Source organism: Eublepharis macularius, chromosome 2, assembly GCF_028583425.1.
Source record: "Eublepharis macularius isolate TG4126 chromosome 2, MPM_Emac_v1.0, whole genome shotgun sequence".
Lineage (NCBI taxonomy): Eukaryota > Metazoa > Chordata > Lepidosauria > Squamata > Eublepharidae > Eublepharis > Eublepharis macularius.
In genome coordinates this window covers 119,520,050-120,673,482 of record NC_072791.1, presented here as the reverse complement: position 1 = coordinate 120,673,482, position 1,153,433 = coordinate 119,520,050, and the positions used below count along the sequence as shown (strand labels likewise).

Here is a 1,153,433-nt window from a genome sequence, read left to right as displayed (position 1 = left end):
AGAGAGTTGCTGTTGGCATTTTGATAGAGAGAGTGCATTGGAGCTTGAATTTTCTTTGTGTGTGGTGGGATAGGGATCTACCTCTTCAAGTTCCAAGGCTGTTGCCAGGCTCTGGGGCCAAGCTATTATTTATTATTGGTACCTTTCCTGCTGCCTGCTCAGGTAAGGTTTCTGGGAGTGGTGCAGTAGGGATCTTGACTTGGATGATGGCTGGAGGAAAGCCTGCTGACCCCCATGAACAGCCAACCATGAACATGTTCATGAACAGGGCCATGTTCGTGGTTGTTCATGAGTCCCTGTTCATGGATGGCAATGAACAACGAACATCATGTTCGGGTTTTTTTTTCTGTTCATGCCCATCTCTAGTTGCCAGGTCCCCTTACCCTCCTGGTGTGTGTGTGGGGCAACTCACCTTTAAGAGACCTTCGTGCATGCACAAAGTGCATGCAAGCTCCTGATGATGACACAATGATGTAACTTCCGGGAGAGACATCATCACACAGGCTTCAGGAGCACTCCCATATTACACACCAGGTAGATTATCAAAGAATTGGCCTGTTTGGAATGCAAAATGGCCCAGCGTGAAGCGCAGGGGCACATATGGGGCCTGTGCAATGACATCACTCCTTGGATTTATGTTGTTGTGCCATGCTAGGAGTGCACCCTGGGAGGCCTCTTCCCCTGCATTTCCTTCTGTCAGCTAGGTGAGTGGTGGCACGAGGTGGAAGGTGGGAATGCAGGATCCCCCACCCTCACCAGGGGACCGGCAACCCTATCACTGTCTGACTGCTGTGGTCAAATGACTGAAAGTGAACAAATTGAAACTCAACTCAGATAAGATGGAAATGATACTTGTTGGGAAGGCAGAGGTCTTGAAGATTGTTCTGCTTCCCACTTTCAATGGGGTTCAGTTGACCCTTGCTGACCTAGTTAAGAGCCTAGTGGTTATACTGGATCTAGCATTGCTTTTGGAAAAATAAGTTAAAGCAGTTGCAAAAACACTTTCTACCAACTGAGTCTAGCATGGAAGATGACTGCTTACTTTTATACAGCTGATCTGGCCACCTGGATCCATGCCATAGTAACATCGAAACTAGAGTCTCTACATAGGACTCGCCTAAAAGTGAACATGGAGACTCTATTTGGTGCAGAATGATGCAGCTCAGTTATTATCAGGAAGTAGGCAAACCATGCATATTATTCCCATTCTCCCATCACTCCATTGGCTGCCCATCAGTTACTGAGCTCAGTTCAAAGTGTTGGCTATCACTGTTATGTAGTAAGCTAGCTTCAGTTATAGTTGGGCTCCTCAGGTCTGCAATCTTATTGGTTAGTAGCATTAGCAGCAACCAATCGGTCCTGCTGAATAAGGACCAGTCGCTGCCTTGTAAATATGTTGCATTGTATTCAGTGTATGCAAATGAAGGATCCTAGTTGCATGTGTTCTTATTGGGTGTTGCTGAAAAGGGGCATGTTATTTATGTGTATATATTGGCTCCATCGAGGGCATGTATGTGTGTGTTATCTTGCCTGCAATAAAGATGTTCTCATGAGTGGAAGTCACTGACTAGCTGAGATCACCATGAGCCGAATTCACAGAACTTAATAATCACATAAAAAAGCTCTTCATGGTATTGGTCCCTCAAATCTACAGGACCACCTTTTCCCCTGTGCTCTTCCACAGCAGCTTCACTCATCTGAACAGGGCCTTCTGCAGGTGCCATCCTGCAAATGAGTAAAATTAATGATTGCCTGTACACACATATTCTCTAATGTGGCCCCATTCTGTGGAACGGGCTGCCTGATTAAATTAGGAGGGCCCCACTCTCCTGATTTTTTGTAAATTATGCAAAACTGAATTATTCAGGAGAGACACAGCTGATAAGGCTCTACTGTAAGGAAATGGTTAGAAAGGGATAGGGACTATAGACTATAGTACTATGTGCTGACTGTAGCTTTAAGCATGTTCCTACTATATAACGTCTGCATCATTTAATGTGTCATGTTTAAATATGCTTGTGCTTGGGTTTTAGCTCTGTTTCCAGGTTTCTACCTGTTTTCAGAATTCTGATAGACAAACCCTATTGCATTATTCATTGGATATCCTAGTTCAGGGCTGGCCAAATTTGCTTAATGTAAGAGCCACATAGAATGAACGTCAGATGTTTGAGAGCCGCAAGACATGATGCATTGAAGTGACTTCAGATGAGGTGGTGGGTTTGGGGGAGTGTCCTGAAAGTGACATTACAGAAAGGGGTGGGGTTTTGATGCAGTATGCTGGAAGTGACATCATTGGAAGGGGCGGGGCATGAGAAGAGCCATCACCTGACATTTGACTTGGAAGTGACATCACAAAAGTGATGTCACATCCTTGCTTGGCTTCGTCCCCAAAGTCCTCAGATATTTTCTGAGTCAGACCTGGAAATCCCAACATTTTTATTCAAAATATGAAAGACATGGAAAGAAAGAAAGAAAGAAAGAAAGAAAGAAAGAAAGAAAGAAAGAAAGAAAGAAAGAAAGAAAGAAAGAAAGAAAGAAAGAAAGAAAGAAAGGGAGGGAAAGACATGGAAAGAAAGGAGGAAAGAGAGGAAAGGGAGGGAGGGAAATAAACTAGACTAAAATAAAATGTATGGCCACGGTGATATTCAGAGACCTCCGGGTTACCACACAATATGTCTAGAAGAGCCACATGTAGCTCCCAAGCTGCAGTTTGGCCACCTCTGTCCTAGTTGTTCATCACATTTGCCTTACCCTGTGTAATCCACTCAGAAAGGTAGACTATAAATAATGTTAACATTAACTGCAACAACAACTCACAATTCAGAACAAGAATTAATATAGCAACTAGCATAAAATGTCGTTTTTACTGATTATATGGCATTTTATACTTCCCTTTCCAATGTGGACTTTAGTGTCCATATTGACTCCTCAGTCTTTCTGCCTACTGTGTGAGAGTGTGTACAATTGCCATATGACTTGGGAATGATATCAAATGTGCAGCCCCCTTTCTTCCCAAGAATGAAACCCTATGAAATCTTGCTCAGCATTTCCAAAAGTATAAGAACTTTATAGTGTTACAGTGGCTTTGCAAATTGTAGGTGCTCCTTTCTTCCCTCCTTGCCCAGGGAATATAAAGACAAGTCACAAACTAATCAAGTTTGAAGTTTTCAGATCAATAGGCTGGATGTTAAATAGGGTACAGTTGTCATATTGGGAGGCATAAGGCTGGCAGGTTTTTACACTGGAGTGTGAAGTGGCTTTGTGTTGCTTTGGTAATCGTCTTTTTTGCATCCCAGCTAAAAGGATTTGGGTTTCATGTTAAGCTTTTAAAGAACTAACGCAGTTGGATGCATTTTGTAAGGACTCCCCTCCTGCCTCTCCCTGCCAGTGCTGAAAAAACTATGGATTAGTATTCTGACTCAGGATGAGAAAACTTGTTGTGCCTAATTTTGCGCCCGGCTTGAAAACTGCTGAGGCACTTTCAGCCTGACTTGATTGCTATTGGACTCTTGCTCAGACAGTGTAGCAAACAACAAAGTGACAGAGGTTTTTGTTTTTGTTTTTTACAAAAAGCGTAACTCCTGTTTGTTTCTTCTGAGAGTGAAAAAACCCACAGAATGCACAAAAAAGGGGAAAAGAGTATAAAGAAGCAATGGGTGCACAGCTTTCTCTCATAATCCATTCATTTTAATGTGATTGGTCTATGAGAAGCATTTGATGACTTGCATCTGTCCTAAAGATAAAGTATTTATGTATGTATAAACACAATGAGTTAGGGTCAAAACAGCTGAAACTCCCACTTTAATTATTTAGCATTCATGAAAGGTAGAAATGCACACATTTCCTCCATCCCTTTTTTGTTTATTCTGTTCTTTCAGCAGCATTTGTGTGCCCTCATTTTGTTCTTCCCACTGGACTTCCAGCTAGTGTCCCATTAAGTTTGACAACAGTGATTGTTCTTACAGAAGTCCCATTGCGGCATTTTTTATGGATAATAAGAGAGAGTCCTTGTTACAAGGGGATTGCAAATAAGTGAGACGAGGCATAGCAAGAGGGCACAGGGGGCTATAGAAAGCGCAGGATTAAACTGGAAACTCAGTTTGCTCTACTTATATAACAATCTATGTTGTGTCTTGCTGCATTTTTAAAATGTATGGCAGCTTCACAGCAGTTTTGCAGCACCATGACTTAACAAATTACACACAGCTTCCAGGCTGTAACCAACTGCTGTTTGAACAGTGGCCACAAGAGGACTAAGCTCAAAGGAGTAGTTGGAATGAAGTAAGCACTTTGTGATTCCAAGTGTTGCCCCAAGGGTTCTAACTAGTTTTATAAATAAACATTTCCTGGTTAAGCATTGAAGAAATTATCTGGTATTATGGTATATGGGACAAATAAACTTTAATCATAAAAATTCATTTGAAAAGTCTCCATCGGAGGTCCAATGTAAGGAAACAGTAATTGGGAGAAGCCCTGACCTGAATGGCCCAGGCTAGCCCAATCTCGTCAGATTTCAGAAGCTATGCAGGGTCGGCCCTGGTTGGTATGTGAATGGTTGTTTACCAGGGAAGTCTAGGGTTGCTGCACAGAAGCAGGCAATGACAAAATACCTCTGAATGTCTCTTGCTTTGAAAACTCTGAGGGGGCTCCGTAGGTTGGCTGTGACTTGATGGCTAAAAAAAATTGAGAAAAGGAGAAAACTCATATCTTTCAGCATTTCTCAGATAAAGGTATTTGTATAACACCTGGCCGCATGTGAAGGATCACTGGCTGAAGGTCTTCCTGGCTAGTGTTGCCAGCTCCAGGTTGAGAAATTCCTGGAAATTTGGGGAGGACCTCAACTTCATGTTTGTGAGTCTACTTCCATTGAACCCCTTTATTTAACAGATGGTGAAGGGGTTCTCATATAGTGGCTTTGTTTTTTAAGAAAGTGTGGTAACTCAGGATTCCCAGAAATGCTTGAAGATTTTGCCTGCATTTTGATCTAGGGGTACTATGTTAGGGGTACTAACCCTTACTTATCCTGTGTAAGGTGGATACCAGCTTAGTGATAGTGGAAACTCCCAGCTGGCATTTTTCTTTCTTAACTGTGATGCCTGAAAATCAAACTTCTGCAGAACTTTTTGGAATTGATCCACGAGTTGCTCCTTAGAGGAGGCCGTAATTAATAAATCATCAAAGTAAGGTACAACCCTAGGAATACCTGCCAATAGAGTTTTCATGAAGTGCTGAAAAATTCTTGTTGGCACATGTTACACCCTGCCCTGCAACTGAATATAGCCTAACTGAGATGCTTCTAGGGTTGCCAGATGGGGTCCAAAATAACACTAGATCCTGAGGAGTGGGTGGTAGCACTCACCTTTCATAGAATCATAGAATCATAGAGTTGGAAGGGGCCATACAGACCATCTAGTCCAACCCCCTGCCCAGTGCAGGATCAGCCTAAAGCATCTCTGACAAGTATTCATCCAGCCTCTTCTTGAAAACTGCCAGTGAAGGGGAGCTCACCACCTCCCTAGGCAGCTGATTCCACTTTTGAACTACTCTGACCATGAAAAAGTTTTTCCTAATATCCAGCCGGTACCTTTGTGCATGTAGTTTTAGCCCATTGCTTCGCATCCTACCCTCTGCTGCCAACTGGAACAGCTCTTTGCCCTCCTCCAAATGACAGCCTTTCAAATATTTAAAGAGAGCAATCATGTCCCCCCTCAACCTCCTCTTCTCCAAACTAAACATTCCCAAGGTCCTCAGCCTTTCCTCGTAGGGTTCAGTCTCCAGACCCCTGATCATTCTTGTCGCTCTCCTCTGCACCCTCTCGATATTGTCCACATCCTTTTTGAAGTGAGGCCTCCAGAACTGCAAACAATACTCCAGGTGTGGCCTGACCAAGGCAGTATAGAGAGGGGCTATGACCTCCTGTGATTTCGATGCTATGGCCCCTTTGATACAACCCAGGATTGAATTAGCCTTTTTTGCCACCGCATCACACTGACTGCTCATATTCAGTTTACAGTCCACTCTTACCCCAAGATCCCTTTCACATATACTACTGCCCAGAAGTGTATCCCCCATCCAGTATTTGTGCTTCCCATTTTTGTGGCCCAGATGTAATACTGTGCACTTGTCTTTGTTGAATTGCATCCTATTCACAGCTGCCCACTTCTCCAGAGTATTCAGGTCTTGTTGAATTTTAACAACACAGATTTCGTCCAACAAAATTCCTCAGGAGTACAATAATAGTCCACCTTATAAAGTGCTGAGCATTCCTATAACCCGGAGGGTGACGGCGGTAACTCACAGATGGTGGTATGTAGGAGGGATAGTTTAACTAGGCTAGAAGCCTGCAAGGGTGCAAGGCCTAAACAAGAAGAAATTAATATAAAAACCTTCATGTTAAAGGAAACTGGGTGTTTTGTTGCTTGCTTTGCTACTCAATATATATCCTGTTCTTATCGCCATATAGCAAGGAAAGTGAAACTGTGACCCTCCTACACTTCTGCTTGCTTTGGGGCCTACTGGGATAGCCTCTTAAAGAGGCAGTACACAACATAGTCCACCTTTCATAGCAGCCATTTTTTTCCAGGGTTGCCAGGTCTCCTTACCCTCCTGGTGGGAGGGAAGACTTGGCATTCACATTTCCTTGAATCCTTGTTTGTGCACTCCCAGGCCCGCGCAATGATGTCACAAGTGACGTTACCGCGCAGGCCTGGGAGCTCGCTGCATTGAGCAGGAGCAGTCTCGGGATCGTGCGATGATGTTACTCTGAGGAGTGATATCGTCACACCACCCCAGGAGCATGCCCAGGAGGCATGTTTCCCCACCTTTCTCCTCTGCTGGCCAGGTGAGTGGAGGTGGGGGGTGGAGGGTGGGAGTAGGGGATCAAAGAGAAGTGTGGTTCTCGAAAGCTTATGCTACAATAAAGTTAGTTAGTCTTAAAGGTGCTACTGGACTCTTTATTATCAAGGCTAGAGATCAGTTCCCCTGAAGATAGGGTTTCCAAGTTTCTAAGAGGTCCTGTGGGAGGGGGGCTCTGTTATTTACTGGAAGATGCATCATTGCGCGTGCTCCTGCCCCCATTGTAATGACATCACTTCTGGAACTAGTGTCATTGCTTCAGCTGCGGGAGTGTTCCTATGTTTTGCACAGGGCTGCTGCAGGCTGTTGGGCGCCAAAATGATCCCCTATAAAGCAAGGGAGCACTCCTGCAGCTAGCACGATGATGTCACTACAGGAAGTGACTTTGTTATGCCCCACAAGGAGTACGTTGACTTTCTTGCTTGCCTGGATTGCCTGCTGGTGGTGTGCGATTGCTTGGTGATTTGCCACCTCCTGCTGATCACCAGTGATCAGTGGGCAACAAGGCAACTGGGAACCCTACCTGAAGGGAACGGCAGCTTCAGAGGATGGATTCAATGGCATCACATCCTTGCTAGCTCCCTCCCCCCAGTTTTGTCCTCTCTAGGCACTACCTTCCACTCTCCAGGAATTTCCCATGGTGGAGTTGGCAATGCTAAAATGCATGTCAACAATCAGAATCTTACAAGTGTTAAATCAAAAGTATGGTATCTTGACCTCGGATTAACTAATACAGTAACTAATACAGTGTGACAATGCCATTTCCAAGACAAGATCAGGGCCAGATGGAAATGCCCCTGGAAAGAGATTGTACAAGAGAGATTGTAGTAATGTCATTACAACCAGACATCATGCACAGAAGAATATCCAAGTCTGTATATTTGCACAATGCTTTGTAAATTATGGCCTGTCTGTTCCTTATCTGCCCTGAGAATGACTGAAAAGGGCTACTCATATAAGAAAGTGATATGAGAGTTTATTTGTCCCACATATAGTGCAGAATAATTTTCTCCAAATCATGGCTTCAAAGAGCCAGGTTGAGGGAATCAGATAATGTTCAGAAGGAAAATGCAGTGTCTTATTAAGAAAGATTATTTTCAGCAAAAGCTCTTAGTTTCTGGATAGCCTGTGAGAAGTAGAAGCACTTACAAGATAAAACTCAGAAAAGCTTTGGAAAAGAGATAATTTGTGAAGCTTTTAAGTTTTTGGTTGTCTTGGTAACTGGCCTCCTTTATAGTCTTTATCTATTTTATCCTCTACCTCTGTGTGAAAATGATGCACTATTTTTCTTTGTTTAATTGATGAGGAAGCCAAAACACAAAGAGACTGAGGTTATGCAGGAAGGCAGGCTCAAAACAGGAAACTGAACACAATCAGTAGCTTAATCAGACAGGCATCAGATTCTGTCTCAGGATGTTGAGAACAGAGTAGTAAATCTATTTTTTTTTGTAAAATAGTTTTTTATTGGATGGGTCAATACAATCAGATTAAAACACATGTACAGTTCATTTTATTTCCCACAGATATATTTCCCCACCCCCTCCCCTCCCCCTTTTCCATATTGACTTCCAACCGCACTCCAACCCCCCATTATTATTATCACATTATTTCTATACTATAGTTGTTCTTATCGCGTTATTGGTAAAGATCTTAACTAAGTCTTATCTTACTTAATATCTCTAAAACCCTTTGAAAGACCTGGGCTGATTCCAGATGGCCCTCCCCATTCCGAAACATCGCGCGTCATCGTGCGGAAAACGCAAAATATCGCGTTTTCTCGCGTGAGTTTTGTGCGGCGTCGCGCAAAACTCGCACGAGAAAATGCGATATTTCGCGTTTTCTGCACGACAACGCGCGATGACGCGCGATGTTTCAGGATGGGGAGGGCCGTCTGGAATCGGCCCATAATTGTCCCTTAACATCCCATCTCTTTTCCATATTTTTTTTAGTTTTTTCCAATCTTCCAAAAACGTATTTGGATCTTGATCTTCCAAATTTCTTGTTAACTTGTCCATTTCAGCCATGTACAACAATTTCCTTGTCCATTCTTCAATTTCAGGTATTTCTTCCAGTATTGAGCATATAACATTCTTGCTGCTGCTATATAATATAATGTCTTATCATTTCTATTAACATCTTCTAAATGCAAAGATAGTAACAACATTTCTGGATTTTTAACAACATTATACTGAAGTATCAAAGACATTTCAACACAAATTTTAGACCAAAAGTCTCTAGCTTTACGGCAAGTCCACCACATATGAAATAGAGAGCCTTCATGCTCCTTACATTTCCAACACTTATTAGATAGCTGTATATAGCTGGCTAACTTTTTTGGTGTTAAATACCATCTATATAGGATTTTATAGCCATTCTCTCTTATACTGGTACATGTTGATATTTGAACAGAGTAGTAAATCTAGAAATGACTTCTACCTTCTGCTTCTCTGAATCTTCACAGAAATTAAAGTGGGACTATGAACATACTTATTAAACATATTTTAATTTAGTTGTATCATGTTTTAAATCAACAGTTTTATCAGCAATTGTGAGAACAGCCTAAATTCTATTATGTGTTGCTTTATAAATTCAGTTCCTGCTCCTAGTGGATTGGGATCTGCCTTTGTCCCCATTTATCCTGGGTGAGTATGCTGAAAGACTACACTCCTCTCAGGCAGGGATGAGGAGCAGGCAGTCTTGGTATGCCTGCTCCTCTCTTCCCCATTTGCTATTTTGAACTGCCCACCTGCTCAATCCCGTAATTTGACAAGATGGACTAGCTGGATGCCTTAGGGCCAAGCAGGATTTGTTTGGATTCTGATTACCTGGAGAATGGGTTCTTTTTCGCTTGTTTCACTTTGCCATTTTTTCAGGGTGTAGGGAAGCTAAAGTGGGAAGCCTCCCAGCATTTTCACTTATTGCCCACTGGTGGCTTAGGCAATGGTGAGATAAAATAAGGGAGGGAAAATGAATGTGCACCAGCATCATATTGGTATGTACGCATCAATTCCAGTAAAAACCAGAAATGACATAGTGGATGCTCTAGCATTCCACAAAAACTCTGAGGTAAAACCATAAAAACTGGTTTTTACTGGAAGTGATGTAAGCATGCTGTGTGATGCTGGTGCACCAGACCCCACCCCCATTTTTCCCCAGGGGTTTGCCACTGTGGCCTGGTAACCCTAGTTATCGGTAAAATTAGGCCTAGTTTAGCCTAGTTGGTTCTTTACTGGAGTTTCTGGAACAGTGTGGGCTTTTTGTTAAATTACGAATATTTTGTGACCAATCTGAGGCATCTTAAAATGGGACGTGGCTCCCCAATCTGGCCTTTCATATCTTATTGGGGAACTGGAGAGCCCCCCCACTCACACACTTGGGGATTGGGCTTCACCAGTTTGAACTCTAATGTTTTCCAGCATGGGGTGGGGGTGGTGTAATTACAGTTCTTCTTAGTATACCTCGATGTGCAGGCAAGAAAAAGCTTTGGGTGGATAAGAGTACTTTGTGCTTGGAGATAGGGGTGGGATTACCCTGCACTGCTGACCCTTCGGAGCTTTCAAGGAGAAGCTGAGGGGGGGGAGCATTGCTGATATGGCAAGTCACTGCCCCCTTCACTGCTCTAGAAATTCCCAATCTCTATGGGTAAAACTCTCTATGACAAAAGACTGAGGAAATTCCTAGAGCATTGCAGACAGGCCGACCAGAAGTGACACTGCCACGTCCATGACATCCTGGCTGAGAGTAGGTGAGCACAGGGGAGAGCGGGATGTTGTGAAACAAGATTGCCCAAAATGCTGGCATGGCTCTGGTGGCCCAGTCGAGGGTTGTTTTGTAATAAGGCTCAGATCTGCTTTTAATAAGTAATTCCCACTTGAGCCGATTTTTCTTGTGAGTGGTATCTTTATTTTGGGGACGGGGGGCACATGAAGGTTGAATCTTGAATGTCTAATGTTTTAAGTTTAAAATTACACTGGAGATGCATTTACTGTCAAATAGCTCATGTCCCCATTTTCCGCTCTGTGGAATGTCTGGATATGCAAACTGATGGTCTGGCAGTGATATACCACAGAATCTAGGAGAAACAGAAGTCCTAGAGCCACATCACCACTGACCTACCTCCTCTTATAAAATTTCACCATCCCCAGGCACAGCACCCAAATTTCTAAGAATTTTCTAAGCTGGAGCCAGCTATCCTAAATATAGTCCATGTGACTGAAGTTGTGTTTATATTAGCATTTCCCCGTATGTTTCCCCAAAAGAAAACATACAATGGAATCCTAAGCAGAGTTATACCCCTCTTAGTCTATTGAAATTAGCAGGTGTAGAAGGGGATTAACTCTGTTTAGGATTGCTCTGATATATACTAAAGATAACAAACAATCTAGAACTCAAGGTCTGAACCCATTATCACTTACCTATATCTTGTTTCTTCTCTGGATAGACAGTGAAATTTGAAATAAAATATTGATTTATTCAAATTAGTGAAGTTGTGGAGTTTTGGAATTGGTGGTGGTAATGGGCTTACTGTTAAGGAATACATTCTTCTTCTTCATTTTGCAAAGATTCTAAAGAATTTTTTGAAAACCCTTTTCCAAGAAACGCACAGACCAAAAGGGGGAAATAGTTGGTGCTTTGCAGTTGAGTTGACTGGGTGAGGAGTAGTAGTTAACATGTCAGACCAGGATCTGGGAGACCTAGGTTTGAATTCCTGCTCTGCCGTGGAAGCTTGCTGGGTGACCTTAGGCCAGTCACACACTTTCAGCCGAAACTACCTCATAGGCCTGTTGTGAGGACAAATTGGAGGAGAGGAGAACAATGTAAGAGGGTTTGGGTAATAGGTATCCATTGTGGAGAAAAGTGGGATACAAATGAAGTAAGTAAATATATAAACCATTGTGCCTTCTGCAAGAGTTTAAAAGAGTTTAACACTGAATTGCTGGCAGCACTGTTCTTTTTTGCTCCAATACATTTTCCACTAATTCATTTGTTCCTCATAGTTAATATGCTTACCTGTCCCATAATTTGCAAGTTGTTTACATGACAAGCAATCTCAAGAAAATAAAGAAGTCTCTGTGTGTATTAAACACTATTCATTCCAACTAATTTGAAGGGGGGGTTGAATTGAATTTGCTAGAGACTTTCCACATTAAATGTGATTAACAAATGTAATGATTTTGCAATGTACTTTGCAGTAATGAGCTTTGTGGTAAATGGCATAAGTGTATTTCATCTGTCCTTTTTATGTGTTGGACTTTAGAACTCAAAATATACTGTTTTTCTAAAACAAGAAATTAATATTATTTTCTAGACAGTCTTTTAGAAATTGATGGTGAAATATCAAATATTATTAAATCCATTTAAAAGAGAAATATAATTCTCCTTGACCATTTACATAACCATGACCCAACTGGTAGAATGCTGTTAAGGAAAACAAGATGCAACTGGCCCAGTGCATGCCTGCTTGCTGCCACCATATGATAAGAACCCGAAACAAAACACACAAGCTTTTTTGGTAGGAGGTGCTGTTATAACTTGGTTTCCTGGATTTGGTTCACCATTCTGGAAGTGGCATTGATAAAACAAAACAGTGATTTCTGGGTGTATTTCTGGCTCATTTAATAACCACCCCCAGCTGTTTCTTACTGTGATGGAGAATCGCCAGCGGTGCTGTCATCCTGTGTCTTCTGTTCCTGTTGCTTCCCAGCATCATTTATATAAGAGTTTTCCATGGTCATAGAGAGGAGTTAGCCGTGTTAGTCTGTAGTAGTGAAATCAAAAAGAGTCCAGTAGCACCTTTAAGACTAACCAATTTTATTGTAGCATAAGCTTTCGAGAATCACAGTTCTCTTCGTCAGATGCATCTGATGAAGAGAACTGTGATTCTCAGAAAGCTTATGCTACAATAAAATTGGTTAGTCTTAAAGGTGCTACTGGACTCTTTTTGATAAGAGTTTTCAGCACCTTCACTGCAGCAAGCATGACAGCCATGTTTTGGTTCATTACTTCTTGGAACACCTGATAATTCTACCTGGTCTCCTCTAGTAGCTTGTTGTAGTGACATCTTTCCTCTTCCAGTGTCTCTGTGTCAGCGGTTGGCCATCTCTTCCTCTTTCTCAAACTGTTACATCACGTGCTCTGTGATAATCATGGAGCAAGGCCACATGGTGCGTTTGTCTCTTGGCACTGGACAGGCAGGTAGCTGGAGACAGTTTGGCATCAGCCCTTTCCTCACCGATTCCTGGAATAGCAGCAGAGAAGCACAAAACAATAAACCAATCATTTATGGTCTGCATCATTAAATCTGGGTAGCAAGGCATAGGGGAATGCAGTCCCAATGCAGTTGCCAGAGGGGAGGGGGAAGGTAAGAACACACAAAAAAGAAGTCTCTCAGAAAAGATGGGGAGGAGGGGGCAGGAGACAAATGGACATGAAGTAAAAAGATATCTCTATTTGAAAACATACTTTTGGTTGTAACAGAATTATGGCCATTGTGGCATATGAGGCACCCCAAGTGGGGTGGGAGGAGAAATAAATGATAAAGGAAGAAGACATCCTAGTCCTAAAAATTAGGGCAGGAGGTGGTCTTAAAAGTTAGGGCATGATCCTCAAGGGGTGCTCAAGGGAAGAACTGAAACACAGGAATGGCACCTTGTGGCATGCAAAGAGGAATGGACAGGAGTGGCACCTATCCTGTAGGTCAAAAAGATAGCAAGTTTATGAAGTTGGTTAGGACGAGAGTGAGTTCAGCATGTGAACTGAATGGCTAATTGTGAAATGTAGCCCAGGAGTCCCCAGTCCTAATATACCATTGTAGAGTAGTGGTTAGAGTGAGAGACTAGGATCTGGGAGAACGCAGTTCAAATCCCCTCTGGTAGATGACCATGGCAGAGTAACACTTTCACATCTTAAATTGCCTTTCAGGGTTGTGGTGAGTATAAAATGGGGGATAGGGGAGGGTGGAGGAGAGGGCACAAATGAACAAACCATACACTCATTTCATAAATAAATAACCCAGCCTTCAGCTTTCCCTTTCTCTTTATAGTCTGCCCCCCTTCCCTCCAAACTGTTTTATTGCATCATAACATCCCCATGTTGCTCCACAATGGAGGGAGCCAAAGGAAGAATTAAAAAAAAAACACCCTGGAGACAAATGTGTGTGTTGGTGGGGGGGGGGGGGACAAAGCATGCTCCTTAAGTGGCAGGAAGACGAGTAGGGAAAACCAACACAGAAATCACACCTTGAGCATTGCAAGGGGTGGCAGTGGTGGAAGGAATGTGTTTTTGCCCATCCTGTGAGGCTGTGAGACTTCCTCCCAAACAATTGCTATACCTTGGCCTGAAACAACAAAAGAAAAAAAGGTACATGGTCAAGAAAACTCACAGGCTTCAACCCCAAATAAGTAGACAAGAAGGCGTTAACGAAGGAGCAGCAGGTGCTGCTGTGCAACAGTGTGTCTCTTCAAGAATCACCATTTTCTAAAAGCAAAACCAAAAGTTGTACATTTGGGAAGAATACCAAGACATGAGCTCATAATCACAGCTCTGCTTTCATTTAAAGAAGTAGCTCTGCTGTGTCTGAGATCATCACCTTGTTCAGACATTTCCCATCCTTGGTTATGCTCTTGGCAGCAGCACTGGGGAATTTGTATGGAGTGACTGCATTGAAAGCACACAGAACGAATCCATTAGTCTTCAAGCAGAGGTGGTCATTATTAACCTATGGTAATGTTAATACTGTCGGAAGAGGAGGATTCAGCGCTGTCCCTTTTCTCAAGTTTCATAGGGGGACAAACCAAAGAATTAGAAAGACAGAGAGGTCAGGGCATCCTGTTTATTGTTTACTGCTCTGACTATCCTTTGATATGTAGATTGCTGTTCTCAGGACTTCTTCTTCCTGACTTCTCTCCTTTCACTCTTCTATTCTTGACTTTGTTCCAGGCACCATCTTTCTCTTTTCTCCCTTCATCTTGCAACCATGGATGCAGGACTTGTCCTAGCATCCATGTGCATCCTTAGACTAGATAGGTAGATTGAATCAGTCTCTCCTCCTTTCCTATCAGAATATGGAGTTCCTGCAATAAAGAATTCTCCTTTTCTAAATATAAAGTAAGTGTATGCTTTTGTTATTTTCATTCATGCACACACATCAGCCAGCAGAATGAGCTCACAACCACCTATAATCACGCTTCCTATGCTAAACATGGAATCCTTTCGTTAGGCTTCTGGAGCCTGCAGAATGATTTATTTATCAAATACTGAGGCTAGAGAACTACCATCTAATTGAAGGGAATAATAATAAATCAAAATATTTTTTTAAAACTAGCACTCAGCACTTGTTGCCCATCTTTTCCAGGTGAAATTGACAGACACAATATGCATGGTCACAAGAGTTATGAGGCGCTGCTCACTGAGATCCATAGGGTATGGAACAATGGATATCCCTTGGGTTTATGGTTGCTAGATTCTTTTAATTCCTTGTCTGGCCTACAACCCACAAGCACCATTTTAAATTGAAGGCTTCTTGCAAGCTTTCTGGGCTTCACTGCTGCACCACCCCAAAGAATGCTGTGCAGTTGTCAATAGTAGGGTCAAGTTGTGGGGCAATTCCCAGAGCAGCTGTTGTGCACCACCACCTGCTCATATTCCTGCCTCATGGTTTTCATTCTGGTTCAGCATTCCATGGCTGCCTACCGAGGTTCCCAGCTAACCATTTGTTCTGCAGTCCTCTCAAAAATATCTATGTTGCAATGTCAGTTGGCCAGTGCCTTCTGCACCTTTTCCTCGTCCCATAAATCAAGGAGATCCAAGGTTTCTTTCTCATACCAAGTGACCTCTTGCTCCCTGACTGACTTGTTCCAGGCAAACATTACAAGATGCACTCTGGAAAACACTGCAAAATAGGAATAGTGCTGCTCTGCCTCTCGGAATGAAAATAGGAAATGGCAGCACTCTGCAGAACAGAGGGTGGAGGGGGGTGGGTGGGGAAAGGAAAATTCTGCACAATTGAAAAAGCTGACTCCAAGCCACTTCTAGAAAGACAGGGGGGAAAGCAACAGCAGAAAATTCGAAGAGAAGCCTTGAAAACACTGCATTGAAATCTGAAGTGGGAGGTAAGCATATGGAATTCAGCAGAAGTGGTATTGGGCCAGAACCTGCAAAAATCACTTGTGCAGAAAAGGCCTTAGACTACCAACATGTTGGATCCCTCCTTCTTCCTCCTGATTTCTATGCAGACTAGGAAATGTATATTTTGTTCCCTATCTTAATCTATCTCCCCGTATTTTCTAACCCACTCAGTAAGCTGGCATTTTTCTCCTCTCTACTAATAAGGTATTCATACCAGAAAGATGAGCATACTCAATTCTCCTCTATCCAGTTCCCCATTTGTCTCACATTTACATCTTTAGCTTAGAAGCAACGTCTGCTCCAAACTGGATATTGCTGTTGTATTGTTAGTTTGGATAGGAAATGGCTATTTGTCTTTGTTTTTGACTTAGTATTTGCCTAGGATAAAGAACTGTGGTATTTGTTTTGATTTAGTATTTGCTAGCATTGCTTAGGATAGGTTTTCTCCCCTCCCTAATACTGTACCTAATCCCCCAATAAACCCCATAATTCTTTTTAGACATTTAAATTTGGTCTCTGTCATACTTTTTCTGCTGGGGCACACTACTCATAGTCACCTCTTTAGATAAAATATCCTTGTTTTTTATCCTCTTCACATACATCCAAGCGAATCCCCCTTATCTATCTGACGACATGTTCACATATTTGCAAGGGTGCCCATGTGTTTGCTGCCCACATTCCTGTCCTTGACACCAGTAGGTCAAATTTTTGGCTCTCCCTCTCCTTGTCACATGACTTCTGTGGTCCCATGCTCAGTGGGTCCCAGGTCTGGAAAGGTTGTGAACTACTAGTATAATTTAAACTATTAATTGTTCAAGTTAAAAAATTATAATCTACTTGAATGCTATCTCTAGCTGTATCCCCAGAAATATAACATATCAGATAATAGGAATAATTTAGGAAGAATAACAAGGGCTGTACATTTGTGAGCTGTTTTGACAGAGTGTACACTAAAAATCCGCTTGAAGAACAATTGAACAACTTGAGGGCCATTTATCCACCTATGGAAGGTTTGTATTAAGGTAAATTGAAATAAAGGCTAGGTATGTGCAGTATCTGAGTCACTATCATTTTAATGGCTTTTGACTGACATCTCTGAAATGAGTTTGCAGCCCCAGCCTAGCTTTTAAAGAACAAACTGCAACATGCAATCTTTTCGTGAAAATCTCAGATGAGAAATGAGAGTCTGTGCAATTCTGAAGAATAGAAAGGTGCTTTTGCTCCAAAAAGGGATCAGAAGCATTTTGTACTGGCATTAATTCATTTAAGCACAAACACATCAATGAAACAAGAATGCTGGGATCTGAGGCAGGCTTGGCAAAGCTTTTTAAATCCACATAATCTATTTTAATCTGTTTGTATAATTCAGTTTTTAAAAAGTGTTTACCAGAAAGCTTTTGACTGAAAATATCCATGTCTAAAAACTCGCTGGCTATTTAAAACAGAATAGAAATTCATTTTTGTATTAATAGTGTGTTTTCATTTCCTTTTCTTGAGTACATGGCATGGCATAGTGGGAAATAGATGCTTGTTCCTAGGATCCATGACCTCAAATGGCTGGCATAGTCCTTGAGAAAGGAAACCTTCTAATTGAAACAATGAATGATAAATTGCTGCTTGAATTGGCAATGACATCTTGGGCCAACTGTTCTCTTCACTATACTCATGTATGTACCATGATAGCAAATTGTGAACTATGAAACCTCTTTGTGCTGGACCTGAACGTGGACTGAAAATGAAATGCAGTTTGAGAATAAGTCAGCAAAGGTTATTATTACCATGTCCAAATTTATCCCCCCACCCCCACCCCTCTTGGATGGACCGTTTAGCTGTTTTTGGAAATCTTTATGGTGATAGTATAAAATGTCTCCTATTACTGAAGGTAGCAAAATAAATACATGTATGGTTCAGTGTATGGCCACCAATAGCTCACAGGTCAGTTTACCATATTGACCTGTAGAGATCCAGCTTCATTAATTCAACCCTTTCCTGGAAAAAGCTTTGCTGGCTGGGAATTGAGAAACTCTCCAGCTCAGACCACCTCTAACAGCAGTGAAGTAGGAGGGAATTTTTTTGGTCATCTGCACTCACCCCTCCTACATCTCTATTAATTTGTTCTTGTTGGATTCCCTATCAGATAGGATGAGTTAATGGCAAACTAAGTGGAGGAGCTGAGCCTGCATCCCAACTGGAACATAATCATATGCTGCCCTTGGTGATCAGCTGAGAAGCTACACTTTGGAGTGAACCAGTCCTTTTCTTCTGTGGTTGCCACGGAGGGCTGTGGTCTTGGCCGGAGCTAGAAAGCTTTCCCTCTCTGGCATGCCCTCCCATTCTAGGACTTTGGCCTCTAGTGAAGTCCTTTTCTTAAATGGAATGTTGGAAGGTTGTTAGCAGTATCTAGGTGGGAGCTAAGGGAAGTTTTGAGCTGAATACAATCCTACATCCTTATTCAGCATGTCTATCAGGCCCATCACGGAGATAGTGGGAGGTATGGAGGTACCTGGAGTTTGGGTTTGGGAAGACAGGGGAGAATACACAGTTGTACTCATTATCTGTCCAATCTCCATCTCATCTGGAGTGATGCAGAGGACCTCTTACTCCCTGTCCTTCAGCTTTGGTAACGTGTAATGCCATCTCTGCAAAAAATCTACCTTTCCCATAGCTTAGTCCTATAGCCTGTAATGTCATTCTATCTCAAGTAACATCCGCAGGTTAAAAGTTCCTTCATAGAGGCAAGATAGGCTGGGGTAGCTCTTGTGCCTTTCTCTGTTAGCAGCTTCCCTGTGCAGACAGAGGGCAATTTTAATAGCATGTGCCTTATATTGGGATTCAGGGAGAGGTTAGGGCTGATTTATTGGGTCTAACTGACCAGGAGGTACCTTGGGGGAGCTAATAGAGATAGAGTTACTAGTTCTGGGTTGGAAGATTCCTGGAGATTCTGGGGGTAGCGCTTGGGGATAGTGGGGTTTCGGGAGGGGAGGGACCTCAGTGGTATATAAAGCTGTAGACTCCACCTTCTAAAATAGCCATTTTCTCCAAGAGGACTGATCTCTATGGCCTTGAGATCAGTAGTAATTTCAGGAGATCTCCAGCCACCACCTGGAGGATGCCAGTCCTAAATGGAGGAGATCTTTGACCTGTTGCTAAAACTCTGAGGACTTTAACATCAATGCTGAGGCCAGCTTACTGGTTCAAGCCCAGGATTTAATGGTTATCATAGCAATCAATGGACTGTCCCAAGTGGTTTTGGACATGCAAATGAAGAAGAACATAGGTTGGATCTTCTTTTCTATACCAAGAAGGTAGCTGGTAATTTGAAAGGGATGGGGTGGTTAGAGCTTCAGCCTTTGTAATGGTAATTATGTGCAGAAGGCATGGTTGAGTTTGCCACCTCCTCCCTGAAGACAAAATGGACCAGTTAGGATGCTCCACTCTTGGAGTCTAATGGCTCCAATTGGTTATCAGAATGCTCTCATGACCACTTGGAATGACAGAAGCAATACAAAGGATTGCTGCCTGTTGTCTTTTCCCATTTTCAATAAAGCCCCAGCACCATGGTCTATTAGAGACTTAAGAAAAATAAACCACTAGGTTAAGTTGATCAGGCCACACTGATCCATGCCTTTGCAGTCAGACTACTGCAGTATGCTTTATGTGGGCTGCCCTTAAAATAGCCCAGAAACATCACTGGCCCATCTGTGAACATTACACTTGTTTTAAGGCAATTACCTTGGCTGCCTATTTGTTTTTGAGCAGTGTTTAAAGCACTTCATGACTAAGGTTCCACACATCCAAAGGATTTCTTCTATGATGTTACCCATTGCTTGAAAATCAGGAACAGAGTACTGACTCAGGCTCCTGCTCTTAGGATCACATAGTATCCATTTATTAGCAAGAAGAAACAAGAAAGGGAGCAACAAGTTTCACATCAGCGTGTTGGCAGTCAGACCGCTTCTACATTGAAAGGGCAGTTTATGAATGTGAAATATCTTAAACCCCTTCCTCAATGTGTCATAAGCACAAGACACTGCCTGGCAAGTCAGAACAGATGCCAATGCTGGTTGGGGTTGGAAACTTACCAGAAGGTGTGTCAGATTGACTAGTTGCTCCTTCATGCCTAGGAGACGCACTTAAGTGAAACAAAGAGGTCTTTCAAGAGTTCCTGAGTTAATCTCATCCACACCCTTCCATTCTTCCCTCACACAGCTTCCTAATTAGGGCTATTCAGGAGGAACTGATAGTGCCTCTCATCTGGCAATCACAGGTTGTCAAACACTTTTCACACCTATAGTCCATCTTAGGAAACCTCTCCCAGCTCCATTATCTACCTCTGGAGACAGGCATCAAGTCATTGTCTTTGGGAGCAAGACGTCAGTTTTTCCCAGGATATGTTTTGCTCTATAAATGGGATGTAGTGTCATGTGCTCAGTGTGTGTGTCCTTGGATCCACTCACACACTCTCAGACTCTTGTCTGAGCCTGCTGCTTCCTGCTGCAAAGTGCTGGTCACTCAACCTGCTGTCTCTACAGACGTCCTCTCTTTCCTAGACTGGTAAATACAACCATATCTCAACTATTCTCTTCCACTTTCCTCCCTGTTTTCTAGTTAGCTCTGTGTATATGCAGTGTGTGTGTGTTCTTTTACCTTTCTATTAATAAAGAAACCTTTCCTGTAGAACATTTGCTTGCTTATTTGAGAGTTTTCGAAAGGAACAATCCTGGTATACATTGGTGGAGATCCCAGTTACCCCCTTTTGCTGCTTCTCCTTGTATGCTAGTTCTCTCAACTCATAAGAAGCCCCGCTATTTAGTGTAACAAGTGAACCTCATGCAGTTTACAATTCTAGTATAGTGTAAGAAGCGAAACTCATGCAGTTTACAATTCTAAGTAACAAACAGAGCTAAGGAGCAGGGACTCCACCTCATGAGACTAAACTGACCCACGCGAATATTTATTGTGTACAATAAATATTATTATTATCTATTTAATTTATAGCCTGCCTTCCCCACCAGTGGGCTCAGAGTGGGTTACAACAAATACACCACACTCCCCCCTTATGAATGGATGCATCAGTTATGCTTGTCAAGTCAGCTTCCCCACACTATCCAACCAGGATTCTGTGTTCTGAACATTCATGGAGATGACTGCTTTTGGTTTGCAAACTTTCCACACAATCCAGTTAATATACAGGAAAAATCATTTTACAAGAAACCACAAGCTACTACAAGGTTGCTCATTCAGGCAGAATTAATATGTTGACTGTGACTTGGTTCACACATGCAGAATAGTGAGGTGAAAGAGAGCTACATAGGGGTGTGCAGAAGGAAAGATATGAACTGGTAATACATTTAGAATTTGCTATTTCATTTTATTAAAGCAGTTTCAGGAATGGTGAACCAAATCTGGGAAACCAAGTTATAACAGGACTCTCCCACTGAAAGGTTGTATGTTTTGTTTCTGTTCTTACCATATGGTGACTGTAGCAGGCAGGTGGGCCTGTAGGCACTGGGCCAGCATGGCATCATCTTATTTTCCTTAATGACATTCACCAATTGGATCCCAATAGAGGGAGTTCTTAACTCCATTGGCAAGGGAGAACGTGAGCAATGAGCATGAGTGAGGAAAAGTGCTTCTGGGTGACTTCAACTTCCCCAATGTGTGCTGGGAGACAAGCTCAGTGACAAGACTCAAACAACTTCCTGATCTGCCTGGCCAATAACTTCCTTTTTCAAATGGTGGAGGAAGCTACAAGGGGCTCAGCCATACTAGACTTAATATTAACCAACAGGGAAGAATTGGTAGATGGGGTGAAGGTGGTGGGGACCTTAGGGGGAAGTGACCATGTCCTCCTTGAATTCCAGTTGCTGTGGGGGGCCAAGGAAGTTCGTAGCCAGACTCGTAGGTTAGATTTTCATAGGGCCAACTTCAATGAAGTCAGAGGCTTGATGAGAGTCATTCCGTGAGGGAGTGTGCTGGAAGAGAAAGGAGCGAGTGAAGGGTGGGCTCTTTTCAAACATGAGCTTTTGCAAGCTCAAGCCCTCATTATTCCAGCAAGACGGAAACATGGTAAGGGCTCCAAGAAACCGATGTGGATGAACAGAGAGCTCCAGAATAAGCTAAGGGAGAAAAAGGAAATGTTCAGGAAATTGAGAGAAGAATAGACCTCTAAAGAGGAATATATGAGGGTTACTAGGTACTGCAGATCAGCCATCAGAGAAGCCAAAGCTCAGCATGAGCTGGGTCTGGCTAGGGGGGCTCACTACAATAAGAAAAACTTCTACAGATATGTGAGAAGCAAACACAAGGTAAAAGAGGCAATTGGACTGCTGTTGGGAGTAGATGGAGAAACTCTGATGCAGGACAGAGAAAAAGCAGACAGGCTTAATGACTTTTTCCCCTCTGTTTTCTCCCTGAAGAACTCAGGCACATCTAGAGATAGTAGAAAATGTGGCAGGACACCTGAGTGGCTAATTGACATTGACAGAGAGGTTGTGGAGAGGCATCTGGCTGCACTGGATGAATACAAATCCCCTGGGCCGGATGGGGTGCACCCAAGAGTGCTGAAAGAACTTTCTAGAGAACTTGCAGAACCCCTGCCCATCATCTTCAAGGCCTCCTGGAAGACTGGGGATGTGCCACAAGATTGGAGAAGAGTGAATGTTATCCCAATCTTTAAGAAAGGGAAGAAGGATGACACGGGAAACTACAGGCTGGTCAGTCTGACTTCTGTTGCTGGGAAGATATTAGAACAGATTTTAAAGGGATTGATCTGTAAGCATCTGAAGGACCGCTCAGTGATCCAGGGAAGTCAGCATGGTTTTGTCCCTAACAGATCTTGCCAGACCAACCTGGTTTCCTTCTTTGATCGAGTGACCAGCTTACTGGATCGGGGGAACTCTGTTGACTGATTTACCTGGATTTCAACAAAGCTTTTGATAAGGTTCCCCATGACATTCTAATGGGTAAACTGGAAGACTGAGGACTGGACTATAGGACAGTTCGGTGGATAGGGAACTGGTTAGAGGACTGCACCCAAAGAGTGTTCATCAATAGCATTTCATCAGATTGGAGGGAGGTGTCCAGTGGGGTGCCGCAGGGCTCGGTTATGGGCCTTTTCAATATTTTTATCAGTGATCTGGATGAAGGGGTAAATGGGCTACTCATTAAATTTGCTGATAATACCAAATTGGGAGGAGTGGCAAACACCCAAGAAGATAGAGTTAAAATTCAAGAAGACCTGAATACTCTGGAGAAGAGGGTGGTTGCGAACAGAATGCAATTCAACATAGATAAGTGCACAGTATTACATCTAGGCCACAAAAATGTGAAGCACAAATACAGGATGGGGGATACACTTCTGAGTAGTAGTGTATGTGAAAGAGATCTTGGAGTAAGAGTGGACTGTAAACTAAATATGAGCAGTCAGTGTGATGTGGTGGTAAAAAAGGCAAACGCCGTCTTGGGTTGTATCAAAAGGGCCATTGCATCAAAATTGCAGGAGCTCATAGTCTTTCTCTATACTGCCTTGGTCAGGCCGCACCTGGAGTATTGTGTGCAGTTCTGGAGGCCTCACTTCAAAAAGGATGTGGACAAAATCGAGAGGGTGCAGAAGAGAGTGATGAGAATGATCAGGGGTCTGGACTCTGGAGACTGAGCCCTATGAGGAAAGGCTGAGGGCCTTGGGAATGTTTAGTTTGGAGAAAAGGAGATTGAGGGGGGACATGATTGCTCTCTTTAAATATTTGAAAGGAGGGCATTTGGAGGAGGGCAAGGAGCTCTTCCAGTGGGCAGCAGAGGATAGATCTCAAAGCAACAGGCTTAAATTACATGCAGAAAGGTACTGGCTGGATATTAGGAAAAACTTTTTCATGGTCAGAGTAGTTCAAAAGGGGAGTCAGCTGCCTAGGGAGGTGGTGAGCTCCCCTTCACTAGCAGTTTTCAAGAAGAGGCTGAATGAATATTTGTCAGAGATGCTTTAGGCTCATTCTGCATTCGGCAGGGGGTTGGACTAGAAAGTCTGCATGACCTCTTCCAACTCTGTGATTCTGTTTTGTAGTGGTTCTGCCTCCGAGCCTCATTTCCCACTTTGCGGTGGGCTTGTTTCATGGACCTTTGCCTTTTGGATTCCCAACATCATAGTTGTTTCAGTTTGGTGTGGTGGTTAAGAGTGGCGGGACTCTAATCTGGAGAACCAGGTTTGATTCCCCACTCCTCCATTTGTAACTTGGGTCAGTCACTGCTCTCTTTCAGCCCCCCCACCTCACAAGGTGATTGTTGTGAGGATAATAATAACCTGCTTTGTAAACTGCTCTGAGTGGGTGTTAAGTTGTCCTGAAGGGACATATATATCAAATGTTGTTGTTGTCCAGGGTCCACAGCCTAGCCCCCAGACTTTCCTGGAGAAGAGGGTGGGAGAGCCGTGGGAGATGACTACCCAGCTGCCTCAACAGACAGTCAAGTCCAGAACCGGTCAAACACAGAGGTGAGGGAAGGGAAAAGGTAGCCTGAGAGAGAGCCCAGCCAGGGGCATGCTGCCCAGCCCCACCCCAAAGGACTAGAGGCACCCACACACGGCGAGCCCAGCCAGGGGCGCATTGCCTCACCCCACCCCAAAGGGTTAGAGGCACCCACGCACAGCCAGAATGTCAACAAGGGAGTAAAGGCACTAGAAGCCCTGGCCTTGCCTCTAGGAGAAAACAGCTGCACTCCTCAGGAGCAAAGACAGAGGAGGCAGCACTGCATCACCTGGGGGGGTGGGCCCGGGCAGCCTGGTCCTACAAGACAGAGTGATAGGGAAGGGGAGGGGGAAGGAAGGCACATCAGAGGGGAGCCCCAGCTGGGACACATTCAGCTTCAGCCACACCCGGAAGGAATGGTAGGGGGAGTAAGGAGAGACTAACAAGAGGGAAAGTACACCTAAGGGAAGCCCCAGCTGGGATACATTCAGCTTCAGCCCCACCCTGCAAGGGAGGCAGGGAGAACAAGGAGAGGCTAACAAAGGGGAAGACACACCTGAAGTCATGCACAGCTGGGCAACATTAGAGGAGGGAAAAAGCCTGGAAGGAAGGGCGGGGAAAGAGGGAGAAAGCCCCATAAAAGCTGGCTCAGGAGAGAGTGTGTGATGGGTTGTGTAGGAGTGATGGAGTGGAGGAGGAGCGGAGAGAAGCGAGAGAAGCGAGAGTGTGCAAGGAGGCAAGTTGGCAAGTTGGCAAGTTGACGATGGAGGAGAGTACGAGTGGTGACAGAGTCTGGTTGAGCAGGCCAGCGAGTGGACTGAGAGGGAGCAAGGGTGAGGTATACCGCTCCTCCTTCCACAGAGCAAGGTCCTTTTTGGAATGGGAGTTGCGTTGCCGCTGTGCTAGCCCTGACACCATTCATTATTTAGATGACTTTATGGTGTCTGGGCCAGCTGGCACTGGGCAATGTGCCAGGCTATTGGCCAGGTTCATGGTAATGGCTGAAGAACTGGGTGTTCCTATAGCCCATGAAAAAACTGAGGGACCAGCTGTTGTCCTCACGTTTTTGGGCATAGAGTTGGACTCTGTGCAACAGACTTTTAGGTTGCCCTTGGGAAAAGTGGCAGATCTGAGGGCTTGGGTGGGTGATTGTCTGAGTAAAGACAAGGTTTCCCTCCTCGAGCTGCAGCGATTGGTGGGCCATTTAAATTTTGCCTGTAAGGCGGTGGCTCCGGGGAGAGCTTTTCTCAGGTGGCTGTGTGATGCTACGGGGACCTTGTGGTTGCCCCATCATCGCTTGCAAATTAGCAAAGGTATGCGGGAGGACTTGCTGGTTTGGCAGGAATTCTTGGATTCCTTTAATTGGGTGACTTTTTGGAGGGAGGATCTTTTGTTAGAAGCTGAACTCCAAGTCACCTCTGATGCCTCTGGGTCCATGGGCTTTGGAGTGTTTTATCAGGGCCACTGGTGTGCTGACCAATGGCCAGCAGATTAGGTAGCACAAAGATTGTCCAAAGACCTTATGTTTTTGGAGTTCTTTCCCTTGTTGGTGGCTGTTTGGCTTTGGGGTCCTCAGCTAGCTAACCAGGCAGTCCACTTTTGGTGTGATAACTTGGCTGTGGTGCATGTGGTGAATGCTCTGACATCTAAATCCCCTAGGGTGATGAGGCTGGTCAGGGCATTTACGTTGAAATGTTTGCAATTAAACATTTTGTTCAGGGCCAGACACGTTCCGGGTGTTAATAATGGTGTGGCAGACGCTTTGTCTTGCCAACAGTTGGAACAATTCTGGCAGCTTGCCTCGCGTGCCGACAGGCAACCAGCAAGGATGCCTCAAGAGCTGTGACAGCTTTGAAGGCAGAAGCGTGCAGAGCGATCCAACTGTCCATTGCCCCAAGCACCTGCAGATCATACGACCGTACTGTAGGGCAGCTCTCTGAGTTCAGGGCAACAGCCGGACTTCAGCAGTTATGGCCCATCCCACTGGAACACTTGATGCATTTTTGTGTCATGCAGCGGGGACAGGGTTTTTTTGGTAAAGTCCATAAGGGGGCAGCTTGAGGCCTTAGCCTTTGCCAGTAAGGCATGTGGCTTTCCTGAATTCACAAGGGCTTTTAGGCTACGCAAAATGTTGAAGGGATGGTCTAGGGAAGTGAGGACGCTCGGGGACTCCAGGCAGCCCATCTCCCCATTAGTTTTGAAGGGGTTGAGGGCTGTATGGGGGGAGGTATGCTCCTCTACGTATGAAGGGAAGCTCTTTTATGCTGCTTCCTTGGTTGCCTTCTTTGGGGCCCTGCGGGTCAGTGAGTTGGTCCCTCTGTCTCATAGAGATAACTCTGGCTGGGCCTTGTCAGCCCAAGATATTAAATTTGTCGGGGATACAGTCTCCCTTTGTATTCGGCGGTCCAAGATGGATCAGCGGCATAAAGGGTGTACGTTGCTTCTGGGCTCCTGTGGGGATCGGGAACTTTGCCCGGTTAAGGCCCTCAAAGAATATGTGGAACTTCGTGGGGAAGGCAAGGGTGTCTTATTCCGCCATGAAGATCAGACCCCCTTGACCAAGTACCAGTTCTGGGTGGTGACAGAGAGGACTCTAAAGAGGATTGGGATGTCTGGGGTCAAATTTGGCACCCATTCCTTTAGGACTGGGGCTGCCTCTACAGCAGTAGCTATGGGGTACACTCACTAGGCAATCCAGCGTGTGGGCAGGTGGCGGTCACAAGCCTTTTGGACCTATATCCACCCCCTGCCTCAGTTTTAAAGGTTATTGTTACTTTCTCTTTTCTCAGGTGCCATGTCGGGCCACAGGAGGAAGAGGATCCTGATTTATGGCCACAGCATGGTGTTCTGGGCTGCCTATCAAGCCAGGAGAACACCGATTGGATCACAGTTGGGTTTGAGAGCTGTGACCACAGTTGGGTTTGAGAGCATGGCCTTAGATGGCCGGGCCTACTGCCTCTCTTGTTTCGGGGAAGGACGGGTCCTCCCCCACACATTTTGGTCATTCACCTGGGAGGTAATGACCTGGGGCTGATGCAGGGTAAGGCCGTGTCAATGCAGGTAGCTGAAGACCTTGGGATTATAAGCAGCCGATGGCCGGGCATGCTTATATTTTGGTTACAGACACTATAGCAGCGGGTCTGGCGGGAGGCCTTAGTTCCTAGGGCAATCGAGGGGGCCCAGTGCAAGGGTAATCACGCCATTAAAAAATCCTTGGGGAATGGCTTGGGTATTTACGTACCACACCCCAGAATTAGGGCCGAATTTGCCCACCTCTACCGAGGCGACGGTGTACACCTGTCGACAGAGGGCAATGACATCTTTTAGGATGAGCTGCGGCAAGGGCTTCATTTGGCTTTAAGCCGTATGTGGGGCATGAGGGTCTAAGCAGAGGCTTGATCCTTGCGGTGGCAGGAGAGTTTTGGGTATAGGGTGCGGGCCGGTGAGCACCCAGTGGCGCTTCCCCATGGGTGAGGAACAGGGTCTGCCTTCAGTGTGGTATGCTTGTGGTGGCTACCCTTGCACAGGCAGACGCCTGCTGGGGATCCCCAAGTACAAGGCCTTCCTTCATGCTAGATGGCTGGGGTGTTAGGTGCTTGATGGGGGGATCCCTTGCCTGGCTGGCTGGGTTGCAGCCATTCAAGGGATGGCCTACACCTGGGGCTTTGGGGCTCGCCCAGGCAGGTCAAGGCGGAGGTCTGGAGTTGATCCCATGGCTTGACCTGTACCACTTAGTTGGCCCTTGCCTTGTTTATGTTAATGGTCATTTTAATAAATAGCCCTTTAATACCAAGCCTGTGTCTGTCTCTTCATTCTGACTGGGGTTGCAATTTGGCTTTCCCAGCCGCAGCAAAGCTGCTTAGGCTGGGAGCCGGCTTTGCAGCCCTGCCCGGAGGAAGCTGACAGGCTCCCTTCCTGGGCATCCAGGGCTTTGGCTGGGGGAGGAGCCAAGAGCTGTTTGCAGGCGGCTCCGCTTCCCCAGCGTCAGTTTCCTCATGTGCTTGGCCCACCCACTTCACCCTGTTTTAGTGCAGGATTAGCTGGCTGCTGTGTCAGAGCCAGGTAGGATTTTTTTCCCTCTTTGCCCTGATTGGCTTTGGGAGAAGGGGTTTTTTGCCTACCTCGCACTAATAGCAGTGTTCTGGGGTATTGTTTGGGTGGTGCTGTTTGATCTGTCATTGACAGGAGAGTTTTGGGTATAAGGTGTGGGCCAGTGAGCACCCAGTGGCGCTTCCCCATGGGTGGGGAACAGGGTCTGCCATCAGTGTGGTATGCTTGTGGCAGCTACCATTGCACAGGCAGACGCCTGCTGGGGATCCCCAACTACAAGGCCTTCCTTCATGCTAGACGGCTAGGGTGTTAGGTGCTTGATGAGGGGATCCCTTGCCTGGCTGGCTGGGTTGCAGCCATTCAAGGGATGGCCTACACCCGGGGCTTTGGGGCTCACCGAGGCAGGTCAAGGTGGAGGTCCGGAGTTGATCCCGTGGCTTGACCTGTACCGCTTAGTTGGGCCTTGCCTTGTTTATGTTAATGGTCATTTTAATAAACGGCCTTTTAATTCCAAGCCTGTGTCTGTCTCTTCATTCTGACTGGGTTTGCAATATTGCAATTCTCATGCATGAACGTGCCAATCCCCTTCTACTGCATGCACAGCAAAAAGAAAAGAAAAAACAGGTGGAGGTGGTGGCACTGTGATACCTGCTCAAAAATCCTGATTTTTTTAAAGGGATGTGTTTAAATCTGGAAAGAGGGAAGACGTGCAGAACTCTTATGCTCTACACAATTCTGATGGTAGCAGATGGACTGCTAACAAAAACAGGAATAAGTTGCATGTGTAGAAAACCTCCCAGTTTAGAATATTGATAGTATGAATCGGTTAAGATGTCATCAAATATTGATTGGGCTAGTAATTGATTATATGGATAAGCCTCCATGGGTAGATTCTGGAGAGTATGGGATATAAATAATTTAAATAAATAGATGAACACACAGTAAAACTGTATGTGAATGGGTGATTCATAGAAATACAGGTGTTTCCCCATGCAATGATTAAAATTTTTCATGAAATGCATAAGTATATGAATTTGTAAATCCATAAAAATTACTGATTGTGAATGACAAGATTTGAAATGATCTTCCCACATTTTCCAATATGAAACGCAGTGTATCTTTCTATATTATAAATCTGGAAAAGGAGCTACTATCCTTCCAGGTAAAAGTAAGTAGATGGAAGGACCGAAAGGCCTCTTTATTAGGAGTCTATCTGGCAGATTCTCTTCATCAGTCCTTCCCTCTAGAACAATGCCACCTACTGTACTACAAGCAAAAACAATGTCATGAACAAACTACCATTAAGCTACCATAATTTTATGAAGGATACAAGAAACTCTTTGGTTGGCATGCGTATTTATGGTATGATAAAATTAAAGAGGACTCTATGTTCCTGCACCATTACATTAGACGAAGCCTCTTCACGGTCTGGCAAAAATATAAAAAATATTTGGATGAGGGTATCCTGACTAGGGGTGTGCAATTCGGGTTTCTGAAACCCGAAACAAACTTGTTTCGGGTTGTTTCAGGTTATCCGAAACGTTTTGGGAAACCCAAAACGTTTCGGGTTAATCGAAAGAAAATAACCCGAAATATTTCGGGTTGTTTCGGGTTTTTCAATGGGAAAATGGCTCCGTCTTCCCGGACGCCTGGGGGAGGCATTTTCCCACTGAATCATCCCAAAATTGGTGGAGACCTTCCTCTAACCCCTCTCTAACAGCCCCCCAAGTTTCAGACCGATTGGACTTTGGGGGGCCATGTTATGGCCCCCCAAACCAGGTCCCCCTACCCTCGCATAAGAAAGGGAAGGGTGAGCATATTGTTAGCTTGCTGCTGCTCATCTTCTTCTTCATTATTTCCTATGGGGAAAAAATGAAGAGGCAGGCTTCCTTTGCCGGGGGTGGCATTTTGCATGCAAAATGCCCCCCAACCCTCAGGGGCCCTTCTCCCACCTTTCCTCCCACCCCCCACCAAGGCACAGCCTGCTCCCACTTGGGAGGGCCATTTCATGGCCTCCCCAAGTAGGTGCTCTTTTCTCTACTACTTACAGCTGGGGGAGGCTTGTCTTGCCAGGGGTGGCATTTTGCATGCCCCCAACCCTCAGGGGCCCTTCTCCCACCTTATCTCCCACCCCCCACCAAGGCTCAGCCTGCTCCCACTTGGGGGGGCCATTTCATGGCCTCCCCAAGTAGGTGCTCTCAGCCCCCAAAGTCCACCTCCTACAAAAGCACAATTCCTGTCAAAAACACTTTATTTCTTGAACAGCTTTAGGTTACACAGCAGGGGAGCACACCAAATGGCATTCCAGCATTCCACCTCAGAAAAATAACACAACTCACTTAACATCAGAGAATCACAAAAACACAATTCCTGTCAAAAACACTTTATTTCTTGAACAGCTTTAGGTTACACAGCAGGGGGGCACACCAAAGGGCATGGCAGCAGTATCTTACACAAAAATAACACAACTCACTTCACATCAGAGAATCACCCGAACACAATTGCTGTCAAAAACGGTGAAGTGGGTTGTATTATTGTGTGTAGTACACTGCTATCATGTCCTGTTGTGCCCTCCTACTGTGCAACCTAACGCTGTTCAAGAAATAAAGTGTTTTTGACAGGAATTGTGCTTTTGTGATTCTCTGATGTGAAGTGAGTTGTGTTATTTTTGTGTAAGATACTGCTGCCATGCCCTTTGGTGTGCCCCCCTGCTGTGTAACCTAAAGCTGTTCAAGAAATAAAGTGTTTTTGACAGGAATTGTGCTTTGTGATTCTCTGATGTTAAGTGAGTTGTGTTATTTTTCTGTGTGGGGGACTGTTGGTGTAATGTGTCATAATGCTTTGCCTACTTGTACTTTGAAAGGGAGAAAATAATTTTTAAAAAACTTTATTTTGTGTTGTTCGTGTTTTATTCTTTGTTGTGCAGTTGGTTCCTATCATAGGGAACAATGGGGCATCTCTGTAGGTGGTGGGGGAATTTGAGGGAGAGTGTCTGTGGTTCAGGTGCTCTTTCACAGGGACCAGCTGGCACTCAGAAGTGTGCCCACCATTGTGGCACCCCTGGGCTGTGCAGAATTGCCCAGGGAAAGAGAGTTTAGAAGTTCCCAGCATAGGGAACAAAGGGAGAGGGCTGGCCTTTGCCAGCCTGTTCCTGGGGTTATGGGTGTGGGGCTGCTGGGGGTGGATTTGGGTCTGTGAGGGGCTAATGTGGGGATTTGGGTCTGTGTGTGGCAGCTGGGGGGGGAATTGGGTTTGTGTGGGGCTGTAGGAGGTGGACTTTGGGGGCTGAGAGTACCTACTTGGGGAGGCCATGAAATGGCCCCCCAAGTGGGAGCAGGCTGAGCCTTGGTGGGGGGTGGGAGGTAAGGTGGGAGAAGGGCCCCTGAGGGTTGGGGGCATGCAAAATGCCACCCCTGGCAAGACAAGCCTCCCCCAGCTGTAAGTAGTAGAGAAAAGAGCACCTACTTGGGGAGGCCATGAAATGGCCCTCCCAAGTGGGAGCAGGCTGTGCCTTGGTGGGGGGTGGGAGGAAAGGTGGGAGAAGGGCCCCTGAGGGTTGGGGGGCATTTTGCATGCAAAATGCCACCCCTGGCAAGACAAGCCTCCCCCAGCTGTAAGTAGTAGAGAAAAGAGCACCTACTTGGGGAGGCCATGAAATGCCCCCCCCAAAGTGGGAGCAGGCTGTGCCTTGGTGGGGCGTTGGAGGAAGGGTGGGAGAAGGGCCCCAGAGGGTTGGGGGGCATTTTGCATGCAAAATGCCACCCCTGGCAAAGGAAGCCTGCCTCTTCATTTTTTCCCCATAGGAAATAATGAAGAAGAAGATGAGCAGCAGCAAGCTAACAATATGCTCACCCTTCCCTTTCTTATGCGAGGGTAGGGGGACCTGGTTTGGGGGGCCATAACATGGCCCCCCAAAGTCCAATCGGTCTGAAACTTGGGGGGTTGTTAGAGAGGGGTTAGAGGAAGGTCCCCACCAAATTCAGTGGGAAAATGCCTCCCCCAGGCGTCTGGGAAGACGGAGGCATTTTCCCATTGAAAAAGCCGAAAGAAAGCCGAAACAAGCAGAAACAAAGCCGAAAGCCGAAAGCCAAAACGGCTAGCCGTTTCGGCTTTTGCCTGTATCCAAAACAGATTCTTGTTTCGGGTAAATCCGAAACAAGAATAACGAAACAGTGTGCCTTTGCACACCCCTAATCCCGACGTGGGTGGTGCCACTGGAAGTTATTGACCCAAGAACAATTTACAACAGAGAGGAATGTTTGTCATATAAGGAGGTGTTGAAAATGGAGCAAAATATGATTAAACTTAAAACAGGAGACGAATTATCCTCTCACTATGGATGGTTCCAATACAGACAGATTAAAGGCTTATATGACAAGGATCATTTAAAATCGAGATTTAAATGGAAAAACTCTGAATTGGAAGAAAGTATACTACAAGAAGGCAAGAAAAAGATTTCTAAAGTCTATAAGATTTTGTTAAAATGGTATACAGAAGACGAAACTGTTAAAGTCCAAATGGTGAAGTGGGCCATAAATTGTAATAAAGACATAACAATGGAGGCATGGGAATATTTGTGGAAAAATACATTGAAGATATCGACTTGTACCAATATTAAAGAAAATGTTTATAAGATGATATATAGATGGTACCTAACGCCGAAGAAAATAGCATATGGGAACAACAAAATGTCAGACAAGTGTTGGAAATGTAAAAACCATGAAGGTTCATTATATCATATGTGGTGGACCTGTGAGGTAGCAAAGCAGTTCTGGGGAGATATTACAGAAGTTATGACTGAAATTTTACAAATCCCAATAAATAAGAACCCAGAACTGTTGTTGCTAAATCTGAAATTAGAAGAGATTCCCAAAGAGCTTTATTATTCTATATGACAACAGCGGCAAGAATTTTATATGCTCAGAAGTGGAAGACGCAAGAAGTACCATCTATTGAAAATTGGATACAAAAATTGCTGTACGTGGCAGAAATGGACAAAATGATGAGAAAGTTGAGAGAACAGAATCCAGAAGAATTTCTTAATGACTGGGGTAAACTAAAACAGTATTTGGAAAAGAAGTGAGACGTAAAGGGACAATTATGGTTGTTAGATAATTATTAATTTTGCAGAAAGGAGGAGATACTGATCTTTACAAGAGAAGAGAGGAGATAAGTTAGAAACATAATGTAACTGATAGTTTGATGTTAGGTTTTGTTTAATCTAATATATATTATCTATTTTAGTAGTGTGTTAAGACAGTTAAGAATAGAAAAGGGGATATAAGTAGTAGATTCAGACAGCGGGTTGGAAAACTGTTGGAAGTCTTAGATTAAGGGGGGGAGGGGAAAGGGGGGGAGAACATGGAAGTGAGGGTTTTAATTGAAAATCTGTAATATTAATTTTTACTCACCCAATAAAAAATTCTTAAAAAAAAAACTACCATAATTTTATGAGACTATGAACAGCAACCATATAGCGCTGGTTAAATGGTTGGGATGCAAATCAGCACTCTGTTGGTTTGAATCCCACTACTGCCATAAGCTCAGCAGGTGGCCTTGGATAAGCCACTTCTTTCAGCCCCAGCTTCCCAGCTTTATTTTTTTTTTTTTGTAAAATTTTTATTGGGTTAGAACATTAATATTTTTACATTACATTGCATTCAATTATCCCCTAATTTTTCGTTTCTAACCCCCTCCCTTTCCCCCCCTTTTGTTGACTTCCAACAGCTTTCCCACCCTCTGTCCCTTTTCCCTTACTTCTATTAATTCTTACTTCTATCTAAAACAAATATATATTCTCCATTATATTAAGCAGTACATCTTTAACTCTTTTACTTACTATACATCCAAACTATACTTCTTTAGATAAACAATTTATCCCATTTTCCAGTTTTGAATATTTCTGTATGTCATAAACCATAAAAATTTCCCACATTTAGATCAAACAATTTGATTTGTTCTCTATATATTAATCATTTCTTCTTTTTATAGTATTTCTATATAACTCATCACATAGTCAGTCATTTTAACTCTTCTATACATTCAGTTTGGTGCATATAAGTCTTATCAAGTAAAATAAAAAAAATATTGTTAATTACTCAATCCTCATGTTTAAACCGTTAATTATTCTCTATCAATATTCTATCAATTAACCTTTACATATCTATATATATCTCAATCAATTAATTAATCTAACTGCTTATAAATTCACATTTCTCTTCCTCCCCCGGTAAAGTCACCCCTCTCTTTTATACTTTTATTATACTTCAGTAGTTCTCAAACTGCCACAGTTTTCCTCCCACCTCCCATTTCTTCTCCAGATATTGTTTCAGCTTCTCCCAGTCTGTGTTAAACTGCCCTGAGTCCAGATCTCTCAGTTTTCTTGTCATCTTGTCCATTTCAGCCATATACAGCAATTTGTAGATCCAATCTTCAATAGTTGGCACTTCCTGTACTTTCCATTTCTGCGCATACAAAAGTCTAGCTGCTGCAGTCATATAAAAAATCAACGTCCTATGATGGGCTGGAATTCCCTCCATTCCCAAGTTTAGCAGCAGGAGTTCTGGGTTCTTATTTATTTGAAACTGTAAAATTTCACTCATTTCTCTTATTATTTCTCCCCAGAACTGCCTAGCTACCTCACACGACCACCACATGTGGTAGAGGGAGCCCTCATGTTTCTTACATTTCCAGCATTTATTAGAAGTATTCAAGTTCCCTAGCGCAATCTTCTTTGGTGTCATGTACCAACGATAGATCATTTTGAAAATGTTCTCTTTAATATTGATACATGTCGTTGTCTTCATTGTAGTTTTCCACAAGTATTCCCATGCCTCCATTGTTATTTCTTTATTGAAATTTATAGCCCATTTCACCATCTGTGTTTTAACTATCTCATCCTCAGTATACCATTTCAACAGTACTTGGTATACCTTGGATATTCTTTTCTTGTCTTCTTTAAGAAGGGTCTGCTCTAGTTCCGAGTTCTCTGTTCGTATGCCCCCTTTTGCAAAGTCCGAATTGTATAAATCTCTAATCTGTCTGTACTGGAACCAATCGTAGTTAGGTGATAGTTCCTCTTGCGTCTTTATTCTAAGTTTAGATACTTCAATTTTAGTTATTTCTTTGTATGTTAAACATTGTTGTTCATTATCAACAGCTCTCGGATCTATCACCTCGTATGGAACCACCCACAAGGGGGTTCCTTCTTGTAAGTAAATTCTGTACTTCTTCCAGATTGTATATAAACTTCTCCTTACAAAATGATGTAGGAACATCGAGTTGACCTTTACTTTGTCGTGCCATAGGTATGCATGCCATCCAAAAATTTTTTTATATCCCTCTAGGGCTAATAATTTCTTATTCTTTAACGTCATCCACTCTTTTAACCAAACTAGGCAGATTGCATCATGATAAAGTCTCAGGTTGGGCAGTTGCATTCCGCCTCTTTCCTTTGCATCTTGTAGAACTTTTACTTTCACTCGAGGCTTCTTGCCTGCCCAAACAAAATCTGATATTTTCCTCTGCCATTTTTCAAATTGTTTAGAGTCTCTGATGATTGGTATTGTCTGTAGCAAAAACATTACTCTTGGTAACACATTCATCTTAACTGCTGCAATCCTACCCAACCATGACAGATTCAGTCTATTCCATTTGATCAAGTCTCTCTCTATCTGAGTCCATAATTTTTCATAATTATTCTTGAACAAATCTATATTTTTTGCAGTCAGCTCAACTCCCAAATATTTCACCTTACTAGTTACTTCACAGTCCGTTGTCTCCGTTAACAATTGTTGTTTCTGCTTAGTCATGTTTTTGCATAGTATCTTTGACTTCTTTTTATTAATGAAGAAACCTGCCAAATCACCAAACTCCTTGATCTTATCTATCACTTTTGGCATGTTCTCCAATGGATCTTCTACAATTAACATTATGTCATCGGCAAATGCTCTAACCTTGTATGAATAGTCCTTTATTTTTATTCCTCGTATTTCCTCGTCTTGTCGTATTTGTATCATCAGAATCTCCAATACTAAAATGAACAACAATGGAGATAACGGGCAACCTTGTCTTGTTCCTTTACTAATCGTCAATTTCTTGGTCAGTTCATCATTCACTACAATTGCTGCAGTCTGGTCTCTATAAATTTCTTTAATTGCTCTGATGAATCTTTCTCCCAATTGTAGCTTTTCCATAGTGGCAAACAAAAAATCCCAGTTTAAATTGTCAAACGCTTTTTCAGCGTCTACAAAGAAGAAACCAACCTCTTTGTCACAACGCTTGTCATAATATTCAATAGCATTGATCACTGTCCTTAAATTGTCTCTTATTTGTCTGTCTGGCAAAAAGCCTGCTTGTTCCTCCTCTATGACTTCCGAGAGCCACCCCTTCAGTCTCTCCGCCAATATCTTCGTAAAAATTTTATAATCATTGTTAAGTAATGATATAGGTCTGTAATTTTTCACGTTAGTCAGATCTTGGCCCTCTTTTGGGATCAATGATATATTCGCTTCGCTCCAAGTCTCTGGAATTCTTTGATCCCTAAAAACTCCATTCATCACCTCTTTTAGGAATGGTGCCAGTTCGTTGGCCATTGTCTTATAAAATTTAGCCGTAAGTCCATCTGGCCCTGGCGCCTTTCCTAGATTTGCGGATTGTATTGCCTTACTTATTTCCTCATCAGTTACTTCACTATTCAACTTATTTCTCCAAGCTTCCGAGATCTCTGGAAGTTTGGTTTTCTCCAAATATGATGCTATTGATTCTTTAGTTACTTCTTTTTTATTATACAGCTTAGCATAAAATTTATAAAAGGCTCTACTAATGGTAGTCTGCTCCAGGTACGTTTTATTTTCTTCACAGATTTTATTTATTATTTTCTTTTCCCTTTTCTTCTTCAATTGCCATGCCAAATATTTCCCAGGTTTATTAGCACCCTCAAAAGCTTTTTGATTCAGTCTTTTAAGGTTCCACTCCAATTCTTTATTACTCATTGCTGTTAACTGTTCTTGAAGAATTTTAATTTCCTGATGTATTTTCTTTTTCCCTGGTCTCTTTTTTAACTGTATTTCTTTGGCCTTTATTTTCTCCTCAATCTCTTGTCTTTTCTCCTCTTTCTTTTTCCTTGCTCTGCCATTTAAGTCCATTAGTATGCCCCTTACAACCGCCTTGTATGCGTCCCAAACTTTACTGGTTGGTACTTCTTTATTCACGTTATATTGTATAAAAAACTTTGTCTCTCTTCTCAATATTTCCATATTTTCACTTTCCTGTAGCAAGTCCTCATTTATTCTCCAGGCTTTCCTTTTTCTCCTTTTTCCAAATTTCCACATAATTGGATTGTGATCTGAGCCTACCATCGGCATTATTTCTACCTCCTTAGTCCATAACGCTAAGTCCTTTGAGGCCCAGATCATATCAATTCTTGATAATGTAAGATGCCTTGCAGAATAAAAAGTAAACTGTTTGGTTTTAGGATATTCTCTCCTCCATACATCTTCGAGAGTCTCTTGTTGAATCAACTCAAAAAAAAGCTTTGGCAATAGTCCTCTTTTCTTTTGTGCTGTTGTAGTCTTTTTATCTAGTTCCAAATCTGTCACTCCATTAAAATCTCCAGCAAGAATTATCTGGTCATATACAAGATCGTCTAAATGCTTCCTTAAATCCTCAAAGAAGCTTTCCTTTGCACCGTTAGGTGCATAAAGTCCGACTACCAACACTCTCTTTAAATTCCAATTACATTCCACCGCTACAAATCTAGCTTCCACATCTCTCATAACAAATTTTGGCTGCAGCTCCTCTTTTATGTACAACACCACTCCTCTTTTTTTCTTATTAGAGGCCGCTACAAATTCTTTGCCCAATTTTCCAGATTTTAAATATTTTACATCCTGTTTTCTAATATGGGTCTCCTGCAAACAAACAATATCACATTTTTGTTTTAGTAGCCAATGAAAAATATTTTTCCTCTTATTCGGTGAGTTTAGTCCATTTACATTCCAAGATAATACATTACACTCCATATTCATGGTTTTGTTGGTAAGTCTTTTTCATTGTCCTTGATAAATCTCTCCATCTCCCGCTCAGATCTAATGCGTTTTTTTGCCCCTCCAAACTCAAAGGACACTCCTTCCGGTAACTCCCATCTGTATCTGATATTCATGTCCTTCAAAGTTTGAATTAGCACTCTATATTTTTTCCTGTCCAGTAACACTGATCTGGGCAGTTCCTTCATTATGATAATCGTCTTGCCATCAATCTCCAATGGATCTTGAAATTGTTTTGTCACAATCCTCTCTTTCATGTTTCTAGTTGTAAACTGCACAATCACATCCCTTGGTAATTTCCTCTGGGTTGCAATTCTCGAGTTCACACGGTACGCCACATCTAGGATAGCCACAATTTCCTCCTCCTCCTTCCCCAGGTAATCAGCCAACACCTCAGTCATCTGTTCTTGCGCTGACTTCCCTTCCACTTCTGGCAGACCACGAAAACGAAGCTGCTTCTCCATGTGTTTAGTTTCTGCAACTGACATCCTCCCCTTCACCAGTCTCATCTCTGTTTGTTGCGTTTCTATTAAATTCTCCATCGCGTCTTCTACTGTTTTAACTCTCTGCTGCGTTCCTTGTAATTCACTACTAATCGTTTCCACGCCTTTTTTCACTTCTGACAGCTCCGACTTTACTGTCTGTGTAACTTCTTTGACCTCTTTAATAAGCTCCAATTTCGTGTCCTTAAGTTCTTTCATCATGTCTATAAGCTTTTTGTCCAAATTTTCTATTGCCGATTGCCACTCTTTTTTCGACATCGTGGGGCTTGCTTTAGCTCGCTCCCACGAATCTGCTCTCTTCCTTAGCTCCGTGGCGTATGTTTAAACGTTTTCCTTTTTTTTCAAATGTCCCAATCTTTGCCAAAATTAATTTTTTGTATCCAAAATGTCGGGCGTCTTTTCTCTATGGTTTCTCTATGTTATTGTAATCCAAGATGGCCTACTTCCTCTTCCGCTGAAGCCGCGACCCTTCCCTTTTCAAAAATGGCGATTCCCTACTTCCTGTCCGTCGGCAAGGGCCGCTTCCCTCCAGCCACTCTATTGTTGTTACGCACTTCCTGTCTCCCGTCTTCCCACAGCAGGTCTCGCGATGGTGTCTTTTTCCCACAGCTCCAAAACCACAGGTATTCAAAACAATAGTCCGCTTTTTGCAATAACTTCTTTAAATTTAGTCTCTTTTAAAATACAACTCCTGCCGAGTCTTCACCTCCTTTTCATTAGTCTGTTGCAGTTTAAAAATCTACTTTCTTTCCTCTCTGTTTTTATCAATCTGTCCCGTTTCAAGAGATAGCGATCTTTACCTTCTCTTCAACTTTCTCGGGTTGTAATCGCTGTTTCGATCTTAAATTCTCCTCTCGACTTCCCTCCCCGATCGAAGCTTGGGTATGTAGGTCTTATGCCAGCCGAATTGGCCCCAGAACTGCCGCAGAGATTATAGCCGACCCGTCGCAAGGTGGGACCTCAAGGATTGGGGGGGAGACTCCTTGAGTAGAGCCCCCCCTCATCCGAGATCTAGCTCACCCTAGGGTCTTGAGCGTTCTTTGCCTGCTCCCCGCCTGAGAGCAGTCGGCCGCGGGTTATTTTCACCCCTCCGGCCGGTTAAAACGGCAGTCCGGTCAGCTCCGCAAATGGAGCTGCGTTAGACCTCCATAAATCCCAAACCGGAAGTCCCAGCTTCCCAGCTTTATTGTGGGGATAATAACACTGACTTTGTTCACCGCTCTGAGAGGGGCACTTATCTGTGTAGAAGAGCAATGTATAAGCAAAGTTGTTGTTGCTGTTGCTGTTATTAAGAACACATGGAAGAAATCATTGGAACACTATGGAGGCTTTACCACTGCTTGGCCCACACAATAAGAAAATAGTTTTAATTTTTCATTTTCATCTCTTTTCCAACTTTCCAGTACTGAATTTTGTTTGATGTATGCTGACTTCTGTAACAGCAAACATCAGTTTTGGTTACACAGAAACTGCCTAAGCATTCAGTATAATAACAGGCTAATGCATTATACAGCAGAATGATTGTGCATTAAAAGAATCAGCTGTCATACCATACTGACCCTCCTAGAGATGCTAATGTTAAGTGATAGCTACTGATGCTGGGAAAATAGCAAGTATGACTATGGAGTTTCTCTTAAGGCATATGCATTTGCAGTATCAATTTATAGTGGAATTTCACAGTCACATCATTTCTAGAATGGAAGATGCCCTGAAGCACAGAGACCAATCATTCTTAGTTTTGTTGTAAAGCCAGAGACTTATAAATAGCATTGACAAAGTAATGAAATTTCCCCCCACAACAATAAAAGATGGTGCTGTATTCTGAAGTTTAATAAATGTTTTGATTAAAATCAGACCAGTTGTCTCAATTCTGGTTGCTTTAGGATATTGTCATAGCATTTTTCATGCCTACAACCTTGCTATTTCAGTTTAAAATGGGTTACAGTTTTTAAAAAATGAGAATACTGATGATTTTGTATTTGTCACTGATTAATATTTATGTCTGTATGTTAGGAGGATTTATTCCCAATAAAAGCAGTTATGCAGTCTGAAAAAATATGGTACAATAAATATGCCTGCAAGCATGCAATCTGAATTCTGTAATATTTTTCATTATGTGGAAATGGGAGTAGTCCCACCAATTGCAAAGAAATTATACCTGTAAGCTCTGGTGAGGATCTGAACTCGTTCCTTACAGTCTGCTGCAAGTGCCTTGTTGAGATTAGAAGCGTGTATGTGGGGCGGGGGGGGGGGGACAGTAGAAGAAAATTAAACTTAGCCTCTTTGTGGCTTGATTATATTGGGTCAATTAATTTAGTTTGGAGTTAAAGAGAATGGCCGTTTCCGTAACAATAGCTGAACAGCACAGAGGGGAAACCCCCCACGGAAACCAAACGAATCACCAATCAGATAATAAACTTGTGAAAGATTTTTAAAGTGCCAGTGCAATATACAATGCAAACTTTCAACATGAAATGTACAAAATTCATTCAAGTTACATTCATATACAGTAGCATAAGCATCATATTCAGCATTCAGATAAACTCTACAGTTGTAGTTATAGCAGCATAGACAGAAAGTGTCCAGAAGTATCCACAGACTTCAGAGGTAAAACACCTCCTAATGACGAAATTCTTAGTGTCCTTTATTCCATATTCTTCCAACAGGGATACATAAGAAGCTAAGACCTTTTTCCTCCACGCTCAATCTGGGGCCGGCTACGAATCACAGATTTCGTGCCCACTTCATCAGGAGCGTGATTTCTATCGTGAAAAAGAATATATCAACCACTCTCCTCAATATATCAACCACACCCAATTCTCACTATTCCCAATTCATTTCCATACTCACATATCCCATCCATTATTCTTATTCACAGTAAAGATTGCTAATTAGTCAACCTGGAGTCTGGCTGCTGCCTTTTCTTTAACGCGTGCATAGTCCCCTCATTAGACCTTTTTATCTCTACTCCTTAATTGGAGACTCACAACATAAAGGTACAGACTTACAACATACAAATCAACTATGATGTACAACTTACAGGTAACAGTTCAGTAACAGCTCATTATTCAAGCCCTTTGGTTTCACACAGTCAAATTTGAATATCCAGTAAGCCTCCCGTTGGAGAAGCCACGATTGTATTCCCTCTCGTTCGCCCTTGGCAGCCATAAAATGAGAAGTCAGGATTGGGACAAGTTCGATAATCTCACCTACAGGAAGATGGAACAAGTTTTTACCAACCACACATCCAGACAGAAGCAGAAGTTTAACAAACTACAGGAAAAAAGACAGACAAGCCCAATGCTCGACAATGCACGCATTGTCATCAATCTGACAGACCGTCAACTCTCAACAGAAGAAACCTCCATCTTGGCAAAAGGAGGAAACTTTGCAGTCACCCCCACCAGAATTCCTGTGGAAGACATCATTGCAAATGTAGAAGCTGCCATTCGTCATCTACCTGAAGAGGAAGCTGAGGAAATAAGAGGAGAGACAGCCAGGATTCTACGAAAGGCAAAGCTTCCCACCAGCAATATAACACGCAAGGAGAGAAATGCCATCAAGACCCTCAATGCAGATCCAGACATCATCATTCTACCAGCTGATAAAGGCAATGCTACAGTGATCATGAAAACAGAGGAATACAAAAAGAAGATTAAGGAACTCCTGGACCCCTCCACCTACAAAAAACTAAAACGAGATCCCACTTGCAAAATCACCAGGCTAACAAATGCACTGATCAAGAATTCCTCACTACATCCCGACACGCACAGAAAACTAGGCAAGACTGAAGCACAGCCACCTAGACTATATGGACTCCCCAAAATACATAAAGATTCAGTCCCGCTCCGACCCATTGTGAGTGCCATTGGTTCACCGACATATGAATTAGCTAGACATCTGGCAGATCTCCTGCAGGACCACATCGGGAAAACCTCGTCTTACATCAAAGATTCAGCAGATTTCATCAACAAAATCAGTTCTCTGAAACTCAATCCACAAGACATACTTGTCAGTTTTGATGTTGTATCCCTGTTTACCAAGGTTCCAGTAAAAGACACTATTGCACTTATTAATCAGATTTTCCCAGAGGATGTAACAGCCTTATTCCACCATTGTCTGACAACCAGTTACTTCCAATGGGACAACGAATTCTATGAACAGATGGATGGGGTGGCCATGGGGAGCCCACTCAGCCCAGTTATAGCAAACTTCTACATGGAACATTTTGAAAAAACAGCTCTAGAATCAGCACCCCACAAACCTAGTGTATGGTTCCGGTTTGTGGATGATACATTTATCATTTGGAGCCATGGGGAGGAAGAATTGATGGGGTTTTTGAATCATCTCAACAACATCCACCTGAACATACAATTCACAATGGAGAAAGAAATCGAGGGAAAACTCCCATTCCTGGATACCCTGGTCATCCGCAAAGCAAACTTTCAGTTAGGTCACAAGGTCTACAGGAAACCAACTCACACTGATCGGTACTTACACAAAAACTCCAATCATCACCCCCGACAGAAAAGAGGCATAATGAAAACATTAGTGGATCGTGGAAGACGGATATGTGAGCCGCACTTTCTCAATGAGGAAATTAATCATCTAAACCACGCACTTCAGGCAAATGGCTACTCCAGAAATGAAATCCGAAGAGCAATCAAACCCAGGATCAATCAAACAACCAAGGAAAAACAGTCTCCTACAGGAAAAGTGTTTTTGCCATATATCAAAGGAATTACTGATCAGATGGGAAAGCTTATGAAAAAGCATAACCTTCAAGCAGTATTCAGACCCACCCGAAAAATACAACAGATGCTACGATCAGCAAAAGACAGTAGAGACCCCCTCACCTCTGCAGGAGTATACCGTATACCCTGCAGCTGTGGACAAGTTTACATCGGGACCACAAAGCGTAGCATCCAGACAAGAATAAAAGAACATGAAAGACATTGCAGACTTGGACAACCTGAAAAATCAGCAGTGGCTGAACATAGCCTAACTCAAACAGGGCACAGTTTCTTATTCCAGGACACCAAAATACTGGACAACACTTCCAACTACTTTGTCAGACTGCACAGGGAAGCCATTGAAATTCACAAGCATAAGCAAAACTTCAACAGGAAAGAAGAAACCTTAAGAATGAACAGAGCATGGTTTCAAGTTCTGAAAAACACCAGGCTAACAAAACATTCTATCCCCGACAATAGCCCTGCAGAGAAGATTAGCACATCAAGTACCAATCCATATGCAAAAGAACCTCCTCAGGATACAGTGAAGCCTCCCGCCATTAGCATTCCACACCCTGGGAAACTCTTAAAGGATGACTCAGCTCAACCCCACCCCTCCTGAGTAGATACAAATGACCTACATCTTTTCCACACTGTGACACTGAGAGATCTCTGTCTTTTGGTGCTACACCTCTGAAGATGCCAGTCACAGCTGCTGGCGAAACGTCAGGAACTACAATGCCAAGACCACGGCAATACAGCCCGGAAAACCCACAACAACCAACCCTAGCATGTGGTTTTTTAAAATGTTACTGAGAAACCATAAATATATAACAATGGCATGTATCCAACCATCCGTGGTCTTTGCAGCATGGGACTTTCCTACTGCCCCTGCTGCAGTTACCGATTAAGGCCCAAACTAGATGTTATGTGCAGTGCAGCACATGTAGCCTTAGAGTGGGGCAAATACCACCACCACTCCTGGTGACTGTCAGGTCCAGTGTATATCTAAACTGTACTGACTCCATTTTCTAATGCTTCTAGTGTTTACGTGCTTTCTTCCCAGGTGCACCAGTTCCCAGGCAGCATTCCCACCGAAGGCGACTGTTTTGTCTAACACCGTTCCACCAAGCATTGGCCTTGAAGGAGAGCAGCTTCCCAGGACTGAGAGATGTTGTTTTGAGAACTGTGGGGGGAGGCAAATCCAGATGGGTATTGTTACTTTGTACCTCATGCTTTGCCCTTCATTGGTAACAATGACTGTGTACCATCCTGAGTCTCCTATTCAGGACAGTGGACTATAATGGACCTTTTCTGCAGTAAAGTTTCCTTGTTCAATCAATGGACTCCTGTTTGCTTTTGAAAGGGAACCTGTAGGAAGAGCCTTATCTAGCCACAAGCTGACATTTTGTTACCAATCATGCCTGAGTCGGGCCCAGCGGAATCCAAGGTAGTCCCGGACAGGGATCCTTTGTTTGATCCGTATGCGTCCCCCGACAGTCAAACAGTGCAACAGTTGGAAGCTAGGCTGATTGATATGGAGGAAAGTTTGGCTCATGCCATTCACCTAATCTCAGCGATGGGGGCAGGGGAGAGAATCTCACCCGAAGAAATGGCGGTACAAATCGCCACCCTCCAAAGTGTCATGTCCTATCCAGTGGAGGACGCCCCGCAGCAGCCGCTGCCTTCGGGAGAGGAGGAATACTATCCTGGAGAACCGGGAGAGTCACCCGCGGAACTCCCTAGAAAAGACGAAACCCCGCCGCGCGGGGATACTCCAGCTGAGGTACCTGGAGAGACTCCGACGGAAACCCCTAAATCGGACGGGGATCCATCTCCCAAGGAGACTCCAGCGGAGGAGCCTAGAGAGGAGGAAGAAGGGCCAACCCGTCCAACCGAAACGACGGTGATACCCCCTCCCGCTTCTCCAACGACAGTTCGGCCGGATCAGACGGAAGAGCCTCCGGCCCCTTCTGAGGAGGAATTACCGCAACGACCGCTAGAAGTGGTTCCCATTCAACAAACCCCGAGCGCCCCGACGCCACAAGACCAGCCTTTGCGTCCCAGAGACACGACGCCGAGAGGGGCAAGCCCGCGCGGCCCACCACCCATCAGGCCTTCGCCGCTGCGGCCCCTTCCGCTTCGACCGCAACTAACTCCTTCGCAGCAACCGATACGTTTGCCACTTGAGCAGCCCGTAATACCACCTCCGAACCAACCGGTGGGGCCTACACCACTACGACCCCACCAACCCGTCCCTCAGCGGCCGGTCATTACTCAGCCGCACCGGCCACCTCCACCTCAACCGCTACTACCAGCACCTCCTGTATTGCCACCACCAGCCCGACCGAGATTGCAGCCGCCTGTCCGACCACGACTGCAGCCACCGGCCCAGCCGAGAGCACCACCGCCAGCCCAGCCGAGAGCACCACCGCCAGCCCAGCCGAGGCCGCCACCCCCGGCTCAACCGGTGATGCCGCCGCCAGCGCAACCAGCACCGCTACCACAACCGGGTCCCCCCATACCTCAAGTGCCATTGATGCTTCCGACGGACTTCTACCCAGCACCGGCTCCGAGGCAAGACCTCCCGATGGGTTGGGTGAAACTGGAAGCTACTTTTGATGGGGATCCCTCCAAACTGGGATTTTTCCTAGTGCAAGTCGTGCAATTCTTCAACCGGTGGGGACACCTCTTCGGCAGCGAGGCCAGTCAAATTGAACATCTCGGCTCCCGCTTACAAGGCAAAGCAGCGGACTGGTATGTAGGACTATACAATATCGGGGCCCCGGAACTTAATACTCTCCAGGGGTTGGTGGATGCTATTCGAGCGCAATATGAAGACCCCTTAGAGGAAACCAGGGCCCGAACAGAATTGCAAGCCATTAAACAGGGCAGCATGTCGGCGAGAGACTATATCACGAAATTCCGACAATTGGCCGCCAAATGCCCTAGGTGTGAGGAGTCCACCAAAATCATTCTGTTCAAGCAAGGACTAAACCCGAGACTTTTGGACAGAGCCCTCATGCAGGACAATCCCCCTACGTTGTTAGGTTGGATCCAACTTGCATGCGAAGTTGAGAATCGCATTTTGGAAGTCCGTTTGGTTGAACAACAACAACAAACGGGACAAAGAAGACCCTTGACTTTACAGAAGGGAGGACGGGGAGCTGGGTACGCCACCCGTGGAGCGAGAGATGCTAGATGGCAACAAGGGCTGTGTTTGCAATGCGGACAAGCCGGTCACTTTGCGGCACAATGCCCTTACCGGCCTGTGCAAAGACCTCCGCTTCAACTACGGCGCCCAACCCTTGCTCCATTTCCTACTCTACGCCCGATTCCCGCGCCACGCGCGAACAGAGGCCGCGGCGCTTCCCAAAGGCCCGCCTCAGAGAGAGGACTGGAAGCGGAAGAAGTTATGGAATACGACCCCGCTTCCCCAAACGCAGAAATCAATCCAGAAAGCCCCCAGTTGGGAAACGAGATGGATCTGTCGTAAAAGGGCCCAAACGACAGATCCGCCCCAAGCCCGTTCCTGCACGGAACCGGCCGCCTGGGTCCATCTTATTCATGCCAGTAACTCTAATCAACCCAGAGAGAAAAATGCACATCCGAGTGCAAGCCCTTATCGACTCGGGCTGTTCGAGAGACATCATCGCCCCAGCTCTAGTCAATGGACTAGTCTTACCAACTCGGGAATTACAAAATCCAGTAATCTTTGAACAAATGGATGGCACCAATATGAACCCTGTTACCACTGAGACCATCCCAGTGATCACAGGCATGGGACAACATTGGGAAAAGAGGTCTTTTGTCATCAGCTCCACTGCCAAATACCCGTTAATTCTAGGCAGCAAGTGGCTATGTGATCACAATCCCTACATAGACTGGGCACAAGGATGTATCACCTTCAGTCATGCCAACTGCAAAAATCACCGTTGGAACCAAAACTGGGGCAATGATCCAACTCATACTGAAAAGGCCCTTCTTACTCAAGAAGAAATCAACCAAATACCCGAACCGTATTGGCCTTTTCTAAACGCTTTTTCCGAGGAGGAAGCTGATACTCTACCCCCGCACCGACGAACGGACTGTGCGGTGGAAATTTTACCCGGAGCCTCACTGCCCAAAGGACGACTCTATCCCATGAGTCTCCATGAACGAGAAGAGCTCCGGAAATTCATCGACACCAACCTCCAACGAGGGTTCATCCGCCCAGCCAACAGCCCCCACGCCGCTCCGGTTCTCTTCGTGAAAAAGAAGGATGGGGGACTACGACTGTGCACGGACTTTCGAGGACTTAATGCAGTGTCCACCAACAACGCCTATCCTATACCACTCATCCGAGACCTTCTCAACGTCGTGGCCCAAGGTAAGATCTTTACAAAATTAGACTTAAAAGATGCTTACTTCCACGTCCGTATCAAGGCAGGGGATGAGTGGAAAACCGCATTTAATACGCCCCTCGGACAATATGAATACCTAGTTATGCCTTTTGGATTGACGGGAGCCCCGTCTGTATTTATGTCCATGATAAACGAAGTTCTGCACGAATTTCTGTACAAAGGGGTGGTGGTGTACCTTGATGATGTCTTAATTTATTCAGACACAGAGGAAGAACATATTCAAATGGTACAAAAGGTCCTGGCCACCTTGATGAATAATAAACTGCCCATCAAGTTGTCCAAATGTGAATTCCATAAAACCGAACTCACTTACCTTGGGTATTGCATCTCCCAAGAGGGTTTAAAAATGGATCCAACCAAAATACAAGCGATTCAAGAATGGCAAACACCCACCACCCGTAAAGAACTACAATCCTTCCTGGGTTTTGCCAACTTCTATAGAGACTTTATAGCAAATTTCGCCCAAATCACGCTCCCCTTAACAGAATTGTTGAAAACAAAAGATAAAGGGGACCAAGCTAAAAAACCCTCCTCCAAACTACAATGGACCTCCGATTGCCAAACTGCTTTCGAATGCCTGAAACAGCAATTTGTAACGGAACCCATCCTCTCCCACCCCAACGAACAGTCCCCTTTCGTAGTGCAAGTCGACGCCAGCGATACGGCAATAGGGGGAGTTTTACTGCAGAAGGGGGAGGATGGAAAGTTGCGGCCTTGTGCGTTCTTGTCTAGAAAATTTTCGGAGGCGGAAAGGAATTGGAATGTGTGGGAGAAGGAGGCTTTTGCAGTAAAAGCAGCCCTTACTAATTGGAGACATTGGCTGGAGGGGGCGCGATACCCCTTCGAGGTTTGGACAGATCATAAAAATCTGGAGGCCCTCCGAAGCCCACGCAGACTGAATGCCAAGCAATTGCGATGGGCGGAATTCTTTTCCAAATTCAACTTCACTCTAAATTATCTCCCGGGCAAGACTAACTTCTTGGCGGACGCCCTATCGCGCATGCCCCAACACAGGAGCAAACGGGAGGAGACTGTCGACACGGTCTTCTCGCCTACGCAACTTGGGGGCGTGGTGACTACTCGCAGTCGAGCCAAACAGCCCCTCCCGGCCAACCAGGAGTGGAAATCGAAACTTAAAACTGAGGTGGAAAAGGAGGGGGATAAGGCTCCGCGAAACAAACTGGTCCAATCCCCACAGGGGGATTGGCTAGCTGGGAGCAAGTTTTATGTCCCAGACAGCCTCCGGCTGGAGGTTTTGCAGCGCTGTCATGATGCTCCCACTGCTGGTCATTATGGGTATCTGAAAACATTGCATCTAATCCAAAGGCAGTTCTGGTGGCCGGGCATGCGCAAAGACATTTCCCAATATGTTAGTTCCTGCCCCGTTTGCCTCAGCGCCAAAACCAGAAAAGGAAAACCTCCGGGTCTCCTGCAACCATTGGAAACACCCAACAGACCTTGGGAAATAATATCTATGAACTTTATCACTGATCTACCTATTTCAAAAGGACATAATTGCATTTTAGTCGTGGTAGATCTGTTCTCCAAACAAGCTCATTTTATTCCCTGTACTGCTATACCCACCGCTCGAAAACTAGCAGATTTATTTTTAAAACACATCGTAAAATTACATTCTTTTCCGTCCAAGGTGATTTCGGATCGCGGCGGACAGTTCGTTGCCAACTTCTGGCGGGAGCTTTTGAGAATGTTGAATATTGAGCAAGGCATCAGCTCAAGCCACCACCCACAAACCGACGGACAATCCGAAAAAACAAACCAGATACTAGAACAGTTTCTTCGTTGCTACATTAATTTCCAACAAGATAATTGGGTAGACCTTCTCCCTCTGGCCGAATTCTCATATAACAACAGTGTACACGCTTCAACTGGAGAGGCCCCTTTCAAAATTGTCTATGGAGCTCACTTCAATCCCTTCCCGTTGGACGCTCCCCCTCTCCATTCCTCTAATTTGCCAGATGTATCTTCGTGGTGGGGGGAGGCGGCGCAACAATGGACTCTTATTAAGAAACATCTTGAAAAAGCCAAACTGGATTACAAAAAATACGCAGATCGCCATCGTGTGGCCGAATGGGATTTACAACCTGGAGATCATGTGTATATTTCCACAAAGAACCTGAAACTAGCTCAGACAAGCCGCAAACTCGCTCTGAAATTCCTGGGACCTTTCCCTGTGCGCAAAATAATAAATAAAGTGACTGTTGCTGTAACTTTGCCCAAGAACTTACACCACGTACACGATACGTTCCATGTCAGTCTTTTAAAAAAGGCTCCTACCGATGACAAGTGGCACATCAAAGCTCCACCCATTCCAACTTTGATTGACGACCAAATACACTATGAGGTGCAACAAATTTTGGACTCTAAACTCAAACGAAATCAGCTTTTTTACCTCATTAGATGGAAGGACTTTGATTCTGGGTACGATGAGTGGGTGAACTCTGTACATGTTCATGCTCCTAGATTAACCAAAGCTTTTCATACTCGCTACCCATGTAAACCAGGGGGGGATCTGTTTTAAGGGGGGCAGAATGTCAGGTCCAGTGTATATCTAAACTGTACTGACTCCATTTTCTAATGCTTCTAGTGTTTACGTGCTTTCTTCCCAGGTGCACCAGTTCCCAGGCAGCATTCCCACCGAAGGCGACTGTTTTGTCTAACACCGTTCCACCAAGCATTGGCCTTGAAGGAGAGCAGCTTCCCAGGACTGAGAGATGTTGTTTTGAGAACTGTGGGGGGAGGCAAATCCAGATGGGTATTGTTACTTTGTACCTCATGCTTTGCCCTTCATTGGTAACAATGACTGTGTACCATCCTGAGTCTCCTATTCAGGACAGTGGACTATAATGGACCTTTTCTGCAGTAAAGTTTCCTTGTTCAATCAATGGACTCCTGTTTGCTTTTGAAAGGGAACCTGTAGGAAGAGCCTTATCTAGCCACAAGCTGACAGTGACCATGTTAGTTCAGAACTGCATAGTAGGGAAGGATGAAGCCTCTGTTCCTCCAGAACCATACTTGTGAGCTGAATTGGCCTCTGCAACACCTGGAAAGATTTGTTTCCCAGGATCATATCTGATTGTAGAAAGAACAGAGTTGGAGCGGGAGAACCCCAACTTGACTTGCAGCAGGTGAAATGTCTGTTTTGGATCTGAGCCCCCATCATAATACCCTCAAGAACAGCATGGGTGGTAAAGTGGGAGGGGAGAGTCAGTAGAAATTGTTGCTTTCTCTTCCACAAATGGAAATGTGGTTTCACCAGAGGGACTAGGTTTAATCATATCACATTTCAGATTTATGGTAAAAAAAAACGGAGTAAGTGATCTCTGATGCTATCATAAATTGTGGACAATTTCATGAACTTGTGACTTTTAAGTAACTGCTGAATATATTTTATTGATTAATAGGTATGTTATTTTTCAGAATGAGGGGTGCCCATGTACCTTAAGGATTTCAACTTTATTCTCACTGTTTTTATGTTAGATTAAAAAAAAAGATTTTTATGTTACCCTAGCAACAAAGACCGTTGTGGTAAAAAATATAACAGGGTCTAGAAAGCTGGGACTGGGGAGGGCTGTCAGATGGGGGGGCATGGGAGGGCTAACAGGCAGGGGGTATGGGAAGGCTGACAGGCAGGGGGGATGGGGAGGGCTAGCAGGTAGGGAGGGCTGTGGAGGGTTGACAGGTGGGCTCACCCTTCCCGCCCCATCCCTGGCTCCAGAGGGGCTGTGGAGTGCGGTGGGCACTTCGCCCTTCTCTCGCTCACGTGGGGCTGTAGATTCCAGTGGGTGGCTCGCCCTTCCCTCCCCATTCCCAGCTCAAGAAGGGCTTTGGGGGGGTGGCAGGTGGCTTGCCCTTCTCTCCACATCCCTAGCTCAAGCGGGGCTTTGGAGGGCAGCAGGCGGCTTACCCTTCCCGTCTTGTTCCCAGCTCAAGTGGGGCTTTGTAGGGTGGCAGGCAGCTCGCCCTTCCCACCCTGTCCCCAGTCAGGGCTGTGGAGGGCAGAGCAGTCAGGCTCACCCTTCCCCTTCCTTCCCCGGCTCAAGAGGGCTGCAGAGGCCAGCAGGTGGTTCACAGTGGAGGGACAGGCAGGGTCACCTGGCTGACTTGCTGCAGGCGGTGCCCTCTGGAGAGACAGGCCAGCTGACATTGTAGCAAGACAGGCTGCCCCTTGCTGCAGCAGGCTGCCGGGCTGGGCCATGGATCAGCTGGGCAGGGAGAAAACCTTCTCCCTGCCCAGCTGAGCAGCAGGTGGGTGGGTGCTCTGCCACCAACCCCCTCACCTGTGGGCCAGCTGATCTGCAGGCAAGGAGGCAGTGGCAGAGTAGCTGCCCCTCAGCTGGGCAGGGAGAAAGTCTTCTCCCTGCCCAGCTGAGTGGCGGGTGGGCTTCTCCACCACTCCTCCGCTGAGCCGCCCCATGCCCCAGTGCTGCAATGGGACCGCCCAAGCCAGCTGGCACTGCAACATGCTAGGCAGTCCCATGTTGCAGCATGCTACCGGGCCGGGTTGAGCTTCAACTGGCTGGGCCGGGCCACCTGGCACCACAACAGGCAGGGCAGCTCCACAGTGCAGTGCACCACTAGGTGGCACAGCTATGTGCCAGGCTGGGTCACAATGGGCCACCAGCCTGAGCAGCCCCGTACCACAGCAGGCCGCCAGGCCAGGCAGCCCTGTACCACAGTGGGCCACTGGGCTGCGCAGGCCCACCACAGCAGGCTCCTTGGTGGCGGACTTCTCAGCAGTGGGTGGCAGGGTCCTCTGCAGTGGGAAGGTTTGGCATTGTGGCACTGGGTTTTCCTGTCACTGGCCCAGGTCTTCCTGGGCCTCCAAAAGCTTCCACCGCTGCACTGAACCTTTCCAGGCCTGTGGAGGCAGCAGGGAAGCAAACTGTTTTGCCTCCGCTTGCTTCTTATCCCTGCACATGCATGGCATTGAGTGAGTCGTCAGCAACACTGTTTGGCTTTTATGTCTTAGGATTGTCTTCAAGAACCTAAAAACAGGCAGGCTATAATAGCTGATCTTCCCAATCATTATCCAAACACCAAGCATGGTCTCAAAGCTAATTTCTGTTCTGCAAATTAAAACTTGATTTATAAGACATTATCTTGCAGAAATCTCATGCTTATGTGAATAAGTAAATGTCACTTTACATTTTCTTTTTATAGTTCTGAACGTAAGCAAGCAGGAAAATGGGCATGGCCTCCCTCCAACAAAACATTCATTCATGGGTTCTTTGTTCAGTGATGAGCAAACCACTCTATCTCAGAGCAAAACTCCATATGATGCTGGCATGATCAAAACTCTAGATGTGTAATTCCACCCTATAACATAGCTATGGCAGGTAAGAGGGAAAGTGATATTGACTGGGGCTACAGCATGGGGAAATGGAGATATTAACTCTTCCCTGACTCATACCATTTTCCCAATCACAAAATTTCCGTGGGCTGCTTTAGGTCTCTGTAAATGGTAAAGACAAGCAAAATTTTATTACCAAGGCTTAAGTCAGCAGTGGAGTGGGTGGCATTTCCAATCAAGTAAATGGTTTTCTGTTTCATTTTCCCGGCCATGTCGGATGCTGCTCTCCGCAGGTCCGGGAGGAAATGTCCGAGCAGCCTGACCGGGCAGTTGACCCGCGAGGGTTAACCCCCAGGACTCCCAGTGAGGGAGACGGGGTCCAGAGCGCGGCGGGAAGAACCCCCTGAAAGCAATGCAGGGGGTAAAATGCCCGTTTGCTCTAACGGAGGCCGGCAGACTGGCGCAGCGCTTCGCGTGTTGCCGGGCCATGGAGAACGGCAATAAGCAGATTTAAGGTGAAAACCTGTAAGTAAGCGAATCCCTTCTGATTTCTAAGCGTATGCGAAGGATTGGTGGGAGTTGAAGCTAAGAAGGCGCGGATTTCTTCCCCTTCACGGAGTTTCGGAACTTAGTTGGCACCGCCCCCTAAGATGGCGACGAAAAAGCAGAGCCCAGCAATGAGTAAATTGGTGATGGCGACGTTACAGGGGAAGGGGGAAACTTTGGAAGAGATGGTGAGACGAGCAGTCTTTGATGCTGTGCAGCCCTTTGTAGCGAAACTGAATGAAATGGGGCAAAAGGTTGATTCAGTGGAAAGCGAAGTGAAAACCATTAAAAAAACAGCGACCGGAGCAGAGCAGTCTGCACATGAGAACGCAGTACTCATGAAAGCAACAAGTAAGGAAGTGAAGCTTTTGGAGAATCAAATAATAGGATTGCAAGTGGACCGTGCCCAAACGGTACTGCGTCTTCAGAATGTAAAAGAGGAGCAAAGTGAAAATTTAAAAGATCTGGTGTCTGGACTTTTGGCGCCATTCGCAAAGGCAACTAAAGAAGAGTTAAAAAGCGATATTTTGGAAGTCCGGCGGACATCTTCAAAGTATGTAATGAAGCGTCAGCTGCCTCGCGAGATTATTATTGACTTTTCATCTAAGAAGACACGGGACACCATCTTATATAATTCGTACAATGTGGACTTGGACTATTTGGGCAACAAGGTTAAAATATTGAAGGATGTTCCATTTTTGGCTCGTAAAAGAAGATTTAAGTATAAAGGACTTGCGGCTTTCTTGAAGAAATGTGATGTAAAATATAAATGGTTGTTTCCAGAAGGTGTCTGGTTTAGATATAAGGATCAAACTTACAAGATTACATCGGAAGCGCAGCTGACAGACTTTTTGTTCAACCATCAGGAGTTTCAGCAAGAAGAAAGTTCAAAGTCTGAAGGGGAAGGGGGGGAGGAGAGAGCGGGCGCAGCTGCTCCAGCTGCGCAGAGAGAACTGAGACCGAGACGCGGGGGGGGGGGGGGGGAAGAAAACCTGATCCTGAATATAGTTTGTATTGTATAAGATCTACCAATCTGATAGCATATTAGAAAGTTAATTTTTAAGAAAAATTGCAGCATGAAGGGAATACAAGACATGTAGTGTAGCGTTTGTTGTTTGTATGTTGCTCTTCCCTTTTCCCCAGCCCCCCTTCCCTTTTTTGTTTCTTTCCCCCTTGTATTTTTGTAGTCTTTTGTAGTTTTTTATGTTAGATATTAAAAATATAAATAAAAAAAATAATTAAAAAAAAAGTAAATGGCAAAGAGGAAAGAATTAACAATTCCCTTTCTCAGCACTGTGGTTCCCCCCAGCCCCTGTGGAGCCACAGAACACGTGGAATTCTGATTGTGGAATCCCATTATCACAGGTCAAAGCCAAAAGACATATGTGACACTACAGGCTCCAGCTCTCCCTCTCCTGAGAGACAGCCAATAAGTAGCAGGCAGAATGCTAGGCCAATGAGAGTTAGTGTCCATTGGAGGGAAAAGAAGACTTTGGGGAGAGGGGTGGGGTGGGGGAGAAGGATTTGAGACACTGCTAGAGGCAGCAGAAAGATAGCTAGCTGTTAATTTATTCTGTTTCATTGAAACAGGCTGTTTCCACACGTCCTAAAAATAGTGCCCCACTCACTGAATGCTAGCGGCTTGTCTGTGCAATTTCTGATGTCACTGTTTCCAAAATGGATGCAGGCAGTTTTGATTCTGCCACAAAAATAGAATCAAAACTGCTTGCATCCATTTTGGAAACAGTGACATTAGAAATTGTGTGGAAAAGCCGCCAGTGTTCAGTGAGTAAGGCACTATTTTTAGGATGTGTGGAAATGGCCACATTCTATCTTTAACTCCAATTTGTTTATTAGTTTAAAATTCATTCACCCCTATGTACCATTTTGTAAATAAAGTTTAATTTTGTTTTGTTTAACCCTGGCTGGCTTGAAATCAGCTGATGGGAAATAAGACATACATAGACCTCAAATGCTCTAGTCATCATGACCAATGGGCCAAGTTTAAACGGTGACAGCGTATATATAGGGGAAGAAACCTCTCCCTCTTCCCCAATAGTACTGGGCTGTAGCAGGGTGAGGAAGTAAAGTGTAAGTAAACTCGCTGTGCCTTTCTCACAGGCTCCACATTATAATATTATAATAATAATTGCAGGAACAGAAATGCAAAACATAAGATGTAAGAAGGATTATCTCACAGGCTTTGAGCAGTCCAGATCAATGAGTTTTAATTGGACATCAAGGGGCTACCCCAAAATTCACTAACAGCAACAATGACTCCTGCAATTGACACACACCATGAATCCCTTGGATTTGCCTAGCCTAATGACAAGTCTAGAAGACTAAAAAAGAAAAGGAGAGGCTATCCTCCTCAAATATGAAAACAATAGAGCAGAAACCACAGAAGGAAATATGTGAAAAGTTACACAAAGGAATTTTTTTTTAATCAAGTGAAATTATATCTTTAAAGGGCAATACACCAAAATCAATTACTCTATGGGTAGCCTGTTTAACATATTTTTAAAGAAATAGCTGCCAACAATAAACCAGTACAATTTATGTATATTAAACATTCAATAAATAATTTCCAATGCCCAAGGATCAAAACAAAAGTCTCCTGTGCAACTTGTCAGCCAGTCATTCAACAGGAACAGTGTAGATCCAAATTGGAGGGAAAGTTAATGTCCTTCAAGTGAGTATCCAATTGTCATAGAAACTTGTATAAAGAGAGTTCTTAATTAAAATGTCCTTAAGGTGTGCTGTTTTCTTTGCACACCTTTAAACATAAATGGGTCGCCCAAAGATGTCCCCCATTTGCCTGACGTTCAGGGCCAGCAGGTGACCTGATATTTCGTCCAGAGGGACCTCCTTGGGGACGGCTTCAACATCAAATATATGACATTAACTAGTTCATTCACACCATAATAAATCATGAGAACAGTCAAACAGCAGCATTTTGCCTTTGTGTGGTCAACAGAACAGTACCTATTGCAAAACAGGCTGCTGTGTGTCCTGCTTTCAAAGCCCAAACCTTTGACCTCAGGGACTCTGAAGTGAATAAGGTACTTCTAGGTCTCACTTTGGGTATGCTTTACCTCATCCTATCTCTGCCTGTCATGATGAACACCTCAGATGCTTATGTCCTAACTGCCTTTATCCACCTCAGAGTCAAAATAGTAATGAAATCTCAATGGAATGCTGCATGCAGGTGCTAAAGATATGGAATAATTAATGCAAAAAAATAGTGGTAGTGGGAGTCATTCAAGAAAGGTTATATATGGTTGCTATGCCTGCAATTGAAAGATGTAAGGAAATTGCTACATGTAAACAATAAGGCTGGCTCTAGAGACAGCCTCTAATAGGAACAGTGTGACATAGTCAATCTGAATTGTATTAATTTCTGTCAACCCTTTTGCTTTTCCTCTGCCTCTTTATTTCCTAAATTGACAATGCAATTATAGTCTTCAATATGTTAATTTTGTTGTGCTTCTGTGCAGAAACTGAAGTGAGATTCATGAGCTATATTCTAAAGCTATATGCTAAAGTGGTACATTCATCACTTCTGAAATGCAACAATTTTGGTTCCTATGGTATAACACTAGGCTCCTAAATGCACTGGGTATAATCCAAAGCTCTTTGGGGATCATAGTTCTGTATGACCAGATGCTTCCCTTTTTACTTGAGTGTTGGAAACACATGGGGGATTGTGCTCAAGACTCCCATGTACATAACAGAACTCTTGAATCTCATCATATATGTTGAAGAGAGTTGCACAAAATGAATAGGTTTTTCTTGCATATAATGACTTTCAACCAATGAACCACGTAATGTGTCTAGTACACATGCAATTACTTTTCAAAACATTCTGCATGAAAAGCGGTTCCCCATGTTACCTTGAAGAGGGTGAGATTTAGAAACAACATCCAGTGTTAGGATTTAACTTGACACAGCTATGATTAAACCCAATATTAGGGGGATTAAAATGCAAATTTTAGACTCGAAAGGCAACAGCTGATGTTATCCTGCTCATTCATTAAGTCTTTGGTTCAGAAAAAGCTTTAACAAGATGCAAGAATCAATAGCAAGAGGATGGCAAGATAACTAATGTCGAAGAATGTGAGAAAAAAATTTAAAATCAAAAGATGAGCTACACTGTACACCATGTTATAAAGCTGAACAAAAGTGTTTATCCCTCATTGATTAATATAATTCTCCAAGAAGGGAATGGAACACAGAGGGCCAAAGGTATTGTGACTGGACTCAGAGTGCCAAGATAATTATTACTCAGTTAGAAGCATAAAATGGTTTTCCATTTAAGTGGCTCAGAGAACAATAGGAATCTTAAATGGGTTTTGGAGAGACATAGCAAGCAATAAATGTCAATTAGTGCTAATGGCAGAAATCGCAATAAAAAGAAGAAAAAAAACTAAGTCACTCTTTTCTCATCTTGCGCACAAAGTAAAAACCAGTGATGTATGTATAAGAAGCTGGTTGAATGCTAGCCTAATACAATTTATATAACTACATTATAATCTGTTGTATATTATTGTAGATCCAGAAGCAACTTTATCACCTTGATGTCACTAAATGTCATTGTTAAAATTCCCCCAGCCACTAAATATGTAATGCGGTCCACTATTTGAATCTGTTTATAGCTTTCTCAAGAAAAAAAAAACCCTAGCTACTTTGAATATTCATCCACGGCCCAGGTTATAAGATGCACCATTCTTTGACTCATTTACAGAAAGTTTGCTTTGTTTCTTACTTTATTATTTGTTTACTTCTTTCATCAGTAGCTTTCTTTCACCCAGAGACTCAAGGCAAATTACACTGGCATGCACAATCTTAATCTGGACTGTGGATGAAATGCTTGCACAACTTTTTCAACTACAAGCAAGTGGGCACTGAAATCAATAGAACTGTTGTAACCATTGCCTGAAAATGGTCCTAATAATAATAGTTGGTGTCTACCATCAAAGTTCCTAAAATAAAGGATGCTCTTAAACTGTGCTGTGTATGTTTTGTGATCAGGAGTGTTCTGATAGATGTAATGCCCAGTAATTGCTTGGGCAGTGATGTAAAGACATCTGGCAACTCCTAGCTAGAGAGCAGTATCTTAGACTATAATCCTGAGTGACCCAGAAAAATCAATAGGAATTTTGCCTTTGATTTCTGTGCGCTGTAGAACCATACTTCCAGATGGTTTTCAGATGGCCTCCAGCTCATAAGCAAAGACCATACAGAACACACTTTTAAAAAAGATCACAAACACAAGTGCTGATTTGGTAAAACCTGACCTGAACATGAGAAACAACAGTGTAGTGTTGTACAATGATCTAAACTGGAGGAAATGGAACTACGTAAGTAGTGCTGCCACCAAATATTTAGAAGGCCTGTGATACTTTTAAGATATACTTCATCTTCTCTGTAATTCATTATTATGTTATCTTTTTGTTTCTGGCATTTGACATTTAAAGGTACAGTTTACCAAACACTAATGCTCTAGATTTGGATGTAGAACCAGTCCACCAGTCCTGAGGTTCCCCCCTCCTCCTACCAATTGCTCTCTGTTACTTATATAAAGCATTTTCTGGAGAAATGGCTAACAAATACCTCAAGTAAACAGGTAGATGTTCTGGGCCATACACATTTTTGTATGAAAATTTTTTTAGCTTGCTTTTCTCCCAAGCAAAAATGGAACTGAAAATAGGGTACAATACAGCATCACACAACCAGGCAACAAATCACCACCAAGCATGTGTGTGAGAGAGATATGGCAAGGGGTGGGGAGAGATACAGAAGGGAGAACAATTATACCTGCATCACTTAAAAATAGGTGAGGTCTGAGTATGCCTGAATCACTGCTGCCTGTAGGTGAAGACGGGAAAGTGTTGAAAAATGTGTAGCAGCAGTACTGCTTGCAGGCATTTTTCTGAGATGAACACTCACAGTGCTACTGTAGGAGGATGAGCAGGCAGAGGCTAAAGCTGGAGACAAGTATGCGAAAAAACCTGAGAGAACAGAGAAAGCTCTGGGTCTGGAATTTTAAAAAATCTGATAATTTGTCACCATTGGTTTATGCAGCCCAGACCTTGGGGCTGGGCTTGACAAGATGCCTGTGGGAAAAGGGGAAGGGAGGATAAAACCAAGTAGAAAAATGGAAAAAGAAAGACAAGGTCTGCAGAAAATGAGCAAAAAATAAATGGGAAAGTATTTCAAATCCTGTCATCATCACTGATTTCTATAGCCTGGCCTTCCTTGGTAGCAGTTCCCAATGGTTCACTTAGAGTAAACAAAACAACAAACTATTTTTTTAATGTAGAAGAAAGGGCAACCCATTGCAAAGGGGTTTATTTGAGTAACGGAACTAAGGAATACTATGGGAGAAACTCCAAGTGTACGGGGATCAGCTGCATTTACAAATTCGTGGTTTTGGCAGATGTTTTTGAGCTTTATCATTCCAACCTGGAGGACTAGGATCCAATTTTTAAAAATGTCCAAAAGGAAACTCTCATTACCACAGCGTTACAAAGCTGAGATATATGAATGCTGACTGATTATAACTAGGGGTGTGCAATTTTTTCCCAGAAGGAGCATTGCTGACTTAGATCTAATTTATTTTGTTTCTTTTGTTATCATGAATTCAGCTCCATGCTTTGCAGTGAGGGCTTCTGGGCTCTTAGGAGCAGCTGTTTTTCCACTTACCAGCACCAAAATCACACAGAACACAGTTCTCCCTTTAAACATTGACCCACTGAGTTTTTCCACAGTTACACACACACACAGCAACGGACAATGAAGAAGATTGTTGATGGATGCACACTAAGGTGAGAAACTAGCTAGCAAAGGGCTAGAGGGGTGGTGACATTAAAAACAGTCCTGTTTTATATTCACTTTTTTTTCTATAGCGTCAATAAATTACTACCTTTGTATCCTGCTGTTCTGTTGGTGTCATGTTTCTTTGTGCGCTGCAGTTTTGTTTCTACAATGAGATGATGTTGTTTCATTAATCTCCACCAATCTCCTTTGCCCAAGTGCAAACAGTCAGACAGCATGATTGTCTGAATTCTGCCCTGCCCCCAGCCACCTTAAAAGACCTGTGTTTTTTCCATAAGTTTTCCTTTTGCAGTGGGCAGGTAGGAATGTTTTTGAAAGGGAAGATTAGGGGAGAAGCAATCCTAAACAGGTCTGCTCAGATGTAAGTCCCATGTTATTCAATAGTGCTTACCCCCAGGGAAGAATCTTTAGAATTGCAGCCTATGACAGAAGTCTTCCGGGGCTTTTATTGAGTTTGATTGATTGAACAGATGACTTGCTTCCCCCACTCCAGTGGCAGTTTTCCTCAAAGCGATCAACTATTCAAGTGCCCTGATAGGGGTGGAGGAGACAGACCAGTGCCTAGATAGCACCACAAAACAAACCAAGATGCAACCCCAAACAGGTCTACACAGATGTAAGTCTGAGTTTCCCCCTTCCAATCATTTTCAAGCTGATAGGCAAGGAGGGAGTCTCCCCTTGTGAGGACCCAATTGACAGGGAGACAATGCCATTTCCTAGTTCATGATCAGAAATGTGCTCATTGCACACGTTACCCCTTCCTGCCAACAGTTAATTGATAATTTAAGGGCTTTCTCCTCTTGGGATCTGATTGGTGAATGCTGTTAAGGTAAACAAGATGCTGCTACTGTGAGGGAAAAACCAATATGAAATGAAACATAATTTTTTTGCAGGAGCATGTCATTATAATGTGGTTTCCCAGATTTGGTTCACCATTCTGGAAGCTGCTTTAACAAAACAAAACAGTGATTTCCTGATGTATTCCTGGCTTGTTTGTTTCATTTTGCAAACCTGTAGGAGCTACTCTAATTCAATTCTGCCCCATGCACTGAAAATTATTTTAAAAACTCATCTCCATAGACTACCAACATGATTTACTTTCTGCACTCCTCTGAGTGACCTACCTCAGCTCACACTCTCTTTTAAAATGCTGCAAGGCTGCAGAACCAATATGGTTGTTTCTATGGAAGGAAACAGAAACAAAAAGTTACAAAGTATCCCAAGGGTCTGTAAATTATCTGCAGTACCCTGAAGAGAAAAAGTACCATTGAAAATGTCCTGTCTTATATAGCCATTTCTATTGTGGCCTATATACTGAATCAAATGGTAGAGGTAAGAGAAGCAATTTTCCTAGGACCAGAATGTCGGCTGATTCCACACACATTGGATAATGCACTTTCAATGCACTTTATCAATCGTTCGAGGTGGATTTTTTGTTCCGCACACAAAAAAATCCATTCCAAATGATCTATAAAGAGGATTGGAAGTGCATTATCCAACATGTGAGGAATCACTCGTCGAGTGCCATCTCAAGCGTAACAAAATGAAAGTTTATTGAGAATGTCACCACTGAGACAAGGAGGGATAGACACCTCAATGGGAAGCTCATAGGATTTAACTGCCTGGTAACTTAGTGGGAAAGAACAGTGACAGGAAACAGAAAAGGGAAGCATGCGGTAGTAACTAAAGTGTCAGATTAGGATCTGTGAAACCCAGATTTGATTCCTTGCCATGACATGGAAGCTTACTGGATGACCTTGGGCCAATCACACTCTCTTAGCCTAACCTACCTTACAGGATTGTTGTGAGGAAAAATGGAGGCAGGGACAATAATGTAAGTTGCTTTGAGTCCTCATTGGGGAGAAAGGCAGGGTATAAATGAAGTAGGTTCCCAGTTTATGAAATTCTAAATTATGCATGTTCTGTTGGATGGACTGAGGTAAATTCCGGTCTGTATATAGTACTTTTTTTATACAATGCTTATTTGACAGCTGAAGAGAAATAGACAATGGGTTGGATCTAGGAATGCTGCAAGTGTTGCTGTGAATATGTCAGGTTGGGAAGTAAAATTCATTATAGTCTAAACTCATCAGAGGTCATTTGGTTAGACAAGGCTAAGGCAAGACAACTCAGCATTGTGGCAAAGAGCACCTAGATGTGATGGAAACACTGAGAATAATATTCACCAAAGCCAGCAATGCTTAAGTGGGCCAATTTTTCTCTCGATTCTGCATTGTGCCAGAAATTTTATATTTCTAAGCTTGTCCGTATTAGGTAAGCTAAGCATTATTCTTCATGACTGTAATTCAAATGTGTCAAGCATTTTCCTGCTAACTTATCTCCTACTAACACCTCCCTACCAGATGAAGCCTACATGACTATCTCAGCAAACAGCTCTTAGTCAAGAGATTGCATGAACTTTTTGAATTAGGCAGAGAAAGTAGGTTAATCGCAGCTGTTGGCAAACAGTTTGTCAATGGGAACTGCCATCACTTGAGGCGTTTACTTTTAAATCTTACTTTAAAATTTTAAATTTCACATTTTAAAGCAAACTAAGCAAGAAGACAAATAACTAGAAGAAAAGCTCATCTAAACTATAACCACCATTCCGAAAATTTCAGTTTGCTACCTGGGAAAATCCTGTATGGATTCTTTAGTAATTCTATCAGTCATAAGCAGGACTACTCAGAATTCTATTCTGGTCTATTCAGTGGGGCTTACTTCCAGGAAAGTATTCTTAGGATTGCACTGTGTATCTCTGACACGTTTACATTTTCTTTCCTCAAGTTTTTACAAATCTCTCTTGTCAACTGAGCTAACCTGTCTGTAAAATGTTCATCAGTCATGCTTGCAGCTCACCACCTAGGCTATCACTGGTAAGCTAAGAATAAACCATTCCCCTGCAAGTATCATACCTCCTTCAGCCAATAGGATTCCCCCCCTAAAGTTTATTCCTCAACTGTTTTTTTCTTTTATCTTAAAAAAGTATTTGAACAAAAAAAATGCTTTGTGACACATAGGCCAAGGAGTAGAGACTCGACATGGGCATGAAAAGGAAAAAACCCCAAACATGGTGTTCGTTGTTCATTGCCATCTACGAACAATGAACAACGAACACTGACGAACATGATCCTGTCATGAACATGTAAGTTGTTCGTGGGGGCCAGCTGACTCTCCTCCAGCCATCAAGATCCCTACTGCACCACTCCCAGAAACCCTACCTGAGCAGGCAGCAGGAAATGTACCAATAATAAATAATAGCTTGGTCCCAGAGCCTGGCAGCAGCCCTGGAACCTGAAGGGGTAGATCCCTAGTGCACCACTCCCAGAAACCGTACCTGAGCAGGCAGCAGGAAAGGTACCAATAGCTTGGTCCCAGAGCCTGGCAGCAGCCCTGGAACTGGAAGGGGTAGATCCCTATCCCACCACACACAAAGAAAATGCAAGCACCAATGCACTCACCCTGTCTCTCTAACAGCAGCTGTCTCTCCTTGAAAGCCAGAGGTGGGAGCCCTCCTCCCCCCTGGGCTTTTTCTCTTGTAACAAATTTGGAGCTCCAGTCCACACTTGGAAGGAAGACCTGCCTATCAAGCTAAATTGGGCTTAGATTAGGGTTTCCAGGGCAACAGCAGGAGTTCAGACAGAGTTCATACAATCCCTGCCTGAGTTGCCATGGGAATTGATTGCAGGTGCCAGACTGTCTGGTTTGATGAACAGCAACGAACAATGCTTGCAACGACCACCTGTTCGTTTAGAATAGGGCCTCATGAACAACTTGTTTGCAAACAGCAGATTGGGCTGTTCGTGGTTATTTTTTAGTTTGCATTGCTGTTCGTGCCCATCTCTAGTAGAGACTAATGCCACTAAAATGGAGGCTAAAAGATCATGGCAATAATCAGCTATAATGAACATTTAATTTCCTGTTCATAATCTACCACTCATTTACATCATTTATGTACAGCTTGACTGTTCCACTTAGCTTTCCAGAATCATGTTTGAAAAGACTTGTGGCAGTTCCTATGGGTTCCTAACAAGCCTTGAGATTTGGGCTGATTCATGTGTTTGTGTTTAAGCTTATTGAGAGTGATCTAAATAACATTACACAATCTATATTTCATTAGGCAATAACTGCTATCATTGCCTGTCCAGAAAGTCCAAGATATGTTAGCTGAGCAGACTGAGATGTCTGAGGCAACACCTCCATCTCACCCCGCTGAGTAGCAGCTGTTGTGTCTAAGAAAACATCTTCTGATCAAAGGGAAGTTACTGAAAGCTTTTGTAGAATGCTCTGTAAAATTCTAACCATCCATTGCCATACACGAAGCTTTTTATAAATAGAGGGGAAGTTAGACAAGGTTAACATAAAACACTAATGGAGCCAGCCTGCCTCCTCAAACACTGGAAGCAAAAATCAATTCCCCTCTCATCTTGTCCACTCCATAGACTCTGAAAGGTACATCATCCAGCTCTTTACTTTATAAGCAATGCACATTTTATGGGCTAGGGATAAGGATAATTGGCCACAATATTACAGATTTGAGAAAATATAAATACATTACACATCATGAAACTTCATGAGCTCTGTGCCACAGTAGAAGAGTGTATTTCTTCTGAACTCTTTGCAGTGGTTTTATTTCTGACTTTATAAATATAAACCTTTTTGACTACATGTTAATACAGCAGCTGGAAGTAATCCCAGCTGGTCTGGTCCCTAGGCCACCTCACTATGCAAGACTGGTATCTCTTTCCTGGAAACAGAAAATGCACAGAGGAAAGGACAATTTCCACATATATAGAAGACACAATATCAAAGCAGCTGAATAACTGAGAAAGACAATAGGAAACCTCTTAAAAATGTACCATGTATTTCATATTTCTATTTGGGAAGGTGGTCATCTATAGGCTCTAATAATAACTTTGTCAGGGCTCATTTTCCTAGAAGCAGTCAGACAGTCTCCTCTTCCACCTCAAGTTCTTGGTTCATGATTTTCATCACCTTATATAGCCTGAACTATCACCTTTGGCCAAAGTTCCAGGAAAGTGGAAGGGTGCTAACTCTAGCATCTCACCAGAGACTATGTATAACTGCTATACCAGGTGCCCCAGAGTTTGGTGCTCTGTGGTTTCTGGTTAGCTAGAAGCTAATTGTGTCTGAGATTATATTATATCATAATGTAATTAGATTAAATTAGATTAAGGAATATGATATGATATGATATGATATGATATGATATGATATGATATGATATGATATGATATGATATGATATGATATGATACACAAACTGTCAGTGATGGGACATATGCACTTCTTATTTCATACAGGCGTGCCATTTTAAAAACATTAGAAAAGCTCTACTGACTTAAACTAGCAGGATTATTTAAACCTAGTTTGCATCATGTTCCGCCCCCCCCCCCCCGCCATGTTTGTAGGACACAAAGGCCAAGGCTGTCTACTTTTGTGTGTGTGTCACCCCCCCCCCCCACAGTATTCAGAAGTTTTACTTAACCATTAAGTAACTCTTTTCAGAGCTCTGCCCCGAGCTCTGCAGGCTGACTGGGTCTGAGCTACTCTGAAGCAACATCACCTGCTTGGCTGGCTAGACTTGGGAGCATAGACTGGAGCTTGGCACTGCAGAGTGGGAACTTATACTTAGTGGACCAGCAGCCTTCTCAAACCTCAGCCTAAATAGGCTGAGAGCTAATCTGGCTCAACTGTATTTGCTGTCAGGAAGCCAGGCTCCTGAGACTGGGCTGTGCTTTGGTCAGGATTCTGCAAAGAGCTACTGCTGTCAGGGCCCTGTGCTGGAACTAGACTGGGAATGTGTTCTGCCAACCTGGCACTTCACCTCCATTGTACTGTCTTGGCCCAGGCCTTCTGTTGATGCCATTCTTGTGACATGGGAATAGCTCCTGAGGAGCTCTGGGCCCAGGTGTGTGTTCTGCCCGGTGATGGCCTAATGACTATTGCAGGGGGCAGTGGCAAGGTCTCTGGCAGGATGGCCTCTGGCACAGCTGGAGCATGAGCAGCAGGGGTCTCAGCAGTGTCAGGCCCTTCTTGGTCCCTCTAGTCCTCTAGTCTTGACTCATCAGGCTCTTCCTCTGAGTACTCTGAGAGTCAATGGTCTGATCAAGTTCCATGAAGTTTTCTAACTTAGAGTAAACCCCCCCCCCCACTTACACACATATGTGCCAAATAGCTGCTTGTCAGACATTTAAGAATTCAAGACTAATTTTCCAGTATGTGCGGGCAGTGCCATCAGAGCCAGTAGTGAGGGAGAAGGCAAGGTCATGGCTTGTATCAGCAATCACCTCCTGGACCTGTGCAGTCACTAGCCAGATCTGAGGCTACTCTGTGAAGCATTGGCATCACCACTGGAGTTCGGCTTGCTGCTAGTGTGTGACCGAGTTAATCTATACTTGAGCAGTACTGTTACAGGACCTAATAACATCAGTGACAGTAAACTGGGCTCACACACTTGCACATCATCCAAGTCAATATATCATCATTAGTGGTGTGCAGTTCAGATTTCGGATTTGAGTAAAGTATCCGAATCGGACTCAATTTGCAATGATTTGGAAACCCCGAACAAAGCTTCCCAAAGTGATTCGTATCACTTCGGGAAGCTTCAGGTAAAGGGGTTTAAATGTCCCTTTTCATGCTTCTGTGAAACCCGTGGGTCTGCTGTCTGGCAAGGAGATCCCCACCAAGCAGCTGATCAAGCAGGTGGGGGTTTAAATGCCCCTTTCCGTGCTACTGCGAAGCAGCATGGAAAGGGGCATTTAACCCCATCGATCAGCTGTTTGGCAGGGAGATCCCTGCCAAGCAGCTCATTCAGGCCTTCCCCGCCACCCAGCTGGCTGCTGCAGCAGCGGAGGAGGTGGTGCGGGTCCTGCAGGAGCCAGCTCTGGGTTTCCCCAGTGCCCAGCTGGCTGCTGCGGTGGCAGAGGAGGTGGTGCAGGCCTCACAGGAGCTGGCTTCAGACTTCCCTGCCACCCAGCTGATCACCCTCCCCTCTTCCTGCCGGCCAGGTAAGTGGGATGGGTGGGTGGGAGTGGAGATGGAGGGTTTGCTCCTCCTCACTTCAGTATGCTCTGAATCTTTATAGAGCATGCCGAAGTAAGCTAAATACCAGAATCCTGAAGCAGGAAACCTGAATTTTTTGGGGGTGCATACCTCTAATCATCATACACAATTGCCTTCTATATGAGATACTTTCAAATGTTGATGAGTTTACAAACTCTTAAGTCCAGTGATTTACAGGAAATGAGCTTTTGTCTTTCCAGTGTTGAAGTATATAAGTCTTTTAGCAACTGTAATAGCATGGAGGGTCAATTTCCATTGACCATTGGTGAGGTTTCAAGATATAGGCAAGTAGTTTACCAAGACATTATTTTTAGATATTTTGAAATCTTTTAGAGATAACTATGTATAGATTTGCCATTAGTGTTTTTGTAGCCAGCATTGTTTTCTTTTTTCTTTTCTACTGTTTGTTTTTTATTTTTCTGTTTCACACTAATAAAACATTTTTTTTTAAAAAAGTTAACATACCATCATATACCAATACTGCCTTCCTTTTGTCTGCATTGGACAAATGTGACAGTCTGTGTATTAATTATGTCAGTTTGTGTGACAGATCAATGAACACAAATAAGAAGAAACCAGGAGGGCATTTTAATCTCCCTGGACATACTACTACAGACATGAAGGTTCTACAAAAAAGCTTCAAAGGGAATATACATTACCAAAGTGCTGAACTGGAATTCTTCAAGAAATTGAACACTATTTGTCACCTTGACATGATTTTTCAACAATCAGTTTGATAGTTCATCAATCTGTTTGTGTTCCACAGGTTATTTCACTGTATTCCTTCTTAACCATGTAGTACAGCTAACATGGCTTTTCATGCATGTGGGTTCTCACACAGCCCGATTGAGGTCAACTATTTCCCCATTCTTTCTGCATAATTTCTCCACTCAGCAGACAATTAGATCACTCACAAATCATATAAATCAATGATCAATAAATGCTTTGTTGTGATAAGATCCTACCTTTTGGTGTTTGACTAAGTAGTAGAGATAGGCACAAAATGGGAAAAAATAAAATGAGCATTTCAAGTTTTGTCACAATCCACAAATCATGAACTTCCATGAAACTGTCCCATTTCACGAAATGATTTGTTAGTCTCATGATTCATCAGAACCCAGGGTACTTCAGTGGCCCCCTTCATACATGGAGATGCTAAACTCGCAAGGAGACTTCAGCAGGCTCTCCTCCACCCACCCTCACCCAACAAGCCAGCAAAAACAAATGCTCTAAATAAGAATATAAGCAAAGAAATTAAAAAAAAAAGTAGGCCTCAGTCAAGCTAGGCCCCAGAGCCAGGCAATGCCCTGAGACTGGGGCTGGGTGGGGTGGAGGAAAGAAGGCACCCTCACCCAACGACCTTCCCAGCAAGGCCAAGAGCTGAAAATAAGAAAGAGGCTTTTCAGTCTCTTTTAAACCAAATCCAGCCAAAAGCTCCCAATTCCACTCTCTCACTGCAAATCCCAGCAACAGGTCCTCCCTCTCCCTCTGTCTACTGGAACTGAAAAGAACGAGGCAGGATGCTGTGCCTTATATAAGAAATGCTCACATAGAGCAGAACAGGAGGTCTCTGGCTGGCAGACAGGCCTGCCTAACAGGGTTTGGAGGGATGAGATTGGTGTTCCCGTGGCTACAGAAGGCCCATCTCCTCAGTTCAGTTGCCTAGGGGATTAACCCCCCTGCTCCTTGCTGTATAGGGCAGAATGGAAGCTCGCCAGTTTGTCCATACAAAAATTGCCCTCAAATGAAAACCCCAGTAGTTCAAAGTCTTCTGGGTGAACAGGGAGCAGGTGGAAAGCAGACTTAATATCACACTTGGCCATTTCAGCTCCCACCCCACACCGGCACACAACCTTAACCGTCTGGTCAAAGGAAGTGTAATGCACTGTACAGAGCTCATCAGGAATGCCATCATTCACCGAGCCCCCTTTGGGAAAAGATAGTTGGTGTATAAGGCGAAACTCGCCCAGTGCCTTTTTTGGCACACACACCCAAAGGTGACACCCTCAATGAAGGAACCAGGGGGCAGCAAATGGCCCCCAAACCCTGCCCTCTGCACATTCCTTCAAAATTTTGTTCCAGACCACCTCTTCCATGCCAGCCATGGATTTAAGGTTGGCTGCCATGAAAGGCATCCGAGGGCCCTGAAAGGGGATCCAAAAACTAAACTTAAAACCCGAGAGTAAATAATCAGCATCCTGGCGCCATGGGTAAGCTAGAAGCAAATGCTCAAGTACCCTCAGATTTACTGGACTGGGCCCCTTTACCAGTCCCCTGCTGGCCATCTCCGCCTCCAGAGTGCTTACTGCTCTGCTTTGCTTTGGGGCAAGCTGGGTACGGGTGGGCTCCAGCGCAGGAAGGGCACTTGTGCTTATATTTGCACACCTTCCTGTTGCACACCCCTTTGGATGTAAAGTCCCAGCAAAGTCCCAGCCAGAATTGAACCTGCTGCCCCGCTGAGGTGCGGGAACCTGACACTTGTGATGACCGGAATATCAGGTGACCACTGTCCAATCTATCTCCAAATTAGATTTGGCAGGGGCCATTACCTGCAGCCATAGCTGCTGGTGAATTTGGTCCCAAGGGAGACTTGGGTTCAAGGCCACATGCATGCGATCCTCTTTGTCATACCGCAGCCAAGCTGCCCCCTCAAAATCAGTGTATCCCCTGTAGATGATGTTCATGTACTGGAAAAGGGGGAGAACCTTCCAGGGCTGCGTCCTAGCCAATACACCTGCATAAATAAGAAACCCAGGCAACCAATGTGACCGAGCCCAGCCAATCTGCTTACACCTAATCTTTTGCTTGTCCCTCTCATCTAGATCATCTTTATCCTTCTTCTCCAGCTCCCTGAAGAGAAGAGTGAAGACATCCACATACTCGCCTTTTATAATCTTGTCCCGGGAGGCCTGTGTTAAGTGATCCCCCAGGGGCAACGCCATGTCCCCAAAAGGCAATGCCCTATATGGGGCCATGCCATACATGGGAGATCCGTAAGGGACTGGGCCCCACTGAGGGCCTTAACCATAAGGCCACCCCACTGCAGAAAAAGGGTAAGTCTGGCTGTGCACACTGGTAGAACCCCCTGGAGCTGGTGAAACCTGAGCCTGCTGTTGGTTCAGTGACCCACTGGTGTAACCAGGCCAAACTGGTAGACCAGATGAAGGCCAAATAAGCATGGGAGATTAATGGGAAGATGTAGAAGCAGTAACCCCAGTAGCAGCTGGTTGACCCCAAGGGCCCCATGGCCAGTTGCTAGCCAGCAATGGCACAGCCAACTTACCCTCAGATACTGCCGACTCCACTGCTATGGCGACTTGCCCGCTATCTGCTGGCCACTCCTGCTCAACATCCACAACACTCTCAGTCGATGCCAGGGGGACCTGGCCGCTGCTGCCATCACCCACTGCCTCTCTCTATGACCCCTTGAGAGCAGAAAGACGAGACAGAACATGCTTGTAAAATTCAGTTCTCAAAACTTTTTTAGGAGCTCGCATGCCCAAACGGGTGCACTAGCTGGTGCTGCGCCACTCCTGGTCCTCTTGAGCGCTGCAATACGGTACAAAAGCTCCTACCTGCTTGGGCCACTATCATCCTCATCCGAGGAGGAAAGGGCCGGTGGAGGCTTTCTAGGTGCGGGCCTTTTAACAGGCTACTTCCCCTTGGATGGGCCACCCCCTTTTTTGGGAGGCATGACAACTTAGCAAACTCTGACATAACAGATACTAATGCAGTTACTTGCAGCAGACTGGTTTAAGACTGTATCAGGTCCCACACCAGCCAATTTAATTAACATGCAAGACTGGCTTGCAGCTTACCCACTTAAACAGAATATCAACACCAGCCCCACTAGGTAGCACCGTGCCCAGCCCAGCAGAAGCTAAACAAATTGCTAAAGTAACAGCAGCCCCAGCAACCACCAGACAGCAGAGGCTTCCCAAAATTGCTGAAGCTGCAATCAGCCACAGCAACCACTAGGCAGCGTCAAGCACAGCCCTGCAAAAGCACAGAAGCCCTGCACAAAATGGCTGAAGGTATGTACAGCCTCAAGATGGCCGCTAAGCCATACAACAAGCAAGGCAGGCCGTCTTCTAACCACCACCACCCTTGAGGGCCAACCACCAAATAGTCACCAAGGCACACCAAAAGGTGGGCTTATACGTAGTGCCACCAAAATAGCCATTAGGCACACCAAAAGGTGGGCTTATACTTAGCAGCGGGGGGGGGGGCTCTACCCCACGGCCCAGGCTGCCCAAGGCTGAAGTGAAAGTCTCCTAAACCTCCCCTAAACCAGGGCTATTTAAGGGCAAGACTGTTCCCCCTAACCGCCTATACAAGCTCCAAAAAGAACTTCCCAAAACAAGGGGAAGAAACCCGGCCAGGAGCCATCAGAATTGTTGGCCTCTGCTCTGCTCTGCAGGTGCCCCCGCAGCAGGCAAACCACCTTCCCACAGCCGTGGGCATAGGAAATCGGCCACCAAGAACACTGCCACCAAAAAACCACTGCCGTCAAAAAGCCACCTGAGAGCTCCGCAGTTGAAAACGCTTCTTCTGCAGAGCCCAGAACTGGCGCGGCCTGCACTTCACCACTCTGAGGAAGGGGAGACAAAGTGCACCTGCCTCGTCTGAGCATGCGGACCAACTGCAGCTGGGTAAAGCAGAGCCGCCTGTAAAAGACTCCTGGCTCAGCCCCCCGACCAAAGCCCCGTATGCCTAGGAAGGGAGCCTGTCTCTCCCTTCGGGTGGGGCTGCAAAGGCTGGCTCCTGGCTTATGCAGCTATGCTGCAGCCGGGCGAGCCAAATTCTCTCTCACTGTACAGTAGAAGGCACAGAGGAAGACTTTGTATGCAATTGGAGTTCCATTTACTAATATACCTCTTGTACCATTGCTGCTGTTATACAAGAGCATGTTCCACAGGGGACAGAAAGAAACAGGCAAGCTTGTCTCCTGCTGAGACTAGCTTTTCCCTGTTTCGGTTGATTGTAAAGAAACGTGGGACCATCTGTCTTGGCTCTCTCATTCTGAACTTTGATTGTTTGGAAACAATAACACACTTCCTGCTGTTCTTATGTTGTTACTTTTAATCATTTTATTGTATTGTTTTACTTTGTATTCTGCCTTGAGCAGATCTCTGGAAAGGCAGCAAATACATTTTCTAAATAAATAAATATGACTAGAAATTTGTGTTGTAGTGTGCAAGTTATCGGACTTGGAACAGAAAGACCTATGTTAAAATTCCAACTCAAACACAGAGTTCATATAAAGTTGCACTTTATGGCCTTGCACAAATCTCTTAGACCAATTTTCCTCTCAGAGTAGTTGCCTGGCAACACTGTCCCCCTTTCCACCACCCCCACCAACACTCCAAAAGACGGTTCCCAGGCCCTGCACTGCCTCCTCAGTCAGCAGCACCTCAGCTGCAGTTGCCTCCATGAAGCCCCCATTGCAGTGGCAGCTGCGATGTCCGTGTTCTGTCCTAGGCAACAACCCCTGGCCATGCAGCTGATTCATCTGCCTCCTGCAGCAGCACAGGCAGCCCAACCTCAGCCACGCCCACAGCAGTCATTCTTTGGCAGCCAGGGTGTAGCAAGCCTGAGCTGCCGGGGAAGCTTCTGCAGCAGCAGGGGCAAGCCGGGCATAGAGCTGAGCAAATGTTATACCCTTGGTAAAGAAAGAACCTCACAGTGGTCTTTGAGTCTAAAATAGGATAAACCTATACCCTGAATTTCTTAGAGGAAGTATGGGATAGTATATTAAGTATAAAATTAAGATATTTGGGGGGTGAATTTGTAGTAAGAAAAAATGACATCCTCTTCTGATTTTCTTCCAATCAGACATGCACAAAAGGTGGTGATGAGGGTGGCAACATCCTCTTTGATAATTTGTAAGTGTGAAGGTGAATTTGGGAGGCCTATCCCTCTTCTACGTAACAAGAAATGAACTACTGAAGTGGAAAATTAAAAAAACCATTTTCTCTGAAAGTCAAATTAAATGCTTGAAAATGAGATTTGGTGCTTTAGTGTATTGTTGGTAAGATAGAGTCTCTAAACTCAAGGTTAATCATAGTTAACACAAACTGTTAATATCTCAAGTTTTCCTTGCTCCAAAAAGAGGCACAACAGTTGAATACCTATAATGAGTACATATTTAACTACTTCAGTAGATTTGAAGAATCCATATTTTTATGCACAAGTATTGGTTTAATTTCATTCAAATAAAATCATAGCAATGGAACACATATAAGAACAATCAAAACAAATGTATTATCTTTAGGCTTGCAAGACCCTTCCCAGGTAGGGAATCCCTGTCAGCACGTGTTGCCCCAGGCCCCACTCACCTAGCCGGTGTGGGGGAGACACAGGGGGAGTACACGCATGTACTCCTGCACTCCCCTGTGACTTTGGGAAATGATGTCATGTGCTTGAGGTTTTCCCTCTTTTCCTAGGAACTTCAAGCTGGAAGTGTGTGTGTGTGCCTTTCATTTTGCAAAAGGGAACACGGATGAGGGAAATTAGACACCTTTCCTTACTGCACTCCATTTATTTTAGTGTTATTCTTCTGGTGTGGGTGACTTCCTCAATCAGAGCCTGGATGGGAGAAAATATGCCTTAAATACTAAATAGCAGAGTGCAGAAAGATAAGGTGTGGTGGAGAGGGAGCAGAGGGAGCTCTTCTCATTCGCATGCTCCAGTTTTGTTTAAAAATAGACGCCATGCTTTTCATGTGAATGGGTAGACATGCATATCTGATCTCCCTCCCATGATGACTATAGCGCTTTTAAATACAATAGAAACTTCCTGGAGATCTCAGATCTTGAACTGGCAGTTTTCTGAGAGCTGATCTGATCACTTGTCATCACTGTTCTATCTTATCTCTCTAGTGTGTATGGGATTGCTTTTCCTACCAAAGGAAAAGCTGTTGCTTCTGTCTTTCACCCAGTCTGCAAGGTAACTTCAAGTTACCTATTGCCCTGTGTGTAAAGCCTTAGTCTCTGCCTCTATGAAGCCTTGCTTTTGGCAAGCATCTGCAGGCAAAACCTTTGGCTCCTCGCCCCTCCCCTGGTTGCAGTTAGGCTTCCAGGTTTGGGAAGGGGAATGGAACCTGAGACTGAATGTATCACCTCCTTCTGCTCTACCTTAATGTAGGTAAGCAAAACACAGCCCTAAAGAATGATATAGCTCATGCAAGTGAGCCCCATATTCTGTTGACCTGGAGAGACCTCCCAAAGTCAATGATTGGTGGGAAGTAGAAACCATTGGCAGAGCAAACACAATCAAGGTCCCCATGTTTGCTGGAGAAATGGGCTGACTTTTCAAGCTGGATGACTATATCATGCACATATCTTCTGAGCCACTGTCTTCCTTCATAGTATTTCCTGTCTCCTACTGTCAGGAAAAACGAAAGCAGACAGACATTACAAACCAGCTAGAAAGTTTCCATCCATTCTACAATGTCAGAACTGATTCTATTCAGATTAAGAGCATTTACAGTATCTATTGACTGGGCATTGTGCACATGGGATCTTGATTAACACATTTCCAACTGTGCATCCCACCTTAGGACTGCTCCATATGTATATGTATATCACTTGGTTTCTCTATAGTAGAATAATCTATACTTGCTGACTCATACCTGAATGTGTGAAATGTTTACTACATTTGAAATTAATGAAAGGAAACGTCTTTCTATGGTGTTTATGGCCCATTCACACAACCAGATTATTGTTCATTATGTAATAACCTTACCTGTCAACACTTTGCCTCTAGAATGTTATTTTTAGCCAGGGAGACACATGTTTTGAAAAGTATACAAAATGGCACAGACTTTTGGTGGGTGTAGAAGAAAAGATTGTGTATGTTAACTCACTAGCTGTTAAATGCTCATGATAATCAATTAATTGCACTCAGTTAACATGTTTTAAACATACTATTAAGGAAGAGCAGGATATAGGTATTTTAAATAAACAGTTGACATTCTGTACAGCTGGAGAGGATAACCTCTGGGTAAGGCCTGGAGATCTCCCAGAATTACAATTAATCTCCAGGACACAGAGATCAGTTCCCCTGAAGAAAATGGCTGCTTAGGAGGGTGGATTCTATGGCACTATACCCCACTAAGGTCCACTCCCCAAACCTTGCCCTCCTCAGGCCCCATTTCACCATATCCAGAAATTTCCTAATCCAGAGTTGGCAACCCCATGTACAGCACACTATGGTGATTCCTGCAAGTGTGCTGTCAGAGCTGATGGAGGGAAAGCACATATTTCTCTGTGTTCAAAGCGCTGTGGTTTATTCACTGGAAAATGTGTGGTGTGTACTAGTACAACATATCCTAGAGAAAAGGGTTGGGCACCTGTACAGCAAAGACTGCATAGCTGTAAGTTTTGTACAAGTTACCTAAAAGGTAACTTGTACAAAAGCAAACTTTCAGTTAGGTCACAAGGTCTACAGGAAACCAACTCACACTGATCGGTACTTACACAAAAACTCCAATCACCACCCCCGACAGAAAAGAGGCATAATGAAAACATTAGTGGATCGTGCAAGACGGATATGTGAGCCGCACTTTCTCAATGAGGAAATTAATCATCTAAACCACGCACGTCAGGCAAATGGCTACTCCAGAAATGAAATCCGAAGAGCAATCAAACCCAGGATCAATCAAACAACCAAGGAAAAACAGTCTCCTACAGGAAAAGTGTTTTTGCCATATATCAAAGGAATTACTGATCAGATGGGAAAGCTTATGAAAAAGCATAACCTTCAAGCAGTATTCAGATCCACCGGAAAAATACAACAGATGCTACGATCAGCAAAAGACAGTAGAGACCCCCTCACCTCTGCAGGAGTATACCGTATACCCTGCAGCTGTGGACAAGTTTACATCGGGACCACAAAGCGTAGCATCCAGACAAGAATAAAAGAACATGAAAGACACTGCAGACTTGGACAACTTGAAAAATCAGCAGTGGCTGAACATAGCCTAACTCAAACAGGGCACAGTATCTTATTCCAGGACACCAAAATACTGGACAACACTTCCAACTACTTTGTCAGACTGCACAGGGAAGCCATTGAAATTCACAAGCATAAGCAAAACTTCAACAGGAAAGAAGAAACCTTAAGAATGAACAGAGCATGGTTTCCAGTTCTGAAAAACACCAGGCTAACAAAACACTGTATACTCAACAATAGCCCTGCAGAGAAGATTAGCACATCAATCCCCAATCCATATGCAAAAGAACCTCCTCAGGATACAGTGAAGCCTCCCGCCATTAGCATTCCACACCCTGGGAAACTCTTACAGGATGACTCAGCTCAACCCCACCCCTCCTGAGTAGATACAAATGACCTGCCAACATCTTTTCCACACTGTGACACTGAGAGATCTCTGTCTTTTGGTGCTACACCTCTGAAGATGCCAGCCACAGCTGCTGGTGAAACGTCAGGAACTACAATGCCAAGACCACGGCAATACAGCCCGGAAAACCCACAACAACCATTACCTAAAAGGCCCTAGAAGTCTTATCCGCAGTGTGATTTTCAAAGATTTCATATGACTACTAGTAGGTGGCTATCATTGCTATAAAGGACCATCTCCCTTTTCTAATATGTTGTATTTTGTGTGAGAAGAATCACACTCTTCTGTCAGAGGAAAACTTAACTCTGCCAAGCAGAGTTATCATCTTTTATACTTTTTTGAGATTCCTATTTCCCTGTTGAGTCTGTAGAAACATAAAATGTTTTCCTTGTTTCTATTCTTCAGTTATGCTGTGTTTTGCCAATCAAAGGAAATCTTGTTTCTTGTGAACCATCTTTTATAAAAGAATCATTCACAGAAATCTGAAGGTACAAATGGGAAAAAATATGTATGTAGCAATACATTTATCTCTTGGGTAGATTTAACTTCCCCAGATAGACACTACATCTGTAGCACAAGAATTCTATACCAACCTCCATAACAAAGATTTATTTTCTGTGACTTCTTTGTTTACAGTCATTCCTAACCCGATTAACTGAGATTCATGTTGCCTGTAACCCAGTGACAATAGCAATCAATAGTGGCAGAGGTTCTGAGGGGCATTATGTTCAGCATTCTGCTTTGGGGAGTGGTGGTGGGGGGGTCTATCTCAAAAGCTTTTCAGACAATCACTTATTGTGCCAGCACCTAATAGCAGGTCAGCTTAGGCGAGACTTGAATAACAATATTTAGACTGCACAACATGAGGTGAAGAACAAGAGTAATGATAACTTCTTTTCCCACCAGAAAAAAACAACAAACTGAGATAACCTGTATTGTGGTGTAACATTGCAATTTGAGGCCTCTGTGAAACATTACAGAATATTGGGATGTCACCATAAAATTGATAATTCATTAGAATTTATTTTCCCCTTCCCTATATAAATAAGAAGCTCTTTTCTATTCTTTCATACGGCAGCCTCATACAGTAGGGGTTTTTTTTAGTACACAGAGGTTCTAGAAATGTTAAAGTAAGGAAATTTGCATTTTTTACAATTATTTTGGTTTTTCATCCATATAATAACCATCAGAGACTATGGGAGCTATCCAAAGCAGGTATTGAAGTGGAGCTTCTCTCAGGAAAATGTTCTTAGGATTGTACTAAATGCTGCCTCCTACTTACTTAATACATTGACTATGTTAATCCTTTAGTATAGTCTTGAGTAGACATGGGCACAAACCGCATTATGAACCAAAAAACCCACGAACCGCCCAATCGTCCGTTCGTGATCCAGTGGTTCGTGAGCATTCATTAGAGGTGTAGTTCGGTGTGTTCTTCCACGGTTCGTGAAGCCAGTCAGGCACCATCAATCAATTCCCTTGGAAACAGAGCCAGGGGAATGCCTGAACTCTGTCTGCACTCCTTCTGTCACCCTGGAAGCTCGAATGGAAGCCCAGCTTACCTTGATCGGCAGGTCTTCCTTCCACCCATGGAGCTGCAAAGTGGTTACAACCTGGGAGAAGACACCTGGGAGAGGGAGGGGGGAGGGGTGTTCTGTAGCTATGGGCACTCCAATCTCATCCCTGCAAACCCTGATAGGCAGCTCTGATGGCTAACCACAGACCTCCAGCGTTGCTCAATGGGACCTCAGCTTATAAAAAGCACTGGGCTCCCAGGCTGGGTTTCACTTTCAGCGAGCAGTGGAGTGTGACAGAACTGTTGCTTGCTACTTGCTAGCCATTGCAGAGAGAGACAGAGAGAGTTTAATTGAGCTTGGATTTTGTACACTGGGCCAACGTCAACCGGTGGCTCTAATTGTATCGAGTGGGAGTTTCCTGGGGGCCTTGGATTGCAGAGGGTATAACTCCAAGATCCCTATTGCAATCTTGACCAAACTTGAGTAATGGCTGGAGGAGAGCTTGTTAAACACTCCCCGGGGAATATGGGCTCTCCAAGTCCAACGGGGGCCATTCCGATGCTCACGAACAATGAACCTCGAACCAGTTTGACAACGGGAAAAGTTCATTGCGGTTCGCTGGTTCGGGTTTGTCATTGGCACAGAACCACGAACCACGGGTTCATTAATTTTTTTTGGTTCATGCCCATGTCTAGTCTTGAGGTTTCAGGGAAATAGGAAAATTTGCAAGGGATGGGGAGTCAGAGTATTGCTCTTTTATCTGTTTATCAATCAAACACTAGAATTCAAGGGGCTGAGCTGCATTTTGGGGGTTGAAGTGGATGTACTGACTCTCACCCTAGGAGGACTAGCTACAAGCTGTCAGTGATACCAGCAGTGAGCACCTAAGCACTGGCTATAAAAAAGGAGACAGTGAGGATTAGGAAGAATATTTTTGTTTCCTCATTTCATCTCTAGCTTGTCTATTGCAAATATGGAAAACAAAAAATCACCAAAAACACACTGAATAAATGTATTCATGGTTCCTCTGCAAAGAAAAAAACTCAGAGCCTGACACTTGGTCAGCAGAAGTAGAAAATGAGGTGACTGTAGATGCTACAGGCTATTCAAAACCATAATGTCTTTCAAAAACAAGATAGGTATATGAATGACCTGGGGGGAGGGGAGTTACAGTAACAAGCAGCCAGGCCTGAGTGAGTCATGCAAGTTGTCTGGTGGTTGCTTCTGGGCCTGGCCCTAATAAGTCCTCCCCTATGGCCAAAACAGCCCTAGAAAGGGCCCTGCCCCTCCCCCTGGCTTTTGCTGACAGAAACTGAGCCTGGAATACTGAATGAACTTCCTAACTACAGCTACTGAGGGTATCTTAGAGCTATAGGTGTTCTTTTTAGCATTTGGGTTTTTAAAAAACTCCCCAATGTATTTTCTTTAGATTTCAGACTTTCCTGAAAACATGGAGCATTTTTCAGGTGTGTAGGAAGTTCTGTGTTGTCTGTTCACGGCTCCCATCTCTGAATTTAAGTATCCTCAGATCAGAGCTACTTGGCTATTAGTCTATAAGATATTTTACGGGTGGCAGCCCATTAATCTTTTTTTTCCTTGTCAGTATTCATCAGTCACCTTCTTTTGTAACCTTTTAACCTTCTTATGGAACACATTAGTGATTAGTTTAGTCAATAAAGTCTTCTGTCTGTTGATGTGACCTTTTCTTTCTTCTGACCTAATCTTAGCAGTCAGTTTACAGACAGTAAACAAGCAGTTAACTGATTCACACTGCTAAGCAGAATGTTTTCATTTTTTCTTTTTCTTTATTCATTTTAGCAGGCAACCAAAGTATAACCTATCAGTCAGAGCTGACCTTCAAATCTAATGATAATTTATTGAAGCTGAGGAACATCCAATCTTCAGAAGCATGTGTCTTGAACTTTCTGCTGTCATGTGTATTCCCTACAGGGAGGCCGGAAACTGGTCACGCCTCATTTGTATATATTGGCTGAAAACGTTCTGTTCCCATATATTTGCACTTATGCATGTTTACATATTATTATTTCAGGGCCATTGCAGCTGACAACATTTCAAACTTTTTCTGTTCAGTGAGTGGGATAAAATGAAAAACTAATAAAGAACTGTTGAATGGAATTGGAGAAAGAGTGATACAATGCAAAGGTGATCAGTTATAGGAATTCTAGAAACTATGAATGAGAGGAAATTAAAAGAAAGGACACCAATGTTACCTGAATTGTTCTCCTTGCAAATAAGATAATAGTGGGGGAACTGGCAGCAAGGAAGACAGCTAACTGAGAGGCGGTAACTACGGGATCTTTTCCACCAATTTTTATGGAGTCCCTTCCCAGATAGCAGAGGAGGCTGGTGCTTTAAATTCAAAAAGCAAACTTTTATTGAAGAGGAAAAAAAAACACACACACACAGAGGAGTAATTAATAAAATGGTTACATGCACACAGAGTCCTAGGAAGCTAGTCAGAAGTTGGAATAGAGTGAGGTAGGGGAAAGTCCATCTACCTATCCTGAAGAGTAGTCCAGTCCACAGGAGAAGAGAGCAGCTTCAAACACCAGCGTTCTTGGCTAGGAGAGCAAGAGGCTTAGGATAACCTCCAGGGAGCAGCACTTCGGATCCAGTAAGTGTGCACAGAAAGAGAGTCTTAGGGAAGAGACGCTAAGGGAGCAGTGTCCTGGAAGCAGGGTTCCTGGAAGTGTGCATGATTTGAATGGGGCCAGGGCACTACTCTTATAGGGTAAAACGTGCCCTGAGGTGTGATAGCCCACCTAGCCATTGAAACAAAGACTCCAACTGTCAGTTCCTGGGAGTAACAAAAGGTTTGATTACCTTGATTGCTAGCTACCGGGGCATGGAAAGAGAAGGCAAAATCTCTCCTGGAACTGCACAAAAGGAGCAGTTTGTTAATGGAGTCCACTGGAGCTAAGTTGATGAATTTAGTTGGGGAATGTACCTTCCCTAGAATGAATTATAAATACTTATGAATGCTGGTTGATTTTCTCTTCAATCATGGTCAGGAGATCTAATCATGAAAGGAGAGAAAGGAATGTGTTAAGTGGGGTGACTCTGCGAGACCTTTGTTGCTCTGGATTCCTTTTGGGGCTGGGGAGTCTGTAAAACTAATCACCACTGGTCACTCTGCATTTACATGTGGCATTCCATTCATGCGTGGGTCTCCCATGCGGGACTCAGCAACTGCTAGCTGGAATTCCCTTGGCTGCAATCCAAACTGCCATTTAAATCCAGGGGCCTTGTGATTTTATATCACAGGTAGCCATGTTAAGTGGCTATTAAAGATGGTGGAGGCCGGGCCAACTGCTTACAATTCCCCCGCCCCGAGGTTGCCCTGCTTGCTGGGTGATCTCGGGGCACACTCGGCTACAGCTAGGCTCAAGGGCTAGGGTCTACATCAAGGGAAGAGGGAGTTGGGAGGAGGGTTAAGAGTAGAGCTATCAACTGTCATCATAAGCAAAATGGGCAATTCGGAAGGCCACATCACACAAAAATCTTTTAGTAGCCAAATAAAAAATGAGTTCCAATTCAAAACAAGAGGGGGGGGGGTGAGAATGTGGTCTTCCTCTGTGGACTGGAGCCAGGGAGCAACAGAAACAAGGGTCTAAACTAAAGGCATAAATATTCTAACTCTAAGCAGCTGGAAACAATTCTAACTTAAGGGGTAACTGGAATGAAATCAACTCAATGGAACTAACTAAAACAACTTCAAAATAAAGCAATTAATAGCAAAGCAATCAACAAAGGCACACGCAGTAAAAGAGAAAAGGCACAGACAATCTGCAACTATGTACACGCTGGGAGGGTAGAGATTTACGTTAAGAGGATGGCCTTAATAAAGCTAAACATCCAACAAATTTATCTTTTTTTTATCCCACCCTTCCTCCATGACAGATCTCACTTCCCCATTTTACCCTCATAAAGGCCCTATGAAATAGGTTAAGCTAAGAAAAAATGATTTTCTTCTGTGGTTACCTATTATAGTCAGCAGGAGGAGAGGAATGATGTAGAGCAATCCATGTACAAAAGCCTAATTCCTGGCAAATGTGGAATAGTAGAGCCAACACCATTAGCTGGGACAATAAAAAGGCCAACTTTATTTAAGTTTACATCAGTCAAGAGATCTGCAGCAGTAATGTGCTAACCCTTCTGTACCTAGTTGCAGTATGGGCCATTGATGGGATAAAGAAGAATCAGGCCTCTTCTCTCTGACCATCCCAGACTTTAAAGGCAAGGCCATCCTGGCTCAAGCCCTGAGCCATCAATTGTGTACAGCTCAGTCTCCTCCTTGCCAAGCCTCTTATTGCTTGAGGGAGGTGTGTCTTGTCCTTTTCTCCTAGCTGTGAGGCCTATGGGTCAAGGATAATAGCATCTCTCAAGAGGGCCCTGTCCTAGTTCCATAAAGGCTGAGAGGGTCAGGCCTCCAGGTCTGAGGATTGCCCCTTCCCCCTGAGAACAGATGCCTCAGGGTTCCAATAAAGCTTTACTGCGTACCAATATCACTCACTCTACCTCCACTGCTACTGCCACAAAGAGGTGCAAGACCTTAAACCCAGCAAACATGACACTTTTGCTGTGCAAAGTAGGCAAAAATAACCCCTCAGCTTAGGCCAATTGTGCCAAAGGGGGGGGGTGCTTCTTAGCACCCTTCCCTGAACAAAGAGGGGGTGGAGGCATACGGTAGACCTTTAAGCATGCTTCCTCTGCCTCACCCCAATGCTGCATGCCAGGTTGACTGGTTCTTCCTTTCCTGCCCCTTTCCTCATCACCTCTGGGAAGGAGTGGGTCTGGAACAGCCTTCTGTGAATGGATCTCCTTGTTGTCTCAAAGAAGGTTGAACTGGTCCCACAGTTTAATTCAAATCAGGCTCAAGATGTAGAATTCAGAGCATGCACTAGTTAGAATGAAACAGAAACTTTAAAATTACAATCACAAAAGGTCAGAGTTCCTGTAATTTAACTTTTATTGCTTTTTCAAAATAAGTAAATGATTTAATAGAATTAGTTTTGGAAATAGAAGTATCTGAGTTACACCATTCACATTTTTAAAAACTCATTTGAGCTTTATGAGGAATATAGTTTTTCATATGTGATCTAATTACAGTAGTTCATTGTTTAATATGCTCCAGTGACTAATTTTGACTAACTTGTCTATACTTCTTAAAAAGCACAGCATATAATAGAAAACTGGAGATTACTGAAGTTCTTAACACTGGAACTTATATTTCCAGAAAATTGGGAGGGGATGGGTTTGAGAAACATGAATTGATCTTTCATTGGTTTTCTGATAATATACAAAACAGAATGCAAAACAGACATCAGCAGAGTGGTCTGAAAGGAAATTATGTTCTCTATTTATTACCCCAAAGAGAAATGACTTCATTTTCTTTGCATCCATTGGTTCTTTCAAAAGGTACATTTAGTCTCTTTCTCTTTTGCACAGCAATTTAAATCTTGAATTATTCATGCTATGATTTTTTTAATTACTGTTAATTTTGCAGGATTTTATTCCACATGTGTATTCACTTGACAGAAATAACAGGGACATTGTATTGGTAATTATATTGTCACTAATCATGTTTATGATATTAAATGGTTTAAAACATCCTAGAGTTTCTCTCTCATGTAGTTGCTGAGTTCTAAGTGATAAGCAGGGATCAGATTCAGGCCATGTCTGTCTGCCTGATCTTGTCTCTGACTTCCTTCTGAGCTTCTAGAGGGCTGCCAACAGGGCACACCATCATTTCCCTTGTTAATAAACTTTAATTTCAGTTACAAAACTACTGCTAATTACCAAAATTAATGTCAGAAAACAATCATTTCCATGGAAGACATCAAGACATATTTTAGAGTATAGATGCAGAGGAGTTAGCCGTGTTAGTCTGTAGTAGCAAATCAAAAAGAGTCCAGTAGCACCTTTAAGACTAACCAACTTTATTGTAGCATAAGCTTTCGAGAATCACAGTTCTCTTCGTCAGATGCATGGAGGGCACGAAGAAACTGGTCAGATATATAGGTGGAGAGGGGAGGGAGGAGTAGATGCAAACAGTAGCTTCTGATATGGAGATCAGTTTGCTTCTGTTAAGGAAGTCAGTTACTTCATAGTCTCTATTCAATCCCAGCCTGACTGAGTCAAATTTACATATGAATTCCAATTCAGCAGCTTCCCGTTGGATTTTGTTTTTGAAAGGTTTCTGTTGAACTACAGTGACCTTTAAGTCGTTGATGGAATGTCCTGATAGATTGAAGTGTTCTCCCACTGGTTTCTGGATGTTGCCATTTTTAATTTTTAAAGCTCCATTGATCCAGCATTTTGTGGAACAGCAACATAATGAGACTGAGTTTAGAGTTTTGGTCTTGTTTGTAGCATGTAAAGGTCCTGCCCAGCGATTACAGAAAGAGCTGCTTCGCAAGGAAGCTCAGTGGATACATTATCTAGATTGCATGAAACCATGGGGTTTGAATAGTGAACTCGTTCTAAACTGTTTTCTGGGTTAAGAAGGGAGAGCCCCTGTAGTGGCTGCTGGATAGAACCTTTAATTGCTTTAACTGATTTAAATTGCTATCTGATGAGTAACTATAAAAGCAGATGTTATTGTGACGGGTGCACGCTAGGCTCCTGTGCCAGCATCACTCTCCAGATCGCATGAATGAACTACATTTAGTATGGGTAAGCTGCTTGTTTGTAATATTTATTAAGAATGCAAGTCTGTATTAGTGTTATATCAATATATTATTGGTGTACATTATAGATGACCACTTTTAAGCCCCTGAGGAAGTCCGTGTGATGAAATCTGCATGCGTGATAGCCAGCCCCAGTTTGGGCTCATTGTTTAGATCTTCACTGGTCTGCCGAGTCAACTGCAACAGCTTATATATAGCCAACTTATATATGACCCACTTGGAAAAATCAGCCTTCTTGAACTCCTCTGTGAATACTCTGTATGATAAAATTCAGTATTATGGTCATTATATTGACAATATCCTGATGGTCATTGATGGGCGGGACTATGCCACACAACTTTTGGATTGGATGAACACCATAGATACCAATATCAGATTGTCTGGTACTGCACATGAGCAATGTGTGAATTTTTTGGACATAGTTGTATTCAAACAGACTGCTTACACATTGGGAGTTAGGCTGTTTTGGAAAATCACTGATAGGAGTGCTTATTTACATTACGATTCTTTTCATGCCAGATCCCTCAAAGAAAATATACTTTATGGTCAATTTTTGAGAGCAAAGAGGAATTCCTCTCGGGAGTATCATTTCCATAGGGAAGTTGATAGAATGGGAGATGCATTCACTTCCAGGGAGTATCCCAAATTATTAATTGATTGTGCTAAGAGCAGATCCATCAATATGGAGAGAGACAGACTTTTGGTAAAACATCCCCAAAAAACAGAACCCAACATCAAATGGTACATAGAATATACACCATTAGTGTCAGGGATAGTTAAGATCATCAAACGTAATTGGCATATAGTTCAGAGAATTCCAGGTTGCAAATTACCCCCTGTGGTGGGGTATAGACGTACCAGCAGCCTGAGAGATAAACTTATACACTCCAACTTTAAAGACTATAGGAATAAGGATCGGTTTCCTTCAGGACATCACACTTGTGGGCACTGCAACGTGTGTGCTCTTTCTGTGAATACCAATTCCATCCTTAATCCGAAAATAGGAAGGAAATTATTTACCAATTCTTTTTCCACTTGTTTAACCTCCAACGTGGTATATGTTATAGAATGCTTTTGTGGTCTACAATATGTAGGGAGTGCAACATGTCCCATCAGGGTACGGATTCAAGAGCATCTTTCAGAAATTAAAAATAAGTCTCTTGAAGCTCCACTGACTTCACATTTCAGTCAGTTTCATCATCATGAACGAGAACATGTTACAGTATCCCTGCCGAGTGCAGCCATTCATAAATTTCTGTTGCGTATGGAAGCAGAATGGATTATTAGATTGGGCAGTTTGGCTCCTGCAGGATTAAACCATGAAATAGATTTTACAGCTTTTTTATAATGAATTATAATACCACTTAGCTAGCAGTACCAAATTGCTAACTCATAAGTGATATTTCTTTAATTAGGTTTATACCATCCCCATGTCAGAAATACCTTAGAAGAACAAAGCCTACGTAATTGATGACTGTCAAAACATGCAGACTTTTGGGATTTTTCTCTATAAAAGATGGAGCCACAGAATGCTCTTCACTGCTGCCTGGCAGTGGGTAGTCCAAGAACGCTCTTGTTGGGTTGGGGAAGGGTAGACAGACAGACAGACAGACAGACAGACAGACAGACAGACAGATGTATTGTCTTGTTACTGTATTATTGCATGCCTTTTTGAATAACTTTATCTCTGACTGAGTAGTGAAACAGTCAAGGGCAGACAAACCTGGATACAGAGCTCTGTCCTGCTACATTGTATCTCTTGTTTTCTTTAAATAAATTACCAGTCTTGGTTAAAATCTTGTCTGTACAAAGGTGCCTTTCTGTATTAGAGACTCAGAACAGCATCAGGGAAAGCTAGGCTAGGTTCATCTATACAGCCTTGGTGAGGGGCTGCCCCAGAACAAAGAACTGAAGTGGCGAGGGGGATCTATGGAAAGGGGGTTCCCAAAATATTCATGCCACAATGGATTTGACTCCTGAACTGGTAATATCCTACCTGGAATTAATCAATCAAAGTAAACATTTCCCCTTAAAGTCTGGATCAGAAGTTATAATGAAAATTTTCTCAGTGCACACCCCTAATTGCCTTATGGCACTTACCATGGAACTGATGCTGATGAAAGAGGAAGAACAATGGCTAGAGTGCCACTTGCAAAAACTTGAAACACAGCTGATAGAACCCAGCACCTGCCACTTATGTTCTTGACCCTCGCCCCTCCTGGCTGATAACAGCCACCAGAGGGGGACTCACCGAGGGGATAAGGGCAAGTGGTAAATGCTTCCTTGAGAGTGCGAGTTTTGCTGCCCATACTCAAGGAGGCAGTGATTTGACCTGTTTTGAAAAGACCTCCCTGAGCCCTAATATGCTGGAGAACTTTTGGTTAGTGTCCAATCTTTCATTCTTTGACAAGGGTGCTAAAGTGGGTGGTTGCTTTTCAGCTCCAGGGATCCTTAGAATAGACAGGTGACATTTATTTTTAAAATGAGAAAGTGAGGAAAGTAATTGCATTTACTAATTTAATTTTATATTTACTTTTATTTATTTTAATTTTCATTTGCAGAATCACTAGTAGTGAGCAAGAGAGGCCAAATAATTATGCATTATCATGTCCCATAAAGTTCAGTGAGCTCTATTAATTCATGAGTGTGTGCCACATGTTTACAGAGCTATGAATGTAGAATCGGTAAATACTGTGGACCCACTCCATGTAAACCGTAAATACTGTTGGCTAGCCGTCGTCTCCATTTCTATAAAATATGATTTATGGAACAATGGTCATCCTGTTTTGTATTTCATTAATTATTATATTTTAATAATAGATTCCACTGATAAATAAATAAGAGAAAAAGCAGTAAATCATTTTGTAGCCAGAAAATAGCAATGAGAAATGGAAATTACTACTAACCATTGTCACCATCAATGGCCTGCAAAGAAAGAATAATTTCTTATAATCCAGAAATCTTATAATCCATTTCTGGCGTGATAACCAGGCAGTGGTGTGCGTACTTCGCTCTCTCTCATCTAGATCTCCTTGGGCTATGAGATTGGTCAGGGCATTCATGCTTCAGTGTTTGAGGCTAAATATTTTGTTTTTGGCAAGGCACATTCCAGGTGTAAATAATGGTGTGGCAGATGCTCTATCTCACTTGCAGATGGAATGGTTTTGGCAGCTTGCCCCAGAGGCCGACTTACAGCCAGCTCAGATGCCCCAGGAGCTGTGGAACCTTGAATGGTAGAGGCGCTAAGGGCCACCCAATTGGCTATTGCCTCTAGTACCTGGTGGTCTTACAGCTGGGCAGTGTGTCAATTTTCAGGCTTTAGGCATGATGCCAGACTGCCGCATGTATGGCCCATACCGGTGAAGCACCTTATGCGATTTTGTGTCAAGCAGAAAGGTAAGGGGTTGGCGGTCAAGTCCATAAGAAGCCAGCTGGCGGCTCTCGCTTTTGAGATCAAGGCCAGGGGAATGGAAGACACCACTGGGGACTTTAGGTTGAGAAAGATGCTTGAGGGTTGATCACGCAAGTGGGGAACTAGGGCTGATGTTAGGCAACCCATTTCTCCTTCTGTGCTCTGGGGCCTTGGCCTTGTGTGGAAGAAGATGTGCTGCTCAGATTTTGAGGTGGCATTATTTCATGCAGCTGCCCTCATGGCATTTTTTGGGGCATTACGCGTGAGTGAATTGGTGGCCCAATCCCTTAGAGATGGGTCGGGTCATGCCCTTATGGCGCAAGACCTCAAATTCATTGGCAATGCAGTTACCCTTAGGATTCAGTAGTCTAAAACTGACCAGTTGGGTAAGGGAACTGTAGTTCCATTGAATGCCTGTTCCGTGCCGGGATTGTGTCCTGTGAGTGCACTTAAGTGAGATGTGACAAGTGAGATGCTATGTGGAGTTGCGAATTAATAGGAAACAGAGAGTGAGCATAAACGGGCACTTCTCACAGTGGAGGGTGGTGAGCAGTGGGGTGCCACAGGGGTCGGTATTGGGTCCAATGCTTTTTAACTTGTTTATTAATGATTTGGAATTGGGATTAAGCAGTGAAGTGGCTAAATTTGCAGATGACACGAAATTGTTCAGGGTGGTGAAAGCCAGAGAGGATTGTGAGGCACTCCAAAGGGATCTGTCGAGGCTAGAAGAGTGGGCATCCATGTGGCAAATGAGGTTCAATGTAGCCAAGTGCAAAGTAATGCACATTGGAACCAAAAATCCAAAATATAAATACAAGTTGATGGGGTCTGAACTGGCGGAGACTGACCAAGAGAGAGATCTTGGAGTCATGATAGATAACTCACTAAAAACGTCAGCACAGTGTGCGACTGCCATAAAAAAAGCTAATGCTATGCTAGGGGTTATTAGGAAAGGGATTGAAAACAAATCAGCCGGTATCATAATGCCTCTGTATAAATCGATGGTGAGGCCTCATTTGGAGTACTGTGTACAGTTCTGGTCGCCACACCTTAAAAAAGATATCATAGCACTGGAAAAAGTACAGAGAAGGGCAACTAAAATGATTAAAGGGTTGGAACACTTTCCCTATGAGGAAAGATTGAGGCGCTTGGGGCTCTTTAGCCTGGAGAAAAGACGACTGAGGGGAGACATGATAGAGGTTTACAAGATAATGCACGGGTTAGAGAAGGTCGAGAAAGATGTGTTTTTCTCCCTTTCTCACAATACAAGAACTCGTGGGCACTCTATGAAATTATTGAGCAGTCGGGTTAGAACAGATAGAAGAAAATACTACTTTACACAAAGGGTGATAAACACATGGAATTCGTTGCCACAGGAGGTGGTGGCAGCTACAAGCATTGCCAGCTTCAAGAGGGGACTGGACAAATATATGGAGCAGAGGTCCATCAGTGGCTATTAGCCACAGGAGATAGATGGTATTCTCTTTGTGGGGAGGTGGTGCTCTGTTGTCTTGGTGCTGGAAGGAAGGAAGTGGGAGGGCTTCTGGTGTCCTGGCCTCACTGACAGTCCTTTAGATGGCACTGGATTTCTAGCCACTGTGTGTGACAGAATGTTGGACTGGATGGGCCACTGGCCTGATCCAACATGGCTTTGCTTATGTTCTTATGTTCTTATGAGGGGAAGGTGAGGGTTTACTTTTCCATCATATGGACGGTACTCCTCTTACCAAGTATCAGTTTTGGGCGGTTACAGGCAAGGCTCTTGCTAGATTAGGTTTGGCTGGCGTTAAATTTGGCACCCATTCCTTTAGGATTGAGGCTGCTTCTACAGGGGTGGCCATGGGCTTTTCCGGGCCTACCATTCAGAAGGTAGGGTGTTGCTGGTCCTCTGCGTACGAGGGTTACATGTGACCCCTGACATCTTTGTAATTAGTTGGTTCTTTTCTTTCTTCAGGTGCTGTGTCTCGCCGCGAGAGGCTTCAGATCCTCATCTGTGGACACAGTATGAGCTTTTGGGCAGTCCACCAAGCCAAGAGGACTCCAATCGGGTCTCAGCTCGGCCTTAGTGATTGGGCCATGGTCAAGTGGCAGGGCCATAGAGGCCTTCGGGTTGCTGCCTCTCCTCTTTGAAGGGAGAACCAGTCCACCCCCTCACATCTTGGTCATTCATCTAAGTGGTAATGACCTTGGCTTGGTTAAGGACAAGGCCCTGTCTTTGCAGGCCCGGGAGGACTTCCTGTTGATAGGCAAGTTCTGGCCTGAGATGCTGATCATTTGGTCTGCTATACTTCCACGCCGGGTGCGGCGGGAAGCGTTACATTCTGCAAGGATGGAGCAGGCTAGGCGCAAGGCCAACAGAGCCCTTGAGAAAGCCCTAGCGCAGGGGCTCAGGATTTACTTGCCACATCCCATGATTCAGGCCAAGCGTGCCGATTTATACAAGGGTGATTGGGTCCACCTCTCAGGGGTGGGCAACAACATATTCTTGAATGATCTGTGGCAAGGGTTCAGATTGGTCATAAGTCACCTGTGGGGTGCAAGGGTCTAAGCAGAGGCTTGACCCTAGGCATTGGCAGGTTAGGATGGCAAATGAGCGGGCCGGTGATCCCCTTGGCACATCCTCATTGGTGAGGAATTAGGGTCTATCCGGAACAGCTGGTGGGCTGTATGATAGCCAGTTGCGAGGGCAGACTGTCGCCTGGCTCCCCTATACAAGTAAGGCCCCCATGCTGTATGGCAAGGTGTTGTAAGCTTGGGGGGGAACCATTTGCCTGGCCGCCAGGTACAGCCATTTGTTGGATGGCTCACCTCTGAGGCAGTGGGGGCTCACCCAGACAGGTCAAGGCAGAGATCCGCAGTGACCCTAGTGCTTGACCTGTACTGCTAGTTAGTTAGATCCCTTGCCGAAGTGACTAGTTACGTTGTAATCAATAAAGTGGCCCAATTTTATCCCAAGCTTTGTGTCTGCCTTTCATTTCGACGGGGGGGGGGGGGGGGAAGAATAATTGCTTATAATCCAAAATGATGGTCACAATTAGAAATGGGCACAAACTGTAAAAAAACGAACTGTGCGGTTCGTGGTTTGTCGCATCTCACGAACCACGAACCACGATCTTTCACAAACCTGCCCCGGTTCGCGAACCAGTTCATTTGGTTCATGAAAATGTCACATCCAGGTCAGCAAATCGTCGTTTCTGGGTCAGCAGAAGGCCACTTCTGGGTCAGCAGAAGGTCTGCAGAAAGTCCATCTCCTGTTGCCTAGGAAACTGATTGATCAGTGCCGGGCTGTCTGCAGTGACAAATCAAAAAACAAACCAAACAAACCAGCCTAAAGTTCATGGCGGTTTGTCATAAATGGGCTCTGACGAACTGCTGGTTCATGAACCATGAACCGGCCCAGTTTGTCATGAACTTTGGTTCATATTTCAGTTCGTGCCTATCTCTAGTCATAATAGAAATAATAACGGATTGGAACCCTTGGAAAAATCTGTATCTATGTGGGGGTTATTTTTGCTGATTTCCACTTTCCAATGTCCCCCTCATGCTGCTCCTGGAACTTTTGCATCATCCAGGAGCAGTATTTTAGGCTGCAGAATGAGAGGGGAGGCAGGAAAATACCACTTCCATTCATGGAATTTAGATGGGATCAAAACCTGTGTGCTCCATTTAGCAGTACTTGTAGTGACAATTGCGGAAGAGGATTGTATCTCGAGGAGATAGTGGTGCCATAAGTCCATCTATCTTGCCTAAAGAGCCATCTTTGGCCTATGTGTGCCTTCTAGTATGTGCCTTGCACTGCATGTGAATCTGCCTTGCCAGCTTGTGCTAATTTTAGTTGATGCAAGCTTTTGACCTTGTGCTGGTATTTTCCCTGCCCCAGGCATGGTGTAGAGAGGGGTGTAAATTAGGCACATGGCCCAGGAGTGTAGGGATTACTTGATTAAGGGAGGCCTGGGCAATCAGTCCTTGAACAGGTGCCAAGTGCTGTGTCTTATCGGATGGCCTCAGACAATCAAGACACCTTGACACTGACAGCATTCTGTGGCCTTGGCGCTCTCCCTTTCCTTGCCCTTAATAATCTCTTGGTTAGGGAGGTTGATGAGGTCAGGTGGGCATATGAATGCTTTATATAAAAAAATCCGAGGGAGAGACAGCCCTAGCAAAGCCTCAGCATGGACTCTGCTGCAGCGAGTGCCGTGCAAAGCCCGGGCTGAAGGAGTTCGCTCTTTGCTGTTTGGGGCTCCCAGCAACTTGACAGAGTGCAGTGCATTAGGTGATATCCTCTCTTTCCTTGTTATTCTTTCTGGTGCATGGGTGGTTTGTTACTTTGTGTATTACTTTTTGAGCACTGATTTTTCTTTCTTATATTGCGTCTGTGTCTTGTGGAATAAACCTTTTCTTCCTTCAACATCTCTGTGTTTGATGTATTGTCGAAGGCTTTCACGGCCGGAGAACGATGGTTGTTGTGGGTTTTCCGGGCTGTCTTGCCGTGGTCTTGGCATTGTAGTTCCTGACGTTTCGCCAGCAGCTGTGGCTGGCATCTTCAGAGGTGTAGCACCAAAAGACAGAGATCTCTCAGTGTCACAGTGACACTGAGAGATCTCTGTCTTTTGGTGCTACACCTCTGAAGATGCCAGCCACAGCTGCTGGCGAAACGTCAGGAACTACAATGCCAAGACCACGGCAAGACAGCCCGGAAAACCCACAACAACCATCTCTGTGTTTATTGCATCCAAATCCTAAAAAAGAACCGCCTGCCCCTTGGCAGAACAGTATTGCTCCATTTCACTTTTCGGTGGGCTGATGAAGTGATTCTCATGACAAAGTGCCCTGAAGATGCACAAACATGAATGTCAGAAGGCAAGTTTTCTTTTTAAAATTTCGAATGAAGAACAACAATAGAAAGTGAGTTACTTTCTAATAATTTTACTGAGATAAGAACTCATGAATTCACTAGAACCTCCCTTGTGAGTTCTCCAAAGAACTGGCAAGTGTGCAATCCACAGGATTTTGAGAGTTTTGAAGTTGCACTTTAAAACACTGCCAGAAAACAGCAGAGGAACCAAGTCCAGGAAAGAGCATTTTTAAAAAAATGGTAAGAAAAAGAAAGAGAAACGTATGTTATAATTTACGGTATCAATACAAAAAGAGCAGTGGGAGGAGCTGTAGTTAAAATTATCAGGTATGTTCTGAAAGGTTACTGGTTCCCAAATCTGTTTGGGCTTCTTTTCTTCTCCATGAAACGCTGGTCATTTTGCTGCCTCTGCTGACCTCTATCCTCAAGACTGGTAACTATCGCCTTCCCCGAAACTGCTTTCTCCTCCTTTTCCCTCCCTGATTTTCTCTTAATTAGCATCGTATGTGTGCTATGTGTAGTGTTTGGTATGTTTGCCCTTTTATTTCTCTTTAATTAAAAAAAACCTTTCCAGTTAATCATCTGAATGTTTTATTCTGAGAGTTTTCTTAAGGGAACAATCCCCATAAACATAGGTGGACAATCTCAGTTACCTCCTCTCGCCTTTTTTCCCTTTAAGCTAATTCTCCCAACTAATTAGGAGACTGCCTATTTGGAAGTATCTGAAGAAGTAAACTGTGGCTCATGAAAGCTCATACCCTACCACAAATTTTGTTAATCTTATAGGAGCTAATGGACTCTTGCTCTTTTCTACTGCCTATTTGAGTAATAGATTAATGGTGGATCATGCAGGCATTACCCTGCACATCTGACAGCCAAATTACATAAGCTGCCTGGCACATGTTCTATATGTGTTGGATTCCCACAAGTTTCCCTGGGAAGTGTAGTTGGGCCCCCACTCCCAGAGGAAAACCCAAGCAGGCTTTAAACGTTCGTGTTTAAGTAAAATCGCTTACCATCAAGGAGTCAAGCATATGGCCACTTGTAAATATGGAGGTGTGGGGAGAACTGCTTTCCAGTATGGAAGAAAGCCCTCCGCTCTGCTCCCACCCCCAAGCTCCCGGAGGAAAACCCAAGTGGGCTTTAAACAACCTTTGATGCTCCATTGCCTGTTATATGAGGTTTGTCATGGCCCAGTCTGAGAGTGAGGTCTCCTCTGGAGAAGAGGAGCCTCGTGTAGCCAGCCAGGACTCCTCAGGAGAAGAGGAGCCCTGTGTAGCCAGCCCTAGCCCTGATTCAGCAGAAGCCAGCAATCAGGAGCAACAGCTGCTGGCTGATCAGAGCTTGCAGCCAGCAGCTGAGACACCAGCACCCTCTAGCTCCAACACCACAGGGGAAGCTCAGCCAGGGACTTGTACAGGTGCAGTGCAGCCAAGAGCCTCCACTCCCCCAGGTTCACCCACGCCCAAGGAATGCCGCAGGCAGCGCCAGAGACTGGAACTGCAGGAGAGACGGCGCAGTGCTCGCCTCTTGAGCCAACGCCAGCTGCTGGAGAGTGACGATGAGTAGCATCAGGATGGAGCCCCAGCAGCTGGCTGAAAACCATGCCTGGCTATAAAAGCCAGTCTGGAGGAACTGCCGGGTGTGGAAGCAATGTGTCTACTGCCTGCAACCACTCTGTGGTCCTTGCCCATGCCTGCTTTTGGACCTGACACTACCAGTAAATGACCTTGGATTGTACCTGACCCTGCTCTTGGACTTTGGACTCACTCCTGGCGTTATCTCGTGCTCTGACTAGTGGTTTGACCTGGCTTTTGCTCTTGGAACTCCCCTCAGACTCTGGCATTAAGGTTTGGACTTGAACCACCCTGCTTGGGCTGGCCCAGCCCGTGACAAGGTTTCCACTTGAGCATTTGTAATATTATTATGTCTTGTTTAGCACTAAATTAAAGGATATGAGGGAAGCCAGTACTGAGTTACATGATAATATCTTATCCTTCTTTTTTTATCCCACACAAGCTAAAAAAGAGACAGACAAACACAGAAAAGGGCATTTTTATCCATATTGAATGTTAATGTTTACTAGCTGTTTTAAATCCCAGTCTCTACTGGATTAATTCCCAGATTAATTTTTGGCATAACTACTTGAAGATAAATATTTTGAAAGTTTTCTATGCCAATCACAAGGTGAGAAACAGGAATAATAATAATTAAATAACAACAATAACAATAACATGTTATTAGTTAAAATTTCTTTGCTATGTATTTCTTAGCTAATTTTACAATATTTGTTACTACCTGGATGACTGCAGGTTAAATAAACCTTTTGCAGGTAATGAGGCAACATTCTTCACATTCTAAAATGCAGACATTTTCAAATTTCTGGAGGGTCAACAGAAAAACCTTCTTAAATAATTGCATCAGACATGGACTGCTTCTCTACAGTGTTCTTAGCATTAATCCAGGCTTAGATTTGCTCTTTGTATCACAAAAATACTGAATAGAGTCAATATTAGGGCTTGCCAATGACAGAAAGACAAGAAAGCAACCCCATTTCTTTATTAATATAACACACTTCAAGATGAGTGTTACACTCTCTGTAATGAGGTCTTCTATTTGTATATAACTCTACAGTGCTGTCCTTCACCACATTCACTGGCAACAGTGACATCAAGATTGTTTTTGAAACTGACAGAACAAGTGCTTTAACTCTCTTTTCTTACACAATTAAGGCATCTTGAACAACAGAAGTACAGAAGTAGAACCAAGTACATTAAGGCCTCACTCAGGTCATCCTCAAAACAATCTTGGATTCAGATTGTAATTTATAAACATCAGGAGAAAGGAGGGAGGGAAGAAAGGGGAAATAATAATGAATGAATGGTCTTCACTGTTTTGTCATTGCTTCATTCTTATTGTCTGAATTACTGAAACTAACTGCTTTTTTGGGGTTCATTTTTAATTCATTTGGGAATGCGTTTTTGTATCTGTTCAATGTTTGTGGATGTTACCTAAGACTCACCTGTCCTTTGGAACTTACTGCATCTTGGAACAGGCTTAGTGTGGATCACAGTGAATTGAACATGTTCAGAGATTCTGAGTTTGCTCCCCTGTGCCTGCATTTCTTCAGTAAAGCTTGCTTTCTGTTTAACAGTGAAGGTTGCCTGAAGATGCAATTGCAAAGCCACTAATAAAACATCTCAGTTGTGACTTTTTTGGGAATTGTTCAAGATGATCTTATTGTCTTGCAAAGTCAGTAAAAGATTATAAACTTGTAAAGAGTAGAATATTTGATAGTGTGAATTTTGATTGAGTGTCTGTTCTAAATGTCTCATGCTCATAATATACTTAATGCAGCTCATGTGAGATTGCAAACAGGAAGAATAAGCAATGGCCAGCAATTAAAAAAATTAAAGAACATAGAAAAGGTCACAGTAGCAAAGTTTTACCACATCTTTCATAAAATAAATGAGGCACTAAAATTCTGACACCTCAATTTTGAGACCAAAGATTGAAACAGAAGTGAAAAAGCTCTGCCAGTATCAACTCTAGTATTAGTGAAAACTATGGATTTGATCAACATTCACTAATATCGCCATTCTAATTAAGAGTTTTTGTCCCTCTGAAAAGCACCAGTAATCATCCCCCATTGCCCAGGCCCCTATATGTATGATTTGTCATATTATATGTATGTGGTAGTAGGATGGTGTGTTTGGTTTTATAATTAAACTAAGAATGAGAGCCAAGACAAACAGGAAGGGAGCCACAAACAAGAACATGTGAATAGAATAAAAAAATAGTTTTTTCAGTCATGATTAATGCCATAAAGTTCTGGTTTCCTCTTTAGATGTTTCCATACAAGTTATTTGCTTCAAGTTCAATGATGTTGGGAAATGGGTCCTCCATCACCCACTTCCCCACAGCATCATGGTGCATACATGCACATCCCAGGGCTTTCTAGGTATAACAATTTGCTGCTTGTTTTTTGTTATTGTTGTTAAAGCTTTTAAAACCTTTGCCTTGGGACAGTTAATCCAACTTTTCCCTATTTTACCTTAAATTTATGCATCAGGAGGGCTCTGGTTACAACTAACACTCTTTTATGTCCACTCAAACAGAATTTAAGGTGTTCTCTACTTTACCCAACCTTTTACCTTGAGAACACCTGCTCTTTTGTGCTTGGGTGACCTATATATTGCTGTCTTCCTGACTTCCTCAAAAGGTTTTCACTGACACCAAAGGCTTTTGCCTTCAACCTCTTCAATTTAACTGGTAAATATAGGAAGGCTTGTTATAGATGGTAGTTTGACAGAATGGTCAGGTGTGATGACTAAATTAATAACTAAAGCAGATATGATATTTGGAGTGGAAATGGATAAAAATACTATAAAAGATGATAAGGCAGAAGAAATTTCTAAAGGGGCAGACCTAGCTGAAAGAAAACTAGAATGGAATGAGGAAAAGTTTAGCCTGCAAAATGGAGGAACACATCAGTACATCTCTGTAAAAAGGCAAGGCATAAACAAGAAAGGGGAGGGGCAACGAAGCAAACCTATGAAGAAGCCGAGTGTACCATTTCTGAATGAGGAGAAAAGAATGCGACGTATCTTAAAGAAGAAGAATAAACAGAGAGCTAACACTATTCTTATTATTATCATTTGGACCCATGGGAAGGAAGCTCTTGAGAGATTTCATCAAGACTTCAATAACTTTCACCCTACTATCAACCTAAGCCTGGACCACTCTACACAACAGGTACACTTCCTGGACACCACTGTACAACTACATAATGGACGAATAAATACCACTTTATACCGGAAACCAACAGACCGATACTCATATCTACATGCCTCCAGCTACCACCCTAAACATACCACTCGGTCTATTGTCTACAGCCAAGCCTTACGTTACAACCGTATCTGCTCCAATGCTCTCGACCGAGACTCACACTTAAGAGATTTACAACAAGCATTTTTGGGACTACAGTACCCACCAAATGAAGTGAAGAAACAAATCAACAGGGCCAGACTAGTACCCAGAAACAGCCTACTCCAGGACAAACCTAAAGGAACTAACAACAGAACACCACTGGTTGTCACCTATAGCTCCCAGCTCAAACCCATCCAACGTATCATCAGTGAGCTACAACCCATCCTGGAAAATGATACCTCTCTCTCAGAAGCCCTGGGTGGAAGACCTTTCCTTGCCTACAGACAGCCCCCCAACCTTAAACGACTTCTCACTCACAACCATGAATCGGCCAGCAGAGCCACCAGCACAGGTACCAGGCCCTGCAACAGACCCAGATGCCAGCTCTGCCCCTATATCTACCCAGGGAATACAATTACAGGACCCAATGGCATCAACTACACTGTCTCTGGCTCTTACAGCTGCTCATCCTCCAATCTGATATATGCCCTCATGTGCCAACAATGTCCTTCTGCTCTGTACATTGGACAAACCAGCCAACCTCTACGCAAAAGAATAAATGGACACAAATCTGACATTAGAAATGGAAACGTCCAGAAACCAGTGGGAGAACACTTCAATCTACCAGGACATTCCATCAAAGACTGTAGTTCACTGTAGTCACTGTAGTTCAACAGTAGTAGTTCACTGTAGTCACTGTAGTTCAACAGAAACCTTTCAAAAACAAAATCCAACAGGAGGCTGCTGAACTGGAATTCATATGCAAATTTGACTCTGTCAAGCTGGGACTGAATAGGGACTATGAATGGTTATCACATTACCACAGGTAACAGATTTCCTTTACAGAGGTGGGGTCTGGGGGAGCTCAGTGGTACCTGGTGTGGGCTTTCGGGAACCACAGATCTCTTTGTCAGATGCATCTGGCAGGGAGAGCTGTGGTTATCGAAGGCCCATACTGCATTGGAATTGGATGGTCTAGCTGTTTGGCTTCTACAAACTAACAGGGCAAACTCCTTTGAAGCCAACTGATACACACACCAAAAGGAGATGTTTACATATACTAGCAAAGGAATGTTTTGATTGCTCCCTCCCCCTCCCCCCCTAATTGCCTCTTCCCTCTGCTCTTCTGTGTTTGACCAGTCTCTGTATCAGGCATCTGACGAAGAGAACTTGATTCTCGAAAGCTTATGCTAAAATAAAATTGGTTAGTCTTAAAGGTGCTACTGGACTCTTTTTGATTTTGCTACTACAGACTAACACGGCTAACTCCTCTGAATGAATGATAGTTCTCTGAACTATAGATGGCGCCCCCCTGCACAGAAAAGGAGGAATATTCTCTACCGAGAAAGAATTGGAATGTGAAGTAAGGTATTCCTCTGGTGTAGTTTGGCTCTGAGATCCAGGAACAGCAGAAACCTTGAGCCAAACTCGGGACCCTCTGCGTGCAATGCAAGTGGTCTGCCACTGAGCCACGCACGGTCCATAGCAGGGATTCTGTGGTGGATCTCATTGTCTCCAATCTGAGGTGCTTCCGTTTGATAAACTTGTTGATATAATTTAAGTCTAGTATCACCCTCCAATCTCTGTTCTTTTTTAGCGCTGTGAAGAATATGGAGTATACTTCCCCCCCCCCCTTGTCTCAGGGGAGTGGAGGCATGAGAAAAGCTGGGTTGCACTTACCTGTGACAAGAGTGTTGTCTACCTGGATTGAAGGATTCAGAGCCTCTGTGAAGTCACAGCAACAGTGACTATGAAACATACAGCTATCTGTAGAAATAAACTGAAATCACAACTTACAGCAAATAAATGTTAGTTCTTAAGAAGCCAGTGGGCTTTTATCTTTTCCTACAAATATGCAACCTGCTATTAGAGATGTTCAATGACCTCAGTTTATAACACTTCGGCCCATGCTCTTATGTCCCAGGATAGGGTTAAGTACATTTCATGCTCCCTTCAAGGGGATGGTAGAAAGGTCATAATAATCTGTTAAGAAACAGTTTAAGAAAAAAAATGCAACAGGGGAGTTCTGGTTTCATTTATAGCATTCGCTGTCTATAGTGACTGGAATAGAGACGAAGTGCTATTTAATCTGCAGGTCATCAACAACAATAGTGATGACCACAGGAATGAAGAATAAATTTGCTAAGGGTTACAGCAGTGGCCCTGCCAGTAGCCAATTCAATGAGAGTTAAGGCACCCTTTCTGAGCAGAAAGATGGTTGTGGAATATATCTAGATCCCAGCTTTCATCCCCAGTGCAGACTTTCCAGTCCACACAAAACCCTACAAGGCAGGCTGGGCCTAGAGAATGCAACAGGCCTGAGACAACAGGCAAGACTCCCAGGTAGCATAGCAATGGAATCTGGATCTCCCAGATCCTAGCCTGACTACTACACTGAACTGGCTCCTGTTAGAAAGGATGTTGTAAGGGAATGATCCCAGAGACAGACTGAACATAATTGCATCAAGAGCTCTCTCCCAACACGGGCAATTGTAATGCTGTGGAGTCTGTTTCATGTTTTATGTTGATCCCAGGATACTAAAAACTGGAGCAGTTGCACTCCAGTCCAGGGTTTACTCATGTCTACAAGAGCTGGCTGAAGGACTCCTAGGAGAGGCCTGTGCTACGCCTTGCGCTCTTCTCTTTATTTCTGCTGAATAAAATTAGCCAGTGTTGATTATCAAGGAATTGAGAAGCCTGAGGAGAGCTGGACCCATTCCATGGGGGGGAAAGGGAAGTGTGGGCATATACAGAGCCAACAGGGAGATAAAACTTACTGACTGCATAAGTTTCAGATTCCCCTTGAGATATCACTTCATTTTTTTTTTCTAATATAGGTTTCCTCTCTCTCTGCCTTTTTTTTTTTTATAAAAATTTTTATTGGATTAGACACATATAAAATTTATTACAATCACATTCCCTTAAATTTTCCAATTCTAATCCCCTCCCTTTCCCCCCCTTTTGTTGACTTCCAACAGTTTTCCAACCCCTTGTCTATTCTTCCTCTACTCATTTCAAACTTATTGTACTTATTATAATATACTTTCAAACTGTTCTAAGCTTTTCTATAGTGACATAGTGCTATCTCTAATTTCCTTCCCAAATGGGTAAAAGTATGACAATCTTAACTTATCTTTTTCAATAATAGTAATAATAATCATTTTGGTATTCTGTACTCTATCTTACTCTTTCTAAGTACTTCAAAATGGGACAAACAATTTGTCCCTCTTTATGCATCCTCTCTCTCTGCCTTAATAGGCCAACTAGGATTCCCTTTATATGAAAATTGCCCCTTCTAAAACCTCTATCTGAGGGGGACGGGCTGAAAGAAGAAACAGAGGGAGACCTGTCTCTTGCCGCAGTGCAAAGACAACAAATTTGGCATTCTGTTCTCATAATTAAGTAATCAAGTTTAGGAGATCCAGGGATAGAATCACAGAGCCTGACCATCGTCGGTTTGCCAGATCATTTGGCTGGCTCTCACTGGATCCTGCACCCATTGATTGGCTTTTTGGATGTGGGAAACCACTCTGTAGCCATCTCCCTGTCTGTTGGCAAGGTTTCCAGCTTTGGTGAAGCCAGAAATGGCTGCTGTGTAAAACTGTCACCTTCCTCTGCCCTGCATTGAAGGCTAGCGATTTCTCCTTTACAAAACTGAGGATAATCAAGGGGAATCCCTGTTGTCCTCCACTGCTCTGTGTTGGACCCAGCTATTTCCTCCCTCACCACCAGTCTCAAAGCAGCTATGAAGTCAGTGGGCATAGCCAAGGAAGCCAGACCAGGCACGTTACTCACAATCTGTTGACTGGCAGAGCTTGGTGGTGAAGATGACTGTTGCACCTCTGAGTGAGCCATTTTGGACTTGAATGTTCTGTGCTACTTGGATTGATTGACAAATGCATCTGGAGGCACTTTGTGATCTTCTCCCCTCTGTGTAGAAACTGGAGCTGCGCCTGCTAAGCTCTGGGTAGCTGCCTCACTATCTGAGGCCGTCCGTGCACTGGCTAGGCCATAAGTGGCTGAGGTGCTGCCTCTGAGGGGAAAGGCATCGGCTAGGCCATGGGTGGCTGCTGCACTATCTGAGGCTGTCTGTGCGCTGGCTAGGCCATGAGTGGATGATGCGCTGTCTCTGAGTGCCCCAGTGCTGTGATGCCTCTTTCTGACGTGCTTCAGGAGCTTCATGGCATCTGGCTTTGAAGCAGGATGGGTGTGGGTAGGCCTGGCCACCTCATGGTCTGGTCCACTTTCCATCCACAGATCAACAGGCACAGCATTAAGGTGGGCCCCCAGCTCACCATCTGACAAGAAGTCATCTGTCATTGTGTCCTCCATGCAGGCCTGAAGTGATCCGGATGCTGGAGTTCTAAAATGGCCACTGCCATGGCCAAAGAGAGAAGGAAAGGAAAAGGAGGCGAATGCAGAAAGCCCCCCCCCGCAGGTTAACCTAACTACATAGAGGAGAGGAGGAGGAGGAAAAATTAGGAGCCAGCCATGGCCAAGAAAAAGGCAAGAAGAAAAAGAGGCTTCCCTGAAGAAGGTCAGGAAGGAAGGAGGGTAGGGTAATGTCCACAACTGAAAAGAGAGGGGAAAATTTTTTAGGAGAATTGTCTGCGGTTAGCTGCACTGCTGAGGGGGAGGAAGGCAGGTATTTAAGATAAGGGACTGCTTGAGAAGAGAGTTGTTAGTGTTGAAAGGTAGAAAGAAGGAAAAGTATACATTAGTCTGAGGCAGAAGCCTAAGACACTGTTCTCCCTGTCGAGGCAGGAACAAAACTGAAGGGAAGAGTGACACCTACTGGAAGACAGGAAGTCCAAATTAGTCCAGCCTCCCTGAATAGATGGTGGGAATCACCCATCTCAAGATGTCCTCTGCCCCAGAGGGAGAACTACAGTTCACTCCATCCCCAAAGGTATAGCTACTGTCTAATCAGAGCAGACTTTATTCACCTATCCAACCTCCTCCTTCTTTCCTCAGAGGCCTGGACTTAAACTCACAGTAAAAAAATGAGAAACCTCACATTAATAAGCAGAATTAAAATCCAAATTTAATTCATTACAAGCAAAACATTACAGCAGGGTGTTCTCAGATCTTTCTCAAGAAAAAAAAGAACAAAGACTGGGTGGCTGGCTGCCATGTGGGTGGAAACATTTGGGTTTTTCTGGTCCCACCCAGACAGCAACCATTTCTCTAGGGTTGCTAGGTCTCCCAATACTTACTGGGTTTTGTGCTGGGCCGATTCTTTAAGAATCAGCTTGTTTGGGACTGAAGTAAGCCCTGTGCAAAGCACAGGAGCACTCCCATGGCCAGCACAATGACATCTCTTCTGGAAGTGATGTCATCGCAACTGGCTGGGAGCACATATGCTGCATGTTTCTCGGGTTGCATGCCAGTGGTGGGTGATTGCTGGGCAGCTTGCCACCTCCCACCAGTTGCCAGCTATTGGTGGGCAGAGGGGAAACCTCTGGGAGTTTGCCATCCCTCATCACGTATTTGGGAACCCTACATTTCCCTCATGGTAGCCATTTCTTCTTACTGCCGAGATTTTTCCCTTTTTCTTTTAGTTGGTAATTTGATAGTTCTGGGGCCAGGACTTTTTCAGTTCTGGCCCCAACCTGGTGGAACTCTTTGTCAGAAGACACCTGGGACCCCAAGATCTTATGTCCTTTCAGCAGGCCTGTAAGATAGAGTTGTTCCACCAGGCATATGGTTGAGGCCAGTTTTTGACCTTCTGATTGCTTAGGCCATCAGGAATATTATCCCGGACAAAACCACAGTACACCTCGCCACTGAACTTTGCCACTTTGTACTCACTCACAATTACTTCAGATTTGGTGACAGCTTATATCTACAGGTTAATGGCACAGCCATGGGCACACGCATGGCACCACAATATGCTAACATATTCATGGCGGACTTGGAGCAACGCTTCCTCAACTTCCATCCACTGAAACCACTCCTGTACTTAAGATTCTTGGATGACATCTTCATCATTTGGAGCCATGGGAAGGAAGCCCTTGAGAGATTCCATCAGGACTTCAACAACTTTCACCCTACTGTCAACCTGAGCCTGGACCACTCTACACAACAAGTACACTTCCTGGACACCACTGTACAACTACATAATGGACAGATAAATACCTCCTTATACCGGAAACCCACTGACCGATACTCATATCTACAAGCCTCCAGCTACCACCCTAAACATACCACTTGGTCGATTGTCTACAGCCAAGCCTTATGTTACAATCGTATCTGCTCCAATGCTCTTGATCGGGACTCCCACTTAAGAGATTTACAACAAGCATTTTGGGGGCTACAGTACCCACCAAATGAAGTGAGGAAACAACAAGGGCCAGACTAGTATCCAGAAACAGCCTGCTCCAGGACAAACCTAAAGGAACTAACAACAGAACACCACTGGTTGTTACCAATAGTTCCCAGCTCAAACCCATCCAACATATCATCAGTGATCTACAACCCATCCTGGAAAATGATGCCTCTCTCTCACAAGCCCTGGGTGGAAGACCTCTCCTTGCCTACAGACAGCCCCCCTACTTTAAACAACTTCTCACTTAGAACCATGCATTGGCTAGCAGAGTCACCAACACGGGTACCAGACCCTGCAACAGACCCAGATGCCAGCTCTATCCTCATATCTATCCAGGAAATACATTTACAGGACCCAATGATGTTATCTATGCTATCTCTGACTCTTACAGCTGCTCATCCTCCTATGTGATATATGCCCTCATGTGCCAACAATGTACATCTGCTCTGTACATTGTGTCAGGCCTGCTATCCACAGTACTGCCATATTATTTGATGTGATGTCTTTAACTGCTGTATTTCCCAGTGTTGTTTGTCTGCAGGTTCACAGAGACAGCTGTGTTCCCAGGACGGCCTTTTCTAATGCAGCTAGCCACAGACCTTGGAGGAGTTACTTTCGCATTCCCAAACCTCTGCTTTAGTTAGACATATGGGGGGGGGGAATAGAAAGGAGGGTTTGATATATTGCAACAAGTAACTAACACGTCAACAAAGCTTTGTGTTCAGCCAGAAGCTTTCTTGCCTTTGGATTATCTATGGACACCTGTACTATGAATATAATCTTTCAATAAAGAACCTTTGACTCAAGAGGCCTTGGATTTCTTGCAGCAAGGGGTGGGAGATGAAATCAGAGTAACTTGAACTCCATAGACTGACACATTGGACAAACTAGCCAACCTCTGTGCAAAAGAATAAATGGACACAAATCTAACATTAAAAATGGCAACATCCAGAAACCAGTGGGAGAACACTTCAGTCTATCAGGACATTCCATCAAGGACTTAAAGGTCACTGTAGTTCAACAGAAACCTCTCAAAAACAAAATCCAGTGGGAAGCTGCTGAATTGGAATTCATATGTAAATTTGACTCAGGCTTGGATTGAATAGAGACTATGAATGGTTATCTCATTATCAGAAGTAACTGATTTCATTATCAGAAGCAAACTGATCCCATTATCAGAAGCCACTGATTGCATCTACTCTCCCTCCCCTCTCCACCTATATATCTGACCAGTTTATTCTTACCCTCCATGCATCTGATGAAGAGAACTGTGATTCTCAAAAGCTTATGCTACAGTAAGGTTGGTTAGTCTTAAATGTGCTACTGGACTCTTTTCTATTTTATATATTTTAAATGCTCATTCAGCATTTTATTGTACCCCACTCTGAGCCTGTTTGTGGGGAGGGAGGGCTAACAAACATGCAAGCAAGCAAGCAAGCAAACGAGAGCTCTCCACAGCAATGGTGTCCCCACACAGAGGTATGCGGAGGCAAGGTCCTTTGAGAGAAGAATGCTCCCCTCCCCCTCCCCTCAATATACAGGATAGATAGAGGAAAGCAGGAACCTGCTCGGTGTCTTCAGGTTGCAGGGTCAGGGGGAGGGAGTAGGTGAGGGGGGATCCTGTGAAGTGGGATATGGGGGGCAACCCCTTTCCCAGAGTTTTCACTAAAGCACTCCTCCTTCCTGCAGCCTCTGCACCTCATCCACTTCCTGCTTGAGCTGTATATTTGGGTGGCACATTGGCCTAGGAGGAGGTGCTGTGCCAGGTAATTCTGAGAGTACACCAGCACCCTCCTGATCCCTGGCAGCATATGCCTGGACCAGTTCCACTGGGACAGGGCAACCATCCAGGCCCTCTGCAAGGAGCTTGGGCCAGTGCTCCAAGGTCAAGCTCCTGTCCCCAGGGCTATCTCTGTCTTGCAAAAAGTACTGCTCTCCCTTTGATTCCTGGCCACAGCTTTCTTCCAAGGTGTGGTGGCCAAGGTCCTGGAGGTGTCCCAATTCTCAGTGAACCCTCTGTGGCCTCCACAGCTTCCTGGATGCCATGCCGGGCCACCTCTAGGAGCATATGCATGTCCCCACAGAGGAGGCCAAGCTAGCCTCCATCTGGTCTGGCTTCACCTGCTTTGCAGGATTCCCAAATTTTGTGGGTGCTGTGGAATGCATGCACTTAGCTCTCTGCACCGCTCAGGAGGAGCCCCAGGTCTACAAGAACTGCCACCACTTCTGCAGCTTAAATGTCTAGGCCTCCTGCAACCACCAGGGCATCTTCATGGATCTAGTGGCCAAGTTTTCAGGAAGCGTTCACAACACACAGATCTTTGTTGTATCCAGCCTGAGCTACTTCCTGGCTGCTTGGCAGGAGGGCAAGGGCTGGCTGTTGTGTCAGTAGACTTTGGGGGTTGCAGGGAGAAGGATTTCCTGGGGAAGGGGCATTGACACCTGTCATTCTCTCCATAGGTGACCAAGGCTATCCCCTCTTCCCATACCTGCTGACCCCATATCCCTTATATGTGCCACCTACAACCAAGCTCACTGGTGGATACGAATGGTTATCAAGAGGACATTTGGCCAAATAAAATCTGACCGGACAAAATGATACACTATTTAAGGACAACTATGATGTCATCTGGAAGAGAATACAAAAGGATTTTGAAATATGGTCTAAACTAAAACTGTCTTGGTTGGGAAGAATTTCTGCAATAAAAATGAATATATTGCCAAAAATTATTTTTTTATTTCAGATGTTACCAATTCACTTACAAAAACCAGTGCCATGGTCAGACCACTTGGTTTTGAGGGCTCGACTGGGGATGCCACCCACCCTTGCAAGGGTGGTGAGCTGATTTATGCTTGCCCGCAGAGACTTATGGATCCAATTGGTTTCCAGAATGCTCTGCAGGATCCTATGCTCCACGATGGTTCGTTAGATGAGCTGGTGGAGGACTGGCATTGCCGGCTCTCTGAAGCCATCGATGAAATCGCTCCCCATCGCCCTCTTTGCCCCCATGTAAGACGGGCTCCCTGGTATACAGAGGAGCTTCGAGAAAAGAAATGGGAGCTAAGACAGCTTGAGCGTGTGTGGTGGTGATCTCGCGACGAAGAGGCAAGATCATCTTATAGGATGTTTATGAAAGCCTATGAGATGGTGGTGAAGGCTGTGAAGAAGGAGTTTTATACAGCCTCCATCGCATCAGCTAGCTCACGCCCAGCAAAATTGTTCAATGTGGTTTGGTCACTAGTCTCCCTCCCAGGGGGAGGGCGCCAAATTCAGAATTTGGACATCAGCTGTGAGGCTTTTGGGAGCTTTTTTGCTGAAAATTTTTGTCTCTCCACCATGACTTGCCAGCCACAGTTGATACAGTGAAGGAACTAGAGACCCCTTGGCTGTCTTTAGGGTCAACATTTGATCAGTTCAGTCCACTCTCTGGGGAAGAGATTGACAGGACTCTACAATCAGTTAGGCCCACCATGTGCCCCCTGGACCCATGCCCATTGTGGCTGGTAAAGGCCAGTGCCGATGGTGTGCGGTCCTCGTTGGAGGCCATTGTTAACACATGCTTGGGCACTGGGGTTTTTCCCGGGCCACTAAAGGAAGCTGTGGTGAGACCTCTCCTGAAGAGACCATCACTGGACCCCACTGACCTGGTCAATTATCACCCAGTCTCGAACCTCCCGTTTCTGGGAAAGGTGATTGAGTAGGTGACGGTGGGACAGATACAGGGTTTTCTGAATGATGTCTCGGCCCTAGATCCCTTTCAGTCCAGGTTCCGGCCAGGACATGGGATAGAGATGCTGCTGGTCACCCTCATGGACGACCTTCGCAGACATCTGGACTGAGGTGGTTCAGTGCTGCTGCTATTATTGGATTTGTCAGCAGCGTTTGACACAGTCGATTACGATCTTCTGACTCACCGCCTCGCCGATGTGGGATACGAGGGGCTGCCTTACAGTGGCTTGTCTCTTTTCTCCACAGTCGGGAACAGAGGGTGGTTCTTGGGGAGAAATTGTCACCCCGTCACCCATTGGTGTGAGGGGTCCTGCAGGGGGCAATACACTCCCCTTTACTGTTTAACATCGACATGCATCCCCTTGCCCAGTTGGTGCGAAGTTTCGGGCTTGGGTGTCATCAATATGCAGATGACACCCAGCTGTATCTGATGATGGACGGTCAGCCCGGCTCAGCCCCAGATGTCCTGGAACATGTGTTTGCAGCCGTGACTGATTGGTTGAAACAGAGTTGACTGAAACTGAACTCAATAAAGATGGAGGTCCTGTACTTGAGCCACGGAGGACTGGATTCAGGACTCCAGCTCCCAGCCCTCGATGGGACACAGCTTGTGCCAGTTCCAAGGGTTAAGAGCTTGGGGGTGATCCTAGATGCCTCCCTGAAAATGGAGGCATAGGTCACAGCGGTTGTCAGGTCTTCTTTTTTCCACCTGCGGCAAATCAGGCAACTTGTCCCTTACCTGTCTACCTGTACTTAACTACAGTGATCCAGGCAACGGTCATCTCTAGGTTAGATTACTGTAACTCGCTCTAGGTGGGCATACCCTTGAGCCTGACCCAAAGATTACAGCTGGTGCAAAATGCAGTGGCGCGCATCATTATGAAAGCACCAAGTAGGGCACATATTACACCAATATTGTGCGAGCTGCGTTGGTTGCCAGTGGAGTATCGGATCAGGTTTGAGGTCTTGGTATTGACCTATAAGGCCCTGTGCAGACTGGGGCCAGCATACCTGAGGGACCATCTCTCCCCGTATATTCCCCAGAGGACCCTCCAATCGGGAGGAAAGAAATTGTTATCAGTCTCTGGCTCCAAGGAGGCCTGCCTGGCCTTGACTAGAGCCAGAGCTTTCTCAGTCCTGGCTCCTACCTGGTGGAACGCTCTGTCTATCGAGACCAGGGCCTGGCAGGATCTACTATCTTTCCGCTGGGCCTGTAAGACAGAGTTGTTCCGCCAGGCTTATGGCTGAGGCTGGGCCTCCGCTGGCTGGAGGATACAACATCTACCCTCCTCCCTATGAGAGCTGCCCACCACTGTTCTTAAACTGCTGCTATGTTCAATTGTACTGTTGCATTATTTGTTATTAACTGTATTGCCACCATCAGGAAAAAGAGTGCTGCTATTTTTTATATTTTTGTATGATGCTTTTAAATGTTTTATATGGAATGTTTTAAATGTTCTTAATGCTGTTATCCGTTCTGAGCCTGCTCACGAGGAGGTGGAATACAAATACGATAAAATAAAATAAATAAAATAAATAAGAGAAGACTTTGAAAGATTAGCAAAAGCAAATCAATGCATTTATTTGGAATGGTCAAATGCCAAGTATCAGAGTCAAAGTCTTACAAGAGGAGGGGAAAATGACGAGGTCTAGCAGTACCCAATATTAAGCTATATGACTAAGCAACTGGCTTAGTTTGGATTGCAGACTGGATTAAAAATCCCAATGATAAATTAATGAAATTAGAAATTGCAGATATGATTGAAGGGTTACATAACCGCTTGTGGGTAAATAAAAGAACCCAAATTCAATACAATAATCATGTAATTAGAGAATGCCTTTTTAAAATCTGGGATTCTTTTAGAATGAGGATTAGTCCACTGACCTCCTCAGTAATGTCACCAATAGATACATTTTGTGATAAATATGGGAAACTAATTATTTTATAATTTATCAAGACATGATGAATCCACAAGGAGAAATCAAATTGTGGCAAACAGTTAATGAAGAAGGAAAGAAGACAACAATGGCTGGTATATTTCCAATTAACGTCTAGACTTAAAGAAGCTGCTCATGCTTACAGAGGTCAAATAAGAGACTTAACTGATTTTGAAAAGATAGTTATTCAATGGAAAGACCATTTATTAGTACACATTTACAAATGTTTACTTCAATATGTTGCCTTGATCTGGATAGCCCAGGTGAGCCTGATCTTGTCAGATCTCAGAAACTCAGTACAAACAGTGTAACCACAAGAGTGGGTGGCTCAAACTAAATCACCTTCAGATTATTAATAGCGTGAACAAACACACAAGTAAACCATAAACAAGTAAATTTAAATGCCTCTATTGTACTTCACATCAGTAAAGGTAATAAAGTCCATGAACTCAAGCCTCGTAGTTGAAAGTTAATTAAAGCACAGAGACGGCTCCACCAGAGCCCTGACGCCCGACTCGCAGCACCGGTTTGTTCCTGCTGTTTTGTCTTCCCGACATCTTCAGGGGCGAGCTCTCCTTTGAATTCTGTAAACATAAATTAAAATAGGAAACCACATGCCAACTGTACAGACAGACCAACAAAGAGGCACATGAACTTGCCCAGTTACAGGCACATAAAAGTATAATGTCAGTGAAGCAATTTAAAGTCACAGCTCCAAGGCTTTTCAACACAATCACTCGGCTATTAACAGCAACTGAACAAAGAAAGGGGTATGTTTATATACAATGACACATCCCACAGGCGCAGAGATTTAAAGGTACAGACATAACATACAGGAGATTGCACTTCAAAGGTAACAAGAAAGATCTAAGATATTATTCAGTCCAACGGGTCTCAATGTATTGTTTAAAGATCCACTGGGCCTCCTTATGCAGTAAAGTAGTGTTTAACTGGGAGTGAGGTACACCAAGTGCATGAAACAACACAGTAAACTGAAAATCATCCTCTGAGTGTCCCTTCGTTACAAAGTGTTCTACCATAGGGGCTTCCATAACAGAGGCCAGTATTTAAAAATCACCTTACGTTTACGGTGTGAAATGTTAGTAAAGTCTAATGACCAATGGAGCCGATCCGAAGACTGCTCCTCCTTCAGTCTAAACAACTCCTTCCGCAGGATCTGGTCTGTTCGCTGCCTGGCTGATGATAACACCTGCGAAGGGTATCCCCTATTATACAAAGCTTGAAGCATATTTCTAGATTCTTTGATATAATCTACCACCTCTGATGAATTCCTTTTCAACCGGAGCAATTGACCAAATGGAATGCTTACTTTCAATGTTCAAGGATGAAAAGAATCAAAGGCCAAATAAGAATTTCGGTCTGTGGATTTCTTAAAGGGTTTGACCCCTAAAGTATTGTCAGGCTTTTTATAGACTGTCAAGCCCAAAAAGTCTATAGCGTCCCTATCACTGGTGCAAGTGAAGTGAATGTTGCTATTCATTGAATTAAACCAATGCACCAGATCATTTAAATCCTCCACCCCTGACAGGACCAAAAATAAATCATCAATAAAACGAAAATAAATCTGAATATTTGCAAAAAATGGATTAACACCCTCATTGAAAACCAAGCTTTCTTCCAAATGAGACATAAACAGGTTTGCCACACTAGGGGCTGTTAGGTCGGATCTCGTGGTATTGTACACACTAGTGTACACTAGGGGCTGTGGCACACCCCATGGCAACCCCTTTAACCTGAAAATAAAACTGATCCAAAAAACAAAAATAATTCTTCTCCGCCACCAGGTCAAAAAGTTGTATTATAAATTCAGTGGGTGGTTCTTGGGAGGGACGAGCTCTTAAAGTGGTCTCTACCACCAAACGTGCCACATCATGGGGAATAGAAGTGTACAATGCAGCCACATCCATAGAGCACAGCAGTGAATCCTCTCCTACATGTAAACCCTCAACGCGTGTAATAAAGTCTCCAGAATCCTGAATGAATGATCTGCATTTTCTAACGGCTGGCTGCAAAAAAGAGTCTACATATCTTGCCAAAGGCTCTAGGACAGAGTTAATCCTAGAAATAATTGGGCGGCCGGGTGGGGGAAAGATCTTTTTATGTATCTTAGGCAAAATGTAAAATAAAGGAATACGCGGTGTTAAATTTATCAATGACCGGTGTACACGATCATTAATGTGGCCGTAAATAAGTCCCTCATCCACTACTATATGGATCAGCTGTTGTATATGTTAGGTCGGATCTCGTGGTATTGGTAAATAGCTAGAACGATCATCGAGATGTTTTCTTACTTCAGCTATATAAACCTCTGTATCTAAAATTACCAACCCTCCCCCTTTATCAGCTGGTTTAATAATGATAGAGGGACAGACTTTACTAACATTTCACACCGTATACGTAAGGTGATTTTTAAATACTGGCCTCTGCTCCGTGAGATTCCTGGCTGTTCTGAATTACCTTTGATAGCCTTGTGAAGGATGCGGAATATCAAGGACTTAATTGTTCGCTCAGACCTCTGTAACCGGGAGCAGACGGGCACCTCCCCGGTTGGTCATCAGAGATGCGGCCACTGCCACCTTTGCCCTTTGGCATGGATTGGGAATGTGGTTAATATAATGCCGGGAGGTCACACCTTAAATTTGAGACACTTTACCACGTGTCAGTCTTCCGGTGTTGTTTATCTGATTAAATGCAAGTGCCCCAAATTGTATGTGGGGAGCACTACAAGAACCTTGAAAACAAGATTATTGGAGCATATGTCACGCATTCGAAATAAAGTTATGAAAGCCCCTATGGTAGAACACTTAGTAACGAAGGGACACTCAGAGGATGATTTTCAGTTTACTGTGTTGTTTCATGCACTTGGTGTACCTCACTCCCAGTTAAACACTACTTTACTGCGAAAGGAGGCCCAGTGGATCTTTAAACTTAATACATTGAGACCCGTTGGACTGAATAATGACTTAGATCTTTCTTGTTACCTTTGAAGTGCAATCTCCTGTATGTTATGTCTGTACCTTTAAATACCCCTTTCTTTGTTCAGTTGCTGTTAATAGCCGAGTGATTGTGTTGAATAGCCTTGGAGCTGCGACTTTAAATTGCTTCACTGACATTATTCATTTATGTGCCTGTAACTGGGTAAGTTCATGTGCCTCATTGTTGGTCTGTCTGTACAGTTGGCATGTGGTTTCCTATTTTAATTTATGTTTACAGAATTCAAAGGAGAGCTCGCCCCTGAAGACATCGGGAAGACAAAACAGCAGGAACAAACTGGTGTTGCAAGTCTGGCGTCAGGGCTCTGGTGGAGCCGTCTCTGTGCTTTAATTAACTTTCAACCATGAGGCTTGGGTTCATGGACTTTGTTACCTTTACTGATGTGAAGAAGTACAATAGAGGCATTTAAATTTACTTGTTTATGGTTTACTTGTGTGTTTGTTCACGCTATTAATAATCTGAAAGTGATTGTTCATAGTTTGAGCCACCCACTGATGTGGTTATACTGTTTGTACTACTTTACTGTTTAGTGGGTCCTCTGTTTGTTAATACTAGATCTCAGAAACTCAGCAGGGTCAGCCTTGGTTAGTAATTGGACGGGAGACCTCCAATGAAGATCAAGGTTGCAGAGGCAGGCAATGACAAACCACCTTTGTTGGATTCGGTTTCGTTTTCCCGGCCATGTCGGACGTTCCTCTCCGCAGGTCCGGGGGGAACTGTCTGAGCAGGCTGACTGGGCGGTTGACCCGCGAGGGTTAACCTCCAGGACTCCCAGGGAGGGAGCCTGGATCCGGGGCGCCGCGGGAAGAACCCTCTGGAAGTAATGCAGGGGGTAAATTGCCCGCTTGCTCCAACGGAGGCCGGCAGACTTGCGCAGCACCGCGTGTGCTGCCGGGCCATGGAGAACGGCAATAAGCAGATTTAAGGTGAAGACCTGTAAGTAAGCGAATCCCTTCTGATTTTTAAGCGTATGCGAAGGATCGGTGGGAATTGAAGCTAAAAAGGCACAGACTTCTTCCCCTGCACCGAGTTTCGGAACTTAGTTGGCGCCCCCCCCCTAAGATGGCGACGAGAAAGCAGAGCCCAGCAATGAGTAAATCGGTGATAGCGACGTTACAGGGGAAGGGGGAAACGTTGGAAGAGCTGGTGAGACGAGCAGTTTTCGATGCTGTGCAGCCCTTTGTAGCAAAATTGAATGAAATGGGGCAAAAGGTTGATTCAGTGGAGAGCGAGGTGAAAGCCATTAAAGAAACAGCGACTGGAGCAGAGCAGTCTGCGCACGAGAACGCAGTACTCATGAAAGCAACAAGTAAGGAAGTGAAGCTTTTGGAGAATCAAATAATAGGATTACAAGTGGACCGTGCCCAAACGGTATTGCGTCTTCAAAATGTAAAAGAAGAGCAAAGTGAAAATTTAAAAGATTTGGTGTCTGGACTTTTGGCGCCATTCGCAAAGGCAACTAAAGAAGAGATAAAAAATGATATTTTGGAAGTCCGGCGGACATCTTCAAAGTATGCAATGAAGCGGCAGCTGCCTCGCGAGATTATTATTGACTTTTCATCTAAGAAGATTCGGGACACCATCTTAGACAATTCGTATAATGTGGACTTGGACTATTTGGGCAATAAGGTTAAAATATTGAAGGATGTTCCATTTTTGGCTCGTAAAAGAAGACTCAAATATAAAGGACTTGCGGCTTTCTTGAGGAAATGTGATATAAAATATAAGTGGCTGTTTCCAGAAGGCGTCTGGTTCAGATATAAAGATCAAACGTACAAGATTACATCGGACGCGCAGCTGACAGACTTTTTGTTCAACCATCAGGAGTTTCAGCAGGAAGAAAGTTCGAAGTCTGAAGGGGAAAGTGGGGGGGAGGAAAGAGCGGGCGCAGCTGCTCCAGCTGCGCAGAGAGAATTAAGACCGAGACGCAAGGGGGGGGGGGAAGAAGTTCTGATCCTGAATATAATCTGTATTGTATAAAACCTACCAATCTGACAGCATATTAGAAAGTTAATTTTTAAGAAAAATTGCAGTATGAAGGGAATACAAGATATGTAGTGTAGTGTTTGTTGTTTGTATGTTGATTTTCCCTTTCCCCAGTTCTCCCTTCCCCTTTTTCCCTCCTCTCCCCTCCCCTTTATACTTTTGTAGTCTTCTGTAGTTTTTTATGTTAGATATTAAAAAATAAAAAACTTTATTTAAAAAAAAACACCACCTTTGTTAGCCTCTTGCCTTGGAAACCCCACCAGGGGTCACCATAAGTTGGCTATGACTTGAAGGCACTCTCCACCACCACTTCAAAATGACACAGAAACTGAATAAATTAAAATGCGTATGCTGAAATGGATCCAAAATCTCAGAAAAGAGATAACATTTCCATAGTGGGAAAACTTATGGACAAAAGATATAAAATTCACTGTATGCCAAGCATTAAGAGAAAATTGGTACAAGATGTTTTACCAATGGTATGTTGTCCTGAAAGTTACTGAAAATATGGATAAGAAGTATATAGTGCTGGAAGTGCAAAGAAGCAGAAGGCACCTTTTACCACAAGTAGTAGACATGTAAAAAGATTTTTTAAAAGTTTGGAAAGACATACATTGTGAGATTCAGAAGATTCTAAAAATTAACTTTGCTATGAAACCTGAAACCATGCTGTTGGGAATTTTTCCATATAGTTTTGAATGAACAATGCACAAATTGTTTAGATATATGCTGACAGCAACCAGAGTAGCAATGGCAACCAAATGGAAAGCGGAGGAATGCCCAATCGGTGAAAATAGGAAAGATAAAATGGCAGAATATTCTGTAATGGCAAAATTAATGAATTACATAAACAAAAGACTGATGAAAGGATTTGAAAGAAAATGGGAAACATATTACACCTATCCTACTATATAAAAGGCTAAGCATGTTCCAGATAACCCATTTCCTACCCTGGTGTGCCACCAGAGGGCACTGTTGTGGAGTGAAGACCAGGTGGGGCAGCCTGTTCCTCCAGAGAGCGTGCCATGGTGGGAAGCCCAGGTTGGGATCAGGCATGGAGCAGGAGCCAATGCCTGCCCTCCACCTTCACACAGCCGAGATCAGGAGTGGAGCAGGTGGCAATGCCCGCCCGATGCCTTCACATAGCTGGGATCAGGAGCAGAGCAGGTGGCAATGCCTGTCCCTGCCTTCACCCAGCTGGGATCAGGAGCAGAGCAGGTGGTAATGCCAGCCCCCCCTTCACCCACCTGGGATCAGGAGCAGAACAGGTGGGAATGCCCGTCCACCACCCTCACCCAGCTGAGATTGTGTGTTGAGCAGGGGATGATGCTTTGCCCTCAGCTTCACCCAGCTGGGATCAGGATTGGAGCAGGCAGCAGTGCCCATCCCCCGCCGTCACCCTGCTGGCATCAGGCATGGAGCAGGAGGTAATGCCTGCCCCCCCCTTCACCAGCCAGGATTAGGAGCGGAGTATGAGGTAATGCCCACTTCCCTTCGGCCGGCCGGGATCAGCCATGGAGTATGAGGCAATGCCCACCCCCTTCACCTGGCTGGGATGAATCATGGAGGAGGTGGCAATGCCCACTTGCCCGCCCTTCCCTTTTCTAGAGCCGTTGTATTTTTTCTCACAACAGGCTTTGTTACTAGTTATAGATAAAGATGGGAGATAAGTGATACAGACTGCTTCTGTTGGTTTAGATCTGTGTGATGTCATTGGAATGCTGTTTTTCTTTAGATTTTGATATATTTTTAGTTTAGAGTTATGTATATAAAACAATTAATAAAATTAACACAATTAGTATTACTGATATTTTATGACCTAAATATTTCATAGATAATTCGTCTTTCAGAAGTAGATTTAAATATTTTCAAAATGTATTGCTCGTTTCTTTGGATTGTAGCAATTATAGTTTATAGATGTGTTCTAAAATTATTCAAGAATTAATACATTGCTATTTTTACTTCAAATGTTCCATATTTGATAATGTTAAAATAACCTTTTGATTTCAAGTCAATTTGTTTATATAGTTTATCAAATGGCTGTTGAATTAATGGCAAGTTTCATTAGGATCGAGAGAGAAAATGTTCCTGAGTATTAGGAATATGTTGTATACCTGAAATTCACATCTTAAATGTTATATGTTTATCATATTTTGGATGGTCCTTGTAATGTACTTTTCAAATCCTTTTTCTGAATTTTTGTCTCCCTTCTCTTTTACCCCTTTTACGTCACTATTTTGTTCAAAAATAAACATTTAATTTTAAAAATGAGGATATTTGGCCGACTGAAGATGCATTTCTATTGTCTGTACCATATGGGTGGCTGTCAGGATGTCTCCTGTCATACTCCTGTCATACTCTGTCATGATTCTGTGCAACTCCAATGTTAAAAGCTTTTCACGAATGGGACAGCCTACAGTTATCTCTTCCAGCCTGCTGTTATCTCTTTCGCCTGGGAAGTTTCTAGCCTTGGAGTTTCTGGGTTCTGCTGTTCATCTTTAATACTTAGCTAATTGTTCTCTGAAGAGGGGTGGGGCTGGGGCTGGGCTTAGAATCCTATATACATTTTGTGCTTGTAGAGAAAGGCCATTCCTGACCATGAATGTAATAGTGTATGAACTGGTAGCTTATCAATCAAATGCTTTAACTGATGCTGTTCCTGGACTCATGTAGTGAAGTGTTTGAGAATTGGCAGCACCTTACAGTGGCTGGCAGGCCATGCAGCCCATGGAGCTTGTGAAGTTTGTTGCTGTTTGTGCCATGCCCCACAACATGGCCATGTGGCAGCAACTCCCATTACCCCTGATGTTGGAACCAGGGGGAGCCCCCTGAGTGGAGGATCTGGCTGGGGAGCTGCTAGAGCCAGAGAGCCAGAGTGTCAGGAGAACATCTGAACATGAGTGGGTGCAGAAGCACATAAGGCACCAACTTCACTGATCTGCGTGGCTCATCAGATGCCAGCACTGCCATGGCTGGACCCTGGCTGCCACCCCCAACACAGACAAACCACAGCCTGGTCTGCCATGCCCCAGACGAGTGTCCATGCCCCGGGGGTGGTGGTAGCTCTATTATTGCAGGTGCTGCTGGCAACCAGATGATAAATGCCCCTTTAGCCAGGAGGTGCTCCTCAATTGCATCAGGATGTTTTAGAACTGTTGCAGATGCTTAGAGCTCTGATCCTTTGAAGGAAACAGTTGAGGGACTGCATGGTTGCCATCACAAGGGAGTTATGCGAGTGAGTGCCTAGTAACCACTACACACAGCTGTGGTCTCACCTCTTCCTGAGGGGGGAGTGTGGTCGGGAAGTCTGCACATAGCCCTGACATGGGCTGCTAGCATCCTGCTCATCTGAGACAGCTCTTTCGAGCATGGCACTCAAGGTAGTCACCTCTTTGACAGGCATGGATCATGGTGCTGTGAGACCAGACCCCCCCCCCCCACACACACCCCACACACCATCAGACTCAACTGCAGAGGCTGGCATTTGAGGAGAAGCACAGGCCCATGTGCAAGGGGAGTGGGGATGTGGGTGTGAATGAACAAGCTGGGGCAGCTGACTTTCCAGCACCTTCTTATATCTCATCACGTCCTCACCCCTACCTCTAGCTAAGACTCTGGAGATGGGCTACTTGTAAGGGAATTGGAATGGAAGAAGTTAGTCAGACATTCTGGATTTATATCTCCTCCCATGTGTGAGAGCAAGGGGCTCACCAAATCTTGCAAAGTGTCCCCTCTGTGCACTTTCCTGGCCACCATGTGTACCTTCTCCCACCTCGTGCTCTGTCTGCACAGAAGAGAACTCTTGGGTAAAGCTTCATGCCACTTCCCTACTTACCTCAGTTAATGGGTGCCCAGGCTGGAGGTTATGTGGGGGGCTGTGACTGGGCACCTTTGAGGGGGCTTGACCACTGGGGGGGGGGACTGGATTGGTTGTGGCTTTAGTCGGCATCCTACAGCCTGAGACATTTGGACGAGGCTGAGCATGGGGAAAAACAACTTTTCTTGTACAATGGGAGTCTATGGGCGACTCTACCTTTTTTATGGTGTAACTTTCTGCTGCTGTTGGGTGGGGGGTGGAATTCCCAAGCATGAAATGGCTTCAGAAGCCTCCTAACTTGCACCCTGCCCCCACCACATCCCCTGTCTGCCAGCACAAGAATTTACACCACAGATCTGCCTGTGCCTGGCCACGGTGTCCTCTCTCTGGTGGGGTACCTGGGTGGAACAGTGTCGGGACGCTGTGTTGTCATAACTGGAGATTTACATAGGTGTAACTGTGAGATATGCCATCATACCTCCTAGTTGGCTCCCAAGGCACTTTTGACACCCTGCCATAGGACTGCTCTACCTGTCTTGTGTTGTCCATAAACCTTAGAAACTCCCCCACCCCAAGCTTCAATTTTAGCATATGAAAATTAATGCTGTTTTGATACTGCAATGGGATTCATTTTTAACCTCTGCTGTTGCTCTTTACTGCAATTCTGTTTTGGTCAACCTTCTCACAGTTCAAATTCTTGTGAGGTTGTTATACAACAAAAGGCACAGTGAACAGCTTCATCTCTACAATAAAGGAACTGATGGAGATATTAATCCAAGATGTTGTATTTTGGTTTATTCATAGTTATAGCAAGAATTCTGGGTTGTTTGATTTTTGTTATTATTTTATTATTTATTGTTGCTGTCAACTGATTGGAGATTAAGAGATTTTTCAATTTTTGTAGCTTCTTTAAACTAAATTTCTGAGGTTCAATCACCATAGTTTTCATCTCCAGATTTAATGTTCAACATTCAGGTTAGTGGTACAACTGTCTCCCCATTAAGATTAATCAGCCTCAGGACTAGAGACAGGCATGAACAGCAATATGAACAAAAAAAAGCCACAAACAGACAAATCTGCTGTTCGCGAACAAGTTGTTCGTGAGGCCCCATTCTAAATGAACAGGTGGTCATTGCAAGCCTCGTTTGTTGCTTCTTGTTGCTGTTCATCAAGCCAGACAGTCTGGCACCTCCAATCAATTCCCATGGCAATTTAGGCAGGGATTGTCTGAACTCTGTCTGAACTCCTGCTGTTGCCCTGGAAACCCCAATCTAACCCAATTTAGCTTGATAGGCATGTCTTCCTTTCAAGTGTGGAGCTCCAAATTTGTTACAAGGGAGCAAAGAGCAGGGGGAGGGGGGCTCCCCGCTCTGGCTTAGTTTGCAGACAGTGAAGAGGGAGAGAGTTGCTGTTGGCATTTTGATAGAGTGCATTGGAGCTTGAATTTTCTTTGTGTGTGGTGGGATAGGGATCCACCCCTTCAAGTTCCAGGGCTGCTACCAGGCTCTGGGCCAAGCTATTATTTATCATTGGTACCTTTCCTGCTGCCTGCTCAGGTAAGGTTTCTGGGAGTGGTGTGGTAGGGATCTTGACTTGGATGGTGGCTGGAGGAGAGCCTGCTGGCCCCCACGAACAACCAATCACAAACATGTTTGTGAACAGGGCCATGTTCGTGGTTGTTCATGAGTCCCTGTTCGTGGATGGCAATGAACAATGAACATCATGTTCGGGTTTTTTTCCTGTTCGTGCCCATCTCTACTCAGGACCCAAGTCTTGCTTACAATATCCAAAGAGCTATATAATCAACCAGAAATTTATCACATGCCTTTATCTTTTGCTATTGTTATGAAACAAAGATGCTGAAAGGGAAGCATAAAGGAGCTGTTTTCTTTATTACATTGAAACAACTCATTAAGACCATAACAAGAAAAGAGAAGAACCAAAGAAACTAAAGATAATAGCAAAAGTCAGGTCATTGCATGCGGTACATTTTTCATTTTAAAAAACCATGGCATTTCTTTAAGGGGAAATGGCAAAGATAAGTGGAATGTAGACATAATATTGCTTTTCAGCTTCTCATAGTTTTTACTTCATGCCATTCTTGCCTTTCTAATTGACACCTGAATCTTGACAAAATGGGGCTGGCACAGCTAAAAGCAATTTGCCTTTTAACTCTATCTGGCTGTTGCAAACAGGTTGCCTTTTGTGCGTGTGTTACTCAAGCATTAACAGTCCATTGAAAGAGGAACCTGTTAACCTTGAGCAGAAACTTTCATACATAACTTGGCTAAGCATTCTATCATGTACCTCACTGAAAGCAATAACACTGAATCATTTGTATTTGCTAACATAAAAAGGCCAGAAAGTCTAGTTAATGGGTACTCTTGCAAACTCTGGTTGTAATCCTATAATGGATAATATACTACAGATATTTTTCTCAAACTGATCTTTGGAAGAAATCTTCCTTTAATGTTCTGTTGGTGAGGTTTGCAATGTCTACGGAAATAAGTGGCTCATAGTAGAAAATGGAAAGGCATTCCTTTTAATTTATTCTAGAAAGTGCAACTGAGGATTTCAGCTGTCTTCCTACTACAACATGAGCAATCTAGTTCTAACTGAACCAAGCTGCAACCAGACAATGTGGGTTCATATGGCCCTTGCCCAATTAATCAGCAGCTTCATCTCTCTCACCCAGAGATAAAATTTATACTGTAGAGGTTGAAATACTCTGCCCCAGCTCTGTGCACACACCTAGGATTCCTAGGTTTTTCTTGGACCTAGCATACCAGCTGTAGTAATGGAAACTTGGTTTTTCTGTCCTTGCATCTGAAGCACTGCAAAACAGCAGGAAATTGGATCTCTGCTTCATAAGGATGAGGACCGTGATTCCCACATATAATTGTGCCTCAGAATTGTTAAAGCAGAGGTCCAAGCATGGAAATGGAAACTACACTCTCCTTGAATCACGTTATTGTGGTAGTATAGAAGTATCTGAAAGAACTCATTAGAGTAGAGCCAAATGTTTGATCATGAATCTTTTCAAAGGGAACTTTGAGAGTGGGTGAAATATTCCCCGAACCTCCCCAACATCTCCCTCTTTCATATTTCTTTACTTGCATACACAACCCTAGTTAGTTACTGAACTGGCACTATTAATCCTCAGTTAATAGTTGTATCTTGTATATCTTTATATTTGTGGATATTGCAGCATGCCTGCTGTCTGTGCATTTGTACACATTGGTCTAATGTACATATGTCATAGAAAAATATATTGGATACATATGTATGATGAATGCATTAGTTCAGTGTTGATGGGAGCTTGTAGATATGGGAGTAGGATTTAACAAAGACGGCCAGTATCAGGCAAGGATGCTTGCTGCCTATCTAATCTCTAGCATCCTGAGAGTTGATGATATAGAGCTGCCTATTCCTCCCCACCTCCTCACTAATACTATGCAATATCAGAACAGTGAGGCACAAAACTGCACATTTCACTAGGACGTTACAGGAAGAGGGAATCAGACTGGCTTGCATAACAGGGACGTGGTTGGAAGATAATGATGTGGTAAGTCTGTTCCAACTAACTCTGCCTAGTTATGCAGCCCCCCCACCCCCCACCGCCAACAATGCACTGGTGATCAGGAAGGAGGGGTTGCTATTATCCTCGAACTTCTGCAAATTTCCAGTACAAACTATACCTGGCATTGACTATATGCTCCTTAAACTGGGAACAAAGGATAGATTAGGTCTTCTGCTTGTTTACTGGCTGCCTAGTTCCCCAGTAAGCACCCTTTCTGAGTTGGCAGAGACATTGTTGGACATGCTGATGAAGACACTTAAACTGATTGTTCTGGGTGACTTCAAAATTCATGCTGAATGCTCCTGGTCAGGGCTGGCCCAGGATTTTATAACTGTCATGTCAAATTGCTTATGTTTTGTCTCAGCTCTATATTCAGGTTCATGCCTATTTTCAGATTTCTGCAGTCTATACCCTATTGAATTTGGATTGAATAAATCCACCTTGAGTCTCAGTGAGAAAGCCAGACAGTAAACATAAACAAACACACAAATAAACAAATAATACATGAGGAATTTGTAATGTGAGAATTGGCCTTTTGATAGCAGGAGTTGTAGTAATCAGTTTCTACAGATAAGAAAGAAATTACACATGGCAGGAACTTTTGAAAATGTGGGATAAGAGCCTTTCCTTGGAAGCACTGTCAGCGACAGGGGATGGGATTGTTACAAACCAAAGAGTAGTATTTGGGTTTGGGGAGAAGCTGCTTTCCATTCATGAGGAACTAATGCTGCAGAGTATGGCTTAATAGAGTATGGCTTAATGTGCAGTTATGTGCAAGCCTTAATGTGTTTGGGGGTCCACAGGCATGTTGTCTGTTTTTGACCCCCTATAAAATGATTGATGAATAGAGCAGCACATATCAAAGAGTTCAAAGTCATTAATGTAACATGTCCCACCCTCCACACTCTAGAACTATTCCTTTGGGAAAATAAAAGGCCAGAAGAAGTTGGAATGCCTAAATTGATTACTGGGCCTAATTAGAATTTGATTTTAATCTTACTTAATCCTGGTTTTAATCTACTTCTCAAGAAAATCCATTGACCAAGCCATCTTTCTAGTGAGACACTTTAATGGTTTTATTGTATTTTCCTAGTTTCTCCTTCTAGGCTATCATGATGTGACTTGTGTAAATGAGTGCTTGATAAGTCTTTCCTGCTCATTAATTTGTTTTCATTTGTTTCATTAGTCATTTTTAAGTGGTATTATCTGCCTTAGTATCTGTGTTTGAGATAAATGTTTTGTTCGGTTCTCATATGTTTACAGTTCAATCCTAAATTCATTCAGCCAGCACTGTACTCTTTCATTCTTGACACCCTTATTATCCCCTCAGCTCCACCTCCTCTTTGGGGGTTCCCAGTTGGTGGGATGCATCTGTTCAGGGACATAGTGACCCACTGAGCTGATGCTTACCCATCTCTTGTAAGGAGTTGCATTGGAAATGTGTATGTACTTTCAGATGGGGCTACTTTGTGAGTCTCTGGTTCTGCAAGGGTACAAAAAGTGTTTGGCTAGCAGTAGAAAAGAGTAGAATGGGGAAATTGGTATAGTTGTGCTTTCTGTGCCCCTCCCTTTTCAGGGAAGGAGTTTAAACTAATGGCATTACGCTGCTGAAGTGGTGATATACTGCCAATATAGCTGACCCTTAAGAGCCTAGTACTTATACTGGATCCAGCACTGCTGACAGAAAAGCAAGTTAAGGCAGTTGGAAAAAATGTCTTCTACAAACTCAGTCTAGCCTGCAAGATGGCCCCCTACCTCAACATGGCCAATCTGGCACCTGAATCCACAGGATGGTAAAATGGTATCTTGGTTACTATAATGTACTCTATATAGGTCTCCCCTCAAAGCCAACTCGGAGATGCCAGCTGGGATAAAACACTGCAGCTTGGTTATTACCAGGAGCTAGGTAGAGCTAGGTGGAGCATGCGTATTACTACTCCCATTCTGTAATCGCTGTACTGGCTATCCATCAATTACTGAGCTCAATTCAACGTTTTGACTAGCCCATACAAAGCCCTTTGTGGCCTGGGTCCCTCATATCTATGGGACCAGCTCTCTCCATATGTTCTACCATATGAGTAGCTTTGCTCATCTGAACAGGGCCTTCTGCTGGTACCACCCTGCACATAGGCAAAATCAACAGTTGCCTGTAAATGCATATTCTCTGTGGTGGCCCCTACCTTACGGAACAGCCTTCTTGAAGAGGTTTGGAAAGTTCCTCTCTCTTGGCTTTCCACAAACTGTGTAAAATTGAATTATTCAGGAGGGCCTTCTTACAGGTAAAAGGCTGTGCTGTAAAGAAATGGTTCAGAGAGATGCATTGGTAAAGAGGGTTAGGTACTGTGTCCTGTGTGTTGCTGCAGGTATTCTCCTACTGGATGGTTCCACATTGCTTAATATGTAAAATCAATTTGCTTATGCTTTGTTTCGGAATTTTTTTCCAGCTCTGTATTCAATTTCTGCTTCTTTTCACATTTCTGCTATTCCTACCCTATTGTATTAAGGAATGTTCAGTCCTTTGATCATATATTCAGTAGAAAAATATGTGTGTAAAGGGGCTCAAATTTACTTTGAGTTCCACATTTAAAGAAAATTCTTATAAAATGATGTATTGGTTATATGTCTCCTGACAAATTAGCAAAAATGTGTTAAGGAATGTCAATTAAATGTTGGAAATGTGAGCAACAAGAAGGAACATTTTATCATCTTTGGTGGACTTGTTGTAAAGCTAAAAATTTTGGTCTCAGATTCATATGATAATACAAAAATGTTGACGATTACTATACAGTTTAAACCAGAAGCCTTTTTGTTGAAATTAATGGACAAACGGTTGGACAATAAGCATGGTATTTTATTTTTATATATGACTATGGCAGCTAGGGTTTTATATGCACAAAAATGGAAAAGTACAGAATTGCTTTCAATCGAGCCCTGGATTATGAAACTGATGGAGTTAACAGAGATGGCTAAACTTACAGCTTTGATCAGAGATAAAGTATTGTCTTTTTTATGGCTAACTGGAATCCTCTTACTGACTTTCTGCGAGAAACAAGAAAAAATATTTGATGATTTGTAGTTTTGATTTTTAAGAAGACCAACTTGGAAAATAATAAATAGAAGGGGGGCAATATTGGAAAAGGACATTTTGAAGAGATTGAAATTTCAAGTATGATGTTTGTTAAAATATGATAGGTGTTGTAGAGAAAAATGGAAAATGAAACATGTATTATTGTTTTCTGTTATTTCTAATTTCTTTCTTTTCTTTTTTATATGTTCGTTTCTTTATTTTTTTATTTCTTTGCCCCTTTTATTGGGCCTTTAATTCTATTATTAAAATAAAAATGTCTTGGAAAAAATCTTTGATCATATTGACTTATGTTGTGTAATACACCTTGAGTCTCAGTGAGAAAGGTGGACTATAAACGAACGAACGAACGAACCAAAAAACAAACAAACCAACAAACATGAAATTTAGTTAAGATTTTCACACCAAGTGGCAACAAGGGTTCCCGATTATTAAATATGAGCTCTTCAAGTGAAAATATCAAATACAGTATAATTAAGAGTCTAATACTATTTTGTGTTATGATTTTGGCTTTTTCTTATCCAATAGAATGTTTGAATTCTTAGTGTCCAAGCTTACTTGAAGCTAAGCTTGAGAGTTCAAAGATGAGAAAAGGTGCAATGCCAGTAGTTGAGAGGCTGGTTGGGAGAATAAGATCCGAATACAAACCAGAGTCCAGTGAGAGGAACAGACTGAGTGAACCTCCTTCTAGCTTTACAAACTGTGTATTATGATTTCCTGTGATAAAAATTGTCAAGGTATCGATATTTTCTGAGGATTCTCTCAACATTTTCAATAAGGGATCAATGCCACTTTCCTACAATTTCTCCCTGAAAAGCAATATGATTTTTGTCAAGTTAAACTTCTCTTTCATTAGTTATGACATGTTAGCAGAATAGAATACAAAGGCTGGAATTCCATAACCACTTGGGGAGGAATGGAACTGCTAAATGCAGGCACAACTAATTAAAAATTTTAAAAAACCCAAACCACAAGGAAAACCATTAGCTATGAATAGCTAATATTTTTAAGTGCAAAATCATGTGAGCAGTCAACCCCAGCCTCCAGCATTTTAAGAACAGCTTATGATATAAAAGTCATAAGCCTCTTGAATCAGATGTGGCTTGATTCTCATCAGGGAAATTCTAGCCAGCTGAGCAAAGTGTTGCCAGATCCCGCCCGGGAGAATGAGTCACTGGATGGAATGGAAATTCAAAAACTGAGGACTGGATGTGATTGGCTCACTGCCTTCTTGTGCTGCAGACATGCAGTTTTGACAAGAAAGGTGCTTGTTGCATCATCATCCCACATTCCTATCCTCCCCGCCTCTCCGTGATTGAATCCTATCCTAAAGATTGAAGGCCATCAGTCAGCTCTGATAATTTTACAACTCCTTGGGAACATTTAATCAAGTCTCTAAATTCATTTGTTAAGCTCCAGGAACACTCATTAGCAAACCATTTCTTTGTGAAACACCAGGAGACACCAATCAATCCTTTTGTCACATCCCGGAAACACCTATCGGAGGTAATCAAACCTTTGTCATTCCCAGGAGCTGAACTTTAAGGTTTTTGTTCCAATGACTGAGGGGACTCCCCAGCCTCAGGACATGTTAAGAACCAGGGCTTTGTCCCATTCAAATTGTGCATGCTTTCCGGGATCTGAGCACTGTACCCTTAGGGTCTCCTTCCCTAAGACTCTCCTGGTCGAGAACACTAGCCATTTGAAGCCCTCTTCCTTCGTGGACTGCTCTACTCCCCAGATAGGTAATTATTGTCCGAAATCCCTCAAATCTATTCTACTTTCACCACTGCTTTTCCTAGGAATCTTGTGCACTTGTGAGATATTACTTGTGTGTATGTGAGTTTAATTCAAAACTACCAGTCTCGTCAGTTTCCTTGGAGAGGGGACCCCATAAATGTTGGTGGAGTATCTGGTTTTGTTACCCCTCTTGTATAGCCTACTCCTAGCCTACTCTCTTACTCGCAAGGAATCCCATTCTGGTAACAATCACATATGCATGACTCTAACAGAATATTTAGGTCTTATGGTTTTTAAGCAATTGTTCTTGATGCTTACTAAACTCAGATTTTTATATTAAAGAGAAAAGAGGCATCTGTTGAATTTTCAGCTTGAGAAATATCTCAAAGAGAAATGATTCTGTTTCTGCCTCCTGATTTTAGCAGAAAGCACTTCAGGAAATGTTTATAGCTAACCAAGGAAATCTTAAACTCAGTAAAGCAGGAGGCCATGAAGCTATCAAAGAGGGAATTTTATAACATTGATATTTCTGTAAAACAGGTTAGGCTTAAGTTAACAGAGGAATAACTATCAGGGGCACAAAAGTCAAATCAAGGTCATCTGGTTTTAGTCTGTTGGGGGAACATTGGATACTAACTTGTTTGTTGGCACTGTGGCTTCATCAGTGATGCAGGCATGTTAGTTTAGGCTTGCGCTGCCTGTGTCTTTACTTATACTCTGGGTAGAACTGCAAGTTACTTTGGCAAAGATGTGTTCCCAAGCCAACATTTGCTCAGATAACACTTAGGGAAGGGATTATTGATAAGAGAGAATAGGCAAGATATTTAAGCCTTCCCACAGCCGCCAGTTCTTCCCTGGAACTTCTACCTCAAACCATTCCCATCTGTAGTCCAGGGGAACATTGACATGAAAGGACTTTTGAAGACATTTATAGTGTAAAATTGGGTAGTAGGGCCCTCTTCCAAGTTTCTTTCCCTATACCCAGTATTGTTATTACATAGCGTATCCTCTTTATTTAAAGTCAAGCCAGGAAGGAGCTGGAGGTTATATTCAGATCTAATTATCCATTGCAGCTTTCTCCACATTTTCTTTCTCCTTGTTGGAGAGTACTGGGGTTTAATGTGATGTGTTAGAAGGAAAAAAATTACAGCTACCCTAGGAATGTTATGTTGTATAAACAAAACAGAATCAAAAGAATTACTAGAATCTCCTGCTCCCTGAATTTGCAGCAACCCAGTTTGTGGGTCCGTATGGTGGGGGGTGAGGCAGATGGTGGCCTCCATCTACCTAGCAACCCAGAAGCTCCCAGTAAGGCTTCTGAGAGAGGGGAACTAAAAGTACAAAATTCCTGAGGCCCTGTCAGCTCTTGAGGGCTCCTGAAGCTGGATTATTCATGTATTCAGAAAATGTTTTTTAGGTTTTAAATTTTTTTGGTGCAATTCTGCCTGCAGCCACTAGGGGATGCAGCGACTTCTGAGCTCGGCAAGCAGCCAGACACTCGTCTTCCTGGCAATGTCTTTGCTACCTTGTCTTTTCCTTTTCCCTTTTTTTTTTTGCAATGATTTTTTTAAAAAAGAAAGCTCTCTATAGCTGCTATGAGGCTAAGGCAAACATGAGCCCATCAACTAACTGGATATGCCTTAATTCCTCTCCCCACACTTCTAATTCTCCTTGTGTTTGTCTTTCCTGTTATCCCAACCCTGGCTGGGGAGGTAAAATATGTTTAATTGCAGAATACTTTGTTCATATTATGTTTAGAAAGGGTGTGTGTATGCACGTGTATTTCCCAAAGAATCTATCAAAGTAATGAAAGTGTGATCCCCCCACCACACACTCTGCATGCTTTATGATCCCATTGTAAATGTGGAATGCCTTTGTTCCAGTTTTGGCGTATGGGGTGTAGACACAAATGAGGAATGCTGTGTTTGATTCCGGGTTGTGAAGGTTGTTAAGAAGTGCTACTGTGCTACTGTGGATTATTTCCTGGCCCCTGATGAAGTCTTCTGCACAAAATCTGCGTGTTTGATAGCTGGACCCAGTTTGGGCTTGGAACAGTTCAGTCATCTTACACCAGAGCACCTAAAAGAAGGCAAAGTAAGAATTAAAGAAGGATTATATTACCCGTTGGATATGGTATTCTATCAGTTGCTGCAAGGACTTACCTCTTGGACTTTTCTCCCAGCTTTTCTTCCTCCCCTAATAAGGAGGGGGTGGATTTGTTCATTTATACTTTTGAGGCATTTTGTATATATGTATGATTGTACTATTATATGTAGTAGCATTTTGCACTAGGATATCTAGTGTATGTGTTTGAAATAGATATATTTGCCCATCCTGGTGGAGGTTTCCTCCTTGTTGATTTGCCAGTTTATAACAAAGCAAACAATATTTAAGCTTAAACATTGTGACTATAATTTTTGTTTGTAGTTTTAAAATACATCTTGTTTAGACTGAGTTAAAATATGTGTGAAGACTGAGATCAGAATTGCTCCCACCCCCAAGTAATTAGAAGTGAATTTAATTGCATATGAAGTGCTCTTCAAGCAATGGCTTATTGTTGTTGTATTGGTGAGATATCTGATACCTGGCCTTTTGTAAATGCAGTGTTGCAACTGTATTAAACATTAAGCTTCAAATGGAGCCCACCTCATCAGATGTAAGAAGTGTATCCTATATTGATAGATTCATATGTGTGTAAGTCGCAGCACTACAGCCCAAGCTCTGCTCATGACCTAAGTTCGATCCTGGTGGAAGCTGGGTTCAGGTAACTGGCTCAAGGTTGACTCAGGGCCAAGCTACAAGTGACAAATGACACTTGAACAGCAAGTGGATTGAGTGGAGAGCAAGTGAACAGGGAGAAATACACTTGCCGTTCAAGTGTCATTCGTCACTTGTAGCTTTGCCCTCAGCCTTCCATCCTTCTGAGGTCAGTAAAACGAGTACCTAGTTTCCTGGGGGTTAAGTGTAGATGACTGGGGAAAGCAATGGCAAACCACCCCGTAAAAAATATGCCAAGAAAATGTCATGATGCTGCGTCCTCCCATTGGTCAGTAATGACTCAGTGCTTGCACAAGGGACTACCTTTACCTAAATATAAAATTACAAAATAAGACACATGGCTATATAGAGAAATAGGGCTGTGCCAACTGGGTAGTTGATATAGGGAATCCTCAGGGACTGATACAAAAAGAACAGGAGAGGTTTGAGAAACATTACTGAAAAGAAGAGGAGGGCTCTTTTGACAGGAACAGCTTGGCTGGAAAGAGGAGGAAAGCGGCCCTTGCTTTTTTTTTTTTGTAATGGAGGCAGCAGCAGCAGGAGGGACAGGAAGGGAGCTGGATTTTAGCATCTGGGGACTAGAATCTCTTTCTAAAGTTAGGGCAAGTGGAGGAAGATAACAGCATGTGGACATTTGGCTCACCCACCTCCTCTCCCTGCAGGATAAAACCATCTTTTCACATCTTCCCAATTTTCTTTCCCTCTTCAAGCATCTTCAAGTTGCTATTAGTTTAGGTTAGTAAAAATATTTTTAAAGTATTTTTTTCAGTTTAGTACTTTTTGAGAGAGAGCTGTCTCACATTATTCAATGGAGCTTATTCCCAGGTAGCTTGTATCTCACCTATTTTTAATTGCTAGTGTGCCCGAGTATTCTGGCTAGACCCTTGGTCAGAGAGTCTTCCTGATTCTGTTTCATCCTGTTTGTGCTTTTGAGGGGTGGGGTGGGAGGGATTGCACCCTATCCTGTTGCAGTTATTGTTTTGTTCTCAGTAAGAGAAAGCCAAGCGATTTGTTTTGTTATGATATTCAAATGAAGAGGGTTGCTACATGGAGGAAGGCAGTGGTAAACCACTAATGCTAATCTCTTGTCTTATACACCCCATGTTTGGAGTCATTATGAGTCGACTGCTACTAGGGTTGCTAGACGTCTGGTCTCCCCCTGGACAGTCCATTTTTCCTCACCCTTCCCTTAAAACTAGGTCTTCAATCCAGACAGAAAAATCCAGAACCCTCTCAGGCTGTTGAGAAGACTGCAGACACCTCCTTTGTGTTCTGCCTACTCCCAGAGGCTTCCTTGTGTACTAATATTGCCAACTTCAAGGTGGAGCCTGAAGATCTCTCAGAATTACAACTGATCTCTAGGCTGCAGAGATAGTTCCCCTGAAGGGTGACCTCTATGATATTATACTCCACTGAGCTTCCTCCCTTCCCCAAATTCTGTCGATCTTCAGGCTTTACCCTCAAATCTCTAGGAATTTCCTACCCCAGAGTTGCCACCCCTATTGTGTCCATCCATTCCACTAGAGGCTGTTGAAATTAGCAATACTAATTAATATTAATAATCCATTTTGTAAGTCTCTTTGAGAATGTTTAAAGCTGAAAAGTGCATTAATTAGTAATAAAGTAATATATAAAGAAGCTTGTTAAGCCTCTGACCACAATACCGCTGGTATAGTAGGATTAACTACATGTTTATTTTAACAGAACAGAATGATCACTGTGTGGCTTATTCAGCTTTGGAAGCAAGCTCTGGAGTTCCTATCTTTTTGAGCTAGATAACAGATAATAATTTTTAGTTTTCCTTCCTTTCCTATATGGTTCCCCCCCACCCACTCACCATAGCAAATTATTTAGGTAAATAAAACTGAAAGAGATCTCACCTATCTTCAAGAGTTATTACTAGAGAGGCAGAATCATGCTGAAGAGCAGACATGATTAATCAGGCAATGTCATTGATAAAACTAGACGAATATTCACACTGTGTTTTAGAGGCTTGCACAGTAAACATTTTGTTACTCATCAGCGAATAAATGAATGTAAAAAGCTCTATTTGTTCTTCCTTGTATCAAGTTGAGATCAGTGGTTTCTCATGTCTCATGTAGCTTCATTTAATATTGCACTGGCCCCTGAAAACAAAAGGAAATGAAATCTACTTGAAGATTATTTTCCTGGGAATCAGCTTTTTTGATGATAACTGCAAAATGTCTTAAACAACTCTACCTTGACTTTGTAGTTTGCTGGATGTAAAAAAGTTTGAAAGTGTTGTTTTTCCCTGTCTTCCTTTGATGTATGAAAAAAGACAGAGCAGAAGCTTTTTGAAGCACATTTTAATTATTGCAATTTTTCATATATCTCTGGTTTCAGGCTGAGTTTTTTTAGTGACTTCAGTTAGAAGATTAGGCTACATGGTCTCTCTCTCTCATTAATTTTAGGTAAGATGGTGCACTGAAATACTATGAGATAGATTCATCACCTAAATAGGTATTTCCATATCTTTTGCTACCACATAGAATACTATCTTTAATTGGAGAGCAAATTGTGAAAATGGCAACATTCATACATAAGTCTATAAAAGTTCACTGTGTTTCGTAGTTATTCTTACATCAAGCTCTAAACTGATCCACAGATATTTGCTGCTGAAATTAAACTTATTTATAAGGAAGGACCATTTTAAAAGAGTAAATTACTAGCATTTGTTTTTAGAAGTATCTTTCAGCTCTTTCAGACCATCTTTTTTTTAAAAAAAAGAATGTTAACATTGGTAATGTGTTACTCCATCATCAATCTGCTTATAGTAGCAGGACCAGATAACAGGCGTTATGGTGCTAAGGAACCATTTTACGAAATAGGAATCCATTGTCTCAGTGAACATAACAGAAGCTGCTCCTTAGTTGTCTGAAAATCAATGAGGTAATGAACCAAGTGTCTGTGGTCTGTAACAGACATATAGAGCCATTACATGCTGAGTTGATTTCACATGAAATACCTACTGTGTTCTATAACATCCTAACTGGAGCTTTCCCAAATACAAGACAGGGGATGAAGACTTTGCAAAATTGTTTGATTAGCTGTTGTTACTTGGAGGTAGTCTATTTTGTTAGTTATCTGTTTCCCCCCTACAACTATGCTACAGGTGTTATGCTAGCTAATTTTTGTGTTCATATATCTGATGCTATGAAGATACTTCAGGAGTAAGGAATAGGGATGTGCGATTCAGGTTTCCAATTTGGAAAAAATACCCAAATCGGACCCAGTTCGCAAAGATTCAGGATTTCCGAAACAGCCCAAGCATGATAGGTCTGTTTCGGAAGCTTCGGGAAGCTTCGGGTCAAGGAGTTTAAATAGCCGTTTCCTTGCCACTGCGCAACACAGCGGCAGGGAAAGAGGCATTTAACCGCCTGAATCAGCTGCTCGTTGGGGGCTTCCCTGACAAGCAGCTGAGTGCTGGCTGCAGGGCTTAAAATGCCTCTTTCTGTGCTGCTGCCCAGTGCGAGAGGGGTGAGGGAATCTCCCTGCGCCTTTTGCACCAGGTGCAGCAGCCCGGCGGTGCCGTCCCAATGCAAGATGGATGGGGAGATTCTCCCCGCTCCTCTTGCAGCCAGGGAAGAGAATGGTGGGGAAGTAGGCTTAAGCCTGCACCTCCCCGCCAGGTGGTCCGTTCACTCACCGCTGTCGGGGCCAGGGATTTCCATGGTCCAGTCAGCGGCAGGTAAAAGGGGCGGTGAGGAAGCAGGCATAAGCCTGTACCTCCCCACCAGGCAGTCCATTCACCCATCGCTGTCGGGGCGTGGTCCAGTCAGCGGCAGGTGAAAGGGACGAGGAAGCAGGCATAAGCCTGCACCTCCCTGCCGGGTGCTCCATTCACCCACCGCTGACAGGTCCAGGGATTTCCCTGGTCCCATCAGCGGTGGGTGAAAGGGGCGGTGAGGAGGCAGGCATAAGCCTGCACCTCCCTGCTGGGTGCTCCGTTCACCAGCCACTAACGGGGCCAGGGATTTCCCTGGTCCCATCAGTGGCAGGTGAAAGGGATGGCAAGGAAACAGACTTATGTCTGCACCTCCCCACTGGGCGCTCCGTTCACCTGCTGCTGATGGGACCAGGGATTTCCCTGGTACCATCAGCGGCAGGTGAAAAGGGCAGCAAGTAAGCAGGCATAAGCCTGCAAGCCCCCGCTTGGTGCTCTGTCTCTTTGACACCAGGAGAAACAGCCCAGCGCACTCATTCTCCCAGTGTGAGAGGGTGGGGAAATCTCCGCTCCTTTTCGCGCTGGGAAAATTGGTGCTGCCAGGCTTTTTCTCCCTGATGTCAAAGAGACAGGGAGATGTTCCCCATCTGTTTGACACTGGGGAGAAACAGCCCAGCATGCTCGCTCTCCCAGTGGGAGGGGGGAAATCTTTCCCTTTTGCACCGGGAAAGTCAGCGCTGCCAGACTTTTTCTCCCCGATGTCAAAGAGACAGGGAGATTTCCCCCATCTCTTTGACACTGGGAGAAACAGCCTAGTGTGCTCGCTCTCCGAGTGGGAGGGGAAAAATCTCCAGACCCTTTTGCACCAGGAAAGTCGGCACCACCAGGCTTTTTCTCCCCATGCCAAAGAGACATGGAGATTTTCCACGTCTCTTTGACACCAGAAGAAACAGCCCAGCGCGCTCGCTCTCCCAGTTGGAGGGGGAATCTCCGCTCCCTTTTGTACCGGGAAGGTCGGCCCCACCAGGCTTTTTCTCCCCAATGTCAAAAAGACAGGGAGATTTTCCGCATCTCTTTGACACCAGGGAGAAACAGCCCAGCGTGCTTGGTCTCCCAGTTGGGAGGGGGAGATCTCCACTCCCTTTTGCACCGGGAAAGTCAGCACCGCCAGGCTTTTTCTCCCCAATGTCAAAGAGACAGGGACATATTCCCCATCTCTTTGACACCAGGGAGAAACAGCCCAGCACGCTCGCTCTCGTGGTGGGAGGGGGAAAATCTCCGCTCCTTTTTCCATCGGGAAAGTCAGTGCTGCCAGGCATTTTCTCCCTGATGTCAAAGAGATTTTCCCTGTCTCTTTGACACCGGGGAGAAACAGCCCAGCACGCTCACTCTCCTGGTGGGAGAGGGGGGGAAATCTCCCCTCCCTCTCAGCACTGGGAGAGTCACCACCAGGCTTCTTCTGCCAGGTGTCAGAGAGAGCAGCCCCACTGAGCCCACCGTTTAAACTATCAGCTGGCTGCCGGCAGGGGGGAATGTCCCCTGCTGCCTGCCAGCTGATTGTTTAAAGGGATCTTTAATGGGCCAGGTAAGTGGGTTGGAGGGGAGGGGGGGTAAGTGCGGGATTTGGGAGTGGGTGGGTGGGGGTGCTGGGAGACAACTTTGGAATGCTCCAAATCTTTACAGAGCATTCTGAAGTTATTCAAATACCTTAATCCGAAGCGGCTTGCTGCTTTGGGTTTTGGGTATTTCTGAATGTGTTTCCTGCTTCAAGTAAACCCGAAGCATGAAATCCGAATATTTTCGGAGTGCACACCTCTAGTAAGGAATAGAGATGGGCACGAACAGCAATACGAACTAAAAAAACCCACGAACAGCCCAATCTGGTGTTCGCGAACAAGCTCTTTGTGAGGCCCCATTCTAAACAAATAGGTGGTCATTGTAAGCCTCGTTCATTGCTGTTCATTGCTGTTCATCAAGCCAGACAATCTGGCACCTGCAATCAATTCCCATGGCAACTCAGGCAGCGATGGTCTGAACTCTCTGAACTCCTGCTGTTGCCCTGGAAACCCCAATCTAAGCCCAATTTAGCTTGATAGGCAGGTCTTCCTTTCAAGTGTGGACTTGTTACAAGGGAGCAAAGAGCAGGAGGAAAGGGGGCTCCCAGCTCTGGCTTTCAGAGAGAGAGAGAGAGAGAGAGAGCTGCTGTTAGAGAGACAGGGTGAGTGCATTGGAGCTTGAATTTTCTTTGTGTGTGGTGGAATAGGGAACTACCCCTTCAGGTTCAAGGGCTGCTGCCAGGCTCTGGGGCCAAGCTATTATTTATTATTGGTACCTTTCCTGCTGCCTGCTTAGGTAGGGTTTCTGGGAGTGGTGCAGTAGGGATCTACCCTTTCAAGTTCCAGGGCTGCTGCCAGGTTCTGGGACCAAGCTATTATTTATTATTGGTACATTTCCTGCTTCCTCCTCAGGTAGGGTTTCTGGGAGTAGTGTAGTAGGGATCTTGATGGCTGGAGGAGAGCCTGCTGGCCCCCATGAACAACGAACAATGAACATGTTCATGAACAGGTCATGTTCGTCAATGTTCGTTGTTCATTGTTCATGGATGTCAACGAACAACGAACTCCATGTTCATTTTTTTTTCTGTTTGTGCCCATGTCTAGTAAGGAATACTTCTAGGACAATTTCTCCCATCATTTGGTGGTGCAGAAGAGAGGATGAATAGAAGACCCCATTCACTGATTTGTTTACTAATATCTTTGTGAATGATTTCTAGTACATCAGTAACTTAGTTTAATAGTACACAACTTTGTTCAGATGTAGTTAATTCTCTTTCTCCTTCTTACTCATAATATGGTAATAACCAGAGGGTTTTTTTCCTCAATGAAACAAATGTTTGATAGCAATAACTAAATGGAACCAACATTTTCAGAGATTTTCTAAATACCAATGCTGGGGGGCAGGCAACAACAAGAGAAGACTTTGGCCTCCAAGCCCTACTTGTGGGCCTTTCTAGGGGCATCTGGTTGGCCCCTCTGTGTGGAACAAGATGCTGGACTACATGATCTTTTCTGATGAAAAAAACAGAAACAAGTACCTTCACACTGCAATCTTAAGCAGAGTTGCTCCAGGCGAGGCCCATTGATTTCAATGGGCTTAGCCTCAAATAACTCTTCTGTCATTTTGCCAGTGGCTCGACTCTAATATTTAAAAGTATGAAGGGGTCTTCCATCAGTAAGAGTTCAGATTGGTGCAGTTTATTTGGATCAAAGTTCAGTGAACATGCCTGGTGAAAGTTGTCAATGTAGTTCTTCCATAGCAGTGCAGATAACAATATACAATCATGTGGGGACTGTAGTGTGTGGACCTTCTGAGTATACTAGTACGTGTTTAAGTAATTATGCAATAAAAAAATAATATAACCTGACCTGAAATGGATTGAATTTGAGATGTTCTTTACTGAAACTCCAATGGAACAGAGTGGTCTTCTGTCAGAAAAAGCAAAAGGGTCTAGGCAGGACATAAAGGAGTCGTGGGCAGAGAGGGAGCCAGCTGCTAAAAAGAATCTGTGGCTGCAAATGGATGGAATGGAGTCCACAAAAAAATGAAAAGGAGAACAAAGGCCTAAAGAGGAAAAACGCAGCTCAAAAGAAGATGAACGCAATCTGCTTTTGGTTTACTTATATACTAGGGTTATCTATGCAAACTGCAAATAAGGCTGTTTAATATGGACACACTTGCAAACTTTTACATTGGTTCATGCTCTTTAATTTTGGCTATGACTGGAGAGTGCTGTATTTGGCTATGCAGTGGGAAACCAGAGGATGAAGTCCTGATTAATCTCATGTCCAGGTAGAGACAGGAATCTTTATTACTGGGATGCAAGACTTTCTTGAAGAAGATCCTTAATGACCCTTACTATAGTTATGCTAACACCTCCGTGTTTGGTATGAATGTCAGGGAAGATAATGGAAATGAGACACTTCCCTCCTCTGATAAATGGATTGATGGATTATTCTACAATGCAATGCAAGGATATATAGAACAGCGATGTCCCTGAATAAGAGCAGAATTTACTGATTTATTCAGGGTCTGGCTTAGGAACCATTACATCTATATGATTTAAAATGACTGTTATTTATCTACTGATGGAAGCCTTAATCCTTATGCCTTTAAGCAGGGAAGTGGAGAGGAGAAAAGACGGGGTGGGGAGAGCAGCAGCATCTCTGTCTACAAGCCTGGAAGCCTTTTTCTCCAATGTGTACAAGGGAGAAAGGAAACCCCCAAACTTTGTCCCTAGAGTGCTGAATTTCACAGTGGGTACTATGTGTCAGGATGTCAATTCTCTAGCCAGAGTAACACCATGTTAACTTGTGTTATAATCAGTAGTTGTCTAGTTTTCCTCCCTCTAGGCCCAGGTGTTGTCCAGGCTGCTCATATCCATGGGAGCGAAGAGCCTTATCTATCCAGTCTAGCCAACGACCTTGATGTCCTCGTCTTCTCATGCCTTCACAGACAGGACTAGGGGGGAGGCTGGGAATGGGGTTTTTTTTTATAAAATACTTTATTGTTTTATTCCGAATATAACAACCCGTCACCGACATCACCCGTGTAGGGACCTCCAGGCGGTAGATACATAAATATTATTCCATACAATATTATTTCATGTTCACAATTACTCCCTGTACAACTCATTCCACTTAGCCTTATAATTAAATTAACCTCTCAATTTCCTATTAACCGACTAATCATCTCAAATTGTTTAAACGTTTCTAAGTACCCCACCATCCTTCTAAACCAATTCTCCTCTTGTTCTCTAACCTTTAACCCATTCATTCTACGTATTTTCTTTGTAAGGTACTCTAAAACTATTATATTATTCATATTTCCCCTCCAGTGATTAATTGTCAATTCCTCAGCTTCTTTCCAATTCCTTGCTATAACCTGTCTTGCTGCTACTAACATCAAATTTATCCACTTAGATTCCTCTCTTAACCTTAGCCCTATTCCATCCAAATTAATAAGTGCCATTGCTTTAGATATGCTTACCCTTCTCACTATCCTCGACATTTCCATACCAATTTGATCCCAAAACTTTTTTACTAAAGGACAGTCCCACCGCATGTGATTGAATGTTCCCAATTCTCCACATTTCCTCCAACAATTTTTACTCCCCGATTTTGAAATATAATATAACTTAACCAGTGTATAGTACCATTTCTGTATCATCTTCAGACCTTGCTCCTGCATTAACCTAGATGTAGTAACTAAGGGAGGTAACCTAAACATCATTTCCCACTCTTCATCCCTAATTTTACCTTGAATATCTATTTCCCAATATTCCTTCAAGAATTCTGTCAGTGACTCCCCTGTGCCTAATAAAACCTTATACAATTTTGAAACTATTTTTGTTTTATCTTCTCCATACTCTTTCACCAATTTTTCAAAGGGAGTAATTAAACTTTTACCAATATCATTAATTTCTTCCTCCTTCAACAAGGAGGAAATTTGGTTTTTTTGCAGCCAATTAATCCTACTCAAAATATTCTCCTCTTCCATCATCCCTTCTGTTCCCCACACCTTTTTCAACTCTGTAATCGTCATCTTCTTTAATTTATCTCCTACCTCCTTTGACATTGATCCCCTCAACGGGGCAAATTTACCATAATACCACATTTTGGTAAGAGGTGATATCCCTGGGGTGAGCTCTTTTTCCCACTTCTCCCATACCCAACAGGGTCCCTGAAAGGTTGATAATTTGTCACCTATCTTCTTCCTCCTTTTCCTCCTATCAAACAAGCTTTCCTTTCCCCCTACTACCTCAAAATTTTCCCATTCTATCCAACCAATGTCTTCTCCTAACTCACCCTCCAACCAAGTCATTAGATGCCTTAATTGATATGCATTGTAATACAAACTAATATTGGGAATCCCCCATCCCCCATCTTTTATTCCATAATATCTATACCTACCCGCCGTCCTTGGTTTCTTAGATGCAAAAACAAATCTATCTATAGCTCCTTGCCACTTCTTCAATATATATCCTGGTATATGCCAAGGTAGTACATAGAAAAGGTAAGTCAACCTAGGAACTAAAAACATTTTAACCATAGCATTCCTTATACTAATTGAATCTTTCCTCCTCCCCCAAACTCTCATTTTATCTTGAATTCCACTCCAAATTCTTTTAAAATTATATTCAAATATTTTTTTATCATTCCTAGGAATATTAACCCCTAAATACTTCACCATTTTGTTTGCTATAGGAATCCCCAAGGTTTTGGAAGCTGCTAATTGTATTTTCGGTTCAACATTAAAACACATCATTGAAGATTTTGAAAAGTTCACTCTCAACCCTGATACCTCTTCAAATTCCTGTAATACCTTTTTTAACGGGACCGTTGCGGACTCCAAATCCTTAATTGTCACCATCATGTCATCTGCATACAATGTTAACAGATTCCCATCTACTTTCCCTTTCCCTGGGACTTCAAAACCTACTATTCCTTTATTCTTTTTTAATTTAAGCACCAACGGCTCCAGTGCTAAAATAAATAACATAGGAGATAGAGGGCATCCCTCAATACTTGAACATACCCCACTGCTGATCCACTAACTCCTACCTTCGCCTTGGACTTGGTATATATTGCCTTAATCATGTTTTGAAATTTCACCCCAAATTTATACTTTTGAAATATATTTTCCATATACGTCCAATCCACCGAATCAAACGCTTTATAAATATCCAACGCCATAAGCGTAAGAGGCAATCCCTTATTTTTAGCTCAATAGATCATACCTTCCTAACCGCTTCTACCAAATACTTCTGAGGCATAAACCCAAATTGATCTTTCCCTATCAATTGTGTTATACATTTTTTAAGCCTCATTGCCATAACTTTTGCAAATATTCGATAATCCATATTGGTGATAGAGATTGGCCTATATGAATCCCTTAGAGTCTGATCCTTTCCCGATTTAGGGATTAACACCAACCTCGACTCTAACCATGTAGGTGGGGTAGCGGATCTGTCCAGAATTCCCTGAAACACTTCAGTCACATGTGGCACCAATATGTCCTTAAAATGCTTATAAAACACCGCATTGAACCCATCTAATCCAGGTGCCGATTGCACGTTCATAGAGTCTATAGCCATCTTAACTTCTTCTTCCATTATATTGTTATCTAATTCCCATCTACTTTCCTCACTTAATTCTGGGAATTCCACTCCCTCGCAAAATTGTTCTATATCACAATTTTTAATTCCTTTATTTGCATACAGTTTATTATAAAAATCTAAAAAGTTCTCCAATATCTTTTTAGGTTCAGTTTCCAACTCCCCTTTATCATCCCTAATTGCTCTTATGTTTTTTCTTACCTGGAGATTCTTAACTTTATTTGCTAATATTTTCCCTCCTTTCCCTTCAAACTCATAATACTTCTGTTTACTATACCATAATTTTAAGGTGGTCCTGTTAACATCTAATACATTCAGCTCTTCTCTTTTCCTATTTACTTGTTCCCTATCCTTCTTCTTCTTAGATTTCCTAAATTTCTCCTCCAATACCCTAACTTCTTCTTCTACTTCTTTAATCTTCCTATCTTTACCTTTCTTCAATCTCACCAAATTCTGCATACATACTCCTCTTACAGTAGCTTTCATTGCTTCCCATCTTATTGTCAATGACGTATCTGATTTTTTATTCTCCACAAAATAGCATTCTATTGCTTTTTTAATGTTACTCTTGCTTACTTCATCTGCAACAAACCATGGGTTAAACTTCCAAAAATAAGGCCTATTAAAATGACCTACTTGCAAAAACACTGAGACAGGGGCATGGTCTGTAATCTTAATCATTCCAATATCCATATCTTTTACCCAATTCCTTACTTCCTGAGAAATTAAAATACCATCCAGTCCTGAATAAGTTCCATGTACACCAGAGTAGAATGTATATGAATCATCATTAATATACCTTTCCATCCAAAGTTCCAATAAACCAAATTTCCCACACATTCTTTTAAATTTCACTACCTGTCCTTTTTTAACACTACTTTTCCCTTGCAAATTAATATTAAAGTCACCCCCTACTATCTTAATATGAGGCGAGAAATTATCAAGCTTCTGCAAGTACTTATAAAATACATTCAGCTGGTGCACATTATGGAGGTAAATAGAAGCTAAGACCACCGGCTCTCCCTCAAGGTGACCTTGAACAAAAATAAACCTTCCATTCTTGTCTCTCAATACTTTATCCTCAACAAAATCAACCTTGGAATTTATTACTATTCCCACCCCTCTACTTTTCGAGGAGCCTGGAGCAATACATTTCTTTCCATTCCCAAAACCAGGAAAGTTCACCTCTTTCTCCCCGGAGGCTGGGAATAGGTGTTTGAAGTGTTGTAACTTTCGTTTTACATGCCATTCTCAACAAAGCTTTCGTTCAGCCAAGGGCCTCTACAGCCTTTGGATTATGGACACCTGTATCCTGAGCATAGTCTTTCAATAAACCTTTTGGAATCAAGAGACCTTGTGCTTCTTGCAGAAGGGGGGGAGACGAACTCAGATAACTGGGATTCCATAGTCTGACACTATGGGTCCATTTTCCAGGGGTCAGCATACCCAAAACATGTAGGCCAGTGAGTGAAGGTGACACCATGTGTGTGCTATCTATCTGTACCAATGAGTGGGTAGGGATTGCCACTGCTACCAACCTGGTTTTGCTTTACAGAAGAGGTAGCAGATTACCACCACCACCACCCTTGATACTCTTGAAGTGACCTGGTGTCAACCAGATGTACAGGTTTAAAAAACTTTTATTAACAGGGAGCATTTAAAACAGAAAAAATCAAAAAGTGCAAAAGAAACAAATACTTTAATAAGGTAAGGTTAACAAGTAAAGAGAAAGAAATTCAAATACCCTAATACATCTAAATTTAACTGCCCTTGTCTAAAACAAGCTGGCATGGGGACACAACTTCTCAAAGGCAGCAGCCGCTAAGGATGCCAGGTTCTGATGTCCTGCCTCCAGCTCCTGCTGTTTGCTGCCACTGCAGTAGCCAGAGAAAGACTTTTTAAAAAATCAATCAACATGACAACATTGTATTGCTTTCAGAAAAAGCCCCAAAGTGATGTCACTCAGCTCTAGGAATCATTGGAACTCTATGGTTTTACCATAAAGTTTCCAGTGATTCCTAGAGCAGTGACATCACTTTTGGGGTTTCCCTGGAAGTGAAGTAACACTGTCACACCAGCAGTGCTCCATTCCTCCCTGACTCCCCCCAGTTGCCAGCCACTGGCTGTCAATCCTAGCAGCCGCCCTGATTACCAGAACCATAAAAGATGATGCAAAGCCCTAGAGAGGGAGGGATTTATCTGTTACTCTCAGGTATTCACCCTGATTCAGGATTGGTTGCCATTTCTCTCCAAAACTGCAAGGGCCAATCCTTAGGCCTGCCAGCTGCCAGATCAGTGATTGGTGATTGGCCATCAGCAGTAGGAGACAAACTGCCTGGAGATCACCCACCATTGGCAGGTAACCCAGGGAAATGGCTGGACATGTGATGACATATCAGAAGCAAAAGCATCACAAAAGGACTCATTCTTTAAGAATCGGCTCAGAACACTATGTAACTGAAAGTAAAGTCATCATGCAGGGTGCAGGAACAAACAGTAAGTACCCATGCCCCACATGCCCCTCACCCTCACCTCCTGTTGCCAGGGGAACTTGTCAAACTTACCAGTTCTGCATCCTGTCTCCCTATAAGCTTCTATCCTTCCACCAATCCTAAAGCTTCCATCCTTCCATGTTTTTGTTAAGCTAATACCCCCCACCCTGAGAACTCATAAGACCACAGAAACAGAACAAAGTATGGAAAATGGCAATCAATAAGAAAGAGTGGGGATTTGAGAACATCTGCAAGAAGAGAGGAAGAACTGGCAAAAGCTTCAGAGGCGTAACCGTGTTAGTCTGTAGTTGCAAACTAGTAGACAGTCCAGTAGCACCTTTAAGACTAACCAACTTTATTGTAGCACAAGCTTTTGAGAACCACAGCTCTGACGAAGAGAGCTGTGGCTTTCAAAAGCTTATGCTACAATAAAGTTGGTTAGTAGCACCTTTAAGACTAACTAACTTTATTGTAGCATAAGCTTTCGAGAACCACAGCTCTGACGAAGAGAGCTGTGGCTCTCGAACGCTTATGCTACAATAAAGTTGGTTAGTCTTAAAGGTACTACTGGACTCTACTATTTGGCAAAAGCATAGTCATTATTGGGTGACCAGCCACTATTATGTCTGTATTAAGTATGTCAAATCCAGATTCCAAATCAAATTGGAAGCAGTTCCCTTTCAGGCTCAAAGAAATAAATGGAATTGAACTTAAGCTTCTCTGTGCCCAGTAATGCCTTCTGAGATAAACAATGGTTTAGGTTTCTTGAGGTCAGCTCCTAAGAAACGACATGGGATTTCAATCACACTGTTACCAGAACTGCTCTTTATTATAATGGGGAATTAGCTGTAGCAGTCTGTAACTTAATATTAAGCGCGGATCATAACCTATGTATACGGAGGTCCCGATCCCAGACACTCTAGTGTGAAAGAGGCAGACAACAAATAAGTTCCAAACACGTGTATTTAGTGTGGCGTAAGCCTAACTTGCACAATCATACAAGGAACACACAAGATCTAGGAAAATACAGAGTAGGAAATACAGAGACGTTCGCATTAGCTGGTTCCCAACGATGATAGGGGGAATACTCACTTATCCTGGAGCGAAGCAGAGACACAGCAGCGAGGGTAGTGGTCCAATGCCAGCACTGGAACCACAGACGGACAGCAAGGAAGTCTGGATAGGATGGCACGCGCACCATGCGGTCTGAGAGGCCGGCTTAAATACCCCAAAACGTACCCTGGGGCTGGTGCTGTACTTGGTGGTTCTCACAGATTAAAACAAAGGGTCTAATGGGCTACTGAATGGCTTGGATGGGCCACTTTAGTAATCAGATTGTGATAAGTGACACCTCAGGAAGAGGGGACAAATGAGGGAGGGGGAAATCCAAGTGGGCTGAAAGGATGTTCCAGTGGACAGGGCTTGTCCTGATGTCATCAGCTCTGGAATGCGGAGGTTTCTTTGAGATGCATTCTCTAAGTGCTTGGGATGGTCGGCACTTAGTTCTTCTCCGGGGCGGCTCCTAAGATATGCAGAGCGGGGCGAGGGGCTCTCGCTGCGGACGTGGTGTGCCCGCTTCGCCGAAATGGCTTCCCAAAGCAGTCTTCCTCTCAGGGTCTTCTGGCTGCCTGAGAACATGGACGCCGGCTGGGCATGGCTGGGGCTGGTTTGCAGGCTGCCCGGTAGCGAGGGCAAGCTCGGGGACCGGCTCGCGGGAGGCTCCAGGCGGGAACTGACCAGGGAGCGCCTAGCCAGGCTCGCTGGAGGTTTCCCTGACAGGCGCCCGGCTGCTAGCAGCGGCTTGGGCCCATATGAGGCAGGCTTCCATGGAGGCAGGGGGAACAACACTCTAAAACACAGTCCAAAGCAGGGAACAGGCGCGGTCCGTGGCAGATGGCAATGTAGGCACGGGGCACACAGTCCAAACGCACACTGGGAAGTCCAGATACAGGTCAGGGCAGGTTTGCCCAGAAAGAGAGTCCTTTGTGCAGTTATCCAAACATGGAGTCAGTAAACTACACAGTCTATTGCAGCAGCAGGGTAATTGACACGCAGGCAGGAAACTGACACGTGTATCAGAGCACACACGTGCAAAGCAATCTTTGTGCAGCAGTGAAACAGTAACGCAGGAAACTTTAACACAGTCCATGGCAGGCTTTAAAGCAGGGGAGGGGGCCTGCTTGGCAACAATTCCCCCCCTCGGAGACCCCGTGACGTCAGGCGCGCGGGTCTCCGAACTTGACTTCAAAGGCAAGGTGGTCGGCAATGTCCGGTGGTCGAGCTTCGAGCGAAGAAGGAGTGGGAAGGGAAGGAGGGGGAGGCGTCACTCAAAAATTTAGTTTGGAGAACCACCTAACCGAATAAGTGCAATTTAGATCAGCCAATGGGCTGCAGGTCTCTGGGTTCACACCAGGGGGTGTGCTAAGTGCAATCGCTCATAGGTGAGGGAATAATTCATATAAGAAAATGCAAGTCAGGCATAGATCAATTCATAGAGGGTAGAGCAATTCATAAATGGTTAAAATCATAAATACATATATATATGATAAAAGCAATAAACCAGGAAGTTGAAACCAATTCATAGATAAGAGCAGCAATAAAAGCAAGTGCGGAGAAACAATTCATGAGGGTAAGCGGCGGAAGGGCTCATGGGGGCAGAAAAATAAATTTCGCAATTAAAAGACCAACTCATACAGTCAGATTAAAACCAAATTCATAGAGTTTAAAATCAGGAATAAAATAACCTTTAAAAGAGACCATTCAGGAGGGGCCTCGGTTAAAACCAAATTCATAAGATGATAAATAGGCTAAAATCACTTCGGCGGAGGGAGTCAGGTTAAAAAGGCAATTCCTAAGGTTAAAATCAAATTCATAGGGATAAAGTTAATAGGGGGTGATAAAAGGGTCCCAGTTCATGGGAGGATCATGGGCGCACTTGCAGTAGATAGAGGGAGGGGCTAGTTCGGGGCTAAATTCATGGGAGTGAAACTCATAAAAAGCAATGGCAGGAAATTCATAAAACAATAGAGCAACAAAGATCACAGATGGCTCAGTCCGCAGTACAGCTGCTAGACTGGGTTGCATATTTACAGAAACAAGCAAACTTAGTCCATGTGTTCCAAAACACACTTCCACCTCCCCTTGCTGTCTGCGTCAATCCGCAGAGCAGGGTCGGCGAGCGGCGAAAAGAACTTCAGACACACAGTTCTAGTCCTCATGGAGGTGGCGCTGCTGGCAGTCGCTCGTAGGCGGGCCGTGGGCTGGGAGGCAGAGAAATATGCCCCCCCCCTAGTCCACAAGAGGGCCTCGGAGCGGTGTTCGGCAGCAAAGCGTCCATGGGGCCGGTGCAGAGTTCTTACACATAAATGCACAAGCATAGTTCGTAATCACACAAGCAACAAAACAAGGGCTAAAGGAGGGCGCCAAGAACAACCCTTAAGGCAGAAGAAGGTCGGGGTTATAGTGATCCAGGCGGTAAGACAGCTGGAGTTGCTGGAGTTGTCGGCGGCTCCAACAGCCCAGGTAAAGCAGTGAGGCACACAACAAAACTTGAAAGGCCAAAATGACGACGATCGGGTGCAAAGCCAAATTGTAAATTCCAGTGGCAGTGGGGCTCCAGCCAAAGAGGGTTTCCCACCACGAGTGCTCACCGGTGGTCTTGATTCGTTGGACCAGGTCCAGGATCTCCTTTCCGTTGTGGGACACAACCAAAGCAGTAGTGTCCCCGTCCCTCTGGATGCTCTGGAGGGTGTGGTGGAGCTGCGGGTGGGCCAGGAGCTCGTGGATTAGCTCCAGACCGATGCCAAGGGAGACTGGCTTCACATAACGATAGATGGAGGGTGCCACCAGGATCTCTTCTTGGGTCCAGACCGGTACCGTGTAGGTGAAGTCGCAGGCTGCCACCGAAGACAGGTTGCAGAAGCAGCGATTGACTCCCGGGATCACGGGCTTAAGCTGGAACGAGTTCAGGATCACAAAGTCGCAGGCCGTTCGCACGCAGGCACATCCTTTCCCGAGGTAGACCACAGCGGAGCTGTTCTCCTGGACGACCTCGAAAGGGCACTCATTGAGGGCGTCGACTTGCGGAGCTACACAGGGGTGGTGTGGTGTAAAGGCTTGGTCTTGGCAGATGAAGCCGGTCTGGTCTCGATGCTGGCACCCTTGGAGGCTGACGAGCTGCCATCCGGTCGGGGTGAAGCGGGCCCAATGGTCGGGGTGGCAGGCGTAGAGGACTTCGGTGTTGCTGACTTGGAGTCCCAGAGGCACGACTGGATACACATGGAATGACTCGTGCGCACTGGCCGTTAACAAAAATAATTTAAGCTCCTGGGTGGTCGGTGAGAATGAGGAATTTACGAGAGACCACCAGGATTCAAGCTCCAGTTCAAGGGGTGACAATTTGGGCGTAATCAATCTTTTAATTTCCAGGGGCAAGTGCCCATCCATGGCTTGCCGAATTAGCCCCATGGCCACAGCCTGATTTAATTGTTGGGCTTGCATACATGCCATGGCTATTGACACGTTGCGTTCAAAAGACTGCGTTCCTTTGAGCAGCAGAGAAAAGTCTCTTTCAATTTGACTCTCCCAGTTAACTAAAATGGAGCTGATCTCGTGTTGCCCATTTGAAATGGAATTTAGGGACTGCACCACCGGTTTACCTAAGTCGGAGATGCTAGTCGTGACATGGGCAAACTTATTAGCGAGAGTCTCAATGTTGACCGAATCCATGATTGCTAAGCCTCCGGCTGCAGGAGCAGTCCAGTCGGCAATGCTTCGTCTGGCACGCGAGAGAGAGGGGGAGGGATCGATCCACAGTTGTAGCCATGCATTCCAACCCTTGCTACCGGCCTCCAGATAGGGAGCGCACTGCGGCAGCCTCTGGGTTACATTTAGCTCAGCTAAGTCTATGCGGATCTCTTTTAAAGACATTTGCGGGCGGACTAGAACTCTCTCTCGAATGTCAGTTTTCAAAACATGGGAGCCCACTATATGCGTGCCGCCTTGGCTCAATTGTTCATTGCTAGCAATCAAAGGGTCAATTTGGATGGTGTGGGTCTCCTGGGTCCGGATCAGCAGGGAATAATTGCCTGGTTCATGAGTCAAGTTTACAAAGAGCAGCCCAAGCCGGTGAAATTTCTCTACTAGGGGCTTAGTTTGGCATTCGGGCGTCTGTTGAACCAGTATCCAATCGGGTGGGCCGTGTTTGGCTAGGTCTTCCTCCTTTACAATCCAGGTCAGGTTCTCCCAGCGTTCTATAGCAAAGGAGAGAACTGCGCCTGAAGGGGGCGTGATAGTGACTGATGCAGACTCAGTGGTAGTAGTGCCTAGTAAGATGGTCATTCTAAAGGGGTCTCCTGCCTTCCATACTGCGGCCGACACTAAAATAACTTCACAGTATGGTCCGAGAGCCTCAGTGACAAATGGCGAGGTTTTGAAATTGGCAGGGGTGGTATATTTGTCTACCACCGGGACTGCGGTGGGGGCTGGCCTTATACGGGGAAGAAACATACAAGGAATCGGAGCGAGAGGTGAAACTGTATCAGTAGGCGAGTAACATACTAATTCTTGGGACAGAGTTTTTACTCCCACACATAAAATAACAAGCTCTGGGGGTCGGATCCACTGCTCTTCACAACTGCGGAAGTTAGTGCGATCCGTGGGGGTGGTCATGTTAATCTGCTGCACAACCTTGCAGACCATCATTTCATTCCCTGCTAGTGTATTAATGCATCTCCAGTGGGGGTAGGGCATTAATTTGGACGGGCGTCCCTCTATTAGGGTGGCTGCCAGCACGAGCAAACACAGAGTAGCCAGGTGCCTCATCTCCTGGCCTTCTTTTTCCTTTTGTGGTGAAAATATCCTGGGGAGACCTGCGGATATAAGTACAGGTTCCCTGAGTTTGTTGCAGCAAAATAAATGAAGTGAAGTAGGGAAAAAGAAAAGGGAGAGCGTTTTTCTGCCAGCACTGTCTATTAAGCGGGGTTCGAACGAGAAGTCCCAGGGGCACTAAGCGAGCCTTCCAGCTTGTTGCTCTGGGGAACTCCTGTGCGGAGGCTTCTTTCTAAAGCGTGTATATTTCAGGGGGGACGTCTTTGCGTCGGGCAAGGGTCGGCTGTACGTCAGGCAGGATTATGCAAACTCGCCCCAGGGGTCCCTGGGTGCCTAGACTATGTGGCCTTCAGGTGCCCCTTGCTTGGTGGCGGGCTGTTTTTATTTTGCGGGCTGAGAGCTATCGGTCCGGCTCGGCCTGGCCTTGCCGCTTTAAAAGGGAAAAAAAACTAGAGAGCGGTATCCAGTAGCTATAAGGGTTGCTGCAGACGGGGGCCCTCGCTGTAATTTTCAAAAATAGGCCTTCGTCATATGTTTGCAGGACAAGCAATTTTTGGAGGGACTCCCTCGGGAGGCCCCATTTTCTGGTTTAAAAAAAGGTACACCGGGCAAAAAGAAAAATATACTGAGCAAAAGAAAAATGCACTGAGCAAAAAGAAAAACACACGGAGCAAGAAGCATACGGGTGTGGGGTGCTTTCGGGTTGCCCTCACTTGGAAGGCCTGGCATGGCTTCATTAAAACTTCAATATGTCTCCCCCCCTTCTTTTCCCTTATACGGTACGGGCAAGGGAAAAGATTACGTGGGGCGGGCGGCTGCTGGCGGAAAGGGCCGAAGTGGAGCCGAGGGCGCTCGGCGGCGTTTATCGAAAAGCGGCAAAGACGGCGGAAATCTTCCGGCGCCGTTGGGTCTGGGTTGTTTGGGGGTCATCTTGGCGCGGGGGATTCTGGCTATGTAAATGAGGCACGTTGCCCCTTGTGCGTAGCGAACGCACCTCAATAACATATTCCAGAGGTAACATATTTACAAAATACTGGCAGGTCTTTTACCTTTGCACTAAAGCGTACTAGATGGTGGCGCCGTATAGCAACTCACCATGACGAATATGAACATTAGTAAAAGAGGGATGTTGGGCTATCTGGGGGTCCTTTTCCAGGGGAGGCACGGCCCTCAAAGCCAAAGCCGACCATCATGCGAAAGCGTGGGTCTGGCAGGTGAGACCCCGAATCTACGTAGATGCGGGATCTTCACCAGCACGGCGGGTGAAATGTTTTCAAACAAAGAAATCACCTTTTTTGGTGGTTTCAACGTTGGAAGACTACATTCACTTTTGGGCTAAAGCCTCTCCAAACACTTTCACACACAGCAAATCTCTTTTGCCTGTGCAATTTTTTCCGAACATGCGGCTCTAAAATCCAATTAAGAATCACTTTCGGTGGTGGTCCTATTTGGCTTTGGTTGCCGTGTCTTCCCCAAGGGTCCCAACTGTGGGGCCCGCCTAATGAAGTTAAAGAATAGAACTGGAAAAACTTTTGACATTCACACCTATATCTACATATTCTACTGTTTCTTTTATACTAAGGCTACAAAGGTCTGGTCTAAGGGGACACAGGGTATCTCTGGCCCAGGGTGAAGGGATATCTGGCGAATCACTGGGCAGAGGGGGGCTGGGCTGGTGGCGGCTCCCCCAGGGTCATATACAGGAGGGGCGGTTTGGAGCGGCTTCCCTTTCCATTCCTTTAATTGAGAGGCGTGAAAGTATTTTAGCCAAGTGCCTCCTGTCTTCCTCTGGATAGCTACCTGATAGACTAGACGGCTGGGGAGACTCTTTTCGTGATGGGGACTGGGCCTTGCCATTTGGCTGCTAGTGAATGCGCCTTTTGCGAAAACTTCCTGTACAGAACGAGCTGTCCTTCCTCCCACTGCCTTGGGTTCCTGACCCATCCTAATTTGCGGTCCATATCTTTCTGAGCTGTGCCCAACTTCTGGGCCACTTGCATGTGGACGGCGTGTATGGATGAGAGCAGGTCCTGGACCCAAGCGTCATTAATCACTACGGGCTGCATATCAGAAGGGAGCTGCGTATCTGGCCAGAAGGCTTCCGGAAGCTGCATTCTTCGCCCTGTCATTACCATATGGGGTGTGAGCCCGTGAACTGCGGTGGTGCCTCTGATGGCCATTAGGATTATGGGGAGTTTTTCATCCCAGTCTCTCCCGGAGGAGCGAACCATTTTGCGGAGAGCCTCCTTGAGGGTCCGGTTGGTTCTTTCTATGGCGCCTGAAGCTTGAGGGTGGCCGGCTATGTGGAAGCGTTGCTGGATGCCTAGCGCCTTGCAAAGTTCCTGTGTGACTTCTCCGATGAAGTGTGAGCCTAAATCGGAGTCCATGACTCTCACAATGCCCCATCTTGAAAAAACATTGTTAAACAGTAGTTTGGCTGTGGTGGCTGCATTGTTGCGCTTACAAGGAAACGCTTCGACCCATTTGCTAAAGGGGTCTATGACAGTGAGACAGTAGCGATTGCCGCGAGGAGTGGGGGGAAGGGGGCCGATAAAGTCAATCTGTATACGAGCCCAGGGTCCGTCAATTCTCTGATGCTGGAGGGGAGCTCTAGGTCCGGTGGGGTCTGCATTGACCATAGCGCAGGACAGACAGTTGTCTACCCATTGCGCTACTTTGGTGCGCATGCCAGGCCACCATCCAACCTCTTTTACCCTCTCCAGAGTCAGGTCCTTGCCTCGGTGTCCCTGCTCGTGGACAAACTGAATTAAGTCGGCCCTAACTTCCAATGGCACTACCCAGTGGCGTTCACCGGCTGTATCTACTGCCCAAACTATGCCTTCCTCTTCTCGGATCATTAGTCTTCCTGTCTGATCTCTACCTGCGGTTAGGAGGTCAGCTACTTCTGGGTCAGATAGCTGCAGTTGTGCTAGGTCTAGTGTTCCTGCGGTTCCCTGAGCCTGGCTGCGGGCTTGTGCGCGGGTGGTGACAGGGTGGAGAGGACAATCGGTGGCTGGTTCCGGTAGGGGAGCATTTTCAGTGGCGGCTGCCTTGGCTGCGAGGTCTGCCTGGTCATTCCAATAAGCGGTCTCTGAGTTTATCTTTTGGTGTCCTTTGACATGGGTAACCTGCGTTGGGCCTGAGCGGGACTGAAGGAGCGCTGCTACTTGCAGCCATAGCTGTAGGTGGGCTACGGGTTTCCCATCACTAGCTCTCCACCCCTGATTCTGCCATACTGGGAGCCAGACCGTGGCGGCTTTGGCCGTCCAATCCGAGTCTGTGTAAATGGCAAGTGGGCTTTCTGGGGGCTCAAACTCAAGTACTGCCAGAAGCGCTTGCACCTCAGCCGCTTGGCTGGAATGGGGGCGGGCTGGACCCTTTAGAGTGCATGCGTCGCTCACTCGCACGGCGCCGTAGCCTGTCCGAGGGGAGCCTCCAACGTGAAAGGAGGAGCCGTCACAGAACCAGCATGTGAAGCCGTTCAGTCGGGCTTCCTCTAGCGGGACCCCCCAAGTGACTGGCCAAACAACCTGCGGTGGCGGGTCCAGGGGGCACTCGTGCTCGGTCCCGGTCACTAATAGGCCATAGGGAGCTGGTGGCTCAGTGGTTTCCTTTTTAAACTCTACTCCGCGGTTGACCAGGGCCAGGGTCCACTGTGCTATGCGGGCGTTTGAGACTTGTCCATCTTGTATCTTGCCAGACAGAATATATTTGAGGGGCGTGTGAGTGGTTTGAACTATTGTGCGGGAACCTCCTATGATAAATTCCCAATGGGTCAGACTCCAAACTAGAGCAAGGCACGTCTTTTCGCATGGGCTGAACTTGGTCTCTACTGCAGTTAGGTTGCGAGAGGCATAGGCTACTACTCTAGCGGTTCCCGCTTGCTGCTGGGTGAGCGTGGCTCCTATGCTCTTGTCTGACACGGCTAGCTGAATAAAGAATGGCTGGGTAACATCTGGATGGGCTAGGGCCGGGGCTGCGGCCAGGCTGCGCTTCAGCTCGGCTAAGGCTGTCTGTTGATCCGGTCCCCACTCCCAGGGAGTGTTCTTCTTGAGGAGAGCATAAAGGGGGCGAGCTTTGTCTGCAAAGGACTCGATGAAGTCTCGGGAGAAGTTAAAAGTTCCTAGAAGGGCTCTGAGGGAGGGGACATCGGTGGGTGCAGGCAGCTTGGAAATGACCTCCATTCGCTGGGCATCCGGGGTGCGACCCTCGGGTCCCAGGGTCAGACCCAGGTACTTGACGCTGGTCTGAACCAATTGGGCCTTTTCCCTGCTTGCCTTGAACCCAGTCTCGCGGAGGAGTTCCAGGACTTCCCTGGTGATTTGGCGGGCTAATTCTTCCGTAGGGGCGTGGACTAAAATGTCATCCACGTAGCTCAGTACGTGGGGCCTCGAGGAGGGTTGGAGGCGTTCCCACATCTGAACTACGTGGGCATGACAAATACTGGGGCTGGAGTGGAATCCCTGGGGTGTCCGCTTGAATGCGTATTGCTGGCCGCGGAAAGTGAACGCGAACTTGTACCAGCAAGACTCATGCAACCGGATGGAGTGGAAAGCGTTGGCCAGGTCTATGACCGAGTAGAACCGGGACCCAGCGGCAATGGCCGTCAGGATCTCGTTGTACTTGGCCACAACCGGGGCAACTGGAGGGGTGGTGGCATTCAGGGCACGGAAGTCGACCGTCATTCTCCAGGTCACTCCATCTGCTTTTAGAACTGGCCACAATGGGGCGTTGCAGATGGACTGCATCGGGAGTATGACGTCCCACTCAAGGAGTCCTTCTATAGTCTTGGCTATCCCTGCCTCAGCTTCTGCTGGGTACTTGTACTGTCTTTGGGGAGGGGGGTCCTTTCCTTCAATCAGGACACAGGCGCCCTTCACTATCCCGCACTCGGCTTTGTCTGTCACCCAAACTTCGGGAAAGTCCTGAACCCAGGGGTCTCCTGTGATGGGGGCGAGAGGAAGGGGGGCCTTAAGGGCTGCACATCAATGGACTGCATTAACAAAGTCTGGGCCTCCTGGGATGCGCCACAGGAGTCCATTTGCTAGGTCAATGGTCAGTCCCTCGGCTCGGAAGAATGGCATGCCCAAAAGTCCATCATCTTCTCCCCGGTTTGCGCATGCCGAAATCCGGGTGGCCAGGTTCCCAACGGAGAGGGGGATATCCTGCCAGACCGGAGATTCCTGCATGCCGCCTCCAAAACCGGCGAGTTGCATGGTTGTGGGGGTCTGGGTGCCCTTCGTAACTAAGGTGGGCCGGAGTATATTAAGTGAAGCTCCGGTATCTATGAGGAGGGTGGCAGGCTTCTTCTTTTCCCCGGGAGTCCCGATCCCTGCCTTTACTGTCGGTCTCCCCCATGTGTCCGGCTTTAGTTTGGCAACTATGCCCACGGAAGGAGACTGGGACTCGGGGCGGCCCTATTCTGATCCTGCACACTGGTCGGTGGAAGCGGCGCTTCCTCTAAAGGGGTTGTTGGGGCTCGGGCGTTCCCGGACCGCAGCTATCGGGGGACTCGAGAAGGGAGGGTCTGGCGGTAAAGGGGGCGCCGACGGGGGTACTGGGGGCTGCTGCTGGTCTTCCCACTCCATGATCGCCTTCATTAGAACGGACGTGGGCTTTCCATCGAGTAGGTCCATGTTCGCTCCCATGTTTTTGAGGCGCATCCAAAGTTCCCAACGGAGGGAGTCCCTGGACTGGGGCGTGCTGCCACGGTCCCGGTAGCCCTCGTGGTCACCCTGCGATGCTCCCCAAGCATTAGACTGATCTGGAGGCGGGTAGACCTGATGGTTGTACGGGTGCGATGCTCGCGAGTGAGAAGGGGCTAGGGGCGCATCCTGTGATCGGGGCTCGTGGGGTCCCTGCTGGGAGGAGGAACTGTAACTCGGGGTGGGTGCAAAGGAAACTCCCGGGCGGTAGTCCCTCGGCCCTCTTCCCCGGTTGAAACTGCTGCTCCTTCCCCTCAGGATTCCTCCCCTTGCCTCCGAGTACGGGCTGCGTCCCTGCGGTCGGTACTGAGAGTGGGGGCCATGATTGGCATAGGTGACTGCACTTATCGGCTCGCTCTCCTTCCTACGAGAGGCCGGGGACTTCACATGACGGATTGCTCCGGTCTCTCGCAACAGGCCAGCAATGCTCCTGATGCGGGATTCCAGCTCTCCCCATGTAATGCTCCCGGGCTCGACTCCTGCTAGGGCTAGGCGAGTGGTGCTGTTGAGTCCATCTATAACTGCCCTCCTAAACTCTAAGTCATCGAAGTCGGGCATGTCGCTCAAGTCTAAGTCTACCTCGTCTGCCAGTTCGGCTAGGAGCTGCTTTCTGGCTAAATATGCCTCTGGGTCCTCTCCGGGTTTTTGAGATTCTGCTATGTATAAGGCCTTCAAGCTCTTGGTAGGCCAGAGGAAGGCGCACAACTCCTTCATGGCACCATACTGACTGCGAGTGGCTAGTCTCCGGTTAGAAATATATGCGTTGAGAGAGGTGACTATTTCGGGGCTGGCACAATGGCGAGCCAGCTGAGCTACATCGGAGCCACTGGCAGAGGGCTGGGACATGGTCACGTGTGCGAACCACTGTATAGCTGAGTCTCGGTTCAGGGGTCCCATTCGGTCCGCTATGGCTTGGAGCTCATCGGGCCTCCAATTGCGGGTCTCTTTAACTATTCGGTCTGTCTTCCTGCCATCCTCGTCTGTGGAGACAATTTCTTTGGTAGCTATCGGATGGAGGGGCTGTGGAGCTTCCTCGGGCTGGGACGAAGGGGGTGACCAGCTGTCGGTACTACCTTCGGGGAGGGCCAAGAGGGCTGCGGGATGCACGGCGGAGATTACGGCCTGCTGCATTCCCAGGTGCTGTTTTAGGGCCTCTAGCTCCCTCTTACAAGCGGAGTGGTCTGCTGCGGCTATCTTTGCAACTTTCTGCTCTGCCATGAACTGGGCAGCATGGGTTAATTTGGCAATTTTCTCCTGTCCTTCAATTACTGCGTGCTCAGCCATATCGGCACGAGCGGTGGCTATTTCAGCCTTGTGCTGGGCGTCTTGGAGGGCAGTGGTTAGTCCCTGCTTCTCCAGCATGAAGTTAACGCGTTCTGAACGCCATTTTGCTGCCTTTTCCTCATACTCCTTCTCCTTCCTTAACTGTTCTATCTCCTGTTCCTGTTCTTCCTGAGCTGTCTGCAACTTATTGATTAGGGACACACTGTCCTGTAGGGCGGTGAAAAGTGCCCAAGCTCCGTATCTATCCTTCTTACTTGACCTAGGTTTCTCCTTTTCACAAAAATCTTGGAAGGCGCTTCTGACTATCTGGAGCGGGTCGGGTCCCTTGAAGGAACCGGCTTCCCAGGGGCAATCTCCCTTCTTAACTAGCCACTTCTCCAGGCGGGGCACGGTGGGGGCTGCCCGGTACATTTTTCTTTTTAGTTTAGAGCTGATCTCGGGGGAGGTTAAAGAGTGGATCAGCGACACCAGGGGTGGGGCGATTAAAGCTGCTCAGGGGTTTTAACAACTTCTTCCTCTCTATGTTCCTTTTGGGAGGTTTATCCTTCCCTCAGGTCCTCAAGGGTTTTTACCAGGGGGTTTTAAGGTCCTACCTTAGGTTTAAAGGGTATTTTTAAGGGTCCTACACTCTGTTCTTCTCCACCGGGGGAGAAAGAAAAATTCCTATTCCCGTTTCAAGCTTGCCTACAAGCCACGGGACCAGGAAAAGTTTACTGGCTCAGAAGGTGCTCTCAAGCTCTCTAAGCCCAAGAACAAAAACCCTCAGTGCTCCCAAGCCTCTGCTCAGAAGCCAAAGCTCAGGGGCCTCCCAAGCCTATTGCTCAGAAAACCAAAAAGTGTTCCCAAGCCTCTGCTCAGAAACTGCAACTAAGGGGTCTCCTAAGCCTATGCTCAGGCAACCAGAAATGCTCCCAAGCCTCTGCTCAGAAACTGAAGTGCTCCCAAGCCTCTGCTTAGAAGCCCAAAATGCTCTCAAGCTCTCTACCCAAGAACTAAACTCAAAGTGTCCCCAGGCCTCGTGCTCAGAGACAAACGGTTAAACTGTCTCCAAGCCAAGACCAAAAGACCAAAAGCGCTCAAGGACTGCCTCTGCAAGTCCCCAAGCAAAAGGGCCCAGGAGTAAAACTACTGTACTCCCAAGCGGAAAAGCGCTCAAGAGTTCAATTAACTCTCAAGCAAGGTGCGCCCAAGAGTCTTCCTTAAAACTCTCAAGCGAGGTGCGCCCAAGAGTCTATCTTAAAACTCTTAAGCACGGTGCGGCCGGCTGCCGCGGGGCTTCAGGAACCTGGCTTCAGATTCCCAAAGCTAAACTATATCGAACGGACTAACGATCCCTTCACGTTTCCTCCGGAGTGGGGATTGAAGCCTAAGTGCTGGCAGGAACGGGGTTTGGACGGACTTAGGAGAGACGGGGGAGGGCGGAAGAGAGTTTTATATGTGCTGCTTCAGGATATATATATATAGAGAGAGCCTACTTCTGGGATCCCACCCACACAGACGCGTTTAGGCGGCCCGGAAGGTGGCCAGGAACTTCACCAGTTCAGAGGTCCTCACCCACAGTACACCGGTTATAACGGCTGGAGGGCCTCGCAGTGCACCACAAAAGGAAAGTAGTCCAAAGCTGGCTGAAGGAGGAAATGGGGAAAAGCCAACCCACAAGATAGAAATGCTCACTAGAGCCACACACACTCACACTTTTAATTCCCTGAGCTAAATTGCGCTCTTTACACAGAGGTCTGGAAAATTTTCCTCTAAGTCAGTTCGCCGAAGACACGCATGTCGACTCACGTGTATTCACACGAACTGGGTTATGCCCGCATATTCTCCACCAGTAAACTGTTACCAGAACTGCTCTTTATTATAATGGGGAATTAGCTGTAGCAGTCTGTAACTTAATATTAAGCGCGGATCATAACCTATGTATACGGAGGTCCCGATCCCAGACACTCTAGTGTGAAAGAGGCAGACAACAAATAAGTTCCAAACACGTGTATTTAGTGTGGCGTAAGCCTAACTTGCACAATCATACAAGGAACACACAAGATCTAGGAAAATACAGAGTAGGAAATACAGAGACGTTCGCATTAGCTGGTTCCCAACGATGATAGGGGGAATACTCACTTATCCTGGAGCGAAGCAGAGACACAGCAGCGAGGGTAGTGGTCCAATGCCAGCACTGGAACCACAGACGGACAGCAAGGAAGTCTGGATAGGATGGCACGCGCACCATGCGGTCTGAGAGGCCGGCTTAAATACCCCAAAACGTACCCTGGGGCTGGTGCTGTACTTGGTGGTTCTCACAGATTAAAACAAAGGGCCTAATGGGCTACTGAATGGCTTGGATGGGCCACTTTAGTAATCAGATTGTGATAAGTGACACCTCAGGAAGAGGGGACAAAAGAGGGAGGGGGAAATCCAAGTGGGCTGAAAGGATGTTCCAGCGGACAGGGCTTGTCCTGATGTCATCAGCTCTGGAATGCGGAGGTTTCTTTGAGATGCATTCTCTAAGTGCTTGGGATGGTCGGCACTTAGTTCTTCTCTGGGGCGGCTCCTAAGATATGCAGAGCGGGGCGAGGGGCTCTCGCTGCGGACGTGGTGTGCCCGCTTCGCCGAAATGGCTTCCCAAAGCAGTCTTCCTCTCAGGGTCTTCTGGCTGCCTGAGAACATGGACGCCGGCTGGGCATGGCTGGGGCTGGTTTGCAGGCTGCCCGGTAGCGAGGGCAAGCTCGGGGACCGGCTCGCGGGAGGCTCCAGGCGGGAACTGACCAGGGAGCGCCTAGCCAGGCTCGCTGGAGGTTTCCCCGACAGGCGCCCGGCTGCTAGCAGCGGCTTGGGCCCATATGAGGCAGGCTTCCATGGAGGCAGGGGGAACAACACTCTAAAACACAGTCCAAAGCAGGGAACAGGCGCGGTCCGTGGCAGATGGCAATGTAGGCACGGGGCACACAGTCCAAACGCACACTGGGAAGTCCAGATACAGGTCAGGGCAGGTTTGCCCAGAAAGAGAGTCCTTTGTGCAGTTATCCAAACATGGAGTCAGTAAACTACACAGTCTATTGCAGCAGCAGGGTAATTGACACGCAGGCAGGAAACTGACACGTGTATCAGAGCACACACGTGCAAAGCAATCTTTGTGCAGCAGTGAAACAGTAACGCAGGAAACTTTAACACAGTCCATGGCAGGCTTTAAAGCAGGGGAGGGGGCCTGCTTGGCAACAACACTTTGAAAAACGCTCTGAAAATGTGTTAGAACAGTGAGAAGTAAAAAAGTCTGTTGGAGCTGTATTGTGTTTGTGTACGGTGGTGTTATTGTTCTTTTTATTATTTTGTATAAAGATTTACTTTCTGACATAGCAAAACTTGGACTTCCAAAGCCTGAAATTTCCCCCTCTATTAAAGGAGATTTTTACCATCAGTCTGTGAAAGAGAACAGATGGCTATCTCTATTATCGACCTTAATACTTGTATATGTATATTTTATTTTAAAATAAATGTATTTGACAATTGATATTTTGTGGTGAGGATTGCCAGAAAACGTCGACTCTCTGAATTTACTATGAGCAAAGCTCGTACTGTGAAAAATTGCATATGTAGGCTGCAGCGTTGCTTGAATCAATTCCTAAGTGCAAAAGTCCTACTAATTGACTTTATACCCAACCACAATTTTAAAGTGATTGCTCTAAACTTGTAGTTGCATTTGTGGGGATCCCACAGGTAAACCCATAGTAAAACACAGTGCACTGGACATGGGGATGAATTTAGATTTTACTTTGTATCTTCATGCATTTCCTAGCCTCAGCACAGATTCAGAATCCTTTCAGAACTTCTAGTCAAACTAGCAAAAATTGGAAAGATAAAATGTCAGGATATGCTGCAATGGCCAAATTAACATATTATATAAACAAAAGACTGATCAAGGAATTTGAAAGGAAATGGGAAACTTATTACACATATTATAGATAAAGATGTGAGGTAAAAGATGAGATTATTTCTATCGGTTTCGATCTGTATGAAGTTATTGCAATGCTGTTTTTCCTTAGATTTTAATATAGTTCTAGTCAGAGTTATATATATTAGATAATAGATTAATATAATTAACATAAATAGCACTACAATTTTTATGACATAGTATCTTAGCTATAGACGTAAGTTAAGCTTATTATTGTACTTGTTGGAAATACGTTAAAATGCATTGCTTGTCTCTTTTGACGTAGCAGTTATAATATATAGATATATTTTTTTTAAAAAATCACTCAAGAACTAATACATTGTTAACTTCAAATACTCAATATCTGATAGCTGATGTTATTTTTTTATTACAAACCAATTTGTTTATATAGTTCAATAAACATCTGTTGATCTAATGGTGAGGTTTATTAGGATGAAGAGAGAAAATATTGAATATTATGAAGAAGTCATATACCTGAAATTTGTATTTTAAATGTCATGTGTTTATCATACTTTGATAGTCTTTGTAATATGTATTTTAATGCAGAGTTTAAATTTTTCTTTCTAAATTTTTGCCCCCTTTCCTTTTTTCTATTTGTATCCCTTTGTCTAATAACATTAAAAACACTTCTAGTCAAACAGCTGAAAATATGCCATAAAGGATTCACATGTCTAAGCCACTGATAAAATCCACATGCTGGCGTTTGACTCATTAAATCAGCACTGCTCCCAAACTCTCATTGTTTTCCTGGCACCTGGATAGATGGTAGGCCTCCTTTCTATAGGCCTTGCAGTAAGCTATATTTTGCATGACTTTCTGGCTGCTGCTTGAGGTAACACCACTAATCAGTTATGTGCAGCACAGTAGGGCCAATTCCAGACGGCCCTCCGCATCCCGAAACGTCACGCGTTGTCGCGCGGAAAACACGATATTTCACGTTTTCTGCACGACGACGCACGACGTTTCGGGATGTGGAGGGCCGTCTGGAATCGGCCCAGATCTGCTAGCAGGAGCAATTGATTTGTTCATTAATTATAATTTACATGACTGTTTGCCAGAGACCATCCTTTTAAGGGCCTTTTTAATTGAGGCACTCATGCAAAAATGTTTTGTCTGCTAGTGTCACTTCACAAGTTCCTCAGTCAGCTTGCTATATTTGGCTGAGCTTGTAAAATTTGCATCTTTTCACAATTCATTTGAGAAGACAAAAGGAACATAATCTAAAGAGGAGAATAATATTATAGTTATTTATGTTTTTAAGATGCTTCATGTTCCAAATCAGCAAGTAGTTCCTCATAGATCTACAGTCTATTTGCTAAAGTATAGAAGGTAGACTCCTTTCAAAGGGTATTGTCACCTATGTGCTACGTCAGTCTGAGGTCTGGCAAATAACACACAGACACCATTCTTGGGTCGGAATGGCCACAACTTTATTGATTACAGCTGGATGGAGCATTGGCCAGGTGTATGGGCACAGATCCCCGTTGGCATCAGAGGTCCCGCCTGCCGTCCGATGCGTATCATGCCAACTACATGCTGGTACACCACAGCAAACATTCTTCTACCACCAGCCATTCTGGACAGCTGCTGCCTCCCGTGGGCCACCACGCAAGCTTGTGCAGGCAGGATCACGCAGCCCAGCTGCACCAGGAACAGCCCACACTTGGCCGAGCCTGCAGCGACCCCCCACTAGGCCACCAGGCACACCCCCAGGCCCCACCACATGGCCCAGCTGCGGAATGCCCCCAGGCCAGCCCGGCACCACAGGCCCAGCCCACCTGGCACCACATGCCCAGCCACCTGGCCAGCCCTCCCTGGACACGCCGGCTCCATGCAAGGCCCCAGTGGGCTCAGCCTTGCCGCTGCCCCCCCAACCCACAAATGGGCTGGCCATTTGGGACCCAAGTGGGAAGGGGGAGCCAGCCACGAGGGTCCCGGGGCAAAGAAGGGCAGGGGGTTGTCGGGAGCCCCCTGGCCCGGCTGGACCCATCCTACTCATTTTTTTATATCCTGTCTGTGGAGCATGGAGGCAGGGGAGAGGGAAGGGGGAGGGGTGGAACCTCAGGCACCCTGAAGATGAGCCTGCTCACCCCTCCCAGGAATCCCATGACAGGAGCCCCCCCTTACCTCAACCGAAGATCAGAGAAGCAGAGCGAATGTGTTGCTCCTGCCAGGGCTCTAGAAGGAATGGCACTGAACCAACATGCGGCTGAACCAGAAGAGATGGACACTCTTCCTCTTCTGGGCTGACCATGCCTCCACTGCATCCTGACTTCGGTGCCAGTACAGCCCACCGGTGAGTCATTGAGCGTATAGATTTTGTTTTTAGAACCCCCTCCATTTTGGCATGGGTACATCAGATCTATTCAGCATGTTATAACAATTCTTAAAGGCAACGTTGTCTGTCTTACACATTAGGACACACATAGTCCCATGGATATGCCCTCTAATCATGTAACTTTTGAAGTAGCCTTTTACGTTAGCCATTTTGTTAAAAACTGCTTTTGTTATGACAACATCTTGATCATTCATTAGAATGACTGGAATGGCAGAAGGACTTTATGCATAATTAAAAACATTGCCATAAGCTCATTTTAGCTCTTGCTATTTACTTCTGCAAGTAATTTTCAAAAGGCAATAAATAGTGCGGCAACTAGTGTATGTGTGTATTTGTGAGGGACAGCTGTGCAGCTGTTCACATCTGTTTACAAAAAGTTGTCTAAAACTGTTGCAGTATTGCCTGAGACCTATACAACAGGTGAGCACACAGCTTCCAAACACTGAAAATAAAATACCTAACACTCCCTTTCTTTATAAAAGAATCATAGAATGCCACAGTCATGGAGAGGCCCAGCCAAGTGTTGCTGCTTGTCCATGTAATATTCAAAAGGTGCCAGTGGAGCTCTCACAGCAACATTCTGTACGGTAATCACAATAGCAATTGAAACCTTAACTTATATTTTCCAAGGTACAAAATAATGTGTTTTGAGCGCCTAGGAGAACATGATATCCTTGCAATAAAATGCTCCTATACTTGACTGCACAGTTACTGACATTTATTGACCAAGAACCACAACTGAGCAGAATGACCAGTCGTATTTTTATGGAAATGATTTATGTATGACTTGTGCACTGTAATGCAAAGTAAAAATTGGAAACATGAACAACTGTTCTGTAATTTTTAAAAGATTCATACTTTAAAAAAAGGTAATTTTAAAAAGCATTAGACTGGCAACTGGGGGGAGGGGGGGCAAGGTCACAATGTAGTGATGTCACCAGAGATGCACTGTCACTTCCTGTGCAACCAGAATTGGCATCATGCATCTTCCACAACACTTTAGTAGTCAGCTCTCTAGCAATGACAGAAAGATGGTGTTGGAAGTTGGAGATCCCCTGATCCCAGTGAGAAAATGGCAACCCTAGTCACATTACTTGATAGAAAAAAACAACTAGCTATCATTGTTTTAAGTTAAACTGAGGAACACAAACACTATCATGATGAGTAGTTTAAAATCCTACAGTAGTTTGTGATGTTACTGGAAATGGCACACAGCAGTGTGAACTTACATGACATGGTGGGGCGGGAACAGGGGTGGGAGCACCAGTAAATGGCTGAATAAAACTACCAGCCTATTTTTATAGATCATTTGGCTGCTTGTACTTAATAAACCCTGAAGTACTTTATTTTCTTTCAAGAGCACTCATCTCAAAGTAGCTAAAAAACCAGAAATAACCACCAATTATCCATTCATTAAATCATGTTTACCACCTTTTACCAAGATAATTACACAATTATATCATAGTTGTTTATGGCTTGTAAACATAATGAAATGAGGTTCTATGTTTATGGCCTGCTATCTAAAAGACCAGTAGAAATGTCCGAGGTTAACATCCCACCAAACGTTTACATTGTCCTGCCTCATATCATTTCTCCTTGCTTTTTTCTCCCACCTTACATTCCTTGTAGGCTTCTATATGAATGTGCTCTATATGTCATACTAAGCATCTGATGTAAATATTTGTGACAATATAACTGGTTGCTCTCCAGTTATGGTCTACTCGAGCTAAAAAAGAAAGAAAAAACCCTCTAAAGATCCTTTTCAGGTTTTTCTTAGTTTATCCACTCTGAAGACCCACAGGGCACCAGCCAACAGAAGTACTATCTTCTCTCAGTCCCCACCTTTCCTTTGGCTTTAGTGTCTTTATAGAGTTCTCCTAGCCTTTGTGGTATACCATGTAGCCTACTCTCTGAAACTGCCATTTCCTCCAGGGAAACTTCTCTTTATTGAATTAATGTATCTATTTACCAATCTTTCTCCCTGTTGGGGACACAAAGCAGCATATATCATTTCTCTCTCCTCCATTTCATCCTCACAACAATCCTGTGAGATAGATTAATCTGACATTATGTGACTGACCCAAGGTGACCCAGATCCTAGTCTGACATTCTAACCACTGCACCACACTGGCTATTAAGTTTGGGGATCAGCAGTAATTCTCCGAGGATTCCAGACTAGGGGTGTGCATCTAGAAAGTTTCCATTGAAGTTTTGGGTCTGGGAGTTCCAGAAACATCCTGTTTCATTACTAGTATTTTTTCAGTTCTGCCGGTCCCAACCTGGAATTGATTTGTTTGGTTTTTTTCATTTTGGTCTGTTGCCTGCACACAAATGCATGCTGTTCTTTTTGGGGTGGGGAAAGGGAGGCTGTGTTTTTACACTTAACCCAAAACAGCATCAACCATTAGTCCCCCTCCTAATCTAAAACATTAATCCATTAAGTTTTTACTCAAGCAAAATAACACAACACTCAAAACAACAACAAGGGACCTGTAGAAGGCAAGAATCAGCTGGTGGAGCAAGGGGCATTCCCAAGAAGGAAAATGCTTCAACAAGCGCAGAGACCAAGCCTGCTTCACTTTTTTCTTTTTTCTATAATACAGATAACTTATTATCTTTGCATTCTGCTGTTGCCTGTTTCCTTGCTGCCTCTTTCTGCGGTTTCATGATTCCTAGTGCTCTGCTCCCCCAATGAGGGATGAATCCAAATCCCTCCTTTTGATGCTCAGCATTCCACTACAATATGGGACATTCTTGCTGCCAATCTTCTTCATCACCTAAGTGCAGGCAAGCAGGTAGACAGAATGACTGGCTGAATTCCAGATATAAGTTTTCTTTTTGCTGTGAGGGCAGGTAGGATTGTTTTTGAAAGGGAGAAGTTACATGTTTGCCAATTGACTCAGAAAAAGAGACAGCCCTGGAAGACTATGGAAGCAATCCTAAACAAGTCTACTCAGATTTAAGTCTCATCATGTTATTCAATAATGCTTACTCCCAGGGAAGTCTCTTTCAATTTGCAATGCAGCCTATTCCTTCCAAATGTTTCTAAAGCTGACAGAGAGTGAGACATCTCCCCTTGTGAGGTCTGGATCGGCAGGAAGGGAGACCCATTTCCCAGGTAGTTATGGGGTGGGAAGATGCACTCATGCCATGTGCATTGGTTTCATTTCCCTTCCAGCCAACAGAGTTAACTAATAATGTAAGGACTCTCTCTCCTTGGGATCTGATTGGTGCTGTTCAGGAAAACTACTGGAAGAGCCAAACCAAAACAAACACAAACTTTTTAGAGGAGATTTATTTTTCCTGGATTTGGTTCAGAGTTCCAGAAGCTGCTTTAATGAGCTGAACTGTTGAGTTCTGTATGTAACTTCTGCTCATTTTTTTTCTGATATGCACACATCCAGACCTCCCCTTGAGGTTGGCAACTATAGCCTTGACATTCTCAGTGCCGACTATTATTAAACTTTGAGGAATATAATAATGCCCAGTGACTAGAATGGTAGGTATGCCGGGCCTGTTCTTCCACTTGAGGGGATCCACACTTAATTATAGGAGGTGGTGTGGAGCTCCTCATTTGGAAAAAAAGGCCTGTCACCACTTACAGAAAGGGGGGGCGTGTTATTGGGCATGTGTTTCAACGGTGCTTAGGTTGTTCAGGGAATGCAGAGGCCTCTTGTTAATGACTGAACTCATACTTGAAGCTGGATCAGACCATCGGTCCATCAAGGTTAGTACTGTCTACTCAAAGTGCCAGTGGATCTCCAGAGTCTCAAATAAAGTGTTTTCTCATCACCAACTACTGATCCTTTAAAAAAAAGTGGAGATGGTAGGGACTAAACCTGGGACCTTCTGCATGCCATGCAGATGCTCTACGGCTAAAGCACAGCCCTTTCCCCCTTTATGAATAAAACAATAGAAACTTGAGCTGCTGCTATTCTGATTCCTCCCTTGGCTCTCTGAAATAAAGGTAGCACCCGCCTTTCCAAAACAAATCAGATAAAATATTTATTGAAGCTCCTTTTGGGACAAGAGGGCTATCTATTGTAACAGCATGATGTAAAAGTACCTCTGTCTGCCAATTGCTATAGACGTATTTATTTGGAAAAATTCTATGCCACTTCTCCAGGGAACCTGCCTGAGTTGACTTACAATATAAAACGTGATAAAAATATAAAACATCATAGAAGTTATTAAAACCAAGCATACAAAACCATAGCCATGCATAGAACAAAAATATATGGAACAGCTTTAAAAAAAGTCTTAAATATTTCTCAGGCTAAAAACAGACTTAAAAATTGATTTTTAAAAATAAACTCCTTAATCAAAAGACTGGGTAAATTGTTTGGCTTGGTGCCTAAAAGAAAGCGGTATAGGCATCAGGCAAGGGGAAGGGGCATTCCACAGGTAAAGCACCACCACTGACCCTGTTTCTGGATGCCACCCACCTCATCTCTGAAAGTAGGAGGCACACAGAGCTTATCTTATCTGTCCTTGTTCTCTCTCTAGAAGGAACATCTCCCTTCCTTTCCCACACATCTTTTTCATAGGCTTATAAGGAGGACTTAGCAGGTAGACAGGACAATATGGGAAGAGTTGCTCCTTCCAGGTGGTCCCAAGCAATTTAGCCCCCAAAGGTAGTAATCAGCACTTTGAATTGTGTCCAGGAACAGATGGACAGCCATTTTGAAAAGTCTAAAGTTTCTGAATTGTTTTCAAAGCAGAAATATGAAGAGAACATTACAGTAATTTAACCTGGATGTAATTAGAGCAAGGATCACTCATTCCAGACCATGCTTTTCAATTGTTCCACACAACTTGTGGTCCGAATGTCCCTCAGCCAATCATAATAAGAGACAGACGCGGAGTCCTGTGGATGAAGCAATCTATAACTGTTTATTAAATGATGGAGGAATGATGGTTACACAGAGAGTAAAAGGTTTCCTTGTGTCCAACGCTCATCAAAGCTACAATAGCAGTACAAATCAATTATTACCTTTTGGTTAATTATAATATTTGTTATTCTATTGGCTCAGAAAATACCGTGGTCCCCATTGGCTCAAGTGGGCAACCACCTCTCATGATACAAGTGTCCAGGGGTATTCTTATTGGAAGAAACAACTTAGGTCAACAGCACAATTACAATATTACCTGATTGTCAGAGCTTATTTTATCTGTCCTTGTTCTCTCTCTAGAAGGAACATCTCCCTTCCTTTCCCACACATCTCTTTCATAGGCTTTTCATTCATGCCTATTCCTCTGGTCCGTGTAACATTCAGCAAAGGCGCCCCGATGTCGCTTTTGGCAACCTTGTGGGTTTCAAGCAGAGAATATTTATTTGGGTTCCATGGGAGGAGAACGCTCTCCCTTCCCTAGGAATGTGCTTAAAGTTACATTCAGTACCCATTCCTCTGCTTTGTGGTTTCCTCCCAGCCTTGAGATGTTCTGCTAATATAATTAGCTTGCAACTAGCTTTCTTCTCTCAGTAACACATTCTTCTTTTCCCATCCTTTCTGTTGCTGCATTTTGCATAAACAGTTTTATAAAGAAGTTTCTGTATTAAGTCATAAACAGATGTCAAGTCATATTGTAAACAGGTATTTGGCAAGTGCAATCTACCTAGTAGCAAGCTTCACAGTGTCTAATCTCACTTCTCACAGTGATTCACATGTATAACATACATTCTGCTTCGATCTTTTTGTTTCAAGTCTCATTCTCTTGCAAGTTGTGTTAGAAATACTACATTAGCTTCTGAGAATAATAAAAGTGCATAGCAATAGTAAAAGGCACAGAGGTAAATAAAATCTCTTTCATTAAATCTACTTCCCACACAATGAATGACTGTAGTTATTGTATCAGCTGAAGCTGATAGGTGGTGCATGCCATGGAGGAGACCACAGCCTCCAGATGTAGGCCAAGATCCAACAGACCCCCATGCTATGAACCTACTCCATCATGGAGAGTATAATCCCTTCCAGGATAGGCTTAGTCCTTGAGCAAATTCTCCATTGACCAGCCACACTGAGACTTACCTAGACTGAGTTTGTTTGTTGGCCCTCATCCATCCCCATTACCTTATCCAGGCACCTACCTAGGACTTCTATAGACTCATCTGACTCCACTGTTAAGGAAAAATAGAACTTGTTGTCATCCATGTATTGGTGGCAGCTTACTCTAAATCTCCTCATGATCTCTTCCAGAGTGTCATGGGCTGGGTCAGCCCAAGCAGAGTTCTCAAAGTCCAGTCCAAAGTCAGAACATGAGTCCAAAGCCAGAGGTGAGTCCAAAATCCAAAAGTCAAGTCAGGGTGTTCTTAGGTCAGTTACCAGTAAGATCAGGTCTAGATGCAGGCAAAGACAGGGCATGGTCCAAAGCTACTGGAGCAAGGCAAGGTTCAAAGAAGCAACCACAGCAGTAGCAAGAATCCAACATGTTACTTCCATGCCTGGCAGTTCCTCTAGACTGGCTTTTATAGCCAGGTGTGGTTTGCAGCCAGCTGCTTGAGCTCTTTCCCGATGCTACTCATTGTTGATATCCACAAGCAGCTGGTGTCAGCCCAAGAGGCGAGCACTGTGCCATCTCTCCTGCAGCTCTACTCTCTGCCTTCGTTTGCAGTACTCTGTGGCTGTGTGCAAACCTGGGGGGGGGGCAGGGTGGAAGCCCCTGGCTGGGCTTCACCTGTGGTGTGGGAAGTCCATGGCTGAGCTTCTTCTGTGTTGTTGAGGCTGGAGGGTCCTGTGGCTCTGCCTCAGCTGCTGGCTGTGGACTCTGATTAGCCAGCAGCTGTTCTTCCTGGTCACCAGCTTCTGCTGAGTCACAGCTGGCTACACAGAGTTCCTCTTCTCCTGAGGAGTCAGGGGCTCCTCTCCTCATGAGGAGTCCTCATTTTCACTGACCCCAGACTGGCCCATGACACAGAGATTTCATGTAGATGTTAAGCTCAATGGAGGACCAGATTGTTCCCTGTGAGAACAAATGTTGTGAGGCTGAGCAGCATCTTCTGGAATACTCAGATATGAGTAGAATTCCCAACCTAGCCATCCTCTCCAGAAGGATACATTGGTTGATGGTACTGAAAAGTGCTGAAAGGTCCAGGAGAATCAACAGGATGCACTCCTGTCATTCTCCTAGCAAGAATATCAGTCTGGGTAACTAAGGCTGTTTCGGTCCCAAACCCAACTTCTAGCATGCAGGTTACTAAAATTAATTCACTCTAGGTGCAAAAGAAGCCCTCAGGTGCATCAAAGGCTGCTGAGACAAAGAAACAGTGGCTGTTTAGTCTTCAAAAATTTAAAATCCTGTGTAATTTCTTTATATTAGGTCAAAGAGTTCTACCATAATCTTTTTACAGTTATTATCTATATCTAACCCTAATTCTGAAAGGTGCAGTATTATCCCCTAAGGTTTTTATTTCAGCTTGAACACATTATTGCTAGTATGGCCATTTTTAGCTAGACTGGCAAAATAACTTTTAGCTGACTCTGTCTTCATTCTTACCACAATATCTCTAGGGTGAATTTTGTCCTTGTATATTGGGATAAACACATTCAGTTACCCTGTCTCAGCTAAATTAATTTGCCTCGTAAAGTGATTTCTGAACAGTTTTCTCCCCCCCAGAGGGCTACTTGTTTGGGAACATATTCATCTGCTAAAGGTCACTGCTCTAGGTACCCATGAAGTTAAATGGTGCTAAAATACTTCCCTCCTAACATTTGTATGGTTCATTTATGGATTTATTAATTAGAATGGCTCTTTCTTTCCCCTACTTAATATTATGGACTAACCCAGATATCTCAAATTACTTGATGAATGCCACTTCAAATGGAAATGCATGATAAGCACAACAGACAAATGGGTGAAGGAACAGAATACCTAGATGCTTTTCTAAGCGTTATGTCACTTCGCTACAGCCAAACAGACATGGTGAGATGATGAGCTATGTGACAATTGTTGTATGGTTGTTTCACTAATCTCACATAGCAGCCAAAGAAACAGCAACATAATTTAAATGAGTAGGCCATTCTATTCAGATATTGTAGGAATAAATTCTGACACTACCTTCATGCATAAAGCTTTGGGAATGAACAGGTAGGGAAGTAAATGCTTTAATTCTGCATCCAAAAAATGGAAGCTAATGTCCCAGCTATAATTTTTTTTTTTTTTTTATGATCTGGTAAGAGAGAAAACAGGAATCATATAATGAGTTTCAAAACCATGGCAGTTTTTCAGGAGGAGTATCAAGAATGTGGATTGACTGAATTCATGTAGCACAGAGTTCTAATTTTGTGGTGGTAGCAAAGAATTTCAGTAGGGGATGTGTGAGGGCTGTGGTTGAGTGGCTCTATGGTTGCTTGAGACACTCTTCTTGAAGAAGAGACCATGAGTTGCAAGCTAGTATGGATTCATTCTCTGTTATTTATAGATGTGGAGAACTGCCTTCCACCCTAGCATTCACCCCAATATTTCAACTACTGTGACTGCATTCTGTGTGTGAGGAAGAACCCAGCTGCAAACTAGTAGCTGACAGAAAGGAGGGGATCAGGGGTTGAACCATCAAGTCTAATCAAAGAGCACTTAGTATGTACATATGCCAATAGCTTTGGCCAAAGTAGGACAATGATATGCCATTTCATACCTTTCTAGTATGTAACACTTCAGGGGACAGAGAGGGAAACAGCCAGATGGTTAGAATGTATTTTCTGCCTCTTGTGGCAGGAAGATCAAAATTCTCTAAGGTGGATGGACTGTCCCAAAGGGAGATTATGAATTCTCGGGATACAGGGAAGAACCTCTCTTCCACCTAGGGTTAACAACAACAACCACCCCCACCCCCACCAATGGTGCCACCTTGCAGTGGTGGTGGGGCTTGTTTGTTCCAATGAGGCTGAGAGCTATCCTGGTGGTAGTGTTGCTAACAGTAGGGTCACCCAAACCAGACAAGTCTCAACTGAGGAGCCGGACTAAGCGCACCCAATAACCATCAATCATGATGAGACAAAATAAACAGAAATCCCTACCGGATCAGTCATCGCCCAGGTCAACAAGGACCGCAGCAAGTGCTATGGCTCCTGGACACCTGTTGACAAATGGGATACGGGGCTCAGCAGATTCTGTTGAGGAACCAGGACAGACTGCCGCAGTGCTACTGGAACAAAGTAAGCGCAAAACTTGGACAACCGCTGAAAATCGAGAAATAATGAAATGTTATTATAAGGCAAATCCATCTGCCCATGGTTTCCAGAAAAGAATGATGCAAATTTGGAAAGAAAATCACCCACAATGTGGTATAGATATAGAGATCTGGAAATAGAAACCACCCGACTATGGAAGAAGAATGCAACAGTAGTCCTCATTGTATTGTCAAAGGCTTTCACGGCCGGAGAACGATGGTTGCAATACAGCCCGGAAAACCCACAACAACCAGTAGTCCTCATTGTCATTGGGCCACTGGGAACTATTTCAAAAAAAATTGCAACTTATATGGGAAAACTGCAGCTTTCTGACATAACACCTACAGAACTGCAAAAGACAACGTTATTTGGAACAGTATACATATTGCACCGATACCTGGCTGATACGGTCTCTGGAAGAAACTTGTATCAGCTCAGCAAGGCCAATCAATGATAACATGTGATCTTTATTTATTATTGATTGTGTTGTGTGTAATTTTAATAACAACAACAACAACAATAATCGATTTATATACCGCCCTTCAGGACATCCACTCAGAGCAGTTTGGAAATTGTGTTATTATTATCCTCACAACAACTACCCTGGGGGGAAGTGTAGGTCTGAGAGAGCTGTGACCAACCCAAGGTCACCCAGCTGGCTTCAAGTGGAGGAGCAGGGAATCAAACCTGGCTCTCCAGATTAGTCCTGCTGCTCTTCACCACCACACCAAATTAATGCATCTTTACCCAATTTCTCCCTGAAGTCCAAAAATCTGTTTCTTTTCCTTTTTGAAGGAATTTGGAGTAAGTTTCTAATCAATTCTGTTTTGATCAAAGCTAAATTTGAAGAGAAGAGGGGCAGGAAGGATGGTACTACAAAATTTCAGAATTTCACTCTTTAGATGCTCAGAAGCAGTGTCCGAGGCCCAGCGCAGCGGCATCGGACTACGACCACCCCCACCCCCTCCCTGGAGGAGTCCCCGGCCCCACTTACCCAGCAACAGGAGCCGCCGGGAGGCTGAAGACCACGGGGGCGGAGGAGCGTGGCGCCCCAGAGGCCACGACGACGGTGGAGGAGCGTGGCGCCCCGGAGGCCGTGACGATGGCGGAGGAGCGCAGCACCTCCACAGACCCGCCTGCCGCCACCGCACCACCGCTGGGGGCATCGGAGGGCCAGAGGGCCGGACGACCGATGACAGAAGAGGCTGGGAAGCGCGGCCAGCCGCATGGCGGGGGCGGAGAGGCCCCGGCACGGTGGGAGGCCGCGCCAGGCCAGCCGAGTCCGCACCCGGCTGCCGGCCGCCGGCGCAGGCGCACCAGGCTGCTCCAGGAGCCAGTCCGAGGCAGCTGGGTGGGGGAAGGGGCAGGCCTGCCCGGGAGGGGAGGGCCACCCAGGAGGCAGCCAGGCCTGCCAGGTGGCATCGACAGTGGCTGGAGCAGCTGTCCGCCACAGGGGAGGCGGGCCATAGGCCAGGGGAACAGAGGGAAGGCGGGACAGCCCGGCAGTGGAGGTGGGGGGGAGTGGGGGGAGGTGGGTGCAGTGGGCGTGGCCGCAGGTGGCTCAGGTGGTGGGAATGACATTGGGTGGAGGCACTTGGGAGCAGGGGTGGAGCTGAGGGGGGAAAGGAATTTAAGGAGGCTCTGGAGGCGGGCCGAGGAGGAGGTTGCCAGTTGGAAAGTGGCTGACAAAGCTGAAGGAGTTCAGGCTGCCCTGAGAGCTGAGGTGCAGCTGGCCTGGGTGGAGCCAAGTGCTGACCGGTCCCCCCGGTTCAGATAAGGTGTCTGAGGCCACCTGGGAAGAAGCCTCCACCAGCCAGAGAGCCGTCGGCCCTGTCAAGGCGCCCAGAACGGACCCGTCAGGGCCTCCCCGCCCAGACCCGTCGCCGCTACCGCCAGGGGGCGCCCCGCGGTGCGACATTGTGGTGGAGAATGCGGGCACGGATCCTGCTGTGAGGCGTCCAAGGCCCCACCTACCGACGCCGCCGGGGTGGACGAGACCCCACAGCTATCTCCGCCCAGCGACCTTCCGTCCCCCTGCCCCGGAACCACACCCAGAGTCAGCGGCAGGAGCCGCGATGGATCAGGCGGCTGCTGGAGCAACCAGCGGCACGGGCCAGGCCCCAGCCCCGCAGCCAGTAGACTTGGGCCAGCTGGGGCAATGGATGGCGGAGCAACAGGTGCGCCTCCTACGGGACGTGACTACACAACAACAGGAGTCCCAGGCCTCCTTGCTCTGCAGGCTGGCCCAGGCGCTGGGGTCCACCCCAACCACCCTGACCCTGGGGCCTCTTCGGGGAACTCCCTTTCAGCTAACTAAGTTGGGGGAGACCGATAAAATCGATGCCTACCTGGAGATGTTTGAACGCACGGCGGAGGCCGCCCAGTGGCTGCGAGACCAGTGGGCGTTCATCCTAGGGCCTTATTTGACCAGCGAAGCTCAGGCGGCCCTGAGGGCCCTCCCAAAGGAGGAGAGCACCGACTACCAGCTGCTGAAGGCCGCCATTCTAGACCGGTACGAGGTGACGCCGGACTCTTACCGCCAGAAGTTCTGGTCCATCCTCTACAGGAAGATTGAGCGGCCAAGGTCCCTGGTTAACGCACTGCGCGATGCCGCCTACCGGTGGTTGCGGCCCACCACCGAGGGGGAAAAGAAGATCATGGATCAAGTGGTCCTGGAACAACTGCTCAACATCCTCCCCCCTAAGGCGCACCAATGGGTGGCGTGTAGCCACCCTGAGAGTTTGAAAGAGGCCATGGCCCTCCTTGAGAACTTCGTTGCAGCTGCGGACCCGCGGGAGGCACCCCGGGACCCCACACAGGGGACGCGGATGGGAGGACCTGATCCTCGCTCCGTCGAGGCCCCACGACCGGGCCGGGCATGCTCGGGAGTCAGGGATGGCCCCGGCCCCCGACAGGGAGCCGGTCGGCCGACGGCAACGACCTCCAGAAAGGAGAGGGCCTGGGGCCGGCCCCCGCTGGGGCCTAACCCCACCGCGATCCCGAAGAGCCCGCGGGACCCAGAAGACCGGGGCCCGTGCTTCAAGTGCGGCCAGCGCGGCCACTTCATCCGCGACTGTCCCCTCATGGAGTGTGACGCAGGCTGGGAGGAGGCGTACCCCATGACAGCGCGATCCCCACGGCCGCCCCCGCTGCTGGTTTTGGTCGAGGTGGCAGGCCGGCGCCTATCCGCTCTTTTGGACAGCGGCAGCTCGGTGTCAATGATCCGCATCCGGTTGCTGCCTCAGAACCTACCCGTCGTCCGCTTGACATCGGTGGCGTGTTTTCACGGCCACTCGGAGACCTACCCCGTGGTACGGGTGCCTTTGACGTGCCAGGGCCAGACCTGGGAGGTGGAGTTGGCCCGCGTCCCTGCCCTGCTGTACCCGGTCCTCCTGGGGCGCGACGCCCCCAGCTTTCACCAACACCTGCAAGCGGCTCAGGGTCCGGAAGAAGCCCTAACAACCGATGCCCCGGTGGACGGGGACGCCTCGGTGCCCCACCACGGTGCCGGCACGAACTTCCCGGACTGGTCCACGGATCCCGGCTTTGTCGCCCATCAAGCTGACGACCCCTTGCTCGGAGGCCTTCGGGATATGGTAGCGGTTAGTGAAGGGACCGTGAGGGACGCCAGGCGGGCGGGATGAGTGCCACAGATAATCCAGGAAGGGGGCGTGTGGTACTGTATCACAACAGCACGGGGTGGCGATGTCTGACAGCTCCTGGTTCCCCAGGACTACCGCCAAGAAGTCCTAGCTCATGCCCACGACCATAGCTGGGCCGGGCACCAGGGCCCCGCCAACACCTTGGCCAGAGTGCTAATCCAGTTCTTCTGGCCCTCGGTGTCCCAAGATGTAAAGACCCACTGCCGGACCTGCGAAGTCTGCCAGCGGACGTTGGGCCGCCCACCCCCTCGGGTGGGGGTGCCACAGATAATCCAGGAAGGGGGCGTGTGGTACCGTATCACAACAGCACGGGGTGGCGATGTCTGACAGCTCCTGGTTCCCCAGGACTACCGCCAAGAAGTCCTAGCTCATGCCCACGACCATAGCTGGGCCGGGCACCAGGGCCCCGCCAACACCTTGGCCAGAGTGCTAATCCAGTTCTTCTGGCCCTCGGTGTCCCAAGATGTAAAGACCCACTGCCGGACCTGCGAAGTCTGCCAGCGGACGTTGGGCCGCCCACCCCCTCGGGCTCCATTAGCACCACTACCCGTGATCTGAACCCCCTTCGAACAAGTGGCCATGGACTTCGTGGGCCCCCTGCTAAGAACCGCCCAGGGGTGCCGGTTCCTACTCGTCCTGGTGGATTATGCCACCCGGTACCCAGAAGCCGTGCTCTTGCGGACCATGCAGGCACCCGGCGTGACGCGCGCTCTGGTCCGATTCTTCGCGCAGGTGGGCATCCCGAAGGAGTTGATCACCGACTGCGGCACCCCATTTACGGCCACCGTCATGAGCCACCTATGCCGAACCATGGGGGTGCGACAGATCTTCACCTCGATATACCACCCCCAAACGGATGGCCTGGTGGAGTGGTTCAACCAGACGCTCAAACAGATGCTGCACTGCCTGGCCCACGACCGCCTCACCCAGTGGGACTTCTTCGTGGACCCGCTACTCTTCGCTGTCCGGGAGTCCCCGCAGGCCTCGACCGGCTTCACCCCTTTCGAGTTGGTGTACGGGTGCAACCCGCGAGGGATCCTGGAGGTGATTGAAGGCCACCAGGTGACCCAGCCGCCACCGCCGGGGAGGCCGGCCCCGGAATATGTGCAGGACCTCTGGGATTGACTGGAGATGGCAAGGGCGCTCGCGGGGCAGAACCTGGAGAGGGCACGAGTGGCCCAGAAAGCCTGCTATGACAGGGGGACCAGCTTGAGGACCTTCCAGGAGGGGGACCGCATCCTGGTCAGCCGCAGAGTGTTCGGACCCACCCGACAGGGAGACCCTTGGCAAGGCCCCTTCCAGATCAAGCGGGTACTGGGGACCCACTCCTACGAGATCCAGTGCGGCCTTTCTCACCGACAGACCAAACACCTGCACATTAACGACCTCAAAGGGTGGCATGAGCGGCCGCAAGGGGCCTGCCAGCTAGTGGACAACCCTTCGGACCCCCCCCCGCCGGGGAACTCCCCTGGACAGCCCAACGGCCGGAGCAGACCATACCGAAGTTCGACGAGGCGCTGGAACCCCCCCAACAGCAACAGCTCCAGGACCTGTTGGAGGGCTTACCAGGCTGTTTCTCCACCCAGCCGGGATGCACCCAGTTGGCCGAGCACACCATTCCCACGGGCCCCGGCCAGGTCGCCCGGGCCACCTGGAGACCCTTGCCCCGGAAACAATGGGAGGCGGTAGCCTGGGAGGTGGAAGAAATGCTGCGACTAGGCGTAATACAACCCTCTCACAGCGAGTGGCGCAGTCCCATCGTTTTAGTCCCCAAACCGGATGGCTCCGTGCGGTTCTGCGTCGACTACCGAGAAGTGAACAAGGTAGCCAAGTTTGACGCATACCCCATGCCCCGGGCCGACGTACTGATCGACCAACTGGGGGCCACGCGCTACCTCTCAGCATTGGACCTAACCAAGGGGTACTGGCAAGTCCCCATGGCCCCCGAGGACTGCGAGAAGACCGCCTTCACCACGCCCCAGGGCCTGTTTGAATTCAAGGTTATGCCCTTCGGGCTGCACGGGGCGGCCGCCACCTTTCAGCGGCTAGTCGATCGGGCCCTCGCCCAGTGTCAGGGGTTCGCCACAGCGTATATAGACGACATCCTCGTCTACAGCCCCGACTGGGCGTCCCACATACGCCACCTACGCCAAGTGCTACAGGCCCTCCGTGAAGCAGGGCTGAAAGCCAATCCCACCAAAAGCTGGCTTGGGTTCCAAGAGTTGAAATACCTTGGTTTCCTTGTGGGGCGAGGACAATTGAAGCCCCTCCCGGACAAAGTAGCCACCCTGGAGGCATGCCCCCTGCCAAAGACCAAGAAGCTGCTGAGGGGGTTCTTGGGACTGGTGGGCTACTACAGTAAATTCATTCCCCAGTACGCCAGCCGGGCCAGCCCCCTGACGGACTGCCTCTGGAAGGACCAGCCCAACCAGGTTCAATGGACGCCGCCACGGCTGCGGGCCTTCCTGGACTTCAAGACAGCCCTGGTGGGGTCGCCGGTGCTGCGCAACCCTGACTTCGACCGTCCCTTCATCCTCCAGACCGACGCCTCCGATAGTGAGCGGTCCTGTCCCAGGACTACGACGGACAGGAGTTTCCCGTCCTGTTCATTAGCCGGAAACTCCAACCGGCCGAACAGAAGTACGCCGTCGTGGAGAAGGAGGCCCTCGCCGTTAAGTGGGCTGTCGGAACACTACAACACTACCTCGCTAACAACCCCTTCACACTCGTGACGGACCACGCCCCCCTTGTCTGGATGTCCCGCCTGAAGGACCACAACACTCGTGTCCTGAGGTGGTATCTGTCTCTTCTCCCCTTCAGCTTTTCGATCCGGCACCGCCCAGGGCGGCTGAACGCCAACGCCGACTTCCTGTCCCGGATGTTCACAAGTGACATGCCACCCACCTCAACGCAAAGGGGGTGTGTGTCCGAGGCCCAGTGCAGCGGCCTCGGACTACGACCACCCCCACCCCCTCCCCGGAGGAGTCCCCGGCCCCACTTACCCAGCAACAGGAGCCGCCGGGAGGCTAAAGACCACGGGGGCGGAGGAGCGCGGCGCCCCGGAGGCCGTGACGACGGCGGAGAGTGGCGGCGCCTCCACAGACCCACCCGCCGCCACCGCGCCGCCACCGGGGGCATCGGAGGGCCGGACGACCGATGACAGAAGAAGAGGCTGGGAAGCGCGGCTGGCTGCACGGCAGGGGCGGAGAGGCCCCGGCGCGGCGGGAGCCAGGCCAGCCGAGTCCGCACCCGGACGCCGGACGCCGGCGCAGGCGCACCAGGCCGCTCCAGGAGCCAGTCCGAGGCAGCTGGGTGGGGGAAGGGGCAGGCCCGCCCGGGAGGGGAGGGCCACCCAGGAGGCAGCCAGGCCTGCCAGGCGGTGTCGACAGTGCCTGGAGCAGCTGTCCGCCACAGGGGAGGCGGGCCATAGGCCGGGGGAACAGAGGGAAGGCGGGACAGCCCGGCAGGCTACCCCCCAATGGAGTGGAGGGAGGTGGGTGCAGTGGGCATGGCCGCAGGTGGCTCAGGTGGTGGGAATGACGTTGGGTGGAGGCACTTGGAAGCGGGGGTGGAGCTGAGGGGGGAAAGGGATTTAAGGAGGCTCTGGAGGCGGGCCGAGGAGGAGGTTGCCAGTTGGAAAGTGGCTGACAAAGCTGAGGGAGGTCAGGCTGCCCTGAGAGCTGAGGTGCAGCTGGCCTGGGTGGAGCCAAGTGCTGACCGGTCCCCCCGGTTCAGATAAGGGCCGCCCCTGTGTCTGAGGCCGCCTGGGAAGGAGCCTCCACCGGCCAGAGACCCATCGGCCCCGTCAAGGCTCCCAGAACGGACCCGCCGCGGCCGCCCCACCCAGACCCGTCGCCGCTACCGCCAGGGGGCGCCCCGTGGCGCAACAAGCAGGCAACGTCTTCCAAAATCTTCCTATCCTCCTATTAGAGCACCACCCTGTGGTGTTTAACATAAAGCAACTGCAAGAGCTGAAGTTACAAAATGGTGCATTGATTTTTCTTCAAAGAGAAATGAAAGAAAAATCCCTCTTTAAAAAGTGAATCTCAGAAAAAGAAATTCCCCTCTCCATAACAAAATTACTTCCGTCTTGCTCTTCTCTTTAGATGGATCCAAGCCATGGCAGACTAAGCTTTTCCCTAGCGACTCCATCTTGCACATATGGCTAAGGTAATGCTACACTTTAACTACTACAACCTCAAGTAATACTAGCATGTCCTAGTTAAACATTTAATATAAGTACGAGTGAAGGGAAAGGTGACTGTGTTTTTGCCTTTTCTTTGTACTCTTGCTCAACTGAAATGCTTGTGTATCTTTTTTATTCATCTATCACATTTTCTTTTATTTTGAATGCTCTAAGCCTGATTTCTGTAACCACACTATTTGATCTTGCTATCTGAAGTGCAGTAATGGGGAGGGACAGCATGTAAGCTCCCCATCCCTAGAGTGCAGTAGCTTGAAATTGTGGAGTTGTGAAAGATTGTCCCCAAACTAGCTGGTGGAAATGAAGCATGGCAATCAGACGGAGCCTCTAAACAGCAGAGTGGGATAGAAAGCACAAAGACCAGTGAAGAAGTAAAATTGACAACTTTTGAACTTTGTTGTGCATACACAAGGGGAGGCAAAGGATTAACCTGAGTAGATTAGTTCGATTTGAGGAGGAGTTAAAGAAAACTGTAAGTATAGTCAAGGAAGAGCTAGTGGAAGAATGTAAGAGGAACGCAATGTCCTTTGAGAACACATTTGTACAAGAGATTCACATTAGCCTGGTCCAGCTGTGCACTCAACAGAGAGCTGATGCACCCACTGAGAGCCACCCAGAAAGGAGAGCCTCACAAGCAGAGCTCTGGAAACAGCAGGAGATAGCAAACTGGAGAGACAGAGAGTCCAGATACAGAAGCATGAAATGAGACTGACAGGCAGCTAGAAACCAGGGTGGTCCATGAAGAGAGAGAGATTTGCAGTGAAGGAGAAAGTCTACAAAGAGCAGAGGAAGCCACAGATCTGAATGCTGGAGAAAAAGAGGAAACTACTTGAGCTGGAGGAACATGTGTGCAATCTCAGCATCTCAAAAGGCAGAAAAAACTACAGGATAAGAGACACTAGCAGGAGCTTGGAAGCCCTATTCCAAAGTGGATCAGAGCTGAGAAATAAAAGTTACCCCTTAAGATTTTGTTGCTTACCTCCTGGGGAAGGATGCCTCAGTCTACCTGTTACTGCAGAAGCCACATGGTGGGTGGTCAAAGCATCTGGGAGTGCTGATCAGATAGTGCCCAATGGGGAGGAGCTGGAGTACAGGACTTCCCATTTCAGGAGAGAAGGGCCCCAGAGGAATGGAAGGGAATTGTCACACCCTAAAAGGGAGAGGGCTACCATGCAGGTGGAAAACTGGAAAGCCAAATTTAGCTAACCCATCCCATAGAGGGAAAATATTTCATTTAAGAGTACTTTAATTGTGGAAGTACTTACCATATTAAACATCACAGGAACTCGCCCAAAAGAATGGGGCAGGGGGGCTTGCAAGTCCAGTCTTTCACAACCGGAAATAAGCATTTCCCACAGCAGGATTTATTGTGGTTGTTTGCACATTGGTTTTCAGATCCAGTTGTCATAATCAGCCAATAGGTATATGGCCTGCAATTTGTCCTGGGGTACTAAAAATAATGTTGTATTGACTTGGACTGGAGTGACAGAGAACTGCCCAAAAGGAGGACATTAACGCATGAAAATACACCAGCAGTAGTAGAGGTCGTAAAGAGAGTCAAGGTTGCTCCTTAACTGAAGCTTTTTGATGGGGGAGGAAGTAGATGAACCAGAATTTAGAAGTACCTGAGAAAACATTTGTTTTTAATATAAATAAAAACAAAGTCATTGCAAGCTGTTCTGCAACTGTACTTTCCCCTTTCAGAACCTTATAATCTACATGAATGTGGCCTGAATTTGCACACATTGCCTTTTATTTTTGTAGTGTTTTTGGAAGTGTTTAATTGTGGTTTATATATTTAAATTATTGAATACATACTTAGACCTATTCTTTCCAGCTATTATCTCTTTCCTTTTGCTCTTGTTTTAACCAGTTTTTATTCTGATCTTTTGCATTTTTAACTTTGGACATTTTGAACTGTTTAGGAGTAATTTGGAGACATATTGTATAAGTATTTAAATAAATAAGCATTCAGCTTCTCACTCAATTATATTGCATATACCAGCTGGGTTCATCTGTTCTTGGCTACCTCTGGTTACTGGCATCTAGTACCTTCAAGTGGCATATATCATTCCACCAACAGACCATAGCTTCTTTTTCCTTTCTGCAGATCCTGCAGCTTTCTAATTTATTATCTTAGACACTTTCCAGTCTAGCTGGTCCTTATTCAATTACACCATAATTCTTTTCCACATTATGAAGTGGTTTATGTGCCTTTCATTTTGCATAAACAACACTAAATCAAAATCTCTTTGTGTTCTGTTTCATTAAAGGCTGATTACCTTTTAATATTTGTTACTCAACAATAAATAGTTTTGCTTAAAATACCCATTTGAATAGTTTATTGTATGTTGAATGTGCTTTATCCATTGCTTTACATTTTTATGGTGATTAAAAAAAATCAACTTTGTGGCCTTGGTGGGAACAAGTTCTTAAAACAAACAAAGGCCTGCTTGTCAGTAGACATGGGCAGGGACGAAATAAAAAATGAACCATGAGATTCGTGGTTTGTGGATTTTAATGGACCAAAACCCATGAACTGGCACAGAACTGGGGCCAGTTATGACCCAGCTCGTGGTTTGTGGTTCATGGTTCGTGGGGTTTAAATGCCCTTTTCTGGCCATTTAGCAGTGGCAGGGAAAGGGCATTTAACAGTTTAAAGGGCCCTTTCCTGCTTTGCAAGCAGCAGGTCCCTTTAAACTATCAGCTGGCAGGTGGCAGGGGGGGATCCCCCTACCGACTGCCAGGTGATAGTTTAAAGGGACCTGCCGTGGCAGGGCCCTTTAAACTGCTCTGAGCAAGTCTGTTAATGATAGGACATTTTGGAGATCTTTCATTCATAGGGTCGCCATAGGTTGGAGGCCATTTGATGGCACATAACAATAACAGGACTCCACTGCTAATGCTGTCCCTTTCCTCAGGTTTCAGAACAGGAGAAACCAGAGAGTAAGAAAGATAAGACAGGTCGGAGCATCTGTTTACTGTTTACTACTTAACTGCCCTGAACTGTCCTTTGATGTGCAGATTGTTAACCTCAGAACCTCCTCCTCAGGAATAGATCAGTAGATAGGAATCTGTCTCTCCACTTCCCTATCAAAGTATGGAATTCCTATAATAAAAACCTCTTACTTCTTTTCTCAAATGAAGGCAAGTATAAGTTTGTTATTTTCTCTTTCTCTTTTACATTCACACAAGCCAGCATGCTTCAACCACCCATCATCACATTTTCTTTGCAATCAATGCTTCTCTGTTAAGGAACCGTTTCTGTTCCTTTAATAGGGAAAAAGTGAGTCTACTTTATTTTACTTTTCCGTTACTTCATCATTACATTGTAGAAAGGGCAGACCCTATGTTTCCTTGTTGAAATAGCTTTGTTTGTTTGCTTGCTTGCTGTGGGGGGGGGGGGCTGGGTGTGGGAGAATAGTTAAGGTTTTTTCATGGTAGTGGGGGGGGAGCTGCTTCAGCCACTCCTAAGCTCTTCTTTCAATTTCCATTCCATTTTTAAATGGAGAGGTGGTATCTATTGCAGAAAAGGACAATTCCTAAAATAGGATATGAGTTTGAAATGAGAAGAAGGAGATTGCTACTACTTTGAACTCTGCACATTGCTCAGAAATCGAGCTCACAGCAACTGTTTTTGTATTCTGCCCTGGTTCAGATTTCAACCACACATTTACCATAAGAAAGGCATCTGTGATGCCTTAATTTAGTAAATTTCAGGACTAAGTCACCCTTATGAATAAGGCAGAATCAAGATTCCTGTAAATGAACGTCGAGGAAAACTTTAAAAATGTTCCCCTACAGGCTTTTCTGTTTTGCCTTTCTTAGTGTCAAATTTGTGACCATTCGTTTGTCCTATACACATAGTATGTATATTTGTAAAGTGACTATCCTAAAAGTGAATTTCAAAAACAGGACACAGCAGGAGATTGCTGAGATAGCACTATAACCACTGGCCAACTCCCACCTTTTCCTAGGTTTGGCCCACCCCAGGGACGTTGTTAGGGGGGTCCCCATTGGTGCCCAGGTCCCCCTAAATTTGTGTGGAGCCCCTCCCTAAATCCCCCATGGCCCCGCCTCCATAGATAGTGGCAATGGAAGCCCCTCCCTGTGATGTCATTGACTCCCCCTATGATGTCACTGGGCCCCCGGTTCTTTTAAGGACTGGATATACAATGCCTCTGGCCCAGCCCCAGCCCCCCCGAGAAAGTCTACGCCCCAGCCTTCCTGGCCAGTCTGGAATCTAACTGGACTATGCAAGCAAATTACCTTTTACAGGCTGACATACATACATGCATGTGCTTTTATAACATCCTTTTCATGAGAGTAGTGCAAGCACAAATGGGACTTGAGGGACCCCAGCTAAGCTTCTCCCATTTTATCTCCAAAATTGCCCAGTTGTCTCTCTAGTTCTGTCAGTGTATAGCTGGTACAGGGATTTACTAAACTAGCATATGCTACAGTTCTTCTAGTGCAGGGGAATTTGGGCATGAATCTGTTCCTGCTCTGCAAATATATTGGAAGAATAAAATTGCACTGTGAAGCTATTAAAATTATTTGAGTGAGTTCACTCATATTTTAATTGATCCAAATAAATGCTAAAAATGGTGCCCCTTAAAAATGGATAGCACCTGTGAGAAGTATTTTATACCAGCTTGTGAAAATGCAGCAGGATAGAAAAATATATAGAAATGCTAAGGTAACAAAATATATACATTTTTATTTTTACATATGAAAAGTCATAAGGATTCAGATCTAGATTCTTTGTACTTCTGTAGATTCTATTAAATCCCATGAACAGGTTTGTCATGTTACCATTTGATTGCTTCCAACATAAAGTAACTGTTTGTCTTCATTTTAAAATTTTTGACTTACTATAGACAGTTGTAAAAAAAAGAAGGCAAATATGTATCCACAAGACGGACTGATATTTCCTCATTTATATAGTATTACTTTAGCACCTAAAGACTACTGTGAAATTTTCATTTCTTTTAAAATTCATTGATATGGGCTCAATTTATAGCAGTTCTTAAACTGATCTGTTAAGTAGTGAACAGGATTGCACATTTTCTAGAATGTGAAATATAGCTAGATAAACAAGTTTGTGAGCAAACTCTTTTTTCCCAAAGTACACCTGTTTTGAAGGTTTAAATACTCCAAAGCATTACTACTGACATTTGATTCAAGTGGCTAAGAGAGTCTGCAGATAATTTATTGAAATATGGCTGTCTTGTCCAAGTGTGTTATTGGGTACCCTGAATCATCTGCACAAAGTTGACCTAATAATGCAATAAATACTGAAACTAATCCACAGGAATATGCAGCATAGTATTTTTTTTCCTGAATAAAGGCCCATCTTAGTTATGAAAATATCCTGTGATAATAGAACAGCCATCATAACTACATGGGGAAATGATGGTAGTTAAAACACATTTTAATTTGTCTATTTTTTTATTTATTATTTCTTAAATAATGTTTTTTCTTTAATTATTATTCTTATTATCACATCCTCCATAACCCATAAATGTCTAAGGGCCAAATCACAGAATGTGACTGAGTGAATCCATGTAGGATCTGACACGTGGCCATACCACTTGTGTCCCACCAAGCCTGACAGTTCCTCAGCCTTATGTTGTGGCTATCTAAGGGCTTAGCAATTCTCCTATTTTTGCAGTATCAGGCAGGCAGTAACTGTGAGAGATTTATTGAAACTTGGGCCATCTGTACATGGCTGTATGCTGTGTTCACTTTGGTCACAAATTGTTTTGTGCAGGTCTAATTTGGTGCATGAAGTGGTCCGAAAGCCCTGCTCTCCCAAAAAATTCAGAAGGGACACCGTGGCTGTCCTCACGGTGTTAGCATCCGCCCCAGAAATCAAAATATCATCTGCATATTGCAAAACAGTTACATCTCTACCTCCCTTCCATTCTCTTTTTTTTTTTGAAAAATTTTTATTGGGTTAGAATCCATTATTTCCACATTTACATTCAATTTTCCCCAATTTTTTCATCTCTAACCCCCTCCCTTTCCCCCCCCCTTTTTGTTGACTTCCAACAGCTTTCCAACCCTTTGTCCCCTTTCCCTTACTTTTATTAGCTTCCTCTATCTAAAACAAATATATATTCTCCATTATTCTAAGCAGTACATCCTTAACTATTTTTAACATTATATGCCCAAACTGTAAGTCTTTGTTTCCATCTTAGATAAACAATTTATCCCAATTTTTCAATTTCAGATATTTCTATATATCATAAACCATATAGATCATACATTCGTTTATATCAAATAATTTGACTTATTCTCTATATATATTACTCATTCTATCTTTTTATAATAGTTCTATATATCTCTCCTCACGTAGTCAATCAATTTGACCCATCTATATCTTCAGACATTCAGTTTGGTACAAAACTTATCAGAAAAAAAGAAAATATTGTTAGTTAATCGCTCCTTATATTTAGTCCTTATAATTAATTATTTTCTCTATGTTCTGTTTGTTAACCTATATATATCTATATATATGTCAATCTATTAATCTGACTGCTTATTAATTCACATTTATCTCTTCTCCCCCCGGTAAAGTCTCCCCCCTCTACTTCAATACTTCAGTAGTTCTCAAACTGCCACAGTTTTCCTCCCACCTCCCATTTCTTCTCCAGGTATCGTTTCAGCTTCTCCCAGTCTGTGTTGAACTGCCCTGAGTCCAGATCTCTCAGTTTTCTTGTCATCTTGTCCATTTCAGCCATATACAGCAATTTGTAAGTCCAATCTTCAATAGTTGGCACTTCTTGTACTTTCCATTTTTGCGCATACAAAAGTCTAGCTGCTGCTGTCATATAAAATATCAACGTCCTGTGTTGGGCTGGAATTCCCTCCATTCCCAAGTTCAGTAGCAGGAGTTCTGGGTTCTTATTAATTTGAAATTGTAAAATTTCGCTCATTTCTCTTATTATTTCCCCCCAGTACTGCCTAGCTACCTCACACGACCACCACATATGATAGAGGGAACCCTCATGCTTCTTACATTTCCAGCATTTATTAGAAGTATTCAAATTCCCTAGCGCAATCTTCTTTGGTGTCATGTACCAACGATAGATCATTTTGTAAATGTTCTCTTTGATATTAATACATGTCGTTGTCTTCATTGTAGTTTTCCACAAGTATTCCCATGCCTCCATTGTTATTTCTTTATTAAAGTTTATAGCCCATTTCACCATTTGTGTTTTAACTATCTCATCCTCGGTATACCACTTCAACAGTACTTGGTATACCTTGGATATTCTTTTCTTATCTTCTTTAAGAAGGGTCTGCTCTAGTTCCGAATTCTCTATTCGTATACCTCCCTTTACAGAGTCCGAATTATATAAGTCTCTGATCTGTCTATACTGGAACCAATCGTAGTTAGGTGATAGTTCCTCTTGTGTCTTTATTCTAAGTTTGGATGCTTCAGTTTTAGTTATTTCTTTATACGTTAAACATTGTTGTTCATTATCAACAGCTCTCGGGTCTATCACCTCATATGGAACCACCCACAAAGGGGTTCCTTCTTGTAGATAAATTCTGTACTTCTTCCAGATTATGTATAGACTTCTTCGAACAAAGTGATGCAGGAACATCGAGTTGACCTTTACTTTGTCATGCCATAAATATGCGTGCCATCCAAATATTTTTTTATATCCCTCTAGGGCTAATAGTTTCTTGTTCTTTAATGTCATCCATTCTTTCAACCAAACTAGGCAGATTGCATCATGATAAAGACTCAGATTGGGCAGTTGCATTCCGCCTCTTTCCTTTGCATCTTGTAAAACTTTCACTTTCACTCGAGGCTTCTTGCCTGCCCAAACAAAATCTGATATTTTCCTCTGCCATTTTTCAAATTGTTTGGAGTCTCTGATGATTGGTATTGTCTGTAGCAAAAACATTACTCTTGGTAACACATTCATCTTAACTGCTGCAATCCTGCCCAACCATGACAAATTCAATCTATTCCATTTAATCAAGTCTCTCTCTATCTGAGTCCATAGTTTTTCATAATTGTTTTTGAATAGATCTATGTTCTTTGCAGTTAATTCGACTCCCAAATATTTCACTTTACTTGTTACTTCACAATCCGTTGTTTCCATTAACAATTGTTGTTTCTGCTTAGTCATATTTTTGCATAATATCTTTGACTTCTTTTTGTTAATGAAGAAACCTGCCAAGTCTCCAAACTCCTTGATCTTATCTATCACTCTTGGCATGTTCTCCAATGGGTCCTCTACAATTAACATTATGTCATCCGCAAATGCTCTGACCTTGTATGAATAGTCCTTTATTTTTATTCCACGAATTTCATCATCTTGACGTATTTGTATCATCAGAATCTCCAATACTAAAATGAACAACAATGGAGATAACGGGCAACCTTGTCTTGTTCCTTTACTTATCGTCAATTTCTTGGTCAATTCATCATTCACCACGATTGCCTCAGTCTGGTCTCTATAAATTTCCTTAATTGCTCTGATGAATCTTTCTCCCAATTGTAGCTTTTCCATAGTGGCAAACATAAAGTCCCAGTTTAAATTGTCAAACGCTTTTTCAGCGTCTACAAAGAAGAAACCAACCTCTTTGTCACAACGCTTGTCATAATATTCAATAGCATTGATCACTGTCCTTAAGTTGTCTCTTATTTGTCTGTCTGGCAAAAAGCCTGCTTGTTCCTCCTCTATGACTTCCGAGAGCCACCCCTTCAATCTCTCCGCCAATATCTTCGCAAAAATTTTATAGTCATTGTTGAGTAGCGATATAGGTCTATAATTTTTCACATTAGTCAGGTCTTGGCCCTCTTTTGGGATCAATGATATATTCGCTTCACTCCAAGTTTCTGGAATCCTTTGATCCCTTAAAACCCCATTCATCACCTCTTTTAGGAATGGTGCCAGTTCATTAGCCATTGTCTTATAGAATTTAGCCGTAAGTCCATCTGGCCCTGGCACCTTTCCTAGATTTGCAGATTGTATTGCCTTACTTATTTCCTCGTCAGTTACTTCACTATTCAACTTATTTCTCCAAGCTTCCGAGATTTCTGGAAGTTTGGTTTTCTCCAAATATGACGCTATTGATTCTTTGTTTACTTCTTTTTTATTATACAGCTTAGCGTAAAATTTATAAAAGGCTCTACTAATGGTAGCCTGCTCCAAATACGTTTTGTTATCTTCGCAAATTTTATTTATTATCTTCTTTTCCCTTTTCTTCTTCAATTGCCATGCCAGGTACTTCCCAGGTTTATTAGCACCCTCAAACGCTTTTTGATTCAGTCTTTTGAGATTCCACTCCAATTCTTTATTGCTCATTGCTGTTAGCTGTTCTTGAAGTATTTTAATTTCCTGGTATACCTTCTTTTTCCCTGGTCTCTTTTTTAGCTGTATTTCTTTGGCTTTTATTTTCTCCTCAATCTCTTGTCTTTTCTCCTCTTTCTTCTTTCTTGCTCTACCATTTAAGTCCATTAGTATGCCCCTTACAACCGCCTTGTAAGCATCCCAAACTTTATTGGTTGGTACTTCTTTATTCACGTTGTATTGTATAAAAAACTTTGTCTCTCTTCTCAATATTTCCATATTCTCTCTTTCCTGTAACATGTCCTCATTTATTCTCCATGCTTTCCTTTTTCTCTTTTTTCCAAATTTCCACATAATTGGGTTGTGATCTGAGCCTACCATAGGCATTATTTCTACCTCCTTAGTCCATAATGCTAAGTCTTTTGAGGCCCAGATCATATCAATTCTTGATAATGTAGAATGCCTTGCAGAATAAAAAGTAAACTGTCTGCTTTTAGGATATTCTCTCCTCCATACATCTTCAAGAGTCTCTTGTTGAATCAACTCAAAAAAAAGCTTTGGTAATAGTCCTCTTTTCTTTTGTGCCGTTGTAGTCTTTTTGTCTAGTTCCAAGTCTGTCACTCCATTGAAGTCTCCAGCAAGAATTATCTGGTCATATGCAAGATCGTCTAAATGCTTCCTTAAATCCTCAAAGAAGCTTTCTTTTGCACCGTTAGGTGCATAAAGTCCGACTACCAACACTCTCTTTAAATTCCAAATACATTCCACTGCTACAAATCTAGCTTCCACATCTCTCATAACAAATTTTGGCTGTAGCTCCTCTTTTATGTACAACACCACTCCTCTTTTTTTCTTGTTGGAGGCCGCTACAAATTCTTTGCCCAGTTTTCCAGATTTTAAATATTTTATATCCTGCTTTCTGATATGGGTCTCTTGCAAACAAACAATGTCACATTTTGTTTTAGTAGCCAGTGAAAAGTATTTTTCCTCTTATTCGGTGAGTTTAGTCCATTTACATTCCAAGATAATACTTTACACTCCATACTCATGATCTTGTTGGTAAGTCTTTTTCATTGTCCTTAATAAATCGCTCCATCTCTCGCTCAGATCTGATGCGTTTTTTGGCCCCTCCAAACTCAAAGGACACTCCTTCCGGTAACTCCCATCTGTACCTGATTTTCATGTCCTTCAAAATCTGAATTAGCACTTTATATTTTTTCCGGTCCAGTAACACTGATCTGGGCAGTTCCTTCATTATAATAATCGTCTTGCCATCAATCTCCAATGGATCTTGAAACTGTTTTGTCACAATCCTCTCTTTCATATTTCGTGTTGTAAACTGCACAATCACATCTCTTGGTAGTTTCCTCTGGGTTGCTATTCTCGAATTCACACGGTATGCCACATCTAGGATAGCCACAACTTCCTCCTCCTCCTTCCCCAGGTACTCAGCCAACACCTCAGTCATCTGTTCTTGCGCTGACTTTCCTTCCACTTCTGGCAAGCCACGAAAACGTAGCTGCTTCTCCATATGTTTAGTTTCTGCAACTGACATTCTCCCCTTCACCAATCTCATCTCTGTTTGTTGCGTGTCTGCTAAATTCTCCATCGTGTCTTCTACTGTTTTAACTCTCTGCTGCGTTCCTTGTAATTCACTTCGTATTGTTTCCATACCTTTTTTCACTTCTGACAGCTCCGATTTTACTGTCTGTGTAACCTCTTTAACCTCTTTTATCAGCTCCAATTTCGTGTCCTTAAGTTCTTTAATCATATCTAAAAGTTTTTTGTCCAGGTTTTTATCCAGGTTTTCTATTGCCGATTGCCACTCTTTTTTTGACATCGTGGGGCTTGCTTTAGCTCGCTCCCACGAATCCGCTCTCTTCCTTAACTCCGTGGCGTAAAATTTAACGTTTTTCTATTTTAAATATCCCGGTCTTCTTATAGAAATTAAATTTTAAAGAGTCCAAAATGTCGGGCGTCTTTTCTCTATGGTTTCTCTATGATTTTGTAATCCAAGATGGCCTACTTCCTCTTCCGCTGAAGCCGCGACCCTTCCCCTTCCAAAAATGGCAATTCCCTACTTCCTGCCCTCCAGCAAGGGCCGCTTCTCTCCAGCCACTCTATTGTTATTACGCACTTCCTGTCTCCCGTCTTCCCACAGCAGATCTCGCGATGGTGTCTTTTTCTCACAGCTCCAAAGCCACAGGTATTCAAAACAATAGTCCCATTTCTTTAATAACTTCTTTAAACTTAGTCTCTTTTTAAATTCAATTCCTGCCGAGTCTTCCCCTCCTTTTCACTAGTCTGTTGCAGTTTAAAAATCTACTTTTTTTCCTCTCTGTTTTTATCAATCTGTCCCGTCTCAGAAGATAATGATCTTTACCTTCTCTTCACTTTTCTCGGGTTGTAATCGCTGTTTCGATTTTAAGTTCTCCTCTCAGCTTCTTCCCCCAATCGAAGCTTGGGTATGTAGGTCTTATGCCAGCCGAATTGGCCCCAAAACTGCCGCAGAGATTATAGCCGACCCGTCGCAAGGTGGGACCTCAAGGATCGGGAGTGGACCCGTTGTGTAGAGCCCCCCCTCGTCCGAGATCTAGCTCACCCTAGGGTCTTGAGCGTTCTTTGCCTGCTCCCCGCCTGAGAGCAGTCGGCCGCGGGCTATTTTCACCCCGCCGGCCGGTTAAAACGGCAGTCCGGTCAGCTCCGCAAGTGGAGCTGCGTTAGACCTCCATGGATCCCAAACAGGAAGTCCCTCCCTTCCATTCTCTAAGAATTTTCGCCAAGCAATTTCCAAAAATGGTGGGCAAATCCACAAAGCCCTGCGGCAAGACGGTCCATCTCAAATGGGACTTTATCCCTGTCACTGGATCTATCCATTCAAAACTGAACAGTTTCCTCGAACCCTGGTCCAGAGGCACACAAAAAAACGCATCCTTAAGGTCCACAGTAGTGAACCACTTGTGGGTCCCAGGGATGCCTGATAGGATATTGTAGGGGTTTGGCAAGAGTCCTTGTACGAAATCGGTTATTGCATTAATTGCCCTCAAGTCCTGGACCAAACGCCACCTAGTTTGAGCTGCATCTTTTGGCACAGCTAAAATTGGTGTGTTATATGGTTATGAACACTCCTCTAACTTCCCTTCTGCTATCAGCCTTTCAACAACTGGCTTCAATCCCAGTCGGCCCTTTGCAGATAATGGATATTGTTTTATTCTAACTGGCTGAGCTCCCGGCTTCAGCTTGATTTGCACTGGAGGGACCCCCTTTGCCAAGCCAGGGTTTCCCTCTTCTGCCCATACTAATGGGTGTACTCCTTCCAGAGAAGTCTCCTCCTCCTTTGTTGATTCATTCATGGCTGCCTGAATGGCAGCTAAATAATGTAGGGCTTCTGTTATCGGCAGGTGGAGTGTAACCCCATGCTCTGTAAATTCCAAATTAGCCTCTAGTTTGCAAAGCAAGTCTCTTCCCAGAAGCGCAACCGGGCAATCAGGGGTGAGCAAAAATGAATGGGTCAACTGCTGACCATCTATGGAGACTTCAAATTCCTGCAAGAATCTATGTGTTACAGGAATTCCAGTAATCGCTACTACAGATGTGGTGTGGTTTGAAGCTCCAATGCCCGATGGTGCTACTGGAAGAGAAGAAAAGGTTGCACCTGAATCAATCAAAGCCGAATATGTCCTGTTCCCCACCCTTAAGGTTGTCAGTGTCAGACAGTGGCTTACTAAAAGTTGCAATCCCTTGCAATTAGACATGAGTCCTTTGGTTTCAAAAGACTTTACTGAATATAAACAACCCTAATAGTTCACTAACCAAGATGCAATATCTTGGCTGGTACATGAGTATTGTTACGAATGACAGGCAAAGGTTAAGGTACAGAATAGCATAACCCTGCAGGCCCCATCCTCCCCCCATAGTTCTCAAAACAAACGGCTTGAAGCTGAGAAAGTGAAAGTTTCCCAAGGCTGGAAAGGTTGTAGACATAACATTCCTCTTCTTTAAGATAACTGCTACTGGACTGCTTGGCACCTGCAAAAGAAGCACTTAAAACACTGACAGGATTAAAATGGAGTCTCTTTGGTTAGATCACACAAGAAACATAGTCAGACCTGACATTTCTGCCCCCTCTAAAATGCTCTTCCCCCAGGTTTGAGAGGGTAGAGAGTGTGAAAAGATTTTAACAATCTAGGAGCATGAACATGAATAGCCTCCACCCACTCATCAAACCCAGTATTAAAGTCCTTCCACCTGATGAGGTAAAACAGCTTATTGCGTTTGACTTTAAAGTCTAAAATTTGCTGTACTTCATAATGGACTTGATCATCGATCAAGGTTGGTATGGGAGGAGCATGGGTGTGCCATTGATCTGCTGGGGGGACCTTTTTCAATAAGCTGATGTGAAAAGTAGGATGCACGTGACGGAGATTCTTTGGCAAATCAAGTGCTACAGTCACTTTGTTGATGACCTTACGAACTGGAAAAGGCCCCAAAAACTTTAGTGCCAATTTGCGGCTGGTTTGAACACTTTTCAATTTTTTTGTGGATAAATAGACAAGGTCTCCAGGATGCAATTCCCATTCAGCCACACAATGGCGATCAGCGTATTTTTTATAGTCCTGTTTAGCTTTGACAAGATGTTTTTGAACAAGAGTCCATTGTTGAGCTGCCTCCCCCCACCATTCCGAAACGTCTTTAGAAGCTGTTGCGGGGGGAAGAGCGTCAAAAGGAAATGGTTTAAAGTGATAGCCGTAAATTACTTTGAATGGTGTTTCTCCAGTAGAGGCATGCACACTGTTGTTGTAAGAAAATTCGGCTAAAGGCAATAAATCAACCCAATTGTCCTGTTGGAAACTGGTGTAGCAACGGAGTAATTGTTCTAATATTTGATTAGTTTTTTCTGATTGCCCGTCGGTTTGCGGATGATGGACGGAGCTTAAACCTTGTTCGATGCCCATAAGTTACATAAGCTCCCGCCAGAAGTTGGCAACGAATTGTCTGCCGCGGTCGGATATCACCTTTGATGGAAAAGAATGGAGTTTTACAATATGCTTCAGAAAAATATCTGCTAACCTTTTTGCCGAAGGCATAGTGGTGCAGGTAATGAAGTGGGCCTGTTTTGAAAATAGATCCACTACAACCAAGATGCAGGTGTGATTTTTGGAGGGGGGAAGATCTGTGATGAAATCCATAGAAATAATTTCCCACGGTCTACTTGGGGTTTCGAGGGGTTGTAAGAGTCCAGGAGGCTTGCCTTTTCGCGTTTTGGCGCTGAGGCAAATGGGACATGAAGCCACATATTGTGAAATGTCTTTGCACATGCCCGGCCACCAAAATTGCCTTTGGACCAGATGAAGCGTTTTTAAATATCCGTAATGGCCAGCTGTTGGGGCATCGTAACCGCGTTGTAGTACTTCTTTTCTTAAACTATTTGGTACATAAAATCAATCGCCCCAAAGCCATTGCCCTTGTTCAGATTGAATTAATTTCTCTTTGGGCACATTCTCCCCCTCCTTTTCCACTTCGCTTTTCAGTTTTTGTCTCCACCCCTGGTCTGACTGAGGAGATTGCTTTGCGCGGCTGCGTGTTGTGACCACTCCTCCTAATTGTGTAGGCGAAAATACTGTATCCACTGTCTCCTCCCTCCTGCTTTTGTGTTGGGGCATGCGCGATAGGGCGTCCACAAGAAGGTTTGTTTTGCCGGGCAAGAATTTGAGAGTGAAATTGAATTTTGAAAAGTATTCCGCCCATCTCAACTGCTTGGCATTTAGTCTCCTAGGACTATGTAATGCTTCTAAGTTTTTGTGATCTGTCCATACTTCAAACGGAAGGCGGGCCCCTTCCATCCAATGTCTCCAAGAGGAGAGTGCCGCTTTAACGGCAAAAGCTTCCTTCTCCCAAACATTCCAATTTCTCTCCGGTTCAGAGAATTTTCGAGAAAGATAAGCGCAAGTTTTGAGAATATTGTCCTCCCCTCGCTGTAGGAGAACACCCCCAATCACAGTATCGCTGGCGTCCACCTGTACTATGAATGGGCGATTTTCATCGGGGTGTTGCAGCACTGGTTCGGATATAAATTGCTGCTTTAGAAGATCAAAAGCCAATTGGCATTGTGGAGTCCACAATAATTTAGCGTTCGGTTTTTTGGCTTGTTCCTCTTTGTTTTTGGTTTTTAATAGTTCAGTGAGGGGAAGAGTTATTTGGGCAAAGTCTTGTATAAATTCTCTGTAGAAGTTGGCAAACCCCAGAAAGGATTGTAGTTCTTTACGGGTAGGGATTTGCGTTTCGGGTTTCTGAAACCCGAAAGAAACCCGAAACAAACTGTTTCGGGTTTCTTTCGGGTTATCCGAAACGTTTCAGGAAACCCGAAACGTTTCGGGTTATCCGAAAGAAAAAAACCCGAAACATTTCGGGTTGTTTCGGGTTTCTTTCGGGTTTCAAGAATCGCCATTTTGTTTTTGCTAGGTGCTTGCCTTTGCAAGCGTCTAGCAAAATCCTGCTGGAAGCTAAGGCTTCCTGCAGGCTCTAAGAAGAGGGGAGGGGGGAGAAGGAGTGAATCACTCACTCCTTCTATCACCCCCCACCCCTCTTGCAAAGGAGGGAAGGGAATCCTGTGCTTTGCCTTGCAAATGCAAGGTGCATTGCTAGCATTGCACTTTGCATTTGCAAAGCAGTGGAAGCAGAGATTCCCGCCAAAATTAACAGGTAGGGGAGGGGGAGCAGGAGGATGGTGACTGTTGGAGTGTGGGTGGGGAAAGGCAGGGGAGGGGGGACTTTAGGAGTCACCAATCCCACTGCTGCATTCTTATGCCAACCAATAAATTTAAATCTTTGGCTGAGGCTGCAGCAGGGGATTTAAATTTGGAGCAAGACTGGTCTGGAACACTTCTGTTGCTGCTGCTGACCGAGAGAGGAGAAGAGAGACTGCACCTGGAGGACATCTGCCTGGAGGATCAACTGTGCTGGACATCCTGAGAGGACACCTGGTAGGCCTTTTTTAAATTTTTGTAAGTTTTTTGATGCTGGGCAATGTGCTGCTGTGGCCTGCCTCTGCAAAAAGGTGTTTCAGTTAAGTCTTGGCATGGCCTGGGGGGACAGGTTGAGCAGACAATGTTTGGGGGTGGGGTGGGGGTTCAGCATTGGTTGTTGTGCTTGCCTTCTTTAATGTTTAATTTCTCATGCTTGAGTGTGGGGTGGGCTTGATCTACTGTTTCACAGGAATTTAAAAGGAGTGTGCCAGCTTTGGGCCTACACAGGCCAGAAACTCTGCTGGGTGTCTTTGGTGCCTTTCTTCTGGCTGGCACTCACAGTTATGCTCCACAAATTGGGTTGGTGTGGGGTTGCTTAGCTGTGTCTGGTCCCCTTCTTCCAAGGCTTCCCACCAGGCTCTCAAACAAGTGTGCCAGCCTCTGGCCTACACACAGGCCTGCTGCTCTGGCTTTGGTGCCTCTCTCTGCCAGCTGGCCTGGCACTCACAGTTATGCTTCACAAATTGGGTTGGTGTGGGGTTGCTTAGCTGTGTCTGGTCCCCTTCTTACAAGGCTTCCCACCAGGCTCTCAAACAAGTGTGCCAGCCTCTGGCCTACACACAGGCCTGCTGCTCTGGCTTTGGTGCCTCTCTCTGCTAGCTGGCCTGGCACTCACAGTTATGCTCCACAAATTGGGTTGGTGTGGGGTTGCTTAGCTGTGTCTGGTCCCCTTCTTCCAAGGCTTCCCACCAGGCTCTCAAACAAGTGTGCCAGCCTCTGGCCTACACACAGGCCTGCTGCTCTGGCTTTGGTGCCTCTCTCTGCTAGCTGGCCTGGCACTCACAGTTATGCTCCACAAATTGGGTTGGTGTGGGGTTGCTTAGCTGTGTCTGGTCCCCTTCTTACAAGGCTTCCCACCAGGCTCTCAAACAAGTGTGCCAGCCTCTGGCCTACACACAGGCCTGCTGCTCTGGCTTTGGTGCCTCTCTCTGCCAGCTGGCCTGGCACTCACAGTTATGCTTCACAAATTGGGTTGGTGTGGGGTTGCTTAGCTGTGTCTGGTCCCCTTCTTACAAGGCTTCCCACCAGGCTCTCAAACAAGTGTGCCAGCCTCTGGCCTACACACAGGCCTGCTGCTCTGGCTTTGGTGCCTCTCTCTGCTAGCTGGCCTGGCACTCACAGTTATGCTCCACAAATTGGGTTGGTGTGGGGTTGCTTAGCTGTGTCTGGTCCCCTTCATCCAAGGCTTCCCACCAGGCTCTCAAACAAGTGTGCCAGCCTCTGGCCTACACACAGGCCTGCTGCTCTGGCTTTGGTGCCTCTCTCTGCTAGCTGGCCTGGCACTCACAGTTATGCTCCACAAATTGGGTTGGTGTGGGGTTGCTTAGCTGTGTCTGGTCCCCTTCTTACAAGGCTTCCCACCAGGCTCTCAAACAAGTGTGCCAGCCTCTGGCCTACACACAGGCCTGCTGCTCTGGCTTTGGTGCCTCTCTCTGCCAGCTGGCCTGGCACTCACAGTTATGCTTCACAAATTGGGTTGGTGTGGGGTTGCTTAGCTGTGTCTGGTCCCCTTCTTACAAGGCTTCCCACCAGGCTCTCAAACAAGTGTGCCAGCCTCTGGCCTACACACAGGCCTGCTGCTCTGGCTTTGGTGCCTCTCTCTGCTAGCTGGCCTGGCACTCACAGTTATGCTCCACAAATTGGGTTGGTGTGGGGTTGCTTAGCTGTGTCTGGTCCCCTTCTTCCAAGGCTTCCCACCAGGCTCTCAAACAAGTGTGCCAGCCTCTGGCCTACACACAGGCCTGCTGCTCTGGCTTTGGTGCCTCTCTCTGCCAGCTGGCCTGGCACTCACAGTTATGCTTCACAAATTGGGTTGGTGTGGGGTTGCTTAGCTGTGTCTGGTCCCCTTCTTACAAGGCTTCCCACCAGGCTCTCAAACAAGTGTGCCAGCCTCTGGCCTACACACAGGCCTGCTGCTCTGGCTTTGGTGCCTCTCTCTGCTAGCTGGCCTGGCACTCACAGTTATGCTCCACAAATTGGATTGGTGTGTGGTTGCTTAGCTGTGTCTGGTCCCCTTCTTCCAAGGCTTCCCACCAGGCTCTCAAACAAGTGTGCCAGCCTCTGGCCCACACACAGGCCTGCTGCTCTGGCTTTGGTGCCTCTCTCTGCTAGCTGGCCTGGCACTCACAGTTATGCTCCACAAACAGGTTGCTGACCGTTCGTGGACCTCTTCTGGACTGGACTGCACTTGGAGGACATCTGCCTGGAGACCTCTGCGTATGGAGGATCAACTTTGCTGCTGGGCATCTGGAGAGGAGGACTGGTAGGGTTGTTAAAAATTGTTTTTTGAACTTATTGCTGCTGCTGTGGCAATCTGCTAGCATATGCTTTAGTTTGGTCTTTATGGCTTGGGCTAGGGGGGACATTTTATAGTTGGGCAAGAGGACATTGTTTGGTGGTTGGGGGGGGGCTCAGTATTGATTGCTGTGCTTGCTTTCTTTGATGTTTCCTTTGTTATGCTTGAGTGTGGGGTGGGCTTGATCTACTGTTTCCCAGGCCTAAAAAATGAGTGTGCCAGCTTCGGGCCTGCACACAGGCCCACTCTGCAGGGTGGATGTGTTGTGTTTTACCACTGGTTGGCCCTAGCCTTTGGGGGGGTGCCTTGACATGACTTGTAGATCGGGGCCTTGACTTTTGCGGGTTGCGTGTGCAGCGTGTGTTATTGACTCTGTTAACATTCCAACTTTCTTGACAGCATCGTGGAGGAGAGGAGGACCAGCTGCAAGTCCGCCTGAACATCGCTGGACTGCAGGACTGGTGGTGGTGTGTGAGTCCAGGTTTATATTTGGGTGGGCTTAGGGGTGGGTTCTTGCTAGCTTGGGAGGGGGGAGGCTCGTCTTCAGACCACCACATCCACACCCCACACCGACACATCACAGATACATTGTTCCCGCTAAATAGTGTCTTAGGTAGGTAGGCCAGTTGGTAGGTATTCAGTGGCTAATTGCCCTCAACGTAATCGTTAGGGAAACCAAGCCTAGTTTTTTTAAAAAAACTAAATAGGGACTAAGCAGGAAAAGCATTAGTGAGTGAGCGTTAGGTTTGAATTCTATATATACATATATAAATTTGGAATAGCTGTCAATAGGCTTCCCATTAGTGCCCCCATAACTAGGGTTCCACTGCCCATCTCTGGCACCCGTGGTGGTGCCAGGCCGGCCCGGGCATACTAGTGTGTGAGTGTCTAAGGCTGTCTGTCACCTACTGGGGAATTCAGCTGTTTGGCAGGTTCAGGTTCCCCGACATAAATAGGGTCGCTTAAAAGGGCACTTGATTGTTCATCTCCAAGTCACAGAGCCACTAGAAGCACAGATTTAGAGCAGGTAAGTTAGGTCTCGAAAAAAAAGTTGACCTTTGTTTTCCCAAGGTTTTCTGATTAGTTAGGGTAGATTTCGGGAGGGGAAAGCATGTCAGAGAGGAAAGAAGAGAGGGGCCCTGGGGGAAAGGCGAGGGAGAAATCTAGACAGGAGGAGGGGAGGGAGAGGGGGACTGCTGCGGCAGCCCCCCCATCTGAGCGGAGGAGGCCCTCCCCTGTGCTGCTGCCGTTCACCAGCCTGGCTTCTGGTGACAGGAAGAGGGTTCGCAAGACTCTCTTTCCTGAGGCAGCTGCTGGAGGGCCACCCCCAACCCGGGTGCGTGAGGCAGGGGCTGGCACTGGGCAGGGGCCTGCTGCTGAGGCTCCTCCTCCTCCAGTGGTTGCGAGCCAGCTGCTGGAGGAGGGGCAGCATGTGGTGTCTCCTGGGATGGACGTGGGGCATGTGACTTTTCCATCCCTCACGATCACCCCAGGAACCCAGAAGATGTTGGATGAACCGCCCGTGAGACCCCCCCTGGGGCGGTCCACCCCAGTTTCCTCTGAGGCCAGCAGCAGGCCTCTCGTGGCTGTGCAGGAGGGGAGGATGCAGGAGGAAGAGGCAGAGACTGTGGTGGAAGAGCCAACATCTCTGCCCCTTCAGCCTTGTCCATCCCCACCTGCCCGGCCGAGAGTGGGACACGGTGTGTCCGGCCAGAGCACCTCACAGGAGGTGCCTCAGGGTGGGCCCGAAAGCGCTTCTCCTGGGAAGCGTGGGCCGTCCTGTTACTCCGAAATCTGGAAGCACTTCCAGACAACGGAGGATCCCCGAGCAGCCCAGTGCCTGCATTGTCGGCAGCATGTCAGCTGTGGCAGAGATGTGCTGCATCTCTCCTCATCTGGGATGAGGTACCATATGAAGAGGCACCACCAGGCGGTGCTTCTTTGGGAGGAGAGTCCAAGTGGCGCCGCACGGCCACCAGCTAGCCAGAAGGAGGCAGGCTCCTCTGGTGCTCTCCCCCCAAGGGTGCCTGCAGGGAAGGGACACCAAGCCTCTCTCCCGGAGATGCTTGGTATGCAGGGCCCTAGTGTGCCCAGAGAGGGGATCCGGAGGGCGAGCCGGCGCATCACGCACCACATCGTCAACATGGTAGCGGTGGATGGGAGACGGTTTTCCATAGTAGAAGACTTCGGCTTCTCAGGGCTGCTCCATGATTGCTTTCCCTGGTACGCCGTCCCTGCTCGCACGACATTGAGCAGATCGGTGGTGCCCTCGTTTTACAGGGCTGCCAGGGATCATGTGAAGGCACAGCTGTCCCGGGTTGCCGGGAGAACTGTGCACTTCACATCAGACATCTGGACCTGCCCAAGTGTGCAGCAAGCGTACCTCTCGCTTACTGCTCACTGGTGGGAACCTGAGGCAGTTCTGGGTGGGGGCCGGGGGGAGGTGCCTAGCACAGCTAGCCAGGGAAGGATGGGAGACTGCCGGGCTGGCTACTGCAAGGCCTTGCTTCATGCCGAGGTGCTCGACGTGTCCCACACGGTGGAGAACATCGCTGCCACCTTAAGGAGACAGTTGGAAGAGTGGGTAGGCCAGGAACCCGCCACCGTGGGATGCATGGTGACGGACGGTGGCAAGAACATGAGGGCAGTGGCGCATCTAGTGAGCCGAGAGTGCATCTACTGTGCAGCTCACAAGCTTCACCTAGTGGTGAGAGATGCGCTGGGGTTGGGCTCCTCGAAGGAACCCTTTGACACTCGGACTCGTGAACTCCAGTTACTGATCCAGAAATGTCGGAGGCTCACGAGTCACTTCTCGCGCAGTGTGAAGGCCACGCACGAACTGCGCCAGACACAGGTCAGGACAGGTGTGCCAGAGCATGCTCTGATCACTGACTTTAGCACTCGCTGGAACTCCACCTGCGCCATGCTTGAGCGCTTGGTGGAGCAGCAGGCCACACTCCACGCGTGGCTCTCCGAGAACCGCGGTGCGAGTCAGGTGGGTGAGTTCAGCCGGGAGGATTGGCTCACCGTCACCCAGACAGTGGAGGTCCTGAAGCCCTTGAAGGACTTCACTGTGGCGGTCTCATCAGACACAGCGACCCTCGGTCTGGTCATTCCCCTGGTGCACACGCTCCAGAGAAATCTGGCCACCCTTGCAGACCGGGTCGCGCCCCGTGCTGACCTTGTTCCAGCGGTGCGCGCACTAGTGAGAAGGCTGCAGCAGGGCATAGCTGCCACGCCATCTCCTCTCACTAAGGACGAGTCATACATGTTGGCGACCATGTGTGACCCGCGCATAAAGGGCACTTTCGCCAAGCGGGACGGGAACTTCACCCAAGCCAGAGACGGGCTCTGCTCTTGGGTGAGGCGCAGGCACGCCGAGAGGGGACGCCTGTCGACAGGGGGGAAGCGAGAGGGGCCCTGCCGTGTGGGTCCCTCTGACGCCCCCTCTGCGCAGGCCCCCCCCCCCCCGCGGCCACCACCGGAGTACCAATGGAGATGGAGCTGCTCCGGTGGGCCCTCGTCCCCTTTGGGGTCGTGAGGACCGTGAGAGAGGATCCGGCGGAGGCAATGGTCAGGGACTACCTTACGGAGCCCTGCGAGTCGCTCTCCACCGATCCGCTCAGCTACTGGGCCAAGAAGGAGTCGGTCTGGCCGGACCTCTCCCTCGAGGCGCAGCGGCTGCTCTCATGCCCTCCAACGAGCGTGGAGAGCGAGTGCGTCTTTTCACATGCGGGCGACATTGTCGGCCCACATCGCACTCGCCTTCTCCCATGGAGAGTCGAGCAGTTGACCTTCCTGAAGGTCAACTCTCGCCTCTTCGATTTCTCAGGACTGGACTTCCAGAGTGACTGAGGTGAGCCCAACTTGTGGCCTGCATCCTCTGCGAGTCCAATCCTTTGGAATCGCGCTCTCCCCTGCATAAAACCCTGTATATGCAGTTAAAACCGGCCAGTAGAGGGAGGGTGGTTAGGAACCAGTGGCAAAGGGAATCTACCCAGCAATTTTAAAGCCCCCCCCCAAGGGAATTCAAAACCTCTCCCAGCACTGAGACAGACCCTGTGGGACCAAATTTATTCAGAAAAATAATGCCCCAGAAACATGGATTGCCACTGGAGTGAGAAATAGGTTAGATAGGGATTGCTTAGGTGGGGATTAGGGAATTGTAAAATATCAGATCCTGCTGTGAATGTTTAAAATGTTTTTCACCGTTGAAATCTTTGTAAAAAAAAAAAACCAAAAAAATGTTGTGATTATGTTTTTTCAAAGTTGATGAAATGTTCATGTTTAAAAAAAAATGTTGTGATTATGTTTTTTCAAAGTTGATGTAATGTTCATGTTTAAAAAAAAAACCAAAAAAAATGTTGTGATTATGTTTTTTCAAAGTTGATGAAATGTTCATGTTTAAAAAAAAATGTGATTATGTTTTTTCAAAGTTGATGAAATGTTCATGTTTAAAAAAAATGTTGTGATTATGTTTTTTCAAAGTTGATGTAATGTTCATGTTTAAAAAAAAACAAAAAAATGCTGTGATTATGTTTTTTCAAAGTTGATGGACTGTTCATGTTTTTAAAAAAAAATAAAAAAAAATAATTGTTGTAATGTTAATGTTTGGTTTGCTGGGGCGGGGGATGCGGGAAGAGTTGTGGATGGGCACCAGCCAATGATGATCTCTTGCAGATGTTTCCAGGTAAATGCTGAGGCTGGTGTGGGGGTGGGGGGGAAACCTCTGCAACACTGCTCCAGAATTACCAGTGTCCAGTGCCTTGGCAGTGCCCAGTCCAGCTTTTTGTGCCTGAACTGAAAGCATAGCCGCAGGAAATGACATAGGTTCTGCTGGACCCTGTTGCAGTGGTTTCCCCCCATCAAGTTGGGTTATGGAGGGAGAGTTGTATTAAGCTGGTAGTTATGATAATCTTGTCTAGTGTGGGCTTCTTTTTCCATGCTCTGTTGTGTCCTCCTACTATGTAACCTGAATATGTTCTAAAATTTAGAGTTTGTCCTTTTCAAAAAAAAATTTTTTTTTAAGATTCTCTGATGTGTAGTTAATTGTGTAGTGCTTTTGAGTGGGGGACAATTAGTGTGATATGTTGTGATTTGTTGACCTATTGTAATTTGAAAGTGATAAAATAAAGTTTTTTTAAGCTTGAATCATTGTGTGTGTGTTCCCTTCTTTGATGTGAGGTTGGTTCCCATCATTGGGAACAATGGGGCAGGCTGGCTAGCCTTCTCTATAGGTGGTGGTGGGGGGTCAGGGGGTGGTTGTCTGTGTGCCAGGTCAGGTGCTCTTTCCCAGGGACGAGTTGGCACTCAGGACAGGAGTGTTCCCATTGTGGCACCCCTGGGCTGTGCGGAACTGCCCTGGGAAAGAGAGTTTAGAAGTTCCCAGCATAGGGAACAAAGGGGGAGGGCTGGCCAGCCTGTTCCTGGGGTTATGGGTGTGGGGCAGCTGGGGGTGGATTTGGGTCTGTGAGGAATAATGGGGGGATTTGGGTCTGTGTGTGGCAGCTGGGGGGGTGGAATTGGGTTTGTGTGGGGCTGTAAGGAGTGGACTTTGGAGGATGAGAGCACCTACTTGGGGACTTTATTCCCTGGTAGCCCTTTGTTCCCAATTAGGCCCTGGCTAATGTCTTGGTGAGGGCTTCCATGCCTCTGTCAGTTGCTGGCCCTCCTTTGCCATCTTTATCAGAAATTGGCCTAGGGCTGCCAAACTCCAGATAGGGCCTGGAGTTCAGGTTACAGAGAGTAGTTCCCTGGAGAAAATGGCAGCTTCCAAAGGCAAACTCTTTAGAGGGCAAAAGTTGCCCATGGATTCTAGGGGAAATCCCTACTCAGATTTCCCTTTCCACAAGTCCCACCCCCAAATTGCCAGGAACTTCCAAGGCCAGAGTTTGCAACCCTACAGAGATCCCATTTCCACACTCATAGCCTTGGCACAGTAGGTGTAGCCCCCATGGAACATTTTCAGGTTCCTGATTCCAAGTTCAATGACGCCAATGTAAGACAATCCAGACCATCATCAAAAATGGGTTTTAAACAGCAGTGGCATTGGGCTGTATTTTACTCGTTCACTTGTCTAGTTGTACCCAAACCTTTTGCTTATGTTTTTAAAATCAAAGAATTTTAAGTGTGGCACTAAAGACATTTTAAATGGTTTTTAAAACATATTTTTATTTTGTAGTAATTAATGTGGCATTGCTCAAGGCCTTTTGGCCAAATGAGCATTTTCATTAAAGTAAAAGTTGGACAAAGCTGACAGGAAGAAATTGCATTCAAACTGTAGTGTGGGAAGAAAGTTTTAGTTTACATATAACATGGACTCCCAAAAAGACATGCAAGTGTCTTCTAGACCAAATCAAGCCTGAATTCTCTCTTGAAGATAAAATGATTGTGCTTTGGTCACATCATGAGAAGACAAGACTCACTATAGAAGACAATAATGCTAGGGAATAAGGCAGTAGGGAAAAGAAGAAGACCCAAAATGAGGTGAATTGACTTCAGTTTGCAATACATGAGCAAGGTTCTTAGGATATTTTGGAGCTCATTAATTCTTAAGTTCACCATAAGTCAGAACAGAAGTGATTTGACTGCATAAAACATACACACATACACATAAAATATATATCGTAGTGCATATATTCCCAAGGAGCCAGTGGTGGGGCGGCACTGATTCTGGGGTCCTGTCCTGAACATTTGTCCAGGTCCCCAAAATCACTAAGACTGCCTCTGAAAAAAACAACTCTATGCATTACATTGGCTGAGCCAAGAACATCCATCAAGCCTCCAAGGCACAGGATCAGAGTCTCCCAGATTCTAGTCCAACACTCTAGCCATTGCACTACACTGGATATCTTAAAATGGGTATACCCCGCCGCCACCTTAACCATTCTTCTCCAAAAGGCACACAACTTGGCTGTGGCTCAAAGATGAGTATGATGCATAGGCCAGTCACTGCAAACTGGTACTAAGGCTCAGGCTGGGGGGGGGGGGAAGGGGCATTGTTCCAATGCTACCCTGGCTTTGGAAGGGGACAGTAAAATAGATGAAATAAACTAGGTTCAGTGCCTCCCTCCTTCTCTGTCTCTCTCTCTATATAATGTGTGTGAAAACATTGTTAACATTACTACACCATCACTAAAGCCTAGAGGATACTTAGGGTCTGTTCACACATGCATGATCATTTCATGGCACTGCACTGGCATGATGATGTCTCTTCTAGGAAGTGATGTCATCATCACACAAGGCTGGGGAGCACACATACTTCACAGCAGGCTGATTTGGGCTACAAATGATCCTGCTTCGGCCTGTTTAGGGCCCAAATCAGCCCGCTGCAAAGCAAAGGAATACTCTCAGGGCAGCCAGATGACATCAGTGACATTACTGCATCAGCCCCAGGAGCGTACCCCGAAGGCTCATTCCCTGACTTTCCCCCTTCCAGCCAGGTAAGCAGTGGCAGGGGGCGAAAGGTGGGAGTGGGGGATCCCCCACCAGGGGAAACGGATCCCTAATTGTGTCTGAGGATCTAGAAATCAAATGGTTCATTAACTCCATAGTGCTTCAGTCTTTGAGGGACTGACATGCACATTATAGTTAACTCCAGATTTCTTGATTGTTAAGGAATGCATGAGGTGGGGGGTGGGAGTAGAGGTGGGAGAAGGGCCCCAGAGGGTTGGGAGGCATTTTGCATGCAAAATGCCGCCCCTGGCAAGACAAGCCTCTCCCAGCTGTAAGTAGTAGAGAAAAGAGCACCTACTTGGGGAGGCCATGCAAGCACCCCCCCCAAGTGGGAGCAGGCTGAGCCTTGGTGGGGGGTGGGAGGAAGAGTGGGAGAAGGGCCCCAGAGGGTTGGGGGACATTTTGCATGCAAAATGCCGCCCCTGGCAAGACAAGCCTCCCCCAGCTGTCAGTGGTAGAGAAAAGAGCACCTACTTGGGGAGGCCATGTAAGCCCCCCCCCCAAGTGGGAGCAGGCTGAGCCTTGGTGGGGGGTGGGAGGAAGGGTGGGAGAAGGGCCCCAGAGGGTTGGGGGGCATTTTGCATGCAAAATGCCACCCCTGGCAAGACAAGCCTCCCCCAGCTGTCAGTGGTAGAGAAAAGAGCACCTACTTGAGGAGGCCATGCAAGCACCCCCCCCCAAATGGGAGCAGGCTGTGCCTTGGTGGGGGGTGGGAGCAGAGGTGGGAGAAGGGCCCCAGAGGGTTGGGGGGCATTTTGTAGCATTGGTTTCCCCCCATCAAGTTGGGTTATGGAGGGAGAGTTGTATTAAGCTGGTAGTTATGATAATCTTGTCTAGTGTGGGCTTCTTTTTCCATGCCCAGTTGTGTCCTCCTACTATGTAACCTGAATATGTTCTAAAATTTAGTTTGTCCTTTTCAAAAAAATATTTTTTTTAAAGATTCTCTGATGTGTAGTTAATTGTGTAGTGCTTTTGAGTGGGGGACAATTAGTGTGATATGTTGTGATTTGTTGACCTATTGTAATTTGAAAGTGATAAAATAAAGTTTTTTTAAGCTTGAATCATTGTGTGTGTGTTCCCTTCTTTGATGTGAGGTTGGTTCCCATCATTGGGAACAATGGGGCAGGCTGGCCAGCCTTCTCTGTAGGTGGTGGTGGAGGGTCAGGGGGTGGTTGTCTGTGTGCCAGGTCAGGTGCTCTTTCCCAGGGACGAGTTGGCACTCAGGACAGGAGTGTTCCCATTGTGGCACCCCTGGGCTGTGCGGAATTGCCCTGGGAAAGAGAGTTAGGAACTTCCCAAAGGGGGAGGGCTGGCCAGCCTGTTCCTGGGGTTATGGTGGGTGTGGGGCTGCTGGGGGTGGATTTGGGTCTGCGAGGGGCTAATGTTGGGATTTGGGCCTGTGTGTGGCAGGTGGGGGGGAATTAGGTTTGTATGGTGCAGTAGGGGGTGGACTTTGGGGGCTGAGAGCACCTACTTGGGGAGGCCATGAAATGCCCCCCCCAAGTGGGAGCAGCCTGAGCCTTGGTGGGGGGTGGGAGGAAGGGTGGGAGAAGGGCCCCAGAGGGTTGGGGGCATTTTGCATGCAAAATGCCACCCCTGGCAAGACAAGCCTCCCCCAGCTGTCAGTGGTAGAGATAAGAGCACCTACTTGGGGAGGCCATGAAATGCCTCCCCCAAGTGGGAGCAGGCTGAGCCTTGGTGGGGGGTGGGAGGAAGGGTGGGAGAAGGGCCCCAGAGGGTTGGGGGGGCATTTTGCATGCAAAATGCCACCCCTGGCAAGACAAGCCTCCCCCAGCTGTCAGTGGTAGAGATAAGAGCACCTACTTGGGGAGGCCATGAAATGCCCCCCCAAGTGGGAGCAGGCTGAGCCTTGGTGGGGGGTGGGAGGAAGGGTGGGAGAAGGGCCCCAGAGGGTTGGGGGGCATTTTGCATGCAAAATGCCACCTCTGGCAAAGGAAGCCTGCCTCTTCATTTTTTCCCCATAGGAAATAATGAAGATGAGCAGCAGCAGGCTAACAATATGCTGCTTAATGAGAGGATAGGGGGACCTGGTTTGGGGGGCCATAACATGGCCCCCCAAAGTCCAATCGGTCTGAAAATAGGGGGTTAGTTAGAGAGGAGTTAGAGGAAGGTCTCCACCAATTTTGGGTTGATTCGGTGGAAAAATGCTTCCCCCAGGCATCCTAGAAGACGGAGGCATTTTCCCATTGAAAAAACCCGGAAGAAACCCGAAACAAACCCAAAACGCAAAACCCGAAACGGCTAGCCGTTTCGGGTTTTGTCTGTATACGAAAGAGTTTCTTGTTTCGGGTAAACCCAAAACAAGAAACACGAAACAGTGTGCCTTTGCACACCCCTATTTACGGGTTGTGGGAGTTTGCCACTCATGGACTGCTTTTACTTTGCCTGGATCCATTTTCAGTCCATTTTTGGAAATGCAGTATCCTAAATAACTGAGTTCAGTCTTGTGGAATTCACATTTTGATAATTTGATGGGCAATTTGTTGCACATTAGAGTAGTTAAGACTTTTTGTACTAAGTCTATGTGTTCTTCCTCTGTTTCTGAGTAAATGAGGACATCATCTAGGTAAACAACTACTCCTTTATATAAAAATTCGTGCAATACTTCATTGATCATGGACATGAAAACCGAAGGGGCCCCAGACAGGCCAAAAGGCATAACTAAATATTCATACTGCCCTAAGGGTGTATTGAACGTGTTTTTCCATTCATCCCCCTCCCTTATACGAACGTGGAAGTAAGCATCTTTTAAGTCCAGTTTTGTGAAGATCTTACCTTGCACCACGACATTGAGGAGATCTCTGATGAGGGGTATGGGATAAGCATTTGTAGATGAGACTGCATTAAGTCCTCTGAAGTCAGTGCACAGTCTTAATCCTCCATCTTTCTTTTTCACAAACAATATGGGAGCAGCATGAGGACTGTTTGCTGGCCGTATGAATCCCCTTTGAAGATTGGTGTCAATGAATTTGCGGAGCTCCTCTCTTTCATTTGGGCTCATGGGATACAGTCTCCCTTTGGGTAAGGTAGCTCCGGGGATGATTTCCACGGCACAATCTGTCCTCCTATGTGGAGGTAACGTGTTAGCTTCTTCTTATGTGAAGGCTTGTAAATAAGCTCTGTATTCCTTAGGTATTTGATTAATTTCTTCTTGGGTTAATAATGCTTGTTCTATAAGGGTAGGATTGCTACCCCAATTTTGGTTCCAACTATGGTTTTTGCAGCTTTTGTGTTTAAAACTAATGTTTCCAACTGTCCAGTCTATGTCTGGGTTGTGGTCCCACAACCATCTGCTCCCCAAAATCAGAGCGTATTTAGCTGTGGAGCTAATTACAAACGATCTTGTTTCCCAGTGTTGTCCCATGCCTGTGATCACAGGTATGGTTTCAGTGGTGACTGGGTTCATATTTGTACCATCCATTTGTTCAAAAATAACTGGAGTTTTGAGTTCTTTCATTGGGAGTACTAGTCCATTTATGAGAGCGGGTGCAATAATGTCTCGGGAGCAGCCAGAATCGATAAGGGCTTGTACACGGATATGAGTTTTTCTTTCAGGATTAACTAACATAACTGGCATGAATAATATGGACCCTCGAGGTCTCTCCACTATGGGAGCTCTCGGGTCCTTCTTCGCTAGTGAGGGCAGTTGGATCAAGATCCATAATTTCTTCCAGCTCTAACCCTCTCTCGGGAGGATTTCTCCGGATAGCTCCTCGCCCCCTTGCTGTTTGTGGAGGTGGCGTTGGGCGGTATGGTGCGGGAGGGGTGGTTGAAACTGTTCGCCGTGGTGGGAACGGAGTTCTTTGCACAGGCCTGAATGGACATTGTGCTGTGAAGTGACCACTTTGGCCACATTGTAGGCATAGTCCTTGTTGCCATCTAGCATCTCTTGCTCCTCTGGCTGCGTATCCCTTTCCCCTTCCCCCTCTTGTAATTATTGAGGTCCGCCGGTGCCCTGTCGCTTGCTGTTGCTCCACAAGCCGTACTTCTTGCATGCGGTTTTCTACTTTGCATGCTAATTGAATCCAACCCAAGAGTGTGGGGGGATTATCTTGCATAAGGGCTCGGTCCAGCAACCTGGGATTCATGCCTTGCTTAAACAAAATTATTTTGGTGGATTCCTCACACCTTGGACATTTGGCGGCTAGTTGTTGGAATTTAGTAACATAGTTTCTGGCCGACATACTGCCTTGTCTGATGGTTTGTAACTCGGTTCGGGCTCTCCTCTCCTCTAAAAGATCTTCATATTGGGCTCGGAGTGCCGCTACTAATCCTTGTAGGGACTCTAATTCTGGGGCCCCCAATTCATACAACGCTACATACCATTCTGCCGCTTTTCCTTGCAACCGGGATCCCAGATGTTCAATTTGACTAGCTTCGTCCTCACATAAACGCCCCCAACGATTGAAGAATTGCAGCGCTTGTACGAGAAAAAATCCCAACTTTGTAGGATCCCCATCGAACGTAGCTTCTAGCTTTACCCATCCCATCGGTAACTCTTGAGGTCTGGCTACAGGTGCCGGAAGTGGATAGTACGGTACAGGCGCTGGCTCCTGTCTCGGCTGAAGATCAGGTCGGCGTGGGATGGGTTGCATTGGGAGCGGTTGGGGTCTTGGCTGCGGGGGTCTCTGCGGTCTCAGAGGTGGAGGACCTTGTGGTCTCAGTGGTGGTCCTTGTGGTCTTGGGCCCAGAGGACCTCATGGAAGTGGAGGGGGGCCTTGCGGTCGCAAAGGTGGAGGACCCTGCAGTACTTGCCTCGGCGCTGGACCCCTCGGGCAAGGTTGTTCCTGTGGCTGGAGAGGCGGTGGGAAGCCCGGAGGAATCTCCTGTGGTTGTATAGGTTGTTCCCCTGGGAGGATTGGCGGCTCTTGCGGCTGAAGAGGAGGTTGATCTGGCTGGCCTCCTCAACCTTCTTCTCCCGGTGGACCTTCTGGAATGGGCCTTTCTGGCGTCTCATCCTGGAGATCCTGGGGTTGCTCCGGTGGCGGCAACACTGGTTCTTGTTGATCATCAGCCGGTAAGACTGGTTGTTCATCCTGAGGGGCTACCTGGTCCGCTGCTGGATGTAATCCAGGTAAGATTCTCTGGAGGGCTGCCACCCCTCGGCCGATCGAAACTCTAGCGTTCCCTCCAGCTTCTTGCGGAGGTCCCTCTCCCGGGCCACCCACCACCAATACTGACAGCAGGTGAACTGCATGTATTAAACTCTCCTCCATGCTGCTGACTCTTTCTTCTAGTCGTTGTACGTGTCTTGGTGTTGAGGTATCAACCTCCTCCTCAGGTAATTCTTGGGGCTGTTCAGCTGTTTGTGCAGTTTCTATATATTCTGGATAGGAAGCGGCTGCTCGGGGCCACGGTCGAATCTCTCCCATCCTGGTGGCCCCGGTACCTTCTCCTTCCTCCGATATGCCCGCCAGAATTCCTTTTGTTAGTCCCGTTATTGCCGAAATTCCAGCATCCACCGCTAAGGTTCGGCTTTGTAACTGCTGCCAACTTTGATCACTCGACTCGCATTGCCCCGTCCATGGGGTAACCTCCACGTAGTCCCAACTCATCAGATCGCAGCGGGAAGTTTCCCACACCTGGGTACTTTCAGAACCTCTTAAGTCCCATTCTATTTGGTTGGACTCTCTGTTCCAGTAGTACCACGGTTGACTACTGGATCTCTCTGCAGACGCGCCGACAACTCTTTTCCCATCCATTTGCGATCTGGAAAACACCGTACTCGCTCTTCTCTCCCTCGTCTCTCTCGGCCTCGAACTCCACTGCCTTGGTGTAGGTAGCGATATCAGGGGTTCCACCATCGCCCTTGGTCGAGCTCCCGCTCTGTCAGGCACGAGGGTATACACCGTGGTACGGCTTGACTCCGTTCCTCCCCGAACGGGTAGATATGTGGGTTCCAGTCCTTCCGAGTTAGGAGCATAAGGATCAAACAAAGGGTCCCTGTCGGACGCGGCCTTGGTATCCGTCTCCTCCGGCTTAGGCATTGGAACAGATGTGATTTGTAACAAAATGTCAGACAGTGGCTTACTAAAAGTTGCAATCCAGACTATCTCTTGCAATTAGACATGAGTCCTTTGGTTTCAAAAGACTTTACTGAATATAAACAACCCTAATAGTCCACTAACCAAGATGCAATATCTTGGCTGGTACATGAGTATTGTTACGAATGACAGGCAAAGGTTAAGGTACAGAATAGCATAACCCTGCAGGCCCCATCCTCCCCCCATAGTTCTCAAAACAAACGGCTTGAAGCTGAGAAAGTGAAAGTTTCCCAAGGCTGGAAAGGTTGTAGACATAACATTCCTCTTCTTTAAGATAACTGCTACTAGACTGCTTGGCACCTGCAAAAGAAGCACTTAAAACACTGACAGGATTAAAATGGAGTCTCTTTGGTTAGATCACACAAGAAACATAGTCAGACCTGACAGTCAGGGGATCTGTAAGTGGGGTATCTGTCAGTTCCTGCCCCTGACACCCCTATGTGGCATTTTGATCCATGAGTGGCATCTGTGTTTGCTGCTGGCCAGCCAGCATTGTGGGAGGTTGGAAGTTTTGGAATGCCGGGGCTTCTGGAGATAAAAGGTAAGGAGGGGGGAGGGGGGAAGGCCTGCTGGCGTGATCTATGCGGACAGGAGCATCTCCAGTGTCCGACCTCATTACAATTTAGACATCGATTGTAATTTATACCTTGTTGGTCTGGGTATCTCGGTCTACTCCAGCATGCTCCCCTCCCTCTTGGACCTTGTGGAATTCTCCCTCTCCCTCCAGGCATAACATTCTGAGACTGTAAAGCTTGTGCCAACAGGATTGATTTTTCTTTTGTCTTTTCTAAATCGCGATTGCAAAAGACACGAAATGCAATTTCAACAAGCTCTGATGGGCTTTTGCTTTGCCAGTCTGCCAATTTCTGCAGCTTTTTGCGGATATCCTCATACAAGTTAGCTACATAAACAGCAACAAGAGTAATTCGATTTCCCTCTGCTTCTGGATCCATCGCTCCCCATTTTCGAAATCCCTCCATTAATCTACCCAGATATTCTGAAGGATCTTCATCCTTTCTCTGCTTAATCTCCCATACCCTGTTCAGGTTCACTATTCTGGGAATTGCTTCCTTCATTCCCTTTGTTATCCATGCACAGTATGTGGCATGCAGTCTTCGCCCTACAGCTGTTTGGGTACCCCCAATCTGGGTCTTTCAGTGGAATGATATCATTTACATCATCTGGGTTTTGTTGTTTCGACTCCTCCTTTTCACACAAAGACCTCGCCTTATCTATTACTAGCTTTTTATCCTCTGGTGGCAATATTTGATTTAATATTTGCTGACAGTCCAGCCAAGTCGGCTGGTACATGTTACACAAGTCCTGAAACTCCTGTGCCAATTTATCTGGGTTCTCCCTATATTTTGGCAGTGTCCTTTTCCATGCCAGCAAATCTGCATTGGAAAATGGACAATAGACAAACGTAGTCTGTCCCATCTGAGTGGCTGCCTCTCTCAGTGGCATCATCCCTGATGCATCTCTATTTGAATGTTCTATCTCATCTTGCAATGTTACTTCATCCCGTGAGTGGCTCTGCCTTCCTGTATGCAACCTGCAGGGGGTAATTTGTCCCTCCATTTCCTGGCTATTCTGTTGTGCTCCTCCTGCAGGAGTGACCCCTGTGCCAAACACATGGAAACTGCATGCACCCCCAAATCTTTCATGGCCCTGTGCTGGGGTACTGGCACTCAATAGTCTCTTTCCTCCATCCATTGCATCTTTTGGGCAACTACAGGGTACAGAAATTCTACACTCTGTCCCTTCCATGTACTTATACATTTTGTCACGTAATGCTGCTATGGAGTCATACAATTTCCTATTTCTATCTTCAAGAACTCGGGTCCTATCTCTGCACTCATCCAATTCCCTGCTGGTTTCATCTAGCCCTTCCTGTGGCGACACAGAATTTCCATCTATCACTCCATTCCCCTGTGAATCATTATCACCACTCAGCAGCCCCTGTGCATTTGATACCATCTCAGTTCTGTCTCGCTGCTCTGCTTCTCCATAGGGGACAATTTGAATGCCTGTCCCACCTTGTGGCTGGCGCTGCCGGACTGTCACATTCTTAGCATTAGATGGAGGGAGGGGGGGTAACAGGAATGAACACCGGTAATGGGCTTTCATCCCCTCTTACTTGCAGTCTAGTTTTCTTTTGATCTTTATCTTTCAGCGGGAGTGTGGGCTGTACCAGATTCCCATCAATCACTGGAACCTGAATCAGTCCCACTCCCTGCCCACTGAGACTCAAGACACCTGGTCTGGGTCTAGGAGGTGCTGGTGCCACCAAAAAATCTTCCATAGGGTCTCTAACCACTGGCAAATCTGAATCTACATATGATGAGTGCCTAATCAGTCCCTCCCCCTCTTGGTCATTTGTAAACTTCACATAACAGTTTCTATCTGCCTTTCGCAAGGGCAGTTGCAGACATCTTGATCTCTCATTTTCTGTGTCCTCTACAGCACCCCAGTCTTTCGCTGCTGTGGCCCACATCTTAACAAATGCATATTCATCCCATTCACAATTCTGTTTACAGTAATCCAGTAGTTTTCTAATGTTGTCTCTTTTAAAAGAACCACCCACTGGCCACTTATAACTGGACGCTAATTTGTAGGTGGGCCATCTCCCCATACAATGTGTTATTAGTTTTTCAAACGGGTACTGATCTGCATCTTTCCCTTATCCCAGTTTTGGATCATTTGCTCTAGAGGGGAATGGGGGAGAACTGCCTTAGTTCGTTTACTCTTCCTGTTCCCTATCTTGCTCTCTCTCTCTCTCTCTCTCTCTCTCTCTCTCCAACCCCTCACACTGGGATGGATAATAGACAAAGAGAGAGACAAAACCCTTCTCTTCTTCTGTTTGTTTGCCAAAATCAACTAATGCCTCTTTTAGGCTGCAAAAATCATAAAGCCTCTACTCCTACTGTGAAAAGAAAAATCCAAACTACAGTCACCACAACCAGTTGGGGAAAAAAATCCCAATCTCAATGTGAGTTAATGTACAAAGTCACCTGTCCGCTTTGTAAAGAAAAATCTCCATCTAATGTTCACCAGCCATCATTGGGTTAATTACAGCTAGTCAAGTATGTGAGGGGAGCTGCTTAATCTCCAATCTCCAATAATGGGGAGGTGAGCGCAGCAGAGCCAGAAATGTTTCCTAGCCAAAACTCTAGATCAACCCTTTTCTATTTCCTGTGCTCTGCTGAATCACACACCCCAAAAGGGAAAATACCAGCAGAAAACCCCACCTCTTGCGCACAAAAGAAAGGTCTCCTTCTCCTAATTTAGGTTACTCAGAGACAATTGAAAACCCTGCTTGTGCCTTAAAAAAATCTTTAAAAAGAACAAAAAAATCCCAGGGGTCAGGCTCTGTTCCAACCCCTACAAAATAAATGCTTCTGCCTAACAATGTTTCCAGATCTCAATGAGTTCTCTTTTATGTACCAAGCGTCACCCTCTAAGTTATAAAAATGCCAAATCATTTGTAGCACCTTTCTGTTTAGTAATTTACACTGCACATACAGTTTGCCAAGTCCCCTTCCTCCTGTTACACCAAGGGGAGCCCTCAAGTGCACTCTCTTTTCCTTTAAATCATCATTTTCACAGATTTCCAAACAGCATTTTGTGTCCAATTGCTTTTTACTACTCCTTTAATAAAAACTATTCCTGTTGAACACCCTCCTGTTTATAAGAGAGTCCTCTAAGGGGACAATCCTAGTATACATTGGTAGCAGTTCTGCTAGTTACCCCCTCACTCTGTCTCCTTGTATGCTAATTCCCCCAAGTCTCAAAGAGACCCCCCTCCATTTGGATAACAGATTAAATGATAGAGGCATGCAGACATCACCCTGCACCTCCAAGTATCATGGATGCATGAACCTTAGAGTGCAGATATAAGGAAAACTTCCGCAGATAAACTTTTGCATTGTGTATGAGCAACTATCAGGGTCCCTTAATTTCACCTGGGTAGCACTTGCAGACAGAATTAGGAAGGCAGCAGACCTTTTCAGAGAGTCTGGAGCCCTTACAGCACCAGCAAGGATCTCCCACAGAGACTTAGATTTCAGACTCCCAGAGCTCATTCAGATTGTTACTTATGCCAATAATGGGCCCCATCCCCAGTACAGGAATGATAGAAGTAACTGCTCTGTGCAGCCTTGTGTAGGCTGAGGGCAGGGGAATCAAGAGTGGAATGCCTACAGTGGAAGGAGCCAAAATTGGAGAGACCAGTGCACCAGTCCCAGTTCTGGTTCTGCACATCCTTACCAACCCGCTCCTAAGCCTGCTCCAAAGTACAATTCATGGTTTCCCAGACAGAATTAGCCCTCAGCACCCAGGCAGGAGCCAAGTGCCCCTGAGCAGCCCTGCCCTCACTCGCCCCACCCACCCACTTGGGACGAGTACCATGTTACAGTCTGTCCTCATCTTCGAGACACTGGGACCGACATAATCCAGTTTGATACACAGCCCATGCTTGAAACTTCTCCAGTCTATGAGAGACAAGCCAAATAAAACTCCCCAGTCTGTAGCTGCCCTGAAGGGAGTGCTTGCACTTTCCAATCAGCCCCCAGATATAAGAGATTTGCACTAGGGGCCTCCAAGGTCCATACCCTTTCCCCAAATAGTTGTGGCCAACCTAGTGCCCAAAAACTGGGGTAGGTTGATAGTGAAGGCAGACGTTGGGACCTCCAGGAACAAATCTCCTGCCACTCTTGTCACTGGCACTGGAGCTTCCCTCAGCATTGCACATCCTACTTTAGCTATGTGAAAACCGTGAAAACTATGCCTTTTGCCAGGTACAGAGCTGTGACACAGGATTGAAGTCTGAGAAGGCATCCCTCTCTCAGCAGAAAACCTTAACACTCCCATCACCGCCTGTGAAGACCATAAAAGAGAACTAGGTGTGATTTGCACCCAGGTCCCAATAGAACCTTTCCCAAATGCCCCTAAGGAAATCTGGCAGAGTGGCAGAGTAAAATAGAGGAACTGACCAGCCTAAATAGGGAACAGACTTTAGAAATCAAACACCTTATTAAGGAAAATCAGAGGCTGCAACAAAAATTAGGAGTTTATCCAAAAGATAGAGGGCAACTCCAATGTGAGTTTATTAAGCTACAGACCAAATTAGAAAACTAAAAGTGCCAGTCTAAAAACGCTGGTGCAAACGTTATAGAACACCAGAGAACCCCTGAGGCTAGAATAAAGACTTCAGTTGTCCCCACAGCACAGGACACAGAACTAAACAGGGTTAAAGGCAGCAGACTGAGTGATCAAGCTTTGCTTCCTCAGTTCCTGCCTTAGTTAGTTAGTTAGTTAGTTAGTTAGTTAGTTAGTTAGTTAGTTAGTTAGTTAGTTAGTTAGTTAGTTAGTTAGTTAGTTAGTTAGTTAGTTAGTTAGTTAGTTAGTTAGTTAGTTGGATGTCTATCTTGCCCTCCCTGTGAGCGGGCTCAGGCTGGGTTACAGCAGTAAAACATATAATTTACTTTAGAATTCACAATCTGGGGCTGGAGAAGGACCAAGAACTTGGGAGGGGGGTTTAGCTCATTCAGAGTGACCATCTCGTCCTCCCCCAACCATTTCTCAGTCATGCATACCAGGTCCATATTTTTCACTACAATATAGTCATGCATTGTTCTGGTCTTATTCCTAATGGACCTGGCATTACACAACATCAGTGTCAGAGCAGAGGACCATTTCCTAGCCCCACACCTGGCATGCCTACCAGGGGACAAAGGTTAGAAGGGCACTGAGCTTTACCATATCTCTGTGACCATTTCCATGACTGCATCCCACCGCCATAGCTCCCTCGTCCCCAGAGGACTGAGGTCCCTAGCCTCATATCGGCCTCTCCATTCCTGCCTTGCCCCCTCCACCCCTCCCACCCCATCATACAAGTCATGACAGTACCAATAAGTAAGTGTACCCTGTGCAATTTCACAACCCCCAACTCCTAAATAACTCCCAATCCCTGCTTCCCCTAATTTCTCACTTAGGTCCAACAAAGGATCGTATAAGCAATCACAATGGACCAGTCCCCGGCAGCAGTTCTTTTCAGGCCAGAGCACTCAGGGGGCAGGGCTGAGCAGGTAGAGAAATTCAGCCCTTGGTGGAACAGCCTTCCCGGTAGGCAAAGCAGAGGCCCTCTATCTTCTGGAACTGGTAGTTATAGTTCAACCTTGCAACTCTCTCCAATTTTCCTCCATGTTTTTTAAGTTATCTCTGTGTGTGTGCTGTGTGTTTTGTGTGCAATTTATCTTTATTATTTTAAATAAAAACTCTTTTTTGATTGAACACCTGCTTCTTTATTGGAAGAGTTCTCTAGAGGAAGGAATCCTCATATACATGGGAGTAAAAGATCCTAAGTTACTCCTCCTCTCCATGCTTCTTCTTGTTGCTAGTTCCCCCAATTTACAAGAAGACCACTTCATAAGGTAACAAAGGAACCAAACAGTGTGTATAAGAATAATGAGTCAGACAGAAGGAACCATGGAGGAATTTTTTATATTTCAGATGTTAACCTAGGAAGTGACAAGTAAAACAGGAACATGTGCTTAACCTCACTAAAGGTGCTAGCCACGGAATGTATGATTAAGCAGATTTTTGTATGTGCAAAGATGGATGGAGGCATGTGTAAAGGTAGTCTGTGATAGAGGTATAGAGAGTTAGCACTTGAAAGCACATTGCCACCCATGTTCTCTTACTCCTGTGCAATTCGCCTTGATGCTGACCCACCTAACAGTAAGAGGGTTTTTTCCGCCCCCCCTTTTTTGCATTCTATGAATGGCTGCACGAAGGGGAGCCCTTCTGGGGACAGAAATAAGCTGAAAATCATATCTAGAGCAACATCTATTTTTTTTCAATTGGTCATAGCCTTTATAGCAAGATCAATGCAGTGCAGTGCAGAAAGATCAGTGAAGTGCTCTTTGTCATGCACCTGAGTCTCCTGTGGCATCACCACTAAGTTTACTGCAGCAAATACTAAACTCCTGATTGCGGAGGATATTGGGATGCACCTCTCAGATAATGGTCTGCCTTTGCTTTAGTGGCAAACCTAAAAATATTGCTACTACCATGCAGTCGTTTATTGTCAGATTGGCCTTGAAGTGGTAAGTTAAGTAGAACTATGAACTAAAGTCATGGTGCAGCAATTAAATAACTTCAGCATCTGCTTTACAGTCACTGAGAAGGGTTACCTCTTTTTCCCTGCTTCACTCACACTGACTATAAGATTACATGTGATTACTGAATTGCCTATAGTCTGTTTCCTCTAATGGCCAAAACACACGTTAAGAAATACCTAGGTTCAGCACGTGTTCTCTTACCTCAAGGTTTGCCGGGATCTGTAGGCGTCCTGGAAGCTTAAAGTAGGCGTCCTGGAAGCTTAAAGATCTGTAGGGGTCCTGGAAGCTTAAAGTCCTGGAAGCTTAAAGGATCTGTAAGCGTCCTGGAAGCTTAAAGGTGTCCTGGAAGCTTAAAGCTTAAAATACAGGCGCCTGTATTTCCCTTCCCCTTTTTGCTGCTCTGTAAATGCTAAACTTTAAGCTTCCAGGACTCCTACAGATCCCGGCAAACCTTGAGGTAAGAGAACACGTGCTGAACCTAGGTATTTCTTAACGTGTGTTTTGGCTCTAAGAGAAAAAGAAATTGAACACACTTTGGAAGCAAACACTATGGAATACACTATGGAAGCAAATGAACACACTTTGTGAAGGAAAATAGATTTTATTTACATACTCTAAATTATACAGAAGAAAACCACATCTACTGAAGAATCAGTGCAAGAGAATAATATGCTTATATCCCTTCAGCTGTCAGGAACCCTGAAGCACGTCAGTGGACAGGGCCTCCCTCAAGTCAACTGCACAGCACTGCTTTGATATATCAGCCTGGACTGAGGTTCAAATCTTTGGCATTTATATCCCTTGAATTTTATACACTTAATTACAGGAATTTGTAATACTGGCTTGGCAAGACTAAAACATTTCCCAGGGTAGTGGCAAGTAGGGATGTGCATTTCGGCTTTCTGAAAGCCGAAAGAAAGCCGAAACAAAAGTGTTTCGGCTTCTTTCAGGTTAGCTGAAACGTTTCGGGCTAAGCCGAAACGTTTCGGCTAGCCGAAAGAAAAAAAGCCGAAAAGTTTCGGCTTTAGGCTTTTTCAATGGGAAAATGCCTCTGGCGTCTTCCCGGACGTCTGGGGGAGGCATTTTCCCACCGAATCAGCCCACAATTGGTGGGGACCTTCCTCTAACCCCTCTCTACAAACCCCCCAAGTTTCAGACCGATTGGACTTTGGGGGGCCATGTTATGGCCCCCCAAAGCAGGTCCCCCTATCCTCCCATAAGAAAGCGAAGGAGCAGCATATTGTTAGCATGCTGCTGCTCATCTTCTTCATTATTTCCTATGGGGAAAAATGAAGAAGCAGGCTTCCTTTGCCAGGGGTGGCATTTTGCATGCAAAATGCCCCCTCACCCTCAGGGGCCCTTCTCCCACCCCTCCTCCCACCCCCCACCAAGGCTCAGCCTGCTCCCACTTGGGGGGGGGCATTTCATGGCCTCCCCAAGTAGGTGCTCTAATCTCATTCTCTACCACTGACAGCTGGGGGAGGCTTGTCTTGCCAGGGGTGGCATTTTGCATGCAAAATGCCCCCCAACCCTCTGGGGCCCTTCTCCCACCCCCCACCAAGGCTCAGACTGCTCCCACTTGGGGGGGCCATTTCATGGCCTCCCCAAGTAGGTGCTCTTTTCTCTACCACTGACAGCTGGGGGAGGCTTGTCTTGCCAGGGGTGGCATTTTGCATGCAAAATGCCCCCCAGCCCTCTGGGGCCCTTCTCCCACCCTTCCTCCCACCCCCCACCAAGGCTCAGACTGCTCCCACTTGGGGGGGCCATTTCATGGCCTCCCCAAGTAGGTCCTCTCAGCCCCCAAAGTCCACCCCCTACAGCCCCACACAAACCCAATTCCCCCCCAGCTGCCACACACAGACCCAAATCCCCACATTAGCCCCTCACAGACCCAAATCCACCCCCACCTGCCCCACACCCATAACCCCAGGAACAGGCTGGCAAAGGCCAGCCCTCTCCCTTTGTTCCCTATGCTGGGAACTTCTAAACTCTCTTTCCCTGGGCAATTCTGCACAGCCCAGGGGTGCCACAATGGTGGGCACACTTCTGAGTGCCAGCTGGTCCCTGTGAAAGAGCACCTGAACCACAGACACCCTCCCTCAAATTCCCCCACCACCTACAGAGATGGCTGGCCAGCCAGCCCCATTGTTCCCTATGATGGGAACCAACTGCACAACAAAGAATAAAACAAGAACAACACAAAATAAAGATTTAAAAAAAATTATTTTCTCCCTTCCAAAGTACAAGTAGGCAAATCATAATGACACATTACACCAGCAGTCCCCCACACAGAAAAATAACACAACTCACTTAACATCAGAGAATCACAAAGCACGATTCCTGTCAAAAACACTTTATTTCTTGAACAGCTTTAGGTTACACAGCAGGGGGGAACACCAAAGGGCATGGCAGCACTATCTTACACAAAAATAACACAACTCACTTCACATCAGAGAATCACAAAAGCACAATTCCTGTCAAAAATACTTTATTTCTTGAACAGCTTTAGGTTACACAGCAGGGGGGGGGGACACCAAAGGGCATGGAAGCAGTATCTTACACAAAAATAACACAACTCACTTCACATTAAAGAATCACCCCAAAAAATTGCTGGCAAAAGCACTTTATTTCTGTAACTGCTTTAGGTTACACAGTAGGAAGGCACAACAGAGCAGGAAAGCAGTGTACTACACAAAAATAACACAACTCACTTCACATCAGAGAATCACACAAACACAATTGCTGTCAAAAACGGTGAAGTGGGTTGTATTATTTTTTGTAGTACATTGCTATCATGCCCTGTTGTGCCCTCCTACTGTGTAACCTAAAGCTGTTCAAGAAATAAAGTGTTTTTGCCAGGAATCGTGCTTTGTGATTCTCTGATGTTAAGTGAGTTCTGTTATTTTTGTGTAAGATAGTGCTGCCATGCCCTTTGGTGTTCCCCCCTGCTGTGTAACCTAAAGCTGTTCAAGAAATAAAGTGTTTTTGACAGGAATCGTGCTTTGTGATTCTCTGATGTTAAGTGAGTTGTGTTATTTTTGTGTAAGATAGTGCTGCCATGCCCTTTGGTGTCCCCCCCTGCTGTGTAACCTAAAGCTGTTCAAGAAATAAAGTGTTTTTGACAGGAATCGTGCTTTGTGATTCTCTGATGTTAAGTGAGTTGTGTTATTTTTCTGTGTGGGGGACTGCTGGTGTAATGTGTCATAATGCTTTGCCTACTTGTACTTTGGAAGGGAGAAAATAATTTTTTAAAAACTTTATTTTGTGTTGTTCTTGTTTTATTCTTTGTTGTGCAGTTGGTTCCCATCATAGGGAACAATGGGGCTGGCTGGCCAGCCATCTCTGTAGGTGGTGGGGGAATTTGAGGGAGGGTGTCTGTGGTTCAGGTGCTCTTTCACAGGGACCAGCTGGCACTCAGAAGTGTGCCCACCATTGTGGCACCCCTGGGCTGTGCAGAATTGCCCAGGGAAAGAGAGTTTAGAAGTTCCCAGCATAGGGAACAAAGGGAGAGGGCTGGCCTTTGCCAGCCTGTTCCTGGGGTTATGGGTGTGGGGCAGGTGGGGGTGGATTTGGGTCTGTGAGGGGCTAATGTGGGGATTTGGGTCTGTGTGTGGCAGCTGGGGGGGAATTGGGTTTGTGTGGGGCTGTAGGGGGTGGACTTTAGGGGCTGAGAGGACCTAATTGGGGAGGCCATGAAATGGCCCCCCCAAGTGGGAGCAGTCTGAGCCTTGGTGGGGGGTGGGAGGAAGGGTGGGAGAAGGGCCCCAGAGGGCTGGGGGGCATTTTGCATGCAAAATGCCACCCCTGGCAAGACAAGCCTCCCCCAGCTGTCAATGGTAGAGAAAAGAGCACCTACTTGGGGAGGCCATGAAATGGCCCCCCCAAGTGGGAGCAGTCTGAGCCTTGGTGGGGGGTGGGAGAAGGGCCCCAGAGGGTTGGGGGGCATTTTGCATGCAAAATGCCACCCCTGGCAAGACAAGCCTCCCCCAGCTGTCAGTGGTAGAGAATGAGATTAGAGCACCTACTTGGGGAGGCCATGAAATGCCCCCCCCCCCAAGTGGGAGCAGGCTGAGCCTTGGTGGGGGGTGGGAGGAGGGGTGGGAGAAGGGCCCCTGAGGGTGAGGGGGCATTTTGCATGCAAAATGCCACCCCTGGCAAAGGAAGCCTGCTTCTTCATTTTTCCCCATAGGAAATAATGAAGATGAGCAGCAGCATGCTAACAATATGCTGCTCCTTCGCTTTCTTATGGGAGGATAGGGGGACCTGCTTTGGGGGGCCATAACATGGCCCCCCAAAGTCCAATCGGTCTGAAACTTGGGGGGTTTGTAGAGAGGGGTTAGAGGAAGGTCCCCACCAATTGTGGGCTGATTCGGTGGGAAAATGCCTCCCCCAGACGTCCGGGAAGACGCCAGAGGCATTTTCCCATTGAAAAAGCCGAAAGCCGAAAGTAAGCCGAAAGCCGAAAGCCGAAAGCCGAAACGGCTGGCCGTTTCGGCTTTCGGCTTATATGAAAGAGAATCCTCTTTCGGCTTTCTGCTTTCGGCTTTAGCCGAAAATTTTTGGCTTGCACACCCCTAGTGGCAAGTATCCAATAAAGATAAGGAGGCCATCCTCCCTTCTATTCTCCTACAGAGAAGAACACAGTTTAACAAGAATAGAGAGAAAAGAGGAGAAAGAGAGTGTTTTGTCTTGGCCAATGCAAGCCATGTGATGGAAGGTGAAAGGTGGGGTGGGGAGTGAAATGGAGAAAAACGCTGAAGACCACCTGAACTTCTTGAGATTACAATTGTCTTCTGTGAATGCCACTGCAATTACTCTTTAAGAATACCTATATTTTTTCAATAACCATAATAAAGTATAAAATGTCATTTAAAACTTTGAACAATCTAGATAAGAGCCCAAACCCAACTAGTGCCTTAGGGTCTCTAGTCCTGATTAGGGGTGTGCACTTCAGGAATCCTATTAGGGTAAAATACACGAATCAGACCCAGTCTGGAAAGCTTTGGGATTTCTGAAACAGGGCCAGCATGCTGGCCCCGATTCGGAAATCTCGAAGCAAAGCTTCCCGAAGCATTTGTAATACTTCGGGAAGCTTCAGGTTTAAATGCCCATTTCCCTGCCGCTGCAAGCAGCAGGGAAAGGATCATTTAAAGCCCTGAATCAGCTGCTCGTCGGGGGCTTCACCAATGAGTGGCTGAGTGCGGGCCAGGAAAATCTTTGACCCTGACACTGGCGGGCAAATGAGGTGGCAGGAAGTCTGCAGGCTTAAGCCTGCAACTTCCCAGCCGGGTGCTCTGTTTGCCCGCCGATGTCGGGGTCAAGGAGTTCTTCGGCCTCAACACTGGTGGGTGAACGAGGCAGCGGGGAGGCTGCAGACTTAAGTTTGCAACCTCTCCGCCGGGCACTCCATTCGTTTTGCCAATGTTGGGGTCCAGGAGCTCCTCGGCCCCGACACCAGCAAGCAAACGAGGTGGAAGGGAGGCTGCAGGTTTAAGCCTGCAGTCTCCCCACCGGAAGCTCCATTTGCTTGCTGATGTTGGGGTCAAGGAGCTCCTGGACCCCGACACCAGTGGGCAAACAAGGCAGCGGGGAGGCTGCAGGCTTAAGCCTGCAACCTCCCTGCCAGGCGCTCCATTCGCCCACTGATGTTGGGTTAGAGGAATTCCTCGACTCCAACACTGGTGGGCGAACAAGATGGTGGGGAGGCTACAGGCTTAAGTCTGCAACTTCCCAGCCGGGTGCTCCGTTGGCCCACCAATGTCGGGGTCAAGGAGCTCCATGGGGCCGAGTCAGCGGGGAGGCTGCTGGCTTAAGTCTGCAACCTTCCTGCCGGGTGCTCAGTTCACCCACTGATGTCAAGGTCGAAGAGCTCCTCGACCCTGACGCTGGCGGGCAAACGATGCGGCAGGGAGGCTGCAGGCTTAAGCCTGCAACTTCCCAGCTGGGTGCTCCGTTCGCCCGCCAATGTCAGGGTCGAGGAGCTCCTTGACCCTGACACCAGTGGGCAAATGAGGCGCCGAGGATGCAGGCATAAACCTGCACCTCCCCACTGTCAGGGGAAGGACCCCTTTGTCCTTAGATGTGAGTTCGCCCAGTGTAACACAGTTTATGGTGCAGAGACAGTGAACCAAGGCACACAGAAAGAAAAATATTTTTTATTCTAAGGAACTCGAACTTTGCAAGCATCTATAAAATAACAAATCCTCACTAAAAGGCTAATTAGGGCTAACATAACTGAAACACTTATATTAGCTGACTAATACTCCCACAGGTCGGCCTCACCAACGGACTCCACAGCATGATAACAGGTCTTGCGACGTTCAGATCAAAGTAGTGGTCCAGCAGCGTCGATAGCAGGGAAAGCTGCACCCCTCTCCGTGGCTGGAAACAGCCCCACCTTAAAGCAAATCCAGCCAATCAAGGCAAACCTCCACTTAACAATTGATGCCCTGAGAAACTTGTGAGAGGAGATAAGGCATGATGACACACCAGTTGTGCCAAATTCACGCAGGTGCAGGCAATTTGCCTGCTAGCCCCTCTTAAGCCTGTAGCACTACTTTTAACAGCTCTTAAAGTCAACTCACGCCAATATATTCTTTCAGGCTGAAGTTCCTTTCCTGACACCCACTGGGTGCTCCACAGCCGAGCAAAGGTAAGTGGTGGTGGGTGGGGGGGCTGGGTGTTTTGAGGTTTTTAAAGGTTACTGTTGCTTGCAAGTGGCAGGACAGGGCCCTTTAAATGATCAGCTGGCAGGCGGCAGGGGGGTAATCCCCCCCTGCCGCCTGCCAGCTGATAGGGAGGGGGAAAAGGGGGGTTGGAGTAGGAGTGGGTGGGGGTGCTGGAAAACCCAGCCCCCTGAATCACTTTGGAATGCTCAGAATCTTTACTGAGCATTCTGAAACGATTCAAATATCCAATCCGAAGTGGCTTGCCTCTTTGGGTTTTGGGTTTTTCCGAATGTTTTTCCTCCTTCGGGTAAACCTGAAGCAGGAAATCCAAATATTTCCATCGTGCACACCCCTAGTCCTGATATCTCTCCTGGAACTTCTGGGTAGGGAGCTACTTTCAAGAGATGTTGCAAGAAATTTGTCTTCTTTCCAAATAACTCTCTGATGTCTAAATCCAACACCGCTCTTTTCCATTGCAGTCCCTAGATTCCGGAAAGCTCTTCCAAGAGAGACCTGCATGTCTCCTATGTCTTCCTGACTGTTTTCTGCTAAGCATTGTTGACTGGCTGCAGTTTGCTATCTGTATTTCCCCCCCACACACACTTTATTTAGAAAATTTTTACCCTGTGTTTCTGCCTTGATCAGGTCAACTAAGGCAGCTAACAGATGAAAAACAGATAATAACAAGATCTAAAAAACCATTAAAACCAAGAAAAAAATATTAAAATGATTAAAATCAAGTGGAAGTAAACATACAGCACTAGGGGTGTGCAGGGCTAACTCTCCTTTAATGACCCCCCAAGTTTCAGAAAATTTGGACTTCAGAGGACCATGTTATGGCCCCCCAAAGACGGTACCCTCATCCTTCTCCACTCTCCATTATTCCCTATGGGGGAAAAACAAGTGATGTTTCTAGGTGGCTTGAGGTGGCATTTTGCAAGCTAGATGCACCCAATTTTCAGGAGACCTGCTCTAACCTCTCCTTCCACCCTCTCCCAAGTCTCAGGGAGATTGCCCTTTGGGGGGCCATGTTATGGCCTCCCAAAGAAAGTGCCCCATCCCCCACCACTCTCCTCTATTCCATATGAAGAAAAACAAAGGCCTTTTTTCTAGGTGGCTTGGGGTGGCATTTTGCAAGCAAAATACACCCAATTTTCGGGGGACCTACTCCTACCTCTCCTACTGTGCCTCCCCCAAGTTTCAGGGAGATTGAACTTTGGGGGGCCAAGTCATGGCCCCACCAAAGGTGGTTCTCCCGCCACACCATTTTATTTCTACTGTGGAGATGACTTCCACACAGCAGAAACACATGGATTGGGGCTGCCAATGGCCACAGCCACAGTTTGGCTAGCCCAACCAACCCATTAGAGAGACACTCCCCACCCCCAAATCCTAATCACCCCTGCAGAAACTAGCCATCCACTCTCCAGTGGTTCCTGTTATGGGAAAATCCAGACTCCCAGAGCAGGAACACATGGAATGTGGCATCCATTGCCAGAGGCATAATCCCCCTTTCAATCTACCCCCCAACAGCCCCACAGACCCAAAGACATGCTCCCCCAAGTTCCCCCCCCACCAACTGCAGAGCATGCTGGCCAGCCACTCCCCATTGTTCCCTATGATGGGAACCTTTAAACTGTCTTTCCCAGGGCAATTATGCACAGGACAGTGGTGCCACAGTGGAGGGCACACTCCTGAGTGCAATCTCGTCCCTGGGAAAGCACACCTGAACCATAGACACACACCCCCAAGTTCCCCACCACCCCCAGAGCAGGCTGGCCAGCCACTCCCCATTGTTCCCTATGATGGGAACTAACCTTCACACCAGAGAATAACACACAAACATACATTGAATCAAGTTAAAAAAATATTTTTTAGCTTTCAGTTACCGCTTTAAAGGCACACTAATGTGACACATCACACCAGTCTCCCACATAATAGGACCTCAGTTTACTTCAAACCAAAGAATCACAAAAACACAATTACTTGCAAAAACACTTTATTTCTTTCTTGGCTTTAAGTTACACAGCATGAAGGCACAACACAAGACATCACAACAGTCTCTCACATAATAGTACCTCAGCTTACTTCAAACCAGAGAATCACAAAAACACACACAAACAGTTTCTTGCAAAAACACTTTATTTCTTGGCACAGCATGAAGGCAAGCATCCATTCCTCCCAAACCAAAATGAAAGGGGACACACTCTTTCAACTTAGTCCAGTAGAACCATTGTCATTTCCTGCAGCTGGGCTTTCAGTTCAGCCAGTGGGAAAACACCACAGAGCAGAACAGTACCTAGCCACAAGCACAACACAATGGCATTTGCGGAGCATGGTTACAGAGTTTCCCCGCTCCCACCTCCCGCCAGCTTCAGGCTGAACTGGAAAACACCTGTGAGGCAGCAATGTAGCCTTTATCATCAGCTGGCCCCCACCCACATCATCCCTACCTGCCCCACTCCTCCCCCACCCCTTCAACATGAACATTTTAACAGCATGCAACAACATTAAACATAATTCCCCTCAGCAGCATAGCTAAGTTTGGCTGATCTGAGTTTCTTGCTGTGAGTCCCTAACCTAACCAGTCCCAATCTAAACTGTCTCTCCCTCCAGTGGCAATCAACATTTCTGGGGCATGTTATTAATTATCAAAATAAATTTGTGCCCACAGGGTCTGTGACAGTTTTGGTTAATTTTTTTCCCTGTTGGGGGGGGGGGGAGCCAAATTGCAAGGTGCATTCCCTTTGCCACTGAGTTCCACCCTCCTCCTGCTGGACTTTTTTCTACTTCTAAACGTTTAATGTAGGGAAGAGCATGATTCCCCAGGTCCTAAACTCGCAGAGGATGCAGGCCACAAGGAGGGCTCACCTCATTCACTCTGGAAGTCCACTCCAGAGAAATAAAAGAGCCGAGAGTTGACCTTCAGGAAGACCAACTGCTCAACTCTCCATGGGAGAAGGCAAGTACAATGTGGGCTGACAATGTCACCTGCATAGGAAAAGATGCATTTGCTCTCCATGCTCATCAGAGGGCATGAGAGGAGCTGCTGTGCCTTGAGGGAGAGGTCCGGCCAGATCACCTCCTTCTTGGCTCAGTAGCTCAGAGAATCAGTGGGCAGCAACTCACAGGGCTCCGCAAGGTAGTCCCAGACCACTGTCTCCGCCGAATCCTCTCTCATGTGACTCATGATCCCAGAGGGGCCAAGGGCCCACTGGAGCATCTCCATCTCCATGGACATTCTGGCGGTGGCTGTGGGGGGATCCTGCTCAGAAGGACCACGAAAGGGACCCACAGGGCTGGGTCCCCTGCCCGTCCCCTTTGATGACAGATGGCCCCTCTTGGCCTGCCTATGCCTCACCTGCACCCAGAGGGCATCTCTGGCTTGGGTGAGGTTCCTGTCCCACTCGGCAAAAGTGCCCTTAATGCGCAGGTCACACATGGTCACCAACATGTACAATTCCTTCTGCGTGAGAGGCATTAGTCTGGAAGCTGTGCCCTGCTGCAGCCTTCTCATGAGCATGCGCACTGCCGGAACAGTGTCTGCTTGTGGTGCGTCTGGGTCCACAAAGGAGGCCAGTGAACTCTGGAGCGTTTGCACCAGAGGAATGACCAGACCCAGGGTCGCTGTGTCAGATGAGACCGCCACAGTGAAGTCCTTGAAGGGCTTCAGGACCTCCACTGTCTGGGAGATGGTGAGCTAATCCTTCTGGCTGAAACCCACCTAACTCACAGCATTGCTTTTTAAGAGTCATGCCTCAAGTGTGGCCTGTTGCTCCACCAAGCACTCCAGCATGGCACAGGTGGAGTTCCAGCGAGTGACTATGTCAAAGATCAGGACATGCTCCAGCACGCCTGTCCTGTCCTGCTTCTGGTGCAGTTAGTGAGTGGATTTCACACTACATGAGAAGTGCCTCATGAGCCTCCAAGTTTTCTTCAGGAGATAGTGGAAGTCATGAGTTGTGGGGTACCGGGGTTCCTGGGAGGAGCCCACCCCAAGCGCAGATTTCACCACTAGGTGAAGTTTGTGAGCCGCACAGTAAATGTGCTTGTGGCTCACCTGCCGCTGCCCTCATGTTCTGGCCACCATCTGTCACCATGCATCCCATGGTGACGGTGCCCTTGCCTATCCAGCCATCCAACTCCCTCCTCAAGGTGGCTGCGATGTTCTCCACTGTGTGCGACACGTCGAGAACCTCAGTGTGGAGCAAGGCTTTGCAGTAGCCAGCCCAGTGGTCTCCCATCCATCCCTGCCTAATGCTGGGCACCCCACTCTGAAGGTTGCCACCAGTGTGCAGTAAGCAAGAGGTATACATGCTGCACACTAGAGCAGGTCCAGATATCGAACATGAAGTGCACAGTTCTCCAGGCAGAGTGGGACAACTGTGCCTTCATGTGGTCCCTGGCAGCCCTGTAAAACGAGGGCACCACAGTTCTGCTCATCGTTGTGCGAGCAGGGATTGCGTACCAGGGAACGAGATCCTGGAGCAGCTCCTGGAAGCTTAGCTCAACGACTAGGGAGAATGGCTGGCCATCATGGGCAATCATCTTGATGAGACGGTGCGTGCTCACCTTCTAGATCCCCCATCTGGGCACACTAGTGCCCTGTATACGAAGCATCTCCGTCAGAGAAGCTTGGCGTCCCTGCCTACAGGACCCCGTGGGGGGAGAGCATCAGAGGAGCCTGCCTCCTCCTGGCAGCCATGTGGTGCCACTTGAACTCTCCCCCTGAAGAAGCACCACCTGGTGTTATCTCTTCAGATGGTTCCGCATTCCAGACGTGGAGAGGTAGTTCACATCCCTCCCATGACTGATCCGTTGCCTACAATGTTGGCACTGGGCAAACTGTGGGTCCTCCCTTCTCTGGAAGTGATTCCAGATATCGGAGGTAATGGGGGCCCCATGCCACACAGGGGAGGTGCTTACAGGCCCCCCAGCAGACATCTCCTGTGCGGTGCTTGGGCCAGACACACCGTGTCCCAATCTCAGCTAGGCATTTGGAGATGGATGAAGATGAAGGGGCTGAGATGTGGGCTCTTCCACCACAGTCTCTTCCTCTTCCTCCAGCTCCCTCCCCTCCTGCACAGCCATGAGAGGGCTGCTGCTGGTCTCAGAGAAAACAGGGGAGGACCACCCAGCAGGGGGTTCCTCCTGCAGTTCCTCCAACATCCTATGGGTCCTTGGGGTGAGCATGAGGGATGGAAAAGTCACGTGCCCCACATCCATCCCAAGAGACACCATATGCTGCCCATCCTCCAGCAGCTGGGTCTCAACTACTGAAGGAGGGGGAGCCTCAGCAGCAGGCCCCCGCCCAGTGCCAGCCCCTGCCTCAGACACCTGGGTTGGGGGTGGCCCTCCAGCAGCTGTCTCAGGCAAGAGGGACTTGTGAACCCTCTTCCTGTCACCAGAAGCCAGGCTGGTGAATGGCAGCAGTGTGTGGGGGGAGGGCCTCCTCTGCTCAGATGGGGGGACAGCCGCAGCACTCCCGTTCCCCTCCACCCCTCTCGACTTACCTCTAGCCTTTCCCCCGGGGCCCCACTCAGCTTTCCAATCAGCCATTCTTTCCCCTCCTTGAACCTACACTAACTACCTGTGGTTAAGTTTTTAAGAAACCAAAATTTACAACGTAGTTTCAAAACCTACCTATTTCTAAATTTATGTTTCTTGTGGCTCTAGTACTACTGGAGATGGTCAATTAAATCTCTTTTTAAACAGCCCTATTTATTTTGGGAACCTAAACCTACCAAACAGCTGAATTCCTCTTCAGGAATCGAGCTGGCCCTAAACCCCAATATAAAGGAAAGCCTATTAGAACAAAAGTGTCTGGCCTGGCTCCAAGGGTGCCAGAGATGGGCAGAGAAACCCTACTTAAGGGGGTTCTACTAATGAGCAGCCTATTTATATGAGAATATATATATAATTTAAACAGAACATGACTCTAACTAACTCTTTTCCTACTGAATCCTATTTAATGGGGAGAATGTCCCTTGATTCCCTATCAATTTAGTTCAGAGGGCAAATATTACAATGAGAGAAGCCTACCACTAGCCTACCTAACTCAAGTCCACTATTTAAATCAAAACTAATTTCTCTGAGAGACTCAGAGTTAACTTACCAAACTATACTATGCCAAACTTCCAAACTTACTATAACTGCTAACTACCCAACAACAGAACAACAACAACAGCAAACAAACCTTAACTGTAAAACACCAACTGTAAATAACACCTAACAACTGTAAATCTGCAATGCAACTAACAACAGTAAACACCACCAAAATGCCCAAGCAAAACCCTTCTAACCTCCAACTCTCCTACACACACACACTTGCACGCACACACACACACAGAGCAAAGTAGCAAATCTAAAATTAAATTGAAATTAAAAACTCAGGTCCAACCACTTAAACACAGCAACTAAAATTAGAACCCCTGAGCAAGGCCCAACCTGACCCCTACCTAGACTTCCCCAACACACTCACACTTACAATACTAGTTCCCCAACACCAGCAAAAGGAAAAAAATTAAAACCCCAACAATAAACTTAAATTGCAAAAAACAGGAACAGGCTCCCCCCCCCCCGCCCCACACACACACACCAGCAACTGAAAAAAAAATTAAAATTACAACTATAAACTTTTAAACTGCAGAAACATTGAACAGTGCTCCCCACCACCACCACCCCGCCCCATCAATAGCAGTGAAAAAATGTAAAACTCCAACAGGAAACTTTCAAATACCAAAGGACTAGAACAATTCTCCCCCCCAAAACAGCAGGAAACAGTGAACTTTAAAACAACACACACACAACTCAAAACAGGAACAGTATCCCCCCACCCACAACAACAGCAGCAAAAAGGTTAAGCCCTCCAAAAATTTAAAACTGCAAATAAAGACCAGCCTCCCCTCACAAACAAATGCCTCAGCCAGAAGCTGCTCACATCAAGCCTGCCCTCTCTCACACACACAGAATCCCTCCCCCCCAAAAAACAAAGATTAATTTAAATGAACTGTTTAAAAGCAATCCCTCCCCTTCCCCCAACTCACCCAGACAATCAAAAGAAATCCCCACCCCCCAGAGAAAACCCTGTGTGTCACTGACTCACCAATCCTGCAGTCCAGCAATGGTCAGGCAAGCAGGCAGGCAGGGAATCCTCCAAATGCAAATGAAGTCCTCCTCTCCTCAGTGAAGCAGGCCAGGCAAAATGGAGACTGAGAGTCTACCAGCAACAGGGAGTCTCTCTCAGTCTCACTAGGCCGCGGGAACTGAATGGACGCTGGCCCAAAGGCCAGCCTCTAATTTAAATCTCCTGCTGCATCTCCTTCCAGAGAATCCATTGGCTGGAAGGAGAATGCAGCAGTGGGATTAGACACTCCTAACTCCCCCCTCCCTTTCCTGACCCTCCTCCCTCCTCCCCCTTGTACTCACTCATCCCTCCCAACCTGCAAATTAGGAGGGATTCTCTGCAGACTTTGCTGGCTGCTTGCATTGCATTGCATTGCATTGCAAACAGCTAGCAAAGCAAGTTCAAGCTTCCCGCCTTTTTTGCTAGATGAGAGGAGTAAGGAGGAGGTTGAAGTGACTCACTCACTGCTTCTCCCCCCTCCCCTCTCCTAAAAAGTGCAGGAAGCTTGGGCTTCCTGCAGATCTTTGCCGGTTGTTTGCAAACACAAACAGCCAGCAAAGGGCTGCTGCCAGCTGCTCCAAAGCTTTCCAAAGCAACCCGAATTGCTTCGGAAAGCTTTGCTTCGGTATTTCCGAATCGGGTCCAGCATGCTGGCCCCAATTCAGAAATACCTAATCTTTCAGTTCAGGTTTTTAACATGAATCGGATACCCGAAGTGCATACCCCTATACAGTACAATAAAACATACATACATAAAAACTATTAAAACATAGGACAAGAAGGAAGGATTACTGAGGGAATGCCTGACAAAACAAAAAAGTCTTCTAAAAGCAAATATTTGTTCATATCAGTGTTAGAATACACTAGTTCCTTTGTCCACATTGTAACTGTATTTGAGTCATAGCTACTCTATACAGTAAGTACAACTAGATGTACTATAATAGTAAGTCTTATGAGGATAAATGTTATTTAAAATAAAACAATAATAATAAAATATGAACAAATTAATACAAGTGAAACTGCTGTGGTTGCTATGTGACACCTCCTTTAGAAACTAGGGAAAGACTGGATATCTCAAAAGAAACAAATACAGCAGAATGAAGAGTTTTCAGTGGTGTGTTAGAGAGAGAACTGTGTTTTCATTTGTGAAATGGTGGGTAAATGATGCTTGCTGTTCAGCTAATCTGTTTGAAGTCAAGCTGCAACAGAATGTCAGTGTCTGCAAAATGTGATCTGAATGAACAGACTGGGTTGCCTACATTCATATGGTGATATAGCACAAAACTGACTTGGCATTCTAGCTTGAGAATAATAAAAATGAACTGAACACAGTGGGTTTTACTTGGCATATTAGTTTGAGAACAAGAAAAACCAATTCAACTCAGTGGGTCTTACTTCTGAGTAAACATGTATAAGATGAAGATCAGGCTGTGTGCTGCATACTCACTAAGCCATGAATCTTTCCCATTTTAAAAAGGACTTTAAAAAAAACCCAGCATAAATCTTCCTTCTCTCTATGGATTTTTCCAGCATGATACCCAGTTTGAATAAAATCACATTTAGATACAGAATAAACTTCAGATTTTTATGGATAGGTTAAAAGAAAAGGATTGTGCTAAGCAAGCAAAACCTCAACTTCTGTGTAATTTGAATTTGCTGCACTGAGTAGAGATAATGATTATTTTAACCAGTGAATTGTAAGCAGCATTTGTGTAAATTAATCTCAAAATAGATTTGTGTCTTTTGCGAGGATACAAAGATGCATCTCAAAATACCTTTGATATATGCTCTTTGTTGGAACACTGAAAATAATACATTGTAATACTTGATCAAACTTCTTCAGTTATGTTGTTAGCAGTCAGACCCCTCCCCACACTGCAAAGGCCAGTTTAGGGAATATCAGAAACCCCTTGCTAGAAGTCCTAGACACTGCCTGGCCCTAGACAGAGTGAATGCCAACTAGCCTGGAGACTGGAAAGTTACCAAGCCATGGCTCTTAGAGGAAATGACTGACTGATGGCCCTCCACGCCCTGGATAGCAGCAGAGATAATGAGACTTCCTGAGAAAACTCCCTTTCTAATCCCATCAACCCTTTCCTCCACCTGCCCTCTCCCACTTACCTAATCAGCACTATTCAGCACTAGAGATGGGCACGAACAGCAATACGAACAAAAAAAAGCCAGGAACAGCCCAATCTGCTGTTCGCGAGCAAGCTGTTTGTGAGGCCCCATTCCCGGCGAACATGTGTTCATTTCAAGCTGTCTTCGTGGCTTTCGTCAGCAGTTCGTAAAGCCAGACGGTTTGGCACTTTTCAATCAATTCCCCAGGCAACATAGGCATGGACTGTCTGAACTCTATCTGAACTCTTTCTGGCTTTCCTTCTGGCTTGTAACCCCTCAAAGTAGTTTCCAGCAGACAGTCCAGTTTTTTCCACTGTGAAAAGAAAATGATAGGAAAGGGAGGGACTCATGAATCATGGCTTTCCCAGGGTCCAATCTCTCTGAAACTTGGGGGGTCTTCAGAGGACAGTGAGGACTATGTCCTCTGCAAATTTGTTGGGTATTGGACATTGGGAAGGTCAGTTTGTAACCCCTCAAAGTAGCTTTCAGCAGACAGTCCAGTTTTTGCCACTGTGAAGAGAAAATGACATGAAACGGGGAGACCCATGGACTCTCCTTTCCCCTGCTCAAATCCCAAGGGGGGCATTCTAGCTCCCACGAACCTCCAACTACGAACATGTTTGTAAACATGTCATGTCCGTCAATGTTCGTGAATCCCTGTTCATGGATGGCAATGAACACCGTGTTCGTTTTTCCCGTTTGTGCCCATCTCTATTCAGCACTTCTGGTAGCCTTCCTTCTGTACACTTACTAGGTCCTCAAGCAATATTTTTACTTATAGTTCATCCTAGATAGTCATATCAGACCTTACTCAAGTTATTGTCGAACAAGTGAAGATTTTGTTTTTGGGAGCAAGATGACAGCCTTGCGCCGGATATATTTTGCTCTATAACTGGGCTGCCCAGCCATGTGTTGTGTTGTGTGTGTTCTGGACCCATAAATGCACCTCAGATACATCTGAGTTCTCTCTCATTCTCCCTGTGAAACACTGGTCATTTTGCTGCTGCTCCCACAGTCCCATCCTTCTTCAGGACTGGCAATTATCACCCTACCCCAAATTACTCTCCCATTTTCCTCTCTGTTTTCTTAGCTAGCCTTGTATGTGTGCTGTGTGTGTTTTGTGCTTTTTTGAGTGCCTTTTAGTTTCTCTTTTAATAGAAAACCTTTCCTGTTGAACATCTGCCTAATTTATTTGAACATTCTCTAAGGAAACATCCTGATATACATATGTGGAGATTCTTTATTACCTCCTCTTGCTTTGTCTTCTTTAATGTTAATTCCTCTAACCAGTTAAGGAGATCTCCTATTTGGATAACTATGTCTCCAGTCATGCAAGGTAATCTGAAAATGATGAAAGCAGAGTATCAGTTTGACCCCAAAGCTTACATATTTAAAATAAGAGAACAAAAAATTTGGCTTGTCAAATGGTAATAATTCTATTTGTAAGTCAGTCATTAGGGGTGCTCGAACATCTGCTAGTTTGACTTACTTTCACTTCACCAATGATGATAAGGCAGCAAATTAATTGACAGGCTGATTAGCTGTTCATAGCCTGTTCATCTGTATTAGAAGGAACAGGCTACTTGCATCCATCAAAACTCCTCTCCCAGCTAACGAGGGATCATCTGGGAGTTGATTTCTGATTTTGTGCTAAGGAAATTTTGTTCTGTACCCAGCAAATATATATATAAGGGCTTGGGGTGGGATCTGGTGGAATCAGATTCTTCTGATCTCCTGTACTGGAAACTTTTCTGCCTTTCAGATTTTCTAAGGTGCAGCAAATGGGTATGTATGTGTGTGTGATCTGAAGCCCAGCTTATTTCCCTTACCTTTTCCCATCCCAAGATATTGGCTTGAGCTATAGAGAAAAAGAGAGGAACCAGCTCTTTCTCCTTTAGTTTTTTGCAGCTTTACTATGTAGCTATTTTGCTACATGGTGGAGGTGCATTAATAGCCAGTTCTCTAGCTGACCTGTGAGTTGGCTTCTAACCAACAGGTAGCTGCAAAGTTGTTCAGCATCTCTCTGAGTTGGTTGGTGCAATACAAATGTATCCCTGATTGGTTCACAGTCTGATTCTGAGTGATGAACAAGGTACATTCAACATTGAACAGGCTCACAGTGAAATTTATGTTTTGGGTCCCAATTTCAGGTGTGCTTCATGATTGTGGAACTTTCTTCTTGGACCAATCATACAGTTCAAAAATCCCACCAAAATGTTCTGTAACCAATAACACTTTTATTTTAGGTTCTAAGGATTTTTGCACAACATTCTAGAACTGGTGAGGTATACCAAGAGCATACTGGGCACAAAGGCAGGAAAGGAGAAGTGTGAGATGAGGGAAATACTTCCATGGTTCTCTACCACATTAACATGAGACACCTATTACATCCAAAGCAGGAAACTTTGGTTCAACTAAGGCATAACTCAAAACTATACTTTATTTTAATCATCGTTAGTTTGTGAAATGAGGATTCACCTCAGAGACCATCATTCAAATACTGGTTTCTCTCATCAAATGGTAATTTCATGTCCTTCTCTTTAAAGCCTAGGAAAGCATTGCCAGAAAACAAGTCAGGACTAAGCCAGGATATCTGCATTCAAACATTGTACAAAACCGTAGTTAAGACTAATTGCAGTTAAAATACAAGCTTCAGACCATGGCTCCAGATCCTGGTTTGACATAGCCTAAGGCACCACAGTAACTGGAATACCCTGCATTGAGATGATCAGTGATCACACTAATCATGATGAGTTCAATTAAATCTGGGTTTTGCAGTCTTTGAACTGAGCCTTGGTTTTGTGCTTGACTTGCAAAAAAACAGTATGTGAAGAGAAAAGGACAGGAGGATTTGTGTAAATGACCCAGAGCCAGCCTACCCATTAAGCAGACCTAGGTGATTGCCTAGGATGCCAGAGGGAAGTGGGCACCAGGAATGCCAAAACGGGCTCCCTGGTGGCTTGCCTCCACAAAGGAGGGAGAGAGGAAGAGCAGGTGGCTGCCATATCACCAGTGCTTGCACACCTGGCTCTGTGCACACCCAGGACATGGCAGCTTACCCAGTCTGCTTTTCCCTACCCTGTACCTGTAAATAAGGGTGGGAGGGAGGGACATTAGGCAGCCACTGCCAGCTAGATGGGTGTGCAGCTTGGCTGCCATAGCTCCTTTGTGCACAACTCCACATGGCCTGCCTTTCCCATCCAGTCCCTGCAAATGAGAGAGGAAGAGTAGTACTAGCACACACAGAACCAGGTGAGCAAGGAGCTGCCACCTCCACACTCACCTGGCTGCTGGTCACCTTCTCTTTTTCCCTCCCTCCTTCATGGAGTAGAGTGGGAGGGCAGGGAAAGGCAAGCTAGGTGACGGGGAAGCACAAGGCTGGGGGGCTCCAGGGTGGCAGCCAGCCAAAGGCACCAAAAGCCCTGGATTGATCCCCAAACTCTTTTCAGTCTCATAGTACCAAATTTGTAGATTAGTGCGATGTCTGATCCAAGCCATGGCAATGTAACATCTGTGACATATTCAGTTTTTATCTTAAAAAGTCCACTAATGCCAGCCACCAGCAGCTATTAATTTCATTAGCAAGTTGTCCAGTTTCAGGGCAAGAGATGTGATGTGGGATTAAGACCTTTTCTGTTCTTTAGAAAGGCTAAATAGCTTCATATGAGTGCTCTGAAGATGGGTAAAGGTTTATTAGGGAAAGGGTGTTCAACCTGTACGCTTTCCTCAGTTAAAATGGGGAAGGTGATTTCATTAGCTGTGTATAATTAATTTGAAGGGCTAGTAAAAGAAAATGGCTACACTTTAACCTGTCATCCTCCCTCTCCCCAGAGCTAACTGCAATTTCATAATGGAGATTAAATTTTTTATGGGAGGAAGAGTTAAACATCCCCTTCTTCACTTGCCCAGTCTTCAAAGCAGCTAGATGGGACTGCTAATTAGCATTTTTAAAAGTGTGTGATCCTAATCACAGATTTCTTGTATAATGTTTAGTAATTAGTTTGGCCCTGAGACAAAAGTTAAGAATTATATCCAAACTCTAGTCAAGAAAATGAATGTTTTCAGTTCTCTGGTGAATTTACTGCCACAGTCAGGTGATAATCCATCATTGGTTCCTTCTCTTCACAGATACGTAATTTCATTTTCAATTCCCCCCCCCCTCCATATTTTCCCCTTGTTTGAATAACAGACTTGCATTTCAGTGGATACATAGACTATCCAAGGCTTATATCTAAAATTATTTGTACTGCTACTGCTTGCCTGGTATCTTTATTTTATGCTTAATAAATTAATAAAGTGTGTCAGCATGCAAGATAATTTGAAAATTATGGGGGAAATGGTCTGGTCTATCCCAAACTTATATATGAGTAAAATAAGAAAGCATACAACGTGTGGATTGCCAAATGATAATGACCTTATATATTTATACCTGTCTTGCAGTACCCTGGTAACTGCTCTCTTATTGTCCAAATTGTCACATGTCCAAATATCCAGTTATTTCTGCTTAACTCTCAGAAAGTGAGCTCAAGTCCCTCTCCAAACTGATCCATGCAGAGATTAAGAACAGAACCACATACACAAATGCAGACATCATTTTCAAGGTAAGTAAAATCTCTGTTGCAAACATAAGAAAGAAGCCATAGTTTCAGTGCAGTTTTTGTTTTTTCTTTAAGATTGGAGAGGTTTCATTTTTATTTCTTTTATTTTTCACTTTTAACAGTGACAAAACATTATTTGCTAGTTCTGTGGCAGATACCAGAGACAATCTCATCCTTCAGTTACAGTGTACTGCTTTTCATAGGCTTCCCATCTTTTCTTGCTATTGCTATAATACCTTACAGAGTAGATCATAAACCAGCCATCTTGCAAGTGCATTTTTCATGCTTTTAGGTTGACACTAGCAGGCTAGAGTGCAAAATAAGAACACATTGGGAAAATTCCTATTTCTATTTTTCCCTCCACTTGTAATTTGTGAACTTGATAACTGGAATTACAGCCAAACTTAACGGTTTCTCAGGAAACTGCTACACTGCTCTGACTGATACAGCCTCAAAATACTCCGTCTTCTATTTACTTCCCACAAATAGGAACGAAATGCTGACTGCAGTGTTTATGCTCTGTGTGGTCCCCAACATGTGGCTGGAATGAATAAAGCCCAAAGCTTGTAAATCTCTGGGTGTATTGTCACAGCTTCAGGGCATATGTGGGAGTAAACACTCCATGACTGGATAATATGCTCTGCAAAATGTCTCCCCTCTACTGACCACAGGCATCCCTTTGAGTTTTTTGTTACAGATATTTCTTCTCAAAAGCCACAATGACAAAACAGCACAGATACAGGCTATACACAAGGGGTCCGCAAACTTTTTGAGTCTGTGGGTCACTTTTGGAATTCTGACACAGGATGGTGGGTGCAACCATAAAATGGCTGCTACAGGAGACATTACCACACAGAGAGGAATCCCAAGTGCTGGAGAAAAAAAGGATAATTTTAAAAAATGCACTGGGAAGGAAAATGAGACATAATAAAACCAATACTGTGGTGGCTGCTGCCATTGAAACAATGTTATTTTAATCTGCCCAGCCAACTGGATCTCCCTTGGCCGATCAAAAGCTGTACTGGGCAAGAGTCCCACTTGGCCCCACCCACTTTCTAAAAATAATTTGTAGGCACCGGGGTACCACATTGGGGACCCCTATTATACATAGTCATCTGATTGAGAAAAATGAAATTAGGCAAGAGAAAAATGTGTATGGTTATAAACATGCACAAAATCTGGATGTGATTCCCTGCAGCCATGAGATGGGTTTATTATTTATTTATTTAGTTTATTTATAGTCCGCTTTTCTCACTGAGACTCAAGGTGTCTTACAAAATTTAGCAATGCAAAAGAAACAGTATAAGACATAATAAATATTGTAATAAGATCTAAATACAATGTTAGAAACAAGGTAATAAAAACAGTATAAAATGACATAAGACAAAAATTAGATTACGGAAATTAGAAAACAATGCAGTAAAAACAATAAGTGCATCCAGTAAACAGTGCTATAAACTACAGATTTAGTCCCTTTATAAAAGTATCCCGTTAAACAATTCCATGTTACTATAGTCCTGTCCCCATTATACAAAATGTCTGCCTGAACAATGCCATTTTATATATTCTGCAGAATGATAGAAGTGGTGGGACCTTTTCTGGCCCCCTCAAGCAGGCCAGTTCACAAAGTGGAAGCCAGAAGAGAGAATGTTTAGATACAGGCAGCTGCTGATCTTACTCATTTTCACCTCATGCAGAATTTGCTCTGATGAGCACAGCTGTCATAGTGGGGCATATTGTGAGAGGCGGTCCTTTAGATGTCCTAGGCCATGAAGAGCTTTGTAGGTAATAATCAATACCTTGAACTGAACCCAGAAACTAATTAATAATCAATGGAGCAACTGCTTACTTCATCTAGTTCACAATAATAATTAAGATGTAGCATTTACCAGCTGGAATTTCTGGGTTGTTTTAGAGGACAGACCTATGTAGAGTGAATTACAATAGTCTAACCTTGAGATTACTTTGGTATGGATCCATGTGGCCCGATCAGCCTGGTCAGGCAATGAAAGCCATCTTCCAAAGTAAATGGATGGTAGAATTTTTTTTTTGCTACTGTATTAACTTGCTTCTCTAGAAATAATGTTGGGTCCAGTAAGCAATGTTCAACAGAACCGCATCAAATGTGGGGAGCACAATGCCCTCCGAAACATTAGCCTTTCTAGCCAGCATCATTAGTATTTTGTAAGGATTCCTTTTCAGCTTTCTTACTGGCTCAGTACCTCTACAAACAGTTTCAACAAAGAAATAAAGAGTTGAGTGTCATCAGCATATTGAAACCACCCAACTCCAAAACCAAGAATGATTTCTCCTAAGAGCTTTACAGAGAGATTAAATAGCATGGGAGGTAAAACTGAGCCTTCTGGTATCCCACAGGAAAAGTCACACACTGATGAAAACTTGTATCCAGCACCAACCTTCTGGTAAATGTGGTTTGGATACTATTAACTGTTTGGTGGGTTTGTAACTGCTTGACACATTGCACTCAAATAGTGCTTGTAAATGGTTTCCATCCTTTTGGAAAGGAGTGGCAAGAGGAGTGCCTCAGCGATCTATCCTGGGCCCTATGTTGTTGCTCAACATCTTCATAAATGGCTTGGATGAAGGAATAGAGGGGATGCTCATTACTGATGATACTAAACTGGGAGGGATAGCAAAAACAATAGAAGACAGAATCAAAATTCAGGATGACAGGCTGGAAAACTTCAATAGAGACAAATGTAAAGTTCTGCATTTAGAGAGGAAAAATAAAAGGCATAATTAAAGGATGAGGAGACTTGTCTTGGCAGTAGTACATGGGGAAAGAATCTAGGGGTCTAGTAGATCATACACTGAATGTGAATAAGCAGTGTGATGTGGGAACTAAAAGAGGCAAATGCAATTTTGGGCTGCATCAACAGAAGTAGAGTGTCCTGATCATGTGGAGTGATGGTATCACTACTCTGTCCTGTTTAGACCTCACTTGGAGTACTGTGTTCAGTTTTGGGCAACATAGATTAAGAAGGATGTTATCAGACTGGAACATGTCCAAATGAGGGCAACAAAGATTATGAGGGGTCTGGAGACCAAGGTACATTTCACACTCATAGGTTAACGCACCATTTCTGAGGAGTCACCACGATTGCAACAGATTTGGCTCGGCACCCATGTGTTTCATATTGTCTGAGAAGTTTCTAATTGGTGTCCTGCATTTTGTTTCACACTCGCTTCGAAGCCCCGGTTTTGTTGCAGGCTTCATGGGCTTTGGAATTCATATCATCCTTTTTTTTAAAAAGTGCTCATGTGTTGTAATGTTGTGACATTACCACTTGAAACTCCACCCTCCCTATGCACATCAATACTGCATCTCTGTGTGGCCATTTTTGCACCCTAACTTTTCATGTATGAAAATAGCACCAAGAGATGTTGAGAGCTGATTGTCCCTGCCTGGCAAATTTTCCGACCACCATTGATCTCATGCGATCACGTGAACCCTGAATTGGTGGGGTATGGTGATCTTTTTGGAGAAAGACTCCCCATGTTTGTTCGAACACCACTTTTTTAAGGCCATCATTATCATTTATACTGAGCATTAAAAATCAAAATGGAAACTTTCCAAATGTTCAAATGAACAGAAGTGGTTCTTTGAGGAGCCAGAGAGCATATCTACTGGTGATGATCTTCCGTGGCACCTTTTCCCCAAACAGCAGTAATGTAAGGGCATTGCTTCCTATCCATTGATTAAAAAAAGATGTGCAATGCTGAAACGTTACTGTCCTTTAGAAATACAAAAAAAATTACAGAAAAAGTGGACGGGGTGCTGAGGAGGGTGGGTGTTATTAGATCCACACAGACTAATCAGCTCAAGGAAAAGGAGAGGGTGGTGTAGAGAAGCAAACAGCTCAAATGTGTTGAGGAAGCTTAAGAGGAAGCTGCCGCAGCAGGATGCAGGATGCAGGGCTGGAGGGGAGCACAAGGATGGGAGCCAGAAGAGAGGAGAGGCTGAGCGGAGGCTTTGCCAGAGGAAGAGTCCTCCACATTCCTTGCTCATTCCAAGCCTTTCACTCTGGGCCACAGATAATCCCCGGTTCACAAACTTGCTGGCACTTGGCAAGGGCAAGAGGCAGCTGAGTGAAGATTAAAGTCGGCTCAGCCCCAGACTATGCACTGAGTGCTTCACGTGCTGCACAGCCGACGCCCTCCCTCCACCAAGGCTGCCCTGCTAAGCCAAGCCTGAGTTCTTCAGAGGCATCGCTTAGATGGAGATGCTGGGCCACAGAGGGCAAGCGCGCACACTTCCCTCCAATGCCCCCAGCCCTGCCTGCCTCCCTCCCGCTCTGTGCTCTGCTTTCCCTGCTCAGGCCAGGCCAGGAGGGCTCCCGGCTCCCTGCTGCCAGCCAGCCAGCCAGGCCAAGGATGCTTCACCACACTGCCACCAAATTCTGAAACATTAAAAAATGGGAGGACAAAGCGGTCAGGGAGCTGAGGAGAGTGGGTGTGGTCAGATCCGCGCAGACCAGTCAGCTCCCAAGGAAAAGGAGAAGGGAGGGAGAAGGAAAAAAAGGACAAAAGTTTTCACATTGGCGTTATTCGGGCCAGCCTCGAGTCGGCATCGGGTTCAAAATAACATTGTGGTATGTCTGCAGGGGAAAAAATCGGGGATACTATGGACTAAGAGTGGCACTGCATCCCATGACTAGTTTGCAAGTGTGAAACCTCTGCAAACATGAGACACGAAACAGGTGCGGAAACGCTGTAAAGTATGAGTATGAAAAGTACCCAAGTCCTATGAGGAAAGGTTGAAAGAGCTGTGGGATCAGGAAGGAATTTTTCTCCAGGCCAGATTGACCAGAGATCCTGGAGTGTTTTTGCCTTCCTCTGAGGATACAGTAGGGATCACTGGAGGAGTGAGAAAGGGAAAGAAGCTGTGAATTTCCTGCATTGTGCAGGGGTTGGGCTAGGTGACCCCTGGTACCCCTTCCACCTCTATGTTTCTATGCATCTGATTCCTAGGGAAAGATTTAAACCAATCCAAAGCATATTCCTGGATACCTATTTCTATCTCAACAAGATGGCAGGGTCCTCCGTATCAAAGGCAGGTGATAAATCCAATAAGAACAACAAGGAGGCACAGCTTTTGTCCATTGGAGTCAATGGACTTAGAATGGAGTAACTTTCCATAGGATTGCACTGTTAGACAGAGATCATTATTGTATAACTTGGCCTGAAGGCAGATTGAAAGACATATAGAGCAGGTAAGTCATCTAGGAAGACCTAGAGCTGTTCTGGAACTTCTGTTTCAATCACCTCTCTCAAAAAGGGCAAATTAATGACTGGACAACAACTTCATACAAACTCCTTTAGTCTTCCCACATGACAGGAGAGTGTGTGCATACAGGAATTCTACACTTTTAACAGACCATTTTACTTTAAAGATTAGGTAATGGTTCTCACCAAAGATTTTTAACTGAAGTTATTAGGCTAATATTACAATTGGCCTCAGGGCCAAGCTACAAGTGACAAATAACACCTGAATGGCAAGTGGATCGAGTGGAGCGCAAGTGGAGGGCAAGTGAACAGGGAGAAATACACTTGCCGTTCAAGTGCCATTCGTTACTTGTAGCTTGGCCCTCAGTCAGCTTGCTTGAAATTTCCTGGCACATCTTATCAACAATGAATATTTTTTAACCCAAGCTTTGAGGGAATGAGGTATCCATAATGGGAATGTCATTTTCCAACATTGAGGAAAAACCCTAATAAAGTCCAACTTCCCACGAAGTAACATTGCTGCTTCTAATGTAAAAGTTACCGGACGTGAAATGCATTCCAAGGTTTCAGAAAGTAATTCATCAAACAGATTTAATTTTTTTTTAATAAAATTTTTATTGGTGAGTATACTTTTCAAATTCAATACATACATTCCCTCAATATCTAATTAATCCTATCCCCCACCCTTTTCCTCCCCCCTCTCTATCGACTTCCAACAGCTTTCCAACCCTTACCCCCTCTTATTACTTGATAATTCCCTTAGTCTAAGCACATTCTAATTTTTTTCCCAGGTATTCTATCATATATATCAAATATCCTATCAATATAGCATACTTCTATCAATTATACTATCAAGTATTCTATCAGTATAATATACATCTATCAATTATACTATCAATATAGTATAAATCTTATACTCCTCAATATAAACCAGTATGATATGATATGATATGATATGATATGATATGATATGATATGATATGATATGATATGATATGATATGATATGATATGATATATAATATAATATAATATAATATAATATAATATAATATAATATAATATAATATAATATAATATAATATATAACAAAAATCTTAGTTTAAACATATTCTATTTCTTTTAAACATATATTCTATCAAATATACTATTGTCATTATAATATGTATTAACACCCCTACTGTGCACCCTGCCACCAATGTGGCACCGCACACAGCACCATACTGCACATTCATTATATAATATACAATCTAATCTACCAACATAATAGTATATATAGTATGCCCCATCAGTATATTTGTTTAACTATTCCCTTATTCATATACTCTGATAAAAATATTACTTATCATAACCTCCCTATCTTATTCTTTAAAGAATCTGATTCTTTAAAGAATCAGTTCTTTGATGTCATCAAACAGATTTAAAATGCTTTTTTACGTTAAGTTAGAGACTTGGTCTCCATTCTAAATTGTTTGCAGTACAAAAGATCTACTTTAAGAATGTAAAAAACAGAATGATATGGCAATATACAAGAAATGTTGGAATGAAATTTATCTTGGCAACACTTCAGACTAAAACCTGCATGGACAGAGCAAGCCTTAGGGCTGCTGTGGTGGAAGCAGCAGGCTGCCGCCACATCTGAGACATTGGGAAGGGAGTGTGCTGACAGTCAAGTATAGGGCTGCCAGAGTCCCTGCATGCCCCCCTCCCACAATACCATAGGCAGCTCTCCTGGCTACACTTTCCTGAGAGTATACACCATTGCATACTGCTGGGTGGGTCTGACTCAGGCCACCTTATGCACACCCTACTAGGCTTTGGTGAGGGAGCCAGAGAGCCTTTCTTCATAGGACTTTGGAGAGTTTGTAAATTTAATCTTCGCGGCCCCAAAGGCTCTGTCAATTTCACCTCCTCTTTGGGAGGTGAAGATGAAATTAACAAACCCTCTAAGGAGTGATCTCTGCCGGCTCTGTCTTTTAAAACTACCCTCCTGTACTACGCTCCCTGGCTAACATTGTGTCTCCCTACACTTGAGCATCCTCATGTAAGAGGTTTCATGTAGAGACTCAGAGTCCTGTGCCGTGCACTCTAACTGCTGAACTGTGGGGTATCCTGGCTGGAGTTTATGTAGTGCTGGGGGGCTGTGATGGGGGGGGAGGGAGTTTGTCTGCCAGTAGCGGGGACTGTATCCTGTGCTGGGGGTTTATGGACAGGGATGCATCTGTGGGGGGGGGGGTAGGCATTTGGCCTTTTCCATTGTATGGGTGCCTATGGCCTACATCACAAATTTTGCAGGCATAACTTTTCACCAGTTCTGGGGAGGATTCCTGGGCTGGGCAGCCAAGGGAGCTGTCTAACTCCACCCATGCCCCTGGGTCCTCCCCTTTCCCTGCCAGCATAGCGGCTTGCACCAGCATAGCTCTGCTCTGTTGCCACATTGGTATCCAGTCAGGGCACAATACTGCTGGGGTTCTTAGCTGGCACATCTTAGATAAACACTGGCATAGTGTTTTGGCAGCTTTCTGTGCACATTCACCCATTCCCCAACCTTGCTTGTGCTGTAAGTCAAATACGTCTCTTAGTTCATGAGGGATGGAAAATGTCAGTTTCACTTGTTTCCAAATGATAAATGGTTTCTTAAGGTTTGTAGCAAATTGGCCAGGAAAACATTTTTGAGATACATATTTATAAAAGAGCTGGGGGAAATTTCTTTTCTACACAGGAAAAGTATCAAAAGCCTTTTTAGTTTTCTGCACATGAAAAGAGACATAAGCAGACAGAATTGCTAAAATGATGACAAAAAGCATGGAAGGAAAAGTAATCAGAAAAGGCTGAAAATTTTTCTGACATCAGAAATGTACCAAGAAGCAAATGATAATCTTTGCTTCTACATTCAAGAACACAGAATTCAAGGCAAGAGCTCATATTTTTCTTATTCTAAACATTTTACTGTTCTCTAAAGACTCTCTTTTTGATGTATTCATGGAGGCATCTAGAATATTACACCTTTTAGGCAGCACCTACATATTGAATCTGTTTTTCTGCTATACCAGTTCATCAGGAATAATGTAATCAGTCAGCCAATCCTGCTGAAAATCTCCATTACATGAATGCCTAAAGGCTTCAGAATCAGTGCCTGGAATAGCTTTGAAGCCAAGGAGTCAGTATACCTACTCTATTACACTAACTATTTTTGTTGTAACCCATTACATTTGATGCAGATTGTTTTCAAAATGAGAAGATGAAAGCTTTGAGGATGCTTCAAGACTTAGCTATAGAATTAGCATTAACAACAATTAACTATTGAGAAAATGAAAAAGGACTGAATGCCAAGCACTCATCCCTAGTAAACCATCTTACCTGAATGTTATGTAAGCATATTTGAAAATGCCGTTACAAACATATGAAGCTGACTATATAAGATGACATCATTGGCAAAAGTCTACTATTCTATTTTACAGTGGTGTCTAAGAGTCTCTCTACATAAGACATCTTACATGGAGATGTGCAAGTGAAAGATCTTACACTTGTTCTCCCATTGTGTCTCCCATCGCACTGCTAGGGAGACAAAGGACTCTTGAATATAAGACCACACCGAAAGTAAGTCACTTGAGGATCCCCATGTATGATGCCTTGTGTAGAGAGAGTCTAAGGCCAAAGGCCTAACACTGCAATCCTAGGTTCCACTGAACATAGCAGGGCATAGTTTTGTGTACATTTCCATAGAACTCTATTATCCGAGTTCCTTTTAACTTTAGATGCTGAATCGAGATGATTTAAAATTTTCTGTTTCAACCTGAAAATCCTGCTTTCAATTTTACTTCACTAACCAGGGCCGTTTCCAGTTGGCTTACCTTCACCCGGGACGTCGCGCCTCATTGCGGGGAAAATGCGAAATATCACATTTCCTTGCGTGAGTTTTGTGCGACATTGTGCGATGTCGCGCAAAACTCACGTGAGAAAGTGCGATATTTCGCATTTTCACCACAACGAGGCGCGACATCCCGGGTGGAGGTAAGCCATCTGGAAACAGCCCAGGAAGGGAGAGAGTAGAGCAACACCTTTATCAGCTGCACGGTCTTGCTGAGAATTTATTCCTGTGCTTTCCTGTTCCTGAAGTTTGGGCATGGTCAGTGGCTTAAGGAGCCAGCATGCATCCAGGTCCACCCCAAGTTGTAGTCTGCAGTTGTGTTGCTGTTTTGTTGTTTATTGGCTTTTGTATGTGGGCTTTTCTTCACACTCAACTTACTCCTGATTTTCTTAGCAGTCATGGAATTGGTTTGTGTGTGTGCATGCAAAGTTCCATAAAGTTACAGCAATTTATGGTGACCCCCCCCCCAATAGGGTTTTCAAGGCAAGAGAGGAACAGAGGTGGTTTGCCATTGCCTGCCTCTGTGTAGTGACTCTGGACTTCCTTCGTGGTCTCGAGTCCCTTTTTATTTAAGACACTTTGGGTTCTTTCTGGGAAGAAAAGGAGTGTATGAATACTTAAATAAATAAGTAAATAAATGTTCTGTGTCAAGCCTAAGAGTCTTTATTTTTTACAGAATTCTGTTTCTTTACACCAATTCTTGTACAATTTTTTTCAACGTTCATTGTGTGTCAGGAATCAATATATATAAATGAAGGACCTCCTCTCCTACCATGCCCTGCTGTGTGAGCTTCAATCATCTGAGCAAAACCTTCTGAGGGTGCCATCTTGCAAATGGGTAAGTTTGGCAACAGCCTGCATGTTGCATTCTCTGTTGTGGTATCCACCTTGTGGAATGGTCTGCCTGAGATCATGAAGGCCCTCACACTTCTACCAAAGGCCCTCCTGTACATTTCTACCAAAAGGAGAAATATACAGTAGGGCTTTTATAAATCACTGTTCAATTCCCAGTGGGAGGTGGAGAAAATTTTAAAAAATGGCCACTGGGAGGTGTGAAGTCACTTGTGGGGAGAACTTGGAAGTGATACCAGTGCTCTCTAGACTTCATCTATGGTTTAACAATAGAGTTTTGGGCAATTCCTAGAGATGAGTGATGTTACTTTCAGGTGTGATGTCACACCATTTACAACAGCTGTCCCTATCTCCATTCCCCCAGTCTTTTGCTGGTTGCCTGGCTACACTATTATAAACATATCAGACCTGTAGTGTAGTGCAACAGTTCAGGAGGAGCATGGTTTTGAAAGGGATTGAGATTGTAGTCTACTGCAATGTTTATTGTATTTTATTACCTTGCTTTTCTGCTTTTATAATCTACTTTTTGCATTATGATATGTCATACCTTAGACAGGGTGGGGGTTTGCATTGTTTTCTGACTCTGTAGTCTTAGTCTTATTGTGTTGCTATTAGAGGTCTTATGCTGTCTGATTGTTTTCTATCTTTTGTAAGCTGCCTTGAGTATCAGTGAGAAAGTTGAGCTGCACATGAAATAAAAAATTAGATATATAAGAGATGTACACTGTATATGTAATATATTGTATAAATAAACACACACACACAGAGAGAGAGAGAGAGAGAGAAGAAATCTTCAAAGTGAAAAGTGGGGAACCAAAGCTTAGACAAAAATATAAACAAATGTAAAAATAAACTAAATAAGGAACATTCATTCATCCCTTAACTGAAGAGTTTGAACTTACATCTACAAAACATGACACTTATCACTAAGCTATGCTGTTTGTAGGCTAACCTCCCTCCTTAAAAGCAAGAACCCAACTTTTTAATGATAGTATTCCTTCTACTCCTTCATATTGCCAGTCTATGTTGGCTGCAGATGTCATGTATTCGTCACAAGACATTTAATTCTGCCACAGAATTTACTGTGGTACACATTCTCAGTTATAACTATTATACACCTGTATCAAACTTCCCTTTTTCCTGCACCATTATTTTCACAGCTCCCTAAAAAGAAGATAATTGCTAGTTTTGTATGAGTTTTTAGAGAAAGGAAAATTGAAAATCCCCAGTTGCATTTTCAAGTTTTTGAGGTAATTTTTTCAAACCCCTTTCGGCTTCGTTTGCACATCACAGATCCTTTAGTCCTCCCCCATCCAAGGACTCCCGCTGTCTTGGTGATTGCTGGTCTCTCCACAGTCAGTTTCAAGCTGTGACACAATGTCTGAGCAAGACTGAATTATTACTTTTACCTTCTCCTTTATACTGTGATACACAAAATCATTCTCCATTGACGAAACTCCACATCTACTCTAAATAAAACTCATGAGTTGTGATTTAAAAAGTAGGTGTCAAGTAACTTTCTATACTGCATATGATTCTAGTCTCAGAGGATTGACACAATTCTTCATATTCTGTATTACTCCTACCAATTAATATGCATGTTGAACCAGGGCTTCTTTGAAGAAGCTTTGAAGAGGGGCATAGCATTTTCAAATCAATCTTTTTCGTTTCATTAGAAGGCTGAAAATATTTAGGGTTGGATTCTGTGACACCATTCTCCTAAGTGAGGAAGGCCACCTCTCACAGAGCAAGGATGCAATGGAGTAAGCTTTCTCTCCTTAAGCAAGGCCATTCTTGCTGGAACAAGCTTCATTGTTTAATTAAAGGGAATTGAAAGATCCAATCCTTAGAATTTCTTGTGCCACAAGAGAAGTTGCCTTGGGAACTAGGCTATATTGATTACTAATAGGGTTGCCTTATCAGTAGTGGCTCTGTTTGGCATTGTTTTTATCCTTTCTAGTCAGTAATATACATTATACTTAAGCATTGGTAAATTAGAAATTCTATGAACACAGGTTGGCAGAAGAACATCCTGTGTTCAACTGCCATGACCATCCACAAACTGAGCCACCAGTCCCCCTGCCATGACTGGCCTTGAGCAACTGCCAAAAGGTGATCTGCAGTATCCATGAGAGGGGCATAGGACAGCCTGCTGTGGTGATGGTGAGAGGCATTGTGGGGCAGGTGGCTGTGGCAGCTAGTGTGGTAGTCTAGCTCCTCAGAATAATTGTCAAGAACACATTCAATAGGCCTTCAACATCTACACAGGGTCCTTTTTGTCCATTGGACACAACTGCATAAGCCAGTTTTTACTCAGTCCTAAGCAGAATTTAGAAGGATATAGCTCTCCTTCGGACTGCAATGTAAAATGTTTATAATCCACCTCATATAACCAAAGTTCCAGAGATTACTTACAAGATTTATAATAAATCAAAATAGAATCAATGCACCATAACCATTAGGGTTGCCAGGTCCCTCTATCTTCCCAGCGGGAGGATTGGGACCTGGCACTTACTTTCCCCTTCTCCGTGGTGACCTCCTGCATGCGCACTTCATGTGCATGCGCCCCCAGAGCCGGTGTGATGATATCACTTCCAGAAGTGATGTCATCACTCTGGCTGCTCGGCACCGTCACTTCCGGAAGTGGCAGTAGCGGCCGTGAGGGTGAAAGGGGGTTAAATTGCCCGCTGTGCAGCCCAATCCTTCCTGAAACGGGCCCACTTCAGGGCACAATTTGGAGCATAGGGGAGCACCACGCCATCCAGTGAGCACACCCCGGGGAGTGCACCCCCTGCCAGCCAAGTAAGTGAGCATGGGGAGGAGAGTGTGGGAGCTGGAGATCCCCCGTCCCGGGCAGGGGAATGGCACCCCTAATAACAATAGTTAAAAATATCAGTAGTCTTTAAATGTTCAACAATGACAATAACCCAACAGCAAAATAGGAATCAATATGCTACTGCAAAACCAAACAAAAACAAGTAACAACCCAACAATCTAACAATACTTATCACCAAAGAGCTGGAAAAATAACATATATTTATTTGGAACCTAAACTTCAAAGAAGAGATGCTGGGCAAATGAATGCAAAGAAAGAATTCCTTCCTGTTTCTGATGGTGTGAGCACACTGAGCAGGGCTGCTGACAGGGATCTCAATAAATGATTTGGTTTTTAATCATTTGTTAACTTTGCTGATTTTAATGCCATTTTAATATTGTATCGTATCATTTATCATGTTTTACTTTGTGAGCCACATTCAACAGGTTCACTGAAGAGGCGGCACCAACATTTTAAAATTAATAAATAAATGGGCAGTTTTGTAAATATGGGCTGTTAACTCTTTAAAGATAAGACCCAGCCCTTTAATTTGTATTTTGGAAATGAATTGGCAACAAGTGATGCCAATTCAGCAACAATGAGATAGGTTCCTAAAGAGCTTTATCAGTCGGTAGGCTTGCAGTAGCATTCTCAGAAGACTGCGGTTTCCAAACTGTCATCAAAGACAGCCGAGCTCCTCTGACCAGCTCAGTGTCTTTGACTAGGCTCAGAAGAAGAGCTTGAGGAGGACCCAAGTCCAGGGGACCAAGAGGTCCAGTGGGACCTCGAAGGGCCTGATGCTGCAGAGGCATCCACTCTGGTTCAAGCAACACCAGAAGCCACCCTTTCAGAGCTTGCAAGGGAGACTGTGCCACTAGCCTCTGAGATAGCCACCAGGCCTCTGCCAGACAGGATGCAAACTCGGTGCCATAGCCCCTCAAGACCCCACTTCCATTCTGCAAGAGTGATGTCAATGGAAGGCCTGAGCTGCTGTAGCATAGTGATTACATGCTTGGGATACAAATCAGCACCCTGCTGGTTTGAATCCCACTACTGCCATGAGCTCAGCAGGTGGTGTTGAGTAAGCCACTCCTCAGCCCCACCTCCCCAGCTCTGTCATGGGGATACTAATACTAACATTGTTCACTGCTCTGAGTGGGGAACTAATCTGTCTAGAAGTGCGGTATATAAACTCAGTTATTAATCCTAGTCTGGATCCAGAACAGGGCTATGAGAGTAGTGCTGCTTCACAGGATTGTGGCCAAGGCATAGCTCAGTGTCAGGATGGAGCCTCAACACTTGCCAGCAAATGCAGCTGAGCCAGATTAACTCCCAGCCTAAGAAGGCTGCATTGCTGGATCAACTGGTTTACTAGCTGAGAGTCTTGTGCCCCAGTCCCTGCCTTCAGCTGCAGGCTACACTTCTAAGTCAAGCCTACAGTCTTACTCCAGAGGAGCCCATACCCAGCCAGCCTGCAGAATGCAGGACACAGCCCTATGTAAAGCTTATTATATTAATGTAGTCTAGATGTAAATAAATCTTAATAACTGTGGCTTGATCTTGTTTATTTATTTGCAAAATTTGTATACTACCTTTATGCTGAGTAGTGGCTAATAGTTTAAAAAAAATATCATAAAAACAATTAATAAAACCAATGATTAGTAAAAACTAAAACACGTATTTAAAATACATAAAAACAGTAATTAAAGCATAGGGCAAGAAGGGGGATCATTGAGGGAACATCAAACAAAACAAAAAAGGCTTCAACTGCTGGTGGAAGACAGTGATAGACAATGATTTGTACAGACAAATATTCCTGGGGAGAGAATTCTGTAGTTTTGGTGCCATAACCAAGCAGGCTTTCTCTGGGGTTGCTACCTACCTAATCTCAGAATGTGCGGGCATCCAAAGTAGGGCTGTTTTAATTCTATAACAAGGCCAGAAACCAGACTGGAAAGGATCTTGGTTTTTCATGAACAGCCACAAGTGGCAAACCAAACATAGATGATAACCTGCGCACGTATCTGCAGAAAGAGATCAGATAGCATATATTGTAACAGGGACGATCAGTACAAATGTTGTACAAATTTCTATTTAAATAAGTTGCAATATGGTATATCTTATGTAAATGTGCAGAAGACCTTTTATTCTTTTGAGGATCAGTGCAGAATCATAACGTTTACACTAATCAGCATGCTGTCTGATATTTTAACAGCCTGTGTAGCTTGCTATTCTGTCTGCATCAGTTTTGTTTTTCAAAGTGACACATCATTTAACATAAAAGTTCTGCCTGTATTAAAACTTCATGTGCACAAAGAAAAGATCAAATAATTTGCTGGCTCTCCATTTCATATTTGTGTCATCAGTTCAATTTTGCTGCTAAGTTACAGCATGTATCTTAATTTAGAGGCCTGCTCTGCAGCAGCAGCTAGTTTTCAGCAGTGCTGTCTGTGAAGGATTATATTATAATGAATAGATGAGACTTTTTCACTCTTTTATCTGGCATTTCTGCAGAGTGCCTTTACAGAAGAACCATCCTCAAAGCAAAATAAGATCCTTTCATCTTGTTTTCCACTTACACCCCACTCTTCCATTGAGTACTTACAATATGGTTTCAGGAAGTTTAACAAGCAAAACCTATTAATCGTCCCTAGTAGGACTGTGCTGTGGTTCTTCAGGCCTAGGTACACCTGTGATCCTTCTAGGCAATGCTGCCAAGAGCCATCACAGGTAGCACGTGAGTCACATGGACAGGGAGAGAAACTAAATAAAGAGACTGGGTAGCAATGACTAGTGGAAACTCTGATAATAAAGACTTATCAGTTCTGTAACTGTTATCTTCTGTTTCAAGATCAGTTTGACTTTGGTAAGAGAATACTTCATTTTCAGTCTCACTCCTGGTCTCATTGGACTCTTTGATCTCCTTCAGTCTAAACCAGACTCTTTGAGAAATGAATTAAAAGTATAAAATGAATGCCATTTATTCATTCACTGATATTTCCAATCATTTTTGTTACCTTATGGGTAACTATGAGATTGAATCTGTTCTATTGGGAGAGCTACTGACTGGCTGAAAAAAAAAAGCCAAAGGTAATTTGTTGGATTCATCGTAGCTGTTTGGCTGCATTGTCTTAATATGGATATTATTTTGGTTATTACGATATAAACTGAAATTGCTGGAAATTACTTTTGATTCATTTTGAGCAACAAAGATATGAACCTTTGAGTAACAACAGTAATGTGCATCTTTGCATGAATTAAGGAGAAGAAACCCTATTCCTAATAACACCCCCATTTATCTAAAATAAAGGGCCCTAACATTCTTACTTTTTTCATACAAAAGCATTCTGTAACACTCGTGATGACTGTTACCATTCATTATATTTTTTGTTAACAGTTCAGTTCTATGTCAGGATGCAGTAAATTTTGCAGTCAACCTGTTTTGCAGTCGAATAGACTGTGTTTGTCACACATGATCAGATCGTGAATTGAATACAGATTTATTCCACTTAGGCAGAACAATGTGAACAGCCAAAAAAGATTGTTTGGAAACTGACTCCCAGCTGATCAGGATACCAGCTCCAATTCAGCATCAGATCCCTGGCTGCCTGTGGGCGCTGAATGGCACAGTTTGCAAACACCCCAACCATCCATCAGTTAATTGGCTCCCTGATAGCATTCTTAATTGTAAGGTACAATGTTTGGTACCAAGGCACCCTGGTCCGATTTAAAGCTTTTGTGTTAGGTATGTTGTTCACATTGCATGCAGCAGAACTTGATAAACCAAGAGTAGTTATGTCAAGGTGGGTAGCCATGTTAGTCCATCTATAGCAGTAGAAAAGTCTTATAGTCTTATAGGTGCTACTGAACTCTTGCTCTTTTATACTCTTTTCAAGAATAGCTATGTGAAGAAATGGAGCTGTATCCACCATTTTGCACTCACTTCTTGTTGTGTTTGATGGTTAAAATGGTTGCTTTTGGAAAAAATGTTTTTGATTAGCACCAAAAGGAAGAAACTAAAAGAGAAGGTTCAGGAAAATTAAATGTAATATGTAAAACATTTTGAGCACTGAAAGTTAGCGGGTGCCCTCACACTGGTCATGATCTGGGAAGCCTCTAAGCGATACAAATAAGAAGAACTAGAAGCCAAGGAGAAAGAGCTGAAATAAAGAGAGACAACAGAGGAGACTGGAGAATTTGTCAGCAGCAAGAACAGCAAGGAACCTACTTAAGAAGGGAATCAGGGTGAGCCAGAATCTGCCAGGATGGAGAGCAATTTGTTTAGGTTCAGCTGGATGCACTTTCTGTTGCTCTTTTCTTACCTATTTTCTGGTGTATATAACTGCTTAACAACTTATTTTTTAAAAACGTTACTGGTGTTTCAACAAACCATAGCATCTTTGGAAAATGCTAGACCATCCACCATGTCACTTCGTTTTCACCGGAAGTGATGTATACATGCTAGTGTGATATTTGAGTGCCAGAACCCACCCCCTTTCCTTCAGGGGGTTGCCAGTTACAGCCAGAAATCCTACTTTTAAGGTCCTCTTCAGTGACGTGGCAGTTGACTGATAGTGGCTGAGGCTTGACATGGGTCTGCTGCTCCCCATAACCCTTCAGCATCTGTTGTGACACAGCAGCAGCCAGAGGACCAGAGGGAGGTGTCTTCGGGGGTGATCTTTGGGGATGATACTCAATAGAGACCTGGGTTGCCACTCATCTAATCTCAGTAGGCAGGGGCACCCAAAGCATGGCTTCCAAAGACGATCATAATGGTCAGGTAGCTTCATAAGGGAGTATGCAGTTCTTCAGGTATGTTGGCACCAAATCATATATGGCTTTAAAGGTTAGCATCAGCATCATGAATTGTGCCTGGAAACAGACTGGGAGCCTGTGCAGTTGGGCAAAGACTGAAGAATGATCCACAACAGTCAAGATCTCAGCTGCAGCATTCTGCACCAATTGAAGTTTTTAAACACTTGTCAAAGACTTTACAGTAATTTAATGTAGATGTGACCAGGGCATGGACCACAGTGGCTAGATCTTTTCTGTCCAGGAAAGGCTTCAGCAGCCAATGAAATGAAGCTGGCCAAAGATACTTCTGGTCACAGTTGCCACCTGCTTATCCAGCGATAGGAGTACCCCAAGACTGTGGACCTCTTTCTTCAGAGGGAGTGCAAACTCATCTAGAACAGCTGATACTTTTAGTCCTGGGTCAGACCTTTCACTCACCAGTAGCACTTTGATCTTATCAGAATTAAGCTTCAGCTTGTTAGCCCACATCCACTCCAAAGCTGCTTCCAGACACTGGTTTAGAGTTTCTGTGATTCTCAAAAGCTTATGCTACAATAAAGTTGGTTAGTCTTAAAGGTGCTACTGGACTTTTTTTGATGTTGGAAGTGTGACATAGAACTGAGTGTCATCTACATATTGGTAACATAGGGTTGCCAACCTCCAGATAAGCTAAGAACAAAAGAGGCTCCCCTGGTTAACAGAATAGAGACCAAGGTGGTCAAACCACAACCAGAAGAATGAGATACTAATGAATCAATAACTCCAAAGTTAGTTTTATTACCTGAGAAATCCAATAAGGTATTCTGTGGTGCTCCACTTGATGGGATGCAGGAGTGACTATGGTTGATGGTGACATTATCAAGGTGGATGGTGTTCCTGCCCCTGAGGAAGTCTGAGGACAAAACCTGTGTGTTTTGATAGCTGGTCCCTGGTAGGGCAAGGCAGGCATCTATCGTCATCATCTGCAATGGTCACAACTCCACCTGAAAAAGGAAAAAAACAGAAAGAGAAACAATTAATACAGCACATCTGTTTATATCACTTACCTTACCTTTTAACAGCTTCCCTGGAGCCTTTCCTCCCAGCACATCTGAAAAAGAATGAAAAGGACTATTATAGCATTTTACTACTCTAGATGTGTTCGTGCTGCATGCCTGTATAATTTTCTGTGGCTGTTACAACATAGTATTATTTTTGTATAGATTTTCTATGTATGATAGTGTTTGGGTGCCATCTATTTATGAATGTTATTTATTGTATTACTATTTATTGTTGTTAACATTATGGAAATTGTCTTTAGAAATTGTCTTTTGAATCACTAACTTCCAGGTAAGGCCTGGAGACCTCCAAGAAAAACAATTGATCTCAAGACAACAAAGATCAGTTCCCCTGGAGAAAATGGCTGCTTTGAAAGGTGGACAGTATGGTATTAGGCCCATCTCTTCTTCAAACACTGCCCTCCCCAGGATCTACCACCAAATCTCCAGGAATTTCCCATTCCAGAGTTGGCAACTGTAACAGCCTAGACCAAATCTCAGGATGGCCTCCAGCTGTGCCCCTTTTCTTTTCATCACCTGAAGCTCCCAGTAAATGTGAACACCTGAGAGAGAGTTCTAGGAATGATTGTGTCAATTACCCAGGTAATTTCCTTAGGCCCAGAGTAGGAGAGTAAACATAGGGCATGGTTAAGTTTGCCTTTTTGACCCCAAATGACTCTTTTTAATGCCATAATGTTTTCAAATCTGTTTCTTGAATGTTAGCAACTAATTTAGAATTCTCCCCATGAAATTAAATCTGAAGACTTTCTGTGCCTGTTTGCACAGCAAGCTCACCAGTAGCAGAGCTGCACTGTTCTCTTTTTATTTTCTGTTCACTCAGTATTATGAGGTTCTAAAAGTGTTGAGAAATGTTAACAGAGCAAAAAAAAGAATGTATTTGGAGGGTTAAAGAAGAAATAAATTATACTGTTGTTTTACAGTTAGAGTAGATTACCAATCACTATTGAAAGTAGTGACATTTCTTCTTCTGAAGTCACAACAGAGAGATTAGAGAATCCGCTGACAAATGTTCAGTTGGCACAAAGTTTTTAGAGCAACCTGTTGTACTGGACTGCTGCCCATTTTATCCATGATTAATGAAAACTGTTCTTCTGCATAGGAATTAGGAAGTTTACGGCTGTGATCCAGTATGCACAATGGCTTCTGGCTTTAATGTCTAGCAGCAGATAACTTGTGTTGTATCCTACAAACTGTTTCTTCAAACCTCTCCACGTTTTGAAAAGAAGGTTGTGTGTTTGTGTGTTGAGAGGTGCGCATGCGTGCATGCACACAAGGGGGAAGGCAGCTGCCAGCTAGAGAAACTAGCAGCCCTGCAGAGTGCACAGCGCTTATCACCTAGCTCTTTGGATTACAGACAATGTCCTGGGATATACTGGGATATGTAAATTTATTTTTCAGATTTTAAAACGGATAGACAACACTTCATGCTTTACATAGCATGGACAATTTCCAGGTTGCTGAGTTAATTGAAACTTATGTCTTACTGTGTATATATAATTTATAGTTAAGACAAAAATGTTAATGTTAAATATATGTCTACATAGTGTTAAGCACTGGCATGATTGATGGTTTGCATGGGTTCTTGGGTACTGTTATTTCTTTGTTTATTTATTGGGGTGTGTGTGTGTGTGTGATGGAGAGAGAGAGAGAGAGAGAGAGGGAGAGAGAGAGAGAGAGAGAACAACCTTGAGGCATTTTCTACTTTATTGGGGAAAACCTACATTTAATATAATGCCACTGTTCTCTATTTGGTAGCATGTTAGTTTGCAAATTTCAAAGGACTAACATCCATGCCACTCTGCCCAATCACCAGGTGAATTTCAATAACACAGAGAGGCCAGAGAGTTGTTCATGGATTGGCTTGTTAGGGTGTTGGAATTCACTGGATATTAGCACCCCCTGAGAGGTAAAAAATTGAGGAAGTTTACATCTGCCTCTGGCATACTGTTAAGTGAATTTTGTACTCTCTCTCGCCTTGATATTTAACCCATTATAATCCTGTCCTCTCATTTTATCAAGTGATGATCTCTCTAGATGTGCTGGGTTGCTAGGGTTCCCAGGTGCCCACCAGTTTGCCACCTTGTCTGCCAACCTGCCAGCGGTCAGCAGGAGGTGGCAAGCTCCTGGAGGTTGCCTGACACTGGCAGGCACCCCAGGAACACATGCCATGCATGTGCTCTCAAGGGGCACAATGACGTCTCTCTCACACACAGAGAAGCGACATCATTGTGCCAGCTGTGGGAGCATTCCTGTGCTTTGTTTGGGGCTGATTTGGGCCCCAAATGGGCCGAATTGGCCCCGCATGGAGCACAGGAGCAGTTCTGCAGCTGGCACGGTGATATCACTTCCAGTGGTGACGTGACATCATCGTGCAGGTGCTGGAGCATGCCTCACTAGCAGCATGAAGTAAGTGCCAGGTTCCCCCCCTCTCAGCGAGAAGTATAGGGACCTGGCAACCCTATGGGTGGCTGCAGGAAATGGCTATTAAAAAAAATAAAGGAGAACTCAAATAACCTCCGAATGCCACCACGGGGGGAGGAAGGGCTCCTGCCTACTCCCTCAGCTGTTTTTCAAAATAGTGAGTGTGTTTGTGTGTGGGGTGGGGGGTGTCTCTGTTTAAATTTTGATATACGATTGCCAGCTGAAAAGGTTTTGTATAAATTACTGACAGGTGGTAGGGATGCACACAGCCTTCCTTAGGAGCACTTCCTGATGTCCATATTACTAATACATGAAAGGCTTGTGAGTATGTATTAATTACTTGAATTTTATAGAGTTATAATTATTTATGTTTCCAACTGTTTGTATGACTTTTTGTAAAAAGCTTTTAGAACTTGAAATTGGCATCGGCTCTTCAACCATCTTTGATAAAGAATGGAAATGGGATCAAGAAAGTGAACCAGTCCGCCCGTCAGATGGTTTTCCATCTTTCTGTCTTGGAGCGTGCCTTCGAAGCTGTGACCAGATGGTTGAAGCAGAGTTGGTTGAAATTAAATCCCACAAAGACGGAGGTCCTGCATGTGGGTCTGGGGGCCATGGGCATGGGACTCTGGCTCCCCGCTGGTTTCGAGAGTTAGGAGCCTGGTGGTGATTCTGGATGCCTCCCTGACTATGGAGGCACAGGTCACAGTGGTTGCCCGGTCTTCATTTTTCTATCTAAGACAGACCCAGCAGCTTGTCCCCTACCTATCAACCCATGACTTAACTGCAGTGATCCAAGCAACAACTTGCTCTACGCAGGGCTTCCCCTGGGCCTGATCTGGAGGGTACAGCTTGTCCAAAATGCAGCTGTGTGAGTAATTGCAAGGGTCCCGATTAGGGAACATATAACACCGATACTACACCAGCTGCACTAGTTACCAGTTGAGTACTGGGTCCGGTTTAAGGTTTTGGTGTTGACCTATAAAACCCTATTCGGCCTGGGCCCAGCATATCTGCAGGACTGCCTCTCCCCATATGTACCCCAGAGGATGCTTTGTTCAACAAAAACAACTGTTCATGGTCCCTGGCCCAAGGGAGGCCCGCCTGGCCTCGACCAGAGCCAGGGACTTTTCGGTTCTGGCACTGACCTGGTGGAACTCTCTGTCTAAGGAAACCAGGGCCCAGTGGGATTTATTATCTTTCCGCTGGGCCTGTAAGACAGAGATGTTCTGCCAGGCATATGGTGGAGGCTAGGTTGGGCCCCCACTGGCCACACTAAAGATCTGTCCACCACCCTACATATGAGCCAGGGCTTGAATAGCAGTATTTTATCATCGCCATCTGAAGAGAAGCTGTATTGTAAAAAGTTATTTTAATGTTATTTGTATACTGTTTTATCTGTTTTTAACTGTTATTTATGTAAATTGAAATGTTGTACTCCGCCCTGAGCCCACCTGGTGGGGAGGGCGGACTAAAAATCGAATATAATAAATAAATAAGTAGAATTACACCCCTCGCACTGTACCTGGCATCTTTCCTATGAACTTTTTGTCTTGAATTGCTGCTGAATTTGCCTTATCTTGCCTTATTAGCACTTTAAATGATTGTTCATAGGAATCTACACTTATGTATGCTCTAGCACTTTTTGTACAGCCTTTGAGGTGGGAAGATTGTGTGTAATAGAGTATATTGAAGGCAATTAGTGTATGTAAGAAATAATTTATTATTTAGAATAAATTATTTATTTATTATTTATTATTTATTATAATAATATAATAATAATTATAAATAATAGACATTGAAATAGTAAAATGGATTTATTGATTTATTTTTTAGTTCGTTTGTCACGATATTTTGTTGGGTTGATGTCAGATTTATATACAATAAACAGGTTTTTATTCAGCTCTCACTTGGGCTCAGCCTGCATTTCTGGTCAGCCTCTCAGTCAAGCTTCAGCAGCCACCAGTTTGCTACAGGAGCCCTGAAGGGCCAAGACTGCAGAACACACAAAGCAGAAAGCTACCATGAATGTGACCGGCATAGTCTAAATGTAATTGCCTCCAAGTTTGATCTGCCACCCCCAAGGAAGGAGGTGAGCCACAGTAGGTGTTTTACAGCTTTCGTAGCACAATTCACACACCTGTACCATATGCTCAATTTCTTGGTCGATTCCTGGCCACCACAGGTAACTTCTAGTTAAACCTTTCATCCTCGTGATTCTGGGGTGAGCCTGGTGTAGATCTTGTAATATGGTCTCCCATCCCTGTTTTGGAATTATTACAAGGGCACCCCACAATAGACATTCATCATAGACACTCAATTCACACTGACATTGGAAGAATAATATAAGTTCTTTGTCTTTCAAAATATGTGGTATCCCCATTCCCTGACTTTGGCTAATATGAGATCTGTATCAGTCCATGACTTTATCAGTCTGGCTGTCGCTGGCAGAGAGGCAAGGCCTTACTCTATGAATAAAGGCACATTTGTAATTTTTTACAGTTGTTGGCTCTTCAGGTAAGGATAAGTGGCTCAAGCCATCTTCCAGTTATTTTTCAGCTCTAAACACAATGTTATACTCATAAGCTCGCAAAGTGACAGCTCATTTCTGGATCCTTGGCAAAGCCATCTGTGGTACTGCTTTCATTTCAGCCAAAGTTTGACTGAGATATAAAGTTTCAGGGATCTCCATTCCTACTCATGTCTGAAGAAGGGAGCTTGGACTCTCAAAAGCTTTCACCCTGAAAATCTCGTTGTTCTCTAAGGCATCACTGGATTCCAATCCTGCTTCTCATCTGTGATACTTTGATTACATCTTTATAATTTAGAAAACTGGGAAGGAAGTTGGGAACAATCCAGGAACTAAATCAAAAAGAGTCCAGTAGCACCTTTAAGACTAACCAATTTTATTGTAGCATAAGCTTTCAAGAATCAAGTTCTCTTCATCAGATGCATGGTACAGAAACTGGTCAAATATAGAAGAGGAGGGGGGAGGAGGGGAGGAGAGAGAAGATGCAGTTAGGGGGGGAGAGGGAGGATGAAACCCTCTCTCTCCCTCTCCCCTCCTAACTGGATCTTCTCTCTCCTCCCCTCCTCCCCCCTCCTCTTCTATATTTGACCAGTTTCTGTACCATGCATCTGACGAAGAAAACTTGATTCTTGAAAGCTTATGCTACAATAAAATTGGTTAGTCTTAAAGGTGCTACTGGACTCTTTTTGATTTTGCTACTACAAACTAACACGGCTAACTCCTCTGAATTCAGGAACTAACTCTGTTTACTTGTATAGCATGCAAGGATCTTCAATCTTTTTGAATCTGTGGGCTCATTTGGAATTCTGACTCAGTGTGGTGGACGCAGCCACAAAATGGCTGCCACAGCTTACCTTCAGTCACACAGTGATGATCCTTGTGCTGAGGAAGCAGCTCCTACCAAAGCAATGTTTTTAAAAATTTGCACAGCCAATCAAATCTCCAACGGTCAATTGGAAACCATGCTTGGCCAAAGCCTCACCTGACCCCACCCACTTTATAAAAACACTTGCCAGGCATCAGGAAAGGTGTTAACAGGCACAATGGTGCCGACATGCACCACGTTGGGGAACCCTACCCAAGTGCAATAGACATGCAAACAAATTTACTAGTAAGAGTGCCATCACATATTGAAGAGTCAGGTAGCATAAACTGCCAGTGTGCCTTTTTTCCAACTTAGGCTGGTTTGTCACTGTCACACTTTCCTTGGTAACATCTAGAATGATCTACTGTGATGTGCTTTATGGGGATTCCCTTGGAGAAGATTCAGGAGCTTACACTGGTGCAAAATGCAGCAGCCAGAGTTCCAAAGACTCTCGAATTTATAAACCCAACACTGTATCAATTGTTCTGGCTCTGATGTCCATTCTAGAACCACTGAGAGGGGTGGAAGGATTTTCAATTAGTTTTCATTATGTTTGAGTTGGGATGACATAGAAGGGGACATTTGCATCACAGCATATGGTGGCTCTCCACAACCATGTCCAGTTCAATATAGGGGTTTTAACTTTAAACACCTAAATGGCTTAGGCAAAGTATCTGAAGGATTGCTATCTCCAGTATTATAACCCTGCAAAAGTGTTGAGATTAACAGGTGGGGTCTTCCTTAAGGAACCTGCATTGTCTGAAGCAAGACTGGTGAGGAATCATGGGAAGGTTTCCCCAATATCCAAGCTGTGGAATTCTCTTTCCCCATGGTAAAGTTAGCACTATCTCCGCAAGCTTTGAATGAGTGACTGAGGAGAGTAGGCCTGCTCATTGCATCCTGAAATATTTTAAAGAAATGTTTGTGAAATGTTATAATTTTAATTAATTAACTTGTTAGGTGGAAGGCATATAGAAGTGGTCCTAATAAACTCACTTAAAACACTCACTTAAATTGGAATTGTTCCCATCCAGAACACCTCAAGAAAAGTATTTACAGTTTACCCTTCAGAATTAAATGTATCTGAGCAAACAATACAAACTACCATAAAGGAACCAATGCATTTAAAAAGCACATTCGCCACACTGGATATTTTCCTTATCCCATTGACCTATGTTATCCAGAAATCATACGCTTATGCTATCCAGAGAATCCAACCAAGTAAGATATTAGGAAGAACCACATTATCAAACAATAATTTTATATCCAATTCACAATACTTTGAAAAATTCATAAGCAAATCTCCAGTCATTCCTTTCCTTAAGCTTCCAAGCCTGTGCAAACTACTTGCATGTGTTGAATGTGTTGAACTAAAATCACCTACCATCTCTTCTGGATTGCAATCATTTTGAATCCAGTCACTATATCATCTTATTTGTCTTAGGAAACTGTCATTATCAAAAGCAGAATGATTTGTAAAATCTAGTGCATTAAATAAAACATCACTTGCAAGTCCAACAACATAATATATGTTATGTGATTTATTTAGGAAACATGTCTTACTTTCCAACTTTTCAAAAGCACTCAATAATTAGTCAAATGTAGTAACAACATTTAAAACTCATCTTAAATAATCCTGTAGTTGAAATACAGCTAGAATACAGCTGTGAGCTGGGTAGCTGGCAACTTTGAAGTTTCCTTTCATTCCTTCCCTCAGGGTAAATAGTTCCTAAGTAGTTCTCTAGTGGCATTTGGTGGTGGAAGCAATAACTGCAGGGAACAGGGGCCATTTCCACACTTCTTACCGGCCTCCGGAACGCTGCACAAAACACCTGGAAGATAGCATCTTCTCGCGCGAAATTACGCCAGGAAGACGCAATGTTGCACAAAACTCTCGGATGATAGCATCTTCCTGGTGCGATTTCACACGAGAAGACACTGTCTTCCAGGTGTTTTGCACAGCATTCCGGAGGCTGGTAAGAAGTGTGGAAACAGCCTTGTTTGTGGGCTGTTCACCAGGGTCTTCTCTTACAGATGCCACATAAAGAGAGGTCATTTTCTTCCAAACATCATTTTCCTTTGGTGTCACTTCACTTGTCCTATTGCATACCAATTACTTTTCCAAACTACTGCACATAAAAGACCTCTGGAACAGCATAGTGGCAAAGTAGGGTGTCTGTAGTGGAAGGGGGAAGTGGTGAAAATTGTTCAACTTCTGCTGGTGGAAAGCAACCTTTGGATTCAACCCAGTACTTTTTGGAAACAATTACAGATCTTGAACCCATTTCAAAATTCACAAGTCAGCCCATATAACAAAAACATGTGGGGAAAAAAACTCATTGACAGATATGAGATTTGATCCAAAGAGACTCCTGTCCACTAACCAAGAAATCATCAGCTAGAGCATTGTTCTTCACTTAACAGAAGAAAGGTGTTGAATTCAACCCACTGATTTTAGAAGTGTTGACATGATGAGCCAAGAAGCATGTGTGCATCTTGCTGTTTAGGTCTGTCTGTCATAACTGATGTAATAGATCTATTTGACAGGTCCTTGGATGATGCAAGAGCGAAGAAACAGCTTTGACACCTCACCTGATGTGCTGGGATTGGACACTAGGAGGTGCTATGGATGTATATAAGCCAGCTGTGTCTGGTGTAAGAGTGGAGCTTGTTCCATTAAGTGCTTGGCAAAGCACTTTGACAGTGAGAACAAAGTCCTGTATATATAAGTCACTGTAAAATAAACTGTACATACACTTTTACTACTATAAGTGTGTGGAAGCCTTATTCATAGCTCAACTACAGTTCAAACCACGCTGCGCCAACCACAATATATCAGGCTTTGAAACATTTCCAATATCAAAAACATCCAATCCCAGGACAGTAGGTGCAAGAGTGAATTTCTGTAATTTGGAGGATAATACTTAAATATTTTGTTTATTTTTTAAAAATAGCTTCTCTGGCATTCAGGCAACAGATGCCACCATGCATCAGCCTGTTTAGAACCTGTCATTGATTCCCAGTTCCTGGCTTAAAATACACCTGGGCTACTGACAAGGGCAAAAGCGGAGATGTCCACCCCCAGTCCATGTATTCATTATAGTTTTAAAAGGGCTCATCATTTCAAAACACAATAGGAAGTTTATCCAACACAAGAAACAACAAAATAATAAAAGAAAAACATTAACAATTCCCTCCTGAATATTTACCAGACAGATGAATCTGATAACACTCATAAAAGTTTTTGTACAGAAAGAAATAAAAAGAGATATAATGAGTCTAATAACATGGATATTACAAAATTGTTAGTGATTAATAAACACAAAAAGATATTTGGATACTTGGTAATGTGCACATCTGGTTTATCTACATAATCTGAAAGAAGGAATGAGAGTTCCAGTAAGGTCCCTGGCTTTCACTTTCCTAAATTCATTAACTGAAAGAAACACATGAACCTACCTTATACCAAGTGGCCCATTAAACAGCATTGTCCAGTCTGACTGGCAGCTGCTTTCCAAGGTCTCAGACCAAGAAAGATCTTTCTCAACATCTGCTGACTGAGATCCTTTTATGGACCTCCTGCTTATAAAACACATGCTTTACCAGTGAGCCATTCCCTCTCCCCTAATCTTTCATGGTGTACTTCTCCCATTAAAAAAACTATATCCCAAATTTTAATTAACCATTGAGCCTTGTAAAGGATGCAATTATATGTCCACTTACTAACCAAGACAGCCTCAGCTGAAGTTAACAGATAAATAATTTTCTTACATGCAGACATTTTCAAATTTATTTAAATAAGTTCTGTTGGGTCTTCCATATTTCTGGGCATAACGGCCCAATCATTCATTCCAAGCAATGCACAGCAACTAGTTGCCCTAGATGGGATTCACATTCCCAACTTTGTTGAAATATCCATGCACATGATCGAACATGTTAATGCAGATGTTAATCATCCTTTTTGAATGGGAGAAATTTTTAATAAAAATTCCGAGTCGTATAAGATCAGTCACTCCACAGAGCGTTCCTATTAAACTTCCCATTTCTTTTTATAGGAGTAAATAAAATTCTTTAAATAATCTTTAAAATAATGCAACCATTTTAGATTAAAAACAGAAGCACATTGCAACAGCTGCGTAACTGAGTAGGTGTTGTTCAACTTCTTTCGTCAAGCAAGGATAATGATATGGAAAATTCTATCTTCTGCTCCTTAGTGATCTTCCCATCTGCTTTTTGTAGTTGTTTAAATGTTTGTAACAAAAGCTAATCACATACCTCAGCTCTGAAAGTGTTTTATTGTTGTTGTTGTTAGTGCTAGAAAATGATTCTCTTCCCAAAAGAGACTGACTTCTAATACTGAAGTGAACATCAGTTTTAAATATATTGATCTGGAAAGAAATCCATTGAATTCACTGGGCTTTGCCTTCTTGTAACTATGGTTAGAGTACATCCTTTAAATTATAAAGTTAGTAGGTTGCTAAGCAGCATCTAAAGGGTTAGAGTTGCTATGGGGGTAGGGGTTGGCTTATTCACGGGGCATCTGAATAGCAGGCTGAAATTTTAGGGCCATAAGCTAGCCTCCATGCTTGATGGCTCCTCCAAGATTTCAGTATCTGCCTGCCATTGGTAACTAATGCACATGAAAATGTTTAGAATGCAGGCAAAAATCTGGCACTAGCTATATGTTTAGCATATAATTAATTTCCATGTTCTTTATTATTATTTCTTCATTAAACCAAGATAAACCACTTGACTATGAATATACACAATTAGGGGTGTGCACTGAAAGAATTTCCGTTCATTTTCAGACCCAGCAGTTCTGAACCAACTACACTCCATTACTATCTTTTTCTGGTTGCAGCATTCCTATCTCAGATCTAATCCATTTGGGGTTTTTTGTTACTGTGAGTTTCTGCCTTGTTCTTTGCAATGCAGGCTTCCAGGCTCTTTGGAACAGCTGTTTTTGCATTAAATGGCACCAAAATCCCACAGAACACAGTCCTCTCTCTAAACTATTGATCCACTAAGTTTTTCCTACGTTATACTACACACAACAACAACAACAACAACAACAACAACAACAACAACAACAACAACAACAACAACAAACCCTGAAGAAGGTGAGCGGAGACAGGTGAACATGGTGAGGAAGGGTGGAGGAGGTGGCATTAAAACAATCCTGCTTTATGTTCACTTTTTTCTTTTTCTTTAATGCCAATAAATTATTACCTTGGGTGCCATTTTGTGTGCTTACTCCTAGGGAAGTGTCTTTAGAATTGCAGCATACGATTGAAGTCTTCCAGGGCTTTGATCAAGTTTGACAGATTGAAAGGACCCTTCCCCCTCACCCTGACAGCATTTTTTCTCACAGCTATCCCAAATGCCCTGATTGGAGGCTGAGCAGACCAGTGCCTGAGTAGTGCTGAAAAACAAACCAAAATGGACCCTCAGCAGGTCTATTCAAATTTAAGTCCCATGTTATTCAATAGTGCTTACTCCCAGGGAAGTGTCTTTTGAATTGCAGCCTATGATTGAAGACCCCCTTCCAAATGTTTCCAAAGCTATTAGGCAGCAAGAGGTTTCCCCTTACAAGGACCTGATTGACAGGGGGGAGATGGACTCATGCGCATCGTGCTCATTCCCCCTTTCCACCACCAGAGTTAATTAATAACATAAGGGCTCCCTCCCCATAGGATCTGATAGATTAATGCTGTTCAGGAAAGCAAGATGCTGCCCTGTGAGGCAAGCTCTGTGCTTGCCTGCTTGCTGTTGCTGTGAGGTATGAACTGAAACAAAACATGCAAACTTTTTGGTGGGAGGGACTTGTTACAAGTTAGTTTCCTGGATGTGGTTCAGCATTTCAGAAGCTACTTTAACAATGCAAAACAGCAATTTCTGGGTGTATTTTTGGCTTGCTTTTTCTGTTAGGCACATCCCTACACACAATCATAGATACTATGCAGTATAGGGATCCCAGGTCCCCCCGTGGGGGGGGGGACCCTCTGCTCCCATCATCCACCTCCTGCCACCACTCACCTACTGATGGGGGGGGAGGCAGAGGAACTGGCCTCCCAGGTGGAATATGGCTCATTTGGGGCCCAAATTAGTCTGCTGCAAAGCTCATGCACTTCTGGACCTGCACGATGATGTCACTTCCTGGAAGTGACATCTTCACACAGGCTCAGGAGCATGTGTGTGCTTTGTGCATGTGAGAAGTGGAGAAAAGGTGAGTGCAGGATCCCTCCTCCCACTGGGAGGGTAAGTGGACCTGGCAACAACTGAGCAGTTGGGATAGAACGGATAAAAGGAAGTACTTCTTCACCCAAAGGGTGATTAACACATGGAATTCACTGCCTCAGGAGGTGGTGGCAGCTTCAAGCATAGACAGCTTCAAGAGGGGATTGGATAAACATATGGAGCAATCCATCAGTGGCTATTAGTCACAAGGTATAGATGGAACTCTCTGTCTAGGGCAGTGATGCTCTGTATTCTTGGTGTTTGGGGGGGCAATCAGTGGGAGGGCTTCTAGTGTCCCTTCCCCACTGGCAGACCTCCTGAGGACACCTGGTTTTTGACCACTGTGTGATACAGAGTGTTGGACTGGATGGGCCATTGGCCTGATCCAACATGGCTTCTCTTATGTTCTTATGTTCTTAACCCTAATGTAGTATAATTTCTACCAGTACGTGGAAAGAAATACCACATACTTGGAAAGGATACCATTGATACTGCTATTTAATGTGACATCACCAGGCTGCACCATTATCAGACCTACCCCATGAGTCTCAGAGTTAATGATGTTGTGGACTTGCTAACCCTACATGAATCCAGCTCTCCACACTAGTAGAACAGCCTAATTTACTTCAAACTGCCTCACCTCCATACAGTCCACATCTCTGTGTTACTATACTCTGTAAACAGGAATCACTTTCCTAAAGGTTTGTCTAATTCTACTTTCCCTTCACTTTTGCAAACTTTGCTTGTTTTAGAAGTTGGGTGAATAATTTTTCTCCTCTTATTTCTGAAATACTGAAAAGTATTTGAAGACTCTCAGTGTGTCACACTGTAGGCCAAACATAGGCAGTTCTCTCAGCTTTATTTCAGCTGTCTTCAAAACCCTATAAGCCTGAATTCTCCTTAGAAGAGAAAATGACAAGACTAAAGCTATCATACTTAGTTCACATCATGAGAAGACAAGGCTCTCTGGAAAAGCCAAAAATGCTAGGAAAAGTGGAAGGCAGCAAGAAAAGAGGAAGACCTAAAATGAGATGGCTTGACTCAATAAAAGAAGCCACGTTCAGGATCTAAGCAAGTCTGTTAAAGATAGAACATTTTGGAGGTTTTTCATTCATAGGGTCGCTATAGGTCGGAGACAACTTGACAGCACATAACACACACAAAACCCTATATCATTCTCATAGCTCACTGGTGAATTCTAACACGCCAACTTAAAATGTGTCATTCTTCTTAAACTGTTGTTTACCTAGACAGACACTTCATCATTTTAGGCCAGTTTAAAGCTTTTGAAATGCTAGCCTTTACTATTGGTTTACAAAAATTACTTTAAAAATTGATAGAAAAAAAGTGCTGGAAGAATTGATTCCATATCACACTCAGACTGGCTGGCACTTATTGGGAATAGTTTATATTTGCCAATGTTTTTTTTAAAAAAAATAGCTACTCTTAGCTCAGCTTAATAAAGAAAGGAATCAACAAAGAAATAACAAATCAACACAAGATATTTTGATTATATCAGGAATTAATTCACATATGCATGTTCATCACTTGATTTAGCATATGACATAACTGAAAATAGACACCCCACCCCTCCAAAAAGCAAAAAACATCTTTATTTATAGGTCAGGGAGAGAATTGGGATACTTGTTCAGAAGTGCTTTCTAGACTTTCTAGCAAGGAACTGCAAGTCACTATTTGGGTAGGATTCTCTCCCTGTTATGGTGAATTGTCACAACCATTCAGTGCATATGTAGCAACCATAGCCAAAATGTAAGTCATGCAGGTGCTTAAATCCTTGCTTCAATTGGAAGGTACCTGCGTGCCTCTCCTGTTGAAGATTGTGGTCCAGAATCAAGGCACTGCTGCTAAAGCCAACATTGTATCATGGAAATTGTTCCAGCAAAGACTGAAGATGAAATGAGGTTTTAGATACTCTTTCAAGGAGCAAAATAGTAAAAAGTCCAGTAGCATCTTTAAGACTAACCAACTTTATTGAGGCATAAGCTTTTGAGAACCACAGCTCTCTTCATTAGATGCACGGAGGGTATGAAGAAACTAGCTGGAGATATATAGGTGGTGAGGGGAGAGGGTGCAGGGAGTGAGGGCCATGTAGATGCAAATCAGTTGCCAAAGTCATGAAAGAGGTGGAGTGCACAATCCAGGCTGGGTGTGACCCCTTCCCTCCATTGCTGAATCTGAATGGAATGCCTGAAAGGCAGTTACTACTGATAATGAGATAACCAACCAGTCTCTATTCAGTCCAAGTCTGATTGAGTCAAATTTACATATGAATTCCAATTCAGCAGCTTCCCTTTGGATATTGCTTTTGAAATGTTTCTGTTGAACTATGGTGACCTTGAAGTCCTTGATGGAATGTCCTGGTAGACTGAAGTGTTCCCTTACTGAGAACAGCCGGGGAATGGCAGGGGAACGGCAGGACTTACTGGGAACGGCAGGACTTACTATCTTTTCGCCGGGCCTGCAAGACAGAGTTGTTCCGCCAGGTATATGGCTGAGGCTGGGCCTCCGCCGGCCTGGAAAAAAGGGGTGTATAAAACCCTCCCTGTGAAGGCTGTCCACCATCTTGTTTTAAATGCGTTGTTTTTAATGAATATGAATTTTTATTGTATTTTAATTGTATTTTTAATATGTTGGTATCCGCCCTGAGCCCGCTTGCAGGGAAGGCGGAATACAAATTTGAAATAAATAAAATAAAATAAAAAATACTGGTATCTGGATATTGCCATTTTTGATGTCAGATTTGTGTCCATTTATTCTTTTGCACAGAGGTTGGCTGGTTTGTCTTATGTACAGAGCAGAGAGGCATTGGTTGTTGTGGATTTTCCGGGCTGTATTGCCGTGGTCTTGGCATTGTAGTTCCTGACGTTTCGCCAGCAGCTGTGGCTGGCATCTTCAGAGGTGTAGCACCAAAAGACAGAGATCTCTCAGTGTCACAGTGTGAAGAAGAATTACCTGCCAACATCTTCTCCACACTGTGACACTGAGAGATCGCTGTCTTTTGGTGCTACACCTCTGAAGATACCAGTCACAGCTGCTGGCGAAATGTCAGGAACTACAATGCCAAGACCACAGCTATACAGCCCGGAAAGTCCACAACAACCAGCTTTCTCCGGCCATGAAAGCCTTCAACAATATATCAGAGGGGAATTGTTGGCACATGAAGGCATATATCAGATTGGAGGATGAGCAGCTGTAAGAGCCAGAGATTTTGTAGCTGACACCATTGGGTCCTGTAATTGTATTTTTGGGTAGATATGTGAGCAGAGTTTGCATACGGGTCTGTTGCCTGTATTGGTGACTCTGTTATCTGGTTGCTAGTGAGAAGTCATTTAAGTTTTGGGAAGCTCTCTGAGAGGTCTTCCACCCAGGGCTTGTGAGAGAGAGGCATCGTTTTCCAGGATGGGCAGTAGATCACTGATGATATGTTGGATAAGTTTGAGCTGGGAACTACAGGGGTAACAACCAGTGGTGTTCTGTTGTCAGACTAACACAGTTAACTCCTGGAGAGGAGATACAGGCCCCTCTTCTCCAGGAGCAGGCTGCCAGTAGTTCAAAGAGCCATGGCCAGTTATCGCAGTGAGTACTGTGCTATAGTTGAGGTGGTTCAGAGCTCTGAAAGGCTTATAGGGTCAGTGGATGAGAGACCTTTGGTTCAGTGGCAGACTCTGGGGTTCAGTGTCCAAAGTCTGAATTAGAAGGCAGGACTACATCCCAGGGTGAATAGGCTGGCTTAGCATCTTGGGCTGTTCTTGCACATCAGAGGCAGCTCCTGGAGGTGTCTCAACAGCCTCCTTTTGTGGTGATGTTAGTTGCTCAGCTGTCTCCTCACCTGCGTCTTTTATCCTCTCTGCCTGACAAGGAGTCCATTCTCTGGTCCATGCCACCATCCTACTGTGTTGGCTTTGGCTTTCCACACACTACTAACCCACCTGTGAAAAGGAAGCTGACGACTTACTGGCAAGCTGGGTTGGCACCGGGTGCAGGACGCAGTGGAGGCGGGATTACTTGGAGGAGGAGGAGTGTCCATCCTGCGCTGGTCCAGCCACGTGGTCAACGCCATTCCATCCGAGCATCCGCAGGAGCAGCGAGTCACCCTCCCACCCTCTGCTGATTAAGGACTATTTGGGGCACTGTCACAACTTTATGGGTTGGCGGTTTTGAGGCATTGGGCCAGATCCCAACAGGGTGAGTGGGCCTTCGGGACTGCTCACCCCAATGGATCTGGAAGCAAGGGTCGCCAGGCAGGGCTGGCAATGGAACAATGTGTGCGGAGGTGTGCCAGCGGGAGGCTGGTGGGTGATGCATCGGTTGGCAGCCAGGCCTCCGATGCCAATGGGGATCCATGCCCAGACGCCAGGCCAATGCTCCATCCAGCTGCAATCAATAAAGTTGTGGCCATTTCTAACCCAAACAAGTGTCTGGTGTGATTCATTAGCTGCAATGCCATCTGACATAGCACATAGGTGACAATTACCATGCAGGGTGACCATGCAGGCAGTTAAATCAAACAAGGAAAAACTACCTGGAAGTTTGCACATACTAGACTTTCCTCAAAGCTACCATGTAAAGGTAATGAGAATTAATATTTCTAGTTTTATTCAACTGACAGGAAATTAGTTTATATTTTGGTAGACAGGTTTTTTTCTGCCTTAAAACCTGAGCTTCATGGAGGAAGGGTGGGATAAAACATATGGACCAGGGCTTTTTTTCAGCTGGAACATGGAGGAACGGAGTTCCGGAACCTCTTGAAAATGGTCACATGGCTGGCCCCGCCCCCTGATCTCCAGACAGAGGGGAATTTAGATTACTCTCTGCGCCGCCGAGCAGTGTGGAGGGCAATCTAAACTCCCCTCTGTCTGGAGATCAGGGGCGCGGCCACCAGCCCTGTGACCATTTTATCTGAGGGCAACCCACTGAGTTCCACCACCTCTTTTCCCAGAAAAAAAGCCCTGATATGGACCAATAGATACACTAGTTTTCTGCTCTAACTGGCAATACCTTTTCAAAGTATAAAGGCTGAGGTCCTTCCCAGACCCTCTATCTGAAATCACTTACCCGCAGATGCCAAGCAAGGGATTGAACCTAGGACCTCATACATGTCCTCTACCTCTAGACTCTCATTATTTTTTATTACTACTTTGAATGCAATAGTATGTTACTTCAACAGATCTAAGAAAAACAGGGGAAGAGAGGAGAGATTGGAGGACAGTGAACCTGAAATGATGTGTGAAGGCGGGCTTAGGGGAGACTTGAGACAGAGACAGCTGGCCAATGAAGGACACAGAGCACTGAGGAGAGGAAAAGCACTGCAGAGAGAAAGCTGTTGGTGGCAGTAAGAGGAATTGCAGGTTGGTGGAACCTGAAGAAAGCCTCCGGAAACTGTAGACATAATGCAATTCTTTAACCAAACTTCTGTGTGGTCCCATCTGTACTGTGTAGAAGAGAAGATCAATTTCCTTTTCAAAGACAAGAAATTTCCTGTCCAGATAATCTTTTAAATACATCCTGATGTACATTTATCATCACCTTAGAAATGTCAACGTCTGAGATGGAGAAAGTTGATACAATATATTTCTTCCTTTAAACTACCATGTATGAGACATGCTTGTTGCCAGTAGTTTGTCTTTTATTGTCCATAAAACAAAGGCTTCAATTTGATTGCTGAGGTGTGTGTGTGTGTGTGTGTGTGTTAAAGGTAAAGGATTAAGGGAAATTTGGGATCCATTATATACATAAAGCTTACCTTGAGGTAGCCTAGTGTGGAGTCTCTTAAGGGAATTAGCCTAACCGATATTTTGTTTTCAGCCCTGACCTTAAGAAGAAAGAAAGCAGCCAGTCTGAACATTGCGGTTTTGACAGCCTTATATAAATGAGCCAGTCTCTGGGCTGGCAGCCATAATAAAGGTCAGGGCAGGTCAGGTCATTGATTGCTTTGCCTCTCTATTCCTTCCAGTTCATTTGAAGCAACTAAGAGTCCTGCTAGGGGTGTGCACTAAAAAGAAAAAAATCTTTTGGGGGGATATGAGTATCTGGAAAGCCATAAATATCAGTATTCATGTATATTCATGTCCTCCTATGCTGATTTGGTATTCTGAAATTGGAGGGATTCTGAAATTAACCAGACACATTATTCCTTGTGGGGCAATCTTTCCGGGGGGGCAGCTGGAGTAGCTGTTTTTGAAGCAAATGACACCATAATCATAGAAGAGTGAGGGCTTCCTGTCCACTAAAGATCTCCAAGTTTCAAGATGTGGTCTTGGGGGTCCAATTCTACTGGCCCCTGAACAAGGTGCCCCCAGCTACTCTCCATTGTTTCCTTGGGGGGGGGGGGAGAATCCAATGCTTTCTCCAAGGTAAAGAAGCCTCATCCAAATGCACAAGAGCAACCACTAACCAAAAGCTTCTCAACGCAAAAAGAACCAACAAAGCCCAACAGAACCAATGCCAAACTAGAGAATCTCAGCTAAACCAATCTTGCAGCAGGCAGCAGAAGTAAAGTACAAAATCAGATCAGCCAAGCACACGCTCCAAAAAGTTTCACTCTGAACTACCTGCAACCAGGCCAGTTTTTCTCTGGGCTATGAGAGAATTGCTGTGGTTGGACAGACATTTGAGCTCCCAGTAATGGGCAATGCTTTTCTCCTATGAGAGTTGCCTCCTTCTCACTCCCTTTTCCCCCCTGGAAACCTTCCAGAGTAAAAGAAACAAGCTGCTGTGACCTTTAAAATGATGGTACTGGTTGTTCCTGAACATTTTTGGGATCAGAAACCCGGTATATCTCAGATTCTTGGATATAGATCCAGATTCCTGAATATACCCAGAAAATACAGATATGGTATTTTTGGATGTATTTTTAAACCAGAAATACTGAAGAACACATCCCTAAGTCCTGCAAGCATAGAAACCCAATAGATACCCAGGTTTAGATCCAGCTCTAGTCATGCACAAGTGCATGACTAGATGCCTGTGGGGTTCAAATGTGCTTTGTGCTTTGTAAGAATGTAAGAAGGTTTAATTGTATATGGCCAAAGGCCGTCACAATACAAAGTTAAAAACAGTAAAAATAGAAATCTATCTTACAAGCATAAAATACAGTTATTAAAATAATAAACATAGAATACAATTACAATGGGACCTTAATAAATACCAGATAGTTATGAGAAAAGTTAGGTTTCTGAGGAAACAATCTTGGCCCTAATCTTTTTTGCAGCTAAGGCAAACAGGGATACTCTGCTAGTGACAAAAGAATCAGTATCAGATAACAAAAAAACTAATTTGTCAATATCAGAGATAAAGTTACACCCCACTAATAAGTCGGCAAGTAATTTAGCTCTAACCTTTGCATACATGGGACAAAATAAGGTGTAATGTAGAAGATCCTCAGGAACTGAGGCAACCGCATATGCAAAGACGGAGAGCCATTGGGGTTTGATGATATCTTCCTGTGCTTTGTAGTGAGGATGCTTATTTACATATTTCTTTATGATGCAACCTTGAAATGCATAGGCATCAGCTCAGCATTATGCAGATGCATATTTAGCACAACATATACTTAAGTATCAACAATTTATTTATTTAGAAAATGTATATACATATGTATATGTACAGAGAACCTTCTTGAAGTGGTTCACGAAAAAAGATACGATCATAAAACATCATACAAATCATTAACATTAACAAACTATTAAAAATCCAGCCACAATCAGAGCATAAAAACAGCACAAAACATTTAGCAGTCTAAAATGATCCTCATAAAACAGTTCTTAGACTAGAAGAAAATTGTAAAAACAATTTTAAAAGATCAAACCCCCTTATTTAAAAGCCCAGTAAAAATACATGTTTTATACTGGTGCCAAAAAGACAGTACAGTCCGCTCCAGGCAACCCTTACAGAGTATTCCAGAGGTGCAGAAACCTTGTCACCCTGTTGCCAATCAGCTCACTTCTACAGGTGGGGCTATAGAAAGCAGGTATTATGTGAGGAGTATTAAGTGACAAGCTGGGCAATGCCTTTCTCCCATGAGACTTCCCTTGTTCTCACTCCCTTTTTCTCCCCTGGAAACCTTTCAAAGTAAAAGAAACAAACTACTGTGACCTTTAAAATGATGGTACTGGTTGTTCCTGAACATTTTTGGGATCAGAAACCCAAGTGATCAGCTGATCCCAAAGTGACAAGCTGATACAATTACCATGTATCACAATGTGAGTTAATTCTAGATGCACATAAACTTACATTTCAGAATGTGCCACATCATGGATCCCACCTAGAATTTCTGTGAAGGGGGGTGGATTTTTACCAATTCCCACAGTAACCCAAAATAATCCGCCAAATTTTGTTCCTGAGGGATGGGGGATCCTGTGTATATTTTGGAAAGCATAAAAGGCAGAAGGGAGGAATTGGAGAATATTTTCCTTCTTCTTGAGCCCTTGGAAATTCTAGGTGGGATCCAAACCCATGGATCTGAATGCAAAGTCACATAATAGGCATCAGAGATGTGTTGCAATGCAGATTCAGGAAGAACAGATACATATGCTTTCCCTGCATAAACTGTGTGCATGGTCTGGATCTCCCTTTCTGTCTTAGGACTATAGCATTCCATATCAATATTCATTTAAAACGCATACATAGATTACTTGTACAGCACCTTGTTTTTTGATAAAAAGTAACAAAAATTGCTATATTTTCATTTATAATTTAAGATTTTTACAGATCCTAAAATATTAGCTTAATAGTAACAAATATAGGGATTATAGTCTAGTTTGTTAAGATCTTTTAAATCCCATTGATTTCAGTAAAAGAGTTTTAAGTTACTCCTTTCCAAGTTAATGGTGCAAAAAAGTGCTTTATTTTAGCTGGATTGTACCCATTGTGTGTTTTCCAAGGTCCCAGGTTCAAAGATGAAGGGAAAAGAAAAACCTTTAGCTGATCAATAAAACAATTCTGTTGCTTCACTTGACAGAAAATCTTAATAACTCCAGTGCATTTTTCAGGATATAAAAGTATTTTCAAATATTTATAACATTGGAAGCTTCATCATAACTATAGTGGCTGAGGTGTATTATCTTTTATTGGTCTTCTTAACAAGATATGAAAAGACCAGAATACTAAGTGCCTTCAATATTACAGGGTTCCTTTTGTTTGCTCCTCTGGGAGTATGCTGCTTGCACATTTTGACAGTTTCAATGTGAAAAAGCTAGGAGGGCATTTATCTAATATCCCTAAACAATGCCTCACTTTTCCTACCAGCTGTTTTTTGCTTTAGACTTAGATGTGCACTATATTTCAGTTTTTATCCCCTGCCGTACAAGAAGAAAAAATGGGAACATTTCACTCTTGCTGAATTGCTTGGATGTAAAAATGCAAATCAGATAAAGATACAGCCTCAAACACAAGCAAGGAAAAGGCAACATGCTTCTCCCAGTGCTCTGGACAATGTTGTTCCAGAGTAACTCTCTGAAAAAACAACAACATTAATTTCTTTAATAAATGGGTGTCATGGGAGGGGGTGTCAAGAAAGGGAGGCAAGACCCTTTGTCATTAAAGATGTGCATGAACAGAAAAACAAACAAACATGATGTTTGTTGTTCATTGCCATCCATGAATAGGGACTCACAAACAACCACGAACATGGCCCTGTTTACGAACATGTTTGTGGTTGGCTATTCATGGGGGCCAGCAAGCTCTCCTCCAGCCATCATCCAAGTTTGGTCAAGATCCCTTGGCGACTTAGGCAGGGATTGTCTGAACTCTATCTGAACTCCTGCCTAAGTTGCCAAGGGAATTGATTGCAGGTGCCAGACTGTCTGGCCTGACGAACAGCAATGAACAGCAATAAACGAGGCTTGCAATGACCACCCGTTCATTTAGAATGGGGCCTCATGAACAGCTTGTTCGCGAACAGCAGATTGGGCTGCTCATGGCTTTTTTTTGTTCATATTGCTGTTTGTGTCTTGTCTGTTGCTGTTTGTGTCTTGTGCTGTTTGTCTACTTGTCATCCAGGGTAACATGTGGCCACCAGTTCCCTGTAATTAACCTTAAATTTAGTCTGAAATCTCCAGCCTTACCTGGTATTAATCAAGAAGTCAGTCCTGCAAGGTAAGATACCTGCAGAATGAGTTCTAAAAAACGGTAGCTGAGGCCAAATGGGCCTAGAGCTAGATTCAGATGGAAACCTCAAAACCCAATAACACCACAGAAGTATAATTAATAAAGTTTATTAGTAATTGTATGAAAGATTATTCATATAGAAATTGTACAAGACAAGAAATAAAATAACAGTCTAAATAGTTAGCCTAAAATATTTAACAGGCTTTGGTTATCAAATGTAGATGTTACTTTGTCAAGTCCAAACAGAATTCCAAAGTTTCAGTCCTTGTAACTGAATATCCAAAAGGTCCAAGAACAGGATATCTTAGAGCTGACACCTAACCCAGGTATTAGGTCACCAGCAAGGTGATTTGGAAGAAAAATCAAACCAAAGATCTCTCACTTATGCCAAGTCGCTTGCCACATGATCTGATCCTGATTGTCCAAACAGGATGTTGTTAAGACAAGTGACCACATCCCTCTGCAGCTGAGACATGTTCACAATCATTGCAACTAGCCCCCAACAATGCCATAAGTGCTAATTGGATTAAATGCAGGGGCTGAGCCTCCCTCTCTGTGTCTGGCTTTGAAGTAAGGTTGCCAGGTCCAGGTAGGGAAATTCCTGGAGATTTTGGGGGTGGAGCCTGGAAAGAGTGGAATTTGGGGAGGGGATGGGCCTCAATGGGGTATAGTGCCATACAGCCTACCCTCCAAAGCAGGCATTTTCTCCAAGGGAACTGATTCCGGGAGATCTCCAGCTACCACCTGGAGGCTGGCAACCCTACCTTGAAGATCTCTGATCTAAAGGATCTCATCTACACCTGGATTCTGTGGATACCATATCCAAGCTTATCTACTCTGAGAACAGTTAGTTCAAAATTTCAATAAGTTTCCAGAGATTTTTCTTGCATCCTGACTAGAGATGGGCACGATCCACATTACGATTGAAAAACCCCACGATAATGGCGATCACGCGATCGTGAACCAGTGGATCGTGATTGTCCACAGCCAACGATCCAGCGGTCGGGAGAGGCCTGGATTGGGGCAATCGGGCTCGGATTGGGGATCCAGACACTCAGGCGCCAGCAATCTATTCCCCTGGCAACGGAGCCAGGGGAATGCCTGAGCTCTGTTTGCCCTCCTTCTGTCGCCCTGGAAACCCAAATGGAAGCCCAGCTTTCCTTGATCAGCAGGGCTTCCTTCCAACCATGGAGCAGCAAAGCAGTCACCAGTTGGGAGAAGACACCCAGGGGAGGGAGGGGGAAGGGGGTGTTCTGTAGCCATGAGCACTCCAATCTCATCCCTGCAAACCCTGATAGGCAGCTCTGACAGCCAAACACAGACCTCCTGTGTTGCTGAATGGGACCCGAGGGGAGGCGGCTCGTCAACGCCTCCCCATGCCCGCCAGGCCCGGCCGCCACTGCCACCATCCACCTTCCCACATAGCTGGGAATAGCAGTGCACCCCACTTTGGCCCCCACGATCCACGATCCATGATCCACAATCCACGGATCGGGAATGGGAGATGATCAGTGTGGATCATTAATTTTTTTTGGATCGTGCCCATCTCTAATCCTGACTAAGCCCAAAAGCCTGAACCAAAGTTTTAAGGCCAAGGAACAGGCTAAAAGAGTCCAGTTCCTTGACAGTAAGTGTCCAACAAAGGTTTCGACCTGTGGTGACTTCCGGTTTGGGATCCATGGAGGTCTAACGCAGCTCTAAGTGCAGAGCTGACCGGGCTGCCGTTTCAGCGGCCGGAGGGGCACAAATAGCCCCCGGCCACCTGCTCTCAGGCGGAGAACAGGCAAAGAACGCTCAAAGACCTCAGGGCGCGTTGATCTCAGGCGAGGGGGGGTTCTGCGCTAAGGATTCTCTCTCGACCCTTGAGGTCCCACCCTTTGACAGGTCGGCATAGATCTCTGCGGCAGACCCGGGGCCAGTGCGGCTGGCATAAGACCTTCGTGCCCAAGCTTCAACAGGGGGAAAACAAATGGAAAGAGAACTTAAGATTGAAGCAGTGATTACAACCCAGAAAGACGTTTGAAAAGGTAAAGATCACTATCTCCTGAATTGGGATGGACTGTTAAAAGTAACGAAGTTTTAAAAGGACTTTTTAAACTGCAACAGACTTACTATAAGGAGGGGGAAACCCGGCAAGAAATAGATTCCAAAAAGGACTAAGTAAAAAGAAGTAATTTCAGAAAAGAGACATTTGTTTATCATACCTGTGGTTGAGAATCGATAGCAGGCTGTGGGAAAACTTCTACCATCGCGAGAGCTGCAGCGGAGAGTCGGGAAACAGGAAGTACATAATAGTGATAGAGTCGCCAGAAGGAGACGGCCCCTACTGGAAGACAGGAAGAAGGGCATCGCCATTTTTGAACAGGGAAGGGCTTTGGCTTCAGCAAGGGCGGAAGTAGGACATCTTGGATTGCAAAAGGGTACAGAGAAACCATAGAGAAAAGACGCCCGACATTTTGGATTTTCGAAGCGATTTTTGTTCATTTAAAGGACCGGGACTTTTAAATTAGTTAAAAGGACTACCAATTTGGACGCCACGGAGCTAAGAAAATGTGCAGACTCGTGGGAGCGAGGTAAATCAAGCCCCACGATGTCGAAGAAAGAGTGGCAAGCAGCCATAGAGAACTTGGACAAAAAATTTTGTGAAATGCTAAAGGAGCTTAAAGAAACAAAATTGGAGTTGGTGAAAGAAGTCAAAGATGTCAAAGAGACAGTTAAAAATGAGCTGGCAGAAGTAAAAAAGGGAATGGAGACGATACAAACCGACTTGCAGGCAGCACAGCAAAAAGTTAACGATGTGGAGAAGGCGATGGACAATCTTACAGAGACGCAGCGAACGGATATGAGAGTAATGAGGGGAAGAATGGCAGTTGCGGAGAGTAAATACATGGAGAAGCAGCTGAGGTTTTGAGGTTTGTTGGAAGTAGAAGGAAAGACAGCACAAGAACAGGTGACTGAAGTGTTAGCTGAATACCTGGAAAAGGAGGAGGAGGAGGTTGTGGCTTTCCTGGATGTGGTGTACCGAATAAATTCCAGATTTGCGACCCAGAGAAAGGTACCAAGGGATGTGATAGTGCAATTTACGACAAGGAATGTAAGGGAAATGATAGTGACTAAGCAATTTCAAGATCCATTGATAGTTGATGGCAAGACAATTATCATCATGAAGGAGTTACCCAGATCGGTGCTCTTGGACCGGAAAAAATACAAAGTGTTAGTCCAGACTTTGAAAGACATGAAAGTAAGATATAGATGGGAATTACCGGAAGGGATATCTTTTGAATTTGGAGGGGTAAGAAAGCGCATCAGATCTGAATTGGAAATGGAAAGGTTTATGATGGACAATGAAAAAGACTTACCAACAACAAGGCCTTGAATATGGGGTGCAAAGTTTTATCGTGGAATGTAAATGGACTTAACTCACCTAATAAGCGAAAAAGTATTTTCCACTGGCTATTAAAACAGAAATGTGATATAGTTTGCTTACAAGAGACTCATATTAGAAATCAGGATGTAAAATACCTTAAAGTAAGTAAATTGGGCATTGAATTTGTAGCGGCCTCAAAAAAGAAAAAAAGGGGAGTGGTATTATATATAAAAGAAAAGCTGCAACCAAAGGTGATAATTAGAGACGGGGAAGCCAGATTTATAGCAGTGGAATGTATTTGGAACTTAAAGAAAGTGTTGGTGATTGGAATATATGCGCCTAATGGAGCTAAAGAGTGCTTTTTTGAGGATTTAAAGAAGCAACTAGATGAACTTTCATATGATCAGATAATACTTGCAGGAGACTTCAATGGAGTTACGAGTTTGGAACAGGACAAGAAATCAGCCACTACACAAAAGAAAAGAGGACTATTACCAAAGACTTTTTTTGGATTAATGCAACAGGAAGCGTTGGAAGATGTGTGGAGAACGCAGAATCCCACAATCAGACAGTATACCTTTTTCTCTGCAAGACATTCTACCTTATCGCGTATTGATATGATCTGGGCCTCAAAGGACTTAGTACTTTGGACTAAGGAAGTAGAAATAATGCCCATGGTAGGCTCAGATCATAACCCAATTATGTGGAAATTTGGAAAAAGAACTAAGAGAAAAGGATGGAGAATAAATGAGGATTTGTTGCAAGAGGGAGAAAATATGGAAATGTTGAGAAGGGAGACTAAATTCTTCATACAGTACAACATGAATCAAGAAGTACCAACCAACAAGGTATGGGACACGTACAAAGCAGTAATCAGAGGTGTATTAATGGACTTAAATGGAAGACTTCGAAGGAAAAAAGAGGAGAAGAGACAGGAGATTATGGAAAAAATAAAAGCCAAAGAAATCCAGCTGAAGAAAAGACCAGGGAAAAAGAAAATATATCAGGATATTAAAATCCTTCAGGAGCAGTTGACGGCCATGAATAATAAAGAACTGGAATGGAATCTTAAAAGACTGAATCAAAAGTCGTTTGAAGGGGCGAATAAACCTGGGAAATTTTTGGCATGGCAATTGAAGAAAAGAAAGGAGAAAAAGATAATAAAATATGTGATGACAATAAAGTACACTTGGAACAGGTCGCTATTAGCAGAGCCTTTTATAAATTTTACGCTAAATTGTATGATAAGAAAGAAGTGAATAAAGATGCGATAGCCGCATATCTGGAGAAAATGAAGCTTCCAGTAATGTCCAAGGAGTGGAGAGTTAAACTAAACAGCGAAGTAACAGAAGAAGAGATAAGGAAGGCAATACAGTCAACAAACTTGGGAAAAGCGCCAGGGCCTGATGGACTTACAGCTAAGTTTTACAAGGCAATGGCCAATGAACTGGTACCGTTTTTAAAAGAGGTGATCAATGGTGTTTTGAGGGACCAAAGGATCCCAGATACCTGGAGTGAAGCAAATATATCATTGATCCCCAAAGAAGGACAGGACTTGACCAATGTCAAAAACTACAGACCTATCTCTTTACTCAATAATGACTACAAGATTTTTGCAAAGATCTTGGCGGAGAGAATAAAGGGATGGCTAGCCGAAGTTATTGGAGAAGAACAAGCAGGCTTTTTACCAAATAGACAAATTAGAGACAACCTAAGGACAGTTATAAACGCTATAGAATACTATGACAGGCGATGTGATAAGGAGGTTGGTTTCTTCTTTGTAGACGCTGAAAAAGCATTTGACAATTTGAACTGGGACTTTATGTTTTCCACCATGGAACAGCTACAAATGGGGGAAAGGTTCATAAGAGCAGTGAGAGAAATTTATAGAGACCAGAGTGCAGCAATTGTGGTGAATGACGAGCTGACTAAAAAATTGATTATTGGAAAGGGTACAAGACAAGGTTGCCCGCTATCCCCATTGTTGTTTATTTTGGTTCTTGAAATTTTGATGATGCAGATTCGAGAAGATAATGCAATCCGTGGTATAAAGATAAAAGACTTTTCCTATAAGGTCAGAGCGTTTGCAGATGATATAATGTTAATTGTGGAAGATCCAATTGAAAACATGCCCAAGGTAATAGAAAAAATAAAAGAGTTTGGAGACTTGGCAGGTTTCTATGTAAACAAAAAGAAATCAAAGATTTTATGTAAGAATATGACCAAACAAAAACAACAGTTATTAACGGAAATAACAGATTGTGAGGTAACAAGTAAGGTGAAGTATTTGGGAATTGAATTGACTGCAAAAAATATAGATCTATTCAAGAATAATTATGAGAAATTATGGACTCAAATAGAGCATGATTTGATTAAATGGAATAGACTGAACTTGTCATGGCTGGGAAGAATTGCAGTAATCAAGATGAACGTGTTACCAAGAGTTATGTTTCTGTTACAGACGATACCAATCATTAGGGACTCCAAGCAATTTGATAAATGGCAGAGGAAAATATCAGAGTTTGTGTGGGCAGGCAGGAAGCCTCGAGTGAAAATGAAAGTGTTACAGGATGCAAAAGAAAGAGGGGGAATGCAACTGCCCAACTTGAGACTTTATTATGATGCAATCTGTCTGGTATGGTTGAAGGATTGGATCATGTTGAAAAATCGCAAACTGCTGGCCTTAGAGGGATACAAAAAATTATTTGGATGGCATGCATACCTATGGTATGATAAAGTAAAAGCAGATTCTATGTTTCTGCATCACTATATTCGGAGAAGCCTCTTTACAATTTGGAAGAAGTACAAAGAATACCTACAAGAAGGAATTCCCTCCTGGGTGGTTCCATATGAAGTAATAGATCCAAGAACGGTCGATAATGAACAACAGTGTTTAACGTATAAGGAGATAACTCAAATAGAATTCTCTAAAATAAGAATAAGAACGCAACAAGAGATGTCTCCAAACTACGACTGGTTTCAATATAGACAAGTTAGAGATCTTTATTACTCAGACTGTGCGAAGGGAGGGATAAGGATGGAAGACTCAGAATTAGAGAAAGTAATTTTACAAGAAGACCAAAAGGAAATTTCCAAGGTTTACAAAGTGTTGTTAAAATGGTATACTGAAGATGAGATAGTCAAAGTGCAAATGGTGAAGTGGGCTATAAACTTTAACAAAGAAATAACAATGGAGGCGTGGGAATACTTGTGGAAACATACATTGAAAATCACGACATGTACCAATATTAAAGAGAATATTTACAAAATGATTTACCGTTGGTATCTGACGCCAAAGAAGATTGCGCTAGGAAACTCGAATATGTCTAATAAATGCTGGAAATGTAAAAAACATGAGGGATCAATGTATCACATGTGGTGGACTTGCGAGGTAGCTAGGCAGTACTGGGGGGAAATAATAAGAGTAATGAGTGAGATTTTACAATTTCAAGTTAATAAGAACCCAGAACTCCTGCTACTGAACTTGGGAATGGAAGACATCCCAGCACAACATAGGACATTGATATTCTATATGACGGCAGCAGCCAGACTTTTGTATGCGCAGAAGTGGAAAGTACAAGAAGTGCCAACTACCGAGGACTGGATTTACAAATTGCTGTACATGGCGGAGATGGACAAAATGACAAGAAAACTGAGAGACCTTGATCCAGGGCAGTTTAACACGGACTGGGGAAAGCTGAAACAATATCTGGTGAAAAAATGGGAGGTGGGAGGAGAACTGTGGCAGTTTGAAAACTATTGAGGTACATGGGAGGAGAGAAGTGACTATACCGAGGGGGTGGAGAGTTAATGGAAAAATTCTAAGCAACTTTATATGACTTTTAAGTATTATATTAAGTAGCAATAGTGTTGATACTATGAGAATTATTGGGATAGAAATTAACTAATCTATATTTTTTGGAAAGATAACCGTACAACATAGAGTGAATATATACATACATACGTAAATTTAAAGATAGGTCTAATTGTTAGACTTATGGTATATGTATAGATAAAGAATAATATATAGAATAGAAGTCTAAGTAAATGACAATAAGTGTGTATAATAAGTATGTGTATAGTAGTATTGGAATTGATAAAGGGGGGCAAATTGTTTGTCCCATATCGAAGAGAATAGAAGGAGTAAGATAAAACATAGGTTATCAAAATGAATATTATTAGCAGTTTCAATGAAGAAGATAGATTAAGAGGATTTTATTTATATGACAATTTATATGACAATCTATATGTGAAAGGAAGTGGAAATAGTGCTTAGAAGAATCTGAAAGTATATTATAAATAAATAAATAAAATAAGTATGAAGGGAGTAGAGGGAAAGTGGATAGGGGGTTGGAAAACTGTTGGAAGTCAACAAAAAGGGGGGGGGAAAGGGAGGGGGTTAGAATTAGAAAAAATTAAAGAATGTGATTATAATTGTTATTATATGTTTCTAATCCAATAAAAATTCTTTAAAAAAAAAAAAAGGTTTCGACCTGTGGTGTCATAGCATAAGCATTATTTTACCTCAGAGTGATGTTGCAGGTTGCCTTTAACAGGAGGGTTATATTCCAAACTGCCATAGCTTAATTGTGCAGAGCAGGTGATGCATCGAAGTTTCATATTTTAATGACCATATTTTCTAATTATTGCTACTACAAAACCTAATTCTAACTTTTTCACAGTTTCTTGCAATTTTATTTAAACTATGACAAAAAAGTTATTGTACATGTAAATATAGGCATAACCCAGTGGTCCATAACCCTGTCCTAACTTCTCCCCAATTTCTCACAGTTCCATTGTTGCTTCAAAAATCTCCCTTTAAATTAAAACTGGAGTCAGTATAGAAAGAAACTGGTTAAGAAATGAATTCATCCATCACAACTGAATGGTGAAGTTTACATTTAAGCAAGCAATGAGAAGAACAGTGTGTTCTTTCATTTGTATGCCATGCAACAAAATATTCTGAAGCAAAATTATGAATAAACTTTGTACTTCAGCTGAGAATTGCTGAGAGATGTTACAATAAAAATATTCTTCAAAGTACTAGTTACTACTAGGCACCATGCTGACTTAGTTCTGGGATTTGTTGATGGCATGATGGGGCTATGTAGCACTTGATGTTATTCCAGTCCTTCCCAACTCTTTAGGACATGCTGTTGGACAAAAATTCAGTTGTGCTCTTCTGTGTGTAACACCCTAATGACTGACTTCAATTTACAGTGCACTTGTGAGTGTGCCTTGCCCCAGCACTGAAGGCTGTTATACTACCATAATAGAATTGTCCCTCAGTTACCTCCTAGAAATAAGGTTTTGTGTTCACTCTATTCCTTAGCAGTTTTGATTTTAGCATTTGTTTTACAATTTTTCTTAAGTTTGATATCAGAAATCTCTAGTAAATCTCCCGTGCTGAAGCCAGGACTTCATGCTTCTTGCCTTTCTAACGTGAGCTATGCAAGAAAGAAGATAATGGATCTTCTTAACTTGGCAAATTGATATGCTCTGATTAAAATTATGTGTATTGGTTCTGCTTTGCCATCTCTTAATGTTGCTGAATTCACAAAAGCAAACTCTTCAAGGATGTTTTCACATTTCCTTTCTCTCTTCCTCAAAGCAGTATGTTCATTTTCTGACCCTGTAGGGTGATAAATATTTTATGGCAGATTAGCTACCTCGTAGCATTCTAATATCTTGCTACAAAATCAGCTTCAAGCCAGCGAATTTTTCTTGCTAGGCACAGCATAGTTTTATCAGTACAAGAAATTTGTGCAGTCTAACTACCTGGCTAATTTATTGATTCCTAAATACAGGAAAACTTCCACTCTGGCCTGTTTCAATGTTCTTCCATCTGCACTTCTGGAATGAAAATATCATGGTGTGCTGTATCAAGAACAGATATGCCCTCATGCAAGTAGGGAAACAGAAACTCTTGGATATGTTTTGCTGCATTGCCCCTTTTATGACAAATCTCAGATATGCATTTATCACTCCTATCCTCAAAAAGCAAAACAAAACAGAACCCGAGTAGATGGGAGGAATGGTATATCTTCCTTCTTTTATTGGCTCTTGAGCCTGGAACAACAGCTAGAATTGCCAGATTCTGTGTATCACTAGAGTCTACCATAATTCAGTCCTGAAGTAATGGATTACGCTTGCTATTTTATATGTAATGATATCATGTAAATATTTTTGATATTGTCATGGATATAGCTAGAACTATATGAGAACAGTTGCTGGATATGACCAAGAAAGTCATGGCAAATGCCTTTGTACAGAGACAGGGCTAGTCCGGACCTATAACTAGACATGCCCCAAAGGGAGTCAAGACGCCTAGAATAAAACAACCTTGGAGAAGGGCATGAAACAGAGGAATAACACAGTTGTATGGCCTTGTGTAGATTAGAAAAGTCAAATTTAATATATATGATGTATTAAAACCCAGATGCAGAGAGCGTCTGGGAATGACTAGAATATCTAACTTTACAGAGGTTGAAAATATTACTCAAGGATGGATGTATTGGTAGAGGGCCAAAAGATATTTATATTATGAGGAACTTGCAACCACTAATTTTACATAGCCTTTGTTAAGATAAGAGGTAGCAAGAATGAACTATTTTTATACATTTTTAAAAGATATATAAAAATATCCACGGACCACAGTCCACGAACTTTTAATGGACCAGGCCCGGTTTGAGAACTGGTTCGAGAACCAGTTCGATTCAGAAAAGGCCTTGGTTTTCCCACAGATTTTCACTTCAGTTGACTTTCCCCACCAAAGATTCTCATGTAATGCTCCTCGATTATCACTTTTCCAAAGAGACAAACAACAACTTCCCCTCCCTTATTCTGACTGATCCTTACCTGCCCTTGGGGGAAGGAGAGAGACTTGTGCTCCTGTCCAGGACAGGTGGCTGCCCACAAAACCCACCTACATGGGGCTGCATCAACAAGAGACAACCTCCCCGGGGGCGGGGAGACCAACTCTCCATGATGGCCAATGAATGGATGGACTTGAGTGAAAGCCAACTCCGCAACAGGAGATCATGCAGCAATTCAAAGGCCCCTTGCCAGAATGGAAGGCACGCGAGGGAGGGAAAGGATGTCTTCCACACCTTGAGGGAAGGAAACTCATGCTACCCTGTTCAGAAGGGGCCTCTTTGGGAAGTGGACAACGAGTCCCACCTCAGTGACGTGGTGTGTCAGCTTGCTTGCTATCAAGCAAGCTGACCTGGGCCACTGTCCTACTTGTCACCGGACTTTGGGGATTGACCCTCAGAGGGGCCCTTGTGCTTGCAGGAGCAGGACGGTCGCCGACCAAACCCACTTCACCGAACGTGGCGGCGTTGGCAAAGGAAGCTGGGTTGGCACAAGTTGGCACAAGTTGGCAAAAGATAGCTGGGTGGCACAACCGCGTTCTGACCGTATGGTGACTTGCCTGCCTGGTGCGAAGGTAGCGGACATTACGCGTGTTATAGATAGGCTGGTAGATAGTGCTGGGGAAGAGTCAGCGGTCGTGGTCCATGTTGGAACCAACGATGTTGGGAAATGCAGTCGTGAGGTCTTGGAACAAAAATTTAGGCTGTTAGGCAGGAGACTCAAGGCCAGGACCTCCAAGGTAGCCTTCTCAGAAGTGCTACCTGTTCCACGCGCAGGGCCAGAGAGACAAACGCAGATCAGGAGTCTCAATGCGTGGATGAGACGATGGTGTAGGGAGGAAGGGTTCAAGTTTGTTAGGCACTGGGATTCTTTTTGGGACAAGCGGGAGCTGTACAAGAGAGACGGTCTCCACTTGTCCCGAGAAGGAACCCGGCTGCTGGCACTTAAAATCAAAAAGGTGGCAGAGCAGTTTTTAAACTAAATGCTAGGGGAAAGCCGACAAGAGATAAAGTGTCTCTGGTTCAGGATGGTTCATCTCAGAGAGATGAAGGGCTAGGTATAACACTTCTACAGGGAGATAGATTAGAGTTGTCAACTGAGATGGAGACAAACAGTGCAGATGACCTAACTACGTCTCGAGGCAAAGTGTGCCGGGGAAGTTACAGGTGTTTATATACAAATGCTAGAAGTGTCCGAGGTAAAATTGGGGAGCTGGAATGTTTAGTGTTGGGCGAATCCATAGACATTGTGGGCATATCAGAAACTTGGTGGGATGAGGAAAATCAGTGGGACACGGTGATTCCTGGATATAAATTATATCGGAAGGATAGGGAGGGAAGGGTTGGTGGTGGGGTGGCTCTATATGTCAGAGAAGGTATACATTCCAGTAAGATTGAGAAGGTAACTGAATTAGATTCGCTTCTGGAAATGCTATGGGTTGAAATTACGGGCCCAAATGGAAACTTAACTGTGGGAGTTTGTTATCGCCCTCCAGATCAGAAAATAGAGGAGGATTATAAAATGATGACAGGATTAAAGATGGCTGCTAAACAAAAAAACTGTGTTGTAATGGGTGATTTTAACTACCCACACATTGACTGGGCCAATGGGTGTTCGAATCGGGGGAGAGAAAGTGAGTTTCTAGACTGTCTCAATGACTGTGCTATGGAACAGATGGTTACAGAACCTACTAGGGGAGAGGTGATCCTGGATTTGGTCCTCAGTAATGCTGAAGACCTGGTGAGAGATGTAAATGTGATTGCACCACTTGGGAACAGTGACCATAATGTTATTGAGTACAACATATGTATAAATAGGAAATTGCCAAATAAGACCAACACAGCCATGTTTAACTTCAAAAGGGGTAACTTTTCTGAGATGAGGGGGTACGTGAAGAAGAAACTGAAAGGGAAAGTAAAAAAGGTCAAAACACTTGGGGAATCTTGGAGACTATTTAAAACTACAATCCTGGAAGCTCAAATTAAATATATACCGCTGGTTAGGAAAGGCACAAATAGGTTTAGGAAAAGGCCAGCATGGTTAACAAGCAATGTAATAGAAGCTGTAAAAGGTAAAAAGGATTCTTTTAGGCAGTGGAAAACTAGTCGGAGTGAGGTTGATAAAAAGGAGCATAAGCTGTGGCAAAAAAAGTGCAAGTCTGTGATCAGACAGGCAAAAAGGGAATATGAGGAGCATATTGCAAAGAACATAAAGAAAAACAATAAACAATTCTTTAAATATATTAGAAGTAGGAAACCAGCTAGGGAGGCCGTGGGGCCCTTGGATGACCAAGGCGTAAAAGGATTACTAAAGGGTGATAGGGAAATGGCCGAGAAGCTGAATGCGTTCTTTGCTTCTGTCTTCACTGTGGAAGATAAGAAGTGCATGCCCACTCCGGAAGCACTGACTTTGGGAGGGGTTTTGAAAGACCTGAGTCACATTGAGGTGACGAGAGAGGAGGTTATGCGACTGCTAGATAATTTAAAAACTGATAAATCACCGGGCCCAGATGGCATACATCCAAGAGTTCTGAAAGAACTCAAGTGTGAACTTGTAGATCTCCTCACAAAAATATGTAATCTGTCATTAAACTCTGCATCTGTTCCTGAGGACTGGAAGGTAGCTAATGTTGTCCCCATCTTTAAAAAAGGTTCCAGGGGAGATCCGGGAAATTACAGGCCAGTCAGCCTGACGTCAATACCGGGTAAGTTGGTGGAAACTATTATCAAAAATAAAATTAGTGGGCACATTGATGACCAAAAGCTGATGAGGAAAACTCAGCATGGGTTCTGTAAGGGAAGATCTTGTCTCACCAATCTGTTAGAGTTCTTTGAGGGAGTGAACAAACAAGTGGACAAGGGAGACCCGATAGATATTGTTTATCTTGACTTCCAGAAAGCTTTTGACAAAGTTCCTCATCAAAGGCTCCTAAGTAAGCTCAGTAGCTATGGGATAAAGGGCCAAGTCCTCTTGTGGATCGAAAACTGGCTAATTAATAGGAAACAGAGAGTGAGCATAAACGGGCACTTCTCACAGTGGAGGGTGGTGAGCAGTGGGGTGCCACAGGGGTCGGTATTGGGTCCAATGCTTTTTAACTTGTTTATTAATGATTTGGAATTGGGATTAAGCAGTGAAGTGGCTAAATTTGCAGATGACACGAAATTGTTCAGGGTGGTGAAAGCCAGAGAGGATTGTGAGGCACTCCAAAGGGATCTGTCGAGGCTAGAAGAGTGGGCATCCATGTGGCAAATGAGGTTCAATGTAGCCAAGTGCAAAGTAATGCACATTGGAACCAAAAATCCAAAATATAAATACAAGTTGATGGGGTCTGAACTGGCGGAGACTGACCAAGAGAGAGATCTTGGAGTCATGATAGATAACTCACTAAAAACGTCAGCACAGTGTGCGACTGCCATAAAAAAAGCTAATGCTATGCTAGGGGTTATTAGGAAAGGGATTGAAAACAAATCAGCCGGTATCATAATGCCTCTGTATAAATCGATGGTGAGGCCTCATTTGGAGTACTGTGTACAGTTCTGGTCGCCACACCTTAAAAAAGATATCATAGCACTGGAAAAAGTACAGAGAAGGGCAACTAAAATGATTAAAGGGTTGGAACACTTTCCCTATGAGGAAAGATTGAGGCGCTTGGGGCTCTTTAGCCTGGAGAAAAGACGACTGAGGGGAGACATGATAGAGGTTTACAAGATAATGCACGGGTTAGAGAAGGTCGAGAAAGATGTGTTTTTCTCCCTTTCTCACAATACAAGAACTCGTGGGCACTCTATGAAATTATTGAGCAGTCGGGTTAGAACAGATAGAAGAAAATACTACTTTACACAAAGGGTGATAAACACATGGAATTCGTTGCCACAGGAGGTGGTGGCAGCTACAAGCATTGCCAGCTTCAAGAGGGGACTGGACAAATATATGGAGCAGAGGTCCATCAGTGGCTATTAGCCACAGGAGATAGATGGTATTCTCTTTGTGGGGAGGTGGTGCTCTGTTGTCTTGGTGCTGGAAGGAAGGCAGTGGGAGGGCTTCTGGTGTCCTGGCCTCACTGACAGTCCTTTAGATGGCACTGGATTTCTAGCCACTGTGTGTGACAGAATGTTGGACTGGATGGGCCACTGGCCTGATCCAACATGGCTTTGCTTATGTTCTTATGTTCTTATGAAGGATATGCTGGTTGGGGTTTGAGTGGCTGGCGAGAGGGCAGCCACCACATGGGAGAGGTGGGTATCGACGGTGGCCACACCCTCCCTGCGGGGGCCCCCCTCACTGGCCCCGGTTGGGGGTGAGTGGGGAGAGGGCGGCCGCCACATCGGAGAGGTGTCTTTTGATGGTGGCCTGGCCTCACCCCTCCTTGCACATGCCCTGCATTCTGCTGAAACTGGCCTCCACACTGAGGGAGGCCCTGCCTCTGTGATGTGGGGACCACCACAGATATGAACATGACATGATCAGAGCACGGCACCACAAGCAAGTAAGGATTTGATACGAGTGAAATGGGAGAGGAACCCCATAGTTTCAACTTAATTGTCTGAAATGGGCCTGTAAGGAGCCCCATGCCACAAGCAAGTTCAGCACAGTGTTCTTTTACAAATTTGTCCCAGTTTAAGTTGAGTCAAAGGACAGGAGGACAGTACAGAATGTGTTAATGAAATTGTTACGTGAAAAATTAATAAAAATATTTTCTAAAAAAGAAATTGTTATGTGATTTCCTTTTAATTTGTGTTTGTATCCTGAATCATTGATGTGAAGGCAAAATTGAACTTGCACAAAATAATGAAATTGAAGAAGGCCACAACAAGAAAGGACAGAGAGAGGAGATGCTGGGCCAGACTGATGGTCCAGAAAACCAGACTCATAGCCTCTCCTTCAGGACAGAGGATCTACTGAGAGAGTGGGTATTGAAATGATGGATCTTGGATTTGCTGTTAGGTTGCAGCAGGACATAAGAGATTATGAAGGGAGAGGCTTAGAGGTGAGAAAGTCTGGAGCAGAGAGGGAAGGCAGCTGTGGTTGGGAAGAATGGATGAGTTCAGGAGGGCTTCCTAACATGGACTGGGGGTGCTCTGGAGCCTGACTTAAGGTGAAGCAACCTGCCATCAGTGCAGAGAGAGACTGGGGTTTCTCAGAGCCAAGATTCCAGGTTCCCAAGGTCCAGGGAAGGATACCCCAGCAGGGGGAGGTTGATCTTGATTAACGCCAATTGATCCACTAGGGCAGGATCCAGGTGTGAGTGGCGGAGACGGAGGATGTCTCCCAGGTGGGAGAACACCTGCTCACTCTGGACACTGGTGGGAGGGCAGGAGAGGAAATTCATGGCCACAGACGAGAGGTCTGGCCAGATGGCAGATTTATGTGCCCAGTACTACAGGGGATTGGATTCAGGGGACTCTGGCGTCTCAGCAAGGTACTCCCGCACCATCACCTCTGCTGAGTCCTCTGCAGGTGCCATCCTGTCCTTCCTCATGCCAGCAACCTCCCAGTTCAGCACTGAGGACCAGTAGTTGGAGTATGGTGGGCTCTCATGGGCTGAAGCGCCAGGCTCATCCTCTGCCACTTCCCCCCCCCCTCCTCCTCCTCCTCCGGCTCCTCAGCTACCAGCCCCTCTTCCGTGCCCTCTTCCCTCTGGCCGTGTCTTTTAGCCTTAAACCTGCGAACCTCTTTGCGAAGCTCCTTCTTCCATCGTTCTAGCTCACACTGGTGCATGGCAATGGCGCCCTTCACGCATGGATCGCACATGCAGGCCATTCTGTACGGCCACTCTGCAGAGAGGATGCAAGCGGGCGGCCACTCCTGCCTGCAACCTCTTCACCAAGTCCCTGACACTTGGAAGGGTTTCCCCCCGCTCCAGTTCTTTGGCCAGTGCCCAGTCCAGCCCACAAATCAGGGGGATGGCTTGCCCCAGGCTGGACTGGTAGGAAGAGAGGAGATCAGTGGTGTCCCGAAATGGCTTGAGGATACGCACCATTTGAGAGAGGACTAGCCAGTCCATAGAGCTGATGCTGAGCACATTTCCTGCATGCATGATGGGCGTTGAGGACATGATGTCTTGCAACACATGTCTTTGCTCCACCAGACGAGCTATCATCACGTAGGTGGAGTTCCAATGGGTTGCCATGTCCTGGAAGAGCTCGTGCTCTGGATCTCCCCCCTCCCCCTGCTTCTTGTGCAGCTGTCGGGAAGACTTAATGCTGCGAGAAAAGTGGGTGCTGAGACGACGAAAGCCATCCAAGAGGTTGCGCATCTCCAACGTTCCCTGGTCCCAGCTGGGCTTGACCGTGCTACCCAACCCAAGAGCATCCCCCACGACCAGGTGCAGCTTATGGGCCAGACAGACAATGCCCTCCAGGGATGCCTCATTCAGAGCCACCAGCATGTTTCTACCAGCGTCCGTGACCATGTAGCCACGGACAGCATTGCCTGGAGACAACCAGTCTCTCAGTGAACCCTTCAGCACAGCGGCAATGTTCTTCCCATTCTGATCCGCATCCATCCCCCGTGCCTGGAGCAGAACCACTCTGTAGCCCGCCGGCAGGGGTGGCGCCTCCTCTCGGGCCCCCAATTTGACCACGGTGTTCTGGAGGTCCTCCGGTTGCCACCAGTGGGCAGTGATGGCGAGGTAGCCGTGATGACGGCTGCTCCACAGATTGGCTGTGAAGTGCACAGTCCGCCCTCTTGCTCTTGCCAGCTGGTTCCTGACCATCTCTGCCACACAGTTGTAGATGGCAGGCAAGACTCGCCGGCCAACAGTCTGCCACAAGGGCGTAGTGAACCAGGGTACAAAATGATGCATTGCCCTGTGAAAGCCCACACCCTCCAACACAGACAAAGGGAGTCCATCCAGGGCTATCATCTCAGCCAGTACATGAGTTCCTGCCTCCTGAGCTTTCCCCTTGAATCTTTTGCTTGGCAGGGATGAGCCCGAGGGAACAAGTTCCTGAAGGGTAGTCTGCCTAGAAGTTCCACTCCCACCCACTGCTCTCTCAGGGGTGTGAGCCTTCTGACTAGGGGTGGACTCCTGTTCCACTTGCCCTTCTCCCTGCTCAGCAGCCCTCTTCACCCCACTGCTTGATGTTTTTTTCTTGAGCCAGCAGGCTTGGGTGATGTCTCTGCAGATGCCTGCGGAGGACACTGGACGACAGGTGTTTGGGGTCCACACCCCTACGCACCATGGCATTGCAGACCTGGCAACACACTGAACATGGGTTGTTTGGGATGGTCCGGAAGTGCCGCCAAAGTGTGGGGTTAAAACGGACACCAGGAATCTGTGGCTCAGGAGGAGGACAAAGCTTTAATGGTTGAAGTGTGCGGCTGGGCCTGGCGGGTGGAGTGCAGGCAGGGGAAGCCACAGGAGATTGGGATGGGAAGGAGCTGGATGTTTCTGCCAGACCCTCCAGTGACCCCTGAGATTGATCCACGGAGAGTGTTGGCAGCTGATCCTCAGTGGGCAACACTAAGAGCTCTTCTGCCTGCTCCTTGATCCCCAAAAGCAAATCTGTAGAACAAGGTGCTGCCTCTGAGGTCTCCTTGTCCCTGGTGCCACTTGTACTGGGCACCGATGGGCACCCAGGACAACCTTTGCAATTCTTCCCATCACGACCACTCTTGTTCCTCTTTCCAACCCTCATGGTGCTATGAGAAAAGATCACTACAAAAAAGTGAGAATTTTAAATGAAGCACAGAGCCCCAAAAGCTTGGAGCAGGGTAGGGCAGAGTCAAGTGGCACCCAGCTGAACCCAAGTTGAGGGAAGAATGCGCCACAAAAGACACTCTAGAGAGGCTTAGAAAGAAGTGAAGCAGAGAGAGCCCCCCAGAACTTGGTGCCAGTGTTCCTAGGGTGGGTGCTTCACAGAGGCCAGTAGCAGTCTTCCCCCTGCACCTCAAGAGCCAGGCTGGAAATGTCCCCCCAAGTCACCCACTATTTAGGGAGTGAAAGGCTTAGAAAGGAGTGAAGCAGACAGAGCCCCCCAAAACGTGCTGCCAATGGTCCTAGGGTGGGTGTTTCACAGAGGCCAGTAGCAGTCTTCCCCCTGCACCTCAAAAGCCAGGCTGGAAATATCCCCCCAAGTCACCCACTATTTAGGGAGTGAAAAAGGCTTTGAAAGAAGTGAAGCAGACAGAGCCCCCCAAAATGTGCTGCCAGTGATTCTAGGGTGGGTGTTTCACAGAGGCCAGTAGCAGTCTTCCCTCTGCACCTCAAAAGCCAGGCTGGAAATGTCCCCCCAAGTCACCCACTAAAAAGGCTTTGAAAGGAGTGAAGCAGAGAGCCCCCCCAAAGCGAGCTGCCAGTCACCAGAGAGTGGGTGTTTCACAGAGCCTAATAGCAGTCTTCCTCCCCTTGCATCTCATCAGCAGCCAAAAAAAAAGTGGGGGAACAAAGGCAAGAACTCAAGCAGACAACGCCCAAAGCTGCCTTGCACCCACTGTGGGTCTGTGAGTGGGGTGGCGTCACAGCACAATAGAATCCACCGGCAACCCAGAAGAAAGGAAGAGATTGGGGGGGGAGGGGGGATTAAGTCCGAGAAGAACCCAAGGACTCAAAACGCAGAAAGAAATCAGAGTAACCCAATAAAAGGATTTTTTAAAAAGTGCTCTAGAATAGAAACGAGGAGAAAAAAATTAAACAGGAATGGAGAAAAGAGAAAGCTCTCTTGCACCAGAAGCCCCAAAGCCCCAAGGCACAAGCCGCGCTCTCACAAAAAAAAAAACCTTCCCCACAGCAAGCAGTTGCTAAGCTAACTCGCGTCCCCGCGCCAGCAAAATGGAGTGGGTCTTCGTGCGCTTTCTCTTTTATGCAGAAAGGCTGTGATCTCTGACAATCTCTTGATCGGCTGACAGAGCTGCCAATCAAGGTTTCCTGGGCTAAGATTGGTGTGTTCCAAACGGGGAAGGTGGCTCCACACCACTGCCAAGGAAATTGTTTGAGCGGGAATCCTGGCATGACGGGCCAACGGACACACGGACAGAAATCCCCAATGTTTGGCGGTTTCGTGAGAAAAACACGTTCCCACGGGCCATGTGTTCGCGAAGGACGAACTGGGTAAGTTCGTGACGAAATTAGATCCGTTATGTGGACCGTGCCCATCTCTAGTCATAAGTCTTATAGATCAGCAGGAAATCTGTTGGCCTCCTGAGACTCTAGAACTCTGGTGCAGCACCACAATCCAGCCAATGGTGACCCTGAAGCTTTGTGAAGAGCAGGTCAACAGCTGTTTCTGGTAAACTATCCTGGGGACACTAGCTACTGTTATTTTCCACTAATGGAAATGTCCATCCATCAGATGAGGAGATGAGAATTTTTCCAGATTCTCTCTCTCACTGCAGAACAAAACTTAGCTCCCCCATTCTGTATGTGAGGTCCCCATGATGCTCATGATGGAATTTCAGGGGCCTCAGAGATTGCAGTGAGAGGAAAAAACAACAACAGGATAGTCCAAACAGGCTTGAAATGGCATCAGGAGGAGGAAGGGCTCTTGCCTCAACCCAAGCAGTCTTTGAGTATGAAAACTGCATTGGGGGGAGTTATTTTGACAATTTTGCTTCTCCAAAGCCGTACTCTGTGCATATGGAACAGCCAATTTGGCAAAATAACCCCAGTCTTCATAGTTTTTCAGCCTTCTGCCCTCCTTGCTGTGACATTCCAAGCCCATCTGGACTCTCCCTTTATAAAACAAGCAATTCTCCACAGCTGCTGTCTGGCTGCAGGGAACATGTGAAAATCCACGAAAAAAGATTAACAGTTCATAGTGGAGAAGGACAGCATACGGAGCTAGGAGATCTTGGCCCAAGGCTAGAGGGGGACGATGTCATTAATTATTATTAACAACATGTCCAATGTTAAACTAGGTGCTGTACACTTAAGAACAGCAAAGCAATTTGAAAGGACACGGCCATAAAAGGGAGGGATGAAGGGTGGGTAGGAGGTCTGCACAACGCTTAACCTGGCTAAAGTCTGAAACACATTATGCTGATTAGATATTTACAAGTAGGGGATCCTCAAGGACATGCAAGGGGCATCTCATTTTCCCTCCTCTGCCCATGTTCTCTTTCCCTCCCCTGCCCCCTACAGCCTTTCCCCTTTTTCCTGCTTCCTCCTGTCCTTCCCATTCCCTTTTGTATGCCCTGGCTTCACCTTTTTCCTTTCCTTCAGCAGCCTCTTCCCTATGGCCCAGTGGTGTGGTGCCTGCTGAGCCAGCCCCAGTTACATGGAGAATAGATGTTCCAGGTCCCTATACCCTCCCGGTGGGGGGTAGGGGAGCTGGGATTTACTGGGTGGAGATTTCTTGCATGCACACACTCCCAGAGAGGTGTGATGATGTCACTTCTGGAAAGATATGTCATCACACTGGCCACAGGTGTGCTCCTACACTTTGTGCTGGGCTAATTCTGGCCCATTTGGGGCCAAAATTGGCCCCAGTGAACCACAGGAACACACTTGCAGTGAGCACAATAACATCATTTCAGGAAGTGACATCATTGTGCCCCACCAGAAGCACACATCAATCTGGTTGTAGAATACCACTTGGCCATTGAAGGGGCCTTAGCCACCTTCGGAGTTGATGGAACCAGCTACTCTTTCCCAGCAGATTCTTTAACTGCAGGTGTGTCAGAGCTCGCAAACACTCTTTCCCAGAGTGCAGTCTTCAGTTGTTGGGCCCTATCATGCTTAGCCTTTGGGGTGAACTGCTAGCATATCTTACAAGCAGTAACGTTGTGCCCTTCACCCAGACATATAAGGCAGAGGTTGTGCTTGTCCATGTGGGTCATCTTTGTACCACACTGCGAGCATTTCTTAAAGAGAGCTTGATGGGTCATCCTGAGGGGATTTTACCTCAGATCATAGTCGAACAAACCAGGTCAAAACACAGATGTGATCAAGTAGCGCCAAATTGGAAGCCATGAAACGAAGTCCAGATACACAGTCCAAGATCAAAGATAGTAGAAAGACGATCAAAACCAAAAGTGAAAAGGGAGCTACGAAGCAAAGTTCTTCTTCTCGTAGTGGCTAGAAGGGAACTGAGGGAAGGGGACACTTCTCTCCATTAGTCACATGACCGTTTAGGCAGGGAACTAGGTCTCTAAGTTACTTGAGAGAAACAGCCCCTAACAGAGCATTAAAGAAGGATTGAAGATTTCTCCAGTTGGTAGGCCTGCACATGCACAGTTCCATGTGGGACTGCACAGAAGAACGATGATGAACCCAAGTTCAGCCCCCACTAAAGCTGCTGGAATGCCATGAAGCAAAGATAGAATCCTCTTTAAAAAGAGATTTTAATTTGGTTCTAGGGTCAAGGTCAGACATTAATTCAAACTCCATATCTCTGTACCATATAGAAGCTATGAGATGGCAGATTTCAGAGAAGGGAAAGAGGAAATAATGGGGTTGGGAAAATGAAATGTCCACCCCCTCACAGGTCCTTGCAGAACCTCCATCTGTCATTATCACATTGTCTTACATAAAATTTTTCATACTATAAATGTTGAGTGAAATCTTGTCATTCATTTCATTCATTGCAAAAAGAAAAAAAAATAATAGGATATTTTTTTAAAAAAATGTCCCCCCCCCCCCTGCAAATTTCCCAATTTTTCCATTGGAAAACTACATTTAGTGGCAAATGCTGGAAATGTAAAAAGCATGAAGGATCTTTGTACCATATGTGGTGGACTTGTGAGGTAGTCAGGCAGTACTGGGGGGAAATAATAAGAGTAATAAGTGAGATTTTACAGTTTCAAGTTAATAAGAACCCAGAACTCCTGCTACTGAACTTGGGAATGGAAGATATTCCAGCACAACATAGGACATTGCTTTTTTACATGACAGCAGCGGCTAGACTTTTGTATGCGCAAAAGTGGAAAGTACAAGAAGTGCCAACTATCGAGGACTGGATTCACAAATTGCTGTACATGGCGGAGATGGATAAACTGACAAGAAAACTAAGAGACCTTGATCCAGGACAGTTTAACACAGATTGGGAGAAGCTGAAACAATATTTGGTGAAAAAATGGGACGTGGGAGGAGAACTGTGGCAGTTTGAAAATTATTGAAGAAAAACAAAAGAAGAGAGAAGTGACTATACCGGGGGGAGGAGAGTTAAAGAAGAATTACTAAGCAATTATTCTATTTGATTATTCTATACAGTATTAAGTAATAGTTATTATGTGATATATAAGAATAGAAATTAATTAATTAATTATGTTGCTGGCAGATAGGGGTGTAATTGAGAATTAACAGAATTAAAATTCATGAATACAAGAAGGGGGGAATGAGAAGTAGCATATAGAATATAGGTTAAATTGATTGACTTATGCTGAAGGTATTTTTGGTTATAGCGATATTTAGAAATGTGCAGAACATGGGTTAAATTGATTGACTTATGTCGAATGTATATTGTGTTTATAGGTATATTTAGAAATGTGTAGAACACGAGTCAAATTGATTGACTTTATGTTATAAAGATAAGAGATATAAGAGGAAGTAAAGAGTAACATATAGAGTATAAGTTAAATTGGTTGACTTATAAATGTATTCATCACTTATGAGTACTCAAGTTATGTATAGGGAGGGATAAATTGTTTGTCCCATATTGATGACATTAGAATGAATAAGTTAGAGTACAGGATATTGAGAATATTACCAGTATTATTACTATTGAATAACATGCCAGGAATGTATTAGTTAGTTGATAAGTGAAGGGAAATTGACTTAGCACTGTGTTATAATAGACTAGCTTAGAAGAGTGTGAAAGTATATGTTTAATTGACAAAATAAGTTGAAATGAGTAGGGGAAGAATAGACAAAGGGTTGGAAAACTGTTGGAAGTCAACAAACGGGGGGGGGGGAAGGGAGGGGGTTAGAACTGGAATATTAAAGTAATTTGATTGTTATAAATGACAAAATATTTCTAATTCCAATAAAAAAATTTTAAAAAAAGGAAAACTACATTTAGAATGAGAAAAATCATGACCTAAGAAGCATTTCACTCATTCTAAGGGAGAAAATATTTCATACGAGTTTTTTTCACTGCACCAGCTATACAAAACCAGCTATGCCATCTCAGGCTATGCCATGTCAGGTTTAGCTACTTGTTCATCTTCTAACATTATATATGCCATCAAGTGTCAAGCAATGTTCCTCAACTCTCTGTATTGGACAAACAGTGCAGTCCCTTTGCAAATGAATGAATGGACATAAATCAGTGATGGGCAGAACTGGCTCCAACTCTGCCACTTTTGAAACACAGCCAATTCGAGAGGGTGGAATGCTCAGCCAGTAAGTGTCCATTGCAGGGAAAAAGAGACAACAGCAGGAGGTGACCGGACCGCCACAATCCTGTGCATATTACTCTCAGCAGCTCACCCCTGCTGAACGCAACTAGACTATATGTGAAAGGAAACTTCTGGCCATCATTTGAAACCTGGCACCATTACCTGGAAGTAGCTTGGCACCCCATACAGGTCTGAATGGATCACGAGAACCTGAAGTACTTACAGACAGCATGGAGACTCAATCAGCATCAGATCTGGTGGTCCTTGTTCTTTTCTCGTTTCCACTTCACCATCACTTATGTTCCCAGTTCACAGAACAAAAAAGTAGACACCCTGTCCCAGAAACTGGAATACTCCATGACACATGAACAACTTGATTCCATGTAGCAGGTTGTCAACAGCTCGTGAGACTGCTCAACTATACTTGAATCACATCTCCTGCCTCCATGGTGTGCCAGACAATGTCATATCAGACAGGAGTGTAATTTATGTCCCACTTCTGGCAGGCACTGCACAGTTTGCTGGGGACATAGGTCCACCTCTCCTCTGCTCATCATCTCCAGACAGATGGCCAGACTGAGTGGACAGAGAGAAAGTCTGGTTATCCACCTAGTCCCTCCAATGCCAGCAGCCATCCTGTAAACTGGATGCCTGATTCATCGGCCCCTTCCAGGTCACCGCTCATATTCTCATGCATCGATGATACAGGCCACATTCCACTATGGGGTATGGCCATAGTGGTCTCTTTTATGAAAAAAGGAAGAGGGAAGATCCCTTGAACTATAGGGCAATTAGCTAACTGAATATCATAAGTAAGCTATACGCAAGGCACCACTTGGATAGACTTCTATACTGGTTTGTGCAAGAGGATATTATAGGGCCAGAGCAGACTTCAAGTCAGGGAGATCCATGATAGACCATTGTTTGATTATCCAACATCTTATCGAGAAATATTCTTCCAGGGGAATAACGTCACTTTATGTAGCCTTTGTGAATTTTAAATCTGCATTTGATTCTGTATCTAGAATGTGACTCTGGGACAAATTAGCTAACTCCTCCATTGACAGAAGACTTTTATGCCTTATACAGGCTTTATATGACCAAACCTTCTTGAGGGTCAGATGTAGTAGGCAAGGATATCTTACTGAATCCATTCAAAGCTCTAGAGGTGTCAGGCAAGGCTGCCTGCTAGCACCAGCATTATTTATATTCTATATAAATAATCTAGTTGACTGGCTTAATTCACCTGCGCTCCATCCTCCCAAACATGCCAGTAGGTCAGTACCAGTCTTATTATATGCTGATGACACAGTGTTACTCTCTAGAACTTCTGTGGGACTGAGGAGGGCATTGAGGAAACGCTCCTCAGATTGTGAAAATGAGTCCCTCACAATCAACTATCAGAAAATCAAGATAATCACTTTTGGGTGCAGGCTGAAGACCTGGTCATGGTTGATTAATGGCCATCGTATTGAACAAATAAATAACTTTAAATATTTGGGGGTAGTTCTGCAGGTCTTGGGCTCTAGGTTCCAACATAGTAACTATGCTACAGACCAAGGAGAAAGAACCACAAACAGCATAGCAAAATTCCATTGAACTTAAGGGGGTTCCTTTGTTCCTGCTGTTCTCAACTTCTATAAGCCCAATTGCTGTATGGTTTGTTTATGGGACCGTCCAGCACGTGCTTTGTACCACAAGAAAGAGTGCAATCCAAGTTCTTAAGAGCCATTTTACAGGTATCTAGGTATGTGTCAAATATTAGGGTAAGACACAAGACAGGCTGCCTGAAATTTGAAGCCTGGGTCCGTATTCTATCTATACATATATGTGGTTAAAGGGACATCTCAACCCATAAGGTCTATTCCCACTGATATTTTGTGACAGCTATCAATCAAAGTGGCTGAAGACTGTTCAGAGATACCTGCTGAGAACTGGATTTTCTCCCCAAACGCTTCTTCCTTGTGGAATAGAGCAAGCAAAAAAAAAAAAGTTAAGCAGAGAATCGAAGATATTGAATGCCAATCTAACTGCTCTAGTTTACAAAATATAAAGGTCTGGGTAAACATCAAATACTCTGTGGAACCAGCAAACTATTTAACGTCTTTGGAAGTAAAAGGGTTTAGAAGGGCCTTCACTTTAGCCACGTGCTCCGTTCTTCCTTCTGCCATACTTGAAGGCAAGTATAAGAGTATCCCCCTTACTAAAAGGTTTTGTACTTGCCAGTCAAGGGAGATGATGGAACACATGTTTTTCTCATGCTTGCATTATAAGATGGCACGCAGCGAGTTAATCACCCCATTGCTGGGAAAAAACCTGGATCTCTCTGAAAAACTTAAACTGCAGTTTCTTTTAGTAAACAAAGATCCAAAGATCATTTATCAAGTAGCCAATTTCTGTATGGCGATACTCAGGTTAAGAAAATTTTATGATACTTAAGATGTTATATCAATTTTAAACTGTTTTTAATATCTTTTTATCCAAATTGTGAAATTTCTTAAATATGTATTTCTCCTGTATATATGGTCATAGGACCACAATAATAAAATCATCATCATCACTCATATTAACTCTGTGGCCTATCGGGTGGCCAAATCCCCTTTGAATAACCCTGTCTTCCACCGCTCCTTTCTTGTTCCTGCTCCACTGCCTGACCCACTCAAACCCCCATTGGTAGCTCCACCACCCATCATAGTTGTCAGGGCTTGCTGCAGCTGCCACTGGGCATGGCACTGGGCAGTCTGCTCCTGACGTCACAGGGGGGCCAGGGACTCTGCAGGACCCTGCTCTGTGGAAGGAGGGGCGGTATACCTCACCCAGACTCCCTCTCAGTCCACTCGCTGGCCTGCTCAACCTGGCCTGCTTACCCTCTGCATCCTCCTTCATCTCCTCCTTCCAGGACTCTCCTCCAAGCCACCACCCTTGCATCCTACTGCTCTCACTCCACATCATCACTCCTCACTCACACCCACCACCTCAGAGATCTTCCTAGCCACCTTATATAGGGCTTCCTTTCCTCGCCCCGCCCTCCTTCTAGGCTTGTTCCCTCTCCTGACTTGGCCCAGCTGTGCCTTCCCTCAGGTGTTTCCCTCCTACCACTAATCCCTTCTTGGCTTCCTTGCCTTGCTGGCAGGGTGGGGTTGAATGCGAGCCATCCCCAGCTGAGGTCTCCTTGGCCTTGCTCACGAGGAGCTGCCCCAGCCAGCTTCTGTGCTGCTGAGCCTGCCTGGCCTTGCTCGCGAGGAGCTGCCCTGGCCAGCTTCTGTGCTGCTGAGCCTGTCTGGCCTTGCTCGCGAGGAGCTGCCCTGGCCAGCTTCTGTGCTGCCTGTTCATTGATGCTGGGAGGGGCTACCCATCTCCTCCCCCAGAATGCCTGTGGCAGCTCCACCTGGGGGGGCTTGGCTCCTAGCACCTCCTGAGCCAAGCTGCTGTCCTCTAGCCAGGGTGTGGCTCTGGGCTGTGGTGGCTGCTTCTCCTCCTTGGAAGGTAAGGGCTCTGTCTGGGCTGTTGCTGTGTCCCTATTCCCCTTGCCTTGGCCCTTTTCCTCTAGCCTGCTTAGCCCCCTTTCTCCCCCATGGTGGGTGGGACTAGCTGGCTTCTCCCTGCTCCCTCCAGCCTTCTGAGGCTTTGGCCTTTTGCCCCTTCCCCCTGGAGTAGGCAGGGTCTGGCTCTGTTTGCCAGACAGAGCGGCTGAACTGCTGTCTCCCGGCTGCCCCCTGCCGCTGTCTGTCAGCAAGTCCGGGGGCTGGGCTGCTGACCCCGGACAATAGTTGATGGCCAGGAGGAATATGAGGTGGCACAGATCGTAGAATCCCATATGCATCGTGACCATCTGCAATATCTGGTGGACTGGTGAGGCTACGGGCCCAGTGATCAATCTTGGGAAGCTGTCACTGATGTCCACGCACTGGCACTGGCACAGTGCTTCTGTACAGCTTACCCCCAGAAACCGGGTCCCGTTCCCCCACCAGAGGGGTGGAGATGGGAGGGGGGATGGTGTTATAAGTAGAGATGGGCACGAACAGTAATACAAACTAAAAAAAACCCACGAGCAGCCCAATCTGCTGTTCACGAATAAGTTGTGCGTGAGGCCCCATTCTAAATGAACAGGTGGTCGTTGCAAGCCTCATTCATTGCTGTTCATTGCTGTTCGTCAAGCCAGACAATCTGGCACCTGCAATCAATTCCCTTGGCAACTTAGGCAAGGATTGTCTGAACTCTGTCTGAACTCCTGCTGTTGCCCTGGAAACCCCAATCTACGGCCAATTTAGCTTGATAGGCAGGTCTTCCTTCCAAGTGTGGACTGGAGCTCCAAATGTGTTACAAGAGGAAAAGACTAGGGGGGAGGGGGGCTCCCAGCTCTGGCTTTCAGGGAGAGACAGCTGCTGTTAGAGAGACAGGGTGAGTGCATTGGAGCTTGAATTTTCTTTGTGTGTGGTGGGATAGGAATCTACCCCTTCAGGTTCCAGGGCTGCTGCCAGGCTCTGGGGCCAAGATATTATTTATTATTGGTACCTTTCCTGCTGCCTGCTCAGGTAGGGTTTCTTAGAGTGGTGCGGTAGGGATCTACCCTTTCAAGTTCCAGGGCTGCTGCCAGGCTTTGGGGCCAAGCTATTATTTATTATTGGTACATTTCTTGCTGCCTGCTCAGGTAGAGTTTCTGGGAGTGCTGCAGTAGGGATCTTTATGGCTGGAGGAGAGCCTGCTGGCCCCCATGAACAATGAACATGTTCGTGAACAGGATCATGTTTGTCAATGTTCGTTGTTTGTTGTTCGTGGATGGCAATGAACAACGAACACCATGTTTGGGGTTTTTTCTGTTTTGTGCCCATGTCTAGTTATAAGTCAGCCTTGGTCTGTGCTCAGTGGCGATTCATCAGATGAAGAGCTGCCTGCAGTTCACCCTCAAACAGACTCAGCTGCAGCTGACTTCGAGTCAGTTGAAGAACAACAACAGATCAAATTACCAGCTAATCAGATAACACAGCTTTCAGCTGTAACAGAACCAGCATCAGGAAACTCTGAAGTGAGCAACAAGGCTGCAGAAGCCCATTCCACTATTGCCTCTTCTCCTACATCTTTGCAGCGCCGATGCTGTCAGAGATGGGTAGAGCTCCAAGAATGCCAGAGGAGTGCATGACTCATGAACTGTCAACTACCAAGCTAGATGAGTAGTTTCAGGATAACTGCCAAGTAATTGGCTGGCAGTTTAGCTCATTAGAACTTAGCCATAAAAACAGCTGGAAGAAGCAGTAGTTTGTGGACACAACAAGCACACTTTATGTCCTTGCTTTTAACCAAACTCTGGAACGCTTACTTTTGGACTAGACCTGACTTGTGGCTTCCCTGGAGCTCTGACCCTTAGACTGGACCTGACTTGTAGCTTCTCTGGAGCCCCTGACATTGGTACTGGACTCTGTTTACTCTTTGTTGCCTGTAACTGGCCTCTTAACTCTGACCCCTGGCCCCTAGGGGACTACGCCAGTACTTGAGGTGGAAGGGCTTGAGCAGAGGTTTGAAGGTGGATGTTGGATCCAAGAGTACTCACACAGCTATGGTGGAGGGGCAGTCCAGTTATACTGTTGATCCTACCCAGGGACAAGATTGCATCTTCTGTCCCCAAAACAAAGACTTAATGGTTGTTCTCAGGGTGGGACAAAGAATTGAGTAGTTGTCTCCGGGGCAAGATGAAGAGCTGGTGAACTGTCTCTGAAGTGGGACAATGAACTGGCAAACCATCTCAGGGTTGTGACAATGAACTAGGAATGTTTGATTAGGTTTTCCTGGGTGGAACTAAAATTATCAATAATGCTTGATGATTTGCAAAGTATGGATGGGTGAGGCTATCAGCTCCCTGAATCACCTAAGAATAGGAATGTGGTTAAAGGGAGATGTATAGGGTGTGTTGCAGTTACTAATTCAGAAACCCCAGGAAGGCTCTATTGAATCAAGATCCTTAGCTCATCTCCAGGGCATAGGAGGGGGTGAGCTGGCCTTGCCTGCCATTCCCCCATGCTTGCACATTCCATCTCCCAGCCAGGATCTGGCTTCCATGTTTCTGCCTGCTTGGGCAGTACTTTTACTGCTCGAAGCACAATCAGAAAAGGGGCTTGAGGCATAACTGTACTCATAAGCTTTCTAATATTGTGGGGGCAAGTCTGACCACTCACACTTCTATTGCAGACTAGCATAGCTAGCCACCTGAAACTGTCTGATGTTTGAATATATAAGATAATTAGTTAGCTAAGAATATGAGCTCTTTTGAAGTGGGGCAGTTAGTTATTGTTAGGAGATGGTTCTGAAGCCCTATAAATATGAGAAGCTGAACCTTCTTAGTAGGGGCTTTGTGCCTGTGGATCAAACATTCCTGTTGTTACCAGCAGGTTTTCATCCATCCTCCACAATCTAATCCAAAATCCATAAAGACAGTAGTAAGATCAAACACCATAATCAACCAGAAGCCTTCCAGAATAATATACTCTTATATTCTCATGAATGTCAATAGAGAAGAGAGAGATCATAGCCCATTAAAGAGATCAAACTACTAACTGAAAATGCCCTGAATGAAGATGGTTTTGTTTTTTAAAATATTGATAAGGTTGCAAGATGTCAAGAATTCATTGGAAAGGTAATGTAGGGTAAAAATCTTTTAAATAAAATAAACAAAACTTGGTAAACAACAACAAGAATACCAGTGGAGGTTATCAGGTATACTTGCAGCTACAAGGGGCCTACTGTTACTTGATCCCATACATAGAAAAGGGAGGGAAACCACCTCCTTCAGAAATGTGGGATAGCAGACAGGTTCCAGGTTCCTCCCAGGAAAGAATGATGCAATGCCTGTAACTCTGAACTAGCAGCAAGGTGTCCTGAGGAGTATCTTATCAGTCCGGTACATTATGAGCTACCCAGCTCAGAACATGTTGTGTGGCCATGGAAAGCAACAGCGTTTGAATTAGCCTCTCTTCTGTACTATTAATTAAGCAAAGCTTTGAGTATGGTGGGAGTTAATACAATCATTTATATAATATATATAATGTAATAATTTAAAGATTTAATATTCCACAAGGAATATTCTTTCCTGGATTTTATTTATTTGTTTCATTTATACCTTTCCTTTCTTAAATCATGGAATTCAAGAAAGCATACATCGACTTCCAAAATCCTTGTACTGACTAATACCCATACCTGCTTAGCTTCAGCAAAGTTGCTGTATCTGATGCCTCCCAATCAGTCTTTGGATTCCATAAATATTTAAAGAGTTTTGTTTGTGTCCCTCAGCTAAGTTCCTTCCAGAATCCAGGCCACAATCTTATATACTAAAAGCCAAGAAGCCCAGATCTGTGGATACTTAATTCTGAAACTGGAGCCATGAATAGACATATCTTCCTACACACTTGAAAAATGCAGAAAAATTTGAAATCTAAAAAATGATTAATTGAGGAGTTTTAAAAAGAACCAAAATGATAAAAGGAGCACTTGTAGTTTTAACCAGATGCCTTCTGTGGCTGTTGCTAGGCAGCCGTAAAAGTTTATCCAGTATTCCAGGTTTGTTTTTTGTCAGTAAAAAGCAAGGGGAGGGGAAATGCCCAGGTCGGTTTGGGCCTTTGAAGGAAGATTCATTGGGACCAGGCTAAGAAATAACCACTGGACAACTTGAGAACACATGACTGGTATAACTCATCCAGGCCTGAGTGCTTGCTACGGTTCAACAGCTGCCCCCACCCCTCAAAAGCCAGTGTAATATAGTGGTTAGAGTTTCACAGTAGGATGCGGGAGATCAAGGTTTGAATCGTAACTCTGCTGTGGAAGCTCATTGGGTGAATTTGATCCAGTCACACACACTCTTATCCTAACGGTAACCTAACTTTCACGGTTACTGTGAAGATTATAAGGAACCAAGGAGAATGATGTGAGCTGCTTTGTGGAGAAAGGCAGTATATAAATGAAATAAATTAAGAAATATAGGTGAAGATGGGAGGGTGCAGAAAAAAGGTAAGTTGCTTTGTGAGCCTGAAGGAGAGAAGGACATAAGGGAAAGTAAGTATATGGAAGCTGCCAGGAGGAGGGAAAGAGGAAACAGTGTGGGGAATGGGATACAAGGAAAAGTGAAGTACCACTTGCATGTCCTTGAAGGATCCCCACTGTGCAACTGGACCCAGCGCAGCCAGTACTACACAACTGGGCCATAGGGGCGATGCTGGTGGGAAAGGGGTAAATGTGAAGAAAGGGGCAGCCAACGGTGGATCGGAAGGAGAGAAGGAAGTAGGAAAAGAGGGAGAGACTATGGGGGCAGGGAAGGGAAAGAGGACATGGTGGGGGAAGGGGAAAATGAGATCCCTCTTGCAAGTCTATCCGGGTCCCCCATTTCTGATGTCTATTTATCAATGTCATTTATATACATTCATGAAGAAAATGCAGTGCTGTGCTATGCCTTCACAGCCTATTAGGAATGACAGGCTTGGGACTCAACTAGCTTCATTTCCAAGTGCTTATTTATTGAATTGGATATTCCATTTTTATTCTAATTTCCTGCTGTAAAGTTGGCATTGAATTTTGGCTGATTCAAAGGATGTGTCTTTTTTACTTTTTACATTGAGAAATTGAGCTGATATTGTCCTTCCCCAAAGACTTTTCTCTATATTGCTAAGGCAATGAACCATGATTGTTCTTGGTAATCTGTTTCTCTCCCCCGCCCCCCCCGCGATTTTCTCTTGCCTTATTTTGTAGTGCTTTCAAATGCTACTGCTTAAATAGTGCTTTGTCTATCCTGTTACTTTCAAGGAATATATTTTAAGTGGTTTATTTAGAAAAAAAATTAAGGAGAAAAATGTGTTGTTGCGAATTTAATGTTCATTTTATTACCAGAACCCCTTATAATCAGAATAGTTTAGCTATCATCTAGAAGCCACATGTTCTGTCTTTCCACTGAGATGCTCTTGAGTAAATTGCTTGAGGTTAGAAGGCTGCATTCCTGCTGATCTAACAGTTGTTAAGGTTCTAAGATTTTATTGGCTGTTAGGTTGAGCAACAGCAGGCTTCTGGCCAATATGACAGCTGACAGTTGATATAAAGAAGCTCTGGATGCATCTGTCACAGCGCAAACACTTGGAGCAGGTGGCATCAGGATTAAATACATGCAAAATCACAAAAAGAACTCTGTGGGGTTACACATCTAGCCCTGAGCAGTGGATTCTTATAAAAGTATAGCCACTCAAGCAAAATGCACCAATAGCTAAGCTGAGACTGTACTTCCACCCCAACAGATGTGGGAATTTACAGGTTGTGGGGTTTCTATTGCACATCCAGGAGTTTCCTTGCATTGCAATGGAAAAAACTAAATTGCCAACACACACACACATACAGACACACAGATACTTGGATTGGGTTCAGTCATTAAAATGGCTGAGGAAACTGTTCTGTATTTTGGGCAGACTTATGTAGGCAATAGAGCTCCTGCACTGAAAGAAAGAAAGAATTAGATTGGAATATCTTCCAATATCTGAGAAAATCTGGAGTATTAATGTGAACAGTTATCTGAAGTAAAATGTCAAATTGTAATGCTACACTCTAAGGTCTTCTCTTGAAATGATATACCATAAAAATTGATGGAACTTGTATCTTTGAGTTTCCTGAGCAGTAAAAAAGAACCATATGAACGTGATTAAAAATATACGTTGTTGGAAGGCTTTTAATTGGCTTAATTTTCCTTCTTAAAAGCATTTGTTGGTGACTTATAAGTTATGTCAGCTGTCAATTACAAATGGAAGATCTACATTACCCTCAATTATTTGTTTACACATTTCTAGGTATCTTTATAGCAAAAAGAGGAGGTGGGGGTGGGAATTGAATGCCTTTCATTATCTGTATGTTACTCAATATGTAGTGCAATCTTATGCATGTTGTGCATAAATCCCAGTTTGCTGCATAGGGCTTACTCTCAAATAACCCTGGATTAGATTGCAAGCTCCAGTCTTTGGGGAAATCTTTCTCAACTCTTTAATAACTTTAAAAGAAAAATAATTTTTGGTGCTCATGTAAATACATATTTTGATTGCTTGCATTTTTGCAAAAGGAGGTTGAAATTCTAGCATCATAATGTATAGCAGAAAAACATCTAACTGCATATATTTATGCTAAAGTTATGGGACTTTCATTTTGCCATTATAACTTCACTGTGGGTTCTTTGACACAGATATTTTTATCCACCATTGTTTCCATAGCAGTGTACTATTTTTTGAAGTGACCATATGAAAGTGTCCTCTAACTGGTCAGTTTGTAGGTCTTCCTCAACCTAGGTACACTTGTTTCTCAAACTTGCTTTAATATGATCTTTTTAGACTGAATATAGCCCAAGTTCATTAGCGCACTATCTAGAGAGGTTATTTTACTTCTATCAGCACTTCATAGAGATAGCACTGTAATGTTGTAACACCATACCAATTACCATTTTTAAAGTCCTCAAAAGGCTCTCCAGTGACATGGTAGGAAAAAAACCCAAGAAAAATGGCAGCTGACAGAGACAAGTGCATAGCAATCTCCTGTGTAGACATTCAATTGGTACTGTAAATGCCTTTGTATTCTTAGTAGTAATGGACAAAGAATGGAGAATCCTAACTGTGATGGAATCTTATAATTCCTACAGAACTATGGAACAAAATTCACGCTGAACAGAAATGTTGAAATGTGAAGCTCTATGATTCAGTGTTGAGTTACTTCAGTCTAAGTCCATTAAGAACGATGGGGTTGGGCTGGAGTAACCCTCCTTAGGGTTGAGCGGTTATTGCTGACCACTCTTGCCCATTTTCAGTCACGTAAGTAGAGATGGGCATGAACTGCATTATGAACCTCAAAAACCCACGAAAATGGCAATTGCGCGATCGTGACCTGGCAGATTGTGATCGGCCACAGCCAACAAACCAGCGGTAGGGAGAGGCCTGGTTCGGGGCGTTCGGGCTCGGTTCGGGAAGCCAGACACTCAGGTGCCAGCAATCTATTCCCCTGCAACATAGTCAGGGGAATGCCTGAGCTCTGTCTGCCCTCCTTCTGTCGCCCTGGAAACCCGAATGGAAGCCCAGCTTTCCTTGATCAGCAGGGCTTCCTTCCAACTACGGACCTGCAAAGCAGTTACAAGTTGGGAGAAGACACCCAGGGGAGGGAGGGGGAAGGGGGTGTTCTGTAGCCATGGGCACTCCAATCTCATCCCTGCAAACCCTGATAGGCAGCTCTGACGGCCAAACACAGACCTCCTGTGTTGCTGAATGGGACCCATGCTTATTAATAGCCATGGTCTCCCAGGCTGGGTTTCACTTTCTGCGAGCAGTGGAGTGGGACAGAGCTCTTGCTTGCCACTTGCTAGCCTTTGGGGAGAGAGACTGAGAGTACAATTGAGCTTGGCTTTGGGGGATAGGGATCTATCTCCTCTGGTTCCAGGGCTGCTGCCTGGCTCTGGGGCCAAGCTCAGTGGGCACCTCGGCTGAGGGCTCACATTGATTATTAATCAGTGCCTGATCTGTTCAAGTCTGTGCAAGTCGTGGGCTAGGGCTCTAGTCCCTCCCTCCCTCTGGTGCCAGGGCGGCTGCCAGGCCCTGGGGCCAAGCTCGATGGGTACCTCGGCTGAGGGCTCACATTATTATTGATCAGAGCCTGATCGGGTCAGGTCTCTGGGAGTGGTGGGCTAGGGCTCTAGTTCCTCCTTCCCTCTTCTGCCAGCGAGTGGCCGCTGGTGCCACCGGCGAGTGGCCGGACCCCCCGCTCCTTAAGGGGAGGTAGCTTGTTGCTGTTTCCACGTGGCTACCAGGCCCAACGGTTGCCGTCATCACCCTCCTTCCAGCCTGCACCGGGAATACCAACGCACTCCACTTTGGACTGGCAGTTGCAGGGGGATCGTCCCACTTCCCCCCCACATGACAGGTCCTCTCCCTCCCGTCCTTTCTGGCAAGGCAGGAAGTTGGGTACTGTGGGCTGCTGCCACAGAGTAGCTCAGTGGGAGTTTTGGAGGAGGCCTCACAGCTGTTGGTGGATCTTCCCACTTCCCCTCCAAATGACATCTCCTCTCCCTCCTGTCCTTTCTGGCAAGGCAGGAAGGTGAGTGCTGTCAGCTGCTGCTGCACTGTTCCTCAGTGGGATTCTCGAGTGAGGACCCTCACTTGCTGGGGGATCAGGCCCCCGTCCGAATGACATGTCCTCTCCCACCCACGCCGGGAATACCAGCGCGCTCCTCTTTGGCCTGGTGGGCGGGCACATGGGGGGTGCCACCGGCGAGAGGCCAGACCCCCCGCCCCGTAAAGGGGAGGTGGCTCATCGCTGCCTCCCCGTGCCCTCCAGGCTCGGTGGCCACCAGCCTCAACCACGTTCCTGCCCTCACTGGGAATACCAAGGCGCTCCACTTTGGCCTGGCAGCCGGGCACATGGGGGGTGCCGCCAGTGAGCAGCCAGACCCCCCGCCTCCTCCCCATGCCCTCCAGGCCCGGCGGCCACCAGCATCACCCACCATTCCTGTATCGCTGGGAACAGCGGAGCGCCCCGCTTTGGCCTCCATGAACCACGATCCGGTTCGGTTCGGCAATGGGAGATGTTTGTTGCATTTCGGGAATTCGGGATCGTCGTCTGCACTGAACCACAATCCGCTGGTTCATTAATTTTTTTGGGTTCGTGCCCATGTCTAAACATAAGCATGCAACTTCCTAAGCAATATATTATCAGATGAATACCAGTTAATCTCATAGATTCAGGTTGCTTCAATACAGAACAGAATACAAACTGTCTTAATTAAGGTAAAAAAGATTGCATTGCAGTAACATATGCCCTTCATCCTGTTAAGCTGTAATGCCATTCCTGGTGATGTTATAATTATGCTGTAGAGAGGTTTACTTGGCCATTTGTTTTAGAATGAGAGTGTAATGCCCACCCCCAAGTGGAAACATCACAATTGTGCAATAAAATGCTTATTTGAGATATTCACAATGCATAGATCTCAGGTGCTGATACTTTTAGCTAAGAGCTGTTTACATGATGAGGTATATCTTTGAGTTTCTCTTCTGAATCTCCTGCACTCCCCAGCTTTGCCTTTTCCTTCCCTGCCTTTGTTTAGTCCTCTTTCCTTGTACTACTGCTCCTGAAGATTTGGCTGATTTGCTATGATGTCACAGTGGAACAAGTATTCTTGCAAATGGGAAATATCCCTGGTTCTAGACTAGCAGCATATTTGTGATATGGGCACTTAGTTGCCAGTGCTGTTTTGGCTGACCACTGATGGCTTAGGGACAACCAGAAAATCTTGGAATCTCTTAGTAGAAACATGGCTTATAAGATTTGACCAGCACAAACATGCTGTTGATTGCCAAGATAATAATGAATCAGCCATTCATAATTTCATTAATGATGAGGCAACCAAATGTATGCCATTACAGTGGCCTTGCTGAATCTGAGATGGTGTTTGCAATTCTATCTGGGCATGTTAGCAAGCAGCAATTTATGGTCAGGGTTTGTGCTTGGGAAGAGAAGGGAACAAACAGAATGGAGTGAAAGTATAAAGGCAGCTGGCCTATGAGCAGTGCATAATTAATTCAACATAGAACCTGCGTTTCTTGTGTTGGAAGACTGTGGAAGTTAGGTATTTTATTTAAAGCAGTTTAAAGCAGTGTACAGATTTGTACTGTCAGAAATATGTTGGTAGAAAACATATTTTCATACATACATACAAGAGTCCAGGAGCACCTATAAGACTAACAAAATTTGTGGTAGGATATGACTTTTGTGAGCCATAGCTCACTTCTTCAGATACCAGATATCTGAAGGAGTGAGCTGTGGCTCACAAAAGCTTATAGGTGCTACTGGACTCTTGATCTTTTCTACTGCTATAGACAAACTAACACAGCTACCCATCTTGATCTAGAAATATGTTGATGCATTTTGACATTCCTAGTAACACTTTATCCTGCCGTTCCTCCAAGAGACTTGGGATGGCACATGTGGCTGCTTCATCCTCTGAAGGGAGAGAGTGATTAGCCCATGGGCACCATGTAGGTTTTGTAGCTGTCCAGGTATTTGAACCTGCATCCTATGCAGTTCCAGTGCTCTAACCAATCTGGCTTTTATGTGGATATGGTGTCAAGACAGCTCACTTTGGGGAACTTCAGTACACAAATCAAGAGCAACCCTTCAGGCTGTGCTTGGGGATTCATCCATTTTAATCATGCAAAAGTTCTAAGTAATAACTGACACAACTGTGTTGTTGTGTTCAGGGCTATGGAGAGAAAGGGCTAAGGATATATGATACAAGGATCAGCTTGAAGAAACTGAGTGAAGCATCATTTCCTCAAAAGCAGGGCAGTGGGTGTAAGCCCAGGGTGCTGAAGCTTATTTCCTTGCAAGGAAACTTCCGTTCCCAGTCTCCGTAGTGTCATGGGATGGGGGAGAAAGACATGGTAGGAGTTCAAAACAATTAAATCTATAGCCATTAAGGATCAGGATGAAGCTGATCTACTGATGAAGAGCAGTCCCTAGCACTCTAGACATAGACGTCACTCATCAAGTTTTGCCTGTTGGAGAAGGAGAAAGGGTTTGGATGTGAGGAAAAAAGGAACATTCTTGGTTTGTAAACAAGAAGAAGAATTCTCAAAAGAGGCTGAAGTTTGCTTGGTCCACTGGTTCTGGATTGGAGGAGGTTAAAGCAGCTATCAAAACTCTGTTCCAAAATGCAACATATATTTATGAATTCAAAATATTTTCTATTTTATTTAAAAATATGAATCTCACTGTTATTTGTAATGATTTATTACATTAAAATATAAAATAGGAGGAAGAAATATTATAGAACTGAAAAAAGATATCTATATGCTATGTTTTAGTATTAGGTTTTTGCATTAAACTGAAGTGGGTTTTTAATATTTTTATGGAACCCTATAAGGTATCATCAAATCACAGCTGACTTAGGACAACCCGGTAGAGTTTTCAAGGCAAGAGACAAACAGAGTTGCTTTGCTGTTTCCTGCTTCTGCATAGCCACAGTGGACTTCCTTGGTAGTCTCTAATCCAAGTACTAACCAGGGCAGACCTTGAATAGCTTCCAAGATCTGACAAGATTGGGCTAACCTGAATCATCCAAGTCAGGGTGAAACGGAGCAATGCTACTGTGCACCAGCTGTACACCCTCCCCCTGAACGACTGTGTATCATGTGCAGTCAGGAACATGGATGATGGAGCACTCACAAATGAGTGTGGTGAAGAAGGGTGCACTGGCAGGGGTTTGGCAATAGTGTGCCTCTCTAAAAACGCTGGGTCCTGCCAGCTGTCCCAGTTCAGGGTATGCTGATGCAAGTCCTATACAGCAAGGTTTTTCTTATGTTCTTAAGGGTGAGTGACTGCTCAAAGCTTTCACTGCATTTACTTAATGGAGGACAGAGAAAGCTTCTCTGTAGATGCTCAGAGGTACATTTTACTATATAACTTTATATATATTGAAGCTCCAGCATGAGTTCTGGAGTTTACCCATGCCCAGTCAAGTTTAAGGTGATACTTTGCCCTCTAAATCATCTGAGAGTTATTTAATAAAGAAGGTATTGGAAAAGGGGCAATTGCCAAATAACCATGATGTTAGCACTGAAATAAAAGTGGTAAAGGGTCGGGTAGGGAAGAAAGGAAAAAGCATTTTAATACTTAGAATATTAGAAGTGCAATTCCTGATCATAGATATCCTTTAACTTGATGCCCAACTGGTTTGTGAACAACCTGAGAGATATGGAACATAAATTATGGCAATAACAGCACTTAGTTTCAGGTCAGTAGCTGTGTCAGTCAGTAGTACAAAAGCAAGATTGGGGTCCAGTAGCACTTTAAAGACCAACTAGATTTCCAGGGTATGAGCTTTCATGAGTCAAAGCTCTCTCTTTGATTCTTGAAAGTTCCTATCCAGGAAATCTAGTTGGTATTTCAGGTGTTACTGGACCCCAGTCTTGCTCTAGTATGAATTAAGTCCAACTGCTTGCAATAGAGAAGTTTACTGTGACACATGCAGACCCATGTCTATACAGTTGTGAAGAAACCCACTCATCTATTTAATACATGGCACAAATATATTATTAAAATATATTGTTGCTTTATAAATCAATGTATGGAATAGCTCGGTATTGTTGGAAATGACCTAATGTTGCAGATGGAGTAATCTGTTTCCTTAAAACCCCTCTGAAAACACTGTTCTAGTTTCATAGGAAAGCTATGAGCATCTTCTATAACATTACACTTCTAATCAGGAGTATTTTCAGTGATACCACAGTTATTGCTCCAACTTGCCCTTGTTCAGTTGATTGTTTCCCACAGTATCTATTAATGCATCCAGTTATTGTGAGTCACTGTCATGCTAAGAAACATAATTACATGCTGTTCAGACACTCTTGATAAGAAAATGGAGGGGGGGGGGAATCAGCAAGAGCAAAAAAGTACCCGAAGTTAATTATAATTAAGACTAAAGTATAGACAGCAAAATGCTGTAATTATTTCCATACGTTACTTTTTTTTTAAAGTACCAAATGTTCTATTGCACTAGTTAATTTTAAACCAAAGGATGCATTATAATTAATTTACACATGACAATGGACAGATGAGTGATTAATATCTGAACAAAAACATGGCTACAAAAAGTAGTTTATCAAGAACTTATTTTTATGCTTGATAATTTTATATTCTAGCTACCCTTTATACCCTTTGTCTTCATTCCAATGACAATTATTAGTGAAATTCCATTAAGGGATATAAAGTAGGTTGGGCAAATAAAGCAGAAGTATGTCATCATAGTCCTTTACTTCTAATGTGATTTATTGCTGTGGTTGAGTTCAAGGAAGCACGTAAACTACCATAGAGGTATCACATCTTATCTTTTTTTTTTTTGTAAAAAATTTTTATTGGATGGGTCAATCCAATCGGATTAAAACACATGTACAGTTCATTTTATTTCCCACGGATATATTTCCCCACCCCCTCCCCCTTTTCCATATTGACTTCCAACAGCACTCCAACCCCCCATTATTATTATCACATTATTTCTATACTATAGTTGTTCTTATCTCGTTATTGGTAAAGATCTTAACTAAATCTTATCTTACTTAATATCTTTAAAACCCTTCGAAAGACCATAATTGTCCCTTAACATCCTATCTCTTTTCCATATATTTTTTTAGTTTTTTACAATCTTCCAAAAACATATTCGGATCTTGATCTTCCAAATTTCTTGTTAACTTGTCCATTTCAGCCATGTACAACAATTTCCTTGTCCATTCTTCAATTTCAGGTATTTCTTCTTTCTTCCAGTATTGAGCATATAACATTCTTGCTGCTATCATATAATATACTCAAAAACAAAAGGAGCCTCCCAGTCCACCAGGACCAGCACAAAAGACACAACTGGGAGGAAAATGTATATAAATTCAAATTGTAATGTGCATAAGTGCAAAGTGCTAAGTGCAATAAATACAATTACAATAGAAACATCATACAGCAATTAATAATACAATTCATACAAAATCAAAAAGAGTCCAGTAGCACCTTTAAGGCTAACCAATTTTATTTTAGCATAAGCTTTCGAGAATCAAGTTCTCTTCGTCAGATGCCTGATACAGAGACTGGTCAAATACAGAAGAGGAGGAGAGAGAAGAGGCAATTAGGGGGGGAGGGGGAGGGAGCAATCAAAACATTCCTTTGCTAGTATATGTAAACATCTCCTTTTGGTGTGTGTATCAGTTGGCTTCAAAGGAGTTTGCCCTGTTAGTTTGTAGAAGCCAAACAGCTAGACCATCCAATTCCAATGCAGTATGGGCCTTCGATAACCACAGCTCTCCCTGCCAGATGCATCTGACAAAGAGATCTGTGGTTCCCGAAAGCCCACAACAGGTACCACTGAGCTCCCCCAGACCCCACCTCTGTAAAGGAAATCTGTTACCTGTGGTAATGTGATAACCATTCATAGTCCCTATTCAGTCCCAGCTTGACAGAGTCAAATTTGCATATGAATTCCAGTTCAGCAGCCTCCCGTTGGATTTTGTTTTTGAAAGGTTTCTGTTGAACTACAGTGACCTTTAAGTCTTTGATGGAATGTCCTGGTAGGTTGAAGTGTTCTCCCACTGGTTTCTGGACGTTTCCATTTCTAATGTCAGATTTGTGTCCATTTATTCTTTTGCGTAGAGGTTGGCTGGTTTGTCCAATGTACAGAGCAGAAGGACATTGTTGGCACATGAGGGCATATATCAGATTGGAGGATGAGCAGCTGTAAGAGCCAGAGACAGTGTAGTTGATGCCATTGGGTCCTGTAATTGTATTCCCTGGGTAGATATAGGGGCAGAGCTGGCATCTGGGTCTGTTGCAGGGCCTGGTACCTGTGCTGGTGACTCTGCTGGCTGATTCATGGTTGTGAGTGAGAAGTCGTTTAAGGTTGGGGGGCTGTCTGTAGGCAAGGAAAGGTCTTCCACCCAGGGCTTCTGAGAGAGAGGTATCATTTTCCAGGATGGGTTGTAGCTCACTGATGATACGTTGGATGGGTTTGAGCTGGGAGCTATAGGTGACAACCAGTGGTGTTCTGTTGTTAGTTCCTTTAGGTTTGTCCTGGAGTAGGCTGTTTCTGGGTACTAGTCTGGCCCTGTTGATTTGTTTCTTCACTTCATTTGGTGGGTACTGTAGTCCCAAAAATGCTTGTTGTAAATCTCTTAAGTGTGAGTCTCGGTCGAGAGCATTGGAGCAGATACAATTCATACAAACTGTGGTAATCTGTATCAATACTCATATAAATACTACAAAGACTTTTGAGCTCGCATGAGCTATTACATTAAATTGAAGGATAGCGCGACAAGGTGAAAGTCTAGATTAATCACCAGTCCACTCCCATATAGGGAATTGTAAAGCCAATAAGCACAGTTGCCGACGGGATGCTGCGAAGCAACTTTTTCCAATACCCGTTTCATGCGTCTTCTTCTTGGGCAATTATCTGGTGAAACTAGAAAACACCTGCGCTTATTCTGCCATGCAATCAAAAGAGGATACAGACGTCTGATTGCATGGCAGAATAAGTGCAGGTGTTTTCTAGTTTCACCAGATAATTGCCCAAGAAGAAGACGCATGAAACGGGTATTGGAAAAAGTTGCTTCGCAGCATCCCGTCGGCAACTGTGCTTATTGGCTTTACAATTCCCTATATGGGAGTGGACTGGTGATTAATCTAGACTTTCACCTTGTCGCGCTATCCTTCAATTTAATGTAATAGCTCATGCGAGCTCAAAAGTCTTTGTAGTATTTATATGAGTATTGATACAGATTACCACAGTTTGTATGAATTGTATTATTAATTGCTGTATGATGTTTCTATTGTAATTGTATTTATTGCACTTAGCACTTTGCACTTATGCACATTACAATTTGAATTTATATACATTTTCCTCCCAGTTGTGTCTTTTGTGCTATCATATAATATAACAATGTCTTATCATTTCTATTAACATCTTCTAAATGCAAAGATAATAATAATGTTTCTGGATTTTTAACAACATTATACTGAAGTATCAAAGATATCTCAACACAAATTTTAGACCAAAAGTCTCTAGCCTTATGGCAAGTCCACCGCATATGAAAGAGAGCCTTCATGCTCCTTACATTTCCAACACTTATTAGATAGCTGTTTATTGGCTGTGGCTAATTTTTTTGGTGTTAAATACCATTTATATAGCATTTTATAGCCATTCTCTCTTATACTGGTACATGTTGATATTTTTAACGTATTTTTCCACAATTGTTCCCATGCTTCCATTGTTATTTCATTATTACAATTTATTGCTCACTTTACGATCTGTACCTTGACTGTTTCATCTTCTGTGAACCATTTCAATAACAATTTATACATTTTTGAAATTGCTTTAGTATTATCTCCCAACAAGAGTTCTTCAAATTCTGAGTTTTTAATTCTAAAACCTGTTTTCTTTTGGTCTGAGTCAAATAGATCTTTTATCTGTCTATGTTGTAACCAACCATACTTAAAAGGCAACTCCTTATTTGGTTTGAGCTTCAGCTCTTTATCTGCTACTTCTGTTACGTCCTTGAAGGTAAGCCATTCTTTTCCCTTATACTCTAAATTTGGGTTGATCACCTCAGCTGGTATAATCCACAGTGGTTTCTTCTGGTCAATATATTTTTTGTACTTTAGCCAAGTCAACAATAGATTCCTTCTCAAATAGTGGTGCTGGAACATTGCATCCATTTTATACTTATCGTACCACATACATGCATGCCATCCAAAAAGCTTATTGTAGCCTTCCAAGGTTAACAAATTATGATTGGTTAAAGACGCCCATTCTTTTAACCAGACTAGGCATATCGCTTCATGGTAAAGACGAAGATCAGGTAACTGCATTCCACCTCTTTCCTTCTCATCACAAAGTACTTTCATCTTTACTCTGGGTTTCTTTCCTGCCCACACAAACTCCGATATTTTCTTCTGCCATATTTCCAATTGCTTCTTGTCTTTAATTATTGGTATTGTTTGCGTTAGGAACATAATACTGGGCAGCACATTCATTTTAACTGTGGCGATCTGACCAAACCACGATAAGTTTAATTTATTCCATTTTATCATGTCTCTTTCAATTTGTGACCAGAGCTTTTCATAATTATTCTTAAATAAATCAATGTTTTTAGCTGTCAGCTCTATTCCCAAATATTTAGTCTTGTGTACCACTTCAGAGTTTGTAAGTTCCCACAATTCCTGTTGCTTCTTCTTGGTCATGTTCTTAGTTATTATTTTTGATTTCTTTTTATTTATAAAAAATCCTGCTAAGTCTCCAAATTTTTAATTTTATCCAGTAATCTTGGGAAGGTTGGGTCTTGGGTCTTGGGTCTTCTACTATAAACATCACATCATCTGCAAAAGCTCTTAACTTATAAGAAGATCCCTTTATTTTTATCCCTTTTATGTTGTCATCTTCTCTAATCTGCCTTAATAATATTTCTAAGACCATAACAAAAAGCAATGGTGATAGTGGACATCCTTGTACCTTTCCTTATTTCAAACTTTTCTGTCAGGTCGTCATTGACACAAATTGTCGCTCTTTGTTCTTTATATATTGTTCTCACTGCTTCTATAAATTCTTTACCTAAATCTGTCTTTTCCATTGATACGAATATAAAGTCCCAGTTCAAATTGTCAAAGGCCTTCTCTGCATCTGCAAAGAAAAAGCCAACTTCTTTATCTGGTCGTTTGTCAAAATATTCAATAGCATTTATAACCACTCTCAAGTTGTCTTTTAATTGTCTGTTTGGTAGGAATCCAGCCTGATCCTCTCCTATAAAATCCATTAGCCATATCTTTAGCCTGTCTGCTAATATTCTTGCCATTATTTTATAGTCATTGTTTATCAGTGAAATTGGTCTGTAGTTTTTCACATCTGACAAGTCTTGTGATTCTTTCGGGATCAAAGCAATGCTTGCTTCATTCCATGTGTTTGGAAGTCCTTTTCCTTGAAGTATATCATTCATTATATTTTTTAATATCGGTACAAGGTCCTCCTGCATTACTTTATAAAATTTAGCTGTGATCCCATCCGGTCCTGGTGCTTTTCCAATCTTTGTTACTTCTATTGCTTGTATAATTTCTTCCTCTGTTATTGGAGCATTTAGTCTCTGCTTCATATTTTCTGATATCTTTGGTAAATCTGTTTTTTGAATGTATTGATCTATTTTTTGCAAGTCTACTGCCTTCCTTTGGAATAGTTTCGCATAATATTTGTAAAAGGCACGTTTGATTGTTTGTTGATCTTTCAATTCTTTTCCTTCTTCTATTATTTTATTAATAATTTTCTTCTCGATGTATTGTCGAAGGCTTTCACGGCCAGAGAACGATGGTTGTTGTGGGTTTTCCAGGCTGTATTGCCGTGGTCTTGGCATTGTAGTTCCTGACGTTTCGCCAGCAGCTGTGGCTGGCATCTTCAGAGGTGTAGCACCAAAAGATAGAGATCTCTCAGTGTCACAGTGTGGAAAAGATGTGGCAGGTCTATATCTACTCAGGAGGGGTGGGACTGAGCTGAGTCATCCTGTAAGAGTTTCCCAGGGTGTGGAATGCTAATGGCGGGAGGCTTCACTGTATCCTGAGGAGGTTCTTTTGCATATGGATTGGTGCTTGATGTGCTAATCTTCTCTGCAGGGCTATTGTCGGGTGTGGAGTGTTTTGTTAGCCTGGTGTTTTTCAGAACTGGAAACCATGCTCTGTTCATTCTTAAGGTTTCTTCTTTCCTGTTGAAGTTTTGCTTATGCTTGTGAATTTCAATGGCTTCTCTGTGCAGTCTGACACAGTAGTTGGAAGTGTTGTCCAGTATTTTGGTGTCCTGGAATAAGATACTGTGCCCTGTTTGAGTTAGGCTATGTTCAGCCACTGCTGATTTTTCAGGTTGTCCAAGTCTGCAGTGTCTTTCATGTTCTTTTATTCTTGTCTGGATGCTACGCTTTGTGGTCCCGATGTAAACTTGTCCACAGCTGCAGGGTATACGGTATACTCCTGCAGAGGTGAGCGGGTCTCTACTGTCTTTTGCTGATCGTAGCATCTGTTGTATTTTTCGGGTGGGCAGTATTCAGTATTCATTTTTCGGATGGGTCTGAATACTGCCCACCCGAAAAATACAACAGATGCTACGATCAGCAAAAGACAGTAGAGACCCGCTCACCTCTGCAGGAGTATACCGTATACCCTGCAGCTGTGGACAAGTTTACATCGGGACCACAAAGCGTAGCATCCAGACAAGAATAAAAGAACATGAAAGACACTGCAGACTTGGACAACCTGAAAAATCAGCAGTGGCTGAACATAGCCTAACTCAAACAGGGCACAGTATCTTATTCCAGGACACCAAAATACTGGACAACACTTCCAACTACTGTGTCAGACTGCACAGAGAAGCCATTGAAATTCACAAGCATAAGCAAAACTTCAACAGGAAAGAAGAAACCTTAAGAATGAACAGAGCATGGTTTCCAGTTCTGAAAAACACCAGGCTAACAAAACACTCCACACCCGACAATAGCCCTGCAGAGAAGATTAGCACATCAAGCACCAATCCATATGCAAAAGAACCTCCTCGGGATACAGTGAAGCCTCCCGCCATTAGCATTCCACACCCTGGGAAACTCTTACAGGATGACTCAGCTCAGTCCCACCCCTCCTGAGTAGATATAGACCTGCCACATCTTTTCCACACTGTGACACTGAGAGATCTCTATCTTTTGGTGCTACACCTCTGAAGATGCCAGCCACAGCTGCTGGCGAAACGTCAGGAACTACAATGCCAAGACCACGGCAATACAGCCCGGAAAACCCACAATAACCATCAATTTTCTTCTCCTTTTTCTTCTTCAGTTGCCAGGCTAGGTACTTTCCTGGTTTGTTTGCTCCTTCAAATGACTTCTGCTTTAACACCTTTAATTTCCATTCTAATTCCTTGTTACTGATGGATCTTATTTGTTCCTGCAGTATTTTGATCTCTTGTCTTATTGATTTTCCTCTGGGTTTTTTCTTTAGTTCCTGTTCTTTTTTATACAATTTCTGCTGTATTTCATGCCATTTCTCTTGCTTTCTTTTCTTGCCCTTGTTATTTAATGAAATTAAATTTCCTCTTATTACTGCCTTATATGTATCCCATACCATCTGGATTGAAACTTCCAGTTTGGGATTAATGGTGATCTGAAGGAGCCTAGAGATCTGGGCTATCTGAGGCACTGTTTTTTTTGGAAAGCGAGGCGCTTGAACGCCTGCTGCTGACCCAACTTCAGGGAGAAGTTGGGCTTGAACGCTATGCAACCCCGAGAGAGTGTGATCTTGGTGAGGGGGGGTTCTGAATCAAGGATTCTCCCCTCCACCTTGAGGTCCCCTCGGAGAAGGGCGAGCTACTATCTTTGCAGTACCTCAGGAGTCATTCAATTGGCTTAAGATCGTCAGAAACCAAGCTTCAGTAACAGCTTTAACCAACTATAAGCAAAGGAAGCACAGACAACCCACAGAATCATCGCAAGGTAAAGATCATTATCGAACTTTGCAAATTAATACGGCAATGAAAAGACCAAGATAAAAATTTCAAAAGGACAGAATTTAATAGAGTAAACAACAAGGAACAATTGTTGAGTAAAAAATTTTGGGCGCTGGTGAAGTTTTAAGGACTAAAAAAGTGAAAATAAATATTGTTTATTCATACTTGCTGTTAGAAGAGAGATAGCCAGCGTGAGAGAGGAGGTGTGGACTAGGGGAAACATCATGAGACAGGAAGTAAACAGGCGAGGCAACAACTTGACGCCTAGAGAAGACAGCAGAGGGCAGGAAGCAAGAAGACCGACTGGAAGAAGGAGGACCTGGAAGCAAAACAAAGGAAACACTGGAGAGGCTACAAGGATTACAGGAACAGGAAGCACGCCATTTTAAGTGAGGTATGAAGTGAAGCCAGTAACCATAGAGAAGTGGTAGAGAAACCATAGAGAAAAAATGCCTGACATTTTGGAATTAAGAGAAACTATTTTTAATTGCCAAATAAGAGACATTTAAATATATTGAAAGAAGAGAAGAACAAAAGAAGTCAAAATGGATTTAAGGAAAAGAGCAGATACATGGGGAGGCACGAAGCCGAGTCCCATGATGGCCGGAAAAAAAGCAGATAAAGAATGGCAAGCCTCAGTAGATGCAGCAATTGAAGGATTAGAAAAAAAAGTTACGGAGAACCACAAAGAGCTGCTGCAAAAAATGCAGGAAATGCTTACAAAAGATCTAAAATATATGAAAGATACTATTAAGGCGGAAGTAGCGGGACTGGCAAAAAATATTGATGGAATAAAAAAGGAATTGCAAGCAACTAACAACAAAGTTGAAGAGGTAGAGCAAAAGACTAAGGATATAGTAGTGAATATAAAGCAGGAAAATCAAGTGATGCAAGAAAGAATGGCATTGATGGAATGTAAGGCGACGGAGAGGCAACTAAGATTTCGGGGCGTGCAGGAATCGGATACACAAACTGTACAGGAACAAATGACTTTGAAGATCCCTTAACAGTGGAGGGAAACAGAATCAAGATAATGAAAGAGATGCCAAAAAGGATTCTCCAAGAAAGGAAAAAATAGAGAGAGTTGACCCAGAAACTAAAAGAAAAGGACATCAGATACAGATGGGAGATACCAGAAGGACTAAGTTTCTACTATAAAGCTTTAAGAGTTACTATCAAGACAAGAGAGCAGATGGAAAAGTTTTTTGAGGAAAATGTGGAGGACGTTCCCAGACCATTAAGAATGTAACATAATGGAATACAAACTATTATCGTGGAATGTAAATGGACTAAACTCACCCCAAAAGAGAAAAACAATTTTTCATTGGCTAAAAAAACAAAATTGCAATATAATTTGTTTACAAGAGACACATATTAAGGATCAAGATATTAAATATTTAAAAAATAAACAATTAGGAAAAGAATATATAACATCGTCCAAGCAAAAGAAAAAAGGAGTAGTGATCTATATTAAAGAGGCTATAGACTCTAAATTAATTGTTCAAGATCAGAATGGAAGGTATGTGGCTGTGGAAATTAATGTAAATGCTAAAAAAACATTGCTAATAGGTCTTTATGCACCGTATGGTGCAAAAGACAAGTTTTTTCAGAGAAATAATGGACAAATTGGACCAAGACTCATATGACCAGATGATAATGGCTGGAGACTTCAATGGTGTTGTAGATTTACAAATAGATAGAAACGTAAAGGGAGGTAACAAGAAATCTGGAAAGTTACCAACAATATTTTTTGAATTAGTCCAGCAAGAACAATTTGAGGATGTGTGGAGAAAAGAAAATCCTAAAGGCAAAGATTTTGCATGCTACTCCGCATTCATCATTTTCAAGAATAGACATGATTTGGACATCAAAAGAACTAGCTCTATGGACAAAAAAAGTGGAAATTTTGCCAAGAGTCAGACCATAATCCAATACTATGGAAAGCGATAATGGGCCGGAGAAAAGTAAGATAGAGAATAAACGAAGATCTATTGCAAAATCAAGAAAATTTGAAGTATTTGAGAGAGGAGACAAAGCAATTTTTTTGAATAAATAATAACAATGAAGTATCACATCTATCTTTCAAAGCAAGAAACAGTTCCAGAAAGTTGTGGAAATGTTTTAATAATAAATGCTTGTATGTATACAACCACAGATACAATGTGGCATCTCTGGATGGTTCCCACACAGCCCTGGCATCACATGTAGATTGTGCAGGTGGTTCAGTATGTTTTCCCCTGTCCTGTGATCAGAATTTTAAACATTCTGGACCTGTCATAGTTCATGGCTGATTCCGCACACGTTGGATAATGCACTTTCAATGCACTTTATCAATCGTTTGAGGTGGATTTTTTGTTCCGCACACAAAATAATCTGTTCCAAATGATCTATAAAGAGGATTGGAAGTGCATTATCCAATGCGTGCAGAATCACTCCATAATGAAGGTGCATGCTTGGAAAGATCATAAGATTAGGTTTGTTTGGGTGACCCACTAAGCATACAATCTGTGTTCAAGGACTAGTATCAGCCAGTCCTCAAATTTAGTCCACCCAGTGAAATGAAGAAATTGAAATTGTGAAAGATTTTCTATCCCTTGGCTCAATCATTAACCAAAAAAGGAGAGCGCAGCAAAGAAATCAAAAGAAGATTGAGACTTGGAAGGAAAGTCATGAAGGAACTAGAAAAGATCCTTAAGGATAAGTGTCAGTCCTTGGCAGGTAGAATCCCCAAGTTCTCCACAGCAAACACACAGGTGTATTGGTTGAAGTAACTTTATTAGAGATCCAGCAAGTTCAAGGTGCTCGGACAAGTGCAATTGGCAGAAGTGATGTAACTGGGGTTGGTGATGTTAGTTATAGGAAACGTTCCCGCCATCAGGATAAGGGCCATTAAAGTTTTGGGTGAGAAAGAGCTGAGGGGTGTGTGTGTCAGGGAGAAGCTAGGTTTACGCTAGACAGAACAAAGAATGAAATCATCTCAGTTCCCAAGAAAGATACATTTCTAGTTGGCCGCAGCTAGCCTTCAAGGACTCTTCTGGAGGCAGCGGGGAAAGAGAATGTAAATACTTGTGAGATATCCTACTGCCTTAACATCAATGAGAAACTTCTCATGCTCTCAGAGGACCAGTACATAACACAGCATACATTGATGGCAGATATGAATATGGAATACATTCATGGCAGATATGCAGACAGGCATATTTGACAATAAGGACGTGACACTGGGGACCAAGATCAAGATATTTCATTGTAGAGTTTTGCATATAAACAAGTTTTTGTATTTTATTTCTGTTGGTTAATGTGATGTTTTAAATGTTTATTTACTGTGGGTTTAAATGCAGACCTCTAATGTAAGAAGGAATGGGACTTGATGGGTGCATGAAGTGTGTGTTCCTTAGGGGGCAGGGTGGACTGCAGTTTTAAGATAGAGTTCTGAGAAAAAGTGTTCATTCCACCAAGTTCAGTGAATCTGTATGGAGAAATTCTCAGAAATATATAAGTCATACACAGGCACAAAATGCCACTGGTGGTTTTAGCAGTGTGATTCAAACCCCAATGATAAGGTGTTCTTGGGTAAAGTATAGAATACTAGAAGCTCTGTGTGTGGAAATAAAAGGAGTGTTGGTTGTGACCAGGGCCCTCCTGAGGTAAAATGTTAAGGTAACATAAGGAGGAGCTGTAATAAAGATCCAGGGCAGGTTTAAAACAAAAATCTCAAATTCATACTATGGTATTTCACATTGCTATTTATGAATGTGAACACTGGACAATGAAGAAAGCTGACAGGAAGAAAATGGATTCATTTGAAATGTGGTGCAGCAGAAGAATTTTACAGATAACCGTGGATGGCCAAAAGGACAAACAAGTGGGTTCTAGGCCAAATCAAGCCTGAATTCTTCCTAGAAGTGATAATAATGCTATTGTACTTTGGTCACTTCATGAGACGACAGGACTTTCTGGAAAATGACAATAATGCTAGGAAAAGTTAAAAGCAGTAGGAAACGAGGAAGACCCAATATGAGATGGATTGACTCAATAAAGGAAGCCACACCTTTCAGTTTGCAAAAGGAGACCTGAGCAAGGCTGTCAACAATAGGGTGTTTGAGAGGTTAATACATAGGGTTGCCGTAAGTCGGAAGCAAGTCGACAGCACATAACACACACACACACACACACACACACACACACACACACACACACACACACACACACACACACTGAAATGAAACTCTGCCTTTTACATACATCTTCGGGAGGTGTTGCAAGGCCATTTTATGTGCATGGGCTTTAATAGGGTATAGATTCTAAGGTACAGAGTGAAGTGAGAGGGGTTGCCTAGGGTTTTATTTTGTATGTCTTGAATTGTGATTTTTTTTAAAAAAAAATTGTGATTTGTAAGCTGCCCCAAGCTACAGGGAAAGGAATATCAACAAATAATTACAAAAACATAATAAACCAATTGTTTTTAGGAACAAGTCATATATCAGGTCTTTGGATGGCATAACTCAATGTACATGAACTGCAAAGAAGTTTTGTGATATTCATCCATCATTACTGTTTTTCTGTCTGTAATTGTTTATATGCATTAATTTAAGATGTTGGTCTGTTGCCATCTATCTCTTTTTTCCAAACATGCAATATTTTTGTAACTTTACTTTTATAAACTAATGTTGCACTTGTGTTTTTAATTGTTGTTATGAAAGTTTAATCAAAATAAAATTAAAAATGAAAGAGTCATTTGGGCATGGCTTTAGAACAAGCATTTCCTATTTCAGAAAGCAATTATCCTCTTGTAGTCTTTTTTTTTAACTAACTTGTTATCATCCTAAGATATTATTTCATTATCATAAAGGTTTCATATTCCCTGGAGTATCAGCTGTTTCTGTGAGGAGAATGTAAAGCACAGTATCCTGATGAAGAACAAGACAGACTATCCCAATAAAACAGATATTGGGTCAACTTGTCAACCCAGCTTCTGTTGTATTTTGTGTGAGATGAGCTAAAATTTATTGCAAAATAGTGTTCTTGTTCTTCCTTCCAGCGTTAGACACTAATGCAGTTTGTTGACAGCCAGATGCCCCCATAGGAACTCCATGTTAATTGAGATTCCTAGCTACATAATTAAGAAAGTTCATCTCGCTTATTTCCTAAAAATTTTAACATTCTTTTAAATCTATGAACAAAAGAAAAAATGTTAGCAAAGCCTTATGTTCCCATACACATCATGGAAAACCCTGTTTAATACAGTTAATAATTGTTATTTGTGTGACTTTTAAATATATTTTCCTGCAATTGCTTGGTCTTTATTTATAGGGTGTTTACTGATGAAGTTATTTAATTGGCAAACCTTCCATGATATAAAGTCAACTTAACCAGTCTATTAGATACTATTTTGGAGTACTATTGGTCTTCACGGAATGTAAAGCTATTATTGTTAAAATGTCTGTTTAGAGAAACTCATTTCAGAACTGTTAAACAGTACACTCAGCAGATACCAGATTAGAAAAAAATGTTAATATTTGAAAGTAGATTGTTTCTAGTTTTCTATGATTATTCTTATTATTAACATTTCATTTTATTCTTGGAAGCTTGGGTTCTGGCAAGTTTTAAAGTAGTTCGACAGAGTTTTTTAACTTTATTTTCTTGTTAGTTGCAACTAAGGGGAATTAAAAACTACGTGATAGTTAAAGGCAGTCCTGACTAAACACAATTGAATACATCACTAACAGAGCAAAGAAAGCAAATGAGTGAGGACATACACTGTAGATTTAGAATATGATCCTGCTCTTGTATTAGGAATATGTCACCATTAATATCTGTCAGAAGTAGAGATGGGCACGAACCAAAAAAAATTAATGAACCAGGGGATCGTAGTTCGGTGCTGACGACGATCCCGAATCAACGAACCGCAACGAACATCTCCCGTTCCCGAACTGAACCAGATCGTGGATCGTGGAGGCCAAAGCGGGGCACGCTGGTATTCCCAGCTATGTGGGAAGGTGGGTGCTGGTGGCGGCTGCCGGGCCTGGCGGGCAGCCAGGTGGCGATGAGCTGCCTCCCCTCAGGGGGCAGGGTGTGTGGCCACTCACCGGTGGCACCCCCCATGTACCCGCCCGCCAGGCCGAAAAGGAACACGCTGGTATTCCTAGCGCAGGCCGGAAGGTGGGTGTTGGCGGTGGCCACCGGGCCTGGCAAGCACAGGGAGATGGCCACAAGCCACCTCCCCTCAGGGGGCAGGGGGTCTGGCTGCTCGCCGGCGGCACCCCCCATGTGCCCACCCGCCAGGCCAAAGAAGAGCGTGCTGGTATTCCCTGCGATGGCAGGAAGGTGGTTGATGACAGCGGCCGCTGGGCCTGGTGGGCACGGGGAGGTGGTGATGATCCACCTCCCCTCAGGGGGCAGTAGGTCTGGTCGCTCGCCGGTGGCACCCCCCATATGCCCGCCCAACAGACCGAAGTGGAGTGCACTGGTATTCCCAGCAATACATGAATGGTGGGTGCTGGCGGCGGCCGCCGGGCCTGGCAGGCACGGGGAGACGGTGGAGAGCTGCCTCCCCTAAGGGGGCGGGGGGGTCTGGCTGCTCGCCGCCAGCACCCCCATGTGCCCACCTGCCAGGCCTAAAAGGAGTGTGCTGGTATTCCCGGAGTGGGTGGGAGAGGACCTGTCATCATGAGGAGGGAGAATATCCCCCAGCAGCTACGGGTCCTCACCTGAGGGTCCCACCGAGGAACAGTGTGGCGGAGGCAGCCAACAGTACACTCCTTCCTGCCTTGCCGGAAAGGATGGGAGGGAGAGGACCCATCATATGGGGGGTAAGTGGGAAGATCCCACCCCCAACCACCCCAACTCTACATTCAGTTCTCCAACCATATACCATTCTCTAACTAACATTCATTCTCTAATGTTTGTGCATACATTCTAGTGTCTTTTGCATTACACTGATACATTCTGTACTGTTTGTCTCTTTCTCTGTTTTCAGCCCGTTTCTCCATGGATGTGGCGTGTTCTGTTCGATTCTATATCTCCTTGATGCATTCACATTCTATTTCTACTTCTAGAACGGTTGATATCTGTGTGCCCCTTTCTATCTGTTTCTCTGTTTCTCCCTCTCACCGTCTGTTTGCAACTTTTGATCTCTCTCTGTCTCTTCCTATGTGATTCCACCACTATTCATCTGAATCTCTCTCTTTCTACGTATATATCTGTCCTTTATTATTTCTTTCCATCTCTAGCTGTCTTTTTTTCTCTTTCAATAACTAAATTCTTTTCTATTTTCCTTTCTCTATCATCATCCATCTGTAGGCTTGTGTGTCCATCATCCAATGGTTTTGTTGTTGTTTTTCAATACATCTTTCTATCTGTCTCTCTGTCTTGTTCTGTCTGTCCGACATGAGGAGGGGGAGGGGGAAGATCCCACAGCAGCTACGAGTCCTCACCCAAGGGTCCCGCTGAGGAACAGTGCGACGGCAGCCGCCTCCTGAGCCATCAGCCTCGAGGTTGTAAGCAGCACTGTCCCGGACCCCGAGGGGACAACCTCCACCAGCGTGGCCTGCCGGAGCACTCTGCTCTCACCAGCATCATGCTCAGGGCAAAGTGATCCTTCCACTGACCCCCGCTCAGAAGAGCGGGTGGCCCCCTTTCTCCCCCCAATGGATGTTTCACTGGGTGAGGATGGAGACAGACTCAGGTGGTGCCTCTTCAGGTGCCGAGTCAGGGCTGTCGAAGACAGGTGCTTTGGGTTTTTGTCCCTGCACACCAGCACATCACAGGCATGGCACCGCACCACACAGGGGTCATCAGGAAAGGCCCAAAAGTGCCTCCATATGGAGGCCTTGTAATGCCGACCGCTAACTGTCCCAGGGGGAGGAGGACAAATGGTTACAGGCTGCGCTGCGGGGCTGGACACAGACAACGGGGTGAGGGGTAGACTGCAGGAGGGGACACCACCGAGAGTTTGGGATGGGGACAGGAGGGATCTTTCATAACACACATACCATTCCTCCAGGGATCCATCGCCCACCCACCCCTCCTCAAAATGTTGAGAGAGATTCTCTCCCTCCTGCGCAAAGACATCTTGGGCCTCCACTGCCCACACAGGTTAATTGGGGGGAGTGGGAGGACTCCCTGCAGCCCCAGAGCCACACCCACTACTGCTTTCCACAAGTGAATCTGGAGGACTGCCATCGCACTTCATCCCACAACCACCCTTGGCAGCCAACACAGGAAGACTCATTGTGCCACCAAACTAGAATTAAGGAGGACAGGAAAGGAGATGACTCTGTGTGCCCTCTGCCATGGTGCCCACTGAGCTCGGCCCCAGGCCCTGGCAGCAGCCCTGGCACCAGAGGGAAGGAGGGACTAGAGCCCTAGCCCACCGCTCCCACAGACCTGAACAGATCAGGCACTAATGTGAGCCCTCAGTCGAGGTGTCCACTGAGCTTGGCCCCAGAGCCAGGCAGCAGCCCTGGAACCAGAGGAGATAGATCCCTATCCACCAAAGCCAAGCTCAATTGTAGTCTCTCAGTCTCTCCAAAGGCTAGCAGGTGGCAAGCAAGAGCTCTGTCCCACTCCACTGCTCGCAGAAAGTGAAACCCAGCCTGGGAGCCCATGGCTATTTATAAGCATGGGTCCCATTCAGCAACACAGGAGGTCTGTGTTTGGCCATCAGAGCTGCCTATCAGGGTTTGCAGGAATGAGATTGGAGTGCCCATGGCTACAGAACAGCCCCTTCCCCCTCCCTCCCCGGAGTGTCTTCTCCCAACTTGTAACTGCTTTGCAGCTCCATGGTTGGAAGGAAGCCCTGCTGATCAAGGAAAGCTGGGCTTCCATTCGGGTTTCCAGGGCGACAGAGGGACGGCAGACAGAGCTCAGTCATTCCCCTGGCTCTGTTGCCAGGGGAATAGATTGCTGGTGCCTGAGTGTCTGGCTTCCTGAACTGATCCCGAATGCCCCAAACCAGGCCTCTCCCGACCGCTGGTTCGTTGGCTGTGGCCGATCACGATCCGCTGGGTCACGATCGAGCGATCGCCATTTTCGTGGGTTTTTGACGCTCGTAATGCAGTTCATGCCCATCTCTAGTCAGAAGAAAAGTTAGTGAACGGAAGGGGCTAGTTATTCTATGCCTAACTGATTCTTGTTGCAAATACCCCCAGCTCATTTCAGCTTTTCTATCCAACCAGACTCTAAAGAAGAAATAAATGTAACTGAGAGAAAAGCAGAATGCGGACTTTTGTAGAGAACAATCAGTGGACAAAAAAATGGCTAAACACTCTCCTCTTTCCAGCTGCTAATACCTTTCTGCAAATGATTTTTCTACTCTGCCATTCCAATGAGCTCTTAGCATATGTAGATTTTGGCATGCATGTTTGCTGAGATAATATCTCATTCTATCTTTATTTTTTTTATCACAAAGACTGAAAACCATATAACTAAGTTTGTCCTGAGCAGCAGTCCTTCTAGCTGCAAATCAAGGGAGGATGCAGGCATTTACATAAGGATAGTATACTGTTTATGATGCTCAAATGATAATTATTCTTAAATAATTAAATGTAAAAGTTATAATACACTTTGCCATGAGAATCTTTTATTAAAGGGTGGAGAAAAATACATTTGTTACAACCCTCAGAAGTATTTTGTAGTCATCTTCTTTTAATAAAGCTGCCAAATGAAAATAAAGTGAATGGTCAGCTGTTGGCACTATCTGTTCTCCAGCCAAGCTACAGAATTGCTTTCTGTTAATTTGGTACATTTCTCATAATTAAGTGGTCAGTTTTGGTCTTCTGAGAGTTGTACATTGCATGTGCTGAAAGCCAGTGAGTCACACAGTCAATGCCATATTTGCTAGCAGAAATGTTCCTTAGGTAAAAGCACTGATGGTGGATTTGGGAGGCAGAGTATAAAATTTTGACTCTTAGAGAATATGTCATTGAACAGTAATTTGATAATTTATAACTGTTACTTTTCTAGATATGACAGATGGACAGTAATTTGGTATTTTGGGGCATTTGTTTAAAGAGTTTTCTAAAATTGTCTCCCCCTCCTTCTTATTTTGATTCTATGCATAGTGTCACAACCCCTGGTCTTTCACTTTTTATATTATGTTTATATTTGTACAACCTTAGGTCCCTCACGCTGGAGGGCTATGTACCACCTTACCACCCGCATCCTCAAGCTAATGAATATGAGGCAAAGTAGATTTCTTTGTCTTTTTTCATTTTGAACACAGGATTCCTCAATCAATACAGAGTAGAGGCTACTCCTAAGCCTTCTACAGCCCACTGAGCTGTCTCCAGTAAACTCTATGGCCACAACAACCCCAATCCAGCCCAAGACATTTGTCACACAGTCATTTTTTGTAGTTTTCTTTTCATTTCCATACCCATAACTCTCTTCCCAAACTCAAACAGTTTCACTCTTCACAACCTTGGGTGTTACGCCAACCTAAGCACAATATGAGTTTATAATGAGCAGAAGCACTGCATATTTTAACTACAGCCTTCTTTCATTCACCTTTGAGCCTAGTGAGAAAGGCTCAGAATCAGGTTTCTGTTCACACACCACCCCCTGAGCCAGGGATTTGAACATGCTACGGTTAAGGAATGCAAGGCATTCTAGGTAATGCCCACCCTCTTTTGTCAGTCATCAACTTGTCAAGGGAAAATCCTTCAGTACTCATCAATAAGGGTGTTATTACTGTATTGTTCAATTGCTTTCCATTTTTCATATGATTATTATCCACAGCAAGGCACAAAAGATTAGACTTTTTAGACTGATGCCTGTGGACCTTTTTATGTTTTGAGTCTGTTATTGTACAAACTGTAGCAAACTCTATTCACACAATGTGAAAACTCAAATGCTTATACAAAGAAAGTCTTGACATGGTCTAATTTTCTCTTTCATCCTAAAAGGTCAATTCGCTTAGAACAGAATAAACAACTACAATTACTTAAACAATAATTAGAATTTCTATGCCCTGGCAGTCTCTGTTTTTGGTATGGATTGCTGTTAGCTTGCCTCAGTCTGAATCATACACAAAGCATAGATAATGGGTCAAATTAACCTTGTCTATTATTACACTTGTTTATTCAACCTTTAATACTAAGTGCAGTGACACAGAAATTATTTCCTTTGGGAATAATGTTTACAGCTACTAGCTAGGTATCTAGGGCGTCATAAAGACTCTGGCTTAAAATGCTATCTTTAGTTTGGCTGTAGTTCTGAACTCACTAGCTCTAAAGTAAACTGTTTCAATACCACAGCCTTTCAGCATTTAGAACGCTTTAACGTTAAATCAAAAACTATTACATGGGACCTTTTCACGTGATGCTAAAAGAAGAATGTGAGCCTGTTATAGACAATTAGCAAACTTAATGCAAATTTATTCCTTGAGTTCATTAGCATCTCCAGCCCTACATTACTAATATACGAGGGTGCTACTTACATATTGAAATTCTTTGTGAAAGAACAAATCCCCCTCCCCACTCTTCTCATTTTGCCATTATAACTTCACTGTGGATTCTTTAACACAGATATTTTTATCTACCATTGTTTCCGCATTACAGATACTCTTTCTCTCTTGCAAAAAGCTGCCCTGGATTGTCTACTTCCTGTTATGTCCATTCACACACACCCATCCCCAAGCTCCTGGAGGAAAACTTGAGCAGAGGCTTTTTGCAAGAGACAGAAAAAGAATTCCCCCCACCGCTCTTCCACTGGTGGAGAATTGCATGCAGTGTCTGTTCTTTGTAAGACTACACTGCCCAGGGAACCTTGCGGGACCTGACACATGAAGAACATGTGTAAAGCATCTCGTGTAGTTTTGCTCTGAGTGTGACATCCATCATAGATTGAAGCTGGTTCAGACTATGGCCAGAAAGGGTTAGTTCTGAAACAGTCAGCTTATTATTGATTTTAGCTATTATCCCCTTCATACTATAAACCCCACTTCACCTTGTTCCTGAGGACCCACTATCCCTCAGCATTTTAGGGGGGCGCAGAAGAAAAGAAATGGGAAAATGACCTTTTTCTTTAACCAAGTATAAACCTATAATATAGCTTTCCATGCTATAGTATTTAAACCTGATATTCTGATTAGATACATTCATCCTTTTCTAATATTATCTCTTCTATTGTCATGGCTTCTTTAATGAAACTGCAGCGAAAAGAAAGTTGATTCATTTTATTACAGTTTAATACTATATACTGAGTCACCAAATGAATATCTGAAACAATATACTCTGTGGCATGTTCTTACAACTTCACAACATTTGAAAATATTAATGAATAGGACACTTTCTGCATCATTTTGATTTGCACAAGAAACCAAGTTGATCTTAATTAGAGGCAATTAAGCAATCTAAGAAACCATCATAATTAATCTCAAGATTTCTAACAGTAATCCATTCTTTTTTTTCCAAATCTCTGCCCAAACCATACATCTGAAAGCTTCCCATGGGAAAAGATGTTTCAGGGATCTTAAGTCAGAACCTGGATAGATTCACCAAAGTGTACTTTCTCTATCAAAGTTGGAAGTGTATTCAAATAAATAATGGCCAAAGTACTAGCAATGGAAAGCATTAAAAGTGAATTAAAAATGTTCATTCATAAACCTTCAGAGATACTGGATTGTGTCCCATCACTTCACTCAGAGCATTTCTCTAGCGCTAAGAACTAGAGATGGGCACAAACAGGAACAAAACGAACATGATGTTCGTTGTTCGTTGCCATCCACGAACAGGGATTCACGAACATCGATGAACATGACCTGTTCATGAACATGTTCGTAGTTGGAGGTTTGTAGGAGCCAGAACAGCCCCCTTGGGACTTAGCTGAACTTGAGCCAGGAAAGGCATGATCCATGGGTCTCCCCTTTTAATGTCATTTTCTCTTCACAGTGGCAAAAACTGGATTGTCTGCTGGAAGCTACCTTGAGGGGTTACAAACTGACCTTCCCAATGTCCAATACCCACCAAATTTGCAGGGGACATAGTCCTCACTCTCCTCTGAAGACCCCCCAAGTTTCAGAGAGATTGCACCCCAGGAAAGGCATGGGTCTCCCCCTTTAATGTCACTTTCTCTTCACAGTGGCAAAAACAGGCCTGTCTGCTGGAAGCTACTTTGAGGGGTTACAAACTGACCTTCCCAATGTCCAATACCCAAAAAATTTGCAGGGGACATAGTCCTCACTGTCCTCTGAAGACCCCCCCCCAAGTTTCAGAGAGATTGGGCCTTGGGAAAGCCATGATCCATGGGTCCTTCCCTTTCCTGTTATTTTCTCTTCACAGTGGCAAAAATGGGACTGTCTGCTGGAAGCTACTTTGAGAGGTTACAAGCCAGAAGGAAAGCCAAAAGGAGTTCAGACAAAGTTCAGACAGTCCATGCCTATGTTGCCAGAGGAATTTATTGAAAAGCGCCAGACTGTCTGGCTTTACAAAGGGTTGACAAATGCCACAAAGAGGGCTTGGAATGAACACATGTTCGCTGGGAACAGGGCCTCACGAACAGCTTGCTCATGAACAGCAGATTCGGCTGTTTGTGGCTTTTTTTAGTTCATATTGCTGTTCATGTCCATTTCTACTAAGAACCTCTCTCTAGTGAAAGCTACCAATCAAGGTAATCAAACCATTTGACAATCCCAGGAACTGGCCGTTGGAGTCTTTGCTCTAATGACTAGGTGGGCTCTCCCACCTCAGGGCACATTTTACCTATAAATGTAGGGCCCTGGCCTCATCCAAATTGTACATGCTTACCAGATCCAAAGCACTGTTCCGTTGAGGTTTGCCCTAAGCCTCTTGCTCTCCTGGCCAATAAAGCTGGACGTTTGAAGCTACTCTCTTCTCTTGCAGACTGGACTACTCTTTGGATAGGTAGATAAACTTGCTCCCCTCATACTATTCCCAACTTCTGGCTAGCTTGCTAGGACTCAGTGTGTGTGTAACTATCTTACCCCTCAATTCTGTGTGTATGTGCATGTAGTCTTTTCCTTAATAAAAATTGTTGTTTGACTCTAACCACCAGCCTCATTTGTTATAACGGAAGGGACCCCATAAAAATTGGCGATAAGATCCCCGCAGTTACTGGCCTCTTGCATAGCTGTCTTCCTACTTGCTAATCCCCCCCTACAAATTCATTTACCACCAAGGAGACCAGTTCTGGTAACAGAACAGTATGGTGAGATACAACAACCCATCAAAGGAGAACTTTTAGGTTAATGTCTGGTGGACTACTAGAGACAAAGTACTTGTGTTCCATTCTGCCCTCTAAAAGTACCCTATGGTATGATGAAGATGAAGAGGCTGAAGATGAAGAAATTTCTACCTCAGTTTTATTTATTTGATCAAGAATAATTCTGGAGTAAATCTGTTTATTTTTATTTTGCATTTTGTTTCAATATTTGGATAACTTCTAGTTAGAAAAGGCCTTTAAATAATTTTTTTCTGAACTTTCACTAAACTCAAATGGATGGATGTTTTGTAAGAAAACTCCAATACTGGCATATAATATTTCTTCAGTGAGCAGCAGTACTGACAGCCTTGGAGTTTCCTATTTTTGGTTAGTAGAACTATCCAAACCTCTTTTAATTGGTTCCAGAGGAGGTAATCCGCAACACTTTATATAACTCTTACTTTTCTAGATATGACAGGAATTAATTGTCGGGTGCTATATAACAGGCTCAGGAAAAAAACAGGAAGTAACTAAAGTAACAACAGTCTCACATACCATGAAATGCTCTCATGTAGCTGTCGAAGTTCTGTATCAATACACTTCTTGTTGGCTGGAATCAAATGGCATTCTCTGCAAACAAATGCCACTGAATGCCACATTTGGAGGTTATCCTATTTGGCAGGATCTAACAGGTATATATTGGATTCTCTCTATAAGTCAGCTAAATTGCATGTATTTTTATTGTTTATATATTTATTTAGAAAATGTTTACACCTCCTCTCCGGGAACTTGCCTGAGGTAGTTTAATGTCTCTGCTTTAGCACTGCAACTATCTGGCAGTACACTGTCCTATAGATGGTCCATACAATTTGGGTAATTACAAGTGCAGCCCACTTTTCTAAGTCCAATCTAAATACAGCCTTCCACTTGGAGCATAACTATGTGGGAACAATTGTCAGCAGCCTCTACTTGAGGAAACATCTGAACTGGTCCTCGATATTACTGATCGAGGCTATACAACTCTCATACAAGGGCCATGTGTGTAAATATCTCCATAAGAATTTCATGCCCTCCTCCTTAACACATATTGAAGGACCAAACTGCTAATTGTATGCAAATACATAATGGCAGCTTATTGGGCAAGGGGAATGAAAAGAAATGGCATTCCTTGTACACTATTCCTTTACTCCAAATCAACCCACAAATGAACCCTCTCCAAAGACTCACAGATACATGTGAAATCCTGCAGGAGAAAAGCAGCTGGAAGCAACTAGGGGCTGGCAATCCAGGTAACCTGGCAGGCAATATAGGGCACTGGGCTCAAGGGCCACATGTCTTTGGCTATCAACTCTATGGGATGTAGAATGATATACATAACATATATGGAATATCTGGAAGATAGTCAGAGTTACATTTTGCACAAGGAGGATTTCTGAGGTCAACTTCGCTTCATCTCTAATGGGTTCAGCTGTGACTCATGAGCAGAGAGGAGATGTGGCAGACCTTGACAGAGCTGAGTCTGTGGAAACTGATTTCAGTGTTATATTAGGAAAACTGCAAGTGGGTTCAAAATCATGCATCATTAAATGCATTTAATGACATTATTAAAGTAAAATATAATAAAAATACAAAGCACTTGGATATTTTAATAAACTGATGTCTCAGATATGAAGAAGTCAATAATATTACCAGGGAGAAAGGGAGAAAGAGATCAAACACCTTATATCTGGACAGACAAGTAAAACAAAAGTGTCTATTCCTGTCCAGAAAATGCATCCATCTTCAAAGTAAATTCTAAAGAACAATTATTATGACAAATCAAATGGCATTTGGAGGAGGTGGGGGTGAGGGGAATAAAACCAGCTGAGTGTTTATTACCAAAGATATAATGAAAGGGAAGAAGAAATGGATCCAAACCTTGTTTTAACATCACAGAAGGGCATTTTCACCTACAGAAGAAAGGAGTAGATTTTTCTCAGTTTCCTCCTTCCACTGTGGACACCCTTAGTGTATCTAGTGCTGCTCATATAAGTCAAGGGGAGGTTATTTGAGGGTTGCCGTGTGTTCACATGGGAAGAACAAGGCAGGAAAGTTCTATTCATGTCACTGAGCTCTGCTTTCATTGAGGTGAAAGTATGGCCACTAAAATCTGTAGGATCTCTCAGCAAAGTTATGTTTACTAATTCATCATTGTTTTTAAACACCTTCCTTGTGCATTTGTCTCAATTTAGGAGTGGTTGTAACTTGCCACCAATATCTCTAAAAAAGACAACTCATACCTACACAGAACAATTTTTTACTAATAGACTTAAATATGTAATGAAAACAGGAGGAGGTACTATGTATGACAACATGATATGCGTGTATGTTATATGCCGGCATCAAGTTGCCTCTGACCTACAGCGATCCTATGAACGAGAGACCTCCAAAATGTCCTTTCATTAACAGACTTGCTCAGATCCTGCAAACCGGTGGATGTGTCTTTTTTATTGAGTCAAGCTGTCTCATTTTGGGTCTTCCTCTTTTCCTACTGCCTTCCACTTTTCCGAGCATTATTGACTTTTCCAGAGAATCTTGTCTTCTTATGATGTGAAGTATGATAGCCTTAGTTTTGTCATTTTAGCTTCTAGGGAGAATTCAGGCTCGATTTGATCAAGTACCCATTTATTTGTCTTTTTGGCTGTCAATGGTATCCACAAAACTCTCCTCCAGCACACATTTCAAATGAATCAATTTTCTTCCTATCACCTTTCTTCTTTTCTTCTGAGTCTCAATATTCTTCTGATTTCTTCATTGCAGTCTCCTGTTTGGTTGATGAGTGCGGCAAGGTATAGAACATCATAAACCATTTCAATTTCCTCATTGTCAACTTTAAAAGTGTGTAATTCCTCAGCGGTCATTACTTTTGTCTTCTTGATGTTCAGCGTAATCCTGCTTTGGCACTTTCTCCTTTAACCTTCCATCAGTAGTTGTTTCAAGTCTTCACTGTTTTCTGTCAGTAACATGATATCATCTGCATATCTCAAATCATTAATGTTCCTCCCACCAATTTTTATTCCACCTTCTTCTAAATCCAATACAGCTTTCCTTATTATACACTCTGCATAGAGGTTGAACATGAGGGAGATAATATACATCCTTGTCTGACACCTTTGCCAATTGCATATCATTCTGTTTCCCCATATTCTGTCCTGACAGTAGCCTGTTGTTCAGAGTACAGGTTGCGCACCAAAACAATCAGATGTTGTGGCACCCCCATTTCTTTTAAGACTCTCCATAGTTTTTCATGATCCACACAGTCAAAAGCTTTGCTGTAATCTATAAAACACAGGCTGTTTTTTTAAAAAATTGGAATGTAGCACGATATCCAGCTTTCCTGTGGATTAGATGGAATAAACAAAGCCTTTGTTTAAAAGATATGTTTTATGAATTAAATAACTCTTTGCTACTATTGTACACAATATATGTCTAACATCTAATGCTCTCCAAGATCTCTCAAGCAGAAAGCTTTTCTTACCTAAGACTAGACATGGGAACGAATGGAAAAAACCCCGAACAAGCTGTTCGTTGTTCATTGCTATCCATGAACAACGAACAGTAACGAACATGACCCAGTTCACAAACATGTTCGTTGTTCGTGGCCCCTTAAAGATCCCTTTAAACTATCAGCTGGCAGGCAGCAGAGGGGAATTCCCCCTGCAACCTGCCAGCTGATAGTTTAAAGGGCCCTTTCCTGCCACATGCAAGGGGCAGGGCCCTTTAAACACCCCGCAAACTGACCTTCCCAATGTCCAATACCTACCAAATTTGCAGGGGACATAGTCCTTACTGTCCTCCAAAGACCCCCCAAATTTCAGAGAGATTGCACCCCAGGAAAGGCATAATCTATGTGTGTCCCCCCCTTTGTTGTCATTTTCTCTTCACAGTGGCAAAAACGGAGCTGCGTGTTGGAAGTCAGCCACTTTGAGGGGTTACAAACTGACCTTCCGAAAGTCCAATACCACCAAATTTGCAGGGGACATGGTCCTCACTGCCCTCTGAAGGCCCCCCAAGTTTCAGAGAGATTGCATCCTGGGAAAGGCATGATCCCTGGGTCTCCCCCTTTGTTGTCATTTTCTCTTCACAGTGGAAAAAATGGGACTCTCTGGTGGAAGCTACTTTGAGGGGTTACAAACTGACGTTCCCAATGTCCAATGCCCACCAAATTTGCAGGGAACATAGTCCTCACTGTCCTCTGAAGACTACCCAAGTTTCAGAGAGATTGCACCCCAGGAAAGGCATGATCCATGTGTCCTTCCCTTTGTTGTCATTTTCTGTTCACAGTGGCAAAAACGGGACTGTCTACTTTGAAGGGTTAAAGCCAGAAGGAAAGCCAGAAGGAGTTCAGACAGAGTTCAGTCCCTGCCATTGCCAGGGCAATTGATTGAAAGGCCCCAGACTGTTTGGCTTGGCAAATGGCTTGCCTGCAATGACCACTTGTTCGTTTAGAATGGAGCCTCATGAACGGCTTGTTTGCGAACAGACGAACAGGCTGTTCGTGGGTTTTTTCCATTTGTAATGCTGTTCGTGCCCATGTCTAGTTAAGACCCCAGTGGACTATCCCTTCTCTTATACTCAGATTTCATATTTTGAGCCTGCAAGGTACATTGACCATATTTATGAGTCATTTCTCCATAACCATGATGATTAAAATGTTACTCTTACTTTTAAATGAAAAATTAATGATCTCATCCATCTGCTTGCCAGTGTATGTGTAATGCATTAGCTATGTTGTGCAGTTATGATCATGATAATGTTCAACAGTTCCATAGTATCTTCTCCTCCCTCATCCTTTCTGAGACAAATGACTAGAATAAACAGTGTGCACATTTTCCCTTATATCACCACAAAGTAAAGACTTATGTCATGTCAAGAGTTAATTTTTCAAATCAGATCAGATCAGAAATTCAGGTGGTGGTAGCAGTGGTGTAGATTTAAGGGAACCAGCTCCCCTCCAAGCATTTTTATAGCTATCCTGATATTAAGATCACTTGTTCATCAGTAAAGAGGATTGTGTTTCAATAACATGCATCTTGGTATTCAGAGAAATCAACAGGAGACTACAACAGGCAGATTACAAAATCAGACAATGGGGACTGAATCATCAGAATAATGGAAATGTGCCACAAGTAACACAGTCACAATGTTTTGGGGTTTTTTTTTCATTTCAATGCGAGATATAGTATGAGAAGTTCAGAACTATTGGAAAGGACAGAATCCTCTCAACACAGGGATTGCTTCAGGGCTGTAGATAGTGTTTAGTGTATAGGAAAGGAAAAAAAGAATTTATGGATAACCATGAAAAAGATGCACCAGTTCTTATTCAAAGGCCCATATGCATGGGAATTTAAATGCATAGCACTCTTGTGTGTACACTGCCCCTCTCACTCCCATTAGGGAAATATTCATGTGTATGCATAGAAAGGTGAGCAGCTTGGGAGGGCATAATTTGCATGGGGAGACCTTTTATATCAGATTTTATTTTTGTCTTCAGTTGTCATATTTGGGCACAAATGTATTGGCAATCCAGCTGAGTGGGATTCTGAATCACAAGGCACCTGGAAAGAAGAGAATCTTCCATTGACTGTATCCCACATAGAGCTCTTCTACATCTAGATTCTATAAGCGTCTGTCCATGGAAGCTTCTTTATAGTCTTAAATCACCTGATGACAAGCAAGCATTCACTTTCAATCGTGCTCTGCATATGTCTTCTGTTGTGTAACTTGGTTATAAGCTCACACTTATGTATTTCCCAAGTCATAAATACTGCTTTTGATTTATAAAGGAACCTGGTAGCTGATATCTTGCTATACCTATGAGACATTTTCATAAACAAATATTTACATCAAGTCTTATATCCTGCTCTATCTTTACAGCTACTTGGATACTATATTTGTTTAAGTGATCTTTTGAAATGACCTGTCTTGTAGCACCAATAAGAGATTTAAATATGTGCCTAGAGGGGGAAAGTATCAAATAATGATAAATATGACAGTTGTGTGCTGCTGCTGCTGCAAAAATGATAAAATGTGAAAAGTATAAGTCTTTTCTATTAAATATAGTTGTATGCATTACCTTTCATATCAGTCCTTCTATTGGTGATTTCATGCCCATCACTAAGGCAGCAAAATGAGGCCAGCCAAAGACAAGATGGTGATTTCTGGATACTTGGGAGACTCCACAGATATTAATTTGTAAGTTTAAAAGCAAAAGAAGAAAACCCCAAGTGGCCCAGCAAGTACTGAACATGGCATGCTCAATAATTTCCTGGAACTCCCAGATGTTGAAGGCAGTTGAGCATCAATTCAGACTGGAAAACAGAGAGGGAAGAGAAACTGGCCAGCTTGAGCTCCTAACAGTTTTTTGCAAGGATCACTATCTTTGAGCCAAGCTACAAATGACGCCTTACACAGGTTGGAGACTTGTCAGCTTACCTCAAGTTTTGATGGGAAATGTAGGCATCCTGGTTTTACAGCTTGGCTCTCCATTACAGCTGCAAGACCAGGACGCCTACATTTCCCATCAAAACTTGAGGGAAGCTGACAAGTGTCCAACCTGTGTCAGGTGTCACTTGTAGCTTGGCTCTCTGTTGAACCTGTGGGAACTTTGGGATTTTGACATTCGGGGGGGGGGGGTGTCGTCAGACCAATCACATAATGGCTGTTATGGGGGCTGGGTCTAATTATAAACATTGGAAGTGTCAACGAAATATTAACAGATTCCAGTCCAAGCATGGTTCTGTGATGAATGCAGCTGTTTCCAAATGGATACTCCCTACGAAGACTCCTGGGTTCTTCTGAAGCACCTATTACTCCAATGAAGTGGAGGAAAGCCAGGATTTTTTCTTTGCTTTGAGGAAGAACAAGTGGGGGTCAGGAAAAACAATGGGAGGTGCTATGGTACCCGCAGGTATCAAATTGGGTATCCCTGGGTTAACAGTATTCTGGAAAGGGAGAAGAAAGCTTGGGTATGCCAATCAGGAGAAGGAATCCTCCATCTCTAACCCTCCACCCCAGTGCAGGATGCTATAAGGAGTCTGACTATTTTGAAGTCAAAAGTATCCTGGCAAGAAGATAAATTGAGATTAGAGAAAAAGTGCTTCCTCCCGTAATAATTAATTCCACCATGTAACTAATTAATTAATTTAGAATAATTTTATGCCACCTTTTCAGAGTCCTGCTTGTGGAGCTGAAACAGTTTCAGAGTCCCTATTTTTTCTATCTACACTTATGGTAAATAACTCTTTTCATAGCCCCAAAATCAGCAGTTGAGGAAATGGCACTGTAATATTATACTGACTGAGGTTCAGTGGTAGCAGAACAGGTAGCTACTCATCTTCACCCTGAAATTCAGAAATGTATTACTATAGCTCCATATGAAAGGGTAAGCATTTCCTATCATTTATACCCAAAATAGCCTAAACTTTCATTATGCTTGTTATTAACTGGGATATATTAATTTATGGAGAAATTATGATTTAGCTGCAAAGTGCACCATAGAGTTCACTTTAAGATCTGATTTGATGCTTCGTGGAAAATACGTTCATATGAAATCACAATGACCAGTGTTTTAGCTGTATTTCAATAGTTAGCTAGTTGAATGCTTTCTGAAGAATCAGCAACAGTATTATATGTTTAGGCTCACTCTAAATGACATGCTGGCATGTCATTTAGAGTGAGCCTTAACTACAAGATACTTTTTCTGTTCCTCTGTTTGTGTTTGCATCTTCCCCGCAGACCCAGATGCATGGTTATGAGGTCACTCTCACTCACCATTCTTCCCCACTTTCTATTCCTTTTATCACTGCTCTGCTTTGCACTATCTGTCTTGTACAACCACCCATCTCTTCCTCTCTGTTACCATCCTACCTCTCTTTGTCTCTTTCACTGATTGTTTCTCTCTCTGTCTTTCTGTTGTCACTGACCCCTTCCATCCTTCACATTCTCTGCCTATCTGGCTTTTTCCTTCCACCTTCAGCCTGACACATATGTTGTTTATGGTTCTGTTTCACCACCACAAATGAAATGCAGTATCAGATAAATTACTAAATTCATCCAAGGATTCATATTGTACAGGCAGGGAGACCAATAATTCACTGGTAGAATGTGAGTTTTGCGAACAGAACGTCTTTTGTTTTATCTTCAGTTAAGGATTTTTGGCATTAGCGCTGGGGAAGATATTTTGTCAGAGAGAATCTGCAGTTTCCCCTATTCCCCAGTCAACAGCATCACTCACTCATCCCCATAAATGAAAATGCCATCCACAAGAACTGGATTTATTAAATAACAGCTGATCTGTGCTCCCCAACCCATTAATGCAGGTTCCCTTATCTTCTGCACTGCCAATGATATGCCAGTGTGACAGACAAGCTCACATTGACTCAAAGGCCAGAGCAGCCTTCCATCTACCGCTGGCTTTTCCTAGCCTTATGCTCAATGGTATGCCAAGAGGAGCTGCTCTTCTACCATCATTTCCCTCTGCTGGGCAGCAGCTCTAATGTGAAGTGACACATAAGAGGTAGGGCATATCTATCTATCTATGCATGCTCTGACAAGGCCCCTGCCTGGTCAGGCAACTGACACAATATGCCTTGCCCTCAGCTCCAGCATCTTAAAGCAGATCTCTCAAGCAGTTTGTGTGGGGGAAATTGAACCCACTTCAAAGGTACTATTTCTCATGTGAGTACACAAGACCCTCTGCATAATTAAGCTAATTGTGCATTCAGCTAGCACAAAGGCTTGTGTGTCCTCATGCGCAATTGCCTGATCTGACTTTGCTAGTCAGCTCTTGGATTGCTGGATCCTGGTCTTCTGTTTAATTCCAAAGGTACCCTCTAATAACTATCACGTCTCCTCTCTTATTTCCTGTTCCTTTCGAGCACCATTCCACTGTATTATACTCTGAGTTTATTATTCTTTCTACATTCCATAGTAGGAGAGAAAATATATTTTTTTCTTTCATTATGCCAGGCTGCTTAGATTTCAAAAAAATTATTAGGGGAGGTGGAATCTTTTAAAGACAAACGTAGCAAACAAATCATATCTGGTTTCCCAGGTATAAACCAACAACAAAATATATGCAGGCCAAGAAGCTCTAGATATTTATGATACAATGTTTCTTGAAAGGATGAAGGCTTTTGCTAGCCATCAGCAAACGACTAAAGCATTTGTATGCATTTTCAATAGTCAAGGCAAAAAGGATTTCTTTGGAGCTGCCTGTTTGAAATATTGTGAAGAAACGTACAGTTCCCAGGGGAAAATAATTTACAGTGGCAGCAATCCCGTGCATAGTTAAATGCCTCTAAATCCCATTGAAACCAAAGGAATTAAGCAAGCATAGCAGCACACTGGATTGTGGGCTAATGTATTTTCTCAAAGAATCATTGTACCTATTGTACTGAACCGCTGTATGACAGCTCCTACTCAAGTACCAGCCATTTAGACTGAAAAAAGAGCTACTTGTATGATAACATGTTTGTTTCTCATTTTTAATATGCTACTGATATTACTTTAACACATCACCTCCAGTACATAATGTTTAGGATAAGATGTCCTGATATCTGCACTTGGGCACAATAGCAAATAGACTATTTCTTCTGACTGCAGTAACTCTTCACTGCTATCGCATGCACATGTGCTACAAGTGTAAGACTGGTTCCAAATCTTAATTGCCATGTCCTGTAGACTACTTTAGGACCTGCTAAATGCCAAGCTGCATATCACTGCTGCTGAGTGATGGCTAAAGATAAAGGAGACCCCCAAGTCCTTGCCAGAAGGTATTAAGAGGGCCTATTAAAGGCAGAGATGACTAGATTAGCCCTGGGCATGTTCACAGTTGTTGACTGACCCATGTGCTGTGCTTATATCACTTATCATGTGACCACACTGGGCACTACTAGCAGCAACAGTTGTTAGCAGTCAGATCCCTTCATCACACTGAAAGGGCAGTTTATGAATATGAAATATCATAAACCCCTTTTCCTCATGTGCTTTAAGCACAAGGCACTGCCCAGAAAGGCAGAACAGACGCCAACCCTGCCTGGAGTTGGAAAATTATCAGAAGACGTGTCAGATTTGTTGGCAGAGCAGCAAATAACACAGCAGGAGTTACGCAGTAGTGATTAAAGGTTAGAAACGTAAGTTTAAGAACTACATATCTGATAGTGAAGGGGAGAGACAGAGACAGATGCTGTTTAACTACATAGTAGAGACAGAGTATGGAGGAGATTGCCCTGTTTATCCCAATAGGAGACAAGACAAGGAAATGACCTTTAGGAAACAAGAGAAGTACTGCCCTCACTGTACTATCTAACTGATCCTTGCTGCCTCCTGTATGGAAGAGTCTTCTTCTCTTCTTCCTTCTTGCTTCTTGTACACCAGACATTGCTATTTCCAACATCCCTTCTCAATGACTAGAGTACAAAGTCCACAAGATTCATCTTCTCACGTAGACTTTGAAACTTCTCTTTGGCAAGTAGCTTAATGAGAACGTCTGCAATAATTCCTCTGTAGGATAATACTGTAACTCAACAAGCCCTCCTTCTTGCATGATACTTACTATGTGACTCTTTATGTCAGTTTGCTTAGTTCTTGATCCAATTCTTTCCATCTTCGCAAGCTTTATGCATCCTTGACTATCTTCAAAGAGTTGTATGGGTTTGGGTTCATCTATCCCAAAATCTTCCATTAGTTGTAGAATCCACTTGTGTTGTTGGCATGCTTCTGCCACTGATATGTATTCAGCTTCAGTAGATGATGTAGCTACAAGTTCTTCTTTTCTGCTTGTGCAACTGATTGCTCCTCTGCCCTAGAAAAACATTTGTCCACTGGTGGACTTCCTATCTGTAGTGACTTCTGCCCAATCAGCATCCATGTATCCCACTAGTCTGGGATTGTTGCTTGCTGGTAACGTGAGCTTCAGTTGTGCAGTGCCTCTTAGGTATCTTACCAGTCCTTTGACTGCGTTCCAGTCATTCACACTTGGTGATGTATTTTTCCTGCACAGTATTCTCACTGCTGCTGCTATGTAAGGTCTTGTCACTCTGCTTATGTATAGCAATTTTCCAATAGCTTCTGCAGTTTGCATACAAGTCCTCTGTATATGGAGGCTGCTCCATATACAGCTCTCTATGTAGAAAAGCAGTCTTCACATCAAGATGCTCCACATACATCTTCCTTGTGGCTGCTATGCTCAGTTGTGTTCTTACTGAAGTGTGTTTCACTATTGGAGCAAAGGTCTCATCATAGTCTTCTCCATATTTTTGGAGTATCCTTTTGCAACTAGTCTTGCTTCGTACTTTTGTATTTCTCCATCTGCATAATGCTTGGTCTTGAAGATCCATTTGCATCCGACCATCCTCTTTCCAGGTGGTAGTTCTGTAAGAGTTCATGTCTTGTTTTTGACCAGGGACTCAAATTCTTCTTTTGCAGCTTTTCTCCATTTCTCAGCTTTTCTTTCTGGCATTCCTTCTGTCTTCCCAGCTAGAAGGTTCTGTTGTACAGCTTCTGTTGTTGCCAGATAGGAAAACCTACTTGCTGGTATTCCTTTGTTTAGTCTGGTTGAATGTATGACACTTGGTTCTGCATACCCTTCTCTTTCTGTAGGCTTTGCAGGTGTCAGATTCTCTGATGTCTACTTTGCCTTTCTTGTTTGGTTTCTCCCTTTTATCAATGTAGACCATGTTGTTGATTGTCACCATCTATGTTTCAGGGTTAAGGATTTGGTATCCTTTACATCCCTGTGCATATCTAACAAACATGTCTTGTTCTGTTCCGAGATCCATCTTGGACCTTTTTTCCTTTGGAATGTAGGTGTAGGCTTTTGAGCCAAACACTCTTAAATGATGCACGTTGGGTTTGCAGTTGTACTACAGTTCAAATGGTGTTCTACTTGTGCCTTTTGTAGGCAGTATGTTTTGCAGGTAGGCAGCAGTGTTGATAGCTTCTCCCCAGTATTTTTCAGGTTGCTTTATGGAGCATACCTCTGCACATTTCTGTGAGAGAGCGATTCTTCCTTTCTGCTATTCCATTGTTCTCCGGTGTGTATGGGACTGTGAGATGATCCTCTATTCCTTCAGCTGCTAGGAAACTTGTCGTCTCCTTTCCCATGTATTCACCTCAATCATCTGTCTGATTAGCCAGTGGTTTTCTCTGGAATCTGTTCTTCACCATTGTTAGGTATAGTTTAAATTTCTCCAGCACTTGACTTTTCTCTCTGATTAGATAAGTCACAATAAATCTTGAAAAATCATCAGTAAAAGTCAGTACATACTTGTTTCCACTGGGTGTTGCTGTTCACATTGGGCTGCAGACATCACTGTGGATCAGTTCCAGTGGTCTTTTGGTTTGCTTCTCACTTTGCCTGTTGAAAGATGGTCTAGTCTCTTTCACTTCAATACAGCAAACACATCTTTCTGCATCAGGACATATTCTCATTTGCATATCATTAATTAGTTTCTGCCTTTCAAGTTGTCATATGGCATCAATGTCTTTATGGCTGAATCGTCTGTGTAAGTGCCTAGTATACACTTTATGATAGTAAGCTTCAGCCAAATCCACTTCTTTCTTAAAGCAATCTAGTTTATACAAGTCTTCACTTAATGTAGCTTGAGCAATCAATCCAGTTTCATCTCTGATAAAACATTTTTCTCCTTTAAACACAGTTTCTATTCCTTTCTTTCCATAGCTGGTACGGATAGAAGATTTTTTTTCAGACCTGGTACATAAAGGCAATTGGTAATCTGCACTTTTCTGACTTTGCCACCAGGTAGCATGCACTATTCCACTCCCAATGCCTTCAGCCATGAGTGACTCCCCATTAGCAATACAAAAGCTCTCTTTGTGTTCATTAAGTACATCAAAGAAGTCCTTATTCCTTATCATGTGGCATGATGCACCTGAATCAATTAGCCAGGATAATTCATTTCCATTTCTCAAAGCAATTTGTAATAGTTTGATTTGCAATAGTTTGCTCGGTCATTACTGTTAAACAAGCTCTTGCTCTTGTCGGCACCTTTAAACTGTTGCTTTGTGCCACGTGGCTTATCGCTGTCTCTGTGATTACTGCAATTTGTAGTTTGTTTTGATGTGCCCTCTACCATCACAGAAGTGACAGAAAAAAATCATTTCTTGTACCAATTTTTTAAGCATGTTTATTATTTTCAACTCTTTGGTTTTCTCTGCTCATTTGCTTCCAACAGAGAAAGCGCTTCAGACAAGCTTAAATGGCTCTTTGATTCAATCTCATGCACTACATTATCATAACTGGCTGGTAGACTGATCACAATGAATGCAATCATATCTTCATCTTCTATATCTTTCCCCAAGGATTTCAACTGTTGGTTTAATGCAATAATATCATGTAAGTGATTTCTAAGATCCTGTGTCTCCTTTATCCTTAAACTGAATAAACATTTCATTAAATACATCTTGGTTTTGAGTGAGCTTTTAGCATGCAATCTGTTCAGTTCCTCCCAGACTTGCTTTGCTGTTTTCATGTTGATTACTCTTAACAGCTGCCTGTCACTCAAAGCATTAACAAGGAGAGATCTTGCCTTTTTGTCATTTCGATCCTAAACAGCTTGCTGCTCAGCTCCATCAGCTGGTCTCCTGACTGGGTGACATCTCAGAGGTCTAACTCCATGAGATGGGCTTTAATTTTTCTGGACCACAGCTGGTAATTTTCATCATTCAGTCTTTCTATCCAGGGACCCTGCTGTGCACCCCAGGCATCCATCATCTTTGTTCCTTTGTTCTCCGCCATGGCTCTGAACCTTTTTGCCAGCTAATTAAGAAAGCTTCAGGCAGCTTTTCTGACTTTAAATCAGTATGCACACTCTGGGCCCATAACCCTGTTGGCAGAGTAGCAAATAACAGTGGTAGTTATTCAGTACTGATTAAAGCTTTTTAAAGTTTATTTAGGAACTACATATCTGATAGTGAAGGGGAGAGACCGAGATAGATGCTGTCTATCTAACTACATAGTAGAGAGAGTATATGGAAGAGAGAGAAAAAGGAAGATATTGCCATTTAGCCCAATAGGAAACAAAACAAGGAAATGACCTTTAGGAAACAAGAGAAGTGCTGCCCTCATTGTCCTATCTAACTGATCCTTGCTACCCCCTCTATGGAACGGTCTTCTTCTCTTCTTCCTTTTTGCTTCTTGTACACCAGACATCGCTATTTCCAACAAGATTGACTAGCTGTCTCTCCACACCCCAGAGAAGCACTTAAGTAAAACAAAGAGGTATTCTAGGAGTTCCTGCTTTATCTCATCAATGCCCTTCTGTACCTTCCCTTACCCCTCTTCCCAATCTGGCAACCCCAGTGTCTACTAATTGTGTTATATAAATAAAGCAAAGTTATCTTCTACCAGATTACTTTAAACGGGAATCTTCATAAAGATTTTTTTGTTTCTCTCATTAAAATGTCATATTTCAAAGGCTACATTTACCTTCAAGCAGTATTTTTCCTCTCATCAAAAATGAAATACAGATTAGTTCTTAATATTCTTTCTCTGTGTGTCATTTTCCTATAGATCAATATTCTCTGTGAAGAGAATGCTTAATATTCGAAAAGTAGCCTGGTAGTGACTCCCAGGTTTCTATTACTGTGAAAATAGAGCTACTTTTCATCATTTAAAGATATCTCTGTGGAATAGCACATCAAATAGGCTTTCATATCCTAATATAGCTAAACTCTTAAATGCAGCCTATGATACATGAAATATTATATTAGACAGATTTGTGTCAAGTTTGCACAGACCTCTCAAAACCTTTTATGCACTTGGTCTCAAAACACTTTATGCACTTGGCCTGATATTAAGGTTCCTTTAAAAATTCATTTGATTCTGACCTCTTTCTTTGATGTAACTAAACAGGCTAGATTTCATATTCAGCCCATGCTAGCATGAATATGCCTGGATTTATGGGCTAAGTTATTAATAGGTTTAGTTTTAGAGTAAGGAAAGGTAGTACACTTTCTAGTTTAATTGCAAAGTTGCATTGGTTCCTGGCCTTCCCCGCTGCCACCCTGTGGAGGCAGCAGCACAGTGGTGGCTCCAACCAGAGCTGCCACCCAGCTGGCCACTACAGTGGCAGAGTCAGCAGCGGAGGCAGTGGAGGTGGCAGCTCCAGCCTTCACCACCATCCAGCTTGCCACTGCAGTGGCAGAGGCAGCGGCACATTAGCAGAGGAGACGGCTCCAGTGTACCCTGCTGCCCAACTCGCTGCCACAGCAGAGGTGGCAGCTTCAGCCTTCCCTGCTGCCCAGCTGGCCACTGCAGCAGTGGCCGTGACAGTGCAGCTGGAAACACGGCAGCTCTGGCCTACCCCGCCACCCAGCTGACCGCTGCGGTGGTGGAGGTGGTGGCATGGAGGCAGAGGCGGTAGCTCTGGCCCACCACCCAGCTGGTCTTCCTGGCTTCCTCCCTTGCCCAGGTAAGTGGGTGGGGTGGGATGGGGGTGGGGGATGGCAGGCTAAGTGGGGTGGAGTGGGGTGGTCTGGGACAAAGCTTCCCCCCCCTCTTCAGTATGCTCCAAATCTTTATGGCGCATACCAAAGCAATTTAAACACAGGAATCTGAAGCGGCTTGCTGCCTCCGTTTTTGAGTTGTTACAAATCATTTGCCCATTTTGAGTAAACCCAAAGCGGGAAATTCAAATTTTGGGGGGGTGCACTATCAAACTACTATCAAACTTTTAACTCCCCCAGTCTAATCTTCAGCTATATTTAGTATTTATTTCATTTATACCCTGCCTTTCTCCACAGTGGGGACCTGAAGTAGCTTACATCATTCTCCTATCCTGCATTTTATCCTCCCAACAAACCTATGCGATAAGTTAGGCTGAGAATGGTTAACTGGCCCAAGGTCACCATGTAGCTGGTATTAAACAGTAGCAAGCAGTCAGCCCTGGTTGAGTCATGTAATTTATATGGTATTACATTACCTAGTGGTTGCTGGTGGGCCTGGCCCCAATGAGTCCTCCCTCAAAGGCCAAAATATTCTTGAAAAAGGCCTTGCTTCCTCCCCTTGCTTTATATTGATAGAAATCAAGCTTTGAAGGCTGTGTGATTCCATAGCAATTCTAACAATGGCCTCTGCAAAGGGCATTTTTTTAAAAAGGTACTGGCACTTTCTATACTTTCTATCATTTTGGGGAGTTTACCCTCCCCACCATGTGTATGCATTTAGATTTCAAGTTTTTTAGCAAACCTGAGGCTTTTCTCCATTTTGTAGAAAATTCTGTCTGGTCTGTTCATGGCTCCAGTCTCTTGTTTTAAGAGATTTTCCACATTGAGACTTAGATATATTGAAGATGAAGTGAACAGCAAGGTTTGCTGTAAACTATACAGAAGGTGGATTACAAGGTAAAAGACAATGCAGTAAAAGCAGGTGATACCTACAATAATCATTGCAGTAACTTACAATCCTGTTTCATTTTAAAGGTGGTTTCCAGGGCTGTTCATTTTAATGCAGTTCTAATCTCTATTTTCAAATGTCCTCTTAAACATTACTATTTTGCATAGTCTATGGAATGATAGAAGTATGGGAACCTTCCTGACCTCTTTAGTCAGGCTGTGAATTGAACTCAGTAACTTATTGTAACCAAGGGACTGTTTGCAGAATCTGCGTGACATGTGTGATCTGCCTAGTGCCCAATAGTAACCAGGATGTGGCATTCTATACCAATTGGAGTTTCTGAATTGTCTTTTTAAATATATATATATATATATATATATATATATATATTTATGTCATTTATAGTTTGCCTTTCTCACAGAGACTCAAGGCAGATTACACAGCATGAGATTAGTACAATCAGTAACAAGTACATTTCAATACAGTACCAAGGACATTTCCATAAACAATGCCATAGGGTAAACAGATACAAGTTTAAAAGACATAATACTAGCAAGAATCCAATACAGAGTAGAAAAAATACTGAAGCAGAACATAATTCTAGGACTGACATTTGACAACATAGAGTACTGGTGGTACATAGGAATACATATTTAAAGCAGCAGATAATACGTAAGGCAATATAGTGATGAAATCAATGGTCCCTAACTCATTAGCAAAGCATCCAAGACCCCATCCTTACAATACAGCCCACCCATTTGAGTAAAAAGCCTTTTTGAATAGTTCTGTTTTGCATCATTTACAAAAAGCCAGGAGAGTGGGGGCTCTTCTGACTTCCTCAGGCAGGCTGTTCTACAGGGAAAGGGCCACCACAGAGAAAGCCCATGTACAGGCTGCCACTGACTTCACCTGTGTGCAGCCTGGCACCTGCAGGAGGCCCTGTTCAGATGAGCAAAGCTGCCGTGGAGGAACATAGGGAGGGAGGCAGTCTCATAGGTATGCCGGACCAAAGCCATGAAGAACTTTGTATGTAATAACTTATACCTTGAACTGAGCATGGTAACTGATGGGTAGCCAATGGAGAGACTGTAGGATGGGAGTGATGTTCATGCTCCTGCTTGCTCCTGATGACAATCGAGCTGCAGCATTTTGCACTAATTGGAGCCTCCTAGTTAACTTAGATGAGAGACCTATGTATAAAACATTACGATAGTCAAAGCCTTGGTGTTACCATAGCATGGATCCAAGTGGCCAGGTCAGCTATGTCAAGATAAGAACAAAGCTGTACCAAGGAGCAACCCTCAACAGATCAAAACCACAAAGCAAAAAAGCAGAGGGAACCTACGATAAAGAAACTATGCAAATATCTTACCAAAAGTGTATTAAGAAACAGTTCTAAAAGCGCGAAGTTCTTCACAATTTTATAAGAACAACCTCATGTACAATATATGTATATCAAATATTGAAACAATCCAATATAATCAATCAACAATTAATAAACAATATAACAAAAATTATTCCTTAAGTTTACACCAAGCTTTAGACCTCTATGTCAATTACAAAAAGAAAAGAGAGGAAAGCAGCATCAGCGTTCCAGCATGTTCAGCAATCAAGCAATAAAGATAAGTATGCACAATCTAGGAGTGAACCAAAAGTAATCTTATTAGTACAGTCTTCTTTCTTTCTTTGTTTTTTGCTGGTGCTTTTAAAGAGTTGCAAGGACCCACGATTAGCAACTCGACAAGGAGCCAGCTAATGACTTGTTTCATGACCCTTCCTCAGGAGTCACTCAACAGAAACACCCAGGCTGGAAACAAAGATAAAAATTTAAGCAGTTATCTCTTGTTGTTAATGAGTATAACTGACATCAAATAAACTAGGGCATAACATTAGTAATACATCACACCCATGAACACTCACTCATAAATTCCACCGTGAAACTCTCTGGTGGTACATCTCATATAGCAGGAAGACAGCAGCTGGTCAAAAACGCCCTTGAGCACATCTAATTTAACTACCAACCTTAAAGGCACATTCCACCCTAAACATTTAGAAGAACTGTTGGTAATACATTAAAGATTCCATAGGCAGAAAACTGAAACATCATCAATGACAATAACAAAATTATGCAATTATTAAGGGGTCACAAGCAATAAAATTACAAGAAACAAGTAAATGACAGTTCTGCATTAAATGGGGTTAAATGGTTTTGTGTCAAGATAAGAAGCCATCTTTCAGGCTAGAGTAAGGTTGTAGAAAGCATTTTCTGCCGCTGCCTTAACTTGTTTTTCTAGTAATAACGCTGGATCCAGTATAACTCCTAGGTTCTTAACCGAATCTGCAAGGGTCAGACGAACTCCATCGAAAGTCGGAAGTACAATGTCCTTCAAGATCTCTGGCTTCTCAACAAGCATAACTTCAGTCTTGTCTGGGTTCAACTTCAATTTGTTGTTTTTCAACCTTTTCAGCACAGCTGTCAGGGAGCGATCTATGATTTCTACTGCATTCTGTGGGGACCTGGATAGCGAGTTGGGTGTCATCTACATATTGATGACACTCAACTCCATAGCTGCAAATAAGTTCTCCTAAAGGTTTTACGTAGCGGTTGAATAACATGGGAGATCAGATTGCACCCTGTGGAACCCCACAAGGTAGTTCCCATTCTGGAGATAGCTGATCTCCAGTGGCAACCCTTTGAGTCCACTCCAAGAGAAACAATTTAAACCAGTCCAGGGCACGTCCTTTGATGCTCACTTCTGTTTCTAAGTGCCTCAACAGGATGACATGGTCTACTGTATCAAAGGCTGCAGATAGATCCAATAGAAGCAATAAGGAGGCATGGTTTTTGTCTATATTCAGATGGAGATCATCAACTAATGCTACTACTGCTGTCTCTGTCCCATGCCCTGGTCTGAAACCTGACTGGAAAGGGTCCAGAGCACTAGAATTATCCAAGAAGGTCTAGAGTTGGTCAGTTACTGCTCTCTCAATCACCTTGCCCAGAAAGGGAAGATTAGAGACTAGGCGATAGTTGGCCACATCATTTTTGTCTAGGGATATTTCTTTAAGTAGTAGATGGATAACAGCCTGTTTGAGCTGCTGGGGAAAGCTGCCCTGAGTTAGTGACTGATTTACAATAGACCTCAGTGGTTACTTATGTGGTCCTTGCTTGATGTTAACAGCCAGGATGGACAAGGTTTGAGTGCCAAGTAGTGGCTTTCATAGACATCAAGATCCTGTTAAGATCTGTCATTGTGATTGGTTCAAAGCAGTCCAAATGTAAGCTGGATGGTGTATTAAGCATTTCTTCTATCTTGTTTGCATTGCAGCTAGCATCTAGATCACAGCGTATTCGTGCTATTTTATCAGCGAAAAACTTAGCAAAGGCCTCGCAGCTAATTGTCTGTTCTTGGGACTGTAAAGGTTCAGATTTAGGGGTTAGGAGGCGTCTGGATATCTTAAACAATTAGGATGGTCATGAACTAGCCGACACAATAGTTCCGAAAAATAACATTTCTTTTCTGCTTTCATTTCTGCTTCATAGGTCCTCCAATGGATTCTGTAGCATGTTCTATCTGCTTCCACATGAGTTTTTTGCCAGCGCCTTTCTAGACATCTTCCAACCCTCTTTAATTTAGCCAGCTCCATAGTAAACCATGGGGTTGGCATCCATCCCAAGGGCCACAGCGGACAATAAGGAGTAATGGTGTCAATAGCTTCAAGGAGCTTTGCATTCCACACTCCCACAGCAGCTAACATGGGGCATGTGTCTGGCATTCTAAAATCCCCCAAGGCATTTTGGAATCTAGAAGAGCCCGTGAGACTTTGTGGGTGAATTATTTTAACTGGACCCCCAATTTTGTGGGGAGTTGGGGCTATATTAACTTTTGCCTTCAGCAGATGATGATCTGATCATGGTTCAGGGTGAACCTCCAATGTTGAAACAAGATTTTCTCTTTAAGGGCAGGCACTAGAGTGCCTTACAATAGTCTAGCCTTAAGGTAACCATTGCATGATTCTAAGTGGCCAGATCAGACAAGTTAAGTTTAGGATGACTTTTGTGTAGGATAGCTTTAGGCTATATTTTATGTAATTTTATGTTTGTTTTTGTTTTATATTTTAAGCCACTTTGAGCTCTTCTAGATGGAAAGGCAGCTAATAAATGTCTTAAACAAACAAACAAAAAACTCTTCCAAGCTGAATGAAGCTGGTAGAATGCCTTTTTTGGCAACTTAATTCATCACAACAGTGATGAATCCAGTATATCGCCAGGTCCTTTAAGACCTTTTAAACCAGTATTGCCTCTTTCTCAGGATTCTGTTCCAACTTCCATTCCAACCTTTAACCATTAGCCACAGCAGTAGGGCACTGGTTCAAGGTCTCTACAGCTTCATCAGGTGATTTGGATAAAGAAATACAGTGCTGGGTATCATCAGCATATTGTTGACAGTCTACTCCAAATCCCCAAATGATTTCTTCTAGAGGCTTTACATAGAAATTGAAGAGCATGGGCAATAAGAATGAGCCCTGAGGAACCCCTCAAGACAAGTTCCCTGTTTAAGACAGTTGGTCTCCTTCCCATAAAAAACAATTTAAACCATTCAACAGCAGAACTCTTAATCCCTGCTTCTACTCAGCAGGATGGCATGGGTCCACAGTGTCAAAAGCAGCTAAGAGAAACAAAGAGGCAAGGCCTTGTCCACATTCTGACAGACATTGAACTAAAGCCTCCAATGCCATCTCCATACCATAGCCCAGCCTGAAACCAGACTAAAAGGGGTCTAGAGGATACAGAGAATTGTTCTGCTACTGCTCTCTTTATTGTTTTGCCAAGGAATGGCAAACTAGAAACAGGACAATAACTGGCCACATCATTTTTCTATAGCAAAGTTTTTTTTAAGTAATGGATGAATGGCTGCCTGCTTTAATGACTGAGGAAAGATACCCTAAGTAAGTGATTAATTTATGAAGGCCATCAAAGACTCATTGATGTGATCCTTGAATGATTTCAGTAACCAGGATGGACAGGGATCCAGGGTACAAGTGGTGGCTTACATTGATCCTAAGATCTTGTCAATATCCACCAACATCACCTAACTCATTTGGTGGAAGTCCACTTATAATAAAGTTAATATAGCATTCTGAATTGTGTGAATCAGGACAGCTTTAAGATACAACTAGAACATTATGACATCCTATTAGAACATGACATCCTATTATGTCATGGGCCAGCTGCAGCTTGGTAAAGGCCCATATCCAGTGGTGAAACACAGGTATACTGAAGGTTCCATCCTCACTCTCCAGTATGTCCACTTATAGGTAGTGGGAATACAAATGACCATGTCTGAGGACATTAAGAGTTGTTGAAATCCAAGATGCTCCATGTAGCGAATTGTTGAATGTGCTCTTACCACTGATAATGTTGCGGAAATTTGGGGGTTGGGTTCTTGCTATTTGGAATACACATTTGTCGAGCTTGTAATGCTTGGCTGCTCACCATGTCCCCAAGAGTTCTTCCTTGGTGTGGGTCAATCATATGAATTTTATTAGGAGTATACAACAAGGGTTCTGAAATTTGGAGTTGATGGCAGGAGGGGAAAACTATAAGATTATTTTTCCTTCTTTGAAAAATAGCTCCATTTGGAATTGAAGTTCACTGCTTGACACCTTGTTTTCTGCTATAGTTTCAACAGATCCATAACAGCAGGTGATGGTTTGGCAGGCTTGTCAATGCAGGGATGTGAAGAGCTTCACTTATGGATTTATGCCTAATGGGGAGTAATTACATACTATGAGTTACAGCCTAGGGACCATGAATAGAAAGAAAAAACAGCATGGATCTCTTTCCCTCCCCTAAGCAACATTCTGTGCCCCCTCCAAGCTGGTTCTGTAGGTTGAGTGACTCTTAGTATTGGAAGCAGGGGAGGAGGAGGATGCAACCAAAAAGGGTGATTTACAGAAACTGCCTCTTCTTGGGGCAACCTCATATTGCCCCAGTGTGTACTGTTGTGTGGAACAGTACATACAATAGAAATGGGAAAACTCGCCCCCCCCCCCCGCACTGTTTTTGCATAGGAGGAGGAAAGCTTGGGAGAAAGGCAGGAGCTCTCCATTCACTGGCAGCAGCTTTCCGAGCCCATTTGCGCATATATTTTTTTATTATTAAAGCCATTCCTTAGAGCTGCTGTCTGGCTGAGCAGAGCACAAGTTGGCTCCATGGTGAACTCGTAAAAGTAGTAGCATCTAGAGTGACCCTTATCCTACTAATAGCTCTTAGGTTTCCTAAGTATCCTACCTGAAAAACAGGTGGCAGCATTATTGCATGGAACTACAGTAAAGACTACAAGTCTTACTCTGATTCCACCACAAAAGCCCCAGTAATATCTTGATGCTCAAATGCCATGTCTTTTTAGAAGTCAATCTCACTGAGTCCTACTGCCAGAAAGTGCCCATAGTATTACAGCCAAGCATGCATGTAAACAAGCAATTTGTTGTTGGCTTATTAGAATATAGGATTATTTTCTTGTTTGATCAATATGTTTCTTTTATTTATAAAGTCATTTTTCTAAGTTGCTACTTTATTTTCCTTCCAGTCTTCTTATTGCCTTGTAAGAGTGGCCTCATTCATCTTGCAAGACAAGGTTAGCTGCCCTGCACTTTCTGTTGGCTGTTCTACATAATCTATTACTCTCAAGGATGGTGTAAAAATGTACACTGATGCACTAGGACAATTAGAATTAGAATTCTACTGAATTATTCAGGAGACTAGCAACAAATCCCGTTGTGGGGAAAAAATACAACGGGCTCTAGAAAGGGAAGGGCTGGCAGGCAGGCATTCACTCCTCCTCTGTCACTGATTCCAGCTGGTGAAGGAGGGGGTGGGCATTGTCATCAGCTCCATACCTGATCTGCCTGATCTTGGCCATGTGAAGGGGTGGTGGGCTTTGCTACCTGCTCCATGACTGATACATGCCGGGTAAAGGGGGGGCATTGCCTCCTATTCTGTGCCTGATTACAGCTGGGTGAAGGGGGGCAGGCATTGCTGCCTGCTCCAAGGCTGATCCCAGCTGGGTGAAGGGGGTGGGCATTGCCACCTGCTCCCTGCTGGGTGAAGGGAGAAACAGGCATTGCCTCCTGCTCTGCACCTGCTCCAGACAGGTGAAGGTGGGTGGCAGGCTTTACTACCTGCTCTGCTCCTTATTCCTCACTAACAACTGAAGGGCAACCCTGAGTATACAGAACCAGTGAACTATGCACAACACTACTCAGGGGCAATTATGATACTCCAAACTATTAATTTATCAAAAATACTTATAGTGATCCATAAAGAACTTAAAAATACAACCAAAATTCTATGAATATCTCAATACATCATAATGTCCAGACATTTATACAGATTTAAATGTCCATCATATGAAAATAATTACAGCAAACAGTCTTTGTCAGTTTCATATGACCGAACCTACGAAGAAGTAGATGGCACCGGAAAAGAGTTCTTAAATGAATGTCCGTTTGTTCTCCGTTCTTCATATAATCCAGGCGTCCACAATATCCACAAAGCCGTCAGTATATTCGAAGAGGCAGATGAAAAGGCAAATAAGTACACATGCAGAAAATGTAATGCCCTCTGTTTGTTCTTTGTTCTTTTTCAGGTGGATAAAGGCAGATGGAACCAGGGTCCACCTACAGTCCCGGATTGGCCCGACAAGCAGCCAGCAATATTAAGTTAAATAGCTTGTTTCATCCTGCCAAAATTTCCTCAGGGGCCACAGAAGATTCCACCACAATTTTTCTAGAAATAAAGAATATATCAAAGAAAAGATTCTCTCTTCTTACTAAAACCCTGATTATCCACACACCAAGAATCAATAATATGCACTCACCAACTTGTGACGGCACAAATACTTTTACGTGCAGTTCATTCACAGCACTACCAGGTCAGTCCTGCTCCTGATTCCGGCAGGTTGAAGAGGGGGCAGGCATTACTGCATGTTTGGCTCCTGACTCTGGCAGGGTAGAGACAGGATGGGCATTGCCGCCTGCTCAGTGGCTTATTCCGGTAGGTTAAAGAGGGCGGGCACTGCCATCTGCTCTGCTCCTTTTCTCGGCTGGGTGAAGGGAAGAAAGGCATTGCCTCCTGCTCTGCACCTGATTCCAGCCAGGTGAAGGCGCGAGGTGAACATTGCCACCTACTCCACTCCTGATCCCAAATGGGTGATGGCGAGGGGTGGGCATTGCCACCTGCTCCGCTACTAATACCAACTGGGTTAAGGCAGAGGAGGGCATTGCCACCTGCTCCACTCCTAATACCAGCTGGGTTAAGGTGGGGGTGGGCATTGCCACCTGCTCTGCTCCTAATACCAGCTGGGTTAAGGTGGAGGGGGCATTGTCACCTGCTGTACTCCTGATCCCAGGTGGGTGAAGGAGGGTGGGTATTGTCACCTGCTCTGCCCCTGATCCCAGCTGGATGAAGGGGGTGGGCATTGCCAAGTGCTCCACTCCTAATACCAACTGGGTTATGGTCAGGAGTGGCATTTCCACCTGCTCTATTCCTAATAACAGCTGTGTTAAGGTGGGAGGGGAAGTTCCACCTGCTCCGTTCCTAATACCAGCTGGGAGAAGGCATTGCTACCTGCTCCCATCCTGCTCCTGGCCTGGGCTTCTCAACATGGCATGTTTTCTGGAGGGATATGGTGCCTTGCCTAGGCTTCCCTCCATGGCAGCGCCCTCTGGTGGTGCACCAGGGTATAAAGTGAGTTGTCTGAAATATGCTTACTCAATTATATAGTAAGATTGTTTGCATTGTAACATTTCTTGTATTTATATTCTTTTGGATATTGCAGACTAACTAGTATTGAGAATGTTGGAGGTATTTGTTGCTGCTGTTATTAAATGTTTAGTACTCTACAAGAAGAATATTCTGCATTAATTGACATTAATCTACTGCCAGTCATCATTATAGTGACCCCATTCCAAGCATCTCTCTAAAACTCTTGCAGTGTAATCCTAAGAAGAGTTACTCCAGTCTAAGCCCATTGAAATCGATGGGCTTAGACTGGAGTAACTTTCCTTAGGATTGTGCTGTTGATCTTTGGATTGCCAATACATCCTGAAGGAGAACAAATCTACAATCAGAGAGTATCCAATTCCCAGCTTAGTCAGTTTTAGCATAATTGAAATCCTATGTGATCAATATTACAATCTATTTTAAAAGCTCTCTTATCTGTATAAACACAGACAAAGTTGCTTTTTCTTTTTCATACCCTGGAGGTATGTGATATTTTTTTCTGTTTCTCATTCTTATTTGTAACCTTAATCCAAATTCTTGGCTTCAGTGATGAATTTACACGTGTCATCTATTTAGTCACAGTGCTGGCCTTTCTAACCTAATGTCACTATTTTCTCCCCCTCCTGTCATTCAGAAACCTGTACTTGGGTAACAGATGCTTTCTGGATGCTTAAATCACAATATCTGACAGTAAGTAATAAAGAACCTAGTCAGGAAGGCAATAGTTTTCCTTCTTATATGAACTAGACATATGGCAATTCAGTCCACAAAAAAGCTCTACCAGTGGATTGTGTGAATGTGTGCTTGCGTGTTGCCTAAGATCACCCCTTTCCCACAAAATGTCCCAAAACAGCACCCATTATTCCCCACAAAGCATTCACACAAATCCAAGCTGTCCTTACAGCAATATATATTTTGCAAAATACATCCTATGTTTAGGCAATTGAGAAAGTACCTTGCAGCATCAAACCAAAGGTCCGCCTAATCTAGCTAGCATTTTGTTTCCATTTTGTACCTGCCACCAGCATGAGTTCAAGCCAAAGAAGCACCCCTCAACTAGAACCTAGAACCAAAAGTGGAGAGCGACTCATTGAGGGGACAAAATCCAATAAATTGCAATGGTGCCAAAGTGCTGATATCTAATAAATATATGATACATACAAACAATATAGAATTGCATACCCTGATCAATATACAATTTCATATACTGGTATAAATGTACAAATTCATTTCAAAATCTAACACGATCAGTATCTTCATTCAATAACACATAAAAATAGTTGTCAGATGGCCAAATAGTCCAAATCATTGTGCATAAATATATTTCTAAAGGTACAATTCCAGATCTCATAGGCATTCCCTAATGAATTTTTTTTCTTTTGCAGGTGCATAAAGAGAAGATGATCATGGGAAGGCTCCATCCATCTCTGGTAAGTATGATAAGCTTATTAATTTCCTGAATGTTTTCTCTTCACAGGTGGAAACAACATACCAGGGCACAACCCCCAACAACCCGACAAGGGGCCGGCTAGTTATAAGCTTGTTTCATAGAAAAACTTCATCAGGAGTTGTACAATAAATCCACCATAAATCTACAATATAAATAAATGCTCAATAAAGAAGAGAAATAAAGCCTAATTGTGTTGTCATTTGTTTGCCTTCATTAACTGCATACATTTAGAAACATAAAACTTACCAGCACAAACACTTGAGTTCTCTTGTGTGTCCGTGTTGGCACATCTCAGTAACTGGCTGTGTGCAGAGCTTCATGCCCCAGATAGCATGAGTTCAGCATTCACTCACATGCTCTTTAACTGACTTTCTCAACTAGGAGCTCCAAGAAAGTGGATTAATGCTACCAGACAAAACAAAGTAGAATAGTGTGTAACATACAATTAGAAAGAAATGTGCAGTAAGCCACCTTGAGCCCACTAATTGAAAATGAAAAGTATATTCAAATAATACATACAATAGAAGACAAAAATGTTAATTTTCACTACTTTTACAGTACAGAAATATTATTAGGCACATAAAACAAACATACAAAGATAAATAAATTACTATTGAAAAGTGATTCAAATACAATTCACCCAAAAAGTTCAGAAGGCAAAATTCCATGACTGCATCTTAGCAACCCCATTTCAAACATTCTTCTTTAAATATACACATTGATTCCTATTAAAACACCATCTAAAATAAATCAAGTGCTCTAAAGTAAACACCCATTAATGAGAATGAAGATACAAATTGATATCAGTAGATTGTTGCTTCAAAACATAAATACCCTGCAAATCTCAAAAAAGAGAATAAAGAAACCCATTAAGGATCTCTGGACTGGAGCAGAGCCGCACGGGAAACCTTGCCCGGTCACCTCGTCCCTCCCTGCGGACCCCAGGCAGAAGAAAAGCCCATGTGGCATCTTGCAGGCACTAACAAGGCATGAGCAAGGACCCCATGTCCCAATGCAGACTCACACTGGCAGCAGGCAAGGGAAAACTCCCAAGTTGTCTGAGCAGGGCAGCACCCAGTTCCAAGGTTCAGGCACCAATTGGGCACACTCACAGCTTCAAGTCCAAAGGAGGATTCCAGAAACACATCCACAGGAACAGGCCAAGGTCAGGGACAAGAGAATCAGTTTCAAACACAGCAGCAAGATCAGTAGTAAGCAGATTTGTTGCTTCCACGCAGCCACTCCCTCTTCGGCTGCTTTTAACCCTCACAGTGCTCAGCTGCCTGTGCTACAGCAAGCACCTGCCGGCTGTCTCAGTCCTGCTCCTGCAAGCACTCATCATCACTAATGATGCTGGGCCGGTGCTGTGCTGCTAGCCTGGCACTGTGCTTTCTGGCTTGGAGGGCTCTTTTAGCCCTCCTCTGGCAGTGCTCCCGAGACTCTGGTGATGAAGGGGGAGAGCTGGCCTGCACCTGGCTTTCTGTTGCCAGCCCAGGGCTGGGAAGCTGAGGAACCGATGTGCTGGGACCTGGCTGTGGATCAATATCTGAGCCTTCAGGGCCTGCCTCCTCCTCCAGTGCCTCTGCCACTGGCTGTGGATCTGGGTCAGGTTCACCAGCTGCCTCTTCCTCAGAAGAGCCCTCTGAGTCTCTCTGCTCCACTGGGCCAGGTTGGTCCATGACACCCCAGCTCCCCCGCCCCTTGGGCATCGGTGCAGCAGTGTTGCCAACCTCCGAGGGTGGCTGGAGATCTCCCGGAATTACCAGAGAAAGTGGCTGCTTTGGCAGGTGGACTTGATGGCATTATACCCCATTGAGGTCCCTGCCCCCCAACTCTGCCCTCCCCAGGCTTAACCCCCAAATCCGTAGGCATTTCCCAACCTGGAGCTGGCAACCCTAAGTTACTAAACCCTCTCGAGCCTCCAACCTCTTTGTAAAGCAAGGTTCCGGAGCTTTGTCTTCTTCGGATGTGTCTTTAAGCAAATGTTTCCTAATAAGCAAATTGCAAAGGGAGGAAGAGGGAAAATGATTGGCTACTGAGGGGAAGTGAACTTGCCAGCCTCTTTGGAGTTTTTGTTTTTAATTGTAGAGCATTCTAGAGATATGGTTCTTGTTTTACAACATGCGAGGAAACTTGGGAGGGGGGCGTTAAAGAATTGTGCGATACTGAGCTCATACAGATAGCCATAGCCTATTGGGCTAAGATCTGCCAAGGAAGCTTGCTGGGCAACCATAGGACAAGATATCACTGCCACCGTAACCTGGACAAGTCTTAGACAAGTTGTGCTCTTGTTTAATCTCACTTTCCAACATGAGACAAACGCTGGCTTTACAGAGTTGCTATAAGGAGTTCTGAGAACCGACATGAAATACTTGGAACAGTTTAAAACATGGCATAAATGTAATAAAACTGTTAGCTGTTCTGACAAATGAATATTATCTGTAATGACAGAACACCCAGAGTTAGGACAAAGTGCCTAAACATTAGGTAGTGTTGCCAGGTAAGCTATACTTTAAGCAATATTCTCAACTGCTCTTATTTTGAGTGGTTAGACTAGAATGTGAGAGACTAGAATGTTCAGAGCCTAACTGCCATGAAGCTTGGACCAGTCACTTGTTCCCAGCCTAACCTACCTCACAGGGTTGTTGTAATGATAAAATGAGAAAGGCAGAAAACCACATGCACCATTCTCAGCACCTTGGGGAAAAGATGGGATAAAATGTAGACTGTAAAGCAGAAAATATATGAACAAACTCTTTCTGTGTAAATTTCCCTAGGTTAGTTGGTTGTGGGTTTTCCGGGCAATACAGCCCGGAAAACCCACAACAACCATCGTTCTCCGGCCGTGAAAGCCTTCGACAATACATTGAACTTCCCTAGGTTAGCTTGGTTTATCCTTCTTTCAAAAAGAATGTCAGTGGCTTTGAAGTGCTTAGTTAGTTAGTTAGTTAGTTAGTTAGTTAGTTAGTTAGTTAGTTAGTTAGTTAGTTAGTTAGTTAGTTAGTTAGTTAGTTAGTTAGTTAGTTAGTTTACTTCATTCATACCCCACTTTTCTCCCCATTGGGAACCCAAAACAGCTTACATTGTTCTATTCTCTTCCAACTTATCCTCACAACAATCCTGAGAGGTAGGCTAGGTTGAGACTTTCCCAGGGTATAGTGGCAGTAATATCTTAGTAATGGGACAGTGCAGTTTTTCAACCTTTTCATGACACTAGCTTACATTCATTTTATTTGCATACTAATTGACTGAAAACTTTTTGATCATAATCTGCCTTGGGTCCCAGTGAAAGGCAGGCTATAAATGAAAATAATATAATAAATAGCAATTTGTTCTGTATTAATAAAACAGCATTTCATAAATAGATTTAATTATGAATGACTATGTTGAGGGAAAATCATAATTAGCATTGAATGAACGTATTGAGGGTAAATTTACTTATACACACAAATCAGCATTTTTACAGCATTTATTTTACAGCATTTATAGTCTGTCATTAATATTAGAGTTCTGGCAGTGAAAGTGGCACAAAATGTCCAGCATCACAATCCTCTGCCTCTGCCATAATCCTTTCTAAGTGCAAATGTATTCTTATCCAAACTAAAGAACATCTGATCATGGGAACTATGCTTGGAATGGCTGCTTTTGATGAGGCAAGGATTGGACTATATAACTGGGAAAGCTTATGCCAATCATTCAGGAATTTATCCATAACTACAACCAAATATTCTCCAAAATGTTTGTGAATATGAACCATTATTCTCCTATCATTTAACAAGTAAGCAGCTAGTCTGTTATTAACTGCACAGCACAATGCTAAATCTATCCCTGGGACGAGATACCACATTCTGAGGTAACATTTGTGATTGGTCTCATTCAGGCAAGGTGCTAAAAGTTTCAGGCATCCTACGTCTTTCTTATCTGTGCTCTTTAGGAAATGAAGTAAATGCCCAATGATGACATATTTATAGATGGCAGTGAACCAGAGAATGTGTTCAGCTAACATCCTGAAGACTGGAGGGAGATGATCTTAAAGCAAAAGTTTCTTTCTTATAACTTGAGCAAAGAACATGAATGAGGTTTCCTGCCTGTTTTGACTTGTGTGAACGCTAGAGCTTTGCAACAGTCAGATAGACAAAGAATTTGAGCCAAGGCACTGCTGCTTTCTCAAAATTTTGGAAGTGTTCACAGACTTCGCAAGACTGGGGACTTCTCCTCCAAATGTTTTCTCCATACCTAACTCTGATCCAAATGTAACTGTGTGATTCATGAGTATGACACATGAATAAATACAAATTGATCCTCCCAAAAAAAAAAGAGAATAAAAAATAAAATATGAATAATTAACAAGCAAAATGGCATTAAAATTCACATTTATTAATAATTATTAATTGAAGGGGGGCTCGCTACAATAAGAAAAACTTCTACAGATATGTGAGAAGCAAACACAAGGTAAAAGAGGCAATTGGACCATGTTGGGAGTGGAAGGAGAAACTCTGATGGAGGATAGAGAAAAAGCAGACAGGCTTAATGACTTTTTTGCTTTTGTTTTCTCCCTGAAGAACATGAGCCCATCTAGAGATGGTAGAAGACATGACAGGACATTTGGGGGGCTAGTTAACATTGACAGAGAGGTTGTGGAGAGGCACCTGGCTGCACTGGACGAATACAAATCCCCTGGGATGGATGGTGTGCAACCAAGAGTGCTCGAAGAACTTTCTAGAGAACTTGCAGAGCCTCTGTCCATCATCTTCAAGGCCTCCTGGAGGACTGGTGATGTGCCACAAGATTGGAGAAGAGTGAATGTTATCCCAGTCTTTAAGAAAGGGAAGAAAGATGACCCAGGAAACTACAGGCCGGTCAGTCTGACTTCTGTTGCTGGGAAGATATTAGAGCAGATTTTAAAGGGATCGATCTGTAAGCATCTGAAGGGCCGCTTAGTGATCTGGGGAAGTCAACATGGTTTTGTCCCCAACAGATCTTGTCAGACCAACCTGGTTTCCTTCTTTGATAGAGTGACAAGCTTACTGGATCATGGGGACTCTGTCGACGTGATTTCCCTGGATTTCAGCAAAGTTTTGTTTAGGTTCCCCATGACATTCTAATGGGTAAACTGGAAGACTGCGGACTGGACTATAGGACAGTTCGGTGGATAGGGAAGTGGTTAGAAGACCACACTGTTGCCAAGTAGGCCCCCTCTCCTGCTTTAAGGCCTGCCATGAACTGTGTTAAAGTTTCCTGCGTTACTGTTTCACTGCTGCTACACAAAGACTGCCCTGGACGTGTGTGTTCTGGTACACGTGTCAGTTTCCTGTCTGCTGTTTAATTACCCTGCTGTTGCAATAGACTGTGCAGTTTACTGACTCCATGTTTGGTTAACTGCACAAAGGACTCTTTTACTGGGCAGCCCTGCACAGACCTGTATCTGGACTTCCCAGTGTGTGTTTGGACTGCGTTACAAGTGTGCCCCATGCCTGCATAGCCATCTACCACGGACCGTGCCTGTTCCCTGCTTTGGGCTGTGTTTTGTGTGCTGTTTCCCTTGCCTCCATGGAAGCCTGCCTTATATGGGCCCAAGCCGCTGCTAGCAGCCGGGTGCCTGCCGGGGAAACCTCCAGCGAGCCTGGCTAGGCGCTCCCTGGTCAGTTCCCGCCTGGAGCCTCCCGCGGGCCGGTCGCCGAGCTTGCCCTCGCTACCGGGCAGCCTGCTATCCAGCCCCAGCTATGCCCAGCCGGCATCCATGTTCTTAGGCAGCCAGAAGACCCAGGGAAGAAGCCTGCTTTGGGAAGCCATTTTGGCGAAGCGGGCACACCACGTCCGCAGCGAGAGTACCTCGCCCCGCTCTGCATATCTTAGGAGCCGCCCCGGAGAAGGAACTAAGTGCCGACCATCCCAAGCACTTAGAGAATGCATCTCAAAGAAACCTCCGCATTCCAGAGCTGATGACATCAGGACAAGCCCTGTCCGCTGGAACATCCATTCAGCCCACTCGGATTTCCCCCTCCCTCTTTTGTCCCCTTTTCCTGAGGTGTCACTTATCACAATCAGATTACCAAAGTGGCCCATCCAAGCCATTCAGTAACCCATTAGAACCTTTGTTTTAATCTGGGAGAACCACCAAGTACAGCACCAGCCCCAGGGTACGTTTTGGGGTATTTAAGCCGGCCTCTCAGACCGCATGGTGCTCGTGCCATTCCCGTCCTGTCCCAGCCAGGCGCGTGCCATCCTATCCAGAATCCCTTACTGTCCGTCTGTGGTCCCAGTGCTGGCATTGGGCCACCTCGCTGCTGTATCTCTGCTTCGCTACAGGATTGTGAGTATTCCCCACCATCATTGGGAACCAGCTAATGCGAGAGTCTCTGTATTTCCTACTCTGTATTTCTTAGATCTTGTATGTTCTCTTGTATGCTTGTGCAAGTTTAGGCTTACGCCACATTGTTAGCAAATACACGTGTTTGGAACCTATTTGTAGTCTGCCTCTTTTTCACTAGAGTGTCTGGAATCGGGACCTCCGTAGACATAGGTTAAGATCCGCGCTAATTTTAGTTACAGACTGCTAAAGCTAATTTCCCCTTATAATAAAGAGCAGTTCTGGTAACAGTTTACTGGTGGAGAATGCGGGCATAACCCAGTTCGTGTGAATCCACGTGAGTCGACACGCGTGTCTTCAGTGAACTGACTTAGAGGATAATTTTCCAGACCTCTGTGTAAAGAGCGCAATTTAGCTCAGGGAATTAAAAGTGTGAGTGTGTGTGGCTCTAGCGAGCAATTCTATCTTGTGGGTTGGCTTTTCCCCATTTCCTCCTTCAGCCAGCTTTGGACTACTTGCCTTTTGTGGTGCACCGCGAGGCCCTCCAGCCGTTATAACCGGTGTACTGTGGGTGAGGACCTCTGAACTGGTGAAGTTCCTGGCCACCTTCCGGGCCGCCTAAACGCGTCTATGTGGGTGGGATCCCAGAAGTAGGCTATAGATTTATATACATCCTGAAGCAGCACCTATAAAATTCTTTTCCGCCCTCCCCCGTCTCTCCTAAGTCCGTCCAAACTCCGTTCCTGCCAGCACTTAGGCTTCAATCCCCGCTCCGGAGGAAACGTGAAGGGATCGTTAGTCCGTTTGTTTAGTCAGTTAGCTTTGGGAATCTAAAGCCAGGTTCCTGAAGCCCCGCAGCAGCCGGCCGCACCGTGCTTGAGAGTTTTAAGGTAGACTCTTGAGCGCTTTTCGCTTGAGAGTTTTAAGGAAGACTCTTGGGCGCCTTTCCGCTTGAGGGTCAGTAGGACTCTTGGGCGCATTTTTCCTTGGGAGTTGTTTGAACTCTTGAGCGCTTTCCGCTTGGGAGTACAGTAAATTTACTCCTGGGCACTTTTGCTTGGGGACTTGCAGAGGCAGTCCTTGAGCGCTTTAGTCTTTTGGTCTTGGCTTGGAGACAGTTTAACCGTTTGTCTCTGAGCACGAGGCCTGGGGACACTTTGAGTTTAGTTCTTGGGCAGAGAGCTTGAGAGCATTGTGGCTTCTGAGCAGAGGCTTGGGAGCATTTCTGGTTTCCTGAGCAGAGGCTTGGGAGACCCCTTAATTGCAGTTTCTAAGCAGAGGCTTGGGAACACTTTTTGGTTTTCTGAGCACATAGGCTTGGGAGACCCCTGAGCTTTGGTTTTCCGAGTATAGGCTTGGGAGACCCCTGAGCTTTAGCTTCTGAGCAGAGGCTTGGGAGCACTGAGCGTTTTTGTTCTTGGGCTTAGAGAGCTTGAGAGCACCTTCTGAGCCAGTAAGCTTTCCTGGTCCCGTGGCTTGTAGGCAAGCTTGAAACGGGAATAGGAACTTTCCCTTCTCCCCCGGTGGAGAAGAACCGAGTGTAGGACCCTTAAAATACCCTTGTGTACCTAAAAGTAGGACCTTTAAACCCCCTGATAAAAACCTGTGTAGAACCCAGTTTAAAAATCCTTGAGGACCGGAGGGAAGGATAAACCTCCCAAAGGAACATAGAGAGGAAAAAGTTGTTAAAACCCCTGAGTAGCTTTAAACAAAAGGAAAAATGTACCGGGCGAACCCCACCGTGCCCCGCCTGGAAAAGTGGCTAGTGAAGAAGGGAGATTGCCCTTGGGAAGCTGGTTCCTTCAAGGGACCCGACCCGCTCCAGATAGTTAGAAGCGCCTTCCAGGACTTCTGTGACAAGGAGAAACCTAGGTCTAGTAAGAAAGATAGATACGGAGCTTGGGCACTTTTCACTGCCTTACAGGACAGCGTGTCCCTAATTAGTAAGTTGCAAACAGCGCAGGAGGAGCTAGAGGAGAGGTCAGAACGAGAGCAGGACGCCTTGCGTCTAGAAATCCAGACTCTCAGGACTAAGCTAACCGAACAGGAAAAAGAGTATGAGAGAAGAGCAGTTGAGTGGCGCGCTGAACGCGTCAATTTCATATTAGAGAAACAAGGACTAACTACCGCCCTCCAGGACGCTCAGCACAAGGCTGAAGCGGCCACTGCTCGTGCCGACATGGCTGAGCACGCATTAACTGAGGGACAAGAGAAGATTGCTAAGCTAACCCATGCCGCCCAGTTCATGGCGGACCACAACCAGTCTAAAACCGCAGCCGCGGACCATTCAGCTTGTAAGAGGGAGGTAGAGGCCCTAAAGCAGCACCTGGGAATGCAGCAGGCCGTAATTTCCGCCGTGCACCCCTCCGCCCTCTTGGCCCTCCCCGAAGATAGTACCGACAGCTGGTCATCCCCTTCGTCTCAGCCTGAGGAAGTCCCGCAGCCCCTCCGCCCGATAGCTACCAAGGAGTTCGTCTCCACAGATGAGGATGGCAGGAAGACAGACCGGATAGTTAAAGAGACCCGTAATTGGAGGCCCAATGAGCTCCAAGCCATAGCGGACCACATGGGACCCCTGAACCGGGACTCAGCTATACAATGGTTCGCACACGTGACCATGTCCCAGCCCTCTGCCAGTGGCTCCGATGTGGCTCAGCTGGCGCGCCACTGCGCCAGCCCCGAAATAGTCACCTCTCTAACGCATATATTTCCAACCGGAGACTAGCCACTCGCAGTCAGTATGGTGCCATGAAGGAATTGTGCGCCTTCCTCTGGCCTACCAAGAGCTTGAAAGCCTTATACATAGCAGAATCTCAAAAACCCGGAGAGGACCCAGAGGCATATTTAGCCAGAAAGCAGCTCCTAGCCGAACTAGCAGACAAGGTAGACTTAGACTTAAGCGACATGCCTGACTTCGATGACTTAGAATTTAGGAGAGCCGTCATAGATGGTGTCAACAGCACCACTCGCCTGGCCCTGGCAGGAGTCGAACCCGGGAGCATTACATGGGGAGAGCTGGAGTCCCGCATCAGGAGCATTGCTGGCCTGTTGCGAGAAACCGGAGCGATCCGCCATGTGAAGTCCCCAGCCTCTCGTAGGAAGGAGAGCGAACCGATTAGTGCAGTCACTTATGCCAATCATGGCCCCCACTCTCAGTACCGACTGCAGGGATGCAACTCGTACTCGGAGGCAAGGGGAGGGATCCTGAGGGGAAGGAGCAGCAGTTTCAACCGGGGAAGAGGGCCAAGGGACTACCGCACGGGAGTCTCCTTTGCACCCACCCCGAGTTACGGCTCCTCCTCCCAGCAGGGACCTCACGAGCCCTGACCGCAAGATGCGCCCCTAGCCCCTTCCCATTCTCGAGCGTCGCACCCGTACAACCATCAGGTCTACCCACCTCCAGATCAGTCTAACGCTTGGGGAGCACCACAGGGCGACCACGAGGGCTACAAGGACCGCGGCAACACGCCCCAGTCCAGGGACCCCCTCCATTGGGAACTTTGGATGCGCCTCAAAAACATCGGAGCGAACATGGAGCTATTCGATGGAAAGCCCACGTCCGTTCTGATGAAGGCGATCATGGACTGGGAAGACCAGCAGCAACCTCCGATACCCCCGACGGAACCCCCCTTACCGCCAGACCTTTCCTTTCTGGGTCCCCCGATAGCTGCGGTCCGGGAACGCCCGAGCCCCAACAACCCCTTTAGAGGAAGCGCCGCACCAGGGCACAGGATCAGAATAGGGTCGCCCCAAGTCCCAGTCTCCTTCCGTGGGCATAGTTGCCAAACTAAAGCCGGACACATGGGGGAGACCGACAGTAAAGGCAGGGATCGGGACTCCCGGGGAAAAGAAGAAGCCTGCCACCCTCCTCATAGATACCGGAGCTTCACTTAATATACTCCGGCCCACCCTAGTCACAAAGGGAACCCAGACCCCTACTACCATGCAACTCGCCGGTTTTGGAGGCGGCATGCAGGAATCCCCGGTCTGGCAGGATATCCCCCTCTCTGTTGGGAGCCTGGCCACCCGGATTTCGGCATGCGCAAACCGGGGAGAAGATGACGGACTTTTGGGTATGCCGTTTTTCCGAGCCGAGGGACTGACCATTGACCTAGCAAACGGGCTCCTGTGGCGCATCCCGGGAGGCCCAGACTTTGTCAATGCAGTCCATCGATGTGCAGCCCTTAAGGCCCCTTTGCCTCTCGCCCCCATCACAGGAGACCCCTGGGTTCAGGACTTTCCCGAAGTTTGGGTGACAGATAAGGCCGAGTGTGGGATAGTGAAGGGCGCATGCGTCCTAATCGAAGGAAAGGACCCCCCCTCCCCAGAGACAGTACAAGTACCCAGCCGAAGCCGAGGCAGGGATAGCCAAGACCATTGAAGGACTCCTTGAGTGGGACGTCATACTTCCGATGCAGTCCATCTGCAACGCCCCATTGTGGCCAGTCCTGAAAGCAGATGGAGTGACCTGGAGAATGACGGTTGACTTCCGTGCCCTGAATGCCACCACCCCTCCAGTTGCCCCGTTTGTGGCCAAGTACAACGAGATCCTGACGGCCATCGCCGCTGGGTCCCGGTTCTACTCGGTCATAGACCTGGCCAACGCCTTCCACTCCATCCGGTTGCATGAGTCTTGCTGGTACAAGTTCGCGTTCACTTTCTGCGGCCAGCAATACGCATTCAAGCGGACACCCCAGGGATTCCACTCCAGCCCCAGCATTTGCCATGCCCATGTAGTTCAGATGTGGGAACGCCTCCAACCCTCCTCGAGGCCCCATGTCCTGAGTTACGTGGATGATATCCTGGTCCACGCCCCCACAGAAGAATTAGCTCGCCAAGTCACGAGGGAAGTCCTAGAACTCCTCCGCGAGACTGGGTTCAAGGCAAGCAGGGGAAAGGCCCAATTGGTTCAGACCAGTGTCAAGTACCTGGGTCTGACCCTGGGACCCGAGGGTCGCACCCCGGACGCCCAGCGAATGGAGGTCATTTCCAAGCTGCCTGCACCCACCGACGTCCCCTCCCTTAGAGCCCTTCTAGGAACCTTCAACTTCTCCCGAGACTTCATCGAGTCTTTTGCAGATAAGGCTCGCCCTCTTTATGCCCTACTTAAAAAGAACACTCCCTGGGAATGGGGACCAGATCAGCAGACAGCCTTAGCCGAGCTGAAGCGTAGTCTGGCCGCAGCCCCAGCTTTAGCCCATCCGGATGTCACCCAGCCGTTCTTTATCCAGTTAGCAGTCTCGGACAAAAGCATAGGAGCCACGCTCACCCAGCAGCAAGCGGGAGCCGCTAGAGTAGTAGCCTATGCCTCTCGCAACCTAACTTCAGTAGAGACCAAGTTCAGCCCATGCGAAAAGACTTGCCTTGCTCTAGTTTGGAGTCTGACCCATTGGGAATTTATCATAGGTGGCTTGCGCACGATAGTCCAGACCACCCACACGCCCCTCAAGTACATCCTATCTGGAAAAATACAGGACGGGCAGGTATCTAACGCCCGCATAGCACAATGGACCCTGGCCTTGGTTAACCGCGGAGTAGAATTTAAGAAGGAAGCCACCGAGCCACCAGCCCCCTATGGCCTGTTAGTAACCGGGACCGAGCACGAGTGCCCCCCGGACCCGCCACCGCAGGTTGTTTGGCCAGTCACATGGGGAGTCCCGCTAGAGGAAGCCCGACTGAACGGCTTCACATGCTGGTTCTGCGACGGTTCCTCCTTTCACGTTGGTGGCTCCCCTCGGACAGGCTACGGCGCTGTGCAAGTGAGCGACGCATATATCCTCAGAGGTCCAGCCCGCCCCCATTCCAGCCAAGCGGCTGAGGTGCGAGCGCTTCTGGCAGTGCTTGAGTTTGAGCCCCCGGAAAGCCCACTCGCCATTTACACAGACTCGGATTGGACAGCCAAAGCCGCCACAGTCTGGCTCCCGGTGTGGCAAAATCAGGGGTGGAGAGCTAGCGATGGGAAACCCGTAGCCCACCTACAGCTATGGCAGCAAGTAGCCGCGCTCCTTCAGTCCCGCACAGGCCCAACGCAGGTTACACATGTTAAAGGGCATCGAAAGACTAATTCAGAGACCGCCTATTGGAATGACCAGGCAGACCTCGCAGCCAAGGCAGCCGCCACGGAGAATGCTCCCTTACCGGAACCAGCCCCAGATTGTCCCCTCCACCCTGTCACCACCCGGGCACAAGCCCGCAACCAGGTTCAGGGAACCACAGGTATACTAGACCTAGCCCAACTGCAGATATCCGACCCAGAAGTAGCTGACCTCCTAGCCGCAGGAAGAGACCAGACAGGAAGATTAGTGATCCGAGAAGAGGAAGGCATAGTTTGGGCAGTAGATACAGCCGGTGAACGCCACTGGGTAGTGCCACTGGAAGTCAGGGCCGACCTGATTCAGTTTGTCCACGAGCAGGGACACCGAGGCAAGGATCTGACTCTGGAGAGGGTCAAAGAGGTTGGTTGGTGGCCTAGCATGCGTACCGAAGTAGCACAATGGGTGGACAACTGTCTGTCCTGCGCTATGGTCAATGCAGACCCCACCGGACCTAGAGCTCCCCTCCAGCATCAGAGAATTGATGGACCCTGGGCGCGTATACAAATCGACTTTATCGGTCCACTTCCTCCCACTCCCCGCGGCAATTGCTACTGTCTCACTGTCATAGATCCCTTTAGTAAATGGGTAGAGGCATTCCCGTGTAAGCATAACACTGCAGCCACCACGGCCAAACTACTGTTCAATAATGTATTCTCGAGATGGGGCACTGTACGAGTCATGGATTCCGATTTGGGCTCACATTTTATTGGAGAAGTCACCCAGGAACTTTGCAAGGCATTAGGCATCCAACAACGCTTTCACATAGCCGGCCATCCCCAAGCTTCCGGCGCCATAGAAAGAACCAACCGGACCCTCAAGGAGGCTCTCCGCAAGATGGTTCGCTCCTCCGGGAGAGACTGGGATGAAAAACTCCCCATAATTCTAATGGCCATCAGAGGCACCACCGCAGTTCACGGACTCACGCCCCATATGGTCATGACAGGACGGAAAATGCAGCTCCCAGAAGCCTTCTGGCTAGACACGCAGCTCCCTTCGGATATGCAACCTGTAGTAATTAATGACGCCTGGGTTCAGGACCTCATCTCATCCATACATGCCGTCCACATGCAAGTGGCCCAGAAGTTAGGCACAGCTCAGAAGGATATGGACTGCAAGCTAGGATGGGTCAGGAACCCGAGGCAGCGAGAGGAAGGACAGCTCGTTTTATATAGGAAGTTCTCACAGAAGGCACACTCAGCGGCCAAATGGCAAGGCCCCGTCCCAATCACGAAAAGAGTCTCTCCAGCAGTCTATCAGGTAGCCATCCAGAGGAAGACAGGAGGTACTTGGCTAAAATACTTCCATGCCTCTCAATTAAAGGAATGGAAAGGAAAGCCGCTCCAAACCGCCCCACCTGTGTATGATCCTGGGGGAACAGCCGCCAGTCCAGCCCCCCTCTGCCCAGTGATTCGCCAGATGTCCCTTCACCCTGGGCCAGAGATACCCTGTGTCCCCTTAGACCAGACCTTTGTAGCTCTTGTATAAAAGTAACGGCAGAATATATATATATATACAAGTTAAGAGTTTTTTTCCAGTTCTATTCTTTAACTTCATTAGGCGGGCCCCACAGTTGGGACCCTAGGGGGAAACACGGCAACCAAAGCCAAATAGGACCACCACCGAGAGTGATTCTTAATTGGATTTTTAAGCCGCGTGTTCGGAAAAAAAAATTGCACAGTCAAAAGAGATTTGCTGTGTGTGAAAGTGTTTGGAGAGGCTTTAGCCCAAAGGTGCATACATTCTTTCGAACATAGTGGAACCACCAAAAAAGGTGATCCCTGTATTCGAAAATATATCACCCGCCGTGCTGGTGGAGATCCCGCATCTACGTAGATTTGGGGTCTCACCTGCCAGACCCACGCTTTCGCATGATGGTCGGCTTTGGCTTTGAGGGCCGTGCCTCCCCTGAAGGAAATCCCCATCCAGCCCGTCAACCCCCTCTTTTACTAATGTTCATATTCGTCATGGTGAGTTGCTATACGGCGCCACCATTTAGTACGCTTTAGTGCAAAGGTAAAAGACCCGCCAGTATTTTGTAAATATGTGCCCTCTGGAATATGTTATTGAGGTGCGTTCGCCACGCACAAGGAGCAACGTGCCTCATTTACATAGCCAGAACCCCCCGCGCCAAGATGACCCCCGAATAACCCAGACACAGCGGCGCCGAAAGATTTCCGACGCCTCCGACGCTCTTAGACAAGCGCTGCCGAGCACCTTCGGCTGCACTCGGCCCTTTCCGCCAGTAGCTGCCAACCCCGCCTAATGTTATCTTTTCCCTTGCCCGTACCGTATAAGGGAAAAGAAGGGGGGGAGACATATCGAAGTTATAATAAAGCCATGCCAGGCATCCCAAGTAAGGGCAACCTAAAAGCATCCCACACCCGGGAGCTTCTGCTCTGTGTATTTTTCTTTTTGCTCGGTGTATTTTCCTTTTTGGTGTATCTTTTTTTTTAAACTAGAAAATGGGGCCTCCCGAGGGAGTCCCTCCAAAAATTGCTTGTCCTGCAAACATATGACGAGAGCCTAGTTTAGAAAATTAAGCGAAGGTCTCCTTTGGCAGCAACCCTTATAGTTGCTGGATACCGCTCTCTAGTTTTTTTTCCCTTTTAAAGCAGCAAGGCCAGGCCGAGCCGAACCAACAGCTCTCAGCCCGCAAAAGAAAAATAGCCCGCCGCCAAGCAAAGGGCACCTGAAGGCCACATAGTCTAGGCACCCAGGGACCCCTGGGGCGAGTTTGCATAATCCCGCCTAACGCACAGCCGACCCTCGCCCGACGCAAAGACGTCCCCCCTGAAATATACATGCTTTAGGAAGAAGCCCCCGCACAGGAGTTCCCCAGAGCAACAAGCTGGAAGGCCCGCTTAGTGCCCTGGGACTTCTCGTTCGAACCCCGCCTAGTAAACAGTGCTGGCAGAAAAACGCCCCCCCCTTTTTCCCCCCCCGCTTCATCTTATTTTATTTTGCTGCAACAAACTCAGGGAACCTGTACTTATATCCGCAGGTCTCCCCAGGATATTTTCACTACAAAAGGAAAAGAAGGCCAGGAGATGAGGCACCTGGCTACTCTGTGTTTGCTCGTGCTGGCAGGCACCCTAATAGAGGGACGCCCGTCCAAATTAATGCCCTACCCCCACTGGAGATGTATCAATACACTAGCAGGAAATGAAATGATGGTCTGCAAGGTTGTGCAGCAGAGCAATATGACCACCCCCACGGATCGCACTAACTTCCGCAGTTGCGAAGAGCAGTGGATCCGACCCCCAGAGCTTGTTATTTTATGTGTGGGAGTAAAAACCATGTCCCAAGAACTAGTGTGCTACTCGCCTACTGATACGGTTTCACCTCTTGCTCCAATCCCATGTATGTTCCTTCCCCGTATCAGGCCAGCCCCCACCGCAGTCCCGGTGGTAGACAAATATACCACCCCTGCCAATCCCGAAACCTCGCCGTTTGTCACTGAGGCTTTCGGACCATACTGTGAAATTATTCTAGTGTCGGCCGCAGTATGGAAGGCAGGAGACCCCTTTAGAATGACCATCCTACTAGGCACTACTACCACTGAAACTGCCTCAGTCACTATCACGCCCCCTTCAGGTGCAGTTCTCTCCTTTGCTATAGAACGCTGGGAGAACCTGACCTGGATTGTAAAGGAGGAAGACCTAGCCAAACACGGCCCACCCGATTGGATACTGGTTCAACAGACGCCCGAATGCCAAACTAAGCCCCTAGTAGAGAAATTTCACCGGCTTGGGCTGCTCTTTGTAAACTTGACTCACGAACCAGGCAATTATTCCCTGCTGATCCGGACCCAGGAGACCCACACCATCCAAATTGACCCTTTGATTGCTAGCAATGAACAATTAAGCCAAGGCGGCACGCATATAGTGGGCTCCCATGTTTTGAAGACTGACATTCGAGAGAGAGTTCTAGTCCGCCCGCAAATGTCTTTAAAAGAGATCCGCATAGACTTAGCTGAGCTAAATGTAACCCAGAGGCTGCCGCAGTGCGCTCCCTATCTGGAGGCCGGTAGCAAGGGTTGGAATGCATGGCTACAACTGTGGATCGATCCCTCTCCCTCTCTCTCGCGTGCCAGACGAAGCATTGCCGACTGGACTGCTCCTGCAGCCGGAGGCTTAGCAATCATGGATTCGGTCAATATTGAGACTCTCGCTAATAAGTTTGCCCATGTCACGACTAGCATCTCCGACTTAGGTAAACCGGTGGTGCAGTCCCTAAATTCCATTTCGAATGGGCAACACGAGATCAGCTCCATTTTAGTTAACTGGGAGAGTCAAATTGAAAGAGATTTTTCTCTGCTGCTCAAAGGAACGCAGTCTTTTGAACGCAACGTGTCAATAGCCATGGCATGTATGCAAGCCCAACAATTAAATCAGGCTGTGGCCATGGGGCTAATTCGGCAAGCCACGGATGGGCACTTGCCCCTGGAAATTAAAAGATTGATTATGCCCAAATTGTCACCCATAGAACTGGAGCTTGAATCCTGGTGGTCTCTTGTAAATTCCTCATTCTCACCGACCACCCAGGAGCTTAAATTATTTTTATTAATGGCCAGTGCGCACGAGTCATTCCACGTGTATCCAGTCGTGCCTCTGGGACTCCAAGTCAGCGACACCGAAGTCCTCTACGCCCGACACCCTGACCATTGGGCCCGCTTCACCCCGACCGGATGGCAGCTCGTCAGCCTCCAAGGGTGCCAGCATCGAGACCAGACCGGCTTCATTTGCCAAGACCAAGCCTTTGCACCGCACCACCCCTGTGTAGCCCCGCAAGTCGACGCCCTCAACGAATGCCCTTTTGAGGTCGTCCGGGAGAACAGCTCCGCTGTCGTCTACCTTGGGAAAGGATGTGCCTGCGTGCGAACGGCCTGCGACTTTGTGATCCTGAACTCGTTCCAGCTCAAGCCTGTGATCCCGGGAGTCAATCGCTGCTTCTGCAACCTGTCTTCGGTGGCAGCCTGCGACTTCACCTACACGGTACCGGTCTGGACCCAAGAAGAGATCCTGGTGGCGCCCTCCATCTATCGTTATGTGAAGCCCATCTCCCTTGGCATCGGTCTGGAGCTGATCCACGAGCTCCTGGCCCACCCCCAGCTCCACCACACCCTCCAGAGCATCCAGAGGGACGGGGACACTACTGCTTTGGTTGTGTCCCACAATGGAAAGGAAATTTTAGATCTTGTCCAGCGGATTAAGACCACCGGTGAGCACTCGTGGTGGGAAACCCTCTTTGGCTGGAGCCCCACTGCCACTGGAATTTACAATTTGGCTTTGCACCCGATCATTGTTATTTTGGCCTTCCAAGTTTTGCTGTGTGCCTCACTGCTTTATTTGGGCTGTTGGAGCCGCCGACAGCTCCAGCGACTCCAGCTGTCTTACCGCCTGGATCACTACAATCCAGACTTCATCTTGCCTTAATGGGTGTACTTGGCGCCCCGTTTAACCCTTGCTTGTTTTACTACTTACATTGTTATGAGATACGCTTATGTGTGTGCTTAATATGTATGAACTCTGCACCGGCCCCATGGACGCTCTGCTGCCGGACACCGCTCCGAGGCCCTCTTGTGGACTAGGGGGGGACGTATTTCTCTGCCTCCCAGCCCACGGCCCGCCTACGAACGACTGCCAGAGGCACTACCTCCATGAGGACTAGAACTGTGTGCCTGAAGCCCTTTTCGCCGCCCACCGACCCTGCTCTGCGGATTGACGCAGACAGCAAGGGGGGGTGGAAGTGTGTTTTGGAACACATGGACTAAGTTTGCTTGTTCCTGTATATATGCAACCCAGTCTAGCAGCTGTACTGCGGACTGAGCCGTCTGTGATCTGTACCGCTCCATTGTTTTAAGTCTCTATGTGTTTCTTGCCATTGCTTTCATGAATTTCACCCCTATGAATTTAGCCCCAAAGTAATCCCTCACTCTATCTATTGCAAGTGCGCCCATGATCCTCCCATGAACTGGGATCTTTTAATCACCCCCTATCAATTTTACTCCTATGAATTTGCTTTTAACCTTATGAATTGCCTTTTAACCTGACTCCCTCCGCCGAAGTGATTTTAGCCTATTTATCAGTCGCATGAATTTGGTTTTAACTGAGACCCCTCCGGAATGGTCTCTTTTAAGGGTTATTTAATTACTGATTTTAAACTCTATGAATTTGGTTTTAATCTGGCCTCATGAGTTGGACTTTTAATTGCGAAGTTTATTTTTCTGCCCCCTATGAGCCCTTCCGCCGCCCCCCTCATGAATTATCTCCTCGCACCTGCTTTTATCATTGCTGCTTTATCTATTGATTTTAACTTCCTGGTCTGTTGCTTTTAATCCTATATATATATATGTATTTATGGTTTTAATCACCTATGAATTGTTCCACCCTCGATGAATTGGTCTATGCCTCACTTGCACTTTCCACCTTCCGTCATGTATGAATTAATCTTGCTTTTAATTTCGCATTCATGAATTGGACCATGAATTGCCTTTGCTTTTAATCTCATGTCTATGAACTAATCATATATGAACTGCTCTATGAATTGCCTGTGCTTTTACCTGTACATGAATTGGCCCGCTTTTAATCCGGCATTCATGAATTGGCTCATGAACTGCCTCTGCTTTAACCTTATGAATTGCTTCTGGTTTTTATCCGCTATGAATTACTCATGAATTACCTCCATTTTATGAATTTATATCGCTATGAATTGCTACTGCTTATGAATTATTGCTGTATATTCTGATGGTTGCACTTAGCACACCTCCTGGTGTGAACCCAGAGACCTGCAGCCCATTGGCTGATCCAAATTGCACTTATTCGGTTAGGTGGTTCTCCAAACTAAATTTTTGAGTGACGCCTCCTCCTCCTTCCCTTCCCACTCCTTCTTCGCTCGAAGCCCGAACACCGGACATTGCCGACCAACTCGCCTTTGAAGTCAAGTTTGGAGACCCACACGCCTGACGTCACGTGGTCTCCGAGGGGGGGAATTGTTGCCAAGTAGGCCCCCTCTCCTGCTTTAAGGCCTGCCATGAACTGTGTTAAAGTTTCCTGTGTTACTGTTTCACTGCTGCTACACAAAGACTGCCCTGCACGTGTGTGTTCTGGTACACGTGTCAGTTTCCTGTCTGCTGTTTAATTACCCTGCTGTTGCAATAGACTGTGCAGTTTACTGACTCCATGTTTGGTTAACTGCACAAAGGACTCTTTTACTGGGCAGCCCTGCCCAGACCTGTATCTGGACTTCCCAGTGTGTGTTTGGACTGTGTTACAAGTGTGCCCCGTGCCTGCATAGCCATCTACCACGGACCGTGCCTGTTCCCTGCTTTGGACTGTGTTTTGTGTGCTGTTTCCCTTGCCTCCATGGAAGCCTGCCTCATATGGGCCCAAGCCGCTGCTAGCAGCCGGGTGCCTGCCGGGGAAACCTCCAGCGAGCCTGGCTAGGCGCTCCCTGGTCAGTTCCCACCTGGAGCCTCCCGCGGGCCAGTCGCCGAGCTTGCCCTCGCTACCGGGCAGCCTGCTATCCAGCCCCAGCTATGCCCAGCCTGCTTTGGGAAGCCATTTTGGCGAAGCGGGCACACCACGTCAGCAGCGAGAGTACCTCGCCCCGCTCTGCATATCTTAGGAGCCGCCCCGGAGAAGGAACTAAGTGCCGACCATCCCAAGCACTTAGAGAATGCATCTCAAAGAAACCTCCGCATTCCAGAGCTGATGACATCAGGACAAGCCCTGTCCGCTGGAACATCCATTCAGCCCACTCGGATTTCCCCCTCCCTCTTTTGTCCCCTTTTCCTGAGGTGTCACTTATCACAATCAGATTACCAAAGTGGCCCATCCAAGCCATTCAGTAACCCATTAGAACCTTTGTTTTAATCTGTGAGTACCACCAAGTACAGCACCAGCCCCAGGGTACGTTTTGGGGTATTTAAGCCGGCCTCTCAGACCGCATGGTGCTCGTGCCATTCCCGTCCTGTCCCAGCCAGGCGCGTGCCATCCTATCCAGAATCCCTTGCTGTCCGTCTGTGGTCCCAGTGCTGGCATTGGGCCACCTCGCTGCTGTATCTCTGCTTTGCTACAGGATTGTGAGTATTCCCCACCATCATTGGGAACCAGCTAATGCAAGAGTCTCTGTATTTCCTACTCTGTATTTCTTAGATCTTGTATGTTCTCTTGTATGCTTGTGCAAGTTTAGGCTTACGCCACATTGTTAGCAATTACACGTGTTTGGAACCTATTTGTAGTCTGCCTCTTTTTCACTAGAGTGTCTGGAATTGGGACCTCCGTAGACATAGGTTAAGATCCGCGCTAATTTTAGTTACAGACTGCTAAAGCTAATTTCCCCTTATAATAAAGAGCAGTTCTGGTAACAACACCCAAAGACTGGTGGGCAATGGTGTTTCATCAGATTGGAAAGAGGAGTCCAGTGGGGTGCCACAGGGCTCAGGTTTGGGCCTGGTACTTTTCAATATTTTTATCAGTGATCTGAATGAAGGGGTAAACGGGCTACTCATTAAATTTGCTGGCGATACCAAATTGGAAGAACTGGCAAACACCCAAGAAGATAGAGTTAAAATTCAACAAGACCTGAATACTCTGGAGATGTGGGTGGTTGTGAACAGAATGCAATTCAACATAGATAAGTGCACAGTATTACATCTGGGCCACAAAAATGTGAAGCACAAATACAGGATGGGGGCTACACTTCTGGGTAGATATGTGAAAGAGATCTTGGGGTAAGAGTGGACTGTAAACTAAATATGAGCAATCAGTGTGATGTGGTGGTAAAAAAGGCACTCAGTCTTGGGTTGTATCAAAAGGGCCATTGCATCGAAATTGCAGGAGGTCATAGTCCCTCTTTATACTGCCTTGGTCAGGCCACACCTGGAGTATTGTGTGCAGTTCTGGAGGCGTCACTTCAAAAAGGATGTGGACAAAATTGAGAGGGTGCAGAAGAGAGCAACGAGGATGATCAGGGGTCTGGACACTGAGTCCTATGAGGAAAGGCTGAGAGCATTGGGAATGTTTAGTTTGGAGAAGAGGAGACTGAGGGGGGACATGATTGCTCTCTTTAAATATCTGTCATTTGGAGGAGGGCAAGGAGCTGTTCCAGTGGGCAGCCGAGGCTAGGATTCCAAGCAACAGGTTTAAATTACATGCATAAAGGTACCGGCTGGATATTAGGAAAAACCTTTTCACGGTCAGAGTAGTTCAAAGTTGGGATCAGCTGCCTAGGGAGGTGGTGAGCTCCCCTTCACTGGCAGTTTTCAAGAAGAGGCTGGATGAATATTTGTCAGAGATGCTTTAGGCTGATCCTGCATTGGGCAGGGGGTTGGACTAGAAGGTCTGTATGGCCCCTTCCAACTCTGTGATGCTGTGAAGTACAGAGTAGTGAATCACAAGCTTTCTTCTCATACCAAGAAACAATTCTGGTTTGCAGCTGTTAGCCAAATGCTGACATGTTCTTTTATCAAGAATGTTCTTAACATCTTAAAATTTCAAATGAAGGAAGATAAATCCAACTGGTTGACAAGAAGGTTTGTGATTCACTGCTTTGTACTTTATTGATAAGTGTGACTTCTTAATGACATTTTGAGTGAACTCCTAAGTAGAGTTACTCCAGTCTAAGCCCATTGAAATCAACGGGCTTAGACTGGCATAACTCTGCTTAGGAGTTCACTATTTGTTAATATTTATTCATTTCTGTATGTTTCTCTTATGCATCTTATACTATTTATGTACTGTGAAAGTAGAGAAAATTGACATTATCTTCTATGTAAATTTTATTTGAATATATTTATAATTTTCAGTTTGTGGGACTGCACATTTTTTCCACCTCTATGTTACATCATTCTGTATTTCTGCACTTTTTTTTCTTTGATGGGTTTCTGCATCTTTTTCCTTTTGGATTAACACTAGCATGTGATTTGGAGGTTGGCAACTTTAAACATCTGTGAGTTTAACATTTTTGGCATGCCAATGCTCTACAGGGGATTCAATATAGCACTAGCTCCAGAGCATCAGCATTACGAATACTTTTCATAAGATACTTTATTTCTAAATAACTCTTCATTAGATACTTTATTTCTAAATAATATTCCCTGGATTATAAAAAAGAAGATTATAAATGATGAAAACAGCAAATACAAATAGCATTTCTCTTAGTCTGGTTTTTATGTGTTCTAAACACATGGTAAAGTTTTACATAGAATCTGGCAAAATCTGATTAAGCGTGCAGAACTGTGAAGATAGTCCCTTTAAGCCGAAACAATTACCTACTAAATTAGCCCTTTCTAGCCTTTCATATTCTGCTATGTCAATTTCCCCATGCATTCCTTTTTCTTTTGATGCTGTCACTTGAATAGGCCTCCTCCCCACCAAGCAGTCACATTGATATCCAAGAGCAGAAGTAATGTCTGTCATAAAGTTGGAGGAAAGATGGCAGCCATTGTGTGTAGGTACAACCCTCCTTGACAAGATCAAGTCCTATTCATTTAGCCCCCTTCATTACTTTTGACATCCGCCCAGTATAATGTGTCCAGCAACAACATTTTTCACCACAGCAGCAGCATATCTATCAGCCTCTTGCCTCCTTCCCACCTTTCACAGTTTTATAGGTGCTTTTAGTCTATAACTAACAGCCTCCAGCTGTGAAATTCTATGTTCCTGAAAATGTTCATTCTACTCATTCATTTCACTTCCTAAATTTCTGAATCTTTCTGACACATTCCCTCCAGTGTCATTTATATTCACAAGGACCACCTGCATCTGATGTGTCAGGAATGCTCACTCTATACAAAGCGAATTAAAAGCTGGTTTGAAAGAGATGGAAGAGGTTGGACACAGGTTCATAAACAGAGCTAAATCTTTTATGGAGGCATTTTATCTTATGCTCTGTGGAGATGGGGCTTCCAACAAAGGAATACCAGGCAAAATGTAAGAAGTTGCACTGGATTTTTAAAGAGATATTTCTGGAGGATAAAATGTTCTTGTGCTTTTTCACTAGATACAATTATTTCCCTCATCTTGGATACACACCTTAACATGGTGAGGGGGGTTGAGTGTGTCAGTGAAGCTGAGACCAATACTGTCAGGAGCACAGGCTTGGTCAAGAGTCTAAACTCCTGGAAGAGTCACTCAAGGGAGAATGGTCAAAGCTGAGACACCAGACTAAGATGCATCCACCCCCTTCAGGAATCAATCACATCAGCAGAAGAGAATTGAATGTTCTAATGGTGATGGTAGTGGAGGAATTCTTGAAGGCTAGCTACTGGGCAGCAGCAGTAGTGGAAGGTGACACTGGCGGAGGATCTTTCACAGACAATGGCAGTGTCATTTCAGCTAACCCTGGTTAGTACTGTGCAGCAGAAGACATCAACGGTAATCCAAAATTAAAAAAAGATATAGTGCTGGAAGACAGGACCCCCAGGTTGGATAGAACTCAATTAGCTACTGGAGAAGAGCCAAGGACAAGTATGAATAGTGCTATTCTTAATGATGGTACTGGATTAAAGTCAAAAGGATGTCCAGTTGTGGATATGAATAAATGCAAAAGGAACTTTCAAAACTGTATGATAGGAAGTATGGAAGTACATAAGGAAGTACATAAGGAAGTAATAGGAAGTACATAAGAAGTATGAAGCCACATAAGCTAGAAATCATAAAACAAGAAATGAACATTTAAACATTGCAGTGCTGGGGGTGAGTGAACTAATGTGGACAAACTTAGGACATTATCAGTCAGAAAATGACAAAGTGTTTTACAGTGGAAATGACAAACTCAAAAGAAACAGTGTTGCTCTAATAGTGAGGCAAGACATAGCACAAGCAGTCAAGATATACAAGACAAAGTTTGACCAAGTAATATCAATCAGACTTCAGGGAAGGCCTGTTAACATAACCATCAATGAAGTTTATGCTCCAACTACAGATGCTTAGAAGGAAGAAATTGAAAACTTTTGTGCAAGTGTCCAAGAAGAAATTGATCATATACCTGAACAAAATATGCAGATAATCATAGGTGACTGGAACACAAAGGTAGGAGACAAAGCAGAATCAAACATAGTTGGAAAATATGGACTAGGATCACAAAATGAAGCAGAAGAGCGACCCATAGAATTCTGTGAAGCCAACAACCTGTTCATTGCTAACACATGCTTCAGCAACCCAAAAGACAATGGTATATGTGGAAACCACTAGGTGACCAATACAAGAATCAAATAGATTACATAATTGGAAGCAGAAGATGGCAAAGCCCTGTTCTGTCTGTTAAAACAAGACCAGGAGCTGTTTGCAGTACTGATCACGAGTTGCTAATATCAAAGAATAAAGCTGAAGAGAAACACTAAAAGAATCATAGTCCCAAAATACAATCTAAATAATATTGCTGGCAAGTGCTGAGTGGGGGAGGAGAGCGGGGACGGGGCACAGTGACAAAAAAACCCACATGGACACAGTGCTGGAGGTAAATAGGCCACAACTTTATTGAGATTACAACTGAGGGAGCAAAAGCGCACACAGGGCACAGATCCGAGCATCGGCTGACCCACCTGCCAAGCCGATGACCCACACACCCCCTCAGACCCCTGCTGAGGGGGAACCATGGGATGACAGTCAGTGGGATGCCACATGGGTATACACCCCTGTGTGAATCATCCTCTGCCACCTGGGAGTGAGGTGGACTGACAGCCCCCGACTGGGCATGCACTGGCCATTTCTCATTCCCCAGACCCCTTATGAGGATCCTCATAACCTAATTAATATTCCTTTTTTAAAAAAATAATCCAAATTTAATACAAGAAATGATAAAACCGTACAGTACAAACAAGAAAGGGATTAAAATAATCTAAATAATATTCCTGAAGAATTTTAAGATCAGTTAAGGAACAGATTTGCAATACTAAGTTTAATTGATCATGAGCCAGAAGAGCTACAGGCTGAAACCAGAGATAGTATCAAGGAAGAATGTGCAAACACTATTCCTGTAGTGTTTCTCATGCAAGCAAAGTGATGCTCAAAATTCTACAGCAAAGATTCTTACCATATATGGAATGAGAAATGACAGATGTTCAAGAGGGATTCAGAAAAGGAAGAGGCATTAGAGATCACATTGCAAATTTACGATGGCTAATGAAACATACTGCGGAATTTCAGCAGAAAATCAGCCTGTGTTTTATTGATTACAGCAAAGCTTTTGACTGAGGGCCAAGCTATACATGACGAATGACACTTGAACGGCAAGTGTATTTCTCCCTGTTCACTTGCCCTCCACTCAATCCACTTACCGTTCAAGTGTCATTCGTCATGTGTAGCTTGACCCTGTGTCTATCATGAAAAGCTATGGAAAGTGTTAAAAGAAATAGGGGTGCCACAATAACTGATTGTTTTGATGTGCAACCTGTACTCTGGACAAGAGGCTACTGTCAGGACAGAATATGGGGAAACAGAATGCTTTCCAATTGGGAAAGGTGTCAGACAAGGATGCATATTATTTCCCTACCTGTTCAACCTCTATGCAGAGTATATCATAAGGAAAGCTGGATTAGATCTAGAAGAAGAGGGAGTGAAAATTGGTGGAAGGAACATTAACAATATGAGATACACAGATGACACCACGTTATTGGCAGAAAATAGTGAAGACTTGAAACAACTACTGATGAAGGTTAAAGGTAAACACCAAAGTAGGATTACAGTTGAATAGAGGTGGGCACAAACCGAAATACAAACCAAAGTTTGTCATGAACTGGGCTAGTTCGTTGTTTGCGAACCAGTGGTTTGTGGGAGCTCATTTCTCATGAACCATGGTACATTTTAGCCCGGTTTGTTTGGTTCGTATTTCAGTTCGTCACTGCAGTCAGCCTGGCACCAATCAATCAGTTTCCTAGGCAATAGGTGGATGGGTTCTCTGCAGACCTTCTGACCCAGAAGTGTCATTTTCACGAACCAAACAAACCAGTTTGCGAACCGGAGCAAGTTTATGAAAGTTTGTGGTTCATGGCTCGTGAAATGCTATGAACCGGGAACCACATGGTTTAAAATTGTCCTGGTTCGTGTCCATCTCTACAGCTGAACATCAGAAAGACACACAATTTTAAAGTTAATGATGAGGAAATTGAAATTGTTCAAGTTTTTCTATTCCTTGGCTCAATCATCAACCAAACGGAAGACTGCAATGAAGAAATCAGAAGAAGATTGAGACTTGGAAGGGCAGCTGTTAGGGAGCTAGAGAAGATCCTTAAAGATAAAGATGTCTCGAAACTATTAGCCCTAGAGGGATATAAAAAAATATTTGGATGGCACGCATATTTATGGCATGACAAAGTAAAGGTCAACTCGATGTTCCTGCATCACTTTGTTCGGAGAAGTCTATACATAATCTGGAAGAAGTACAGAATTTATCTACAAGAAGGAACCCCTTTGTGGGTGGTTCCATATGAGGTGATAGACCCGAGAGCTGTTGATAATGAACAACAATGTTTAACGTATAAAGAAATAACTAAAACTGAAGCATCCAAACTTAGAATAAAGACACAAGAGGAACTATCACCTAACTACGATTGGTTCCAGTATAGACAGATCAGAGACTTATATAATTCGGACTCTGTAAAGGGAGGTATACGAATAGAGAATTCGGAACTAGAGCAGACCCTTCTTAAAGAAGATAAGAAAAGAATATCCAAGGTATACCAAGTACTGTTGAAGTGGTATACCGAGGATGAGATAGTTAAAACACAAATGGTGAAATGGGCTATAAACTTTAATAAAGAAATAACAATGGAGGCATGGGAATACTTGTGGAAAACTACAATGAAGACAACGACATGTATTAATATCAAAGAGAACATTTACAAAATGATCTATCGTTGGTACATGACACCAAAGAAGATTGCGCTAGGGAATTTGAATACTTTTAATAAATGCTGGAAATGTAAGAAGCATGAGGGCTCCCTCTATCATATGTGGTGGTCGTGTGAGGTAGCCAGGCAGTACTGGGGGGAAATAATAAGAGAAATGAGTGAAATTTTACAATTTCAAATTAATAAGAACCCAGAACTCCTGCTACTGAACTTGGGAATGGAGGGAATTCCAGCCCAACACAGGACGTTGATATTTTATATGACAGCAGCAGCTAGACTTTTGTATGCGCAAAAATGGAAAGTACAAGAAGTGCCAACTATTGAAGATTGGACTTACAAATTGCTGTATATGGCTGAAATGGACAAGATGACAAGAAAACTGAGAGATCTGGACTCAGGGCAGTTCAACACAGACTGGGAGAAGCTGAAACAATACCTGGAGAAGAAATGGGAGGTGGGAGGAAAACTGTGGCAGTTTGAGAACTACTGAAGTATTGAAGTAGAGGGGGGAGACTTTACCGGGGGGAGAAGAGATAAATGTGAATTAATAAGCAGTCAGATTAATAGATTGACATATATATAGATATATATAGGTTAACAAACAGAACATAGAGAAAATAATTAATTATAAGGACTAAATATAAGGAGCGATTAACTAACAATATTTTCTTTTTTTTCTGACAAGTTTTGTACCAAACTGAATGTCTGAAGATATAGATGGGTCAAATTGATTGACTACGTGAGGAGAGATATATAGAACTATTATAAAAAGATAGAATGAGTAATATATATAGAGAATAAGTCAAATTGTTTGATATAAACGAATGTATGATCTATATGGTTTATGATATATAGAAATACCTGAAATTGAAAAATTGGGATAAATTGTTTATCTAAGATGGAAATAAAGGCTTACAGTTTGGGCATATAATGTTAAAAATAGTTAAGGATGTACTGCTTAGAATAATGGAGAATTTATATTTGTTTTAGATAGAGGAAGCTAATAAAAGTAAGGGAAAGGGGACAAAGGGTTGAAAAGCTGTTGGAAGTCAACAAAAAGGGGGGGGGAAAGGGAGGGGGTTAGAGATGAAAAAATTGGGGAAAATTGAATGTAAATGTGGAAATAATGGATTCTAACCCAATAAAAATTTTTTCAAAAAAAAAAAGATAAAGATGTCTCTCTGGGAACCAAGATCAAGATAATCCAACTATGGTATTCCCCATTACTATGTATGGATGTGAAAGTTGGACAGTGAAGAAACTGGACAGGAAGAAAATTGATTCATTTGAAATATGGTGCTGGAGGAGAGTTCTGTGGATATCATGGATGGCCAAAAAGACAAATAAGCGGGTACTAGAACAAATCAAGCCTGAATTCTCCCTAGAAGCTAAAATGTCAAGACTAAAGCTATCATACTTTGGTCACATCATGAGATGACAAGATTCTCTGGAAAACTCAATAATGCTAGGAAAAGTGGAAGGCAGTAGGAAAAGGGGAAGACCTAAAATGAGATGGCTTTGCTCAATAAAAGAAGCCACGTCCTCCAGTCTGCAGGATCTGAGCAAGTCTGTTAATGATAGGACATTTTGGAGGTCTTTCATTCATAGGATCGCCATAGGTCGGAGACGACTTGATGACACATAACACACACACACACACACACACACACACACACAATGATTTAACTAGATACTCTAATTAATTTCAAAACACTAGAAACAACTCAAGGTCCAACTCAAGGGGCCAAGATCTAACCTAAAGCATGCCAAGAAAAGAAGGTCTACTAGGTTCTTCCCTGAACTAATATCTCCTAGAACTTAGGAAACATTAGCATGCATTAACTATGCAGTTCCTCTGTAGAATTTCTATTTGTAGATAAGGAACCAGCAGATTCTACTGATTTCTCGCTCGCTCTGCAGACTGCCACTTTGCCCCTGGAACAGATCCTGCACTCCAGAAAGAAAACTAGGGGGTGGGGTGGATTCAGTGGGCTGGAGGGGGAACTGGGAAAATTCCACTTCACAAAGTCTGCAGATGGTTGAATACATGACATTGCTTTCACGAATGTGTTTTCAACAAGATCCTAAATTCAATCAATTGGAAATGGGAGCTTAACCACATGTTACTTCCACCACTGTAATGGTGCCTCAGTGATGACTTCTCCATTCTCACACTGTAATATTTTATCATGCGATTCAATTCCATTATGTATTATTCCTATCTGCAGACAAGCAGTATGGAACACAAGCACTAAAAGACAGAGGTGAAAGGGAGTCTTTTTGCAAACCGTAACCCTTTCATGCTGTTAAAGACTGAGGAGAATTTGCAAACTGCTTATGAAGTAACCTGACTTGCATTAACTACAGTTTGTAATGGTGCACATGTTCAGTGAAACTATAATTAAAGTCAGGGAAGGGAAGGGAAGAGGGAATTGCTTGAAAGAAGGGTGGGGGAGATAGCAAGCATTCATGAAGCTGGCTTATGGCTCACCAGCTACCAGCTGTACATTAACACCAAGCCTTTGTTGTCAGTCATGCTCTGTGGTATTGTAAACCACAATAATGATTCTTGCTTCCTTATTTCTCTAACTGGTTCCTCTTATAGGCCAGAAAGAACCTGGCAGTGCTGTAAGAAGATTCTTCTGCAGATTATAATGGTGGGAAATGCTTCCTTCTTTTCGCAGTAATAAAGGTTTCTCTTAATTTGTTAAATAGAAGACATGTTCACCTCCTCAGAGTCATCATCAAAGTTAGACTAAAGCCTAATAGACATAACTAGGGAGGAGGGGGATCTTTTTTGCAGGTTTGAGAAAACATGAAGGCCACTGTCAGCATTTATTTATGCACCCTTAATTCCACAATTTGCCCTTAAACAAAAACTGTTTCAACCCCTTGCAGTGTAGGAATTAACTTCTCAGAATGTTTTGTTACAATCGGGTAAGCACTTTTATAGGCACTTAGTGTTTTATCTATCTCTAATGTAGTTTTATTATTCAGGTACTTTAAAACTCCTGAACGGTACAGAAAACCAATTCCAACACACATATCTATGTCTTTACTAACCTTTTCTATATATTCTTTAAACCAAGTGTCCTCTTACCAGCTATATTACTGCTAGGGGAAAAAAGGCAATGGCTCATTGCAATTGGCAATATATTCCAGCACTCTAGGTTATTACCACATTTATCTCCACACACAAGAAACTGAAGAAATTTAATAAAATGAATAGTGATTTCATTTCCAGTGCTTGCAAAATGCCAAGAAGAACTCCAAAGGGGGTCATGGAGCTTAGCAGTCAATGATGCCTCCCTTGCATCTCATGTTTCAAGTTCCCACAGAGGAGGGGGGAGACGGACTTTTCTAACAGAAGATCTGCTTGCGGGCTCAATGTCGTGGGGGATGAGGGGTGAGGGGTGAGGGTAAGGTGACAGAAGACACAAGACAACATGTTAGAATTAAAAAGGCCACAACTTTATTGCTTTACAACTTATGGAGCCTTGGTGCAGCATAGGGCATGGATCCAAGCATTGGTTGACCCACCGGCCAGCAAATTACTCCCTAGCCCCTTCAGTCCACCTGCTGACAAGCTGTGGGATGACAGGCTGTGGGATTCCACATGGGTGCAAACCTGCATGGATCCCTCTCCACTTGGGAGTGAGCATGCCTTAATAGTCCCCAGCTGGCTTGTCCCTGCAATGTATTACTCCCAAGATTCGTGAAGAGGATCTCCAAGTATGGGGAAACTGGGCTAGAGGCCCTGTTTCCCCTCAAAAGGATTCATGCCCAATGCCAAAGTTGTAACAGAGATAGAACAGCCTAGAGCATAAAATCACATTAACACCAAGACACCAAGACATTACATATCTCAAAAGCCACTACCAAAGAGATTTTTTTTAAAGTCAACAACTGTTACAAATGTCCAACAATCCCTAGAAGTGAGGGTGGGATGAATGGGAAACCAATTCAGGTATAGAGTGCTGGGTCCCGGGCTGGCTCTTCAAATCTATCTCCAGCTAGCAAACCAGAGAGAAGACTTGTGTCTTCAAGATCTGCTGGCTGAAAAGCCCTCATCAGCGTAAGTCTATTAGCCTTCTGCTGATTCACTGATTGGCTCGCCAGGTGTTTTGCACCATGGGAGGTTGCTGGGAGCCGCTGGGCCCCAAATAATGGTGGCTGCCAAACTCCCCCTCCATCCCCAGCAGACCACAAACTAGGGTTTCAGGTAAGTCTGGGGTGGGGACTTTATCAGCATAATCTTTTGAGTACAGGAGGCAACTTTAGGGCCCATGAACTTATTGGGATTGCCTTCATATTTTTCTCTGGGATAAAAGGGAAACAAAATGAATAGAATGGTTCATTCGTATCTAAATTATTTACAAAAAAATCTAGCAAACATTGTGGTAGTAAGAACCGTCCTGTAGCACTCTAAGATTTAAAACCTTTTAATCTGCCCAAATCTCATGGCTCACGATGTGTCCAGCCTTGCAAAGAAACATCCAACTTACCACCCGAAACACATCTTCCCATTACACCAATTTGCTTTTATTTCTGAATGAATATAGTTAGCAGGGAAAAACTTCAGAAGTTAGGCTTGGCCTTTACAAACAGTGGGTTTAGGTATATTATTGGTGGATATGCACATACCCATACACACATGACAGCCAAATGAATGCACAAACTAATGAGCTATATACTGAGAATAATACTCCAAGTCATGTACAATGAGGGCCAAACTAGACACTACTTTTTACATGCATTTGCCATGGGGACTTGTGACCATACTACAACTGAGTAAAAAATGCTGTCTTTGGCAACTCCCATGTCAGTTTGGCTGCCAAAATGTAGCTGGTGGAGAAGACAGGAGCTCATCCTCTTCCCACGTCATGGTCCCAGCAAAATCAGGCCAATCAGTACTTTTTACACTAGAGTTTGCTACTGGTATTTTCCAGGGCTTTTTTTCTGGGAAAAGAGGTGGTGGAACTCAGTGGGTTGCCAGCACAGGGGGCAACTCTTGGTGGGAGGTGGTGCCCAGGGTACCACATGCGCACATGCAAAGTGCACGCATGCTCCCAGGGCCAATGTCGTCACTTTGGGTCAGCTGGAACAAGGGGGGAGTTTTTACAAGTTTAAATCACCTTCGGCGAAAATGGTCACGTGGCTGGTGGCCCCGTCCCCTGATCTCCAGACAGAGGGGAGTTTAGATTGCCCTCCATGCTGCTGGAGCAGAGGGCAATCTAAACACCCCTCTGTCTGGAGATCAGGGGGCAGGGCCACCAGCCACATGACCATTTTCAAGAGGTTCCGGAACTCTGTTCCACCGCATTCCGGCTGAAAAAAAGCCCTGGTATTTGCAGCTGTAGCATGGTTGCAAGTCTCCATGCCAAGTGAAAAATAATGTCTAGATTGGTCTAAATTCAAAATAATGTCTAGATTGGTCTGAATTCAAAGCTGGTTCAAAGCATTATAGTGGTTGGAGAGATGACTGTTCGTATGAATAGGAACATGATGAACAATTATGTAGTTGCATCAAACTTGTGATGACTGGCAATGATAATGCCAGAGAAAAGACCACTTTGTCCAAACATTAATAAGATCAGAAAAATCTGATACAGTTTGCCGACTTTCTGTTTTTTTAAAAAAAGGCAACAATGCCTCTGAATGACTAAGAGCTCAATCTCAGCTGTTCTGAGAAACAATTCCTTGATAAGAAGCTTGAATCCTAGTGTAAAGGTGATTCCCCCTCCCCCAGATGAAATATCAACCAGCAAGATGCTCTGTGCCATTGATTATAGCCAAACATACATTTTTCCACCTCAGTATGAGAATGATATAGTGAGTATTTAGCTGGAAGCTCTTGCAGAAAAAAACCTCTCTGCAAAAGCACATATTTTGTGCCTCTCACATCTTTGCACAAGAATACATACCTGATTGGAATTATCTGTATCCGCTTTCTCTCTTGGATATAAGCAGCCCACCCCTGTATAAAACCCATGACACTACAGCAGTCATAAGCACTAGAACCTTTCCCTCTGCAACTGGAGCCTGTTGACACCAAGGGAAGCTGCCTATCAGATATTGAAAAAGACTAAAGACTAAATTTCCTAAAATATCTTTTTAGCAATCTATGTCATTTAATATTCAGAATAATGGCCTCTATAAAACTGATAGATTCCAATCCTAAAAGTGTTAAGTAGAGGATGCTTCAGTGCAGATGTGGTTTGGTTGCAGGGGGTAGCTGTCAAAATTAAATTGCAAGGTACAGGGTTGACTGTGATTTGTTAGTCTCCAAAATTAATTTAATTATTCACTTCAGTTGAGTAGCAAATCATTTACACAGGGCAATTCATACAGGTCACAGCAAAGACCACTTTAGCTACATAGTGGAAGATATCAAATATGCCCAGTGTTTCAGAATGGTTAAAGGAAATGGCCATTGACAAAATGGCTACATTGATAGACTTTGTCGCAAAAAAGAAAGGGCTAAATGTTTCAGATAAATTTGTAAACAATGGGCTCCTTTCATTAACTGATGAGATGTTCTTTGATGGAAAATTATTAGAACAATATGTAATTTTTAAAGGGGAAGTTAACAATATTCATAATGGCATTCCCTTGGAGAGATATGTTACTGTGTGTATGAACCATGGGACTAATTACCTTTTCAGCTTCATGCTGTTTGCATTTCAAAAGAAATTGGGACCTCAAATACTTTTTTGTGACCAAAAGAACATTTTTTTTCATTTTTTGTTATTCCACTTCAAGGAAGATAGATCGTTACACAGAGAGTAAAAGGTCTTCTCATGTCCAATGCTCATCAAAGCTACAATAGCAGTACAAAGCAATTAATACCTTTTTGTTAATTATTATATTTGTTATTCTATTGGCTCAGAAAATACAGTGGCCCCCATTGGCTCAAGTGGGCGACCACCTCTCATGATACAAGTGTCTAAGGGTATTCTTATGGGAAGAAACAACTTAGGTCAACAGCACAATTACAATACTACCCGATTGCCATTGCTTATCTTATCTGTCCTTGGTCTATCTCTTGAAGGAACATCTCCCTTCCTTTCCCACACATCTCTTTCATAGGCTTTTCATTCATGCCCATTCCTCTGGTCTATGTAACATTTAGTAAAGACGCCCCAATGTCACTTTTGGCAACCTTGTGGGTTTCAAGCGGAGAATATTTCTCTGGGTTCCGTGGGAGAGGAGCGCTCTCCCTTCCCAAGGAGTGTGCTCAAAGTTACATTCAGCACCCATTCCTCTGCTTTGTGGTTTCCTCTCAGCCTTGAAAGGTTCTGATAATCTAATTAGCTTGCAGCTAGCTTTCATTGCAACATTTTTCATAAGCAGTTTTACAAAGGGGTTTCTGTATCGAGTCGTGAACAGGTGTCAAGTCATAAGCAGGTGTTTGGCAAGCACAATCTACCTGGTAGCAAGCTTCACAGTGTTTGATCTCACTTCTCACAGTGATTCACATGTATAACATACATTCTGCTTTGATCTTTTGTTTCAAGTCTCATTTTCTTGCAAATTGTGTTACAAATACTACCTTAGCTCCTGAGAATAATAAAAGTGTATAATAATAGTAAAAGGCACATAGAGGTACATAAAATCTCTTTCATTAAATCTACTTCCCAGAAACTTGCAGTGAGCACCTTACTTGCCACTCTATCCCCTCCCCACACTATTTCTCTCCAGGCAGCCCACATATCCTCAACATTTCCTTTTTCCTTCTCTCTTTCCTATCCAACCACCCAACCTACTGTGAAGAAACTGCATGTCTAAATTGCAGCCATCTTTGTAAAATCTTTGGTTCAGGCAAAGGCCTCTTCAGACATCTTCTTGAGCAGCTTTTGCAGAGTATAGAGGCTCCTGGTACTAAGTGACCTTATGAAATAAGATAAGGTGACTATCTGGTTTACAAGCTAAAGCTTCCATGGTGCAGTGTTGTTGTTGTTTTTTACCAATTAACATTCTTGCCCGATCATACCATCCTGACCTTGGGAGGGGAGGTGGTGTCAAGCTGCAGATTGGCCTCCCTCCTCCTTCCACACATTGCACCTTTGACTTGGTAACATTCAAGAATCCAAGACCCAGTATTTGGATGAGACACCAGACCTTTTGCCTTAGGAGACTTTGCCATCTGGACTGTGCTTTCCCACCTGCCCCACCCCACCCTAGAACTGCTAATGCCTTTAAAAGGGAGGGAGCTGCGATCTAGAGCTGCTGCCTTTCACCTGGGGAGACTACCAATTCAGAGTTGATATATTTTATAGCTTTTCAGATCCTCCTCCTCCTCCTCCTCATTATCATTATACTGGGGTCGCTATGCAGAGAAACACAATGACAAATCACCACTGCTCATCTCTTATCTGGAACGCCCCATGGATGGGGTCACGATGAGTCAGTTGGTCTTGATGACACATTCTTATTAGTATTGAAATGCTACCAGGATGCCATAGTCTAGAATGACTAGATTCTTACCCCTTTGCCAGGCAACTGTTCTAATTAGGGGTGTGCAAAGGCACACCGTTTCGGGTTTCTCATTTCGGGTTTACCCAAAAAGAGAATCCGTTTCGGATACAGCAAAACCCGAAACGGCTAGCCGTTTCGGGTTTAGCAGTTCGGGTATTGTTTCGGGTTGTTTCGTGTTTTTCAATGGGAAAATGCCTCCGTCTTCCCGGACGCCCGGGGGAGGCGTTTTCCCACCGAATCAAGCCAAAATTGGTGGAGACCTTCCTCTAACTCCTCTCTAACAACCCTCCAAGTTTCAGACCGATTGGACTTTGGGGGGCCATGTTATGGCCCCCCAAACCAGGTCCCCCTATCCTCGCCTAAGAAAGGGAAACGTGAACGTCTTTTTAGCTTGCTGCTGCTAATCTTCTTCATTATTTCCTATGGGGAAAAATGAAGAGGCAGGCTTGTATTGCCAGGGGTGGCATTTTGCATGCAAAATGCCCCCCAACCCTCAGGGGCCCTTCTCTCACCTCTACTCCCACCCCCCACCAAGGCTCAGCCAGCTCCCACTTGGGGGGGCATTTCATGGCCTCCCCAAGTAGGTGCTCTCAGCCCCCAAAGTCCACCCCCTACAGCCCCACACAAACCCAATTCCCCCCCAGCTGCCATACACAGACCCAAATCCCCACATTAGCCCCTCACAGACCCAAATCCACCCCCAGCAGCCCCACACCCATAACCCCAGGAACAGGCTGGCAAAGGCCAGCCCTCTCCCTTTGTTCCCTATGCTGGGAACTTCTAAACTCTCTTTCCCTGGGCAATTCTGCACAGCCCAGGGGTGCCACAATGGTGGGCACACTTCTCAGTGCCAGCTGGTCCCTGTGAAAGAGCACCTGAACCACAGACACCCTCCCTCAAATTCCCCCACCACCTACAGAGATGGCTGGCCAGCCAGCCCCATTGTTCCCTATGATGGGAACCAACTGCACAGCAAAGAATAAAACACGAACAACACAAAATAAAGTTTTTAAAAAAATATTTTCTCCCTTTCAGAGTACAAGTAGGCAAAGCATTATGACACATTACACCAGCAGTCCCCCACACAGAAAAATAACACAACTCTCACTTAACATCAGAGAATCACAAAAGCACAATTCCTGTCAAAAACTAACTGCTTTAGGTTACACAGTAGGAGGGCACAACAGGGCATGATAGCAGTGTACTACACAAAATAATACAACCCACTTCACCGTTTTTGACAGCAATTGTGTTTGGGTGATTCTCTGATGTGAAGTGAGTTGTGTTATTTTTGTGTAGTACACTGCTTTCATGCCCTGTTGTGCCTTCCTACTGTGTAACCTAAAGCAGTTAAAGAAATAAAGTGCTTTTGACAGCATTTTTTGGGGGGTGATTCTTTAATGTGAAGTGAGTTGTGTTATTTTTGTGTAAGATACTGCTGCCATGCCCTTTGGTGTGCCCCCCTGCTGTGTAACCTAAAGCTGTTCAAGAAATAAAGTGTTTTTGACAGGAATTGTGTTTTTGTGATTCTCTGATGTTAAGTGAGTTGTGTTATTTTTGTGAGGTGGAATGCTGGAATGCCCTTTGGTGTGCCCCCCCCCCTTGCTGTGTAACCTAAAGCTGTTCAAGAAATAAAGTGTTTTTGACAGGAATTGTGCTTTTGTGATTCTCTGATGTTAAGTGAGTTGTGTTATTTTTCTGTGTGGGGGACTGCTGGTGTAATGTGTCATAATGCTTTGCCTACTTGTACTTTGAAAGGGAGAAAATATTTTTTTAAAAAACTTTATTTTATGTTGTTCGTGTTTTATTCTTTGTTGTGCAGTTGGTTCCCATCATAGGGAACAATGGGGCTGGCTGGCCAGCCATCTCTGTAGGTGGTGGGGGAATTTGAGGGAGGGTGTCTGTGATTCAGGTGCTCTTTCACAGGGACCAGCTGGCACTCAGAAGTTTGCCCACCATTGTGGCACCCCTGGGCTGTGCAGAATTGCCCAGGGAAAGAGAGTTTAGAAGTTCCCAGCATAGGGAACAAAGGGAGAGGGCTGGCCTTTGCCAGCCTGTTCCTGGGGTTATGGGTGTGGGGCTGCTGGGGGTGGATTTGGGTCTGTGAGCGGCTAATGTGGGAATTGGGTCTGTGTGTGGCAGCTGGGGGGAATTGGGTTTGTGTGGGGCTGTAAGAGGTGAACTTTGGGGGCTGAGAGCACCTACTTGGGGAGGCCATGAAATGCCCCCCCCCAAGTGGGAGCTGGCTGAGCCTTGGTCGGGGGTGGGAGTAGAGGTGGGAGAAGGGCCCCTGAGGGTTGGGGGGCATTTTGCATGCAAAATGCCACCCATGGCAAGACAAGCCTCCCCCAGCTGTAAGTAGTAGAGAAAAGAGCACCTACTTGGGGAGGCCATGAAATGCCCCCCCGCCAAGTGGGAGCAGGCTGTGCTTTGGTGGGGGGTGGGTGGAAAGGTGGGAGAAGGGCCCCTGAGGGTTGGGGGGCATTTTGCATGCAAAATGCCATCCCTGGCAAGACAAGCCTGCCTCTTCATTTTTTCCCCATAGGAAATAATGAAGAAGATTAGCAGCAGCAAGCTAAAAAGACATTCACGTTTCCCTTTCATAGGTGAGGATAGGGGGACCTGGTTTGGGGGGGCCATAACATGGCTCCCCAAAGTCCAATCGGTCTGAAACTTGGAGGGTTGTTAGAGAGGAGTTACAAGAAGGTCCCCACCAATTTTGGCTTGATTCGGTGGGAAAATGCCTCCCCCAGGCGTCCGGGAAGATGGAGGCATTTTCCCATTGAAAAACCCGAATCAACCCGAAACAACCCGAAATGTTTCAGAAATCGCTGTTTCGGATTACCCGAAACGTTTCGGGTTTTCTGAAACGTTTCGGGAAAACCCAAAACAACCCGAAACATGTTGTTTCGGGTTTTTTTCGGGTATCATATACCCGAATTGCACAACCCTAGTTCCAATGCTAATTTCTGTTGCTGCACCATCATTTGTTGCAGAGTTGGCTCTGCATGTCATTGAAATCACAGCTAGCAGTTTTGATGTTCCATCTAATCGAAAGTACATTAGGAGAAAGCCTATAGAATTTACTTAAATAATCCTTTTATGCATAGGGATCTCTAAACAGTCGTGTTTTTTTGTGCAAACCTTTATTGTAGATTGAAGGAAACTTAGTAGAAGGAAACTTGGTAGAAGTCCATCTTGAAGTTTGAAGAAGGATATGAATTTATGCAATCTCTTTCAAAAAATGACAAGTATTCAGGTTTGATTCACAAATTTAGAAAACATGCTTCAATTTGGCTCTAAAAATACTCCCCAGCATCTCTGATTTCTCAGTCCTAGGCTTGTTTCCCTTCTTGTCACAAAGTGCTCCTGGGAAAAAATGTCTGTATCTACTTAGACTATAAATAGTGGAGTGCACTGTGTGCTGCCTAAATAAATAAGAGTTCATTTCCTAGGAAGCTGCAGGAATATGAAGAACAGGAGTAACATTGTGCATAAGGCACTATGGCCAAGGAATGTTATCTTTGTGATGAGGGTGACCCAAATTCTGATATTCCTGCAACACTGAAATGCAAGAAGGGGTAGATGATGACACTGGACAACTTGTCTGCATTATTTTGTACCACTGACTGTTAAAGATTACTTGAGGTGTTTTACTGTTTTTTTCCATATCTGTCAATAAACAGAATCATGTAATAGGAACAATGATATTATGGATACAATATACCAGGGGTGGCCAAATGGCGGCTTGCGAGCCGCATGCAGCTCTTCAAGCCTTATTTGGTGGCTCCCAGAGGCTTGCAAGTTCACTCCTCCCCCAGGCTCCTTTAAAGGGCAGAGCGGACCAGCCGCTCTCCTGATCTATGCACCCAACTTGCTTCCCCTTTCTTTCCCAATGCTGGAGCTAGGAAGGGGCGGGCCAGGGCTGAAGACAGTCCACCCTCGCTCGCCATGCCAGGCACTCCCCTTCAGGCACTGAGCTTTGCCAGCCCTGCACTCACAGCGAGCACCCGGGAAGGGCACTTGAGGGGAAGGGGAAAGGGAGGAGCGAAGAAGCAGCGAGGAAGCACCAAGGCAGAGGTGGCCCAGGACTTCCTGCTTGCCAGATTACTCCCTTTGCCAGGTGCGCAGGTGCTGAGAGCCACTCATGGCATGAAGCGCAGCCTCCGCCGGGGTGCTTTTCCATGGGTGGAAGCCCCATTCGTTGTACAGAGGACTGGCTCACCCATAAGTGTGTGCAGGACAGCTGGGATGGAGGGGCAGGGAGTGCATTTGCTTCAGAGGACATGTGCTTGCTTTAAGATTGTGTGGCTCTGCTTTTGTGCTCCTTCCTTCCTTCCTTCCTTCCTTCCTTGCTTCCTTCCTTTCGTCCTTTCATCCTTCCTTCTTTCAATTTCATTCTTTCTTGCTTTCTCTTTCCTTCTTTCCTTCTTTCCTTCTTTCCTTCCTTCCTTCCTTTTTACTTCTTTCCATATCTTTCCAAGCCTTCCTTCCTTCCTCTTTTGTTCTCTCCCTACCTTTCCATACCTTTCCAAATCTTTCTTTCCCTTCCTTCCTTTCTCTTTACTTCTTTTCATATCTTTCCATATCTTCTTTCCTTCCTTTCATATATTTCTTCTTTCCCTTCCTTTCTTCCTTCCTCTTTACTTCTTTCCATATCTTTCCATGCCTTCCTTCCTTGTCTTTCTTTCTTTCCTTTTTTCCTTCCTTCTTTCCATATCTTCTTTCTTTTTTTGTCTTTTCCTTCCTTCTTTCCATGTCTTTCTTTCTGTCTTTTTCTTCCTTTCTGTCTTTGCATGTCTTTCCCTCCCTCCCTCCCTTTCCTTTTTCCTTCCTTCTTTCTTTCCATGTATTTCCTATTTTCAATAAAACATTGGGGTTGCCAAGTCCAACTCAAAAAATACCTGGGGTCTTTGGGGGTGGAGCCAGAATACTTTGGAGGTGGTGCCTTGCAAGGATGACATCACTTTTTGTTATGTCACTTTCAGGTCAAAGGTCAGGTGGTAGTCCTTCCCAAGCTCCACCCCTTCTGATGATGTCACTTCCAGCATACTGTGCCAAACCCCCACCCCTTCCTGTGATGTTACTTTCAGGGCACTCCCCCATACCACCTCTTCCTCTAAAGTCACTTCAATGCATCATGTCTTGTGGCTCTCAAACCTCTCAGGTTTATTCTATGTGGCTCTTACAGTAAGCAAGTATGGCCACCCCTGCAATACACTAAAAAATGTATAGCACTTTGCACTCCAATTGGCTCATTTCTGTTGTTGCTGCAGTGAGGGCTGTGCAATCAGATATTGCCAACGCAAAGTTGTCCCAAATTGTTTGGCATCAGATTGTATCAGCTATATCTGACTCAGTGAAAAGCTTTCAGAATGGAATCAGAATGCTTATTCTCAGTTGTCTGCCTGCAGTTTGTTCATGTTTCCAGCAAAAAGGAAAGAGGCAGGTCTTCCTGCCAGTCTGATTCCACTGAGTGACTGGCAGAATCCTTAGCCAATTACAATATCCTGTGCAGCAATTTCCCTTCAACTGCTCATCGTGTGCTTCTGGTTGTTAAAACCTTGGATTTACTTTGCAAGCCCTTGCCCAGACCTTGCTTGGAGTACATAGACCCTGGCCTGGACTTTGTACTCCTACTCTGGAAGCTCACCTGGACTACACAATTACTTGGATCATTTTGATTGGTAATACTTTGCTTACTTTACTTTACTTTATTTGGTATTTAGCCTGCCCTCCCTACAAGCAGGCTCAGGATGGGGTAGAACATTCATAAAATACATAATTATATAAATACAATTAAAATCATATAATAAAATCGTAACTCAGATGGCCTATTGCACATTCCTGCCCCCAAATACAAAGAGGGAGACACCCAGATGGACGGGATGTCATTGGATAGGAGAAGGCGATGGGAGGCTCAATGATGGTCCTAATACTGGCCTGAACCATATGTTCGGCGGAACATTTCCATATTGCAGGCCTGCCAAAATGATACCAGATCTTGGCGAGCCAGAGTGTCTTCAGACAGAAAGTTCCACCAGGTTGGGGCCAGGACCAAAAAAGCCCTGGCCCTGGTTGAGGCCAAACGAGCCTCCCTGGGGCCAGGGATCACCAGCAAGTTCTTATCTGCTGAACGAAACACTCTCCGGGGTACATACGGGGAGAGACAGTCCCTCAGGTATGCTGGTCCCAGTCCATTTAGGGCTCTAAAGGTCAACACCAACACCTTGAAACAGACCCAGAACTCCATGGGAAGCCAGTGAAGCTGCTGCAAAACTGGTGTAATAGTAGCTAGAGTTTCCTTTTTCCCTGGGGATAAGTTACTGGGGAAGGCTTGCCAGGCCTCCTGCTATGGCACTCTCAAAGTGGCATTGAGAGAAAAATAAAATGCCATAGAGTTTCCAGAAATTCCTAGAGCTACCCTTTGCCACTTCTAGGTTATACCTAGAAGTGACAAAGTAATGTCAGTGATTGGAATAATGATCTACTACATTTTATTTATTTATTTATTTATTTATTTATTTATTTATTTATTTATTTATTTATTTATTTATTTATTTATTTATTTATTTATTTATTTATTTATTTATTTATTTATTTTATTCGGCTTCTATTCTGCCCTCCCCACAAGCGGGCTCAGGGAGGATCACATCATTTAAAACACAAAACATTATTAAATACGGTTCCATAAAAAACACATAAAAGCATTATAAAATCATACAGTTTGATACAAAAATTACGATAGCTACATACATGCTACATAATGGGTAATAACACCTTTTAAAAAACATTGTAATGAATAATATAGTGCAAAAACAAGAGGATGCACAAAAGCATGCAGGGGGGGGGGTTTGTCAGAAACAAATTGATAGATTCCATGACAGCAGATAAAGGTCCAGGAAGGTAGCAAGCCTAAGCAGAAGTTTGGCATTGGTTGGGGAGTGATCTCAAATGTGTATGCATGCAAGAATGTTCAGTGATTGTGTCCAAAATCACCCCAATCTGCTAAAGTACTTAGATTTTTAAATAACTGGAAATGTTTCCAGGAACTGTCTATGCCTTCTGGTATTAACAGACTGATGGCATTTCCAAACAGGGACAGCCACAATTAACATTTATCATTTTTCAGGAGACTTTAGGAAAATTCACATACCTTACTGATGATATCCATTGGCTGCAATTAGATTTTCAGTACAGGCACCAGTACAGACTGTTTACAAAGCAATAACCTCATCTATGACAAATGTGGCCTGTTTGTTTGTTTGATTGTTGGTTGGTTGGGTTGGTTGGGTTGGTTGGGTTGGTTGGTACATTTTCTTTTGGAAGGAGTTGAGAAATAAATGTATTTTGGTTTTGTATCAGGTTAAGTATTTAAATACTGCAGATGGAAAAGATGCCTTTGCAAACAGCATTTATGCAGCAACACACAAACACCAGCAAATTCCTGGCTCCCTGGTGCAAGTTGTCTTTCAAAGCACACATCTGTTTTTTTCATACAGTATAGTTCTAGGGCATTATGCTCCCAGTAATTCCTTCCAAAGAAGTCCTGTTGAATAAATATGTGGTTTTAACAATAAAATATTTTTCTTTGTACCCCTCTTTTGATTCTTGCATCAGTTCATTTCAGTGTAATCTCATTTTGGGCATGCAGACTTAAGCATTCATTCAAAATTGCTGCCAATCACCTTGAGCATTAAAGGATAGGGTGAGATAGAAAATCAAGAGTATACAATTCTAGGAATAATTTATTACTATTCAGATTGCTCTAACAAGTGACTCAAGGTACAGGAGAAGCTGTAATGGAATTCATTCTTCTCCCCATCTCAAACACTAGAGGCTTCTATAGTAGAACATATATTATATTATAATATATATTCAAACGTCCCAGAGGGAAAAGATCTTTCCATTAAAATAAATATATCTACAATGTGTTATTTATTTATTTAGAACAGTTTTATGCCGCCTCTCCAAGGAACCTTCCTGAGGTGGCTTAGTCACCACCCACTCAAGCACCTTGCCCCAGAAAGGAATGTTTTCCACTGGGTGGGAGCTGATTTTAAGTCAGTGGAGTCCAGGGCTGCCTTTTCCAGGAGGGTCACAGGACTACCTCTTTTAAATTGATTGAAACTACACCCACCTCCAGAGAGATATTTATTATTTCATGGACCCATTTAACAAACCCAGCTTGGCTTGATACCAAGGGCTGAGTATAGATGTGATGGGCCATTCATTTCTGAGCAGCTTGTCCATTTCATCAGACCTCATCAACTGAAAATCATCCATAAAACTACAAAATAGAATGCACTCCAGTGGCATCTTGAGATTGAACTGTACCACCAATGGAATCCAAGTCCTAGTGTATGTGGATGATTTTACCTGCCAAATGCATTGCAAAAGCATCACACTAGGTCTGAATATTTTTCCCGGTTTGTATTGCCAGGGGACCAGCAACCCCCACCCCCCTCCCCGCTCCAGCCCAGAAAAGTTCTACTGGATAGCATTGCACAAATACAATGGTTGCAGAGAAGTGAGCTTGCTTTGCCACCATCACCACCATAGAGTGGACAGGATAATCTCACCCACATTCAGTCATATTCATAGTTACTCCTGTCAAGGTACCCGCAGTACCGACATTAAAGTCCCAGAAGACAACAAATCCAAGGATTCTCAACAGCAATTCTGAAAAATTTTCACTTGGCTCAGACAGGAAGATATACACTCAGAATAGGGACTCTGGGCAGCAAAACATCTGGTGAGTGCCATAGAAGCCTGACAGGCCACAACCACTTCTTCTCTTCACCCACCAAGTCAAGGCTGATGCTATACCAGAAATCAGCGGGGGGGGGGGGGGGAATGCAAGACAGCCAACGCTCTCTCTCTCTGTCCAGGTGTCCAAAATACATATCAGGTTGGCCTATTCATCTGATATTAAATTCTGAATGAGGGATGTTTTCTTTTGAACTGACTTGTCATTCAGCAGCAGTGATTTCAGGATCAGTAATTGATTATCAAGATTCCCAGGGGTCCTTTGGTTGGGAGGAGTGAGGGATATAACCTTATGTTCCCTCTTTCTCTTTACCTGACCTGTATTCCCCTCACTAGCATTTCTCCCTCTGCCCACCAGTACCTCTTTCCCCACCCCAAAGCACATTTATCTGGGCACATAATAAAATACAATCTGGCCATCAGCAGCCCTTCGCCACCAGTGAGGCACAAGGAGATATCATGGTCTACTTCAAGAAGGCCAGTCCTGTTGCTGTAGTGCAATGTGGTCTGGAGTTCCTCTGCCACAGCCCCCAAGGGCCTCCAGGCACAAGCCACAGGCCAAAATTCCTTAAGAAGCTGCCTTTCAGCTCACAACAAAGGCTTGAACCTCTGACAAGAGAGATGAGTTAAGCTGATCCATTCCTGACTAGCTGCCCTAGCTAGTCAGGCCCTCTGCCTGACTAGCTGGTCTCAATCCAGTTTCTACCCCTCCTAATAGTAATAGTACCATGTAGCTAATATATTGTGTCAGTTCCTTTAGGCATTGAAATGGCAGCTATGAATAATAGAATCCTCTAAAAAGATGCATTCTTCTCTCTAAGGTTTCCTGGTGATATATGAAAAGACATTGTGACCGAGCAATGATTTGAACCCAAATCTCTGATCTAGTCTCCAGTATTGAGAAGTTTCCCTTCACATTCTCAATGCTGCTTTAACGTTAAACTGATTGCTTCCTACCTTTAAATTCTTGGGGAGTCAGGAATAGAACATAATTGCCCTGATCCAGTAAAGGAAATTCTTCATGAGCAGCTGACACAGACGTGCATTTTGAATTTACACCCATATTAATCTGACGATGCTTATCTGGACTGCATGGAACTAGCTGGATGCAACTGGTTATCCCACACATCTAGTTGCTCCTGATTACCTGGAAAGGTTTTGGAACAAATCATCAAACAGTTAGTCCTTCAGCATTTAGAAAAGCCAGCTGTGATTACCAAGTGCCAGCACAGGTTCCTCAAGAACAAATTAAGTCAGACTAACCTTATCTTCTTTTTGAGAGAGTTATTACTTGGTTGGTTCAAGGGAATGATGTGGACATAGTTTATCAGTGGACATAGATATCAGTAAAGCATCTGATAAGGTTTCACATGATATTCTTGTTGCCAAGTTGGTAAATTGTGGTTTGGATCCTATTACCGTTAGGTGGATTTCTAACTCTCATCCTCTTGGAGTGGAGTCACAAATGGAGTGCCTCAAGGACCTGTCCTGGGCCCTGTGTTGTTCAATTTCTTTATTAATGGCTGGAATGAAAGAATAGGGGGGATGCCCATTACATTTGCATATGATACTAAATTAGGAGGGGTAGGAAATACAGTAGAAATCAAAATCAAGATTCAGGATGATCTTGGCAGGCTGGAAAATTGGGCTAAAACTAACATGATGAATTTCAACAGAGATAAATGTTAGGTTCTGCATTTAGGTAGGAAAAATCAAAGACATTTACAGGATGGGGGAGACTTGTCTTGGAAGTGGTAAATGTAAAAAGGATCTAGAGGTCTTAGTAGATCATACATTGAACATGAGTCAGCAATGTGATGCAGTAGCTAAAAAGGCAAATGTGATTTTAGGCTGAATCAACAGAAGTATTATGCCCAGATCACACAATCTGATGGTATTACTTTACTCTGCTCTGGTTAGACCTCACTTGGAGTACTGTGTTCAGTTTTGGGTACCACTGTTTAAGAAGGATGTTGACAAGCTGGAATGTATCCAAAGAAACGCAACAAAGAAAGTGAGGGATCTGGGGACCAAGTCCTTTGAGGAAGGGCTGAAGGGGCTGGGTATTTTTAGCCTGGAGTAGAGGTGACCAAGAGGTGATATGATAGCCATTTTCAAGTATTTGAAGGCCTATCACATAGAGGATGGAGTGGAGTTATTTTCTGTTGCCTCAGAGGTTCAGATCAGAACCGATGGTTAAAATTAAATCAAAATAATTTTTTGCTAAACAGTAGGAAGACCTTTCTGAGAGTTACAGCAGTTCCTTGCTGGAACAGGCTTCCTTGGGAGGTGGTGGGCTGTCCTCTGGAGGTTTTTAAGAAGAGGCTAGATGGCCATTATGACTTAGAATGAATTTAAGTAGATCATGAGAGGGAGGGCAGAAAAGAATAAGCTGGTGCTAGGCTCTGATGGCCCTTTCTTATATGCTAGGGGTAATGCTGATCACCACTTTGGGGTCAGGAAGGAATTTTCCTCTAGGCCACATTGACCAGGGATCCTGAAGAGTTTTTTGCCTTCCTCTGGGCATAGAGTAGGGATCAGTGGGGAAGTGGGGATGGTGGTAGCTGTGAATTTCCTGAATTGTTCAGGGGGTTGGAATACATAACTCTTGGGGAACCCTTCCAGCTGTACATATCTATGGTTCTATGAGTAGAACTGCACTGAAGTTCATAACCATAGATAGGCAGAAAGTATGGGTTTTAAAGAGATTGCTCATCTGAAGATATTTTTACTGAAATCTGATGAAGGTTCTCAGATGTTGATCCATACAATGGCATTAAGGAGAAATTGAAATAACATTTCCAAGTGTGTTATCATTTCCTAGGGAGTGTATAGGACAGTTTTAACTAGTCAAAGTGCTTACTCCTAGTCTTAGGGGGATCAGTAACAATGATTGTATTCTATTACCAGTGCTGCCATTTTGAATGCCTATTCAAGATCCACTCACTGAAGAACTCAAAGTGAAGGATAAACTAAACTAAAGCCCTATACAAATTACATCCTACAGTACAATCATGTTGTTCACAACATCCTGAATATATATTCCAACTGGGGGTTTAGTGGCATTTTGGTACTATTCTATGCCCAGAAGAATGACAGACAGCAACACTGGCAAGAAGCGAGTGATGAAAGACTAATTTCTTTTTAAAAAAATATGTAAAGCTGCCTATGATCTCTGTGGTAGGATGTTAAAAATGGTCATAATTGTGTGTTTACAGTCATAATCTGCCAGACAATTTCATTTGTTTCATATAGGTAATTTGGGTGCAAATGAAGCCAGGTAGGTACTTTCAGGTGAGTAGACATGTTGGTAGGAAGTAGAAGAGCAAGATTTGGGTCCAGTTGCACCATAAAAACCAACTAGATTTCCAGTGTATGAGCTTTTCAGAGTCAGAGCTCCATTAGGCAGGTTCTTTTTAATCAGAGACAATTTGCAAGTCCATTACAGCCTAGAATCCTGTTGGGCTTCTTGCAGACAAAGCATCTCTGAAAATTATGGAAATTAGTTAGTTTTTAAAGCTAAGAAAAGCCTAAATTTGTTTGTTTGTTTGTTTGTTTGTTTGTTTGTTTGTTTGTTTGTTGTCCACCTTTCTCACTGAGAATCATGGTAGATTACACAGCATAAATTAATATGATGAACAGCTGGGCCATTCAATAAACAATACAATAGAGAATGCAAATGCAAATCTGCAGAGATTTGAAAACAAGCAGAAGTCCAATACGGAGCTGAAACAAAACATAAGCAATTAAATATGACATATTAAACAACACAGAAAGAACATACTTACAGCAACAGACAGTATACAGGAGTATAGTATGCAGTCCCTATTGGACCTATCCCTTTTACCAGCATATCTCTTTGAACCATCTCCTTACAGTATAGCCCTTCTACCTGTATAAAAAGACACTCCTGAATAATTCAATTTTCCATAGTTTGTGGTAAAACAAAGGAGTGTGACCTCATCAGGCAGGTTCTTTTGGCCACTTGCCTTACTTTGACAAGAAGAATCTGACTCATGAAATAGTAACCTCCAGACTGAATTATTGAAATATACTGTATGTGAAATTCACTTTGAAAATCTTCAGAATATACACCTGGTTCCCAGTCTGGCTAAAACTGGTCAGTTATCTGGAGAAAATTTCTTTTGTTTTGTAACATATACTTTGGTTCCCAGTTAGTTTCTGGTGCTGATTTTAAGCTCTAAGTGGCCTGAGCACAGAGTACACTAAGGACCACCTCTTCCTGTATGACCCTTCTTGATCCCTTAAGTCATATTTTGGGGCTTTATTCCATGTGCCTTTACTATCAAGTGGGTAGCAAAATGTGACAGGACTTTTTTTCAGTGGCTGCAGCCAGAATGTAGAATACCACAGTAAAGGCAATTCATATGTCAGCCAGTTTTTGAGAGGCAAGTAAACATTCCTTTGACTCCTTAAGCTATGGGGCTCGGTTACACATCATGGAATTTGAAATTGCTAATGTCAGTTTATCACTCTGAGCTTTTTCACTTTTTGTAACTTTTGGATGTTGTGATATTATTCTGTCTTTTCGTCTTATTTGTTGTAAACTGTTCTGAGGACTGGAACTGTCAAGAATGTAAGGTACAAATATGTTAATAAAAACGCAAGCAAATAAATGAACTACAATGAAGCAATACTACTAACTTCATCATAACAGGAGAACAAAAATAAAAAAAAATATCTGGACAATGATACCCAGTGAGTCATACAGCACAGTATCTGTGACAATTTGGTAAATCTTCTGCTTGAGCCATAAGCAACCCAAGGAATCCCATTTCTAACTAGAGAAATGAGGTGGGGAAGATTAATTGCCCCCTTCCCCCGTGCCGTGACACCAATCCATATTGCCCCTCCACAATCACTTGCTTTTGCAGAATTGAGGATCCAAACACAGATTCCCAGCATCACATCTAATTTTGCCGTGTCTATGCAACTCTAGATATGTTTCCTGCAGTACTGGAATGAATGGCAATTGTCAGCCATCTCTAACCATGCCTGTGCTGAGATTGTGTCTGCTGTGTGTCAATAGAAGCAGGAAACCAAACAGCATAGAGGCATCAGGAGGTACGTCACACCCACGAAGCTATCTTCTAGTGTGTCAGACCATAGGCTTGTCAAGGACAGTATTGTCTACACTAACTGGCAGTGGCTCTCCAGAGTCTCATGTGGAGGATTTTATATCACCTACTTCTTGATCCTTTTAACTGGAGGTGTGGAGGATTAAAGCTGGGACCTTATGGCATGCAAAGCAGATGCTGTACCACTGAGCCATGGCCCCATCCCACATGGCAGGAGAGAGGAAAGTGTGGGAAGTTGTACAGCATTGGGATACTGACATTTTCTAACTACAAATGGGGGATTCTTCAAACTAATGGAAAAAAGAGGGACCCTCAGGACGGTACGGAGCATTTATTTCTAGACTCCCATTTGTACAGTGAAGTTGCTGAACATCCAATACTGTATTTGCATATGTCTGTTTGTAAACCACATCTGCTGAGGCTTTGGAATTGGCACAGGTTAATGAATACAAATGATGGACAAAGTGTCTTTCCCCACAAAGCTCTACAAATGTTCATTTGTTTGCTTATTGGAGCGACTGGAAGCTTTTGCTGTTTTTGCCTGGAAATGTAATAATGTTTTGTGACATGAGACTATGGTAATTGTTTTTAATTGATGTTTGTTGGCTTTTTAAGTTCACTGTTTATTGCATGCTCTTTAACCAGGTTGTACTTGGAAATGGATTTCTAAGCCTAATTAACTCACTCTGTTAACTGATAAGGGTTTTAACAATGGCCCTTTCCACACATCCTTAAAGGGACAGCCCACTCACTGAATGCTGGCGATTTTTCTCCTTGACGCCACATGTCTCCATTTTCAAAATGGTTGCAGGCTGTTTGGCTTCTGTTTTTCCAGTGCCTTTTCTGGGAACGCAATTTCCTGTGGTAACAAAAAGGTCCCAAAGAGGAACTACATTATTTTTTTGAAATCAGCAGGATTTATTGGGAGTTTAATTCATTAAAACATAATGTTGTAAAATCTTATATGTACAGCTGATTTTTTCAATTTTTAAAAAATTGATTCTATAACTGAAGGATCAGGGAAGTTAACAATACCAAAGTAGAAATCAAAATAGTCGAATTTTTTTTCATTAAGGCCAGCTATATGGAACCGCCTGCAGAGCCCCACATTTGCTGAATCCAAATATCCCTTACTTTGCTTCTGGAATGTGTTTTGGGCAAATTTAATTTGATAAATGCATCTATGTGATCATATAAACCAGAAATGAGCAAGCCATGGCATGTATGTTGAACAGCAGCACCCCAGACCATTTTGCTCAGTGTGCAGAGCCAGTTCTCTACTCAGGGACCAAGGTAAATCCCTAAAGTGCTAGTGGCACTGCTGCAGCATAACTTGCTTCTAGTATGTCTGGCCAAGCACAATCCTCATCTCCTTTTCCCTTCCCTTATTCTGCCAGTCAATGCCAGAGCTAGATATTCTGAGTTTTTGGCAGTTAGGTCAAAAAGGTTGCCTACCTCTGGTATAACTGAAACTTGGCTGCATAGAAAAATGCTACAGTGGCCATTACCTCCCTCCTTTTATTTTCATCAACAGAGAGCCAATAACGGAAGAGGCATTTTCCTTGAAGAAATATGCAAGGAGGATGTCTTTGCCTCTTTCCCTTCCTCAGCGCAGCTCACTTGATCCACGTGGCTGTTCCATAATGGTTAAGGTGCTGAACTACAGTCAGAGATACTCCAGGAATAAATCTGCACTCAGTCATGACTCTTGCTGGTAACTTTGGGCCTGTCATCCTTTCTCAGCTTAATTTACCTCACAGCATTGTTGTGAGGATAAAATTGAAGAGAAGAGAATGAGGCACCTTCCATGAGTTCACTGGAACTAGGTTTAGAAAAAAACATATTAAACAAACAAAATACTGCATAAATGTGCTGCAACTCCAAGAATCAACTTCCTCATAGCAAGAAAAGTCATGTAAACCTTATTTTTTAAAATTCTAGGCTTGTATTTCATTACCCTTTAATTTTTAACCCCTCCAATGCTAGACAATAATCAGTGATGGATGTTTTACTCTTATTTATCCAGTCATTATTGAAGGTATTAGATTGTTATTTTAAAAAATTACAGAAGCCTTGCCTTATTCACATAGTCATTTACATCATTAATTTGAGCATGTATACCAAATGAATGGTAAACCACTTCTGCTAATCATTTACCTTGAAACCCCTATGATGAGACAATCCAAAATGAAAAAAGATATAGTGCTGGAAGACATGACTCCCAGATCGGATGGCACTCAATTGGCTACTGTGGAAGAGCCGAGGACAAGTACGAATAGCGCTATTCTTAATGATGGAACTGGATTAAAGCCAAAAAGACATCCAGTTGCGGATGTGAACAGATACAAAAGGAATGTCCAAAGCTGTGTGACACTCATAATAGGAAAATGTACATAAGAAGTATGAAGCCGGGTAAGCTAGAAATCGAAATCCTGGGTGTGAGTGAACTAATGTGGACCAACTCAAGACATTTTCAATCAGTAAACTGCAAAGTGTTTTACTGTGGAAATGACAAACAAACAAAAAAACCCCCAGTGTGGCTCTAATAGCACAAGCAATCAAGAGCTACAACACAAAGTTTGACTGATTAATATTAATCAGACTTCATGGGCCTGTTAACATAACCATCATTCAAGTTTACGTACCAGCTAGAGATGCTGAAGAGGAAGAAATCAAAAACTTTTATGCAAGAGTCCAAGAAGAAATTAATCACTCACCTAAACAAGATGGAAACAAAACACCGAAGAACTATACAAAAGAGATAGAAGGATGACAGATATCATCGACGAAAAATCTTTTGATGAAGAACCAGAAATCTTAGAAAATGAGGTAAAAGCTGTATTCAAAGCAATTGGAAGAAACAAAGCACCTGGAGTAGATGGGATACCAATAGAGGTATTTCAAGCTATAGAAAATGAGTCCATCAAAATCTTAACAAGATTCTGCCAACAAATACGGAAAACAGAACAATGAACAATAGACTGGAAATGCTCAATCAACATTCCAATTCCAAAGAGTGGAGCAATTATTGGACTAGCATGTTAATTTCCCATGCAAGCAAAGTGATGCTCAAAATTGTATAGCAAAGACTCTGACCATATATGGAATGAGAAATGGCAGATGTTCAAGCTGGATTCAGAAAAGGAAGAGGCACTAGACTTCATGCTGCAAATTTACAACGGCTAATGGAATATACCAGGGAATTTCAGAAGAAAATCAGCCTGCATTTTATAGACTACAGCAAAGCTTTTGCCTATGTGGAGCATGAAATGCTATGGAAAGTAGGGTTGCCAGGCCCCCTCAACCACCCGGCGGGAGATAGGGGCCTGGCACTTACCTTGGGGGAGAAGGGGGTACGCACGTGCAAAGCACGTGCCCCCCCACGCCCCCACAAGTGCGATGACATCACTTCAGGAGTGACATCATCGCACGGCCCCTGGGAGTGCACCCAGGCTCCGCAGGGGCTCAAAAGGGGCCTGATCGGCACCAAAACGGGCCTGTTTTGAGGCACTGTGGAGTGCAGGAGTGCTCCTGCTCTCCGCAGCACCTGAAAATGGGCCTGTTTTGGCACCTATCAGGCCCCTTTTGAGGCACTGCAGAGCGCAGGAGCACTCCTGCACTCCAAAGCACCCGGAAATGGGCCCATTTTGCCGCAGATTGGGCCCCCTTTGAGGCACTGCAGAGTGCAGGAGTGCTCCTGCACACCGCAGCACCTCAAAAGGGGCCCAATCCACAGCAAAAAGGGCCCAATCCCAGTGGCTGCTGTGCACAGGAGTGTGCACAGAACATGCGCACCCCCCCCCCACACGCTGGTTAGGTAAGTGGGGGCGGGGTGTGGGGAGCAGGGGCAGGGGATCCCCATCCCCCACTGGAGGCCTGGCATTTCTGATGGAAAGTGTTAAAAGAAATTGGGGTACCACAACATCTGATTGTTTTGATGCGCAACCTGTAATCTGGACAAGAGGCTACTGTCAGGACTCAATGACTCAATAAAAGAGGTCATGTCCTCTAAATATGCAAGATCTGAGCATGATAGGACATTTTGGAGGTCTTTCATTTAGAGGGTCGCCATAGGTCAGAGGCAACTTGATGGCACATGACACACACATGCTAAAAGGTAAACCTAACAAAGATTTCAAAAGGGGGCGCGCACCTTGATTATTTCTAAGGTTTTAAACCTGACAGCCCCATACTTCTGCTCCCTATGTAATCTGTCATATTACTCTCCCTTTAAAAACTTTAAAATGGGATCTACCAAAAACATGGTATCTGTTACCAGAAGTAAATTTCAACTCTACTCTGATGTTTTGGTAGCTTGTAAGCATCTCATTTTAAGATGTCTTTTTAAAGTTATTTCATTAAAGTGTATTTAAACAGCTACTTAAAACCCTTTTTTTAGACAATTCACTTTGCCCCCCCCCCCCAGTTGGAATGAAGAGGCAGACACAAAAGTTGGAGATTAAAGGGCCGCTAAATATGTTAACACAACATATTTGTCAACATGGCAAGGGCCTAACTAGCAGTACAGGTCAGGCCCTGGGGGCACTCCAAGACCCCGCCCTGCCCTGTTCGGGCGATCCACCAACAGCCCCAGGGGCGAGCCATCCATGGTATGGCTGTGACCCGGCCAGCCTGGCGAAGTGGTTCACCCCCTTGAAGCTCCCCCCAAACCTTTTTTTAGACCATTCACTTTCCACTTATATACTTGGTTGCATCCCAAAGGCTGTATTCTGCCATTTTTTAAAAAAAAAATAATCTAAAAATATTTTCTTTCTTGCAGAAAGTATCAATATCATCCAATAACCACGTTAAATCTGTTTGTGCCATTACAATAAGAACAATATCATCAACCTATGTTAACAATATCATCAACCTATGTTAACAATGGTGGTTTGTAACTATAAAGACTAATGGCCTTATAGTTTTTCTAGCACATTATTTAGTGACAGAGAGAAAGAGAGAGAGAATTCGAATAGGAGAATCCCAAGAGGTGGTGGAGAAGATTCTGTTCCCCTTTTGCCCTTTGCTGGTTATACATCCCTTTGTGTTTCAGGCCCCATGTGGTTTATGCCCTCTCTTTTCTATGAATGGGGTGAAATCAGCCAGATCCAGCTGGGGGTTCTGACTCTTCCTAGGGAGAATGGCCTTCTGTTTGGGAAAGCTTGGTGATCACAAAATAAGGTATTTCTACCAGAGAAGGGCAGTCTTTAAGATGTCACTAGGGCCATGGTGCAAAAAATTTCTCCAGAAACCTATCTGGCAATTGAACTTACTCAGTTCAACAGACTGTAAGTTTATCAGGAGTCTGTTTGGATTGCATCAAGCAACTTGAACAGCTGTGAAACAAGTTTGCAGTTGCTTGTTGGTCAGAAGCCAATTCACAGCTGATCAGGGGATTAGCTGGGAGTCCAGTTCTGATCCTCTCCTTAGAAAAAATAGCTCCACAATGAAGTTGCAAAAGAGAGAGAGGAAAGAACTCATTTCTCTTTCCTCTCCTCCAAGCTGGGTGGAGACAGGAGCAATAGTTTCAATCTCTGTCTTATAAAAGGAACAGAAGAAGGGAAATAGCTGGTCTCCTGATTACATATACCCCAGCTGAATTTGCTGCATCCTGAGCTCCAGGATGGGAGATCAGAAGAACATGACTTTCAGCTGATCTGCTGGGAGTTAACTTTGCAGGATACAGGTCAAGAGATCAGAAACCACCTTCCAGCTGATCTCTCACAAGCTGGGAGTCCACTGTTAGTAGCCTGTTCCCTGTGTACATACATGAACAGATTGAGAGCTACAAAACAGCCCATCAATTAATTGGCTGCCTGACCACCACAGGCAAACAGGAAATGAGCCAAACTGGCAGGTGTTCAAGCATCCCTAACTGTCACTATAAATTTCACAGGGGTTGTGTCTTACTGCATTTTTAGCATGAATACTTTATTTTTTAAAAATATATATATATTGGGTGAGTTAACATAAAAATTAATTAATATACATTCTATTACCCCACCTATTCCTGTTTCCCCTACCCACTCCCTCCCCCCTTTTCTTGTTAGACTTCCAACATCTTTCCAACCCATTATCTAATTGTATCTATTATTCTATCCAATACATTGTCTAAAAAAAAAAGAATATTAGTTCACACTATTAACTTATTTTAACTTTCCATACATTATTTCCATCGGTAAAGACATTCTACCTCCCCCTTTAATAGTTGTCCAATGACTACACTTTCCCCCTTACATCCCATTTCCTTTCCAAATAACTTTTAAATTTCCCCAGTCCATAACAAATTCTTCTGAATCTTGTTCTCTCATTTTCCTTGTCAATTTGTCCATCTCTGCCATGTAAAGCAATTTCTTCTACTGTCGGTATCTCTTGTGTCTTCCATAATTGTGCATATAACATCCTTGCTGCAGTTGTCATGTAAAACATTAACATTCTATCTTGGGTCGCAAAATCTTCTAAACCTATGCATAACAATAACGATTCTGGTTTTTTACTCACTTTTTCTGTAATATATCTGACATAACATCAACAATATCCCCCCAAAATTGTTTAGCTTTTTCACAAGACCACCACATATGATAAAACAACCCTTCATGTTTTTTACATGTCCAACATTTATCTGACATTTGGCTATTCCCAAAGGCTAATTTCTTTGGTGTTAAATACCATCTATACATCATTTTATAAACATTCTCCCTTATATTAGTACATGTTGATATCTTTATTGTATTTCTCCACAAATGCTCCCATGCTTCAATTTTAATATCTTTGTTACAGTTTATTGCCCACTTAACCATTTGCACTTTTACTACTTCATCTTCCGTAAACCATTTTAACAGAATCTTATATATCATAGATATCGTTTTTTTCCCTTCTTGTAGTAAACATTCTTCCAATTCTGAATTTTTTAATCTGAATCCTATTTTTCTACGATCTGAATCATACAAATCTTTAATTTGTCTATACTGGAACCACCCATAATGAAATGGTAATTCTTCATTTGCTTTGATTGTAACTGTTTTTTTGTTCCATTCTCAAAATTTCTTTGTATGTCATCCACTCCTCGCCATTATATTCCGTTTTAGGATTTACAACTTCCACCGGTACAATCCACAATGGGGTTTCTTCATCTAAATATTTCTTATATTTTTGCCAAACCATAAATAAACTCCGTCTCACATAATGATGTAAAAACATAGCATCTGCTTTGACCTTATCGTACCATAGATATGCATGCCATCCAAATATTTTATTCTATCCTTCCAAGGCTAGTAACTTACGATTCTCTTTCAGCCACACTAAACAAATTGCTTCGTGGTAAAGTCGCAGATTAGGTCATTGTAGTCCTCCTTGTTCCTTGGCATCATAAAGCACTTTCATTTTCCCTCTAGGTTTCTTTCCTGCCCACACAAAATTTAATATCTTTCTTTGCCATTTTTCAAATTGCTTTTTGTCTTTTACTATTGGTATTGTTTGTAGTAAAAACATCATCCTTGGAAGTACATTCATTTTAATCACTGCAATGCGGCCTAACCATGACAAATTTAGATTATTCCATTTCATCATATCCCTATCTATTTGTTGCCACAGTTTATCATAGTTATTCTTAAATAAGTCAATATTCTTAGCAGTGAGATCAGTCCCTAAATATTTTACTTTATGTACCACCTCGCAATTTGTTTTCTCCATTAGTTCTTGCTGTTTTTGCTTGGTCATATTTTTACATAACAACTTGGATTTGCTTCTGTTGATATAAAACCTGGCAAGGTCACCAAATTCTTTTATTTTGTTTAACAGCTTTGGCATATTTTGAATTGGATCTTTAATTATAACCATCACGTCGTCAGCAAATGCTCTTACTTTATATGAAAAACCTTTAATTTTCATTCCTCTTATATTGTCATCTTCCTGTATCTGTCTTAATAAAATTTCTAGTACCATCACAAACAACAAAGGCGATAGTGGGCAACCTTGTCTTGTACCTTTTCGTATCTCCAGTCTTTTTGATAACTCATTATTTACCACAACTGCTGCACATTGGTCTTTGTATATTGCTTTCACTGCTTGTATAAATTCCTTGCCCATCTGCATCTTTTCCATAACTGCAAACATAAAATCCCAGTTCAAATTATCAAAGGCCTTCTCTGCATCCACAAAAAAAAAAGCCAACCTCCTTCCCCAGATGTTTTTCATAACATTCTATTGCATTTATTACCACTCTCAAATTATCTTTAATTTGTCTCTCTGGTAAAAAACCTGCTTGTTCGTCTGCCACAAATTCCATCAACCAACCTTTTAGCCTTTCTGCTAATATCTTAGCAAAAATTTTATAGTCATTATTTGTTAGAGATATTGGTCGATAATTTTTCACATTCAGTAAATCTTGCTCCTCTTTTGGTATCAATGTAATATTTGCTTCATTCCACGTATCGGGCAATCCTTTTCCTTCCAATATTCCATTCATTACCTTCTGCAACAATGGTGCCAGATCTTTAGCCATCATCTTATAAAACTTGGCAGATATTCCATCTGGTCCTGGTGCCTTTCCCAATTTTGTTGCTTGTATTGCCTCGGTAATTTCCAGTTCTGTAATTTAATCTCTCTTTCAATTTATTCGGTATAATTGGCAAATTTATATTCTGAAGATATTCATCAATCAAATTGATATCCACAAGTTTTTTCTGATACAACTTGGCATAAAATTTATAAAATGCTCTACTTATTGCTGGTTGATCTATCAATTCTTTCCCATCTTCCACAATTTTACTTATCAATTTTCTCTCTCTTTTTTCATTTGCCATGCTAAGTATTTTCCAGGTTTGTTGGCTCCTTCAAAAGACTTCTGCTTTAATCTTTTCAACTCCCATTCCAACTCTTTGTTTTCCATCGCTTTTATTTGTTCTTGTAAAATTTTTATCTCCTGTTGCAGTTTCTTTTTTCCTGGTCTTTTCTTTAATTGTTGATCTTTTTGGACAATTTTTCCTTGTATTTCCTTTAATTTCATTTCCTTATTTTTCTTGTCTCTAGTATTTAAATCAATCAATACTCCCCGAGTGACCGCTTTATATGCGTCCCACACCTTCTGTATTGGCACCCCTTGATCCACATTGTACTGAATAAAGTATTTTGTTTCTTTTTGAAGGATATTCACATTACTCTGATTTTGGAGAAGGTCTTCATTTATTCTCCATCTTAATTTTTTACGTCTCATTCCAAATCTCCATAAAATAGGATTATGGTCTGAGCTTATTCTTGGCATAATTTCCACGTCCTTTGTCCATATAGCTAATTCTTTAGATGCCCAAATCATATCAATTCTTGATAGTGATTGGTGGCTTGCTGAAAAATAGATGTATTGCTTCACTTTTAAATTATACTTCCTCCAAATGTCTTCCAAATTTTCCTGTTTCTCCAGCTCAAAAAAAGACTTTGGCAATCTTCCTGTTTTATTTTTTATTGCCTTTGTTTTTTTGTCCAATTGTAAATCCACCACAGCATTAAAATCTCCCACCACTATCACCTGATCATATGTCAACTGTTCTAATTGTGTCACTATTTCTTTAAAGAATTGCTCCTTCGATCCATTCGGGGCATAGATTCCCAAAATTCCCATAATTCCAGGTAAATTCCACCGCCAAATATCTACCATTAGTATCACTAATAACCAACTTTGGTTGCAATTCTTCTTCTATGTAAATTACGACCCCTCTCTTCTTTTGTTTTGCTGAAGCCACAAATTCCTTTCCCAATTTCTTGTTTTTTAAATATTTAGAGTCCTGATCTTTTATATGAGTCTCTTTCAGGCAAACTATGTTACAATTTTGTTTTGTTAGCCAATGAAATAATTCCTTACGTTTTGAAAGTGAATTAAGTCCATTTACATTCCACAATATTAATTTGCTCTCCATATTCAAATGAAAGGTAAGTCCTTTTCATTATCTGCCAGGAAAGCCTCCATGTCATGCCGTGATTTGATCACTCTCCTCAATGTTTGGAATTCAAAACTCAGACCTTCCGGTATTTCCCATCTGTACCTTATGTTCAGGGTTTTTAGTTTCTGGGTTAAATCTCTGTATTTCTTCCTCTCCAACAAAATTCTCCTTAGTAACTCTTTCATAATTCTCACACGTTTTCCCTCGATCACTAAAGGGCTCTTAAAATGCTTCCTGATAATTTCTTCCTTCGTTCTTTTTGTAGTTAATTGGGCAATGATATCTCTTGGCAAGTCTTTTTGCAGTGCATAGCTTGAATTAATTCTGTAAGCTATGTCCAAATTAGCTGCAATCTTTTCTGGTTGTTTATTTAAAAAATCTACTAGTATTTCTGTGATCTGTTCCTGAGCTGATTTTGACATAGATTCTGGGACGCCTCTAAATCTCAGTTGTTTTTCCATAATTTTACATTCCACGTCTGCCATCCTATCGCTTAACCCTGAAGTCTCTACCTTTAAATTTGTAGCCAAATTTTCTGTTTTTTTCTCCACATCCTGAACCTCCTGTTGGGTTACTTGGAGCTCTTTTCTGATCTCATCAATATTTTTGCTAGTTCTGCCACTTCTAATTTTATTGCTTCTTCAATATTCTTTAACAATGTTTGTTGTAATTTTTGTATAGTCTCATTAAGCTCCTTATTGCCCTCTGTTAACTTTTTATCCAAGTTTTCAATAGCCGTCTGCCAGTCTTTATCTTTTTTTGACATCGTTGGGCTTGCTTTAGTACCTGCCCACGAGTCCGCTCTCTTTCTAAGCTCCGTTTTCTCGCTTGCCAATTTTTATATTTGTAAATACCTTTTCAAATTTAATACAGTTCCAAAATGTCGGGCGTCTTTTCTCTATGGTAAACTCTATGATGAAGCATTCAACCTTTCCCTTTCTTAAAATGCCGTACTTCCGTTTCCTCTTCTGTTCCTCTGTCGATCCTCTGATGTTTTCCTTCCGTTGGTTCTCCAACGTACTTCCTGCCTTTTTTTACACGTCTCATTGCTCTTGTAAACAAACTATCTTCTCGTGATACTTCTGCCGCTTCCCACGCTCCTTCCCTTCACGTCGCTATCTCCCAAACCACAGGTATGTAAACAAAAGTTCTTTTTGGCTCATTTACATTTTAAAGTTTTTCAAATTCTCCAAAAATTTTCCTTGGGTGGCATTAATAGCTCTTCCCCTTTAATTAGATCTTTGATTCCCAATTAAAGCATTAGTCTTTAAGCCGAAACCATATCTGTATGGGGAAGATAGTAATCTTTACCTCTTAATCTCTTCTTTTGGGTTGTAATCGCTGCTTCTTTTGCCAATCTTCACTCAAATCTGTTACTGAGGCTTGGGTATGACGATCTTATGCCAATTCGTTGACTCCAAAGCTGCTGCAGAGATAACAGCCACCCTTCTTTGAGGGGACCTCAAGGCAGGGGGAGAGTCCTTGATTCAGGACCCCCCCTCTGCTGAGATCACTCACTCTTGGGGCTACAAGCATTCCTGCCCGCTTTCTTCCTGGAAGCAGGGGGCTGCAGGTGGTCGAGGCACCTGCAAGCCTGAAAAACAGCAACTCGGATGGTCCAGCTCCCTGGACCAGGTCAGACCACCATAGATCCAAACTGGAAGTCCCCTTTAGCATGAATACTTTATGACAGAATGCCTCATGCCAGCTGAGTGCAAGATATGTTAATTGTAGTTATGCAGCAAACCTCAGCTTATTACTATATCATTCCCCTAAAGGAATCGGTAAGGCCCTGAGTAAAGAACAAGTGAAGTGATGTTCACTAGGGAGCCTCCACATCCAGAGGCAGTAAACTACTGAACATTAGTGCTAACAACAACATCTGGAGAAGGTCTATTACTCTATGACCTGTTCATTGACCATTATGTGAAACAGCACACTGGATGAGACAGATCTCATTAGCAAGGCACTTCTCATGTTCTTATATGTATGGTTATTTTAACAACACTCAGCTAGATTTCAATTGTATCAGGTTTTCAGGAAGTATGAGATAAATTGTTCTTAGTTAAACACTGAAAAAACCTTAGGTGGTTCTGTGCTGTCCCCATAACACAATAGAAACGTTACATATGCAGGCTGAAGATCTCACATGGAATCAAAGAACACTTGTGTCAGGGGTCTGTAGTTTAGTGGGGAAAGTGATTAGAGACTACTAATACTAGGGTGTTAATTAAATAACTGTTTTGTTGCTCCATTTGTGGCTTTGCTCAATTTACTATACTTCTGGACTCCATAAGATTGCTATTCACCTGGTTGATATAAGAATGAATGAAATACAGACTTCAAAGCATTTTCTGTTTTGAAGAATGATAGGGATTGCTGTTGATCAAATAATGCGACTGTGTTAGAGGGTTTTCATCACTTAATGGAAAGCTATCTTCTGACAGGACACCTTCTTCCTCACATTGTAATAGGCCAGCTCTCTATGTTTAAAGAAGAAATTGCGTGCTACACTTTCTTAAAACAATGCCTACCTTTAGATCTACTATTTTCCTCACAAGGCCAAGATGAAAGAGATTATTTCTTATTAAAGATAATGACAGATAGTTCCCCTCATAATGACAAAGAAAAGTGAGAGAGATGAAGGTCAGTTATATTTAATCAACAGGCTAGAGGATCAGTTGACCAGTTGTTTGACTCTAGAAGATGAAAAGCACTCTGGGACAAAACAACACAGGTGAGATTAATCTTCACTACAACAGACTGACCCACATTAATATTCAATATGAAACATGCCACATGGTTGTGGATGCATACCACCCAGGAATCATGGGTAATTTCTGGGCACATGGGTATCATTGTCATTCCTGTTTATAAGCAGGGGACTTAGGAACAATGCAAGCAGGAAAGCCAGGAACCTAAGCTAAAGCATCTTATAACTGAGCCAGAATGGAAAGAACTCAGTAGAGCAAGTGAGAAATTTAAGCTTGGAGGCAGCTGCACATGCAGCTGGCATCAGTTTTGGCTAGGTCCATGGGCTCTGTTGTGTTGGCAGACTAAATGAATACACAAGACATTGCTCCTGGAAGAGGAAACCTCATGTGGCTATACCATGAACTGAACTGGCACCACATACAGAAGGCACCTGGGTTCACCCTGAGCTGAGTTTTTAATGATAATTTCAAAGATAAACAAAATAAACCGTATTTTGCACTTGTTGCCCAAATTGCTTCCTTGTCAGGCATATCACATGGTGATCTTCCTCTACACATGAAAGCTCTACAGCAATGAATCTGGTAGTAAGAGTAGGTTGTCTGAGTCTGGTGTAAACACAAGTCCAAATTTAGCACAATAAACCCTTTGTGAAGAAAAGAAGGAAGGGATATAAGCACTTAACCATGAGTAACTTTGTTACTTTACCCAAAGTACAGTGCCCATCCAAGACATGTCTGGTTTTGAGGCTGTATACCTAAAGTTGAGATGGAGAAACAGGTTTGGGATCCTGTTGGTGTATGGTCCATCCTGCTTCCTTACAGTCTCCCTACCTTGGCTGTCAGAAGCAGTCTCATGCTGAGGCTGTCTTGATGCAAGCAGCTCAGGATTTCATGGCCTCTATGACAACCACAGAACTGTGTAACTGGGAGGAGTCATCAGGGCCCCTTGCTGGGCTGGGGCAGAAGTCTGGGGAGGGGATGTCAACATCGGCATGGAGAGGACTATAAGCCAGCCATGGAATCAAAAAGGGGGGCAGGGCTGCAGGTCAAACTGTTGGATAGGTGAGGTAATTGGAATGTGGCCAGAATGCTCAGGTGATGGAATTACCTGAGGGGAAGACTGGCTTAACAAATAGACAAAGACAGAGATCTGGCTTAATGATCCTTATAAATATACCTCCCATGTTTATATCATTTTTTAGTCCTTTCCAAGCCCTTTACTGAACCTGTATAGCAGTGTTTTGTGAAGATGAAGTGAAAATTATGCTTTGGTTCTCAATAAATAAAATAGCATCCTTTCCACTGGGAAACAGGAGGCAAGTTTGATGTGAAGAAGAATTGGCACAAGCTGCTAACAAGTGTTGCTAACAAAAGAAAGTTATAATTCCCTTAATATTAATTAGATTATCATAGTGCCAAAAAGAGATGTCAGGTTCTCATGGTACAAAGCAGGGAAGTCTGATTTTTTGTATAAAAACTGTGTTGCCATTCAATTCTTTAGGGCAAGTGCATTTTAAGCAAGTGCATTTCCCTCTTTGCCAGAATCATCCACTGCATAGCAAAGGTTTCATTATTTATAAGCTCAATGAGACCTAGTTTTCTTTTATGTTTGTGAAAGCGTCATGTAGGATTGACTGTCAAGTTGTATATGTCTCTAAAGACTTATCACAGTAGCTTTATTGTTGAGTTGCTGAATGGTCTCTTTTGCTTCCATTTTAAATTATAGATGAAGACTTATTGAAACTTACTAATTGCAATACATAAAATGTTATTTTTTCCCTCATTTGAATTTGAGATGAGTTCGGCTGAAATCCTGGATCTGATGAAAAGAAAGTAAATCTGCGCCTTGATGTGCAGGTTGATCCAGGAAGAATACTGAGCAAGATTTAAGAATGTACTTAGCAGCATCAAAGGCAGAGATCTTGAAACAACTACCTGTAATACATCATTGAAGTATTAATTGCTTTTGCATCTATAATGCTCTTCTGGCGTTGGTTTATTCCATATCAGTAGATTGAGAGGAAACCTGAAGTTATTACTCACTCATTTTGGCTACTTCTGTTAAATGTCTTCCTGCTGCTTAGAGGTTAGCTTTCCGTTTACCATATATAAATGCAGCTTCATCACAATCATAGGAGGTGACAAGAAACAGTGAACAGACATGGAATGGGAAACAGGATGCCATCATGCTTACATAATACTTACCCTGGATGATGAACAGTTAATGAAATGGCATTAGTTTTGACAGCAACAGAATCCTGAAGTGGCCAGGATATTCTATGTATTGAAAATAGATTATTACATCATCTCCTGTAGAAGCTACTGAAGTGATGAAGAAACAGCAGGAAAATGTACCAGAATAATAACACAAGAACAAGGAAGGGGATGTTTGTAAATCTACTGAATGTTAATTCATAGAAGGATATGCTCCAAAGAACCTTTATGGTGAAAGCTAAGATAGGTAATATCTGGAGTTCAACAAGAATTGTTATAGATCCAGAGGAGTTAGCCATGTTAGTCTGTAGTAGCAAAATCAAAAAGAGTCCAGTAGCACCTTTAAGACTAACCAATTTTATTGTAGCATAAGCTTTCGAGAATCACAGTTCTCTTCATCAGATGCATGGAGGGCAAAAAGAAACTGGTCAGATATAGAGGAGGAGAGGGGAGGGTGGAGTAGATGCATAGTGAATGGTTATCTCATTATCAGAGGTAACTGATTTCCTCAACAGAAGCAAACTGATCTCCATATCAGAAGGAGCTGTTTGCATCTCCATATCAGAAGGAGCTGTTTGCATCTACTCCGCCCTCCCCTCTCCTCCTCTATATCTGACCAGTTTCTTTTTGCCCTCCATGCATCTGACGAAGAGAACTGTGATTCTCGAAAGCTTATGCTACAATAAAATTGGTTAGTCTTAAAGGTGCTACTGGACTCTTTTTGATTTTACAAGAATTGTTGCATACATTAATCACCTTGTCAGAAAAATTTTGATGTACAAGTGATAAACCACACATTGGGAAGTCAGCCTGTGCGGCAGATACATATACTAGTTCTCCATTTGTACATTACAATATATACTCTTTTCTTAACACAACTTTCTGCCGTGGGTACAATCTAGCCAACATTATATACCCTTAAATCCCATTGATTTCAGAAACAGATATGAACATGCCTAATTCATTGAAACAGATGAAACTTAGAAGGGTTTAGCTGGTTGCATTTTGGAAAAAGTAGTGTTTGAAGTGACTGTAGTTTGGTGTATTATATTTATATTGATTTGTAATAAGATTTTTTCTTTTTAAATATCCCTGTTGAAAGGGATGCAATAGCTGGAGAAGTGATGGAAAGTGTTCATCTCAAATCTAGTAGTTTTATTTCTGTGTTACTGTTTTTAAAAAAGTATACTTTGGAAAGATAAAAAAAAAATTGTAAAATTGTTTTACCATAGTGAAATTGTCAGAGTCTGTGGTTCTAGAGAAATGCAACCTGAGTCACGCCATACTTATTTCTGTAGTTGTTTAGTCTTCCCCTCTCTCTCTAGGCCCGTGGGATGCCAGGAGCCATTTCCATGGGAGAGGATACTGCATCTTATCTGTTCTCTACTCAGCTGACCTTGGCTGGCCAGTGTTCCCACCGAGAAGTTTCCTGCTATGTGAACTCTGGGGGGGGAGGCTGGGCTCTGAGGGTTTGATGTGTAACAACTTTCGTTCTGTATCTCATTCCTAACAAAGCTTTGCTCAGCCAGGATCTGCTTGGTCCTGGAATGTGGACACCTGGGCCTGAATGCTGTCTTTCTAATAAAGCCTTTTGAAATCAAAAGACCTTGTCTTCTTGCAGAAGGGAGGAAGGCAGACTCTAGCCAACTGGAATGCCATTCAATTCAATTGATAGTGTGTATCCCCCCACTTCCGACAACTGAAGGCAGAGTAGAATAACAGCACAATCCTGAGGGCTGCTGAGATGGAGGTGCCTCGCTGCCAGTGCAACAGTGGTGCTGCTGATCCATTCCCTGAAAGAAACACACAAAGGATGGGGACTGGGCAAGCACCCCTGCATCGGGGCCATACAGGTCATGGCTGCAATGGCATCCCCAGAAACTCTGCTGCTGAGCCAACAAGATGTCCCAGAGTGAAACAGCATGGCCCTGACCAACAGGGGGGAACCAACCAATGACAGAACAGCAGTCACAGAATCTGCGGCACAGGAGCAGTGGGGCAGAAAGGGGGTGGGACCATGCAATGCCAGGCCAGGCCTGCATCACATACTCTACTTCTTTAAAGGCACAAGTCTCCATCAAACAGAATGTAGGCAGCAACACCAAAGAAAGGGGAAGCAGTCCCACCACCCAGCACACTGGGAGCAATCTTATGCAGATGCACCGAGAAAGAAGCCCCATGTTAAGCAATGCTGCTGACACCCTTGAAGATAGCATAGGGACAGCAAAAGGAACATGGGACTGGCCACAGGTTCCTGGTGGTCACTGGTGGAGTCTCTCCTAGCATCATATATGCAGTGCGAAGCCCAGCCCCAAGAGATGCCCTGGGCAACCCCACTACTGGTGGAGCAGAAGGAGGAGCTACAGGAGTGAGGACGGGCACAAGGTCACAGATTGCTGACAGCAAGTCTGTGAGCAGCCCTTGATGCATACCTGTCACCCATCCATGTTCCCAATGACAGCCACCAGTAGCTCAAGGTACCCATTAGTCACCTCATGAGCCACAGCCAGTCCATCCAAGCACTGCTAATCCTGGGCCACAGCTCCTCTTGGGCCAGAGTGGAGAATGTGCTGTTTAGGTTGCAGGCATTGTGCCTTGGGGCCGTGCAACTGCTCTGAGTCCCCAGCCCCACTGGGGGCCACACCAGCTGCAACATTTGGGACTGGGCCAAGCTGTACCACCATCCTGACAGCCTCCCCCATCCCACCAGAATTCCCAGCCCCATCTGAGGACATAGAGACCACCCTCTGCAATCCTTCATCCACACCTGCTTGCTCTGGGGAGTCCCTGATGCCCATGGTCCAGAGAATGACCAACCCATCGGGGGAGGGCCTTGGACTGCACCAGCATCTCATTCCACCCCACCGAATGAGCCATAAGTGTACTGAAACTGACACAGTGTTTACAGTCTGAACAGGCAGGCCAGCTATGGCCACCAGAGCATCTTTATGGATCTCATGGCCAAGTGTGCACAATACACAGATCATTACCATGTCCAGTTTCAACCAGCCACTGGTGTCAGATATGAAATTTTGGGGCTATGAGATTTTATAAATTTTGGCTAACAAATATTAAATGTTTGTAAATGTTTTTCAGACAAAAGCTGTGAAACATGTAAAAGAAAAATAGTTGTTGTATTTTTCCAATATGCAGTAGGTGGCACAGACTGGGCATTTGATTTAGCCTCTTGTTGAAGGAGATGATTAATAAAGTATAGCCAGTGGCTTGAGAAATATTTCTATGTACCCCCACATGCAATCTTGTCCAAGTGTAGACAAGAGAGAGAGGATAAGAGTATGAGAGTGGTTTGAAGACCCAAGCCAGGAGAAGACCTGGGACAACAGAAGTAAAAGAGACAGCATTGAGACAATCCCTAGATGACCTTTACCCTAATGACCAGGAAAGTGTGATCATGAACTCCTTAGTGGGGAAAATCATAGAGGCCATTAGCAAGCCGTGTGTCAATACATTTTCAGAATATTTATGAGTCAAGATCACCCACTGAGTCACCAAGCCTGGTGGAAAGACCACCCCTCTGAGCCACATAGCCTGAATCGATGGGTGCCAAGATCATCATATATGGCAAAGATCTCCTGAAAGACTCCCTGATAGGAAGGCAAAGGTAAAGAGAAAGAAAAATGAACTATGAAATCTGGAGACACTTGAGGCATGGTAGAGAACATTCCTTGAAGATCTTCTCTCCTGATCAATCAGCACCAAAAGGCCTGTCCAGTCATTTGGATGAGTGTGCATGCATGCATGCTACTAAAGCATCTTTTGTAATCAATAAAAGCTGCAGCTTCATTTTTGAAGCACCCTAGAGTCTTGTGGCTTAGTAAAAGTCTTGTGGCTTAGTAAAATAATCTGCCTTAAATTGGCTTTATGAAGTGAGGAAAGTCTGATCACATCTTACTGTCTACCAGCCCCAACATAATTTATTTCTGACACTGGCATCAATACCCTACGGAAGTGATAAACTGGCCCAGAGATGCCTCCACCTCCATGAATGCACACCTCACATCCCAGGGCCTACTATGGAGGAGGGGGCCGAGGCCAGAGTAGAGCTCAAGGAGTCCAAGAGTGACTACAGTTCACTGTAGCCAAAGGGCCCAATGGCTTGATGACAGGGCATGGGCCATCATTGTGATAAGCTCTTCCTCTGCCGGATGCAGGGCATCATGTCCCCAGACCTTGTGCCAATGAGCTCCCTGGGTCACCCTGCTGTGTCCTAATGTGGGAAGTGGATTTAATGAAAGCGATTTTATGTACCTTCATGTGCCTTCTATTACTGTTATGCACGTTTACTATTCTCAGGAGCTAATGTAGTATTTATAACGCAACTTGCAAGAAAATGAGACTTTGAAACAAAAGACCAAAGCAGAATGTATGTTATACATGTAGGTCACTGTAAGAAGTAAGATCAATATACTGTGAAGCTCGCTGCCAGGTAGATTGCACTTGATGAACACCTGCTTATGACTTGACACCTGTTCAGGACTTGATACAGAAATCCCTTTGTAAAGCTGCTTATGCAAAATGCTGCAATGAAAGCTAGTTGAAAGCTAATTAGATTAGCAGAACCTTTCAAGGCAGAAAGGAAACCACAAAGCAGAGGAATGGGTGCTGAATGTAACTTCAAGCACATTCCTAGGGAAGGGAGAGTGCTCCCCTCCCACAGAACCCAGAGAAATATTCTCCACTTGAAACCCACAAGGTTGCCAAAAGCAACAGTGGGGTGCCTTTACTGTTACATGGACCAGAGGAATGGGCATGAATGAAAAGCCTATGAAAGAGATGTGTGGGAAAGGAAGGGAGATGTTCCTTCAAGAGATAGACCAAGGACAGATAAGATAAGCAATGGCAATCGGGTAATATTGTAATTGTGCTGTTGACCTAAGTTGTTTCTTCCCATAAGAATACCCTTAGACGCTTGTATCATGAGAGGTGGTCACCCACTTGAGCCAATGGGGGCCACTGTATTTTCTGAGCCAATAGAATAACAAATATTATAATTAACCAAAAGGTATCAATTGCTTTGTACTGCTATTGTAGCGTTGATGAGCTTTGGGCACGAGGGTACCTTTTACTCTTTGTGTAACCATCATTCCTCCATCGTTTAATAAACGGTTATAGATTGCTTCATCCACAGGACTCCGTGTCTGTCTCTTATTCTGATTGGCTAAAGGGACATTCGGGACACCAGTTGTGTCTAACACCAACAAGGGTGAGTATGCTTCCTTACAAGCACCAGATTGGGGTGGGAAGCATGTCCTAGGCCATTCCTCAACCTGCAGATGGACTTCAGGACATCCCAAATGGGATCCCTAGGGCATGAGATACAAATATGAGTCCAGCCCTTCTACTCCAGGAAATTTGAGAACCATCTCAGATCTTTCATGCAGCTCTCCTGGTAAAATTCTTTTGTTTTGGTATCTGAGAGTGATATATTAATGATGAAGTTAAAAGAACTTCACACAACCTCAGAGAAATTACCTTTGAGGTAATATTCAGAGAACATAAACTCTAATCCAAGCCTTCAAAAATATATACTGAAAACATTTCAGAATGCATTTTTTATTTTACTGTGCCTGGTGGTTTAAATTACTGTAGAAGTAATTTTTTTAACAATTGAGTGAACACTTGTTCAGAAGGTTACTTGGTAGTCTTTGTAATAAAGCATGAAAAGGAAGCTGTCTCAAGTAAAAAACTAATTTAGAAGGAAGTTTGTAGAGAAGGCTTTACCTTGAAAGCCTTTACCTTGAGAATTCAGACAATTTTTAAAAAATTTCTTCTGGTCTTCAGGGAACAGACAGAACGTGTGATTCAACTGAAATTCTGTCAGTGTCTTTGGCTACTAAAATTCATTTAATAGTTTTGCGTATTTATTTCTTCTTTGTAAAATAACAACAGCCTTTGGCTGTACTCTGAGGTATTTGTGTATGTGAAGGAATTGTGCTCTTTCACCACATCCACAGCATAGAGATGTGAAGACTGGATCCAGACATGCATCTACTTTTCCTCATGCATAGTAGAAAATTGGGCCTGAAGTGGGCCATTTAAGACAAAGCTTTCTGTTTTCCAATACACTTGCTAAGTAGCATGGTGCCCATCTAACTTAACTGGCATAGCAGTAGAAAGTTAGCTAGCAGCTGGTTTGGGAGCTGAGTAGGAATTCCTTTACAACCAAATTGGAATTTTTTTCCACCAGCTAATCTACCAGGTTGGAGGAAGCATTTCATAGTGAATAGGTAACAACTAGAGATGGGCATGAAAAGCAATACGAACCAAAAAAAAAAAGCCACGAACACCCCAATCTGCTGTTCGTGAACAAGCAGTTTGTGAGGGCCCCATTCTAAACAAGCAGGTTGTCAGTCTCTGGATGATGAAATACAGCAGACAGATCCCTGGTTCATTGTAGCAAGACACAGGTTCTTGGTTAAATGACTTTTATTCAGAAATCAGTTCTTTCCATATTCAGATCCAAAGGTCTACTTAGAAGTAAGGTAAGCAACTAAGCAGTTCTAGTAGAAAGTTGACCAGAATGGCTACATAGGAAAAGTACATCCCTTTTCTACCCATGTTCCTTCCCCCTCCCAATTTCCAAACAACCTAGTGTTGTTCTTTCTGTGTGAGAACACTATGCATATTTGTGCTATCAGGCTACAAGGAGAGAAGACATATCATATTCAGGAAGAAGGCTTCAAACTGGTAAACATCCAGCCACCTGGGAACGTGTGAGAACTCACTGGAATGTTAGCAACAAGAAACGGAATGGCACACACTCAAAATGGAGGACGATTGCTGTTAATGGAGAAGTAAATGTGAAATGTCTGCTTGCACTTGTATTTGATCCTTGTGTTAAAGTAACTGCCGAGAAGAAGACTTGAAACGGGCTTACTGTGCTGGCCTCCCGTCGCAGTTACTCCTCAGTGCTTACTTCATACTTTTGGATTTGGATCATTGTACAGAACATTGGACTTTATTATATTTATTTATCTGTACCTCCAATAATTACAATTTGTGTTACTTGGTTACATGTTAGACAACGAGTTTGTCAATTTCAGGCATTAGCACTTTGTAAAATTATTGAGTTTCGCGCTTGGCACTTTGTTCTTTGCCATTGGCATATGAATTCTTGCACTTGGCACTTTGCATTTGCCATTATACTTCTTATGAGATGCTTTGCCTTTTGTATGTATCCAAGCTATAATGTATGTATAGTTTATGAGACCCCTGAGAGATTGTTACACCACTAAATGATATTTGGAATATATTATTTAAGTGACTATTTAAAAATTCTTCATTTCCCTGTTGGGTAGACAGTCTGGCACTTGCAATCAATTCCCTTGGCAACTTAGGCAAGGATTGTCTGAACTCTGTCTGAACCCTGCTGTTGCCCTGGAAACCCCAATCTAAGCCCAATTTAGCTTGATAGGCAGTTCTTCCTTTCAAGTGTGGAGCTCCAAATTTGTTATAAGGGGGGAAAGACCTGGGGGGGGGGCTCCCAGCTTTGGCTTTGGAGAGAGAGAGACAGCTGCTGTTGGTATTTTGATAGAGAGAGTGCATTGGAGCTTGAATTTTCTTTGTGTGTGGTGGGATAGGGATCTACCCCTTCAAGTTCCAGGGCTGCTGCCAGGCTCTGGGCCAAGCTATTATTTATTATTGGTACCTTTCCTGCTGCCTGCTCAGGTAAGGTTTCTCGGAGTGGTGCGGTAGGTATCTTGACTTGGATGATGGCTGAAGGAGAGCCTGCTGGCCCCCATGAACAGCCAACCATGAACATGTTCATGGAGAGGGTCATGTTCGTGGTTGTTCATGAGTCCCTATTCATGGATTGCAATGAACAACAAACATCATGTTCGGGGTTTTTTTTCTGTTCATGCCCATCTTTAGTAACAACTGACACGGTACAATACAGGTCCCGGTGTCAAAGAGTTACACAGCACAGTAAGTACACATCATGGTCAAAAAATAACAAAATATATTGATGAGAATCTCAAAGCATCATCTGGAGACTGGAGACTTCTTCCTTAGATAGAGCAATGGAGCTCAAGAGAAAGTGGGGCCAGAAATTCCTTGTGGACTTCTTGCCTCACCTTTCTAGAACTTAAATTTTTTTTTACTGGTATATGCTTGGACATGAAGCTTTGAAGAGCCAGGAGAAGTATTCCCTCTTCTTTCCTAAATAACTAGAACAACCAAAAACCTTGCTCACTAGTGAAAATAATTTGGATATATTGACAGAATTGACAGCCACCAGTCTTACCTGGGTCTATGTTGCTGGTGTGGAGGTGAGGAGAAGGATGAAGCATGGTGGACGCCAGGTTGGAGACCTCACCCGGCATTCCCCAGGCAGGCCCTCAGCCAATAGAATTCAAATCCCCAGCCACCCTATCAGAGGAGCGGGCACCGGCAGCAGGAGCAGCAAGGACTGTTGGCCTCTCCTCTAGACTCAGCAAATAAGTGGCTGCTACATCTCAGCTCGGGGGCGGGGGGCGCTTGGGATCTGCTTTAGGTGGCATGGCCTACTGGGTTTTAAATTTCTGGGTAAGTTGTACAGGGACAAGGCCATGCCTATGGGGTGCTACTTTTGAGACCTTTAGCACTTTCATTGAATGGGTTGCTAAGGACCACATGGGTTCACTCCACATTACACACTACTTGGACGATATTTTGCTCATGAGTCCTTCTGGCAGCCAGGGAATTGGGAGGTCCCCTTTTCCTGGGAGGAGACCGAGGGACCATCTTCCCACCTCACTTACCTTGGAATCGAGCTAGATTCTGTGGCTGGGCTCTTCCAGCTCCCTGCAGACAAGCTGGGCTGCCTCCAGGAGCTCATCATGTTGGCCTTATCTCGCAAAAAAATGTACCTTAAGGGAGCTCCAGTCCATCACTGGCCACCTTAACTTTGCCTGCAGGGTTGTCTCCCCGGGTGGGCTTTTTGTTCTCTGCTCTCCAGGACTTGCGTGGGGGCATCCTCCCCTCATCACCACATACAGCTTATCAGAGGCATCAAGGATGACCTCTGGGACTGGCTTGATTTCTTGTCTAGTTACAATGGGGTTTCCTTATGGCAAGACCCCTTAGACCTGCAGCCGGAATTACAAATCCACTCAGATGGGTGGGCAGCCTCAGCTTTGAGGTTTATTCCAGGGGACGCTGGTGCTCCCAGCACTGGCCTCCACCTGGTCAGAGTCAGAGATTTGGACAATTCCTGCGACTTAAAAGAAATTCTACTAGTAACACTGATTATGTTCTCCAGAGTAATATATTGCAAGAACATCTGAAGCAACGGGGTTACCCAGATAGGGTGTTATTGCAAGCAAGACGACGTGCTGACGAAACGACCAGAGAAGAATTACTTAGACCGAAGGTACGAACGACCGGAGACCGTATCGTGGGTGTTCTTGACTATAGTGAGAAAGCAAATGCCATCCGCAGGGCAATCTTGAAATACTGGCCGCTTGTCAATGATATCCCAGGCTGTGAGACTCCCCCATTGGTAGCCTTCAGGAGGACCCGGAACATCAAAGATCAGATTATACATTCGGATTTAAACTATGATACTGGCATCAGAAACATAGGACTGCCGAGGGGTGTATACAAATGTGGGAGATGTAAGCAATGCTCCCTAATAATGACTACAGAGGATTTGGAACAGTCAGGATTAAGGACTACAAATGAATTTGTTAACTGCGGCACTGAGGGGGTAGTGTATGTTTTGAAATGCCCGTGTGGTCTATTATATGTAGGAAGTACCACACGCTCCATTAGAACAAGGCTTGGTGAACATCAGTCCAGAATAAAGAATAACGTATTAGAGGCACCCATGGTCCAACATTATTTGGAGAGAAAACATAGTGACATGGAGATGTTATTTACTGTGCTGTTCAAGACTCGAAAGAGAGAATATATGACTGCTACTAGGGAACTACACCAAAAAGAAACCTTTTGGATATATAAACTCAATACTCTCATACCTAATGGCTTGAATATAGCCAATGACTATACGTGTTTCTTATAACTACTTATGGGAATAATATCACTTTAAGATAGAATAACTATACGATGGGGGCGTGGATTACATTCAGAGGATAAAACGGTTACTAGCTAACAAGATACAGATGGAAGTAATTGGAATACTAGAAGGGGATATGGAAGGTTAATTGCAAGAATCTCTGAGTGAGTATATTGTACCATGAATGTATTAGTATAAACATTAGATACTCAGGGACTCTTTATGACTATGTATGTTTTTCCAGCTACTGTGCTCTTTGAAAAAGAACTTTGGAAACGGACCTTACAAGGATCTGGACCGTCCGTTAGAGAACTCAGTCACAGAGTTTACAACGCATATTGGAAGGACATAGGTCTACCCACGAGCTGTGACACCCACAGTGTCTGGAATTATTCTTGGACTGCACCTATATTGTGACTGCATATTATAATTGTGAACAAGGCAATTTAAACCCTGTATAGGAAAAGTAGTGTCATAGGATGCCCGACCAGTAAATGCACTTTAATTGTAATAATTATAGCACTTGGAGCACGTGACACTTTAATAGATTAATTACAGGACGTCTGAAATGCCTATATGATTGCGGTTGAGGGGGAGTGCAATATGTGGTACAGTTCTTGAATGTGCTAAGAGAAATAATTTGAAATACAAGTTGTTTAATATACCCCTTATATATTGGTGAATAAATAATTCTGGAGACAATATTACATGCTTTATTGTTGATTGTGGAGGCATTACAGTACACGGGAATTTTTTCTTGTTTGATAGCAGTACATCAGGCCCAGCAGGGCCCACTGTATGCTTTAGTTATCCAGCTGGGAGAGAAGGACCTGGGCAAGCGGGAAGGTCCAAGTTTGAAGCATTCTATGATGGCTGACTTGGACTACCTGCAGGGACTTTTTCTGCGGACTTTCTTTCTGTGATCTGATTTGCTGCAAAGGTGCATTTGGAGAGGGGCTCTTTGCCCCAAGAAGATTGATGGGATCTGGCAGAGGCTGGCCTAAGCCATGGGACATTATATCATCACAGCAGGGGGCTTGCTTATCAGGCACCTGGACATTTCATTTGGATCCCCTTTTCTGCCCCAACAGGGTTCACCTTTCCAGCTGGAGGCATGATATATGGCTGCAAGACCTCCATGATGGCCTAGTGGAATGGTTGCAGCTGTAGAAGTGTTGACAGGGAGCCATGCTGGCTCTTGTGGCGGTTTGTCATTGGCTCCCCATTAAGAGGATTCACATAAGGAATCTTGGGAGTGGGTTATGGAGGTGCATGCCCAGCTCAGGGGCTGCCAGGGCATACTCACTTCCAGTTGGCAGGGGAATTATGCAGGGGTGAATACCCAGGTGATCTCCCCCTTAATGTCACTCCTCAGTTTCCCCCCTTAGTTGTGGTCTGGGGGGGGGTCATCAGCTGGCAGGCAGGTCAGTTGATGTTTTTTTGGATATGACCCACATGGATCACCAATGCTCTTTTACGTTGGGATTTAGCAAGTGTTTTCATTTCAGTCATGAAAAAGTTAACTGTGTTACTTAGTTAGTAAACTTATTTGCATGTAACCACTTAGGCCTCGAATAAGGGTTCCTGCCAAGAAAAGGGGAGTTTCTAGTCTTAGTGAAGTAGAATTAGGGTTTTCTATTGAGCAACCTGTTTATTGGGAGGGGAGGCAATTAAGTGATGTAATATACTGAAGTTTTATTGCTCTGTCTGAGTTATTCAGAGTTACTCAGTTATTTAGACTCTCTCTCACAGTCTTGAGATACCTTTTCTAGCAACATGTAGTCAGTCTAGCAATTTATTACTTTCTTCCAATGTAACACTATTTTTATCCTTTATGTAGTAAAGTATTCTTACAGAGCTACACTGGAGTGTGTGTCCGTTCTCATTAATTCCAGTGTGCAATCTCTGCCTTAAACTCTACTAATTTTCCTACACTTTATGCTGTATTCAATAAAGTTGTGGCCAGTTTTCATTCCAGCAATGGTGTGGAGTTTGTCACTGTGCTTCCTTCCCTCTGCTCACCCTCAGCTCTAGGCGGCAACTGTCCAAGGTCCTGTTCTAGTTTTAAAATGTACCTGTCCATTAGTTGCTCAATGTTTAAAAACTGAAAGAAAAAGAAAAGAACTTTTAGGGCCAATTCAAAGGTAACAAAAGTCTTAAACAGAAAGCACTTCCAAGGACATAATAGTTTGTAGAGAAATGGTTGCATGAGAGCTGGTAAAGGTAAAGGTAGTCAGTCCCCTGTACAAGCACTGAGTCATTACCAGGGCTTTTTTTCTGGGAAAAGAGGTGGTGGAACTCAGGACAGCACAATGATGTCACTTTGGGTCAGCTGGAACAAGGGGGGAGTTTTTTAAAGTTTAAATCACCCTTGGCAAAAATGGTCACATGGCTGGTGGCCCCGCCCCCTGATCTCCAGACAGAGGGGAGTTTAGATTGCCCTCCATGCTGCATGGGGAGGAGGGCAATCAGAGGGGAGTTTAGATTGCCCTCTGCGCCATGGGGCTCCCCATGGCCGCATGGCGCAGAGGGCAATCTAAACTCCCCTCTGTCTGGAGATCAGGGGGTGGGGCCACAAGCCATGTGACCATTTTCAAGAGGTGCTGGAACTCCGTTCCACTACGTTCCTGCTGAAAAAAAGCCCTGGTCATTACTAATCCATGGGGGGACGTCGCATCATGACATTTTCTTGGCAGACTTGTTATGGGATGGTTTGTCATTGCCTTCCCCAGTCACCTACCCTTTACCCCCAGGAAACTGGGTACTCACTTTACCAACTTTGGAAGGATGGAAGGCTGAGACAGCCTCGAGGTGGCTATCTGAACCCAGCTTCCTCCAGGATCGAACTCAGGCCACGAGCGGAGCTTGGGCTGCAGTACTGCAGCTTACCACTCTGCGCCACGGGGCTCACTACATGAGAGCTGAATTCAGACAAAATATGATGGCAGTTTTCCCTATTACTTCTAAGCCACATTATCTTATATTTTAAAGTTTAAATAGCAGCATGGTGGAAATGTCTGCTTCCTTTAGTTATAAGAACAGCCCCAGGTCTAACTATGATATACAGACAGACTTATTGTAGACACAAGCAACATGTCTTTTGGATATTTACTGTCCAGTTGACTTATTCAGTTAATCTTTACTGAATGAAAAAAATGAGCTGCAGGGTTTGGGGCTCATGTAATTTTTTTACTATAGACAGCTGCCCTTTTGAGGAAAAAACAGAACAAAACCCAGCTCTATGATTCTCATAATGAAATGTTATAGGATATCATCCTGTTTTCTATTAAATATTTCAGTCTATTAATTTCTTCTTCAGCTTTAAGTATTAGTGAAATGTTGAGTTGTGATTCTAGAAGAAGCATTATAGTCATTTTATGGATACTAAAATGCCTTTGGCTTTTAAAAAATCAGTTATGCCATTTGTTTACTTTGCATCTTGTGTTGTTATGTGATAATAGCTTTCTCATCATGAACATATCCATATTTATACAGATGCTATAACCAAAATTGTGCTCTTGTGTCTTTTTCTTTTCTACTCCAGTTTGCCTGTAGACAACTTAAACTACTAAGCCATGCATTATTTAGAATGTATGTTTGTTTTAATATTTATTAGTATTAATAATACTGGGTGCCAAAGAAGCACCCAAGAAGTGCTATTCAAATAGCAAATATTCTGAAAAAAACTAAAATAAACTGCCAACTATAAATGTAACTGGCATCAACATAGCATTGTGTTTAAAAACTTTAAGAAACACAAAGGTTTTTTGCTTTGCCCCAATGTGAGCAGGTGGACCTCCGGGGAAACAAGTCCCAAAATTGTAGTGCCACTACAAAAGAAGCTATACCCCAAACTATCCAATTTTTTACTCCACCCAAAAGAGAAACAAAAGCAAGCCCCCTCTTGGACACCTCTAGAGATGAGGGGATTAATACTGAACATTCCCAGTAAGAAGAGCCAAGGGGCCATGTCTAGAAGACCATGAAACTGCAGGTATATGAACCCCTCAAGAAGTTTTTTTCTTTTTTTTCTTTTTTTTCTTTCTTTTTTTTAAAAAACCAAACAAACAAACAAACAAAAACAATGTACAGAAGTAAAATAGAACAACAACAAAGTCTTAGTGAACTATATACAATTATATGCATAGATGTGAAATTTGTGAAATGCTTTAGTTTTTATACAGGAATAAGGAAATCCTCAAGAAGTTTTGAAGGTCATAAACAACACTTTGCCCTAGGCATGGAAGAACATGACCAAAGGTTCTTGTCACTGGTTCTTGTCAATACATGAGTTAAACATTTTGTTCCAGCTGAAGTTTCCATCTTCTGTCCTACACAGAGCACTTTACAGTAATAAAAATAAGAGGTTATCAGGGCATGATAGTAGTTAGTTATCTGTTATTTAAGAAGGGATGCAGCTGATTTACTAACTTATAAAAATGTCCCTTATCCTGAGTCTAGGAGAAAAGAAATGTCTAGAAGCATCCTTGGACTATGAAACTGCTGTTTATGAAGGTATATGAACCAATCAAGAATGGCAGCTCACCTGCCCAAACCCACTAATTATCAATATGGTTTAAACTGAGACGGTTATGATGAGCCTTTAAATGATTAAGAGCCATCTGAGAGCCAGTGTTGTATAGAGGTTAGAATGTCAGACTAGGATCTGGGAGAAACAGGTCTGAATCCCCACTCTGCTATGAAAGCTTGCTGGGTAACCTTCAGCCAGTCACATACTGTCAGCCCAATCCACCTCACAGGGTTGTTGTGCGGGTAAAATGGAGGAGAGGAGAATTATGTAAGCCACCTTGAGTCCTCACTGGGGAGAAAGGTGGGGTATAAATAAAGTAAATAAAAGATTAAGAGCACAGTCTATTCTATTCACTGTCATAGTTTGTCTAGCATAGTTAATGGCAGATGGGGTCACAGTGTTTTAGGGTTGCCAGGTCCAGGTTAGGAAATTCCTGGAGATTTTGGGGGTGGAGCCTGGAAACAGTGGAGTTTGGGGAGGGGCCCCAGTGGGGTATAATGCCATAGAGTCCTCCCTTCAATGCCACCATTTTCTCCGGGGAAACTGATCTCTGTGACCTAGAGATCAGTTGTAATTCCAGGAGATCCCCAGCCACCACCTGGAGGCTGACAACCCTACAGCATATTGAGATTTTTTGGTCAGCCAATGGGGCAGTCAATGAGGCATGGAATTTTCTCCCCTGTGAAACTTTCTCTGTGACAATTCAAGTAGAGCTGCAGCATATTTCAGATGCAGGTTGTTTATAGCAACGACAAAGCAGTAGCTGTCACATATGTGTTCTCTGAATGCAGGAGCCAACTAGAGACTTCATTTAATGCAAAATTACTTACTCTTAACCCAGCCCCATAGGACAATTATTAATTATAAGCACTACCTTAAAAAAGAAATAGGCCTCAAAGTCAAATAATACATACAGTATCCCTAACCAATAGAACTCAATAGAATTTTCTTGTGGGTAAATATACTTAGCTGCCTGTAAGAAAGATGTCCAGTCAGCCCCTAAACTCCTGCTAAGAGTGACTAAAATTTGGTTCAAGCTGTAAATTACTGCAGGCTTGGTTCCAGCCTACCTAGAACAATTGTGGATTGTTAATTCTGAACATTAGCAGGCCAGTTCCAGTTCCCAGGAGATGTGACATTGAGAGACTGGCTCTCAGAACTCGTATCTTCTTCACTCCTCAATTTCACATGGCTAGCAATACCAATTAAGTAAGTGAGCCCTGATTGGCTCTTGGTTGATAGTTGGCAGTCCTGAAAGATGGCTGCCTAGCTCGCTCTTCTTTCCTTCTCAGACCTTATTCCTTACCATCATGTTTGAGAGAAGACTGGTTCCATGCTTCTTGTCATCAATATGCTTTGTCGTATGGCATGAAAATGGATTCCTTTGCTAAACCAATGGGTGAGAACTGACCAGCTAAGAAGCTACATCAGAGAAACAAAGGTAGCAAGCTTTAAATGTTTTTAGACAGACAGCTGTTAGATAGCAATAGAAAGGTTTATTTGTTTTCTTGTCTATTGCTTGAGTTTAGAGTGCTTTAAGTTTAGCAACACTGTAACTTTGAAATCAATAAACTAAAGATATTATATTCAAGTCTGTTTCTGGAGTCACAAGTTGCACATGGGTACAACCTCAGGGAAACCGGAGACTGGAAAGTCTCACAAATTAAATGAACAAGTGCCTATCTTCTGCCTTAGGTATCTGGCGTGGCTGTTTTCAGTGCCCAGAAACAGGAGATTGGGGTGCTTGGTTTGTACACCACTTTGAACTACATTGAAAGGCAGGTTACAAACAAACAAACAAGCAAGCAAAGGATTAGACAGCTAATTTGGACAGTACTGCATAATAAATTTTTTTATCTCTCTAAATCTCAAGACAGCTGGAACTTATTACATTTTATTAATTCAAGTTCCATAAAGCTTCTTCATAGTTAAAAGTATATTTATAGTTTATAACTGGATTTATTATGAATTGCACTCCTTGATTGGACTGATGGCATTTTCTTACAATTAACATTTAAACAACATTCTGTAATATTTTAAGATCTGTCAGAATATGATGAAGATACTCCAGCCTTTTAATGCAATTGAGAATTTTGGACAGCTGTTTTCTGCATCATTGAACTATGAACCTATGAACAAATTTATGTAGAGCATATGCATTACCAGAGGATTGGTTATTTGCCACTGTAAAGTATGTAAGGCAAATTATGCATCATGCTATGAATAGATGCTGAAAATAATGAATACTGCCCCTGAGCAATGAGCAGGAGTCACTGAGCAAGTGGGAAGGGCTAGCTTTAAATATCTTGCAGGGAGTTGAGCAAGATGCCCCTTGGGGCTCCTTCCATCTCTGTGTTTCTAGCAACTGCTTTTTAGCAAAGATGTTAACATAAAATATCCTGTCTTCAAGTACTGTCCATAGCTAATTCATTATTGTAAGTAGATGTTTATCACAAATATCCCAGCTCATCCATTGGGTGGTACATGTAATGCAGAGCTTGCAAAACAACAAAATGCCTTCCTTGTCTTCACCCATAAATTTGTATGTGTATTAATTGGGGGGTGCATGTGTGAGGTTTTTAAAAAATACTTTATTCTGCTTTCTGTCCAATCATTTAAGTCATTCCTTTAAATCTCCAGTTAGTCCATCAGGAGAAGAAATTGAGTTACAAAGTTAACCACTCCTCACCCAAGTATCCACTAATAGGGTTGCCAGATGGGAGGGAGGGAATGGCTCCAACCAAGGGAGGGAATGGCTCCAACCTTTAAAAATATATATTTGTGCATATGTACAGTGTGCATGCTCTCACGTCCAGTGTGATGACATCACTACCAGAATGATGTCATCCACTGACCCACTTCTGGGCTCCCTGGGCTGGCCGGCCACTTCCCCAACCTGGCAGCATCACCTGGCTCTCAAGCCAGTTCCTCAGCCTGCTGGGGGAATGCAACCACAGAAGTCTGGGTGGGTGGGCTGGGCAATGAAGCAGGGGAAGGGGGAGGGGATGGGCAAGTGTCTGGTATTTGAGGAACGTTTCCCCCCAGTCAGTCCCCCCAAATATTGAACTATCAGGGAGAAAACTGGACACCTGGCAACCCTATCCACAATGGGGATGCCTGCAGCAGAATACCAATCCCATTTCAGTTTTGCTACCAGAAGCAGCTGCTCTCCCCCCCCCCCCCCCGCTTTCCAGTGTCCAAGATGTCTAAGTGAGGATGTGGTGGTTCATCCGGTGCAAAATTCCGCATCTCTCTCGGTCTCCCTGTTGGTGCAGTTATCAACTGTGCCGATACTACAGGGGCCAAAAATCTGTACATCCTCTCGGTCAAAGGGATTAAGGGGCGTTTGAACAGGCTGCCGGATGCTGGTGTGGGGGACATGGTGATGGCTACTGTCAAGAAAGGCAGTCCAGAACTCCGGAAAAAGGTTCATCCAGTGGTAGTGATCCAGCAGCGGAAATCGTACAGGAGAAAGGATGGGGTGTTCTTGTATTTTGAAGACAATGTGGGAGTGATAGTCAACAACAAAGGGGAAATGAAAGGTTCTGCTATCACAGGCCCTGTAGCCAAGAAGTTTGCAGATCTTGGCCCAGGATCGCCTCCAATGCTGGTAGCATTGCATAAATCCAACCTGTGCTTTTTGTAAAGATCCAAAAAGTGGTACCAGAAGCAGCCTGCCTTTTATGTAAGGCACCACAGACGTGCATATACCCTTTTTTCTGTCTCTGCCTTCTTCCTAGCTTGTATTTCTTTGTCTTGGGTGATAAGGTGCCACCGTTGATTCAGGAAAGCAGCATAGATAGGCCATATTTGCCTCCGGTGCTGCAGCGGAGTCCTTGCAACAGATGAATTTGCCTTGCTGCAGGCGGTTTCAGGCATACATACAATTATACACTGTGTTAGCCATCTAGGATGCATGAGGACAAGAGAGAACAGAAAGAGGAACTCCAGAGAGCTGAAACAAATTGAAAGGGGGACTACAATAGTCTGTGGTAAGAGAAGGAATAAGGCTAAATCTTTCTTGGGCCTGGCAAAGATGAAGTTTCATCATGACGAACAAATAATATCAATTATGGGCAGTTGTTCACCAAACAAGGTTTGCTCCTGTAGCTAAAAGGGCTATTGTGTCTTTTCACTGGGTCCAACCCCATCTTTTCACAAGGTTGGACTAGATGACCTTGGAGGTCCCTTCCAATCCTATGGTTCTATGATTCACTGGGCATAGTCCTAATGGAGTTTTGGGAGCAGTACATTCCCACCAGCAAGACACTGCAGCAGACACTGGGGATACCTGTGCTGTAGTACATAAGTCTGGAATACCATTCCCACAAGCTTAGCAGGGTCCCATCTGCCTTGGGCTAGGTGTACACGTGTTAAAAATGAGGATCCTTGGTGTTATTGAATCCAGGGACTAAAATTACCTAACTTCTCTACTGTAGCTATACAAGCTGTAGTCAGAGTCATACTCTAGGGTGGCAGGTGTTTTAATGTTATTGTGTTCAGAGAATTTTAGCTCAGCAATAATTAACCAAATGGTTTTTCCTCTCCCAAAATGCATATGAAAAGATGTCAGGTGGACACTTTCAAGTATGTACTTTGAAAATGACTGTTTAGTAGTGGGTAAACTTGATCTGTTTTGGCTGCACAGAAAGTTTAATCATAAAACTGAGGAGCTAACGGTGTGATTCTATGCAGAGTTACTCTGGTCTAAATCCATGGAATCAATAGGCTTACTCTGGACTAACTGCATAGAAATGGACTCTAAATCATGCATTCATTGTAAAACAGAAGCCCTATTAATCTTATTTTGGCTTTGCAAAACTGTCCGATTTCCAAATTGTTCTGTTAGCCTTATGGCAGCACAATCCTACAAAATGCAATTTTCTGATCATAGAATAATTTTAGTATCTAAGAGAGCTGAGTGTCCTCCCAGAACATTCAGATCAATGATGTTGTTGTAACTATACATTGCTGCTGAACTTAGCAGAAACTACCACTGAAAACTACCCCATGTAGCCACTGCATCTTGTTAGCTTGCTTAAGATTTAAACAGCTAGGAAGGACTATTGGGGATTCACTGCAAGCATATTTTGGCACTATTAGCTATTTAAGAAACAAATACGTTTACTTGGACTAAAGTCATCTCATCTGACTGCCAGCTGCCAAAAAACCCTTCTTTCATAGGATTGTGATTCCACATATAACATATACAAGTAGCAACTTTGTTAGTCATAGTTTCAGGTTGATAGCTGTGTTGGTCTGTGGTAGAACAGCAAGATTTGAGTCCAGTCAAACCTTAAAGACTGGCAAGATTTTCAGAGTATAAGTTTCTGAAAGCTAAATCTCTGTTTATCAGATTCTAATGTATCTGCATGTTGGTCATGTTAAACACATGGTTATTTTCCATGCCACTGCAGCACCTGTCCTAGCACCAACAACAAACACATCAGAAATCTCCAGATGTTTTAGGAAACTCACACAGAACTTTTGTACTTGCCAACTTCAGGATGACTCCATGTTTGCAAAACATATACACTATCCTCGAGTAGACATGGGCTCGAACAGCATTACAAACAGAAAAAAACAACGAACAGCCTAATCTGCTGTTCTCAAACAAGCTGTTCGTGAGGCCCCATCCTAAACGAACAGGTGGTCATTGCAAGCCTCGTTCATTGCCTTCCGCAGCCATTCAGCAAGCCAGACAGTCCGGCACCTGCTGCAATCAATTCCCTTGGCAACTGGAGGCAGGGAGGGACTGAACTTTGTCTGAACTCCTTCTGGCTTTCCTTCTGGCTTTAACCCTTCAAAGTACTTCCAGCAGAGAGTCCCGTTTTTGCCACTGTGAAGAGAAAATGACAGCCAACAGGGAGACCCGTGGATCATGCCTTTCCAGTAGTGCAATCTCTCTGAAACTTGGGGGGTCTTCAGAGGACAGTGAGGACTATGTCCCCTGGAAATTTGGTGGGTATTGGACATTGGGAAGGTCAGTTTGTGGGGTGTTTAAAGGGCCCTTCCCCTTGCACGTGGCAAGAAAGGGCCCTTTAAACTATCAGCTGGCAGGGGGAAATCCCCCCCTACTGCCTGCCAGCTGATAGTTTAAAGGGATCTTTAAAGGGCCAGGTAAGTGGGTTTGAGGGGAGGGGGCTAAGTGGGGGGTTGGGTGGGGGGTTCTGGCCCCCATGAACAACAAACAACAAACATGTCTGGGAACAGTTCATGTTCATCCATGTTCGTTGTTCGTGGATGGCACCGAACGATGAACAGGGTGTTCAGGTTTTTTTCCCGTTCGTGCCCATGTCTATCCTTGAGTGGCCCACATTAAGGATTTTTAATTAACATAGGATGGTCACCTACCTCTATTAGATATATGATAATACATAGTGATACATGTGAGAGAGCATTTCCTAAGAAAATTTACTACCATTTCCTTAAATTGTGGAAGTAACTATTACATTGTTAAAACCCAGATGGGAACAACAGTAATCTACTTTTTAACACCCCTAAGTACCTTAATGGATTCATTAATATGTATTATCAATTAAATAAATGTTCTCATATCCAAAGTATCATTTAAAACAGTTGCTACTCTGCACAGTGGGACAAGTGCAGTTCAGATGAGTCAGCAGATTATGTTAATGAAGCCATATAGGACTGTTAAGTGTATAAGAACTGCTTCAGCAACATTGCAGAAGAGCTTTCGTGTAGATCACAAATTCAAACCCCTTGCACTGGCACAAAGGTTTCAAGGAATGAGGAAAGAGTGAAGGATCAGCCTAGAGGAATCAATTGGCCAGAAAGAAAGTACAGATAGAAGAAAGCCTCTGGGGGGAGAGGGGGAAACTAGTATAATTTCAGTGCATCAGTTATGCCAGGTAGGGGTGTGCACCAAGAAAGTTTGTTTCACTTTTGGTTGTGGGAGTGTTCCTGAATAATTCCATTCCATTACTGGTTTGTTCTGGCTGTGGTGGCTCTAGCTTGGAATTGATCCATTTGCTTTTTTGTTTTCATGACTTTTGGCCCATTGTGCACACATTGACCATGTATGCAACAGCATGAGCCGAGTGATTCTCTCCTTCTCTCACCCCTTCCCCTCCTTTTTACAAAACCTTCCAAGGTGAGCCTGGGCAAGTGGGCATAATGGCAGGCAAAGCCTCATACTGCTGGGTGAAGCCCTTGCAATCACTCCAGCCTCAACAGACCTTGGAACTCTGTGTGTGTGAAAGAGAGAGAGGCAACCCTAACTTTATTATAATCCAGTTTTCATGAGAAGGAAAACTATTTTCAAGGTTTTCATTCAGGGGAACACTGGGTTGTATCCAAAGTTGTCTTCTGCTGTGTTACTTCAGGTAACTTCATGTGGTCAGGCATAGAAATCCCCTAGACACATGTCAATCCAAATATGATCCTGTTCTTGGATCTGCCATTCACAAAGTGGCCTCAGAAACATAAACACACTGTGCCTGTGTATTCTCTTACATTATTTGTGGTGGTATGGATTAGAATTCCCAGATCCCTAATAGCACCTATGGGCACCCAATGAAGCTAGTGGGAAGACAAAAGGGAACATTTCTTTACTGAATGAGTAAATTAAATTGTGGAATTGACTGCTCATCAATGGCTACTAACCATGGTAACTAAAGGGAATTTCCATATTCAGACACAACAATACCACTGGTAAGAGGCAAAATCAGGAGAAGACCTTGGCCTCTATGCTTGTTTGTTGGCCCTCCAAGGCAACTGGTTAGCCACTGTGTGAGACAGGATGCTAGACTAGATGGACCACAGGAATCTTTTAATGTTCTTATCCAATTAAACAAAACACCAAGTAAAGACCATATGCCATTAATAATGATCCATGATGGGGTGATAAAGAGCCATTACAAGGTTGGAAGTGGTTAAAGGAATATACTGGATACCCAAATGGTATTAAAATGAGAAATATAGTATTAAAATGAGAAATATTAAAGGGGAATAATACAAGTATCAAGTCAGGGGAATTTGAAGATGCAGACAAGAAAATGATTCACAGCACCACTTGTATGGGCAAATTACCCACTCAGAGGGGAGGCAGAGTGAGAGAAAACAGGGATGAGAGTGCCATCAACCCTCAGATCTAGTGACAATCTACTATCATTCAAGCAGGTACAGGTAACTAGTAAATCTAGAGGAAAGTGGGGCTGTGTAATGCATGCCAATTAATTCTTGGGATCAAGAAGCAGTGAGGCGATTTGTGCCTATCTCTTTGCCTATTGCAGCCCCCCACTTTGTACACTGCACTAAAAAAAGCTGAAGAACACAAAGCAATGGCACTTTGAAGCATTGTAGGTTTTCAATAAATGTTTAAACAGCATTTATCCGTATTACTGTTAAAGATGAAAGAATAGCAGAACTGACTGTAGGTACTGGGAACTTATCTTTTCTCCCCTTTTTGCTGAGTTATTTTTTAAAAAATAGGAGTGTATTTCACATTTTTGTGTGTGAGTCAGCAAAACTACATTATATGGCTTTCCCATCAATATTGACACCTTGCCTGGAAATGTGATAAAAAGATATGGGGCTAGATTTACCTCTTGGTTTCTGTCGCATAATAGGGCAGTAGGCTTCCCAGCCCCATCTTTGTTTCTTCTGTGGTGCATTTATGAAACTAAAATAAGATTGCTCTTTCTTTCCTGAAGCTAGACTTTTTCAAAATAAAATATTGTAAACTAAATTCTTAAACAGACATGACTACATGTGACACACCAAAAAGTAGAATTGCATCAGTGAACATCACAGAGGCTGTCAAAGTCTGCTAGTTCCTTATCAGCATTAAAACAATGAAAAGCTTCATTTTTCTACATAATGGAAATACTACCAACAAAAAGGCATGCTTCTGTGCTTCAGATAACTCTAGGCAAATCTGGAGCTATTTATTTTCTCCTTGACAGTAGAGAGGTAGAGGTAGTACCCTGTGCAAGCACCGAGTCATTACTGACCCATGGAGGGGATGTCACATCACGATGTTTTCTTGGCATACTTTTTATGAGGTGGTTTGCCATTGCCTTCCCCAGTCATCTACACTTTACCCCCAGGAAACTGGGTACTCATTTTACCAACCTCGGAAGGATGGAAGGCTAACTCAACCTTGAGCCAGCTACCTGAACCCTTGACAATACTTCCTCCTTGACAGTTCTTATAATTATAATGATTTTTAATTCTAAAGGCTAATACAATAACTGAAAGCCAGCTTTGGTAGCTCCTAAGTGGCCCATGATCCTGGAAGTTAGGCATTGTTCCTCCCTTTGTTTTCAATGGAACACAGGTAAATTATGTGCATAATTTTAGTTGTATTGTTCCTCACGGTTACTAAAATGAACAGCCAATTCTATTTCACTGTTAGAAATTCATCTTTTAGATCCTAGATCAGGAGCCAGAAATCATCTTAATTGTGTCTAGTGGGTTGGATCCTAAGGACTATGACTGGAAATCTTGGAATGGATGTTTCCCAACTCCCCCTTCCCATTTGTGTAGAACACAAACACACCTGAATCTTCTTAATTCCTACATAAATTTATTAAAGGGGGGAGGGACTCTGTTGGTTCCTAAAGGCTAATTAAGTTTTGTTTTACAAGACCTACAACTAGCCTATCTTAAAATCGTTTTTAAAAGTTCACACAACTCTTTCAGAATACTCAAAGTGCACTAGGTAACCACTAGGTAAAAGTGAACCAAGCAGCACCTCCACAAACACCTCCCCCAGAAGAAAAACCACCAACCAACAACACACCAAGCCAAACCTGTATTCCAACAAAGAACAGAAACACCAACCAAACTTCTATAAAGAAAGAGCTGCCCCAACAACAGGGGGGAACAGCTCCCCCCCTCAAGACTCAGCAAAAATGTACATCAACAAAACACCCCCAACAGGGGCAAACACAGAAACTCCCTCTCCAGAAAACTAGTGAATCTAATAAGCAGAAAAGAACTATAAAACAGCAAACAAAGCATCCCAACAACATCATAAAACAGAAGAATCCACCCCAAGAAGAATAGCAAACTGAACACTAACTATAATAAGTAAAAGCCAAACCAAAGCATCCCTCCAACACATACAAAAGCCAAACCAAACTGCACCTCCCCTCCCACACACACACAGCAACCCTCCCCGGGCCTTTAAAATGCAAACTGAAAAAAAGTCCCTCCCCCTCATCCTTCCCAAACCCCAGGCCAACCCTCTGCCTCCAAAGACAAAAAAACCCCCCAAACCTATGAGTCTACAACTCTCAAACCAGACAGCAGAATAAGTCCTCCAGGTGCAGCAGCATGTCTCAATAGGCAATAGCAGGAATTCACTCACTGGGGAGCAGGATCCAATCATAGTCCATGTCAAGTCCAAAGCAGCCCAGGCCAAACCACAGAAATCCACAGCCAGCAACAGGCAGTTTCAGATCTCTCCAGTGAGCCAAAGCACACAAAATGGAGAGTGCTCTGAGGCAAGCCTGCCTTAACTTCTTGCAGGGCAGTTTTTAAAAAAGCACACTCCTAGAGAATCCCATTGGCAAGAGAAGGAGAGCTCTTGCAAGGATTGGCCACTCACTCCCCCTCTCTTTCCCCCCTCCCAACTGGTAAAAAAAGGCAGGAAACAGTGTTTGTTGACTGTTCCTTAGCAAAGGAACTGTCCAGCCACTATTACCAAAGTTTAACTAATTAACTTGAATTAATTCAATAAACTTGAGTTCAGGAATACCAATATCTGATTTTATATTCCCTTTTGAGTTAGGTAATACTGAATTTTACATAGATACAATTTAGTATTTTTAAAGGAATACCAAATCCAAATTGCACATCCCTAGTCCACCAGTTTACCCATCAGAACATCATGAGGAACCTTGTCAAGTGCTTTACTGAAATACAGATAAACTACATCAACAGCATTCCTGCAATCCAGTAAGCCTGTCACTTGGTCATAGAAGGAGATGAGGTTGGTCTGGCAGGACCTGTTGGGGACAAATCCATGCTGCCTTCCCCATATCACCATGTTTTCTGACAGATGCTTGCAGATTGATGCCTTTAATATTTGTTCCAGTATCTTCCCTAGGACAGAGGTCAGGCTGTAGATCCTGTAGTTCCCAGGATTGTCTTTATTCCCTTTCTTGAAAATTGGCATGTTATTTGTCCTCCTCTAGTCTTCCAGCACACCACCTGTCCTCCGAGAGGCCTGGAAGAGAATCTTAAAATGCTTGAGTTTTTTTCCAGTTTCACTTTAAATGCATCAGAGTTTTTGAATCTTGCTATCTGCTTTTGAAATCTCTTGCAACCCCATTGGAACTGAAAAGGTTGTCCTGAACTTCAGACATCAGTGAATCTAATGTATGTTTTAAAATTGGCTTGATTTCTTGGAGTGGATCAAAATAGGTGTGCAAACCCGACCACTACCATGGCAGCAGCTGCAAGTAGAGCCAGAGAAAGTAAAAACAGTGCCCCACACCACTGTCCTCTGGCTCTTACTACTGCCACCACTCCCCATCACCTGCATCACCACAGAAACACTAATGTGACAGCTGCTATGTTGGAGGGCCCATACCCCAGAACCTCTTTCCCCTTCTTTTCTCCTCTCTGTGTGGAAGTGGTCTCCAACCTTCCCGCCTTTAACACACCATGGAGTTTTTGCCCAGAGTCCTGAGTTATGTTGTAAAATCAGATAGTGACTTTAATCATCTAATCCTGTTCCACAGAACACAATCCATTGGTACGCTGAAAGCAGCTGGACTTCTTTCTAGAACACTTGCCAGGCTTGTGGTGTTAACAAGGTTACTGTACCTAGCCTCATTAGAATAATTATCACTGCCACTAAATAGATATAATTTCCACACATATGAGGGAGTGTATTATTAGTGGTCTTATTAATTAAGCTTGCCAATTTGTTTATAATTAATTCAAGAAATTTATAGCTTTTGAAAAACAATTACAGTAGTTGATATAAACACATTAGGTGACAATAGCGGTGCCAAGTTTAATTGCTTCCAAGAAGAATTGCTGATATTAATATCACAATCATCACTACTGATGTTTGATAGCATTATGAAAATATGACGATTATTAGTTTTAGGCTTCAACTTTTATAAGTCTATTTTAAATATCTAATTACTGATGATTAATTTATTATCCAACTACCCTTCACTCAGTCATAGAGGACTTTATAGCACAAACATGAAAACTCTACCAAAGGTGGGGGGTGGGGGAGAATAATTTCTCTGAAATTCCTATTTTGGTTAGATAAAAAAGAAACAGCTCGCATTTATCTCAGCTAGGCACATTTGGGAATTATTTTTCACTTTTTAAGCGGAGTGAAGAAATTATTCCTTCCAAAATAATTCCTCTTTGAGTAGGGAGAGTATTAGGAAAAGGAAGGCATTAGTAAAAAAAAAAAGGGGGGGGGGAGACAATGATAGAAGTGGTTATATATGAACCTGGTAATACTGAATATTTTGGGGGATGCATCTTAAATTGGTCCTCTTGTTTTTTTATCACAAAGCAATAAAAGGGCAGGTATATGCCCTTTTATATCTTTAATGTAACAAAGCTGAGTTATTCTGAAGAGGCTGTTGCTACCCATGTAAAAAAAAAATTGAAAAACAAATGTCTTATTCTTGGCATTTTTCTAGCTTAAGTATTTTCAAGGCAGTCTTTAGCTTTTCTCTTTGCTTATTTATAACCATTCTTGAAGGCTGCTACCCAGCAGTGTTTTTCCCTTTCTGTTAGGTGTCAACAATTGTTCAGTTTTACATTGTAAAGAAAAATAAGACTGGAAGCAAAGATACTGCAATTCACCAAGAATTAAAGGATGGTTAAAGTAAAAATATGTGCTTTTAAAGGTTTGGGTTAGAATGCAGTAAATGCAAGAATTAAATGAAAATGTGATGTTTTCCTTTGAGGAGCAATATTGAAGTTCTACATGCCTTTATTTATGTATTTTATCGTATTTATATTCCGCCCTCCCTGCAAGCAGGCTCAGGGCGGATCAGGGCGGATTATGAATTGTATGATATGTTACCTCTGCATGCGTGTAGTTGTGGTCATTTGGTTTTGAAGATATGGACTATTCAGTACATATTCAGCACATATGCACATGCACACACACAACACACTAAACTGAGAACATTAACTATGCACTAAACATATAGTGCAATTGAGATGTTAATGTCAAATTATTGCATCTCATTTCCAGTCTATGAGTGAAGTAGTTACTGCTAGCAGGCTGCATTAAGGTCTTTGAAAAAGACAACTTGTGTGGACTAGCTGGTGGCCCTGAAATTTCAAACTGCTGCTGCCCTAATGCCCTGAGAATGAGTCTCAAGGCAGAAGCTTGAAACAGAGGAAACAATGTGAGACATATCTGAGAGGGAAGCAGGTTTCTGTTCATATGCTGCCAATAAAACAGTGTTCAATAGGGGATGGGGAGAGGGACATAGCCAACATTTTACTTTGGGGAAAATATTAAGGACAGAACAAGATTGAGATGTGCAAATTATTTATGTTCTACCTGTCTGCCTCTTTTCATCTTTGGAACAGCTGATTGAAACATCTCTGACTTGGAGTTAGCAGAGAACAATCAACCTCAGGTTTCATATTCTCAGATATAAGTCAGCGATATTGAAGTCTATTGAAACAAGTGGTATGTGATAACTAACTTAAATCCCACTAATGACCAACTCTGATGCCCTGGTGGCTGAGGGTCCTGTCCTAGCCCCTCCTCACCTGGGCTTCAGTGACTTTGAGCAGGGAAAAGATGCACTGCAGCGGAAAAGGAGCCCTGCTGCCAACAGCACCTCCAACAATTAGCTGATCTTTGGATGTGGAACTAAGATGCCTGGCCTAACTACACTGGAAGAAAGACACAGGCTCTTCTGGGTCTGCATGGGGCTTGATTACACCTAGCAAGAGGTGGCACTAAATGTTCAGCCTCAGCCAGGCCAAGGACAGAGACGCTGGACTGACTGCAAAATGGAGGTGTAATTTTTGCATATAATTAAGATTGTGTATTTTATTTCTTCTGTGCCTCCCAGAAGGGGAGGTGAAACCGACAGAGCCTTTGGGGAGTGGAAGAGGAAATAAACAAACCCTCTGAGGAGCAATCTTTGCGGCTCTATAAAGAGGGGAAATTGACAGAGCCTTCTGATCTGTCTTTGAAAACTCAGCTTCCCAGCTAACATTGCAGCTCCCTTCACTTTAGTGTCCTCACATAAGAGGTCTCATGTAGAGCGGAACTACAAGTGACAAAAGGCACAGGTTGGACACTTGTCAGCTTCCCTCAAGTTTTGATGGGAAATGTAGGCAGCTTGGCGGAATGTTGGACAAGTGACAGTTGAAAAGTCCATTGGACAGCAGTCAGAGAGCCAAGCTGCAAGACTAGGATGCCTACATTTCCCATCAAAACTTGAGGGAAGCTGACAAGTGTCCAACCTGTGCCTTTTGTCACTTGTAGTAGCCAGACTCATAGTCAGTGTGCCAAGAGAAAGTGTTCATTCTGACCAAATCAGGCAAACAGTGTGGAGCCCGAGTTGTTTTTGTATATCTCAGAGAAAGTAGTTTCAGGTGGGTAGCCATATTGATCTGCAGTTAAAGAGCAAGATATGGGTCCAATAACACTTTAGACCAGTAAGGCAAACTGTGTGGAAGCCTGAAAGGGTCTCATTCTATCTAGGTCAGACAAGCTGTGTGAGGAAGCCTGAGTGAATTTATGTCTACGTGTATGAAAGGAGTGTTTATTCTGTTAGTGAAGATCTGTGGAAAATAAGTCTTTGTTACTGTGTCTGTGGATATACAACTGTTTTTGAAACCATCAAGTTTAAGCACATACCAATATTCTGAGACCAATGTGCCTATCAATACTCTGCAACCAGCATGCTTATGTACTTATAAATTCTACTTTTGTTTAAGCAAACAAAGATCCCTTCTGTACCTCACAACACCATCAAGTGCTGACCATTTTATCATACTACCATCTATAACAAGTTTTCCTATAATACCAGTTAAACAGAGGAGATTGAGGTGAAAGCTGTTGGTGGCTGCGAAAACTTTTGAGGGAGACAGGGAGGCAGCAATACGTCGGTCACACAAACAGTGCAAAATACCACAGGTGGTGTTAGCAGTAGAATTCAAATTCCAAAGGGAAGGTGTTCTTGAAATATAAGCCTGGATAAAGTAGAGAACACCTGAAGTTCTGTTTGTGTGAAGAAAAAAAGAGTGTTGGTTATGACCAGGACCCTCCTGAGGTAAAAATTTAAGGTAATGTAAAGAGGAACTGAACCAAAGGCAACAGTTTTTAAAGAAAAAATTATTACATAAAGTCTGCAAAGAGTGCAGGGGATGGTCATGCAAGGAGGAGGATCAACTAGGGGAGAGACATAAAGGTAAACAAGTCAGAGGAAAGAGGCTGGAGCAAGGGGGGAGAGTAGTATGGCAGCAGGGGGAGACAACAAGGAAAGCACTGAAACAGGGATCATGTTAGAGAGGGACAGAGAGGGATGGAAACAGAGGAGAGGGGGGCTAGTCAGAGAGAGGAGGTCAAAAAGGACGAAGAAGAAGATCAGCTCTGTGGCTAATGATGGGTAGCTGTTTGAGGCAGAAGGGAGCTCAGGTGAAACTAAGTCTGGGACTTCAACTCCCACTGTAATATTCTCCAGGACTGTAATAAAGAAGCAAAATAACCATCTTCTTACCTGTACTAATTTCTGGATAGGGGTTATGTCATACACCTCCTGCTGGGGATGCAGCATTAACTCTCTCTAGATTAAGGGCTACAATTTTTAAAGCAGCGATAGGATTGGATGAATCCAACTCTAAAGGCAAAACAGAAAGGATATTGAAATCAGGAAATCATAGGTGATAACTTAAGATCTTCACCACACCAAAAACAGTGCACCAAAACCTACAGAGCTAATAATTTGATAGAACTGTTTTTCTGTACATTTCCTATACTGAATTTCAAAGTGCAAATTTGAAAGGCAAATCTTTTTTTACGTTGTTTGATAAAAACAAATATCATTAGGGAGACACTCTTTGAACATTCATAATTTCCCTCATGATAGTAGGAAAAATTTTCAGTTTATCTTATTGGAAGTATCAAAGTCAGCTTTGTAATATTAAGAGAGCTTTTATTTACCTGTTTAACACTTGACAAATTTTCAGTCTCTGAATTCAAAGAAAAAGAAAATGGTGTGTTATGACTCCTGGATGGTTATGTAAGGAATCCTCTACTACTATTGTCTCAACAAATGTTTGGGGCAAGATGTGAGTAAAAGGAACATATTCTGACCTAGAAGGAAACAATCAGGCAACAGAAGATATGTGATGTTTATTTTCCATTTTAAAATGTGTAATTTGTTCGTTTAATTTGTGCATTTCTTTTCATTTGTATTTGTTTCCATTAGGAACCACACCTCCTCTTTCTGTCCCTCCTACCATTACTGTGTTGTGGCTGTTATTTTGTGCAAAACTCTGGCTCACCAACCAGCTGACAACTAGAGAACATCTTGACGTTCACCATGATGTAGCTTGAGGAATGTAGTCCTCAGGCAGGCTGAAATTCTGGACTACTTTCACCAGAGTTCACTAAGTCATGATGCCCTAGACGCATTAGGAAAAGTGTCTGAGGCACTGAGGAGATGGGGAAGGGAAGGGAAGAAAGATTCTTCACTTGCTAATCAGTTGGCCACCTGTTTGCCTGTGGCAAGCAGCAGCAAAAGTTGCTGTAACGTACAACACAGCCAGTGCAGGCAATTGGGTGGAGGGATCAGAGGAAAAAGAGTAGCGAAAAGATGGAGGAAGAATGGGCGGCCAAAGGGAAGGAGAGGAGAGAGGTTCCTGGCCAAGGCAATAAAATCAAATAAATGAAATGATTTTGACAACTTTTTTAAAAATTCTGTTTTTTCATTCATTCAGAAATAAACATATATCCCTAACAACTGGGTTCCTGAAGAAGGCTTGTGTAGAATGGTATAGTGACATGTTTACTGACCTTTAATTTATTCAGTGAAGTTTCAATACTAGCTGTTATTTGGTAGAAATTATATCAATCTGTGTTTTCCTTGTGAACATTTTGCAATTTTGTATCACAACAATCATTCACAATAATCTTATGTATCAGGCTCTTTTATATCACAACAATTGATCTACTTTTATATTTCAGCTAAGCATTTATTTCCATTGTTATCTCTAGTGTTTCTCAGTTCTCACAGAAAGTAGACACATGAACACTTTTAATAATATAATAATATGTAGTATTTTGTAGTGCTTTTTGAGTATTTAAAGAATTTTACATATAGCAGTGCTTGTAATAACTTTATAACGTACATCTGTCTTAATTTGACTAGATGGGTTGAGGAGGGGTGTTGGTACTCGACAGCTGTCAAGCTAGTTTTCTTCCTGCTCTCTGTTAACAATCGTTGGAGCTGAACGTTTGGCACACTGTTGGCTGCATCTAAACAGCTCAGACACGTTTGCAGAAAAAAGAAACCTGTGTATGCATGATTCAATACTGCTTTGCCGCGACTGCCTCCATTCTTCCCACTGAATCTGCTGCTGTCACCTCCAATTGTTAAAAGGCATTTTTAAAAAAGAATAAACTGTTTGAGAAGAGACAGCAACCTGTGACTGATGTTTTAGCTTGACAGATAGGTCACCACAAAGACCCAGCCATGACCTGGGGAGTTATATGATTAAAAAGTTTGTTTGCAGACTGCGGAAGTGCAAAAATAGCTGCAAGTTCTAAGACAGAAGTTACAAGTATCATTTATTCACCAAGACACAAGGGGCTATTTACTACATTCATGCTGAAATGTACATGGTATGATTGACACATGCTGAAGTTTTGGTTCCTCAGCCTTTGGGGGGATTCATGCCAAACCATAACACAGTCATGGCAAGACAAGCTGTTGACAAAAGTCAAGAGTTCATCAGATCAGGAGTGACTGGCATTTTTTTACACCTTTACAATCATGTGAATTAACACATTTGTAATTTGTGAATTTTCTACAGAAAAATAATATTTTGAGGAGTATTTATAGCCAATAATTAGCTCTGGTCTGAAAGCCAACTAGAAGAGGTTAAGCGGGTATGTGGGACACATGCAGCATGTCTTTCTTCAGTCCTCAATAGTCACATACATCTATCTAACAGATGCTATGCGGTGGTTAAATAGGAGGGAATGATTTGCAGGCAGGTACAATTCTGGAATCACCTATTTTAATAATTAAAGTTCTGTTGAATAGCAATCTCCTCCACCCATCCCACTATTCACAGCATGATTGTGAATCTTATCCCCAAGTCTTATGCCCTAGAACACCCTGAGAGAAATATAACTACATGAGGTAACTCAATGCATGGCTCATAATATGATCATAAACCACTTTTTCCTGGCTACCTGATGGTATGCCACAATGCAAATATATTAGCTTCACAAACATTCAAATCACATTTTTTACATTTCAGCTCTTTAAAGTGTTGTACTGTGTTACTTTACAGCATTACTCCTATAGCCTGTATAATTTTAAAAATCAAGAAATTGCTAGCAAAAAATGGTCACATGTCCAAAGTCATACAACATTTTACAGATTGAATGAGGTACATCTGGATGATATCCTTTAGTACCACATCGATCTCTTGACCTCTCATACTTTTTCTTTCATTTCCTACCCCACAAGTTGTGAAAGAATCCTACATTGTTATTCCTCCAGATGTTTAGGGGCCTTTCCATTCTGCCACTTCATTACTTATGCATTACATAGGTGTCATGTTTCTGGTGTGAATGAAATACTAATCTGAGATCACACTGTGTGTGTGTGAGTGCCATCATTGCAGCCAACTTAAGGCAGCCCCATTGGGTTTTGAAGATGAGAGAAAAAAGGTGGTTTGCCATTACCTGTCTCTGTGTAGCTTCTCTGGTTTTCCTTGGTGGTATACCATCTGCATACTAACCACAGGGCTTACTGTGCTTAGATTCCAAGATCTGATGGCATTGGGCTAGACTGGGCCATCCAGCACAGGAAATATGAAATAGTAACAGAGTACCTTTTCCATTGACCAACAGTACCTCAGTCTTGTCTGAACTGAGCTTCAGGTTATTGGCCCTCATTCATCCCATTACCTTCTCCAAGCACCTATACATGACTTCCACAGACTCACCTGGCTTAGCTGTTAAGGAGAATCAAGTGGGCACCCGCAAGGACTTACGGGGGCATCTCATTTCCCCCTCTCCCACAATATCCCTTTCCCCTTCTCTGCCTCCTATAGCCTCTCTCCCTTTTCCTGTTTCCTTCTCTCCTTTTCACTCATCTTTGTCTGTCCCTCAGTCTTCACCTGCCCACCTTCACTGGCCTCTCCCCTATGGCCCAATTGTGCGGTGCTGGCTAAGCTGAATCCAGTTGCATGGTGGGGAACCTGCAAGGTCTTGTGAGGGGTACTTCACTTTTCCCTGTATCCCCTTCCCCACACTATTTCCTCTTTCCCTCCTCCTGGCAGCCTCCATATGCTTACATTTCTCTACACCCTTCTCTCCTTCAATCCTACTAAATAACTTACCTCTTATCTGCCCCCATCTTAATCTATATTTATTAATTTATTTCATTTATATACTGCCTTTCTCCACAGTGGGGACTCAAAGCAACTTACGTGACTCTCCTTGCCTCCATATTACCCTCACAACAACCTTGAGGTGTACGTTAGGCTGAGAGTGTGTGTTACTGGATCAAAGTCTATCAGTGAGCTTCCACAGCTGAGTGGTGATTCAAATGTGGGTCTCTCATATCCTATTTTGAAACTCTAACCACTACACTACACTACACTACACTGGCTTTTGTGGAGGTGGAGGTTGCTCTTGAACAGTAGCAAGCAGCCAGGCCTGGATGAGTCATGCAAGTCATGTGCTATCAAGTCATCTGGTGGTTGCCTCTAGGCCTGGCCCCAGTGAGTCTTCCTTGAAAGCCCAAACAGCCCTGTAAAGGGCCTTGTTCCCAGTCCCTGCCTTTTACTGACAGAAACCAAACCCAGAATACCCAGGCCTAGCAAATTGTTTTCTAGAAATCAATCACTGAACAGAGTTTTAAAAACAACATAGCTCAGGATACCCACCAGCCCTCTTCAGATGTCATATGGTATGGCAGGAGAAAACAACATGTAGAGGATGAGTAGGAATAAGCATGCTGGGCCCACCCATATTCTTAACCAACATGTGGGCCCTGTTCCCCACAGCTGTGTGACTAATGGAATGTTAGCATGGTGTCTAGGCGAATACAAACTGTGCATGGGAATTCCTGATAGGACTTCCAGGTCCCCTGGGGGGGGGATCCCTTGCTCTCACCCTCCACCCCCGCCACCACTCACCTGGCCAGCAGGGGGGAAAGGCATGGAAGCCCTGGGCGTGCTCTCAGGGCAGTGAAGTACAGGAGCACTCCTGGGCCCTACGCAATTATGTTTCTTCCCAAAGTGACACAGCAAGAAAGGTGAGTGTTGTGTCCCCCTCCTCCCGCTATGAAGGGAAGGGGACCTGGCAACCCTAATTCCTGACTAAAGAGAGTGTCTATATGCATGTTGTCAGACATACCCGTTCATCTGTCCTCCCCTCACCCCCAGCCTGAATGTCTGTATTGTGGTTGAAACACTGTGAGCAAGTCTCAGAACCCATGATGTAAGCACAGAGTATGTTTTTGTCTCAAGATGGATCCTGCTCCAAAAACAATAACTTCTGAAGAAGCCTTTTGGCAGAAGAAACCAGAGGGGGCAAGTTGTACGAAGTTGTACAAGACAATCAAGTTACACCACACTAGAAGACAAAGATGCTGTTCCCTAGTATTGTCCTTTATATGGTAATGCAATAACCACAGACATAATTCAGACTTTAGTGCCTTGTGACAGCTGGGAACCTTCAAATCAAACATTCCCACTGGTTCAGAACTCATGCCACAGTTCTGTCTTTGTCCCTGTCCCCAGTAATTCACACTCTCAGTTCTACTATTCTCTCTCCAGTAATCCAATCAACACACTACCAATTCTACTGTTCTGTATTCAGTAATTCAGTCAACATACTCCCAGTATTACTGTTCTCTTCTTGATAATTCAATCAACTCCCAAGCCATTTCTTTACCCTCAGTTGCAAACCCTTGTTTTTTAAAAAGATCCTGGGTTATCCAATGACCCCTAAATCCTATAACTAGCCAGTAATTTGAGTCTGATCCTGTTTACATCTCATGCTACTTGGACTCCAACTTGGATCCCAACACACTGGATTACTCCTTCTCCCATTTAGATCTCTATATGGACTAGCAAAATAGAAAAGAGTCCAATAGCTCCTTTAAGACTAACCAACTTTACTGTAGCATAAGTTTTCAAGAATCACAGTTCTCTTCGTCAGCTGCATATGGACTAGGAAAGGCATATCTTTGCTCCCCATCTGAATCTCTCTCTCTCTCATTTTCCACCCACACGGAGAGACAGCGTTTTGCTTCTCTTTGCTACTCCCTTTGCTTCTCTCAAGTTCTTACACCTGGAAGGCTGAAAAACTCTGTCCCAATAGATACCATTTCTCCTCTATCCTATTCCCCAGTTTTCCTCACATCTACATCTCTAGCTTAACTCTTGCTCCAAACTGGAATTGCTCTAGTTGATGTCTGGTCGTTAGTGCGATTTGCTTGTGATATTGTTTTGTTTGGATGGTGGTGGTGGAAGTGCTGTCAAGTCATAGCTGACTTATGGTGATCCCTGCTGGAGTTTTCAAGGCAAGAGACTAACAGAGGTGGTTTGCCATTGCCTGCCTCTGCAACTCTCGTCTTCTTTGGAGGTCTCTCATCCAATTATTTATCCAAGTCAACCCTGCTTAGCTTCTGAGAGCTGATGAGATCAGGTTTTCCTGAGCTATCCAGGTCAGGGTCTTGCTTGGGTAGGAATGTGCTATTTATCTGTGACTAAATGGGCATTGCTAGTATTTGCTTAGGAAAAGTTTTCCCACCCCTAATATTGTACCAAAACCCTCAATAAACTCTGTATTTGCTTTTTTGAATAATTAAATCCAGTCTTTGTCATCTTTTTTTTCTACTGAATGCACTACTCACAGCCACCTCTTTAGGTAAAAGATCTCTGCTTTCCCTTTCCTTGCACAATCACACAAACTAATTCCTGTGCTGTTCTGAAAGCATGCTCATGTATTTGTGGGTATGTGGCAACACACATACAGTTTTCATATGCATTGATGCTGTGTTCATATTTTGGTGACCACATATAGGTCAGGAGGATAGAGGGTATGATCAACAGCTGGGACATTCAGCAAACAATACAACAGAGTATGGCTTAAAATTTGAAAACAGTGGAAATCTGATACATTGCTGAAACAAAACAAGCGATTTTAACATGACATATTAAACATTGCAGAAACTACCCATCAGGAGCATACTTGCAGCAACAGACAGTACGTAGGAGTATAGTCTACAGTGCCCTATCCCTTTACCAAAACATTTCTCTGAAGCATTGTCTTATAGCACAGGCCTATTACCTGTGTATAAAAAGCTCTCCTAGATAATTCAATTTTGCATAGTTTGTATAAAACTAGGAGAGTGGGAGTTTTCCTGACCTCTTTAGGTAGGCCATTATTCTACAAGCTCCTGCTGTGTGCTTTGTTATCTCCCATCATTTGAAGAGAATTAAAGTATTTACCAACTAGGATTATTAACACTTTCCCAAAATTGATATTTTAAAGAAGAATCATACAAATGTCCATTCCAGAAGCTGTGTCTGATTGTTTTCCATTTTGGTCTTTCATCTGACATTCATAATATTGCACAATAAAAATGCATGACAGATATAGAATGTTTTAATTTTGGAAACCGTTGATCTGTTTTACAGTGACAAACTGCATTTGTCTGTCTAAATAATGTTACACATTTATCTTGTCTAAGCCATCAGGACATCTATACTCAATATATTCTACATTCACACAGATGGATCATTTGGTCTTTTTGTCAGCCTTGCTGTCCCATGTAACAAAAGAATCCTTCAAATCACCATGTAGCATTGCAGTTCCCGAGAGTACAGGCTGTGAGTAATATAATTAATTTAGTAATGAAATACCAAATTACCAAATTTCATTCAGTTCTACCAACATCAATGTTTCCAAGGTTCCAGAAGGATCAGTCAAAAAGAGCTATTAATTACATGATCTTCAAAGCAACAAAGCTTAAATTGTCTTCACATAAATATCACTGCCGTTTACATTTTGGTTATAAACCTATATTAAATAGGATAAGAAACCCATAAAATCTACAGAGACAGGACAAAACAAAAAGGTGTAAGAGAACTTGGCTCTTATGAGTAGAGGTGGGCACGATCCCCCCAAAAATACCGATCAAGCTGTTCGTGGATCCGCACTGGCGACGACCCCAGATCACCGATCCACACCGAACAAGTCACGTTTCCGATCGGCGATCAGGCATCAGGGATCGGGGAGGCCAAAGCGGAGGAGCGCCCCCCCCCACACACACTTAGGGCAGAGGGGGGTTGTTTTTAACCCAGCGATGAGCCACCTCCCCTCAGGGAGGGGACATTCACACACACACACACACACACACACACACACACACACACACACACTTAGAACAGAGGGGGGGTTAACCTGTCCCTGCCTCTCCAAATAGAGAGAGACACCCCATCAACATGTTTCAGCCAGCTTTAAAAAAAAAGCAGGGATAGAATCCTCCATTCCTCCCCACCCGATTTTAAAAGCAAGCAGCCAGTCTTCCAAAAGCATATTTTAAACAGGAAGGAAGTAAAACCAGGATCCACACGGATCCTCACGGATCCTATGTTTTTTTAAATAGGAAAAACACAAATGAAACATCAAATCACATATCACAGCCAGGTCCACAGACTGAAATATAAAAAACACAGATCCAAAAATATTTGGCGCTGCCACGGTGAAAAAAAATGAATCTGAGACACAGATCCTCATGAATTCATATGATTTTTACATTGAAACAAAACAAAAAGGCTGTCATATTTTAGATCTTTTGGTCCTGTTTGTGGCATTGGACATGATCTGGGACAGTATACTGGATTTTGGCTGGCCCCATGTAAAAATCAAGAGGATCCATGAGGATCCGTGCTTTTGAACCATGTTTTTGCGCCATGGCGCTGCCACAAAGCAGTGGATGAATGATTTTTTTGGTCCCATTTGTGGCAATGGACATGATCTGGGATTGAATGGTGAATGAGGTTTTCCCACGAAAGACAGTGTTTTAAAAGCAGGTTAAAAACAGAGAGTGACAGACAGAAAAACAGCCATTCCTCCTACAAAGTCCCGTTTTTTAAAAAGCAAAAAATATTTGGAGTGCCCGTGGTGGCTACAGAACACCCCTTTCCCCTTCCTCCCCTCTCTTCTCCCAAATGGTGATGCGTTGCTGGCTGCTCCGTGGTTGGAAGGAAGCCCTGCTGATCAAGGAAAGCTGGGCTTCCATTTGCGTTTCCAGGGCGACAGAAGGAGGGCAAACACAGCTCAGGCATCCCCCTGGCTCTTTTGCCCCAGCAATAGATTACTGGCACCTGAGTGTCTGCAATCCCAAACAGAAACTGATCGATCCAATCAATCCCCGAACAAGCAAACCTCCGACCGCTGGATCGGTTGCCATGGACAGCGCCGAGTCCCGATTTTTTTTCAAATTGTAATGCTGATCGTGCCCATCTCTACTTATGAGACTTGTTTTAGTTATACTTATAATCTGGGCTGGAATATTGTGATTGTTGTGTCTTACTACATTTTCAGTAGTGTGTTTAATAGCCATTTTACAGCAGTTTCAGCTGAATCAGGAAAATACATGCTGCTTTTCAGGGGCATCCAGTTGCTGCTTTCATAAAAAGGATACCAGATAAATTGGGCCCCCAAAAGAAGCAGGAATAAAATCAGGCTCATATCTAGCATATTTATCCTCCTTTTTTTTCCAAAAAAGCTTGGGGAAAGTTTGCTTTGGATTGTTTAGATTGTTTTTTTAAATGCATAATCCTTGTTAAGCATTGAGGCATGTATGGCTGTTAAACTCATAGTGAAATAGTTATCATGCTACCAGTCCTTGCTGTGCACCTTTTCATATGTTCCTTCCAACTTACTACAAAGTCCTTCTCTCATAGGAAGCGTCATATAAATTTTCTGTGTTTTTCACTAAAAATGTAGCTTCTTGCCCATGACTCAGATGGCTTAAAGCCATTTCAGAACCATCATTGCATGAGCAATAGACCCACCTTGTGGCTTCCAACATTCATGAGTAATTCCATCATGAACTCAGTCTGTTGTTAGAAGTGTGATCTCTATTTGCAGGACTGATGAGATTTTTCAAGCACTGGACTCTGTTTTTCCAATAGCAGCTCTCCTGGCTCACAGTCATCTCTCAGACCTCCCTCTGTGTATTTTTACAACCATCACACTAGGTAATAAATAAAGCTGGGGTAATAATACAACATGTTCTGTGGTTTAATATGCTGCTTCAGCAGATTTTTTGTAGATATGAATACTGGGTGTGACTTAATTCAAGCAACAGCACTCTGCCACTTACTACCTTAAAGCTCACAAAACTGTCATGAGGATATATTACAATGCTGGCGGGAATGGGGGGACAATAATATTTATTAAATGAAATCACTCACCAAATCATTATTGTCTTGTTTCAGTCATTCATTGCAGAGGTGCCATTTTATTATTTTCCTCTTGCCATCATTGCACATGTCTAATTTCTACAAAACAATCCAGCCCACCTGGTCAGCAGCGTGGTTGCCTAAGACCAGGAGCTGCCTTTGCATCCCCATTGGTGGAAGAGCCGATTACCTGCTCTTCCCAGCCATCTGGGGACCAAGGAGGGGGTGAGGCCAGCATCCACATAAGGCAGCTCCGCCTCTGCCCCTCGCAGTTGCTCTGAGTTTGGCCCAACCACCCACCCTGTAGTAGTACAGGATTAGCTGGTCACTGTTTCTAGGGTCAGATAGGAATTTTTTGGTCTTTCTCCATATCAGCTTTCAGAGCAGGGCATTTTTTTTACCTACCTTGCACTTTTTGCATGAGTTGTAGTAATTGGCTTGTGGTGGCACCAGAAATTTAGGACTTCCATGGCAGGATTAGGTTGGGGAAAATGAGTGATCTGGTGTGCACCCTTGGCACATCCCTATTTGGGGTGGGGGGGACTGGGGTCTGTCGGGATCGCTGGTATAGTTTGACAGCTGCCAGCTGATCAGTCAGACTGCTGCATGGCTCCCCTTGTACAAGTAAGGTCCTCATGCTTTACAACTGGGGTGCATACGCTTGGAGGGGGGAACCATTTGCCTGGCGTCCCAGCCATGCTCGTGTATGGCTCACACTCAGGGCAGCAGGGCTTGTCAAACAGGTCAAGGCGGAGGTCCAGGGTGACCCCAGGGCTTGACCTGTACCACTAGTTAGGCCCTTGCTGTGTATATGTGTTATTATATGTTGTTGCCAAATAAGTTCCCAACACTTGTGTCTGGCTCTTCTTTCCATCGGGGGGACGCAAAAAAGAGCAAAAGATAATGGCAGAAAGATATACCAAAAATGCAAAATGGCTAAAAATGTATCACTGAACTGTCCCTATGATCTTCTTCAGGTCTGTCTGTACAATTATGACCCACCAGTTAGAATGCTGTAGATATAAGAACAGCCTTACTGACACAGTTCTCCAGCCTTACTGGAGCAGACCTCCAGCCTTACTGGAGCAGCGTGACGGTACTGTTATTTCTTCTTTGTTTATTGGTGTGTTTATTGGTGTGTGTGAGAGAGAGAGCACGTCATTGAACCTATCCAACTACTGCAGTCATCTTCATAGGCCAGTTTCAGGGGCCTCTGCCTTCTGAGATTAGACAGGTGGCAACTCAGGAGAGGGCCTGCTCCATAGTGGCATCAAAACTTTGGATAGATTCACTTGTTCCCTTCTCTTGCTGTCTTATGCCAGTGGTTGAAGACTTTTGTTCCACTTGGCATTCCTTTGGTGATCCATTCTTCCTCCCCAATGTTTTTAACTATTCATTTTTTTTTTTACATTTACTACGTGTTGATTTTAATGGCTTGTAAGATGAGAGTACATCATCAATGTACTTGTACATTTAACCTCAGTTTCCTCTTATGAACAATGAATAATATAGATATTGGGGTTTTACTGTCATGCTGAAAACATTTATTATCTCTGGTACAAAATATGTTTGGAATGCAAAAATACTGATGTGTTTTCAGTAAGATAGATTGTTAGAGAAGAATAGCATGAATCTCTTCGTTCTACTATATAAAAGGCAAGCTGTACTGGCGACGACTCAATTTTTATTCTCATGCAGACACATTGGTGATGACTAGCCTCAAGATCTCTGAGAAGCACCTGCTTGCTGCCAGGAGGGGGCTCACCAAATTGATGGCCTAAGCACTTCTCCCCACTGCAAAGAACCCACTTGCTGCTGGGAAGAAGCCCACTGAATCAGTTTTCCAGAGCCCATCGTATTTTTTCACACAATGGATGTTGTTTCTAGTATATAAATAATGGCCATAATATCAAATGCTACTTGAGAAGTATCCAAGAACTTGCCTCAGTAGATTTTTGTTGTAAAATTTTAACAGAACATCATGCTTTATCACACACTGCTTTGAAAGAGCAGTGGCATAAGTGGCATAAAAGAAGGTTTGGGAGGTCACAAGTGGTAGGGCATGTGGAATAATGATGTTCTTTGGTTTCTGGCCTGTTTTTAAGGTATACACATAAGTGTATAAAATATGCAATGTATAAATACATGTTAGCAAAACATGTATTTCCTATTACTGTGGTCACTGTGAATTGAATCTATGCTAGAATGTGATTATAAATAAAAATTCAGATAGGTAAGATAATGTAGTTGAAAGACAGGTGGCATTTTATAAGTAAGCAAACCAACAATATAGACTGTGACCAACATGGAATGAAGACAGGAGACATCAGCTACACAATCACCTTTGGGGAAGGGAGCAGGAGAATGAATTTAGATGAATTTAGATAAGGAGAAAGGAAAAATGTATGTATTTATTTATTTCTATGCTGTCTTTCCACAGGGTCCCCAGTGCAGCAAACATCAAAACATTTCAGACATTAAAAAGCATTTAAAATTTAAAAACACACACACAATGTTCAAAACAAGTCATACTATATAAACATAAATAGATAAAAATATAAACAGATAAAAACAAACAAACAGGAAGTAGAACTAATAAGGGTTAGTGAAAGAATGCCATACAAAACAAAAACGACTTCACCTAGTAGTGGAAGACAATAATAGACGAATCTCCATAGGGAAGGAGTTCCAAAGTTTCTGTGCCATGACTGAGAAAGAACTTTCTCAGGTTACCAGCTGTCTAGCCTCAGATATTGGAGGCACTTGAAGCAGAGCCACCAAAATGACCGGAGCAGTTAAGTAGGTTTATATAGCAACAACGTTCAATTTATATACCACCTTTCAGGACAACTTAATGCCCACTCAGAGTGGTTTACAAAGTATTATCCCCACAACAATCACCTTGTGAGGTGAGTGAAGCTGAGAGAGCTCTGGAAGAGCTGTGACTGATCCAAGGTTAGTTACCAGCTAACTTCAAGAGGAGAAATGGGGATCAAACCCAGTTCTCCAGATTAGAGTCCCGCTGCTCCAAACAACTACACCAAACTGGCTATATAGGACTAGGCAGTACTTTGGGTTATTGGTTTGTATCAAAGGGCACATTGAAAGGAATGGAACATGCACAGAAAGTGAGCGTAATAAATTCTGCCCTGTCTTTTATTATGGTACCAAGATACTATTCTTGCCCTTGTCTATCATGTACTTCCTTGAATCTGAGAATATTAATAATTTCATATCATTATGAATTTAATACAGTCTACACAAGCTTGATATTTTTTCACACTAATTTTGTTTCTCGATTATTTGTACACCCTTCATTACAGATCGTTTTGAACAAGAAAGGTAGAATAAAAAATAGAATAAAAAGGTAGAATAAAAAATAGAATAAAAAAACCCAAAAAATCTGGAAGGTGTATAGATCTGTTCTGTTCTAAATTTAAATCCACTACCACGATGGGCAACCACCAAGGGATTTCAAACTATTTGAGCTGGAAGTTTACTAACCAATCAGTGTACTGTGTGGGCTGGGAAAAAACCACATTGGAGGGTTCGAAAATGAAAATCAGCGTTACAATGCTATAGTGCATGCAAAACTAAGTATTACAGTGTTATAGTGTATGCACAGAAACAAACAATTTTAAAAAGGGATCACAGATGACAAAAGCGCAGCAGGAAACATGGGGTTAGAAGGATGTAGGGAAGAAAAAAAATGGACTGACAACTCCTTTGAACCATGATAAGGTGGTGACATGGGGAGGTGCAGTTGTGACATTGGTTCTTCAAAACATGCAAAAATAGCAGGGAAAAGCAGTAAAGAACAGTAAGTGAGGAAATGTTCTAGAAAGTTTATTGCCATTCTTCTTAGTCACTTTGAGAGCCAGTTTGGTGTAGTGGTTAAGAGCGCAGGACTCTAATCTGGAGAGCCGGGTTTGATTCCCCACTCTTCCACTTGAAGCCAGCTGGGTGACCTTGGGCTAGTCACAGTTCTCTGGAGCTCTATCAGCCCCACCCACCTCACAGGGTGTTTTGTTGTGGGGATAATAGTAACATACTTTGTAAACCGCTCTGAGTGGGCATTAAGTTGTCCTGAAGGGCGGTATATAAATCAAATGTTGTTGTTGATGATGATGATGATGATGTAACTCATAACTGGTTTTTCAAATTCAAGTGCTGTTTGGGAATACTTTGGGTTTAATATTCCTCAAATGTTAGCAATGACTTTGAAATGTTTTATAATTCTCCATTGCATGCATTCAAGATTGTTCTTTTTTTAATATGCCAGATTCCTTAGGGATCACACTGGAAAATTTGGAAAAATATGAGATTAATTCTTGACTTGACAATCATTATCATTCTCCTTGTGAATGTTAAACTCTTCTGTTAAAGCTGGTATTTATGTTCTGAAACAAAGGACATGGCTAATCACAAGAGGTCTCCTTATTGCATTGTTCCAGTTTGTACTCTGCTTAAACAGCATTCCAGATAACATCATGTTACTGAATAGAAATGATACTTTCCTCAGAGGAAGCCAGTAAGCTTAGATAATTGCATTCCCTTGACAGTGGCATTTGGGAGTCTTTGCTGAAATAGGCTTTTTTCCCCCTACCAGCATCAAATCCTCTAACCAGGTAGCCCCAAAAGCCTCCTGCAAAATCCCACTATAGAAGTATTTTGTTTTCAAAATACTCTGCACAATATGCTAATTTGGTGTGTTTTGAGTCACTCAAATCTATCCGTAAGAAATCATCTCATTTGGTGGTGAGAAGTAGATTCATTTTATATTGGCTGCATGTGTGTTAACCATGATATATGGTAATGGACAAATCACTTCCTTGTAGTCTACAACAATATCTGACTAAAGAATTGTTAGAATATTTCTCAGTGGGGCCTCAGTAGATCAGCATTAGCAAGTAGACTGAGCTGTGAGCCTTTTTCTTCACCAAGTATAGTTTTCCTGAGCTTTGGTGTCAACCTTTTCAGCTACCACTGCTTATAATACAGACTTTATATTGATTATCAGACTTATCACTGGATTCTTTGTACTTACCTGGTGATTGAGTTTCGTGATATAGCATTTATGTATGAGATATTTTGCTGTTGATTGGTTTGACTGTTTGTTTGTTATTTTGATTGTGTTATTATAACTGTATTTAATAATTGTATATTTGATTCTTGTATTTATTGTTTTGTGTTGTTCCCTACTCTTGTGGTTTCACTCTCTTTCCTGTGTGGCTGGCAGGCTGATGGGTAGTAAATACTGGGCAGAGAATTCAAATTGGGGTCAAGCAGTAGGCAAGAGGTTTTTGAATTGTCTTGTGCCATGTTTCTGATCAAAACCAGCCCATCTGGGCTATAATGAAGTAATTAAATAAAATAATTAGCCCAGGAAGGGAGAAGGACAAAGGTGCCTATATTCTTTTCTCCAACAGGGAGGTTTTGATTGGGAAAATCATGGGCATGAAAGAGTGAACACCCTCTTGCCCTATGCCACAGCCCATAATGAATCAACCCCTATGTTGTTGCTTTTTATGGTCAAAAAGGACACATTGGGTTATCTTCAATGGAACGTGTAATTTGGCTTGACTAGTCATCACTATTAATGCAAACATGACAGCACATACAGGGAGTAAATCAGACTTTTTAATATTAGCTACTATTGCAAGCCCTGGAGTGAAAATGTATTAGGTACAGAATTTATTATTAACAACTGGTAAAAAAAATACAAGAACTGTATAAAAATGATCATGAATAGCCATAAAACAAAGCCATTAAAAACAAGCTATTAAAAAGCTAGGGTATAAACAGCATACAGCATCATCCTAAAAAGGGATATTCATAAAACAGTCCTCAAGCTAAAAGTAGATCACAATAGCAGCTTAAAACCAGTTAAAAGCCTGGATAAAGAGAAATGTTTTGACCTAGTGCCTAAAAGAAAATAAGGCAGGTGCCAAGTGAACCTGAAGGAAGAGGGCATTCCACTGAAAAAGTCCTCTCTCTGCCATCTGCCTCACCTCTTGAGGCCAGGGCACAGAGAGTAGGGCTTGAGAAAAGGATTTTTTTAAACTGACTTGCTGGACAGTATGGGAGGATGTAAGCAATGTAGGGCCTTCAAGAAAGAAGAATCAAATGAGATGTGACAGCATCCATGGGTCCAATTCATAGATGCCACCATTGTTTTAAAAGGATTTTTTTTTTAAAGGCAGACCTGTTTGTCCTCCCACTCCAACATCAGTACGCCAAGATACTGTAGAAAATGGCAGAAGAATGTGCTACTCCCCCCATCTCACAAATCTCACCTTTGTCCTCAATATTGATCAAGGTAACTGAGATCTGTAAATATAGATTCACTGTATAGTGGCAATGAAGAAACAGAAGCTCCATGTTGGAAATGGACAGGAAGACTTCTGTGTACCATTCTAATCCATTTCTAAAAGCATATCACAGCAGAAGAAAAAGTGAAAAAAGAATAATCAAAGTAATCAAGATATGGAAGACTAAACTATTTGGGGCTTCTTAGCTTAGAAAAATATATCTTACTGGGGAATATGATTTTTAAAATAAAGTTATAGATTCAGAAAGATTAGATAGAAATATTGCCCCTTATCTCATAAGAGGAGAAACTGGGTTCCACCAATGAAATTGATCTTTAGTGCATATGAGGATATTTTATATTTATTATCAATGGTCCATCTAGTCAAGCATACATCAACAGGAACAGAGGATTTCCAAGATCTCAAGCAGAAATTTTTGTCAGTCCTTGTAACTGATAGCTGCCATAGGGAATCATGATGACCGCTAACTTGTACAAATTGATGTAGAACAGGAATATCAATTAGTATTAGGTATGATAATCAAGAAAGTAAAGGACAGATAATCAATGATAGGGCCTTTTCCACAATGGCATCTAAACTATGGAACTCCCTTCCCACAATACCCACTGGGCCCTTAGTATTTTAGCTTTCTGTTCACCCAAGTTTTCAGGTAGTTTTGGCTGTGTATGTGTAGCCTCTCCCTCTCCCTTTGTGTGCTTATTTTAGTAATGGGCTTTTGTAAATTGCTGGTGTCACAGTTTTTATTGTTGATTTTTGAATTTTTAAAAATGGAAATTACTTCAAAATATATATACTATATATAAAGACAAGTGTCCTGACTGACTCATCAATGCCCAGCCCAAACCCTTGTACCTAGAAACGTGAAGTTTGGTGAGAACGTTCCTTTTGTGATGTAGAGGCTCACTAAGAAGGGATTTTAAGAAATTCACCCCCTGTGGGGGTAAAAAGGGGTAAAATGTGTTTTCCCATAGGGATACAGCTTATCTGTGTGGCTGGCAGGTGGTTGCCTGCTCCCCACCCCCAACAACTGCCAATTTGGCCACTCTTCCCTGATTGGGCTAGCTTTCAAGGTCATTTGTATATGTGGCCTGATTGGAGCTCAACCCAACATTCTAAAGAGTATGCAGTTGCTAAGAGAGTTATTGAATGTGCCCTGAGGTAAAATGCACCTCCCAGTCTTCCCCTAAATATTCACTAGGGTTGCCAAACTCCCTGTGGTATAGGGTTGGCAGCCTCCAGGTGGTGGCTGGAGATCTCCCAGAATTACAACTGATCTCCAGGTGCCAGAGATCAGTTCCCCTAGAGAAAATGGCTGCTTTGGAGAGTGGACTCTATGGTATTATACCATTTTGAGGCCCCTCCCCTCCCCAAACCCACTCTATCCAGGCTCAACCCCCCAAAATCTCTAGGAATTTCCTGACCTCGACCAGGCAACCCTACTGTGATGCCTGCCTGCTTGCACTACCCTCTCTCTGATGGGTGAGGTGTGGAACTCTGTGTTCTGAGGTCAAAATCAGGTCAAGGAAACTGCAGACAGTTGAAGAAAGACAGTACAAGACTCCTGAACAGGGATTTTATATAAAAGTCAGTATGGCAGCTGAGTTTTTAAATGTTCATGGGGAGATGGTGCACAACCTTTCTAGGGGCCATTTCGCTGCAAACCTCTCACATGAACCTGCCAAAGTTCCCACCACACCACCCTCCCTCAGTCAAACTCCACCTCACACCTTTCACAGCCATCACTTCTTACTGCTCCCAAGAAGCCTCCTGGCAGATGGCATGCAAGATACACCAACGCTAAAAGGAGGAAGCAACTTAGAGATGTGGCAAATGTCAGGTTCTGCCTTGGGCGTTGCCCAGTGAGGTGCCAGCATGCCTGACTTCAGCCTTAAAGGACTTTTAGGGAATCTGCAGGATCCCGTTCTGTGGAAGGAGGGGGAGTATACCTCACCCTCACACCCTCTCAGTCCACTCGCAGGTCCCTTCAACCTGACATTGTCCCGGTTGCCTTCCATGACAGCTGTCCCCATCCAGCTGTTGGTGGTCGTGGTCGTGGTCGTGGTCGTGGTCGTGGTCGTGGTCGTGGTCGTGGTCGTGGTCGTGGTCGTGGTCGTGGTCGTGGTCGTCCTCCCCACTGTTCTCTCATTCTTTCTCTCTCCACTCTACCACACTCCTACACAACAACTCACCACGCCCTGTGGGTGGACTTCCCTTATATCCTTTCCCTCATTCCTGGCCCCACCTGCCAGCCACACCCCTCATTTGCCCTCTAGCATTGGCTGCCTCAAGAAGTTGCACCTGGGGTAGCTAGTTTGGCTGCTTTGGGCAGCTATAGCTGTGCTCTCTTGGCTGGCTGCCAAGCCTCCTCTGCTCTGAGCTTCAGGCTCCTGGGCAGCTACAGCTGTGCTCTCTTGGCTGGCTGCCAAGCCTCCTCGGTGCTGAGCTTCCAGCAGTCTCAGCTGGTCTCTATTATCCCCTTGCTCACTGTTTGCAGGTTGGGGCATGGCCCTATGCTGCTTCTGCTATCCTGCTGGTAAGGTTGCTGTCTGGCTAGCTGATGGCTGGCTGTCCCTATCTCTTGTGCCTTCTCCCTCTGCCCTGGTCCCCTCCTGGCTGTCCTTACTTCCCATAAGGGCTCATAGTCTCCCACTGGAGGGTGGGGCTAGCTGGCTTCCATCTGCTTCTTCTGACCCTCTGGGGTTTGGGAGCTGCTCCACCTTCCTGTGACTGGGGTGCCTCTTTCCCCCCTCTATTGTTGGTGTGTGCTGGCCCAGGATGTCCTTTGGGGTGGCTGGGTAGTGGTCCCCAGCTGTCTCCTACCCCCTCTTCCTGGTAAGACCAGGGGCTGAGCCTCAGACTCCAGACAGCAAAGAAATATGCACATTATACTCCTGTGGTGCACCGAGCAGCAGTGGCTAAGTACCAGCAAGATCACCCCGACGTGCACAGAGTGGCAGAGTAGAGAGGCGCTCACTTCCATGAAAGGTCAAGGCTCACTCAGGCATGGCATATGATCCTTCACTACCATCAAGCTGCCTCTTAACTTCATCCGTACAAAAACATCCCTGTCCAGCATCTCAAAGCAAAGCAACATGGCCCAAGTGCTGTGGAACTGTAAACTCATTGTTTGGGATGAGAGCACCATGGAGCACAAGGGGTGTTTTGAGGCACTGAGCATAACCCTAAAAGATGTCAGGGGCAACGAGAGAGTAATGGGGGAGTCACTGTGCTGCTGGCTGGAGACTTCCAGCAGACTCTGCCAGTAGTTCCAAGGGGAACAGGGTCTCCCGTTTGGGATTAGAGAAGTGAATCTGAACATGCTTTTGGAACTATTTGTATATATTGCTGCTGTCTTTCAACGCTCTTGAGAAAGCTTCACTGAAACAGAAGTTTAGTTTGCACCCTGTTGAGCGTTTTGATAGCTGGGATTCTTCCCTGCATGTCCAACATCTCCACTGTGGGATCTCCAATTTGGGAGTTGGCTTCCTTGCTTGCTCACATTTCCGGGTATCCCTGAAGGAATATAAGGAAAAGAGCTCGTTCTTCATCTTAACTACTGAAAGGACTGTCTGGAGATTGAGGACTGATAAGCGCAGCTGCTCTAATCTATCTGTTATTGACATGACTTTTGACTATTACTACATCTGCTACATTTGCTTCTTGTTGGAATATTAGAAAGCACCTAGCATTTTGAATAAAGAGAATATTTGATAGTAATATAGTGTGTTAGACTTATTTGTTAACTGTACAGTGCACTTTAAATATTGTAGGTCTATTAGACCTTACCACAGTAGGACTGTATTTTGCCATTTCCTGTGTGGCTGGCAGGCTCCTGCCTGCTCGCACCCCCCCCCCCCGGATTGGTCAGCTGTGGAACTCTGTGTTCTGAGGTAAAAATCAGGTCAAGGAAACTGCAGACAGTTGAAGAAAGACAGTACAAGACTCCTAAATAGGGATTTTATATAAAAGTCAGTATGGTGACTGAGTTTTTAAATGTTCATGAGGAGATGTTGCATGAGCTTTCTAGGGGCTATTTCGCTGCAAACCTCTCACATGAACCTGCCAAAGGGCCCACCACACCACCCCTCCCTCAGTCAAACTCTATCTTTCACAGCCATCACCTCTTACTGGTGATGGTCTGCAGCTGCTAGAGGAGGTAAGGGCTTTTTGCCTTTCTTGGCTGTGGTGGGTTAAGATGAGAAGCTAAGGGTGGTCCTCTCTAGCTTTGGGGCTTTTTGTGTGTAGTTTTGTGTTGATTTGAGTGTAGTTTTGAGGCTGAGTGTGTTTGGGCTTGATTGTGTTTGAGGGTGAGTGTGTTTGTAAGGCTGCTGGGGGTTGCTGGAGTACAAGCCACACCCCCCCTTTGTGCTCACCTCCTGTGCTTAGCAGGAAGTGACCTTTTGCATTGAAAAGGCAACTGCTGGGCAGGGGCGCGAGCCTTTGGCGCGAGCCGAAGGGCGAGAGCTAAAGGGCTCTTGGCCTGTGGCTCTTAGCCGGGGGATCATAGCCGTTTTCTTTCCTCTTAGTGTGTTATTCCTAAAAAACAGAATAATGAAGTCAGAATGCCAGCAGGGGGTTGGGGGCTTTCCAGTGTATTGCACTGAGTGTCACATGTATGACTATCTGCCTTCTGGTCAGAAGTCCTGGATGTGTGCTCGCTGCAAGGAGCTCCTGGTTCTCAGGGAACGAGTACGTACCCTTGAGGCCAAGGTGGCTGACCTGGAGAAGCGGAGACAGTTAGATAGGCACGAGGACAAGATTCTCAGGGACAGGACAGATGTGTCCCACTCTAAAAATGGCAGCGTTCTTGTTGTCAAGGAGAATGAGGATCTTGTGGAATCAGGGCACCGTATTGAGGATAAGGGGAACATGCCCTCAGAAGGGACCTCTTCTTCAGTTGGTGAGCAGGTTTCCTTTCGCATCAAGGAACCATCCCTGGGTGGGGCGGGAGGGAGGCTCTTGGTAGTTGGTGATTCGATCCTTAGACAAGTAGATAGCTGGGTGGCACAACCGCGTTCTGACCGTATGGTGACTTGCCTGCCTGGTGCGAAGGTAGCGGACATTACGCGTGTTATAGATAGGCTGGTAGATAGTGCTGGGGAAGAGTCAGCGGTCGTGGTCCATGTTGGAACCAACGATGTTGGGAAATGCAGTCGTGAGGTCTTGGAACAAAAATTTAGGCTGTTAGGCAGGAGACTCAAGGCCAGGACCTCCAAGGTAGCCTTCTCAGAAGTGCTACCTGTTCCACGCGCAGGGCCAGAGAGACAAACGCAGATCAGGAGTCTCAATGCGTGGATGAGACGATGGTGTAGGGAGGAAGGGTTCAAGTTTGTTAGGCACTGGGATTCTTTTTGGGACAAGCGGGAGCTGTACAAGAGAGACGGTCTCCACTTGTCCCGAGAAGGAACCCGGCTGCTGGCACTTAAAATCAAAAAGGTGGCAGAGCAGTTTTTAAACTAAATGCTAGGGGAAAGCCGACAAGAGATAAAGTGTCTCTGGTTCAGGATGGTTCATCTCAGAGAGATGAAGGGCTAGGTATAACACTTCTACAGGGAGATAGATTAGAGTTGTCAACTGAGATGGAGACAAACAGTGCAGATGACCTAACTACGTCTCGAGGCAAAGTGTGCCGGGGAAGTTACAGGTGTTTATATACAAATGCTAGAAGTGTCCGAGGTAAAATTGGGGAGCTGGAATGTTTAGTGTTGGGCGAATCCATAGACATTGTGGGCATATCAGAAACTTGGTGGGATGAGGAAAATCAGTGGGACACGGTGATTCCTGGATATAAATTATATCGGAAGGATAGGGAGGGAAGGGTTGGTGGTGGGGTGGCTCTATATGTCAGAGAAGGTATACATTCCAGTAAGATTGAGAAGGTAACTGAATTAGATTCGCTTCTGGAAATGCTATGGGTTGAAATTACGGGCCCAAATGGAAACTTAACTGTGGGAGTTTGTTATCGCCCTCTAGATCAGAAAATAGAGGAGGATTATAAAATGATGACAGGATTAAAGATGGCTGCTAAACAAAAAAACTGTGTTGTAATGGGTGATTTTAACTACCCACACATTGACTGGGCCAATGGGTGTTCGAATCGGGGGAGAGAAAGTGAGTTTCTAGACTGTCTCAATGACTGTGCTATGGAACAGATGGTTACAGAACCTACTAGGGGAGAGGTGATCCTGGATTTGGTCCTCAGTAATGCTGAAGACCTGGTGAGAGATGTAAATGTGATTGCACCACTTGGGAACAGTGACCATAATGTTATTGAGTACAACATATGTATAAATAGGAAATTGCCAAATAAGACCAACACAGCCATGTTTAACTTCAAAAGGGGTAACTTTTCTGAGATGAGGGGGTACGTGAAGAAGAAACTGAAAGGGAAAGTAAAAAAGGTCAAAACACTTGGGGAATCTTGGAGACTATTTAAAACTACAATCCTGGAAGCTCAAATTAAATATATACCGCTGGTTAGGAAAGGCACAAATAGGTTTAGGAAAAGGCCAGCATGGTTAACAAGCAATGTAATAGAAGCTGTAAAAGGTAAAAAGGATTCTTTTAGGCAGTGGAAAACTAGTCGGAGTGAGGTTGATAAAAAGGAGCATAAGCTGTGGCAAAAAAAGTGCAAGTCTGTGATCAGACAGGCAAAAAGGGAATATGAGGAGCATATTGCAAAGAACATAAAGAAAAACAATAAACAATTCTTTAAATATATTAGAAGTAGGAAACCAGCTAGGGAGGCCGTGGGGCCCTTGGATGACCAAGGCGTAAAAGGATTACTAAAGGGTGATAGGGAAATGGCCGAGAAGCTGAATGCGTTCTTTGCTTCTGTCTTCACTGTGGAAGATAAGAAGTGCATGCCCACTCCGGAAGCACTGACTTTGGGAGGGGTTTTGAAAGACCTGAGTCACATTGAGGTGACGAGAGAGGAGGTTATGCGACTGCTAGATAATTTAAAAACTGATAAATCACCGGGCCCAGATGGCATACATCCAAGAGTTCTGAAAGAACTCAAGTGTGAACTTGTAGATCTCCTCACAAAAATATGTAATCTGTCATTAAACTCTGCATCTGTTCCTGAGGACTGGAAGGTAGCTAATGTTGTCCCCATCTTTAAAAAAGGTTCCAGGGGAGATCCGGGAAATTACAGGCCAGTCAGCCTGACGTCAATACCGGGTAAGTTGGTGGAAACTATTATCAAAAATAAAATTAGTGGGCACATTGATGACCAAAAGCTGATGAGGAAAACTCAGCATGGGTTCTGTAAGGGAAGATCTTGTCTCACCAATCTGTTAGAGTTCTTTGAGGGAGTGAACAAACAAGTGGACAAGGGAGACCCGATAGATATTGTTTATCTTGACTTCCAGAAAGCTTTTGACAAAGTTCCTCATCAAAGGCTCCTAAGTAAGCTCAGTAGCTATGGGATTAAGGGCCAAGTCCTCTTGTGGATCGAAAACTGGCTAATTAATAGGAAACAGAGAGTGAGCATAAACGGGCACTTCTCACAGTGGAGGGTGGTGAGCAGTGGGGTGCCACAGGGGTCGGTATTGGGTCCAATGCTTTTTAACTTGTTTATTAATGATTTGGAATTGGGATTAAGCAGTGAAGTGGCTAAATTTGCAGATGACACGAAATTGTTCAGGGTGGTGAAAGCCAGAGAGGATTAAAGGGATCTGTCGAGGCTAGAAGAGTGGGCATCCATGTGGCAAATGAGGTTCAATGTAGCCAAGTGCAAAGTAATGCACATTGGAACCAAAAATCCAAAATATAAATACAAGTTGATGGGGTCTGAACTGGCGGAGACTGACCAAGAGAGAGATCTTGGAGTCATGATAGATAACTCACTAAAAACGTCAGCACAGTGTGCGACTGCCATAAAAAAAGCTAATGCTATGCTAGGGGTTATTAGGAAAGGGATTGAAAACAAATCAGCCGGTATCATAATGCCTCTGTATAAATCGATGGTGAGGCCTCATTTGGAGTACTGTGTACAGTTCTGGTCGCCACACCTTAAAAAAGATATCATAGCACTGGAAAAAGTACAGAGAAGGGCAACTAAAATGATTAAAGGGTTGGAACACTTTCCCTATGAGGAAAGATTGAGGCGCTTGGGGCTCTTTAGCCTGGAGAAAAGACGACTGAGGGGAGACATGATAGAGGTTTACAAGATAATGCACGGGTTAGAGAAGGTCGAGAAAGATGTGTTTTTCTCCCTTTCTCACAATACAAGAACTCGTGGGCACTCTATGAAATTATTGAGCAGTCGGGTTAGAACAGATAGAAGAAAATACTACTTTACACAAAGGGTGATAAACACATGGAATTCGTTGCCACAGGAGGTGGTGGCAGCTACAAGCATTGCCAGCTTCAAGAGGGGACTGGACAAATATATGGAGCAGAGGTCCATCAGTGGCTATTAGCCACAGGAGATAGATGGTATTCTCTTTGTGGGGAGGTGGTGCTCTGTTGTCTTGGTGCTGGAAGGAAGGCAGTGGGAGGGCTTCTGGTGTCCTGGCCTCACTGACAGTCCTTTAGATGGCACTGGATTTCTAGCCACTGTGTGTGACAGAATGTTGGACTGGATGGGCCACTGGCCTGATCCAACATGGCTTTGCTTATGTTCTTATGCTTATGTTCTTACTGCCCCCAAGAAGATCCTGGCATACGTCGTGCAAGATACACCAGCACTAAAAGGAGGAAGCAACTTAGAGATGCAGCAAAGAAATATGCACGTCCTACTCCTGTGATGCACCAAGCAGTAGTGGCCAAGTACCAGCAAGAGCACCCCGAGGTGCACAAAGTGGCAGAGTCTGTCTATGAGCAAAGTTATCCTGGAAGACGAGTAGAGAGGTGCTCACTTCCATAAAAGGTCAAGGCTCACTTAGGCATGGCAGATGATCCTTTGCTACCTTCAAGCTGCCTCTTAATCTCATCCATGCAGAAACACCCCTGTTCAGCATCTCAGAACAAAGCAACATGGTCCAAGTGCTGCGGTACTGTAAGCTCATTGTTTGGGATGAGAGCACAATGACACACAAGGGGTGTTTTGAGGCACTGAGTGATGCTGCTGCAGAACCCCACCCAAACTCCGCCATGGCACCAGACTATGAGAGAAAGCCCTCCACAGGAACATCATTGAGGCCACATCGTTCACCAGCAGGGCTCGGGGGGAGTCAGTGGTCATACCATGCATACCATTCATACCATCAGAGAACCTTTTGAGTTCAAGAGACTGCAGTTCCCTCTCAAGGTCTACTTTGCTATGATGATCAACAAGTCCCAGGGGCAGATACTGAAGGTGGCAGGAATTGACTTGAGGGAGGACTGATACTCACATGGGCAGTTCTATGTGGCTTGCTGCACAGTGAGCTTACCCAGCAGCCTGATGATCCTAGCACCTGAGGGGAAAACCACCAATGAGGTCTACAAAGAGGACCTTCAGTAGAAAAAAAAAAGGTTGTACATATTTTTCACTTTATTTCTTGCACTGCCATTTTTTCCTTCTAAAATCTCTTCAATAAATGTTACATTTTGAAATTCACTTCATTTTGGCATCAACACACTTCGCTTTATTAAGCCTCTTCACGGTCTGGAAGAAATACAAGTTGTATATGGAAGATGGAATTCCTTCATGGGTGGTTCCGTATGAAGTAATAGATCCGAGAACTGTCGATAACGAACAGCAATGTCTAACCTACAAGGAGATTACACAAATACAACATTCAAAGCTGAGAATAAAGACAGAAGAAGAATTGTCTCCTTGTTATGGATGGTTCCAGTACAGACAGATCAGAGACCTTTATAATGCGGACTGCCAGAGAGGAGGAATAAGATTGGAAAATTCGGAGTTAGAGGAAGTGATACTACAAGAAGGCAAGAAAGAAATATCCAAGATTTACAAATTACTTTTAAAATGGTTTACGGTGGACGAAACAGTAAAAGTCGAGATGGTGAAGTGGGCAATAAACTTTCATAAAGAAATATCAATGGAGGTATGGGAGTACCTATGGAAAAATACAGTGAAGATTTCAACTTGTACGAACATTAAAGAGAATGTGTACAAAATGATTTACAGATGGTATTTAACACCAAAGAAAATTGCGCTAGGAAATACTAATATGTCAGAAAAATGCTGGAAATGTAAAAAGCATGAAGGATCATTTTATCATATGTGGTGGACATGTGAAGTAGCTAAACAGTACTGGGGAGAAATAATTGAAGCAATAAATGAGATTTTACAAATACAAATAAACAAGAACCCAGAATTGTTGCTACTGAACTTGGGAATGGAGGCAGTTCCAACGCAGTATAGAACATTGTTATTTTACATGACTGCAGCGGCAAGATTTTTGTATGCGCAGAAATGGAAGACACAAGAAATACCAACTGTAGAAGACTGGATTTATAAATTGCTGTACATGGCAGAAATGGATAAAATGACAAGGAAACTTAAAGATCTTGACCTAGGACAATATATTGTTGATTGAGGGAAATTGAAACAATTTTTGGAAAAAAAGTGGGATGTAAAAGGAGAACTGTGGCAGTTTGAAATTTAAAAAAAAAACAATGTTGCAATGAGAAGAGAGAAAGGATCTTACCATTTAGGGGGAATGTAATTATAATCTAAGATAATATAATATTTAAGGGAATTTTACATTGAATATATGAGATAATAAGAAGGGGTAAATAGATATCTCAATGAGATATACTATATATGATATATAACATAAAAAAACGGGTTAGTGGATCAGACTTTACATTATAACATATTATGTGGTTATGCTATATGGTGTTGTGTGCTGTGCTACATTGGTGGCATAGCATACAATATATATATAATATATTACTATAATATATACTATATTGATAGTGTATTTGATGGATTATATGCCTAAAAGAAAAGAAATAGAATAAGTTTAAAGTAAGAGATAGTGCGATCCCTGCTATATATTATACTATATTGTTATGTTATATTGATATGAGATATACTATATTGATAGTATGTTTGATAGAGTTTATGTAAAAGAATAAGAATGTGCTTAGAGTAAGAGATATTATGATTTAAAGTCGGTAGGAAAATATAAATGAAATAGATTTAAGTAATAAGAAGGGTTAAGGGTTGGAAAGCTGTTGGAAGTCAATAGGGAGGGGGGAGGAAAAGGGTGGGGGACAGAGTAAGGGGAAAAAATGGGATTATATGTGTTAAATTTGGAAATTTTTCTTTTGTTTTTCCACTCAACAATAAAATTTTATTAAAAAAAACACACTTTGCTTTATTCAAACACCTTTATGAAGCTCAGGTACTATGGTATTATACTACAAAACCAACTAACCCCACCCCCCATACAAACCAAAAAACGTTACATACCCGTAAGTATTATAACTGGATTTAAAGTAGTTAAATACCATAGCTAAGCACGGGTATCAAGCTAGTTTAAAATAAACCAACAATGTCTGTGCACTTCGAACATAAAGAAGAAAAGGATTCTGCAGTTAATTCTTTTTGTAATGGGTCCCATTCCACTGCTGAGTTCAGTGCACTTCCTACTTGGTGCTTCATTTCTGAGATATCAAACAACTCATATACTTTTGCAGAAGCAGTGGTATCTGAAAGGTTTGACAGCAAAGCTCAGGAAGACTATACTTAGTGAAGAAAGGCTCACAGCTCAGACTACTTGCTAATGTTGATCTACAGAGAAATGTTCAATAGATCTTATCACTGCCTATTTTACAGTTGTAATATTTATAAGGTGAGTGAATTAAGAGTACCAGCCACTCTAGAATGATTTAGGACCTCATAGCTTGCAAATAAGCTAATATTCATTCAAAACAAGCATTTTTATTTTGTATAAATTGAGTTGATCTTCTTGCTCTGAAGTAGCAATGATTCTTTGTTTCATTTGGTTGGAGCCAGAAGAACAGAAGCCAAACATAGTTCATCTCTAAGGTCTCAGATAAGTGGTCTGATTTACTGCTGGAGTAGGCCTGCCTGTGACTCCCATGTAATTGCTCTGTGCACTAAATTGCCTGTAGGCTATATTCAAGACATTTTCTTAAATAAACATTGGGCACTTGCACTTCTTTTAAGCTCCTAGAATGCTTTCATTAAGTATTGTACAGTTTGGAGCTAACAACAATTTGATGAAAGAAACCTTAAAGATCAGTAATGATGAACTGAAGGAGCCTAGAGGTGGTACTTTAAGCAATGATAAGTGGGGCACAGGACACACATGCAACACTTGCCCTATGCATCACCCTATATCAGAATTCTCAAGATGAGAAGCAGCAACATAGTTTTGAAGGTTACTCTCCAGCAGCAAAGAAGTATAGCACTGGAATAACACCTTTATACTTTTAAAATAACCTTTGTTTTCTCCCTTAAATAAGCATATGGAATATAGCAAGATGAATCTCCTTGGTCACCCTGGCAGATGACCTGCAGTGGGAGATGGACACAGGGTTCATGATGACTCTATTAATTCTCTTGGGCTTGTCAGTGCCTTTTGATACCATCCATCATGGTATCCTTCTGGACTGCATTTTGGGATTGGGAGGGAGGGACTGTTTTGTAGTGTTTTCAGTCCTACCTTGAGGATAGTTTTCAGAGTGTCGTTCTTGGACGGGGGTGGTGGTGCGGGGTGGCTATTGCTCTGCCCCTTGGCCAGAGTACTGAATGGTTCCATCTTGTCCCCCATGCTTTGTAACAGCTATGTGAAGCTGCTGGGAGAGGTCAATACATGTTGTCACTTCAGTACATGTGGTAGTTAGCTTGATAGAGCCTGGGTGCAAAGTGCAGAAAATTAGCATTTGTAATGCAAGAAATCCTGTGTCATGGTTCAACCTTGGGGGATCCATTGTTCCAAATTTGCAAATAAACTCAATTTCAGCAATCCTGCATTGTAATATTCCTTTGAATTTTCTCTGCTTGAGAGCTGCTACTCTGAAGTCACTGATGGAACGTCCTGGCAGATTAAAATGTTCTCCCTCTGGGTTTTAAATGTTGTGATTTTTGATATAAGATTTATGTCCATTCATTCTTTTGTGAATGGATTGACCTGTTTGTCCAATACCAAGAGTTGAAAGGCATTGCTGACACTTGATGGAATATATAACATTGGAATATGAACAAGTGAATGAGCCTGAGAGGGTATAGCTGGTGCTGTTTGATCCAGTGATTGTGTTGTTGGAGTGAATATGGGGGCAGAGTAGGCATCTTGGTTTATTGCAGGCCCTGGTCCCAGAGTTTGGGTCCCTGTTGGGAAGTGCATTGTTGTGAATGAGGAGTTGTTTAAGGTAGGGGTGCTGTCTGTGGGCAAGAAAAGGTTTGCCTCCCAATGCCTGTGAGACAGCAGTATCGTTGTCCAGCATAGGTTGCAGGTCATTAATGATGTGTTGCACTGGTTTGAGCTGGGAGCTGTATGTGACTATTAGTGATGTTCTGTTGTTCCGTTTGGGCTCATTCTATAGTAGGTCATCTCTTGGTATCATTCTGGTGTTGTTGATCTGTTTTCTTACTACATCCAATGGGTATTGTAATTCCAGAATTTTTTGTTGTAGATTACGCAGGAGAGAATCTTTGTCAGGACTGGAGCAGATGTGGCTGTAGTGTAGCACTTGGCTGTGGACAATGTTCCTAATGGCTCTTAGTCTAAATTGTGGGGGAAGTTGATGTAGAGACTCAGCATCCACGGTGGCTAAAACAGTGCTTCTTGGAAGATTGTCAACGTATCGTATTTTTCTCAAGAAGTCTGTGATGTCTTGTACATAGTTGGGAGAATGGAATCCATTTACCCAGACACTTCAACAGTGATGGTGTCTATGACAAAGACAATATGATGTCCTTGGTTGCCAGGCTTGTATATTTTGATCAGAAGACAGAACAACAAGAACAAGAAATGAAGGAGCAAATTAAAAAACAAATTTTGCAAATCTTTATAAAGAAGAATCTATAAATGCAGTAGAGTTTTTCTTCCTGAAGCATTGGGTGAGTGGCAATTTGAGGTCAATGCATTGCTCATTGGAGGGTTGGCAGGATAGCAGTGGGTCAGCAATAGATTATGAATTGTTGATGTTGACGGCTATTAAGCTAAATGATTAACATTTTTATACCATTTAATCTACTAGTATGTTTGCTTAGAGGTTTTTCTGAATAAATATCATGAACCTGTATGGAATCTGTTAACCAACACAGAGTGAATGATGTATGACATATAACTCCAGAACCAAATTATCTGATTACCTATATCCTAGAAAGAAAGGAAGCATCATGTAACCTTTCAGGATAAGTGTTTTTATAAAAAAGCAAGGCACGTGGTTTTGAAGAAATTAGGTAACGTTGCTTGATTTCATTCATGTGGAGACAGTCCAAGTTGGATTTATTCCATATTTGTTTGAAAGGAATGTGACCCTGAATGTAAGGCGTGCCCCCACCCCAGTTATATATTAAGAAAAAAATTTCCTGGACATAACAGCAACTTGTATGCAGAATTAAGATGACCCCCCCCCAACCATGTAAACACTATTCTTTAAATTTGCATGTGGCCTAGCCTGTCAAAGCAATACAGAATAACTACTGTAGAGATTGATTGATTGATTGATTGATTGATTGAAAACATTTGTATGCTGCCTTTCTACCCAGTTTAGGATGTTCAAGGCAGATACACTGCATGCAGGGTTTTTTTTAATTCACTCAGTATGATGTTCCCTTCTCCTTAAACCACAGAAAAGGCACCAGAAGCATTTTTTAAATTTCATGCTTCTGTCTTCAGGGTTTGAGTGCAATCCTAACCACAGTTACTCAAGTCTAAGCCCTTTGAAATCAATGACCTTAGACTGAAGTAACTTTGCTTAGGATTGCACTGTTTGTTCCCTTGTCTTTCATCCAAACACTTGAGTATACTTTCTTTTTAGTATTCTCTTTCTCTTCTGGAGTTAGGAAGGCAGGTAACCTCTTTTTAGTACCACAAGCCTCCTCTCTGCACATACCAGTGCTTTCCTTCAGCCCTCAACTGAATCTGGAAGTCTCCTCAGGCAGTTATCCACCACACCCAACCAGGGATTTTTCCTCTTTCTGGAGCTGTCTTCCTGTTTCAACTAGGAAAGGACAATCTCCTCACCTTTAGAAGATCTTCCCTTTTCTTTTTGGCCCATTTGGGAGTCTGCACTTACTACCCAAACCTCCTGCCAACTTTCCCAGTACTCCTACTGTTGCAGCTTCAAGAGTTGTGCAGGATTGAGACCAACAAAGATTCAGGAAGGAAAGCAATTTTATTAGCCGGCTAGGGCTCAGCGTGACTTCTGCCACTCAAAAGAAACTGAGCCCCCTAACACAAACAGCAACTTGCTTAAATACATTCTTGTCAGGCAGAACACATAACTAAATCACATGCCATAGTTACAGACTTGTCATTGGTTAACTAACATCATGCTACATAACTTGGATACATGTATGAGCCTCAAACTGGCTCCTTCTGGTAATTTTCCACTCTCTTTAGGCTGCGGCCTGCTTCACTACCAGTGTTGAAAACAGCTTTCCCTGAGGACTCCAGTCAACGCCTTCATGCACTCCAATCTTTACTCTCTCTGCTAGGATTCAAAACCCACCTCTCTCAGTTCAGCTACCGAATTAGAGGCCCTGGAGCAGCCTGCCACTCACAGCTCTCTGATTCTGAGAGGGATTAACTCTTAACAGCCCTGTAAATAGGGGGACCGGAACAGGCCAGAATGGGCGTTAAACAAATAGTCGTACCACAAAAAACAGTGAGATGTGTTAAAGACACCAGAGAACAATTTAGAAATGAAAACATGGCAATATCATGCTTTTATTAACCCGTTTCCTGCCAAAATGCTCCCCAAACACCATGGAACTGGCAGGAACAGGTGCTAAAGAAACGCTAGTATCACAAAAAACAGTGGGAAGTAATAAAGACACCAGAGAACAATATTTTAGAAATGAAAATAAACAATATCATGCTTTTATTAACACTTTCCTTGCCAAAATGCTCCTGGGACACCATGGAATGGGCCAGAACGGGCAGTAAATAGATGCTAGCACCACAAAGACCAGAGGGAAGTAATAAAGACACCAGAGAACAATATTTTAGAATTGAAAACATGGCAATATTATGCTTTTATTAACCCTTTCCCTGCCAAAATGCTCCCAGAACATCACAGGACGGGCTGGAACAGCTACTAAAGAAATGCTTGTACCACAAGAAACAGTGGGAAGTAATAAAGACACAAGAGAACAGTATTCTGTAAATGAAAACATGGAAATAGCATGCTTTTATTAACCCTTTCCCTGCCAAATAGCTCCCAGAACACCATGGAACAGGCCGGAACAGGCACTAAATAAATGACAGGACCACAAAAAACAGTGGAAAGCATGAAAGACACTGCAGAACAAGATTTTGGAAGTGAAAACACTGAACTGGTATGCTTTTATTAACCCTTTCTCTGCCAAAATGTTCCCAGAATAACAAGGAACAGGCTGGAACGGGCACTAAAGAAATGATAGGACTATAAAAAGCAGCAGGAAGCATTAAAGAAACAAGAGAAAAGTATTCTATAAATCAAAACATGGAAATATTAGGCTTTCACTAACCCTTCACCTTCCAAAATGCTCCCGGAACACCCTGGAGAAAGCCAGAATGGGCACTAAAGAAATGCTAGTACCACAAAAACAGTGGGAAGCATTAAATACATCAGAGAACAATATTTTAGAAGAGCAAAACATGGAAATATCAGGCTTTCATTAACCCTTTCCCTGCTAAAATGTTCCCAGAACACCGCAGAACAGGCCGGAATAGGCACTAAAGAAATGATAGGACCACAAAAAACAGTGGGAAGCCTGTTCTGCAGTGTTCTGGGTTCCATGGTGTTCCAGGAGCCATTTGGCAGGGAAAGGGTTAATAAAAGCATGATATTTCCATGATTTCATTTATAAAATATTGTTCTCTTGTATCTTTATTACTTCCCACTGTTTCTTGTGGTACTAGCATTTCTTTAATTCCTGTCCCGGCCTGTTCTGTGGTGTTCTGAGAGCATTTTGGCAGGGAAAGGGTTCATAAAAGTGGGCCCGTTCAGTGTTTTCATTTCTAAAATCTTCTTCTCCAGCGCTTTCAATGCTTCTCACTGTTCCTTGTGGTCCTATCATTCCTTTAGTGCCCATTCCGTCCTGTGGTGTTCCAGGAGCATTTTGGCAGGGAAAGGGTTAATAAAACCATGATATTTCCATGTTTTCATTTCTAAAATATTGTTCTCTGGTGCCTTTAACACATCCCACTGTGTGTGGGGTTTTTTGTGTGGTACCACTAGTTATTTAATGCCCATTCCAGCCTGTTGCAGCTTTTACCCCTTCCCGCAAATATTTGTGTTCAGCCCTTCCAGGCTTCTTTAAACATGCAGACTGTCACACTCATGTTTCCTCAGCAGGGCCCAAGGTAGTTTGATTTAAAACATCTTGAAGATTATACAAAATAACAGTTCAGTTATGAGAAATTCATAAAACCATGAACAGTGTCAGGAAACTACAATTAGTTCAGAATGCTACAGCCAGAATGTTGACTGGAGTGGGTAATATAGGTAGAGGTGGGCACGATCCAAAAAAAATTACCGATCAAGCTGATCAGGGATTGGCGCCAGCGATGACCCCAAATCACTGATCCACACCATTCATCTCCCATTTCTGATCCGGGGATCGGGGATCGGGGAGGCCGAAGCGTAGGGGCGCCCTGCTGTTCCCAGCTATGTGGGAAGGTGGGTGGTGGCAGCGACCGCCGGGTCCAGCGGGCATGGGGAGGGGACGTTCTCACACACACACACACACACACACACACACACACACACACACACACACACACACACAGCAGAGGGGGGGAGTTTTTAACCCAGCGACAAGCCACCTCCCCTCAGGGAGGGGACGTTCACACACACACACACACACACACTTAGAGCAGGGGGGGGAGTTTTTAACCCAGCAATGAGCCGCCTCCCCTCAGGGAGGGGAAATTCACACACACACACACACACACACACACACACTTAGAGCAGGGGGGGGGAGTTTTTAACCCAGCAATGAGCCGCCTCCCCTCAGGGAGGGGAAATTCACACACACACACACACACACACACACACACACACACTTAGAGCAGGGGGGAGTTTTTAACCCGGCAACGAGCCACCTCCCCTCAGGGAGGGGACATTCACACACACACACACACACACACTTAGAACAGGGGGGGTAACCTGTCCCTGCCTCTCCAAATAGAGAGAGAGAGACACCCCGTCAACATGTTTCAGACAGCTTTTAAAAAAAAGCAGGGACAGAATCCTCCATTCCTCCCCACCCAATTTTAAAAGCAAGCAGCCAGTCTTCCAAAAGCATATTTTAAACACAAAATACAGTGTTTTAAAAGCAGGTTAAAAACAGAGTGACAGACATAAAAACAGCCATTCCTCCTACAAAGCCCCGTTTTTTTTTTAAAGCAAAAAACGTTTGGAGTGCCCATGGCTACAGAACGCCCCCTTCCCCCTCCCTCCCCTGGCTGTCTTCTCCCAACTGGTGAGTGCATTGCTGCTCCATGGTTGGAAGGAAGCCCTGCTGATCAAGGCAAGCTGGGCTTCCATTCAGGTTTCCAGGGTGACAGAAGGAGGGCAAACTCAGCTCAGGCATTCCCCTGGCTCCGTTGCCAGGGGAATAGATTGCTGGCGTTGGAGTGACTGGATCTCCGATTAGATACTGATCGTTCCGATCAAGCCCCGATGAAGCCCCCCCCCCCCGAACGCTGGATCGGTCACAGTGGATGGCACCGATCCGCCGGGTCCCGATCACGCGAACGCCATCATCGTGGGTATTTTTCTATTGTAATGCCAATCGTGCCCATCTCTAGTCATAGGGACTATGGTTGCCAACAACCAGGTGGGGCCAGGAGATCTCCAAGAATTACAACTGATCTCCAGGTGACAGAAGTTAGTACTTCTGAAGAACATGGCTGCTTTGGACAGTGGGTTATATGACATTATACCCAGCAGAGATCTCAATCCCCAAATCCTGCCTTCCCTAGGCTCCATCCCCAAATCCCTAGGAATTCCCCAACTCAGATTTGGCAACCCTAATGGGGACTGTATTACTTCATACTTGTTCCATTGACACTGGTTCCCTATTTGCTTCTAGGCCCAATACAAGGTGTGGAATTGTCATGTAAAGCCCTGTGCATCTTGGGTCCAGCATATGTCCCATGTAGACATACCTGATCATTCTGTTCATCATCAGAAAACTTGCTTTGGGTGCTCCTGCATCTGAAGTTATACAGATGACCATTCAAGAAAGGGTTTTCTCAGTCATGGGACCAAAACTGTAGAACTCCCTCCTCGAAGGAATTTGTCTGTCCCCCTCTACCATTCTCTTCTGCCAACAGAAGATTCTTTCCCTTTCATGACATAGAGGTAAATTAAGCCTCTGTTAAAAGGTTAGGACATTTTTTTCTCCAGGCTTTTGGCAACCCTAGATATACCCTGCTTTGCTCTCCGTGGCAACCCAAAGCAGCTTAGATCATTCAAGTCTTCTCCATTTTATTTCCACAACAACCAATTTCTGAGGTAGGTTAGTCTGAAAGAGACAGTGATGCACCCAAGGTCACATAAGCACAACAATGATAACAGCAACCTATATATAAGTACAACAATAAAATTGCTCAGCATTCATTAAAAAATATTAGAACTCAGCCAAGCAAAGCATATTGTATTTAAATGAACAGAGTAGGTGTTTGTCGATGGCTATTAACTGCGATAGCAAGGAATTCCAAAGCAATATATTTGATGACCAGCTACTGTGGATAAGCAAGAGGGTCGGCTGCCATATCTTGCTTTTGAACTTCTCTGAAGCATTCAGCAGTTTTGGGGTGAGGTAGACCTTTCTTATGACCTAACATAGCACAGCTGATGTACTTATGTACTCATAAACCATGAACTATGCCTTATTTTCAGCACTACAACTCATTTACTTTTCCCCTGAGATGGATTTTCCCTGCTCTCATCCCAGAATATTTGTTGACTTGACTTTTCCTGTCCTGGGAAAGGACAGTTTTTATTATTAATATTATTTTCTAGTCATGAGAAAACATTCCCTGTTCATTTTCCACAATGCAACCTAGGGCTGGCACAGGCTTTGTTAGTCAAGAATGCAACAGACCTCTGTTAAAACAGGTTTGTAAAATGTGGGTGATCTAAAGCTGAGCAGCAGGGACACAAGGTCGTTGAAATGCTCCCCCACATCTGCTTTTTGCCTTGAACCTCCTCCCAGTCACTTTTGTCCCATCTAGTGAGGGTGGAAGTAAGCTGAGACAGTATAGAGGGCAAAGTGATAGGCAGAGGAAAGGTTAAGAAATCCTTTCCACACACGTTTATATATTTTGCATATATGAAGCAAATCACCCAGGTTCTAAGGTATGAGTCAAACATACAAGGGGATGAGATGGCTGAAAATTGAGATGGAGGAATGACTTGTACGATAGCACACTACAGATGGAGGAGCACACTTTGTAATGCTCCCCTTGTAATGCTCCCCATTGACCTAGAAAACCAGCACAGCAAGTAAAGAAAAGGGACAGAAGCTTTCTCTCTACTGTGCTAATTTTTTTATTTGCATGGAGGTTTATATACAAAGGAAAACTTAAAACTAGAATCTACCATTTGCAGTCTGAAGAGGACCTATTCATTCTACCACTGCAGGGCTCTGCCACTGCATTTTCTTGCATGTGGGAGTTAAGCATAATACACATCAAACCACTATTGTATCCAGCTTATGTCTTAGAAGTAACTTCATTAAGAGTTTAATAAAATCTGGTTGCCAGCAAACCAGAAAGGGGGAAAAACCCTCATCTGCCTTGCTTTTCTGTCTTTATCAGAAACTTGTGTAGCAGAAATCAATAGGTAAAACTCTTCATAGCACAGGGGGTAAACAGTTTGCAGCGTTTAGCACTCTTAAACTTGGATATTATTTATGAAAAAGCCACTGTGCTCTATAGACACTCTTAAACATTAATTATCACCTATTAATGTCTGCAAATCAAGCTGATGGTAAAAACACAGTTACATGGACCGGACCAGCCCTTAAGTCATTCAATAACAAAATATACATATTCAACTTCAGCATGAAATAAAGTTTTAAAAAAGCACTGTGCAACTAAAGCTCCGCCAGATACAGGATAATATGAATGATAGTAATCTCTACAAGTCCTTGACTTCACATCTATTTCTTTGTGTATTTATGGCCTTAATTACCACTGTCTCCCAACATTCTTTCTCATGCAGTGCCTTTGTTTACTTTGTTGTTAACACTGAGAACAAATAAAATCCTACATTTGAAAATTACCCTGCTTGTACCCTATTCATTTTTGGAATGAATAACTCAAGGAAATTCATCATTAACTTAAGGGTATGAGCACCAATAAAACCAGAATGCTATTTATTTATTAAAACAGTAAATGGAAAGGGGATAGGCTATTTGTTTTGTACTGCATCTCAGAAGAAAATAATTGGCTCATTAATCACAATATCAGCTTGGTCATTTTTAGAAGGTCAAATGCAAGACTCCATCAAGCTGTGGACATCTTTTAGAAATGTATACATGTGAACAGAATTGTGATCAGGAAGTTTTGAAAGAGTATTTTAAAATTTCCCTTTGTTTATGCGTAGCAAAGATTAGGAGGAAATTTATATTGTTAATCTTTTCTGAATGTATTTTTTCTACACCAGTGAGCCTTATAAAAATAATATTAACACAGAAAAAATATGGTTTTGGTCTCAACTTTGGAAAGTAAATGCATCCTAGGTTTACTTTTTTAAAAAAATACCTGGGGGTTTCTTTGCCATAAACCCTATGATTTCATTTCAAAAAAATTAGAAGCTACATTTTGGACTCCAAGATCATTTTTTCAATCTCTATTTTCCTCTTCATCTTCTTTCATGATAATATAGTCCAAATCTTTTACAAAATAAATTACCTAATAAAGCTGGGGATTTTTTTTCCTGGTAAGCTATATTGGTATAGGAAACCATGGGATTGTGATGTCATGGCCTCCATTTTGTTTTGCTATCTTGTGACTGTGTGTGCATGAACAATAGCTATATCAGTGCTTCTGAAGTTGAAACCTCAATGGGACAAAGTAATCTACCATTATGTACAAAGGAATCTGGGGCATTGGTATATTTGCAAAGACTACCACTACCTTCCCTCATGCACATATGCACACACACACATTCTACAGGGCTTTTTTTTTAAGTGTCAGAGTAAAGAATATCAAACACCCTTGTGCAGATATTGAGACTTCTTGATACCATTTTTATTGGGATGGTTGTAAATCAAAAATTCCCGAAGTCTTCTCAACTTTCCCGCCATGTACTATATAGGAGTTCTGGGCAGAAGACAATTTCTCTTATAACCTGGTTAACAGTTATTAAATATTGGCTTGTAATTAGAGAATAAGGAGGAATCACTAGTTTCACTGTCAGTATCAGATTTTTTAAACCTGGATGGATTCACCTGCTCACAGATAAGCTGAACTCACTTGATTTGCATTGTGACTCTCTGTTAATCTTTGGGGAAACTGGTGCCTATAGTTTGGTTAGTAGTCACTTGGGGGGGGGGGAGAATGGCAAGGTCTCCAAGAAGGGAAGTGGTGCATATGTTTGCCCATGTATTTTGGATATTCATATTTTAATCAACACCAGTTACCATATTATTTCTATAGTATTATGGTACCATGTTATCAGAGATCTTATTTTTCTTGCTAGAATGAATTCATTTCTGCTTGCTGTCTTACACAGACAACTTATAGGTAGGCATGGGCACGAACAGTATTACGAACAGAAAAAACCCATGGACAGCCCGTTCGTCTGTTCGCAAACAAGCCATTCATGAGTTTCCATTCTAAACAAACAAGTGGTCATTGCAAGCCTCATTCATTGCCTTCCTCAGCCATTCATCAAGCCAGACAGTCTGGGGCCTTTCAATCAATTCCCCTGGCAACGGCAGGGATGGAACTCTGTCTGAACTCCTTCTGGCTTTACTTCTGGCTTTAACCCTTCAAAGTACTTCCAGCAGAGAGTCCCGTTTTTGCCACTGTGAAGAGAAAATGACAACAAAGGGAAGGACCCATGCATCATGCTTTTCCCGGGGTGCAATCTCTCTGAAACTTGGGGGGTCTTCGGAGGACAGTGAGGACTATGTCCCCTGCAAATTTGGTGGGTAGGTCAGTTTGTGGGGTGTTTAAAGGGCCCTACCCCTTGCACGTGGCAGGAAAGGGCCCTTTAAACTATCAGCTGGCAGAAGGCAGGGAGGAATTCCCCCTGCCACCTGCCAGTTGATAGTTTAAAGGGATCTTTAAGGGGCCACGAACAATGAACAATGAACATGTTTGTGAACAGGGTCATGTTAGTTACTGTTCATTGTTCATTGTTTGTGGGTGGCAACGAACAGCTTGTTAGGGTTTTTTCCATTCGTGCCCATGTCTACTTATAGGCCAAGAAAACGGATCTAGGCCATTTCCACATGCTGTTAAAGAGACGGTCTACTTACTGAACGCTGGCGGGTTTTTTCACAGTTTCCAGATGCCTCTGATTTCAAAGCGGAAGCAGGCAGTTTGTCTTGCGTCTAATCAGCGTCCTTGACCCAGCACAGGAAAGAGCGGGAAATCCTGGTCTCAGAAAAGACGCTGATTAGACGCAAGACAAACGGCCTGCTTCCACTTTGAAATCGGAGGCATCTGGAATCTGTGGGAAAAAACACCAGCCTTCAGTAAGTAGACCGTCTCTTTAACAGCATGTGGAAACGGTCCTAGAGTTTGTATTTGTGATAAGTCTCGGTAGAAACTATTGAGCATTTTTTCTTTTCTGTGTGTAATTTATTCAGATCTGAGAAGAAAAATTTTGGATCCTCATCTGAGTAAGAAGCCTGTTTGTTCTTCTAACTATCATTTAATGACTCTGTTAGCAGACCGGGATTTTAATATAACAAATTGTAATGACCTGCTGTTCCTTGGCTGTTTATTTCAAGTATTATTGCTTGTTTTATTCTCAATATTGTGCAAAACTCTTGGTTCTTCTTTTGGGTTGTCAAGAGTTTGGCTTGGGAGGAGCTATAATTCCATTTTTGGTTTCGTGCCCCTTATGGTTACAGAGTCATAGCTTTCCCTTTCTGAGGGTTGAAGTCTGTATAGAAAAAATGCAGGTATACCTCCTCTGTTATTGTTGAACAATTATATACTAATTTTTGTATGATTTATCTTCCAGCTTTGTCATACTTTTCAATCATATAACCCTTTGCTCAGCTTTTAAGATGAGTTGACTGTTTTGTTTTTTTCTTTTCAAGGCACTCTCAGACATCCTTGTATCTTCATTTACAGATTCCAATGTAATATTAAAATGCTCACCAGATTTAATCTTCTTGCTCACATAATTTTATTCTTGTTTTGAGTTGGTCAGTTCCCATTCCATGTTACATTGCTTTGTTCAAGATAGGCTTTTAAAAATAGTTTTGCATGTATTAAACTGGCTTTCATCTGAAGTGTTTCTATATAGCAATCTCTTGTCTTTGATCTCTGTGTGGCATATATTTTAAAAAGACCCAATAGAAGATAAGAGGAAAACTAGAATTGTTCATAATAAATTATTGTTCTTTCTTCCTCTAATGGATTAAAGCAATTCTTTCAGCCTGGCACGCTGTGGCATTCAAAGCAGGCTGCTGAAATACAAGAAATATTCACAATCTCTTTGCAAGTACTTGTCAGGGTATCACACTAGACAAATTGCTTCAGAGTGGGACTATGTTTTCATTTAACCCAGCACTACAGTGTTCTGCAATACATCAAGACTAAATAGTTTTTTCCCCCAATTAGCTCTAAGGCTGCTACCTTCTAGAGACAATTATGTGTGTAACTCTCAGTGAGTATACAACAGAATGCCCCCCAAGGCAGCTTTTCCTACACTTTCTTTGCCTCAGCCCTCCATAGCTGTCATTTCTCCTACACACCACCTGAGTACTTGCTCGGGGTTTCAAAAAAAAAATCAGCAGTTGCTAATTTGCTACAGTACAACAATGTTATGATGATCTATTGTCACAATCTATCAATGCCTCTTAATTTTTTTAATGAAAGCCAGGAATTCAGAGGAGCTAGAAGATGGTGGCAATAGATTTTCATAATGTTTTGCACTGTAGCAATCTATCAATTTCCTGATTTCCTGTTCTTTTTAAGCCTGAAAAAGGTAGGGTTAGGGTTGCCAGGCACCAACAGGAGACCAGGTGGTGCAGAACCATGGGAGGTAGCCATCACTGATGGAATGTCATCATGTCCAGAAAAACAAAGAAAGGAAGATCTAGCCTTACCAGGCACCCAAGCTCTGGCTCCTGCCCTGCTCAGTGGAGCAGCAGGAGAGGAAAATGAGGGAGTGGCATCAGCGTGATTCTGAGATATCAATTCCAAGTTAGTCATCATGTCAGGGCATCAGCAACACTCTAGGAGTTTCCAAAATCTCTGTGGTTTTTACATTGGAGTAAGTCCTAGGACATGATTGATACTATGATTTCACTTCTGCCCACTCAACCAGAAGTGATATCATGGTAGGGTTACCAGGTTCCCTCTGGCAACTGAAGTTCATGGTTGGGGGGGTGGGCTTGCCATTGATGTCCTCATTGCAGCAGAATCCCACTGATGCCATTCCCATGTGCGTGGAAGTGATGTCACTACATCACTGAGGGAAGTTTTGGAAAACTTTGTGGTTGAACCAATTTTTACCCAAATATCAGAGTGTCCCCCAAGTTTCTCTAGAACCACCCTAACATAATTTCTGGGCACACAGGGAGTGGCAGCATGTCAGGTCACCGCTGATGACCTCCCCTCTTTCCCCACCATTTTCCTTTGCACCTAGCAGGGGGATGTCAGGCATTCATTATGGTGTTCATGACAGCCAATCATCAGGTTCCACTCCAAATTGCTCCTGTGGTCACAAACCAGGGGCTGGCAATCCTTGGGAGGTCTGACTCCATAAGCTGCTTCTTCTTACATTTTCACAGACTTTAACTCTTAATTTATAAAGGAGGATTGCCTTACCTATTTGTCAAAATCTCACTGGCTGCATTCATGGTGCTGGCAGGAACAATTGGGATTTTGAGACCATGGCCTGCATTTTCTTGGCCTGCTTGCTTGTGATGGACTCCACTTATCAAGGACAGGGAAGAATATGTTTGGAAGGAGCCTGGGGAAATTCCTTGGGAGGGCTTTAAATTGCATGGAAAATGGAGACACCTGGCATAGAAATTTTCAGGGAAGAAGGAAAGCAAATTGAAGAGGCCTACCTGGGAAGGCCAGGTCAATGAGGGGAAATGTTGCAAGGTTTTCAATGCCTATATACCAAGGCTTGGGCAATAAGAAGGAGGAACTTGACCTACTAATGTAGATGAAAAGATATGACTTAGTAGGCATTACAGAGACTTGGTGGGATGATTCCCATGACTGGAGAACAGTAGTTATTCAATGAGTTATTCAAGAAGAACAGGAAGTGTCGTAGAGGTGGTGGAGTGGCGTTGAATGTGAGGAAAAGACTTGATTGTCAGAAAATATTGGGTTTTTTTAAAAAGAATTTTTATTAGATGGGTTTACAAACATAAACATAAAAATCATTATCATTATTCACCCCATTGCATTTTCCCCATCCTCCCCCCCCCCCTTTTCTGGTGACTCCCCGCAGTTTTCCATACACAACTTAATCTAAAAAGTATATCATATAAATTCATAAAATCTATAATACTAATGTAATATATATCTATATTATGCCTACTATCTAGTCTAACTATATTACTTATCTTAGTTAAAAATATAAAGATTACATAAGTAATAATAAGTACATATGCTAACTAAGTAAAACAAAATTACATACATATCCCCTGTAAGTATACTATACTAATCCCATAACATATAGTAAAATATACCCCCTTTTTAAGCTTAAGTAAGTTTCTATCTCCCCTACTTCTCCAAAGACCACAATTTCCCCTTCATGTCCCACTTTTTTCCCACATACTTCTTAAATTTTTCCCAGCTTGATGTATAGCCCAATTCTTCTTGTTCTTTCAATTTCCTTGTTAATTTGTCCATTTCTGCCATGCTCAAAACTTTCAAAATCCAATCTTCCATAGATGGTATCTCCTGAATCTTCCACATCTGTGCATAACACATTCTGGCCACCGTGATCATATAAAACACCATAACTGTCCGTTTTATCAAAATCTTCTAGGTTCATACATAATAACAGCAATTCCGGGGTTTTATATATATTCCTTTGTAAAATATCTGACATAACTTTAACTATATCCCCCCAGAACTGCTTAGCCTTATCGCAAGTCCACCACATATGATAGAATGAACCTTCGTGCTGTTTACATTTCCAACACTTATCAGACATCTGGCTATTACCATTGGCCAACTTCTTCGGTGTTAAATACCATCTATACAACATTTTATATACATTTTCACTCACAGTGGTACATGCTGAAATCTTAACTACATTTTTCCAAACTTTTTCCCAAGCTTCCATTGAAATTTCCTTATTACAATTTATTGCCCATTTGACCATCTGCACTTTAACAACTTCCTCCTCTGTAAACTATTTCAATAATAACTTATATATTCTAGAAATTATTTTCTTCCCCCCCTGAAGCAAACACTCCTCAATCTCAGAGTTTTGTAGTCTAAAACCATTTTTTCTTTTGTCTTTCTCATATAGGTCTTTTATCTGCATGTATTGAAACCATCCATATTGGAATGGCAATTCTTCATTACCTTTAAGCATATAGTTATTCTGCTGTATCTCAAGAATTTCTTTATAAGTCAACCAGTCTTCCCCTGCATATTCTGTTCTTGGATTTACTACTTCCACAGGGATGATCCACATTGGTATAGTCTCTTCTATATATTTCTTGTATTTAGTCCATACAACAAACAAACTTCTTCTGACATAATGATGTAGAAACATAGAGTCTGCTTTTACTTTGTCATACCATAGATATGCATGCCATCCAAATAGTTTATTATATCCTTCCAATGCTAACAACTTCAAATTCTTCAATATCATCCATTCCTTTAGCCAGTCCAGACATATCGCTTCATGGTATAATTTAAAATTTGGTAATTGTAATCCTCCTCTATCTTTCGCATCATAGAGTACTTTCATTTTAACTCTGGGTTTCTTTCCAGCCCAAGCAAAGTTTAACATCGTTCTCTGCCACTTCTCAAATTGTTTACTGTCTTTAACAATAGGTATTGTCTGTAGTAGAAACATCATTCTTGGAAGAACATTCATCTTAATTACTGCAATACGACCTAACCATGACAAGTTCATTTTATTCCATCTAATCATATCTTTCTCTATTTGTTGCCATAACTTGTCATAGTTATTCTTATATAAGTCAATATTCTTCACTGTCACTTCCACTCCCAAATACTTAACCTTGTTTACTACTTCACATTCCACCTTGTCCATCAGCTCCTTTTGTTGTTGTTTAGTCATATTTTTGCAGAGTATTTTGGACTTCACCTTATTAATTACAAAACCCGCTACATCTCCAAAATCCTTCATTTTCTTCATCAATTTTGGCATGCACTCTATTGGATCTTCCACTATCACCATTATGTCATCAGCAAAAGCTCTTACTTTATATTCAAATCCTTTAGTCCTCAATCCTCTTATTGAATTGTCTTCTCTTATTTGCCTAAGTAAAATCTCCAGTACCATTGCAAACAGAAGTGGGGAAAGCGGACACCCTTGTCTTGTTCCTTTTCTTATTTCCAACTTTTTGGTTACATCCGAGTTAACAATTATATTTGCAGATTGGTTTTTATATATTGCCTTTACAGCTTGTATAAATTTCTCTCCCAACTGCATCTTCTCCATTGTTGCAAACATAAAATCCCAGTTCAAATTGTCAAACGCTTTCTCCGCATCCACAAAGAAAAAACCAACCTGCTTCCCTGGATTTTTATCATAATACTCAATAGCATTCAACAACACTCATAAGTTATCTTTTATTTGCCTTTCCGGTAAAAAGCCGGCTTGATCCTCTCCAATAAATTCCACTAGCCAAGTCTTAAGTCTTTCTGCTAGTATCTTTGAAAATATTTTATAGTCATTATTAGTTAAAGATATTGGTCTATAATTCTTAACATTACTTAAGTCTAATGTCTCCTTCGGTATCAATGTAAAATTAGCCTCATTCCATGTATCTGGCATCTTGACCCCTTCCAATATTCCATTCATCATCTTTTGCCACCCCAGCCGGAAGAAAGAGACAGACACAGGCTTGGAATTAAAGGGCCGTTTATTAAATGACCATAACATAAACAAGGAAAGGGCCAACTAAGCGGTACAGGTCAAGCCCTGGGGTCAACTCCGGACCTCCGCCTTGACCTGTCTGGGCGAGCCCCACACCCCCGGGTGTAGGCCATCCTTTGAATGGCTGCAACCCGGGCTGCCAGGCCATGGATCCCCATTGAAGCACCTGTTACGCCCCAGCCCTGGGGTCAACTCCGGACCTCTGCCTTGACCTGTCTGGGCGAGCCCCATGCCCCCGGGTGTAGGCCATCCTTTGAATGGCTGCAACCCGGGCTGCCAGGCCATGGATCCCCATTGAAGCACCTGTTACGCCCCAGCCGCAAGGCATGAGGGGAGGCCTTGTATTGAGGATCCCCACAGGTTTCTGCCAGCGTACGGTAGCCGCAACCGCCCTTAATGGCAGCCCTGTCCCCACTCACAGGGAAGTGCCACAGGGTGCTCACCAGCCCGCACCCTATTCCCAAAATCTCCTGCCAATGACAGAACAAACCCCTAAGGCACCACCTCAAATACCTCACACACTGCCATTAGTGCAAGGTAGGCAAAAAAACCTTGCTTTCCCATAGCCAATCTGGGAAAAAAGGTAAAAATTCCTACCCGGCTCTGGAACAGCAGCCAGCTAGTCCTGCACTAAAACAGGGAGAGGTGGGTGGGCCGAGCTCTTTCAAAACTGCGGCCAGGGGAAGACGGAGCCGCCGAAAAATGGCCCTTGGCTCCGCCCCCTGGCCAATGCCCGGATGCCCGGGAAGGAAGGGAGCCTGCCTCCTTTCCACCGGGCGGGGCGGCAAACGGAGACTCCCTGCCGAGGCTGTGAGCAGCCGCAGAGTGAGTCTTCTTGCATCAGTTGTTTCAAGTCCTCTGCCATCACTTTGTAAAATTTTGCAGAAATTCCATCTGGTCCCGGAGCTTTACCAACTGTAGTAGCTTGTATTGCTTGTAACACTTCCATTATTGATATCTCAGCACTAAGCTTCTCTTTCAACTTCTCCGGTACCTTTGGTAAGTCAATCCTGTCAAAGTAGTCTCTTATCTTTTCATGATCCACTATATTTTTCTGATATAATTTGGCATAATATTTGTAAAATGCTCTCTCAATCAATCCTTGATCATATAGTTCTTTTCCCTCTTCTGTAATCTTACTTATTACTCTTTTCTCTCTCTTTTTCTTTAATTGCCAGGCCAAATATCTCCCTGTTTATTAGCACCTTCAAATGTTCTTTGCTTCATTTTCTTCAACTCCCACTCCACTTCTTTATTTTCCATAGCTCTAATCTGTTCTTGCAGTAACTTTATTTCATACAACAACTTCTTTTTACCTGGTCTCTTTTTCAATTGTTGTTCAACTTGGATAATTTTTTCCTGTATCTCTTTTAATTTCACTTCTTTTTTCCTCCTCTCTCTGCCATTTAAGTCCATCAAAACACCTCTAAGTACTGCTTTATATGTGTCCCAGACCATGTGCATTGGCACCTCTTTATCCACGTTAGACTGAATAAAAAACTTCGTTTCTTTTCTCAACACCTCAACACATTCTGGGTCACTCAAAAGATCCTCATTAATTCTCCATCTCCTTTTCTTGTGTTTCATTCCAAATCTCCACATCACTGGATTACGATCCGAGCTAACTTTTGGTAATATATCAGTCTCTTTTGTAAACACTACCAGTTCTTTAGACGCCCAGATTATATCTATTCTTGAAAAAGATTGGTGACTAGATGAAAAAAAAGTATACTGCTTCAGTTTAGGATTATATTTTCTCCAAACATCTTCTAAGTTTTCTTGTTCCTGAATTTCAAAAAAAGACTTCGGTAATTTCCCCATCCTTACTTTACTTGTTGATAGACTTTTATCCAATTGTAAATCTACCACTCGGTTAAAGTCTCCAGCTATAATTACCTGGTCATAAGTCCACTGCTCCATTTGTTCTCGTAAGTCTTTGAAAAATATGTCTTTGGAGCCATTTGGCGCATATAATCCAAGTACCATAGTTTTCTTTGCATTACATAAACATTCCACCGCCAGGTACCTTCCATTTTTGTCAGACACAATTAATTTGGGTTGTAGCTCTTCCTTTATATATAAAACAATTCCCCTCTTTTTTTGCTTTGTTGCCGAGACAAATTGTTTTCCTAACTTTTTGTTAATCAAATATTTAACATCTTGATCCCTAATATGAGTTTCTTGTAGACAAATCAAATTACTTCTTTGTTTAGCTAACCAATGTAACACAACTTTATGTTTAGAGGGTGAATTAAGTCCATTAACATTCCATGAAATTAATTTGTACTCCATAATTATAATCTAGTTGAGATAGGAAAGTCTTTTCCATTTTCCATCAGAAAGACATCCATTGCATATTTCGATTTGATCACTTGTCTCCCTGATTGAAATTCAAAAGTCACTCCTTCCAGTAGCTCCCATCTATATCTGATTTCCGCTGCCCTTAGCTTTTGTTCCGATCCTGGAGTACTTTACGTGGTACTTCTTTCATAATTCGAATCCGTGTCCCAGCTACCTCCAGTGGAGTTTCAAAGTGTCTTCTAATAATTTCCTCCTTCATTCTCCTTGTGGTCAATTGGACAATAATATCTCTTGGTAAGTTCTTTTGTTCCGCATATTTTGAGTTGACTCTATACGCGATATCCAAATGAGTCATCATTTCCACCTCTGTTTGTCCCAAAAATTTTGCCAAAATTTCAGCTACTTGTTTAAGGGCAGATCCATCCATTTTTTCCGGAACTGACCTCATGCGAATCTGTCTGTCCATTGCTTTGCATTCCATCATCACTATTCTTTCGCCCATACCTATGGTCTCATTCTGTATAGCCTCTGTTCTTTTCTCCCCATCCTGCACCAACTGCTGCGTTTCTTGCACCTTTTGTTGAGTATTCTGTAAATCTGTTTTTATTGCCTCCATCTCCTTTTTAACTTCCATAATTTCCGATTTGATTGCTTCTTTCATTTCCGTCATTAGATTTTGCTGTAATTTTTGTATCATCTCCCGAATCTCTTTATTTCCATCTGTTATTTTCTTATCCAAGTTTTCAATAGCAGCCTGCCAGTCCTTTTCTTTTTTGGAGGCCATCGGACTTGCCTTAGGTCCCCACGAATCAGCTCTCTTTCATAACTCCGTCTTCTTTTTAGTTCAAATCTCTATTTTTATATATCAAAAGTTTTGGACGTTTGCCCTCAGTTAAAATGGCAATTGAGGCTTCCCTTACCCTTAAAATATCGGGCGATGTTTTTCTATGGTTCAAAATGTCGGGCGATCTTTCTCTATGGTAATACAGCCACACCGATAATCTTCCCTTACTTTCAGTGGTGAGTCCTCTACTTCCGTTTCCTTTCCCTTACTTTCAATGGTGGGTACTTCACTTCCTCTTCCAGCTTTATTTTTCTTCCGGGTCCTCATGCTCTTCCTGACCTCCCTCGCCGCTCTTTCTCTCTATCTCCTCTCCATCTATTGTTCTCCACTTCCTGTCACACGGCACGCCTTCCAGTTCCCACGATCCGCCCACCGCGTCGCTATCTCCCCAACCACAGGTATGCAAAACAATATTCTTCTTAGCTCTTTTTAGCTTTTTCACGTTCTCAAAACTCCAATTAAATTGCTCCGTCTTTTAATATACTTTTTCAGCTTGGTAACTCAGTCTTTAGTTCTTTTAAAATTTAAGTCTTTATTCAGTAAAACGGTCCATTGGGGGAGATAGTAATCTTAACTTAATACAGACTTCTTGGGATGTACTCATTGCTTCAAATGTCCAAATCTGTTCAAATCCGTTCTCGAGGCTCGGGGAACAAAAAGCCTATGTCAATTTAATGACTCCCGAAGCTGCTGCAGAGATTTTGGCCACCCTTCTCCAAGGAGGATCTCAAGGCTTGGGGGATAAGCCCTTATTTCAGAGCCTCCCACCCGCCGAGACCCTTCACTCTCAGGGCTAAAAGCATTCTTGCCGGATTTCTGACTAAAACCCGGGGGCTGTGGGCAATCTGGAAGCCCCACCAGCCCAAAAAACAGCACCTCAGATGATCCAGCGCTCCAAATCACGTCGGTCTCTCCATTACCCTGAACCGGAAGTCGATTGTCAGAAAATATTGGAGGAGGAGAGTGACAACCCAGTGAAAAATGTTTGGGTGAAGATAAGGTAAGGAAGGTCGAGCAATATTGTGGTTGGGGTCTGTTACAGACCGCCTGACCAAGGAGATGAGGTGGATTATGCTATCTGTGAGCAGCTTAATAGGGTACCCAAGAAACATGACCTTGTAGTTATGGGATGACTTTCCTGATGTCTGCTAGGAGACCAACTCTGCTACGTGTCCAGAGTCACACAACTTCCTGACCTCCCTGGCTGACAACTTTCTTTCTCAAATGGTGGAGGAAGTGATGAAGGGCTCGGCTATACTGGTCTTGATACCAATCAACAAGAAAGAGTTAGTTGATGGGGTAAAAGTTGTGGGAACCTTAGGGAGAAGTAATCATGTCCTTCTAGAATTCCTTTTGCTGCAGGGTACCAAGGGAGCTTGTAGCCAAACTCATAGGTTAGATTTTAGTATGGCAAACTTTAATAAACTTAGAGATATGATGAGAGCTATTCCATGGATAAGAATGCTGGAAGAAAAAGGAGTGAGTGAAGGGTGGGCTCTCCTAAGAGAAGAGCTGTTGCAGTCTCAAGCTATCACAGTTCCAGCAGGACCAAAATGTGGTAGAGGATCTAAGAAGCCAATGTGGATGAACAGAGAGCTCTGTGATTGAGCTAAGGAGGAAAAGGAGATGTTCAAGAAATGGAGGGAAGGAAATGCATCCAAAGAAAATATCTAGAGGTAGCTGGGCACTGTAGGGCAGCAGACAGAGAGGCCAAAGCTCAGAATGAGCTGAGACAGGTCAGGGGGCTCATCACAACAAAAAGACGCTCTTCAGATATGTGAGGCGCAAACTGAAGGTGAAGGGAGTGATACTCTAATTGCTGGGTGAAATGGAGGAGCTCTGACAGAAGACAGAGAGAAGGCAGGAAGTCTAAATGCCTACTTTGCCTCAGTTTTTTCCCTGAAGGAGAAAAAAGGCCCACCTAGAGATGGTAGTAAGCAAAGCATGGCTTCAGGGCTGATGGTTGACATGGGCAGAGAAGTTGTGGAGAAGCACCTTGCTGCACTGGATATAGAAGGAGATGGAGGTTGCTGCAAGCTCTTTTGAAAGTTCTTTAAGCATTCTTGGGTGTACCCCATCTGGCCCAGGGGATTTGTATATACATTTGTCAATCATCTTCTAGGCCACTTGGAGGACAAGTGGTGTGCCGAAAGACTGGAGGAGAGCAAATGTCATCTCATTCTTCAAGAAAAGGGAAAAGGATGATCCTGGGAACTACAGGCTAGTCAGTCTGACCTCTGTCCCAGGGAAGATACTGGAACAGATATTAAAAGCATTAATTTGCAAGCATCTGATAGACAATGTGGTAATACATGGAAGTCAGCATGGGTTTGTCCCCAACAGGTCCTGTTAGACCAACCTCTATCTCCTTCTATGATCAAGTAACAGACTTACTGGATTGCCAGAATGCTGTTGATATAGTATATCTGGATTTTAATAAAGCTTTTTGTTGGCAGTTGCACAGCAATTAAATATAAGTTTGCAGAGTTGTAGAGTTTGATAATAGCACAATGGAAATAAGTAGACGGACTTCTGTGATTCTAGCTCTATAAAAATACTTTACTACATAATAGGGTAAAAAGGGTACATTTGGTAGGAAAAACAACAGTTTCTGACTACATCTTGATAGTCTCAACTAGGTACTAGAGAGAGAAAAACTTAGACTGCATGGTCTAGTGAAGTAGTAGCAGTGTAATGGCAGCAGACTACGACTGAACAAAGAGCAATAAAACCTTAGTATATGTTGCTAACTAATTGCCCCCCAATAAACTGGCTCATCCAATAGACAATCCTGGATTCTCTCATTAAGACTAAAGACACCCACTTTCTCTGGCAGGAACTTCTATCGAAGCCTAAGTGGTCCTATGCTAACTAGCTATCTGATTAAACAAACAGAACAACAATTTAACTCTTTCATGACTGAGCATAGGACACTTGCACGGATTCCAACACTTTTGACAAGGTTCCTTATGATGTTCTGATGGGCAAACTGGTGGACTGTGGACTGGACTCTAGGATGTTTACATGGATAGGAAACTGGCTGGATATCCACACCCAAAGAGTAGTTATCAATGGTATCACAGCTGATTGGAGGGAGGTGTCCAGTAGAGTGCCACAGGGCTCAGTCCTGGGCCCAGTGCTTTTCAATATTTTTATCAATGATCCAGATGCAAGTGTGAAGGGATTACTCATTAAATTTGCAGATGACACCAAACTGGGAGGAGTAGCAAACACCCTTGAATCTGAATGGAATGCCTGAAAGGCAGTTACTTCTGATAATGAGATAACCATCCAGTCTCTCTATTCCATGCAAGCCTGATTGAGTCAAATTTACATATGAATTCGAATTCAGCAGCTTCCTGTTGGATTCTGCTTTTAAAATGTTTCTGTTGAACTATGGTGATCTTGAAGTCCTTGATGGAGTGTCCTGGTAGATTGAAGTGTTCTCCTACTGGTTTCTGGATATTGCCATTTTTGGTGTTAGATTTGTGTCCATTTATTCTTTTGTGCAGAGGTTGGCTGGTTTGTCCTATGTACAGAGCAGATAGACATTGTTGGCACATGAGGGCATATATCACTTTGGAGGATGAGCAGCTGTAAGAGCCAGAGACAGTGTAGTTGATGCCACTGGGTCCTGTAATTGTATTCCCTGGGTAGATATGGAGGCAAGGTGTCACACCCAGCCTGGATTGTGCACTCCACCTTTTTCATGACTTTTGCAACTGATTTGCATCCACTCCCCCCTCCCCTCCCCTCCCCACCTATATATCTCTGGCCAGTTTCCCTCCATGCATCTGATGAAAAGAACTCTGGTTCTCAAAAGCTTATGCTACAATAAAGTTGGTTAGTCTTAAAGGTGCTACTGGACTCTTTACTATTTTGAAAGTCTTAGGAAAGTTTTTCCTAACATTCAGCCAGAACCTTCCCTCCTGTACTTTAAACCCATTGTTTTGAGTCCTATCCTCTGTTGCCATCAGGAACAGCTCTCTTCCCTCCTCTAAGTGACAGCTTTTAAATACTTAAAGAGAGTAATCTTGTCTTCCCTCAACCTCTTTTCCAAACTGAATGTTCCCAAGTCCCTCAATCTTTCCTTATTGTGCTTGATCTCCTGGGTAGATATGTGGGCAGAGTTGGCATCTGGGTCTGTTGCAGGGTCTGGTCCCTGTGTTGGTGGCTCTGTTAGCCAGTTCATGGTTGTTTGTGAGAAGTTGTTTAAGGTTGGGGGGGGCTGTCTGTAGGAAAGGAGAGGTCTTCCACCCATGGTTTGTGAGAGAGGGGCATTGTTTTCCAGGATGGGCTGTAGATCACTGATGATACATTGGATAGGTTTGAGCTGGGAACTATAGAATACAACCAGTGGTGTTCTGTCATTGGTTCTTTTCAGTTTCCTGGAGCAGGCTGTTTCTGAGTATTAGGGTCAAATCAATAGGGATTGATTTGTTTCCTCACCTCATTTGGTAGGTCCTGTAGCCCCAAAAATGCTTGTGGTAAATCTGACGTCATTGCAGATTTCTGATGTCATTGTGTCATGAAGCAAAGTCATGTCAGGAAATAGCGCCATGAAGGTGCGTCATCCCATAAGTTTTTAGCTATTTTGGGGGAGGGGGAGACGTGTGGAAATGGCCTCTCACTTAAGAGATTTACCTCAGACAGTTACACTTATTTGTGGTACTTCCCTGATAGGTGGGAATCATGAAGATTACGGCTCCCAGGAGTCTCGAATTCCTCAGACAGGAATTGCTGAACCTTCCTGAAGTCAGAGTCCTCCCAGTTTGGATAGGACCCTCTTTCTGGCCTCCCTGCCCCAGCAAATAATATGCAATATGGGGCGGCTGCGGGTGAGGGGGGGGATTACTCTGGCTAGAAGGTATGCAGACTGTCAGGGAGCATTATTGTGTTCCCGGTTACTTTACTGGAATGCCGTAGCAGGAAAAACCTTGTAACTGAAAGCTCATAATGCCTTGTAATTGATACAATTATAAATGACATTTTGGATGTTGTTCCAAAAAGGATTCATTTTTGATGTCTTAATCCATTTTTAATGCATAAGTTATACAAGGGGGTGGGCAATGTCCTCGGCAGGAGGCCTGGTAATAGATCCTGATAATAGAAATTCTATTTCAAAATAAAGATCATGATCATTAGCAAGTATTTCACAATCTGGGCAAATCACATAACACAGTTGTCAGAATTTCAAACCAATAGAAATACTTTGAAGTGCATGGGTATCTCAGCAATCATTATCCTTCTTCTTTTAGCTTTTCTGATACTGAAAAGGGATCTTATATAATGCCACTGTGAACTAAGCAGTTTATTCCTTAGTGAGGAGACCGCAGCAAATGCAGCTATGTAACATATAAGGATGAGACGCTAAATATTTTTCAAAAGGAAATAAATCACATCATTTTTCTTCATAAATAAAATAGCATTTGCTAAGCTTTATGTTGCTGAGGAGTTCATCCCATATTTGCACCATGCCTTCATTTCACCTTGAAAAAAAATCAATCATCAGTATTTGTGTTTATCACAGTACAGAAGAATTTTTTAAAAAAAACATTGCTTCAGGAAATTTTATTCTACTTTGTTGACATAAATAGGAAGATACCTTACCTTTTAAAGAGTAGTTTCCCATAGTAGCTTCAGAAAAGCTAGAGGGTTTTATGAGCTCATAGCCACTGGGATTTGTTTATGTGTGATTTCACTTTCATCCTCAGTTTTCTCAACAGTTTTCCCGACAACAAAAATTCAAAAAAAGTCCATGAACTCAAAAAAATTTTTTTAACAGTCTTATTATATTATTATATGGGCTTAGGGTAAAGGTAAAGGTAGTCCCCTGTGCAAGCACCAAGTCATTACTAACCCATATCATAACGTTTTCTTGGCAGACTTTTTATGGGGTGGTTTGCCATTGCCTTCCCCAGTCATCTACACTTTACCCCCAGGAAACTGGGTACTCATTTTACCGACTTTGGAAGGATGGAAGGCTGAGTCAACCTTGAGCCAGCTACTTGAACCTGGCTTCTGCCAGGATCGAACTCACGTCGTGAACAGAGCTTGGGCAGCTGTACTACAGCTTACCACTCTGCGTAATGTGGCTCATTATCAGCGCCGGATCTAGGATTGCCCACGCCCGGGGCAACCTTCGCTGGGCCGCTTTGTGCTTGTGCACAGCATGTGCGCTCCCGTGCTGTGTGATGACGTCACTTCGGTGACGTCATCACGTGGGGTGGAGCAGAGGCAGCATGCGGGGCTGGGAAGTCGCCGTGCCATTCGCCTCCCTGCAGGCGAATGGCGCGGATGGCCTCGCAGCTCTCCACGCTGCTTTTGCCTGCCACGCAGGGCAGGGGGCGACCGGCTTGCCACGCACCCCCTGCCCTACAGGGCTGGCAAAAGCAACGCAGGGGGCTGCGAGCCTGCCCGCGCCATTCGCTGGCCCTGCAAGATGGGGCGGCCAGCTTGCCGGGCACCCCCTGCCCTGCAGGGCAGGCAAAAGGCAGCGCGGCCATCCGTGCTGCTTTTCACCTGCCCCGTAGGACAGGGGGCGGCCGGCTTGCCGCGCACCCCTGGCCCTGCTGGGCAGGCAAAAGGCAGCGTGGGCAGCCCCACATCCCCCCGCGCTGCCTTTTGCCTGCCCTGCAGGACAGGGGGTGCGCGGCAAGCCGGCCGCCCCCTGTCCTGCGGGGCAGGCGAAAGGCAGCGCAGGTGGCTGCAGGCTGCCTGTGTTGCTGCCTGTGCCCTCTGGCAGCCGGCCCCTGCTCCTGGCGCCCCCTCCCTGGTGGCGCCGGGGGCAGACTACCCCCCCCGCCCCCCCATCGATCCGGCCCTGCTCATTATATGTGCTTATTATAACAGTAATATTTCTAATTACTGAGAAGTAAGAGATAACATGGCAGGATCTTAGTCCAGTGGCATCTTAGAGACCAACAAGGTTTTGCTTTAGAAGGGAGTTTTGACTTTCAAAAGCTTATGACCTGAAAATCTTGTTGGTCTCTATGGTGCCACTGGACTCAGATCCTACTGTTCTACTGCAGATCAACACCACTACCAATGTGAAACTATCTTCAAAAGAATAACATGAATTGATTAAAAGATTTTTAAAAGATGGAGGGCAATAGAATTACAAAACAAATTTGGACCAGTTTGTTTGTAACTGATACAAATGGTACTGAAAGGCTAATCAAGTGTCCCATCTGAGTTAATCCTAAAAGTCAATGAATAGGCAGAATTAGGCTCACTGTACAAAATGGAAAACTTATATAAAATAAAACATCTGAATGTCTAAGTGTAAAATTTTAGAGCATTTGCAATATCAAAGAATGGATGTGATTTTACAGTTGCCAACTCCAGGTTGGAAATTCCTGGTGATAGAGCCTGAGAAAAGCAGTTTGGGTAAGGGAGGTACCTCTGTGGAGCATAATGCCGTGGGGCCCATCCTTCAAAGTATCAATTTTCTCCAGGAGAAAGTATCTCTGTAATGTGGAGATCAGTTGTAATTTCAGGTGATCTCCAGGTCCTCGCCTGGAGGTTAGCAACACTACTGGTCAGATCACTGAATCAAAAAAGCATGACCTCATGGAATGTTATGAATTTTTGATGAAATTTACTTTTCTGATCATGATACAAGACTCAGCTGATCAAGAGAATTTCTTTCTTTCTTTCTTTCTTTCTTTCTTTCTTTCTTTCTTTCTTTCTTTCTTTCTTTCTTTCCTTCCTTCCTTCCTTCAGCATCTCCTTTATCAGGAAAGGATAGAAACAGGAAAGCACAGTCTAAATGGATCCCTGCTTTCATCAGTTCCCTATTCATATGGTGACAGATGAGATAAATCCTCAATTTCTTGTGGTAATTTCTTTGACAAATCTATGCCTTTTTTGCTTCAGTCTCCACCAATGTTCCTTTACATTCTATAAAGCTTCCAAGCAGCATAACATCCAAATTATTTCAAGATTTTGTGGAGGTTTTAAATAAACTGTGGGCATGATCCATATAGCAGAATCAAATTTAGTTGGAAAATTTGGACTAGGAGCACAAAAGGAAGCAGGAGAGTGACTCATAGCCAACAACCTGTTCATCTAGAATACAAAAGAGGGGCTCCTCCAGGAATAGCAAGCAAAGACAACCAGGGACTTCCTAGAGTCAAGAGTAATAGAAATAACCGAAAATATCGAAAGAGTCTTTATAAAGTGCAATTAGTGCAAAAAGTGCTCAATTGCATAACAATGAATCCATATCATGAATAAATATTATCAATCACACAAAATCAATGTCTGAAGATCAATCAATACAGACTAATTTTGTCCAAAATGGTGGAAACCACATACAACAATATGAATAGAAAACATTCAAATTGGTGCACACAGGCACTCAAAAGCAAGTCCAGATGAAAATATGTAGCAGTAAAGTTGCTTGAAGGATGATAAAGCTGCAAGGTGCCACGCCTACGGGGTTTGCCGGCATATATCATTATTAATATATTATTATTATATATATTATTCCCGATAGACCATCAGGATAACTCCAACATGGTGGAATGTTATTGACAAGTGCATTTGCAATTTGAAAAAATATGCCTGTGAAGAAGTGATTTCACAAAACGGGATGGAATAATATATGCCGGCAAACCCCGTAGGCGTGGCACCTTGCAGCTTTATCATCCTTAAAGCAACTTTACAGCTACGTATCTTCATACTGGACTTGCTTTTGAGTGCCTACGTGCACATATTTGAATGTTCTGTATTCATATTGTTGTATGTGGTTTCCACCATTTTGGACAGAATTAGTCTGTATTGATTGATCTTCAGACATTGATTTTGTGTGATTGATATTCTTTATTCGTGATATGGATTCATTGTTATGCAATTGAGCACTTTTTGCACTAATTGCACTTTATAAAGACTCTTTTGATATTTTTGGTTATTTCAACAACCTGTTCATTGCAAACACATTCTTCAGGCAACTAAACTGACTATTGTATATGTGGCTGTAACTGGATGGCCAATATAGAAATCAAATAGATTAAAACATTTATAATTATCGCACAAGTATTCTTTTTGAGGTGACAAAACTTATTAAAATTATAACATTTGTTAAAAATATTGTAAAACTTATTGCTCACAAAGATATGTTATGAAGAGAGAAATTGTTAGTATTTTGGATTAGGGGATTACTGCAAGATTATATAGATAAATCTATATATGATTTTTTTTATCAGAGAGGGTAGGGTGCCACAACTTTACCTTTTACACAAAATTCATATGGATACAATCCTGGCAGACCTATTGTCTCAGCATGTGGCTCAATCCTGGAACCCCTGCCAATGTGTTTGGATTCCTTTTTAAAAGCTTTTGTCTCCAAAATTGGATCTTACTGAAAGACATCATGGATTTTTAAAATCATATTAACAATATTCAAGAAATATTTGAAGAAGTTATTTTTGTGACCATGAATGTTATACAATTATTTTACTCGTACATCCCAATTGTTTAAGTTATCTCGACATCTTCTAACCCCTAAATCTGAACCCTTAAAATTTCAAGAACAGACAATTAGCTGTGAGGTCTTTGCTAAGTTTCCCCCCCAATAAAATAGCACAAATACGCTCTGTTCTGGGTGCTAGGTATAGTACAGACAAGATGGAAAAAATGCTTAATACACCATCTAGTTCACATGTGGACTGCCTTAAACCAGTTACAATGACAGATCTTAACAGGATCCTGACATCCTTGAAAGGCAGTACTTATGCACTGGATTCTCGCCCACCTTGGCTATTAAAATCAAGTAAGGACCACTTAAGTGAACCACTGAGGTTTATTGTATATTAATTGCTATCTCAAGGCACCTTCCCCTGGCCACTCAAGCACTTTTCCCCTGGCCACTGCAGTAAGCAGCAGTACTGCAGTCCAAGCTCTGCTCACGACCTGAGTTCGATCCTGGCAGAAGCCAGGCTACAAGTAGCCGGCTCAGGGTTGACTCAGCCTTCCATCTCTCTGAGATCAGTAAAATGAGTACCCAGTTTCCTAGGGGTAAAGTGTAGATGACTGTGGAAGGCAATGGCAAACCACCCTGTAAAAAGTCTACCAAGAAAATGTCATGATGTGACGTCCCCCCATGGGTCAGTAATGACTTGATGCTTGCTCCTTTACCTACTGCGGCCTTTGACACAGTAGACCATGCTATCCTTTTGAGGCATTTAGAGACAGAAGTTGGCCTCAAAGGATTTGCCTTGGATTGGTTTAAATAATATCTTATGGAACAGACTCAAAGGGTTTCCATTGGAGATCAGCTATCTCCAGAATGGGAATTATCTTGTGGGGTTCCACAACTGCAATCTTATCTCCCATGTTATTCAATCTGTATGTAGAACCTTTAGGAGAACTCATTCACAGCTATGGAGTTGGATGTCATCAATATGCAGATGACACCCAACTCTATATCTAAATATCTAAGTCCCCACAGGATGTAGTAGACATCTTGGGTTGCTGCCTGTCAGCTGTGGTCAAATGGCTAGAAAAAAAACAAATTGACATTGAACCCAGACCAGACAGAAGTGATGCTATGATGGACCCCTCTTTACTCCCCCACTCTGAGGCAGATTTCCCTGCCAAAATCCAAGTTTGCCTGTTTTGGCCAAGCACCCCCAAGTAGTGTCTCTCTATTTGTGGACATTATATTCCCCACTTTCAATGGAGTTTGTCCCTTGCAGACGCAGTTATGATCCTAGAGGTTATACTGGATTCAGTGCTACTACTAGAAAAGCAAAGTGAAGCAGCTGCAAAAAATGCTTTCTATAACCTCACTCTAGCCTGGAAGATGGCTTCTTATCTTGACACGGTTGATCTGGCCACTTGGATCCATGCTATGGTAACATCAAGGCTTGACTATTGTAATGCACTATACATAGGCCTCCCATCTAAATTAACTAGAAGCCTCCAATTAGTGCAAAATGGTGCAGCTCAACTGTTATCAGAAGCAAGCAGAAGCATGAACATCACTCCCATCCTACAGTCGCTCCATTGGCTACCCATCAGTTACCATGCTCAGTTCAAGGTATTGGTTATTACATACAAAGTTCTTCATGGCTTTAGTCCAGCATACCTAAGGGATTGCCTCCCTCCCTATCTACCACGGCAGCTTCGCTCATCTGAACAGGGTCTCCTGCAGGTGCCAGGCTGCACAGAGGTGAAATCAACAGCAGCCCGTACACGGGCTTTCTCTGTGGTAGCCCCTATCCTGTGGAATGACCTGCCTGAGGAGGTCAGGAGAGCCCCCACTCTTCTGGCTTTCCGCAAACGATGCAAAACTGAACTATTCAAAAAGGCTTTTTACTCAAATGGGAGGGCTGTATTGTAGGGATGGGGTCTCAGAATGCTTCACTAATGAGTTAGGGACCATAGACTTCATCACTATATTGCCTTACATATGATCTGTTGCTTTAAATATGTACTCCTATGTGCCACCTGTGTTCCATGTTGTCTAATGTCAGTCCTAGAATTATGTACTGTTTCAGTATTTTTTTCTTCTCTATGTTGGATTCTTGCTAATGTTATGTCTTTTAAACTTTTGTCTGTTTAGTACCCTATGGCATTGTTTGTGGAAACGTCCTTGATACTGTTTGAAATGTACTTGATACTGATTGTACTAATTTCATACTGTGTAATCCGCCTTGAGTCTCAGTGAGAAGGGTGGACTTTAAATGACATAAACAAACAAACAAACACTCTGCTCAGTTCAAGGAATTGGCTATCACATACAAAGCTCTTCACAGCCTTGGTCCAGCATACCTATGGGACTTCCTCTCTCCCTAACTTCGTCCATGGCAGCTTCGCTCACCTGAACAGGGTCTCCTGCAGGTGCCACTCTGTACATGGGTGAAATCAATAGCTGCCCATACACATGTATTCTCTGTGGTGGCCCCCGCCCTATGGAATAGCCTGTCTGAGGTCAAGACAGAGCCCTACTTTCCTAGCTTTCCACAAACAATGCGAAACGGAATTATTCAAAAGGGCTTTTTTTTTTTTACTCAGATAGGAAGGCTGTATTGTAGGAAGGTGGTCTCAAAGAGATGTTTCTCTAATCAGTTAGGGATCATAAACTTCACCACTATGTTGCCTTACATCCTATATGTTACTTTTAAGTATGTGCTCCTATGTACTACCTGTTTCTTTAAGTATGATGTTACTGAGTAGTTCTGTGTTGTCTAATGTCAGTCCTAGAATTGCTAATGCTATGTTTCAGCATTTCTTCAACTCTGTATTTGGATTTTTGCCAATGTTACGTCTCTGTAAACTTGCATTTATTTACCCTGTGGCATTGTTTATTGAAATATCCTTGACATTGACTGTACTAATTTCATACTATGTAATCCGCCTTGAGTCTCAGTGAGAAAGGTGGACTATAAATGACATAAACAAATAAATACAAAATAAATTATTATATCCCTCCTCTTAGGTTCATTTTGTGCATGGACAGGCCCTTTGTATTAATTTGTTATACTTACGGGTTGTTGTATATGAAACTATACTACTGAGGAATGCCCTTGGACCAAAATGCATTTGGTTCTCATAGAATCATAGATTTGGAAGGGGCTTATAGATCATCTAGTCCAACCCTCTGCCCAATGCAGAGACAGCCTAAAGCATCCCTGACAAATATTTGTCCAGCCACTCCTTGAAGACTGTCATTGAGGGGGAACCCCCCACATCCCTAGGCAGCTGATTCCACTGCTGAACTACTCTTAACAGAAAGAAGTTTTTCCTAATTTCCAGGCAGTATCTTCCCTCTTGTAGTGGTTCTGGTTCTATACATATGTAGAAAAATGAACAATATTACATATATATTTGAAAATTGTCCATTTGAATATACCATAGTAATGTACTAATATGTTGAACCACTGTTATTGTTTTTAGCTATTTATTTTTTCACTTCTGTTTGATTAAATTATATACCAGTCTTATATTGATCCGTATTGCTTTCATAGTTGTATTTTTATTTGTTATTTTGCTTCGATCTCTTTTTGTAAGGTTGTTTTTCTCCCCTTTTTCATTTTCTTTCCTTGATCATATGACAATTTAGGAGTTCACAAGCACCTGGAGAAAGCTGATATTCATGCTATCTTGGCTAGTCTAAGCATCTCAGAACATAGCTGCTGTTTTCTTTATATAGTATACCATAAAACCATATTTTTGTTATGTGGTGTAGGCAGATAGAATTTATTGACAATGTTAAATAACAAAATCTCAGAAACGATTATCAGTGATGAAAGTATCTTCAGCCCACATGTACCCAGCAGTGCCAGATCTAGGGTTGCCCGCACCTGGGGCAACCCTAGGCTGACCACCTCATGTGCGCACGCAGCGTGCGCATGCTCCCCACGCTGCGTGATGATGTCACTTCGGTGATGTCATCATGCAGAGCAGAACGGCGGAGGCAGCGTGCGGGGCTGGGAAGCCGCCTGCATCATTCGCCTCCCTGCAGGCGAATGGCGCGGGCAGCCTCGCAGCCCCCCGCGCTGCCTTTCACCTGCCCCGCGGGACAGGAGGTGGCCAGCTTGCCGCACACCCCCTGTCTTGCAGGGCAGGCAAAGGGCAGCGCGGCTGCCCACGCCATTCGCCTGCCCCGCAGGAGAGGGGGCAGCTGGCCACCTCCTGTCCTGCGGGGCAGGCGAATGGTGCGGGTGGCCCCACAGCCCCCCGCGCTGCCTTTTGCCTGCCCTGCAGGACAGGGGGTGCACAGCAAGCCAGCCACCCCCTGTCCCGCGGGGCAGGCGAAAGGGAGTGTGGGGGGCTGCAAGGCTGCCCGCACTGCTGCCTGCGGCCTCTGGCAGCTGACAGCTACTCTCAGCGCCCCCTCCCTGGTGGCGCCGGGGGCAGACTACCCCCCCTGCCCCCCCTTGATCCGGCCCTGGTGCCCAGCTGGATACCGACGTAACTAGAAAACAAATTACACCATGATTATCTAACTACACGGATTGAGACCTAAGTCCATCATGTAAGCATATAATTCAATATTTTAAAAATATACCATCAGAAAACCATGAAACATCATGCAGGTTCGTACCAAATGTATCATCACAGAATCTTAACAGTCAAGTGAACAGGTGGTACATCGAAAATTAATGTTATCAGCATACATTTCTTAAAGTGCACAGTGCTCTAGTACAGTACAGTACAGGTCTCAATTAGTGCAGTTAGATAATCACAGTGCAATTTGTTTTCTAATTAGGATTGTGTTCCATGATTCTCCTTAAAACTTACTAACAGCTGGATACAGAAGCATGTCCTGTATTCATGGACTTTGTAATGGTTTGTATGTAATGCATTTAATTTGTTTTATTTCTGCTTGCTAATGCAGGGTTTTTTTTATAGTTGTTGCTGTGAGTTTAGTTTAAATGTAGGTCTCTGAGGAAAGAAAGAAGAGGGCTGGGTGGGTGAGTGGAGTGTAATCTGTTTGGCTAGTAGTTGTACCCTAGGGGGAAGAGTGAACTACAGTTTTTAATCAGTGCTGAGGAAAAGTTTTTCAGCCACTCTTTGTATGTCTTAGAGAGAGGCTATTTTAGTAAAGTCAGACAACCTGTGTGGAGCCTGAACTGTGTGTTTCTGAGAGAAAGTATTTATTCTGCCAAATTCAATGAAACTGTGTTTAAGGTTAAAACAAATAGCAAGTCAGGGTATCAAATAGCAAATCATGGTATCAGGGTGGTATAAAAATAAGTAATTTGTTACAGACTTTTCCCTGAGTAATAACTGCATGCTGCATGTTTGGAGCCCTTATCATGGTCAAAGAGTCCTCTTGCTTCCTGCTTTCTCAGAGGCTTGTGACAATTTTAATGCTCAAATCTCATTGGTTGTGTATGACCATTTTTGAAGAGCTCCAGACAAGTAACTCTATTTGTTCTATTGGAACTATAAATGCAACTAACAAATCCATTTACTGTAGAGGGTTTTAATTTTCATAGGTATGGCGGCCTGTACTGTAATATCAATGCTTTGTAACCCTTTTTAGGAGCTTTCTAGTTTAGCTTTTATCTACAGATTTTTTTCTGAAAATCAAAACTTTGGCTTAGCATTTGACTCTGGGGAACTTGTTAAGTTCCTATGAATATACTACATCACACTGAGAAGGGATATAGTTCAAGCTCAATAGCTCTAATTATGAATGAGGTCCACATTTTCCACCGCAGAGGAGAGCTGTGAAAGTAAACCACTTCCCTGTCATAAGTGAATGTTTATGGAAGCCTGGGTAGTCTTTTCAAAGCTCACCAAAATTAGGTGGCTGACAACTACTGACCATATAAAGCTCTGAAGAATGTAGATTTTTAAGAGAGTGTATACAGTAGAGAATACCAACAATCATTTTATTATATTAGCTATACACTAATTAATGAAGAAAAAGAGACCTAGGTAAACTACATGTTACGAAAATACAAGACAAATATTATGACAGTATATTAGAATTGCACATGTAGGATGTTGGTTTTATGATTTTAAAGCTAACTTCCAAGTATCCTCTAGTGAAAGAGGCTAACTTCACTAGGGTGATTCAAAACTGGGATAGGGGACTAGCATTGCTCAACCTATTATGTTAATTAGTTGTTGTAAATATAGTTGTTTTACAGACCTAAAAGAAAATATTTTTGATCCCAAATGGAAATATTCCATCATGCGCAAACACGATTTTTTACTTTTGCCATAGCCATGATGACACCACCATCTTTCCATTAAGAATAAACTCACATTTTTGATCAATAGACCCCAAAAGATATTCATAGCTTCCCTCTTGACTTTAGTATCAAGGGCAGCTTCACTTACAAAATAATGACAATAATCATAAGAATTTATATAAACACAAGTAGAATATAGGAATGTGCACAAAAATTACTCATTTTCAGCTTTTTTAATGTTTAATTTTTCTTTACTATTATTATTATCTGTGTGTGTCCATTTTCTTTATTACATTTGTTAATTTACTTCCATTGTTTACAACAGTAAACATCCAATTGGGATCAAATTATCAGCATTTGTTCCATTCTTCCAAGAACCCGAGTAAGAAAAAAAGGGCAACCACTCATTCACAAATAAGGAACACCAATTTACTTAAGACAAGGAAATGGGAAGTTCAATTTCACATTGTTAGGTGCCAATAGTTTCAACTGGGATGTGATGCCATGTTGCAGCCTTCTCATGAGCACATACACTGTTGGAATAAGGTGTACATGTCCAGCATCTGTGTCCAGGAAGGAGGCCATCCTCCTCTGAAGAATCTGGTTCAGAGGAATGACCAGACTCAGGGTCACTCTGTTAGTTGGGACTGTGACAGTGAAGTCCTTAAAGAGCCTAAGGACCTCCACTGCCTGGAGGATGGTCATCCACTCTTCTTGGCTGAACTGACTCCCCCCTTCCCAGTGTCAGTCTCAGAGACCCACATTGTGATGGTGGACTGCTGCTTCACCAAACACTCAAGCATGGCATGGGTGGAATTCCAGCAAATGCTAACATTGACAACGAGGCAATGCTCCAGCATGCCTGTCAGGGGCTGCTCCTGGAGCAGTTGGTGAGTTGCTTTCATGCTGCATGAGAAGTGACTTGCGATGCACCGGCAGCTCAGGATGAGATACTGGCACTCACAGGTCTCAGAGTCCATTCCAGGTTCCTCAGAAGAACTGAGACCCAGAGCATACCTCACCACAAGGTGAAGTTTGTGGGCTGCTCAGTAAATGCAATTGGGGGCCACTTGCTCTGCTGGTGCCTGAATGTTTGAGCCTCTATCTATTACCATGTAACCAATAGTGACAACCCTGCATATGCACTCCAATAATTGCCTCTGGAGCAGCAGAGATGTTGGCTGCCTTGTGTGCCTCATCAAGAACCTCAGCATGGAGCAAAGCCTTGTAGGAGCCAGATTGGCAGCCCTCCATCTGACCCTGGCTAATGCTGGTCGTCCGATGTGAAGCACACATTTCTTCCAGCAGCACAGGACAACTGTGCCTTAAAATACTCGTTGGCAGTCCTGTAAAGGGGGGCACCACTGTCCTACTCAGCATGGTGTGAGCAGGGAACATGTACAAAGGAAAGACTTCCTGGCACAGCCTACAGAAGCTGATACCCATGGAAAAGGGGCATCTGCCTATAGTGATCATCTTGGCAATCATAACCCTCTTTGTTGTCCTCTGGATCTCCCCTCACTGCACATTAATGCCACCCCCAGCACACATCTCTGTCAGAGATTATTGGCATCCCTTTCCTATAGGAGACCTGGGAGGGGTGGAAAGGGCCATAGGTGGGAAAGGGTGAGATGACACCCCCCCCCACCCGCTGGCTTGGATGCAGCCCTGAGGAGCCAGCCTCACTCTCCCCCTGAAGAAGCACTGCCTGTTGGTGCTTCTTCAAGTGCTTTCTGAGGTTGGTAGTTGAGAGATGATAAAGTTGATTCCCTTGACTGACCCAGGCCTTACAATGCTGGCACTCTCCACAGTTTCCAGAAGACCAGATCCACAAAAAATGGAGTCTTCCTGCTTTTTAAACTCTTTGTAGGTTGTTTGAAAAAGGTTCTCTCCTAAACAAGAATGGCCATTGGCCAGAAAAAGGAGAGCTCCTGCGTGGATTGGCTGCTTGCTCACCCTACCTACCTCAAGCCCCCTCCCTCCTATCCTCTTTACTCCCTCTTCCCCTCTTAGGAAAGAGCCTAAGAAGACTCAGGAAGCCCAGGAAACAGCCAGCCAATCGTTTGAAGCTGTATTTACTGGATGAAACTGAAATAACCTGGTTTTATCCAGCCATCTTGATCCAGCTTCCCAGGTAAGATCCAGGATTCTCTAATGTGAACCAGCATATTTGGGTTATGCTGAATTGGCACAAATCCAGCTATTTAGCTGGTTCTGAAAAGCTGGATCACACCAGAGCTACCAATGGTTGGGGAAGCAGGGATGCCTGCCATCCCATACTGTGCTGTTAGCATACTCCCTTGCCTACAGGCAGGAGACAGGGCACCATTGTGGTTGGCAGCTGCCCCACTGTGCTGTATGGACCCACTGGCCAAGCACCTATGGGACTCATTGCTTTGCAGGATTGGAGCCTATGCAGCAGCAACAGCAGCAAATTGAGTGACTGCAGCTGCAGACCACTTCTTCACAGGATTAGTAAGTCTTATTTGTATGGCTATAGCATGCACCTCAGTGGAGAGCATGACCACGGCAGTGCCTGCCTCTCTGCTCAGTTACTAGTTGCAGCCCAACTCCTGGAGCATTCTGCCTTGAGCAGCCTTGGGTCCGGCAACTCCACCTCACTCACATGCTGTGCCAGGGACGGCTCAGCCTTTCACTTCTTGGCTCCTAGCAGCAGCTCACAATGGCACAGGTGCCATACTGGATGGAGGGACTGGCCACCCAGTCATCAGACCTCTGCATTATTTGCTGTTCAATAAAGTCCAGGGTGTCCTACGACTTTGTACCTCCCTGCCCCACCTCTCCCCCATCTTAGGACTGGTCTTTCTGCTGCCACTGATGTTTTGTTCAGCTGCAAAACATGGTAGGGGTCCAGTGGCACCTTGAAGGCTGACACCACATATTGGTCCTCATCCCCTTCTCAGACACACACTCTGCTGGCTGTGGTGAGCAGCTTGCACAGGGAATGAGCTAGTGGGTGGCCTGAGGAGATGTGTGGCTCCTCTGGCATGGGGGTGTTTCTGGGTCCCACCATGCCCCACAGCACTCCTGGCATCTGATAAGACATGCAGCTTGGGTGTGCAGGTGGAGGAGATTCATGATGGGAGCAAGGGATCTGCGCCATCTCTGTGTGTGTGTGTGTGTGCGCGCGCGCGCGTGCGCGCGCGCGTGCCCGCGCACGTGCGTGCGCATGTGGAGTAGCATTTTCCTTTTTCTCGCCTCCCTCCATGTGTGGCTCAAACCACAAGCCCTGGCCATGCTATCTCAATGCCTTTCCACAGAACCATGTCTGTCTGTGCAATGGTCTCTGCATGGCTCTGCATGACTGATGCATGCTGGTATGTTTTGATTTAACCTACCTGCTTGGCCCACTGGTTGGGATGCTGGTCTTGAGGGTGGGTTCATGCCTGTCCTCTGTCCTTCTGTTTTTACTTTTCCTGTGGACAAGTGTGTGTGGATCAGAGCAGGGAGCAGGTTGTGTGTTACTCAAGCCCTCGCTAGGGAAGGGTAGGTGTCCTGTCTACTGCATGAGTGGGGGCTGGGTGGGTGTCTTGGACCCTGAGCCATTGTTGAGGTTGTGATGCTGTTGGGGTCTTTCCTCCCTGTCTGCTGGCTCTCCTGGATGGGGGCGGGGGGAGGAGTGGTGGTGAAAGTTAGTGACTGAATCCACTGCCATTGAGTGGTTGTGCCTCTGTGGGCCACACACAGGGGTGTCATCAGCTGCCGCTGTTTGCTTGTTGGGTGTTGCCAGATTGCTATGGATTCTAGCATGCTTGCTATGTCATCTGTGCTGTGCAGAGGATCATGTGTTGTTGTTTCCCTATGTGTAATGTCCTTAGGGAATGGACATTTACTATAAGAGGTGGAAAGAGATCTTCGACAACAGTGTAACAAATGGAGAATGGATGACTTGTATTTGTCAAAAGAAGCTTGAAAGAGTTGGACAATAGAAAAAAAGATGCCCATTTGGTGGACCGGAGTATGGGGGTGGGGGTACTTGGGAAAACAATCAGTATGGAATAAGAAAGGGTGGAGAACTAAAAACTGGCTCTATTTCCCCTGCTTATCATATAAAATCTCTCCTGTTAGTCTTCTCAGGATGTTCACAACAGTGTAACAAATTTGAAAAAACTGCATTTGCTTTTTTTGCCTTTCGGGGAATAGCAGCATCTGAAACCATGACAAATGAAAGCAAGAAACCTGTTTCATCTCAGTAATTTCTAATCATTAGTCCTGAGATTCAAGGTAAGATTTCATTTCCTGGACACTCTGGCTGTGCACTTTAACAGCAGCCTTACAGGATGCAGCAAAGGAAGGATCAGGGAGAGCGGAGCATACTGGATCAGCATTTCTGAAGTAGCTCCTGCTCTACACCTTTCCTCAATCTCTCTTCTCCCATAATTCTTGGTTCCTTGGCCCCCATTATCCTTGCCCCCCCAGCACTCCCCTTTCTCCTTCTCTCCAAAGCTTTCCCCTCTCCTCTAATCTTCTCCCCCCGCACACACACACTCCCATTATACACTTCATATTCCTTCCTATCATCTCCATTCCTATCCTCCTTGTTATCACTCCTCAACGGCATTTTCATTTCTCCCTAATTTTTCCCCTTCATTCCCTAAGCCTTGCCTCCATCTCACCCATCTTGCCCCTTCCCCCTATACTTCTTTTCCCCTGTGTTTTCCAGGCTCATGTTAATGCCCTGCACCCCCTTCACTCTTCCCTTCACTACCCCACTCCTTGTCCATCCTCCTATTCATGCCAACCCCCTCATTCTAATAGTATATAATTCCCTCCCCTATACTTCCAATATCTACTTCATTTTCTAGTTCCATGCTCATAATTTCTCCCATCTCCACTAAAATCCCATTTCAGACCCAAGCTTACATATAAAGCTTAGACAAAAGAACTGAACTCTTTGCTGTGGTCTCACACTTTGCCACATACTGCTAATACGTTTTTTTATTTTAAAAAATGGTACTAAAACTCTCATAAAATTCCATCATCTTGAACAATTTAAGTTCTATTTAGGTTGTCTTTGCAGTCTCATTGGACAGCAAGACTTCTGCTTCATGTTTCAGCATGAACCTATATCTGCAAAGTCCTGGTGAATGGCGGGTAAGGGGGAGAGCCATCCCCATCTGGTCATGGGGAAAATTAATATTTTGCATACTTGGAGATTCTCTTAGATATGCAGAATTCTATGTGAAGTTTGCCTATTTCCACTGTGCTGCTTTCATTTTCCACACAAGAATCAGGACTCCAGCATTAGGTATAACAATAAATTAAAATGTTGTGGTGCATTCCATTGTTTACTGCCCTGAACCTTTTCAGACAATGAAATAAATGGTTATCACATTAAACAGTTATCCTATACCTTTGACTTGTTATGAAGTTAAAAACTATAATCTGTAGAATTACAAAGAGCATTAACTCTATATTCATGAGGAACAATTTCTATCTTGTTGGAATAGGCGACTCAGCATGCCTTGGACACTGGAGTAGGGGAGCAGCATGTTTCTCTGTATGTATGTGTAAGTCTAGCAAGTGGCTACTCTTTTGTCTAAGGTGGGAATGCCTCCTGACTCCTCCTCTTTGTCTCTATGCCCCTTGGGAGATCTCTCTCTTGCTTTGTGGTCTTGAAGGAGAAGGGTGTAATCCTCCATGCTCCGCCATGAAGGCCTTGCCCACAGACTCACATCTCAGTCTCACCACCTATCTCAGGCTGTGGTTTAGATTTAGGGAATGTAACACTTTAGATTAGGCTCTTTCCCTCTTCTCCAAGATATTGCTATGGAAGGAATCTACTTCAATAAAACTGTAAGTTGTATATTTCTATGATTTTTGTCTGAAGAATAATTAATGCACGTTAGGGTTTTAAATGCTTCTGCCTAAATAACTCTGCTGTGTTACCATAAAGGTATCACTATATATGGATTAACTAAATATTCACAATATAACTTAGCCTAACCTACTTTACAGGATTAAGAAGACAAAAATCACTGTTTATTGTGGTAGCCAGAAATGGCCCACACTGGCTTGAGGTTCTCCTATGTAGTCTTTCTGACATATTTGAAAGCTATATGGCAGACTGAGGTCTGCTCTTAAAAGGCTCCAGCATAATTCAAAAAGATTAAGAAGCCTGCGAAAAAACTTAACAGCTTTTACAGCCTAAAGTAGTCTGGCAGTTATTGGCATTTTCTCCATTCTGGGTAAAAATCAGTAAAGAAACTGTATCTCCATATCTTACTTTCTCAATAGGGTTTCCAGGTCCCCAGGTCCCCTCCCCCTCTGCTGCCTCTTACCTGGCTGATGAGGGGAAATGATGCGCAGAGTAGGAACAGGTGGTCCAGAGCACGCTTCTGTGATTTCAGCCAATTTTAAGCAAAAATACACCCCCATGGGGGCTTTCTCTTCCTTGTCGTACTGGGAATGACATCATTCCCAGTGCAACAACAAAGGTTCCAGTAAGTTTCCCCCACATGTGCCCCCCATGACCCCCTGTCCCCAAGTTTGGGCCCTGGGGGACCTGGAAACCCCATTTCTCACACATATAAAGTTGACCTTGTTGACCTTGGTTGTAGTAAATATGAGCATTGCTCCGTATAGAAGCCCTCAGCACTTTGGTTTCAATAGATGTGACATAATGTACACAGCCTTCTGGTGTGCTTGTGGTTATCAGGATGTTGTTGCTGAAAATCTTTGGAGCATCATACTTATAAGGATGACCAAATACTGCAGAATATACGTTTAATAACTCTACTTCTCTCACATAAGACATAAAATATTCTCTGTAGTTATTAATAGCCTCAATTATGTTTTTGCCTTAGAGTTCAGTTTTGAGGACACTTGTCAAACCATCAGTACATTCATCCTGGAACTCTGGTTTCAATTTTGTGTAATTAATAGGCTTACTGTGATGCATTCTAAAATACTCGTCAGACTTGTCTGGTTGCATAAATCGTATAAATTGCAGATCAGATTCTGTAAAACATTCAGCTAAATGAAAATCTCCTATGCTTGATTTTATTACTACATATTTATTAACTCTAAGCTACTTTTATGTCCTAAGAGAAAATGTGAGATGCATTTAACTGGTTATCTGGTTGTTTTTGATTTCGAATGTACAGTTTCAAGTCATTCCCATACAGTAAGTAGCTGGATGATATGTACACAAATTTAATTTTACTCAAAAGCAAAGAATGCAGATTCAAAGCTTTGCAAAACCACAAGCGGCTAGAAGAACTTTGTATGCAATAAACTAAGCTGCTTTGAGTACCAGGCAATTTACTTTTAACTTCAGAGGGAGGCTGAATGTGAATTGATAACCTTTGATAACAACAACAACAACAACATTCGATTTATATACCGCCCTTCAGGACAACTTAATGTCCACTCAGAGAGGTTTACAAAGTATGTTATTATTACCCCACAACAATCACCCTGTGAGGTGGGCGGGGCTGAGAGAGCTCCAGAGAACTGTGACTTGCCCAAGGTCACCCAGCTGGCTTCAAGTGGAGGAGTGGGGAATCAAACTCGGCTCTCCAGATTAGAGTCCCGTGCTCCTAACCACTACACCAAACTGATAGAAAACTCCTCATAAAGTAGATCATTTATTTATTTATTTTGTCAGGTCTTCACCTGGGCACCGCTGTACTTGGCGCCTGAATGCTTGTCGAGGACCCAGAGGCACACAGTCTCACCCCGCTTCGGTTGAGATGCCGCTGCACTGGGCGCCTTAGCACCTGATGAGGACTCCTGGAAGACAGACTTGCCCTACCTCAGTAGGGACGCCACTGCACGGTGTACCTTATCGCCTGATAAGGACTTCTGAGAGGCAGCTGGTAGGCTTGCCACAGGTGTTTGGTCCATGGCAGGAGGGGGGTATACTTCACCCTCACACCCTATCGTCCATTCCTCCACCTTTCCTGCCTCTTGCCTCCTCTTGGACTCCTTTCCATATGAAGCATCTTCCTTCTCCTCCTCCTCCTCCTCCTCCTCCTCCTCCTCCTCTCTCTTACACTCTCAACAACTCGCTCGCCTTCTCTCTCTAACTACTCCTCAACTCCCACCCCACTCTTCCTCTTCTATTGCCCTTTTATGGGGGCCTCTGGGAGGGGCGCCCACCCTATCCTCCTGGCCCTGCCCTATTCCCACAGAAGCCCATTTCTTTGGGCTTGACAGGAAGCAGCCTCGGCCCCTGCACTCTTTCCTGGGGTTGGCAGCCCTCTCCTGTCCTGTTTGTGCTCCTAGCATCCCATTGGAGGGCAGGGCTGGCCAGCTTCCAACTTCCCCATCAGACTCGCTGCAGCTTGGGCATCTCCATTCCTTCTCCAGCTGTTGGGGTGTGCAGAGCCCCATAGTTGGAATTCATTCCTGCAGCACAGCACAGCTGCAGGGCAGTCCCTTCCACGGCCGCCTGGGTCTTGGGGTGGCCCTCTTCCACTGCCCCTCCTACGCCCACGGCAGCAGCGGCGGTGGACTCACTCCATCCCTCCACTTGGCAAGCCTCCCTGGAATCAGTGTGAGTGGCGGAGTTGCCAGCTCCCAGGTCTCTCTCGTTCCCTTCTCCAGGTGAGTCTGGGGGCTGAGCCTCGGACCCCAGACACATTTATAGTCCACCTTTCTCACTGAGACTCAAGGCAGATTACATTTTGTGAAATTAGTACAATCAGTATCAAGGACATTTCAAACAATATCAAGTACATTTCCATACAGTGTCAAGGACATTTCCATAAACAATGTCATAGGATTTTACAAAGACATAGCATTAGTAAGGATCAAATACTGGGTTGAAGAATTGCTGAAACAGAACATAATCAATTCTATGACTGACATTAGACAACATGAAGCATGGGTAGTATATAGGAGTACATATTTAAAGCAACAGATAATATGTAAGGCAACATAATGATGAAGTTGTTCCACACAACTTGTGGTTCGAATGTCCCTCAGCCAATCATAATAAGAGACAGACACAGAGTCCTGTGGATGAAGCAATCTATAACCGTTTATTAAACCATGGAGGAACAATGGTTACACAGAGAGTAAAAGGTCTCCTCATGTCCAATGCTCTTCAAAGCTACAATAACAGTACAAAGCAATTAATACCTTTTCATTAATTATAATATTTGTTATTCTATTGGCTCAGAAAATACAGTGGTCCCCATTGGCTCAAGTGGGTGACCACCTCTCATGATACAAGTGTCCAGGGGTATTCTTATTGGATGAAACAACTTAGGTCAACAGCACATTTACAATATTACCCGATTGCCATTGCTTATCTTATCTGTCCTTGGTCTATCTCTTGAAGGAACATCTCCCTTCCTTTCCCACACATCTCTTTCATAGGTTTTTCATTCATGCCCATTCCTCCAGTCCATGTAACATTTAGCAAAGGCGCCCTGATGTCACTTTTGGCAACCTTGTGGGTTTTAAGCAGAGAATATTTCTCTGGGTTCCATGGGAAGGGAACACTCTCTCTTCCCTAGGAATGTGCTTAAAGTTACATTCAGCACCCATTCCTCTGCTTTGTGGTTTCCTCCCAGCCTTGAAAGGTTCTTTTAATCTAATTAACTTGCAGCTAGCTTTCTTCTCTCAGTAACACATTTTCTTTTCCCATCCTTTCTGTTGCTACATTTTGCATAAGCAGTTTTACAAAGAAGTTTCTGTATCAAGTCATAAACAGGTGTCTGCCAAGCGCAATCTACCTGGTAGCAAGCTTCACAGTGTCTGATCTCATTTATCACAGTGATTCACATGTATAACATACATTCTGCTTTGGTCTTTTGTTTCAAGTCTCATTTTCTTGCAAGTTGTGTTACAAATACTACATTTGCTCCTGAGAATAATAGAAGTGCATAACAATAGTAAAAGGCACATAGAGGTACATAAAATCTCCTTCATTAAATCTACTTCCCACAAAGTCTATGGTCCCCAACTCATTAGCAAAACATCTGAGACCCCCCCCTCCCGACAATATCGCCCTCCTATCTGAGAGCCAAGCTAGAAGTGATGTCTGACATGAGAAGGACGCGTGTCAATTTCCTGAAAGGTTTGATGGGAAGTGTATGTGTCCTCATTAGTGAATCTCTCAATTCATGTGGCCTATACTGTTCCATCAATTCCCAGTTTGTTGAGGAGGTCTTCAAGGAGCATCTTTGCCAGGAGCTGAGCTGGTGGTGGTGGGGCAGGGAACTCACTTTCTGCTGTCCCAAGGAATCCCCTGGCAGTTGCCTCCACTCCAAGCCCCCTTACACTACTTCACCACCAGCTGGCAAAGCTGTGGGCAGCTGGGACTGTAGGGAACTTCCTCAGCTGCACCACAGCTTGCCCGCTCCAGTCCTGCTCCACACCGCTGCAGGCCATCCGGTCTTTGTCGGCTCTGAAGCACGCACAGGGCGAGTGAGGCAGCAGCAGGCAGGGCCCAGAAAGGCTGCGTAGGATGCTGCCTGCCACCACCTCATTGTCCCTGCACTTCACTCATCCCATGCCTACTTTGGAGCCCACAAAGGCCGGGTGGGATCTGGCAGGGGCAGAGCAGGCCTGGGGTGGGGGCGAGCTGCAGTGTGGCTGAGGAAGCTTCACTGCTGCTGCCGGCGGAGTGCTCCCTACAGTCCTGGCTGCCGGCATTGAACCTGCACCTCGCTCACCCCACACCTGTTTCAGAGCTCACAAAGGCCAGGCAGGCTGCTGCCTGCTGCCGCCTCATTGCCCCTGCATGTCATTTGCCCCGCACCTGCTTCAAAGCGCACAAAGGCCAGCTGGGCTGCAGTAGGGGCGGAGCAGGCATGGAATGGGTGAGCCATGGCATGGTTGAGGAAGCCACCGGTGAAGCGCACCCAACAGTCCTGCCTTCCGGCAGCTTTGCCAGCCAGTGACAAAACAACATAAGGGGGCGTGGAATGGTGGCAACTGCTGGAGATCCTTACAATAGACCTTAGTGATTCACTTAAGTGGTCCTTACTTGCTGTTAACAGCCAAGATGGGCAAGGATCAAGTGCAAAAGTAGTGGTTTTCATAGACATCAAGATCCATCAAGCTGGATGGTGCATTTCTCATATCTTTTATCTCACTTGCATTGAAGCTAGCATCTAGATCAGAGCGTATTCATGCTATTTTATCAGCGAAAAACTTAGCAAAGGCCTAGCTGCTAATTGCCTGTTCTTGGGACTGAAAAGGTTCAGATTTAGGGGTTAGAAGGTGTCTGGATACCCTGAATAATTGGGACAGTTGTGAATTAGTCTGCGTAATGTTGCCAAGAAGTAACGTTTCATGCACCAAAACCTATTAAAATGTCTTGTTAGTTTTGCCATGACATAAGATAGAGGAAAGAGTGGAGGCCAGGGAAGGGCATACACTAATATAATCAATCTCAAAACAACTAGTCAGGAAACTGGATGAAAGGTTACACCTTGTTTTACAACTTTATTGTTCAGAGATGTAACACAGTACATATAGGGTTTTTTTATTGATAATTAATTATTGCTGAAGGGACAGCTTTGCTCACAAGGAGACCTTCTGAGGGCTGGATGGATGCCTGCAGGACATTCCTTTGATCTGCAGCTGTAAGCCATTTGGCTACAGGCCCTAGCTCCACCCCGCTTTCTCATCTCTTCACACAGATACTGCATGCTAGGAGGAGGGCTATTTCACTGGGGCACTGGGCAGAGAGGCATGAGCCTCTTGGTGAGAGCCAAAGGGCTCTTGGCCCATGGCTCTTAGGCTGGGGTACACAGCCCGGGAGCAGCCATCAGCTAAATGTGTTAAAGGACAAGAGAGGATAGGAAGAAACAGTTTCTGAGATTATTGCAACAACTGATCAACACTGCTCGTGTAACTATATGAAGATTGTAGCCCTAGACTGTTGTCTGAGTTGAGACTACCAGTATGTTTGATATTCTAATATGTGGTTGTAGGGTGCAATCCTGAACTTCTTACTTACTACTTATTTGCTTGGTAGAAATATCGGGCAAATTTACTATTCAAGTGCAGTTGGGAGCTGGTAGATATGGGAGCATTGCTTATGAAAGGCGCCCAGTATCAAGCTTGCTGCTTATCCAACCTCTCTAGTATTCCACCTGCTGACAATGGGGCCGCTCCCAAACCCCACCCCCACCCGTTACACTAATCCTATGCAATGCAAAATCTGTTAGAAACAAGGTTGCATGCATTGCTGGGATATTGCAGGAAGAGAAAATCGACATGGCTTGTCTAACACAGACAAGGCTGTAGGAAAATGAGAAGGTGTGTCTGTCCCAACTAACTCCTCCTGGCTACATGGTCCTACACCAACCTCACTATAGTAGCCAAGGAAGACGGGTTGCTATTATTCTCCATGAGTCCTTCAACGTCTCCAGTACAAGCTATAGCTGGTATATTGACTGCTTGTACCTGTCTCTGGAAATTAAAGAGAGATTTGGTATCCTTCTTGTGTATAAATCTCCTAGCTTCCCCATAAGCACCTTTTCTGAGTTGGCGGAGTTGCTAGCAGGCATGGTGTTGGAGAGACCTTGACTTATTGTTCTGGGAGACTTCAACATCCATGCTGAGTGTTCAAAGTCAGGCCCAACTCAGGAATTTATAGCTTCCCTGGCAACCCTGGGCCTCTCGTAAATTGTGACAGGCCCTACACATGAGAGAGGCCACACCTTAGACTTAATATTTTGCACTGAGCCTTAACAGGAAAGCTTGCTTCAACACTGGAGGTTCGGCCTGAGCCATGGTCAGACCATCATCTGCTGAAGGCAAAAATTAATACAGCCCCAACTCCCCACAAAATTGGAGGTCCAATTAAAATGATTTGCCTACAAAGGCTCATGGATCCATCTAGATTCCAAAATGCCTTGGGGGATTTTAGAATCCCAGACACATGCCCCATGGTAGCTGCTGTAGAAGTGTGGAACACAAAGCTCCTTGAAGCTATTGACACCATTGCTCCTTATTGACCACTCCAGCCCTTGGGATGGATGCCAGCCCCATGGTTTACCACAGAGCTGGCTGAATTAAACAGGGTTTGAAGACATCTAGAAAGGCAGTGGTGAAAAACTCGCATGGAAGCAGATAGAACATGCTACAGAACACACTGGAGGACCTATGAAGCAGAAAAGAAAGCAGTAAAGAAATGGGAAATCTTTGGACTGAAGAAATTAAGTTTACTGAATGTCAAATATTAAGGAAGAATTGGTATAAAATGTTTTGTAGAAAGTATATTTCCCCTAAAGAAATAGCAAAAGGAACAAAAATATATAGTGAAAAGTGTTGGAAATGTCAGAACATAGATGCAACATTTTATCACATGTGGTGGACATTCAAAAAAGCAAGAAAATATTTGATTGAGATACATGAAGAACTCAAAAGATACTGCAATGGATTCGAAAAACATTAAATATTAATTAAATATCTTACCAAGCAATAGTACAAAAGTACACAATGAATTATTTAAATATATGGTAATGGCGGCAAGAGTAATATTCGCAACAAAATGGAAGGCAGTGAAATGTCCAGATTAAAAATGGAGTCTGCAGACACAAGTTTAAAACCCAGGGAACTGGTCATTTGTAGCTCCCCCCCCCCTCCAATTCTGGGTCAATAAAGCAACTACCAACATTAGTAGTTGAAGAAGGAAGAAGGTTGAAGTTGAAGAAGGTTGTTTACAATCTGTAAAGTCGAGTCTGTTTTCATTGCTTTATTCTTTATATATATTACACAGTTTGTTGCAGTATTTGTCAGTTTTGCAATTCACTATTTGTATGATTATACTGTATTTAGTTCATTGCGCTCTAATTTTGAATCTGTCGGTTTTCTTTTTCTCTGTTTGCATTTCGATATACTGTTTCTCTGGCAGAGACCACAACAAGTCCTGTATTTGCAAGTGTATGCACATCCTAGATTTTTACCATCTTTTCTTCATTATATATAATTAGTTGAGATAAGTTTCGTAGAGAGCATATTGTTCTATCTGTAAGCCTCTCTCTCTCTTTTTGCTACATTATTTTATAAAACATCAAAATCACCTTGAAATCACTTTGCAGTGCAATCCTAAGCAAGTTATACCCTTCTAAATCCACTGAAGACAATAGCTTACAAGGGTATAATTTGGTTTAGAGCTGTACTGCTAGTTTCTCCTTGCTACAGATGGACCAACTCAAATTGATGAGCATGTATAGTGGATTTTTTACACTGGTGAAGAACCAGTTGTAATTTCTCTGACAGCTCAACTTTTTAATTGCTTATGTGTTTTAATTGTGTTTTGTTTTGTATTCCAGGACACCAAAATACTGGACAACACGTCCAACTACTTTGTCAGATTGCACAGGGAAGCCATTGAAATTCACAAGCATAAGCAAAACTTCAACAGGAAAGAAGAGACTTTAAGAATGAATAGAGCATGGTTTCCAGTCCTGAAAAACACCAGGCTAACAAAAGACTCTACAACCCACAATAGCCCTGCAGACAAGATTAGCATATCAAGCACCAATCCATATGCAAAAGAACCTCCTCAGGATACAGTGAAGCATTAGCACTCCATTAGCATTCCACACCCTGGGAAACCCTTACAGGATGACACAACCCAACCCACCTTTCTGAGTAGATATAAATCACCTGCAAACATCTCCTCCACAATTTGACACTGAGAGATCTCTGTCTTTCGGTGCTACACCTCTGAAGATGCCAGTCACAGCTGCTGGCAAAATGACAGGAACTACAATGCCAAGACCACAGCGATACAGCCCGGAAAATCCACAACAACTATGTTATTATTATTCCCACAACAAAACATCCTGTGAGGTGGGTGGGGCTGAGAGAGCTAGAAGCTGTGACTGACCCAAGGTCACCCAGCTGGCTTCAAGTGGAGGGGTGGGGAATCAAACTATTGTAAGATGTATTTTGTTAGCCTGGTGAGTAGATATAAATCACCTGCAAACATCTCCTCCACAGTTTGACACTGAGAGATCTCTGTCTTTCGGTGCTACACCTCTGAAGATGCCAGTCACAGCTGCTGGCGAAACATCAGGAACTACAATGCCAAGACTATGGCCATACAGCCCGGAAAATCCACAACAAACATTGTGTTTTGTTTTATTGTTGTTTTTAATTGGTTTTATAATGTGTGTTTTTATAAGTCGTTTTAATTTTTTTTAATTGTTTGCTGTCTTGGGGACCCTAGTTTGGGTGGAAAGGTGGCATTAAAATGATCTAAATAAATTTTAAAAACCCTTCAAAAACACTATCAGTTGTTCCCAGATGAGGTTATCTTGATGGTATCATAGTCATAGGATTTTGCCAGTGGATGCACAGATGTCATAAAGTGGTACCCCGGTTCTGAATGTGGAAATTAAATCTAACTTCCTTGTACATGATTTAATTCATCCATGAAATTATATATAATGGCTTTTTAGTTTTTACTCCTAAAGAGAAACAATGATATCAGTGTTTCCTTTGCTTGATTCCCCCATACAATAGACTAAGTGTCAAATCCATTTGGACTGCATTCCAATAGACTGAAAAACTGCTTTAGTAGTGTAGTCTTGAATGGCTCTAGGATTTGGGTTTAATAACCTATGAAATAAATTATTTTTAGTTTTTCCTTCTTAGTTTTCCATGCCCTTTCCCCTCCGCTGAAATGTGTGTTTAATTAGATAATTACATTTATGCTGGTTTCTTCTTTTCAACAGACCTACAAGTCTAGCTCTGCTTAGGATGGCCTTGCAAACTCCTCATGTCCCTACTCAGATACTTCCAAGAATGAGATGTTAGTACGCATATTAAGGAAGAATCTTAGTTTTTGAGCATTTGTTCTCTCTCTTTCATAACAAGTAATGAGAATTTGTAGGGAAATTTCTACAGAAAATACTAATGGTACTCACTTTGGGATGCTGCGAATCATTAAAGCTATCTCATACATCTTTCTTCAAGACTTCTGTTTCAGTAATTGATGACACAGGTTCAGAAGCATTTTCTGATATATGAACAAGAAAAATAGTTTGGCAGCAAAGGTGTTACTCCCTAGAATCCCTCATCATATTTACCTGCTACTTTTCAGTAGGAAATAGGTCTCAAGGTTTTTGGGTTTTTTTAACGACCTTATGCTTGAAAACTGTGATGAATCTTGGCAGGTCAATAATATGTTATCTTCACAGATGGATGCCTGCCTGTTTTTAGGTCATATATAGAAGAGTCAATGCTGCTTAATGGGTTATAGTTCTACAGAAAATACTTCAAAGTACAAAAACAAAAACACAAAACGAATGTACATTGTTATTCATGAACATTTTTCTACAATTAGTCAAGTGCCCATTCGGCTGCTATCCTTTGCTTAGGTGCCACCACTGTGACTGTAGAAGTCAACCTAAGATAATGAGTTGAGGAACATCAGGAGGAACTTCATCTCACCCAAAAAGACTTCTGTCTTTCCTGGGGTCTACTGATTAAAACTGTTAACCCAGTGTTAAAGGGAGTCAATGGGCCAAGCTACAAGTGACGAATGACACTTGCCTGTATTATAGGAGAACCGCTTTGAGGAGGACCCATGTGGACCAAGTTGCTATTCATTGATCAAGTGGAGCGCAAGTGAATGGCAAGTGAACAGGGAGGAATATATGTGATTCGGTTTCGTTTTCTCGGCCATGTCGGACGCTCCTCTCCGCAGGTCCGAGAGGAAGCGCCCGAGCAGCCTGACCGGGCGGCTGATCTGCGAAGATTAGCCCCCAGAACTCCCAGTGAGGGAGGCAGGGTCCGGAACACGGCGGGAAGAGCCCCCTGAAATTGATGCAGGGGGTAAATTGCCCGTTTGTTCCTATGGAGGCCGGCAGACGTGCGTGGCACCTCGAGTGCTGCCGGGCCATGGAAAACGGCAAAGAGCAGAACTAGGCGGAAGCCTGTAAGTAAGCGAATCCCTTCTGTTATTACAAGCGCACACGAAGGAGTGGTGGGATCTGAAGCTAAGAAGGCTCATTCTTCCCCCTCGCTGAGTTTCAGAATTTGGTCGGCGGTCCCCCCCCCCTAAAATGGCAGCGAAAAAGCAGAGTCCCGCTTTGGGCAAGTCAATCTCAGCTGCCCTGCAGGGGAAAGGAGAGTCGCTCGAGGACTTGGTGAAGAGGTCGGTTATCGAAGCCATAAAGCCCTTTGTTGACAAGCTGAATGAAACAGATCAAAGGGTGGGCTTAATTGAGAGCAAAGTGAAAACCATTAAGGAAGCAGCGGGGGGCAGAGAAGTCTGCTCGGGAAAATGCGTCACTCGTGAGGGCAACGAATAAAGAGTTAAAGCTGGTGGAGAACCAGCTGATCGGGCTACAAGTGGAAAGAACACAGACAATTTTGCGCATCCAGAATGTGAAAGAGGAGGAAAATGAGGATTTATGGGATCTGGCCTCGGAACTATTGGTGACACCCGCGAGGGCAACTAAAGAAGAGGTAAAAAGCGCCATTTTGGAAGTCCGTCGGGCTTCTTCAAAATATGCAACGAAGCGTCAGCTGCCTCGCGAGATCATCATCGATTTTTCATCTAAGAGGATCCAAGACACTATCCTATACAACTCATACAATGCGGATCTGGACTTTCTGGGTAATAAAGTTAAGATACTGAAGGACGTTCCATTTTTAGTTCGGAAAAGAAGATTTAAGTATAAAAAGTTCGCAGCTCTTCTGAGGGAATGTGGAATAAAGTATAAATGGCTATTTCCGGAAGGTATCTGGTTTAGTTACAAAGATCAAGCTTACAAGATAACATCAGATCAACTAAGGGATTTTGAGGACAAAAATCAAGAATTTCAGCAAGACACCAAGCAAGAAGAAAAGGATTTGAAGTCTGAAGGGGGGGGGAGGGAACAAGCACTGCGGTTGCAGTTGCTCAGAGAGAACTGCGTCCGAGGCCCAGGGGGGGGGGAGGAAGACTTAATTTGGATTGTAATCTGTATTTTGCAAGGTCAACCACTCCATCAATATCTTACAAAGTTTTAATTTTTTAATAATGGCAGTATGAAGGGAAAGCATTATTTGTAGTGTAGTATTGTTATATTTTGCTGTTTTTTTTTCTTTCCTTCCCCTGCCCCCCTCCTTTCCCTCTGTATTGTTAGTTAATGTAGATAATAAAAAAAGGGAGGAATATACGTGAGTCTGTTCACTTGCCAGGCAAGTGTCATTCGTCACTTGTAGCTTGGCCCAATGAGGTGCTACATTATACACACTCAAGTCTTTCCAGATCGGTATTCTACATGGAAGGACCAATCTGGTTAGATTACTATTTCAGGCACTTTTACAGAACTTTGCCATTCACTTTGCCTCCTCCTATTGCATTCAACTGTGGGTTAGTGGTTTTAGACAGAAAGGGAGACTGGTCAACATGTCCACTCTCTCACTCCTACTAGTACAAACAGCAAAAATAGAGGGCCATCCCTCTACTTCTCTTTCCATGAAGGAAACTAAAGATCAGTCCCTCCCTGTCTTGTAAACACTGTAAACATTGTAAACACAATGCAAGGAATACTGGTGGCAGGCAGCAACTATGTGGGGTGAGCATATATCTTCTTCATGTGGTTTTGAGGAGGGAGGGTTTTCCTCCACCCCAGGGAGGGGAATCCCTCCCTGCTGCCTGCCAGCTGATAGTTTGAAGGGACCTGCCGCTTGCAAGCAGCAGGGCCCTTTCAACTCCCCAAACCCCAGCCCCCAGCCCCCACTCCCCAGCCTCAGCCCCTCACCTTCCCCAAGCCCCAGCCCCCCACTTACCTTCCCTCTGATGCTGGGGTGGTGGAGGCCTCCTTCACTGCCCTGCAGGCCCGCGCAGCAGAGGAGAAGGCTAAAAGCGCCCTTTCCGCCCCTCAAATGGCAGCCGCAGCAGAAAGGCAGAAAGGCCTTTTTCAGCCTTCTCCACTGCCCTGCGGGTGCACAGGGCAGCAGAGGAGGCCTCCACCACCCCAGCATCAGAGGGAAGGTAAGTGGTGGGCTGGGGCTTGGGGAAGGTGAGGGGCTGGGGCTGGGGCTGGGGTGGGTGGGGCTGAGGTAAGTGGGGGTCTGGGTCTGGGGCTTGGGAGGGGGGTGAGGGGCTGGGACTGGGGATGGAGGGGGTGGGGGTGGGGGTTGGGGCTGGGGTGGAGGCTGGGGTTTGGGCCGTTTAAAGGGCCCTGATGCTTGCAACTGGCAGGTCCCTTTAAACAATCAGCTGGCAGGCGGCCGGGGGGGGAATCCCCCTTGGCCGCCTGCCAGCTGATAGTTTAAAGGGACCTGTTTCCACGAGATTCCATGAACCTAGGTTCGCAAACCACAATCCGGGCTGGATCGTGGGTTTTTTGGTTCGTATTTAGGTTCATGCCCATCTCTAACTGTAACTACTGTGGATTTTGGCATCTATGTATTACTATACTCATTCTTCAAGATCCTAAGAACCTGTTCAGGTACAATTCCTTTTTTTAAAAAGTAGGAGTTTCATATAATTAAAAAAACATACAGATACAATTACACAACAACTAACAGCCAAACAAAAATAACAGCCAAACAAAAATAACAGAAAAGATAAAGAAATACTATATACACTAAAAGGAAGCTTCCGATTTTCTTCACAACAAATATAAGTATTTTCAAATTTTCTCTTACTCTATGTTAATAATAAAAGCTCTCTTTTTTTCTAATGTCCATATTCCATAGTCCATAAATCCACAAGTCATCAAATCATTATTGTCTATTTTGTATAAAAAGTCTATAAAGGGTTTCCATTCAGCAATAAATGAATTTATTGTCTTCTCTCTAAACAGTGAAATAAGTTTTGCCATCATTGCAAGTTCCAGCACTTTTATCAACCATTCCTCTATTACAAGCAGTGTTGGATTCTTCCAGTTTTGTGCATATAATAGTCTTGCTATGGTAATCATATATAAGAACAGAGTTCCAAAACTTCTTTCTAACTGTATATCCATCATGTCCAACAAAAAATCTCTGGTTTCAATTGTATTTTAAACTTTAAAATCTTCTGAATCAATAGTTGTATCGGTGTCTAAAATGTTTTGCTTTCTTACAAGTCCACCACATATGGTAAAAAGATCCTTCATGTTGAGTACATTTCCAACATAAGTTCGAAGAACACTTGCCTTGTACATTCTAGTCAATTTCTCAGAAGTCATATACCAACAGTACATCATCTTATAGAAATTCTCCTTAAGACTCGAGCTTAATGTAAATTTCAACCCTTTTAACCACATATTTTCCCATAGTTCCATTAACATATCATATCCAAAATTTTAGTCCACTTAATTGTACAATCTTTCACTTGCTCTTCTTCTGTCTCAAATTTCAACAAGAGTTTATACATTGTAGCAGTAACATGATCGTCATATATACATAAATCCATCTCAAATTAGATTGCTCAAAATCATAGTGCCTCTTTCCTACTTTAAACTTTTCCAAGATTTGCATATACAAAAACCATTGCCAAGTAAGTCCCTCTACTGATAACTCTTCTCATGATTTTATTTTAACTTCACCCTGTGTAAATTCTAAGATAACTCCATACGTTAACCAATTAGAGATACTTGCTGTTTCCTTTCTAAAATGAGCTTCTTGTGGTGATAGCTTGTTAGGAAAAGGACTTGCTTAGTAAAAGGAAATCTAATTAAACTGTGCATCAAATTTCTTACTGTCTGCTACGTGAATGTTCCCATACACATTTACAAGTTAAATTGCAGTGCAGTCTTGAAGGTGACTGAACAGCCAGATTGTGATTTCAGCATAAGAGAACCACTGTATTAGATGAAATGCTGCTCTTTAATTAGTATTAATGCATTAAGATTAAAAGTATGATTGAATTATATGTATCTGTGTGTTCACACAGTGTGTAATGCTGCACTGACAAAGGGAGCTTGCCTGAAAATCTTGTTGGTCTTTAGGGTGCCACTGGACTCGAATCATGCTGTTCTGCAGCAGATCAACATGGCTACTCATCTGAAGCTGTGGTTTTTATTGCATTAGACAAGAGTTGGAGCTAAATGCTATTCAGAGAATTCTTTAAGCAAATATGCTGATGCTTTTTTACCTGTTAAGCTTTCAGACTGTAACCTTGGAACACAAAAGACAGATATTTGGTGCTAAAAGTATTACTGGGGGGGGGATCACATTGAAGAGGAACACATTTAATATCACAAGAATCTAAATTCCCTTTGTGAGAAGCAGTAGAAAAGGAACATGAAGAGTAGCAAAGCTTAGATATTCTGAAGCTTTTCTAAGGATTTTGCCTGTGGATATCTTAATGGCAGAAATGAATGTTTGATGACATTAAAACCATCTAGGTGCTGCCAAGGCTTTGTAAAAAATTTATGAGGAAACAAATTCCTCAAGTAGATTAAGTGTTGAATACATAGGTAAAAGTAATTTGCAGTGTTCTACTCAGTGACTAATAAAATGAAGCAAACTTTGACTCATGAAAGATTATTTTGGGATAAATTTTGTGAGTCTTCAAGGTATCATTAGAGATCCCTGTTTTAAGAGTTATAGTAAAGTATGTTGTCTAGTACTTCATATTGTGTTGTGGAATAATAATCTAAGCAGTTTAACAGCAAAATTTTGGAGTGGGGTGGGGTAGGGTAAAAACGTACAAGGAATCAATGAAGCACTTCCCAAACATATTTCTGAGATGCACCAGTGGAGTGCCCTGGCAACACTGCTCCACAGCCAGGTGCTAGCATGGCAACATTGCAAACAAATGTCACTGCAGGGCACTGTACCAGTGGGGAAAGGGACAGACCCAGGGATGGGACAGGAGTTAGTTGTCTCCTTGAGCTGCTCCAGCTCAGAAATATAGCCCCCCAAAAGCAGAAAATTATGTAATTAAAAATCACGATGTAGTTCAAACAATGGTGTCCGGCACGGCCGGACTTGGCCCCGGGGACGGGCTTGCCACCCTCCCGGCGGGAGGAGCCGTCCCCAGCCAGAAACCCCAGCCCGCTCCCCCTCACCTGGCCGCCGCCGTCGACAGGCGACCCGGCGACTCTGGCGGCGGCGGGTCCCGGGCAGGCCACAAGAAAGAGGGCGGCCGCGGCGACGCTGGAGGCCACGATGGGGAGACCGCCCACGGCGGCGGAGGCCGCGGGGAAGAGGCTGGCCGCGGCGGCGCCGGAGGCCACGGGGAGGAGGCCAGCCACGGCGGAGGCGGAGGCAGCGGGGAGGGCCCCGGCCACAGCAGGGACCGCGGCGAGGAGGCTGCCCACGGCAACGGTGACAGCGGCAGCGTCGGAGAGGCTGGAGGAGGCGGCGGGGAAGGCCCCAGCGAGGACGCCACCTTCGGCAGCGGGGCCAGCGCCGCCGCCATCAGGGCGGCCAGCAGCACCTGAGCCGGCCAGAGCTGGGCTCGCGAGGGGGAGAGAGGCGGGAGCGGGGACACGCCAGGGGATTGGGCACAGGGAAAGACAGACGGGGGGGAAGACGAACCAAGGCGGCTAGCAGGGGCACGGAAGGGTGGGGGATGGCAAGATTGGTGGCGGTGGTGGGGAGGAAACTATAAGAGGGCGGCTCCCCAGGACGCCGGGGAGGAAGTGGCTGAGGCGACTGGGAGTGAGCCGAGAGAGAGGGAGAGCGTGCAAGCCAGAGCCCAGCAGGGAGAGACGGGGGAAACCGGGTGCCTTACACCCTCCCCGCTCTCCCACATCTGAGGCAGAGGGAGCCGCCCTCTGCGAGGACGCGATGGCGGAAGGCGAGAGCGGCCCAGGGACCGGGGCAGGGGCTCACAACGTGGTGGAGAATGCAGGCACCAGCCCTGCTGTGAGCCGCCCTCTCCCACGCATCCCGGCGCCAGCGGGTTGGACGAGTGGACAGTCCCTGCTATGGCCGCCAACCCTCCAACTGGACCCCGCCCAACCTCCCGGCCCAGGGGCTGCGGAGGCGGCAGCCATGGACTTGACCCAACTTGGACAATGGCTTGCCGAGCACCAGGGCCAACTGTTGAGAGAGGTGGCCCAGCAAAACCGGGAAGCCCAGGCTACCCTGGCGCAGCAGCAGAGGGAGACCCAGACCACCCTAGTGAGGGACCTGCGCCAAGCCATTGAAGCGGGCCGCGCCCCGGTGGACCTGGGCGGAGGCACGCCGGGCCCAGGCGGGCGGCCGCCCCCCTTCCACCTGGCCAAGCTGGGCCCCGAAGATGATGTGGACGCCTACCTGGACGCCTTTGAGCGCACGGCAGAAGCGGCCCAGTGGCCACGGGGACAGTGGGCCTTCATAGTGGGGCCCTACCTGACCGGGGAGGCCCTGGCGGCCCTTAAGGCCCTCGCCAAGGAGGAGAGCGCGGACTACGACCGGCTCAAAGCGGCCATCCTTGATTGGTACGAGCTCACCCCCGAGACGTACCGGCAGAAGTTCCGGAGCTTGACCTACAACCAGACGGACCGGCCTCACACCGTGGTGGCTGCCCTGAAAGACAGGGCCTACCGCTGGCTACAGCCTACCACACCGGAGGCCAAGCAGGTGGCCGACCTGGTAGTCCTGGAGCAGCTCTTATAGATCATCCCTCCCCGGGCACGGGCCTGGGTGGCCTGCAGCCGACCCGCCGACCTGAGAGAGGCAGCCACCCTCTGGGAGAATTTCATGGCGGCTGCGCCCCCCGAGGCCGGCGGCACCAAGGCGAAGGCCGGGAGACCCACCCCGCCAGGGCTGGCCGAGGGAAGCCGGGGCAGGTGGGCCCGTACGGGGCCGCGGCCGCCCGGGCCGGGGCCCCTCCAATCGGAGCGCGGCGGCGCACCCGCCGGCCCTCGGGGCCCGGCCCCCGGACCGGCACGGCCCGCTGGCCGAGGAGAACCGGCCGGCCCAAGCAAGGAGGACCCCGCCCGGGGGCCCTGCTTCACGTGCGGGAAGTGGTAGCACTGGAAGAGGGACTGCCCCGTGATGGAATGCGACTGGGGCTGGGACACCGCCATGCAAGTGACGGCCCAGAGTTCACGGCTGCCCCCGCTCGTGGCCATGGTGACGCTCGCCGGGCACAGGCTGACGGCCCTCCTAGATAGCGGGAGCTCCATCTCCATGGTCTGCTCACACCTGCTACCCGCGGACCTCCCTGTCGTATGCCGGGAGGTTATAGCCTGCTTCCACAACCACGTGGAGGAGTGCCTGGTTGTCCAGGTGCCCGTGGAGTACGCCGGGTGCACCCGGCTCACTGATCTCACCCGCGTCTGGGCCCTGCCCTTCCCAGTTCTCTTAGGCCGGGACGCCGGACACTTCACGGAGGCCATGCGCCCCTGGATCCACGGACCGCTGACCCCCACACAAGAGGCTCTGGTGGGGGGAGAGCCGGGCCCGTCCGACGACGCAGAGGGGGACCCCGCCGCCCCGGGACTCCACGCAGAATGGAAGGCTGACCCCCAGTTCACAGACGCCCAAGCCGCCGACACCTCTCTGGAGGCCCTGCGATGCCACATGGCGGTAAGTGAGGGGGTGACGGTGGACGCCCGATGAGCGGGGCGCTGGCCGCAGGTAGTACAGGAGCGGGGGCTGTGGTTCCGGCTGATGCGGGGCCGGATGGGGGAAGTGCGCCAGCTGCTAGTCCCGGCGGCCTACTGGCAAAGAGTGTTGGAAGCCGCCCATGACCACCCCTGGGCGGGGCACCAGGGTGCCCAGAAGACAGCCGCCCGAGCCGCCGTCTTGTTCTTCTGGCTGACCCTGGCTAGCGATGCCTGGAGACACTGCAAGACCTGCACCCTCTGCCAGCGCACCGCGGCGCGCGGCCTGCTGCGGGCTCCCCTCGCCCCGCTGCCGGTGATGCGGGAACCATTCGAGAGGGTGGGCATGGACTTCGTGGGGCCCTTGCCCCGCACCGCCCGAGGGGCAAGGTACCTGTTGGTCCTACTCGACTATGCCACCCGGTACCCCGAAGCCATCCCATTGCGTGACATGAAGGCCCCGGGAGTAGCGAAGACACTGATCCAGTTCTTCGCGCAGGTGGGCCTACCCCGGGAGATCCGCACAGACTGCGGAAAACCCTTCACCGCCAAGCTCACGAGCCAACTGTGTCGTACGTTGCAGGTGCGCCAGATATTCACCAGCGTATACCACCCCCAGACGGATGGCCTGGTGGAACGCTTCAACCAGACGTTGAAGACCATGCTGAGGAGAGTAGCCCACGAGAAGCCCACGCAGTGGGATTTGTTCGTGGACACTCTGCTGTTCGCCGTCCGCGAGACCCCCCAGGCCTCCCTGGGCTTTTCCCCGTTCGAGCTACTCTATGGCTGCAAGCCGAGGGGGATCCTGGAGTTGGTGGAGGAGCAGTGGGGCTCGCGGGCCCCGGCAGAGCCACTCCCCGTGCCAGCCTACATCCAGGACCTCCGGGAATGGCTGGAGAAGGCCCGCGAGGAGGCAGGGCGGAACCTGGAGGCCGCCCAGGCCACCCAGTAAACCTACTATGACCGAGGTACCCACCTCCGGACATTCCACGAAGGGGATCGGGTCCTCGTGAGCCGCAGAGTGATGGGTCCCGGCCCCGGGGACCCCTGACAAGGACACTTCCCGGTGACTTGGGTCCTCGGCCCGCTGTCATACGAGGTGCAGTGTGGGGCCCTGTGCCGACACCGCAAGCACCTGCATGTAAACAACCTGAAGGCCTGGCACGAGGGCCCGCCCACCAGCAGCTGCGCATTGTCCGAGGAACCATTGGAGCTCTCCGAAGGGGGGCTGCCCTGGACCCTGGGGGAGGAAGCCGTGTCGCTACCCCAGGTCGATGCCGAGCTTACGGAGCTACAGCATCAACAAGTCCTTCGGGTCATCGAGCAACATCCCAGCGTGTTCTCCCAACAACCGGGGCGTACGGCCGTGCTCACTCACCGGATTGACACGCCGCCCGGAGCTGTGGCTCGGGCCCCCTGGCGACCCCTGCCCCAGAAGCGCTGGGAGAGAGTGGCCAAAGAGGTCCAGGATATGCTACAACTCGGCGTCATCGAGCCCTCCCGGAGCGCCTGGCGGAGCCCCATCGTCCTTGTGCCCAAACCCGATGGCTCCGTCAGGTTCTGCGTGGACTACCGCCAGGTGAACGCCCTGGCTAAGTTCGATGCCTACCCCATGCCCCGGGCGGACCTCCTGATCGACCAACTGGGAGCGGCCCACTTTATCTCGGCCCTGGATCTCATGAAGGGCTATTGGCAGGTCCCCATGGCCCCAGAGAATAAGGAGAAAACGGCCTTCGCGTCCCCCCAAGGGCTGTACCAGTTCCGGGTGATGCCGTTCGGCCTACATGGGGCAGCCGCGACCTTCCAGCGGCTAGTCGATCAAGCGCTGACCCACTGCCAGCCGTTCGCCTGGACATACATCGACGATATCATCGTCTTCAGCGCCGACTGGCCTTCTCATCTAGACCACCTGGGCCAGGTCCTCCGAGCGCTGGCCGGGGCCGGGTTGAAAGCCAACCCAAAGAAAAGTCGCCTTGGCTTCCGCGAGCTCACCTACCTGGGGTATCGGGTAGGTCGGGGGGTACTCCACCCGGTGCCCAACAAGATGGCCACCCTCGAGCAGACCCCGAGACCCCGGACCAAGAGGCAACTGAGACGATTCCTGGGCCTGGTGGGCTACTACGGCAAGTTCATTCCCCATTATGCCACGCGGGCCAGCCCGCTGTCCGACTGCTTAAGGAAGGACCAGCCCGCTCAAATCCGGTGGACGCCCGAGTGGGAGAAGGCTTTCGGGACCCTCCGGGAGGCCCTGTCCCAGGCGCCAGTGCTCCACAACCCGGATTTCTCCGAGCCCTTCATAGTCCACACCAACGCATCCGCCGTGGGGCTTGGCGCTCTGCTTTCCCAGGAGGTGGAGGGACAGGAGCGGCCCATCCTCTTTATCAGCCGCAAGTTGCAACCCGCCGAGACCTGGTACGCCACCGTAGAAAAGGAGGCCCTGGCTGTCAAGTGGGCCGTCGGGGCTCTGCAGTTCTACCTAGCGCACAACCCCTTCACCCTCGTCATGGATCACGCCCCCCTCCTGTGGATGGCCCGAATGAAGGAACACAACCCCCACATCTTACGTTGGTACCTCTCACTCCTTCCTTTCAGTTTCACCCTACGGCACAGACCCGGCCACCTCCACGGGAATGCGGACTACGTCTCGAGTCTACGAGGACCCACCGGCCGATGCACTGCCAACCCCCTGGGGGGGGTCTCCGGCACGGCCGGACTTGGCCCCGGGGACGGGCTTGCCACCCTCCCGGCGGGAGGAGCCGTCCCCAGCCAGAAACCCCAGCCCGCTCGCCCTCACCTGGCCGCCACCATCGACAGGCGACCCGGCGACTCCGGCGGCGGCAGGTCCCGGGCAGGCCACAAGGAAGAGGGCGGCCACGGCGACACTGGAGGCTGCGACGGGGAGACCGCCCGCGGCGGCGGCGGAGGCCGCGGGGAAGAGGCTGGCCGCGGCGGAGGCGGAGGCGGCAGGGAGGGCCCCGGCCACAGCAGGGACCGCGGCGAGGAGGCTGCCCACGGCAACGGCGACAGCGGCAGCGTTGGAGAGGCTGGAGGAGGCGGCGGGGAAGGCCCCAGCGAGGATGCCGCCTTTGGCTGCGGGGCCAGCGCCGCCGCCATCAGGGCGGCCAGCAGCACCTTAGCCGGCCAGAGCTGGGCTCGCGAGGGGGAGAGAGGCGGGAGGCGGGGACACGCCAGGGGATTGGGCACAGGGAAAGACAGACGGGGGGGAAGACGAACCAAGGCGGCTAGCAGGGGCACGGAAGGGTGGGGGATGGCAAGATTGGTGGCGGTGGTGGGGAGGAAACTATAAGAGGGCAGCTCCCCAGGACGCCAGGGAGGAAGTGGCTGAGGCGACTGGGAGTGAGCCGAGAGAGAGGGAGAGCGTGCAAGCCAGAGCCCAGCAGGGAGAGACGGGGGAAGCCGGGTGCCTTAAACCCTCCCTGCTCTCCCACATCTGAGGCAGAGGGAGCCGCCCTCCACGAGGATGCGACGGCAGAAGGCGGGAGCGGCCCAGGGACTGGGGCGGGGGCTCACAACTGGGACAGGCCAATCACCCCCCCACACACACACACACACAGGCACAGTCCTGCCCAAAAGTGCTGGAGCAGCACAAGATGCTGACTACAGGCACAATCAATCGCCCCCTTCCCAGTATTGGCCAAACCCCTCCCCTGCACCCAAGTACAGCTCCCCCTACCAACGCTACATCAATCCCAACCAGGATGCCCCAGATTTAAGTAGGTAGGTTGCATGGCACAGGACTCTATCTCTGAGGTTTCTGCCATCCACATTTAGAGTGTGCAGCATTGTACTTCGATGATGGGAGAGTCAAAGAGGGCACTTAGCACAATTGATGGAATCTTTACCACTAATACCCAAGGGGGAAAGCAAAATCCTTTTCGTGTGTCTCATTTCAGAACCTTAACAGGTAGCCCATCTCTGGAGGCTCAACCTGAAGGTGTGACCATGCACTGACAGATGAGCAGGAATCCAACTGCCCTGCCTTGGGAAGCCACACCTCCCTCCCATTTACCTCATACAAGCATTGGCATCACTTTGACGATGTTGGCTCCCACACTCGAGAGTACCAGTGTGTGTAAAGAGTGCATAGAGAGCCATTGTGGTGTAATGGGTAGAGTTTCAGAGTAGGGTCTGGAAAACCTGGGTTTGAATCCCTGCTCTGTTATGAAAGCTTACTGGCTGACATTGGGCCAGTCATACACTCTTATCCTAACCTACCTCACAGGATTGTTGTGAGGATACAATGAAGGAAAGGAGAATGATATGAGCTGCTTTGGTCCCTATTGGGAAGAAGGGTGGGGTATAAATAAACTAAATATATAAGTAAAGTAAATATATAAATAAGCTAGACCCTTCTGTCATGCAACGGGGCATACTTCCAGGGAAGTGTACCCAGGAAAGCTGCCTATCATGCGAAGGCGGGGAATGCTGTCTGCTGGCACTCCTCTATTGGACTGCTAGCATACTCCTTTGCCAGGCCACCCCCTCTCCACAGGTGGGGAGCAAGGCACAACTGTTGTTGGAAGTACCTGGCAGCTGCCCCACTGCGCTCTGTAGATGAGCTGGACCTATTGCCTTGCAGGGTCGGAGCCCTGTGCAACAGCAGCAGCAGCAGCAAATGGAACAATTGTGGTTGCACAGCACTTCCTCACGGGGTCAGAAAGTGTTATTTGCCGGTGAACCCCCATGAGCTGTAAACGCAGGTCCCTGGGTTGCCTGTCCAGCTCATCTACAGAGCACAGTGGGGCAGCTGCCAGGCACCTCCAACAACAGTTGTGCCTTGCTCTCCACCTGAGGAGAGGAGGTGACCTGGCAAAGGAGTACTTTCCATGCTGCCTGCACCTTACGGAGGAACACCTGTCATTATTTCTCCCTGTGAAATGTCCACAGGGACACCAGCAGATGCCACCACTGCCACAACAGTCATCAGGAATGTGTTGAAAAAGTAGGGTTTGGATTTCTTTGACTTTAGTATATCTTCAGTCCTCTGCTGTTACATGCCGCACATGATAAATTGTATGGTCATTTGCTACATTTTAATATAATTTGGGATGTAGCGTACGAAGTGAGATTTGGCATAGCCCCAACTAACTTGGATTTACCTTTCAAAAAATCTCTCATAATATGGGGCATACTATATATTTCTTTTCCAGCTGTAAAGTCTTCTCTTTTTGGTTTCTCAGTCTCACCAACTCTCGACATCTTTCCACAGTTCTATTAGAAAATCAGGCGGGACTCTAAAACAGTGCTTCTGCGAACTATGGAGTGTATGATTGAAAGATAAACTGAGTTTTTTCCTTTTTTTTTAAAGCTTCGTTTCTGTCAGAAATAATAATGTGCTATTTTTGTCCACAGTGGTCAGTGTAAATTAGTAAATTACTATATTACTCAATTCAATATTTTATAGAGAAATCTATTACAGCTACCAAATAGATGTGGACATGGTTCTATGAGTATCAGCTTCATCATTAGGACAGTCTCCATGTCAACATCTGCCAGGCATGTGGTTTGATACAGACTTTCTTCATTTGTCTGAAAAGTTCACACTTAGAGTAGCTTTCAAACTTTCTAGTGGAGCCAGTCCTTTGCAGATGCATTTCCCATGGGCTCCATTTGGCATGCAAAACGTTTAAATTGGCCCTCAGACTATTTTTAAAAAGACCCTTGAACAATGACTTTATTACCTAGGAGCTTAATGTTCTTAGAATTGTATTTATGCTTCTCCTTGAAGTTTATGACCAGCTTCTGTTTTGCATTGCTTCAGGGTTTCATTAAAATCCTTGCATTCCTCTAGTTATTGTAAAGGTTTATTTTATTTTGTTATTAAGAATACTTTTGTATTGTGGCAGTGATTTTTATGACTTTAGCCATATCTCTACAGTACTTTGATGACAGGGAAAGATACTCTGTGAATCAGTAAAGAATAATCTTGTTTTTCCCAGGATTCCTAGCACATTGTGCGCCTGAGGGATTTCTGCTTGAGTTTAAAAAAACAACTTTCCACAAGTGCTGTGTCTGAGTTAAAGTCTTGACAGCTGCTAAGACAGTAACATGTAAGGGCAACCGAGGATAACGGCCGCATGGCTCTGAATTCATTGTCCCAGTGTCAGATGTTCATCATCTGGTGGCTGGAGGAAAGAAGGTCAAATGAATGGGCCATGATGCTGACTGCCCAACATCTATATGACTACGAATTTACACTGCCCTTAAGTCAGGCCAAAGTCATGCTAGAGAGGAATAAAAGCAAGAGTGTGTGCCCTTTTACTGCTTCCATTGAAATATTATCAATTCTGATCCTCTTTTACTTTTCAACCTATATGTTTGGGAAGCAGGTGTTTATGATTTCGAATATTTCTAACCTGACTTTGCATTGATTATGGGGATCCCCAAGGCAGTTCACAATATAACAAATAACTATAATAATAATAAAATAACAAAGCATTAGCTAAAACAAAATACATCCATATAAGCACAGAAAAGCAAAAGTGAAATAGCAACCTAATACTTCAAGGTGGGCCTTCAGGCAGGGAATTCCAATTCCTGGGCACTGTAGCCCATGCTTCAGATGAGATTGTGATGGGAAATGCAGAGCCATACAGGAGGAGGCAAACTTTGGATTCCATACCTTGCTTTCTGAGATTGCAATTGAGAAAAGTATGCTTTTACTCTGGCTGTACTCCTCTGACTTCTAAAGGACCTTCTGTATACTGATTACAAAATCCGAAGGCATTCCCCTGCATAGCATCTGGCTTGGGATTAAACCAATCAATGCCAAACCAGAATTACAAACATTTATGACTTTTTTGATCTCTAATGCAGCATAAGGAGGCTAAAGACCTTTTCTGATGAAAGCTCTGTAATTTAATCTCTGAGGAGAGATTTCAGTCAAAGATTTAATACCTGAAAACATCACACTTAAGAAGCAGATCTATTTAAATCACCCATTCTAGTGAGCTGTTATTGATTATGAGCCAGACTAAGGTGTGCTACAGGATTTGGTATATGAACAGTTAGAAACCCAGCCATCAGGACTATTAAATACTACTGCCACAATTGTGCTGCCAAAGCAGTTATTGGATGTCGGATATGCTCTCATATGCCATTTTGAACTATCCAAGGTTGAGAGTTGTCAGGAATTTTCATTGTTTAGCAAAGGGACAGCAAGTGCTCTGCAAGGAACGAGATGCTTTAATATGTCACAACCCTAAAAGAATATCTGCCATTCACACAGTTATTCTTAAATCAATAAAAAGGGCTTGTAGGGATTCTAGGGAATGTACCACCACTTGTTCATGTGTGTCAAATCAGACACGTCCCATTCCATAGATCCCTTAAGTTTTTCAATGTAATCATTAAGTGCATGAGGGTCCAATTCAGATGTGTTATAGGGAGTGGGGGTTAAGAACTTCCCCTGCAGTATTGTCCCAACCTGAAATAATCCTGGGGAACTTCTATTTGCCCCATTGGGGAAAATTATGTGTACACTGGTCAGTTCCTGGAGCTCTTTCATGTTAGGACAATGATTATGTGTCTTAAACTTGCTTTACCCTTCATACCACCATCCCAACCTGAACTGGACCCCTGTGAAAAAAGCTGCATTCTGTGATTAAATAATTCTGATACATATCCTTAGTTTTTATTTTGTTTTTAAAAGGAAAATTTTACATTCAAATGCTTATCCCCACACAGCCTGATTAAGACACTGTGCTGAAGAATAAATGAATACAGTGTACAGTCCCACTGAGGTCAGTGGGTATCTTGTCTGAATATGTACAAATTAAATCCCTATTTTCATCTGAACCCTCATCTGGATGGTCCAGGCTAGTCTGATGAACTCCAATCTCAGAAGTTAGGCATATCAGCCATGGTTAGTATTTGGATGGACAAGAAAGTCCAGAGTTGCTGCGCAAAGGGAGACAGAGGCAAACCACCTTTGGTTTTCAAGGCAAGGGACAAACAGCGATTGTTTGCTATTGCTTCCCTCTGCCTGAGTCGGCTGTGACTGGATGGTGCATTACATACATATTTTCATCTAAGAAATGTTGTAGAGCATATTTGGCAGGACAGCCATCCTAGACAAATCCTCCTTGTTCAGGTCTTTAAATAAGAAATTGGCATCTTATGCAGGTACTCAGGGACCTCACCCTTTTGTATAATTATATGTAGCTGTAACATTGTTAAGTTGCTGTTAACTAATAAATGTCGATCGTTTTATGAACCATATCTGAGTCTTGGAAAATACATCTCCAGAATAAGATATTGTGTTTACTGCCAGTTTGGTGTAGTGGTTAATAGCTGCAGGACTCTAATCTGGAGAACAGGGTTTGATTCCCCACTCCTCTGCTTGAAGCCAGCTGGGTGACCTTGGGTCAGTCACAGCTCTCTCAGAGCTTTCTCAGGCCCACTCACCTCACAGGGTGATTGTTGTGGGGATAATAATAATATACTTTGTAAACCGCTCTGAATGGGCATTAAGTTATTCTGAAGGGTGGTATATAAATCAAATGTTATTATTATGTTGTTATTAATAATATTTTTGCAATTTCATTTTTTTTTTTATAATTTTTTTTATTTTTCATAACTACAAAACACTACACCAGACTATCACAAGGAAAGGGGAGAGGGAAAGGACAAAGGGGGGTGGAAAAAGAAAAAGGGGGGGAATGAACTACAAACACTAAACACTACACTTCAATGTTTCCCTTCATACTGTCATAATACAAAAATAGCTCCATAGAATAATGATGGAGTGGTTAATCATACAGAAAATAAACATTTCAAATTCTGATTAAACTTTCCTCCCCCTTCTAGGTCCCAGACGCAATTCTCTCTGTGCAACTGCTGTTGCGATGCTCTCCTCCTCCCCCCCCCCCCGGCTCCTCCTTTTCTTCGTTCTTGGTGCAGCAGAGTTCTGGGTTTTTATTCTCAAAATCCTTTAGTTGATCTTCTGATAATATCTTATAGGCCTGATCTTTATATCTGAACCATATTCCTTCCGGGAATAACCATTTGTACTTTATTCCATGGTCCCTCAGAAGAGCTGCAAACTTTTTATATTTAAAACGCCGTTTCTGGACTAGAAATGGAACGTCCTTCAAAATCTTGACTTTCAAACCCATAAAGTCCAAATCCGCATTGTATGAGTTATATAGGATGGTGTCCCGAATCTTTTTAGTTGAAAAGTCAATAATGATCTCACGAGGCAACTGTCGCTTTGTTGCATATTTTGAAGAAGCCCGACGGACCTCCAAAATGGCGCTTTTAACCTCTTCTTTAGTCGTCCTCGCGGGTGTCGCCAGTAGTTCCGAGACCAAATCCCACAGATCCTCATTTTCCTCCTCTTTCACGTTTTGGAGACGCAAAATTGTCTGCGTTCGTTCCACCTGTAGCCCGATCAGTTGGTTCTCCACCAACTTCAGCTCCTTTTTTGTAGCCTTCACAAGTGACGCACTTTCCAGAGCAGACTTTTCTGCCCCCCCCGCTGCTGCCTTAATGGTTTTCACCTCGCTTTCAATTAAGCCCACCCTTTGATCAGTTTCGTTCAGCTTGTCAACAAAGGGTTTTATGGCTTCCACCACCGCCCTGCGCACCAACTCTTCGAGCGACTCCCCTTTCTGCAAGGTGGCCGAGATTGACTTACCGAGAGCGGGACTTTGCTTCTTTGCTGCCATTTGGGGGGGGGGGGGCGCCAACAAAATTCTGGAACTCCACGAAGGGGAAGAGCGAGTCTTCTTCAGATCAACCTCTCCTTCTCAAACGCTTGTAGAACAGAAGGGATTCGCTTGTTTACAGGCTTCCGCCTGATTCTTTTACTTGCCGTTTCTCGTTGCCCGGCGGCACTCGAGGCGCCGCGCACATCTGCCGGCCTCCATAGGGACAAACGGGCAATTCCCCCCCCCCGCATTGATTTCGGGGAGTTCTTCCCGCCGCGTCCCGGACCCTGGCTCCCTCCCTGGGAGTCCTGGGGGCTAATCCTTACGGATCAGCCGCCCGGTCAGGGTGCCCGGTCGTTTCCTCCCGGACCAGCCGAGAGGAGCGTCCGGCATGGCTGAGAAAACGAAACCGAATCATATTTTTGCAATTTCATGAAAGATCACACTTCATAAAATTGTATGTAACTGGTATTGAATAGTTAATGTCTTTTGAATGTGGATGTTAACCATAGCCCTGAACTTTAAAAGTCTGGGATGAGAATGGGAGAGTAACCATAAGTAGCAGGAATCTGTTGGTATCAATCGAATCTGAAATGACAGAAAACATGTTCTTCAAAACATCTTGGTTAGTAGCCAGCTTTTGAACAAGGTACAGCTAAATGGCCAAAACAGCTATTTGAACTGTAATGATGAGCAGGCGATAATATTTATCTCCAATCCCATTAACAATTTCATTTGTTAATTCCTGAAAGAAGCATAAATAGCCTAGGACATCCCCGTCCAGTACCTTCATGAAAATTAACCTGCCTGATAGCATCAGGTCATTGTTCCATTTAGCTCCATGTTAATTTCGACTGCCCTGGCTGTCCAGGGTTTTGAGTAAGAATGTACCCATCTTTCAGGGTTCTAATTTGTTTAAATTTGCAGAGATTTGAAAACAAACGGAAATCCAATACAGAGCTGAAAGAATGCTGAAACAGAACATAACAATTCAGTTCTAAATCTGAGATATTAAACAACACAGAAACGACCCAATAAGAGCATACTTACAGCAACAGATGATACACAGTAATATTGTATACAGTCTCTATCCTTTTACCATTGCCTCTCTTTGAACCATTTCCCTATCTCGTGTAAAAAAGCCTTCTTATGCAGTTTTGCATAGTTTTCCCAGGAAAGTGAGAGTTCTCCAAACCTAATCAGGCGGGGGGTGGGGGGGAACACAGAGAATGCACATGTATGGACAGTTCTTGATTTTGCCATTTGCAGGGTGGCACTTTCAGAAAACCTTGTTCAGATGGCTGAAGCTGCAGCAGCAGAGGGAGAGTGGTGGTCCTGCAGATATGAGGGACCAAGGCCATGTTGCTTTGCAATTGTTTCATCTGTGTTCTGTACCTTTTTGACATTTGTTTTTCAACAACTTCTCCATGGCTAGTTAACTTTCCAGTGACAAGTTAAGGTATGTGTGATGTACCCCCTTTATCTGCTATTGTTCTTACCCACCTGTGAGTTATTTCAGCTGTTAGAAGATTAGTTCCTATGTTTTGTCTTAAAGGTGCTAAGGTTGTAGCTTTAGTTTTTCCTTGGAGGAATGCACATTGGAGTCTGTCTCTCCCTGTGTGCCCCTTGACACAGCCAATTTTTATTCCTAGGGTTGTTGGATCTTGTGCTACCAGAACCCATGCCATCTCAGTTGTGGTACCAGAACCCATGGTACCAGTTGTGCTACCAGAACCCATGCCATCTCAGTTGTGGTACCAACTTTATGGAACAGTTTGTCAAAGAGGGTAATGGGGACTCATTTATTTTGCGCTTTCTACAAGGCTTTTTCAGTTATGGTTTTTAAATGCACCATCAGATTTTTTTTTTTTTGGCTGTGAAGAGAATTATTGTCTGTGTGTGACATTTTGGTTTGGATCTTATTATTGATTTGGCATTCTTACTGAAAACTATCTTGAGCTCATTTGGGAAAGGTGGACTATAAATATTTTAAATAAATTGAAAGTGCCCAAGTTCTTTAGGAACAAAATGAAATCTGTATAGTTGCTTTGGCTTGCTCTTAGCTTTTTTGCCAGTACATTATTTGGGGAGCTCAGCGAAAGAGCGATATGTATTTTTATTACTCTATATTGTATATTCCTAATGTGCTGAAAAATATATAAAATATAATTCTGCAGGAAAAAAATCCTATACAGGTCTACTCAGAAGTAAATCCTATTTTATTTAATGATGCTTACTTCTTAGAAGTGCAGCCTTAATACATAAACAGCTTTATATGTTTATGTGTTTGAACCTTGTGAAGTAAATGATTATTGTTATTTGCATTTTATAGACAGAGAAATGACATGTAGGACTGACTATGTCACACTTTGCATGGTAACAATACTATGAATTTGGCTACCTTATTTCACATATTAAAACTAGATAATTAGAAACAGCATGGGGGGAACTAAATTTCCATCATACCAAACAGCAGTTGTAGTGCTAAAATGAGATGAAGGAAGTACTTTTTTGATTGTGCATGGGAGTTTGTTTAGTTAATTTCACTTTTGTTATTAGTCTCAAATAGGACTGTTTTGTTATTGGATTGTTTTGTATGGTTGGCTTTGTTATTGTCTCATTTTCATAATTCTATTTCATTATTATTTCTCACTGGTTTCAATAGAAGACACACCTCTTTCTCAGGACATTGTGGTCTATTGGGCCTCTGCCCTCCCCCCCCCCCGCCTTTTGAGGAAAGGAAAGGCACCCATGTTTAACATTGAAGTCTAGTGGAGATTGATTGGAAATATTGCAAAGAGGAATACAGACAGCACTGCAGCCATTTGGCTTGAAGAACTGTAGCATGAGGTAGACTGACAAGGCAAGGACCTTTAGTGACACAAGGATGACAAAGCATCTGGGCAGGCAGGCAGCAGGAGGAGGACCTTGAGGTAGATTTGTTTGATCAAGGGATAAGGTTGGGAGAGCAACAGGCAAGCAGGAGAGTGCAGGCTGCATGTGGTAATTAGGCACAGTTGGGCTGGTATTAGGAGTAGAGATGAGCACGAACAGCAATACGAACTAAAAAAAGCCACGAACAGCCCAATCAGCTGTTTGCGAACAAGCTGTTTGTGAGGCCCCATTCTAAACAAACAGGTGGTCGTTGCAAGCCTCTTTGCTGTTTGTCAAGCCAGACAGTATGGCACCTGCAATCCATTCCCTTGGCAACCGGAGGCAGGGACTGCCTGAACTCTGTCTGAACTCCCGCTGTTGCCCTGAAAACCTCAATCTAAGCCCAATTTAGCTTGATAGGCAGGTCTTTCTTTCAAGTGTGGAGCTCCAAATTTGTTACAAGGAAGCAGGGTGGAGGGGGGCTCCCAGCTCTGGTTTTGCAGACAGTGAGGGAGAGACAGTTGCTGTTGGCATTTTGAGAGAGAGACAGGGTGCGTACAATGGAGCTTGAATTTTCTTTGTATGTGGTGGGATAGGGATCTACCTCTTTAAGTTCCAGGGATGCTGCCAGGCTCTGGGCCAAGCTATTATTTATTACTGGCACCTTTCCTTCTGCCTGCTCAGGTAAGGTTTCTGGGAGTGGTGCGGTAGGGACCTTGATGGCTGGAGGAGAGCCTGCTGGCCCCCATGAACAATGAACATGTTTGTGAACAGGTCATGTTCGTCAATGTTCGTTGTTCGTGGATGGCAATGAACCCCATGGTCTTTTTTTTTCTGTTCGTGCCCATGTCTAATTAGGAGGAGAGAAGAAGGCAAAGTTCCACTCCATATCCTTTGTGTTTGGAATACTTCACACAAATATCTAATTTTAGTGGCTACAGCTTGCAGTCAACCCAGAAAGCCAGAGCCTGTCTTTCTCCTCCCCATAAGGACCACTATGCTCTCTCTACACTCTTATTAAGAAAATATTGTCTGCCTTGTAAAAGTGAAACCAATAAAGGCAGAGACTGCAGTAAAAAAAGAAACCAGAAGAAGATGAAAGAAAATCATGTTGTCTCCCCTCATAGGCTCTTTAGATTGTTTTGTTTTCATATTATGATAATTATGCAACAACCCGTTTTTGTAATTATTGTGATTAATCATGAAAAATGCACAAATCCAGTACCATATTTTTTACATCTCTGATGTGTTGTGAGGATAAAGGAGACGTGAGCACTTTGTTCTAAGAATGTGGTACAACAATAAGTAACAAAAAGAATGTCAGGTATGGTGTGTAATCTGAGGGTCATCTAGTGAACATCTCCACCCTTTTCACATTAACTTGTGCCAACACCCAGATAAGCTGTAAAACAATTAGCTGTCTTTGTTCTCTGTGTCAGACATTTATTTTAGATTGCAGGCAGCCAGCAGTTATGTTCCACTTTAGTAGCAGCCAGCATCAGCCAGCAATTGTGTGATGTCATCATGATATGAGAACTGCATGGTAGACATTTTGGATAAAGCAGTCACGTGTTAGCTTAGAAATTAAATTTAAATGTTTTGTTGCATACTGAGGTGGCAATGGAGGTATAAAAATAAAGACTCCATCTTTAAAAGCCTGTGAGAATGCTTTTAAAAATACTTATATGATTCTTTGGGGTATGATTTGAATGGAGTAGCAGAGACAGAATAGTGTATATAGGATGAACCCTGTATTCTGCATCCATGTCTTTGTGTAGCCTTTTGTGGTACTCTGTTATCGCTTACTGGTGTTGTACTTATTTGTTGAGAGTTTTTTTCCTTTTCTGATTATTATTGTTATCTGCCTTAGGTCCCAATTTTTATTGGGGAAAATATATAAAATATAAATCTGTTGTAATGCAGTGAAAAGTAACATTTTTACTGGACATGCATCATAATCAGCACAATCCCAAAGCCACATCAATTAATGTTACCCAGTATGATGCATCACCCTGCAAAAATAGTAGTTTGTTGGGGGGGGGGCTTTTCCATAGGAAGCAAATGTGATCTCAGTGGTCACATTTACCTGTCTTCCAAAAGGGGAAATGTTCCAGTATAGTTAATGTGAGACTATCCATTTTGTGTGATTTTCTCACATACTTGGATTTTGGTTATTAGGCTTGCCACCAAGGGCATTGTTGTTTATGAGAACAGCAAGCCAAATGCCATTATAGTTTTGTTTGGAAAAGAACTCTGCAAATGAAATTGCTTTCAGGCAGTAAGAAGCATGGGCAATGCTGCAGGTATTTTAAGGCACTAAATATAGCAGGATTAAATGGAGTGATCCTGCAACATGTCAGACATATCCAGATACGGTTTCTCAAACTCGTAAGACTCTACTTGCCACTCCATACACATCCTGTATCTATAAAACCAATTATTTGATTAAATAATATAGTAGTTTATCTTCCTTTTCCTGTTTTGAAGAGAAATCTGGCTATCAGTTTAGCATTGCTGCTAATTTGTAGAATCTTGGTTGAGTTTGTGTGTGAAATGCAGTTATGAAACAGCACCGGAATTACCCAACTTGAGGGGGGAAATGATACATGGAAAGGATGTGGCTACTAGAGTCCAGAGAGCTTGCATAAAACTTTGCAGATTTTCTGTCAGATTTCTGGAAAAGGCTGTCCATAAAGTCAAATTAGCCAGTTTGCTCAAAATTGGAATCCAATGACTTAAAACATGCCATCTTCAACTGGACATGCTATTCAGCTACATCTTACAAATTACAATGGAAAATACATTTTGTTAATTTCAGTTGCATGAAAAGAGTGTTTTAGATGCTTTATCACAATTTGCTTCTTTCTGAGGGTTATTATGTACAATCTAAATTCAGATAAAATTGCAGTTACTGACATCTTCCAATGTAAATCCAATTTTGGCAATGAACAAAATTGCTTCTCTTTGCCATTTTTGCACATATTGAGTTTGAAAACATCCATGTATCTTTATGCATAGAAAACAAGCATAGAGATATTTCACAGCAATTCAAAAGAACAATAGATTTCCATTGGCATAGAGAGAAACGATTCTGAAGTTTTCTTCTGTGCAATCAAAATTATCGAATAAAGCAGTATCTTATCCAAGCAATAGTTATTGTTGCATGTCATACCCTAGTTCAAGGTAAGCTAAAACAAACAAGATGCCAAACAAACAAGATGCCAAGCCTATGCATTTTGGGTGCCCTGGACTAGGGGGACCATGCTGCTGCCCCTCTCCCTTGATGGAGAGACAGGAAAACAGCACCAACGCTCACTATTGGGAGCTGGGGGGAAGGTGGGAGATGGTGCTTGCTGTGCTTGCCTCCCCCCCTAAGTGGTGGGAGGTGGGAAAATGCATAGTGCAATCCCTTGCACTATGGCAAGGTGTACACCTCCTTACTCTTCCCCACTACATCAAGATGCAGCACAGTAGGAAGAGAGCCATGTCCTCTTCCCTGATGGACAGAGGAAAGGAGGGAGCAGGCTCCCCACCAGCCCCCACAAGGGCTGAGGCACCTCTTGAGGAAGCCCCCTGATGCTGCAGGAAGGTGGCTGGGCATGGGGAGGTGACAGGTCTAGATGGTGCCCCTCCACTACTGGAGCCCTAGGCAATTGCCTAGAACAGCCTAGTGGATGGCAGGCCCTGATACCAAAGGATAGCAAGAAGCTGTGCAATGTTACATGCAAGGTGCAATACATATCTCCCTATCCAGCTGAGGCACAGAAGCTGCTTTCTGGGCATTTATCCTGCATTGGGAATTACATTATGAAAATGGAAGGTAAATGCACAATTTCTAACTACATCCAGCTTCTGGAGGTGCGTAATTGGTACCCACCACAGGATCAAGAACTCATAGCCAGTTTGGTGTAGTGGGTAAGAGCGCAGGACTCTAATTTGGAGAACCGAGTTTGATTCCCCACTCCTCCACTTGAAGCCAGCTGGGTGACCTTGGGTCAGTCACAGCTTCTAGCTCTCTCAGCCCCACCCACCTCACAGGATGTTTTGTTGTGGGAATAATAATAACATAGTTGTTGTGGATTTTCCGGGCTGTATCGCTGTGGTCTTGGCATTGTAGTTCCTGTCATTTTGCCAGCAGCTGTGACTGGCATCTTCAGAGGTGTAGCACCGAAAGACAGAGATCTCTCAGTGTCAAACTGTGGAGGAGATGTTTGCAGGTGATTTATATCTACTCAGAAAGGTGGGTTGGGTTGTGTCATCCTGCAAGGGTTTCCCAGGGTGTGGAATGCTAATGGAGTGCTAATGCTTCACTGTATCCTGAGGAGGTTCTTTTGCATATGGATTGGTGCTTGATATGCTAATCTTCTCTGCAGGGCTATTGTAAGATGTATTTTGTTAGCCTGGTGAGTAGATATAAATTACCTGTTAACATCTTCTCCACAGTTTGACACTGAGAGATCTCTGTCTTTCGGTGCTATACCTCTGAAGATGCCAGTCACAGCTGCTGGTGAAACGTCAGGAACTACAATGCCAAGACCACAGCGATACAGCCTGGAAAATCCACAACAACCATGGTTCTCCGGCCGTGAAAGCCTTCAACAATATAATAATAACATACTTTGTAAACCATTCTGAGTGGGTGTTAAGTCATCCTGAAGGGTGGTATATAAATCGAATGTTATTATATTATTATTATAGGTAAGCTCTGATCATCACAGGATCAGAAACTCATAGGGAAGCTCTGATTATGTTATCTGTGTTGACAGTTACATGTAGCTGTATGGGTGGGGGGTCTTCCACAGCGCATGCATAATTCTTCAACCCCACATATTTAAAATGTCCCATAGAACCACTGCCAGTTAGATCATTTTTGTTGATCTGCAATAGAACAGCAATATTTGAGTCTCATAGCACCTTTAAGGCCAACAAGATTTCCAAGGACTGGACTCAAATCTTGCCAGTCAGAGCAATACTGACCTTGATAGAACAATGGTCTGACCCAGTATAAGTTATGTATTCATATATCCTGGAGTGGAAATTATTTAGGAATTGCATGGGGAAGGGGTTGTTGGTTGGATGAGAAATGACTTGACGGTATTTTTGCAGCTTCATTAGAATTATCTGTCTATAAGCACTGAAAAAGTGCAAATATAAAGGAAATGAAAACTATTTCTCAGGATATTCATACAAGTAACTGTGCCTAGGAGCAATAAAATGGAAGAACAAAGGATTACTTAGAACAATTGTCCTGATAGCTGAGCATGTGTTGTGGTCCCTGGTGTAGTGTCAAAGAGCCATTCACTGAGTTATTCATTGTTATGCTAGATATAGCATTCAAAGTACTTTAAGGAAAAATCTACCTTGACTTGGAGAGGGGGGAAATGGAGCCCACTTGGATTTTTTTCGAGTACCAATTTTAAATACACCTGTAAAAGAGCAAACTTGGACTATCATCTGTGTAGTTGTTGTTACTGTAGTTGTTCACTTGAATAATTGATTTGCAAATCAAGGAATTATAAGACTGTTAATTAGCAAATAAAATAAAGATAGAAAAGTTTGAACTCTTCTGTTATGGAGCTATTACATAGTAGTTCTTGAGTCCAGTGGCACCTTAGAGACCAACAAGATTTTTCAAGGGTATAAGCTTTTAAGAGTCAAAGTTCTCTGAAGAAGATATTTGAAGAAGGGAATGTACCCTTGAAAAATCTTGTTAGTCTCTAAGGTGCCATTGGACTCAAATCCTGATGTTCTACTGAAGACCAACATGGCTATTATATTAAATTATACTATTATATAGTAGTTGTAGTTATGAACTTATGATCTGATGAACCCAGTTGTGTAAATTAGACTAATTACAACATTTAGCTTTTTGAGCACAGAAGTAGTAATGAAGACAAAGTGGAAGGTTTTGATTGGAAATACATGAGCATCATAGTATATTGAAGGAATTGTGTATCAGTTTTGAAGTGCAACTGGTTATTAAGTGTTTTTTTAAATTTTAAAACATTTATTAAAATTGATTTTAACGTCTTATAAACAACGATAACATTAAAAATAAACAATAACATTAAAGATAACCACAAAACCAGTTGCTGCAAGGTACAGTATTGACATTCCTATGTTGTATGTCTGTTGACAGGTTATCTGAATGGATTCTTCCAATGTTTCATGAGATTGAAAGGTTTATTTTGTTGTCAATTGTTCAGGAGGATAAGATGTATCATGATGAACTAAACTACTGAATAAGTTGTTTGCGCATATCATTTGCTGTTGTGCAAGGTCCGAATACGGATGAATAGTCATGAGTGTTCATAGATTTGTAATTTTCATAACATCATAGTTTGGAACACTGGATTTTCTGGTTGTATGTCATTCTTGGCTATATGTTCAATGAAGGGGAACCATTTTTCTGTAAAATTTGTTCTGGGATATATTTCAGCTTGAAGGAGGCCATCTGTGATTTTCTCTATAATGTAGTGGTCCCATAACTTAGAGTACCAATTTTCTAGTGTAGGAGGTTTCTGTGATTTCCACTTTGAAGCTATTGCACTTTTTGCTGCCACCAAGAAGATTCTTATGAGATCGTGCCTGATATGTGGTATAGTTGAGCTCTGCCATTGGTTCAGAAAGATTATTTCAGGGCTTATTGTGAGCATGTAGCCAAATATATGGGTTATTTGTTCCAAGATTTCTTTCCAGAATTTTTCAATGTGTTTGCACTCCCACCAGAAGTGGGCATAGATGCCCCTTTCTCCACATCCTTTCCAACATAGAAGTGATTTTGCTGAATATACTGTGGATAATTTCTTAGGTGTACAGTACCAGTGATGTATTATTTTGTAAGTTTGTAGCTTGGTGTTAACCACAGGAGAATTGAGAAGATTTGAGGCCCATATAGACTTCCATTGATCATTTAAGTTCAGATTTGTGTACTCCTGCTGCCATTTAACTTTGCATGTTGGAACTTTATTGTTACAGGTAAGGAACATTAGTTAAAGCCTCCATGTGTCTTTTATAACTTCAGAGTGGAAAATGCAATCCATGGGTGTTTTTATTGCCATAGGAAATTATTGAGAATAGTCTGCCAATTTTTCAATAAGGATGCAGATAATTCAATGGGTAAAGTTTGAAACAGGAAGATTAATTTTGGGAGTACAAAGGACTTGAGATGATAACGCTCATACCAAGATAGTTGTTGTTGATTCCATTTGAATAAATCTTGCTTTATTTCCTTTATTTCCTTGAATTTTGGAATATGATTTACCTTAATCAAGTTGTTTAAGGTGGAAGGGATCAAGGTCCCTAGGTAAAATAGATTATTGTCAGTCCATTGGAATTTAAATTGTTGACAAATTAATTTCACTGTTTCAGGTGATAGATTAATAGGAAGTAATCCAGATTTGGTTTGATTAACTTTCAGTCCTGATATATGCCCAAATGTTGAGAGCATTTCTTGAAGTTGGGGAAGAGAGTTTACTGGATTTTTGATATATATAACATGTCGTCAGCAAACATGCTTAACTTGTAATTGTTGGATGCAATTGTTATTCCTTGTATCTGATCATTATCTCGGATTGCTTCCACAAGAGGCTCTAAAGCAAGTGCAAATAGCACTGGCGAGAGAGGACAGCCTTGTTTGGTCCCTCTTTCCAAGATTATAGATTCTAAGGTTAACCCATTCACTTTGATTTGTGCTGTGGGTTTAGAGTAGATTGACTTGATGGTTCTAAGGAAGTTATTTCCAAAGCCCATATGTTGTAGCAAGGCATATAAATATGGGATTTCCAAGGAGTCAGATGCTTTTTCAATATCCAGTAATAGAAAAAGAACTTCTAATTTGCTGCGATTACACGATTCAAGCATGCTCAAGGTTTTATATATATTGTTTGTTAGATCGCTCTCTGGGATAAAGCCAGACTGATTTTGGTGAATATATTCTATTATGAAGGTATTGATATGTTTGGCTATAACGGAGGTAAATAATCTATGTTTAATGGGGAGCTCAATCTGTATGAAGCTGGATAGTCATACCAAAGCAAGGCAAGAACCTTCTATGACTATTATTGATGCTGTGGACCATGTTATTACAAGTTTCCATTAGTGGATGAGTGAGAACAGAGGCATATTTCTTGTTAAGCTCCAATGGATAGCCATAATTTTTCAAGTTTTTTTATGGTACCTGTAATTTCCTGTATATTGATAGGTTTTTCTAATAGTAAACGGTGAGATTTTTCTAGTTTTTTAATTTTCATTTGTCACAGTAGATATTCAATGATAGATTGAGGCTTTGGGTTCATTGTTGAGTACAGCTTCTTGTAGAAGTCACTGAAAATTTGAGTTATATCTTTAGACTTTGAGTAACAGTAGCCTTTAGTATCTTGGATTTACTTTAACTGGTCTGGACATCTGTTTGTTTTTTGTCCTCCATGATAGAAGCCGAAGTGATTTTGGAGTGTTGAGCCAATGCTTTTGTTTCAGGTATGAGAGATTTTTTGGTATGCGATTAGTTTCCAGAGAATCTAACAGTTTGCTATCAGCAAGAAGTTGATGGTCTATCTTTTTGCAGGATTTCAAGTGTCTTGATTTGATCCATTACTGCCTGTCTAGTGGCTTTCTTACTTTTATTCAAGTGTGTGGACATTGATATTAATTGACCTCTTAATACCACTTTCAGGGCATCCCATACTATATGCGGTGAAGTGTCTTCTCATGTTGTCGTTAAGATACTGTTTGATGGCTTGTTTTGTTTCTTTAGTCTTATTCCAGGACACCAAAATACTGGACAACACTTCCAACTACTTTGTCAGACTGCACAGGGAAGCCATTTAAATTCACAAGCATAAGCAAAACTTCAACAGGAAAGAAGAAACCTTAAGAATGAACAGAGCATGGTTTCCAGTTCTGAAAATCACCAGGCTAACAATACCCGACAATAGCCCTGCAGAGAAGATTAGCACATCAAGTACCAATCCATATGCAAAAGAACCTCCTCAGGATATAGTGAAGCCTCCCGCCATTAGCATTCCACACCCTGGGAAACTCTTACAGGATGACTCAGCTCAACCCCACCCCTCCTGAGTAGATATAAATGACCTGCCAACATCTTTTCCACACTGTAACACTGAGAGATCTCTGTCTTTTGGTGCTACACCTCTGAAGATGCCAGCCACAGCTGCTGGCAAAATGTCAGGAACTACAATGCCAAGACCACGGCAATACAGCCCGGAAAACCCACAACAACCATCGTTCTCCGGCCGTGAAAGCCTTCGACAATTACTCATTTGTATCTGATATGAGCTCGTCTCAATGCTTCTGTTGTTGTTTTAAGTTTTCCTTTTATTTAATATTTCACTTGGAAGATCAGTGAAAATCAAAATTGGATTACCTTTAAATATAAGTGCAGATTGAGTTCTGGCAGTGTCAGGTTCCCCCCCACCCCTGTTCTCCTGTCAAGAAGACTGCCTTGATATCTCTGGGGCCTTTTCTGGTCTGGTGATTCTGAGGGTTAATCCTGTAGACTCTTGTTATTAAGGGGACAATACTATCTTCTAAGTTTAAAATATTAGTCAATTTGCCAGAAAGGAATGTAGGTCCTCTGAGGTAGTCAGATGCTCCTCAACCCCCCTAAATTTCAGGTTTGATTGTCTTGATTGGAGTTCTAAGTACAAAATTTTCTCTTGCATTTGCCTCTTACCCTTTGAAGTTCCTAGACCTCTTTCTGTATTGTCTCACTCCTTTCTAAGGCACAGTCTGCTTTCTGTGAGGCATTGTTTACGCTTATTTTAAGATCTGCAAATTGATCTGTTAGTGATTTAATAAGTAGGGACATTATTTCAAGAATATTTTGTTCCATGGAAGCCAATAGAGCTGCTAGAGCAGGGTCGAGGGTGGGGGGAGTCAGTGGCAAACTCACCCGGCTTCCCTCAGCAGCCCTTTTAAGTGTGTCTTTTCTCCTCTCCATTTGAAGTGCTGGCTTCTGAGGCTGAGGAAAATATTCCTGTAAGTTCTTGGCTGCTTTTAAGTTTGTTTTTTTTGCTGTCTGTGTTTTGTTTTCCCATATCCTGATTGTTGTGGATTGATTTTGAATGTTCTGACAATTTTATTTGATTTTGGTGTCAGGGAGAGATAGAGCTAACTTTTAAACATCCATCCTGAAAGGCACTGATGCAACGCCCCTGTTATTTGTGTTTTAACAAGGTGAACATTAATGAAATGTCTCCTGCATTTGGAATAAAACTTGGTAAATTCAGATGGCTTTTCACTATTTGAGGGGCAATGCCTTAATCAAACTTCAGGCAGACTATTTTCACAACACCATGGACATCCACATTAACAACTTTCTCGGTAGTTATTAGAAATTAGAAAGTCTAAGTATCTTATCTGTATCAGATGGTTTTGTACATATAGTCAGAGAAAAATATGAGAAGATCCCAAACCAGGCAAACAAGAACCAGATGGGGCCTGATAGGGACTAAAACTGGTCATGACATTATGTAAAGGTTAGTAATCATATTGATTACTTCCTTAGAAAGGCCCAAAAGATTTTGTACTTCATAGTATGGTCTCTTATATCAGGACACAGAGTTAGAAATTCAGTGATCTTTTAATCTTCTAAAACGTCAATAATTATGAAAGAGAATTAAGCATGATTATTTGAATTACTGACATCTGTACTAAAAAGTTTTAGACAGCAATAAAATGGGGAAAATCTTGCTCCCACTTAGATTGTGGCCTAGTTAAATGAAGGCTTTCAGAAGTTCAGGCTTATCGTCATGCTGGTGTATCTTTCTGGTAGGCTCTTTTCATTGGTTTGCAATGCATGTAAAAGGCTACATCTTGTGCATGATGCCCGTTGCACAATACTCACCACAAGCCGGAAGACCCATTGTATTGCAAGTTCAAGTGAATGTTCAGTAGCCCTCCATTGTCAATTGTTGTGTGAACTGGCTCTTGTAAAACAGCTATTAAGAACAGTATAATGTTGTGATCAGGAAGAAACTTGGCATTTTTACAGGCACTGCAAACTCTTATGGTTGCCACTTGAGGTAACAAAAGCATAATAAAAATGAGTACGTGCAATAGTAAAAGGTAAGGCCATTTGCATACAAACAGAAACCAAGGCAAAAGAGAGACTGATGTGGCAGAGCAACCTTGCATCGGCTATTAAACAGCCTTCTTTTTCTGTAGATTTTATTGCTCAGCAACTGGTTAGTCCTAAATGAACTCAGGCAGGTGTACAGAATTCACACAGCTTTAGAGAAAAGGAAAGTACAGTTCATGCTTTTGCTGGAGACCTTTGTGTAAGTCCTAATTAAAATGGAAGCTATTCATCTCTCTGCTTTAAAAAAAGCAATAAATGGCTACTGTTTAAAATTAAAGTCTTTATTGATGCTGGAAAAAAAACCCAATAAAGGGAAACTTTCAGCAAAGGATAGAAAAGCTACTGCCATTATTTGATAGGTAATGCCAATTAACAAGCTGGTTAATCTTCCACGTCTTACTGCGATGAGTTCAAATGCCATTGTATTAAGTTCTATTATTTTGAAAAAAATGTGTCTAATGCTATTGAGTTTTGTGTTACTTTTTCATATGTTCCACAATCCAACACCCAATTACATACAGCCTGGTTTTCCCCAAGTGCCAACATATAAAAAACAGGAGACATGATGGTTTCCTCCCCCCACTCTGAATATGCATATGGGAAGGGGCAGTGGCTCAGTGGCAGAGTATCTATTTGGCATGCAGGAAGTCTCAGGTTCAGACTCCAGTATTTCCAGTTTTTAAAAGACCAGGCAGTAGGTGATGTGAAACTCCTCAGCCTGAGACCCTGGAGAGCTGCCAGTCCAAGTAGACATACTGACCTTGATGGACCGATGGTCTGATTCAAGGTAAGACAGCTTCAAGTGCTCATGTGTGTCCTTAGATAAGAGAGTAGAATCATGTATCATTTTCTGTTTTTATAACTATTAGTTTAGAAGTACCATGAACTGGCTGTTGGTTGACTTTGCTTTCACTTTTAGTAGAATAAATGCTTCTTAGTGATTTAACAAAAGGGACTTGTCCTCCCTAAGTGTGAAAGAAATGACAGAGCAAGGCCTGTTTATATGTCACAGGTGGAAACTTAGCCTTAAATTTAGCATTTGATTCATAGTCGAGTTTGGAAGTGAATCATGGAATAATGAATCTCCAGCAAATACTTTTGCCCAGAAAACATGTAAGTTGTGATCATGGGAGCTTTTCCAACTCCGTATCAATAACACTAATGAAACTCTTGCCTTAGTGGCAAAGTAACATTTTGCATGGAGAACAGCCTATTTTTTCAATTGCTCCCTTAAGTGCTGAGGCCTCATACATTAGCTTTTCAATCATAATAAAAACTTATCGCTGAAAGCTGCAGGCAAATTTTATGGCTTGTTTAACAAGAGATGGCATTCTCTGTAACTGACAAGGAGGAGGAGAAACATTGCAACAGTTAGACAGCCACCTTGGGACTGTCTGCTATTAGAAGTTTCTTAGTTTGATGCAGATCTTTCTGTTTTGGAAAATGAGGTCATGTGGGCCTTTTTCTGAAGAAGGATATACCACCTTCCCAACTTACTGAAACATTGTAAGAATTATTTATGTTAAAATTTTACGTTTTAAATTGTGACTTAGGCTTCTTTGTGGGTCTTTGTGCTCACATGAATACATCCCTTAAGTAAACTGCTTCCCTTAGGTCCTACTGCAGAGCAAATAATGAAATCTAGAACAAAGAGAAGCAAACCAGATAGAATATGTATCAAATGCTAACCTGTTCATATACAAGAATTCTGTGATAGAGTTGATGGCTGGAAGGATACTTTGTTTGCCAACTCTGATTTGGGAAATTCCTGGAGATTTGGAGATAGATCCTGAGGAGGAAAAAATTTGGGGAGCCTACCTTCCGAAGTTGCCACTTCCTCCAGGGTAACAGATCACTGTAGTCTGTAGATCAGCTGTAATTTTGTAAGAATTCCAGGTCCCACCTGAATATTGGCAGAAGGATACTGATGTTTTTGGGTACAGCACAATATGTCTGTAGATTAGTGTGTATGTGTAATATTGACACATGGAAGCTGCTTGCAACTTTGAAAGGGTTTGAGTAGTCCTGATCCTTTAAAGACTGTGCTGCATATATGTAAAATATATTCAGTGTGGATGGTGGAAGGGTGGGGGGGGGTCTGCCACATGTTAAGTAAATGTTAGTGTTATGTAGGGGTGTGCAATTCGGGTATATGATACCCGAAAAACACCCGAAACAACCTGTTTTGGGTTGTTTCGGGTTTTCCCGAAACCTTTCAGAAAACCCGAAATGTTTCGGGTAATCCGAAACAGCGATTTCCGAAACGTTTCGGGTTGTTTTGGGTTTTTCAATGGGAAAATGCCTCCGTCTTCCCGGACGCCTGGGGGAGGCATTTTCCCACCAAATCAAGCCAAAATTGGTGGGGACCTTCCTCTAACTCCTCTTTAACAACTCCCAAGTTTCAGACCGATTGGACTTTGGGGGGCCACGTTATGGCCCCCCCAAACCAGGTCCCACTATCCTCACCTAAGAAAGGGAAAAGTGAGCGTCTTTTTAGCTTGCTGCTGCTAGTCTTCTTCATTATTTCCTATGGGGAAAAAATGAAGAGGCAGGCTTGTCTTGCCAGGGGTGGCATTTTGCATGCAAAATGCCCCCCAACCCTCAGGGGCCCTTCTCCCACCTCTACTCCCACCCCCCACCAAGGCTCAGCCAGCTCCCACTTGGGGGGGGCATTTCATGGCCTCCCCAAGTAGGTGCTCTCAGCTGTTCAAGAAATAAAGTGTTTTTGACAGGAATTGTGTTTTTGTGATTCTCTGAAGTTAAGTGAGTTGTGTTATTTTTGTGTAAGATACTGCTGCCATGCCCTTTGGTGTGCCCCCCCTGCTGTGTAACCTAAAGCTGTTCAAGAAATAAAGTGTTTTTGACAGGAATTGTGTTTTTGTGATTCTCTGATGTTAAGTGGGTTGTGTTCATTTTTCTGTGTGGGGGACTGCTGGTGTAATGTGTCATAATGCTTTGCCTACTTGTACTTTGAAAGGGAGAAAATAATTTTTTAAAAACTTTATTTTGTGTTGTTTGTGTTTTATTCTTTGTTGTGCAGTTGGTTCCCATCATAGGGAACAATGGGGCTGGCTGGCCAGCCATCTCTGTAGGTGGTGGGGGAATTTGAGGGAGGGTGTCTGTGGGTTCAGGTGCTCTTTCACAGGGACCAGCTGGCATTGAGAAATGTGCCCACCATTGTGGCACCCCTGGGCTGTGCAGAATTGCCCAGGGAAAGAGAGTTTAGAAGTTCCCAGCGTAGGGAACAAAGGGAGGGGGCTGGCCTTTGCCAGCCTGTTCCTGGGGTTATGGGTATGGGGCTGCTGGGGGTGGATTTGGGTCTGTGAGGGGCTAATGTGGGGATTTTGGTCTGTGTGTGGCAGCTGGGGGGGAATTGGGTTTGTGTGGGGCTGTAGGGGGTGGACTTTGGGGGCTGAGAGCACCTACTTGGGGAGGCCATGAAATGCCCCCCCAAGTGGGAGCTGGCTGAGCCTTGGTGGGGGGTGGGATTAGAGGTGGGAGAAGGGCCCCTGAGGGTGGGGGGCATTTTGCATGCAAAATGCCACCCCTGGCAAGACAAGCCTCCCCCAGCTGTAAGTAGTAGAGAAAAGAGCACCTACTTGGGAAGGCCATGAAATGCCCCCCCAAGTGGGAGCAGGCTGTGCCTTGGTGGGGGGTGGGAGGAAAGGTGGGAGAAGGGCCCCTGAGGGTTGGGGGGCATTTTGCATGCAAAATGCCACCCCTGGCAAGACAAGCCTGCCTCTTCATTTTTTCCCCATAGGAAATAATGAAGAAGACTAGCAGCAGCAAGCTAAAAAGACGCTCACTTTTCCCTTTCTTAGGCGAGGATAGGGGGACCTGGTTTGGGGGGGCCATAACATGGCCCCCCAAAGTCCAATCGGCCTGAAACTTGGAGGGTTGTTAGAGAGGAGTTAGGGGAAGGTCCCCACCAATTTTGGCTTGATTTGGTGGGAAAATGACTCCCCCAGGCGTCCGGGAAGACGGAGGCATTTTCCCATTGAAAAACCCGAAACAACCCGAAACAACCCGAAACAATACCCGAACTGCTATTTTGGGAACGAGAAACCCGAAATGGTGTGCCTTTGCACACCCCTAGTGTTATGCCTAAGTGTGAAGGAAAAAAGCAGATCATAGTTTTCACAAGTCACATGGGTCATCTTGGATCTGGCCCACAACAAACACATCAAACAAAGACAGCATCATGCTGTGTTTTTTTCAATAAAATTTTATTGTCTGAGTTATAAATATTCTCCATTTGTTCCCTATTTACAGTCACAAAATATTTTCAGATATTTTACCATCACCTGTCATTCAGCATCTCTCTATAAATGCCATGAAAATGTCATTATGAAATAAAAATCTCTATTTTCAGCCCACAAATCCAACACCCACACACTCACGCACAAAAAAAGATAAGGGGGTAAGGGGAAATACAGTACAGCAGGCGACATTGAGAACATTTGCTACATGGTAGCAAGAGGACTGAGCAGAAGATTTTTCTGAGTCTGTATTATGAGGGCAAGCTTTTCAGGATGTTTGTGATAGACCAACGCTGGCCAGAACATTTCTGTAGAACAAGCTGAAATCCAAATTCATTATCATTGTTTTCCTGAAGCTCCAGGCAGCGTTTGGATTTTCTGTTCTGGATTGGACCTCCCTTTAAGAGCAAAAAAAGGAAAAAAAATGGGTTAAAAGTAACCTTTTTTCTTCCACTCATAACATTTCAGATTAATAGTCAGTTTAAAAAGTATCTGGTTACCATAATAATAAATTGAAGCACTGTTGTCTAGTTGCTATTGTGCTGAATATAGATCAAGAATACGTAGATTTAAATCCTTCATGAAGTTTAATGAGTAATTGTAGATGAGTCACACCCTCATATATGAACATGAACCCTGCTCGATCAGACTAGTGGTCCATCAAGTTCAGCATCCTGTCTCATACCAGTTACTCTGAAGGGCAGAGCGGCCAAGGCCTTTCCCTGATGTTGCCTCCAGGTTTTCAGAAGTTTACTGCTTCTGACTGTAAAGGTTTCCTTTAGTCACCATGGCTAGTAGCCAGTAACTAGGGATCCCATTCTGCTGGTAGGGGTGGGGGATCCCCTGCTCCCACCTTTCACACCCTGCCATCACTTACGTGGAAAGTGGGGAGAAAGGCAGGGAATGGGCCTCCTGGGTCCACTTCTGGGGTTGGCACAATGATAGCACATTGCACTGCCCTGAAAGCACTCCCACACTTCACAGCAGCCTGATTTGGCCTCCAAAAGGGTCCAAATTGGCCTGTTGCAAAATGCATGCTCCTCAGCCTTGTGCAATGATGTCACTTTCCAGAAGTGATGTCATCACACTGGTGCAGACCTGTATCTGTGCCCAGGAACACCAGGAAGGTAAGCACTGGTCCCCCACCCTCCCATCGAGAGGGTAATGGGACCTGACAACCCTATCAGTGATAGAACTATCATCCATGAATCTGTGTAATCTCCTATTAAAGCCTGTGGCCATTGCTACATCTTCAGGCAGCCAATTCTACTTTTTAATCACTCATTGAGTAATGGATTATTTCCTTCTGCCCATTCTAAATCTACTGCCCATCTTCATTGGATATCCTCAAGATCTAATATGTTGGGAGTCGGAGAAAAGTTCTCTTTAGCCAGAGTTTCTACTTTGTGCATAATTTCATAAACCTCCATCCCCCCCAAGTTGTTTCTTTTCTATAATGAAAAGTCCCAGACCCTTAAGTCTTTCTTTATAGGAAATGTGCTCCAAACTCCTAATCATCTTATTGCCCTCTTCTATACTTTTTCCAGCTTTGCAATGTCCTTTTTGAGATATGGTGACCAGAACTGCACGTGGTATTCCAAATGAGGCTGCACCATAGATCTATACAGTGTAAGGATCTGCCACTTGAATCTCAATAACTTCACTGCAAGAATCTAAGACTGCATGAGTTAAAGATTTATTGATAACCCTCAGTTCAGCATCCCCAAACTTTCTTTGTTAGGAATAAAGTCTGGTTCCCAATACCCTGCATATATAGACATTAAGCACAGTCCCGTTTCCCCCCAAGCCCCCCCTCTATCTACAGAGAATATGGAAAAGACTCTAGCTACAGTAGATATCTACAGGAATGCAAGCAAAGGGAATGTTTTTATAAAGTCCAGAAACTTCAAGGTTATGTATCTGTGGCAATAGCTCTTTTCTTGCTAAAAGTTCAACATAGACAAATAAGCTTCTCTGTCTGCTTTCCCAGGCTGGCATTCAGAGAGGAAACAGTGTCAGCTAACAGGATCTTTTTCACATAAGATTTTACAAAGCATGTCAACAAATATCAAGCCCCAGCATAACAGTTAACATTAAGTCCCTAAAGTATGGCAGGGGCTGCTAAGACCATGAAGCTTGTAAAGTATAGCTTATGACAGGGGCATTATTATATTGACCATTTTATTTTCATTCTGTTTCCTAATAATCCACAACATACAGTTTACCTTCTACATTGCTGTGGCACACTGGGTTGTAGAGCTATCTGTTATGAACCCAAGGTCTCTTTAGCTTTCAGTCTCAGCAAATTCAGATCCCATAAGAATATACTTAAAGTTGGGATTTTTTGTTCCAATGTGCCTCACCTTACAGTCAAGCCTTGGTTTTCTCCATTCTGAATACTTTTGTGTCTAATGCAAACTTGGCCACTACACTGCTCACTAATCTGTAATCTTGCTGTAAGAATAGAGTGGGAGAATTATGTTTACTGTTCTGGAACCTTTGGAGTAAGAGCAGTAAATCACTACAAGTCATTGAGTTTTGTGTTTTTCAGGAAATTGCAGCCCTATAGTCTTTGATGTAACCTTTTTGTGCCAAATTAAATTTATAACCTAGCTTTGCATAAGTCATCCTTATCTACTTCTTTACTACACCTAACAATAAAGTGGTCTAGTTGTCAAGTATCAAAACCTATGGATAATCCTGGTATTTCTACATATTCAGGAGATTCCCCAATATGCAGAAAAATATGACTTAGCAATTTAACCAAAGAAAACGCATCCAAAAATGACCTGAGCATGGTCCAAGAAGAATGTATTCAGTAAAGAGAATTCTAAGCCAATCCAAACAAAAAAATTAAACAGAGGGGAGGAGAAAAGGCACCACAAGCTCTTGAGAAGTTACAGAACTCCATAGGGCAAGATCTGTGTATTATCCTAATTGCCCCCCAGTTTGTTCTCTCCAATAACAGACTTTATAGGTGAGTGTCTATCACAATGGCAGCAAAAGAGCCTACTTACTGAAGAGGCTGGGGTTACTATATACTTCAGGAATTCATCAGGTATGCAGAAAAGTTGTAAATTTTAAAAAGGCCCGATGCAGACTGAGCGTGCTTATTGCCCTCACTATATTGATAGCAAGAAACAATAAGCTATGGTGATGAGATTGATCCACTCAAGTGTGGAAGAGCATTATCTATCTGGCATGTGGGTTGGAGGGATTTCTAATCAAATGTTGGTCCTCTCCCATGAGCTGGTCTTTGGAGTAAAACTCAGTTTAAAGCATAATCCATAAGCAGTTCTAGAGAGGTTTTCAATCAATTTTCCATGGCTTCTGTAGACGCTAAAAATAACGGTCATAAATGCACATGTCTATATAACCCAGATTCCAGGAACACCACATAACTACATTAAATGATAGCAGAAAGAAACACCTTTGTCCTTTTCAGCACACACGGGCCTATTTATTATTGTATTTTCTATGTCACTGCTGGGCCAAAAAGTCTCCTGTGGGACTTTAAAAGAAAAAAAAAACTTTGGCGAAACCATTCCCATCTGTCTCTGTGCTGCTCATTTTTTAGTCCTCAAAGTCCTACAAAAATGTGATTGAAGATTCTGAAGTGAAACTCCATAAGTAACTAGACACTGAAACCCAACTAAGATGAAGTTAAGGGAATGCGATGATTGAAACAATTTCAAACTGCAGACTAGAGCTTTTATATCATACTCAGACACACACTCCATTTTTTTTTATTTTTAGGGTTTCCAGGCTGCAGCTGGCAACCCACAGGAGCAACTAGGGGCAGTGCTTGGCATCAAAAGGAATTGCCAGGCAAAATGAATGAACCAAATAAAAATTACAGAAAACACTAATTATGACTCCACCTTTCTCAAAACTTGGCAGCTCGTACTGGAATATATATAGAGAAACAACGTTCACCTACAGATAGTCAGATACATACCTCGTTCTATGAGTGGTTTGGATACTAAGAGAGTATAATTCTCTTTTTTTTTGTTGATCTAATGTCTAGTCACACAATTCTTCATATGATTATTTGGCATAACTTCTAGTTGTTGTTTAGTCTGAAAGCTTACTGTTAATGTACAAATTGTTATTGTTTACTTGTTGTAGTTACATATGGCAACTGATTAAATAATTAAAAAAAACTTTATGGGCACAGAATCTAGGACATAATATTGGTTTGGTACAATGGAATAAGATATGGAAAGTGAATGTTAAAATTACTAAGTCGGTTGCATTTAAGGAGAATTTATACAAGATGTTTTACAGATGGTACTTAACACCGGATAGACTGGCGAAAATATATAAAAATATGACAATAAGTGTTGGAAATGTGAGAAACATACAGGGACATTTTTTCATATGTGGTGGTCCTGTAAGGAGGTACATAGATTTTGGATAATGGTGCATACATTGTTACAAGCTGTTTTACAGATTTCAATTCCCCTTAAACCAGAGACATTTTTGTTAAACTGTACGCTGGATATGAACAAAGAACACAAGCATCTCAAAATTCATGTAGTAATGTTATATTTTTAATATCTTGATCGCTAATATATATTATTATGCTAGCATTATCTTATGTAGAATATATGGTTTAACTGAGGTATTTAAAGGGAAACTTGTATTATAGAGATATTTTTAGTAGAGATTTAACAAGCTTAGAGAAAATTATTAAGGGTGTGTTTAATAGGATATATGAGATACTAAGTAATTAAGTAATAAGATAGACTAAGGGTTGGAAAACTGTTGGAAGTCAACTAAAAAGGGGGGAGGAAAGGGGGGTTAGAAATAGACTTATAAGGGGGTAATGTATGTGTTGAATGATATTACAATCTAATCCAATAAAAACTTTTTTTAAAAAAAAAATTCATGTAGTAACAGCGGCCAGAATTCTATTAGCGTCTTACTGGAAACGTCCAATAATACCTCAGCAAGAGGAATTAATACCGAAAAAAATGGAAACTGCAGAAATGGACAAGTTAACTTCACTAATGAAAGGACAAATGGAAGAAGATTTTTCTGTTCCATGGACTCCCTTCTACAAATGAATCCAAGAAAAATATAGAAACTGAAATGTAATAGAAAGGCAATATGGTATGAATGTTTAGAAATCACAGTTAAAGAAGTGTTAAGATAATAATATGAGATTTGGAGAAATAGTATGTTGATATAAGCAAGCATAATGAAATTTTTAAAAAATAATTCTATCCTTTTCTATTTTCTTGCTCCTTCTTACTTTATATATAAAAAAGGAATTGCCAGGCATTCCTATTGATTAAGCCTGAGAAAAGTTCTGATGAACTTGAATGTGTGCTCATTTTGGGGTTGAGTTACTTTGGTGACTTTGGGGTTGAGTCTAATAAAGTTACTCTGGGCACTTTTTGGAGTTGTCTTTTTGTTTGCTTGATTTTTAGAACAAGTTCAACAACCCTTCTACAGAAACAAAAGGATTTGGATGGGATGAAATTCTTTGAAAATCTTATGTGAAAAATTTCTATCCCAAAACAGGTATTCAGGATGGCCCACAAAGCTAAAAACTGAAAAACATAAGGAACACAGTTTAATTTAAAAACACTAACCTTTTATATAAGCTATATATACACAGAGAAAACCTAAAACACTAAGCAGTATCAATAGTGGAAGTGCAAAGTGCATACAATGTGCAATTGGAGGAAATGGGAAATTGGCTGTGAGTTAAATGCTTGCTTCCATAATTAGAAGATTCAGCCTCATGGTTCCTATACCTGGAGAGCCCAACTCTATACATTGCAAAAATCTCTAATGAAAAATATTCATGTCACAGTCTGGTATTTACTCCAGTGTTTGATGAAACTATATTAATAATGAACTAATGAACTAAGGCTAAACCAGATGTGAAAGTGTACATGGGCCTGACCTCTCAATGCCTCTGCCATTTTAAAGGGATTTAAAAATGCTTCAAGGATCAGGCCTGTGGAGAAGTAAGCTGGGTTTCTCTTATACTCCTATCTCTTTTCAAGTTCTGAAATCCGGGGGCAAAGGGGGGGGGTCATGAGCACCTCAGCCCACTGCACTGTGGTCCCAATCAGGATCAGGCCCCTATGTCATTTTTAAATTCATTTAAAATGGTAACAGCATCCATGGGTCGGAACAGTGGATGCCATCACGTCTAGTTTGGCCCTAAATCTTCTCAAGAAAATCGAAGCTGACCAGGTTCTACTATTGCTTAATAGGCATGTTCTTTTATTATAAGTTTTGCAACTGATTCACAGTGATCACATTTAAGATGGGATCGTGGTAAAATGGGATTAGGTTAGTTGCTTTCCACAAATCATATGGTACTAGTTTTAAGGCATAGCTCCTATAGTATCCTGACTTGGAATGGCTAAAATATTCCCCATGCCTCCCAGAAGACTTTGAAATCACAAGCTTTTACTTTTCCAAAAAGGATAACCATCCACAGACATTGGCCAACAGGGGCACACCACTCCAGAAATTAGTCTTCCCAAACTTCCTCAGTATGAAGATTCTTGGCTATCTAATTCAAATCTGGTGAATGAAAACCACAATTTCCACCCCTCCATGGAGCAGGGGTCACTGTGTGTGTGTGGGGGGGGGGGAGGTAGTTGTGAATTTCCTGCATTGTGAAGTGGGTTAGACTAGATGACCCTGGAGATCCCTTCCAATTCTATGATTCTAACCTTGGTAGGAAATTATTCTGAGATAAGAAAGCTGTAGCTTTCTTCAAATTATTCTTTCCAAACTTCCCCAGCATGATCTATCTCCTGATGGGGCAGAATGGTGGTCTTGACTGAAGTCTGTTTGAAGATCTTTCCCTTGTGGTTACTTTCCCCTGACGAAAAGATTGTCATTCAGAAAGGGTAACTCAAAGAGAGACAGGTAAACTGGCAGGAAAGGGATGTGTGTGAAGGTGCATATTTTGTGAATATAGTTTTAGGTGGGTAGCCATGTTGGTCTGCAGCAGAACAGCAGGATTTGAGTCCAGTGGCACCTTAGAGGCCAATGAGATTTTCAGGGTATGAACTTCCGAGAATCAGAGCTCCCTTCTTCAGATACCACATTTTGTGACTGTCCCCTTCAACATTCTCAAATGCTTGTCAAAAAATTCTAAGTGTTTTATGAAGATGCTAACAAAAATCCAACAGGTTGAGAATGGAATGTTTACTATCACTAGTGAAGAACTTCTTTGCTTGGGTTGTATGCCGAGTTTCTCTGTCAAATACTGGTACTACCACTACTTCCGCTAGTGATATAGAAAAGAGTCAGTATCCTGCTAGGAACTGCACATATGACAGAAATTAGACTGCTCTATCTGAAATGGTTACTGTCTACATTTGACGGACAACATTGGAGACTGCCAATGTGGAGTGAGGATGACAAAACAAAATTACCCTGCTATTGTTTCTAAGGTATTTATGTAGCACAGAAGAGATACTGGCATCTCATTCAGTGGACAATGTGCAGCCCTTCTAATCAGAACAGTGTGAGGACTAATAATCACTAGGACAGTACACAGTTCCACCAGGCAAGAAGACTGGCTTGACTTACAGTCAAAGCCCAGTCAGAAACGAGAATGGCAGTGTAACAGTTAACACTATCAGATGCATTCATAATATATGATTTGATAACAATCATATACATTAATGAACACTTTCAGAACTTTTATTACCACACCACTAATAAAACTAGGAACTGACTATTTTTTTCCTTTTCCTTGAATGCTAGCTGGCTTTCAAGGTCATGTATGCTCTTGTTATGTGACCAGACAGAAAGGGCTATGAATAGCTCCTACAACAAAGAAAGAGACTGAACTTCTTAATGAGCAAAAGAGCCATTAATCTTACTCCGACATTGTTGTCCAAACTTAATACCTTGCTAGGATTTGTGGCTCTGATAAATTTATTCTATTAATTTTAATCTCTCATTTCTCCCCCTTCAAATGGGGGAAAGGGAAGTATTTCTTTTCCCTTTCTGTTGAATAGGTCACATTCTCAAGGTGGGGTTTGAAGTATTGTTCAGTATTAAGACAAAAGCTGTTATGTAGATAAAAGGGGTAAAAGGAGATAACAAACATGGATTTCATATGCAGCAGATATTTAAACAGAATAAAAGGCACATATTCCAAGCTGAATGGTTCATGCAAAATAAGTAGATTATTTTAACCTCACTCTCTGCTCACATCATCCATGTCGATACTCTATTTATTACAAATCAGTACTGGACCAAAGCCAAGACATTTGATGCCCATTTGCACGGAGAAGGAAGAGAGATGGACTGATCACATGAATTACATTCTCATTGCTGAGAAGAATACAAGTTATAAAACAAGTAAATGATCACTCCTTGGATATTTACATTGACTCTGACTAGGGTGAGCTCAGGCAATTATTTTAATTTTAAAATGAATACATGATATCTTATTGCCTCCTGTAGTTATTAAATAATTGACTGAGAGGTGATAATTGACTTAAAGTTAATAGTGGGGAGCACAATTCAATTATTGTCAAGAAAATTTATTTGGTAAGAAAACTTGTTAAGAAAATTGATTTGTGAAGAACTGCTATACACATAAAGTCAGCTTACATAACTTTAATATCCACAATACTTCAAGGGATACTTGGAGTTTTTCACAGTATTTCAAACGGTATTTATTTATTTATTCCACAATTTCTCGACGAATCTTTGACAATGTTCTGAAGAACCCCATGTTTCCATGGAACCCTGGCTGGGAAATACTGCTATACTATGTGAGGACAGAGAACTTTGTGACCTCCATCCTGCTCCAGTTTGCTATGCACCCCTCCCATGTTGCTTCACAGGAGTCAGTGGACACCCAGTAGGGATGGATGAAGTAGGAATCTGCAGCAGGAGGGATTCAATACAAAGCTCCTTTCCCTTTTCTAATGATAGGAAATGCAAACAGGAAAGAATTGAATATTATCTAGTATCAGAAGAACACACTGAGTTGGATTCAATTACTCCATTCTACTAAGTGAGATATGAGAAGCCTTCCTTCCCATCAGATGTATGTGATGTATAATTCTTTTCAAGTTTGCTGGTGGACAAACAATACAATCCACTGGTAAGCACCTGGATTTCTATTATACCCAGGTTGCTACAGTTGTAGATAAGTAATTTTCTTTCCTTGTTCCTCCACTGCCCTTCTTTCTGAGATACAGTGCAAAGTTAATCCTTCAGAAACTCCACTGATTCAATGAGTGGAGATGAATTTCACAACCCTCATCTGCTAAAAATGACCCTGCAATATGCTGAAGTTTCTTGAAGTGTATCTGTGATTTCCCCAAGGCAACTGATTCTTCCTCCCATGCATAAAAAAGAATATTATATAACATTTTTACAACATAGAATTGCTAACCTTTATCCTAACCTTCACTGGAAGAAACAATTCATTAACAAGATTCTTGACTAACACACTGATTTCTTATTGTTCTGCAAATTTACAATAATCCAGTAGTGATGTATCAGATTGTCTGCCTTTTTTAGCATATTCAAAAATGTCCTCAATAGCTAACAAAATGTTTATAGTTTTGGTTAACATAATTTTTTCTTTTTTCTCTTTTCCTTTATAATATTATGACAATGCTAGAATGGCCTAGCTAATGAGCACAATCATTTATATCATTTGCACAGTGCTGAAAAAACAACATGATATGTGAATACAAATACTTTTTTAAATTAAGACTTTTTAATAAAGGCTATTTAAACCTGGCAAAAGACAATGGTACATAGCAAATATTATTCCAATGAAAGTTAAATATCGATGCTATTGAAGGAAGCAAAAACCTAATGTACGATTTTAAAATGATCTTGTATGTGCATGTGTAGAATCGATCAATGATATACACCAGTCCATTTCATTATCTACTTGAAATACAGTTTGTCTTTTTAAAGAAGAAAGCAACATCTAGTTAAATATTTGCAATAAAATTATTAATGGAAGTTATGAAGAAATACTTAATTAACACATAAGTGGTAGTGCTGGCATATGTTATGTACACACAGAATGACAGAGACAATTTTATCTCTACTTGGAATAAAATTGTCTCATGGCCAGAATATCAGTCTAGAACCTGGAACATCCAAATTCCATCTTTTCCATGAAGCTCATAGAATGACTGTGGACCAGTCACTCTCCCAGCTTAAACTATATTTAGAGTTGTTGTAAGAATAAAAGGGGAGGCCACTGTCTCCTTGTTCATTAACAAGTTCAGCCCAGTGTTTTCATTATCCTTCCAAATTAGTTCACCTTGCACAAGCTTCCACAGCAAAAAATGACTGGAGTGATGAAAGGCTGACACGCCAACAATCTTCTGGACCTGGGGTTGCCAGGTCCCCTTACCCTCCCAGTGGGAGGCTGGAGACCAGGCACTTACCTGAGGAGGTCTCCTCATGCATGCATGCACTCGTGGCCTGCATGATGATGTCATTTCTAGGAAGTGACATCATTGTGCAGGCCACATGCCACCCTGGGAACTCTCCCACCTGAATTGGCCCAAATTAGGCTGCTGTGGAGCCTGGCCATGCCTCCCCCCCTACACTGGCTAGCTAAGTAGGGGCGGGGGATGAGTGGAAGGTGGGAGCGGGGAATAGGCAACCCTATCTGGATCTCACTCCTCATGTTTAATCCGATGTCTAAATAGGTCTTCATATGCCAAATATTGCAGTAAAAGGGGATCTTTGGACTTTTACTTCTTATTACCTAAAATAATATCTCAAAATGCTTATCTGGTTCACATTTTCATATAGTTAGTATTTCATATAGATAGAACTACTATGTGTGTGTGTAAAGTGCTGTCAGGTTGCAGGCAATTAATGGCAACGCCATAGGTTTTCAAGGCAAGGGGTGAACAGAGGTGGTTTGCCATTGCCTGTGCCTCTGTGTAGCAACCCTGGACTTCCTTGGTACTAAACAGGGCCAATCCTGCTTAGCTTTTGAGATCTGTTGAGGCTAGCCTGGGGTATTCAAGTCAGGACATATTGAACTGTACTGTTGCAGAAACAGAAAAGGTATATCTGATTACATAGACATATTGTAGTTGGGGCAGGACACACAATAGCTTGGAAGTACATAGGCCTTTAGCACTTTTAAGATTTTGTAGTTTTGATGTTTTTCTAAAAGCCACTGCACTCCACAGACATTCCTAAACAGTGAGGGGATGAGTGGCACTACATAGCTAAACTGAAAATTGTGCTGCTTCTCAGTCCCCATATTATAATATGTACTTATTATAATGTATGCCATCCGTAGGTTTGCTATCAGCATAAACTCTGTAACAGTTTATTTATTTGTTTGTTTGTTTAAATTTGTATTCCGCCCTCCCCGCACCAGCAGGCTCAGGGCGGATCACATTTATAGACATTAAAATTACAAGCACAATTTAAAACATAATAAAGACAATATATTGTATTCAAAGCCTTTTAGAATGGTTTAGTAGTAGTGCTTATCATACGTCCAACAACTTTTCTACCCCTCTATATTATTACATAATAGCTTTTCACATGCCTTATATACCACTGGTGGCTGACGCTAGTGTAATAGTACCAAGGAAGGATGCTCTGCTACTACAACTTCCGGGGTAAGCTAGTACTTCTACAACAAGGTTCATGATGCCAAATTATTAGGCAGCTAGAAGTCCTGTGCAACCTGGCTGACTTAATACTGATATTGCATCACAAGTTTTAATAGGTCAAGCATGTTTAGACTTCCTTGTACATTTTACATTTTTATTAACCTCTTCAAGAAAATAAGAGAGCCAGTTTGGTGTAATGGTTAAGAGCGCAGGACTCTAATCTGGAGAGCCAGGTTTGATTCCCCACTCCTCCCCTTGAAGCCAGCTGAGTGACCTTGGGCTAGTCACAGTTCTCTGGAGCTCTCTCAGCCCCACCCACCTCACAGGGTGTTTTGTTGTGGGGATAATAATGACACACTTTGTAAACCACTCTGAGTGGGCATTAAGTTGTCCTGAAGGGTGGTATATAAATTGAATGTTATTATTATTAAGGGTGGTATATAAATCAAATGTTGTTGTTGTTTTTGTTATAAGGTAGGAAAAGTGACAATTAAAGTCTGGCAAAACAGAGAAATGCAAAGAAAGAGAAAGTAAACATGTCAGGGCTTGTCGCTGCTGCCGCTGGGCGGGGCGCCGGCTGGGCCGGCCCTGACATCAGAGGGGCACCAGGGATGCCACAGGACCCTGCTCTGTGGAAGGAGGGGCGGTATACATCACCCTGACTCCCTCTCAACCCACTCGCTGGCCTGCTCAACCTGGCCTGCTTACCCCCTGCGTCCTCCATCATCTCCTCCTCCCAGAACTCTCCTCCAAGCCTCCATTCTTGCACTGCTCTGTTCTCACTCTGCACCATCACTCCTTACTCACACCACCACCTCAGAGCTCTTCCTAGCCACCTTATATAGGGTTTCCTTTCCCCGCCCCACCCTCCTTCTAGGCTTGTTCCCTCTCCTGACTTGGCCCAGCTGTGTCTTCCCTCAGGTGTTTCCCTCCTACCACTAATCCCTTCTTGGCTTCCTTGCCTTGCTGGCAGGGTGGGGTTGAATGTGAGCCATCCCCAGCTGAGGTCTCCTTGGCCTTGCTCACGAGGAGCTGCCCCAGCTGGCTTCTGCGCTGCTGAGCTTGCCTGGCCTTGCTCGCGAGGAATTGCCCTGGCCAGCTTCTGGGCTGCCTGCTCATTGATGCTGGGCAGGGCTACCCATCTCCTCCCCCAGAATGCCTGTAGCAGCTCCACCTGGAGGGGCTTGGCTCGTAGCAACTCCTGATCCAGGCTGCTGTCCTCTAGCCGGGGTGTGGCTCTGGGCTGTAGTGGCTGCTTCTCCTGCTTGGCTGGTAAGGGCTCTGTTTGGGCTGCTGCTGGGTCCCTATTCCCCTTGCCTTGGCCCTTTTCCTCTGTCCTGCTTAGCCCCCTCTCTTCCCCCTGGAGGGTGGGACTGGCTGGTCTCTCCCTGCTCCCTCCAGCCCTCTGAGGCTTTGGCCTTTCGCCCCTTCCCCCTGGAGTGGGCAGGTTCTGGACCTGGTTACTGGCTGGGGTGGTAGGGCCACTGCCTCCCGGTTGCCTCCCACTGCTCCCTCCTGGCAAGTCTGGGGGTTGGGACTCAGACCCTGAACAAAACATACAAAAACAGTTACATTCATATTCTATTAAATATTCTACCGAGTAATATTATTTATTTATTTATTTCAAATTTCTATTCCACCCTCCCTGCGAGTGGTCTCAAGACGGATGACAACATATTAAAATACAAAATACAATAAAAAACATTAAAATACAATAAAAATCCATAAACATTTAAAACAGGATGGTGGACAGCCTTCATAGGGAGGGTTAAGATTTTATACACCCCTTTTTTCAGGCCGGTGGAGGCCCAGCCTCAGCCATATGCCTGGCAGAACAACTCTGTCTTGCAGGCCTGGCGGAAGGATAGTAAGTCCTGCCGGGCTCTGATTTCAGCAGACAGAGCGTTCCACCAGGTGGGAGCCAGGACCGAAAAGGCACTGGCTCTAGTCGAGGCTAGGCGGGCCTCCTTGGGGCCAGGGCCCACCAACAGCTGTTTGTCCCCTGATCGGAGTGTCCTCCAGGGAATATACGGGGAGAGACGGTCCCATAGATACACTGGTCCCAGTCCGCACAGGGCCTTATAGGTCAATACCAGAACCTTGAATCTAATCCGGTACTCCACTAGCAACCAATGCAGCTCACGTAAGAACGGTGTTATATGTGCCTTATTTGGCACTCTCGTAATAACACACGCCGCTGCATTTTGCACCAGCTGTAATCTCCGGGTCAGGCTCAAGGGCAGCCCCGCGTAGAGCAAATTACAGTAATCTAGCCTAGAGATGACCGTTGCTTGGATCACTGTAGTTAAGTCACGGGTTGACAGGTAAGGGACATGTTGTCTGGTCTGCTGCAGATGGAAAGAAGAGGACCTGACAATCGCTGTGACCTGTGCCTCCATTTTTAGGGAAGCATTCAAGATCACCCCCAGACTCTTAACCCTCGGAACTGGCACTATTACAAAAGAAGATGGAGAACTTTTCAAGTATATGGTGACAACTGCAAGAGTACTATATGCTAGAGCTGGATCTAGGGGCGCAGGCACCTGGTGCAACCCTTGGCTGGGTCTCTGTGCACGCGCACAGCGCACACGTGTTCCTGGCACTGTATGATGATGTCACTTTTGTGACGTTATCATGCAGGGTGGGAGGCCGGCCGCACCAGCGCCTGGTGAGCCGTGGAACTGGTGGTGGCGGCGGCGCGGGTTTGTGCTGGGATGGCCAGCTGGCTTGCCGCACATGCAGGACATCCCAGCCCTGTGCTCAGCCACCCATGTGGCAAGCCAGCTGCCCCAGCGCACGCCCTTGGTGCCGCCGCTGCTGCCAGCTCCGTGGCGCACCATGTGCTGGAGAGGCTGGCTTGCTGCATGGCCGGCTGAGTACAGGGCTAGGAGGCCCTCTGCGCAGTTTGCGTGCCCCGCTGCTCTGTGCCGCCCACATGGGAAGCCGGCTGCCCCAGTGCACGGTGTGCTGCAGAGCTGGTGGCGGCAAGGCCATGCGCTGGGGCAGCTGGCTTGCCACGCGGGTGGCTGAGCGCAGAGCTGGGAGGTCCTGTGCACATGGCAAGCCAGCCGCCCCATCGGCAGGGCTGGCGAGGGCCTCCCAACCCTGTGCTCAGCCTCCCACGCGGCAAGACGCGGCGCACTCCCAAGTGGCTCACATCCACGCCCGGCATCCCCTCTTTGACGGTGCTGGGGGCAGGCTACCCCTCTGCCTACCCTCGATCAGGCCCTGCTATATGCAGCAAAATGGAAGACAGAATCTTGCCCTGACATGTCTGAGTGGTGAGATAAAGTGTACAAATATGCACCAATGGCTAAATTAACTTCTTATGTGCATAACAGACCAATATTAGAATTTCAGAAAAACTGGAAATATTTCTTTGATTACGTAGCTTGAAGCTAAGGAAGCTATTATGGAAATAGATTAATTATAATATAGAGACCTTAAAATGTTGAGTACAAAATATTCAATAGATGACTGATTAAAAACTGTTGATATTAAATTTTAGGCATAAGTAATTAAGGAGAAGGAGAGGAGAAACATCCCGTAAGATGTTGCCACGTAGTTTGAATATACTTTTCTGATGTAGTTTAAATTTAGTATTTTGTATAAGTTTCTATGCACTTCCTATGGCTAGTTGTATTTTTCTTTTCAAATATAATTCTAAAAAATGCTCCTTAAATGTGAGGATAATTTCAGGATAAAACACCTAAATAAATTTAAAATTCACATTTTTGAAATGCACTACCTGAGAAGGATTCTCAGACCTACTTATGACTGCTCTCTTAGAGCCAAATTACATGAGATGAATTACATGCATATGACACGTGAATAACTTACATGTTTCCCCTTTGCTTTCTTGTTCACTCATACAATGTGGCTACACTGCACTCGATCCCGTGCTTGGATTGGCATGTGTTTCTTACTCATTCCTTCCAGATGAGACAGTATCTCATCTTCGTGCGTGCTCAACTCTTCTTCTGCAGCTTTCTGAGAGGGAGACTTGTTTGCTCAATTGCACATATCAGGAAAAAAACTTGCCAGGTTTCCAGGAAGGCTGAAAACGGGGGTTCCACACCTCTGCTGAGATCTTGCAGCTTGGCCTGCCAGGAAATGGGGGGCATCTATGCAAAGGAGGGTGGATAATCTTCACGTTGGAAGCCACAGCAGTTTCTTGCTGTCAGCCAGAATCAACTCTTTCCTGCCAGTTTGTCCTCAGCCACCTCCGACCTCCATTATCATCTATGGGGAAAATTATGGGGGCTATCCAGGGGGATGGGGGTGGCATTTTGCAAAATAAATCTACAAAATTTTCAGGGGACCAACTGCTAACTGTCCTCTAAAGACTCCCCAAGTTTCAGGGAGATTGGAACTTGGGGGGCCATTTTAGGCCCCCCCAAAGAAGGTGCCATCAGCTGTCTTGTTTTTTATTATTGTGAAGAGAAAATGACAGGAACTGGGGAAACCCATGGATCATGCCTTTCCCTGGGTTCAATCTCCCTGAAACTTGGGGTGGGGGGTGGGGGGTTTAGAGGACACTGAGGAGTAGGTCTCCTGCAAATTTGGAGGATTTTGGACCTTGGAGAGGTCATTTTGAAGCCCTTCAAAGTACGGGCCATCTGTCTCCCCGTTTTTTACTATAACAAAAACAACAACAACAACAATAATAACATTCAATTTATATACTGCCCTTCAGGATAGCTTAATGTCCACTCAGAGCAGTTTACAAAGTATGTCATTATTACCCCCACAACAAAACACCCTGTGAGGTGGGTGGGGCTGAGAGAGCTCCAGAGAGCCGTGACTAGCCCAAGGTCACCCAGCTGGCTTCAAGTGGAGGAGTGGGGAATCAAACTTGGCACTCCGGGTTAGAGTCCTGCGCTCTTAACCACACCAAACTGGCTCTCCAGAGAAGAGAAAATTACAGGAACTGGGGAAACCCATGGATCATGCCTTTCCTGGGGATCCAGAAACTTGGTAGGTCTTTAGGGAACAGATAGGACTAGCTCCCCTGAAATTTTGGTGCATTTTGCTTGCAAAATGTCCCCCTGTCCCCCTAGTTTTCCCCACAGGGAATAATGGCAATTGAAGATGGCTTAGTCAGATGCTTAATTGTGTTGCTATGATCTTTCTTCCCACCTCCTCCTTATCCCGACCGAAAAAGCTGCATGAAGAGGAGGAGGAGGAAGTTAAGAGGGAAGGAGGGTGCAGGAAATAGGAGTAGGGAAGCGGTGATATCAACAAGAAAATGGGAGAATTTAAAACTTGCCAAATTAAAAGCAAAACAGTTTGAGTTAAGTCGGATCTAAGGGCAAAAAGTTGGGAGAGGGAAGTGGAAGCTGCTCAAAATCGATGCTCTGTAATAGCAACTCGCTGATTATGACCATGGACACTCGCAACCATGAATACACCAGTTTCCTGACACGTGTACGGACTAGGGCTACAGGACATGTGTTCATCAAGGGTAAAATGGACACAGGCAGGTAGGGACATGATTCTAGACACTCACATGACTTCATGTAATTTGTGTCATCTAGTTTGGCTCTTAGTGACAGTCAACCCTCCCCTTTTTATGCCCTGATTTAAAGATTAATGGACATTATCAAGATTATAGCATCCATATTATAGCACGAGAAGAAGTGTGATGGAGAAGGTGCAAAATCATGATGGCTCAAGCAACCAACTACTGCAGAAAACAAGAGGTTAATTCAAATGAAGGAAAATATGCAATTCAGAGGAAAAACTGGTTATGATCCAGCATGGTCTACAACCCACTGAAAACAGTGGCCGTAGATCTTGCCTCTGGAGTCCAAAGGTTTAAAATATTTCTTTAAACATATTTTTCTTGTGAATAATGCTGTCAAAGGTGCTTAATTAGAAAAATCCTAAGAGAGTCCAATAGCATACTTAACCTTTCCATAATAAAGCTCAAGAGTTTGATCTAAAAGGAGTGTCATTTGACTTTTATACAAGAGAGAAAATATACTTTCCTACTGTATCCTATAGTATCTGTTATTCTCTAAGCCGCTGTTTCCCAAAGTATGGGTCGTGGCCCACTGGTGGGTCGCGAGCGGATATTGGGTGGGCCTCAATGTTCCCTCTAAGATGTGCAGTGCTGTGAGCCAAAAATGTATTTTGTGAGCTGACTTGCATAAAATTTTTGAGAGCGCCTTTTTAGAAAAAAAATTGCAATCTACAAACATACAAACATTTGGCTACCACATAAACCAGTTTGTAGAAGCTTATAACCACAACCTTATAAATATCTAAGAATTCATTTTTAAACTGTATTTTAAGCATGTTTTTAAAGAATGTTTTATACATTATACCTGTAAACATAAGTCACATTTCATTACAGAGACTTTCAATTTAATTTCTCTCTTCTTCCTTTCTCTGTTTTCCAGAACTTGAAAACACTGGTATTTTATTGATATTGAGCCAAAGGAGGCTGGAGCAGAGGGTCCAGAGGAGTTAGCCGTGTTAATCTGTAGTAGCAAAATAGTAGAGTCCAGTAGCACCTTTAAGACTAACCAACTTTATTGTAGTATAAGCTTTTGAGAGCCACAGCTCTCTTCGTTAGATGCATCTGATGAAGAGAGCCGTGGCTCTCGAAAGCTTATGCTACAATGAAGTTGGTTAGTCTTAAAGGTGCTACTGGACATTTTACTATGGAGCAGAGGGGAGTCTGGGAGGAAAGCTACTCATGTGAAAAATGTACCAAGCCAAACAGGACTGAAAAAGAAGCGGGTGAAAGGACCAGATTATAAAATACAGGACAAATGTCTTCCCTGGCAGCAGAGTCAAGGAAGAGGGGATATGGGCAAGTCAAAGAGAATATACTGCCTCTGAATAGGATCCAAACTTTATTGGAGCAAGAAGGAAAGGGGAAGGGAGCCAAGATCCACAGCAAAGGGCCCAAGGATGATGCAACTTCTGGGTTTTGAAGCCAAGCTATCCTTGGTCCCTTGCCTTGCTCACGTGGGATTATTCCCCCCAACCCAGCCCCCTCCATCCACCATTGCCACTGAAGGAGACACAAGGCAGAGTGGGTCTGTTTAGAATTTCACATGCCTTCCTTCTCTCAGAATGCTAAACTTACAGTTCAACCCTCCTCAAGCCAAATTCAGAGGCGTTTGTTGGTGAGGCAGATCCTGAGATCTCCTGTTATGAAGAAGAAAAGAAAGGAGGGAGAATGAGAAAGAGGTGGAGAGCGAGTTTTGTGCTTGCAACAAGCCACTGAAAGTGCATTTTACTTACATTTAAACAAAAGGTGTCAGCTTTATGCCGGCAAAAAAGGGGACAGAGATTGCTTAGAGAAATGCCCTGACGCTCAAACTCAAAGGTGGCAGAAGAAGAATTTCTTCTATATGTGCAGAAGGGGAGTAGGCTTGTCATTCTCCTGGTGGAGGCTGGAGATCTCCCTGAATTACAACTGATCTACAGGCAACAGAGATCACTTCCCCTGGAGAAAATAGTTGCTTTGGGGGTGATCTCTATTGTACTATACCCTGCCAAGGTACCTCCCCTCCCCAAACTCTGCCTTCTCCAGGTTCCATGACCTAAATCTCTAGGAATTTCACATCCTTCACCAAGCAAGCCCTCAGTCCCACAGGACAAGCCTACCCCACTGCTATCCTGTGCCATCCTTCATTCCCGGGCCCTCATTGTCACAGGCCAGGCCTGCCCCAGCGCTATCCTGCGCCATCCTTCATTCCCGGGCCCTCAACGTCATGGGTGAGGCCTGTCCCAGTGCCATCCTTCATCCCTAGGACCTCATTGTCGCAGGCCAAGCCTGCACCAGCACCATCTTGCTCCATCCTTCATCCACAGGCCCTCATTGTCACAGGCCAGGCATGCCCTGGCACCATCCTGAGCCATCCTTCGTCCCCGGGCCCTCATTGTCGCTGGCCAAGCCGGCCCCGGTGCCATCCTTCATTCCCGGGCCGTCAACATCGTGGATGAGGCCATCCTACACAATCCTGCATCCCCAGGCCCTCATTGTTGCAGGCCAGGCCTGCCCCTGTGCCATCCTTCATCCCTGCGCCCTCAACATCGTGGGTGAGGCCTGCCCCGGCGCCATCCTTCACTTCGGGCCCTCAGCGTCACAGGCCAAGCCTACCCCAGAACCATCCTTCATCCTTGGGCCCTCAGCATTGCAGGCCAATTCTGTCCCAGTGCCATCTTGCTCCATTCTTCATCCTGGGGCCTCAGTGTCGCAGGCCAGGCCTGCCCCAGCATCATCTGGTGCCATCCTTCACCCTGGGCCCTCCGCGGTGTAGGCCAAGCCTGCCCTGGTGCCATCCTTCACCCTGGGCCCTCAGAGGTGTGGGTCAAGCCTGCTTCAGTGCCATCCTGCCACATCCTTACCGTTCAGAGGGTGCCAGCTGAGCAGGAAGTCGAGGCCATCAGAGAGGAATCATCTCTGCACTCCTGAAGCAATCATGTGCACCAAGAGGTAATATTATGTGCGCAATTGTGCACAAGCGCATACTAAAGGGAACGCTGGTGGGCCCTGAAACTGATAGGGCGACAGTCGCAACACGTCAGCCGGGCCGTGTCGTTCGGCCGGCAGCCGAATGGTTACTAATAATTTAATTTCTCGCGGCATGGCGTGGAGTGTGATCGTTTGTCGTGGGCGCGGAGTGGGGGTGGGGCGGCCGAAGGCAACTCGCGAGCCCGAGCATCAGTTGTCACTGTAGTATTCGTCGTTGCGTGTTGTGTTTTTATTATCTTCTTAAAACTAAATAATGGACAAGTGGTTGAAATGGATAGCAAAAAGTACGCCGCCAGCAGCGGACTGTGTACAGAGCAATGAAAAAATAGAAGATGTTATTTCGGATGACAAAAGTGACACTGAGCCTGACCTACTAGCTCCCTCTACGAGTTCACATAAAACAAACCGTCGAAAAGTTGTGAGAAAATATGATGTCGAATACCTGAAACTAGGATTCACGTGGAATCAAGATATGGTGGATCCACGCCCTCAATGCGTTATTTGCTGCGAAATATTGGCGAACGAAAGTATGCGTCCAAGTAAGTTGACACGTCATATAGAAACAAAACATTCCCATTTAAAAAATAAGCCAGTGGATTTTTTTCAAAGAAAATTATTGGATATGAAATCTTCAAAGAATATTGTTTCACATTTCATAAATATTAATGAAAATGCTACTTATGCCTCATATCTTATTAGCTTAAGAATCGCCAGAGCAGGTAAACCTCATACCATTGGTGAGAATTTAGTGTTGCCATCGATTAAAGATGCTGTTGGAGTGATGTTTGGAGAAAAAGAAGTAAAGAAAATTGAACGTATACCACTTTCCAATAATATTGTTGCACGAAGAATTGACGAGATATCCGAATGGGCAGAGGATGAGTTAATCCATAGAGTAGTTGGTAGTAAATATTTTACACTACAACTGGATGAGTCTACCAATGTGCAAAGCCTATCTCAGTTACTTGTTTTCGTGTGTTATATATGGCAAAACAACACGCATGAAGATATCTTGTTCTGCAAGCCAATTATTCGTGGAACGGCCAAGGAAATTTTCAAAGAAATTGATTCTTATACAAAAGAAAAAGGTTTGGAATGGAAGAACTGTGTCGGCATATGCACTGACGGACCTCGAGCTATGTGCGGCAAAAATAGCAGTGTGGTCACGAGGGTTCTTGAACGAAGTCCCAATGATTCGTGGACTCACTGTAGCCTTCATAGAGAAGCACTGGTTTCAAAACCATTGCCTGATGATTTAAAAACAGTATTAAATACCGCTGTGAAAATTGTAAATTATATTAAAACAAGACCCTTACAAACACGTTTATTTCAAAAGCTGTGTGAAGAGATGGGTAGTCTCCATAAATCTCTTCTTCTGCATACAGAGGTACGTTGGTTATCCAGAGGGAAAGTACTGACAAGATTAGTGGAATTACGCAATGAAGTTACAGTTTACCTGGAAGGAAAAAATGAATATCTTGAATCTCTACTGGACGAAGAATTCATCCTCAAGCTCACATACTTGGCGGATATTTTCTCAAAGTTAAACGAACTCAATTTGTACCTGCAAGGATCAGACGGATCCGACATTTTTGCAGTTCACGATAAAATTCGAGCGTTCATGAAAAAACTTATGTTGTGGAAGATATGTATCGAGGAAGGCAAGTATGATTGTTTTGAAACATTTGAAACTTTCATTATAGAAAACGAAGTGCAGCCAGATATCAATGTAGTGTCTGCAATTTCCACTCATTTAACAGAGTTGAAAAATAACTTTGATGCCTACTTTGGCGAAGAGATGAAAAAGTTCGACACGATGAGCTGGATTTGTAACCCGTTTCAAGACAACATACCAACTGTAATGTCAACAAAAGCAAGTGAAGAACTTATTGATTTATCAGAAGATACATCGATGTATTGTCGAAGGCTTTCACGGCCGGAGAACGATGGTTGTTGTGGGTTTTCCGGGCTGTATTGCCGTGGTCTTGGCATTGTAGTTCCTGACGTTTCGCCAGCAGCTGTGGCTGGCATCTTCAGAGGTGTAGCACCAAAAGACAGAGATCTGTCTTTTGATGCCAAGACCACGGCAATACAGCCCGGAAAACCCACAACAACCAGAAGATACATTGCTGAAAAACACTTTTAATCACAAGAAATTAACAAAATTCTGGCTTTCAGTTGCTGACACCTATCCCTGCCTGTTTGATGAAGCCATGAAAGTCCTCCTCCCCTTCACTACCTCATACTTAGGTGAAGTGGGATTTTCAGCCATGGTTCATATTAAAACTAAATACCGAAATAAATTGGACGTAATGAATTCATTGCGATTAAAAGTGACTAAAATTGAAGTCGACGCTAAAGCTGTAATGGCAAGAAATAGGAAACAAATACATCCTTCTCATTGAAATATCACATCTTATATTTAGTAAGTAAAAATTATAACTGGATGTTTTTCTTTTTTTCTTAATTGAACAGTCCTTCACAATAGTTACGATATGTATTAACGAGAAAATGCTGCAGCAGCAATATAACGCTGCTTTTTTTCTTCATGTTAGGCACGGGTGCGTTATATATGGTTATTGTATTAGGTGGGTCCCGAACTTTGAAATTTTTTTTAGATGGGTCGCGGTCCAGACAACTTTGGGAAACACTGCTCTAAGCACTATAGTTATTAATATTTCCTGCCCTACAAGTATATTATCACTTTAAATCTTGTTTTCATCTTTGTGGCATCTGTGCAATCTCATGTTGGGAGAGTAGCAAGCTTACTTACTGAAGGAGGCAGGTGTGAAACTCTCAAAGTAAAACTATGGAGCACCGCCTTCCCAATAGATGCTTAGAGTCTCACTGACATTCATCCAGTGCTTTTAAGGAAGCATGGAGCTCTCTAAAAGTGTCTCTGCCAGAGTACAAGCAGGAATATGGCAAGGAAAAACCAATGCTTTGGTGGGGAGGGTTGTGCTAAGTAAAAGGCATTGAACACTCATGCACTCAAGAGAGAGTGTCATAGCCTCCACCAACCCACAAAGGAAAGGTTGTGTGAGGATACTGCCCAGTCTCTCTTGGAGCCTGAATGACTAGTACAACTGATAGTGCTGTGAAACATGAGGGCTGAATCTTGGCCAGTGCACTGGATACATTAACATTGGGAAACACTATGAATGGGGGGGACATAGTTAGAACCCACAACGTCCTTATTCTACAGATGGAAGTACTGCATACTAAAAACGAAGTACCAGAGAGCTGCAAAAAGTTTACAAGAGGTTACACCATTCCTGGAATGCCTTCGGAAATCAAATACAGAAGAGGAACGTTTAGAATATTCGAGTCCCAAACAGCCCATGCCTCCAATCAGAGTATCTAGGAGTTGGTGCCAGTTAGTTGAGCAAAACATAATTGCAATGATGTGCAGCATTTGCAGTAAAACAAAAGACAAAGAAAGGTAAGGTATGCCTTAGTACTCTAAGTGAAATCAGTAGTAATATAACAGAAGACCAAGGGGAGGGTTGACTGGAGACACACTCTAACAACGCCCCCCCTTGCAGGGGTGGCTCTTGAGAAGGTACAAACTCTCAAAGCCATGGGAAGAACATGGCAGTGAAAGCATGAGAATGGTGCACATACACTCTATCTAGGAAACAAGAAAACAATCTAGGTATCCCTTCAAATGTTAAGTTTAAACCAATGACCAAATTCTGCCAAGGGTCTTACATACAGGTATGTAAAAACACAGAAATGCAAACTGTGAAAGTGAAAAAGCTGAACAATCTTGACAAAATGTGGATAAAATAAGACTGAAAAGGCAAAGGGTTGCCCTGGAAAGGGTCAGTAAGCAACCATCAACAGAGCAGAGGGGAAAAAAAGATATTGCAGCCTCAAGTTGGATACCCTGGTTGTCATGCATTTTATAAACAGTCAAGGTGTTGGAATTCTGCCACTAGCAGTCTGCTAGTGTGATTAAGAGCCAAGCACAACTGTAAAGATTGCAATATACAAAATTAGATGACCTGGACCTGAAAGAGGCTTTTCTATCTGTCCGCCTTAACACCCTTTTTTCTGTCTCAGGGGGAATACTGAACTGAACAGTTCAATCAATGAGAGAGCACGCAACCTCCTCTGAGAGGAGAGCTGGGGAAGACTTTGGGACTTCTGAGCCCACAGAGCAAAACTTATGTGAAAAAGAATTGTAGGAAACCTATGAGTGGCTGAAAAGGCAGCAGAGCACCGAATTTTTACTTCTCTTGCAGAGTAAATCATCAATGAGGAGAGAGAAATGAATTTAAGGATTTGGCAGCAAGCCTGTTCTTCTGCACAGACAGTTGTCCATCTGGACTGAAGAATTCAGAGTCTCTGTGTGAAGTCAGAGTTACAACCACCACTTACTCTCTCTCTCTCTCACTCACACACACATACACGCACACACAGAGTCCTAGGATTGGCTAAGGCAATCTAAAACACTGGCCCAAAGAAACAGACTTGTTACATACACTACATTTATAGGCTGTGAAAGAGTAAGCTGAGCTCTCAAAAATGCGTATCAAATAAATGCTAGTCCACTAGGCTTTTATCTTATTATACAAAGAGGCAATCTGCCATTAGAGATGTTCCATGGCCTCAATTTATAACACTTTGGCCAAAACCCTTTATGGCCCAGGATGAGGTTAAAATGTGTTTCATGCTCCCTTCAAAGGGGATAGTAAAAGGATCATAATGATCTGTTAATTATCAGCTTGAAGGAAAAATTGCAGCAGGGGAATTCTACTTCCACCTAGGCTAACAGTTTACAGCATTCACAGTGATAGGATTAGAGATGAAGTGCTATTTAATCTGCTGGCCATCAACAACAATAACGATGACCACTGGAATTAAGTATATGTTGGCTACAGGATTGCAGTAGGGGCCCTGACTGCAGCCAAGTTAATGGAAGTTTGTGTGTCAAGGACTTCTTGCCCTAGAGCACCCTTTCTGAGTAGAAACACAAGATATCCTTTAAAAAGATGAGTGTGGACTTTATCTAAATCCCACCTTTCAGCCCCAGTGGAAACTCAATGGGGCTATAACATTTATACTTTCCATTCCATCCACACAAAAACTCTGCAAAGCAAGCCTGGCTGAAAGAATATGACAGGTACAAGGTCATTCAGGTAGAATGGCATTTAAAGCTGAATTTCCCAGATCCTAGCCCAATGCCCTAACCACTATACCAAACTAGCTCGTTAAAAATGGTGTCATACAGGAATGACTCCAGTGATAGGATGAACACAATTGAATAAGAACTCTCTCCTTGTAGGGGCAATTGTAATGTGTGGAGTCTGTTTCATTTTAGTCCCAGGATACTAAAATCTGGAGCAATTCCAGTCTAGGTTTTACTCATGTCTGTGTAAACTGACTGAAGGACTGCTAGGGAAGGCCTGAACTAGGCCTCCTGTTCTTTTCTTTGTTTCTGCTGAATAAGGTTGCTCTGTGTTGACTAAAAGAGACCTTCTGCAGATTCCTAAATGACTGCTGAATCTTACAAGAATAAGGGAGAGCCACTGGGGAGAGCCAGCACCACTCCCTGGTAGGAAAAAGGTGGTGTGGGCATACATGGAATCCACAGGAAAAAATGCCTTCAAAAAGCATTGGGCACCAAGGCACAGGTTTATCATTTGTGTTGTTGTTCTCCCAGTAGGGGCTGGGGATCCTGCACTCCCCACCCTCCACGACCACTCACCTGGCCAGCGGGGGGAGGGGGTGGGAATGAGGGGACAGGCCTCTGGGGTGTGCTCCCAGGGTGGCTGAACTCTGTGATCTTTATGCAAATCAGATAAATTTGCATATACTTACTTAGTTTGCATTATCTACACTGTTTCTGCTAGATGTGTGAAATGATCCAAATGGATAGATTGAGTTTAGCAGGGAGGGGGATCTTGACTGCAAATCTACAAAGCCATCACTGAAAAGAGAAGATAGAGAATAGAAACTATAAATAGATATTATTCTTTTAGCCCTACTAGAATTTCACTGGTTAGGGTCCAGATTGGAGGAATATGTTTATTATTTCTCCAAGCCACTGAATGATGATAAAAACACTCTGCAGCCTTCAGCAGCAACAAATTACACCTGGAGTAAGTAATACTTCATGGTAGGGATGCTAATCTTACTTCCCAGAATTTTTTTCTGGACTCTACAGAATCCTGTCAATAAATCTACAAATTCTCCTGACTCTCAATAAAAGCTACATTCCTATTTGAAGCATTAGTGCACAACGATTGCAACTGTTGTGTACAACTGCACTGCCAAGATAGCAAACACAGACATTTTTTTCAAGCCTCTCTGCGAGAAGATTCTGTGCCAACACAGAAAAAAAAAATGCTAAAACTTGACAGTGAAAGTAAAAGAGAACCATATCTGTCAAAAAGCATGGTCCGATAAGTCAGGGGTTCGGTCATAGCATTTAGACAAATTACTTGAAAATCCAGAAACTCTCATACAACATAGAGAAAACTGCAAACAAGTAGTACAAGTAAGCAGCTAATGTTATTGTTATTTATTTTCTATTTACTTTTCACAACAGTTGCCCCCTCAGTCAGAAGCATGAGATAGACACAAGGTTTTGGAACTAAGGGTTGCTTTATTAAATACAACATCAACACTAAACTGCGGCAAAGGCAAACTGGTGGTACAGGTCAAGCCACGGGGTCACTCTGAGACCTCCGCCTTGACCGGCCAGGCAAAGGGTTCCCCCCATCAAGCTCCTAAAGCCTCAGCCGTACAGCATGAGGGAAGGACTTGCACCTGGGGTTCCCTGGAGGCCATCTGCACAGGTGGTGGTAGCCATGAAGCATACCATCCCTCCTGACAGACCCCATTTCCCCACCAATGGGGAATTGCCAAAGGGGTACTCTCCGGCCTGCTCCTTATTCCCCAACTTTCTCCTGCCAATGCGAATGGCCAAGCCTCAGGTTAGGCCCTCGCACCACACAGGTGGCCTAGTGCCAACCTGAGCCCTTGCCTCAGGTCATCTAAGAAGATGTCATTGCCAGCAACTGACAGGTGAACTCCGTCATCCCTGTAGAGGGTGGCAAATGTGGTCTTAATCCTAGGGTAAGAAAGGTAAATTCGCAGCCCCTCCCCCAATGCCTTCTGTATTGCCCTATTGGCCCTATGCCTAGTCTGAGCCATGCCCCTGGGGTCCAGTGTCTCCCTCCATTTCCGGCGAGGAAACATTTTGAACCAGAAAATGTGTACTCTGGGCCACTGGTTTTGAATCACTTTAAGGTCAGCGATCACCTGTAAAGACAGGGCTTTGTAATCCCAGGCCATTGCCACCCAAGTGTATGACCACAATATGCGGGGGAGGACCCTTCCTTCCCCCAAACAGGAGAGGCAATAACTCCAAACACTGGAGGCCCCACCAGCCCAGCCATTCTACTGAGGCATTTTCACCCAGCCCCAGCTGAGATCTGGCCAGCGTCCTTCTGGCTTGGATGGCTGCCCAGAACACGATACTGTGTCCGGCAATGAGGATCCGCTTCCTCCCATGGCAACCAGCTGCACCTAGGAGAAAATTCACACAGTGTGAGCTCCAAAAAAAGAAAGAGGATGAATGTAACACTGGTAGGCAGACGAATGCCATCTGCCGGCCCTCTGAATCACTTTGCCTGTATCCCATGGCTGCTGCCATCGAGGCAGCCCCAATCCGAAAAGAATGAGTGCCAAATTTGACAACTGATAAACCCAAGTGGCACAGTGCCCTCTCTGTCACTGCCCCAAACTGGTAACGCATCAGGAGAGACTGATCGCTGTGCCAAAACAATACCCCTTGGTCTTTGTCCCTGACTGCCACATAACATCGAAGGGCCCTAACTGGGCACAACTCCTTCTCCTCACAGGGGCCCAACGTAAGCACCTGTCTCAACTTGCTTCTGGCCCGTTTTGGATCGCCTGATCCTAGTAGAAACCCTCTCATCAATGAATTTGATATCCTGGGCTAGTAAGGCCCAGCCTGATTTGTCCCTCTGTGACTGAACCACCAGTTCACTCACACACAGGGCCCGGAAGAACGCTGTCAACGCGGCAGCATGGAAGAGTTTACCTTCAAAATCTGAACAGCAAACTGTTCCTCAAACAGTTCCCAAGCCCCTAAGGATAGCCATCTGTCATCCTTTGGCACCAACAACTCCCAGGCCCAGCCTTCGAGCATCTTCCTAACCTAGAAGTCCCCAGTAAACTCAGGCAAGCCTCGTGCCTTACTAGCAAACACCAATGCAGCCAGCTGACCCCGAACAGACTTAACTGCCAAACCATGTTCACGTTGAGCCACACAGAACTGCAAGAGGTGCTCTGAAGGGATAGGCCACTGATTGTGCAGCCCAGCCTCCCTCCTAAACACCCAGAAATGTCCTACTGCATGCTCATATGCCCTCCGAGTGCTGGGGGCAATGGCCAGCTGGATTACTCTGTTCACTTCTGCTTCCCATGGTGCCACAGCTCTAGGGGCATTCGGGTAGGCTGACTATCGGCCCTGGGGGCTAGCTTCCAGAAGCGTTCCATCTGTTGGTGAGACAAAGCGTCCGCCACCCCGTTATCTGGCCCTAAACATAATATTCAACTGGTGGCATTTTAAAGTAAATGCCTGTACCAATTGCATTACTCTGGGAGATTTGGAAGTGAGAGAGTTAACTACCTGCACAACTGCCATGTTGCACCAAAGGTGCACCACATGGTTGGACAATTCCTGTCCCCAAATCTAGACTGCTACTAAAATTGGAAAAAAATCCAGGAAGTTAAGGTCCTTCACTATCGCACTACCCACCCATTCTCTGGGACACTGGTCAGCACACCAGTGCCCCCTAAAGTAGACACCAAACCCTGTGGATCCCGAGGTGTCAGAAGCTACCTGCAACCCCATTTCTAGCAACAGGTCTTCCTTCCAAAAGGTCACTCTGTTAAAAGATCCCAAAAATTCATGCCAAACTTCAATGTCAGCTCGCATGCCCTTACTAATGCGCAGCCGATGGTGGGGGGACCGAAGCAAAGACATGGTATCGCACAGTCTGCACAAGAAAGGTCTGCTGGGGGTGACCGCCTTGCATGCGAAGTTCAAATGCACAAGCTGCTGCAGCTCAACCAGGGAAGCTTTGTGTTAATCCCTAAAGTCTGCCTGGCAATCAGGTTACTAACCTTATCAGCTGGGAGTTGAAGGGTCTGGCACACCGTATCACATTCGATATCCAGAAACGTCAAAACTTGTGCCAGGCCCTCTGTTTTCTCATGTGCCAGGGGAACCCCAAGCTCCACAGCAAGGGTAACAAAACCAGCCAACAACCTAGTACACTTGGCAATGCCTGCCGAGCCCACAAACAAAAATCATCTAGATAATGAACTGTGTCCTGGCACTTAAGCCAACAGAGCAACTCCCACTCCAAGAAGGAACTGAAACGTTCAAAGGCCGTGCAAGAAATAGAGCAGTCCATAGGGAGGGCCCTATCCATGTAGTATTTGCCTTCAAAGGCAAAACCCAAGAGTTCAAAGTCCTTCGGGTGTACTGGGAGAAGGCGGAATGCAGACTTAATATCGCATTTAGCCATCTCTGCTCCAATCCCACATCTGCGCACTACCTTGACCACCTGGTCAAAGGACATATAGTGAACAGAGCAAAGATCCTCAGGGATGGCATCATTCACCGAAGCCCCTTTTGGAAAGAACAAATGGTGAATCAAGCGATATTCACCAGCTGCTTTCTTGGTGACTACCCACAGCGGAGAATCCCGCAAACATGGGACAGGAGGGACATCAAACGGTCCCAGGACCCTTCCCTCCACACATTCCTTCCTAATCTTTTCCCTCACCACCCCTTCCATACCAACCACTGAACGCAAGTTATTAGACATAAAGGGAGTACGAGTGCCCTGAAATGGTATCCAAAAACCAAACTTGAAACCACTAAACAAGAATAATGCATCCTATCTCTTGGGGTAAACTGTCAACAGGCATTCAAGCACTTTCAGCCTTACAGGGCTGGGACCCTTTACCAGATGACTGCTGGCCACCTCCAGACCCAGACCGTTTCCCACCCACCCTCAGACTTAGATCTGGGGCAAGATGCATAGGGGTGGGGTCCCAAACAAGAGGGACACTCATGCTTGTATTTGCATACCTTCCTGTGAAAAACCCCTTTGGACGTGAAGTCCCAACAGAGCAGCCGTGGTTCAACCTGCTGCCCCGCCTGAACACTGGTCACTGCTGCCGCCTAGGGGCAGTGTATCAAGTGGCCACTGTCAGACCTATCTCCCGAATTGGGCTTCATGGGGACATCACCTGCAGCCACAGCTGTTGGTGAATCTGGTCCCACTGAAGCTGAGGGTTAAGAGCAGCCTGCATCCTGAATTCTTCATCGTAGTGCAACCAAGTAGCACCAATGAAGTCAGTGTATCCCCAATATATACTACTCAGGTATTGAAATAGTGACTCAGCTCGTAAAGGCTGTGCTCTACCCAACACCCTGGCATAAATCAGAAATCTGGGTAGCGAATTATGCCAATTGCGGTCTACCTTTCTTCTCCTAATTTTGTCCTTATCTTGTTCATCCAAGTCTTCTTTGTCCTTCTTTTCCAGCTCCCGGAAAAGGAGGGTGAAGACCTCCATATACTCCCCTTTAACTATCTTATCCCTAGTAACCTAGGTAAGATGGTCCCTGAGGGGCAGGGCTGTATCACCGAAAGGAAGCAGTCTATATGGAACCTGCCTGTAAGTCCCATAAGGCATAAAGCCCAAGATGGATATGCCCCAAATTGCCAACCCACAGGAGGAAAGCCAAGGGCCTGGCTGTCACCAGTCCCCCACATCTGCTGATGCCCCCCTGACGCCAACTGGGTGCTTGGTGCGCTCGATGCCTGCGGCAACCACCCCAGTTGCCCTGGTGTCTGCCATGATGCAGTGTTAGGATTAAAAGCAAATGAAGGTGCTGTGGTGCCCAGGGACCCAGAGGCAGCGGCCTGATCCCAGGATCCCCATGGCAAAGTGCATGCCTGCTGTGGCAGGGTGGACTTACCCTCTGACACAATAGGTTTGACTGCCACAGTGACTTGACTGCCTTCTGCCATTCTTTCTGGTTCCACTTACAACATCATATCCTCCTCAGCGTTGCCTGCCTCGCAGCTAGTACTAGCCACCGCCTCAGCTGGACCTGTCAAAGACTCAAGTGCAGAGAGATGTTTCAGAACCTCCACCCTAAAGGCCACTTTAGATGCAGCCCTAACCAGTCTCACCTGCTTGCTCACACCCCTGGCCTGGGCTGAGGCTCCCTTGGCCCTTTCCAAAGCTTCCAGCCGCTTCAATATTTGTAAATTAAAACTGGCATCCTCTTCATCTTCAGAGGATGAAATAGCGGGGTGGGGGGGCGCTTGGGAGGCTGTTTTTTGGCAGGCTGCTTGCCCTTAGAAGGACCTTTGCTTTTTCTAGAAGCCATCTCGTAGTGCAACCAAAGGCGTATGCATTACAATTTATCTGTTTATTATTTCTGTGAGCTATTCCCTCTGGTTGTACACTATCCTGAGTACCTAGCCACAATGTGCTGGCAGCTCTGAGAAGGACCAAATTATTTAAAGCGCTAGGTCCGGGTAGAATAAAGCCTTAACACTGCAGCGCCTCCAACTAAAACAGCCACTGCTTACAAAATGGCAGCCACTGAAAACGCAATTGAAGGCTCAGCCCTTCACCAGGCTTAATGGGCCTACCCCAAAATGGCCTCTCTTCACAAAATGGCAGGAAAAAACACGCCGGAAGGTCTAATAGGCTGAGTACCAGGCCTAGCCCTGTCAAAGGCCTCCAACAGCCCTAACTCCCTCCAACTGTATGTAAGGCACCCGCACTACCGAAACCCAAAAGAGGGATAGCTACAAGCGGCTAATTAAGCCACCCAGCACCCCCTCCTCATAACAACCCCCCACCGCAGCAACCCGTTGGGCTCTGCTGTGGCACACAAACCATTTTCAGGGGAGAGCACATGGCAATCCTTCCCCCCTCAAGCCCTGTGGGGTGAGTCTCAGCCATTTGATGCCCAGCAGCTCCACGAACTGCTGCCTCTGCTGCTCGCGGGGGCCTCCTCTGCTCAGCTGCCGCCGCCAATAAAAGGCTAGTGAAGCCGGGCACAAATTGCTGCCTCTGTGGCTTGGACGCTGCCAACGCCGCCAAAAGCCGCTACAAAGGACAAGCAAAGCTGGGCAGAAGGCAAAGCATCCACTCCCACTGCTGCCGCCAATGCCCAGCTCACCCGGGTGTTCCTCCATCAGAAGTAAAGAGCAGGAGCTCCAAAACCCGCCTCCTGCGCCACCCGATCTCACGGAGCAACTGAAAGCATGGGGGCAGAAACACCTTCTACGGCGCTTGTCTCTGCCCTTGGCTTGAAGCCTGGATGCCCAGGACAGACGTCCTCCTCCTTCTGAGGAGGCAACTCTGGCTCCCGACTTAAGCCGCTGCGTGGCAGCCAGGACAGGGCCGCATTTTTCTCTGGAGGTTCATAAGAAAACTTGGCCCCATTGTTTCAGTTATTATGTATTCTACTGTGTTTTGTAAGACAATAATTTCTAGCACAACTTAAAAAAAATTATTTAAAAACTAAAGATATAACAATTGAAAGTGCATGAAAACTTATAGACGCACTACATTTAAAGTTAAACGAATAGAAAGATACATTCGAAATATTTAACAGCACAGATAAATTATATAATAGCTCTTATTCCCTCTCCTCAGTTGCTTATACCCAGATTTTAGTATCAACAATTTTTAATTAATCATTTCCCCTGCATTTTGTCTTTGTATCTTTGTATCATTACCTTAATTTATCTTACTTTTAACCTAAGTAATCAAAGAAATCTTTCCATTTTTCCCAAAATTCAGCTATTGGTCTATTATTCACATAAGAAGTTAATTTGGCCATAGATGCATATTCATAGATCTTGTCTATCCACTCTGATGTGTCAGGGCACAGATCTGTTTTCCATTTCGCTGCATATAGAACTCTTGCTGCTGTCACCATTTACCAGAAAAAGTCTCCTTGTTCTTTTGTGACATTATTTGGTAAAATGTTTAATAGTATATTGTTCAGATTTAGCTCAAAGCTAAATCTGAGCTAAATTTCTAGCACAACTTGATTATGGATTCCAACATGCAAGATGACTATCATAGTGATAGTTTTAGAAAAAGCACTGTTACCAACCATTACTATCTTTTAAATCCAGGTGACAGAGATTTAAAAATCAAGTGATCATGCAGCCAGAAAATGCTTTCTGTTCATGAATTGAATCAATGGCAGAATTTTATTTGTGAAATCTATGAGAGTTTTGTTTTGTTTTAATTTTCATGTTACTCTTTTTTCTAATGATCTCTCCCCTAAAAATCAATCAAAAATCAATCAAGCACTGAAACGGAACAAGATGAAAAGAAGATGAAAAGAAATGGCAACAAAGATTGCAAAAGCACCAGTAATTGAATTCATTTTTTATTAGGACCATCCCCGACAGGTGAAACCAAAAAGACTAAAAATAGTTGAAAATACTAAGCATAAACCACCCGCTTCCCCTCTTCCTCCCCCTAACATCCCTGCATTTTTATTATACTGCTAAAACAAGGAGCAAAACATAGTATTTCAACATGTCAGGTCAATCCTAGGAAACAATTAAGAGCCTCAAAGAAAGATGGTGAACTTTGTTAAATTATTTAAGACATGCAGATCATTTGTCTAGTTACTTAACAACTACAATATATTGCTACAATATTAATTTAGCTCTGCATTTATGCCGTTTAGTTACCATTTAGACCTCTTATGTGGTACATCTCAATAGGAAATAATTATACTCACAGGATACTTTAATAGCTACCAAATACTTCTGGCTACACAGAGATGAATAGGAAGGACAGAAATCCTTAGTACAGGTGCCAGTAATGCTGCACTGGAGCTCCAAATACACCTTCCTGCAACCATGTGCCTTGGTTTCTTATCAGATTTGTTAAGCCTGCTGAGATCATCCACTTTTTTTGAGAAAACATCTGCTGGAGTCTCCTTGCATGAGAGGAAAGCACTACTATTAGCAGAAGAGATCTGCAGGATCTGATAGATATTCCTATGGAGCACTGGAGGAGAATGCAGTATCGGGCCAGTTTAATTGCTATATAATTTCTCATGAATATTTTGAAATTCACCCAGAAGCATATGTTAATTACATCCATATCTACTTGGCTTTGCCTCTTGTATTTCTTTTCAAATCCAAACCAGTGTGTTTCACGTCTGGAACTGTGGGTTGTATAGACATTAAGTGGAATTCTTTTAATTCTTCGTCGAATTTCTCTCTGAAATCCAACAATCCGTTTCTGTTCCTTTTTTAAGGAATTTGAGTCAGTTTTGAATCAATTCCACGTTCATGAAGAGGAAGATTCGATTTAGATCTTTAAAAAGTAATGTGTTAATTTATATGCTACGAGCATAGTTGAAAAAATTAAGAACAAGGTTAGCCATTAAAGGAACAATTAAACACAAGCTAGGACTTCTCTGAACATATCCTTGCTGCATCAGACTGCTTTTTACCCGCTGTATCATATTACAGTGGCACAACAATAGGCAGAAATACACAGGTGAGAAAATTTACATGATCACATGATTGAAAATACTTGGGTAAATTAATGAGAAATCAAAGAGAATTCGTCTTGAAAGAGGAACCACTTGCTATACCTAAAAAAGAAAATTTTTGGAAAAGGAATGATCCTTATCCTCTGTAATGATCCTACTAGGCTGCATTAGTGCAGTCTGAAGTGAACCACCTTATTTTAAATTTATGTATGTTTTATAAGAATGCAGCCACCCCACTAAAATGTTCAGGGACCAATTCCAGCTCTGAGTTTGAAGCCATGAGAATCCCCAATTCAAACTACATGGTAGTAGCATCCAGATCCTTCTGGGATGATCTGGAATCGATGTGTCCAAATGCTAACACCAGGTATAAGGCTGGGTAGAATTAGAATGACACTGGATATCATGGCATGACAGACTGTGATAAAGTGGCTCAAAGAAAGTTGATAGGGGTTTTGTTATTGTTATTGACTTAAGCTTTCATTCTGGGACAAAATTTATTATATGTTGATTTATTAAATTATTATATTTTAAATTTAAAATGAATTGTACGTAGCTATAATGTGTCAATAATTCATTAAACTAAACAAAAACAAAAACAGGATATATATATATATATATATATATATATATATATATATATATATATATATATATATCCACTTTTTCCAACTTTATAATCATCAATCTTGACAAATTACCAATAAATTTAACATATTACTGCTGTAAGACCAATAAGCCTGGTAAAGTATCTTTTCATATAGGTGGCAGATTTTAAAATTGCATTTCCCACATATTATTGGGGTGCTAATGGATGCCTCTCAACTGATATCTGTCTCAAGCTGTAAGTATTTGATGGTCCTGTGTATTCAGTATATGTAATCACTGAGTAATAAAGTAGTAATGTCAAAATAACGCAAAAAGAGCTTTATGATCCATTTCAAATTCTTAAAAACAGCTTTCAGTTTGCTCAAAGCAATGTATTCCTTTTACAACATTAAATGTAAGCAACCACAACATAAAGTACACATTTCTCTCCCAATCCTTGATTAGTCTCATTAGCTTTCTTGTAGCTTACAGCATGCAAAACCTACTTTGCATCACATTATGTGTTCTGAAACAACAACACTTTAATCACACTGGGTATTAACAAAACAATCCTTCCTGAACAGCATGCCTTTAATTATTCCCTTGCCTCTTAATCTATCATATGGAGGCAAAAAAAGAAGAAATTTCATTTTTTCTGCTCCAGAACATTGGCTGTGGATATTAGAGTATTCATATGTGGCATTCTATTAGAGCATGGATATTAGAGTATTTGTATGTGGCATCATGGAAATTACTACAACACAGGGTTGCCACTGAATTACATAATCCCACTATTTCTACTCACAAACAACTGTATCATTTTTACCTCCCCCTTGTCAAATAGATTCCAACAATTGTCTTTGTACTAATTTTTCCTGTAAAATATTCACAATTTTCAATGTTACGTTTGCAACAATTGTATAGAAATGGTTTATAAAACATAAATGGCACAAAAATAGTGCTGCATGGATTAAAGCTAGAGGCATCATCTGCAATGGAAATGGACAAAAATGAAAAGAGACAATACTTGTACATTTCTACCACAATATAAAGATGGTGGACAGAAGGGATCCACAAAAACTGTTTAAGCTGCTCAAAAAAGTGGCTGTTGCCTACATACTATTTCCCTCCTTTGAACCGGCATCATGTCCAGTCCTCATACTCCAAAAGGAGTTTTTTAAACTCCTTTGTTCATTTTTGGAGTTTGGGAAGGAAAACATTATGAAAGACTGTGTGTGGGGGGGGGGGGAAGGATATGCTAATGAATTTTACAATCTTACCTGGTATTTGGCCAGGATTTCTCACTATATGACCTAAAAAAAATCAGTGGGTTTTCAGCATACTTGCCTCTACTGGGCATTAGCCATAAATGAGTTATTTTACACATTTCTACATTTTTAGTAATACAGATGGTTACGAAGATGTGAACCAAACCTGACAAATTGTGTAGCCATTTCTAGGCACTTCTCTGAGGCTCTGTGGCCCATTTCATTACTTTTTGTTTTATTATATGTCAATCTTTTCATTTTTGCCTATTTTCACGGCTGATGTTTATTATGCTTGTTTCTTCCATGTCATTTTATATCATGGATACCTATTACTTATTTATTGCATCCATAGTTCATGGAATAAAGGACACAGTTTGTATAGGATTCCCAAGAGGTCTCCCACCCAGGCACCAACCAGATCTTAAATTCAACAGCCTTGCTGTATCCTTCCTTCCTTCCTTCCTTCCTTCCTTCCTACCTACCTACCTACCTACCTACCTACGCTGTCTTTCCACCCAAATTGGTTCCCCAAGGCAGCAAACATCAAAACATTAGAACGCTGAAAACATTAAAGCAGCTTTTAAAATAAGACATATAAAGTATATAAAATTCAATAAAACATATAGACATACAAGCATAATCAGGAAGGAGGGCCATTAAGAGTTTGGCTCCCAAAGCAAAAAAGTCTTCACTCAGTGGCCAAAGACAATATTAGAGGGAGACCGACTAATCTCTCTGAGGGCCAAGCTACACATGACGAATGACACTTGAACGGCAAGTGGATTAAGTGGAGGGCAAGTGAACAGGGAGAAATACACTTGCCGTTCAAGTGTCATTCATCATGTGTAGCTTGGCCCAGAGAAGAGAGTTCTAAAGTTTTGGAACCATGATGAAGATAGCTCTTTCTCGGGCTGCCATTTGTCCAGCCTCAGATGGCAGGAGCACTCAAAGCAGGACTTCCAAAGATGATTGTAGCGGATAGGTACATTCATATGGGAGAAATTAGTCCTTAATGTATGCTGACCCCAAGGTTTTTTCCTTCTTCTCTGAGGAAAGGAGGATATCTTGAAGCTGGGTGATTCCCACCCTCCAATCCCACAGGAACTAAGAGCCAAGCTACAAGTGACGCCTGACACAGGTTGGACACTTGTCAGCTTCCCTCAAGTTTTGATGGGAAATGTAGGCGTCCTGGTCTTGCAGCTGTAATGGAGAGCCAAGCTGTAAAACCAGGACGCCTACATTTCCCATCAAAACTTGAGGGAAGCTGACAAGTGTCCAACCTGTGTCAGGCGTCACTTGTAGCTTGGCTCTAAGTCAAACTTCCTGTCTTCCTGGTGGTGTTGCCCTTCCATTTGGTAACTCCGAAAGCAGTAATGAAGCTCTATTACTGTTAAATAAATAACTCAGAAAAAGGAAACATATTGAACATGGAAGAACAGGAAGAACATATTAAATAAATAAGAAGGAAGAACTGGAACTGGAATATAACTTGAAAAAGGCTTTGCGATGACTCTGGGAGAGACAAGATGTCCTAATTTCCTCAGAGGAGAAGGATCCTTCATGATAAATGCCCAATGGTCCATTTTCCCTCTGAGGTGGAGAACATCTTGAAGCTGGGATCTCCCACTGCAGTGTCCTAATATCTGGCTGGGTCACTGTCTTCTAGTTGGAACATGTGTTGAAGAACTCTTCTGTTAAAGGCTGCATCAGCGGAATCATAGGTGTTTAGTTTGTAATGTCTGATGAAGGTGAATATAGAAGACAATGTAGCTGCCCTGCAAACCTCTTCTACCATGGCACGTTTTGAAAAAACTGTGGGTTTTGCTGCGCTGTGCATTGAATGAGCTGTAATCCCTGCAGGTATGTTGCGGCCTTGAAGTTTGTAAGCTTCCACAATGCACGACCTAAGCGGCCAGCTAAAGGTTGTCCTGGACATTTTCTTGCCCTTGTTGGACATTTTCTTGCCCTTGCCCTTGAGGATGTTCTGACTTCTTTGGATTTAGAGATTAATACTATTAGAGCCCGGTGCACGTCTAGGGTGTGCCATGCCTTTTCCATTGGATGAGACAAGTTTGGACAAAACAAAGGTAGATAAATTTCCCGGATCCTGTGAAAGGTGTTCACCTCAGGAATGAATGTGGGGTCTGGTCTCCGAATTACCTTGTCCTTATGAAATATGCAGAGATCTGGAGCGACTGACAAGACTCCCAGCTCTAAGACCTTTCATACTGAAGTGACTGCTGTAAGAAAGAGGGTCTCATCTGTAGCCATTTGAGGTGTGTCTCCCTGATAGGCTCCAAGGGTGGTTTGGTAAGAGCTGAAAGCACAGTGTAAAGACTCCAGGTAAGGAATCTGTGTGTCTGTGGAAGATCCATGAATGATGCTCCCCTGAAGAATCTGTGTAAATGAGGGTGTCTTGAGAGGCTGTGAACTTGATATTAGGGCAGAATTTGTCGCTAAGGCTGCTGCTTGAGGTCTTAGAGTTGGTGCTCAAAGGCCATTGGCATGACTGTCCTGTAGAAAGAGTACAGATTCCAATGGAGGTTCAGCTGTGTTGACACCTTTCCATTGGCACCATCTGACAAAGGTTTTCCACGTTGTGTTATATATTCTGTTGGTGGATGTTTTTCTGGAAGCCAAGAAGGTGTTGATCACCTCCTGTGAGTATCCTAAGCATGCAAGATATTTCCATTCAATCTCCATGTGATCAAGTGGAGCAGTTCTGAATGCAGTTGCCACACTGGGCCCTGGTGGGACATGTCTGGAGAGACCAGGCTTGTCACTGACCACTTCTGCAGAGTTGAGAACCATGGGCACCTGGGCCAGTTCAGTACAACCACTATCACGTCCACTCTTTGTTTTCTGATTTTCTTCAGCCACTTTGGGAGAACTGGAGTGGGTGGGAATGCATACAGCAGAGCCTGTCGTCACTGTGACGTCAGCGCATCTGTCACTTCTGCTTCCAGGTGGAAGTACTGGGAAAAGAATATGCTCACCTGTCAGTTTGTCGAGGAGGCAAACAGGTCTACATGAGGACTGCTGAAGTGTTTCGTGATTAGGTGAAACAGATCTGACAGTAGGGACCATTCCTCCTGTTGAAAGGTTGCCTGCTGAGACAGTTTGCTTGCACGTTCAGGATGTGCTTGATGTGCTCTGCTCTGATGGAGGTCAGTTTCTTTTTGGCCCAGGACAGGATTCACAGAACCTCCCTCTGGAGGAAAGGTGCCCTGAAGCTCCCTAGTGGTTGATGAAGGCCTTGACAGATACATTGTTCTGATTAGCCCATGACAGGTTTGAAATATAGAAGGGCCATTCGTATTGCTCGAAGCTCCAAAAGATTGATTGGGAGCTGCTTTTCTATTTCTGACAAATGACCCTGTGCCGGAGAACCCTCCATTATGGCTCCCCAGCCTGTCAGGCTGGTGTCTGTCAAAATTTGCTTCAAGGAGGGAAGGCTGTACCATTTCCCTTGTAATCGGTTGGACATCTTTGCCCACCATTTTAGGTCAGTCTTCGCGATGACTGGAACATGGAAAGGTAAGTCCCTCTTGTTCATGATCTGGAACTGTTATGGTCTGAGCAGATGTTGTAGATGTCTGGTGTGCATATGGTCCCATTGAATGGCATCCATGCTGGAGATGAGGAGTCCCATCAACCTGGGTAGAGTAATCTCTGAGGAAGATTTGGCTTTGATGTTAGCGAGAGACATTTGTCTGATCTTTTCTGCTTTGGTTTTGGTCATGAAAATGCATTCTCAATTTTTATCTAGGATCACTCTGAGGTGCTCGAGTCTTTGACTGGGCCTGAGGGAGCTCTTTAAGAGGTTGAATTGAAACCCGAAGTCCTGCAGAAACCTGATAGTGGTTTCTGTATTTTTTGATGCTTGTGATCTGGAACCTAACCGAATGAAGAGAGTGTCTAGATAAGGATGTATGTGGATGCCTTTCTCTCTGAGTTTGGTGATGAGATGAATTAAGATCTTTGTGAATACCCACGGGGCCATGGATAGGCCAAAAGATAGTGCCTGAAATTGCAGGTGATCTCCTTGTACACAGAATTGCAGGAACCCCCTGTGATTGGAAGAGATGGGGACATGGAGGTAGGCTTATCTCAGATCCAGGGTATCAGTCCATGGCAGTTAGACCCCCAAGTTCTCCACAGTTAACACACAGGTGTTCCAGTTGAAGTAACTTTATTAGAGATCCATTCAGTTCAAGGTGCTCAGACAGTGGAATTGGCAGAAGTGATGTATGTGGGGCTAGCAGTGTTAGTTATAGGGGATATTCCAGCCTTTTGGAAAGAGGACCGCTAATGGGGGGGAGGTTGGAGTGAGACATTGTTTTAGAGTAGACAGTGAGAAAGATGAACTTATATTTGGTTCTCAAGAAGGATACATTTCAAGCCAGCTTCAGCTGGCAGTCAAGGACACTGGCTCAGCGGAGCGAGAAAGAGAAAGTAAGCATTTGCGAGATAACCTACTGGCATTGCAGCAATAAAGAACTTTCCATACTCTCAGAGACCAGAGGCAGAGCCCATATACATTCATGGCATATATACTGGAGGCTTATATGACACAAGGATGTGAGGAATTCTCCTGGTAGCAGTGCTTCTGTAATAGATTGCAGAGATTCCACCCTGAAGTGTTTTACTCTCATTGTTGAACTTGTTAAAATATTTCAGGTCCAGGATTGTTCTCCAGTCTCAGTTTCTCTTGGGGATGGTGAAAAAGATGGAGTACACACCTGTCCCTTGTTCTGCCCTCGGAACTGGTTCTATGGCCCATATGTTGCATAGATGGTGAATGGCTTCCAAAGTTTTTAGGAACGTTTCTTATCTTGGTTGAAATGGAGAGAGAAGGAAGCAATCTGGTGGGATGCTTTGAAATTCTAGGACGTATCCTGAGCGAACTATTTCCAGTGACCAGCTGTCTGCTTGGAAGTAGATCCATATGCTCTGAGACTGCAGAAGACATCCCCACACCAGAAGTTCTTTATAGTCATGCCTTGTTGGACTTGAGCTCATGAATCAGTCTGTTGTTCCTCTGCTGGAACTGCCTTCCAAAGTGGTTGTAGGAGAAACCCTTCCGAATGGTTGCTTGTAGGAGGTCCAGGAGAAAGACTTGTTGCCTCTGGAAAATCTGCAGAATTCCCTGAGAGTGAAAGGAATGGTTCATTGATGGTCTCCTATCATGGCGATGTAGAGACCTGAGCAGTGCCCTCTTCTTGTTTTTGGTTTCCACCAAGATCTTGTCAAGTGAAATCTTGACAGTTTGTTACCTTGGTAGGCGGAGATGATGGCTTTGGAGTGGTAGTGGCGCATCTGGTGGCCATGGCAGAAGCTATGGTTCTAGCAGAGAATGACATGGAATCCAATCTCGTGTCCTCCATGAAGCAGTTGGTTGTAAGAATCCTATTGGCCCCTTCAGCTAGCCTTCTGTAGTTGGAATAAGTTGTAGCATTTTCTGTGATCATACAATTGATGCCCTGGTGACCATAGAGGCAATGACTGAAGCCTTTATGGCCATGGTGGTAGCTTCATATGCCTTTCTTAGGGTGGAATCTACTTCCTTGTCCATGTTATTGTGGATGGAACCTTCCTCGTCTGCTGAGAGGAGCTCAGACAATTGCAGAGCTGTTACTGGGGCATCTATCAGAGGTACCTGCAGAAACTGGTTAGTAAAAGATGGTAAGGGGTACAGATTTCTAACTAAACCCAGGGGGGATTTGTTGGAAATTGGCTTGACCCATTCTGCCTTTAGTTGTTTCTCAAAGAAGTCAGGAAACGGAAACATCTTTTCAGATGTATCTGATCTTGGGAAAAACTCCTTATTTCCTTTGGGCCTAGACTTGGGCTCTGTGGAAGGAGGATTGGTTTCCTCCCCTGAAGGGGGAGATCCAGGCTAGACATAGTTTTTGAAAACAAGTAGACTTAATCTTCAAATGTGAAGAACCACATAGATTGGTTGGAGACAGTCATGTCTTCCTCTTCCTCATCGGAGAGGAACTCCCTGTTTCCTCTGTCTACAAACTCAAATTCATCTCCATCACAGGAAAGGGAATCCCAAAGGGGAGTTCCCACGTCTGTGCAGCCAAGGTCACCCTTGAAGTGGGTTTTCCTATGTTCCTCCCTGGGGAAGTAAGACCCTGGGGATAGTTGTGAGGAGCCCTTGTCATCCTCCTCCATCTTGTATTGAAAGTCAGCAATTTCCTTCCTTACCACCAGTCTCAGAGCCTTAGAGAGATCATTAGGTATAGCCATGGAAGAGGGCCCTGGTGCTTTACACGCGGTCTGTTGATCTGAGAAGGCATTGCGAGGCTCAGGGTGGAATGTTGCCTCTGATGTTCTAGGATGCTTGGCTTTTTCTTCTCCCCTCTGCACATGTAATGAAGGGACAACGATTAGGGCTTGGGGGGCTGCCATGCCAGCTGAGGCCCACCTTGCACTGGCTAGGCCATGAATGGCTGCTGCGCTGCCTTGAGGTAAAGGATCATCGGCTAGGCCCTGAATGGTTGCTGCGCTGCCACCGGAGGAAGGGATGCTGGTTAAACCTTTGATGGCTTCCATGCTATTCTGGGAGGCTTGGTTTTGGTGCAGCTTTTTGGCATGCTTCGGGGCCCTCTGTTGCGTCTCTGGCTGGGCTATAGGCTGGTCAGCCTTGCTTCTGGCTTCCTCACAATTCACGCCTGTTGCTGCTGGCTGGTTGTTGACTCTGGCATTGGGGTGTGGCAATGAGGGGAGCTGCCAGCTCTCCCTCCGATAAGAAGCTGTCTGGTGTGCTCACCTCCATGCTGGGAGTGAGAGGCCTGGGCTGGAGCTGAGGAGGCTGCTGCTGCAGCTGATAGAAAGAGCAGGAGGAGAAGGTGGGGGGAAGGATACAGAGAGAATCTCAGAGGCTTCCTGGCGGTGAGAAATGCTGCCAGGGAATAAGATGAATGGAGCAGAGAGCAGGAGCAGTTAAGCAGATGAATGGAGCAGAGAGCAGTTAAGAAGGAAATAAGATATAAGAAGTAAGAAGTTAAGATAATGAAAGTGCAAATAGTGCATGCTAGTGCCTACAGAGCTGCTCTCCATATGAGGCAGAAATGAAAACTGAATGGAAGGGCAACACCACCAGGAAGACAGGAAGTTTGACTTAGTTCCTGCCTCCCTGATTGGAGGATGGGACTCACCTAGCTTCAAGATGTCCTATTCTTCAGTCAAACCTTCCCCCCACCAGTAGCCCTTTAGTTTGGTTGTGATTAAGTTTCAGCTTGTTACCCTTCATCCATCCCTAAAACTACCTCTAGGCACCTGCTAAATGTTGCCACAGCCTCCCTGGTACCTGCCTGAAGCATGAGATAGAACTGAGTGTCATCTATGTATTGGTAAGCAACGCAGCCCAAATTTCTGGACAACCTTTCCTAGCAGTTTTACGTAGATGTTGAAAAGCAAGGGGGACAATATAAAATCTTGCAGGACCAGGTAGACCAGAGACCAAGAGGTAGACAGCCCTCTCTAAGCACTACACTATGAAACCTACCTTAGAAATAAGGACCAAAACCACCACAGAACTGTGCCTCCCAGTCCAAACCCTGAAAGGCTGTCCAAAAGGATTCAATGATGGATGATACCAAAAGCCACTAAAAAGTCCAGGGGAATTAACAGGGTCATGTTCCCACTATCCATCACTCCAAACAGGTCATACACCAGGATTACCAAGGTCATTTCAGCACAACAACCAGGCCTGAAACCAGACTTGAATGGATCCATACAATATGCTTCATTCAAGAATCCCTGAAGTTGCCCAGCCACCACTAGTTCAATCACCTTACTCAAGGATGGTACATTTGAGACTGGATGGTAGATATTCAAAACTCATCGTTCCAGAGTAGGTTTCATGTATCTATTATCTTTGGATCCTTGTTGATCTAGTGAGCATGGAAATGTCTTCAATGACAACCTTCCATAAGAGTACCACCACCAAGGAATTAATGTTAACATCACTGAAACATCTCAAGATAGTTTACAACTATTTTGCTTGAAAATGTGGAATGTAAAATTCATTTTTGAATAAGGGCAGCATTATTTAAACACCATCCCAGTTGGTCATTTTGCATGGAACTTGGGATACCCCTAATGATTTCATTTGTATTCACCTGCTTTTGCTGCTTATAGACTTAACTCGAATTTTAATGCCATTACTGATTTTAATGCTATTTGAATGTAAAGTATATACCATTTGATGCATAAAAGCTACCAATTTTAATGGAAATAATTCAATCGAATTCTTAGTATGGTCAGAAAAAAGATGTCTGCAGCTTTGCTTTAAGTAATGAGAAACTCATGGCAGAAACAGGGAGGTTTGGTTTCAAAAAGATGTTTATGACATTTTGAAAGAGCTCCAGAGGGAAAGGTTGAGAAAATCCTACAGTCATTGCACCTGCAGATCACAGGATCCAATCCCATTTTTTCTAATGATTTTTTAAAAAACAATTACCTGAGTAAATTGCCAGTAAAGCTTCATTCTTTTGGCTTTGGCATAGCTGCATTCAATTAGCCGGGGTCTGCTGTTCACATCCACCAGGCATCTGTTGTCATCATCGTCTATGGTGGGACTCAGAACACCCACATGGATTTGCTGGTTACCTGTGTAATAGACATTCTGGAACAAAAAACAAAGGACAACTTCAGACTTTGAAGGTGATAGCAACATTTCTTTTAGCAGCTAATGGCATGAACCAATGCCTGGGCCAGGACTGATTTTCATTCCTACCACAGTCTGCAAAATATCTTTTTCTAGTACAAAGCAATGCAATATTTTAAAACACTATTTTGGAACAATGTTTTGATCAGCTAGCAAACAAAGAAGTGAACTTTATCTGCATGGTGGAGAAATAAAATAATGATCACAGGCATAAAAATAGCAAGCAGATTGTATTCAGATAAGAAACCACTACACGTATTGATTAAAATAATGTAATATTAGAATAACAACATATTTAAAATACAAAGGACAACAAAGAGTAATACCAGCAGAACAGGGCTTACAGCGTTTTGGGAACCATGTATAAATGGGTCAAAAAATGAAAATGAAGCTTGGAGAAGACAGTTGCCAACTGAATTGAATTTGAGTGAAATGTAAATATTAAAAGAGACAGGAGAACTAGCGATGTGAAGAACTGAAGTAGACAAAAGCCTGAACGCATTTCACCTATTTTACAGTGCAACCCTAAAAATGCTTTCCTGGGAGTAAGCCCAATTGAACAGACAGGGTAGGACTCTAAGTAGACTTACTTAAGATTGGTCTCTTAATGCTCCATAGCCTACTAAGGAAAAGTTTTTCTCTCAATAAACTAAAGATGTACATTTTCTTAATAACAAATGACAACATAAACAGAAGTATCACTTTCACTAACTTAATAAAAATGAACAGGAAAAGAAATATTTGGTAATTATTCTGATGCCCAGCTGTCTGCTTTAGAGAATTCAAACTGAGTTCTGGTGTTGTTCACAGAAATGCTAATCAGCAGGAAGATTGTTCTGGTTGGGTGACATCACTTGTCATGCACATATCTGTGTAGTTACACTCTCCCACTGCTGTGCCTCCTGTGAAGCCCTAAAATAAGGTCAGATCAGAAGGCTTCCAACTCCTCCAGAATTTAACAAATAATGTTCTTGGATTCAGAGTGTTGTATTTATTAATAAATATTGTATGGGTCAGTCTTGATTAGGAAATGGTTCAGAGAGAAGCTTGGTGAAGGAATAGGGACTTTAAACTATATTATTGTGTACTGTCTGTTGCTTTAAGTATCTTCCTACTGGATAGTTTCTGCATTGTTTAATATAACATGTTAAATTGTTTATGCTTTGTTTCAACATTGCTTTAGATATGTATCAGATTTCTACTTGTGTATTGTATTGTTTATTGAATGTCCAGCCATTGATTGTATTGGCTTACACTGTGTAATCTGCCTTGAATCTCAGTGAGAAAGGTGGACTATAAATAAATATGAAAATAAAATGTATTCACCTTAATCCAAGATGGGTAGCCATGTTAGTCTGTCTGTAGCAGTAGAAAACAGCAAGATTCCAGTAGCACCTGAAAGACTAACAAAATTTGTGGTAGGGTATGAGCTTTTGTGAGCCACAGCTCACTTCTTCAGATACCAATCTGAAGTATCTAAAGAAGTGAGCTGTTGCTCACAAAAGCTCATACCCTACCACAAATGTTGTTAGTCTTTCAGGTGCTACTGGAATCTTGCTCTTTTCACTTTAATCCAGGTCTTGAGAAGCATGAGATGTACCTAAGTACATAAGGCAGTAGCCTGTTCATAAATTACAGCGTTTCCATGTACATTCCATGTACCTTGTACACTTGGTTGTTCTTTATATGTCTGTTGAGTAACTCATGTAACAGTCAATGCATGTACAGCTGAATGTGTGATTCAAACCCCACATTTATTCAAGTACTAGTCCCCCTTTTTAATTTGTAATGTGAACACACATTGGCTGTTTCTTAAAAACAGATGTACTCATGTATGGGCTGGATGTACATGCATTCACTGTAACATGTGAACAGGACCCGTTTTATCCTGTTACGAGACACATGTTCTTGACTGTATTCTTTGCCCTTCATAGATGGAACAATGTAACTGGATTGGGCTGGTTGAGTGGGTCCAGTGGATGATAAATACCTGAGATAGGATGTAACTACAGCAAGTTTGAAAGAAATGATCATGAGAAATCTCCTGAAGAAGCTGTCCGTGGAACCAAATGAACTAAATAATTTACTGCCTAGTGGCTAACATTCCATTCTTGGACAAGATTCTTTGATGTTGTTGGCTACACAAACTTCAAGCAATCTTGGAGGAAGCCAAGAATCTAGACCCATTTCAATCCAGGTCTGGTTTGGGGCATAAATGGCTTTGGTTACACTTACTGGCAATCTCCACTAGTTCAGTAAGAGGAGGCATGAATCTCTTATGATTCTCTTAGATCTCTTGGTGGCTTTCGATACTATCAACCATCATATCCTTCTGGAAAGGCTAGCTGGGTTTGCAGTGTGGGGGAAAGAACACCATGCATTGGTTATGTTCTCACCTGGCTGGCCAATTCAAGGTGCTGGGGATTGCTAATTAGACTTTTGGCATTTGTGCCATGTGGCCCAAAGGGGTCCATTTTGTCCCAGTTTAAAATATATTTTTGTAAACTTGGAGGAATCTCCAAGTTTGCAGAAAAATAGGAAAACTTAAAAGATATATATATCCCACCAAAAGCAAAATGTGGTGTTTGTGTGGCATTATGTATAGCCCTCACCAGGAGGTGGTGGTCTGGAAAAAGGGATAGAAATAGAAGAGGAGAGGGGAAGGAGAGCCAAGAAGAGACATGAGGTAAAGTGGCAGCCAAAGGAAGAACAAAGTGGTAAAAGACAGATGGAATGTAAGAAAATAATCAGAAAATATTTTTGGAGAGAGGGGAAATGGGGGGTGGAGTAAGTGGAGGGGAGGAGAAGCAGGGGTAAGTCATAACAACAACAACAACAACAACAACAATTTATACCCTGCCTTCAGGACAACTTATCACCTCGTGGGGTGGGTGGGGCTAAGAGAGCTCCGAGAAGCTGTGACTGACCCAAGGTCACCCAGCTGGCTTCAAGTGCAGGAGTGGGGAATCAAACCCGGTTCTCTAGATTAGAGTCCTGCCGCACTGAGAGAGGTGGTACAGTATAGGCAGGAGGCTAGTGAGTGCAATGAGGGGGAGAAAAGGAATTTTTCCTGTCCCAAGTCCTCGTAAGTTTCCCTTTTGTAGTAGGAACATTTTTATCACCACCCCCACCCCCACAACAATGGTGATGGTAATAAATGATAAATAATGGTGATAATAATGATAAAATTACTGGTGCAAGGCCATGCAATGAACACATCAATGCTATGAATTGTTTCTTCAACTTTTAGCAATTTGGTAGTATTCATAGTGCAGATTTGGTACAATCTAGCTATTTCTCCAACTGAGGCATGATACACTTATTGTCCACATATTGAGCATACAAAAGCCAGTTCCGCTACAATAATAGAAGCACATTTATATTAAACATTTCCATCAACATCCTAAAAGTGTCTAACACAACCAGTACTGAACATAGCATTTATACAAAATCAATATAGCATTATGGTATTTATTTACTTAAAATAACTATATACAGTTCTCTTATAAATTCCCAAGGTAGTTTCATTAAACATTAAATCACAACAGTACATAAAAATCTCAACATAAATAACAAACATGAATAAAATACAAGTTCAACTAAAACCCAGAAACAACAGCAGTGTAAAAGCATAAATAAACCTGGCAAGTAGGCAGTTAAAATAGAAATAACGTCACATTTAAATAATCAACAGTCTGAACATGCTTGTCTGAACAAAAATAGGTTTAATTTGTTGCTGAAAGGACATTCACCTTGAGGCCAGATGAAGGGTGCCAGAGAAGAAATTCCATAATCGAGGTACCACAATTTAAAGGCCCTGTCCACCTCACCTCTGAAGATGAGAACTCACAGAGCAGAGCCTCTAATGAAGATTTCAATTGTCAGGCAAACCATACATAAAAGGTGGTCCTTTAGATATTCTGGTGCAAGACCATCTTTGACTTGAAAGGTAAATTGAGCTTGTAAATAGATGATGCAGTCAGTGGAGATTTTTAAACACTAGCTGGCAGCAGATGTTCCCTCTGCCTGCAACAATAATGCTTAGATGTGCGCAGAATGAAAATCCTGATCCACAAAAATCACATTAAAAACCCTGTTTCAGAGCCTTACTTGTGGCTCTCTGGAACAGAGCCCCTAGTCTGGCCTGCTTGGTAGTCAAGGAAACTCCTCTTCCCAACATTCTGTAATATTTTTCAATTCTGAGTGCTTTCAAGTCTCAACTTGCACTGCTGGCTTTATCAAAGTAGTGTGCAGATGCTTCTCGGTTTCCATGGGTGTTTCCCCCCATTTCCTGCCCCCAGGCAACCGACCAGCAGACCCACCTGTCAACCATTGTGGCTGGTGGACCTTTTCTGTGTAAAGAAATGCTTTTGCACACAGAAATGCTTTTACACTAGAAAAAGGACCCTTTCTGTGCACTATTACACTCAGAAAGAAAAGAGGTGCTGGTGGTGTCTCTTTGCACCATAAGGCATCAGCAGGGAGTGGGGAGGGAGGAGTCTCTCCTCCATGCAAAACAGCAAAGGATCATGTTATGTAAATGAGGATGAAATCTGGAAATAAAGGGTTGGTTTTTAAAATAGTGAGACACAGTGATGGCTGAAGCCTTGGAGTAAGGCCACCCAGTGCTGGTGTGCTCAATTTGAAATCTTCCAATTGTCCACTGTGACTGTACAAGTCCTGTGAAGGTAAGGGTGAGGAGCATTGGTGGGGTGCACAACCCTAAAAGATTGGGGTTGCCTGCTTCTGGTTTACACAGAGTAGGAAAAAAATTCAGGTAAACCTGAAACCCAAAGCAGCAAGCCGCTTCGGGTTCGGGTATTTCAGCTGATTCGGGATTATTAGGGAAGATTTGGCCATTGTTTCCAATGGGAAATGCTGCTCCCGGCTATCCAGGGGCCTGGGGGGTCATTTTCTTCTCTAATAACACCAAATTTGCAGGTGACCCTCTCCCAACCCTCCTCTCACGGTCACCCAAGTTTCAGGGAGATTGGACTTTGGGGGGGCCAAAGAAGGCTCCCAGCCGCATTATTCCCTATGAGGACTAACTTCACACCTGAGAATCATAATAAAAAAAAATTGATTAAAAATGCACAACAAAACCATATGAAGCACGTGAGTGAGCAACTAGAAGTAAACTAATGAACAACCTCCCTCAGTGCAGCATTAATAGCACATTCAAATCACAACGTACAGTCCCCCACCTTGAAACAAATTCTAACATCACACCAGAGAATCACAAACCAAAAATATATTTTTTTTAAAATTTAATTCCTTGGATTTCTGGGAACAGCATGAATAGCACATTCAAATCACAGTCCCACCTTGAAACATTTTTTTTTAAAAAAAATACTGTCCTCCCAGAGAATCCCCCAATCGGGAAGGGAAGAGCTGCTTGCTGCTACAGCGACTGGCTCTTTCTCTCAGCCAATCTCCCTTCGCTGATCACCCCCCCTCTCCCCCTCACTCTCCTGCCTCTCTCATTCCCCTCTTCCCCCTCCCATCAATTGAAAGCCGTGGGAAGAGAGCTCTTTGAAGCTTATTTCCTCTTGAAGCTTATTTCTTTTTTTCATTCAATTTTTGTTACCTTTTTTTAAAAATCAGAAAAAGGGACCAGGCTTGCTGATTTTCCAACTTCATTGATCCAGAATAGAAAAAAAGGCAGAGAATAATCCATTAACTTCTCTCAAAGCTATCTCAGACTCTTGTGCAAAAATTTCTCTGTCTCTTGCACGAGCTTACAGTCCTGGATTATGTTTCTTCTTATCAGTCAAAGTTCACCTGAAACCCTCCACAATTCTTTGTGATCATCTTCTACATTGATCCCAAAGTTCTGCTTTGACCTTTCTCCATCCCATTTATATTTCAATAAACAGAACTCCTGCCACTGCTGTGCCAAGTACTGCTTCAACAATAACCACTTCACTTCTATTATGCTCACACGATAGTATTAGGCATCAAGAAGTATCCAAGCATGGAGACCATAGTAAACATAATGATTATACAGTCTTGTTACTCATTATTAAATTTTACTCACAGAAATGAAGTGTGTGAATCTTCACACCTTAAAAAGTCTGTGTTTTTATAGAAGCCTGGGAAAGATTCCCTCTCATGGGCCTTCAGAATGCACTTCATAAGTATTTATTATTGATGTTGCATCTAACTGATAGCTTATTTCATACAAGTAGTGAGTACTTTGTTTTTGAAGTCTGATAAAATATTAATTACAAAGACAGAGGAAGACAGACCAGATATTTAATAAATTGGAGAGGGGATTTGCAAACCAGGAATCTGGGCTTATCTTTGCCAGCATATAAAAGGGCAATAGGATATTTTGAAACAGATTAAAACAGGAACTGAATATAGATTAGAAGAAATTGTGATGTTTCTGTGCAAAGCTCAGTTTAATCACTTTTGTGATTTCTGATTGTGATTTCTGAACCAGATGTAGCAACAGAGGGTATAAATCAGTACAGAATATAAAAAAGTTTTATATTTTACACTTACCCCCAAATCAGTCTATCTATTTGTTTAACTATTACAATTTACTATTTTTATCCCACTATTCAACCAATGTTAGGCACAATGGGACAGAAGAAGTAGGGTATGGAAAGAAAAAGATATGAGGAGGTGGCGGTAGTGGGAGGATAGGTTACCGGGGACAGGTGTCAGAATCCAGAGGACAAAGCAGGAACCAGTGAGAGAATTTACCTGCTTGTAAGGTTCTAATTGTCCACAATACTTAATGATTTTCTTTTGTGATATACGAGTGGGTCTCAAAAGAAGGGAAGGTGGCATGGTATAGCCCGATATCAGATCTCAGAAGCTAAGTAGGGTCAGTACTTGGATGAGACACCGTTAAGGAAGACTCTGAAGAGGAAGGCAATGGCAAACCACCTCTACTTCTCATTTGCCTTGACAGCCCCTTGCTGGGGTCACCATAAGTCAACTGTGACTTTATAGAACATACACACACAGTGGGTTTCAGAAGTCATACACTAGTACGCCCTGGTACATACTTGGGAATGACTGTTTAGATCTTTGGTATAAAAGTAACAGAGCCCACCTTCTAAAATACATTATTAATAGACGTACTTCCTTTTTAATATTCATCATCCTAAGCAAGATGCAAAATGTCTTCATCTTCTGCAGAGAGAAAAAAACCTTACTCCACTGATTTTAGTGATCTTGCCAAGTTATCATTCCTTCTATCTGGGATGGTTGTCCTCTTCGACCGAGCGTGCAGCTTTGGGAGGGACGCACGTGGAGCAGTGAGTGAGGGGACACCTGCCTAGCCAGCCAGATCAGCTGAATCAACCCTGGTGATCAATGGGGTGAGAATTTGACACAAAGGTAATAACAACTTTGAAACCCAATAATAAAGCTGATATAGACTTCACTTGATGAAGAATGCTCCCATCACTATAAATTATTCACTGAGGGCTGGTCTATCATGTAGTAAAATGTTACAGCAGGATTATCAAATTTAGCACAAGATGATTATCTACAAGATAAATAGCCATATCCCCAGTAAAAGCTTAAAGCAATAGAGACCAATTTCTAGTTGAAAGTTGGGTTTGATTCCTATGGTAGCTTTTCCAAATGAAGCCACACTGGAGAATTTTGTTGCTGTGCATTTGCAATGAGCGTAATTAATGTTATTCTGAAATGGTGTTTTACTGCTGTCCTGTTAACTGTCTTGGAAAGTGACACTGATTTGCATTGTTCTGTTTTTGTTCATCTGAAATTGCTATTTTAGAGTATGCATAGGCTTAAAAACAGAGCTGCTAGAACCTGATTATTGTTGCTTTTTATTGACAAGATGTAGTGAATTATTTCCCACTGTTCTATAAAACTGGATGGCCATATAAGCAATGAACCAACTAAGCAGACATCTATTAATATATTTAAAAATGTATTATTCCTTTTTGCTCAAAAAGAGCCCAAGGGATGCTTTCTGTGCAAAACTAAAAACATTAACCTTAACACTTACAATAAAATAAAAAGATAAACAGAGATAAGTACTAAGTGGGCAAGTACTAAGTGGGCAAGGACCATTAAAAATATCTGATCAGCTACCAAAAGCCTTGGAGAAAAGAAGCAATTTTGATACATAACACCATGGAAGTGACTCCAGGGACGATATTCCAAAACAAGGCACAGTTACAGAGAAGTCCTTGTATATAGATACTGTGAAGTATGTGCAATTTTGCCCCATTTGTATTCTTTTCATTTTCCCTGAATTGTTATTGTGAACTTTTGTACTTCACACATTTTAATTGGTGGTGTTACCAATTCTTTTGTTTTATGCTGCTACATATATGTTATGACATTTTTTACCAATGGTTGAGAAATGGTTACAAACTGCATGCATTTAATATGAAAAACCTGGAGAGAGGAAACAGAAATGGCAGAACTGTAATCCCCAGAACAGAGATGTAAAATGTCTGGAAATTTTAAAGCCATGAGAAAAATATGAGTTTGGGGAGGGGTATGGAAATTTGGGGAGAAACGTTTTGGGGAGAAACGGAAATATCTGCAATACTTTCTTATCATGCCTGAATTGTTTTAACATATGTATGAAATTTTGAATAAATGGCCTGGTTTTCTACAGGCCAATTGCAAATACATTCAGCATTCCAATACATAACCCACATACATTCCATACTCCCAAAAGTTCCTATGTTATGCATGTAGCATATATGAAAATAGAATTAAAACTAATGAAATTGGAAACATTGAATTCTTCAGTAGTACATTATAGCAAAATAAATGTGGACAACATTATTAGATATATTGTATGCCTACACACTTGAATGATCATTCTCAAGTGATGCAGATAGTCTTAAATAAAAACATCCATACTACATGCTTTGTTTTTAAGAACAAAACCTTGTCTTAAAAAGCATTTTACTGATTCCAAAAGAGAAAATATTTTCTTTCAGTGATGTCCAAAATTTCCAGTTTTTCCACTGGATTTTTTTTTAATCCTGAGAAAAATGGGGAAATACTCTTTTGTTTTTAAATCCATTTTTTCCCTGGGCCTTCACATCTCTATTCATGGATTCAGTTTTCACAGGGGTGATGCAAAATCAGAACTGTATTTTTTAGTCAAAACAATAGGGATGAGAAATTTAAAAACACCCCTAATTACTACTTGCCTACTCTAACAAAGCAGAAGCACATGGAATGGGTCTTCAGAATGAGACCACAGAACCCAGACAGGTCCAAGTTCTGTCAGTTTAACCAACACATTGCAGCTAACAGTAAGCTTTTAACAGTGCAATTCTATACAGTTATTCCTATCTAAATCCAATGAAATCAGTGGGTTCAGACTAGAGATGGGCACAAACAGGAAAAAACCTGAACATGATGTTCATTGTTCGTTGCCATCCACGAACAGGGATTCATGAACATCGATGGACAGGACATGTTCACGAACATGTTCGTAGTTGGAAGTTCGTGGGAGCCAGAATGGCCCCCTTGGGACTTAGCTGAACTTGAACCAGAGAAAGAAGAGTTTCATGTCATTTTCTGTTCACAGTGGCAAAAACTGGACTGTCTGCTGGAAGCTACTTTGAGGGGTTACAAACTGACATTCCCAATGTCCAATATGCACCAAATTTGCAGGGGACATAGTCCTCACTGTCCTCTGAAGACCCCCCCCAAGTTTCAGAGAGATTGCACCCCAGGAAAGGCATGGTCCATGGGTATCCCCCTTTCACATCATTTTCTCTTCACAGCAGCAAAAACTGGTGTGTCTGCTGGAAGCTACTTTGAGGGGTACAAACTGACCTTCCCAATGTCCAATATGCACCAAATTTGCAGGGGACATAGTCCTCACTGTCCTCTGAAGACCCCCCCCCAAGTTTCAGAGCGATTGCACCCCGGGAAAGGCGTGATCCATGGGTCTCCCCTTTCATGTCATTTTCTCTTCACAGTGGCAAAAACTGGACTATCTGCTGGAAGCTACTTTGAGGGGTTACAAACTGACTTTCCCAATGTCCAATACTCACCAAATTTGCAGGGGACATAATCCTCACTGTCCTCTGAAGACCCCCCCAAGTTTCAGAGAGATTGCACATCAGGAAAGGGATGATCCATGGGTCCCTCCCTTTCCTGTCATTTTCTTTTCACAGAGGAAAAAACTGGATTGTCTGCTGGAAGCTACTTTGAGGGGTTACAAGCCAGAAGGAGTTCAGACAGAGTTCAGACAGTCCATGCCTATGTTGGCAGGGGAACTGATTGAAAGGCACCAAGCTGTCTGGCTTTATGAATGGCTGATGAATGCCACAAAGAGGGCTTGGAATGAACACATGTTCGCTGGGAACGGAGCCTCACGAACAGCTTGCTTGTGAACAGTGGATTGGGTTGTTCGTGGCTTTTTTTTTGTTCTTATTGCTGTTCATTCCCATCTCTAGTTCAGACTGGAGTTACTCAGTATAGGACTGCATACTAAGTCCTATTAATTTCAATGATAGAATTATTATGCTTAATGATATCCAAATGAAAAAAGCAATCCTACTATATAAAAAGCTACGTGTGTTCCGGACAACTCACTTCCTGGTGTGTCAATAGAGGGCACTGCTGTGGAGCAGTACGACGCAACCTGTCCCTCCAGGGAACGCACCATGGCGGGAAGCCCAGGCTGGGATCAGGCACGGAGCAGGTGGCATTGCCTGCCCCCCACCTTCACCCAGCTGGGATCAGGAGTGGAACAACCAAAGTGGAAAACCACAGCTTAGGGACAAGACAACAACCAATGAAAATTGCAAAAGTATAATGAGCGATTATTAATAATACAAAGTGAGACAGTGCATGTCTTATCTAATTCTAAACACTTCCAGGCTATATATATCCAATTCTCATTACAATATTACACAATATCTGGCCAACTGTAGTAAATTTGCTTCTTTCAGCAAGGTGGAAGCTCAAAGACAGATGACAAAGTCAGTGTATAGAAGAGCATGGAACACTGTTCCTGTTGTAAACATTAAATAGTCTCTTGCATGTTGTTTTATCTTTCCAAATGAAACAAGAAGATGGTGAACTTCAAAGGACTGAAGACCCGACGAGGAACCGGTCATTGATAACACTTGTTTCCAGACTGCATCAGGGGTCAACAGACCTTCTCCCCATGCATCTCCAAAGCCTCACTGCTGCTTGCAATATCTCAGGCAGCAGATTGACTCGCCCCTTTCTTTTTGGCCATGCTGTTTAATGAGCAGAGAAGGTGGCAATGCTCACCCTCTGTCTTCACCCTGCTGGGATCAGGAGTGGAACAGGTGGTAATGCCCACACCCTTGTCTTCACCCAGACGGGATCAGGCCATCATGCATGTGGTTCCTGTAATGTGTGCAGCCTAATGGTGAAGCGTGAGGTCATTCGACCCGACCTATTACCTTCCAAGAAGGGCTTTACCAACTGCAGATCAGAAAATGTGGTTTATATAATCCAGTGTAAATGCCCTGCATTATACATAGGGAGCACCACCTGTGCTTTAAGAGTAAGAGTCCAAGAGCACATTTCAAGGATTAGGAATAAGGTCATGGAAGTGCCTCTGGTTAGTCATTTTCTCGAATGCAAACATCCTAACAATGAATTTAGGGTCTCTGTCATCGACCAGATAGTCCGTCCCCATGCCACTGACCTGGGTAAATTATTACTGCAAGTGGAATCTAGATGGATATTTAAATTAGACACTTTGGCCCCGCATGGGCTTAATCAGGAAATGGATCTATCGTGTTATTTATAATTTTCCCTGAATGTCTCTTATATATAAGTTCCTGTGGGATTTCACCCACAACTTGTGTAATGGAATCAGACCCTTCCTTTATAAAATTGTTGAGTCCCACTAATTGATCACATAGTCCGCAGACCAACTTTGGAGCGGTGGGAGAGCAGAGCATAGAACTGTTGTGAATTTGTGAGTACAACTTCATTAATTAAGAGAAGAGGTATGTTTGTTCATGTTTGAATCATATTTGTAATAAGTTTCTTACGTCTTCCATGTTACAGCATAGTCAGTCCTAATTGCTTCATGCCTGATGATGAAGTGAGTTTGCCTCACGAAACGGGTTAAATAGAAATATTGCTTGCTAAACCCCGTCGGCACCATAATGTGTTTATTTTGGGACTGTGAACCTTCATGAGAAGACACTCGGTTGGCTCTCCACCAAGCAGAGCTTTTCCACCTCGCTGGAACTTTGCACTTTACTCCTATATTTCGGACTGTGAATTGTTGATTGCATTTATTGTATTTTGTATATAATGTATGGACGCACCTTTTGTATTCTGAACACCTATTTATGTATTTCTTAAGTTATTTCACTGGTATTGCATTTTTGCATTGCACTTTGGCACTTTTATAAATTAAAACCAAAAATTATAATTCTGGTGGGTTTTGTAGTTTTGCAATATCTCAGGCAGCAGATTGACGCGCCCCTTTCTTTTTGGCCATGCTGTTTAATGAGCAGAGAAGGTGGCAATGCTCGCCCTCTGTCTTCACCCTGCTGGCATCAGGAGTGGAACAGGTGGTAATGCCCACACCCTTGTCTTCACCCAGACGGGATCAGGCACAGAACAGCCAGTAATGCCCACCTCCTTTCACCCACCTGGGATCAGGAGTGGAGCAGGTGGCAATGCCCACCCCCTTCACCTGGCCAGGATCAGGTGTGGAGCAGGTGGCAATGCCTGCTCCCTCTTCACGTGGCCAGGATCAGGCGTGAAGCAAGTGGCAATGCCTGCCCCCCCCCGCCTTCACCCGGCTGGGATCAGGAGCAGAGAAGGTGGCAATGTCCGCCCCCCACCTTCACCCAGCCAGGATCAGGCATGGATCAGGATGCAATGACCAGCCCCTCTTCACTCGGTTGGGATCAGGAGCAGAGCAAGTGGCAGTGCCCATCCCCCACCGTTACCCTACTGGAATCAGGCATGGAGCAGGAGGCAGTGCCTGCCCCCCCCTTCACTGGCTGGGATTAGGAGCAGAGCATGAGGTAATGCCCCCCCCTTTACCTGGCTGGGATCAGTCATGGAGGAGGAGGCAATGTCCGCTTGCTTGTCCTCCCCTTTCTAGAGCCCGTTGTATTTTTTCCCACTGCCTGCGAGGCTTGTGTGTGGTAAGTACCGAAACACACAAACTTTTTGGTGGGGAGAGTTGTTCCAGCCTCGTTTCCCATTTTAGTTGTTCCGGAAGCTGCTTTAACAAGTTGAACCACCACGTTCTATGTGTAATTTTGGCTCTTTTTTCTGTTATGCACACTCCTTGTTTGAGCTGAGAATGGTATGTGACCACCAGTGGGGTTCTGTTGCTTTGTTTGGGCCTATCTTGTAGCAGGTTTTCCCTTGGTAGCATTCTGGCTTTATCTGTTTCCTCACTACATCAGGTGGGTACTGTAATTTTAAAAATGTATGTTGCAGATCTTGTTGGTCACTAAAAGTCTTCTTGATCTCTAAAATGCCACTGGACACAAATTCTTCTGTTACCAGATCTCAGGAACTAACTCAATGTATATATTTTAACTTTTTTTGTCAAATGTAAAATTCCTTGAAAACTTCCAATTTCTTTCATTTTTTCATGTTCTTATTTGGTTTATTTTCTTCTACTTACAAATTCTACCACATACTTAAGATGGTGCTATAGACCACACAAGCAAAAGGGGGTGTAATTGCACCAATTTGCTTGCTTTTGAAAGAAGAACATTTTATTTAAAATGGTCATGTACATACCCTTTCTTGGTCAAATATCTCTGTGTGCATGGGTATCACAGAAAATAAGAAGTAGCTTTGCACAGAATGAATTGTGGGACTGAGTTCTTGAACTGGATCCAAAGTATTCACACCAATCAGCAAGTTGCAATCCTAGTAAATGGTTTATGAATAAAATTGAAATAACAAAAGGAACACTAAAATCACTATTATTGTTTATTATTGCTTTGGAAATCCTGGCAGTGAGAATCAGGCAAGATCGAAGAATTGTTGGAATAAAAGGGGGGAAAGAGAAATATAAAATGAAAAGCTATGCAGATGATGTGGTCATATCAGTAACGAACCCAAACAATTCCCTGACTTACGTAACAGAAAAATATCAATATTCGGACAGTATTCAGGATATAAGTTTAATACAAAGAAAACAAAGATAATGTTACTTTTGACAGTGACAGAGGAACTAGAAGAGATTGAAAAAATAATGTACTGTGCCATTACTACAAAGCCAGTAAAATACTTAGGGATAAATGTATCAGAACGAAATGAGAATCTTTATAAGGACAATTATCAAATTGTCTGGACAAGAATTATGAAAGGTTTGCAAAGATGGGAAAAATTGAATATTTCATAGCTAGGAAGAATCTCTGCTGTTAAAATTGAATTTTCTATTTCAAATAATCCCAATTCATATAGACCAAAAGACCTTAAATAAGTGGCAGAAAGCAATAAATAACTTCGTATGTATTATAAATCCGAATAGTAGACACATTAAACTGGAGATAGTGGATGGAAAAGAAGGCATCCACAATTATTTATGGCTTAAGAAATCGAAATCTATTCAAAAACAGGACAGCACCCATATACTAAGAGATGGACTACTTAAAACATGGTTTCAATGCAGAAAAAGACTGAGCCCACATCTCCCCATTGATGTTGCCAATAAATCTCCATTATGACACTGCCACTAGAAATAGAATTGATCAGTTCAGCTATGAATCAATGACTGGTAAGAAAGGACATCTAAAAACTTGGCAAGAAATGCAAGCTCAAGGAAAAAATAGTCCATGGCTGATATATCAACAAACAGTATCAAGGTTCAAAGAACAAACTCTTAAAGAAGGGTGTGGGCTAAGAGAAAACAGAATTTGAATTATTAATATCTGGAGATTTGAAGTATCTGTTACGGAAAATTTACAAAATTTTATTGCAACACCACACAGAAATGGAACAAGTTAAAACTTATATGATAAAATGGATGAAAATTTTTGGAGAAACTATTCCAATGAACCTATGGGAAGATCTATGGACTAAGGATATTCAATTCACAAACTGTCAGTTACTAAGAGAGAACTGGTACAAAATGTTTTTCCGATGGTATACTACTTCCAAAGACATTGTGAGAATCAGTAAGGATTATAGTGGACAGTGTTAGAAATGTCAATGCACAGATGCAACAATTTATCATATGTGGTGGACATGTAAGAAAGCGTAAAAAAATGGACGAACATACATGAAGAGATGTAGAAGATTTTTAAGCACAGGTTTGAGCTAAATCCAAAAAAAAACATGCTATTAAACATTCTACCAAATAATGTTACAAAAGAACAGGAAGACCAGATGTGTCAGAGTGGATAGATAAGATCTGTGAATATGCATCAATGGCCAAATTAACTACTTATGTACATAACAGACAAATAGCTGGATTTTGGGGAAAATGGAAGGATTTCTTTGACTATTTAGGCTACAATTAAGATAAATCAAGGTAACTCAATACAAGATAAGAAGATAAAACACAGGGAAACGATTAACTAAAATAGTTGGTATTAAGGTTTGGGTATTAGTAATCAAGGAGAGGGAGGTAAAAAAAGGTAAAGATAGTCCCCTGTGCAAGCACTGAGTCATTACTGACCCATGGGGGGATGTCGCATCACGACATTTTCTTGGCAGACTTTTAATGGGGTGGTTTGCCATTGTCTTCCCCAGTCATCTACATTTTACCCCCAGGAAACTGGGTATTCATTTTACCGACCTTGGAAGGATGGAAAGCTGAGTCAACCTTGAGCTGGCTACTTGAACCTGGCTTCTGCCAGGATCAAACTCAGGTTGCGAGCAGAGCTTGGGCTGCAGTAAAACAGTGTTTCACTTACTGTAACTTGTTCATCTAGGTCTTCCGTGCAGGCACACATGGGACTGCGCATGCGCAGGCCTGCCAATTCCAGAGATTTCCAAAGCTCAAAAACACCAGAGGGCTCTCTCGCCTCTCAGTGCACATGCACAGCCGTCTTCCCGCCGAAAACGGCCCCTTAAGAGGCGGAGTGCCCCCCACATACCCTCAGTCCTCTTTTGCCGCCCTACAGCAAGGTAAGTACCTAGAGAGTTAGCGGGGAAGGAGGGAGGGCATGTGTGCCTGCATGGAAGACCTAGATGAACAACAGTTACAGTAAGTCTTCCTGTGCAGTCCCACATGGGAAGATTACAAAGCTTAATACCTGGGTGGAGGTGTCGCAGGTTTGTTACAGAAATATCTACTGCAGAACTGCTGTGCCCACCGCTGTTTCCTTCCTGTCCAGGATATCCAGCGCGTAGTGCTTCACAAACGTCTAAGCCGAGACCCATGTCACCGATCTGCAGATGTCGTGAACAGGGACACCTTTCAGGAGAGCTGATGATGATGCTTGGGACCTGGTAGAATGGGCACGCACCTCCAGGGGACAAGGTATGTTAGCAGCATTATAGCATGTCAATATTGTTTCAACTACCCATCGAGATATAGTCTGGGAAGTTGCTTTCCTACCCTTCTTATGTCCCGCAAAGCACAAAAATAAGTTAGAATCTATTCTGAAGGGCTCCACTCTATCCAAATAAAAGAGAATCGCCCTACGGACATCCAAAGAGTGCAGGGCTTTCTCTGCCTCTGAGGTATGCGTATGAAAGAAAACTGGTAAGGTTAATTCTTGTGAAAAGTGAAAGCCTTCGGCAAAAATTCAACTTTAGTTCTAAGAACTACCTTCTCATTATGGATCTTCAAATAAGGTGGTTCACAGGATAATGCTGTTAGGTCCCCTACCCTCCTAGCTGAAGTAATTGCTACCAAAAATGCAACCTTCATAGATAGAAAACGTAAGGGGCAAGTGGCCAGGGGCTCAAACGGTCTGGACATCAACCGCGTTAGAACCAAGGGCAATGACCACTGCGGAACAATGGCACTCACAGGGGAAAACAGGTTATTCAACCCCTTTAAAAGCAATTTAGCTGCACAATGGGAGAAAACCGACTTCCGGTCTACAGGAGAGTGAAAAGCGGAGATAGCCGCTAGGTACACTTTCACAGAACTGTTAGCCAACCCCTTCTGCTTGATATCCCAAAGAAAGTCCAGAATTTCAGGTAGAGAGGAAAGGAAAGGATCCGACCCCCTCTGTCGACACCAAACATTAAATTTGTCCCACTTAAGTATGTAAGACTGCCTGGTCGACAGTCGCCTAGCATTTTGCAACACCTGAGTTACTGTTGTGGAGAAAGAGAATCCTGTCTGATCAGCCAAGCTGTCAGTCTGAGTTTCTCGATGTTGTGGTGGAGGACCCCCTTCCAGGACAAGAGGTCCGGAACCAACGGAAGACTGTGCGACTGAGTCTGAAGCTGCAGGAGGGTGTGGAACCACGGTTGACGCGGCCAAAATGGGGCTATCAAGATTACAGATGTCTTGTCCCTCTGGAACTTGCTGATGACTCTGGCCAGAAGCGGGAATGGAGGAAATGCATAAAACAGGTGACCTGACCACCCGAGTTGAAATGCATCCCCACAAGATTTTAGACCTACGCCTCCTCTGGAACAGTAGTCCTGTGTCTTGTGATTCTCTTCTGAGGCGAAGAGATCTATACTTGGGAACCCCCAATCGGAGAAGACAGGGAGAAGGTACCTGTCCTGAAGGGACCATTCGTGATTGTCCCTGTGGAGCCTGCTTAGATGGTCTGCCATTGAATTCTCCATCCCAGGGATATGCACAGCCTGTAGCCAAACCGAATGTTCTATGGCCCACATCCAGAGTCTGATAGCCTCATTGCACAAGGCTACTGACGCCGTGTCCCCCTGTTTGTTTACATAGAACATCGCCGACGTATTGTCCGTTAAGATCTGGACGGACTTGTTCCACACGATATCTGAAAAGAAGATTAGTGCACATAAAATTGCCCTCAACTCAAGTAAATTAGTATGTTCATTACTTTCCGAATCGGTCCACACACCGTGGGCATATGACCCCTCACAATGACCCCTCACAGCCTAAAAGGGAGGCATCAGTAGTGACCAACAAATGAGGCTGTCTATATTCGAATTCCACCTCTCTAAAGAGGTTCGAGTCATTCAACCACCAATCTAAGGTGTTCACCACGTTTCTGGGGGCCGAGAGCCTCTGTCGTTGAGAATCCCATTCAGGAGAAAAGACTGAATTAAACCACATTTGTAATGGTCTCATAAACAGTCTAGCCAGTGGCACCACTGCTGTAGTAGAAGCCATACAACCCAACAGACACTGAAAAAACTCCACAGACCACAGGTAGGTCTGTGGCCGCCATAGCACGCTTCCAAAGGGAGGCTTGTAGACGACCCGCCCGCTCCGCCCTAGCCTTAGAAGTAAAGGCACAGCAATCCTTGCACGCTTGAGTGTTGTCAGTTTCCCCTGAACAATACAAGCAGCTTGAATGGCCATCTGACCTCATCATCTTCCTTTTGCAGGTTTTGCATCGCTTGAAAAGAGCCGTTTCTGACATTGCGACGATGAGAAGAGCTGGAAACCTCTACTATCAGCGGCGAAAGAGAAACTGAGGGTATGTGGGGGTGCTCCACCTCTTAAGGGCCATTTTCGGCAGGAAGATGGTTGCGCATGCGCACTGAGAGGTGAGAGCGCCCCCTGGTGTTTTTGAGCTTTGGAAATCTCCGGAATTGGCAGGCCTGTGCGTGCACAGTCCCATGTGGGACTGCACAGGAAGACCGTAGATGAACTGCCACTTACCACTCTGTGTCACAGAGAAGGGAAGGAGAGCTATTACACAATTAAGTCATGTTCTTATATATTCTGATTGTATCTTTTTATTAGTTTAGTTTAATTTCAAATGTAGTGCTTGTATACGTTTTTATGCACTTTCTACTGTTATATCTTTTCTTTTAAAATGAAATTTCCAAAAAAAAAGGAAGAGGAAAAGGAAAGAAAACAAAAAGTAGCCAAGATAGCACATTGGAAGCCATGCTATGAAATGTACAACTTATCAGACTGGAGCTCTTTATTTTATATCAGCAAAATGCCTGAATTTAAGTTTTACTGTTCTGCTCACTAGTTGAGCAGAACACTAGCTAATGAAGTAGCAGTCTAAAGTTACCTGAAGTGTGAAGCTTATTTGAGAAGATCTCTAACTAGTTTGCTCTCTGTCCCCAGAGATTAGCTTCTTTGGCATTTCTAGCTGAATCAACCTTCCAATTAATCTCACTTCATTGATTATCTTTTCCTGCAGGTGCTCTAATTAACATGTCAGGCAGAAGTCAGACTCCACATTTCAAGTCAGCAATTTCAAAGCTGACTACAATAAAACTAAGAAGCTTTGAAACAATGTACATTATTAAAAAAAATAAAAACTCAAATCCCATAAAAGAAAACGAAAGATGGACTTTGAGAGTTTAAAATCTAATTAATCCTAGAATTTTAAAATTGAGATGCATTTGGAATCATCGGTCATGCTTCTGTGTCATCCCTGTTCTCCCTGTTTGTTATTAGTATCAACCCCTATTTTGACAAAGCATGACTTCACACAGTCAAGTGGTTTAGTGGAAATATTCAGCTGCATTTCTTGATAAAGACATAAGGCATAAATTTGGTAAACAAGAATTTTAAGTTATTTTGACATGGGTTAGTTAGTGGGTATACTTCATTGTATTGTTTTTGGTTTAGCTTTTTCAAAGCCAGCCCACACAAGCACACACACTTAAAGCAGCTGCTGTTCTACTGACAGATGGATATACCTATCAGCCAATTAAGTCATTGTTGCAGCATTTGTCTGCCGTATCTGTAGTCCTGCAAATAGTAACTTAACTTTCACTTCAACAGAATTTAAGCAGCCTATGATCAAGCATGCAGCCAGCATCCAACTGCATTGCTGTCCTATTGATCTTATTCAGATTGATGGCCCTTGCTATTATCTCAGGTTGACAAACTGAATATACAGGAGGTGATATGCATATGTACAATCCTCAATGTAATGGGTTTGTGAGTTTTGGATTAAAAGGATGACTGAAAACAGGCCAGTTTGTATTTCTGAAGTTTAATCCTGGTTGACATTGGCACATTGCTGAAGGTGGTCCTTCCATGTGCCCACTGCATTCTCTGTTTCTCTCTCAGATTTTTATCCCACCTTTCCTCCAAGGGGCTCAGGGTGGCATACGTATTTCTCCACAACAGAGGTAGCTTTAGACTTAGAGATGGGCACAGTCCACAAAATGGACCTACATTTGACATGGTCCAGCCCCATTCGTGGTTCGCAAACACTCTGTTTGTGGGACTCATTTTTCACGAACTTTGGTCCATTTGGGCTGGTCTATCGGTCCATGGTCCATGAGTCCAGACATCCTGGCACCGATCTATCAATCCCCTATCAATCCAAATGGAACGGACATTTGCAGACCTTCTGCAGCCCTTGGAACACACCAATCCTAGCCCTCAAAACCTTGATAGGCAGCTCTGGCTGCAAACCAGAGAGCTCCCATTCTTCTCTATGTGAGCAAGGAGCAAGAATTAATTCCCTAAGCAACGGAGGGGAGGGATGTTCTGCAGCCCTTGGAACACAACAAATCTAGCCCTTAAAAACTTGATAAGCAGCTTTGGCTCCAAACCAGAGAGCTCCTATTCTTCTCAATGTGAGCAAAGAGCAAGAATTAATTCCCTAGGCAAAGGCTGGGAAGGTGTCTGTGTGGTGAGTGAAGGGGCTCTTCCCCTACCCTTTTCTGTTTGATTTTGCTTCATTGCAACTTTTTGGTGCTGCAAGCCAATGCAAGTCGATTGGCATTTGCAACTCCTAGTATCTACTGGAAGTTTCCTGGGAGTGGCCACTTTGGGGGTCTGTAACTCAGACCTCCGAAATGCAATCTTCACCAAACTTGTACAGTGCCTGGAGGAGAGCCTGCTGAAGCCTCGCTGCAAGTTTGGCATCTCTGAGTGGAAGTGATGGACCACAGACCAACGAACCAGTCCATGAACGGGGCAGGTCTGTGAAAAGTTCTTGGTCCATGAAACGCAATGGACCATGGGCTGATGGTCCATGGGGTTTTCCGGTCCATGCCCAGCTCTAACTGAGAGTGAGTAATTTGCCCAAAGTGTCAAAGCACTTTGTGGTAACCAGAGTTACATAATATAGTAGCACACAAAAGATCTTTCAAGTTATTTCAACGTAATAATCATGATGTGTAGACCCAGTTTTCGTATCCAAAGTTAAGGTAGTATGGACTCTTTAGGGTTGGGATGATTTTAGTACCATTTCATTTTTGTATGCTCAAAAATTCCTTTAGCTTGCAGTCATTTTATCCACTTCTTAAAATACTTTCCTCTTAAAACTGCCTGGGGACCAGATTGGTTTTTTCTTTTAAAAAAACCTTTCAAATTAGTTGATGAAAGCTTTGACGTATTCCTAGAATATGTAGGTTGTGCTTCAATTATGATTATTCAGGGGGAGGGCAATCTTGTTTGAGGTTTGATCCAGCAGGATACCAAGCTTACTCATCCATACAAGCAGCTTTGGAAAAGACTTAGAAGGTAGTAGGCATTATTTTTCTACAGAGATGAGAATGACTTGGTTCAATCTAAACATAAATCTTATTTGCTTCAATCTTAAAATATTTGCTCAAAAGTAAATCTCATTGATTGCAGGGAAACTAATTTCTGAGGAAATGTGTTTGTACTGGAAGGCAAAACTGCACTTTCAGGATTGAAGCCTCTTCAATGTTATTAATTTATTCCACCTCCAATTCAATCCTAAACAAACTTACTTTGAACCAAGTTCTGTTGAATTTAGTGGCACTTGTGTTCCCAGAAGTGTACTTTGGATTGTATCCAAGTGATCTGCAAATTCAATGCTTTTGGATTTAGCTCTCAGGGGATGAAATGCTGCTCCTAACACTACAAAATTCAGCAAAGAAAGTTTTCAGATAACAGGTGGTAAGAAGTGTAGGAGGAAAAGCACAATGGTTCAGGCTGGTAAATCAGCATTTGTATATTTTTTTCAAGTCTCCCCCAAAGCAGTAAGTAGTTTCTCTCCAACAAGACCCATTGGTTTCAAAAACAGCTTTACCAAAGGCATCCCAAAGGATTTAAAAGCCTCTCTTAAATCCACATACTCCTGCTATTAAAAAAAATGTGCAGAGCTAATTTTTCATAAGCATTTTTGCTCTCCAAAAATGCACTTTCCTTCCCCCCCAATCCTTTGCAAAAAGCACCCCCACCCCCACTAATCATAAGGAGGTTGGTGCTGGAATAAAGAGAATGGATTGCTGGTGCACAAGCAACTGAGGGCCAAGCTACAAGTGACGAATGACACTTGAACGGCAAGTGGATTGAGTGGAGGGCAAGTGAACAGGGAGAAATACACTTGCCGTTCAAGTGTCATTCGTCACTTGTAGCTTGGCCCTGAGCAGTCACTCTCTTGCCCTGATCCAGCTGTGCTATTTGTGGTAGGAAGGTACATTTGAATGTACATCCAAATATACCTTATTTCCACTGGAAGTGATCCAGTGCATAGGGGTGACCTCTGTATTAGGATATGCATTTGCATAAACATGTCACCAGTATGTCTTGTTTTACTTAGGGATGTGCATAAAAATCTGGATTAGGATTACCAAACCAAGAAAAAAAATTCACTATTCCCTGAATACTGAATTGATTCTCTAGTTTGGTTCGGTAATGTAGGAGAAATTCAGTAAATTTCAGCCACTGTTCCATACAGGAAAATCAATCTGGGGGCTATTCTGTGGAGTGTGGAGGAGCCTACTCCTGGCTGGGGGGGGCAAGGTCAGTTTTATGGGCCCTCAAAGAAGGTGCCCCCAGCCACTCTCCATTATTCTCTATGAGAAAATATATCTGGGGGCTATCCAGGGGGCTGGAGGTGGCATTTTTAAAGCTAACTCCACCAAATTTGCAGGAAATCTACTACTGACTGTCCTCAAAAGCTACCTTAAGGTATTTGATTCTGGAGTCCAATTCTATGGGCTCCTGAACAAGGTGCCCCCGGCCATTCTTTTCAATGAGGGAAAAAGTCAAAGCTGAAACACACTGGGGCAACAAAGCTGAAACACACTGGAGCAAGGCTGCCATGGCCAAGGCACACTCGCAAATGCAAGCTGAGCTCATCCCAGAGAAAGCCCAACAGAACCAAACTGAAGCATGGGTATGGAATTCCCCCAGAACCAAAGTGAAGCAAGAGGACCAACATCACATCAGAGAATCACATTTATTTCACCAAAACTAAACTGAAGCAAGGGACACTGCGTAACTTAGACCTGGAGAAGCAAACTGAGGCAAGAAAATGCTTTATGCTTGTGGCTGGGTACCACTTGTTTCTGTTCTGTGGTGTTCCCCCACTGGCTGAACCCAGTGCCTCACTGCTATGAATGACACTGGTTCTGTTAGGATAAGTTGCAACAGTGTTCTTTGCTTCAAGTATTTAAAGTCTTCTAAATATGGAGGCTTCTTTGAGCTATTATGATAAACAATGTTGATGAACTCATCTTACATGAATTTGCATAATTCTATTTAAAGCCATCCATTCCTTTAGACCACACATGTGTGGCAGTGAACTGAATGTATTTTGTTGTGTGAAAAGAGCTCCTTTTTGCCTATCCTGATCTGTTCCCAACTGACTTCAATGGACAAGCCCTACTTCTACTAATAAGAGAGAGGAAAACAGTGTTTTTCTCCAGCTACTGTCTCCATACCATGTATAAACCTCTACCATGCCATGTTATATATTTTTTGTGAATGAACAAGCCCCAAAATACTTTAGCTTGTCTTTACAGAAAGGTGTAATAATGAAACTAATTGTGCATTGTATTCCAAACATAGACATTTTGGTACTGACCACTTTATTTTCTATCATTTCTCTGCTGACATCCCAGTTCATGGGATGTATGAGGACTTGTCCTCTGATACTATGACAGCTAAGAGAAACCTTTCTTTAAAATGTCCAAATGCTGTAATAACTGACAGCCAGGAGCAAAATGGCACAAAACATTTGAGGTCTTTCACTGAGATATTTGTTCACTGTGAACCCCTGAAATAAAAACAAACTGCATTTTCTTTCCATTCCAGAATTAAAATGCTGGCTTCTTTGCATGAATTTTGAAAGACAGCTTTGCCTTTATCACCAGCAGAACCCCAGGAGAAGCTGTACATCAGAGACTAAATATCTAGCAGAGTTTGCTCAGAATCTTGTTCTCATCAAGATTTTTAAAACAACCCACATAATTCAAAATTGTTCCACTTGTACTTTAAGAATGCTAAAAATAAAGTTAAGTGCATCTTGAATGTCAGTGAGCTGATTCACAGAAACTGGAAGCCAATTTATGAACACTTTTGGGAGAGAGGATGTAGGGCAATGTTTGTGCAGTGCTGCGGTTTGGTAAGCTGTCATGTGTGAGACCATCAAATAAGAGCAAGTGTGGTGTCTAAGAAAGCACCTCATAATTCCGAGCAGTAAATTTTTAGTATTGCTTGTGATTTGAGTCATTTTAATGTTGTCTGTTACCTTAGAATTTTAAAATTTTTATAGATCCAGAGGAGTTAGCCATGTTAGTCTGTGGTAGCAAAATAGAAAAGAGTCCAGTAGCACCTTTAAGACTAACCAACTGTACTGTAGCATAAGCTTTTGAGAACCACAGTTCTCTTTGTCAGATGCATCTGATAAAGAGAACTGTGGTTCTCGAAAGCTTATGCTACAGTTAAGTTGGTTAGTCTTAAAGGTGCTACTGGACTCTTCTAAATTTTTATGATTGTAAAGTTACTACATATGTTCTGTTTTGTAAAGGCCAATGGCCATATACAATAAAATTAACCTCCTCACCTACATGGTTCTGAGATTTGAACAATCACAGAACCTTAAAAAAAGTGGTGTGTGTGTGTGGGGGGGGGGGGGCGTGATCATGAAAAGTCATAGCAGTTACATAGATAGAAACACTGCAGAGGTACTAGTTCACACAGATTGTGTTTCAGCATGACTACCACTCCCAAGTCAATCATACGAGAGTCAACAGCTTGTGTGCACTGGCACAATATAAAAAAAAAAAAAGATAAAACCAAAATACAGCTATTTTAGGTTGCATTATTTATGTCAAAAATGAAAAAGCATCAGATCCTGATATGAATCAGTATCCTACCTTGAGTTAGCTATAGTGTGTTGGCTTATAAACTCTGATACGTTGACTTGAAATTACACTATATTTAAGGTGAGTTCATTTGAAATCTCCTTTAGAACAGATGCCTAATAAAAAGCACATGTGAAAGAAATCACAAGGAAAATGTTGATCAAACACATCAAGTGAAAACTAAGTAATAGGAACTTTACCATTGTCTTGGTGAGAAGTGGAAGAAGTGCTTACAACATTAAATTATCTCAGTGGGAGATTTAAGCATAAGTTTGAATTCTAACCAGTAGAAAACAATAGGTGTTTAATGTTGAATGGATCATGCCAATATATGTTTACTCAGAAGTAAGTCCCACTGAATTCTACGGGTCTAGATTCTAAGAAAGAGTGCACAGGATAGCAGCCTTGTAGTGCAATCCTATGCAGGGTTACACCAATGTAAATAAATGGACATTTCTTTTGCTGTCAAGTCACAGCTGACTTATGGCAACCCCAAAGAGTTTTCAAGGCAAGAGCCTATTTAGAATCTTACTCAGGTATATTCAGTATATACTCCCAAGAAAATGTCCTTAGGATTGTATTATTGGTCTCCTCCCCTGTAATACAGCCACTGTATTTACAAAATACAAGACTGAAAGATCAGAGAATTCTTGGAACTATAAATGCCATTAACGTGTAATACATCAAAACTATAAATAGGCGATCTGTATCCTGTTCACAATATCCTGTGGAGATAATAATCAAAATGCAAGGTTAGCTGATTTTGTTCTTCAAAATGTAAAATACACAAAACTATCAAAAGAGGTTTTATTTACTTGCTGATAAAGCAAGGCTCTGTTTGGCGCAGTTGGAGTGAAGAGCTGAAGCTTCCACACTCTAATTTTAGGGCTACAACATATATTGTAACTGCGCTAACGAGAGTTTGAGGCTATGTGTGTGGTATGTTAGACAGATTGGGGGCTCGGTTTTGTGGGGTTTGGACCGTTTAAAGGGCCCTGCCGCTTGCAAGTGGCAGGAAAGGGCCTTTTAAACTATCAGCTGTCAGGCGGCAAGGGGGGTGAGTCCCCCTGCCGCCTGCCAGCTGATAGTTTAAAGAGACCTTCCGCTTGCAAGCGGCAGGAAAGGGGCCCTTTAAAGTTGTCCCAAAGCTTCCCGAAGCAACACGAATGCTTCGGGAAAGCTTTGATTTGGGATTTCCAAATCGGGGCCACCATCTTGGCCCTGATTTGGGAATCCTGAATCTTTACTAATAGGGTCTGATTTGGGTATTTTATCTGAATTGGAAACCTGAAGTGCATACTCCTACTGAAAACTATGCAGGGGCCCAATTCAGCTCAGGACCATGTTGTGGAAGAAGGGACTCCTATGTCTCCCCCAACATACACATGGCAGGCATTGTTTCTCTCTTTTTGCAGTCATTTGTGTACCCAAACCTGCCTTGTTAAAAACATCTTGTGTAGTTTTGCTCCAAGATTACCTTTCCCTGCTACAACCACCTAAAATATAGCAATGTGTTACACAGCAATGCTGTAAACTCTAACAACACATTTTAAATGCTTGATTGTGCTATAAAATCTTTGTTAACTCAGCTGATTAGGAATGCACAAAAGGTAATAGTAAGATATAATAAGATAATTAGCAGTATGATGAAACCAACTTGAATACATTCAACTACTAAACAAGATATATATTTTAGATCTAAAAGATCACATCAAGTCAAGGAAATCAAACAGATTAAACCACTTGCAAATTAATGGCGAACTGTTCTAATTTGATTTTTCCTTATAATTATTTCTTTACATACATTTGTCACATACGACATACTTTGAAATGCATAAACAAACGTACAAAGTCAAACTGTGGATAAAACCTACATATATTTAACTGAAAGGTTACACTACATAGTTTCAACAACAAAACTGCGTAAGTAGAAAAGAGTAAGAGTCATGGCACGTGATTGTTTTGGTGGAAAACTGTCTCTTCATGCTGGGTAGAGGAGTGCCCTAGGAGCCTTTTAGAAGCTAGGAAGTTCTCTCTGCAGTTGGCCTGCACCTGTGCTGTCTCAATGTGGAACTGCACAGAAGACGGATGATAAATACATGGACATAAATCTGACATTAAAAATCTCAGCACTTAAAAAACAGTGGGAGAACATTTTAATCTTGCAGGACATTCTATTGCTGACCTAAAATTGGCTTTCCTTAAACAAAGAAGCTTCAAGAGCAGATTACAACATGAGATTGTATGAATTTCATTCACAAATACAGAACAATGGGACCCCCGAGGAAGAAGAGAGACATAGGATTCTTATCTCACTGCAGATGGTAATTTTTGTTCTAATCAAGCAGCACTGCACCTTTACATTCTGACTCCCTTCTTTGCTTCACTTCACCCCACCCACCTCCTGATTAGAGTAAATCCACTCCTCCTTTTAGCTGAAGAAGCTTCGACTCTCAAAAGCTTATAAACAAAAATCTTGGTCACTAAGGTGCCACTGGACTCAAATCCTATTGACCATTAAAAATTGACTGTGTACTCCTAGAAAGATACAGGGGGCACTAATGTAATGCAAGTTTCTAAGGAAAGTAGCAAATACATTACCACAGGGCACCTTTGGAACTATACCAGCTTTTGGCATATGTATACATACAACTATTATGATGAATTCTGAGGAAAATTTACTAGCATCCCTAATTGAACCCATTCAGGCTGCCCCACAAAATTAACCAATACAATATTTTTACTACCTTTTTTCTGTAGCTACCACTCCATTTGCAGGGGAGGATATGGTCCAGGCTGAATTCCTGGGTCCTCCATAAAATATATCAGTTAGCAGGTATGTGACAGACTGAGACTGTAGTGCATGTTTTTTCAAAATGCATGTTAGTCACACCCACACTATATTTTTAGACTTCATTTAAAACAAGAGTTCTTTTGAAATATGTATTGTGACATGACACTAAATCAGCAAATAATATATCAGCAGTGGCGGACTGGCCAGGGTGTCAGCTTGCCCAATGGCATGTGGGCCCTGTGGGCCCCTGATGAAGTGGGCCCCCTTAAACATTAGACAATATGTTAAAAATCCCCCGATTTAGAAGAATCTCACAGCGGGAGAAAAATGGTGGCTGCCAAGGGACATTCTAGAATTTCCTTCCTCCCCGATCCGAGCCCGGACGCCCCGATCCAGGCCCCTCCCGATCGCTGGATCGTTGGCCGTGGACGATCACAATCCGCTGGGTCATGATTGCATGATCGCCATTATCGTAGGTTTTTTTCGATCATAATGCGGATTGTGCCCATCTCTAGTTGTAATCCTCAGTAGTCAAACCAGATGTAGCCAAGCAATATGAAGCAATTTTGATAAGCAGCTTGCAAATGTACTCAGCAAAAAGCTTTCAAAAGACTGAAAGAGATCTATCTCATATTTGGTCGTGGTAGGTGTGACAACACCCTGTCCTCCAGTTCTAAAAACTAGGGACTTAAATTTCACACCATACAAATTTGTTTTATTTTTGTTTTTTATACTTTTATTTTTATAAGTTGAGGCTTTTAGGACTGCTTAGCCTTCTAGTTCTCAATGAAGGCAATGCCTGGACTCAGTACTACCTGGCATTCATTTTGCTTATTATATGAGGTGATTATAGGCTTGAAGGAACCACACTAAGGCTTGATGAACACAACTAAAAAAGATACTTATTTCAGCAGTATGTGTGGCTTGGTTATTTCTTTGCTTTTCTTATTTCTTGCCCTCTCAATATTACAGAAACAAAGAGCTGGGGCCTAAGAAAGTGTAATCGTTATGAGGCAGGTTTCAGACTTACAACATGAACAGAAAAGCTTTTAACTTTCCACTATTTTTGCAGAAAGAGCATCCAAATCCTTCCTATATTCAAAATACCAATGACATCCCTGCCTAACCAGCAGACACCCTAACCCTTCTCCCACCAAAATCCCACAACCCTCAACTTTGTCATTTGGCCAGCAGTTAAATTGCTTAACATCTCCACAACAACTCTGCATTGTTGTTCTATGTTCTGCCACAGCAGCTTTGCTCATCTGAAAAGGGCCTTCTGAAGATACCATCCTGCAACTTATTTTCTCATTCAAATGGAACAGAGAAAAATTATTGGCCCTGTTTGAAGGTCTTCAGAGTGACACTGCTATGTATTCTATATATGGAATGGAAGTTTTATTTTCTGTCTTGTTCCTGTGAACTGCAATTCCCTAGACATCCCCCTCCAAGTGGAATTGACGGAGCTATATAATATCATGGGCATGTACAGTCACAGCTGCACATTCTGTAATGTATATGATTGTGCATAGGCTTCCATATAGGATTCTGCAGGCTGTTCACGTGTGCAATTTCTGATTTTCCAGGGTTTACTTACTCCTTTGTGGCGAACTGTGCAGTATCATGTTTTACAGTGGGGTCAGTATACATTTTGTGACCTCTTTCTACATACAGGCTGTGCTTCTGGGACTGTCAGACATCCTTTATCAAATAATCAAGGATCCCAAAGTTTGCGGGTTCTGATGGCATGCAGTTCAGGTACATGAATGGATCCAACATTGAAAAGAATGGGTACATATGTCCTGGAGATGGAGAAAACTGCAGAGCCTGACCGGGGCCATTTAAGCATCAACCAGGCAAGGCCTCATGCTGTCTCCTTAGGCTAATCCACAGAGATAAGGGAACCAGACCTCAGACAAGGGCACAGGAAGGAGGAGATGGACAAGCATGCTTGTATACCCATGCCCTTCAGTGCTGAGGCCCTGGATAGGTGGAGACTCATATGGGTGGATGACAAGATTCTCTGGTGGCCTAGGGAACCCTCAGGCTGGCAAAACTACATTAGAGCAAATCAGATAAAATAATATCTTATGAATCTGCACAACAATTTCATGTCCTTATGCAATTCTACAGCTACGCCCGAGGCTAAGCAGGAAGCCTGATCAATGTGTAATCCTAAGTCTAGTTATGGTGTTGAAAAAGATCAGGGAACATTTGGACGGAGGTGGACCACAGTAAGCAGAGAATGAAGGTTGCTGTAAATTAGACACTACAAATCATGGGGTTGGTACTCATTTTTTGGTATGTTAAATATATAATTTTGGTATGTTAAATATATAATAAAACAGTCTTATTAGGGTTGCCAGCCCCAGGCAGGGGATCCCCCGCATTGAACTCCCTCCCCCCGCTTTGGGGGCAGCGGGGGTGAAAATGGCTGCCAGCTGGTGACACTCTAGGACTATCCCTCCTCCTAGTCTCTATGGTAGCCATAGATTTATAGGCTAGAGCGTTACTGTTCCATTGAGAGTTAGTGTGCAGCCTCATTTGCACTTAGTTGCAGCTAGCCAACAAGGAGGTAGGTTCCTGGTTCTCTTACCAAGTTCCCCCGTGGAGCTCATACCTGTCCAGCTGAGAAACGCTCAGAGAGAGAGAGTGTGTGTAGGGGGGGATCTGGGCGAGGCGGTCCTCAATCCTTTCCCCAGGGTGCCCCATGACTATCTCTGTGTGGGCTTATGCATTCTGCTGTTTTAAAATTACCACTTGGTGACTGCAGCAGCGAGCAAAATATTGTTAGAAGAGAGGTTGGTTCCTCTCTCATCTAGTCCCCTGCTGGAGCTGGTGCCTTTCCCCAGTCTCAGCTAAAATAGTGTGCGCGTGTGTGCACGCACGCGCACGCACACGTGTGCTGGGCTGTGGAGGTGGAGGACAGTCCTCAATCCCTTCTCCAGGGCACTGGTGGTTTTGTAAGTGTGCCTGTGAGCACGCTGCAGCTGCAGCCTTAAAATTCTCATGGACACTTGCAGCCTTGAACAAAAGCTCTTTAGAAGAGCTCTCGGCTGGAGCCACCCACTGGCTAGGACTAGAGAAGGGCAGTGAGCATTTGAATCCTTAGTTCTCCATGAGGGTTACTTTTTTCCTACTTGGTGTGTATGAGGGAGGTGGAGCAGTTCCCCTTCATAGTAACCTTTCCCTTTTCTTAAGCTTTCCCTCTCCCTGAGAGGAGATGAGATTTGTTTCTTCACTCTCTAAAGACGGAAGGAAGAAATCCCCAGGTCAAAAGGATGACCTTCTGTTTCTTCCTACTAACCAGTGTTGTATTTATCAAAGGAAGAAAGGAAAGCTGGTCAGACTCCCCCTCTAAGTGCACTTTTAAAAGGCAGGTGCTTTTTTTGTGGACTTCAAATCTGGCTGGAAAAGACCTCTGCCTGAGACCCTGGAGAGCCACTGCCAGTCACAGTAGATAATATGACCTTAATGAACCACAGGTCCATTTAGTGTAAGGCAGCTTCATGAGATCATGACAGTAAAACGTGTTGTGTGTTGGCTATATGAATACACGACAGTGAGTTATACAGTTTTCCTGAATGTTTCTGTTACTGTAAAAAAAACCAAGCTATTACAACACTGTGTGTGTGGAGTACTTCAGTAAGAGCTCCCAACATGACAAGAGCCTGAAGAGTTCAAGCATACAGGCAAGAGCTTGTAATGGATGGAGTGTATGACAATATCTAATGGTACAATCCTGTGCATGTCCACTCAGACCTAAATCCTATTCTATTCAGTGGGACTTACTCCCAGGTAAGTAAACATAGAATTGCAATGTTAAGCTCCTAATACAAACCAATTTTAATATGGCAAATATGCAAGCACATTTGCTACTGGCGGATTAAAATCCCAGTTTAACTAGAATTCAGATTACATAAATCCAGTGTTCACTGGCTTTAAGCACATTTCGCTATGTTGGAATAGTGCCTTTGTGTCAGAATTCTAATTATATTGAAATCCAGCAATTCATTCTCTAAATGGTTGCTGCCTTAGTAGGAAATCATTTCTGTTGATTTAAATGGAACATGCTTCTGGAACAGGTTGAACAAGAGAAGACTCAGTCGGTCAAGCCACCTGTTAGGCTCATACATGTAGGGGAATGAGGTGAGAGAAACCTACAGAATGGACTGGAGGTGAAGGATCATTGAGAATCACACTGTGGAGTGCTCCCCTATGTTCACCCCTGGAAGTACAAAAGGAGGTCAACAAGAAAAGAGAAAGGGCAAACTTTTTTCCTGCTGTGGTAACTTTTTGTTTGCATGGAATTTTTTGTGAAATTACATGAAAATACCGCATCAGTTCATTGGTTTGGGGAAAGCAAGAACAATTAGTCCAGGATTTCTCTCAGGAAAACCATTAAAATATTGGTTGGGGGCTGGTGGTGTAAAACAGGGACTTTAAACTTGACTTTTGAAAAGAGGGAGGGAGTTCACAGGAAGAGGGAGGGCTTGGGACCATAACCTGGAAGTAATGTCACTATCTGTGATCATTCGACCTGGAAGTGACATCACATCCTTCCTAAGCACCCCCCCACCCCATCTCCAGGTTTTTCCTGACAGGGACATGACAACCCTAAGTCTTATGCATACATAAAAACAATGGTTTAGGGCCTGTGGTGGCTCTCAGCACAGAAAATTATTCATAGTCAGAAAAACATCTTAAATTGGATTGTAACTGGAATGTATTCAACTCAGAATGTTCCCTTGGCCTAAGACATAATGCTCCTGCATTTTTGTATAAAATTTTTACTCAAGTTGAATATAGTCTAATATTTTATTTAAGAAAGAACAATTCAATACATGGAATAAAATAAATAAATGAACAAACAGCAGATAGCAAATGGAGTAAAACCCTTGCAGAAGACTTCAAAGAGTTGTGTTTGTTCCTCTTACTGTTTCTAAATCTGCCTGTTGCTAAAGTAAGACTAAAAAAAATAAATGACTTCATATATGTGCGCTTCCTTATAGACTATGCAATGAAGGAACATATGATGCAGGAGATGAAAACAGAATGAAGAAAACATAATCAGTGTGTTTCTGATGCCATTTCCCCAACATTTTGCAAAGGGACAGGAACTTCACTGTCTGGCTCTAAATGAGTCATCTATGTAGAATGTACCTACAATATCTCCCTAGCACTTCAAGAAAATGAAGAAGCAAAATTCTCTGGAGTTTTCAAAATGATCACACTGCAACACTAAGCAGAATCATACCCTCCTAAAAGTGTAATCCTAAGCAGAGTTACTTCAGTCTAAACCCATTGAAATCAATGGGCACTGTAAGTCCATTTACTTAACTCTGCTTAGGATTGCACTGCAGGTCCAAAAAAGCACATTAACAAGTTTTTAATGGGACTTATTTCCCCCTCAAACCGAAGCACACAGCTATTTATACCTATGGAGGGCATTTTTCCTCTTTAGCGTTTTGTTGAACTACAAGCTTCAATGGCCAACTGCAACAACTTGGTTGATTTGATTAAGTATTTGTGCACTGAATCAGTTATGACTTTAGGAAACAAATATGTGCTCAGTATAGAACAGCCTTTTCCTTAGCTCTCACCAGCCCTTAGTGCTGGTGTTTTTCTAAGCAGAATTTATTTACTGTTACCATAAATGTCACTGTCATATCTGTATCAGACAGAACTGATGGCCAGAGTTGACATTCCATCAATGATGGTTTATTATATCATTGCTTCGCTTGTGTTTTTCAAAATATCTTTAAGGGCAGCCAACTCATTTTTTTAAAATAAGAAGATTCAGATCAATCTCCGACAGATACATAGACTAAAAAGAGAAAACAAATCCCTGATCATTCCCAATGATACACCAGGGACTAAAATGGTCTATTGTGTGTTATTGTTCTGTTAAAACTACTATATAGCCCCATACAAGTCCAAGCTAAGACATTATTATCCATACAGGAATTTTTTAAAAAAAATCTGTTTTCATTCATTAAATAACCAAGTGCTGCTCAGAGCATCAATTTTGTAATCATGGCCAAATTTTATTTCTTCTTATTTCTTGCCTGTAACTTTAGACCCTTTTACGGAGATACTCGAGATTGAACCTGGGACTTTCTGCATGCAAAATATGTGCTATACACTGAAGTAGCATCCCTTTCCTATAGTAACACTACTGCAGTGGCAGCACAGGCCATTTGAAGTTTTTCTCTGGGGAAAAAAAGATTTCTAACGCTCATCAACTTGGTATCTCCATATTTACTCAAATGAATGTATATGCTCCTACCAGTATTGAACAAAGTGCAGACCAGACTTTAGGTAAAGTTGAGATCAACGTTCACATTGATTCTGTGAAGGTTAGATCAACAGGTCTGTGCCTGATGGCCTGATCGAAGCCAGTCTCAACCACAGTATTAGGTAGGTAGTCATACTGGTCTGCAGTAGAAGAGCAAGATTTGAGTCCTGTGAGAGTATCTGGAGCACTGATTCTCAAAAGCGTATACCCTGAAAATCTTGTTGGTCTCTCAGGTGCCACTGGACTCAAATCCTGCAGTTTCAATCACGTTGAATTATGTATTCATTAGGAATCAAGTCCATCTACTAATTCTTGTTATCATGCAATGGCTTGTAAAAAATATAGCAACCCATATGGAATATCAGAAGATGAAACATCTAATAGATAAATTATGGAGCTGACAAAGTGATTTTTTTTCAGAAAGAGATGCATGAATAAAAGGTCAAGAATCTGAGAGAATATACAGGAGGAAGACAAATGTTTTGCATAATTATGGTGTCTGTACATTGTGTCAATCCATTTGACCCAAATGTTAAATAGCTTGTTAGTGAATTGTAAAAATATCAAGTAGCTATTTTAATTCCTTGTAATGTGTTTTCTGCTGTCAGTATCTGATCTTATTGTGAATTTGTATAACATCTTGTAATTATTAGGGTGTTTTAAGACTAGGGGTGAATTTAGGAGCATTCAAAAGGATTCTTTAGTTTCTAAACCAATTTCCTTCAGTTAGAAAAATATGTGAGAGGCATTAAAGGGCAACAGAATATTTATTCCTGTCAGTTTGCTCCATTTCAGATACTCCTTTTCCTTAAGCAAAGACTGTGGGTCAGAAATTCAATCAATCAATCAATCAATCAATCAATCAATCAATCAATCAATCAATCAATCAATCAATCAATCAATCAATCCTCTACAAGGACATTCTAGGTATGCAGAAGTATAAATTGGGACCATGGTGAAGGGGAAGGGTAATTATAACATTCATAGTTTTATGTGTTTTTAAGCCTGTATTTATTGATGTTTTGTTGATGTTAGCCGCCCTTAGTCCGTTCACTGAGAGGGCGGGATATTATAAAATAAAACAAATTATACTTTCTTCAACTGCCATTGTTACCACAAAACAGCCTCAAACAGCTATTGTCAGACTGCATAGTTATGTATGTTTGCCCTGAAACACCTCTATGAATCAGAGGCCTTATTTGATTACTGCAGCAGGCCCGGAACGCACCAGTAAGCAGCAGGTTGTGGGCATATTCAAGAACTGCTTCTGCCTATACTAAAAACCACAGTTCTGACCAGATTCTATGGGACCCCATCTTTAGGCTTTGCTACTTTCAGCTGCAAAGAAAATAAGGAACAAATTATGATAGATAATAATGTGCACTTGCTGACTTTGAAGTAGCCACACTTGATGATGAGCCACCCTGCCTTCACCATAGTCGTTTTCAATCTGTTGAAAATCAGCACAAATGCAGGTTTGATATTGAAGGTTTATTCTTATGAGCTCTCATGGAATAAATTATGGGAACATATTTTGTGTTCTTATAAACCAAACGAAGGCCATTTCCACATGCCCTTAAAGAGACGGCACACTAATGGAACGCTGGCGATGTTTCTGTTTGCAAAACGCATGCGAGCCATTTGGCTTCCATTTTTTCAGCGCCTTTTCTGGGACACGGAAAGTGTGTTCCCAAAAAAGATGCTGAAAAAATGGAAGCCAGACAGCCTGCAACTGTTTTGCAAACATCTGGATTCATGAGGAAAACCCACCAGTGTTCAGTGAGTGGGCCGTCCCTTTAAGGGCATGTGGAAAAGGCCAAAGTAAAAAAAAAAAACATGCACCAAATATTTATTTAATTAGGTTCCACAAGTGCATGTTGATTTTTATGGCATTCCCCGCTCCTTTTAAAATTGTGGGATTAGAAAAGGTTGCCTCAGTGGCCAGTTGGTTAGATTATACTTTGATTATACCAATCTTGTTGATCTTTAAGGTGCCACTAGACTCAAAACTTGCTGTTATACTGCAGACCAACACTGCTACCCATCTGAAACTGGGTTATACTTGGAATCTGTCCAGAATACTAGCTTTATTTTTTTTAACAGAAGTCTTGAAGGCTGTAATTGGCAGCACATTTATTTGGGAGTAACTTACATTCAACTCAATGGGATTTACTTCTGAGTGTTCATGTCTAGGATTGTACTATAGGTCTTTATGATCTAGAGACAGAATGCAAAATGTGCAGTTTATGCAATGGAAACATGCCCATTGAGTCTTCCCTTTGTTCCAGTCAATTATGGAAATCATGGATGTGATTGACAGGTATGGGAAGCAAGAAGTAATGCTTTGCTTCCTTGTAAACATGAGCTGCTTCTTCTGAGCTTGCCTTAATGCAGGGCTCACAGCAGCAACTGATAGTTGCATCTATTTTTTTGCTTCTTAGGCTTTAGTAGGCTTCTAAAAAGTCTTCTTGTGAAGTTTCTAATTTTTCTAAGAAACAACAATAGTGTAATAAAATTGAGTCTGATCAGAAAAAAACAAAGGGATCTTTATATTTTCATAACTGGAAATAACTTCAGATAGGGAACTAGCAAGTCAAAAGAAGCCAAATTTGGTGAAAAGATGGAGGGGCATGTAATCAATTCAGTCTCTCAGGTATCTGAGATCTCCCCCTCCCAAATTAAAGGAAAATATCATTGTATAAGTTTAACCCTCCCAAGGGCTAAGCTTAACCCTACCAACTTACAATCCCCCCAATGGAAAGCTGATGGCTCTCTCAATCATGGCATTAGCTACTAAGAAAAAAAACAGGCCTCAAGAATAACTTTCTTCAGCAATGCAGGATAAAGAAGAGTAAAATCTGGAATCGGGGTCAAAAATACCCCTCATAGAAAACATCAAATCCTCACAGAAATGAAATTAGGTAAAACTGACCCCCACCAATTTTAAAGCACATGCCACAGTTTATTTTAAAGAAAGCAATCATTTTTTAACTGTTATAATATTGAAACTGCCACCCTGTGTGACTTGCCTGCAGTTGCCACCATGTATGAATTTCCTGCAGCTACAACAATGTGCAACTTGACTGCAGTTGCCACCATGTGTGACTTGCCCGCAGTTGTCACCATGTACCCTTGCCCACCATGGCCACCATGAGGCTGACTCATACCTGGTGGCAACTGCGGGCAAGTCACACATGGTGGCAACTGTGGGCAAGTCACAGATGGTGACAGTTTCAGTATTATAACACTTGAAAATGATTGCTTTCTTTAAAATAAACTGTGTCTTGTGCTTCAAAAGTGGTGGTGGTGTGTGTGTGGAGGTCACTTTTACCCTATTACATTTCTGTGAGGATTTCATGTTTTCAATGAGGGGTATTTTTTACCCTGATTCCAAATTTTACTATTCTATGACCTGCATTGCTGAAGAAAGTTATTCTTGAGAACAAAGTTAAAAATAGGCACATAACAGACCTTTGCAATGGAAAGGGGCATTCCATTCCTGCCAGTTAAAGGCTTAATAAAAAGAAGAGAAAATATCTGCATTTTTTCTGCTAGCCTTCTTGTAATGTGCCCTCAGGCTGCACCTGTTGGAGCCTTACAATTAACTCTTCCTGAATAACAAAGGGAAACAATCAGCTTAGTGGACAGATGGCTACGGGTTATCTAAAGTTCCAGGGTGAATGGCTCCTTCAAGTCTGGAAAATGTGAAGGGGTTTAGAGAATGCCTACAAACATGCCCAGGCTTGTCTTGCAGGGTCCTAGAATGACCCCATTTCCCAAAATTGCAATACAGTTCAATTTGAGCTTTTCCACATGGCTATGGACATAAGAGCAGCTTTGAGACAACTCAAACACAGAGCTCCTACTATATACACAACAGTTCTGGTTGCAAACAGTGGTTTCCTTGGGGAGTCACTGCCATCCCCAATTACAGAAGTAGTGTAAAACTCCAAAGCCAAAAGTGTGATATTTTTGCTCAACAAATATCTTTGGATATGAATTTTGGAGATAAATTTTAGTTTTCACTGTTTGCTCCACCTTTCTATAAAATGGAGATAATAGGTGTTGGTCCCTCTATTTATACATGGAAACAGTGCTAAAATCATATTTCAATACTTGTTGGGCTCACTAGAACTCCCAAATGTAACTATGCAAAGTACTTTCACTTTCAAGCCAAGTCTGTCGGGGGGGGGGGGCGCAGAATGTCCCCTTTCAGACCATTGATGTGCCTCAAACTTAAAAATGAAAGGCAATGAGGGAGGGAAGAGGAGGAATTCAGGGCATTGCAGTTCTTTAGAGAGAAAGCATAACAGGAGAGGGGTGTCTAAACAATTTTTTAAATGGATAAACCACTTTTCCCCAATGAATTATGGGATTAAAATAACCCTCTTCTCTTTGACAAATTAAAGGTTAATCCTAGAGATGGGCATGAACCAAAATACGAACCAAAGTTTGGGGGGGATGGGCTTTCTGCAGACCTTCTGCAGCCCCGGAAGTGATGTACGTATGAACCAAATGAACCAGTTTGTGAACCGGGCAAGTTCATGGTGGTTCGTGGTTCGTCAAACACAACAAACCACAAACCACAATGAACTGCTATTTTCCTGGTTTGTGCCCATCTCAAGTTAATCTTCATTTCAAATACCAAAGTATGAATGGGGAATATCAACCACCCACCTTTTTTCTTCCCTTCTAAACCCAAGTGGATTTTGGGGAAAGCTGAGTAAAAATCATGAGGATATGGCTTTGACTCCTTGTTTGTGTATATATGGAAAGAACCTAGATGCCATGGAAAAATCTTGAGGGTCTTTGTAGATCATATTAGATCTGACTAAACCCAGGAAACACTGTACAAGGAAGAACAGCGTTTTCATATTTTAAAAACAGGAAACTTTTGTTTATTACATTTTTATCCTGCCTTTGTTTTCAGAAGCACAGGTTAGGTTATATCATTCTCTCTTCCATCCTTAAAGCAATTGCACAGAATACTGCTAAATATTCCTGGAACATAAGAATCAGAGACAATGGAACACAGCGTGCTGTTTATCTTACTCTCTTCCAAGCAAGCTTTGCTGATGTCTCAGAGGAGAGTCTGAGGAAATTCTGGCATATGTAAATATTCATATAAAGATATCTTTTCTATGACTTTTTGTGGCAGTTAACAGAAGCACATGCAAAGCAACTGGTAGGTAACACAATAATTATGGTGCTTAATTAGCAATTTGTATAATATACAAATTAGATTTCCTGATTTGGAAGACTGAAAAATAGCAGCTCTAAGTTTGGGCAGCTATGTGCTCTGCATATGAAGCCATCAGTGATAAAAGCTATTAATGGAGATTAAACAATCTAATAAGTTAAACCCCAAAGGTAACTCACAAGTAGAATGGGAAGGCAGCATGCTAAGAAAAACAATCCATTCCTTCCCATGCCTTCCTCAATGTGGCTAACCTTAGCCTAAATCATTCAAGTTGATACCATAATCCTGATCTTCTCAGGAGTCTAGTACATGGATTAAAATTTATTTTCTTTGCCATTTCCTTCTTGAATTCTGGACAGATATCAGTTTGGTAAGGTGTAGTATAAAGCATAATCACTTGGAAGTACATCCCATTGAAATCAATTAGGATTATTTCTAATTAACCTTAGAGAATCAGACTGTGTCATATAGTTGAGCAAAACAGTTGTATTTAAATGGAATTAAATAGTTGAAAAGCAACAACTCAACTCAGATGTATGAGATTCATTCTCAGAAACAAAATTTCCTGGAGAGGTTCAGACAAAGTTTTCTTCAACCCTAGTCATATATATGCCTGCAGTTGTGAAGAAAACATCAGGGTGAACCAGATTACACAAACAGAGGGCCAATGCATACATTCATCACAATACTTTTTGCTACTGCTGAGCCCACATGAATCACTGTGGCTATAACCATCACATCCTGGTTCACAATGATTTTTGTTCCTGAGGATGCCACCCCCAAGCTCTTATCTGGGACAAAAATATGGTATGAACTGACCTATTATCCACCAGTGTGATGCAGAAGAATCTTAAACGCATGTATCTTACAAATACTGAAATATGATGAGTAGCTAGCAAGCAGAGCTATGTAATGAAAAACCTACAAATTGCATGTTATACTTCTTTAAGAATGTTCTGTCCTTTCTGAGGAGACAAATATTACTTTCTTGAACAGGAAGACAATCCCCTTTAAAGGAAGGTCTAACTCATTATCTAATTCTGATAACAGCAATTATTTGCATAATGTCAAACACATATTCATTATCAGCTTAGAAAAATCAGTGAGTTTAATACTGTCCCAAAATTTCATGAAACTGAGTGAAATCACAAAGAGGAGAGGACTTTCAGAAGAGATTGGTTTCGACTCTGGCTATCCTCTGCCCTGCTTGTCTATTCTCTTCTATGGCAAGACTTTCCCTCTCCTTCATTATTTAGGGAATTAATATTGTTTTAGAGATACTGAATGGAGCTAGCCAGAGTATACAGCCAAGCCTTAAAATAGCAAGAGCCTCAAAACTGGGCTTGTTTCTTCATGTGGAAATACAAAACTGGGCAGCAAGGTTCTCATTCACGTTGTACTTGCTCCCAAAATCATTCCATTAAATGTAAAATGATGCTAAATGGAGACTTTTCTTTGTATTTATATATCTGAACTATCCTCAAAATTTTCCAGCTTGAATTTGCAGTGGTGAATTTCTAGCAGTGTCATTACTGCAGATGGACAATTCATAAAAAAATAATTATGGAATAATCTCAGAAGGTAAGAATAATGACTGTTAGTAACTTTAGAACTATGCAAGAGGCTGCTGATTACTTGGAGAACACTAAGAGTCCATAGGCAAATGCTGCTTATCAATATAATTAAGGGGGGGGGGATAAACTATAGCCTATGGAACTTGTAAGCGTGATCGATGGGGCTCTCAGATATTTTTTCTTCGTCATTCATAATTTCCTCAAGCAAATTCTCACCACTGTGATCAATATTAAAAGCAGTGAGTAAAACAACCCAAACTCTGCCAGACATGAAAATTCACGGCACACAGCTTCTCTTGGATTATAAAAACCTGAGCAAAATACAATTAAGATTCTGGCATATCTCAGAGCCATTTTTTGCTATATATTTGTTTATTACCCTCCTTTGGAATATATTCATCTGGTCATTGACTGATGCATGGCAACAACACAGCCCACATAAATAAAGTGTGATAACATTCTTTGATAAAAGATTTTCATGTTAAGCAATTGATTTTTCCTGTTATTATTATGGGCCACAATATATCTTACATCCTTAATATTTTATTGAGTAATTTCAAAGAAAGATATTATTGCATCATATAAATCATAATTTAACATATAATTTTTTAAAAAACTAATCTCACAAATTCAAAAACTCAGACAAAGGTGATAAATACACAAATAAGCGTGTGTGGTAAAGAACAAGAATGATGTATGTCCATGAGCACCTTCCACTCATGGTTTTTACTGTCCAACTCAACAGTCTTAAGTTTTCTGTGGAGAGTAGAGATGGACATGAACAGTAAGACGAACTAAAGTTTGTCACAAACTGGGCTGGTCCGTGCTTCACAAACCAGCGGTTCGTGGAAGCCCGTTTTCCACAAACTTCCATGAACTGGTCTGCCAGTTCGTTTGGTTCGTGTAAAAGCCCAATACCCCTTTCCGTGCCGCTGTGAAGCAGCATGGAAAAAGGCATTTAAACCCCCTAATTAGCTGCTTGTCGGGGAGATCCCTGACAAGCAGCTGATCCAAGCTGGTGGGGGGTGAAATGCCCCTTTCCTTGCCTCTGCAAAGCAGCACAGAAAGGGGCATTTAAATCCCCAGATCAGTGTTATCTTTATCTGTGCAATGTTTCAGCAGGGGAGCATCGTACCGGTCTGCAAAGTTTAGCCTTGAAACTTTGCTGAGTTGGTTTTTGTTTTGTAGAATAGAAAGATCCACAATATCCATTTTCTTTAGCGTGTACTGGAAGATAATTAGTGTTTACAGACGTTAATTTTGTTTTAAAAATCACATACCCGGAATGCAAAAGTATAGCAATTCAAGAGAAGAAATAAATGTCACTGAATACTTACCATGACATTCACATTAGGGATCCTGTTTTTTTAAAAAACAGTAATAAAAGTCTCTGCCATCAGTTCTTGGTAAACATAGCCTTATATCCTTTCCTTTATTCAGATTCTTCCAGAATAAATAAATGAGGCTCCTTGACAAGGCACTAATTAATACACCAGTGATTTCCCACATCAAGGCACAACTACTGTTCCCAGTTCCCCAAAAATAGCTAATAAACAGCCTAAGGAGGTATTGTAGAAAGTAAAAACAAAAACAAAACAAAACGCCCTGACAGTTACAATATGGTTCCTCCTACACAACCTACTAAAAACAGCAGCAAGATAGACTCACTAACCTGTGGTGTCATTCCATGGCAGATATACATGATTGGAATATTTTCTGTGTCTGGCCCCTGATCAAGGCACAAATCACTTTTTAGGGAATTCTGCAGCTACAGAATATGGAAGTAAAAATGACAAACAAAAGATAAGTTGTTAAAGTAGGCCTAGTACTACATTTGATCATAGCTGTATCTTTGCAATAATATTTTAAATATTGGTGAAAAGCATAAAAGTAACAACAGTTAAACATTTAGTATTATAATGCAGTATTGCAAAATGGTTGATAATTAAGCAGGCTACAGGTCACATGATTCTCTTCAACCTCTCCTTGGGCAAAACTGCCATCATGCTCCAAAGAAATGAACCTCCCTTTATGTGAGGTTCCAATGTCTTTAATAACAATGCCAGGGGGACCTCAACTTCCAAAACCACATCAGTCCAGACCAAAACATCCTAATTAATGTTGAATTCTATGCCTTGTAAGCAAATCTTGTGCAAGCTGTAAAACTGCATGGATTCTCAAGGCTGTCTAAAACCAGTCACTTTCAAATGACTATTGTGATAAATATATAACAAACTGGTAACATAAACTGGTTTTACACTCACTGTGTGCAAAAATATAGTAAGGTAGTCAGTGAAACATTGCATACATTGGGCTTTATTGTGTCAAGTCAATTTCATGTCTAGCACAAACACCCTTTAGTACATCTGCTTTCCTTCAGAGCTGCTATGAGAAAACTGCCGATCTTTGCAGGGGTTATGTGAACTTCTAATTTATGCTTGTCAAATATATGTTGGCTTAATCCAACAAATGTATGACAGAAAATCCAGTTATTCCACTGCCATGTTCTTTTTGTTTCTATTTATATCTATGATCAAAGATGCCTTTGATCTTATTCCTAGCAACATGTTCGACATCTCTTCATCTTTAATGAAACTCTGTGTTAACTTTGGATGTTAATTTTTAAAAAGAAGCTTTCTTAGAAAACATTGTTATTGCCACTAGCCATTTCGGTCTGTGAATATAAGCTCATTTGGCCCATTAAAAGCCACTGTGTGAGAATGCATGCTTAGAGTGACTTAGTTCTGAGCGCATGTTCTTTACACTAGCTGAAACATGGTGCTCTTCTCATATTTTTAATGTCACACTATTTTATACTTTAATGTTGCACCTATATTGTATATGATGATAAAGTGAGGAAATTATGAAGTAAAAGAAGTGGTTATTTTGTGAAAAATATGAAGAAATTTTAGTGAAACAGAATGACTCCTATATGCAGTTTGAATACATAAATGTTAAATTCATCCTACAGATATTAAATTTATTACGCATTATCTTGCATACCACGCTAGGAGATCTATGTCTTTTTGAAGCCAAGGCAGTATCAGCAATTTACACCTACTATCCACCTCTGAAAAATCCATCATGTTATTGTTTTGGGGACAAATATGTTAGCTTGCCCCAGAGAGCAGTCTGCCCTGTATCTGGAGTGCCTAGCCACCAGTGTGTGTGTGTGCGTGTGTGCATGTGCGCAAGAGTGTGTGTGTTCTGGGACCCATACATATACCCCCAAATCTGTTTGGGCCTTCTCTTCTTCTCTCTGTGAAATACAAGTCGTTTCACTGCTGCCTTCGCAGACCTCCATCTTTGAGACAGGTAACTATAGCCTTCCCCCAAAATTGCTTTCTCCCCTTTCCTCCTTGATTTCCTCTTAGTTAGCCTCATATGTGTTCTGTGTGTGATTGTACGTTTGCCCTTTTATTTATCTTTTAATAAAAACTTTTCCAGCTAGACATCTGGCTGGTTTATTTTGAAAGTTAAGGGGAAAATCCGTGAATACATTAGTGGAGAATCCCAGTAATCACCCTCTAGCTTTGTCTCCATTAAGCTAATTACTCCCAACTAATTAGGAGACTGCCTATTTGGGTAACAGGTCTGCCCCCACTAAACTATCATTCTTCCTGAACCACAAATAGGATGTCCTTTTGAATACTGACTCATCACTAGGGATGTGAGTTTTTGGTTTCTGATAAGGGTTTTTAACTTGAATAGGGCCCGATTTGTAAAGATTTGGGATTCCGGAAGCAAAGCTTTCCAAAGCAATTTGTATTGCTTTGGGAAGCTTTGGGCAAAGCAGCTGCTGCCGCTCCTTCAGCACTTTTCTAGGTGTTTGCATTGCAATGTGTGTGTTCTGGGACCTATACATATACCCCCAAATCCGTTTGGGCCTTGCACTGCAATGCAAACAGCAAGAAAAGTGCAAACAGCAAGAAAAGTGCTGCTTGCTTTCAAACTTCCTGCCCTACTGCTTGCTTCACCCGATGGGAGGGGGAGCCTTCTACTCCGCTCATTGGGTGTGGCAAGCAGCAGGGTGTTTGAAACTTAAAGCACCCCTTTTCATGACGCTTACAAGTGGCACAAAATGGAGCACTTTCAAATGCCATGTCGCTTGCTTCACCCGACGGGAGGGGGAGCCTCCTCTTGAATCTTTATGGATCATACCGAAGCTTTTAAACTCCTGAATCCCAAAGTGGCTTTAATCTATATCTGACATATAGATTAAAGTTAATGAAGAGTGGGAGAGGGGAAATAGTGATTCAGCAGATAATATATATGGCAGAAGTATTTTCTCATCAGTAGAGTCATATGTTGAATAAAAGTGTGTTACACTGATAAGTTTGTTTTTTGAAGTGTTTAAAAACTGGTGCCTTACTGACTTAGGGGCTATAGACCCCTAAAGACGGTTGCCAGTATAGTGTAGTAATATTGGAATGCAATCTGAAAGACCTGGGTACAAACCTCTACATTGCCATAAAGGCTTTCTGGAGAGCCCTGGGCCGCTCTTTCTCTTAGCCCAACCTACCCCACGGGGTTGTTGAGAACCATGTTTGCCCTTCTGAGCTTCTGAGAGGAAGGAAAAGATAAAAATGTACCTGAAGGAGGGAGGGAGGATAAAAGCAAAATGCTGCCACAAAATTCAAGCACTGCTGCAGACTGGGGAGAGACAAATGTTTTGCTTATATCCTCTGGATAGCACAGTGATTAACTAATCATATTTAGAAGAAAGGGTTCATCACCTTTTGGGGTAGGATTGCAAACAGAATTTCTGGAACTAGTTTCCTCTTTGTTAACATGACCTTGGTCCTCATTAGTTAATCGGAGCCACGCTGCCATCCCATGCAACGCATTATTTCAAGTAATTAGTTGTCACATTTGGGAGAAGGTGTTCCATTCCTTGACTAACATATTTCTTTACATGAAACAGCTATTTTTTAATGAGGTGGCTGAGGTTTGGTCTAAGCACCTACAAGCAGATGGTAGACAGGGTAACAGTTTCTAAGTTTGCATTCGTTAACAAAGATCCACTGCATTTCCAAAGTTCAGATGCTCCGAATTAAAGTAAAAAAGAGATGGAGATAATACAGTGGACTGTATTATAAGTGTATGATACACTAGCACTTTCACTGTATGTCAGAAAGCCATGTGCCAACTAATTAATAATAACCCCAAGTTTGTCCCAAAGTCTTTATCTGGAACTTCAGTCCATTTGCAGAAATTATTTCCCTTATGAATGATCAAGGCAAGGAAGCAAGACTTACCATGCCGTAGGCAACAGTGTCCGAGTACATTCTCATTTCTGGATATACGCTCACAAGATACCATCTAAAGGTCTTGCACTGCAGCTTTTTCCTCAAGGCCTTCCTCTCAGAAATATCACCAATGTCAATTCCAGAATCCTGTACACATGGATTAGAAAACACGTGAGAGATATAAAAGCCATTCCTCTACTTTCTGGCTGTTTAGTTTATAATACACTTATGGAGCAAGCCTAAGCAGATCTACTCATAATTAAGTCCTATGTTATTCAATAAGGCTTATTCCCAGGGAAGCGTAGATAAGACTGTAGCCTTAACTACTGTATGCAGTTCAATGATAAATTGTAACACAAAGTCACACATCTAGGCATAATTAACATATTTAAGCATAATGTTTTCTGGAGATCAATAGGCATTTCATTAGAATTCTGAGGCATTTCTTGGTGTATAGAGATTCACCACTATTTTGGGCTTGATCCAGAGCCCTTTTTAATCGATGGAAAACTTTACCACTCACTTCAGTGTATGTTGCATCTTGTTCTTAACTGTTTCCACAATAAATTTCTTAAAGCAATTCCCAGATCCCCAAATAATGGCATGAAATAGCAAGTTGCCCTGGAAACTGCTATTCTGTTGCAAAAAACAAAGCCTATTTTACAGATTCCATTTTCAGGCAAATTATGAAGTTTGGCCTCTTTATTTCATTATAAAGTTGAAAAATCCTGTGCACCTTTTTCAATTGTTGGCCAACCTCTTTGTGTATTGATACAAGGATTTCAGTAACTGTTCTTGTTAAGTGTATTTGCAAAACAACCCCCCTCTTCCCTTTTTATTACATTTTATATGGTTAAGTCTCTGCTGGTATAACACTGTTTTGCTGAGTTCAAGATACACAGGTTTCATAAAGAGCCTGTAAGTGGAGATCAATAATTTATCTCATTATAGCTATGCAGTAGAAACTTCTGGAGAGGCATCTAAATGCAAATTCTGGGCTAGCGTTTGACAGGAAGTAAAATGAGACATTTTTACTGAAGATTATGGTCCTTGCATACAGCTCAAAGTACTCGAGCAAAATACAGAATAAATAAACTTTACATAAAAACATTATCGTCTGGTATATTAAACATAGGGTCTTGTTCTGATAATAAATACTCAGTTTTTATAACTCTCTAGGAAAAGGACTGGAATTTCTTTTCTTTAGGTTCGTGGTGGTATGTAGAAGATCACAGCTACCCAAGGATGCCTGGCACATGGGACCATTGCCAGTGGGTCCAGTCAATGAGGGCTTGTCTGCAAGACCCTCAGACATACTCCCAAGGACTTAACCAGGGCTAGAATATCAAGAACTCTATGACTGTGCAGGGCAAAAGAGGCAGCCACCACAAACTGAAGTGGTTTTTTCGTTAGTATTGTTTTATGCACCCTTAAAATGTCTGGAAATCAAATTATTCTTCTCATTGGCATGTGTCAAAACAAACTTTTAAAGAATGTAAGCATAATTTCATAAATGCAATTATATGAGCTGTAGCATAGAATTCATATCTTTTGGTTCTTGCGTAATTACTCTTAAACAAAATTTTACATAACAAAACTATTCCTTGGTTGTTGTGGGTTTTCCGGGCTGTATTGCCGTGGTCTTGGCATTGTAGTTCCTGACGTTTCGCCAGCAGCTGTGGCTGGCATCTTCAGAGGTGTAGCACCAAAAGACAGAGATCTCTCAGTGTCACAGTGTGGAAAAGATGTTGGCAGGTCATTTGTATCTACTCAGGAGGGGTGGGGTTGAGCTGAGTCATCCTGTAAGAGTTTCCCAGGGTGTGGAATGCTAATGGCGGGAGGCTTCACTGTATCCTGAGGAGGTTCTTTTGCATATGGATTGGTGTTTGATGTGCTAATCTTCTACGCAAGGCTATTGTCGGGTGTAGAGTGTTTTGTTAGCCTGGTGTTTTTCAGAACTGGAAACCATGCTCTGTTCATTCTTAAGGTTTCTTCTTTCCTGTTGAAGTTTTGCTTATGCTTGTGAATTTCAATGGCTTCCCTGTGCAGTCTGACAAAGTAGTTGGAAGTGTTGTCCAGTATTTTGATGTCCTGGAATAAGATACTGTGCCCTGTTTGCATTAGGCTATGTTCAGCCACTGCTGATTTTTCAGGTTGTCCAAGTCTGCAGTGTCTTTCATGTTCTTTTATTCTTGTCTGGATGCTACGCTTTGTGGTCCCGATGTAAACTTGTCCACAGCTGCAGGGTATACGGTATACTCCTGCAGAGGTGAGCGGGTCTCTACTGTCTTTTGCTGATCGTAACATCTGTTGTATTTTTCGGGTGGGTCTGAATACTGCTTGAAGGTTATGCTTTTTCATAAGCTTTCCCATCTGATCAGTAATTCCTTTGATATATGGCAAAAACCTTTGATATATGGCAAGTTTTTACCAACCACACATCCAGACTTATATGAAGGTTCTACAAAAAAGCTTCAAAGGGAATATACATTACCAAAGTGCTGAACTGGAATTCTTCAAGAAATTGAACACTATTTGTCACCTTGACATGATTTTTCAACAATCAGTTTGTTGTTATATATACCCAAGTTGGCAACCCCATGTACAGCACACTATGGTGATTCCTGCAAGTGTGCTGTCAGAGCTGATGGAGGGAAAGCACATATTTCTCTGTGTTCAAAGCGCTGTGGTTTATTCACTGGAAAATGTGTGGTGTGTACTAGTACAACATATCCTAGAGAAAAGGGTTGGGCACCTGTACAGCAAAGATTGCATAGCTGTAAGTTTTGTACAAGTTACCTAAAAGGTAACTTGTACAAAAGCAAACTTTCAGTTAGGTCACAAGGTCTACAGGAAACCAACTCACACTGATCGGTACTTACACAAAAACTCCAATCACCACCCCCGACAGAAAAGAGGCATAATGAAAACATTAGTGGATCGTGCAAGACGGATATGTGAGCCGCACTTTCTCAATGAGGAAATTAATCATCTAAACCACGCACTTCAGGCAAATGGCTACTCCAGAAATGAAATCCGAAGAGCAATCAAACCCAGGATGAATCAAACAACCAAGGAAAAACAGTCTCCTACAGGAAAAGTGTTTTTGCCATATATCAAAGGAATTACTGATCAGATGGGAAAGCTTATGAAAAAGCATAACCTTCAAGCAGTATTCAGACCCACCCGAAAAATACAACAGATGCTACGATCAGCAAAAGACAGTAGAGACCCGCTCACCTCTGCAGGAGTATACCGTATACCCTGCAGCTGTGGACAAGTTTACATCGGGACCACAAAGCGTAGCATCCAGACAAGAATAAAAGAACATGAAAGACACTGCAGACTTGGACAACCTGAAAAATCAGCAGTGGCTGAACATAGCCTAACGCAAACAGGGCACAGTATCTTATTCCAGGACATCAAAATACTGGACAACACTTCCAACTACTTTGTCAGACTGCACAGGGAAGCCATTGAAATTCACAAGCATAAGCAAAACTTCAACAGGAAAGAAGAAACCTTAAGAATGAACAGAGCATGGTTTCCAGTTCTGAAAAACACCAGGCTAACAAAACATTCTATCCCCGACAATAGCCCTGCAGAGAAGATTAGCACATCAAGTACCAATCCATATGCAAAAGAACCTCCTCAGGATACAGTGAAGCCTCCCGCCATTAGCATTCCACACCCTGGGAAACTCTTACAGGATGACTCAGCTCAACCCCACCCCTCCTGAGTAGATACAAATGACCTGCCAACATCTTTTCCACACTGTGACACTGAGAGATCTCTGTCTTTTGGTGCTACACCTCTGAAGATGCCAGCCACAGCTGCTGGTGAAACGTCAGGAACTACAATGCCAAGACCACGGCAATACAGCCCGGAAAACCCACAACAACCATCATTCTCCGGCCGTGAAAGCCTTCGACAATACATAAAACTATTCCTTGCTTGGCATTGAAGTAAATTTAGATCCTGCCTTTAAATAGTACATTACCCAATCCTTTAAATTAAATTCAGCATTGAACAAATTATATTTCAATAAACCTCTTTCCCCTCCTGGTCTTGAAAATAACAGCCACATTTGGGCAACATGCAGTCTCCAAGACACTTTTGTAAAATATATTGATGGGACGGGGGCGTGGCATCGTGCAAAGATGACAGGCGTCTGAAAGCCTCACTCCATACCCTGATCCCCTGCCGTGGTTCCCAGCAAGCGCCCAAACAGTGGTAAGTTCATAAAAACTATGAGAAAAGCTGGAGGGGGTAAAGCCAAACCAGCAGGACCCAGCAAATCCTCCTTAAAAGCCTTCCTTGAGCCCTTAGAAACAAGGCAAGCTCCGGCTGCAAATCGGCCAGAGTTGATCAAAATGGCGACTGTGCAGCAGTTAGAACAGCCTGAGAAAATGCAGGCTCTTGAAGACGAACTTCAAATTAAATTAGAACAACTAGAGAATAAAATAGTTTCTAGATTAGAAGGCATAATCAAAATGGCAGTGAGTGACCTTAAGGAATCTATTCAACATGCAGCTCAAAGGGCAGAAATGCTATGCAAATGAGCAAAGAAAATCAAAAGGAGATCCAGGTCCTGCAAGCTGAAAATGAACTTCTTCAAGATAAAATAATGGACCTTGACAATAAATCAAGGTTTAATAATGTCAAAATTAAGGGTTTTGAAGAAAATGATGAATGCAACTCTGACCTTATAGCCTTCATTGCAGAATGGTTTAGACAGGAACTGAAATTAGAAGAAGGCATTACACCCATTATTACCCATGCTTATAGAGTGGGATCAGTTAACAATTCAAGACCCAGACAACAGAGGGACATAATAATAACTCTCCCTGATATCAGGGCATAGGAAAAAAATCATGAGAGAAGCAAGATCCAGAGGGAATTTTTCCTACCAAAATAAAAAAAAATATACATCTTTCAGGACCTCTCAAATGAAACATTAGCCAGAAGAAGAGAGTTAAAGCCTATCATCAACAAACTAAATGAAGCAGAAATAAGGTATAGATGGGATTCATCAACAAAGATTCTGGTGCATCTACAAGGGAAGACATTTCAAGCTAACAATGTAGAAAGTGGCATTAAAATGCTAAAAGATCTTCAGTTAGACTGGCAATCTGTTTCTCCAAGTAAACCTAAGACGTACAAAGCTAGATCTTCACAGAACAATTGGAACAAGATTCCTGTGAAAAAAGATGCAAGCAAATAATGGGAACTGTCTTGACTAAAGGGACTATAACATTCTACAAGTAAGAAGAATGAAAAGAAATATTTGGGCATTCATAGACTTTATTTAAAAACGTGTTCATGGCTTATTTGGTATTTTGGGCTTATAACAGTTAATATAAAGCCGGGCTGGGCGGGTGGGGGGAGATGGCTTTGAGGTACTGACTACCCCCAGCATATCTACAAACCCCAGACACTGGGTTTTCTTGAGCTTAACTCAGGAACAGTGGAATATAAATTTTGGTTACTAGCTTTTATATTTCCTTTTCCAAAAAGGAAAAGGCTCTGGTGGTTTCCTCCTTGGTGTAGTTAAAGGAGGCTGGTTGCCTTGTTTGTTTGTTTGACCTGTTTTTCTTCTTCCCACTTTTTCTACCTGTATTTTTTTTTTTAGTTTCCCTCCTCTGTAAACACAAAGGAGGCTTGTGGGGTTTTCTTCTTCTTCTTTCTATACTTTACTTTTACCTTCTCTTTTTTCTATCTATTTCCTCTTTCTTAAACAACTTCATACATCTCAGATCCTTATCTGACTTCTCTATCAAATCTCAAAATTATACATCTAAATATAAGAGTCAATTCGTTTTTGCTATTGTGGGAAATTCTTACTTTTAAAGTTCATTCAAGATACAGAGCAAGCTATAGTATCAGAAAAGTTGAATGAGATATATATTTTTGGTCTATTAATTTAATTCTATATCTTGCAGGAAAATGGAATTCAAAGTTATTTCATTGAATTGCAGAGGTCTTAATAATGTCATAAAATGTAAAAGAATCCAATCTATGCTACAGAAACAAAGTCCTGATATTCTACTATTACAGGAAACACATCTGTCTGAAAAAGTGAAGCAGGTATTTAAGTCCAAGTGGTGGGAACTCCAATACTTAGCACATGGCAACTCAAAATCTAGGGGAGTGGCGATATTAATATCAAAAATATTAGAACTGAGGAAATTATTACAGAAATAGATCAGAAAGGAAGATATTTATTTATAAAAGGCACATTTGATTAAAAAAACCTCACATTAGCGTCCGTCTATGCTCCAAATAGCAACCAAAGTGAATTTTTAAAAGAAACCTTTGCTAAATTAAAACTATTCCAGGAGGGAGACATTTTATTAGGGGGAGATTTAAATCTAATTGTCAATCCCAAATTAGACCACTCAAAATAAAAAAATCACAACCCTCTTAATCTAAAACCTTCTAAGATAGGCCAGCTAGCAAGCATCCTAAAACAATTTGATCTAATGGATATATGGAGGACACAATTTCCTACTGAAAGAGACTATACTTACTATTCTCCTAGATTTTATTCTTATACTAGGATTGATTATATTTTAGAATCACCAAACCTTCTACAGCATATCTCTAATTCAAAAATAGGCCCCAAACTATGGTCTGACCATTCATGGGTAGAATGCTCGCTACAACTGTCAGAACAAAAAATCAGACCACTAAACTAGAGTTTAAATAAATTCCTTTTATTCGACTCTGAAGCCCAAAAAGACATAACAGAGGAAATAGAAAATTATTTCAAATATAATTCCAACTGTGGTGTCTCATTAGAATTAATCTGGGATGCAATGAAAGCTGTTGTCAGAAGCAGATATATTGCTATTGCCTCGGCCTATAAGAGAAAAAAGGACAAGGTTAAATTGGAACTATTGAATAAAATTTCCCAACTAGAACAAACTCATAAGAAAACTTGTAGCAAGAAAATATACAAAAAGCTATTAGTTGAAAGAAAAAAACTAGAAACTCTCGAAACTACATCTATTCAGAAAAACTTATTATTTTTAAAACAGAAGTTTTGGCAAAAAACCTCTAAAAATCTGAAGATTCTTGCTTGGAAAGTAGGGGGGGAAAGAGCTGCGAGACTAATAAACCATATAAGAGATGAGGAAGGTCAACTTCAAATTAAATCAGAAACAATTATTAAAACCTTCCAAAAATTCTATCAAAAATTATATATTGTCAAAGGCTTTCACGGTCAGAGAACGATGGTTGTTGTGGGTTTTCCGGGCTGTATTGCCGTGGTCTTGGCATTGTAGTTCCTGACGTTTCGCCAGCAGCTGTGGCTGGCATCTTCAGAGGTGTAGCACCAAAAGACACTGAGAGATCTCTGTCTTTTGGTGCTACACCTCTGAAGATGCCAGCCACAGCTGCTGGCGAAACGTCAGGAACTACAATGCCAAGACCACGGCAATACAGCCCGGAAAAACCCACAACAACCAAAAATTATATAGTTCAGATAATCCAAATTTAACAACAATTCATAACTATCTGAGCAATCTAGATGACAAAAACAAACAGAAGCTCATAAAAAACTTACTGACCAACCAGTAACAATCAAAGAGACCCAAGAAGTAATCAAAAATTTGAAAAACAATAAATCCTCTGGAAACAATGGCTTTCCGGCAGAGTATTAAAAAATTCTCGCATTTGTTGGCCCCCCACCTTACTAGCATCTGTAATTTAATCTTAGATCGGGGAAAAATGCCCCCCTCCTGGGCTGATTCAAGTATGGTAGTTCTTTTAAAACCTGGAAAAGATGCGACCAATCCAACATCATACCGCCCAATATCCCTATTGAATCAGGATACAAAAATCTTTACAGCCATCTTAACAGCTAGGCTCAATAAAATTATTCCAAACTATATCAATGAAGATCAGTCTGGATTCATACCAAATCGACAACTAACAGATAATATTAGAAAAACATTGAATATTATTAATTATGGTAAGCAGGCCAAGCTACACTCACTCATTCTAGGCTTAGATATTGAAAAAGCTTTTGACTGTGTGGAAATTCCTTACCTTAAAGAGCTACTAAGAAAAATGAACTTTGGAGACAACTTTCTAAGGGCTATTCATACGATTTACGCCAACCCTACTACTCAAATCAAAACCAATGGTTACAAATCAGGAAAAATTAACCTTTCTCGAGGCACCAGACAGGGATGCCCTCTCTCCCCACTTCTTTTTGCGCTTGCCATAGAGCCGTTCGCAAACCATGTTAGAAACTGTCCTACAATAAGAGGCATTAACATAGGCAAAAAAGAATACAAACTCTCCCTATTTGCAGACGATATGGCTTTATATCTCTCAGATCCTATGCCATCATTGGAAAAATTAGATGGCATTTCAACCATATTCTCAAAAGCTTCAGGCCTGTCTATCAATATTAATAAAAGTGAAATATACCCTATATACCTATCAACAGATCTAATTACTGATATTAAAGGTAGTTATAAGTACAAGTGGGTTAAAAAGAGCTGGCAATATTTAGGAATCAAAATACCAATTAACCTAGGTGACCTGTTAAATATAAATTTATCTGAAATCAATCATTCTATTAATTCATTATTAGATGAATGGGGGGGGGATCAACTGTCATTAATTGAAAGAATAAATCTTATTAAATCATTTATTTTTCCCAAAGTTCTTTTTATGTTTCGGGCAATTCCCATTACCATAGCTGACAAAACCTTCAACATCTGGCAATCAAGAATTAGCAAGTTCATTTGGAATGGGAAAAAACCAAGAATATCATTAGAAACAATGAAAAGAACCACTAGCAGAGGTGGTCTTGACTTCCCCGATTAAAAAAATTACTATGAGGCTGCCCACCTTAAAAACATAGCAGTGATAATAAATGAATCCTTATCACTCGACTGGAAGAGCATTCAACAAATTTATATGCAAGGAAAAATTATAAGTGAATGTATATGGAATAAAAATTCTGAGCGCCCTACCAATTTCAAAAATAATCCCTTTATAAGAAGTGACCTAAAGATTTGGGACAATCTCAGAAATAAGCTAATACAGTCACATTCATTAGTCTCTCCTTTTGTAGGACAGTACTGGTTTCCCCCCAGCCTATAACACGAACTCATTTAAATGGTGGAGACTTAATAACAAAACAAGACTAACGGATGTATTAGATAAAGGCTCACTGCATGAAAAAGTCAGACTTGAAAGAAACACGGCCCTTCAAATCCCCTGGTTTGAATACTTACAAATTAAGCATCTTATTGAGTCTCCCAATATTAAAGCTTTACAAAAAAATCCTCTTACAAATTTTGAAAAAATTCTAAAAGAAAGACCAGAAAAGCAAAAGGGCCTATTGTCCAGAATTTACTCTATTCTTTTATAAGAAAAACAGAAGACTAAAATTTTGTCCTACCAAAAAATGTGGCATAAAGAATGTAATTTTGATCCTTCCAATGACAAATGGAGTATTATTTGGAAATCTCAAATTTTCAGGTCAAAAATAGTCAACATAAAGATGCAATTCTTAAAATTAATTTCTCATTGGTACTTGACCCCAGTTAAATTGCATTATATAAACCCTTCTTTATCTGCAAATTGTTGGAAGCAATGTGGGGAACAGGGTACTTATATTCACTGCTGGTGGGGTTGTAAATTTATTAGTTCTTTTTGGGATGCAATAATTAAGGAAATTGAACACATAACAACCTATAAGGTCCCAAAATCCCCAGAAATAATTTTACTAGACTATTGGGAAAATCCTGAGATTCCTACTGCCAGATTGGACCTCATTTACTCACTTCTAGCTATAGCTAAACTAACAATAGCTTCAAGCTGGAACCAAAGAACTGCTCCCTCCCTGAATAGTTGGAAAAACCGCATTTGGGACCACTTTATTATGCAAAAAATCACAGACCAGATGGCTCAGAGAGAAAACCCTAACTACAAATCATATTTTCTTGAAAAATGGCTTCCTGTCTTAGACTACCTGACTAAAGAAGATACTGGATATAAAAATACAACAAAACAAGACCTCTACTATTCCATGGCTTATCTATAATTATAATATTCAATTCTGCTTATAAGAAATTCACGTTTTCTTTTCTTAAGATAAATAGGCTACCACCTTGCAGGATTTGTGGTGTGCTGTTTACAAGTTAAAAACTTCTTCTATTGTTATTATGTTCTAAGTTTATGGTTAATGTTGAACATTATTTCCATGTTAATGAATATATCTGTTTAATATATTGTATATTTAAGTACTGTTGTTAGTTGAAAAACTTTGTAAAAAAACTAATAAATATATATATATATATATATATATATTGATGGAGCACTGAGTCTTTTTGGTTTTCTCCCCCCCCCCCCCCCGAAACAAACTAAGTTTGTTGTTCCTATGATTGCACAAATAAATCAGACACTCAGATGGCGTGTGTGTGTGTTATGTCTCATCAAGTAGCCTCCAACCTATGGTGGCCCTATGAATGAAAGACTTCCAAAATGTCCTATCATTAACAGAGTTGCTCAGATCCTGCAAACTGGAAGACGCGGCTTCTTTTATTGAGTCAAGCCAATAGGTTTGAGGTCTTCCTCTTTTACTACTGCCTTCCACTTTTCCTAGCATTATGGACTTTCCCCGAGAATTTTGTCTTCTCATGATGTGGCCAAAGTATGATAGCCTCAGTTTTGTCATTTTAGCTTCTATGAAGATTTCATTTTTTCCCTCTCTCTTTTCTCAATCTACAGGCCAACCACCTTCTCGATTTATTAGCAAATTCAGTATTTCTCTGCTTACCATAGTTCAGGTTTTCTCTCTAAATCCCTTACTGTTAACATTGATAGCTCTTGTTGCAAGCATTTTATCTTTGTTGCACCTTAAAATTCCCTGCCACAGTTTTTAATTCTTCCTCCTTTTAAAAAATTTCTTGCAGAATACCTTGCATTTTTTCCTGCTTTCCCCTCTTTAACTCCGAGTTATGATGTATGAAGTAGCCTCTTATAAATGCTTTGCTTGCATCCCAAACCATTCTTAAATCTGTACCCATGTTCAAATTTAATTCAAAAAATTCTTTCAGCCTTTTTTTTACAGTTGTCAAGAGCAGGTACACCCTCTGGCCCCCATCCTGGGTGCTGCTAACAGCCACTCCGGGTTCTAAGCGGCCTCTTAGAGGGGTGAACCTCACCTGTTTTGCACAAGGACCACCACCACCACCACCCCCGGTCTCTGGGTTCCTAGTCTGGAGGATCTTGCACACAGCAGTCAGACACTAGAGCCACGGGCAAAATAGTTATTTATTAGGTCAAGAGAGGGTTTAGAAAAAACAACAGAGGCCACTCTCGAGACAAGAGCAATGGCAAAGTAAAAATAAACATAGTCTAACCTGGCCTAAAACTATCTAGACAAGTGATTACTAAACCAGCGTGCTCTCCGTGGTTCGGGTTTTTTTTCTCCCACACCCATGCCAGCCTTTTATTTTAGCCAGGAGGAGGAGCCACCTAATCTAAGCACAACACCAGGTGCACTCAATTAGCTGAACTATTTGCTGTTCTAGACAACAGTCTTCTATATTTGCCTCTTTCTGTAGAAAAGATTCATTTAATTGCCAACTAAATGTATTAGATTTGGTTCTGTAACTTATGCTTACGATCTGAAAAGTACTTTGGCAATATCTCCACTTTAACAATTTTGGTTACCAAATTTTTTGATACCCAGACCATACCTATATGTGACAAAGATTTATGTCTCTCCGAATAGAAAATATATTATCTTGAATCTCCATTTGCTCTGTTTACAAACATCCACCAAACCCATATTTTCAATCATATCAAAATAAACCTTTGGTAATTTGCCTTGATTATTTTTTATGTTTTTCTCAGAGCACCTATCTATTTGTGGAGAAACTACCATTCCAATCACCCATCAGCCAACAATTTTCATAGGACAAATCTGCCAATTTTCCCCAAAGATATTTGTAGAACCTCCCCTTTTCCTCATTTGGTGCACAGATTCCCATCATCAAAATTTTACTCCCATTTAATGTCACCTTCACCCCCACAAGTTACAGATATTACAAGTTCTGGTTTTAGATACAATACTACCCCGTTTTTCTTTTTATTATCTGAAAGACAAATCCCCCCCCACACACAAATTTTGTAATCCAAATATTCAACGTCTTTTTTTCTGATATGAGTTTCTTGTAAAAAAAATACCAACTTTCAATTTTTTCAAATAATGAAATATTTTCTGTCATTTTTGAGGAACATTCGTCCCATTTATATCCCATATTATGCATTTGTAATCCATCAGAGTCCATATCTTGTTCTTCCTCATATTTCTGTTCAATGAAGGCTGTTCTGAATCTTCTGAAAACTCTTCTAAATTTTTCTTGAATCTTTCAAAAAAAATCTCTTGCTTTTGGAACCAAATTGTTTGAAAGCAAAAATCACTCCTTTCAACTTGTCCCATCTAAATGAGATTTTCTTCTGTTTCAGTTTTTCAGTTAAAAATACATAGTGTATTTGTTTCCTCAAGATTCTGAGTGACATCTCCTTTAAAATAATAACTTTAACTTCCTGTATTCTCAATTTCTTCTTATAATGTTGTTCTCTGATTTTTTATTTATTTTATTTTTATTTATTTCAAATTTGTATTCCGCCCTCCCCGCGAGCGAGCTCAGGGCGGATAACAACATATTAAAAATACAATTAAAATACAGTTAAAATTCATGTCAATTAAAAACAACACATTTAAAACAGGATGGTGGACAGCCTTCACAGGGAGGGTTTTATATATCCCTTTTTCCCAGGCTGGCGGAGGCCCAGCCTCAGCCATATGCCTGGTGGAACAACTCTGTCTTGCAGGCCTGGCGAAAAGATAGTAGGTCCTGCCAGGCCCTGATTTCAGCAGACAGAGTGTTCCACCAGGTGGGAGCCAGGACCAAAAAGGCTCTGCTCTCAAACCAGAGGTAACAGAGGCCAACTACTCCAAGCAAAGAGCTATCGATTTGTGGCTGTATCAGTGATAAGTCACAACGTACCTCTTGGGGAATATTCCATGCCATATATACATGGCTTTTAAACTCATCCATCCAGACTTCAGCCACTCTTAGTGCATTTCTTCGGACATGAGCAGTTAGGTCTTCTGTATACGGCTTATGGGCTCGTTCGATATGGGCAATCCTAGAGCAAGGTAAAACTTCAACGCTACCGCCACACTGCCATACCTAGAAACAAATAAATAGGCCAATTTAGGTACTTCAACATAGCCAACATTTTCAGTTTATCGGCTTTTAAAAGATACAGGAAATTCTTCTAGATTTATAATCTGCTGCAGCTCTTTATTGATTAACAGTCTGTTCTAAGAACTACTGGACTCTTTTTGATTTTGCTACTACAGACTAACACGGCTAACTCCTCTGCATCTATGTTCTAAGAACGTTAATTTACCATCAATGAGGAGGGGTCACAGGAAGTCAATACAAATACAATGTTCCAGCTTTATTATAAACATCTGCATAAAGAGGTAATAAGGGTAAACAACATATATGTTACCCTGTCTCTCCATGTGAAGCCTAAGCCAGCAAGCTCCTTGAACTACCCCAATCTTAAACTGGAACTACAGTTGTGAATTTATTATTTGTGTGTTGTGTCTAGACAACAAATGTGCATTACTTATTGGCTTCTCTGCATTTCTGGAACTTCCATTTCCTTGGTGACTTGCTAAAATTCAAGTCTAATAGCATTTCACAGCATCTTTGAACCTCTTTCATTATTCATATGAAAGTTTGGATGTTATAAATGTAGCCTAGAGAGTAGGAAAAAAGTCATTTTTAAAGAAAATGTGCATGTAACATTTATGCTACAGACATGAGAAATAAAAATGCTTTTAGAGTCATATACAAAATGTTCTAAATACCTTTCAAGGCTTTTACTTTTGGCTCACTTGTAGCGCTTTGATTTATGCTGGTAAGGAGGCCATGATGATGGCTATGAATCGTGTGGAGTGAACTTGGTGTGTTAGTTGGGTTAGTCTGCAGCATTTGATTAGAGATGGCTTTAATATGGTATATTTTAAACTTTTTGTTACTCATTAAAAGAGATGGTAGTCTAGCCATTAAAGTATGCATTTCCATGTTTCAATTAAAAAGAGAATCATAGATTGTTTATACAAAGTTTGTCTGTGAATCATAACAAATTATACTATACACATCTCTGAATATTTTATTTCCCTTTCATGTTATTAATTTGTTACTTATTTTAAACAGTCAATAAGGGAATGCCAAACAAAAGAAAAGTTTTCACTCACTGGGAGAAGATACTGATAGCGGGGGACCGACAAATCTCTCCAGGGAGAAAATTCCACAGTTCTGGTGCCATGACCAAGAAAGCTCTTTTTTGGGTCTTAGGGACACCTGAACAATGGCACCTGGAGGTGACCGTAATGGTCAGCTCGATTCATATGGGAGTAAGCATTCCTTAAGGTATTCTGGTTTTAAACTCTAGCTGTGTAGGGCTTTAAAAATCAATACCAGTACCACAAATAAATAACAAGAGTTTATATATTTACTGCATTTATACCGTGCCTCTTTCTCCAATGGGGACCTAAAGTAGCTTACGTCATTCTCCCCTCCTCCATTTTATCCACAGAATAACTGTGCGTTCAGTTAGACTGAAAATGTGTGACTGGCTTCAGGTTGAATTTAGGTCTCCCAGTTCCTAATCATACCCAAACAATCAGACAAAAAAGAGAAATCTCATTCATTACCAATTCTGCCTTTTTTACTAGTTGCTTTCTAAGGGGGTGGATTGGCCATTAAGGCCACCAGGGAAAATCTTGGTGGGTGAATAGCCTGGGGGGGGGGGCTTCCCTTGCCAGATCACCCTGCTCCCAAGTGAGGGGCAGCCCTTGCCACATTCAGCGTGGCCCTTATAGCTCTACTACAAGCAAGCTGGCTGTCCCAACTTAATGTGGGACAGATGTGCTGCTGCCACCACAAGCAAACCAACTGCCCTGGCCCCATGAAGGGCAGGTGAGCCACCACAAGCAAGCAAGCCTGGGGCACAGCCCTGCGGCTCACTCACCATGCATGGGGCTGGGGCGGCCAGCTCACTTGTGATAGCAGCAGCTTGTCCACCTCTCACAGGACCAGAGCAACTGGCTCATTCATGGTGAGAAAGTAAACCTTTGCTCCTTTTCCCCTCTGCTGGGGGTACAAGGCTGCAGGTAGGGCCTTTTTCAGGGCTGTTTTAGCTTTTCAGTCCATCCCTGCTTTCTGCACTAACCTTTCAGACTCCACATCTGACTCCAGTGGTACCCAACCTTTTGGATATGGTGACCTACAAGTAAAAATTTACTTGATACAATGACACATACAGGGTTGGCCCAAAGTTTTCTTGTGCCCTAGGCAAAGTATGACCTTGGTGCCAATCTAGTACAATATTCTATTATCTGCAGTAGCCAATCAAATGTTTTTTGAAAAACCAACAAACATTATGTCCTACTATGAACCCAAGGAAATTTGCATTCCATAGTACACAGCCTTTGCATATGAGGGCTACAATCTAGCAGTTGACCACTTTCTTCTTCTCTGTTACTCTCTCTAATCCCCTTTAAGATTCTAAGAAATTTACTCTAGTAACCATCAAGACACATTTTACTTGATTCTTTACCAATCAGCATGTGTCAGGTATTTGTTTCCCAAAAAAATCAGGTCAAAGCATTGCCTCAAATTAAGAACTGGACTTGGTTCTTACAGGAGTCACTTCACACGTGATTTTCCTTCAGGAATATTATTTTACACAGGAAAATGTGTATAACTACAGTTACTAGTTGCTGGAAAGCTTCCATCCTCATTATTATCACATAGGGTGGGAGAAGTGAGAATGTGAAAAGCTGGCATGGAGGAAGAGGGAAGAAAGAGAGCAATGCAAAGGGCAGGGACAGCCATTAGGGAGTTCTGGCCTGTGACCCATTTTCAGAGGCTTCACAACCCACTTTTGGGTCCGGACCCACAAATTGGGAAACACTGTTGTATTCAATATTCCATGTAACAGTCAAGCATAAGAAACAATAATCAGAGCATCAACTTTCAGTCTATTCATATTTACTTCCAGAGAGCCCAAGTTGTAAATCAGACTCTAGCATCTATGAGATCAAGGGGACAAAGAGAACTTGATTCTCGAAAGCTTATGCTACAATAAAATTGGTTAGTCTTAAAGGTGCTACTGGACTCTTTTTGATTTTGCTACCACAGACTAACACGGTTAACTCCTCTGCATCTATGATCAAGGGGACAAACAGAGAACCATAAGTTGCAGTAAATGCCATCGCATTAGTATAACGATGACCCAAACATCATAAAGTGAATGAAATGAGTATACCAGACCCCAATGGGTTTTATCCTTATAACTCCAATAGAAACAAAAACAAGCTCCTTTCTCACATTCTCTCCTGGAAAATCATGCCATCTGGTCTCCCATCTTTACTGTGACGAGAAAGTAGGTTGGCTGAACATTGTGTTCATAAAGCAATCATGAAGACCTCCAGGTTTGTCCATCTACTATTAATATACTGTATCAGGATAACATAACACTCTGTTCAGAGATCCATTTTATGCATTTAGGCATTTGGCAGCTGCTGAGGCTAGAAGAATGTGGCACAAATTCAGGATGTTTACAAGGCCGTTCCTGGGCTGTTGCCTAATTACATCCAGCATATGCTGGGAAGTAAGAAAATGCTTTGCTATTCAAGCTCACAAGATGGTGATTACTCCTTTCTCCCTTAAAACCTGTCATACTTTCAAAATAAAGGCTTGTACACAGTTTTGACTCAAGGACTTTACATCTATATGCAAGCCACTAACACAGAATCACATTTAGTCTAATGGTACGAAGAAGGAGAAGAACTTTCTGCCTATGCTTCTGAAATCTCCACCACCCAAATTTCTCTTTGGATTTTGGAACTGCAAATTACCTAGCTGGAACTGATACATTAAAAATTCTCCATTGTTCTTCTTTGTGTCTGAATAAAACTATACAGCACTGAATTATACATGTGGCATCATTAGTACAGAAGTTATAGCCCAAGAAGAGCTGAGCATATGGTTGCCAAATTCCAGGTAGGGCCTGGATATCTCCCAGAACAGCAATTGATTAGAGGTGGGCACGAACAGCAATACAAACCAAAAAAAAAGCCACGAACACGCCGATCAGCTGTTCGCGAGCAAGCGGTTCGTGAGGCCCTGTTCCCGATGAACATGTGTTCGTTCCAAGCCCTGTTCATGGTGTTCATCAGCCGTTTGTCAAGCCAGACAGTCTGGCACCTTTCAATCAATTCCCTTGGCAACAGTAGGCATGGACTTTCAGAACTCTGTCTGAACTCCTGTTGCCCTGGAAACCACAATCTAAGCACAGGGGCACTTCACCCCCGACTCAGCCGCTTGTCAGGGAAAACCCTGACAAGGGCAGATTGCAGCCTGCTGGGGTTTAAATTTCCCTCTCACCAGGGTGAAATGCCCTTCTCCCTGCTGCTGCACAGAAGCAGGTAGAGGGGCACTTCACCCCAGACTCAGCCGCTTGTCAGCTGACAAAGTCTCCCCCCCTCCCTCCAGCCGGCTGAAAGGAGGGAGACTTTGAAGGGAAGGAGGTTCCCCACGCCGTTTGCAAATGGCATGGGGAACCTTCCCTTCAGAGTCTCCTCTCCCTCCCTCTAGCCGGCTGGAAGGAGGGAGAGGTTTAGAGGGTAGCTTCTATGGCATTATACCCTGCCAACGTCTCTCCTTTTCCTAAATCCTGCCCTCCCTAGGCTCCACCCCCAAATTTCCATCCTAATTGAATAGTCAGGATACTTTTACTGAACTGAGAGTAAAGAACAGGAAACAGAAACCAAGAGAGAGTGTGAAATAAAGGAACAGTATAGGTATTTTATTAGGTTGAGAGGAATTGGGATTGTGAAGTTTGCCCAAACTTTCAATTTCTTCTGTTAATGTGTATCCTGATCCAGGGGTGGGGGGAGTAAACCCAATAATCTGAAGGAACTAAAACCTATGGCAAATTGTGCATGCTTCAATTTTGAAATAATTTTTAAACTGAAATTAAGGAGAAGTTAAATGCAGTACAGAGAAAAAATCCAGGAAGAGAACTAAGGAAAACAACATAAATTATATCAACTCTTGTCTTTTTTTAAGGGAGTGAACATAACTGAGATATGAATTCAACTAGATAAAGGCAGCTCTACTGTGATACATTTTTTTGGTTCTGAGTTTTCACTTGTAACAGATTATAATCTATGAACCCACATATAATGGTGTTCTACACAATTGATTTATTGTAAGTTTGAAGATATGGCGCTCCCTGCCTCAGTGCTTAGAACAAATTCACATGTGCTTTTCAGTTCCTCTCCCAACTATTAGTGTGAAAAGCAGAAAGGGATTTTTAAAATGGGCTAGCATTAGGTGTCTGAATCAATTGATGGCCATTCAGAAAGGTGGATTTATGATGCTATCCCAACACTTGTGCTTTACAATGCAGGTGCAATTTCTGTTTTACACTGTAAACCCAAGGGCAGGGACTGCCTCTGTTTATCACTTTAAAGCACCTAAACTGTTTTGAGGCACTTAATAAATAATAAACATATATAAAATACAATGTTGTTAGATTAAATTACCTCCAGGCTTTTTTGTTTGTTAGTTTATAGCCTGAACTGTCTGCAAGGATCAGGAAAAGTAACAGCGATTTTATCAGAGATAGGTTTCCAGGCCTTAAAGAGCTAAGCAGACGAGATAAAAATCCTGAGATAATATTGCAATAAGAGAAAACACAGGCTTCCCTTCCTTTCCCACAAATCTTTACCTTAAGGAATTCTATTATTAAGTAATTCTATTATTTTCTCTAAAGAGAATTAAAACTAGAAGCAGCTTGCAAATTTCACTCCTGTCCAGTAGAAATTGTTTCCATTTTTTCACTTCTGTTTTGTGAAAAGTTTTTATTTCTTAAAAATTACATTTTCAAACAGAGGATTCTGAATTTTAGCAAAATACATGGACGTCTGAAGGCAAAAACAACCAGTTTTGATTAAGCCACACCTCAATCCAAAGTCCTGTGTAAATCTTAACCTTACTGAAGGGCAAAACAAAATTTGAATAATGGTTGTATCCGGGCAATACAGCCCGGAAAACCCACAACAACCATCGTTCTCCGGCCGTGAAAGCCTTCGACAAAATTTGAATACCTGTACACTTTTAAATGGGTTGAAAACAGAAGGTGACATTTAAGATTTATTCATCACAGTATCTTTGATTTCATTAATTCAGTAATTTGACTTCAAAATGAACTTGCATCTGTTTTACAAAAAACAAAACAAAACACCAGCCTGATTTAACACATGTTTTAATATGGTTTGTAAACAGCAATTACCCCATTTCTGAGTAAACTCCAATTAATCAAACCGGTTGGTCTTCCCTTTCTTGTCTAAACACTGTCAGTCTTTGTTCTGTTTCTGAAGACTTATTAATTACACTGCTTCAAGGAGCATGAATTCACTTAAAATCTTCAATGTTAAGCAGGAGCCGTCAAGAGGAAGGCTGACAGAACAAGCTGGTTGGGCAGGACTGATTCAAAACCCAAATCTAATTACTTGTAAGGGAAAATGTCTCAGCCTCTGTTTCAAATGTGATGTTTAAATGCATCCAACATGCTGAAAAAGAAGAAGTTTCAGTCTGGGATTTTCATCCAGCAAGGGAAACCACTGCCATTTGCTCATTTGTTTTTTAACATGAGGGAGAAATTAAAAATAGTAGCTACTCAAGATTTGCCTCAATTTATACCTTGCATTTCTTCTCTCATAAGGGCTATCAAGGAGGCTAACAAATTAAAACACCCATAATAAAAGCACATTAAAAACCATTAAAAACAACAAAAACACATCATTTTAAAACAATCAAAAACAGAGCTAAATTACATACAGAAGAATCTTCCTGGGGTGAGAATTTTGAGTTTTGGTGCCATGACTGAAAAAGGCTTCTTCCAGGTGGCGGCACCTGAAGCACACCTTCGAAGATTATCATAGTAGTTGGGTAGTTTCATAAGGGGGTAGGTGATCCTTCAGGTAGATTGATCCCAAACCATATAGGGCTTCGAATGTCAGCACCAGCACCCTGAATTGTGATTGGAAGCAGATTGGGAGCCAATGAAGATAGGCCAAGAGTGAGTGATGTGGTCCTTATGATGCATTCCAGTCAACATCCTGGCTGCAGCATTCTGCACCAATTTAAGTTTCCAAATATTTTTCAGGAGCAGCCCCACGTACAGCATGTTACAGTAATCCAATCTAAATGTAACCAGGGCATGCACTATAGTGGCCAGTAGGGGTGTGCAAAATGAAAAAAAAATCTGAAAATACACCCGGAAATTGATGTTTCATTTAGTTAAAGCAGCTTCTGGAACACTGAACCAAATACAGGTAACTAAATTATAACAATACCCTTCCACGGAAAACTTGTGTGCTTCTTTTTGGTTCTTACATTGCAGTGGCATCAACAGCCAGGCAGGCACAGGGCCCACACAGCAGCATCTTGTTTTCCTTAACAGCATTCCCAAGAGGAGAGAGCCCTGACATCTTATTTTCCCCATCACTACCTGGGCAATGGCTTTGTCTCCCTGCCAATCGGGTCCTTGCACGGGGAGACCTCTTCCCGCCTATTAGCACTGGAAATATTTGGAAGGGGGAATGTGCACACTTCAATCATAGGCTGTAATTCTAAAGACACTTCCCTTGGAGTAAGCACTATTGAATAATATGGAACTTACATATGAGTAGATCTGTTGGGGTGCATCTTGGTTTGTTCTGTGGGGTCACTGGGTCACTGGTCTATCTCCCCCACCCCCATCAGGGGTCTTGGACCGTCGGTCACTGTGAGGAAAAGTACTGTTGGGGTGTGTGGTCTGTTCAATCAGTCAATCAAAACTGATAAGGGCCTGAAAAACTTCAATCATAAGCTGTAATTCTAAAGACACTTCTCTAGGAGTAGATCCAGAGGAGTTAGCCGTGTTAGTCTGTAGTAGCAAAATCAAAAAGGGTCCAGTAGCACCTTTAAGACTAACCAATTTTATTGTAGCATAAGCTTTCGAGAATCACGTTCTCTTCGTCAAATGCATGGAGGGCAGAAGGAAACTGGTCAAATATAGAGGAGAAGGGGGGAGGGGGGGGAGGAGAGGAGGAGACTATGAATGGTTATCTCATTATCACAGGTAACTGATTTCCTTTACAGAGGCAGGGTCAGGGGGAGTCCAGTGGCACCTGGAGTGGGCTTTTGAGGACCACAGTCCTCTTTGTCAGATGCATCTGGCGGGGAGGACTGTGGTTATCAAAGGCTTGTGCTGCAGTGGAATTGGATAGTCTAGGTGCTGCTGCTGAACTCTTTTTGAATTTGCTACTACAGACTAACACAGCAAACTCCTTTGAACCTTTACACAAGCAAACTGATCCCCACACCAAAAGGAGCTGTCTGCATCTCCATATCAAAGGAGTTGTTTACATCGCCCCTCTCCTCCTCCCCCTCCCCCCCTCTCCTCCTCTATATTTGACCAGTTTCCTTCTGCCCTCCATGCATCTGACGAAGAGAACGTTTGGTGTAGTGGTTAAGAGCACGGGACTCTAATCTGGAGAGCCGGGTTTGATTCCCCACTCCTCCACGAAGCCAGCTGGGTGACCTTGGATCAGTCACAGCTCTCTCAAAGCTCTCTCAGCCCCACCCACCTCACAGGGTGATTGTTGTGGGGTAATAATAACACTTTGTAAACCGCTCTGAGTGGGCATTAAGTTGTCCTGAAGGGTGGTATATAAATCGAATGTTATTATTATAATGGAAAAAAACTGAAGATTAGATTCCAGCCAGCAATGCCCCATCCAGGAAAAAATGAATAATGACATGTAGTTCTTTCATAAACCCTGGATTCAAAACAAACATTTTTTTTTCAGCGTATACCCCTAGAGGCCAGATTATTTTTGCCCATGAAAGGCTGCAGCTGGCTAATCAGTTGAAGACAGTAAAGGGCACATCTGGCCACAGTTACCACCTGGTTATCCAGCAGTAAGCCTGAATTCAACATCATGCCCAGATGGACCTGCTCCTTCAATAAGAGTGCAACCTCATCCAGAACAGGTGACATCTTAAATCCTGGGTCAGACCTTCTGTTCCCCAGCAGCACTTAAGTCTTGTCAGGATTATGCCTTAGTTTATTAGCCCACATCTGGAAAGCCAGTTTGGTGTAGTGTTTAAGAGCGTGGGACTCTAATCTGGAGAGCCGGGTTTGATTCCCCACTCCTTCACTTGAAGCCAGCTGTGTGACCTTGGGCTAGTCTCTCTGGAGCCTCACCCACCTCACAGGGTGTTTGTTGTTGTGCGGATAATAATGACATACTTTGTAAACCGCTCTGAGTGGGCATTAAGCTGTCCTAAAAGGTGGTATATAAATCAAGTATCATCATCATCATCATCATCATCAACAACTCCCAAAGTGCCTCCAGGCACCAGTTCAGGGTTTCTATAGTCTATAGTCTTCTATAGTATAGTGGAATCAGCTGGAACCATGAGATAGAGTTGAATGTCATCTGCATATTGGTGACAACTCAGGCCATATCTCTGAATGATCTCACCCCATAGTTTCATGTAGATGTTTAAGAGTATAGGGGACAAGAGGGAACCTTAAGGAATCCCACAGTCCAAAGGCCAAGGTGCTGAGAAGCAGTCCCCTAGCACCACCTTCTGGAACCTACCCTCCAAGTATGACTGGAAACACCACAAAATGGTGCCTCCCAATCCCAGCCCCCAAAGGCAATCTAGAATGATATCATGATCAATGGTATTGAAAGCCACTGTGATGTCCAGGGAAATCAACAGAGTTGCACTCCTACTGTCTATCTCCCAGAGCAGGTCATCTGCCAGGGGAACAAGGATGATTCAGTCCCATAATCAGACCTAGAACCAAACTGGAAAGGATCTAAACAATTTGCTTCATCCATGAAAGGTAGAAGTTGTCCACCCACCACCTGTTCAACTGTCATGCTAAAAACTGGAACATTTAGGACTGGCTGATAGTTACTGAGACTTCCTGGATCCAGCGTAGTGTTCTTTAGAAATGGACACACCACAGCCTGCTTCAAGGAGGGGTGCCCACTCCCTCTTTCAAGGAGGCATTAACTATGTCTCAGACCCACTCAGCTATCCCCCCCTACCAGATTTATGCAGCCACTAAGAGTCATACTAACTGGTAGTAGGGCTCAAACTTACAAGGATTCTGTTCACATCAAACTGAATAAACTGAAAAGTATCCAAAACAAGTGGACATGTTGGCCCCCTGGCACCATCTGACCCTGTCACTGCTAATGAACAGTCCAAACTGGAACAGATACGAGAGATTTTAATGCAAAACTGCAGACAAAACAGTCACCACAGGCAACTGAATTCAGCTGCCCATCTGTGCAAATCCAAAGATATATCAGCAATCATCTTGTTAAAGTTTAGCATAATCATATATTTAATATCTCTAGGAATCAATATTCCAAGATAAGCAACGACATCTGGGCAACATTGAAAACATCCATCAGCAAATACTTTTCATAATATATTGTCTCCTGGTGGAATCAACTCTTATTTTGTCCAATTAATTGAATAACCAGCAAATCACCAAAATTATTAATCAAGCTCATTAATACAGATATGGAAGACTGAGTTTCTGATATAAGTAAGATCATTTGCGTATAAAATAATTTTAAATTCTAAAGACTTATGTATAAAGTCATTTATATTATTTTGTCTAATAGCACAAACCAGAGATTCCAAACATAAATCAAAAATAAGAGAAGAGGACAACCTTGTCTAGTACCTGTCTCAAGAGGAAAAGGTGCAGAAAAGATGCCATTAATTCATTTCAAACAGATTCTAATGAATGGATTCTAATGAATGAATTTTAATCCATTTCAAAAATTCATGAGGCAAGCCAAATTTAGTCAAGTTTAGCAAATGTGACACAAATAAATGTCCAACATTTCCAGCATACAGTGAAAGAATAGCAACTTGATCAGATTTCTTTCTATTTTATGCTATCACATCAGCGACCAACCTAAGATTATCAAAACTTTGCCTACACTCTGGTGTACTTGTACCAAAGTTCTAATAACCTTTTGAAGTCTGTTAGCAAGAATGACAGTTAATATCCTAGCATTTACTGTTGCCAAGTAGGCCCCCTCTCCTGCTTTAAGGCCTGCCATGAACTGTGTTAAAGTTTCCTGCGTTGCTGTTTCACTGCTACACCAAGATTGCCCTGCACGTGTGTGTTCTGGTACACATGTCAGTTTCCTGCCTGCGTGTTAATTATCTTGCTGCTGCAATAGACTGTGTAGTTCCCTGACTTCATGTTTGGTTAACTGCACAAAGGACTCTTTTCCTGGGCAACCCTGCCCAGACTTATATCTGGACTTCCCAGTGTGTGTTTGGACTTTATTACAAGTGTGCCCCGTGCCTGCATTGCCATCTGCCACGGACCGTGCCTGTTCCCTGCTTTGGACTGTGTTTTATGTGCTGTTCCCCCTGCCTCCATGAAAGCCTGCCTCATATGGGCCCAAGCCGCTGCTAGCAGCCGGGCGCCTGCCGGGGAAACCTCCAGCGAGCCTGGCTAGGCGCTCCCTGGTCAGTTCCCGCCTGGAGACTCCCGCAGGTCGGTCCCTGAGCTCGCCCCCGCTACCGGGCAGCCTGCTATCCAGCCCCAGCTATGCCCAGCTGGCATCCATGTTCTCAGGCAGCCAGAAGACCCAGGGAAGAAGACTGCTTTGAGAAGCCATTTTGGCGAAGCGGGCACACCACGTCCGCAGCGAGAGTACCTTGCCCCGTTCTGCATATCTTAGGAGCCGCCCCGGAGAAGGAACTAAGTGCCGACCATCCCAAGCACTTAGAGAATGCATCTCAAAGAAACCTCCGCATTCCAGAGCTGATGACATCAGGACAATCCCTGTCCGCTGGAACATCCATTCAGCCCACTCGGATTTCCCCCTCCCTCTTTTGTCCCCTCTTCCTGAGGTGTCACTTATCGCAATCAGATTACCAAAGTGGCCCATCCAAGCTATTCAGTAGCCCATTAGAGCCTTTGTTTTAAACTGTGAGAACCACCAAGTACAGCACCAGCACCAGGGTACGTTTTGGGGTATTTAAGTCAGTCTCTCAGACCACTCGGTGCTTAGGCCATTCCTATCCAGAACCCCTCGCTGTCCGTCTGTGGTCCCAGTGCTGGCATTGGGCCACCTAGCTGTTGTGTCTCTGCTTCGCTTCAGGATTGTGAGTATTCCCCACCATCGTTGGGAACCTGCTAATGCGAAAGTCTCTATATTTCTTACTCTGTGTTTCCTAGTCCTTGTATGCTTTCTTGTGTGCATGTGCAAGTTCAGGCTTACGCCACATTATTAGTAAATACACGTGTTTGAACCTATTTGTAGTCTGCCTCTTTGTCACTAGAGTGTCTGGAATTGGGACCTCCGTAAACATAGGTTAGATCAGTGCTATTTTTAGTTACAGACTGCTAAAGTTAATTTCCCCCATTATAAAAAGCAGTTCTGGTAACATTACATTATCAAAGAAATAGGCTGAAATGTTGTACATTGAGTATGTTCTTTCCCAGGGTTTGGAATCACAGTAATGTATGTAGCCTATAGCAATACTGGCAATAAACTGGATTTAAAAATCTTTTATACCATTCTATAGGCAAAACATCTGGTCCTGGAGATTTGCCAGAGATCACATTAATTATTACTACCTTAATATAATCCATATGCAAAGGTACAACCAGAAGCTGCTGCTGAGTAATATCTAAACATGGAAAATTAAGGTGAGAGAAAAATTATTCCAAGTATTTGTCTACTGGTTCTTTGGCTTTACTATACAATTTAGAATAAAACTTTTGAAACTGTAAATTTATCTCAGTAGAGACAATATATATATTACATCCTTCTCATTCTTAATCATGGAAATAAAAGTCTTATTCTTTTGTTGTCTTAAATGGTGTGTTAATAATTTACCTGTTTTCTCCCCTTTCCCAATATGACTGATGTAAGTAGCATATTCTGCTTTTACTGAAAACATGTTATTCAACTCATATTTAACCTTTTGCAGCTCTTGATAGATATCTTGTGTGGGGAAGTAGCAAACTGACTTAACAAATATTTCAGTGTATTTGAGCTTTCAGAGTATTTTAATATTAACCAAGGAACTGCTTATACTCGTGCTATTAAAAGGGAAGCTTGTGAAGCTTTTATCAGAGGAAGGATTATTGCGTATACATCTCATAAGAAGTTTAGAGGCAAAGAAGAACCATGAAAGTTACCATCTGTGTCATCATTAAGAAGAGCAACATTAAGATGCCATAAACTGGGTGGTCTAGCCCAATCTGGAAACCAAAGGGCTAACAAAATGGGGGCATGAGCAGAAGTAATAGTTACATTTATGTCACAAGTCATAATCTGAGGCATCAAAGCATCTGAAACAAGAAAATAATCTAGTTAAAAACAATTATGATGCAGAGAAGAAACAAAAGTATTATCTCTGTAACATATGCCAAGGATCAATTAAACCTAATTCAGCCATTTAAACTTTAAGTATGTGGGAGGGAAGCCCGATCTCATCAGATCTTGAAAGCTAAACAGGATCAGTACTTGGATGGGAGACCATCAAGGAAGACTTTGCAGAAGAAGGTAATGGCAAACCACTTATGCTTCTCATTTGTCTTAAAAGCCTCAGCAGGGGTCATCATAATTCAGTTGTGACTTGATGGCACTTTACACACATACACAAGCTTTAAGTGTAGATCTTATCAAATAATGTTCTTTACATTGGGGTATACTCTCATCTCAGACTATATCTAGTATTTCATTAAAATCTCTGAAGTAATTCCACTGGCCAACATTGTGCAGATGCAATGGTGGTGGAAAAGTTGTTTCTTGGTTGCTATCATGGAGTACGGGTTAAAATTAGCTTTTGCTTGTGTCTTATTGGATTTGTACTAAGTCTTCCTCCGTTGTCACTATAGCCATCTCCGTTGTCTTTCATCAACCACAGCCCCTCAGTAAACCAAGGAGATAGCTGGGCTCTAACAAGAGAATGTTCCTGGGAGCAAATATGTTAATGGCCCAGGTAATTTCCTCATTCTAGAGGTCAACCAGGGCATCAGCAGAAGCAGCAACCATATTAAAAGCAAAATCTCCCAGAAAACCATAGGGAATCATATGGATCTGGGGGAGGATCATTTTAATAGACTCCCTTGCCTTTGCAGAGTATTGATGTTATTTTTAATTTTTATTTTATTTATGTCATTTCATTTATAGAGTCTGTCACTGAAGGCAAATTAAAAGTGTGAGATTAGGACTTCCGGTTTGGGATTAATGGAGATCTGAAGGAGCCTAGAGATCTGGGCTATCCGAGGCACTGTTTTTTTTGGAAAGTGAGGCTCTTGTACGCCTGCTGCCGACCCAACTTCAGGGAAAAGTTGGGCTTGAACGCTATGCAACCCTGACAGAGTGTGATCTCGGTGAGGGGGGGGGTTCTGAATCAAGGATTCTCCCCACCACCTTGAGATCCCCTCGGAGAAGGGCGAGCTACTATCTCTGCAGTACCTCAGGAGTCATTTAATTGGCTTAAGATGGTCAGAAACCAAGCTTCAGTAACAGCTTTAACCAACTATAAGCAGAGGAAACAGCACAGACAACCCGCAGAATCGTCGCAAGGTAAAGATCATTATTGAACTTTGCAAATTAAAACGGCAGTGAAAAGACCAAGATAAAAATTTCAAAAGGACAGAATTTAATAGAGTAAACGACAAGGAACAATTGTTGAGTAAAAATTTTGGGCGCTGGTGAAGTTTTAAGGACTAAAAAAGTGAAAAGAAATCTTGTTTATACATACTTGCTGTTAGAAGAGAGAGAGCCAGCGTGAGAGAGGAGGTGTGGACTAGGGGAAACATCGCAAGACAGGAAGTAAACAGGCGAGGAGACAACTTGACGCCTAGAGAGGACAGCAAAGGACAGGAAGCAAGAAGACCGACTGGAAGAAGAAAGACCCGGAAGCAAAACAAAGGAAACACTGGAGAGGCTACAAGGATTACAGGAACAGGAAGCACGCCATTTTAAGTGAGGTATGAAGTGAAGCCAGTAACCATAGAGAAGTGGTAGAGAAACCATAGAGAAAAAACACCCGACATTTTGGAAATAAGAGAAACAATTTTTAATTGCCAAATAAGAGACATTTGAATATACTGAAAGAAGAGAAGAACAAAAGAAGTCAAAACGGATTTAAGGAAAAGAGCAGATACGTGGGGAGGCACTAAGCCGAGTCCCACGATGGCCGGAAAAAAAGCAGATAAAAAATGGCAAACCTCAGTAGATGCAGCGATTGAAGGATTAGAAAAAAAAAAGTCATGGAGAATCATAAAGAACTGCTGCAAAAAATGCAGGAAATGCTTGCAAAAGATCTAAAAGATATGAAAGATACTATTAAGGCGGAAATAGTGGGACTGGCAAAAAATATTGATGGAATAAAAAAGGAATTGCAAGCAACTAACAACAAAGTTGAAGAGGTAGAACGAAAGACTAAGGATATAGTAGTGAATATAAAGCAGGAAAATCAAGTGATGCAAGAAAGAATGGCATTGATGGAATGTAAGGCAACGGAGAGGCAACTAAGATTTTGGGGCGTGCAGGAATTGGATACACAAACTGTACAGGAACAAATGACAGAAATTTTGGCAGAATTCCTAGATAAAGAAACAGAGGAAATAAAAGCAAATATGGATCTGGTGTACAGAATTAATTCCGCTTATGCACAACAAAAGAAGACAACAAGAGATATTATTCTGCAGTTAGTAACAAAAAGAATGAAAGAGGAAATTATTAAAAGGCACTTTGAAGATCCCTTAACAGTGGAGGGAAACAGAATCAAGATAATGAAAGAGATGCCAAAAAGGATTCTCCAAGAAAGGAAAAAATATAGAGAGTTGACCCAGAAACTAAGAGAAAAAGGCATTAGATAGGGATGGGAGATACCACAAGGACTAAGTTTCTACTATAAAGCTTTAAGAGTCACTATCAAGACAAGAGAGCAGATGGAAAAGTTTTTTGAGGAAAATGTGGAGGACGTTCCCAGACCATTAAGAATGTAACATAATGGAACACAAACTACTATCATGGAATGTAAATGGACTAAACTCACCCCAAAAGAGAAAAACAATTTTTCATTGGCTAAAAAAACAAAATTGCAATATAATTTGTTTACACGAGACACATATTAAGGATCAAGATATTAAATATTTTAAAAATAAACAATTAGGAAAAGTATATATAACATCGTCCAAGCAAAAGAAAAAAAGAGTAGTGATCTATATTAAAGAGGCTATAGACTCTAAATTAATTTTTCAAGATCAAAATGGAAGGTATGTGGCTGTGGAAATTAATGTAAATGCTAAAAAAAACATTGCTAATAGGTCTTTATGCACCCAATGGTGCAAAAGACCAGTTTTTTCAGAGAAATAATGGAGAAATTGGATCAAGACTCATATGACCAGATGATAATGGCTGAAGACTTCAATGGTGTTGTGGATTTACAAATAGATAGAAATATAAAGGGAGGTAACAAGAAATCTGGAAAGTTACCAAAAATATTTTTTGAATTAGTCCAGCAAGAACAACTTGAGGATGTGTGGAGAAAAGAAAATCCTAAAGGCAAAGATTTTTCATGCTACTCCGCGAGGCATTTATCATTTTCAAGAATAGACATGATTTGGACATCAAAAGAACTAGCTCTATGGACAAAAAAAGTGGAAATTTTGCCAAGGGTCAGACCATAATCCAATACTATGGAAAGTGATAATGGGCCAGAGAAAAGTAAGATGCAGAATAAATGAAGATCTATTACAAAATCAAGAAAATTTGAAGTATTTGAGAGAGGAGACAAAGCAATTTTTCGAATAAATAATAACAATGAAGTTTCAATCCAGATGGTATGGGATACATATAAGGCAGTAATAAGAGGAAATTTAATTTCATTAAATAACAAGGACAAGGAAAGAAAGCAAGAGAAATGGCATGAAATACAGCAGAAATTGTATAAAAAAGAACAGGAACTAAAAAAAAAACCCAGGAAAAAAATCAATAAGACAAGAGATCAAAATACTGCAGAAACAAATAAGAGCCATCAGTAACAAGGAATTAGAATGGAAATTAAAGGTGTTAAAGCAGAAGTCATTTGAAGGAGCAAACAAACCAGGAAAGTACCTAGCCTAGCAACTGAAGAAAAAAAAGGAGAAGAAAATTATTAATAAAATAATAGAAGAAGGAAAAGAATTGAAAGATCAACAAACAATCAAACGTGCCTTTTACAAATATTATGCAAAACTATTCCCAAGGAAGGCAGTAGACTTGCAAAAAATAGATCAATACATTCAAAAAACAGATTTACCAAAGATATCAGAAAATATGAAGCAGAGACTAAATGCTCCAATAACAGAGGAAGAAATTATACAAGCAATAGAAGTAACAAAGATTGGAAAAGCACCAGGACCAGATGGGATCACAGCTAAATTTTATAAAGTAATGCAGGAGGACCTTGTACCGATATTAAAAAATATAATGAATGATATACTTCAAGGAAAAGGACTTCCAAACACATGGAATGAAGCAAGCATTGCTTTGATCCCGAAAGAATCACAAGACTTGTCAGATGTGAAAAACTACAGACCAATTTCACTGATAAACAATGACTATAAAATAATGGCAAGAATATTAGCAGACAGGCTAAAGATATGGCTAATGGATTTTATAGGAGAGGATCAGGCTGGATTCCTACCAAACAGACAATTAAAAGACAACTTGAGAGTGGTTATAAATGCTATTGAATATTTTGACAAACAACCAGATAAAGAAGTTGGCTTTTTCTTTGCAGATGCAGAGAAGGCCTTTGACAATTTGAACTGGGACTTTATGTTCGCATCAATGGAAAAGATGGATTTAGGTAAAGAATTTATAGAAGCAGTGAGAACAATATATAAAGAACAAAGAGCGACAATTTGTGTCAATGACGACCTGACAGAAAAGTTTGAAATAAGGAAAGGTACAAGACAAGGATGTCCACTATCACCATTGCTTTTGTTATGGTCTTAGAAATATTATTAAAGCAGATTAGAGAAGATGACAACATAAAAGGGATAAAAATAAAGGGATCTTCTTATAAGTTAAGAGCTTTTGCAGATGATGTGATGTTTATAGTAGAAGACCCAATACAAACCTTCCCCAGATTACTGGAGAAAAGAATTTGGAAACTTAGCAGGATTTTTTATAAATAAAAATAAATCAAAAATAATAACTAAGAACATGACCAAGAAGAAGCAACAGGAATTGTGGGAACTTACAAACTCTGAAGTGGTACACAAGACTAAATATTTGGGAATAGAGCTGACAGCTAAAAACATTGATTTATTTAAGAATAATTATGAAAAGCTCTGGTCACAAATTGAAAGAGACATGATAAAATGGAATAAATTAAACTTATCGTGGTTTGGTCGGATCGCCACAGTTAAAATGAATGTGCTGCCCAGTATTATGTTCCTAATGCAAACAATACCAATAATTAAAGACAGAAGCAATTGGAAAAATGGCAGAAGAAAATATCGGAGTTTGTGTGGGCAGGAAAGAAACCCAGAGTAAAGATGAAAGTACTTTGTGATGTGAAGGAAAGAGGTGGAATGCAGTTACCTGATCTTCGTCTTTACCATGAAGCGATATGCCTAGTCTGGTTAAAAGAATGAGTGTCTTTAACCAATCATAATTTGTTAACCTTGGAAGGCTACAATAAGCTTTTTGGATGGCAAGCATGTATGTGGTACAATAAGTATAAAATGGATGCAATGTTCCAGCACCACTATTTGAGAAGGAATCTATTGTTGACTTGGCTAAAGTACAGAAAATATATTGACCAGAAGAAACCACTGTGGATTATACCAGCTGAGGTGATCAACCCAAATTTAGAGTATAAGGGGAAAGAATGGCTTACCCTCAAGGACTTAAAAGAAGTAGCAGATAAGCTGAAGCTCAAACCAAATGAGGAGATGCCTTTTAAGTATGGTTGGTTACAATACAGACAGATAAAAGATCTATTTGACTCCGACCAAAGGAAAACAGGTTTTAGAATTAAAAGCTCAGAATTTGAAGAACTCTTGTTGGGAGATAATACTAAAGCGATTTCAAAAATGTATAAATTGTTATTGAAGTGGTACACAGAAGATGAAACAGTCAAGGTACAGATGGTAAAATGGGCAATAAATTGTAATAATGAAATAACAATGGAAGCGTGGGAACAATTGTGGAAAAATACGTTAAAATATCAACATGTACCAGTATAAGAGAAAATGGCTATAAAATGCTATATAGAAGGTATTTAACTCCGAAAAAATTAGCCATAGCCAATAAACAGCTATCTAATAAGTGTTGGAAATGTAAGGAGCATGTAGGCTCTCTATTTCATATGTGGTGGACTTGCCGTAAGGCTAGAGACTTTTGGTCTAAAATTTGTGTTGAGATGTCTTTGATACTTCAGTATAATGTTGTTAAAAATTCAGAAATGTTGTTATCATCTTTGCATTTAGAAGATGTTAATAGAAATGATAAGACATTGTTATATTATATGATAACAGCAGCAAGAATGTTATATGCTCATTACTGGAAGAAAGAAGAAATACCTGAAATTGAAGAATGGACAAGGAAATTGTTGTACATGGCTGAAATGGACAAGTTAACAAGAAATTTGGAAGATCAAGATCCGAATATGTTTTTGGAAGATTGGAAAAAGCTAAAAAAATATATGGAAAAGAGATGGGATGTTAAGAGACAATTATGGTCTTTCAAAGGGTTCTAAAGATATTAAGTAAGATAAGATTTAGTTAAGATCTTTACCAATAACGAGATAAGAACAACTATAGTATAGAAATAATGTGATAATAATAATGGGGGGTTGGAGTGCTGTTGGAAGTCAATATGGAAAAGGGGGAGGGCAGGGGGTGGGGAATATATCTGTGGGAAATAAAATGAACTGTACATGTGTTTTAATCTGATTGTATTGAACCATCCAATAAAAAAATATTTTACAAAATAAAAGTGTGAGATTAGTACAGTCAATTTCAAGGACATTTCCATAAACTATGCCATAGGGTAAATAAACACAATTTCAGAAAGATATAGCATTAGTAAGAATCCAATGCACAGTTGAAGAAATGCTGAAACTGAACATAAGCAATTCTAGGGCTGACATTAGACCACATGAAGCACAAGTAGCTCATAGGAGCACATACAACAAGTAGTATGTAAAGCAACGTAGTGGTGAAGTCTATGGTCCTTAACTCATTAGTGAAGCATCTGAGACCCCCTCCCTACAATACAAAAGCCTATTTGAATAATTCAGTTTTGCATTGTTTATGAAAAGCTAGGAGAGTGGGGGCTCTCTTGACCATCTCAAGCAGGCCACTCCACAGTGTAGTGGCCACAACAGAGAAAGCCCATGTATGGGCTGCTGTTGATGGCATCTGCAGGAGATTCTGTTCAGATGAGCGAAACTGCCATGGAGGAACATAGGGAAGGAGGCAGTCCCATAGGTATGCTGGGACAAGAGGAACATAGGGAAGGAGGCAGTCCCATAGGTATGCTGGGACAAGGCCATGAAGAGCTTTGTATGTGATAACCAATACCTTGAGCTGAGCACGGTAGCTGATAGGTAGCCAATGGAGTGACTACAGAATGGGGGTGATGTTCATGCTCCTCCTCGCTCCTGATAGCAGTCGTGCTGCAGCATTTTGCATCAATTGGAGTCTCCTAGTTAATTTGGATGGGAGATCTATGTATAGTGCATTACAATAGTCAAGTCTTGATGTTACCATAGCATGGATCCAGGTGGCCAGGTCAGCCATGTCAATGTAAGAAGCCATCTTCCAGGCTACAATGAGATTGTAAAAGGCATTTTTTTTTGCAGCTGCCTTAACTTATTGTTCTAGTAGTAGCACTAGATACAGTATAACCCCTAGGCTCTTAACCACGTCTGCAAGGGTCAGATGAACTCCACTGAAAGTGGAGAGTACGATGTCCTTCAAGATCTCTACCTTCCCAACAAGCATCACTTCTGCTTTGTCTGAGTTCAATTTCAATTTGTTCATTTTTAGCCATTTCACAACAGTTGTCAGGCAGCAATCCAAAATTTCTACTGCATCCAGAGGGGACCTGGACAGTGAGATATAGAGCTGGGTGTCATCTGCATATTGGTGACATCCAACTCCATAGCTGTGAATGAGTTCTCCTAAAGTCTTTAACACAGAGGTTGAATAACATGGGAGATAAGATTGTGCCCTGTGGAACCCTGCAAGATAGCTTCCATTCTGGAGACAGCTGATCTCCAACCGCAACCCTTGGGTCTGTCACATGAGAAACAATTTAAACCAGTCCAAGACATCCTTTGATGCCCACTTCTGTCTCTAGACATCTCAACAGGATGGCATGGTCTACTGTGTCAAAGGCTGCAGACAGATCCAGGTGGAGCAATAAGGAGGAACGTCTTTTGTCTATATTTAGCTGGAGATCATCCACTAACGCTACTAGTGCTGTCTCTGTCCCATGTCCTGATCTGAATCCAGATTGGAGTCTAGAGTGCTAGCGTTTTCCAAGAAGATCTGGAGTTGGTCAGCTACCTAATTACTTTGCCCAGAAAGGGCAGATTAGAGACTGGGCGATAATTGGCCACATCATTTTTGCTTAGGGATGTTTTTTTAATTGGTGGATGGATAACCACCTGTTTAAACTGCCGGGAGAAGATGCCCTGAGTTAGTGATTGATTTACAGTGGACCTCATTGATTCACTTATGTGGTTCTTACTTGATTTTAACAGCCAAGATGGACAAGGATCGAGCACACAAGTAGTAGCTTTCATAGATGTCAAGATCCTGTTAATATCTGTTATTGTAATTGATTCAAGGCAGTCCAAATACAAGCCAGACGGTGCATTAAGCATTTCTTCCATCTCGTTTGCATTGCAGCTAGTATCTAGATCAGAGCATATTTGTGCTATTTTATCAGCAAAAAATGTAGCAAAGGCCTCGCAGCTGATTGTCTGTTCTTGGGACTGTAAAGGTTCAGATTTAGGGGTTAGGAGGTGTCTGAATATCTTAAACAACTGGGATGGTCAAGAACTAGCCGATGTAATTGTTGCTGAGAAATAACGTTTCTTTGCAGCTTTCATTTTTGCTTCATAGGCCCTCCAGTGGGTTCTGTAGCATGCTCTATTTGCTTCCATGCGGGTTTTTCACCAATGTCTTTCTAGACGTCTTCCAACCCTCTTTAAATCCACCAGCCCCATGGTAAACCATGGGGTGGGCTTCCATCCCAAGTGCCGGAGGGGTTGACAAGGAGTAATGGTGTCAATAGCTTCAAGGAGCTTTGCATTCCATGCTCTCACAGCCATCATCATGGAGTATGTGTCTGGGATTCTAAAATCCTCCAAGGCATTTTGGGATCTAGAACGGTCTGTGAGCCTTCATGAATGGATTATTTTAACTGGACCCCCTATTTTGTGGGGTGTTGGGGCCATATTCACTTTTGCCTTCTGTAGTTGATGGTCTGACCATGGTTCAGGCTGAATCTCTAATGATGAAACAAGACTTTCCCTCAAAGACTCAGTGCAAAATATCAAGTCCAAGGTGTGGCCTCCTTTATGTGTAGGGCCTGTCACTATTAGAGACAGGCCCAGGGTTGCCAGGGAAGCTATAAATTTCTGAGCTAGGTCTCACTTGGGACCGAGCAAACAGTGATCTGTCCATGACAAAAAAAACTCACCATCAATTCATCTTCAAATCACATTTCATCTTCAGATCACATTTCTTCCATCCAAAACAAAATACCAGGTCAAGAGTATATGTACAATTTGTAGGACCAGTTATTACCTGAGACGAGTCCATGGTTGTCAAGGCAGCCTTAAATTCTGAGCTGCTCTTGACAAGACAGCTTCAGCAGCCCCAGCTCAACCAGCCCAGCTCAACCAGCCTCAATTGCACCCCCAAAACCATCTCTGTTATCTCAAGCAAGGAGAGTGTTAAGTAGGAAGCTGGGTAGTATACCAACAGAAACCTAAACTTGTCTTTCAGTCCCAATATTATGTATACAGCCACAAAACTGAACGTGTCCTGGATGGGATAATGTGCTAGGGGGTTAAAGTCCTTAAAGATATATACATAAAGTTGTACATAAAGAGAATTCCTATTCAATTTCATTTCAGAGGGTTTTTTTAATATAAGAGACAGATTTGAGATGGGCAGCTCAATCCTGAGAGGTGGAAAGTGCACAGGGAGAGAACTAAGGCTTGCGTGGGTGTAAATGGCTCTTACATCGACGTAAACCCCTCTCCGCTGGCCCCCACCCGAGGAGCACTACTCCAGATGGGTCATCGCCAGCAGCCATGCTTGATGGCCGGGTGGAGATGTAAGTGCAATGGAAGTTTCCACTGTCGGTGCTGGAGGGGGCAGGGCGTGGGTCAGGCCGCAAGTGAGTCCACTTCCAAAGCCACTCCAGGCCCGGGAATGCCCCCTGCAGTGGCAGAAAGATATGCCACGAAAAAGGAGGCATTGCCTGTAGGCATCCATTGAAAGGGAAAACTTGAGCCCTTCTCCCGGCGCCCAGCCCTGCCTCTACAGCCTGAAGGAACATAGGATGGGAACTACCACTAGGGCCAATCCGTGTATGCTTCCGGGGTGGGCAAGCCCCCCTCCCTACACTGAATCACCTGTTCACACACCCTACAAAACCTCCAGTTGCACTGCTCATGACCTCAGATAGGTGAGCATGCAGCCGGAGGCTCTGCCCGTCAGCCTCCTGCCCATCAGTCTCCTGCCCGTCAGCCTCCTGTGTGCGAGGTGGGAGAGTGGGTACTTACGGTGGTGGGCCCTGAGTGCACTGGGGGGACTCAGCAGGAAAACTTTGCACTCGCTCAAGGGAAGAAGGGAAAAGTCCAGAATGTCTGGCTAACTAACAATAACCACTCAAGTCTCCTTGCAGGTTATCTGACTCTGAAGTTCCAACTCGGTAAGGAGCGAGGGAGCACTTACACGAAAGAAGGAGATGGGGTGACAGCTAACCCGGCTCGCTGATTTATGTCAGCTGCCCCCTCAGCTGCTCGCCTGACTGCTAGGCTCTTCAGGTGAGGCTCGGCGGGGGAGGGAGCAGTGGCGGCAGCACCTGTCTGCCCCAGAGGCAGTTGCCCAGAAAACTACTCTTGACACAGCCAATGGGGAGGGGGGTGCTACCCATGTGGGAGCTCTGTTCAGACTCCCTCAGCTGGGGCCCCTCCTGGCAGAGGAGGAAGTGTGGCCAGTGGTTGGGTTGACTGGGTGTTCATAAGATCCTCTTGCTGGAGGATGCTCAGCCACTTGACTTTCTCCCTCACGGGAGCCAGTTTGGTGTAGTGGTTAAGAGCATGGGACTCTAATCTGGAGAGCCGGATTTGATTCCCCACTCCTCCACTTGAAGCCAGCTGGGTAACCTTGGGCTAGTCACAGCTCTATTGAGCTCTCTCAGTCCCACCCACCTCACAGGTGTTTGTTGTGGGGATAATAATGGCATACTTTGTAAACCGCTCTGAGAGGCCATTAAGTTTTCCTGAAGGGCGGTATATAAGTCGAATGTTGTTGTTTTTGTTATAAGATTATAAGATTATCCCAAGGCAGAGTGCTGTCTCGCCAGAGGTTCATGCATCATGTAGTTGCAAGCTGCACCTGTGGAGCTGCCGCCACAGCTCTTAACCGATGGACACCTTCCCAGACGTTGCAGATTGGGCTTGACCTTGGCTGCGCAGTGGCCTGCATCATGTGCAACGTGTCTGTTTCCTTTGCATGCAGATCACCACTCATCTGGGAGACCAAGGGGCATGACTGTCTGAGCTTCCCGTAAGCCTCCGCAAGTGCCATTCAGGTCCTGCCCAGGGAGCACTTTACGAAGGCAGCCTGCAGCTTGGCCACATTGGCAGGAAATACTTCCAGAGAACCTCTGAACCCTTTCTAGTTTAATAAAATGTGTTGAAAAACAAGAAACTGCTGTCTGTTCGCTCGCTCCCCTGACATTGACATTAGCTGCCACCCCCCCAACCCCCCATTGGAATGTCTTCTCACACATCCCCTCAAATTTTTCCTGGCTTGGGGCTGGGATCAATGGAGTGGCCTCTGCTGCCAGGAGGAGCAGGTGTCAAGTGGCGCCCTGTCAAGTTTCCCTGTCCCCTTCCCTCCCCTCAATTTGAGTTCAGGCAGTGGGGTGGGAATTGAAGTGTGGCCCATGAATGTCTGACAGGACAGGGGGGGGATGCTCCACTGAAGATCATTCTCTGACAGATTGAGCTGCTTGTGTCTGATAAGCCAGGCAGAGGGGAAGGCAGAAGTTACTGCAGGGAGGTGGGGGATGTGGAGCAACATATTCAGATCTCCTCCTCCAGGAGGATGGACCACCCTCCATTTCGCTGTTTGAGGAAGCAGAGATGGACTTGGGAAATCTGGCATGGGGAGGGGGTGAATGGCAGCCACCAGAGCAGTTTTTCTGCTCCTGCAGGCTGTCAGTCCATGGGGGGTGTCACCCCTGGACTGGGGATGGCTCTCAAGGTACAACCCGCGTTCTCGCATCGTTGTGATGCAGTGATTGTTCAAATGGCGCTGCCACAAGTCTGTGGCCACTTTGCACTCCTTTCTGGCCTCTCACGTGGTTTCCATTGGGCATTCCTGTCACTCATTGTAGAATCTGCCCCCCACCTGCCTTGCCAGACCCTGGGGGCTGCTCCCAAGTGTTGCAGGCTTTCTGGTCCCACTTTTCAGGGAAGGGGAACCTGTTTCTTGCGGTAGCGTCAGCGGCGGGGATTTGCAGGCACATCAAACTGCAGCAACCGGTCTGGCCCTCACTGGAAATGGGGGCTGGACGGGATCATTCGTTTTCGTGGCCATGTCGGACGCTCCTCTCGGCAGGTCCGAGAGGAAGCGGCCGAGCAGCCTGACCGGGCGGCTGATCTGCAAAGGTTAGCCCCCAGGACTCCCAGGGAGGGAGTCTGGGTCCGGGACGCGGCGGGAAGAGCCCTCTGGCAAATTGAGGCAGGGGGTAAATTGCCCGTTTGTCCCTATAGAGGCCGGCAGACGTGCGCGGCACCTTGCGTGCTGCCGGGCCACGGAAAACGGCAAAGAACAGGACTAGGCGGAAGCCTGTAAGTAAGCGAATCCCTTCTGTCACTACAAGCGCATGTGAAGGAGTGGTGGGATCTGAAGTTAAGAAGATTCGGATTCTTTCCCCCTCGCAGAGTCTCGGAAGATTGGCGGTCCCCCCCCCCTAAAATGGCAGCGAAAAAGCAGAGTCCTGCTCTGGGCAAGTCAGTTTCGGCTGCCCTGCAGGGAAGAGGGGAGTCGCTCGAGGAATTGGTGAAAAGAGCGGTCATCGAAGCCATAAAACCCTTTGTTGACAAGCTGAATGAAACAGATCAAAGGGTGGGCTTAATTGAGAGCGATGTGAAAGCCATCAAGGAAGTAGCGGGGGGGCAGAGAAATCTGCTCGGGAAAATGCATCACTTATGAGAGCAATGAACAAGGAGCTAAAGTTGGTGGAAAACCAGCTGATTGGGCTGCAAGTGGAGCGAACACAGACCATTTTGCATCTCCAGAATGTTAAAGAGGAGGAAAACGAGGATTTAAGGAATCTTGCCTCGGAACTTTTAGCGACACCCGCGAGGGCAACTAAAGAAGAAGTAAAAAGCGCCATTTTGGGAGTCCGTCGGGCTTTTTCAAAATATGCAATGAAGCGGCAGCTGCCTCGCAAGATTGTTATTGAGTTTTCATCTAGGAGGGTCCGGGACACTATCCTATATAACTCATATAATGCGGACTTGGACTTTCTGGGAAATAAAGTCAAGATACTGAAGGACGTTCCATTTTTAGTTCGGAAGAGAAGACTTAAGTATAAAAGGCTGGCAGCTCTCTTGAGGGAACGTGGCATAAAGTACAAATGGCTATTTCTGGAAGGAATCTGGTTTAGTTATAAAGATCAAGCTTACAAGATTAATTCGGAAGATCAGCTAAGGGATTTTGTGGACAAAAATCAAGAATTTGGGCAAGACACCAAGCAAAAAGAAGAAGATTCGAAGCCTGAAGGGAGGGGGGAGGCAACGAGCGCTGCGGCTGTAGCTGCTCAGAGAGAACTGCGTCCGAGGCCCAGGGGGGAGAAAAAGATTTAATTTGAATTGTAATTTGTATTTTGTAAGATCAACCATTCCATCATTACTTTATTAAGCTTTAATTTTTAATTATGGCAGTATGAAGGGAAAGCATTGAAGTGTAGTGTTTAGTGTTTGTATGCTGCCTTCTCCTTTTTTCCACCCCCCCTTCCCCTTCTCTTTTTTTCCTTTTTTTCCTCCCCTTGTACTATTGTAGTTTCTTGTAGTTTACTGTTTTAGATGTAAAAAAAAAATAAAAAAAAATAAAAAAAAAAGGAAATGGGGGCTGGACGGGTGAGAGGATGGGTATTTGATCCAGACCTTCACTGTCACCTCTGTCTCCCTCCCTAGTAGGGATGCCTGCTCACCAAGGGGGGGCTACTGGTGGCAGCAGGGATCGTAGTCTCCCCATTGGCTGTGCCGCTGCTTGCTCCTCGCCTGCCTGTCAGGGGAGCGGTGTGGCCATTGGCTGGTGTGAGTAGGGTTGTCAGGGGAATGGCAGGTGGGTGCTCCTGGCAGCAGCCGTGCCTCGTCTTGCTGTGCTTGGGCGCCGGTGGGACTCTCCTGCAAAAGTTCATAGAGAGCCATGGAGCAGCGCCCCATTTATGTCGATGCACGAGCGACAACGCTGCCTCGGGGCGTAGGAGTGAGCTGTGAGATACTATTAGTGCAGCAGCCAAGAGACTAACAAGTAAACCAGGAAGTCAATGATAAACAGAGTTCAGTGCAACCTCGTGCATGTTTACTCAGAAGAAAGTTCCTCTTTATTCAATGTGGCTTAACAACAGAACAGGACTTCTTCAGATAAGACTGAGACTGAAGGCTATCCCTTCCTCATCACTATTTGCTTTTGACTGCTGCATACTTCATGTCCTTTTCAATTGCTGAGTGTTCATTTACTTAAGCCTTTGCTGAGGGCATGAATAATTCTCCATATACATGCAAATTCAGAACTGCATGGCATCATGGAAACTGTAGTTTATGCTAATGGAGCAATACATATGCAGGGGTTTTCAGAACCTTTATAAAAACTGTGATGGTCATCCTTACTGTCTTCATCCTTCCAGACAACTCCCTGGTGGACAGCCTCATTTGTGTCACATATGCCATAGCTTTTGCTGTGCCAGAACTTTTCTGGTAAGTCCTTTCGAATGTGGAAAAAGTGGGGGGGGGGGGGAGGATGCAGGTATCTTGAGTCAAAACCAATTCTAAAAATTTGAGGGTCCAAACAGAAAAAAAGATAAAGGTACAATGAGTAAAATATAAAAGCTCTTAGATCATTTGAAGTTACTCCATCTTTAAAACTAATTAATTACTCAGAGTCTTTGTTAATTACCAAACAGACTTCACTTCACATTAATTATGTATTTACAAAGCATCCTCAATCAAAAAGGAATACACAGATTTTTCTTCCAAAAATGCCAGTGTTTTATTTCCTTCCCCTTTAGTTAATTGCTTCATTGTTTACATTTACATTTGTGTTTGTTCTGTAGGGATTAATTTTACACTCCATTTCACAAACTATATAACTTCTACAATGTGTTGTTAAACTCTGTGTGTTACAGGTGGGGGTGTTATTGTATCCTAATTGCAAGAAGCCTCCCCAAGGATTGTGTTATCTCGAGATAGCCATTTCAAGGGTCACTCAAGGCAGGAGAATGTTTTTCATTATATCCATCTTACTGCAGGACTCAGAAGAATAACTGAGGTGTTGGTCTTCCTATTCACAAATTTATGTCTTGAGTAGTAAGCAGGAGACTGTAACTTCCTTTTTCAAACACTTGATTTCTGCCTTTTTCAGTGCCCAGTGATCTGTTGTGTCAACAATCTTGTATTAGTGACAAAAACAGCTCCATGTTACCATTATGTAGTCAGCTTTATCAATAAATCACAGAAACAAGTGACATCAAAAAGAGATGCAATTATAAACAAGAGAGTACAGACCACTCACCAAGAATTACATTAAAAAGCCTGGGGGAAATACTTCTTTTAACTTTTTATCAGTGGGCATGTGCACCTGCGCATAGAGGAAAGAGAACTATTCAAATGAACTGAAGATAATATTCAAATTAACTGTAGAAAACTATACTCCACTTCTGGAGTTAATTTTAGATATGAGAATGAGTAGAATGTAGAGTAGTTTGTGAGGTCAGGGAACAGTGAAAGACCTGAACAGGGGAAACCTGCTGATACAGAAAAATAACACAGTTGACCAAAGATAAGGGGGAAATGAGGTGGACAATTGCTTCACGAAAGTCTGTAGAGTAATCTGAATATTGTGTGGAGAAGATGGCAGGCATTCACAAAAAATAACGTAAAGTTAAGAGTCCTCTCCTCAGTGCTTTTAGACACAGGACCCATCATCTTTCACCCTAATCTATGAAAGGGGGCGCACACAATTTTTTTTACTATGTATATTATTATTTTCTTTTTGGTCTACTTTCTCACTCTTTTAAGAAAAAGACCCTCGTGGCAGTGGTGATACCAGTGAAAATCATCTTTGTGATGTTCTTCTGGATCCAACAGAAGATCACTAGTAGAATATATTATGGGGGAAACAGAGGTGCAATAATATACTGTGAAAGGGACATGGAAAGGCAAGTGTTGATGTCAAGGGAAAATGTTGATGCACATCTTGCAGAACTAGGAGATCAGGTAAGGCTATCTCAAGATGGTGGTTCTGTTAGGGCACTTAGGGAATGGTCTTGCCAACACAGCAACTACTTTATTGCTAAAATGTTCCAAAATTCCTTTTTAGCAGCCTATAGTAGCAACGACTGCTGTGTCATTAATTAATCATAGCTGTACTCCTCATCAAAACAGATACCTGTTCACATACACTGATGAATTCAACTCCTCATTAGCTCCCTATAATGTCAAAAACAGACACTTCCTTCAGTAAAGCAGCAAACCTATGTTTCAGTGGATGTGAACAGCCAAGGCAAATTGAACTCCCAAATTTCTGAGTGTTTCCTCTTGTCATCTGTCATGGACCAAAGGGGGTGGGGGTTGTACCACATATCAACTGGTGTTGCATTGATCGTCTTTTTCTATCTTGGGGGACCTTTAAATAATATGATCCCATCCCCAGAAGAAGAAAGATCATAAAGATGATTCATAGGTGAATTGGTAATGCTGTCTCTGTGTGTAATTATACATGGTACAGCTGCAGGAAGCCTGTTGAGGCATTCATGGGGAAAAGAGGGGGAAGAGAAAATTATGCTGCTGGAGGCTTGACATAAACAAATAGAACAAGCCACAAAGAGCAAATTTACACAGAATGAGATGCAGTGGAAGCACAGAGAGATAGAAGAAAATAATTTCGGTTCCATTACCAAAATAGGTCTGTTTCTATGGCAAAACGACAATAATTTCAAAATCACATCTCAGAGTACTACAGTCAACAGTGCCCATGAGATTCAGGATACAAAGTACTTTTGCAATTATTCTGTTCACATTGAAAACCACTTCTATATTCTTCAGCTAACTCCAAGCAAGTGTTTCATCCATCAACTTCCAAGTTTAGAACTTCCAGAACTTTTTTCACTGGTAAGACTCCTTTGTCACTAACTACTCAGGGGACAGGGAAAGGAGAAAAATGGAACACCAGATAGCTAGGGTAAGGCCTCATCGCAGTCTTAGTGATTCCCGAAGGGAGAAGCCAAAAGGCTCTTGGCCTGAGAGTCACAGGAAGATCAAAGGAAGATCTGCTCGCAAAGAGAGAGAGAAACAAAGAGGAGAGAGAGAGAGAGAGTCTTTGTTTATAATGTTTGTTTACAGTGTATTTTTGTATAATAAGCTGTTCTGAGTCCTCTGTTGGGGAGAAAAACAGCACACAGTGCTTAAATACATAAACAGAAATATCATATAGGGGCAGGAATGAGAGGGAATAAATAGCAGAATGTGATATGATGTGAAAATGGGTAGAAGCGTTAAGAAAGATCACTTGGGAACTGGTTGTCATGGGATAGTGGGCATATCTCCTAACACAGTGATCTGCACAGCAATAGGTACAATGGGAATGACTTGCTCCCCTACAAGTGGCTGAATTATTGGAAATTCAATAGGCAACGGCTTCCATAATGCAGTTTTGAATTGGCAGCCAGGGGAGTTATTTATTTATTTACGTTATTTACAATCTACCTTTCACACTGGGACTCAAGGTGCATTACACAGAGCAAGTCAACACAATCAACAGGATGGGACATCCAATAAGCAATGCAGCAGGATTTGTATTGTAAAAATTTAATTTCATTTGTGTGTGTGTGTATTTTTATAAACAATATCATTTGCAATGTATTTTCAACAAAAAGTGCTAGGGATCAGAGAATGTTGTTTTCTTTAGACATTCAGATTATTGTATATAGCTTGTTTTATAGTTATTTGCATTCAGTTACAGATATGTTTGCATGTTTAGAGGCCACGATCAGCTCATTTTCATAAACTGGAAATAACAGTAATCAAATCTGCTTACAATAGATGGTGTAATTATGCAATTATAAATAATATATTTGGTGCATAAAACATATAATAATTATTATTCATAAATGCTCCAAGCTATTGATGCCATAAGTCTGCAAAATGTTTTGTAAAGACAAATAATAATTTGGGTAGCACACTAAAAAATTATAGCACAGGAGGCTGGTTTGTGTAGTGTAACTGTGAACTGCTTTTGCTCGCTGTTGCACAGCACAATCATGACAGAAAGTTTAGGCAAGTAATATGCTGTTTCCATAGTTATCATGACAGGTAAAAAGAACTAAATATATTTCTTACAACAAGTTAGAGAAGGATAATTTTTCTTGGTAGCAACTGACTGTCTCCAGTCAGAAAACACATGGCAAAGTATAACAGTTTCTAGCATGGTTTGGACAATGCTCTTTTTCAGCCTACCCGTAAGGTGGACAGTCCCACCTTTTCATTGACATCTGCACAGCATGTAAAATCCAGCTGTGTATGGCAGTCAGAATGGGAAGACACCACCTCTCTATTCCCCTTCATAGGAAGAACTAGGGAAACAATTATTCAAATGAGCTTCAGTCTTCAGATTCATATCTACATGTATAAAATAATTTCCATTTGAGTGGTACTGACAGGGAGGAAAGTGCTCACAATGGATATGTGCAAAACTAAAAGAAACAAAGATAGTTATACATCCTGCTTTCAAGACAGTTGGTCTCTTGTAAAGTAGGCAGTCCCAAAGAGCAAGATTGCGGACAGCTAGAAACATCCTTTTCAAGGCTGAAAGAAACTGATTCAAGATACTCTTTAGACTGTACTCAACATCTGCTAATCTTAAAACAATCCATATTTCTGTTAGTAAAAATTGCTGAAGCATTTATCAAATGAAAGGAAATGATTTCATATCTTTTGAAAATGTACAATCATCCAGAATTCTGTACAGATGTCCTAAGGTCACATCTTCAGTGATTAGCATTTCTATTTCAGCTGTAACTTTTTAGTAGCAGTTCAGTTCCTTTCGGGATTTATTGGAATTCTATATATAGACTACAAATCATAATGCTGCCTCTCAGCTCTCATTAGGTAACGATATATCTAAATCCCTTGCCCGCTGTTATTCTCCTGGAGGGCTGCTTTGAGAAGGGAGTGAGGGATACAGTCAGAGGGTCAAGCCCCATCCTTTAAAGTGGCTTTGTCCCAAGTTCTTTGGCTATAGACGTCCATTTTTCTACACCTTTTTTAGCCTGTATATGGGAATGGGAAGAACAAGTGGACAAGATTTGGTTTTGGCCTTCAGTTGCTGATCATTTAATGAACAATGATATTTTATGTGATGATCTTTTCCCCTGGTTTTGGAATAACGTCTATTGTTCGTGTGCATATGACTAAAGAAATCATATGTTCACTTTTCCACAAGCTTGGGCTTAGCTACAGGTTTGCACCTGGATCAGAGGAAAAGTAAAAGAGTGATATCTGTAACATCTAGCACTGACAATATTATGCTTCTCTAAAACCTAAATACACATAAATCCTGGTATTATGTAGGTTATTTTGAACATACACTCAAAGATCCATATACACTCTATCACACTCAATGCTACACTGGAAAAGAAAAAAAACCCACTTCTGTACGCTCAAAAGACATTTTTGGATACATGACTGGGACTCTGAAAAAGAAACATTTTGAAACAAGATACCATGGATCTAGATGACCTGTTAGAACAAAGGATCAATAACAGCTACGTAGAAGATTCTTCATTTAAATATTATTGCACTCTCTGGTACAACAAGTATAGAGTGTATATGGACTTTTGATACTTATTGCTCTGAATGTACGATGGACTAAATAGCACTTTGATCTAGGGATTCATGCAATATGGACATTTTGAATATACCAAGACTTTGTTAAATGGATATATGTGCAATATGTTATACACAAACCGTGTAAGTCGTATTGACACCAGCATTTAAGCACTAGCACTTTATTATTTATAAAATACGCAATTAACTGGATGACTTACAAATATGAATGGTTTATTTAGCATATGGCACTTTAAGAGGTTTATTCCTTCTAAGTACAGAGAGGAAATATTGAATTACCCTATACTATTCAGAAGTCTATGTTATGGTAGATGAGTAAGCTATTGTGCAATATTAGTTATACATTTTATTAAATACCACATACTTGTTATAGAGCTTGCATTTATTTTTGGTGTTGATTGTGATACTTAGTAAGATTTCATGAGTCCTTTTTTGCATGGTTATATTAAAGATGAAAGCATTCAGTTGTATTTTGTAGGTCAGGCTTGTTTTCTCTGGAGACAGCAGAAAAAGATATTGGGAAATTAAAGCAATCCTGAGGCCTTATTTAAGTGATCCAGCAGACCCCAAAGTTTCAATTACACAGAGGATTGTGCTTTTTTCCAGCCCTGTCTGTCAAAGTGATCTTCAGCTGTTAACTTCAGCATAGGCTAAGCAAAGCTGACTGACTAGTATATTACTCGAGAGCTTTGGGGCCATATTCTGTCATGCAAATTATTAGGAAAGCCTCATGGGCAGCATTGATCAAACTCCTTGCCAGGGTAAAGAAACCGTACGTCATTCAGCTCAAAAATCAAAGTGTCATCTGTTCTGAAGCACAGCGCACAAGCTGAAGAAGCTTTTAGGGGTGGCCTCATGACAACTCCTGACCCTCTGCCAGAGGATGTTCCTGTTGCTTGTCTGTAATGTAACTATGTGAAGAACTTGCCCTTTTGTCTGCTGCAGTAATGTTTCAGCTTTGACTAGTGAGAGGGGAATTGGGGAGTGCGAAATGACAGCTTCTACAGTACTTTTCACAGCCTCAACACTACACTTGAAGATGTTCCTACCGCTTACTCATAATCACTTGTCTTTTCCTTTATACCTGCAATCCAGACAATGCAAGCTTCATGAAAATACTGCATAAATTACATGGACCAGTGACATTCTCACTGTGTCTGAGGGAATGCTACAGTCTACGGGAAACTCATCAGGATTTTTTCACTGTCAAGATCAGAGTCCTAGAAGACAGCTGGCCCACCCCACCACTATAGGGATTCTTCTGAAATATGGGACCATCATCAGCATGGATACACATGGGGCAAAGAGGAAGCCTGTAAGGTCAAGGCAGCACACTGTGGGAACTGTCCATGCAACTTATGACAGGGCCTAGAATCTTCTGGTTTCTGATCCTGCTTTGGAGGGCAAGTACAAACCATTGTTTGTGTGTTTGGTTGTAATAACCAGCTGTGATTTGTGATGAACAGGAAGTAACTCAGTGAACTGGAGAACAAAATAGGGAAAGGGAGTGGGAGATAGGCAGAGGAGCAGAAGCAAACAAGGTGAGATTTCCCTGAAGGTAGGACACTGAAAACTACAGATAAATTCTACACACAAAGCCCATGCAAGCGTAAGATAAAGAAACCCCAGTCCATGTCCACAGTACTACACAGCTTCCTAGGAAATCATCATAACCTCCTATCTGCCTGTCTAGTGAAACCCACTGCATGTCTCTGAGTTGTCTCCAGCCAGCAGAAGCTTATGCTAGAATAAAAATAAATAAGCCTCCAAACCAGAATTGGAAACAAGCTTCAAACCGTAATTTGTTATCCTAGTTCACAGGGCAGTCACAAACTATAGTTTTCCAGTTTTGATGTGGCAGCAACCTGAGTTTTTCTGTAAGTTATATTTATTTATTTAAGTTCTTTATAGTCTACCTTTCTCACCGAGGCTCAAATCAATCAAGATTTAATCAAAGCACATTACACAGTGTGGGTCAATACAGTTAATTTAAAGGCATTTTAATAAACATGTAGGAGCCCTGTGGTGCAGAGTGGTAAGCTGCAGTACTGCAGCCCAATCGAACCTGAGTTCGATCCTGGCGGATGCCGGGTTCAAGTAGCCGGCTCAAGGTTGACTCAGCCTTCCATCCTTCCGAGGCCGGTAAAACGAGTACCCAGGTTCCTGGGGGTAAAGCGTAGATGACTGGGGAGGGCAATGGCAAACCATCCCATATAAGTCTGCCACGAAAACATTGTGATGCAATGTCCCCCCATAGGTCAGTAATGACTCGGTGCTTGCACAGGGGACTACCTTTATCTTTAATAAACATGTAATAGGGTGTATACATGCAAATTTGCAAATATTTAAAAACCAGGAGAGGGTCTACAGCAATAGTAGTAAAGTTGATAGTCACTCCCTATCCTTTTACCAATGTATCTCTTTGAGAGAGCTTCCTTATATTACAGTCCTCCTATCTGTGTAAAAAGTAATCTTGAACAATTCAGTTTTATATAGTTTGAGAAAAGCCAGGAGAGTGGGAGCTTTCCGAACCTCTTCAAGTTGGCCATTCCATAAAGTGGAAGCCTTCATAGAGAATGTACATGTAGGGGCAGCTGTTGATTTTGCCCAGATGCAAGGTGGCATTTGCAGAAGGCCCTGACATAGTGGAATATAGGAAGAGAGGTGGCTTTGTATATATAATGGACCAATGCTATGAAGAGCTTTGTATGTGATAGTAATTAAATTGGAGCGGGAAAGGGGATGGGGGGTGTTGAGCACAGGAGCATAAGGTCTGGAGCAACTGTTATGTAAGAGCATTTTCAGAAGGGGAAGCCCCAAAAGGTCCTACTGGAAGACACCAGTTAATGGACTGCAGTTAACAGTTTTATTCATTAGAAAATATAACAAAAAGGTACTCTGACAAAGTGAATATTGTCTAATTATGTTACTGGGGCAAATAGGAGATCATATCCTTTGCAGGAGGGATAGGAACTGGGAAGTGTCCTTGCTCAGACAGATAGTTGCAGATCTCTTTCTCTACTTCAGGGGCTCAGAGGTAGAGCATGCATTCTGCATACAGAAGTTCCCAGTTTCAGTTCATACAATTTCCAGGTATAGGATACTAGGTAGCAGGCTTTGGGGAAACCCCACTCTGTTTGACACTCAGACAAAGCAGACTTCTGAGTGAGATGAACCAATGGTCTGACTCAGTACAAGGCAGCTTCTATATTCATTTCAAAGGTAGAGAGGATCATATATCTGCCCATGAGTCATTTCCAATCAGAGTTATCAAACTAGGATTATTTCTGGAAAGAACAATATCTAGGTGCCTAGGAAGAAGATGGCCATTGCTACCAACACTTGGTGACATGTCATTTTTTGCAGCTGGGTTAGGATTTGATAGTTGTCTCTTCCATAAGGCTGCACCGTCTACCCTCCTCTTCCCATGGTGCTTTTTATGCACTTTTAGATGGCAGGCACCATAGAAGTTGGGCTGTATCTGCCCTGGAATCAATGATCTAGGAGATGGGGTGGGATAGAGACCTTACCCAACTTAGCTCCTGCAATAAGCAGACGAAGACAGAATTTATTAAGCTGCTTAAACTCCCTGCAGAGGGAAATACTTCATTTGTATGAAGTAGCAGGCAGGCAGGCAGGCCTGCAGAGATAAAGGGAAACAGGCAGATACCCAAGCTTCATGATACACTTTATGGATTTTTAAATGTACTTATATATGGATGGAAGCTTCACACTCTCCCAGTATTAAACAAACAAAAAACAAAATACACTCCAAAACAGATGTGACAATTTCTCTATGTAAGAGAGAGCTGCTGATTCAAAGTTTATAATTTCCTGTAAAAGCTCTAACAAGCCCTAGATCAGTGATATTCAACTTCATGGCTCATGGACAGCCCCATTAGCAATTACCATCAACCAAAAGAGCTGCATTTACTTCCATCCCTGGCGTGGAGGCTTGCAGCTGGTGGCAGCCGTTCTATGGTAGAAATCAACTGTCAACCACAACCACCACCGGGCAAGGGTCTTGCCTGCTTTTCTGAAACAAAGTAGGTGACATATTGAGGAATAGTGCTTAGAAGGGCCACAGCTGGCTCCCAAACTACTGAGTATCACTGCTTTAGATAATTTAACAGCTCAGGAAACCTGGACCTATGATTATATAGAATCAGAGACCCTTCTCCTCTCACCAAACCGGTGGGATAGCGAAATAATTGACACAAACTCAAAGTGCTCAGCCTCAAATGTCAATTGGAGCAGTCTTGATTGGCTGGAAATCTTCATTTTGAATGGCATGCCTCTCATGCTAAATCACTCTCTCCCCTTGCTGCCCCAGCCACATTCACCTCCCACTGCCTGAGAAAATAAAAACAGACAATGAGGTGCAAGAACGGTCAGACTGGAAGGTTTCTACCTTCATTTAAATGAAAGAAATAATTTAGATCAGATCATAAATCTTTCTAACATTCTCAAATGCAGCATGATTCAGGTTAGAAGTCAGTATGACGGTATATACCTAATATTTTAACAATTAATGAAAAATAATTTTTCATAACATCTCCTTCACTGCATCTTATGGATAATACAGATACCTGGCTTTTCCCCTACCATAGCTAACTGCATCCCTGGATGTAATTTCTATTAAGGAGAACAGCAAAGTAAAGGAAGGGTTAAACTCATATGGCCTTGATCCAAATCCTTCCCTAGCTGCATTTTAAAGCTTAATAAAATGTTGGGAGATCTAATAATGTATCACCCATGTAAAATGTAGCTTGTCCCTCATTATGTCTTTGGATTAAAATCAAGGTTTTAAAACTGGTGGGAAATGGGAGCATCTTCATTCAATTAGATCATAAAGAAGAGAGGGACTAATTCAGAAGAGGGGTTTTTTGGGGGCAGAAACCCAAAATAAAGAGTAATGATGAGAAAGTGCAAAACATCTACAGAGGATCAAAATCTGAGTTCACAATGCTTCAGGAATCCATTTAGTAATAAATCATTTCTACCTTCTACATCAATAGCCTAATTGCCTATATGAAAACCATCAATGATTAACAAAGGCTTATCTGACCACAGCAAAATGTGACAATCTAATTTTCTTTGTCTCTTTCTGATTTTTTGCTACTGACCCCATTTCAGTCAATTAAACAACCAATTTATTCTTGATGGTTCCTTACCCTGATCCCAAGCTCCACATTTTCACCTCCATACACCTCCATGCCTTCATCAAGCAGACCAATTTCTTGGAAATATTCACGGTCTACTATGAAGCATCCAATCAGTGCAGGGCTCCTATATGAAAACAACCAAACAACAGCAAAGATTAAAGTATATAAATTTAGCTAGTGGAGTTAATTTTAAATGTACACCATTTAAGGTAAATTCATCAATCATAAATTCTATTTAGCATATTCAGCATCCTCGGCTTGAACAAATCGTACGATTTTTGCATCTGCATGATTCTTTTAAACAGAAGAAACAGATCAGGTAGCTGTAGATGGTGCATGCGAATAAATCATCAGTGCTGGACCATGATCTGAGAGATGCATGTTTGAACGCCCCACTCTGCCATGGAAGCTTGCTGGGTGCCCTTGGACCACTTGCATGCTATCAGCCTAACCTTCTCCACAAAGTTGTTGTGAGAAGAAAATGGACAGCACAGAAAAGTCACTTTGGGTCCCAAAGATGGGGGTGTATGGAAGTTGCCAGTTAAAGCCAAGATTTTAGTAAGAATGGCTGGACTTTGGTTCAGTGTTGTAAGTATTCTCAGGCTCAGGCCTGGTCAGATATGTATTGGCTAAGCTATAGAGCAGTCTCTGAGTTCCCATGTGATTTGACCTTGAGAGATTGTTCTCAGAGAGGCTCTATCTGTCCTCCGTAGACGTTATCATAGCTATAATGCTATTTAACAGCTTGGCCCTGATTGGATCTTGAGTGCTGGGATTCTAGAAAAAATGGCTTCTCAGCCCTTTACTGTTCTTTCTACCTTGGCATGTCCCCATGTCAGACCATCTAGACATGGAGAGGGCACACATTCTACCAAATGGGTAAGATGAACAGCAAATGGGTGCCAGCCAGAGAAGTTTAAGGTAGCAAACTCTTTAGTTTTAGACAGGCAGATTTTTAGATTTTTAGATAGCAGCAGTAAGGTTTTCTTGTTTTATGTCTGTTGCCCGTGTGTGAGTGTTTTATACTTTGCAACACTCTTAAAGCTAATGAATACAATTTTACTTAAGCTGAATCTGGAATTCATAACTTGGGTATGGATGCACCCCAGAGATTGGCAATGTGAGGCCTTGGGAAGGTAAAGCTTTCAGTCTCACAAAACAAAAGGGAAGTGTGTTATGCCTGCCTGACCACTGGAATGGCTGTTATTAGCACCTAGGGTTGGAGGTTTGGGGCAGCTATCCCAATCGGGGTATAAATGAAATAAATTAGTTGGTACTAAAGCTAGATTCTGATATCCATCTAGATATTTCACATCTGGTTATTTCTTTAAGTTCTATTTATTGCACTGTTATTTCTTCAGGATGACTCTTAGGCAGCATTCCATTCAGGTACTGACTATGGAGAGACCTCTATAGCTGCAACAATTAGAAGCACCATTTGCCCTCAGTCTATTATCACAACTCCAGGTGTTTTTGAGATAACTGTGATATGAGACATGTGAACTTGTATGCCCAAAAAAGCTTCATTATGTGATTCAAATGTTAACATTGTGTCATAAAGCAAGATTTTAGCAGGTTCCATTCCTTATTGGACTCAACATCTCAGTTTCATGGGGATCCTTACATGTAGTTAACATCTAACAGGAAAAAATACAAAGGAGGCCACTTTTATAATCATCACATCTTCTGGCATCTTGACTATTAGGGTAGAGTATTTCAATTGGCTGAAAATGGGGCCAAACCATATAAATGACTGCATTTACAAAGCAGTGGAGAACAGAATAATTAATCTGTCCATTATTCTAGTTCTTATTTTGTCATGCAAATTGGCAAACAGGAAAATGCCACTTTTGTCATTGCATGAGCATACAAGTGCACTGAGGACAAGGAGATACTGATGAAAGGAGATAAAGGGCTGTTACAGTAGCAAATAAACCATTCTGTATTCATCAGGATGACGGTGATCAAGCTGTGATAAACTGGGGCATCTGTTTGGATGTGATCGTAAGACAGAAAAATCATAGACCCTAAATTTCCCCACTCCTTGTGTAGTCAGTATCTCTATGGTGATAACAAAATGTCAGTTCAGAACTACAGGAAGCTATTTCAAGTGAACCTTGTGATGAAGAAAATGTCAGCCATTCCTTATATTCCTTGGAACATTGTGTTTCAAAAGCATTAATGCTCTGCATAGGAAAAAAACACACACGCTTCACTTTCTGTCACAGCATTCCAGAATTCTTAAGTGTATTCTGAAGATGTCTGCTTTTCCTGGAGATTTGTATATTGTCACCATGTTTTACCACCAGCAGTGGTCTATCATTACAGGCTGCTAGCTAGTATAAAAATGACACACAAAACTATAGCTCAGGTTTGTAATCTTATATACTAAAAGCCAAGTGCCCCCCTCCCTCCTTCACCCCGTGGATACTTAAATCTGTGGATCAGGGCCACTTTGACACAAGAGAGACAAAAATGGTGCTGGCTGGGAAGGCAGAGGTATTGAAGGACATTGTGCTCCCCACTTTCAATGGGGTTCAGTTGATCCTTGCAGATTCAGTTAACAGCCAAGGATTACACAGCAAAGCTGCTGCTAGAGAAGCAAGCTAAGGCAGTGGCAAAAAATGGCTTCTACAAACTCAATCGGGCCTAGATGATGACCCCCTACCTTGACGTGGCCGATGAGGTCACCTGGATCCATGTGGAACGGTAAGATTGAGATTTGACTACTGCATGTATGTCTCCCCTCAAAGTGAACTTGGGAGACTTCAGTTGGTGCAGAATGCCATAGCTTGATTATTATCAGGAGACAGATGGAGCATGCATATTTCTCCCATTCTACAGTCACTCGGTTGGCTACCCATCAGTTACCAGGTGCAATTCAAAGTTTTGGCTATCACATACAATGCCCTTCCTGGCCTGGTCAAATAGGCAAAGTCTACAGCTGCCCAATATGCCCATTCTTTGTAGTGCTCCCCATCTTGTGGAATGCCCTCTCTCAGGACATCAGGAAAGCTCTCACTTTCTTGGCTTTCCACAGGTGTGCAATATGAAGTTATTCAGGAGGGCTTTCTTACACATGTATTAATGCTGTACTGTAAGGAAATGGTTCAAAGACATGCTTTGATTAAAGGGATAGGGACTGTAGACTATACTACTGCGTGCTGTCTGTTACTATAAGCATGTTCCTACTGGGTTGTTTCCACATTGTTTAATATGTCGTGTCAAATTGCATATGTTTGTTTCATCTTTGTATCAGATTTCTGCTTGTTTCAAATTTCTGCAATCTATACCCTATTGTATTGTTTATTGAATGTTCCTGCTGCGGATCATATTGAATTACACTAATTTGCTTTGAGTCTTGGTAAGAAAGAATAACATAAATAAAAAATAATTCATTTTAGAAATCTCCCTAATTAAACTAGACTTCATGAAGAATGAAATAAAGAGCAGAGCAAAATAATGGCACAACAAAGAGCAGGGCAGAGGAAAACCTTTCACTGCTAATCAAGATTAAATAAAACCATCAATTTCTGACTATGCACTGTGGCAGAACAGCCCCACTGACCCCTGACCCTATCTTTCCCTCTGAGGTATCTGGGGAATAATCAATGGCAGTCCAAGTGTCGGCCTGGTTCCTCCCAAACCTCAGAGGGGGTTTTGCTCCTTCTTCCTGGTACCTGTTGCCACCATTTGGATTGGTAGGAATTGCCTATACAGAGAACCAAGACTCCCCCCCACTCCTCCATGTAGGCTTGCTACAGTGAGGCCCCACCTCATGCCTGCCCAGGGCCTGGTGACAACAGTGACTGCTTGCTGCACTTGTGCCCCATTGGGGGAGGGGGATCAGCAAATTGCCAACAAACCACCTGGAAGTCTATGAGAGCCAGTTTAGTGTAGTGGTTAAAAGCAGCAGGACTCTGATCTGGAGAACCGATTCTCCACTTGAAGCAAGCTGGATGACCTTGGGTCAGTCACAGCTCTTCCATTGCTCTCTCAGCCCCACGCACCTCACAGGGTGACTGTTGTGAGGATAATAATAACAAACTTTGTAAACCGCTCTGAGTGTGGCATTAAGTTGTCTTGAAGTGCGGTATATAAATCGAATGATATTATTACTATTATGTGGTACAGAGAACAGCTAGCAGCATTTACGAACCTGAATAAAGCATTTATTTTAAAAAGAAGAAACATGTTCACACTTTTAAGCACAGCACCAGATTTCACAAGGGATTCCAAACAAAAAGCGTAAAAATGCAATTCCTCCACCCCTCACTGTATACATGCCTTAGCTATATCCGCTCCTGAGGTAGGCCCTTTAACTTGTAAGGTTCCAACTTATTGAGAAGTTCCCATACCTTGTGGTCCTGGTTTAGGCCTCTAGCCTCCACATGCCAAAGGCTGCTTGCAGGAGTCAGATATCTGAGCTTTTTCAGCCTCCAGATGGTATCCACCAAAGAGGCTCTTCTCCCTGTGCCAGGAAATTTTATTATCTCCCTTCACCCACCTTCTGGGCAAGTCAAAGAGGTTGGTCAGAGAGGCTTTCCCTGAAGGCTAAAGAAGAATCCTCTTTGGAAATTAGTCCTCCAAATCTCTGCCCCTCCCTACCTGGAAAGTAGAACTTACATGACCAAAGGCTCAGGCGGGGTGCAGCTTAGAAACCATTTGGCTTCCCCTCCCTCCTCCTACCTGTTCTCAGCTAAAAAGACATTTTTTAAAACTAGGGGTGTAGATTTTGATACAGTCCAAACTTACAAATAAAAAACATTTCTCCACATGCACCAACAATGGACAGCAGTCTTGGTTGGTAGCCTAATGAACGTTGATTATAGGAAAATGGCTAGAAGTTTGAAATACTTTCAAAGGGCAAAGGCAATCAATTCATAATGAAGCAACTATTATGAGCAGGCCAAAGTTATATTATGAGCCTATTATTTTTGAATTTGCAGTTTCACTACTGAGTACAGACAATCTGCAAGAGGCCTCCCCAGCAAACACTGATTGTGGGCTGTACAAATGTTTTCCTTCTAACAGAGACCTCCATGGCTCTTTTTCAAACATTCACCCTAGGACTGAAAATTACTGATTAATAAAATGGATATTTCATTGTAGGCAAATGATTGGGTAGTGTATGTGACATCACTAAATAATAAGATACAATTCAAGAGGACCATAAACTCTTACTCCATGTTAGGACTACAAACCTGATAGGCTACACTGGTGTCCAATTATAGGAACAAGCTAAGCAGGGACTACTCAGAAGTAAGTCCCATATTATCCAATGGGGGTTACTTCCAGAAACATGTCCTTAGGATTACAGCCTATTAGTCCTCAATGAAAAATTATAAGCTCCTAGGGGCCACCTATAAAGCAAACTAGGGTACTTAATAGTATTCATTTATGGACAGATGACCACACACTATTATGCTGTCAGCCAACTTTGAACTATACCTTATAGGAGCTGTAGCGTTTTCTAGCTTCCACCATGACTTTGGAGGATTTAAGTATCGACACCATAACTCCCAGTCAAATCCCTGTGCTGACAGAGGATACTCTTCTATTTCAAAATTGTCATATTTGATGTTATCAAATGATGGAGATATTACTCTTTTTCTGTTCTCCTTGATCCTGGTGAGTACTGGCTCAGCCCTAAACAAACAGAAGACAAAGAGATTGTTATATATTGGCTTCTTTCCCTCTCTTTCTGTACGTGTGTGTGTAAGCATATGCTAGACGGTCAATCAGAAGCCCCACGGATTGACGTAGGAAATTTAACTTCAGATACATTTTTATGGCTCCTACACAGTAGGTTTGATGCCACTCTCTTGACTTGCAGATGGAAGAAATAAGGGCTTTTCTTTAGTATCAAAGAAAGAAGTTATCAAAGACATCATGAAGATCAAATAATAGAAGTGTCTTAAAGAGAAAGGTTTCAGCCTTCTTTGTTAAAAAGACAAACTTCTATCAAGATAGATATTGGCCAGGTGAGATGGCTGATAACTGGAAGAAGATGGCATGTGCTAACGTATGTCAGATAGGCTTTCAGCATACCTGCCATGCATCGTATGTATTTTGCTTCAGTGCCTCTGAGTATATGCGGAGTATATCTAGAGTTGTATGGGCTTGTTTCTAACTGCTTATCTTCCAGGCAAGGTGTTTGGTTATGAGTTCCTGCTGAAGCCTGAGAATGTAACCTTGGACTTATTATGAAGACTGAACTGAGCTCCCCCCCCCCTCATTTCCAAGCAATGCGCACCAAAATCCTAACTATTTTCCCCCTCCAAACAGGGGGGAGGAGAAACTGACCTATAATTGATCCTGCTTTGCCTCCTTTAGGCATTCCAGTCAATTCCCTTGTTACAGCATCTTAATACTGGTATTTACTCTAATAAACATTTTTAACTCATACACTGGAGTGATGCAGTAAAGTGTTTGGGAGAAATACCTGGCAAGACCTGACAACATAGCCAGCTAAATTCAAAGGACCTATGCCATATTAGTGATTTGGACCTTGTATTAACAAAAGCTTAATCATAAACAGTGGCAAAGGTCCAGTAACAAAGAGATAATAGTTATTATATAACAAATTCCTCCTCTGGCATCATTTTTAAGTCATACATAATATAATAAAAATATTTAATAAGGGAGAGCAGGTAATTACATTGGATAGTTTATCTGGAAGAAGGGAAGGTTTTGGTGTGTAAAGTGCTCAGTCTGCAAACACAGAGATGGGTTAATGCCTTCTTCGAAGTTACACTCCCTGAACCTACTTTCCTGTGCCTTCACCCTCCAATCTGGGGTTAATAAAACATAATGATCTTGCTCAAGTGTCCATTTATATGGTTAAATAGGAGATGGATACCTACTGATACAGACAATTTCCAGAACGTTAGCAGCTGGAATGTTGTGACTTCCTTTGTTGTTATTGTATTCAAGGAACTAAATCAATATGTACTACACAGCTGAGGATTAAATATCCAAAAAGAATGAACTATTAGTCTTGGTCTTGAGGTTTGGGGTACATTGTTGGAATAGAGTTGGAAAACTTATATTTAAGCGTATCTATAATTTGTGTTTCCTTTTGTTTTGATTTGGTATTGTTGCAGAAGGGCATTTAAGGGATGGGACTGAGATGGGATTGAGTTATATTGTTTGTCAGTGGTATAAAACAGCAGCATGGGGATCAACTGGGAAAAAAAACATGGTAGCACGAAGTCCTATTTCCTGGCTAAAGCTCGTTCACCTCTTGTTTCTTAGCATATACATATCCCTTATCTTTATATAGAAATTTCAGCTTGCAGGAACAATGGTGAATGCATGTTCCTGCCGCCAGATCTTCTTATCTTAAATCTGGAAGGCAGAGGGGTTCCTGGCAGAGGGCATTGCTTCTCTTCTTTTGTGCATGCTCCAGATGACATCACTTCCAGTTTAAACTGGAAACAACAGGGTCTCAGCAGGCTTGATTCTTTAGGAAAATGCTGAGAGCCCGATGCATTCAGTTCAAACCAGAAGGGACATCATAGACAGCCCGAGGACCCAATTGAGCTGTGGTGGCAGGCTGGCATCTGTAGCTCAGAATTTTCCCATTCATTTCATTGGAGGGATCATTTTGAGTGTATCAATAGGATAGGATTCCTCCACTGAAATTACTGGGCAAGCATATATTAAAATGCCAAGAGTGCAAATGCTTTTATCTTTTAAAGACTTCAACAGTAGCACTTTCAACACTCAAGGTCACATTCTTCAACTTTTAAACAAAATTACGGGCTCAACTATAAACTATTACATTGCCTACAAAAAAAAGTTAATGCACAAGGAACTGGAGATGCTCAAGCACCTGCCCATTGGGCTCACTTTCTGTTCACCAGAAGTGATAGTTAGCAAAGGGTTGGTCACAACTTATTTGTGTGCATTCACAGGAACAGGCTACTTGCAGCCACCAGAAGCAAGCTCCCAACTGATGAGTGATCACTCAGCTGAGCTCCAGCTTGTGATCTCCTGCTGGGCAAGTTTTGCTTTGTACACAGCAAAATTATCGAGACAGGGTCTCAGGAGCCAACTCCCTACTGATCAGCTGGAAGTGGGGTTCTGATATCTCATCTTGGAAACTTGTGTGGGGGGGCATCAGAATTCCACCTGATTTCTCGTGTCTTCTTCTTCTCAGTCAGCTTGATGAGTTCATGACACCACATAAGCTCTGTTCACATTACAGTGAACACACACATAGCCTGCATATGCATACATACATCAGTTTGTAAGAAATAACCAATACACATGCATTTTGAAACAGACCAATAACTGTATCACACATTTAGCTGTACATAACTTGAGAAATACTCAGTGCCTGTATTTTAAAAAATCAAGTGAACACTGTACATAGATTGTACATGTATTCTACATGGTAATATAGCATAGACTGAGGTCGGGGTCTATTGCCATCCCTCTGAATGGGCAAACATTTTTGGAAGGGGCAGTGGCTTCAGTGGAAGAGCCTCTGATTTGCAAGCAGAAGACCTCCAGGTTCATTCCTCAACCTTTCCAGTTAAAAGGACCAGGCAATAGGTGATGTGAAAAACCTCAGTTTGAGACTCTGGAGAGTCTCTGTCAGTAGATAATATAGACCTTGATGGACTGATTCAGTATAAGGCAGCTTCATGTATGTTCATGAATGATTACTTTCACCCCTATTCACAGTTCATGTGTCACCAAAAGAGGGCCATGAAAGGGTGGTGATTGTGAATACTCTGGCATACAGCAATTTCTTTTTTGGGGTCAGCATTAATCTTCAGATATTTTAAGTACATTCAATATCACACTGAAAGTAATAGTCCAAATTCCTTTGAACTGAACAGGCTTTCATCACATGACACTTGCAAATCTACCGCTGTCTAAACTGAATACAGTATTAAGACTTTCTTCCTAACATCTCTGTAGTAGTTTCTGTACAGTGGGAAACAATCTCTACCAAACACATAGAAGCAAACTCAGCGAGACACATACCATCCCACGTTGAACTCTACATGAGCATCAAACAGTGCAACTACTGGAGCTGTTGCTGCCCTCCAGCCACTAACACGAGAACGAATCAGCCCCTCTTGCTTGTTGTGTCGAACCACCTTGATGAACCCTGGCTTCCGTGCTGTCACCTCATCCACATATTCTTTTAGTTTTTCTTTGAGTTCCTCTGTACAAGGAATACAAATGAAGTTAGGGACAGCTCTCAAATTTCCAAGACATAGTTATCTCTATCAGGACATAAACAGCTTACAACAACCAAGGGCTAAGTCTAATGCTTTTTAAGTGTAAGATATAAAAGCAGGAGACCAAGGAAGCTTTGAATGCTACAAAGTTGGATGTGTCTCTTGCACTAAATAAAAGCCAGTGATTCGGGTAGATACAAGAGTTCAGGAGAATACATTTCAAGACACCACAGCTGATTGCTAGTTTTGCTGCAACAGCCTGCTGTAAACAGCCAAAGGTCTCCACAAACAGGGAGCACACTGGAGCCAGCTTTTTAGATGGATGCCTGACTAGTCAGAAAGCATTTCTGCCTCAATTATTGAGCTGCATCAGTGGAAGTTTAGCTATTTGTCTCAGTGAAATGTGAACTGCACCTAAGGGCTCTCTTCTGGGACAAATCAGCAATAGTAAGACCCTCATCCTAAAGATTCTTATTGGTGTTATCTACCATTAATGGTAGAACAAGCATTCTTTTAGGTGAGTACAATATCAGGGTTGGTGAGATTTTTCCTGGCACAAGAGTCTGTGTATCACAACCTAAGCATTTCTTTCCAGTGGCACATGCCAAATTGTTAGTTATGTAGAACACATCGTTGATTGGAAGAAATTCCGTATCTGTTATTCATGACTTCTTTAAGCTCTTAAAGTGAATAACAGATTATTTTCTTGCTTTCTGTTAAAGCAAAGGAGCAATTTCTTACACTTAACTGAATGAGCTATTCATACATACCTATATTAACACAGTAACAGACGAAAATTCATTTTTCCTATTTATAAATGTCATTGAACAACTGAAGATGGGGCAGGGCTAAGCTGATGCTTCCTTCTGGGCCCACTCCACATTGAATATATTCAGCTTGTTCAATGTGCACATGAACTCAACAACTATATAAACTTGCTATTAGTGGAGAAAAATGTAGAATGGTGGATTTCAAGCACTGGAAATATTCAGTGCTGTAGTATGTAATATCATCATAAAGGGGCACATTTATGTGGCCATCAACAATAGAAGAATAACAGTCTAAACTAGTGACAGAAAACTCACCCTCAGGTATTTCAAAATTAATCTAAATAAATAACATCCCCCTCCCCTGAAGCAGTATGGTGTATTGGCTGGAATATCAGGCTAGGATCTGGGTTCAAATCCCTACTCTGTCACGGAGCTTGCTGGGTGACCTTGGGCCAACCATTACAGAAGCAAGGTTTGAAGTCACTTGCAACTGGACTCGAATCTTGCTCTTTTACTGCAGACCAACATGGCTACCCACACCTCATAGGGTTGTCGAGGATAAAATATATGAGAGGAGAGCAATGTAATTCATTTGGGACCACATTGGAGAGAAATATGGGGTATAAAAAAGTAAAGTAAAGTACAATATGGATGTATTCAGAACCTCCTGTTCCAGGAAAATCATCAGCATTAACCATGGTCATTACCAATGTTAACCATGGTTACTGCTAACGTGGTTTCATCTTAATTAGGGTTTGCAAGTTCATTTCAAACTTGATTACCTTCAATCATAATTAATTTCTATATAGATATAATGCTAGCTTGTGGTCAAAGTCAAAATGGGAAGGAAATGAGACTAGTGATGCTGGTAGTGCCGGACTTGGGACATAAATTGGGATCAGTAAATCCAGAGTCTAAGATTACCTAACTGCACCACTTAATGAGGGGTGGAAGGAACAGGAGGGAGCAAGAACAGGCTTCCAGTTTGTAGACCATGATTTCCACAGAATTAGCTATTCAAACTGAATGGAGCCATGGCAGTAAATGAAGCATTTCTAATGTTGCTGAACATTTATTTAACAGCAGAAGTATGATACACTGAGCTAGGGACTTAAAGAAGGCATTCTTTGTCTACCATATTCCCAGCCACAACCTGGCAACCAAATTCTCCATCTCACTTATCATTATTTCATGCAGTCCTAGTCTAAATATTAAGTACGTAATGTCCATATAAAGAGCTATGCAAGCCAATGAAGTTTGCAAATAAATATAAATATTGAGAAATTAAGCTATTAGTTAAGTTAGGTAAATAACATTTCTTTCTATAAAATGGAGAATACACAACAGGAAAGTCCCAAGTCTTTATAAAATAAAGTCAGCGTGGTGTAGTAGTTACGACTGTCAGACTAGGATCTGAGAGAGACAGGTTCAAATTCCCAGTCTGAACTAAACTACACGAGATGCCCAACACATGTCATGTTTCTGCAAGTTTACCTGGGAAATGTAGCCAGGCTCCATCCCTGAAGAGTATCTCTTACAAAAATCCGCTCCACTTTGGTTTTCCTCCAGGAGCTCAGGGGCAGGAGGGGGGCCATGTGAGAGCAGCGGTTTCCATTCAGTCAAGAAGTTAACTAATGTCCTTTCTCTAATTAATGCAGTAAGTTTGAATTCCTTTGAAAGGAATTGAAACTCTAATGACAAAATTGAAAGAATTTGGTGTAGTGGTTGGTTTTAAGGTTAATAAGCAGAAAACCAAAGTCTTAACTAAAAATATGAAAATACAGTATCAAATGAAACTTGAAAGCATAACAGGGTTTAAAGTTGAGAAAAAGGTAAAACGCTTGGGTATTACTTTGTCAACTATGAACTGTATGTTATTCCAAAATAATTATATTAAGATTTGGAAAGAAATTAAAAGGGATATGCTAAGATGAGATAAAATTCAATTATCGCTGTTGGGAAGAAAAGCTACAAATGTCTTACCTAGAATGTTATTCCTATTTCAGACAATTCCTGTATTGACAACAGAGACACCATTTAAGCAATGGCAGAAGGATATATCGAGATTTATATGGCAAGGCAAAAAGCCAAGGGTTAAATTTAAGGTTCTACAGGCTGCAAAAGAAAGAGGAGGTTTGGGCCTCCCAGATTTGAGATTATATTTTGCTGCTAACTGTTTGGTTTGGATGAAGGAATGGATACTGCTAAAAAATAGAAGATTACTGGACCTGGAAGGGCATGATCTAAAATTTGGGTGGCATGGGTATCTATGGTATGACAAAGCTAAAGCCAATGCAGAGTTTAATAATCATTATGTAAGGCGTGCAATCTTGAGAGTATGGAATAAGTACAAACTTAGGTTTTGTTCGAAAATATCTCTCTGGCTGTCATTGCAAGAAGCTCATTTTAGAATGGAAATGGTTCGTCCACCTAAATGGCTAACTTATCAGGATTTACTGGAATTCTCTCAGGACCAAGTTAAAATTAAATCAAAAGAGGACTTAGCAGCAGAAGGGCACACCTGTCAGTGGTTTCCATATATGCAAATTTTAGAGAGATTCAAACTAGGCAAGAATCATTATGACTTTGAGAAATCTAAAACTGAATTTGAAATAGCCCTTTGTACAAATGATGAACATGTTATTTCTCAAATGTATAAAATTTTATTGAGGATTGAGATGGAGGAAGAGCAAGTAAAAGAATGTATGATTAAATGGGCGAAAACTGTGGACATGATATATTAATGGAGCAATGGGAAAATATGTGGACAAGAGGGCTGAAATTTACATTAAGCTCCAGTATTAAAGAAATTTTTTACAAAATGATGTATCGTTGGTATATGACTCCTGAAAAATTGGCTAGAATGTATAATGGGGCATCAAATGTATGTTGGAAATGTGCTAATCAAGAAGGGACATTTTTTCATATGTGGTGGACATGTAAGAAAGCAAAGAGTTTTTGGTTGCAGATACAATCATTGATGCAGAAGATTTTGAAGATTAAACTTCAGCTGAAACCAGAGACTTTTCTGTTGGGAATAATGGACAGCCAGTTGGAAAAAGTTTTAGAACACTGTTCTTATACTTTATTACAGCAGCAAGCGTACTTTATGCATAAAAGTGGAAAACTACAACACTGCCTACAGTGGAGGAATGGTTGACAAAAGTTTTGGAGTTTGCGTTAATTACACCGTCATTTTCCTTAAACCATTCTCCTCTCCTCCATTTTATCCTCACAACCACCCTCAAAGGTAGGTTAGGCTGAGAGGGTGCAAATGGTCCAAGTTCACCCAGTGAGCTTCCATGGCAGAGTGGGGATTTGAACCTGGGCCTCTCAGATCCTAGTCCAAAAATAAATAAATATTGTAACCTGCAAATAAAATTAAAATGTTGCAAATGAGATGCTTAAGCATAAGTGAAAAACATCTGCCATTTTTTTAAAAAGTTATCTTTCCCTTATGTATCTAGCAGAAACTACTTGTCCTTATGTTTAAAGCTCCCCATAGCCTAGGTCAATCCTATCTTTCTTCCCGATTTTCTGTCATATCTCTGCCCATAATTGCTTTTCCAGTTCTACCATCATCAACTGGTTCAAAGTCTCTTCTTATATTATTCTCAATAGCTTCTGTAAACAGCTATCAGCTTTAAGTCTAGATTTAAAAATTATGAGGCAAAACCCCCAATCCAGGCAAGGTTGATAGGCCTAAGGGCACAGATGCCCACAAGTGTGTATGCCCAGCTAGATAAAACATTTCACTGCTCCAAGATGGTGCTACTGTTCTGTGGACAATAGCTATTATTATAGCTATTATTGGTATTCTTTATAAAATCCTAGTCAGCCTTTAGTTCAGAAGGCCTTTCATAGCTGCAAGCTACATAAAGCTTGCGGCAAAGCCTCCTAATCCTAACATCCAAATACTCGCATGGTGGGAATACAGGAAAGACAAGCGATTTGATGCCCAATCCAGTACCAAGCTATGTTTTAATGAAAGGGAAACAAGACCAAGGCATACACACAACACATCAATGAGTTTCGTATGTGATCCATGGACCCAAATAATTGATTCAGGTTACATATACAGTTACAATTTCACAGTGAAAGCAAAGCAAGGAACTGAGAAAGGTTTGGCGTGGGAGGTTCGTATTATGATTGATAAAAAAGGACATATACACATAACTGTTCCATGACTTTCAAAAACCATGGAACAATTAGCAATAGTTATCACAAACAGTTATCTTTGTCCCAAAAAAGCACATTCTGGTCCCAATAGACTGTATCATCTCTTTTGCAAAATAGTGTGATCTGACTGGGGGGGGGGGCTAGCGTGAATTATCTTTTCATTGTGTCTTTCTTTATGTAAATCTTTACATATCTTTATGCAAATGCAGGATCTTCCACTCAGAGCAATATTAAAGTGTTTAGCTATGTACACAGTCTGCCTTTACTGAGTCAAATGTATAATAGAAAAGCATTACTGGGAAACGTAGGACACAGCCTCAAGGACTTCAAGATCAATACCTAAACCAGGATCATTATTTGTTCGGCCTTTGTTCCAAGACTGCTTTGTTTGCTACATTTTATCCTTCTGCTGTACATGTTTCTCTTCTACCAATTGGTATTAAATACCTAAACAAATCTTTTGCTATAACCAGGCCTCATGAGAGACAACTAGGGTTCTGGAGACAGGTGATTTCAGTGTGGGAAGGGGAAGTGGGTGGCAGCCCCTACTTGAGAGATGTTTCTAAATTCTGAATTTCTCTCTGTTTTCAAATTACTCATGGTTCCAAAGTTTCCATTTCAGTGCATTAAGAATTATCCATCATTCCATTCTTTATTAAGTTTTGTAAAAGAGTGCTATTTGTGCAGTCTGAAGCAACTTTCATTTTCCAACTTATACACATCCTGCTGTCTATATTGCCAAAGTGCATGTATACGCTGATGAAACATGATCATTTATGTATTCACTGACTTTACTTATAGTTTGCCTTTCTTGCAGAGACAAAAAAACTTGATACAATTGTATTAACAGTTGAATCAAGATCCTTTTTGTTTGCTATTTTCTTAATACGTATGATCATATCAAGGCCACTTTTTAATAGGATTGAGAGAGAGAAGTGAGATGGATGAACAAAAGTAACAAAACTACAGCAAATGACGAATGATCCAGTTCTAGAATTACTTCTAGAGAGTCTCCAAGTTAAAGCGAAATTAAGGTAAATTGAAATAAGGTCTGAAATCACCAAAAGGAACAGAACAAGGAAAACCTGCTCACCACTGTGTTCAAGGTTAAAATGTGAAAGACACCACATTTTAAATTCATTCCTATTATTTTCTATTTTTGAAATGTATTAAGTTTCTACTTTTGGCATGCAAACTTGATAATACAGCTCATTCAGTTTATACCTGCTTTTAATAAAAAAGAACCTGTAGCTTTGCTCAAGGCACATGTTCTCCTGGGGCATAACCACACACAGTCTGAGGGTGCCACTCTGACCTACCTCTCTTAAATGGCCCAGGGAAAATAATGGGGTATCTGAATATACCTATCTTGAGGTACAGCCTCACTGCCACTTCACTTAGATTCCTGTGAACCGTGTCCTAAGGAAAATTGTTTTATTTTTCATCCTCATGAAAATTCTCATGGACATTCCTCACTTACAAAAGCTTGTGGGATGTGACTTTCTTGAGCAGTGGGATCTCAGAAATTTTCAAATATCTCTTCTGTCACTTCCTGGGATCTGACTGTAATTTGATTCCTATGTATTTGGTAGATATGGAAGCAGAAATGAAGCCCTGAATTTAGTAGACTTTGTAAACAAGGCAAAGAATGTCCAGAAGGGATTTAGAAGTGATAAAAACGCAAATGAAAGCTGAAAGAGGCTATTTGCTTTTATTTATTTAACTATTATTTATTTATGACATTTATAGTTCACCTTTCTCACTGAGACTCAAGATAGATTACACAATATGATATTAGTACAGTCAACTTCAATTTCCAATGCCATAGGGTAAATAAACACAATGGCTGATTCCGCACACGTTGGATAATGCACTTTCAATGCACATTATCAGTCATTTGAGGTGGATTTTTTGTTCCGCACACAAAAAAATACATTCCAAATGATCTATAAAAAGGATTGGAAGTGCATTATCCAACGTGTGCGGAATCACTCAATATTACAAAAACATAGCATTATCAAAAATCCAATACAGTTGAAGAAATGCTGAAACAGAACATAAGCAATTTTCATTCCCAGTGGACAGATCTTTCCTCTGGGAATGCTGAGTTCTAACATGTGGATTTTGTTTCCTGGCCTGGAACGGATCATATTTTTAGGTGGTTAGAGGAGGAGGAGGCGGCGGCGGCGGCAGCGGGGGGGGGAGGAGGAGGAGGAGGAGAAGAAGAAGAAGAAGAACAACAACAACAACAACAAAATTTTGTCCGAAGGCTTTATCTTTTTTAAAAAGTTAAATTTTGACATAAATTACACTCAAGCAGAGTCATGGCTGGATTTGGTAGACATTGGCACACGTTGGATAATGCACTTTCAATGCACTTTAACAATCGTTTGAGGTGAATTTTTTGTTCTGTACACAAAAAAATCCGTTCCAAATGAGCTATAAAGGGGATTGGAAGTGCATTATCCAACGTGTGCAGAATCACTCATCAAAATCACCTTAGAACCTTAAAGAAGCAAAACATTTCTTGTAGAATGTAAGGAATCTCAAGTGTGAAATTTCATGGCGCCACGAAAACAGAATTATAAGTTACTGCCTGCATCTATTTTGGAAACAGTGACGTCAGAAATCACATGAAAAAGCTGCCAGCGTTCAATGAGTGGGGTGCTATTTTTAAGATGTGGGGAAACAGCCCAAGAAAGGTCATTTCTGAGAGCCAGTTTGGTGTAGTGGTTAAGAGCACGGGACTCTAATCTGGAGACCCAGGTTTGATTCCCCACTCCTCCACTTGAAGCCAGCTGGATGACCTTGGGCTAGTCATGGCTCTCTGGAGGTCTCTCAGCCCGACCCACCTCACAGGGTGTTTTGTTGTGGGGATAATAATGGCATACTTTGTAAACCGCTCTGAGTGGTCATTAAGTTGTCTTGAAGGGCGGTATATAAATTGAATGTTGTTGTTGTTATCATCATCATCATTATTATCTTAAAAACACCTTGAGTAGCAGGAATCATTTCAGATTTCAGCTATAAAAACCATGGTCTATGTTGGTGACAATAAAAGGGGATTCTTAAGGAAATATCTAACACTGCAAAGAGGACAAACTGTTCTCCTCCCTAAGTTAATTATAAGTGCAAAACTCATCTTCTGAGCCCCAACACACCTGTAAGAAAATACTCCATCATTATTTTTGAGTTAATCAGGATATAAGCACAATCTTAGGTCATAGTTAGCTTTGCCACAAACAAATATTAGCTAAGAAAATAAGTTTCCTGAATGCTAAAACTAGCAAATAAGGTAACATAATTTGATTCTCCCATTACAATATATCCATCTCCAAAATAGGAAATTAAGGATATAAGGTCTGGAATTTAGCTGTATACTTCAGCCTCTCTTTTTCTCACCCTTTTCAGACCCCTATATACTGTATACTTCAGCCTCTCTTTTTCTCACCCTTTTCAGACCCCTATATACTGTATACTTCAGCCTCTCTTTTTCTCACCCTTTTCAGTCCCTTTTCAGACCCCTATATTCTCTGGTTCCTGAAGCCTCTCACATTTTTATTTATTTTACAAAACGTATACCGTACCTTTCTGCTGCAGCATAAAACAGAGTTGCATTTACCTATATCTTATTCATTGAGTGGTCTTCTGTGTAGGCACACACTGGGATTGCACATACACAGGGCAGCCCCAGAAAATATTTCTAGAACTTTCTAGAAGACTAGGAACACCTAGCACTAGCAGCTCTCTTTGCACTTCTCCATCAAAACCATCACATAACCAGTTTTCTCCATGCTGCTGTCCCTCTTCCCAGAAACTAAGGTTCCAGAGAGTTCACAGCAGGGCAAGAAGGGGGGGATGTTTGCCTGCACAGAAGACTACTTGATGAACAACAGTCACAGGTAAGTGCAACCCGGTTTTCATCACTGTAGTTTTTGTGCAGTCCCACATTGGGAGAATAGCAAGCTCACTTACTGAAGGAGGCAGGTGTGAAGCTCTCAAAGTAAGACTATGGAGGACCCCCTTCTTAACAGATGTTTGTCTCATTGGCATTCCCCCAGAGGTGCTTCTAAAGAAGCAGGGAGCTCTCTAAAAGTGTCCCTGCCAAAGTACAAGCTGGAATGCAGCAAGGAAAAACAGTGCTCTGGTGGAGAGAGCTGTGCTAGGTAAAGGGCATTTAACAGTCATGCACTCAAGACCGGGCGTGAATGCCTCAACCAACCCACAAAGAAAAGGTTATTTGAGGATACTGCCAGATCTCTCTTGGAGCCTGAATGGCTAATACAACTGATAGCATGGTAAGACATGAGTAATGAAAGCCAACCCCTAGAAGGAAACCATGGCCACATCATTAGATTCATTAACATTGTTTTTATGGAATGGGGGGAGGGGTCTTTTCTTCCTCTGATCCCCTCAGTTTTTCCTAGTAGGGTCATCACCACCACAACTCAAACAGGCTTTCTTCTCACCAGTCATTGGGGAAAGCTGATTAGCTTCTGAGCATGTACAAAGTTCTAACATGTGACCATACTGAGGCACACTACTGAGAGCTGACAACTTTTCTTAACCAAGAGTCAAAACAGACAAGACATCTGATACTCAGTTTCCTGCAAGGTTCGGTGGGAGATGTAGTGAGAAAGAATCTCCTCTCCCTGGCAGAGGTTCTTTCTCTAGGCTTCTCTTTCTCTAGGCTTCTCGTCTAGTCTGCTTGGCTCCCCTTCTCTGCTGCCAGCGTGCTTGGCTCCCAAGTGTATTTAGGGGAGCAAGGGGAGCCCACTGGCAGCAGCGAGAGGAAGCACGTCCCCCTTGCTCCCTATCTCTTGTTGGATAGAGAAGATTCACTCTTTTTGTAAAACAAAGAGTTGAGGGGGGTGAAAAAGAAATGAAGCTTTTGGCTACTGCCGTTAACTCCTTAGTTGCTGAATTACACAGTCTCCCCCACCCTCTTTATTTTAAGATCTGGCAGATTCCTCCCAGAGGGTTTGCTCCCTCCCCACCCCCTTTGACTGAAATCTGCCCGGAGGGAGGGGAGAGACTGTGTAGTTCAGCAGCTAAGGAGTTAAGGGAGCTAGCCAAAAGCTTATTTTTTTCTCATCCCTCCCTCCCAACTCTTTGTTTTACAAAAAGAGTGGATCCCTCTCTCTCCACAGCGATCCAATCCAGTGGCTCTTTTAAAACTGCATCTCCCAAGAAAAATTGCAAAACCTGACACTTAAACAGCACGTGCCAGGCTTCACTATGTAGTGAGACCCCAAGTGAGGTCTTTATCAAACTACAGCACACAGGTTAGGAAAAACAGATCTTGCACAAAGTTTGCAGCAGCAAAAGAAGAGAAATTGCTGCCATCTAACTGTTACTTTAGGGGTTACCACAAAGTACCTTCTTCATATCCTGCTGGAGATAGGTGCCTGGTGCCTGGAGGAGAAGCAAGCCCAGCCAGTCAAACCCTCTGTCCTATGATTCAGAGCAGCGCAGCTAAATGGCTGCAGGGTCTTTTTGTACCCTCCTTTTCCCAAGGGAGAGGGAAGAGTTACCTCCCTTAAATTCAGTCTCTTTCCTAGCCAGCTATGGCTAGCTGGCTCTCTTGTCAAGTATCCCTTGTCCTTCAGGTTCCTAGTTTTATGATGGTACCAAAAGGCTAGAACAATTCACAACTATTTATCCCGAGTTGTCAGTTTCCACAAACATCAGAAGAAGAGTGAAGTGGAGCAAATGGCATTTCAATTGCCCTGACTCACCAGGCTAACTCAGAAATTGATTATGAAAGGGTGAATCAGAGGCCAGTGTGATATCAAAAGGCCCTAGGCCCAATCACAACTGTTGTGAAATTTTATGAATGGGGCAACATGGATTAGAACTCACAATGTCCTCATTCCACAGGTGAAAGTACTGCACATTAACCAACCTTGACCCCACCCCCCACCACAAGCCTCTCAGCCGCGGAACTAAGGGCTCTGTCAGGCCAAACTGCTACACTTCTCCCTTCAGAACTGAAGGGATAGGTGCCGTTAATTAGACTGGTGCACAGCTATAACTTTTGAGCTAGAGCCATTCTGAGAAGGCTCGAACTGTCCACATCTTTGGGCTTATCCCTTGGTAACGAGGGAGTCAGGGAGGGGGCTGTTACCTTTAATTAGGCTGGTGCAAAGCTACAGCCTTTGAGAGTTTTGTCAGATCATACCTTCAGGGTAACTTGGTAAGAGAAAGAGCAGGCAGCTCTATTTTGTGATCGCCAGGCAGATAAGTAATACAGAATTGATGTTTTTCCGCATCATTTAAAAGGCATAGCCAGCACAATCTTGAAGAGGCTTCTCTTGAGGCATAATGACAAACAGAAAAACAGAAAGTTTTCTTCTTTAAATGTAGTTTTATTCTTCACTAGAATGACTATTGATGGTAATAATCCTCAACCTCAAGGATGAAGTGAGGAAAAAATAGAAAACAACAATGCAGATCCTGTCTCCATGCTTGCAAAAAGAGATCTGAGGGAATAGCGCTCCCCTTCCTGGTCATGTGATAAGCTTGGCAGAAAGCACCAACAGGAGGAAGAGAGCTCCTAGTCTTCTAGAAAGCTCTGGAAATCTTATCTGTGGCTGGCCTATGAGTTTGCAGTCCCAAAGTGTGCCTGCACAGAAGCCACAAAGATGAACTCTGCCTCACAGATCCTCAAGCCTCTGCCTTACATTATCTTTCATTTTTGCCCTCTCTTAATTAACCTTCCTTCTCTCCTGTTCTTCAGAGACATGGAGCTCCCTCATAGACTACCCAGGAGTGAGACGTAATTATCAAAGATTTTTGTAATTATTGAATTAGGGTGTACCAAAGAAAATATATTTTATTTTGCTTACTGAATGTTTTGATTGCCAAATGCCTTTTAAATTTCATTTCTCTCTTGCCCTCAATCTATTCATTTGCAGTTAATAAAAGTACTCCCTTCTAAAGAAATTGTCTCATTATTGTATGGGGAAATGCCACACCAATCTGAAATCTGTGTATACAAAGGCTCAGGACTCAAAAGGCCTAGAGCTTGGGGTTCATTTGTGAATGCCCATATACATGTACTTTCCCTTGGTACTATGGTAATAAAAGTAAAAAGGAGACCACAGTTGGGAATAGGATACAGGAGGCTGTCAATTGCAGGGGAGAATAAAATTGTATTGGAGGGACCCACAGACATCTTTGCTCAGGGGTCCATGAAAACATTCAGTTGGCTCCGAAATAATGAACAAAAATGCATCTATCAAGCATTGAAAATGCATATGAACTCATCCTGAGTCAATAATAACATCACAGTTGTTAAAAATATTGCAGTATCACATTTATAAAGACATTATTTTAGCTAGTCTCCAATTATGTTTCATTTTCAATGACTTTAATACTTTAATGTACTTTCTTTCCCACAGCTCAAATTTCATCTCTTCATCACTTATAACAACCATATTTATAAAGTATGAGATATCTACGTTACAATCCTACATTTGTATTTTATTGATTTTTTAAAAAAAAGGATTGTACCAAGTTAACTGGAATGCTTGTTACAAGAAGTTTTAAAAAGGAGATCAAAGTATCCAATATTTTACCAAAAAAGAGAGGAAAGTTATTCTGTGACATCAAGACACAATGCTTAGAGAGGAAATATCTCAAACCTTCAACTTAGCAGGACCCTCTAATCATTGGATGGGTAATACAGTTTAAATCTGAGTACAAAATTGAGCACCTGAGTTACTGTTCTAGACTGCTACTGTATCAACAACTGAGTACAATTGAGGTTCCAAAGTAAAGTTCTAAACAATTGCAGCCTCACACAGTAAGACCAACCAGTAGGAATATCAATTGAGAAGGAAATTCTGCCTAATCTTGCATGCTCAGTGTGGGAAGGAAGAAAATATTGTGTCAAAAACAATTTTGGGGTCCATGCGAGATAGCAAAGCAAGCATGTCATGACCTGGTATTAGGGTGGCCAGCCTGCAGGTGATAAGTGTGAGGCATCTTGGAATTATCTCTAGGTCATATAGATCAGTTCCCCTGGAGAAAATGGCTATTTTGGAAGGTGGTCTCTATGGCATCATATGCTGCTGAGGTCCCTCCCCTTCTCAAACCTCACTCTGTCTAGACCCAAAATCTCCAGGAAGTTCCCAACCTGGAGCTGGAAACCCTACTTGGTATCCATTCACTGACATACTTGCACCTACTATCCATACATACCGCAAATCAATTCTAATACAAGTTGGAGAAAAATCAAGTCCTTTAATTATTTTTAAGCAATTTTAGTTCTGGCCTATTCTACTATTCCTCTGCAGCAAGAGCACAGATGATCCCCATTCAAAAGGAGAAAAGGCTGACTGTATATATTTTAAAGGGGAGAATGTATTTCAGAAGGATTCATTGACTCCAGTTTGTAAGAACTGGAATCAACAAGTTACTGCAAGTCACTTGAAAGCCGATTGAAAACATTCACATCTTCAGGGCAAGAAAGTCATGAATGTAGAGTGATTTCAAAGAAAAACAGTGTTCAACCAAAACACTGTATTCTTCAGGTTGAACAGTTTCTGTCTACCACTTAACTATGGAGCCATCTCTAAGGATATGGGTTCATTGGAAAAAGCCATGCTTCTTTGCTATTCTTTTATTACACAATTTCTATTATGGCAATGTAGCTCAGATGGAAGCAATCTGAAGCATCATTGAACCTCTGGGAAGCCTTAATTTATTTATTACTGTGTGTGTTTTCCATTAAACAACAAATCTTTTTCTTGAAAACCATTTTTAAAACTTGACTTTTCTTCCAACTCTGCTCTAAGATGTGGAATGTGGTGACACAATGCTTCATCTTGAGTTCAGCAACCCTCAGATCTTCAGGTTTATCAAAACTCCTAAGGCCTGCGAAAGCCTATCTGTAGGGAGGTGATAAAATATTTCATATTTCTATTTCCCAGAGCTCATGGCATCTCATGGCATGACATCTAAAAATATAAAAGTAGGAACAAAACAACAGAAATAAAATAGCACAACAGACATTTACTACAGCATTCTAAGCAAAGCATTTAGGCAGTCATGCCATACTAAGTTAAAGAAGTTTATAGCCCCTTCCAAAGGAAAACCAATAGGAGGAGAAATGAATTCCTACTGCCTTGGGACAAACAATGCCATGGTTGCTATAATTGTTCTTACCTTGCATAAAGTTAGAACACAAAAAAGGACCTGATTTGAAGGACATTAATGAAATGTAAGCTGATATAGAGTATGGGTGTGTGGTCCTTAAATTATATAAGGCCAAGGTTAACATCAGTAATCTTTAACTGGGCTTGAAACCATCCTGTGCAGTTGATAAAACACTTGAACATCCTTTCCCCCCACTCTGGGTAATATTAAGTTGACCCTTTCCTCTCTCAAACTTATGGTATTAGCTTTAATAATTCCCATGTCTGCTTGCAATCAGAGCAAGATTAAACAGAACTCCAAGATTCTACACCTGTTATCATGAGGAGATAGTAAGCCCTTCTATTTTCATCTATTTTCCCTAAGCAAACCAACCACCACCTCTAAGCACTGAGTGATAGAAATGTAGAACCAGGTAACCATCAGAATACTTTTAAAGGTATGTATAACCCAACTTCCTATCGTCGTTGTCTCATTCTAAACAATACCCAAACTTGCTTTTGCCACAAATTTGCAACAGCTCTACATCACAGCATAACAGAATATGGCTTACTGACCTGTAGATCCATGGATCACACTGCAGGCCTGTCATTATATAATTCTCACTGCATATTTATTGTCATTAAATGATATTTGTGAAATCCAAATTACTATGTCAAGTGTCACATGCATTAGCAAAGCATGATTGATCAGAACAGGAATGAGCCTAGGATATTCTTAGGCTCCAAGGTAGGGATGTGCACCGAGATACTTCTAGTCCAACAATATACCTGAAAAATATCCTATAGATATTTTTCAGCATACTTTGGTCAGCCAAATGGTATTCAGGATTCTAGAATACCGAACAGCGATTCTTAAAAAAACTCAAAATATTTGGGAATATTTGAGGCCATCATTTTAAGGCTCCCAGGACTGTTTTTCTCCCATTTCTCAGGTTTTCCAGCCAATGGGAGGGAGGGCGGGGAGACAGCTGTCCCAAGCAATAGGATCAAATGTGAAAGGAAGCACTTGAACTGTCTGCCCAATCATGATGATTCTCACATCCCTCCACAGGCACCAACTACATGTTCAGGTTTTTAATGAATTGGGTCCAGTTTCCCTGTGTTCCTCAAACCCATTTTGGTTTCCCCACAGCCACACATCAGCTGTAGGGAACGGCTTTTTAAAAATAAAGAAGAGCCCAAATGGGCTCAGAATACCATTGCTGGGGGAGGAAGGACTCCTGCCTGCCCCCAAGCCATTTCCCACATTGCAACAGTGATGGGTGGGGGATGTTATTTTCCTCATTTTTTCTGTTCCATGTGGAGCATTCTGTGCAGGGGCAAAAGAGGATAAAAGCAGCTTGACTCCATTTCAGAGCTCAATTTTTTGGGAGTATGCTGCTGCTTGTTGCTGCTATTCTGGTCTGCTCTGGGTTTCTACCTCCTGCTGCCTGCCTGGGAAGACTTTCTTGTTCTTTGTCTACTAGACATCTTCAGAATGAGTCATATTTGTTTAAAAATATTATCTCAAGTTTTTCTATGTTTTTCAGAGGGGGTTGTAGTGCAGGGGGGAGTCAGCCTTTTCCCCTTTCTGTTTCTTTAAAAAAAAGGTTTTGTTTTGAGGCTTTGTGTAGTTTTGGGACATTCTTGTTGGTTTTTTTTAAAAAAAAATTAATTAATGCAGCAGTTTCAGAAGAAAAGTCCTGGTTATGTTTTAATGACAGTTAACAGTAGGTGAGGGTTTAAGTATTTTGAAAAAAATCAAGGTTGTTTGGCTTGGATTCTCTGGTTTGACATTGGTTCTGTTGGGCTTGTTGTTCTCTTTGCTTTTGGCCAGTGGGTGCTCTTCTGTGTTTAGCTATGGGCTTCTTTGAATTTCCCCCCCCCATAGGAAACAACGGAGGCAAGTCAGACGGCTGGATGCACCTTCTTCAGGAGCCTGTAGAATTGGACTCCTTTATCCAATTTGCTTGAAATTTGGAGGAGGTGTGTGTTAGTGGACAGGCAGCACCAGGCACTCTGTAATTTTGGTGTCATTTCATTGAAAAACAGTCACTCTGGGATCCTTCCCACAAAAAAGTCCCTCATAGGAAATAATAGAACCTAAATAATTCCAGAATCCTGGAAAAAAGGCAACCTAGGGGTGGAAACTAGTCAAAGGGTCAAAATTACTGATTTTACTGATGATTTTTTTAAAAAACTTACAAAAAACTGACAAATTACTGAACAATTTAATTTCAACCTATCGATAAATTAGCGTTTTAAAAGTAAAACTGAGACTTCATTAAAAATTATTATTCTCTGGCCTCCACCATCCCCATAGCCAGCCATTGCACACTTTTTAATTAATTTTTTTTTAATGAAGATAGGACAGTATTATTATTGTACAAAATTTAAGTCAAAAATCCCTTTTAAAAACAATCACATACTGCAGATAATAAAGCAGCAAAACGTATTAAAAATCATACATGAAGCAATCATTATAAGAACAAAACATGATTACTGTTAGGTGAAACTTATCCTTTGCTTTTACTTTATCTTTTTTTTGCTGAAAAAAAGTTATTAACGAACTCTTTAGTTTCTCAACAATTTTCTGCATTGCATCTGCAAGCATTTTTTTCTTGTACTCTTCTTCCATTACTTTCTTCATGCTTTCTAGCATAAGCTGTGCAGTGTTGAATCCCACCATATTCTTTTTCTCAGCAGCCTCCTTTACACATTTGGTTGCATCACTTAGCAACTTTCGAGCAATCATCCTCTTCTCGTTCTGTTCTTGTCTCAGCATTTTCAGTTTTGCTCGCTTCTCTTGTATACTATCCTTTTCATTGTCTTCTTAAAGCTTTCTAACTCCTGTTCCTTTTCGCTACCTTTCTTTTCTTTTTCTTTTTGCTTCTTCTCTTTAATGGCATGCTGTTCATCACAATATTGCTTGTAAAGATCATGAGCTTCTCTTGCCATCTGTAAATGCTCCTGTGTGATATTAACACGGTGTACCTTGTTTTCATATACATGATATAAAGTTTCTTTGTCTATCAGGTGGGCATTCAAAGCTCTTTTGTCTTTTCAAAGAACTGATTCCAGTACGTATCTATGTGAAAAGTTTCACTGGCAGTTTCATCTTTGAGTCTAAGGTTTCCATTCATCCGCAATCATGTCCAGTGGAAAATTCATTGGGAGTACTGCTGCTACGTTCATTATATCCTTACAGTTCCTTCCTTGACTTGCTGTGCTGGAGCTAAATATTGAAGATTTCTGAGTATCGGCTCGTCCAAAGATGACTGAAACAAAACTTGTTTACAGACTGCTATGAAACTTTTTGCTTTCATTAAAAAGAGTAGCTGTTCCTTTTCAGAAAGTTTTTCAGTTTGTCACAGATTCTACTTTCATTGCTGTCTTCTCTCCCAGTTACGTTAGTACTCATCATCACTGAAGGCTTCAAGAGATAATGGTGCTTACAAACACAATTCATTATGATTCTTGTGAGTGTTTTTACTTCGCTGTGCATCACATGCACCAAAGGCTCTTTTTTCTGGAACATTCCAGCAAACTCTGTAAATAAGTGGGCACTCATGCAACAAAACATCACCTCTGTTTCATTGTCTCATGTTTTAAGAGGTTAATTATGTTTCCACACTTTGTGGAAGACAAAGTCCTTAAAGTACTTCATAACTGCTCGCCATTGTTCAATCAGTCTTGTGGCAGCACTCTCTAGTGATAAACACCTAGAAAAAACATGTTGGGATACCGAGATCTTTTTGAATTTTTGTGAAATCCCCTCATTGTAATGGCCGCCCATCAAAAAAATCATGAAGAGGGAAAATTAAATTTGATGCATCATCTCCCACTTCTTCTATGTCCCCACAGAACACATTATGGACTATACGAATGTTACAAGTGCCAATATCTACCATAGGCTGTCTCTCTATCAAAATAAGATAATCATTCATGAGTTTAGTGACAGCCTTGTTGACATTTGGCCCATTGGTACTTAGCATTAGCAGTTTTGACTGAAGAAGTTGTGCCAAAGCCAAAGCTTCATCCAGTTTACTGTAAATATCTTAAGCTGTTGCCAAACCCATAAAAAAAGTCTAGAGGTGCCTGGTCACAATCATGTTTTTGGTTGGTGACCAGTATCTAACAGCTACCTGCAATTCTTTGTAAGATGCTACATTTGTAGTTTCATCATAGTACAAAGTGTAATGTGCACCATTAAAGTCCTATTAAAGTCCTTCAGCAACTGTTTTCTGAAGTATGGGGCCAGCGCATCTGTTGTTAGATAATGTGTCTTGAGAGGGGAAAATCTTGGGGCTCTGAATTTGGAAACATACACTGGAAACCTTCCCCAACATGTTCAAAAGACGGCACAAAAGCATGACAACTTATATCTACAGGTTAATGGCACAGCCATGGGCACACGCATGGCACCACAATATGCTAACAAATTCATGGCGGACTTGGAGCAACGCTTCCTCAGCTCCCATCCACTGGAACCACTACTATACTTAAGATTCCTGGATGACATCTTCATCATTTGGACCCATGGGAAGGAAGCCCTTGAGAGATTTCATCAGGACGTCAATAACTTTCACCCTACTATCAACCTAAGCCTGGACCACTCTACACAACAGGTACACTTCCTGGACACCACTGTACAACTACATAATGGACGAATAAATACCACCTTATACCGGAAACCAACAGACCGATACTCATATCTACATGCCTCCAGCTTCCACCCTAAACATATCACTTGGTCTATTGTCTACAGCCAAGCCTTACGTTACAACCGTATTTGCTCCAATGCTCTCGACCGAGACTCACACTTAAGAGATTTACAACAAGCATTTTTGAGACTACAGTACCCACCAAATGAAGTGAAGAAACAAATCAACACGGCCAGACTAGTACCCAGAAACAGTCTGCTCCAGGACAAACCTAAAGGAACTAACAACAGAACACCACTGGTTGTCACCTATAGCTCCCAGCTCAAACCCATCCAACGTATCATCAGTGAGCTACAACTCATCCTGGAAAATGATACCTCTCTCTCAGAAGCCCTGGGTGGAAGACCTTTCCTTGCCTACAGACAGCCCCCCAATCTTAAACGACTTCTCACTTACAATCATGAATCGACCAGCAGAGTCACCAGCACAGGTACCAGGCCCTGCAACAGACCCAGATGCCAGCTCTGCCCCTATATCTACCCAGGGAATACAATTACAGGACCCAATGGCATCAACTACACTGTCTCTGACTCTTACGGCTGCTCATCCTCCAATCTGATATATGCCCTCATGTGCCAACAATGTCCTTCTGCTCTGTACATTGGACAAACCAGCCAACCTCTACGCAAAAGAATAAATGGACACAAATCTGACATTAGAAATGGAAACATCCAAAAACCAGTGGGAGAACACTTCAATCTACCAGGACATTCCACCAAAGACTTAAAGGTCGCTGTGGTTCAACAGAAACCTTTCAAAAACAAAATCCAATGGGAGGCTGCTGAATTGGAATTCATATGCAAATTTGACTCTGTCAAGCTGGGACTGAATAGAGACTATGAATGGTTATCACATTATCACAGGTAACAGATTACAGAGGCGTGGTCTAGGGGAGCCCAGTGACGCCTGGTGTGGGCTTTCAGGGACCACAGTTCTCTTTGTTAGATGCATCTGGCAGGGAAAGCTGTGGTTATCGAAGGCTTATACTACATAGTAATTGGATGCTTTCACTGCTGCAAACTAACACGGCAAACTGACTCCACACCAAAAGGAGATGTTTACATTTACTAGCAAAGGAATGTTTGGGTTGCCTCCCCGCTAATTGCATCCTGTCCCCTTGTGATATATGTCCCCTTCTTTCTCCCCTCTCTCCCCTCCTCTTCTGTATTTGACCAGTTCGGATCATGCATCTGACGAAGAGAACTTGATTCTCGAAAGCTTATGCTACAATAAAATTGGTTAGTCTTAAAGGTGCTACTGGACTCTTTTTGATCCAGATAAGTTCTGACACTGTAAAGTGGAATCGTTGCTTTGCAATCTATAGCCACAGTGTGGCTACCAGAACTAGTTATTTGTGTTCTCTCTGGGAAGTCATCATGTTTCCCCCAAAATGCAGTAGCAAAAACAACCCCCCCACCACAAACTGCATTCACGAAAACAAAGAAATACTGACTTTACTGACCAATTATTTTAAAAAACTGACACATTACTGACAAAGATGAAAAAAACTGTGTTTTATTGATTTTACTGACCATTTTCCACCCCTGCAACCCCCCAAGCACCAGCGGACCCGAATACTTGTGTTTATGTCCTTCCTAAAATCTGAATAAAAAAAAACCCGAGGAAGGGAGAAAGAAGGGGCTAGGTGCACATCCCTACTTACAGGCTTTCCTTTTTTTTCTTCCTTTCTCCTGTGCAGTAATGATTTTTAAATACTTTTTTGGCATACAGTCCTTCACCATTACATCTGAACTGATAAACTGTCATTTAGCTTGCAGTAACCCAGCACTCTAAGCAGTAGTTTAATCCTAGTTTGCAATCAGTCTGGAGCACGGGAGGGGAGAGAAAGGAAGGGGAAGAAGAAATGCCTGAGGGTATCATGTGCTTGGCTGAAGGGGGGGGGGGAGGATTTGTATTTGAATCTGAACCCTGCCCGTATTACCTGCCCCAATCACAAGCAATTGCTTCCCAATACAAGTGGTAAATGTGAAATGTTTAAACTTTTAAAACTGATTGCAGAATGGCAGAAGGTTGTATAATTTCACTTCTATGTTTCTTGGATTTATGAAAGTGGTAGTTTTCTTTTGTACTCCAGAAAACATCCATCACCAGCACATATATTATGTTGGTAGTCACAGTTCAAACTGATTAATACTTAATATGCAACAGTCTCCTTATGAACATGCAGGACATTTTTCCTTTAAGAATGACTGGATCTGATTTGAATAATCCTGGCAGAAATTGTCCCTGATGATGTTGTAATAGTGTTTGCAAGGAGTACATTACTCTGTTTCATCCTCTATGTCTTAGGTTCTCACTTTTGACATTACTGACAATGGGAATGATTTATGAGCCCATCGGGCATTTTTATGCCATTTAGAATTAGGAGTCCCCAACTCTCTTCACTTCAAATATGTCATCTTGCATCAATCTGGTTTTATGTGGTGAGGTCCTTTTTCCACATGAAACATTTTATTTTCAAAGTTCTGATATAAGTGCTTGTATTTTCAGAGACTGCTATAGGAAAACTATTATCACTCAGCTTGATACATTCCTGTCTTCTCATTTAAAATGCATAAATGCATTTCAGCCTCCAGCACTTAACTACAGGCTGTGCTATATCCTGGAATAAGTTGCAGAGGTCCAGCATTAAATGCACTGCTTCTGTGACTGACACTGGGCAACCTTTCTTTGTTTGGTTTCTAGATCCTTCTTTCCAAGGCAAGTGTTTTCAGCAATCACAATAAAGGCTCATTCACAGAGTGAGTTTAGTAGTCATTACTAGAGGTTTATGTAAAGAAAATCTCAAGCCAGGTCTTACTTGTGACTCACCAGAACAGAAACACTAGTCCAGGCTGCACGGTTGTCACTAAACGTCTCCCTAAAAAATCTCTGTTTTCCCCCCCTGAGTTATGGTGTTTACCAGCAATGGAACATGAGCTTGCATTTCACTGTGAATCTGTCTTGATTTCCTGGAGAATTGCTTCCTTCCAATCAGATCATTGCAAGGAAGCAACAAAAAACACGCTCAGCCAATCCTAAGCAGCAGAGAATTGCCATTCTGCTTCCCACTTCTTGCTCCTTCCCCGCTCCTTCCGGCTGGAGACTCTTTTGAAGGACAGACAATACTTCACCAGAAAACCATCCAATCACATTAAATATTTCACTCAGCAGCCGCAGATGCAAAAACACAATGAACATTTTCTAGATGCACACCCTCAATCATTCCAAGTTCACATTCCCTGTGTCATATTCCCAAACACTTCATTGATCACTGAAAATCATTATGGCCATATGATGGAAACTGTGCTGAGTTGTATCCTACTACTCTGCTTAGCTACTGGAGACACATTCCTCCATTACATGCACTTTAGTGACTCAAGGGCAGAAAGGTAGGGTACAAATTTTGCAAATAAATAAATTAATTAAAACACTCCTGCTGCTGGAGGAGTATACCATCAATAGCTGAGTGGAATGGTAGGATTGCATTTTTAATTCACTTCCAATAGTTACAGGTCTGATTTCCTCTAAGAATGAAAATGAATTCTGAAAGCTGATTGGTTTAGCTTCAATATCCATGTTTCAGTTTAGTTTCTTATTTTTGCATCAGTTTCTCTTTCTTTTATGTCATTTTTCCTGGCAAAATAGCAACGCATTTTCAGCGTTACTGTTGCATCACAAAATGGCATAAAATGGTATACAATTATGCAACAAAATTTTATTGTTTATTAATTAAAATATTTATGCCTCCCTTTCTTCCTGGCTTAAGACAACTATGTGTAATGTAATGTATAAATATACCAATAATGATATAAATGAAACAAAAGAATAAACAGTAATAAAATGAGAGGAACTGACACCAATGATAACATGCAAAAGAAATGGGTAACAAGTCTGAAGGTCTTGATGCATACACTTGCGAGTTCTTAAGAAACACAAATGTGAAATTACTGATCAACTAACCAGTATGTGTAACTCATCGCTAGTGCTATTTAATTTGCTTTTAAAAATTTGAACTCTGAGTGAACAAATTTTTCAGATTATACTAAATTATTCAAGATGTTGAAAATTAAGGTAGGCTGTGAGCAGCTATGGGAGAATCACTTTAAAATGGCTGAGTGCGCTACCACATAGAAAACAAAGTTCAATTTTTCTAAATGTACAGTCATGCACATTGGAACAAAAAATCATAATTTGAATGCTGATGGGTTCTGAACTAGCCAAAAACAGTAAAAAGGAGTTTTTGGGGGTATAGCAGAAAACTCATTGAAAATGTCAATGCAGTGTGTACAAAGGCAAACTCCATAATGGGGATTTATTAGGAAAAGGGATTGAAAATAAAACAGCCAATACTGCAATTCCCTTCTACAGAGCAAAGTATTGGCCTCATTTGGAATACTATGTACATGTCTGGATTGCAGACTCACACTGGCAGCAGGCAAGGGAAAACTCCCAAGTTGTCCGAGCAGGGCAGCACCCAGTTCCAAGGTTCAGGCACCAACTGGGCACACTCACGGCTTCAAGTCCAAAGGGGATTCCAAAAACACATCCACAGGAACAGGCCAAGGTCAGGGACAAGAGAATCAGTTCCAAACAGCAGCAAGGTCAGTAGTGAGCGGACTCGTTGCTTCCACGCAGCCACTCCCTCTTCGGCTGCTTTTAAGCCTCACAGTGCTCAGCTGCTTGTGCTATAGCATGCACCTGCCGGCTGTCTCAGTCCTGCTCCTGCGAGCACTCATCATCACTAATGATGCTGGGCCGGTGCTGTGCTGCTAGCCTGGCACTGCGCCTTCTGGCTTGGAGGGCTCTTCTGTCCCTCCTCTGGCAGCGCTCCCGAGGCTCTGGTGATGAAGGGGGAGAGCTGGCCTGCCCCTGGCTTTCTGTTGCCAGCTCAGGGCTGGGAAGCTGAGGAACCGATGTGCTGGGACCTGGCTGTGGATCAGTATCTGAGCCTTCAGAGCCTGCCTCCTCCTGCAGTGCCTCTGCCACTGGCTGTGGATCTGGGTCAGGTTCACCAGCTGCCTCTTCCTCAGAAGAGTCTTCTGTGTCTCTCTGCTATGCTGGGCTGTGTTGGTCCATGACAGTACTGTGCTGTATCTTTTAAAAAGTTGTTGTATAACTGGAAAAATATAGGAGAGGGCAACTATGATGATTAAGTGTTGGAGCACCTTATTTATGAGGAAAGGCTGAAGACTCTGAGAGTTTTCAGTATACAAAAAGGACAGCTAAGGAGGTACAGGCACCGAATGAACTTGATGGGCAATAGGTTCAGAACAGATAAAAGGAAATATTTCTTTACTCAATTAGTAATTAAATTGTGAAATTCACTGCAAGTGGTCACAGTAACGGCCACAAACAAAAATGGCTTTAAAGGGGGGTTGAGACATAGTCATGAAACTTAGGTCCATCAATGGCCATTAGCCATGGTATGTTATAAAAACCCACCATATATAGATGCAGCAAATGGTTGGGAATGCTGGGAGGGGGCATCAGGGCAAGACCTTAGCCTCTAAGTCCTGTTTATTGGCCCTCCAGGGCAACTGGTTGTCTACTGTGTGAATGCAGTACTAGATGGACCAGAAGTTTTCAGTTGAAAGGCATTGTAACTGAGGTGAAAATTCTAAAGTTCCAGTGATTGTAATAAAATGATGTGTAAATCAACCTCCAATCAGATCTAACAGTCTACATTATATTTTTTTAACATGTTAATTGACATGTTGGTGTAGTGGTTAAGAATGGCAGGACTCTAATCTGGAGAACCAGATTTGATTCCCCACTCCTCTGCTTGTAGCCAGCTGGGTGACCTTGGATCAGTCACAGCTCTCCAGAGCTCTCTCAGCCCCACCCACCTCACAGGGTGATTGTTGTGGGCATAATAATACCATACTTTGTAAACCACTCTGAGTGGGTGTTAAGTAGAAATGGGCATGATCGGAATCACGATGTGAAAAAAACCCCGATAATGGCGTTTGCGCCATCGGGACTCAGGTAATCGGTTCCGTCCACGGTGACCGATCCAGTGTTCGGGGGGAGCTTGATTGGGGGGGGCACCGTGATCTAATCGGAGAGCCAGACACTCAGTCGCCAATAATCTATTCCCCTAACAACAGAGCCAGGGGAATGTCTGAGCTGCGTTTCCCCTCCATCTATCACCCTAGAAAATCGAATGGAAGCCCAGCTTTCCTTGATTAGCAGGCTTCTTTCCAACCACGGAGCAGCAACCCAGGGGAGGGAGGGGGAAGGGGGTGTTCTGAAGCCATGGGCACAAAGGTTTTTTGCTTTTTAAAAAAACAGGGCTTTGTAGGAGGAATGGGTGTTTTTCTGTCTGTCACTCTCTGTTTTTAACCTGCTTTTAAAACACTGTATTTTGTGGGAAAACCTCATTCACGGTTCTGTGCGTGTGTTTAAAATATGCTTTTTGAAGACTGGCTGCTTGCTTTTAAAATCGGGTAGGGAGGAATGGAGGATTCTGTCCCTGCTTTTTTTTAAAAGCTGGCTGAAACATGTTGAAGGGGTGTCTCTCTCTATTTGGAGAGGCAGGGATAGATCCCCCCCCTCTGCTCTAAGTGTGTGTGTGTGTGTGTGAATCAGGGCAGGATCGATGGGGGGGGCAGCAGGGTAGTCGGCCCCCAGCGCAGCCAAAAAGGGGGCGCCGGGCACAGTTGCCAGCCCCAGGAGCGCGCCTGGGGAAAGTTGAATGGCGCGGGCGGCCTCCCAGCCACCCGCACTGCCTTTTGCCTTTCCCACAGGACAAGGGGTGGCCGGCTTGCGGGAAAAGCAAAAGGCAGCGCAGGTGGCTGGGAGGCCGCCCACACCATTCGTCTTTCCCCAGGACAAGGGGTGCGTGGGCAAGCCAGCCGCCCCTTGTCCTGGGGAAAGGCAAAAGGCAGCACAGGTGGCTGGGAGGCCGCCTGCGCCGTTCGTCTTTCCCCAGGACAAGAGGCGCGCGGGCAAGCCGGCCGCCCCTGGTCCTGGGGAAAGGCAAAAGGCAGCACGGGTGGCTGGGAGGCCGCCCGCACCGTTCGCCTTTCCCCAGGACAAGGGGCACGTGGGCAAGCCGGCTGCCCCTTGTCCTGGGGAAAGGCAAAAGGCAGCGCAGGAGGCTGGGAGGCCGCCTGTGCCGTTTGCCTTTCCCCAGGATAAGGGGCACGTGGGCAAGCTGACCGCCCCTTGTCTTACGGGGCAGGTGAATGGCGCAGGCAGCCTCCGAGCCACTCGCGCTGCTGCCAGCTCCGCAGAGCACTGGGACAGCTGGCTTGATGCGTGGGGGGGGGGGCGACCCAGGAGCGCGCACGTGCAAGAGCCTGACTACGGTTGTCCTGGGAGCTGGCAACCGTAGATCTGGCCCTGGTGTGAATGTCCCCTCCCTGAGGGGAGGCGGCTCGTTGCCGGGTTAAAAACTTTTCCCCCTCTGCTCTAAGTGTGTCTGTGTGTGTGAACGTCCCCTCCCTCCCTGAGGGGAGGTGGCTCATCGCCGCCTCCCCGTGCCCGCTGGGCCCGATGGCCACTGCCACCAACCACCGTTCCTATATCACTGGAAAGCGGGCCGCCTCCCGCTTTGGCCTCCCCGATTCCCGATTGGAAACGAGACTTGATCGGTTAGAATCAGTGACCTGGGTTTGGCGGTGGCCCAGATCCATGAACGGCTTGATCGGTATTTTTTTTTGGATCGTGCCCACCTCTAGTGTTAAGTTGTCCTGAAGGGTGGTATATAAATCAAATGTTATTATTATTAATTACCGGTGCATCAGTATGAATTCCACTGGTTACCTGCTGACCTCCAGTCAAATGAATGACCTAAGACATGGGAAGGAGGACCTTTGAAGACATGAGGCTGGGTTTTCAAAATATATGAAGTATCACATACAAAATATATGAAGATTCACAGGAAATATTTCCATGGAATAAGAAATTAGAAAGATGTTAGGGAGAACAACCAACGGCTTGGCTCCAACACAGCATTTTTGTGGGAAGAAAATCCTTCCATCCCCTGAAATGCTGTGTTTGATCCAAGTCAATGTGCTTAACTAAATCAGGCTTCATTGGAAAGGTTAAGAGTGCATACTGGAGTCTCATGGATTTACAAATATGCATTCTAAAGATGGCACAGTGAATTAGGCAGAGGCTATACGTTACATTTAAGAAATATTATGTTCCTCATTGTAATCTACATTTCAGAACTTGCATTTCATGCTGCTCCAGATTCAAGGAATGAAGGATCAGCACATTAGCATCCAAGGCTTGCGAATTATACCAGGATGTAAGCTGATTTAGTACCATTAGGTCAATGGAACAAAACTGGTTCAAATCCTAACATACCAGTTTAATTGATTTATGAGTTATGATGTAAGCACCTAATCTAGAAAATATTCTTCATACATTACACACCTGTTTTAGGAAGAATAAATGGTCTTGCTTTGCCTTTTAATGGCCGCTGTTAATGTTTCACAGTTGAAGTTTAGTTTCAGATTTATTAATAGGAAATATCAAAGAATATAGCAATAACTGTCATAATAGGTACATATTAAATCATTTTAGTACACTTGGATTGCATTTTTAATATATTCCATTACATTGTCCAAAGCCAGGTTATTACCTGAATTTAGATGTACAAGGGCAACCAGAAATTGAAAAATGTTGAGATATTAATCAGAATTTCAAATCCTTCCTTTTTTGGTGATGATGTTGTTCTTATGACTGAAAAAGCACAATTGCTTATTAGCATTCATGTAGTATACTGGGAAACTTTAAATTCTGCTAAAATTTCAGATGCAATTTATTCTAAAATTAAAATATGCTAATCTGCTCATTAGTGCTAGCCTTGGCATAAATGGTCTCTCTCCACTGATAACCGACAAGATGGGGAAGAGACCAGCTGGTAATTTTCTTTACAAGGTGTGTTTATCCTGGCAGACTATCATGGATTTAACATCTAAACCTTCATATGATGTGCCTCTATTGCAGACAGGACCTCACTGGCAACTCTGTATCAAAACATACTTATCAATAGACATGAAACATCTACACTGTTTCCAAATATTCCTTTGGAACACAAAGTAATAGTTACAGTATAGAACTCCTAATTGTAAAAAGAAATAACTTCCTTTCTTTAGTTATTTATATCTCACTTTTCTCCCCAAAGGAACTCAAAACAGACCACAACATTGTTCTTCATTCCTAATCTTTCCCATGAAGATTAGGCTTAGAGGGAGTAGAGCAATTGACCCAAGGTCACCTGGCGAAATTCCGTAACAGAGAGCCAAACTACACGTTCGGGATTTTAATAAGTTGGTCCAGGTTGCCCAAGCCCATTTTTTTTGCCATCTTCTGGGCATGGAGTAAGGGTCATTGGGTGTGAGGGGAGAGGTATTTGTGAATTATCTGCATTGTGCAGAGGGTTGGACTAGATGACCGTTGGTACTTCCCAACCCTACGATTCTATGATTCTCTAGCTAATGGAATTATCTAGAAGAAGAGTGCCTTTTTAAAACTGCCCTGCAAGGACTTAAATATGTAAGTGTGACAGAAGTGGTTTAAAATGCAAGGATTACCAAATGCTGCATCCAGAGAGTGGAAAGTAAAGGGTTAAAACAACTGCCTGAAGGGAGGATGACTGATATGCTGCTTCCCCTTCTGTATGATTGTCCAGTGAGAAGGTAACAAATTGGTGCTAAAAGGATTGTTAAGGAAGAGTTGAAGCTTGGAATCTGACCAGGGAGCATCAGAGTGAGAATCCTCTATCTGAGGAAAAAAGAAGAGAAAAGTTTGCCCTAAGTGGGACAGCTTAAGATTTATGAAGAGCTTTTAGTTGATGAACTAACGTGGAAAAGCCTGCACTAATTTTACTCAGATAAGATAGAAATGAGAGTATATGGTTGGCAGAGGAAGTGAGTAGTAAAAGGAGACTCCCCTTCAGCCAAGAGAACAGAGTTATGTCTTTAGAATAATTCCTGCCCCATGTCTGGAAAGGGGTTTTTGATTCTGTGTAGTACCCTGGATCTGGAGTAAAAGCAGAGGGTGCTGTGTTGAAGCTGTGAAGTGAAATCTATGAAGGAACCTTATTTAAGTAACCTAAGTCTGAAACTACCAATCTCTCACTTCTAAGATCTGTAACTACTGAAACTAAGCTTTAAGAAGACTATTGTGCCTAATGCTTGTGAAGTATTCTGTTCAACAAACAAAATTAACCTCAGCTTTCCTTACCCTGCCTGCCTACATACCAACCCTGCCTACTGAATAAACTTGCTGTTATCTTTTTGCTCTTTACTTTGCCTCTAGCACCATTTCATTTTAAAGAAGATGTGAGCATCTGTTTTTTCCCTACTTAATTTTGGATTTGGATATATGCCAGTTATAGATACATATTTAAGAGTGAGACAAAAGAAATTCTTAGTTACGCCCAGATACACAGTACCAGAGGCCTCCCAGTCCCAACAACCAACCAACCAAGTTATCTCCCTTTGAGAAAACACATTTTACCCCTTTTTACCCCCTTAGGGAGAAAATGTCTTAAAATCCTTAGTGGGTGTTTACATCGTGAAAGGAATGTTTTCCCCAAATTTCACGTTTCTAGGTCCAGGGGTTTGGGCTGGGTGTTGATGAGTCAGTCAAGACACTTGTCTTTATATATAAACTAGCTTGATACCCGTGCTTCGCTACATTATTTAACTACTTTAAATCCAGTTATAATACTTATGGGTATGTAACATTTTTTGCTTTGTGTGGTTTTTTTTTTTGAGCTGGAAACCCTAATGAACTTTTAGGGGAAGACTGGGAGGTGCATTTTACCTCAGGACACATTCAATGACTCCCAATAGCAACTGCAGACTGTTTAGAATGTGGTGGTGGTGGTGAGGACCAATCAGGCTGCATATACAAATGACCTCTGTGTTCCAACTGTTTAAGGGGGGGATGAAGTGTGGAATGTTGGAGACCCAATCAGCCTGCATATGCAAATGACCTTGAAAGGCTGGCCCAATCAGGGAAGAATGGCTGAGCTGTCAGTGGGTGGAGGTGCAAGCAGGCAGTAGCCTGCCAGCTACACAGGGAAGCTGTATCCTTTGGGAAAACACATTCTACCCCTTTTTAACCCCTTAGGGGATGAATTTCTTAAAATCCCTTTTTAGCAGGTGTTTACATCATGAAAGGAATGTTCTCCCGAAATTTCATGTTTCTAGGTCCAGGGATTTAGGCTGGGCGTTGATGAGTCAGTCAGGACACTTGTCTGTATATATATAGATAGACTATAGGATTATATTCTTACTCTTCCTTTGATATCTACAATTGCATTTATCACAAAAGTTAGTACTGCATTAGGAATATCTGCAGAACTATGCAGAAGGGTTTGAAATATTGTCTTCAAATGAACTCTATGAAATTAAAACAGGACTTTACTTTATTAAGCACGTTTCTACACTGGCCCCCAGGGCTAAGGATCTCAAAATGGATCACAAAATTCAATACAAATATAAAAAAAATTAAAAGGTAAAATTCATCCCATACTTACAACTCTTACTTTTGACATACTAATCAGACTATACATTATACATTAAAGCAGCATGTAAACATTCACTTGTCCAGATAACTCTCCTAGTCATCCAGGACAAGTTAATTGAAAGTTACAAGTAAATGCTATTAGATTCCTTAAAACTTTTCTCTGCAGTCTCTATATAGAAGAAGGTGGGATAAAGTTTCTAAACAAATAAAATAATGGTAACAAATAAAAGTTTCTAAACAATTTCTGAGGTTCCAAGCTTCTGAGATGTGGCTTTAGTATGTTCATTCTTTTATAGAGGCCCTGGAGTTAAAGGCCAAAACAGATGTGATGGTGATCATAGATCTCCATCCATTGATTAAAGGTAAATTACTCATATGTTTAGCTACAATTCAGATGGGGACTATGCCAGAATGGAAGAGGCGACTTAATTCTTCAACTCCTGTTCTGTTTTGAAAATGGAAACTGGGCTTTCTGTAATATTATCATACTAGCAACAAAGCCCGTTGTGGGAAAAAAATACAACGGGCTGTAGAAAGGGGAGGGCAGGCAGTCAGGCATTCGCTCCTCCTCCGTCACTGATTCCAGCTGGTGAAGGAGGGGGTGGGCATTGTCATCTGCTCCACACCTGATCTGCCTGATCTTGGCCATGTGAAGGGGTGGTGGGCTTTGCTACCTGCTCCATGACTGATACATGCCGGGTAAAGGAGGGGCATTGCCTCCTATTCTGCGCCTGATTACAGCTGGGTGAAGGGGGGCAGGCATTGCTGCCTGCTCTGAGCCTGATCCCAGCTGGGTGAAGGGAGAAACAGGCATTGCCTCCTGCTCTGCACCTGCTCCAGACAGGTGAAGGTGGGCGGCAGGCTTTACTACCTGCTCTGCTCCTGATTCCTCACTAACAACCGAGGGGCAACCCTGAGTAAACAGAACCAGTGAACTATGCACAACACTACTCAGGGGCAATTATGATACTCCAAACTATTAATTTATTAAAAATACTTATAGTGATCCATAAAGTACTAAGAAATACAACCAAAATTCTATGAATATCTCAATACATCATAATGTCCAGAAATTTATAAAGATTTAAATGTCCATCATATGAAAATAATTACAGCAAACAGTCTTGTCAATTTCATATGACCGAACCTATGAAGAAGTAGATGGCGCCGGAAAAGAGTTCTTAAATTAATGTCCGTTTGTTCTCTGTTCTTTATATAATCCAGGCGCCCACAATATCCACAAAGCCATCAGTATATTCGAAGAGGCAGATGAAAAGGCAAATAAGTACACATGCAGAAAATGTAATGCCCTCTGTTTGTTCTTTGTTCTTTTTCAGGTGGATAAAGGCAGATGGAACCGGGGACCACCTACAGTCACGGGTTGGCCCAACAAGCGGCCAGCAATATTAAGTTAAATAGCTTGTTTCATCCCGCCAAGATTTCCTCAGGGGCCACAGAAGATTCCACCACAATTTTTCTAGAAATAAAGAATATATCAAAGAAAATATTCTCTCTTCTTACTAAAACCCTGATTATTCACACACCAAGAATCAGTAATATGCACTCACCAACTTGTGATGGCACAAATACTCTTACGTGCAGTTCATTCACAGCACTACCAGGTCAGTCCTGCTCCTGATTCCGGCAGGTTGAGGGGGGGGGGGCAGGCATTGCTGCATGTTTGTCTCCTGACTCTGGCAGGGTGAAGACAGGATGGGCATTGCTGCCTGCTCAGTGGCTTATTCCGGTAGGTTAAAGAGGGCGGGCATTGCCATCTGCTCTGCTCCTTACCCCAGTTGGGTGAAGGGAAGAAGGGCATTGCCTCCTGTTCTGCACCTGATTCCAGCCAGATGAAGGTGCGAGGTGAGCATTGCCACCTGCTCCACTCCTGATCCCAAATGGGTGATGGCGAGGGGTGGGCATTGCCACCTGCTCTGCTACTAATACCAACTGGGTTAAGGAAGAGGAGGGTATTGCCACCTGCTCCACTCCTAATACCAGCTGGGTTAAGGTGGGGTATGGGCATTGCCACCTGCTCTGCTCCTAATACCAGCTGGGTTAAGGTGGGGGGGGCATTGTCACCTGCTCCACTCTTGATCCCAGTTGGGTGAAGGAGGGCGGGCATTGCCATCTGATCTGCTCCTGATCCCAGCTGGGTGAAGAGGGTGGGTATTGTCACCTGCTCTGCCGCTGATCCCAGCTGGGTTAAGGCAGTGGGTGGGTTAAGCCACCTGCTTTGCTTCTGATCCCAGCTGGATGAAGGGGGTGGGCATTGCCAAGTGCTTCGCTCCTAATACCAACTGGGTTATGGTCGGGAGTGGCATTTCCACCTGCTCTGCTCCTAATAACAGCTGTGTTAAGGTGGTTGGGGAAATTCCACCTGCTCAGCTTCTAATACCAGCTGGGAGATGGCATTGCCACCTGCTCCCATCCTGCTCCTGGCCTGGGCTTCTCACCATGGCATGTTTTCTGGAGGGACATGGTGCATTGCCTAGGCTTCCCTCCATAGCAGCGCCCTCTGGTGGTGCACCAGGGTATAAAGTGAGTTGTCTGAAATACGCTTACTCAATTATATAGTAAGATTTGACCAAAAGGAAGACAACCATGAATGTAAGTTGACCCCCCACCAAAAAGTTATTCACAAAGAAGTTTTTTTTAACATTACTGGGACTTGTACCCCACCGCCATTCTGTTTTTCTTGACAGTATTCCTGAGGGAAAAAACTAGTAATCATTTCAGATAAACTGGGTATTAGCAGCTTAATAGAAAAAATACAGGTTTTAAATTAACACATTTCCCTATAAAAAGATTAATAATAGTGCAGGGAACCCAGTTACAATTAGAGAAACCAATCAGGTGTTGATATGTTAAAATTCCTCTTAGAAGATGGATGATTTAAGATGTCACATCTGTTTTGGCCAAAAGACATTGAAGATGATTTTGCACACTATGAAGAAGTGCAGCAGAATCTCTATCATTACTTTGCTTATTGCATTACACCAAAGAGCCAAAACATGGTGCATGAGTCACTCACAGATCTATTAGTAGTCACTGCCTGTCCTGAAATAATACAGAATGGGTGCCAGCCAGGTAAGAATCATAGAGCCTGGGGAATTATTTTAGAAGGAGAGTCAGAGCACCAGCTTACTAATGGCCCCCTCCATGCCCTGGAGAGACACCTAATTTAGGACAATGGGTCCCCTAAGAAACTCTTGACTAATCTCATCCATGTCCAGCCTCACTTCCCCTCACCCATTTACCCTAATTAAGCAACACTTAACACTATTCACTAACACTAGTAGCTTTTCCCATCTGGCACACACACGGTCATTGAGCACCATTTATACCTATTGGCCACCACCGGAAAACCTATCAAGTTATTGTTTTGGTGGCATAAGTCAGGTGGAGTCCCTAGCCACCTGTGTGTGGGGTGTTCTGTGTGTAATTGTATGTTTGCCATTTCATTTCTCTTTTAATAAAAAGAGTATCTGGTTGGCTTATTTTGAGAGTTCTCTTAATGGAAAAATCCCCTTAAACATTGGTGGAGAATCCCAGTAACCCCTCCTTTAGGCTAATTTCCCCAAACTAATTAAGAGACGGCCTATTTGAATAACAGATCCTCTGCCTGCACAGTATATAACATGACCTCGGTATCCTGCTGCTGTCTCTCAAAGATGTACTTCTCTTTCTTCTTTTGATATCTGCACTTGTATTTATCATGAAAATTAGTACTGCATGAAAAACAGGCACAGAACTTTATAGAAGAAATTTTTTTAAGATGAATTGATCTGTGGTGTCCCTCCCAAGAAGTCTAACATTGTTTTGACTGAATCATTTAAGATCCTTTCTTTTTTCCTTCTAAATTTTTTCAACGGTGACTAGAGATGGCCACGAATCGAATTACGACCCAAAAAAACACATGAAGTGGGCTGGTTTGTGGTTTGCAAACCAGTGGTTCATGGAAGCTCGTTTCCACGAACTTCCATGAACTGGTCTACTGGTTCATTTGGGTCATATTAAAGGGGCAGTTTAAATGGCCATTTCCCCAGGGCCGCTTCCTGCCGCTTGCAAGTGGCAGGGCCCTTTAAATGGCCCAAATTCCAGCCCCCACCCCCACACTTACCTTGCCCAGCTGCTCTGCGGGCCCGCGGCATCTTCCCCCTCCACCCACGAGGGGTGGGAAGGCCATTTTTGGCCTCTTCTGCTGCTGCGTTGGCCCGCAGAGCTGCGGGGGAGGCCGAAAACGGCCTTCCCATGCCTCAAATGGCTGTGGCGGCATTTAAAGGGCCCTGCCACTTGTAAGTGGCAGGTCCCTTTAAATTATCAGCTGGCAGGTGGTGGTGGGATTCCCCCTGCCTTCCAGCTGATAGTTTAAAGGGACCTGCCCCTTGCAAGGTAGGAAAGGGCCCTTTAAACTGTCATATGCCTATTTCCCTGCTGCTGCTAAGCGGCCAAAAAGGGGCATTTAAACCGCACAAACCACAAACTGCTTCATGAACTTGCCCCAGTTCGCGCCAGTTCGTGGTTACTGGTTTGTGAAAACTCACAAACCACGAACCTCATGGTTCGGTTTTTTTGTGGTTTGTGCCCATCTCTAGTGGTAACTCCTTCCTCTCTTTCTTCTTGTTTCCTATAAGAAACATTTTCATCTGTAACTAATTTTTTGCTTTTTGATCATTTGCCAATGGATTTTGCACTCAGCAAAATTCAACCACTCCTGTATTTTATATTGAAAGGCAGTGTTTTTAATGTTGCTGATGAGTGCCAGAAAATGAGAGACAGCTATCCATCTTGACGTTGTTCCAGCTTTCATCCCCCACCCCCAAGACTGCTGCTATGACTACTTAGCTGGCTCAAGGGAAGATGCTCCATTTTTTTCAGTGAGCCTTTATTTAAAAACAAACATTTGAATGTGCAGCTGAGAAACTATAATTTATCAGTCATTTTTTTCTCCTCATATAAAGAGGACAGCAGCAACTACCCAGGGATATTTGTTTGCAGCATATATTCTGTTTACAACTAACAATGTAACTATGAAGTGGGAAGGGGCAGACTTATGAACAAACTTTAATTAAGGCATATATCACCCTCAGAAAGTACAGGGTTCTAGACTATTAGAAAAATTAATATCGTACTGCTGAAATATTAACATATTTGTAATTAGACTCTAAAGTTTGCACAGCATCTTTGATAGCCATTATATCCCTGCCTGAATACTAGGCTGATTTAGAGCCAAGCTACAAGTGATGCCTTACACAGGTTGGACACTTGTCAGCTTACCTCAAGTTTTGATGGGAAATGTAGGCGTCCTGGTTTTACAGCTTGGCTCTCCATTACAGCTGCAAGACCAGGATGCCTACATTTCCCATCAAAACTTGAGGGAAGCTGACAAGTGTCCAACCTGTGTCAGGCATCACTTGTAGCTTAGCTCTTAGTAGCACTCTAAAGACTTGTACTGTGTTGGTGATCTAAGGCCTTTACTGAGGTACCCATTTAAGTATCCCCCTACACACAATAAACCTGTTAATTTTTATGGTACCACAAGTTTGGAATTAATTATATGTTACAAGCAAAGTCATGCAATTGACTCCTAACGTTCTTTTTAAAAAATTGAAAAACTGCTAGAAGAAAAGCAGTGAGTTTGAGGGGAAGAGATATTTAATCCTTTCCTTGCCAGTCATTTCTATCCTCCAAATTACCTCACAAGCAGTTTTTCCTGCCCACTTCCAGGCTAAATTCAATTTCTGAATCCTCTGCTCTTTTAGAACTCAGGAGATCAAAAGCTGCTGAGAAATCCAAGAGCAGGACAGTGCTTCAAGTTCCATACAGCTGGAAAGTTCAGGCAGTTCTTAATGTGATTACAGTCAAGATGCAGGAAGTTTTAAATCACACTAAGTGGTCATATGATTACACTTCTCTTTGACAGGAGAGGAAAAGATCTCCTACATGCACTGACTGTGAATGAAACTTGTTCATCCGATCCGCTGTCTCCCCACTCGCGGGGAGGGCGGAATAAAAGTCCAAAATAAATAAATAAAAATAAAGTTAATGAGACTGTGTGGGTGTAAATAAAGAGGTGAGGGGAACTGCAAGAAATTATACAAGGCAATGACAGGTAAACAATTAACACTGCAGTCCTAAGCAAAGTTACACCCTTCTAAGTCCATTGAATCTTAGAAGTGTGTTAAGTATGTTTGTGATTGCACTTTCATACCTCTTTTCACGTATGATTATGTTCTACTTTTCACAAGTATTTAAGCCAATGATGTTAACAGCTGAGCTCAGTATACCACGTGTGAACTAGAGATACTGTATGTGTAGCTCATAAGCCATCTAAGGCATGCAATTTTAACTTTAATTGGTCTTGGGGGAGGGACGAATCTGATGTCAAGGACCTTTTCATCTATCTACCACCTATGGAATGCTCGTCTATCATGTCTATCATCCTAAAGTTTACTCATCATCAACACTTTCCCAAAGCCCAATGTCTTGAAAATGACAACGCAGAGTTTACTTTGAAAATGGAAATGTGATCTCATAGCCAAGGTAGTCCCCCTCCCCAGCCAAACTATTTTTATTTGCCTGTTAAGGGGAGAAACCTGACTTCAATCATGTTTCATGAGTGACCTTCTCGTGTGATACTGACCTAGCCTTCCTGGAAACCATGTAAGTGAAGTTATACTACTAAAGTTTTATTTCATAGTGTTTTACATGCAGTATCAATGTGGGCTTTTTTATCTTTCAACTTTCCACTTCTCTCTTGCTCTAGGCAGTCTCTCTCAGGCCCTAAAGTTGCCTGCTGTGACAGAGCTGCAGTAGCTTGCTTTGTAGTTTTGGTTCCCAACTTCTAAAGCCTTTACTCTTTCACTTCTTCTTTTAAATAAATGAACTTTTATACACTGCCAGTTCAAATAACTGCACCACTATTTAACCAATGATACCTTCTGTTGAGGAACTCTTACCAATGGTGCACATATGATGGTGGTGGTAATGAGTGAGTTCAAGTCATAGCTGATTTATGGCAATCCCTAATGAGGTTTTCATGACAAGAGATTAACAGAGGTAGTTATCCATTGCTTGCCTCTCCAACCCTAGTCTTTCTTGGAGGTCTCCCATCTAATTATTAACCAAGGCCAGCCCTGCTTAGCTTCTGAGATCTGACGAGATTGGGCTTCCCTGGTCTGTCCAAGTCAGGGCACATATATACATATACATACATATACATACAAGCTTTCCCATTACAGCATGATATTACAGCATGATAAACGGAGGCATGCAGACTTACCTGGCGCCTTGTTGCCGCTGGCGGGGCAGGAGGGAGCGTGGCACAGCGGCCGCCATGTCGGAAGCTCGCCTGGGAACTCCCGGGCGAGTCTCCGACCAATCAGTTCAAACTTGGGAGCTGGCCAATCGCGGCTGTCCTGGCTGGCTCAAAGGGGGGCGGGGCTTGGCTGCGGACCTCAAGCCGCAGTTCTCACTCAGGTCCGGCAGCTGGGTATTTATCCAGCTGCCAACCCCACCTCCCCTCATTCTGCGTGGTCGGAGCAGTCGCCAATGGACAAAGAAGAGGACGAAGAGGAAGTGAAGACCGAGCGAGGGTGGCACGTGGCTGGTGACCGAGCGAGGTTTGAGCTGTGCCTCTGCATGGGCCCGGCTAGGAGCAGCGTAGCCTCCCCCTCGCTTGGCAGAAGACCAGCACGGCAACGTGCGACAGAGGAAGCAGCAGCACGGCAGGAGGTGCCTGAAGAGACAGGGGGAACAAGGCTCAGCAGAACCTGCCCCTGGTGCTCCGGCAGACCGGTGCTGCAGCGGAATCGAGGTGGAGGCTGCAGTTTCCCCTTCCCCCCCTTTTTCTTTCAATCGTTTCGTCTCCGCAGGGAGAAGGCCATGGCTCTGCAGAGGAAGGGGGCAGCTGGCAAGGGAGGCTCTCGGGGTGCAGGCAGGGCAGCTGGGGGTGGGCGGAGACCCCCTCCCAGGCCAGCAGCATCTTCTCCCCACGTGAGCAGGGCCAGCGCAGCCATTAAGCCTGGGCCTTCATGGGGGCAGGCTGCAAGCGGCAGGCCTTCTCTGCCCCAGCCCAACACCAATAAGCAGGGGAGGGCTGGGGGGGCTCCCAAGCTGAGTCCAAAACGGAGGGGAGTGGCAAAATCAGGCCACAAGCCTATGGCCTCCCCAGCCAAGGCTCAAGCGAGGGGCCAGGACAAGAGTGCCAGAGGAGCTTCGGGGGGACCCCCTGAGTCGGAGGCTACTTCCACTTCATTACAGAGCATTAGCTGTGCACTGCAGGCCCTCACAGCAAGAGTGGAGCACCTGGGGAACTCCGGGCTTGGGGCAGCTTCAACTGCCCCTGAGCCTGTCGAGGTCCCCCAGCGCAACAAGTCAAAAAGAAGGTCTGGAGGGCGGGACATGTGCTCCCCTTCATCCAGCCCTGAAGAAGACAGCAGCAGACAGCGGGGAAGACCTGGCAAAAGGAGGAGGGCCTCTTGCAAGACGGGAAGTCGCCGGCGGCAGCATGAGGAGTCAGACAGCGATTGGACAACAGGTGAGTCTTCTTCGGATGAGGGGGGACAAGAGGAGGATTATTGGGAGGTGGCTTTGTGGGTCCCGGGTCTTCCTGAGTGGGCCAGGCGCAGGCGGGAGAAGGGCCTTGGGGGGAGTGTGACTCCTGGGAGGTTTGGAGCCCCAATGATGCCACCCCACCCATGTCATCTTTTACCGATGATGAGGACCCCCCCCCGGGATCCACCTGGCCCATAAGGTCCACGAGAGCAATTTGGACAGCTTTTACATGGATGTCCTTTCCCTGCTCAGGCCAGAGGCGGAGGATGGGAGATGCGCCCCCTCCTCAAAACAAGATAAAAAAGGGGAGAAAAAGTTAGTGGCGGAGCACACATTCACCAACTGGCTGGAGGGCTTCACAGTCTATTTGGGGGTAGTCCAGACTGCCTATCCGGAAAGGGGCTGGCACCTTACTAACCACATGGGGAATGTCCTCCGGGCCTGGGCCTGGGCCTTGGCCGGGGGCAATACGGCCTTGGATTATGACGAGGCCTTTCGTAAATGAGCCTCACACAACCCCTGGGTTAGGTGGGACCTCATCAACAAGAAGTTGTGGCTCTGGCTGGTGGGACCCCAAATGAGGGGAAAGGGGGAGGGATCTTGCTCAGGTCGGAGGTCCCCCCGCTGGGACAGATTTCGGGGATTGTGCTGGGAGTATAACCAAGGCAAGTGCCAGCGGCCTAAGTGCTGCTTCGAGCAGAGTTGTGATGCCTGTGGGGGAGCGCACTCTCGCCCCTCATTCCCTAGTGGTTCGGCTCCTTCCCAGCCCTTTTCGAGGGGCGAGCCCTCCAACGGTAGCACCCACAAAGATGCGAGGGCCGGGCAACTCCACTTCCCAGTCCGCAGCCAGTGTGAACTAGTCCCTCTTGTGGGTTTCTGGGCCTTGCTCACACCCCTGTCAGGCTTGGGGCCCTCATCCCCTTCCTTTTGCACTACCCAGACAGGCAGGCCGCCTGGTTCCGCATCCCTTACACAGGCCCCCGGGTTTCCACCATGTCCGGCAACCTTAAATCAGCGAGGGAGTTGCTGGAGGTGGTGGCCACAAAAATCGCCAAAGAGGTGGCTGCTGGGCGGGTTGCGGGGCCGTTTTCCAGTCCCCCGCTGCCCAACTTCATGGTTTCCCCTTTAGGGGTGGTGCCCAAGAAATCCCCGGGCAAATACCGTCTTATACACCACCTTTCATATCCAAAGGGTTCATTGGTAAATGAGGCCATCCCACCTGAGCTCTGCTTGGTCAGGTATGCGTCATTTGATCATGCCATGTGTTTAGTCTGGGCGTGTGGGCAGGGCGCCCATATGGCAAAATGTGATATTCAGTCAGACTTCCGGCTGCTGCCCGTCCACCCCCTTGATCAGTGCATTCTGGGTTTCAAGTTTCAGGACACGTGGTATGCGGATAAGGCCATGCCCATGGGTTGCGCCATGGCCTGCGCAGACTTCGAAACCCTTAGCACTTTCCTGGAATGGGCAGCCAAGGACCATATGGGGGCCCCCTTCATCACGCATTACTTGGATGACTTCATGATCACAGCCCCACCCAACAGCACTGAGTGTGCAGACCGCCTTCACATTCTTCAGACGCTGGCCAGGGAATTGGGGGTCCCCCTGGCGCAGGAAAAAAACTGAGGGTCCTTCCGCCTTACTTACCTAGGCATCGAGCTAGACTCGGTGGCAGAGCTTTCGCGGCTCCCTGATGACAAGCTGGGGCGCCTTCGGGAACTCCTTGTGAGGGCCCTTGCCCACCAGAAGTGCACGCTAAGGGAGCTACAATCCATACATGGGCACCTCAATTTCGCTTCCAGGGTGGTTTCCCCTGGGCGGGCTTTCTGCACATGGCTCTCCAGGGCCTGCTGGGGGGTTGCCTCCCCTCATCACCAAATTCAGCTCACTAGAGGCATCAAAGCTGACCTCGAGGTCTGGCTCAGATTCTTGACCAACTTCAATGGGGTTTCCCTGTGGCAGGACCCCCTCAACCTGGGTACTGAGTTGCAGGTTCATTCGGACGTGGCCGGGAGTTTGGGGTTGGGGGTTTTCTTCAGGGGACATTGGTGTGCCCAGTGGTGGCCTTCCTCATGGGCAGGCTCGGGGATCCTACGGGACTTCACGTTCCTGGAGCTTTTCACTATCCTGGTAGCTGTACATATCTGGGGGGATCTCCTGTGGGACAAGCGAGTTGTTTTCTGGTGTGACAACCAGGCCATGGTCGGAGTTCTCAACAGGCAGTCTTCTCTCTCTGAGCGGGTCATGCGTCTGCTTCGCCACTTCGTTTTGATCTGTCTGTCTAATAACATCACCTTCTCAGCCCATCACGTAGCAGGTGTAGATAACGGCCTTGTGGACGCATTGTCTTGATTCCAGATGGAGAGGTTCTTTGCACTGGCTCCAGAGGCTCACCGCACCCCCGATCCATTTCCAGAGGAGCTGTGGCTGGCTGGCGAGACATTGTGAAGCAGGGAGTACTTAGTTCAGTGGCACCCACCATGCTTAGGGCCTACACGTCTGCCACAGAGCGTTTCTTAGACTTCTCCGGAGGTCCGGGAGGGTGGGCTTCAGGGCCCCCTTCTCAGGACGAGGTTCTTCATTACCTAGCCCACCTGCGGGAGTTGGGGCGGGCCCCGCGCACCATGCACAGGGACTTAGTGGCAGTTTCCTTTTTCTGCAAAGCACAAGGGTTCCCTGACCCATGCGGCGGCTTCATCGCCCACCGGGCCGTGGACGGTTGGGCTAGGCTGGCCCCCCTCCACCTTACCACAGGCACCCCATCACGCTTGACATTTTGCAGTGCATTTTGCAGGTTGTCCCCAACCTTTGCTGGTCCTCCTTCGAGGCACAGCTATTTCACACGGCCTTCACTCTGACCTTTCTCAGGGCTTTCCGGGTGAGCCAACTGGTGGTGGGTTCCTGAGCGGACTCTTCCGGCAGGGCCCTGGGCATCAGAGATGTGTCGTGGTCCCTCTGCTGCATTTCTATCATTATATGCCACTCCAAGACAGACTAGCATGGGAGGGGGCTCTCCATTCGCCTACGGGCCTCCTGGCGGCGGTCAGTTTGCCCTGTCCAGGCAGCGGGGGCTTACCTGGACATCCATCCTTTTAAAGAGAGCCCCTTTTTCCTGCACAGGGATCATTCTCCCCTCACTCGCTACCAGTTCACTGCTCTGCTGTGGACCTGCCTGGAGACTGCTGGGCTTCCCCCCCTTCCAGTTTGGCGCACACTCCTTCCGCATTGGCGCTGCCATTGAGGCCACCAGGTTTGGGATGCCTGCCAAGGCCATCATGGCTATTGGCCGCTGGTGGTCTCAGGCCTTCCATTCCTACGTTCGCCCCACCAGGGGGATCTTGCACTAATGTTGTGTTGTTTACTTGTTCATCCTGCAGGGCCATTGAAGACGGTCTGGTTTTGTGGGCACAGCATTGTGCATTGGGCCGGGAAGTATGCAGTGTCGTCTGGCTGGGGCAGGCACCTCAGATTGGAAGATCACCTTCAAATTCACTGGATGGGTGTGCGAGGGATGCGGTGGGGAGCCCTGGTTCCTATGCTGCTTCACCAGGCCCGGCAGCTGGGACCCCCAGACGCATTGGTTATCCAGCTTGGGGAGAATGATCTGGGCAAACGGGAAGGTCCAGATTTGCAATGCTCCATGTGCTCCATCTGGATCACCTGCGGGGCCTCTTCCTCCAAACCTCCTTTATCTGGTCAGACTTGCTTCAGAGGCATGTCTGGCATGGGGCACGATGCCTGAAGAAGGTCGATGGGATTAGGCAAAGGCTGGCTCATGCCATGGGACGCTACATCATGGAGGCTGGGGGCCTTTTCATCACACACTGGGGCATTTCATTTCACATGGATCCCCTGTTCTGCCCTGATGGTGACCACCTGTCCAGCTGGGGGTAGGACATCTGGCTGCAAGACTTGTGGGATGGCTTGAAGGACTGGCTGCAAAAGTAGGAGTGTTGGCGGGAGCCGTGTGGGGCTCCTGTGGCGGTTGTCATTGGATCAGATCCCTTTTGGGGGCAGTCAGCGGCCTCTGCGCCCCAGGATCCCCGTTCAGGGGATTCCCATAAGAAATCTTGGGAGTGAGTCATGTGGGTGCATGCCCAGCTCGGGGGCTGCCACGGCATACTCCCAGGTGGCAGGGGAATCACCCAGGGGTGTACACCCAGGTGATCTCCTCCCTTAATGTCACTCCTCAGTCCCCCCCCCCAGCTGGGGCCTGGGTGTGTTGAGGTTCATCGGCTGGCAGGTGGGCCAGCTGATGCTTTCTGGGATCTGATGTGCATGCAGTGCCAATACTCCGTCCTTGCTGTTGTTTAATAAAGTTGTGGCCATGTTTTTATCCAGTCAATGTGTGGTCTGAGTCTTTTGCGGCGCCTCCTCCCTCCTCCCATCAGCACTAGGTGGCAACAGCATAGGCCGTCCAAAAGACTTTTTAAAGTATTGTGCAAACTTGTACAGAAAACAAGATATTTTTATGAAAAAAAATTGAAAGATTATAAAAAAGAAGCTACCTAAAATTACAGAGGAACAAAAACAAGTTACGAATGGTCCAATAACAGCTAGAGAAGTGGTTGAAGCAATTAAAAAGATGAAACTGGGAAAGGCTCCACGTTCAGATGGATTATCAAGCCGGTATTATAAATGTTTTGATGAGGAGATTATACAATCTTTGAAGAACACAATGAATTCAACTTTACAAGGAGGAAAGATGCTTGAGAGTTGGAAGAATGCTAATATTACATTGATACCTAAAGAAGGACAAGATTTGATGTTAGCAAAAAATTATAGAGCAATTTCGCTATTGAACAATGATTATAAGGTGTTTACCACAATCTTAGCAGACAGATTAAAGTTTGTTCTCAAAGACTTTGTTCTACCCAAAAGACAGTTGAAGGACAATGTCAGAACGATATTGGACACAGTGGAATATTTGGAGAAACAAAGAAAAACAAGCAGCTCTAATTTTTCTAGATGCTGAGAAGGCCTTTGACAATTTGAATAGGATTTTCTGGTTTAGAGTTTTGGAAGAAATGAGCTTTGGAGAGAATTTTATAAAATGGGTGAAGTCAATTTATACTTCACAGACAGCTAAAATTATGGTTAATGGAGAGCTAACAAAACCTTGTGAGATTCAAAAAGGAACACGTCAAGGATGTCCATTGTCACCATTACTCTTTATTTTGGTGTTAGAGATTTTGAATAGAGATATAAGACGAGGATTAGAAGTTTTAAAATAAAGAAAGGGTCATACAAGTTGAGAGCCTTTGCAGATTTAGTTTTAATCTTGGAAGATTCAATAATGGGAATTGATATTTTGATGAAGAAGCTGAAAGAATTTGGTTTATTGGCAGGTTTTAAAATTAATGAACAGAAAACAAAAATGTTGACAAAAATATGGACATAAAAATCAGGAAGAGCTGATGATGAAAAGAGGCTTTAAGACTGAAAAGAAGGTAAAATATTTAGGTGTTATGCTAACAGGGATGGATTGTATGTTATTTAAAAATAATTCCATTAAGACATGGAAAGAAATTAAAAAGGTTATGTCAAGATGGGATAGGTTACAACTGTCTCTGTTGGGGAGATTATCTGTGATGAAGATTAATGTTTTACTTAGAATGCTGTTTTTGTTTCAGATACATGATGCGACGTCCCCCCATGGGTCAGTAATAACTCAGTGCTTGCACAGGGGGACTACCTTTTACCTTTTTAATACCTGCTTTAACATCAGAGGCACCATTTAAACAATGGCAAAAGGATATTTCTAAATTTATATAGCAAGGGAAAAAACCAAGAGTCAAATATCATCCTGAAGGGCGGTATATAAGTATCATCCTGAAAGGTGGTATATAAATTCAATGTTATTATATATGAGAGTCAATATTACAAAATGCGAAGGAGAGAGGTGCACTGGGTATACCGGATTTGAAGCTTATTTTGTCACCTCTTGTCTAATGTGGATGAAACAATGGCTGTTGCTGAGAAATGATAGGCTTCTGACTTTGGAAGGACATAACCTGAGATTTGGTTGGCATGCTTATCTATATATGGTATGGTAAAGTAAAGGTCAATGTGGACTTTAAAAACCATTACATTAGTCGAGCCATCTTGAGAATATGGAAAAAATACAAACAGAGACTGTGTCAAAAGACACCACTTTGGATTTCACCTAGAGGTGGGCACAAATTACATTATGAAGCAAAAAAACGCACGAACTAGGCCGATACATGGTGCGTTTTCCACGAACTCTACGACTTTTTCTGCCCAGTTCATGAGAGGTAAACTGACAGCCCCACTCTCCTGCCGCACCAAGCTGCAGGAGAAGGGGGCTGTCACTTTCACACACACGCACGCTGGGTTCAGCTGATCAGCTGAAGCCAATGCGGGGCATGTGGAACTGACAGCCTGTTCTCCTGTCCCCAGTGAGTGGCAGGAGAAAGGGGCTGTCACTTTCACACATACCCCGCAATGGGTTCAGCCGCCCTGTTCTCCTGGTACAGCAGGTGAAGGAATTGGGGGTGACACCAGGCCCCCATTCCCTTCATGAAGGGAATGGTGCGAAGGGAATGGTGGGGGGGGGGGCTGCAGGTTTAAGCCTGCAGCCCCGCTGCTGCCACCAGGTGCTCCATTCGCCCGCTTTGGAAGCAACCAGGGAATCCCCTGGCCGCTTCTTCAGAGGGCAAAGGGAACAGCGGCAGCGGGGCTGTAGGCTTAAGCCCACAGCCCTGAAGCTGCCGGGTGCTCAATTTGCCCACTGTGGAAGCAACCAGAGAATACCCTAGCCATTTCTTCAGAGGGTGAAGGGTACAGCGGTGGTGGGGCTGCAGGCTAGTACCTGCCATTCTGACACTTGTCTAGCTGATTTTATTCCCATCTGAAAGATAGCTTTAAAAGTCAATTCCTTGGTCATAGGCTCAAAGCATCTTTTGGATAATGCTCTCAATATCAGATTAAGATTTCACGTAGGAAAAACTGGCAAATCGGGGAGGGGTGTGTGGCGTTGGTCTCCGAGTGGATGGACGCGCATTGAAGGAGCTCCGACTCCCCCCTGCCTGGAACTAAGCAAAATAAAGCCTATTTTTGTTCTAATAAGCAAGGAATGAGGGGGCAAGGACTGGGGAAGAAAAAATTGTCGACTAGAACACTTAAAAACCTACAGACCTCTTCCCCAGAAGCGATTCCTGCCGTGCAGCAGAACCACGGCTTCAAGAAGATCAAAATGGCCGACGGCGAAGACACAGCAGTAAATATTCAATCTGTGCCCCTTGACAAACATTTTGAAAAGCTACAGCAAGCACTGGTAACGCAGATATCTGATTTAATTCAGCCCTTATCAAACCAGTTAGCTGATATAAAGCTGGAATTAACTAAAACAAATGCAAAAGTTGATAACGCTTTAGATATGGCATTAATGTCCCAGCGTGACGTACGTAATCTGCAGGAGTCCTCTGACTCATTTCAATTGAGAGTAATTAATCTGGAAGTGGCTTTGAGGAGAAAAAATTTGAAGCTACGAGGGATAGAAGAGTCCCAATTTACTAATGATGATTTAATCTCATCTTTAACTAGCTGGCTAAGAAAGCTACTAGACTTGCAAGGGTCTGAGAAGCCACTAATTTTGGCAGCTTTCCGCACTGGCTCTGAAAAAGTGGCTAAGGCAAAAAATACTCCAAGAGACATTATTATAGAGTTGGAGGATCTTAACATCAAAAAGCAACTTATGGATCGAGCCAGAACACAAAGCCCTCTTCTCTTCAATAATAAGCCTATATATATCTTCGCTGACCTGCCCAACGAAGTGCTATCTAAGAGAAAAGAGCTGAGATCTGCAACTTTGGCTTTGAGAAAAGCTAATATACGCTATAAATGGATGAACTTCATTAACCTTTCGGTTGTCCACAATGGAATGCAGCTCTTAGCCTCTGATCCAGAAGAAGCGGAACATCTACAAAGCCTGGAGCTGGAATCTCCGATGGAGGTCAACAAACCTAACTTTAAAAGAAAGCTCCTGATGTCACCTTCTCAGCAAAAATGGAGCAAAATTCCAGTTAAAAACACCTAAGTAACTTAAAACTATGGCTATTATGGAAGCATATTGCCACTGTTTGCTAAAAGAACATTCATCCTATCCAGGAGGGGGGAGTGTGGTTCTGTTCCTTTAATGTTGCTCCCTTAACTTTGTTGTGGTTCCATAGGAGTAGGTACTTACCTATTGCTAGTGTATATATTGCACTAGTCCAAGAGAACACTATCTAGTCTATTTTTTATTTCAGTTTATTTTATTTCTTTAGTCTACTTATTAAACGATATTTTACTTATATACAAATTTATAAATGTATATATATATATACGTTTATTTTGGAGTGTTATAACTATAGATAACAATAGTTTAGAGAAGAAGGTTGGGAAAGTAAAAACAGGTTTCGCTTACCGTAACTGTTGTTCATCTAGGTCTTCCGTGCAGGCACACATGGGACTGCGCACATGCAGGCCTGCCGATACTGGAGATTTTTATAGCTCAACACCACCAGGGGGTGCTCTTGCCTTCTAACGCGCATGCGCGGCCATCTTCCTGCCTAAATGGACTATAGAAGGCGGAGCGCCCCACACATACCCTCAGTTCCCCTTTCGCCGCCATATCACCACTAAAAATCACCATACAGCGGGGAAGGAGGGAGGGCATGTGTGCCTGCACGGAAGACCTAGATGAACAACAGTTACGGTAAGCGAAACCTGTTTTTCATCCACGGTCTTCCTGTGCAGTCCCACATGGGAGATTATAAAGCTTAATACCTGGGTGGAGGTGCCACAGTCAAGTCACTCAAAGATAGAATGCAACACTGCGGTGCCGACTGCTGTCTCCTTTCGGTCCAGGACATCCAGCGCATAATGCTTGATAAAGGTATCCGCTGAAGCCCACATCGCCGCTCTACAGATGTCATGTAGAGGAACACCTCTCAGCAGAGCCGCAGATGACGCCAAGGACCTAGTGGAATAGGCATGCACCTCCAAAGGACAAGGTAAATTAACAGAATCATAACATGCTAAAACAGTCTGGACAACCCATCTCGCAATGGACTGAGATGTCGCTTTCTTTCGCCTCTTATGTCCCGCAAAACAGACAAACAAATTTGGATCCAAACGAAAAGGCTTAGTATGATCCAAATAAAACAGAAGAGCCCTGCGAAGTCCAACGAATGAAGGGCCCTCTCCGCATCAGAAGACTGCGTCGGGAAAAACACAGGTAAGACAATGTCCTGAGACAAATGAAATTGAGACACCACCTTAGGTAAAAAGTCAACCTTAGTCCGCAAAACCACCTTGTCTGCATGAAATTTCAAGTAGGGGGGTTCTGACGATAGTGCAGCCAGTTCCCCCACCCACCTGGCTGAAGTGATCGTTACCAAGAAGGCCACCTTCAAAGAAAGGTAGCGCAAATGACAGGTAGCCATAGGCTCAAAAGGTTTAGACATTAATATAGTTAAGACTAGAGGTAAAGACCACTGAGGGACAATAGCCCGAACTGGAGGATACAAATTATTCAGCCCTCGGAGGAATAATTTAGAAGTGTAGTGGTAAAAAACTGATTTCTTATCTATAGGAGGATGGAAAGCCGAAATTGCTGCCAAATACACCTTAATAGAGCTATTGGCCAAATCCCCTAGTTTAACCTCCCAAAGGAATTCTAGAATCTCAGGCAAGGAGGAATAAAAAGGGTCTAGATTCCGGCTTTGACACCACCCAGAAAAACGCTCCCACTTGAGCGCATAGGACTGTCTCGTAGAGAGGCGTCTAGCATTCAATAAGACATGAGTCACAGCTTCAGAAAACCCCGATTGTGAGTTATCAGCCACGCTGTCAGTTTGAGTCGTTGAATGTCGTGGTGTAGAACCCCTTCCCAGGACAGAAGGTCTGGAACAAGTGGCAACCTGACCGACTGCGTCTGCAAACGCAGGAGAGTGTGAAACCAAGGTTGCCTTGGCCAAAAAGGGGCTATCAGTATGACCGTTGCCCTGTCCCCTTGGATCTTGCTCAGAACCCTGGCCAACAGGGGGAATGGGGGAAATGCATAACACAGAGGACCCGACCACTCGACTTGAAATGTATCCCCATCTGACCCGAGGCCTAGACCCCCTCTGGAACAATAGCGATGGGCCTTGCGATTGTCCAGTGTGGCAAAGAGGTCCAGCTGTGGGAACCCCCACATCGAGAAGATCGGAACGAGGTACTTGTCTTGAAGAGACCACTCGTGAACATCCTGGTGTAGTCTGCTCAGCTGGTCCGCCTGGAGGTTCTCCACCCCTGGGATGTGTACTGCTCTCAGCCATACCGAGTATCGTATGGTCCAAGTCCACAGTTTCATCGCCTCGGTACAATGGGTCGCCAACGCCATGCCACCCTGTCTGTTGACATAAAACACTGCAGTCGTGTTGTCCGTCAACACTTGCACTGATCTGTTTCGCACGGTATCTGAAAAGGAGATCAGTGCATTTGAAATAACCCTAAGTTCAAGGAGGTTAATATGTTCTGAGCGTTCAGCCCGTGACCATGTACCGTGAGCATAAGCACCCTCACAGTGAGCTCCCCAACCCAACAGGGAAGCATCTGTGGTTACAGACAACTGAGTCCGGTGATAACCAAACTCTACTCCCTTAAATAAATTAGCATCCTCAAGCCACCATTCTAACGAGGTCACTACCCGTCTAGGAACCAATAATCTTCTGTTCTGAGAGTCAGAGTTAGGTGAAAAACTGGCATTAAACCACAATTGCAAGGGCCACATGAACAGCCTGGCAAACGGGACCACAGCTGTGGTAGAAGCTAAGCATCCCAAGAAGATCTGGATAAAACGTGCTGACTGAAAACGGCATCACTTAAGCCTAAGGACCATGCCCTTAATCCTGGCCGCCCTGTCTGCGGGCAGGAAGCCAGCATTCTTGATCCCATCCAAGACTACTCCAATAAACTGCACAGACCTTACTGGGGCCAATTTCGACTTCTTTTGATTAACAAAAAGACCTAGTCTAAGACATAAGTCTAGAGTCAGGGACACTTGAGTAAACACATCATCGGCCGAACTACCAACCAGGAGCCAGTCATTCAGGTACGGAAATATTCGACAGCCCTGCAGCCTCAGATGGGCCACCACCACGGCTATACACTTCATAAATACCCTAGGGGCAGTAGCCAAACCAAAGGGTAAAACCCGGTACTGATAAATCTTGCCATCATAAGTAAACCGTAAGTACTTCTTGTGTTCGGGAAAAATGGAGATATGGAAATAAGCGTCCTTCAGGTCAAGGACAGCAAACCAGGAGTGCCGAGGTAAAAGGGTCAGAACCATCTGTAAGGTGACCATTTTGAACTTTCGAACCCTTATCAGTTTATTAAGGGCCCGTAGGTCTAGAATGGGCCTAAGACCACCATCCTTCTTTCCCACCAAAAATAGTTAGAGTAAAAACCGAAGGAGGCGAAATCATGGGGCACCTCTTCAATTGCACCCTTTTGAATTAGGGTGGTCAATTCAGCTAAGATCTCTGCATGTGGAGGCCCCGAAGAAAGAACAGGGAGATGTAGGTAAGGTAAACTCACAAACTCAATTTTATAACCAAATTGAACAATATCAGAAACCCAAACATCAGAACCGATGGACAGCCACTCCCTCCGGTAAGCACTAAGCCTGAACCCAAACATGGATTCAGGTCCCTGTAATTGTCAGAATTGTTTCTGGGAGTGGGGGGCTTCCTTAGCCTGTTGTTGCTGGGAACCAGGCTTGAAGCAGTGACCTTGTCTGTACCTTGAAAAGGACTGTTGAGGACTCTGGTAATTCCTCTGAGACTGATAAGAATACCCCTGATAAGGCTGGTACCGATATGATCTGCCTCGTTGGGAAGACCTGAAGTAAGGCCTCGCAGGCTGTTGAGGGGCCTGGTGCAGAACGCCGTAGGATCATGCTGTGAGACGATCCATTCTCTTTTTCGACAGATATTCATCTGTCTTCTCAGAAAAAAGTAAGGCCCCTTCAAAGAGTAAATCCTCCACTTTATTCCTTGTCTCCGGCGGGAGAGTAGTTGTGCGTAGCCACGCAAACTGTCACAAGACCACTGCAGAGAGCAAGGAACGTGCAGACGTATCAGACAAACTCCTGTTCGTATTGATCTGATGTCTTGAAAGGCGGGTGGCCTCTTCTTGGATGACTCGCAGGAGGGTCCGCTGATCTTCAGGGAGCTTGGGGAGGAAAGCTGCCACCTTCTTCCACAGGAAGAGCTGGTAGGCCGACATCATAGCCGCATAGTTGGCTACTTTGATGGTGAAAGCAGCAGAGGTGTACAATTTTCTTCCCACTGTATCGATCTTCCTACTGTCTTTGTCAGTAGGGGCCGACATGGAACCTTGTTTACCTCTTGCCTGCATCTCCTCAGTAACCAAGGATGAAGGATCGACAGGAAAGGATGGTTCGACAGGAAAGGATGGTTCTCATCTTTAGTGCGATAGAGGCCTTCCACTTGCCGGTTAGTGGCGGAAACACAAAACCGTCGATCAGCGGGAAAGCTACAGAAGGAGTGGAACCTGAGTAGATGTGCTGACAGATCTTATCAGTAAATTTCGACTCCGTGGAAGTCATCTCCAGATCCAGCGCCTTAGCCATTCCACTGAAGCAATTCATTGTAGGCCCTGAAGTCGTCCGTGGGAGATGGTTCCTCCATTGGGCCAATCTCAGCATCAGCTGAATCCGAAGGAGGGGACTCACAATATCTTGGTCGGCTCCGATGGTAGCCAACTTCGGAAAGATGTGGAGTTCCGCGGGAGTCATCATACGATCGGATCCTAAAGGAAGGTGAAAGCGATTCCCTTCTATAAGAGCGATCCGATCGGAGCGGGCTATCCTCCAGGTAGTATGAGGCTGCCCGTCCCTCACTGCTGTGGTGCTCCCTCGATCGGCTCCGAGTAAGATATGGGCTGTATCGATGGCCTGATCCACTCTGGTAACTACGACCCAATCTAATGGACCCGGATTCATGGCAGGTCGATCGCGGTCATCCCGTCGGAGTCGGAGGTTTCTCGATTGGAACCGGGTCTTCCTGCGAAGAGATCACCGGAGTCGGAGCCGGGGCATCGGAGTCCTTACGCCTCTTTTCTGGCAGGTCGGAACCTATCGCACCCAAAGGGACCGATAACGTGGAGGAGATCAATTGCTCCAGGACTGCCTTGTCCCGTCTAGAAGAATGCTTTCTCTTTTTCTTCTTCTTGTTGAGGTTGGATGGGGCGGTTGGTTCCCCAGTTGTCGTCTCCGAAGCGGCCGCACCCTGTGCAGGCGGAGGCATTGGTCTCGACACTGAGGGTGTTCGACTCCGAGACGCAGCTCGATCCAAGGCCGGAGCGGCAGATGAAGTCGAGGGTGGACGGCTCTGAGGGACATTCGGAACCGATGGAGCTGGTTCCGACTTGCTCCAAACCGAGGAGGTGCAACGATCTCTCAGTCCAGACTCCGAATGACTCGGGGAAGGTAAGGCGCGAGGGGTCTTTGAGCTCGCGGTTTCGAGCGGCCGTGTGGTAGATCCGGTAGATGGGGGTGCCTTTGCCAGAGGATCCACAACTGCCATAGCACGTTGCCAAAGCGAAGCGTGCAAACGGTCAGCCCTCTCCGCCCTGGCCTTCGAAGTAAAGGCGTGGCAATGTTTGCAGGCCTGAGTATTATGAGTTTCCCTGAGACAATAAAGACAGTTCGAATGGCCTTCTGACCTGGTCATCTTCCGATTACAGGTGACGCACCATTTGAAAAGAGCAGTATCCGACATCACGAACGAGTAGAGGAGCCAAAAACCTCATCTATTGGCGGCGAAAAGGAAACTGAGGGTATGTGTGGGGCGCTCCGCCTTCTATAGTCCATTTAGGCGGGAAGATGGCCGCGCATGTGCGTTAGAAGGCAAGAGCACCCCCTGGTAGTGTTGAGCTAAAAAAATCTCCGGTATCGGCAGGCCTGCGCGTGCGCAGTCCCATGTGGGACTGCACAGGAAGACCGTGGATGAACTTATATTTTAAAAAGTAATTAATATCTTACATTTAAAAATTGATATTGTAGTCTATAAGGTGTTGAAGTTTATAGTTGGATAATGTTAAAAACCTTGAAGTTGAGTTAATTATGTTTATTTGATTGTTTATCTTTAGAAGCTTAATACATATTGGTTAAACGCTCTGCAATTTTGGGGTAAATAAAAAAAATAGAAAAAAAATAAATAATAAGTGTTAAGCTCCTGTAATTTAGACCTAGATATATTACATGATGTCATCAAATATCAAAGTTGTTTCTTACAATGTTCGTGGATTAGGGAACCCAATCAAAAGAAAAAGTTATTAATGCTTTGACTAAGATGGGCTCAAATATCACATTTTTACAGGAAACCCATTTTAATTCTAGAAGCTCACAGAATTTAAACATCAAACATTATCAGCAGCAATACCATGCCTTTGGTACCTCAAAAGCAAGAGGGGTGTCAGTTTTGATATCAAATAGACTACCCTTTCACTTAAAAGATATTATCAGAGACCCCAAAGGAAAATGTATTTTTGTTAAAGGTTCAGTCGAAACTCAACTAGTCACCTTTGGTTCATTGTATGCACCAAACCAAGATAAAATTTATTTTATAAAAACGCTTTGGATAAATTTTATCAATTCCAAGAAGGCATCCATATTTTAGGAGGAAATCTAAACCATGTTGTGGACCGTAAGTCAGACAGAACCAAATTTAAAAAGGAAAAATCTAAAAATAGTAAATCAATCACAAAATTAGCTCAGATATTCAAGAATAACAATCTTATAGATATATGGAGATTTCAACACAGTACAGAAAAAAAATTCACCTATTTTTCCCCTAAGCATAATATCTACACAAGAATTGATTATTTACTAACATCAAAATCCTTAACTAACAACTTAATCAATTCTGAAACAGGCAATATTAACCTATCTGACCATGCTAGGGTTCAGTGTGAACTAGCCATAAGCCAATCTTCTCCGCAATTTAAATCCTGGTCGTTAAATAAATCTTTACTTTCAAACCCAATTGCAATAGCTGAAATAAATAAAATTATCCATGTAACCATAATAGATAATGATACTGGAAATGTTACCCCAAACATCCTGTGGGATGCGATCAAAACTGTAACCAGAGGACACCTAATCTCACTTTCGGCTCACATTAACAAACAACAAAATGCTATGAAGCAGGAATTACAAAACAATATCAAACTCTTAGAGGATGCCCACAAAAAAACATGCAGTCAAAAGACCTATAAGAAACTCCTATCTCAATGCAAATTATTAGAAACATTAGAAATTAATAAAATTCAAAGAAACCTTCAGTTTGTCAAGCAGAATTATTGGTTCAACTCACCCAAATCCTTACGTCTGTTATCTTACAAAATAAAAGAAAAAAAAAGTTGAACCATATCAGTAAAATAACTGATATTAAAGGTATGAAACATACCATAACAAAAGAAATCTTGGAAACTTTAGAAAACTATTCGTCTCAATTGTATTCTTCCAATTCCCCGAACCCAGATCATATTAATTTTTTTTTACAATTATGCAAAAATTTAAGAAAACTTGAAAATAATGACAGGAACCTACTAGATAAACCAATCACACAACAAGAAGTACTAGAAACAATAAAACGGTTATAAAACAACAAAACATCAGGTCCAGACGGGTATCCTGCTGAATATTATAAAACATTTGCAACAAAACTGAGCAAGCCCTTATCATATACATGTAATACAATTTTAGATCATGGAATAATGCCACCATCCTGGTCAAATGCAACTATAACAGTCATTCCAAAATGAAGCAAAGACAACACTAATCCAAAATCTTATAGACCCATATCGCTCCTGAACCAGGACTATAAAATTTTCACCACAATTATCACCAAAAGGATCAATTCATTTATTTCACAGTATATTCATCCCGATCAGTCAGGTTTCATCCCAAACAGAGACATGATGAATAACATATATAAAACTCTAAATTTGATTTCATATTGCAAAACAAACAAACTAGAATCAGGTCTTTTGTCTCTAGATATAGAAAAGGCCTTTGACTCGATTGAACCACAATATCTCAAACTAACTTTGCAACAGATGAACTTTGGCAACAAATTTTTAAGGCTGATAGAAACTATATATTCCCACCTGGTAGCTCAAATCAAAATTAATGGAGCTTTTTCTAATAAGATCCTTATCCAAAGAGGCATAAGACAAGGGTGCCCACTGTCCCCTATTTTATTTGCCCTCTCCATTGAACCCTTAGCAGAAAAAATTAGAGACAATATTGACATTAAAGGTATAAAAACAACCCAACATAATTTCAAATTAAGTCTATTTGCTGATGACTTGCTCATCTACTTAATAGACCCAATAAATTCATTAAAACAACTTCAAAATACATTGGAAGACTTTGGCCAGATTTCAGGTTTAACAGTTAATTATTCCAAATCTCAGTTACTCCCAATACATATGCAAACCAATACATCTAATTGGATTAAAAAGAACTGTAAATACCAATGGTCACCTTACCAAATAACTTATTTGGGCATTAATATCCCCTCGGATCTCAAAATTCAGCATTTCAATCATACTGTTGCTTTGAATAAAGTCAAAGCTAATTTGGATAAATGGAAAAAACTCAATTCCATGTGGTTTGAAAGATATATTATTATTAAAACCTTCGTACTACCAAAACTACTGGTTTTTCTACGTGCAATCCCTTTATTAGTTCCTCAAAAAGGAATAAAAAATTGGCAGAGCACACTAAATAAATTTTTATGGAATGGGAGGAAACCTAGAATAGCTTTTAACACACTCAGATCAAAATATACAAATGGAGGATTCAATTACCCAGATCTGAGTATTTATCAAACCTCAATTAGGCTATTAAATATTGTACAAATTTTAAAATTTGCAGACTCCTCAGAATGGGTCAAATCTATACACCCCAACAAAGAAATACCAATAATCCAAAGCTCAATCTGGAATGGTAAAAAAAAACCAATTATCAGAAGACATAAATAATCCTTTTTATTCTGCCATGATGACAATCTGGAACCAACACAAGAAAAAGATTCTGCCCAATATTTCAAGATATTCATTTTTTCTAGATCAAAATTGGTTTCTGCCTGGTCAATCCGTAGCTTTTGCAAAAATTTGGCTAAAAAACGACATGACCCGGCTAATAGATATTTCCTCCACTGAAGGTATACTAGACAAGTCAGAATTAGAACAAAAATTACAGCACAAACTACAATGGTTTACGTACTTTCAAATAGCACACATGATGAACCAAATTAAAATAACACAAATTAATAATACATCTTTAACAGACTTTGAAATTATTTTGAACCAAACCAATACTAATCAAAAAGGATTAATATCTAAACTATATAATGTTCTCCTGAATACATTTGAAATTAAACCTTTAAAATACCAGCAGAACTGGCAGCTGGACTGTAATACTGAAATTACTGTAGATCAATGGAAAACAACTTGGACTTCCAATATTTTGTAATCTCGTATTATCTCAACTAAAATCCAACCTTACAAAATTCTCCATTGCTGCTACTTAACCCCCAAAAAACTGTCATTAATTTATCCAAAGTGTTCTCCACTTTGTTGGAAAGGGTGTGGCAGAGTCGGTACCTTTGCTCACTGTTGGTGGGCTTGCCCATATGTCGAGAAATTTTGGAAGGAAATTTTATGAAATATACAAGAGATCACAGGTTATCTAATCCCTCTGGATCCAAAATTAATTTTTTTGAACCAATGGGAGACAGCAAACATCCCTAATATAAGGAAAGAATTAATCTGCAATTTTTTGATGGCAGCCAAATCATTATTAGCATCCTACTGGAAATCACCCAAAATCCCTACTGTTGACAATTGGTTAATTAAATTATGGGATTACTACATCCAAGACAAGATCTCAGAACTTATTAGTCAAACACAACTCTACCCAAAAGAAACTGACTTTGTACCCAAATGGTTTCCCTTTTTTGAATTCTTAATCGTTAACGATATACATCCTCCTAAACATTTATCATCTTTTTTTTACTGATTACCCTAACTAATGCAAGTTTACTTAACACAACAAAACATGTTAATGTTTCAATTTTTACGAAATGGATGTTTTTTTTGTTTATATGTTGATCTGTTACGTGTTGTTATATTGAATTATCTAAAATAAAAATTTTTTTTTAAAAAAAACTGGCAAATCCTTGGAGGATTTGACAGCGAGGTTCCCTTTTAGAAGCTATTGCCATGAGGGTGATGTATAAGGGAATGTCCCTTACTAGAACCCCTAACTGTCAAGATGTTCACTACCTGTTGTCTAAGGGTGCTGCTGTTAAGACTTTTCTTCAACCCTTCTTGAAGGAAGGACAGTAACTCCCTAATTAGCCCTAAAAGATTACATGTCTCTATCCAGCACTCTTCTGGGAACCTGGCATGAATGTTTATAGATAGAGGTGGGCACGATCCAAAAAAAATTACCGATCAAGCTGATCGTGGATCCGTGCCGGCAACGAACCCAAATCACCGATCCACACCGATCAACTCCCGTTTCCGATCCATGGATCGGATCGGGGAGGCCAAAGCGGAGGGGCACCCTGCTGTTCCCAGCTATGTGGGAAGGTGGGTGGTGGCGCCGACCGCCAGGCCCGGCGGGCACAGGGAGGGGACATTCACACACACACACACACACACACACACACACACACACACACACACACACACACACACTTAGAGCAGAGGGGGGAAAAAGTTTTTAACCCGGCGATGAGCCGCCTCCCCTCAGGGAGGGGACGTTCACACACACTTAGAGCAGAGGGGGGGAAACGTTTTTAACCCAGCGACGAGCCGCCTCCCCTCAGGGAGGGGACATTCACACACACACACACACAGAGCAGGGGGGGGGAGTTTTTAACCCGTCCCTGACTCTCCAAATAGAGAGACAGAGACACCCCGTCAACATGTTTCAGCCAGATTTTAAAAAAAACCAGGGACAGAATCCTCCATTCCTCCCCACCCGATTTTAAAAGCAAGCAGCCAGTCTTCCAAAAGCATATTATAAACACACACACAGAGCCGTGAATGAGGTTTCCCCACAAAATACATTCTGCTTGGTCCATCACTCTCTGGCTTAACTACTCCACTGGTGAGTTGTCCTGGTCTGCTACATGTACTTCTTTCAGAGTTTCAAGGTAATCTTTTGTCTATATAAACATATGGGGGCCTGTGAAAAGATCCTAGGATTCCACCAGACCTCATTTGATGGCTCCAAGTTCCAAAGGGTTTACACTGTTGACCATTTCTCCTTCAGCCAGATGCCCTAAGCCATTCTTCCTTGGGTGTGGTATCTCCATCCCAAAAGACTCATGTCCATGGTCATCACTGTTCTCTTTGATTCCCTGAGTTAGATACTATCATGGGACTGAACGAGGTCCAGCCATTGGTTGTTCTCCTGCTTGAGGATCTCTGGCAACTCAACCATCTTGAACCTCTTGTGTTCTAACACTTCATGGTATGGTAACAGGCACAGGTCTGGAACCTTGCCACCTAGAGGACATGCTGATAGGATCCCCAGCTGCTAAGCCCGGAGCATCAGTTCTGCCTTATGTTTCCCTAAGACCTCTTTTCTTCATTGACCACGAATCCTTGGTCCCGCAAACAGGGTGCTGTCAATTTTATCATTTTCACCTGTTGTAGTAAGGAAGGAACCATGATCAAGATGTTGTTTGGATACAGGAAAGGAGCCACTCTCCGTGGCCTAGCCATGCTATCAGGATTCTGATGAACACCCTGGATGGTGTTTTCAGGTCAAAAGGAAGGGCCCAATGTTGGAAGTGCCTCTGAGAGATCGATGGAAGCCAGACAATCTCCCTTCTAAATGGCAGTCATGACAAATTTTAGCCTTTCCATTCTGACCTTTCTTGTTCCTAGGTGCCTATTTTATTTGACCAAATTCTTTTGGATCTGAAGAAAAAAGGTCCAGGTGGCACAGAATTGAATTCCACTGATCACAGTATCTGGCACCTGCCTGTTTCTAATTGTTGGCTACCAAGGGTTTGCCAAGCATTGTAAGCATCCTCCAATCACGATCGCACCTGCTGCCTTGGTATAGACACACTGAGTTCCTTTCTTTGGTTCTTTGGTATTCCAACCGGATTTGTTGAGGGAGAAGGTACTACCCTCCTCTCGACCCTCCTCTCCTCTGCTTTCCTTTATCCAGAGCTTCTCCAGACAAGTTGATGTCTTTGAAGGGAACCACAGTTACCTTGGCTTTGGAGCAAATGGTCCACATTCCAACTCCTAAGCTAAGTGTGGTGACTGGTTCCCTGAAAAACCCTAGTTCTTGTTGACCAGAGCATAGCCCATTGCCAGGGTTATTTTCTTAGTTTTGCCCTTCAGCTCTTTAAAGGACTTTGCTGCTCACTGCAGCCAGTTCTGAGACTCGAGAAAATGTGGCTCTAAGAAGGAGTGGAGCTCTGAAAGATGTAGCGGAAGCTTCCAATTTTATGCACATAGCCAGTTCGAACTGCCTGAGGTCGGAATCTTTCGGTAGTCTGTCCTTGTCATTAGGCAGCACAGGATTAGACGGCAGGCTGGTTACCAGATCATCCACCAATGGCAGCTTGATCCTCCTAGTAGCCCCCAGAATCAATGTATAAGACTTGGAAAAAAGGAAATAGAGTGATTAGTTTTGCTAGAGTTTTCCTCATAGACTTCTACAGGTATGAAGGCCTACTGGTAGGGAATCCCTGAAGGGATTATTCCTGATTTTAGGGAGAATTATCTCCAACCACGTTATCCTCCTTCCCCTTGGTCCTTAAGGGAGAAGGCTCCAGGACCATCATCACTTTGGGGAGCTTTCTAGAATACAGCTTCTGAAGAAGACCTGTTCGTATTGGTGACTATGTGTACTAGGGAAGTACACATAGCAGTTTCTTCTTCACCAGGATCGCTAAGCTCTGCAGAGCATTGCTGGAGATGTCCTGCTCGGATTGTAGGGCCAGAAAGACTGGCAATTCCAGGGCCAAGCCCCTCCCCTCCAGGATCAAAACCAGCTGATTGACCCTGCCTTCAGAGAGGAGGAGCTATATCCCAAAAGTATTGATTGCCCCACTCCTAGGACCACCAGAGAATTATTTTTCATTGCATGTACAGAAACAATTTGGACAATGCTTAATTTTTGGCTGAATGACATAGTGGCCTACAAGGTTTAATTGATACAGAGTGATCACTTGTCAACCCTAAGTCTAGTGCATTCTTCTGGCAGGATTAGTACAGGCTATGCATTTTCAACCTAATAAGATTGGCAAGTACTTGTGGATGTGGGGAGATAACTAAACAAGGCACTGTGGGCTAACTAGTTCAACTGCCAGGGGAGAGAATTCTTTCACTGTTGAACATCATCATATGAACCTGCACAGTTAATGTCATCCTGAAAAAATGGCCCTTCAGTCTCACAAAATCTGAATTGTTCCAGTGCAGGTGGAATACATTTTAAGGTAAGATGGATTTTAGCCAATGGAAAAACATGAGTTTGTGAAAGTTCTTCTGAGAGACAAAGAGCTGACAGAGGAATTGACAGTTTCAGCAAGACCCTTGGAATCTTTTCCTGGAAAAATCAGTCCTACCAAGGCACCATGTTCTGTAAGTAAAAAGATTGTTTTGCTTTCCCAGAAGACAAGCTAATGCCACTAATGTATGTTTCACCTAGAACTGAAGACTTCATAAAAGGGCAAGGAGTCTTGTAAGTGAACTTTCTTTGAAATGTTAAAGATTCACTAAATACCCAATATGATGTTCCCTCGTCCTTAGACAGCAGAAATTGCACCAGAAGTGTTTTTAAAAATTCAACAGTAACTACCTTGTTTATTTACTTTAGAAGGGAAAGGTCAGGGGTTGAAAGTTTATGAGGTAATTCAACATATATCTGTGAGGAAAAATCAGAACATACACAGATTTCAGTTCTTATGCTCTTATGTTTTGAGGCTTTTCTTCCCTCGTTTTTCCACAATCGCTCTGATATACTTTCTTTTAGTATTCTCTGTCACTTTTGGAGTGCTGGTACCTACTTTCTAGTACTCCAATCTCTTCTCTCCCCTGCTTTCCTTCAGTTGTTAACTGAATCTTAAGTTCTCCACAGACAGTTTCCAACCACACATGACCAGGGATCTCTTCACTCTCCAGAGCTACCTCCCTGTTTGACTGGGTAGGGAAAATCTCCTCTTCTTAGAAGATCTATCCCAGAATCACAGAGTTGGAAGGGGTCATACAAACCTTCTAGTCCAACTCCCTGCCCAATGCGGGATGATAATCCCCATTCTCTGGCCTGTTTGGGAGTCTGCAATTACTTCCCAAACCTCCTTGACAACTTCCCCCAGTTCTCCTGCCAGTGTTAAAACTGCTCTCCATCAGGACTCTGTCTCCCTGCTCTCTTCACGCTCAATCTCTCTCTGCTAGGACTGAAAACAGACTCTCCTCTTTCCAGTTCATGCTACTCAATCAGATGTCTTGGAGTAGCCTGCGACTCAAAGCTCTTTGATTCTGTGAGTTATTAACTCTTAAAAGTCCTACAGCTGTGTATGCAGCACTTCCAGGTTTTTTAAAGACATGCAGCCTGTCACACTCACATTGTAAGATTCCTATTGACTTTACTGAATCTTCCAGTAATGGTACATAATATTTTTATATTTCAAACAGTTTATATTTTAATACTGTATTCTCAATACTCAGAACTTCACAGGTTGTTGTTTTTCCCCAGAAGGCTTTGAGCATATGAATTACTGGAATTCTAAGTTTACTTACTAGAGATTTTATTAAATACTAAGGTATTTCTAATGGAATTGTTATTTACATACAGAATAAAGCTTAGCACAATCCTGAACTGAAAATAAACAACCAAGGTTAGTTTCTGCTCTGTGAATATAAACCACGTATAGAGAGGCTTGCATTACATCAGGGATGTAATATGCATGAGAGCTTTCTGAATAGTGAAGAAGGATTGTTCATACTGTTAAATTACTTTACCCAATTGGGCATTTCAGGTACACTACATTGGAAAGAATAAGGAAGGGAAATAGCTGGAACAGAGACTTGTTTGTTCCATCTTGCAATAAAAAAGCAGAGCTCCAGCAACAGTAAATGACTTCACAGCTCACTCTTTGCTGGGAACAAGGACATGGGAGGCCAGGAAGTGAAACTTCAGCCACAATAGCCTGTAGTGCCTGCTGGAACTGATGGCTAGTACAGGTGCATGGAGGCCCATTAAAAGGCTAGTAAATCAGCTTATTTACGGTGAAGCTAAGATGTATGCATTTATAAAATACAGGTTTACAGCCAGCAGAACAAATTCAAAATACTGCCTCCTATTCCTTGGAATCTCAACAGTGCACAAAACAAGGCAGTTACTTCTGGATTACCACAGAATGCCCCAATATGACCAATGATGTTAATTATGCTATGTTGTTCTATAATAAACTTGTATAGTAATTACTATGATTAGGTAGATCATGGCTCTTGTGTGCAAGTAAAAACATGAAAATCATTCCGCATCCTTTTTCTTGAAGAAAAATCAGATGTTTGGTATTCAAATGACAGAAGCCTTTCTTTAAAAGCCTGTATCATCCATTCAATGCCATATCAGGATTTTAAATGAAGCTCAAACATCTTTGGAGCCATTTAAACCTATAAGGAATGTTAAATCAGATTTTTCCAATGGCCATAATCATTCTTTCCTACATTCCTCAGGCCTTTTAGTAATATTATGGCCTGATTTTAGGTTTATGTAATTTAGTGCTTAATGTACCTTACGACTGATGTAGTATACTTTAAATAACTTCCTGAAACATTAAGTCACTGAGCAGAACAGACTGTTTTCTAGATTTAGAAATCTCTTCCTATGGGGATTATAAATGTCCTTTTTATCTCTCTCTTTTTGGAGGAAAGGAAATTCTAGCAGCTATATAATTCTAAATGAATTGTCACAGATGCAGGTGATTGCTGGACTTTTTTCATTACAGATATGGCCCTGAGCTAGCAGAAGTACTGAAGACTTTTGCTTACCTAGGCACTGCTCATAAGGCTGGATACATATTTAAGTAATCTGCTAAAGGTGTGTGGTGGAGGGGCGGGGTCTGCACCCTTTATAAATGACTCTTGAGATACATACAGAACATTATGTTGAGGAACAGAACTATGGAGATGTTGCGAAGGCGAATTCTGAAATGAACAAGTAAAAATTAGCTTTCCCCATTTTCCCCTGTGCAAATATGAACAAACATACCCTCAAAAGATTTTGTCTGTGCTCTTCTTGGCAGATTAGCTTTACAGAGCAACATAAAATAAGTTGAAAATTGTTAACTTTTAAGAAAATAATTCCTCAGTATTGAACTTTTACCAAGACATGAGGATTTTGGCAGGCTGCAAGCAATGTTCCCTCTAAGCGTTGCAGTGTTGTGAGCCAGAAATCTACTTGTGAGCAGCAACTTGGACCAGAAGGGTAGGATCTAATAAAACTCACAAAACAGATCAGGCTAGCCTGTGTTTTAGATCTTCTTAGATCTTGGAAGCTAAGTAGGTGGGCCCTGGTTAGTACTTAGATGGGAGACCTCCAGGGTCGTTTTGCAGACATGGAGATAGCTGGGCTGGGCCAGGCCCCTGCAGCTAAAGGCCTGGCCAATATGCAGCTGCTCCTGATGGCAACTGGTCAGGTGCCCAAGCCAAAGGGCAGGAAACAGGGAAGGCAGGGCCCAGGGCACCCCTCCGTGTGCTTCAGCTGAGAATCTGTATGCTGAGGGGTAAAAAATCCTGCGTAATTGCACAACTGTGCACACTAGTGGGAACACTGGCTGCAAGGATGAAGACTCTTGCAAGAATTCAGTCATAGTTTTAGAGCCCTGGCACCATTACCATGATACAAAAAGCGAAGTGGTCAAGCCACAGCCAGGAGAAAAAGATTCTTAACACTCTTAAATAAATATCTATAAAGACAACTTTATAGGTTAATTGTTCTAATAAAGTGACTAAGTGCTATAAGAGTAATAAAGTGCTCAGTGATGCTCAAGACAATTTCAGACAATTTCTTAAGAACAATTTGTCTGCAACAACAGTTTCTTGACAGCAAAAAATAGCATTCACACACAAATTATACAATAAATATCACACAAACAATCTATAAAAATATACTTCATAATGACGACCACAAAAGATCAAAGAAACCCAGCATAAATATAACACAAGTCCTTTTAAATCCTTTTCAAGAATGCTGAAAAAAGAAGCTCCGAGGGGATGTTCAGTAGTAAAGTAGGTGGTATTCATAAACATGTTGTATTCATTATCTCTTTGGCCTTTCTTTTTCAGGAGGAGAAATGACCATTGAGGACAATGACAAATGCCCGCCTAGCTAAATGAGGGGCTGGCTACAACATCACAGTTTTCATCCAAAACTTCCTCAGAGGAACACACACCATCCACCAAAATACTGGCACCGCTAACACGGATCATTCATGCATCCATGAAGCAGTGCACCACAAAGTCTGGCCATGCCATGATAGCAAAATGTCTGTGAGGCTCGGCAATTGAAAAGCAACGAGCATCATCCCCCACCCCAACATGGCAGTAGAGGAGATGGTAGTGGCAAGGCAGACTGAAGAGTTAGGGTGGTAAAAACCAATAAAAAACAAAGCATAAATCCATATACAGAAAACAAATCAATGAGGGTTTCTTTTTTAAAAAATATTTTGTAATCAGTAATACCATAATAACATCTGGGAAGTTGTTTCTTCTGAAACGGATACAATCCAGAATTTCAGAACCTTCAGTTTCAGAAGTCTTCCCAAAGTAGCAAAGTGAAGTTGGTATTTAGAATGGGGGGGGGGAACCACCCACGAAGCTTACTGCTCCTTTCTCTTTGTGTGTGCAAAGTGCCATCAATCCACAACCGATTTTTAGCAACTTCATAAGGTTTTCAAGGTAAAAAATGAACTGAGCTGGTTTGCCATTGACTGCCCCTGCATAGTGACCCTGGACTTCTTTGGCAGACTCCCATCCAAGTACTAAACAGAGTTGAACCTACTTAGATTCTGAGATCAGGCCAGCCAGATCCAGGTACTCCTTTCTCTGGACTTGCATAGATTGGAGACTACCAAATTATGGCTGTTGTGGGTTTTCCGGGCTGTATTGCCGTGGTCTTGGCATTGTAGTTCCTGACGTTTCGCCAGCAGCTGTGGCTGGCATCTTCAGAGGTGTAGCACCAAAAGACAGAGATCTCTCTGTGTCACAGTGTGGAAAAGATGTAGGTCATTTGTATCTACTCAGGAGGGGTGGGGTTGAGCTGAGTCATCCTGTAAGAGTTTCCCAGGGTGTGGAATGCTAATGGCGGGAGGCTTCACTGTATCCTGAGGAGGTTCTTTTGCATATGGATTGGTACTTGATGTGCTAATCTTCTCTGCAGGACTATTGTCAGGGATAGAATGTTTTGTTAGCCTTAGTGTTTTTCAGAACTGGAAACCATGCTCTGTTCATTCTTAAGGTTTCTTCTTTCCTGTTGAAGTTTTGCTTATGCTTGTGAATTTCAATGGCTTCCCTGTGCAGTCTGACAAAGTAGTTGGAAGTGTTGTCCAGTATTTTGGTGTCCTGGAATAAGATACTGTGCCCTGTTTGAGTTAGGCTATGTTCAGCCACTGCTGATTTTTCAGGTTGTCCAAGTCTGCAGTGTCTTTCATGTTCTTTTATTCTTGTCTGGATGCTACGCTTTGTGGTCCCGATGTAAACTTGTCCACAGCTGCAGGGTATACGGTATACTCCTGCAGAGGTGAGGGGGTCTCTACTGTCTTTTGCTGATCGTAGCATCTGTTGTATTTTTCGGGTGGGTCTGAATACTGCTTGAAGGTTATGCTTTTTCATAAGCTTTCCCATCTGATCAGTAATTCCTTTGATATATGGCAAACACACTTTTCCTGTAGGAGACTGTTTTTCCTTGGTTGTTTGATTCATCCTGGGTTTGATTGCTCTTCGGATTTCATTTCTGGAGTAGCCATTTGCCTGAAGTGCGTGGTTTAGATGATTAATTTCCTCATTGAGAAAGTGCGGCTCACATATCCGTCTTGCACGATCCACTAATGTTTTCATTATGCCTCTTTTCTGTCGGGGGTGGTGATTGGAGTTTTTGTGTAAGTACCGATCAGTGTGAGTTGGTTTCCTGTAGACCTTGTGACCTAACTGAAAGTTTGCTTTGCGGATGACCAAGGTATCCAGGAATGGGAGTTTTCCCTCGATTTCTTTCTCCATTGTGAATTGTATGTTCAGGTGGATGTTGTTGAGATGATTCAAAAACCCCATCAATTCTTCCTCCCCATGGCTCCAAATGATAAATGTATCATCCACAAACCGGAACCATACACTAGGTTTGTGGGGTGCTGATTCTAGAGCTGTTTTTTCAAAATGTTCCATGTAGAAGTTTGCTATAACTGGGCTGAGTGGGCTCCCCATGGCCACCCCATCCATCTGTTCATAGAATTCGTTGTCCCATTGGAAGTAACTGGTTGTCAGACAATGGTGGAAGAACCTCCTCAGGAAGAACAATGGTGGAAGAACCTCCTCAGGATACAGTGAAGCCTCCCGCCATTAGCATTCCACACCCTGGGAAACTCTTACAGGATGACTCAGCTCAACCCCACCCCTCCTGAGTAGATACAAATGACCTACATCTTTTCCACACTGTGACACTGAGAAATCTCTGTCTTTTGGTGCTACACCTCTGAAGATGCCAGCCACAGCTGCTGGCGAAACGTCAGGAACTACAATGCCAAGACCACGGCAATACAGCCCGGAAAACCCACAACAGCCATCGTTCTCCGGCCGTGAAAGCCTTCGACAATACTACCAAATTATGTTGCAGCAAATCTTTATTTTTGCCTTTTTCTTTATTATGTTCAAATCAGATTTCTTACAGGTAAATTATGCAGAAGAAAGTCTTTGGCATCCAAAATGTTAAGAAGGGGCTGTTTGTTGCTAGTTGCTACTGTTGAGATATTAATACTGAAGAATTTAAAAAAAGCCATGCTCAATTGGACCAATAATTCATGTCGTCCACTATCCTGCTCCTTCAGTGGTGACTGATCCCCCCTCCTGAAAGGCCCCCAGAAGCAGAGCTTCTTCCTGGCATTACTCCCTGCAACTTTTATTCATACCTAGACTGCCAAATAGAGGTTCTATTTAGTCATTATGCCTAATAGTCACTGACAAGTAAGGGACCCGCAAGGGCATGTGGGAGCATCTCATTTTCTCCTCCCTTGGCAGCCTCTTCCCTATGGCCATTGCATAGTGCCAGATGAACCAAGCCCAATTGCATGATGGGAACCTGCATGGACTTGCAGGGGGTACTTCACTTTCCCCTGTATCCTCTTCTCCACACTATTTCCTCTTTCCCTCCTCCTTGCAGCCTCCATATGCCCACCTTTCCCTATATCCTTTTCTCTTTCAAACCCACTGAACAACTTACCTTTTATCGTCACATATATTTCTTAATTTACTTCATTTATATACTGTTTTCTCTCCAGTGAGGAACCAAAGCAGTTTATATTGTTCTTGCCTCCTTGCCTCGCAACAACCGAAAGGTAGGTTAGGTTTAGAGTGTGTGACTGAATCAAAGTCACCCAGTGAGCTTCCACAGCAGATTACCAATTTGAACCTGGGTCCCAGATCCTACTCTGAGACTCTAACCATTACACTATAATGACTTGTGTGTGGACGGGGCTGCTGCTGAACAGCAGCAAGCAGCCAGGCCTGGGTGAGTCATGGAAGTCATATGGTAACAAGTCACCCAGTAGTTGCTTCTGTCCTGGTAGGGTTACCAGGGGTCCCAGGGGCTGCAGGGACCCAAACAGGGGCCCCAGCATTGGGTGCAGGGGCCCTATCCATAACATTTATTCTCATTCTGTATCTATCTAAGGTAAGGGTTTTTGTATTAGTGAATTCCACACAATAATGTTTTTTGTCCTAAATCTTCTACCTTGAATCTTTAAAATTTTGTAGAACATAGTTTAGCGTCTCTCTTCCCCATGTTTCCAAATGCAGTGCTATCACATAAAACCGACAATGATGTCATGCTGATGAAGGCAGTGACACTAAGATCTTCTGGAGGTTTCTCCAGAATTAAGTCTGTGTGCTATTGTCAGGGTGGGGGGGGGGGGTTCCACATATTTGCAGTATAACCAAACAAGTTCAGCAGGAGCCTGAAATTATTTATTGTCTGCTTGAAGTAACCTCATAGGTTTATTCAATGCACAACACAATTTGCAAATTTGCTTGCAAACATTTTACTGTCCTATAAACTACCAACTGTTAGATCCCATTGCAATCTCAGTTAGAAATGTCTCTACCTTTTTCCATCTTCAACTTCATTTTTAAATATGATTGAGCTATTGTGCAGTAATCTACAGCTGATTAAACTCAGTTTGATACTTACTGATGAAATGGGAATATTATCTTGGAGTACTTTGCATTAGATTGAAAGCCTTCTACTGATTAGGCCATGCATTCCATTTATTGGACTGAAATCTTAACTCTAGATCCTGTCTCAGTATGTTTGCTTTATAGCCATGAAAAGAAGCAGAGTTTTATAAACCATTTTGTTAACTCAGCCTCCCCGGAGGGACTTCTTTGTCGATTAAAAAAAGGGGGGGACCTTTCCCTTCTCTTTTCAGATGCCGAAAAGTAAATGGAGAAAGGGTAAATTCAACGTCAATGTCAAAGGGCATACCCATAGCAAACAGGGGATGCATGGTTTTGTGTAGTGTAAAACAATTTACCTTTTGATATTTAATTAGTTCTTGATATCTCTACAGGTTTTCTTATGGATATTCCTAGCTCTGACTGAGTTGCTGCTGTTGAGTATACTCTAAATCAAGTTATTTCAGAATGTATTAAATTGGGACAGATCAACTTCTTGCTTATAACAGAGCTAGCTAACTAGCCTCATGTCATCTGAAAGAGATGAGCTTTCGTGCCTCCACCACAGCCTTTTCAAGCTTTGCCTTCTGAACATGCAGCATATCTCTCCTTCTTTGGAGATTTTCAAGCAGAGGCATGGCCATCTGACAGCAATGATTATTCTGTGAGCCTAGGCAGATCATGAGAGGGAGAGCAGGAAGGGTTACATCAGTGCTTAGTTCTCGTGGCCTCTTCTTACATGCCCAGGGTAAAGCCGACAACCACCTTGGGGTCAGGTAGCAATTTTCCCCAGGCCAGTTTGGCTAGGGATCTTGATGGAATTTTGCCATCTTCTGGGCATGGAGTAAGGGTCACTGTGGGGGGGGGGAGGTATTTGTGAATTTCCTGCATTGTGCAGGAGGTTGGACCAGATGACCCTAGAGGTCCCTCCCAACCCTATGAATCTATATCACTTACACAAAATACTAAACAGTTGAAATTCAGCATAGGATTGCTATCAGATGAACTGGCAAACACCTCTTGCTGTACCCTGGAGACTGCTTGGACAGCCAGTTTGGTGTAGTGGTTAAGAGCGCAGGACTCCAGTCTGGAGAACTGGGTTTGATTCCCCATTCCTCCACTTGAAGCCAGCTGGGTGAGTCACAGCTTCTAGCAGTTCTCTCAGCCCCACCCACCTCACAGGGTGTTTGTTGTGGGGATAATAACAACATACTTTGTAAACCTCTCTGAATGGGTGTTAAGTCGCCCTGAAGGGTGGTACATAAATCGAATGTTATTATTCTTATTAGATCAGTTGATAAACATCTACTGGTGGCCCCTGGCATCAGGGAGGCTCGACTGGCCTCAACCAGAGCCAGGGCCTTTTTGGTCCTGGCTCCAACCTGGTGGAACTCTTTGTCTGTAGATACTTGGGCCTGCCAGGATCTTTTATCCTATTGCTGGGTCTGTAAGACAGAGATGTTCTGCCAGACATATGGCTGAGGCTGTCCTTGTACCAATCTAGAGTCTCTTCCTACTGATCTCCTGTCAGGGGGAGGGGCTATATGGTCATCTCACCCCCCTCCACTGAAGTCATAATGTGACCCAAATGGCTATTCCTCCTTCCCTCCCTTCCCTTTAAGAGTTCCCCCTTCTATGCACTATTGGAAAGAGTAGTTGGTAGGGACCGCCATCCTGGGAAATGGTAATTTATCGAAATTTTTACTGTATTTTATGCTTGCTAGGATGATCTAGTGTTATGATGTTTTAAATGTATTTATACCTTTTTCTGACCTGCCCTGAGCCTGCTTGCGGGGAGGATGGGCTAAAAGTTCAATCAATCAATCAATCAATCAATCAATCAATCAATCAATCAATCAATTAATCAATCACTGGTGAAGCTGAAGCAATAACTAGTCTTTTGATAATGGAGCAAGTTCCATGTTTAGATGAATGGAAGTGGAGGCCGATGGCAAAGGAGGCAGATCTGCAGCAGGGCAGAACAAGAAAGGGAGGGTAGGTGACAAGGATTCAGGAAAGCAGACAGAGGCAAGGCATGGAAGTCATAATATAATCACAGGGTGCAAACAAAATGTCTAAGACTAGAGATGACATGATGAAAAAGGATTTGATGCTGGTCCATCAGAAAACTAGAATGACAACCAGCTGGGGCCTGGGTAACCTCCCTACCATAGCTGCAAAATAGGGTTATTAATCTCCAAGTGGGGCCTGGAGATCTCCCAGAATTACATCTGATCTCCAGACTACACAGACCAGTTGATAATGGCTGCTTGGAGGGTAGACTCTATGGCATTATACCGTTTGAGGTCCCTCCTCAAACTCCACCCTCCGCAGGATCCACCCCCCCAAATCTCCAAGAATTTACCAAATCCAGAGCTGGCTGCCCTACTGCAAAAGAACACTATATAGGCTGGCCTGTTTAACCTCTACACAGCTTTCTGAACATTCCCAGTTGTAAGAACAGAATTTAGAAAAAACAAAAAAAAACCTTTTCTTTCTTTCTTCTTTCTTTCACCTTCTGGTGTGGCCATTGCTTCTCCATGAACAAAATCTACACCTTAGAACAATCATATACACATGCAGGGGGAGCGTACCACACTTGTTCCTGCTTGCTCTCTATGTTTAATGTCCTGTACCACCCCGTAACAAAAATTCTGCCAAGAAAATGTCATGATGAGACGTCCCCCCATGGGTCAGTAATGACTCAGTGCTTGCACAGGGGACTACCTTTACCTTTACCTACCCACAGAGTCATGAGTACAAGGACAGAGCTACTTTCCTTATTATTATCATGGATGCATCAACTGATGTTAGATAATCACTCACTGCTGTGCCTCAGTGTTCCTCAGCTGCACAATGGGACCATTTTTCCTTTAAATGATGCAAATGTAAACATGGTTCACGTAGGTATATATATGCCTATAAGGGTGTGTCTTCTGGAACCACTGGCCAGAATGCAGTTTTAGTTGCTGTTTGTAGTGCATTTGATTATGCAGGCCTCACCATGGTATACTACTGCTACGTTACCAGACTTTGCATATAGTCCCATGTACTAGTGACGCCCAGGAGTTTCCCTGCTTGGACTGTTGGTAGATGTGCCACACTGCTGCTGATTATGCATGCACTCAGTCCTAAATTCAGTTGATCTAGGCAGGACATTGCAGCAGAACATTTGACTAGATTGCCTTCTTCTCACATCAGACTTTGTGTCTGATTCTATGATTTGGATGCAGAAGAATGAATCAGATTGTTGAATGTTTTACAAATATGCACAATATATATTGAAAATGGAAAGAAAGCCTTCAAATACAAAAAACAATCAAGTAATATAATCACTCTCTAGAATGTGAAACCAACAGACTATGGATTTCACTGTATAAACATTCTTAAGCTTCTTCACATTCAAGTTGTAATTCGATTAGGTATATGGTATTTTTTCAGCTTCATAAAACATAATTCTGTTTGCACCTCTTTTCCCCCAAGCTTTTTATTTTTTCCAATTATTTCAACTACATGCAAATCAGTTAGTATTGTTACTGCTTGGAAAGAATGCCTCAGAATGTAAGATGGTAACTTTTGAAGCATTAAACAATTATTAGGCAGGCGCTAGGCCAAAGGGATGTACCATTTAAGAGCAATGAAGCTATGCAAGCAGCTTGTATGAAGCAATCTTGAGAGAACACTTAGTAATTCCATCAAGTTGGGCTCAGCTGACAATTCAAAATAACAATGAGTCTTTTTTTCTTCTTTAGCATGCAGAATTCCAAAGAGGAATACCCATCAGTAAGGGTAACATGTTTTGAATGGTACATCCAAGTTCTTCTGAATTAAGAAAATTCTACTTTAGTTTACAGTTCTAGTTTCAGCTGAAAGGAAATGAGCCCTTCCTAGTCATTGCCCCAGTTGCTGAAATATCATGGAATGTTTCAGAATATTATGGCTGCTTAGAAGTTTAGGAAATAACAGTTTGCACATGTGGTGTAATGGTGGTGAAGACAAATGTCGAAAAAGAAGAGAAATTAACAGGAAATAGACCGAAATGGACTCAAATCCTGCTGGTACGTGAAAAGTGATGTAAAAGGGGGAGGTGTATACAGGAGAGAGCATGGAACTCGAGAATAAATGAGAATGAGATGGCACAAAATGAAATGAGTATGCTTGACGGTGAATGGGGGGATGAAAACAGACTGTGCTGCAAATAAAGAAAAATGTATCAGAGAATTTGGTAAGTCTTCATTTGTTATTCTTATTTTAACATACAAATATTACTACATAAATACTAAATGAGTTCATACTAGATCAGTTAATAGATGTGCTCTTTAAAAACACAAAGCACAAAAGAGACTATTCCTGCTGCGGTGGATTTCTACAGCTGCTAGTAAGTTCTGTATCAGACTAGAATGTTTTCTAGATAGTATTGCAACTCGATTTGATTGGTCTCATTTTTGCAGTTTCTTAAAGAGAACTAAGACTAATTATGAAGCATAGTGGTTAAGTGGTTGAGCTGTAAATCAGCACTCTGCTGGTTCAAATCCCACTATTGCCATGAGGCATGTTTGGCCATGCCTCAGGAACCTATTCAATCACATTTTTAACTACAAATATATCATACTTATTAGACATTTAAGCAATCAGGCAACATCATGCAACAATGTGGAGAACTGTTGTAGCATACCATAGTGGTTGAGTTGCGAATCAGCACTCTGCTAGTTGGAATCCCACTACCACCATGAGCTCAGCAGGTAGCCTTGAGTAAGCCATTCCTCTCAGCCTCAGCTCTCCAGCTTTACTGTGGAGATAATTTAAAGTTCCCTTTCTTCCCACTTCTGCATTCACATAGATGACCACATTGTTCAATGACATGTATTTGTCTGTAACTTGTCGTTAACACTCAGTTAGGTTTCTTTGGCATGGATATTCATAGATGTTTCATGTGGTTTGTCATCTGGAGTGTTGGACAAAGACAGGGGGCAAAGACAGCCAGGCTCAAATCCCTTCTTGCCATGGAACTCTCTGGTTTATATGGAGGGGTCATTTTCTCTCTGTCTAACCTACCTTACAGGGTTGTATAGATAAAATGGAGGAGAAGAACCATGGAGAACAGGCAGGATAAAATATAATAAAGAGCATGTGTATAATACCTTCAGGTGCTGGAGCAGTACCAGTAGCTAGAAGCTGGTGCATATGCAGCAGTTTTGGGGACTTTGTGAAAGAGTTGGTCTCCTCATTCTTAGGGCCTTAGGGTTTTTGTACTTGGTAGAGAACCTCATCTTACTTTTGGGACCCCTCCCCAAATGTACAGGATTATCTGTACAAGATTAGCTTGAAAGTATATGCTACTTTTTGCCTACACAGCAGGCAAAAATAGGATAACAAGATGAACAATATAAACACCACTGACAAAATGATCTGAACATTCTTAATCAGGGATTATGTCCTGATTACTGACTCACACTGACTGCATGCAGGGGAAGTACCCTAGTTGTCAGAGCAGGTCGAATCATGGTTCCAAGGTTCAGGCACAGGTTAGACAACAGTCACAGCTTCGAGTCCAAAGGGGGTATTCCAGAATCGAGTCCACAAATAACAGGCCGAGGTCAGAGACGAGGGAATCAGTTCCACACACAGCACCAAGGTCACTAGTAAGCGGACACATTGTGTCCACACAGCCACTCCCTTCTCTGCTGCTTTTAAGCCTCACACTGCTCAGCTACTTGTGCTGCATCATGCACCTGCCAGCTGTCTCAGTCCTACTCCTGCAAGCACTCATCATCACTAATGATGCTGGGCTGGTGCTGGGCTGCTAATCTGGCACTGTGCCTTCTGGCTTGGAGGGCTCTTCTAGCCCTCCTCTGATGGCGCTCCTGAGGCTCTGGTGATGAAGGGGGAGAGCTGGCCTGCCCCTGGCTTTCTGTTGCCAGCCCAGGGCTGGGAAGCTGAGGAACTGATGTGCTGGAGCCTGGCTGGGGGTCCATGTCTGAGCCTTCAGGGCCTGCCTCCTCCTGCAGTGCCTCTGACACTGGCAGTGGATCTGGGTCAGGTTCGCTGGCTGCCTCTTCCTCAGAAGAGTCCTCTGTGTCTCTCTGCTATGCTGGGCTGGCCCACAACATATTTGTTTGTTTAATGATTACTTCAGTGCTGAGAATACTCCAAATTGGCCAGTATTTTACTTAGATTGGCACATAGTTAGTGTCCTAACATAAATTTAGTCTGATTTCTGACACACATTGTATAACACTTGAGGATTAAAGCACAGAATTGTATACAAACCTCTTAAAACACAGTAGAAACATTTTCATTTTCAAATTATGCTTACCACAATTCACAAGGAAAATCTGACAGGTGAAATTCTTACATAAAACAACTTCAGTTGCTTCATTAAGCTAGAAGATCCAAGTTTGTGTAAGTGTTAAATTACTTTATACTATTTAAATGACATACATGTAATGATATCTTCATAGCTTTCCCACTTCAATCATTTATTTCCAAAAAGGGAAGGCTTCACAGGAGATTAATTGAGGGCTTCTAAGCAATAATTGGAAATTTGGAAAAATCTTCACTGAGGTTTAACAAAATCATAGGCTATTTTACTTGATATGCATGAAATAAGCTACTGCTGATAGTGTTGCCAACCTTACCCACTGGGGGTGGGAGGTCCCCAACACCAGCTCCCATTTCCACCATCATGCTAAGTAGAAGTGGAAGAAAATGTTTAAAAAATAGCTATTAGGCCAATGGCATGACATTGCTTCTTGGGAAAACCTGGAAGTGATGTCATACTTTTTAAAGAAATTACAAAAAACTCTATAATAAAACCACAGAATTTCCAGCCATTCCTAGAGAGGTGAGACATAACTTACAGGTTTTCCAGAGAAGTGACTGCTGTCCCTCATGTCCGTGTTCCCCAGTCTTCCAAAGCTACTCCAATCCCTTACAATATCTATAAATGAACTGGAATTGTGTCTTTGGAACATTTTGTGATCAGGATAACTTTATAGTGATTCTCAAGGCAATCTTAAACATTTCATTGTATTTGGTGGATTTTTATTCACCTTTCAGCCCCACCCTAAATCTGGGTACAGTAGGAATAGATACATAAAAAACATTTAAAATACAGGAAGCTGGCTACCTACTTGCATATGCCAGATCTTGTTACAATAATCAGTAATTTTTATACTCTAAACACTATGGAAAACCATAGTGTGTAGAGCATGTTACAGTTATCTAGAGTAGGGGTTACTGATCGACAACAACATTCGATTGATATACCGCCCTTCAGGACAATTTAACGTGCACTCAGAGCAGTCTACAAAGCGTGTTATTATTATCCTATGGCAATCAACCTGTGAGATGGATGGGGCTGAGAGCTCCAAGAAGCGGTGACTAACCCAAGGTCACCCAGCTGGCTTCAAATGGAGAGTAGGGAATCAAACTTGGTTCTCCAAATTAGAGTCCTGCTGCTCTTAACCACTACACCAAGTAAATAAACATCCTAACACAAAGAGAGGGTCCTTTAAAAAGAACAATGGTCAGAACAACAGAAAGTCTGCAGAAGGTTTGCAAGGAGAGCATCACTTTCACTTCTTGTGAAAGAGAGGAGTACCACAACTTGGAGGGGCAGCAGCTAAAAGTCCCCCCCCCCCATGAGTCCCTGCACATCTCACCTCCAATAACTGCAAGAATTTGTCCACTGCTGACTTTGAAAATCATGCAGATTCATACAGGAGAAATTCCTTTAAGTATTTGGGGACCTATCCTTACAGGTCAAAAACAGTACTTTGTACTGAGTCTGGAAGCAAACTGGAAGCTAGTGGCTTGCATCCAACTATCAAAGCTCAGAAAGGAATTATTTCACCTCACTCCAGCCTCCCTTTCCTGCATAGGTATTCCTCTGCATGCAGCCCATGGCCCCAGAAGTAATCTCTCTGGAGATCAGAAGCATGGGTGGTCTTAGTGATTCTGGAGCTCTGTACAAAAGTCCAGGAGGGTACCTCAGAATCACTGCTCCCCGCCACTTCTCCCCCTACCGGAGACAAATCAGGAGTGGCTCTCAACCCATGTAAGGTGGGTGGGAGCCACCGTTGTCACTGGAAGCCAGCTGTCCGAGCCCCAGATGGGGCAGGTATCAAGCAAGGCCAGGAACTGTTGTTCTTCCCCCCTCCTTTGAAGGGCCAGAGCTGTGGCCAGTTGGAGCCCCCAAAAAGAGAGCCTGGGGCAGCTGCCTCTGTTGCCTATTGGCTAAGATTGCCCCTGGTCAAAAGGGGCTGATGAATGTGGGAAAGAAGCCCAGGAGAAACAGTAAAAGGAAAAGATATAACCCTGCCAACTTCCTTCTCTTATTTACCCCAAGCCATATTTTATTTATTTAAAAACTTTTTATGCCACATAAATACTGAAAACAATTAAAACATGCGAACAGAGACAAAGGGCTAACAAGAGCAGATGCCAAAAGACCCCCCAAAAACTTTACCTGCTGGCAGAAGACAATAATAGAGGGAGATAGACTAATCTTTCTGGGAAAGAAGTTCCAAATTTTAGTGGCACAACAAAGAAGGCCCTTTTCTGGTTGCCATTCATCTAGCCTCAGTGAGCAAGGCACCCAAGGTAAAGCTTCCAAAGATGTCTGGAAACGTTCCATAGGTCCATATGGAGTAGGTGGTCTTTAAAGTATGATGGCCCCAAACTGTATATGGCTTTAAAAGCACCCTAAATTGGCTCCAGAAGCAAACTGGGAGCCAGTGTAGATGGAACAAGACTGGAGTCATATGCTCCTACCACCCATCCCACTCAACATTCTGGCTGCAGCACTGTACCAACTGAAGCTTCCAGACAGCCTTCAAGAGCTGCTCCATATCCAACACATTGCAGTCATCTAATCTATATTGCCCTTCCGTGGCTGCTTTCACAGAACTCCATTATCATAGGTAATTTGGGCTTAAATCATACATTCTTAGTTAAAGTATCCTTGCAACATAACACATATCTATGAGGGGCAAAGTAGTTGGGAAACCCTGCGAGAATTTTTAAGTCTAAAAGTAGATGGGGGGAATGATTTAGATTAGAGATGCTGGAGGTGATGGGATTTAACTCTATTCCCTTGTGCTACGTTCCAGGTAAACACCACCCCCACATACTATTTGCCCTCTGGGGAAAACAGACAAGCACCATATCAGTACCTGTATGTATTCCTGCATGGGCAAGCAGAAAAGAGAGAGTCATGGAAGAATCAGGAGGAGAAAGCACAATGCGCTGTGACCAACTAACTAAATGAAGCAATTACTATCTAGTAAATATCAATGAAAGACATCTTGGGGACTTTGTTTGGATATGCAGACGCATTACAAATGTTTTAAATCAGTAAAATAAATAGTTCAGGGGAGGAAATCTTTCTGTATTCAAGTTATAGAAGATGCCAATGTGACGGATTGCACATTTTAAAAAACCTGGAAGGGCTGTAGTACGTACACACACAGTGTAAGACTATTAAGGGTTAGCTTCTCACAAAATTCAAGACGAGCTTTGAGTGACAGGCTTCTCCAAGGCATCTGATTGGGTAGCATCAGCAGGAAAGAGGAAGGTCTGTCTTCAGTCCTAGCTGACAGAGTTCAAGTGTGAAGCATTGGGAGATGGAGTCCTAACAGTTTTAACACCGACAGGAGAACTGGGAAAAAGTTGGCAAAGACGAGTAAGTACAGACTCCCAAATGGGCCAGAGAATGGTGACAGATCTTCTAAGGAGAGGAGATTTACCCTATCCACTGAAACTGAGCTCTGGAGAGTGATCCCTGGTTGGGTGTGGTTGGAAACTGCCTGTGGAGACCTTCAGATTCAGTTAACAACTGAAGGAAAGCACTGGGTACCAGCATTCCTAACTCCAAAAGAGAAAAAGCATCCTAAAAGAAAGTATACTAGAGTGCTTGGAGAAAAACCAAGGGATCCAAAGCCTCAAAACATAACCCTTTAAGTATCTATGAACAGCATAAGAACTGAAGTCTGTACGTGTTCTGATCTTACCTCAGAGATATATATGTTGAATTACTTGATTTCACTTGACCTTTCTCCTCTAAAATATATAAACTAATTAGCGGTTTGTTTGTTTTTGAATTTTAAAAATGCCTCTGGTGCATTTCTGCTCTTTAAATACGAGGGACCAACAATATAGTAGAGCTAGATGTTAGAAGTTAACAGAGCAGTACCATGCAAAAATTGTTGAGCCAGGGAGATGAAAGCACCCCAGAAAGTGCCAAACTAGGCAATTCATTTAGCCAAGAGTCAGGTTAACCCAGCTTGACTCTTGATTCTCATCACATATGGCAGCTACAGGAAACTAAGTTCCCAAGAACCACAGGGACCTGATCTGAATCACGACCATGGCATGGGGGGAAAGCAACTTCAGCCTTCCCTCCATACCATTTTCTTAACCCCAAATGGTGCTGGGACATATTATTTGTTCCACTGAGGGCTGCATGTGCACCAACCCAACCTGTGGCTAAACAATGACCTGACTGTCTAACACTAAGTTTGCAGCTGCCTGTTGATCAGAAGCTAACACACAACTGATTGGGGAGCAGGTGGGAATCTTGTTTTTACCCACCCCACACCCTCAAAAAAATAAGTACAAGTGAAGTTGCAAAGGAAGCTCTTCCCTCTCCTTCAAGTAGGCTGTGGGCAGTAATGCTTTTTATCTTTTTGTTGAAAGGGGAGAGGAGACACAGATGGTTTCTTTCCCTTTCTCCATTAAGCCTAAACCAACAGTTTAGGACAGAGAGAAGGAAAATCAGCTGATCCCCCTCTCCCCATTTGTTGCATCTCAGCAGATCTAGGAGGCAGCAAAGTTTCCAGAATTAGAAATCAGAAGCACCGGATTTCTGCTGATCAGTCAGGAATAAGCTCCCTATTCCTCCCCTCTAAAACTCTGCAGGTGCACAACAAAATTTCCCCAGCAAGAGATCAGAAGTTGACTTCCAGCCGATTCCTGTCACATCAACAGGTTACAAACAGCCCACTGATTAAATGGCTGCCTAATCACCAGTGACAGGTGAAATGGCAGATGTTTGAGCATCGCTACATGGCATTATGGAACTGTTCAGCCCTTTCCTTTAAAGGGTCAATTGCTACTTTAAGGAGCTGATGGCTGGTGGAATCCAAAGCTGTCCTCAACTCTTGGAAACCGTAAGGAGAAGCAGGATGTAGATTGCACACTAGCAGCTTTTACAGAGAATAAAGTACTTCAGATCAGTACTAGACTTCATACAGAAAAAAGCCAAACTAAGGTACAGCAGCCTAAAAAATTAAATAAACCAACCTGGGATACAAAAAAGATTTAGATTGTTTATGAAATGACATAAACAAGGATCAGCATCTCATGTATTAGTTCCTAGGGCTACAGCAATAAAATGCACTGTGATACCGATGCATCTATCAGAGTTAAAGATATGTAGACAATGATGTTTATAACTCTCAGTCTCAACATTTTTTGCTGGATTAAATTTTATAGATTTCATGTTTGAAACAACTAATCCACGTAGCATATTGCACAGAACAAAGGAACAGATTCCAAATTAATTCTGTCAATCCTTACTGCACTTTGGCATATCTAACTCGGATAAGAGTCCTTGGGGGAGGGGGCTGCAATAACAAGACAGTAGGTTTTTAAAAGTACAGAGGATCACTGATATGTACAGAGCTATACATTTAAATGAATTTCATTTTTAGAATTAGAATTATTTCCATTCAGAGGAATGGCCTTAGGGTACATACTCTGTGGTTTCTAGCAAGCATGTTGCACTTCGGAAATCTGCAGTCAGTAATAGAAAATCAAGATAATCTTTTTGGGATTGCAAGCTTCATACATGGATTCAGAAGCATGTAGATTGAATTAAGAAGCAGTAGTTGGACTCAACCTTCTGCAAAAGGCACTAGAGCAGCGATGCGATGGCGAACCTATGGCACGCGTGCCACAGCTGGCACGCAGAGCCCGCTCTGTGGGCACGCGAGCCAAGTCGCTGATTGCTAGGTCCAGGGCTCATTTGGAAGGGGAATGCCTGCAATGGCGTTCCAGTAGCTCTGAGCAGAGATCACATGGGTTTTGGCCCTGCCCACGTGATTCCTTTTCCTCAAGGCTGCCTCCCTGCTGCCCTTCTCTTTAGCAGCAGGAAGCAGGGGCAGCAGCCGGGCTGCTGGGGCTTGCTTACTAAAGAAGAGTAAGCTGCTTTGATTTAACTTGCTTTACTTTCAGTCATGGCTCTTGAGTGAGAGAGAGAGAGTGCTTGCAAGCCGGGCTACTGGTGTAAAGAAGGGCAAACTGCTTTGATTTAACTTGCTTTACTTCCATTCGTGGCTCCTGAGTGAGTGAGTGAAAGAAAGAAAGAGTGTGTGTGTGTGAGAGAGAGATGTTAATTAGTTCAGACAACTGTATGAGTTGTTTTTTCTTAACTAAAACCCCAGTATTCAGGTTTAAATGCAATGTTGGCACTTTGAAATAAAAAAGTTGGTTTTGTGTTGCAGTTTGGGCACTCGGGCTCAAAAAGGTTCGCCATCACTGTACTAGAGGATAATAGATCTCTCTTGCCTTCTCCTTTCCACAGCAATCATCTGTGCACCCCCTCCCCAACCCCATATACCAAGACCCTCCAGAAGACTATGCCTTGCAGCTTTGGACTGCAGAAAATTCAGTTGCCCTCTTCACTCTTGCGCCAGTGGAGCAAACAAAAGCCACATTAAAATTATTTCAGCGTATTCCCCATTCTAGCTGCAACCTGTGCCATATGGCATATTGTTCTATTCAGTCCCCCAACCCTTAAGTTGTCACTTTGGGAGAAGGGTGCAGAGGGGAGGGCAATGATGGGGAAAGCCTGTTTCTGTGAATTCACTTTATTAGCATAGATGCAGAGGAGTTAGCCGTGTTAGTCTGTGGTAGCAAAATCAAAAAGAGTCCAATAGCACCTTTAAGACTAACCAATTTTATTGTAGCATAAGCTTTCGAGAATCAAGTTCTCTTCGTCAGATGCATGATATCATGCATCTGACGAAGAGAACTTGATTCTCGAAAGCTTATGCTACAATAAAATTGGTTAGTCTTAAAGGTGCTACTGGACTCTTTTTGATTTCACTTCATTAGCAGAATCCTGGATCTAACCTGATGTTCCCTGGTATGTTTTTCTAGTAGTCTAAACAACTATCAATTGGCCAAGTCTTCTACATTTATTAAAGCACTAGCATTAACAGATACCTCACTGGGCCCAGGACAGCACTCTGTAACCTGCTTAATTCTCTATGTCTTTCTTTTTATCATCTGTCAGACAATTTGTTACTCAATTATAGGTAATTTTCAATCTCTCCAGGGTTCTGCAATGCCTACAATCTAGGATAAACCGATGAAAACAACAAATCAATCCTGCATGTTTCCCTCGCCACCCCCTGTATGAAGACCTGTGATGATGTTTTAAGGAGAGGCCTGACAAGGCCTGACAAGATTGGATGAAATACAGCAGTGCTCAAGGAATTTAGATGGGAACTCATTTGAAGTCCATGTATTCTCTGTGCACGCTGCGGTACGTGCATAAATTCCTCTGTGACTTTACTAGAGTTTCATTTTTTCTTGACATATAGAACAATTGCAGCAGGCAGAAAAAAATTGTACAGGTAGTTCATTTGCTTTTAATTCCACTATATTTCCCCCTACACAAATCCAATGGACATTATGGATTCTGGAGTAGATCTTTGCAAAAAGCAGCAAAAGGAATTCTATAATAGTAGCGAAGGAGGAAACTGTGGCCGGCAAAGTATAGAAGCTCCTTAGAGCAGAACAGGGTTGCCAGTTCCCCTACTTTAATTCCAGGGAATGGAGGGGTGCTGGGGAGAGCGGGCACTGCTTCTTCCTGCATGTGCATGCACAAGCCATGTGAACACTCCACAGGATTTGAAATAACGTAATTTCCCATTCAAATTGGAAGTCACGTTGTTTCAGACGGGCCAATTAAAGAATCAGTCCCTCGGAGCCACTACCACTTCCAGTTTGATCCCCATTTCAGGGGTTCCTCACCCCCAGCAAAGGGTTGGCAACTCTAGACCAGAGAGTGTTTGGATCCCCTTTGAAAATTATGTATTCCAACTGATCGTCTAGCTGAAGCAAAAATTTTTGGAAAGTTCAGGTTCACTTGAAAATGAAATATAGGATGGGACCCAAAGATGAAAGGTGCAAAGCTGCCTTGAGTCCTCCAAGCAGAAAGAATATGCAGGAAATAAATGGTTTAATAAAAAAAAGGACTGATAAACAACCTCAGTTTTTGGTATATGTTGATAGTTAAGGCAGAGATCTAAAGTGATTCATGTAGCGTCCTCAGGTGCCAAATACAATGCATGCATACACACATCCTTTTCTCCAATGTCTTCCTTCAAAGCTGCCCTCACCTTGGCATAACCATCTATCAAAGCTAACTAATGGGGAAATTTCTGAAACAGAAACTACTACATTTATGGAATATAAGTACACTAGCAGCAGAGCCCATTCTGAAAGAATACAATGGGCTCGAGCAGTGGGCTCTAGCAGGCCACAGAATACAATGGGCTCTAGCAGGCCACAGATTAGCTGGGCAGGGAGAAAGCTTTCTCCCTGCCCAGCTGAGCAGTGGGTGGGCGCTCCGCTACCACCTCCCCTCGCCCATGGATCAGCTGGGCAGGGAGAAAGCGTTCTCCCTGCCCAGTTGAGTGGCAGGCGGGTGCTCCGCCACTCCCCCCCCCTCACCTACGGATCAGCTGTGCAGGGAGAAAGCCTTGTCCTTGCCCAGCTCAGTGGTGGGCAGGCGGGCTCCACTGCCCTCTTTGCCCATGGATCAACTGGGCAGGGAGAAAGTGGCAGTTCACCTGCCTTCTCCCTTCCCAGCTGAGAAGCCCCAAGGCAGCAGGAAGGCCCAGCACACAGCACCGGGCCTTCCTGCAGCCGTGCAGTGGGGTGCCTCCACTCCTTATCCCCATGTTCTGCACATGCGTGGGGATAAGAAGTGAGTCATTGGCAACATGGTTTGCCTTTTATGTTTTAGGATTCCTTATTGTATTGTTGTAGTATTCCTGTTAATTGGATATATAATAGGTCTTTGGTAGAGACTGTAAATTCTTTGGGCAGAGGCTATGTCACTTTTATCTTCTATATAGCACCTAGTACACTACTTATGCTAAACAAGCCTCTCCTAGCAAAATGTCATAGCTCATCTTAAACCAGTGATTTCCTGCATTGCAAGCCAGGACAAGAAATCACGCCACCAAATACCAAACCGTGACCAGCTAACTGGAATTAAGTGAAACGTTGCTAAACTTAAATATACCAAAAGTGAAAAACAAACTTTATTAAGCTTCTTCACATTACTCTACATGCAGCAGTTAGCTATCCAAGCACCAAATACTGGTGAAAAACATGTGCTTTCCCAACCGAAGAAGGGAAGAACACACAATCCTCCCAGCAAAACACTTGCTCCCAGAGTAAACAAAAATGTTTGTATTGCACACCAGGCAAGGACAGTTTAGAACAGTATCAAAAAGGCGTGAATAATTCAAAAAGAGACCACTAAGGGTCTAACAATGATATGAATGATTCAAGACTTGCAACAAACATGTAAAGGTACATAAATTACCCCACAAAACATCAATTTTTGACAATAGTATTTCAAAGCTAAATTATGTAACTGCTGACGGGTTCACCAGCAAGAGGTTCCCGTTTCCGGATGCCCCTTCCTCAAAGCAGTTACAAAAACCACAATTCAAACGGATGTGCAATCTCAATAAATAAAGCAGCAAGTCAGAAAATATCACAGCCTCTAAAGTGCATAATAGCGGCTCGCTCAATGGCGTGACAAGAAATCAGTCAAATGAAAGACAATTAAATGAACCAAAAAATCGTTACTGCACATACCTTTACCATTTCTAGGGGAGAAAACTGGTTTATTTATTTTTATTTATTATATTTATTGTTATTCAGTTACAACAATGCCAGAGGCTGGCTACAGTGAAAACAAATTAAAACAATTCATGATTGGAACAATTCAAATCTAGAAAAATATATCCAAATAACAAAAGACAAGAATCTGAAGCAAACAGCACCTACACCAGAACAATCAATATATTTCATTCTCAACACGGCCATATATGTGGAAACTTAAATCCAGAGACGGGTTCTCTGACAGACAAGATAGATTTTTCTACAAACCTGAGAAAAGCCCCAGATTTGCAGACAAATCTGAAGTCTTTTTTTTTTTTTTAAAGGGATCTGGGAGACCCAGGTTCAAATCCCCATTCTGCCATGGAAGCTTGCTGGGTGACTTCGAGCCAGTCAGTCTCTGTCACCTTAATCTACCTCATAGGGTTATTTTGAGGATAAAATGGAGGACAGAAGAATGGTGCTATAAGCAGCTTTGGATCCTCACTGGGCAGAAAGGTGGGTTATAAATATTGTAAAGATAAAAGTAGATAGAACTAACTGCAGGGACAGATAAAAGAAAGAGAGAGGGAAGCAGGGAAATGGGAGAAGATATGGGGTTGCAAGAAGGAGAAAAAAAGAAAATACTGTGAAGAAAGGAAATACAGAGGGAAATGAAGTGGCCCCATGCGAATCTTGTGCATTTTCCATCTGCCCAAACAGAATACCCACCCCTCCCCCAAGAATATCTTGCTTAAGCAAGTTTCAGATGGGTATCAGTATTGGTCTGCAGTAGAAGAGCAAAATTTGAGTCCAGTTCCACCTTAGAGACTAACTAGACTTTCAGAATATGAGCTCTGACTCTCAGAAGCTCATACCCTGGAAATTGAATTGGTCTCTAAGGTAAAACTGGACTCAAAGCTTGCTTAAGCAAATGTCTGAAAGAACTGCAAACAAACAGAGATCTCACAGGGGAAGAAAGAAAGAGACTATGTCTGCTCAAACTACAAGGCACTCAAAAGTTCCAGCATCAATATAGAAAAAGATAATACTCCTGAGAATATGCTAGTATCAACAATTGGTGGTAACTAGAGTAGGGATCCATTGACAGATCTTAATGTCAAGTTGCTCACAGAAACACTTGGAAATCACACCGTTTAAGTTTATCATGTTCAAACCAGTATCTGGAATTCAGCATGAAAACAATACTGCAGCCATGAAATGTTTCAAAACAGGTATTATATGTTCACAATAATAATAACAACAACAATAACAAAATTTGATTATATACTGCCCTTCAGGACAACTTAACACCCACTCAGAGCGGCTTACAAAGTATGTTATTACTAGTGGCAGAGCCTGTTGTGAAAGAATACAACAGACTCTAGCAGTGGGGGCCGGGCCAGGCCTCCGCAAGCCACAGCAGGCTGGGCTGCCATGGGCTGTCATGCCGTGCCGGCCCACATCGTAGTGGGCCAGAAAGCCTTGCACCGCAGAGGGCCGCCAGGCCAGGCAGCAGCAGGTTGCTGGGCCTGGCCGTGGATCAGCTGGGTGCTGCCCTCCTTTACCCACAGATCAGCTGGTCAGGGAGAAAGTGGAAGTTTGCCTGCCTTCTCCCTGCCTAGCTGAGAAGCCCCAAGGCAGCGGGAAGGCCTGGTGCCATGGCACCGGGCCTTCCACAGCCACGCAGTGGGGAGGCAAACCGTTTTCCCCCCACTCACTTCTTATCTCCATGTTCTGTGCATGTGCGGGGATAAGAAGTGAGTTGTCGGCAACACAGTTTGCCTTTTATGTCTTAGGATTATCCCCACAACAATCACTCTGTGTGGTGGATGGGGCTGAGAGAGCTCTGGAAGAGCTGTGACTGACCCAAGGTCACCGAGCTGGCTTCAAGTGGAGGAGTGGTGAATCAGATTAGAGTCCTGCCACTCTTAGCCACTACTGGCTTACACCCATCAGCCATTTGTTCACATTTTAGTGCACCACAGTATGCAGCAGTAAACTGCACAGATGTAGTATTATTTAGATGTTTAGGCTGCTGTCAGGATGCTTTACAACACAGAAACCCTCAAAACATTCACAGAAAATTAACAATTTTAATGAACAATTAAGGTATAAACTCCAGCTAATATTCCTTACTCAATAATGTTAACCCTGGACAGCCACAGGCAGAAATGGAGGTGGAGGAAAAATATTGTGGAGTAAAAAGAAAGAGTTAAAGAGGTTCTGAGGGAGCAAACTCCATCTCAAATAACCCAAAATCAAATAAATGATACTTTAAAGTGGACGTGTAAATTAAGTCCTGAGGGCTGATAGATTTGTCTATTTTTGTTCCCTGAAGCACTATTAAAATAGAGACCGAAGCCATCTTGGATAGCAATGTATTTACCATGCTTATAAATTACATCTATACTCAAGTTTGGTGGCTCTCAATGAGAATGAATTTCATTACTAAGGAACAGTTATTAAGACATATTTTATATATCTGTTATTGATACCCCACCTTTCCTACTTTCTAAAGCAGTGTTCTAAGCAGTGTTCTTATCAGAATCCGTTGTACAAATTGGAAAGCAATGACAAATTTAGTGAGGCTTGAAAACTGAAAAACACACTACTTAAGAACATTTTACTCACCATTATTACTGTTGTCATCCACTAAAATAATCTCTTTGAGCAAGTGGGCAGGAGTTCTGTCAATTGCAGAATGAATAGAACGTAGAATCACCGAGAGAGCTTCATTGACAAATATGAAAACGATACTGACCTCAGGAAGACTGTTGGGAAATGTAAGATTTTTGCACCTACAAAATAATATTAAACAATACTGTTAATTTTGCATGACTTACATGAGCTAATCAATGTTCTATAACCCACTTCCTATATTTCTCAGAACATTCAATACAGTTGGCTACAACCTTCCTGTTTTAATAACGAATATAATTCTCACTGTGCTTGGAATGAGAAATCATTTCCCAAGCCCACACAGTACATGACATGGAATAAAATATAGATGCTTTCTAAAAAAAAAAAAAAAAATAGTGAACAAGAGGTTTTCATGTGACAGTGCACAAGCCATTTCCATGAAGTCTGCTCAGTCTGCCAAGGAATGTTTGAAATATTAATTTCACACATCTCTCTACAATCTAGAGTGTACATACTGGAATTCAGATGTAATTAATTTTTTATCACAGCATCTCTCACATTCCAAACATGGCTGCAAGCTTTAATCAGTTTAAACATTAGTTGATCGATCGGTGAGAGTTGACAGCTAAAGGCACATTTGTTTATTTTTTGAGCAATTTGATTCCAAAGCAACAGTAATAAGGAATTAAAACGAAATAATTAAAAATGACTTTTCTAAGAAAAAGTGAAAAGTTTTTATTTATTAAATTATCACGTTTCCTTCAATGAGTTGCCATTATATGACTGAGCCTCCAATTCACCTTAAGTGCTTCTTATCTAAGTGAACAGATTAAGAGCAGAGCCTGCTCAATGTAAACACAAGGTGACTACATGTCTATATACATTATGTATAAAAATAAACACCCAAAATGTCCTAGCATGTGATTGAAATCCAATCCTAAGGGTTAACTTGGCACTGGTGCCCGAACATTGACATAAAAGCAAAGCTACTCCGCCACTTCCTATGGACTTTTGCGGGAGAGCCACTCCAGTGCCCGAGCTCGGCAAGGAAAGGAGCAGTCGCTGCCAAGAGCACCCACCCACCATTCCTCTGGCAACCTGCCCATACCAACCAATGGCCACACCGCTCTGCTGACAGGCACGCAGGGGTGGGGGGCATCGGCACAGCCCATGAGGAAGCTGTGATTCCCACTGGTCACCAACACCCCCCCATCAGGAAGCAAGCATCCCTGTCCGGCAGGACAGAAGTAACACAGAAGGTGCAGACAGGGAACCCACCCTCTTTCCCAGGGTTCACTCTTCCAACCCCCATTTCCGATGAGGGCCAGGTTGGTGGCTGCAGCTCCGCACTCCTGCAAATCCCCTACCCCGCTGCTGCGAGAAACAGGTTCCCTCTCCCTGAAAAGTGGGACCAGAAAGGTAGCAGGACCTGGCGGGGGTTGCACTCACAGCCTGCGGCACTTGGGATCAGACCCCAGGACCCGGGGGGGAGGGGTGGGTTCTTCAATGAGTGTCAGGATTTCCCATTGGAAACCATGTGAGATGTCAGAAGGCCCATTGGAGGTGACGGGAGTGAAAAGCACCCAGACACTTGCAGCGGGTGGCATTTGAACACATCACTGCATCACAAAGAAGCAAAGAGAATGTGGGTTGGACCTTGAGAGCCATGCTCCAATCCTGGGGTGACACCCCCCAGAGTGGACTGATGGCCTGCAGGACCGGAGAGACGGCTCCACTCCCTCCCCACACCAATTTTCCTAAGTCCATCTGTGCCTCTGAAAACAATGAAAAGGAGGGTGGTCCATCCTCCCAGAGGAGGAGCCCCACATCCCAAGATGTCGCTCCATATTCCTCACCTCCTGGCAGCAACCTCCTTCTGCCAGGCTTATCAGATGCCAGCAGCAATGTCTGTAAAAGAATGAAAGAACTCAGTGGTGCCCCTCCCCCGCCCCATCAGACCTTCATGGGCCACACTTCTATTCTCAACCCTCTGCCTGAAGTTACATTGGGAGGGGAAGGGGGCAGGGAAGCTGGATAGGGCCCCAAGGCGCCACTTGACACCTGCTCCATCTGGCAGCAGAGCCCACCTCATCCATCCCACCTTGAGTCAAGAAACATTTGGGGGATTTGGGGGAAAGAATCCCTATGGGGGGTTGGGGCAGGGGCTACTGTCATCATCAGGAATTAGCAAACAACAAGGCAGATCCCAGTTCAGACAAGCAAAAGAAGTGGAAACCCACCCGGGAAACTAGAAAGTATTTCTATATATTGTAATAGTGTGTGATGAAACCAAAATGATCATAAATATATCAAACATTCACATAGTCATACAGAAAGTGTATTCATACAGTCTTAATGATTTCTCGACAGAATACATACAAAAGTCTACAAATTTGAAAGTTTCTACATAGACTCAATGTCCCATGAAAGTCTTCTCAACAACAAACAAACGCTCCAGGTATGTACTGCACGGTAAGTACATGTCCATTTATGACAGTATTTAAATTCTTCTCATGTTCCTTTATCTGTTCTCTTTCAGGTGCCTCGTAAGATGTTACACAAAGGATCCAACATGAAACAGCCCTAGCTGCAACCGGCTAGATGGCAGATTTCGTCATCCCAACTTCCTCAGGGGCTGTGGGATCACCTGAATCAGTATGAGCCGGCTTCCGTGTCATTCTCTGGGTTGTATGAAGTACTCACATTGATTCAGTTAGGTAGCTGGAGCCCCCAATGGCTGCATTAAGAGCAGTTTTATGGGCAACTGTCTCCGTGGCAGGCAGGCGCTGTCTGCACCTCCCTACCAGTGAGCTTCACCTGCAGAGGATAATGCTTGGGAGGGTTCAGGTGGGGGAGCAACTGGCACAGATCAGCAAGCCAGAGTAGCATCTGCCCCAGCTCCTTCTTACATGTCAGTGCTCCTTCATCCCTTCCTAAGCTGGGACTCCAGTCAGATAACCTGCAAGGGGACTTGGCTGGTTGTTGTTAGTCAGACATTCTAGACTTTGCTCTTCTTTCCTTGAGTGAGAGCAAAGTGCTCCCAATTTTCCTCTAACTCCACCCCAGTGCATTCATGACCCTCCACTGTGAGTACCCACTCTCCCGCCTTGCACACAAAGTCCCCACGGCAGGAGGCTGCTAGGCAGAGTTGATGGGTGGTACAGCCGGAGGTTATGTAGGGTGAGTAGGCAGCTGATTGTTTGTGGGGAGGGGGGCTCACCTACCCCAAAAGCACACTTTACTTTACTTTAATTGAATTTTTATACTGCCCATCTCCCGAAGGACTCAGGGCGGTGTACATCAAAAGTAAAACATACAAATATAAAACACTAAGAATATAAAATAAACATATTAAATAATTTAACTCAAAACAGGACAGTTCAGTTAAAACACATTTAGGCAGCCCCGCTTGTTGGAATAATAACGTCTTAAGGGCACGGCGAAAGGTGTGTAGGTCAGGGACCATACGTATCTCCGGCGGCAATTCATTCCAGAGGGCAGGTTGGTCCCTGAAGTAGTTGCCATCCTATGCCATGGGCAGGGCTGGACGCTAGAAGGTGGCCTGAGTTTTCCCGTTCAATGGGCACCTATGGGCTACACCTCCTTTTGTCATGGCATAACTTTCCGCCACTGAAGGGGGCATTCCCGGGCCTGGGGCAGTTTTGGAAGCTGACTAATTCATGACCAGCCCCCCACCCCGCCCCCTCCAGCACTGGCACAGGGGATTGTGCCACAGTTATGCCTCTGCCCGGCCACCAAGTGTGCCTGCTGGCGGCAATCTGTCTATGGTAGTGCACCTCAGGCTGGCAACCAGTGGAGGGAGAGTTACGCCCACATAAGTGCCATTTACGCCAACGCAAGCCTTAGTTCTCTTCCTGTGTGCTTTCCACACACCCACTTAAGACTGCACTGTAAGAAAGCTACTAATATACCGTTTCCTAAAGTTGGCATGACAGCACATTTTTCATTGACTATTTAAGCTTCTTAGAGTATAGATATAATTGATTTCTTTCTTCCGTAATAAAATGGCTCTCATTCAAAATACTAAGCCACAAAACTTAATTTTTAAGCGATAAAATATCTGATGTTTTTCTTGAAAGGAAATAACAAGAATGTTCTGTTTCTTGAAGGAATGGCAAGATCAAATAAACAGAGTTTACATCCTCAGTAATTCAGTTTTATTGATCTGTATGGTGAAGAACTTACTGAAGGCTCATGTGAAAACAACTGTTAAGCTTTATGAGGAACGCACATTTTGCATGCAGAAAGTCCCTGATTCAGTTCCTTGCATCTTCAGGTGTTGACAAACACCTTTTCTACGACTGCTAAACAGAAGAGCTTCATTTCAGTATATGATATGCAGTACTGAGTAGGAGCGTACAAAAAAATTCAGAATTATTCGGATTTGGGTATCTGCACTACTATAAATATTTGGTATTACAGATATTTGGGTTCAAATAAACTGGTATGGTATTCGGATCCAGTTTTATTCAGGAATACCTACTATATTCAGCCCATTATTCCCTATGAATAGGGGCTTCATACAAGCAAACTCACCAAAATTGTAGGGAAACAACAGCAATCCAGAAAATCCCATCAGAAAACCAAAGGAAGGGATCCAAGAGCAAACCAGAGAATCCCACCAGAACTAAAGTCAAACTGTAGAATCCCATCACAACCAGAATGACAGCAATGGAGGGACAGTGTTGCAAGACCAACAAAAGAAGTGTCACTCACAGGAGCCAGGTAGAACCTAGGCCAATGTGGGAACACCAAAGAACAGAACCAAGTACTCACATCAACTGCAAAACAGCAGAACCACCAACCTGGCACAAGGCTATGGTATCCAAACATAGTTGTTGTTGTAACTTAGTATAAGATGGATCCCTCTCCAAGGAAACTCTCAGAAAGTGAGAGGGAGTGGTAATTTTTGGTAACCCATTCTCTCTCTGCCGTCTGCAACCTACTGTCACTCACTGGCTCAGAGGAGCCTCGAGACAGAGCTGCAGTCAGTTAGCAAAGAGCAAAGCAAATTCTTAAAACAGCTAAGCAACCCCCAAACAATAAAAACAAGTTAGCAAATATAAACGTTAACTTTACTTAGCAAAATGGCTGCCTCTTTCCCCTTTTTCCTACCCCTCTCCAATCCTACCCAAGGCCAATCCCCTCTCCCTTCCATAAAAAGGAAAGAATGAGTCTAAGACTTAAAAAAACAAGTGAAGATCCTCATATGGACCTCCTCAGGCAGGCAGGCAGGCAGGCAGGAAGCAGCAGTTCCTTCATGCAGGCAATGGTAAATCCAAAAGCTAAGAGCAGCTAAAGGCTCAGCAAGCACTCACAACATGTCTCTTTAGTCTCCAGAAATCTCCCACAAAATGGAGTCTGCTCTGAGTAGGCCTGGTTTATATGTCCTTGCAGGATTCGATAAAGGCTCTCTCCCAACAAAGAATCCCCTGATTGGCGAGCTGAGTTCCTACATCCATTGATCACTCACTCACTCCCCTTACTCCCCCTCCTTTAGATGAAAAAAACCCGGGAATAATGGGAAGGGGGGGGGGACAAAATGGAGAAACAACTAGCCATTTTTAAAAAGTTGGAGATTTTTATTCAGACATTCAAGATAGATTCTCTATTTTGATTTGGTATAGCTGGATAATGCCGAATTGACATATATCCAGGTACATCCAGGTATCTATTTGGTATATTAATACGGAATCACACATCCCCAGTACTGAGCTATGCAAACCAATTGTCAAACTCAGTATAAAACAGCTTCATGTGTTCCTTGTGTAAGCCCCTGGAAGAATTTTAGGGTTTATGCATACAAATAATGTAAGAGTGAGCATATAGTGAGTTTTTACCCAATAATAATAATAAAATAATAACATTCGATTTATATACCACCCTTCAGGACAACTTAACACTCACTCAGAGTGGTTTACAAAGTATGTTATTACTATCCCCACAACAATCACCCTGTGAGGTGGATGGGACTGAGAGAGCTCTGGAGAGCAGTGACTGACTCAAGGTCACCCAGCAGGCTTCAAGCGGAGGAGTGGGGAATCAAATCCAGTTCTCCAGATCAGCGTCCCGCTACTCTTAACCACTACACCAAACTAGTATTTCTAGTTTAAAATGCTGTTTGAAGTATTTAGTGTGCATGGCTAATATGTTTAATGTAGAGGAAACAGGATACCATTAAAGATGCAAGTATAGGAAATGGCCCCAGTCTAGCTATATGTATGCCCAACAGCATAAAATCTTCTTCAAAAAGTCAATATTCCTTCCTGCCAACTGGTAATTCCATAAGTGCTCACCAAATACCTGATGGGTGAAATTGTTTTTTAACATGGCAGCTACAGAAATGGAAGGGACGGTATTTGCAACCATTGTTTATGTGCAAAATTCCTCATGTAGTTAGGAATAAGTACACAGAAGACTGTTTTTGTGAATATATGGCCTCTAGTTGGATTGGGATGAGCTGCAATTAAAGATTAGTACTTAATGTGTTTATTTATTTAAGTAATTTATTTACTTATAGCCTGTCTTTCTCACTTAAACTAAAGGTGAATTACAGAATAAAAAACAATGCAATCATAGAGCATAAGGCTTCTAATGAATAATGCAACTGGTCTACAATTACAGAATTAATAGACAATGTGAACCACAACTGCCTAGGCAGGTACAGTGAAATTAAGGTAAAATGCAATAAAAAGAATCATTTTAGTAGACTACAGTCCTTATAAAGGCACTATCCCGGGTCTACTAGTTCTATAAAAATGCACTCTGTCTTGAACACTCTGTTATGTTCAGGCAGGCTGTTCTAAAGGTGGGAGCCACCATGCAGAATGCACATGATCTGAATGGGCAGTTTTCAATTTTACCCATTTGCAGGGATTCAAAAGTTCAAGTAGAGAAGAGCAGTAATGCCTCTCCAGATATGTATTCTAATATGATCTGTCCTTTAATAATACATACATCTTGAATAAGAAGACAGGAATAAGACAGCAAAAGCAAAATATTCCAAACACAAAAATAAGAGGTTTGTCACAGTTATACTTGGTCTCACTCTAAATATGGGTCATCAATGTGATGCAGAAGGGAGTGGGTATGGACGGAGTAACAAAGCAAATATTGTTTGGCATTTCATTAGCGGGAACTTTTGTATGCAAGAATGGATAAAAAGTGCTCTCTCATACTGTTGGGAATTGTGTGTGTGTGTTCTTTGATAACACATTTAAAGAAAGACGGCACAACTTTCAGATAAGATGAATAAAAATGACATCTGAAAAAGTGGAAAGACTAAAGGGAACTGAGAGCATTTAGCCCTGAGAAAATGTTATAAGGAAGCATGCCGGCAGTTTTAAGTTATTCAAAAGATTTCTACAGCAGAACTACTGCACAAAAATTTGCGTAGAGGTTGTGTAGAGCCAACCTCTACGCAAAAGAATAAATGGACACAAATCTGACATTAGAAATGGAAATGTCCAAAAAACAGTGGGAGAACACTTCAATCTACCAGGACATTCCATCAAAGACTTAAAGGTCGCTGTAGTTCAACAGAAACCTTTCAAAAACAAAATCCAAGGGGAGGCTGCTGAATGGGAATTCATATGCAAATTTGACTCTGTCAAGCTGGGACTGAATAGGGACTATGAATGGTTATCACATCACAGGTAACAGATTTCCTTTACAGAGGCGGGGCCTGGGGGAGCCCAGTGGCGCCTGGCGTGGGCTTTCGGGGACCACAGTTATCTTTGTCAGATGCATCTGACGGGGAGAGCTGTGGTTATCGAAGGCTTATACTACATAGGAATTGGATGGTCTAGCTGTTTTACTGCTGCAAACTAACACGGCAAACTTCTTTGAAGCCTCACCCAACTGACCCCCACACCAAAAGGAGATGTTTACATTTACTAGCAAAGGAATGTTTTGGTTGCACCCTCCCTCTCCCCCCATAATTGCATCTTCTCTCTCCTCCCCTCCTCCCCCCTCCTCTTCTATATTTGACCAGTTTCTGTACTATGCATCTGACGAAGAGAACTTGATTCTCGAAAGCTTATGCTACAATAAAATTGGTTAGTCTTAAAGGTGCTGCTGGACTCTTTTTGATTTTGCTACTACAGACTAACACGGCTAACTCCTCTGGATCTATAACTCTGAAACAGTTACGTAACTTTTAGACTTGGCAAAGAACCCCTTGGTTCCAAAGCATCACAAAAACCTAGTTTCATGCCTGATTTCCTGCTTTTCTCATGGTTATATTTACAGTTCCTGGATACTAGATTTGCTCAGTTTGCACCAAATTGACTATACATTCATCTCAGGGTAAGCTGTGACATTAAATCAGTGACTTAGAGGCAACCAGAATCAAACACCATGGCAGATTTAAACGTGAGTCAAACAATCACTTCAAGTTCCATTCAAGTGTTACCACCTAACTGGATTTTTATTGACCTGAACCATTTTTGACTGTTTAAAAAAAAGAAAGAAAAAAAAGGGGGGCTGGGTAAAAAGTAGAAACCAAAAATCAAAGAGGACTACTCAAGCAGGCCACAGTGTTCATACTACTTACTCCAAAAAGGCATGTTTCAGCGTTGCCACAATGAATATTAAGGAGGGAGGGGGAGATCTGTGTGACAATGACAACCCTCCATTCTGTTCAGTTAATGAAAAAATACGAAAATGGGCAATAGTACAATCAGAATCTGCTCTTGAGAAACCCTTGAGAAAAATATTGAGCCCAATAAAAAGAAGAGTATTCTACCCAGTACAAATTAAGATATGTTCACTGTTCTATACATGTGTTTGTTTTATGTTTAACATTTCATTATTAAAAATACAATACTATAACAACAACAACAACAACATTTGATTTATATACTGCCCTTCAGAACAACTTAATGCCCACTCAGAGCAGTTTACAAAATATGTCATAATTAGCCCCACAACAAAACACCCTGTGAGGTGGGTGGGGCTGAGAGAGCTCCAGAGAGCCGTGACTAGTCCAAGGTCACCCAGCTGGCTTCAAGTGGAGGACTGGGGAATCAAACCTGGCTCTCCAGATTAGAGTCCCGCTTGCTTAACCACTACACCAAACTGGCTCTCTCCTGTGCCCGGGAGGAGCACTGCTATGCATCCCAGACTCAGCAACTCTGACCCCAGAGAGCCCCTTGCTGCCCACAGATGAGACCCTGGTGACCCCAACTGACTGCCATCCTCCTCCAATGGCTGGCATGCAACCACAAGCAGCCCATCCCATCCCAAGGCAGCCACTCACTCCTACAGCTCTGAGGAGCAACTAGCCTGCCATGCCGGGGCATATGGCAGCCATATGGCCAGAGCACAGCGTGAACATGTGGCCAGTCGGAAGCCAAGGAGACAGTAGAGCATGATCCAACCCCAGCAGCAACACAGGTTAAAGCGTGAGAGCATGCTGCTCTTGCACTCCACCCCATTCCAGATCTTAGTTGAGCAGCACAAAGGTGAGAGTGCAGGGAGCAGGTCTTGACCTCTTCTGGGGCTCTACCCAAGGGCATGACAACTCCAGAAAGAAGGGAATGGAGCCAGGAAGGTCGTGGGGTGCTCTGAGACGTTTCCTAAGGGGTTCTCCTGCCTCTGGCCCTTGTACTGGCCCAGGCACTGGGGGTGGGAACAGGGGGTGTGGCTGGGGATGAGGGGGGCAACAAAAGAGGGCTCAGGGAACCAGTCCGGGTAGGAGAAAAGGGAGGCACTGAGATTAAACCAGAGAAAGTGAGCAAAAGCACCCCTCCAGGAAGCAGTGTGAGCAGAAAACAGTGATGCAACCCAGCCCCACTCTCAGGTCTGGGAGGATCCTCTGGCAGAGAAAGACCAGGATGGCAGACAGCAGTGAGTCAAACCTCTTGCACTCTGAGATTTACATACTATGATCACTACCTTGACTTTTCTGTCCTTCCTTTGTAGCAAACATTAGCACATTTCTCCCTGATTCCAGTTCTTCATTCTAGAATTTTGGGACATTTACCCTCTTTTTCTCCCTTTATGATTACACCAAATCTCAAGCCACGGCTGTTTTATCATCTATCCAAAACAACTATCCACACAAGATAGTTCCACTTGAGTTTCTATGGCAACAAAAAGGAGCTGGAAAAATTCCTTATGCCCTAAGTTGCAAGATGTCTTCATTTAACCCTGTTTCAGAACCTCAGCTTTCGAGAAGAATCGTTGATGGAACGTTGGGGAGGCTGGGTATGAATATGGAGTTTGGTTACCAAAACCATAATTCTTTGCAGTTAGTGTTTTGGTGAATTAGAATTTTAAGCAAAGCATAATGTCCGGAGCCAAGTTCCCCGCCTGGCCCAGACAGGGCACAGCCACTTCGTGCTGTCACTGACACACACCTGCAGCCATCAATGGATGGCGGAGCAACCCCCGCTGGCGAGCACAAGGCACAAGACGAGCCATGCAGGGCCTGACAGGAGCCACGCTGCAGCCCCGACAAAGACACCAATACCACCCATAAGCCCCGGAGGAGGCCTCTGTGGCGGTAGATGCAGCATGGCATGGCGGGATGGCTCAAGTGGCTGGAGCAGCAGCCCCGCAAGTGGCTGTAGGCTCCCAGGCCTGCCACTTGACGGAGCCATGTTCCCAGACAGAGTCGGTGAGCCGGAAACAGCCAGCAACCAACCAGCTAGCAGCAGAGCAGCCTGTAAGCAGCTCCAAGGGCTGGGATAGGGCCCTGCTGGAAGCAGGAGCCAGTAGCCACATGGGAAAGCTGAAAGGGGGTGGGAAGAGGGGGCGTTGGTTACACCTGTCCAGGTGCTCGGTGTCACCCTAAGGGCAAGTGGGTGGGAAACAGTACGAGGGTAGTGGTGGGAGTTAGGGATATAAGGAAGCTCCGACCCCTAGTTAGGGAGGAGAAGAGCGGACAGCTCCTGAGGACAGGGGCATCTACTCAAGAGGGACAAGGCTTTAGGGGCACCCACACCCCGGCACTGTCTCCTCTAATCTGAGGCCTAAAGGGGGGATGCTCCCCACTGCAATCCAAGAGCCCACTGGCTCGACTAGATAGCCCAAAAGAGATAGCAGAAGGCACGGACAGGATCTGAGGGTGCCACCACCATGGTTGAAGGGTGTCCCCTGGGCACAGGCGTGGCTGTGCTCAACACATAATAACAAATAAATATTTAAAACTGGTATGTGCAAATTCTATGCATATTTACTAAGAAGTGTCGCTGAATTCAGTAGCACTTATACCCATGTAAATGTGCCCAGTATTACAATCTTACAGTGCAATCCTGAGGGGTGGGGAGGAAAGCACTTAGGGAGCAGACTAAAGGGTACACTGCCATTACTCGGGCTTACATGGACATAATGCCCCCTCCACCAGTGGCTGAGCACGGCACACCCCCACAGTGGCCCGGCAGCGAACAGGACAGGCAGCTGGACAGAGTCGTGAGCAAAGTGTAAGTCCCTGCACAAGCCGGGGGGAGGGCAGGCCAGGGGGCAAGCTGCAACTTAGTTGGCTCCCAAAGCCGCTCCAGGCCTGGGCATGCCCACTGCAGCAATGGAAAGATATACTGTGAAAACTGATGGCATAGTCCATTGGCGCTCACTGTATGGGGAAACCTCACTTGCCGACCAAACTACTGGATGCCAACTACTGCTGAGACCTATCCACATGTGCCCACGTGGCAGCCCCCCCTCCACACATCCAATCAGCTCACAAGATACTCTATACAACTTCCGGGTGGGGTGCCTATGAACTCAAATAAGTTGGGAGGTGGCCAAAGGCACTGCCCGGCAGCCCCCAACAGCAGGGACTTAAGAGCAGTGGGGACTTAGAGCACAAGGCAGGAGAGGGTCCTCATGGTGATGGGACATGAGTGCTCTTGGGGAATTTGAGGAAACAGGGAGAGCTTCACACTCACTGAAACGAAGAAGCACCTAGTCTGGAATGTCATACTAACAAACTCCACCCAAGTTTCCTTGCAGGTTATCGGACACCTGAGTCCTGCCTCGTGAAGGGGCAATGGTGCTCTGACAGGTAAGAAGCAGCTGGGGTGGTGGCGCCCTGGCTCACTCGTTAGCACCAGCAGCCCCTCTCCCCTCCCTCGCACCCTACTGAACACCAGCCTCTGCAGGTGAGGCTCGCCGGTGGGGAGTGGCAACTGCCCCTGATGGTCACGAAGGCAGTTGCCCAGGGAACCGCCCATGACACAGCAATTTGGGGAGGCCCAGCTTCCCATTTGGGGGCTCTGTTGAGATCCCTCAGCCGGGCACTCCCCCCCCCAGCAGAGGAGGAAGTGCAACCGCAGATTGGGGTGACTGGGTTTTTGTAACTCCCTGTTGGTGGTGGGTGCTCAGCCCCTCATCTGTCTCCCTCACAGGATCAGACCATCCTGATGCAGATGAGGAGTGATTTCTCACCGGAGAGGCATGCATCATCTGCCTGCAGGCTGTACCTGTGACAATGGAGCTGCTACTGCTGCTCCCAGTCATGGACATCCTCCCAGAATGGGCAGACTATGCTGGGGCTCACACAGTGCCGGGTCCCTTCCCAACATGTGTCTGTTTCACTTTCAGGCAGGTCACGGCCTGTCAGGGAGGCCAAGGAGCATGGCTGTTCCAGCCACCGTGATCCTCCTCGACTGCCATTCAAGTCCAGCCCAGGGAATGGTTCTCCAGGCAGCCTGCATCTAAACCTCGCTCCTATGAGGGCAGAATGAGGAATGGATCCCATGACTCTGACAGTTTGCTCCCGGCTTGGCCAGTTAACATTGAGAAGACGCGTGACCAGGCACCCTTCTTCCTTTTTCGCAGTCCAATCAAATTTGTTTTCAACACCAACTGGCCTTCGGTCTGTTTGCTTGCCTTTGGCAGACAGTAGCCCCTCTCCACTTCCCAGAAGGGCTGCCATTCCACACTTTGAAGTGAATGGTCTCTGACTCTGGGCTGGGACAGGTGGGGAGGCTCCAATGAGTCTCTAGGTGGCTCTATGCCTTTGTATGGCTCTGCAGACAAAAAGATGTCCAGTTGCACTTTGGAGACTCTGGTCCCAGGCAGCTTCCCTCTCCCTCCCCCCCCCCTTTAGGTTCACAGTGTGCAGCGGGGTGGGACATGGAGTGTATCCTGTGTGTGTCTAGCAGGGGTGATGGTGGCACGAAGGACTGCCATTCTCCAACAGCTCTCCTGGTGTCTAATAAGCTAGGCAGAGGACTTCTGCATGCGGTAAGCAAAGTTGTTGCCAGGAGGAGGAGATGGTGCAATATCTTGAGAGGATCTTCCTCTGTGAAGCCAGACACCTCTCCCATTTGCCCTTTGTGAAGCCAGGGATGGACTCCGGGGATCTTGTGCTGGGGAGTGGGATGGCGGCACCTGGAGCAGGTTCTCTGATCCCGCAGGCCATCATTCCATTCTGAGGGACATCATCCCAGGACTAGAGCATGGCTTGCAAAGTCCACCCTGCATTCTCCTTACACCTTTTCAATGCGGTGATGTGTAATGGAGCTGCTGCAAGTTGATGGGCATTGGCTGCTCCCATCATATCCAATGGTCCTTCCAGTCTCCCCAACAGTCTCTTATGGGCAGCAGTGTCAGTTGGGAGCCAGTTTGGTGTAGTGGTTAAGAATGGAGGGACTCTAATCTGGAGAACCAGGTTTGATTCCCCACTCCTCCACTTGAAGCCAGCTGGGTGAACTTGGGTCAGTCACAGCTCTCTGGAGCTCTCTCAGCCCCACCCACCTCACAGGGGGATAATAACAACATACTATGTAAACCACTCTGAGTGGGTGTTAAGTTGTCCTGAAAGGCAGTATATAAATCAAATGTTGTTGTTGTTGTTGCGGCACCCACTCTGCTTGTCTCTACATAGCCGCCTCTCCTTGAATATGGAGGGTTGATGTGGGTGTTCTTCACTCTTTGCAGCCTTTTTGGTCCCACATTTCAGGGAAAGGGAACCTGTTTCTCGTGGCAGCGGGGGGGGCGGGGCGGGGCGAAATTTGCAAGCGAGTCGAGCTGGAGCCACAAGCCTGGCCCTCATTGGAAATAGGAGTTGGATGGGCAAGAGGGTGGGTGCCCTGTCTGCACCTTCAATGTTACCTCTGCCCTCGCTCCCCAGGCAGGGGTGCCTGCTCCCTGACAGGGTGAGTGTCGCAGGGAGCGGAGATCGTGGCCTGCCCATTGGCTGCACGCTGCACATTCCTCGCACGCCTGTCAGGGGAGTGGTGCAGCCACAGGCTGGTGCTGTTGGGGTTGTCAGGGGAATGGCAGGTGGGTTCTCTTGGCAGCAGCTGAACCTTGCCTTGCTGAGCTCGTACGCCAGTGTGGCTCTGTCGCAAAAATCCATAGGGAGTGGCAGATCGGCGCCATTTTTACGTTGACACATGGGTGCAGGCACCAGGCCAGACCTTATGATTGGACTGCCTGTGTTTTAAATGCTCAAGTGCAGTTGTTTTTTTCATTCTTTCCTCTGTGCCAAGAAAGAGCAGATTGGACTGCATTGACAAAGAAAAGAAAAAAAATGTGTATTTGCAATAAACCATGGGTAATGTCATTGGTACTAAAAGGTTGTAACAGGGATTCATGATAAATGAGAGGGAGAAATAGTAAAAAGCCACTTCTGAAGAGTCTTGTCACCCTGTTCCTACCCTAAACACTTCTGAAATACCTTCAAAATATTATTCTTTTTTACACTCATAAATAACAAAAGGAAAGAAATCCCATGTGACACAAGCATAGTTATCTTTTTCCTTCCTCCATGTAGCCTGACATGAGGTCCCCTGACTCTCCATCATAGTTGGGAAGATTGACAGTAAAATAAGCAAATTGCACTTCCCAGACTGCTTAAGCACTGTTGAGGCCAACACAACTCTCTCTCCTCAAAGCAGTACTTCTGTAGCTGGGACTGCACATTTCCCAAGCATTCAAGCCATAATACTCGGTCAATTAAAAATGGCAGTTCTCCCATTCTTTTGGTGCTTAGCTATTGGAACCATTGCTATTGTAAGTGAAATACAGAATCCAGTTGCCAAGTTTTTCATCTATAAAAGGATGTTTATGAGATAATTATCTGGTGCACTTGTATCCTGGCATTCCTTTAAGAAGCCTATGGAAAACACCACATTCTTTAATTTAAAAAAAGAGAAAGAAAACACCACATTCTTCTCCATTGTTTTTATTTTCTCATAACAGCCTTATGAAGTAGGCAGGGTTGAAAGAATGTGCCTGCTCTAAGGGCATCCAGTGACCTCAGAATTTTAGGTCTCTGTAGCCCTAGCACAACATACTGCTATACCTCCCAGGGTTGTAGCCAGCAATTCATCTGTGGAAGTTGCTAATGCTCACAGATTTTCCCCACCTTCCCCTCACCCCAGAGACCATTTATGACTCTGGGAAGTTGATCTCCAGGGTCACATGACACCCACAGATTAACAGCCCCATGGGCTGGTCGTCTGTGGTGAGGAGGCAGCAGGGGTTGAGATCCTCACTGCAGCTCACCAGTCCACATGGCTTTTACTCAGTATTTTTCAAGTATGCATACTTCCTTATATAGTATTGAATAAACACTAATGTTTCCATTTTTCTAAGAAGCTTATGAGTATCATCCTACAATGCTGTTCACAGATACTTATATCTAGTCTACAAGACTACTGGTGGTGGATCTGCACTACCACGAGTGTGATGGCTTTATTCAAACAGAAAGGTCCTAAACAAAATTTAGCTTAATTTGCAAAACCTGTTTAGACTTGTTCAGTTCACAGAGTTCAATCTTTTTTCAGTGAAAATTATGGATTTTCTGGAAGGGGTGTGGGGTGGGTGGGAACCCAGATGCTCTTGGAGGCTATTCTAGCCAAGCACATGCATCTATCAATACCCTAGAGTAGCCTTCACTTTTTGTGTGTAAATGTTATATTTTACTTCCAATATCGGTAAACATCAGTGAAAGTCAACATCAGTGACAGTAGCAGTAAAAGTTGCTTTCTGTCTGTTAACTGGTCCCTTTATCCCATACATACTCCCTGAGGTATGTGACCAATACTACTTTCCCTGCTTTCCATTTCCCTTGCCCACTTCCCTGAACTCTCCGTTAGCCAAGAATGTTATCTCTGCCTCACAGACATACTGCAGGGAACTGGATCACAAAACTTAAGTTAGCATCCAGCAGAAGTGAAAGAATAATTGTGCATCCGGCTCAATGTAAATTCTGAATTTCTTATAATAATCTAACTCTTAGCAACATGTTCTCCGGGATGAACAGCAGAGGATCTGCAATTTCCTACACAAAGTGCTCCCCAATGTGGGGAGCACTTCTACTGCATACAGTAGAAATGACATCCCATTACATAAAAAGAAATAGTACGACACTTTTCTTCAAGATAATGTCATGCTTACCAAAGCTAGAGCTTAGTCAATGGCATTATTTATTCACCAAATACAGCACAGCACAGGATAACCAATGGACACAGCAGAGCTAGGCAGTAAACAGTTCACTGGTGACACTCGGAGACTAAAAAGTAAAGCTAGGAACACTGTGGAAGAGAAAGCTCTGTCTTCGCTGCAGTTATTGCAGCATCCCCAAGTTACAAAATAAGGGCCAGTACTCATTGTTCAGTGCAGATGTTCAACTGCACATAAAATTAATGTACATGGAAATGAGAGGCATTATACTCAGTGGCCCACACCAATTTCAGTGGACTCTGCTAAATGCCTCCACTGAGGTGTCTGTGTGAAGGTACTTCCATTAAATGAGGAGTCAGGCCCACTGTCCATATAGAGTTTAGGAGGGCTCCACACAATACTCCACTGAAAGTCCTGAGATTAAGGGCCACAGACAGTGGGTCTCATCACACACACACACACCGCCCTGTACGAGCATTGTATATGCATAATCTACACAGATATTACATGAAAAAGTTGAAACTAGTTACATATTAGGGCTTTTTTCTGGGAAAAGAGGTGGTGGAACTATCAAAAGGGAAATGAGAAACACTCTGAAGAAAAGTGTTGCTGCTTTTAAATGCCCCACTGATTTTTCAGCTGAGGGGGAGGAGGAAGAGGGGTCCCTCCTCCCTCTCCCCTCAGCTGAAAAAGCTGCCAGCATTTTAAAACAGCTTTTTTTCAGCTGATGAGAAGGGAATCCTCCTCCTGTCAACTGAGAAAAACTGCTGGCTTTGAAAGCAGCAATACTTTTCTTGTGAGGCAAGAAAAGTGTAGCTGCTTTCAAAAGTCCTGCTGCTTTTTACAGCTGGGGAGGGGAGGGGATCCTTCATCACCCTCCCCTCAGCTGAAAAAAGCAAGTGGGCGTTTGAAAGCAGTGTTGCTGCTTTCAAGGCCTGTAGCTTTTTTTCAGCTGATGGGGGAATCCTCCTCCCATTAGCTGAAAAGCGGCAGGCTTTGAAAGCAACACTTTTCTTTCCACTTGCAAGTGGCGAGAAAAGTGTTGCTCTTTGCCCAAAGCTAAAGAGCTGGACACCTTGGGCTGCGCTCGGGAGGAAACAGGATCGGGGGGGGGGGGCACCAGACGTGATTACTTTCAAGAGGTGCCAGAACTCCATTCCACTGCATTTCTGCTGGAAAAAAGCCCTGCATATTCCACTAGTTTTTGGTAGTTACACTACCCCTCTAAAAGTTCCATGCCACACAGCCTGCATTCTCTGAGTATTCAACCCTTTCAGAACAATTTTTCATCATTTTGGGGGGGAAGATAATGCACTATTACTAGCGCAATCCTATGCACAGTTACTCCAGTCTACATCAATTGAAATCAGTGGACTTAGACTGGAGTAACTCTGCAAAGGATTGCACTGCAAACCTATGAAATCTATGGTACGTTGACACATGGGTGCAGGCACCAGGCCAGACCTTATGATTGGACTGCCTGTGTTTTAAATGCTCAAGTGCAGTTGTTTTTTTCATTCTTTCCTCTGTGCCAAGAAAGAGCAGATTGGACTGCATTGACAAAGAAAAGAAAAAAAATGTGTATTTGCAATAAACCATGGGTAATGTCATTGGTACTAAAAGGTTGTAACAGGGATTCATGATAAATGAGAGGGAGAAATAGTAAAAAGCCACTTCTGAAGAGTCTTGTCACCCTGTTCCTACCCTAAACACTTCTGAAATACCTTCAAAATATTATTCTTTTTTACACTCATAAATAACAAAAGGAAAGAAATCCCATGTGACACAAGTATAGTTATCTTTTTCCTTCCTCCATGTAGCCTGACATGAGGTCCCCTGACTCTCCATCATAGTTGGGAAGATTGACAGTAAAATAAGCAAATTGCACTTCCCAGACTGCTTAAGCACTGTTGAGGCCAACACAACTCTCTCTCCTCAAAGCAGTACTTCTGTAGCTGGGACTGCACATTTCCCAAGCATTCAAGCCATAATACTCGGTCAATTAAAAATGGCAGTTCTCCCATTCTTTGGTGCTTAGCTATTGGAACCATTGCTATTGTAAGTGAAATACAGAATCCAGTTGCCAAGTTTTTCATCTATAAAAGGATGTTTATGAGATAATTATCTGGTGCACTTGTATCCTGGCATTCCTTTAAGAAGCCTATGGAAAACACCACATTCTTTAATTTAAAAAAAGAGAAAGAAAACACCACATTCTTCTCCATTGTTTTTATTTTCTCATAACAGCCTTATGAAGTAGGCAGGGTTGAAAGAATGTGCCTGCTCTAAGGGCATCCAGTGACCTCAGAATTTTAGGTCTCTGTAGCCCTAGCACAACATACTGCTATACCTCCCAGGGTTGTAGCCAGCAATTCATCTGTGGAAGTTGCTAATGCTCACAGATTTTCCCCACCTTCCCCTCACCCCAGAGACCATTTATGACTCTGGGAAGTTGATCTCCAGGGTCACATGACACCCACAGATTAACAGCCCCATGGGCTGGTCGTCTGTGGTGAGGAGGCAGCAGGGGTTGAGATCCTCACTGCAGCTCACCAGTCCACATGGCTTTTACTCAGTATTTTTCAAGTATGCATACTTCCTTATATAGTATTGAATAAACACTAATGTTTCCATTTTTCTAAGAAGCTTATGAGTATCATCCTACAATGCTGTTCACAGATACTTATATCTAGTCTACAAGACTACTGGTGGTGGATCTGCACTACCACGAGTGTGATGGCTTTATTCAAACAGAAAGGTCCTAAACAAAATTTAGCTTAATTTGCAAAACCTGTTTAGACTTGTTCAGTTCACAGAGTTCAATCTTTTTTCAGTGAAAATTATGGATTTTCTGGAAGGGGTGTGGGGTGGGTGGGAACCCAGATGCTCTTGGAGGCTATTCTAGCCAAGCACATGCATCTATCAATACCCTAGAGTAGCCTTCACTTTTTGTGTGTAAATGTTATATTTTACTTCCAATATCGGTAAACATCAGTGAAAGTCAACATCAGTGACAGTAGCAGTAAAAGTTGCTTTCTGTCTGTTAACTGGTCCCTTTATCCCATACATACTCCCTGAGGTATGTGACCAATACTACTTTCCCTGCTTTCCATTTCCCTTGCCCACTTCCCTGAACTCTCCGTTAGCCAAGAATGTTATCTCTGCCTCACAGACATACTGCAGGGAACTGGATCACAAAACTTAAGTTAGCATCCAGCAGAAGTGAAAGAATAATTGTGCATCCGGCTCAATGTAAATTCTGAATTTCTTATAATAATCTAACTCTTAGCAACATGTTCTCCGGGATGAACAGCAGAGGATCTGCAATTTCCTACACAAAGTGCTCCCCAATGTGGGGAGCACTTCTACTGCATACAGTAGAAATGACATCCCATTACATAAAAAGAAATAGTACGACACTTTTCTTCAAGATAATGTCATGCTTACCAAAGCTAGAGCTTAGTCAATGGCATTATTTATTCACCAAATACAGCACAGCACAGGATAACCAATGGACACAGCAGAGCTAGGCAGTAAACAGTTCACTGGTGACACTCGGAGACTAAAAAGTAAAGCTAGGAACACTGTGGAAGAGAAAGCTCTGTCTTCGCTGCAGTTATTGCAGCATCCCCAAGTTACAAAATAAGGGCCAGTACTCATTGTTCAGTGCAGATGTTCAACTGCACATAAAATTAATGTACATGGAAATGAGAGGCATTATACTCAGTGGCCCACACCAATTTCAGTGGACTCTGCTAAATGCCTCCACTGAGGTGTCTGTGTGAAGGTACTTCCATTAAATGAGGAGTCAGGCCCACTGTCCATATAGAGTTTAGGAGGGCTCCACACAATACTCCACTGAAAGTCCTGAGATTAAGGGCCACAGACAGTGGGTCTCATCACACACACACACACCGCCCTGTACGAGCATTGTATATGCATAATCTACACAGATATTACATGAAAAAGTTGAAACTAGTTACATATTAGGGCTTTTTTCTGGGAAAAGAGGTGGTGGAACTATCAAAAGGGAAATGAGAAACACTCTGAAGAAAAGTGTTGCTGCTTTTAAATGCCCCACTGATTTTTCAGCTGAGGGGGAGGAGGAAGAGGGGTCCCTCCTCCCTCTCCCCTCAGCTGAAAAAGCTGCCAGCATTTTAAAACAGCTTTTTTTCAGCTGATGAGAAGGGAATCCTCCTCCTGTCAACTGAGAAAAACTGCTGGCTTTGAAAGCAGCAATACTTTTCTTGTGAGGCAAGAAAAGTGTAGCTGCTTTCAAAAGTCCTGCTGCTTTTTACAGCTGGGGAGGGGAGGGGATCCTTCATCACCCTCCCCTCAGCTGAAAAAAGCAAGTGGGCGTTTGAAAGCAGTGTTGCTGCTTTCAAGGCCTGTAGCTTTTTTTCAGCTGATGGGGGAATCCTCCTCCCATTAGCTGAAAAGCGGCAGGCTTTGAAAGCAACACTTTTCTTTCCACTTGCAAGTGGCGAGAAAAGTGTTGCTCTTTGCCCAAAGCTAAAGAGCTGGACACCTTGGGCTGCGCTCGGGAGGAAACAGGATCGGGGGGGGGGGGCACCAGACGTGATTACTTTCAAGAGGTGCCAGAACTCCATTCCACTGCATTTCTGCTGGAAAAAAGCCCTGCATATTCCACTAGTTTTTGGTAGTTACACTACCCCTCTAAAAGTTCCATGCCACACAGCCTGCATTCTCTGAGTATTCAACCCTTTCAGAACAATTTTTCATCATTTTGGGGGGGAAGATAATGCACTATTACTAGCGCAATCCTATGCACAGTTACTCCAGTCTACATCAATTGAAATCAGTGGACTTAGACTGGAGTAACTCTGCAAAGGATTGCACTGCAAACCTATGAAATCTATGGTACAGTGCAACTCCAAGGAAGATATGCACATCTGTAAAATCATCTAAGGCCTTAACTGAAACACTGCTGATAATCTGATGTGATCCTCATCCTAGAATAGAACCAATACTCAGAGCATCTTTTCTAGGGGTTAGAGATCCAGCAGGGGATCCACCTGCAGAAACTGGCTTCTATGCCTCGGTTCCCCTTGAGGGATAAGGGTCCACAATTGCTCTTCGGCACTCATCACTTTCACTAATATAACTCAAGAATGCATTTTTCATGAAAGCTACAGCCAAAATCCCTGCTAGCTGGGATTTCTTTAAAATTCCCAACAGTTATACATTTTTTCGAACTAAAATAGTATTCAGCCACTCTCTTTAAAATTTTTATACATAGAGCTATAAAAAATTAAAATAAAATCCTTGGGGGAAATTATTTCATAAGAAAAATAAGAACAGACAGAAGAATAAATGTCTGTTAATTCTAGAAGTTTTTTCCTCTTAAAATTGATTTACAATTAAGAAAAGGAGACAGATTATTCATAATTATGTTCTTAAATGGATTAAAACAAGAAGGAAAATTCCGTTACTGACTGCTGCAAATATCTTACCTTGTCTCTGTTTCTGCTTCAATATAGAACCATATCTAGTTCTATTCTGTTTTGAATTTTGGCACACAAAGCATGACAGAATAAAACTCCGCTCATTTCAATTCAACAGTAGAATTTAATGTAATATCCTTTGAAGGGTATCACAATCAAACTTTCACACTGAAGATTAATAATGTATTTTTATATATTAGATAATATCAGATTTATATGTGACATGGAGAAGGAGAACAACAACAACAACAGCAATAAAAACAACAAAAACAACAATGCTAGAGTCTGGGTCAAATTCAAGACCGAAATACTAATATTAAAGCCCTAAATGGTCTAGCTCCTTTCTAGACTGAGAGAAACAAAATAAGCTATCTTGAGGGGTACCATTACTCTCTGAAGTTAAACTGACTATAAATTAGGCTTACTACCCCCTGCTTGGGGTGGGGTACTTCTGCCCCCACTTGCTGCCTCTTGGTCCTGCTTACTTGGTCAGCAGTGGGCGAAGGCACTGGAGGGGAAAGCACGTGCCCTCCCACACTCTGGAAAATTATGTTATTTTCTGGTACAACAGAGGAGTGCATCACATAGATAAAATTGTATGAGTTATTAAAGAAAATGTCTATTTTGATTCAAAAATGGCATAAAGAGTCCATATAATGGTAAAGGACTTTCAACTTGGAGCACCCCATAAAGTATATCCACTGCACCCTTTTGCCCAATGATTAGACCCTGCCCCTAATAGTTGTCTATACAGCATTACTTTGCATTGTCAGTAATATGGTAATATTATCATCTGAACAAGATTCCTTAGGAGTTTCCACTGTAAGGATACACTGAGTTCCACTGACTCCATACTACACTTGTCCTAACTCTTTTTTCTGTGGAAAACACAGGATTCAGTCTCCCGGCAGCCCTCAAAGCAATGAGCACATCCCCAAAAGTGTTATTTTTAAATTTTAACAGTACTGCATAAAGACTAGCAGCTGTTGCTAGGATTTACAGCTACAGTGACTCCCATCTGGGGTGCCCTTAAATAAAACTATACACAGTACTAGTTTTATATATTTCTCATTTCATCCATTCCTTTTTGAATATTATTGAGTCCATACTATGAAGATTATGGGTACAATCCAGTTCAGCATGTTTCAGTCCCAGGTTTTTCACAAAGAGACACTGGAGCACATGCTTAAGTCCCACACTAACATCAATAGGTCTTGAAAGTGCTTTAGTTATGCAGTTACATTATTATAAAAACAGATCCAGAGGAAAGCTTATGCTACAATAAGCTTATGCTACAATAAAGTTGGTTAGTCTTAAAGGTGCTACTGGACTCTTTATTATTATTAAACACATCTTTAAAATATTGGTCTACTCTTAAAAATCTCCCCAGGACATGATCTTAAGTCCAATGGAAAGTACTACTTACCCATTAGGCCTAAAATCTGGCAATGCTCTATCCAAGGGAAGGCGATCACTCAGGTAAGCATTATAGCCATAATACTGGAACTGTTTCAGAGCAATCCGTCTATTTTCAGGGCTCAGATCCTGACCCCAATGAGCAAAAAGAGATGAATCGGTGAAGGCTTCTGCAGGATTTTCTTCTGGTTTCAGTGGTGCTTCTGTTAAAAATATTATACAATTAGATTTTTAAAATCAATTTTAGGACACATTTAGTAGTTATTAATGAATGCTGCTTTTACTTCTCTCACAAAATCAAAATACACTACTGCTCACATGAGTTGTATAAAGGCACAAGGTTTTTATGAACAATTGTCAGCCACCCAATGAGCCCCAGACATTCACTCCAGAAACAGCTTTAATAACAAAAATAACTAAGTTTAAAAAAACCCTAAAATAAATATGCACATCCTAAACACCCCTATAGTTCAAAGACAATTTGGTTCAAAACATATACTTATTTTCTTATCAACCACTGTGTACCTTTAGTCTGAATGACTCAGACTGTCACACCCCACCTCTCCACAAGCTACCAAAATGGCTGAGGAATACAAAAAACAAAGAGGTTTTTGAAACGCAAAAAGTGCTAGACAGTATGTCAGGTCATGTCTAATCAATGAGACATTATTCAGATGCAACACTTTGCTGTGACTTGACATTTCACAAGTCGAGTCTTTCTGCATAATTTATTACTAGAACCTCTAAGACCTTGAATTGTATTTGACATAGTGTAATGTAGTTCAGTATCACGCAGGCAGCCCTCTCTGGGTATAAAATGGGAAATGAGAAAGAGAGATGAAATATGTTAATGTTGGTGATATAATTACCATAGCAGATCATTCTCAACAGAATTTCTCTTAAGACTGAACTTTCCACATATTCAGTTATACTGATATTGTAAAACCATTCATGGTACGTTTTTGTAGAGGGGAGAACGGTCTTCAAGCACGCCTGGATTATATATTGAAACTTCCTTGGTCACCCTGGTGGATGACCTTCCAGAAGACCAACCACTACAGAGTGACCCTGGCAATTCTTCTGGACATACTTAGTAGCTGCTTTCAAAACCATCAAAGCAGTTTTTTTCTTTACTGTTTGGTGAGCTTAAGAGAAGTTTCACTCCTACTGAAGGAGGCAGCGCTTGGGGACAGTGGTTTTGACTCCCTACAATTGTGCTGCAGAGTATGTTAAGGTTCAGTCATGCTCCATTCTCTCTCTCTCTCTCTCTCTCTCTGCCTTTATAATCACAAGGAAAAGTCTAATTAGAGTGAGAAAGAAAATGCTTAAAATGTGGCCTGGGTACTGAGAACTGTTGTAGCATAGAGATTGGGATACAAATCAGCATTCTGGTTAGGGTTGCCAGATTCCTATACCCTCCCGATAGGAGAGGGGGGGACCTGACACTTACCTCATACCTTCTGTGTGTTCAGTTTTGCACATGCAAAACTCCTAGCATTTGCGCGATGAATTACTTCCTGGAAGTGACATCATCACACCGATCATAAGTGTGCTTCCACGATTCACATGGCGCTACTTCTGGCCCATTTAGAGCAAAAATTGGTCCCCACGAAGGATGGAAGTGTGTCTGTGGTCAGTGGGATGATATCACTTCAGGAAGATATGCCATTGCACCCCACGGGAGTGCATCCAGTGCGTGCTTTCCCCAGGTGTCTGCTCATGGCAGCCGATCTCCAGGGGTTTTTTTTTTTTTTTTTTTTGAAAATTTTTTATTGGGTTAGAATCCATTATTTCCACATTTACATTCAATTTTCCCCAATTTTTTCATCTCTAACCCCCTCCCTTTCCCCCCCCTTTTTGTTGACTTCCAACAGCTTTCCAACCCTTTGTCCCCTTTCCCTTACTTTTATTAGCTTCCTCTATCTAAAACAAATATATATTCTCCATTATTCTAAGCAGTACATCCTTAACTATTTTTAACATTATATGCCCAAACTGTAAGCCTTTGTTTCTATCTTAGATAAACAATTTATCCCAATTTTTCAATTTCAGGTATTTCTATATATCATAAACCATATAGATCATACATTCGTTTATATCAAACAATTTGACTTATTCTCTATATATATTACTCATTCTATCTTTTTATAATAGTTCTATATATCTCTCCTCACGTAGTCAATCAATTTGACCCATCTATATCTTCAGACATTCAGTTTGGTACAAAACTTGTCAGAAAAAAAAGAAAATATTGTTAGTTAATCGCTCCTTATATTTAGTCCTTATAATTAATTATTTTCTCTATGTTCTGTTTGTTAACCTACATATATCTATATATATGTCAATCTATTAATCTGACTGCTTATTAATTCACATTTATCTCTTCTCCCCCCGGTAAAGTCTCCCCCCTCTACTTCAATACTTCAGTAGTTCTCAAACTGCCACAGTTTTCCTCCCACCTCCCATTTCTTCTCCAGGTATTGTTTCAGCTTCTCCCAGTCTGTGTTGAACTGCCCTGAGTCCAGATCTCTCAATTTTCTTGTCATCTTGTCCATTTCAGCCATATACAGCAATTTGTAAGTCCAATCTTCCATAGTTGGCACTTCTTGTACTTTCCATTTTTGCGCATACAAAAGTCTAGCTGCTGCTGTCATATAAAATATCAACGTCCTGTGTTGGGCTGGAATTCCCTCCATTCCCAAGTTCAGTAGCAGGAGTTCTGGGTTCTTATTAATTTGAAATTGTAAAATTTCACTCATTTCTCTTATTATTTCCCCCCAGTACTGCCTGGCTACCTCACACGACCACCACATATGATAGAGGGAGCCCTCATGCTTCTTACATTTCCAGCATTTATTAGAAGTATTCAAATTCCCTAGCGCAATCTTCTTTGGTGTCATGTACCAACGATAGATCATTTTATGAATGTTCTCTTTGATATTAATACATGTCGTTGTCTTCATTGTAGTTTTCCACAAGTATTCCCATGCCTCCATTGTTATTTCTTTATTAAAGTTTATAGCCCATTTCACCATTTGTGTTTTAACTATCTCATCCTCGGTATACCACTTCAACAGTACTTGGTATACCTTGGATATTCTTTTCTTATCTTCTTTAAGAAGGGTCTGCTCTAGTTCCGAATTCTCTATTCGTATACCTCCCTTTACAGAGTCCGAATTATATAAGTCTCTGATCTGTCTATACTGGAACCAATCGTAGTTAGGTGATAGTTCCTCTTGTGTCTTTATTCTAAGTTTGGATGCTTCAGTTTTAGTTATTTCTTTATACGTTAAACATTGTTGTTCATTATCAACAGCTCTCGGGTCTATCACCTCATATGGAACCACCCACAAAGGGGTTCCTTCTTGTAGATAAATTCTGTACTTCTTCCAGATTATGTATAGACTTCTCCGAACAAAGTGATGCAGGAACATCGAGTTGACCTTTACTTTGTCATGCCATAAATATGCGTGCCATCCAAATATTTTTTTATATCCCTCTAGGGCTAATAGTTTCTTGTTCTTTAATGTCATCCATTCTTTCAACCAAACTAGGCAGATTGCATCATGATAAAGTCTCAGATTGGGCAGTTGCATTCCGCCTCTTTCCTTTGCATCTTGTAAAACTTTCACTTTCACTCGAGGCTTCTTGCCTGCCCAAACAAAATCTGATATTTTCCTCTGCCATTTTTCAAATTGTTTGGAGTCTCTGATGATTGGTATTGTCTGTAGCAAAAACATTACTCTTGGTAACACATTCATCTTAACTGCTGCAATCCTACCCAACCACGACAAATTCAATCTATTCCATTTAATCAAGTCTCTCTCTATCTGAGTCCATAGTTTTTCATAATTGTTTTTGAATAGATCTATGTTCTTTGCAGTTAATTCGACTCCCAAATATTTCACTTTACTTGTTACTTCACAATCCGTTGTTTCCATTAACAATTGTTGTTTCTGCTTAGTCATATTTTTGCATAATATCTTTGACTTCTTTTTGTTAATGAAGAAACCTGCCAAGTCTCCAAACTCCTTGATCTTATCTATCACTCTTGGCATGTTCTCCAATGGGTCCTCTACAATTAACATTATGTCATCCGCAAATGCTCTGACCTTGTATGAATAGTCCTTTATTTTTATTCCACGAATTTCATCATCTTGACGTATTTGTATCATCAGAATCTCCAATACTAAAATGAACAACAATGGAGATAACGGGCAACCTTGTCTTGTTCCTTTACTTATCGTCAATTTCTTGGTCAATTCATCATTCACCACAATTGCTGCAGTCTGGTCTCTATAAATTTCCTTAATTGCTCTGATGAATCTTTCTCCCAATTGTAGCTTTTCCATAGTGGCAAACATAAAGTCCCAGTTTAAATTGTCAAACGCTTTTTCAGCGTCAACAAAGAAGAAACCAACCTCTTTGTCACAACGCTTGTCATAATATTCAATAGCATTGATCACTGTCCTTAAGTTGTCTCTTATTTGTCTGTCTGGCAAAAAGCCTGCTTGTTCCTCCTCTATGACTTCCGAGAGCCACCCCTTCAATCTCTCCGCCAATATCTTCGCAAAAATTTTGTAGTCATTGTTGAGTAGCGATATAGGTCTATAATTTTTCACATTAGTCAGGTCTTGGCCCTCTTTTGGGATCAATGATATATTCGCTTCACTCCAAGTTTCTGGAATCCTTTGATCCCTTAAAACCCCATTCATCACCTCTTTTAGGAATGGTGCCAGTTCATTAGCCATTGTCTTATAGAATTTAGCCGTAAGTCCATCTGGCCCTGGCGCCTTTCCTAGATTTGCAGATTGTATTGCCTTACTTATTTCCTCGTCAGTTACTTCACTATTCAACTTATTTCTCCAAGCTTCCGAGATTTCTGGAAGTTTGGTTTTCTCCAAATATGACGCTATTGATTCTTTGTTTACTTCTTTTTTATTATACAGCTTAGCGTAAAATTTATAAAAGGCTCTACTAATGGTAGCCTGCTCCAAATACGTTTTGTTATCTTCGCAAATTTTATTTATTATCTTCTTTTCCCTTTTCTTCTTCAATTGCCATGCCAGGTACTTCCCAGGTTTATTAGCACCCTCAAACGCTTTTTGATTCAGTCTTTTGAGATTCCACTCCAATTCTTTATTGCTCATTGCTGTTAGCTGTTCTTGAAGTATTTTAATTTCCTGGTATACCTTCTTTTTCCCTGGTCTCTTTTTTAGCTGTGTTTCTTTGGCTTTTATTTTCTCCTCAATCTCTTGTCTTTTCTCCTCTTTCTTCTTTCTTGCTCTACCATTTAAGTCCATTAGTATGCCCCTTACAACCGCCTTGTAAGCATCCCAAACTTTATTGGTTGGTACTTCTTTATTCACGTTGTATTGTATAAAAAACTTTGTCTCTCTTCTCAGTATTTCCATATTCTCTCTTTCCTGTAACAAGTCCTCATTTATTCTCCATGCTTTCCTTTTTCTCTTTTTTCCAAATTTCCACATAATTGGGTTGTGATCTGAGCCTACCATAGGCATTATTTCTACCTCCTTAGTCCATAATGCTAAGTCTTTTGAGGCCCAGATCATATCAATTCTTGATAATGTAGAATGCCTTGCAGAATAAAAAGTAAACTGTCTGCTTTTAGGATATTCTCTCCTCCATACATCTTCAAGAGTCTCTTGTTGAATCAACTCAAAAAAAAGCTTTGGTAATAGTCCTCTTTTCTTTTGTGCCGTTGTAGTCTTTTTGTCTAGTTCCAAGTCTGTCACTCCATTGAAGTCTCCAGCAAGAATTATCTGGTCGTATGCAAGATCGTCTAAATGCTTCCTTAAATCCTCAAAGAAGCTTTCTTTTGCACCGTTAGGTGCATAAAGTCCGACTACCAACACTCTCTTTAAATTCCAAATACATTCCACTGCTACAAATCTAGCTTCCACATCTCTCATAACAAATTTTGGCTGTAGCTCCTCTTTTATGTACAACACCACTCCTCTTTTTTTCTTGTTGGAGGCCGCTACATATTCTTTGCCCAATTTTCCAGATTTTAAATATTTTACATCCTGCTTTCTGATATGGGTCTCTTGCAAACAAACAATGTCACATTTTTGTTTTAGTAGCCAGTGAAAAGTATTTTTCCTCTTATTCGGTGAGTTTAGTCCATTTACATTCCAAAATAATACTTTACACTCCATACTCATGATCTTGTTGGTAAGTCTTTTTCATTGTCCTTAATAAATCGCTCCATCTCTCGCTCAGATCTGATGCGTTTTTTGGCCCCTCCAAACTCAAAGGACACTCCTTCCGGTAACTCCCATCTGTACCTGATTTTCATGTCCTTCAAAATCTGAATTAGCACTTTATATTTTTTCCGGTCCAGTAACACTGATCTGGGCAGTTCCTTCATTATAATAATCGTCTTGCCATCAATCTCCAATGGATCTTGAAACTGTTTTGTCACAATCCTCTCTTTCATATTTCGTGTTGTAAACTGCACAATCACATCTCTTGGTAGTTTCCTCTGGGTTGCTATTCTCGAATTCACACGGTATGCCACATCTAGGATAGCCACAACTTCCTCCTCCTCCTTCCCCAGGTACTCAGCCAACACCTCAGTCATCTGTTCTTGCGCTGACTTTCCTTCCACTTCTGGCAAGCCACGAAAACGTAGCTGCTTCTCCATATGTTTAGTTTCTGCAACTGACATTCTCCCCTTCACCAATCTCATCTCTGTTTGTTGCGTGTCTGCTAAATTCTCCATCGCGTCTTCTACTGTTTTAACTCTCTGCTGCGTTCCTTGTAATTCACTTCGTATTGTTTCCATACCTTTTTTCACTTCTGACAGCTCCGATTTTACTGTCTGTGTAACCTCTTTAACCTCTTTTATCAGCTCCAATTTCGTGTCCTTAAGTTCTTTAATCATATCTAAAAGTTTTTTGTCCAGGTTTTTATCCAGGTTTTCTATTGCCGATTGCCACTCTTTTTTTGACATCGTGGGGCTTGCTTTAGCTCGCTCCCACGAATCCGCTCTCTTCCTTAACTCCGTGGCGTAAAATTTAACGTTTTTCTATTTTAAATGTCCCGGTCTTCTTATAGAAATTAAGTTTTAAAGAGTCCAAAATGTCGGGCGTCTTTTCTCTATGGTTTCTCTATGATTTTGTAATCCAAGATGGCCTACTTCCTCTTCCGCTGAAGCCGCGACCCTTCCCCTTTCAAAAATGGCGATTCCCTACTTCCTGCCCTCCAGCAAGGGCCGCTTCTCTCCAGCCACTCTATTGTTATTACGCACTTCCTGTCTCCCGTCTTCCCACAGCAGATCTCGCGATGGTGTCTTTTTCTCACAGCTCCAAAGCCACAGGTATTCAAAACAATAGTCCCATTTCTTTAATAACTTCTTTAAACTTAGTCTCTTTTTAAATTCGATTCCTGCCGAGTCTTCCCCTCCTTTTCACTAGTCTGTTGCAGTTTAAAAATCTACTTTTTTTCCTCTCTGTTTTTATCAATCTGTCCCGTCTCAGAAGATAATGATCTTTACCTTCTCTTCACTTTTCTCGGGTTGTAATCGCTGTTTCGATTTTAAGTTCTCCTCTCAGCTTCTTCCCCCAATCGATGCTTGGGTATGTAGGTCTTATGCCAGCCGAATTGGCCCCAAAACTGCCGCAGAGATTATAGCCGACCCGTCGCAAGGTGGGACCTCAAGGATCGGGGGGAGACTCGCTGTGTAGAGCCCCCCCTCGTCCGAGATCTAGCTCATCCTAGGGTCTTGAGCGTTCTTTGCCTGCTCCCCGCCTGAGAGCAGTCGGCCGCGGGCTATTTTCACCCCGCCGGCCGGTTAAAACGGCAGTCCGGTCAGCTCCGCAAGTGGAGCTGCGTTAGACCTCCATGGATCCCAAACAGGAAGTCCCCTCCAGGGGTTTTGACATCATGGGGCAAACCTCCAGGAGATTGCCTGCCACCAGGGAGCAATTAGGAAGCCTAACTCTGGTAGTTTGGCTCCCATTACTGTCATGAACTCTGCAGGTGGCCTTGCGTAGGCCACTCTTTTCAGCCCCAGCTGTATTGTGGGGATAATAATAACACTATTCAACACTCTGAGTGGGCACTAATCTGTCCAGAAGGGCAATATAAAAGCACACCTATTATTATTACAGTGACAGACATGATGAGAGTGAAGAAACAGATTACGCTGGAAGTAATCCTGGCAGCAGCTTGTCTTTTATCAGATTTAAGTTGGTAGCATCCACTGCTAGAAAATGATGAGCTAACATATCCTGATCATTTTCAGGCTAAAATACCATAATATGAACAAAGACTATGCAGAAACTTGAAATAGTTTAGAATTTGAAAGCGTATCTAACAGCATAATAATCAGATGGAAAGAATTCCAGTGGATTTCAACTGTTTTGAGGCACAATTCAAAGTGTTCTTTTTAATCTTTACAGCCAAGGCTGCTTGGGCGTAAGTTTCCTCCAGGAACATCATCTTCTGCACGACCTTTCCCATACACTAAGGTCACCACATAATATTCTATTACATTTTTATTCCAACCTTCCTCAAAAGACCTCAGGACAGCACATATGATTTCCTCTCACAACTACTCTGGTTAGATTAGGCTAAGAGTAGTTGGACTGGCAAAAGACCACACAGAAAACTTCATACCTGAAGGGACTTGAACCTGAGACTCTCCAGAACTAGTCTAATCAATACCTCCCACTGGACTGATCCAGACATTGAGCAGGGCTATCTCAAAAGTGGCACTCATTTTTCTTCTTTCCCAGGAAGATGCATTCCATACTACTGCAGTCTTTAGAAGAACTGGAAAAGGGTTGCTTTTGGTGAACAGCTATCTACAGTATGGGAATTATCTTGCAGACACAATGTTATTTCTATGTTATTCAAACTCTAGCTAAAACCTTCAGGATAAATCATTCATAGCTTTGGAACTGGAAGTTAACAATATGCAGATGATACTCAGCTCTATATTTCGCTATCCAGATCCCCTAGTGGTGAAGTAGAGGTCCTAAGTAGCTGCTAACAGCTGTGGTCAAATGGCTGAAAGCAAACAAAATGAAACTGAACCAAGACAAGATGGAAATGATACTAGTTGGGAAGGTGGAGATCCTGAAGGACATTGTACTTCCCACTTTCAATGGGGTTCAGATTAGAGGTTCCAGCCAGATGGAAGGAGGGAGACTTTGAAGGGAAGGAGGTTCCCCACGCTGTTTGCAAATGACATGGGAACCTTCTTCCCTTCAGAGTCTTCCCTCCCTCCCACGAACAGCCAACCACGAACATGTTCGTGAACAGGGTCATGTTCATAGTTGTTCATGATTCCCTGTTCATGGATGGCAATGAACAACGAACATCATGTTCGGGTTTTTTTTCCTGTTCGTGCCCACCTCTAGTTCAGATCACTCTTTCTGACTTGGATAAGAGCCTAGGGGTTACACTGGATACATCACTGTTGCTAAAAAGGCAAGTAAATGCAGCTGCAAAAAAGGCCTTTTCTCAACTCAGACCAGCCTAGAAGATGGTCCCCTACCTTGACATGACCAGTCTGCCACTTGAATTCACACCACGGTAACATCAAGACTAGACTACTGTAATACACTCTACATAGGCCTCCCTTCAAATTCTTTGAGGATCCAGCTGGTGCAGAATGCCACAGCTCTATTATCATCAGGAGCTTGGTTATGTTACTTCCATTCTACAGTGACTCCATTGGTTACTCATCAGTTACCGAGCTCAGTTCAAGGTTTTGGCTATCATATGCAAAACATTTCATGGCCTTGACCCCTCATATTTACAGGATTGTCCCTCTCTCTATGCTTTGATGCAACAGCTTTGCTTATATGAACAGGTCCTTCCGCAAATGAACAAAATCAACACACATTCTATGAAGTGGTCCCCACTATATATACAGGCAGGCCATTATGGAATGTCCTGCCTGAATATCTCAGGAAAGCTCCCACTCTCTTGGCTTTCTCCAAACTATGCAAAAATGAACTATTCAGGAGGAGTATTTTACTCAGGTAATAGGGCTGTGCTGTAAGAAATAGATGCACTGGTAAGGGACAGGGACTGTAGACTATATTGCTGGGTACTGTCCATTGATGCAGATATTCTCCTACTTTACAGTTTATGTTTCATTTAATATGTTAAATTACTTATGTTTTATTCCAGCTATCTTTCTGTATTCAGATTTTTGCTTGTTTTCAAATTTCTGCAATCCATACCCTATAGTATTGTTTATTGAACGACCCAGTCATTTATCTTATTGACTTGCACTGTGCAATCTGCCTTGAGTCTCAATGAGAAAGGTAGATTATAAATAACATTAAAGCCATTATGTCACGAGACTTTTCAAACTTAGCTGTAGTTTATTATTTCCTTCCTGGAAAATACAGAACTAGTAACCAGCTGTATAATAGCAACATATTCCCCAACAGTGACGTATTTGCAAACTATAGCTCTTTATTAATGCAATTTCACACAATGTCCTTCTGAACGATTTTTGTCAAGAATCTTTGCATTCTCTTGCCTGTCTCCAGAGATGCACAGTGCCATAAGCAACTCCTACTCTATCACCCATAGGCACAAAAGGCAGTTTCAACCAGCAAGATAAAAATATACATGAAGCAAACAGCTTATGTAATGACGCACTCTACCATCCGGGACCATAACTCCTGATTTAAGTCATGAAGCTGGTCCTTTTATCTTTATTTTTAACATAATTTAGAAAATTAAGCTGTTGGCTTCTTCCAAAATGCCCCTACACACAAACATAACTGACAGGAGACTAGTGAAGCATTGGTTGCTTGTGCTAGCTTTCTGTCTCCCTAAATATGCAGCACTTATTTAACAAGACAGTTTGGTACAGCATCACTTCAGGAATAACTATTTTACTTCAGGGATGCATGCCAATCCCTCGTTCAAATGAGGAAATAAATGATCAAGCAAGACAGTTAACAAACAGGCCAATGCAACAAAATTATTTTTAAAAGACTGTATGCAGATAAGCTTCAATTTATTGGTCTTTAAATTCCAAACATCTGTGCAGGACGTTATTGTACCACCTGAATCTGTTCAAAAGAAGAGAGTTGTGTGTTGTGACCCAAGAAACAAAGAAGAACACCTGTACATGGCCATCACACATCCACCTCTTGACCCTGGTTGAGAGATCTTCTATATTTGTTTATACGCTGGCATGGTACTAAAGTGAGTAAGAAGCCATTCTAATTCAAGAGCATGCCTTTTACTGACTACACAGGATCAGTAAAAAGGTAGAGTGCTATCTGCACGCACGCATAGCTGCATCAACCCAGCCAGTTCCTTCACACGACTCTTCAGCAGTGGTCTGAAGGTTGCTGTCCTTGCAGTTGTAGAGTTCTTTTAACTCCTCAGAAGCCAAAACAGGAAGGAATAATTGTTCTGCTAACAAATATGTTCTGCTAGTAGGTCTGTGATGACATGCTTTCTACTCCTTTACTCCCAGGGCTGCTTCCTGTCAACACAAGGAAGAGCTAGGTGTCTATAGCAGTTTTGATGTCTTTCATTTCCCCTTTTTTCTTACAGAATACTCCAAGAAGTACTTAAGCGTTTTTATGATTAGACAACAGAATTAACCTGAGGACCTCAAATTAGACATGTGTTTAAACATCTTGCTGAATTACAAACTCCAGGAAGAAAAAATACACAAACCCAGGTATTCATGCATATATCGACTGCCACTGTGGCTGTCTTTGAAAGGAAAGTAGTTTAAACTGACAAACTGATAGCTAACACCCGACCAAGCCATTTGTAGCCCACTTTTCCTCAAAGTGGATTACAATTACTCTATTTAAAACAGATAACAATAAAAACATCTGCAATGTCTGCAGATGAAGAGGGTGTGAGACCTGTCTAGCCTTCCACAACTAAGATGTTTCACAATGGTAGGAGCCACAGCCAAAAAAGAGCACAGGCTGTAACTAATATTACTGATCTGCAGGAGAGGTTCAGATGAACAGAACTGACAGAGCAGCCAGAAGGAGAGGCAGTTCTATAAATATATGGGTTCAGGCAGTTCCTAGGAATGCAGCCCTGCAGCTGACAACCCCTGGGAACAATTAGGGGGTGGGGACTGGCACACTGACATCACATTGGAAGTGTACTCCATCAAATGTGCAGTGCACAATACCCCTTAAGACTTCAGCCTTACCAATCAGCATCACCTCCATCTTGTGAAGATTCTGTTTCAAACTGTTCACTTTTAGCCACTTAGCCACAGCCACCATGCTGTGGTTCAAGGGGAACATGGCAACATCAGTGGCTTAGAAAAATAAATATATAGCTGTGTGTCATTGGCATAATGATGATTACGATCATCAAAGCCACAGATGTTCTCTCCTAATTGCCTTACATACAATTTAAAAAGAAAAACACATGGGCAATAAAACTGTACTTCATGGAAATACCACATCGCTAGTCTTTACGAACAATACTTTGCTTCCAATCAGTGGGAAACTAATTAAATCAACCCAATACATATTCTTTAATACCAACTTCTACTTCTAAATACCTCAACAGGATGGCATGGGTCACTCTACTGACAGTTGCTGATAAATCCAGCAACAACAAAGATGCCCAGCCCTTGTCAACCGATGGAGATCATCCACTAAAGCCACAAAGTATGTCTTTAATCCTGAAGCCTGACTCAGAAGGGTTAAGGGCAAATGTGTTTTTCACGACAACATGAAAGAACCTGGAGATACTGTGAGGTTATCCCTTTGAGAGCCATGCTCGCTTCACAGAACTTATATTTAGTGTCATCGAGCATATGTGCTATCAGTTGGAGACTTGGTATGAACTCAAACCAACTGACATCAAACGTAATACTAACATACTCTGAGTCACAAACATCTGATTTACAAAAAACCCTAACAAATAACAATTCCATCCCTATTCAACTATGTTCTAAGTTTCTGAAAGTCAATAACATATTTGTGCAACTGCCAAAAGTGAGAGCTGCTCTGATCCCACCCCCCACCCCCATTACTGAATAGGTTGGTATTGTGGGTAAAGTTCAACAGGTAAAATCTAAAGAATCTCCACAGAACATATTAGCAAAGTTGGAAAATACACAGCTAAGCTGATTCTCCCTATGTCATTGCTGACATTTATAAAATGATATGGTATTAACTTGAACATCTACAACATTGTTTGTCTCAATATCTTTATTAATTTTTCATGGAAGACAGTTATCTAATGCAAGCACTGCTGTGAGTGTCTTATACAAATGCCACAGTAGTTCCCTTAAACTAGTTACAGTCATTTTACAAAAGACTCAAATGAAGGAGAAGAGAGATCACCTACAGCTACTGATATCTGTAATATGTCAAAATTCAACATTCATGCAGAGGCTGTCTTGTCAGGAGTGGCTCAGGATTTCATGGCCTCCGTGACACCCATGGGTCTATCTCAGGTAACAACTGGTCATGCACACTGTGCAGCTCTTGATCTGGTATTTTATTCTGTGCAGGAGGAATGTGATCTGAGGTTGGAGGAACTGGTGACAGTTCTTTTGTCATGGATGAAGTGCGCTTTGTGCTGCAAAGATATAACATTTTTTCCACCACTGCACATCTGCACAGTGTAGGCAAGCAGAGATGTTTTGGGTGGTCAGAGGCCTGTTGTGATCTGGACTTCAGGTGGAGGTAGACTACATGGTGGTCCACTGTGATCATTTTACTCAGAACTTTGCAGATAAAATCTTTCATATCATTCCAACTTGGACTCTACATTAGCAGTGATAAGAGTCAGATGGTGCCAGGCTGCCCACCTGTCCAGTTTCTAATTGGTAGCCATGTTGATCTGCAGTTAAAGAGCAAGATACTGGTTCAATAGCACCTTAAAAACCAAGTAGATTTCCAAGGTATGAGCTTTTGAGAGTCAAAGCTCCCTTCATCAGATAAAGGGAGTGGAGAAAGGAAGGAATCTTCCTCTCTGTAATACTCTGTATTACTCCGTACTTTTTCTACTCTAATACTATGTCTTTTAACCTTGTATCGATTTACCGTATGGCATTGTTTATGGAAATATCCTTGATACTGTATTGAAATGCACGTAATACTGATTGTACTAATCTCATGCTATGTAATCCACCTTGAGTCTCAACGAGAAAGGCGGACTATAAATGACATAAAAAAAAATAACCCAGGTAGAGGGTGGGAAGGGTAAATCAAAGTGTCAGGAAACTAGCTATAATACATGTTGCAATTATCTTGATAGAGCAGGGGTGCAAAGGGCAGAAAACTAGAATCAGTAATGCAAGAAAAATGCTATGTCCTGATTCAACTCTGGGGAATTAGGCTTACCACTCCCCCAGTGGGGGGCAGGCGATCCCCTGCATCCAGTCTCTGCCCCCTGCCACCTTACACCTGGCTGGTGGGGGGAGATGCAGGAATGAAACAGTGGGGGCAAAGTGTGCTCCTGTGCACTCTAGAGCACCCCCCACATCGTGCCAGGAATGACAATTTTTACTCAATTGGCCCCTGGCACAACCTGTTACTTCCATTCCCGGTGCAACGCAGGGACACTCCAGAGTGCCACCCATTGCAGATGTAAGCTAGTAAGCGGAAGGTTAATCCTAACAAGATGGAAGTGCTACTGGTGGACACAAAGTCTGATCCAGGGTTTAAGAGGTCACCCATTCTGGATGGGGTTGCCCTCCCCTTGAAGAAACTGGACCATAGTCTTTGAGTGCTCTTGGATCCAGGCCAACTTCTGGATAAGAAGGAGGCAGCTGTGCCCAGGTGTGCCTTTTACTAGCTTTGACTGGTTAGCCAACTGTGGCATTTCCTGGTCAGAAAAGATCTGGCCACTGCGATCCATGCCCTGGTCACATTTAGATATGATTACTGCAATGTGCTCTATGTAAGGCTGCCCTTAAAAAGTGTTCGAAATTTCAATTGCTGCAGAATGCTGCAGCAAGGATGTTGACTGGAGAGGGTAATAGCAAACACTACAGTGCTGGCATTGACCCTTAAAGCTCTACCTAGTATGGGACCAAGATATTTTACGGTGCTTGTGCTGACCTTTAAAGTCCTATATGGTTGGGTCCTGAAGAGCTGCCTACTCTACTTCCTTATGAACATACATGACCACTAGGGTAATCTTTTGAGACCCTGCTTTAGGTTCCCCTGCCTTCTGAGATTAGGCAGGTAGCAACCTAGCAAAGAGCCTTTTTGTTGTTGCATTAAAACTGTGGAGGTCTCTCCCCAGGAAGATTAGTCTGTCCCCTTCTTTTGCCATCTCCCAACAGTGAGTGAAGATTTTTTTGTTTTGTTTGATGTTCCTCAGTGATTCCTCCTTCCTGGCCCATGTTTTGTTATGTTTATATGTATTTAGCTCTGGTTTTAATTATTTTAATAACGTATTTTTGTTTGTTTTAATGCTTTTTAAGATGTGATTTATGTATCTTTTAATTTGTTAGCCACCTTAGTGGCCTTATGAAGGCAAAGCACAAGTGAAATAAATGTATGAACACCTGTCAAATGTGCAGGTTGAATCCTACCATGCATTAATGGAACAGTCCTATTTGCCCAAGAGTTACTGGAAGTTCAAGCACCAAGAAATTGGTCTCTCTTAGCCCATTTCTTGGCTTTTAAAACTTTGTACAGGCTTTGAGGGCAAGTCAGACCACTAGAGAAATCTCTGGAGACTTACTGAACCTTTGAGCTAGATGTTCCCTAAGAGATAAGCCCTGAGATAGTGTTCACAGGATCCAGGAAGAGAAGAGTTCATTAAGATTAGAGACTATCAAGGCCAGGAACAGAGAGGAAAATGTATCCTTTGCATTCCATCTCGTTAGTGCTTCTAGCACTGGTGGAGGTCAGTTGCTCCAATTGCGAACATGACACAGCTGCAGAGAGACATGGTTACATGCCTTAACAACACCCTGATTGGACAATTAGGATCAGATCATGTTGAGAATGACATGGCATAAGTCTGGGATCTCTAGTTTGTTCTTTGGCTAACATCTGGGTTACGTGTCAGCTCTAAGCCATCATGCTTTTGGTCTTGTTTTTAGCTAGCTTAAACTAGTTGCTGGTCAGTTCCTGGAGCTTTGAAGTCTCTAGTGGGAAATGGGGACCCTGTAAGTCTGTTACTTTGGTTTGGACTTTATAGTGTGTGACCTGACAAGGTAACATATAGATTAAGCAGAAAAGGCCTGTTAAGTTTTTTAGGTTTTTGCTATTTAAACTTTGTTATTTTCTTTCCTGTCTTGCACAATTTCTATACATATAATCTTTTACACACTTTTTAATAAACTTTATTAATTATATTTCCTGTGGTGTTATTAGATTTGGAGGCTTCAGCCTGAATCCAGTATTTTGGCCGATTTGGCCTCAGCTATCAAATAACAGTTTTTGTTCTGTTTTTCTTTCTGGGACTCAGTCTGCAGGCATCCTACTCTGCAGGGCTGACTTCTTGATCAACACCTGGTACAGCTGGAGACTTGGTTTTCTTGATCTCTGAGCAAGGGTTCAGTAGGGCCATTGGTGGTGGCTTGTTACCCTGGGTGATGAAGAATCTTGCCTCTTTTGTTTTCTGACCCTCTTCTCAGGCTCCTCCAGAACTCAGAGAACCTGGTAACAATCCTGATCAAAAACAAGTATCATAACAAAACAAACCACATGCCTTTCTGTTACTGTGAATAGAATAATAATTGTCCATTAGGTAAGAATGAGTAAAGGAAAAGGGACAGGATTATTTAAAAATAGATTTGCATAACTTATGATTTTCCTAATTCATATTACAATAGGTTATGGTATAAAAAAGAAAAAAAGAAAAAGAAGAATCAGAAAGATTCTCCAACCAAGGGACCTAATCAGTACACTATCAGTTAAATATAGGTGAAACATGACTTATCTAAGAATAAGCCCCATTGAATAATATGAGACATCAGTCCCTCTAAAAAGTTTTTTAATTGAAAAAGTACTCTAAAAATATTTCCATTAACCACAAACAAACAAAAAAAAGCAAATATGCTTAACTGGGGAAGAAAAGTTGGGGAAATGTAAAGAGTCAGTTTTATCCTCCCGGGAGAGGAGGCAGGTGAGCTGAATCTCCAGATGGCATCTTTCTGCACCAGCACTAATTTTAGAAAGTGACTCTAGCTCCTATGCTGAAATCCAGTTAACTCCAGCTCTCTCTTCCCTTTACTTTCTCTTCTGTCTCCTTAAAGAGGAAAAACAAAAAAGAAAGCAGGAGAGCAGACTGGACAATCAAAATGACTCTGGAAATTATTTCCAGACCAGGCCTACCTGTGCTTCTGATCTGGTTAGAAGATCAAAGGATACAGAAATGACTAGACCTTTGGGGAGCAATTTTAAGAAGGTCTCCTCAGAAGTCCCATTTTATTCAGTGGGGTTTACTTCCAATTTTTTGTTTCTCTTACCTTTTTTTTTTTTAAATTTAACATATATTAATTCATTACAAGGTATCATAGTTCCATAGCATGTATTTTAATGGAAATTACACCCGCTTTCCTTCCTTAACAAACATTTTTCCATGTGTGTAGCTATACCTGCAGGATGAAAATTCACTTCATGGGTCTATTAAATAGATTCTAAAGGTGAAAGTTGTTTTTACTTTTTTAATGATAGCACAAGATTCATTTTTGTTTTCTCCACAACAGACTGGACATGGAAACACATCAAGAATTTGTATCTTTTAATTAATCTGTTTGTGCCAATATTTCACTAGGGCTTTGCACAAGAGTTTGTTTTCAGCATGGATGAGCTATGGCAGAATAATTCTTCTGGGCATGCACAGAATGCACAGAACTCAGCTTGGAGAACAAACAACTGTAGGCTCCAAGGGGGCAATGAGTATGCTCAGTTCTCACTGGGCCATTTTAAATGTTTTTACATTTTATTTCATTGAACTAAAAGAATCCATGTTGTCCAGCATCCTGCTCTCAAAAAGCTCAAGTAGAAAATTTTCCAGAAATTCTGAATCTATGGGGAATTAATTTTATTTCTGTTCCCATGCCCTTATTTACAATTAGCTAATTTAAAATAAGGGTCAAACCTTTCAGACTTGAACTGTGTCAATGAAAACTCTATAGAGAAAATATATTATTATAGTGGGTTGATTTGCATTCTCCTACTTATTAGCACTGTAGAGCTAAAACTCTTTAGGTAGTTCCAATTCCCCACGACTAATTTGTAGTTTCTTAATAAAGTAGGCCCAAGGTTGTTGTTTCTGAAGGAGAGTTGGAATCTGCAAATTGGCAGATGGGCTGGGATTCCACTCTCAGTTTTCTGCCCAGTGCCCACATAATACACACCAGATGATGAAGGCATTTCTGTCTGCTTTAGCAGGGATAGCAGTGATATGCAACAGTTTTTTCTAAAAAACAGACAGTTCCTAAAAAAGTGTCTCCATAGCATAAAGTCAAAGTACATGTATTTTACAAATGGATAGGCCATTGTTAATCTTGAGATTGGAGTTCCACACTCTCCTTGAGTAACCTGCCATTAGTCATATATAGGCTCCATGCGTACATCACAACTGACTAAAAAGAGATTTGTCAGAACCATGCACAATCGCAACATGTTTGCTGTGCTCCTATACTCCCCTCACTCCTCCAGTCTCCCTCCTTCTCTAGCACATTAAGCTTCATTGTCCATTTCCTTCTCTGATTAAGCTCAAATTCACCATGACATCAGAATGCAGGCACCTTAGCAATCTCCAGTCTGCCCCCCCCCCACCTACACACACAACTGGGATTCTAAAATGGAATTTAATTTGGATTTAGAATCTCAGCGTTTGCAGGGAGAACTCCCAATTTCAAGTTGTGTGCGCTATAGGAGGAAGGGGAGGGAAGCATACAACTACTTTAACTAATCCTGCCTGATGATAACAAACTTCTGTTAACAGTTTGTTGTGAGATTTCAATGTAGCCAGACAGTTCTCACAACAGAATGCCCCATGATAACCTATTTTGTATGCTGTTTATCTCTGGAAATGTGATCATAAGCTGTTTTTTTAAAAAAGGTAGAAGTCCACTCAGGGTAAAATTTCTGCTGCAGTTAAAATAAGGCATATTTTAATATTTGCTTCAAGTCTAACAATTTGTACTTTGGGGTTACATGATTTGAGACATTAATGTGGAACTAGATTCTCTGAACATAAAGCAATATGGAAATAACTCTTTAGCTTATTAAAGAACTTGTCAAGATAATTTTGAAAATTAACATGAATAAATAAAACCATACAAGACAACTAGCTGTGTGCCTCACATACGAAATAAAACACTGCTCCTGTTACTAATTTTTCTCTGTAATTTCCCTTATTTATTTAGTTAAACTGCACAATGCATCACTTTTCTCCGCACATATTGCATTGGCTAAATTGGTTTATCATGCTGGTGTGTTCTTCATTATATCTCCATAATAAGAGAACCAGTAATTGTACCAATAATAAATAATAGCCTGGCTCCAGAGCATGGCAGCAGCCCTGGAACTTGAAGGGGTAGATCCCCACCGCACCACTCCCAGAAACCCTACCTGAGCAGGCAGCAGGAAAGGTATCAATAATAAATAATAGCTTGGCCCCAGAGCCTGGCAGCAGCCCTGGAACCTGAAGAGGTAGATCCCTATCCCACCACACAAAGAAAATTCAAGCTCCAATACACTCACCCTGTCTCTCTAACAGCAGCTGTCTCTCCCTGAGCTGGGAGCCCCCCTCCCCCCTGGTCTTTTCCTCTTGTAACAAATTTGGAGCTCCAGTCCACACTTGGAGGGAAGACCTGCCTATCAAGCTAAATTGGGCTTAGATTGGGGTTTCCAGGGCAACAGCAGGAGTTCAGACAGAGTTCAGACAATCCCTGCCTGAGTTGCCATGGGAATTGATTGCAGGTGCCAGACTCTCTGGCTTGCAGCTCTCCTACAAAGGTTTCCCTCAGCCCTAAGACTGTCACCAAGACGCATAGTTTCCTCTTCCCAGTCCACCAACTCTTTGGGGCTTCCCTCAGCCCCACCATCCCCCTCTTACTTGATTTGTGGCTCTTTATGAGCTTTTCCAAGCCACAGGAGCAGTTCTCCCCAGTGCCATGTCTAGCCCCACTTCTGCTCCATCCATGTTTATATTCAGCTAGGTGAACTCTGGTGCTGAGGATGCCAGGCTGAGCATGACAACCAACAGGAGGGCTACAGGTGGGGACATGGTGGAGAATAGCATTCCAGAGGTGACAATGTCATTTCTGGAAAAAACCCAGGAGCGACAGCAGGTAGCTCTAGGAAATTCCAGTGATTCCTAGAGCTATCTGCCACCACTTCTGGGTTTTCTCTAAAAGTGATATCATCATGGCCACAACACAACCTTTTTTTTCCCTACCACCACTTGGAGCACTGGCAGGCAACAGGAGCTCTGAGCAAACAATATCCTGTCCCAACTAGGGACCTGGAAGCTGACACTGAGGACTAACATGGCTGCACTCCCATCTCAATTAGGGTTACCATCCCCCTGCCCAGGGCAGGGGATCCCCTGATCCCACCCTTTCCCCCCATGCCCACTCACCTGGGTGGTGGTGGGGGCGCTCCCTGAGGTGCCCCCTCCTCAGGGAGCGTGGAGCGCCCCCATTGGGGGATGCACTCCTGCGCCATGAGAGTGGGCAGCGGTGGCAGCAGCAGAGAGAGAGCAGGCAGTGGTGGTAAGAGCAGGCCGCTCTCACTGCTGCGGCTGCTGCAATCCGCTCCCTCGCCGTGGCTGCCGCTGCCGCAGTGCAGTCCACACTGGCAGGGACAAGGGGTGTGGTGGAGGCAAACTGCTGTGGCCGCGACCCGCTCTCTCACCGCAGTCGCCACTGCCCCTGTGCAGCCTGCGCCGACAGGGACAAGGGGTGCAGTGGCAGCAAGCTGCGGTGGCTGTGGCCCGCTCTCTCGCCACAGCTGCTGCTGCCCCTGTACAGCCCACGCTGGCAGGGACAAGGGCTGCGACATTGACAAGAGAGCAAGCTGCCTGCTCTCTCTGTCCCTTCCCCGCATGTGTGACATCGTCACACAGGGCGCCCTTTGACCCTGCGTGATGAAATCACTCCCGGAAGTGATGTCATCATGCACGCCGGTAGCGTGCACGGACAGACCCTCCGGGGCATCCACAGGGTAAGAGTCCGCATCCCAGTCTCCTGCCAGGAGACTTGAGGGACCTGGCGACCCTTGTCTCAATAGCTATACAACTACCTTCAAAAGTCATCTCTCTTTGCATACTTGCCTAAAACACAACAGCAATGACATGAATACAGAATTTTCAACACCATGTTCAGCTTCATTGTTACTCACTTGCTGTGGGTTAAAGGTAGAAATTTCAGAGGGCAGAAATTGTTCTTCTCTCCCTTTAATATTTGATTATTCACTTGGGCAGTTTCAACCAACTGGAGATAACATGATGAGATCATGTCACAACATTATATAGCTTATAAGATTTGGCTATCTAATGACTTCACTAAGGACAAAGAGTATGAATTTAGACTGAAGGTATGATAGTATTTCCCAGGTTATTTTAAGAGATCCTTTTTTTAGATTCCCATTGCCTCTCTATCAGCCTATTTCTCTTTTTTTCCTGTTCAAAAGACCTGACAAAGCATTTATCCCCAATACCTTCGTTTTCTTTCTTGGAATTCTCTTTTGGTAACAGTCCAGTCTGATTTTCAGCCTTGACTTTTGATAGATGCTGCTCTGTGTTAAACCTCCAATATTCTTGCACATGCCTAAGTCTTTTCCATTATTCTTCTTCTTGACCATTGCTCAGCTTCTGATATAGTGGACTAATCTGTTCTTCCTAGTTCTCTTTGTTCTTTAGGGGTTGGTGGTATTTCTAAGTTCTCTCTCTCTGAAGGAACTTGTTTTAAGAGATGTTAGAGCACCAAACACTGTCTAAGCTTTCAGGTAAAGTAGCAGCGCCATTCTAACTAGAAACACTTTCTAATGGCTTTAGAAGGGTGCAGCTCTGCTTAGGATAAAATTGTAAGTTAAACATTCTGTTAGTCCAGAGCACATGAAGTTGCCTTATATTGATCAGACCACTGGACTGTCAGGGTCTGTATAGTCTACTTTGCTTGGAACCTGCTCTTGTGGGTCTCACAAAGAGATCTTTCATATCACTTACAACCTGGTCTTTTTAGCTGGAGTTGCCAGGGATTGAACCTGGGACCCCTAAGCCAGCCTGCCCATGTTCACTGAAAAGCACAGGAAGGCTGAAATGCGTATGACTTACAGTCTCCCTATATGACCAGCAATCCGTTCAAAAATAAATGTAATCATATTTAAAGCTGTCCTGCTGTTTTTATACACATACACAACAGAGTTTTAAGTTGTACGCACAAATTTTGTCTTAACCACTGCTATGCAGTTTGAATACAGGAGATTTGGAGAACATCAACTGAAGCACCCTTCAATCAAATTTAGAAGAAAAATGGGGTGGCATAGGTGTATCTGCACAATGCTAGCCCAATTACTTGCCTTGCTTTTATACAAAATCTACTTGGTTGCACAAAAGCAATGAAGAAGCAACTGTACTTTCTCAGAATTCACACAGAGGGAGAGAACCTTACTTACTATATAAACCTGTATTTCTACTTCCTGGGCTACAGGAAAGTTATGGCAAGAATGAAATCTACTACTTCAAATATAAAACAAGTGAAGGGAAAACAGCTGATTTAATTAAAATTCATACAAAATGTAGAGATCCACAACATGCTGTAAGTTTTTATGCCTCTTATCAACCCTATAAATATATTAAAATGCATTTTAAAAATGAAAAAGTATGTGTTTCAGAATAAAAATGTATGTATGGTTTAAAACAGCACTTTATACCTAAAGTCCTGTCACTGAAATATAATAAAATCCATGGATTGCTATTTTTTTGTTTTTCTTTGCTTGCCTCTTAGAGCACCTTTATGCAAACCACTGGTTGTATGGTGGCCCTGGGCCCATAATGGACCAACTCACTAGTACACTACAGTTCAGCCAACACTTGTTTTTCCAGCATACACAACAATACATGATAATAGCTGACTGCTGCCCATGGTACATGCCATTGGCTCTCTATTACCCACACACATGCTTTCAAGGGCTTTTTTTGTTACTATGACACATCTGCTGGTTATGTGAATGTATCTTTAAAACTTGCTGGTGGTAATACATGATTTCAGTATACTGGTTAGTTGAAGTGTGAAGGATAATACAATCAATACTCTCAAAAGTAAAAAAATAATTTGTGATTTTCTAAAATTCAAAATAAAAATAATAAAAATTGTGATAGAAGCCTTGCCTGGCATCATCTTTCACAACTTTTTGGCAATGGCAAATTTTGCTTGGAAGGGGCAGAGAGTCAGAGTCTCTGTCTGGATTTGGTAAGTATGCATCATGGTTACGCTCAGGTTATCTGCCGTTTAACTGTTATCTTGATTACTACTCTAAGGTTTGCCGTTAAGATGCTTACTGATTTTATCAATTTATGTTCTACTGTTGTGTGTAAGCAAAATGTCCCCGTAGGGCAGAAATGTTAATACATAAACAAATATAGAAATTGTACAAAGCATGTTCCTGATCTGTTAACCCCTAAGCATGCTTGTTTGAAAACAAAGTACTATTTGTACTTCCAAGAAAGTTTGCTTGCACTAGCTGACCAAAAAAATATTGACTTAGCCATCTCTTGTGCCTTTAACAGCAACTTGATCTGCAAAAATCCTTTTCTCCTATGAAGATATTAGCACCTGGTGTTGCCTGCACATTAACCAGCTGTTTAAAGTACAAATACAGCAGTTAATTGAAAGACTGGAAACACCTAAGCAGGGTTGATTTCACCAAAAGATACTGAGAATCACTTATACCAGAAGATTCATATCTGCAACCTACGTTTTTTTTTTTCATTTTTAAAAAACTGTGTATGGGAGAAGAGTCATTTTGACTTTTTGCTTCAGGTACAAAAATATCTAACATAAATCATAGTTAATGCAAAAAAATCTGACACAAACCAAAGCCTGATTTATACATGAATGCATCTTTGTGGAAACTAAAGATACTTATAACAGAAATGTATGATCAGATGATAAAAGTATTTGTGGGGGGGGGGGCTCTGTTCCTTCCCTGAAAGCCCCTACAGCCTCTCCTCTTTTCCTGCTTCTCTCATTCTCATCCACCAGCCAACCTACTTTTATTTGCCCCTGTGTCTTCAGCTTTCTAACCTCCTCTCCAACTGTCAGTCTTTCCCTAGAAAACTGTTGTGTGGTTCTGGCCACTGCTCTGGGGTGACCCCAATTGTATGACAGGGAACCTGAAAAAACTAGCAGGGGTCATTTCACTTTCCCCTGCATCTCCCTCTCTACTATATTTCCTCTTTTCCTCCCCTTGGCAACCCCCATATCCTCAAGCTTTCCTTGCTTCCTTCTCCCCTTCACACCCACCAACCAACCTACCTCTTATTCCCACTCCCATCTTCAGCTATATATATTTATTTACCCCTCCTTTCTCCCCAATGGGGAATTAAAGCAGCTTACACCATTATTTTATCCTCACAAAAATCCTGTGAGGTAGGTTAGGCTGAGACTGTGTGACTGGCCCAGGTGAGCTTCCATGGCAGAGTGGGAATTCAAACCTGACTCTCCCAGATACCAGTTTTATTTTTATTATAGATATATTTCTATACATGTTTCAAAAAGGTATCATTATTGAGGTTTTGATAACATGCAAGTCAGTCTGTCAAATATTTGATAATCAACTAAAACATCTCTATGTAGTTGTAAGGAAGTGTAATATATACTGCAAATTAGGAGGAAAAGTTACCACTCCCAGTTGGCATGGCTGTTAAGAGGGAAGAACTGGAATCACGGTTCTGGATCAACTTGATGATCTGGGCAACTAGGCAAGATGCCACACGTACACATACACAAAAACCCTGTGCTTATACTCATTCGGGTGTTACTGGGTCATCCCAATGACTTTAGCTTGAAGCATCAGAGATTTAGGTTGACTATTACAGAAAAAGACTGCAAGGGCAATAGATCAACAGATATCAAATTATATTTGAACTGCATATGAAGGGAAGTAAAATATCTTTCTGTAGTGTATTTGGTGGTGGTGGAAAGTGCCATCAAGTCATAGCTGACTTATGGTAAACATTGCCTGCCTCTGAATAGCAACCCTGGTCTTCCTTGGTGGTCTACCATTTAGTTACTAACCAAGGCCAACCCTGCTTAGCTTCCAATGAGATTTGGCTATCTTGGGCTATCCCGGGCAGGACAGGGTATTTAGGAAAGGGTAAATAAACGTCTCAGAAAAGAAATCAGACTTAAGGAACATTGCCACTGAAGGTGATTCTGCTGAATTCATTTTGAATTCTTTCTAACATGGAAATAGGCTATTTTGCCAGTGTAATCAATTCTACTACAAAAATGTGTTATGAGAGATATAGAAGCATTGCCCTGTTAATGCCTTCTATGTCTGCCCATTTGTGTTTTAATTATGCTAAAAATCAAAGATTCTTAGAGTTTTTCAGCTTGGTAAACAGCCAATTTCTTTTAAAAAATCATATAAAATGCCAAGACTACTATTCTCAACTTTGTGAATCATGCTGAAGAAGAATTTGGAATAACCGTCTGATCGTTTTGGTATACCATGTTACAAAATGGGATTTGAAAGCAATAATTTATGTATCAATATGAACCAGATTAAATAACCTGTTTTGTACAGTGATATGCTAATCTTTTTTTACAGCTCATATTTATTATAACAAAACACACACATATACACACACATACATATTCCTTTAATTGTTGGAAGAGCTACTTAGAGGGGGAGAGATGTTTAAGTTCCCCCGCTGCACATGTAACCGATTGATCGGCAGCAAGCTGTCTGCAGTGATTAATTGATAAACGAACCAAACAAACCACTCTAAAAATTACAACGGTTTGTTGTGGTTCATCAGGAATGAGCTCTGACGTGGAGCTAGAGAGAGGGTGAGCTGTATTAAGGGATACCCCCCCCCCCAGCCAGGGGATAATGAGGGCGAGAGGGTGCTGTAAACCCCCCTCCTCTCCCCATTCTGAGACTAGCCAAGAGGGCATCTCACCACCTTAGGGGCCAACTTGGAGAGTGAACCCACCCCAGGTTCCAATGACCCCAGCGCGGAAGCTGACAGTCATTAAACACAAAAAATTATCAAAGAGAGGAAAATCACTGCAGACTAACCCAGAACAAATGGTGCTACTACTTTATCATTCTATCTATGATTGTTTAATATCCTACCCTTGCCTGATGCAGACATGGAAGCCAATAAAGTAATTATTAAAAAGAAGCAATATTTTTTTAAAATAGTCCTGCCCTTTTCTGTGAAACAAACAGCAAAAGGATTCAGCTCTGCCAAAAACAGATCCAGGCAGGATAATAAAAAACACAAAACTGAAAAGCAACTCATCTGAGAGAAGTTGCTAAGCTGAGATAGAACACCAGGGAATGAACCAATGTGCACCTAGTCAGATGTGTGGCTCTCTTGTCTAGGGTTAATACCACAAAGTTCTCAGGTTAATACTCCAAGGAAAGCCTAAGCAACTATGTATAGGGAAATATGTTTTTAATCTGTTCATAAATGTGACTATTTTGTTTAGTGCAGCTTCTGTAATGTGAAGGAATCCATCTGAGAGGTGGATTCCTTCACACATTATTGCTACTGACCTAGCAGGGGTCTGCATTCCCAGGGTGGATGCTGGTAAGCCCCCAACCTGTTTTTTTCCTGCTCAGTTTTGTTGCCTTTTTAAGGCCTAAAGAACTGCTATTAGGCTTTCTCACTCATGCCACCTGATGGCATATTGTGTTATTGCATCTGCTTTAGCAAGAACTGGGTTTTTGTGCAAAGAAGCAGAGGGGCAGAAGGGGAGAGAAAAAGTTAACTATTTGATTAGTAGCAATGTGAGGGATTTGATGAACAACATTTAATTTACAACAAACAGAACAAATTTATATTGAAGGACAGACTTCCGGTTTGGATTAATGGAGACCTGACGTTGCCCAGGGAGCTGGGCAATCAAGAGCGACTGTTTTTGGCAGGCCAGATGCTCAGATCACCTTCTGCCACCCCTCTCCAGGCAGGAGAGGGGCCGGAACGCTACAAGACCCCGAGAGTGAGTGATCTCGGCGGCAGTGGGGGGGGGGTCTGAATAAAGGATTTCTCCCGGCGCCTTGAGGTCCCTTCAGAGATGGGCGAGCTAAAATCTCTGCAGAGCTCTTTTGAGTCAGAATTTGGCATAAGGTCTCCAGAAACCAAGCTTCAGTATCAGATTTGATCAACTTTGAATGTAAGAAACAGCACGAACAACCCATATGCAACAAAGGAAGGTAAAGATTTCTATCTTGGCTTTCGGACTAAAAACTAGAAGAGAGCCAAAAAAAGTGGAATTAATGGACTAAGCTGGTAGCGGAGAAGGGGAGGAAGGCAATTGAGGCAAAATTGTGGAATTTGACAGAACTTTAAAGCGTTAAAAGAAGAAAAACTAACATTGTTTACGCATACCTGTGGCTTTGGTGGAGATAACGGCAGCGAAAAAAGGGGAGGGAGTGCAAGAGGAAATGGAGCAAATCACGCGAGATTGTAGAAGACACTGGGGTCAGTGAATTTTTGTCTAGAGGGGAGTCAACTCGGGGAGGAAGTGGGAAGAGCACAGAAGAATACGGAAGAAAAAGTGGGGAAAGAAGTGAGACGGAGAACTGCGAGGTCAAGAGGAAGTGAATGTCTGCCATTTCAAGAAAGGAGAGGAGGAAGGAAATTACCATAGAGAAACTGCGCCCGACATTTTGGTGAGGTCAAATTTGATGTGACTATAAAATAAATGAAATTAACATTGATTGGCTCAAAATAGAAGGTAAAGTGGACATTAAAACAGAGCTCAGAAAGAGAGCCGATACTTGGGGTGGCGCAAAGGCTAGCCCAGGTATGACGAAGAAAGTGGATAAGGAATGGCAGACTGCCATAGAAGTGCTAGGGGAAAAAAGTGCTGGATGGCAATAAGGAATTGGGCCAATCTATGCAAAGAATGGAGGAAAGTTTGCTCAAAAATATAAAGGAACTAATAAAAGTGGAGATGATAGAGCTGTCCAAAAACATAGATGAAATAAAGGAGCTACAGTCAACAAATTAAACTGTCCAGGAGGTGGAGCTAAAGACCACTAGTTTAAAAGAGGAAAATCAAAAACTGCAAGAGTGTGTGGCAGTAATGGAATGTAAAATTACAGAAAGTCAGTTAAGATTTAGGGGAGTGACAGAGAGTACAATGCAGGAAGTGCAAGAACAGATTACTGCAATATTGGCAGAATTTTTAAATAAGCAGCCAGAGAAAATAGAAGCAAACTGGGATTTAGTATATAGAGTAAACTCCAGCTATGCGCAACAGAAGAATTTACCGAGAGATGTAATTGTACAACTGACAACTAAAAGAATGAAAGAAGAAATTCTAAAAAGGCATTATGAAAGTCCATTGGCAATGGAAGGAAATAGAGTCAGAATTATGAAAGAACTTCCCAGGAGGATCTTAAGAGAACAAAAAAAATATCGGGACTTAACGGAGAAACTGAGAGCGAAGAGGATCAGGTATAGGTGGGAAATACCTGAAGGATTGAGTTTCTACTTTCAATCTGCAAGAGTTAACATCAAGACATGATATGACAGTGTTCCTGTTTGACAACCGAAAAGACTTTCCCAAAACTGTTAAAAAGTAGCATTATGGAGTACAAATTAATATCTTGGAATGTTAATGGACTAAATTCACCTCAAAAACGTAAAGCAGTCTTTCATTGGCTAAAGAAACAAAATTGTAATATAATATGTTTACAAGAAACACATATTAAGGAGCAAGATTTTAAATTTTTAAAAAATGGACAGTTAGGAAAAGAATTGTTTGCTTCTGCAAAACAAAAGAAAAGAGGGATTGTGATATATGTAAAAGAAGAATTGGATCCAAAATTAATTTTCAAAGACAAAGATGGAAGATATTTGGCAGTAGAGATAAAGGTGAACTTTAAGAAGACTTTGGTCTTAGGAATCTATGCACCCAACGGAGCTAAGGAAGATGTTTATAAGGAGATAACTAAAAATTTGGACCAATATTCATATGAGCAAATTTTAATGGCTGAAGATTTTAATGGAGTTGTGAATCTGCAATTAGACAGAAAATTAAAGTTAGCTCACAAAAAAACAAGGAAATTACCAAAATCTTTTTTTGAAATGGCAGGACAAGAAAACCTGGAAGATATATGGAGTAATTGGAATCCTAAAATAAAAGACTATACGTTTTATTCTGCAAGACATCAGTCCTTTTCAAGAATTGATATGATCTGGGTGACAACGAAGTTAAGTCTGTTGACCAAGAAAACAGAGATAATGCCTAGGGTGAGCTCAGATCATAATCCAATGATGTGGAAAGCTTCGATGGGAAATAGAAAATTTAGGTGGAGATTAAATGAAGACCTTTTTCAAAGCCAAGAGAACATGGAAATTATTCAAAGAGAGACGAAATATTTTTTTCAATATAATATCGGTCAGGAAGTGCCAACACATATGGTCTGGGATGCCTATAAAGCAGTGATAAGAGGGATATTAATTTGAGTAGCAGGGAAAGGGAAGAAAGGGGGGGAAATTCCAAGAGATACAGGAAAAAATTTCCAAGAAGGAGCAAGAATTACAGAAAAGACCAGGAAAGAAAATAATGCAATAAATTAAGATATTGCAAGAGCAGCTGAGGGCCTTTGCAAATAAAGAGTTGGAATGGAATTTAAAGACTTTACAGCAAAAAATCTTTTGAAGGGGCAAATAAGCCAGGAAAATATTTAGCTTGGCAACTGAAAAGGAAAAGAGAGAAAAAATTAATTGGGAAGATAGTGGAGGAAGGGAAAGAGCTAAAGGAGCATCAAGGTATAAAAAAAGCATTCTACAAGTACTATGCCAAACTATTTCAAAAAAAGGTGATAGATCCAGAGAAAGTGGATAGTATCTAGAAAATGCAAAACTACCTAAGATTTCAAATACAATGAAAGAGACATTAAATGCTCCACTCACAGAAGAAGAAATTTCAGAAGCCATAGAGTCAACTAAGGTAGGGAAAGCACCAGGTCCAGATGGAATTTCAGCTAAATTTTACAAAGTAATGAAAAAAGACCTGGTGCAGACCCTACAAAAGTTGATGAATGAGATTATAAAGAAAAGAGGATTACCAAACACATGGAATGAAGCCAATATTTCACTGATCCCCAAAGAGCAACAAGATTTAACAGATGTTAAGAGTTATAGGCCAATATCTCTATTGAACAATGATTATAAAATTTTTGTAAGAATTTTAGCGGAAAGGCTTAAGAGGTTTTTAATAGACGTTGTGGGAGAAGAACAAGCCAGATTTTTACCAAATAGGCAAATTAGAGACAATTTGAGAGTTGTGATGGATGCTATTGAATATTATGACAAACACCCTGATAAGGAGGTAGGTTTTTTCTTTGCAGACGCGGAGAAAGCCTTTGACAATTTGAATTGGGATTTTATGTTTTCAACAATGGAAAAGATGGAACTAGGGCAAGAATTCATAGAGGCTGTGAAAGCTATTTACAAAGATCAAACAGTGTCATTATGTATAAATAGCGATTTGACAGAAAAATTAGAGGTAAGAAAACGTACAAGACAAGGATGTCCACTTTCACCTTTGCTGTTTGTTATGGTTTTGGAAATACTATTGAGGCGGATAAGAGAAGATGACAGCATAAAAGGTGTAAGACTTAAAGGTTTTTCGTACAAGTTCAGAGCATTTGCAGATGATGTGATGTTTATAGTGGAAGAACCAGTCCAGACATTACCGATTCTTTTAGATAACATAAAAGAATTTGGAGATCTGGCAGGGTTTATTATTAACAAATCAAAATCGAAATTGCTCTGTAAAAATATGACAAAAAAGAAACAAGGGGAGCTAATGAATGTTACAAAGTGTGAAGTGGTTCAAAAAACAAAATACCTGGGAATAGAGCAAACAGTTAAAAATACAGATTTATTTAAAAATAATTATGAAAAGCTGTGGGCACAGGTGGAAAGAGATATGTTGAACTTGAATAAATTGAATTTGTCACTGTTGGGGCGGATTTCAGTTGTTAAAATGAATGTGTTACCCAGAGTGATGTTTTTGTTACAAACGATCCCAATTGTAAAAGACAAGAAACATTTTATAAAATGGCAAAGGAGAATATCAGAATTTGTATGGGCAGGGAAAAAGCCAAGAGTTAAGATGAAGGTGTTGTGTGATGCAAAAGAGATGGGTGGTCTACAATTACCAAATTTGAGATTGTATCATGAGGCGGTATGTCTGACATGATTGAGAAATTGGGTAAGACTTACTAATTTTAAATTGTTAGCTCTGGAGGGTCATCATAATTTGTTTGGTTGGCATGCATATCTATGGTATGATAAACACAAAATGGATGGTAAGTTTCAGCATCATTTTGTAAGAAGGAATGTCTTTACGGTTTGGCAAAAGTACAAGAAGTTTATTGGGGAGAAAAGACCTATGTGGATTGTTCCAGCAGAAGTTGTAAATCCAAGTGCGGAGTACAAGGGAGAAGACTGGATAACTTATAAAGAACTACTACGGATGGACAGAGACACTTTTAAAATAAAAGACAATGAGGAGTTACCATTTAAATATGGTTGGTTGCAATATCGGCAAATTAAAGACTTATTTGAATCTGACAAAAGAAAAGTGGGTTTTAGAAGTAAAATTCAGAATTAGAAGAGCTTTTATTGGGAGGGGGAATAAAATTGATTTCTAAGATGTATAAGCTTTTACTGAAATGGTTCACGGAAGATGAGACGGTTAAACTTCAAATGGTGAAGTGGGCAATGAACTTTAACAAAGAAATTACAATGGAGGCTTGGGAATATTTATGGAAAAATACATTGAAGATTTCTACATGCACTAATTTGAAAGAGAATGGATCCAAGATGATGTATAGGTGGTATTTAACACCGAAAAAATTAGCAAATGTAAATAATGATATGTCAAACAAATGCTGGAAATGTAAAAAAACATGAAGGTTCCTTTTATCATATGTGGTGGACGTGTGAAAAGGCCAAGCTTTTTTGGTCTAAGATTTATGCAGAAATGTTGTTAATTGTGAAAAGTAATTTGTTGAAGTGCCCAGAACTGCTTTTGTTAGGTTTAAATATGGAGAAAGTTAATATATTATATAATATTATATTATATGACGGTAGCAGCAAGATTACTATATGCACAGTATTGGAAGCAAGAAGAACTACCAGAAGTTGAAGATTGGATTCAGAAACTGTTGTACATGGCAGAGATGGACAAAATGACAAGAAAATTGAAAGAACAAAATCCAAGTGAATTTTTGAATGATTGGGGGAAATTTAAGGACTATCTTGAAAACAAGTGGGATGTGAAAGGACAACTGTGGTCTCTGGATAACTATTAATATGTACAGAGAATAAGTATGAACTTTACCTTTAATAATAGAAACAAATAATAGAATAGTGATAATGATAAGAAATAAGGGGTTATAGTGCTGTTGGGAGTCAAAAAGGAAAAGGGGAGAAGGAGAAGGGGTGGGGGCAAATATACCAGAATAAGGGGTAAATGTAGCTGTATCATGTAGTATGGAATGTATGTTATCTTGTAGACCAGGACCAGAAAACAAAAAGATTATATTGTTCTCTTCTGTCTCAGAACCCAGCAGTATCTTAACCAAAGATATGTAATCAACCTTTAGCTAGCTTTTAGAAGGAAACCGGTGGTTTCAATCATTTAAAAATAGATATATGCAGACATATAGTTGAGGAAGTAAAGCGAAAACTAGGTCTCTCTGTGGTTAAGCTAGAAGAGATGTGTGTGTGTGCTAATGTGTGACAGCCTATGTATGGTAGAAAACAAATATGAGTAGGGGGTTTCGCCATCAGAGTAATAGGAGATGTAAACTAAGGCGGAGTTTTAGGCGAAAACCGGAAAGGTGTAACTCCCAAGTACCTCAGCCTATGGGGAAAGGGAGAGGGAAACTGCGGACGGGGATAGGATGCTTAGAATCTGTCAATTATTAGTAGTGATTTGAAGGCTATAAAGATGTGTGTTCAGGAAGCCTCTGGGTTCCTCATTGGCACCCTCGGGCCCGTGTACTTTAATAAAGCAGCAGCTTGTACCGCTCGAAGTCTCGGTCTCTCTTCTTGTGGTTTGAAGCAGGAAGGCATTGGCTGTCTGGCCCAGCCGCCTTCGGGCGACAATCTCATCCAATAAAAATTGATTTTAAAAAAAAATTATATTGAAGGACAAACATCGCAGTTACTAGGAGTCAAGCTTTGCAGGTTGCTTTAACAGCATGGTGGAATTCCACCAAAGAAAGCCATCCAAAAGCCACCCCAAAGAAAGGGGGAGCATGTATTCACCCACAACCAGGAGACCCCAGAAGCAAGTTTCCTCATCTTCTGAGTACAAGGGGCATCAGGGAACTAGTAGCATCAGGGACCTAGTGGGACCCAGGAAAGGCCAGGATCCAGAAGAGGAGGCTACATGGGCAATTTTCAGTGGGGAGTGCAGAAACCTTCAAAGCTGTCATACAGGGCACCTCTGCTACACCTCTGAAGATGCCAGTCACAGCTGCTGGCAAAACATCAGGAACTACAATGCCAAGACCATGGCTATACAGCCCGGAAAATCCACAACAACCAAAAATTAAAAATTGTTTCTCTTTTGAAGTTTACCCAGAAATCTGTCCCTGTTCAAAGCATTTCCCCTCACAATCTGTGGAAACTGCAATTAGAAATGTGCATGTTTTTGAGTTTTTCTTAATTAGACTGCCTATCATTGCCCTTTCCAGAGACTGCCAAATTACTGAAACTCTTAAATCTTTTACTTTTAAAAAAAAATTTGTCACAAAACTCATCCATATAACAGGCTTGCTTCTTGAGGGGAGGGGAGGGGAGGGGAGAGATCCACTAATTCATAACTATTTAGAAGTATATCAGGAGATGTGATAAACTGTCCTTGAAACTTAAAAGAGAAAAAAGGAATGAATGCAAACTTTCCCCCCCTAACTGTATGACAATATTTGATATCTTAAAAAAAGAATGAAACCCTACTTCAGAACTCTATTCATCATCAGCTTACTTTGGCAAGCTGTAGGTAGGAACTTGAAAGGATGTGAGATAAAAGGATACCAGATAGAAGGGGTCATGTCTTATACAATATGATCTGGGCATGCAATCTGAGAGCTCTTCAGGTTTACATTCCCTAGAGTAGCCACAGGAACAAAGAAAGCTTTGCCTACACTATTTCCCAACGAGCCCTCTTATCTCTTCAGTATTGTATCCCTGTCTGCATAAATAGCTCCCCAATGACCAATCTATAAGGATAGCTCACCTGCCAGTCCAGATACTTAATAAACTGTGGATGGAACATGATTAAAAAATGCAAAGGTTTTTGTTGCCCACCAGAGCAGTTTAAAATTGGAGCTACTGAACAATCTCACTGATTTCAAGATCCTAATTCATGCAGCTCTTTCAATCCAATTGCCGTATTGATACATATGCCTGTCTAAGAGAGGAAACATGATCTTTCCCAGTGTGTATTTTCAGTCAGTTTGTCATTATTTTGGTATTTTATTTAAAGGTGCTAGTACTCAGGAAAAAGGCCTCAGGAGATTAAAATTGCAATTCAGATATACTTTTTGGGAAACCACCTCCTTCCAATAATTGAGAGTTATTGCTAAGTAAACAGGTTTAAGATTGGGACCTAAGTCAATTTATAACGTTTACAACTCTTATCTTACTGTCATAATGAGGATGCCAACACAAATGTCCTTCTCACAACAAGTAATTCCTGTCTTGGCCTTAATGTCTATTAACACTAGCTGTGGATTAGCTCCAGCATGTTGTGAGTCTCCAAATTCCTGCTCCAAATTCTCAACATCTGCAGAGAAGAGCACAAACCCAACCTGTTAATGGTGCCTGCTGATCCACAAGTGAGCAAGCTTTGACCCTTCCTAAGGAGTAAACATCTTGCCACTGTGGAACATGCCCTGGTAAAATCTAGATTAGATTACTGCAATGCATTCTATGTGGGGCTGCCCTTGAAGATTATTTGGAAGCTATAGCTTGTACAGAATGCTGTGGTCAGACAGTTGACTGGAGTGGGTCATAGGGATCATATCGTTCTAGTCTTGTTCCATCTATACTGGCTCCCAATTTGCTTCCAAGCTCAATTCAAGTTGCTGACCTTTAAAGCCCTCTAGGGCTTTGAGGACTGCATAGCTGAAAGACCACCTATTCCTACATGAACCTACCTATTCACTCGAGTAATCTTGGTAGGTCCTACTTTGGATGTGCCCACTAGCTAAAGCTGAATGGGTGGAAACCCAAGAAAGGGCCTCCTAGGTTGTGGCACCAAAACTGTCTGCTGCCTCCTCTCCCTTACTAGCCTTCTGCCACTCTCCTGTTACAGCACAAAGCTTACATCCACTTTGCATCTCTGCCCTCTCTCACTCATGAATGCCCTCTTACTTACTCCTGCTCCACCTCTGCTGTGGCTGTCTGCACTGAATAATCTGACCCATCAGTTTGGTTTCCTGGATCCAATCCAGGATTCTCTTATGTAATACAGAGTAACTGGATTATACAGGATAGGCATAAATCCAACTATAAATTACAATTCCTGGATCGCACACCCTAATCTTGACAGAAAGGAGAAAGAAACTTTTTAAATTAAATGTATAGTCAATACAATACAGATTGGCTAGGGAGTTTCAACTTTTGATAACTCCAATTCAGTCTCAGGATTTCTGCTGAAGACTATGGAGGACCATGCAGTCAGCACAAATAGACCAATGAGGTAATTCGCTAGGGAAAACATGCCTTTTTCACAGTCTTTACTCACATTACATTATAAACACGTTATATGAAAAATGACACTGATACCAGCCCCTCCTCCCATTTTCATCTGTGTGTATACTGCGTGTATAACAACATGAGCAAGTCCCAACCCCCATTAGAAAAGTACAGAGCATAGGGAGCAATCACAATGTTTTGTGTCTCAAGATGGATCCTGCTCCAAAATCAGCTTTTGAAGAAGCCTTTTGGCAGAAGAAACAAGGGAGGTCAAATTGTACAAACGGGGCAAATGCAATCAAGCCACATCAGGCTACAAGACGAAGATGCTGCTCCCTTGTATTGTCCTTTACATGGTAATGCTATCACTAACTACTGATACAATTCAGACCTTAGTGACAGCTGGGTTCAAATCTTTCCACTGGTTCAAAACTTCCACCGTAGTTCAGTCTTTGTACCAGTCTACAGTAATACAGTCAACCACATTCTAATTAAATTAACACACTCCCGGTTCTACTATTCTGTCCCTGGTAATTCAATTCACTCCTAAGCTATTCCTTTATTCTCTATTGTAATTCTTTGTTTTCTGAAAAGATATTATCCAATGCCCCCGCCCCCCAAATCCTATAACTGGCCTGGTTTTAGAACTAGTAATTTGAGTCAGAGTCTAATCCTGGCTACACTTTGCAATACTCGTACTGCCAATCAGGCTGCCAACACAGCAGATTCCTCCTCCTTCCATCCTGATTTCTACATAGATTAGGAAAGATATAAATTTTCTACCCACCTGAATATATCTCCTTCTATTTTCCAACCTATACTGCACAACACAAAGAGCTGCATTTTGCTCCCCTCTGCTATTTAGAGCCTCACACCTGGAAGACCAGATGCCTCTGTCCCAACTTACCTATGTCTCTTCTGTCCTATTACGAATTTAAATGTAACCCCTGTTCCAAACTGGAGCATCTCTGGCTGATTTCTGGCTGTTATATTGTTAGTTTGGATAAGGAATGTACTATTAGGAGAAAGATGGGCATGTGCATATTTTAAATAAATAAATATATAGATATTTCCCTTTTTTAAAGTGCATGCTACTGAACTGAGTTATTCTCACTTATTCTAACTGATCCATATTTGCAACTATGAGTAAATGAGTTTGTACATAAAGTACAAAGTCTGAAAAACAAAATATGAAATATAGCAGTCTATTTTTGTACGCGTTTGGTGTAGTGATTAAGAGCACTGGGACTCTAATCTGGAGGACCAGGTTTGATTCTCCACTCCTCCACTTAAAGCCAACTTGGTGACCTTGGGTCAGTCAGTTTCTTGGAGCTCTCTCACCCCACCCACCTCACTGAGTGATTGTTGTGGGGATAATTACAACATACTTTGTAAACTGCTCTGAGTGGGCATTAAGTTGTCCTGAAGGGGAGTATATAAAAGGAATGTTGTTGTTAATAAAATTTCTCATCCTGATTGTATTATCAGTTTCAGCAGCTATAATACAAGAAATGACTACAAGAAATGTCAATGAAAACTGTATCCTAACTCTGGCAAGGGTGCAAATATTTGCTATCTTGTTGTTGATCCCTGTGTCAGGATTAATGAATGAGCCCTGAAATACTACTTGAGGGGCTTTGCCACCATCTTGCCATCTAAAGCCAATATACGGTCAGGAACAATATTGCAAAACAGGAGGAGATTTGTCTCTTTGTATTGACAGCAACTCAGTGTGTTTTGGTTTTCTGTAACCTTTGCACTGTTTTGTTTAGAAACTTTCATAGATGACTTTAACAAGTACATTTGAACCTCTCTTGACACTCAACAACCTGGATGCCTACAGCTCTGGCCACATGAAAAGCAGCCAGATTCTAACTCTAGAGAACCCTGCAGATCCCTTCCAACAGTCAAGAGCTGGATGGGAGCCTGGCTTAAAGCAAGAAACCCTGAGAAACTGCTGGTCAATGGGCTTTTATCTCTAGTAATCACACAGCTAATCTCATTGTAGCCGTTCAAGAGTGTAGAAGATTAACTGAGTAAAAAAGAACTAGAGATAAAAAGCCTGCCAGTGCCAGGGGCATTTCCTTTCCTCTCAATATGGTTTCAAAGCAAGGCTTTCCAGCATTTCCCTGCTGAGGACCATCCGGAAGCTGCCTTCTAAATTTTTCAACATTAAGAGCCTAACTGCTTTTCAATAAGTGAGTATAAGTAGTAGTCAAGCTGGAAAGAATTTATATATGACAGTGAATGTATACTTCAAACTGTTTTATTCACATTAGTAGCCTAAGGTGTAAATATTTGAATTTATACAAGTCTCTCATTCCAATTCTTTACAGTGATATACAATGTCTTCATGGTAAACATACAAAGCTGATGGTGTTATCTCATTGTGACAATGGAGTATTACTCCTCCTTCTTCTATGACTGTAATCCCCTTTTAAAGATATGTGTCACTGAAAGATTATACAGCTTCATTTTCTAAAAAATAGACTCTGATTTCAGGAGCTTTTAATTTCTACTGCCTTACACTGCAACAATTTAAGGCCTATAATCAGCAGCCACTTTGGAAAATGGGACAATTATGCTTATCCGTCATTTGTCACAACATGGGAATGGTGTAAGAAGTTACTGAATATCGGCCAAGGATGTTAAAAATGAAAACAATTTTGCATTTGAACTGTCAGCTATTGTTCCTCACCTATCCAAGGTGATTTCTTCAAAAGCAGTTTTATTAAAAGAGACGCAATGATATTATGAGAAATAAAAAGCAATGACATGATCATCTCTGAAACGAAATTTGTAAATTTAGCACACATATTATTAGTTTTCCTAGAGGAGATTTGTTTACAAATGAAAGTGACGTTAATGGAAATATAAAATTAATAAGACATACACTAAACAATTAATTTTAAACCAGCATTGATAAATGAGTAATCCTTAGTAAAAATATATACCAAGACTAGAGGCCTGGACATCTGTTGTTGTTTTTTAACTACTAAAAATAATGAAGGAAAGGTATCAACAGGAAAATATTGTCAAAAATAAACAAATAATTTATTATGTAGAAATACAACTAACAGTCTAGCTAGTAATAAAAGTTTAACTGCCTTTCTCACTTAATATATAGATCTGTCAGAGAATGAAGGATCATTTGATTTTAAAGCCTTTGCTGGAATGGGTTATGACTATTACAATGACTAACAAAACCTTACATCTACAGGATAGACTAAAACAATCCTGCTCATGTAGTACTTAATACCATACATCAAAGAATGTGAGGGAAAAGCATACCAATCTCACTAAATATTCAAATTAAGTTTAATACAAAGATTCCTCTTTCTGGAACAGCATTACCAAACTTTCCCTTTTCCTATTTATGTATTTTTATTATAATTTAGTGTATAGAGTTCCTGTAAGTAGAGATGGGCATGAACCGAAATACAAACCAAAGTTCGTGACGAATCGGGACAGTTCATGATTCGCGAACTGGCGGTTTGCCAGTCCATTTCTGACGAACTGCCATGAACTTTAGGCTGGTTAATTTGGTTCATTTTTTGGTTTGTCACTGCAGACAGCCTGGCGCCGACCAATCAATTTCCTAGGCAACAGGGGATGGACTTCCTGCAGACCTATTGCTGACCCGGAAGGGGCCTTCTGCTGGCCCAGAAGTGATGATTTGCTGACCTGGATGTGACGTTTTCACAAACCTGTACCCATTATTATTTCCATGTAACCTGTACCCATTATTATTTCCATGCTGTTTCTATCCTCTTATCTACAAAACTTTTAAAAAAAAATCAAACCTTGCATTCTGCTACTCCCTTGCTTTAAACAAAGATGAGGGCTCAATGTAAAGAATGCAAGACTGCCAACCCCCCAGTAGAGGGAAGAAGGTATTCTCCACCCCCAGGTCTCGTTGCCTGCCAATTACTTTTGCCAGATGTCCCAGGGCTCAAACTGGGAGACAGGAGCATCATGGGGGGGAGGGGTCACCAGGACAACCTACTAGATGCCCATTTGATAAAAATCAGCCCCCAATCTAGCACTGGGGGATGATTTTTACCAATTGACCCCTGGCGCAACACTGCACTTCTTTATTTAGAATGACAACATTCCTAGTGCAACGTGGAAGCGATTAAGAGCATGCAGCAACACACTTCACAGGAGTTTTAACAGATTCCTGGGCCTTTCCCTCTGAGGGCTAGGTGAAAGGTGTTGAGTGCAGAGGCTAAGAGCAGAGGATCCCCCACGTCCACCAGGGGAATGGGATCCCTACTGCCACTGCTGGAAGAGGCAGCAGGAGGAAAATTAAAAAGAAAAACAAGGCCTTGTCTACTTACAGGAAATTCTTAATATAGAGTTTGGCAATTCCTAGAGCTATCCAGAAGTAACAAAGTGTGGCTTTAGGAAATGTGCCATGGTAAAGCTGGAAGTTCTTACCATACTTCTGGGTAGCTCTAGGAATTGCCAGAACTCTATGATAAAAACGTCCTGTAAGTACATAAAGCATTATTTTTCTTTTTAATTTTTCTCCCAGGATGATAGGAGAAAAATTATCAAGCACTGTCTAGCAACCTTAAAAGAATGTGATGAGACCTAAGCGAAGAAGGGCAATAAAGATGCCTACTTTGAATTACAGCAGGGGAGAATCAGAGGCACAGGGCCTATTTTCTTCTGTACCAGATCCAACCTTATAAATAGTGTTGCCAGATGGGGTCCAGAATAATAACGGACCTCCGGAAAAGGAGGTGGGAGGTACCCACCTGTGATGATTTTAAGTATGTGTGTGTCTTTAAATGCTTGGTGTGGTAAAGATGACAAGTGGGGGTGAAATAGGGATAAGTGAGTGCGATGATTGGTTGATGACTGAGAGTGTGGGCAGAGTGAACTACAGTTTTTATTTAGTGAGTGAAAAGATTCCGTCTGGGCAAAGCAGGCAAGGTGTGTGCAGCCTGAGGAGATTCTCATTCTAGTTCATTTAGGCAACCTGTGTGGACGCCTGAACTGTGTGTGTCTGTGAGAGAACATTCATCTTGCTTTCTGGTTTTGACAGGCGCGCCTGAGAGAAAGGCTATGTGTATCTGAGTGAGATATTAATTTATCTGAAGCAGGCAAACTGTGTGAGCACCTGAAAGAGAAAAAGTTTATGAAGACCTATGTGACTGACCCTATGAGAGGAAACTTTAAGAACTGAGAACTATCTTTGAAACCATCAAGCTTAAGTACTAGTGTAAAACTGATATGCTTCTTGTAAAAATAAAAGTTTATTTTGTTTTTTTTTTATCCCCGGGTATCTGTCATTCCTATATATCCCATTCCTATCCTCAGGGCCACGAAGGAGTCTGACACTTGGACACATTATTAAAAGGGAAATTTAAGTTAACTGTTTTGGAATATAATTCCAGGTGGCAGCAATCTACCCAGAGCGTGTAAGAAGAGGGTTAAAGGCAAAATCTAACTTTAAAAAGGGGGGTCATAAGTAACAGCACCTTTTTAATGTATTTGTGTATGCATGCATGCTCCTGCCCCAGCACGATGACATAATTGCTGGAAGTGACACCATCTGCTGACCCCCCCTCCCCCCAACACACACACACTTCCAGGTGCCCGGACTGGTTGGTCACTCCCAGGAGGCTCCATGCAGCCACAGGAAGCTGAGCACTTGGGCTGGCCACTACCGCCGGCGCTGTACAGGAGACTGAGCTGACTGGAAGCTGGGGTGAGGGGAGGTGTCTGGTATATCAAGAATATTTCCCCCAGACAGCCCACAAAAATACCGCACTGTCCAGGGAAAACCGAACACCTGGCAATCCTACTTACAAAGGATTGTCCCCCCAAAAGAAAGTTCTCAGTGGATTCCAACAGTAATAACTTCCTTATTGTACATGTCTATCAAGATGGCAAGTTCAGCAAATCTCCTATAACAATACATATATATTTAGAAGAGATAGCAACAAGCAGATAGTGCCCTGATCTTCCCCAACCTTCCCTGCCTACTATGCTGCAAATTTAAAGCTATCACCAAAACACTTTTAGATCAGAATGCATTCTGACTAAATGAAATACATTATTCAAGCAAAAATGTTGTATGGTCAACTCGTTGCCTTTATCTTTTCTCCTATGTACCCAATATGAACACTGATGTCAAGTTTCCACCGTACTGGTCCACCTACACTTAAATGAACTAGATCTGTAAAGGATTTCTAAGGACAGAAATAGTTTGAACACATTACAAAAGTATGTACAGTATACAATGAGTTTGCATGATGTCTCCACTCCAACAAAAATGGATTTTAAATTCTTTTGTTTTATGCTTTTGACACACGTTTCTTACTGGCAATGTGTGAAACCTAGTAACTAGAGCAAGTGAAACACAGGGAAATCCTCTTTGTGGCCTCATACCATAGTTAAAGACTTATAAGGAATGCCAGCAGCAGAGAATCTCAAACCAAGATCCACTTTCCTCTTGCATTTCCTGGACTCCAAACAGTCTTACCAGCAGTCCTATTCTACTGTTATTCCATTTCTATAAAACTACCTGTCTGTAACCTTTGTGCAAAAACGCAGACCTACTATCACACCATAATCTCTCAATTACTTGGTCTTTCCTGCTTCCCAGCTTTGCTAGTTAATAGGGCTGTACAAAGTGAAACTCCTGAGCCAAAGATATACACGGAAATTGTTTTTTTGAATCATTACTTTGATTATCCAGAATGGTAACACAAATCCAATAGTGAAACACACTCCCTGAAAAATATCCATTCCAATGCTGCCGTCATACAGCATAAGCACGCGTTTTTCTTTCATTGTATTTCTTTGAAATGGCATCTCTCTCTTCCAATCAGACTCTTGAAAGGGAGGAACAGGAGCACTCCCAGCCAATCCAAAACTGCAGAGAGCTGTTATTTTCGTTTTCTCCACCTACTCACCCTTTGTGGGTTGGAGAGAAGTTTTCTTTCCCTCTGCAAGTAGAAACCTTGGCCCGTAGAATTCAAATGCTTTGCCCAATTTGCTTGAAACTGGGGGGGGGGGGCTTTGAAGGACAGGCAGAATGTTGGTGACATTAGTTAAAAATGACAACTCCAGCCCCTACCCCCCCCCTGAAAAAGTACCTTATAGGGAATAATGGGGGAAAGTACCTTATAGGGAATAATGGGGAAACTGCTGCTCTCATTCCTCGCTTTTTAAACAGACCAGAACAGGGAGCCATTGCAGAAAGGCATTATAAGAGTATGAAAATGAAATGAATGCATATGGGGGTATGTCTGTGCTCTGTTTGGAGCTATCCTGTTAGGCTGCTGACATTTTAGAAATCAGTAGAGAGAGGGACCTGCTTTGGTGGTCTATAAAATCAATCTCCTTTGTTCAATCTGCTTGAAACTTAGGAGGTATTTATATTAGAGGGAGGACTATGTTATGTGCAGTTTTGGTGCCCTTATCTTTATAAACAGCTGTCCCAGACACTTGGATTGGTTTCCCATTCAAAATAATGGTCCCAAAGGGGGGGAGGGACATGAATTTGACTCCTTAACGGTAATATCCTACCTGAGAATAAGCAATAAAGGTAAAAATCACCCCCTGCCCCCCAAATAGAGTCCTCAGATACCCACCATAGGTGGGCAAACTCCCAGGGGGTTTGCCTTCTTGTCCACCGACATGCCAGTGGTCAGCAGGAGATGGCAAGCTACCAGAGGTTGTCCGCCACTGGCAGTCACCCCAGGAACACGCGCCACGCACACAATCCCACAGGGCGCAACAACGTCACCCCCCAGAAGTGAAGTCGTCACACCAGCCATAGGAGTGTTCCTGCACTTCATTTGGGGCCAATTTGGACCCCAAACAAGCCAAATCGGCCCTACACTGAGTGCAGGAGTGCTCCCATGGCCGGCACAACAACATCACTTCCAGGGGTGACATCACTGCACAGCACCAGAGCATGCGTTCGAAGAAGAACTCGCTGCTGGCACGAGGTAAGTGCCAGATTCCCCCTCCCTGACCACCCCTACCCCCAAAGCCTGTATCAGAAATTATAACAGACATTTTATCAGCGTACACCCCAACTAGTTAGTTCATCCTGATTACTTGGTCTATTCTCATGGAACGGACGTTGTCCTGTCTGTCTGATTTATCTATTCCCCCAATGTGATGACTCATCCTAACAATCTCACTTAATGGAGTTTGTTGAGGTATTACTCTCCCTGCTTACCTACCTAGGATCACCTTTCCCTATACCAGTCCCTATACCAACAACTTTTGCTTGCAGTGCCTTTTACATGGGGAGATTTTGCCATTTAACTAAGCTCTCCCATCTGCACAATCCCACTCGACTGCTGATATGTTTAAAATGAGCAGCAACTTGGACGTGCTGCCTTTTGCCTTGTGAGACTTTGTTAGTTAATATGTAATTATTTGATGTATTATACTAGGATGTTTCATATCTGTTAGCTGCTTTGGGTGTTCTTTTGAACAGAAAGGATGGATATAAATAATAAAATCCCATCATTGGGTTAGGTCCACCTGGGAAGTAGAGTTCCCATCTCCCAGAGTTTGCCCTGTTGCCCACCGATCATTGGAGATTGGTAGGAGATGGCAAGCCCGCCCCACCCCCAGCAATTGCCTTCAACAGGCTGTTAGCCAAATAGGTCTCCTTAATTAGTCAGAGAAATAATTAGCATTAAAGGAGATGCATTAAAGGAGCGGGTATAACTAGGAATCTCCACCTATGTATTTCCCTTAGAAAATTCTCAAATAAATCAGGCAGGTGTTCAACAGGAGAGGTTTTTTATTAACAGAGAAATAAAAGGCAAGCATACAGAAAACACACAGCACACACACAGAGATAGCTAAGAAAAACAGTGAAGAAAATGGGAGACAATAATTTGGGATGGGGAGATAATTACCAGTCCTGAAAGAGGGGTCCATGGGAGAAGGAGAGAGGATTCAGATATATTTGAGGCTGCGCGTATGAGTCCAGAATACACACACATAGCACATGGCCAGGGAGTCTAATTATAGGGCAAAACATGTCCCGGGGCAAAACCGATATCTTGCTTCAAAGACAATGGCTTGATGGCTTGTCCAGTACTTTGGACAATGAGTTAGGAGAGGCTTAATGTCTTTACCTGAGGTAAACAAAAGGTGTGAATGAGCCTTGATGACACAGCAACTGCTGGATGAGGAGAGCTATCAGGTTCACTGAATAGCTCTGATTAGGGTATGTAGGTCGGGGAAGAGAAACAGAGCGTTGACAGGATTAGCTAGGAGCTCTTGGGAGATCTCATTGTTCTTAGGTATATGTCAACCTCTGGGCCTGATCTAAGAAGTGTCGTGTACTTATGGCGTAAGAGTTTATGATATTGCATTCATAAACTGTCCTTTTAATGTGGTAGAGCTCTGACTGCTAACAAGACAACCTGGGCAAGTATGCAGTGGGTGCACTCCCAGCGCAAGTAACATCACTGCACCACCTGCGGGCATGCGATCGCATTGTGTAGGAGCCAATTTTGGCTCCAAATGGGCTGAACTGGCCCTGTGCAAAATGTGGGAGAACTTCCCAGAAGTGACACCATTGCATTGGTGCCAGGAACTCACACAAGGTGTCACCTACTGGTAAGTGCCAGGTCCCCCACTGGGAGGGTATAGGGATCTGTCAACCTTATTGGGGAGACTCTGATCATTCTTTGTGATGATGACAGTTCTTTAGAACACTGTCTGAAAAAGTTTGGAAAGCACCTTTTTGTCCTCTGTTCTGTTTTAAATACATTGGTAGCCATTTATAATTTTAAGATACAGATATTTAAATAAAATAATAAAGAAAACTAGAGGGGGCCCATTTCATTACCCTGCATTTGGGGTTTGATTCCCCACTCTTCCATTTGAAGCCAACTGAGTGACCTTGGGTCAGTCACAGCTCTTCCAGAGTTCTCTCAGCCCCCCCACCCCATCTCACAGGGTGATTGTTATGGGGATAATAATAACATATTTTGCAAATCACTCTTAGTGGGTGTTAAGTTGTTCTGAAGGGCAGTGTGATGCAGCAGCACCTGGCGCCCTAGGAGGGACGGGGCTGAGAGGCACAGACTTCAAAAGGCAGATGCACAGTCTGCAACGGGGTGGGCAGAGGCGGAAAGTGTGGAGCATGCAGAGAGTGAGAGCAAGAGGCAGAAAGAGCTCAAGGGGAAAAATCTGGAGACAAGGGGGAAGAGGCCAGAGATGAGCAGGCCAGTGACAGCTTCCAGGATGGAAAAACCTGGAAGGGGCTGCAGGCTAAGGCAAGCCTGAAGATAAGTGAGGCCGGCACTCACAGTCTAGAGCCTGGGCTTGGCAAGACGCAGGCACCTCAAAGGGACAAGAGCATCCAGCTGTGGCAGAGGTGCACTTGGCTAAGACCTGATGACAGCAGGCAACTTGAAACACGCTTTCCCCTGAAATTCTCCAGCTGCCAACTCAAGGGGCCAGCTCCATAGACAAACTCTGAGCACACAAGTGAAGGTAGCATAGGGAATTGCAGAGGCAGCAGGTGCACGGGAGGGCTTGGGATGAGAAGAAGGGCAGCAGCCTAAAGCTACAAAACGGCTCCCCACTCTGAGGCCCTGAAAAACGTCACAGGCAGTATATAAATCAAATGATGTTGTTGTTGTTGTAGTAAAACTCACAGAGAGGTCCTGATCTGATGGAGAAGTGTTTTGTCAAGTCATAACAAAAGTTAGCACACATTTCATGGGATTCTAGAGGACTGACAAAGCATAAAGCAAACACCCCAGAAGACCAAATGAATCTCTCTTGCACTTCCCCATCATTCATAATACCAAACAAACAACATTAAGCAGACATACCATTTAAATAATAATATAAATAATACTGAATCTTATCAAGTATGGGAAATATTGTCTGATGCAAAATTGCACAAAAATAGCACCTCTTAATTCTCTTTGTGGAAATCACGCAATACATTTATTTTTCATTAGTGGAAGGAGCACTGCATCCTACACTGTCTGGGGACAGAACTCATCTATATCATCAGGCTGTGCAAGGAAATTTATCACTGGGTTTTAGCTTTTCTAAACTTTTATCCTGCCTGTGGATTAAAGATGCAAGGTAGCAGAGACTCATTTTTCTGAAAAATATTATGTAACAAACATATATCACATTTTTGTGCAGGTATTTTTATTATATGCTCATCATTTGTGCAATTACTTGGAAATATGGAAACCATCTATACTTCTAAAATGGTTTAATAACTATCTGTAAATCTGTTTCTCTTAAAGAGTCCTTATTAGAAGTGATAGCCAAATATTACCAGATGTTTTGCTGAACTGAATGCAAATAACACATTCCCACTATTCAGTTTGTCTACTGTGACAATACAGCCAAGCAGTATATTCAGATTTTTAAAGCATCATTTCTAAACACACTTATTTGAGAGTAAATTCTACTAATCTCAGTGAGACTATCTTCAAAGTAAACATGCATGGAACTGGAAAGTAAACATGCATGGAACACAAAAATCTCAAACTGAAATTTATTTATTGAGTGATTGATTTCATTTATACCCTGGCTATCTCACCCAGAGCAGCTTATACCATTCTCCTCTCTTCCGTTTTATCCTTACAACAGCCCTGTGAGTTTAATTAGGTTGAGAGTGTGTGACTAACCTAAGATCACTCATCAGGTTTCCATGGCAGAATGGGGATTCAAACCTGAGTCTCCCATATTCTAGTCCAATACTCTGTCTCCGTACCATACTGGTCTCAATAAGTGACATGCCAGTTGAATCTGCATCCTGGGAATAAATGAATTTTTCCAATTCAGATTTATTGTTATTCCATATATTCTGCCTCTTCAACCTTGTAGTTTCACTTAAAATATTTACAAAATTAATTTCAGAACTGATTCATTCACATGCTAGTTTCAATCTTTTTTAGAAGCCCATCTGAGAGCAAACGTATTAGTTTATTAATTTCAGAACAAAACATTAATCATCTCATTGTGAATTGCACAATTTCCTTTTTCTACTGGGACTATTATTGTGTGCATGGATCCTCCTGTCCAACTGCTTCCCTCCTCTAGCAGGCAGATTTCCAGGCATGCCTGAAAGCAGGTAGATGATTGGTAGCCCGAGGGGGGGGTGGGAAGGAGGGAGCACAAGGCTTGCCAAGTTGCTTGCTTCATTTGGAAATGTAAAGGGTTCAAAAATATATTTAAAGACTCTTCAGCTGGCAATCTGAAAGTCCTGAAACTCACACACAAGTGCAACTTCCATTCAGCAAGGTTATAAGCAGCCATCATGGGATGCTTGGTTGTTTGTTACCTTTCTGACTTTTCCATCTGATTTAGCGCTTGAGTTTGGGAACTGCTGCATTCAAAAGAGATTAGAATTTGTTGATTCACAAATTGTATTCCCTTGGATCAGAAAGTACATCCCTTGAGATGGAGGAGGCAAATGGTTGATCCTCTCAAGAGAACAGCAAGGATGAATCTCTGATCGCTGATCTACTTCTCATGCTTCCATATGGGGAAAAAAATTAAGTCTCTTTAGCTTCATAAATTCTTATTCACCCACATAGTTGTTTCTGTTAAGCTACTCTGCTCTTTGGAAATATAATGCATTCCATTCCAGCTATCCTAGTGATCAGCATCACTGCCTTTACTAATGCTGCATACCTAAGATCAGTTGTTTGTCTGCTAGCAAATCTTCTGCCACTCTTTTTTTTTTTCAAAAGCAACCTAACCATTTAAGAGTGAAGCTCCTTCCTCAACAAATATACATTTGGTAAATGTAGAATGTAACCTGCTTGTTGAAAACTGTGGCTGCATGAATAGCTAAGTATGACTGTGCCTCTTTTCCCCCAAGAATTCCATTTCATGTCATTTCTCTTGAGTTCTACTTGCATAATACCTTGTTATCACATTACAGCCTCTGAATTTAAAATAGATCATAATTGTCACATTTTAGAACACAGGCAGCAGATTCTTTTTCTTTCATCTGTTATTTCCTCTTCCTTACCTTCCATCAGCTCTATTTATTTCTAAATACACAGTATGGGAAAGTGTAGCTTCTCACTGAAAACAGTGGGGGAATAATAAAGACCATTCCCAATTCATTCATTGTTCAACATGTATTTCTGTCCTGACTTAAACAAGAGTATGAATTACAGTTGTGGCCAAAATTTAAAATAATACTGAGTTGTCTTAATTGTGTGTGTTAAATTCTATGTTATGAAGGGAGCTTTGAATCTCAGAAGCTTAGTCGCTGGAAATCCTGTTCGCCCTTAAGGTGCTTCTGGACTCAAATGTCGCTCTGTATGATGCATTTGATATATATCATCATATGGTTTATTAACAATGCCATCCCAAGCAGAGTTCCATCCTTCTTAGTCCATTGAAGAGAATGGGCTTAGAAGGTTACAATGGCACTGTAAATCACAGTGGCCCACAAAGATCAGCACAAATGCAGTAATCAGGATGGAAAGATGCTTGCAATTTATCTACTGGCTCCATTTCAGTCTGTTTGTTCTACCAGCCAGAAACCTCACTGAAATGGATACAGAAACTGGTGCCTTAGCATGGATGCTGGCTGAAGGGACAGATCATCTAAGTGATGGGAACTAAATTGCAATGATTTTGATTGGTTATGATGCACATTCAAAACAGACATGAAAGCACAGAATTCTCAACAGTGTTTAAGACCTAACTTTTTAATTCTAAATGGATGCCCCAAAATACCAACACTATAAAGACCAAAGGGAGTGAGGCTGGAAATACACAAAGAAAATTTAAAAGTATAAGTGGCTATGCTAAACTGGAGCTTGAAATAAAAGGAAACATTAAGAGAGGAAGTGTCTGTTCATTTTTAGTATGCATGAGATTCACATGTTATGAGGATTTTTCTACTAATAAATTCAATAAAGAAAATATGGTAGAGAGATTATTTTTAAATCTGTGCTATCTACTCTGTTCTCTCAAGAGAAGCCACAGATGCCTGATCCCTGGTTGTTTAACCAAGTAAAACACGGAATAACAAAATAACACCAATGGGTATGATTGCTATACACTGCTATGCTATTGAATTAGTATTTTGATGGAATACAACTAGCAGTATACCATCACAAAATTCTGATACCTTACAAGCCAACCAGTGACAATGTACTAGCTCTCCAATTTGGCCAGGTCAACTTTTGTTATCCAGAAGCAACAGAAGAAACATTACGTAAAAATATTGGGCAGTGATAGCAAATATTAGGGATGGGAGTCAGAAAGGCTCACACAGGTAGCATAGGTACACCCTCCCTGCACTTATCACCATTGTGTATAATCAGGTGGACATTGTAGTAGAAAAAGGGTGCAGAATTGTTTATAATGTTTTTAATGATGTGATGTCCACACATGTTTTTGCATTTTTAGTGTATGGTTTGCTGAGAGCTACCTTATATTTCAGCTATTTCATCAGGTCCGCAATTTTAAATCAGGTCCATCAGGGAATTAGCCATTCAAAATGCACAATTCACAGATATGTAAGAGATGTGTTATGCAAGACAGGGAAATTATTCTTACTAAAACCCTCAGAAAAGTTATTTAATTAATCATAGTAAACATCTATGCTATTTTCTGCTTATGGTTATCTTCATTGTACAGAGACACTTAATAGAAAAAATAATACAGTGGAGAACTTCATTGCACAGGACATGCTAATTATCAAGGTGATGTGTTAGCACCCTTGCACTCCTGATCAATACTCCGGTCTGGAGTTTCAGGAGTTTCTTTATAGATGCTTTAAAAAAAATTAAAAAAATTATTACTGCAAAAACATAAAAATAAAAAAGCAAACAAGAGAAAAAAACAGAAGAAAAAGAAAGAAAACAGTGCTGGCTACATAAACACTACTGGCAAATCCGGGGGGGGGGACGTTTTTTTTGAGGGGGAACGCTCCGGAATGATGTTCCAGCAGTTCTAGAATCTGCCCACATGATTCCTTCCTCCTTTGGCCCTGCAGGCTCTGTGGAGGAGGTTTAGCTGCTTTGAGGCCATTGTGCTTTCTTGAGTGATTGTGTGTGTGTGTGTCTATGCGAGAGAGAGAGAGAGAGAGAGAGAGAGAGAGAGAGAGAGAGAGAGAGAGAGAGCAGATGCTGCTCGGGCCCAGCGCGAGCTCTGCAGAGGAGGCTTAACTGCTTTGAGTTCATTCTGCTTTTTTCCATTCCTCTGTGAATGAGTGAGAGAGAGAGAGAGCTGGGGCCCGGCAGGGGCTCTGCAGAGGAAGCTTAGCTGCTTTGAGTTCATTCTGCTTTTTGTCATCCCTCTGTTAGAGAGAGAGAGAGAGAGAGAGAGAGAGAGAAGAGAGAGAGAGAGAGAGAGAGAGAGAGAGCACTCAGAGCTACTGAGGCCAGCTCTCCAAAGGAGGCTTAGCTGCTTTGAGTTCATTCTTTCATTTCATTCAGGGGTTTCTGTGTATGTGTGTGCTGCTTTGAGTTCATTCTGTTTTATTTTCATTGGGGGAGTGGGTGGGTGGGGCTGTGTGTGTATGTGTGCTGCTTTGAGTTCATTCTGCTTTCTTTTCAGGGGGTGGGAGCTGTGCGAGTGCTGCTTTGAGTTCATTCTGCTTTCTTTTCATGGGGGTGGGTGAGGCTGTGTGTGTTGCTTTCATTCTTTTGTTGACTGAAGTTGACACTGTTATGGTTCCCACAGCTTTTGAATGCAGATTGGTTCTGTGTTAGTTAAATATATCAGTTATGGTTATTTGTATTAGTTAAAATATCAGTTATGGTTATTCCAGTTTTATGCTAGGAATGGATAGCTGTGTCCAAGTCACAGAAGGCTTTCATCAATATATTCAGCAGCATATAGGTGTTTTTATGTCTTAATAGCTGTAACTCAAATGGTTCTCCCCACCCTCAGCTGATTAACATTACTGAAACTGCAGTGGACATATGGGTGTTAAAGAAGTTTTTATGAATATTGTTTGTCTGGGACATTGGAATATTTATGAGGATTTCACAATGTCACAACAGTTTAGCCATTGGTAAGGTAGAGTTGGCAGGCAACAAAAAAAGCCATTTTAAACTAAGTATAAATCTAATGTGGCTAAAGTTGAGTATCTAATTTTGAATTGCTGCTCCAGTAAAGCAAAATCCTCTCTGAAAATTTGAAAATCCAATATTCATTAGATTAGGAATTTCAGACTCTGAAATTTTGAAAAAGAATTTTGGAATTTTTTCCCCTACTCTGGCAGAGAGAATCTGTTAGAATTTAGATTTCTGAGATGGGTTTTGGATTTTTAGAGGTCCCTTCCTTCTTGTATATTTTTAAATATAATTCTAAAGAAATGAAATGTTTGGGAAAGGGAATGGAAGATTTCACTTTTTGTAGAGGATACAGGAAGGAAACAAACCCTTTCTCATAATAGTGTAATTTTCCAAGCTTACTAACATTTCTCTCATTGTAATGCATTGTGCTGGGTTCCGGCAGTGATGTCACTTCCAGAAGTGATGTAATCATGCATTTCCGGGAGTGCGTGTGCACTTTGCACGTGCACATGTGATAATAGAGAGTTCTACCACCTCTTTTACCAGAAAAAAGCCCTGGGCAAATCTATACACAGATATCTATAAAAGATTTCCAAATATCTAAAAATAAATCCATGTGCAGTTGCCTTCTATATGTGATACGCTCAAATGTTGATACATTTATAAGGTCTTCAATCCAGTTATTTACAGGTTATTTACAGTGCTGAAAAGCACTGCTCTGAGCTTCCAAAAACTCCACGCCAGCTTTCTCGCCCAATGGGAGGGAAGAAGATAGAGCTCCCTCTTCCCCCTACCATTGGATGAAAAAGCCAGCCTCTCTCTCTCTCTCTCTCTCTCTCTCTCTCTCTCTCTCTCTCTCTCTCTCTCTCTCACTCACTCTCTCACTCACTCTCTCTCTCTCTCACACACACACTTTCTGTATGTGTGTATTACTGCATAATAATTCTTTGTATTCATAATTTCACTATATATCTTGTAATCTTAGGGCTGGTTTATATATTTAGACAATGATGCCCTACCATCATTCTCACCTCCTCCATTTTGCCCTCACAACAACAGTGTCACGTAGATTAAGCTGAGAGAAAGTGATTGGCCCAAGGTCACCCAGTGAGTTTCCATGGCTCAGTGGAGTATGGCATAATATGAAAGTATGGGCCTTGTTTGACTAGAATGCCAAATCTTATAACAGCAACGAGCCGAAATGCAAACAGAACCAACAAGACTGACAGAATCAATGTCAAACCTCAGAATCCTAGCAGAACCAGGGGCCAATGTGGTAAGCCCAACACAACAAATATCAAACTAGAGAATCTGACTTAAGTGAGGGGCACTGTTGCAACCCCAATAGAACCAATGCCAAACCACATCTAATGACTTGGTTGGAGGGTGAGTTAGGAGAAGACATTGGTTGGATGGAACGGGAAAATTTTGAGGTAGTAGGGGGAAAGGAAAGCTTGTTTGATAGGAGGAAAAGGAGGAAGAAGATAGGTGACAAATTATCAACTTTTCAGGGACCCTGTTGGGTATGGGAGAAGTGGAAAAAAGAGCTCACCCCAGGGATATCACCTCTTACCAAAATGTGGTATTATGATAAATTTGCCCCATTGAGGGGATCAATGTCAAAGGAGGTAGGAGATAAATTAAAGAAGATGACGATTACAGAGTTGAAAAAGGTGTGGGGAACAGAAGGGATGGTGGAAGAGGAGAATAATATTTTGAGTAGGATTAATTGGCTGCAAAAAAACCAAATTTCCTCCTTGTTGAAGGAGGAAGAAATTAATGATATTGGTAAAAGATTAATTACTCCCTTTGAAAAATTGGTGAAAGAGTATGGAAGATAAAACAAAAATAGTTTCAAAAATGTATAAGGTTTTATTAGGCACAGGGGAGTCACCGAGAGAATTCTTGAAGGAATATTGGGAAATAGATATTCAAGGTAAAATTAGGGATGACGAGTGGGAAATGATGTTTAGGTTACCTCCCTTAGTTACTACATCTAGGTTAATGCAGGAGCAAGGTCTGAAGATGATACAGAAATGGTACTATACACCGGTTAAGTTATATTATATTTCAAAATCGGGGAGTAAAAATTGTTGGAGGAAATGCGGAGAATTGGGAACGTTCAGTCACATGTGGTGGGACTGTCCTTTAGTAAAAAGGTTTTGGGATCAAATTGGTATGGAAATGTCGAGGATAGTGAGAAGAAGGGTAAGCATATCTAAAGCAATGGCACTTATTAATTTGGATGGAATAGGGCTAAGGTTAAGAGAGGAATCTAAGTGGATAAATTTGATGTTAGTAGCAGCAAGACAGGTTATAGCAAGGAATTGGAAAGAAGCTGAGGAATTGACGATTAATCACTGGAGGGGAAATATGAATAATATAATAGTTTTAGAGTACCTTACGATGAAGATACGTAGAATGAATGGGTTAAAGGTTAGAGAACAAGAGGAGAATTGGTTTAGAAGGATGGTGGGGTACTTAGAAACGTTTAAACAATTTGAGATGATTAGTCGGTTAACAGGAAATTGAGAGGTTAATTTAATTATAAGGCTAAGTGGAATGAGTTGTACAGGGAGTAATTGTGAACATGAAATAATATTGTATGGAATAATATTTATGTATCTACCGCCTGGAGGTCCCTGCACGGGTGATGTCGGTGACGGGTTGTTATATTCGGAATAAAACAATAAAGTATTTTATAAAAAAAAAAAAAAGAACCAATGCCAAACCAGAAAATTCAAGCCAAACCAATTTTAGCAAAACCAACAGACTCAAACAAAGAGAATGTAAGCCAAACTTACTTGACAAGCCAGTACAAAGACCTGAAAGGAAAATACTGACACAGACACCCTGTAAAATGGAAGACAAACAATCATGGAGGTATTACCAAGTATTTCCAGGATTTTTCAGAATCCATTTATTGGTATCCCCAAATACCATCCAGACACCCGAATATATCCAACAAATACCAATATTGTCTTTTGCAGGTAGCAGACATGAACAAAATATAACGTCAAGCACAGCATGAAAATGATCAAAACCGGGTTTAGCCACCCTCAGAAAAAGACAACTGTCTTTGCTACCCTCAGAAAAAATACTGTCTTTGCTATCCTTTGGAAGACCAACAGTGAGGAGAATGGCTGAGGGCCACAACTGTTAACCTTCCAGAGGATAGCAAAAATAGCTGAGAAGTCTCTCTTCTGCAAGCTCACAAAATGTACCTCACTCATGGCAGGAAAGCAAAGAAGGGCTTTCTCCACTATTCACATATCACTATTTAGGTCTCTGCTGCCTCTAGCAATCATTCTGGCAACATAATGAACAAATTATGTGACCAAATGGCAAAGAAGATAACTTGGAATGAAGAGGAGAGAAATTAACAGGAAATGGTCCAAAATAACACTCTTCGTGTCCAATAATTTTGCTGACAATTCTTTCTAAAAGAATATCTGTTGCACAGAATCCTCACATTCTAGAAGGGAGAAAATCTGAAGCTGAAGAACTATTTCAAGGGTAAATCTCTCCTAAAATTCCCTTCACTTCAATGAACCTCACTAATGGGACATCTGGGTATTAATAACAGGAACATACAGGTTTCCAGAAGCAGAAAATTTCAGCCTTCTTGGATGGCCTGTCTTTGATGAAAAGATCACTGTACTTCAAACAAAAATTGAAGGACACTCAAAACAAGAGGCTGTGGCATGGGAAATCATTAGGAAAACTGATTTTAAGGGTTCAGATGAAGGTTGTAGATGATTCCTAACTACAGAAATGGAATTCCTGTTCATTTCATGCCACAGCATTTACTGATATTTCTGTTTGGATGCACCAGCAAATGTTCAGATGATAGATTAGAATATTTTGCATCCCTAGAGGAAAATACTGTTTTCTCACTTTCCTGTTTATTGTCCTCTGTATTTTACCTGCTCTGTATCTTTTCAGTGTGTGCATCTGATTGAGTAGGTTCTTGCTTATGAAATACAGAGTAAATCAGCTATGTTCAGGTGCCACAGCATATGAAGGAGATATATCTCTAAAGCAATTGTTGTTTCCTTTTGCCCTGGAAATCTCAGATCCTGGGATCAAGCAATTTTATTTTTATGGATGCACTGTAATGAGTTCACTCTAGAATTTAAGCATTTTGCATGATTTAGCCAAACTACTGCATTTGGAATGTTTCTCATGATTGATGGTAGTGGTGTAGATCAAAATAAATACAGTAAGTTTGGGGTCAAAAAGAACGGGAAGGGAGGTATTCACAATGAGAATGAGATCCTGGAAGGAATGCACTAGCAGATGTTGGGAGTAAAAGAAAGTTAAGTTGGTAAGAAAAAACAGGAGAAAATGTTAAGAAAACAAATGGAGGGCAATTAAGAGTGAGGTATGTAATCGCCAAAACAAGACTGGGCAGAGGAATTATCAAGCAGATCAGCCATAAAAAATGAGAACAAGGAAAACCGCCAAACTAGCAGAGCAAACAAAAGCATGCACATCCTGTTACGCAGTTTGGAATACCTTCCTGCTCTTCTAATTATTGGCTGCCATAAATCAGGCCACAGTAGGTAACTATGTGCCATAACAAAAGTTCAAGCCTCATTACTGTTTCCTTGTTCTACTACCCAGAATTGCTTTCAAACAAGTGATTCCCCCATATGCATCCTGAGATGGCAGAATCACATGAAAATGTCTGAATGAACTTTGTGATGGCCCATCACATTTTCTGCAGCAGAAGGCAGAGAAAAACATTCTATATTGCCACATCTATCTCTAATCCTCCCCCTTATCCCACACCGGCTCAAAGTGCCAAGGGGGTGGCAACGTATGACTTACCATTCGCAGCTGTCGTACGGCTAAGTGTGTTGGGTTGGGGAAAGCAATGGTGAACTACCCTGTAAAAACTTCACTGCGAGACTCTGCGGATCTCTCTCGACGCGCTATAGGACAGAAAGGCCTGGAGGGGGACGATCTACGGAGTAGCCGAGGGTCGGACGCGACTGTGTGGCTTGGATCGGATCGGATCTCTAATCCTTCCCAATTGTACTGCAAGGATCGTAGTATCTGTATGTTTGGGGGGATGTGGAATGCATCTTCTCCACTCAGCCTTCCAAATGAACCTAATTTAATCCCAAACCTATCTTGCATCTCCATATTGCTTCAGAAAGAGGAATAGACCCATGTCTGTATGGCAAAATAAATACAATGCTGGAAGAAGGACTGTAGATGGGGGCTGCTGCAGAACTGATTAATAATTAGCATTTGGCACTAGCATTGATAACACAGGGTAAGCCAAAGAACTGAGAACTTTTAAATAAATGATGGCTTTAATAAACTATAGGACGGGGCCTCCCATGTTTCCAACCATTCCTCCTTTTTTAGCATTCATGCTGAAAATCTGAATTTAACCAAGAAATCCAAAGCAGGGTAGGATTTCACCAAACATCCACTCTCAGTCAGAAGTCTGGGAAAGCCAGGTCAATGGCCATCAGATTATAACAAGCTGAAGACAGCAGGGAACTGCAGAAGAGAGTAAGTGATTAGAATATCCTTCCCTCATAGACTAACAGTTGAGAATGATGAACTCCAGGGCTAGATGAATAGCTTTCTGCTCTCACCAGGAATGTGAAACCCAAGCAATCCAGCACAATAAGGCAAGGTGAGGTCAAGGCCTAGGTGAGCAGTAAGCTTCTCATGGAACAACTGAGATGGCAAGGGGTTTTTCCACAACTATATGTGCTGCATGACACCATTTGTTTAAGGAGGAGACCTGGGCTTGGTGAAAGTGTACCCCAGATGCATTTCCCCGACCCTACTTTCACCTCCACATTTCAGGCCATGATAAGCTGTTTGAGCCTTTGCCCCTTCACAGCATTAAAAATCTTCAATGGAATTCAATTAAGTTAGAATGGAGCGGGGGGGGGGGACATTAATCTAGATCCTATTTCATTTCCCTGCCTTCAGATGGAGGGACTTTGAGCTTCAAAGTAGTGAGAAGCCCTTAAAAGCTTATAGCATCCTGGACTGGCAGGTGACGTAGAATTAGGGTTGGAAATGCATGTTGTGCAATCCTGAGTTCCCCTATTAGGATAAAGTTGTTAGGGGCTTAAGCAGGCCAGATGCCTCTCTTTCCCTCTTGACCCCAAGTAACACTCAACTACTCTCAACATTCAGTTACCCCTGGAGATAATAAGCATACTCCGTATTCACTATGCCTCTTTGGGAGAAGTTGTTTGTTTTAATGATGCATGTCTGGAAAAAACTATTGCCTGTGTGTTGGCCTGTTTTGTTGTCCTACTGATAAACATAAGTCTATCTCATTTGCTATTAGGAAGTGTAGAACATTTCCCCAAGTGGTTACATCTCATTGTGCTAAATGACCATTTGATAATGGGCATTTGTATTTAATGTGAGAAGGAGGGAGGACTGTCAGTATTCAAGCAAAACCACAAATATTACAGAAGTTGTCCAAATCATAGTATGACAGTCAACCCGAGTTCCACCTGTCTCCAGGGCTCTGAACCAATTCTCGGGAATCTCCCTGAAGAAAGCCAAAGAGACTGGTCAGCAAATTATAGCCCTGGAAGTATACTGGATGGGAGAGGTGAACAGGTACTTCTTCCCTTCAGATAGGGGGACTGTGGCCTTGGATAAAGGCATAAACATTTACATTCTTTTCAACAATCTATTTCATTTTTCATAACATCTGTCAGGCTATGGATGACAAGATATGTAGACAGATCCCTGTATCATTGCAACAAGAAGTCCAGGCTCTTGGTTAAATGGTTTTATTCAGAAATCAAATCATTTCCATATGTATGTCCTTAGGATTATTCAGAAGCAAGAGAGCATCTAAGCAGTACACATTCCTTGACAGGAATAGAAACCTGAAGAAAGTACATCTCTAAATACCCAATCATCCCCCCCCCCCCAACTAAACCACAGGTTTGCACGGGAAATGTTCTGGGAATTTCTTCCAGAGTTTATACATCAGCCTAGACAGGACAAAAGGCATAAGATTAAACTGTAACATTTCAGACAGTGCATGGTCACTTCTGCGAGCTTCAAAGAAAGGAGATAAGCCAGCTGTGTTCTCAGGATGCTTGTGAAATGAAAGTGATGGTTAAGGTATTTGCAAAATGACATCAAGATACAGCATTAGCAATGGTTCAATATTAGCATTGACATGGATGGGGCTCAGACATGACACATCTCAGAAAAATATAATACCCATTCACCTGAGGCTCTGTTTGGGTACTTTGATAAGTACTTAATGCAGGGATTGTAAGGATTGATTTGAAGACACAGGCCTGGATCCACTGATCCAGAAGCAGAAATATAAATAGACTTAGCACAGTTCTTTTTGCTCAAGATCTTGTACAATATCTACTACTTTCCTCCCTATATATTATAGCACCCAGAAATTAGTTTCACAAGACCTACTGCAAGCGGAGACACAAGTAGGGATACAATAACTCTGACTTGGTGCAAGAGGGTCTTGCTCGGATAAGAGCTCTAACACAAGCAGTCACTTGGCACTGGATCCAACCCATATGCAGTTGCAGTCTTACAATACAATACATAATGCAGTTCCTGTTTTTATGCACTCAGAAATCAGAGCAGAGGTCCATTCATTGATCAAGAGTTAGTATAAAAGATTGCTTACCTAATTTGAAAGAAACTGAAATTGATAGGTGACACCAGCTGTTATCAAAATCATTTTTATCTAACATTTCTACAGCTTCTTTTTAATACTCAAACATCTCCAAAAGCCAGCAAGGACTGGCATGCAAAAGCAGCATTCCAATCTACACACATTTTACAAAACTGTAAATATGTACATTTTTATCCATATCACAATCCTCAACTGGTCCCCATAAAACTGACTGGATGGGTCTTTGGAAGCACATGTGCACCTCTATATAGGACCAAGAATCATTATGCACAACCCATGCTTAAACCCCAAAGGATTTACTTATCTATTGTCACAACAGCTCTATTTCATAAAAAGAGACTATTAAAGTGACGAGTGAAACTATGATTAAGTTGAGATTATTTCCTTGATTCCAAGAAGATACGTGTGTCTTTAATATTAGATTACAGTGACTTTTTTATTCAAACCCTTGCATATTCTTGATAGAGTTTATGACTTGACCATCTTTCCCTCCCTGCATTCTATCACTTGCCCATGGCATAAAATTCACTCCTCTATTTCATGATTTATATCTCTCCAGATGACGTTCAATGTTATATGTCAGTTAACTGCCCAAAAAGAACTATCGCTATGTCCATTATCAGATTTTGACCATTTGGTGATGGCTGCATGGAATAAAGATTAACAGTGCAATCCTATGCAGAGTTACGCCAGTCTAAGCCCGTTGAACTCAATGGGCTTAGACTGGAGTAACTCTGCTTAGGATTGCACTGTTAAACTTATATTTGTGAAGCAAATTCTCTCAACTCTCCAACACAGAAGATTCTAATTTAGCACAGGAATCCAGCTGTGCTGGATTACCAGCACACTGGTAATTCAGAAGTATCCACATAAGTATTGGATGATAAAGACATTACAAAATAAATTTATGCACACAACATTCTCTTAAGGCAAACATTTGTGATACATCCCTAGAACATGTCTGCATAATCATAACTTAAACCTATACTAAAGAGGCTGCTGACTATAATAGGAAAATTAATCTCAATCACTTTACCACCCACAGGTGAAGCAAAGAATTATCACAATCTCTGCTCTCTGACATGAAAGCTTACTGGATGACCTTGGGCCAGGCACACACACTCAGCCTCATGTTCTCTACATCACAGTGCGGTTGTGAGGATAAAATGCAGGAGAGGAGAACAATGTAAGCCACTTTGGCTCCCCAGTGGGGAAAAAGTATAAGTATAAAATGAAGAGAATTAAAGAAATGCATAGATAGATAAATTGGAGGGGGAGGTTGTAAGAGAATTATTTACCTTGGGCAAATTAGGAACTTCCTATTTCAGACTTTCATGTACCACACTGTACCAACTGTAATAAATATCTGTATAAATAATGTCACTAATATAAACAGTGTTGCACTTACTTGTAGCTGTTGTTCATTGGGGTCTTCTGTGCAGGCACACATAGGATTGCACATGCATAGGCCTGCCGATTCTGGAGGTTTTCTAACTAAAACTTCCAGCAGGGGGCACTGTCACCTCCCAGAGCACCTTCACGGCTGTTTTCCTGCCGAAATAGCCCTAGGGAAGGCGGGGCGTCCCCTGCTACCCTCAGTCCTCTTTCGCTGCCATACTCTCCACTGCTAGAAGAGCATAAGCGGGGAAGGAGGGAGGGTATGTGTGCCTGCACGGAAGACTTCAATGAACCACAGTTACAGGTAAGTGCAACACTGTTTTTCATCTTCGGTCTTCTGTGCAGCTTCACATGGGAGTTTAACAAGCTATTTACCTGGGTAGTGGAGCTTGATTCTATTTACAGGAAGATCGAATGGAGCATGGCTTCCCTTCTATCCAAGACATCCAGTGCCTAGTGCTTGACAAACATGTCAGCCGACGACCACATTGCTGCACGACAGATATCACTAACCCCCCTGGCTGACATGAGTGCCACCAGAAGGGCCACTTTCAAAGAAATCTCGCAGTTGGTATGTGGCCAGTGGTTCAAAGGGTTTACTAATTAATCTTGTGAGCACTACGCATGTAATTTAAGCCCGTTGCTTCGAGTTCTATCCTCTGCTGCCAACTGGAATAGCTCCTTGCCCTCCTCCAAATGACAGCTTTTTAAATATTTAAAGAGAGCAATCATGTCCCCCCTCAATCTTCTCCAAACTAAACATTCCGAAGGCCCTCAGCCTTTCCTTGTAGGGCTCAGTCTCCAGACCCCTTATCATTCTCGTCGCTCTCTTCTGCACCCTCTGTTTTGTCCACATCCTTTTTGAAGTGAGGCCTCCAGAACTGCACACAGATTTCGATGCACTGGCCCTTTTGATACAACCCAAGACTGAGTTTGCCTTTTTTGCTACTGCGTCACACTGACTGCTCATATTTAGTTTACAGTCCACTCTTACCCCAAGATCTCTTTCACATACACTACTACTCAGAAGTGTATCCCCCATTCTGTGTTTGTGCTTCACATTTTTGTGGCCCAGATGTAATACTGCACACTCATCTATGTTGAATTGCATCCTGTTCACAACCACCCACTTCTCCAGAGTATTCAGGTCTTGTTGAATTTTAACTCTATCTTCTTGGGTATTTGCCACTCCCTCTCAATTTGATATCATCAGCAAATTTAATGAGTAGCCCGTTTACCCCTTCATCCAGATCACTGATAAAAATATTGAAAAGACCTGTGGCACCCCACTGGACACCTCCCTCCAATCTGATGAAACGCCATTGACCACCACTCTTTGGGTGCGGTCCTCTAACCAGTTCCCTATCCTCTGAACTGTCCTATAGTCCAGTCCGCAGTCTTCCAGTTTACCCATTAGAATGTCATGGGGAACCTTATCAAAAGCTTTACTGAAATCCAGGTAAATCACGTCGACAGTTTTATTGGCCACGGGGACATGAAAGGCCAATGTTGCTGCCATATACACTTTGACCGAGGAGTTCAAGAGACCCTTCTGTTTCAATTCCACTAAGTATTCTAGAACTTTACTTAAGGAACAGTTTACAGGGTCCAGATCATGCCCCGATGCCCACAATACAAACGTGCCACACTTAATCTGGTAAGACTGTCTAGTGGAGAGACGCCTGCATTTAAGATCACTTGAGCTACACTTTCCGTCAGCGTCTCTGTGGCAGAATCAGCCACACAGTCAATATGAGTCTCTCTATCCCATGATGAAAGACCCCATCCCATGACAAGAGGTCTGGTTCCAGAGGAAAGTGGTGGATCTTGCTCACTAACCACAGCAACCCATGGAACTAGGGTTGTCTTAGCCAGTAGGGGACTATTAGAATCACCTGCACATTCCCCTCTTGAAGTCTGCTCACCACCCTGGGTAGCAGCAGAATGGGAGGGAGAGTGTATAGGAAGTGATCGGACCAGGATAACTGGAAGGCGTCTCCCAAGGAACCTAATCTCAGGCCACTTCTCGAGCAGAAGAGGTTTACCTTCTGATTTTCCCTGGTGGCAAACAAATCTATTTCGGGGTACCCCCACTGGTGGAAGACCACGTCCAGACACTTGTCTTTTACAGACCACTCGTGCAGATTCTCCTCCACTCTGCTCAAATGGTCTTCTATGATATTGTCCATCCCTGGTATGTGTACCGCAGACAGGTGAACTCCATGTTGTATAGCCCATGTCCATATGGACATAGCCTCTCTTCAGAGGCTGCAGGACACAGTCTACCACCACCCTGTTTGTTCAAGTAGAACATGGATGTGGAATTGTCTGTGAGGATTAACACCGATCTGTTTCGTACTTCATCTGAAAAGGATGTTAAGGTGTAACATATGGCCTTCAATTCAAGCAGGTTAATATGAGCCTCCCTGTCATTGTTTTCCCACAAACCGTGTGCATACAATTCCCCACAATGTGCTCCCCATCCTAAATTGGAGGCATCTGTGGTGATGGACAGATCAGTCTGTACAGGGCCAAAGGGAACCCCTGCCAAAAGATGTGATTCATCCACCCACCATTGAAGGGATATAATCACTGGCCTAGGGATGTTGAACTTCTTTTCCTGTGGGACTGTTAAATAGCGGGTTCAGACACGAGGTGATTCAACTGCTCTTTATTTAGCAGGAACACAACACACACTGACAGACTGAACAGAAGCCCTCAATATATATACAGCAGCTCCACCCCCAGAATAACTGATAGCCAATGAGAATACATACTTTAGAATACCATCATTTGCATAAACTATATACAATGTTTGAAGTAAACAAGCCACTGATTGGTCTTTATTATAGAGGACCGATTGGCTGCTGTCTTGAGAAAGTAACCAGTGATATTGCAGGGATTATGGACCAATGAGAATGCAGGCTTGGGAGCCTTGACTGAACCTCAAGCTCAACACAGTATAGTGCATTACAATCAATACAGTAACGACTTTAGAGGCCTTGCTCGGCCCAGTACACAACACCCCTCCCCCCTTAGTTTGGAATACCCTGTTGTTCGCAGATAGGCTGGGGAAGGTGAGCCAGAATACATTACAGGCCCTGAGCCCAATACATCACACCCCTCCTCCCTTAGTGTGGAACTACCTGTTGCCAACAGAGTCCTGGAGTGAGAATGGGGAAGGGTGAGCCTGCCAGAGCCTGCGCGGTGCAGTCGCGCTAGAGTTCTTTGGGGCTGACAGCCCAGTGTTCCTTGCCGGCCTTGCTCTGGAGGTGCAGTCTCTTGTGGGAGTTTGCGAGCCGCTTGAGGCCACGGATTGCAGGGGAAAGTCCTGGTTCTGTTTCTGCTCCCGTAGCGGCCAAGGCAGTCGAAGCTGATGTGATTGAGTGCGGAGTGGACCTGATGCTCCTTCCGACGGCTTGTCTTCACTGCTGGCGTGGAGACGGGCGGCCCTTTGCGGCGCCCTGATGAAACGTGCCTGGCAGGGAACTTGCTGTGTGCCACTTTGCTTATGGATGGGCTGCCTTGTTGGACTCCGGTGACGCGGATGCCCAACACCTTGAACCAATCAAGTCCCAGCAAACTCGTGCAGTGCCCCTTAACCACAAGAAGAGGAAGCGGGCCGTGAAAGTCCTTGTAGCTGACCGCAATTCGTCCAGCTCCGACCACTGGAACCCGACGACCCTGGAGATCCGTCAGGCGTAGACTGCTGGGCTTGAGCGGCTGGTTCTTGCCCTTGGAGCACAAGCGGATGTAGATGTCCCTGGAGACAATTGAGAGCGCTGACCCGGAGTCAACCTCCATGACACACGGTGTTCCCTCAATATAAACTGTGGTGTAGATCTTGTCTTTGTTGCCTGCTTGTGTGTGCATGATGACAGTTGTGGTGTGGCATTCATTCAGCTGGTGCTCTCTCCCTCCTGGCCTTTGGCAGCGTGGAGTGAGGCGAGGAGACTGCTGTGGAGAGCCTCCTTTCCTGACAGTTATGCAGGCCTGAGCGATGTGGCCCTTCTTTCCGCATGCCCGGCAGTTGGCATCATGGAACCGGCATCTCCTTCTTTCGTGGTCTCCCCCACAACTAGAAAAAGGGGAACCGTAGTATGGCTGCCTCTCAGAGTGCTGGGCTTGCACTGCATGGAATCTGTGCACACCGTCTTCTTCCTCAGAGCCACTGTCAAAATACCCATAGTGGACTGGCTCCTCGTTCAGGGGCAGCTCTGGACTCCACCAACGTCGCACCTCCCGGGTGGACTGGTCTGCTGCTTCAGCTGCTAGTGCTTCTTTGAATGCTGTTTGGAAGTCGAGGTTCTTCTGCATGAAAAGCCGGCGCTGTAGCTTCTCATCGCGAAGGCCACACACCAGGCGATCACGTAGTGCCATCTCAAGGTCAGGCAAGTTGCATTGTCTGGCTGCCTGTCGGAGGGCTGTGACAAATGCTGCTATCGATTCACCTTGCGCCTGGTCTCGGCTGTAGAACGCATGTCTGCAGGCTATCTCAGATGGCTGTGGTGAGAAGTGCTCCTTGAGTCTGTTTTTTATTGTGTCAAACACTGTAGTTTGAAGCGGGGCTGGCGCCACTAGTGCCCGCGCTATATCAAACGTGGAATGCCCACACACGCTGAAGAACATCGCTCTCGCGAGATCTGCGTCCTCAATCTTGTTCGCTTTGAGGTAAAATTCAAACCGGGTAATGTATGATTCCCCGTCCTCGGCTGTTGAGTCAAACGGCTCCAAGTAGCCCTTAGCAGCCATGTCTGCCCTCTGGATAAAGCAAGTGTATGCAGGATGGGTGAGGTGACAATTCCTCACCGGCAAGTGATTTGCTTTGTTTCTTGGGGCTGCCTACCCAAGCTTAATATTTCAGCTCAGGTCTTGGGGCTGCATACCCAAACACCCTGTTAGTGATTTTGCTCTGATATTGGGGCTGCATACCCAATCAGAGATCCCATCCTCGTCGCCAGTGTTAAATAGTGGGTTCAGACACGAGGTGATTCAGTAGCTCTTTATTTAGCAGGAACACAACACACACTGACAGACTGAACAGAAGCCCTCAATATATATACAGCAGCTCCACCCCCAGAATAACTGATAGCCAATGAGAATACATACTTTAAAATACCATCATTTGCATAAACTATATACAATGTTTGAAGTAAACAGGCCACTGATTGGTCTTTATTATAGAGGACCGATTGGCTGCTGTCTTGAGAAAGTAACCAGTGATATTGCAGGGATTATGGACCAATGAGAATGCAGGCTTGGGAGCCTTGACTGAACCTCAAGCTCAACACAGTATAGTGCATTACAATCAATACAGTAACTACTTTAGAGGCCTTGCTCGGCCCAGTACACAACAGGGACCCTCTCACAATTATAAACCAAAATAAACCACAGGTGTAACTCCCGCATTCGCAGGCGGGCATGAGTAACCACAGCTGTTGTAGACGCCATAATGCCTAATAGCGTTTGCACACTTTTAGTTGTCTGAAAATGACAACGTTGGAATAGACCAACTACTTTCTAATCTTTTCTACTCTTTCCACAGGGAGGAAGGCCCTGTTTGCCTCACCATCCAATACTTTTCCAATGAACTGCACCTTCCTGGCTGGGACCAGCATCGATTTCTTTTGGTTTACCAGTAGACCCAGCTCCAGATATGAGAGTTAACTGGACCTGACTATTAACATCTTCCTCTGAACGTCCAACAATTAACCAGTCATCCAGATATGGGTAAATACAGCATCCCCTAGTGCGCAAGTGAGCTATGACCACTGCCACACACTTCGTGGAAATGCCAGGTGCTGTGGATAAGCCAAAGGGTAAGATCCTATACTGATACAGCTCACCCTCAAACATAAAGCATAGGAACTTTCTATGTGATTCATGTATGAAAACATGAAAATAAGCATCCTTCAGGTCAAAGACTACTAACCAACAATCAGGGGAGATCAGTGAAATGACATCGTGCAGAGTAGTCATGCGAAACCTACGAGCTACGACAAAGGTGTTCAAATTTCTCAGGTCTAGGATAGGCCCATGTCCCCCATTTTGCTTGTCAACCAGAAAGAATCTAGAGTAGAACCCCAACTTAGATTCCTCCTCCTGTACAAGTTGTATGGCGCCCTTCTTCAGAAGAGTGGCCAGCTCAACCCTTAATAGCAGACACAACTGACAGCCCAAAAGACTAGAAAGAACCAGACTAGGATAACTTTCAAACTCTATTTTATAACCAGCATAAACTATTTTCAACACCCAAACATCAGAAGTGATTCGCTGCCAGACAGAGAAAAAACCACAGCCACTCCCCAAAGACAGGGGTCAGCTCCAGGCCTAGTCAGTTTAGATGTAGACGCCTGATCCTTATTTTGCTGTGACTGAGATCCATGTCTCTGCCTCTGGTTCTGTCTCCATCTGGAGAAGCCACCTTGACTGCCCTGAAACTGGCAATGGGCAGGATATGAGTATCCTTGTACGGGTGATACTTTTGATACTTCCCTCTGAATGGGAGTTGACGATATTGTGAGCATCCTCCCTGTTGAGCGGGTGGAAGGACTCCATAGGAGCGAGCTGTCAGGTGGTGCTTACGTTTCTGAGACAGATGTTCATCTGTCTTCTCAGAAAAAAGCATTTTGCCTTCAAACGGTAGTTCCTCTACCTTATTCCAAGTTGGAAGGGCTGTGGCACACAGCCATGCATGCCTCCTTAAGACTACAACCGAGGCCATAGTCCTGGCCGAGGTGTCAGCAGCATTCCTGCCCACATTTATCTGATGCCAAGCTAGACAAATGGCTTCCTCCTAAAGAACCCTCGCCAAGGGCCTCTGCTCATCTGGAAGCTTCTCAAAAAAGGCCACAATCTTGTTCCAAAGGGCCAGTTGATAGGCCCCCATCATGGCAGCATCGTTGGCTATTTTAATGTTCAGGGCAACAGACGAGTAAATCTTGTGCCCCAAAACATCCAACTTCTTTCCTACCTTATCAGAAGGGGTACCAAAGGGTCCCTGGTGCTGCCTAGTCTGCAGCTCTTCAGTCACCAATGAAGATGGTGGTGGGTGAGTAGCCGGGTAAGGGCAAAAGTCATCCTGGTCTTATAGAGACCCTCCGCATTCTTTGCTATGGCAGTAAGCGACGCTGGCTTCTGGTAAAGGGTCGTAATCATCTCCACAAACCCTTCAATCACAGAGAAGGCCACACTATTAGTTGAACCCGAGTAAATATGCTGGAGGATCTTGTCTTTCGATCTGGGTTCAGCAGAGGAGATATTAATCTCCAGCACCTTGGCCATCCTGATTAGCTGCTCCATGTAGGAGCAAAAATAATCTGTCGGGGATACCTTCCCCGATTCTCCCACTGTCTCCTCCAGAGTGTGTGAAGGGGGTGACGAGCTGTGATGCTCACGGTAGTGCTCCAGTTCCAGTTCCGAACCAGACAGCTGGTGTGCCATGTGCGAGCTGGAGAAAGAGTGTCTACTCCTCGATGGGGAAGGTGACAGATCCCTTGAAAAGACTTCAGAATGATTAAAGCATCCCAGGTCCGCATCATAGAGAGGATCAGATAGGAACCACTCTTCCCTCTCATAACTGTGTCCCTTTGCTGGAGAGTGCTTAGCAGGGTATCTGCGTCTTGGCAGCTCCTCTTCCTCCCCTGAGGAAAGAATGGACCGACTTGGAACTGGGGGATGGGGATCTCGATCTAAGAGAAGGTATGTGAGGCCGTTCCACAATCATCACATCAGCTTCTTGTGGTGTACCCTTGGGTGCCTTAGAAACTCGGCCCGAAGCGCCGTGCTTGGTCTTTTTAGAACACTTCCTGGGGGGACTGCTCCCAGAAGTTGCAGCCTCCGGTTCTGATCGGGTCTGTCGCAGAACCAAGCGAACAGAGTCCTTCAATTTCAATCGGTGAGATCCCAACAGATCCAAAGCAGGTGAACGTGGATCTGGAGTGGCTCGGTCTTGGCTCAGACCCACTTGGCATGCCTTGGGTGATGCAGAAGGTGCTCGGCTCGGAGTTGAGGGCAGTCTCGGTTCTGATGTCGCGGCTTCACTGGCTGATGCTGGGTCTTTTGCTGCAGGGGTGGGCACCTCCATAGCCTTAGCCCATAATGTCACCTTCAGCCTACTAGATCACTCAGCTTGGGCCTTCGGGGTGAACTTTTGACAGTGCTTGCAACCCTGTGGTTGGTGACCCTCACCAAGGCACATCAGAGGGAATGACCGTTGGTTTTGGTCATTTTTGCATTGCATTTAGTGCAGCGCTTGAATAACACTGTTTTGGACATTTTAGATTAAAGAAACTCACGCAGACAAGAATAAGCAAAGAGTAACTTATCTCCCAACAATGAACTAGAACCTCTCAACGCAGCAGCGAAAGAGGAACTGAGAGTAGCAGGGGACGCCCCGCGTTCCCTAGGGCTATTTCAGCGGGAAAACAGCCATGCAGTCCCCCATGTGGGACTGCACAGACGACTGAAGATGAACTGAAGTTATAACTAGATTGTCTGTTTTTTTAGATGGAGGCCAACAGCTTTTAGTCCCCTCGCTGTCAATTCACTGAAAATGTTACAGGTTTTGACACAGTAGTAAATAGAAAACTGAAGGAAGCTTCTGTAATTTTCTTGAAATTTAACTATCTAAGAACCTGCCTTATCCCTTCTCCTACTTGACCTTTTTTTTAAAAAAAATAATTCACAGTACCCGACAGGTTGACAATTTATTGAAAATGGTTCTTCATCTGGAAACCACTTATTACTTACTGTGTACCATCTTTATTACATCGATACTGACATTTAACACTCAATAAATCTGCAGTCCCTCTGTGGTGCTCTCTGCCTGACAGTTAAACTGAGCCCTTTCCTTTTCTTTTAATACCTGTCAAGGTTTTTCAAGGAACAGGAATATAATTTCGTATCTGGGGCTTCATTAACATACAAGTCACTTCTATACATATCTTCCCATTGGCAAAATGAACTCAGGGTGAGAAAGAAATTTCCTTTATAAAGACTTGCTGAGAGAAAGAAGCTAGGGTGTGGGGAAGTAGAGTAAAATTATGTTTGAAAAATGTGAAGCTGAATTCTACATGGTGGATTACATCATCTCCTGCCTAGCTTCACTCTACATTTAGTACTGTAAACTGGGAAGTGATTTTATTTCCTGTTGTAGTTTCGTGAAGATTCTTAAGATAAGAATCAGAGTGTTCTTTGTATTCATCTTTTTTTTAAAAAATCAAAAATTATTCTTTACATTTACAATGAAGAAATGATGATCATAAGAGTAAGCAATTTATTTATTCATTTAATTGGTTTTAATCTCTACTAAAAATAGCTTCAAGCAGCAACGGGAAAAAACCACACAGATCAAAACAGGTCAGAACACATATGCCAATTTTAAGTGACACCTGCAAAACTTTTAAAATAGAAAATTATAAATTGACTCAATTTTTTTCACATATGCCCTTCTGAGAGTTCACATAGCAATTACAGTTTCTTCAGCTAAGACTATGTCCCTTTAAGATTTGCCTGGAGACTCCACAGTCCCTTGCAGAGTGCCAAAATTGGTGAAACGTGCTAACATTTGCTCTTAACAAATCAAAAGTTCAGGAATAATCTAAGTCCTACTTTTTGTGTAGTCTTTGTACATAATGAATTTGAACATTAAAGACCATTTGGATACAATTTGCATAATTTGGTGATTGCTACAACTCATTTTTTAGTAAAATTATGCTAAACACAACCACATTAATAGCAGTAGAAGAGAATGGAAGCATGGAAAAGAGAATGGTGATAGATAAACCAAGTCAACAGCTGAGGAACTAGTGTGATAAATTATGTGACCATAGACAGCCACTCAGATGAAGCAAGAAAGCACATCATGAGGAAGCCAGAAATGCTTGCCAAAGGTATAATTGTCTGCCATTGTTCCACTGTTCTGGGTGGAACAGCCATGCTGTTTCTAGCCAGAGGTCGCCATCAGCTGTGCATTTTTGCAGTTTTGCAATCTGCTTGGAGCCTATCATCATCTATAGATTATGCAAGAACAGTCCTGCCTTCCACCTGAAAGTGGCCATTTAGTTATTTATTTACAGCCCATCTTTCTCACTGAGACTCAAGGAGGAATACATAGAGTGAGATCAGCACAGTCAATATCAAGGACTTTTCAATAAACAATGGCATAGGATAAATAAATGCAAGTTTACAAAGACACAACATTTAGCCAAAATCTAAAACAGAGTTGTCCTGAAGAGCTGTATATATATATTTAATGTTCTTGTTATAATAATTATTATTAAGGCATGCTGAAACAGAGCATAAGCAATTCTAGGACTGACATTAGACAACACGAAATTACCCAGTAGGGTCATACTTAAAGCAACAGGTAGTACATAGGAGCACATACTTAAAGCAACAGGTCTATGGTACCTAACTCATTAGTCAAGCATCTCTTTGAGACCACTTCCTACAATACAGCTCTGCTATCTGTGTAAAGAGCCCCTTTGAATAATTCAGTTTTGCATTGTTTACCGAAGGCCAGGAGGGTGGGGACTCTCCCGATTCCTCAGGCAGGCCGTTCTATAGGACAAGAGCCACCACAGAGAATATACATGTATGGGCCTTGTGGTTGCTATTAGTCTATAATCTTATGAAGATAATAAAATACATAAATTTTACAAGACAATATGTAGCTAAACAAACAAGCACTCTTTTATTATCTACATAATTCCCTATACCTAACCCACAGGGCCAGGAGCATGCTAAACTCGGTGACATCAATGGTGTTAGTTGTAAAGAGGATTTAATTTCAAAGAATTCCATGTAGGCCTGTCTTTAGCCTACTCCTGCATGAATTCGGTTTCCAGAATTACTATAGCTCTAAAATTTCTCTTACTTTTGGTGTGGAATTTGCTTTTTTGAGGGTTTTCCAAAGGAGATTGACTAAACCTAGAGATATCTATTTTTGTACCTTTTTTTCATTGTTTTTAAGTCAGGGATCAAAAATTGATGCGAGCAGTACCAACAGTTCATTTCATTTTTGTGGGTATTTTTGCTTCCTACAGTCTATATTTGTTCTATATATTCTTTGTAGGGGGTTTTCTGGAGGAGTTTGCACATTACACATAAATAGACTTCGAAACAGACCAAATGGAGTAATGATAAGCTAACAAGTTCAGGAACGTGTTGAAAAAAGCAAGATTCATTTTAATAAAAAGAAATGGCCCTAAAATAGAAATAAAATAAAATAAAATATGATGTGCTATTACCATTGACAAAACATTGTCAGTCAATTGACTGACAGTTAAGTATGTTAATCCCTTGGCACTTAAGGTCAGAGTCCACAGTACAGTTTTTAATGTGTAGGATTTCTCTATCCTGACTTTGACTCAGTAAGTCATGTATTAAGAACAAGGGAGCTTGTTTCCCACACATGAGTTTCTACTTGGGTTGGGATCATAGTGGGGAGGGGAGAGGGGCTTCAGCCTTCTCCCATGCCAGGGACATAAAATGTCCCTCGTGTGCTCCTTGCCCCATTGCATTGCCGTACATGTACTGATGAGCTCCAGGTGCTGTGCCCAATGGGGCAAGCAGCATCCCTGTGCCATTTCTAGGCCTGCCATCCCTAGCTGGCAGGGGGGAGAGGCACAGGGGGGAGAAGTGGGTGTGTGCCCTCCTCCATCTCGCTGAACTGGCTTCAGTGTGCCCGGCATTTCCTCCCTTATGCTGGAAAATGACATTGTGTTCCAACACGAAGGAAAAGCTTTGGGGCATGCTAAAGCCAAATATCACCTGTTTGCAATGTTCCCTCTAAGCGGTGCAGTGTTGTGAGCCAGAAATCCAATTTGTGAGCAGCAACTTGCAAGCTGTGAGCACGCCTTTTCGAAAACCAGAATCCATTTGATTAAAAGACTTTTGATTTAGGTTGTCTGAGGTATTGGTATTGGGTGCCATCAATATGTTGATGACACCCACTTAGGAATGTGGTTCTCAAAAGCTTATGCCTCAATAAAGTTGGTTAGTCTTAAAGATGCTACTGGACTCTTTACTATTTTGCAACTACAGACTAACACGGCTAACTCCTCTGGATCTACGGAGAAGAAGAATTGTGCATCATCCAGCCCCGCAATGCACTCACTCTCTGGCTATTCCCTTCTATGTTTTATATAAAAAGGTGTTGTGAAGCATGCCTGCAAATGGCTCAGACACCATTTCTTTCCATGGGCATCAGTGTATTGCCAGAGTTTTCTTTGCATTTTGGGCAACATCAGGCAGATGAGCTTCAGTAAGGGTTCCTCTTTGCCCACAAGCAAATCCTAAACAGAATGTGATGTGCAGTCATCCCTCCCTCTACCTCTGCTCTGTCAATTGGCATTTCCTGTCTCTTCTGTGGCCAGGTCTGCAGAAAGAAGAAGGAAGCTGGCTGAAGTTGCAGGGGGAGCACCTATTTAGCTTCCAGCTGAGAGCTGCTCATTGGAACAGCCTAAAACTGGCCTTTAGTCACCCAAGAGGCTTCATGGCTTTAAAACTCTTCCCTTTTCTCTTTGTGAGTTACGGTCATGGAATCTTTGAAATGAAATCAAGTCATAAAGCGTAAAGTCAGCATTGAAGTCCTGCCTTCTCCTTGCTTGCCATTCTGTTTTATTACACTGAATTGCAATGATCTATTCTCCCCTGAAGATATAAACAGAATGCCATTGATGTACAAAAATACTGGTAAAACTGAGGCCACAGCTCCCCACTCCCCATGGAGTAATTTAACTAGAGGACAGCCCGTCTTACCAGCACATGTAAAATTTCCAGATTCAGACCCTAGCTCTGTCATGAATTTTCCTTGCCATGCAAGTCTTTGTGACTAGGAAGTCCATTTTTTGTGTGCATGTAAAATAGATTTCCTTAGTCATGAATTTACACACACAAAAAAAGAGTATTTCCCTACCTGGAGCTGGCAACCCTAGGAGTATGAAACACCACCGCCATCTCCTCCTCCTCCTCCTCCAGCACCCGCGCTGGGCCAGAAAGTCTGCTCGGTGGGCTGGTGAGAAATAGCATGGGTGCCTGCTGCTGCTGCTGCCGCCACCTTTTCCTACAGCACTAGGCCAGAGAGGATGCTTGGCGGGCTGGCGAAAGGCCTTGGGGATGCCCACCGTAGCTCCTCTTCCATACCCAGCAATGGGCCTGGGTAAGGCCGCGCGGATGCCTGCCGCAGCTCTTTCCTCCGAGGGGCTGAGGGGCTGGGGAAAGGCCATGAGGGCGGCTGCCGCTGCACCTCCTCCAGAGCCCAACAAGGGGCCTGGGAAAGGCCGTGCGGGTGCCTGCCACGGCTCTTCCCCCAGAGCCCGGCGAGGGGCTGGGGAAAGGCCATGCGGGTGCCCACCATGGCTCTTCTTCCAGAGCCCGGCAAAGGGCCTGGGAAAGGCCGCATGGGCACCTGCCATGGCTCTTCCTCCAGAGCGTGGTGAGGGGCCGGGGAAAGGCCGTGCAGGTGCCCACCATGGCTCTTCTTCCAGAGCCCGGTGAGGGGCTGGGGAAGGGCCACGCGGGCGCCTGCTGTGGTGCCTCCTCCAGAGCCCAGCGAGGAGCCGGGGAAAGGCCGCGCGGGTGCCTGCCACGGCTCTTTCCCCAAGCCTGGAGAGGGGCTAGGGAAAGGCAGCGCGGGCGCCTGCTGCGGTGCCTCCTCCAGAGCCCGGCGAGGGGCTTGGGAAAGGCTGCACGGGTGCCTGCTGCGGCTCCTCCTCCAGCGCCCAGCACCTTCCGTGCGCTGGGACTTCTCAGCTCTGCGCTGAGTTGTGACAATTCCTGCACCGTAGCGCAGGAGCGCACGTTTGCGGGAACCCTGGTTTGAAGGCTTCAGTGCACCCAGTATTTCACTGAGGCTGCCAAATGGGCAATTTTTGGCTTTTGCTCCCCCACAGCTCCCCCACAAGCACTGTGAAGCCAGTTCAGCAGGACAGGGGAGCACAGGAGTCTGCACAAAGCACATCTGTGGGAGGTAAGTACTCCACTGCCCCCCAGCCCCCTGCACCTCCACTTTGGCCATGGGGTTCCTGGCAACCCTCACCATTTCTGGTAAGGAAAACAGCATAAGAAAGGCTGGAGCCCCTTCTATCTCAGCATCCCAATCCAAATCAGGCCCTTGCATGCTTAGGTAACAAGTTCTCTTGCACAGGACGTGTGTCTGAGTGTGTCCATAAATCCCCCCTCCCACATCAGATCCGTACTTTGCCCCTAAATGTTCCTGATGGTTTGCTGACTCCAGGAGCCCCACACCCTGAAAAGTTTGGGAATAGTTGGATAATTGCTGCTGATCCAAGTTGCCAGTGGATAGAAGCTAAACCTTCAAGTTATCTTCAGCAACAAATGAGAAACCCCATTCATTGTTATACTTCTGTAAGCATTATCAAAAATCTTCTCATTAGTGCCAAAGGACACATCTAAGAACACCCAGAGACAACACTGCTGTTTCTTGTCCACCTAGAATGTTAAAAAGGCAACTAATTGAGTCGACATTGCTGGTTATGAGTAATTATGTATATTGTATATGATATATGTTGCCTGTTACATTAAGCAATATTGGCAAGGTCCCATTAGAAATCTCATGGTGTCAGGTTTTGTATTTTGTTTAATTAGCACAATTTATTTCATTAACATGTTAATCAACATCACTTAAAGATTAATTTACAACCAGACCCTGGTAAAGAGATCAAATCCCTCTGCAGATAAGGCATCAAATTTAATATTCAAAAGCTGACTTTTAATGGCTTGTAACTGAATAAATTGGTTGCCTCTAATGTAGCCCAAAAGAGAAATGATAATAGCTGGCCCGTTGTTTTTAAATTATAGAATTGATTCTGCATTTTTCATACTGGCATATATTAGAATTTAGAGCACCACTGGTTGGTTATACTTGCCAAAGCTTTCAACATTAAGTTTAATGTTTGCAATGATCAAGCTTGTCACTTGGAAAATGACATACAGGATTTTTTTTTTTAAAGTGTGAATCACCTCAGCAAAACAGGTGCAGTTAACAGGAAGGCATGTTCCTTTTGCCTAATAGAAACACCAGCACTATGCACCTGTGTAACATCTCAAGTTGCTTATTCAGTAAATTTTCAAAAAAGAAAGGCAACTGCCATATTAATTAGCTGAGTATGCTTTTCATGAGAGCAAATAAATCCTGAAGAAATAAGTGCAAAATAAACTTAGGAAGTTGTATAATAACATGCTTGTATTTACCGAGAAATGCAAATTGTACATCTTCAGATGTAGGACAGGGGTTTAATATTCAAAGCATTGCCACTCAGCTAACTCACTCCCAGTACCAGAAGAAAAATATTGTCATTGTTCACAGAAGATATATACAATTAAAATATAAATAAAGGAAACTTCTATACCGTGTTTATACAGGCCCTTCAAAATACAGACAGAGAATCACAATTATTTTCTGTGTTCATCTGTGTTCCTCTATCATTGTCTTCCACAATCAGGTGAAGACTTGTTTTCTTTGGCGGGCCCTTGGTGACTGCTGACCCAACTGCAGCCCACTGAGTTGACCCACACATACACATGCATGCAGGCTAGTGATATGTACATGTGAAAATATAGCATAAGCAAGTCTAATCCCACCCAGACTTTTTCCCCCAAACATAACTTGTGAAATTTCTTCCTTGAGCAATTCCTGTAATATTCCTCAAACCTTCCCACCTGAATTTGGAAGCAATTAAGTTTGAACTATACAGTAAAAATCAGTCCAATCCCAATCCGGGGGGGAGGGGGGGGAGAAAACCACAGATAACAGGTTTATCTGTCTATACAAGTAGCCCAATTTTCCAGGTAACTTTATATCAGGCTTACCCCATCTGCTGCCCCTGTGAAGTTGTGCAGGATTCCCAACAGATCTTTGAGCAGCCTTTGGACTCCGCATAACTTTTCCTCCTTCAACCTCAAAGCCTCTGATCACCATCTGGGTCACTGGCGCTCCATGTTGTTGCACATCTTTCACTTCTCTCCATTGCACTCTTCTAGGCTCCTTCTCCCTTCAGGATCAGGCTTGTATGATCTCTTTCTCCATTTTTTGCCCCCTAGTGATCCCCTTCTAGAACCCAGTATCTTAGATGGTAGGTTTTGAATTACTTATACTCTGTGTGTGCACGCACACACTACATTTGGCATGCATTCTATTTCTTGCCATATATTTTTCTGTTGTGTTTTTTTCAGTAAAGGTGAATTTGTTCTATTTTCCTGCCTGTTCTTTGTTCATTCCTCTCTACCTGTTTATGAAGTGTTGCCCAAGTCGGGATCCTGGTATATACCAGACAGTGATCCTAAATATGGATTTCTCAGATCCATATCCAAAATATGGATTTTGATGTTTAACCCAAAATGCAAGGGGACACTCTGTCTTTAAGGACTAACACGTGTACCCTGTCTGGATAGTTTTAAGTGTTTAGCCATATTGGTCTGCAGTAGAACAGCAGGATTTGAGTCTAGTGGCACATTAGAGAACAACAAGATTTTCAGTGTGAGTTTTCGACAGTCACAGCTCTATTCTTCAGGAAAATCTCATTGGTCTCGAAGGTGCCACTGGACTCATATCCTGCTGTACTACCCCATTTGGGTAACACTCCTCCCTGGTTCTGTTGTTATGGGTGTTTGTGTGTTTATATGTTTTAATCAATTGTTTAAATATTTTATATATACTTACATTTTAAATGCCGTTTTAATATTTTGATGTTTTAAATGTTTAGATATTTGAATATAGGAATGTTTTTATAATATAAGCAAAATAAATGTAACACTAAGTATTCAGGAGCACACTCACTCTTCTCTCAACAATAAAGTATTTTCAAAAAACAGTTCTTTAATTTCCTGCAAAAGGCTACAGTTGGTGCTAATTGGCTGGCAACCAAGAGTAACCAAGAAACATCTCATATAACCGCATCATATAACCTCTCTTAAGATACGAACAAAATTTCTGAAGAGTCTAAACCCAGTGTATTTTAAGGAGCATATTCTTCCATATGTCGTTTTCTGACTGTTCAATAATCTAGAGCAGTCTTGTTATGGCTGCCTTTTCCTTGTAAGATTTAGAGTTGCCAACTGCCAGGAGGAGCCTAGGATCTCCCAGAATTACAAATAATCTCTAGACTACAGAGATCCGTTCCCCCAGGAGAAAATGGGTGCTTTGTTGGGTGACCTCTATGATATTATACCTCATGTCCCTCCTCTCCCCATACACTGCCCTCCCCAGCTCCACTTCCAATCTCCTGGAATTTCCCTACCTAGATTTGGCAAACCTAGTAAGCTTGGATCTACAAGTGTAAATTCCAGGGTTTTCTTATTGGTGGCATTGCCAAGATAAAGGGCCAGGGAAGCTTGTCAAAACCACACCTTTCTAATTTTCAAACCATTTTCATTTTCCTAGTCATTTTTCAATTTTAAGAGAGCAACTGATATTACACAGTCAAGAACGCTTTGACATTTTAATTTCTAAGATTTACTGGGGATGAAGATTACAATTTTATTTATTTACAAAGACTTGCATGCTTGAGCTTTCAGGATCTGATGCAGAAGTTAGGAATCACTAGTAGTCCCAAGCAGATGCCTAATCACTTCCCCAGCTTTATATCTTGTAGCAAGAAAAATAAAATCACCACCCAGAACAACTAATTAGTATAAAAACATGAAGCTGACATAAATAAGTTAGTTTCCTAAACAACATGCACCTTATTGGATTTATATTTCAGTTGGCCCAGTTTGTACTCAAATGGAGGCCAACAGGGAGTGACCGGCTTTCATATCTTTCAACATCATTTCTCTAAAAGTTGCGTTTCTAGTCACCATTAAAAATAAAATACAGACCTGAACAGCTTTCTGTTATTTTTAGAGGAAACCTTTGCCTTCTTTCTGAAGGCTAGACGTGTGGGAAGGTTCTGGTGAATGCATTTTGCTGGGGAAATAATCCACCAAAACCTCTCTGAATGAACAGTAAGTACCTTTCATAAGCTGGTACATGAGTATGTTTTCTACGAATAAAAAAAAAATACACTGGAAAGGAATAAAAAACCAGCCATCTCCAAATGCTGATATGCATGAACAACTACTATCCTTAACTGAAACGACATGTGGGAAAAGCAATTATGTGTGTTTGAAGAAAGATTGAGGGAATGCTCCTTCAATGAAGTGTAAAGAACTCCAGTAGTAGGTTCAGGCATAAATGCTCCTATGTTCCAAAAATCCCACCACCACCCTCAGCATCAGAACACAGAATATTTCAATTTCTCTACCGAACTATACTTGAACACCGTAATTTAAGCAGAAAACGAAATCATTTTTAATAAATAAAATTAAGAGTTCTGGTCCAGATCAATTTTCACTTTTTAGCAGTAACAGCCAAGTGGCAATATGTAAAATTTATACAGAGCCAGTTTGGTGAAGTGGTTAATAACATGGAACTCTAATTTGGAGAGTTGGGTTTGATTCCCCACTCCTTCACTTGAAGCCAGCTGGGTAACCTTGGCCCAGTCACAGCTCTCTGGAGCTCTCTCAGCCCCATCCACCTCACAGGGTGTTTGTTATGGGAATAATAATAACATACTTTGTAAACTGCTCTGAGTGTGCATTAAGTTGTCCTGAAGGGCAGTATATAAATCAAATGTTGTTGTTGTCGCTGCTGCTGCTACTGTTGTTGTTAACTCCATTTCCCCAAAACCCAACTGTTTACAACTAGGGGTGTGCACTAAAAAAATTTCTGTTTCAGTTTTGGTTCCAGAATAATTCTGTTCCATTACTAGTTTGTTCCAAGTCAGCTGGTACAAGCTCAGAACTGATCCTGGAATAAGATACTGTGCCCTGTTTGAGTTAGGCTATGTTCAGCCACTGCTGATTTTTCAGGTTGTCCAAGGAATTACTTGGTTATCAAAGGAATTACTGATCAGATGGGAAAGCTTATGAAAAAGCATAACCTTCAAGCAGTATTCAGACCCACCCGAAAAATACAACAGATGCTACGATCAGCAAAAGACAGTAGAGACCCCCTCACCTCTGCAGGAGTATACCGTATACCCTGCAGCTGTGGACAAGTTTACATTGGGACCACAAAGCGTAGCATCCAGACAAGAATAAAAGAACATGAAAGACACTGCAGACTTGGACAACCTGAAAAATCAGCAGTGGCTGAACATAGCCTAACGCAAACAGGGCACAGTATCTTATTCCAGGACACCAAAATACTGGACAACACTTCCAACCACTTTGTCAGACTGCACAGGGAAGCCATTGAAATTCACAAGCATAAGCAAAACTTCAACAGGAAAGAAGAAACCTTAAGAATGAACAGATCATGGTTTCCAGTTCTGAAAAACACCAGGCCAGCAAAACATTCTATCCCCGACAATAGCCCTGCAGAGAAGATTAGCACATCAAGTACCAATCCATATGCAAAAGAACCTCCTCAGGATACAGTGAAGCCTCCCGCCATTAGCATTCCACACCCTGGGAAACTCTCACAGGATGACTCAGCTCAACCCCACCCCTCCTGAGTAGATACAAATGACCCACATCTTTTCCACACTGTGACACTGAGAGATCTCTGTCTTTTGGTGCTACACCTCTGAAGATGCCAGCCACAGCTGCTGGGGAAAAGTCAGGAACTACAATGCCAAGACCACGGCAATACAGCCCGGAAAACCCACAACAACCATCATTCTCCGGCCGTGAAAGCCTTCGACAATACATTGAAGTCTCCTTCCAAATGTTTTGAAAGTTGATGGGAGGGGAGGGGTCTCCTCTTGCAAGGACCCAACTGTCAGAGAGGGTGAGAATGCCATTTCCCAGGTAGCTACAGGTAGGGGGGTGGGGAGATGCACTCACGTGCATTGGTCTCATTCTCCCTTCCAGCCAACAGAGTTAATTAACAATGTAAAGTCTCTGGTCGCTTCCACACATCCTTAATGAGACGGCCTGCTAACGGAACTTTGGCGGGTTATCTCACTCATTACATACGTCATTGTTTCCCTTCCGCAAGCAGGTCATGATGATCCCAGGTTTTGTGCGTTTTTTGTGAAACTTGTTTTGTTCCATTTTCATTTTTGATGCCACATTTTTTGCACAATTATCTACCATATCAATGCATCTGGAGGCTTTTTTGCACTTTTGAAGTGCCCTCCCACAAATCTCCAACTCCTCCTCTCGCATGCACAGTGTATAAGTCCTCCACCCCCCCTTTTGTACTTTTTAAAACGGCCCTTACGCTATTACGATGCAGTGCTTGCTACATTGGATCAACACTACATTTAGGAACAACACTAGAAACAGAATGCCATTTCTGATTTTATTTCAAACTAGCATTAAAGCCTGTTGTTTTGGAAAATACAACAGCTCCCAGCAGTGCTTCCCCCCACCCGTGCCTCTCCCCGCGGCATCAGTCAAAAGGGAGATGGGGAAGAGAGCAGGGGCTTCCTCCTCCCCTGATCGCTCAGCCACCGCTTGGCTTCTGCACGGCCCTCCCAGGGCTCCACGGAGGCAGCGCAGAGCACTACCCCTGCTGCTGTGGGACGTCGGGAGGGCCTCAGCACTGAGCCTTCCTGCAGCCTGTGCTGAGCTCTTCCTGGCCTCTGGAGGCCCAAAGGAGGCAGCAGAGAGGCAAACCATTTTGCCCCTCACTCGCTTCTTATCCTAGCATACAGCGCCTCCACAGAGATAAGGAATGAGTGGTAGGGGAGATGGTTTGCCTTTTATGCAGTAGGATATGAAATCCTGCAAATGGGTAGATTGACAGCTACTCATACATGTGTATTCTCTGTTGTGGATCCCTCCCCACTTGTGTGGGGAGGGTACCCTTCCTGACCCGAGGCAGTCAGGAAGGGTACCACAACTTCTATCATTCCGCAAAGTATGTGAATGAGAAATGTACAGGAGGGCATTTTTATAAACAGAACACAACTGAAGCCTATTCCATTGTTCATTGTATGGATTAACTTGCTCTTACTGCATTGCTTTCTACTTTTTAAATTCCACATTTTGGTAATGCTTGACATACCATGTCTAATTTTTTGCATTGTTTCTAATTTTGTAATCCTAGACCTACTGCATTGATTATTGGATGTCTCATGCTATTTGATTTCATTGTTTCACATTACATTGGAATGGAGGCAACACAGCATGCCTGGACTAGGGTGGGGGCCCTACTTTTCTCTTTGTGTGTATGTGAGCTACAGGCCTTTGTCTAAAGTGGGGATGCCTCTCTGATCTCCTCCTCCCTTACAGTGTCCTCTTTCTCTTGACACTCCCCAAGGAGCAAAAGGCACATTCAGCTCCCTCACTCTCTCTCTGCGGAGCCATGATCACATACACTCACACACAATCAAAAAGAGTCCAGTAGCACCTGGTACAGAAACTGTCCAGTAGCATGGTACAGAAACTGTACCATGCATCTGACAAAGAGAACTTGATTCTCGAAAGCTTATGCTACAATAAAATTGGTTAGTCTTAAAGGTGCTACTGGACTCTTTTTGATTTTGCTACCACAGACTAACATGGCTAACTCCTCTGCATCTACTCTCACACGTGTCACTGGACCTTTTAGACTAGGATTTTTCTTCCTTTCTTTTCCAAGAATGCTGTGAATTGGAATCACATCAGTTTACTTGCCCAAAAAATGGTTACTTCACATGCTTCTATATTTTCCTGACTGTGGAACGCTGCTATAACTGAACCAATTCATATTTCGCATATAATCTACCTAGAGTCTCAGCAAGAAAGGACTATAAATATAGCAAATAGAATAAAACAAGTCTTGGAAGAGTACAAGTTAAAATTGCAAAAAAACCCCGGCAATGTTGTTCTTGTAGCTATTTTGGGTGCTGAATAATGGATTGGATCTGTGATCCACAGGTGCAAGACACATGGATTTTTTTCACATTCCCCTCCCCCAGCAGTCCTTTCTGACCCCAGGAAAGTTTCTTCCTGAGTTGTGGAACATGTGTGAACTGTGATTTAACAGACACTCAGGTCAGGAGGCTGCTGTGGGTTGGGAAAGGGGGCAAAATCACATTTTTCCTTCCCTGTCAGCAGAGGTACACAGAAGGGAGAGACAGAAAGAGACGTTTCAGCACCTTCCCCCTCTTGACCAGGTTGGCTATTTGTCCATGTAGGTTCTGCAACCCTAGGAATTAATTTTCCTGAGGTCAGAAAGGACTGCTGGAAGGGGGGTTGTAGGAAAGATCCACAAGCGTTAGGACTTTTCACTGCTCGATCACACTCATAAATCAGAAATGTAGGAGCTTCAGAGGATATACATATATGACCCAAACGTGAGACTGTGGAACTGCACACTGCTGCCACCCCCTCCTAAACTGGTACACTGAGAAGAAGGTTTTGCTTTGTTCAAGTGTTGTTTAAAGAATTCTGGGAACATCTTAGAATGAAAGCACATCCAAAATAATCTACATTATGTTTTCCTCAAGTAACCATTTGACAAAGATTATAATCCTGTATTATTTTGATGAAGGTTATCAATGGCCTTCAAAAGGGCATTAATAGATTTTCATCCTTTCAAGTTCCCTGACGATTGTTTGATTTTTTTTGTAATAGAAATTTTATTTATAAAAGATAAGATGTGACCATTGAAAGTGCATAAAAAAGCATATACAAACAGTACATCAAGATTAATTTGATACTTATACTAACTTATACAGATAGAAGATTAGGTTACAACTTAGGTGAGCACTAGAGATGGGCACAAACCAAAATACGGACCAAAATTCATGACAAACCAGGCCGGTTCATGGTTCACGGACAGCCTGTTGCCAATCAATCAGTTTCCTAGGCAACAGGGGATGGACTTCCTGCAGACCTTCTGCTGACCCGGAAATTACCTTCTGCTGACCCAGAAGTAACGTTTTTCTGACTTGGACATGCCGTTTTCAGGAACCAAACGAACCGGTTCGTGAACCGGGGGCAGGTTTGTGAAAGTTCATGGTTCGTGAAATTTGACAAACCACGAACCCCGTGGTTCATTTTTTTTCCGGTTCGTACCCATCTCTAGTGAGCACTACATTTAAAATTGAATTAGACTGATAAAAAATACCGTCAAAATGTTTTTGATAACAGAACTTAATTGTGTAATAATGCTCCTTCTCTCTCCTTGGTTACTTATATTTATACAGACTTTAATATCAACTATTTTTATAAATCGTTTCCCTGTGTTTTAGCTTATCTTTGTAGTGAAGAGTCCAGTAGCACCTTAAAGACTAACCAACTTTACTATAGCATAAGCTTTCGAGAATCACAGTTCTCTTCATCAGATGCATGGAGGGTAAGAAGAAACTGGCCAGGTATATATAGGTGGTGAGGGGAGGGGGGAGTAGATGCTGTAAAGTTGGTTAGTCTTAAAAGTGCTATTGGACTCTTCACTATTTTGCTACTGCAGACTAACACGGCTAACTCCTCTGGATCTTTGTAGTGAGTTATCTTAATTAATCTTAGTTCTGGTTTTTGTAGGCAAAGAAATCCTTCCATTTTGCCCAAAATTCAGCTATTGGTCTATTATGTACATAAGTAGTTAATTTGGCCATTGATGCATATTGATTATTACCTATCCACTCTGACACTTTAGGGGAGACATCTGCTTTCCTTCTTGCTGCATACAGCACTCTAGCTGCTGTCGCCATGTAACGAAACAGGTCTTCCTATTCTTTTCTAACATTATTTGATAGGATGTTTAATAACATGTTTTTGGACTCAACTCAGAGCTGATATTGAAAACCTTCTGCATCTCTTCATGTATCTTTATCCAGTATTTTTGCGCTTTCTTACAAGTCCACCACATATGGTAAAATGTTGCATCCATGTAATGAAATTTCCAACACTGTCCGCTATAATCTTTAGTGATTCTTGCAATGTCTTTGGGGGTAATATACCATCTAAAAACATTTTATACCAATTTTCTCTTAGTAACTGGCAGCCTGTAAATTTTATATCCTTAGTCCATAAATCTTCCCATTGGTTCATTGGAATAGTTTCTCTAAAATTTCCCATCCATTTTATCATATAGGTTTTAACTTGTTCCATTTCTGTGTGGCGTTGCAATAACATTTTGTAAATTTTCCCTAAGAGATGTTTCTGATCTCCATATATTAATAATTCAAATTCTGTTTTTTCACTTAATCTATAGTCTTCTTTAAGAGACTGTTCTTTTAGCCTTGATACAATTTGGTGATACATCAGCCATGGAATATTTTTGCCTTGATCTTGAATTTCTTGCCAGGTTTTTATATTTCCTTTCTTATCAACCACTGACTCAAAGCTGAGCTGATCAATTCTGTTTCTAGTGGCTGTGTCATAGTAAACATTTACTGGAAATGGGAAAACCAGTGGGCTCAGTCTGTTTCTGCATTGAAACCATGTTTCTTTGTAAGGAAGAGCCAATGCACTTTTTTTTAGAAATGAAACTAGCGACTAGTATTCCAATACCCATATATGGGGATAATCACACAACCACCTGTTGTGTTATATTACCTGTACATTTATTTAATTTAATTACATTTTTACACCGCCCTCCCCGTCAGACAGGGAGTGTTCATTATATTCAGATCGTACACACATTCTCTCTAAAATGTGCACAAGGCTATGGTGTTTGGAGCGGGGCACACACTGTTGATGGGGCCCACACAAAATTGGAAACAGCTTGATAATTAAGCTTTTATGCCTAGGTTTAATATTCACTTTATAAAGTACATATGAGCTCCTTCAAAAAGATAAATTTAAGTGGGTCCATCTTTCGTGCAGCAGGTTGATTGTTAGGTTAATATTTTTTTTTACCATTTGTTCAATTTCTTCCATAAAAACCTTATCCATAAAAATGTTCAGAAAGTATAGCTACCTTTAAAGTTGTATGCATACACACACAATTTGTTAAAATGATTATAGCAGGTATTATGTTTACAAGAGGCATTCCCAGTAAATTCTTGGAAAAAGCAAGCACAGTGAAAAGTATCTTTCCATTCTGATTACCTTCAGTAGACTGAATGTCTACCGGCATTTAAAAAGGAGCATCTTAAACAACACATGCCAGTTTGTACAGATGCTAAATACATTCTTAACTTCTTGCTAACAGACACAGCAGCAGCCAAAGGAATAATGGAAATATACTTTAGCTGTGATTTGTTAGTAAGTAAACGCTTCTGAACTTAAAATCTATTGTTCTTATTCAAACTAAACACATTTTTACCAAGGCTTGACAAATCTTAGGCCCCAGGTTGCCATGGTGGCACCTAGAAATTGATTCATGGTGTCCTGTATTTTCAGCAATAGTTTTTCAGCATCTCGCCTTCTCAGTGGCCGTACAAAGTCTTAGATCCAACCAGTTTTTCCTCTGCTGAAAAGGAGAGAGAGGGCACACCCCTTTAATCACCATAAGGGCTGTGTTTGGGATCATGGGATCTGCGTGGATAAAAATCATGTGGAAGAGGAGCTGTGATAAAGTAAGGAATTGGCAGAGATGAAGCAAACAGACAGGATCCAACCCAAATATAATTAATCATTTTGTTTTGTTGATGACAAAAATAAATGTGCATGAAGTTCTTGTCATTACTTGTTTATATATAAACTTATGTTTACAACACTCAGTGGTGGTGGCTGGAATTCATTTCTTAACCTATCTGTACTGGCTCCAATATTTAATTCAATGGAGCTTTTGAATGCAATTATGGAATCATGAGAAATTGGGGAGAAGTTAAGCTAGGATTAGAGGTTAACTTTTTTGTTTTGGTGATGACAACAACACTTTTGACATAGCTTTAATGAAATAAGACATTGTAAAAAGATTAGGATTAGGCTTTCTGGTAGAAATAATTAGAAATATTAATATTATCCCAAATAGGAAGGATTATGATGCGTTTTTGAATTAATTGAACTTAAAAATGTGTTATTTACCCTTTGATTTTATTTTTTTTACATTTTAATTTTTAATTTATTATGGGTATTGGAGTATTGTACATTTTGTGTGTTTCATTTTGGTTAATCAATAAAAGTTTTTTTTTTAAGAAATAATTAGAAAATATGATCATTAAAACACAAAACCCTAAAGAATGAAAAATGAGTCTGGCTCCTAATTTTTTTTTGAAAGTTTTTTTTTTATTTTTCAATACCTAACATACAAACTACAATAACAGTAACTACAAAAGATTACAATAACACGAGGGAAGGAAAAGAAGGGAGAAAAAAGAAAAGGGGAAGGGGGGGTGGGAAAAAAAAGGGAAGGTAACCTACAAACACTAAACACTACACTTCAATGCTTTCCCTTCATACTGCCATAATAAAGAAATAGCTTAATAAAGTAATGATGGAGTGGTTGATCATACAGAATACAAATTACAATCGAATTCAAATTAAATTTTCCTCCCCCTCCTGGGTCCCGGACGCAATTCTCTCTGAGCAACTGCAGCCGCAGTGCTCGTTTCCTCCCCCCCCCTCCTCAGACTTCTCCCTTTCTTCTTGCTTGGTGCACTGAAATTCCGGATTTTTATCCTCAAAATCCCTTAGTTGATCTTCTGATAATATCTTATAGGTTTGATCTTTGTAACTAAACCAGATTCCTTCCAGAAATAACCATTTGTACTTTATTCCACGTTCCCTCAGAAGAGCTGCGAGCTTTTAATACTTAAAACGTCTTTTCCGAACTAAAAATGGGACGTCCTTCAATATCTTAACTTTGTTACCCAAAAAGTCCAAATCTGCATTGTATGAATTGTATAGGATAGTGTCTCGGATCCTTTTAGATGAAAAATCGATGGTGATCTCGCGAGGCAGCTGACGCTTCGTTGCACATTTTGAAGAAGCCTGGCGGACTTCCAAAATGGTGCTTTTAACCTCTTCTTTAGTTGTCCTCACGGGTGTCGCCAGTAGTTCCGAGACCAGACCCCATAAATCCTCATTTTCCTCCTCTTTCACGTTCTGGAGGCGCAAAATTGTCTGCGTTCGTTCCACTTGTAGCCCGATCAGCTGGTTCTCCACCAGCTTTAACTCTTTTTTCGTAGCCTTCACGAGTGACGCACTTTCCCGGGCAGCCTTCTCTGCCCCCCCCGCTGCTTCCTTAATGGTTTTCACTTCGCTTTCAATTAAGCCCACCCTTTGATCTGTTTCGTTCAGCTTGTCAACAAAGGGTTTTATGGCTTCAACAACCGCCCTGCGCACCAGCTCCTCAAGCGACTCTCCCTTCTACAGGGTAGCCGAGATTGACTTACCCAGAGCGGGACTTTGTTTTTTCGCTGCCATTTTAGGGGGGGGACCGCCAGCCGAAATTCTGAAACTCAGCGAAGGGGAAGAACGAGCCTTCTTAGCTTCAGATCCCACCACTCCTTCGCGTACGCTTGTAATAACAGAAGGGATTCGCTTACTTGCAGGCTTCCGCCTAGTTCTGTTCTTTGCCGTTTTCCATAGCCCGGAGATAAAGAGAATGGCCGTTTCCGTAATGAAAGCTGAGCAGCACAGAGGGGAAACCCCCACGGAAACCAAACAAAACATCAATCAGTTAATAAACTTTGAAAGTTCTTAAAGTGCCAGTGCAATATACAGTGCAAACTCTTAACATGAAAAGTATCAAATTCATTCAAATTACATTCATGTACAGTAGCATAAACATTCAGATAAACTCTACAGTAGTAGTTGTAAACATTCAGATAAACTCTACAGTAGTAGTTATAGCAGCATAGACAGAAAGTGTCCAGAAGTATGCACAGACTACAGAGGTAAACCCCTCCTAATGACGATGTTCTTGCTGTCCTTTATTCCATATTCTTCCAACAGGGATATATAAGAAGCTAAGACCTTTATCCTCCACGCTCAATCTGGGGCCGGCTGCAAATCACAGATTTCGTGCCCACTTCATCAGGAGCGTGATTTCTATCGTGAAAAAGATTATATCAATTTCTCCCCTCAATATATCAACCTAACCCAATTCTCACTGTTCCCAATTCATTTCCATACTCACATATCCCATCCATTATTCTTATTCACAATCAAGATTGCTAATTAGTCAACCTGGAGTCTGGCTGCTGCCTGTTCTTTAACGCGTACATAGTCCCCTCATTAGACCTTTTTATCTCTACTCCTTGATTGGAGACTCACAACTTAAAGGTACAGGCTTACAAAATACAAGTCAACTATGATGTGCAACTTACAGGTAACAGTTCAGTAACAGCTCATTATTCAAGCCCTTTGGTTTCACACAGTCAAATTTGAATATCCAGTAAGCCTCCCGTTGGAGAAGCCACGATTGTATTCCCTCTCGTTCGCCCTTAGCAGCCACTTCTAAAATAACAATCTTAAGGCTATTAGCTTGGTGCTTTTGCTCCTTAAAGTGCTGAGTCAGTGGTGCTTCTATGACATTGTTCCGAACTCGTGCCATGTGCTCCAATATCCTGACCCTGACAGGTCTGAGCGTGCAACCGATGTAAAACAAGTTGCAGGGGCATTCCAGAGCATAAACCACTCCTTTACTCTGGCAATTGGCAAAATGGCCAAAACTATGCTTAAATCCCCTGATGGAGATCTCTTTACCCTCCACAAACAGATCACAAATCTGGCAGTGCCCGCATTTGAAATTCCCCTTAGGGAGGCGGCATAAGTTGGTCTCACTGCAAACATCAGCCCTAACTAATACATCCTTGAGATTCTTAGTTTTACGGAAGCCTACCCTTGGTTTCAATTCACAGCCTTTGATGCTCTCTATAATATTCCAATGGTGGGAGATGATCTTCCTTATCTGATTAGCCCTGGGAGAGAAATCCAAAGCCCAGACTATCCTATCTTCCCGTGCTTTTCTTTCTGATTCAAACAGGGATCTTCTCTCTCTCACTCTTGCTCTCTGCCAAGCACGCTCCACCACTTTCTCTGGGTAATTCCTCCTCAAAAACTGCCTACAGAGGGATCTGCCATCTCTGTCCAAATCCACTGCACAGGACGAATTCCGTTTGATCCTGAGCAGCTGCCCAAAGGGGATGTTCTCCCTTAGGTGCCGGGGGTGAAAGGATTGGAAATCCAAATATGAATTTTTATCTGTCTCCTTAGTGTAGGTCTTAATTTTAACCAAATGGTCCCCACTCCTGTACGTAACCACATCCAAATAGTTAATTTGTTGTTCATTATGTTGCCACGTGAACTTGACATTGGCATCCTGACTATTCAGCCACTCACAAAATTCTTCCACTCCCTCCATATTCCTTCGCGTACGCTTGTAATAACAGAAGGGATTCGCTTACTTGCAGGCTTCCGCCTAGTTCTGTTCTTTGCCGTTTTCCATAGCCCGGCAGCACTCGAGGCGCCGCGCACGTCTGCCGGCCTCCATAGGGACAAACGGGCAATTTACCCCCCACATTGATTTTCGGGGGGTTCTTCCCGCAGCTTCCCAGACCCTGCCTCCCTCACTGGGAGTCTTGGGGGCTAATCTTTGCAGATCAGCCGCCCGGTCAGGGTGCTTGGGCGCTTCCTCTTGGACCTGCCGAGAGGAGCGTCCGACATGGCTAAGAAAACGAAACCGAATCCGGCTCCTAATTTTTTTGGGCTGGCTCCTAAAATAAGAATATTTGTCACTAACTGCAATAACTGCATTACAATTCACTAACAAGGGGCGAAGCTACAAGTGACGAATGACACTTGAACGGCAAGTGTATTTCTCCCTGTTCACTTGCGCTCCACTCAATCCACTTGCCATTCAAGTGTCATTCGTCACTTGTAGCTTGGCCCATAGTCTGCCTTAACAATTCTTAGGCACTGGAACATGCAAAGGCTCTTGGACGTAGTAATAGAGATTTCTGTGGCTTGTGAAGAAAAACCATGGGATTTTCTTTCATTCATTTCTTTCAATCGCCTGAAGTTCCGCCTAGAAAGTGGCTGTAGCAGCAGCTTCACCTAGAGGGGAAGGCTAGCTACAGTCACAGTGCAAATACCAAGGAAGGTGGAAACACTACTTCTATCACATTTTTATTCTGCCACACTTCCAAGGAGCTCAGAATGTTATACATAGTTGTTGATCCCCCAATTTTATTCTCCATGTTTAGTGACATGTTCAGTGACCTTCACAGAAGACTGGGGATCTGAACCCAGCCTCCCCAATCCTAATCTGCTACTTTAACCCAGTAGATTTTATCCTTTAATCCACCACGACCATTTACCAAGTACCTAAAATTATCATCATAAACCACCACGCCAAAAAGCTACAAGTAAAAGATTAGGATGTAAAATGGTACTTCAGACACTCATCCACTGGCTTCCAGAAGCCATTGCAAATGGGAGAAAGGAATGCTCAAAATTACAAATACGACTATTTGTCCCTCGAAGTTCTGGATACCCCTTCCCATATTTGTAGATTCTTCCATGGAGAGTTGAATATCCTCCATTCATAATCAGTGCTTCAACCACCGTAACATACTGACTTACGAGCTAATGGTGGAACTCTAGATGTAATAAAAATATTTTCTGTCTATTATTATGGAAATTAGTTTTTTAAATAAAGCATTCGAGAAAACAGGTGGTGAAATTAACATTCCACATTCCCATTTCCCCTTATATCTCTGTAAGAAAAACTGAAAGCTAGATATTAAAGAGGCATGGCATTTTTCTAAATGGCATAGTAAGAATCAGGAATATGGAATGGGCATATAGAAAGGAAAGCTCTCCTTTCAAGTCACAGCAGAATTAAGTCTAGACCAATTGTTTAATTTCTTCATCCATCTTTGGAAATGAACCTACTGAGAAACAGTTTCCTACTGAGACAATTCCTGGAACTAGCTAGAAGCAAACTGGGTGAATTGAAGTGTGAATGACGTCTATGTTTTCAGGGCATTAAAAAAAACCTCTAAGAATACTTCCAAGATTTAAATGTCTGATATTAATTTCCCATTGTTATAGTATTTTTCAGTAACTGACCTTCTACAAAAAGAATCTACTTGTGCATCTCTGTTGCATCTGTGTGCTTTGATTACAGCACTTTCCCTCAAGATGAGAATTACCTCTGTTTGAAACTTGAAAGAAATGTGCAGAGAACTTGATCTTGATTTCTAAGTGGTAACACTCCCATTATTCTGAAGTTGTCTCAGACTGACAAACAAGTTGCCAGTTTTACCCCAGTCGATGCCAAAAAAAAAAAAAATCCCAATGAGGCATGCTTCTAACAATGCTTTAGGGCATTCATGTTATGCTGAGTTTGCAAGCCTTTCACTAGATGAAGGTCTGAACAATTAAAAATGTAACTAAACAAGCTGAGGATTTTTTTACTCTGTGATTCCATATTACAGCCATTAGAAATGTACATGCCTAAGGTTTCACAGAACTTTCCTAACATATAAAGGCATTAGAAATACCCTGGGCTTTTTTGTGATGGTCCTCATTGGCACTAATTACCAGCCCTTTTTTCAGGGCTTTCCCAGGTCATAAGGGGGGGGGGACTGGCAGAGATCAGTACAACCTTATATAAGAGTACTGGCACCTTTGTGTCATGTTAAGACATTTTCTTCCACTTCCATTTAAATAATACCTGTTTTCACTTTTAAGTTATTTCCACCCCCCAGAATGGCAGTATGACTGCACTGAGAGCAGAAATTAATATAATAGTAATACTTAGCAATTCTATTTATTTAAAATCTATGCATTGTCTCCCTGTGCTTCACAACACAATTCATCCAGCACATAACAACACAAAACAATCAATAAACAAGCATAAAAGAAATATACAACCATTTAACACTGAACTAGGAATCAGTGTTACCAAACGACTGTATGTGTTATGTGCCATAAAGTCACTTGCGACTTACAGGGGTCCTATGAATTAATGATCTCCAAAATGTGCTGTCATTAACAGCCTTGCTCAGGTCTTGCAGACTGAAGGCTGTGGCTTTTTTTTAATTGAATCACTCCATCTCATGCCCATAACTTTTCCTCCTGCCTTCAACTTTTCCTAGCGACTATATTATTATAAAACCTTATTTTTAAAATGACAGAACTAACTAAAACATCTTGCTGCATTTGCAGAAAGGTAAAAGAAACTGGAATGCCCACACTTCTTCAGGAAGATGACTTCAGAATGGAAGGGCAGACACCCCAAAAGTCCCAATTCTCCTTTCAGCTGTTCAGTCAGAACACAGGAAATAACCCTTCGGGTATGTGAGCATTTCAAAGTGCTTTCACATACAGTACCTCTGGCCAGGATGATTATCTCCATATTGCAGACAAAGGAAGGGGTGAATCCAAGAGTGGCAGACCTAGGGCCACCTACTGAGTTTGGGTCTGATGTGAGATTTCTCCTTAATTAGAAAAGACTCCACAAGCAAAAGATTATGCTGTAAAGGATAAACTATGCCTTACCTTTTCTCTCACAGGCATTTTAAAAATACATTTTTCCCCCAAGGAGGTGCATGGAAAGGGGAAAGAGGGTCTCTTTGACCTCTCTTCCCTTTCTTTGCTGAAAAGTCAAACTGGAGCAGCTTCTATCCCTGCTACAGGAAAAAATACATTAAAATATGGTTAAATAATTTCCTCCTAGTGGGAATAAAAAATGCTCAGGGTAGCTTCTATTCAGTGAAAAAATAAAGGGAGGAAAGAGCTCTTCACATGCCATTTTCCATGAAAAAGCAGCCCTGTCAGCATCATTTAGAAAAGAAGTGTTTTAAAGTAAGGAGAAAACATGCCATGCCATTTGACCCTTAATACAGTTTATGATCATATTTTGTTTAAGCAAACATCCCAGTTTCATGTTCCAGAGATGATCCTTCAATATACAAGATTCTATATTTTGGCTATCATAAACTGGAATCAGGCCTGGATAGTGGAGCTAAGCTGTCCATTTCAGAATATTTTATTGGGAGTTTGAACGCAGAATGGAAGAAGTGAAGTCCATTCCAAGGTGTGGTTTTTTTCTGAAACTCTATCCTATTTATTACCACTGTTCTTTCCCAGAAAGTATTTATCTAACACTCGGCAGTGTTAGGTACTGATGCATCAGTCTTGAATGGGGTGGTACTTGTACTGTCTTTAACAGCGTTTCCCATTAGAAAACGTAAACTAGCACCAGTGCTCTGGATTAAAGGCACTGTCAAACTTTGTTAAAGAACAAAAGTGCACTTTAATACAACAACCATATGCCAGAGACAGCCAAAGAAGCACATGATCTAAATTATTCTTATAGTTTTGGATGTGTTCCATTCTATGAAATAAAATGCTTTATATGCATACAAGAACTCACCATTACATGTGCAGAATATTTCCATTTCTCATGCTCAGATCTAGTACAAGTTGAGTGTCCATGACTAGAGATGGGCACAAACAGGAAAAAAAACCGAACACAATGTTCATTGTCATCCACGAACAGGGAATCACGAACAACCATGAACATGACCCTGTTCATGAACATATTTGTGGTTGGCTGTTTGTGGGATGGAGGGGGGAGACTTGGAAGGGAAGTGGGGAACCTCCTTCCCTTCAAAGTCTCCCTCCTTCCTGCTGGCAAAAGGGAGGGAGGGGAGCCTCTGAAGGGAAGAAGCTTCCCCATGCCATTTGCAAACAGCGTGGGGAACCTTCTTCCTTTCAAAGTCTCCCTCCTTCCAGGTGGCTGAAGGGAGAGGGGGAGACTTCGTCAGGAAACCCCTGACAAGCGGCTGAGGCGGAGGTGAAGTGCCACGCTCCCTGCTGCTGTGCAGCAGCAGGGAGAAGGGCATTTCACCCCGACAGGTTGCACTCAGACGCTTGTCAGGGGTTTCCCTGACAAGCAGCTGGGTGGGGGGTTTAAATGTCCCTCTTCCTGCACTGCACAGCAGCAGGGAGAGGGAAATTTAAACCCCGGCAGACTGCAATCAACCCTTGTCAGGGTTTTCCCTGACAAGCAGCTGAGTCGGGGGTGAAGTGCCCCTGGGCTTAGATTAGGGTTTCCAGGGCAAACAGGAGTTCAGACAGAGCTCAGAAAGTCCTTGCCTACTGTTGCCAAGGGAATTGATTGAAAGGCGCCAGATTGTCTGGCTTGACGAATGGCTGATGGACACCACAAACAGGGCTTGGAACAAACACATGTTCATCTGGAACAGGACCTCACGAACTTGGCTTTGTTTTGTTCGTATTGCTGTTCGTGCCCACCTCTATCCATAACCCAAATCTCTCTGTCCAGGATACTGTGAACTCATAAAAGGCTGAGATAATTTCTCCTCCCCATCAGTTTTTTCTTTTCCTTTCTTTTAACTAACGTTAACAGTTGCCCTTAATGTTATGCCTTCTAAAAAGCAATGAACACCCTCAGTCCATATAAGGCTCGGTTTTTTACGTGGGTGGGATCTTTTAAAAATTAATAGTAATGTTTTTTAGCATACATGTAGAACATCTTAAAACTGAAGAATTGCATACCCCAAAATACCAGCCTAAGGTGAGATGAGCATGTTCATTGCCTCTTATGAGGCACAAAATACTAAGGAGAGTTATCATTTATAAGCTTAAAATGGAGGAGAGCTAAGAGAAAAGGCAAACAAGTATATTGAAATTCCTATTTGATTTGTGTGGCACTCTTATTTTGCTGCCCTACTGACAGCAAACTTGATGAAGCACCTACAAGAATCTGTATAGTCCAGTGGCCATGATTTAAGGTGAAACATGCACAAATCTCAGTGAAATTCAAGAAAAGGCAACATGGTATAGTGGATGGACTTACTCTGGTGAGATCTGGGTCTGAATCATTGTTCTGCCATGAAGCTGAGTGTCTGACCACAGATATACCGATTTCCCTCAGCTTCACAAAGTATTGTGAGACTAAAATAGAATAGCTTCCATGTGTGCTGCCCTAAGCTCCTGAGAAGGTTAGAGATAAATACAATACATAAATCAAAACTTCGCTGTTGAGTGAAGAATGCTGGGCCTAGAGAATCAGCCTGCTCTGCCTCTTCCTCACTTGATTACAGTCTTGCTGTTTGAAAAGCCAGTTGGTGTGGTAGCCAAAGCCAGGTTCACAAGTTACAGTGAACACACATGCAATTCAGGTACAGCACACTTGATTTTTCTTTATATGTATGCTGACTAATTTTCATGTTACATTCAAGGCCTCACCATGTGGTTCAAACGGCACATTTTTACAGGTACTAATCCTCAGTTTCATTTGTAAAGTGAATTTGTGTTTACTTTTTCTACCAAACATGTACATAAAGACTGTATGTTCACTGTGACATGTAAATAGGGGTCAAGAATGCTTCCTATCAACTGCATTTGGTTTGCCTGTGCGACAACTTCTCATTCTTCGGCGTTATTTGTGACAAAAAACCCACTTGTTAAGTTTCAAATAAACCTGACCTAGGCCATTTCCACACACGAATAATGCACTTTCAATGCACTTTCGTAATCCTTTAGAAGTGGATTTTTTGTTCCACACATGGAAAATCAGTTTCAAATGTTCACTAAAGAGTATTGAAAGTGGATTATCCAACGTGTGTGGAAGCAGCCCTAGACTTTATTTTGATGGCTATGTTAATGTGAGTTTGTTATTGTGGAGAATGATGAATTATTTGTTAATGTATCTGAGGCACAAAAGGGAGAATCACAAAAGAACACACAGACTTGCTTACTTACTTCCTTAGCAAGGTTTAACATACGTGTTTAATGGTAGCTGCTGTTTAGATGTTAGAGGAACAAAATTGCTTCATAGCTTTCTGCAGAGACAACTCTTTTCTTTTTCAGAAAATTATTGTTACAGGGGGGTTTAAATACAAGGTAACTCAAGCTTCCCCTCAGAGCTTAAATGCCCTTTCAACCGGACTGTTTCAGTTAACCATAGTTTGATAGCTCCATAGTTTGATAGCTCCATAGTTCAGCAGTACACAGACATCCAGTCTATGCCCTTCAGAAGACAGACACACTCTGGATTAAGACCTTTTCCCCTCAATAACGTTAATGAAATAACCAGTCTGCTCTACCTGGTTCAGACTTCTAGCCCACTGATCCTCTCAGAGGTCAGATACTGGCTGCTTCCACACCTGTTGGATATGCACTTTTGATGCACATTAGTGACTGCTTGCAACTGGATTTTCCTGTGTGAAACAGGAAAATCCAGTTGCAAACAATCACTAATGTGCATCGAAAGTGCATTATCCAACGTATGTGGAAGCAGCCACTTTTAACTCTCTAGGATCATCATTTGAGTCTTCAGTTAAATTTCCCTCCACCGACATGGGATTCTAATATTCTGTCCCTCCTGGATGGTTGTTGCTATGGTTCTGCATAATCAAAACTTGGTCATAGGGACTAGTACATGAGTTGAAGAAGAATAGAACAACTTCGAATAAATGTTGTTAGTCTTTGAAGTGCTACTTGACTTCTGTTTGAGGAGGTAAGGAAGGAACTGTCTTTGTAACTGTTTACAAGGTGAAGTAAAGCCATTTTACTTGCTAAGACTTTAATGGGGCTTCAGTTGCAGACATTTTCTTAAGGTGACTGGGTCAGTAGGAGTTTACTGCATTATACATGTTTATAACTTGGAATTGTAAACCACCGCGAGCCTAAAGGGAAAGGCAGGGTATAAATACTTTAATAAATGGTGGTGGTAGAGAGTGCTCTCAAGTCCGATTTGACTAATGGTGACCCTGGTGGAGTTTTCAGAACAAAAGACTAACACAGGTGGTTTGCCATTGCCTGGCTCTGCAACGCTCCTCTTCGTTGGAGGTCTCCCATCCAATTACTAACGAAGGATGACCATGCATAGCTTCTGTGATATTACGAGATCAGGCTTGCCTGGGCTATCCAGGACAGGGTATTTTAATAAATAAAAGATAAAATACTACCCAGGAGCTCAAATCACCCACTGAACCTCTTGGGGCTGCAATCATTGAGTGAACATGGAGTTAAGTGCCGCTCTGCTCTGTTACTCACAAAGTACAGGATTGTAGAATGTCAGCCATAGAAAATGCACTGCCACCCAGAAGGAGCTGGAGCCTGGAGACTCAAAATGTGAACTGGAAAGAGGAAGAAAGGATGAAGATATCCTCCAAAATCATCTGCATCTAAGAGTAAGCTCTAACGATGGATTTCATACATTCCACTTGGAAAGACACTTTCTGTCATTGGATACATTTTTCTTAGAATTTAAGAGCATGAAGAATCTAAACATTCAACAGCAAACAGGCTGCTTAGATTGGAGTAGTATAACAAAATTGCAGAAGAAATGATGTGTGAATGCAAATTTGTAATGCAGCCATGGATCACTTTTTGACAGTTTCAATTAAGGTTTTGTTTAGTTAGGCACTTGCCTGTTTTAATGAACTGCCTGGCAAAATTATTAATTGATTACAGTTTTCTTGGCTTTCTGATTCCCCCCCCCCCCCCAAATCTTGTAACAGGCAAGTACATTGTTACCTGCATTAGGTTTTTCTAGATTGTAGCCTTGGAAATTGTTTGAACTCCTATATAAATACAAAGGATTCTATCTGAACCTTGACATAAAGAGGCTTTTCAGTTGGGGAGGTGGTATTAAAAAGAATTAAAAAAATTAATATATTTGCTTTCAGTTAGTGTAAGAATTGCTTGAAGAAGGCTGGCAACACTACAGATTCCAACCCAATGCAAAGGTGCTCTGCATGCCCATTTACAGCTAAGAAAATTGTGGTAATTACTGACAAGGCAGCTTATTAGGCTCTTACTGAGAACTTGCTGTAACTACTACCTTCACCTGTCGATGGCCTGTTTCTGAGGTTTAGTGATAATACATGCTGAGAGTAATGCAATATAACCTCATCCAGGCTGGCCTTTAATGTTTTTTCCCTTTTGATATTAACCAGCATGTTTCCTCAGTGGTCAACAGCAAGAACCAACAGATTTACATCCCTCAATGATATTTCTGTTTAGCCTTCTTTGGCTATCTGTTTCTGGTCATAACGTTATTAAATTTAGCTTCTTCTTTTTTTTTAACAAAGACAATGTCCCCGTATAACAAACTATGAAGTGTTTTTAACCATACTTCAAACAATTCAACAACAGTTTGTTAAGACCATCACAATCTGTATGCTGTGTATGTAGCTCCTTACAGAGAACTGGAGCTTACAAGCAGAAATTATATAAATAAATACACAGCTCCTCACTGGGAACTGAAGCTTTCAAGCCAAAAATATATAATGTGCCCCTTACAATCTGCTGGAGCTACGTGTCCTCGTTACAATCTACTGGAGCTACAATTTATATGCTGACGGCCTGAGCCGAATGATAAACCTTTTCAAAGTCCAGAGTGTCGAATGGAAAAATCCATGCATGAATCTGTGGTATCCCTGATGGTGTCCCGACAGAATTCCGGTTACGTTTCTGTTTTGTAGTCACACTTGATCACGGGAAACAGCTACAGAAACAGCATACATGTACAAATTTGAAACAATGCAAAGTACCCCAAAACCTTGGAACCCTGTAGAAATACTCACTCCTTGCCAGCGAGACAAAAGTTCAAGACCACGTGCAGTTTGGTCAACAGCTGGTAAAGAGCTATCCAATTAGCAAGTATATAAAGAGCCAGGCTCCTAACTCTTAAAGCTGTATGCTCCCTATTTTAACACCTACAATGGGGGATGCAATCCTATGCAGTTAAATGACTAGATAACAGCCATACAGCCCCCAGCTACACGGAACTGGAGAACTCAATTACAGAATTCAGCCCAAAAGGCCCTCGACAATCCAACTCAAAGGTCCAAAAAGCTTCTCTTTTCAGTAACTCTTTACTGAAATCTCTATACCTATCGTGTTTAAGTACTTCAAGTACCGAAAATCTAAACTCCCTCTCATTATTATGATGTTCCAAGAAATGGGGCATAAGAGGAGCTTCCCTACACTCATTTTTAATACGTGAGACATGCTCCTGGATGCGAATTTTGATGAGTCTAGTAGTGCTCCCTACATAAATTTGTGGGCAGCTACACTCAATTATGTAAACCACCCCACTAGTGCTGCAGGTGAAAATAGGACATCATAGATGTGGGAGATGCAATGTCTGCAATCTGGCAGCAACTGGGACTACTTTTAAGGTGTCTTCATCGGGCAGAGAAATTTCTCTGAGACACTTTTCCACCTGCAGCACTAGTGGGGTGGTTTACATAACTGGCTCTCCATCCTGCTGTTTCCCAAAGGGGAAGGTCTCCTTGCGAGTTGTGAGGAATTAGCAGCAAGGAGGAGGCAGCAAGAGGGGGTAACTGAGGGATCACCACCTATGTATATGAGGATTGTCCAAGCTAGAGAAATCCTTTCAATAAATGGACAGACGTTTCAACTAAAAATGTAATCTTTACTGAAAATAAAAATCAGTGGCACACAACACATTCACACAACACACATTCAAGTCTAACTAGGAAAGGGAGTAAAGGTCAGGGATAGTCACTATCCAGAAGTCCAAGGAGGAGGAGGAGTGTTGAGCAGCCGGTGCTTCAAGGTGGGAGGGCTTGAATGGAGTTCAAGGGTGGAATGCTGGATCCAAAGCATGCACACAGTTTGGACTGACGGGCCATCTACTTTATACCATGGATGCTAGCTTGGGGAAAGATTGCATCTTCTACCCCAGAAACAAAGGTCTGGGTGGTTGGTCCCAAGGTGGGACAAAAGATTGTGTTGTTGTCTCCAGGGCAAGACAAAGAACTAATGAACTATCTCCAGAGTGAGACAATAAGCTGGTAAACCATCTCCGGGATGTAAGAAAGAACTAGGAAGGTTTGGTTTTTCCGGCCAGACTTTAAAGTTAACAAATTATGATTGACAACTCATGAGGTGGATGGGTGAGACTATGTTCTCTGAACTGCTTAAGAATAGGAAAGTGGTTAAGGTGAGATCATATGGGTGGGTTGTGTTGATTAATTCAGGAATTTCGGGAATGCCCTACTGTATCAGGATCCTTAGAGCGCCTCCGGGGCAAGGAAGTGGGTCGAGCAGGCCTTGCCTATTTCTCCCCATATTTGCATATTCCATGTCCCATGCAGGATCCAGTTTGCCTGCTTCAGCAGCAGTAGCTTACATGTTTTCTGGTGGCATGGGCAGCAGCTTCCATGTTTTCTGCCAGCTTGTGCAGTAGTTTTAGTGCTGGAAGCAGATTCAAAGAAGGGGTTTATGACATAACCATAAGCCTTCTAATGTTATGGGGGCAGTGCTAACACTGCAGCAACTATTCTGTGGCAGCCATTTTGTTGCTGCACCCACCATACGGTGTCAGAGCTCCAATTGTTCCCACAGGCCGAAAAAGACTGGGGACCCCTGAACTAGGCAGAACTGGCTTGGAAGGATTTCAGCTTCAGATTCCATATGGGAACAGATAGCCATTCTTTGAGTCTTCAAACTGCCTCTTTGTTACCTCCCCATACAAAATGGTACCTAGGATTAGCTCTCAGTATCTAGCCTCAAGTGAGCAACTGAACCCTACAATTATACAGAGAGATGCTAAAGTGCTAAGAATTTATTTCTCTGTGGCAACCATGGCTAAAAATAACATGCCATTTCTAAGCATCTAGAAGACCCGTATAAGTAGACTGAAGTCATCACTTACCAAATATTCTCTACTTCTACTGTAAAAGAGAAATGGAAATAATATTTTGCTAAAGCAGTGCCCAAAGTATTCATATACTCAAACAGCTATCTGGCAAAACAGAAAATAAGGCTGCGTGTCCTATTCCTCATTAGTGTATAAATATTGCAGCTGAATTGTCTTGTTCATCATTTGCAGCATGTATATTTTAAATCATTCATTTGTTGCTTACAGATATGCAGATACAACACGTTTATCTGCATGACAAAAATTATTTTGTCTCTTGAGTTTAAGTGTGATTTTCTTTCTCTCACAAATGTTCTTTAAATAGAGCCAGCACAAGATACTGCTATTTTTTTTTACTGATAGGTCATCTCACTGACCTAATTACAGGGACTGAGTAAGGAACAGATGAGAATCATCACTAGTCCTGATGCCAGGATATCCACAGGCTGCAAAAAAGGGGGCAAGGTAGGCTTGCCATCCCCCTGCCAGTGGCAGGGGAAACACTCCTCCACTTACCATCCCCCAGTCCCATTCACCTGGCCTGCGGAGTGGAGGCACAGGGAAGAGAAGTACGTGTGTCTGCTCCCCTGTCCCTCTGAACTGGCTTTGGTGTGCTCGCTTTTCCTCCTTTGTGTTGGAAAACGAAGAGCTGCAGAGCACATTAAGGCCAAAAATCACCTGCCTGAAAGCGTCAGCTGAAGCCTCCAAATGGGCATTTTTTTCTTCAATATGCCCCACGGCTCTTCGCTCCTACTGGAAAACAACATTTTCCAGCTCAAAGGAGGAAAAGCGAGTGCACTGAAGCCAGTTCAGTGGACAATGGATGGCAGGAGCCAGTGCACTTGCAAAGTGTGTGCACAGAAGGTAAGTACCCCTTTGCCCCCAGCCCCCTCCAAGCTCACTTTGGCCCTTGCGGCCCCTGGCAACCCTAGGACAAGGGGAACCAAAATTGTAAACTTACAATTAAACAGAATCAGCAAGGTGCCAGAATGAAGGTTCAGATCAAAGATTTCCAACAGTTTTCAATTATATTTGGATTCAGAACATTTGCAATATTTACTGATGGATATTATTTCAGCCAGATCTTCATTAGTAAATTCTGGAGTTCATTAAATCTGAACAGAATGTATTCAGTTCAGTTCAGTTTATTACACTTATATACCACCCTCCCCACAAGCAGGCTCAGGGCAGTTCATAACAGAAATTCAATACAAAGTTAAAAGTACAGTTAATACACATAAAACCAATCACTACATAAGGTGTAATTCAAGTAAAAAGGCTGAGCTAGAATGATAGGGTTCCAACAATACAAAAATACAACAACCATCCTCAGAGGAGGACAGTGGAGCACGGACAGTTGGGGAGGGGATGTCAAGCCTCAACCATAGGCCCAGTGGAACATCTCTGTTTCACAGGCTCTGTGGAACTGTAACAAATCCCACACAGCCCGGGTCTCTTGTGGGAGAGTGTCACCAAGCCAGTGCCTCAGGCTGGGCATCACCAGTAGCTGTTTATCCTCTGGTGAACATATTGGGAGAGGCGGTCCCGCAGGTAAGTTGGTCCCAGTCCATTAAGGCTTTAAATGTCAGAACCAAAACTTTGAACTGGATCTGGAACTCATCCTGGAGCCAGTGCAGCTCACACAGCACCAGATGGATGTGAATGTTGCATTGCATTCTAATACTGTGAGCTATGACATTGAATGAGTACAGTTTTCCATTTGGCTATTTGATTAACTGGAATTTCTTGTAGGCTTTTCCTTTGCTGAAAGGGTTATGAGGACTTGGATAGTTGAAAAGGTGAGATGTATTTTAAATAAATAATGCAAATAAAAACAAAAGAGAATAGAACTGAATAGAACAGAAGATTTCTTTGTTCAATAAATGGAACAGAAGTCAAACAACCCAAGTAAATAAGTTATACAAATTCCAAACTGGGAGAATTTGCTATATTGTAGCTGGCTTATTCTATATTCAGTCCTCATTACTTCTTTGGATGCCTTGCCCCCAAAACACATAAGTGAGTTCTGAGGAATCCTCCTAAACAAAATCCTGTTCTAATGATGCCGTTTACTAGGAAAGGATGTGAGTACCTCTTAGGGAAAAACAGTCCTTGCCTCTCCTCACCCCCTTTGATCAGATCTGTTTTGTCCATGGCTTACAGCCACCTGGCACCTTTCAATTTCTTCTCTTCCATCCACACCTCCTTTTGTCCTCTGGCTTCCCAATTCTACCCCAAGCGTGTATGATATCCAGTTGGAGTGATTGCAGACATGTAACAGACAGCCTTTATCTACGATTTTGACCTTTTTTGTTCAACTGTGTTTGGAAAATGAGTATTTTCCAGTAAATCTATCCCTTCTGTATTTTAATATGACACCTCATAGAAATATACAGCCACGACTAAGTGCCCTAAAATAGCACCCACACAGAAACCCGGAGTTCCATCCTGATAGAGGCAAATTAAAACCTAGAGAAATGTAGAACAGGTATCTGGAATGAGGTTGGGATGATGAAATATTGCACCCCTGTTAAAATTGCTTGATGCTGTCTGATTGTTCTGGGGAGCTATAATGCTGCTTGAGAAATGTGATTTCAGGGCCGTTTCCAGACGGCTTACCTGCCTCCGGAACGTCGTGCCATGTTGCGGGGAAAACGTGAAATATCGCGTTTTCTCACGCGAGTTTTGCGCGTTGCGCAAAACTCATGCGACAAAACGCGGTATTTCGCGTTTTCCCCGCAACATGGCGTGACGTTCTGGAGGCAGGTAAGCCGTCTGGAAACGGCCCAGATCTCCTCCTAGACTATCAAAGGAGTGCACCCTCTGAGCCCTTACAAAACTTTCCAAATGAACTGAATGTGTAGTGTGACATTTAAGGAAGCTGGCAGGTCCTGACAATCAGCCTATCCATTAAATGAATAGTGTTCTCACTCACGTGATATAGCCTGGAATGACCCTTCCTCTGGAGGACTCTGTACTCAATAATTAGGCCAGCATCAAGGGCTACCACATTAGACTTTAATTACATTAGCTGGACTTCTATTAGTGGCATCCCATGAAATGACACAAGAGGTAGGTAACATTTGGCTACCACTGGTAAGAATTGACACAAAGAAGGGTGGGGCAGTAAGCATTATAAGGTGGTAGCAGAAGCAAGGGGAAGCACTGAGCAAGAGTGACCTGAATGGTCATAGATGTAAGTGGCCAGTTGGCAGGTGTTCATCTGCACTGTGCTGACCCAGCCAGCCATCATCATCACCATTATTGTACAGAGAGGACATTTTTAGCCTTTTGTGGATAGCAGTAACAACTTTTGCCTCAAATTGTTTGCCTGCATGCTCTGTTGCACATATGTATTTTTATTTAAGAAAGGCCTGAACCAAGTATGTGAAGCCAATCATCATCTACATATGACATCAATATAGATTATGGATGATTGGTTTCAGTCTATAAATGACCAACTATGAAAAAGAACACTATATAATAAAATGGATAGAAATGTGTAGCTTTACAGTGAGAATAATGGATCCTATTTAAATTAGCAGACACATAATTTTTGTAAAGTTTTTTAAAAGGGTTAAAAGTAACCATCCCAGATCTTTTGTAATTTTGACCCTTGTAATTTTAATGAATTTGATGCTCTTGTTGCCTGAATCTCATATTTGCCTCCTTGTGACAGCAAAGGACTCTCAGCAGATACAATACCCTTTGATCAATATCAGCTTTAAATCATTTCTTCCATAGGCCATTCATGTCAAAATATTTAAAGTTTAATCTTAAGGTTAGAAAGACTGCATAAAATTTCCTGTCACTCGGTCAGGAATATTTATGAGTCTACAGCAATAACACAAAGCAAATATCAAAGTAATTAACAATTATCTGATTACATTTATAATCAAGAATTCTTAGTTTCTAAATAGAACATGTATAAGCTGCCCTATCTTTTAAAAAAGGCACTAATTCAAGTTGATGATAAATTATGTTTTAAATTCAACTCTACAGCTTGGGATATTTTTCCAGTGCTGAAATCTGACCTTCCCCTGCCTTCCTTTTACCAAACCTCTCTAACACTGAATCTGCCCCACATCTAGTTCTGACAAGCTATCTTGCTGCTTCTTATACGGAAGAGATGCCATATGTTTTCGTGAAGGGGAGTTAAATTAACAGAGAAATACTGAGCAAGAGAGAAGTATCTGGAACCACAGTATCTGGAAAATAACATAATAAATAGCTGAACTTTCAAAATGCCTGGATGGGCAAAGAAATTTTCTGCTGAGCATTTGGCACTTAAGGCATGCCAAAATAAAATAGCAAGAAGCTTCATCTGTTTGGAGAAACAGCCACTAACTATGATTGGAAATTTACGATAAACAAGGAAAGATGTTACATGGTTTTATAAGAACTGAGCCAGTGCCCAAAACCAGGGCATCAACCCAGACTATCGTGGATAGTAGGCCCTGCTCTAACGCAACATTTTGCTTCCAGAAGAGGTCATCTGAAATTGAGCTCTTGGATACATACACAAAAACATGTTTCAATCAAACTTTACTTGTTGTTCAACTTATTGAAGAGTTCTGGTAGCTAGAGTGTTGAACTAGGTTAAGATCCTCACTGATGATTAAACTGTCTGGGTAACCTTGGGACAGTCACTCTCTCTCAGCCTAATTTCCCTCTTAATGTTGTTATAAGGATAACATTGGCATGCCCAAGCATTCCTTACTGAGCTTCTTGAAGGAAGGGTGGGATACAAACACAATAAATGAAGAAGAATGTTCAAGCAACCCTTTTAGTACTCTGTGCATCTTGCAGTAAATATCAGAAGCAGAAATCACTTCCAAAATTAACAAGATTTTACTGTAAAATACTTTCATGGAGTAGACCTCACTTCTTCAGCTGCAATAACTGAATCTTCACTAGGCAGACATTTATTTATATATGAGGCTATGAAATAAAATTATGAACATCAGGGTCAAACAGCCATGAAATGCAAGAAGTACAGAGCAAGATATAAAATTACATACAATTCAAAATGTGATGAAAAATATCCTCCAACCATTGTGGAAGTTAACTGGGTTGCCAGTTTTCTGCTGGGGGTGAGGGATCCCCCGCTCCCACCCTTCAACTCCTTGCCCCTGCTTACCTGGCCGGCAGGGGAAAAAGCGGGGGATGTGCCTCCCAGGCATCACAGTAGGCTTATTTTGGCCCAATTTGAGCCAATTTGTGCCACTGCAGAGGGCAGGAGCACTCCAATAGCCATTGCACAGCCCCAGCAGCATTCCTGTGCTCTGCAATGGCCTGATTCAGCCTGCTGCAGAGTGCGGAAGCACTCCCAGGGGTGGCACATGGCCTGCACAATGACTTCACTTCCCAGACTCTTTGCAACCCTAGACAGCAACCCTGGGAACCCTAGACAGCAAACTAAGAACACTGCTAATTATTGCTATTGCAAATGGTCTCAGTACTTTGCATTTCATTGCTCTTTGACCCTGCTGTTTATATTTTTATAACCACATTAGTAAATGTTCACCTAGTAAGAATCATTAAATGCATCTAAGGTCCATGAAAGCTTGAATAAAACATGCCAATCTTTAAGGTGCCACAAGTATCCTGTTTATTTTAGTTGCAACAGACTAACACAGCTACCTCATCAGAACTTGTAAAGCCTTTTGTTGATATAGTTTAGCCTGTGACTGTGTAATGCACAAATTGTGCAGGAATGGGAAAGATCAACACCCTCATGGAGACGCAAGTAGCTTTCTTCACAGTTGTTTACTACTTTCATTTGGCCTTGGCTTTCAGTCACCAATGACCTGCCTTGGGGTTTAGTTTGGCTGAGTGGATCACATGTTCCTTTCAAAGAGTTCCAGTAGTAGGCCTAGGCAGACTCCAATTTGAAACACACCACAACAAAACCTCTTTACAAAATTCAGAATCCCAGACAACCTTTTCCCGTTTTGCTCAGAAGAAACTTAAATTTAGACGATCAGTTACTTGTGCCACAAATAAAAAACATACAAGTTCTTACAGGCAGAATCACAGTGCTGTTAAGTGTGCTTAGAGCCTAGTACGTAAGCAGATCTTCAGATGATTGACAACAACTGCCCGTACACATCCTCTTAATGGCTGAAACTGAGCATTTGTACAAACACCACCCGCTACACCCAGTCTATTCTGCCATAAACATTTGTTTTATTTTACTTTATTTATAACCAGCCATTAGGCTTTTTAATGCTAAGGTTATCCCACAGATACTTTATGGGTGTGGAGTGTGGACTGAAGGTGTATCCGACAACCTTGACACCCCTCTACACACATTTTTGAGGGAGATAGCGGCAGTCCCAAGATGCGTAGCAGGTACTGCACTTAGGGTGGAATTCGCCCAACCCTCAATTGAGAAGAGAGCATGGATTACAGCCTATAAATTGTTCTTGAACAAGGAAATTTACAAGGACAATTCAGGGAAAGTAGGTTTTGCACATTTGATCTCGCAGGATACCTATAAGAGTAGCCGAACTAATTTGATTAACCAGAAACTAAAAATTCTGGATATTGATATAACATCTTTACAAATGAGGCCCTAAGAGTTATAAAATTAAAACTAAAGGATCTCGATTACAGCAGTACTCTCCAGAGAGCCAGACGTACATGTTCGGGCTTATCCCTGGGACTTTCACCTCCAGAGGCTATTCCATCTTATTGCTATTCTTTAAAGATTCCAGCTCAACGCAGAGCCTTCACATTGGCTAGACTTAACTCCTTCCCCTCTAAAGTGCTTTCTGGTCGTTTCTCTGGACTCTTATTCTGAACGAGTTTGTGACTGTGGACAAGGAAAGTTAGAGACCTTGGATCATATAATCGTTTTTTGCCCTAAGTGGAGTAAGGAAAGAGAGAGATTTATTATTCCTATTATGTTAAAAGCTTCCCTTCCTTCCTTGGGCAATCTCAGTGTTATTGTCTGATAACTTTCCTGACAATCAAACCTCTACTATAGCGGCTTCCTTTTTAGCCACGGTGATAAAGAAACAAGATTTTCATGAGTTTTAGATAGTTTAAAGTGATAATGACGAGTTATGTCTATGTGAATTGGGTATGTTCAAGTATACAGTTCATATTTTGTTGGTGTTTGTATGGCTTATGGCTTCGGCCAGAAAAGCAATAAACATATTTAAAGTTTAAAGTTATTTATAACCTTACCTCTCTTCCCAGAGGGGATCCAAAGTGGCTTACAACATTCTCCCCCTCTATATTTTATTCTCAGAACAATCCTGTGAGGCAGGTTAGGCTGAGTGTGTGTTACAGGCCCAAAGAGACCCATCAAGCTTCCGTGGCAGTGTAGGGATTCAACTAGATCTCCCAGCTCCTAGTCTGACCCTCTTAAGCACTACACTACACTGGCTCTCAAGGAAAATTTATCTCTGTTATAAACATATTTATAATACAGAGGAGTATCTAAAGGATACATTGTTTCAGAATGTAACTGGTAGGGGATGAGAAGCATTCTTCTTATGAAATATAGCCATGAGCAATACAAATTCCTTGCATTTTAGCAGTTACTCATTTCTGGTTTTGCATCTGCTGTATGAATCTGGTGAGCCTAAGTCCTGGTAGACTGATTCTCTGGAGTTTTGTTTATTGCAAACCAAATGCAATGCTCTGCTGAATGCATCTCAAAGTATCTTCAAAGGAAACTGCTGTGTTAATGAGAAGGTATTCTCTGCTATCAGCTTGACCTTGCCCAGAAAATGAGGGGAAACAACTGTGATGCTTTGATTCAAGATAAAGGGAACCGCCAATGAGTCATATTTGCTTTACAACATCAGAATTACAAATTTGATGCAGGCAACATGGTAAAATGCCAGGCATGTGCAAACACCCTCAAGAAGTGGGAAAAAATTGTTTCACTGGCATTTTGATTAAGCTGCAACACACAAAAATATCAAATGTGAATTAAGAGATGCAGCAATTAAGATAGTATGTTTGGAGACGGAGAAAGAAAGAGATTCATTATGCTATTCTAACTCTGCCCAGAATTTGTTGGCTGAACCTTAAAACCTTGAGTTGGGTCATTAATCTGAAAAGAAAAGGGAAATAAATTTGGTGAGCAGAACTGCTAATTACAATACTATCATAATTATATATAACTATCTAAAATTCTAACATCACAGACTGGAAATGCAGACCTAGAGTGATCACCAAATATTCACCATTAGCCTTCTTTGCCCATGCTGTTTTATGAGGAATGTATTACTGCATGAATGAAGATTTGGACGTCTTAAGAAAGCCTTTTCCTGCAGTGCAATAGCTGCAGGGAAATGGTTTGTCCACACTCAAGGCAGATGGTAGTATCAAAGCAGCACAGCTGTAATGTAAGTAAATCTTATGCTCAGTGAATTACTGCTTCTGCTAATGGGAGTAATTCTGTACCCAAAATTGAAACAACAGAGGTTGAAAGAAAGATGTATTAGAGAAACAATGTGAAGGCTAATGGGATTTCTGTGACTGAACATTTCCAGGCTGACAGTAGTACTTCTGAAATTGAGAAACACTGGCATTACGAGTCTCAAAATGGGTACGGAGAGATCAACCATTAAACCATCTAGCCATCCAGTTTTAAACAGCTCCTCCACCAAGAGACACTAAAATAGGGGTGTGCATCTAGAAAATGTCCATTTCAGTTTCGGTTCCAGGGGTTATGGAACAAGCATGTCTCATTACCAGTTTGTTTCAGCTGGGGCAGTGCTGGCTTGGAACTGACTCATTTGGGTTTTTTTCATTTCATGAAGTTCAGCCCCTTGTATGCATGTTGGCTGCGTATGCACAAATGCACACTCTTCTTTTCAAGGGGGCAAGGCTCTGGGACAGCTGTTTTTGTGGCAACACCACCAAAATCACACAGAAAACACAGTCCTCTCTCTAAAAAATCAACCCACCAAGTTTGAGAGTGTGTAACAACAGGGTTCTGTTTTTATGGCCCTCAAGGAATGGGGAAGGCATGTGTCAAGGTGAGTGCTGGGCAGCTGTGCACACTCACATGCAAGCATGTGTGCACACACACATACTGTTCTTCTCACATTGTTCAAAAACTCATCAACTGAATGATTTTCTCCTCAATCACATGAAAACTTACAAAAAAATGGACCCCCAAAGAAGGTGAGTGTTGGCAGTGACTGGGCACACATAGTGGCGGGAAACAAGCTGCACCATCACCGGATGCAAGCAGTTCAGCACAGCAACATGAAATTATTTTAAAAATTCCTGCTTTAGTGACAAAGTCAATAAACTTTACCTTTGAGTACTGCTTTTATGCCATGTTTCCCTGTGCTTTGTCATTTCATTTCCACGATGCGGGGCAAATCCTTCTCACCCTAATCTGCTTTGCAGCAGCTCAGAACTTCCTCTTTAAATCATCCAGCTGCCAGCCTGTCCTTGCACTGTGTGTAAAAGTGCGCAGAAAGGGAGGGCTAGAGGTTGGTTTTTCCTTCACAGGAAGGGAAGCTGAGGGAAGATGGCCCTCTTTTTTCCTATTTTTTCCTAGTAAAAGTGGGAGACTGAGCAGGTTGCTGGCTGTTAGTATCCTTTTCCAACTAAAACTTAACCCAGAGTTAATTGAAGACGATAAAATAACAAGAAGAACTCAATGAGTCTCCTTGCTGTGCCAAAAACTTAAAAAATCTAACCAGATTGGTCCTTCCACGTTGAATACTAATCTGGAAAGACTTGGGGGTACTTGCATGTGCAAGTTCGTATAATTTAACGCTGAGTTAACAGTTTTAATCAAAGAAGCTCAAAAAGCCTGCCAGAAGATGAAATTTCTCCTGGTGCTCCTCGACCCACTATATTTGGAGGACTTCTTAAGTTACAGTGAGTGGCCCTGGGCCAACATGGCACATAAGTGAAGGACAGCAGCAGCAGGCGGCCGTGATTGGGCATGAACCAGCTCCACATGCCTGGGATCTTTCTAATGTTCACCCTAATCTGCATAACATGAACCTTTGCATCAGCTGGGGGCTCAGAGGCTGCAGGAGACCCCTTCCTTCTCAAACCCAAATGTGTGTGCATGCCCGCATGGATGTTGTTGGACCAGCCTTTCCTTGCATTGTGCACAAAAAGGCACAGAAAGGAATGGAGATGGTGACGATGGCACCATGTTGTCTGCTGCTCTCCTCCCTAGTGCAAAGCAAACCTTTGATCTCTACAAGCCACTCAGTGCCAATACCATAACCCCACTGCCCAGAAAGCACTGGGAAAAATGCACTTACGATCATCACATACATCCCTTTCCTGCCAACAAAGTTAATGCTAAGGGCTCAGTCTCTCCCCTTTGGAGCCAATTGGTTGTATGTGCAGACAGGCTTGCCATTAAGGAAAACAAGATGCTGCCAGATATCAGTGATCTTCCTTTAAGGCCTACAAGCCAATGGCAGCTTCCATGGACCCTAAGTGAGGCTCCACTTAGGCATTGAAAAAACAGCTACAGAATCCACAAAGATGAACAATGAGGGTGTTGGAATCAGAGGCAGGGAGGAACTCAGTCAGGAGCAGCTGTACCCAGGAGGAGGGACCTGCTTTGAGACATGGCCCCAAAAGGCACATGGAGACCAACATGGAGTCAGAGCAAACTACGGCACACCCATTTTAACAACCCTGGGGGAATGAAGCAAGCACACAGACTGATGAACCAGGGAATAGATAGCTTACCAGATGCCAGCCTATTGGCAGAAAATGAGCTCAGAACAACCATCATCCAAACAAGCATGGTGCTTAACTCATTTTTGAGCCCCCCCCCCACCAGGGAAAACCAGTGAGGGAAACCAGTGCTTACATGTAGTTAAGTCTTATGGGATCCTCTCACTTTCCTAAGGGACAGAGATATAGCAAACTTCATTTTAGTTACAAAAGTCATTCTATAAAATTTTATCATTAAGGGGTAAGCATGCTAGGGAAGGTGTCATGTTATAGGCCGATCTCGTCAGATTTCAAAAGCTAAGCAGGGTCAGTACTTGGATGGGCAACCACCAAGGAAGATTCTGAAGAGGAATACAGAAGCAAACCACCTCTGCTTCTCCCTTCCTTGACAGGCCCTTGCTGGGGTCACCATAAGTGACATTGTATGCAGAAACATGCATGGGATAAGCAACATTTTAGTAGCTAACATGGATCTCAATTCAAAGATTTCTGGCCCAAATGTCTCCTGACTGGCACATCGCATCCTTTAGCATATGTGAAATCCACATATTGTATGCCTGCATATGTAAGTATGGGGTGTGCGTGTGATGGTACTCGCCAGTATTGAGTACTGACACCTTTTGGAGGGCTCTTCCAGGTCCTGATGAGGGAATTGGTGGAAATTGGTGCAATCTTATATATGAGTACCAGCAACTTTTTTCCTCACCAAAAAAAGTGTACATGTGTATACATTCTAATACTATTATTGTTACTAATACTATCTAATACTATTTTTGCATTCAAGTAAAGACATAGAATATACAGAGACACAAAGCAAACATTCAAAATACTGGGTTCATTTGGCCTTGAAACAGCAAACTCAGAACTTACTATTCTGAACAAGCTAAAATGAAGCCTGTTTCAGAAGGCAAAGTGGGTCATGAAGCTGTGAATGCCACATTCTATAGCAAATAGGTTAGCTACCTAATCAAGGCTTGTTCTGGTGGCTTAGAATGACTGGAATCTGATCAACTCTCAAGAATCTTTACAAAACCAAGACAGATGGGATGTACTAATTTACAATTTTCTGGCAAGATATTACTTGGCCACAAAGGGCTTTAGTTATATGCTATGGCCAAAATATAAAAAACTGAGAAACTAGCTTCATGAGCCCAAGGGGATTTAATTTTTTCTCAAAAACACCTCCTATGCCCTACATGAACTGGTTTTCAAAAGTGGTTTGCGACATGGCAAAGTTGGTCAAAAATAAGTGGAAAAGTCTAGCACAAGCCCCTTTTGCTAGAGTCTTTTGGATCCCAGTTATGTTCAATCTAAACTTTCACATCACTTCAGTTATGTTTTATCCTCAAATCACGTTTGTTTCCCATTATCAAGCTAACCTCTTCTGAACTCTGACTTCAAACAAGTTTTGAAGTATTAGATCAATATCTGATTTTTGGATGTAAACCTGAAAAGTCTTGCTAAGATTTTCAGTTCATTCTTCAACCTACTCAACTCCTTGGGCTGATATCCATGCCACTAGGATTTCCAACACTTCAAATACAAAATTCTGTATCTGTCCTCTGGGACAGCCCAGAAGGTACTTGCAGTACACAGCAGGAGACACTATGAGCAGAACCACAAGTGACAAAAGGCACAGACTGGACACTTGTCAGCTTCCCTCAAGTTTTGATGGGAAATGTAGGCAGCTTGGCGGAATGTTGGATAAGTGACAGTTGAAAAGTCCATTGGACAGCAGTCAGAGAGCCAAGATGCAAGACCAGGATGCCTACATTTCCCATCAAAACTTGAGGGAAGCTGACAAGTGTCCAATCTGTGCCTTTTGTCACTTGTGGTTCTGCTCTAGGTGGCTCACAGAGAAAATCTAATAGTAAATATAGGCCAGCAGAAGAAAGGTTTCACTAATGATCCTGAAATCACAACCATCATGCAGTATACCTGTCCAGGGTCAGAGGGGGCTTACCAGTGCTCCAGGGCAGCTCTGTTTCAGACGTAAAGGGGCTGGAGGGCATCCCAGCAAGCAGGCCGGCTAGCACTGTTGTGAACGCCACAGAAATGAGGAGGCCTTTACTGCAGCAATAACCAGGGGACCACAGGACACAATGCCATCCCTCGCTGGTAAGGCTGCCTCAGTAGTGGCAGGCTAGCACACCAACCCATCCAACGAGGAGGGTGGGATCTGGCAGGCTGCAGGACTTCAGGCAACACTGAACCAGCAAAGCATTGAGGCACGGCAGCACTTTGTCACGTGAAGGGGGCTGGCTAGCCCCACCCTGCAAGAAAACCCAAAACAGCCACAAGGCAGCAGAGGCAGGCTCCCAGGCCCTGGCATAGGCTCACAAGCCAGCCACTTGACTTGGGGGGTGGGAGGAGCAGCCCCAGGCAGAAATAGAAGCTGTGGGGACAAGGACATGCCCAGGAGAGCCCTATAAAAAGGGCACAGGCAAGGGAGGCCAGGGAGAAAGCACGAGGCACACTTACAAGAGCCAGAAAGAGGAAGCCAAGCTGCTCAGAGGGGTGCTCCTCCCCTTTTCTGAAGCCTACCCACCAGCAGCCCTGACAGGAAGGGCACCTTAGAGTGTGAACCTCCCCCAGATAGCAGACCCTGACAATGCCTTTCACCACAGTCTCTTCTGTCACTCTTTGGGCTGTGATTTGAGTCAGGGCCTGACAGACTCTAAGCGTGGCAAATAATTATTCTGACAGAATGAGTAAGTAGGCATGCCATGTCACTTTGATAATGTTAAAAAATAAGTTTAAAATTGAAATTAGCCCACCTAGAGTTGCCTCCACAAATGACTAACAATGACATTTTCCTGTCTAAAAAATGATTATGTAACTCAATTCTAACAAAGTAATCAAATGAAAAGGAAGAATTCTGGTATATAGACACTCCATACATTTTCTGATGATTAACTAAAGCAAACTAAATTTGTCTTCCTTCCAAGCACCTGTTTATAGTTTAACTTTCCTTATGGACAGCTACTATATATTTCAGGATTTTTAAGACATTTAAATACAGGAAACAGGCTATGGAAAGGTAATTATTATAATATCTGTTGCACTCTTTAGTATACAAAGTATTTAAAAAATTCTCTTCCTTGTTCTTTTTTTTTAATTCCCCTATGTATAGATGGTATATTGAGGCATAGTGACTGACTTGCTTAAATCAAACCAACAGAATTGAAATTAGGATTCCATGGTGCAGTTCTCCAGTATCTTGTTAACTAAACCATACTTCCTTTAAGAATGATCGCTGAAGCGCTGGGATTAATCAGTGTACATGTTTTGTATTTTTTTTAAGTTGCTTACAATACATAACGAGCAAGAGATCTGCCAAGAAGCTTCCGTTACTAAGTATATTTTCTAAAACAAAAAAAGGACAGTGAGGGAATATGCCTAGTCCATAGATTAGGTCATTGGCAAACTGAAGTCAAACCATGCAAGGTACAAAGCTAAAGACACTGAAGTATTTCCTCTGTGGTATCCCCCACCTTATGGAATGGCCTGCCTCAGGAGGTCAGGAAAGTGCCCGCTCTCCTAGCTTTCCAAAAACTATGCAAGACCTTATTATTCAGGAGGGCTTTCTACTCAGATTATAGGGCTGTGTCATAAGAAATAGCTCAGAGGGATGCTTGGTAGGGACAGGGACTATATGCTAAACTATTGGATACTGAATAGCATTAGAAATTAAGCAGGCCTACCTGCACTAGGGCACCCACCTTTCTCCCCCTTTGGAGCTGAAGCCACTAGTGTCATATAACCCTCCAAAATATCTCTTCAGTTACACAGGTTTCCTGTAAAAGGATAATATTATATTGTCTCAGGAAAATACCTACCCCTGGAATTGGAATTTTTGTGATCCACCCTGCAATATTCCCTGACAAACTCTTTATGTAGTCGTCATGGAGTCAATTTTGTGCTGTTTTTATAATGCAGTCTGTTTCACAAAGAACACAACTATTAGGGATTGAGTTGGGTATTACTACATTTGGTTCCAAGGGGATTTATTTATTTTCCCTGGTAAATGGTTGGGAATAAGGCACAGTTTGCATCAGGGGAGAATAGATTTCAAGCAACACTTGTCTTTTTGTCTATAGGCCTAACATCCATCAGAAAAAGCACCTTTACATAGTTTCTGTAGATCCTGTTGTAAATACCTAAATCAACTAATCATTTTGTCCTGTTCAGGGGGGGGGGGGGAGATAGAAAAAGAAGCAAAAAAAAAAAGATTTGTCCAAAACAACATTACTTGGGGGTTCCATACGTTCACCTGTATCCTCTTTTTCTTCTCCCCTTCCTTCCTTTCTATTTGATTCACGTATCTTCCCCTCCCTGGCTGAATCTCCTCCTTTTTAAAATCAGATTCCCATCCATGTGGTTTATTCTTATGATTTGTAAACTTTGAAGGAAACAGTGGTTTCTTCAACACAGAATCTTGTAAATACATCAATGGAATAACTCCATTGTTTAGGATAATTTCATCTATCTGCAAGTAGCGCAGGAATCCTTAGTGGAAAAAAGGTTAGCTGTGTTCTATCACAGCAAACTGGCCCATAGATTCTTTTAATTAATTTTAAACCAGTATGTGGAAGATTCAAAAGAAACCTTAAATGTTGTATTACTCTCCATTTGGAAGGCCAGTCTATATATCTCCCTTGATACGAGAAGACATTAAGGATTATTGAACAAGGAACAGAAATTAATTTAGAATTCTGAATGATTGGTTCTTTAATCATACACAGATGTGAACAATACTGGACATAACAGTTGTATACTTAAGTCAAAAAGAGTCCAGTAGCACCTTTAAGACTAACCAATTTTATTGTAGCATAAGCTTTCGAGAATCAAGTTCTCTTCGTCAGATGCCTGATACAGAGACTGGTCAAATACAGAAGAGCAGGAGAGAGAAGAGGCAATTAGGGGGAGGAAGGGGGAGGGAGCAATCAAAACATTCCTTTGCTAGTATATGTAAAATCTCCTTTTAGTGTGTGGATCAGTTGGCTTCAAAGGAGTTTGCCCTGTTAGTTTGTAGCAGCCAAACAGCTAGACCATCCAATTCCAATACAGTATGAGTCTTCGACAACCACAACTCTCCCTGCCAGATGCATCTGACAAAGAGATCTGTTGTATACTTGACTCTTTCAAGCAATTCTATGTTATCACATCTAATACTTGATGTATTTTCTGGAGAGTCTGAGCTATCAGAAGCATCTGTTTGGCCAGGAGAGCCAACACATCCCCTTTCCTCTGTTTACTATTCCCGTAACACTAATTTAAACAGAATAATTACTTACTCCAGCAGGACCTTTTCCCTTCTTTCCTAACCAGTCATCATTAGTCTCTTCAAATGCTGAAGAACTTTCTTCAAGACATTAGGACTTATTTGAATACATGTAAGCATATAGAATCTTTCCAGTTTAGTCACTGTGAGGAAATTCCTCCTTATTGAACGTCCTCTTTTCCTCCCCATTCCAAAAGATAAATGTAAAATATAATATAAATCCAGTTATATGGGGGTCACTAGATAGACAGACAGACAGGTAATTAATAGCAAACAGTCTAACTATATTAATTGTGTTTAAATTCGATCTTAAACTAATAGAATAAAACTATTATAATATTGAACCCAACCAGGAAAACAACAAAACCCATATTAAAAGGGGCTTTGGAATCACTCACTCCCTAAATACCACAGGGTTTCATCCAATGACGCTGGGGGGGGGGGGGGGGTTGAGTAATATAAAAGAGGTAATTCCATCTTGAGAGTACTTCCTTATTTGAAAATCACTGGCTAAAGATACATTTTTTAAAAAAAGAAAAAGAACTGTATCTCACATTGCTTATAATTGCTACTCTCCTCACTGATGTTAGTTAGTAATTTAAGAACCAGCTGAATCAGGGGTACAATTGTGGTAAAAAATTAAATTAATATTTTTAAAAACTAATAAGATAGAATAGTAAAATAAACAAAATACATTAAATATAATGCCAGCGACAACTGAGCGTATTATCTTAAATATAATACCAGAGACAACTGAGCACAGTCTTATCGACTGAGACTGAGTACTTTAAATAGTCTAAATATCCCAATGGAAAGTACAAGAAATAATTTGGATCCCACCTACTAAACGACCTAAAGGAATAAAGAATAATACCTTCCTTGATGCGATCCTACATATTTGGGATAGCACCAGAACTAAATTAATACCAGACATGTCGAGGCACTCTCCTATTTCTGTACAAAACATATCAATAGACACAAACTCAAATAGCAAAAACACTGAAAACTACTGATATTATCACATTAAAAGATATAGCAACGAAGGATGGTCTCATAAGCAAAACTGAGATAGAACAAAAATTTCAAAGCTCAATTCCATGGTTCTTATATCTGCAATTACAAGCTGTCACCCAACAAATAAACATAAGAAAGGTTATGAATGCAACTCAGACAAGATTTGAGCAATTCATGGATGCTAAAAAATATTTTAAAAAGGGCATGATTTCAAAAATATATGGCCTGCTATTGTCCTCTAACATCCCTAACAATTTTAATTATCAAACTAAATGGCATAAAGATCTTAATGACATACTGACATTAGACAACTGGGAAAAAGTATGGGCATCAAAATTAAATAAATCCTCAACTATATTAACTAAAATACAAAGCTATAAAATTATACATAGGTGGAACCTAACACCCAAAACAATCTCCTTAATTTATTCTTCAGCATCACCCTCTTGTTGGAAGAAATGCAATAATGAGGGTAATTTTGCTCACTCTTGGTGGGAATGTCCCTTGATATCTCGATTTTGGTCAGAAATACTAAATATTATTAAGGAAATAACAGGGTACAGTGTCCCTATGTCACCAAAAGTAATCTTCTTGGGATTGTGGGATCAGACATCAATCCCAAATGTTAGAAGAGACCTTATCAACTCTCTCCTGGTGGCAGCTAGGAGTGCAATAGCAACCAAATGGAAAGACCAATCTCCACCTACTACAGAACTTTGGTTTACAAAAATCTGGAACCATTTGATAATGGAAAAAATAACTGACAATCTACATCAGATGGAATATCAATCTTCGGGATCAAACTTCTGGGAAAAATGGATCCCATTTTACGAATTCATAGAAGCAAGAGATCTGCAACCTCCCTCTTCACACCACTCATTGTTAACGTATTAAAGTTGAAGCACTGTGTTAATATTTGTAAATGCAATGTATTATATTGGTTTGTTGTTTGATTATTGTTACAGTTCTAAAATTGAATAAAAATATTTAAAAAATAAATAAATAAAAGGAATTTTAAAAAAATAGTCTAAATATAAATAATTATAAATAATGAGAAAATCCTACTATATAAAAGCTAACCGTGTTCCAGACAACTCACTTCCTACCCTGGTGCGCCTCCAGAGGGCACTGCCATGGAAGGCAGTCCAGAAAAGGCAGCCCATCCCTCCAAAAGCGCACCATGGCAGGAAGCCCAGACTGAGATCAGGTGCAGAGCAGGCAGTAATGCCTGCCCCTCACCTTCACCTAGCTGGGATCAGGAGCAGAGAAGGTGGCAATCCCCACCCCTGACTTCACTCAGCTAAGATCAGGAGCAGAGCAGGTGGCAATGCCCATTCCCCAATATCACCTAGCCGGGATAAGGAGCAGAACAGGAGGCAATGCCTTCCCCCTTCACATGGCCAGGATCAGGCATGGAGCAGGCAGCAATGCCCACCCTCCCTTCACCTGCCCAGGATTAGAAGCAGAGCAGGTGGCAATGCTTGCCCCCCCATTCACCCTGCCAGAATCAGGTGTGGAGTAGGTGGCAATCCTCTCTCCCCTTCACCTGGCTGGGATCAGTAGTAGAACAGGTGGCAATGACCACCTCCCCTTCACCCAGCCAGAATCAGGTGCAGAGCAGGAGGCAATGCTCCCTCTTCACTCAGAATCAGTCATGGAGGAGGAAGCAATGCCCACTTGCCCTCCCTTCCCTTTCTAGAGCTCATTGTATTTTTTCTCACAACAAGCTTTGTTACTAGTATAAGATAAAAGTAGGTAGAGCACTGTTACCCAAAGGGAAAGGTCTCCTTGTGAGTTGTGGGGAATTAGCAGCAAGGAGGAGGCAGCGAGAGGGGGTAACAGAGGAATCTCCACCTATGTATATGATTAGCCCGGCTAAAGAACTTCTTTCAATAACAGACAGGTGTTTCAACCAAAAAAAGGATTTTTATTGAAAATAAATCAATGGCACACAACACAGTCACACAATAAATAACACGCATTCAAGGCTAACAAGGAAAGAGAGTAAAGGTTGGGGGGTAGTTACCATCCAGATGTCCAAGGAGGAGGAGGAGCGTTGAGCGGCCGGCGCTTCAAGGTGGAATGCTGGATCCAAAGCATGCACACAGTTCGGGCTGACGGGCAGTCTATTTTATACCATGGATCCCACCTTGGGGAATGATTGCACCTTCTACCCCAAAAACAAACGTTTTGAGTGGTTGGTTCCAGGGTGGGACAAAGGATTGTGATGTCTCCGGGGCAAGACAAAGAGCTAGCAAACTGTCTCCAAAGTGAGACAATAAGCTGGTAAACTGTCTCCAGAGTGTAAGAAAAAACTAGGAAGGTTTGATTTGGTTTTCCCGGCCAGAACTTAAAGTTATCAAATTATGATGGATGAGGTTATCAGTCCTCTGAATTGCTTAAGAACAGGAAAGTGGCAAATATGAGATCACTAGGGTGGGTTGCATTGATTAATTCAGGAACTCCGGGGAAGGCTCTGTTGTATCAGGATCCTTAGTGAGCCTCCAAGGTAAGGGAGGGGGTCGAGCTGGCCTCATCTATTTTTCCCCATGTTTGCACATACCATCTCGTGAGAAGGATCTAGCTTGCCTGCTTGGGCAGCAGCTTCCAATGTTTTCTACTTGCCTGGGCAGTAGTTTTAGTACTGAAAACACATTCAGAGAACCATAACAATATGCCTTCTAATATGGGGGTGGTTCTGACCACTAACAAGCACAGCCAAAATCAAACTCAGTTAAATACAACTTTAAAAAAAAAAGACTTAACTTAGATAAATAAGCACCAAACAAAATAACACCTACAATTCAACTGATTTCAGTGGCCTTAGACTGGAATAACTCTGCTTGGATTACACTGTAAACCTTTCCTCTTTACTTGTAATAGTTTAATACAATCTAATAGATCCTCAAAATAGAAGAATAAGAAAAACTAAAATATAATTAAAGAGAGAGCAGTCAGCAGCAATATACTTTATATATTTCACCTCCCTAATGTAAACAAGCCAATAATGTTAAGAAGGGAGGGGAGGAAAGAAAAAAAAAGGGATAAGACTGCCAATAAAGCTGAGCAAAGAAAATAAGAACTTAAATGCAGCTAAATGAAACAGGAAAAGCAAAAACAGAATATAATGGGCCCAAAATAAGTCCTCCAAATATGGAGCACAGCCTTGTGCATCTGCAATCTCACACCAGAAACTGGAAGTCCCATAAAAGCATCCTAAGATGTAATTGGCTACAATCTGTGAGCACTGAGAAACCCCAGAATGTTCCCCAATGTACACAGCAGTCTGCAAGCATAAAAAATTAAGAAAAGCTCTACCTGAATCAATCCAAAATGTCCATCTAGTTCTCCATTCTATTTCCCACATTGGCTCTTCTTCCCACATTTATAAACTGTCAAGTCCACCATTCCGCTGTTGATTTTTGTCTAGAACACCACAAATGCTTTTGCCCTTCCTCATACTGAAGATGCTCCAATGCCATTATCATTAGAATTGCCATTTTCAGTACCTCTTCCAGCATTACAAGGATTACTTATCAGGCAATAAGGGGTGGGGGTTGTAGAATGTTTAAAAACACTAATAGCATGGGCTGAAGATAACTGCTCCAAAGTAGAACTGACTACATTGTTATATATATATTTTTATATACAGCTCAGAATATCCCCTCAACAGTTTTAAACAATTCATGAGAAGTCAAGCATACACTAGCATGTTTATTTCAATCAAACCATGCTGAAACACTGCATATCAGAAAGCATGAGCTCTACATTTTATGAATACCATAAAATGTTTATTCTTAGAGCACAGCAGTCAGCTCTCTGTACTATGTATGATCTGCCAACCATGTGTGTAGGCAGCAAATCTTACAAATGAACATATGTTCCCAGGAAGAAGAATCAGTACAAGGTCCAGTTGGTTGCTGAGGAGAAGCAGAATGTAACTGACATTGCTTTATCTAGACAACTTTACTCTGGCAGGCTTTATTCTATGTTATAGTAAGGCACGATTTTAATAAAACTGGCAAATAAAACTAGAATGCAGCAGGATGCATGTGATTCTCATTCGTATGCCAAGAGCCAGATCCAGGGATCATTGAAAGCTGCAGGAGTGATTCAATAGATTTCAAAACAATTTTGATTATTCCAAAAGCAAAAAATGAGCTTCCAGCCAGAACTGTATAGAATGGGTGAGCTGCACAACTTTGCATCTTGCAACTGAGGACCATACTTTTTTATGCTCTCACAGTATGTCTCAAGAGATGCTATTGCCTTACATGGCATGATGCTTTCTCTCTCTCAGTATATGTACAAATGATGTCTGAATAACTCAGTTTTATTTGCCTAGTGAGGCTCTCTGCGTGATTAAAGGTTCTGCATAGAAAGACTCTTCAATTCTCCATTTAGACATCAGAGAATAAGAATGCAAATTACTAAAGTGGAATTGGAAATGGAAGGATACCATAACTACCAAGTTAATGGCCCTTACAGTACAATTTATATTTATGCATATGAAACCAATTAATACAACAGCAATTCCCTTGTGTTTCATATCCAAATTTTCTTACAGACACCAAGAAATTATCATGTGAGATGGAGGTACATTCAAATCGTGAAAGAAACATGACTGTGTACAGCATATTAATTTTGTTGCAATCTCCGATGGGCTCAAAGATTAAGATTTCCAGACTGCTGTCAATGGTTCCTGAATGCATAACGGGACAATATTGTTCCAGGATACATTTTTTTATGTCATGCTTTCACATGAAATGTGAGCTTTCTTGTCATCACTTGCGTACATGGAATAATAGCTGACAGAAAGCACATCTCCAACTGGAGCCACTTAACAGATCTTCCATTTTCAAATGGCAGTGAACCATGGCAGCAGTGGAGAAAGCAGAGTGCAAGAGAGCCAGGCCCTTTGCTGCCTCCTCCAGGAATTTCTCCCACTGGGAAATGGGAGATTGTCGCAGAGGCTCCTGCAACATCGCTGGCAACTCCAAAGAAATCGCCCGTTCCCTGATCAGACACAACGGCTTCAGTGGGACAAAAAAAGAGCATGAGCCAGAAGCCCAGGGCCCCGCTCTTACTGGGGCTGGTGTTTGCAGGGCTTGCAGGCATGGGAAGAGGCAAGCAGGTGCGGCTCCTTCCCTGCCGGCCCAGGCTCCGTTATGCGCGGCTCTAATCCGAGCCGCGCGATTGCAATCCGCTGCCAGCCAATCAACAATGCTGGCTGGGCATTCAATTGTGGGACCGTTGCTGGACCTGAGGGAAGAAGTTTTCCCTCAGGTCCTCCCAAAACCCATAAAGGCCGGGGCCAGAGCCCATCAGTCGGCTCCGGAACTGCGAACCCCTCCCACCCTCCGCTATTGTTCCAGTGTTTATTTCAGTGTCTTATGTTCCATTTCAATCAGGTTTGGCTTTGTATTAGCATAGGGTTAGCTGTCGTTGTTAGTGCTAGCATAATGCTGACACCCTTTGTTAAATAATGAGACTCGTTGGAACAGTCTCTCTGTTAAAGTACAATTGTCACAACTTGGGGTTGGCGGTTTGGGCGTTGGGCACCGATTCCTTTGGGGGAAACAGGGCCTGCAGGCACTGTTTTTCCCATAGATGGGGATCCCCATAAGGGATCTTGGACCAGGCATGGCAGCAGCAGGCCCAGCTTGGGGGGGCTGCCAAGGCAGGCCTGCTTCCAGGTGATGGGGGAACTACACAGAGGTTTCCACCCAGTGTGGACCCATCAACCGTCATCCCGGGGTGTCCTCCTTCAGCAAGCAGGCTGAGGGGGTGAGAGGGTCATCAGCTGGCAGGCAGGTCACCCGATGCTGGGATCCATGCCCTACACTGCCAATGCTCCTTTTCTCTTCTGTAGCCTATAAAGTTGTGGCCTGTTTTTATCCAACAAAGTTGTTGCGTATTTTTCTGCGCTCGAACCTTGCCTTAAGCTTGCCCCGCAATCCACTCTCACCAGCTAACTGTAACTGGAAAGGGAGCCAGAACCAGAAGTGGAAGGTTGATATGATTTGTGAGAAGAAAGAGAATCAAAATGAAGGGAGTCCGGGGATATGCACGTAAAGACATGCCACTGCCACTTCATTTAGCAATGCTGGCTAACTGTAACAAAGTTATTTCCTGATCGTGCCCTCTCCTCAATTATTTATTTAAAGATTATTCTCTAACTTCTATCCTAAGGAGAGACCTATGGTGGCTTACATGTATATGTGGTGGTGGTGGTGGTGGAGTCATAGCTGTCTTATGGAGACCCTGCAGGGTTTTCAAGGCAAGAAATGAACAGAAGTGGTTTGCCATTGCCTGCCTCTGTGTAGTGACCCTGGCAAAAAATGAAAGGAAAATTGAGGTTTATTGTGTGGATTTGGCTAGTGGAAAGTGCCCTCAAGTCACAGCAGACTTATGGTGAGCCTGTAGAGTTTTCAAGACAAGAGATGAACAGAGGTAGTTATCCACTGCCTGACTCTGTGTAGTGACCCTGGACTTTCATGGTGGATCTCCCATCCAAGTACCAGCCAGGGCCAACTCTGCTTAACTTCTGAGATCTGACAAGATCAGGTTAGCCAGGGCTATCCATGTCAAGGTATGGATTCTGCTATAATAAGTTAAATCAGCCTGGAATTATATGAATCAGTCATAAATAAATGCTGTGTATTAAAACATCCTATCCTTTATGTAAATAGTCCTTACTTGATGGCTGTTTATCTGTTTTGATCAGCAATTTTGGCACACACTCACTTTTGGGGAAAAAAACAATGTAAACCTGTTCAGCATGAACTGTATAGACTGAGTGTTCAGCTAACATCTGATCAACACCTATGAACACAGCAAGTTTGACATTGATAACGGATAATATGAAATTCATGGTATTCCTAGTTATAGTGAAGCCAAATCAGCTGAGTCCAGAAGGGGAGGTATTTTCCACACTAGATATAACTGGGGAAAGCACTCTTTGCAATGACAGGTTCCTGCTTTTCTAACAGTAAAATGCATCTAGGAGTACCACTAAACTTTTCACAGTCTATAAGAGAAGGCTCACCCCATCTAAAGCTGGCATCACAATTCCTTCTAGAGATTATCCTTACCAACCAGCATCACCTCCATTTTACCATGGCACATAAAGTTCTATATGACTTGGATATGTTGATCTATGCGACCTTTATTGCCCCAATTTCCCACAATCCCCCTTCCACACTATTTCCTCTTTCCTTTCCCTGAAAGCCCCCATACCCTCTCCCTTTTCCCTGCCTCCTTATCTCCTTCCTGCCCACCAGCCTACCTTTATTTTGCCTTTTTATTTTCAGCTTCCCTTTCCTTCCCTTTCCCTGAGCCTCTACCTGGGAAAACTGTAGCCCACTGTAGCCCACTTGCATGGTGTCAGCTTCCAGGCCACACCAGTTGCATAGAGAAAGAGCCATAAAGATGTGCAGGATCCCCTTCAGCACACCGTTTTCTCTTCCTCTACTCCTGGGAACCCCATGGCCTCACTTTGTCATGTGTTAGATGGACCTTCTCCTCTACTCCTTTAAACTGCTTGTAAAGAAAAATACCTCTGAAGTAGGGATGCCATCCCCTGGGTAGGGCAGGGGATCCCCCACCCCAAGTTCCTGCTGCTTGGAGGAGGGGGGATTTAAACACAGAACTGAGTAAGCCATTGTATCACTTCTGGGGAAAACCCAGAAATGACAGCAGATAGCTCTAGGAATTACCAGATACTCTATGATTTTCCCCCAAAGTGACAACATTACATTCATGATGTCCAACCCCCACCCCCAGTCACACACAATGTCCCTGTTCCCAAGCCCTCCTATGGGTTGCCAGACTTGGACTGGCAACCCTGCTCTGAAGTCATGCATCCAATCTTCTCTAGCTAAATCCAAAGCCAAAAGCTTAAGCGCCCTAATAGAGACTCATGCCAGAAATAGGAGAGTCAGTCACATGGACCTTTTTTGTTATCCACTGAAATGTGAAAAGTGTTGGGTTATCTTTCCACTTCGCTAAGATGTGCCAGGTGCTGTTATACTGTGTTACATAATTTCATTTTAACGAAGTATGATCACATCTCTCTTCCTTCAGCTGAACTGGGAACTTAAAAACTTACATCATTTCCCTCTCCTCCTTTGACGCTGAATTAAAGGATTTGCACAATAAATGGACCTAGAGCCTTGTTCAGAATCACGTAGTTTCCCTTAAATCCTCTGAGCCAGTAACATTCCCACTTCCAATTTTGAATTAAAATACTGATCTCTGGAATATATCATAAAACAGAGAAAATGTCTACTTTTAGAGGGGAAATAACTGAAACGGGAATATTTTCCTTCAGAAGCAGCATCAACAGCTGTTCTTGCTCTGTCTGGGTGAACAGCCATTTAAGAATTCTCAGATCCCTGACAAAAATACCATCACAGGACAAATTAACATCTTTTCTACTACAGTGTAATTTTCTGCATAACAAAAAAACCCAAAGATACACAGCTGGTTGTAAGGATGTATTTCTATAAATGACTTCTACAATGTGCTTGAAGTGAGATTTTTTTCTTTGTATAAACTGTTTTCTTTTAAAGAACATTATGACCTAAGGGGACAACACACTAGAAGCATTTTAGCGACTACATAAGCATTACATCCACTGCATTTAACAGCTCATCTAGTTTTCACAATGCAATAAAGCAAAGGTAGATTCTGTCATCTGTTCTATTGCATTTACATTGTGTTTTGCATTAAATAGAAGTATCCTTTTCATTCTGCCCATCCAATTTCCACGATTTAGCAAATACTTTGCATTATCAATGATGCACGTATAGGAAAATGTGTTTAAATATCTCCAAGACAAAGCCTCATTACTTTACACAGCATATAACAATTATTTACAAACAAATCTTATACAATGGTTTAACTTGAAGGAATCACTGTTTGGCAGCTGTACTATTTAACTCAGTTGTTCTGCCTCTTGATTTGTGACTCTCAAGTGTTCTGCATGTCCAGGCACGCACATGCGCACATATTATGTTTCCCAAGCATGACTATCCTGAGAATGCCACCTTGAGTATAACTGGTTCTTGCAATCATATTGGGAGTCCACAGTAGCCCAACTGATCCATACCACTCACAGAACAGCATGCTGAAATTACCCCCAGGACAAGCAGACATGGAAACAGCCAACCAGCACACACTGACACCGTCACAGATCCCCCTGAAAGCCACACAGAAGCATTTGTGCGGTGCGTCTGGATGATCTAAAAAAACCTGAAGAGCAGGAAAAATACAAAGCTGGTACTTTTTTTCTTTATGGAGAAATGTACTAAAATGGCCTGATGCTGCCAGGACATACTGTTATTCCTTTGAACTCTATTTTTTTAATTAATAACATCATAGTTTTATAGAGTTGTCTTTCACTGAAAGGGGCTTCAGACCCCTATTGGTGGAGAAGGAAAAATAAACTAAACATGTGGCATGTTGGTGCCAGAATGTAACCAGCATATACCTGAAAGCCTTTGAAAATGAAACAAAAATGTGCACAGGAACTCACGCTCTTGAAATAAGAGTTCAGTAACATTTGATGGGAAAGAAAACAGAATAAAAGTAGGAATAAGAAAAGTGTGGTGTCAAGGGACTAATATGATGGGGGAAATAGGCTTTGACTGTAGAGGGGAAGCATCACCTTCCCCTTTACCAGAATTGCTAACTCTACTCCATGTATTCTTTGAACTGAAACTCTTTCTACCTTCTTTTTCATTATCATATAAATGATGACAGAATTTTTCCCTCTTATTTCCTGACGCTTCTGAAAATGTCATGTTTATAAATGTAACAGCTGATATACATTAATTCCTGCCGCCTACCCATTAAAACTCAAGGTTGTTTATTTTGCTTCCTCTGTTACAGCACATAATGAGAGCTATTAAATTTTGTTATATATATATATATATATATGTATATTCATTCAGCTGCTTTTTCTGTCATCTTGGAAGTTTACGGTGAACTTACAGAATCACCAATTATATATGAGAAGAGCCATAAGCCTTTAATGAATTATGGTGCTGAAAAATATGGCCAGATTCTCTAATGTGGATTCTATAAGACTGAGGTGATATATGAGCTGGCTAATTGAAAGAAGCCTTGTGCTTCCAATATACAAACTGTTATGAATACACAACAGTAACTTTTACCTCTGTGTTAGTACAAGAGTAGCTGCTGTTAACAACACAGATGGAAGATGAAGTAAAAACAGGCCCTAAATCTATCCTTGTTTGTTAATGCCTTAAAATTTGCCTTCAAACCACTTATCTGTGTACAGCTCAATATATACTATTTTAGCATTTCACCAGTTATCTACATACTTCGTGTTCTCAGAACTTATCTGGATCAATGAACCTTAAATATACATACTGGTAAAATCTTCAGAAAGCTTTCCTGTCCAAGGTTCATTGAAATGAGTGGAGAGTAGTGTTCACAGAGATCTAACCTGTCAATGAATTCCATTAACTATAAATTTGATTACACCAGTATCAACAAAAATTACGGTTCTATCAAAAAGAGAAATTTAATTTTCAAAATTTGTTATTACTGAGATTTTATCCTCCCATAAAAAGGAAGATAGCAAAAGAAAGTACTGCAGTCCATGGGGGGTGGGGGCGTATTTTGCCAAGAACCAGACCCCAAAGGGCACGACTAGGGTTAAAATGCTTCTGCAGTCATTATGCTGCACTGGATAATGTCTAAATGTTCTTCACATCTATAGGACACAGGACATGGCAGTAAAATAATGGAATAAACAATCTGAAAAGCCCAAGTGAGCATGCAGAAGAGCGCAGAAGGCTTTTTGGATCAAGAAAAGTTCTACAAAGTTCTCAAAGTCAGAGGTGGGTACATTTACTCTTTTCTGGAAGAGTCATGCAATCATCTTTTTCTCTCCCAGCTAGTCGACTTTTTTCATCAAAACAGCAAAAGTGGATAAGCCCACCCAAGAGTTTTCCACATGCACACTAACACAGGATTTTCTGGGTATTCAGTCCATAAGGACTGGATCAGCTTTGGGCCTCTATAATTCTGCACATGAGAAAGTCAAACTGAAGTGTCTATTTTTTCTGCATTAAAAATGCCCTGTTCCTGCTGCATGCTTCCTGTTCATCAGCTGATAGGCTGAGGACTCATCAGTTTCATCAGCTGATCAGCTAAGGACACATCTGTTTAATTAGTTGATGACTGAGGAAACATGTAAGGGTTTTTTTAAAAATGCAACAATGTTGCAACATTGTCATTTTTAAAAATTAAAAGGGGATTTACTTCTTACTGCTGAGGTTCACCTACAAACACAACATACTTTTTAGTCTATTCTTAAAATTTCTCTCAGACATATTGCATCTGTTAGGCTTAGGAAACTTGCAAGTATTTTTTTTATGTCCAGTGTTGCAACATTGCAATATTGTTTCTTTTTTAAAAAAAAAACTCAATTGGTTGGTGTTCAGCCAATCAGGATGCAAGGGAATAAAGGGGCAGATGAAAGGCAGAGCCAAGCCTCACACCAAATAAACATTCTGCACTTCAAAAAAAGACCTGGTTTGACTTTCCTGGAAAAAATTGGGGTACATGTACAGGGAGAAAAAACGCACAAAACCCAGGAGAAACTCGGCTCTGCAGCTGAAGCAACCCTTTACTGTGCAGAACACCCCAAAAAATCTGGGAAGCAGACTGGAGGCTGAATCAGGCTATCTTGACTAAGCATGCAGAACTCTGAAGAGAAACTGATAAAGTATGGGGCCAGAACCAATGAAAACACCCAGTACAGAAAAGATCCAAGTTAGCCAGGCAACCTTGGTGGTTACATCCACTTAAACTGCTAAAATAGCCAAAATAGATGTGACTTTTGAGGTATATGCAATAGTGTTATTTCTTTTCATTGAGATGGACTTCACAGTATTTGAGAATCCTTGCTATAAAGATCACTTTTCAAGAATCCAAAGGAAAATAATGTTAATATTATTCTATTATGGGAAAATGTTCAGATGCCACACATAAAAATTTACTACAAACAGGCCACTTCAACCCATAAACAGGACCGAATGAATTGCTAGATTTAATGCACATTGTGTTTTGGGAGCTAATCAGAACTGCCATTAAAAAATATCCAAAGGCCCTTTTTGTTTTTATCACCCTAGCTGCCTTCAGGGTGTAAGTATCAATTAATCTCTTAGGGTTTTATAGCAGGTTCCAAGCCAAACATCCAAGGTCATCTAACATTGTCAGAACAAGCCACAACACAGTATTATGCACTAAAAAGTGACACGCTCAAGGATGTTAATTTGTAAAATTCGGTGTATTTTGAGCGATAACACATTCGAGCTGTTCAACTTCACGTGGCAACAAATCATTCATATAAGATCAGTCGGCTTCATCACATACCATGGTACTTTCAAATCATACAAAATTCACCGAGTTAATATATTCAGTTACCAAATGCATTTTATTGAGCAATTTTATACACTTCAGTTATTATAAGGAGGCTGCTTGAAAGGCCCTAAGCATTGAATAATACAGGCATTCTTTTTAGAGTTTCCAAAGCTCCTGGGGACAATACGAGGGAGCAGGGGGGGCAGGGGACAGCAGGGTACACACCTCCCATGTGTGCACACATGATGACATTTTCTGGTGCAATGGAGGAATCACAGTGCATGCTGAAGCTGATAGCTGTGCAAACCACCCATCTAGAAGAAGTTTTCACTGAGCTCTACTTCAGCACACACTGTGACCCCGCCCCCATCACCAGTGCAATGGGGGATCATGGGAGTACATGCATGTGTTTCTCCCCACCCCATGCCTTTTCCCACCTGCCTGCCTCATGGCTTGAGAGGAGGTGTCCTCCGCCTCACATCTGGTCATTTACCTGGGCGGTAATGACCATAGCTTACAAGGCTTGGCCCCTTCTTACAGCCTCACACAGGCTTGCAGTGCATAGGCAAGTAGTGGCCTGATGGTTGAGGGGAGGTGCAGTCCACCACCTCATGTTTGGTCATTCCCCTGGGAGGTAGTGATCTTGGCTTGCAGGGCATGGTCCTTTCCTTACAGGCTCACCCAGGCTTGCAGCACATAGGCAAGTAGTGGCCTGATGACTCGAGGGGAGGTGCGGTCCTCTGCCTCATGGTATGGTCGTTCAACGGGGTGGTAATGACGGTTTAAAAGGGCATGGCCCTGCCATTACAATCACACAAACTTGCAGGGCATGGCAAGCAGTGGCCTGGTTTGTTTAGCTTTTGATCTGCAAAGCTTCCCTGCCAGGGGGTGCAAAAAACTTGGAACTCAAAAGGCATTGATTGGGCTAGGCATGATGCCAATAGAGCCCTATAAATGGTTACGGATACAACAGGTATATACCAGCCCCATCTTAAACAATGGCAGAATTCGGCTGACCTCTACAGGTGATGAGGTCCACCTAGTGGTGTACAGCAGCAACATTGTTAGATGACTGGCAGCAAGGGCTTCGGTTGGCTTTCAAACATTAAAGGGGCAAGTCATTTTAATCATCATCTGTTGGCAACCTATTCACTAAGGTGTAGTCCCTTGTCAAGTTTCTTTACTTAAGGATTTCCATAAATATGTATGCATGTATATGTATAGTTTAGTGTGTATATGTGTTTGCATGTGCACGCACACACATTTTAGTACTTGTGTTTCAGAGCCCTACAAGTATTTTTCATTCAGGCAGGTATTTTCTTTTCTCTCCTATGAAAGAAGATTGTATATTTATGAGTGCTTTTCACTGTATGCAGTGAGCATCTGCCTCTCAAAGCAGAAAGAGGAAACATCTGTATAAGAGTGTGCTGCATATAGGAGGGCTACCAGATAATAAGAACTCATTATAACTACTCTTTATCAGAATTCAATTACCTAGGGAAGGAACGGACCTTTGGACACTTACCGTGAAGGGTCCTTCTCCTCTGAGGAAAGGAGGACATCTTGGGTGATTCCCACCATCCAATCAGGGAGGCAGGAACTAACTTTCTTCCTCTTCCTGTCTAGCATGTGGGACCATCCTCTCTTCAGTTCAGGTGACCCCACAAAGCAGTAACATTGAATTTATCATTCAGCAACTGTTAATACTGAGAGAAAAAACACCTGTTGCATTAACATGTACTGTAAATAAAGCTTAACCCGGAGGAGGCAGAAGAATGAGGCAGCAGGGTAGAGAAGGACGGAGACCCAGGGAGGGCAAGATGTCCTCCTTTCCTCAGAGGAGAAGGACCCTTCACGGTAAGTGTCCAAAGGTCCATTCTCCCTCTGAGGCGGAGGACATCTTGGGTGCTCCCAAAGCAGTTTCCAGTTTCTGGGTGGGATGTGGTCTTCGTCCATGATCATGCACTGCAGTACTTTTCCACTACAGTCGGTGTCCGCTGAATCATACAGATTCCATTTGTAGCATCTTAATAAGGTCAAGACTGACAAACTTGCAGCCTTCTTCTACAAAAGTGTAACGCTGTGTAACGCTGCACTGGTAGTAGCATTCCTCAAAGAGTGAGCTGGTATTCCACAAGGAACCTCTGCGAAAAGAGTTTTTAGGAGTTTCGATAGTGTATGTTTTGCTATTGGCACCTACTGCTGCTGAAGACATTTTCTTCCCTAAACTGAGATGAGATATATTTAAAAACAGTAAGACTGACTTTCTAATTTGCACTATTCGGAGCAGAGGCCTTAATCCTCCTTCTGACATCTAGGTTGTGTCAGAGCCTCTCCCTCGTCTATTTAGGGTACAGGTATAAATATGGTAGCCTTATCTCTTGCAAACTATGCAGTTTGGAACACGGTTTTGGAAGACAGTACGAGGCATCACCTTACTATTGTGAAAGATACAGAGTTCAGGTCTACCTAATTCTTCTGGCAGACACGAACATAATGAGGAAGATGGTCTTCATTCTCAGCCTTCTCAGGGGAACCTCCTTGACCGGTTCAAATGGATGTTTGTCCAGGGCTGGGTAAAATGCCCACTGAGTGAGGGCTTCCCAATAAGAGTTGTAAATTCTGAGAATAAACTGTTTTCTGAATGCTAGGAGAGTGTTGGCCACCTCTCAGAAATATCCCCATCTTAGGAAGGCGTTCCTTTCTATTTCCACACGGTTAAGCAGAGTAAGTCTAAATGAGGGAGCCAAATTGGTCCCAGTTGTAACTTGACCGAAGAGGTCAGTAGGATGAGAGGTGGAAATATCACCATCTGTTGGAGGGTGGAAAGGCATGGTCTGTTATTGGTAAGGGTAGTAATACATAGAGGAGGCCTAATGGCCACTGCAATGTCAGGGCATCTGCTTGTGAGTAGAACAAATCTTGTCATGTACCCCGGTAGTTGATGGCTGTGTTGGGGCGCACACAGGTTCATGAGGTGTTGTGAAGTGCAATGTTATGAGATGTTTCTTAAGGGACTATTCCCGTTGTCCCCTCTGCCAGTCTGCCCGGGCATTGGATATACCTTTGATATGTACAGTTCTGATTGAAGCTAAGTGACCATCCTCCCAGGTAAGTATCCTTGCTGCCACCTGTATCACTTCAAGGTCTTGAATCCCCCCTGCTTGTTTATATATATTTTGTCTGCAACCTTGTCCATACAGAGCTCTGAACTGGAACAGGGCCAGACAAATTGCTCCCCTTTCTACGTCATTGATAGGAAGACATGCCTAACCTGAATCTTACACCTGTAAACATTTGTTGTTCTCGAGGGATCATGAATTTTTTGCTTTGCATTGGGTTGGTGACCTTAGCTCAGATGGGTTTTGATCTGAAGTGGTATCTGAATGGGAAGATCTGTCTTCTCCATGATCTGTTGTTAATGAGATCTAAGAAAGGTCTGAAGTGGTCTTGCCTATAGACGACCCCAAAGGTATTGCATTGTAGGTAGCAACTAGCAAACCCATCAGTTTCAGCAGTGTTGTGAGAAGTGATTTTGCACTCTGATGACAGTCTCAGTCAGCAGTTTTGTCTTCCTGACCTTTTTTTTTTTTTTTGGTGAGGGATAGAAAAAACCCTTTTGGTGACTGTGATCTAACCCAGGTGTTCAAGCTTGTAGGAACTGAATGGTGAATTGAGTGTTGTGGTGAGATTTTCTCTTGAACCGATCAGGAGATCATCTGGGTACAAGTGAACATGAATACCCCCTGTCTCTGAAACGTATGATGGGGTTGATCATGAATTTTGTAAATACTCTTGGTGTGATGGACAGGCCAAAACAGGATGGCTCAGAACTGCCAATTTTTATTTTATTTTTTTTTAAACATAAAATCTTAGATAATTTTGATGGGCTGTCAGAATTGGTACATGGAGGTATGTCTCTGTGAGATCTGTAGATGTCATGTGTTCTTCTGATTGATTAGTCACTGCGACTGAGCACAGAGTCTCCATTCAGAAGTGATATAATTTGATAAACTTGTTAAAAAAACTTGAGGTCTAATAACACCCTCCAGTCCCTATTCTTTTTAGGGACTGAGAAGAAGATTGAGTAGACCCCTTTCTGGAGGGCAGCTTTCAAATTGTATGGAATAGCCTTGTGAGACTATTTGTAAGGCCTGCCTGCTTGTCAACCTAAGCTTGATGGTAAAGAGTAGTTGGCCTCTCACGGGACAGCTAGCAAGTTCTGTCTTAGAGATCTGGGTATTAAGGTTGATCTCTTTCCCTGTGTGGAGAACTGTCTGTTTGATCTTGGGAAAAGGTAAGCATTATCCCCACAATACAGCTGGAGAGCTGGGACTGAGAGGACTGGTTTATCCAAGACCATGTGGCAAGTTCATGGCAGCCCTGAGAATTAAACCTGCAGAGTACTGCATCACTGTTCAGTTATTTAACCACTATACTACAAGTGTGGTCTTAAAAAGACCCCCCTTATTAAAGGGTTGCCTAGATTAACCTCAGGATGGCCATTTGGAATCTTGTCTGGACCTTAGTAGTGTGTGTTATGAATAAAAGGCTGAGGGCCAATGGATCTCCTCTCAGATTGTTTGAGTGTTTTTGGCAACACATTCGTCTGTCCTAGGTCTCAATCTAGATCTTTCCCAGGGTACCCCCAAATAGCTTGTCTCTCTGAAAGAGGTAAGCCAGGATGATATTTTTAGAGTGTGAATCTGCTGGCCATGCTCTTACTCAAGCGTGCCAGCTTGTCACTGCTGTCAAGACCATAATCCTAGAAGAAAAAGGTAAATGTATCCAGGATGATGTCTGTCTTGAAGGTATTGGCCCTTACATTTCTGTTTGCCCCTTCAATGGGGGCAGCTATTGTTGTACAGGAGGAGTTGGATCAGTTTCCAGATCCATACTCCTGACACTCTTGAGGCAATAGAGACAATAGCTGTAGCCTTAATAGCCATGGTCACGGCCTGTGAGCTCTTGTTAGCATGGCCTCTCTCTTCTTGTCTAAGTGGTCTCTGACTGATCCTTACCCATCTTCTGACCAGAGCCCAGATGACTGAAGAGTAGCCACTGGAGGTTCCATCGCAGGTACCTGCAACAACTCATAGCAAAGAAAGGTAGTAAGTACAGGGTTTTTGGGGGGACCAAGTTTGGGGATTATTAATTGGCTTATGGTGTAGAACACTCAGCCTTGAACCTTCTCCACAAATATTCTGGAAATGGGAGGACCTTTTCTGAGGAACCTTCACAAGGAAGTGACTCGTTTCCCTGGGCTGGATTTGGTATTCCCAGTCTAAGGGTCCTACTCCCCCAAGGCTAATTTTTACAGCTCTAAGGCTGAGAATGTCTTATGTGTAAATACTGGTAGACCTCAGATTCTGACAGCTGGACTGACTGTTCTGGTAGGGATATTTCTTCCTTTTCCACATCTGAAGGAATTCATCCTTCTCCCTGTCATTACAAACTCTATCTGAGGGCGATCCCCCTGCTCCGTGGGGATCCCTGCCTGATAAACGTTACAAACTGCCTTATTCTGACTCAGACCATCAGTCAGTGTTATCTCCTCAGACTGGCAGCAGGTCACCTGGGTCTCAGAAAGAGGTTTTCCTCCTCATCTACCTAATCTCTTAAACTGGAGTTAATGGGGAACAAACCTGGATCTTTTGCATACAAAGCAGAAGCTCTTCCACAGAGCTACAGCCTTACTCATGGAGGGAGGAGGAGGTAGGCACCACACCACTATTTCCTCTCTCCTGGTTAGTCTTAAGAGTTAAAAGGTTCAAAGACACCGGCAAAATTGCGCCCTTTATACATTACCCATCTGACAGGGAAAGGCGGGGCTAGATCCTGTTGTAAAAGCAGGGCTAAATCCAAAGGGGAAAGGCCTGCTGTAAAATCTCCAGCCAGGAGATTGGCATGGGCACATTCACATGGAGCCAGGGCTGAGGAGATTCCTGGAATCTTTATAGGGCCAAGGTGCTTCTGACTGGTAAAGTAACAGGATTTCCTCCCTCACAGTCAGTCTAATTGCTGACAGGGATTCTGGAGGTATAACACGCTCGGGAGAACACTTACGTGGCCCTCCTGGGCTTGTCGGCTGGAGCTCTGGGTGTCTGGATTATGTTTCAGTCATGTTTCTCATGCCAGGAGATTGGCAAGCACGTTGCATTGTTTCCCGCCAAAATTGAGCTCCACCAGGTGGCGCTGTTCTCAACTGGCTGGCTGAGGCACGCTGTTTTAACAAGCTCCCTCTGTGGAAAATGGGGCTGTTGAGAGGCCTGCGTCTCTTCCAAGGCCATTTCCTTGCTGGGGAACCCATACAGCCTCAGAGGCATGCTGGTGCTGGCTGGGCCTGTTCCCGCCACCGGTAGGATGGCTCTCCGTGGGAACAGCCCAAATTCTTCTCCATGAAGCTTTCCTCAGAGTCCGATGACTCTCTAGAGACCATCTCGTCCTCTTCTTTTCTTTCTTTGGCAAGAGGAGTAAAAGAAGAGGAAATGGGAGGAGAGTAAGGTAATGAAGTAAGTAAGGAGTAAGGAAAAGAATGATTTGAGGAAGAAGAAAGATAAATAAGAGATAGAAAAAGGCAGCAGAGCTAGTCTGCTGCAGAACTGCTCTCCCTAGAGGCAGGAACAGAACTGAAGAGAGGGTGGTCCCACAGGCTAGACAGGAAGAGGAAGAAGGTTAGTTCCTGCCTCCCTGATTGGATGGTGGGAATCACCCAAGATGTCCTCCGCCTCAGAGGGAGAAAGGAAAATAACTGAAAAGTACTCTGGCGTTCTTCAGGGGTTTCTTAACTACATAGCATTAAACCTTACGCTGTAACATGTGAACAAACTAAACTGCAATCACAGGCTGCCTCCATCAAAGCCACAAGCAAAGACAAATTTGCTGTAATTAAATCACATGGGGCTTTAATTAAATTAACCCTATCCAAAATTTGAGATTCATTCAGTTCTCTGCTTTCTCAACAGGAAAAATTGATAGGCTAACCAATGTAAAGAAACCCTTCCCATCTGCAGAATGAATCTGAAGGAAAATTTAAGGAATATGTTAATAAAAGCCTACAACCAATCATCTTTTCATAGAGCTAGTCTTTTCAGATGACCTGCTTCTCTCACCAAAGCAACTGTCCTGTGATTCTATGAACTGAACTCTTGAGGGGAGGGGGGGGGGGTTGCACATAGAGCACCTGGGGCATTTATTTCACACCACCACAAACCTGTTTGGCAACATAATGGAAGAAACCCTGGCTACCACATCTCGCTTCATGGAGACGATAGAATAGTTTATATAGCACTTTAAGGCCCCTTTCACATTTCCATTTTAACCAGTTGTTATTCACTGCTGCCCTGACTTTGTGTAAAGTGATGTGCAGGCAGCAGTTTAAAACAGCATCTGTTTATGAACCATCTCTGAAACACTCTGGCCATTTCAAACAGCACCACTTTTTCTGTCACCGGAAGTGGAACTGGCAACCCCGCCACACAAGCCACCAGGTTTTTTGTATTTTTTTTAAAAAATGGCACAAAAATATTGCTATGATGCCATAGCATTTTAATGATAGGTGCAGTAGGTTCTCTGAATTCTCAGCTTTCATTTAAAAAAAGAAGTTTCTACCCGCTTTCTTTTTTTTTAATTAGTTTTTTATTGGTTTTTGAGTACAAATCACAGATATTGAAAAGAAATATAGTCAGTTATATAAGGGGGAGGGGTAGACTAAGGTCGTGGGGATAGGGTAAAAAGGGAAAAGGGGAAATTTCTTCATGATGATCTGCTCACAATAGCGTATAATATATCTTTCAGTATTCTTATTGAGTACATTATAGTGTTTATAATAACACATATAGTTCCTTTTATATTTTACCAAATAAAGAAATTCATCATTATTATTCATACTTGTTATCATTCCTTGTGGAGATATAAGGAAAAGGCACATCTTAGGCATAGAAATGTCATAATACTTAGCTACTGTGTGGTTACAAATGTCAACACACTATGCAATTCGGTCTGATTAGACAACCAGTAATTCCCACACAAATTGCTAGTGGAACTGCACACAGCTATCACAACCTAATGAGGATCACACAGATGTAGGAAAAAAGTTGTAAACAGCTGTATTAGCCCACACAAAATCCAGAAAAAGAAAAATAATGTATCACCTTTTATTGAAGAAAATGTCACAAAATATTGTGTTTTTGAGTTCTATAGAACTTTTCATTAGGCAGATGTTACAAAAATTAAACGTAAAGGGATTTTAAAAAGCAAAATTTCCAAGTCAATTATATGTTCTGGTTATATGAAACAGTGGTTCTCTGAGACCTATACAGACAACCACCATAGTTTAAAGTTGCCAACGCTGTTTTGGAAAAAGTTCTAGACGTTTGGGGGTGAAGCAAGTATAATATCCACTCTCCAAAAGCTGCCATTTTCTCTAGGGGACTGATCCCTGCAGTACGGAGATCCGTTTTAATTATGGGAGATCTCTAGACCCCATGTGGAGGTTGGCAACATGGACTATGGTTGATAATAATGATGCTGATTCCTTCACTGGCTACTGAATTTACGCAAATCAAAGCAGCTACATACGTAGGGCAAACATGGAGATAACGGTTCATACAACTGACATTACTATATTACCTGCCGGTGACCCATCACATTTCCACAGGCATCATATGATTGCCGCTTAATATCTGAACCAGAATTCAGATTTGCCATTGGGTGAGTTTTTAACCCACTGCCCCATGCATCTAACTTTAGATAGGCGAAGAGGAAAAAGCTAGATGAATAAATCTATAGTCTTTCAAAATGACAAAACAGCAAAGGAAATAAAGACCATTTATCTTTCATCATTTTGAAAGAACAGATAAAAACGCTATTTTATCTCCCATCAAATAATGTCTCCTGTAAGTATGCCAGTATATTTTTTTACAGCTTCTGACTTAATGAAAACAGCCTGGATTGTCAGCACCTATGCAGCTTTAAAGTTTAAATCAAGTCAAAGAACAAGGCAGGGGGAGGGAGGCTTTGTCCTCTGCTCACATTTTAAGCAGATCACAGCAAGTGTTCAAGAAATAGGAAGCCTTAATGTACTTGGTAATTAGATTTAGAAAAATGATATTCAAGATCAGAGCTAAAGGTCAAACAAACAGCTTTCTTTCACTCCCTGCTCCCCTACCCACTTCTGCCAATAAGATGTGCACAAAAAAAGAAACCACAAAACAGTCAGGGGTTATAAGTCCAAGGTAAAAACAGTAATTCAACAGATAAAAACACAAGGTTGTCATTTTAGCCAACCTTCTGAAAATCATGAATTACATAGTAGAAAGATTTTATTCATGTTCATGCATCTTCTGAAAAACAAAATATTCTTGGTATACTGGCTTCTATATTGTCTCACAGTCTTATCTGCACACTAAAGATCCAGGAAACGGCTATTTTGATTCTTCTTTTCTCTCTTTTAAAAAAACTCATTACTAAATATAGGGCTCAGAAATATTAAGATAATTTTCTGAAACGGTATTAGCTTTACAGGGAGATGCAGTTTTGTGTCCAGAAACATAGCAATAGCAACTATTCAGCAGGAAAAAATCTGAATTGAATTGAAGGAAGAACTCTTTGTCTTGAAGAGGAAACTTTCACAGATCCACCTCAGCTAGAAGGACATGCTCTAGAGTAGACACCTGGGCAGCTTACATATTTCCTTACAGAGAAAATGCACATTTCCTTATAATTAGTTTTGTTTCTCCTTGCGTATATGCATACTGAATATACAGTTTTAAGAAGCAATGACACTCAGATAAGTGCTGTGAAGTTGCTGCTGACTTCACAGCACTTACCTTGCAACATTCATCATCATAAATCTGTGCAGGCCATCATCCTCCAAATACAGGCCTCAAACACCTGAACATCTGAAGATTTGGTAGCAGTCTGTAGACATTTAAGATACGTATTTACTTCTGTATACAGGGATGCTACTTAAAAATGTAACACTGTCAAACAAAATAAAATTAATCTGGAACTTCCTATGAAATTAGAAAATATTTTCAGCTGTGGTATGAGTGATTTATACCAATATATTGCTTGAGTGAAAGAAGTTGAGTAGATAGACACCCACAGCTAAAACCTGCCTACCCTATACCCAAAATTGATGGCAAACATCTCAAGGTCAGTTTTAAAATGCCATTACTTTAAACTGGCACCTTCTTTACTAAACAATGAAATAAGTTGGGATAATAAAATCTTCACACAATCCACTTAACTGGAAAAGCACCTCAAATAGTTTCCCATATTGAAAACAAAGTCTAACTTGAACAATAAAATACCCGAGATGCTACTGCTCAGTGAGACTCATGAATATTTACCATAAGGCCTACAAGCGAGAGGCTAGAAATATAGACAACTTCCCTTCAGTGAATCCTTTGACAGTCTCAGACTGATCACACCAACATGGCTTATTAGGCAGAAACTCAGAAGCAGGGTGTGTGGCCATTCTGAGTAAATCTTGAAGAGAGGCAGGCACTGAAAAGAGCACCAGGAATTCTTGCTTTATTTGACAGAGAAGAGATCTGTCTATCACCTAATTGCTAAGGAATGACAGAGCCAATTTGGCAGACTGAAGTCACAACCTGCCCACATGGATATCTTCTCATTTATCCTACGACAGTCTTTCAGGATGAAGCACAGCCTCATGCTGAAACTAGTCTATCTACAGCTTGTCTTATTGCCAGATTTATTCAGCACTTGCTCATATCCCCTTTTGAAGTTGAACTTTGTCTAGATTCTCAAGGACAGCTGTTTCTCAAATTTAATTCAAAGTGTGGGTATGGACGGAAGCACAACTCTTAAGCTCAAGCCAAAGGGCAAGAGTCCAAGAGCTCTTGCCCCTGGTTATTAGCCTGAGTCCTATGGCCTCATGTGCATTGTGCCAGCAGAACCATCACCAGCTTATGACATCCTTGGGCTCCACTTGAAACTTGTGCTGGAGGTCTTCTGGAGTATATATGTTATTGTAAGTTGTATTTTATGTTTAGTTAATTTTGTAAGACATTGTGCATCCACAGTGTAGGAGAAAGGTGTGATAAAATATTCTAAGTAAATAAAAATGTCTGCATCTGTGCATTCATGTACACACATCTCAGATGAAAATGCATATTAAGTAATGCTAAATCAAGCAGTTTGGCCCTAATTGCCATCAAAACTATGACTGTAAGAGACCAAACTCTCTGGTTTCCAGCAACTGACAAGACCTGCCGAAGATTAATGTTTCTGTCCCCACTGAAATAATAGATACCTACAAAGGACTCTTGCTTCCATAAAATAAATTGCAAGTGCCAATTATTAGCAATAATACAGCAAAACCTTAGAAAATGGATCAAGTCACCAAAGGGCAGGCTGAATAAGAAACACAAACACTAGTGGGAACACAATTACGCATTAAATTTCTCTACTGCAGAAATGTGGTTCAAATTACTCTATCACTGTCAATGGCTGAAGTCAACACACATGCTTCTGTGTGAGTCTGTAGCACCAGATTACTGCAGGATCTATTTCTGCTGCAAGTAGCTAAGATCATATTTCAAAAGGTGCATGAGAGTATTACAAGCCCACTTCCAGCACACTTTCCTCAGCTTCACCCACCTAAAGGTCCTGCACTGCTCAGCCTTTTTGAAGACAGCGCCTCCTATTCCCATAATAACTAAACGGAACATTCATATTCAGAGGCAGCATAATTCTGAATATCAGATGTGAGGAACAAACAGTAGGGAAATACTGTTGCCCTTACAAATTCCTTGTAAATGTCCGAGGAACCTTCAGCTGGCCACTCGAATGCTAGACTGGACAGAGTCAAGTGACTTGCCAAAGATACAAAGAAGAACTGAGATATGAGCCCAAAAATCGAACTACCCAAAATCATTTCACTTACAAAACTACCACCCCTGGCCCTACATTTGTCAGAATGTAACAGTATCCCATTTTCTGAATAACATCTGACCAGCACACCAAAGACCTCCTATGTTTGCAGACATCAAAAGGAAAGGCAGTCTCAGTAGATACATTCCTCCTTTACCCAATGCATGAAAAACATACAGAATTCATTGCCATAACTCTGACAATGACCACTAAATTGCATGCCTTTTCAAATGGATTAAACAAATTCATGGAGAATAGGTTTACTAACATCTATCACTAATGAAAGCTAAATGGAACCACCATATTCAGAGGCCATAATGTGTTTAGAAGACTAAATTACAGGGGAAAGCCAGTATTTTCAAACTGTGCTTGTGACTTGTAGAGTCATCTAGCTGGCCCAAATAGCTCCCCCACCCCGCATTCTTTCCCCTCACAAATCCTTTGCAAACATCCATTCCATCAAACTTCCTATTAACTACTGTTACTCACCACCAGCTCTGTTTCCATGTCTTCTTCCATCATCCATCCATCTCCATTTTTCTCAGTTACGAATAAATTACTAGAAGTGGTTTCCTTCAGTTTTCTTTCCTGATGGTTGCCCAATTCTAACACCTCTGGTCTTCTAGTTCAGCTTCCAGATGGAATAAAAGGTGTGAAACTGGACAGGCAGTATCCAGTTAGCGTCCACCTACCAGTGCCTAGATAGCAGCTGGACTTCACAATTCCCCATCTTTCACCATGCCACAGTGCAGCTGCCAGTGTGGGCCTCAATGACAGTCTATAGGGAGAGGCAGAAGGAAAATTCTGCAATTTTTTCCCCATATCAATGTAATGGATTCTAACAGTTGCTCCAGTTCAGAGACTGGGACAAAAAAATCTTTTTTAAAAAATGTGCTGGTTGAATACATACACATTGATCTTTAAAGATTTTTTTTTTTGCCCTTTCCAAAATGGCAGGTGTCAACACTGATAAGGAGCCACTACTGCTTAAGGCTAATACTATGCACTGCACATGCTGTGCACAGGATTTTCTATTCCTGCCTGCAACATTTTCAGTTTACAGCTAAGCTTTACTTCACATTGCTGGAGACAAAACGTAAGCACACAATCAATGTTTTCAATCAAAAGCTATCCACTTACAAGCTTTTAAATTATTAGTAGCTGGTGACCAAGAGCAAACGGAGACCCATCCCAAGTGATGACTGGATTTCCATTACTTGTGAAGAATGTGAAATGTCAGAAGGTAGAATAATTCTGTTATTAGCTGCCTTTTTTACCTCTGGAATTGGGTTCCTGGAATCCTGGGTACCTCAAAAATGTTCTCATCTTTGGTCTCCATTTATTTACTTTCCCTCTTGGCTCCTTTCCTGCTGCCCCAGGAACTTGGGATATATTTCTTTTTGAAACAAAAGTACAGTGCCATGAAATGAAAAAAAGCAAAGATAACAGAACAGGGTCTTTTTAGCACATAGAAGCAACAGAATTTAAGTTCTAGAGGAGAAGCACTCTCAAATGGTAAAATCTGGTCCCATATCAGCCACATTTAGTGAGGCCTTAGCATCTATTCCTCCCATGGGAGGAATATCAAAATGGCCATGGCAGATGAACTCATTCTGTCCATATATGAAATAAAGATCATTTGATGATCTATCATGTCTCCCTATTTTCACAGCTTCAATCATTACAAGAGAAGAACTAACAGAAGATGTACAAGTGGTGTCATATATTTATTTTTCACACTTCCAGTGTAACATGCAAAGTGATGACTCATTTACTCCATGAGCTCCCTGGCCGTCTGGACTTCATGCATCTCTTCAAGGAGAACAAGCATGGGTCAATGAGTTGCACATTATACCAGAAATCCAAATGGGGATGTATGAACCACACCCTATTAATAGTCAAAGACACCTTTGAGCAGGACATTCAGGTGCAACCTCCATGTTCTCTATATTCACCTCCCTACTTAATCCCTTTTCTGATTGCAAGCAAGGGACCTAAACAGGAAAAGGGAAACTTCAGAACAGGTAAATCAAGAGTCAAGTTACTAGTTTGGTTTTCCATTTCAGAATGTCCTAAGTAACCTTTCAGAATTACACTAGCACAGGGATTCCAACCATGGTGCCTATGGGAGCCATGGCATCAGGCAATACCTGTCCTGGTGCCCACTAAGTGCTTTTAGAAAGTGGGCAAGCCAGATGGGGCCTTTGCTCAGGAAGGATTCTGATTGACTTTTTTTAAAAAATTGCTTTGGGAGGAGCTGCCACTACAGCACAAGGCTTTCCAATGACTGACTGAAGAGAAGCTGTGTACATGCAAGAAAATATTTTGAAACAGTATGCTCATTTTAAAAGGCACGCCCAAGAGTCATTATAGTTATGCATACCCTCACCCCTTGATATTTTGTGGTTAGCTCCACTTCCTGTAGCAGCCATTTTATGGTTGTGCTCACCATCCTGTGTTAGAATTCCAAGATGCCAGCAGGCTCAAAAAGGTTGGGGACCCTTGCACTAGCAGCTATGGTACAAGTCGTATGTCTCCCATTACCACAATACTGTATAAAAACAGAAGAGAAGGACATGATACAATTCCTTTTAGTTATATCCCACTACTTTGTAAACTGCTTTGAGTGGGCATTAAGTTGTCCTGAAGGGCAGTATATAAATAAAATGTTATGATGTTATTAGAACTGCACTAAATCGTTTTAGAGTTGGGAGGGAAAAGAAATGAGCAATGACGTGGTAAGTCTAGATTTGTAAAAGGTAGCTTTCTGGTTTTACTACTTCATATCTGCTGAGAATTGTACTGGTTTTAACAAAGTTTATATTTTTCAAACAGAAGTGTGTTACATTCAGTAAGACACCCTGGAATCCACCAGGGGTTGTCTGGCAGCTTTGCCCCCAGAGAGTCTGGTGGCTTTGCCAGGGTTTATAAGAGAAGGAGGCACAAGGAAAAGTGAGTCTTTGTGGGTTCCCCACAAAGTTTTCCCAGAGAGAAGCTGCCAGGGGAAGGTGAACACTAGGGAGGAGGCAAATTAATTGGTGGGAGAGAAGGAAAAAAGGAAGGAGGAAATGGGGAGAGGCTATTGGGGCTTTCAGGAAAGAGAAAGCGGAAATAGTGGGGCAGGAGAAAATGAGACGTACCCTCGCAAGTCCTTGAGGGTCCTATGCTTGTGACTCAGTTGAACAGGCCAAACAAAATACTCACTTGAGCAGGTCACTCTAAGGTAATAAAATAAAGTCTACTTCTCAACTCCTGCACTTTTTGCCCCCACCTGCAGAAGATGGGTAGTGACCAGAGACAGAAGCGGCACATTGCCTTTGGAAAGCCCACCCCCTCCTTGAGGATCACCTAGCACCTACCTTACTTTTCTTTCATTGCCAGGTCACTTTTCACCCAGGATTTTGATGATGATGTTTTATCTTTTTTAGTTGTTTTTATGGTTGGTTTCTGGCCTGAGGACTATTACACTAACTTCTCTGGTGCACAGGTACAGACTTTATATATACCGCTGCAGACTCATGTTCTTTCAACACCTTAAGCCTGCATATATATGGGTCAAGCTTGGTTTTGGGTTTCCCAAAAATAGAAAGAAACAAAGGCATTCAAACACTACATTTTTATTTAGAATAAAAAGAGACAGTAAAAGAAAAGTTGACAGATAAAGCATATGCAAAACTACTAAACAGTTGGTGCCTCAGAGGGATGAAAGAGAGCATACTTTGTCTGCACGTTGAGAAAGGGGTAGGGTCTTTTTTTAAAAAAATCGAATACCTTTATTGACATAACAGCATATACATGCACAGTCAGCAAGAAGAGAAAAAGAAACATCCATTACCCCATCACTTAAACCATTCCTCTCCTTTTCAACGCACAACAAGGAAATTTAGCCACAGACTCAATGATCTCATGATTATGGGTGGATAGTAAAAGGTGGGTCTTACTGTCATCAGAATGACCTTCATAACAACAACAACAACAACAACAATAACAACAGCAGCAGCAGCAGCAGCAACAACAACATTCAATTTATATACCACCCTTCAGGACAACTTAATGCCCACTCAGAGCGGTTTACAAAGTATGTCATTATTATCCCCACAACAAAACACCCTGTGAGTTGGGTGGGGCTGAGAGAGCTCCAGAGAGCTGTGACTAGCCCAAGGTCACCCAGCTGGCTTCAAGTGGAGGAGTAGGGAAATAAACCCAATTCTCCAGATTAGAGTCCTGTGCGCTTAACCACTACACCAAATTGGCTAATTTTGAAGCAAAGGTTCTAGATAAACGGCGCGAATATAATAAGCAATACAGGAGAACATGTTTCAGTACTTTCTATATTCCTCAAGCCACAGGAACAATACCTAGCAGAGTATGGAATTTTCTTAAGCCTTCCATACAGTACCACAGAAGGAAAAACATTAAAGTGCGCGAACATAAAAGCTGTCCGGAGGTAAGAGGACGTCAAACAAAAAAATAATTGATTGTTGTGGATTTTCTGGGCTGTACAGCCGTGGTCTTGGCATTGTGGTTCCTGACATTTTGCCAGCAGCTGTGGCTGGCATCTTCAGAGGTGTAGCACCAAAAGACAGAGATTTCACAGTGTCACTGAGATCCACAACACAACAACCATCATTCCACAACAACCATCGTTCTCCGGCCATGAAAGCCTTTGACAATATAAAAAAATAATCTACCAAAGAACCATTAGAAGAAATCCCCCATCTCAGAGAGGAACATCTACCAGAGGCAAGGTTCCTAAATTCTTGAATCTCAATATCTACAAGTCTTTGTCTGATCAAAGCAAATGCAGACCTGTTGGAAAGAAAAACTAATTCGTCAAGGCTAAACCCGATTACAGAGATTTGTTTTCCTATATTGGCTAACCATGCAGAAGACTGGGATTCGGTTAGCATGTATGCAATAAGACTATTAGGGCTGCTCCTGAAGTGCAAACGCAGCCAGAATTTAATTGTTATAATCCAGGCTTTTATCTCTAGGCATCTTTGGTTGGTCTTCAAACATTTAGCCACATCGGGCACACTGGGGTGGGGGAGGGTCTTGTGTCTGAGGTTCCCTGAAGATGATGTGAACTTTGGAGAAAACAAGAGTGTCTGTTCTAGATTCCCAAGTGTGTCTGATTGCAAGGCAAAAGAGCCCTGCAGCATTCATAGGTATTGGTTAAATTAAAATAATTACCAAGCATCCAGCATAGGCCCTCAACAATGGTGCCCCGAGGATCTCCAAGTCTGGTTTGGCATATTATTTGCCGTGCATAGTATGGATAATCTTAACCCTTTAATGGCAAACATTGTATTCCAAGGGGGACAAGGGACTAGCAGGCATTTTTCTTTGTCCAATATGCCAGAAGTACAGAAATTCAAGGCTGGCTCATCCATCACTGCAGGGAGTGCCTTCTATGCAACAGGACTATTTTACCAACATCATTTTAGGCTGTTCAATGTTTATTCAATGCTGTTATTTACTCATTTCCTGATTTTCAATTGCATGTTTTAATAGCTCTGACTTATTTTTAATTGCCTTGTTGTACTGCTTTCGTTTTACTGATTTTGTTTTAAACTGCCTCCAGCAGGTCTCTGGAGTGGTGACACATTTTCTAAATAAATTAATAATAGAATGCAGTAGAGGTCTACTTATACTGAATTTGATGGACTTTGGGCTGCGAAGCTTCCAGAAAAGAATAACTCCATTTCCGCCTCTGCTAGCATGGCATTTTATCTGACGCAGACAGAAACAAGATGGAAAGTAACGTTTGTTATCCCTTTATTTTGCTACAGAAAACAATTATCACAGGCCCAGGGAGAGAGGTAAAAATTAGGAGAATATGTGTACTATATATACTAATGCTGCACACACCAATATTCAGGGGTACAATTTATTCACAAGTCAGATATTAAAAGGAAAAAAAACAAATAAATGCTTATACCCTCAGTAAGAAGCAGCAGCAATTAGTCATCAGCCATCTTTAAATATGCTATCTGCATGAAATACAGGAACATTCGGTTGTTACAATTTCAGCACATCCAGTGACAACAAATTTATTAACTCTATTCACACACAGCACACAGTGTTCCCAAATGGTGTGCATTTCAAGTTATGGAGTGATACTATTGCAACAATCTTGTATTATTTCTTATCTAATAAGCAGACATCATCTGTCATTTTCTACTTTCCCCTCCCTTTCTGTCATTCACGGCTGGTGAAGCATTGTGTTAGCCTCCACTGCTTCTAAAGGACAGAACACAGAAGAATTGCCTGCCTTAGACAGAATAGTACGTCAGTCTTCTATGCAAAGGCAGAGATAATAGACCCTGAGTCTAGACCTGGCACTGACTCCACTAATGCCTTGTTCCACTGAGGCAGTTCATATGATTAGTTATTCAGAGTCAGTGTGGCAAAGTGAGTGGGTGGTGTGTTTGAAGAAGACACGGAAGACCTGCATTCAAATCCTCAATTAACCATGGATCAACTTGCATCAATCACTCTCTGCTATACCTAGGTCCCAGAGTTCTTGAGCAGATAAAACGGAAAAAGGGTGAACTATGTACACTACCTAAGCTCTTTGGAAAAATGAAATAATGTAACAGATATTAAGATTTCTGTCCCATTAAACATTATACAACAATGACAAAGATGTATGCCTCACTCTTGCACTGGCATTCTAACAAAATTCAAAATTTCACAAAACAATCGCAATTCAACAGGACAGCAAATGTAAGAAAATGTACGGAAAATAATTATTTAGGAAAACTTGGAAAGTTAGTTTTGACAACTCTTTCTGTACTTGCTGACTATGCAAGGTCTTTCACCAGCAGTGACAGAAAATAGACTGCTAGAGTTTGCAACCCACTCTGATACTGAAAACTGATGCTCTTCTAAGGGATTAGACATTTGTTATCACTGGATAGTCCAACAAAGATCCAAAGGAAAGAAGTATCATAGCACACTGCATGAATGCTTTAGGAAGTCTAACACATTTATATCTATTTGGAGGGCAAAATAAAAATTATCAGCTAGAAAAGACCTGAAAAAACAACCCCTACCATAAGAAAATTATTCATACATAGATCCACATGATTATAGCCATATCAACCCTGCTATAAATTTCCTTATCTTTATATCTATTCTCAACATGGTCCCAGGGTGCAGATTTAAAAAAAACAACAATGTGTTAGGTACAGATGTAGGGCTACCAGTCCCCCAGTTGGGACAGAGGATCCCCTGCTCCCAACCTCTGCCTGCCACTGTCACTCACCTGGCTAGCCCTGTGGAATGAGCCTGGTAGGCAAGAAGCCTCCTGGGCCAGCATGCATCAGGCGTGCTCCTCACAGATGCAATGACATCACTTCCAGGAGTGATGTTGGCAGGCATGCTCCCGCCCTTCACAATGGGAGCATGCCTGCCGCCAGGCTCAATAACATCACTCTCAGAAGTGGCATCATCATGCTACATTGGGAGTGCATGCATGTGAGGAAACTCAAAATGTGTGTGCTGGGTCCCCCCTCCTGCCAGGAGGTAATGGGACCTGGCAGCCCTATACGGAGGAGGGGAGGGGGGTTCTACAGACCTCTCATGGGGATGAAATGCCCCCTGTCTCATAAGTCTGCATGTCCTCTATTTATAATACTCTAATATTTGTAATCTGCATTCCTTTTAAATGTAGCATCTTCCAGATTTCCTTGTGCTAAGGATCATGAAACATCTTCATTAAGAACTAACCAAAATGAATTACATCCCAGCCATGGAATGTATAAGGCAGCTATTGTTAAGTGAGACAGGTTAAAAATATAACATGAATGGAATGAAAAGCAGAAAAAAGGAATCTATTAGTGGTAGCAGCAATGATGGCTAGGCTTGGTCCCTCCCTCTGCTATATTGCATTATTATATTTCATCATAGCTGAACAAATTGTATGAGATGCTTTGGAGCTGTTAACGAGGAAAAGGACTGTCATTTATGCCAAGCTTTGTAATCCGAATGGATCAGTCTGTGTTTTAAATGTTATTAATTTTAAATAATTAATGTTTTCACTGTTGTTCCTAGTGCTTGTTGGTATAGCTACATGAATTGCCTTTGGCCCTTTAGAGAAAAAGGTGGGATAGAAATATTGTGAAGAAAATTCAAGACTGACAAGAAAGAGAACCATCAACGCGATTCAATTTTCTACAGCTTCCAACAGAAACTGCATCAAGTCCTTTAATAAAGACCTCACTCTGCGAGCTGCCGACGGCCCCTGATTTCAATCTCACGAGATTTAATCGAAGCATAGAGCCCATGTACAAAGCTTTAAACACCTCCCAGAAACAACTCTTGTATATTAGCCTACTTGTTGCTGTCTCCACTCTCTATTTTCTTTCAGCATTTTATCACTGTTTCAGCAACCTTCATTCCTGGGAAACAGACACATGTTGTATATATTATATGTACACTCTTTAGTCAGTTCTTTCCATAACAAGCTAACTTTCTTCTGACAAATTTTATTTATAGCAATATACTAAAATAATCACCAGCCTTGTCACTTTAAATCTCCAATCCATCCAAACATTTACAAGAAAAAGAAGTATTGGATTACAAGAGAAAAGATTTGCTCAATTACTGTGACAAACTGGACTAGTGGAAAGGAAGGAACTTCTTCCATGCTAATTGGATTGACCCACATATTGTTGACATGTGACACACAGTAAACAACTTGACCTGATCTACCAAAAGAAATTAATCTTGGAGTTAAGTATTTTTATGAATTGTAGTTACTTAGCAAATAATTTCCAGGGCATTTCATAACAGCATGTTGCTTAACTTTTTTTTTATCTCTCTTCATTTGTCCAGGAGGAATTACCTTGTACAGCACTTTAGCTTTAAACTTTTATACTAAGAATTATTAGTTGCAACTAGTTACATCCTACTATACCAATCACCAGCTGTGTCTGTCTTAGGGTCGTCTGGACAACGCCCACCTTTAAATCCTCTGACGCAGTGGGAAATAAGTGGCCAACTCTCCTACTTATTGCTTCCCTATGTATTGTTTCATAAGTGTGCCTATTTGAATGATACACTACTGGAATCATAATAAAACCTACCTGTAGTTTCAAAGATCAACCTGAAAATGTGAATTTTGAGATACGAACACTTGAGAGTCAATTATGAAGAAACAAAAATTAAGCATGCATTTGTAGAATGTTTCACAGGTTCTGCATGCCTTGCAATACTGCATATTAGACATTAATATAACCTTTTAATCATATTACACAATAAAATTAAAACATAGTCACCCTTGATTCAAAGAAAACTAGTCATATTAGTTATACTAAAATTCACAAGATTTCAATTAGTTCCAACTAATCCTATTGATTTCAAGAGAGCTAATTCTCTCTCTTCTCTTTCTTTCTCTCACAGTTTGTAAATTATGGCAAAAGGGTATAAATATTTATAGGAGATTGTACAATTTATCCTCAATTCAACACACTGAGTAAAAATCAGTGAGGCTTATTTGTAAATAAACATAATTAAGATCAGGTTTCAAGAAGAATTTTGTGTCCTTCCCCCTCTTTTCTCTCTCCACACATTCACGCAACCTTTAGAATTTCAGATCATTGCCTATTCCGAGTGTTTTATATTCAAATAGATAGTCTATATTTTCTGTTTGAATTTTAACTACATTGTGCATTGTGAATATGCCACAATCTGAAATACAAATATTTTTAGCCATATGTAGCCAACCATGGTATCAGTGTGCATTGCAATTTTTTATTCTGCCTAAATTTTTGCGCAGCTTGAAAGCCAGGATGCTCCTTCAGTAATTAAAGCTGGTTCAATTCAATATCTCATTTAATTATTTTACATAAAACATATTGTGTCAGTTATTCTATCCTTTTAAACTATTCCTTCACAGAGGCAATTAAAACAGCCTCTAATACAACAGCTGGGGTAGACAAACTCAACCAAATGACATATGGATTATATAACATATTCAGCCAAATCCTCCTGTAAAATGTACTCTTCTGTAAAGGAAAGTAAAGGAAAACTAGTCTCTGAATTAGAGTTGCAACCTCTTCTGTCAGATACCAATTTCCAGTCATGACTCTCCTGCAGCTGATGCTGCCTTTTCCTTCCACTGTCCTCTTGTTCACCCGCTTCAACACGTGCCATGCATGCATACCTATTCACAGTAGATGACAAGACTATGGCAGGAAAGAGCTGCAGCTGCCTTTTCTTCTGCTTCATGTAGAGATTAAAAAAGCAACAGCCAACACTCAAGATAAGCGGTGGCTACTAGGGATGTGCACAGGGGGAAAAAATCGATTGATTTGTATCAGTAATAGTGAACTGGGAAAAAATTCAGAATTTGGGGAAGACCAAATTCATTCTCTAGTTTAGTTCAGTAATACAGAGCAAATTTGGTAAAATTTGGTCATTTTTTTGCCTTTCTCTTTGGTTGCAGGGGGAAGGGGGCAGAGAGATGTTATTCTCATTATTTCAGGTTCTATGTGATTGAATATTTGGTTTGTTTTGATCTTCTACCTTTCCTTCTTTGTGCTTGAGAAATTTTTCTGTTGATGGACGGCCGGCCAGACACGGCCCCAGACAATCTGGCCAGAGCTTGGAGGCTGTGACGGCATGGTTGAAACAGAGCAGGCTGAAATTGAACCCAGTGAAGACGGAGGTCCTGCAGCTGGGACGGGGGCTGCCAGATGTTGGGATCCAGCTCCCTGCCCTGGATGGGACACCACTGGCAACTTTGCCAGTGGTAAAGAGTCTGGGTGTGCTCCTGGATGCCTCCCTATCGATGGAGGCCTAGGTCACGGCGGTTGCCAAGTCTGCATTTTTCCATCTTCGTCAGATCAGGCAACTTGCCCCCTACCTGACGCCCCAGGACCTGGCTACAGTGATCCATGCAACGGTCACCTCCAGGCTAGATTACTGTAACTCACGCTACGCTGGGCTACCCCTGGGCCTGATCCGGAAACTACAACTGGTCCAGAATGCAGCGGCACGGGTCCTGACTGGTATACCTTACCAGTCACACATCACACCTGTCCTGCGCCAGCTGCACTGGCTTCCGGTTGAATTCCGAATCAGGTTCAAAGTGTTGGTTCTTACCTTTAAAGCCCTGAGTGGGTTGGGACCGGCATATCTTCGGGACCGCCTCTCCCTGTACGTTCCCCAGAGATCGCTTCGATCAGTGAATAAATATTTACTTGTGGTCCCCGGCCCTAAGGAAGCCTGCCTCGCTTCAACCAGGGCCAGGGCCTTTTCAGTCCTGGCCCCAGCCTGGTGGAACGCTCTGTCAATGGAAACCCAGGCCCAGCGGGACATATTATCGTTCCGCCGGGCCTGTAAGACAGAGCTGTTCCGCCAGGCGTTTGGTGATTGAAGGGGGCGGTGCCATGTCGGCCTCCCACCTTTGGGGTGGGGAAGGTTCTCCCCACCACTGCACCTTGTTAATTTGTTTTATTATTTGTATATTGATTTTAGTTTTTGTTTTTATCGATTTTAACTGTTCACCGCCCAGAGCCCCTGGGGATGGGCGGTATATAAATTGAAAAAAATAAATAAAAATAAATAAAATTTCATGTTTTTAATTGTGGGATTCCCTCCCCCCCGCCCCATGATTTCTTGGCTTTTCTGGTTGCCTTCAATTAGTGGGTTACCTGTTTCGTGCCTTTTTTGCAGATTAACTAGTGATTTAGTGTGATGTTGCATATTTTATTGCTTAGGTTTGTATCTGTAGGCTCATTCCCCCTACAAGGTGATCAGCAGGGCAAGTGGGGGCCTCGCTAGACAGACACTCTGGAAGGACTACTTTTACTCACAGTTACTAAGCTTTGTTTTAAAAGCTGTTCCAGAAACCCAGTGGCCATTTTCATGCCTTTTCCACTGCAGAGAGAGTGGCTGGGGTCACCTTATTCAAGGGGATGTAAAATTGGACCCCTTTGTCCACTTCACTTGAAATTTTGGGTATCTTTTAGAGAGAGAGTAGAAAAGGTTCCCTGATATTTTTGTATCATTTGATGCCTAACTGTCTGCTCAAAAAAATCTGCCATGGAAAATAATGAGCATGCATTGCAGACCGGATCTTAATAAAATGGCAATAGAACCCAACAAGTCTTCCTGATACAACAACAGTATTTCTGAGAATTCTTAAACATTAATACACCTTCCTTTCTTAAATTATGGTATGCAACTGAAACAATAATTTATCTAATACATATCCTGAATTCATGCTGGTTTTTAAAAACACTCATAACACTGGGGGATGGGGGAGATGTACGAAGTTTCTGCATTCTGTTTTTCATTAAATTGTGGAAATGTCAGATATCCTAGGAGGACTAAACCAGATTTTTGATAGTGAAATAAGGAAGCTTTGAAAATCTGTTATCTGATTCTCTACAGCTCAAAAAACTTTGGGATGGAAGACAGTATTCTCTCTGTTTACCAATTATTTAAAAATGTACAGTACTGTGAAAGAAAGAACATCCAAGTTTCATACTGTAACATTTCTAATTTCAAAAGCCAGCATGAAACCTGTCACCCTCTGAATTAAACATTAAGTGAAGAGAGGCTTACGCCTTTACCTCACAAGGAAATGAGAGTTCACTTTATTAACAGCAGCCTAAGGCAAATTAAATGGTTTTACCAGATTTTTTTCCCCTGAAGACAACATAAGCAGTCCAAAATCACACAGGTTCATAAATTAGTTGTGGTGCTAGTTCTTATCAGGTTTAATCTATTCTTAATATAAAATATATGCAAACAAATAAAACATCAATACATTAATCCATAGCTATAGAAGGGCTCAAAATTGCCCGCCTAATATTTTTCAGATACACAAGACTGTCTCATTTGCAAAACTGAAATTGTATTGCCTTGACACTATGACAAATTAAATCCTAAGAGAGAGAATTTCTAAAGGGATCATTGTTCCCTGCCTTCCCTCCCAGCATATACAGATTTACTACAGAGGCCCCTGGTTTATACATGCAGCACAGTGAAGTGATAACATCTTGAGGTGGTAAAATATACCACTTCATACTGTCAAGGAGAAATACCATTTTTAAATATTCAACTTCATAAAAGCCACCCTGAAAGTAAAAGGCTTTATGGAGAAAGGATTTCGTCCAGCTCGTTAATGGTAGCACTCGTTTGTTTATGTACATAGAGTTTTTTTTTATGTAAGGGAGTATTAATAATCATGATCCTTCCCCTGCAGTATGAAGTGGTGCAGCCCAATTTATCACCTGAGAAATCTACTGTCTCATTCTGATGTATGTATAAACTAGGCCTTATATAAGGACTGTACAAATTAATACAGTTCCTTTTGGCTTACATATACCTACTAATACCAGTAGCTTAGTTACAAGACTACTTGCCACAAAGACAGAAATGGTCAAACCTGTTATAACCCACATACCCTGACATGTACAGCACCAAAGTAGGCTGAATTCAAAATGACTTCATTCTAAACTGCTTTGGAATTTTTTCACATGCTTAAGATAAATAAAAGTATAAGATTTGCTTCAATTGGAATAACCTTAGGGTTGCCAGTCCCCCGCTAGCCCTGACAGTGCTTCCGTGCTTTGAAGTGGGCTCATTTGGGGCCCAAAAGGGCCCACTGTGAAGTGTGTGCATGCTCCTTCATTATGACATCACTTCCAAGAAGTTATGTCATCATCATACAGGCACAGGTGCACACCCTTTTCACATGCAAGAAGCATCAAAAAGGTGAGCGCTGGGTCCTCCCTCCCACCAGGTTTGGGAACCTGGTAACCCTACTCTGAAGACATATAATATTTCTAAAGCAGAACAAAATTTCATATATTTTTATGTCACTTGAGATCTCTGAAGGGAACTGGAAAACCAAATAAAATTATCACTGCTGAGCTATCAAGCTTGCAGGCTGGTGACTAAGGGTGGAAACACACGAGACAAATTACACGTGAAGAGCATGAGTAACTTGAGACATACAAGCTTCCCTGGGAGCGGTAGTCTTACCCTCCCCCCTCTCCTAGCTCCTGGAGGAAAACTGAGCTGAGTGGATTTTCTTACAAAGAACAGCCACTCGACTGGAGAGATTCTCTCCTTCAAAAATCCACCCACTTCAGTTTTCCTTCAGGAGCTCAGAGATGGGGGTGGGGGGGAATTTGCGCTGCGATTCCCTGCTGAGAGAAGAATGGGAGGGACTGGGTTTCTCTTTTGCTTGCAAAACACCTCAATTTTTTTCCTGCCTCTTGTTACATAATTCCCACCCCCATCCCGAGCTCCCAGAGGATTTTTGAGAGAGAGAGAGTGTAAGAGAAAGTCCCTCCAACTGTGATTGAGCAGCTGTTTTTTTTTTTAAAAAAAAAACACTACATTTCCCAGGGATCCTTGCAGGATCCAACACACCATGCATTTCATATAGTTCCACTCTAAGATATATATTATGTGGCCTTAGGCAAGTATTCTCAAGAGTATATTCATGCTGTGGCAGAAAGCCTAAAATACATGCCCTAGTGGATGTAGCCTGCCAGGACTTGTGAACAGCTACAAAAATTGCACCTTCATGTTCACTGAGCAGAAACTAGCCTAAAACATTTGGGAAAGTTTAGCTGACAGTACAGCTTGTCTTGTCTGCCTAGGGGAAAACAGAATAGGCACCATCTGCCCACTGTCTAATTCAGTAGTGCAGTCATCTTAGGGACAAGTAATCCAGCCAACATACCAGAAAAGCATTGCATCAGGCAGCAGAAATAATACTGATTTAGCAGTGTATTGTGATTCAAGCACAGAAAAGACAAACAGTGCAATCCTAAAAAGAGTTAAGACTGGAGTAACTCTGCTTAGGATTGCACTGAAAATCAAGCTAAGGAGGAGCTTCAGTTTCTGATCACCACTTTTCACAATTTCTCACACTTTATGGAAGGCGATTTTAACAAGCTGTGTCCTAAAATCACTTATTGATTTCAGAATTATGCTTTTGCCATGATCAACAGTTTACGTTTACATTTTATCACGACAGTCATAATCATCCCAGTAGCAACTGTATTTAGGCTTGTTGCAAGTTTAACTAAGTTTTTTTTAATCTAGAAAAAGCACCCCATTTCTACATGAAGATCATTAGTCCATAGGAGAAAATAATGGCCATTCTGCTGATACAAGAGTTTGAGAATTAAGTTTCAAAATGCACATTACTTACACATATTTGCAGCCTGATAGCCATTTTGTTTAAAAAGATGTTTCAGAAGGGCATGATAGATACTAGAGAAGCAGCAGAGAATAGGGGTGGAGGGAACACTAACTACACCGTTAGTTATTTCTCTGCTCTTAATTATATTCTCCTATGGCATTCCCTTGCCTTTAAATAGTAGAAATGGCACCAGAGGCATTTTTAAAATTCAAAAATAACTAACTAGTTTATCTTAGAGGAGAAAAGGTAAAAAGGTAAAATCAGAACACGCACAGATTTTAGTTCTTAGGCTCTTGGCAGATACTTAAAGACTTCTGTTTTGAAGCTTTCGTTCCCTTGTTTTTCCCCAAGCACTCTAGCATACTCTCTTTTAGTATTCTCTTTCTTTACTGGAATTAGGAATGTTGGCATCCACTTTCTAGTACCCAATCCCCTTCTCTTCAAGCACCAATGCTTTCCTTCAGTTGTTAACTGAATCTGAGGTCTCCAGGCAGTTTCCAACAACATCCAAATAGGGATCTCTTCACTCTCCCTGACTGACTGGGTAGGGAAAATCTCTTCTCCTTAGAAGATCTATCCCCATTCTTTATCCTGTTTGGGAGGCTGCGCCTACATCCAAAACCTCCTTGCCAACATTCCCCACTTCTCCTGTCGATGTTAAAACTGTTCTTCGTTAGGACTCCATCTCCCAACCTTCACATTAAATTCCTCTCTAAGCTAGGACTAAAAACAGACCCTCCTCTTTCCAGATCATGCTACCCAATCAGATGCCTTGGAGTAGCCTGCCACTCAAAGCTCTCTCATTCTGTGGGGGATTAACCCTTAACACTCCTGCAGCTGTGTGTGCAGACCACTTCCAGGCTTTTTAAAATATACAGTCCATCACATCCCCCAAGTGGCTTCACACATTTTTTGTCAGAAGATTTAAAATTCATGTCAGCTATGGCTGAAATCCAAATCAGGGAATCATTCTGTTCCCACTCAGCCACATCAATCATAGCAACCTGTCAATCTAAACTGAAGATTTCAAATTCCGCATTCAACAAAGAAGGTGCTTAGAACAACATGTCCTCATTAAATGTGTTAAATGATCGTGACTTAATACAGATTCAGAAAGGATCTTAGATGAGCAATCACTTATTTTCATCACTGAAGGTACTAGTGCAGAATACCGCATGATAAAAAAAATCATCAGGCTATAAAATAGAGATAATAGCGATTAATTCTAAGCACTGAGAGTCACAAAGAGAAAGCTCAGGGACACATTTCACACTGTCACACTAGATTAGTGGTGTGAAAAACTTCAAATTGATTTCCACAGCCAAGCTTTTCTATAATCTACCATGGGACAACAGACAAACCAGTAAGAGAGTCTTTCAAGTTTATATAATGTAATAATGATTTGCATGCAAATTCATATTTGCTGATGTTTATTTCCATGCACTGTCAGAGTTTTATTGTTGTTTTTTTAAAGGATTTGATGTTCTTCATGGAGCTTTGCCAGCTAGGAATTTGGGCATCTCTGAAAAGATCTCAAAATCCCTTTTAGTTAATCAAGTGCAAAATCATGTTGGACCAAAGCAATATAAAATCAGTAGTTGAACAAATTTCTCTCTTAACATCAAAGGGAATATACAGGCTCCTAGAAAGGCTGAGAATAGAGAAAAAGTCATTGTATTAAACTGTTAGTGAATCAAAATGACATGGGAACAATTTAAGAAAGTTTTTCATGAAATTTTGTTTAATGAAGTACATTAATTTTTTGCTTTAATGTGAAAGCAATATGCCTCTAAAATAAAATTTCATAAAACCTAATAGAATGTAGCTGAGACTTAATGTAATTACATACAGAGAAATTTACTTGGGAAGGATAAACTCCAAAGTTCATGTAGATGCTCAAAGGCTCTAAACTGACTATGTCTTCCCAGGAAATCCTCAGAATCCTAGTAACATCATAGTGACAATCAAATCAAGGTTCCTAGAATGTTGTCACCGTAGTGTAATGTCACTTCAATTTTTTCAGATGGAAATGACCCAAGGTATCATGTCATGAAGTGTTTCTCATTGTATTGTTTTGAGAACATAAGGGACCAGACGCCTCCATGAGACAGACCGGGAATGAAGCACACACTTTGATAAGGAGCTGTCCAAATGTGAGTAAGGGGAGGGGAGGTTGTCACAAAGGGGTTGCTTGGGCATGCCAAAATTTGAGATTCACTGCAATATAGTATATAAAAAGTATCAAGTTACAAATTTACACTTTTCATTTATACGAGGACATTTATCACTGAAACAGTGTTAAGTGGGAGGGGGAACCCTGATATTTCAAATTAACCTTTTTGTCCTCTATAACTGCAGAACAACAAATGCAGCTAAATATGTATATGGCTAATTTACAAAGAGACTTTTAAAATGTTATTATATCCATTGCTTCTATTCAAGAACTTCAATAACAGCCTTTATTACCCATTTACAATTATGGCTACTAGCATCCAATTTTGCATTTTAAGTGAGGTTTCACTCATGTCAAGCAAAGGCAGCCTGCATGTACACTTAGCATATATTCATTGGGAGGATACTGAGAGTGGCTTAGATTGATAGAGCTACTAAGAGCCAATCTGTCCCAGTAGACAAAATGGTGGGTTTTGCATGTGCTTGATTTAAAAAAAAAATTGGTAACTTTATCATAAGTTATTTTATAACCTCTTTACTGTCTGTTCCCTTTTCTCTGATCCATAGTTCAATGGAGTGTGAGCCATATCTTCTCTGCCAACAGCCAAGCTACTGCAAACATTAGAATGAAAAGAGATTTCCAATAAGTGATTCATTTGACATGTGCAAGTAATTCAAGGGTCCCAGTACACTGGGCACAACAGATCATTCCAGAATGCTTACAAGTGGGGTCCAGAAATGAGACCAAAGCATCCACTTGATCTTGCCCCCCACAACGGTCAATGCTTTACTCAGTTAACTGTCTGAGGAATTAATGTGCCTTGCACTTTGTACAAATGCCTTCATCCAAAGCAAACATATTTCAGCATTCAGAAGGATGATTGTTAATGTTTGCTGGTTATGGCACCTTGTTATCATACCTTTCCATTTGTGCTGCTGAGTTTATCAGTCGAACAGAGGTACCAGGAATAGGAGGAGGAGAGAAAACATTGAGCTGCTGGAAGCGCTTGCTGCTATTCTAGTAAGAAAATCATAGGCAAAATTAAGATCCTCAGATGCTGAAAAACTCACTGCACTGCTTCCTAGCATTCAGGCCTTATCACAGAGCTTTATCACACGTATACAAGATATATAGTAACTAGATGAGCTGTAGTTCCTTTACAGCCAGCCATCACAACACAGATGCAACTGAAACAATAACATAGTTTATTGAACAGTATCAGCTGTGAACCGAGTTCTGACTGCATGATGGAGAATAACCTTTTTCTTAAGAAGGCAAAGACAGAAACAAGGAGACAAAAGCAGCAACTCCTCAGAGTTACAACTGAGTCCCAGCAGTCACTGTTCCTCCTGCACTCATAGAACGTATAGTCTGCAAGGTACTGGGACTGAAAAATATCCTTGTGTCTTGGTGGCAAATGGCTGTAAGATTGCTTGCTGGAAAAGAAATTAAGATAGTTATGTACAATGTGTAGAATCTAACTCAGCAGAACTAGTAACTAGGGAAAAGTGGATTTTTCAGCTGCACATTGTCCAGTTCTAGTGAGCTATAGCTCAGTTCATTTGCATTGTTTCCCCTTCCATGCTACCAGTTGTAATATCTGCATTGATAAGGCACTGCAAAAAAAATCTTGATGTAATTGCCCATGATGGCTGTACAATTATTTCTGTGTATTTATTATTTATACATATCAATAAAGCAGTGCACAAGCAAAATCTGGATGAAATTATATATGTGACAACATATTATTATTACATACATAGTTCTTCACGGTATTCCTATGGAACAGCCTCCCTCCCTATGTTCTGCCACAGCAGCTTTGCTCATCTGAACAGGGTCTCCTGCAAGTACCAGGTTGCACACAGGTGAAAGTCAACAGCAGCCCATACACAGGCTTTCTCTGTGGTGGCCCCTATTCTGTGGAATGACCTGCCTGAGGAAGTCAGAAGAGCCCCCACTCTCTTGGCTTTCTGTAAATGATGCAAAACCAAACTATTCAAAAAGGATTTTTACTCAAATGGGAGGGGTGTATTGTAGGGATGGGGTCTCAGATGCTTCACTAATGCGTTGGGGATCATAGACTTCATCACCATATATGCCACCATTTATTATCTGCTGCTTTAAACATGTACTCCTATGTACAACCAGAGCTCCATGTTGTCTAATGTTAATCCTAGAATTGATTAAGTTTTGCTTCAGTATGTTCTACTATGTCTTGGATCCTTGCTAATGCTATGTCTTTAAACTTATATATGTTTACCTTATGGTATTGTATTGAAATGTACTTACTTGATACTGATTGTGTAATCCGCCTTGAGACTCAGTGATAAAGGTGGACTATAAATGACGTAAATAAATAAATAAAGGCTGCTTGTTTGTTTTGCAATGTTTTATCAATGGACACATGCCCAGTAGTAATGTAGAGAAGAGAAAAGGCACAAAGGAATTGATGGCTACATCAAACTTTGCATGTACCTGTAAGGAATTTGTTTAAAAAAAAAAAAACTCTAAGGAATTTGGAAATAAAAAAAATAAAACAATGGAGAATTCCTATGACAGCTGCTTCACTTCAAGGGCAAGACAAAGTAATATGGAAAGCAAAAATTTAGAAATAAATTCAAAGGAGAATTGAATAGTATCTCTGCCAGTTATTAGCCAGCTCAGGGGTTACTAATTAAGAAAAAGTGAGAAATAGTTCTCCATTCTGTGTGTCTCAGCCTAGGTTCCTCATTCTTCCAGTGGCAGCTCCCATGATAACTGTTTCAAGCAACTTTTATGGGAATGCGGCTCTCCCAGCAGCAGCAGAATGCAGCTCAAGCTGGGAGCCGTCCTTTGCGGCCCCGCCCAGGAGGAAAGGAGACAGGCTCCCTTCCCAGGCATCCTGGGATTAGCCGGGGGGCGGAGCCAAGAGCCTGATTCAGGCGGCTCCTCTCTTCCCGGCTGCAGTCTCTTTGAATTTGCCCACTTCTACAGAGGCAACGGTGTCCACCTGGCACCTGAGGGCAATGATATTTTCCTAGATGACCTGCGGCAAGGGCTTCGGGTGGCTCTAGGCCACCAGTGGGGCGTGAGGGTCTAAGCAGAGGCTTGACCCTTGCGGTGGCAGGAGATTTTGGGAATAGGGTGCGGGCTGGTGAGCACCCTGTGGCGCTTCCCCTTGAATGGGGACAGGGCTGCCATTAAGGGCGGTATGCCTGCTTGCGGCTACCGTACGCTGGCAGAAACCTGCGGGGATCCTCAATACAAGGCCTCCCCTCATGCCGTGCGGCTGGGGCGTAACAGGTGCTTCAATGGGGATCCATGGCCTGGCAGCCCGGGTTGCAGCCATTCAAAGGATGGCCTACATCCGGGGGCGTGGGGCTCGCCCAGACAGGTCAAGGTGGAGGTCCGGAGTTGACCCCAGGGCTTGACCTGTACCGCTTAGTTAGCTCTTGCCATGCATTACCTTTATGGTCATTTAATAAACGGCCCTTTATTCCAAGCCTGTGTCTGTCTCTTCCTTCCGGCTGGGGTTGCAATAGGAAACTGCACTGGAACTCTGCATGCAGTTTTGTTTGTTCTGTTACATGTATCTTGCAAGGAAAAGTGAGTCATGAGCATTTCACCAGCACTATCAATCACTAGGTGAATTCTCATCAATCAAGGTGGATAAACACCACATTTCCTTCAACTAGTACATGGTGGGAGTTCAGTACAAGGATTAGACAAGGAGTCCCCATGCTGCACAATGTTTACTGACCTGTGCACACTTCATGTCAAACAATGCTACTGTCAAGTGGTACCTTATAAATTAACTTAAAATATTTACAATGTTTACACTTCATCTTTTCCACTACAAGGCAATTTACAAAAACAACACAGCTATAAAATGAGTATTAAAACAACAACAATGCAACTAGAGACAGCATGGATATTACAAAAGAGGTTTTCATGAGACCTAATCAAAGCTCCAATGAAAATAAAACTATCTTAACTTGACACCTAAAAGAGAGTGAAGTAAGTGCCAAAAATGTTTCTAGCAAGGGGCCAACTATAAAGATGACTACCATAGGATTACACTGCTGACCCCTTAAAGCTGGAGCATAGCATCTTCTGTGGTGGAAAAGAGCAAGAGTACAGTAGCACCTTTAACAAAATTAGTGGTAGGGTATGAACTTCCGTGAACCATAGCTCACTTCTTCAGATACAACTAGAATGTGAGCCCATCTGTCCTTATAGCTTGGATAATAGCCAGTGAACGACAAAAGCATGGATGGCTTGAGTAATGGGCTCAACAACTATAATCCTATAGTCACTTCATTGGCTACCTGTCAGTTACTATGCTCAATTCAAGGTATTGGTTATAACAATCAAAGCTCTTCACGGCCTTGGCCCGACATACCTACAGGATCGCCTCCCTCCCTATGTCCCTCCACAGCAACTTCACTCATCTGAACAGGGTCTCTTGCAGGTGCCAACCTGCACATGGGTGAAATCAACAGCAGCCCATACATAGGCTTTCTCTGTGGTGACCCCTACCCTGTGGAACGGCCTGTCTGAGGAGGTCAGGAGAGTCCCCACGCTCCTGGCTTTCCTCAGCTAAGAGGGCAGTATTCTATGGAGGGTGTCTCAGATGTTTCACTAATGAGTTAGGAACCACAGACCATTACATTGCCTTACATATTATCTGTTGCTTTAAATATGTACCCCTCTATATTACTTGTGCTTCATGTTGTTTATATGTCAGTCTAGAATTGATTATGTTCTGTTTCAGCATTTCTTCAACCCCATATTGGATCCTTGCTAATGCTATGTCTTTGTAAACTTGCATTTATTTACCCTATGACATTGTTTATGGAAATACTCTTGACACTGTATAGAAATGCCTGCCCTTGTCCTTGCTACTGATTGTACTAATCTCACACTATGTAATCCGCCTTGAGTCTCTGTGAGAAAGGCAGACTATAAATGACATACATAAATAAAAATGGGCTCACATTCTACTGTATCTGAAGAAGTCAGCTCTGGCTCACAAAAGCTCATACCATACCACTAATTTTGTCAGTCTAATAGGTGCTACTGGACTCTTGCTCTTTTCCACTCCTACAGATAGACTAAAATGCCGACCCATCTTGATCTCTCTTCTGTGGTGACAGCCCAATTGTGTAACATGGCCTCCAAAAGGAACCTGATTCTACAGAGTAAAATCCTATGATTGAACATGACAGTATTCAGTACTCCCAGTGCACTCTTCATCAAGTGGTGTTCTGTGGCAGAGCTAGTAGAGTGAACTTGTGCCTCCACACTGGAAGTGGACATATAGATTTCCATTCAGTCCCTGGTGGCTTGTGAGTGATGCAGCAGCCCCTGTGGAGGCAGTCTTCTGGGGCTAAAAAAGTAAGCAGCAAGCAGGTGAGGGTTGTTTGTGGACCCTGCTTGAGAGCTTTCCTATGGCATGAGAATGGCCACTGTTGGATCAGGATGCTAGATTACATAGGACCAGTAGCCTCATACAGTATGGCTACTCTTATATTTGTAAAGTGGTATAGGGCTGCAAGCCAGCAATTCAAAGAAGCAACATAGAACTATCTGTGATGTGTCACTCGGCATACATGTAATGACTTCCTGAGGTGATCCTCTGATGACCACCATAACTTTGCTAGGGATAGTCAAATGAGCCAGTCAAAATGAGCTGATCAAGATCCAGTTTAATGAATCTTTTCTAGAAAAGCTACATGAAGAACTTATTACAGTATATTTTTCCACGTTTAGCTTCTCACAGGATCACTTTAATATGTTGTCATACGCAAGATCCAGGCATCTTTCCTCTAAGACCAACACAAAATTATAATATGGGTTTCTCACTCCAATTCCATCCCATAATATGATCTCATGAATCACAAAAGGAAAAAACAATCTTAAATATCTTAAGCAGATCATGTTGTGGTAATGGGTTGGCAGCTCAAGTTGTGGCCCCCTGTCCTTTGGGCCCCAAGCTAGTGAATCTGTTCCTGTCCTCATGCTTGGTCACATGACCAAACATTGTACCAGAATTATTGATTTGCTTGTTCTTCAGTGATGAGAAAGCTGCAGTTCATGGACACCTCTCTTACTGAGTGGCAGACTTCATTCTAGGGAATGAGTTAAGAGGAAGGAGTATAAGGAACATAGATCAGGGGGAGAGATGTGTTTCAAACTTGTGGACATCTGTGTCTTGACAAAGGACATATTCACTAAGAACAGAGAAGAATTTATCTTTCTTTTCTGGTTCAGGTAACGAACCTAAAAGAGAAGCTTTGTTGACAGAGGGCAAAAGTTTATTCTCTGCACTTGTAACCACAACCACCAGGGGGGAGGGAGAAAAAGAGAGAAACGCAAGCAGCACAATTGACACAACCAACCCTGGAATTTAAGCACAGGTTTTCAACAGTAAATTTGGATTTCATGGTGACATGCCAAGACTGAACTGAAGCACTTTAATTTCCATTAACCACATAGTAAAAGCTCTTACTTAGCTATTAGATTTGCCTTGTGGCACTCAGTCTTCATGATAAGCCCATAACACTGGTTATGAAACAGAGATTAGAAGAGGCTTTAGTTACAGTTGCTAACCAAGTCTAAGTTATTGCTTATTTACATTAGAATAAAGTCAAGGTCTCTTTTTATTTACAGATGAATTGACAGATTACAAAACAATAGACAATGAAAGGGAAATGTTAACATTAAAAACTTTGCACATTCTAATGACTTTGGTGGTGCACATATGTCAGCGCTTCTCAGACTTAGAGAGACACATACTGAAATGCATTATTTGTACGAGAGCTCTTGGAGCTAATGTGCCAGACACGTTCTCTATACCATAGATAAACTATTGATTTTGCAGACGTAAAAAATGCAAACCCAGATTACTACCACCCTTAGTCCATATTGTTGTGTCCCATGTGATTCAGCATGAACTAGCTAATACTTTCTTCAGATCCTGCACCCTTGTAGCTATATCAGGAAAAAGTTTTCTCTGTCCATTCTCTCTACCCAAAGCATAATTTTATAAACCTCTATCATTCCCCATCCCCCATCTAATAGTCTCTTTTCAAACTGAAATCCAAGACTCTTCAGCCTTGTCTCATAGGAAATGTACTCCAACCCCTTAGTCATCTTGTTTGCTCTCTTCTGGACATTTTCCAGCTCTGTAATGTCCTTTCAGAAATACAATGACCAGAACAGCACACAGTAGTCCAAATGAGGCTGCACCATAGATCTATACCTGGACATCATTAAACTGTGCTCCTAACTAATATTCCCAGCAGCGTGTTTGCCTTTTTCATAGCTGTGGCACACTAAGTTGACACTTCCATTGAGCATCCACTATATGGTTTTTATATGGTGAGCAGGTGTTTTATTAGAAAGCTGTGTTAATTTATTGTGATTTTATCATGTATATTTCATCTTCTGTTGTAACCCGCCCTGAGCCCACTTGTGGGGAGGGTGGGATATAAATATAACAACAACAATAATAATAATACCCCAAGGTCTCTTTCCATCTCAGTCTCAGACAACCTGCCCATAATTATTGCCAGAGAACAACTTGCTTGGTAAATCTGGTAACACAGAAGTAATTGTTACTTGACCAAGTTGGTTGCTAACAGCAAAACTCAATATGATTATGACATGTGCCTGGTTAATATTTCTGCAGGCTAGAAATACATATTTAAGAGAAGATCTGCAGCAAGTGACTGAATCTACAAAGCATCTGTGAGACACAAAATGGTCATTGAATATCCAGCTATTAGAACTAGTGTGACATAGTGCTTGGAACAGGTGAAATTTGGATTTGATACCTACCCTTACCATGAAGCTCACTGGTTGACCATAAATGTATCACCATCTTTCAGGCTAACAAAGGTGTGGGTTTTGATGGGCTGGCATATAATCCAGGTAACAGTCTCCTACAGTGTGAAATACATGCCAAAAATAAGCCTTGAATTCATCTTTGTTTCCAAGCAGTACTGTGACTTAATATGCCCACAGAAATTTCATCCATTCAGAGAAAGCAGTCATTTTGAACTAACTAAAAACCATGGACAGAAATCACCTCTTAGCAATTTTCTTTTTCTTTCAGTTTTCATTTCTGCTGCATTATAAAAGACCTCAAAACATCCCAGAATATCCCCCAGGTTCTGAAATGTGCTTTAGGAACATATTCATTCACACAGACTACATTAGCCATCAGTAAGGAATCTCTCAAGGATCCTAGTCTGTTCCAAAAAAACAAACAAAAAACTTTCCACCCAATACTTTTTTATAATTATAAATTGATTACCACGCTTGCATTTCAATGATGGCCCCCAGCTGTGCCCCTAACTACTACAGAGAAATGTAACTGAAATGTAACAGATAAATCAATCTTCCATTTAGTTGCTAGAACTCAAAATCATCAGAGTTTCCCTCATCTTCACCCCAAAAAGCACAATCTTCACCCCAATAAAAGCACAATAAACATTTTGGGGAATGATATGCAGGTTCAAATGAGAATATTGATGAAACCATTGTCGAGTCATAGCCACTGCAAAAAGTAAAACAAGGCTCTGCTACAGGAGCACGGAGTATGAAAGTGGGAATAACACTTATTACCAAGCAGCAATAGATCCAAATGAAGCTGTTAATGCTTGGGAAAACACTGCAAATTAAATTATCCATCTCTATACTTTCTCTGTAAAACAAGTTGTGGCATCTAACAATGGGGTGGGGAAAATGAAAGAGGACGGAGGGAGACTTCGAAGATAAACTGACCTCTGGATTTAAGGCTGTTCAGTCCCACACTCTTTAGTCCCTCTTATCTGTTTAAACCTCAGTCACCCACTATCAGTAAAAAGGAGAGAGAAGCGATTTGATTAATTGGTAGTGTGTGTAAACTTTGTGCCCCCTAAAGGGCTCACATTTGGGACACTACTAGAATGAATTTAAAGAAGGGAGCTTTGACTCTCAAAAGCTTGTACCCTTGAAAAATCTGTTTGGTCTTTAAGGTACTACTGGACTCAAATTATGATGTTGTATGGCAGGCCAACACAGCTATCAACTAGAATAGTATACTTAATTGTGGGGTGAGTATAAATCCCTTTCCACAGCTCTATTGATTGGACAGACAAGACACAGATGGTAATGAAAAAAAAAGATTTATTTTCAGAAAAAAAGGTATGTAATTAGAATACTTATGAGGAATACTTGTGTGGAATACTTCACTATAGAATACGCAACCGGTTCTCAATTTCACTCTCCCCAGAGACTTTAATTGCATGAGGACAAAATCACAAGGATTGGTTCAGACACTGGAGGATAGACCGGACTTTGAGGGTGATTGCCATACAAGCATAATAGCACACTTTTTTCTAAAGCCACAATCTGAACTGTGAAGAGGCCAAATTAATATTGTAAATAGATAAATAGGTATTGGAAATAGAGTTTGACCCAGTTTGGTGTAGTGGTTAAGAGCAGCAGGATTCTAATCTGGAGAACCAGATTTGACTGCCCAGCTCCTCCACATGAAGCCAGCTGGGTGACCTTGGGTCAGTCACAGCTTCTCGGAGCTCTCTCAGCCCCACCCATCTCACAGGGTGTTTTGTTGTGGGAATAATAATAACATACTTTGTAAACTGCTCTGAGTGGGCATTAAGTTGTCCTGAAGGACGGTATATAAATTGAACATTGTTTTTCTTGTTGTTATGGATATACAAGATTTATTTTATTTATTTCTCTGCATTGTTTATTGTCTGCCTTTGTCTCTGAGAATCAAGGTGGATTACACATAGATATTTAATTCTTATAAGAACTGGACCCTGAAAGGATAAACAGACACCTTCACAAACTATTGTAATCTTTTGATCTGATTATTCTCTTTCAGGAGCAATGGAGCCGCCACCCCAAAATCTGACTGTTTGGCAATGCTTACTTTCAGTTGTTGCTGAAGCCTCTCCAGGGCACAGTTTTCTTAGCTCTTATTGAGACTTGAAGGCTGTAGCATTGTACATGGATTCTGCCCTGGTAGATGTTTCTCTTACCTACTTCAGCGAGCCCAGATAATTTACCATCCAATGCAAGCATTTTGCAAGAAAATATTATTCTACTGAGCTGTTCAGAAAGAGACTGGAGAATATAGATATAGGTAACCACATGAGATACTTCTGACAACCTCTAAACATGTTCCAGATTTTCAGTAAACACACCTAGCTAAAAAAAAAAAAAACCTAGCTGTACTTCATAGGGGCTACAACAATTCCCATACTGTATGCCTCATACCAGCCTGCCACAAGAGAGAACGAGCTGTGCCTTGAAAAGTTAAGCAACTATGTTGGACTTGTTCACCGTTTTCTGCCCCATGGAAGGCTTCATATTGCACTGATGTACAACCTTGAGGTCATAAATGAGTACTGATATTATTTTGATGGAAAAAGTAATGAAGCAACAGGATTCCCTCATATACTTTACACTGCAGCTGACACTACCACTGACAAGCACTAGAGAATCCCAGAAGCACCTCCATTTCCCAAAGATTAGCACCGTTGCTATACCACAATACACTGGACTGGACAAACAGAATGGGAGAAAGAGAATGGGAGAATCAGCGTTAACTAAGCTCTCCTGCAGCTGCAAAGAAAATACTTGATTATGGGAGTTGACAGGGAATATATATATACATTTTTATTGTAGACTGAATTATGCCTCCAATTTTAATCCAGAAAAAAACTTTAACATGAACCAAAACTTTAACCAAAAGTTGAGGAAACACTGGTTTACATCTAATGGTTTTCACAAAAATTGAAGAAAAAGGTAACAGAAAGGAAGTGGGGACTTTTTTGAAGAGACTATTAACATAAAGCTTGGGCATATATCAGACAAAGAAAAAAGGCTGTACAGTTTTACAGTACATGGACTCAGCACAAACCAGTGAAATAAAAAAATAGACTTTTTCATGGCTTTTGTTTTTATAATCATTATTGACAACATTTGCATAGCATCAAAATCAGAAACTTAATCTACGACTTCTGACATTCTGAAAACTGATTCTGAACACTGATGAGTCACCCTGGATTTCACACATCCCTGTTTAATACAGCCTCAATATAGAGGCAGGAGAAAATCATATCAGCTAGAACGACAACAGCAAAACCTTGCACCATGCTATGAGTAAAACTGCTCTCTGTAGGATAGTGTTATGCCCGTGATTACTGTTTAAATATGCCTGTTTGTTTTCAACACATCCAATTATTTCTCTAAAGAGTAATTTTCTTCAATTCTGTAGCTTCATCCAAAAGCACTTCATTACTGGTAAAGAACAAAGATCAGCAGTAAGTTTCTTATCTTATTGCTAAATAAACTGCAGTGGACCCTCTAAGGTATTCCAATTGCTTTGGCTTAATTCTGTAAAAGGTGGGATTTAAAAGATTAACAGATAAACAGAGTCTCCGCCAAATATAGACTAGATATTCCTTCCAGCAAAAGCGCACCTATTTTACCCTATCCTTAACTACATTTTTCTCCATGAAAAGTGCAGTTAAAATCCCAGTGTAATAAACAGCATTTAAAGAACATTTATAGCTAAGGTTCAGCTTCATATAGAATCAGAGCAGTTGTGATGGGATGAGGCCTCATTTGCCTCGGCAAAAAACCTCAAGTAATTTAGAAACCAGTGGAATGGCACACAGCACCTGAGTTTCCAGGTACAGAATTCCATCAGGTGATCCCCCTTCACCCCCTGAACCGCCTCCCAAGCACTATGCTTCCCCTTATGTCACTGCAGTTGGGGATGAATGTGCTACTTTAATTCATTCTCAGTATATTAAGCCTTAAGTTTTATTAGTGTCACAGCCACTTTAAAAAGGGAGCCTCACCCATTGCACATTTATAATGCCATCATGGCAGCATAAACATTTGCCAATAAAACTGACAGCTCTTCAAAGATACCCTCTTTGGTAACTCCAGGCTCACAGACCATCTAGGCAATGGGGCTGGTATGTACGTTCAGCTGTCTTCCCCAGTCAAAGCCATGTTCCCTGCAGGTTTTGGCTGCCTGAATTATAAAAAGCCCTGAATTTATAGACGCTGAACAGTTGCTGACCCACATGCACTCCAGTCTAGAAACACTATCATGAGTAGGCTGTTGGTATATGGACTTACTTTGAAATGGTTCATTTTATAATTGTGAGTTAATGTGACTTGCATCAAAGGAGAAATATAGCAGAAGTGCCTGAAAAAAAAATACGAAAGAAAGGGCTGCCCTTAAATCAATCACTCAAGAACCTGCAAATTAATATTATTCAGCAGGAAATTATATTCCACATTCACAGGTGTCACCCCCAAAAAACTCGCCCTTTTTGAATTGATCATTTGGCAACATAATGGGTACTAGAACTAGAGATACAGTTCTCACAAGCAACTAGTCAAGATGTTTTGGAAGTACCCTAGAATTTAACTTTTTAGAGAGCTGTCAGTAATGGAACTACTTTATCTTGTCTTTGCAACTGAATTCATATCACCTGTAGTATTACATCATGCCAATTTGGGTGCTGTGAAAGGCTGCTAGAGTCTAGACTGCCAGATTACTGCTTGAAGCAAAAGAAAAATGTACTTCATTTTCAGTAGTCAGGGTGAACTTATGAAGTTTCCTAACGCTGAACCAGACATTGGTCCATCTAGGTTAATACTGTATACTATGTTTCAACAGCAACTCTCCAGGGTTTTCCTAGCACTTATTACTTTAAATCCTGTAACTGGACATCCAAGCAGCGAACATATGAGTAAACTAAGTTTTCTTCCACTGTGGGCTAAACTAGATGTTAGAGAAGAATTCAGCCATTTCAAAATGCTGCAAGGGCCTCATCCTGATCAGGCCTACAGAATGGTGACCACGAAATCTTATTTTTCCCCATGTTATTTTTCAAGTTCCTAAAATCGCTTCAGAGTCCAGGGGTCTGGCCTGTGGGCACCATAATATCTAGTTTGGCCCGGAGTCATAGCCCCTCCCAGGGAGCAATCTTTACATACAACTAAAAAAGAATGGAGAATCTTCTTGCCTAATCTTGTCCACTAAGAATGAATTATTTATCACAAGAGAGCTAATTCAAAGAAATGCATTGCTCTTTGGCAACCATTTCTACAATATTTTATAATAGACTGTTAATCACCCCTTTTAAAAAGTCCTGTTTTGTTTCTCCTTGATCTTCAAACCTATTCTTTTTAAACAATCATATATATAGGGCATGTTTCAAGCCCAAAAGCACCTTAAAGGTCAACAAGATTTTCAGAGTATAAGCTTTTGACAATCAAGCTCCCTTTGTCAGATACCAACACAGCTACCCACCTGAAAACAACTGAGGCATGAGACTTTTTAAATGTACACTTAAAGGTAAAGGTAGTCCCCTGTGCAAGCACCAGGTCATTACTGACCCATGGGGGGACATCACATCACAACGTTTTCTTGGCAGACTTTTTTACGGGGTGGTTTGCCATTGCCTTCCCCAGTTATTCAGAAGATATTGAAACAGCTGCATTTTTCTAATGGTACTGCTGAAAATTGTTAAATACTTGTAAAAATTAAACAAAATATTAGTAACAAAAAGAAAAAGCTGTTGTGCTGCGATACAGCAGACCTGACTCTCTGTGTAGCCTGTCAGCCCCACAGAAATAAACTAGAGTACTCTCATTTGGTATATTAAAGATAACAAATGATGCCTGCATGTTCCAATTCTTGTCTCTCTATAATTTAGAAAGAAGTGGGAGTACTCTAGTTTATTACAGTGATGTTGAGAGGCTACACAAAGACTCAAGCATGCTATCTGTAGCACAGTAACATACAAGTGTTTTTAGCTGGCACGAAGGCTTTAGGATCCTGCGTTCATGGGTCAGCACCCGCTGGCAAATATTCCAGGAGCCAGGTTTTCACAGTTCTCTGAAGGACTATGGTAAACATAGGTGCTGTTACTTGTTCATCTGCTATTAGTACAGTGTGCTGTTATATACTTGGTGACTTGGGAGCCATCTGTGGCTCTTCCGAGCATGTGGTACCTGCCCCATGTTCCAGGAAAGTGGGCAAGGCCATTGCCTGTACTGCTTGTGCTTGGCAGGTAGTTTGCACCTTAAAACAGCCTTAGAACAGTATTGTTGGGACTCATAGAGATCCAATAATGGGATTATGGTTCTTCATTTGATAACAATCAAAGCAGAAAATACAAAATTCAATTTTCTACTATTTTTTACAATTAAAATGTTTAGTGAGTTGTAATTAAGTTTCAAATTGACAATAGTTACTTCAATCTGATTTCAATAATGGCTAAAAAGCAGATGTGTGTCTTGATGTGTCTCTGATTACACTTTTAGCATAAGTAAAAAGAGGGAACTACCACCTTCCACCTGCAACAGGATGGGAAAAAATCATGTACTTCTACTTATTCATTTTTTATTTTATTTTTTTATTTATAACATGCAGTTCTCCAAATCATGACCCAAAAGCAACTTATCACATTGTTCTCCCCCTAGTCTACTTTAACCTTACAAAGACAAACCTGTCCGGTGGGTCAGACTGAGAGACTGTGATGGGCCCAAGGGCACTCAGCAAGCTTCGATAGCAGAGCAGATATCAAATCTAGTTGTTTCATGTCTTAATCCAGCAGTCTAGCCATTACACCATGTGTGGTCTGGAATTGATGCATCTTGCTGTAAGGTGATGCAAGATTTCCATTTCACTCCACCTTACACCAGAAAAACAATCTAGCTCACAAATGAGCTGAGATGTGAGGTAAAGTGCTTTGCTTTAATGGCAAGGAACATGATTTAAAATTATAGAAATTTGTAATACTTAATAATTTGTTATCTCCGATATGTAAGCCCATGGAAAAATACTGTGTGTGTGTTATATGCCGTCAAATCGCCTTCAACCTACAGCAATCTTATGAATGAAAGACCAAAACATTCTATCATTAACAGACTTGCTCAGATCCTGCAAACTAGAGGATGTGGCTTCTTTTACTGAGTCAAGCCAGCTCATTTTAGGTCTTCCTCTTTTCTTACCACCTTCTACTTTTCCTAGCATTATTTTTCCTTTTCCAGAGAATCTTGTCTTCTCCTTATGTGACCAAAGCATGATAGCCTTGGTTCTGTCATTTCAGCTTCTAGAGGGGATTCAGGCTTGATTTGATAAGTGGCTACTACCCATATGTTTGTCTTTTTGGTATCTGCAAACCTCTCCTCCAGCACCACATTTCAAATGAATCAATTTTCTTCCTGTCAGCTTTCTTCACCATCCAACTTTCATATCCGTACATAGTTATGGGGAATACCATAGTTTGGATTACCTCGATCTTGGTTCCCAGAGAGACATCTTTATCTTTAAGGATCTTATCTAACTCCCTCACAGCTGCTCTTCCAAGTCTCAGTCTTCTTCTGATTTCTTCATTGCAGTCTCTCTTTTCATTGATGATTGAGCCAAGGAATAGAAAATCTTGAACAATTTCAATTTCCTCATTGTCAACTTTAAAATTGTGTAATTCCTCAGCAGTCATTACTTTTGTCTTCTTGATGTTCAGCTGTAATCATGCTTTGGCACTTTTTCTTTTTTTCTTCATCAGTAGTTGTTTCAAGTCTTCACTATTTTCTGCCAGTAACGTGGTGTCATCTGCATACCACAAATTGTTAGTGTCCCTTCCACCAATTTTCACTCCATCTTCTTCTAGATCTAATCCAACTTCCTTATGATATACTCTGCATAGGCATCCTTGTCTGACACTTTTGCCAACTGGAAACCATTGTGTTTCTCCATATTCTAATCTGGCAGTAGCCTCTTGTCCAGAGTACAGGTTGTACCTGCTTTGTTCTTTTAACACTCTCCACAGCTTTTCATGATCCACACAGTCAAAAGCTTTGCTGTAATCTATAAAGCACTGATTTTCTTCTGAAATTCCCTAGTATGTTCTATTAACCATTTGCAATATGATCTCTGGTGCCTCTTTCTTTTCTGAATCCAGCTTGAAAATCTGCCATTTCTCCTTTGGTTCCTAAATCACCCAGTGATTTCCACGTATACAATTGTCTTTTTGGTTGCCTGAAGCATGTATTAGCAATGAACAGGTTGCCAGCTTCACAAAATTCTATGAGTTGCTCTCCTGCTTCATTTCGTGATCCTAGTTCAAATGTTCCAGCTATGTTTGATTCTGCTTTATCTCCTACTTTTGCATTCCAGTCTTCTATGTTTATAAGCATATCATGTTTAGGTGTACAATCAATTTCTTCTTGGACACTTGTGTAAAAGTTTTTGATTTCTTCCTCATAATCTGTAGTTGGAGCATAAACTTGAATGATGGTTATGTTACCAGGCTTTTCTTGAAATCCAAACGATTCGTTAGACTTACTTTAAGGACTTGAACTGGAAGATGCAGAGCGGTTCCTTGTCAATTTTGGCCTGAAGAAAGAAGAATGTACTTCTGAAACGAGCAGTGAACAGGTCGACCCAACTCGTCGCCCACACCCTTCGTTTCTGCAATTCTGTTTGGCAGATGCATTGTGTTGACTGTCTTTCCCCGGTTTAGCCGGTTGGACTCATTTACGGACTGCCGGCATATGGGCTTATTTAAGCCTTGTTACAGATGTACTGATCTTGCCTCACATTGGCTTTTTGTATTACATCCATTTTGTATTTTGTATTGCATTCCCATTGCACCCATATTGTATTGTATTATTGCATGGATTTTTGGGATTAACAACGGAAGTTTTCATATTGGTGCCCCTTGGTGTTCTTCCTTGAGCCTGGTGGCTCTCTGTTTTCTGCGTTTTCTTGAAATCTGACTGATGTTACTTGGTTAGACTTGGCATTGTAGCTCTTGACTGCTTGCGCTATGTCTCGCCTCACTATTAGAGCAACACTGTTTCTATTGAGTTCATTTCCACAGTAAAACATTGTGTGGTTTTCTGACTGATAATGTCCTGGGTCGGTCCACATTAGTTCACTTACACCCAGGATTGCAATGTTTAAACATTCCATTTCTTGTTTTACGATTTCTAGCTTACCTGGCTTCATACCTCTCATGTTCCATGTTCCTATTATGTGTGTCGCACAGCTTTGGATGTTCCTTTTGTATCTATTCACATCCACAACTGGACGTCCTTTCAGCTTTAATCTAGTCCCATAATTAAGAATAGCACTATCTGAACTTGTTCTCAGCTCCTCCCCAGAAGCCAATTGAGTGCCATCTGACTTGGGGGTCCTGTCTTCCAGCAGTATTATCTTTTTTTATTTTGGATTCTCTCTTCATAGGGTTTTCAAAGTAAGAGATTAGCAGAAGTGGTTTACCCTTGCCTTCTTCTGCTTCGCAGTACTAACCAGAGTTAGTTGAAGTGACACTGCCATTGTCTGTGAAAGATCCTCCACCAGTGTCACCTTCGACTACTGCTGCTGCCCAGCAGCTAGCCTTAAAAAATTCCTCCACTCCCATCACCTTTGGAACATACAATTCTGCTGATGTGACCGTTGATTCCTGAAGGGGGTGGAGGCATCTTAGTCTGGTGTCTCAGCATTGACCATTCTACCTTGAGTGACTCTTCCAGAAGTTTAGACTCTTGACCAAGCCTGTGCTCCTGACGGTGTTGCTCTCGCCTTCACTGACATACTCAAACCACCTCACTGTGTTAAGGTGTGTATCCAAGAGGGAAAAATTTTACAAATCCTAATTCTTTTTTAAAAAATACCTTGAATATTTCCTTAGCTGTCTTTCATTTTAAAAAAAAGAATATAAACATTTAAACAACCATCCAGAGATTTGGCATGCAATATGACATGGCCTGCCCCCCCAAGCAATTTTCAGTGCACAGGATGTTTATTCCCTCAAGCAGTTTACAAACACAGCACACCTTCTAAGGTCTAACTGTGCTACAGCCTGGAGGTGGCACAGCTCTGCAATCTTCCCTTTCTGCTGCCAAATCAAGTCAACTCACTCCCCTTGAATCTGTTCTGCCCCATAATTCACTTGCATTAGCACAGCTCTACAGGTAAAGCACTCTTAGTCAGCCTGACAGTTCATGCAAATACATGTCCAATACTTATCAAAGCATTCAAAGAGTCACTTAGCAGGCACCAGCAAGCAGGATTTTACATTACAAACCACTCGAGCAATCTGCTTTGATGGATGCTTTCTCTTTCCCAAATGTATTGGCATCACCTCATGCCAGGCTTCACGGCTGTGAAGCTGTCATGTTTAATGGAAAGCTGCCAAAATTTTAAGTGGGGATGTCCTGTCCAAGTATATTAAAATTTCACAACTTCTATCAAATCAAGATGGCAGGTACATTCATTGATGCCACAATGAACAGAACCTTGTAGATTTAATCTTCCTATAGTGTAATAAAAAATTACAAACCTACAGAGAAGGCCTAATTTTACTCCTTCCAATGGCATTCTTTACCAAAAGCAACTTCTATAATACCTAGTTTGGCCTTGAGAATAATTTGCTTCAGTATATGCTATTTTGTAAATACAGATAGGATGCTTTAGCAAATGAAAAGCCTTGCATAACTGAGCTTCTTCATAAGGATTCAGATATCCAGCAATATGTAATATAGTCTGGTGGTTTTCAATCCAAACTCAGGACCCCAAAGGGGGCTGTGAACCCAGAAGGTGGGGGGAGGAGGAATAATGGGGCAAGTTGGAGGAGAAGGCTTTAGGAGGCTTCATGGCAAATTTAGGTTTGCCTCTGTACACAAAGTATTTCAGAAATACAACCTGCTGTTCTGCAATGCTATATACTTACAAATATTAAACATAAATTAAAATGTAAAGTTACATTTAAGTGATGAGACATTCCTACATTTTAAGTCAGTGAGGGGGAAGTAGCATGGAAATGCTTTGCAAGTTGCTCCCAAAAATGCAGTAAGTTTTGAAGTAGGTCCTGAAATTACAGTAAATGCATCCCATCTCAGATAGTTTGAGAACTACAGTCTTAGTCAATTCTCCAACTTTCACCTTGCAAATATTAAAAACACAAAACAAACAAGCCCCGCTAGACACTGTAATAGGGGGAAAAAACAATGTCAGTAACTGGATTTTATGATCTCTGGCATGTGTCCAACCATGCAGTTCCAAAGACTAAATGACACTCAAGTCTGCGGAAGAGAGAGCAGTGCTGGCCATACATTTTCCACTCTCCTTGCAAATCCTCACTTTGATGTTCCTGAGAGTCTGCCGACACCTCAGGAACAAAATTTCAGGAGGACTCAGGGGAGTGCAGTAGGAGAGGAAACAAGGAAACCTGCACTCCGCAAAGTCCATGGATGACTGACCAAAACAAGGTAAGTAGATGAAAAAAAATCCAGGTTGATAGAATGCAGCTATAATAGTGGGATAATTTACACAGTATGGGTACAGTTAATTTTGTTTAAAAAAAAAGTTATTCCATGAATTCCCTGTGCTTCTCTCTCTTAGCCCAAGACTTGGTAAAAAGGGAAGCATTTCATCACATGAGCCCCCATCATCTATCCAAAGTGGTTCAGCCCAGACACAGTTTTAAACCAGAGTGCCTCTCTACCCAATCAGGGCCTCCAAGGCAGCTCTCAATTAAAAATGGAGCCATTATAATAACATTGCAAAAACCAATTAAAACCAAAAGAAAAATACATACATAAAAGAACAGACCCAGCAATTAAAGCAGTAAGGTGAGGCTCTTGAGACAGCAATAGAGGGGGACAAACCAATCTCCCTGAGGAAGGAATTCCATCATTTCAGTGCCACAATTGAGAGGGTCTATTCTTGGGTTGCCTCCTATTTAACCTCAGATGGGGGAGGCACCCAAAGCAGGGTCTCAGAAGATGATTGCAGCAGTTGAGCAGGTTAAGAATGCTGCTGAATACTGGCTCTTCATATGCCCACTTGGCTCTTTGAGAAGCGTGATGCTGCATATTCCATGACTATATGAAAGGAAGATTTCCAGTTCTCATTCTAAGCTTGCTTATTCCAGGATAATGCATCAAATACCAGTCCAATCTAACATTTATTATCAGAGTGAGAGAGAAATTAGAGATAACATGTGGGTTGGTGGGTGGTTCAGGCTTGGTTCATATGCAATGCCAAACGATAGCATCATTATGCATGAGTCTGTGAAATCCTTAGAATTGTATGCTCTCTTGCATACGCGCTCTCACTCTTCCTTCCCCTCATATGCGGTGATTGCATCGAACACTTCTGCAGCACTGTTATTTCATCTGACTTATAAATGTGTTTTTTGTTTGCCAACCTGGATTCCAAATGAAGAATGAACTGCAAAAAACCAAAAATGTTTAAAGTTCTAGCTACATGCCAAGGTAGGAGAGATGCAGTAGAAGGGGCAGAGCATGCATGAGCCAAGGATACTCCAGGGTCATTCCCATAATGACAAACTATGTCTGAACCCTGCCCTCCCACCCCCCATGTGTGAGTGTGAGAAAGAGTGTGAGAGTTGCAATGCACCATACGTAGGTCTCCCATCTACACTAACTAGGAGACTCCAATTGGTGCAAAACCCTGCGACTCGACTGTTATCAGGAGTGAGCAGGAGCATGAACATCATTCCCATCCTGCAGTCACTGAACTGAGTTCAGTTCAAGGTATTGGTTATCACTTACAAACTCTTCATGGCCTCGGTCCAGCATACCTACAGGACCACCTCCCACCCTATGCTCCTCCACAGCAGCTTTGCTCATCCAAACAAGGTCTCCTGCAGATGCAGCTCTGCACATCAGTGAAATCAACAACAGCCCGTACACGGTCTTTCTCTGTGGTGGCACCTACCCTGTGGAATGACCTGCCAGAGGAGGTCAGGAAAGCCCACCCCCACTCTCCTGGCTTTCTGCAAACAATGCAAAACCGAATTATTCAAAAAGGCTTTGTAGGGAGGGGATCTCAGATGATCCGCAAATGAGTTAGGAACCATAGACTTTACCACTATGTTGTATTGGATTTCTGCTAATGCTGTCTTTGTGAACTTGTATCTATTTACCGTATGGTATTATTTATGGAAGCGTTCCTGATATTGACTGTACTAATCCACCTTGAGGCTCCATGAGAAAGGCAGGCAGGCAGGCAGGAGTGTAACTGGTCGGGCTTCATTCTCCTAATGCAACTAATATGCGTGAACTAGAATATATCAGAGCTTGAGTTGAGAAGCTGAGTTGAGAAGCTTGTAGCAAACAGAAATGCTGGCACAAAAAACCCCTACTGCCAACATTTTATCTTTGCGGCTTCCAGCATGCCTGCCAGGCTATCTGCATTCAGGAGTCCTGCTGTGATGGGAGAGTGGGAAAAATAGTGATCAGAGACAACCATTACTACTTGGGAATTCAAAACACCTTCAGAAAGGCATTGCCTGCCAAGCTCAGCTAGCCACCCACACAGTACAGATTGAAACCAAACCAGAATGAAGACAAGCTGACCTCCCGCTACCTCTATGGGCATGAGGCAGCAGTCAACAAAATCATTGCTCTGCTGTGCTTAGAAGGGAAAATTGTTCTGGAGAAAGATACCAAATGGCTATAGAAAAAGATATTTGCTAACCTCAGTTCTGTCTACCTGCTGACTAATACAAAAGATAAAGAGAATAAATCTAAGCAGCAGCAGCAGCAAAACAATCTTACCCAAAAAAAAATCAGGTGAAAAATAATGCCAATAGCTCCATGTTATAAAGGCCGTAGAGAAAAACTTTACTAAACAAATGGCACACTCTGGATGATTCTAATGGAGAGGAATGGATGATATATTTCAGCACACATAAGTGCTTCAAGTTCTCTTTCACTAGTCTTCTCGCCATCCACACGGCTAACAGAATACATGCTGAGGACGAGTCAACACAGCTGTTCTCCTACATATATCCCATACTCGTTATTTATTTATTACAGTGCTAAACCAAATGTGGGGGAAATTGCTGTCTGCAACAGGCTTAAGCTGGCACAGGAAAAGAATTTTGTTTAGGTCCAAGATTAACCTGTAATTATCAACTATTGGTCTAAGCACAAGCTCCCTTTATGACGGATGGAAACACTGTTCCTCCTGACATCTGCTAATGGCCCTGTGACATTTTATCACCAAGGTTCCAAAAAATTCCAGTCAGTAATCTGAAATTCACTTTTTTAAAATAAACCAAATTTAGTATAAGATTTTAGACCAAGCTAAGTATATGTTTATTTAGAAAAAACTATGTTATGCTTCCTTGCTAAAGATTTTTTTTCTGATGGACGATCCCAGAACCAAGCAAGCTTTAATATACTTATTTTTATTTTTTTAAAAAAATCTTATTTAATTAGTGAAACTTGCCTAATTTTTCTTCAGTTCCAATTACATGAGCTCTCTCCACAGTTGCATAGCAACTGTTGACTCTTTAATTGCTCTTCTTTGTAATATTATTACATTTCTTCTCATATTGTTATTTTACTATGTTATTAATGCGGCTTTTAATATTTAATTTCAAGAGTAGCCCATTTCTTCAATAAGCATGGAAGTGTTTATTCTGCTCTTTCATGGTCACAGCTCAGTGCATAGTGCTTTAATGCATTACAAAAATGCTTTGCCATAATTTAAATTCACATATAAATATATTTTTAATAAAGGTATAAAAAACACAGGGCTATAGCAGGACTTACCAGAGAGCATTCCAATAATCTATATTCACATGTCATGTTGATAATATTTCTGAGTTCACAGGTAATAAGGAGTAGAATAGTGTCTTCCACAAAAGGTTGTTAAGGTAGTAGAAAAGAGCAAGAGTCCAGTAGCACCTATAAGACTAACAAAATTTGTGGTAGGGTATGAGCTTTCATGAGACACAGCTCACTTCTACAGACACAATTGTTAAGGAAATGTATTGTTACCACTAATGCTGCTACCTGCTCCATCCAGATGAACATTACAAGCACTGTCTTTCACAGTGTGCACATAATTACTTAGTAAACCCAAGGCCTGTAATAACCTGGTCAGTACAGTTTAATGTAGCAGTTGGAATGCTGAATTAAGACCAAGGAAACCCAAATTTAAACTCCCCACTCAGCCATGAGGTTACTAGGTGTCTTTCGGCCCATCACAACCTCCTCATAGACCCAAGGCCTATCTAGTATATAGTCCACATAGGGATCCCAGGTCCCCCGGTGGGAGAGGAGGATCTCCTGTTCCCACCCTCTGCCTCCCACCACCACTCACCTGGCTGGCAGGGAGGAATAGGCCTCCTGGGAGTGCATGCACACAAAGACATCACAAAAGGTGAGTGCCAGGTCTCTCTGCCCACCCCCCACCAGGAGGGTAAGGAGACCTGGCAACCCTTTTTCCATTTCTAAATGACCCAAGCTAGATGCTTCCTAAAGTTATGAACAGAGAACGCATTCTCACAGCATCTGTTGCATTTTCACAACATGTGGTGTACAGTACCATATTGTCTCAAGATGGAAGTAGTATTTAAACATAATGGCATTGGAGAGGCTCAAAGAATTAATCTAGTCCTTTTTAAAGTTTTACTTCATCTTGTGAGAGCAAATCCCATCCAATATATTTATTATTCTTTCTGCAAAGGATTTCTTTTCCACTCTCCCAGCTTTCCACAAACTATACAAAACTGAATTATTCAGGAGGGCTTTCTACCCAAATTATAGAGCTGTGTCCAGGGGTCATTCCGTAGAAAAAGAACTTCAGAAACTCATTAGCATATCTCATTAGCATATGCCACACACCCTGACATCACTGGAAGTGTGTCAGAAGGCAATGCCCACCCCTCTGGCCCCTTTCCCCAAAAATCTCCAAGTACTTCCTGAAAATAAGGCAGAATGAACTCAAAGCAGCTTACCCTCCTCTGGAGAGCCAGCCCCAGCAGCCCTGCTTATACGCACACACTCACTCAATCACTAGTCATGAATGCAAATAAAGCAGCAGAATGAATTGAAAGCAGCACCTTACCCTCCTTTGGAGATCCGGGTCCAGTAGCCCAGCTTGCTTGCTCTCTCTCTCTCTCACTCACTCAGGAGTCACGAACGAAAATAAAGCAGCAGAATGAATTTAAAGCAGCAGCTTACTCTCCTTTGGAGTTCCAAGCCCAGTAGCCCGGCTTGCACTCACTCTCTCTTTCTCTCTCTCACGAGTAGACATGGGCACGAACAGCATTGCCCACGAACAGCCCATTTGTCTATTCACGAACAAGCCGTTCGTGAGGCTCCATTCTAAACAAACAAGTGGTCGTTGTAAGCCTCATTCGTTGCCTTCATCAGCTGTTCCTCAAGCCAGACAGTCTGGCGCCTTTCAATCAATTCCCCTGGCAATGGCATGGACTGAACTCTTTCTGAACTCTTTCTGACTTTCCTTCTGGCTTTAACCCTTCAAAGTACTTCCAGCAGAGAGTCCTGTTTTTGCCACTGTGAAGAGGAAATGACAACAAAGGGGAACACCCATGCATCATGCCTTTCCCAGGGTGCAATCTCTCTGAAACTTGGGGGGGGGGGGTCTTCAGAGGACAGTGAGGACTATGTCCCCTGCAAATTTGGTCGGTATTGGACATTGGGATGGTCAGTTTGTAACCCCTCAAAGTCTGGCGCCTTTCAATCAATTCCCCTGGCAATGGCATGGACTGAACTCTTTCTGAACTCTTTCTGACTTTCCTTCTGGCTTTAACCCCTCAAAGTAGCTTCCAGCAGAGAGTCCAGTTTTTGCCACTGTGAAGAGAAAATGACAACAAAGGGAAGGACCCATGGATCATGCCTTTCCCAGGGTGCAATCACTCTAAACCTTGGAGGGTCTTCGGAGGACAATGAGGACTATGTCCCCTGCAAATTTGGTGGGTACTGGACATTGGGAAGGTCACTTTGTAACCCCTCAAAGTAGCTTCTACCAGAGAGTCCCGTTTTTGCCTCTGTGAAGAGAAAATGACAACAAAGGGAAGGACCCATGCATCATGCCTTTCCTGGGGTGCAATCTCTGAAACTTGGGGGGGTCTTCAGAGGACAGTGAGGACTATGTCCCCTGCAAATTTGGTTGGTATTGGACATTGGGAAGGTCAGTTTGTAGGGTGTTTAAAAGGGCCCTGCCTCTTGCACGTGGCAGGAAAGGGCCCTTTAAACTATCAGCTGGCAGGCAACAGAGGGGAATTCCCCTGCCACTTGCCAGCTGATAGTTTAAAGGGATCTTTAAGGGGCCACTAACAACGAACATGTTTATGAACAGGGTCATGTTCGTTACTGTTTGTTGTTCGTGGATGGCAACGAACAATGAACAGCTTGTTCGGGGTTTTTTTTCCGTTTGTGCCCATGTCTACTCACAAGTCACGAATGAAAATAAAGCAGCAGAATGAATTTAAAGCAGCAGCTTACCCTCCTTTGGAGGGGAGGCAGTGGGGAGGAAAAGGAATCACATGGGCGGGGCAAAAACCCACGAGACCTCTTTTCAGATCTACAGGAACGCTGTTCTGGTGCACTCCCCCTCCAAATGAGCCCTGGCCATGTCATAAGAAATAGTTCAGAGAGATGCTTCAGTAGGGACAAGGACTATAGACTATGCCACTGCGCACTATCTGCTAATGCAGACATGCTCTTACTAGATGCAGAGGAGTTAGCCGTGTTAGTCTGTGGTAGCAAAATCAAAAAGAGTCCAGTAGCACCTTTAAGACTAACCAATTTTATTGTAGCATAAGCTTTCGAGAATCAAGTTCTCTTCGTCAGATGCATGATACAGAGACTGGTCAAATACAGAAGAGGAGGGAGGAGAAGAGGAGGAGAGAGAAGAGGCAATTGGGGGGGAGGGGGGAGCAACCAAAACATTCCTTTGCTAGTATATGTAAACATCTCCTTTTGGTGTGTGGATCAGTTGGCTTCAAAGGAGTTTGCCCTGTTAGTTTGTAGCAGCCAAACAGCTGCTCCTCTCTCCTCCTCTTCTCCTCCCTCCTCTTCTGTATTTGACCAGTCTCTGTATCATGCATCTGACGAAGAGAACTTGATTCTCGAAAGCTTATGCTACAATAAAATTGGTTAGTCTTAAAGGTGCTACTGGACTCTTTTTGATTATGCTCTTACTAGGGAACCTCCACGTTGCTAAACATGCCATGTTAACGAGTTACACTTTGTCTCAGAAAGATTCCATCTCTGTCCTCAGCGTTATGCTCGTTTAAAATTTTCTGTTCCATGCCCTATTGTATCTGCTCACTGAGTGTCCTAACTGTTGTTCATTATTGTATTTTGCTCACTGAATGTCCTAACTGTTTGTTATATTGTATTTAATGTCTACTGTGTAATCCACCTTGGGTCTCAGTGAGACAGGCAGATTAATAACAATAACACATTTTATTTGTCCTGAACCTACCACCAATCAATTTCACTCAGTTACTTTGAGTTCATGGAGGGTGCTTTCCTTGCAATCAGGGCTTCTATAGTTGTACTAACTTTGGCTAGGAATACTAAATCAATATATTAGTCACAAGACCTGTTATAGAGCTTCAGTGTACTGACACATAGATACAAGCGCACCCAAGATGCTTTATTGGTTTCTGCAACTCTTTTAATCTTGGTCTATTTGTGTTGGTCATTGCACTGTACCATCATCTGTATCTTGAGATGTTTTAGCAAGTTTTAGTATACAGATGTAGCCTACCATTCAGGCCTTATGTTTTAAACTTGTTTTTATTCACATTGGTGCACATCTATAATAAATACTTTTTAATATTATATATGCACACACACACACACACTTTTAGGTTGTTACTTAACCCCTTTTGTTCCCGTGCTTGTCTGGGTTGTGGGGTTTCCCCCCTTTTTTTCTTCCTTGCTGTTGCTGATAGTGGGGGCTGCATTGGTTGAGTGCTCTGGTATTCTATTACCATTTTCTCCCTTACCTGCTTTTCCCCATTCCTTCTAGGAAAGAACAAGATCAGCAGAAGATGCTGGTGCTCTAACTTTTCTTCCTTTGCACTGCTGTCAGCTACCACCAGCTGACATCCCATCCCATCCCATCCGGCCTTGAAAGAAAATGCAAGCAACAAATAAATGGTGATGGTGGTAGTAACAACTGATTCTGTTCTTCCAACTAATTAGCTGGTATCAGTTTTGAATTTTTCCTTTGCCTGAGAATTTTCTGTCCCAAGCAAACTTTTCCTCCTCTTGCCCCAGACTTCTGCACAATGTTTTTTTCTCTTCAGGACAAGGCTACATATGTTTTTTCCCCTTCACCTTTATTTCTCCTTAGATTCTCCGTTAATCCCCAATTAGGCAAGAAACCAAGCACAGCATTGTCAGGATTGCAGCACTGGATTACAACAGTGTTATGCTTAATTAATGGTTCACAACTCAAATATCACACATTTAAATACCATATTTTCCTGTTCTTTCTTAACGAGATGTAAACTATTATTTGTTTACCTACGTGTTTTAAAACTGAGAGAGATAGCACAATCCAGAGAAAAAAGGATATCTTTGAGGACTAAACTAGACAGTATATTGGGGAATCATGACTGGCTCTCTTCTGTTGACATACTTTAATTTTGAAACACAGTTGGGGTGGGGACAAATTTGGATCGGTGCTGAGGTAAGTGTTAACAGTTTCCCCATGCATTATTTCCCTGAAACTGCCCCTATGAGCTATTATTTACCCCAATATGGGGGGAGGGAGAGAAAACATATTGTTGTATTAGCTTGGGGGGCATTTCTATCCCAGAAGTAGTACAGGGTTAAACCGTCTCTTCGCCATCTCTGATCTAAATCTCCCCCCCCCCCCCCGCCGCCAAACTGCTTTATATAATTAAGCTGTTTGTCAGAAGATTCAGTCATGGATCCTCATCAAAATATGCAGTTTGTCAATAAATCCCATTGAAACTAACAAGAAGGGGGTGTAGTTTGGATTATTATTAGCAGAATTGTATGTGATCTGCCCTAAAACAAAGGACAAAAGTTAGCATCCAAGAAGTTAATTCTGCTTGCTTTATTAATATCATGCAAATTAAGTAAACTTGTACAATTTTACATATTGATTATGTTTCTCTGTGGCAGGAAACTGAGGACCCATTCCCTAACCAGTCCAATTCTATCCATAAGAACATACCAGCCTGATAGATCAGCCTATCCATCTAGGTCAGATGCCGTGCTTCACACAGCAGCCCACCAGTTTCACTGGAGGACCAAAGAAACAAAGCATAGAGGTCTAACTTTCCCCGATTCTGTCTTTCAGAACTGGTTTTCAGATAGGGTTGGGAAATTCCTAGGTTAGGAATTCTTGGATATTGGGGGGGTGGAGCCTGGGAGGTTGGAGTTTGAGGAGGAAAGGAGCTGCTGTAGCACAGCGGTTAAACGCTTCAGCTGTGAATCAGCACTCTACTGGTCTTGGGGGTAAAGAGGGATAGTCATAATTAATTACCACGTCTTCATATAATATATTACAGGAGGAACATGATATACATTTTACCAGTCTTCTCCCAGCTTCACTAGCAACTTAAAAACTGCATGTTTCAATCACTGACTTTCTCCAAGCACTGCCTATTGTTACGCTGTTTACAAAACTGTTGTACAGTCCTCACTTTACAATGTCTGAAAAGACAAGCAAGGATTTACAACAAATCATTTATTCAGGTTGGGGTGCCCACTGTTAAGTCAGTATTTCAGAGTGGAAGAGCCCAGGAGGCTTAGGAAAAGGTGGTTTCAATGGAAGAACCCCACATTTTTCTCCTGCCTTAGAGAAATCAGCAGATACCCAACTGTTAATATTTAATACACAGAAACGATATAACTTCATTCTTTCCTCAAAGACACTCTGCATTTTGATCGTCTTCCCTTACACTTAAATTTACACTCCCAGTAATTTCTTATTGATTCAGACTTTGTCATAATTCACTTCACCTCTGACCACCACTTGAAGAAAGTGCACATTACAAAATAAATAAAAGCTCCCTTAATTCTTTTTCCCCATTTCACTCCTCAAAAAAAATATTTTTTTTCATGCAAGGTATGGAAACCAGCCTTTTTTGCTTTGTGATTTCAGTATTGTTCTGTTCATAACTACGGAGCTGAAGATCAGGCATAAAATCCTGAGGTATTTTCTTTAAAATGTATTGCATTGAAGTCCTAAAAGGAATTTGCTAGAATATCTTAGAACTAATAAGCACATTGTTCTTCCACTTTTTAATGGCAGCTCTTTTACAACCATGTACTTGCTTGTAACTTTGTAGGAGAATAAATGAGTGTAACAGTAAAAATCTTTAGTGCACACTCCCATCAATCTATGGAAGCAGATTTCCATTAATGCCAATAGCAGTTTCTTTCTCAGAAGAGATGAGCAATCCAAAGGTTGACAGTGTGGGAAATGGATAACAGACAAACAAAGGGAAATGAAATTCAATAGGAAACAGTATGGTGATTTCCATTACAAAGCACTGTATGAAGTGAATAAAAATATGCAGCCAGGATATTAAATCTAGATATTATACAGTGCACACCTTGAATCACATTTTATAAATATTGAGGTGAACAGGCTTGAATCCTGCAGCAGGCATCTTCTCATGATTGCAACTGGCAGTTAGCCTTCATTTTAAGCTAAGATTTATTCTTAGCTATCATAAAAATGGAACCCTCGTTGTTAATAAGGCCAAATGTGGCATTTTGGAGCTAAATAATCTCAATCCTCAAAGATATTTGAACACAATTCCCTTGTTTACTTGCTTGGCTTTAGAAATAATCAAAATCAATATACTAGTACTTCCATTATGGCAGCCTTGGACCCGTTTCCTCTAAGAGGGCAGCTTCTCTGTGAGACTCATTTGATGACAGATTATTTTCTTTCCAGCCTGCCATACTGGAAGCCTAACTCTGACATGTGAATGAGTACATGTTTCTTAATTAAATAAAGTGTATGGAAATGGCAGGCACTTCATGTTTGCAAGTTACTGTTATGTCCAGTATTATCCAAAAGCACAATATAAAGAACATATAAAGAAAATATAAAGGTAATCACTAAACTACCTACAACAATAGTTTTTATTCTATTTTTTCCACAGGACATATTTTCCATAAATGGGAGAAACACAAGACCTATAATTTTCAGTGAGTTGAGATTCTTATCTCAAGGTGGCCTCTAGAGTTCATCAACTACAGCTATCTCAGAGCAATGGCAGGCTGGAAACTGATGAAAAATGAGTAGAGGAAGAAGGATCAGTGATAAGGTACAACCATTAATCTATTGAATACCCCTTCCCTCCTGCTCCTAAGGCCAAGGCATTGGACACTGCCTAGTGTGTGTGCAAGATAAATAAAAGCACAGAAGAATCAATTGTGTGACAAGATATACTAGTTAATCTTTCTGCATAACATTCAGCTAAAAACATATTCTGAGCTTCCAGGAGGTACAGGTTTAGAGGTTCTGGATGCCCCTCAAATTGCTGAAAGCTCCCTTATGGAAAGAGAAATATGAAAGCCATATACATACACACCAGAATCAATATTGGCAACATACAAAGGTGAAAGTGGAACTTTCTTGCTAGTATCACGCATATATATTCAGTCTAACATAAACCTCCTTGCAGGGAAAATGCACATATATACATTCCATCCAGATGACTGGGAATGCTGCCTCTCAAGGGTTCCTAATTAGACATGGGCACGATCCAGAAAAAAATTCCGATCTAGCCGTTCGTGGATCTGGGCTGGCGCCGAATGCAGGTTCCCGGTTCTAACCTATTAAGTCTCGTTTCCGGTCCAAAATTGGGAATCGTGGAGGCCAGCGCCCAGAGCAACTGTAGTCAGGCTGTTGCGCACGCACACGGGCGCGTGCTCCAAGTCCTGAGTTGCCCCTGCCCACACAGCAAGCCGGCTGTCCCAGTGCGCTGCGGAGCTGGCAGCAGCGCGAGTGGCTCGGAGGCTGCCCGCGCCGTTCACCTGCCCCGCAAGACAAGGGGCAGCCGGCTTGTCCGCACGCCCCTTGTCTTGGGGAAAGGTGAACAGCGCAGGCGGCCTCCCAGCCTCCCGCGCTGCCTTTTGCCTTTCCTTTGTGCCCACCCCCTTCCCCCTCCCTCCCCTGGGTTGCTGCTCCGTGGTTGGAAGGAAGCCTGCTAATCAAGGAAAGCTGGGCTTCCATTCGTGTTTTGAGGGCGACAGAAGGAGGGCAAACACAGCTCATTTCCTGACTCCGTTGCCCCGGGAATTAATTACCAGTGCCAGAGTGTCTGCAATTCTGGACAGAAACTGACCCATCCGATCAAGTCCCGAACTAGCTAACTCCCGATGGCTGGATCGGTTGCCATGGACAGAACCAATTAGCTGAGTGACGATGGTGAAAACGCCAAAATCGGGGGGGGGGGGGTGTTGAAATCGTAATTCAGATCGTGCCCATCTCTATTCATAATCTCTGGAGAGAGAAAGCTTGCACATGTGGAGTTTTTAATCATCTAGGCTCTTTGCCAATCTTAATTTGTTTAAAGAATACTTAAAGGTAATTCCTATGTGTGATACTTTCATGCCTAAATGTCAATTCCTAATAATAACAAAATATAATGAAATAATGAGGGGACCCAAAACCTGAAGTGTAATGGCAAATTATAACTGCAAAGTTTGTGATTCCTGTGCATTTTGGTTCATTGTGACATTGTCATTTATGTGTTCATAGTCAATTATGTCAACTCCTGACTATACAGTGGTCGCTAGTACAGCTTATGTTCATTTGTGTTACATAGTCTATAATATCAACCAGAATTATTTAATTTAGAAGAAAATCCTGTGAACTACAAAAACTCCTTTCATGAGTTAACACATAAACCTTTCAGTTTCTTTCATAAACAAAACAGAAGTCCAGTAGCATGTTAAAGACTGACAACACTTACTCCAGCACAAGTTTTTTTGAGTCAGAGCTCACTTCCTCAGATACAATCGAAAGAAAGAAAATCATTACTTCATACTGTGACTTTTGAATGCCAGCATCAGCATAAACTGGAGTTTGTTTCCTTCTAGGATTAAACCTTAATTTTAGCACATTTGCCCTGCCAATTTACCATATTAGGAATGTGTTAATGTTTATTATATAAATATGTTTAATAAACATTGTTAGTCTTTAGCATGTCATTGGCCTTGTTTCGTTTTGCTACAAAAGACTAATACCACTACGTCTCTGGAATTTTCATAATTAAGCCATTTTGGTTTAGCTTGTTGTGCCTACCCTAAAGAAGAGCTAAGCCCATGGCATACATATTTTAAGTACATTAGAAGTGCATGTTCAAACTGTTAAGTAACACAAAAACAAGGCCATCTGGAATAACTACATGACTATCTGGTAACTGTAGTATAATCATTAAAGGTTATACTACCTTTAAGGAAATCCTGAAGGAAATCCTGAACTCAAGTGGCCACTATAGCAAGAGCCAAAAGAAGCTGGAACTGGAAAGTGAAACTGCTCTTACTAGGACATTGCATCCCAGCACTTCTTAATATGTCAAGTTGGCAGAGCAAATAAAACTAATACCAAGGTTTAATTCTGGCCTGTTGGAAGAAAACAAATTCCAAGTTGTGCAGATGCCAGCATTCAAAGGTCACAGCAATCTGGGAATCTGATTAAGGACTCGCTGGTTTTGGAAACTTTAAATCAAGCACCACACAAGGGGAGGAGGAGAACCATGGCAATAGTTCTTGCTTGTCATGAACAGAGGTTTCTTCATGACATCTCAATGCAGGCAGACACAATTTAACCCTGGTTTAAAGTCGCAGTTACTGGGAAAGAAGCAAGCCCCAATTTGACAAGGCACCTGAATTAGGGAGTCACAACAAATTAGATCCAAGACTTCCTAAAGAAAGGAGGGAGGAAGGGAACATGCAAGCCAAAAGATTTGTACCTTCATCAACACATAGTTGGTTTTGGTGCTTAAATGCAGCAGTAACCTCTTCACAGGTAGAAAAGTACTACCTCAACAGTCTCCCAGTTTCACAGGATCCCTTAACAGAAAATGCCAAAGACTGAACCTACAGTTTCGTGTGCTATATCATTGAGAAGTTGTCTTCCTACTAAATGTCTCTCAGAAGAATGATAAAACGATAAGGTACACAATTTTTAAAATTCAATATTTTGAGTAGTTCATTGCATTTTAAGGGAACAACACACACTGTTCTTGACCTCCAATTTTAGACATGTGACATTATGGCAAGCTGTTGCACATCTCCAAGGTTCTGAACAGAAATGCAGGGCGTTTGCAAAGGCTGACTGGGGATATGCTGTTGTAGCTCCCTCTGCAACAGCTCAATGAAATCTTCACTAAATGAATAAAGCCAATTTAATATTCCAATACCAGCCACAGCCGAGGGCTTGAAGGAATGGCTAGAAGTATAGTGTTCCTATAAATTGCTTTTTTGTGTGCTCATAATGGTTTATTGCTCAGTATTCCCAAGTGTAAAAGAATCATTTGCTCTACTTCTATAGACTGAAAGCATACAAATTAGTAATTCTCAATCTGGATGGAAGCATCCTGTTTGCTTGCTTGGATGATACCACTTTATGCATGACAGCCCAGTCTTGAGCCCACTGAATTATTACTATGAGCAACACATCATAAAGCTAGCACTTAAGACAGGCATATAGAAGTCTTAGTGTCCTGACTCCATAGTTGACGATGATAATTAATTACTAGCAAGGCAGAGGATTAGCAGAGATGTAACTAAGGTGCTAAGCCATTATGTTAATGCATTTTTATATTCTCCGAGCAGTATCTATCAACATGTGCCTTCCCACAAGTTCCTATTTCAAATAGGAATAAATATGACTGTCATAAGATGGTTGCTCCTTATTTTTGTTTTAAATTAGAAATGCAATTCCTATTCCAAGAACAAATTATCTCCATGCATACATATAGAAGGGCAAAGAAAGGGAGTGGCAAAAGTCTTAATTTTGTGCCTAGTTTTCCAAAGAGCTTTCCAACAAAATCTGGTCTCACTCTCTTGCACAGGCACTGCCGAGACTAAAAATAAAATTATTGAGGCAGAGTTGCCAACCCTTCAAACAAAACTCAGTAGCTGTGCAGAGTAGCAGTGAAGCTTTTCATGGCACAGGTGTTATTATTATAGATCAAGCCAACATTGAAAAAACAGTGTCTGGTGGGCAAGTTGGAGCCCTTGAATTAAATATGCCACAGTTTAGACAATTTTCTAGTCAATTAATGAGAGTGTGCCCAAAAGGTGAGTACCTTTAAAGGTAGAAGAAGGTGAGACAATTCCAGGGCCGGATCGAGGGGGGCCAGGGGGATAGTCTGCCCCCGGCGCTGCCAAAGAGGGGGCGCCGGGCGCAGCTGCCAGCTAACGGGAGCGCGCCGGCAGCAGCACATGCAGCTGAACGGCTGCCCATGCCATTCAGCTGCCCAGCAGGATAGCGAGTACGCGGCAAGCCAGCCACCCCCTCAGCGGGGCAGGCGAGTGGTGCAGGCATCCTCCCAGCCGCCGGCGCTGCCGCCGTTCCGCTGGCAGCACGCCTGCCCTTTGTGATGTCACATGTGCAAGGTTGGCTGGACTTGGGTTGTCCCGGGTGCCGGGAACCCGCAGCAGCGAGCCAATACTGGCTAGAGTTATCCTTATTTGCTTTGACAGAGGTTGAGATAATCATGTGATTGCAGGTCTACACATCAACAAATTTTACTCTCAGCTTCCAATACTCAAAACCAGGGCTCATTTCGAGGGGGAACGCACAGGAATGCAGTTCCGGCAGTTCCCCAAAGAGGTCACATGTCAGGTGGCCCCGCTCACCTGACTCTCAGCCATTTTGGGCCCATTTCGGCCTGGATTGGGGCTGAAACGGCTTGGATCAGGCCGGCCCAATCCTGACCATTTTGGGCCCCTTTTTCGCCATTTTCAGCCCCTTTTTGCCATTTTGGGCCCAATTTCGGCCCTGAATGGCCAGGACTGGGTCCAAAACAACCAGAATAGGTGATGTCAGGGGGTGTGGCATATGCAAATCAGTTATACCAATGACACACTTCTGGTGATGGCAAGAGGTGTGGCATATGCTAATGAGTTATGCTAATGAGTTCCTCCAGCTCTTTTTCTACGAAATGACCCCTGCCCAAAACTATTTTTTCCCCCGTTGGGAAATTGCCAGTCCAACTTTTCACAGAGAGCACACAATGTTCCAGGAGTGCAGAGGTGTATACTTTCTTACAGGATGCTTCCTGCACTTCTATCAAGTACACAAAAAACTGCTTCTGGTATGCCTTAAATCAAGGGGGAGGTGAGGGCGACTTGAAGAAGCTGTTGGGAATTGGCAAGAGCTAACTTCCGGTCATTATTGGGTTAACACATTTGTTTTGGTCCCGTGAGACCTAACCTGGAAGTGTAACCTTGGCTTAGAGTCAATCCTGGTTAGAAGCCATAAAAGTGTTAATTACCAGGAAGCAGGTGTGAGACGCTGAAGCAGATGCAGACGCGCAACCCTGCTACTGTATAGCCTTGTTACTTTTCGTTATCTATTAGCTAGCTACTTGTACGTATGATTGAACTTGTTTGTTGAAGGACTTAATTTACTGTTATAAAGACTTGATTTTTTCCTCAAACAAACGGCACTACTTTCCATGCCTCAACCTTTTATCCCACAGAAGCCTCTCCCTGTATAACCAGAGATGATATCAAGTAGGTAGCTGACAGCTGTACCACGATAACTTTCAATCACAGATCAAGCACCTTTGCCATCAACTGCATAGCAGAACGACGATCTGCTCCCACATGAACTTTCCTACCCTTTGAGCTCACCTTCAGAGGCATTTGTCTGGATGCTCCTATCTTTGGGATGGTAATCTTTTCATTGGTACTTCCCAAGCCACAGAATGCTCTTCTCTCAGGTACTCACTTGGCAACAGTCTTACTAACATTTAGGTGCAGATCAAAACAATTTTCCTCTCCTAAAATTGGGTGAACATCTTCTGTTATTGCTATACCATTTTATTCTTGGGATTGTGTCTTAGTTATTGAACAATTACTAACAAAATAAAACAAGACTTGTATTCTTTTTTATTTGTTGGCTTGAATCCATGAAAGTTTTTAACAGAAAGGCAAATATATGTACCTTAAATCAATAAAATATCACTGACATGACATTGCTTTAAGAACAGTGCTTTTTAATGGATGCAGTTCATCCTACATACAGGTGAGTGTCATCAAGCAATCAAATGATCATGTGAATCAGATCTTGTGCTTTATCATTTCATTGATGGAAGGACATTGGCCAAATCCAGGCCCCTCAGAGGGCACAGTGTACTAAAGTTCTGTTCAGTGTTGGGATATGCCTGGGCCAGATGAAGAATAAGGAAAATTTCTGCTGATTCTTCTTCTCTCCTTTACCAATTCTTGATCTATAGGAAGGTCAATGGTTAGGCATACCTACCTTGGCCAAAGGACATTCTGCCGATACTCTAAAAGCTTAATAATACAAAGTGTCTTTCTGCGACGTGCAGTTTTCCTGTCTCTGCTAGTAACTGATTAGCAGGGGCTCAGCAGACAGACATCTCTTTCCTTATTCATTGTTCCTGGGGATTATGCAAGAATGCACAAGCTATGCTTAAATGAACGACCACTGCCTATTTGGGCAGACCGGTGTTCAGAATTTCAACCCTGTGTCGTGTGATTCCTACACTGATCAGAGTCAGAGCTGCTTCACAGATTTTAAGTGTATCATGGATATATTGTACAAACACATTTTGGCTGCACACTGAAAATTTAACAGGTAACTAAATGGTTTTACCTTCTATGAAGCAATGATTCTCATCCAGCATGTCCATCTGAGGACATCTGAAGCTCCTGGAACATTTGGTGAGAAGACAAAGGTGAACATGACTAATTATTCCAATCAGCTGCCTAACTTAACCTCTTCCTGGAACACCACACACTTTTAAGATGAAGGCAAGCATAGCTGATTTTTTTTCACTGTATATTTTCTGAGGGCCAGTAGGAACATTTCTTTATCAATTAACAAACTTCATTGCTGTAACATATAAAAACTCTCATGCATTGTTTCACTCTCAGACTTTCTTGCCTCCTAAAGCAAATAAACTGATCAAAAGCAAAACTATCCAAACCAGACTCATTAAGCAGCTGTTTACTAAAATGTTTCCACATTAATGATTCTTTTTGTGTTAGGAGAACCTGACAAATTTAGTTATTATGTATTTTATTTTGCTAACAAATAGGGTCTATTTGATAAACACAAATTTCATTGCATACAATTTCAAAAATCTTTCACATTCTTTTCCCCTCTCAACTCCATCCCAATTGATTGATAATGAACATCTTTCAAAAAGGAAAGAAACATGCACACTAGTGTCCAAGTACAAACGTTTATGGAACAGATCTTTAAAAATTACAATCTTCTTATTACAACACAGAAAATTGCACTGCACAGTAGTTTACCAGAAGCCACAGGGAGCTGGTATCCCTGATAAACCTGCATGTGTGAAGTAGTTCAGAAATGTAGCTTGAATGTGTATATCATGAAGCCATCAAAGAACCATAGGTTTGTCAGGTGACTAGAGGAAGGAAAACACCCTCCAGTCAAGAGCCTGAAGAGAAAGAAATGGAGAGGGAATTGCTGGACAAAGGGGAGTGTCAATTATTGGGCCTATGGGAGGGTATTGGAAAAGACTGAGATATTTTAAGTTTCAGGGATGGCACTGAAGAAAGAGTCGCAGCAATAGCAACTGTATCTATTTCAGCTTTCAGCCATGTGAAAATTTTGGTATGCAACAATTAGGCTTTCAAATATCTGCTTCTTTAGAAGCTGTATGAGGATCAAAGGAACACTCTGTACCCTCCCATTTCATGCAAAAGAAAAATTGTGTTGAGACTCTTTTCTCTACAACTGGTCAAACATTTTAAGTGTGACAACAGATTCTTTCTGCCTACCAAGGACAGACATTCCACATTATCCATGACCTCTATCTGATAGCTGACTTGTGATCTCAGACCATTATCTGCCAAGAAAATTATATTATGAACAGAGCTGGAGAATACTGCTAGCCTTGCTACTATGTGCACCAGCTCTTCCTGTTGTTTGGCATGAGACACAAAAACTATGGGTCTCTAGTATTCTCTATGACTGAAAGTCATCTGAGAATGTGACTTCAAATTTCTTCAATGCAGAGTGGCATTTCCTATCCACCCACCCCTCCAAAAGGTGAACTTTTCTCCTCATCTGTAAAGAAGATGGTGTTGCCTTGCCAGCATAACCAGTGAGAGAAGAAGGAATGCATTTACAGGCCACCTTGCCACTTGCCTGATACACAGGAGGCAAAAAGGGCTTTACCCAAAGTGGATTAAACCATTTGATAAACTGTGTTGTCCATCTGTTCCTTGATTGCTGGGCACCACAATTAACAGGGTCATAAGAGTGTAAAGGGAATTAATTCCAGTGGGTTTCAAACTGTGTTCTAGAGAGCCTTAGATTCATCACCAAGACAACCACTAAGACACAAGCAAATCTCACTCAAAGACGGCTTATCCATTCTTCCCCTGTAAAGTACAACCAATACGATTCAGTGGATTCAATTATCTATGAATTATTTTAAAATAATACTCATATTATTACCACAAAATAGTTGGTTTTAATTTTATGAACCTCCTTCTTCATCCACTGGTAGAGGATGGTAACAGATGCCAAGCGCATGCCCAGTCCCAAGGGTGCTTAAGAAACAGCTGTAGGTCAGAAGGTGGAGCATTCTTATTTTATCCTTAGGCTCAGCCTTCTAGGTCACCCTGTTCTCTTATAGTCTAATCCAATACATAATTTTAGTAATAAAAACAGCACAGGAAGACTTTCACTTTCGCACATTATTAGTGTATTATACGCAAAAACACTTCTGACAAATAACATTTTGGATAAAAACCTGTACAACCAATATACAAACATGTGCATAATATAATACGTCCTAGGTTTTAACTTCCTAGATCTAGCAGCACTACCCGGAATGGACACAAAAATTTTCTCTCTGAGAAATCATTTAAACTGTGCAATAAAAAGTAGTTTATTAACATTAATATAGCACTTTTCAAAGACTCTACACAACTTACATGATGCTTATGTAATTAGTGCTTCATACCAAAAGCATAGAGACAAAGAGAAGGGGAAAGTGCCCTCAGTGTGAATTCACATTCTCAGTGGTGCTGGGTGTGGCGATCAGTTTTGGGGGAAAGCTGGCCTGGTGATAGTAAAAACTCAGAGCAGGTACCAAGTTTCCCTGAATGGGGAGATGGTTGTTCTAGAACACAGCTAGATGATGTGTAAGAATCTGCTTCCCTTTTCCCAACTATGGATTTTGCCAGTGGGACTAGACTCCCATTCTTGTTTGAATCTTCCCATGTTTCCTGGGGATGGAAACTGACACCAAGGCATGGTTGCTATACCTTTTTAATGCTATTTTTAAATTTAATTATTTTTATGGTGTGACAGAGTGGAGGACAGGGAGAGCAACATGTAACCAAATCCCCATTGTGCTTCACAGGTGCTTCAGATCTGATGAAAGTGCCAACCAAGGCTTATCTCACCTTGGTGGAAACATTACCTAAGAACTAAGTAGAAGCCCTTCAATTCATTTGCCATGATTGATCACCATTATAGGTAACCTTCCCATGTCTGATAAGCATGTAGCCCTGGAGGATCTGGCAACCCTAATTACTGGGTACTATCAGTTGATACAGATATGCTCCTACTGATTTCAAGCGCATACCCAACCCCAAAGGTGCTTAAGAAACAGTTGTAGATCAGAAGGTAGAGCATACTTATTTTATCCTTAGGCTCAGCCTTCTAGGTTTCCACATTGTTTAGTATGTCATGTCAAATTACTTAAGTTTATTCCAGCAAAGTTTCATCTTTGTATCCCTGTATTCAAATGTATGCTTCTTTTCACATTTCTGCAATGCATACCTTACTGTATTGTTTACTGAATGTCCCAGCTGTTGATTGTAATGACTCACACTGTCTAATCTGCCTTGAGTCTCAGTGAAGACAGTAGACTATGAATAAACAAACAAACAAACTAGTCTGCATTTCAGAGAGAATCAGGTGGAGAATAAAATAAAATAAAATATTGCTTAGCTCACCACTGTGACCCTGTTGGCTATTACCCAGGCAGACTCCATCCAGAAGGGTGGGGAGTCCTCTACTTGGTATCTTGGTAAGCAACAGAGAAGACTGCCCTACTATACCAACAGTGCTATGGAACAGCCTGGTCTGCAAACAGCAATGCTCTCAAGGCGTTTCAAGTGGAATTCCTCAGCCTTCAACAGTCATTCCCAAATACAAAGAGAACAAACTCTCAGAATGCCAGTCATTCAAATAGTGAGAAAACCTCTATTCAAACCAAACACCAGAACAAACACACTTTGGCCAACATTTCACTGCAACATCCTAAGTCCATTTGGGGGCTGTTCACGCATATAAACACTTTCTTGTAGACTTTAGTTCCATGCAAACTTTTTTATTTCTAGCATTCACTATAAATGAGCCAGATACAGTTGGCTATAGAAACACAGTGACCAGCTGGAGCTGCAATTTCTTCTTCCAAAAGAGCAAAAATGCCTATCATTTAAAGCCATGAGTCAGTTCTGTTAGCCAAAATTCATCACCTCTGCCAGCAAGAGAGCAGAATCACTCTCACCTTCTATAATTCCACTCGCAGCCTGACAAGAGAGACTAATTAACCTGCCCGCCTCTGCCACATTAAAACTAATATTACATCTGTTAAGGATGTAACTATTTTCTTTATCATTTAGGAAAATACTTTACATGAAACTGGGTCATAAGGCTGACTCCAGACGTAACTTATATTTCACACAAAGGTTTTGCTGCAATTGAAAAGCAAAATTCTTTGCCTTGTAGGAGGGCCAGTCTCAACAGTCCTCTGTGATCTCCATGTCTAACTCCAAGCATCATCCAGGTCCCAGTTAAGCAGCTGTAATGATCATGATCAGGCATAAGGACAGCCCTGCTGCACCTTCAGCATATTTAAAACAAAGTTAAAACAAAACCAGGCACTGTAAGCCACATTGCAATGTGCATCTATACATCAACCAATCTAACGCGCCTTCACAGCCTGCCTGAAAGGCCTGCATGAACATTGCTCTTCCAGTGTTTGCAAGTCAGATTTCAGTGCAGATTATTGTGACCCATACTGCAGCTGCAGTTGCAAAAGACTTAAGTGTTAGCAGAACAACATCTTTCCAAGCAAGTCCAGCTTGTGTGCTCACAGGACTTTATCCAGGATGCATTTTCAGCAGCAGTGAATTTTAGACAATTACATCATTGTAATTGAAATACCAGCACAGCAGAGTATATCTATGCCCAGTTTCCCACTTGGCAGCGAATTGAGAATAGCTTTACTGCTTTCACTGAGGCCATGGTGATTCACACAAGCTAAGACAGAACAGCCTTTTGAGTAGCTATATTTCCTGCAAACATAATTGCAATTTTTAGGGAGGAGGAGCTTTTAATAAGAGGCAGATTCAATAGCAATAATGGGGAACACCAGCGTCATGGTATCCACTCCATCTGACCTCTTGCATGCAGTTTGTTTCCCCAAATGACTGCTTCCTCACCTAGATTTTGTGCCATCCTGATCTGTGCAAAACCCAAGCCAGCCAATGTAGCATTCTTACACAGAACACGGAATCCCAGAACATATAGCACTACAGAAGAGCACAGTCTTTCCAGAACTGGGTTCATTGACATACACAGGCAGCTGCCCAAGATTTGGCCTGGAGAAACTACAGTAACTATATTTAGCATCACAGGCAGCCTCCGCTTCAGAGTACAGAATCAAGCTGCCATGGAGACTAAAAACACATCCATTTGAGCCATAGTTCAGGTAGCTGCAGATGTGAAACACGTACCATATAGCTCAGTCTATGTGATAAATAGAAATCAAAGTCAATATCTACTTTCACATACTTTAAGTATCACATTAAGTGCTGAAAAGTCAGAAGATTCTTAACTGAGACAATACAGACAAACTGCACAGTTAAAATCTCTGTTATGCCTACCACTTTCTGCTTTCATCCTCTATCAGACATTATTACAAAACGGACGTTAAAAGAGGCTAAATACACCTTAGCCAATGACAGCATTGATGTATGCTTTGCTGTCTTGTGCCCATATCGGCAAAAAAGGTAAAAGCACATGTTACAAAGAAATCAAGAAAGAGGGAATCTCTCCCCCCAACCTCTACTACTATAATAGTGGGGGAAGACCTCATGGATCTACTCAAGTACCATCTTGAGCTAGAGAATTCATCAGAGGCCCATAGATGGCAAAGTATAAATCCCACTTGTCATTGAAATATGTTGTTGTGGAATCTGGAAGCAGTAAACTCTGTCTAAGATGAGAGCCCAACAGGTACCCAGGACTGTGGGCACCCAGATCCCAAAGCCTCCATAGGTATAAGGAGTGGATCGTAACTATACCAGAGCATTTGAAGTAGTTAGATTCAATGGAACCATGAAGGCTTCCAACCTAATTCTTACATATTTAATTTAAAGGAAAAGAGCCACTTTTGCTAAACCCAATTATTTTTTAAGCTCCCTAGTGACTTTTCGCATCCTTCAATTTTTAGTGGATTGCCCCAACAGCAGATGAACAGATGATGTAAAGACAGCAGATTTCAGCTTTTTAGAGGAACAGCAGGATCACCAATATGAACAGACGGTCCTGAGATAGTTTTCAGTTAAGCCCACAAAGCCATATGCTGTCAAATTTCAAAAGAGGAAGGTTGGAGGGGGGGAGTGTTAAGTCATAGTAAGATGACATCTCATCTACAGAATTTTATACAAGACCATCTTCCTTTGCAACATTTAATGGTTTTAAATGAATTTTAAAATCAAGTGCATTAAAAATATGCCATAAATACTGATGAGAATACAGCAGAGAACAAACTACCTGTAGAACGGAAGATTTGTATTCACTTACTGTGAAACTTCCTTCTTGGTGGTTGGGAAGTGGATCAGTCTGACTGACGGGAAGTAGCTCCTCCTCTGCCTCAGGGTCGGTCGAATCAACGATCCTCTAGGAGGAGGGCTCTTCCCTGGAACACTAGTTCTTTTCCAAGCACTCTAGACTCTACTGTTTTAGTCAGTCTCTCCATGCCAGCTGTCTCTGTAAACAAACTGAACACTCACATAACATGCTAACCATAATTCAACATTATAACTCTTAACTAGGGTGGGTTTGACTGACCCACTTCCCAACCACCGAGAAGGAAGCTTCACGGTAAGTGAATACAAATCTTCCGTTCTCCCGTGGTTGGAAAGTGGGTCAGTCTGACTGACGGGATATACGTCTAGCAGTACTACATTGGGCGGACAAGAAACACATTCATAGAGCGTGTTGTAGCACCCTCCTGCCGAATGCTGCCTCAGCTGAAGCTACCTTATCCACCTTGTAGTGTTTAGTAAAAGTATGAACTGACTTCCAGGTAGCTGCCCTACAAATCCTATCCAAAGACGGAAAGGTCCTATACACCGCTGACGTGGCCGCCCCCCTCAAAGAGTGTGCAGTGATTCCCTCTGGAGGGGTAAGCTGTCTAGCCTTATATGCTAGTGTAATGCAGTCCCTAAGCCACCTACTCAGAGTGGCTGTGGATACCACTTGTCCCAGAGAGCTCTTCCTAAACGAGATGAAAATTTTCTCCACCTTCCTAATCTCCTTAGTCCTGTCTATGTAATAACTAAGCGCCCGCTTAACATCTAGTTTGTGCCATTCTTCTCTTTTTCGTGTCTAGGGTTCTCACAGAATGATGGTAGGACAATATCTTCCCCTCTGTGAAAGGCGGAGTTAACCTTGGGAATAAAGGTCAGATCGGGTCTCAATACTACTCTGTCATTATGAAATATGCATAACTCCTTGTTTACAGACAAGGCCCTAATCTCAGACACCCACCTAGCCGAGGTAATCCCCACTAGAAATAATGTCTTAAAGGTCAACTCCTTAAGAGGACAAGTGGCCATGGGTTCAAATGGCCCTCTAGTGAGAGCATTTAGCACCACGTTTAGGTTCCACATGGGAAACCTATGCACCTGAGGTGGGTTAATTTGCATAGTCCCCTTGAGGAAACGCTTGACATGTGGATGATTGCTGAGGGGTACCCCACTCTTAGAACCCCTAATCGCAGAAATGGCTGCTGTCTGCCTTTTTAGGGTACTGGTGCTAAGTCCCTTGTCCAGTCCTTCCTGAAGGAATACAAGTATTTCCCTCACAGAAGCAGCAAGCAGATCAATGTCCCTCTGTCTACACCATGCGTAAAATGTCTGCCATGTCCTATTATAGCTTTTGTTAGTGGACCTTCTTCTGGAGGCCAACATGGTGGAAATCACACTGTCTCCATAACCTAGGTCTGACAGCTGTTGACGCTCAATCTCCAGGCTGTTAATTTCAAGGATACCGGATCCGGATGTAACATCTTTCCCTGATAGAGTAGATCCTTCCACTGTGGTAGGCTCCACGGTTCCATGATAGACAGTCGCCTCAGTTCCTGGAACCAGGGCCTCCTTGGCCAGAAAGGCGCAATTAGTATCACCTCTGCCTGCTGCTGTACCACTCTTTGGAGTACTCTGTCCAGTATCCTTATTGGTGGAAAGGCGTAGAGAAGAGCCTGGGGCCAAACTTCGTTCAGTGCATCTGTTCCTGACGCCCCCTGTTCTCTTAGCCTGGTGAAGAATTTTGGTAGTTGTGAGTTGTACCCCCAGTCGGAAGTAAGACACAGACACAGGCTTGGATGAAAGGGCCGTTTATTAAATGACCATAACAATAACGCACGGCAAGGGCTAACTAAGCGGTACAGGTCAAGCCCTGGGGTCAGCACCTGACCACCGCCTTGCCTGTCTGGGCGAGCCCCCAATGCCCCGGGTGTAGGCCATCTCCTGAATGGCTGCAACCCGGCCAGCTAGGCCCTGGGATCCCACTCAAGCACCTGTTGCGCCCCAGCCACCAAGCATGAGGTTAGGCCTTGTTCCCGGGGATCCCCTCAGGCGTCTTCCCTCCCTGACGGTAGCCGCCCAAGCATACCGCCCTAACAGTAGACCCTGTTCCCCAACCTTGGGGAATGCCATAGGGGGTCACCAGCCCGCACCCTATTTCCAAAAGCTCCTGCCACCGCCAGGGTCAAGCCTCTGCTTAGACCCTCGCGCCCCACAGATGGCCTAGAGCCACCCGAAGCCCTTGCCGCAGGTCATCTAAAAACAAATCATTGCCCTCAGGTGACATATGGACACCATCTCCTCTGTAGAGGTGGGCAAATTCGGCCCTAATCTTGGGGTGTGGCAGATAAATGCCCAAGCCTTGCCCTAAGGCCTTCCTGATGTCATGGTTAGTCTTATGGCGGGCCCTCTCTAAAGCCCTGGGATTCAAAGCCTCGCGCCAAACCCGACGCTGTAGCATCTCGGACCACATAACCAGCACACCAGGCCAGTGGTCGTTTATGTATGCTAGGTCCACAGCTACTTGCACTGACAGGGCCTTACCCTGTACCGTGCCGAGGTCATTCCCACCCAGGTGGATGACCACAATGTGCGGGGGCGGCTGCATCCACCCCTTAAACAGGAGAGGCAAGAGGCCTGGCCACCTGAGGCCCCGCCGTCCCTGCCACTCTACTGTGGCCACAGCACTCAGCCCCAACTGGGATCCAATCGACGTGTTCTTGGCTTGATTGGCCGCCCAAAACACCATGCTGTGGCCACATATCAGGATCCTCATCCTCTCATGGCCCGACACGGCACCTGGAGAAAGAGCAATTAGTTCGCCATTTAAAATTGCTGTAGGGGCCGGATATAAGACCTAAACGCTCTCGACCGCCACCTACCCACTTTCTGAATAGCCTGTGGGGGGGTATCCCAAAACTGCTGCCGTGGAGGCCGCACCAATCCGAAAGGAATGAGTGCCGAATTTGACCCCCGAAAAGCCTATTTTCTTAAGCGCCCTCTCAGTTACTGCCCAAAATTGATACTTGGTCAAAGGAGCTTGGTCCTCGTGTAAGAACAGTAGCCCTTGGGCATCGCCACGAAGTGTGGTATATTCCTTGAGGGCCTTAACCGGGCACAAGCCCGCCTCTGAACAAGGGCCCAAGTGGAAGGTGAGACCACGCTGCCGCTGGTCTGTCTTGGACCTCCTGATACAGATGGAGACTTTGTCTCCCACAAATTTAATATCTTTGGCCATCAAGGCCCTACCCGATAAATCTGAGCGCGATGAAGCAACCAACTCACTAACCTGCAGGGCCCCAAAAAATGCAGTTAGCGCTGCCGCATGGAAGAGTTTATGCTCAAACCTGGATGAGCACACTGCAGCCCATGCCGCCCCCAGTCCCCGCAAAACCGAAGGAGATATGGGTTGTCTAGAGTCAGGGGGCGTCTTTATCTCCCTGGACCAACCCTCCAGCATTTTTCTAATCCTAAAGGCCCCCGTAAAATCCGGTAAGCCCCGTGATTTGCTGGCAAAAGCCAGAGCGGCCAGTTGGCCCCTAATAGATTTAACTGCAAGCCCCCTATCTCTCTGCACGACGCAAAAGTGCAGTAAATGCTCCTGCGGAATGGGCCAAACTTGCTGGAGCTTCGCTGACAACCTAAACTGATAAAACTGCCCTACCGCACAGTCGTAGGCCCGGCGTGTGCTGGGGGCAATGGACAGCCGGATTGCTCTATTTACTTCCGCCGTCCAAGCTCCCACAGCTCCTGTGGCATCCTCGCAGGCTGCCTGTCGGCCCAAGGGGCAAGCTTCCAGAACCGTTCCATCTGTTGGCGAGACAAAGCGTCTGCCACACCATTGCTAATGCCTGGAACGTGCCTGGCCCTAAAAAGTATGTTCAGCTGTAGGCATTTAAGTACAAAGGCCCTCACCAGCCACATCACCCTGGGGGATCTAGATGTCATGGTGTTGACCACGTGTACAACCGCCAAGTTGTCACACCAGAAGTGGACAGCGTGGTTTGGTTTGCCTGAGACCCCCACAGCCAAAGCGCCACTACCATGGGAAAAAACTCCAAAAACGTAAGGTCTTTGGACAATCCCCGGGCCACCCAATCAGAGGGCCATTGGTCAGCACACCAATGCCCCCTAAAAAAGACTCCAAAACCAGTGGAACCTGAGGCATCAGAGGTGACTTGGAGTTCAGCTTCTAGCAACAAATCCTCCCTCCAGAAAGTCACCCCGTTGAATGCGGCAAGGAAATCCCTCCAGATCCTCCCGCATACCTGTATAAATTCGTAAGCGATGATGAGGTAGCCGTAAGTTCCCCATGGCATCGCACAGCCGTCTGAGAAAGGGCCTGCCGGGCGCAACAGCCTTTCAAGCAAAATTTAAATGGCCAACTAACTGCTGCAACTCAAGTAGGGACACCTTGTCTCTACTCAAGCAGTCCTCCAGTCTCGCTCTAAGGTCTACCACCTTCTCTAGTGGCAACCGCAAAGTTTGTTGCATGGTATCAAGCTCGATACCTAAAAACGTCAGGATCACAGCCAGTCCTTCAGTTTTTTCATGGGCCAAGGGGACCCCTAGCTCCTCAGCAAGCTCAATGAAGGCTGCCAACAGCCGGGCACACTGCCCTGTACCCGCAGCACCAGACACCATAAAATCATCTAAATAGTGACAGGTGTCCCTGCAGGCACAGCGGCGACGCAACTCCCATTCCAAAAAGGAACTGAAGCGCTCAAATGCAGAGCAAGATATGGAACACCCCATGGGTAGGGCCCTGTCCATATAAAACTTGCCCTCAAATGCAAAACCCAGGAGATCAAAGTCTCCCGGGTGAACGGGGAGCAGGCGAAAGGCAGACTTGATGTCGCACTTTGCCATCTCGGCTCCCACCCCGCAGCGCCGCACCACTTTGAGTGCTTGGTCAAAGGAGGTGTGATGCACTGAACAGAGTTCCTCGGGTATGCCATCATTCACCGAGCCCCCTCTTGGAAAAGAGAGGTGATGAATGAGGCGAAACTCCCCTGGCGCCTTCTTTGGCACCACCCCTAACGGAGAGACTTTAAGGGATGGGACAGGGGGGGCATCAAAAGGGCCCAACACCCTCCCCTCAGCACACTCCTTTAATATCTTATTGCGTACCACATCTTCCATGCCAGCCACAGACTTAAGGTTGGCTGCCATGAAAGGTGTCCTAGGGCCTTGAAACGGGATATGAAAGCCAAACTTAAAACCCGAAAGTAAATATTCAGCGTCCTTACGCCGGGGGTATACCTGAAGCCATTCCTCAAGTACCCTCAGCCTTACTGGGCTGGGTCCCTTTACTAGCCCCTTGCTGCTGACCGCCGCCTCCCCCAAATCGCTTTCCCCCCTGGCCACCCTGCCGTCCCCTGGGATAGGCAGAATGGGCATGGGGTCCAGCACAAGTGGGGCACTCATGTCGGAATTTACACGCTCGCCTAAAACACACCCCTTTGGACATGAAGTCCCAGCAGAGCAGCCGTGATTGAACCTGCTGCCCCGCAGGGGTGCGGGAACCCAAACCCTGAACTGGCTTGATAATCAAATGACCGCTATCGGTCCTATCCCCTACCGTGGACTTCGAAGGTGTCATGACCTGAACCCAGAGATGAACCCAGATCTGGTCCCATGGCAAACTTGGGGTTAAGGCAGCCCGCATTCGAAATTCCTCATCATAACGCAGCCAGGCCCCCCCATCAAAATCGGTGTAACCCCTGTAAATGATATTCATGTACTGGAACAGGGGAAGGGCCCTATGCGGCTGCGCCCTGGCCAGAACGCCAGCATATACCAAGAACCCCGGAAGCCAGTGGGCCCATGTCCTATCAATCCGCCTCCGGCGGATCCTCTCCTTGTCCCTATCCTCAAGATCATCTTTATCCTTCTTCTCCAGTTCCCTGAAGAGAAGGATAAAGACATCAACATATTCTCCCCGCAAAATCTTCTCACGGGTGGTCTGCGTCAGGTGATCCCCCAACAGCAGTGCCGTATCCCCAGGAGGTAAGGCCCTATAAGGAACCGTACCGAATCCCTGCATTCCATAGGGAGGCAGGCCGTGCTGATTCCCGTAACCATAAGGCCACCCAGTGTTCGATGGAGACTGCCCCTGTCCCTCCCAGCCAGTGCCCCCACCCCCCGATGGCAACGGAAGCAACTGCTGGTATAAAGAACCACTGGCACAATTTGGCCAAAGAGGCTGCCCTAATGGGGGCCAAACTTGTGCGTTATAACCGCCAGAGGTAGAAGGAAGTGACACCCCCGAAGGAGTGGACTGCCCTCCAGCCCCCCACGGCCAAACAGTGTTCTGGTGTGTGTGCAAGTGCGGCTGATACTCCATACCTTCAGCCACAGGAGATTCCACAGCCACAGCCACTTGTTCTCCGTCCTCGGGACCAGGCAGATCGCATTCTCCCTCCGCCTCAGGCGCAGTAGGATGGTGATGACTTGCGCTGGCTTTGCCTGCGCTCAGGCCTGTCATTTTCTCCAGCGCCAAAAGACGAGAAGCAAAATCTCTGTTAAATCCCACTTTTGCAACTCGCTTCGCACCCCTACGCGGCTGAGGCAAATCTCCACCCCCTGCAGGACCCGCTACCTTTTTTTCCAGAGCTGCAATGCGCTCCATCAACACATGCCTGCTAGGGCCCTCCTCATCGTCCGATGAGGACAGAGTTGGAGGAGGTTTTCTAGGCACAGGCCGCTTAATCGGCTGTTTTCCCTTAGAGGGGCCTCCTCCCTTCTTGGATGGCATGTCTTAGCAGGCCCAAGGTGAAGAATAAGAACCGCAAGTATCAGCCTTGTCCCAATAGGTGTCACCAGCAACCCTTGCCAGAGCAGTTACAGCTCTCTACCAACTGGAGTCGCCCCAACTCTCCCCAGCAACAATTCCAGGCTGCAACAACCACTTTCCCCCAAGGGTGTCTCCCAACCTCCCCAGCAACAAGAGTAACACGCAGTGCGGCAGACTGCCACCAGGTGGTGCTACACCCCTTCCTCACAGTGTATAATGGCACCCACAGCAGGCCTTGTCTGGGGGGGATAGGCCTTGTCTGGGGGGGGGGATAACACATCCTACTTGTCTGGGGAGGGAGAGAGCCGTTTAACGGGCCCCAGCGCCGCAAGTAAGGCAGAGCCTAGAGCAGGGAGCAAAGCAGGCACTTGGGCCCTCCCCACGGAAGGCCTCCCAAAGCCCCTGTGGCAAGCTCCGCGGCACCCGCACGCGCCGCCGCCGTTACCGTGGCGGCGGCCGAACTCCAATGTACAGGGCCTCAGCCCCGACCCAGGCAAAGTTGCTCCGCTGCTGCAGCCGCGGCAAGGAGAGCCTGCCCAACGCAGCCTCGTCCTGCCGCCGCTCAAGGCCGGGCCAGCACAGAGCACCAGAGAACGGAGCTACACGTCCGTGCCCTCCGAGCGCTCCAGAAGACTGACACTGGGAAGGGGCAGAACGCGCGCAAGAGCGCTAAGCTCCGCCCCTTCCCTGAACCCGGATGAAGAGGGAGGGAGTCTGCCTCCTCTCCGTCCAGGGCTCCAACTGTCGGCTCCCAGCTTAAGCGGCGAGCCGCGGCTGGGAGAGCCGAATTCTCGCTTGAAGCGAACAAGTCCACTTCCAGGTTTCCGAACCTCCTGCATACCTGGGAGAAAACTTCCCTGTTCAGCATCCACTCCGCTTGGTCGACACTGTTCCTGCTCAGCCAGTCCGCCATTGTGTTTTGCGTCCCCGCCACATGTATGGCCTTTATCGATTCCAGGTTCTGTTTTTCCCAAAGCATGATTTCCTCCGCCTCCCTGTTCAGGTTCCTGTAGCTGTTTCCCCCTTGTCTGTTCACGTACGCTTTGGCTGTAGTGTTGTCTGTTTGTATCAGGATATGATGTCCTTTCAGTACATCCTGAAGTTCCCATAATCCCACCTTGATGGCCCTCAGTTCCAGCCAGTTTATGCTGTTTTGTCTTTCTTGTACTGACCAGGTACCTTGTGCCATGTGGCTCCCTGTGTGTGCTCCCCATCCGGTCAGACTCGCATCCGTAGTCAGCACCTTTCTCGCTGGTTCTCTGAGGGGAATCCCTTCTTGGAATCTGTTCGGTGCCATCCACCAGTTCAGTTCCTCCTTTAGTGAATCTGGTATCGGTATGCGTTTGCGCCCCCTGCACGCTATGACCCGTTGGAATGGCCGTAATAATCTCTGTAGCAGTCTGGAATGAAAACTGGACCACACTAACGCATCCTGGCTAGAGACCATCATTCCCAGGAGCTTGGTTAACAGCATGACTTCCGCCGCTACCTCCCCCTGGATTACCTGAATCAACAACCTGATCTTTACTTGTCTCTCTTCCGATAAGAACATCCTGTCCAGGACAGTGTCTATGGTCACTCCCAGGAGCGTGATCCTTTGGCACGGAGAGAATTTGCTTTTGCTCTTGTTGATTACAAAGCCGTGTCTCTCCAGGCATGAGATGGTTGTTTGAACATCTTCCACCCCCTTCTGAAGAGAAGGGGTCTTTATTAAGATGTTGTCCAGATAGGGAAAGAGATATACCCCTTCTAGCCTGAGGAACGCCACTAGGGTCACTAGTACCTTCGTGAAAACTCTGGGGGATGACTTGAGCCTGAAGGGGAGATCCCTGTATTGGAAGTGTTCACCGTTGTACGCAAAGCGAAGGTATCGTCTGTGTCTTTCCCTTACAGGGACATGTAGATAGGCCTCCGAGAGATCTATGGATGCCAGAAAATCCCCCTTCTGGATGGCTCCCGTTATAGATCTCATCGTCTCCATCTTGAACTTGAGTGACACAATGAATTGATTCAGCCAGCGCAAGTCCAGAATTGCTCGTATGTCTCCATTCTTCTTTTGTACAGTGAAGAAAATTGAATACACTCCCCTGTTCCAATAAGGGGTAGGTACCGGTTCTATGGCTTTGATAGATAATAGATGATGAATGGCTCCCATCATTTGTAGATGTTTTGATTGTAAAGGCTTTTTCTGAACATAGACTATTCGATTCGGGGGAAGAGACTGGAACTCCAGAGAATAGCCCCTGGATACTGTCTCCAGTACCCATTTGTCCGTGATTGTCATCTCCCATTGTGGGGCAAATCCCTGGAGTCGTCCCCCGATCGGTATGGACGTAGGTAGGCCATAGTCATGCCTGCTGATTCTTTTTCTGGCTCTTTGCCTGCTGACTGTTCTTCCGGAAGGAGAAGGATCTGTTATCACTTCTGGGCCTCGGTTGCCATCTGGTCTTGTAAGATCTAGTTGAGCTCTGTCTGAAGGGACGCTTGGAGTCACGAAAGGAATGTCTCTCTTTAGTCTTCGCTTCCTTTCTCTTTGATGGAAGGACCTTCTTCTTCTCCGTATCCTCCACCACCACTTGGGGAAGGTTCTCCCCACCACTGCACCTTGTTAATTTGTTTTATTATTTGTATATTGATTTTAGTTTTTGTTTTTATCAATTTTAACTGTTCACCGCCCAGAGCCCCTGGGATGGGCGGTATATAAATTGAATAAATAAATAAATAAATATTTGTCTAGGGCTTCTCCAAATAGTTTGGTCCCCATAAATGGGATCGCTGCTACCTTGCTCCTAGCAGGGGGATCCACGTCCCAGTTTCTCAGCCAGGTGTTCCTTCGAGCTGCGACATTGAATCCCATTGCTCTGGAGGCCATCTGGAATGCGTCCATAGTAGCATCTGCTGCGAAGGCTATGGCCAGGGCTATCTTCTTGACCTCATTCTTAACTTCCCTCGGCACTTCTCTCCCTACCGCTGCCAGATTAGATGCCTAATTATAGGCTGCTCTGGCGAATAATGATCCAGTAGCTGAGGCTCTGAGCAAGGCAGCTGATGCTTCAAATTCCCTCCGCAAGGCTTGTTCAATTTTCGTATCCGAGGGATCCTTGGGCATGCCTTCTGCGTCCATGGGCAGTACAGATGTGGTAGCCAGACTGGTTACTGGATCATCCACTACCAGCAGCTTTAGTTTCCTTGCAGCCTCCGGGGCTAGGGAGTAAAACTTATTAAACACTGATTGGTACGTTTTAGGCTTTGCTGGATTTTCCCATTCTGCCTTTAAAACTATGAAAGATTGCTGGTAGAGGCACTCCTGTGTGTGAAGCACTCACTTTAGGAAGCACTTTCTCCAAGCCTTGAGGGAAGGCCGGGTCTAGTTCCTCTTTTCCCATTTTTGTCTGAGTAATTTCTGGGGTTCTCAGGACTTTTGGAAGCATTTTTGGAAAGACCTCCTGGGGAAAAAGTCTGGTTTGTATCACTTCCCCATTATCCTCCTGTTCCTCAGAAAGCTCCTCTTCCTCACTGTCAGAGTGATGGTTAGAAAGCTCAGAATCTGACTGGATCTCCTCTGAAAGACTGGAATCTTCTTCCAGATACTTCACTTGCCTTTTGCTTTTCTTAGCTTTTGGAGGGGTAGAGTACTCTTTGGACCTGGGCCTCTTACTTGGCCCTGGGGAAGGCTCTTTCTGTGATGTTCCCTGATCCTTAATACTGTCCATAATTTCTCTAAAGCCTTTTTTGAGTTCTGTCCTAATCCATGTCAGTAGGTTTTCTTTGGCCTCAGGCCCCGCAAGATCTAACTGGCTGCCTTCCTGGCCTAATCCACTGTGGCCTAGTGAAGATTGAGTTGAGGCAAGAGAATATGAAGATTCCAGGCCCTCGGCCCTGTCAGAAGCCGTGCTAGGCCCTTCCATGTCTTTTTTGGACACCATTCCCATCAAAACTCACTCCCGCCTAAGGTGAAAGAGGGGAGGGGGAGGGGGGGAAACATAGAGGAAAAACAACAAGTGGTTCTATCAGCACTATATGGGCTTCTGAAGAACAGGTTCCCCAGCCGTGCATAGCCCCGGCGTCGCTGCCCTCCGATCCCAGTGCCCTACAGGGTCACTTACCGGGATTCAGAGGTACAAATGCTCTGGCTACCGCTGCCGCCGGGGCATGCTTCTGCAGGATTGCCTATCCAGTTGGCGCGGCGCTCCCCTGCTTCGCTGCACTCTCGCCGCGCGCCTCCTCAGCCTCCCCTTCCACTCCGATGATCTGTTCTGGCATCCCCCTGCAAAGTGTGCACGAGTGCCTGCCGGCTCGGCTCGGCATCAGCTTTGCTTTCTTCTGCCGCGGCGAAAAAAACGCTGCCACTTTTTGGCACCAAAAGGGGCTCTCCGCCACCGCGGCTGCAAACGGCTGAAAAAACCCTTGGAGGGGGCGGGAGGGAGAGTTGGGGTGGAGGGACAAGCCCTTCCTTTTCCCCAAGAGGCTTTTCTTTCTTCTTTCCTTTTTTGGATCGGTGCTCAACAGAGCACAGCGACTCGACTCCCTGCAAGAGCAGGGCCGGCAAAAAACTGGTGTTCCAGGGAAGAGCCCTCCTCCTAGAGGATCGTTGATTCGACCGACCCTGAGGCAGAGGAGGAGCTACTTCCCGTCAGTCAGACTGACCCACTTTCCAACCACAGGAGAACCATATAAACTGCCAGCTAACAAGAAATATTTTTTAGTTTGATTCTTTGCTTTAAAATAAGTTTAGGCAAAGGACTAGCTAAACATACTTCAAATGCCAGTTTGGATTCAATTTGTCCAGAAATAAACAAGAGGGTAGGCCAAGAACAACCCTATTAATTTGATGGCAAAAACCTGAAAAAAGGATATAGTAAAGCAAACAGCCCCCGCATTCTGGCAGTACTCTTATCTATTAAACTAGTAAAATGTGTGGGTTCCAAGGAAGCTGTTACATTTTTACATGCCTATATTAGATATCCCACCTCCATACACCTATTAAGAGTAATCTGCAATTTGTCACTCCACCATTTGAGAACAGATGTTATTTTTTGCTAAATCCCAGACACCTGGATTTGGCAAAATTCCCTGAGCATGCTCAATTATCAGCCAACCGGCAAAGCTGATTGGAGCACGCTAACTCAGAAAAAAAACACATTGAAATGGAAGCAAAAAGAGACTAAACACAGCATTGTGCTGACAGGAGATTTGGAATTCCCTGCCCAGCTGTAACAATTTTTGAGCTTTCCCCAAAACCAACTGATGTTCTTCATTTAGGCAAGTTAAAGCATGTAAGTTTTCCCATCTAGTTGCCCTCCACTATCCCTTCACAAATTAGTGAATATTTTAAATTATGGAAATTACACATTTAGGGAAATAAGATTCGGGCAAATATTATGATCTGGAGCACCCTATGGGGGGAAAGTATGCCATACTCAGCTTCAACATCTATCTTCAGGTTTATTCCAGCAGGCTTAATGAGTCAGCTCCCTCATTCCATCTTCTAATATAATCCATTGAAGCATTTACTAAATACAAAACGTGTCCCAGTTTTTGTAAGCGGAACGGAACGTGAACTTGCTACAGAATGAAAGGGCTGTGGCTGCGGTGTCAACACTGTCAGTGCAATTTCAATAAAATGACGTTATGCTGGAGCTGCAGGAAACCTAAATCCACAAGAAAACTCTAGAGGTAAGGAAGGATCTCTAAGGCTCCAAAACTTAACTACCAATTTTAAGGTTTTTTAATAATTTTAAAGGTTTTTTAAAATTTCTATATATATATATCAAAGTGCAAAGTGTTAGTAATGTGCAATAATTATACAATACATCAACAAAAATCACAAGTCACTCTAAATGCAGAATAAATAGAAATACAAAATTCATAATAGATAGAATTAATAGGCAGGATCAATAAATAGTTATAAATAGTTCTTATAAAGTCCAACTGGTGAAAAGTTCATGAATTAATAAATATTTCTTCATTCCCTAATAGGTGATGTTTCCCGTTGTACAAAATTCATGCAAGTGACCTCCAAATCTCTTGAAGAAAACTGAAGCTGAACATTTCTTCAAACAATCAGCCGACGGGTCTTTGCCAGCATTACAGGCGTAGTCCTGATTTTATGAATGACTGCAACACTCCAGCATATTCCTCTGAAATGGGGAGGAACTTAAAATGTTACCTAGAAGTGGGGGGGGGGGGGAGTGGTTTGCATTTTCTTCCTTTTTGTGTGTTCCCATGCAATATCCAAAAAGAAAACTTGTTTGTACTCATCTGCCCACACCACAAGAGAACGTTCATTGGATAACCCTGGGCCAGTCACTTTGTCTTAGCCTAAGCTACCCCACATTGTTGTGAGTATAAAACAGAAGAGGGAGCAAACTTTAGGAATGCCAATTCTAAGTTGGAAAATTCCTGGAGCCTGGAAGTGGAGCTTGGGGAGGGAGGGCATGGTTTGGAAAGGGGATAGACCTCTCTATAGTCTGGAGAGCAATTATAACTCCAAGGGCTCTCCAGGCCCCACCTAGGAGTTGTCAAGCCTACATCACCCTGCCATTCCTGGATTTAAAAAATGCAAGATAGCTAGAGAGGTACAGTCATGTGCATCTTAGAGCAAACTATCCTACATTACATCCCCTACATGTAATGATGTCCTATAAGGCCTGGTTTAAGAAAACAGCTTCAAGATGATGAAATTTTGATCAAAGAAATAAGGAAAGCGATTAATCCTTTCCCTATCTGCATTTTTTTCCCACTTTAAATTACATCCAAGCTACTTTTAACCTTCACAAACCCACATCTAGAACTTCAGGGGAAAATGCAGCTTGGAAGAGGTGGAGCTGGAAAATAGTGAAAAAATCAGGCCATCCATCCCACAGCTATTTCTCTTCTCAAAACTGCAGATTTCAAAGAGCTGATTTGTCTTCACAAAACAAGTAAGTCAGGGCAACATTACAAGTATTTGCATGTAATAGTTCTGTAGACAGTATCATGCATTTTGCAGAGGCAAACCTATGTGTATGTATTTAACTCCTGTATGTATTTAACAGGGAGATGCAGGCAAGCACAGTTTTCTCTTTAGTACATGGCATAAGTTTTTTGAACTTATTTGTCACTTTCACATGATATACAATCATAGAATCATAGAGTTGGAAGGGGCCATACAGACCATCTAGTCCAACCCTCTGCCCAGTGCAGGATCAGCCTAAAGTATCTCTGACAAGTATTCATCCAGCCTCTTCTTGAAAACTGCCAGTTAAAGGGAGCTCACCACCTCCCTAGGCAGCTGATTCCACTTTTGAACTACTCTGGCGGTGAAAAAGTTTTTCCTAATATCCAGTCGGTACCTTTGGGCATGTAGTTTTAGCCCATTGCTTCGCGTCCTACCCTCTGCTGCCAACTGGAACAGCTCCCTGCCCTCCTCCAAATGACAGCCTTTCAAATATTTAAAGAGAGCAATCATGTCCCCCCTCAACCTCCTCTTCTCCAAACTAAACATTCCCAAGGCCCTCAGCCTTTCCTCGTAGGGCTCAGTCTCCAGACCCCTGATCATCCTCGTCGCTCTCCTCTGCACCCTCTCAATTTTGTCCACATCCTTTTTGAAGTGAGGCCTCCAGAACTGCACACAATACTTCAGGTGTGGCCTGACCAAGGCAGTATAGAGAGGGGCTATGACCTCCTGCGATTTCGATGCTATGGCCCCTTTGATACAACCCAGGATTGAATTAGCCTTTTTTGCCACCGCATCACACTGACTGCTCATATTCAGTTTACAGTCCACTCTTACCCCAAGATCCCTTTCACATATACTACTGCCCAGAAGTGTATCCCCCATCCAGTATTTGTGCTTCTCATTTTTGTGGCCCAGATGTAATACTGTGCACTTGTCTTTGTTGAATTGCATCCTATTCACAGCTGCCCACCTCTCCAGAGTATTCAGGTCTTGTTGAATTTTAATTCTATCTTCTTGGGTGTTTGCTACCCCTCCCAATTTGGTATCATCAGCAAATTTAATGAGCAGCCCTTCCACTCCTTCATCCAGATCATTGATAAAAATATTGAAAAGTACCGGGCCCAAAACCGAGCCCTGCGGCACCCCACTGGACACCTCCCTCCAATCTGATGAAACGCCGTTGACCACCACTCTTTGTGTGCGGTCCTCCAACCAGTTCCCTATCCACCGAACTGTCCTATAGTCTACTCCACAGTCTTCCAGTTTGCCCATCAGAATGTCATGGGGGACCTTATCAAAAGCTTTACTGAAATCCAGATAAATCACGTCAACAGAGTTCCCTCGATCCAGTAAGCTGGTCACTCGATCAAAGAAGGAAACCAGGTTGGTCTGGCAGGATCTGTTAGGAACAAAACCATGCTGACTTCCCCGGATCACTGAGCGGTCCTTCAGATGCTTACAGATTGATCCCTTTAAAATCTGTTCTAATATCTTCCCAGCAACAGAAGTCAGACTGACTGGCCTGTAGTTTCCCGGGTCATCCTTCCTCCCTTTCTTAAAGATTGGGATAACATTCGCTCTTCTCCAATCTTGTGGCACATCCCCAGTCCTCCAGGAGGCCTTGAAGATGATGGACAGGGGTTCTGCAAGTTCTCTGGAAAGTTCTTTCAGCACTCTTGGGTGCACCCCATCCGGCCCAGGGGATTTGTATTCATCCAGTGCAGCCAGATGCCTCTCCACTACCTCTCTGTCAATGTCAATTAGCCACTCAGGTGTCCTGCCACATTTTCTACTATCTCTAGATGTGCCTGAGTTCTTCAGGGAGAAAACAGAGGCAAAAAAGTCATTAAGCCTGTCTGCTTTTTCTCTGTCCTGCATCAGAGTTTCTCCATCTACTCCCAACAGTGGTCCAATTGCCTCTTTTACCTTGCGTTTGCTTCTCACATATCTGTAGAAGTTTTTCTTGTTGTAGCGAGCCCTCCTGGCCAGACCCAGCTCGTACTGAGCTTTGGCCTCTCTGATGGCTAATCTGCAGTACCTAGTAACCCTCATATACTCCTCTTTAGAGGTCTGTCCTTCTCTCCATTTCCTGAACATTTTCTTTTTCTCCCTTAGCTTATTCTGGAGCTCTCTGTGCATCCACATCGGTTTCTTGGAGCCCTTACCATGTTTCCGTCTTGCTGGGATAGTGAAGGCTTGAGCTTGCAAAAGCTCGTGTTTGAGAATGGCCCACCCTTCACTCGCTCCTTTTCCTTCCAGCACACTCCCCCATGGGATGACTCTCATCAAGCCTCTGAGTTCATCGAAGTTGGCCCTACGAAAATCTAACCTACGAGTCTGGCTATGAACTTCCTTGGCTCCCCACAGCAACTGGAATTCAAGAAGGACATGGTCACTTCCCCCTAAGGTCCCCACCACCTTCATCTCATCTACCAATTCTTCCCTGTTGGTTAATATCAAGTCTAGTATGGCCGAACCCCTTGTAGCTTCCTCCACCTTTTGAAAAAGGAAGTTATCGGCCAGGCAGGTCAGAAAATTGCGTGATTCATGACGCTTTGCTGAGCCTGTCTCCCAGCACACATCGGGGAAGTTGAAGTCACCCATTATTACAAGGTTCTGATGTCTGGATACTCTGCCAACTTGTTCAAAGAGGGCAGCATCCATTTCTTCTCGCTGGTCAGGTGGTCTGTAGCAGACTCCAACAACAATACCCTTTGTCCTTCCTCCCCTTATTTCTACCCATATACTTTCCACCGGGCTGTCCGCCCCATTCTCCATAACTTCTTGACAATCAAGCCCTCTCCTCACATACAACGCCACTCCACCTCCTCTTCTACTCTTCCGGTTTTTCTTGAACAACTCATACCCATCCACTAGCACATTCCAGTCATGGGAATCATCCCACCAAGTCTCAGTAATTCCTACTATGTCATAGCCCTCTGTTTGCAATAGAAGCTCAAGCTCTTCTTTCTTATTGCCCATACTTTGGGCATTGGTATATAAACACTTGTAGCCTTGTACCTTTGTTTGACCTTTCCTACCCAGGTGGGTCCCCACTGTGTTCACTTCATCATTGAAGTCGCCATGTCGATCGTCCCCTGCCCCTTGCGGCATCAGTTTAAAGCTCTCCTGATGAAGTTCTCCAGGTTCATTCCAAACGTTTTCTTCCCTGCCCTTGAGAGGTGAAGCCCATCATGTGCTAGAAGGCCTTCTCTAAGAAAACCTATCCCATGGTCCCAGAACCCAAAGCGCTCCTGCCGGCACCACCATCTCAGCCAGCGATTCACCTCAAGTATGGTCCGCTCCCGGCGTGCTCCTCTTCCTGTGACTGGAAGGATAGAAGAGAATACCACCTGAGCCCCCAATGTCTTCAACTGCCTTCCAAGGGCTTCGTAATCCTCTTTAATTCTTGCAACAGTATTCGAAACCGTGTCGTTCGTTCCCACATGAATCAGCACAAACGGGTACTTATCAGCAGGCTTGATGAGTTTTGGCAGCCGGTCGGTAATATCCTGAATTCTGGCTCCCGGCAAGCAACACATCTCTCGGAATAGGGGATCTGGCCCAGAGACATGGCGTTCCATACCCCTGAGCAAGGAGTCCCCAACGACTACCACCTTCTGTTTTTTTCCACTTCCATGAGGCCCCATGTCTTCTGCACTGCCTCTTCCAGATCTTTGCGGTTCTCCTTCCACTGTCACCTCTGTCTTCATCCCTAGCACTTCAAAGCGATTCTTGAGCTCAAGTGGACCAGAGCATCTTCTTCTTTGACGCCTTCGGGTTTGTACTGTAGATCTGAGAGGAGGCTCAGAAGGGAGATCGGCTCTTTCCCCTCCTCCTTGACTTTCCTCTTCTTGGCTGTGCGGAGCCCCCAGGCTGTTGTCAATAAAATTGTCTCCCTCCTTGATCTCCTGATATATTTTAATTAAAACACCCAACATATACAACTGAAAAAAGGTAATGGGAAAAGTGGTCCTCACTGTGGAGAAAATGTCCATGTCTGCACTGATGTCACACTAGAAACAACAATCACTATTGTGTAACATGTCAAGCTGCCCCCAATTGTATGTTTTAAAAAGTAAGTAAAAAATAAAATATTGCTCCAGATAGTTTCTGGTGGGTAGCCGCAGGGCTTTTTTTCAGTGGGAACGCAATGGAACGGAGTTCTGGCACCTCTCAAAAATGGTCACATGGCCGGTGGCCCTGCCCCTGATCTCTAGAGAGAGGGGAGTTTAGACTGCCTAAATTCCCCTCTGTCTGGAGATCAGGGGGCGGGGCCACTGGCCATGTGACCATTTTCACAGAGGGCAATTTAAACTTTAAAAAACTCCCCCCCTTGTTCCAGCTGAACCGAAGTGACATCATTGTGCGGACTTGAGTTCCACCATTGAGTTCCACCACCTCTTTTCCTAGAAAAAAAGCCCTGGGTAGCTGTATTGGTCTACAGTCGGAGCGCAAGATCCGGGTCCAACAGAACAACTACATTTCCAAGGTATGAACTTTGAAAGTCAAAGTTCCCTTCATCAGAGATGTGGAGTGAAAAAGGAGTCTTTATAATCCAGGTAGAGGGTGGGAGGGCTTTTGTAAATTAGAGTGTAAGGAAGGTAGCTATAATACATATTGCAATTAGCTTGATAGAGCAGGGGTGTAAAGTACAGAAAATTAGCATCTGTAATGCAAGAAAAATCCTATGTCCTGATGCAACCCTGGAGGATCAATTGTTCCAACTTTGCAAATAAAATGAATTTCAGCAATCTCACATTGTAATTTTCCTTTCAAATTTCTCGTGACTTGAGAACTGCTGCTCTTGAATCAGTGATGGAATGTTCTGGGAGATTAAAATGTTCTCCCACTGGTCTTTTGTGAAGGGGCTCCTTCCTTTTTTCACTTCTTGTACCTGACAAAGGGTGCTTTGATTTTCAAAAGCTCATACCTGGAAAAACTTTAAGGTGCTATTGGACTCGGATCTTGCTCTTGCTCCCAGTAATAATTGCATGAATGTGTAAGGTAATTATCAGGAACCAATTATTAAAGATCATTACTGCTGTACTAACAAGGGAAATAGAGTTTTCTCAACTCCCATTTCCCCCTTGTAATGCAGGGGATATATAGATGTATTGGCAAGGAAGAACCAAAATATGGGAGTCAGAAAGTTAACCATTCTCTTGTAAATGCCACCACATTTGTTTTAGAGAAATTCCCTAACTGGGTTCTAAATCAGGAAGTGAATCCTAAGTGAAAACAGAAAGAGGTGATGGTACTGAAGAGAAGTTGCAGTGAATCTAGGAGTGTTAACGGTAAGCCACCTTGAACAGGTGTCTGAAGATGCGGCATAGAAATTTTCTAAATAAATAAATAACATCCTTTCCCATGAAAATGTATTCCCATATTCCTGGTTGTTTTGGCAGCCATGGGATCAACACCATACATTTTCCCAAACACCACTCTGAGTTTCTTGTTATGTCAGCCTACCTTTTCATTCCAAACAGAAAACCCAACAGCAGATGCCCACTTGGGTAGCACACACTGAAAAATATGACAGAGAGACTTGTCCTACGAAGGAATGACGTGGTGCTGTATTAATCCCTCCCTACCCCACACAAAAATACTATAGAGGAGCATGACACCTCTGTTTACTTTTCAATTTATTTTCCTGTCCTTAAAAGGTGTTACATCTCTTTATGTTTCTAATGTAGATAAATATAAATGTGTTGTCTTCATTTTTTTTCTTTCATTAATAACGAGGTTCCTTACAACCTCCATAAAACAGTAAGTCTAAAACGGGCAGTAACTGGGAACTCTGGACTTCTGAAGCAGGACAATACTGCCATTCCAGCCAGGGGCTTAAGCCCCTTAGGCTGGTGGCAGCCATTTGCCTCCCTGGCAGGATGAAGCCAGAGAGGATCAGCCCTGCTTCCTGGGCTTAGCTAAGGGGGGCGGAGCTTCTAGGCAGCAGCCTGCCGCTCCGCCCTCCACAGCACAGTCTCGCCTCGTGCTCGGTGAAACAAGAGCTCTTTGCTCTGCCTTCCTTTGAGTGGTGAAGCTGAAGGGAGGAATGTGTGCTGAACAAACATTGATGGCGGCAGTGGAGGCAGTTGGAAAGCAGCGACAGCAGTCAGCTCTTGGAGGCTGTCGGAGGCGACTGGCGGCTGCAGTGCACAATACAGGCCAGGGCTTCAGGGCCTGTTGGGGCTAGAGTAATTGAGCAGTTTAATTGAGCAGGCTGGTGGGGCACTGGGGTGGCAGGCAGCTAGGCTGTATCAGAGGGACTTTGGCCCAACTTGGATGTGGTTGCTCCCCTTAATAATTGTCTTGGAGAGAGTGGGTGGTGAGAGCCCTCTCCCCCCCCCCTCACACATAAACCACTCTTCCTGCCATAAGCTTGGGCCAAGCTACACATGACGAATGACACTTGAACAGCAAGTGTATTTCTCCCTGTTCACTTGCCCTCCACTCAATCCACTTGCCGTTCAAGTGTCATTCGTCATGTGTAGCTTGGCCCCTTGTTTGTTTCCATTTAGCCTCCCCCCACCCCCGGCAAGAAGTAAAATAAAGTAACTTAAAAAACAGAGCAGGTGTTCTTCACTTTGGCTTACTGGTAAAGCGGCACCTAAGCCTATATTTTTGTGGGCTATAAAAGAGGGCCTGTCTCTGCCTGACAGCCATTCTGTTAGCCGGCAGATTTGCTCAGGGCTGTGCTCAGCACCATCTTTTGGTGGAGAATTACTGGTGGCCTGTTTCTGCCTGGCAGCCATTCTGTTGGCAGGCAGATTTGCTCAGGGCTGTGCTCGGCGCCATCTTGTGGTGGAGAAGTGCTGGTGGCCTGTTTCTGCCTGACAGCCATTCTGTTGGCAGGCAGATTTGCTCAGGGCTGTGCTCGGCGCCATCTTGTGGTGGAGAAGTGCTGGTGGCCTGTTTCTGCCTGACAGCCATTCTGTTGGCAGGCAGATTTGCTCAGGGCTGTGCTCGGCGCCATCTTGTGGTGGAGAAGTGCTGGTGGCCTGTTTCTGCCTGACAGCCATTCTGTTGGCAGGCAGATTTGCTCAGGGCTGTGCTCAGCGCCATCTTTTGGTGGAGAATTACTGGTGGCCTGTTTCTGCCTGACAGCCATTCTGTTGGCAGGCAGATTTGCTCAGGGCCATGCTCGGCACCATCTTGTGTGGCAGCTTGGTACTGCTCCTGGCAATTGCTACTTTTGCTGGGGCTTAGTGCTACCTGTCAGGGCCAGCGTCAACAGTTGGTTAAGGGGTAAAGCTGTGAGCCAGTCCAACACATTATTAACGGCTGCTGTGTCATCATTTGGGAATGTTTATGCTGCCCAGAAAAGGGGGTTTCCCATCAATGGGGAAGTGGCCTGTAAACGGCCAGTGCCGCGGAACCCTACTCGGGCTCTGTCTCCCTCAGACAAGGATGATGGCCCAGGCAGGCAGGAACTTATGGAGCACATTGTTGCTCTTGAGAGGGCTAGGAGTGGTACAGCATCAGCTACTGCACCTGTTCAGCCGCGCAAGGGTGCTAAAAGAATTACAATTGCTGCTTTTAATAAGGATTTTGCCTCTTGTCTTTCTGCCCCGGAGGGAGTATCAGGAGTGGTGGCAAGTGATGGAGGCAGCAACCAGGACCATCCAACATCAACTGAGAGTGTGGCTGACATTGACTAGGAATGGTCAGCTGACAGTGGGCAAGTTGCCATAGCACTGGAACGACCCATGCCTGACGCGCTAGAGGGAACCTCGGAAGGTGTGGCGACTGTTCCATCGACTTCGGGCAAACGTTCCATCGACGAGGGGGCAGTAGGGTTGGCAGCAGCTGAAATTGCGGCAAGCTGGCCAGCGGAGGCGGGGCAGCTGGCTTTGGTGGTACAGCCTCCGGGAGCAGAGCGTAAGTGCTCTTGGCCCCCTCAGGCTGGTTCTTGGCCTTGGGCTCAGGGGGCCCAGATACCACCTCACGCTCATTCAGTAAATGGACATCATATACAGAGCACATACTGACTTTGGTGGTGCAGCGTGGCTGCAATACGACGAAGAGTTTAGGATGCAGGCAGCTCTTAACCCTTCGCTACCATGGGACCAGTTACACCACCATCTGTGGAGACAGCTTATGACCCCAACTAAATTTGGTTCGGGGGAGAGGTCCGATAGTGACCATATCGTTCAGCGATCAGGTGCCGGGCCGCCGGGTCCAGTTGCACATAGTTCTGGCCCCCGCGCACTCGTGGGGCAGTCGGTTCAGCCCCGGCTGCTCTGTTTTGAGTTTACCTCGCGGGGGGTCTGCAACAGGAAGAACTGCCATTATGGACACGAATGCCCCATCTGCCAAGGGCCGCATGCCATTAGTGCATGTAAGAAGCAGAAGCCCTTTGGGAAAAAGGGTGGCGGCCCCGGGGGGCAACAGGGTTATGGAAAAGGGACCCAGCCCAATAAAGGTGAGGGAACTTAAGGCCATGTTGGCAGATTACCCCAGACGGGCTGATGCCCAGTTTTTGTTAGAGGGTTTTTCTATAGGTTTCCGGATTCCTTTTCAAGGGCCGCGGTCCTCCTTCATGTATGCCAACTTGCATTCTGTGGTGGGCATGGAGGACGTCGTTAGGGCCAAAATAGCTAAGGAATGCACCGAGGGGCGGGTTCTGGCCCCCTTTTCCTCCCCTCCGGTGCCCAAATTGAGGGTTTCCCCCCTGGGGGTGGTCCCTAAGAAGGCTCCCGGTGAATTCCAGCTAATTCACCATTTGTCTTACCCCAGGGGTGGGTCTGTCAATGACGCGATACCGGAGCACTTGTGCTCTGTGCGTTACACATCATTTGAACAAGCCGTTAAGGTGGTCAGGCGTTGTGGCCGGGGAGCTGAGATGGCAAAATACAACATTAAGTCGGCATTCCGTCTTCTCCCCGTGCATCCAGAGGACTTTGAGCTCCTCGGGTTTTCCTTTGAGGGTCGATACTATATGGACAGGGCCCTTCCCATGGGGTGTTCTATCTCCTGCGCAGTATTCGAGCGCTTTAGCACCTTTCTAGAGTGGGCATTGCGTCATAGGCAGTGTTGCCGTGACTCCGCCCACTATTTGGATGACTTTATCCTAGTTGGACCCCCAGGAACTGGGCAGTGCGCGCGCCTGTTGGCTGACTTTGTCAGCCTGACTGAGGAGCTAGGCGTTCCACTTCCGCATGAGAAAACGGAGGGCCCATCAACTGTCCTGACCTTCTTGGGCATTGAGTTAGATACGGTTAAGCAGACATCTAGACTTCCACTTGAGAAGCTCTTAGACCTGAAGGCACGCTTGCGCACATGCTGGGGAAAAGTTTCATTACTAGAGCTCCAGTAAGTAGTGGGCCACCTTAACTTTGCCTGTAAGGCGGTGGCCCCCGGGAGAGCCTTTTTGCGGTGCCTTTGTGACGCCATGGGGACCCTTCGGCTCCCGCATCACAAGATATGCCTGTCTGAAGGCATGCGGGAGGATCTAGGGGTCTGGCTCCAATTTTTGCAGGTTTTTAATGGAGTGTCCTTCTGGAGACAGGAGCTCCTTTTAGAGGGGGAGCTGCAAGTATCTTCGGACGCTTCAGGGTCCATAGGTCTGGGGATTTATTTCAGGCGGCACTGGTGTGCTGCCAGATGGCCCGAGGATTGGGTTCAAGAAGGGCGGTGTAGGGATTTAACCTATCTCGAGTTCTTCCCAATCTTGGTGGCGGTTTACCTGTGGGGGGAGGAGCTTGCCAACCACTCCGTGCACTTTTGGTGCGATAATATGACAGTGGTTCAAGTGGTGAACTCCCTTTCATCTAAATCGCCCCGGGTCATGACATTGGTCCGAGCTTTTACTTTGAGGTGCTTGCACCTTAATATATTGTTTTCAGCCAGGCACATACCTGGTGTCAACAATGAGGTGCCAGACGCCCTGTCTTGTCTGCAGATGGACCGGTTTCGACAGCTTGCCACCGAGGCCGATTTGGCGCCAGCGCTGGTGCCGCAGGAGCTGTGGACGATTGGCAAGTGAAAGCCTTCAGGGCCATCCAGTTAGCCATTGCCCCTAGCACCGGTAGGGCGTACAACAGGGCAGTAAGGAACTTTGATGCTTTTAGGCAGGCTGCAGGCCTCCGCCGGATCTGGCCCCTCCCAGTCGAGCATCTGGCGCACTTTTGCGTAGCTCAAAGAGGTAAGGGGCACAGGGTGAAATATATTCGGAGCCAGATTGCGGCCTTAGCTTTTGCCGCGAAGGCCCGAGGATTTACAGATACCATGGGTGATTTCTGCATCTGGAAACTGCTGGAGGGGTGGGCAAGGGAGTCTGCTACCCCCTGCGATGATAGGCAACCCATCTCTCCTGGCATCCTTCAAGGATTGCAGGCTGTATGGTCGCAGGTCTGCAGCTCTCCTTTTGAGGAGCGGCTGTTTCACGCTGCATCCTTAATTGTGTTCTTTGGCGCTCTTCGAGTAAGTGAGCTGGTCCAGCAGTCCCTTAAGGACAACTCTGGCCGGGCCCTCGCTGCAGAGGACGTTAAATTTGTGGGCGAGCAGCTGGTCCTCAGAATTAGAAGGTCCAAAACTGACCAGCATCAAAAAGGGGTGGACCTGGCCCTTGGCCGGTGTGCCATCGCTGAGTTGTGCCCCATTGCAGCCTTGAGGGGCTATTCGGAGGTGCGGGACGACCATTCAGGGGTTCTTTTTCGCCACAGCGATGGCGCCCCGTTGACCAAGTACCAATTTTGGACGGTCACGGGCAGGGCTCTTCATGTGTTAGGGCTGGATGGGGTCAAATTTGGGACCCACTCCTTTCACATTGGGGCGGCATCTACTGCTGCTGCCATAGGTTTCTCAGGGCCTGACATCCAGAAGGTAGGACGTTGGCGTTCAGGAGCTTATGCGTCATACATCAGGCCACTTGGATGTGGTAAATCATGTTGATTTGCTTTTTTGCAGGTGCTGTGGTTCGTCAGGAGAGGATACGGATCCTCATCTGTGGCCACAGTATGATCTTCTGGGCGGCGCACCAAGAGAGAAGGTCCTGGATCGGATCCCAGCTTGGACTCAGCCGGTGGGCTACCATCGAGTGGCAAGGCAGAAGAGGCCTACGCTGGGCGGGGCTGCTGCCACTCTTGTTTGAGGGGAGGTCCGCCCCTCCGCCTCATATTCTGGTAGTTCACTTAGGGGGCAATGATCTGGGGCTAATGAAAGGGGTAGCCCTCTCTTGGCAGGCGCGGGACGACTTCCTGGAGATCAGGAAGAGATGGCCTGGCGTTCTGATTTTTGGTCAGCCATGCTTCCGCGCCGTGTGTGGCGGGAGGCGCTGGACCGCAGAGCGATCGATAGGGCTAGGCGGATGGCCAATAGAGCCCTATTCAAAATAATGATGGGGGGGTTGGGGATTTATTTGCCCCATCCGCAGATTCGGGCCGAGTCTGTTGCCCTCTACAGAGGGGATGGGGTGCACCTCTCTTACAGGGGCAACAGCATTTTTCTGGATGACCTACGGCAGGAGCTTAGGTTGGCTTTAAGCCATTTGTGGGGCGCTGAGGCCTAAGCAGAGGCTTGGCCTCTGCGGTGGCAGGATTTAGCTAGGGATATATTTGTAGCGGGCCGGTGAGCACCCTTGGCACCTCCCCATTGGTGGGGAACTGGGGTCTTTCAGGAGCAGCAGGCTGCTGTTCGGCCCAGCTGCGAGGTCAGACGCCCTTGGGTGCGGAACCTCTGGACAAGCCGGTCTCCCCCCGCTGCCATTCGGCCGGGTGGGGGAGCTCTCCAGGGGCGATACACTCCGCCTGGCCAGGACGGGTTGCAGCCATTCATGGATGGATCGCACCCGGTGGCAGCGGGTGCTCGCCCAGACAGGTCAGGGCGGGGTCCCAGTGAATGACCCCAGGGCCTGACCTGTACCGCTAGTTAGGCTCCTTGCCGTATTTTCTTGTTGCTGTTTCATTTAATAAAGCGGCCCATTTTACCCAAACCTTTGTGTCTGACTCTCATTCCAACTAGGGGGGCAATCAACTCCAACTCAGATTGTTAGTGAGTGATGCTTATATAACCTTCTACTGATTAAATCAAGGTCCAATGACAGACAGCAGTTTCCAGTGATTGGTGCTGCAGCATCCCCTGAGGCAGCAGCAGAACCTCATAGAAGTTTCAAGGCATAATGCTATCTAACAGAACCAGGTGCATAGGTAATATAAAATATACAAGAGGTATCAACATGAAGATGCACTATACAGGCTCAGTCCTGTGCATTCCTACCAATAGTCACAGTTCTTTTTGCTCATATAAATTTTTCAAGGAACTTTGACATAACCCATAATTAATCACATTAGCAAAGCATACAGGCACATCAATATTAAATATATTGCATACAAGCAGGTTCAGTGGAGATCAATAGATCTTAACCTCCAAGTGCCTTGCTTTAGAAAGTCTGCAGTCCTATAAATGGACTTCAAGCAGCCCAGCTGTATGCAAGAGTGCAGCTTCATCCTATGCCTGTTTATGCAGATGTAAGTCCCACTGAATTCAATGAGTATTATTTCCTAGTATGTGCAAATGGGATTGCAAGCTAAAAACACCCCTCCCTAGACATGGGTTATTCAGAAATAAGTCCCACCTATTTATCTGTGATCTACTTGCAAGTACATATGCTTGAACCGTTCAGCCTCAATGGAGCACCAAGAGAAAAATGGATTTAGAACAAGATTATCTTAAATGCTAGCAGAGCTAGAACCAGAAAATGTTTTTATGGAGCTCAAGCTGGTAAGACATCTGTATTTCATTTGTTGTAGCACTCTGTTTTGATCAACTGTTTTCCCTGTCAAACATGTTTTTTTAAGAACTACAAATACCTGTGGAGACAATGAGATCGGTATTTATGTATACCACAGGCAGCAGTTATTAAATCATACCTGTATCTACACTTAAGACATATTGTTGCTGAACTGTGTAGCTACTAGAGGCTACTCTCAACATGCATGTGCTTACATACACATGAACACTCACACATACGTTCTTTCCAACAAAGAATAAAAGATTAGGCAAGAAGGTCTCAATTCTGCTCTTCTATAGCATGACCCAAGAACAAATTTCTAGCAGGAGCTATGCCCCATTAAGGCCCTCAGGGAATATGTCTCACTTCGTGGGGATGACCAGAGGGTCCTGTTCCGCCACGAAGATCGAGCCCCTTTGACTAAATATCAATTCTGGGCTGTGACAGAGAGGGCACTTAAGATAATTGGCTTGTCAGGGGTCAAATTCGGCACCCACTCTTTTCGGATTGGAGCAGCCTCGACAGCAGCTGCCATGGGGTACCCTCAGCAGGCTATACAGAGAGTGGGCAGGTGGCGGTCTGGGGCATATCGGGCCTACATCCGGCCCCTGCCTTAACTTTAAATGGCAAACTAATTGCTCTTTCCTCAGGTGCCGTGTCGGGCCGTGCGAGGAAGAGAATCCTGATTTGTGGCCACAGCATGGTGTTCTGGGCAGCTCACCAAGCCAGGAGAATGCCGATGGGATCTCAACTGGGTTTGAGCGCTGTGGCCACTGTGGACTGGCAGGGCCAGCGCGGCCTTAAATGGCCTGGCCTGTTGCCCCTGCTGTTTCGGGGATGGCAGGGTCCTCTCCCGCATATTTTGGTCATTCACCTGGGTGGCAATGACCTGGGGCTCATGAAGGGGATCGCCCTGTCACTGCAAGTAGCGGAGGACCTGAGATATATAAGCAGCCGATAGCCGAACGTGCTTATAATTTGGTCGGAAATGCTACAAAGACGGGCCTGGAGAGAAGCTTTAAATCCCAAGGCCATAGAGACGGCCCGGCGTAAGGCCAACCAGGACATTAGGAAAGCTTTGGGGCAAGGCTTGGGCGTTTTTGTGCCACACCCCAATATTAGGGCCAAATTTGCCCACCTCTATAGAGGAGATGGTGTCCATCTGTCACCTGAGGGCAATTATATATTATTGCATGACCTGCGGCAAGGGCTTCGGGTGGCTCTAGGCCACCGGTGGGGCGCTAGGGTCTAAGCAGAGGCTTGACCCTTGCGGTGGCAGGAGATTCTGGGAATAGGGTGCGGGCTGGTGAGCACCCTGTGGCACTTCCCCTTGAGTGGGGACAGGGCTGCCATTAAGGGCGGTATGCATGCTTGCGGCGATCGTACACTGGCAGAAACCTGCGGGGATCCTCAATACAAGACCTCCCCTCATGCCGTGCGGCTGGGTGTGTAACAGGTGCTTCAATGAGGATCCATGGCCTGGCAGCCCGGGTTGCAGCCATTATAAGGATGGCCTACACCCGGGGGCGTGGGGCTCGCCCAGACAGGTCAAGGCGGAGGTCCGGAGTTGACCCCAGGGCTTGACCTGTACCGCTTAGTTGGCCCTTGCCTTGTTTATGTTATGGTCATTTAATAAACGGCCCTTTAATTCCAAGCCTGTGTCTGTCTCTTCCTTCCAGCTGGGGTGGCAAAAGGAGCTTTCCACCCAGGATGGCAGGACTCCATCTCTGAGTCCACAAAATGATGTTTAAAAGCCACTTCAGCATATGTGGTTAAGCATTTTAACCAGCCTTGAAATTTACACTTTGTCCAATATTGTTGCCTCTACAATTTTTTTTGTCCACAGCAGTACAAAGACATCAGAAGTTTTTGTTCTCTCCATCATTGAACAAAAAGAAAATATTTCTGCTTGAAGTATATTTATACAAGAAAAAATTGCTGGGTATTTTTAAAATATGTTAATTGCCAGAAATGTGCCAATCTGTTTTTAGCAGATGGTTTCTTATTTGATGACTTCAGGCAAGAGACACGCACAAAAAAAGCTTCAATCGATTCAATATTCATTGCTGAGGAATTATTTGTATTTTCTGAAAAAATAAAAAAACAGTTTCTTGGTATTGTCATGGAGACAAAAACATATTGATATATAGTTATTGCACATGTCAGGAGAATTGTTTGACACATTACAACTACATTATCTTCCCTTTTACGTATGTGTTATTTTTCAGACATTACAGTTAGCAGCAAGATTGTAGGGGGGTTTTCTTGCACTTTCAGGTTTTTTGCTTGCAGAATAAGCTTATTGCCCAACACTAAACCATATATCTTTAAATATGAAAAATGCAAATATGACAGAATCTATACCATGATAGTTTTTTTCATAAACCTTGATGAAAGTGATCTTCTTTTCCTGTTGTTTGCCTCACCAATTGTCAGTCCACTCCGATTTGGTTCTTCTTGTAAATGAATAGCTTTCAGACATTCTGCCTTGAGAAAACCTATTCCACCATATGCATATCTAACTACCTTTCACATGATTCTAAGGGATGTTCTAGAGCACACACAGTTCCTGTAGAACACTGACCAAGGCCTGTTCACTCTTACTGTGACTTCTGGAGAACTAAAAATGGGCTTTAAAAATGCAGGAAATCCTGTTTCACTCACCACACTTGCCTCAGCAAGCATCCTTCCCACCTTAGGACTACCTGATACTTCAGAAACACTCCGAATTGTAGTAGGACTGCAAGGAGATCCCTGCCCACATTCTGAGCTTGAGCTGTATGGAATCAGAGAGACTCATGTGACATCACTGACAAGAATGCACATCTTCCCCCAACTTAAGCCTGAGCAATGTTACCTTTCTAGAGATAACAGTAATAAGCTTTCTTAAATTCATTACTAAGTACCAAATGAAATGTTCAAACTGGGCTGCACTATGTTTATTTATATCAGGATCTCCTGGATCCCATCTCCCTTTTCAAGGGGCAAAATATAATCTGGTTTAATTGTTATATTCCAGCATCAGCATCAGATTTTGGTCGAGTGGGAAGCAGCCAGCAATTATTTCTACTAGCCAATGAAATTTCACATTCCCCCTTCCTTCTCCCAACAAGTAAAGTAGGTGTGTCCAGTCTGCACCCTCTGCAGGGCAAAAGCAGTTGATATGGGTGTGCGTTTGCAGAAACCTCTTCCCTCAAACCCCTGGTACTGACATTGGATCTGAACACATGACATGACTTAGAACCATTTCGGAACAGGCCTTGCCTCCCACGTGGCAAGCAGTTTTCAAAAATTTAGTCAAAACTGTCGGTGCTTCTAGTTCTCCACTGACTACTCTGGCAACAGTGCTTCATGTCTGAACGACATGGTCTGAAAGCCTGAGATGCAACTATCTTGCTGAAGCCAGGTCAGTGTGGGTCTGCTAAGCACCTGGATGGGAGACTGGAGAGAGAATCTGAGTTACCAAGTAAACAAAAGCTGAGATGCTAATGAAATAGTAAGTGGTACAGGGGCAGAGGAATTGTTTGTTTGAGATCTTTTAGCAGTTAAGTGCCCAGGATTGACCCAGGGACATTTCAGCACACAAAGCATGTGTTCTACCACTAATCTATCCCCCCTCCCAACTCACACAGATAACATTTATCATATGTTAGACTATGGTACTTTTCGTACTCGGTTTTTAGAGCGCGTTTGTACCTGTTCCACATCCCATACTTGCAAGGTTTTCACACTTAAAAGCAGTCATAGGATGCAGTCCCACTTTTTGTCCGCTGTATCCCCAATTTTTCCCCCTGCGGACATACCCCGATTTTTTTTATGTTCGCTGCCGACTGGCAGCTGGCCCGCATTTTGCTAATGTGAACACTTTTGCCCCCTTTTTGCTTCTCTCCCCACCTCTCCTTTTCCCTGGGAGCTGATTGGTTTGTGCAGAATTAACCACTCCCACCCTCCTCAGCTCTCTGAACTCCTTGTCCACCATTTTTTTTAGTAAAGCATGGTGAGGGTCATAAAGATGCTTCTTCGTTGGTTTCCTTCCTCCCGGTATGCATGCTCTTTTATTTTTTTTTCAAAAGCCAGGAATGATTCCTAAGCTTGCTGCTAATTCCCTGCTAGCTTTAAAAGCAAGGAAAGTGTTAAATAGCTGCTTTCTCCTTCCTCCCTTAGGGTATGCACACACATTCTTTTTTTTTTTAAAGACAAGAATGGGTTGCAACGTTGTAATGTTACTGCACTTTCTTCCTGGCTTTAAAAGCCAGGAAAGGATTAAACGGCTGCTTTTCCCTCCCTCCCAAGCATGTTTCAGACTTTGCCAAAGAGGGGAAAAAACCCCAAGCATTTTGCACAGCCCTTTGGAAACAAGCCTCTGCTTCCTGGGAGGCGATGAATCAGCAGCATTTTAACCCTTTCCTGGCTTGATTAAAAAAAATGAGAGTGGTACATGTTTTCCCCCAGAACTCTGCCACCAATTGCCTCTCCAGTGGGCAGGCGACAGCCCAATCAGCAAAAAGGGGGGAAGGGTTCCAACATTGTAATGTTACAACACATGCTCAATTTTTTTTAAAAAAAAGTGTGACGTGAATTGCAAGGCCCCAAAAGCCCAAAATTGCACCGAGGTTTTGAAATGAAGCACAGACACCAAATCGAAATTGCAGTGGACAGTGTGAAATGAACAGGTGCAATGCCGAAGCCACTGCGATCGGGGCGAATGCTCATAAATGGCAGTTTAAACCGTAAGTGCGAAAAGGACCTATATTAGAAGCCTTCCTTAAAGTTATGATCAGCTCCGGTGACCTGGCAACAATGGCCGTCGTCACACAGGCTTTTATTTAGCGCTAAAATGGTGCTATTTCCGGGCAAACACCCACCTTATTCCAACACTGTAGCGATTTTCTCTCTTCTTCTTTGTGCTTGATAGTCGCGCTATTTTGTGCCTCAGTGTGAATGCCTCACATCGATGTATTTCGCCTCGCAATGTCCTATGCCCCCCCTTCAATCCCAGAATCCATTTCTTCCTGCGACTCCCCTTTTTAAAATTTTATTATGTCCTTATAACGCCATAACGACATAACACAATGCAAACTTTCTGCTGAAGTAAAAATGACTCAATCGCCATGGCAGAGTCTTCAGCGATGGGGATCACGTCAGACAGGGAGTTTTCTGCGGGCAAAGGGGTATTTATATAATTTCAAAGTGGGAAAAACAAAAGGGTCATAATGTTTTGCTCTAACGGAATGTTTATATGCTGTTATTCCGTTATAGCGGAATTAAACGCCAGAATAATAAAAAAAGGGGGGGAGGAGCTGCTTCTGCGCGGTTAGAGAGAACAGAACAGAGTGCTTCGGTGTGGACAGCTGGTGGCGCGAAGAGCCATTAGGTGACCCAAAGAAATGTTACTGTGCCGATAACAGGTAGGACGCTATATGCTGTAAATTTAACGGAAGAGATGCCCGTGTGACGACGGCCAATGTTTGCAGAGCACTGAATTCAAAAGCTGCAATCGCAGGGTGCAGATCAACCCCTGTATTTTTCTCTCTAGACACCATTCCTACTTAAAACTGGGAAACATGGCTTCATCTATGGCAATACTGGCATTAATGGAACTATAATGATTCAACAGGACTTTCTTCCACAGGAAGCTACCCTCTACTTGTTGGTGCAAAAGTAAAAGACAAGAACACCATTCATATATTTATTAGGACCAACCAAATCCCTTACTCATTTTCTCACACAATGTTCAATTTACTGCTTCCAACAGAAGTTCTTGACCCAGGACAGAACTATTCACATGACCATCTATCCCAAGGTAAAACAGAAATGGCAGGATTCCTTCAGTTTACTTGCTTCCAGCTCTCTTGGCCTATACACTAATACTTGTATCACATCACATTAAGAAATATGAGACTGAAGCAAGTTAAGGAGCTGTTAAATTAAAACAGTTCTCAGTTTGACTGGCAGACTCTTAGCTAAAGATAAGCACTGCACAAACTTCGAAAAGACCACACTGTTTTAAATTACGTGTTTTACTTTCTCTTACAATACTGGAAGGTCATATAAAAAACAGAACTAGTGAATTAAAGTCTTACGTTCTAAAACCAGATTTCATAAATTATTGCTTTTCAGTCAAAACAAAAAACATATGTTTTGCAATCTAAAGATAAAGTGTTTGAGCAGAAAAAATAAATAAGGACAAAATCTGCATCTCAACTCTTTACAAACAGTAAGGGATATTTCTAGTTATCCAGATGGTCATAAAATGTTCATAGTTCCCTTTTATCTCCCTTCCCCTGGTTCCTTCCCTGTGCCTTCTTACTCAGAGCTGCTCTGGCAGACACACTTTCAAGTCAGGATTATACACATTTTAATATTATTGTTACAGGAATCTCAACCATAGCCTCATATGAACTAGTGGAGATAAGCCAGTTAACAGAAAGAGAAATTGGAAATGGTTTTCACACTGTTCAATTTGGTGCTCAAATGGGCATTATGAACCTTTGCTGTAGCAATCCTATAAAATCAAGAAACTCTCTGCTTCCCCAAGTGATCAGAACAGAAAACTAAGCCAAATGATTTTCGCTGGCATTGAAAATTCAAATTACAAGTCTAGAGAGGCTAGAAGAACCAATGAAGAAGAATGAAAAAAGGCGAACACTGACTGTGAGTGTTGTCAATTAGCATGTTAGAGAGAAGGTTCCTGTCTAGGGATCTCATTCCCCAGGTGGGCCAAGGGATCCCCTGCTTCCAGCCCCCCCCCCCTCACCTCAGATGGAAAGGCACAGAAATGGGCCTGGGAGCCCTGCAGCATGCTCCCACATACTCTGGAATACTTGTTCATCGCACTGGGAACAATATCATTTCCAGCATGACGCAGAAGCGATAGCTTGCATGCGAGACTGATCCCCCTGGTGCCCCCCCCAACCTCCCATCCTCCAGTTACATGCCTTGGGTGGCTGGCAACCCTATTCCAGGCAAACCTTCTCCCCAGCACACAAGGTTGAAGAGGGTATGGGAAGGGTATAGAGAAAGAACAATAAAATATCCAATGTCCCACCTACAAACTGAAGACAAATCACAGGAGGCTGCTACTGAGGAGCAGATGAAGCTTTTCATGAAATGGAGATAAATGGCATACCATAAAACATATTGCCTTGACCTGGATAACCCAGACATGCCTGATCTTGTCAGCTCTCAGAAGCTAAACGGGGTTGGCCTTGGTTAATAATTGGATGGGAGACTGCCAAGGATGACTAGGGTGACAGTGCAGAGGCAAGCAATGGCAAACCACCTGTGTTAGTCTCTTGCCTTGAAAACCTCAGCAGTGGTTGCCATTACTATGACTTGATGGCACTTTCCTCTATCACCAAGCACCTATTAAAGGGACAGGAAATTTTTCCCCTGTGTCCCTACATTATCAGAGTAGCATAAGAAAGAACCTCTGTGCAGAAATTTCCATGTCACAGAAGTAATATATGAAACAACTGTTCACAAGCAACTCTTAGTACTCAGTACCTTGCAGAGAAACCATCACAGTAAAGCTAGTCTCAAATTCTTCAAAATCTGTTCTGTAGTTGTGTCCCAAATGGTAAAGAGTCATCAGTTTACATATAAACATGCATTGAATGAACAAAAAACATTATTTACTCTCTAAATACATGTAGGAAAACAGATGTTCAAGGTGTAGAGCTGCCCTGCCACTGTCCCTTTAAGAGCACTTTGAGCTACATCAATTAGTAAGTGATAATTGGGTGGAAACTCACTTCCCCATAGTGCTACAGAGCTTGTGAAGAGACCCTAGGCCAGTCTTTCCTCCTCAGCCTAATCTACCTCGTACAGTTGTTGTGAGGATAAAATGAAATACACTGCCCTTAGCTACTTGCAGGAAGGGCATGCTTTTTAAAAGTAATTTTTAAAAATCATCTTGTCTGTGTATATGCATCTAGTTATCAGAATTCCTGAGCAAAAGTGGGTTAAATAAGAAATTTCAGGAAGCAGCATTGTGCTTCATTCAATAACACTGAAGTGTTTGCAAACGGGATGATCTTTAAGCAGTGGGTGTTACATTCTGAACTTTACAGGTACATTACTCTATCATGCATGAGTAGAGTCCAAAGAATACTGCTCTAATGCAAGAGGGAGAAAGGAAAAGATTGTTTTAATGCTGGGATTATTATCAAGTCAAGTCCTGACTTGATGAATGAGACAAAAAGCTGCAAAGAATGTATACCATCCATGAAACTAAGGCCAGGTGACTTATTGCTGACTGACAATTCATACAGGGGGCCTCTTGTGTGGTTAAAGGGATGGTATGCAATGAAAGCATAAAACATGCTTTGAGGTCTGAAAGTTACTTTTGTTGCGGTGCTTTCAGAAAACATGCTGTTAGTTAGCTTTTCGCTGTTCAGGTGTGCCCTTTGCAGTCCCTAGAGTACAATACAAACTATCCTAGTAGGTTTAGCAATTAAGTTTGCTGCTTGTTCTTTGGATTTCAAAGTTTCTGCAAAGGGCACAAGTCACTAAGACATTTTAGACTAATATCTTGCTTTTTCATTTGTACATTCAGTGTGTATAACAAAATCAGTGTTACACAAAGAAGAGGCATTCATGGCATTTTTGGCGAGGATTCAGTTTGCCACGGCCCCACATCAAAGCAAATGGGATATGAGACATTACTGGCAGGGGCCAAAGGGTCTCAGCCAATTAGGGGAAGGCAACAGGAAGCTATTTGCTTACCTTTACTTTCTCCCCAGCCGGCATTTTGCCATGGCAACTGAGAAAGAGAGGGCTGGCTTCTATAGCACTTTAAAGAGTAACTAGATTTCCAAGCTATGAGCTTTTAAGAGTCGAAGCTCCAGGTGTGGTTCTTGGGGCTACTTGTGTGTGACCCGGGCAGCTGGGGTGCACATTTACATTTCTTACTGTGGCTCAACCTTTACCCTCCTCCTGACTAGCCTCACATGGATCTTGGTTGGAAGCAAAGAGAGATGGCTGGAAAAGAAGAGAAAGGGAAGGTGAGGGGTAGCAAGAGGAATACATGTGTTGCTTTTACTTTTCATGGGTGGCATGGAGGGAGGGCGGCAAGGCCATTCAGATGCCTTGACTACATAGGAGTTGGCAGAGGCATCTCTGGGTGACTCCCCCATCCTCACTCTCGTTCGTTCCTTTGTTCCCTGTTGGCCATCATGGATCAGTTTTGCTACAAACAAACAAAAAGGGCATGGGGGAGGAAGAAAGGGAAAGGGGAAGGTGGAGAGGGGCAGGAAAGCAACCAGAGCAGTCTCTGCGGCTCAGAGTGGTTGCACCTGCCATTTAGGGCCTCTTCCTCCTCTGTGCAAAGCATCAGGGATAACAACAAAGAAGCTCACTCCTGGCTTACCTCAAAGCGCACGAGGGAAGGGCAATAGGGGTGCCTTGTTGCTGCACATGCACACCCTAAACAAAGAAGATGAAACAAACAAGAACTCCTTTTCTATCTCAGACTGTATATCATTGTCAAAGTTGCAAACAAGCAGACAGAATGAAATACCATAGACTGGACTGAACTGGGGCTGCAGACCAGTGACGGATCATCTGTGGGGCACCTTGCTGGTACCATTTTTGGGGCCCCATCATCCATCTTAAATCTGATGTTTTAAAGGCAGGCAAACATTACAGGTTGTTAGGATAATTTCTGCATAACTTTTTATTTAATAAGTAGTAGGGAGTTGGAGAATAAGGAAATTAACCTTGGATGCAGGGAGATTAACTTTGTTAATAACAATCATGAGGTTGATGGGGCCAGGTGATACAGTTACTGGTCTCCAGGCTACTGAATTGATTTCCCTGGTTTGGATGGCAGACTCTGGGGCATTATGCCCTGCTGAGGTTGCCTCCCCAAACCCTTCTCTCCATACAATCTACCACTTAGTCTCTGGGAATTTCCCATCCAAGAGTTGGCAACACTACTGGATACGTTAGAAAATCCAGTTTATTGTTGATCTATCTCACAGCTCCTTAAAAAAATTATACTTTCATTATAGAGTTAGTTGGGAGGGACATATCTTATGATCTGGGAAGTTGATCCGCGACCCACCCCTGATCTTCATAGTCCTTAAGCTACAAGCAGACTGAACTTCTCACTTAAGAGGCTGCTAAAGGGACAATTTTAGCCTGACACCTGAAGGAGGCTACATGGCTAATATGCTGATGTTAGAAACCAGTGCCATGCTACATTAAGAGACCAATCTGGATCTGAAATTTGGAAAACAATTCCAAGTCAGGTAAGGCAAAGGAAGGCTAAACAAACGTTAAATAACTCCCCAAAGAATGAAAAATGTACAGGCTTCTGCATTACTACTAAAGGGTTTTACTAACAGTGCCTGTCTCTCTTTGTAAAACTGCTGGGTTGCCAATGAAGAGATTTAGCAGCACTGATCCCGTCTCTTTATTAGCTATGACTTAAGGCCAAGTCTCATGGACTTTGCTGCTTGGTGTCCTGTCTTTCAAACAGCTACCTACAGAGGCTGAAGGACTGAGTTAAATTTGGGGTGTTTGGGCCCTGTTGGGGAAATTAAATAATAATCAGCATAATAACTGTTAATATCCAGATCCTGATGACATACACCTGAGAGTTCTTAGGGAACTTAGTTGCGAGATTGTTGATCTACTAACTCAGATATGTAACTTATTGCAGAAATTGGCTACTGTACCAGAAAACTGGCGAGTGGTTAATGTTATTCCAATTTTAGCAAGGAGTCTGGAGGGAAACTAGGTAATTACAGGCCAGTTAGTCTAACATCTGTCCCAGGCAAATTAGTAGAAACTGTAATCGAATATAGAATTATCGAGCGCACAGAGGAACAAAGCCTGTTGAGGACAAAGCAGTAAAGCTTCTGCAAAGAGAAGGCCTGCCTCACCAATATCTTGGAGATATTTGGTAAATTAGCAAGCATATAGATGAGGCCAATCTGGTAGGCATTATATTGGGGCTTTCAAATGCTTTGGACAAGGTCCCAACAAAGATTAGCTTGGTATGGTTTCATACATTAGCTAACAACAGTAAGCAAAGAAGTGGAATAAATGAGCGGTCCCCACATTGGAGGAGGTAAGCGGTAGAGTCCCTCAAGGATTGGTATGGGGGTCAGTGTTATTTATTTATTCATAAATTATCAGGAGCTGGGGGTGAGCAACATAGAGACATTGGCCGTTTCCATATGCTGTTAAAGAGACGATCTACTTACTGAACTCTGGCGTTTTTTTTCACAGATTCCAGATGCCTCCGATTTCAAAGCAGAAGCAGGCCGTTTGTCTTGCGTCTGATCAGCGTCCTTGACCCGGCACAGGAAAGAGCGGGAAATCCCGGTCTCAGAAAAGACGCTGATTAGACGCAAGACAAACGGCCTGCTTCCGCTTTGAAATTGGAGGCATCTGGAATCTGTGGGAAAAAACACCAGCCTTCAGTAAGTAGACCGTCTCTTTAACAGCATGTGGAAATGGCCCAAGTCTGCAGGTGACATGAACTATTAAGGATGGTGAATATCAAAACCAGCTGTGAAGAGTTCCAGGAGGATCTCCCCATATTGGGTGACTGGCAACACTGTGGCAAGTGAAGTTCAATATGGGCAACTGCAAAGTGATGCACATTGGAACAAAAACCTCCCAACTCCACGTACATACTAATGGGGTCTGGACTTGCTGGCAGTGAGAGGTACAGCGGCCTTAAGGTCCCAAGGGATGGCTCAGGTAAAGCGTCAACCCAGTGTGCTGCAGCAGTAAACAGGGAAAACTCTCTGCTGGGGATTCTTTGGAGGGGAATTGGAAATAAATCAGCCAATGTTGTAATGCCCTTATATCTATCTCTGATGTAGCCTCATTGGGAATCCAGTGTGCAGTTCTGGGCACCAATTTCCAGATAGGACATTGCAGAGCTGGATAAAGTAAAGAAGAGGGTAACCAAGGTGGTTAGTGGGATAGTTAGCGGGTGGAGCACATGTCCAGTGAGGAAAGGCTGAAGTATTGGGAACTTTTCCATTTGGGAAGGAGGTGGCAAAATGGGGGGGGGGGGAGAGATGATAGAGGTTTTATGACATTCCAGATGGGGTAAAAGAAGGTAGAGAGAATCTCCCCTCCCATAATCTTACAATGTGTAGGCATTCCATAAAGCTAGAGGATGTAGTGATGGCCACAATTTTAGCCATCTTATAAAGGGATTGGAGAGATTCAGATACGACAGGCCTATCAGTGGGTACTGGTGACTATGCAACTAAAAGAAGCCTCCAAATACAGGTACCAAGAGGCTACTTCAAGGGACGACCTCGGCTTCTACGCCAGACTAACTAATTGGCCACTGTTTGAGAAAGGATGCTAGACTAGATGGACCACTGATTGGATACAACAGAGCTCCTTATGTTTTTAATCAGGGATATCTCATAATTATTGAGGAGCACACAGAAGAAGGTTAACCTGGACACTGGTTAGGTGGTTAGACTGGAATCAAGGGGATCCAGGGCAAACCATCCTGCCCCTGCCATGAAGGGCTGCTTAGTAGGACAGGGTCCCAAAAAGGCAATTCATGAGGGAGGGGGTTATAGCTTGCAAAAAAAGGAGGATGCTCATAGCATGGTCAAGCTGGCAACAGGGAAGGAAGTTTGGAAGAGGAGCCTCCATGAGCCTCCATGGGCACAATCAGCTGGTTATGCATGGGGAAGGCCTGCCAAGCCGAAAGATACAGAGGTGCTGCCTTGTGCAGCAGCAGAAGCCACTCAGTTGGCCTGCCAGGCCCTGGGGGACAGAAAGTGGGGGTCTGCTGGACCCAGGGGTACACAAAGTGACAGAGAGATGCAAAGCTGGGGGCCTTCATGGCCTGGAGATTTGCTGAAAGGGGGCCAAGATGCAAAGTGGGGGCCTCCCTCGCCTGGCGCAATGCAAAGTGGCTGTGAGAGGTGGGAGGCTGGCCTGGCTGAGAAAAACACAAAGTGGCCTCCTTGGCCTGGAGAGGTGTGAAGTGGCTGAGAGAGATGCAAGATGCGGGACCTGCCTTGCTGAGAGGGGTTCTGTTTTGTCAAGAGAGGCAGCAGACCACCACGCGGCAACCTGAAGCATGTCAGTACCTGTGGGGCTGCACAATATGATCAGGTGTAGATCTGTGGCAAGTTGGGGTCTTGTCAGGACAGGTGACATGGCAGATTGGCCAGGTGGCTATCCAAGGCAGTTCAGGGATTGTCGAGCCAAGTGGCAGGGTGGATCAGCCAGATAGTAATCCGGAGCAGTTTGGGGTCTTTCAAGACAAGTGATATGGCAAATCAGCAGCAGCTGTCCAATGTGTTCAGAAGCTATCTGAGAGGCCTACCTGGCCATGGGTTCATAACAAAACAGTCATCCGAATAACACATGATAAATTGTTTTTTCTTTCAGGTGCAGGCACATCGCACAGACCAGAAAATGTTGGAATCCAAAATGACAGAATCCAAAATGACAGGATCAAGACAAAGTTAAGAATTTTTAAGTAACTTCCGTTTTAATTTCAAGTGGGCAGCAGTGTTGGTCTGCAATAGAAGAAGAAGATTTGAGTTTAGTAGCATCTTAAAGACCAACAAGATCTCTAGGGTGTAAGTTTTCAAGAGTCAATGCTTCCTGGAAATCTCGTTTGTTTTTAATGTGCTACAGGACTCAAGTCTTACTGTACAGTTTCAATAGCAGACATTTATGCATGTCCACCTCTCTCCCACAGATGTAAATGGGTCTTAAAAGTGCTTATCTTTAACCTGGATCATGCCCCAGCTTAAATTCCATTTCTCATACACACAGATACACACACACTCACGTCCAAACATTTTTTTTAAAGTCTGGCTTCAGAGTTATGGCTTATGAATTTCTAGAAATTCAATTTGTCTACATTATTCATAAATCAATCCAATATATGAAAGTTGCAACAGGAGAAGTAGTCCTCATTTAAAATCCTGGAGCCCTTGTTGAAAGAAAAAAACTGTTCGAAGAGACGGATCAACACTGTTCCTTTCCTCAGGTTTCAGAGGGGAATAAATCAGAAAGTTAGAAAGATAGAGAGGTCGGGGGGGGGGGGGCGGGCATTTGTTTATTCTCTACTCTACTGCTTGAATTCTCCTTTGATGTGTAGACTGGTAATCTCAGGACTTCCTCCTCTTGAGATCCTTCTCTGCCTCTCTTTCTGTCACAACAACTACCTCTTGCACCATGGATGCAGGTCTTGTCCTGCAATCCAGTCCCATCTTTAGACTAGATAAATAAGATAGGAATCTCTCCCTTCTCTTTCCTATCAGAGTATGAAGTGCCTATAAGAACTATAAACCTAAGCTAAGTGTAAGTTTATTTTCCCTCTTGCACGCACACTAGCCAGCAAAGCTCCTACACCCACCATGTTCTTCCCTGTAAGTGAAGCAACTCCACTACCCTCCTACTAGTTTATAGAGACCCATTTTATACATACGTATTTTTAATAAAACATTCAACAGACAGAAATAACAGCACGAAAATGGAAGGGAGAGAAACAATAATGAGGCAATTTCCAGGAAGCTAAGAACAATTTTACAGTTAATTTCTAAGGGAAAATGCCTGAGCTCCTCAGGGCTAGCATGGAAGGAAATGCAGATGCTTAAACTCTGGGCCAAGCTACAAGTGACAAATGACACTTGCCTGGCAAGTGAATAGACTCACGTGTATTCCTCCCTGTTCACTTGCCATTCACTTGCGCTCCACTTGATCAAGTGGAGCGCAAGTGAATGGCAAGTGAACAGAGAGGAATACACGTGAGTTTGTTCACTTGCCAGGCAAGTCACTTGTAGCTTGGCCCTGTATTGGATCACACAGAAAATTTTCATGTGTGCAACAATCAAGTGCAAGTGGACTTGCTTCTTGCTGACGGCTTGCACTAAGTGAAAGTGACTGTATCCACATTTCACATGCAGAAAATATAACATAAGGTATCTCACACAATTTCAAGATCAAATTAAATGAATCACGTGATCTTGGAATTGTACATTCCATTGCTTTATATACACATTGCTAAAAATATAATAAACTGTTATATGTTGCTGCCATTGCTTCACTACTGTTTGCACAAGCAGACCTGCCCTAAGCATATTTTCCTTTCTGCTCATACTTTGCTTGATCCAATCCACTGCAACAAACTGCGACATTTTTATTTCAAAAACTTTTGCTTCACAGCAGTTGCAAACAAAAGACTAGTATGCTGTACTGTTAATTTGCTTAAATAAAGCTTGTTAACAACATGGATTTCTTAGTGACTATGCTCCTTTGTAGTTAATGGTAGAATGAACTGCTTTTCATGGAAATGAAGATATTTTTATTTAAAAATCTAGTCCTGTATTAGAAATTGTCATTTCATTTAATACAGTATGCATTAACCTTGGTTCTTCAATGTACATACCCATTTCATAGATGCAGGTGCTATCCGTTTCGACTGCCATTTCTCTATGTATACAAAAAACACGATCAATGTCATTTTACTTGCAGATTCTGCAGGAAGGAGAAGTTAACTTCTTGAAGTGAACCACCAATTTTTGGTTTAGAAAGTATGACAAACTAATTAAGAAATTCAAGTTGCGACTTACAGACCTCAAAACAGTATGTATGCCTTTATTGCTGGGTATATCAATATGTCATGTTCTGACTATGTTTCTTGTATGTGCAAACCAAAGAGACTCCATTTTAATCCTATCAGTGTTTTAAGTACTTCTTTTGCAGGTGGTAAGCAATTCAGTAGAAGATATCTTAGAGAAGAGGAATGTTATGACTACAACCCTTCCAGCCTTGGGAAACTTTCACTTTCTCAGCTCCGAGCCGCTTGTTTTGAGAACTATGGGGGGAGGATGGGGCCTGCAGGGATTTGCTATTCTGTACCTTAGCCTCTGCCTGTCATTCGTAACAATACTAACGTGTCAGCCAAGATCCTAGTATCTTGGATAGTGGACTATAATGGTTGTTTATATTCAGTAAATCTTTTGAAATCAATGGATTCTTGTCTCATTGCAAGAGGTAGTCTGGATTGCAACTTTTAGCAAGCCACTGTCTGACATTTTGTTACGAATCACCGCTGTTCCAATGCCTAAGAATCACTGCTGTTCCAATGCCTAAGCCGGGGGAGACGGATACCAAGGCCGCGTCCAACAGGGACCCTTTGTTTGATCTGGCTGACCTCCTTCGACTCCCGGTGGGCCTTCCGGAGGGGGTCTTACTGGCTTCTCTTCCCAGAGGTCCTGTTGGACGCGGCCTTGGTATCCGTCTCCCCCGGCTTAGGCATTGGAACAGCGGTGATTCGTAACAAAATGGCAGACAGTGGCTTGCTAAAAGTTGCAATCCAGACTACCTCTTGCAATGAGACAAGAATCCATTGATTTCAAAAGATTTACTGAATATAAACAACCATTATAGTCCACTATCCAAGATACTAGGATCTTGGCTGATACATTAGTATTGTTACGAATGACAGGCAAAGGCTAAGGTACAGAATAGTAAATCCCTGCAGGCCCCATCCTCCCCCCGTAGTTCTCAAAACAAGCGGCTCGGAGCTGAGAAAGTGAAAGTTTCCCAAGGCTGGAAGGGTTGTAGTCATAACATGCCTCTTCTCTAAGATATCTTCTACTGAATTGCTTACCACCTACAAAAGAAGCACTTAAAACACTGATAGGATTAAAATGGAGTCTCTTTGGTTTGCACATACAAGAAACATAGTCAGAACATGACATAATATATCTAATTCTCATGGCCGAATCTGTGTATACACACATCCAGAAACTGGAGCCATGAACAGACTAGACCGATCTTTCTACAAAACTGAAAAATGCCCCTTGTTTTGCAGAAAATTCTGAAATCTAAAAAAACCGAGGATTACATTACAACACCCCAAAATAATAGAAGCAGCACCTGTAGTTTTAAGAAACAAATGTCTTCACAGGCTGTTGCTATGCAACAAAACAGTATTGCCAGCCTTTAGACACTGGTATTTGTCAGCAAAAGACACGGAGAAGGGGCAGGGCCTTTCCAGGGTCGTTTCAGCCTTTGAAGGAGACTCATCAGGACCCAGCAAGCTATTACCATGCTACTTGCATAACTAACCCAGGACTGGCTGCTTGCTACTGGTCAACAGCAGCTCCCAACCAAGCCATGGTCACGTAGTGGTTAGAGTCTTGGGCTAGGATCCAGGAAATCCAAGTCCAAATCCCCACTCTGCTATGGAAGCTCACTGGGTGACTTGGGGCCAGTTACACTTTCTCTACCTACGTTCCCTCACAGGGTTGTTGTGAAGATAAAATGGAAGACAGGAGAATAATGTCAGCTGCTTTGGGTCCCCAGCAAAGAGAAAGGCAAGGAATAAATGAAGTATATAGCCAAAGATGTAGGGCAGATAAAAGGCTGCTTGGTGGAAGGGGGAGAGAAAGGGAGAGGAGAGATGGAACCAAGGAAGAGTGAGGATATGGGGGTTGCCAGGAAGAAGAAAGAGAAACAGTGTGGGGAAGAGGATTCAGGAAGAAATGAGGTGCTTCTTGCAAGTCCTTGTGGGTTTCCCACTGTGGAATTTGGCCCGGCCCAGCAGCTGGCACTATACAACAGCTTTCCTAGGTAGAGGCTGCCAGGAGGAAGAAATGAGGGAAAGCTACAGACAGGAGGGCAGATAAAGGTAGGTTGGCTGGAGTGTGGAAAGGAGAGAAAGAGGAAGGAAAAGGGGAGAGACTATGGGAGCTTTCAGGAAAGGAAAAGAGAAAATAGTGGGAAGGGAGATTCCCCCTGCAAGTCTTTGTGGGTCACCTGCTTCTATACATTCTAAAAGACAACAATATCAAACAACAATAATAACTATTGTGATTCTGAAGTCTTCACATCAGCACAAGATTATAGTAGATAAGAGCTGATACCATTAATTCAAGGCTTTTGAGGTCATATTGAGCTACACATGTATGCTCTGAATCAAAGACATATATTCATCACTGGCATACATTACAGGAAACTATTCCAGGGAACTCATGCAATCACAGGTACAAAAGAAAGCCATTTCAAGGTTCAGATGTGCACATGTTAACAGATGACTTTAAAATTTTAAAAAAAATGATGGAGCCCTTCTCTGACCCCAGAGAAGTATACAAACACTCTGAAGGCTCAGATGAGAGGGGAGTGGACTGAAAACTCCATTCCATTCCCTCTCTGACCATACTGCTTTTACCACCCAGCTTTTCCTTTTTCTCCCCTTTACACTTACCTACATCTGCTGCCTTCATTTCCACCCCATCCTGTTCCTTTCTGTTTCTTTTCCACACATCATTTTCTTCTCCTATAACTGGTCTTTCTCCCTCCCTCCCTCCCACTTTCTCTACCAATCCCACTTCACAACGTATCAGTCAGCAAGGAACTTTGTGGTTCCTTTCTGCATGTGTAGACATCAATAGGCCCTTGGGCAGGAAAAGGGAATTCATTTGTTTAAGTTTTAGGATTTTTCTGAAAGCCGGGGTTTCCGTCAGATTTGCAGAAAATGAGCTCTGGGTGGCTCCTTGAAGATGTTTTTTATACATACAGTAAAACTATTAATCTCTGCTAAAATATAGTACATTAGATTGTCAGAGAAAGCTCATCATTGCATCTAGGTCAAAGCTCAGGTATTGTATATAAGAGCTATCTTATATAAGTTTTGTGACTCCTTTGAGAACAATGAGTTCTTTAATAAAAATGCTGGAAGCTGCTATGAGCTGCTGGGATAAGGCATCATAGGGATATCTTTACGTATAAGAGCTAGTTCAACCATCCCATAGTACTCTCAACTTTCTGCTAGAATATCTCACGGTTTAGAAAATCCAGCAACTGGGCCAGTTTTTAAAAATGAGGCCTAACACTTGCTCTAACAGAAGTGCCTTGATACACTTGTATTCTCTGTTGTTGACCCAGCCTTAAAGAACGGCCTGCCTGACGAGGTTAAGAGGGCTTCCACTCTCATGGCTTTCCACGAAATATGGGAAGCTGCTTTATTCAGGAGTGCGTTTTTACAAAGGTAATACAGCGAAATGGATAGAAAAGGAATAGGCACTGTGGACTATACTACTGCGTACAGTATGTATGTACAGCATGATCCTACTATATAATTTCTATATCATTTAATGTGTCAGATTAATACACGTGCTTTATTTCAATTTGGCTTCAGATTTCTGCAATCCTAATCCTATTGCACTGCTTATTGGATGTCCCATGCTGTTGACTGTATTGACTTACACTGTGTAATCCACTTTGAGTCTCAATAAGAAAAACAGGCTGTCAATAACATAAATAAACAATAAATATAGTGAATAGGTGAGGATGGGAAAAACAGAGAACTTAACTGTGTCATCCTAAACAGAGTTACACCTTTCCAAATCCATTTTAGTCAATGGGCTAGGAAGGGTTAGAAGGGCACTATGGCTGCTTAGAATGCACTATAGTTGCAATGCAAGGTTTGAGGGAAATCTGGCATTCCCTCCCACCACCACCACCACCCTGCAACATGACAGGCCTTCAGCTAGTAATAAGTCTGGTACCCTAGTCACAGAGAAAGAATGTACTTTTTAATTTATCAACAACTTTGAATCCCTTACGTATGCCTAACTGGTATTTGGCTCTTAGTTATTACCTTTTCGTGAATATGTGGCTTTTTATTCCTACCTACATAAGTAGAGCTATTTTATAACTTCAGATACTTATGACAACCCTGTAAGGTGGGCCAGTATTATTGTTGTTGTTGCTGTTACTGTTATTGCTGTTATTGTTATATGAGGAGACTGAAGCAGACAGATAGTAGCTTGTCTAAGACAACCTGTTCAGAGATGAGATGACATCTAAACTGTAGAGGATATGGCTCAAAACTCACCAGATTTGCCATTACACTGCATTAGTTCTTGTCACTTTAATTACTTGAAAAATGACAAGTCACTTGAAATCCAGCTAAGCACTTTATGTTTAAATTTAATTTGACAGTTCTCTTAGACATCTTTCGAATGAAGTTAGTGCAGAGGAAGAACAAGTAACTGTGACCAAAACTACCTAATGCTTCTCTATAAACTCATACAGATCTCCTTCATCTTATGTAGCTCCAGGACTGCAGCTCTAGCCCAGCTAGCCATTAGAGAAAGCAGGTTCAGAATCTCAGCCCAAGACACAGGATAACCAGTTTTCACAGGAGCAATCCTTTCCGCACTTACTTGGGAGATAACCCTGACACTGGTCCTAATGAAATACCACACCACAGATATGTTAAGGTTATTGCTTATATTCAGCAGCAGACATTCTTGCCCTGACAAAGAACTGCCTTATATCAAGGCAGATGATCTCACCTCCAAGACAGCTGTTCTAAGATCAGTGACAGAGCTTCCCCACCCCTGCTACCTCAGATACTTTTACCTACCAGGGTTAGAATTCCAAGACTTCTTGTGCAGAAAACATATGCTCTGCCACCAAGCCCCTCTGTCAACCACTACAACAATATACTATTACAATCTATGAATATACAGTTTGATTGTGTTATTTGGGGATGGAATGTCAGACCACTTAAAAGCCAGGAAATTTGGACAACTTTCTTTTTTTAACTTCTTTTAAAATCCTAGTAAGGGTATGCAAAATAGTATTGCTATATGCATATACTTTCCAAAAAAATCATTCATAAGATCCTAGAGATCCCTGCAAGATGCTGATAAAGTTCACAATTGGCAGATCTAGACATCACTTTACATATTTTCGTCCATTTTCAGACTATGAAAAGGCAGCAGGAGGAAAACGGGCATTGTACCACAGCATGTGTGCAAGTATTTGTACATATTATTATGAAAGTCAGTAAATCATTGCAATGGCACTGCAATACACAGAAAGCCAGTTCTTGTACACACATAGCATATGGTTTAGCTTCTTCCCACTGAAGAGCATATTTATGATTCTACCATGCTTCTCCAAGAAGGAATACAAATTCAGGAGAGAGAAGATTTGTTTACCAGCTGCAAAAAAACCCAGCTGAATTCTTTTATTAGATTGGGTTAGGAGGCAAGACAGCAACTGGACAGGGTAGAGGTTAGTAAATGATGGAATTACCAGATATTCACTATTTTTAAAAGAACTTATTACATCACAATCCCAGTCTCATATTTGGAATCCCCACTGCACAAGCAGACCACAGTACCTCATTTTTGATATGTCAATAAAAAGCACTGGGATCTAAAAGCTTAGTGGGATCAGTTAAAACGCCGAAGGCTTTTTCTTCCAACATGTTTAGAAATGAGGGGGGGGGGTACACAACCCTTCCTTAGTGACAAAAATATTTCTCAACAAAATGTTCATGCATTTGGTACACAGACTAAAAAATACACCACATTTGGAAGGAGAAAAGAAGCAGATCAAAAACAGTGTCTTGGTAATGAAATAATTTAAACCATCCTCCCTTTAATCCACCACCCAGTCTTAACGAGATGCAGCCAGGCAGTGATCAAATTAAAATGCCATTACACAAATTAGAGTTTATCCGAGATTATGCTCCAACTGGCCCTCTCTACTGGCAATGCAGGTTTTCACCAAGAACCACTATACAAAAAAAAGCAAAGACAGCTGGCTAGGGGGGTGGTGGTGGAAAGAAGCAGGGAGAGACAACCATAGCATAACCAGTGGAGGAACTCAACACATCCGAACAAGGTACAACCAACACAAGGATAATCTCGTAGGTTTCCCAACTGGAACAAAGTCTCCCTGCTGATCCCACTCCAGCAGCTAAAACAAGCTCATAGCAGGTTTTGTATAGCAAATCGAAAGAAAGAGAGCCCACCCACCGGGTTGGAAGATGCCTTTCCTAGTAGACCGCTGAAGGAAGCCGAGCCCCTAGGATCTTAATCATCCGGACCTCTTCCCAGCCTGGCGGTGTGAACCCCCGCGGCCTGCCTCTGCAAGACTCCGGTTTCGCAGGAGGATAGCACAGGCTCCAGGAGGCCATCGGCCACCTTGCACTCCTCGCGGGAGGTGGGCAGCCAAACCACCAAGTAGCCTCCAGGAGCCCCTGCTGCTCGCGCCCTCACCCAAAGCCTCTGGCCAGTTTCCGTAACACCGCGGGGGGGGGGGTCATCCCAACAAGGCGTCTCTGAGCCGCGCCAAGGCAGAAGAGCCGAAACCGGCGCTGCAAGGGCGAGGAAGCAAGCCGCGCCGCCGCCCCCTCCTCTTCTTCCAGCCCAGCCGGCGGCTCCTCGGGCCATGAGCTACGAAGAGGAGGCAGCCAGGAAGGCAGCCAGGAAGGAACTTTGGCGTGCCCAAGAAGACGCCACTGAACAAAGCCCCCGAGTCTCGGTTCGAAGGAGGCGCTCTCCGCCCCCGCCCCTCTCCAACTGGCCTCAGAAACGGGAAAACCCCACGCGGTAAAAAGCACTCCCCTGCAACCGAAAGAGATCTGCAAGAGGAGACGCGGTACCTTGTATGTGCTGCTTGATGACATTCTCCAAATGGTCCAGCCTTTCTATAATCCGCAAAGTATCCCCTTTGTCTTCCTCCAACTTTTTCTCCGAGATCGGCTCCTGCACTTTCACATAGACCGTGGCAATGTAGTTGGTCACCCAGCCCACGTAGAGCAAGCAGATGATGTTAGTCATTCCACTCAGGATCACGCAGGTGGACACTAAAGTTTTGGTTTTCCTGGTGCAAACCATTCTGAGATCCCTCCATATAGCTCCAAGGAAACCCTGTGGCCCGATGTAAAAAATAAGAGCAATGATAATCTCTATGAGGAAAACGATAATATCCTTTACTCCCCTTCTCTTCAAAACTCGAGGACCGTCAACCAAGTTAGGGATCTTCCATAAAAAACTCGAACTGTTACGCAGAGGAAGAACATCGCTCACGTGCGCACAAGAAAACGCGAGGGAAGAACTGGATCGGGGGTGCTGGCTTAAAGAAACAGAAAAAGGAAAGCGCAAACTTTCCTCACGCGCAACAGAGAAGCACAAGCCTCGGCTGCAGCCACTCCACGCCGCTTCGTTCGCTGGGACCTGCTCTGGACCCAAACGGAGAAAGGATGCGGAGTCAGGTGCCCGAGTGTCGCCAAACTTTCTTCTCCTCCGCGCCGCTTCCCACTGCTCTCCTCCACCACCTCTCCACAAGCCAGCCCTTGGAAGCCGCAAGCGGGCGAGTCGGGTGTGTGCGGCCCAGATTGACACAGCGTTCCTCCAATAAATGGGAGGCGCCGGCCCAGAGTTGCTTAGTCTCACCAATCCTTTGACCAACGAGGAAATAGGAGGGGCAGAGCTTTCGCAGTGGCCCACCTGCCAGGCTTCAGTGTCCCTCGCGCGCTCAGCAGCTGCACGCGCTCCCGAAAGGCCGGCTGTGCGCGGCCAGTCGCCGGGGCTTCACGGAAGTCCACGTAACTTGCCAAAGTTGCTTGGGCAAAATGGTTGTTTGCCCTTTGTAGCTCAACCTTTCTCCATTACTTCTGAAAATTACACCGTGAATTTTCTCCTCGTCAGTATCCCGGTCTACCAGAGATTTGGAAACCCAACAAATGTTTATTTAATTGGCTCCTTTTAATATGCTTGTGTAATCCGCCTTGAGTCTCAGTGAGAAAGGTGAACTATGAATAACATAAATAACTTCTCATCTAGAAGAGCGTCATTGATTTGTTACCTGGAAAAAAACCAAGGCAATCACCTTAGCTCCTCTAAAGTATTGATTACTTACTGGGTAGGGTTGCCAACCGCCATGTGGGGCCTGGGTATCACCCAGAATTGTAACTGATTTCTGAGTGACAGAGATCAGTTCCCTTGGAGAAAATGGCTGCTTTGGAGGCTGGAGTCTATGGCATTATACTCTACTGAGGTACCTCGTCTCCCTAGATCCAAACCTCCCACAGTTCCCTTGCCCCAAATCTCCAGGAGTTTTCCAACCCAGAGTTGGAAACCCTAGTTGGCATAAATTTAGTAACTTCCCAGTCTAGCAATAAGTTGTGCTTATCTAGTCGTATTTAGTTTTTTTGGTAGCTGGATCTGTCACATTATTATTGATATTATGATCCAGCACATTGCATTAATTAAATATAATTTACAGAGTACTTCAAAAACAAGGGACTTTGTTATTGCTTGCTCTGTGAGCTATGGTATTGGTAGAGCACAAGTTTCTTATATATTCTTATTCCCATTTTACAGATAAAGAACTGTCATTTGAATGGTAGTAACTTGGAGAACATCCAATGAATCCAAGTCCTGCATTCAAAGTCAAAATGCTGTTGCCATGTTATTGCTATCATTATTTCTTATTCTTACTTTCTTTACATGAAGTGAGCAAGAGAGTACAAAAGACTGGCCTTTGCTGCAAGCATTATGCATCACTAGCCTTGCATATCTGTACCAAGTGATCCAGATCTTGATTTGCAGGATTGGCCCACAGTTTCAAAGTGAAATGGAAAGCCAAAGCCTTGAACTGGCTGGGCGAAGCAATGTTATTTGGTAGCTTTAGCTCTGAAACGATAAGGTACCGAAAATGTCATATGTTATTATGAACAGAGATAAGCTTGTATCTTGGTAGCCTCTCTCACATAACTATAACATAGTAGTTATCTCATTCCATAATAATATTCTAGGCACCCAGCAAATCAATTCACACATTTGTGGTTGCATTTATTATTCTACACATACGAACTGAGGTTCATGCTGCTCAAGAAGAAAAAAAATATTTAGACCTATTTTAGTCTGGCTTCTATCCCTGTTATGTGACCAAAACTGCCTTGATTACCCAAAGAATGCAAGGAAAGGGAGGGGGTAACTCGGGTTATTTTTCTGGACCTCTCAGTAGCTTGCATTAATATTGATTGTACCCATCTAGCTTTGCAAAGAGGGCACTTACCTACGGTGATTCATTTCTACCTTATTAAGCATTCAGAAGATGCTGCTGGGAAACTGCTGCTCTTCCTCATAGCATTTATGCTGTGGATTGCCAGAGAGTTCTAGCCTGCCACCATTCTGCCCTGTTAAATGTGTACACAACACTGCTGGTAATTTGTCATAAGATCACAGCTCTGTGTCTCCATTTCATAAGAGGAGGTGCCCTGTTGAATCAGACCAGTGGTCTAGCTAATTCAGCACTTATTTCACAGAGTAGTCTATAGTTGCCCTGGAGGGCCAATGGTTAGACCCAAGGCCTTCCCCCAATGTCTCTTCTTAGCCCTGGTCTTTAGATATTTACCATCTTTGCATGTTGGAAAGCCCTTTAGTGATCACTTCACGAATATGTCGAATTCCCCTTTAAAATCATCTGTTCAAGTAGCCATAACTACTGGCACCAAAGTCCACAATTTGATTACTGGTTAAGTACATCCTTTGGTCCATCCCGAGTCTCTCGCCCATCAACTTCATAGGGTACCTTTGAGTTGTAATATTAAGGGTTTAATCACATTCAGGCATGATGTGGACATATGAATTAATGGCTGGAGTTAATACAGGACTGGGTAAGGGCCCATACATTAAAACAATGCAAATAAAACAGAGGTTTTGTTAGTGAGTGGAAAGGTTGATCTGGGAAGATAGTTTCAGGTGGGTAGCCAGGTTGGTCTATAACAGAAAATCAAGATTCAGGTCCAGTAGCTCCTTAAAGACCAACTAGTTTTCCCTCATCTCTGACTCACAAAAGGTCATACCCTGGAAATCTAGTAGGTCTTTAAGGAGCTACTGGACCTGAATGGTGATCTGGGAATTAGTATTCATACAAATGGGGGAACTGCACGGACTTGGGAGACATCTCATTTCCCCCCTTCAACTATTTCTTTTCTTTGCCTTCCTATCTCCTGCTCTCTTTCAACCCACCAGCAAACCTACCTTTATCTGCCCCCCCGCTTTTCCAGCTTTACTTTCTTCCCTCCCCCAGCAGCCGTTCCCCAGGAAAACTCTGGGCCAGTAGCAGAGTGCCAGTGGCTAGGTGGGGCTCAGTTGTTTGGTGCTGGCTAGGCTGGGCCCAGAAGTATGGTAGGGAACCTGCAAAGACTTGCAGGGGCACTTCATTTCCCCCTATATTCCTCTCCCTACACTATCTCTTGCCTACTCATCAATCAACCTACCTTTTATCTGTCTGTCCCTCATTTTCAGATATATTTATACCGCACCTTTCTCCACAATGGGGACCCAAAGCATCTGAGTTTACACCATTCTCCTGTCCTCCATTTCATTCCTCCATTTCATCCCTCACAACAATCCTGTGAGGTAGTTCAGGCTGAAAGTGTGCAACAGGCCAAAATTCACCAAGTGAGCTTCCATGGCCGAGTGGGGATTTGAACTTGTGTCTTCCAGATCCTAGTTTGAAACTCTAATCAATACACTTCACTAGCTATTATAAGATGATTTCTGTCAGTCCTGGGTGAGTCATGCAATTCTCATGGTAGCAAATCACCTGGTGGTTGCTTTTGTTGTTGTTGTTGTTGTTGTTGTTGTTGTTGTTGTTGTTTTTTAAATCAATCACCTGGTGGTTGCTGATGGGCCTGGCCCTAGGGTTGCCAGGCTCCCTCAATCTCCCAGTGGGGGACAGGGGCCTGGCACTTACCTTTAGAGAGGGGGGGTGCGTGCGTGCTCTGCATGCACCCCCCCCCCACAGACGTGATGATGTCACTTTGGGGTGACATCATCACGTGGCTGGGCGCTGCAGAACATGCCCGAAAATGGGCCGTTCTGCCGCAGAACAGGCCCGTTTTGGGCGCTGCAGAGCACAGGATCATTCCTGCACTCTGCAGCACCTCAAAAATGGGCCCAATCTGTGCCGAAACGGGTCCGTTTTGGGGCACTGCAGAGCACTCCTGCGCTCCACAGCGGCCCCAATCTGGGCCAAAATGGGCCCGATCCCAGCGGCTGCGGTGCATTGAGTGCACCGCACCGTGGGGGAGCACGCAAGGAAGGTGCGCGCCCCCCTGCTGCTCAGATAGGTGGGGGCAGGGTATGGGGAGCGGGGGCGGGAGATCCCCTGCCCCCACCGGGGGTCTGGGATCCCTACCTGGCCCTGATTAATAGGGTTACCAGCCCCCACCCCAGGTGTAGGCTGGAGGTCCCCTGCTCCCAGCCTCTGTCTCCCACCTGGAACAGGGTTTTTCCATGTAGCACTGGGAATGATGCACCTCCCTCAACAGCTACAGCTGTTAGAAGCTACAATTGCTGCTTCTATCATCACATGCATCTGACGGGGAGAGCTGTGGTTATCGAAGGCTTATACTGCATTGGAATTGGATGGTTTAGCTGTTTTACTGCTACAGAGTAACACGGCAAACTCCTTTGAAGCCTCACAAAAGCCAACTGATCCCCACACCGAAAGGAGATGTTTACATTTACTAGCAAAGGAATGTTTTGGTTGCATCCTCCCTCTCCCCCCCAATTGCATCTTCTCTCTCCTCCCCTCCTCCCCCTCCTCTTCTATATTTGACCAGTTTCTGTACCATGCATCTGACGAAGAGAACTTGATTCTCGAAAGCTTATGCTACAATAAAATTGGTTAGTCTTAAAGGTGCTACTGGACTCTTTTTGATTTTGCTACCACAGACTAACATGGCTAACTCCTCTGCATCTATCATTTTGGTGGGTGTTAAACCTCCCCTTTTAAAGTTTAGATTTTTTTTCTTGCAAACCTGGGGTTGTTCTCACATTTGTAGAAATATATGTCTTCTCTGTCCATGACGCCAGTCTCTGGATGTAAATAACAACCGATCTGGACACACTGAGAAATAAATACATTGATTCAATTTCTACTAGACAGGGCTGTAATATCCCTAAAAATTAAGTTTGTCATTTGTATGTATCTTGAAGTTGGGTATCCAAATAGCACATGTAGCTTGAGTTGCCTTTCCTTACTAAGAAAATCTAATCTTGCCAAATTGATAATATCTTACACAGACCAATGCAATGTATTATACACAAGACTGCATATTAAAATGTTTGAAACTTTAATTGGCTTAAAATGTAGCAATCTGTTTGTTTATTTATTTAAAAAATGTATACCTTGCATTTCCTCCTTTCCAAGAGGCTTATAATAAAACCAAAATTACAAATATAACTAAACACTAAAACCAAGCTCAATAAAATAAAATATACAAAACCTACTCCAATCAATCATCCTTATAGCTAAAAAGGCCACTGTTTATAACAAACAGAAAACCAAATGGAACAGAGTAGTCACACCTCAGTAATGTTTAAAAAATGACATCACAGTGCAACCATCCCGAGCACATGAGCAGAAAAGCTAAATTCCAAAGGCTATGGAAAATGAGCTGCCTTGTAAAGTTTTCTAAACTTGGCCACCTAATCTGGCTGGCCATTTGGAGCACCAACCAAGAAAGCTGTGGATCTTGTAAAAGTGTGATGTATCTCTCAAAAAGTTTGTACGTGTAGTAAGTGACAATGTGCAGATTTCAACCAATGAGTATAAGTATACAAAGAAGAGGTGGTGTCTTTCAGTTACATGAGTCCTAAGTCATGAAAGAATTTAATGGTTAAGGACTCCACTTTGAATTGCTCCTGGAACAAATAAACAACCACTGCAATTGTAAAATCAGGATTACATGCAACAGGTACTCTGCCCCAAAACAAAGGCAAGCTGCTACATTCTTAATTACCTTCAAGGGCAACATCACATACTTTTAAATTATCACAAAAAATCTGGCAGTTAGGGAAACATGGGTCTGTGAAGCAGTGTCAAACTGGGCTGAGAGTGTTTGAGTCTGTTGCCAAGTAGGCCCCCTCTCCTGCTGTAAGGCCTGCCATGGACTGTGTTAAAGTTTCCTGCATTGCTGCTTTACTGCTACACCAAGATTGCCCTGCACGTGTGTGCTCTGATACACGTGTCAGTTTCCTGCCTGCTTGTTAATTACCTTGCTGCTACAATAGACTGTGTTAGTTTCCTGACTCCATGTATGGATAACAACACAAAGGACTTTCTTCCTGGGCAGCCCTGCCCAGACCTATATCTGGACCTCACAGTGTGTGTGTTTGGACTTTATTACACGTGTGCCCCGTGCCTGCATTGCCATCCGCCACGGACCGCGCCTGCTCCCTGTTATGGATTGTGTTTTACGTGCTGTTCCCCCTGCCACCCTGGAAGCCTGCCTCATCTGGGCCTAAGCCGCTGTTAGCCGCCGGGCACTTGCCAGGGGAAACCTCCAGCGAGCCTGGCCAGGTGCTCCATGGTCAGTTCCCACCTGGAGCCTCCCACGGGTCAGTCCCCGAGCTTGCCCTCGCTACCTGGCAGCCTGTTAACCAGCCCCTGCCATGCCCAGCCGGCGACCATGTTCTTAGGCAGCCAGAAGACCTAGAGGAAAAGCCTGCTTTGGGAAGCCATTTCGGAGAAGCGGACACACCACGTCCACAGCGAGAGAACCTCGCCCCTCTCTGCATATCTTAGGAGCCGCCCCGGAGAAGAAGCTAAGTGCCGACCATCCCAAGCACTTAGAGAATGCATCTCAAAGAAACCTCCGCATTCCAGAGCTGATGACATCAGGACAAGCCCTGTCCGCTGGAACATCCTTTCAACACGTTCGGATCTCCCCCTCCCTCCTTTGTCCCCTCTTCCTGAGGTGTCACTATAACACAATCAGATTCCTAAAGTGGCCCATCTAAGACATTCAGTAACCCATTAAAGCCTTTGTTTTAATCCGTGAGAACCACCAAGTACAGCACCAGCCCCAGGGTACATTTTGGGGTATTTAAGCTGGTCCCTCAGACCGCATGGTGCGCATGCCATTCCTATCCAGACCCCTTGCTGTCCCTCTGTGGATCCATTGCTGGCATTGGACCACCTCGCTGTTGTGTCTCTGCTCCGCTTCAGGATTGTGAGTATCGCCCTTATCATCGTGGGTACCTGCTCATGCGACCGTCTCTGTATTTCTTACTCTGCATTTCCTAGTTCTTGTGTGCTTTCTTGTATGTATGTGCAAGTTCAGGCTTACGCCACACTATTAGTAAATACACCGTGTTTATTGAATCTATTTGTAGTCTGCCTCTTTGTCACTAGAGTTTCTGGAATTGGGACCTCCGTAAACGTTGGTTAGATCCGCGCTAATTTTAGTTCCAGACTGCTGAGCTAATTTCCCCATTTAAAAGAGCAGTTCTGGTAACAAGTCCCAAGTAAATAATAACACATGCTCTTGGTTTATAGATTTCTTCACATTTTGCTAGTACTTAACGACTTCCTTTGGCTACCAGCTACTGGCCAAACAAATTGAAAGGGCTATTTCGTCCCTTTTAAAGAACTAAATGGTCTAAGACTGATGTCTCTGAAGGACTGCCTGCTTCCATATGCTTCTGCCTTCAGTTCCTCTGTTTGCTTAAGTGTCTTTAGGCTCCATTTGTTTCCCTAAATGGGAGTCTTCTTGCAAGCTGGGGGAATTAGCATGCAAGGAAAGGCTGACAGAGGAAGGGTAACTGGAATCTTCTCCACCAATGTATTCCGGGTCCCTTCCTTCAGAAGACTCTCAAAATGAGCAAGTGGGTGTTTAAAAGAATGATTTTTATTAAAGGAATATCAAAAGCAATCATACAAGAACATACATCATACCCATACAGAGTTTCCTAGGAAAAGCAGAGAGGAAGTTGAATAGAGTTTCAGGGTTTGGGGATTATAGTTACCAGTCCAGCTTCAGCATCCAGCACTTTGCAGCAAGAAAAGAGAGTGGGGCTCAGATGTGCAATCTGAGGATGTGTGGGTAGGTCCAGAACGCACACTGAATGGGGCAGCAAGTAGTCCAGTTATACTGTGGGACATACCCTGGGGAAGGATTGCATCTTCTACCCCCAAACAATAACTTAATGACTGTCTCTGGGGGAAACCAAGAACTGGGAAAGCTTTAAGTTTTCCTGGGTGAAACTAAAGTTATCACTGATGACTGATGACCTGTGATGGCTGGATGGGAATGGCTATCAGATTAGCCTTGAATAAGGAAGGGACGAAGGAAGGTTGGAAGAGTGTATTGAGATTAACTCAGGAACTTCTCAAGTTCCTCTACTGTCTGAATTCTTGCACATCTCCGGGGCATGGAGGGGCAGCTAGTCAGCCTGACACACCTTCCAGTAGTTTTCCATACTCCAGTCAGAGTTGGCAACTGTGTTCTGCCTAGCCAGGCCACTTGGTGCTTGAAGCACGTGGGGGGGAAGGGACTTATGATATTCCATATCAATAAGCTTCCCTTTCCAATATAATGAAGAGGTTTGACTGGTAACATGTTTTGGGTGTCCATCATATATTTAGAAAAGAAGTAGATGGCAAAACAGATGGTGGCACCCAGACTTTGGAATATATTCCCCAGATGTGTTCAGAGGTCTTGGAGCTGGTTCAATGGAGCGGCTATAGCATAGTGGTTAAGTAGTTGGATTTTTGAAACAGCAGTCTGCTGGTTCAACTCCCATTACAGCCATGAGCTCAGCAGGTGGCCTTGAGTAAGCCACTCTTTTTAGCCTCAACTGTCCCCAGTTGTATTGTGGGGATAATAATGCCACTGACTTTGTTCATTACTCTGAGTGGGCCACTAATCTGTATAGAAGAGTGGTATATAAGTGCAGTTATTATTATTATTATTTTGCTATTATATTTTTTCTTTCATGGTTCAATTACAAACACTTTTATTCACTCAGGCCTTTGATTTCAACATACAGTTGTGTGCCTGAGGGCCTTTTCTCCTGACAGCCAATGCTTTTTTATTTAGTTTTATTGTAATAGTTTGTTACAGGTTTTTTTTTAAAATTTGGGTAGTAACCTGCCTTGGAAACCTAGATTAGATGGTAAATTAGAGTTAGATAAATAACAGATAGAGGAGTAAATTTACATTGTAGAAGGGATGTGGGGTGGGAGAGTTCTTAACCCTTCTCTTACCAGTTGATTTCCTCCTGAAATTGTCCCTTCTCCAGATGTTTTTACTCCACATGGCTCCAAGCTCATGCTTGCAAGGAATAAATTTGTACTATAGAATGAAAGCTGGGTGGGAGCATTCTTAATCCAATTTTGCAATGCAGTTGTGTTTCACTATGAGAAATTGATGGTATATAAATTTTGTACAAGTATCTGCCAGTGATTACACTGAAACTCGGGTGTGCAGCAATACTAACAAAAAACACTCCTGATACCATAAGTCGTTGGTGACAGATTCTCATAACTACCAAATCAGTTTAGTCCTAGGTCGATGATTTCTGAAGCAAAGACTGCATACTATGCAGGCCAAAAGATCGATGCTGCTGCTAGGGTGTCAGATGGTGAAATGCCTGCAGTAGGGGAAACTGTCCAGAAGAGTAACAAATTACATGGTAGAATTGCACACATGCACACAATCTGCCAGTCATCTGACTGCTTTTAAAGTTCACGTGCTGCTTCAAGTGCTGCTTGTAATTGCATGTTGAAATGCTCATGCTTACCTGTTTGTTTTAATCCATGGTGTGCCAACACTCACATTGGAATATATAATATAGTATATGGCTTGGCCATGTAGCTGCAGCAAGCAGAATGATGCAGCTCTTCTTCCTAGCAATTCTCATCATCCTGAACAACTATTTGTATAATTATAGCTTTTCTAGTCCATTTAAAGTGCAATCCTATGCATATTTACCGAAGGGCTAGTGTGCATAAGAGCCCAACAGTAATACAAGTTTAGAAAAGTGTAACTCCAGATTACTCTGCTAGTCTCCTGTTTGCTGATTAGTCAAATTTACAAATATACAGCTTTCAGCTTTACAAAGTTTGAATAGATTTTCTGCCACTCTTTTCCTCCTATAAGACCCATTGTATGAAAAGATGACATGCATTTTGCAAAATTTTCAGTAACATCTTTCTATTCAGGAGTGTTAGAGCCAGGTAGTGATGGGAAATGAGTGAAAGCACATTTCTGCTACTCATCACAGCCTACAGTCAGTGAGAGATGATTCTCAACACTGAAATATCTAGTGTGTGGATGGAGACTGTTCAGCTAACTCTACAAGACACAGGACAGTTCCTGGGTTTTTGAAAGTGGAGGTTCATTTATCAGCACAATGAAGAAATTAACTCAGCAAGTACTTCTCCTGTATGTTGCCATTCACTGTTGTAATACAGCAGCTGGAGTGAGCTAATAATAAAACTAATTAGAAAGTAAGACCTACTCCACCTCAGGAGCAGTGTTCATAAGAGGAATGTCTGAAAGGGCCAGCAGAAATGAGGGAGGTAATGGGGAAGCAAGAAATCCTGTTTGCATATTCCAAGATGGTACAGTCATATTTATTTGATTTCACTTGTTCTCCCAGTTTTCTCCCCAATGCGGACCCAAAATGGCTTACAACATTCTTGCCTTCTCCATTGTATCCTCACAACAACCCTTTGAGTTGCATCAGGCTGAGAGCATGTGACTGGCCCAAGGTCACCCAACAAGCTTCTGTGGTAGACTGGGAATTCAAACCTAGGTTGCCCCTATTCTAGTCCAGCAGTCAGACCATGACACCACACTGAAGTGTAAAGCAAAGGCACTTGCAACTTTCTTAAAGACTAAAATGGTATACGTTTTGTATAGAACTCTGCCTCACATCAGCCAACCTCTGTCAAAAGTAATCCACAGATTCCTGCATCTGGTGATCGTGTGTCTAGTTTGCTATAAACACATCATAAAATGTGTGCTTTACTAGTTACATTGGCTTGATTGCTATTTGTTTCTGGGTCCAATTAAAAGCTGGTTTTGATCTTTAAGAATCTTATATGGCAAAATCTTATATGATCTCCCCCACCAAGTGCTTCAATTTTAACATTCTACATGTGTTTTGATACATCACATGAGTTGCCCTGGGTTGGTGACTCTAGTACAAGCAATATCTGCATCATGAATTCCTAGATTCCAAGGTTGGGGAAAGATATGGGAAGGGTGGTTACTAGAGATGGGCACGATCCGCATTACGATCGGAAAAAACCCACGATAATGGCGATCGCGCGATCATGACCCGGTGGATTGTGATCAGCCATGGCCAATGATCCAGCGATCGGGAGATGCCTGGATCGTTGCGTTCGGGCTCGGATCGGGGATCCAGACATTCAGGCGCCAGCAATCTATTCCCCTGGCAATGGAGCCAGGAGAAAGCCTGAGCTCTGTTTGCCCTCCTTCTGTTGCCCTGGAAACCCGAATGGAAGCCCAGCTTTCCTTGATCAGCAGGGCTTCCTTCCAACCACGGAGCAGCAAAGCAGAGAAGACACCCAGGGGAGGGAGGGGGAAGGGGGTGTTCTGTAGCCACGAGCACTCCAATCTCATCCCTGCAAACCCTGATAGGCAGCTCTGATGGCCAAACACAACCTCCTATGTTGCTGAATGGGACCTGAGGGGAGGCGGCTCGTCGCTGCCTCCCCGTGCCCGCCAGGCCCGGCAGCAGCCGCCAGCACCCACCATTCATGCATCACTGGGAATACCAGCGCACTCCAGTTTGGCCTGGCGGGCGGGCAAATGGGGGGTGCCGCCAGCAAGCAGCCAGACCCCCCGCCCCCTGAGAGGAGGCGGCTCATTGCCGCCTCCCCGTACCCGCCAGGCCCGGCAGCTGCCGGCACCACCCACCTTCCCACATAATACCAGCGTGCCCTGCTTTGGCCTCCACCATCACGATCCATGATCCATGGCTTGGGAATGGGAGGTGATCGGCACGGATTGTTATTTCGGGATCGGCGGCGGCGCTGATCCACAATCTGCTGGATAGTTAAAAATCTTTGGATCGTGCCCATCTCTAGTGGTTACCATGTAGAAGTAGAATGAATAGTGCTGCTGTAAAATATGAAGTGTTTTCAAGACAATTTCTCTAATACAGAAAACAAGAAGGTCTCAGCGTGAGTGTGTGAGTAGTGTTAATACCAACACATACATTTACAGTAAAAACCTAAGCAGAGTTACTCCAGTTTAATCCCACTGACTTCAATGGGCTCAGACTGGAGTAGCTCTGTTTAGGATTTCACTGTTAGTAATGTATTTAAGTAAGAAGACCAAGTCAGGAACAGATGAACAGTGACCCATCATTCAAAAGAAGTCTTTCCCCAGGATGTTTAGTAATGTCAGGGGAGAATACTGGCATACCTTGCACTTATAGACTGGCAGCTGCATAAAAGAAAATAATACGCCAGTTCATTTTTAGCAAGATCCTGTACAATAGATTGCCAGCTTTGGAACCATTTGTAGAGAGAAGTGTCATTTTGGCTCCATGTGCTGTCAACTGAAAAGTGATTCAGTTAAAAATGTGCCTGCAGAGCTGTCCATTCTTATGGGTTGGTTGTAGGAACAGAGGTGGACTTGTGCCAGCTGGCAAAATTCCTATAGTTCCATGTCTGAAAAGTTAAGAAAAAGATCCAGTCTGAGACATACTAAAAATCTATGTAGCTCACCATCCTCTTTGTAATCACACCAACCAAATGTCTCTGGGAAGCTCACTAAAAAGCAATAAAGGCAACAGCAGGGTCTCAGCATCCTCCATCTTTGACCGTACCTATCCTGAATACCTTGTGCTGGTTTCTATGGTTCCACCTGCTCCTCCATCATTCGCTTGTAGAGCCGTGAAAGGGCCTTTATATTTACGACATAGTTAGGACAGGGAAGCAACAGTGTGTGATTTTACACTGGTTACAGAGAAGGCTTAAGGCCACTGTACTAGTGTGAAATCACAGTGCAGTTGTGTGTGTGGAGGGGTATAAATTGCTGCATTTGCAAAACTATGTATAGAGTCATAAAAACAAATTACTGTAATTCTCCTGTACAAGTGAAAATAATATGGTACTTTTTAGGTAAAACCAGCATTATACACCACAATTTATCTCTCCCCTGTGCCACCGTTATACTTCTTCCCAGATGGTCCAGTGCCCATGTTAATTTCAAAATGCCTGCATTAATTTCAAACTGTGGCACGGTTTGGATCAACTACTTACTTATTGCTAATGCAATTGGTCCTTAATTATACATTATCCTAGTGGGACAGCAACGTGTCTTATATTCGCACGCAACAACTACTCGCCCCTCGGCTAAAGCAGCACTAAATTTTAACTCCAGAACAACTGAAATCTGTTTGTTGATTTCAATTACTTTGTTTACTGGGAAAGGACCTTTTGGTTCACATCTGTTGGTTAATCCAGTGTTTCTACCACATTCAGATAGAATGTCAGCTGTTGTATACCCCGTATTTTCTAAAAGCAGCTTATTTGCTATACTACAAACTGTTTACAACTATATAAATTGAATAAAGAACTAAGCACATGGCCTAAGGTATATTTGCTTAATGAAATGGAGTAATGGGGTGGAAGGGGAATATTAAGGTAGATTTCTGAGGTAACTGATCTCTGGACTTAAGGTTGTCCAGCTCCCATGCTCTAGCTTCTCCTTTAATTTGTTTAAACCCCCTCAGTTGCCCACAACGAGTAAGAAGGGAGAACATAAGCTTATATTAACCAGTTGGTAGCATGTAAGCTTTGTGCTCCCTAAAAAAATTATATGGTACTTAATTGTAAGCTTCACAGCTATTTTGACTGGACAGAAAAGACACTTTTGAAGATGAACAATTGTTTATTTACAGAGTATAAGGAGTATAATATAGTAAAGGTTTAGTGGGGCATACTTCAGCAAGAATGTGTAACTAGCCCTCAACTTCACTCCCAGAGATTATAAGCTTTTCCCACTGAGGGTTAACACATTGAAACTGTGGGCCAAGCTACACATGACGAATGACACTTGAACAGCAAGTGTATTTCTCCCTGTTCACTTGCCCTCCACTAAATCCACTTGCCGTTCAAGTGTCATTCGTCATGTGTAGCTTGGCCCTGTGTCTTAGCTATAACAAACACTGAAGGGAGATTTTATTCCTTTTTCTCCAAGCAGGGTTCTTCAGCATTCAAGGCTCATCTGTAACCTTTTTACCACATCTCACAAGCTTAATACTCAGATTCCAGGCAACTCCTTTAACTCCCAGAAATCTTGGGCATAGAACCTGAACACAGAATGTTAGATTTGATAGACCCTTAACAGGGTGCTTGTTAATTTCACTGAAACAAGTTTCCTTCCCTAACCTGATCCCAGATCCTAACAAAAAGCCTAATAAAAAGCTCTCCGAGCTTATGTTGTTATCCTCAGCAGCCAAATCCCTGTCTGAGGGGTAAAGTCTCTCTTCCTTTTTTAGCTGAGGCTGGCTCACCCTCTCCCATCCAGAGGAGTTCCAGGGGCTCTGATCAGCTGGCAATCACTCGGATTTGCATAAGGCTTAAATCACAAGGATTTGTTCAGACTTCTAGACAGGACTTTAAGAACGATTGCTACAGCTTCATTTCTCAAATCACAACCAAGGCTCATGTGCTGAATAATTTTAACTTTATTGGCAACAATCACATGTGGATTCAGTTGCTCTTCCATCAGGCATGGGGTGTCATCTTCCATCTCCCTTTTTCAGTCTGACTCTAATCCAAGATTCCCCACTGCTTCCTCATTCAGGGTTCTTCAAGGAAGTACCACATAACCTGGCCAGTTCTCTACATGCCCTCTCTCTCCTTGCTGTGCCAAAGGCATGTGCTCCCCCTGCTAACTTCTCCTCACCCACTAATACCTAACACATCATTGGAGTTGGCTCCATGCCTGCCATCCTCTGGCCAACCTGCTTGTTCCTGGCAACACCCTCCTCATAGGAGTTGTCTTTGGGCAGATCTTCTGGTACAGACTCTGGTCTTGTCTGGGCAGATCTTCCTCCCTAGTCTGCCACCAGGCCAGTCTTTGCCAGTCCCTTTGCCAGTCCCAACTTATCAACTGTATCACAGCTGGATGGGCTGTCACAATATTGTACATAAGTATGTATGTATTTAAGATCCTTCTTTGCCACCTTTAAACCCAAATAGGGTCCCCAGGGTGGTGAACATCAAACACCAAAAATAAGATGAAAGCTAATAAGAGTTATTGGAATATGCCAAACAAAACGAAGTCTTTACTCACTGACAGAGGACAACAACAGAGGAATTTGCCTGGAAAGGGTGTCCCAAAGTTTTGGCGCCACAACCGAGAAGGCCCTTTCTCAGGTTGTCACCTGTCTAGCCTCAGTTAGTGGGGGCACCTGAAGCAGGGCCTCTGGTGATGACTAGAGTGCATGGGCAGGATAATGTGAGAGAAGGTGGTCCTTAAGGTATGTTGGCTTCCAGGCTGTGTAGACTTTAAAGTTCAATACCAGTACTTTGAATTGGACCCAGAAACCACTTGGGAGCCAATGTAGACAGAACAAGACTGGACTGATATGGTCTCTACAACCCACTCCAGTCAACATTCTGGCCAGAGCATTCTGTACCAACTGTAGCTTCCAGGCAGTCTTCAAAGGCAGCCCCACACAAAGTATGTTCCAGTAATGTAATCTAGATGTTACCAGGGCATGTACCACAGTTGCAAGATCTCCCCTCCACAGCTGGCTCAGGCAGCTAAAACTGATTAAAAGCACCCTGGGCACCACTGCCACCTGCATATCCATAAGGAGGCCTAGGTGCAGTAGCACCTCCAAGTTACAAAACTGTTCCTTTAGGGGGAGTGCCAGAACAGGAGATACATTGATTTTTTATTTTTATTTATTCAATTTTTATACTGCTTCTCTTCAGTTAAGATCTTGAAGTGGTTCACAATCACAATGGTTAAAAACAATACACAAATATAATATTCAATAAAATCACAATAAAACAGCCTAATACAAATAACTGAAAACCACTCTTTATTATTATTTTATTTATGTCATTTATAGTCCGCCTTTCTCACTGAGACTCAAGGCGGATTACATAGTGTGAGATGGCCCCACCCCAGCCTATAGAAGCAGGTAGATAAAAATGCACAACAATTTGCTCTGCCCCACAAAAGTATTAGATAGCAAAGGCATGTCAAAATAGTTCTGCCTTACAGAGTTTCTGAAACATCAACAGGTCCTGTTCAGCACAAGAGCCTTCTGACAGTGCATTCCAAAGGGAGGGCACCACAATCGTAAAGGCCTTCTTCCTGGTGGAAGAACTACCTGCAAGCCATTTGAAGATGAACAAAGCCAGTTTCTGGATCAGATCTTCCCCCTACCAGTAGCACCTCCATTTTGTCAGGATTAAGTTTCAGTTTGTTAGCTCTCATTCATCCCAAAACTGCCTCCAGACACCTGTTTGCACTTTCTACAGCTTCCTTGGGATCTGCTGAAAGCTCAAAAAGATAGAACTGAGTGTTATCTGCATACTGATGGCAACTCAGCCCACATCTCTGGATGGCCTATCTCAGAGGATTTACATAGAAGCTGAAAATCATGTATGTATGTCAAATACCAATGTCAGCTTCTGCAAACCTTGATGCCTGTCACAAAGGGATGAAGAGAAGGAACCCAGTGCCTTATAGCAATGGGCTTCCGATTTTTAAGAAGATGATAAACAGTGACCTAAATCAAGTGATAGATCTCCTGTCATCGTGCATCAGGTGACCCAGAACAGGCCAAAAGCAAAACACCTACACAGTAGTTTATGTATTTTGTCCCCTACCAACTTCTTCTGCTGAGGAACCTGACCCATAAAGTAAGCTGCTATACATCTGCACCACCTGCCATCAATCATGCTTCATGTCCCATCCCCCACCCTGGGACTGAGCCAAAATTAAAACTCAATTTCACCTTCATGTTTTTTGGATGTTAAAAACCCTTCAGTTTTGATTAACTTTTTTTGAAATTCCTTTTGAAAGGTTTTGTTCTACTGCTTACCTGAGAGGGCAACCTTCTGCAGCATAGTGGTTAAGTGGTTGGACTGTTAATTAACACTTTGCTGGTTCAAATCCCACTACTGCCATGAACTCAATAGGTAGCCTTGGGTAAACCACTCTACATAATGTAATTAAGAGCAGGGTGCAAATAAAAGGTCTCTAACAAGTTATTTTTAGCATAGTTATATATCCATGATAATTTGGTTATTTGTAATGTTTTAAGCAAGTCATGATGATGATCACAGGCAGCAACTACTACCAGAGAAAAATTATCAAATTAAAAACTGGATTATTCCATTCAGGGGAAATGTACAGAACGAGAGTCCTTTTGCTGTCCACGTGTCTACATTTTCTTCATACTCTATGCTGTCACTGTGAATTTAGCAACTCTGTAAGTCACACATTTCTTATGATTACGAGATATTTTACTTTAAGCTGATCACTCGTGTTTTGAATATGAGCCATGCAATCCAAATATAAATGTCTTCCTTAGTTCAACATATATTGGACAGTAAAGTAAATTATAGCACAGATCTTCAGCAGTTTGAGAGTCTCAAGTGCAAATATCATATGAGATATAAAGATCTTATTGTAAGACCACTCAAGAGGTTGCATTTACATGGTTTGGAATCTTGGTGCTCAAACAGAACAGAAACAAGAGTCTGATTATTAAAACAATAATCTCATTAGCATCATTTTAATAAAGATGGTAAACTCAATAATAATAAACTTAATAAACTCAATAATAATAATAAACTCAAGGGGCTCCTGAGTTCTGATATCTCCAAGCCTTGTTGTGGATTCAGTTTATGATAGTTATTGCTTATATATCTAAAACTCTGAAATTTGTATCAGATCCTTACATTTTTTGGTTCTGAAACAACTGCATATTACTTTTATCATAATAGCAGAACCTGATTAACTGTATTAGAATAAGATTGATGATTTATGTATGATACTGGAAAATATACCCATTGCTATAATTAAAAGACCATCCATTAAAACTTAATAAAGATATTTCTGAATGTAGATTTCGTTCCCTCTTTGAATTAGTTCCTGCATTTGTTTTTATTTACTTGGGATCTGTTCCTTAAAATTGTGTGTCTGGGGATTTCTGGGCTTTGCATCTCCATATTACTCAATAATTTTTGATGGTCAGCTATAACAACCATCTTGAGGGTAGCAAAAATCACAATGGGCCCTGTCAAAGGAAATTTAACAGCAACAGCAGCCTCTATGCTTTCTAACTTGGCCATGGACTTTGTATGCCATTAATAATTTTTATAGACTTTGTAGGCCATTTCACAGGTAACAGGCAAAATGTAAGGTTGCCTCCACTGAAACTGCTGGAAAAGAATCACATTGACTTTCACGTAGACAAGATTTCTTCCAAACCATGTCTAGAATTTCTTCCCATGAGTAGCAACAATATTTTTTTTCAGTGGTGGCCTTATTTGATGTGTGTGGTACTTTATTTTCTGTTACCAGATGGCAAATAAAATATTCAGCTGGTTGGTGTGAGGCACTTATGTTGTTTTGTTCAGGAATGCTGTGGATAGCCATATAATCTGCAAAGAGAAAAAAAAAACCAAAGTGACAATCTGTTTCTTTTATTATGCCAGTGATTTTAGAGTTGAACCACCTGCAAATGAAATCAACCCCAAATGCCCATACTGACATTCTTCTTGGTGCTTGTCATTTGGAAATTGTTTGTGAAGGAGGCTTTTCATATCTCATGAAGGGTGTTGCTAGAAGGTCATAAGGACTCCTACGTCTACCCTTTCCTGCTGAGGCCAGCCAGAGTTCAGATCATCATCAGAAGCTGTGATCCTCAGCAGATTTCTTGGACACACCTGCATCATGTTTAAGGTTAGGTTAATTAGTCTCTTCTAATGAAGAAAGATCTGTTCAAGAATAATGTTGATAATGGTAATAATTCTATTTATGTAGCAATTTAGAATGTTCAGAGGGTTTCATATCCCATCTTGTCATAATCCTTACAACAACCATGTAAATAAGTTCTACATGTTGGATGTAGAAAACAGGCAACTCAATCCTGAGGCTCATGGCAGTGGCAGCAGCCGCATGCTGGCATAACTGCAACACCACTCATTCACACTGTAAGGACTTTGGCGAGAGACCTGCACTGGCGGCTGAAACCAGCAAGGTGTGGCACGGTCACTGCCAAGAGTGCCTGCCCTGCCATTCCCCTGACAACCCTGCCAGCATTTGCCAATGGCTGCACCACCCCCATGACAGGTGTGTGAGTGGCAAACAATGGCACAGCCAATGAACAGAAGTATAATTGCCATGCCCATAAAGCTGGGAGGGGAGAGAGTGAGACCAGCAGAATCCATTTGTTCTCAACCTTCCATTTGTTCTCAAGCCCCGTGCACAGGGAGCCCCAAGCCATGATTCCAGAGCACTGAATTCCTCTGTGACCCTGTGGTTTCAATGCCTTGGCCTGGCTATACTTACCCCCTTGGGGGGTACCATCTCCTGGGTACCCCTAAACCAATGTTAATCAGAGAAATGAGGTTGTCTTTGAGGTATCAGTTTCTTTGTGGTAAAACACAAATAACACATTCACATTGCTTTGAATACCTAGCTATGGTATTCAAAGCAACCGGGGACTTCCGGTTTGGGATTTATGGAGGTCTAACGCAGCTCCATTTGCGGAGCTGACCGGACTGCCGTTTTAACCGGCCGGAGGGGTGAAAATAACCCGCGGCCGACTGCTCTCAGGCGGGGAGCAGGCAAAGAACGCTCAAGACCCTAGGGTGAGCTAGATCTCGGACGAGGGGGGGCTCTACTCAAGGAGTCTCCCCCCCGATCCTTGAGGTCCCACCTTGCGACGGGTCGGCTATAATCTCTGCGGCAGTTTTGGGGCCAATTCGGCTGGCATAAGACCTACATACCCAAGCTTCGATCGGGGAGGGAAGTCGAGAGGAGAATTTAAGATCGAAACAGCGATTACAACCCGAGAAAGTTGAAGAGAAGGTAAAGATCGCTATCTCTTGAAACGGGACAGATTGATAAAAACAGAGAGGAAAGAAAGTAGATTTTTAAACTGCAACAGACTAGTGAAAAGGAGGTGAAGACTCGGCAGGAGTTGTATTTTAAAAGAGACTAAATTTAAAGAAGTTATTGCAAGAATCGGACTATTGTTTTGAATACCTGTGGTTTTGGAGCTGTGGGAAAAAGACACCATCGCGAGACCTGCTGTGGGAAGACGGGAGACAGGAAGTGCGTAACAACAATAGAGTGGCTGGAGGGAAGCGGCCCTTGCCGACGGACAGGAAGTAGGGAATCGCCATTTTTGAAAGGGGAAGGGTCGCGGCTTCAGCGGAAGAGGAAGTAGGCCATCTTGGATTACAATAACATAGAGAAACCATAGAGAAAAGACGCCCGACATTTTGGATACAAAAAAATTAATTTTGGCAAAGATTGGGACATTTGAAAAAAAGGAAAACGTTTAAATATACGCCACGGAGCTAAGGAAGAGAGCAGATTCGTGGGAGCGAGCTAAAGCAAGCCCCACGATGTCGAAAAAAGAGTGGCAATCGGCAATAGAAAATTTGGACAAAAAACTTATAGACATGATGAAAGAACTTAAGGACACGAAATTGGAGCTTATTAAAGAGGTCAAAGAAGTTACACAGACAGTAAAGTCGGAGCTGTCAGAAGTGAAAAAAGGCGTGGAAACGATTAGTAGTGAATTACAAGGAACGCAGCAGAGAGTTAAAACAGTAGAAGACGCGATGGAGAATTTAATAGACACGCAACAAACAGAGATGAGACTGGTGAAGGGGAGGATGTCAGTTGCAGAAACTAAACACATGGAGAAGCAGCTTCGTTTTCGTGGTCTGCCAGAGGTGGAAGGGAAGTCAGCGCAAGAACAGATGACTGAGGTGTTGGCTGATTACCTGGGGAAGGAGGAGGAGGAAATTGTGGCTATCCTAGATGTGGCGTACCGTGTGAACTCGAGAATTGCAACCCAGAGGAAACTGCCAAGGGATGTGATTGTGCAGTTTACAACTAGAAACATGAAAGAGAGGATTGTGACAAAACAATTTCAAGATCCATTGGAGATTGATGGCAAGACGATTATCATAATGAAGGAACTGCCCAGATCAGTGTTACTGGACAGGAAAAAATATAGAGTGCTAATTCAGACTTTGAAGGACATGAATATTAGATACAGATGGGAGTTACCGGAAGGAGTGTCCTTTGAGTTTGGAGGGGCAAAAAAACGCATCAGATCTGAGCGGGAGATGGAGAGATTTATCAAGGACAATGAAAAAGACTTACCAACAAAACCATGAATATGGAGTGTAAAGTATTATCTTGGAATGTAAATGGACTAAACTCACCGAATAAGAGGAAAAATATTTTTCATTGGCTACTAAAACAAAAATGTGATATTGTTTGTTTGCAGGAGACCCATATTAGAAAACAGGATGTAAAATATTTAAAATCTGGAAAATTGGGCAAAGAATTTGTAGCGGCCTCAAACACGAAAAAAAGAGGAGTGGTGTTGTACATAAAAGAGGAGCTGCAGCCAAAATTTGTTATGAGAGATGTTGAAGCTAGATTTGTAGCAGTGGAATGTAATTGGAACTTAAAGAGAGTGTTGGTAGTCGGACTTTATGCACCTAACGGTGCAAAGGAAAGCTTCTTTGAGGATTTAAGGAAGCACTTAGACGATCTTGGATATGACCAGATAATTCTTGCTGGAGACTTCAATGGAGTGACAGATTTGGAACTAGACAAAAAGACTACAACAGCACAAAAGAAAAGAGGACTATTGCCAAAGCTTTTTTTTGAGTTGATTCAACAAGAGACTCTCGAAGACGTATGGAGGAGAGAATATCCTAAAACCAAACAGTTTACTTTTTATTCTGCAAGGCATCTTACATTATCAAGAATTGATATGATCTGGGCCTCAAAGGACTTAGCGTTATGGACTAAGGAGGTAGAAATAATGCCGATGGTAGGCTCAGATCACAATCCAATTATGTGGAAATTTGGAAAAAGGAGAAAAAGGAAAGCCTGGAGAATAAATGAGGACTTGTTACAGGAAAGTGAGAATATGGAAATACTGAGAAGAGAGACAAAGTTTTTTATACAATACAACGTGAATAAAGAAGTACCAACCAGTAAAGTTTGGGACGCGTACAAGGTGGTTGTAAGGGGCATACTAATGGACTTAAATGGCAGAGCAAGGAAAAAGAAAGAGGAGAAAAGACAAGAGATTGAGGAGAAAATAAAGGCCAAAGAAGCACAGTTAAAAAAGAGACCAGGGAAAAAGAAAATACATCAGGAAATCAAAATTCTTCAAGAACAGTTAACAGCAATGAGTAATAAAGAATTGGAGTGGAACCTTAAAAGACTGAATCAAAAAGCTTTTGAGGGTGCTAATAAACCTGGGAAATATTTGGCATGGCAATTGAAGAAGAAAAGGGAAAAGAAAATAATAAATAAAATCTGTGAAGAAAATAAAACGTACCTGGAGCAGACTACCATTAGTAGAGCCTTTTATAAATTCTATGCTAAGTTGTATAATAAAAAAGAAGTAACCAAAGAATCAATAGCATCATATTTGGAGAAAACCAAACTCCCAGAGATTTCGGAAGCTTGGAGAAATAAGTTGAACAGTGAAGTAATTGATGAGGAAATAAGTAAGGCAATACAATCCGCAAATCTAGGAAAGGCGCCAGGGCCAGATGGACTTACGGCCAAATTTTATAAGACAATGGCCAACGAACTGGCACCATTCCTAAAAGAGGTGATGAACGGAGTTTTCAGGGATCAAAGAATTCCAGACACTTGGAGCGAAGCGAATATATCATTGATCCCAAAAGAGGGCCAAGATCTGACTAACGTGAAAAATTACAGGCCTATATCATTACTTAACAATGATTATAAAATTTTTGCGAAGATATTGGCGGAGAGACTGAAGGGGTGGCTCTCGGAAGTCATAGAGGAAGAACAAGCAGGCTTTTTGCCGGACAGACAAATAAGAGACAATTTAAGGACAGTGATCAATGCTATTGAATACTATGATAAGCGTTGTGATAAAGAGGTTGGTTTCTTCTTTGTAGACGCTGAAAAAGCGTTTGACAATTTAAACTGGGATTTTTTGTTTGCCACTATGGAAAAGCTACAACTGGGAGAAAGATTCATCAGAGCAATTAAAGAAATTTATAGAGACCAGACTGCAGCAATTGTAGTGAATGATGAACTGACCAAGAAATTGACGATTAGTAAAGGAACAAGACAAGGTTGCCCGTTATCTCCATTGTTGTTCATTTTAGTATTGGAGATTCTGATGATACAAATACGACAAGATGAGGAAATACGAGGAATAAAAATAAAGGACTATTCATACAAGGTTAGAGCATTTGCAGATGACATAATGTTAATTGTAGAAGATCCATTGGAGAACATGCCAAAAGTGATAGATAAGATCAAGGAGTTTGGTGACTTGGCAGGTTTCTTCATTAACAAAAAGAAGTCAAAGATATTATGCAAAAACATGACTAAGCAGAAACAACAATTGTTAATGGAAATAACGGACTGTGAAGTAACTAGTAAGGTGAAATATTTGGGAGTTGAGCTGACTGCAAAAAATATAGATTTGTTCAAGAACAATTATGAAAAATTATGGACTCAGATAGAGAGAGACTTGATCAAATGGAATAGACTGAATTTGTCATGGCTGGGCAGGATTGCAGCAGTTAAGATGAATGTGTTACCAAGAGTAATGTTTTTGCTACAGACAATACCAATCATCAGAGACTCTAAACAATTTGAAAAATGGCAGAGGAAAATATCAGATTTTGTTTGGGCAGGCAAGAAGCCTCGAGTGAAAGTAAAAGTTTTACAAGATGCAAAGGAAAGAGGCGGAATGCAACTGCCCAACCTGAGACTTTATCATGATGCAATCTGCCTAGTTTGGTTAAAAGAGTGGATGACATTAAAGAATAAGAAACTATTAGCCCTAGAGGGATATAAAAAAATTTTTGGATGGCACGCATACTTATGGCATGACAAAGTAAAGGTCAACTCGATGTTCCTGCATCATTTTGTAAGGAGAAGTTTATATACAATCTGGAAGAAGTACAGAATTTACCTACAAGAAGGAACCCCCTGGTGGGTGGTTCCATACGAGGTGATAGATCCGAGAGCTGTTGATAATGAACAACAATGTTTAACGTACAAAGAAATAACCAAAACTGAAGCATCTAAACTTAGAATAAAGACGCAAGAGGAACTATCACCTAACTATGATTGGTTCCAGTACAGACAGATTAGAGACTTATACAATTCGGACTCTGCAAAAGGGGGCATACGAACAGAGAACTCGGAACTAGAGCAGACCCTTCTTAAAGAAGACAAGAAAAGAATATCCAAGGTATACCAAGTACTGTTGAAATGGTATACCGAGGATGAGATAGTTAAAACACAAATGGTGAAATGGGCTATAAACTTTAATAAAGAAATAACAATGGAGGCATGGGAATACTTGTGGAAAACTACAATGAAGACAACGACATGTATTAATATTAAAGAGAACATTTTCAAAATGATTTATCGTTGGTACATGACACCAAAGAAGATTGCGCTAGGGAACTTGAACACTTCTAATAAATGCTGGAAATGTAGGAAGCATGAGGGCTCCCTCTATCATATGTGGTGGTCGTGTGAGGTAGCTAGGCAGTTCTGGGGGGAAATAATAAGAGAAATGAGTGAAATTTTACAGTTTCAAATAAATAAGAACCCAGAACTCCTGCTGCTAAACTTGGGAATGGAGGGAATTCCAGCCCATCATAGGACGTTGATATTTTATATGACTGCAGCAGCTAGACGTTTGTATGCGCAGAAATGGAAAGTACAAGAAGTGCCAACTATTGAAGATTGGATCTACAAATTGCTGTATATGGCTGAAATGGATAAGATGACAAGAAAACTGAGAGATCTGGACTCAGGGCAGTTTAACACAGACTGGGAGAAGCTGAAACAATATCTGGAGAAAAAGTGGGAGGTGGGAGGAAAACTGTGGCAGTTTGAGAACTACTGAAGTATAATAAAAGTATAAAAGAGAGGGGTGACTTTACCGGGGGAGGAAGAGAAATGTGAATTTATAAGCAGTTAGATTAATTAATTGATTGAGATATATATAGATATGTAAAGGTTAATTGATAGAATATTGATAGAGAATAATTAACGGTTTAAACATGAGGATTGAGTAATTAACAATATTTTTTTTTTTACTTGATAAGACTTATATGCACCAAACTGAATGTATAGAAGAGTTAAAACGACTGATTATGGGATGAGTTATATAGAAATACTATAAAAAGAAGAAATGATTAATATATAGAGAACAAATCAAATTGTTTGATTTAAATGTGGGAAACTTTTATGGTTTATGATATATAGAAATACTCAAAACTGGAAAATGGGATAAATTGTTTATCTAAAGAAGTATAGTTTGGATGTATAATAAGTAAAAGAGTTAAAGATGTACTGCTTAATATAATGGAGAATATATATTTGTTTTAGAAAGAGGAAGTTAATAGAAGTAAGGGAAAAGGGACAGAGGGTGGGAAAGCTGTTGGAAGTCAACAAAAGGGGGGGAAAGGGAGGGGGTTAGAAACGAAAAATTTAGGGGAAAATTGAATGTAATGGAATGTAAAAATATTAATGTTCTAACCCAATAAAAAATTTAAAAAAAAAAAAAAAAAAAGCAACGCCTTAGCATTTTATTAATATAGACACTGTGCCATAACAATTAAGTTTGTCAGTGGCTATTAGCCATGATAGTAAAATGGAGTTTCAGTTTTTATCTGCTCCACCACATATGCAGGAAGTTAATTTTTACCACATCACAAAATCAGCAATTGCCTTTAAAATGTTTATACATCATAGAAAGCCGCAAACACTGATATAACATTCTCTAACCAAAGGCTGATGTAGAATGATGAACTGTTGACAGAAGCATCAAAACACTGGGATTAACACCATACCCTGAAGTGTTACATCATTTGTTGATTTTCATGGTTACTTTATGATTTAATTCTAACCACAAGCTATAAGAATTTGAACATACATTTTTTTCTTTATATATTAGAGACATTATCAAACGAAGTCAGTTCTTTCAGATTTTCACAACCATAGATTTTATAAATAAGAACATTTTAATTTGCAAAAACTGATAGGAATACTGTCATTACCAGGGCTTTTTTTCTGGGAAAAGAGGTGGTGGAACTCAGTGGGTTGCCCTCAGAGAAAATGGTCACATGGCTGGTGGCCCCGCCCCCTGATCTCCAGACAGAGGAGAGTTTAGATTGCCCTCTGTGCCGCTTGGCAGCACGGAGGGCAATCTAAACTCCCCTCTGTCTGGAGATCAGGGGGCGGGGCCACCAGCCATGTGACCATTTTCAAGAGGTTCCGGAACTCTGTTCCCCCGCGTTCCCCCTGAAAAAAAGCCCTGGTCATTACTATGCTTTAACTCAATGTTGTATAATAGTATTTTCTTGTCTTTAATTAATTCATGGTAACTCAAACAAGCATCTTCCCGTCTTTTACAGTCGGCTGTATACCTCCTCGCTAACCATTCTAACCAGTTCCACATGGGTTGTTTGCCCTGAATTCAATGCTGTTAAGGAGATTTTTTTTTCATGCTTTCCCATAGCATTGTAATGCATTAGTGAACCTCCCAGGGTTTTCTCCCATTTTTCTCAAACCTGCTTTGCCGTGAAATTTTGGGAAAGATTGCCAGAAAGCCTGGATGGCTGCCATGTGGGTGAAAAAGTTTAGATTTTACTGTGCTGCCTACATGGTAGCCATTTTTTCTGCTCTTGTCCCCACAGTGGCCGTTTCCTCTCCCGCTACCAGGAGGCTTTTAAAAACAGCAATTGATTATTGCTGTAATGTTATAACAATCTATGTATCTGGCTTTCCTAATTCCCACTTTCATTTTTAATAAAGTAATTCTCTACCACTTTCCTTGCAGAGACATAAGGGGAAAGGAGCATCTTTGCTTCAAAAAGGGACTAGATACTTTTTAAAAAAAATGAAACCTAGGAATTCATAGAACCTGGTGCATAAATTGACAATATCAGAAAATTTAACAGCCTATTTTTCTTTTTTCTTCTTTTTTAAGTTTTAAAAGTTCTGGTGGAATCACAAGGTGTGGAGTGAAATCACCAACACCAGGTGACTGGAGTAGGGGAACTATGGGGAAACCAGCCACGTGGAAGTCCTTGTTTCCACTGTGTTGTATCAACAGTAGAGATGGGCACAATCAGCAATACGAACAAAAAAAAGCCACGAACAGCCCAATCAGCTGTTTGCGAACAAGCTGTTCATGAGGCCCCATTGTAAATGAACGGGTGGTCGTTGCAAGCCTCGTTCTGTTGCTGTTCATTGCTGTTCATCAAGCCAGACAATCTGGCACCTGCAATCAATTCCCTTGGCGACTGGAGGCAGGGACTGCCTGAACTCTGTCTGAACTCCTGCTGTTGCCCTGGAAACCCCCATCTAAGCCCAATTTAGCTTGATAGGCAGGTCTTCCTCTCAAGTGTGGCACTCCAAATTTGTTACAACAAGGGAGCAAAGACCAGGGGGGAGGGGGGCTCCCAGCTCTGACTCTGCAGACAGTGGAGAGACAGTTGCTGTTGGCATTTTGATAGAGAGAGTACATTGGCGCTTGAATTCTCTTTGTGTGCGGTGGGATAGGGATCTACCCCTTCAAGTTCCTGGTCTGCTGCCAGGCTCTGGGGCCAAGCTATTATTTATTATTTGTACCTTTCCTCATGCCTGCTCAGGTCAGGTTTCTGGGAGTGGTGCAGTAGGGATCTTGACTTGGATGATGGCTGGAGGAGAGCCTGATAGCCTCCACAAACAGCCAACCACGAACATGTTCATGAACAGGGCCATGTTCGTGGTTGTTTGTGAGTCCATTTGTGGATGGTAATGAACAACCAACATCATGTTCAGTTTTTTTCTGTTCGTGTCCATCTCTAATCAACAGCTGCTGCAGCAATGGGAAACTACATAAGCCTGTCTCCAAGTGAAAAGCCAGTTTTTGTAGTGGTTAAGAGCATGGGACTGTAATCTGGAGAGCCAGGTTTGATTCCCCACTCTTCCAGTTGTAGACAGCTGGATGACCTAGGGTCAGTCACAGCTCTCTGGAGCTCTCTCAGGCCCACCCACCTCACAGGGCGTTTTGTTGTGAGGATAATAATAGCATACTCTATTATTATGCCCACTCTGAGTGGGTTTTATGTTGTCCTGAAGGATGGTATATAAATCAAATGTTATTATTATTATTATTGTATAAAAGCACCTCTGCCATTCATGTATGCATTTATTTGGTATATCACTAGGCATTTTCTTAAAAAGAAAACAACTCTGGATTTAGTGGATCAAACCAGAAAACCATGGGCACTCAAAGATATTTTAGGATGCAGGTCATTAATGAGGGATGTGGGAAACAAATTAACAATATAATTCAATATGAAGAAAAGAAGAATTGAATGCTCCAGCATTAAATTGACCTTTATAACAACAACAACAACAGCAACATTCAATTTATATACCACCCTTCAGGACAACTTAATGCCCACTCAGAGTGGTTTACAAAGTATGTTATTATTATCTCCACAACAATAATCACCCTGTGAGGTGGTTGGGGTTGAGAGAGCTCTGAGAAGCTGTAACTGACCCAAGGTCACCCAGATGGCTTCAAGTGGAAGAGTGGGGAATCAAACCTGGCTCTGTAGATTAGAGTCCCATGCTCTTAACCATTACACCAAACTAGCTCTCAGCAATAATATACAAGCTTCTTTGTTAAGAAGTTCATGTTCATGGCAGTCGAATGAACCAGATTCCCTTCTTTGCTATAATTTAGTAATTCGTTTTTTTAAAAAATTATTTTTATTTCAATTATTAACAAAAATGTTTACAATATGAAATACAACACGGGTAAATTGTTAAAAACTACATAACAGAGAAAGGTAAAACATGGAAAGACAAATTCAAGTTGAATGATCTGATATATTTTGGATTATAGATTCAGGATTGTTTGGTATATTTTATTGGGAGGATATAGATTTTCTTTAGAAATGTATTCAAAAAAGGGGAACCATTTTTCCATAAAATGTGTTGTTTAGGGGAAATTTTCAGCTTGATAGATTCCATCATTGATTTTTTCAAATAAAAAATTAGTTTAGTAATTCATACCCTCTGCTTTGTTGGTGGAAACTTTGCTCATTTATTTTCAATTACCCAAATATAGATCCTTGGCTACAAAATATTTTCTCCTTGTTGTGGGTCATTAGTTTTTACAGAATATAGTTAACATAACAAATATTTTAAGCCCATTTCTTTTCCCCAGGCTGCTTCCTGACCCTTATCAATTTTAGAAAATAGGCCAAATTTGGCTATGACTATATCAATGCTCTTCTCACTGGCTGTGTGGCAGCAGCATTTGGTCTGGTGTCTTTTCAGATTGTTAAAAATCACTATCATTATACACTTCATTTCCCACATGAACTCTGCATTCAGTGCACCCAATATTTACCCATGCCTATCATCTCACAGTTGACTGTCCTGGAAGGTGTGTAATTCACAATTCACTACTCATTAAGTTAACCAGCAAATGCTGACAGGTGAAATGATAGAGCTTCTGAACTGTATTACTACCTTAAAACAAAACTATATTTTGGTGATGTCTTCTAATTGTAGAACTAAACAGAATATTATCTTCTTCTGTTGATTTTACCATGGTTAGGCCTGCATAATCTGTGCCCTACCAGACCCTACATACCCATCAGATATAAATTGTGGCCTTTCCTTTTGCAGCAAACAAGGCAATTTATCAAGCAACTGTTACACAAACATTCGTGTCTTGCAGACTGAATTTAACTTGGAAGTTTAAAGTTCTGCAGGCTTGCTATAGAAATATTTAGAATCTCCATTTATACCATGTCTTAGGTCCCTTTCACATTTCCATTTTAGTCCAGTTGTTATCTGTTGCTGTCATGACTTCATGTAAAATGATATGGGGGCAGCAGTTTCAAACAGCATTTAAATTTGCTTATGAACCATATGTGAATCACTGTGGCCATTTCAAACATTGCTGCTTTTTCTGGCTTGCAAAGTGGATATCCATCCCTCGAGCCATCAAGGTTCTTTTGCATTTTTTAAAAAATCAGCATTAAAATATTGCTATAGTTGTATAGCGTTGCAACTATAAGTGTAGCAGGTTCTCTGAATGCCCAGATTCTTTTCTTTTTTTTTTAAAAAACAAGTCTTTGGCCCATTCCTTTATAGAGATGCAAGGAAAAAAGGCATATTTCTGCAAGGAAAGGGGCTAGAGACTTACTTTTTTAAAAAAATGAAAGCTGGGCATTCAGAAAACCCGCTGCAAGTATTGTTACAACGCTATAGCACTATAGTGCTGATAACGGACGTTTAAAAAATGCACTGGAATTGGGTGGGGAAATTAAACATTTGCACTAAGGAAGCACTATGGACATTTCAAACAGTACTCCACAGTGAATGGAAAGTGTATTGAAAACAGGAAAAACGTTTTTTTTTAAAATTGGCTCAACGCTGCATTGCAAACAGGACACAAGTGGCTTTGTTTGAAAAAGTTTTAAACAATCCATTAGCAACTGGCAGCTAAACTAATTATGTCTGAAATGGCACAAAAAATCCACTAGCAACCAGCATCCCAAATGGTTTGTGTTAAAACTCAATATAATAGAAGCTGTGCCTTTTAGCTTCAGTGGCCATTGCCAGGCAACCAAAATAGTAATGCCAGCCTTCAAGACTTGGTTTCTGTCAGCAAAAGGCAACTAGAGGGGCAGGGCCATTTCCAGGGCTATTTTGGCCTTTAAGGGGGGAATTTACAGGGGCCAGGCCCAGCAGCAACCACTGGATGACTTGCTAACACACAACTTTCATGACCCATCCAAGAATGGCTGCTTGCTGTTGTTCAACAGCAGCCACCCCACAAAAACCAGTGTAGTGTACTGGTTAAATTTAGACAAGGATTTGGGAGACCCAGGTGTGAATTCATACTCTGCCATAGTGTCCGCTGGGTGACCTTGGGCCAGTTATATGATCTCAGCTTAAGTTATTGTAAGGATAAAATGGAGGAAAGAAGAATGATGTAATTTGCTTTGGGTTCCTGCTGTAAAGAAAGGCAGGATATCAATGAAGTAAAAATAGATACATATGAAGTTGGGGGCAGATAAAAGGTCGGGTTGATGGTAGTTAGGAAGAAAAATATGGGGTAAGGTTGCCAACCTCCAGGTCAGCCTTGGAGATCTCCCAGAATTACAACTATCCAGGCTACAGAGATCAGTTCCCCTGGGAAAAGTGACTGTTTTGGAAGGAGGACACTATGTCATTATGCCTTGCCAAAGGTCCTCCCCTCCCCAAATCCCCTCTGCACCAGGCTCCACCCCCAAAATTTCCAGGAATTTCTCAACTTGGTGTTGGCAACCGTAGGAAGGTTGCCAGGAAAGAGAAAAGAACTTGTGTGTATAAAATGTATATGGGGGAAATGAGGTGCCCACTCAAGTCCTTGAGAGTTTCCCCACCATACAACCAGCCAAGTGGCCACTGTCATGCAAGTAGGTCAGGCTCAGCAGTCTGTGATGTGCAACAGGGCCATAATTTTCCCAGGTAAAGGCTGCCAGGGGGACAGAAGGAAGGAAAGCTGAAGACAGGGAGGCAGATAAAAGTAGGATGGGCTAGTTGGTGGGAAAGAAAGAAGGAAGCAGGGAAAGGGGAGAGCCTATGGGGGTTTTCTGGAAAGGCAATGAGGAAATAGTGGGGGAGGGAAAAATGAGATGCCCCCACATAGGGTTGGACTAGCAGCCAGTGAGAGACTGAGGAGAAGGAACAAAGGGGGCAGCTGTCAGTGACAGTGTGATGTCACTTCCAGGAATAACCAGAAGTGAATTCATGCCTCTCTGGGAATCACTGGAAGATCTATGTTAAAACTATAGAGTTTTAAGTGATTCCTAGAGAGGATTGATGTCACTTCTGGGCTTTCCCCACAAGTGACATCATCCTCTCTAGGAATCACTGGAAAGTCTATGGTTTTACCATAGAGTTTCTGGCAATTTCTAAACAGATATCATTTCCAGGTTTCCCCAAAAGTGATTTCACGTCATTGACTTGGCACCCATTGTTATATTTTATTTTTCTCCTGTCACTGTTCTATGGTTTAACCCACTCACACTTGGCAGCCTTTAAGGGGGGAATTCACTGGGGCCAGGCAATTCCTAGAAATCTAGAAATATGGAGATCACGTCCATATTTTCCTGGAAGTGACATCACAACATCAGCCCATTCTAAGCATCAGGAAGAAAGAGGAGTTGGAAGCAAGGGCTACCCCTTCCCAACCAGTGGAGCTGGCAACATTTCTGCGGCAAGTTCTTGTCGGTTCCCCACTTGTTCGCTTTTAAAAGTGTCTTGAGCAGCTGCACTATACTACAGTTCTAGTCCCTTAAAAAAAAAACTTTCCTAAACATTTCTGTTTTGCACATTCTGCAAAATGTATACTGGCTTTAATAGGCCAATAGTCTGACTCAGTTTCATTTGATCTTGTAACCATTTCAGCTCTAGCCTCCAAAGGCTCTTTATATTGCACAGTCCAAGTTCATATTTTCTTAAACATCCTGTGCATATTTCATATCAGAAAGCATATTTTATGTGTCTGAAGTTGACTCAAATAAAATAAGGCCTTAAATTGTTTCACTTAGGGCATTTGTAAAGTTTAATCTTATTAACATTCCCTGCTGTTGTATTCACTTCATTTGAAGGTGAATCCTGCAGCTGTAACTCATACATGAACCTCTTAAACTGATAGTTTAGGTGGGTATCATATTTGTCTGAAGTTGAACAGCAGGATTTGAGTCCAGTGTCTGAAGAAGCGAGCTCTGACTTTCACAAACTTATACTCTGAAAACCTTATTGGTCTATAAGATGCCACTGGACTCAAATCCTGCTTATACTAAGTCGATCATTCGTCTGTTAGTAGTCTACTCTCTCTGGGTGCAGCTCTCCAGGGTCTCAGGTAGATTTTTTCTCATAATTGATTACCTGATCCTTGTAACTCAATCTACCAGGGTTGAGCCTGGGACTTTCTGCATGGATCCTAAACTGAAAATTAAGTCATCTCATGGAGAAGATTTCTGCTACATTCCTCATTCCATTATAATACTTTGTGCCTCCAGGAAAAAACCCATTCAAAAATATCAGGGGAAGCATCACCGGGGGGGGGGGGGGGCGTGAGAGCAACCAAAACAAATAACTGGCAGAAATCTCTCTCTCTCTCTCTCTCTCTCTCTCTCTCTCTCTCTCTCTCACACACACACACACACACACACACACACACACACACACACACACACACCTCAGTGAAAGTAAAAAAGACATCTGTTTGAAAATTTCAGCATCTAAAAGGGGATGTTGAAAGCTGCAAACTGAGGTTAGAGAGCTTAGAACAACTTTTTCCTCTGACCCTAATTTCCCCATCAAATACTATCCTTTTGACAGATCAGCCTCATGTAAACCGAAATGATTTTAAGGGAGGGGACTGAATTCAGAGGAAATGTGACCAATGCCCGCCCCCCGCACTACGTGGGGGGAAGGGATAACAAAAGAATAAAGGAGTTTTCCATTAGCTCTATTTTCTAAGGTGTTTTTAATAGAAAGTAATAAAAAGATATTAATGAGTGCTTCAGCACAAGCTAAGCAGCTAATCAGATAATATCTACCCCATAATTACCATGTCACAGTAGAAAAAAGAAAAAAGGAAAGAAGAAAAGGAAACTTGTGATGATCTAATCACCGTACTTTTTTTTTAATTGATGAATGTATGAATTCTGTTTTTATTCATAGGTTTGTCAGAGTTCACAGGACACCTGCTGAAATGCCGTGAGCAGATATTGGTGGTTATGGCTTCATTTTCTTTTTTGCTGAAGCAATAGCCAGGTCAAGTGAAGATGAAAAAAAAGAGCCCCACATATATAAGCTAAAGTAGGTTTAATCATACTAATTCCAGCTTTTGCTTCCTTCAGTTTATGCAGAGCAAGGTTATAGAATACTTTCTTTTTCTGGGCAGAACATAATGAATTTTTTCTTGGAATCAAAATCATTGTATTAACCTGGGATCATATTAAAGGTTAACATGAACCCTGTTTTAGGCTTACACATATCTATGATACAGAAGCTACATCACCATTCAGAGATCTGACCCTTTCTTCCATTCTGTTTCCCTCAACTTAAAACTTGCCATAGACAGAAATCTGAATTTTCTGCTAGGCAGGATATTTTGATGTGACCACAGGTTGGAATGTGGCACTTCATGCCATTATACAAGAAAAGTACCATCTGACTGTTACACATTTATCTATTTATCCCATCCTTTCTCCCAAGAACTCAGAGTGCAGCGTACATCATTCACACCTCTTCCATTTGATCCTCACAACAACCCTGTGAGGGAGGGAGATAGACTAGATTACCAAAAGATACCCAATAGATGTCAGTGTTGAGTAGGGTTTGGATTAGGGGTGGGCACGATCCAAAAAAAATTAACGATCAAGCTGATCGTGAATCCGCGCCGGCGACGACCCCAAGTCACCGATCCACACTGGTCATCTCCCGTTTCCGATCCGTGGATCGGGGATCGGGGAGGCCAAAGCGGGGCGCTCTGCTATTCCCAGCTATGTGGGAAAGTGGGTGGTGGTGGCCGCCGGACACGTGCAAACACTCCCGCTCAGCTCCTCTGAGCCCTCTATTTACCAAGTATTACCCTTCTAGTCATGAAAAAGCCAAATCATTTGTACCACCTGTCTAATTAGAGTTACAACCAGCTGAGAGTTTAAAGGTGGCTGTATTTTCTTTTGCACATTAACTTCTCCCCCTTCTCGTTCTCAACTGCTTGCAAAAGGGATGCAGTCGCTGGGCTGAGAAGCCAGGAGGAGAGAGAGATCTCTTTTCAGTGTTATCTCTTTCAACGCACTGAATGAACTCAGAGAGGAGCGCAAAACAGCTTCAGCTGATAACCACTCTCAAAGCCAGGGTTTTTTTGTTTTTTCTCTCTCTTATCCCCTTCCTCTTCCAATCACTTTGCTTATATTTTTCTCAGGAAGCCACCTTTTCACTCACAACTGTTTGCTTTTCCTTCCTAGGGGAAATATTATCAATTTTCTTGCCTTAAATTTCTTTTGCTAAAAAGTTAACCTCAAGCTGCAGCATGAAACCTCCGTGTGTTTTCCAGACTGCATGCTGCCTGTTTCTCTCCCTAGCTCAAGCAACAAGTACTGAGACACAAAGTTTTTTTAACCCCTGATTTTCCCTATTCCAAATCACAAAACAAGTTTCTCTCCTCCTTAATTACAGAAACACCTTCTTTTACTCTTTAGACCTGGTCTCTCCCCAGACTGTTTCTCCTTTTTACACATATATTAATAAGCAAAACAAATATTCTGTGCCAAGACAAAGGGGAGGGATAAGGAATTGCAGGGGGGGTGTTATGGATGTGGATTCAAAGCCAAAAACCAAAACAAAACAAAGAAATCCCTTTACCAAGTGCACAATTAGTACAAATCTGGGACAGAAGGCAGCTCGACTCTCACCGTGCCACCTCCCCCTTTTCTGTTCTCTCCTATACGCACACTCACACAAACATCAGGATCCCCATAGTTTGTTTTGACAAACAAGACAGATAAGGATAGGGGGGCAGGAGGACTGTGTTCGGCAGTCAGAGCTGCCTATCAGGGTTTGCAGGGATGAGATTGGAGTTCCCATGGCTACAGAACACCCCCTTCCCCCTCCCTCCCCTGGGTCTCTTCTCCCAACTGGTGAGTGTGTTGCTGCTCCGTAGTTGGAAGGAAGCCCTGCTGATCAAGGAAAGCTGGGCTTCCATGCGGGTTTCCAGGGCGACAGAAGGAGGGCAAACACAGCTCAGGCATTCCCCTGGCTCCGTTTCCCCGGGAATAGATTACTGCCGCCTGAGTGTCTGGATCTCCGATCAGATCCCGATGGTCCCAACCAAGCCCCGATGAAGCCCCCCCCCCCCGAACGCTGGATCAGTCGCCATGAACGGAACCGATTCGCTGGGTCCTGATCGCACGAACGCCATTATCGTGGGTATTTTTCTATCGTAATGCCGATCGTGCCCATCTCTAGTTTGAATTAGAGTCTCCCCAGTTTTATTCATATGCCAGAACTACACTACACTGGCCCATGCTTCTGAAGATTTTAAATAGTGGTACCTGTGTTAGCAGTAAGACCCCTCCTCCCATTGAGGGCCAGTTTCTAGATATGAAATCATAAACTCTCTTCCTCATATAGCATAAGTGCAAGACACTGCCTTGCCTGAAATAAAATGGATGCCAGCGGGGCAAGAGCCTGGAAAAATATTTTAAAAGGAGAGTCAGACCGGCTGGCTGACTAAACACCCCTTCCTTGCCTCAGAAAGATGCACAATTTAGGACAATGAGGCTCCCAGGAAGCTCCTGGCTAATCTCATCCATGCCCTGACTCACTTCCCTCACCCATTCAGCTTCATTAAGCACCACCTCATGCTATTCAGCAAACCTGGTACCTTTTCGCATTCAATACTCAAAGGGTCATCAAGCACCATTCACACCTATAATCCACCTCAGGAAGACCTATTAAGCCTCTCCCAACTAATTATCCATCTCCAAAAAACCCATTAAGTCATTGTTTTGGGGGCAAAGACACCAGTTTGCTCCAGGGAGCATTTTGCCCTATATTTGGACTCCCTAGCCACCAGTGAGTATGTGTGTGTCCTTGGATCTCTCCACATGCCCCCAAATCTGATTGGCCCTCTTCTCTTCTCTGTGAAACGCTGGTCATTTTGCTGCTGCCTCCACAGACCTGTATCCTTGAGACTTTAACTATACCCTCTCCAAAACTGTTCTCTCCCCTTTTCCTCCCCAATTTTCTCTTAGTTAGCCTCGTTTGTACGCTGCTTGGTTCTCTGTATGTTTGCCCTTTTATTGCTATTTAATTAAAAAAAACTTTCCAGTTGAACTGCCTGGCTTATTTCAAGAGTTCTCTTACGGGAATAATTCCTGTAAACATAGGTAGAAAATCCCTAAACTAATTCCCCCAACTAATTAGGAAATTGCCTATTTGGGTAACATCTGGACATATACACACTTTCATCAGTCTACAGATCCCAAATAATTAACCATTTTAAAATGCCTTATCATTTGAGATACCATTTTTGTGGATCTTGCATTAATGAACTAGTCCATAATATGAAAAAAACACAATTTTGCCAATTCATGCATGCACATGTGGTCCAGTGTGGGTGACACATTACAGTATATCTTAACTTTCCAGTACACAAAGCCTGGATGTTTCAATCTACCCTGGTCTCATTGGTCCACATCACTGACTCAAGCTCCTGTGAGACCAATATAGCTGCCTTCCTAGTTTTTGAGCTGTTGCACTGTCAACCTATGCTATCTGAAGCTAGAAAGGTTCACTTTTAAATTAATAGGATTGTCTGACAACTATAAAGGTGTAATATTATTAAACCTGAGCTTCTGTCATAGAGTGCCATTATGCTGTTTTAATAGAATGCCCTCTTTCAGGGAAAAAAGGTGAATTGTGTTACAAATTGAAATGATGGTTCTTTTCTCCCCCTTTCTCTTCATATAATATCACAAAAGGAAAAAGCACAGATATCTCTTCTGTGGTTATTGCTTCCTTCTGGGAAACATAAATGTGAATTCAGATTACATGACAACAATCAAAAGGAATGGGAGAATAACACAATTATTTATACAATTAAAAGCAGCTTGCTCCTGCTTCTTGGTTAAATTGAATTCTCTGTTTGAGGAAAATAGAGGTCTCTTTGCTGACAGCACCTGCTTTATTTCCTCCTCTGAATGAAAAATATCTATGTCTGAACAGTGTGAGACAAAACAAGTTCTCACAATCACAAACCAAGTCTTTTCCAAAGGAACTCCAAAAGTGAAGTTTTAAATGATATTTGTCTGCAAAAATATTTGGGGGCGGGGCTTCTGGTATAATGGCTGACACTCCACAAAATGTAGGAAGATATCATAATGATAGGATTATCTTTTTAAAGACTATTTAATTTTAATTTGATTGATCTGTGCTATCCTGTTTATGAGAACACATAGGGTCTTAAGGATGCAGATCACCAGCATCTGCCATAAAGCAAAGTGTCATATGGGCTTTAGCCACTCCTGAATGCAAAGTAATGCTGGTGAGATCACTGTGAACTCTAACATTGAAACATGCATGGAGATCACTAAGACATTACTAAGTTGTACGAAATTCAAGAAAGGCAGAGACCTGCTATTAAAAATAAGAACATAAGAGCCCTGCTGGATTAGACCAAGTCCATCAACAAGTCCAGACCAAGTCCAGCACGTTCTCCCCAACCAATTGGTCCTTCCTTAGTTTTTTTCTAAACTGAAAAGTCCCAGTCTCTTCAGTCTTTCCTCATAGGAAAGCTGATCCAATCCCTTAATAGTATCCGTTGCCTTTTTCAGTAATTTTCCCAGCTGTCCCTCTCTTTTTAAAGATGTGGTTACCAGAAGGATATGTAGTACTCCAAATGAGGCTTCAACATAGATCTAAATGGTGGCTTTACAGTACTGGCCATTTCGTTTTCAGTTCTTTTTTTGATAATCCCTAGCATGGAGTTTGGTTTTTTTCACTGCTGCTGCACACTAAGAAACATTTTTATTAAGATTTCCACTAGAACCCCATTATTTCTTTCCCTCAGGGTCTTGGCCTGTTCAGGCACCATCAACATATATTTAAAATTAGGATTTGTTGTTCCAGTGTGCATTACTTTATACCCGTCACGTTCCCATCTCCCCAGCATTCAACCCACAATTGATCCACTTTGTTTGTGTGTATATGTGTATGAGTGATATTGAGCTCACCCTTCCCAGCTGTCTCACTTTTTCCTCCCCCTCCCCCTTGGTGTTTTGCTCCAACTTGAGACAAAGCTGTCCATCAAGGCACAGAAGAATATGTAATCTTTTGGTACAGTGAGTAGGAGTTTCCTAATAAGTCCCCTCTCTCCCAAGGATCAGCCACTTTGGGTTACTATTTAAGCACGAAACTCAGGTAGTTATGAAGTACACAAAAGCAAAAGGGAAATACAGCAGGATTCCTGAGAGAAACAAACATAAAAACTAGTGCTAGCTAGAGGTAACTCTGTTAAACATCCTGCTGCCCTGTCCCCCAGTCCTCCATATCTGAGGTGGATGGGCCAGCCCCTGTACTCCATTGGGTGAACTTACTAAGACCCTGCTCCCACTTGTGTTCCAGGACTGGATAAAGGCACATGATTGCATGTCCCTTTTTACTTGATTACAGACAGGGAGTTTCCCTCTGTTAGAACCAATTATAACTCCTGGAGTGCAACAAACAAAGAAGGGGTGGACACCAAAATTCAACCCAAAATATACTGTGAATGGTACAAGGGTCAAGCCATAATAATTAAAATATATTCCAAAAAATATTTATTATACAGAGCTTTCTTTAGGGCCTATAATATACCAAGGACAACTTTACTTACCCCAAGAGTTTAAAAAGTGCTGATAAAATGATCATTCCCTTGACATACAACAGTACATATAAACAAGTTCAGGCCATCATAGAAAGATGGCATCTTCTGTCTAACGTCACTAGATGCCAAAATCCTCCCTTGTTTAAGGCTAAAAGAGCAAAGCAAAAACAAAAACCCTTGGGACTTATTAGTGAGAAGCTTCCAGAGGTGAAGCTGTGGGAGTGGGATGACAGCACCCAGGGGTCATTTCGTAGAAAAAGAGCTGAAGGAACTCATTAGCATAACTCCTTAGCATAAGTCATTAGCATATACCACACTTCTTGCAATCACTGGAAGTGTGTCATTAGCATAATTGATTTGATTGGGCCTGAAATGGCCAGGATTTGGCTGCTGACAGATGGGGGAGTGTTCCCCCACCTGGCAGTGGCCCGATTAGGGCCGTTTTGGCCCCAATCCAGGCCAAAAAGGGCCCAAAATGGCTCAAAAAGGCCATTTTGGGCACGTTTTGGCCTGGATCAGGCACAAAACAGCCCAGATTGGGTTGGTGCCAGGCAGGGGAGGGGTCCTCCACCAGGCACCAACCCAATCCTGGTGGTTTTGGCCCTGATCCTGGCCGAAACGGGCCCCAAATGACATTTGGGGCCTGTTTTGGCCAGGATCAGGGCTGAAACAGCCCAGACCAGATCAGTGCTGGGCAGGGGAAGGTTTCCCCACCCAGCACCATACTCATCCCAGCTGTTCCGTCCCCAATCCCAGCGAAAAGGGGCCCAAAATGGGCAAAAATGGCCATTTGGAGCCCATTTGGGACCGGATCAGGGCCGAAATGGATGGGACTGGGTCAGTGCCATGTGAGGGAGGCTTCCTATACCCAGCACCACCCCAATCCCAGCCATTTCTGCCCCAATCCTGGCAGAAATGGGCCCAAAATGGCCACAAGTGTCCATTTTGGGCCCTTTTCGGCCTGAATCCGGGCCGAAACGGCCCAGATTGGGTCAGTGTTGGATAAGGGAGGGTTCCCCCACCCAGCACCAACCCAATCTAGGCTGTTTCAGCCCCAATCCAGGCCGAAACTGCCCCCAAATGGCCAAAATGGCCAGTTTGGGCCCAGATCGGGGCCGAAACGTCTAGGACCAGGTCAGTGCTAGGTAGGGGAGGGTCCCCCACCTGGCACCATTCTAGTCAAGGCTGTTTTGGCCTTGATCCGGCCCATTTCAGGCCCAATCCAGGCTGAAACGGGCCCAAAATGGCATAAAATGGCCATTTGGGGCCCGTTGGCGCCCGAATTGAGCCTGAAATGGCTGGGATTGGGTTGATGCCTGGCAGGGGAGAGTTCCCCCACCTGGCACCGACCCAGTTCTGGCTGTTTTGGCCCCGATCCGGGCTGTTTTGGCCCCAATCCAGCCAAAACTGTCCCAAAGTTTTGGGCCCGTTTGGGCCCGGATCAGGGCTGAAATGGCTGGGACCAGGTCGGTGCCAGGTGCGGGAGGGTTTCCCTGCCCGGTCCCGACCAGATCCAGACCGGTTTGGCCCGAATCGAGGCCGAAACGGCCCAAAATGGCCGAAAGTCAGTTGGGTGGGGCCACATGACACTTGACTTGTTGGGGGAACAGTGTTCCAGAATAGTATTCCAGAGTGCTCCCCCTCAAAATGAGCCCTGACAGCACCAAAAAGTTTTTTCCCATGTGGACACTGCACAGAGTATGCTTCTGCAGTGACTAGAAAAACATTTCAGAATTCATCTAATACTAAGACATTTTTTATCAATTCATTCAGTAACTGTAACTCCAAGGATGTAATTTATGTTATTCACTGTCTTTGTAACCTAATGTATGTGGGAATGACTACTAGACTTGTCAGAATATGTGAATATAGGAGCTGCATTAGACTAAAGAAAATGAATACCCCACTCGTCACCCAGAATCTCACTTCCTGCTACACTGAGAAGCAGCTGTAATTCTGGGTTGTTGAATGCCTACAGCATACATCTTCCAGCTTGCATAAACTCCTACAGAAAAGAGAAGTGTTCTGGATTCACCACCTCCAGACGTTAACACCTATGGAACTGAATGAAGAAGTAGACTTGACCTGCTGTGCCTGAATGAGATTGGTTTCTGTGGATGAGTGCCTGTGGTTTCATGTTGTTTAAGCTTTTTTCCTCTTCTCTCTTTTCCCTTGTTTTCTTTCCCCCTCCTCCTCTCTCTTCCCTCCCTCCTTTGGGAGCAGAATTACATACCACGTGGGATATATTGCATCATCCTTTCATTCTATCATATAGCTGAACTTACAGGACAAATGTGCCATTTGATTTCAGTTACAAATTGATGAGAAACACATCCAGAAATATTGGAAATGTAATACCAATTTTGTTTGTAGATTGGAGTGGTTTTAGGTTTAAATGTTTATTTTTGTAAAATTTAATTCATATATAATTTTTGCTCTATAGATTATAACACAAATGAGTTTTGTCTGAGTGCAATTACCATGTGAAGAGATCAATGGCTTGCTGTAATAATTTATATCTCACCATACAATATATGAGGTAAAAGAGCTTGACCCTTATAGCATCCACAACTCCTGGATATATGAGGCTTGACCTTTATAGCATCCACAACTCCTGGAGCTCTTCACAGTCCATCTTGTTTTTCATAATCCTGAATAATTTGGCACCATCTACAAACTTGGCTTTTGCACTGCTCATCCATAATTCCATATTATTTATGACCAAATTAAATAGCATTGATCCCAGTACTGATCATTGTAAAACCCTACTGTTCATTTCCATCTATTGTGAGAACTGTACATTTATTCCTACTTTCTATTTGCTGTTTTTTTCCCCTGTGTTGCAGCTACCAGCAATGTAGACAGTACTTCCAAAATCAGGACTAGGGTGGAATTAGGACACAAATAGAAGCAAGAAGTCCAGTCACATTAGAGAAGACAGGTAGAAAGACTGGGAATGGATCTGGAAAAAGCAGAGTACTCAAGAAGGAAAGCTTCATAGAAAGTACAGCAAAAGCAGAAACCAAGGTCCAAAAATAGATAGGCCAAGGCAGGCTGAAGATCAAACTAGGAGCTATGAAGCTGGGTCAAGATGAGCGAAAATGCTAAGCCACACAGTACTGTATTTGTCCAAACGTTAATGTCTAAATAGATTGGTGGCTATGCATGAAAAATGATTTAAAATTTCATTTCATCCTTCTTGCACATGACAATGGGCAGCTGAGGGCCAAACTAGATAGGATGGCATCCATAAGTATGACCTGTGGAGCCCACCATTTTTAAACAGATTTATAAATGCCACAAGAGCCTGATCCTGATCAAGCCTGTAGCACAGCAGGCTGCGGTGTTCTCCCCGCCCCCCCCCCCCGCCCTTTTCAAGTGCCAAAATAGGTGCTGGGAATTGTGTGTGTGTGAGGTCATCTGGGCACTTGAAAAGGCATCGGGAGAAATGAACGCCTCAGCATACCATGCCATGGGCCCAATCAAGATTGGGCCTGTGCACCATTTTAAAATCTCTTTAAAATGGTGGTGGCATTCAAGGGTCAGACCCATGGTCATGTCATGTCTAGTTTGGCCCTAATTTTGGCCTAGTAACAATAACATCAGATTAATCAATTTACTCCTAGCTGTGCCTCTTTCCCAGGGAGCCGGGAAGGTTTAGAACATAAACCAGAATAGAGTTCTACAGTTAACCAAGTGCATATAGAACTAACATTGTAATAACAGTGCTTCTACAATGTAAAAGATAATTTCTAAAAAAATTAAGTAAAGCAATGTTGTGGCAAACTACTACTATCTTCCTCGTCTATGAAGAAAAGTTTCAGGTTTCCTTTTCATTTTGCTACTAAATATTTTTCTTAAAATAGTGAATATTTTATGTTTCTGAATCCCAAACAGCCATTGAACTTATTTAAGCAAAATAAGGGGTTTTAAATAAGTAAAAAGCTGTATGTAATTAAAGTATGTGCATTTCAGAAGCCAACAAGATGTATTCCACTAGTTTGTTTTTGCTTCCTAGCAACAGACCTGGATGTGGAGTGAGCAAAAATTATTTCTCTCCCTACCTCTCCCTACATTCATTAATCATTGTATCCCCTCTTCTGCTAGTTTCAGCTAACAATAGGAATGTAGGAGATAATCTCATTATGAGATAATTACCAGACCAATGGGGAATCTGTTTTCAATGGGAAGGAATCAAAGGAGACTGATTTCAACTCACGCTTGATTAATTAGTTCATTGATAAATAAATGTGAAGACTAGATGGCATTTTGAACAAGGTGTTGCTAAATTTGTGTTGCTGTACAAAAGATTTCTTGTTGGTTGTCATGACAGGCAGTAACAAATTCTCCATTTCAAATGTGCCGCACTACAGCAAGCCAGGTTTAAAATGGATGAGATTCTGAAAGATCTGGGATCAGACATCCAGTGCACTTTTAATAGTAAATATCTGCCACGAGGGACCCAGTTTGGATTTGAGAGCCTCCAGCAGCATTTTCCTAAATGTAAAACAGCCTCACAGAGCAACTATTTACATCGTTCAGAGGATATAAAACATTGTGCTGGAACAATTGCTTGACACAATGCTGTTTATCTCATCTCTTCAATACTCAGGGATTTTTTCTTCTGTTTCCAATCATAAGAATGGAATAAGCTCTGTTTTAATTATTTGCTCATCTAAATAGTTACTTTTAAATCTTTATTAACTGTACATTTGATTTTAAATACTATTTTAAATGGATAATTTAATAATAACTTTTTATATAACGTTATGGGAACTCAAAACTAGTATTATCTTATAGATTCCCCTGAAGAAGCTTTAGAGCGAAGTGCATATGGATTTTTTTACCTGGATAATAAAATGCTCTTCACTTGCACCATTGGCTTTTGCCTGTTTAAATTTTTCTGTGATCGGTACAGCCCTTTTGCTTTCTTCTTGCTTTGAGACAAACAATACAGACAACATGTAGTAATGTTTTCCCCAGAAGGGCAAAGAGCAGCTCCAGAGGGTCAGTTGAAGTTTAAAAAATAGCATGGGGAAAGAGCTGAACCCAGCTATAAGCCTGATAATAGCAATGCTTTTGTTTCTTTCCCTGTGGGTACCAGGTGATAGATTTGAAGGGAATGTGGACAATGTGCAAACCTCATTTTACCTTCCTGTAGTTAAGCCAACAGTCTACAGACAGAATTACTTCTGTAAAGAGTGCCCAGAAATACCAGTCAGGGTCATAAGAGATCTGATGCATCAGACCAAAATTCTAGCTAGTCCAGCATCCTGTCTCACACAAAGGTCAACTTGGAAGGGCCAACAACAAAGCACAGAGGCTGAGGTCTTCCTCTGATGTTGTCTCCTAGCACTGGTGCTCAAAGGTTTAGTGTCATTAGTCATTATGGCTACTAGTAGTGGCTCATAGACCTATCCTCCATGAATCTGTCCAGTTCCATTTTAAAACTGACTCAGACTGTGACCATCACTATTTTCTGGTAGCAAATTCCAGCCAGTAGCTAACCTTCAAGAATTCCTCCGCTCCCATCACCACTGGAACATGCAATTCTCCTCTGCTGATGTGACTGTTGATTCCCAAAGGGGGTAGATGCATCTTAGTCTGGTGTCTCAGCACTTACATTCTGCCTTGAGTGACTCTTCCAGGAGTCTAGACTCTTGTCCAACCCTGTGATCTTGACAGTGTTGCTCTCAGCTTCACTGACACACTCAAACCCCCTCACTGCATTAAGGTGAGTATCCAAGAGGGACCAGTAATGGAAGGTGACACTGGTGGAGGATCTTTCACAGACAACAGCAGTGCCACTTCAGGAGAAGGCAATGGTAAACCACTTCTGCTAATCTCTTATCTTGAAAACCCTATGATGAGACAATCCAAAATGAAAAAAGATATAGTGCTGGAAGACAGGACTCCAAGCTCAGATGGCACTCAATTGGCTACTGAGGAAGAGCTGAGAACAAGTATGACTAGTGCTATTCTTAATGATGGGACTGGATTACAGCTGAAAGGACGGCCAATTGCGGATGTGAATGTGAAGCCAGGTAAGCTAGAAATTGTAAAACAAAAAATGGAATGTTTAAACATTGCAGTCCTTAGTGTGAGTGAACTAATGTGGACCAACTCAGGGCATTATCAGTCAGAAAATCACACAGTGTTTTACTGCGGAAACCAACTCAAAAGAAACAGTGTTGCTTTAATAGTGAGGCAAGACATAGCACAAGCAGTCAAGAGCTACAATGCAAACTCTGACCAAGTAATATCAATCAGACTTCAGGAAAAGCCTGCTAATATAACCATCATTCAAGTTTATGCTCCAACTACAGATTTTTACACAAGTGTCCAAGAAGAAATTAATCGTACACCTAAACAAGATATGCTTATAATCATAAGTGACTGGAATACAAATGTAGGAGATAAAACAAAATCAAACATAGTTGGAAAATTTGGACTAGGATCATGAAATGAAGCAGGAGAGTGACTCATAGAATTTTGTGAAGCCAACAACCTGTTCACTGCTAATACATGCTTCAGGCTACCAAAAAGACAATTGTATATGTGGAAATCACTGGGTGACCGATTTAGGAACCAAACGAGAAATGGTAGATTTTCAAGCTGGATTCAGAAAAGAAAGAGGCAATAGAGATCACATTGCAAAGTTACGATGGCTAATGGAACATACCAGGGAATTACTGAAGAAAATCAGCCTGTGTATTATAGATTACAGCAAAGCTTTTGACTGTGTAGATCATGAAAAGCTATGGAGAGTATTAAAAGAAATGAGAGTTCCACAACATCTGATTGTTTTGATGCACAACCTGTACTCTGGACAAGAAGCTACTGTCAGGACAGAATATGGGGAAACAGAATCATTTCCAGTTGGTAAAGGTGTCAGACAAGGATTCATATTATCTCCCTACCTGTTCAACCTCTATGCAAAGTATATCATAAGGAAAGCTGGATTAGATCAAGAAGAAGGTGGAGTGAAAATTGGTGGGAGGAACATTAACAATTTTAGATATGCAGATGACACCACATTACTAGCAGAAAATAGTGAAGACTTGAAACGACTACTGATGAAGGTTAAAAAAGAAAGTGCCAAAGGAGAATTGCAGCTGAACATCCAGAAGACAAAAGTAATGACTACTGAGGAATTACACCACTTTAAAGTTGACAATGAAGAAATTGAAATTGTTCAAGATTTTCTATTCCTTCGCGCAATCATCAATGAAAAGAGAGACTGCAATGAAGAAATCAGATGAAGACTGAAACTTGGAAGAGCAGCTGTGAGGGAGCTAGATAAGATCCTTAAAGATAAAGATGTCTCTCTGGGAACCAAGATCAAGATAATTCATACTATGGTATTCCAGTTACTATGTATGGATGTAAAAGTTGGACAGTGAAGAAAGCTGACTGATTGATTTGAAATGTGATGCTGGAAGAGAGTTTTACAGATACCATGGACAGCCAAAAAAACAAGTAAGTGGGTACTAGCTCAAATCAAACCTGATTCCTCCCTAGAAGCTAAAATGACAAAACTAAGGCTATCTTACTTTGGTCACATCATGAGAAGACAAAATTCTCTAGAAAAGTCAACAATGCTTGGAAAAGTGGAAGGCAGCAGGAAAAGAGGAAGACCTAAAACAAGATGGCTTGACTCAATAAAAGAAGCCACATCCTCCAGTTTGCAGGATCTGAGCAAGTCTGTTAATGATAGGATGTTTACTTGTTGAGTACAGACTGAAATATTTCCTCTTGATCAACCTGAATCTACTATCACCTTCATCTGTACTTTTTCCAACTCTGCAATGTCCTTTTTGAGATACAAGGACCAGAACTGCACACAGTATTCCAAATGAGGCCGCACCATAGATCTATATAGGAGCATAATAATATTGGCTTTTTTATTTTCAGTCTCTTTCCTAATAATACCCACCATAGAATTTGCCTTTCTCACTGCTGCAACATTCTGGGTCAACATTTTCATTGAGCTATCCATTACAGCCCCGAGGCCTCTGCAAGTTCAGACCCCGTTTGCATATATGATTGTTTGGTGTTTTGGTTTAGTCATATATCGAGCCATTTTGGCTGAATCATATTCTCCATTTTGGCTGAATCATATTGCTGCCCATCACCTTCTTTCTGCTGAAACAAATATAAATTAAAGACAGCATGGGGAAATGGAAATGGTAAACAGAGTACAACCACAGACATCAAAGTACCACCATAAACATGACCAGATCTCATTTTTTCACAATTGAAAGTGCGAGAAAATTTCAGTCAAGTTAGGTATCATCATCATCATCATCGATAATGAGAAGAATACATTCAGACTGGATTGTGAAAACTTACATTCAAAATACATATCCTTATTCTGTTTTGCGTTTGTATGGGCCATCAGTTTTTCTTACATGCCTTTGAAAATGGTCCAGAAACTTGAGTTGGCTTTGCTGCCATAGCCATGATTCTAACAGAGGCTTACTGAAATTAACAATTAACATGTTAAACTTACATTGTATCAGCTATATCAGCTTCCAGTCCATTTGTTTCCAGACTCAATTCAATGTGGAGTTTTTAAATCTTTAAATGTCATAATGGTTTTGGTCCAAAGTATCCGAAGGACTTCTCCACCATTATGTCTCATGCCCTAAGATAAAGGGGATCTGTTGCAGGAACCAACACTGTCACAAGCATGTCTGGAGGGATCCATATAAATGTCATCTTCGCTGGCTGCTTCCCCAACCATTGGAGCTCTTTCCTGTAGCAGTTTATCTCCCTTATTGCACACCTTCTGGAAACAATTGAAAACTTATTTATTTATCCTTTGAGGAAAACTGAATTTTTATCCTTGAGCTTTAGCTTTGTTGGCTTTATGTAGGGGGGTGGTTCTTAATTGGTGTGTTTTACTAGTTTTGTTTGTTAGATTTTATAATTTTAGTTTTATAGTGATTTTACTGTATTTTATACTGTTTTATTTGTTAACCATGTTGAGCAGACATTATGCACATAAATAATCTAAACGTTTATGTAACACAAGGGAGCACAGAAAATTTGCAGAGGGAGATTCAAGGGAGCCACAAGAGGATTTCTGCCCCCTCCCCCCACAACCATCAGCCTCTTTCTTGACTCGCTTTTCCTAACCCCCCCAGCCCACTCCTAGGGTCACCATGGTGGCAGCTCCCCCCCCCAAACACTGCCTTGCTTTCAGGGACTCACAGAAGTGGTGTGTGGGTCTCTGGCAGGCCACAGCCATGGCAGCTGGGGAGAGATGAGGTCTTCCAGTGGTGGCATGCCACTTGAACCAAGCCACTTGTTGGGTTGTTTGGAGCAGTCTGCTGACATGAAGTTTCTGCCAGACTGTGTTCTGTGCATGCATAGACATCAGGGAAGACGTTTAACCCCCTCAACATCTTAGTTTTCAGGTTTGACCTTTATCTGCAATCCTGAAGGATGCCTCAAGGTTACATAAGCATCTCTTTTGTTTCCATGTGCTCCCCACATGTGGGATTAAGAAACTGCACATTGGAGGTGCTTGGGAATTAGATATATGATTATTTGCATTACACAAAAGCTGTGTGAAAGACTTCTGAAATGAAGCTTTTTTCCCTTCTGAAGTAGCTGTACTGAAAACCTAATATAGAAGCCATAAAGATCATGGATCTCTGTCCATCTATAAAAGGCAAATTGCAGACTCATGCAGCCCCAGTTTGCATCAGGACATGCAGGGAAAAGAGAAGGTTCTAATCAAAACCAGGCTCCCTACTATGTTATTAGCATTTTAAAGGGGGAAATATGTGTTTTTCAATGGCTTTTTTACATTTAAAATGCAAATCACAGCATGGGGAAGCAAGTTTCCATTAAATCAAGTAAAAGCTGGCTTCTTCATATGACCCTCATGCAAACTGGGGCTGCATGCACCTACAATTTGCATTTTACATACAGAGACAGAGATCCTTGATCTTTGTCACTTCTCTTTTCACATGAGATGATTGTTAGTCAAACTACTACTGGTATTAATGAGTCAGAGGATGACTAAATCCTGCTTTCTGCTACTTAGAAAGTCTTGTCTTTTCCTTTCATCCTTTATCTATCTTATAATAGTTTCATCTTCATTTCCATCAATTTAATGTGTAAATATAAATGGTATCCACACAGGGATATTTATTTACTTATTTAGAATATTTTTATGCCCACCTTTCCCCGGAGCATCTCAGACCCCAAGGATAGACTGAAATATGATTTAATATTAAAACAGACCGAGAGCACTGATAATCCTTTGGAATTTAGCAGAGTATTAATGAAAAACTGCAGGAATACCTACACTTCAGCTTTTTGTACTTGTTCTGAAATATGTGAAGTAAAACTCACATGGGTAAGATGGGGAAAGTATACATACATTTAAAGCTTGCACGTTTATCCTGAATGAGTTTCTATATTATAGTGAAAGTGCAACAAAGCAGAATGGCAGGACTATTTCTCATCCAGTTGTCAGCATTACTAATAAGTAAATATCTAGCATAGTTACTAGTCATAGAAACCAGCTTCTCAGACAAAATTCTGAAACTTTGCCAAGGAAAACCATTCACAGGTCTTTAATCTCATTTACGTTAAAACCTGACATCAGATTAAAAAAAAAACGTTCAAATGTTTTCCCCCTTCTTGTTCCATCAGAATCTTTCTTAGCTCTTGCGTTAAATTATATCTTAGAACAATACTTGTCACTGATCTAGAATTAGAGCAAAATTACCCATTAGGGGAGTTAAATGAGTTCTTGTAGTGTTGATCATTGTATGGAGTGTTTATCTGTTGTCAACTGAACAACTCTCATTAAAGCAATTTTCCAGAACCACTTTGCCTGCCTTGTGTTCTGAACACACTAAACTCCGAAGGGGAGATGATGTCTCTTCAGCAATTCATTCTTAATAGTAGGTTGAATTACTTTGAATTATTTCCTTACTCACAATAACTGATCATAAAGTATTCTTTTTTTAGATGGATTTTCTTTGAACTTTGCCTTTAAATATGACAAGAATAATGATTAAAAGATACTTTAAAATTATTTGAAGTAGTTCAATTTTTCTATATCCAGGAAAGTGAAACGTGATGGGGTTCATTTTTTAGAAAGTGGAACCTCAGTCTAAAAGATCCCATAGGCCACAGATGTACTAACGCATACAATGCCGAGCAGACTTGGCACCGCCTACACTGGTAGTGCTGCAGGCCATGATGAAGGGAAGGGGAACATCTAGTCTCCCTCTTTCACACACTATTGGTAGTTGGTATTGCAAAACATTTGCCACTTTCCCAAAATCACTCGAGATAAAAAAAACACACTGTGTTCCCGTAATAATACAATATGGGAACACGGCATGTTTTTTCCCCCTCGAGTACTTAACCGTAATTGCCCTGCTTGTTATATCTGTGACTACTTTCCCAAAATCAAGCTGGTTGTTGATAGCCTATGCTTCTATAGTGGTTTATATTATAAAAGTTTATTCTCTACCATGGTTTGCCATCCTCCCAGTATTTTCTAGCACTTCCATCTAGAAAAGTGATCCCAAGCATGGCACCCACCAGTGTGTCTCCTGGCACCCACCTGTTTTTTGTCTTGGTGATACAGTCCAAAGGTCTTTGAATTAAACAGGGGAAAAAAAAACATTGAGCTTCAGAGTTCCAACCAACCCACTAGCAGAACTCTGAGATCATCATCACATGAAAGTGCATCACACTTGTATGCTTGCTCACAGTTACAGGGGTTGTTATAGATGCAGAGGAGTTAGCCGTGTTAGTCTGTGGTAGCAAAATCAAAAAGAGTCCAGTAGCACCTTTAAGACTAACCAATTTTATTGTAGCATAAGCTTTCGAGAATCAAGTTCTCTTCGTCAGATGCATGGTACAGAAACTGGTCAAATACCATGCATCTGACGAAGAGAACTTGATTCTCGAAAGCTTATGCTACAATAAAATTGGTTAGTCTTAAAGGGGTTGTTATGTCTCTGGACTTGGAAACCAAATCCCTGTAGACAAGCTGAGAGGAAATGTATCCCTTCCTTTGGGTGCTGAAACAAAACAAGGTATTTCCCCCAAAACAGAGAGCCAAACCCAGCTTGCATTAATGTTTTACAGTTTTTTCAGAAATGCTAAGGAGGAACCACATTTGTCTGTGCAGGGAACCATTCTGAAGCCACTGCTTCTAGCAATGACTCAACAAGGACGCCACCTTAACCACTTCCCCTTGCTGCCCTCCCCACTGTATCTAGGAGCGATAGCACCTAACGCTTCTTCCCACTTTGTCACTCAGGCCTCTTTAAACACAGTATGGCTTGATGCATCTTCTTAAAAGATGTCTGCAGAATGAGGAGGGAAGGAGTATTTTGACCCATGGCTCCATGATGGGGTGGGGTAGAGTGGGAGACAAAGTCACTGATAGAAGTGGAGGCTGCCACCACCCCAAAAACTACCTAGTTCACCTAATTGATAATGGCTCCCTCCATCAAAAAGATTGGTTTTTATATTTTTAGACTGACCTCACTCCAATGGCAACCAGTTTTTAGTAACACCCACTACCCTTTCCCCAAATTCTCAAAGTGCCTGCAGGCTCATCAAGGTGGGAATCACAATCTAGAGGGTAGTTTCACTCTATAATGGTTGAAGAAACTTTAGGCTGCCATTAAAACTGGCAAGTCCTTAAATTCTCCCTCATAACAGGTTGCAAAACATATCCTATTCCCCAATGTGATAATGCATTGCGTTTCCTTGCATCCCACTTGTCATCAATAACTACTACAGGTGATGCCAGGAAAATGTACAATGTAATAAAATCAGTTGTACTATACATTTGGAGGGAATGTACAGAATATGGTTCAAAACTGGGGTAGGATTAAATAAATAAATACTAAGTGCTATTTAACAGCAGTCTCATGTCTTTTGTACTGAGAATTTCCATGTAAGGCACAATTTATTCAACCTTTAACCCCCTTTAACAAAGTTATGCAAAATGGTCATGTGAGCACTTCCATTAGAAACATAAATCATGACTCCATTCCCACTATGTCAAGCAACCATATAGACGCTTGCAGAATCACAGCTCCTGAACCCATCCATCCATTCATCAGTCCACCTATAATCCTGTCCTGCTCTTCTCCAGCTGCTTGCCTGGGCCAATGGAGGTGCATTGTCTGAACAAGTGCAGACAACAGTCCAATGACCTAATTTGGGTCTTGATTCAGAACATTAGCTCATCCTAATCTCTGCTCTCCAAGTAAATAGTGGGGTCAGGGACAGCTGATATTGCAACTGAATCAAAGTATGAGCAAGCCCTAAATTTTAGAGAAAGAAGTCCAAAAACTCCAGAACTTTCTAGTTCCCTGCTTTGGCCAAGGCACTAGTAAAAAGCACCAAGGAATTATTTAAAAGCCCTTATTCCCCCTTGAAATATTTGAAATTTGTGGTTTTTCGGCACTCCTTGCCAGTGGTGAAAGTCACCTTTGGCAGGGTGCCGTTATTTGCCTCCACGGAAGGAGGGAGGCAGGCTGACGCTCTCCCAGGCATCCGGGTATGTGTTGCAGGCGGAGCCAGAGGCCTCATTAGGCTGCTCTGCCCCCTGATGAGTCAGTCGCGCCTCATGTTCAGGTAAAAGCGAAGCATTTTTAATGGCAGCTCTTATCCAGCACAAGGAGCAGGGACCCGGGCTGTGAGGTTTGATTGCATCGCATCAAGACTCTCCGGTGTAGTGCAGCTGGGCTCAGCAGCGAAAGGGAGGTGGTGTTGGTGGAGAACAGGAGGCAGCTTTTTGGCAGCACATTCTTCGGCTCGGCCCTGAGCTGCTCGTGCCTCAGGGTGGTGAGCAGCTGCAGAAGCTGCAACAGCGGAGTGGTTTGTTGCAGTGGTGAGGTAGCAAGGGTTGAAGCTGCGGCTTCGGTGGCGCTTGTGGAGTGCAGCTGCTGCGGTTTGGGTCTGCTTCACTTGCTCATCAGTCCCAGGGTAAGGTATCTTACCTTCCCACTGGGGGGCTGGGGGAGGCATTAAAGTAGGAGGCTTTAATGGTGCCCGGGGTGTACGGGGGTCTTTCTCCATCCCCACCTTCTTTTCCTGACCCACGTTCTTTTCCCACTTTGCTGAGTAGGCCTTCTGTTCTCTCAGGCCTGTTCTATCTGGCACAGCATTCAATTGCTAGCACGTGGCTGCCTTAGCGAGGCTCCTGCTGTGCTTGTAGGGAGCTTTGGTGGCTTTTGGCTTGGAAACCATTTGGAGCAGCCTATATCCATAGGCTTTGAGTGCGGCCTTGCTGCCTCGTGGCTCCTGGGCCTGGTGTGAATTGGCTGGGCCTCGACCATTTTGGCACTGGCTTTTCTTGGTGGTCATTTCAGCTGGATTTTTTCTTGGGCAGCCATTTTGGGTGGCAACTTTTTCTTTTGGTGTTTACTGGTGGCCTTTTTGGATTTCAACCTTTTTTCATTGGGTATTTAGTCAGCATAGAGTAGCACAATGCTGCCCAAGAAAGGTTCTGGGACCTCTAAGGGAAAACAGCCAGCAAAGTGCCCTGCCCCCAAAAGGCCCATTTTGGCCTTGTCATCCTCAGACGATGAGGATGGTGGGCCCACCATGCATCAGATTATCGAGCGGATTGCTGCCTTGGAAAAGGCTAAGGGTCTCCTGGTGGCTGTTACAGGGTCAAAGAGAGTGAGGCCCGTTAGGGTTGCGTCAAAGACGGCTTCTCTTAACAACATATTATCTCGTTTATCTGCCCTTGAGGGTTCTTCGGGTTCAGGAGGACTTGCCAGCATGCAGGAGGATGCGGGAGCAAGCACATTGCAAGCAGAACCTGTGGTTAAAGCCGGCCCATCATCAGGGATAGAGGATGGATGGAAGACTCTAGCCAGGTGGCACTGGCTGTTCAGCCACCCGAATGGGAAGGTAAGGTAACCTTGCCCCAGCAGGGGCATGCATGGTCTTGGGGGCCCTGGGGTTAGACCATGCCCCCAAGCACACCACAATCGGCATACACACAGACAGGTGCTTCCCAGTCCAGTAGTACAGCTGGTGGGTGGTCACAGTGGGGTCAGCCATCTTTGATGTGTCGGGCATCAGGGGCTGGTGTTTGGCCATTGGTCACGTCTCAACCGCAGCTAGGCATGGGTATGGTGGCACCACAGGGTTCATATTATGGGCCCCCTTGGGCCAATTATGGGGCCATGCCTTTTATGGCTTTACCGTTTGGGGATACAGTAATGCCCCTCGGTGACCACCTCACCCCGGCTACTAGGGAGAAGATCCTTAAAGGAGAATATGTTGATGTTTTTACCGTTCTCTTTAGGGTTATGGAGAAGAAGGATAAGGAGGATATAGATGACCAGGACAAAGAGCGCCTTAAGCGCCATAAGATTGATAGGTCCTGGTCTAATTGGTTTCCTAGGTTCTTGATTTATGCCGGGGTCATTGCCCGGGCTCAACCTTGGAGGGCTACCCCCTTGTTCCAATATATGGACATTATCTACAGTGGCTATTCGGACTTCGTTGGTGCAGCATGACTGCAATATGATGAAGAATTCTGGATGTGTGCTGCCATTAACCCCTCATTGCCATGGGACCAAATACATCAGCAGCTGTGGCTGCAGTTGATGTCCCCAGCAAAGCCTAATGTGGGTGACCACTCAGATAGCAGGCACCTTGTACAGTGGTCCTCTTCAGCATCTTCATCAGCACCTGGCACCCGCGCCTTCGCGGGGCAGTTGGTTCAACCTTGGCTGCTTTGCTGGGAGTTTTCTGGGGGGGTCTGCAGCAGGAAGAGTTGCAGGTTCGGGCACAAGTGCCCCATATGCAGGGGTCCCCATCTGTTCACAGCCTGCAAATGGTTTAAGTCATTTGGCAAGTGAGGGGGTGGTTCAGGAGAGCAGCAGGCGAGCCAATGCTCAGTTTTTGTTGAAAGGTTTTTCAGTTGGTTTTCGGATCCCATTTCAGGGCCCTAGATCCTCCTTCATGTCACCCAATTTGCATTCTGTGGTTGGCATGGAGGAGGTAGTCCAAGCTAAGATAGCAAAGAAGTGTGCTGAAGGGAGGGTTCTGGGGCCGTTCCCTTCTCTGCCAGTTCCCCGTTTGCAGGTCTCCCCCTTGGGGGTTGTTCCCAAGAAAGCAGCCGGCATTCCTGAGCATCTTTGCTCGGTACATTACACTTCCTTTGACCAAGCAGTCAGTGTAATGAGGAGGTGGGGACCTGGGGCAGAGATGGCGAAATGTGACATTAAGTCAGCATTTTGCCTTCTCCCTGTGCACGCTGATGACTTTGAGTTGTTGGGCTTTTGCTTTGAAAGCCAGTTTTACATGGACAGAGCGCTTCCCATGGGATGCTCCATTTCATCTGCGGCCTTTGAATTCTTTAGTTCATTCCCTGAGTGGGCACTTCATCGCTGACAATGGTGCCGGGACATAGCACACTATTTGGAGGACTTCCTTTTTGTGGGCCCGGCTTTGGGAAGACTTTGTCAGGCTGTCCAGGGAGCTTGGTGTATGTCGGCTCATGAAAAGACTGAGGGCCCATCCCAGATCCTTACGTTTCTGGGAATAGAGTTGGACATGGTGAAGCAAACCTCACAGTTGTTGGCCAATAAACTTAGGGGAACAAAATAGAGGAGTTAAGTAACAACCTAAAAATATATTAGAAAATATTTATTATAAATGTGCACAAATGTAGATTAAAAACAAGTTTAAAACACAAGGCCTGAATGGCAGGCTACATGTATATGCTAAAACTTGCTAAAACATCTCAAGGTACAGATGATGGTACAGTGCAATGACCAACACAAATAGGGGCAAGGTGTGTAATTCTAGGTTTCAGGAAGTACTTTTCCATGCGACATCCTTGACAGCCTTCTTTGGTGCGCTGAGAGTCAGCGAGCTGGTTCCCCAGTCTATAAATGATCAATCGGGTCATGCCTTGCTTGCCACAGCTGTAAAATTCGAGGGGGAAAGAGTTGTTATAATGATCTGCCGCTCTAAGACTGACGAAAAGTGAAAAGGAGCTATGGTTAGTCTCAGCCCCTCTGAGGTAAGGGATTTGTGCCCTGTTTCAGCTCTCCGGAATTAGATTGAGCTTAGGGGGGACAAGCAGGGAATTTTATTTCACCATTCTGATGGGTCCCTGCTGACCAAGTACCAATTTTGGATGGTCATGGGGTGGGCCCTTAATAAATTGGGTCTGGCAGGGGTCAGATTTGGAACCCATTCGTTCCGCATTGGGGCTGCGTCCACTGCTGCTGCTATGGGCTTCATGGGTCCCAACATTCAGAGAGTGGGCCGTTGGCGTTCTTCCACTTATCAGGCCTACATTTGGCCACTTTAGACATGTTACCTTTGATGCCATTGCTGATGCTATTTTTTTTTCTAGGTGATGTTGGTCGACAGAAGAGGGTGAGGATCCTCCTCTTTGGCCACAGCATGAGTTTCTGGGCAGCCCACCAGGCCAAAAGGATGGTGATCGGGTCTCAGCTTGGCCTGGGCCAGTGGGCCACCATCAAATGACAAGGTAGAAGAGACCTTCGATGGTCCGGGCTGCTGCCACTCTTGTTTGAGGAGAGGAGTAGTCCTCAGCCTCATATCTTGGTTGTTCACCTGGGCAGGAACGACCTTGGATTGATGAAGGATAAGGCCCTTTAACTGAAGGCGCAGGCAGACTTGCAGGAGATTAGTAAACGCTGGCCTGGTGTCCTGATATTTTGGTTGGCACTCCCTTCTGCACCGGGCTTGGTGGGAAGCATTGGACCCTAAGGCTGTAGAATGGGCTAGGCAGAGGGCCAATAGAGCCCTTTTCAAGGCTTTAGTAGCTGGGTTGGAAATTTATCTGCCCCATCCACAAATTAGGGCCGAATTTGCAGACATCTACCAAGGGGATAGCATGCACCTTTCATACAAAGGTAACAACATATTCTTAGAAGACTTATGGCAAGGGCTCAGCTTAGCTTTAAGCCATTTGTGGGGTGCTTCGGCCTAAGCGGAGGCTTGGCCTCTGTGGTGGCAGGATAGACGTTAGGGGAAAATCAGTGGGCTGGTGAGCACCCTTGTTAATAAAGTGGCTCTTTAGTTCCCAATTTATGTGTCTGCCTCTTCATTCCAACTGTGGTGGCAATTCAGCACTCTCTGCCAGTGGCAAAAGCCGCCTTTGGCAAGGTGCCATTATTTGCCTCCACGGAAGGAGGGAGGCAGTCTGGCACTCTCCCAGGCATCTGGGTATGTGTTGGGGGCAGAGCCAGAGACCTCGTTAGGCTGCTTTACCCCTGATGAGTCAGTTCCACCTCATCCTTGGCCCACCCACCTCACCCTATTTCAGTGCAGGTTTAGCCAGTTGCCTGTTTTGGGACCAAGTAGGAATTTTT

The 1,153,433-nt window shown here is 43.2% G+C and overlaps 1 protein-coding gene, 1 long non-coding RNA gene and 1 pseudogene across 4 annotated transcripts; 2 read left to right on the top strand and 1 right to left on the bottom strand.

The window, feature by feature from the left end:
* Window positions 1-15,901: 15,901 nt before the first annotated feature.
* On the top strand, window positions 15,902-28,996 carry LOC129324515 (uncharacterized). The gene is made up of 3 exons (XR_008596541.1): window positions 15,902-15,965; window positions 22,401-22,697; window positions 27,230-28,996. It is a non-coding gene; the product is annotated as an uncharacterized LOC129324515 (long non-coding RNA).
* Window positions 28,997-451,416: 422,420 nt separating this feature from the next.
* On the top strand, window positions 451,417-451,838 carry LOC129324780 (60S ribosomal protein L23-like; annotated as a pseudogene).
* A 128,836-nt stretch (window positions 451,839-580,674) lies between these two features.
* On the bottom strand, window positions 580,675-1,095,840 carry GALNT18 (polypeptide N-acetylgalactosaminyltransferase 18). Of its 3 annotated transcripts, none has more exons than XM_054971155.1 (11): window positions 1,095,192-1,095,840; window positions 843,302-843,494; window positions 820,022-820,188; window positions 732,906-733,089; window positions 729,357-729,554; window positions 723,915-724,029; window positions 685,204-685,389; window positions 672,170-672,307; window positions 668,584-668,679; window positions 625,741-625,905; window positions 580,675-581,092 (listed from the first exon to the last, which is right to left on the bottom strand). In XM_054971155.1, the coding sequence occupies exons 1-11, from the start codon at window positions 1,095,424-1,095,426 to the stop codon at window positions 580,946-580,948; spliced, it is 1,824 nt and encodes a 607-aa protein (XP_054827130.1). In that variant the 5' UTR covers window positions 1,095,427-1,095,840; the 3' UTR covers window positions 580,675-580,945. The 3 variants fall into 3 exon arrangements, with proteins under 3 accessions (XP_054827130.1, XP_054827131.1, XP_054827129.1); XM_054971156.1 differs by lacking the exon at window positions 1,095,192-1,095,840 and adding an exon at window positions 949,899-950,017; XM_054971154.1 differs by lacking the exon at window positions 580,675-581,092 and adding an exon at window positions 607,795-608,339 and having other exon boundaries at window positions 1,095,192-1,095,635.
* Between the last annotated feature and the right edge of the window lie 57,593 nt (window positions 1,095,841-1,153,433).

Coding starts and splice junctions, on each gene's coding strand:
- GALNT18 (XM_054971155.1), bottom strand. CDS start 1,095,426: ATGGTTTGCACCAGGAAAACCAAAACTTTAGTGTCCACCTGCGTGATC. Junction 724,030..729,356: donor AACGCTACAGCTCCTATAAG/GTATAGTTCAAA, acceptor GTTTTCATATAG/GAGCCCTGCACTGATTGGAT. Junction 581,093..625,740: donor TTTACTGGCAATTTACTCAG/GTAATTGTTTTT, acceptor TTGCTCTTAAAG/GGAGGTCCAATCCAGAACAG.